Here is a 1,135,187-nt window from a genome sequence, read left to right as displayed (position 1 = left end):
TGCCCCGCAAGACGAATGCCTCGCAAGACGGAAAACCCGCAAGACGAAAGGGTTTTCCGTTTGCAGAGGCGCTTCGCTAGCCGAATTTCCCTATGGGCTTGCTTCGCAAGACGAAAATTGACGAAAAATTTTGAGGGTTTTTTCCGCTCCAAAACCCCTTTTTCTGAAGCGCTAAGCTGCTAAAAGCATTTTAGCAGCAAAACCGCTAATCCCTTAAGCCTGAAAAAGCCGTTTTTAGCGCTTAAACTGTCAATAGTGCTAATAGCGCTAATCCGCCAATGGGCTTGCTTCGCAAGACGAAAAAACCGCAAGACGAAAAGACTCGCGGAACGGATTCTTTTCGTCTTGCGAGGCACCACTGTACCAGACTTTTAGAAGACATCTGAAGGCAGCCCTGTTTAGGGAAGCTTTTAATGTTTAATAGGTTATTGTATTTTAATATTATGTTGGAAGCCGCCCAGAGTGGCTGGAGAAACCCAGCCAGGTGAGTGGGGTATAAATAATAAATTATTATTATTATTATTATTATTATTATTATTATTATTATGACCACCCTGGGCCCTTCCATTGGCCAATAGAAGAGCAGCTTCAGGAAGGTCCTCCTCCCTCCGCCCCTGTGTGTCAGAAAGAGCACTCAGCTGCAGGCATGGAGAAAGGACACTCTGCCTGGACCCATCCACCAACCCCCCCAAAATAGGAGCAACCCACCACAATTCAAGCAAGGGGAAAGCAACCCAGCCTGCCCCGAGTAGAATTGCCTCCTTACAACTCACCACTTTGATCCGGGCTTCAAGAACTGATCTGCCTTTTCCCTTCTCTCCCCCAAACATTGTCCGCATTGTTTTTATCGTTTTTAAGCAGCACCTGCCACACATTTTTAAAATAAAATGTATTGATGTGGGAACATTCCCTAGGAAGATGGATGGATTGTTAAACCACGCTGGGAATTGTAGCTTTCTGAGGGGAACAGTGGAGGGGTGTGTGTCTCCTAACAACTCTCAGCGCCCTTACCAAACTACAGTTCCCAAGATGCTTAAGGGCAAAACTGTGACTATTTAAAGTGGTCTGTTACTGTTTTAAATGTGTGGTGCAAATGGACCGTGATGAGCATGTATAGACCTATTCCCCATGAATTTGTTCTAATCCCCTCTTTCAAACTATAAATCCCATCTTGTGGCAGTGGGTTCCGGAAGTTGCATGCTGGGGAGCTGCTTAAATATTTGCAGAACACTAACCACTACACCAAGGGACGCGGGTGGCGCTGTGGGTTAAACCACAGAGCCTAGGACTTGCCAATCAGAAGGTCAGCGGTTCGAATCCCCCCAATGGAGTGAGCTCCCGTTGTTCGGTCCCAGCTCCTGCCCATCTACCAGTTTGAAAGAATGTCGAGTGCAAGTAGATAAATAGGCACCGCTCCGACGGGAAGGTAAACGGTGTTTCCATGTGCTGCTCTGGTTTGCCAGAAGCGGCTTAGTCATGCTGGCCACATGACCCGGAAGCTGTACGCTGGCTCCCTCGGCCAATAAAGCGAGATGAGCGCCGCAACCCCGGGGTCGGTCACGACTGGACGTAATGGTCAGGGGTCCCTTTACCTTTTTTAACCAGTACACCACCCTGGCTGAGCTGACGGGGTTGGTAAGCAAAGAGGGGGTACGTGTGGGTAAGAGGCTATAGCGGGTAACAGCTCCAGGCTCCCAGCTGCCAACTCTCTTGTCTTAGGTGAACAGATGAATAATTCTCTCTCTCTCCCTCTGAGTCCTTGCGCCTTGAACAAGGGATGCCTGGCCTTGCCAGAGAAAAGATCGCAGTAAAGAGTCATCAGGGACAGCGTGAGGAATTTAACGCCACAGGCCCTAAAGATTTATCACCCTCAGTCCCTTTTTACAGCCAACCTGAATCCTCCAATTATCTCTTTATGTCTGCCCGTTCCCCCTAATGGGGAGGAAGGTTGCCGGCACTTCTGGGTCAGCGGAAAGCAGAAAGAGCCTCATTGCTCAGCTGCGACAGGCCAGATGGAAGACAAGCAGCTGGGGAAAGGTTGCAGCACACATGGTGCGGCTGAAGGCGGAGACCGCCTCTGGATGGCTGCAAAGGTTGCTTATCAGCTTCCTTCACATCTTGCCACCTTTGCCCACCCCCCAAAAATTGAGGCAATGGCTTTACCCACCGTTTTTATGATTATTATTTGGCTCAGTGTACACCATACATTTAAAAGCACATTTCACACCCTCCCAGAAATCCTGGGAACTGTAAATGTGCTGGGAATTCTTTTTATTTTTCCTTTCTCCTCCTGTGATGAGGCTGCATTTTAATATTTTAATGTGTCAATATTTTAATTGTTGTATTTTAATCTTGTTTTTAAGTTGTATTCATTCAACGTATTTTTATTATTGCTTGTTAGCTGCCCTGAGCCTGGCCTTGGCTGGGGAGGGTGGGGTATAAATAAATATTTTTATTTTTATTTTTATATTTTTGAAGATGGCAAGCCTGCAGACAGAGACTGCCTTGTTTTAATTGACTGTATGTAAGCCACTCTTGTGAGCCTTTCTGGGTGAAGATCTGGGTACACTTTCTTGAAATAAATACATAAATATCCTCCCTCCCTTCTTGTTGGAGTGGGATGGCGGAATGCTCCTTCATCAGCAATGGAGAAGGATGTTCTCTCAGGTGTGGGTAGGTGTCCTTGTAGCCTGAGTCCTCTTGGCAGTTGACACCTCCAGAGCTTTCGCTAGAATGGACTTGTTGCTGTTACTCGTCGTGAACGGAGTGCTTGGATCAAACAAGGCTCGTGGCGATGTGCCCAAGTCATACCGAAAGTATTCGTTTGATCCCAGCAACTCGGTGTCTGGTGGGAGAGCCAGCAGCAGTCTCTGTAGCATCAAGCGTGTCCTGACGTGTTGCAGCAACACCAAAACCAGGGGATTCTGGGCCATTAGGGCAAATGGGACGCTTGCCCCATCAACCTTGATTTGCCTTCTTCCTGACATACAGTCCAGAGGGATCACTCCTCCTCCAGCTTCCTCAAGCCCTGCCTGCACTATACAGTTAAAGCAGTATCATACCACTTCATAAACAGTCATGTCTTCCCCCTAAGAATCCTGGGAAGCAGAGCCTTGTTACAGGCGCTGAAGATTATTTAGTTCTGTTCCCCTCACAGAGCCACAATTCCCAGAGAAGAGGCAGTTATCAGCTCAGTTAGTTAAAGCACAGTGATTATAACAGCAAGGTTGTGGGTTCGATTCCTGTATGGGACAGTTGCATATTCCTGCATTGCAAGGGGTTGGACTAGATGATCCTCTGGGTCCCTTCCAATGCTACAATTCTATGATTCTGTGATTAAGCCACTCTGAGAACTGTAGCTGTGTGGGGCACACCAGCCACCATCTTTCTTTAACACTTTCATTATTTGCTGGATTTTTCTCATTGAAAGCCAGTATGGTGTAGCAGTTAAGAACGGTAGACATGTAATCTGGTGAACCAGGTTCATGTCTCTGCTCCTCCACATGCAGCTGCTGGCTAGTCACACTTCTCTGAAGTCTCTCAGTCTCACTCACCTCACAGAGTGTTTGTTGTGGGGGAGGAAGGGAAAGGAGAATGTTAGCTGCTTTGAGACTCCTTCGGGTAGTGATAAAGCAGGATATCAAATCCAAACTCTTCTTCATTGCCCCTCTGTCGGGAAAATTTCATCTTAGTTGGTTTAGTATTATGCTCCCAATCTCCCCCGTTTCATCCATGTTCTCCTTCATTATGCTGCCTAACATGATGTATTCAGGGACAGTGAATTAACTGTTCATCGTTTCCTTAAGCATGCCTAGCTACTGGACTTCACTCTTCTCTTGAGCTATGAAAACCTGCCGCAGGCCTGTATTAAGAGCTGGAACAGGGTGTTGTAAATAACCCAGTTAATATATCTGTTAAATTACCAACCACCGTGTGAAGCCTGAATTCTGTAGTCAACAGGCAGCATGTTTACTGTGTAATCTTACACAACCCTACTCGGAAGTAAGCTTCTTGGTGTTGATTGATGACACAAAGGAGAATGGAGGTACGCTGGCAAGGCCCACCCTCTCTGGGCACATCATATTTTACAGCACACCATGAATTGAGGGGTGCACTTCTAAAGCGGGGGGCCTTTGGGCTCTGAATCGGGGGGGGGGGTGTCCCGGCTTCAGAAGAATATCCTGCAACTTGTTGAGGGCTGTAAAGGTTAAAAGGACCATGCAAGGTTAAAAGCAATGCTGAAATCACATTTCATCCAACTGTGGAGATGTTGGTGATGGAAAATGCAGTTCCCAGGAATTGCTTTTGACACAAAAGGTTCTGCAACATTTCATTGTGACTCTGGAAATCCTGAACTGAAAATGGTGTTGAAATATTTTGAATGAATAAAATAAACAGAATAAAAAGGATAAGCATTTTCTGCCCTTCTTCTCACTTTTAGTTCCTCGCCCAGCCTTGAGAGTTGTATCAGCTGAGGCATCAATTAGCCAACATTGTCCCCAAACGCCTCCTAACAATTGCTTCTTTTCGTGCCGCCCTAGAAATGATGCAGATGGCGTTCCATAAGAAATGCAACCCATCTGTCAGCCATGGCCTGGCATCTACCGTTTCCACACACATTATGTAAATAATGTGGAAATAAAACATACAAATGAGTCGTACCCCTCCAGCTCACACCCTGATTCAGTCAGGGCCCTCTGCAACCAAGCAAGGAAGCTGCAGACTCTACCACTGAGGAGAGTATTTGGGTACATCCCATCATGGCTGCCTCAAGACGTTGTGCTGCCTGAGGCAAAGAAGAAGATGGCGCCCTCTCCACTCCACACACAGAAGCCAACCAGACTCGTAGTTGAATCTTGCTTGAACACGGGATAGTATCTTCCATTACACCTGAGGGCAGAAGACTAGTTTATGAGGCGCAAGGCAAATTAACCAAGGGGAATGTCTGAGGGGACTGCCAATGCTGCCTCCCCAACTAGTAAGCCTTGCATGTGGCGGCCATCTTACTCCTTGTCTATTGGTAGAGCCGTAGAAGCTCCTGTTTCTGTGGTAGAGATTCACACCATCGCTGGCTAAATTCCTGTCATTCTGCTGTGGAGCTTCTCTAAGTAACGTTGCTCCTGTCCTCTTTCGTTGGACTTTTCTTTGCCAACCAAGTTTGCGCAGCGGCTGGGACGATGGAATAAAAACTTGCCCACAATATCTTTGCTTAGCTTTCTTTTAAGTAATAATCAAACAGCTGCAAAACATCCCTTCTCACCACTACACACTCCCCCAGTCATTAACCAAATTCTTTAACACTACACTAGTCAATTAGTAAGTCAAACAGAGTACAAAACAAGAGAGCAAAATAGCAAGATATGATGCAAAGCATTTGGTCAACTTAAATACAGTATTCAAAATAATCAATTATCCTATCACATTGCTGCATTCATTGCAGCAGGTAAACTCCCCCGGCTAGTTTGGCAAATTGCTAACATACCACAGGTGTGCTGAATTGTCGATAGCTCACAGGTGTGCCGCCATGCAGGCTAAGATTGCAAACACACACACCTCTCTGAGTAGCACCATTGACCACATTAATATTAAGAAAACTTAACATTTTTGTCAACCAAGAAGATACTCAGGACTGGGCTAGAAATTCTGCTTCCACTGCTGGTCTTCCAAGCTCAGGTCCTGCTTTGCTTTTGAAAATAATAATAATAATAATAATAATAATAATAATAATAATAATAATAATATATTATTTGTACCCCGCCCATCTGGCTGGGTTTCCCCAGCCACTCTGGGCGGCTTCCAACAAAGATGAAAAATACACTAAAATGTCACATATTAAAAACTTCCCTGAACAGGGCTGTCTTCTGAATGTCAGGTAGTTGTTTTTCTCTTTGAAATCTGATGGGAGGGCATTCCACAGGGCGGGTGCCACTACCGAGAAGGCCCTCTGCCTGGTTCCCTGTAACTTGGCTTCTCGCAGTGAGGGAACCGCCAGAAGGCCCTCAGAGCTGGACCTCAGTGTAGGTGACTGGGCACAAATCCAAGCAGGAAACTGTGAGGAGAGATGGGGCATCCATTTATGCTTACTGCTACCTCTTATCTTTGAAAATGACAAGTTGCAAATGGCCTCACCACAACCCTGCAAGGTCTGTCCCCCTATTCCCATTTCACAGACCAGAAGCAAGTAGAGGCTGAGGCAGGAGTGCCAACTTGGGCCTGCAACTGTGGGTGCCCAGGGCCATGGGTGGCGTGCAGCGTGCACAGCCCTGGCATCGAAATTTGTGGGTGCCCAGACCCTTTGTGGGGAATTTTGTGTGTGCTCAGGCACCCAGGGCCCAAGAGAGTTGGCACCCATGGACTGAGAGATAGTGACTTGTCTAATGGCAAAGAGTTTCAGAAGGCTGCCTGTAAACAACTGGGGTGCAGTGTCCCTGATTGCATGAGGCAGCCATCTTATTTTGAACTACCCATCCTCTGATGCTCTTTTGTTTTAAAATCGGTGTCTTGCTTCTGGCAGTTTGACAGCTAGCCTCAGTTATTTCTTGCCTGTGAAATGGGAATTGAGGGCGGGGACATACCAAACAGGACTGTAGCTTGTGAAGTGCTTTTATAAAGAATTTTTCATTTGCAATGATAAGAAGTAGCATAAGTTGGTTCCTCATTGTCTGAGAAACAGAGAAAACAAGGAGAGTATTCTTTGTGGTGGCTCCCTGCCTTGGTAATGCCTTCGAGGCAGGTGTATGACTGACATTGCTTTTGAAGTCATTTCCATACCAGATTTATTTGCTGGGCATTTAAAACTGTTTAGGGAAGTTTTTAATGTTTGATGTTTTATCCCTTTATTATTAATAATACTAATATTCTGTTGGGAGCTGCCCAGAGTGGCTGGGGAAACCCAGACAAATGGGCAGGGTGTAAATTAATATTATTATTATTATTATTATTATTATTATTATTATTATTATTATTATTATAAACTTGGTTGAACTGCTCTGCTTACATTTCTTATCTGCCTCTAATTTATGTTCTGATGATGATTGTTTTATTGCACTGCATTTTTAGCATTATGAGTTTTATTTGCATTTGTTGTAAACTACCCTGGTATCATGAGATTGAAGGGGAATATTAAAACTATTTCTAACAATAGATAGGTAAACAAACAAGCTTTTCATATGGTAAAAAACAGCAAATTTGCGGATTGTGCAGGCATCCATAAGCTTTTTTGCACACTTAATATGTAACCCTATGTACATCTACTCAGATGTGATTTCCATTTAAGTTCAATTGGATTTACTCCTAGATAAGTGAGCGCAGGATTTGAAGCTTTAAGGAACAATTTGTTCTTTGTATGGATAATGCCTTCCGCAATATAAAATGCCTTCAGGAATCCTTCTGTTCCTAAATCCTGGAGATAAAAACCATTGGTTTAGATATCAACTTCAATTAATCTCCGTATAATCTATGACAAATATTAATATACAGAGAAAGAGCGGCAGGGTTTGTTTACATTTGGAAATAAGTGCCAAAGAGGTTTCCGATGCAGATTATCCGGCTAATCTAAATGTAATCTGTTTGGCAAGCAGAGGAGATGTGAATGACTCTTTACTGAATCATGGCGTCATTTACCTGTGCAAGGTATTGAACGGGCGAGTTCAAAAAGGGAAAGTGTGTGTGTGTGTGTGTGTGTGTGTGTGTGTGTGTGTATTTGACCTGGTGGAACAAAACTGCTAACTTTGGGGGATGGCCACATCCCACTTTTTCAAAAGAACAACTAAAACTCGATTCAGAAAATTCCAATGATAAGCTTACTTCCGCAGCCCAAAGGAATGTTTTCAAATTTCTCCTGAGAGTTAATAATGATGGAGACAGATGCACCTCACTAGGGAGAGCATTCCACAAACAGGGAGCTACCACTGAAAAAGCCCTGTCATGGGTCAGAATGAACTGGGCAGCCCCCAACTGCAGCGCCACCAACAAGGCAAATTGTTGGCTCCGAGATGGGTGATAACGGGGAAAGCACTCTTTCAGGTACTCTGTCCACTCACGGGGGCTCACTTTTCCACCCAAGCGATGCTTCAACTCCCAACAGAGCCCCAAACGAGATTGTTATGGCAACATAGGAAGGTGCCTTATAACCCATCTCGCTCAGAACTGTCTCCAGAAGGGGTGCAGAACCTTTGGCCGTCTTGATATTGCTGAACTACAACTGCAAATTATAGCACAGACACTTTGCAGTGCCCTCTGCTCCCCTCTCCCAATTAACCTCTGTCTCCAAGGCCCACCCCAATGACATCACCTGGGGCTGCCCTTAAGTCTGAGACTTGGGCCCGGAAATGTCAGGGTCTGGGATGCTCCTGACCTGGCCACCCAACTTTCTGGCCACTGGAATTCTCCCCGGGCCATGCACACCACAGGCTCTGCTTGGCACCCACACTATGAGCTGGCCACCATGGGAAAACCTCCTCCCAAACTTGTCTGCCCACACCTGAAGATCTGCTGGTCATCTTCTTCGTGGCCCAAAGGTGATCAAGAAACTGCTGGTTGGTATGCAAGAGAGGTTCTTCGGTGGTTACGTCTAGGTTGTGGGACTCCCTGCCTCATATCTTCCTTTGGTCCCCTCTTCAGCCATGTGGCCAAAGACATTTATGTTCCAACAAATATTTGACCTACCAGGTTGGAGGGTTTTGCCTGGTTGGACTGTGTCCTTGAACTCTGGCCATGTCTCTTGTGTCAGGAGCTGGAGTCAAGCATACATCAGCAATAACAAACACCAGTGAACTCAACTCTTTATTCAAAGCAAACAAATAATAAGAATAAGAATACAAATATTTTATTATTATTTATACCCCACCCATCCATCTGGGTTTCCCCAGCCACTCTGGGCGGCTCCCAGCAGATTAAAAACAAAATAAAACATCAAACTTTAAAAACTTCCTTAAACAGGGTTGCCTTCAGATGTCTTCTAAAAGTTAGAGGATCGCTTATTTCCTTGACATCTGATAGGAGGGTGTTCCACAGGGCGGGTGCCACTACCGAGAAGGCACTCTGCCTGGTTCCCTGTAGCTTCACTTCTCACAGGGAGGGAACCGCCAGAAGGACCTGGGCTGAACAATGGGGGTGGAGATGTTCCTTCCGATATACTGGGCTGAGGCCGTTTAGGGCTTTAAAAGTCAGCACCAACACTTTGAACCAAAACAGTGTAGGCCAGTAATCCCAGCAACTCTTCCCAGCCGGTCATGCCCCAATGAGCCAGTTGCAAGATCTCAAGGTGCCCACCTTCCCACAGCTGCCTAAGTCCCCTCCTCAGCAGGGCTTTTCCTGAGCAGTTGTAGACTGTGTCTGCACACCACCAATCTCTGCTCTGCTCTTTTTATTTCTTTGCATATTCTGGGAGACCAGGAGAGAGGGGAGCTGGTTACAGCAGGAGGGGGAGACTCCCTGGATTCTTCAGCTCTGCTTCTTGGCCTCCCTCCTTTCCTGCCTCTGCTTCTGCCTCTGAGTCTGCACTGCTCTCTGCCACAGCCTCTTCCTGCTCACTAAACACTGTTGCCTCTTCAGCTTCCAACACCTTCTCCTCCCAGGCTGCTCCCTCTTCTCCCTCTGACCACTCATCATCATCCCATCACCACGCCCCATCTCTGAGCCTTCTTGCCTTGGGGGTTCCCATGGGGTTCCCCATCTGGTGCTCCCCACTCCTCTGCATCCTATAGGTCATGGGTAGGCAAACTAAGGCCTGGCGGCCAGATCCGGCCCAATCTCCTTCTAAATCCGGCCCCTCGAACAGTCCGGGAATCAGCGTGTTTTTATATGAGTAGAATGTGTCCTTTTATTTAAAATGCATCTCTGGGTTATTTGTGGGGCCTGCCTGGTGTTTTAACATGAGTAGAAGGTGTTCTTTTATTTAAAATGCATCTCTGGGTTATCTGTGGGGCATAGAAATGTGTTCATTCCCCCCCCCCAAAAGTAAAATCCAGTCCCCCACAAGGTTTGAGGGACAGTGGACCGGCCCCCTGCTGAAAAAGTTTGCTGACCCCTGCAATGGGTCCATGACTTCTGCTTGCCTGGATAGAGAGGTACGCAAGTGTGGGGTTAGAAATTAGCCTACAGCACAGAGGTAAATTTTACATCTGCTGTCCCACCCACTTTTTCCTCGGGTCCTCGCCCACTGATGGTATGTGGCCCTCCAAAGGTTGCTCAGAAGTGAACCCTCACCCATGACATATATAGTTATTTCACACCTTAGAGGCTCGGCAGGTACATCCCTTGTGCTTGGTTCATAACGCAGAATGTTTCTCCCTTCACCCTATTCCCAAACTGACTTTTTCTCGCCAAACACATTGGCTCAGCGCCCTGAGCTACAGCTGCCGCCCTCCCAGTGCTGTCCTTTGAGCCTTGACCAAGAAAGAGAACCCAGTTGAATGTCCTCTTGGCACACCAACCTCTCCCCTCCCCCTGCAACAAAACCAAAGGGAGCATATTCATGGCTCTTTGGACAGGCCAACTTTCATCCCTTGCCAGATTCCGCTACAATTTGCTCCACACACACTCCAGCCCCCTCAGCAAATTGGCCAGTTCTTATGCTCCTTGCAAACAGGTGAAAACATCGGAGGTTTGGGTTTTTAAAAAAATAAATAATAATAAAGCTTGTCATCTCAAGACCATTTGTGGGTCTCAGCAGGTAAAGGTCTGTTCACACCTGAGAACAGGGGTCACACGATTGCTGCTTCCTGCCCATCCATTGGTGTGTCTTGGGTATCTCTGCAGAGCACCAACTTATATAAAACTCTGAGGGCATAAGAAAGAATCTTCCATTGAGTCCAGAATCATCAGCGGCCAAAAAGATTCCTATGGGAAACCCACAAACAATATTTATGCATTTCTCCAGCAACTGGTAGAGTAAAATGCCCTGATGGCTACATGACTGACCTGTCTCAAAGTGATCTCTGTACCCAGAAATAGTCAGATGGAGTTGCACAGAGGCTATTTATTTCTTTTAAAAATTCTTTACGTGATTTCTCTTCTAACATGGAACCCAAGGCAGCTTACACGTGAATCCCAGGCAGTCACCCATCCAAGTACTGACCAAACCCAGGCCTGCTTAGCTTCAGCAGATTTGGTGGGCCTCGTGTGCCTTCAGAATGCAGTCTGGGGCCATTTACACAATTGCATATTGGCCTTTAGGGGAAACAGGACAAGAACCCTAAAGCTGAGGCTAGGGGAGAATTGAATTCTTCTCCGACTTGGATTTAAAGTCCAATCTGGGGAAGAATGGTAACATCATATTGCCTTGAGACAGGTGCCTATCAGAATCATAGATTTGGAAGGGACTCTGAGGGTCATCAAGCCCAACCTCCTGCAATGCAGGAATCGCAGCTAAAGCAATCATGACAGGTGGCCATCCAACCTCTGCTTAAAAACTTCCAGTGAAGGAGAAAACACAACCTCCCTATGGAGGCTGTTCCACTTGTGTGATGATGTAGAAGGCGTTTCTGCTTAGGAAGATCAATCTGATATATGATTGTAATGGTTCTAGGGATTGCTTGTGCGTAAGTAGCCTTTACTCCTGGCTAGGTTGCATGGCTGAACCCTTTCTGACTAGACAGCCCTCTATTCCGTGGCTGCCTCAGTCGCTGGCAGAATCCGTCAGTGGGCGTTTCTTAAACCGCTTCCAACATAAAAGCTGCTTGACACCCAGTCTCCTCCCCCGTTGCCTGCGCGAAAGCTTTCTGCGCAAGGTGGGTGTGGGCAAGGGAGCACTAGTCCCCTCTCCACTTGTCTCCTGCGAAGAGTCCTGGAGCCACCTCTCTGCTTCCTCTATCTCCTCCCCTTCTCCACTGGTGTTACGCTGATTTCCTTCCCCAGCGTATGGGCTATCCCTCCTCCTACTGGGACCCTCTCCACCATCATCCGGGAGCCCTCTCACCTCCTCCTGCTCCGATGGCAGTTCCCTGACAATGATGTTATGTTGTTGTTTTTAGAGTTTGTATGGATGATTTTATTGTTTTAGATTCTGGGGAACAGATTTTCTTTTCATCAGAGCTTGTGTTTCAGTGCTTCGTTCTGATTTTACTGTGTACTCTGCTTTGATGGGTTTAGGCCTGCCTGGAAGCAGTCTACAGTGGTACCTCTGGTTACGAACTTAATTCATTCCGGAGGTCCGTTCTTAACCTGAGGTACCACTTTAGCTAATGGGGCCTTTCGCTGCCACCACACCGCCAGCGCGCGATTTCTGTTCTCATCCTGAGGTAAAATTCTTAACCCAAGGTACTGCTTCCAGGTTAGCGGACTCTGTAACCCGAAGTGTTTGCAACCTGAGGTGTTTGTAACCCGAGGTACCACAGTATAAATTTATTTAAAAATAGTGACAACAACAACAGTACCCCTGTTTGACCACTGCTTCATGCAGGCCAAGTATTGCAGTCTGTTGGATGGGCTGCAGCTGGCTCTGAACCCTGAAAACAAACAATATTTTTGAGCTAGTGCTTAAAAATCGACTCCATGGTGGTGGGGGAGAGCACTGTCTCAAAAGGGCTTCAGTAACAGCCGAGCCTCACATTCCAGGTCCAAGAGTAGAATTAGAAGGCAGACATGCATAATATCGGAAAGACTTAATGAAATAATCCATATTGTTCAGCCCCAGCCAATTCCTGAGCCCCAAGCACAGCTGGGCCATGAAGGCAGACCTCCAAACACCGCATCTTATTTGCTTCTCAGCATAGCTGCATTTCTCCGTGTTGGAACAAAACGCTTTAGCCCACTGGGGACCATGCCGAGGTCGATTTGCCCGAGGCCATGGTTTTGCATGATTTTGAGGTATGTGCTTTCTTGCCTTTGCTCTGCAACTGTGACTTAAAGGAGGGGGGGGGGATGTAAGAGAAAGCAACCCCACTGGAAATGCAGCTAATCAACAGATTATCTTAAACACATGGTAACGTAATGAAGCCATTCTGCGGCCCATGTAAATTCCACACTTACAAAAGAATGTGAAGCAGCTATTGTGAGCAAACCCTTGTCAGATTCCTTTCTCTTCTTTTTTTTTTTAATCACTGTGGGAAATATATATGTCTAGTTGTATGTGCTCTGTTACCAGGATTGTAGGCTTTCAAGTCAACATTGTGGTTTTGTGGGTCTTCTGGGGTTCTGGCCAGAAGATGCTATAGATGAAGGATGTCTCAGGAAGTGTCTCCCTCCTTCTTCTGTGCTCACACAGAGTTCTGAGCAATCATGGGCAGTGGTGGGTGAATGTGATCCCATGGCGGGGACCCCGTAAGGAGTCTCGCCTCGGCATTCTGCACCCTCTCCATAATGAGGCTCTGCACTCTGGAGGTGGGGCAGAGGAGAAAGTTGGGAGCTTCACTTCTCCCTCTCTGACATATAGAGTCACAAGGGGAGGACTCGCTTCCTCCATCCCTGGGTGCCAGCCTTCCATCCCCGCATCTGCTCCTTCTTCTCCCTCCTCTGCCTGGTCTTTCTGGGACTTCCAATCCATGCTAGGTCCTGACAGAGCCAAGGGGTCCGTAGCACTCAGAGACATTTGGGAGCGGGGGAATAGATGGGCAGGTGACCACAGCCTTGCAACAGGTAAAAACAATTCTCTACCATTTAGGTCACATTCAGGAAACTCAATTTTTGTTTCTTTCAAGTTTTGTAGTTTTCCACTCCACAGTTCCACATCAGCTTATGATTTTTAAAAAGAAGTTGTCATGAAAACTCACCAGCATTTTAGTGTAGGTGCCTCCTAATATTCTACATTTTTGCAAAACAATTTCCCTTAATATAATGCATTTTTGTAAGTTTCCTTATATGCCTTCTGCTACACTTTACTTTGGTCAGAAAATTGGGTTGCAAAATTCAGGGAAGAGTGACCTTGAAAGGGTGGCTGTGTTTCAGTTCCGTTATTGTTGCAGAAAACGTGGATTTGGTAAATTTGCCTTTAAATGGGAGCGGAATTGAATTTCACTCCTATTCCTAGTCACTTAACAGAATCTTTGGGCCTCAATTTCATTTCAGCGGACACGCTCCCAGCAAGACAGAAAACTCATCCCTGTGGCTGCGCATTGCAAGGCAAACTGGAATAGTGGTGTGCGAGCTTGTTTTCCAAGAAACTTTGTTTGCCACACCTGATCTTCTCAGGAAAGAATAATGGAATCATAGAGTTGTAGGGTTGGAAGGAACCCCGAGCAGCCCTTGATAAAGTTGGAGGAGTCCCCAGGGTTCTCCAAAACACATTATGAAGCACACTGCTGTAAACCTTGCAGAGGCTTTCATAAATTTCAGCCCAGAGAGCAAGCCAAATGGAAACTGGAATTAATGCGGCAAGAGCGCACTGGTGTCGCCACTCCAGATTATGTTAGCAGCTGCGCCGCCTGCCAAGTCATTCAGCGTTGCTGGCGGACGCACCAAAATGGCATGTTTGGATGCGTTTGAGCCTGGCACGACTGCCTTCCTCTCTGCTAAGCCGACTTTTTGAGCCTTTCCCAGTCTCAATGCAAGCTTTTGAAAAGAGAGAGGAGAGAGCGAAAGAGACAGAGAGCACTGCAGGTTCCCGTTGCATCCTGAGTGTATTGAAGAGCCCAGAATCTGTGGGGATTTTCCACGCACATGCAGTTTGAGAGAGGCCCCTCCCAATTTCATTTCAAAACATAGATATGGGTGTGCAGAGCGTAGCCCACTACTGCCAAGTAGCTTATCTGTTATGTTGTAGGATGTGTCTGCAAAGGACCTTCACATCCCTAGTCTAAATTTGCCTGGGCCTATCATTCAGTCTGGGGTAGCTTAGTTGGCAGAGCACGAGACTCTTAATCTCAGGGGCGTGGGTTCGAGCCCCACATTGGGCAAAAGATTTCTGCATTGCAGGGGGTTGGACTAGATGAGGTCCAGCGCTGAGGGCCTTCTGGCAGTTCCCTCATTGCGAGAAGCAAAGCTACAGGGAACCAGGCAGAGGGCCTTCTCGGTAGTGGCACCCGCCCTGTGGAACACCCTCCCACCAGATGTCAAAGAGATAAACAACTACCTGACATTTAGAAGACATCTGAAGGCAGCCCTGCTCAGGGAAGTTTTTAATGTGTGACATTTTAATGTATTTTTAATCTTTGTTGGAAGCCGCTCAGAGTGGGTGGGGTACAAATAAATTATTATTATTATTATTATTATTATTATTATTATTATCTCTTCCAACTCTGTAATTCTGTGATTCTTCCTGTGGCAGAACTTTGGGGTACTGTTAAAAGGACAGTTGCCTGCTCTTGAAATATACAAAATTCTAGTCTTGGTGAAGGAAAAATGGAGCAGTGCCTAGCAATTTGGGAGCAATCCTGGGGGGCTGGAGCCTAACTGGATCTGATAGGTCAGGGCAGAGCCTAGCTCTTTGTTTTTGGCAGTGGTGGTCATCGTTTAGGGTAGAGCCTAGCAATATTTATTATAGCCTTAGCCTGAAATGGTCATACGTGCACGAATGGATCATAAGCACTCAAAACAGGTATTTTGTTGGGAGACAATCTAGGAATCACTATCTACACTGGGACCCTGTGCCCCTCCCTCCAGATGTTGTTGGACTCCAACTCCCATCAGCCCCAGCCAGCATGGCCAATGGTCAAGGACGATGGAAGCCAGAGTCAAAAAAAAATATTTGGATGGCTTATTTCCTATCCCTGATTTGCACACTGAACTCTATTCAAGACAGGCAGGATCGAAATGTTAATAACAACAAAAACAACAGAAATAGGCCAGTATTTCAAATTAAAAAACACATTGTGGGGGGAGCAGGGGGGTTGCCTTTGCCCATTGCGTTTCTGGCAACAAGCCCAAAAGCCAAAAAATGTTCCAGGTGGATGTGTTTATGGTCTGCTGGCAACCTAAATTAAAGGGCAGCAGATTCTCAATGAGTGATTTTTATTTTTTTTAATTCATATTATTGCTACTGGGGGAACGAGGGGCACCATTTGGAGGAGGCCGTCTCAGGCACTAAAATCTCTCAGGCCATCTGTGCAGAACAGGAGTGTGGGCAGCAGTCCCAGTGGAAGGGCAACAGCGCCCCACGTGTGCGGAGGCTACTCTGACAGGCCTTTATCTATGTTAAACACAACTGTTCTGTGTCAGATTTTGTGAAGAGAAAACCCAGATTCTGCCTCAGATGTATGGGCTTGCTGGTTGCCATAGGTTTCCAGATTTTGCCCAATTCTTGTTGCGCTTCTGCTTGCATAGAAGGCCTGTGTTTCCACAGCAATCTGCGGGTTCTTTATATATATATATATATATATATAATTTATATATATATATATATATATATATATATATATATATCATAAAAATTCATCAGCATTTTAGTGCGGATCTCTTCCAATAGACACATTTTTAATATCAATTTGATGAACATGCACATTTTTGCAAGTGATTTCTCTGTATCTAATCTGTTGTTGTTTTTTTAGATATTTTTCTTACGTTAATGTATGCATCTTAATGTACACTTTCCCTAATAAATGCAGTTTATTGCATTTTGTATACATTGGAGAACTGCATTAGTCTGTGAACCGCCCCGAGTTCTTGTCATGAAGGGCGGTATACTGTATAAATTTAATGAATGAATAAATAAATAAATAAGGCACCCAGAGTGGCTGGTGCAACCTAGCCAGATTGGTAGGGTAGAAATAATAAAATTCTTATCATGATCATAAAATTGCAAAATTCAGAGAAGTGCAACTTTTGAAGGATAACTGTGATTTGATTCCCATATTGGTTCAAAATGCGCAGATAGGTAGTTTCTCATTGAAATGCAAACATAATCGAATGTCTTGCACACACCTAACCTCAAGGACTGCTTCCTTCCATATAAACATGCCTAGGTATTATTTTTTGAATTATGTCCATGTAACCCATATATAATGGGACGTGGGTGGCGCTGTGGGTTAAACCACAGAGCCTAGGACTTGCCGATCAGAAGGTCAGTGGTTTGAATCCCCACGACGGGGTGAGCTCCTGTTGCTCGGTCCCTGCTCCTGCCAACCTAGCAGTTCGAAAGCACGTCAAAGTGCAAGTAGATAAATAGGTACTGCTCCGGCGGGAAGGTAAACGGCGTTTCCGTGCGCTGCTCTGGTTTGCCAGAAGCGGTTTAGTCATGCTGGCCACATGACCCAGAAACTGTACGCCGGCTCCCTCAGCCAATAAAGCGAAATGAGCGCCGAAACCCCAGGGTCAGCCACGACTGAACCTAATGGTCAGGGGTCCCTTTACCTTTCACCCATATATAGCAGAACAAAACTGCAGGAGGCAAATGTAGGTCCCATTGAGATCCTCAGCAGAAGTCCTTCTGCAGGCCATTTCACTATCTACAATGGTCCATTAGGGCCCCACCAACTCACCGCCAGCCCCAGCCAGCCTTCTTTCTTACAAGCACTCCAGTATTTGCCTCCCTGTTCCTGATTTCTATTGCATGGGGGGCTTTGTTGACATTTTCTTTTTAATATCACTGTAAGCTGCTCTGAGACGTGCCTGTCTCTAAAAAGTCCTGCAGAAGTGTTCAAAATGAATGCATCAATTCTGCAAACTTCTCAGGATCCTGCAAATTTCTCAGGACCCTCGCCCAACCAGAAACCTTCCCAACACGCTTTGAAATTTCCTCTTTGGCAAAATCCTTGGCCGCTGCAAGTCTTCCCCTGTGCCTCCCCTCTGCTTCAGAGGTTTTCTTTAAGCCTGGGTGCATGCTTTGTGAAGCTAGCTTGCTGAATCCTGTGCCTAATACCAGCGCCGGACAATTGTGTCGTTCACACACCCTCGGCAGACTGTGATCCTCCGTATTACGGTGAGACCAGCCTGATGGAGCGCCAAACGTCTCCCGCATTCCAGCCAGCGGACAGATGGTAGCAGATGTTGCCTTTGTGGCTGGCCAGCTCTTTTACCCTGCAAAGGATGTTAGCCAAATAAATCTTTAATTCCCCAACTAGGAGCTGTGGGGGATTTTTAAAAAAAACACCAAAAACATTGGGTATGGGACACACCATGCCAATAGTTTTGAATTGATTCATACAGCTGCACTCCCAGGCACAATTGCACACGAGCTTGTCTCACTGGAGCCACATGGCCATCCTACTTCCTACCTCATGGTAGGTAACAATGGCAATCCCCATTGACCCCCAACTATTGATCACGCTGGCCGGGACTCACTGAACTCCTATAACATATAGTGGGCATCATGTTGAGCAAGGCTGCTTCAGATCAACAGAAAAGGCTGGAGATATGAGCAGAGAACAGGCATTAGGGGAAGCAAAGGGCAAGGATTCCACCTTTGAATGGGACATGCCCATTCATCTCTTGGGAAAGGTGAGGAAAGGTAGAAGATGATGGGAAGGCGCCAAGAGCTGTGTGGTGCAGCCGTTTGCAGAAGGCTGGACATCAAGGCTGAGGTCAGTGGGAAGGTACAGTTGTGTAAGGCAGCACAGAAAACCCTCTGGACCCAATTCACAGAAGACTCTAAATACTCCTAGTGCAAATTAGGCTGCAAATTACCTACGCACCCCTGCAAAGGAAGCCCAGTGGCTCATACTGAACCCGTTTCTACTTCTTTGGATTTGTGCAGTGGCAGTGACTCCCCTTCTGGGTGTGTGTGGGGGTAGAATAGAAACCTACACTGATATCTAAACATTGTGTACAGGCAACTGAGTTAACTGTTCTCGATTTAACTCTTCCTGAACCTCTAGTTTCCTTTGTTCATGTGAGTGAGCATACACCTTGCTTGGTGCCGCAGGATACCTCCAATTGACGAATGGGCACATGATGTTGCAACTGAAGCGAGACCCGTCACAACATGCCGTGTTGTGGAGTCCTCCTGTTCCAGCCACCACCGGCCATGCTTTCTTGAAGGACCCCCTGTTCCACTTCTCATTCTCCTCCCCCATTTCTCCCTGCCAGTCAGGCACCATCCCATGGCCACTGAGCATGCTCAGTCTTCATATTCCTGATTTGGGCTCCCTCCTCTAAAGATCTGTTGTAGTTCTGCAGAACTGGTGTTCCCTCTAAGCCTGCCAATAACCTTGTGGGTTGACATCATCGCTTTGGCTATACGGTCATATCTTGGATCCCGAATGCCTTGCAAGTCAAACGTTTTTGGCTCCCGAACGCCGCAAAGTGAGTGTTCCGGTTTGCAAACGTTCTTTGGAACCCAAACGTCCGACGTGACTTCTGTGGCTTCCGATTGGCTGCAGGAGCTTCCTGCAGCTAATTGGAAGCTGTGCTTTGGTTTCTGAACGTTTTGGAAGTCAAACGGACTTCTGGAATGGATTCTGTTTGACCTCCAAGGTACTGTATAAGGATTGGGGTGAGTTCACTTCTGCTGTAGACTATGCAATGATACATTCTATTAGTATAAGCCACGTAGGGTCTTTCCCTACTGAAAGAAGCTCACAAACCACTTCTAAGTTCCAATAATTTTATTCATGACATCATTCCGTCCTGTCATCCCAATCGGTAATCCTGAAAATGCAACTTTGCTCGTTTTGCTTCCACTGAAATGCACTCCAGTGGTCCACGTTTCTGCTTTTCATTGGAACAGTTACAACAATAATTGCAATGTGTTTTGGCCAAATGACAGGTTTCTTGCAAAGATTGGGTGCAATCCAGAAGAGTTAGGGGTGCCCAGGTCCCATTTGAAATTAATAATACTTCATTAACTGCGCACAAAAGATGCTAGCCCCCACTTTACGGATTTAGCAATGGTGAGATCCTTTGTCAATTATCACAGACAGAAAACCCTACTCACATCTCTTAATTCTAGACAGCAGCACTGGTCAAAAGCACTTCAAAACGGGTTGACTATTCTCATCGATTTTAGACCATCTCCCACACAGAAGGAAATGCTTCTGCTGACTCATAAACATGGACGGTAACACTGCTAATAGCTTCTAGCCACCATGTCTATGTTCTCTCACTACTGTTGCAGGCAGTATACCGTACTTTTCCGTGTATAAGACTAATATAAGACTAAGGGTTTTTTTTACTGTAAAATAATGATAGAAAACAGGGGTCGTCTTATACACGGATAGTGCATAGGGGGGATGTGTGATTGGTTGCAGCCCCCAAAATAGGGGACGTCTTATACATGGGGGCATGTTATACATGGAACAATATGGTACTTCTGCATATCATTTTCTGGAAATTACAGGCACAGAGGATACTGTGTGCTCATGTTCTGCTTGAGAGATGCCTGGGTAGACACTGGGAGAACAAGAATGCTGGGCAAGATGGGCCACTGGTCGGATCCAGCAGGGCTCTTCTTAGGTTTATAATTAAATGCCTACTAGGGAAAAAATCCTGCTTCTTGCTTCATAATAGACTGCCTTTACTTACAGGTAAAATCAGTGCATGCATGGATTATGCCTGCATCTCTTGGAGGAGGAATTCCCTCCATACGGGAGAAAAGCATGGGGCTTGCCATCAAGAAGTCCTTGCATTAAAAACCATAGTTTTTTTTAAAGGAAGAATTTTAAAGAATATTCATTTTTGACATATATTGCTTTTTATTAGCTTTTTGTAAATGCGTTTGGATTTCAGTACTCAGCAGGTTAAAATCCTTCAATGCAATTGTTTTTTTATTTTAAAAAAATAATAGTTTTTAGAAAAGGTTAATCAGCAGGAGCTTTTTTTGTCCATTAAAAGTGTGTTTTTAAAACTCATTTTAACTACTTTATCAATTATTCACTGCAGCACTACTTATGCAAACTCTAGCTGGGTTCTAGGTTCTATGCCTCTATTTCAATGGGACCTGTGCATCTATTTTTTGTTGAATTGCACCCAGTCTTTTTCTACCTATAAACCTTTGCACTGTGAGTCTGATACTCTCCGCAATGTGACAGCGATCAAATGTTTCCTGCATTACTACACCAGGCACATTTATTTATTTTTACCAATGCAGTCAATGAAATGCAATAAGCAAAACAGAAAGAACGATCAAACATTCACTCTTTTCTCTTTCTCTTTTTTAGAAAAGTGCTTTTTTTCTTTAAAAAAAAAAAAATCCACACAGGACAGAATACCAAAACATTTCACAAGGAGTCTTAGATAAGTATTACATATATTGTATTTTAAAAATCTTTTTTTAGACGGTGCCATTACATTATCTAACATGGCATCTGATTTTCCACATTTCTCAATGCATGCAAAAACAGTAACCAAGGTTAATAATAATAATAATAATAATAATAATAATAATAATAATAATTTATTTGTACCCCGCCCATCTGGCTGGGTTTCCCCAGCCACTCTGGGCGGCTTCCAACAAAGATGAAAAATACACTAAAATGTCACATATTAAAAACTTCCCTGAACAGGGCTGCCTTCAGATGTCTTCTGAATGTCAGGTAGTAAATAAGAATAATAAACACAGTTTACAAAGATCAAACAAAGTGTGGAGGGGGAGGGAACCCACGAGACTGAAACTCTTCTTGCAGAGACAGGATCCCATCCTAACATTCATGGCACAGGACACAGTCCAGCTGGAATCTGCCTCAAACAAGCCTCACTGGAAGATGAAAGGGCGCCATAGGTCTCATAGGCAGCCCCCATTCATTCCGCACAGCCTTACAGAATCCTGCAGAACTGTGCCTGCAGCCTGTGAATGGAGTGAAATATTGTATGGCAACGTGATTAGAGTGTTAAATCTAGCGAGTTCAAAAGGGTGGACAACCTAACAAACTACAGTCTAAAATCAGTTCACATTTTACGAATATCACTGAAATGAATTATGGTCAGAATGCAGCGGATTCCCTGCTTCTGTAAATGTCCATCTAAACATTTATGCAAACGGTGACTAAACTGACATTCAGGGTGCAAGTAAGCAATTCCCACAGCAAAGAGATTTGCCAAGGTTTGCGTATTTAGGGAGTGCGGGAAATATAAACCGATTGCTTCAAAACTTTGCGTTCTGAAAAGCTATGGATTTGGATTCTTTTTTTCTTTGGTGTTTTCTTCACCTCTCGAGTCCATGCAGATGGACCACCTGCCAAGTAGTAACTTGTCGCCGTGTGTGGATGTCTTAAGAACTACTTTGTAAGCCAGTCGTCTGCTTTGCCTTGCCAAGGGGGTGAGATGAATCTTGCCACTCTTTTGGCACCTGATCAATAGTCCAGGGGAAACAGCAGGGGGAGCGGCAAAATTCTCTTCCACGCTGAGCAGGGCAGGGCAGACACCTTGCATTATTAATTATTACCATTAGCCCCAGCAAGGCTAATAAATGCTTGGGTAGGGCGGAGGGGCCAGCGAGAGCTAAATTGAGAAAACATTGCAAGGGAATACAGCTAAACACCACTGCCACAACCACCCGTGTTTCACTTCTGCAATCAAAACCAAAGCTTTGCAGTTTCTTTGCTTTTAAGGTGGAAAATATGATCAGGGATCACAGGTGCTAATCAGGGGTCACACAAACCCAGTATATTTTTGCCCCCTCAAAATCGCTCCACATTTGACTCTATGGGCTGTGTTGGCCATCTCTGCCTTAAAGACTTTGTCCAAATTCATTCTCCGCCTATTCCACTATCAGTTGCCACGCGCCACGTTCCTTCACGTAAAGAACTTGCCATTGCTTGATGCTTCCTCCACGGTGAAGGAGCAGCAATGACTCAGCACTGGAGTAAAGGTAAAGGTACCCCTGCCCGTACGGGCCAGTCTTGACAGACTCTAGGGTTGTGTGCCCATCTCACTCTATAGGCCGGGAGCCAGCTCTGTCCGCAGACACTTCCGGGTCACGTGGCCAGCGTGACATCGCTGCTCTGGTGAGCCAGAGCCGCACACGGAAATGCCGTTTACCTTCCCGCTAGTAAGCGGTCCCTATTTATCTACTTGCACCCGGGAGTGCTTTCGAACTGCTAGGTTGGCAGGCGCTGGGACCGAACAACGGGAGCGCACCCCGCCGCGGGGATTCGAACTGCCGACCTTTCGATCGGCAAGCCCTAGGCGCTGAGGCTTTTACCCACAGCGCCACCCGCATCTCCAGCACTGGAGAGCATGCATCAAATGCATTAGGCCCTGGGTTCAGTCCCCAGCATCTTCAGTTAAGAGGGTCTCAAGCAGCAGGGTAGAGGGAAAGAGATCTGTTGGAGACCTACTGTACTTTTCGCTCTATAAGATGAACCAGACCATAAGACGCACCTAGTTTTTGGAGGAGGAAAGCAAGAAAAAAAATATTCTGAATCTCAGAAGCCAGAACAGCAAGAGGGATTGCTGCGCAGTGAAAGCAGCGATCCCTCTTCCTGTTCTGGCTTGTGTGATAGCTGCGCAGCCTGCATTCACTCCATAAGACGCGCACACACTTCCCCTTACTTTTTAGGAGGGAAAAAGTGAGTCTTATAGAGCAAAAAACACGGTACCTTTCAGTCAGAGGAGGCTATAAGGTATGTAGCTGGGTAGAACTACAGTAACTCAGTGTAAGGCAACTCCCTCCTCAATAACATGCTGGATTCAGAAGAGGAAACAGCGTAACAGATATAATTGCCCCCCCAAAGGTATTTCAGTTCTGGCAGTGTCAGTGTCCCATTGCCATGCCCAAGTCACCTGCTACGTGACTGTGCCAAAAGCAGCCTCCCTCACCACTGGTGCCAAATTCCTGAGCCGTGTGGAGCTACGGTATCCTTAACGCAGGAAGGAGCTTTGATGTGGAGCAGCAAAGCTGAGGTCCCACCCACTTCTTACACCACGTTGCTATTTTGAGCCACCGATCTCAGGGCAGAGTTTTCCCTTCCAAAAAGGAAGGGAAAACAAACCTTATCGCACTGAGGAGCGCACTCAGGGTAGGATATTCATAAAAGGGAGATCTGTTTTGGTGTTAGTCTCTGTTCTGAATATCCTTCAACTCTCTCTGTAGCTTAAGCCTGGTGATTTCAATGAGCTTATGTGCCTGTTGCTCCTTGTTGGACTATGGCTCCATTCACTAATCAACTCTCACAAATGTTAAAAGGGGATTTTGTAATTTTTTGTGGGGGGGAGGGTCTTAGGAAACATCTAATCCGCCTAAGAAGACTTCTGAAGAGGAATATTCAAGTTAAGTAGTTGCGGGTTTAGGTGTTTTGTTTTACAGTTTGACAAAACATAGATACGACCAGCTGTTCAGCACACTTAGGTAAAATAAATGCTGAAATGTGTGGTTTTCAGTGTTTAAAATTGCATTCCGAGAGGCGTCATGACCAGGGCAACCAGGAATGTAATTCAGGATGTGAAAAAAATAAATTTTAAAAATCCTACAAATAGCTCACGAAAGCCACTTTCATTGAGCTCTCTACTGCCTTTTTTCTAACATAATGACAAAGATGATGATTGGATATCTAGTGCCGCTGACATGATTGTTTAAAAAATATACATAAAATACACACGTCTCTTGTTTTCTTCAAAAAGCTATGGAACGGCATGGGTCGAAATTTAAGTGCACAAGTTTTTAACATAAAAGGCAGCCAGCAGGAATGACTTAAACAGTGAGGGAAATGAAACTGTTGTATCTCTGGATGTTCCTCTTGAGGATTTCTGAGCAAGGGCCAAGGACTCGTTCGAAGCGAGGGCGATCCAGCTTGACACACTTCAGGGGCCCACGAGCCACCACAGTGGCAGCCCGGGGCCTGTTGAGCAAGAGGGCTATCTCTCCTGGAAGAGAGAGAGAGAGGGGAAATACCATCATCACATTTCTGAAGATTTTGCGTGTTACCTATTGCTTTGATCACAGCCTCTGTTCTCTCCTCTGTGGGATTGTCTCACAGTGTGTGTGTGTGTGTGTGTGTGTGTGTGTGTGTGTTTAAGTCTGCAAATGATACCCAGTTAATTATTTTTCAATCATGTTTCCTTTACATTGAAAGGAACGCAAGTTATGTGAAAAGTTAATGTAAGTTATGTATGGCAGACAGCTGGATGAATTAACGTATTTGGCAGAAACTGGTCTGCAGCAGAATGGAAACAGCGCTGCTTGTGGCTAATACAGGTTGGAATGGAAGCCATATCCCTCTTTACCTCCACTGTCGGAGGCAGTATGCCTGTGAAGACTCATCGCTGAGAATGACAAGTGGGGAGAGGGCTGTTGCCCCCTGCTTGTGGGCCTATGAAAAGCCTCTTGTTGGCCGCTGTGAGAAAAGGATGCTGGACTAGATGGGCAACTTCGTATATGTTATGACATTCCAAGCCAATTGGATCATCCTGTGGGCCATCTTGAGTAATTTTCAGGTGGCTACTTTAGCCAACTGGCCACTAGAAACTCTCACACCTTCTCAGAGATGGCCTCATGTGGAAGCACAAAGGGAGATTCACATCCTGCGCAACAGAACACGGCCACTCCCACATAGCCACCCCAAGGACATAATAAACCTACACTTGCTTGTCTTTCTGACTGTTTCCCAAACTGAAATAAAATTGGGAATTTACCAAAATAATCTGATGGTCCAAGCCGTCCGACCTCCACATACTCTTCGTTGTCAGACCTGCGCTGGAGAACGGAAGCTGTGCCCTGAAAAACAGAGGCAGAAAGGTTTGCTTTGCTTGAATGCACAAGTTTGGGAGAGGGACCATAGCCCATCATGATTTGCGTGTAGAAAGTCCCAGGATTAATCACTGGCCCCTCCAGTTGAAAGCAGTTCAAACTCCTTTCACCTCGGTCACCTGACCTAGCAACCTGGTAGAACTCAGTCGATCCAAAGGCTGTTGTGAGTCAAGTACCTCCAAATTCTTCCTGAACAGAGTTTGGAACAGGGGTAGCTTAGGCTGACTTTCTATAGACAGGGTTGCTCAGATAATTACCCCTTCACATTTCACACTTCTCTGAATTTCACAGTTCAGTTCTTGGTTTTTTAAAAAAGCATCAAAGTGCATTTTAAGATGAGCATTTAAGGATAAAAAGCACTTAGAAAGGCGTATGTTTCAGAACACCTTGTTCAGCAACTCAAAGAAGTCTGATCACTTGGGCAAAGTTTGGTTTGCAGTCTTGAAATATGTCTGTGAAGAGAGAGGCAGTCATCTCATTCCCCCGGCATCCCAATCATCCCCTTAGCTCAAGCTATTGCAGCCCTAAGTTATCTGTTTTAGCACTGTGCTTTGTGCTTGCTTTGGGATCAGTCATGCTCTGAGTACCTATGCTGTTCCTTATCACTACAGTCATACCTTGGGTTACAGATGCTTCAGGTTGCATTTTTTTGGGTTATGCACCACCAAAACCCGGAATTACTGGAACGGGTTACTTCCAGGTTTCAGCGGTCGCGCATGCGCAGAAGCACTAAATTGCGCTTTGCACATGCACAGAAGCACCGAGTCGCAACCCGCACGTGTGCAGATGCACCTCTGTGGGTTGCGAACGTGCATCCCACACGGATCACGTTCACAACCTGAGCGTCCACTGTATTGTGGTTATTTACTGCTACTGTTTTCCATTTCATGCTCTTTCCTGCATAATAAAAAATTAGTGGGAGGGGGCAGAGTATTGCATACTTGAGTGTTGTAAAACACACACTTACATGATTGTGTGTCACTAAATGCAGATTTGATACAAACATGGAGACAGAATGAAAGTTTTTCTCTTTTTTCATTTAAAAAAGGTTCGATTGTAAATTTTCACTCTAGCATTTCAACAACCAGTAATTAATACGGTAAATGGAAGAAATATAATAAAAAGGGTGGTGTACCAAGAAAAAAAACCACTTATAAAATAAAATATTAAATCGATGTAAGTTATAAGATGGAATGTCATCATTTATCATTCCAGAACTGAATAGATATTGCCCATCTTTCTGTAAATGTATTGCCTTATTATACACTGACTGCATTCCTCTTGTATGTCAACTTCAGCATTAGCAAAACTTGCCAAGTTTTCCTCAGTGACAGAACGGAACCGACATGTGGAATCGACACAAAACGCATCTATTCCCACACACTAGTCACAAGAAACCTATGGCTGTTTTTTGTTTGCTTAAATTTTCATTTGGTTTAAAAAAAAAAAAAAGATGGAGCAGGGAATGAACCTCTGCAGTCTTGCCTTTGCCAAGAGGAGTCTCGTTGTCTGATGAGTCTCGTGTTTGGAAGATTGTGGCGGCCAAGTGAAAGGGCTAGAGGGCATCATGCAGGTCTGCACATTTTGGAAGACGTGCCGAACTACTGCCCGATTAATACCTGCTGCTCTCAGTGGCCGAGTAGGAATAATCTCCCAGAGATTATGGCCATTGTGCAGGAGAGCCTTAATCACTCAGGTGCTGCCTTGCATTCTGCCAAATCTTTTCCTATGTCTGCATACACACCATACAGGTGAAGCACATTCTCCTCTCCCCACTTCACGAATCCTGGGAATCCTCCTTAATGGAACAACAATTCACAGCACCCTTAAAAAACCCACACACTACAGTTCCCAAGACTCCTTGGGTGGGAGGTGCAGCTACAGTGTCCTCCACTCACTCATTCAGCCACCACAGCCACTGCTTTGAATGAGCAAGGTCTCAGCTGAAAACCCAGAAGGGTTGTTGCCAGTCAGAGTGGACAATACTAGGCGTAGATAGACCAAGTGGCCCAAACTGGCACAAGGTTTCACATGTTGCTATGAAAAAATAAAATTCCCTTATTGTGGCCAAACGCTCATTACTCAGCCAAATAATTTTGTCTGTGCTATCTGGGAAAGGAAAGCTCCTTCATGTCTCAATTTCTAAGATTTATTGCAGAGGAAAGGAGGGAGGCAGGCAGGGAGGGAGGGAGAGATTTGCACTCCTGCATTCTGTAAGGAAAGAGAGAATAAACCACCCTGTCTGGTCTCAAACCTGATGCTTGCATTGTGTCCCCACAGCCCCTCGCTCTCCCTCCACATTTCATAGCCCAATAGCGGAGAGTTTTCTGGAGCAATCTCTTCTGCCACCCAGTTGCTGTCTGCCTTCTGAATCCAAGGAATACTGCGACTCTTAATATGATGCAGGAGGGCAGAGATGGCCAGCCTCCACAATATTAAAAAAAGAAGATGTAGAAGGAGCAAAATATCTCAGTTTGGCAGCAGAGAGCAATGCCTATTCCAGGCACATTCCACCCCCCCCCCATTCTTGTTTTTTCAACAGTCACATTTTCTGCCTCTGCCCAGCAAGAATGGGCCTATTGCAGACCAAAGAAAGCCTCTGATACCCAGACAACAGGAAGCAGATGTGAGATCAGATTATATCATTTCACCTCTTGCTGCAAAGCCCTGCGCTCCACAAATGCTTCCTGGAGCACTGCTAGGGGCGACCCTCCTGGAAATATGGTCTTTTCCAGGGCGCAAAGGACAGGATGCTCATAATTAATCACCAACAGCCATGCCATTTTACACTTGGGATAAACCCTGTAGGATCTTCCATCTCAATGAATCCTCGTTATTCCGTCCGCTAAGGATGTGAAGACCAGTTGTAGAAACACTGATAACATAACCCACTAACAGTAAGCCATTGTCACTCGGTGATACACAAATATTGATGTTTCCAGACCCATGCTGCTTCCCCAAAACTTCTTCTAACTACCCTAAATGGTTCACAACCCTTTGATAAGGACGAATATGGGCATAGAAAGGAAAACAAGGTCCTATGGGTTGTACCAGGGTTGTCAGTCCTTGAATGGTTGTTTCTAAATCAGTGGGGGCCATTTAGCTCATGAAAGATTCACTCAATGCACATCAGTGCACCTTAACGCTGTTCAATCAACTCTAATATATTACATAGATTTCTAATGAAACCATGGAAACAACAGGCTATTCGTTTATAGTGAACAATGGCTCCTGGGGAGATACAAATAAACACTGATTTATTCTTAATGGGCACTACTCAGGCATTTTTCTGCCTAACAAGACCACAATGGTTATTACCTTTCTTCCTTTTCTATTTTTACACACTTGAAATTTAACAACCTCACAGATAAATGTGTGCCCGTAACTTGCAGCCCCACAGACTTTGAATTTGCCTTCACAGACTGGCCAACTACACTTATCCTAACAAATAAAGCTTCCAGACCAAGAATTCAGGCTGAGACTACTGTTGTTGCTTAATCTGCCTTGGCTGCAACAAAACATGTCTCTCCCATTTTGGTCTCTACAGCCGCAGCAGGTGCTATAACTATCTCATGGTTTGATTTCACACACACCCAGGCACACTCCTCTATTTCCTCCCGAGACAGACGGATGTCAACAACACCCATGTTGCTTTCAGTCTACAAACCATACGTACTTGATTTTGCCTCCTCTAGCCCAGCACCTTTGCCTTCTGTTTCCCATTGGGGTGGAATAGCATGACAATGCAATTATGTGATTTACACAATTAATTCATAAATACATATTTTCACCAGAGCGGACACCAAAATGAATAGCTTAGTTATGGGCAGAAGATGAACTGCAGCAGAAACAAAGCTGCGTGTGATGGATACAGGGCAGAACGAAAATTGATGCCTTCTTTGCATATGGATCTCATAGACCTCTGAGCGGTAATTTTACAGTATTGGAACTGAAAACACTGGTCACGTGCACAAGGGCTCGTGGCCTCCCTGCGTTGCTCACTTGAGACTTACTGTGTCAGTCGTAAAGTTTTGCAGCTTTATCTTTAGGTCCTATGAGCTCCCAACACTTCACGTCTCACCTTCAGGTTTGAGAAGGGCGTTTGACCTCGTGAGCAGAGAGGCTGGCCCTCCAGGCTAATAAATGTTTGGGGACTGAAATGATAAATCTTTGGTGATCTCAGGAATTTTGAAAAAGCACTGGAGGGTCTCTCTCTTCCCAGTAACTGATATCATTGAGCCTTTTCTCCTCCCCTCCAAGTAAATATGAGCATCGCATTGCAAAAACAACAGGAGTCACTGACCTAAAAACAGGCTGCCTTTGCCACCCATCCAGTATCCTTGCTTCCCCTCCCTCTCTGCCCCACACACCTGTCCGCCTCCCCCTGCCCCCTGCCAACCACCCCAAACACTCCTTTATGGCAAACCATCTCAGTTTGCAGCAAAGCGTAGTTATTTCCTAATGACTTTCAGATGCCCGGGTGACTTGCTGCGCAAAAATTTACAGCTTATTTATGGCGTCATAATTTAGGACATTAAAAATGAATTAAAATTAACAGCCCATGAACTTGCATCCCTTCTGAAGTTATGAGGGTTCCCCCCCCCCCCTCCTAAGAAACAAAACCCACCAAATCACTGAATGATGCTTCATTTTGAAATGATGGAACATGCACCAAATGCTGGGAAGACCTGGTTGCAAAGCCTGATTCATAGGAGTTAGAAGCTGATACTTTACTGCAGATAGTAAGGTGCCAAGAAACCCATTTCCTTTGCCTTTCCTGGTTGCACATTTTGGCCCAAGTCCTGATAAAAAGGCTTGCCATCTTGTTTCTAGGTGGGCATCCAGCATAACCAGGGAGTTTGCAGTCCAGTTAAGACACTTCTGGTCTGCAGCTCAGGACATAGTTCAGGCTTACAATGTCCCGCACAGTAACGAAGTCCTGCTTGCCACAAAACCACCTGATCATGATGATAGTCTTCTGAGGTGCTCCTCTGCTTTCCAGTATGAGGGGGAATGACCCCAGGACTGTCATTGTTCCTCCCTCTGTTCCAGACGTGGTTGCCTAACCTCAAAAAGGATATTGCAGAGTTGGAAACGTTTCAGCAAAGGGCAACAAAAGTTAGCAAGGGGGCAGAGTGACTTCCTATGAGGAAAGGTTGCAGCAATGGGACTTTTTAGTTTGAGGAAAGAGGCGGCACGATAGAAGTTTGTAAAAGTATGCAAAACTTTTTCTCCCTCTCTCCTAACATTAGGACAGGCATAGGCAAACTCGGCCCTCCAGATGTTTTGGGACTACAATTCCCATCACCCCTGACCACTGGTCCTTGTTAGCTAAGGATGATGGGAGTTGTAGTCCCAAAACATCTGGAGGGCTGAGTTTGCCTATGCCTGCATTAGAATTTATGGACATTCAACAGAGCTGAACGCTGTAAGATTCAGGACAGACAAAAGCCGGTACTTTTCCACACAGTGCATAGTTAAAACCATGGTGCTCAATCTCACAGGAGGCAGTGATGCCCATCAACTTGGATGGCTTTAGAAGAGGATCGGATTTATGGAGGAGAAGGCTGTCCACTATCTCCACTTTCTGAGCACCATACTTCTGAATGCCAGTCACTGTGGAGAGTGCTGTTGAACTGTGATCCTGCTTGTGGGTTCCCCCCACAGGCATCTGGCTGCCCACTGTGAAAACAGGATGCTCTTCTCAGTGACCCATGGGCCTGATCCATTAGGCTCATCTTATGTCCTTCTGTTCAGAGGCGTGTTCTAGGTCCACCAGTGGAACACCTGCTTTCTGGCCTTATTGCCCTTAGAACCCTGCAGGGGGGTCAGAAATGGTGGCGCTTTCTTGATGTTGCATCGGGGAAGTCGCTGTCCTTGGGCCTCTCCCTCTGTCTATCCTCTATCTCCTATCCTACAGAAGGAGGTCCACAGTATCCAACAACCTCCAGCTGCCCTTCCGGGGTGCACCCATAGTTTCCAATTTATTTTCATACCTGTGATATTTCATTTACATATTTGATTTAATACCTGTGTGGTTGGGTTTTTTAAAGTTTTAAAAAGTTTAAGGAGGGGGGAACCCAGTTATTATATAAAGAGAGAGAGAGAAACTGAGACAGCATTTGATAGCCAATGATGTGTCCAATTCTGGGCACCACAATTTAAAAAGGATCTTGGCAAGCTGAAACGTGTGCAGAGGAAGGAGACCAAGATGATCAAGGGTCTGGAGACCAAGCCTGATGAGGAAGGGTTGAAGGAGTAGGGGATGCTTAGCCTGGAAAAGAGGAGACCGAGGGGAGATATGATAGCCATCTTCAAATATCTAAAGGGCTATCACATGGAAGGTGGAGCAACCTTGTTTTCTCCTGCTCTGGAGGGTAGAACCCAAACCAATGGATTCAGGTTACAAGAAATGAGATTCGGACTAAACATTAGGAAGAACTTTCTGACAGCGAGAGCTGTTTGACAGTGGGACAGACTCCCTCAGAAGGTGGTGGAGTCTCTTTCCTTGGAGGTTTTTAAGCAGAGGTTGGATGGCCATCTGCCATGCATGATCTAGTTGAGGTCCCTGCATTGAAGGGTTGGACTAGATGGCACTCAGGGTCCCTTCCAACTCTACAATGCTAGGATTCTATAAGTTTTAAATTACGGTTTCTATAATAAATCAGAAGCATGAATTATATCTATTGATGAGCGTGCGCTGTTTTTCCAATAAATGTTATCTGAATAAATGTTATTTTGAACAGAGCCATTGCATGCTTCTTCTCTTAGGCACATACAACTGTTGCACATTCCTACAACTTATTTTCCCATTGAGGCAAACTGTGGAGTGTTGTTTTTTTTAAGGAACTGCTCTTTTAATGAAATGCTATAAACTACTGCCACTCCTTTGAGTGCTGTTGGGAAGCTCCCTACAGCTGTCGCTAACATGGCCCACCTGCCCAGTCTGAACGAACCAGGTTATAACAGCTACAGCTACTTTCTCCATTACAGCACCGCTGCTGAATTTTGGCTTAGCAAAGAAACTACTGAACATTTTACTAGTGTAAAATGTGGAATAGTATACCAAAAAGAAAAAAGGGAAAACTCACACAAAACAAACTCAGCTACTACTTAGCATGAGCCAAACGAAAACACAATCCAAGTCACGGCAAAGTCAATGGAAACTCTTCTTGGCTCCTGCTGCTGTAGTTGGACAAAACCCCGCGAGTGCAAAATACATTTACGGCACAGAAGTATTTTTTTTTTCATCCTCTTTGGTCATGTGTTTGATAATTTACCAGAAATTGACTGACTGACACTGTGGCTCATGGTCATTATGAGTTTGAATTAAGGTGGTTATTGAAGCCGCAACTGCTGGAATTACAAGTTTGGAAACGCAGACAGACTAATAACTCCAGCAGATGGACTGAGATTCAACCCAACCTCAAGGTGATGTTTTTAAAACCCAAAAAAACAGTTTTAAGACAGAGCAGCTGTTTTTAATTTAAACCCTACACCGGCGTAATTTCAAGCAATTTCGGTTCAATTTCACCAGCCTTTCCTTGCATGCCTACTCCGGCTTCTTGCCTGTTATAATGATTACCCCCTTTTGAATCAGGGTTGCCTGGGCAGGCCTCACATTTGCATTTCAAAAGCAAACACTCTCTTGGAGTGATGTCCACCAACTGACTCGCTCTTTTCTTGGTCCGTGGAGATTAATTCGACATTAATGTGATGAAACAGGCATTTCTCAATCTGTGGAGACACCAGCTTCCAAGCAACAGGAAGGGCTGGTGACTACTTAACAAAATTGTAAATTATTTCGTGCCAAGCAGCCACATGCTGCTTTGTGAATGATGGGCTAGTGAAAGAGGAATGCCAAGGCTCTAGAAAGCCTGTCGGTGCCCCGGGGGAAACTTACAGAAAGGACAGAGAAACTTATCTAACAGGACTGAACCCGGAAGACTGAACCCATGTCATAAGCAGCATTGTGGTGGCAAGTGTTAGAATTTTTAAAACACAATTATTTTATAACACTGGTCCTAAAGGATCTACACTGGCTACATTTCCAAGAACAATTCAAAGCGTTGGTGCTGACATTTAAAGCCCTAAACAGCCTTGGCCCTGTATACTTGAAGGAGCGTCTCCACCTCCATTGCCCAGCCTGGACACTGAGGTCCTGCTCTGAGGGCCTTCGGGAGGTTCCCTCCCTGCGAGAAGTAAGGTTCCAGGGAACCAGGCAGAGAACATTCTCAGTAGTGGTGCTTGTCCTGTGGAACGCCCTCCCTTCAAATGTAAAACAGATAAACAACTACAGTGGTACCTCGGGTTAAGTACTTAATTCGTTCTGGAGGTCCGTACTTAACCTGAAACTGTTCTTAACCTGAAGCACCACTTTAGCTAATGGGGCCTCCTGCTGCTGCCGCACCGCCGGAGCACAATTTCTGTTCTCATCCTGAAGCAAAGTTCTTAACCTGAAGCACTATTTCTGGGTTAGCGGAGTGTGTAACCTGAAGCGTATGTAACCCAAGGTACCACTGTATTTGACTTTTTGAAGACACCTGAAAGCAGCCCTGTTCAGGGAAGTTTTAAATGTTTGATATTTTATTGTGTTTTTAATATTTTGTTGGAAGCTGCCCAGAGTGGCTAGGGAAACCCAACCAAATAGGCGGGGTATAAATAATACATGATTATGATTATGATTATTAGTTTTACTGTGTTTTTAATATTTTGTTGGGAGCTGCCCGGAGTGGTTGGGGCGAACCAGTTGGATGGGTGGCATATATAATAATAATAATAATAATAATAATAATAATAATAATACCTTCTATCTAGGGGTCATTGCTTGGTGTGTCAATGCATATGTATGGATGCAAATGTAGGTCTTTGGACAAATTGAGATGGTTGGGTGCATGGAGTTTCCTTGCCACTCTGCCACAATCTGCAGCAGCCCTGTTGTGTGTGTGGGGGGGGGGGTTAAGGTGCTTAAAATGGGCTCAGTAGTAAAACACCTGCTTTGCATGCAGAAGGTCCCAGATTCCACCACCAGCATTTCCAGGATAAGGGAGGAAGTAGGCAAACACTTCGCCTCCCTTCCTTCTACCTGCAGGAACCTCTTCACATAATGAATGCTAACCACTGAACTCAGCTTTTCTTGGCACAAACATTTGATTGTAATTAAAACACACACAGATGCTGTGTCCACCACCGGTCAAGGTATACACCCTCTTTTGCAATGACTCAGGCATTCTAAAAAAAGCGCTCCCTAAGTCTAATTTGGAAAGAATAGAGAAAAGATCAAGGAAGAGGAATTTCCTGGTGATTAATGGGCAAGCGGGTGGAGCCATGTCTGGGCTTTAACCCTGCCCTTTCATGGGTCCCTCGGAAATGCCTCCTGGGCTTAGTTGTTTTTACTGCACGCTAGTCGTGACGGATTGTCCTTCTGAGAAGGATCCCTCCATCTCCCTCTTTCTACCCTGCCTTGTGGCTATTTCTGTGTGTGCCCGAAAATATCAAGCTGACCTCCTTCTCTTCCTGCTTCTTTCTAGGTGTATATCAGGGCAGGGAGCCCTTTTTCACTTGAGGGCCACACTGCTAATGGGCAATCTTCCAGGGGCCATGTGCCAGTGATGGGAAGGGCCAGGGAAGAAAGTGGGCGTGACCCGAGGCAAAAGTGGGCGGAGCAGCAAATGCAGATTTCACATTTGTACAGTGTGCTGGTTTGTACCACATTCAGTCACACACACGGACTCTCTCTCTCTCTCTCTCTCTCTCTCTCTTCCACCCAGGAAAGCAAGAGCCATTATCTGAGTTCAAGGACACATTCCAGCCAGGCAAAAACACTTGGATAGTGAAGCAGGACAAGTGAGGGCTGTGGTTTTGAGGGCCAGAGAGAAAGAGGCTTGGTGCTTAGACCCAGGGTTCTCCACCACTACTCTAAACCACAGCGGTTATTATCGTCGTCATCATCATCATATTGCTCAGAAACGTACCAGGAGCCAATGTAGATCCTTTGGGACCAGTGTTATATGGTCCCAGCAGCTGCTCCCAGTCACCAATTTGGCAGCCGCTTTCTAGGTTAGTTGTAGTTTCCGGGTCACCTTCAGAGGTAGCCCCACATAGAGAGCATTGCAGTAGTCCAAGCGGGAGATAACCAGGGCATGTACTACCCTGGCGAGACAGTGCACAGGTAGGCAGGGTCTCAGCTGGCATACCAGGTGGAGCTGGTAGACAGCTGCCCTGGACACAGAATTGTCCTGCGCTTCCATGGACAGCTGTGACTCCAAAATGACTCCCAGGCTGTGCACCTGGTCCTTTAGGTGCACAGTTACCCTATTCAGGATTATTATTATTATTTTAAAACCAACACATTATTATCATTGCTCTTGTAAACTACTCACCATCCACATACAGAGCATGTCACCAGTTGCCATAGGGTTGTTAGCAACTAAGTTCTACTCAGAGTAGACCTATTAGAATTAATGGATCTAAGTTAGTTATGCCCATCTATTTCAAGCTATCAGGAAACATCCCAATCCTGAGGGTGAAAAAGTGATCCCAAGGAATTTTGTGCTTAATAAAAAATAACAAACACTTGCTATTCAGAGGAAAAAGCCAACTTTTAATATTTTCTTTCTCATTACCACACACACACACCAGAAAGAAACAAGGGTGTCTTTAATTCTCTCAACCACACTGATTAATCTACAGATCAAATCAATTCACTCTTGCAGCCCTACTTGCAATGCTGCCATGGCGAGAGAATGAGAGAACCCCAAGCGAGAGGGAGATCCACAACTACGAAAAAGGGTACCTGTCACCCTATTTAAGTGCATCAGCTCTGAAAGCAGCATTCAGGTGACAACCCAGAAAGAATCACCTGAAGGACACTTTGCCCGTGGAAAAAAAATAACCACCAGTGTCTGTGGGAAAACAGCAGAATTAACATGCACCCTGACACCAGATCTTTCTGTGCCAAGTAGTGTGGCACAGGGCCAAGCAGGCTCTGTTTTCCTCCTTCAGACATGCCAGCGGACAAAGCCATAAAAGTTGCAAAAGGGGGAGAAGAGACTGGGGCGAGGGGGGGGGGAGAAATGTTGCATTTTAAAGATTCCTCCACTCGACAAAGCTCGCCATTCTCTTTTGCTTTCTCTCCGAAGCCAGGAAATGTCCACTGAGTCAACATATAAAGCAGCTCGATAATGGCTTATTCATCAGCTCTTCATATTTGGAATTGACCTTAGCAGCTACCATGTTCAGAGCAGAGACGTTGCAGAATTGCCGCCTCCTACCAAGTCAGTAGGATTGAATGCAAATAAAGGAAAGAAGGAAGAGGAGATAAGATTTGAGAGAGAGAGACGGGGAGTTGGGTGGGTAGGATTTGAAAAGTGGAGGCAGCGCAGAGCAGCCCTGGCTGGAGTAACCCATTCCCAAATGCCTTTCTGGAGAAAATTGTTTTAAGCCAATAATATTGTATTATGGTCGGGTTACTCCCACCACCACCTGCTACCCTGTGAAAATATTCGGCAGACAGCAATGCATGCAGACTGAGCAGAGGGGGTGGAGCGGGAACCACAGACAGGCATCATAACTAAAGCCTTTCAGAGGATGTTAAGGTTGGTGGCTGGGGCAGCAGCTACAGTAGGCTAAGGAAGTGGTGCCTGAGCAGGAACGAAAAGGAGACATTTCTGAATATCTTGTCCTTCAGGGAAGGGTCATAGCTCAGTGGCACAGCATCTGCCTTGCATGCAGAAGGTCCCAGGTGCCATAACCTGGGACCTCCCAGTAGGAGCGCCTCCTTTCTAAAACTCTGGACACACAATGTTGAGCTGGACACACCAGCAAGGGCAGAGGAGAAAATTGATTCCGATCACATTTCAAGGCAAAGTTGGCCCTTTCCGAAACAATACGCAAGCCAAAAGGCAGCCCACCTTTTAAAATACACACGTCTCTGGATTTTCCCATGCAGTTCTACAGCCAAGGGATGTGTCCAAGAATGCATATACAGTGGTACCCCCGGTTGCACACGGAATCCGTTCCAGAGCTCTGGTCGGATCCCGAGGTGTGTGTATCCGGACGTGCCGCTTCTGTGCATGCCTGCGGCGCGTAGAGCACTTCTGCACATGCAACGAAACCTGGAAAAATACTTCCGGGTTTGCTGCGCACGTATTCCAAAGGATACATAACCAGAGGTGAATGTAAGTAGAGGTACCACTGTAATGGGGTAAAATGCGAACATGCATGTAACAGTGACAATAACATACAAAGATGCATTCTATTAGGATTGTTATGGGGTTTTTTGTATCTTGGGCCAAATCACACACAAAGGAAGTATATCAGGAGAAATTTACACTAAAATGCTGGTGAAGTCATAGAACAGTAGATAGAGTGGGAAGGGACTCTTAGGAACATTTGTTCCAACTCCCTGCAGTACAGGAATATGCAGCCGCCCCACAGGTTTTGAACCTGCAACCTGGGCATTATCAGCACCACCCTCTTACCAACTGAGCTATCCATGCAGGGTTAAACAAGTATGTGCCCATCCCTATGGACCAGTGGTCTGACTCAGTATAAGGTAGCTCCCTGTGTTTCTGGTGGGGGTGGAATTAATCATTTGGACACAATCCTTAGAATTCAGCCATGTCTGGCTGAATGGGTGTTGCACAGCTGTTAGGGTGGAAAAGAGACTCTGCGTCATTTAAAAGTGGACAGAGATTATTCTATCCGGAAACAGCAACTATATAGCTCTCAATACTTGCCTTTGGCTTAACAAGTGGGCATTGGGGCGATGATAATGAACCCAATAAAATAGTTCCACAAAGAGCACAGCTGGACACAATGATATACAGTGGTACCTTGGGTTACATATGCTTCAGGTTACATATGCTTCAGGTTACAGACTCCGCTAACCCAGAAATAGTACCTCAGGTTAAGAACTTTGCTTCAGGATTAGAACAGAAATCGTGTGGCACAGCAGCAGGAGGAGGTCCCATTAGCTAAAGTGGTGCTTCAGGTTAAGAACAGTTTCAGGTTAAGAACGGACCTCCGGAACGAATTAAATACGTAACCAGAGGTACCACTGTATGTACGTCTGCCATCATAAACTGCCTTGCTGGCAAGTTAAAGCCCTCCATGACATTATTTTTATTTACAGAAGCATTGTTATCCCATCTTTCAGTCCAGATACCCTTGATATGGCCTGCACTAACACCCTTCAGTATTAAAACAAAGAAAAACACACCACCAACTTTGCAAACAACAATAGCAGAGCACAACTAAAACCTGAGAATATAAAATTTGCAAGACCATAAAGCAGGAAAGGTACTGGACTTCATTTGCCCCAGCCCAATGGTGAGCAAAGCCACATCTTAGCTGTTCAGTGAAAGGCAAGACGCTGAGCGGGTCTCTCTGGGGAGGGCATTCCATAACCTAGACAGAGTAACTGAGAAAACCCTTTATCTGGTCTCCACCCAGCACCCTTCAGACAGCAGCAGGGGCATACAGCAAAATTTCCCTTGATGAGCCAAGTGCACCGGCAGATTCACAAGGAAAGAATGAATGAGCAACTGACCACAAGATGGGAAGTGCTCTTAAAACTGAGTCAGGTCATTGGTCCATCTGTTGTCTACACTGACTGGCAGTGGCTTCTCCAGGGTTTCAGGCAGGGAAAGCTCCTATCTGGAGATGCCAGAGATTGTGCCCAGGACCCCAAAGCATATGCTCTCAGCTACTAGTTGGTCCTGGGAAAACTGACCTCTGTCCTGTTGCCATTTCTCTGCTCTGCTCCATTCTATTGGCTGCCACTGGCAAGGTCAGGGTTACTGTCCATGGATAAGGATTACTATACGGAGAGTAGGGAGAATTCAACAAAGGTTTGCTATTGCCTGCAGAAACACCATATTAATTAATGTCCAGATCTCCCTGAAGCTCCTTTCTACTGGAAACATGGCTGAAAAGTCCTCCTCAAAGGAAAGCTCGGTTTAATCCATCCCAACAGCCAGGGCATTACTCCACTTAACATCATTTTCAAGAAGCCGTTTCTGTGATATCTTGCATAGGGATGTTGCAGGATTCTGACAAAAACAGAAATGGGAGTGGAAATTGCCAATGTTTGCTTGTCCATCGCATGCCCTGAACAGAAACCAATCTAGTGAATGCAGTTTGCATTTGTAGCTTTCAGTCCACAAACTGACTACATTTCTTCCCCTCCTGCACCCATTTGCATTGTATTTCCTTTGCAGTGAAATAAATGGGGTGGGGAAATGTAATGAAAATGTGATTTACATACTCTATATCAGTGCTTTTTTTCTGGGGGGTACAGATACCCCTAAACAATTTGTGAATCTTTGTATTTTTGTCCATTGACTGTATTTATTTTCTCTTATTTCAACCATAACATTGTGATTTTCTTGAGTCAAAATGAGAGTACTCCTAAACATTTTTTTTAGAAAAAAAAGGCACTGTTCTACATAATTAACTATGTAAATCATGCAAGTTACATTATTTTGCCGCAGCAGACAATGACACAGATAACAGTTTTGGGTGGATGATGAAACTGCAGCGGAATGAAAACAGTGAAGTACGCAGGACGGAATGAAAAACAGCGCCTTCTTACATCCTTAACCTTGAAGCAAGGATTGGAGGGAGGGGCTCTGCTTCTGACCATTGGCTTTGGGCAGTCTCTAAAAGACGGGATGGATCAATACCATTGGAAACGGGAGGTTTCTCTCTCTCTCTCTCTCTCTCTCTCTGTGTGTGTGTGTGTGTGTGTGTCGGTCTGTCTGTCTGTCTGAAGCTTTGACTACATAGGGATATCTCAAATGCATTTTTGAATATTTAATCAACATGTATACTGGCAATATTCAAGAGAGCATCCTAGCCTCCATTAGCATTCTCAAATCTCAAAAGAGTTGTTTACCATAGTAAGGAAGCTGCGCTAAGAAGAAAAATGCATTGATCACACACACCAAATTAAGGGGCTGTGATTGACAGCAATGGTCAGCTTGATTGACAGCAACGGTCAGCTTTTGTGAGCGCTCCTGCCTGAATGCTTGCAACATCTGTAGATGTTCCTGCTTCATGCGTGAACAGGGAACAGAAGCCCACGTATGCCACAGCGACGTTTAATTTGCCTTTCAGTGACACCAGCTAACTGGGTTCAGTCCAGAAAGAGGAGCAAGCAGGATGTCCTAGCTGCACCATCCATAAAAGGGGAAGCGCCAAGAAAACTTGACGTTCTCAAAACCTTCTGAAGTCCAAGTGATCTGTAAGATGTGACACTTGTCGGAAGTGAATGCACACTAGATTTACACACCCGAATACATCACCTTTCCCCTTCTAGATATCAAAGGAGCCTGTGGTGGGAACTGTTAGCTCCCAGCATAGTTAAGAACGTATCGGCATTTCCAGCGTAAACCTCAATTTTAAGGGGTTTATGAATCACATGTTTTAGATTACATCTGGATGAGGCTGAACTGCTTGGAGGAAGCTGTCGTCCCAGATGTGAATTTAAAAGCCAGCCGTACTGATTTGTTGTGCTACATGTTGAGCATGCAAAAGAGAAGCTTTGGGTACTTAAAAAGAAGCTTGAGGTCGACATTCTTCAGGGCGTTTGTGGATTCTTTTTATGTTGCAAGGCTGGGAAAGGTAGCCCAAGTAGGCATCAGTCACCCAGGTTTTGCAGACCACCGAACCACATATGATGTGGAGGAGAATGTTTTCATGCGTTCATGAACTCATCAAATCCCATCCCTTTGGTTCCATCATCTTTTTGCCCCCTTTACCTATTGCTAAAACTTCTTTCCATGTTCCGGTCACCTCTCACCTTGACTTGCACATGGTGGACATGGTTTCTGCCCCCTGCTCCAATTGGGCAGTACAGCCCGTGTGTGCTTCTGAAATCCTTTTAATCTATATTCACTTTAGTTTCTTTTATTCCAAACCAGGGTTTCCCAAACTTGGGTCTCCAGCTGTTTTTGGACTACAACTCCCATCATTCCTAGCTAGCAGGGCCAGTGGTCAGAGATGATGTTTGATGTTTTACTATGTTTTATATATGCTGTAAGCCACCCAGAGCGGTTGGGGAAACCCAGCCAGATGGATGGGCTGTAACAACAACAACCACAATTCCAACCATGAGCTGTTTCCAACAAAGTTATACTCAGAGCAGACCCACTGAAATAAATAAGCCTAATTAATAGGCACAAATTAATAGGCATGCTGAATGCCTGCAGACCTTCCAGACCTTCCCTATTTTGCAGGGATTGTCCCGGATTTACAGAAGCCGTCCCGGTTTCTGATTTGATCCCGGAATGTCCCGCTTTTCCTGTGGATGCCCCTATTTCCGTTGGAGAAATATTGGAGGGTATGCACTTATTCATTTCTATGGGTCCATACGTGAGTAGGATGTGCTGGACACAAGGGCGGAGCTCCTCTAGGGCCTAATGAACTCAAAGAGACCTGCTCCCAGGTGAGTGGAGTTGGCACTGCTGCCTTAGTTTGTTTGTATTGAACAAAAGGATGACTGCACGGATCACTGGGAACTAGGGGAGGGGGGAAAGGAAGCTGAGAGGAGATCGCTGCCACAGCCGACTCAAAACATGGGTGACCGTGGAGGTTTTGCAGCACAGCCTTTGTAGCTCCTTCTGGACAGCCTTCCCAGTCCTTGTTACTAATTAATCAGGCTGTGTTTCTGCAAGAGATTACCAGGCCTGATAGCAAAGTGTGCCTAAGGTGGGCCTTTGGCTCCATTCATCCCGACAGAAGACATTTACCCAGAAGTTCTCACGCCTGGCCTGGCTGTGTTTGTGTGTGTTCGAGCCAAAGGGGTCCCTCTCAGGTTAAGATGGCAAGCAAGTTGAGAGTGCACACCATTCCTTCGTTCCTTCCAGTGTTGGCCACACAAATCAGCAGTAGTGGATCAGCTTGCATTATCATTCTAAGCAGAGGGTATTAACTGAGCGAGCTGTAAGGCAACATGAAGCACCCAGGCCAAGAGGCAAGCAAAACCAACATGCAACAGCAACAAACAAACAAACGCTGAGGCATTCTGGAGCTGAACACCTTCATTTGCCCCCTGCTGCAACAAAACATTTCTCTCCCTTGTCAGTCTCTACAGCAGGCACTGTAACCTTCTAATGGCTTGACTTCATCCCCAAAGGTGAACTTTTCATTGTCTCCCAAGACAAATGGATGCCATGAAGAAGAAGAAGAAGAGTTTGGATTTGATATCCCGCTTTATCACTACCCTAAGGAGTCTCAAAGCGGCTAACATTCTCCTTTTCCCTTCCTCCCCCACAATAAACACTCTGTGAGGTGAGTGAGGCTGAGAGACTTAAGAGAAGTGTGACTAGCCCAAGGTCACCCAGCAGCAGCATGTGGAGGAGCGGGGAAGCGAACCCGATTCACCAGATTACGAGTCCACCGTTCTTAACCACTACACCACACTGGCTCTCACTCACTCACTGGCGCTCACATGAACCTCACTCAAGCCTGGATTTGGTAAATCACTAAAATAATATGCATGTTACTGTGATTTATGAAGCAGAGTGTTATTATTTTTTCTTTATGTGGTAAAATGTTTTGGCTTCTGCCTCCATCAGCTGCTCTGGTAAAAATGATGTTGTTTCCAAGATGGCAGTGAAAGAGTTTTGGGGATGAGATGCTCAGAAGGTCTTCATCTGATGAAGCTAAGAGATGCTGGTCCTATGTGCCAGGTTGAGGCCATGTGGTGTTTGTGTGTCCAGCATGTTGTACACCCAGGAATAATAATAATAATAATAATAATAATAATAATAATAATAATAATAGGAATTTTAGTTACATTTCTTATTTTTCTGTTGGGTACTTTATTTTTATTAGATTTATTTTCTCTTAAGCCACCTTCAGCCATGGGGCAGGAAGAGAAACAAATAAATCCGCACTTAAAAATCTGCACCTGTTCTCATTTAAGGATTAGATATATTAATCACTGCAATCAATTAGAAAGTTAAATGGTGCAATTACTCAGCACTTCAGGGCTCCAGACGTTTTACCCATGGCCTGCAATTTAAGTAGAGGGAACTGGTTGTCAGCATCCACAACTGACCAAAATCAATGTCAGAATTCCTATCTGATGTGAATGTTGTGAAGACAAGCATGGAAAACCTTTGATGGCTTTGCTCAGCCATCTCCAACTTGGTGCCCTCCAATGGTTTTGCACTACAATTCCCATTAGCTGCAGGCAGCAAGGTCAGTGGTCAGGGGCAATGGAAGCTGGGCTCCAAAATATATAGGGGGCACCAGGTTGGGATTAGACTGGATTAACTGAATTGGATTAGTTTAATGTCGCAGAGGGGCATTAGCAGGTAGAAAGTGCTCAGGCTGCCATTGGCTGAGATGGCCTTTGGCTCCTTTAACTCAGTGGAAAACTGGGTCTCTATAAATTACATGAACTAATCTGGCATCGTCCCCTTGCTTCCTTTTTAATTGCACCCTCCTCCATCTCCCTAACGTTGCTTGAATGGTTTCCCATCAACAAGATGGCACTTAGCCCAACTGCTAATCCAGCATGAAGTTCTCAACATGCAACCGATATCAGGGGGTTGGGGAGGGGAGGGAGGGGCAGCTCTCTCAGCATACCGAGAGGAGTTCCATGACATAACTCCAGACCATATATGGTGCTTGCTGACGAGAACTAGAGCCAAAGGATCTGATACGGGGGAAGCGTGGGAGCTGAAGAAGCCAGGATGGGCTGCCACAGCTGTGGACTACGGCATTCTCGGGCAGCTGAATCAGTCCAGCTCCCTCCTTGATGCTGTGCTACTAAAGCTAGCCTTGGAAGAGGCTCAGGTTGGAGTTCCTGAGAACAACTCCCACTCTGAAGAACCGTCTGTGGATAACATCCCACGAGGCCAGCTCGACACCTTAGCCTTAAAAAATACAAGAGAGCACGAAGCTGGGAGCACAAGAACCAACTCCTAGGGGCTCCCACAATAAAATATTTGTGGTGGCTAGGCCCCCCGCAAAATTGATGAGCATTCCCATTCAAATGGTGTGTGTGCACTGCGTCATGTGATCGGTTATGCGGGGCTGGGCTTACCTGGGCCCACACAATATTTTATTCAAGTTGGCACCCCTGGCTGGGAGACCTTGTGATGTGTGGCTACTTGCTCAGAGTTCAGTGGGTTTAATTTCTCCAGCACTCCCTTCCTTGTGCTGTCATCCCCTCCTTCCAGTCAATTCTTGATTGACCTAGAACAGGGATGGGGAAGTTTTCGCCCTCCAGATGTTGTTCCAGTCAGCATATCCAATTGCCAGGGACAAAGGGAGGTGTAGTTCTGCAACATCTGGTGGACCTGGTTCCTGTCTAAGGCCTCACACCATATATTTAGAGCACCGATACCACTTTAAGCAGTCATGGCTTCCCCCAAAGGATTATGGGAGCTGTTGCTTGTGCTGAGAGTTGTTAGGAAAGCCCATGTTCCCTTCACAGAACTACAATTCCCAGAGTTCCCTGGGAAGATGGATTGGCTGCTAAAGCACTCTGGGAAATGTAGCTCTGAGAGGGGAATAGGGGGCCTCAAACCCCCTGTGGTAACAAACCACAGCTCCCAGAATCCTTTTTTTTGGGGGGGGGAGCCATGACAGTTTGAAAGCACTGATACCACTGTAAGGTATGGTGTGAATGTGGCCTTAGAATTTCCCACCTGCAATTCCATCAAATATGCTCAATACAGTGGTACCTCTAGATGCGAACGGGATCCGTTTTGGAGCCCCGTTCGCATCTAGAAGCAAACGTAACCTGTGTCTGCGCGTCTGTGCGTGCGCGGGTCACGTTTTGGCGCTTCTGCGCATGTGTGTGACGTCATTTTAAGCATCTGCGCATGCGCAAGTGGTGAAACCTGGAAGTAACACGCTCCATTACTTCCGGGTTGCCGTGGAGCGCAACTCGAACGCACTCATCTCGAAGCACATTCAACCCGAGGTATGACTGTACACTTGCTGTGTAATAGTAACACACACACTTTCCAAAAGGCTGTGGCTCAGCGGTACAGCACATTTTTTGCAAGTAAAAGGTCTTGTGTTCAGTCCCTGGCATTTCCATCAGGAGGCGAGGAATGAGAGAGAATCTTCTTGTCCTGGAGCTGATGCCAGTCACAGCATACAATATTGGGCAGGACATGTTATAAGCCACCTTCCTATGTCCCTAAGTCATTATAACACGAAGCGGATAATAGATGAAGGGAATGCAGTGGATGTAGTCTACCTTGATTTCAGCAAGGCATTTGACAAGGTGCCCCATTATATTCTTGTAAAGAAGCTGGTATAATGCGGTCTTGACTATGCTTCCAGTGTGGTGTGGTGGTTATGAGAGCCAGTGTGGTGTAGTGGTTAAGAGCGGTAGTCTCGTAATCTGGGGAACCGGGTTCGCGTCTCCGCTCCTCCACATGCAGCTGCTGGGTGACCTTGGGCCAGTCACACTTCTCTGAAGTCTCTCAGCCTCACTCACCTCACAGAGTGTTTGTTGTGGGGGAGGAAGGGAAAGGAGAATGTTAGTCGCTTTGAGACTCCTTAAAGGGAGTGAAAGGCGGGATATCAAATCCAAAACTCTTCTCTCTTCTTCTCTCTTCCTATGTCCCTAAGTCATTATAACAAGAAGCGGATAGTAAATTCAACGAGGCTGCATTCCCACAACGCTTTATCCCATTTCCCCGAAGTTTCCTTACGTGATCATTTTTGTGCTTTATGTGGTCTTTCACATGCCATAAAAGGTACTTCTGGGAATCTAGTGGAAGTTTAAGGAATGAGGAAAAGGGAACGTTCTATTTGGTTATATGGGTTTATTTTGTGGGAAGCTGTGGGACTCAATCTGAATAATGTTTAAATCAATAGCCTGGTTTTATTTCCTTGGGGTGGGTGGGGGGAATCAAATGTAATGATGACCCAAATAAATGGGCCAGCTTTGTAGAGGGAGAGGAGGTCCACTTATGTGGCCAAAGGGTTTGCTCAGGAACATTATTAGGACTGAGGACTGGACCAGTTCCTTGCCCTCAGGGACCATGGCATCTAGAACAACGGTTCTCAACCTGTGGGTCCCCAGATGTTGTTGGACTACAACTCCCATCATCCCTGAGCTCTGGCCTTGCTAGCTAGGGGTGATGGGAGTTGTAGTTCAACAACATCTGGGGACCCACAGGTTGAGAAAGGCTGATCTAGAAGAAAGGTGCTGCTTTGCTTCCTGTTGGCTCAGGTTGCAACCCATTTGCCCCGCAGAGCTTACTGGAAGCCAGGAAGAAGAGGCTCCTACCTGCTTAACTCTGCCACTTCATCGGCATATTAGTCTTCCCTAACCCAAGTGCCTGGCCATTGGCAGCACCGGCTGGGACTGATAATCTGCCAACATCTGTAGAGCACCAGGAGAGCATTTCTGTGATGACGGCATTGGTTCTGATACCTGCAAAAGATTCCATTTTTAACCTGTGGCGTCTGCCAAGGCTGAGGGCAACCCCTTCCCTTTCTCGATGCCATGGGATTCCCCCAGGTGGAGGGAAGAAGACATGAAGATGCTTCACTCTGAGCCAGACTCTTGCGTCCAACCTAATTCACAACTGTCTACTCTGACCCCTTCAGGATCTCAAGCAGAAATATGTCCCAGTTGTGCTTATCAATATCCTTTTCAACAGTTCGTGCTGGGGACTAGAACTGTGACCGTCTGCATGAAAAGCAGGGGACCACTTCTGCTTCCATTTCCTAAGGGCTGGGGAGGAAAATCACCTGTGTGATAGCCGCTACACCAGACCTGCATAACTAAAGCAACATGTGTTGGGTCCATGAACAACAGCTCTTCAGACAGCTGTTTCTCTGCAGGGAGGATGGAGATTGCTTTATGGTAGGGTGGAGACATCGGCTGTTTGAATCTGTCCCACCTCACTGCCCCACCCACTGTTCACTAACATTATATTTGGGGTTGCTTTGTAGCCGAACTGGAAAACTAGCAAGACCCAGCTAAATATATAGCCTGACTCTTGAAAACAAATACCTTAAAAGCACACATACCAATGAAATCAGAAAGGCAAAAATCTCCTGAGTGTTGTGTACACACACACACACACACACACACACACAGTGGTGATAGTTTATGATATGGCTGCAAATTTGTTTTTTTGTTTTTTTCAGGACTGTGCATCTGTTACGAGGTTCACTTGCCAAAATATAATTCTTTATGGCAACAAGCGCTGCACGGCGCTTAAGGTTCTGCACCTCAGTGCCAGGAATCTCAAATGGGATAATTCCATGACCTTGAAAATCCAGCAGATGCATTCCACATCTGCCCAGGCTGGGAAAGCCTGATGTTGTTGTGTGAAAAAGCAGGGTGGGAAACAAGATCTCAAAAATGTCTGAAGGAAGACAAGGGAGGGGGAGGGGAGAACTGACAGGAGGTTTTTAAAATACTCCCCCCCGCCAGCCTTTTTTCACTAGTTTTCACAGATCAAACTGCAAACCTGTTACACACTGGGAACATAGGAAACTTCCGTATACTAAGGTCAGATTATTTGTTTACATAGCCCAATATGCAGCAAGTGTCCAACAGAGGTGCACACAACAACCTGTATATTTTGTTCAGTGCCAGTTTTGAATGCCTTCAATCTGAGATCTGTTCCATCCCATTTAAATCATGCATTTAAATTGGGTGCACATTCCCCTAAAATGCACATTCTGAATGCATTCCCCTAAAAATATGTTTTATTTCTGTGCCTTTTCTTCTAAAATACACATTTTTGTATGCATTTTCACTTTGAAAACACATGTTTCCGCGCATTGAACCAAACTGCACCTGATCCTTTTAACTGGCGATGCTGAGGACAGGTGCTTCAGGACGAGAGCGGAGAGAGAGAAGGGCAGAAAGGCACTTGTAGGGCACACAGGTGACTTTGATCACACACTGTTGAATAAGTGTGTGTGTGTCAGGCCATGGGGGATCCAGAAACCCAGCAGAGCAGGGGGAAATATTTTACCTGTCTTGAATAAGACTCTCAGACCCAATGAATGAGCCAATCCCCTCACCACAAGTCAACCTAAGGCAGAGATGGGGGAAACTCATCCCCTCCCACGTTTTCTGATTTTTTGTCGGTTATTTCAAATCTTTGAAAGGAAATATTTTTCTTTGTTGTATCGTTTTTGTTTATGCTTTATTGACGTGGAATGTTATCAGAAAAGCAAAGAAATAAAATATGCAAAGAAAACAACAACAATCGGGCAGGATACAATCCAGAAAAACCAAATGCAACATTACTAATTTAGCCAAAAGAATATTATCGCATAGATGTGCTCCCTTATTTCGGAATTCTTTCTCAGCCCCCCACTTCACACACACACACCCTACCCACGGATACAGCTCACACCTGTGTTTCAACCCAGCACATCGCTTAGAAACAGCAGGGGGGCGGTATAGAGATAAGTGGGAGGCAGGCAACTCCCTGCTGTTTCGGCACAGAGTGCTAAATTCTCCAGGTCTGTTATGGCTGTAAATCCCCATGAAACGAGGTTTTAAATTGCGGCCCCAAACTGTGATGAGAACCAAAAGTTCAGGACTGCAGAGTTGCTGAATAAATCTATGCTACAGACCTGAAGCAGTTTAACACTCATATACTTTCTCTCTCTCTCTCTCTCTATCTCTGAGAATTGCAGTTCTGGGAAAGAGTGGCAACTGGGCTGCGAAGTATTTCTCAGTGGCTGCATTCACGTGGCGGGTTATTCCACTTTCACAACACTTCCTTAATGCCAAAGAAATGAATATGTAATAAACTAGAAAGGGAAGTTGGGGGAAGTCGTGTGTGTGTGTGTGTGTGTGTGTGTGTGTGTTAATTGAAAATATAAAATGTAATTTGAATTTTTGATCATGCTAAAATTTGTTGTAAAATCTCAATTAAAAATAAACAACACTTCCCTAACTTTTAATTTCCACATTAAAGCTGAGCTTTCACACGATATTAGAAGCTGCTTCTGGAACAATAGTGTGATAATAGCACAAGTATAGCACTGATTCCCATATTATTTGCAAATGGATTTTTTTCTGGAAGCAAAAAGCATGGAAATGAGCACTATATTCCATGATTGTTCCAGAAGTGGCTTTTACATTGTGCAAAAGCTCAAACGTAATGCGGAACTTAACAGTTTTCAAACGTAATCTGTTCTGGAAGACCGTTTGACTTCTGAAACGTTCGACAACTAAGGAGCAATGGGTGGTCAGCAAATTCCATTGAGAAAATGGAGAAACATGCCTCGGAAGCCGTTTGACTTCTGAGGCGCGTTTGAAAACGGAAGCATTCACTTCTGGGTTTTTGCGTTCGGGTTCCACTGTACAGGTTCCACTGTATTCTAGAAAACAGGTCGGCATCTCTATGGGCAGGCTTTTGGAGGAGGGCTAAGGTGAAGAATTCCTGGTTTGGGCTTTTATAGACCTGGCGAATATTTTAATGTTGCATCCCCCCCCCCCCCGCCTTTCTTCCCTGTGTGTTGGAGGTATGGAATTCTTTTCATGTTGATGCATTCCCCTCCCCCCATTGTACTGTTTCATGTTTTTATGGATGTAAATTGCTCTGGGGCCTAGTGGCAAAGGGCAATGTAATGGTTCTAGGGGTTGCTCGTGCGTAAGTTGCCGTTACTCCTGGCTAGGTTGCCTGGTTGAACCCTTTCTGTCTGGACAGCCTCAAGTTCTGTGGCTGCCTCAGTCGCTGGCAGAATCCGTCAGTGGGCGTTTCTTAAACCTCTTCCAGCATAGAAGCTGTTTGACGCCCAGTCTCCTCCCCCTTTGTCTGCGCAGAAGTTTTCTGCGCAAAGTGGGTGTGGGCAGCGGAGTATTCGTGCCCTCTCCACTGGTCTCCTGCGAAGAGTCCTGGAGCCACCTCTCTGATTCCCCCATCTGCCCCCCTTCTCCACTGGTGTTACGCTGATTTCCTTCCCAGCGGATGGGCTACCTTTCCCCCTACTGGGACCCTCTCCACCATCGTCCTGGAGCCTCCTCTCCGCCTCCCGCTCCGATGGCAGTTCCCTGACAGGCAGTATGCAAAACGTTTAGACAAAATGAACTAACTCAAGGCTCCCAAAGGAAGCATACACCCCAAGGAAGTAGAAAGACAGAAAGTCAGGTTTTGCATCCATGGCAGTGACCAGAGGAGGAATGACCACTGAAAGGAGCGCACACCATGGCGCATCTGCATCAGCACAACCAGACGCCTGCATTTGCCCCAGCTGCAACAAAACATGTCTCTCCCGTGTTGGTCTCTACAGCCACAGCAGATGCTGCAGACTCCCAACAGTTTGACTTCACCCCCAAAGGCGGGCTCCTCCACTGTCTCCCAAGATTGACGGTTGCCAACACACACAACACCAGTTGAATCTGCACCCAGAATTATTTGCAGAACAGTTGCTTTTGCTTTTATCCACAGCACATCGATCCATGCACTCAGTTTGCAAAACCGGCTCACATACTCTAATGTTCGCTTGCACAAGGCCTCCTTGCAGTTCTGAGCTTGGAATCTTACCCCCGGTTCCAGTTAACAGAGCCGATGCAACGCAGTCACTCGATAGTTATAAACACTTTCGGGAATTGTGCCGGGTTAGAAAGCCAGGCTTACCTCTGTGATGATGAAAAAGTCGTCCCCTGGCTCTCCCTGAACAACTATCTTTTCTCCGTCTTCAAACTGGACGGGTTCTAGAGCATCTGCCACAGTCAACCGCTCCCATTTGTCGAGAGATTCTGAAACATAGAAGAACACAAGGAGGCATTTTCTCAGTGCGTCTGTTTTATTTGTGTTGGTTTGCCTCTAAAAGTTTAACAGACCTTTTCTGCAAGCACCATTCTAGACACAAAAGTTGTTGAGCTTTTTTTCTTTCTTTTTTTAGTTTTGCCCAAAGTTGAGCTTTTTGACCTTTTAAAGCTATTTTTAAGGGAATTCGCCAAAATCTAGACATCAGACATTGGTTGCCATATGTCCGGATTTTCACTGACATTTCATTGATTTCCACCTGGGCACTGCTTCCAACTGCAGTATTCCAGCTATGTCAGGGAAATTCCGGACTTATGGCAACCCTAAGCACCAATCAAAACCCATTTCACCCTGCCCATGTCCTTCCGTCAAAATGGTGGATAAATTACACAGGGTTGTGCAACTCTACGTTTAAAGAAATTTTGCCCTTTGCATTTGCACTTAAAATAATAAATGGATTTAATTTGCCTCTTACAAGTGCCAGGTGCTGGGACCTTTCCATTGTTCACTCTGATTTGCCATAATTGGCACTCTTAAAATTATCACTGCAATGCAGGTCCTTTCTGGCAGTCTGGAACGGATGATATCCCAGACCTTTCGCTAAGCATCGCAAGGGTAATTGCAAGTTCTCCTTTTTTGTGATGCAATAAGAAGTTCAAGTGCATTTCCCCTCCCCAAGCAAAAATGGTAAAGGGCTATTGTCCAGTAGGCATGTTGCAGGGTGCAAACCAGGATGTTGTTGGCGGTGTAATAGGATTGGGAGGCTGAGGAGTCAGTGAGGATTGGAAATATAAAGGGCACCTAACAGGGGACAGCAGGCAGTAGGCAGGATTCAGGAGAGATACAGATTCAGGGAAGGTTACAGTAGAGAAGAGGGGCGAACTCAGCACAGGTACAAAGATGTTTCCCTAGTCTCTGGGAAACAACAGTGAAAGACAGCTATTTCCCTCTGTTTGGTGGCTTTCCAGAGGCACGTGACTGGCCACTTTGGGAGCAGGATGTTGGACCAGATTGGCCCCTGGTCTGATCCAGCAGGTCCCTTCTTATATCTGTTAAGGTTGAAGGTGAGAAACAACTTTGACCCACCTGCTAGCAGCCTCTTCAAGCCTGCAGCCAGAAATTTTAGCAGTGTGGGGGCCTAAACTTACAGAGGGTGAAATACAGGTAATCTGATATGGCGGGAGTTATTTAATGCCATTACATCTGAATAATATTAGATTCAACGTAATGGCATCCAAAAACGAGGCTCTGGTGACTGAGTGATTCCAGAATCTTAGGAGGTGGGAGCAGGTTTTATACTGTAAATAATTTGGAAGATGCATGCTTTCGTGCTTTTTTGTTGCTTTAAATAAAAGCTGAAAATCCAGAGTTAGATCTGAGCCAGCCAGGGTCCTATTGGCCGCTCCCCATGGTTATGTACCGAATGCTTCCTTTTATAGGCCAATGATGCTGCCTGGGGCAGCTGCTCCACTCTGCCTAATGGTAGGGCAAAAAAAAAAGAAAAAAAAGAAACGAGGCTGAAAAGAGCGTGCAGATTTGCATAAAGTTTGCATAGTTTATTTTTTAATGTGTAGGCGCCATTTAAAAAATCATTACTCCAATTTAAATAGAAATTCAATACATTTAATCAAATTGGGGCTGGCTGTGTCAAGGAGACTTGCATGCCCACTCATCCTGTTCCCTGTTGATGAGCAATGTCAATGAGTTATCTATCTTTAATCCAGACTTGGACCACAGTCCTCCAATTAAGGGCTGAGAGCCCTTCAAATGGTGCGCTCAATACATGAAGGCATATGAACACCTTGAAGCCGCCTTTTACCAAGCCAGAGGGCTGTTGCATGGAAGATGGAGGAAGCTTGTTTTTCTCCTGCTCTGGAGGCATGGTCCTGAACCTATGGCTTCAAGTTACAAGAAAGAGGATTCCGACTAAACATACAAGCAATATTAAGAACTGCTTTCATCTAGTCGGGGGGGGGGGGGACATTTCTCACCTGTCAACTGGGAAACCTAATAGTTTATGGCACAATCATATCTCTCCACACTCCCTGCATTTTCTGACTGCCCAAATGAGAAATGATTGCAAGGATTATCAGGGAGTGTGGGGGGAGAATGACTGCTCAACTATTCCAGGAAGCGTTGTACACATACAAAACCCTGCTGTGGTAGGCATGGGAGAAGAGGAAAATTATGACCGCCCATGCCAGGAGTCCTGTGTCTTTCTTATCTCTGCCAGGAAGATGCTAAGTTGAAGCCTTGGTATTAAATCAGTGTTGTTGTTGCCAACATTTCATTAAAAGTAACAAATGCGTTTGTGACCGCTGGCGGCTGGGTGGCCATCCTCTCCCACTCCAGTACACCTGTGAACCAGCCCGTGGCAAATTATTTTATCTGCATGCAGAGGGTCCTAGGTCCAGTTCCCCAGGATGGGCTAGCAAAGACTCCTGTCTAATATCCTTGGGATAAGAGTTATGCTGCCAGTTCGTCTAGATCAGGGGTGAGGAATTTCAGTCCAGAGACTAAGTGAGGCTTTCCAGACCTTTGGGCCTGGCCCTTGGGGACTCACTGCAAGCCACACCCCTTGCACACCTTTTTGCCTGGAATGTGTCCTGTGCTAATGCCTCTTGCTTGCCTGGATGGAGAATGTGTGTGTGTGTGTGTGTGTGTAAACCTCTTGCTTATAAATGGCTGGAATGTAGCCTACTGTACAAAAGAAAGAGATGCATCTGTTGCTTTAGCTGTTGGTTGCAACTCACCTTGCAACAGAGGGGTCTGAACGCAGCTAATGCAGACAAAAGTGAGAGTTCTCCATGTTCCCAAACTATCCCTCTACCTTTAAATCTATGCCGACTTCTCTCTCTACCTCTTGGTTGTTTACACTGATACATCTTAGGTTGCATCCTTTTTACAGCTTCCTCCTCTTCCTCACTGGGTGATCTTGGGCCAGGCACCGTCACTCAGCCTAACCTACCGCATGGGGTTGTCGTGAAGATAAAAATGGAGCAGAGTAGAATTATGACATGAGCCAACAGTGTGACGCGGCAGCTAAAAAAGCCAATGCAATTCTGGGCTGCATCAATAGGAGTATAGCATCTAGATCAAGGGAAGTAATAGTGCCACTGTATTCTGCTCTGGTCAGACCTCACCTGGAGTACTGTGTCCAGTTCTGGGCACCACAGTTCAAGAAGGACACTGACAAACTCGAACGTGTCCAGAGGAGGGCAACCAAAATGGTCAAAGGCCTGGAAACAATGCCTTATGAGGATCGGCTAAGGGAACTGGGCATGTTTAGCCTGGAGAAGAGGAGGTTAAGGGGTGATATGATAGCCATGTTCAAATATATAAAAGGATGTCACATAGAGGAGGGAGAAAGGTTGTTTTCTGCTGCTCCAGAGAAGCGGACACAGAGCAATGGATCCAAACTACAAGAAAGAAGATTCCACCTAAACATTAGGAAGAACTTCCTGACAGTAAGAGCTGTTCGACAGTGGAATTTGCTGCCAAGGAGTGTGGTGGAGTCTCCTTCTTTGGAGGTCTTTAAGCAGAGGCTTGACAACCATATGTCAGGAGTGCTCTGATGGTGTTTCCTGCTTGGCAGGGGGTTGGACTCGATGGCCCTTGTGGTCTCTTCCAACTCTATGATTCTATGATTCTATGAACAACAGCTTTTGCTCCTCAGAGGAAAGACAGGATATAAACGTAACAACAACAACAACAACAACAATAAATTAAGACAACTAAACGATAGAAAGCAGTGAAAGATGGAAAGGATTTGGTGATTTGATTATTAACTGGAATACAAAAATGGGAGGTGGGAGGAGGTTGAGGAAATAAGTCATTGAAAGATAAAGATATGGAAAATGGATGTGTTTTTAAATGTTTTCGCTTTTTCTTATTGTGTTGATGTATTGTTTTTTCTTTTTTTATGTATTGTTTCTTAATTTTCTTTTTATTGTCTTTTTCCTTTTTTTCTTCTGTAACTATAAAACCTTTAATAAATATTATTTCAAAAAACCAACAACAACAACAATAACAACAGCAGCAGCAGAATTGGGGGGGGGCACCATACAGTAGCTAGAATACAGTGGTACCTGGGTTACATACGCTTCAGGTTACAGACTCCACTAACCCAGATATCGTGCTTCAGGTTAAGAACTTTGCTTCAGGATGAGAACAGAAATCGTGCTCCGGCGGTGTGGCAGCAGCAGGAGGCCCCATTAGCTAAAGTGGTGCTTCAGGTTAAGAACAGTTTCAGGTTAAGTACGGACCTCCAGAACGAATTAAGTACTTAACCCGAGGTACCACTGTAGTGCATTTCAATTGCTATGAACTGGCAGAAATGTCAACAGGTGGTCTGCCAAGATCCTAAGCAATTTCCCAATGATCTGCAGAATATTGAGTTTGGGAACCATTGGGCTACAGCGAACCCGATGCGAGGGCAATGGCAGAAAGGACTGCGCCACTTCAGACTGTGTGGGTGGGAGAAAAAAACATTTTTGGAGGCTCCTCTATATTAAAAACCCTCCCACAAAAACAAGACAGAAAATGTCCGGCTCATCAGGGAGAAATGCTCTAACTAAGCCCACTGCCAGCTGTGGTTGTTTTTGAATTGCTGGGAGTAATTTTACATATGGGAGATTTCCTCTTTTCTTTTTAAAGATGAATCTCCCACCTGCAGTCTGTTCTTACAACCTTAATTTGCTGCGTTGTGTAGACCAGTCTTTTTATACATGTGCACAGAGGCTTTCTGCGTATTTCCTTGATGGTTTTTTTACCGCTCGACCACCGTATATTTTTCATCGGTGCAACAATATCCAAAAGGAAAGGAAAGGCAACACACCCAAAATGGAGACCTTGCTGAGGAATTCTTCGTACATCTTCCGCTTCCTCAGGGTGCTGCCCTGAAAGAGAATGAGAAAAGGGAGTAAGTGGAGCCAATAAGCATTGCCTTGTAGGAATTGGAGAAAAAAGTCTAGCAGTCTGTCTAGCAGTCTGTCTCTCCAGCAGTGGCCAGCCAGAAGTTGTCTCCTGTTGGAAGTAGAGGAAGGGTCATTGCTCAGTGCTGAAGCAGGTGCTATGTAACTGGGCCTTTTTGTAGCATTTGTTGTTGTTTAAGTTGTCTGCTGTTATTGCTGTAGTTTTCGGTATATCGCATATTTGTGCGTGAGCTGTGCCTGAGAAGTATCAAAGTGCCTCTGAACCAATACTTAGTCCACAGGATTCCTGTTACAGCATGTGAACTCCGGGACTTCCAAAACTAAATACAATACTCTATCCGCCACCCCAGAGGTGGGGAAACCTGTGACCCTCTAGAACAGCCTTTCTCAACCTGTGGGTCCCCAGATGTTGTTGAACTACAACTCCCATCACCCCTAGATAGCACGGCCAGAGCTCAGGGATGATGGGAGTTGCAGTCCAACAACATCTGGGGACCCACAGGTTGAGAACTGCTGCTCTAGAACATGGGTAGGCAAACTAAGGCCCACAGGCTGGATCAGGCCCAATTGCCTTCTGGATCTGGCCCGCGGATGGTCTGGGAGCCACCGCGTGGATCGCCAGCGTGCACGTTCTTTCCCTCTCCCTCACATAGCAGTGGTGCCGCTTCCTCCCTCCCTCCCTCCTGGCTTCTCCCTGCCCTGCCTAGAGGAGGGGGGGCTGGGCCTTGGTGGTGCAAGCAGCAGCACTCGAGCGGCTGCCATTTTAAGCAGCCCCTCTCCAGAGCCCTTTCAAGTGCCACTCATCATCCTGCCACCCCCGCCGCTGCCAGCCCCTGCTGCTCACAAGACACAGATAAGCAGCCACCGAGGCTCGTGGTGCTCTTGCATCATTTTTTTCCCCCCTTCACAATATAGTCCGGCCCCCAACAAGGTTTGAGGGACAGTGGACCAGCCCCCTGCTGAAAAAGTTTGCTGACCCCTGCTCTCGAAATTCCAACTCCCATAATCTCTGATCATTGTCCAGAGTGGCGTAATGGTGAGAGTGTTGGGTTAGGACCTGGGAGAGCAGGGTTCGAATCCCCACTCAGCCCTCACTGGGTGACCTTGGGCCACTCACCGCCTCTCAGCCTAACCTACCTCACAGGGTTCTTGTGAAGATGGAATGGGGAGGAGGGGAACCATGTGTACCACCTTGAGCTCCTTAGATGATAAAGGTGGTGTACAAATGCAACAAATAAATAAAACGCTAGCTGGGGTTGATGGGAGTCAGAGTCCAGCAATAACTGGAGGGTCATTGGTTCCCCACCCTTAGGAAGACAGGACCACTGGGTTCACCTGGCTCAATATGGTCTACCAGGGGTCAGCAAACTTTTTCAGCAGGGGGCCGGTCCACTGTCCCTCAGACCTTGTGGGGGGCTGGACTATATTCTTTTTTTGTGGGGGTGAACAAATTCCTATGCCCCACAAATAACCCAGAGATGCATTTAAAATAAAAGTACACATTCTACTCATATAAAAACACGCTGATTCCTGGACCGTCCACGGGCTGGATTTAGAAGGCAATTGGGCTGGATTCAGTCCCTGGGCCTTAGTTTGCCTACCCATGGGCTACACTGACTAGGGAATGTCCAGAGTTTCAGGCAGGGGACATTGCCAGCCCTACCTGGAGGTGCCAAGGATTGAAGCAGGAACCTTCTGCATGCAAGACAAATGTCCTGCTTCTGAGCCACGCCCTTCCCTGTGCTGCGCAACGTGTTTCAGATTGCTTCTGCTGCTGTCTCCCTGCTCCTCCAAAACTTCAGAGCTGCCAAAGCAAACAGCCTAAGGAGAAAGTTCTTTTGCAGCTCTACCTGGGATCAGTTAAGCCCCCAAGAAGAAAAAGCAAAAGGGGGTGTCAAATTAATGCCTGGTGGAGCTCCGCCAGCTTTCTCACCACACAGACCAAATGAAACCAAGCTGGGTGAATCTGGGCCCACCATCACTCTTTTCTTTCTTCTCAACAAGGAAGGCTAAGCAGAAGCATCTATCTGTTAATCGCTCGATTAAACTGCCTCGTTATCCTCTAAAAGTTAAGCAAGCCTGTAATTAAAACAAGAGGAAGCTATTCAAGTGACAGTGCTGGGTCCCCAAAGGCCTGATTGAGAATGGAGCTCGTCGCCTGGTTTCCTATCTTATATATGTCTCTGTTTCCCGGGGGGGGCGGGGGGGGCGGAAGCACAGGATATAAGGGAGTCTATAGTGAAAGGGGGAAATTATGGACACACACACAGGGACACATGCAGAGGGCTTCCCCCTCCACTGGAGTGAATGGAGAAACCTGTTCGTACAGGAGTTCTGCATGTGCCCTGGAGTACATAAAGGGCTGTGAATTAAGATGGATGGTTGAAATCTAGAGAAAGGCAGCAGCTCCTAAGGTTGCAGTCCTACATACCAGTTGCTTTTCATTCTGAATTTTTGTAACCTGCCCTCATAATGTACAACTGGCTATTAAGATCTGATACATAAATAAATATGTGTCGTTCAGCCCGGACACTGAGATTCAGCGGCCAGGGCCTTCTGGTGTTTCTCTCATTGTGAGAAGTGAGGTTACAGGGAACCAGACAGAGGGCCTTCTCGGTAGTGGCGCCCACCCTGTGGAACACCCTCCCTTCAGATGTGAAGGAAATAAGCAGCTATCCTATCTTTAAAAGACATCTGAAGGCAGCCCTGTTTAGGGAAGTTTTTAATATTTAATGCTGTACTGTTTTTAACATTTGATTGGGAGCTGCCCAGAGTGGCTGGGGAAACTCAGCCAGATGGGCGGGGTATAAATAAATAATAATAATAATAATAATTATTATTATTATTATTATCATCATCATCATCATCATCATCATCATCATCATCATCATTACACTTGGGAGTAGGTGGTCTTGTGCCCTGCTTTGCCTAAGATAAGCTCTCTGTTAAAAGGGTAGCCACAGCACTGCCCTCTGTTTGAAAGGCCTCCCAGCTCAAAGATGAAGAATGCTAAGGAGGGAGAGCAACTGTGCCCATGAAATTTCCCACCTGCGGTTGGGCTATTAGCCATGATGGCTATGCTCTGCCTCCACCGCTGGAGGAAGCAATGGTTCTGAATACCAGCTGCTGGAAACCTCAGGAGCTGAGAGTGCTCTTGTGTTCAGCTCCTGTGTGAAGGTTTCCCAGAGGTATCTGACTGGATATTGTAAGAACAGGATGCTGGACCAGATGGGCCACCCGCCTGATCCAGCAGGATCTTCTCATGCTATTATGTTGCTCAAGGGGCCTGAACAGGCACACAGGTCACCTGGACACAGTCATAGAGTTGGAAGGGACCACGAGAGTCATCTAAGTCCAATAATAATAATAATTTATTATTTATACCCCGCCCATCTGCTTCCCCAGCCACTCTGGGTGGCTTCCAACAAAATATTAAAATACAGTAATGCAACAAACATTAAAAGCTTCCCTAAACAGGGCTGCCTTCAGATGTCTTCTAAAAGTCTGGTAGTTGTTCTTCTCTTTGACATCTGGTGGGAGGGCGTTCCACAGGGCGGGCGCCACTACCGAGAAGGCCCTCTGCCTGGTTCCAACCCCTGCAACACAGGAACCTTTTGCCCAAAGTGGGGCTCGAACACACAACCCTGAGAGTAAGAGTCTCCTGCTCTACTGACTCAGCTACCCCAGTCCTCCCCACGATGGTGAATTCCTATCTAAAATTATAGTAACGATTTCTAAATTTGCACCAATACATATAAATTAACATTTGCAAATACACATGCAGGTATTTTGTTTTGGTTTTATTATTCTCTCTTTGGATGCGGGTTTAGTGGAACTCGTTGTGGCTAACTTCCCAGCAAAGATGCACAAGACTGGGCTGCATGGCCCATTTCATCCAGGGGGACTTTGTTTCGGAGGGGGACACTCTCCAGGCAGTGGGGGGTTCCACCCTCCTTTCCTTCCAGCTGCTGGGAAGCAGCCTCAGAGCGATCCACGCCCCACTGTGCACAGCTCCCCTGTTTAACTGCAAGGCTTTTCAGATCTGCAATCAACGCTTTAACCGATTTATCACACCAATTAGCCGGTTCAAGCTTGCAGACTTAATGCCGAGCTGTACCAAATCACTTCCTGTCTTCCTCTTCTGCGGCTCCGCACCTGCCAGCCCCACACTTAGAGGAGGCCACAAAAAAAGACTTAGCAGAGGGGTGACATGTTAATCTATCAAGGACCGGGGAAGCAGAAGCTGGGCTGGGCGGCTAAGCCGTAAACAAACACTGTGATGTTTGCTTATAGCAAAGGGGGAAAGGGCACCTGCCTCGTCTTCCTTGCAAGGAAAGGGTCTGATAAACTAGGAGAGGAGACAAGGAAGTGGACAGCGGCTACGAGGAGCAAGCAGAGGGCATCCTTCTCTATGCCGACAGTAAGCTTGTTCTCCAAGCGATGACCTTTATTCAGCCAGCAGCCTTACCCCTCAGGCAAGGTGAAGCAGTAGCCTCAGAGGCACCCGATTCTGGGTGTCATGAAAGGGCAGCAATTTGTTAGTCATCTAATTTATTATTTGTGCCAGGGAGGTGGGAGAGGCCCCTGGAGGGGTTTCTGCATTCAGGTGCCAAAATAAGTTGGCTGGACTTGGGTACGTACCAAGCACCTTGATTTGTGATGGGGGGGAGGTGTGTATATTGGCTGCTTCGCTTCAGGCAACAAATAATCTGATACCAACCCTGCCAAAAAGGCATCAATTCAGGGATGGAGGTGGGGAAGAAATTCGGTTCAGTTCACAGTGAAATGTGAATGCTGAAACAATTCCTGAACCGAAACATGGCTATACTTTGAAATTCACGTTCCTCTGAATTTTGCAATGTAGTTCTCCAGCCAAGAAATGTGTATAAATATACAGTGGTACCTCGGGTAACAGGCGCTTCAGGTTACAGACGCTTCAGGTTACAGACTCTGCCAACCCAGAAATAGTACCTCGGGTTAAGAACTTTGCTTCAGGATGAGAACAGAACTCGCACGGCGACGGCGGCGGGAGGCCCCATTAGCTAAAGTGGTACCTCAGGTTAAGAACACTTTCAGGTTAAGAACGGACCTCCAGGACGAATTAAGTTCTTAACCTGAGGTACCACTGTACATATATACCAGCACAGCCTTTCTCAATCTTGGTTCCCCAGCTGTTGTTGGACTACAGCTCCATCATCCCCTGACCGCTGGTCTTGATAGTTAGGGATGATGGGAGTTGTAGTCCAACAACATCTAGGGATGGAAGGTCGAGAAAGGCTGTAATGAAACTGTGCATTAAAATGCATATATTAGTGAAAATAACCCACAAAAGTGCATTATATTAGTGAACATCGCTTTGCAAAAATGTGTTTAAGAAGGATGTTGACAAGTTGGAACATGTGCAGAGAAGGGCGACTGAGATGATAAAAGGTCTGGAAACCGAGCTGTTGAGGGAGCTGAGTGTGTTTAGCCTGGATAAGAGAAGACTGAGAAGAGATAAGATAACCACCTTCAAATATCGGAAGGGTTGCCCCATGGAAGATGGAGCAAGCTTGTTTTCTGCTGCTCCAAAGGGTAAGATCCGAACCAATGGATTCAAATTATAAGCCAGGAGATTCGGGCTCAACATTAGGAAGAGCTTTCTGAGGGCAAAAAGCTGTATGACGGTGGAGTGGACCCCCTTGGAAGGTAAAGGACTCTCTTTCCCTAGAGGTTTTTAAGCAGAGGTTGGAGGGCCATCTGTCAGGGATTCTTTAGCTGCGATTTCTGCATTGCAGGGGGCTGGAGTGGACAACCCATGTGTCTATTAGGAGAAACTAACACAAAAATGGGGGTGAATTTAAAAAAAAAAATCAAACTGATGTGGAAATGTGGAGAGCTGGACATACAACCAGGATAGACGATGCTGCCTTTGTAGGATGAGTATCACAGGACTTCAGCAGCAGCTAAGCTGAGGGAGACGGATCGAGGCCCTTTCTACTGGCCTGCCTCATCCAATTGCCACTTGGTCCTTCTGCCTCAGCAATGAGGAGGAGGACCCAACCCTTGCCCTCTTCTGACAGCTGCTCACCTTGGCCTTCCCAGTCTGATCCTCCTTCCCCTTGTGCTTTTCTTTTGTCCTTGATTGTGTCTTTATCGTTTCAGAGCTTAAGCCTGAGGGCAGAGGTGTCTGTTGTTTCTATGTTTTATACAGCACGTAGCAAGCGTGGGTGGCTTTATAAAGAAATAACCACCTGCGCTGAGAAACCATCTCATTTCTTTACCTTTTTTTAAGTGTCATGGCTTCCTGCAAGGAACTCTGGAAAGCTTCTGCAAAAGGGTTCCTTAGCCACACAGATATAGTTCCCAGATGCCGGGAACAATAATTAAACTTGTTTGACACTCAAGGATTGTCCCACTGAACACATATACTGCACCAAGACTGTTGATTATGGATTTACATTTATAGCACAGCTTTTCCTCAAAGCAGTTCACGGTGGTAAGCATATGTCTCTCTATTATTATTATTTTATCCTTGCAACAATCTTGTGCAGCACATTAGGCTGAGAGCTGACCCAAGGCCACATAGGAAAGTTTCATGGCTGAGTGGAAATTTGAACCTGAGTCCAGCACTCTAACCACTACACCATACCACCTTGAGTAGCATTGCTGGAAGGACCTCTACGGAGAGCCTTGGAGAGCTGCTACCACTGATCTAGCTAGACCATCAGTGCCATCACATCCATAAGGCAGGGTGAGGCGGCAACCTCCCAAGGAGAGGCACCCCCATTCCAACACCCAGCTTTCTCATGGGTCTCCCTGGCCTCTAGGTGCAAGCAGACAGATCTCCCTTCCACTGAGAGGTGTGGCTTTCACCATCATCTCCTAAAAGGCAAAGCTGGTGCATAGCTCCACCACTGAGCGGGTGTGTGAGGGAATCTATAAACGATCTGCCCCTCTGCCCAGTGGGGGCAACTCCTCAAGGGCTTCTTGAGGAGAAGACCTTATGGAGTTTGCCCCCCTACATTGTGGGAACAGTAGTGGGGCATTCCACCTCAGGTGACGCAACACCTTGGGCCACCCTTGCAGACCATTATTGCCTTATTTGAGAAGCTCTCCAGCTCTTCCCTGGAGACAGCAGGGATGGAACATGGTTTGGTACTGAAAGCTGGCTTTGGCCTACTGGGTCACTGAAGGCAGCTTGCTTTGTTAGGTCCAGCAGGCCTCTCTGTTTGGGCCCACAAGGATATGTTGCCCTGGCCAAGTCACACCTAGCCATTCTACACCAGAACTGATATCATGCATGGCATCAGGTGTAGGTTACATAAAGATGCAGGAGTTTGCTCCTGACAGTCAGCACCTGTGAAGTCCCGGACACGGTGCTTTGCAAGCCCTGGCAATCAGCTGATGGTTACAACTTGCAAACCAAGGCACCTTTGATTTCAACCCATGTGGGCAAAAACCGGTCACTTGCAAAGTTTGGCCCGTGGGTGGTGTGTAAGGGGAGTTCTGCACCTTTGGTCTAGGGCCAATACAGGCCTAGGCTTGCCGTGGTTTCAAGCCGTGTCAGATTCTGTGGCCCTCTGGCTGTTGCTAAACTACAACTCCCATCATCCCTGACCATCAGGGCTGATAGGAGCTGATATCCAACAACATCTGGACGGCCACCAGTTTCCCATCTCTACTTTAAACAGAAATGCCAGGGATCAGATTCGTGCAAAGCAGATGTTCTTTCGCTGAGTGACAGGCTCAGTAAGATAAGTGCTGAAAAAACACACGGTGTGTGCTCAGGCCTATCTCGAAGAGGTGGTTGCTGCGAACTGCCTTGGCCGGCTCTGACCCTTATCTGACCTCCCCGTCGGATGAACCTGGCTCCTGATCCTGGAGGATGCCTGAGCCCTGGAAATGCTAGACGTTCTAACAACAAGTCCCCGCCAAAGCCTTGACAGCTCAGCGTGGGACAGCAAGTGGAAAACTGGACACTGTGCATCCATCCATGTCCTCCTGCAGCAGCATCCAGGGTGGAAACTTCAACTGGCGCATGCACCCAAGTTGGCGGCTGTGGAAAACCAGGCAGGTGCGTGCCTTGTGGCGATAGGCTTGGAGGGGGAAGGAGGTGGGCGGGCTGGGGGGGGAGCAAAGGCAGATGGTGCATCTACTGCTCTCTGAAAATGACTGTGGGCGCAGAAGAATTTTAAGAAGCAGTAATCAAGGAGCCAGGCAGGGCTGCAGAACCACAGCCTGGAATAGTTTAAAGGAAAAGCAGGCCAGAGATGGGAAAGCAGGAATTCAGCTTGGAAGGAGGGTGAAAGAATAAACCTGTAACAACAACAACAAAACCTACAGCTGCTTCCTGTAGGAAAAGACCTTTTGACACTGAAGGGCACTTCCAGACTGTCACTATTTTCAGAGGGGAGGGTTGAATTCAAGTATGCACCTTCTGCAAATGTGGGTGCAACTCAGTTTGCAGAAGAGGAGTTTGCATGGAGATAAGACAAGAGTGAGGAACCTCCAGGTTCTCAGACTTATCCCTGTAGCTTTATTTCTACGGTGACTTCTCTTTCTATCTTTCTGTTGTTTAGACAGATACTTCTCTGAAAGGCACATCTCTGAAATGTAACTATATGGAGGTTCTTGTCATTTGCAGGGCAAAGTTACAACTTTTGTGTATGGACATTTTTGGTGCAGATGTAGGGGCCTGAATGCCCCAGACAAGTTCTCCAAAAGTGTTCCTGAAATCTGTGTCTTCTGCACCATTCTGTTCTGGTTCACTGATCCTCTTAAATTCTTCTTTAAGAGATTCGTCTTCTTGATGGCTACATTATATAGCCAATCAAGGATCATGAGGCTAGGGTGGTTATGTCATAACTGTTAGAATTCCTGCTCCATGATTGCAGTCATGGGATTTTTGTCTTTCACATGACGGTATATGTTTTGACACAGTGGAATGTGACGGAGACAGGATGTTTGTGTTACTGTGTTCCGTGAAGTGGGACTATTGTCCTTTGTTCTTTTTCTCTTTGCTGTCTGATGCTAGAGAGAGAGGGAGCCATGTTGCAGGCCTCTGAGTGTGTTTATATGTAAATAAAGTAGATTAGCCAAAATGCTGAGTTGCTGAGGTCTGTTACGCATGATGCGCAAACTCTGTGGATCCCTAAGTGTGCCGATGTCTGTTGGCATCAGTCGCTGTGATGTTCGGGCTGAAGAAAGCTTTTGAAGCTACTGAATGATAGTCCAGGAGGGAGAGAACATGCCAGTTAGGCATGTGTCTATGCCTGGGTCCTACTCGAGTGTAGGCTGAACTCCTGACAATAACAACATGTACCAATCATCTTTGGCTATGTGATGACACTTCAAAGTAAGAACAATGCTTTCTGGCCTTTCTCTGAAAGCAGAAACACCATCAGCTTGTTTTTCCAGTCCCCTCCCCCCCCCATGTAAAAATTATGGTCAAAATGGAGGAACCCATTTCACAGGGCGAATTTTTGCACAAAACACTCACCATTTGCCAAGGAGTGTGGTGGAGTCTCCTTCTTTGGAGGTCTTTAAGCAGAGGCTTGACAACCATATGTCAGGAGTGCTCTGATGGTGTTTCCTGCTTGGCAGGGGGTTGGACTCGATGGCCCTTGTGGTCTCTTCCAACTCTATGATTCTATGATTCTATGATTTTGACACTGTCCTTATAATATGCAGTAATATTACAGTACTGGGGCAGTAGTGGATGAGATTAGAGTGCTGTACTAGGACCTGGGAGACTAGGGTTCAAATCCCCTTTCAGCCATGAAGACCATTCTGAGTTACCTTGGGCCAGTCACTACCTCTCAGGGTGGTTGTGGAGGAAAGGGAGAACCATGTGTGCCACCTTGATCACTTTGGAGAAAAAAGTGGGATATAAATGCTAATAATAATAATAATAAATTGTGCAAATGTCTCAGTGAATCAATGCACTGCATAAAAGACAGCTGATGAATGAAGATCATTCTTTAGACTGTGATCCTAAAGCACACTTTCCAGGGAACAAGTACCATTTAACTCAGTGGGACTTACGCTTGAGTATACATGCAGAGCAGTATGCTGTTAAACTGACTAGCCCTGAACACAAGTCATTTATTATTATTATTTTAAAGTAATAACCGGATGTTTTAGCGGATCATAAAAAATAAGACACTTCTAAACCATAGGCTGCAGGGTTATCAATAAGATGCATTTTGGAAAACTGGAACTTTAGTATCCAGGCAATATATATAAAAAAAAGTATATCCAAGAGGCACAAAGTTTCAGTAGAAAAGAAGAATGCCGAAAAGGGATTTACAGGCAGTGAAGTGAGTCCAGGGTTTGCAACACGATATGGAATCAGGAAAATAAAACTGATGCCATTTCGATTAGGGGTTTTGTTTTTTGCAAACACACCATCGCACAACTGGCCAGGGAGATGACAGTCTCAATCTCTGTGGCTCTGATGTTCCTGCACCTGTGGCCCCATGTTCCATCTGGATGTCTCATTGCCAGAAACATCTCGTTCAGAACTATTGCTTTAAAAAATCCAGCAGTGATTTATGGGGGGCAGGATAAGCATTTAAAGCTTTGCAGCTTTTCGTTTTGTTAAACCTCGCACGTCCCGTCCCCCTGCCGCCCTTCTCCAAGGCGGACAGCAATCAAGGAAACTTTGGACAAACAAGAGAAGCCAGTGGAAAGTCTTCAGGTATATTTAGAGGGTGAAAATCCCAAAGAGAGGGGTGAACGATGAACACGTTAAAAAAATTAAATGAAAGCTACACGGCTAGACAGACTGAACTGGAAAAGATTGGGAAATCCACCTGACTCGGTGATCTTTTAGTCGGTGCAAAAAAAAAATGGTTTTCCATGGAAAGTAATGGTCATTTCTTTAAGCACACAGTGGACAGAACTCTGGCAAATGCACTCTGGTGAGGAAAGGATACCAAACCGCCTGCATGTTGTCAAGAGAGGGTGCCAAATAGATTTGACCTCAGAAGATATTGTGAGAGGCAGCAGACCAAGTTCTCCTCTCAGAAATCTGTAAGTGCAGCTCAGCCCATCTTCATATGCTTCCCCCCCCCACCCACCCCTGGGCTTAGGTTGGCCACTAAGGTATTGCCAAAACAAGAGGACAAAAAGGGGCTCATTGGAATTGCATGTGCATGGATGCAAAGGTAGAAACAAATGGTTTAATTCAAATATAGATACATCTCACCATAGTGAGGGAGGCTGTCACCAAGTGAGGTGCCGTGTGCCTTGCTTACTCTTCTATGAACCTAAGAATGTAAGGAGAACTTGCTGGATCAGGCCAATGGCCCATCCAAGCAGGATCTGACCACAAGAGCCCTCTCCCCTCCTGTGGTCCCCAGCAACTGAGATTCAGAAGCATTGCTTCCTCCAACTGAGGAGGCAAAGCATAACCATCATGGCAAGTGGCCATTGCTGGCTGTCCAGGCACCAATGAGCGATGGGCAAATTCAAGCCCTCGCCTACTTGCCTTCCAACCAGATTAGGACCTGACAAGCCTTCAGAAAGAGGACTGTGTTTTTGTGTATGCTTTCGGTGGGACCCTTGAAGCAATTTCTCCTCTAAACTCCTTTCTTTTGTGTAATTTTATTTATTTGCTTGTTGGCTCTTGCATCCATGTCACATTTTTTCCTCCAAGGAGCTCAAGGTGGCCTATGTGGTTCTCCTGCTCCTCATTTAAACCTCACAACAACCCTGTGAGGTAGGTTAGGCTGACAGTGAGTGGCTGGCCCATGGTCACCCTGTGAGATTCATGGCTGAGGGAGGATTTGAACCTAGAAGAAGAAGAAGAGGAGGAGGAGGAGGAGGAGGAGGAGTTTGGACTTGATATCATGCCTTTCACTCCCCTTAAGGCAGCGGTTCTCAACCTGTGGGTCCCCAGATGTTGTTGGACTACACCTCCCATCATCCCTAGTTAGCAAGGCCAGAGCTCAGGGATGATGGGAGTTGTAGTCCAACAACATCTGGGGACCCACAGGTTGAGAACCGCTGCCTTAAGGAGTCTCAAAGCAGCTAACAATCTCCTTTTCCTTCCTCCCCCACAACAAGCACTCTGTGAGGTGAGTGAGGCTGAGAGACTTCAGAGAAGGGTGACTGGCCCAAGGTCACCCAGCAGCTGCATGTGGAGGAGCGGGGAAGCAAACGCGATTACAAGTCCACCGTTCTTAACCACTACACCACGATGGCTCCCTGGTCTCCCAGATCCTAGTCTGACACTCTAACCACTGCATGACCACACTGGTAATCCCTCCCCCCCCAGCTAGAGTATGAGGGGGCACTCCTGCTTAGAAGGTCCTCATGGCCATTTCACCTTTTTCAACTCCAGGGTTCTGTGACTTTTAAGAATGAGACAGCAAATGCAGTTGCTTGGGGCAACACCACCCAGCCTTCCCAGTCTCCCCATTCCTTCTGCTAATGCGGAGCAGGCCCCTGACCCTCTTCACCAAGTTTTTTTTATTTATTTATTTCCAGTAAAAACAAAACAAACCAACAAAACCCCTTGCTTTTACCAAGCATCTAAAGCAGCAACAACTGGAGAAGTTCTGTCCAAAAGACATAAATCCTTACATCGTAAATTCATATTTTTTAAAATATAAAAATTGCATAAAGCAATCCCAAACAGCAAATCAGCCATTTCCAAAATGCTTGGCAGCAGAAAGAATGGTATAAATAATAACACTGAGTTGCTTATGCAGCCCAAAGAGTGTCACCCACACAGAGGCTGGAGCCATCAACAAAGTTTGCAAAAGCAGTGGAGGGGGAATTTGGAAAGGAACCCCTGCTTCCCCACCACCAATATATACATTGCAGGGGGTTGGACTAGATCGCTCTTGTGGCCCTTCCAACTCTACAATTCTACAAATTTTGTAAACAATGCTTGGCTAAAGAACTACATTGCAAAATTCGGATAAGTGCTAATTTCAATGCAGGAGGGCGGGGGTGAGCTATGTTTCCCATATTGTTTCAGAAAGTACGAATTTGAGAGATTTGCCTTTACGTAAGAACTGCATCGAAGCCCTGAACCTGTCCCTGTCTATCACATAAGAACGTACAAAGAGCCTGCAGAATCAGACCAATGACCTATCTAGTCCAGCATCTTGTTCCTACAGTGGCCAGCCATATGCCCATGGGAAGCCCAAAAGGAGGACTTGTATGAATAGTCCTTCCAGCGGATTCACGGGACAGATATTATGGGCTGTCCCATGAATCCGCTGGATGAAATAGCGGAAGAACGTTGCCTCAGGAGAGTGAGGAAAATTCTCAGGGATGATTCACACCCTGGCCAGCACTTTCTGGATCTCCTGCCCTCGGGCAGAAGATATAGAGGCATGATTAGTTGCGCCAACAGGGTAAAGAACAGCTTCTATCCATGGGCTGTTAGGCTGCTGAATGAAAAGATAACAACAGGGCAACTGACTTTCGGGTTTGGTGGGCGTGCGTCAGTAAACGAGGGGAATTAAGACTAAGAGAACTGAGTGGGGGGTGCTCGTGTAATCTCACTATATACAAGTTGTACAAGTGACAATAAAGTATTTCAATTTCAATTCAATTTCGATTCCAAAGCACACAACAAACCACCTAGCCCCATCAACTCCACCTTCTGTGGTATGTCCCTTTCTTCTCCTCCAATCCGCCCCCTGGCTTGGTTCCCTCTCTGCATCTCATTCTCTCACTCCAGGTTTCCTATCCCTTCCTCTTCCCACCAGCCCTGTTCCCTCTCTCCAACCTCAGAACCCCCTACATCTGTGCTAACAGGAGTTGAGGGGCTGCTTCCTAGAAAGCTGCGCCTTGAATTTGGGAGCTCAACCAATCGAAGCCAGGAGAATGGGGAGAGCAGGCCCAGGTTGCAAATAAGAAGGCGGATCCTGGCAAGCGGGGAGCTGGCTTGAGGTCCCAGTGTGAAGCCCTAGTTAATTCTTATGTAAGCCTGATATTGAATTATGCTTAGAATGGAACATTCTTAGCAGAGCACAAAACAGTCTGTGCGCACACAGCCGCTGAAACAAACGCGTTGCTGATCATGAAACCAAAATACTTCAAAAGACCCTGGCACTATCCGTTCCACGGCGCTAAGTAGAGTTGCAGCAATGGGTTTGTTTTACATCTGAGGGTTTGTTATTCACAGAATCGCAGACCTGAGAGTTTCTGGGGGCAGGAGGAATTTTTAAAATGTTCTCAAATCCCGAAACGTTCTTTGAAGAGCGGCTGGCAAAAACAGGGTTTTGGAAAGTGTTGAAGGATTGTTATTTTTTAAGCATATTAATTTTAAAGATTTCTAAACCACTCTTCTCCGCCCTCCTTCAGCTTTGGCAGACTCAGTCGGCTGTATACAATGCACAGAGTAGACCCACTGAAATGAATGGACATGAGTGGTTCATTCATTTCGGTGGGTATGCTCTGCATAGAACTTAGCTGGATATATCCCAATATTATTTATATGTTTGACAGCTTTAAGTTGAGGAAACAGTACTGATAGTTTGTGGAGAGAGACTAGCTGACTAACTTGCATTAGTCATGAAGGATGTCCCAATAAGGAAATGCACTCAATCATCCTCAGGGCTGCCTTGCAGATGTGGAATTGTATGTATGCTGCTGGTTATTACACACACACTCAAAAAAAGAGCCCTGCAAAGATATTCAGGCCATGAATAAATGACTCCTGGATGGATTAGTCAGATGCCCAGTGTGGTAAGTAGCAGGGCCCCCTCAGAGAAGTTATGGCTGACAAGAAAAATGTTGCACAACATGCTGCATTTGATCTCGCTAATCAACAGCAATAAGTATTTCCCACCTACTGGGTGAGAAAGTGAGTAAAAAAGGAACTAGTAGGAAAAAGGATGGGGGGAAGACCTACTGACTGAGCTGTAGTTTGGGGAGGATGATTAATCAATTTAGAAATGATAGTGGGCATACAAATTCTAGGAAGAGGTGACGGAGGAAATTTCTGAAATAATAGGTGCACTGGTGCCTTGAAACCCAAACTGCCTTTTACCCATTTTTGATGGGTTGACTGCGGACTTAATATGTAAGCCACTTACAATTTGTCTGTTAGTAGCTGCTGGCTTAGCCACATCTCAAGGCTGGCTTGGCCAAGTGGCTGATATAGGTCATGGAGCCAGGATGTATACAAGGACCCAGGGAAGAGGGATGGGGGCCAGCAAAGGCTACACCAGGTCCTGCTATCTACCCGCTTGTTGTGCAAAAAGTCACTTATCCACACATAAAGAATTATGCCCAAACATTACACTATAAGTAACGCAGATTCAGATATCCAAACATTGGGAGTTTGCCCACTTCCTTATTTCCTTGCTTGTTTCTGCTTTGCTGGTGGACGGCAGCCATTTTGGGGCAGAAACCATGCAGGAAACGAGCAAGATTGGACAAAACAGAGAACAGAAGAGATCGGACAAATCAGTGTTTTCCTTGGGCTGCAGCCACTTTAGGGAAAAACCATTGGGGGGAAATGGGGAGAATCGGACAAATCCCAAATCATAAATATTTCCATAGGAAACAATGGAAGTCGTAGACCTGTTATGTGAACATTTGCCTAATAAACGATTTCCAGGCAAACGTTCAAGTTTACAATTTCCACAGAACACATTGTATTCTGTAAGTGGAACCCGAGTGTATATAAATCCTAGAGAAAGCAACAGGCAGAGAGGAAGGGGAGAGGTCTTAAAAAAAGAGGGCTGGAAGAACAAAAATGTGGGGCTGAAGAGGGATAACCCTTTGTGGCCCAAAAGCAGCATATAAATAAACCATAATGAAACATAACATTTCACTTGGCTCCATCAGTATACAAAATTAATAAATAAACCCGGCAAATTGGTGAGGCAGCAAAGCCCCCTACGTCAGCCTGGCTGGACCAACCACCATTGGGCTCCTCCTCTCCCAGGAATGCCCCAATTACCGTTTGCAGTACATCCCATGTTCTCTTGCGCAGTTATTATAATGGCAGGCAGGGTGTTCTGTGGGGTGAGGAAGGACTCTCAATGGATGAGGATAAGGCAACATCAGCCCTTCCAATTGGCTGGCAGTATGGAGTCTCTGGATTGGCCAAGTGTAGCCTAAGTACTTTCAGCCTCCACTTGTTCAGTAAAGCTATACTTGCTGATCTTCAGGTTTCAGCTTCCCACTACTTCCATCCTCTTTGCAACTTCCAGGCTTAGATTTGGGTTTGGCCGCCCACGACTTGACCCCAGCCAGGTCCTGACCGTTTTCCTGCTGGCTACTTTTCTGGAGGCAAAAGGGGAAGGCTAGAAGCATCTCACTTGTCATAAAGACAATATGGGATGGCACATTCTGTTTACAGTGCCTTTCTCTCCCACAAATCACAGTAGAAACCCATGTACTGCTGTTGATTTTCCAAGCAGAGCAGACAACTTTCAAAGCCTTTAACCTCTGTTGTAAAACACTAAAGCACCATATGAGTTTACGGCATCCGTAAAGGAACCAGTAAAATAGAAGCAATAACTTAGGCAAATAATTAGGTTTTAAACCCACCATTAGAATGCGCCTGTAGCTGTCCCTGTCGATACCCCAAAGCTTGAGGTCTGTCTTGGCTTTAACCGTTGCAGCTCTTGGCGTTCCGTAGATGAGGGCGAGTTCTCCAAAGCTTCCTCCTTCTCCAATGCTGGTGACCCATTCTCCGTTCACATACACCTGCCAGTGAGAGAAAAAAGCAATGTGAGCATCAGTGATAGCTCAGTTGGTTAGAACACAGTGCTGATAACGCCAAGGTTGCAGGTTTGATTCCCGTATGGGGCAGCTGCATATTCCTGCATTGCAGGGGCTGGACTAGATCAGGGGTCAGCAAGCAGGGGGCCAATCCACTGTCCCTCAGACCTTGTGGGGGGGGCCAGACTATATTTTTTGGGGGGGAATGAACGAATTCCTATGCCCCACAAATAACCCAGAGATGCATTTTAAATAAAAGTGCACATTCTACTCATGTAAAAACACCAGGCAGGCCCCACAAATAACCCAGAGATGCATTTTAAATAAAAGTGCACATTCTACTCATGTAAAAACACACTGATTCCTGAACTGTCCGCGGCCCGGATTTAGAAGGTGATTGGGCCGGATCCAGCCCACAGGGCTTAGGTTGCCTACCCATGGACTAGATGATGATGAAGAAAACAATTTTATTATTTATAACCTGCCCATCTAGCTGGGTTTCCTTCAAACTCTACAGTTCTATTATTCTACGATAAGAATAATTCATCAGTGTTAATTTAAACATATATAGAAGGGGGGACCCCAGGCCTGGCAATCAAATGTGGCCCTCCAGGCCTTTCTATGTGGCATCAGAACTCCCATCAGGCCACACTCTTCACTGGCCCTGCTTTGGTACCCAGAATATTTTGGCCTGCCTGGAAGATGTTCCTGAACTCTGATGACACTCCTTGCTTTCCCAGATGGAGGCTAGAGAAGAGTGTGTGTGCAGAGGTCAATGTATAAAGGAAACATTTACATTCATTTCTCTGCCAACTTTTGACATGCGGCTGTCAGGGATTGGACTGAAGAGGAATGGTGGAGATGGCCTCCCTGTACTCCTGAACCTTCCTGAGAAGAGGAGGACGGTATAGATTTATGACGGGTCACAGCTCAGGGATAGAAGAGGGGCAAAGCTGGGAAATAACGGGAGAAGCAGAGCAGGAACAGCTGGCTGACGCATTATCGCTAGAGAGCATTCCAGACCCCCCCTCTCCCAGAACACGGAGAGCAATGAAAGTAGGAGAGCAGAGAGCCCAGAGGCAATTGTCCCTAAGCAGACACTGTAAGGGAGGTGGGGCTGTTGACGACGGAGAAGGGAAGGGGGGAAGAGATTATTCGAAGCAACGTCATTATCCAAGAGACAGCATTTCTACGGCTCTCTCTGTGAATATTGAATAAAAGACTTGGTAAGAGCTTTTTGTCTTTCCATTACAGTGGTGCCTCGCAAGACGAAAAGAATCCGTTCCGTGAGTCTCTTCGTCTTGCGGTTTTTTTCATCTTGCGAAGCAAGCCCATTAGCGGATTAGCGCTATTAGCGCTATTAGCGGTTTAGCGGCTATTAGCGGCTATTAAAAGCTTAAGGGATTAGCGGATTAGCTGCTAAAAGGCTATTAGCGGCTTAGATCAGCTGTTAAGCGGCTTAGATCAGCTGTTAAGCGGCTTAGCGATCAGCTGTTAAGTGGCTTAGCGAACAGCTGTTAAGCGGCTTAGGGGCTTGGGGAAAAGGGGGGGAGGGGGAAAAACCCCAGGAATCGCAAGACATTTTCGTCTTGCGAAGCAAGCCCATAGCAAATTCGTTTTGCGAAGCACCTCCAAAACGGAAAACCCTTTCGTCAAGCGGGTTTTCCGTCTTGCGAGGCATTCGTCTTGCGGGGCACCACTGTACTGGCAGCCTGCCGTGAGGGAGGGGGGTCGGATTCCCTAAAGCCTGACAGAATGCTGCTCAGAAGAGAATGTGGCCCTTGGCCTAATTCCCCCCCCCCTCCACCCCACCCAATGTATAGTAGCATAGGCTTTCTCATGTGTTGTCTAAAGGAGATTGACAATTGCAAGAAATGGATTCAAATGAGAAAGGGCAATAAGAGATTCAGACCATTGCCTAACCAATGTCAAGCGTTTATCCTTCCAACTTCAATATGCATTTTCTCTTAATCCCCATACCATAGGAATATAATTTGTGAATGTCTGCAAATATCACAGATTTTTCCAAAACAAAACCCCTGGTTGCCCTTAACTCAATTGGTTTTATTGAGTTAAGGGCAACCAGGGGCAAAAGATAGTGGACCCATTTGAGAAAAAAATTGAGGCAAGTCTTTATTGATGACACAAGTGTAAAGGATAATGCCTCCTCCTTCCCCATCTTTGATGTACACTAGACTATGGGACTTCTGAGTTATCTCTTCATCTCACAACCCTGTAAAGAATTTTGTAATGGAAACCCTGTAAAGAAAACCTAAAGGGAGCACAACGTATTGAGATTATGTATAGCTATTGAGCTGTACAAAGCCTGTTATAGTAATAACTTACCCTTTGTATCTGTTTTGTTTTTTTAATTTGAATTTTCAAGCAAGTTTAATACACAGATTTTTATTTTATTTTCTAAAAAACCCAATTTAGGAACTTAGTTGAAGGGGAAATGACTGTTCTTCCAAAATACACATTGCAAAATGCACATTCCAAAAAATAGCCGTCTCTCTCACATGCTATGGGTCTCTGGAAGTCAACAGTCCAGAAACAATAGCTGAGCCATTTCCTTACAGAGTCACTAAAAACAACCGCAGTGATTGGTGGAACAACCTGCTTTGCGGACAGAATTTCAAGTCTTCTTGCTTTTAGTACAAGGGCTGCATTTGCTCTTTGAGTTTCCAGCTCCCTGTGGTGTGTTGGCATCTGAGGGTTTCCCCCAACGCACCCTCTTTGTAGAGTCTGGCGCGCACAGAACCAAGGGGCAGGGCTGTCACTGTCTTCCTTTTTCTGTTTCGGCAATACTGTCGGACTTGAAAGGAGAGGAGAAGGTAGCTGCAAGGAAGTTTGCAGGAAAACACCACCATTGTGAAACTCAAAAGAAATCCAGCACGGAACAGGGGAAAGATCTTACATAAAAGGGATGCCTTCCTCTCCCCCACCGCACGCCTCGGCTTTATAAACTTCATTAGCAAAGTGGAATTCAAGTAATTGCTGGGGCCGCAGGCACACAGGAAGTTGCTTTATACTGAGTCAAACTTTTGGTCCATCTAGCTCCCTACTGTCCACACTGACGGACAGTAGCTCTCTGAGCCTTCTGGAGGCTCCCTCCTTGTAGGAAGGGAGGTTACAGGGAACCAGGCAGAGGGCCTTCTTAGTAGTGGCGCCCGCCCTGTGGAATGCTCTCTTGTCAGATGTCAAGGAGGTAACCTACTCCACAAGCTTCCATTGACAACCGAGGGCAGCGCTGTATCAGGAAGTTTTTAATAATTGATGTTTTGTTATGTTCTTTTATTTTACGTTGGAAGCTGCCCAGAGTGGGCAACAAATTAAAACACAGAATAATAATAATAATAATAATAATAATAATAATTTATTTATACCCCCGCCCATCTGGCTGAGTTTCCCCAGCCACTCTGGGCAGCTCCCAATCAAGTGTTAAAAACAATACAGCATTAAATATTAAAAACTTCCCTAAACAGGGCCGCCTTCAGATGTCTTTTAAAGATAAGATAGCTGCTTGTTTCCTTCACATCTGAAGGGAGGGCGTTCCACAGGGTAGACGCCACTACTGAGAAGGCCCTCTGTCTGGTTCCCTGTAACCTCACTTCTCGCAATGAGGGAACCGCCAGAAGGCCCTTGGCGCTGGACCTCAGCGTCCGGGCAAAACGATGGGGGTGGAGACGCTCCTTCAGATATACAGGACCAAGGCCGTTTAGGGTGTCAAAGGTCAGCACCAACACTTTGAATTGTGCTCGGAAACGTACTGGGAGCCCATGCACAGAACACAGGAAAACATCAAACATTAAAAACTTCCTGATACAAGGCTGCCTTCACATGTCTTTTAAAAGTCAAATAGTTGTTTATTTACAGTGCTACTTTTCTAGAAAAAGCAGTGCCATGAACACCTCTTAGAATGGCAATGGCGACCACCTGAGAGGTGCCAGAACTGAGTTCTGGTGAGTTCCGTCTGAAATAAAAAGAGCCCAGTTTATTTCCTTGACATCTGATGGGAGGGCCTTGCACAGGGCAGGCGCCACTACTGAGAAGGCCCTGTGCCTAGTTTCCTGTAACCTCACTTCTTGCAATGAGGGGACCACCAGAAGGCCCTTGGAGCTGGACTTCAGTGTCTGGACTGACCAATTGGGGTAGCTATGCTTCTTCAGGTATACAGTGCCAAAGCCATGTAGGGCTTTAAAGGTCAGCACCAACATTTTGAATTGTGCTCGGAAACGACCCTTGCTCCCTTCTCTAGTGACCAAGAAGGAGCACATAATGCAGCTGTCTGGACGTGCTGTAATCCTCCAGAGATGTGAACTTAAGAACCTGCATTCACTTCCCCAATAAAAATGTCATTTTCTAATATCAGCCTCATGAAAGGGGGGGAAGTGTGTTTTGGGGGTTGGAGGAACTAACACAAATGACCTGAGTGTTTGAAACAGGAAGACACTGTATTCAAAGTTTAAAACCTCAGTGCTTGGCCAGACATGACACAGTAAATTTTGTTTTCGCGATGATGACAAAGTGTATTGATGATGCATGGCCCTGTCATCCTGTCCTCTGGGCTGAAAGTTCAGCCACGCTAAGTTTACTTGCAAATCTGCCTCTTTTTTTAAAAAAAGGAGGAAGAATGAAACATTGTCCACGTGGAAGAAGTCTATTTAAGGTCCCAGCTTATTTTAGCCTTCTGGTTTCCTGAGAAAGAATGAAGAAAGGTGAAAAATATCAGCCAAAAGGAGCACTCCCCCCCCCCCCACATACACCCAGAGACAGGGTGTGGGGAAAAGTTTTAAGAAATCTGCTTCTTGAGAGATGAAAAGGACACATGCACACCAATTTAAGTAATGTAAGAAACCAAATTTGTTATTTGGAGTAGAGCTGTGTTGGGTTCAGTGCTAAAGCACATGATTTGCACGTATTAAGCCTGAGGTTCAGTCCTTGGCTTCTCTATTTAAATGGGTCTTGGGGGAACCTCTGTCTATGATATGGGAGAGCCATTTATTGCCAGTCAAAATGCTGGACTAGACCAAGGCAGGATAAAAAAATATATATCTGACAATTTTGTTCTTTCAATTTATCTCCCCTATCCCACCGCAATCTGCAGCAATTTATCATTAGTGTCTTCCTTTTAATCCTCATGAAAATCCATCAGCATTTTTGGTGCAAATTTCTCAGAATAGGCACATTTTCGCAAAGCAATGTTACCCAAACATAATGCATTTTTTTAATTACAGTGGTGCCCCGCAAGACGAATGCCTCGCAAGACGGAAAACCCGCTAGACAAAAGGGTTTTCCGTTTTGGAGGTGCTTCGCAGGACGAAAATGTCTTGCGATTCCTGGGGGGTTTTTTTCGCTCCCCACCCCCTTTTTCTAATAGCCTTTTAGCAGCTAATCCGCTAATCCCTTAAGCCTTTAATAGCCGCTAATAGCCGCTAAACCGCTAATAGCGCTAATCCGCTAATGGGCTTGCTTCGCAAGACGAAAAAAACGCTAGACGAAGAGACTCGCAGAACGGATTCTTTTCGTCTTGCGAGGCACCACTGTAATTTATTTTTTTGCAGGTCATTTTCACCAACGTGTGCATTTTTATGCACACTTTACTCTAATGTGTGCATTTGGGCACACGTGACCTGGGGTGGAGAATGGCATTGCAAAACTCGGAAAAGTGCAAATTTCAAAGGGTGGCTTGCTTCGGTTTGCATAGTGTCTGGAAAGCATAAATTAGGTAGGTTCACCTTTAAATGCAAACTGAATCAGATTTCTCCCCCTTCCCACCCCTCTGTGACTCCAGCTACAAAGGCTGTTCCTGCAGCTGCCCAGAGGCTCCCAGGGTGGGGTCTTGTTTAGCTGCTGTAGCTGGGGGCAATGTTTAGTTTTGGTTAAGGCGTATTATTTTTGCTGCTATTTCAGTGGGTTTGTTTTGTTTTTTTACTTCTGTTGTTAGCATTAGTATGAATAATTTGTGCATTGTTCAATCTAAGTGTATATCTATTTAGATGTTTTGATTAGCCTATTAATACTCATGCCCGTGGCTATTTAAACTTTGCTATGCCTTGCAACTTAAATGTTGAGGAATGTTTATATTTTGTTATGTAAACTTTGGTGATGTAGTGAGCTGCTCTCATAGATTCAGAGAACTGTAAATTTGTAAGGGACCTGAAGGGTCATTTAGTCCAGCCCAGCCATCCAACCTCTGCTTTAAAAACTCAGATGAAGGAGAGCCCACAGCCTCCTGAGGAAGCCCGTTCCAATGTTGAACAGTAACTCCTTTCTTGTCTCCTCTTTTCCCGGCTAAAATACCCAGCTGCTTCGACCGTTCTTCATATGGTGTGGTTTGTACTGTAGTTATGCAAGCAAACAGTTGATGGTGATGATGAAAAAGAAGAGAGTGAGAGGCGATATGATATAGATTCAAAAATCTAAAGGTCTGCCACATGGAAGATGCAGCAAGCTTGTTTTCTCCTGTGCCAGGGGGTTGGATCTGAACCAATGGTTTCAACTTATAAGAAAAGAAATTTCAGCTCAAAATCAGGAAGAACTTTCTGACCGTAAGAGCTGTTCTACAGTGAAACAGCTAAGCGTTATTTTCTTTTTATGCAGGGAAGAAAAGGGGGAAAGATCAAGGCTTGAAAAATGAAAGTAACCAACAGGAAGGAGGTTTATATTTGGAAATATAGATCTGGAACTCCTCCCCTCGCCCATCAAAAACACACACTTTGGAGCAGGTACTTTCAGAGGGTTTTTTTTTTTACTGGAAGCCCATCATTTATGTTTCACCAGATACGTTTAGGCAGGTCGCCAGGCTTCATGAGGAAGCAATGCGACTGTCTGACCACCAAGACGGAAAGAGACTTAAGCTGCTCCTCTATCTAGATTTTCTGGATCCAGAGACTTTTGAATGTGAATAAACAAGGTGACTGGAAGATCAACTGTAATAGCAAAGTAGCAGGCTTCCTAGGGATGGAAATGGGGATGCAACAGGATCTGACCGCCCCCCCCCTACACACACACACACACACACACACACACACACAGTGCAGTCTTTCTCTCCTCTTTCCAGGGCAACCCAGGACTCAAAAGAACATGGTCAATGGATCATTCTGAGTAAAAGCCAAGGGCAGCTCATTTAAACATATGCAAATCAGGCTTAGCGGAAAAAGTTAACCTATGTATGTACGCAGGAGGAATACTGTCAAGAATAACAACACCATTTTTATTCAAAGTATTCTGTGAGTAATAGCATCCAATTGTGAGAGGGGCCATTGTCAGCAGTTCAAGTGAAGCCAAGCTGTTATGCAGTGTGGTGTAGAGGTTAGAGTGTTAGACTAGGACCTGGGAGACCAGGGGAAGAATTCAACATCACACTAAGGCAAATGTGTTTCATCAGAAGGCTAGATGGAATGATTCCCCCCTCTCCTCTCCAAGCATGGTTATGGGAGCCCCTCCCCACCACTGATTAGAGGTACATGGGGGGGGGCAGAGAGGGAGGCAAGCACCATTCTGCAAACATATGAGACTCCTGCAGATGGAGTTCGTTAGGGTTCAAATCCCCACTAGGTCATGAAGTTTGCTGGGTACCTAAGACCAGATTGAATTATGGTGCTGGAGGAGACTCTTGAGAATCCCATGGACTGCAAGAAGATCAAACCTCTCCATTCTTAAGGAAATCAGCCCTGACTGCTCACTGGAAGGACAGATCCTGAAGCTGAGGCTCCAATACTTTGGCCACCTCATGAGAAGAGAAGACTCCCTGAAAAAGACCCTGACGTTGGGAAAGATTGAGGGCACAAGGAGAAGGGGACGACAGAGGACAAGATGGTTGGATAGTGTTCGTGAAGCTACCAGCATGAGTTTGACAAAACTACGGGTGGCAGTGGAAGACAGGAGTGCCTGGCGTGCTCTGGCCATGGGGTCACAAAGAGTCGGACATGACTAAACGACTAAACAACAACAAAACCAGATGCTCTCTTTCAGCCTAACCTACCTCTCAGGGTTGTTATGAGGTTAAAATGAAGAGAAGGAGGAGCATATACACCACCTTGAGCTCCTTGGAGGAAAGGTGAGAGAGAAATGGATGGATGGATGGATGGATGGATGTATCCTAGATCAGGCTATTTGTCCATCTAGTCCAGGAGAACGAACACATGGTGCTTGTCTTATACTGTGTCAGACCACTGGTCCATGTAGCTCAGTACTGTCTACACGGACTGGCAGTGGCTCCCTAGGGTCTCAGGCAGCGGCTATTCCTAGCCCTACCCGGAGATGCTGTTGTTTGAACCTGAGACCTTCTGTAGGCAAAACATGTGGTCTATCACCAAGATATGGCCCACTCTGCACAATGCTGACAGATGACAGCCACACAGAGTGGCAACAGCTCAGCAGCATAGTATATGCTCAGGATCCATCCCTGCAATGTGTAGTTTGACCAGTGGTCACATCCGCACTGTCCGTTTAAAGCTCAGGGCTTTCCCCCAAAGAATCTTGGGAACTGTAGTTCATTAAGGGTGCTGGGCATTGTAGTTCTGTGAGGAGAAAACCAGAGCTTTCAGGGTAGTTTTATATTTATTAGGGTAGTTTTAGTTTTATTATGGGGTGTGCTTAAATATGGATGGGGTGTGCACAGTGCCAGATTTACATATAAACTAAACAGGGTATAGCTTAGGGTCCCACTCTCTTGGGGGCCCCCAAAAAAATTAAAGGGAAAAAACCTGGATGTACATTTCCAAAATATAAGATAAAAAAACAAATAAAATAAAACCTACATACAGCAACAGTGATTTGTGTTGTGTAGGCTCCTATTTTGTTATGTGCAGATGGGTTTAGATACCTATTAGGTCCATAAATTACCATATAGCATATATCCAACACAAAAAACAGCGACAATTTGTTGTTGACAAAGGACAGCTGGACATATAAGGGCCCCATTACCTTCAGTAGCTTAGGGCCTCATCAAACCTAAATCCGGCCCTGGGTGTGCACAGCCTTAGGTTCAGCAAGAGATGGAGTCTGTGGGGATGAGCTGAAGGCTTTTTTTGAGGAGAGTTTTGGAGGTGGCTAGTGGCAGCAGACCTCGAGAGAAGGAGCAAATGTGCACCGTTTCTTAGCATGCACAATTTGACCTGCCTTGGCACAGGATCTGGGGGTACCTAGGTGCCAGATTTTGATGCCTGTCCCCTTATTGCAGGGCAGAATACCCGGCCATGCTCATGCCTCCGCAAGCCTGTTGGCTGCTAAGGTGCCACTAAGTTTTAAAAATAAAGCCAACGTTACCACACGTCTATAAACACTGCAGTTGTGATAATTGTCAAGTTTTGCCTCTCCTCCTTGACCTGCCGATGTGGCATTGCTACCTTCCTTGATAGGAACAATGAGTCACACGGATTTCCTGAGGAGTGACTTTCGGAGTGTGAGGTTTTCAGTTCTGAACAATGCCAATTAGACGGTCCCCTGACACAAACAAGCACTTTTTTTAAAAAAGAAGAAGATGCCTCTCACTAAAATAACTGCAAGGAGCTGCTGGGCAGCTTAAAATACACCGCTTGCTTCTTGAAATAGAATAGGGATGGGAAGAGACTTTCCGCATCAGATAACCTGATCCCTGCGTCCCTGAGATTAGCCAGTACTGAAATAAGCCACACACACACAAACACAAAAAATCACATTTCCAAGGCTTTCTTTTAAAAACTGCAAAGAGGATTTCAGAACAACAACCTCAAGCATCTGATCTTCTAGATGATTGTTAACAACAGCAACAAACACCCACCAAACGCTCCCTGGTTGGCATTCCATCTACTCCATTGTGTTCCCTTCCCTTCATTTTTTAAAAACAGCCCATCATCTCATGGCCTCTGGGCATGTTCTGTACATCATGGGATTTTGGGGTTCTTGCCCCCCCCCCACAAAAAAGGACCACTCTCCTGAATCTATTGATGCTTGCTCCAGACTGGAGGGGGTTAAGGGGATCTCTGCTTGTATCTCAACGTCATCCCTTAACAGATGCACAATCCAGCCTGTGTGTGTGTGTGTGTGTGTGTGTGTGTGTGTGTGTGTGTTTCTAAAGTTCCTAAGCTGGTTTCCCTATCTGCAATGCTATCTCCCTGAATGGCATGGGACAGAACTTTCGGGTGCCCAGGCATCTATAAAGCCAGGACGAATCTCGCATCTGCTTGATGAAAGGGCTCCCTTTGCAAGCACTTCCAATTCAAGGTTTAGCCCTTCGGGAGCAAGTTCTGAAGAGCACAGTGAGATTCCTGAAGATGAAACCATCAGCCCGAGGCTGCCGCTCTCGTCCTCTATGGGAAGAGGCAAGCTACACGTAAACTAAACTGGGTGATTACCGAAAATAGTCTGCTCTCCTTTCTCGCGGCCCCTCGGGTGCATTCCATCTTGATAGCCTTCCATCTCGATCATCCAGTGGCAAAATGTCTTGCCTACAGGTGTGGTTAATATGGCTTCTAAAGTAATTTGTTTGCATATGATACCCCATTAACCTACTTCACGCGGACAAATAAGCTTGGCTCACGAACTGTGCCGCGTGGGAAAATTGCTTCTTGCAAGCCAAGTCAGCCCCGAAGAGCTGCTCCCTTTCGGACTAGAACCTATTGTGGAAGCAAGGTTTTTAAAACTGAGCTGGGTGGACATATGGGAAGAGGAGAAGTATTTTTTAGGGCACGATGACTTGGTTCGAACATAATACGAATGGCTCATCCACACTGAAGTTAAATGTGCCTTTGAAACTGCATCTCTCTCTCTCTCTCTCTCTCTCCCTCTCTTACAGGAGCTACACAATGTCCAGCACATGCAAGTGGCAACACTTTGTCCCTGCAGACATGCCAAGGATGACTGGAGCCACTGCCAGTCAGTGTAGGCAATACTAAGTGGACCAGGAGGTCTGAGTATAAGGCAGTTTTTTTTCTGTTCCCGGGGTAGCATGAATAAGATCTGAAGGGAAACCACAAAATTCTGCCAGGTAAGAGGTGAATTCGCACTTACATCCACTTCTCCTTGGTCGATCACGTAGAAGTTGTCTCCTTCGTCTCCTGCAAGGAAACAAAAACAAGTTTTGATGGTTTTCACAAACCGTTTCCAAAATGGAGACAGCATACTCTTGCGCAGACTCATGGAGCCAGGCAAGAGCTCCCATTTCCAACTTGTGTATTTGGTTATTTCAAAATACCACCTTGTATATTCATGATCAACAGGATATCGCTGGAAATTAAAGTATTCCTGCATTTTACTGCATTGCCATCTGGCAAGTAAGCGCATGGCATGATGAACTGCCAAGTATATTAACTCTCATTAACACATCTTCAATTTCAGCTTTCCTTATTAATTCTGTTTCTAGCAAAGATACTCAGGCAGCTTTTCTCAAGTGAATTAAGGCCAGCACTACAGAAAGCTCGTGTTTAGAGTGCCAGACCTAGGACCTGGGAGGCCAGGGTTGAAATTCTCACAGAGCCCTGAAGCTCACTGGGTATTCTTGGGCCAGTCCTTGCCTCTCAGCCCAATCTGCCAGGGTTGTTGTGGAGAATAAACGTGAAGGCGGAGAATCGTGAACACTACCCTCAGCTCCTTGGAGAAGGAGGTGGGATGTAAATGCAATAAATAAATAAAATAAATAAATAAATACATGCTACACTTCTGGCTGGTGCCTTCAAAGCCCATGGGTCACTTCTCCTGGAAAGGCGATTCTTCCACCAAATAAATGGCAGACAGGTGGAAAGGCAACTAAACCTCCTTCTCAGTCATCACTTTCTCCATCCAACTGCTCTCCCTACACTTTCCCAACAGTCTAAGTCAGTGGTTCTCAAACTTCCTTCTCTGAACCACACTTTCAGAATCAAAATTTGTTCGCATCATGCCAATTTTTTTATTGACAAGAAATACATTGGGGGAAAATAAATAAACAACTCCTAGCAGTGCTTGATTGTGTTACAGAACACAACTGCTTTAGAATACGGTCATGGGACATCCAGAAAATATAAAACAATGCAGCTACATAAGAACACGAACCATTCCCAAAATATAATTATAAACTAGCCTCTTAGATATGTACCTTAAGCATGTGTACAAACTCAATGAGAGGTGCGAGCTTGCTTTTGCCGAGTAATCTTGTTTATATTAGGTCTAATTTGAGATCCCTAAAAATGCTCATCTCCTCAACACAAAGACGGCTTTCTCCTTTCTCATTTTTCATATTTGTCAGAGTTGAAAATACCTGCTCACAACAACAGGTTGTGCAGAACTATAGAACAGCCAGAAGAGTGGATACTGTCCCTGGTTGTATATCCCAACAAAATTATTTTGATACTATACTACATTACGTTGAAATGTTCAAATGCCTATTAGATTGTCCTTGAGCCTTCCCACCATCTTCTCCTGCCAAACCCTTTGAGAACCATTGGCCTAGGTTCTGGACCAAGGCTGGAAGACCTGTAGCATGTTTTTTCTTTCTTTATTTATTTTTACCAACAATCAAAACCCAACAATGAAACCCCCCAGGCAGCTGATACATTGAGCATACATAATCAATAATAACATATTCAAATCAACCATATGCACAATTCTGTATGCATTAACACTCCTCGCTCCACAAGGTTTATTTAACTTTTAACAATTTAATTTCCCCAAATTGTTCAAATCTACCCAAATAATTCAGTATCTTCTCAAACCAATCCTCCTCTTTCTCACTGACCTTAAACCCTTTCATTCTGTGTATCTTCACAGTTAGATATTCTAAAATTATAATATTATTCAATTTTTTCCTCCATTGGTTCACCCCTAGCTCTTCTGCATTTTTCCAATTACTCGCTATAACCTGTCTGGCTGCAGTTACCATCAATTTTACCCATTTACATTCCTCTTTTGTTTTTAACTCGGTGCTACTCAGGCTAATAAGAACCATTAATTTTGATATTTCCACCTTCCTACCCACAATTTCCAATATTTCTATACCAATCTGTTTCCAAAATTCATTAACTAATGGACAATCCCACCACCTGTAGCTTGTTGTTGAGCTTCAGCTCGAATCAACTTCATTCCCTGTGGCCAATGGTCAAGGATTATGGGAGTTGAACTACAGCAACTCTTGGAAGACCCATTTCCCATCCCTGCTCTAGACCCAGAAAACCCTGATGGGTGGCAAGTGGCTGGGGGAGGAGTTGGAACAAGAGCAGAAGGCATGGGAAGGTCTACGTTCCTGTTACCCACAAGAGAAGTCACTCTTTCAGCCCCCCTTTTTGTAGAAGAGAGGCAGGGGCTGAGCTCCAAGGTCACAGCATTTCCCCCCAAACATGGATGTTCATAGAGCAATGCATTTCACGCTTCCACCCATATGCAGGGTGGGACGCTTACCCTGTTGTATGACAGTCTCTCCAGCAATGTGTGTGACAGGGAACATGGCATCAAATATGTCACTGCAAAAGAGAAAGAGACCTATTTAGACATCTTTGTCCTGCTTGAAAGCCCTCAGTTCCCCATGATGTGTGGATTCTTCACATTCAGCATGTAAAGAAGCTGGCATGTTGTTTAAGGTCGCTTATTTGCGGTAACTTAATGCAGAGCAGTTCACACACACACACAGAAAACTGTCAAAATGAAAAATAGTGATTTAGGACAGCTCCTAAACATTATAAACAGCAACAGCAAAACAATGAACTAGGCAATTAACATTGGTCCTAGTAACATAAATAATCATTGAAGTTTAACAATAATAATTTAATAATAGTAAGAAGTAATTGGAGTTAATTGGAGGTAGGCATCGATGAACCCTTTTGTTTATGTATTTAAGTCTACAATTTGTGGAGATTCATATTCATATCTTCTCATACAACTGAGAACGGATGGTAGCTAATCCTTCTCTTTCTGCTTTTCCGGACTTCTTTGAACATCGCCTGTTCTTGTTCCAATTTATTTTCTTTTCCCCTTGTTTAACCCAAGTGATTTTCCTCAGGAGTTGTCAGTTCCCATAATTTAATAAGCTATCCCCTTAGACAGGGACATTCTCTCTCTTCGCCCCGCCTCCCCCGGTATTTTGCATATAAAATCCTTGCCGCTAAAAGCATATGAAATAATAATTTCTCTCTGTGTCTTTGGGAACCATGACAGTGAATGCCTCTTTACAGCCTTTAATGACATTCTCATACAAGGAGAAATGTGAACATTTTCAAAACTTGAAATCCTGATGAATGCTGGGATTTCCATGAGTCAGCCCACGCAGTTCATAAGAAGGCTGGGCCTACTCAGTGCCAGTGGCAGCTGCCCATTGGGAATGATTGGGCAGAAGGCTGGGAGGCCAACAGTAGGGGGTGCCAGAGCAATTATTATTATTATTATTATTATTATTATTATTTATTTATTTATTTATACCCCACCCATCTCTTCCAGCAAAATACCCTAAACAGGGCTGCCTTCAGATGTCTTCTAAAAGTCTGGTAGTAGTTGTTCTCTTTGACATCTGGTGGGAGGGCATTCCACGGGGGGGTGCCACTATCAAAAAGGCCCTCTGCCTGGTTCCCTGTAACTTGGCTGCTCACAGTGCGGGAACTGCCAGAAGGCCCTCGATGCTGGACCTCAGTGTCCCTGCAGAACGATGGGGGTGGAGACACTCCTTCAGATATACTGAACTGAGGCCGTTTAGGGCTTTAAAGGTCAGCACCAACACTTTGAATTGTGCCCGGAAACGTACTGGGAGCCAATGTAGGTCTTTCAAGACTGGTGTTATGTGGTCTCGGCGGCCACTCCCAGTCACCAGTCTAGCTGCTGCATTCTGGATTAGTTGTAGTTTCTGGGTCACAATGACAAGTGGAACGAGTTAATTCTTGTCCCCCATCGTCTTCCCTGCTGAATTCTAATCCCATACTGTTTTATACCACAGAGGTTCTGGTTTATTTTTCTCTCGCTTTTGTTGCGCTATAGCCCTTCCAGACAGCGATAATTTAGTAGCATTGGGGAAAGATCACAGAACAACGAATAAAGCAGAATAAATCCACCACTAAGGCAGTATTATTGTGTCAATGAAATATTGCAGAACACATGCACAATAAAACACCGGTGGCTAAAGACATACTTAATACTATGCGCTTCAAGAAGAACTGTCCAATTGCTTCCTACTGAAGCAGCACACAGAACAAGAAGGTGTTGCAAATTCATTTATTGCCACAGGGCGCAGAGAGAAGGTACATTGTGGGATGCAGAGGGAGGCTGTGTGCACACCATACATTTAAAGCACATGGTTTCCCCAAATAATACTGGGAACTGTAGTTTGCCTCACAGAGCTACAGTTCCCAGTACCCTTAACAAACCACAGTTTCCATTATTCTTTGGGGAAGTCGTGTGCTTTAACTGTATGTTTTAAGTTGAATAATGTATAAAAGATGCATAAAAAAGCATTATTATATGAAGTGAGAGAGGGAAGGGGGGTTCAGAGAGATCTGTGATGGATCAGAGAAATGAGACTGCCTGCTCCAGGGTGCTGTGGCAAACAAGAAGTTAACAAAGCATGGGATAATGAGTTTAAAATGATAATAAAAATGCTTTCTGGTGATTAATGCAGTGGTGCAGCCCCCTTGAGTTAATATTGTTTTAATGGCCTTTGGAGTGATTTGAGTTGCCCACCCCTGGTGTACAGCACATTCCTCAGCATGCCACATGAGCAAGAAGAACAAAGGGAATTCTTTAATAATAATAATAAATAAAAAAGATTCACCCAAATAGCCGGGAGGTCAGCAACTAACCTGTGGCAAATTTTCACTCCCATATATGGGAAACTGAGCATTGCAAAATCCCATTATTAGCTTATTTCCTGTCCAGCAGTTCCAAAATTCACTCGCTCAGGCTTGGATCTAGGAAACACCCGGTCATAAAGTTGAACCAAAGCACTATCGTTTGCTCCTGAAGAGTTATATTTTTGCCGGAGAGCCTCTGTTTGATTCAGAGGCAGACAGGGACTCGGCCAGGGGAGTGGCTGGCAGGCTCAAGGCTGCCCCCTGCTGGGGAAGCCACTGTGGGGATTGGGATGCTTCTGTAGAGGTGGCCAAGGGGCCTCCGGGAATTGATGGCCTCACTGCATCCAGCTCCCATTCCAGATGTGGCCAATGAAGATGTGAGGGGATGAGATGGAACGTGCTCATAAGGCTTTCTTTGCCGACTGGAGAGTACGCCCCAATTTCATGGCTATCATTGGCAAATAGTCATGATGGCTATATATTACCTCAGGCGGCACAGGACTCTGAACGCTGGAGAACATGATGGGATAAGGCTTACTGCATTCCTGCCCTGCCTGTGAGCAACCCACAGGCATCTGGTTGGCCACTGTGGCTTTATTTTCTTCCTATGTGGGGCTGCTGAAAGGAGAAACGTGTTCAAAGTCACCACAATCCTTATTTTGAAGTGCCCCTCGGAGCCAATGTTTTGCCCCCTGTCTCTGGTTGGTAGGCCTCAGGGCTCTTGTTCGAAACAAAACGAAGCGGATCCAGTGACTCTGAAGGAAGGCTGGCCCTACCATTTGGCAGTTGTGCAGCTGCGACCTCAGGCAGCGAATGTTGGGTGTCTTGGAAAGGCTCCCCTTGGGCCTGTTCCGGAGTCTCCAGCTGCTACAAGATGCTATGGTAAGACTGTCAATGGAGGAAGATTGGCGCCAGCACGCAACTCTGGTGATCAAAAGTCTGCACTGGCTGCCCGTACACTGTTGAACCAGGTTAAAAATATCTGAACAGTGGTACCTCGGGTTACATACGCTTCAGGTTACAGGCTCTGCTAACTCAGAAATAGTACCTCGGGTTAAGAACTTTGCTTCAGGATGAGAACAGAAATTGTGCTCCGGCGGCGTGGCAGCAGCGGAAGGCCCCATTAGCTAAAGTGGTGCTTCAGGTTAAGAACAGTGTCAGGTTAAGAACGGACCTCCGGAATGAATTAAGTACTTAACCCGAGGTACCACTGTATTCATTTACAAGGACCCTGAATACCCTCCAGCATCTTGAGTCCCAACCACACGAGATCCCACAGCCCAAAAGACATACATATTCGGGTTGTGCTCCCATGGCACGCAAAAACACACATTTTGGGGTGCCATGCGAGATCGTGGCCCCGAAAAAAGCACTTCCGCCCCGCCCCCCCGGAGAAGCGCTTTCTTCTGGGCGAGACCTCAGCACAAAATCCTGCAATATCGCAGCACCCAAAATGGCCGCCGTGCTGTCCTGTGAGAAAACAGGATGTCCCGTTTTTCCCAGGACACTTGACAACTTGGGTCTAGAATACATCAAGGATTGCCTGATCTCTTATAGCCCTGCCTAATCACTGAGATCTTGTGAGGGGTGACTGTTAGTGGATCCCCCATGACACAGATGCACAGCTTGGATCCAACAGTAGCTGCACGCTCAATACTGTGGGCCCAATTTATGGCCAGGTGTTCCCCTCCCCTTTGAACCTCCAGCACTTCTGGATAATCTTTCATCTTATTTCCAGCAGGTTTTTTAAACTGAATTCTGATTTTAGAGTTTTAACTCATTTTAAGTCGTATTGTACCAGCTGGATCCTTTGATGAAGTGACATAAAAATTGTCGAAATAAACAGTACCAGAAGGCATAAATAAAAGGCACATGATTGTTGGTCACAGAGAGCATTGTTGTATTTTTACCAGCAGGGAAGGAGAAAACTGCCTCTGAAGTTTTCTGCTGAGGGTTAGCAGCTAAGGATACTATGGGAGTGCGCAGGACGAAGCACTATTTGTTTTACCTCAGGCGAGAAGATGCCTTGGGCTGGCCTTGGCCTGAACTCTGCCCAAACTTGCTCCAGAATCTTCTGCAGTGCGGAAACGCAGGGCTTCCTCAGCTGAGACAACCCTTTGTAAACAAAATTCTCTGAAAGTCTGAAAACCGCTAGGCAAACATTGGCGTAGGAGCTTATGGCTCCACGGCTGAGTTCTCTGTGAAGGAATGGTATATCATTTCTATTTGTCTGTGAGAGCAATGCCCTTCTTCAGTGTTTCTTTCTTTTCATACATATATTTTTTTGAAAGCTGACGTCTTTAGCTCATGGGGGGGGGGAGGTAGGGAAGTGCCTGTCACAAATTCATAATTTAAAAACCATTATAATCCGTAGATTAAGGCTTGACAGACCCGACAGGTGTTCTGCATTTTCCTTGCTCTGCTGAACTTTTATTACCCAAGACAAAGGACGTGCCTCCAGGCACCCAACACCCTCAACTCAGCCCACAAGGAGAGCACCTCACAGGAGGTGGGGTGGAGCAGGAGCAGGCAAAGCCGCATGTTTATTTGTTCTTTTGTTTATTTATTACCTCTGTTTATTATTATCCCGCCTTCTGAGCCAAAGGGTTTTCGGAACAGCATGTGAAGATGATGTTGAGAAGGGCAAACAATGTCAAAGACATTTTAAAGGCAGCGGTTCCACCAATCCCGGGATAAAAACCAAAAGAGCCCAGATTCGGAGGAGACAGAGGGCCCTATTTCAACCTTTGACTCATTTGTGCAAGGGAAATTGGGGGGGCTACTGGTGAACCCCACACCCAAGCATCTTTACAGCCCTCCGAAAGCTGACGGGAAACTGCTAAATCAGGCGGCCTCCTGGACCTGTGAAGGCTCCTAGTGCAATTTACAACCCTGCATATGTATTATTATTTAGAAGAATTATATACCGCTTAATGAAAAAGGTGGGGTACAGATTCAATAAAAATGAAATAAATAAAATTGAGTGGGAAAGTGTTGATGCCTCCTGGTTAGCCAATCTCAGAATAAAATAGGTAAAGGTAAAGGGACCCCTGACCATTAGGTCCAGTCGTGGCTGACTCTGGGGTTGCGGCGCTCATCTCGCTTTATTGGCCGAGGCAGCCAGCATACATGTTGCCAGCAGGACTAAGCCGCTTCTGGCAAACCAGAGTAGCGCACAGAAACGCCTTTTACCTTCCCACCAGAGTGGTACCTACTTATCTACTTGCACTTTAACGTGCTTTTGAACTGCTAGGTTGGCAGGAGCAGGGACCGAGCAACAGGAGCTCACCCTGTTGTGGGGCTTCGAACCGCCAACCTTCTGATCGGCAAGCCCTAGGCTCTGTGGTTTAACCTATAAGCCTTTCATCAGATCCTGCAAGGCTCGCTGTACATTCTTATGTTCTCTCCCCTCTGTGGACCTCAGGACCAAACAGCCTAGATAGCTCAGTTGGTTAGAGTGTGGTGCTGATAACGCCAAAGTTGCAGGTTCAATCACGTAAGGGATATGTCACGGGCCAGGGATCGGTTTCACCTGTTGAGCAGCAGCCTGAAGAAACAGGAGGCAGAGTGACTCCACCTGCTGATGATCAGCCTTCTTGCTCCTGATAAGAACCAGCTGGATCCAGCTTTCTTATGCTGGGTTCCCAGCCTCAGTCAGTTGCTGGAAACAACATTGGTCATTCCTGGCCAGACCTTGCTGCTTCTTGCGACCTTGGACTCTCAGCTTTCTTGACCCCTGGACTGTCTGATTACGTGAACTGAGATACTCCTGACCTTAGGACTGGACTGAACCTGGCATATGCAGTGGCGTAGCATGGGTTGTCAGCACCCGGGGCAAGGCAAGTAATTTGCACCCCCTAACCCGTGGATTTGCGCCCCCTAACCCTAACCCCCAGATGTTGCGCCCGGTGTGGCTGGCTCCCCCTGCACCCCCCACGCTATGCCACTGGGCATATGGACTCTGCCCCCAGGCAAGTACCCCCCTGAGACTTGGCTGGTTGGCTGGCCTCGCCTGCCACTGAGCTCTGCTGTGTCTGAGCAGTGTGGGACCACAACAGGATAGCTGCATATTCCTGCAGTGCAGGGAGCTGGATGAAATGTTCTTCATGTTCCCTTCCAACTCTGTAACTCTATGATCTAGGAAACTACCATCCTGGTGTGCAGAGCTCTGCTGGTCCATTCTGCCTGGCTTCACATTGTAATCAGAAAACCTTCCCAAAGTCCCTGCGAGGAGGGAGAGAGGTTAAGCGCAGGAACTGCTGAGCGCTTTTTTGATGCCGTGCTCTACCACGATACATCAAATTCTAAGCAAAAAAAGAAAAAGGTACAAGCATGTAATGTTAGGGTTCGTGTTAGCTAGATGAGCAAAAAGAAGATGGGAGAATTTGTTCAGACACGAAAGTTTTATCTACTGGATAATGACCAAAAATACCCCAGCTGCCTTCTCTAAGAAAATCAAATTTTGGAAGATTTTTCTTTTTTTTTTAATGGCTGTGGCTATCAAAGACTTGCTGCAGGTTTTAACATGCAGAGAGCCCTGAAAGCTACTGAAGGTTCTTCTAGAGTTATAAATACCATCTCTGTCTTGTAACGCATATAGTCATTCATACTTATGCAAAGAGGACTGGAAGACTCTGTGTACAGCAAGTGTGTAAATGATGGCACATTAGCTCACCTGGAGGGGTATTTTGGCATCCATTCCAGAAGGCTCACGACACATTTCTCCTGAGTAAGACTTTTAAATCCCAGTATCACTTCTTACTAAGAAATCCCAGCAGTTCCAGGCCTCCCATGTGTTTGCCTACACTCGGTTAAGTAAATATTGCTGATGCTCCTTTTCAAAAGCTTCCTCCGGGTCTTTCATGCTGAACACTACAAAGTAGGAAACGGTCCTCATCGTCTTTGTCTGGAATAAGCTGGCTGCCGATGTCTTAAAATGATAACAACCAGCTCTGAGCAAACATCACAGGCACCCTTCACAGCAAGGAGGACAATGGACGTTGCCACCCCACAAACCACTTAATCCTGAACTTTTGTACTCAACGCTGCCTTACTCCTTCGGGCTCAAACCTGAGGGCCGGTTCACACAGGTAGATACGTCACTTTGTTCCCGGATTGTTATACAGACATACCTCTTGTTACGTCCACTTCATGTTACGTTCTTTCAGGATATGTCCCGTGGCAACCCGGAAGTAACGGAAAGGGTTACTTCCAGGTTTTGCCACTCATGCATGCGCAGAAGCACTAAATTGTGCTTCGCGCATGTGCACAAGCACCAAATCGCGCCGCGCACCTGCGCAGATACGGCTCTTCAGGTTGCGCTTTTTTCATGTTGCGAATGGGCCTCCGGAACGGATCCCGTTCGCAACCAGAGGTACCACTGTATTCACTTCATGGGTGACATCTGAACGCACGAATTTTATACACTGAAAAGTGTTGTGTTTGAGGGGATGGGATGGCCCATTTCATGATGGCCCATTCACATAGGCTGGGAATTAAGTTCAGCCCTGAATGACTTGGGACCAGGTTACCTGAAAGACTGCCTCTTCCACATGCCCCAATGCTTAAGAACCTCTTTGGACGCCATGCGCTGGGTGCTCCCTCTGAATGAAGTGAGGTGGGTAAACACCACAGAGTGGACCTTTCTACTCTTAGCACCTGCTTATGGATCAGCCTTCCAGAACAGGCTGGCCTGATGCCATCTCTGTACTCTTTTGGGTACCAGGCTAATATCTTTTTGTTTATCCGTGCCTTTTAGAAAAACTGATGTAATCTGAGCCTCTTGGTTGTCTTTAAAATTGTTGTTTTAACTGTGGACCAATCAGCACTACACATTTAAAACAGTATTATACCACTTTAAGCAGTACCCTTAACAAACTACAGCTCCCATAATTCGGGGGGGGACATGTGTGTTTAAATTAGTATCATAGAGCTTTTTAATATATATTTTTATTGGGGGGAAATACAAAGTTACAAGTGCACAGAGTGAAATAAGGCACAAAAAGAAACAAGAAATAGTACCCATGCAGGAAACAAAATGGAACAAAAAGGATATTGTGTACATTTCAAAAAAGGGGGCGAGTGGGAATTGTTACTGTAGTGAACCAGACCATAATCTAATGCGGTATTTATAAAAATGAAATGGAATTCATCATAGTGTTTTAAATGCATAGTGTGAATGGGGCCCTGGTCAACAGAATAGCACCTTCTGACTGATGTGCTTCTCCTTTCAGCTCCTCCCTCTCCCAGTTTCACCACCACCCTCTCCTTGTTTCAGTCCAGGGTCCACATTCATTTGAGTGCCCTTCCAAGGACCACATGCCCATGGCGGACTGGGCCAGAGGCAAAAGAAGGAAGAGTTTTACCTCAGTACAGGCAGTTTCTATGCGCACATGCACACGCCTCTCATCCGAACCCCTGGGCCATCTGAAGACAATCGTGTATAGGGATTTTTTGTTTGTTTGTTTTATTCTGTTTATATAGATATATTGGAAGCTGCCCAGAGGGGCTGGGGCAACCCAGTAAGATGTGTGGGGTAGAAATATTAAAAATTATCGTTATGGAATGGGAGGTCCTTATTTTCATCGGAGAAATGTTGGAGGGTATGCCCTCTATCCAGGCAACCAAGAGGCACCATGGGAGTCCAATAATACATTCCTGTCAAGGGGAAAACCTCAAGGAAGGAGTGAATTGGGGCCAGTAGGTGGTGTGACTAGAGAAGGCAAGTGGCCTGAGGAGAGCCCAGAGGTCTGGGAGGCAGCAATTGGCCCTGGGCCTGGGGTTCCCCAGCACTGTTCCCCGGCCCCAGATTTAGGTGTGGCTCCCCACAGCCCCCACTAGGCCCCCGCACTGCTGTATATGCTGAATACCAGCTACGTAATTCACACTTTGTACTAGGATCAATGAAGGACTTCCAAAGCAGTTTCAAAAATTACTTGTGATGGGAGTCTTGCTTCCTTATGAAATGACGGGCGTTGATGAGCCCAATTCATTCATTAGTCTCAATCGGCTTCAGGGTGTGTGTATCTCCTGCTTATCTGTCCCCAAGAGCTTAGAAGCAGCGGATTTTGGGCTCTCAAATGTCATGGCGCCCTGGGCAATGCTAAAATTCAGCACCCCCTGCCTCTCTCGCTCCGTTCTGCAGTGATGTTTCGGCGCCCCCAGCAGTGTGGCGTCAGGTGCGGCCGCAGCAGTAGCGCCACCCTAAAAACGCCTCTGCACTTAGTTCCACATCTGCATGCGTGAAGGAGCTGAGGAATGTATGCAGGCCCTGTTGGGCACATGTTTACCTCGTGGCGACTTGCAGCACTGTTGCAGCAGCACGCTGACCAAAAAGTGAGAGCCGGTTTTCCTCTAACAACATTGTTCTGAAAACCTATTTTCCCCTTCCCTCCCCGCCCCAGATGGCAAATCCATTGAATGTTTTGTTGTTTTAATTGGTAGCAGTTGTACAGCACCCAAATTGAACGGAGCACCTTCTTTTTTCAGAGGTTTAGCACTTCACACACAGGAGTCGGCTCAGACAGATGAAGGCCTCTGTGCCTGACTGCCAGATTTCGCTGTCTGCCTTCCTTTTTGTTGTTTTTAAATGATAAAGCAGCTGAGCGACTCAGCCAGGACACTTCCCCACCTGCCAGTATTTTACTGGCTGGACCAGAATTTCATCCTCATGCATAGCTGCCAGAACAGAAGGATGGAAAGCCAGAAAAAGTCTATGCTCAGTGCTTTCATTATAAACTTCTAGAAGCTGTGCTTTAAATATATATTTTTTAAAAAGCACTCTTGGGTACACTCCGCACATGTTTGGAGACAGCCCTAACAGATTAGTCAGCTGATTAAAGAAATTTAAAGCTGCAGTCTTTGATATGAGCTCTATTGAACGCATTCGGACTGAGGCCCAAACTACATTCTGCATAGCTTTATGGCTAGGGGCCTGATCCAGATCAGGAGCCAAGCATAAGCAAATAAGAAGAGCCTTGCTGGATTAGGCTGATCCAGGGTTCTGTTCTCACGGTGGCCAACCAAATGGCTGTGGGTAAACCAGCAAGCAGAACCTAATACAAAGAGACTTTAAGCCTTTACCACCACTGACACCCCCATCCACTGTAGTCCCAGTCCACACAGGGGACGTCTCTGCATCCCCTTCACATCAGCAGCTTTACAGCAACTTCTTTTCCTAAGCCTTATTGTGATTACAGATGAATGCAGAATTTCTATTCATATATATAGGCGGATCTACTTAATTCACACCATCTGAAATAATGCCCAAGCTGAAACATAGCCATGTTTTGAAATTTGCACTCCTCTGAATTTTGCAAGGTACAAAGATGCATTTTCTAGTGCAAAGTGTGCATAAAAATGCATCATGTATTGGTGAAAACGGCATACGAGAATGCATTGTACACAGGGAAATTTCACTGCAAAAATGTGTCTGTTGGGCAGAACTGCAGACAAAGATGTGTACGTTATTAGAAAAGCGCACGGAAACGCTGCTGAATTTTCATGAGGACTTGTTTCCTAAGATATCACAAAATCATGTTGAAATATGCCGAACTGAACTTAAGCATGGGGAAATGGGGTGTTAAAAAGGCACTGATTTCTGCCCTGCCCATCAGTCACATGCTGCGCTGTGTCTGCTTCACTGCAGTTCAGCTTATCTCAAAAACTACATTATTTGCCTCGCAGTCCACTGTAGTGGAATTTTATGTAGTCAGTTACATAATTAATGACATCAACTGTATATTGCTTGTGAACTGAAAACAACCGCAAGTCCTGGTTGCACTCTGTTGAAATCCCCACTCAGTCATGGCTGATCATGGGCCGATCACTATCCCTCAGCCTGACCTAGCTCACAGGGTTATTGTGGAGATTAAATGGGAAGGGAGAGAACCATGTACACCACCTTGAGCTCCTTGGAGAAAAAGCTGGGGTACAAAGGCATAGAATCATCAAACAGTTTAGTTGGAAGAGACCCCAAGGGTCATCTAGTCCAACCCCCTGCAATGCAGGAATCTTAACTAAAGCATCTATGACAGACGGGCATCCAATCTCTGCTTAAAAGCCTCTAGTGAAGATTAGTCCACCACCTTCCAAGGGAGTCCGTTCCACTATCTCTTACCATCTGCTCTTACCATCAGAAAGTTCTTCCTGGTATTTAGCTGGAATCTCCTTTAATATCCAACTAACCTTCCAATTCAAAACTAAAGGCATGGGTAAATTAGCATGTTGTTGCTTGTTGCCTAAAGACAGACAATGGCACCAGCCTGGCTTCCCTGAGAAGAGAATTCCACAAATGGGGAGCCACCATTGAAAAAGCTCTGAGTATTGACCAGATGAGAGAAAACCTTTGTATCTGTTAGCTTCCCTGGCATCCCTTCTGATTAATGGTGAGATAAAAACTGCTTGAATAAATTATCACAATATAATATAGTTGCATTATATCTCCTTCATGTCAAGACCAATTTCCAGAGCTAGAGATCCGTGCTTGACAGAAAAGGTATAATTCTTTTACTTGCCTTATATTTTTCATTTTCTTGATCTAATGAAGTAATCCACATGAACACCCGAAATATCCAATTAATTCTGTTTTTACCTCAGCTGTTAACTGATTCCATTTATTTAATTCTTCTTGATAATTAACTCTCTTCTTCAACATTGCTGACAACTTAATGAAGCTCAGTTGTTTCCAGATTTTTCTGATTACCCTGCTTTGTTGGTTGACATGTTCTCTTCTGTGCTTTGGCAAACAACAGCTTTGAAATGGTCAAAACACGTAGGATCTGGATCTCACAGGAATATAGGGGCTGGATTCTTTTTTTAAAACAAAATCTAATAAGTAACTCAGCTTGCGAGCTTTCTCTTAAGGTTTCAACCACACAGTTCCCAAACCTCTTTGCTTTAATGCACCCCCACTACAAATGGAAGAAATCTCCCTTTGTTGGATTTGCAAAATCAACACGTTTCATCTCTAACTTTCTTTATGATCTTTGACTTTTCCTTTTTTTGTTGTTTTTGCTGCCACTGCCTGCTTTATACAGTTCTGTTAATCAAACGCTGACAACAATAACCTCCTTTGCAAATATGACTTCAAGCAGGTATGTGGCCCAGACAAGTGCGATCAGGCCTTCTTCTATAAAACAGCTCAGGAAAAAAATGGCCTCTGGCGTTCTAATCTCTCTAAATGTTAACTGCAAAGGAAGGGGGGAAATGCTTTACAATCCTTGCCCCCCCCCACCACCGCCGCCCACCCCCTTGAGGGCTTGACATAAGGCTGAGCCAAAATTACCCCAGCCAAAATAAGAAAGAAAGAGGGAAAAAATGTATGGCCTTGACATTTTATTTCTGAATGAAACGTTAGGAAAGTCATTGTGCAAATTCCTTTCGGTTAAACCCTGAAGTCCAAGAAGATCAGGGCTAGGAAGCCCCATTAAAAAGGTTATCTGGTCCATTTCTCTGCACTGAAGCAGCACCAAATCCGTCAGAAGCAAGTAGACATGATGATCAATGCATCACATGGAAAAGAGGGAAGCATCCTTTTAAAATTGAGAGTAGGCACAAGTAATACCTGTTTTCACCGGGGCTGGAATTCCTGTGGTGTAGAGGATTAATTATCCCCACCCCCCGTCATGATGCCAATGAAAATGTCCCCCCCCCCCAAAAAAAATGAAAATGCACTGTTACATATCTTCCAACATCCCACTGATTAAAACTGGGACGCTTGTCTTTTGGTCCTGAGCTGTTCCAGGAGACAGGTGACTCGCTCAAGGTTACCAAAAAAACCTAGCGTCTTTTGGTCCAGTGCTCTGGCACCAGCCATCTATTCACGCAAGAACGTGAGACCCAAGAAACAGGGCATCCAATCAGAAGCTGAGATTGCTTCTGTAATTCCAGGATGTCCCGCTTAAATCGGGACGGTTTAGGGGTATCCTGTTAAACCTAACACAGCCACTGTGTACTTCTGCGTTACGAATTTTGTGCTGCATCTATTCCGAGCCTCAAGAAGCAAATCCCTCACTTCCTTTTAACAAAATAAGCAACCTCATAAATTCTCCTATGAGGAAGGGGCATAGCTCCATAGGAGAGAACATGCTTGGCATGCTAAATAAATAAATAGCCCAGGTTTGATCCCTAGTCTTTCCAGGTGAGGCTGGAAAACAATCCTGCCAATCAAAATACTGAACTAGACGGAGCAACAGTCTGACATGGTTCTTTAAAACGCCAAGCTCTGTCTAGAAAGCGAGCCCTAAACTCAGAACAGACCCAATGGGCCTAAGTGAGCCCATTCATTTTAACGGGTCTAGTCTGAATAAAAGGTAAAGGGACCCCTGACCATTAGGTCCAGTCGTGGCCGACTCTGGGGTTGCGATGCTCATCTCACTTTATTGGCCAAGGGAGCCGGCGTACAGTTTCCAGGTCATGTGGCCAACATTACTAAGCCGCTTCTGGCGAACCAGAGCAGCACACGGAAATGCCGTTTACCTTCCTGCCAGAGTGGTACCTACTTTGCACTTTGACGTGCTTTCGAACTGCTAGGTTGGCAGGAGCAGGGACCGAGCAACGGGAGTTCACCCCGTCACGGGGATTCAAACCGCCGACCTTCTGATCGGCAGGTCCTAGGCTCTGTGGTTTAACCCACAGTGCCACCCGCGTCCTGGTCTGAATAGAGCTAACATTATATCCAACCCAATTGATCCAGACACCTATCTACCAGGAATTGAGTTGCACACTAAAGTTTGCTACTATGATTGGCAAAGGGCTGTAGTTTGGTGGCAGAGCAGCTGCTTTGAATGCAGAAGAACCTGGGTTCAAACCCCCGTCTTTCCAGGTAATGCTGAGAAAGAGATGCCAGAGTGAAACCCTGGAGAGCTGCTTCCTGCCAGTGTTGGAAATACTGAGCTAGATGGGTTCTGACTCGGTATAAGATTTCCTTCTAGTGAAATCTGCACTCAACTTGGTTCCGCCTCCAATTGTTTCTGCTGGCTGCTTCCAGCAAAGGAAGAATGCAAGGATGTGGCGATGGGGGCAGGGGTGGAGGAAAGTGATTAAGATGGCAATAAACTAAGGCCTATTGCAAAAAGGAAGGAACTTCTAGGTGAGACTTCAAGAAAGGAAATGATTCAGTGGTCGGGGTGGGAGATATCTACAAGCAGATGGAGTTTCATATACTTAATTAAATCCGACTCCATTGTGAGGAAGGAGGTGCCGGGATCCAAGTTGAAATAACAATATCAAATTGAGGAGGCTGTTTATGTGGGGGGCTTGGATAGAGAGGGATGGATCTGTCACTCTCATTTTGTTTTCTTGTCTCTGGTTCATATTACCCCATTTCCACTTCTGCAATTTTTTTAAAAGTCTGCATGAAAATATATATGCTGGTTTTTGTTTTTTGTTTTAAAAAACTGCTGTTGTTTTTTAAACGGGTTGTAATCTATGCTAGTCCTACTTAGAATAGAACCATTAAAATTAAAGTACAGGACACAGAGAAGTTTATTAATACAACCCAATGTTTTTATACATGCAGTTATTTTAACTCTGTGTGTGGGAGTATAATGTTTTATATATGCAATTGTATAAGTTTTTATATGTGTGTACCTGTTTTATAAATGCTTTTATTATGTTGTGAATAGCCTTGGAATGCCTCATGGGAAGTGATTCATAAACGAAATAACAATAATAACGTTTTGTGCACATTTTTCTTAACATGAGGCATTCTCGGATGCTGTTTTCATTTCTGTGCATGCTTCCCCCAATATATGCATTTATTTTGGTTGGAGAAGTGCTTCAGAAAATTCAGAGAAGTGCATTACCTAGTAGCTGCTACTCAGAGGTTGCCACCTCTGGCAGTAGAGGTACCACATAGCTTTATCCTTCATGAATTAGTCTCACCCCCTTTTCAAGCCATCCAAGCTAACAACCATAACCACATCCTGTGGCAGTGAGTTCCACAGTTTAGCAAGGTGTTGTGCAAAGAAGGATTTGCGGCTGTCTGCTCTGAATCTTCCAATAAACAGTTTCATTGGCTTGTCCCAGGTTCTACTATTGTAAGCAAGGAAGAAAGTGTCTCTCTTTCGTCTTGCTGCGCACAGTATCAAGGTGTTGTCATCCCCAGGAACTCTCCAGATTCCTCCCTCCTTCTCCAGCTACCCGATTCTCTTATCTGGAGATGTCAGGGGTTGAACATGGGACATTCTGTAACCCAAGCATATGTTCTATACCACTGAGATATGATCCCTCCCCAAAGGCTATTCCTTTCTTCACTTAATTTCATTAACAGTATTTACCGTATTTTTCGCTCCATAGGGCGCACCAGACCATAGGGCACACCTAGTTTTTTTTGGGGGGGGAATAAAGAAAAAAAATTATTTCCCCCAGCCCCAAAGAGCAAAGAAGCCAAGACAGCAAGCGGGATCCATCCCGCTCGCTGTCTTGGCTTCCTTTTTAGCCGCGGGTCTGGGAGCGGGTTCACTCCCGGAGCTTGCTGCTATCCGCAAGCCTTCTGAGCCCGGCAGGAACTCCGAAGGCTTGCGGATACCTGCCTGATGCCCGGGGTGCGCAGTGGGAGTTGGGCTCCCCGGGCTTCAGGCTGCTATCCGCAAGGCTTCGGAGCCCGGCGGGAACTCCCACCGCGCTCCGAAGGCTTGCGGATAGCTACCTGAAGCCTGGAGAGCGAGAGGGGTCGGTACGCACCGACCCCTCTCACTCTCCAGGCTTCAGTGAAAGCCTGCATTCGCTCCATAGGACGCACACACATTTCCCCTTCATTTTTGGAGGGGGAAAAGTGCGTCCTATAGAGCGAGAAATACGGTATATACCACCCAACAGCTTGAGAATCCATCTCAAGAATAGGAAGAACTTTCTGACGGTAAGAGCTGCTTGATCGCAGAACGGACTACCGTGAAAAATGGTGGATTCTCCTTCATTGGAGATTTCAAACACAGTTTGTAGGGCCATGTTTCAAGGATTATTTAGCTGTGATTCCTACATTGCAAGGGGTTGCACTGGATGACCTTGAAGTCCCTTCCAGCTCTACAGATCTGTGATTTTAAGCCTGCCTCTTGCTTTGACATAACATGCTTTCCCTCTGCCCCACTGGGTAGAAGGCAGAGCAGCTTCCAAAACAAAGCCTCACAATTTCTGCCAGTACAAACTTCCTCCTCCTCCTCCATCCCTCCAATGGTATGACGTCTTTCCATTTAAGCCCTCAAGTCTGTTTTAGTGATGTTCTCAGCCTCTCAGCAAAGCAGCCTGGGTCAAACACAGAGATAGAGAGATATCCCATCTCTGGGGAGGCGTGATAATCCAATCGCCTGGTGCGTGCATAAGAAGGGAGGGGTATCTCATATATACCTTGGAATAAAGAGGCACACTTGGAATTGCAATCATGGGAAAGGCCATACGGTGAATGTTAAAACAGGGCAACCTGGAAGAACATAGGAGAAGCAGCTGCAGGAATGCAGAGCAAAAGCACATTTCTCCAGATGTGGCTTCAAGCTGTCTTTCTCATCACCACCTGTTGGACTTTAGCCTCCCACTTTACAACAACATGGAAGTGGAAGCATCCATCCCTGCGGTTGTGGGGCTGGCACTTCCTGGCCAGAGGTCTAGACTGGCACTGTGGGCAAGGCAAGTAGCCTATGGCTGCATTAATGCCAAGTTGTGTAGCTTCAATGCTGTTCATACCATACAAAAGGCCCTCTCTGCAGCTAGGTACATACCAAACACTTAAAGCACATGACTTCCCCCAAATAATCCTGAGAATTCTGGTTGGTTAAGGGCGCTGGGAATCATAGCTCTGTGGGGGAAAACTACAGTTCCCAGGTGTGCATGCAGTCCAATAGTTATGGGACTGCCAGATGTGCCCATACAAACAGCTATCCATACATCCTGTGCAAATCAAGGAGGGCAGGTCCACCTCCTTCCCTGCTGGAAGTGGCAGGTTGTCCTCTTACTCCAGAGATCAGGTATAGGCAAACTCAGCTCTCCAGATGTTTTGGGACTACAATTCCCATCATCCCTGACCACTGGTCCTGTTAGCTAGGGATGATGGGAGTTGTAGTCCCAAAACATCTGGAGGGCCAAGTTTGCCTATGCCCGCTAGAGATGCTCTGTTACAACCAAACAGAAGTGTAATGTGAATTAAACGACAATGTAATGTTTCTGTTTCTGACAATTACAGATTTTGTCTTTTTTGCCTACCTGATCAGTGTCACACTATGCGGGGCTTTTTTCCCCCAGGGGGAACTCACAGGAATTCAGTTCCGGCATGTCTCTGGTGGGTGCCACTGCCACACTAAGAGAATGAGGGAGGTGTTCATGGTGAGTTCCAGCACCTCTTTTTATAGAAAAAGAGCACTGTGTAAATGTATATTCAAATTTCTTGAACACAGTGACACCAGGTGGCAAAGACCAAAATGGCTACCCTCTTATGACCAGACATGAACCACTTGATCTTTCAGCTGAAAAGGCAGGAACAAAATAATTCCCCCGATGAAATCATGGGACTCAAAAGGCAGTATGTGCACCGTGGTGGCTGGCTGTGATTTGAGAACACGGCAAAAAACGGAATCTGAAAAACAGGAGCAGCAGTATGTCTGAGCAGATATTGTGGAGCCTTAATGTGCTATGATTAATGGCATGCTGAGAAATGTACAAGGATTAGTTATGTGAAATGCAACATAATTGGGTGGGCTGGATGCGAAGTCAGGGAACACCCAGATATGGGGTTCCAGATCCCATGCCAAGAATCATCTAGTCTAACCTTCTGCAATGCAGGAATTATAGCTCAACACTGCTAAAGAGTCCCTGACAGATGGCCAACCAACCTCTTTGTGGAAACCTCCAATCAAAGAGTCCATCACCTTCCAAGGGAGTCCATCTCTCTGTTGAACAGGTCTTGATGTCGGAAGTGCTCTACCACTGAGCTATGGCACACTGTTCCCTGGAGGGAAAACTGTCCTGGGGGAGGGGGCTTACTGGTTTGGTTACTGTGCAACTGAGGGGTTTTGGTGCCCAACCAAAGCTTTTTCGGCAACCAAGTGGCCAAACAATCGCTGGGCTTCCCATTAGCCTTGGATCTGAGGAAAGGGCATGGATCTCAGCGCTATTGCCAGGACAATCCCCACCCACTCAAATATGGAAGCCTACATGTAAACGTTCTCCAGAGGAGGAGAAGATGATGATTTTGGATTTGATATCCTGCTTTATCACTACCCGAAGGAGTCTCAAAGCGGCTAACATTCTCCTTTCCCTTCCTCCCCCACAACAAACACTCTGTGAGGTGAGTGGGGCTGAGAGTGTGACTGCCCCAAGGTCACCCAGCAGCTGCATGTGGAGGAGCAGGGAAGCGAACCTGGTTCACCAGATTACGAGTCCACCGCTCTTAACCACTACACCGCACTGGCTCTCAGAGGAGCAAAGCAAAAGCTGTAGGGGGGCTTATTTCCATCAGGAACCTGAGGTAGATGGAAAGAGTAAAACAACAACTTCTACTTTCCTCTTTCAGTGTTGCAGTCCGAATTGAAATCACACACACACACACTCCTGCACGTTACACAAAAATATAAATGCTTTCCATCTAGTTTGGTGCCAATTTCTTAGAGTAATGCTCCTTCTGTGATGTCACAGAATTGTACCATACAGATTGGTCGTGGGTTAACTATGCATCGTTAAAAAGAGGGGAAAGCACATTGCTAAATAAAAAACAGGGGAAGATTTGTGCAGATTGGCATAAAACGTATGTATGAAAATTTGTATGTATAGGTGCAAATTTTAAAATACTCCCTAAAATATAAATAGGCTTCCCCCCCCCCTAAAACTGAGAATTGCTTTCAGATGGAGGTCTCTCCTCTGTAAAGTAGGACACATCACCATCCTCATAGAATTGTAGAGTTGGAAGGGACACGACCCTAAGCACCTGAGGGCTGCCTGTGACACGGAATGCACAGACATGCAAATTCTTCCCAGGAAGCATTCACATTGTGGCTGCCATCCATCCTTACCACCAGCCACTAAAATACTGCATTGCCCCACTTTAAAAAAAGAAAAGAAAGAACAAATGACAAAATCATCTGGAGTTACCAAATGCTTGAAGTATTCTGTTACGGGCAGTCTAAATATCCGCGCGCAGCAGCTGACAGAACAGGGCATACCAGGCTCTTACAGCTGTTGTAGCTGATTCAAAGACCACCTTTGTTTCTGGAAACAAAGGACAAGGATAAGCCCAGCTGCCACCTCACAAGATGCAGCGCCGCTCAGGTCAAGAAACCTCGGCTGTAATCCAGAACTTATTTAGTCCGGAAGCATTCCATTAAAGTTGACTGGGCTGCTCTGCAGTGAACGGGTTGTGGACTGCACCCTCTCCAAAGCTGAGCTGTACCACGTTACTTACAGATGTATATAAACTGAACGTTAAAACAGGAGACGCACTGAATCTTTCTTCTATGGGTGAGCCTGTTTTCCTCCTGCATCCACAACGTAAATGACATAGTAGTGGTTTGAACCCACAACTGGGCTACAGCCATCCTTCCCCTTATGCAGGCTCTCATCTTTATTATTATTATTATTATTATTATTATTATTATTATTATTATTAAGCACTGAGTATACCTTTATTCATTTAAACATCCGCATGTCACCTTATTTTTTTCAAAAAGCACAATCAGTTTTAAAAGAGTTGCAAAGGTTCTCTAGGGGATAATGATGCTACAGGCCACAGCCAATCAGTGCTGTGCATGCCGGGTTTCTGTGGCAAACTCACTAAACAGGATGACGTTGAATAGTGGCAGACTTTGGCGCCTCAAATTTCAGTGGCGCCCTGTGAAATGCCAAAATCTGGCATCACCTTCTGGCATCACCTTCTGATGGTTGTCATAGTTGCGGTTCCTGCTGCAGTGCCCCAGAAGCCCCATGCCTGGTGCAACTGCACCGGGCGCTCTCTCTTAGATCCACCTTTGCACTGAGCTCAACTCAGAAGACAATTTGAATCAAATGCAGTGCCTGCAGTTCTGGAGAGGTCTCAATGGTCAAGTAAGGTTATTGTGACCATCTTACCCTTAAATGTCTACCGCTTGGTGGAAAGAAGAGCACAAATTTAACAAATGAATAAGTGAAATAAACCGCTGCTCAACTGCTCAGCTAAAACCTAAAACCCAGCTTGATTATCCATTCTTGTTGCCAATCCTAGATGGGCACTCAGCTAGCAATGGATAGCCAAAATGTGAATAAGGTGAAATCAGAGGATCATATCCTACCTTCTCTCATTATCATCCAGGTGAGCAAAGAGCACGTTCTTGGAGATGGCCTTTGCCAGAGCAGTCATGGTTTTATAGTCCTTGGGAATAACCTAGGCAAGGAGGAAGAGAGAGACACAACAATCTAGGTTCAGTCAAACGCCCCACCACGGACAATCTCACAATGAGGGATGCTCCTGAGTTTTAAATTCCTAATAATCTTTTTCTAAACAAAAATTAAGAAACATTTAAAAATAACACATCTAAGCAGTACAGTACAGTGGTACCTCAGGTTACAGACACTTCAGGTTACAGACTTCACTAACCCGGAAGTAGTACCTTGGGTTAAGAACTTTGCTTCAGGATGAGAACAGAAATTGTATGGTGGCAGCAGGAGGCCCCATTAGCTAAAGTGGTACCTCAGGTTAAGAACAGTTTCAGGTTAAGAATGGACCTCCAGAACAAATTAAGTTCTTAACCTGAGGTACCACTGTATAGCCATATATAACAGTGCATGAGAACATCAAAGCCCAGATAAAGTCCTCATATTTCTGATGCACTTCACATCTCAAATGAGGATCAGATGCAATGATGAAAGCCCCTGTTGTGCAGTGGTTAGAGGAGGGGGGTCTATAGCCCAAGGGTACCTGACCTGTGGCCCTCCAGATGCTGCTGAACTACAACTCCCATCATCCATGCTCTAACTAGAGCTGGTGGAAGTTGGATGGGGACCATATGTTGAGATTCTTGCATTACAGGGTGTTGGACTACATGATCCTCAGGGCCCCTTCCAACTCTACAATTCTATGGTTCTGTGATCTTACAAAGGAACCGGATTGACCCCTTCAAACTCTCATCTTACAGATGTAAATTCACAGGCTTTTGGGGATCCAAAAGGCATAATCCAAACCACCCCCTTCCCTTTCCAGTAACAATGTACTGAGCACTGAAGTGTGCATGTATTTTGTAAAATGAAGTTTGAGCCACATTTTAATGGAGAAGCTGGGAGCCCCTGGGCTAGCCTGTGGCTTTCCTTATGACCTGGACTGTGCCAGCAAAGGAAAAAAGGGCAGGAGAGGGAGAGGCATTATTACCCTGCAAGGAACATCAAATGGGGATATTAAGAACAGCTGACTAGGAAATAATTAAGCAGCTGGCAGTATCTTATAAAATATTACTTTTTGTAAATGCATCTTATGCAGTGAGATACATTAATCATTTAACTCGCTGTCTCAAATACTGGGTGGCTGCCAGCACGGCTTTATTTAAACCTGGGAGAGAAGCCCAGGGAACTGTTTTGACATGAAGAGAAACAAGGATGAAGAGATTCAGGGCCCATTCACACAATCGCTTCTGCATAGGATGGCTGCCACTTGGGACATGAGAGGTGGCTGTGTTGGTGATCTGGAGGAACTGGTATATTTTCTGCGCTCTGCCCTGATGAAATTGTTGAGCTGATCAGCAGCATGCCTGGCTGAAACTACGTGCGTGCCAATATGTGCATGTGAAACCTCAGCATGGGCTCACTTAGCAATGTGAACAGCCTAATCATCTTGGATCGCAGAGGAAAGGGGTAGAAGGCTCCTTTCGTGCTCTCGCTATTCATGCCATGCTGCTGTTCAATGGTGTTCTCTGGGCTTTTAGTTTCCATGCAGAGACAGGGAACCTGCCACCACCAAGTGTTGCTGAAAGCCCACCATACGTTTAAAGCAATCCTCCCAAACAATCCCAGGGAGCTCTGGGAACAGTAGCTCTGCGGGTAAGGGTAAAGGTAAAGGACCCCTGGACGGTTAAGTCCAGTTAAAGGCGTTTATGGGGTTGCGGCGCTCATCTCGCTTTCAGGCCAAGGGAGCCAGCGTTTGTCCATAGAAAACTGTCCGGGTCATGTGGCCAGAATGACTAAACCACCTCTGGCGCAATGGCATACAGTGACGGAAACCAGAGCGCACAGAAGCATTGTTTACCTTCCCGCCACAGCGGTACCTATTTATCTACTTGCACTGGCGTGCTTTCGAACTGATAGGTTGGCAGAAGCTGGGACAGAGCTATGGCAGCTCTCCCCGTTGGGGGGATTTGAACCACTGACCTTCTGATCGGCAAGCCCAAGAGGCTCAGTGGTTTAGAGCACAGTGCCACCTGCATCCCTTCAGCTATGTGGAGGGGAATAGGGGTCTCCTAACAACTCTCTTAACAAACCACAATTCCCAGTATTCTTTATGTGGAAGCCATGACTGTTAAAGTGCTATAGGAGTGATTTGAATGGGTGCTGTGAATGGGACCCACGTTCCCCACAGAGAACTCGGTCATGTGTAGCTATTCCAGTAGAGATTAATGTATTGCCCCCCAGCTGACTGCAGCCCTTTTGCACTATGGCTAGCCATAGTGTGAGGAATTTACATATTCATTGCAGGGGGTTGGACTAGATAACTCTTGGGACCCCTTCTAACTCTACGGTTCTATGGGCAGAGCAGAAAACATGGCTCTGGAGATCCAGCTAATGGGGGAAGTTCTAGTCTGTTCCCAACTCAGCATCACTTTTGATTCCTGGATAGGTACGGTAGCTTATTGACGCAGCTTGGGGGTGGGGGAATGTTGCTGTGTGTGCGTCAATAAGCCATTTATAGCACTGATCTCAAGAACAGGATCCCGCAGATCTTTACCTTCCTGACATAAGAAACCGCATCTTCTTCCGTGTACACCTCTGCACTGACTCCACCCCTTCTGTGCCGCGCCTTGACCACCGGGTTTGGGGGCGGAGGAGAAATTTCGTCATCGTGGGAATCCGATTGTGAGTTGGATTTCTGCCAAGCCAGGATCTGTTTGCATTCTTCCTGCAAGGGAGAAAGAAGAGTGAGAACCTGTTCTCCTCCACAACTGCCAGCCCAAACCATTTAATACCAGTTAACCCCACCGGTCGTCATCCCACATCGAAAACGGAGGCTACGTCCTGTAAATATTTGCTCTTGTCAGACTCTTGGTACAAAAATGAGATTTGCAGTTTCAGAACCGCTTTCGCTATTAGGACTTAATCCCCCAAGCACGGCTGTAAAACAAGCTCTGAATTTTTACAGAGCTGAGTTTCCATATAGGAGAGGGACACTGAATGGTCGCGTTGGGGGGCTATTGCTTTGAACTGCAAAACTGAAAATCATCGTACACATAACTGTTAAATTTTACCGACAAACATTGTTTGGGGAAAGAGTTGGAGCTGAAAAGAGGATTGTATGTGTGTGTGAGAGAGAGAATTATTCCTACAAACGCCGAAGAACTTCAGAATAGCAGACAGAGGCAATGTTCAATCATCCCAACCTATCCATCTCCCTTCCACAATCACTAGGAAATTTAGAAACCTGGAAAGAAGGGTAGGGGTGTATATAAAGGGTAGGTGATAGAGCTCAGTCTTGCTTGGGATATATACGCTTTGATAGGAAAGTCATCACCCCTAATCCCAGATGATTGTGGGCTGCCTATGGCTCCTCAGCACTAAAAGAAAGACAGTCTGCACATGCTTAAATGAATCCCTTGATTATTATGCTTTACATTGGGATAACCAATGTTGTGTCCTCCAGATGGTGTTGGGCTACAATTCCCATCATTCCTCAGGCAATCACGGCCAAGGATGACAAAGTTGTATGCAGCCCAACAATTTCTGAAGAGCACCACATTGGCTTCCCTGATGAAAAGCACAATAATCGCATTCACTACCTCCCAATTTACATTTTCTAGGATTTCACACACGCACATATCCCAGTCAAAGTCAATTAACAGTGAGATCAAAATCCTCCGCTGGAAGCTGTGGCGTACAGAAAGGGAGGTAAAGATTTTACAAAATCATGGGCGGCCTGCCTATTATCAGGTGGAATGTTTCATAGAGTGCAAATCACCACCCAGTAAAGCAGACCCTCCAAGTGTCCCTATTTTCCAGGGACAGGCCTGGATTTACAGAAGCCATCCCGATTTCTGATTTGATCCCAGAACGTCTTGCTTTTCTTTAGGACGTCCTTATTTTCACTGGAGAAATGTTGGTGGGTATGGAGTTATGCAACCCCTGAGCCAAGGAGATAATAAACTATACCTTTAGAAGCCATCTGAAGGCAGCCCTGTATAGGGAAGTTTTTAAAAGTTTTATATATGTTGGAAGCTGCCCAGAGTGGCTGGGGCAACACAATCAGATGAGTGGGGTACAGTCATACCTCATGTTATGTCCGCTTCATGTTATGTTCTTTCACGTTACGTCCCGCGGCGACCCAGAAGTACCGGAAAGGGTTACTTCCGGGTTTAGTCGCTCGCGCATGTGCACAAAATGACGTCACACACATGCACAGAAGCAGCGAATTGCAACCCACGCGTGCGCAGACACGCCACTGTGGGTTGTGCTCTTTTCATGTTGCGAACAGGCCTCCAGAACGGATCCTGTTCGTAACCAGAGGTACCACTGTATAAATAATAAAATGATGATGTTGATAGTGGAACAGGACGTCCCTATTTTCATTGGAAAAATATTGGAGGGTATGGGATGGCACAGATGACAAAGCTACCCCCTAATAGCTACTTAGCTTAGGACCACAGTGGCAGATTTATGGTCTGCAGGGCCCTGTGTACAGTCCTTTTGGAGGGCCCTATTCATCCCCCTAAACAAAAGTGATGGGGGAGGTGAATTTACACCGACTGGCAGGGGTTCTCCAGAGTTTCAGGCAGGAGTATCTGCCAGCCCTGGCTGGAGATGCCAGGGACTGAAAGTGGGAACTTCTGCATGCAATGCATATGCTCTACCAATGAGTTACACTTGAGTCCAAGCCCCACAGTCCAACAACATCTGGAGGGCTATGGGCTCTCCATTCCTGACTCAAAGCGACTTGACTGATACCGTATTTTTCGCCCTATAGGACGCACCGTCCCATAAGGCGCACCTAGTTTTTTTGGGGGGAAATAAAGGAAAAAAATTATTTCCCCCCCAGGCGCGGGGTTGGGGAAGCCCGAGCTTCCCCCGACCCCAGCCCCCAAACAGGCAGCTCTCTGCAAGCCGTGGGAGCCCAGTGCTGGCTCCCGCTGCTAGCGGAGAGGTCCGCGAAGCCTGGACGTGCTGAGCTCAGCGCGCGCAGGCTTCAGCATGCAGGCACCTCTCCGCCAGCAGCGGGAGCGCTCCCGCTGCTAGCGGAGAGGTCCGCGAAGCCTGGACGCGCTGAGCTCAGCGTGCGCAGGCTTCAGCATGCAGGCACCTCTCCCCCAGCAGCGGGAGCGCTCCCGCTGCTAGCGGAGAGGTCCGCGAAGCCTGGACACGCTGAGCTCAGCGCGCGCAGGTTTCAGCATGCAGGCACCTCTCCGCCAGCAGCGGGAGCGCTCCCGCTGCTAGCGGAGAGGTCCGCGAAGCCTGGACGCGCTGAGCTCAGCGTGCGCAGGCTTCAGCATGCAGGCACCTCTCCCCCAGCAGCGGGAGCGCTCCCGCTGCTAGCGGAGAGGTCCGCGAAGCCTGGACGCGCTGAGCTCAGCGCGCGCAGGTTTCAGCATGCAGGCACCTCTCCGCCAGCAGCGGGAGCGCTCCCGCTGCTAGCGGAGAGGTCCGCGAAGCCTGCATTCGCCCCATAGGACGCACCCAGATTTCCCCTTCATTTTTGGAGGGGAAAAAGTGTGTCTTATAGGGCGAAAAATACGGTAGCTTTCCAGCGAAAAACCTCTCCAGACCCAAGCAGATTGCTCATCGCCGTGTTCTGTCGTGCCGTACACTGGGCCAGAGTCCCTGCCAAGTCTGCTCACCTCTAGTATTGCACTGACAAGACAGTTTAGGAAGTGTGTCTACCAAATAGCAGGGTGCGGAGGAGGGAACAGCTCGGATCTCGGTGTCAGACATGTGGCTAATTACCATCTTAATCAGCTGGTTGTATTGACACAGGAAATGAGTTATGGTTAGCTCATCAGCTGTAGCATGAGAAAAAAGAAAGGAGTGCGGTGCTCAAAACTGTCTCCTGATTTAATGGCTTCTTCCCAAAAGGCGTAAGAGCGGCGAGAAAAACAGGTGATTCATGGACCAGTCAGCAGGAATACGTGCAACCATCTCAAAAAGATTATCTTTGAGCTAGGAACAATGCACAAAAAAAGGGCAAGGAGAGGCCAGGTCAACAGTAAAAGCAGTGGCCTCCATACGTTGTTGAAAAACAGTCAGTGCTGCCAGAGTCCAGGGTTGTGAGGTGTTGATCACCCACAACCATTTCTGCAGCAGGGTCCCTGTGAGCGTCTTAGAGCTACCCAATCAGCATGGAAAAGGAGCCTTTTTATGCCTGCTCCAAAGCCAAGCGTTTAGGGAAGCTGAAAGCACAAAGCGCTTCCGTTTCAAGAGAATGGTGTGCATGCACTGTTAGCTGCAATGGTGCTTCACAGAAAATACAACAAGTCATTCCAAAAGGCGATATTGGGGCACTCCACATCACTTGCACATGCACAGAAAACAGTAGATCTAACTCCAAGGCAATACATGGAGGTCTGCAATGATCTCTGCAATGCATTCCTAATGGTTGTATAAACTCAGAAAGTTGCATCATCTTAGAAGGGAGATGGCTGTGACTGTCATGAATGGACCCTGCACTTTTGAACTTGCCCCTCTACTACTGAGTACGACTCCCACCATCCCAGAGCATTGGCCTTCCTGGCTGGGGCTGATTGGAGTTGGGGTTCAACAATATCTTTGGGGCACTATATTGACTCACAGGTGGGCTAGGTCCTTTGGAGATTTCCATTTTAGGAGGTGGGGAAGAGAACTAAATTGCAGAGATTTTTAGGAGTACGCATAGCATGGAGAATGAGGACAAAGAGGAGTTCTCTTCCTCTCATTCTATTAGAACGCAAGATCACCCAGTGTAATAATAATAATAAGTAGTAGTAGTAGTAGTAGTAGTAGTAGTAGTAGTATACTACCCTATACTCCCACATCTCAGGGCGGTTACAACATAAAATCACTATAGGAAAACACAAAATACATAATCAAAACGAAAACAACCCAATAACCTTCCCCCTTCCAACACATTTTAAAAGGGCTTTGGATATCAATCAGCCCAAGGCTTGCTTAAAAAGGATCATTTTTGCCTGGCGCCTAAAGGTATATAATGAAGGCGCCAGGCGAACCTCCTCAGAGAGAGCATTCCACAAACAGGGAGCCACTGCAGAGAAAGCCCGTTCTTGTCTTGTCACTCTCCACATCTCCCTTGGAAGAGACTCAGGACAGACCACAGTTGTCCACAAAATGAACTTATGGAATTTGATGCCACCAGTTACAGAGTATTAAGAACCCTGGAGCAAACATATAAAATTGATGCAACTGATGACCTTGGCTGATGAATGAGTGATACTTGTAATGCAAATTGTCACTAATTGGTTTTAAAATGTTTTTAACGTTGCAGTTTTAAATAGTATTGTGATAGGTGTGTTGGAAATTCAATAATAAAAGAACAAAAGGTTTGTGTTCCGTTCAGCAGAAGAACAAATTTGCTCCAAACCACAGAAACTTTTCCAGCCTGTTTCTGAGCTCAACTTTGTCAAAAGAGAGCTTTTAAACAGGCAAGTCTTCTTCATTCTCTGCAAACTCGGTGCCCTCCATAAACATTCCAACAGATTCCTACTATCCTGTCACCAGATGCATCCACACCACTAACTTAACCAGGAATGGTACCTGTTTAACTGGCATGGCTTCCCATAAATCCTAGGCATTGTAATTTGGTGAAGGTACCGAGAACAATACTCTGTTTGCATATGGTAAGCTTCTCTGACAAAAATAATTTCCCAGATTAGAATGACTATTAATCCAGTTTGAGCCTGTGGCATAGATACATACCTGAAACCACGATACACAAATCTGCCAGTATGGTTTATTGGTTATAGCACTGGGTGCAATCTGGGTGAACTCAGATACAAATATCTGCTTGGTTACAAAGTTCACTGAGTAACTTGGACCAGTCACTATCTCTCACCTCAATAAACCCTCAGAGGGTTGTTGTGAAGATAAAGGGGGGGGGGGAGGAAGCCAGGTACACTGTATTTAGTTCCTTCCAGGCAGGCAGCATATAGATACAATAAACAAACAAACAACACAAAATGGTGCATAGCAGCACCAACCTTTTTAAAAGAAAATTGTAGAAGAAAAACTGTACCTCTGTAGCAGCAGTAAATGATCGCCGACTAGCAAGATCGACCATGTTTCAGAAACAGCAGACGGCAGCATATTAGAGTTAGTGGAAGGAAACTTTGGAGTCACCTGTTTCTGCTTCAGGCGGGGCCCGTATGCATACCTGAGGCATTCCTCCCAAATGCCTAGATGCCACCTCATCCTCAAATGCCCCAAAAATAAAGATTCCACAAGAGCTCACTTTCATAGAGGCTTCCCAATATTTTGCACTCTGCTGGCTCGTCCATCAGCTCCTCAACAGCAGCACTGAGGATTCTGTGCTACCACAAGGCAAAGTCTGTTCTGCATTTCAGAATTTGCACTCGGAAAAACACTGAGATAGCTGCTAGCATTAAGAGAAGAGGGCTAGCTTTATATCGCTTTGGATTCACCATGCCACAAATATTGCTAACACAAATCATCTCCGTTCCCCATATCTGATTCCCCCCCCCCCCAAAAAAAAATGTTTTGGGGACTGATTTACAAAGCAACTTCCACTGCAAAACAGGCTTTTTGCAGTCCCAGGTCACTGTCTTGCCCCCTCTTTTCCCAGCACCAAATCGCCCTGACCACAACTTTGCTTTCCTCCCCCCACAACTTCTTTGGTGCATGGTAAACTTAACGGAGGGCCCCTTATTGGACCGCCTGCTGCAATGAACAATGTAAGAATGGTGGAACCAGAAGGTTATTAAATCAAACAGACAGAGAGACAGAAAACCCCACTTTATAAGCCTGAGGGCAGCACCTTGAAATGATAAAGTACAAAATCCAAAGGATGCATCAAGATTAACATTTATATACTTCTTCTAAAGGAGCCCTCCCACTTAGCTTGGTTTTTTTTGTTTTTTGTTAGAGAGTAAATATAAAAATGCAAGTTACCATACGGTTCATTTGTTTAAAAAGAGATCTCTTCGCTACCAACTCCCTTTCTACGCAGCGAAGCAGCTAGCTTTTCCCATATGCTTCTCTTTGCTGCCCAGGTTCGAAAATCCATTACAGAACTCAAGCAAGGAAACTCAGGAAGACACGACAGCCAGGGCTAAGCTTTTAAAAAGTCATCGTCCACATATCCTGGGGTAAAACCACACACTTGCGCACTCTGTCTCTCTCTCTCTCTCTCACACACACACACACACACACACGCATACAGTTGTAGCAAATCTTTTAAAGGAACAATCAACAAACCTTTCAAGAGGGGCCCTTTAAGTGTATCCATCTTCCGACGTAGCCTGCCATGAAGCCATCAACAGAAGTCACAAGTAAACACCTCACCCGTCCTTTTATTTATTTATTAAAACTGTCATCATGGCAACAAGCTCTCATGATGTACCAGAATGGCACGCATAATTCACAAGCGCAGAGATATTATGAGTTTGGACACTCTCTCCTTGACTTCATGCTTGGTTTAAACACAGAGAAAGAGACAAACACAAAGCCCCAGGGCTACAGAAAATAGAATGGGCCTTGTTGTACTCTTATTTCAGTGAAGGACTTAAGGAGAAAGAAGGGTTGGTCCAAGGCATATTGATGATTGAGGCAGAGCAGCAAATGGTGTCTTGCGCTTCTCACCCACCCCCAGCCAAGACGCTTAGAACCAGTGGTGGGTGGTGGCCATAGGGCGGAAGCCAGGGAGGTCAACAGTAGGTGGCGCCAGAGCCAGTGGACAGGCAGAGCCAACAACTTCTGGTTTTGTCGCCATCCTCTTCCTCCCTGTTGGGTTCTACAAGGGCAACACTGAAAAGGAGGAGGAGGCAGCTGATAGCCAACACTTGGGCTGGGTGTAGGTAAGAAGGCAGGCAGGTGGGGGCTGCTGATGCCACTGAGGTGGTTGGGGGCTGTGCCCCATTTGCCCTAAAGGAGCAGCCTCCACTCCATAGTACCCAAGGTCAGTACTCAAGGTCAGTCAAGTGGCTTTGTTGTGTCTCCACTATCAGAGGCAGTAGGCTTTTGAGTACTAATTGCTAGAAACCACAGGCTGGGAGAGCGCTGCTGTGTACAGATCTTGCTTGCGAGCTTCCCAGGGGGCATCTGGTTGGCCACTGTGAGAACGGGACAGTGGACATTGGTCAGTTTGGACTGATGCGGCACTGTCCCACCAATCTCAGTCTGCCCTCAGCTAGCCACCATCTTCCTACCTTCTTAATTCCCGCCATTCCAGAGAGTTGCACTGCCTTTTGGCTTCCTCCTCCTTAATCTCAGTGTTGCTCTTGTAGAACTCAGCAGGGAGAAGGTCAGGAACAAAACTAGATTTAGCTCTGCCTATCATTGGCTCTGGCGCCACCTACTGTTGGACCTCCAGGCCTTCTGCCCCACCAGTCCCAATGGGCACCCAGATGTTGGACTGATTGGGACACTGATTCTTCTTAATTAGGCCAATGGCTGCATAAAATTGGGCCAAAGGCTGTAAGATTGCTTATAGCCTACTCCAGATTTTTTTTTTCTTTCCAATTCTACAAAGCAAATCTCCTGACAGGTCCACGGGACTTGCTTATTTCAGTGATTCTTTATTTCCAAGAAAATAGCATTTTCTTCCTTGTCATTACATCTGTTGACCTCCTCCATCACCATCTAAGAGGTTTCAGCTTGTAAGCGCTAGACTCAAATTGACTATATGGATTTTTCCGGGAAGGGCTTCAAAAGAAAAAGCTAGCTATTAAATACCACCTAAGTGCTCTCCATTTGTTCTCTTCCACCTTGCGCAGCATTCTGAAAAATAACAGCATGGAGCATGTTCCAAATAAATTATTCCATCCCTTTCTTTTCATCAGGATTGATCCTAAGAAACATCACCCAAGTTGCCCTGAAAACCATTTCATCTACAAAACGAAACAAAACTCTTTTCTGGTTGTCCTTGAAATTATCCACAGTGAATCTGCATCGCTATTGTTGCTAACTAATTACAGAGGCTGCAATCCCAGCTTCATGTTTTTATCATTTTAAAAAGAGTATAAACAAGTACAAAAATACAAATTACAGAAAAACAGAGGGCAAATCCAACTCTCTTAAACACTTGTGAGAAATTGGAAACCCTAAAAATTGCCCACCTCTCCCCTAAAGGCAACCCATATATATTATACCAACACAATTAAGCAGCAGATATGGGGACATCACCTTGCCTACAAAGGTCCGTATAGTAAAAGCTATGGTTTTCCCAGTAGTGATGTATGGAAGTGAGAGCTGGACCATAAAGAAGGCTGATCGCCGAAGAATTGATGCTTTTGAATTATGGTGCTGGAGGAGACTCTTGAGAGTCCCATGGACTGCAAGAAGATCAAACGCATCCATTCTTAAGGAAATCAGCCCTGAGTGCTCACTGGAAGGACAGATCGTGAAGCTGAGGCTCCAATACTTTGGCCACCTCATGAGAAGAGAAGACTCCCTGGAAAAGACTCTGATGTTGGGAAAGATGGAGGGCACAAGGAGAAGGGGACGACAGAGGACGAGATGGTTAGATAGTGTTCTCGAAGCTACCAGCATGAGTTTGACCAAACTACGGGAGGCAGTGGAAAACAGGAGTGCCTGGCTGCTCCGGTCCATGGGGTCATGAAGAGTCGGACACAACTAAACAAAAACAACAACAATATGGGCAAAGCCCCAATGAATTCAATAGGAACGTAAGAAACTACGTTTGACTATAAAGCGTACATAAGTTTGTGAATCTGCTTCCCTGCATGCCACTCTTTCATTTCCACCCACATCCAGTCCAGCTCCAATAATGGAAATGAGTCCATTGTAGCAGGGTCTTCAAGCAGCCCAGCAACTCTCCCCCCAATTTACAGCAAAACTGGCAATCATCTGCTCAACCAAAACAATACTTGGTTAAGTTTCCAAATGGGGTTAAAATGGGCCAATCATAAATCCCTCTTTTTTATTGCCCTGGTTTCTCCGTAACACCCACTTTTTGTTTCACAAAAAACATGTTCTCCACTTTCTTTACCATGTGTTCATTGGATTTTCCATGGACCTACACAGAACCCATCCGTCCCATCCCTGTACAATCACTTGATGCTCCTTGGACCTGCATAGAACCCATTGCTTCAATTCCTGGTCTCCCTCTAGATGCTCCTCTGACCTGTCTAGAACCCTCCACTGTCTTCCCTCCATGCTTGCTTGGTGCTCCTTCTGCCCACGTGAAACCCTCTTTTGATATCCTTCTTTTTCATACTTGTTCTTGGCTTGCCGAGACTTGACATTTCCAATGCAGAAATAACATTTCAAAAAGAAGATAGAGAAGACTCAAACAAAGATTTTTCAAATGTATTAATTTTTGCTGCAGCATAGAACCCTTGTTGGCAACTAACTAATTAAACAAGGAACAAATCTTGAACTCAACAATGCACAGAGGCCAACCGTCACTGGATCTGACACCAAATGCATTCCCAGGCAAGTTGAGACACTGAAATCCCATCTCTCAACAACAGGGGCTATGGCACACCCTGCCCTTGAGCAGACACCTTACAGGCTAGTCCAGGGATAGGAAATGGGTGGCCTTCCAGATGTTGATGTCGTGAACCCTGTCTGGACAAAGAGTTGGAGGCTGCAGGGCCATCACATGAGGGTCTGGGTCTGGGTAAGGGCTCAGAGCTGACTGCGGAAGACAGGAAGACTATTGCGCCTGAGGCAGTTGGACAAGAACTTAGATAGGAATTTCCTAGACCACAAAAGCCAGAGCTTGGACTCTCACAGGCAACCTCCCCTGAGCCTGAAGAACCAATGTCTCCCACCACACATCACTAGTCAGGGACAGCTGTGAGTGCAGAAAGGTTATGGAACAAAGGAGGGGTCTTCAGGTCAGAGGGCTGGCCCTTAAGTTACTCAAGGTGTGGGGAGGAAGTCTGGAGTGAGAGGCATAAGAGGCCTCAATCTGCTCCCCACCTTTGTTGGAGAAAGTTGCTTGCTTGGAGCTTTCTGCGGAGAGAGAGGCATAAAAGGAATCTGGAGAAAGAGGTGGGTATAGAAGGCTTTAGTCTGCTCCCAACCATTGATGGAGAAAGATGCTCACTCAGAGCTGTCCATGGTCCAAAAACCTTCAACCAGCTTTGCTTCTTTCTCTGTAGGCTTTGGAACTGGACCAGAACACAACTCCTGTTTTCACTGGCCTCAGCTAGCACGGCCAATATTAAGGGACAATGTGATATTTATTCGAGAGACATCTGGAGGACCACTGTCCCCAGCCCAGGTATAATTCCATGCCCATTTCTCCAGAGGTAGTTTGTTTTATTTATTTCTAGTTATTTGCACCATGCCTAGGCTGGCCACTTACCCAACACCCAAAAGTGGATCACCAAAAAAGCAGACAAAGGAGAATGCCAATTTGCACAGGATTTGTATACGATTACTTGAATGCACCGATGCAAATTTAGATATATTATTGTAAGTTATAAGAAATACAATACATTTTGCCATAGTGGTAAAGACTGACCAGCTGGCCTGTGCTGACTGTAAACAGGGGAGGAAGTGCTCTCCCATCCTAAGAGTTCTTTATCTTAAAATGAGCCTTGGACTGGACATCCCATCAAATGGAGGACCAGTCCTGCCATGCATACTGTCTTGAACTGGCAGGACAATGGAGAGGAAGAAGAGCATCCCAGTGAGGGGTGCAGCCATGACTGGGACCCACTGGAGCAAGCCAGGGATGGGAAAGGAGAGGTTGGGGTTTCAGAAAGTACACACGGGGTGACAGATGCCGGCAAGGGGATGGGGGTCAGTGTGCAGGGACCAGAAGAGCAGGACCCCTACTCAGGGCCAGAGAGGCCCCCATCTCCATGAACAAGGTGGGCTCTGAGGAAGGGGGAGCAGTGGGAAGTATGCTTGGGGAGGCTGAGGCAGGCAAGGGCCCACAGCCCAGGTGGAGTAGGCTCAGAACAGGTGAGAATCACATGCCTTGTCAAGCCCAGATGCTGCAATCAAGATGCAAGGTATAAACGGGAAGCAGAGCTGAGGTGCTTGTTCTGCTTAAATGTTGATGGACCTCAGCTTAGATGCTCTGGCACCTCTATGGGACTGTGCTTTGGTTTTGGCTTTGGACTGTTTTTTCTGACTGATGGACTTTGGGTTTGGCTTACTTGGATTGACCCTAGACTATGTTCCCTGACTTTGGATTTGACATACAGTATGCACCAGCAGAAGGGACGCGGATGGCTCTGTGGTTTAAACAACAGAGCCTAGGACTTGCCGATCAGAAGATCGGCGGATCGAATCCCCGCGACGGGGTGAGCTCCCGTTTTTCAGTCCCAGCTCCTGCCAACCTAGCAGTTCGAAAGCACGTCAGAGTGCGAGTAGATAAATAGGTACCACTCCAGCGGGAAGGTAACCGGCGTTTCTGTATGCAGCTCTGGTTCGCCAGAAGCGGCTTAGTCATGCTGGCCACATGACCCGGAAGCTGTACGCTGGCTCCCTTAGCCAATAAAGTGAGATGAGCGCTGCAACCCCAGAGTTGGTCACAACTGGACCTAATGGTCAGGGGTCCCTTTACCTTTACCTTTATACACCAGCAGGACTTGCCGCTAGGTAGACCAGGGGGTTCAGGACACACTCAGGACTTCTTGTTGTTGTTTTCATTTTGTATTTTTTGATGTAAACCACCCCAGATCTTTGGATGAAGGGTGTATATAAATGATGATGATGATGATGTAACATCAGCATCCTTCACAGCAGGGATGGGTAGTCTATGGTCCTTCAGATGTTGTTCAACTCCCACCAGCCTAGCCAACTGTCGGGGATGGAGGGAGCTGTAGTCCAGCAAGGTCTGGAGGAGCACAGGTCTCCTGTTTCTGCTTCACGTGATAATAACAACCTCATATCTCTCTTATGTTCCTCCAGCTCTACTTCTCCTCCCACAATATTCCTTCCCTTATAAGAACATGAGCTATTATCAAATCCTGTAAACTTTTCAAGAGAATTACCATTGCCCTTGGCAATCCAACCCTAAATTAACAAAAAGACTCAAAGGCTTGGGAAAGAGCTATATGTGAATTATGTTCTCTTTCAGGCAGGTGTTCTTGCCTTGTGAGGTCATGGAACTCCTCACAAAGCTAAGGCACCCTTCTGCGCATGCTCCTGGTTGGCCACATTGGCCAGGAACAGGAATGGTTGTCTTCATAGATTAACTTCCAGCTCATCATCAACAAACTGTCTTTGTAACAAGCCTGTTGCTTCCAGAAAGATTACTCTGCTGTGGTTTGTGCAAGATATTTGGGATTTATAACCAGGGCTGGCTTTGGTTTTTTAATTTCCCTTGACTATAGCTACATTCCTCTGGTTCAAATGTCTTGTGCTGTATACTTCCAAATATCACAATGCCTGTGCAAATATCTAATAATAATAATAATAATAATAATAATAATAATAATAATAATAATTTATTTCTACCCCGCCTATCTGGCTGGGTTTCCCCAGCCACTCTGGGCAGCTCCCGACAGAGGACTAAAAACAGAACAAAACTTCAAACATTAAAAACTTCCCTAAGTTTAATTGTAAAAAAAAAAGTGTATTGGCAATAAGTAATATGAATTTGAAGTATGGAATAGATGGGAGGTTGGGTCTTTAGTGTTAAGACCAATAGATGTTTTATTGTTTGCTAAGAATATTATGTGTCTATGGTTATTTTTGTAATTTGTGTATAATTTCGTATTTGTGTTTTTTGTTTGGTTGGTTTTCTTGTTGTATAAATAAAAACTTTAAAAAAAAAAATTCCCTAAACAGGGCTGCCTTCAGATGTCTTCTAAAAGTCAGATAGTTGTTTATTTCCTTGACATCTGGTGGGAGGGCGTTCCACAGGGCGGGCGCCACTACCAAGAAGGCCCTCTGCCTGGTTCCCTGTAACCTCACTTCTCTCAGTGAGGGAACCGTGAGCTCCCACTCTCCCCAGACTGCTGTTTTATTGTGGGTGTATTCTGCAAGATGCTATTGGCACAATAATAGCACATTCTTGATGGATTTCCTCTGCTTTAGTTTGCTCTGTGATGCTTCCCCAGTGCTGCCACATTGGCCCCATCTGCACAATACTGTGGTGGGTTGTTGTTTTTTTAGCCTCTGCTTAAAACATTTGTGTTTGGACAATACCAGGCTTAGGCAAACTCGGTCCTCCAGATGTTTTTGAGACTACAGTTCCCATCATCCCTGACCACTGGTCCTGTTAGCTAGGGATGGCGGGAGTTGTAGTCCCAAAATATCTGGAGGGCCAAGTTTGCCTATGCCTGGGCAATACTATCCAGACACGTAGAGGTTTACATGTTTAAAACTCTCTTTAGTTGGTAGCTGGCTTTAATATTGCTTTTAGACAGAGATATATAATGCTTTTAACAACTTGTTTTTAGCTGCTTTTGCTGGTAGTTTTAATATTTCTTGTAAATTACTTACAGGTTTTGTTACAATCAAGCAGTATATATAAATTTTGTTGAACAAATTAGTAAAACCAGGCCTTGCTTGCCTCTGAAACAATACATTCACACATCTTATCAAGGATTCTAGTAAAATCTACTTAGCGAATATTCTTGCTCCATTCCTGCTTCCATCCTCACTTTCCATCACAAGCAGTGACCTTCTCAAAGCCTCCATCCCCGTTTTCTCTTGACTGCTTCACTGTCAAGCACAAAGGAGGCACATTCCCCATCCTTCAAAGCTCATTTAGCCGAACAGAGCTGCCGTCATCCTGAAACGCAAGCTTTTCATGCAAAATTCATACCCACATCTCTGCAGACATGGCTTTTATGATGCATTAAGCTGTAACGTCAAGCTAAGCTGCAAACACGGCTACGCTTGCTCTGCAAAACGTCAAGACACTAATAAGGGAAGGTGGCAACTATTAGGGTGGGGGGTGGGGGGGTCAAATCTACTCTGGCTGTGCTGAAGATTAAAGCAGGATTGTACAACAACACATCACCCGTCCCCTCTTCAGTTTAGAGGTTGATGGGTCTGAGTTCAGCTGATGCCAATAACTCCAACACGGAAAAAGCTAGCAAGGAAATGTCTTGGCAGCTGGTGCCTATTAGAAATGGTAAGGCAGAAGGCAATTGACCAACAGGAGGTGGAGCCAGAACCAATGATATGCGGAGCTGACCAATTGCAAGTAAGAAAACTTTCAGGTAGGTGCTGGCTAGCTGAGGGCAAATGGAAGCCGGTGGAGTAGTGCCCCTTTGCCCTAATGGAGCAGCCGCCCGTGACTACATGGGGGACACCATGAGCTTCAGAGTCAGAATCCCACGCTGGTTCACTGTGCCACCAGCATCTTCTGGATGGGAAAGGGAACTGCTGGGATATCAAACTAGGCAGTGGCGTAGCATGGGGGTGCAGGGGGGGCCAGCCGCACCGGGTGCAACATCTGGGGGGGGCACTCGCACTCGCAGCTCTCTGCCCCTACTAAAATCCACGGGTTAGGGGGCACAAATTACTTGCCTTGCCCCGGGTGCTGACAACCCACGCTACGCCACTGAAACTTGGAGACTTGGCACCAAAGTCCGGAATCCTCCTGGCTCACCCAGGGGCCAATCTGGCTGCATGTCCTGACGACTAAGGGGGCCACTTAGACATTTCCAAAAACAGAGAGAACAAAACAGGACACCAATTTGCCTATCAATCGCATGTACTAGTTTACATGTAAAGATGAAGATAATTGTTAATAATTACTATAATTTAAATAGGCATTCAATACACCCCATCCTAGTAGGGAACCACGCAGAGGGTCTTCTCAGTAGTGGCGCCCACCCTGTGGAACACCGTCCCATCAGATGTCAAGGAAATAAACAACTATCTGACTTTTAGAAGACATCTGGAGGCAACCCTGTTTAGGGAAGTTTTTAATGTTTGATGTTTTATCGTGTTTTTAATATTCTGTTGGGAGCCGACCAGAGTGGTTGGGGAAACCCAGCCAGATGAGTGGGGTATAAATAGTAAAATAATAATAATAATAATAATAATAATAATAATAATAATAATAATATCACTGTGACCAGGTAACCCATGTGCCTGTTCAGTCTGCTATCCAGGTGCTGCTAACTTCAAGGTGCTACACCTGTTCTCCCTTCTTAGGGGTGTTTGACTTTAAGCTGACCTCAGAGTAGACACCCTTCAAATAGAAGGCAGTTCTCCAACATTTTTCAAACGGAAGATAGGACACCCTAGTCATAGCTCAAGAGTCTGGCAATTTCCAGGGCTAAAGCAGTCCCATCATCCCTGACCATTGGGTAAGCTGGTTGGGGATGATGGGAGTTGTAGTCCATCAATGCCTGGGTATCCAAGGTGGAAGAAAACAGGACTAGAAGTTGAGGGTCAGTGCTCCACCACTGAAGCAGAGCTCCTCAGGCCCAAGATGCCACAGATCTCTGGGCCAGAGACTCCAATTCCAGGTCCAGCAAGCGCTGGCGAGTGGGTGTTGTGTTGAAAATGGGCCAAGCAGCCCCAATAGAGCACCAGATGTCCTAGTGAGTTACCTCAGGAGCACAGAACCTTTTTCAGCCTGAGTGTCACATGGCAGTTATGAATGGGGACAGAGGCAACTAACGTAAATTTCATCTCTGTATGGTAGATTGTTTTCTACATACATTCAAGAGGAATGATCAAAGTTCAAAGATATTTGCCAGTCAGGGAATAACACCCAAGGAGGACATGAAACAGTGACACATGCAACCAATGCTTTTTGGGGAGGTACAAAATGAGGTGCCATGGGCAGAAAAAATAGAGAGAGAGAGGTGTCAGTACTTCATTAAAAAAGCAGATAAAAGCAAGAACATAATGAGAGAGTGACTGTTAGGCATGGAAGTCTATACCAATGGTGGCCAGCTGAACTGGGTCTCAGAAGCCCTTCCCTTCCTTCCCTGAGCACTTATAGAACTGAGCAGGCAGGAAAATGGGGACCTAGCTAGAATTAGTTGGCTTTTCTGTCATTGGCTATAGCTCCCCCTACTGTTGGCCTCCTGCCCAGTATCAATGGGCACCAGCCACTCCTGACTTGAAGTTGTTATGGGGAAGTCCACCTGTTTCTTCCTCTGCTCGGTCAGATTTCTGGCTTTGGGCTGGCCTGTCTCTGTGCATGTTTTAACTCAGCTGGCAGCCCACAGTTATCTGAGAAGCCTGCCTGCCTACCCTCAACTTCAGAGTCTGACAAGGCAAGCTCAAGGCCTAGTTCCCCCATCACATTGTGGCCACATCCATACCATAATCCTGAAGCACTCGTGCCATTTTAAGGGCCATGGCTTCCCCCAAAGAATTCTGGGAACTGTAGTTTGTTAAAGGTGCTGAGAATTGCTATCAGCAATTCCCATAATTCTTTAGGAGGGACGCCATGGCTCTTAAGTTGTAGAAGAGTGTTTTCAATGCATGGTCTGAATTTGTGTAAAACCTGCTCATTGGGCCCACAATGGGCCTCTTTTTATAAGTTGAATTTTGGAAGAGAACTGCGGCGGGCTCTCTTCTGACCTCCACCATACCGCCACACTTTTAGAAGATACTAATAACTGAGGAGAGAAGGAAAGAACATCTTTTAAATGTAAAAAGTAAAGGTAAAGGTACCCCTGCCCGTACGGGCCAGTCGTGTCCGACTCTAGGGTTGTGCGCTCATCTCACTCTAGAGGCCGGGAGCCAGCGCTGTCCGCAAACACTTCTGGGTCATGTGGCCAGTGTGACGAAGCTGCTCTGGCGAGCCAGCACCAGTGCCGCACATGGAAACGCCGTTTACCTTCCCGCTAGTAAGCGGTCCCTATTTATCTACTTGCACCCGGGGGTGCTTTTGAACTGCTAGGTGGGCAGGCGCTGGGACCGAGCAACGGGAGCGCACCCCGCCGCGGGGATTCAAACTGCCGACCATGCGATCGGCAAGTCCTAGGCGCTGAGGTTTTACCCACAGCACCACCTGCGCCCCTCTTTTAAATGTACGTATCCATAATTTAGCCAAGCTTGCGTTGTTCCTTGTTGACAAGAAGCCAAGCCTTAAGACACAAAGCTTCTTTCTCATGTACTGAAGGTGAAACTTTGCCTTTGGCACATTTCAAAATGTGTTTTGGAAACACGATGGAACAGTAGATTATTATTATGATGCGTTATATACAAAACACTTGCCCACTGGCATCGTGTATGAGAGGGGAAGGTGAGCTACACAACCAAGAGGCAGACCAAATGACGAGGTTTCAGAAACTGCATTCAAAACCCTGCACACTTTTATAGAGTCTTTGCTCAACTATCTTGTGTGTCTCTGCACAACCACACTTCCTAGTCGAAGATAAAGTGCCTTAGCATCTTTACCCATCCGCCAGGGCCTTCTGCTCTCCCCACACCCCAGCAAAGAGCCTAGACTGAATCATCAACGGCCAGGAGCCAGAGGAGAATGCCACACAGAGGGATGGGGGAAGAACAGTGGCCCAGTGCACATTTAAAGGCAAAACGACTTAATTTGCACTTTCTGAAACAAAACAAGTAGTGAAACACAGCCATCCTTCAAAATTCAGCTTCTCCAAATGTTGTGGTACAGTGTTCCAAACAAGCAAATTTTTTTTTATTTTAAAAAATACATATATTGGGGGAAATGTGCATAAAATTGTTATAGAGCATGTACCTCTCCCACAAGACACGGGATCACAGAATTGTAATGTTGGAAGGGACCCTGAGGGTCATCTGGCCCAACCCCCCGCAATGCAGGATTCTTTTGCCCAATTTGGGCTCAAACCCACGACTGTGAGATTAAGAATCTCATACTCTACTGACTGAGCTCTCTCTCACACAATGAATCTATTGTTGAAAAATAACATACAAAAATGCACTACGTTATGGCAAGTTGCCTGCCAGAATATGTACATTAGTTGAAGCCGCATACAAAAATATGTTTATTAAAGAATAATTTTGCACTCAAATGTTAACATATTTTAATTAGGATTTTTTTAAAGAAAAAAGAAAAATGCAAATTGCTGCAGAAATGTGGAGAAATAAATTTCAGACTTGAAACTAAGAACTGAAACTGATCATTTCTACATACACACATACCAATTTTAATTGTAATTCCTCTTGGAAATCAACCTCAGGGTTTTTTTTAATTGTATTTTTATTAAAGATTTTCTTGGTTTAGAAATCAACCTCAGTTGAAAAGCACAGCATAAAATGAATAAAACAGCAAACAATGATCTTGTCTAGGTCAGTAATATAAGCCAAACTGCACATCTCGGGATCTGTCCTGTGTTCTTTTGCATATATGACAATGCAACAGGTGCAGGAGGTCAGCGTTACAGCACCATCAATAGCCTTGCCCTCTGTGAATTTGTCTAATCCTCTTCCAAAGGCCTTGCAATTAAAGCGTCACAGAGGTATCCAAGGAAGATTCAGATTCAGGTGTCAAAAGGGCCTGCACAAAATCTCACCTCTCCTTCTGCATCTTTCCTTATTTGAAAGACTTCATCATTGAAAGACAGGATAGACCAGGCATCCCCAACCTTTGGCCCTCCAGTTGTTTTGGCCTACAACTCCCACAATCCCTAGCTAACAGGACCAGTGGTCAGGGATGATGGGAAATTGTAGTCCAAAACATCTGGAGGGCCAAAGGTTGGGGATGCCTGGGATAGACACATCTCAAGCAACCGCTCCCCCCCCCAAAAAAAACATGATAGTTAATTCTTTAGTTAACTCTGCTCAACAGGAACACAATAGATGGTCCTTCTGATTTTCTCTTCTTTCATTCCCTAAGTAAAGCAATGATCACCTCCGAGCCAAGCAAGCATCTCAGAAGGTTTCCTGTGCCCTTGGTCTGCCTCAGCCTACCCCACAGTCCTCTCTCTATGAGTCGGGCTTCTCTTACCCACCCCTCTGTCACCCAAGCGTACGTGAAGTGATTTTAACTCGTTTTCGTCTTCACCAGAACAACTTAGGCCCCAAATATCTGAAAGACCACCTTCATCCCCACAGGCCCTCTTGGGTGTTAAGATCAGCAAAGGAGACTCATTTGGTATGATTCTAGTTATTATAAATAATAACAATATCCCACCTTTTCCTCCAAGGAGATCAAGGTGGCATAAATGGTTCCCCCCCCCCTCCTTAATCACTACAACAACCCTGTGAGGTAGGTTAGGCTGAGAGACAGTGACTGGCCTGAGGTCACTTGGTGAGCTTCATGGCTGAGTGGAGAATTGCACCCTCTTGTCCCATGTCCTAGTCCTACACTCTATCCACTAAACCACCACAGTGGCTCTCTGAAATTGTTGATGTTGTTGTTGTTCCCTATCCATCCTTCACCATAAGGTCCCAAGGCAGGTTACAGCAATTTAAAATCCAATAATTAAAAACCAGTTAAAACAAATTCCAGTCACAGAAATGGGGTAGGTGCTGAAAAGACGTATCTCAAGGGTCAAAGGGCAGGGCAAAACTATGTATCTTCAGCATGTGGTGGGAAACTATACAAGAAGAAGAAGAAGAAGAAGAAGAAGAAGAAGAAGAAGAAGAAGAAGAGTTTGGATTTGATATCCCGCTTTATCACTACCCAAAGGAGTCTCAAAGCGGCTAACATTCTCCTTTCCCTTCCTCCCCCACAACAAACACTCTGTGAGGTGAGTGGGGCTGAGAGACTTCAGAGAAGTGTGACTAGGCCAAGGTCACCCAGCAGCTGCATGTGGAGGAGCAGAGACGCGAACCCGGTTCCCCAGATTACGAGGATACCGCTCTTAACCACTACACCACACTGGCTCTCCAGAAAGGTGCCAGACACACCTCTCTGGGGAGAGAGCTCTGCTAGCTAAAAGCTGCCACAAAGAAAGCCCTCTCCTGAGCCACCACAACCCGCCTGAACTTCTGAGGGTGGTGGAACTCCCAAGATGGCCTCCTCTGCTGGTCTTCAGGCATGAAGAAGGTCTGCAGGATACTTCCACCAGCCTCAGAAGCATGGGCATAGCCAGGGTGTGCAGCTGCCCTCCCTATCAAATAAATAAAAATGCTTAACTAGCTGACCAATTGCATCACAGATAACTTGGTTCTGCCCCCAAAAAACCACAAAGCTTGCCCCCACTCAAATAAATCCTGGCTATGCCCATGCTCAGAAGTGTGGGGAAAGCTGGTCTGGGAGTGGGTATTACCTGTGGCAGACCCTAAATTGTGGCACTCCCTCCTCACAAAGGCTCATTAACCACCTGCATCTCCCTTTTGCTGTCTACCACAAAGATACCTCTTTACCTTGGTCTCTGGTGAGTATTTTGCTTTGTGGGACCCTCCTCATTTGATGGAGGTATACTGTACAGTTTTTGAATGCTTTTTCTTGGCTTTTTAAAAATACCTGTAACCGTTTTGTCTGTGTTTATAACTGTATATTATACTGTAGCAACCCACCCTGGGACTTTAACGGTGAAGGGCAGGCAGAAAATCTTACAAATAAACAATGAATAAAAATCTTGACCATTCCTGCTTATGCCAGCCTTGCAAGTTGACCGCCGTTGTTTGCTGAAAGTGTTAGGCTAGCTAGATGCTAAGTTTGCGTTTTATTTTATCTTGTACTCTGCTTATCTCTGTCCCCCCTTCTTTAATCACTGTTCTTTACCGAAATAAACTCTCTATCATTTCGAATGCCGGAGGTTGGCTGGTTGCTTTTAGATTGCTACAGTTTTATCTCCCCCACACCAGGCTCCTCAGCAGCATGTCCCAAGGTCTGGACAAACAGAGAATCCAGAGAGGACAGTCCCATTCTTGCATCTAGCAGAGAGTCTGCTGACATTTCCCAGTTTCCAGGACAAGAGCCCGAAAGCTGTGGGTATCCCTGATCCCCACTAACTTAGAGGCTTATACAGTGGTACCTCAGATTACATACACTTCAGGTTACATACGCTTCAGGTTACAGACGCCGCTAACCCAGAAATAGTACATCAGGTTAAGAACTTTGCTTCAGGATGAGAACAGAAATCGTGCAGCGGCAGAGGTTAAGAACAGTTTCAGGTTAAGAATGGACCTCCGGAACAAATTAAGTACTTAACCCAAGGTACCAGTGTGGTACCTCAGGATACGAACGGGTTCTGTTCCGGAGCCCCGTTTGCATCCCGAAGTGAACGTAACCCGTGTCCGCGTGTCTGCGCGTGCGCGGGTCGTGTTTTGGCGCTTCCGCGCATGCACGTGATGTCATTTTGAGCATCTGCGCATGTGCACGCGGCAAAACCCGGAAGTAACGCACGTCATTACTTCCGGGTTGCCGCGGAGCGCAACCAGAAAATATTCATCCCGAAGTGTATTTATTCCGAGGTATGACTGTATCATAATGTCATGACTGTGCTACCTAAAGCTTAGAACCATCTATGAATGGTGCTTTACACCGTTGCACAGTAGATGTACGCAGAAGGCTCAGTGCTTGCCCCACTTGTGGGAGCCCTTGGCATCGGGCACAGCAAAGGACATAACTCGGCATGAAATTTGCATATTCTGATTTATATGTAAAGATTCCTTTGCGAAATTTGCGTGGTGGGTGGCTGAGGTTTCCGCACTACACTCTATAAAGCGGCCAGGCGTCCTGTAAGCAAAGATTTCACTTTGTTTTTCGTTTATAAAAAGTAGAAAGGGGCAGGAATTGGGGATAGGCGAATCTGTCCATTTCAGTTTCTCATTTCCCCGTGCTTCCGTTCTTCAGATCTCCACATCGGTTTGTGAATTCCTTTTTCTCTCTCGTGGAAATTCATCAGCGCTGTTGTGAAATTTCTCCTAATACACACCTTTTGGTGCGCAACCAAATATGTTTTTGCAAGCAATTTCAACAAATGCAATGCATTCTGCATGTTACTTTCACGAATATATGCCTTTCTATGCACACTTTACCCCCCATCATATGAATTCTTGTGCACATTACTTGGCCAGAAAACTGCACTGAAAAATCTGGAGATACGCAAATTTCAAAGGATGGCTTTGTTCTGGTTCATATCTTGATTCAGAAAGTGTAGAATAGGTAGATTCACCTTAAAATGAAGGAAATTTCTCCCCCAACCCCAAATAGGATGTATAGAGGTTGCCAGGAGAGACCTGTGGTTCTGGCCCACAACACCACTACGTCACACCTTCCCGTGATGTAAACATCACAGAGCTAGACAGACCAAGGGTCTCAGTCAGTAACAAGCAGTTTCCTAAATACTGGAAGTATCTTCGATTTTGCCCTGCTGTTACATTTGTGCCCTTTGCCCCTGTGCATATTTGACAATCACTGACCTTCTCCAGTTTCTCAAAATGTTCTCGCAAGAACTTCATCGGCCGGTCAGGTTTTGCTATGCAGAGGTTGACAATGCACTCTTTCAGAATCTGCTGGATGTTATGCTTCTGAACGTAGCGTTCACATCCCTTCAGGCTCTCGTCGTCTTCCACATTGCAAGAGGACGAAGCAGCCATCTTTGTGACTGTAAACAGACAACAAACCTGGGTGAGAAAACGGCATGGTGTTTCAAGAAGCATAAGCCATTCTCCAAAGTCTTCAGGTGTACAAAACTGGACAGAAATCAAGTTTTCAAATACTGGGCAAAAAGTAACTTTCAGTATCTCAGTCCTATCAAGTCACCTGCCAGCAACATAGAATATACACTGCATGTTCTTACCCAAAAGGCTTGAATAGAAAACCCACGATGTAGCAGTCCTTAAATGTTCAGTGTGTTGTAAGTCATAGGCTCTTCATTAAAAGTCCCCCCCCCAAAAAAGTGAAAATGATCTTTCTGCATAATCTTCTGCCCCTTCTGCATCATGGAGCAAAAAATATCCTAGCTCTGCCTGCACTAGACTGGTTTGCTGTTAAATATTTTTTTCATAATAATTGTTGGACACTGGTTTTGGTGAAACTGATCTTTATCAAATGGACCTGGTGAGGTGGTGGCTTAGCCTTTTGGCATACAGAACACCCCAAGGCTATTTGCTTTCCTCTCTCTGCAAATTCCAAAGAAACCATTGCATACTATTCTTTGTCAAATTCTGAACTGTTCAGTTCATTCTCCAGCAAATGTGGTACAGAGAATAGCACCTCCACACCTTTTTGTGTGTGTCTTTATGGTTCTAGATATTAGTGCAGAAAAATATCTCAAGGAAACAATATTTGTTCGCGAAAGACAATAAACCAGCACTCCTCTTTCATCAAAGCAAACAAGAGGGCAAATGACCCATTCCTCCCGTCAATGCATTTCAGACGCCAAGCTCATCCAAAATAAAAGGACACGTGTTCGAACTGCAACTGAGATTGATCGGGATGTGCAAACAAGAGAGCGGGCTGTGCGGTGTCAATCACTGATTGCATTTCCCTCTCTTTAGGTAAGCATAGGTCCAAGATTTGGATGTGTTTTGCATGCACGGATCCCCCATTGGCAGAGGACCTGACATCACATATTTTTGGAAGGTGATCCCCGCAAGACTTCTAAGAGAGGAGGGACGGCAGGTCCAATCTCTTGTCAAACTGAATCTCAAATTACTGGAAGAAGATTAAAATTGGGGAGAAAACTGCGAAACGGAGCAACAAATAAATAAAATTGCACAGCCTTAAGAGCTGCGCAGCGAGGCAAAACCTCCTCCCCTTCATTGTGCATCCTTCCCAAAAGAGCAACATCTCTTAACACTGTGAGTGATTCAGACTGAGGGTTGCAGTCCGCCAACATCCTCAACCCTTGCTGGGGTTTGATTTATACATGGGGAAAGGCTGTCTCCCCAAGCATCCCCAATGCCTCCTTATATCCCCCAACAAAGCACCATCGCAGTCTCTCTCTCTCTCCCTCTTTCTCGCTCTCGATGGAGAAGGAGGGGTATCCTTCATCCTCTTCCCCCCCTCCCTCTTCCACCGTCTCCATCAGCAACAGCCCTTTGTGCTGAATTAATTCTCTCAGCCATTGTTGCTGGGGGAACAGCTGCCAAAAGCAAGCAAGGGAGGAAGGAGGGATGAAGAGAGAGGAGGGTGAGTGGGGGGGAAGAGATCAGAGATCCCCTCTCCATAGCGCTAGGGGGACAAGAGCAGGCTGCGCGTGCAATGCCAGAGGGGACCATAGCTAAATACCTGAGTTGCTGGATCAGCGACAAGCAGCAGCGGCAGCTACAAACCTCTTCCTCTTTTAGCTCCCGTTATTCCGCAGTGCAGCCTCCTCCTCTTCCTCCTCCAGCGGCTGGCTGGCTGCTCGTGAATCCCCCTTTCCCCTCCTCCGTGGGCTTTCAGAAAAGCCCCGGCAAAAGAGATCCCCGCTACGTATCCACCCCCAGATTTGTCTGCCTGCCTGTGTTTTGATTCCCCCCCTTTTCTTATTCCCCTTGCACACAAAGCGTTAAGGCTCTGTTGCGCTAGCAGCAGCAAACCCACACACACAGGAAGTCCCAGCTGGCTGTCAGTCATAGGCAAGTTCAGCCTCCCTCCTGCATGGAGAGAAAAACACACACACAGACACACACACACAGGCTGGGAAGGAACATGCTCCAGGCCCTGTGCGATGCTTGCGGTTATGGTAGTCCAGTCACTTGCTTGGGGGGTGATGATGATGTTGCTGCTGTTATTTTAAACTCACCCAAAATGGAACAGGTAGGGGAGAACTGGGGCACCGATGGAGAGGCAAGGATCTGGGGTGATGGCTTAAGGAAGCAAGGATTTGGTGCCTGTTGGTACTGGTAGGGCAGAAGGCAATGAGCCCAGCAGTGGCTAGAGACAGAGCTGATGGCTGATGTAGCTAGAGCCAATGGCAGCCAAAACACACTAGGTCTAGTTTTGCTCCCCACCCTCTTCCTACCTCCCTGGTTCTGCAAGGGGAAACCCTGAGCCTAAAGAAGAGGAAGCCGATAGACAGCGTAACCCCCTGGACTTTGACTTTTGTTGGCCTTGTCTTTTCAGACCTGGTATCCACCTGTAGCTGAAGCATACATCTGGGGACTATTTTTTTATTTGACTGTACATTTGTATGGTGGCAGTGCTGCTGTTGTGACTCATCCTAGGTCAAGCTGTGACCTATAATGTGTCCTGAAGACTAATGTATTGTACATATGCTCATCTGGGTCGCTTGTGAACAGATTGTGCACTATAATACACTTCCCATACATGAAGGACCATAGCTCAGTGGTAGAACATAGGCTTTTCATGCAGAAGGTCCCAGGTTCAGTTCTTGGCGTCATGAGTTAAAAGGGTTCAGGCAACAGCTTACACCAGGGTATAGCTGTCAACTTTTCCCTTTTCTTGCGAGGAATCCTATTTGGAATAAGGGAATTTGCCTTAAAAACAGGGAAACGTTGACAGCTATGCACCAGGGACGTGATTTGTAGCAGATGACCAGGGATTTCTAACTCCCTGTTGTTTAATGGTAGCGACAGTTCTCCTTCTCCCAAAACCAAGCTGCCAAAATGAAGAAAAGAGGGGTGACGGATGCATTTTTATGACTTAAATTTGCCATTGATCCAGCAAAAACGGATGTTTAATGTATACTGGCCTGCACAATATTTTTACTGGAAGGCACTGTGTAATACAGAAAGATACTAGGGGTATAATGCTAGAAATATTTCACTGAAGCATATAATGAGAGCATGCCCAGTGATATTTTCTTTTTAGTCTGAAGTTATCCAGGTTGGTTTTTTTATTGGCAAAATCCTTGAAATTTGCAAATGTTTTAAATTACATTCCTGTAGTATGGGGATTAATGGCAAAACAACCAAGTAGATTTTGTGAGCCTTTATGGTTGCTGAGACTTCTACTTTGAGCTGGAAGGATAAACATCCACCACCTGTTTTGCAATGGTCTGAGGATCTCACTGCCCTTGCCACATTTGAACACATTTCTTATGTCTGAAATCTGTTTCATTTTTTTTTAAAAAATATTTTATTAGATTTTACATAGAGAATGAAACAACAGAAAATAAACAACAACACAAAAGAGATAAGAAATACAATAAAACACAAACACAAAACAGCAGAAAGTATCAAAAAAGAAAAACAGAAATAAATACAATTTTATCCTCATTATATTCCTTGCATTAACTTATTTCTCCGACCTCCCCAGACCTCCCTTCTCTGTATTCCAAATCATATATTCGGACAACAAATCCCTTCCCTCTGTCTTAATTAATTTTTGTCTTAGTTTTAGTGTCTTAATGTAACTTAATTTTCTTGTATCTTAAAATATTGGGTCTTTTTTAGTTTTTAATTTTTTTACTAATAACCTTTTACATTCAATCAGATGTCATCAAACATTCATTATCTTATAATGTTTCTGTAGGTAATCTTTAAACTTCCTCCAATCTTCTTTCACCGTATCTTCTCCCTGGTCTCTGATTCTGCCAGTCATTTCCGCCAATTCCATGTAGTCCATTACTTTCATCTGCCATTCTTCCAGGGTGGGTAATTCTTGTGTCTTCCAATACTGTGAAATCTGTTTCATTATGTTTTTTATATTTCATTGTTATTTGACTTTTTTATTGTACACTGCTTGGGTATTTTGATGTTTAGCGGTCTACATGTTCTGCAAAATACATAGACATATATAAACAAATTGTAACACTCTGTCTCAGCTGGCAATCTTGCACCTGTGTTCTGAATGAAATGAAATTTCTGGGCCCTCTTCAGAAGTAGACCCATCCATATTCAATGTATTGCAACATGTATTGCAACAATGTATTGCTCCCAAACAGGAGGCTATCACGGCATGGATAACAGAAGCCAAGCTAGGGTTAAAAGGTGGTTCTTACCACAATGATAACCTTCTTCTTCACTGACAAAGATGGTCAAAGCATACATCAAAACAACATATCTGATATTTTAAGTCAGAGAGGGGGAGCCTGTGACGCTCCCATCTGTTGCTGCACTACAGCTCCCATCATCACTAGCTATGCTGGCAGAGGCAAATAGCAGCTGGTTCTGAACATCATGAGTAACCCATCTTTTTTGGCCCTTTCTGTGTCCTGATATGTCCACCCCTAATGTTGTGGCAATCGGGACACGGGTGGCGCTGTGGGTTAAAGCCTCAGCGCCTAGGGTTTGCCGATCGAAAGGTCGGCGGTTCGAATCCCCGCGGCGGGGTGCGCTCCTGTTGTTCGGTCCCAGCGCCTGCCAACCTAGCAGTTCGAAAGCACTCTCAGGTGCAAGTAGATAAATAGGGACCGCTTACTAGCGGGAAGGTAAACGGCGTTTCCGTGTGCGGCTCTGGCTCGCCAGAGCAGCGATGTCACGCTGGCCACGTGACCCGGAAGTGTCTCCGGACAGCGCTGGCCCCCGGCCTCTTTGAGTGAGATGGGCGCACAACCCTAGAGTCTGTCAAGACTGGCCCGTACGGGCAGGGGTACCTTTACCTTTACCTTTAATGTTGTGGCAATTACCGCAACAGCATGGGAGTGGTGTTTCCAGCTATCTCACTCCTTGCCTTTATGAGGCCTTGCAAATTGCTGCAGGGGAGAGTCTGTTTTTAGGACCAAGGGGTATTTTTAGGACCAAGGGGAAACCGTCCAGCTCCCTTGTTATTTTTGCTATTTACAGGTGGAGTAATGTTGTTAATGTAATCTTGTTATATTTATAGAACTTAAATCGCGTGTGTATGTTTTGGTATGTTGTTACATTTGCTTTTGTTTCATTGTGAACTTGCTTTTGCACTGCTTTTCCCTGCTTTCTCTGTCATAAGCAGCTTTGAGTATAATTTTTTCAGCGTGTGTGGGAAAACGGCAAATAAAATCATGAATGAATGAGTGAAAAAGTAAAGGGAAAGTGCTTTCTTATGTCATTTGAATATAAAGCTATTCTCCTTTTATTTGCTAGTAGGATCTCTGCTTTGCTAGTAAGAATTCTGAGGGTCCACTTGCTGCTCACGTTAACCACACTCCCACTTGGGCACACAAAACGCTGTGCGAAGGCAACTTGCCTTGCTGTCCCAAGACCTTGCATGGAGCCTTGTATGCCTCCTTGCAGCAACTCCTACAGCCAAATGTATTGCTCTGCTTTCCTTTGGACCACATCAGTGAGACTGAGGGTCTTGTGGTCTGGCAGCCCAGGACCTCCAGACACACTACCAAGGCTTGCATCCCAAGGAGGTCACTTTGCTGCCGTTAACACAGAGGTTTGGCTTCACCCCAGCGGCACACTCCATTGTCTCTCAAGACAAGAAGAATTCAGTAACCATTGACATTGGGTGAACTCCCCTGGGCTCTTCTTGGATGGAACCAGAAATGAATTAGTGCTTGGCAGAAGTGCTTGGGGTGGGTTTGCCTTCACCCTCAAGAGGTGCACTGTCGCTTGAGACAGACAAATGCCAACAACGACAACATTATGAATTGCAGTGCATTTTATTTTTTGACTCGTCGCTTTTGTGTTGCTTTAGGGTTCTCTCGTAAGCTGCTTCGCGGCAACTTAGTAGCAGAAAAGCGTAAGAGTTCAGGCAGCGATCCTTGCTTATTGAGTTTAGTTAGCGCCGCTTTAGCAAGCCCGCGCACCCACCCTCCTCCTCTTGACGCCAAGCCACGTCCTCGCTTTCCGGCCCCTGCCGTAAAGCACGTCGCCGGGCGCCGTAAACAAACCCCGCCGGCGGCCGCGAAGCCGCGTCGGGGCCCTTAGCAACGGGCCTAGCCGCCGCCTTCCCTTAGCAACGGGCACGCGGCAGCATGGCCGATGAGCCTGGGGCCATCGGAGACCACCACCCTCGGGTGGCCGAGGTCAGCCAAGCGGTGTCCCGGCACCTCGACCGCCTGCAGGACGGGTCCCGGCAGTCCCGCTTGCAGGCGCTGGCCGGCCTCCGCGCGGCGGTCCTGGAGCGGCCGCTGCCGCCGCCGGTGCTCCAGGAGGTGTTCTCCAAGGAGATGCTCCGGCCGCTGGCGCGCTGCCTGGTGGCCGACCCGGCCGAGCGCTGCCGGGAGCTGGCGCTGGAGCTGACCCGCCACGGCGTGAGCCAGGGCAGCCGGCCGGAGCAGGCGCTGCCCTTCCTGGTGCCGGCGCTGGCGCAGCGCCTGGGCCTCCCGCCGGGCGAAGGCGAGCCGTGCGAGGAGCTGCGCCTGGGCCTCCTGCAGCTGCTCAGCCTCCTGCTGCAGGCGTGCCGGGGAGACGCCCTGGCGCCTTACCTGCCCGAGCTGGTGCGCGCCCTGCGCAGCGCCCTCCTCGACCCGTATCCGCAGGCCAAGCGAGAGGGCTGCGCGGGAGCCGCCGCCTGCGCCAAGGCCATGCCAGGTGCGCGCAGGGGGACCGCGATGCGTGTGGGGTTGGGGAAGGGGCTGCCTGGTGGACTGGAGAGTGGGGAGGGTGCAGAGAAGAAGCCTGGCTTGGGACGTGGGGAGAAGGAAAGGGGGTCAGGGCACTTTGAAGAGCAGTGGAGAAAATGTATTTTCCCCCCAGCTGGAGTTGGGTTGCTATAGGGTAAAGAAAAAAGGTAAAGGACCCCTGGACCATTAAGTCCAGTCAAAGGCGACTATGGGGTTGCGGTGCTCATCTCGCTTTTAGGCCAAGGGAGCTGGTGTTTGTCCACAGACAACTTTCCGGGTCATGTGCCCAGCATGACTAAACCGCTTCTGGTGCAGCGGGACACCATGATGGAAACCAAAGCGCACGGAAACGCTGTTTACCTTCCCGCCACAGCAGTACCTATTTACCTACTTGCACTGGCATGCTTTCTAACTGCTGGGTTGGCAGGAGCTGGGGCAGAGCAACGGGAGCGCAACTCGTCACATGGATTTGAACCACCGACCTTCTGATCGGCAAGCCCAAGGGGCTCCGTGGTTTAGGCCACAGCTCAAAATCATTCACAGAATCACAGATTTGTAGAGTTGGGAGGGGCCACGGCGGGGGGTTGTACATCCAACCCCTACCATGCAGAAATCTTTCACCCAACGTGGGACTCCAAACTCAAGACCCTGATATGAAATGTCTCGTGGTCTACTGACTGAGCTATCCTGTTTCATTTAAAATAAATCTCAAAGCGGTTCACCAAAAGGTAAAACCGTAAAATCAAGAAATAAAAAACTTCAGCCCTTCCTTAAAACATTCAAAAGTTAACCGGCTAAAATAGATTGGAATTACCTCAACTTTCTAGCTATCCAGGTACACTTAGCTGCAACAGGAATGTTTATAGCAGGTGCCGAAAAAGGGTGTAGTGAGGGCAAGTCGTGCTTGATCTCCATAGGCAAGATGTTCCCAAGTGCAGGCGCTGCCACACAAAGTGATTGAATTTGTGGTGCAGGTATTCTATGGCACCTGTGAAAGTGCCAGTCGTGCCGATCGAAGCAGTCAAGTGGGCGCATGCGGGGTAAGGCGATTTTGTAGGTAAACTGGTTGGAAGTCGATAGGGGCTCATATACTGATAGTAACGCCCAGCAGCAATTTGGCAACCAGTGCAGATTTCTTAGCGTAGGTGTTATATGCTGACAAGGCGTTACTCCTTACTCCTGCTGCAGCATTCTAGACTAATTGCAGCTTCCAGATCAAGCGTGAGGGAAGCCCTACACATCATTGTTCCTTCTCTTAGGACAAATGAAGTTGCATAAGAAGATGACTCTCCTGGATTAGGCCCAGGGGCCCATTTGATCAAGCATCCTCTTCTCACAGTGGCAATAGTACTCTGCTCACCAGTGTTCCCAGCGAATGGTGTTTATAATGCCACTGACAGTGGAGATGGAACAGGAGCTCTGTTTTTGGCCACATCCATGCCATATGTTTCAAGCACATGGCTTCTCACCCGAAAAGAATCCTGGGAACTCTGGTTTGTTCAGGGTGCTGGCAATTGTAGTTCTATTTCAGGGAAGCCATGTGCTTTAAATTAATATGGTGTGGATGTGATCCCCCTACCCACATTAGCACTTGGGGAAAGGGCCGCAGCTCCTTGGTAGAGCATCTGCTTTGCATGTAGAAGGTCCCAGGTTCAGCCCCTGGTATCTCCTGGTAGGGCTGGAAAAGAACCCAGTCTAGAACCCTGGAGCATTGCTGCCAGTGAGTGTAGGCCAGGGGTTCCCAACTATGGGGGACACATTAGGAAGCGAGAAACTCCTGTGGGCACCACAGTACACACCGACAACTAAAATCTGCTATCAAACCTAATTTTGTATATGTGCCCCGGGGTGGGGAGGACCCTGTGAGTGCTAGAGAAGGCCTCTGTGGGCATATGTTAGTGACCCCGGGTGTGGCAAATAATACTGAGCTAGAGGACTGCTTCTGTATATAAGGCGACTACATCTTACTAAAAGGCCACAGGAGAAGTGAAAACTTAACAGTCTGGGTTGCTTTTGTCTTTAAGAGCAGCAGACTGAAGAAACCAAGTCATAGGTGGTGTCAGAAGAGGATGGGCAGTCACCCCCAAGAGACATAATCTGCCCCCCCCCCCATGTCAAGACCAGTATGCTGGACCCTATCTGAAGGCAATTTGCACATATAAACTGGAAATTAAAATAATGCACTCATCTATGCTCACTTGAAGGTTAAAACATGATTTAAATCAATAACATTTATTCATAAGAAACATGTTTAAGACAAGAATGTTGATGTGAAATAGTTCTCTATCAAAAATGTATGATAAAGCTCACCTTGGCCCCACTTTGACCTTTCTGTGACTTCCCATTTCCACCGCCCCCTGCAGAAAATACAGAAAAAGGCAGCTGAAACGAAATCTTTCAGTAAGATTAAGATTGCTGTTCTACCATTCCACAGCACCATTACAGATTCATTGGAGGCTGTATATTGGTAGTGTCTAAGTCTTTGCTCAGCATTCTGTGTGCTATTATAAAACAGTGCACACATCTAACTACACTACTTCACCAGGAGTAACATAATTTTTCTTTATTTTCTTCTGCCAGATACCTTTCACATGCAGTCAGAAAGTTTGATCAATCCCTTAATGCAAGCAATTTCCCATCAACACTATAGAGTCCGTGTTGCTGTCATTCAGGCTACAGGAGCAGTGATTCAGTTTGGTAATGTGAAGTCTCTGGACGATGTGCTTTCACACCTAGCCCAGCGGTGTTTTGATGAGATCCCACAGGTAACTTGGTTCTGGCTAAATTGTAATCCAGGCAGTTCTTTCTTGAAGATACATGTGAGAGACCATATTTCATATTTAATTTTAGCACTGCAATCTTGAACAGTTTTTCTCTTTAGGTTAATTTATTGTCGGATTTCCAAGACTGTTTTTAGATTTTCCTGATTGAAATGAGGCTTTAAAAACTAAATTTATGGAACACCAGTTTGCGTGTTATGATGAAGGATAAAGTAAAAGCCTGCCTGGGTTATATTTCTTTTTATTTTATTTTTTTATTTATTAAATTTATATACCACCCTTCATCCAAAGATCACAGGGTGGTTTACAGTATAAAAGCACAAAAACACATAACATAATAACAAACAAACCCATCCCCCTCTATCTCAAAGAACTTGCAGGGATGTATGAAGAAAGCTGAACCTTTATTTTTAAAAGAAGTTTAACCAAAACCTCAGGCTGCATGAGTTAAGTTTTTTTTAAAAATATATCTATATTGTAATACAATGGTCAGTTTTTATATTTGATGGATGTGAATGTGTCATACGTTGCTTTTAAACATTTCTAGGTTAGAGAGGCTGTTACCAGTGTCACTGGAGAGTGGCTGCTGCACCTGCGGGATAGATATTCTTATTTTCACAAGTTAATTCCTCTGTTACTCAGTGGCCTTACTGACGAAATACATGAAAACAAGTAAGTAGAGCTCAGAATCCAGTTTATATAATTTATGCTCTATTTGGATGTTGCAGCTCATGTATTAAAGTAGAGAGTGGGACCATGCTGTCTAGCTCTACAACTGAAATGGTGTGTTCGTCCATCGCTAATGTATGTGCATTGAAATGAATGAAGGTGGAAGCTGTATGCACAAAGGCCTCCAGTCAGAAAGTAACATGTACTGCTGTACGCAAAAGAGATCCGCTGACTGAAGGCTCAGAATACTTGCTTTCCTTCTGTTTCTCAAGTATCAGCCAAATGAGGATCTCTCATTACTTAATGACTCTCAGCTGAATGCTTTTTTTTTTTTACCTCTGCACTGAAAAGTATGTCCTTTGAGTTGAAATGGGCAATATGAAAGGTCAGTCTATTCTGATGAATCTGTGATGGCTCATTCGCACATGCAGATTGTCCTTTGGGGCTACATTCAGTGACTGGCACATGTACCACATTCCAGGGACCTTAGATATGCAGCTGTGGAGATTGTCTCAGAGTGTGATTTTTTTAAAAAAAACAGCAACACTTTCAGATTTGCTGAAAAGGGATGTTGTTAAGTGACATTTGTTAAACTTCTTTGTGTATGTTATATATAATGTGTGTTTTTGATGCCTTCGTTTTACACTTAGGGAACTGGCTCTAACTTATTGGAAGAAAGTAGGCTCGCAATGGGAAAAAGAAAATGAGAACGATATTAAAGATAAACTTGACTTCTATGTTGTGCCACCTTATTATCCTCCAGGATGTGAGTATAATGAAAAAATGTTCAGGGTGCAAATTTCTTGTCCCGTTATTATCTCTACAAGCCTGTAATGAGCAGCTATTTGATATGGCAGGTACAAAGCATCTCTTAATGAGAAAGTAAAATGCAAACGTTTTGAAATATTTGGAAATTTAATGTGTTCTTTTAAAATTTGAAATATTATAAAAAACAAAATGTTTGTCTATTAGATAATCTCTTTGTAGTTAGGGGTCATGTGATGATACTTAGAGTACTTAATAGCTTTGGTAAGACTTCTGTAATAATTTGAGGCATAACAGCCAAGCGGGTGCTAGAGGATAAATTGTTATGCAGCAGAGATAGCTGGTGAGTAATAACAAGCATTAAGGGATCTGTGTGAGACAATGTTCTTTGCAAAACAAGTGTAGATCACAAGGTTGGGCAACCCCCCAACTGCCTAGCTGAGCTGAGATTTTTCATGCATCGTGCCTTCTAACATCTTGTAATTGCATCTCCTGTGGAAAGATTTATGGACCTTTTTAGACAACTGACCTGATAATTTTTCACTGTATCTTTTAAGATGTTCAAAATAGGTTTGTGGAATGGTTCTTGTCTTCCCTCCCTTTACTAAAGAATTGTACAAGACAAGCTCTTACCTGGCTGTGCACAACTTTAACAGTGGCCAGTCTTTTTGGCAAGCCTTTTGTGATGTAAGATGAGGCCAAAGTATGAGAGATTGCTGCTTTCATGCACAATGCAATACATGAGAGGTTTCTGTGCTCTGGTGCAATTTTAGTTTATTGAGCTGGGGACTAGCAAACCTGGGACACCAAGGCAGGAGTATAGGAATAGCCAGGGCTACAAGTCCTTCTACCTTTGCCCCAAATGACAGCAGCTTGTGCAACGTGTGGTGCCTGTGCTACAGGCTGACTGCTGATGATTTAACATGTTTAACAGACGTCTTCAATGGTAGTAGCAAATGCTTCCTCGTTTTACATTTGGGGCATTTTCAGAACTCCTGGATCTGGTGAAATTCACTAAAGTTTATTTTGGTGCTTTCTGTAAACAACCTGTTGGGGAAATATTTGGCACAGTTTATGGCACCTTTTCCCTTTTTTATTCAAGTCGTAAAGCACAATTGATTCAAAAATTCAAAAAAAAAAAAAAAATACATACAAGAACAAATCCCTTTACCAAGTTACATAAAGTACAGGCAACTCCCCATTTATGCAGGGGCTACAAGATAGGGGTTTATGTACATATCACAGTGTTAGTTAGATCAAGGCAAGACGTACAGTCTAATCATGCCAGCGCCAACACATTACTAACATTATAAACACATTACGTTCCAAGGCACAAAGTTTAATCTCCAGCTTCCATGTAACAGGTACATTTCAGTATCTGCTTCTCTCCCTAGCTAAATGGTTTCTGAAGAACTTCACCTCCAAAATGCAGACCACCCATTTCCTTCCTCCCCCTGCCCCTGAATTTTTCTCTCTAACCCCAGTTTTTCTAGCTGCAAGCTAATGAACCTGACACCTCTGCCTCAGTGTGCTTTGATCTCCCGTTGACAGAGATTGCAGGTCAGGGTGAAAAGCAAAGAAGGAACTGAAAGCCATCCTGACAATAGGGCGACTTTCCACTGAGAAGAAGAAGAAAGCATTGCCTTAGGATAGGGGTGCAGACAGGTTAGGAAAAGGTAGGGGGCAGCGGAGAAGCCTTTGACAGGAGTGAGATATGCGGATGAAATAGCTGCATTTGTGTATCAGAAATGAAGGGAACTGTTGAAAAGGACCAGTCAGAAATCGTTGGGGAGTGGGGTGGGGGGGAGATGCCTCTGGTCAAATGGGATGCCACTCTCTATCTTTGTCTTCTCAGGCAGGATTTCTGAATTTGACCTCTTTGTTTTTCTGCTGTCAATTTCCATAATCCAAATGCTCTCTTCCATGACAAAAAGAAGCCTTAGTTCAGAGTGCCTTTGAAGATCCTTCCCTTTAAGTAGGTGCTTCACAAACACTTCTGTGTTCTGCATCCTGTTTAAGTTTTACATCAGGTTTTTTTTTTATTATTTGTACAGCCACACAAGTAGAGGGCCTCATGCAAAACTGCAGTATGCTTGAGGGCTTTCTTTTGTGAGAGTCTGCTCCTTCAGTCAATTCCATTTTACCAACAACCCCCCTCCTATTAGCATTGTCTTCATTTATCTTTATTTCAGAACTGCATGCCCTGCCTCTATGTTTTCTTTTTTTAAAAAAATAAAATGTTCAAAGTGGTGCACAATACATCCTAATAAAAAACGAGAAGACGTTTTGAAATACAGTTTATTTTAAAACTCAAAGCTGCAAAACTGAAAAAAATAGAAGCAAGCATCAAGCGATAAAAATAAAAAATTAGGAAATACCCTGAAATAAATAAAATGGCCTATGTAAGAGTTCTCTGCAGATTAGATAACAAAGTGTTGTTTCTTAAAACCTTGGGCAGATTAAAAAGGACATGGTATCTAAAAATTTAAAAGGGAAGTGCTGGACGGATCATTCAGACAGGAGGGGAAACTGCATAAGCATTGGTGCCACCACCAAATAAGGCCCTGTCTCTGGTTGCCATCCACCTCTCCTCTGAAGGTGGGATACTCAACCTCTTAATGTTTGAACGGAGCGCTAGTTTACGTTATAAGAAATAAAGTATCCCATTGCCCTTTTCTTAGGGCCATGCTTGTGTCTTTTACACCTGGATTGTAAATGACACCTCATTAGTCTTGAATTGCCTATAGCTGCTGTTCACAGTTCATGCCAGACTGCCAAAAGAATGTTATGTCCACCCATCAAGAGTGTCCAGCCAAATCGCAGGCTGTTTCGACAGAGCTGACTTGTTAGCTCTGTCAGCAAAGGTAATTAAAACTATACATCCTACAAAACAGACGAATATCAGGAAAAGGTTTTAAAAATCATACTGGCAATGTTGGAAAAGAGCAACAACAGTAACATCCTGAGAAAGAATAAAGCCATATTCTGAGGTTTCTGAATCAAACACCAGAGCAGTTTTGGAGGATGGGGGAGGGGATAGGACATTGGAGAGATCCTTTTCAGGGTTTTGCAGTGGAAAAAGTCAGAAAAGTGAGCAATAAGGTGCATCTGGAGCATTTAAAAAAATCACATTAGGGATATTTGTAGACCTATTTACATATATAAGGGTGCTGGCTAAGGTTCATATTTTTCCACATGTATGCAGAAGGCTGCATGTAAGCTGGAGGTTCATGTGTACTTTTTTAGGTGCCCTTTCTGTGATACCTTTTATAATGACTGGTCCAAATAGGGCTGCTGTGGTCACGGCAGTCTCTGGTCATCTCATTTCTATGTACCACCACTTTCCAATACTACTCTGTCCAGACAAATAGTTGGGTGTGCAGGTAGAAGGTTTGGTAACAGCACCACCTATGTGAGCTGACCCTTTCTTTTAGTGAGATTACAGTATTTCATTTCCTTTTGATGCATTCGCAAACAAAATGTGCTTAGTGCTTTGGGTATAGCTTGCGTACTCTAGTTTCATTGTAGGCATACCTGTTGTGACTCAAGAACTTAAAAAGATACAGCTGTTTCACAGGCCTTTCCCTAACCCTGAATTTTCTCTCTCTCTTTTTTCTTTATTTTTTTCTTTCACTCTAGTGACTCGTCCAGATCTGGGATGTCGGGAGCTGGTGATCAGAAACATCTTCAAAATACTTCCTGGTCTCTGCCATGATATAACTGACTGGGTTGAGGGCACCAGAATAAAGGCATCGCAGCTTCTGGTTATATTACTGCAACATGTAGAGGACCACATCACACAGCACATGGAACTTCTCCTTAGAACTCTATACCGGGTGTGCTCAGATGAGGAAAGTAATGTGACTAGGAATGTAAGTCTGCAAATTTCAAATTCACCCCCTTTGTGAAACACAGCTTCCAGAAAGATTTCTGCTCCTCTGGACTGACAGAGACCTCGTTTAGCATGTTAACGGACTTGTCTTTGGTAAAACTAAAAAGTTGGCTTAACGTTACACGCTTCATAAATATTCTAAAAGTTTTCCTAATAGCTAAATAGCTGTGTGTGGTTTAAATGTTAGGTTCAAACAAATTCAAAGCTTTACTTGGAACATTTATTGGAACATTTGTTTCTTGGAACATTTGTAAATATTTTAAGAGATAACTCAGTAGCACAGATTTCCCTTGCATTGTTTAGATTATAAGAGGGGAGGACAGGACTGTTTATACTAATTTTAGCATTCCTGAAATGCTGCAGTGCATAAATATATTTGTTTCCTAGGAAAAGATGTTAATTATAATTTTTATTTTAGATTTGACTAATACTATATCCATTCAAATTTGATTTGATTGTGTCCATTCATTTAGTTATTGATTTGTTTTTATGATATGAATCATAAAAGTGAAAAAAATTCCGTGGAGAAATCCAGCTGGAAATTTTCTGGAAACAGTTTCTTTTTGTTTTTCCATTTTAGTAAATTCTCTGCAGAGACCTTTTCACCACACATAACTGTGCTCCATGGTTGTTAACCATAATAAACCTAGCACAACCAAGTCCTAGATGTTTTTCTTCCTGCATGCTATGCAATTTTTTTGAATGTGTGGGAGACAGTCCAGGAAGGCAATCCACTTGTGGATCATCCTTGCTAGATCAGGGCAGATAGGAAAACTTATACAGGCACTCTTAAACTAAATGTATATCTCTTCGATTATACAGATCAATGGTGAGATTGTTCAAAGTATCACCTGTGGTGCTGGCCAAGTGAAGCATTAACAGCCTCTTAAAAATCATAAGCAGGAGATTAAAGTGTAAATGCTTGGGGGGATAAATTCCATTTTAAAACTATGTGCAGTTCATGCCCTTTCTAGTTAATTTCACGTTATCTTTTTCTCCCTCTTTCTGCTGCATAATCCTCCCACTATATTAAAGTATGTGTGTTCCATGTGATACCTTTAATCGGTGTTCAGACATGGCAGGTTTAGGCTTCCTTCCTGCTGTTTTCCTTTGTCTTTGTGGAAGCAATAATTAATCCACTTTATTATTTGCAAAAGGTGCCATTTAAAACCCAACCTTAAGAAAGCTGGCATGCTTATTTAGCAGCACAGCATGTGAACAGTAAAAAAGACACTCCTATGGGTAAAAAGAATGCTTAAGGATCTTCTTTCCCATTTCATAATGTTAGTAAAACTTGTAAGCAAAACTATAAATGAAGAGAATATTGCATTTTTGTTCATTTCTGAAAAATTAATAAGCGAATTGGATTTGAATGGCTACTCATTTGTAGTGTTGCAAAGCTCGCGAGTGCAGGAACGGCATGGAGAAAAAGTCTATCAATAGCTGCTAGTCATGATGGCTATATTGAACCTCTGGGATTCAGAGGCAATATGTCTGTCAGTATCAGTTGCTGGGAGAAGCAACAGGAGAAGGCAACTCTTTTTGTGTCTTGCCCAAGGGCTTCCCCAAGGCATCACTTTGGCCTCTGTGGGGAGACAAGATTCCAGCTGGTTTGGATTCTGGTCTGATCTAGTAGGCTTCTTCTTTCGTTCTTAGGACTTGCTATTCTTCCTCGTTAAAAAGTAAAAAGTTGGGCTCAATTTGAGGCAACACTCCAAACCATGGTTAAGGAAGCTTACTATGGTTTGGCATGGTATCTGAATTGACAGATCATGGTTTGTTACTAGCCAGTAAACCAAAATGTGAAAGCATGGCTTAAAGTAGGTTTGTAAGCCATCAATATGCTATTTGGCATGATGCCTGTTTGAGAGGTTGGTGCTGAAAGAAGGCATCTGAGCACTCGTTCTGAGCTTCTTTGATACATGTCAAGAAAACTTTGTCATCCATAAAATTATGAGTGAAGGAGTGGAAAGGCCTACAAAGCAATTTCTGAAGCTTTTTTTTTTTTTTAAATGAGCAAAGGCAAGCAAGCTGGTGCCCTCGGTTTTTGCTTTTAAAATGGCCGTGTTGAATTTGTTTGGTCCTTTGCCTCTCATAATCTGGGCAACGTGTTTGTGTTCCCTTTCATAGTGTGTGAATGCAGCAGAGCTGATTGGCGCCTTTGTCAGCCCAGCGGTATCTCTGAAGTTAATCATGTCTGACCTCAAAAAAGTGCCTATGCCATCCTACCTCATGGTTCTAGCGGCAGTTATAAGGGGTTCGCCAAAGAAAGTCTTGCAGCCTCATTTGGTGTACCTTGTCAGCACACTGGACTGCCCTGAAATAAGACAGCGGTCTGAAGAGGTAAGGAGAATGCAAAATAAGCTGCAATTATAGATAGTATCCAGATCCTGTAAGTCTTTGTAAGTCTTGTCTCAGGTGTTCCTTAGGCTTGATGCATTACATTACATTACATACCGCCCAGCCATTTTTAGGGCAGCTTTGGTAACAGTAATCAGAATCATCAAGTTGGAAGGGACCCCTTGGGTCATCTAGTCCAACCCCAGTCCAATCTCAGCTAAAGCATCCATGACAGATGGCCATCCAACCTCTGCTTAAAAACCTCCAAGGAAGGAGAGTCCACAACATCCCGAGGGAGTTTGTTGCACTGTCAAAGAGCTCTTACTGTCTGAAAGTTATTCCTGATGTTTAGGTGGAACTTGTAACTTGAATCCATTGGTTCCCTGTTTCACGTGACAGCCCTTTAGATATCTGAAGACGGCTATCATATCTCCTCTCAGCCGCCTCTTTCCCAGGCTAAACATACCCAGCTCCTTCAACCGTTCTTCATAAGGCTTGAGACCCTTGATCATCTTGGTTGCCCTCCCTTGCACACGTTCAGCTTGTCAATATCTTTCTTAAATTTTGGCATCCAGAACTGCAGACAGTACTCCAGGTGTGGTCTCACCAAGGCAGAACAGAGCACGACTATTACTTCCCATAATTGGGAAACTATACTTCTGTTGATGCAGCTTAGAATAGCATTACCTTTTTTGCTGCTGCATCACACTCATGATTCATGTTAAGCTTGGGGTCCACTAAGACCCTTAGGTCCTTTTCACATAATGATTGTTTCCTGTTGTGTGTACATGGCCATTGGCCACAGTGATTAGCATAGTTGTAACTATGGGAGAAAACAGGCTTTCGTGACCACCATGAAACAGCATGGATATGGCCATGTGACTTACAGCGCAGCAACGCGAGAACGTCAACAACTGCCTTGTGGAAGCATTTCCTTTCTGTTTGTATTTGGTAGGTCTTTTACATGGAGCAGCTGCTTTGCTGTGTGGAAGCGCTCATTGATGTATGCCAAGACGACTGTAAAGAAGTAAGCCTTCAGCTGACGAAGGTTTTGGTAACGATAACGGCAATCCCAACTTCTGGACCCTTGCATGTGAAGGTAACCTTGACAGAACCACTGCTGTATGGTCCTGTGTTTTGATTTTGTTGGTTCCTTAAGTCAAATGCCATTGAACTTACTGGTTCTTTCCAGGTGTGGCATCTTCAGACTCTCGCAATTGAGCAGCAAAGACTGAAAATAAAGCAGTCTGGAAAATAGAAAAATAAAAAATACTGCCTGAAAATGTACTAAGCACGGGGTCAGCATGGTTAAGCCTGTTCACCATATTTGGCCTGCCAAAGCTGGCCCTTTATCCTCAGGACGTTGAACCGGTTGTCATCCAGGTGTTGTTGGATTCTACCTACCATCAGCACCTACCAGCATAGTGAATGGTCATGAATGACAAGAGTTACACACCAGCACCATTTTGAAGGGTCTACAGGCTTCCCTGCTTTAGCCATGAAGCTTTGTAGTGTCCCCAAGTGATGATACAACAGAAAAAGCAGTGCTACCTTACACCAAATTCTATCGGTGGTACAATTTGGTTTTGTCCAACTGATGGCAGCTCTCCAAGATCCTCAGCAGGGCCTTTCCCAAACTGGCTACCTAAAATCCTTGTATTGGAGGTTTCAGGGATTGAATTGGGGAATGTTCTGCATGCGAATCGTGTGCTCTATCACCAAGCTGTGTCCGTTCCTATAAGCCGCCGGACAAAAAGCTGAAAACCAAGACCTTTTTAATTACCCTCACTAATTACGCAGTGTACCATGTTTCACGGCAGGATTTCAGAGTACTATCTGAGCTTCATTATAAAACCTTTATTTGGAACTTCCCCGAAGGGAAAAGATTATCCATAAAGAAGTGGTCTCAAAGGGTGGATTTGTTTTAATCTCTTGGAGCTAGCATTGTGGAAAAAAGACCCAAGCGTGTGGTTTTTTTTTGCAAATGCTGCAGAAGGGGTGATCTTAGCTAAAAAATAAGAAGGGGGGGGGAGCAACCACAAACCTGCAAGTCAGAGCAAACGCAAAATATACTTTGTACAGGGAATACATTGGGTATTCTTCAGCCTCAGGTTATGCATTCTCTCAAAACCGTAAAGAAATCAGCTGCTAATGATACTAGTCTTTTTTGTGCCAATTGCGATAACTCAGAATATGTTTTTTAAAAAAGTTTTCTTTCTGTACTTAGTCAAAGGATACAGCAATGTCTTTACGGTAGCTGCCCTTTTCACCTCCACACCCATCCTAAGTTTAAAAATGTTTCAGTCATTATTTAAAATCGGAGGCAACAGCCAAAGATGCCTTTGATAAAGGCTGGCCTTTTTTTCCTCCTGATGGCTATCTCCGAACCATAAATCACTTTCTTCCCAAGTCGGATGCCAAATAAATCAGGCGGCCATCTTTTCATAGTAGCTCTTTGGTGGCCCAAGCAAGCTTTGTTGCCAGACTTGCTTCTTCATTTACCTCTTCACTTACTTCTTCATAATGACTGTTTTACTTCCTGTACTGTTGCTCTAGGCATGATAATCTCAGCTGGTATTTATGGCCCTTGTCACTGACAAGCAACTTCCAAAAAAGTCATAATTTTGAAAGTTAGTTTCAAAACTGTAAATGTAATGCACCTTAATTCTGCATTAATTTATACACAAAAGCTAGAAAGAATACTTAGAGGTATGGAGTCACGATGCTTGTACAAAGTCACAGGAATCTCGTTTTTCAGTGTGGAGGGCCTGTTTGGTTTATTTTCAAAGAATGAATTCCTGAACAACATGATTTTGAAGAAAAATGGGTTGTCTAGACAAGTTTGAAGAAAATGTTCAGTGCTGATAGCATCCAAATAGATGTCTTTTGAGAAAATTGAGCCTTTTCCTGGTGAACAGTACATTCATTGAACCTTAAGAACCTCACCTTTCTGCTTCACATCTTTTTTCTTTTTTTTTGAGAAAATCCTGAAAATGGATGATGCATACTTTATTATCCAAGCAGTGCTCCCCAGATATAGTTGCTTTTACAGCCTGAAGCCAAGGCTCCCCGAGACAGGCAGATGTGCTCCGTTTGCTTAATGTTCCCAGTGCAGGACTAGTGCAGGGAAGAGAGGTCCTGGTTGTTGCAGGGGAATCGACTATCTAAAGAAGCTGGAAGAAAGAAGTCAAAGTGGCAGTAGAATGGAGGACAGGAATCTTAAGAAGTGATCAAAGCTGGAGCAGCAATCTAAGAAGAATTGATCGAGTGATTAAGCAGGCAGTTGCATTTGGGATTTTCTTTTGTTGTTACTGTTATATTTCTTACCTGCCCTTCGTCAGCTGGTCCCAAGGCAGGTTACAGCAATTTAGGCACACCAGAGTCAAGATGAGATATCAGAGCATATAAATGGGCTGCAGAAGGTTAGATTAAAAAAAACAAAACAGTTGTGTCTTGAAGGCAGACAAACTGATCACTAGTAAAGGTGGCTGTTTAAAGGACCATTTCATGTGTGGCATGATCTGAAAAACAGCTAAATACTATTTTTAGTCAGCTAGTTAAAAATAAATAAATCATGTTTTCAAGGCGTTATTGTTTTTAACAGCTCACACAGTGAGTTGGTTAAAATCAACACTTTCTGAACTGTTTTTGTCTCTCTCTCTCTCTCCACCCCCCGCCTCCCCAGTTAGAAGAGGCAATGGATGCATTGGCTCAGGTGCAGCACTTGGAGGGTGCTGTTGGCCTTTATCAACAACATATATCTGAGCTTATGGAATGGGTATCCTTAACTCACGATCGTTGGACCTGCTTCTCTCCAGAATTACTACAGTTTGATGTGATTGCCACTTATTCAGGTAATGTGGACTTAGCAGAGTTGGTATGAATGTGAACGATCATGGGAGAACACAATAATTCCAAAAGGAATGAAGCCTCTAAAGTGATAGGAATAACATAGGCTTAAGGCATATACAGATTCCCCCACCTTTTAATCATGATTAAGCGATCACTAGCAGCTGTGAGCTTCCTTCTCCCTTCGATTGTGCACATTTCCCTCTCTCTTTTCTTTTGAAATTTTCCCATGGGGCAGTATTGCATCAGGACCAATATTCATGCTAACCTTGGTTTGCTTCAAACTGGTGTTTGCAACCTCAGCTTGAAGTAGGTTCAAATATTCTGGCACATTGGAGTTTATGTATGTTTCCCAGGCCTTTTCTTTCCAAAATCCAAAAGAAAATGTGTTTTGCTCTTTTTGGCTTTCTTCCATTTCAAGAGGGAAGAGTTTAATTTATTTTACAGCTTTTGTTTGTATTCAGTGCTAAGCCTTTTGATGCAAGGTATACTATACTACTAATTCCTGCTAGTACAAAACACAGTGTTTCCACATTTATTTTTTAGGCCCCGTGATTGGCAAAGCTCTTCAGGATTTTATTCTCATTCTTAAAACATGTCTTCAGACATCTAGAGATCCTAGGATGCGTCTGAAACTATTCAGTACTTTATCCCAGTTGCTTCAGAAACCAAATGAGACCGTCAATTCTCAAGGGTAAGCACCATTCAGTTGCACATAATGGCATAAAGCATTATGTTCACAGTAAGCTATTAGCTGATTTCGCTCACTTTGTTTATCTCTTAGCATGGGCAACAAACCATGATCCTTGGCTTAGCATTATGCCCAAAGTGGAATTGTGGCTTGCTTAACTCAAACAACGATTGATAGGCCAAAAACAAAGTTAGCTTCAATTCATGATTTGTTCGGAGAGAGACAAACCAAAAGTCCAAAGTTTGTTGCTCTGGTTTGCATTGGGGGCGGGGGGCGGAGTCAAATGCGTACCATTTGTGCATTCACAACAAACGTTTAACTGTGGTTGACCATGACATGAGAACTCTAGCATTGCCTGTTGTGCTTTCCAGTTGCTGTTTAAAGAGAAGATGTGGTTTGGTGTTCTGCATGATGTGGTTAGTGTGTGATGTTGATAATGCCAAATTTGCAGGTTCGATCTCCATATGGGACAGCTGCACGCTCCTGCATTGCAGGGGGGTTGACTAGATGATCCTTAGGGTCTCTTCCAACTCTGCAATTTGTTGGTTCCTTCACAATACTTCTTCTCAGATGTTTCTATTCTCAATCTGTCTCATATATAGTCCCAGTCAAAGGAAGTTGTTATAGCGCACTGGCACAAATTGTATAAAAACAATTAAAGATGTTCCAGTAGGCCAAGTCCAGAAATGGAAAAACCCAGAGACACAATTCAAAGCTTACTGTAAACACCTCTTCAATTATGCCCATAGTAACTCCAGCTTTCATTCTGATTTTAGAACTGTACTCATGATCGTGCATGCCTAGAAGCTTGTTGTGTAGAAAAGAGACTTCCTAAGTTTACAGGTCTTTGGATGGGAATTTTCCAGTAAGAGACCTTCCTTGTGTCTCTAGACACTTGCTTAAATCGTAGAAAACATATGTACTGTAGAGTGGATTTGACTGAAGAATGCTGTCCCTACCCTGATCTATGAATTCCCACAATGTATGGCAATAACATGTTGAAATATTATTGCATAGTGAGATTTGATTTATTTCTGGCAGCAAATGTAGACGTGTGCTGAATGTATGATGGGGAAATGAGGGGGAACCCCTGAGGTAGATAAGGATTAAAGGGGTGGGGTTGGTTTTGGGGGAAAGGCAGGAGGCATTTTCAGAAGCTGCTTCTGCTACTCCCAACCTTATGCCACACATTGGACATCCTCTGAATCTTCAAGTGCTTGGACTGGAGCCAGCCTGCAAGTCCCAACACCTGCCTAATCTCCTGGCAAGCAGCCATTTTTTGCATTGTAACCCTTGACATTCTGCAGCCTCAGGTGGAGTTTTTTTTTGGGGGGGTGGGGCGGGAGAAGGGAAGGATGAATTCTGAGACACTCCAGAATAAAATGATGTCAGCGATGGTACATCAATCTTAGTAACCAAGCTGGCCCAAAGACAAAAATAGTTTAAATTGAACTTCTTCAGGCACACATAGAAAAATCCCTAGGGCTGTTGTTAATCTGGTAAAGTGGAGGCTAGGAAATCTTTAAACAGAAACTGTATTAACTGGATTACAAATGGTCAGGGTCTCCCCACCCCTCTCTGAAGTAGAACCTGTACTTTCGGAACATTTAGAAACAAAAACAAAACTGCTTACTTTAAGAACATTCCATAAGCCAAATATAGCAGCATTTCTATGTAGGATTGACAGTGGTTCTGTGCTTTCAACAGCTGTGGGACAGGGAAAAATAATTAGGCATAGCTACACTCACTACTATCTCCATACTGGAAAAAGCTGCACCTGTTGATTTTTCGTGTTGAAGTTATTGTAACTGCAGTGCCTCTATGCAAAAAAGCTATCTTTGCAACCTTGTTTTCATGAAACATTTTCTTAAAGTCATTCAGAGGATCTGCAGAGGATCTATCGATTTTATAAGGGCTTAATTTAAAAATGAAGTATTATTTGAAGGCTGCATTTCAGCTTCTTTCTCGGGGGGCAGGGGTGGAGTTAAAGAGGCTTCATGTCTCTTATTCTAGTATCCTGCTTAAATCCCCCAAGATTTGCTGTTTTCAAGGATTATCTTGAGGCCTGTCTTTCCCTTTGCTCTTCTGGGTGTTCTCTTCATCCATTAACAAAGACAAATTGAAATCATGTGTTTTTGCATTATGGGTAAGCCATTCTCGGGGGAAGGGACATGATTTCTTCATGTTTTCACTGTTACAATCACAGTAATGGTGCTTTATTGATAATTCAGGTCCCCAATAGGAAGAGAAGGGTGCAATTTAAGTCTCATTTTGAGTAAAAGCCAGACACATTCCCATGTTGGAAGAGCTACCACATCTTTATAAGCAAGTGTGCACTTTCTTTTAACCATGCAATAGACTTTATTTTCTGGCAACTGTGTGTGTGAATGGTTCAAATTGACAGGTTGCAATGTACCTTGTTAAAGCTCTTGAGCAGATATCTCGTTTTTCCGAACAATTTGGCAGTGCTATTCCTCTTTTGCCTCAAAGATATTAAATATAACACATTTCTAAAAGCATTCGTCTTCGCAGAGAGCATTCCTTTGCCAGTGAGTAAGTGGCTCTGCTAAAACCCATCTTTTGTGTTTTTGACACATTTTATTTAAGGGATTAAAAGAAGCCATTACCAAAAACGTGAAGGTTCTCAGGGGTCATTTAGCATAGACCACCTCGGAGCCAAACACTGGTTTGAAATGACTTGATGGAGGAAACGGCTATATAGCTTTTAATAATACAATATAATACAATCAGTAATACATTTTTTAAAATAGAGGTGCATTCAGGCATGGTCACACAACCACCATGTTTGTTGGAGTTTATAGAAATTGTAGGACGATGTGGCTCTGTGCCAATGGCAAGCTGGCTAGATGTTACACAGCTGTGTCATATGTATGTTGGTTTTTTTTTAAAAAAATGTGGCCCATAGAAAAATATAATTAAGGTCTTTTTATGTGGCCCTTTGTCACAACAGTCACAGGGCCATTGTACCTCAAAATAAAACACAACTAACACAATACAATCAATGCATTGTGGAGTCTTGGTAACATGCAAAAAACAATCCTGAATGTTGCCATGAGGCACACAGATGGCCATTTCCCTCCAGGCAGCTGATGTGCACATTAACTTCAAGCAATTTCTGCACACCCATTTGGACCTTTAGTTGATTTTGATTTGAAGATGTAAATGCCCCCATCCTGCTTGGGAGACCTGTGCAGATATCATTTTCTGGTGGAAATGCAGTATGCGTTAGATTGTGTAGCCACATGTCAATTGCAATTCATCTGCATTGCATTGTTTTCAGTAGCATGCACATTTGAATGTGAATCCTCATTCTGGCTCAACTAGGCACATCTAAATGCCATTTAAAAGGAGCTAATGTTAGAATGGGATGAAAGCATGTTGAGCTGTTGGTTTTTATTTGAGCTTAGAGCTGTTTGCTGTCTTCACTGCTAATTCTTAAATGCCACCTGCTGGAGGAAAAACAATACATAAGATTGGGAAGTCTGTCTTGTGAGGGCCAACTAATAACTGTTGGTAGCCAGTAGCTGCTTGAAAATGCTACACATGTAGGCTCCCAACCCTTGGGTAATGCAGCCGGTACCATGTGCATAATCAGTCATTTTACACATCACTGCAAAAATGCTTTTCCAGTATTTGCCAAGGAACACACAACATTTGATCATGCATAGGGCATCACTTGAGCGTGACCACTGGGTGATAGGCAAGAACTCAACACGTAGGCGTATGGTTGCATAAATGAGCATTTACTATTAAAAGCTTTTGCCGTTTTTATACTTTCAAAGTTCCCCAAGTGCTACACCAAAGATATTGACCAGTATAGGTTGGCCCTTATCTGCTGCCATAGAAACATTTCTGAATATCTGAAAAGTTGGCCCTGATTCTGGCCTGTATCACAAAGGAATGTTGATGCTTGAGATTAAGTTCTGAGACAGGTAAATGCTCCATGGTTAGTTCATTGTTTGAGATCGACAAGATGAATTTGTAACAATTGTAACTTCTTGTATACTGGGGCTGTGGTCTTGCTTGCTGTACTCGCTAACCCCCCTGCCATTACCTGTCAGAGTTCCTCCATCCTTGCTTTCCTTAAACTTCTGTCATTTTTGTAAAAAAACCAACTACTTTTCCCTCTCAGTGCCGCTCCCAAGCCATAGCCACTGCTGTAGTGCAAGCAATCTTCACTTTTGCTCCCCTTCCCTGCCCTGACTTCATGGAAATCCAGGATTGTGATGCAACACTGCAAATCCTCCAACGTAGGCTACACAACAACATTCTTACATTTTTATTATATAAAGGTAAAGGTACCCCTGCCCGTACGGGCCAGTCTTGACAGACTCTAGGGTTGTGCGCCCATCTCACTCAAGAGGCCGGGGGCCAGCGCTGTCCGAAGACACTTCCGGGTCACGTGGCCAGCGTGACAACGCTGCTCTGGCGAGCCAGAGCTGCACACGGAAACGCCGTTTACTTTCCCGCTAGTAAGCGGTCCCTATTTATCTACTTGCACCCAGGGGTGCTTTCGAACTGCTAGGTTGGCAGGCGCTGGGACCGAGCAACGGGAGCGCACCCCGCCGCGGGGATTCGAACCGCCGACCTTTCGATCGTCAAGCCCTAGGCACTGAGGCTTTAACCCACAGCGCCACCCGCGTCCCTTATTTTTTTTTTATAGAGAAACATTAAAGCCTCTTCAAGTCAACTTGGAGTGGTTTGTTTCTGAGACACTAGAGTAAGGGGCCTGTTGGGATGACAAGGAACATACCTTGCAGAGCCTGAAGCTGAGAAAGATTTCTGCCTCTCCTCCTCTTGAAATGTTTATACAAAGTCCACTTACTTTCCCTCAAAAGAAATCTGAGTAATGAAGTATTGTTAACATACACTGTCATCATACTAGATTCATTCTTTTTCTTTTTCATGCTTCGTTCTTCCTGTTCTGGCTATCTTGTTTTCAAGACTGAAAATGTGCTTTTTCACCCTCCCAGTCATTCCATCACGTTCACACAAAGCTTCTTATTTTGCTGCTCTTTGTTCTTGGCTTCAGGCAGTTTTGTAACTACCTTGAGATCCTGATAAAAGACATCCTGGCTCCTAATCTGCAGTGGCAAGCTGGAAGAACAGCAGCTGCCATCCGCACGACTGCTGTATCATGCCTCTGGGCTCTTATTTACAGTGAACTGCTTTCACCAGAAGAGGTAAACGTCCCCCTCCTCCCCTGACAGCCATTCTGAATATTGTCATCCAGAAATGCAAATCATCTCTGTCTTTCTATAAATCAAAGCTCTTGCCAAAATACAGCATAGGAAGACAAGTTTAGAATATGGGTTTAGCCTGAAAATTGAGACTTTGGTAGCAAGCATTTTCTCATTGGGTCACTCCTAACATACATATTTTTGATGGCGGGGGAGGGATCTGCAATAAAAAAGACAGAAATTCTGAAACTCTTCACTTGCAAACAGGGCAGCAGCTATTTGCAGGGGTGGGGAAGTATTATTAGAGAGCTGACCCCTTCTTTGAATGCTGAAGGCTTTATTTTAAAATAGGTGAATTTCTAGCCTCTTTCCATATGCCTGGAAGTCACATGCAGGCAATATTCTGTCCAATTGCTCAGTAAGAAGTAAATCTGCTTGCACCTTCCAGCATCCTGTCAAATGAGAGAGCAAAGGCACTGGGCTAAGTGGTAAGTGATTGGCCCTTATATTTAATTTTATTCAAATCCTTTAGCGAGTGACTTTAAATGCATTGCTACCTGTATTTAGATCCTTGCTGTGTCCCACTGACTTCCAAAGTCCCCCTCCAGGGTCTTTCCTTTCCCCCTCTCCCACCCTCACAGGTCTGTCTGCTTCACAAATAGTATTGATGAAATAATTTTAAAAGGTGGCCTTAGGTTTTATAATATTGGAGCTTTGCATTTGTATATTAAGCAACGCTATCTAAATCATAAAAATAAAGGGTTGGAGCTGGAATAAGTTAGTCACCCCTAGGTCCCATTGAAATGAATGTGAAAAGTGAGTAATAATTAACAAATGACACTGATTTTAATGGGAACTTGGTGCCACTAACATAGTCTAGATCTAGCCCATAGTTTTTAAAGGAAAAAAAATGCCTGATGCTTGGATCAGTTCCTTTTAAAGTGGGCTTTAACAAAGGATTAGACAAATTCAAGGGGTAAATTCAGCAGCTATTGCCCAAATAGCTCAATAAAACTACTTTTGAGAAGCTATGCTGCTGAATATCAGTTGCTATTAGATAACATCAGAAGTCTATTGCCTTATGGCCCTTCTTGTGGGCTCCCAGGCGACTTCTGCTTGACCACCCAAGAAAGCAGTATGTTAGACTAGATAGAGAATTTTTATCAGCTTTCATTATATTCTTTTGCCATTTGCGTGATCTGGCACTGACTTGATCCTTGTCCTAAATGGGTTCTGCAAGCTGGTACATATCTTAACTGCGCTGCAGCAGAATAAAATTGAAACATGATATAGGAGCCTGAAAGGGTGTGGAGGAGACCCCTGAACTAAACAAAGTGCAAGGAGAGTTATTGATTGGGAACCACACATGGTAACAGAGGTTTGTGTGGAAGGTCTGGAGAATGAGAAGCTGCTACGCAACAAAAAAGGAGGCAGATGAAATAGTAGGCAATGGCTGTTCAAAGGTTTCGTACAACTTGGGAAAGGAGTAGCACTAAGTATTCTCTGCCCCTATCTCTGATGTAGAGTTTGTGCACAAACCCTAACACTCCATATTTTTCTTTCTTTTGAGATTTGGGTGGTCTGTTACAAATGTAATTTGACTTTTACTGTTTGTCTATATTTGGATATTGTGGCTGCTTATGGTCAAGACAATAAAACTCAGTTGACTGAGAGACTAAACAGTTTGGAAGATAGCTCAGAAGATCCCTCTAGGGTGAATGCAAGACATGACCATCCTTGCATTTGTTAGAATACAAATGTTCTTCTGCATACTTTACCCAAAAGCAGGCTGTGTAGTGTAGAGCATGGTTTGCACCCTAGTAGAATATGTGTCACACCAGTACTATAGCCATGGTCCTCTTTCTGCTTTTGTCTTAAGATTTTTTAGAAATTGAAAAGCTTAAGGGTAGAGGGTATATTGGTTGCAAGATGGGGTTAAGGTGCGTCTTGGGTTGAAGACTCTTGGTTTAAGAGCTTAAATTTGAACATGAGCACCATCTTCTGGAATACTAAAGAAATGCTAACTTTAAATCATTCATCTCTCACTCCAAAAGTGTGCTGGTGGTGGCAGCCATGTCGTATGATCGTTGGAATTGCTTCCCTAGCCTTCAAAACATGTGCCTAATCCCCTGAAATATTTGCATTGTGGTTTTAGAGAACTCTACTGTACCCCACGGAGCTGAAACGGCAGATACACAGAAAATGAAAAGGTCATGAGGACATGGCTGGGATCCAGAGAGTTAGGCCCAGCAAACGGGCGTGCATGTGCCCAGGGGGATTTCCCCCACTACCTTTCTCTGATGCCAATGCCATATCACAAACTGCTTTTGATAGTTTCAAAAGCAGTTTCCCACATCATAGTTTGAGGAGTTCTCTGTGTGTGTCTTGTTTCTGTATAGGAAACCCAAACTCATAATAACCTGATCTTAGGGCCAGGCGGTTCATATTTTCACCTGGCCATTTTTATTATATCTGCCATTAATTTAATTGAACAAGCCAAAAGGGCAAAGCGATTGAGAACAAGCTATGTGAATGCATGTTCTCTCTCAGAAGCAAATCCCCACACGTCAAGCTGTTCGCTGTGGTTAAAGGAAAAATCTGCTCAGTGAATGAGTCAAGAAGACAATGCTTTTCTTAAGAGATTTACTTTATTAGCATCTGTCCCTGTCCTTGGCATTTGCCTGCGTCCTGCAGACGTCAATGAATATAATAACAGACAATAACAGAAATCGAACTGGTTGTAACTGCATTCCCCTTTTCTTAAGCTGGCGGTTCCTTTCCTTGGTTTCAGATGCTGAAAGCTGAAGATGTGCTGATGCCCAAAATAGTTGCCACACTGGAAGAAGATTCCAAAATGACACGCTTAATGTCTTGTCGAATAATCAGCATTTTTCTAGACGGCTGCGTAAAACAATTTGAACTCAGCAAAATTTATCCAGGTATGATAGCCGATGGTGGTGGTGGCCAATCTTTCTGACTTCTCTTGTTTGAGAATATGCCCCTCAAGTTCGCAGGTACAGGTGCATCCTCCTGCACCTTCTTATGTTTTACCTTCTAGCCTGCTAAACTGTGGAGCAGGAGAGTGCAAGACAGTCTGAGTGGAGAGTGGACCTGACTGGTTACCATAAAAAGACCCATAAGCATGTACAGGTGTGAAGAGGCCCTCTTAGCCTCTGCTACTTGTGCCACCCATGTCACAGTTTGCCCATCTAGTTTACATGGTGTGTTTCTTTTAAATGAAGTAAATACCCACAGTGTTAAAACTAATTTCAAATTTACATAATGACAGCTGACACAAGAACACTGATTTCTTACGGCTCATCTTACTTTTGGGGAAGCTGAAAGTAGCACAGGTGGGGTTCCTGTATAGTTTTTCTCCCATAGGCACTGACCAGGCCTGGGCTGATTAGCTCCAGCAAGGTTTTTGCATTGTGTGGCTATGCCCTGAGCCACTTGCAGTTTGATGAGAGTCGGAGCAAGTGCTGCTGCATCTGCAAAAGCAGCTGCTGACCCCTGCAGATTGAAATGGTGTAAAACGTGATCTCTGCGCAAACTTGTATGGAGAACAGAAACAAGTGGTTCACACATGTGAAGGCGCCCCTTTAAAGCAATGACTCTGTTGGACTATATTTTTGAACATAACTGAGCCAAGAAAGGGGGGGGGGGCAATGTAATTTGCTAACCACAGGCCACAATGGTGGTTTTGCTGGGAAGGACAGATCAGTATGAAGAGGAGCAACTGGGAAACCTGTGCCCCCTCAAATATTGTTAAGCTCTGTTTCTCATCAGCCACAGGCAGCATGGCCAGCAGTTGAGGATGTGAGTCTAACGGAACCTGGAGGTGGACAACAGGTTCCCATACCTGGCACAGAATCTCCTTACCTTTTCGTTTTTATTCAGGAAGTCAATTGAAGAAAATAAAGACATTTTCATGTTGCTTTATTGTGTTAATTTTATTGTAATTATTAATTTTTGTATAGAATGTTTTTAATTGGGGTGTGTGTGAGAGAGAGAGAGACACTACTAGATCCTAGTCAGCCAGAGTGTAAATTTTAGGAACAAAATAAGTTCCCAATCTCTTTGCAACATAATTTCCATTTGTTACTGAATATGGCATAGTGTGCATATAGTAAACTTTTGGTGGTATTGTATCATTTTTCAGAACTCCTAAAGCGTTTGGATGATTCATCGCATGAGGTCCGACTAGCAGCTGCCAATGCCTTGCTCAGCTGGTTCAAATGTATAAATAATGACGAAAAGAAAGCCCTATTAAAAACCAACATTGAGTTCCTGTATCAAGAACTGTTGGTTCACCTGGATGACCCTGACCAGAATATCCAGTCTGCTGTCTTAGGTAAGCCTTAGAATGAGTTGCCGCTTTGATGTATTTTAAAGTTGGATTAAGCACCTATTTTCTGTGGCAGTAGTAGCTGTGACACCAAATGAGGGTCAGAAAAGAGAGAGGGTTGCTTCATCTTTCTGGGTGGAGGAGAGTGCCCTGGCAATGTGAAGGATCTTAAATACTTGTGGGAAATCATGTTCTGTGTGAAAGGTGGTAAGCTTTGAGAAGGTAAGGTGTTTGCAAGGACAGCAAGTATCAAAGGAAAGGACTTGGAAGGAACTGGAGAGGAAGGGATGAAGGAGGTTGTCTTTCCAAAGCTACAGATATACGAGTCCTGCTTATACTAAATCCCATGAGAAGTAATTTCTGAATAAATGTACACATGGATGCCTTAGTCTGGCTAATGAGGTAGGTGGGAAGAACTCTATAAAATATGAGTTTACACTTTCCTTGTAGATATGGACTAAACTAATGTCCCTTTTTATTTGTTTGACTTGTCTGTATTAGGAGTAGCTTCACCAATTGTTGTGGAAGGTTTTATTACTGTTGTTGAGAAAATAATTTTTCCAAGCTTGCAATCTTTGTCTTTCATAATCTACTCACCAAATGATCAGTTTATATTATTAAGACCTGTGCAAAATGTCATTTTAACTTGCTTGACACTGACTACAGGTTTTACCAAGCACTGTGTCTGTGACTGAAGCATGCAACTTTAGGCTCAAATTGCACTGAGCTCTTCTTGCAGGTGCGCCAATGCATTAATACGGCAAGGCTTTCCTCCATTTCAGTGGAGGAAGCAGCTCCTTTGCACAAAATATTCAAATTTGCATTGGTGTGTATATGGGGCTCGTAATGGTGTCGGCTGCATAAAAATAAAAATGAATCCATGGAGGCATCATTTTTTTCCTGAAAAAACTCCAGGAGGATTTTGAGTTATTTTTGCAACACAGGGAGAAACAATGAAAATACTTAAAAGTTCATGTGCTTTTAAAAGTTTTCTATTTATATTTGGTATGATCAGCTTCATATTGTTTCTGAAAAAAAATCCATGCTTTCTAAACTAAGAAGGCTCCTGTGTTTTGGGCAAACAGTAGGAAGTGAAGGACAAGCTTTTTTTGGTAACTGTATATAAACTTGTGTTTTGCAGATATTTTGAAAGAAGGAGGTGTTCTCTATCCAGATAGCTTGGCAAAAGAAATTGAAGCAGTTGTGCGCAAACATCGCTCTCCAGCCTACTGTGATCAGTTGCTGCTGCACATTGAATCAACGGGCTGGAGATACTCAGAATCATAAATGCTTTTGTGGGCTGTGACTTCTCATTTGTACCATACAATGTTGACACTTCAATAAATGGAGAAGTTTCAGCTGCCACGTACTGACATTCATGCACAGATATAAATAAAAACTCCTACAGGCAAAATATTTTTAACTTTTTTAACAGAAAAAAAAACTTGAAAAGACAAATGTGTGAATAAGAGTTACATTGTTTTTCATATTGTTGCAAATCCCACATCTAACATCTCTGCAGTAAACTTTAAACCACTGAATGATGTTACAATGTGTTACTCAGCTGTGTATTATACAAGTTACTGCGCATACTGTAAGATCTGTATGACACAAAATCTCTATGACACAAAATAAAGATCTGGAGACATTTAAAGGTTTACCAAGCAGCAGAATTCACATCTGTTTTTGACCTTGGTAGTTCTTTAAAAGTATTGGTATTGGACCTCTCAAGTGTGAAGCATTTAGACCCCGACCTAGACACTCATCACTGCAAGGAGGAGTGGCTGTCTTCATTTGAATTAAGACTGGATGTGTCTGGCCATGACAACATGCATACATTGTGGGAAGAGCAGGAAAGTCCAATCTCCTTTCACTTAAATTTATGTTACCACATTTCCGGTAATATAAATACCCAATATCCTGGGCATGTATCATTATATTGCTTTGGATTACTATGTGATGAGTGTGTTATTTGGGGAGTCTTAACTATAGATGGGGTTTGGTAAGGAATGAATGAATTATAGATAATAATTAAATTATTTGCATTTCTCTCTGGATATTCATTATAGTTTGGTTTGTTGCAATTTTTCTTTTGTTCCATGTCGAAGTGCTTTATTAAATGAACCACTGTTTTTTCTTTATTGGTTGGGCTGCAAGTAACTGAACTCCCATTGCAAATAACTGATCTCTCATGTTAGCTTACAGTGCCCAGTTTTGATGACATGGTTAATGTGTGTCATTTGGTTTTTTGATACTTTATCATAAAATACACCACATGTGTCCATATTTTGTGTGTGTGTGTACGTATAAGTCAAGTGACTGGCAAAACAGAAAAGAGGCTTAACATTCTACAGTTAAATATATTAGCTTCTGCCTTTGTCAATGACACAGCTAGATTTCAAACCAGACACAGGAGCCAAAGTCTAAAAATAGTGGAGAAAAGAAGGTGGCACCTACTATATAAGTACAAAATAAGTTTTAAACAATTCAAGGCATTGATTAATGATTGTGCATTATCCTCTAAGATAAGACAATGGGGTGTTGGGGTGTTGAGTCTGTGTATCCAGGAGCTCTCTCTTTTGGTGTCCAAGGATAGGGTAGGTTTTTTGTTATTTCTCTCTCTGTAAGTAATTGACTACAGTCTTAAAAAATGTTCAGCAAAATCCTTCACTGAAGGCTCCTGAGCAAACAGCATTCATGAGGCAAGGGCATGTGGCCTGTTGTGGATATGAAGCTGGTTAAAGAGAGGGAAGACATAATGTTCACAGTTGATGGAAATAAGTAACCCAGAAGCTGTATTTACCTTCTAAATTATCTGAAGCAAGGGATGAGTGATGAGGTAACTAAATACCATCTTCACTATCAGGAGGCATGGGCAGGGGAGATGCATTTGCATGGCACCAAAGAGATGTCCACAATGGGGCTAGGCAGACCTCACCATATCATTGTGTGCGGGTATGTATTTATTGTTGAGCCCCACTAGCAAACATATTTTCAAAGGGCGCAATAGCCATTTAATAAAATGGGTTTAATTTATAAACTCCTTTGTGCCTCACCTTTCGCTCCTAGTTATTTTGTTTCTATTTTAGGCTGCCTTTTAGGGCATTGTCCTCACAAGCTACATACAGAAACAAACACAGAAGAAAAGAACAAAAACAAGATTCAAAACAATTATAAAGGAGCGGCTTAAATAAAGATGCCAGAAGCATTCCATAACAATTGGAGGGTGCTCCCTGCTTGGGCATATTAGCCAAGTTTACAGTGAATAGTATATACTCTGCCTAAAGGATGTTAAGGAGTCCTGTACCCTAGGGAGATATGGCACTTGGCTCAACTGAAACACCAGAAACTTCTCGCTCTTCCCAGCCTTCAACTACAGTAGTCCATTTTAGCAGGTTGTTGCAGGAACTGTTGCCAACTCAGATCCAGTGCATCCAAGTTTGCCTTCTCCCCCTCCTCTCTCCCAGTTCCTCTTTCATTTTGTGTCTTCATCTTTTTAGAATTGTAAACTGAAGGTCAAGGACTATCTTTGTAAACTGCAAATCTCTCTTATTTTTTCCCAGCTGAAGAACAGGCTGAAAAACAAAACAAAAACCAACCCTTGGAACAAATGCAATCTAAAGGCTCCCAGATGTTGTTGGACTCCAGCTCCCATCATCCCTGAGCTCTGGCCTTGCTAGTTAGGGGTGATGGGAGTTGTAGTTCAACAACATCTGGGGACCCACAGGTTGAGAAAGGCTGAGTCTTAAGGGATTAATTAGGTCACTGTAGTGCAAGGATACCCAGAGGTACTCCACCCTCGTGGGCTTCGCTTTATCCTCAACAGGTATTTTTCAGATTAATTTTTTTGCTGTTTTCACTTTCCATATTTTATTTGTTACTTAGTGCCCCCCCTTGTGTACTGTGTGGGGCAGGGGGGGGCAGGTCACCCCAGGTTCCATCACGGAGGGGGTGATAAATTATCAAGAAACAATTACTGCCCTACTAGGGTTGTTCATAAAAACCTTTTTTTTAAAGAAAATGCCTGCTCCAAAGGTCTTAGTTTACTACACTAGGGATTATACAGCTATATATGAAATTTCATGCATATCAGTTAATATTTTGATCCTCCTCCACGAAAATAGCTGTTTATTTGGCCCTTTTCCTATGTTGTGAAGGCTGAAATTTCAATTCATTGGAGCACTCCCAACCCCAACCTTGCGGAAAGCCATCTAATTAGACTTTAATTTGATTCTGACATGTTTTTAGGAGGTAATTTAATTGTTTGATTTTATACCAATGTTATGTATCTGATGTTAGCTGCCCTGATATAAATAAAAGTTTATTATTATTATTATTATTATTATTATTATTATTATTCCTTTTTAAGAAAATATGAAATAACATAAAACCATTTTTTCTGGCAAAAAAAATAAATGTGTGGGGGGTGGCAAGAAATTTTCCGCACCTGGTACCACCTGACATTCCTACGCCTCTGACGCGGGGCAATCCCTGCTTCGGAGCTGGAGGCGCTGTTTAGGCACACCCAGAAAGGAAGGAAACGGGAAAAGCACCGACTGAGGAGAAATATCCGTTTTCCCACCGAGCATGTGCAGAGAGCGCTTCTCCCACCCTGACCAACCGCCTCCATGTGGAAGAGGGGAGGTGGGCGTGGCTTCCCGCAGCCCAGCCCATTCCTGCGGTTGCCGCCATTTTCGAAAATGAACCGTTGCCCGCGGCCGAAGGGGGCGGGGCGGGGCATGAGGAGCCGAGAGAGAGAGAGAAATTCTGGAGGCCTCTCAGGGAAGCGGCGAGTCCGCCGACGCCTCCCGCCCAGCTCCCCTCAGTCAAGCGAGGCTGAGGGGGGAAGGGCGGGCGAGAAACGGATGCGTAGCGGCGCTGCTCCCGTAAAGTAGCGCGAGATCCTCGTCACCTTCCTCAGGTGCGCCGACCCTGCACCCAGAAGCGGCGTCCTCCCAGGGCGCGTGCGCGTGCCTCTCGTCAGGTAACTAACGGTCGCGCTGAGAGACAGAGCGCGCGCTGCGGCCGAGGCGCCTGGTGGACTCCGTTTCTGTTGCTTCTTGCTTCTCTTCTCTTTTCCTTTTCCTTCACTTTCTCTCTAGCCCGGGAATACACGAAAGGGAAAAGAGCAGGCGGCGGTATTATGTTAACCCGGCCCTCTCGGTTTCTCAGCGAGATTTATTGCTTGCCGCAGCCGCCGCCGCCTTCCTTCGCTTTGGAGTTTCTCGGTTTCTTCACCACAACCGCCACCGCACCCTCCGTTTTTATGTTGTGGAGGTTGAGGAGGGGAAATCCCCCCCCCCCAGTTTAGCGCGAGGATTGTTCGGAGGCCCCCACCCAACACCCTCGCTTCTCCCCCCCCTCAATAATATGGGGTGGGGGCTCTTTAAACCCCCCCCCCAAGGTTACACAAGCAAATCGAGAGAAAGGCGGGGAGGGAGAAATATCTGGTGGCTTCATTCTCCCTCCCCTCCTTCCTTTCCGCTCCCCTTTTATATGAACAAATAGTTGCATGCTGCTATTCTGAAACAAAACCCAAAACGAATTATTGCATTGCAGAGGGTTGGACTAGATGACCCTTGGAACCCCTTCTACTCAATGATTCATTTTTTTGGGGGGGGGGAATCAGATTTACAACAATTTACACACCATACAATTTACTGGTTGCTTTTTTAAAAACCAAAGTAGCTTACAACAAACACGTCCATTGAAACAGGCATAAAATAAAGGGAACGAACAAGGATAAATCCGTTTTCAAAAGGCAGATTTAAATCATTCCACCCACTGGAGGCTGCAGATAATTAAGAGCCAAAGGCCTTGTGAAACATACATGCACATACAATAAAAGATGAGTTTAAAATTTGAAAGGAACAATTCCAAAAAGGTATTTTCTTAACTGCTTGCCCAAGCCATTGTGGTGGTGTACTTAAGAGTGGCCGGCAGACCAGAGTTCAAATCTCCACTCAGCCATGAAGCTCATTGGGTGACCTTGGGCAAATCGCCATCTCTTAGCCTGGCTTACCTCACAGGGCTGTTTGTGAGAATAAAATGGAGGGCGGAAACTATGTATGCCACCTTGAGCTCCTTTGGATGAAAGATGGAACATTAAATCAAATACATAAAAATGCATTAGCTTCCAGCTAGGGCAGGGGTGGGTAGCCTGTGATCCTCCACATCTTGCTAAAATACCTCTATCCCTAAGGTAATTTAGCAAGTTAGGGTTTATTAGGGCTGATGGGAGTTGGTATCCAACACCAGTCTGAAGGACCACAGGTTCCCCCTCTAGGATTAAAATAAAAAGAGAAAGTAGCCCCTGCTGCTCCATAAGAAGGCTCCAAAAGCTGCAGCCAGGTAATACTTTTAATGGGGCAAACCAAGATGTCGACAAAATGTCACAATACCTACCTTGATAGTTTTGTTGTTGTTATCTTCTTACTACATGTATAGTATGCTACATTCAAGGTAGCATACTAAGACCTGGTGTTCAAGTCCCCATCCAGCTATTAACTTAAATGTGTGTCCTTGAGCCAGTTCCTCCCTCTCAGCCTAACCTACCTTAAAGGGTGGCTGTTCAGATAAAATGGGAGGAGAGGACCATGTCAGCAGCCTTCACTGCTTGGAGGACAGAGTATGAATGTAACCATTTTTTGAAGTGAATTTCCCCCCTCCTTCCTTTCCCCTCCACTCCGCCTACTTTTACTTTCTCATCTAGTCTGAAGAAAACTTATGGAGCATTTGGAAGTTTGTTCCTTGTCTTGGGAGGTTCTGATAAAGGTATGGCCTGCCTGAATTTAGGATTAAAACTTCTTAAATGTTTGTTTTCAGTCTGTCTAGTGGTCACCAATACTTTCAGACTTTGGCATTATATTATCTTTTAAAATTATACATAGCTGAATTCTATTTCCTGTGCTGTATTCTATTTCTTCCTGTTTTTAGATGGGTGTTGGAAATATCTTTATTCTGTCAGACATTTTATGGTTGGTTTCTACATTTTCATGCTACCTCTTTTTTATTGTGATTTTTTTCCCTTTTATGTTGCTTCCGATATCTGATTGGAACCCTCTGGGCTGGGACTTGTACTCATGTGTCATGTGACTATCAATCAGTGAATAAGTAATAGTTTTCCTACTCACACTTACATACTGTGAGCTGCTGGGTATGGTGGAATATGAGCTCACATAAGCTAGTACTCAGTTTAAGGTGCCCTGCATGTCTAATAGAAAGGCTGCACAGCTCAGTGGTAGAGCACATGTTTTGCATGCAAAAGGTTACAGGAAGGACTGTAGTTCAGTGGAATAATACCAGCTTCGCATGCAGAAGGTCCCAAGTTCAATCCCAGGCATCTCCATGTAGGACTGGAAAAAGACTCCTACCTAAAATCCTGGGGAATGGGTACTAACTAGTCTGAATGCTTAGCTAGATGAACCAATGATCCAACATGGTGTAGGGCAGCTTCCTATGACTGCCACTATAACTTTGAAGACCACCAGGAAATGCTCTCAAGTGCACTATATAGACACCAAATCAAAATCTGTAAGGATACACATTAAGGGTTTTCTTGGCTACCCTTCAATGTCTAAGGACCCAACTTACTTAAAGAATGCCTCCTCCCATTCAAACCTGCATGGGTTTTAAGACCCATAGGGAAAGCTCTGCTGGTGGCTCCCAGGCCTAATGAGATTTATGGAGTAGGGGGTAGGGACCCATGAGTGGGCTTTCTTTTCAGTGGCCTCTTGCCTTTGAAATGACTTCCCTTCTGAGGTATGTCTCACTACAACACCGATGTCATTTCATCAGCAGCTGATGACACCTCTTTGTCTAGCCTTTTGGGATTCAGGTGTATTAGCCATTTGAGTTTCTGTTGCTGCTGGTGGTTTTATTTGTAACTGAATTCTGTGCTTTGTTTTACATTGTTTTTGTTTTATTTTAATTTTTGTTTTTAACAGCATATATTTCTGACATGGGATGTTTGGTAAATGTTGGGTTATAAATATTTTTATACAGTAATATAAATAAATAACATTCAGTGAGTTTCTATGGAAAATAATGCTTTAGTGTATTTATTCTGAAAAGTGTATTTATTCTGAAAAACCGTATGAGGATTTAATTTGGTTTTTAGTAGCCAGTGATGGATTCAAGCATATTATTACCTGCCTCAAGACTTTGGAATAGGAAGAACTGTGTCCAATAAATACATATGAAAGTTGCTTAAAATGGTGGGCGTTTGACCCAGTTCTGTTAAGTAGCACCCTGATTTTAGTAACTTGTGGTAAAATTGTTTCCTTGTGATTGTTGCTGAGGACAATGTAAGTAAGAAGAAATTAAAGCGAGTGATATAAAAATTCAGAGTGAGAGAGGTGGTTTTGAACAGGCATGAAGTTTTGGTAGTTATATTTTGTAGTAAAAATAGTTGGATAGCACTTTGCAGGCAGGTAGTTATGTTTTCTTTCTCCAGGAAATTATTAAGTGTATTATATTCAGATACACCTCCTCATATGGGAATGTGGCACAGTTAGTCCTATAAGGATAATCCAGGCTCACAAGGCTTTAATAGAGTTCTGATTAGAACAGTAGCAGCTGTGCCTTCTGTCTCTTTGGCAGATAAATGACCTGTCCACAAAAGAGCAACAAACGGCTCTCTGTGCTTTCACTATTTGTGGTACTTTGCTCCAGAGTGGTCTGGGGGTTTGTAACAGACAGCTGGGAAACAAAAAACAGCATGCTTTATTCAAATGAAAAGATATCCTTCTGCTAGCATTGCAGAAGGGTTGGCATCTTGCTGGGCGTTGGTGGTATATTTTTGTCAATAAAGAATTTGATGACAGGTTGCATAAATGCCAGGAAACATATGGTGATGTCTCCAGTACTATTAGTTATTATTGCCATTGCTGCTGTTAACAGTAGTGGATTAATTCTGCAAGGAAGACTTGAATACAACGTATTTTGGGGCTTTGCCCCATTGAATGAATGAATGAAACTTTATTTGCGTCAGCCGTCGGCCATAGCAACAAAAAAACATGGTGATATACACAGAACAAAATAAAAAGTCAATTATAGTAGACCATTGGTATTGGTCTACTATGATTTTTTGTAATGCCCATCTTTTGCATTGTCTCTCTGGTTTTAGCATGCTTATGTGGCTCTGAAGTAGAGTTATAGATTTAGCGATATTGTGATCCAGGCTAAAATGGTAAAGCTCTTGGCAGTACAGCATGGAACAGGATGGTGCCAACATGGCATTAAGAAATGGAAAATGAAGTGTGCGCATCAGGTTTTGAATGTTGAAACAAGGAAAATTTACCTAGGCAGGCAGGTTTTGAGTGTGCAATTATGGTGCTAAAGACTAAATATTCCATTACTAAGTGAGGCTAGACTGATTTATTTACTGCAAACTTTCTCATATTTATATGTGTTTCTTAGTTATTTCTGAAGAAGATGAACATCAGCTCTCTCTAGTGTGCATATAGAAAAATGTGTGTTTATTTAAAAGTGTGACTGTTTATATTGTGGTAACATGCTAATTCCCATCAGAACAAATGTATGTGTTTCACTCTTGAGAAACTGTGATTGGTCATGGATTCTAGGATTTGTACGCAGCATGTTCAACCAGCAAAATGTATTTGTGTGCAATTATATGGTATGTAGATTGTATATTAAGGCATTTGGAAACAAGTGCTTTGCACTTAAGAATTACATACTGTTGGAAGTATCCTTGCTATAAAAATGGAATCCTAGCACGTTCCACCTATGAATAATTCTGCAGGGGGTTTTTTTGGGAGGGGGCAATACATGTGAGAGAGCTGCTAATTCTTATTACAGTGTAAGCTAATTTGAAAATTGAAGGCGCAAGATGTATTTTTCAACTCCAATTTCAATAGTCCATATACAGTGGTACCTCGGGTTACTGACGCTTCACTTTACAGACTCCGCTAACCCAGAAATAATACCTCGGGTTAAGAACTTTGCTTCAGGATGAGAACAGAAATTTCACGGCAGCGGGAGGCCCCACTAGCTAAAGTGGTACCTTGGGTTAAGAACAGTTTCAGGTTAGGCATGATTGTGTACTCTAACCAGTGCTCAACTGCCTTTGTAACAAAGACCTGGGTTCTAGTTGTTGTCTAGCCTGTTTTTATCATCCATAATTACTTGAAGTACCAAGTTGCTGAACAGACTACATAGCACTGGAGAGAAAACTAGATTGCTAAACTTTCAATTGCCCATCTTATCTTGCCATTCTATAGCAAGACTAGGACCTTTCACATGAATGCCTGCCCCATCCACTGGGAAATTCCCAAGAACATTAAGCAGTTCATCATATTCCATTGGTCTCTGGGCTGGGATCAGGGAGCAGACCATCTAAATGGGTCCTCCACCCCTGTAGGGGGATGTAGGCACTAGAATTCCAAACTATACCTGGAAATGTTCTAACTATGGCAATGATGTTATAGAATCGTAGAATTGTAGAGTTGAAAGGGACCCTGAGGGTCATCTAATCTAACCCACTGCTATGCACGAATCTCAACTGAAGCATCTATGACCAAAATTGAAGGTGGAAAGGGGAGAGAAAGAAAATGGTGACTTTTACACTGTATGGCATGATTTTATTAAATTTACAAATGAAACATCACATGGATGAGAGATGCAACATATATTGCTATATGATATAGATATGCAGGCACTACTCATAAACTCACTCTTATTATTCTGTTTTCCAAGTTGATTTATTGAAGAATTCATTGAACTGGTTTACTATATCACCTCATTATCATGTACTACAAAATAATAGATTTAGTAGCTTACGTGAAAGATATTTTGCTTGGTGCTGCCAATCTTTCCCAGAAATCTGCAGCTGTAGGGGAGTATTAGATGTCTACTTCTAATACACATGTGTTAATGGTGATTTGGTGAGGTGAGCCCAACAAACTTGGGTGGCACCCTCTCTGAAATGACTGTGTGGCTAGAGCACACCACAAAGTACTTGGGTCTTTTGGTGGGCTAGTTGATGCTAAACAGATTCCTTGAAGCTAGAAAGCTTTAAAACAACTGCTCCTGGCATTTTTGATATGTGTAAGTCTGAGGAGGCATGTGCTATAATCAGGGGAGGGCCAAGCCTCTCTTTGGCCCCTCCTCGGGTGTGTATTGGCTTCACCATCCTGCCAGTTTAATGCACCAAACCTTGTGCCCTATTTGAGTATTGATTAGTCCTTGGGGTTCACTAGAGTGCATCCTGCATATTCAAATAATGTCATGGTCTCATGCAGCCCCAGACAACTGCTTCTGTATGTCAGGGTTAAGAATGAGCATGAATGAGCCATTGGATGAGCTGCCAATTTTGTTTTATCTGTTGGAGGTTTTCAGAGAGGCTTCCTTTGACAAGGTTATGGGAACCTTGAGGGAGGGAAGGAAGAGCAAGGGATCACTGTAGCAATAGTGGGGGGGGGGAGTACTGCCACCCTTTTGATTAGGTATGGCATGCATGTGGGTGAGCAACAGGTGGCAGCAATGAGAGGCAGAGAGGGGAGTGCGGAGCTGCATACCTAAGCACTGTGAAAGCTGACGATCTCTAAGATGGAGATGAAGGCTCTGGACAGTGCTAGGTGGGATGAATAAACTCGTGTTGCCAGATTTCAAAAGCTCTAGCCTTGCATGATGTGGGACATTTTAATATTTCCTCTAAGGCCAGCTCTTATTGAGGTAGGAAAAGGTTTTTAAGTTAAGTTCCAAAGAATAAGGAAAATGCTCCTGACATTCAAATTTTGCTTTGCATATGATGAAAGTGCTAGAGCTGTGCAGATAATTTACATAGGCAAAGGTCGTCCCCCCCACAAAAGAACGTTGTTTAGCATTTGAATAACTGTGCTTGCCTCCTTGCAATTATTTTTTATTAAAGTATCAATTTTGCTAGCACAGGTTTAATGGAGTTCTTGCTCATAGGTCTCCAGAGCGTATTTTTTAAAAGCAGGGAAGAGCCTGATCCCGCCCCCTCCCTGCCTTCCTTTTGCTAAATGGAAGCATGTTGTGGAAACAGAACATTGCAGGTTGCCTAGGAAAACAACAAAAGCATGTTGGGGGGATCTTCTGTGCAGTATTGTAGCTTCTCCTTGCTAAAGAGCTAATTAAAGGTGAGAATGAAAGTGCCATGGAAACCTGTAACTATAAATAAAACACTGGGAAAAGGTTTTCAGTATGTACATCCTTGAAGGAAATTAAGTGGTTAAATATTGTGGGCTGGCTGAAGTAGCTTTGTCCAATAAATTCAAAGTCTGCCTCTGAGTGACAATGGAAGCTTTAAGAGGCTGGATTAGATTCGTCTGATCCTTCAGGCTTTGTTGACGCTGGGAAGCCATTTTGGGATTCTGCAGTGTGGAACAGAAAGAATGCGCTGTCAACTCACAAACTTCTTTTGAGTTATTGGGCAGGAGATCGCCCCGTCCTGGAACACAATGCTGAATTAAAGTATTCTTCCTTCCTTCTCTGTGGGATGAATGATGCTGCATTTTGAAAAGATCCAGGTTTGAAGGTGTACCTCTGCTGCTGTTTTCTGATCAGTTGTGTAGGTCTGATAGATCTAGAGCGTAACTTGGCAACTTGAGTTTGTTTTTAGCTGTGCCAAAGCATCGAGTTGCTTGCTTGTTCTGCTTTAGTGAGCCTTGTTTTGCAATTTGTTTCTTAGTACTGTAATTTGAGATCTGACTGAGTTATTGTACAGAACAAGTTGAGTTGGATTTTTCAATCATTCCTGGTTTTCAGGGTTACTAGCTTGTAAAGTGAAAACACTCAACTCATGTTGTCTGAAGCATGTAGAAAATGCTCAGTATTTTTATAAATTCCGTGTCCTGTTAACTGCAATTTAGCTATGTATGTTCCTCTGTAATTCTTTTTAAAAATATTTACAGTGTTGTAATATGTGCTCTCCTTTGACAGCCACAGTCTAAGTAATAATACAGTCAAAGCTTGCACCAAGTGCAATATATTATAGATGATCAGATTTGTATGTCAGAATACCTGGGGTTTTTTAAACATGTGATTGATACATATTTCTGAAACACTGTCTTTTGTCCTAAATCTGTATTTAGTTTTGCTTGAAGCTCTTTGCTTTTCAGCCTGTTCTTTTTAAATTTTAATGTGGGGAGGTACATGAAAGAGGCTGCAAAATGTTAGATATTCCCTGTAAGATAATTCAGATTTTTGGGAATGAGTTTTCAGTGACTAAAATGAAATACTATAGTTAGATTAGCTTGTAAACTGCTGAAGCAGCAGCAGCAAAGTTCTTAAAATCTGAAGGTGAAAGCTATTTGTTATTGGCTGCATTAACCATAATTTAATGTACTGCACTGAAAAGAGAGTTCATAGCTCAGTTTGTTTTGAGGAGGCATTTGGAATATACATAGTTAGCATATTATAGCTCATAAGTAACCATGTTGTTTTTAAAATGCTTACGAATAGCAGGTCTTGATTTTTAGACCAGCACTATGGATGTTTTGTTTATTGTTTGATCAGTAATACTATTCTTTTAATTCTAAAATGAAGGCCCATTTTATAGACAGTTATTGCCTGATGTATTATTGCTGCTAGTGTATTCTTATAAGAGATATGTTCCAGTAGTTCTAAAAGATGCCTGTTTTCTGTGAACATCTAATATCCTACTCCTTCAATCCCTTTTCCTTATCAAAAGTGAAACTAGAGTGGAATGTATTCATATTCTTTATCACAACCTGTGAATTGAGCAGCAAAAGGAAACTGATGTCCATGGTTCTGAATTTGTTAAAAAGAATAATAGCAGCTTTGAAATGTAGCACGTGAGTTGCATCAACAACTTACTTAAACAGAACATCAGGTACCACTTTTTGTACTTCTGATTACTACCATCCCACCATCCAGACCTGTTAAGAAAAATACGTGGAGATCCCCACCCCCCCAAAAAAGGCTTATTTTTGAACCTTATTCAAAAACAAAAGTGAAAGTTTGAAGCCTTTTGCAATTTGCATAGTTTTCTCCTGAGCCATGGACTTCTGTCAATAAGATTGCTGAGTACAGAGAGACACATTGGAATCATTGTGAGGAGCAGAAAATCCCCCTCCCTTTTAAAATGTGGCTATTTTTACTTGAGTGATGAAGCTATTGCACTATAGCCATGTTCTCATCCATTTCATCACAACAACCCTGTGAGGTAGGTTAAGCTAAGAGATAGTGACTGGCCCAAGGTCACCACCCAGTGAACTTCATGGCTGAGTGGGAATTCGAACCATGGTCTCCCAGGTCAGAGGCCAACACTCTAACCATTATGCCACACTATCTTTCGTTGTTTTGTCTCCTCTCTATGCATTGAGTAAATATGGTACTGGAGGTACGAACAGGACTACTGTCTCCTATGCAATAATTTAGGAGTTGGCCACAATTTTTTGAGATGTTTCTTGGATCATTTGAATTTATAATATTCTCTGTGCACTCTGTGGCCAGATAATTATTGGTCACTGGACAGCAGAGCAGGTTGGGCTGGCTTAAGCCCTTCTCTGGTCCAAGGCAGGGACAGCAACTTCGATATCCCTTCTGTGTAGGAGGTTCCTGTGCTTATTCAGTTTTTCTACAGAGATGCGGGTTTGGAGGCCACCTTGCGCATTTCTTCAGACATTTCAGCCTATCTTCCCTCTGACAGAAAGAGAGGGAAGAGTGCACCACCTCACACATCACTCTTAAGGCTTCTATAACTTCATAGCCTCGTACCCCACACCTGTTTGACCACAGGCTCAGGAAAGGGAGGACAAGATGCTGCGGCTTCCAAACCTATCACAAAACGTTTTATCCTCTTCCATAGAAGTGATGGATAGCTGCACTGTCCTCTCAGTGGATGGCCTCATGGCTGCATTAATACCCATGCCAGCGATTCCCCAGAAAAAGGAGAATTCAAGATGAATCCTTGATAGGAAGAATGGTGCTGGCCTATGGTAGATTTGATCCGGATACTTCTTTCATAGAATCATAGAATTGTAGAGTTGGAAGGGATCCCTAGGGTCATCTAGTCCAATCCCTGCAATACAATAATCTCAACTAAAGCAACCAGGACAGATGACCATCCAACCTTTGCTTTAAAACTTCCAAGGAAGGAGAGTCCACAACCTCCTGAGGGAGACCTTTCCACTGCCATCAAAGCCACCACTGCCAATTATTTTGGTGTGAGATCCCATTCTTTTACCCAGACTCTACACTTAGAAGTTATTTTGAGTGGATCAGCTATTTTGGGCTGGGCAGCTGAAATTTATGGTGGACTCATCTATGAATTTCTTTTGGTTTCAGCAAGGATTGTATCATCTAGAACTCATTAAATAACTTTTAATCTGGGCTTAATTGTCAATATATTCTTCATGTCCAAAGGAACCCCAAAATGGCACATTTCTTCTCCAAATTCCAATAATAGGGATATTAAGTGATAGATTCACTTTTCCTACCATGGCTACTTGGCCTATATACCTTTCTGCCTCTCTACTTTTAGGGAAAGTCCTATGCAAGACACAGTCCTTCTACATGGAAATCTGAAATATTCTGCATGGCTGACCAAGATTCCCAGACTTAATGGAATATGAGATTCTGGGCCCTTGACCCTTCCTCATCTCACTGAGTCTTCTCTCTCAGAGCCCAATCTACCATCCCTTTGAGATCAGTCCTGCTTTTATGCTTCAAAACTGAAAAGCAATGCTGTCAAGACTGGGATTGTGAGGAAAACAATTAACACCATTCTGACCTCCTGCAGATTCTCTGCTTCTCAGACTTATAAAATAACATGGAAAGCCTTCCACAGATCCCAAGAGAGAAACACTCCATTCCATTTCTGCCTCTGGTCAGGACATCTTAGCCTTCTCCAACAGGCTGACCAAGAGCTCAGCAATCATTACTCTTAAGAGACAGATGGCAATGCTTGATAACATTCTTGGGTAGCTTCTTAACAATATGTATATACTATTGAAATTTAAAATTTAAATAATAAAAACAGTTTAAAAATAATTGCAATTAACAGTGTAAGAGATTAAAACAGTCAACATCTACATTTCATTCTTATCACATCATCTCACTTAAAAAAATAAAATTAAGGAGTAAGTTCATTATCTACTCTTGTTCTGTTCACAGGTGCCACATTTGCAACCATTCCTTAGTCCTGAAAGCTCTTACTGGCCCTCCTTCTGAACCTATTTGAGTGCTTACCTGGAAGACTGGGTTTTGAGTTATGTTTATTTCCCCCATGAATTGGGGGCAAGAGCACAAGAGCATTGTTGGTCATAGAGAATGAGTGTATTTATTTTAAGAAGACAGGGTTGTGCTCCACACCAACTCATCCTTCATAGCTAACATTTATTTGACTTTCCATATGAATTTGTTGGGCTTTCCGTGTAAAAAAAACCCCCGAACAGTTGTCCCACTAAATTTTGCCCCAATCTACTTCTCCCAAAGAGATACTTTGGCAATAGCCAAGTTCTTTGTGTTTACGTATTTGTAGATCTTCAAATGTCCTTTCCCTTGTTTATGAGGCTGAGGGTCATTCTGCTCCTCCAAGGAACAGTGCCTATTTTTTCTAGAAACCTGACCTTTCCGCAGAAGTATTAATGCTACTCTAGATTGCATTTTCAGGGTATGCACTTGCATTTTTTGCAACAGAAGGCTGAAGACAATACTAGCTATAAGTGGGAGTTTCCAATAACCTTGCCGTTAGTTCTCGCTGTGATTGTAGCTATACAGAATAGTCTGAAGAAGGAGCAAAATATATTTAGTTTTAGTTCTTGGAAAGTTGCCAGATGCCTTGTGTGGGAAAGGAATCTTAATGATTAAACAGCTCATCTCCAACTTGAGTAAAGGAGGATGTATGCAAATAATAGCTATGTGTCCAGTTCCTGTAGAACACAAGTCACAGCTCACTACGTAGCTTGTGTTTGTGCCTGTTAAAGATCTTTCCCTGGCAATCTAAGGTTTCATATGTGGGGTTTCAGGAGGGTGACGACAGCTGTTCAGCAGCCAGGTCAAAATTAGATTTGTTGATGCAATGCTGCTTGGTAAGTAACAGTGTCTCTTAGTCTGTGTTTGGGCCCAGAGGGAACTGTAGACAGCCAGGTTTCTCAATTGTTTCCAGTATCTCTAGCTGTTGGGTACACTGCTTTGCAGTTTTATACGAGTAATTACACTGGTCCAGTTCAGACAGTGCATTGCCCAGTTGCCAAGCCAGTCAGGCAATTGGGAGCATCCCATTCTCTTACACACCCCTCCCTTATTATTCCCTCTTTTTCCTGAAACTGTTGTTTCACATTGCATCTGAACCAGCATTGCAATAGGTACCTCTAACCTTAGACTCCCCTCAAACCTATGGCTGAAACCAGAATTATAACCTGATTTCAACTTCTGGTTATCTTGCAAATTAAACTTGATAGTAACTGTGCCAATTTGGTGATTATTAGACATTGTTTATTTATTTATGAATAGTTTCCTATGAGCCATCTCAAAACGATTTCACATTACAGAAAAAACATTTATAAAACAATTGGATGTATATATAGAGCACACATAGTTTTAGAAATTGCATGTATAAATGCAGTACACTTATGGACTCGGATAAAACTCTTTTCTGAGACTGTGTACACATTCTCATTTACTCCGGCTCCAGTGCCCTCCTGCTGCTGATATTTGAAACTGTACAAACGATGTTAGCTGCAGTCCGTATGCATCTTGTAGTTTCCTGGGAGATACTGCTGTTTGATGCATTATCTCTCAAACCAGCTTCCATCTGATTTGTAAATGTAAGCTGCAGTTAAGCAGAGATGTGTAGATCTGAGACCTCTGTTGTGCATGTGCAGATGACAACTTCATTGAATAGGAGTTTTGTGGGGTTGTGGGTGCCAGTAAATAAACCAGCTAATGCACATAGGGTGAAGACATCACTGTGCCAAATTGCACAAATGTTAAAATTAGCTGCAAGGTCATTAACTTTCTGTACTTTGTCATAGACCTTTTATAAACGAGTTCCCCAACCTACGTACTCTGTGTTCTCTGTTGGTCAGGTGTTTGGGGTGTTTCTGAGCATCAACATCCTCTTCTGGGTTTTGAAGCCAATTACAGCTAATTAATTTTTGTCGTCAAGGCATTGCAATCCGGACACATTCACGTGCGCTGCCTGTGTTCTGTGTGTGCTTGTCTGGTAGAACCGCCTTACCATTCCAGCTCCACACTACTGAGCTGTGGTTGTGTGAATGCTAATTCTGGACTGAGGCCTTTTACCTTACTGTACGTGTTTGGCCATAGCCTGTTCTGTCACCATCAGAACAGTAAGCACAGAGCACTTCATTTCATCTATGAGGTGCTCATTTCACAAATGGAGTGAACATTTTCTAATAAACCTCTTTGTCTTCAAGGCCAAATTATAGCTATTATTATTATTATTATTACCCCACACATAAGAGCACAGATGAACAGTGTTTGTGCGCCTGATGTGATCTTAAAACAGGGTGAATTAGTTTATATCAGCCTTGAAGGCACCCTTTTGCCCAGTAAGTCTAAAAATACCAGCCTTTACAGCTAATATTGCTCAATGTTTTGTGTTGTGTTCTTATGAAAGAACATTTCTTCATGCTTCTGTTACTTGAACTGCCTCCGTAAATCTAAGCATTTTGGAACCTTAAATTGTGGTTTTGTTTAAAATTTTAGTGTTTCCTAGTAGCCCTTCAGCTAATATCCATTCAGTTTTTATACTTATTGTAAAAGACTGAAAACTCAAAAACCCTGCTTTCAGGCTGCAGCAGAATTAGAGAAGGGAAGCAGGGCTGTTCCATCAGCTTAGCTGAGAGACCGGTTGCTTTTAGCTCTTCATCATCATCACCTGTTACTTAGCAAGGGTTGTTATAATAATTTTAATAATAATTTATTATTTATAGCCTCCCCATCTGTCTGGGTTTCCCCATTTCATCATTCCTCAGTCCATTATTCCATCAGGCCACCTGAACTGTTTCCACCCCAGCTGGTCTCTATAAGAATTGTAACTTTAAGAAATTGTCCCTGAGTTAGCTTTCCCCCTCCTCCCTACCCATTTCTTTTTCCTTTAGTCTTTTACACTATAAGCCTGAAGGCAAGGCTAGAGTTTTTCTTTCTTTTTTTAGTTGATCTGGAAACTACTCTGAAACATTTTCTGCTGAAGCGTGGGATAAGAATGCTTTGAATAAGACTGGAATCCAAAGAGCTACTGCAGGCCCATCCAAGACCTTCAGTGTGCTGTGTGGGGTTTTTTTTTTTCTGCGCTCCAAACCATACAAAAATACTTTACAAATGCTTAGTTTTAAAAGTAGCTTGCATTCAGGACTGCTTCTTGAAAAACACATACCCAAAGGCCCTTTGGATGAGCAAAACTAGCTGTGTGGCTCTTTAGATCACAGTCTAAACATTTCAAAGTGACTCCCTTAAAATGCCTGAGCTAAAACAAGTTCCAGGAATACAGATCTGGCACTAGATTTGTGATTGCATTTTGGATCAGCCTTTAGGGTGTGTACATAAGCGCCTTTGCTCTCTTCGAGGTGATTAGTTGAATCAATCCCAGCTAAACAGGGCTGTCTCTTTCAAAGCACAAGCCGAGCCAGACTCCCTCTTTCCATTCCAGTGGCACAAATGAAATGTTAAAAGAAAAATGTGTTGTTACATGAAACACATCACTTTTTGTTTACTTAACTGTTTTGATTGGTGCAGTTCTCAATACCTAGAAAACATTTAGTTTAGTATCAATGGAAAAAAATACTATTGTGGGTGTTGTAAACTCTTGGCTTTTTTCAACAAAGTACAGTTTAATAGTTATCTGTCAAGTGTACTATAAGCAGCACTGTAGGTATGGACAGGGTTTAGCTTTTTATTACACCATTTAAGAGAACCTTGTAAACAGAACAGAGCATGCCTAAGACTTTTGAAAAAGCTGTCCAGAAGAGGAAGTGCTTAGGGTTCATGTGACTTTTGATAAGGGATATCTAACATTAGCAGCCACATTAAAAATGCACGCTACTTCTGATACCAGTGGCTTTTCCGCTCCTCTTCCAAAGCATTATTTGCAGTATTCTAAAGTACTGGCTGAACCAAGCAAGAGCTCTTTTTTCTGTCTTTTAAACTGTTATATAGCACTGTGTTTTCAACTTTTTGCAGTATGATTTGAAACAGTGACCATGGATTTTTCACGTCTTCACACGTATACCCCTCCCCAATGCGTGCCAGAGAACACTGGCTATACTTATGCACTCAGGTGAGAATCTTTTTCCTTATGGAGAAGCTGCCTTCTATAGGACCTAGTTTCTTTGTATGTTGTGGTTTTGTGGCAAGATTTCAATCAAGGAAAGAAACCTGGCATTTGATTATAAATCTAACTGATTTTCCTGTTTATAGATACCGTACATGTAGCAGTTTGGTTTTAAGTTTTTACAGTAGATTCTAATCCAGCACCACTGGTGACTAAGACAGTGACTCAGGATTTGGCAGTAGCTGTAAATAAAGTATTTGGGAACCACACCCAAATACCATTGTTTTAGCTTGCAAATGCAGGGTGGGGGGTATTACATGGCAGGGTGTGTGTGTAGATAACTTAATATAGTTCCATACTGCAATGAGGAATCCTTGTCAGTTTTGCAGAGTAAGTACAAAGGTATAAATTTACTATTACTCATAATTGTGCTTTTATTGCTAAGTTTTGCAATAAACTTTTAATGTTACATGATCCTGCAGTATTAATATGGGCAGGGGTAACTGTTAGGAAGATAGTATTGTCAGAGATTTGTCAGGTTGCCTTGACCTAGATGAAAAAGGGAAATAGTAGATCAACCATTATTACTGAATAATGATTATGCCCCGAGTAAGTCACCATGAAAAATATGTGGAGCTTATAAACTGGTGTATTCTGTAGCTCTTTTTCTCATACTAGCCTTGTAAATAGCTACTTGTTTGGTTGCTGGTGGTCAGGTACCTCCAGGCTACCAGGTAAGAAGTTTGCTTTACCTGGAAAGGGGTTGTATCCTTCCCCTTTTCCAGCCTCCACTGTGCCACCAACATCGCATGTGTGAGAAGTAGATGGGGCTGGCTACTTTTGTGGATTTATTTCCATCTCTGAAATTTACAACTGACAATTGTTTTTCTTGCACTGTTAATGTCTGAGCAATTTTCTTGTTTGTAGGACACCATTTATGCTGTTACTAGCTAGAGTGATAAGACCTGAAAAACAATCTGCATTTGTGAGCAGCCCTCACAAATATGCTATTAAACAAATAGGTGTGTTTGCCAAGTGAAAACAAATTGGGGCTAGTGGCAGCTGTCTGTAGCGCCTGGTACTTCATTTGAATAGTGTGCCTGTAGTCCATCACTTGCAGAAGTAGAATAAAAACAGCCGTATAATAACAAGTGTCAATAGTAGCTTGTGAGGAGCGTTTAAATAGACTATTGCCATCACTCCCTTAAAAGGCAAAATTGTGAGCTGCCAGGTACTAAATGAAGTTACAGCAGGAACAAGCAATCTTTCTCAGCCCAAGAGCCACATTCCATTTTGGGCAACCTTCTGAGGGCCATATGCCTGCGATGGGTGAGGCCAGAGGCAAAAATGGGAGGAAGAATGAATATAAATGTTATTGGTTCAAGAAAAATAGATATAAAAGGAAGAGAATTCCGGAATGCCAAGATTCAAATTTGGGGCAAGTACTCTTTGGTGAGAGAAAACCAGCGGATATAAATTCATAAAATATGAGGCAAATAAAGTGTAAAACTGTAGGATGTAAAACCTTTAAAATATGTTATTCTGGGTGCGTTCCAAAACTGTCCCATTTAAAAGTTCCTTCTGAAGTTTCCCAGCATAGAACACACATTCGGTAACTTAAATTGGTATACTTACAAACTCACCAAAGGTCTCAGGAACCTGCCCTGAGATTTATGGGTAATAATAAATAATGTGTTCTTCCATACGTCAGTTAGAAAAGTTGCAGAGGCAGTAAAAAGTAGCTTAGTTAAAAAAACGGTAAAACATTACTAAACTATTTGTATAGGAACACGAGAGGTTGGTGGAGGAACCAGCTCAGACCTCCTCACATGCTGAGTTCTCAAGTAGACTGGGAAGCAGGGAACAAAGGGTTGTTTACCTATTTCTGCCCAGGGTAAGGGGAAGTGACATAAGCTTGGCAGGACAGCTTACTCTATGGTATTAAACCCTTCATGCATTAATTAGACTAAAGCATGCTGGTTATATGAAGCTGGTTATCCTGTAAATTTTACATGCATCCATCTCTGTCCTTTATTCAGACAAGCAAGAGGTATGATCAGAGTTCAAGGACCCATTCAAAGAACACTCAGGCTTGGAAGCAGGGCCTGTGAAGGGTGCAACCAGGGGAGAGTTTCAAAGGCCAGCTAGAGACCTGGAGGCCTGCTTTCGGCCCCTGGGCTTGAACTTCCCCATCTGTCAGTTATCGTAGAACATGCTTTTAATGCATCTTAAGCAACCCTGGTCTAGCTTATCTGAGGCCCAATACGATTTGGGCTGCTGTGCATGGCCTAGTTCTCTCTCAGACAGCAACCCTGTTTCTGGGCTGTCCCACTTCAGACAGTGGGTGGGGGTAGGGACTCGACACACATGATTGAATGTGGCACTCCACACTCAATCCCTGCAGACCCCTGATTATTTGTAGACAAGCTGGAGATAATTCTCCTTTGTGGTGGTTAATCTTAAAATGATTAGCAAATAATTTAGACTCTCCTCTGCCCATGTGCTGGAATGTTCCCTTCCGTGCCAGTGGAAGGGAAGACTATATGCAGTTTTTTCCTATGTGTGAAACTGCAGAATTAATGGAGAAATATGTTTATATATGCAATTAAAAGTCTAGAGTATAAATCTTGAATCCTGGGAAGCTGCTTTAAACCAAGCTAGGTGAACCAAATTGTCTGACTCAATAATACACATTGATTGGCAGCAGCTCTCTAGGGTTTCAGACAAGGGTCTTTCTCAGCCCTACCTGGACATACTTATTAGGATTGAAACATTTTGTTTGCAAAGCACATGTTCTGCTGCTGAGCTACCCCATTCTTCTCCATAAATGATTGAACCCAATCTTCTGTTATGATTGCAGTGTCCTGGCATTCCTGCTTTTAAAACTGAAGCTGTGCACGTTTTTGTCTCTGAGTTTTATTGGTGTAACTCAGAAGATAAGCAATTTTTGGCTTGCAACAGTTTAAGTTTAATAACTTTTAGCAGTGAGATTCTCAAGCCAGAATTCTGTTTTTTCCCTCCCTCTAACACTACCCACACAACGCTCAAGGCTGCTTTCTCTTCAGCGTTAGTTCCACTTCACTGACATTTGGTTTAATGTGGCATTACATTTTTTTCTCCATGAAAAGGGAGTCTCTTCAGACCATTGTTTTGCTTTTAAAAATGTAATCCTAAATTAGTTTCCCCTAAAATAACTTATATTTTCATGGGTGCATTTAACAACTTTGTTTTTGCTACAACAGACTAACATGGCTCCCTGGATATAAGGACAGACCACTTGTTACTGCAGGCATTGTGCTGGCCCTTGAAAAATATATCACCATTTAAAAATTATTATTATTATTAGTTCACCACATTGCTTGATTGTAATAATAAAACCTCTAAGTTGTTTACAAAAAAATCATTAGAATTAACAAATGAAAACAGGTACTTAAAAACGAATCATAATATAATTAAAAAAAAAGCGGGTGCTGACTACTGCAAAGATGCCTGTCTGATATCAATAGGTGGTGCTGCCCCACTAAAAGATCACATTCTTACAAGTGTGGAACAAGTGTTGTATGGCACCTGTAACAGTGACAGTTCTATAGATTGGAGTGAATGGATACTTATGGGGTAAGGCAATCCACAATTAAACTGGTCCCAAGCTCTTGTGGACTTGATATACTAACAGTAACTCGGTCATTTGACAAATTGGGTTCCCATGCAGATATCTGAGCGGATGCATTATATGCTGACGAGGTCTCACTCCTGTCAGCAACTGTGCTGCAGTATTCTCCACTAATTGCAATTTCCAGAGCAAGTACAATAGAGTGCATTTCAGTCATGGGGAGAGTCACCATGTCAGTCACCCCCACTCTTTCATAATGATGACTTCAATGTATCCTGCCACTTGATAGCAGTAGTAGTGGTGGTGCTGGGCAGGGAAACACATGGGATGATGTTTTACATGCAAAGGTGAAGCTGTGTGCTGCAGGAAGAAAGTTGCATAGGGAGGACCAATAGGTGATCCTTTGTGGAGAGCACCTGCCTCGTCTATTCCAAAGTTTGTGTCACAGTTCTGCTTGTAAACTTAGTTTCTGGCCATGTTTGCCAAGCTACTACACCTTTTAGGCTTCAAGATTTTGAAAGCAAGTGAAACTACCCAAACTGAGTCCTCAGACAAATTCAAACTGATGATAAAAGCACAAAACCTTTTTGGAACCAGAGGGCCACATTTTCTTCTCGGCAGCATTCCAGGGAGTGCATACCAGTGGTGGGCAGCGCCAGAAACAAAAGTGGCAGAACAGGAGATGTGACCCTTTCCTTTGTGTAAGAGGTTACAGTCCACCCATGCAAAAACTAGAGGTTTATATAAACATACATACCTCTGTTCTCCCAGGCAAGCAAGAAGCAGCATCACAGTTTCAAGGACACATTCCAGCAAAGCAAAAGCACTCAATGAAGTTATGGTCTGGGGGAGAAGTTACAACCCTGGGGAGAGTGACGAGAGCCAAATAGAGAGGCCCGAGATTCCCTACCTTTACTCTAGGCTTCAAAACTAACTTTCCTGAAGCACTGGAATATTTATTCATTCATTTAAAATATTTAAAACCTTTTGAGGCTACTCTGAGAAATTAGTTAAAGTGATAAAAAGATACACGCCCACTCCATAGCAATAAGTAAATAATTGGACATTATTTTGTTTAATGTCCAATCCTGTAGAACAGCAGATGATTAAAATGGATTATTTTATTGCAACAGTTCACATCCTGAATGTCTTCATAAGCCAGTGGGCCTCACATTTCCCCCTTGAGATTAAGAAAGAGGTAGATTTCAAAGCCTTGAAAAGGATGGTGTTCCTTTCCGATGTTCTGATCTTTCTGCATGATGGGAAGTAGCGTTGAACCCGATGATCTTCAATAAAATGGTGGATTTGCACAAGGAGAAACGGGGACTCTCTCAGATGAGCAAGGCCCAAAGAGATTCAAAGATTTAAGTGCCTTGATTTTTACTTGGAAGCATTAACAGCAATCAGTATGGATTGCTCAACAGCAGTTAATTATACTCCTGTCGTCTCATCTCTGTTGAGAAGCTGCCTGCTGCCTTCAACATATATACCAAAATCTTTTTCTGTCTTTCCTTTATAGTTCAAGCTACTCATCAACTGCTCTAGATTTTGAGACTGAACACAAACTGGACCCTGTGTTTGACTCCCCAAGAATGTCAAGGCGCAGCTTACGTTTGTCTGCTGTAACATATAACACACCTGAGGATACACACAATGAAGGCATCTTTGGTGGTGGCAGCGGCTCCTATGGTGGGAAAAAGGCATTTGCAGACCAGTCAACTAAGTAAGCATTTCTTTTAATAGGTACTTCATGTAAGTTACCTTCTTACTGCTTTCATCCTATTAAATTTTAAGGGGTTCAACTGCATGCTGTGATTTTTGTTTTGTATTTATATATTGCATTGGGAATTATGATAGTTACTAGTTTTTCTTTAAAAGGTTTGGGTTTTCAGTGGGCAAAAAGAGGAGGACTGCTCCTCCCAAAGTTAAGCATCTTCTCCTGGAGAACTGAAGGTGATGCTTCAGTTTTGCAAATACCTCTGTTGTACTGTAGAATTTCTATAAAAGAATATTTGTTAAAAAATGGTACTAGTTACTATTGTAGCCTCCGGTTGAGTTAGGTTTTCTTCCCTAAACTTTTAGCACATGCTTTTGTGACTCCTGAGTCCAAGAAAAGTAGCAGCAGCAATTAGAGAGTGTGGTTTGTACGAGAAACTCAAAGTACTGGTTAGTTGAGGATGGAGCTTCTATGCTTTTAATAGTTGCATAATCTTAAGAGTGGGGCAGCTTTTCTCACAGCTTTAACAAGCTGCTCTTGCCAAACTTCCCCCCTCTGTGCAAGATCCTCCTTTGTACCTGGTCATTCTGTGAAGCATTAATGTAAGCTCAGTGTTTTGTGTCCCCAGCTAAAATAAAAGAGGCAAGTAGATCTTCAAGACAGCTATATGTGTGGTCCACATGGCTGCATTATTTTCAGACCTGTCAACCACAGGAGATGCTTCTCTGGTGACCAGTGACTGGTTACATTTCTGGACTGTTCAAATGGATTGATTAACTCTGTAACTGGAAATTTTAGTAATCATTTTGTCTTGTTTTGCATTGTGCACTCAGTGTGGTTAACATTGCATTTTTTGGTGGTGGGGGGAGTTTCTCATTGGAGGTTCTTATCAGAGAAAGCTATGCAGTATCATTCAGGTTATTCTAATCTTGTTCCTTTTTCAGTCATTAGCTGGCATATTTTTTGTGTACCCCTCCCTTACCATGATTTAAATTGTTTATTCTATCTTTGATCCTGGCTGATCACAAATATGATCATACTAGATACTAGATGGAAGGAGGTAATATTCACAAGAAAAACATTTTAGGATTATGGATTATCTTGGCTTCTTATGAGAACTCAAACGCGCCAATTGGCATGTAATACAGTTCCTTCTGACCTCAATGGGACTTAAGTAAGAACCATTTCACATGTACACATTGCCTGCACAGCCATCCTATCCCCTGTAGAAAATGTGTGAACTGTTCATTTGGTTAATCCCAAAGAAATGGTTTGTGAGTGGCACTCTTTAAACTCTGTTACTGCATCTTTATTTTAAAATAGTCCCTTCTGAGTTGCTTCCAAGTAGAACAACATAAGTCACATGTTACTCAGTGGGGCTTCCTACAAGAAACCCCACTATTAATCTGCATTCCAAAGGATGCTTATTTAATCACCAAAGTTCATGGACCTTGTTTCTTGGAAATAACATTACAGTAACAGGATTCAGAACGTATATGCGCATATTGTTTTGTTTACGATGTGACCATTTCTAGTGCTAAAAATAAAATAAAATTGGCATAGTCAGTCAAAAAATTAAAAGTACAATTGTTTTAAAATGGGAGAAATGCAGACTTTTACTTACTTCATGCATTAAAAGTGGGACTTTAAAGGGTTAGCTTTGCCTAGATTATACTCCTTTATTTAGAAGCTACAGCTATTTAATTTTAATTGGACTTGTTTCCAAGTTTAGGATCAGTGGTTTAAAAAAGGACTTCTGCATATTTTTTGGCATAGTATATAGAACAGGGCTGGCTTTAAAAGAGATCCACAAATTTGGAACAGCTTTGGTATGCAACCATTATGTATAGTTGTGACCCTTCTTTCCTCCCATGAGTCGTTTGGGGAAAAAGAATGTGATGTTATACCAGGTACCAGAGTTGTGCAGAAGCAGAAGCAGTGTTTGTCACTGCTTGTGATTATTGTGCAAAGTCAGAGACTGCCCTCCTCCTCTCATGAGTCATATAGAACTCTGGGAGGGGCTGGCTTGATATTTTCACAATGCATATGCTTTCAAAGATGCTTAGAAGCAGAATGAAAGCGTTTTTCTGTGTATGCCACAAAATTTGTGACAAGAGGGATCTTCTTTCCTCATTGGCACCTATAGGTTAGCAGTTCTCAGGAAGAGATTTATTGTTATCATAAACTACCCTGGAAGTTCAGTTTTCACACAGTTCAGACACCTTGTGAAGCCATGATTGTGGTGTCCTAATTTCTTTGTCATTTCGACTAAGCTGGGAATTCTTAACAGAAAGAAAACAAAAAAAACCAGCAAGCAACTCTGAAATAAACTGTACTTTGCCTCATTGTGTAGATTACAATCTGTGTTTCTACATTGTATAGACCCTGTGGTTAGCATAGACTGTAGACTGGTGTATTTGAATTGAGCCACTATCTGCTGTGTGATGGTTTTAATGTTGGAGTAATGTTTCCCAACAACAAAATTATTATTTATACCCCACCCATCTGGCTGGGTTGCCCCAGCCATTCTGGGTAGCTTCCAACGCATATAAAAACACATTAAAATGTCAAACATTAAAAACTTCCTGATACAGAGCTGCCTTCACATGTCTTCCTAGTTTAAGAGGAAAGGAAAACTGCTTCCTTTTTTGTTGCTATAGCCAGAGTAACACTGACACTGCTTCAGAAGACCTGCTGGATTATTATGCCCCTTTTCTTTTGCCTTGTGTTACAGATTCTTAATATGCCTGAAATGTTGGTGAATGTTTCACATTTATGCTTTGACATTTCTTTTTCTTTAAGGTTTGTAAAGCAGCGTAAAAGTGTGGTGAAACAGTCTGGCTCTGTAAGACATACCCCAAGAAAAAGTGTGCCCAGCTCTTCCAGTTTTAGCCACAGTAGTTTCAGTAGCCATGCAAGTGATGGCTCTTTAATGTCAACCATATTGGATGAGTCTTCAATACAGGAGCAGACAGCTGTTGACCATTTTTGGGGTAGGTAATAATGTACTACAATACACATACCGTATATTTAGCATGTATACTGTTATCTGTGATGTCACTTCTAGTTCAAAGGGCAAGCTGCATTATACTCAATAAGGCAGAGTAAGAAAGAAATGGTTACACATCTAGGCCACTACTACATTCTCTTAGGTGGCACAACTAGGTTCCTTGATTCCCAAGGAGGATTTTGTCTTCTAAATAGCAGCAACTGTACTACATTTCAAAACTATATATATATATATATATATATGAAGAAGCAGTTTTGTGATTAAAACAGAGGGAGAGGCCATAGCTCAACAACACACATGCTTTGTTGTTTGCAAAAAGTCGAGGTTCAGTCCCTAACACCTCCAGGCAAGGCTGCAAAAGATTGGTCAAAAATCCTAGAGACCTACTATAAATCAGTGTAGAGAAAATACTGAGCTAGATGGACCACTAATTCAACTTAATATGGCAGCTTCCTATGTGGATCTATGGTTCTAAATTCTGCTGACCAAATACAAGTGAATTTGTACTTAAAGGATCTCTCTGGGTCCAACTTAGTATTTTGAGAATGAGCTTTCACAGAGTGTGGAGCATGAAGGCTTACTATCACCTTCAGAGTTGTGAATATGTCTACAACAAAACCCACACTTTGATTCTTTCAGCAGAAATACACTATGGCTGAAGATTCTGAGAGTTATTAAACAAGGAATTGTGGATTCTGTATTGAAAAGTAAATTTGGTCCTGTAAAGTGTGCGTGTTTCAAATATAAACCCTGTCATTGACTTCCCCTGTGAAAAGTTGCACTCAGGTGGCACTCCTTTTGATGGGAGGGTGGAGGAGGCAATGCCTGCATGGTAAAGGTAAAGGCACCCCTGACCATTAGGTCCAGTCGTGACTGACTCTGGGGTTGCGGCGCTCATCTTGCTTTATTGGCCGAGGGAGCCGGCGTACAGCTTCCGGGTCATGTGGCCAGCATGACTAAGCCGCTTCTGGCGAACCAGAGCAGTGCACGTAAACGCCGTTTACCTTCCCGCCGGAGCGGTACCTATTTATCTACTTGCACTTTGATGTGCTTTCAAACTGATAGGTTGGCAGGAGCAGGGACCGAGCAACGGGAGCTCACCCCGTTGCGGGGATTCGAACCGCCGACCTTCTGATCGGCAAGCCCTAGGCTCTGTGGTTTAACCCACAGCACTACCCACGTCCCTATAGTGCCAGTGCCTCATGTTACGATTTGAATTTTGGACATATATGAAACCAGTTTAGTTACTGATATGATTTCATTCAAGATGACTTGTCATTCTTACAGTGTTGGATTTGCTTCCATCTGTAAATTGTTCAGGGATTTTGTAAATTAAAAAAACCCTTTGAGATAGAAATATTTTTATAGCAGTACATTTTAAAATACATAGAATATGCATTGCAGTCCAGCTGCTTTCTACTTGAAATAGCAAGGTAAACAGAGGGTCTGAATGTAAAACACTAGGAGAATTGTGGAAGATTCACTAATGTCTTTTTTAATGGCCAGGAGTCTGAGACACTAGAGAAAGGGGAAACAGAGGGACAGACGACTTTTAAAGCAGCTTATATCCTGTTTCCTCTCAAGGAGGCATGCTGTGTGGGGATTGCTAGAATTGTAGAGCAGCAAGCGCATTAATTTCCAAGTGGAGCAAGGTACTGCTTTGTCACTGTAAATTGACTTCAAGGACAGATTTGAGACAAAGCCTTAGTCCACCTTGAGAAATTATCTTTTATTTGGAAAATATGTATATAAGAGCATGTGTGGGGCTACTGTACCTGGGGAGACAGATGAGGAACATAATGTGTATAAAGCTTTCCGCCCTCCTTCCTAATAATCCTTTCTGACTTGAGGTCTGACCTTGTTCAGGCCAATTTCCCACTTACTCTGGTGTAAAGAGTACAGGACTGGGCGCCAAATGAGCAGCGCTACTGTCAGAGAAGATCTTGATCCTGTGTGAGCAGAGAAAGGTGCTGTCGTAGTTGTAGGCCATATGCTACTTAACTAGCCTAGTTGTAGGCCTCCGCTTACGTCAGGTTGAAGAAACCTGTGTTAACTACTAGTAGTGCATTTTTGAGTGTTAATTTTGGCATTAACCACCTTGTTTTACTACTATGTAGTGAGCTACAGCTAGAGCAAGTGGTAACCAAGCAACAGAAACATTGTGTGCTTCCAATTATCTAGCTTCCCCAGTAGCAACACGGGTAATAAAAGACAGTTTTTTGTTGCTTTACATTTCCGCCTGGAAATGTAACCCTGTTTGGTAGATAACATAAATGGTTGTTCTTAATAAAAAAAGATATTCCCTTGTACATAGTAAAGTTTCCACTATGCTTCTTGTTTATTGTTCTAGAATTAGCAGGAAAATTTCTTTTGGCATAGCAGTTAACGTTGACTTAGAAATAGTGCACCTCCTTGAATTTAAACAAAGCATCCCTTTACTTTTCAGGTCTCGATGATGATGGTGATCTCAAAGGTAACCAGGCAGTCTTTTTCATTATAATTTCTTCTCTCCCAAATTCACTGGATTTGGATTGTTAGATCATTTATTGCCATTCAACAGGTGGAGACACTACAGTGATTCAGGGCAATGGTGACTTAGCAACAGCTGAGAACCAAACAACACTGAGCAATGGGTATACCTGCAGTGACTGCAGCATGCTTTCTGAGCGGAAGGAGGTCCTCACAGCATACTCGGCTGCTCGCATGCCATCCTCAAGAATTTACTCCAGGGATCGAAGCCAAAAACACAAGTCTAGTAAGTAATGTTGGTGTTCGTTCTGTTGGTTTACCACTGTTGAGAAATGGTGCATGAATGAAATCTTACTGTGTGAAGAATGTGTTGAGTTACATTGGTTTAGGATTCTAGTCCTAAAGGTTGGGGAATTTTTGATTTAATAGAACGTTCCCATGGCGATCTGTCTGCGACTGCTTCTGGTACAAAGGAAGTTCTTGTGTGCTGCTGATCCTTTTTTGAAGATCATGACATTCTCTCTAATCGAAAACAGAGAAACCCAAGCCGTTTCTAGCATAGAAACACCAGCATGGTAGGAATTGGTTGCTTCATCTGAACTTGGTAGGCTCTTTTGATGAACAGGTTTATCCAACCCTTATGCGTATGGTAATCTCACATTGCATATCTTCATTGCGAGGAAGGCATCTGATCACATTTTTGTTCAGAAAAACTCCATAGAACTGATGTTCTTTCCATAAGCTGTGCCAATAGGCATCTGAAGTAGGAGGCAGAGTTCCTAGAGCGTGGTTGCATTCTTAAATGAGGAAGAATTAAAAGGAGGAAACTTTGTGCACTTGAAAGTGAGAAACCAATCTCCAGAACTACTTTCCCAGACCAACTGTATCTAACACATCATTCTTTACTTCTGTCTTATTTTCCAGAATGATCCATCATCTCATTGGGGTTTCTTTACTTAGTGGCAGCCTCTATGAAACTATAGGATTACATCTCTCAGTAGTATTGATTGTCTTTGCCTTCTAAGAGTTCTGCATTTTGCTTGTCTGAATGTATCCCATGGAAATTAGTGTTGAGAGCGGCTCATTCTTTCCATTATTTGAATGCTGAAGAAAAATGCATTTTGCGCTAACCAGTTTTGCTCATCTGCCAACTTTTGGCTAGTAAATTTGCAAAGCAAGGAATGCAGGAAACATTGTGCTACATATTTTTCTGAAGTTGTTAGTTACATGGACTGGTACTTAACAGTGTTTTCCGGTAACTTGGTTGTTGTCTTTTAACCCCACTTATTCTCCATGTGCTTCAATGAATGAAGGATAAAATGACTGTTGCCATGGGGTGACTTCTCATATTTTGGAAAGTAAGAAATAACCATACTGCACCTACGTGGGTTAGCTTTGTATTTTCACTGTGTTGGCCAGTAGAGAAATGGAAGCAACTAACATGCTACTGATGCTCTTTTAATAGGGGGCCTCCCTTTCTACACAAATCAGATTCTGCGAGCAGCCAAGTATACCACAACATCTTTTTCATCACTCATAGTGCAGTTATTTCAAATGATCTTGCTGAAGCTGGGCTATGACTGTAAAGGTATTTTGTTTTTTAGCTTATCTTTTTCTTTGTCCATCCGTGCCACACAAATTCTGCACCCCTCTGATGCCTTGGTGTGTGTATGCTTCTTCATGTCTTTCACTCTGCAGCTTTATTATGTCCTCTTTGGTGACCTGGCTTCTTGCTTTCAATTGCCTGCCTTATATATATATATTCTCTTAGAAGCATCAGTATGCAGGCAAAAGGCACTGGTGCAGGTTCTCCTTTTTTCTTCTTTTCTTGAAAAGGCACGAATAGTGGGCTTTGAATGAAAGTTTAACCTTGATTATGAAAATAGATTATTTAAATTGCATTACATTATAGATAAAAATCACACTGTCCCAGTCTTTAAGTCCTGGGGTTTTTCTTCTTTCTTTAGTGTTTATATACAGTGTATTTAACAACAAACATGCTTGCTTTGGTCAGGTGTATTACATATTCCGCCATAGAAGTGTAACTCCTGGCTGTCATTGGCCAACTACTGCTTCTCATTTGCGTTTTTAAGATAGTCCCATTAAACATTTTTACATGAATGCCCAGAAATCTAATGTGTGGATGTGACAAGTGTGTTTTCATCTACATATATCATACCAGTCTGTGCCCAAGGGAGCTGGGATGGTCCGCAGCTTCTGTAGCAAACCCACACTTCCATTGCATAATACTGCGCTTGCAATATTGGCCCTGGATACAAAGAACCATGCATCTAATGCCCAAGAGCGCTTTGGAATTATGTTTCTCAAGCACCATGGCAAACCTGTTTTTCGTACTGTGCGACATGACATTCTGCTTTGCAAATTCCACCATATGGGGCTGAGCCCTTGGTGACCTCTTTGGATCCTGGTGTTGCCTTGTAATGGCCTTTCTCATCAAGATGTACTTGGTTTCTCTTTCACGATTTGTTTCCTGCAGGAAATCAAAGCATATTAAAGTATTTTAAAATATTTTTCTGGCGTCCTTTGGTCTCCAGAAGTGAAAAGAGAGTGTGTTTAAAATGTCAGAAAAGCAGGCCTGGTCTTCTTTAGAAGGCTTCTAAGCAGAACACATATTAGCAAGCAACAGTCACCCAGGAATATAAATAGCCTTAGAAATGCAGACCAGCAGAATTCATGAGCAATCCTCCCCCCCCCCCCCCCCGCAAAAAAACTAAGATGGAGCATAGCTCATCCTAGCTAGTTCAACTTAAACATCATTTTCTGGGTTGAGTTTCTTAGGACCTCAACTAGCTTTTAACAAAAGAAAATCATTTATTTGCTGTCAGCTATGTGCAAACTGGTGTACTGTATATATGGGTACAATCCAAAGAACAGCTGGCCTTAAAATAGGCACACCCTGGGGGTCTTTATGTTTGTATTTCTTCTCCACACTACTCCAAAGATACCTGTGCTGTCCCCTTTTTCTCCTTTCTGGGTGTGGGGTGGTGAGCTGCTTTTGTAAATAAGGTGACTTTCCATGTCACGTTGCAGTTTATCTGTGAAAGATGCTGTGCAAAGAAATCAAAAGATTGCAGTGGACACATCGTGCCTGCTGTTGGACTTTTCTGGGTTGTATTTTCTGTTTTTGTAGCCAGTGAAAATCTTTGTTCTTCTTAATTATTTGTTTTTCTTGTGCTGCAGCTCACTCTAGCTACTGTGGAAGCATGAATGTAAAAGAATTTCTCAGGGAAGATGGCCACCTGGGTATGAATGGAGAATCAATGTGTAAGTTTGACAGATTTTGAAAAAATGTTATTTTATTTATTGTTGCATTTAAATCCCACCTTTCCTCTAAGTGGCATACATGGTGGCATTCCCATTTTGTCATAACAACCCTGTTAATAATTCTGACTTTTGCAGGGATATTCCGTAATTTTGTGGAAGCTGGAAAAGCAATGTATCTTGGCCATGATTCATCCTGCACTTGCAGGAAGTTCCAGTTGTTTGCTCCATTACCTCTCTAAATGCTTTATTATCAATTGCATTTTAACAGTTGTCTTTATAGATGCAACTGTCTAGGGGATTTAATTTTCTCACTGAAGGCAAATCTGCAGCATGAATGTGTCAAGTGATGCAGACCACAGAAGTTTGTGGCATGCCTGCCTCTTCCCCACTGCATTGCTGCCTGCTCCCATTTCTATAGACAAGAGGCAGAAACACACCAAGATTCTGGGGGAGGAATCTGTGGGGAAATAAATTTCTGTGACATATCTGGCACACCACTGTCTTCTTGAATGTGTTATATTAATTGATTGTTACCACAACCAACAGGTGATGACTGTAAGGGGAAGAAACACCTTGAAACACACACAACAGCCCACATGCAATCCTCAAGGTCTAAAAGAGTAGCAAGGACCATTTGGCACATCTTTTCTTACACAGGTTGACTTGCACCATTTTGTTTTCGTATTTTGATTTCTTTTGCTCTCATCATCACAATCTCTTCATTGTTAATTGCTCTCTCTGTTGTTGTTTTTAGAGCTTTCTTGCAAAGTAGATTAGAGTGACTTGCTTGTGTCAGCCAACACCTCTTATCAGCTCTTGCTATGAGTTTAGGTTGACCCCTGTCATGAAGGAAGGTTGGAGCAGATAATCCTCATTCTACATATGTTGCAGAACTGTTAGGAAGGCAGAATACAATAGCTTGTGCTATTGTACTAAAATGGAATGTTACAGATGAGGAACAATAATCTTAGAGAAGAGAGTTTCTGGTCATCGTCGTCGTCCCCCCAATCTTCTAGCTAAAATAGATCTACACCTAATAAATAGTCTTTTTATTTTATTAACAAATGCTTAGCAGTATGACTCTTTCAGTGAAGTACGTAGTATTCTCTCTCAAAATCATTCTTGTTTATTAAAAATAACATGGTAGTAATCCCATGGAAAACAGAGCCTGTTGAATTATCAAATCCAACGTTTCTTTATAATGTTAGTTCCAGTTTTTCTCTGCTGTAATGCTAATAAAATATTTTGTATGTGGATGAAAAACAAAACAATCCCAGAGTGTTTTAAAATGGTAGTGTTTTTAATTGAAGATGCTCCCCATTTTCTGTGTTCATATTCATCTGTGTTATATTAGGTTACTTCTTGCTACATATGTTACAAAGAATGGGAACAGCAGGATGGTTTGTGTCCAGGAAGATTATGTCACTCCTTTGGCTAGCTGTTGTGTCTCCAGGTTACTATTGATTTTGTGTGTGTATGTTTATGCTTTTGCATGAGTATTCTGCCTTTTAAAGCATACTGGCATCTTATAGTAGATGTGATCAGCTGATTTAACCTGGATTTGTGATCTTTAGGGCAGCTTCAAATGCTACACAGAAACATTTCCTACACAAAAAGCCCTTCCTGTAAGTGCCATGGGGCGTGTTTGCGCCATCAGTATACCTGATGAGGCATGGGCTCTGGAAAGAAGGCTTTCAAATCAATAGGCTGAAGTCTCTGTATAGAACTACCTACCTAAACAGTCCGGAGATCAGGAGGAACCAATCACTTTCTCTTTCCTGCAGGCACTAGCCCTACTATGAACAAAAGGTCACAAGTGTTTTCCATCATCCTATACAGCTCCGCCTTCTTAGTTCCTGAATGTCCAGCATTTCTATTTGGAAAAGAAGATGAAACTTGTGTGTAGACTCAGTGGCATAGCTAGCTGCTTGGGTGCCGGGGGTGGCCCACACATCCCGCAGCTGGGGGCAGGGTGAGCCGCCTATGGGAGCTGGGCGTGCTGCATGGAGCCTCTCTGCTGCCTTCCCCTCAGCTGTAGGGCGGCTGACGGAGAGGCAGTGGGCGGGTGCAAGCCCCACACTGTCGTTTCAGGCAGCGCGGAACCTGCAGGCACCCAAGCCAGCACTTCACTCCCAGGAGAGACGTGTGGCTGGCGCACGCTGCAGGCCCCTCAGTAACTGCCGGCCCCCACAGTGTGGTACCTAGTGCCACTTGCATTTCATTATGTTTGTTGACCGAACTAAAAAGTTTTGTGAGCCCAGGGTTTGTTTGTTTTTTAAAAACCCACCCTCATATTTTTGTCATTTTGTCACACCCCTCAGTGATGACACCCGGGCGGCCCACACACCCCTTCCTCCGCCACTGTGTAGACTGGCTAGTTTTCACATTGTTGCCTACGTTGAAGCGCTTTTCATGTAGGAAATGAACTTGTTTCAAGCATCCTTTTGGTTTTTCCATCATTGTTTGCTTAATGCTAACATTTGCAGCGTGGTTGTGTACACAGCTTATTAATAACCCGGCATATACCTTATACGGTGTGCCTGCTTCCAGTATTGCGAGGCATAATTAGCTAGTTGTGAAAACAGAGCTGCTCTCAGAAATAGAGAAACTGACTCCTTGCAATTCCATGTAACCTTGGGCATCTTACTTCATCTCATTCCCCAAGGGGTTTCATTGACACACTAAGTACATATTAAGAATGCAGCTTCAGCATGCATTTTACTTTTGTAAATTGCCAGACTTACGTTGCTACTGCATTACTCTCTGCTGCATGACTTTGTGCATGCGTGTGTGACATTTCAGGTTATGAATATAGATTGTAATATGATGTGTTATGGACTGATTTTAATGTTGCATGTGTGTGGTCATTTGCCAATACTCATTTACACCCAAAATCTGCATGTCCTATAATATTCTTCTACAGCACTCACCTGTTGCTTCCGCTTGGTCTCCTCCTAAGCCAGTGGTTTTCAAACTGTGTTCCAGGGAAGCTTAGATCTCCTCAATGAAAAGATGTGTAATGGTGGACAAACTTTCCCAAGAGGCTACTCGCCCAACATTACAGAACATCCCCTGCAGTGTGAAGCTACAGGGCCATGCTGGCTGTCTCCTTGGGTGCATCTTGGTTCATGGATGATAGTGGCCAAGCTCTGCAGGCCTAGCCAGTGTCTGTGTGAACGGAGGGTGTGGCTTAGAATATGTCCCAGGATCCTCATCCACTTACAGGGATTCCCAGCAGACATGTTCATTTGGAAAAGTTTCCCTGAAGACCCAAACGTTTGAAAACTATTGTCTTTGGTGATTATCTTACATTCCCAATTCAGCCAGCAATTGTCTGTTCTCATCTAGGGAAGGCAGCTGCAGGAGTGTTCTGGTGGCTTGGGACTGGATGGTATCAACTTGTTACTCTGATTTCCTTGCTGAATGTGTTCCTTCTTACAAGGTTTGTAAGCATTTCTTAACAGAATTTGATCACCATGTGTTAAAAGAGCCATGATTGTAGATCAGTTTTCTTTATCACAGTTTTATCACTGGAAACAATTGGATTAAAGATGATACAGTCTCATTTTTCAGCTGGTTCATACATTATGACAAACCACTGGATTATTACAAAGCGCAGGGAGTCTTGGACACAAATGTTCTCCCCCAACTCCATGATGTGGTTGCAAGCAGATTGGAAACTTTCATTTTCATTTTAAAACAACCACTGTTTGTCAAGGACAAACGGTGATTAATTTTAATATTTAATCCTATTGCTATTGGTTGAAATAAGCCAGCTTCAAACCATTGATTATAAAAATGACATGTTTCAACAAGCCATAGTTAAAGTTAACCACCGATTAGGTTACACATGTATTGCTATACTGATGTTCGCTGGAAATGTCCAGTCTTCACAGCTATGCTGTGGGTGCCAGGGTGCACACAGGCTGAAGCTTGCTGCTACTTGTTCTTGTTATGATGAACCATGTGCATTGGAAAGCACTCAGTTTACTGAGCTTGTTTGGTGGTTATTAAATTCTGCAAGCTAGGCTAAGAAGTTGCCTCCTGGTTTCAATACTGGGGTTCTTAAGACAAAGTGGTAGATTTTCTCTGAAAGAATAACGCTACCCTGAGCAGATTGGGATCCAATTTAGGATAGAGAGAGAGAGAGATTTATTATTTTATTTTAGTAACCAAAACTAAAAAAAGTATGCCATGTTAATTTTCCTTGCTGTGTAAATATCTCAGAGGTCCCCCCCCCCAAAGTATTTGAATTAAAATATCTTCCTTTTAAATGAATAAAATAAAATAAAGCATAGTTAATGTACATAAAAACAAATTCAAATCAAACAAATACTTTGTTTGGAAACTTCAGTTTGTTGGAATACTTGTAAGTACAGTGGTACCTCGGGTTACATACGCTTCAGGTTACAGACTCTGCTAACCCAGAAATAGTACCTTGGGTTAAGAACTTTGCTCCAGGATGAGAACAGAAATCGTGCTCCGGTGGCTTGGTGGCAGCGGGAGGCCCCATTAGCTAAAGTGGTGCTTCAGGTTAAGAACAGTTTCAGGTTAAGAACGGACCTCCGGAACGAATTAAGTACTTAACCCGACGTACCACTGTATTTTAAGCATGGCAAATCTTTTTAAAGAAAGAAAATGTTAGCACTGAAACTGGATAAATTAACTTGGCCATGCTCTAAGAACTTCCTGTCCCCATTCCAGTTGCTCAGTTTGACTTGTATTAATTCATTATGTTATTTTTAAAAAATGTATGTAGTAATGTATTCCACAAATGGAAACTTTTCAATGGATGAACATAGCAGTGGAAAAAATTCCATCCCACATCACTCCTCTAAATTTATTTTTAAAATTGACTTTATAACACAGAGGAGAGATAATGGCCACAATCCTAAAATCCATGCAATTTATTTTCTGCGACCATCAGGACTGGAACACAAGCTTCTGTTGAGAACATCAATGCGTTTGAGGCAGTTTGCAGTTCATCAGACCAAGTCACTGTTCAAGAGAGAAAAGTCCTCCTAGGCACCTTTTAAGCCTATGGGCAAGTCTAAACTGTTCTAGATTGTGGTCTGTAGTCTAATATGTGCTGCTATTTTCTCTCTGAATTGGTTACAAAACTATCTTCATAATGTTGTTGGCATTGTTACAGATCACGGTCATAAAGAGCTTAAGTAATGGAATTGAAATTTTCAGTTATATGTTACATGTTCAGGCAACCAATGGCAGTGAGCTAATTGCAGTGAAATTCCTTTATCTATTTTCCAGATGCCTTCCAAAGATATTCAGACTGCTGTTGTTTCTCCTCCCGCTATTGCTGTTGCTAGGTAGGCGGAAATGTGTCAGTAGAATGAGCCTGAAATCTTACTAATCTAGGTTACCTATTTATAGGGTTGTGTGTATTCAGCCTACATGTGTGGCCCACTCAGACTGAATGCAGCCAACCAGCCACATAACAGTGGTTCATCTAGAACAGGGATGTCCAACTTCCAAGAGATGTGATCTACTCCCACTATAAAAACACTGGCAGTGATCTACCCATTGGATTGACCAAAGTTGTTGAGGGTTTTGGGGGGGTGTCACTCAATCAGAATCACGCGATTGACCAGGAACACCCCATGATCAACCGGTCAATTGCGATCGACTGGTTGGACATCCCAGTTCTAGAATAATTTCCCAAACTTGGATCTCAAGCGGTTTTTGGACTACAACCCCCATCATCCCTAGCTAGTAGGACCAGTGGTCAGAGATGATGGGAAGTGAAGTCCAAAAACAACTGGAGGCCCAAGTTTGGGAAACACTTATCTAGAAGCTTGAGCAGCCTTTTTTCCTGCTTGCCTAGGTATGGAAGTGTGTGTGTGTGTGTGTACACATGCCTAGTACCTGGTGAGCCACAATTATGATGAATAATTCATTGCAGAGCCCAACAACCATTCCATGTAGGTGTGGTCTGCTCCCACCACAGCTGGAAGGTTAAGAGTGTGCCCAGCTACACAGATGGTGAATCTTTGTAGCAACAGAAGTGTCTAAGTACAATAATTATGTAGAATAGCACTTCATATAGAGGGATGTGTAATGGTTCTAGGGGTTGCTCGTGCGTAAGCCGGTGCAAACACCTGGCTGGATTGCCTGAGTGAACCTTTTCTGTCCGGACAGCCACTCACCCGTGGCTGTCTCAGTCGCTGGCAGAATCCGTCAGTGGGCGTTTCTTAAACTTCTTCCAGCAAAGAAGCTCTTTGACGCCTAGTCTTCTCCTACTCTCTCTGCGTGAAAGCCTTCTGCGCAAGGAGGGCGTAGGCAGCGGAGGACCTCTACTCTCCCCGCTGGTCCCCGGCAAGGAGTCATGGGACCGCCTCACCGCTTCGCCAATCTGCCCCCCTTCTCCACGGGTGCTACGCTGATTCTCTTCCCCAGAAGATGGGCTGCCTCTCCCAATCCCAGGACGCTCTCCAGAATCCCTCTGGATTTTGCTCTCTCCCTCCGGCACTGATGGCAGGTCCCTGACAGGATGACTGAAAAGTTTTAAGTAGCGGAATTGGTAGAAATCATTAATTTATTGGAGGGGATGGGCCCTGGGATTTATTGGGAACATTGGAAGCTCCTTTATTCTAAGTCAGGCAATTGGTCCACATCACTCTCTATGTCTACACTGACTAGCAGTGATTCTCCGTGATCTCAGACAGGGGGCTTTTCCAGCCCTATCAGGAGATGCTGGAGATTGTACCTGAGGCCTTCCGCATGCCACACATATGCTTTCCAACTGAGTCAGGGCACTTCCCTGTTGCTCTTGAGTTCCCATAGTTTTCATATTTGCATTGAGAAAGGATGTAGGCAAACTAAGGCCCAGGGGCCAGATCGGCCCAATCGCCTTTTAAATCCAGCCTGAGGACAGTCCGGGAATCAGCGTGTTTTTACATGAGTAGAATGTGTCCTTTTATTTAAAATACATCTCTGGGTTATTTGTGGGGCATAGGAATTCGTTCATTTCCCCCCCCCCCCAAAAAAAAAAAATAGTCTGGCCCCCCACAAGGTTTGAGGGACAGTGGACTGGCCCCCTGCTGAAAATGTTTGCTGACTCCTGATATAGACTGTGGTCAAAGTTATTAATTTAAGGATCAATGCCGAATTAATGTTGGTTTATTTTGTCAACCTTACTTTAAAAAAAAATCTGAGGATTTCCTGTTATCAAGATCTTTATCTTTACCCCTTTTTGCCTTCTTTCTTTTAGGATTATGGCACTGGGGTACTGAAGGTTTCCTTTCGTTATTGCCAGCTTTGAATTGGACGGGCATACACAGAATACACAGCTGGGAAGATTCTGCAAATATCATTGAGCCTCAGCCCGATGACTCTTATGCTCTTCCATACCCTGATGTAAGTGCTCTTTAAAAATATATATCTTAAGGCTTTTTGTTTCGCATGTGAAGGCTAAGGGGCTCTGCGTGTTACTCACTTTCCTATTTGATGATAGCCTTTGGTCTATCCATCTGCAAATGAATACCTGCCAATATTGTGAAGTGTTGGGAGTGATACAACCAAGAGCTGGCCAAATTATTTTGTTCCTGTTGTGCAGGCCTTAGTCCGCTATGCCAAACATGACATATGCCACCCATGTACAGCAGCCTACCAGCAACTATTGTTGCTGCCTGTCTTGACTTTCCAAGCGTCTGACAGGCTCTCTCTTTTTGAAACCCCAGAGCATGAGGCTGGCTTGATGCTTCACAAGTTGTGTTGGCTTGATAGATAGCTCATCAATATGCATAGTGCATAGCTTTGTTTTTTTAAAAAACCCCTTCCCCAATGGATGACCTTTGGACTCCTCCCCATTTCCTTTCCATGTGCAGTGTATCCTTTAAATCCGTCTCTTAAATTTTATTTTATCATTCGTTGCTTTGGGGATAATGAGAATTAATCCCAAAATCTGGACTAAAACTCCCAAGAGAGGTATACCATTCTTATTACTGCATGCTTTTAGGCAAAACAATGGAGACAATTTTATTTCATTGGAGCTTTTCTGAATGTTGTTATTATTCAGGATTAACTGCAGCTGCTACTTTAGTCTGCTTCTCTAACTTGTTTTAAGGGTTTTTGTTTTGTTTTACAACTGTAATTTGTTGCAGTTGCGAGCTATTTTGTAATTGTAAACCACTATGAATGTTTTAGAACAGAGCTGGAGTATAAATGAATAAATACCCTTTAAAATTATAGGAAACTATGAAGGTATTTGATGCAGATCGTGTGATAGAGCTGGAAAAGAAAATGGCCTTTATGTCTAAGAGATGGCATCATCGGGATGAAGAATATAGTAAAATGCTACTTCTCCTGCAAAGCCTTCAAGATCAAGTTACCCAGATGAATGACAAAAGTGAAATGCTGACACTCATTAAAAACGTGGTGGGCCAGCATATTAAAGAAATGAAACCTGATGAAACGCTACACCCAGCGGTAATTTGTTTGGAACTGTTTCTTAAAACTTGGGAGTTTTAATGTGATCATTACAGACTTGTCATTCAAATACTCAATAATACTTCTGTTGTAAGAGGCTGTTTAGAACTGACATGGGAAATGAGAGCTTGTGTGGGTGGGATACAAGTGTTTTCAGCTTGCACATGATAATAGTTTAGCAAACTGCATTACAGTCATTCTCACTGGAAGCATTTCATTGTAATTCCATTCAGCCAAATGCATATGCTTAAGCTGAACATGGTAACATTAAAAATGCATTATTCGATATAAAGCCCAACACGCAGTACATTTAACACACGTTCCTATGATTAGCTTAAGAGTTGAATAACTGTCTCTTAAAGGAAGAAAATATGCTTTTCATGAATGGATTTTAAAATGATACCATTTTACTCCTTTACCTTTTCAAACTGCATTAAATAGCTCTCATACGGTCATTGTACTTAAATATGGCTTCAGGATAAACAGATATTATTTTGGGTTGTGTGGTTAAAATCCATACAATACTTAAATATGGGAGGGATCTTGTGAGCAATAAGCTTCAAAACTTACTATTCTCTTTTATCTTTAAAGCGTGACTTTCTGACCTTGCATCAAGAACATGAATGGCGCATTGTAGCTTTAGAAGATCTCCTTGCAAAGCTCTCACAAAAATCAGAGGTAATGAAAAGAATGATAGACTTGCTTTAAGAGTTTCTTTCAGTAGCAAAGGCTGTAATTTTAAGAATACTTGATTGGAAGTAAGTCCCAGAGAAATCCACAGGTTGCTTTCAAGCAACTATGCTTAGGGAAGGGGAAGAAGACAAAGAGAAATCTGTCACCTCATGAGTGTGGAACCTCAGGTCAGGGAGCCAAATGTGAGTGTCCAGGCATCTCTATTTTTGGAGATTATCTCCCAGAACTAATGCTGTTGCAAACCCTCCTCCAATTCGTCGTCTGGCCAGAATGTATCCTTGAATTTTGGTAATGCCTCTTGCTTGCCTAGATGGGAAGAGATGTTTTTGGGCACAAAGTGGTAGTTTAATGGTTATTATGCTGGGCTTGGATGTGGGAAGTCTAGGTTCCAATTGTCTAAAAATCTCACTGGAGGTACCCCTTGGCACTTTATAATCTGTCAATCAAACTAGCTTCTCAGGATGGTTGTGAGGATAAATACCACAAGTTGCTCATAAGGCCAAAAGTGTGTCAAATGTATAATTTGTTGTGAGAACCAGAATATTCAAATTTGGAAGGCAGATCTATTTTTCCAGCATTAAGAAACATTTTTTTAAAAAAATTGCAGTTAGCACTCTAACCATTTCTCAAAAGCATTAAAAAATAAGATATGTGCTGGGATAATGGAAGACAGTTGGTTTGACCAAACAAGATTTATTCTGGATGAACATCAGACAGAAAGAGGAAAGGATTTTTCACTTGCAAAGAGGCCCTAGTGAAAATAGGATTAGTAACCTCAAGTGCAGTCTTGGGATCCAGAGTGTTATGTGGATCTCCATATGTCAGGTAATGTTTCTGCTTCTTCTCTGGAAGAAGGATTGTGCCTTCCTTTCTTGTGATGCACTCCCTTCCCCCATAGCCATATGTTGAGTTAATGGATAAGAGCTGGATTACAATAACTACCACCACCAAGTAGTTTAAGAGCAATTTTCTTCCCCAAGTCACATGCAGTCCCAATTGGAGTCCAGTGCCTCTGCCACTTTCTTTCACTCGCCCCCATCCCACCATGGCATGAATATGTCAAAATTGCTATCAGAAATTTTGAATGAAGTTTAGAAAGTATGCAAATTGGTTCGTCATCCTCTACTTTTCCCAAGTTTCTGTTGTCTGGGAATCTTTTCTTCACAGCATCTCTTCTGTAGTTCAGAATAAGGCGGTTCCATGTGAATTTAATCATTTTGTTATTTTTCAGGGCCTTCAAAAGGAACTTGAGCTAACCAAAGCACAAAGAATGAGGTATGGCTGCAGCTAGCTCCTTGCCACTAAGCAGTTAAAACTAGCCTGTAAACTGATGATAACTGTTCTTCTTTTAACACCTCTGAATTAAAAATGGGTGGGTGGGTTCTATAAGGGGGGTGGTTTTAGCTACTGAATGTTTGGCCTTTGTTGTCACTATACTGCATCTTGAAATTACATTCTAAAACTTGCTATAAGTCTGGAATATCATTCTGTCATTCCACCAACTCAGAATTTATTTTCTTTCTGGTGACTTATTTTAATTCTATACTTGTTTTACACTGGCTTAAACCATATGCCCATAAAATTGATTTTAAAGTTTCAAAATTCAGTTTGTTTGCTGATTAGCTTACTGCTGCTTTGTGCTGAAACTATAAGGGAATTCAGCATTTTCACCCCACCATGCTACTTTAAAACAACAATTGGAATTTGATGTCTTTTTCATGTCTACATATAGTAGCAAATTCAACAAAATGCTGTGAATTGTGTAGAAATTTCCAAAGAATCGTATGAACTTTGGGTGGCTTTGAACATTTCCCCAAATGAATAATAAGCAAAGTGTGAATGGTTCATACCTTCATCTCTATTGCTGCTTTTTTATCTTGTTCATAGTGGAGTAGAAGGATCACGTTTATCACATCAAATATGTTCTTGCATGCATGGAGAACACATCTCTGCCAAAAACTTGCTCATTTTGTTTTACTTCAGCGTAATGTTTTGTTGACTGTTACTAGATCTGTTCCTAATAGTTCTGATATTTGAACTTTGTCTTTTATTATCTTTCTGTGCTGTCAGTGACACTGATGAACAAAACAAGCATCTGTTATCCAAGATTAAACACCTAGAACTTGAGTTAGGTCACATGAAATCAGAACTGCTAAGTACACAGGGTTTGAAAACTTGCTGTGACAGAATGGATACCCTTCATGAAAAGGTAAGTTCAAAAGGAGACTTCCCTGAATGAAGTTTAATATGTTGTATTTGTGCACCCAATCTGACAAAGCATTTTGTGTCCAAGGCAAGATTGCTGGCGGGATTGATTTGCTGAGAAGCATATGGTTGTGTCTGTTTAGCTTACTCAAAATACAATACCATAAGATGCAATTGGTTTCAGGACTTTACAGGACTGTCTACAAGCAGGAGGCTGGCCTACTCAATTTCTGTGGGCAGTCACTAGCGTATAGTTATTTAGAATTTTCTTTTGGCTATCCCTGTCATTCCATTTGAAGATCATGGTAAATGGATTAAAGGCTGTGGAGCTGGGATCCAAAGAGCAGATTAGGCCCACAGAAGGGGTTTACAGAAACAAGTGGAATTTCTGACATGAATGACTGTGACAGAGGGAATATGGTTTGTTGCCTAACTTAGTGTATTAAAACATAATGTTGAAGCACCTCAACTTTTATGTTACAGCAGTCTGATTGTTGGGAATAGCAGGAAACTAAAATAAGTATGTGTGTTAAGAGAACCACTATTCTATTTGGAAAGTGATCCAAAGCCAGTGATATAACTTGCCATATGATATGTTTCTAGGTAGATGCCCAAGTTAAAGAATCAGTCAAGATCATGCTTTTTGGCAACCAACAAGGAGACCTGCCAGAATCACTGCTTCAGTGGCTAACATCCAAATTTGTGAGCAAGAGTGACTTGCAAAATTTGTTACAAGATCTGGAGTTGCAGATCCTCAAGAACATAACTCTCCACATGTCTGTCGCAAATACAAAGTCAACTTCAGAGGTAGTAACGAGCGTTGTAAATGAGGCTGGGATTTCAGGCATCACAGAAGCGGTAAGTAAGACGAAAAATATTGTACATTTCCACTAAAACTCTAGATTGCACTTTTGTGAAACAGCTTCATTAAACTTATGCTTAAGTTTCTATGCATTTCGTTTTTAAGACAGTAAGTGCAATTCATCTTCAACTACAAATGTTTTGCAGGAGAAAGATGTGCGCAAATATTGTAGATAAATGATAAATGGAGATGGAGACAGTCCATGTTTATGTCTATTAACATAAATTTAATTTAGTGTGGTATGATTTTGTAATGGTATCTTTTTTACTTTGGCCTCTAAGGACTCTTATTTTGAATGTCAGCTTTTTAAATAATACAGCGTCCCATACCTTTGCATACGAATAATCCAGATTAACTCCTGCGAAGTCTGTTCACAATTGCAAAATTCTGAATCATGCTGCAATAAGAAAGTGTCCAGCTAATTGCTCGCTGTACACTGTAGTGTCTTTAAGGAGTGCCTGGTGTGGAGAAGGTGTATCCTGGCATTTTATGGTAGTTCCAGTTTAATAGAGTACTGCATCCCCAAAGCATTTAACCTTTGGGCAATCCCACCATAAATGAAAGCACATCTCAAGGGTTTGGCATGCCCTCCAACATTCTGGCGAGTAAAATAGTTATGTGGTGTTAAGTACAGTTTGTGAATTGACTTTAATGTGAGTTCTTTGTTCCTCACTGAGTCAGAACAAAATGTTAGTCTTGCTCCAATATTTGAAATTATAATTTCATCAGTGTCATTAGATGATGATACCTTGGATCTGCGAAGGTGATGTCTTGAGGGCTTGCTGGGTTATAAAGCTGGAAATAATAATAGGCATATAAAATAAATCTTGATGAAACATTTATTTGAAATTTACATACCACATTTTCTGCCAATAAGAGTGGCACTCAAGATAGATATGCAACAAAATTAAATAATGTAATCAGGGTAATGTAACAAACACAAACATAATTTAAAAATCAAATTGTCATATTGGACTGCTTAAAAATTAAAAATGCAGCCAGAGAAACATCAATAAAATTCCAGCCATAAAAAGGAAAATCAGCCCCATTCATTCTGAATAGCATTTCATAAAGAGGACAGCACATCCATATTGACTGTATTGGTTACTGCTCAGGAGTACAATTTGTACTATTGAACACTAACTCAATTCATAGTTCTGGCATTTACCTTTAAAACTGGTAATCGCCTGAGGCTTTGTCACATGAAAGACCTGATTTGCCCATATGTTGCTTCAAAGACTAGTTTGCCCAAGCCTGAAAGTTAAGATTGGCCTTGAAGGCCCTCTTTGTCCCACCTCCACTGGGAACACAGTTGGTAGGCATTAGGAACAGGTAGTGTCACTGCTTTAGAATACCAACAGGCATCCTCTGTTTACATTCTTATACTGGTTTCATGAACTTTTTCTTAATTCAGAGAGACATTTTTGGGGATAATGCTGTATAAAACAATTCTATGGCAAAAGCGCAACTTGACATCAGTGTGTCAGAATGCTGAAATACAGTGCTTACTCTCAATTTCTCATATTCCTCTTACGTATATTTGCAGCAAGCACGCATTATTGTCAACAATGCGCTGAAGCTCTTTTCACAAGACAAGACTGGCATGGTTGACTTTGCCTTGGAATCTGGAGGTAAGTTCTGAGGGGATATTGCCTGTCTTATACCAGAGGTGTTGAGCAACCATTTAAATAGTTTAAACATTTTGAGCTGATCTTCATTACAGATAGTAAGTTCTGCAAAAGTTTTGCTGGCTCTAGGAGCCTTTCCTGTTGTGGCCCCCAAACCCTTTAACTTTTTCCCTGGGTGTATTTGACTACCACCTAAAATAGCAGGGAGGAACCTTAGGCCTGGGTGGCCAAATGCAGTATTCCAGGCTTCTCTTTCTGGCCCTTGGGGCTCTCACCAGGGCACAACCCCTCCTTACCCTCTACCATCTCTCCCCCAGGCCACACTTCTCACTCAGCTTCATACCCTCCTTGAGAGCTACAGCATTATACTAATTATAACTTGCTACTTCTTTTGTTTCATTTTGTAGTTTTCAGCGCCAGTTTTGCTTGATTTTAAATGGATTTGTTTTGTAAGCTGCCTACAGGGCACTTGTCAAAAGGCTGGGGTATAAATCCCCAAAATAAATAAATATAGAATACTTCATCCCATAACAGGCTTTAGCTCAGAGACTAATAGAGCTTGTGTGTAAGAGGCTCAGACATAAGAGAAGTGGGTGGAGACAGCTTGGGAAATATGGCCTGGGCACCCCGGGAGATTAACAGCTAGTTGCATTGAGAAAAGAACAATTTATTCTTGACTCTGCAGTTATGGAAATCTAGAAATGTGCTTTAAATCAATCACTAGGAAAGCTAAAATTCTCCAACCTGAAAACCTCTTTCTACCTGGTTTGGAAAGGAACTCTAGTCAGCAGGAGTCATGGTTGAGATTAGCACTGCTCTTGTTAAAGTTGAACTTATTTCCCATAAAAATCCATCTTGTGTAGATACCTGTTTGGACATCTGGGTGGCTTATATCAATATATATGGTTAATTTAGGAAGGATATACAGATGATTATTGTATCCTAAATATGAGCCAACAGTGGGTTTTGTTTTTCCTTCACTTTTTTCCTTCGTTTTCCTTTTTATTTGTTAAGTTTGCTTTTAAGAATTATTTTTTAAAAATAAGATTGGCATCGATATTTTTGCCATGTGTTCAGGTGGTGGGAATGTAAATAATTCACTGCCAAGAGGGGGAGCACATATTTGAAAAGCTAGCTCCTAATTGCTCAACCACAGCTAAGAGCAGAAGAGCCAGCTCCATCTGCACCACCAGCCCTTGGACTCTAGATTATTAGAGCAAGGAAGGTGAGGCTGTTCTTTATAAAGGAGAAAACAGACTGCTGTCCAGCAGCTAGAGTTTGTGCTGGCTGCCTTGTCTGTAGTCCCCCAAAGCATAGTTGGCTGCCAAGGGTTGAAAACGGCTGCATTAAGTAGCACAAGGTTTTAGTATTTAAAAAGAATGAAGAGGCACACGCAGAGTAAGTCTACACTGTCATATTAACAAACCTGAATAGTTTCCTTGTTTCTTCAAGGTGGCAGTATTTTGAGTACTCGCTGTTCAGAGACGTACGAAACCAAAACAGCTCTAATTAGTCTCTTTGGAATTCCTTTGTGGTACTTCTCTCAATCTCCTCGCGTAGTGATCCAGGTAATTAAAAGGCTAGTGATTTTTAAAACACTTGGGAAACATATTTTCCCTCTTAAAGGCACAAGTTGCTCAGGGCTTTTGTCCAGAAGTGTTTCTGTATCAACAGGTAAGGTCATTTCTGCTTAGTACAGCAGTATCTTGGCTTCCTCACATCTTGTTGGCATCCTGGCATCAGCTTCTTTCTGTGCTCATGGAATAAGAATGAATTTTGTGCCAATATTGGATGAGCTAACCTTGGTGTCACATAGTTTCCATCTCTTGTTAGCTTTTCTGCCAGAATTTTTGGCAAGAATTCCATGAAGGTGCATTTATATGTTGACTGTTGCTCAGTTCCTTACTACTGAGATGCTTTGCAGCTAAATTTGTGCACTCTTCAGAACCCAAATGTTGACCGGCTTTCTGAAACGATGTTACAGTCATGAATTCTGATGTCTAGTATATCCCGTGTGTGCACATTCTTGAAGTATAGGGCTGTCCCTTGGGGTGTATGCCCTTGTACAGCTGGGACAGTTGTCATTGACCCAACACTGAGCTGCTTTTATTAGCTATTTCATAAATTTTTATGCACTAGATTGTAAAAAAAACACGAGTTTTCAAATTTGCACACAGGAAGCCCGTGGCTTCTCAGAGTGTTCAGTGAGAAGATCGGTAATAAACTTCCCTGAAAAACTGCTTGCCCACTAATAAGCACCTTCTGCAGTGTTCATGTACAGGGGTATTGAGCATGCAACAGGTCTGGATAAAAGGCAGAACATGGCTTGTTGGCTCCTGAGGGGTCTCCCCCCCCCCCAAGAATGCTGGACTAGAAAGCCTGATCCAGTCCTTAAAAAAGAGAGCACATTTAGGGTGACAATGCAGATCAGTCATACCTCTTGCTTTGTAACTATAAAATATACAAGTAGACTGTGGGGATTCTAGCTTAAAAACAAAACAAAGAGACAGATCACACCAAACTAAGGTCAACTCATAATTATTTTAGGAGGCACAGTAAGTTTAGAGAAGGTGATGGTGAAACCAAACAGACCTCAAACATGTCACTCAATTCCCCTACAATAGGTAGATTTCCCAAAACAGATAAAACAGTGCAGAAAGTTTTAAAACCACTGAATTATGCAACAAAAGTTGCTTAAAGGTTTCTTAAAGGAAGCTATTTCAGATTATAATTGCTTCACATTTTTTTTGATGATGCCATACGCCGTTATTATGTTGCTGTACTTTAGTTATTATAAATTTAAGCTGCTGAGCTGCATGACTTAAATGATACGCACCATCTAAGGAAATTATGCAATTTCTCAGTATATGCTTTGTCCACATTATAATGTCAGATCTCTTGTTATTTTTAAACTTATTAATGGAACTGTAACTTTTTTTTATGTCTTCCCTTAAGCCTGACATGTATCCTGGAAACTGCTGGGCTTTCAAAGGATCACAGGGATATCTGGTTGTCAGGCTTTCCATGATGATCTACCCTACAGCCTTCACCCTGGAACACATACCAAAAACACTTTCACCAACAGGCAATATTACCAGTGCTCCAAAGGATTTTTCAGTATATGTAAGCTTTATCTTTGACAAAATAGATTAGGGTGATTTTCCTCAAATTTATTTATTTTGCAGTTGTTATAAAAGGGGGATCAAAGGAAAAGGACTTCTAATACCTTGTGTATTGATTTATCACCTAACCTGCCCCGGATGTGCCTGCTTCAAAACTCTTCCCTTGGTAACTGTATTTGACATCTGTACAAGCAGCTGTAAGAACAGACTGTTCTAATTAGCTTTTCAGTGTACCCAGATAGATAACATAAACAAATTTTCAGTAAAACAAAGAAATGAAAAGAACAGGAGATCACACATTCAACTTAATATATTTTGTGTTAAAATTGAAGTAGAAAGTCAAGATGTGACAGTTTATAAAAGTTACTCATGCATACAGACCACATTTCAGCCATTTCTAGTATTTTACATTGCAATTATCCTGAGACTTTGTGGTGGTCTTTGTAGAAATCCAAGTAGTAAATTCATATTTTTCATATCCTAAAAATATTCAGGGTGTGTGTGGGATATGTTGTGTGTCCTACCTGCTTTTATTGCAATCTTGTATTTTAATAGGGACTGAGAGAGGTTGAAATTAAAACTGAATCTTATACTTACCTTCTCTGGTGAGAATTCAGAATAATATTAAACCTTTGTGTTGTCAGGGTCTTGAAAGTGAGTATGACCAAGAGGGCGAACTTCTTGGGCAATATATTTATGATCAAGATGGAGAGCCATTACAGATGTTTCAAGTAACGGTATGTCAACATTAGTACAAAACCTATCTGCCTTTAGGTTTCTTTCTTTTACACTCTTGGAGGCATTGACATGAATGCAAATAGTATTAGGTTTAGATTTGCTCCTGTAAATCAAAGAAGTTAGATCATGCATGTGACAAATAAAATTTGAAAGTCTGGTTTGCTCCAGTCTTGCATATAAGCCCACCAGAGTTTTACTAGCATACTTACTGCTCATTCACAGAAATCTTAAAGTAGCACAAGGCTTTCCAAACTGGAGGAAATTTGCATTTCAAATTCCCCTAACTGCAAATTCTCCCCTCCTCTGATATCACATAAATTGATCTGTGAACAGTTGGCCCTGCCTTTTTGCATGGGCTTGATGGATTTTTTACGTATTTTGACTGCAATAGTGCATGTAAAGTTGAATGCAAAGGAAGCTGTAACAACAGTTATAGATACAACATTGTAATCCCGCTTTCTTTTAAGGACAAAATACCGAAAAGCTAATGGTTGTGTCCAATACTGGTCCTGCTCAAAGTAAACCCATTGAAGTTAATGAACATGACTAAGGGTTGCTAGGTCCTGCTGAGAAGAGACCCACTGAAATTAATAAACCTACGTTATTCACATCCACTCACTTCAGTAGGTCTACTCTGTGTAGGACTAGCACTGGGTACCACCCTAACTTCTGTCCATTAATTTCAGTGAGTCTGCTGGGAGTAGGTTTTGGGTACAACCATAAGCACCCTTTTAGTCCAATTTATTGCAATAAGAAATAACTGGTGTGACTTACGTGGTTAACAAGGGTTGGACTGAATTCATAGCATTTATAACAATATAATTTATTCTACAGACAAATTACTTTTAAAATAAGTTATCTGCTAAGCTCTAACTTCTTCCTCATCCTTTATTTTTTTTAGGAGACAACTGAAAAACCATTCCAGATAGTGGAGCTAAGAATTTTTTCTAACTGGGGCCATACAGAGTACACTTGCCTCTATCGGTTTAGAGTGCATGGGAGACCTGCTGAATGAATCCTATGTACCCTTTCCTACTTCTTGATGTATATTTTTTATGTTTATATGTATATAAAGGGAAAGCCTGGAACACTGGAATTCTTAAAAGATACGTGATGGGCTGCAGGTTCCAAGTTCTTGGCTAAGTATAGAAGACTGCCAACAGAATTGTATATCAAACCAAATGGTTATTTGCTCGGATGCTCAGCTTGTACCTTCCAGACAGCTTTATATTTTTAACGTGTTCATTCTAAGAAAAATATTGCATGCCAACCGCTCTCATTTGCAAAACTCAGTTAACAAGCTAGTAAATATCTATTTTATTACTTTGCAATATAAGCTTTTTAAAACTTCTTTTTTTGGCAGCTAGGAATCTGTTTTCATTGTGGGAGCTCACCTTCCCCACGTATATGATTTTTTAAAAAACGACCGTGGATGCAGTCTACCAGGTTCTGCAGTTAAATAGTTTCCAGTCACTTTGACGGGGTTTGCATGTGGTTCCAGCACAAGCCCTCTTTAAGGGATGGAGACTGTGTGGCACCAGTAGTTGCTGCATTGCCTTTTGGCCACAACCTCCCAGACCTGGTGCCACTTCACATACTTTAAATTCTCAGCAGGATTTGACACCAGTGTTGTGTTTTGGAGGGAAAGGTTCTGATTTCATCTGGAATTGTCTAAGAACATCTCGCTAAAAGACACATTTGGTAAGAATACGTTTTAATGTTACAGATAGGAAAGGAATAGAGCCAGAAGTCTATTCAGACTGGAAACCAAACTGGAAAAACAAAAGAAAAAAGCATCATTAACAGGTGTTTTAAACATAAATGGGTTTAAATTTTGATTTTTTTAACCACTTTCCTTTTAAGCAAGTTGATGGTTACAGTAGCTAATAGCAGTTGAATGAATTAGAAGGTTTCCATGAGTGTTAAGCACAAATTTGGCCAAGCGTTTCAGCGTAATATCAACAGAAGTATATGCTGAATAAAGGAGGAAGAGGTCTCATCAATAAGAAATGGCCTGAACAGGATTGAATTAGAATGGCTTACAAGAGTAGATGCTGAAAGATGGGAAATAATAAGGAAGTGGAAGTGGAACCAGAATTAAAAGGATGATGCCAGAAATGCTAAATCTCAGTTGAGGCAACCTGCAACCACGTTTCATCCCTGGGGCTTATTCACACATTCTCTTTTGTGCAGTTAAATATCCCAAGCCTCACAGGGTATTCTGGGGTTGCTGCTAATCTCTGGAAAGCCAGAGGAAACTTCACAAGATTGAATGTTGTTGAAACCTCAGGGGCAAAGTTTTGACAACACTTCTCCCAAAACAACTGTTTGTTTAAAAAAAAAACAACCCACACAATAACATGGTTATGAACTTCAGGACAAAAAATTGAAGTTTTCCTAGAGCTCTTGTTACACATGGAACTTGTTGCATGCCCCAACAACTTGACATCTTTTAAATTGGAATTATTATTAGAAACCTTCCTTAGGAAAAAGATTCCTGAAAGTGGTGGTGTGTGAAAATCTTACCTTACGTTTTGCTTTTTTGGAGATTTTATAATAATTGTTCTTTTGGGAACGACAAAATGGAGAGTTAATGTATGTTGCACAAAGAGTCCTCAAATATTTATAGAGAGTTTTATTTCCAGAAGACCATTTGCTCGCCTAAGTTCAGCTAGAAATAGAACCAATGGCCTATTGAGAAGAGCTTGTTAAAACCTGTACAGCTGTTACATAAACTGTAGGTTAAATATATAAATCAGAATTATCCTGTATAAATCCAAATGGGGGAAGTTGATGGGGTGGGGAATATTTTGCATAACACTAACTTATTTTTTAAAGACGTGAGATAGGACTTTGTGCAATGTATTTTTGTAAATGCTTTTTTCAAAATATTTGTCTCTGGTATCCTTTGCTGCCTCCAAACTGACAAGAAGCTATTGAAAATGTTTTAAGAGTTTAACTTTTGGAAAGTGCATGTAATATTTGGAACTAAGTAATAAAAGTTTTCTTTTTTCCCCTTTTGGTATTTATGCTGAATGCTTGTAATAACTTGGCAATTTTTAACGCCGCTGAAAGGCGGCTGGCAGTCATCTTATTTAAGTGCAAAGTGACTTGTTTCAGGACAATCTGGTTTATGACTGCTGCCCAGCACACAGCACAGTTATGTATGTTAATAGAAAAGCAATGTGCCACACCACTTAAGCTACTACATAAATAGTCTTGGAAAGGATTCAGCAAACTTGGAGAGGATGGATCTTTCAATGGTTATTAGCCCTGATAGTTAAAGGTAACCCCCATCTGCAAAGGCCTGTCCCTCTGATGACCAGACTTTCAGATACAAATAGGACAGCAGTCACTCATTCCCCACCTCTGACCTTTCCAGAGCAATCTGGTTGACCACAGCTACCAGACTCAGAACGCTAAACTAGAGGGACTTGGGTCCAATTCAGTATGGCATTTTCTTCTTCTAGTTCTCTTTGCCTATCTCTGCACCAAATGCTCTGCCTTCCTCCCCCAAATTATGCAGAAAGTATATTATGGAGGTACTTTTGTTCACGTTTTATAGATCCAAGGGCATGTAGAATTTGCTGTGTGTGTCTTGTGTGAAGGAAACACACAACCATGCAAGAATTAAATTTTATATAAAAGTTCAAGAAATGCTTTTACTTCTTAAATTACTACTGGTTTGCTACTAAATACCTGCAATATATCCTGGCTTTGCTCCAAGGAGCTCAAGCACAGCTATCCCCCCTCCTCCATTTTATCCTCATGACAACCCTGCAGTGTTTTTGCACAGTGCTTAAGTCTGTACCCAGTATCATATTACATACTTTGTGAGGATTCATTGGAGTCACACAAGGCGAGATCAGTGATTGGGTATCTGTATGCTTTCCCTAGCCTAGCAGCTTTGGGGAAGGAGCTATCTAGACTGAAGAAATATTGCAGTGGAAAGATTAAAAGAGAACTGGTGATTTGCTCTACAAGCTGGGACCCTGCCCAGCTGCATTATAAGAACTGGAGAGAAGGGAACACCAGGAAATCCAGTCATGGATCTCCTGCAGCTCTTCTAGCTTTGTCCTCTTGTCTCCTCTTTCTGGAAATGAGTAGCATTAATGCAAAATGAAACATCTGTTTTAATTAATCTGTTCAAGCCAGGTCCTGAACATATGTAAATAAAAATTGAATTCAGGGGAACATTTTCAGAATGCTTTAGTATGGAAGTTTTTTGTCACAGTTTAAAGCTGTTGTGTGCTAATGAAGCATATCTATCAACTTGACATTGTTGCTTTCCAGTGAGGGAGTAAATATGCAATTTGGTTGCTAACTGCAGGAGAACAAAAAACTGTTTGAAAGAGATTTGCAATTTCTTGCCTTTATAAAAACCTGACTCTGTTGGAAACAAATAGTATGCTTGAAACATGTTCAGAATATAACAAACAGGACAGGTGTGGTTTCTTCTGCCACATTTTTTTAAGAGTAATTTAGCCACATGTCTGTTTACAGAGATACACCCAGTACCAATGTTGTTCGTTTCAATTGTGTTGGTAGTTTAACAGGTTCAGTTTCCATGGCCTGTCATTACTGATGAAGGTAGATGTTTCCTGGGTACTTCCCAAATAAGAAACAATGTCTTATAAGCCGGAAGCAGTTCTGGATGAATTGCGTGCAGCTCCATCTATTTTTTTTATATAAAAAACACCAAAAAAACTGTCTCTTGATTGACATTGTCAATATAGAATGAATGCTGTGAGGTTTCCCACACATCCAACATGCACTCCAGCCACATTTTAGCTTTTACAAGATTCTCCTACATGCCTTTTCAGTGTCTAAAACATTTTAAATAATAAAGCCAATGGGTCAGAAACTGGAAGAGCATTGCTGCAGATGAGGAATAGGAAGGAGTTACCTTGCTGCTCTTTCCTACTTAAAATAAGTTCTGGATTAATATTTTGTAGAGTGATGTGTGTTAGATAGCTGGAGCACAAGGGAGCTTCAGACAAAATATTATGTGCGAGGAGGGGTAGGGTGTTGTGCTGGCTACCTCTGTTGTCCAGAATATATTTTTGTTTATTATGTTTAAACATAGCCCAAGTATCAAAATAAAATTTCATAAGACAAATGCATAAAAATGAAACCAAACCAAGGCTGGCATGGGATGTTGCATTCACAAGAAAAAATGATACAACTGGTTATCTTTATATTTGCAATAAGATACAGAGAAATGAAGACTACCGTCATAGCGAACGAGAGAATGAGGTACAGTATACGGAAACCTAAGCCTAAACCTATAACAAGAAACCATCAGAGACACAAGGAGTACCAAGAAAAAAGGCTACTATGTCAAGAAAAATGTTCAGCCAGTTAAGATGTTACCTATCCTAGGGCTGTGGAAGGGAAAAGTGTTAATTTTCTTTTTTATGTACTCAATGAAATCCCAACAAACAGACAAAAGAGGTGGTTCCTTTCCAAAAAGGAGGATTAGGAAAATTTTTCATGTAATGCAATATTCCAAATATTATTTCACCATAACGTGGTGCTAAATTAAAAATGTTTTCCATCTTTGGGTAATCGGTCGGCGTGCAGGGAAAAAAGAGAATTTTTTTAATTTTTGTATCTTGATATTCTTTCCTTCCAAAAAACAACAAAGCAAAACCCATTTGGGCAAAAGTAAAATGCTTTCTTTTAGGATCTTATTTATGTCACCAGAAGCCTTCCGCCAAAATCGCTGCACCCCAGATCAGTCCCACCAAAGGTGGTAGTGGGTCCACCTTGACTCCTCCAGGAATCCGAAGAGGCGCTCGAGGGACATGCGAGAGAACCGAATCATAGAACTGGAAGGAACCACGAGTCATCTCGTCCGACCCCCTTGCAGGCAACGTCGTCATGGAGACGCCGCTGGAAACGCCCCCTGCGTCCTACACCCACTCCCTTCTCATCTGAGGCGCGCGCCGAGCCACGTCGGACGTCACACTCTCGGAGACGCCGGGGGCGGGGCTCGTTTGCGCGCGCATGTCCCTCGGCGGCCGCCACCCTCCCCATTGTTGACTAGGCGGAGCCGACGGAAGCCGGCAAGGCCGCCGCGCATGCGCCACGCTGCGTGAGGCAACTCCGGCCGTCTTGTGTGGCGTTTCTCCCCGCCCCGCAGTCATGGCGGCGGAGCAAGAGGCCTTGAAGGGCGGCAGCGCCGTCAGCGGCCGGAACCGGGGCGGCGTCCAACGCGTCGAGGGCAAACTCCGCGCCAGCGTGGAGAAAGGGGACTATTACGAGGCACACCAGATGTACCGGACGCTGTTCTTCAGGTACGCCGGGGCGCCGCTCGCGCTTCGTTTCACACATAGCCCCCCTCCCCCCTCTCGCGCCGCCGTGAATATACTCTTCGCTTCGCCCCGCCTCTTTCCAGACGCTTCTAATTGCGCACCAGTAGTCCTCCGCGCGCACGCCCCCGCCCTTTCCCCAATACGATTGGCTGAGCCTCTTGCCTTTCTCGATTCGCCGAAGCTCTATTGGTCGAGAAAAGGGGCGGGGTTCGCGGGAGGGAGGAGGGGGCTCTCGGTGTGTCTCCCCATCTATGCGAAACTCCGGATCAGAAGAGAGATGGAGGGAGAGTAAGGGGGGCAGAGTTAATGAGTGAGGCATTTAGAGTCGTCTGTATGTGTATACGTGCCGGTAGGTAGGTAAATGGATGGATGCTCCTATATATATACACACACAAAAAAAACCCCGCATATATACATACAGTACTTACAAAACAGATGTTAAAGCTTGCTATATACAGAAACACACACACCATAGAAACAGAGAATTGTAGAGTTGGAAGGGGTCCCCAGAGTCCATCTAGTCCAGCCCCCTGCAATGCAGGAATCACAGCTAAAGCATCCATGACAGATGGCCATCCAACCTCTGCTTAAAAGCCTCCAAGGAAGGAGAGTCCACGATCTCTCTAGGGAGAACGTTCCACTATTGAACTGCTCTCACTGTCTCGTGCACGCAAGCAGAGATCCACAAAACAAATACACATACTTATGAAACAGAGATGTTAAAGGCTTAAAGCAAACAGCTTTGCTGTCCACCCTCTGCTGCCCTGATGCAATGTGGTTCACGTCAGAGCAGCTGAAAAGGGCGGAAGCCAGCTCACCTTGCTTTATGAGTTTTAATATATGTGTTAAATTACTGCAATGGAAATATGGCTGTAGTGCTTTAATTGCAGCCTTCCAAGATCCGGTGCAAACTGGTCAGAAGTGCTGTTCAATGCATTAAAAATTGTCCTGTGTAATATATTCAGTGAGAGAGTGATTAATAGGTTTATTGTGCCAATGCTTTCATGTGTAAGTTGGTGCCCACTTTGTCAGATGCATGGTTATCCTTAGTTGGCAGATATATTTTGGCATGCTTTCGGGGGTGAGGCGGCAAGGACAGTAAACAATGGGTTGAAAAGACCATGGAATGCAAGAGTTATACATTGCGTGACATTTCTGTTCAAAGCTGAAATGTAGACCTGGTAAGTGCAGTAAGCATTTGCAGTACCAGTAACTGGAAATAGCAGTCTTTCTAGCATTTTCTTCTGTTGTAGCAAAGTGATGTAGCTACTTCTCTTTAATCTTGCTTAGTACAACACTCACTGTCAGCCAGTGATTTTAATTAGCGGTAGGTTATTAAGGAACTATTGCTGCTTCATTCATCACTTAATGAGTAGAATCTATTCCACAGAATTTTGGGACAGCCACCAACTTGGGTAGCTCTGACAAGGCTTAAACAAATTCATAGGAAGTAGTTGCTCTCAGTCACTAATCTTGACTGCTAAATAGAGCTTCCATTTTTCAGAAGCAGTCGACCACTGAGAACTATGTGGGGAGAGCACAAAGTGTGCTGCTCACACATTGCTGAACTAGATAGACTTCTTTGATCTAGCAAGGCATTGGTTATTTTGCAACCACCTTTTATATCCAGCAAGTTAGTGATATTTGAGAAGGGAAAGCTATGTTTATTTTAAGATTCAGAAATGCCTTGTTTCATAAGCTATTGTAGGCTGGATCTTGCTTCATCAGATGTATCTGACCAAGCAGGCTTCAGCTTGTCAAAATCTATGACACAATGTAACTGTTACTCTGGGAGCCTTCAAAGTTTACTTACTTTGTATACCTACTTCATCATCATCTTCATCATTTAATTGTATGCCTCCTTTCCATAGTTAAAACCATAGTCAAGGCAGCTTACCAACATGAAAAGATTTTAAAAATTACAAACATAACAAAAGGATACATAAACCACAACAGATAAATAAAATACATTGAAAAATACACAACCGTAATTGAAGACTTTCCACATAAATCATTATAAGATCTAAGAAGAAAGATACAAAAATTATTATCAATAACAGCAATAAAACCCCCTAAACAATACCACAACCCAGGAATCTGTTCAGCAACCTCAGCTTTGGTAGCTGGAGTCAGTCAGGACCGCAACCTCCCAGACCAGGTGGAAAAGACTAGCAATGCAGGGTGAAGAGGAGTAAGTCACTTGGTATTGGTTGGAAATAAATGGTATTGGTTTTTCACGACACTTGGTTCTCATTATAAGCATAATTATAGGTTTTTTCCTTTTCAATTGAACTCATAGCTGTCAACGTTTCCCATTTTTAAAGGGAAATTCCCTTATTCTGAATAGGATTCCTCGCAAGAAAAGGGAAAAGTTGACAGCTATGGTTGAACTACTTAACCTCTTCACCTTTAGAACTTGCAGCAGATGGCAACATATTTAAACAAAGCCAGCAAGTAAAGATGCACAGTTAAAATAAGGCATTCTGTACAGGAGAAATCCTTTTACCTGTACAGAAAGTCTTGGAACAAATTCATTGTAGTGTGTATGACAGGAGAGCTAAAGTGTTAATGAGTAAGTATAATCTTTTGATTAGTTATCTTTAACGTGCAGCCAGTATCCCAGTCAACCTGAAGTACTGGGATAATGGAGAGGATATTTGGGATTATAAGCAAATGCATTTGAGGTCAGGGTGTAAAACAGGTTAAGATGGAAGCATTTACATCCAAGTTCCATTACTTCAGACAAGCGGTATAGAGTAGAAGAAACCTTGTTCTTTATCAGGAGTGGGAGAAGGGATTCAATTTGTGGCCGTAGTGGAAATTGTTATTGCTGCCTTGAGTCTTGCAGCTAGAAGAGGGAAAATATTTTAATGTGTGAGCTGAGTCAAGCACTGTCATACATCAAATATTTCCCCAGAGGTCTGGTTGTAATTGCAGTAGTTTGAGGCAATGGTAAATGCATTGATGGGTAGAAAAATGGCAAAGCTCTCATTGACTCTGGCTAACTGAGTTGGTATTTTGTGCTTTCAGGTTGGAGTTGATAATTGCACCTCAGTTTCCCTCTTTACCTTCCTCTTGTCTCATTTCCTTACCCATTTGATACAAATCCTTATACAGTATAGATCAGAGAAATTGAAGTATTTGAATATAAGGCATAACTTGCATTAGGAAAAGATTTCTATGGCACTTGGAAATATATTCAAGGCATATTGGGAACATGGGCATTTATGCTTCCAATACAATCACAAATCACCAGCTATTGCAGAAATTATCTTACTTGTCTGCAAAAAGCCAGTTGTGAGCATTATCCGTGGGAGTTGTATAGTCCAGAACGTCTGGAGCACCCCACATTGTCTATCCCTGAGTTAAATCCCCACAAACAACCCATGAGAGGTTTGATTGAGAGAGTAGAAGAAGAAGAGTTTGGATTTGATATCCCGCCATTCACTCCCCATCAGGAGTCTCAAAGCGGCTAACAATCTCCTTTCCCTTCCTCCCCCACAACAAACACTCTGTGAGGTGAGTGGGGCTGAGAGACTTCAAAGAAGTGTGACTGGCCCAAGGTCACCCAGCAGCTGCATGTGGAGGAGCGGAGACACGAACCCGGTTCCCCAGATTACGTGACTACCGCTCTTAACCACCACACCACACTGGCTCTCAGAGTAGCTGGCCCAAGGCTGCCTAGTGAACATCATGGTTGAACAGGGGTTTGTACTATCTGCTAGTTCCTTTCTCTGAGGTTACAGCTTCTGGAGAGGTTGGTTGTGCTACTCCGTTGTAGCAAAAACATTGGACTGGTGTAGAACCTTAAATATTAACTACAGTATTTTAATATTTAAGTGGGTGGCGCTGTGGTCTAAACCACTGAGCCTAGGGCTTGCCAATTGGAAGGTAGGTGGTTCAAATCTCTGTGACAGGGTGAGCTCCTATTGCTCAGTCCCAGCTCCTGCCAGCCTAGCAGTTTGAAAGCATGTCAAAGTGCAAGTAGATAAATAAGTACCGCTCTGGCAGGAAGGTAAACGGCATTTCTGTGTGCTGCTCTGGTTTTACCCAAGAAAGCGGCTTAGTCATGCTGGCCACATGACCCGGAAAAACTGTCTGTGGACAAATGTCGGCTCCCTCGGCCAGTAAAGCGAGATGAGCGCCGCAACCCCAGAGTCGTCTGCGACTGGACTTAACTGTCAGGGGTCCTTTACCTTTTTTATTTTATTATGGTGTAAGGGACGTGGGTGGCGCTGCGAGTAAAAGCCTCAGCGCCTAGGGCTTGCCGATCGAAAGGTTGGCGGTTCGAATCCCCGCGGCGGGGTGCGCTCCCGTTGCTCGGTCCCAGCGCCTGCCAACCTAGCAGTTCGAAAGCACCTCCGGGGGCAAGTAGATAAATAGGGACCGCTTACTAGCGGGAAGGTAAACGGCGTTCCGTGTGCGGCTCTGGCTCGCCAGAGCAGCGATGTCACGCTGGCCACGTGACCCGGAAGTGTCTCCGGACAGCGCTGGCCCCCGGCCTCTTGAGTGAGATGGGCGCACAACCCTAGAGTCTGTCAAGACTGGCCCGTACGGGCAGGGGTACCTTTACCTTTACCTTTAAGTTTTTACTTCTCTCAGGTTAGGGTTGATAATTGCATGTCTCGGCTTTTGTCTTTTTCTTCCTCAGGCCCATTTCTCTTACCCTGCAAATACAAAGCTTTTTGCAGGTTTGAGAAATTGGGACACTTGATCAAGTCATTTCTGAAGCGTAGGTCCATGCTGCAGTACATTCAAGTCAACTGAACCGCTCATTTGAAATGGAAAATAAAATGAGGTTGGATTCCTTTAAAGGTTGATACATCATTTGTCACTGAGAGCAGCTTGTGGAAATATGGGGATATATAACATGATTTTTATAAAAAATGAATGCTGAAGCCTGGGTGTAAAGAGAATTTCAGCAAACAAGTTGCAATAACATTTAAAGTTGTTTGTTAGCTGCTTTGTACAAAAAAAAGTATAAAGTGATTTAATGAGATAAAATAAGAGAGTTAAATACAGTCAATTAAAAGCCAAGAATATTGAAACCAATGTACAATACAACATTCCTAAAATGTTCACCCCACATTAGAATGACGACAAGTCCTGCTCCTCCCCACATGCACAAGATGACACCACACTAGAGGCTAACTTAACAACTAAAGGCCTGAGTAAAGGTCTTCTCTGATGAAGGCTATAGGGGTCAGCGTTGGTTCATGTGGGGAAAGGTGGTCTTTCTGGTATTGGGGTCCTCAGTAGTTTGAATTGAGCATGGAAATTAATTGGTAGCTACTGCATTTGGGCCAGTTTCTGTGTAATATTCTCAGACCTTTGGGTCTCAGACAGCAATCTGACTGCTGAATTCTGCATTACCTGTAGTTTCCAAACTGTATTCAAAGGTAGCCTAAATGTCTTCTAACCAGAGCATAGACAAGTGTTGCTAGGCATAGCCTTCCATCTTCTGATCAAGATTGAGAGACACACGCCAAAATTTATTTGGCACACAAGTCTTTTTATTTGGATCAAGGCAGTTGAATGAGCTTGTTAAAAGTACTTAGTTCACTTTTAAATTCTATTTATAGACAAGCAAATACAAGAAACCTTTGAAATGTCCTTTGTGAACTGGCCTGAAGTGGCAGGTTTTAGGATGCTTTAGATGGCATTGAGTGCACAGTTTGAATTCTGTTGAAAGCCAGCAGTGTGGGGCAAGGCTCAAGAGTGCTTGAAAGATCACAAAAGAAGCTCATGTCCCAGATGTTGTATAAGGGTATCTTTTTAAATTGTTCAAACGCTAGTGAAAACTACTGTAGAGGAAATGGCAATTGTACATATTGTAAGGACGTCATAGAATCATCTGTGAACTGTCAAAAGTTTGAAATTGTTTTTTGTTTTGTTTTCTGTACCTCCTCACCCCTATCACTGCATATTTACCTAAGCTGTTGGATTTGTTAGATTATAAACATCTGAACGTTAGGTCTCAAGGATGTCCTTGAGTTTGTGCCTTTGATAAATTGATAAAAAGTAGATCTCATTGTGACAAGTTTGGAAATATGTTGATGTGGTACTTGTGATGATTTGGGCAGCACCTGCCCTCTTTGTACCACTGTGGTCTGGGGTGCTTTCAGGTGCTGCATAGCAAACTTGTGGATGGTATCTTCTCCAAACTGCATGGTTGCAAAGTTAATTACAGTTCTGCTATATTATTTATAATTCCAGAAAACCTGAGAGGTGCAGGCTTTTCCTTCTATAGTTCATCCATTTGTTTTACCTTGTGTCATTTCTGTAAACATAACTGATGAAACAAAAAGTCTGGGAGCTATTAATTGGAGCATAACATCAGCTTGATGTTCTTAGTTATGCCGATACTCCAGAGCAGTGGAAAATAATGGTCTGGACTCTTAGTAAAACAGTCAAGGTTATGATTAAACCATGATCAGAGCTGTGATACTGGGCACTGCACAAATTCGGTGCCAAGAAAAATGGGATTTGGTGACCTCTGCAAGGTAAGCATATTAAACAAATCTGTTTCCATTTTTGCATAATACTGTCGGATAATTATGGAAGGAATCAAGGAGCCTTTTTCTGGTTTTGTGATTTCATTAAGTATTGCCCGTTTCCTGGCTTATTTTCACATATAGCTGTACCATTTAGAAACCTATGTTTTTGCAAAAGAAAAAAAGAAAGAGAAAATTTGATGCACTCAGGAGAACTGTATCTGATTCGGACTGAACCAAAACTAGAGTAGAACTGCAAATCAATTTACCCCTTGTGAATTGTATCCCTAATCTTGGCAATAAATGAGGGGCTGCAAAACAGAGTAAATATCACCCTCTCTGATTTGTCTTTGTGATCTCAGGATTGGCTATATGGTGCCCTGATGTTATAATTCTGATTGCATGTTCCTTAATTGGCTAGTTCAGAGATCAGCAGGAAGAATGTGGTTTTAAAATGGCTTTAAAAAACAACAGTGTGGCTGAGCAATTGCAGAGAATGGCAGTAAGAAAAAGTGCAAAACACAAACACAACCCCAGGATATTTTGGAGAATGTTTGGGGTTGCCAAAACTCCCTTTTTTACACCGAAAATACCCATAACTTTTTGTCTGCCCTCTAGCAAACTATGTGCTTCATCTGGGAAACTGCCCTTTTCTATGGAAGCTTCATTATGTTCTTGGGCTTGGAAGCAGTTGTTTCATATAGAGCTATGCTTGTTTGGTTTCTCACAGATACTTTGAAATAGTGACCATGAATCCTAAAGTTCCCATGAGCAAAAAACCCTTTTCTGTACCTCTGCCTTATCCTAGTATGTAGAAAGGGGCAAAATCACTTTGAATGGGGGCAGTTGAGAAGCGCTTTGAAATGGGGAATCTCATATAATCAGCAAAGCAGAATTGTTTGCTGGAAGAAGATGGTGGCTTTTGGAAGGAAACTGTCTTTCTTTAGGCATTAGGTAACGATTTTGCAGGCTATAAGGAGTTGGGGTGAATCTCTACACTGAATGAAAAGGTTCTGAAATAAGGTACTTCCTAGAATGTATGGAATAGCTTGAGCTAATATGGTATATGATTTTGATCTTTGAGGGCGGGAGCATTGGTACTGAAGCTTTCCTAGGGTGCAGCAATTTCGAAGATAGACAGATGTGTGCACTGTAAACACCTGCAGTCTGCATGCTTCAGCTGCTCTGTGTGGTGCTAATCATTTGCTATTTCCATCCCGCCCATGATGCGGGTGTTAGTGAGCATAGGATCTGTTTGGTCATGCAGCCCATATGACAAGGGCTACTACACAGTGAACATGTGCCCCCCCCCCCCAAAAAAAGTGTCTGCATTTTGAGGTTGCCTGCTATGCCATCTTCCTGAGATTCTGGTTTGGCATGCAAGTATCAAACCCACGTTGCCATCTGGTCACACTTTTACTGCCCGTCCAAATTTACCGAGGCTGTCTGTTTCAGCTGCTGTTAACTGCTGCTTTGCCATATGCCACACCCTGCTTGGGGATTTTAGATGGGAAAGCAGCAGCCTGAAGGACCCCTTCATTGTAAATGCAGTGCACATAACACTGGTGTCTAGAAATCAGCAGGGCCTTGGCAAATTCAGGAAAGCTGGAATCAATGGCAGGGAGTGGTGGGTTTTGAAAGTGCAAGGAAAAGGCTACAGGGGATTGTGGGTGCCACTCGGTCAGGATTAGAGATAGCCGCCTCCATCCTCCTGCAGACATTGACCTGCAGAAGAAGAGAGCAGGTTCTATTTCCTCGGAGGCTAATACTGACAAGCCATGGCTGGAGGGGGCTTTCTGCACTGTGGAGAGAAAATAAATGAGATATTTCTTTTTAAGGCTTGGTGCTGCTGCCAAAGACAGCTGGGTGTCAGCTCAGTGGGAAAATAGTTCTTAAATAATGCTGTCTTATTCATGTGGTGAATCTTCATTTACATACTAGGTGTTGTTTGGCTTTTTGTTTCGATTTTCGCAGTCTTCTCTCTGTCGGTTTTCTTGTCTTCTCGGCTGGTGGGCAGGAGGAGCATCTCTCCTCGCCAGGAATATATGGATTCGCAGTGGGATGCCAAGAACACTGTGCAGCAGTCTGGTTTTTTGGAGGGTTGAGTGGGGTGGGAGTTTGCTTTCTTCTTTGAGACCAAGGAATGCTCATATGCATACATTCTCTCATTAGGTGGGCACCTGTGTAAATTGGCCCCCTAAGATTGAGGGGCAATTCAAAATACATTTCTCGTGAACACCTTCCATGAGTTTTTGTTTGTTCCTGCAGTCTGCGGCATCTCATGATTTAAAAGATAAAACTCCTTTCGGTACAAAGCATTTTCAAACATATGCTAGCTTGCCTCTTTCTGCTGTATTCTGAATACCTTTCTCTCTTTTTTCCCCCATGTGCAGGTACATGTCACAAGGCAAACATGTGGAAGCTAGAGAACTCATGTACTCGGGGGCCCTCTTGTTCTTCAGTCACAATCAAGTAAGACCCATTCAAAATGGTGTAAATGTAATAAATATTGAACACTGAAAGATAGCGGTGGGAATGCCCTGATAAATGCTGGGTTGTGGCCAACTTCAGCAGTTTTAAAGCAGCCTAACAATCTGCTACTTATGCGCTTACCTGGTGCATGAGCAGTTACTATGGGAAAGCACTGAGGTGGCAAATGCATCTGCTGTGCTTATGTCTCTCTCTTAGCGGCCCTTTGAAGTTAGGAAAGAGAGAGGATCATTATTGCCCAAACAATAAGTATTTTAATATATAGCACAGGGCAACTCTGGAACAACTGCTCAGATTGCCCCTCTTTCCTTTCTCCCCCCCCCCCCCAATCTTTGAAGGCTGGAAGAGAGTATCTGATGCAGCAGTGTGCACAGCCTCAGCTCTTCCACTTCTCCTACTGCCTTAGAGAGAAACCTTTTAAGTTTAGAAAAATGGGGAGCTGCCTGGCTTCATGGTTGCATTGTTGAATGAGTGGTAGCAGCAGCCTATGTAAGACATAAGCACACCCTAAATAATTGTTTCTTAGACTATTGCAAAAGCTCTCTACAAATAGAATATAAAGATAGCAGCTTTCACCAGCATATTTGTGCTGGTTTGAATAAAACTGTTCAGAAGTCTCGGGGAAATTAGTCCAAGCAACATTAATGACACAATCCAAGTGGGGTTTTTTTTATATATAATTTGTGACATATACACCCCCCCCCCGCCCTCTTAATGTTGATGGTTTACTTCAATCTATTCAGTATTGTTTCTTCTGTATCTTCTAGCAAAACAGCGCTGCTGATTTGTCCATGCTAGTTCTAGAGACACTAGAGAAATCGGATGCAAAAGTTACAGATGAGCTATTAGGTAAGAGCTTCTTTGGTTTTTGTTTCATAGTTGGGCACCTAGAGTTCTGAGGTGTAAGCAGTAGCGTCAAGTGCTTTGATTCCTTTTTTTTGTTTTGGTCCTCTGTCACCCTGAGTTGGGAGAACTTAAGAATTGTCTTCCTGGACCAGAACAGTTCTGATCTAGTCCATCACTATTTCCATCAGTAGCCAGCCAGGTGGCTCTGACAACTTACACACTGTGTGTGAAGGTGATAGCTATCCTTTGCTTTTTGTTGTTTTGCCTTACTTACCTGAGAGATGCTGCTTCTGAACACCAAACATGAGCTACCATGGCTAGAAGCCTCTGCTAGACCTATCGTCGACTGATGCCAAGTTACTGAAAAATAAACTATTATAATGAACTGACCATGGTTCTGAGTAAACTAGAGTTGTTTGTAGGTGGAGCGTGATCTTTGGCACTATCCTCTCCCCAACACAGGCACAACCTGTAATGTCTGCACAATAATTGACCTCTCTGCCGTTTTGATGGACAGCCACTTCTCCAGTCTGCTTGGCGATGCGCTCACTGCTTGCGGGTCGACCTTTTTGCCCTTTACTTATCAGACTGCCTGATTCGGTAAGCATGCAGTTGATATAGCTCTTCACACAAGCTGCCCGTCTGGAAATCCTTTGGAGAGTCTTTTCCACGTTGACCACTGATCCAGGGGTTTGTGGACAGAATGAAGGCCGGGAGAGAAAGAGTTTTGTAGCTTGCCAACCTGGCAACTTACCTGGTGTCCTGCAACCCAACTCCATCTTCAGGCTTTGGTCCTTGACAGCATCCTCTGATGGAAGATAGACTTCTCTTCACCTGCCTGAAATTATGGTAGATTCAGAACGTCTGTGTTAAGCTATTCAACAAGGGAACTTGCCCCCTGACATGCCATCACGTATTAGGAAAGGGTGTGGCTCCTTGCACTGCAGCGGAGAGGTCAATTAGGTGTTCCTTGCTGATTTCTATCTAAAGAAACTCACGCTTTAAAGACGTTTTAACTGAGTCTATTCTGGTAATTTTACACGACCTTTGTGTTTAAACAAAAAGGATGCAGTTGCCGTTAAAAGAATGTTCAGCTAAGTGTTGCTTGTTGTGGTTGCTTCTAGAGAACCTGGCCAAAGTCTTCAGCCTGATGGATCCAAATTCACCTGAAAGAGTGGCCTTCGTTTCCAGGGCGCTGAAATGGTCTAGTGGCGGATCAGGAAAACTTGGGCATCCCAAATTACACCAGTTGCTAGCCATCACGCTGTGGAAAGGTAGGAACAGTTAATGTAAGTGGCCATTAAGTTGGTTGGCTGCTTGCTCTTCAAAAGATCCAGATACTGGCTTTGTTTGCATGTAATGTTCTACCATGAATATGCTGAACCCAGTCAATTTATTCCTCCCTGCTCATGCCAGGAAGAAACAAACCATGATCCATGGCTTAGCGTTACATACAAGCTCAGGGCAATCATTTGTTTTGCTCCCAATGCACCACAATCTGTAGTGGGCGAAACAGACCACAGTACCTGGTTTGGACATAATGTGAGACCAGGGATTGTGGTTTGCTTCTGCTGTGCTCTAATGAGACAAACAGGAAAGGCAAGTTCATGAACTGTGATTTACTGTAACTAGTGTACCAGGCCACTGTGGCCTAGATCTAAAAAGAGTTCTATGCCCTAAAGGGGATTTTGAAGAGCAGCTCCCATACTGCACTTCCAATCACTTCTGAAACTGAGAGGGATCTCCAAAGTGATCTGGGCTATCGAATTGAGGGTGGGTCTATATGTCCCAACTGGCACATGCAGACTGGTTGGAATACTTAAAATAGCTCTCTCAAGAGCATAGCTTGCATCTTTTAAATGTCTTGTTTTAATGCTCAGCCTTGAAACCTATCAAACTGGAGTGAAAGATCTTGGCTTGTAAAATACTAAACCTGGTCTGGCCCGATTGCTTGAGATTATGGCAACTTGGATTAGTGTGTGTTCAGTGTCTGCTTTATTTTTAAATCTGGGATGAACACAACAGAGATAAATTAGGAACTTGGCAGCATGTCTCTAGATTTTTTTAGGCCTCCGATCCCTCATATCCATACAGTATTGACACCTGCTCAATAGACTTCTTTTAACATGAATGTATTTCAGTGTCTTACTACATTGTAGTACATATGTTATAAAATACAGCATATATTCTTTTTAAAAGAATATTCAGCTTTAGGAACGTAGGAGGCTGCCTTATATACTGAGTCAGGCCATTGATCCAGCTAGCTCAGTATTGTCTACACTGACTAGCAGCAGTTGTCCTGGATTTCAGGCAGGGGACATTCCCAGCCCTCCCTTAAACTGCCAGGGATGGATCCTGGGACCTTCTGCATACAAAGCAGATGTCCTTTCGTTGAGCTGCAGCCCTTCACCAAAGTTTGTTCATATTCTATGCTGCTGTCTCCACCCTCCGCACAAATTCAAGCTGCATTTCAAGGAAATTCATAATTCTTTTTTACTCGGTTCATAGTTTGTCGCTAACAAAATTTTATCAGCCACTGTTTGACCTGTTAGACCTCTGATAACCCTCCGAAATGACTCTCAGGCTTTCTGTGCATTCATATGGACTAGAAACTTTAAAAACAAAGTAGAACATTATGCCAATTAAATGAAAATAGGGTAGCACCTTACTGTGTTTTGTGAAAGATTACAGAGCTGTGTGGCACCACTTAACCTCATGGTTTACTTTAGATAAAGCTACCAGGCTGGCGGCACAAAGATTTTCCACACCTGTTAAACACCTTTCTACATGTACTAGAGAAGATCTGGCTCAAATCCAATCTAATCCGTGCTTTAGCGCTCTATTTAAAATTTCCTATACTTATAAAAATAGATCAAGACCTGGCTCATCACCTTACACTGCAGTTTATTGTAATGAGAAACTGACAGATAAACAAGTATTAGGGAATTTAAAAATATTAGAGGACTATGGTCTACTTTGAGATTGCAAATATGTTGAAAAATGTATTAACACAGAGTTGCTGATACTGGCAACTCTCGCCTCCCATTATTTTTAGTCTCTACAAATAAGTTAGGTAGTGACCTCCATAAGTGCTAAGCATAACTCATTGAGTGACTGCACTAACTAACTAACTAACAATCAAAGACACTATAGGTCAGCTATGTAAAATCTCAGCAAATGTAGATACTATTAGTCATCCCTTCCTAGGTAGATGGGAAGGTGAGGTTAATGACAATATTCCACATACAGCATGGAAATGGAAATAAAACCCACCTTTCACACTCCGTTTGAATCTTTTTTTTTTTTCCTTTATAAATTATTCTTCAGGAGATATTTAACTTCATGAAAACTAAGCAGAATATATAAAAACACAACAGATAAATGTTGGAGATGTAACTGGTATCATGCCCATTTTTAAACTATATTTTGGGCTTGCCCTCAAATTAGAAATTTGGATAATAAGCGAAATGGAAAATAACACCAGTTAAGAGACATCTGTTGATCTCTTAATCATTCATCTAGGCTACCTGAAAGACATAATAGTTAATACATTTACTGACAGTGGCCAAATTGTCACCTCGAGAAAGGTCAACCCAACATCCTTTGAAAAACGCCTTTTAAGAATCTGGGATGTAGCCTATATGGTTAAATTTATTGATTTCATAAGAAAAAGAAAGGGAAGACATGAGAATGACAAGAGAGTGGCATTTGTTAATTCATTAACAAAGACCATTAGGCATGCTCGATTAAAAACATACTTAGCTAGGAACAATCTAATTAATCACTTTCCTTTTTTAAGGTTTTTTAATTTCCTTCTTGATGATACCTGAAAAATTCAGAAGAATTATTTTAAAATGATTTATTCATCTATTAATTTTAGGAAATCTAAAATAGCGAACTAATTATTAACTTATAATTGAGAGATAGGTATTTTATTTTCACCAGTCACTGGCCTTTGCAGTCAGAGTATAAAATGCAAAAAACTAAGCAGGGAAAATTATCAGACCAAATAAAAGCACCAGGCATTGCAATTTGTATACAAAATATGAACACAAGAATGATGCTAAGCAGATAAAACCACCAAGATCAATTAGAATTTTAAAATCATACAATTCTAAAAACTAGGGCATTCTTGTGGTCCTTATTTTGATGGTGGTTGCTAATAATTTTAAAGTGTCTGCTTTCACCAGCCTGTTATGATCTGCAAGGAATAAACTTTCTTAAATAAATAAAATTTTACTAGTTTTCAACAATGTATAGGCAGAACAAGATGTTCTCCCCATTTTTACCCTCCTCCCCTGGGACAGAAGATTAATGTATAAGATTTTGCCATAAATCCACATGCGTGGTCAGAGTATTTTATGAAGGATTGCCAAACTTCAATAAAATCATCCACATCATACATATTGTTCAAGGCATATACCTTCTTCTTAAGTTTTTATCCGAATAAAATGTATGCCCTATCTCCATTGTGTGATACGCAGATATTCAAGTCCTTTCTAATTCTGCACTATTAGTAATTGTGCCGCCACCAGAAGAAAAGTAGCAAGTTTGTTATATAATGAAGCAAGTTGCCCTTCCTTAAGCATTGTTAATTGACCCAAACCTTCATTACCCAATACTTTCTGATTGTTACTTATTTCAGCAAATACTGATTCCAAGAATGGTTGTACTAGTTCATATGTCCTCCACATGGAATGTGGAATGTTCTACCAGTTGCCCAGCATGTAGGTGAAGATGTTCTATGTATGTCTTAAGAGAGTCATATTCCACTTGTCAATGAACTTAAAGGAGTTTTCTTTTACACATGTTGATACCGATTTTAAAGGGCGTTTTGCCCATTGGTTGTTCTAGTCAGCTTCTTCAATTTCAGTGCCTAAGTCTGTTTCCCAAAGTTGTTTGGTGGCTGAATGTTGCCCAACAGCAAGATCATTGAGTATATAATGTTTTTTAGAATGCTCAACCACATTTAAAACTAATTTTTCCAAAAGTCTCAATGGTGCTTGGGAATTAACTTCTGGATTTGAAATAAATTTGTTGACCTCACCCAAACTTTCCATAATTTATTCTGCTCCAAGAATGTTATCATTTTCGTAGAGATTACCTGGTCTGTATAAGCCCTTTCCTTTCCATTTTACATCAAATAGGTTTCCTTCAGGTGAGTAAAAGTGCAATGTGGATGGGATTAGTGGTGATATAGGTGGGGCTAATTTGGAGAACCAAGACTGCCAGATTTTCTGCTTTTGCAAATGGGTTTTGCAATTATTCATTTCTAGAATAATTTTATTATGGATTTTAAAATGTATGCTTGGGATTCTGTGTTGCATAGCTTTATCAAATTCCATTTGCACCCATGCCTTTCCTTTTATTTTGTATGTGGCATTTTGTATGTGGGCAGCATCGTGGTATCTTTGCAGATTTGGTAGGCCCCTGCCCCTTCCCTCTGAGATTGTTAATACAACACTGTTAAGTGCAGTCTGGGTCTTTTGCTGTCGTATGCAAAGTTTACAGTCATTTTTTGCCATTTCTTAAGAGTATCAGTACATATAGGCAAAGTTTGGAACAAAAATAAAATCGGTTGGCAGTATCATAATCTTGGCTGATGCTACCCTCTCCATCCACTACACGGATGTCTTGGACCACGTTTTAAGGTCTCTCTCTCTCCCCCCCCCCCTTTTTTTTTAATACTCTTCACCATTGACAGAAAGTTGGCTCTGTACTATAGGATTTTGTGATATTAATTTCCAGGTAGTTAATATGATGTGGGCAAAGTTTAAAGCCTGTTTTGAATTGTAACCTTATTTGCAATTCTGAGGGGAAGTTCAAACATAGCAGCTCTGAATTAGTTTTATTGATGGTCAATCTGGCTATTTTAACAAATACTTCAATTTCCCTGATGACCTCCAACAGGTTTGTCTCTGGGTCAAAGACCATCAGGGCAATGTCATCAACAGCAAAAACAGCTGAAATCTGCATCTATTTCTTAAGATACCTTTTATTTTATTATTGTTCTGAATGTGCAAGGAAGTAACTTACCACTGCATTATTGTCTTATCAATTTCTTGCAACATTTTTAAAATATGGAATATTTTTTGACAGAATATTGAATTAAAATAATAATAAACCTCACTCATATCTTGGGATTCCAACCTTCATGTTGCATGCTATAATGTACTTTCTTTATTGGCTTGTTCAAATCTTGCAATATTCTCAAAAAGTAAAATGGCTTCCACCTTGCCAATATAAACTGAGACTGTTATATACATATTTCACACACACACACACAGGAAGAGAGAGAGATATACAGCAAACTGATTTTCTTTTTCAACTTCTTTTCCAGAGCAAAACTATTGTGAATCTCGGTATCACTTCTTGCACTCCACAGACGGTGAAGGATGTGCAAACATGTTGGTAGAATATTCCTCATCCAGGGGTTATCGCAGCGAAGTGGACATGTTTGTCGCTCAGGCAGTGTTACAGTATGTGTTTTGATCTTCATTTGTTTACACGCTTGTGTGGTTGCTCAGATAACTTTTTTTAGCCATAAGGGAAGGGTGGGTTATTGGTTTGTTGTTGGTTTTCTTTTGTTTTGTATATGGTGTTCTTATTATTATTATTATTATTATTATTATTATTATTATTATTATTATGTTGTGAACCGCCCTGTGATCTTTAGATGAAGGGCAGGATACAAATGTGAGCCATTAAATAAATAAAGGAGCAGAAAGGTATACAAGCTCTGCGCCACAGACTAATCTTGGCCCACCAAACTGTAGTTACTACGAGGATCTACGCCTGACCTTTATTGCCCCAGTTCTACAAAAGCTTAAAAATGAATCAGAACTCCAACGTATGAGAGCCTTGGTAGAAGATAAGGTTCCTGAAATTACGATCAATGTTGCCAAATTCTGCGTAGCCGCTATTAGGCGCAGGAAACAAGAGCTTTCCAATGTCAAAATGCAGGCAAATACTTAATTCTACTCAAGCTGCCTAATTTTAAATTGCTGTTATGGCCTAATCTGTATTGAAATTGTCCTTTGTTTTCTCTGGTGCTATGTTTCGCTGACTAGCTGTACGAATTAATCTGGTCTGTGACCGTTTAATAAAATTTGATTTGACTTGGCCCACCAAGGGTTCCAAATTGGCCCACAAAGCCATTTCCCCAGAAACACACCCACTTGTCCCAGAAACACACCCACTTGTCAGCTGACATCACTGGGTGACACCCACAGGTGTGCAAGGTTCAATCCTGCTTGCTGCTGCTTCACCAACACATTCCCCAGCAGGGACAGAGAGCAGGACTGTGAACCCTGTGCTCATGGGCAAACCCATGAGGTAGGTCAGTTTTATTACCCTCTGTATCTCTTGAGATGAGAGAATAGTGAGAATGTAGCTGAGGTGGACTTTAAACCACAAGCACCCAGTCTTGTCCTCCAAGCGACAGCATTCTACCACCAATGCGAGACTCCACTCTCGACCTTAATTTCCCTTCTCTAATACAGTAATAGCGGTGACGCCAGAGGTTACTCTGAAGGTGACCTGCTTAATATGCAAATTTTCAGGTATGCTCTGAGCACGAAACAATAAAGAGTGTTAAGCTCATTGAGCTCTTCTTGTCCTAGCACTGATATTGTACATAGCTCCTCTCTAAACCTTTTGATGTTATTCGTAACTTCAAAAATTCTGTTTCCTTTTTTTCAGATTCCTGTGCTTGAAGAACAAAAGCAGTGCATTAGTGGTTTTTACGACCTATACACAGAAGCATCCTTCCATAGAACGAGGACCTCCCTTTGTACAGCCATTGCTCAATTTCATTTGGTTTCTGCTGCTGGCGGTTGATGGGTATGGTTTTGTTTTAGCCGCAAAGCACAATGCTGTCGTTTTTTTGCCCTTGTGCCTGGTTTTACATTCTCTGTTGCTTCTCTTTTAGAGGAAAACTAACAGTATTTACAGTATTGTGTGAACAGTATCAACCTTCATTGAAGAGGGATCCTATGTATAATGAAGTAAGTTAACTTTTAAATTGGTGGAATTTAATTCCTTTACGGTCACCTTTATAAACTTTCATTTTGCTTCTGTGCTTTTCAGTCCCATATGTGCCCCCCCCCCCCGAGCACTTCACAACACAAAAAAGCAGCAACAGTGCAATTAAATTGGATTCAGAAACAACTTGCCTTAGTTTATTAAAAAAACCAGCCGCATCATAAACTCTGGGAATCAGACAGCATAAAAGCACTTCGAAATAAAACCATGTCATCAATATCATGAACCACCCTGAGATTTACAGAATTTTATAAATCATCATCTTTTTGACGGCTTCAAGGCAAGGTGCTAAACAGTTCTCCCAAGGGAAACGGATTCAGGGCCGAGGCCCCACCACTGAACATGCCCTATTCTCCATATTTGCTGAGCTCAGTGCTCAACGCATCCTTGCCCAGCCTTGGATTCCCAGATGCTGCTGCTTAGCATGTACACTGCCTTAAGATGGATTGTTATAGGCAGTATATAAGTACTTGTTCTAAATACAGTGGTACCTTGGGTTAAGAGCTTAATTCGTTCTGGAGGTCTGTTCTTAACCTGAAACTGTTCTTAACCCGAGGTACCACTTTAGTTAATGGGGCCTCCCACTGCCACTGTGCTGCCGCCACACAATTTCTGTTCTCATCCTGAAGTAAAGTTCTTAACCTGAGGTACTATTTCTGGGTTAGCGGAATATGTAACCTGAAGCGTCTGTAACCTGAAGCATCTGTAACCCGAGGTACCACTGTAAACCCATTAGTCCCAGCCACCATGGCCAGTAGGTAATATCTGTAGGGCCACAGGTGGTTTTTATGATGGTGATGGTGATTGCTATTAACCTTAAAGGATAGCATGCAGATCAACCTTGCTTTCAATGTCCTATAAATCAGGGTTACAAAGCAGTGTGTGTAGAGACTAATTCAAGAGGGAGTGATACTTACACGGAACTTTCAAGTGTTCAAAGCACCTCACATATCAGTAATACTGTAAAGTAGGCTGATATCAGTGGCAGACTTGGGACTTTCAACTTTCAGTGGCACCCTGTGCGATGCCAAAGCTCAGTGTCTTCCACCTCTTGCCTTCTGTTCTAAGTCATTGTTGTGGCGCCCATTGCGGGCGAATCAGTTGTGCTCCCCTAAATCTGCCTCTGCTGATATTACTATCCCCCAGATTGCAGATAGAGGTGCTGAAGCTGAGAGAATAGCAGTGTGCCTTGAAGTCATCAGGCAAGTTCATGGCTGCGCTGCATGCATTTGCGATTGGCAGTTAAGCCTCGCACCTGCAATGCTGCACCCAAAAAGTAGTAATGCAATCCGTGAGAGTGAGACTGGAGGGAATGGGGTGGGGAGAGGCAAACCAGGTGTAATTCTGTTGCTAGAAATTAATTGGTTTTCCCTGTGCAGGAATTATTGTGGTTCAGTCGGACATCAGACCATGGTTAAGGATCTTTAATAATAGTTTGGCAGGGTGTCAAAACTGATACACCATAGTTATGGCCATTAATTCTCCTTTAGCAAATTGTCATAGACTAAGGAATGGACTTAATGGAGCTGAGTGGTGGGGAAATGAGAATAGCTTTCCACAGTAATACATTGTAGTACATTTGGAGGATCGAGCTGTGGTTTGGATTCTAATCTACAGCTAATGCAAACCATGGCTTTGTGTGGTGTCTGAATTGAGACAGCAATAACGACAATAATAACTACAACTAATCCAGAATGCGGCAGCTAGACTGATGACTGGAAGTGGCTGCTGAGACTGTATAACACCGGTCCTGAAAGACCTACATTGACTCCCAGTACATTTCCGAGCACAATTCAAAGTGTTGGTGCTGACCTTTAAAGCCCTAAACGACCTCAGCCCAATATACCTGAAGGAGCGTCTCCACCCCTGTCGTTCAGACACTGAGGTCCAGCTCCAAGGATCTTCTAGTGGTTTCCTCTCTGCAAAAAGTGAGGTTACAGGGAACCAGGCAGAGGGCCTTCTCGGTAGTGGCACCCGCCCTGTGGAACGCCCTCCCATCAGATGTCAAGGAAATAAACAACTATCTGACTTTTAGAAGACATCTGAAGGCAGCCCTGTTTAGGGAAGTTTTTAATGTTTGATGTTTTATCGCGTTTTTAATATTCTGTTGGGAGCTTCCCAGAGTGGCTGGGGAAACCCAGCCAGATGGGCGGGGTATAAATAATAAATTATTATTAATATAACATTCCCTCTTTCTTGTGCTTTTTTAGTATCTAGACAGAATAGGACAGCTCTTCTTTGGTGTCCCACCCAAACAAACATCATCCTATGGAGGACTATTAGGTGAGTTTAACACCATAGATAAACAAGATAATCTAAATGAAAAGAGACTGCTGGGTGCTTGTCACTCATTGTCATCTGAAGTTCAGTAGCTTACAGGGCTTAGGGCATGTGTGTACTGATGGCAGTTTTCCTACTTACAGTCTGCATTTTGTCAGAAAAATAGCACCATGTCCCTCAATCTAGAAAGCTACTTGTCAGCTAATCCAATGTTTCCTGCTGCATGTTTGACACAACACTAGTGTCTCGTCACCAGGTTACTCAACCCTGGCAGACAAGCAGGAGACAGCTGTCATTTCATCATATCTCTCAAACAGAATGTGGGAACTTGCCCTTCCACTGGGCATTCGAAAATGGCCGCTTCTTGATACTTTCCCCTTGTCCTGTACTTCCATCCTAGGCAATCTTTTAAACAGCCTGATGGTAGCTGGGGAGGAGGATGACACGGAAGATGGACAGGAAGACAGCAGCCCCATTGAACTGGATTGAGACCTTCCAGAGCAGCTTGGAATCTGACCATGTGCTCACTGGGGGATAAAAGAAAGAAAAGACACTTTGAGAACGAGTCCTGCAGTCGTTTCTCAACAGGTCAAAGGGCTCCTCTGTTCTGTTTAAAAGAAGGTTGCTGAGATGTTCATAATGTTTTGGTCTATATTATTTATGTAAAAATGCAATGGGGTAGCCAAGAGAGCTGATTTGGTGTGATCATTAGTGGACCTCTGATAACGCTGGCTGGTGATGGACTGAGATGTAGCCTTCTCTGTGATTCCATGAGCAGTATTCCCTCTTTTCACAGTCACACTAAATAAAGCTGAAACACACATTTGTTGCTTTACATTTTTTAAAAAACTACACTTTTGTTTCAGTAAACTAATAAATTAAGCGCTTAACTGTCACCAAGGGACCCCGTAAAATGCAGAGTTGTAATTGCTGTAGCGGATGATCGGTAGACCCGGTGCCAAAAGCGTTTCAAGATGAGCCAAAGAAATCAAAACCCCAAGCAGAAATACCAAATTAATTACCACTGTAGAAAATGATATGATTTGGAAACCCAGGGTGATTTTGAATATAGCGTGTGGGCTGTGAACTGACCAAATCATCTTTAAGGTCTTGCTCCACTCTTACTATATGTGATTTAATGCGAGTGGATCACTTGAATACCGAAGGCTTAATCAAAGTAGACCCTCTCTGAGTCCAGTTAACACTGTATGTATATGTACTGTGGCTGAAATACTTTTCATTCCCCGAGAGACAGCATTCCCCACCCCCACCCCCCCCGCACCCATTCAGTGATCTTGCTACAACCCAGCCAAAACACTGCATTTTGGCAGACGAAACAGAGCATGCAAATATTTGAAACAGGGTGATCCTTGGAGAAGGGGAAGCTGCAGACCTCTTGGTTCTTTCTTGTTCAATATTTATTTTTATGGGATGATTTATTGATTCATTTTAACACTTTATGTAAAAAAAGAAAAGAACAAAATTACAAGTAACTGCAAACCACATGTTAGGCTTAATATAATTCTACATCTTGTCTCCATTAATGCACAACACCAGATGTTAGCGGTATGATTAAAAGATGAAATGGGGGAAACACTTTATTTTTTCACATTTAAAATTTTAAAAAGGCTTAGATTAATACAGTGATCATGCATGAGGGGGAATAATACGTTTTTATTTACTGTAAAAATAAAAATAAAAGGATGAATTTGTGTTAATTGTTGAGTATTAAATAAATACTTTATACTGGGATCTCTACTGCTCTTGGCTTTTGAACATGGTTGTGGATCAGCTGTTTTATAGGTCTCTGATGAGAGCTTTGAGCAATGATTTTGCAGGGTTTGCAGTTTCTGCAGTAGGCAAACTCGTTCTTCTGGCTTGAGAAATGCAGCTGCTCCAATCCTGGGTAGTCAGATACTTTCAGGTCCTTTCATTCAGTCCATCTAGAGGGTGTTTGCTTTTCATGCCTTTCTGCATCTGCATCTTCCATCTTTCTTGCAAGTTTAATATCTTTTGTAATCCTTTGTGGCATGCCATACACCCTTTGTTTCATGGCAATATAAAACAAAATCATTTTCATACTTTACATCCCTTCTTTCCACAAAAATTGGCTCTTGTTCATTGCAAAGTGCTTTTCCAGTTCCTGGAGGCGAATTTCCAGAATACTATATTTGTTGCTGCTGTTGTGAGCCTGCTCTAGGTAAGAACTAGTGAGATGTGGAAAGTTGGCAGCATCTATTACCCATCCACAAATAGTTTTCATTTGAAACAAGGTGTATTGAGGAAGATTGCCTGCTCAGGCAGCACATAATATGAATTCTCAGGCAGGCAGCTTTGATATTGTTCCATGTAGAAAAGCAGAATCATGCCTAAAATTAAGAGTTGTCTAAATGAACCCTTGACCCTATTGGGACGCGGGTGGCGCTGTGGGTAAAAGCCTCAGCGCCTAGGGCTTGCCGATCGAAAGGTCGGCGGTTCGAATCCCCGTGGCGGGGTGCGCTCCCATTGTTCGGTCCCAGCGCCTGCCAACCTAGCAGTTCAGAAGCAGTCCCGGGTGCAAGTAGATAAATAGGGACCGCTTACTAGCGGGAAGGTAAACGGCGTTTCTGTGTGCGGCTCTGGCTCGCCAGAGCAGCGATGTCACGCTGGCCACGTGACCCGGAAGTGTCTCCAGACAGCGCTGGCCCCCGGCCTCTTGAGTGAGATGGGCGCACAACCCTAGAGTCTGTCAAGACTGGCCCGTATGGGCAGGGGTACCTTTACCTTTACTTAAATGAACCCTTGAACCAGACCTCCCCAGCCTGGTGCCTTCCAGCTGATGTGGGACAACAACTCCCATTGGCCATGCTGGCTTCTGCTGATGGGAAGAATTCTGGTCCAACCTTGGGAGAGGCTGCCTTTTGTAGTTGGCACACAATGCCGTATGTTGCTACTTCTATATAGCAAAACCATGCTGCAGGTTATATGTGACAAGCTGCCTCCTCTGGCTTTGAATCTCTTCCTTTGACAGCATTAATTGTAAAAGTGGGGTGAGGTGGGGTGAGTATTCTGCAGTTGGGGAAAGTGGCGTCATGAAGATTGCAGCTTTCGTGCTTTCTAGAGAACCCTTTTTCTTGCTTCTTCTGTGGAGCCCTCACAAAGTCTGCCGTTTGGAGACACATAAAATGTGACATTTTATGGCACACCCTCTGTTCATATGGAGCACTGGCCAGGCCACTTGAAGACCACTGTTGGCCCTATTCAAGCCTGAACACAAACCAAGTTCTTTACCTATGGTTGACCTTCAGAGAGGTAAGGCAGCAGGCCCTACTCCCATTGATTTGGCTAGAGGCAGCTGCCTCCTTAGACTATGTCCTTAGGCTTAGTGGCTATTTTAAGTGTCATTAAGGTAATGGGAAAGTTTTTGGTTCTTTCATTGGCTTGTTTTCCTCTTCCCTTCTCATGCCTTTTTCCCTTATGTGTCATGTCTCTTAGATTGTAATTTGAAGGGTGGGGCCTTTATAAATTCTTTTTAATCTAGGTGTAGTAGTAATACAGTTGCACATTGTAAGGGAAGATTATTAGGGAGGGCAAAATGTTTCATCTGCCACCACTAATTTCAGTGAGAAGCTTCAAGCTTTCCCAAAGCACAGTTTTGGCCAGAGTGTTTAAGGATTCAAGAATTTGCACAAAGGTAACTTGGAATATGCACCTGTACCGTACAACCCACTGCTGAGAATGAGCAGCTTCATGCTGTGAAACAAAGCATTTTGATGAATGGCGCTCACGATTTTTGTGCATGCTTTGCCTAAATTGCAATCGGTAGCCTATTTCAAGGTTCTTACACTGATTAAAATTCATTTTTCTCCTCTTGCTGACATTTAGCAGCTTGTGTGGGTTGTTGCTGGTTTTTTTCCTTAAAAGAAAAACCCACATGGAGAGAGACGCCAACAGCCAAGCTAAATCCAAATCCCTAATTTGAAAACCTGTCATGTGGGGGACGCTTTTGTATTTTATTTTGAATCACTAGGTGGCACCAGAGCCTTCATTCTTGGCTTGGCTTGGTTTTCAGAAACAAAAGGGGCTCTTAATCTCTGAGTCCAACACCCCTCCCCAATGTTGAATTGCTTTTAACAGCAGCAAATGCATGGTGTGGAGTGTTAGGAAACAATTCTCCCTCTTCATCCCTGCGCCCACCATATTGTTTGGTCAAACTACATGCCAGGTTCTCTCCAAATCAGCTGGGACAGGTATGATTGCATGCATCCATGTGCAGACCAAAAGCATGTACCAAGTGGTTCCTGTGATAATAGTAAGCATGACTGACATGATTTAATCCACGGCAACTGTGCAGTTTCCAAGAATTCAGAATTGCTTGCCCAAGGAAGTGAGGGAGATGAGAGAAGCCCTGTGCAAGACCCCAGCTGGTTTCAGGTGATGGTCAGTGTTTGAAATTTGCCAGGCGCCAGGCCCATTTTGCACCTGGCTGGCAGCCACTTGTGACCAAGTGAAGATGCCTGGGTGCCAGGATGGCGCCTGACACCTCCACCATCTGAAGGCGCATGTCTGGGTATCCTTGGATCTGGATTGTTTTGACATACTAGCAACACATCTTGTAGAACTCTATCTGTTACAGTTTATCTGCGCAATCAGAACAAATTCCAGGAACCAAAAAGTCATATTGAAAAATGTGTTTTTGAGCCATCTGGCCCAAAAATGGCAACTAGGCCAGACTATAACCCTGGTTTACAAAGCCATTTGGCACCTAGCTTATCTATCTGAATTTCTAACACTGGGTGGGGTAGGGAATCACAACGCCATAGCAGAGCCACTGCCCTGCATGCAGGAAGTGGCAGGCACAGTCCTTGGCATCTGCAGTTCAAAAAGAATCAAGTAGCTGGTGAGAAGAAAGACCCTAGAGAGTTGCTGCCGGCCAGTAGCAGGCAGCACTAGTCTAAGTAAAAACGGACAAAATGACTTGGCAAGATAAGTCACCTTCCTTGGTTCTTCTTCTCGTTGGCATCTGTCTGTCTTGGGAGACAATGGAGTGCACCTCTGGAGCTGAAGACAAACTGCATATTGGCCTCCCCAGGATGCAAGCTTTGGCAATGTGTATGGAGGTCCTGGGCTGCCCAGACGACAAGACCTCCCTCAGCTGTGTTGATGTGGTCCAAATGAAAGCAGAGTAAGATGTTTGGTACCAGCTTGGCTTCAGGAGTTGCCAGAAGGAGGAGTACAAGATGCCATCCAACAATCTTACAGACTCCACTGCAGATTTGTGTAGGTTTACCCTTTGGCTTAGCCTTTTCTTCTCGCAAAGATGTCCTGCAAAGCAGGGTTTACTCCCAAAGCCTTACTCATGAATGAGTGTAGCTGCAAGGCAGCCGAGGTTAGGATCAGTGTCTTCCTTTCCCTAGTTGGGTTACCTTCCCAAGTTGACAAACCCCACCTGCCCCTCATTTCCTTCTTCTTTCTCACTTCTTGCAAACTCCATAATTCATAGTAAGCCTAAAATCTCCCATGCATTCCCAAGAGTTTTGTTATCTGCAAGGGTTTCGCGTTTGTTTTGTGTGGTCATCCTAGCAAAATGGTGTGTTGAAGTGTTCATGGACTTCTGCATAAGAAAGCAAGTATGCCAGATCTCTCTGGCTAATCAGACAGGCTCCTCTAACCCATCACATCCTCCCAACTAACCTTTTAAGGCAGACCTTATCCCTATATTACAGATATTAAAAGAACAGCTTGCCTACCAATTATAGGTTCATAGTGTAATCTCCAGTTGCTGCCCTTGTCTATAATCACAGTGCTTGTTTTAAGCTTTAATTGTCATGTTGTAGACTATGTTTTGCATCTCATTGCTTTTTGACCCTCACAGTTTGCAATTTACTCTGTCTGCACCAGTGTGTAGATGGATGGGTATGTGGTTGGCAAGCAGAACAAGCAGGGTTGGTAGCCCCTGTTATAATGCAGCAACATTATTATTATTATTATTATTATTAATTGTTATTATTTTATATTGTGTGACTATGACAGCTGAGAGCTCTTCATAGATATGATGTAGAAAGCTTATGCCATTATTCAGTCTTCAAGATTCTTTGTTTCAGGTGAGCTCATAATAGAAGATTGAACCCAGGGCTTTTCTGTTCCACACCTTGGGTTTTTGTGCTCCTGCGCTTCACTAGCTTGCTTTAGTCTCACAGAATAAAACTGGGCTCTGTGCAGTATCTCTCCTAGCCCACCTCCCCATCCCTCAGGCAGGGCACCAAGAGCATCCTTGTCAGGTGCTCAATCAAGCATCTTTTGCTTGACAGCTCCAGATTTTCACAGCCTCCTCTGGTTAGGCTCCTTGCAGTCAGCATGTACTTCCTGCTATTTAGCCAAAATACACATCCCAGTATGTTAAACCAGGCCTTTTTCCTCCCAGCTTTGGCAAGTAGGATAAACGGTTGTCCCCTCTCTCTTGAGATACTGCTAAATACTTCAAAACTGTCAACATCTCTTGTCTGTAATCCTCTTTTTCCCTACTTCCTTCAGCCGTTCTCATAGGGTTTGCATTCAGGACCTTTCATCAGCACAGCTTTTCTCTGAACCCTCCTCCACTTTAACATCCAACTTCTTGTGCGATGCCCAGAACTGACCTCCTATTTGCAGGCTCCAAATAATGGATTGAGCACCCAAACCTGGTGTTTTGAGCAGTCCTGGAAGAGTCCCACTGCTGTGCCACGTTCTTGCCAATCTTTCCTCTGTTAAGCTCGAAAGGCCTTTTTTCTCTGAAATTCGGTTGTGAAATAGGTGTCGGCCTTTAAAGGCATTTGCAGAAATAACACGCCCCGTGCAAGTTGGGAAATGCTTCCTGGGTAGCGAGGCCCCTTGTGAAGCAAGCTGAATGTTATGAAACGGCAAAGAGCATGAGAACAGCTGACCTTGATGCAAAGTACTGCAGGAGTACATTGAGAAGGGGTTGCTCCTGGGCACTAGGGAAAGCTCCTTTAGCTATATAGATTGTGGTGAAACCGATATGAGCCATACACTCATGACTAGCAGTAGACGTTGCTCTTCACTGCCCTTTTCTGTCTACTTTGCATACATGTCAGCTCTTGGATCATGAAGGGGAACTGCAAATGTAACACCCATTAGGAACCTAAGAGCCCTGCTGGATCAAGCCAGTGGCCCATCTAGTCCAGCATCCTCTTCTCACAGTGGCCAACCAGATGCCTGTGGGAAGCCCGTAAGCAGGACCTGAGCACCACAGCACTCTCTCCCCCTGTGGCTTCCAGGAACTGATATTCAGAAGCCTCCCCCTACACAGGAAGATCATAGCCATTGTGCCTAGTTAGTCCTCTCCATGAATTTGTGTCATCTTCTTTTAAAGCAGGCATGGCCAAACTTGGCCCTCCAGTTGTTTTGGGACTACAGCTCCCATCATCCCTAGCTAACAGGACCAGTGGTCTGGGATGATGGGAATTGTAGTCCCAAAACAGGCCAAGTTTGGCCATGCCTGTTTTAAAGGCATCCAATTTGGTGGCCACTGCTGCATTTTATGGGAGCGAATTCCGTAGTCTTAACTATGTGCTGTATAAATAAGTACTTCTTCTCATCTGTCCAGTGTATTCCAGCACACGAAGCTCCAGATTCGGCTGCAGATGCTTATTTATTTATCTCGGTAATTGTATCCTGCCTTCCAAAGCTCAACCCTTCGCATATACCCTTCACAATACAGTACTGCTAGGCAATTCACATGTAATATTAAAAGGAGAAGAAAACAAGCACAGAACCAGCCTTAAAGGCAACTAAAGGAACCCCCAGAGGCAGAACAAACATGGAATATTTAAGACCAGTCCTATTCACACTTAGAGTGAGTCCCTCTGAAAGTGAATAGTTGGCTGAATATACACCAAGAAGGATAGCACTGTTAAACGGCACCAGAATCTCAATGATTTGCTGGAAAAACTCTTCAGCCACTGATAGCACATAAGTAAAAAAGGTAAAGGTCCAGTCGTGACCGACTCTGGGGTTGCGGTGCTCATCTTGTTTTATTGGCCGAGGGAGCCGGCGTACAGCTTCCGGGTCATGTGGCCAGCATGACTAAGTTGCTTCTGGCGAACCAGAGCAGCGCACGGAAACGCCGTTTACCTTCCCGCCGGAGCGGTACCTATTTATCTACTTGCACTTGACGTGCTTTCGAACTGCTAGGTTGGCAGGAGCAGGGACCGAGCAACAGGAGCTCACCCTGTTGCGGGGATTTGAACCGCGACCTTCTGATCAGCAAGTCCTAGGCTCTGTGGTTTAACCCACAGCGCCACCCGCGCCCCTAGCACATAAGTAAGCTAATTTAAGATCTTGGGGCAGTGAGTTCCATGTATGAGGTGCTGCCCTGGAAGAAAGCTCCTTCTTGTATTACTACCAACTGTACCTTATAAGATGCAGGGGAGCCTGCTTCCACAGGTGTAGAGCCCCTCCTGGCTGGTTTGGAGCCAGCTGTTATTACAGGAGCACCTCTGAAAGGTATGAAAGCGTCACCTGGCAAAGGTGGAAAACCCGGTGCAACTTGTTTTGTATAGCTAACGGCATGCCTGCATTGTCTCTTCAGAGAGCCCTTCGCCTCGACATACTGATCTTCTGTACTGGGAATTTCCAACCTCGGGAGGCCTAGTGTTCTATGAAGAATAGTTAAGCACCAAACAGCTGAACTATAGAGCCTGCCTGATGTACGTACATCTCTGTGGCTATGGCTTCACTGCCTTTTAATCAACCTCCATGAGGGAGGAGATGGGCCAATGTCACTCTGCTGCATCTCTCCCCCTCACATCACTGGATCATCCTATTTCAGGGAGGCTGCCTACTTTTGAGGAGGCTGCCTGGTGTACCTCTGCATGATATACTGCTCTGGATTTGCAGTATATCAACCTCTGCTGCAAGGCAGGCGATTCTGCTGCCACATGTCTCTGTATCAGGCATCATCCAGTCTCTCCGGGTGCAGAATAACCTGGTCAGATGAGGTTTGCCGTCACGTCTCTGCATGAGTTGGGCTCCTTTGTGGGCAAGCATTTATTGCTCTTGTGTGCTATAAGTAAAACTTACTGAGATGCACTAATGCCGTCTTCACTTTTAAAACTGCTTTTGATACCGGATATTTTGAAAACTCTTTATCATGTTGGCTGCGCCACCAATTTATTTGCTCCACAAATTTAACCAGACATTTGTCTCCATTGATCAGACAGAATAATAATTTATTGGCATGGATGACATTTAGTACCAAATTTTTTTTATAACCAGCGACTTAACACATGTATGCAATGGATAAGAGGGCATTTATCTTACAAACACTGACTTAAGAAAGAAATGCATTCTGTTCTGAGACTTGAAACATACCAGCTTCACCCCTTCTCCCTTTTACTGAGGTTGAGCAATCATTTCAGGGGGAAACCAAGGCTGTATTGTGTGTGGCACTGATACTGCTGTGTGCTGTGGGTGTGCTCTCTCTTGCATAATTTGAGAAATTGGAGATTATTGTTGAGCCTGTGGGGGAGCGAGAATTAATATAATTCAGCGGGGGGGGGGGGGGGGACGAAGCGCCAACCAAGTGATAGAGCAAGCAGATGTTGGCAAAGCATGAAGGCTGGCTAAATCTGTCAGTATTACTATAACAGAAAGGTAAACACGGCTAGAACCATAAGAGGGGGCGTGTGTCTTATAATAGCGTAAGGCAGAAATATTTACCATATTGTAACTTGTTTGCTAACTTCAAGAGTCCCAGCGAAGGTTTGTTAGTTGGGGGTGATTATCTGGCAGCAGCAAAATCTATGAACTTCTGCAACAGCCACTTAAAGGTGAAGGTAAAGGGAGCCCTGGCAATTAAGTCCAGTCGTGAACGACTCTGGGGTTGCGGCGCTCATCTTGCTTTACTGGCCAAGGGAGCCGGCGTTTGTCCGCAGACAGCTTCTGGGTCATGTGGCTAGCATGACCAAGCCGCTTCTGGCGAACCAGAGGAGGGGTAAAAAAGATCTACGATCTCATGCCCTCGGTCAGGAATAGCCAGCACAGTGCCTCCAGATATTGTTGGACTCTTCGTCCCATCAGTCCTAGCCACCCTGGCGAATGATAAGGCATGATGGGAGCCGTAGTCCAACAACCTCTGCAGGACAACCGTTGCAGCTAATGGGTCTTTCACCAAATCTATATGGACTTTGCTTCCTGACTTGTTTCCGATGCATTCCACCTGTACAGTGCATAGTGGTTTGTTGGGGGTTTAATTGGAACAATAAATATTACCACTGTTGTGTAAACTGGGGTTGTTTTGTTGAGAAGCGGGGAGGCTTATAGGGCCCGCTTTGGGTTGCAGGGGGTTGGGCTTAGCAGAAAGCCCTCCAGAGTGCCCCCTTTCTGTGTCAGAGGGCTCTTGCGAGTGTGCACCTGATAGGGGCACCTGCAGAAGACGCCAAGGTCCCGATGTCGCTGTTGCAATTTCCCACAATGCCCCTGATGTAGCATCACTGCAGAACATTGTGCAAAATGAACACAGCAGTTCCCAACCCCAGCTGCTTTTTTTTGTTCCCCGAAGGCAGTGGGTGGTAGCCAGAACAGGCACCAGCAATGCTTTTGGTTGGGACAGTGGGACCACCAGCAGCTACCCAAAGAAGCTGCGTGCTGAGCCTGGGAAATGGCCCTTTCAGTCTTCTAGAGGAATCTCTTGGGTACAGAACCATTTCACTTCCACACCTCCCACTCAGCCGCCAGCAAGCTGCTATTAAGTCAACCCTGGGTGGAAACCAACAGGGATGTTCTGTCCATTGCTCTTGCCCACGTGCTGCTCGTTTCAATGGACACCCTGTGGGATTTTTCTGGCTTTCCCTGAATGAGGCAGTGGCATTGCAGAGTCTGGGCCCAAAACAAGTAATGCCCTGAGGACCAGCTCCATTCTGCTCATCAGCGTGAAAAGGATACAAACCCAGGACAAGACTGGGACAATCTTCAGTGCAGGGATGGGTAGATCAGTGCTGGACCAAGACGTTTTGCTGCCCGAGACAAAGGATGCAGTGGTGTGTTCCCGCCCCGCTATTCACGTACAGAAACTGAACTGATTGGCAAGTGAATGTTAATTCAACACTGGCAGCAAAGAGAGCTTCCTCCACCATACCTGAAGGCAGCAGGCTAGTTTGTGGGGTGCTTGAGACCCACCCAGCTGTGTCCTCCCAGCTTTTGCTGCCCACTTTGTCAAATAGTAGGGCTGGCCCGGGACAAGATTGCAGAGATGCACTCTTGAGCAAGTCGCACACTTTCACCCTGATCCAGCAAGGCAAGTCTGTCTCTGGAAGCTCATGTGTTGTTCATTCTGAATTCATTCATCCATATTGCAATGATCAGCTGGGCCTATTGAACTTGTGTTGGGGAGGGTTGGGTGGAGGATTTGGGCTATAAGACAGACATCCCTACCAGAGGACTCTGGTTATGTGACAAGCGGCACATAATTAGAGCCAGATCAATTTACAGGGGGAGGAGTAGTTGCAGGGGGAGGAGTCAGTTGCAGCAAAATCAGCAAAGATATTTGCTTTGTGCCACATCTTATTGTGGCATGAGTTTCAGGGACTTGAGTCCACCTCCTGATAATGCCAAGGTTGCAGGATTATGGTGTGCCATGAAACTTTCTGCAAGGGCTTTTGCTTAGCCTGGAATGGTCTCAGATTGGCCATATGAAGACCCTTTGTTTCGTCAAAGTGTCCATCTGTTATTAACATCACAGGCAGATTCCCCATCCTTCAGGACGTTTCGGGGCTCGATTCCCCCACCGTTTTCTCAGAGCAGTGTGCTTTTTTTTGGTTAAGGTCACTTCTCATGTTACAATTTAGCAGCACAGAAGGAACGTTGAAAGTCACCCTTGTCCAGAGAGCCCTGTGCGCACACTCGTGCACTCAAGGTTTCCCCATTCTCTTCCATGAAGAGGACAAGTGCAATACCCACCTGGCCATACCAATGCATAGGTACGGCCCAGCCAGTTTCAAGACCTATGGAATCCAGTGGGAGAGATTTAAGCATGTGCTTAACCCTCGTTGAAACCATGGGTGATGCAGGCCAATCCCTGAAAATTCCACTGCACTGATAGGAAGCTGGCTTATACCAAGTCAGACCAAAGGTACCTCACTCAGTATTGGCTTCACTGACCAGCAATGGCTCTCCAGAGTTTCAGGTAAGAGTTTTTCCAGCCCTAATTGGAGATGTGGGGATTGAACCTGAGACCTTCTGCATGCACAACAGGTGTTCTGCCCACTGAGATACTCCCATTCCCAAGCAGCGCACAGGATTGCAGCCTTACTTGCCGATTTGTGCCCAGTTTCCCACATACAAATTTTTATCTCAAAACCACACCAGTCACACAAAGCCATTCAACCATTTTCGGGAATAAAGTGTGTATGTGGGCACACTTCCAAAGGACTGAATATATTTCAGTTCGGTAGCAAGAGGGCAGCTGAGAATCCCATGATGTTAACAATGAGCTTATGTGGAAGAAGTTTTTCCTGTTAATTTTTACAAGAAATGGCTCCCTTTGTTAATGAAAATCAGAAGAAAGTCACAACACACTCTGGGCTCAGAAAGGAAAGATAGGTCTGATTAGCACACTTCAGGCTGGGCCTGCTCAATCTGTGGCTTCCCAAGTAAAAATTAAATATAGGTAGCCACATTTTTTGGCCTACATCAATAACCTCAGAGAGGTATCAAAACAGATTCTAAAGAGCCTCTCTGGTGGACCTGTTTTGTTGGAGCTGAGGAGGAGTGTGTGAAAAGTTTCATATATGAAAGGCTTTCTCTACCTTTTCCACGGCTTTCACCACTTTTCTGGTGATGGTGCCAGCATTATCAGTTGCACTCCCGGGAGTCCATCAAGAGTGAGGTCAGGAGCCATCGCCCTCACTCCAAAATGGCTTCATCACAAGATCATGTCAACAAATGGAATCGTCATCAGAACAGGGACTAGATTTTCGGTCATCGCGCTGAAGCCCAGTAGGTCAAAAAGAGCAAAGAAAAAGACACTTGGCGCTGCAAGCATAATTGCCACGACAGGTAAACACTGCCCCCTCTTTGCATATTGGGTGGGGGGTGAAATTAGGGAAGGGACTTTTTAACTCAGCCACAAAGTTGCCTACCTCAGCCCAGAACCACACCGGGCTGCATGGCTTGGAATAACCATCTTCCATTCGAATGCTCTCTGAACAGGTCCCAATGCCTAAACACCAGTGGTTGCTCAGAGAGTGAGGAGGGACAGAGGCAGTGGCATCTGAGTGGTGGTGTGCTCACTATTAAAAGAGCTTCAGATTGGTGGTGACCTCACTGCCAGCGCTTCACCCTCTCATGACAAGCACACTGGTGGGGGAGCACCACTTCCTCTGCCTTCCCCGTCTCGAGCCGCCGCTGCCACACGCCATGACCAAAGCCATCTCGTCCAGCAGAGGTGGACCTGCTGCTTAGACCTATAGCATCACAAGGCGATAGGTGAACCACAGACCAATGCGCATAAACGTTTCGTCAAACAGTTGTATGAAGTGACGCTTCGCAGGATGCGGTGACCAGCCGACGGTTGTCTTTTGCTGAAATGTCAGCATCATGCACAGTGCTTCTGGGCTTCGTGATGATTCTTCCTAGTGGGTTTAAGCATAACGAATGAAACCCTTTCCTGGGTGTTTTCTCAGTTTATGTCAAGCAAACGGCTCTCATCCTTTGAAAAAGACATCCTTGGTCGATGGAGATGTTTAGACCCTTTAAGAAAGTGTTTGGGCAACATTGCTGCTTAAGGAGGGAGTGGACTGTGTGGGTATTTCCCCAAATCTCCTGCGGTGAGCCTCTTGCCAAATGTTACATGTTCAAGGACAATGTCCCCAAGGGAAGTGCTTCAGACAGCCTGAGATGTTAAGAAACGCATCATCACCTCCAGCTTAGGAAATGCAACTTTTCATATGTATTAAAAAAAAGTGTCTGCTTTGGCCCCACAACACTGTTGTCGCCGGCCCAGAGGCCCCTGTTATAGCACCTCCCACCTTGCTAGTCCGACGTGATTCGCTGAATATGTTGTCGTTGCTCACATTGCAAGGAACAAACAATGTTATTGGGTTGTAAACAGATTCTCCTTCCTTGGTTCTGTCCAGCATGATACTACTATGGTTTATGCTTGAAATGGGCTTCCACTGTGAGGAGGGGGGAAACAACAGCATTAAAACACTGACATGTAAAGGACAGCTGCAATCTTAAGTGGTTAGTGGCTAAACCATGCCTGACCATTAAGTGCAAATACAACCATCAGGTTGCATCCAATGTAAGTTCTCCTCACAGTAGACCTATTGGACTTAATGAAAGCAAGTTAGCTGTGTCTTTTAATTCCAGTAGGTCTGCTCTGTGTACAAAACAGGATGCAACCCAGTGTCTTAAAGTTCAGCCAGTTAGTTGATTGATTTAAATGCTTTTGATTCATTACAAAACTACTAATACAAACCACAGATGGCAGGTACATAATAGTTTTGGAGGGAACATCATATAGATAGATTAGATAGATAGATAGATAGATAGATAGATAGATGATAGATAGATAAATAAATAGATAGATATAGATATATTCCATAGAAACTTAACAAAGAGGGTTAACTTAAAAAATAAAAAAACCAGACCAGCAGGCAGAGTAAAAACCACACAGGAATTACTCTCCAAAAAGTACAGTACAAAGTACATCTTTTAAAATATGATGTATATGCTAAGAACAAAGGAAGTACTGTATACTTTTTTTTTTATTATTCCCTTTGCAGAGTGAATCAATTCATTAATAGCTTGATTGATGAAAAGTCAGTCAACTGATTTAATTCCTGGGCATACATTCGAAAATCCCATCTCTGCTGCACATTTAAGGCAGGACCATGCCACTTGAAACAGTCATGAGTTCCCCCCAAAGATCCCGGTAATTGTAGTTTGCTAAGGGTGCTAAGAGTTGTTTCAGAGACCAGTCTTCTGCTCCCAGAGCTTCAATTCCCAGAGTGGTTTAACAGTCAGTCCCTTTTCCTAGGGAATTCTGGGAATTGTGGCCCTGGGAGTGTCATAGGGGCCTCCTAACAACTCTCAGCACCCTTAACAAACTACAGCTCCCATAAATCTTTAGGGTGAGCCATGCCTGTGGTATGATAGTGCTTTAAACGGTGTGAATGTGGTCTAAGAGAGCTTCCTCCATCTCTCCACCTTCTTGCCTTCTAAATGGCGAATGAGGAAACCCATTTTTTCCTCCCTTGCAGGGCTTAGGTCTTCCTTTCTGCAGCAGGTGCTGGGAACCGAATCTTCAAAACACAAGCTGTGCCACCGAGCCATGATGACCCGCCACCATTGCCAGTCACGTCCCACCCCTCACCTCACCTGCATATTCCTGCGGCAGCATTGGCCTACTGATCACTTTCTGGAAAGCTGCGATCCACTCCAGCTGGTCGCTTTCCGTCTCGCAGGCAAAAAGGAACTTCCTGTCTGGAGTCACGATGGTGATTCCATGTTGCCAGTGGTTTCCCTGTATGGACGGCGGGAGCCCTTCCAAGACCTTGTAGCTGTTTTCTTTGCTTCCAATAAAGACTTCCCCCCTGGCGAAGGCATCCTGTGCGGGCAACATAGCATAGGATCTCAGAAGATCAAGGATCTTCCAAAAATTCATCCATGTCCCCTAGATTCCAAAGGCCTGACACTGTTGTCCCTGTTCAAAATGGCTTCGGGGCTTATGACAAAGCACTGTTGCTATATATCTCCTATGATGAAGGCATTGCATGAGATAACAAACAGAATTATCGCAGATCAGCTGACGTAATGTCCCTGCCTTCTTGGCTTCAAAGATTTCTGCAGCAAGTTGGTTTTAGGTGGGGGTAGGGGTTAAGGTTTATTTCAGGCAACTGGAAACTACAATTCTACCATCCTTTCTCAACAGAGGCTTCCAAGCTGTGTACAAAAAACAAAAACAAAAACCCAACCTTTCAAGGAAGTCATTTCAAAATGAACAGGAAGTCTCTCCCATTTTTTCCAGCATCCCAACTGATCCCAGCATCCTTGACAGAAACAACTCCACACAAAAACTGCAGGGAGATGTTGCAGCTTCAGACAGTAATTTATTCCACTGCCCATCTGTTCTCAGTTTCTTTATCTCCCCCATTCATCTCAATCAGTCTGCGCATCTCCAACTTGAGGCTAATAAAATTGTGTCCTAACTGTGAAAGGGCAAGAACATAAGAGGACCCCTGCTGGATCAGTCCAGTGGCCCGTCTTGTCCATCATCTTAGAATCATGGAACTGTGGAGTTAGAAGGGATCCCAAGGGTCATCTAGTCCAACCTCATGCAATGCAGGAATCGCAGCTAAAGAAAATCTGACAGGTGGTCATCCAAACTCTGCTTAAAAACCTCCAAGGAAGGAGAGTCCACAACCTGAGACTATCAAAGAGCTCTTCCCATCACCTCGCATGGATAGCTCAGTTGGTTAGAGTATGGTGCTGATAACACCAAGGTCACAGGTTTGATCCCCCTATGGGACAGCTGCATTGCAGGGGGCTGGACTAGATGATCCTCAGGGTCCCTTCCAATTCTATGATTCTATCAGGAAGTTCTTTTGAATGTTGAGTTGGAATAATCTTTCTTGTCATTTGAATCCATTGATTCAGGTCCTACCATGTGGAGCAGCAGAAAGCAAGCTTTCTCCATCTTCCACGTGACAGCCCTTGAGATATTTGAAGATGGCTATCCTATCTCCTCTCAGTCTCCTCTTTACTGGGCTTATCACACCCAACTCCCTCAACCATTCCTCAAAAGGCTTGGTTTCCAGGCCCTTGATCATCTTGGCCTTTGGCCCAGGTCCTTCAGTCCCCCCTCCTCTGCACACGTTTCAGCTTGTCAATATCCTTCTTAAATTGTGGTGCTCAGAACTGGACACAGGACTCCAGGTGTGGTTTCACCAAGGCAGAATAGATTTGTTCTGTTCTCACAGTGGACAACCAGATGCCCATAGGAAGCCCATAAGCGGGACATGAGCAAACCACAATTTCCGCCCACTTGCAGTTCCTCAAAACTGGATAGATGAATTTAGTTTCATTCCATTCCATAACAGTTTTGCACATGTTCATTCATAAGTCTGTCCAATCCTATTTCTGGGACCAGTGGGACAAAAATGAATGAATGAATGAACGAACAAACAAACAAACAAACAAACTGGATCACAAAATTCAGAGAACAGTGAAATTCAAAGGATACTCGTGTTCTGATCTGTGTATTAACTAAGGAGGTGCAAATCGGGTTGACTGACTTAAAAATATGAACTGAACAGAAAATGTGAACTGAACAGAATCCACCCTTATCTCTAGTTTTTGCTGGCCCTAATTAATCCCCCCCCCCCCGCTCATTTGGAACATTTATAAGCCACTTGATAAAAAAAAAATACAAATATATATAAAACGGCCACCATTGAAAGCAAATCTGTTTGGAAACAAATATGCATAGAATTGTTATCATTAAAAGCAAAGATAAAAATCCTTTGGGAAAGTGGAATGTTTTGAAATCCTGCCATGAAGTTCTGCGGTTGCCCGTCCCTGGACCAGCCTGAGATCATTAGCAAACATGGGCCTTACCAGGGGATCTTTGAAGTACATTAGTCTTCTGTCATCCATGGTGAACCACCGCTTCTTGAAGCCTTCAGTTTGCTAAAGAGCAGGAAAGAGGAAATAAACAGTGGGGGAAAACATTTGTATTACATGGAGTTCGGTGGGACTTATTTCCAATCAGTTTGCTTAGGAGGGCAGCTACGGGCCATTAATTTATTTCTTCGGGTGTGAATAGAGCATGTTGAAATGCAATGCCAAAATGTAGATATGACAATTGTTTCCAACAACGCTACCGATGCTTGAACAACTTTCTTCCCCCCTACAAAGGGACAGTGTCAATTAAAGTATGGTGAAAAGCCTAGATTTATTTAATTTGCAGCTAATGAATTGGTTAGCCACAGAGACAGCTTGATTAAAACGCTATTGGCTCACGGCAACAAGAAAATAATTAATCTCTCTGCACGTCTTCTTAATTAGGATAGAGATGGTGAAGTGTGAATAGTGAGCAAGGCTGGTATGCTTGCCTTCGAGGCTAGATTTAGGAACAGATGACCCAAGATACTGCCTAGGATGTGGCGTCTGGAGATAATCGCCAGGTTCAAGGTATACACATGATAAGTGCACCTTTCTGAAGCTCAGACTCTTCATCCCAGCTTGGGATCCAAACTTGGAGAGCTTAGTACCCACCAGTTTGGAAGAGGAAAATGGCGCCTCTCAAAAATAAGATAGTGATTTCTTACTTACTCAGGGCACTCCCTAGCTATGCAGAATATACAAGTTTGAAAATTAACAAAAATTAACCCAAATACAGCCTTTGAGCTTCTGGGCCTTTCATAATGTTGATATGTCAGTTGAGAGGGGCTGTGTGAGGCCTCTTGGCTCCAGTGACAGAACGTCATGGTCCAATGTGAGTTGAAGGAGTTGGACAGCAAGGCATGGAGACTAAGGAAGTCTGCTTTGCCACTCACCTTAGTGACTGAACAAATCCCAAGCTTTCAAATAAACTATAAACACAGATATGCAGGGCTGTCTTGTGTGTTGCATAGAATGTCACATGTGTCTGCCAGTAAGGCAGACGTCATGGGTGTGTGGCTGGCACAATGAGCTCCTACGCTCCAGGGAATGAGTTTGTTCCCTTGAGCCCAAGATGGCTGACCTGGAGAACATGAAAGAGGCTGAGACGTTGGTGGACAAAGCCTTTAGGGACACGATATCTGCGTCCCACTCCATGGTGACAGCTCCCTGCTGTCACAGAGAAGGAGGGTCTCCAGAAAAGATGGCGTCACTCTGAGGGAAATTATCCCTTTAAATTATTCCCTGGGGAACGAGGAGTTGTTCTGTCATGCCAAGGATACTCTCGCAGGGGATGGAGATACTGCCGATAGCGGGCCATTTGATCATTAGGGGCCTAGACTGCTAGGTTTATGATGTGAGTGCAAGCGGCATAGTGACTTGCCTTCCCGGCACAAAGTCTGTTATACAGCACCCATAATTCTTTGCAGGAAGCAAAGCCACTTGGAGTGCCTTGGAGGACAAAAGATGGTATATAAATGTAATAAATAATACAAAAATAAAAGATTGTATGCAAAACAGCTCCATTTGACCAATGGTGGCTGTGTTCCATAATTCAGCTTTTCTTTAAGCAGAATTTGGAGTGTAAAGCTTTTTTGGGTTCGGTGTTTCAGGCCCCCAAACACACCCCAAATCTAGGCCAGTTTAAGGCACTGTTTATGACTGACCCCATCCAGAGCTACTTGAGTCAGTCAGCCCCAAACAGCTGCTGCTTTGGCCTGCTATTATGGGGCGAACTATTATGAGGTTTCAGCTGTCTAGCTAGTGTAAAAATATCATAGCCATTTTGGGGTTTCACATCATGGCCTCCGGAATTTGCTTGTACTACGAAGTATACTGGTATATGTCAGCTTTCTAGCTCATGGAGAAATACCCCAAAGATTTATTTATCTTTGGATGTGACGGCCGCTTCATTTTAGATCTGATGTGATGCTGTGGCTTCCAGCCATAAAATGCAAACACGATGCGGATTTTTAAGCTGTCTATTTCCAGTTTACAACATAGCGCGTAGTAGACGGTGCACTGTGGAAAACATGGCTATATATAGGGTTTGAGCACAGAGCAATGATGCACAAGATACACAGTGTGGTCTTGCGAGTGTCCGACTAGGACCTGGGAGACCACGTCTCAACTCCTCAGCCAGAAAGCTCTCTGGGTGATCCTGAAACAGCCACTGTCCCTCACAGGGTTGTTGTGAGGATAAAATGGAGAGGAGGAAAGATATGCAGGCTTCCTTGAGCTTCTCAAGAGGACAAGTGGGATGTAATTGCAATAATAAATAAATATAAAATAGAAGCATCATGGTTGGTAGGTAATGTGAGGCAGAACATTGACAAAACACTTAAACCCAACCCCAAAGTTTCTAAACAGCACAAATAAGAATATTCTTCCTTTTAGCATAGACAGAAAACAAAACATTTCCCCTACCTTTGGCCCAGTCTTTTCCATGTATCCTTCCTTCAAGTAGTTCCTAGAAAGCTTTGGCACCAGCTAGAGTTGGTGAGAAATAAGGGACAGTGATACTGCAGGTAGTAGATAGTGGGTAAAAAAAATAATAATGCATGAGGAAAAACGTGGGTGTTAATGGACTCAGTATAGATTTGTTTGACCATTTTAGCCAGAGCTTCTGGGGGAAAACAGAAGTCAGATGAGGATTCGCAGACACGACACAGTTCGACAGCTGGCACACAATTTCCCACATGGTCTTCCCATCCGTTGTGCTGCGCTAGTCGAGGGTTTGATCCCCCCCAAGATATAGGCTGCAACCCTGCAGGTGAGAATCCTCAGAGCCCAGGGATCCAATGTGGCCCTGCAGTCCTTTCTCTCTGGCCCTCGGCTCCACACTCTCCCAGGCCACACCCCTTCCAAGCCCAGCTCCGCCCCCTCCTCCAGCCCTTTTGGAATGCCTCCTTGAACTATGGCAATGCCTCTTGCTTGCCTGGGCGGATAGAGGGCTGTGTCAAAACCTCTGGCTTTTTGCAGCCTAATATTAGGCTGCAAAAAGCCAGAGGTTTTGACACAACCCTCTCTCCACCTAATATGCAAAGCTGAAGGGACGCAGGTGGTGCTGTGGGTTAAACCACAGAGCCTAGGACTTGCCAATCAGAAGGTCAGCGGTTCGAAGCCCTGCGACAGGGTGAGCTCCCGTTGCTGGGTCCCTGCTCCTGCCAACCTAGCAGTTCCAAAGCACATCAAAGTGCAAGTAGATAAATAGGTACCGCTCTGCCGGGAAGGTAAACGGCGTTTCTGTGTGCTGCTCTGGTTCGCTTAGTCATGCTGGCCACATGACCCGGAAGTGGCTTAGTCATGCTGGCCACATGACCCGGAAGCTGCACGCCGGCTCCCTCAGCCATTAAAGCGAGATGAGCGCTACAACCCCAGAGTCGGCCACAACTGTACCTAATGGTCAGGGGTCCCTTTACCTTTATGCAAAGCTGAGAGGTGCTTCCATTGCTCTGCCTCGTGCCCCAACACTGCTGGAATGTGCCCATAGAGGAATGTCAGCCGCAAGCTGAAAAAGTTCCCCACACCTATGCTGTATGCATGTAGCTGGGAATCATTTCTGCTGAACTCAGTAGGACTTACTTCTGAGTAGAACTGGAAAAATCAGGGGGCTTCAGCCATTACCACAGTTCCCCCCAGCACCTGACAGTGCTTGAACATTTATAGTGCATTCCCAAAAGCACAAAAGAGAGAACAAATTGCCCCTAGACATAGTTAAACAGAGTGCATTCTCAGGCAAAACTCTTGCAAGCAAATGAGATGCCGAAACACTGGTGAAGATCTGGAAGCTCTGGGGTTCTTGAAATGCAAAAGGGAGCACACCAATCGCTTAAATCAAGAAGGAGAGCACAAATCACTGAAACAAAGAGCATTTTCAATATGGGAAATGGATGTTATTGTTTTTATAAAGTATTAATGGGGAACAACTTGTCTGCAGCTCTTCACTGAAGCCTCACCTTTTGGCCCATGGGGGCCTTTCTAGCTAACTTCACCCACCTGCCTGGATTTTATGTACTGAGCTGAATAGGATCCAAATTGCAGCAGTCTGATTGGTCCTAGAACAATAAGATTCAGAATGCAGCAGTCTGATTGGTCCTAGAACAATAAGATTCAGAATGCAGCAGTCTGATTGGTCCTAGAACAATAGGATTCAGAATGAAGCAGTCTGATTGGTCCTAGAACAATAGGATCCAGAATGCAGCAGCCTGATTGGTCCACAGGAGCCACCCAATCCAACTCCAGGTGGAAGTGAATCCGCAACCTGATTGGCCTACAGGAGAATCCCGGAACTAGCCAATCATGTGGGGCCTATTGTGTAAATAATGTGTATAAAGCAGACATTTCGGGGGAACTTCCATTCCTCACCACTATGAGCTGAATAAAGAGCATGAAATCCACTCTCAACTCCGAGTATATTTCACTGGATGTCAGATTTAAAGGAAGAACAGGTCATGCACTGAAATGCATGGTTCCTTTGAATAAGGGACTTGAGCATTGAAAACTGAACTTTGTAAATTTCAAGGCAATGCTCTAATAGTTGGTTAGGTCAAAGCAATCCAGGAAAAAGGAGATACAGCTTTCAGCAGCAATTGCATCAATCTGCAGTTGGTTTAATCAACAAAACACTTATCGCTAACAAACAAATGATCAGAAACACCATTATTCACCACCCATAAGATTCAGCTATGTACCAATCCATTGCAATTCACTCAAAATTAACAAATCCATCATTCAAACTGAAGAATCAGGAGAGACATGATCGATCAATCCTTTCTGCTGCCAGAATCTCTTTCAGCTGATACATGAACTCAAGATCCCTCTTTAGGTGAATGCACATAAAAAATAGCCGCTTTAAAAGAAACCCTCACATTTAGATTGAGACCCTTCTATAGTGAACTTGTGAGGGCTGAAAGTATGTTGCAAGAAGTTTCAAAAGCTCATTTTTATAAATGTCACATAATCAGGGGTCTGGCAATTCCAGTTCTCTCTGTCTCTCGTTTTTCCAATCTTAAATTCACTTCTCCATATTGCAGCAACAATTTGTGAGTTATTTAGCTGAGATTACTGCATTGCAAGGGGTTGGACTAGATGTCACTGGGGGTCCCTTCCAACTTTACAGTTCTGGTGTGGGTGTGTCTCTGTCTGTCTGTCTGTCTGTCTACAGGAACCCTTTAACATCTGTTTTGTAAGTATGTGTATTTGTGTTTATTTCTATGATTCTAATTATTCTAATTAACTATTGGCCTCAAGGAACCCGGGTGGCACTGTGGGTAAAAGCCTCAGCGCCTAGGACTTGCCGATCGAAAGGTCGACGGTTTGAATCCCCGCGGCGGGGCTCGCTCCCGTCGCTCGGTCCCAGCGCCTGCCAACCTAGCAGTTCGAAAGCACCTCCGGGTGCAAGTAGATAAATAGGGTCCGCTTACCAGCGGGAAGGTAAACGGCGTTCCGTGTGCTGCGCTGGCTCGCCAGATGCAGCTTGTCACGCTGGCCACGTGACCCGGAAGTGTCTGCGGACAGCGCTGGCTCCCAGCCTATAGAGTGAGATGAGCGCACAACCCTAGAGTCTGGCAAGACTGGCCCATACGGGCAGGGGTACCTTTACCTTTAATTATTCTAATTAACTATTGGCCTCAGTTCAAGGTGCTGGTTTTGGTGTATAAAACCCTGTACAGCTTGAGATCAGGCTTCCTGAAAATCATCTCACCCCTTATTTACCCAAACACTCACTGTGCACCGAGGGCTTCTTGCAGATACCATCTTAAAGGGAGGACCTGTCCCTTGGAGTCCCTGCCTCGTGACAGACATCTTCTCTGCTGCCTTTTCAATTCCTACTGAAACCCTTTTTCTTTCAGCAAGCCTTTTAAGTAGAGCTCTTTTCCCCATCCTGCATTTAGACTGAATTGGTTTCAAATTGTTCTAATTGTTTGTGTGTTTGCCACCACGAGCAGGAAACAGTGGTACCTCAGGTTACATACGCTTCAGGTTACAGACTCCGCTAACCCAGAAATAGTGCTTCAGGTTAAGAACTTTGCTTCAGGATGAGAACAGAAATTGTGCTCCGGCGGGCACAGCAGCAGCAGGAGGCCCCATTAGCTAAAGTGGTGCTTCAGGTTAAGAACAGTTTCAGGTTAAGTATGGACCTCCGGAATGAATTAAGTACTTAACCCAAGGTACCACTGTATAGGTTGTTGTTGCAGTCTAGCTAGCATCTGGAAATCTACAAGTTCCCCGTCCCTGTGCACAAAGGCAGCAGCTCTCTGCCTCCCATTAAAAAGCAACAACACCCTGTGAAATATACTTGGAGTCGAGTGTGGATTTCATGCTCCTTATTCAGCTCATAGTGATGAGGAGGAATGGAAGTTCCCCCAGAATGTCTGCTTTATATACATTATTTACACAATGGGCCCCACGTGATTGGCTAGTTCCGGGATTCTCCTGTAGGCCAATCAGGTTGCGTATTCACTTCCACCTGGAGCTGGATTGGATGGCTCCTGTGGACCAATCAGACTGCTGCATTCTGAATCCTATTGTTCTAGGACCAATCGGACTGCTGCATTTTGGATCCTATTCAACTCAGTACATAACACCCTGGCATCAAGAGACACTATTCTTCTGAACCACAAGCTCCTATTTAGCTATTCTCTAGCCATTCAAGGTTTCTTCATGAGTTTCTCTACTCCCTCTTCAAAGGGGTCGACACCGTACCTTGTGGCAGGTAGTTCCATAGGCCATATTTTTTGAGAAAGCTGTTAGCTGCCCTGGGCTCTGGTGGGAGGAAGGGCAGAGTATTGGGAAGCAATCAACATAAATGAATAAAGTTAATTCTGCAATGTGCGAAAAGTGTTTTTTCCTTTCGCCTGCCCTGAATCTTCTGAATCATAACCCTGCCAAAGAAACATCCCCACTTGTCCAAATGTCACAAACAAAGTGTAGCTCAGGGACAGAACACCTGCTCTGAAGGTCAGGTCCACAGCATCTCCCTGTTTGCAGGGCTGAAAAGGGCTGGAGAACCTCTGGGTTTGGTGCACCTGTAGTTTGACTCAGGAAGCCCCATAAAATCACAGAACTGTAGAGTCGGAAGGGACCCTGAGGATCATCTAGTCCAACCCCCTGCAATGCAGGAATATGCGGCTGCCCCATACAGGGATCAAACCTGCAACCTGGGCATTCTCAGCACCATGCTCTAACCAGCTGATCACAGACATGTGCAAACAGCAAGCCATCCAGGCTGCAGCCATCTGGGCCATTGGGGTGAATAAGCTAGGACTGTGTCGTGCTGAAATACTTATGGGGATCCACGAAAGGGCCTGATTTCTGCTACAAGCAGAGCCTCAGAGTGGGAGGAAGAACAAGTCACTCCAAAGGACCCCCATCAGCACAAAATGTACTGCAATGATCCAAAGGAGTACATTCAGCCAAGCCGAAATGCTGATCAGCCATTTCTTTTGGCCAAGGGCAAGAGAGAAGACAATGCCATTTTTTCTCCCACTACTTAAGCAGTGCAGTTGCATGATTAAAAGCCATCTCTGGCTGCCGTCTCCAAAGACTGGGAGATTCAGTCCTGATAATAATAATAATAATAATAATAATAATAATAATAATAATTTATTTGTACCCAATCTATCTGGATGGGTTGCCCGAGACATTCTGGGCTGCTTCCAGCATATATAAAAACATGGCAAAACCTTAAACCTTAAAAAGCTTCCCTATACAGGGCTGCCTTCAGCAGTTTCCTAAATGTTATATAATTACTCATCTCCTTGACATCTGATGGGAGGGCGTTCCGCAGGATGGTCGCCACTATTGAGAAGGCCCTCTGCCTGGTTCCCTGTAACCTAATTTCTTGCAGTGAGGGAACCGTCAGAGGGCCCTCGGTGCTGGACCTCAGTGTCTGAGCTGAACGATGAGGGTGGAGATGTTCCTTCAGGTATACTGGGCCGAGGCCATTTAGGGCTTTAAAGGTCAGCACCAACACTTTGAATTATGCTCGGAAATGTAATGGTCCCTTCCTGACCACTCAACTAGAAACACCTAGGAACAGGGGGAGTCAGAGCATCTAGTTCAGTATTGTCTACACTGATTGGCAGGGGCTGTTTGGTTTTTCAGGCAGGATACCAGGCAGCCTATAGGGAAATATTATTCTTTTTTTAAAAAAAATATTATTAATTTTCTTTTCTCAAAACAAGTATCCAATACCATTGCTAAACATACATTTTCCAATCCCCCCCCCCCCCATTGACTTCCCTCAACTACCATTTCTGGTTTATTACATCAGATGATACATTCCCCCCCCCATTTATTTATTATTTTGATGGCACCCCTTATATGGGATTTTGTATATAAATTTTCCCTCGGCTCTTTTTGCTGGCCCATGTAGGACCAGCATGGATAGTTGGCCCCGGTGAATATTTCACATTTTCTCCCCTTATGGCTTTGATCTATAGGCTACCACTAAAACGAGGCTGCATTTTAAGTTGCATTTTAAACTGTATTCTAACTTATATTTTAATCAACTGTTTGTTTTGTTTTGTTTTGTTTTTAATGTTTTTACTGTATTTCTTTTTGGTATTTCTCTTCTGTATTTCTGTTCAGTGTTAGCTGCCCCGAGCCCAGACTTGGCCGGGGTATAAATAAAAAATTATTATTATTACAATATTATGTTATCACATTGTTGTACTTCTTGTTCTCTGTAAATAAAATTGCAAATGTTTATTTAAATCCTGCCAGCGAGACCATTTCCTTCTGTTGTTTCTGCAATATAGGGAAATATTCAACAAAATAGATCTCTCAGCCACAAGGACTTCCGGTTATGCAAATCAGCTCTACAGGGATGGGGAGAAAAACCCCAGAAGAGATTTAGGGGACTCTCCCAGAACCCCAGAAGAGATTTAGGGGGCTCTCCCCAGGCATTGACAGCAACACATCAAGCATGAAGAAAGAAAGAGAAAAGGCGAGAGAGAAAGAGGAACTCACATCAAGGTCGCTCGCTCCAGGAAATGCCACTTGTAAGTAATGGAATCGAGCGGCGCGAATGGCGTTGAACCAGTCCACCATTTCCTGGGAGGAGGAAGAAAACAACATTTGAGGGGAAAGAGGCAGAAGTGATAGCAACGGGCACGTCCATAGATGCTGCACCAGCCTCAGGTCAACTCTGATTTGATCTGAATTCAAATGCAATTTAAATTTGCCAGTGGTTACTTCTGCAGGCTTTTGTAGCATTCTGGTCTTCGCCACGATTCTTATGCGCGCTTCCTTCAAAGTCCTACTGTGTTTGCTGGGGCTCAGTCCTTAATAAGCTTAGGAATTACCTATTCCGTGGCGACTCATTGCTTGCATTGAGAAGGACCCCCTTGTTGTTATATGCGAATGACTAGGCCATCATCTCACATTCTAGACCGGGTTTGAAATATCTGCTGAGGAAGTTTTCTGATTACTGTTCTGGAAATGGTTTATCCATTAATTATGAAAAATCTAAAATTTTAGTATTCGAAAGAAGCTTCTCCCAGTCTAAATGGGTGCTGGATGGCCATAACCTTGAACAGATTAAATACTTCAGTTATCTAGGGCTCACATTCCATCATACAGGATCTTGGAAGCACCACTGGCAAACCTACCTTCAAAAGGTGGAGATCACAAAGCTAGCCATACTCAGATTCTTTTTCACAAAGGGCAGCAAATATGTTCCAGCAGCCTTAAGGGTTTTCAACGCAAAATTGGTTTCCGAACTCCTGTATGCTGCAAATGTCTGGCATAATGGGGACCTGCCTAAGCTAGGTGGCTTTCAGGCAAAATTTCTTGCATTAGACATCTTGCGGGGGGGGGGGGGGGGAGAGGTTAATCGTTTTGCATTTCACTGATATTTTTGTAAGCTGCCTCGTGTATTTTATCTATTACTAATACATATTAGTATGTATTAGTAATACATATTAATTCGGGAACCAAGGTTTGACTGTATTAGCAAACCTACAGCCTTTTGATCACTACCTTTGAGGATTTCATTTCGAAGGCAAGCCCACAGGCGTAATGGTAGCAACAACCTTTCACAGTATATTATCAATGCAGCACCATTTAAAGAAATCTCCTGCTGGCCAGAGCTTGCTGCTGAGATTTGCTGCAAGGCTGGGAGACAGCCTGCAGAGGGTGCTTCGGCTACAAAGTGGTGCCCTGATGACAGAGAAAGGGCAGGCAGAGGCAGAGGCAGAGGCAGGTCAGCAGGGCTGTGTCCCCAAGGTCTAGTAAATTAAGTTCACCCTTGTATGCTTTTGCAGGGATCAGAGCCGATCGAGGCTTGCCAGCCCTGTCAAAAATGGGGTGCAAAAATGGGGAAACCTAACACTGCCTTGCTTGATTCTTCTACCTTACTGGACCACAGGTTTATCTCTAATCATCATCATCATCATCATCATCATCATTATCATCATCATATTATCAGATCATAGAAGGTGCACTTTGCAAGTCACTGGGAGGTGTCAAATCCAGAAAACCAAAATGCTTTACACAGGGTAGCCCTCTGTTTCAAGGCATCCTTGAAGTGCTGCCTGGTTCAAGTTCAGTGTAAATAAAAGCAGGGCTGTCTTAAGCATATGCGGCGCCAGGGTGCAAAGATCCGCCTGGTGCCCCCCCCCCCGTTGCCCAGTCCCAGGCGCGCAGGAGGGCAGAGCTGGCTGGCCACCTCAGTGTCTCGCTGGCTCAGTTGCCCCCGAACTCGAGGCACAGAGCTGCCCGCAGCAGAAGAGCCTGCTGTGGCACTCCAAGCAATGGGCAGGCTCTTCCCCAGACTCAACTCTCAGGCTCTGGACCCTCAGCCTGGAGCACCTGAAAGCCCAGTGCCTGGGTGTCCTGCACCCCTAGTTCCTATGGGTAAAATGCCCTGAATAAAAGGATAGCTCAGTTGGTTAGAGCACAGTGCTGCCAACGTCAAGGTTGCAGGTTCAATCCCTGTATGGGACAGCTGCATATTCCTGCATTGTGGGGGTTGGGTTGGATAATCCTCAAGGTCCCTTTCCAACTCTACAGGTCCAGGAGTCTAGGATTCAAAACGAATTATGTGATTCACTGAATCTATGACCTTAAGAAGGAAGACATTGCCCATCAATAGTTAGCAGCTGTGCAGCAGATGGACCAGTCACAGCTTTTTTTACCTCTCTTCAAATTATAGTGGAAAAAATCTGCATCCACCCTGATAAAAGCAGCATATGCACATTTTCTGCAAGTCAGTGAGAGGGCAACTGTCTCAAAACAAACAGCATCTGTCCACACAAGGGGATGGTGGTGCTGGAACATTGCTTTGGGCACTGCTATGGAGCTCTTTGCAAAGAGATCTGCATAAGGAGTTAATCACCTTTATTAATATTACCTCACCCAGGGAACTCAGCTGATGATGACAACGCGACTTTTCTCCTTGCAGATCAAGATAAGCGGGTGACAGCATGGACTAACTATTCCTAGCAAACATATTCCTAGTGACAGGCACTAAAGTAGGGGCCGCAGTGATGCTCTCTGAGCTTTAAGCCGTATCACTAATTTAGTATGGGAATCTGATCTGCTTAGTTGCATATATGCACATTGCAATGGCTGGTGCAAATATCTACCGACCTATCTGCATCTGAAAACCGCAAGAAGAAAATGAAAGGAACTGAGGACTGGCGAGGTGGATCTCAAACCTTTTCTGATCAGGTGACATCTCCTGACTCCAGGTAACCCAGAACAGAATCCTTCTCCTCCTCCAGAGCCATTATACTGAAGTACTAAATGATACTGTACGGCAGCGGTGGGGGATTTGTGGCCCTTTCCAGATGTTGTTGAACTCCAACTCCCATCAGCCCCACAAAGGGACATAGGAGGTTGCCTTATACCAACTCAGACCACTGGTCCATCTAGTTCAGTACTGTTCTACACTGGCTGGCAGCAGCTCTCCAGGGTTATTAGTGGGGCAGGAGAGCTAAAAATAATGCCAATATATTTAACAGCTGGCAACCAATGCACCCCTTGGGTTTCAGATAGTACATGGGTAGCAGAAAGCCCTGGAAACAAATCTTCACGGCCCTCTACCGGCTATGGTGGCTCATTTGCCAGAAGTAATGTATTTAGCATTAGCTCTGGAAGTGTTTACTCGATTCTGACCAAACTAAGCCTCCTATGTATATTTTGGTCTCACAATGCATCTGGTATTTTGCACTTGCAACAGGAACAGGTGCAACACAAAAACACATTGAGCGATATTTGATGCACCCAACATGGTGGCAAGGAAGGTCCAGGACTCAACAGAAGAGCATCTGCTGTATTGGAAATGGGCAAACAGTCTGAGCTGGTATTAAAGCAGCTTCTTTGTTCCTCCAAACATCATGCCATGCATGCGACTCCTGTCAAGGCAACATCTAACTTGCCTAGGAGCTCTCCAAGGTCCTGAAGATTTCAAACCTTTTTCTGCCCTCTACATCCACTTTGTTGAAACCTACAGTCTGTTGCCTAATCTCCACTGTCAGGTGCTGGACAGCTCCAGCAGATCTCCATTCAATATCTAAGTCTTAAGATCTACAGAATGGATGGCCCTCTTGGTAGGTCCCACACCCTCAGAAATTAAGGGAATGGCAGCCAGAGGGAGGGCCTCCTCTGCAACAGCCCCTAAAATGCAGGACTCTTGTCCGAAAGAGGTACATCTGGGACTAGATTGTCATCATGTGCTGAAGATGCACCTCTTTACCCTGGTCATTGAAAAGCAGGTAAGAAATCATCATCGCCATCACAATATAATTATTTCTTCTCTGCCCAGATGGTACAAAGCTGGGAGAGATGCCACAGTTTCTTTGTTGGCACAAAAAACATGGGGAATGTGCAAGCCCCACCCATGGGTGCTCTCTACTGCCCTTTCCTTATGACACATGCAAGGCGGCTCTTACAGCAGCCTCCTTTCTTACTTCAGAGCTCCCACCTTGCCATCTTCATGGTAAACAAAGATGTTCCTTGTGCTGTTGTCTTTCAAGTACGTGATTTGCAGCCCATGCGGGTTCCCGATTTTGGCAGGCTGGAAAGTGGCGTTCAGGTGCTCAATCTTCATGATTGCTTTGGGTTCTTTTGCCTGGGGGGGGGGGGGAGGAAACCGAGAGCAGTAAGAAGCCAAGGCAAAGGCAGAAGGATGCTCTGCAAAACACAGGCGTTCAAAACAAAAGAGCACTTTTACTGAGAGTGCAGCCTTGATCCAGTAGCTCCAGGAAGGGCAAAGGGGGCCTGACCACACACATACACCCCAGAGAAATGTGCAAAAAAGTGCTCTGTCCCCCCCGAAAAAGAATTAGCTTGATAATGTACAGTGGTAAAGAATTGTAGAGTTAGAGGGGACTCTGAGGGTCATCTAGTCCAACCCCCTGCAATGCATTCTATTATTCTATTGAAAAACACTCAATATAACCTGAAACTCTGTTCTGCTTCACTAGCAATGCCACGAGTTGAATCTTCTACATGCAAAACGCATACAATACTTATCAGTGATCTATGGTCCTGTTCCCTGGGAGATTCCCAGATATTTGGTCTGTGGTTGCGTACACGGCATACATTTATAATACAGTGGTGCCCCCCAAGACGAAAAGAATCCGTTCCGCGAGTCTCTTCGTCTAGCGGTTTTTTCATCTTGCGAAGCAACCGCATTAGCGGATTAGCGCTATTAGCGGTTTAGCGGCTATTAGCGGCTATTAAAGGCTTAAGGGATTAGCGGATTAGCTGCTAAAAGGCTATTAGCAGCTTAGTGCCTTAGAAAAAGGGGGTGGGGAGCGGAAAAAAATCGCAGGAACTCGCAAGACATTTTCGTCTTGCGAAGCAAGCCCATAGGAAATTCGTTTTGCGAAGCACCTCCAAAATGGAAAACCCTTTCTTCTAGCGGGTTTTCCGTCTTGCGAGGCATTCGTCTTGCGGGGCACCACTGTACATGACTTCCTCCTAAAGAATCCTGGGAACTGTAGTTTACCCCTCAGAATAACAGTTCCCAGCACCTTTAACTAACTACAGTTCCCAGGATTCTTTGGGGGAAGTGACGTATGTGTTAGATGTATGGCACAAGTGCAGCCTGGGGCAGCAGCTCAAATGCCTAAGTCAATTAAAAAATGGAAATAAGTAGGCTAGGCCAACAATCAGTTAAATGACATATGGATTCACCAACATGGAACTTTAAATTGTGCTTTTATATCAAATTTCCTTTTCTGCGTATACTGTAATGTTTTACTGTTGCTGTGGCCATTGGCTAATGCGAATAAAGTTTTATTTATCTATCTACACGGAACAGTTCCCTTTATTATGGTGGATGAGATCAACACCATGACCAGTCTTTTGAAATAGCTGGGAAGAGGGGGAATCCACCCATCTTCCACACCCAGTTAGATAGCAGTGGTTCGTGATGGAATGCTGTGGACTTTCACTTCCCCAAGGGTCAAGACGGCTCCAGCCATATGAAAGAAAGAGCAGCAACGTCTTAGCCCACTCACTGGGAAATCCCCTTTGACAGAGTAATCCAAATCATGTCTACTTGAAAGCAAACAGCACTGATTTCAATGGGGCTTACTCCTAAGTAGGTGGGTGCAATAGTGCAGCTTGGAAATGCCCTGGAGAAAGGGGCGGTAAAGGTGGTCGTATCTAAAACTGGCTTCCTGGGAAAAGAGGACGGCTTGCAACATAACTTCTATGGAACCCTGGTGCAACCACACCTCCATTTTCCAGGGCACGGCCAACATGTGGCTTTCTTAAGGACGGGCTTTTTGAAGAAGTTGCGTTCTGATTCTTGGTAGTGATGATGACTCCAGATTCTGAGCAAACTTGTGGGCGAACCCATGTGGAAGTCAGAAGGGCCAGAAACAAGTCTTGACTCACCCAGCCTGTGCAACTACACCCATGACCAAGCCCAGGTAGGAGACCCTGCTGGATTAGACCAAAGGCATACCTAGTCCAGCATCATGGGAACTGTAGTTTCACCTTCACAGAGATACAATTCTCAGCAAGCTACAGTTTCCAGGATTCCTGGAGGGGAGTGGTGTGTTTCAAATGTGTGCTGGATGTGTTTCACTGCATGCTGTGGGCCTGTCCCTGCTTTTCCAGGAAGTCCACAAGCGTCACAGACTGGTTGGGCATAGAGGAGTGGTGGGAGCAACCAGCTGGGGAACCCCCAGGGAAGAAGACTCAGAGCCCGGGCAGTGGTGGTGGGACAATGATGATTGCTCAGAGGGAGCAGGCTGGGGGGGGGGGAGGTGTCAGAAGGCATGACAGGGCTTAGTGAGCTGGGAGAGTCTGTGGCAGAGAGCAGTCCAGAATCAGAGGCAGAAGCAGGAGAGGAGCGGGGCCAAGAGGCAGAGATGAGTCAGGCAGGTGAAGAGCCATGGGTGTCTCCTCTTCCTGCAGTGACAAGTTCCCCTCCCTTGCACACTTTTGCCTCTCGCTCCTCCCATCACCAGCACATGGACCCCAGAAGGTGGACCAGGTGGGGGTCTGGCCCTCGGTCCAAGGAAGGTTCCTCCCCCCTGCCTTTCGCTGCTGCTTCCCCGTGTCAGATTTTAGATTTGAAGTTCCTTGGGGCTGAGACCTTCCTTGGTGTGCTCCACACAATGGCACAGCCCCCGATGGTGCTACGTAAGTGATAAAAATGAGGTAGCAAGGTGTTGGCGAATAAGCATCACTAGTCTTGTCCCTACCAGAGAGGAGTGGCAAACCAAGCTGATGGACTATGCCAAGATGGCAAAGCTGACTGGAAAACTCAGAAACCAAGAGGATAAAAACTTTATAAAAGGATGGGGGCGGGAATTATAAGTTAATTAGGAGACCACTGTAAGCAATTAATATAGAGATACCATATGAAGATATTTGAAAGCAAGCAGGGGGAGTTATTATGGGGGGAGGACCAGAAGAGGAAGTTGAGGGAAGTCGGGGGGGGGGGACGACTGGGGGAATATATCTTGTTGAGTTTGATGATCTGATACGTTGTAATATGATAAAAATGTAAAATCCATTTTTTTTTTATAAAAAATAATAAGAAGAGACCACTGTAAGCAGATGGAAACAAGAGCAGGATTTTGACTCACTTGCAGTGTAAAAATTATTATGGACAATATGGTTTGATATAAAAACTGGAGCACGGATGAATATGCAACTAGATGTTTAAAATGAGACCCCATGGAGGGGAGGAGGGGAAGTCTCGAGATTCGGAGAATCTCCTTTTACAGATACATTTTTACTAGTTTGCATTTATTTATTCTTTGTAATAAATAAAAATGATTTCAAAAAAAGAAGCAGCAACAGGAGCCTCGTGGCCCCATTACGTGATCTGCTAGCTATTCAAAACTGAAAAAAGGACCAGCCCCTTGGAACCAACCCCTGTTCTCTTACGTCATTTTTGTTGTAATACTTCAGGGCACCTTCCCGTTCTGAAAGCACGAATTTCCTGCTCAAGAACTGCCCGTTGTCACGGCCCCTCTTCCAGAGAAATCCTTCCCGGTACCCTATGGAGGGACAGAATAACAACAACGGAGAAATATATACTTCCCATCACAACTTTTTGAAAGGAAAAACAGAGGGAAGGGGAATTGATGTTTTAATTTGTTGGAAGCCGCCCAGAGTGGCTGGGGCAACCCAGTCAGATGGGCGATATATAAACAAATTTTTATTTTTATTATTAGCCTTTTTTGGCACTGAGGTGGTTGCCACAGTCTCCCTCCGGTTAGATGTCAGATCCTCATATGCTGCTCTGATCTCTTGGCTGCTGGGCAAATGTGAAGACCTGAACTTAAGAAAAGGAAAAGGAGAGCCTGAGAGGAGCATCCCTAAGAGGAAGCAGCAGTCTACTTAAGATAGTATGTGTAAGTTAAGTCCAGTCAAAGGTGACTATGGAGTTGCGGCGCTCATCTCACTTTCAGGCTGGGGGAGCCAGTGTTTGTCCACAGACAGATTTCCGGGTCATGTGGCCAGCAGGACTAAGCCACTTCTGGCGCAACAGAACACCATGACAGAAACCAGAGCACATGAAAACGCCGTTTAGCTTCCCGCTGCAGTGGTATTTATTTATCTACTTGCACTGGTATGCTTTCGAACTGCTAGGTTGGCAGGAGCTGGGACAGAGCAATGGGAGCTCACCCCGTCGCGGGGATTCGAACCGCTGACCTTCTAATTGGCAAGCCCAAGAGGCTCAGTGATTTAGACCACAGGACTAGAGTCTTAGGAATCTGTGCAATTTCATTTAGAAGTAGCCAAGGCAACAGCAGACAGATCCAGGATGAAGCTTTCACTCCTTCCACTGGCTTTATCTGGAATGGCCGCAACAAAGCCATTAAGCAAATTGTATTTTGGTCATTTCCATAAGTATGTTAACAGTTTAGCTTGTCACATTCCATTTGTAAATATCAGGGTGGTGGTGGGGGAACTAGCCATAGCTTGCTTTGGGAAAGAGCTGCAGCTCAACAGAAGAGCAACTGTTTTGCTTGCACAAGGTTCTAGATCCAATCCCTGGCTTCTCCAGACCCCTGCCAGTAATCCTGGAGAGCTGCTGCCAGCCAGTGTTGACAATACTTATCTAGGTGGTCCAATGCACTGACTCTGTATAAGGCAGCTTCCAATATGATATGATACGATAATCTTTATTGTTATTGTCCCATACATAACAACAAAATTGAAAAATTTATATAAGACATTCAAAAACCAACAAGCCTGCTATCCCAGCTATCCCAACCTGGTTAGCCCCCTAAAAACTCTGGTACCCCATTTTTAAATACAATATACTCCCATAGAGACTCCTTACACTGCGTTTAAAACCAAAATCGCATTTGGGTAGAAACTGTTTCTCAGGCAGCTAGTCCTAGTCTTTATAACCCTGTACCTCCTTCCAGAAGGCAGAAGCTGAAAGAGATCATTTCCAGGGTATGCACTATCTCTGCAGCTTTCTTATGGCACCTGGAAGCATAGATTTGATCCAAGGTGGGAAGAGTGCACCCAATTATTCTCTCTGCAGTCTTTACAACCTTGGACAGCATTGTTTTTCCCCCGACTGTGCAGCTCCCAAACCACACACACAGACCATAAGTTAATACACTCTCCACAGTACAATGGTAAAATGCCATCAACAGGTCCTTTGAGAGATTGTTTTTCCGGAGGATTCTCAGAAAATATAACCTCTGCTGTGCTCTCTTCATCAGGTCTTTGCTGTTTTCTCCCCAGGTTAGGTCATCTCTCAACTCCATTCCATGTTTTTCTCACAGAAAATGGCAAGGCTCAGCTAAGAAAATTAGCACTTCTCCAGCTTTGGGAAGGAGGTGGGAGGGCTCTAGGACTTTGCCAGAGCCTCACACCTCCTTCCCAAAGACTGGCACCTCACTTAACTGGTTTTGGGAAAGCAGCACCAGCGCTGGTTGTGTGTGTGTGTGTGTCTGTGTGTGTGTGTGTGCGCGCGAAATTTTGGCCTCCCTCCCACACCCATTCAACAAGGCAGTGTGTGACCCGCAGGTTCTGTGTTGCTGTACTCTTGTGGCCCACTTGGTAGGAAAAGTTGGGCCGCCCTGGATTTGGGTGCTGGACTAAGACTGGGAAGACCCAGGTTCAAATCCAGCTCCACCCGTGAAGCACCCTAGGAAATCTTAGGCCAGTGACAAACCTTCTCCTCTCACACACCCACATGCACACACAACTACAGTTCCCAGGATTCTTGGGGGGGGGGACCATGGCTGCTTAAAGTGGAGCAGTACTGCTTTAAATGCATCGTGCAGATGAGGCTCTTAGCAACATTTTGATGGTCCCACTCTTCATTTATATCCCACTTTTCCTCTAATGAGCTCAAGGTGGCACAGATAGTTCTCCCAGCCACCCCAATTTTACCCTCACAACAACCTTGTGGGGTAAGTAAGGCTGAGAAGGCATGAGCACCTGGGATAACAGAGTTGTGGGTTCGAGTCCCACATTGGGCAAAAAGATTCATGCATAGCAACGGGTTGATCCTTGTGGTCCTTTCCAACTCCACAATTCTGTGATTCTGTTGTTCTGTGACTGGCCCAAGGTCACACAGTGAGCTTCATGGGTGGGGATTTGAACCCGAGTCCAACCCTCTACCCACCACACCACGCTGACATTTATCAGAATAGGCTTTTTAAAATATGGCATACGTCTGTAAAAGACTCGTTGAGCAACCCGGCTGAATGCTTCCAGCAGAAAAACTGCTTGCTGTTTTGTTATTCGAGGAAGTGAACTGTTAAAACTGTCAAAGCTCAGGAAGCGTGACTGTCAGCTCTTGAGCAAGCCTGATGGTTTAATCAACCATATCCTCCGGGCATCGCTTGTGTACCTGTCTGTTTTCTGTCAGCCTTCCCGAGGGAGAACTTCATCAGCCTCCTTGTGATCTATCATGTGCGATGCAACATGGAATTGAGCAGTATTCCACACTCGAATCACAGAGGCTTGGCAGGTAAAGTGAGAAGGAGGCCACCGATAACAATTTGGGCCCCTCAAAAGACAATAAAATATGACCTGTTTTGTATCTGACGTGTGTGGAAGGAGGAGTCACTTCCTGTTTTAGCTTCACATATTAGCTGTGATTCCTGCATTGCCAGGGGTTGGGCTGGATGAGCCCTGGGGTTCCCTTCCAAGACTGTCATTCTGCAGAGTGCCTGAGTGGTAGATCTCAAATGCTGGGGAATGTTCATTCAGAAGGAGACATTTCATTAAAAGAAGAAAGAATCATTTTCTTCTCAGATTCCCAAAGAAAGGCATCATAAATATGGATTAGTGGGCAGAGGAGACATTCAATTCAGTTCACATTTTTTTAAACAAACATTCACCCTCCTCCCAATTTTGTGGCGCAGTTCTCTGAGTAATGGGTGCAAAAATACATTTGCTAGATGCTGCTGAGTACTTTGTCGCGGTGTTGTCCCAAATCAAAACCACTCCTTTTGATGGGAAGGGTGACCCTAATAATAATAATAATAATAATAATAATACAGATGTGGTACCTCTGGTTGCGAACCGGAGGTCCGTTCACAACATGAAAGGAACGCAACCCACAGGGGCGCATCTGCACACGCACGGGTTGCAATTCGCCACTTCTGTGCATGTGTGTGATGTCATTTTGCGCATCTGCGCATGCACGAGCGGCAAAACCCTGAAGTAACCCTTTCTGGTACTTCTGGGTCGCCGCGGGACGCAACCTGAAAAAACGTAACATGAAGCAAACATAACATGAGGTATGACTGTAATAATAATAATACTACAGTGGTACCTCGGGTTACATACGCTTCAGATTACATACGCTTCAGGTTACAGACTCTGCTAACCGAGAAATAGTGCTTCAGGTTAAGAACTTTGCTTCAGGATGAGAACAGAAATCATGCTCCGGCGGTGCGGCAGCAGCAGGAGGCCCCATTAGCTAAAGTGGTGCTTCAGGTTAAGAACAGTTTCAGGTTAAGTACGGACCTCCGGAACGAATTAAGTTCTTAACCCGAGGTACCACTGTACTACTACTAATAATAATATTAAAGTTTTTCTTTTGTGTAACAAAAAAAGGAGCAAGTATGGGACCAAAATGGATGGGAAACCACCCTATTAGAAAAGCTAACCAACAAACTCAAACCATCAGAGGGGCAAGCAAAGGAGGAGACCTTCACCCTTTATCACATATACAACACAACTACACAAGGGGTCAAAGAAGGTGGGGAAGGTGTGCGAATCATTTTAAAACCCATGCACCATATTTGGCTTTCAACAACTTTGGCGCTTCGCTTCTCAGAAGGAAGCAACCCGCTACTTCCGCTCCCAAATCTCAGCCAATTGGAGCTGAGGAAAGCATGTTGACAGGTTTGGAAAGCAGACTAGGAAGGCTTTCAAGATGATGTCATAGGTATGGAGCCAGGTGCGAGTCAGGTGCATTTCTGTTTTTGTTCCGAAAAAGCAAATTCCCCACCACACACCGAACACTAGAGGAAGCAAGAAGCTGAATGGACACAAAGCATTTTGGGCTCCTAGCTCACACTCTTTCCCAAGGGTAGTTTCTCCATAGAAGTTGGTAGTTCTTATCTACTGTACAGCGATGATTCATTTATGAATGCCCCACCCCCACCCCTGCTGCAAAAATTAAAAAAGCACCCAGGGAACACTTTTAAGACGATTTTTTCAATCTGTGACAAAACATTACCTGCCTGGAGGTGAAGGTGAAGAGGAGGAGGTTCCGGCCACAAAGAAAACAGTGTTTTAACATGGTTTGAGTAATTTAACTGTAGAAATTGGGCGCATTCTACCTTCATCTAATTTCTGTACCTGCTGTCTCTGGCACTGCCTGCCATTTAAGGGCTTAATAAACGCTGATGCCTTGCACGTCCAATTCCCCTTGCCATCCTCATTCAAGCTGCACATTATCAACTTTCCAACTGCACATTTCGTGTCCAATTGCACAATTAAAAAAAAAAAGACCCTTGGTACAAGTAATAGCTTGTGGAACACCTCTCCTTTTAAGGCTTAAAGGAGAAAATGATGGGGGGGGGGGAAAGAGATCTGTAACAAATTTCCATCCCTTATAGAATTGTTTCCCTTTTCATCACAGCCAAAGGAACATTTTGAAAGGAAGGATTGATAGCTTTTGCTTCCCAGGCGCTAGAAATCAATACGGTGAAATACAGCCAGCAACCAAAGTGTCTTTCTCGCTAAACTATCAGACAAAAGCTTGGTAAAATGCTCACGGCATCTCTTGTCAAAAAGAAGCAGGCATCTCCCCCATTCAAGTGCTGCTGGATTTTATTTATTTTTATTTCTGGAAATATTGGTGTGCCACTGCTCATTAAAAACAAAACCAAAGCGGTCTGTGACAACCATATGCATATGCAATAAAAACAGCATAAACATTTAAAATTGGAAATCCGCTGACCATTACATACACATACCCTCCAACATTTCTCCAATGAAAATAGGTACATCCTATTCCATTATCAGGGACATGGGTGGCGTTGTGGGTTAAACCACAGAGCCTAGGACTTGCTGATCAGAAGGTCGGCGGTTCGAATCCTCGCAACAGGGTGAGCTCCCGTTGCTCAGTCCCTGCTCCTGCCAACCTAGCAGTTCGAAAGCACATCAAAGTGCAAGTAGATAAATAGGTACCGCTCCGGCGGGAAGGTAAACGGCGTTTCCATGCACTGCTCTAGTTTCGCCAGAAGGGGCTTAGGCATGCTGGCCACATGACCCAGAAGCTGTACGCCGGCTCCCTGGGCCAATAAAGCAAGATGAGTGCCACAACCCCAGAGTGGGTCATGACTGGACCTAATGGTCAGGGGTCCTTTTACCTTTTATTCCATTATTATTATTATTATTATTATTATTATTATTATTATTTTACTATTTATGCCCCAGCCATCTGACTGGGTTGTCCCAGCCACTCTTGGTGGCTTCCAACATATATAACAAAATAACGAAACATTAAACATTGAAAAACTTCCCTATACAGGGCTGCCTTCAGATGGCTCGGGGGATCAGATGATACCCTCCAACATTTCTCCAATGAAAATAGGGATGCCTTAAGGGAAAGCACGACATTCTGGGATCAGATCAGAAACCGTGACAGCTTCTGCAAATCTGGGACTGTCCCTGGAAAATAGGGACATGGGGGTTTTGGCAGATAGATGTTATCTTAACAGCCTGCATAAGCTTGGCAGCACAGAGAAGTTTCCAGCCAGCATTTATAGGTTGTAGCAGAAGGTGTCTGCTGATGAGCCTTGCCAGCTCAGGGGATGATCTCAGGTCCCTAAGGTACCTTGGACCTAAGTTGCTCAGATGTCTGTAAACCAAAGCAGGCAGCCCCTGATTTGCACGGGATGCTTTCTGGGTCATTGTGCATGATAGTGGAACATGCATAAGTCCACTCTGCCCCGTGGCTTGTTCATTTATCAACTAGTCATCCACACTTACGATACTCCAGTTTCCCAGTTTCCCTTCACAGTTCTGAAGGCCATGTACCGTATTTTTGCTCTATAAGATGCACTTTTTCCCTCCTAAAAAGTAAGGGCGTCTTGTGGAGCAAATGCAGGCTGTGCAGCTATCCCAGAAGCCAGAACAGCAAGAGGGATTGCTGCACTGCGCTCCCTCTTGCTGTTCTAGCTTCTGGCTTAGCCACACAAAGCCTCTTCAGGGCACAGGGAGCCTTCATCCCACTGCCCTGAGGAGGCTTCGCGTGGCTATCCCAGAAGCCAGAGCAGCGAGAGGGATCGCTGCGCAGCGCTCCCTCTTGCTGTTCTGGCTTCTGGGATAGCCCCTAAGTCCCTTCCCCCACATACTCCGCACAGCTCTTTAAAGGGAGTGCGGCTCTTGGGGGCTTTTCCCTGAGGAGTGAGAAGGGCAGCCCGTCAGTGATGGGCTGTCCTTCTCCCTCCTCAGGGAAAAGCCTGCAAGCACCGCACACACGCTCCCTTTAAAGAATATTTTTTTTGTTGCATTCCCCCTCTAAAAACTAGGTGCGTCTTATGGTCAGGTGCGTCTTATGGAGTGAAAAATACGGTGTATGTTGTTCTCTCCCTTCCCGTTTTGCACTCAGAACAGCCTTGCAAGGTAGGTTAGACTGAGCTATGTTTCGGCAGTAGCCTCTGACTACCGGTTACTGAGGACCACATGCAGGTAGAGCGATGTTGAACTCATCCTCTGCTTGGGGGCTCCCCATGGGCATCCGGTTGGCCACTGTGAGAACAGAATGCTGGACCAAATGGGCCTCAGCATGACCCAGAAAGACTCTTCTGATGTTAAGTGCTGACAGGCTCCCTCATCCAGCATCTTGTTAAATAATGCAAATAGTTTTCCTCTGCAGGCGAAATTGCTGGGATAGATGCTATCTGGTGCACCAAGGATTTCAAGGTGAAAACTGTCTGTGAGCAGCGGGGTAGAGGAGTGGGGAAAGGTGAATACCGTACAGCCCTATATTTTTTTCCCAGGGCTCTCATTAGCATCCCTGGCAGAAGCCTTTCTGCAGCGCCCTGTCTGAAACTCTGCTTTGTCATCTGCAGTGCTGAAACATATACAGCCTTGCCTGCCCTTAGAGGATGACCTAATTCCCTTGACTTTATCTCTTCAGCAGCCTCCAGCTCGAACACCTGGGATGCTTTCCCCCTCTTCCTTAAGTTCCTCTCCCACCTGCAAAAGGAGACCACCTGATAATTTGTGCACCAGAGGCTACAGATGGTCCAGCTGGCTCATGGAAAGGCAGGGCATTCCCACCTGCTGTGTTGAACCAAAGATGATCAGTTCCAAAAGCTTTGCTGATGGCATCTTGATAATCGAGATAACCTCCCGATTAACTGGCAGTTGTTGTAGCAGCAATGAGCTCAGGTGTGCTTATATTCAATTGCTTTGATATAAAGCAATTGGCTTGTTGTGATGTTATCCTTGGACTGTGAGTCCAGAAAGGGGAGCTACCTGTAAGATCTGGCTATTTGCCACCTATGCCCTCAACTGGCCAAGTGAATTGATGGGCAGTTCTGCACAAAGTATGCTGCTTTGTGTATAAATAATGTCTGCATGTTTGCTTGGGCGTGGACAAGCCATCTCCTTGCTACAGTGTTCGTCTGGCATCTACAAAGACAGGCTGCTTTGCTGTAAGTCTGCACCTTTCTTTAATAAAGCATCCTTGTTTGGTGTCCCTGCATCCTCGTAATGCTGGTGATTGACAAAAGAGGTTTAAAGACTCTCTCAAGGCAAATCGAAAAAAATGTAGCATAAAAACCAACAACTGGGAAACACTGGCTTGCGAGCGCCTCACTTGGAGAACAGCCTTTACCAAAAGTGTCATGAGCTTCAAAGAAGCTTGAACTCAGGACAAAAAGGAGAAACATGCTAAGAGGAAGGCACGCTTGGCAAATCCACACCGTGATCAACTCCCACCCGGAAACTTATGTCTCCACTGTGGAAGGACATGTGGCTCCAGAACTGGCCTCCACAGTCACTTACAGACTCACTGTTAAAACCGTGTTTATGGAAGACCATCTTATTCGGCTACGAGAGATCACCAAAGAAGAAGAAGAAGATACCTGAACCAAACCACTCCCATAAGCCGGTGGATCAGGATACCTGGACTTACTTAGGACTCAATGCAGCACATTTAGTCTGAGCTTATGGCACTCTCCTTAAAAGGGAAGTAAGGGTCCAGTCTTCATGATTCTGAATTATATAGGAACCTAGGAAACTGGTTTATACTGAATTAGACTGAATCAGACCAGTGATTCATCTAGCTTAGTACAGTCTACTCTACACTGACTGGCAGCAGGGTTTGGGGCAGGGGTCTCTCCCAACCGTACCTGGAGTTGCTGACGATCACATCCAAGACCTTCTGCATGCAGGAAGCTGCACCCCCACTGAGCTACTGTCTTTCTCATGTTGGTGAAAGTGCTACATAAGGTTTGGTTCAGCCTTTCCCAATCTGATCCCTTCTTGATGTTTTGTATTACAATAGGGATGGGGGAAGAACCTAGATCCAGCTTGCATTTAAAGGTGAATCCACCTAATGGACATTCCCTTCAAAATTAATTCTCCAGCCAGGTAACGTGTATAAAGATGTAAAGTGTGCATAGGAGTGCATATAATAAGTGACATTAACATGCAAAATGCATTCTATTTGAGGAAAGCTCTGTGCAAAAATGTGTATAGTAGGCAAAACAAAACTGCACACAACGATGTGTATATTGGGAAAATTCACATTAAAATGCTGGTGAATTTTCATGCGGGGGTGTGTGGGTGTTAAATTGCAAACTAATGTGGAGAACTGAACTTAGGTTTAGAAAAACATGAGAAACCCAAACTGGCAGATTCACCTGCCTCTAACTCAGACTCCCATCAGCCCCAGCCACAATGCCCAATGGCCAGGGAGGATGCGAGCTGTAATAATAAAAAAGGGGGGAGGAAAAAATAAATAATAATAATAATAATAAAGGGGGGAGGGCACCAGGTTGAAGATGGCAGTGGCTCCTCTGATCCCTTCCACTGCACCATATTTACGTGAGTTGCTAACCTGAGCCGCAGACGGAGGCTGCAGCTATTATCTGAGGAAGTGCGTTCTGCATTGACACGCGCACTGCTCTTTGACGGCAAAATAACAAACGCCTCCAGGCACCAGGCCTCCCCCTGGGAAGCGTGTGCTGGGCATTAGAGCCAGCTCCCTGGTGCCCAGGGACGAGAAACTCAGCAGCCTCTCTGGATGACTCATTCCCCCTGCAAGACAGGATGATGTAATTGATCGAGGAGCCATGAGTCCGCTTTGTGGCAAGCTCCCCTGCTGCCTGGGAAAAAGGCACCCTCCCCTCACCAGCAATGCGATTTTACTTCTGCATTGCCCAGAAGGGTAATTTCGGCCCTGGGTGCCAATCCCGACTGCGCTGATCTTTTCAGCTCCACATCCCCCCATAAAACTTAACATTAAACAAGAAAAATGATATAGAGGAAGGAACTAAAGATATTTAAACCAAACGCTGAAGGATATAGTCCATCCACGACTGCTGCCCGTGTATACATTTTATTTCCATCAGCGATTTCATCTCCTGGTGCGTATATAAGTTTTATTTATTGCCTCCATTTCTACCCAGCTTTTCCCATCCAAATGGGACACATCGCAGAGGCTAAGGTTATGTCATAAAGATATACACCTCCAAATCTTTATTGCGGTCATAGACCAGCATACATATACACCTATAAATTTTAAAAAAAACCACACCACAGTACAGTGCTGGAACAAGAATGCGTTGCAGGCAGCCTGACAAAAATGTCAGCCTGAACAGCACTGTTTCTCCTTGTCCACAAAAGACACACAGTGAGCAGGGATGATGGAGGAATTTGCAATTTCCAATGCAAACTGACTGAGTGCAAAATTTCTGGCCTGTTGTGCACATCGGAATATAGTTATCCTTTGGATTTTGCTCTTTTCTGAATGGTGCAATATAGAAATGTGCCCTTTGAAAGAAAACACACCTTAAATTGTACCCTTTTGTACAATGCGGGAAACAACAGCGACCACTCTAATGTGTGAATGCTGACATTCAGAAACACACGCCAAACAACTGCTGGGTTTACACCAGGGGTCAGCAAACTTTTTCAGCAGGGGGCCGGTCCACTGTCCCTCAGACCTTGTGGGGGGCCGGACTATATTTTGGAAGGAAAAAAAATAGAACAAATTCCTATGCCCCACAAATAACCCAGAGATGCATTTCAAATAAAAGGACACATTCATGCATTGCAGGGGGTTGGTCTAGATGACCCTTGGGGTCCCTTCCAACCATAAAAATGAAAAAAAACACACGACACCACTCATGTCAAAACACACTGATTCCCGGACCGTCCATGGGCCAGATTGAGAAGGCAATTGGGTCGGATCCGGCCCTCGGGCCTTAGTTTACCTACCCATGGTTTACACCGTTCAATGTGCATTTCAAACACATGACTCGCCCCCACACAAAGAATCCCCGGAACTGCAGTTTGTTTAAGGGGGCTGGGAATTGCGGCTCTGTGAGGGTGAAACTACAGTTCCTAGTTTTCTTTGAAGGAGACCCTGTGCTCAAAATGCACATGACGGATCTGCCTAATGTGTGACATTCACCAAAATGCTGCACTCCATCCTTGCACCCTAGCACAGGGCGAGCCAATGCCTGTCAGACATTTTGGACTACAACTCCCATCAGCCCCCACCCAGAATGACCAATGACGGGGGCAATGGGAGTACAGTGAGAGGGCACCACATTGGCAGGAATTTTTCAATTTATTTTCACTTTTAATTTGTATACCGCCATTCTATATTTCTATAGACAGGGCAATTTACGGCAACAAAATAGACAACAAACAACACACACCTTATAATAACCTGATCCAATACAAAAAATCACAATAAAACATAACTTTAAAATGAACGGCTTATATTAAATAAAGCCATATTCAATAGAATATTGAATATTGTTGTTGTTTAGTCGTTTACTCGTGTCCGACTCTTTCATGGGGTCACGAAGAGTAGGACACGACTAAGTGACTAAACAATAACAATATTCAATAATCTATTAGAATATAATAGTACACAATAAAATTAACTCATAAAACACCAGCAAGTAATAATGAAACAGAAATTCCCTATTAACAATTACAATAAATAATTACTAAGCTATGATCAATAAAAATAAGGGCAAATCTCAATACATGAACTACCACAATACATTGAAATACCATGTAAAAGAATCAAAGACAGACAACTTATATACTTATTTTTAAAATATTGGGGTTTTTTTTTAAAAAAAATCCTGAACTCCTCTTCTTCCTTCTCGACTGCTTCTGCTATTCTTAATATTCTCCTCTGGGAGAGGCTAATTGTTCAGCTGGACTTGATTGAAAGTGGGGGAGATGAGACTCCCCCCCTTTCTTTACTCCTGTACATGGCTTCAACCAGCCAGGATTTTATGAACTGCTACAGGATCCAGTGGCGTAGCGTGGGTTGTCAGCACCCGGGGCAAGGCAAGTAATTTGCACCCCCTAACCCATGGATTTGCGCCACCTAACCCGTGGATTTGCGCACCCTAACCCTACCCCCCCAGATGTTGCGCCCGGTGCGGCCGCCCCCCCCTACACCCCCCACGCTACGCCACTGACAGGATCAAGCACAGAGATCCCCTCTCCCCTTCTCCATTTTGCTTTCCCAACTGAAACTCAACATTCAGAGGCTCCTGAAGACATCTGCGCATGCTCTGCCCTTATTAGGCTGGCTGAGTGATGCCCAATTGGACGTTTCTGTTTCCTAAACTTCTGCCTGTCTCAAGATCCATCCGAGAAAGTTGACCCCTTCCTCTCACTTCCCACTGGCCCTGGTACGGTTCCAATCCTGTCGGCACGTTAGCAGCTGAGTTTAGCATTAGCAGGAATGGAGGATTTGGGGCGCAACACGTCGGAGGTTTGCTTTTCTGAAAGCAGACACGACTCAGGGCAAGGGCTCCAGCGGCAATAAAAATGCTCCCTCATCCTACGCTAGCTGCTTAATATTCCCACAAGCTCCCTTCTTGTTTGTTGTTGTTGTCCTTTGGAACAAAGGGCGGACAGAACCGCCGAGGCCTGGCCCAGCTTTGCACAGCCAAGGAATGAAACAAGTGTCTGTGCGCTAGATCATACGGACACAATGGGAAACGGTAAATGCCAAAGTTCTTGTTGGGCCGCACGCCGTGAAAGATGTTGTGTGTTTCCCAACACAACCCCCGAGACCCTGAATGCCACCAGCCGCCATGTACCCAGCTGTGCCATTTCCAGTCCTGCACCCACCATTTTGTTAACAATAGTATTACTGTTCTGTCTGTCAGCGGGATGGAAGACTGAAACTGCTTGCTATTGGAATGGCATGTGAAAGATGAAGAGGTTAAGTCAGCAATGATACATTGGGCTAAAGACTTTGGTTACAATATACAATTAGAAGATTGGGAAAAGCTGTGGAAAGAAGGTATAAACTTTACAGCATGTAATGCTTTGAAAGAAAACATAATAAAAACGATGTACAGATGGTACATAGCACCAGTAAAGTTAGCCAAAATGTATAAAGTAAGCAATAAATGTTGGAAATGTAAAGAAAAAGAAGGTACCTTTTACCATATGTGGTGGGTGGGCTTGTAAGAAAGTAAAATGCTTCTGGGAAATGATATATAATGAGATGAAGAAAATGTTGAAATATACATTTGTGAAAAAAACCAGAAGCATTGTTACTTGGTATTGTAGGTACAGAAATTAATAGACAGGATAAAAACTTGTTTTTATACGCAACTACAGCAGTGAGAGTACTATTAGCCCAACGATGGGAACAGGAAGAATTACCAACGAAGGAGGAGTGGCAAATAAAACTGATGGAGTATGCAGAACTGGCAAAGTTGACTGGGAGAATTCGGAATCAGAAAGACCAGGACTTCCTTAAGGATTGGAAGAAATATATGATTTATTTGAAAGGCAATTGCATTAATGTAACATCGCTTGTAGATTTGCAAGAAGTTTTGTAAGGAGGACTATATAAATTATTGTAAAATTTAGGAAGGAAATAATAAGGAAATGAAGTTTAAAAGCATTAATCATAACAATAAGATGCAAGATCAGATAACAAATTTGAAAATCACTAGACAGGATTGACGGAAGTCTCATAATAACCAAAATGAGGATGATGTGATGTGAAGTTTTGTTTGGAAAATATATGCAAAAACTAATAAAAATGATTAAAAAGGAAGACTGAAACTGCAGCAAAGAAAGCGGGGGTTTTGGGGTTTTTTGCATGTTTTGTGCCCAAAGCAAGGCAATAAGTGTGTTGGGTGCCTGGAATCTTCAGCCCCATCTTGACCTCCTTCTAGCACTTTGGATCAGGGTTGCTCAGATTGGGCCCAACCAGCACGGTCAGGGCCGGATTTAGCTTTGATGAGGCCCTAAGCTACTGAAGGTAATGGGGCCCTTTATGTGTCCAGCTGTCCTTTGTCAACAACAAATTGTCACTGTTTTTTGTGTTGAGTATATGCTATATGGTAATTTATGGACCTAATAGGTATCTGAAGCCATTTGCACATGTTGCCCTGCAACCCATCCATGCAGAATGTAGGCACCCTATATATAGAAATGAGCAAACCAGTGATATTTTAGGGAGCAACCAACAGGTGGGGCCCATTATTTACATCATCAACACTGTTGCTGTATGTAGGTTTTATTTTATTTGTTTTTTATTTTATATTTTGGAAATGTACATCCAGTGTTTTTTCCCCGTTTAATTTTTTGGGGGGCCCCCATGAGAATGGGGCCCTAAGCTATAGCTTGTTTAGCTTATACGTAAATCTGGCACTGCATTTAGAGCTGCATCATATTGCTTTAAATAGCCACAGGCTTCTTCCCCACCCCCCCAAATCCTGGGAATTGAAGCTTGTTACAGTACACACACAAAGCAAATGTTCTACCCCTGAGCTACAGAACTGGAACAGTGTCAAAGAGCCTCGTGGCACCTTAAAGACTAACAAGCTTACGGCACCAGCTTTTTATGGGCTTGTGGCATAATAAATAAAGTTTATGTTCTAATATATCAAAGACACTTTGATGGCTTTTGCTGCTGGAGACTAAAAACGGCTGCCCCTCTGGATTTTTTTAAAGGAGTTGAAAGTAGGACAACAAAAGCATCACTGACTGTGGCACAGATTTATTTTGTCCTCTGGTGAAACAAGCAGCCTTCTTTTGAAGCACCACAGCTCTCTGAAGAACAAACTGTGTGATTTTCCCCAAGTTGCAGTTCCCTGTCATCAGAGGGCCACCTGGGAATATCCACACTATGCGTCTGAAGCACTCTTGCAGCACTTCAACAATCATGGCTTCCCCAAAAGCATCCTGGGAACTGTAGTTTGTGAAGGGGCTGACCTCATGGGCCAGCACTTCCCAGCACCCTTCACAAACTACAGTTCCCATCATGTTTGGGGGGGAAAGCCATTATGACCCATGAAGTCATATATGAGAGCTTCAAATGTAGGGCATGGGTGTGACGCTAGGCAAATGGGTGAAGCTTTTTCACTTCTGGTCTCAAAACACCTAAACAAACAAACAAACAAAAACCCTTTATGTATAGGGAGCATCTATGCCCCTCCATGGCCTCCAGTTTTTTGGTTAAGAATGTTAGTAGAACATTGTTGGATCAGATCAAAGGTCTTCTCAACGTTGCCATTCATATACCTTCGGGAAGCCTGGAAGATGGGCACAACAGCCTTCCTCCATGGTTGCCATCTTTCCACACACACACACACACCCAGGCCTTGCCTCACCCCATACGTTAAACGGCCCAAAATAGGGAAGGTACTCCAAATAAAGGTTTTGATTGTCTTCTTCTGCCCAGTGTTCAAGGTTCTATAGCTCAGACTGGGAGAAGCCTCCCCTACACAAATAGTGCTCTTGCGGTTTTCTTTGCTCGCCGCTTCGTCTGCTTGAGACAAAAATAAAACGGTCTAGAGCGACGACACTGTGGTATGTCAACAGAAATATATGGCCTCGGAGTAAAGGCAAGACTATTTATGGTGCACACACTTTCTGGTTTTTATATACTTATTGGAACCTCAGCGTGAGGAAGAAAGACTGCAGTCCATGACCTTCCTAAGGGAAAAAAAGAGTCTTTGCAGCAGCGACATCAGCGAGATTTGCAGGGCGTCTGAAGGGGATTTATATTTTATGATATGCGGCAGGCACCTTCACTGCACTGTTTTCAACACCTGACCTCAAACCTTTTTGTCCAGAAAAGCTTACCCAGACCTGTACTTTTTTATATATATTATTATTATTATTTACTTGCAACCAGTCAGGGGATGGCTCCTGCCTGACACTTTCTCTGTCCCCACCTCCTATTGGCCTCATAGTAACCTTAGGTCAGGTGACAAAGGTATTGAGTTGCAAATCACCATCTGGAAAGGGTGGTGACTTTAGTCTTTCCCCGAATGCCACAGAGAGAAAAAGGATGTTAATGGCTCTCCAATAGCCGCATAGCCTTAGGAAGGCTAAGGCAGGCTGGAATTGGGGAGAGAGATACCGTTTTGATTTCTGGAGTTATCTTTTATTTCTAAAATGCTGAGACTGTGCTGGACAGTGCAAAACATTGTATGGATGTTTTGGATGTATCATGTTATGTCTTTTGTTGTTGTTGTTGTTGTTAATTTGAAGAGTTCTTCAAGAAAACTTTGAATAATATAATAATGTTTTTATGGTTCTGGACAATGTTTTCTTCCAAAAGGAGTCAGTTCCTATGCTTCCAGTCACTTCAAACTGTGCGATATTAATATCTTCAGTAAGGTTTGCCTTTAAATGTGAATGCAATCTCCCATTCAGAGCCAATTTGGGAAAGAGTTTGCCATTAGTATCATAGATAGACCAATCTCCTACACCAGTCTAATTCCCTTTTCTAAAGCCATCTAAGCTAATGTGCAAACCCACCTCTTATAACAGCAGTTATCAGTGGGCACGAATAAAAGTTGTTTCCGAGAATCAGAGTGCTTTGAGGATTAAAAGTTAAGGTGATGAAAGAAAAGTGTTATTTTATCCTGTTGGGAGAACTTTAATGGTAACGTATCCGATTCTTCTCCTAATGCAGATTGCGCTTCCATCATCTGATAGGGGACTTAATGGGATTTGGAGATTCAGATCTGTTCTTTGCACAAGCAAACGTCAGGTCTTGCTGTATTAAATGCTACATGAATAGAGGTTTGAATGTCAGACTAGGGAAAGGAGGCCTCAGTCCAACTCAACCCTGAAACTCAGGCCCCATCTACACTCTGTGAAACACTATAATAGCACTTTCAACAGTTATGGATTCCTCCAAAGAATCCAGGGATGTGTAGTTTGTAAATAATGCTAAGAGTTGCTAGGAGATCCCCTGCTCCCCTCACAGAGCTACAATTCCCAGAGTTCCCTGGGAAGAGGGCTTGACTATTAAACCACTCTGAGAATTGTAGCAGGGGTCCACGAGGGAAACAACTCTCAACACCCTTAACACACTACAGTTCCCAGGATTAATTGGGGGGGGGGGTTAGCCATGACTATCTAAAGTGGTATTATAGAGCTTAAAATTTATAGTTCAAATGTGGTCTCGCTGGGTGACTTTGGTCCAGTCAATAACCTACCTCACAGGGTTGTTTGTGAGGATAAAAATGAGTGGAGCATGAATGCTATATTGAGTTCCTTGAAGAATAGGAAGGATAACACAGCAATAAATCCAATAAAATATTCATTGCTTAATGGCTGCAAGTCTATAGTTATTTCATCCAGCACTTACAATTGCTCTATTTACCCCCTTCAAGTTCTGTTGGGCTCCAACGTCCATCAACCTGAGCTAGGATAGACAATGGCTAGGAGCATCTGCAAGGAACCAGATTCCCTATCCCAAATGTAAAAGCATTCTAGAGCAAGCATAGATTTAAAGTTGAGGTCACCAAGATATTGTTTTGGAGAGAAGTTCAGCAACACAAAGGTTTAACACCACTGCAGAAATAGGCACTCTCTAGAAAACCAGCAACTGACGGAACAGAAAAATAATACATGTAAAAAAAACCAACCCTTTATGGACAGTGTTCACTCAATCATTTAAAAAGGTTATTGTGCTCAGAATATACAGTGGTACCTCAGGTTACATACGCTTCAGGTTACATACGCTTCAGGTTACATCCGCTAACCCAGAAATAGTGCTTCAGGTTAAGAACTTTGCTTCAGGATGAGAACAGAAATCGTGCTCTGGTGGCACGGCAGCAGCGGGAGGCCCCATAAGCTAAAGTGGTGCTTCAGGTTAAGAACAGTTTCAGGTTAAGAACGGACCTCCGGAACGAATTAAGTACTTAACCCAAGGTACCACTGTATCTGCAGTTCTAAACCCACAGAATGGTGTGTTGTATAGGACTTTCCCAACCCACTCGGGATTTGAACCCAGATCTCTGTGATCCAACACTTCATAACCACAAAGGTTCTCAGGATGGGATCCTATAAACACTTCCTTGGGTAAAATTGCCATTGCCATTGAACTCAATGAGGCTTACTTCTGTGTAGACAAATGCAGAGTTGCACTGTTGGTGAAAGAACGGCGCAGAATAATGTCTGGAGGGCTCAATAACTAGCTTTAAGAGGAGGAAAATTACTTGTTGCCATTGCATCCAACACATCCAATGGCAGTGAACACTCCTAATGCTTTAAAAATGGCTTATACGGTGTAAATAACACTCCGTTTCATAAGGTTTGGACAGCATGAACACATTATTTGGCTTTAATACACCACGTTCAAAACGAAAACAGCTCACTTGGATGAAAAAAGTCATAACTTTGGGATCAATACCAGGGCATTGAAGCATTTAATCACTCTGTTACTTAGCTAGCGGGAACCGGCTCCTCACACCAGAATCAATGAGCCTAATACATCCATTAATTTGGGGGCTTTCGGAAGAATGGAAGCAGCAGGGCTTATTCTATTAAAAGGAAAAACCAAACAAAGCCCCCGGTCACTGAAGCCAACCATTGTCAGAGGAGTATGAGCCAAATGAGTTGCGTGAGGGGGGATTTTGCAGCCCCTACAAAATTCATAAGAAGCCAATGCTCAGGGAACTCAGAATAATCCAAGGTGGATTATTTGCGGCCCGGCGCCGGCACTCCCGATCTTCTTGGAGACATACCGGGTTGCCCTAGCCTTCCTGGCGCCGCATTGGGGGTTCCCTCCCAAACCCGTTTAAATGAGCCAATCCATGGCAGGGCCAGGGGCGGGGCCACAGGAGTGGACTGAGAGTAAGCAGGCTTCACTCAGGTCCGCTGTGGTATCTTAAAAGGGGGGCGGAGCCAGTGCTCAGAATAGACCCAGTAGAAATGATGGACAGGACTAACTTAGGCCCATATACTTCAAGGAGTCTACTCTAAGTATGGGATGGGGGAGGAATTTGATTCAGTTCACGGTTACAGGCAAACCCTACCCCATTTGTGTTTTCCGAAACAATAAGTCAACCGAAACACAGAAATCCATTTTTTAAAAAATGCGCTTCTCTGAATTTTGCAGAGCAGTTGCTTGGTCCAAGTTATATGTACAAAAATGCTAAGCTAAATGGTGCATATGAATGTGTTTGTTACGGAAAACAACACACCAAGGTGCATTATACTGGGGGGAATTGCTTTGCAAAAATATGTGTATTAGACAAAATTGCACATGATGATGTGACTATTCAGAGAAATGCACATTAAAATGCTGATGAATTTTCATGAGAACTTTTAAAAATTACACACACACAGAGAGAGAGAGAATTGCAGACTGATGTGGAAATGGGATGGACCAAGCTTAAGATTGGAAAGATGAGAAAATGAGAAAATGAGAGGAACCAAAATTGAAAGCTTTATTCCAACCCTGTGGGTTAAACCACAGAGCCTAGGACTTGCCGATCAGAAGGTCGGCGGTTCGAATCCCCGCGACGGGGTGAGCTCCCATTGCTCGGTCCCTGCTCCTGCCCACCTAGCAGTTCGAAAGCACCTCAAAGTGCAAGTAGATAACTAGGTACCGCTCCGGCGGGAAGGTAAACGGCGTTTCCGTGCGCTGCTCTGGTTCGCCAGAAGCGGCTTAGTCATGCTGGCCAATAAAACGAGATGAGCGCCGCAACCCCAGAGACTGCCATGACTGGACCTAATGGTCAGGGGTCCCTTTACCTTTTACCTTTACTCAATTTCTAACTTGGCTGGATACAAACCCATAGAATCATAAATGGCGCTGGAGATCATCTAGCCCCCAAAAAGGCAAGATATGGAGCACCCATGACAGCTGCCTGCCTCTGCAACAAACCCTCAGTTGCATATATTTTCATTGCAACTGTTTTATTATCCCCCCCCCCCCCCCGTGAAGACAGGGGAAACAGAAAAAAAGCTCTGAAGGCCAATTCTTAGCAAAAGAAATGTGAAAGGAGCAACCAGCCCAGTGCTTGTTTTCCACTTTAGTTTGTAGCTTCTCCAGCTGGATTTTTAGAATATTATAAAATGTCTGGGTCAAACTACCCTGTGTCATCTGGCCCCAAGTCAACTCTCAACCATTGGGAATGCTGTGACTGTTGCTCTGCGTATCCTCCAGAAACACAAGTCTGGGGTTGCCGTGAGGATCAGCGAAGTGGAAGAGAGGGTTTTTTGACAGCTGTCCAGGGAACTCTGCAAGGCTTCCAAACTTCTCTTTCTGGCGTGGTCCCCAGATCAAGGTTGTTTCTTGCTCACCCCTGGGGTAGCCTTGGTGCTTATTCATATTCTCCCTCTAGGATCTTCCTTCAAGCATCCCAGCACATTTGAGCTTTGGAGCCTCAGAGATGAGCGAAGACCTTTCTCTCCCCAGACTCTACTAAGGTACAACTGTCAGTTGAGCTGCAACGGCATTGCTTTGGCATTTGCAAACACTTGACAGTCTATCCCCAAAAGACTTTTTAGATACACACACATGCATGCACATACAGTCATACCTCGGGTTGAAGTAGCTTCGGGTTGAGCATTTTCGGGTTGCGCTCCATGGCGACCCGGAAGTAACGGAATGCGTTACTTCCGGGTTTCACCATTTACGCATGCGCAGACACTCAAAATGACGTCACGCGCATGCGTGGAAGCGGTGAATCACAATCCGCGGACACACAGACGCGGGTTGCGTTCACTTCAGGATGCGAACGGGGGTCCAGAACGGATCCCGTTCGCTTCCAGAGGTACCACTGTACACACGTTTCACTTGCATGCAAAGATAGGCTCTGGTGGTTTGAGCGAATGAGACCAATAGTGGGTCCAACGGTCAAGAAGGTGGTTCCTGCATGTGCTGTAGAATGAAGTGAAAGGCAGATGGGGCCAATCAACCTGGGATGGTAACCCATCTAGGAGAAGGAAAACTCTGATCCCAAACCTCTGCAATCTTGTATGCCTCCTTCCGGCAACTCCTGCAGCCAATCTGATGCCAAAGGTATTGCTCTGCTTTCCTTTGGAGCACATCAGCCCAGCCAACAGAGGTGTCTTGTCAGGTGGGCAGCCCAGGACCTCCATGCACACTGCCCAGGCTTGTGTCCCAGGGAGGTCGCTTTGGTGCTACTGACACCGGTTTGGCTTCACCCCTGGAGGCACACTCCATTGTCTCTTGAGACAGAAGGGTACCCAAAATGTCAAGCTCCATTGTAAATAAAACTTCTTAAGATGTTTCCAGGCTGTCACTATTTTCAGATGGGATTCAATCACATTTGCCAGCACAAATTCAGGCTGAACGATTACAGTGGACAGGAAGGTCTTGTGCAACAAACCCCTTTCTTCTGACCCCATCCTCCTCCTTGCCGAGTTCTGCAAGGGCAAGGCTGAGGTGGAGGAAGCTGACAGCCAGGCCCAGGCCCAGCCCCTGCACAGGCTGGCAAGTGGGGGCAGGCTGAAGGCAGACTAGGGTCGCTTCAAGGCAAGACAGGAGCTTCTTCAGATCAAGGGCCATATTCCCACCTGAGCAACCTTCAGGAGCGATGGGCGAGGCCAGAGGCAGAGATGGTCGGGGCAATGGATGCAAATGTTGCCTTTATACAGTAGGCCCTCTCTACCCAGCATCTAGGCAAGTGAGGTCAGGATTCAAGGGCACATTCCAGCCAGGCAAGGACACTCACAAGAGGGGTCAAATTGGGGTCAGTGGGGGGCATGGCCTGGAGGGAGTCCCAAGAGACAGAGGTCTGGACAGCCACATCTGGCCTCAAGGCCTTTAAGCTTCTCCACCCCTGGTTTGAGGGGAACATTGTCCCAGGATCCCCTGAAAAGGACTATGTAGTAGTAGTAATAATAATAATAATAATAATAATAATAATAATAATAATAATAATTTTTTTATACCCTGCCCATCTGGCTGAGTTTCCCCAGCCACACTGGGCGGTTTCCAATCAAGTGTTAAAAACAGTACAGTGTTACATATTAAAAACTTCCCTGATGTCTTCTGAATATCAGGTAGTTGTTTATCTCTTTGACATCTGATGGGAGGGTGTTCCACAGGGCGGGCACCACTACTGAGAAGGCCCTCTGCCTGGTTCCCTGTAATCTCACTTCTTGCAGTGCAGAAACCACCAAGCTGCTTTTTGAGATTAAGTTATTTTCTCAAACTTTTTTTTCTCTGGGCCACACTTTCTGAATAAAAATTTGGTTGCACCACACAAAAATTTTAATTGATATGAAATATACTGGGGTGGGGGAAAGCAACTCCTAGCAGTGCCTGATTTATAATATAAAACACAACTGCTTTATAATATGTTCATGGGACGTCTGAAAGTATAAACAAATGCAGCAACATAAGAACACAAACCATTCCCCAAATATAATACAGTGGTGCCCCGCAAGACGAATGCCTCGCAAGACGGAAAACCCGCTAGACGAAAGGGTTTTCCGTTTTGGAGGTGCTTCGCAAAAAGAATTTGTTATGGGCTTGCTTCGCAAGACGAAAATGTCTTGCGATTCCTGGGGGGGGGGTTTCGCTCCCCACCCCCTTTTTCTAAGGCACTAAGCTGCTAATAGCCTTTTAGCAGCTAATCCGCCAATCCCTTAAGCCTTTAATAGCCGCTAATAGCCGCTAAACCGCTAATAGCGCTAATCCGCTAATGTGCTTGCTTCGCAAGACGAAAAAACTGCTAGACGAAGAGACTCATGGAACGGATTCTTTTCGTCTTGCGAGGCACCACTGTATTGTCTTCGAGTCTTCCTGCCATGCTTGCCCTCCTCTCCTGCCACACCAATGTGGTGCGCTACACCCAGGTTCAATCCCTGTATGGGACATCTGCGTATTCCTGCATTGCAGGGGGTTGGACTAGATGATCCTCAGGGTCCCTTCCAATTCTATGACCCTTTGAGAACCACTGTTCCAAGGTAAAACACATTTGCAAGCAGATCTCTTCTTCTTCTACCAAAGCCCACAAGCCTCAAATGCTCCTTCCGACAAGGGAAGCTGACTCGACAAAGGCAACCCCGGACTTCCCAGCACTCACAGAAGGGGAAGCCAAACGTCAGACCCAATACGTTCCCACACTGGCGGCCACAACCAAAAAGAGATCGTCCCCGGCGCACGTAAGACGCTGTCTGGATTTGCAGCCGAATGTTTGCATTCAGAAGCCTCCTCCATGGCAGGCCTCCTTCCAGACTGACGAAGTTGAATGTTGGGGCAGATAAAAAGGAAGTGCTCTTTCAGACGGTACATCATTACGCTATGGGATTTTCTCCCACAAGAGACAGAGATGGCCACCAAGTTGAATGGCTTGGGATGGGATTAGTTCACAGAGGATAAGGCTGACAAGGGATATTAGCAGCTGGTGCTGTGGTCTAAAACCACTGAGCCTTTTGGGCTTGCCGATCAGAAGGTCGGTGGTTTGAATCCCCGCTCCCATTGCCCTGTCCCAGCTTCTGCCAACCTAGCAGTTTGAAAGCACACCAATGCAAGTAGATAAATAGGTACCACTCTGGCGGGAAGGTAAACAATGTTTCCATGCACTCTGGTTTCCGTCACGGTGTTCCGTTGCGCCAGAAGCAATTTACTCTTGCTGTCTGTGGACGAACGCCGGCTCCCTCGGCCTGAAAGCGAGATGAGCGCCGCAACCCCATAGTCACCTTTGACTGACTTAACCACCCAGGGGTCCTTTAGCTTTTTTCTTTTTCACATATGCAGTATGCCTCTGCTGCACACCTGTTGCTGGGAATTGCAAGCGAGGAGAGTGCTGCTGAGCTCACCTCCTGCTTGAAGGCTCCCCCAAGACATCTGGTTGACCAATGAGAGAAGAGGATGCTGGACTAGATGGGCCAATGGCCCGGGATTGTATTCTAGCTTAAAGCCTGCAACATCAAGCCCAACCCTCAACTGTCATCTACAACAGCCATTCCGCCAGGCCATGAGAGTGAGGGGCAGCCTCTCTCCTGGGCTTCAGGCAGAAGGACCCTTCCAGCCCTAATGGGAGATGCCAGGAATTGAACCTGCAACCTTCTGCATGCAAAGCAGATGCTCTACCCCTGAGCTAGGCCCTTGCCTTAAAACACAAGCTGCTGTAAGCTCTGTGTTCCGGTGCTCCTCCTTTTCCTTCCCTCCTCTTTGGTATGCTTGAGGAGATGAGAAGCTTCTTCCTTGTGATATCCAAGCTGTGCAAACTGTGGTTAGTTAAAACCAAGGACAGTCCATGTGGGCCCCTCCAGATGCTGCTGGACTCCAACCCCCATCAACCCTAGACAGCATGGACAATAGTCAGGGATTCTGGAAGTTGTAGTTCTGCAACATTTAGAAGGCACCATATTGGCTACCCCTAACTTAAATAATGGTTGGTGAAAACAAGTCCAGATCAAAATGTGGTTTAAACCAGGGATGGGGGAAGCTTTTTGGCTCCATGGACCAGATACTTATTCAGATCTAGCATTGTGGGTCAAATTTGCCAGGAGTGGAGCTACCCACCTGTCAATCACTTGGTGTCACAATGACAACATCATGTCCGATCCAGCAGTTTACAGTCAAAGCCTGCTTTCTCTTGCCAATGCACGATTGGGAGAGCAATTTAAGGCTCATGGTTGTACATTGGTAGGTGGGCACGATTTGAGGAAAACAGCCTCAAAGTTTAAGCCAGGGTTTCCCAAACTTGGGTCTCCAACTGTTTTTGGACTACAATTCCCACCATCCCTAACCGCTATGGATGATGGGAGTTGTAGCCAAAAAACAGCTGGAGATCCAAGTCTGGGAAACCCTGGTTTAAACAAACCACATTTTCCTTGGGTTTTGAGGAAGTGTGACACCATGGGAAACTATGGCTTCCAGCCTCATTCTTTGGGGACTGAAAAAGGAGGGAGAGAGGAGGGGGGCTCCATAAGCTAGATGCTTGCCAGTACTAATTTTTGTAGTCAGCACCATGGCTTCCCACTGCATCTGAACCGAGCCTTTAAGCAAATTCCACTAAATGATACCTTTGAACAATAAATAGAAACATTGAACTCAGAAAACTTCGCCCAACTACCTGCAGAGTAAGGCTCCTGCTTCTCAATGTAAATGAACTCTTTCCTTTCATATTTGGCTCTGATCCATTGTTCCCGTAGCAGCCTGTGAAAAATGAAATAAAGGAAAAAGTGGGGGGGATCAGATATATGGTTGGGAATCAGCCAGGAACGTATTAATTCTGCGTCGAAAGCAGCACTGTGCAGGAATAAGTTAAAACACAGACTGGAATCCTGGTTCCATTTCTGTTTCTTCTCTTAACATCTTGAGGGGGGGGGAAGAGGGGGGAAATATAACAGATTCCCTCTCTGAATACACAATTGATTTTAAAAAAGAGAAATAAATAGAAGTCGGCTCCCCAACTACAACAATAAAACTTTGCAAGCATCGCACACTGTTTAGATTTTGAAACGCTGGCCCTGGAGGCAATGTCTTTCTCAGGCTGCAGATGTTTCCAGACCGGCGCTCATTTTGGGTAGGACTGAATCGCATGCTGGCAAATTCAGATTGGGTCATTATAGTCCCTTGACAGGCATTGCGCAACAAACCCACTTCCCCAAAAGACCAGACTTTGTGTGATAAGGAAGGTGACGGGAAAATTCTTTGGAAAGTGCAGGTTAAAGACAAGGATGGGCAAACCTGCCAGTTTCGGTTTCTCTGAGTTTCTCATTTTTCCGATCGTTAGTTCACTTCTCTGCATTTCCACATCAGTTTGCTTAAAAACACCCCAACCCAATTCTTCATGTAAAGACATCAGCATTTTAGTGAGAATTTCTCCTAGAACTGTAGAGTTGGAAGGGATCCCAGGGGCCATCTAGTCCAACCCTGGCCTGCAATGCAGCTAAAGAAGAATGAGAGTCCACCATTTTCCAAGTGAGTCCCTTTTACTAAGGCAACATATTTTTTGTTCGCAATATTACCCAACATACACATCTTTGCGAAGCACTTTCTTTTAAAATGATGGATTTTTGTGTGATATTTTCCCTTCTTTTATGCACACGTTACCCTACTACATTGGTTCTGGTGCAAATTACTTGGCCGGACAACCACACTCAAAATTCGGAGGCGCACAAATTTCAAGGAACTGCTGAACGACAGTTCATGTGTTGTTTTGGAAACCAGGGTTGAGTAACTTCGCCTCGCAGAGCTACAATTCCCAGGGTTCCCTAGGAAAAGGGGTTGTTTATTAAACCACTCTGAGAACTGGTAGCTCTGTGAGGGAGCAGAGAAGTCTCTTAACAACTTTCAACACCCCAAAATAAAATAAAACCCTACAGCTCCCAGGATTCTTTGGAGGAAGCCATGACTGCTTAAAGAGGCACAGCACTGCTTTCCTCAGATAGTACAGATGGGGCCTAAGACAACTTCCTATGTTCAACATCATCTTCTGCTCTGAATACGGTATACCTGAAGGCCTCGGTCAGTATACTGAAGGAGCATCTCCACCCCCATTGGTCCAATTGGACATTGAGGTCCAGCGCCGAGGCCCTTCTGGCGGTTCCCTCACTGCAAGAAGCCAAGTTACAGGCAAAGGGCCTTCTCAGTGGTGGCACCTGCCCTGTGGAACGCCCTCCCATCAGGTGTCAAACTACCTGACATTTAGAAGACATCTGACGGCAGCCTTATTTATGGAAGCTTTTAATGTTTAATAGGTTATTGTATTTTAATATTCTGTTGGAAGCTGCCCAGAGTGGCTGGGGAAACCTAGCCAGATGGGCGAGGTATAAATAATAAATTATTGTTGTTGTTGTTGTTTTTGTTGTTGTTATGCAAAGGAAGGGCTCTGCCACTGAGCTCTGCTAGTCAGTCTTGATCACAAAACATGGCTCCTTCCAGCTCCCCGGCTGCTAACACCCCAATTTTTATGCAGTATATCCTCCACCCTGCTCTGCTTCCCTCTTTGGCTCACCACAGGCTTCCTGAAAAAGCCCTTTACGAGGGCTCCTGCAGCACAGCAAAATATTTCAACAAATATAATTTTAACTCGGCCGCTTCCTTTTACGCACGCCCTGAGAATGCAGCAGTCTGCAATTTTTTTACTTCATTTAACCCTGAGCAATCCACTGGAAACTGTGTGTGTGTGTGTGTTCAAATCATCGCCTTGGAGCACAGTGGTGTCTGTCCTCCCCACGCCCCTGTGTTTCACAGCTCCCCCCCGTCTGCTGCTGTTCACATCAACATGGCTTCATTAGTGTCAGATTCGTTTCTGTTTATGTATACACCCGCGGGCATTGATGGGGCAGGGATGTCTCTGCCCTATGCAAAGGCATCCACGCCTTGAGTAGAGACGAATTAGGAGCAGCTTAAAGGCTCTAGTCCGTCTTAAACTGGCTTGAGAACACGTCAAACAGAAGTATTCATTAATGAAGTACAGGATGTGTATGCTTTTGGATAATGCTGTATGAACGCAGATTAAAAAAAACCCTGGGGGTCATCTAGTCCAACCCCCTGCAATGCAGGAATCTCAACTAAAGCATCCATCCAACCTCTGCTTTAAAAACCTCCAATGAAGGAGAGTCCAACACCTCCTGAGAGAGTCCGTTCCACTATCAAACAGCTCTTATTGCCAGAAAGTTCTTCCTGATGTTCAGTTGGATTCTCCTTCCTTGTAGCTTGAAGCCATTGGTTTGAGTCCTACCCTCCAGAGCAACAGCCTTGCTCCATCTTCCATGTGGCAGCCTTTAGGCAAACTAAGGCCCGGGGGCCGGGTCAGGCCCAATCGCCTTCTAAATCTGGCCCGTGGACAGTCCAGGAATCAGCATGTTTTTACATGAGTAGAATGTGTGCTTTTATTTAAAATGCATCTCTGGGTTATTTGTGGGCAGTGGCGTAGCGTGGGTTGTCAGCACCCGGGGCAAGGCAAGTAATTTGCGCCCCCTAACCCGTGGATTTTACTAGGGGCAGAGAGCTGCGAGCGCGAGCGCCCCCCCCCCAGATGTTGAACCCGGTGCGGCCAGCACCCCCCCACGCTACGCCACTGCTTGTGGGGCATAGGAATTTGTTCATTTCCCCCCAAAAAATATAGTATGCCCCCCCAAGGTCTGAGGGACAGTGGACCGGCCCCCTGCTGAAACGGTTTGCTGACCCCTGCTTTAGGCTATTTGAAGATGGCTATCATATCTCCTCTCCATCTATTTTCCAGGCCAAACATACCCAGCTCCTTCAACCATTCCTCATAAGGTTGCCCTCCTCCATGCATGTTCCAGCTTGTCAATATCCTTCTTAAATTGTGGTGCCCAGAACTGGACACAGCATTCCAGATGCGGTCTGACCAAGGCAGAATAGCTCCTCTCTCCCCTTCTCCATCCTTCGGCACCATTATCAGCTTTTAAAAATTTTCTTAAAGCATTTTTTTAAAATAGCGGCAAGTACTGAGGAGGCAAGGCTCGGGGCTGGAAGGGAGGCCCCAGGGGCCAGAGCCTTCCTACCTGTGTCAATCGCTACATCACCAGGATCGACAGCAAGCCCCACATTTATGCTGCTAACCAAATTGGCCCTACAAGCCACTAGACCTCAATGGAGGTACCTGTTGACTCAAAGCTCAAGACGCAAGCAGCTTCAGCTGGGTATCAGTTCATTCCTCTCCCTCTCCTGGGCTGCATCAATAGGAGTATAGCATCTAGATCAAGGGAAGTACTAGTGCCACTGTATTCTGCTCTGGTCAGACCTCACCTGGAGTACTGTGTCCAGTTCTGGGCACCACAGTTCAAGAAGGACACTGACAAACTGGAACGTGTCCAGAGGAGGGCAACCAAAATGGTCAAGGGCCTGGAAACGATGCCTTATGAGGAACGGCTAAGGGAGCTGGGCATGTTTAGCCTGGAGAACAGGAGGTTAAGGGGTGATATGATAGCCATGTTCAAATATATAAAAGGATGTCACATAGAGGAGGGAGAAAGGTTGTTTTCTGCTGCTCCAGAGAAGCAGACACGGAGCAATGGATCCAAACTACAAGAAAGAAGATTCCACCTAAACATTAGGAAGAACTTCCTGACAGTAAGAGCTGTTCGACAGTGGAATTTGCTGCCAAGGAGTGTGGTGGAGTCTCCTTCTTTGGAGGTCTTTAAGCAGAGGCTTGACAACCATATGTCAGGAGTGCTCTGATGGTGTTTCCTGCTTGGCAGGGGGTTGGACTCGATGGCCCTTGTGGTCTCTTCCAACTCTGTGATTCTATGATTCTATGATTCCTTTCTATCCTGGGAGAAGCTAAGTGGGGATGGGGGGGGGGGTTAAGAAAGGAACATAAATAATGTTATGTCCGGAGGCTTCCAAGAAGCTACAAATAGCTCGCTGGGTTCAATCCAAAAGCGGGAAAGGAATTTTTGCTGCGTTTTCCACTCAGAGACTGACAGGGTTGTGCAGAGAGAGGGAAAACAGAGAACCAGAGAGGCTTGAGAAAGTCCCGTTGAAACCGAGAGGTGGCAAACTATGGCCCTGCAGGAATGAATGACCTGGGCAAGCTCAGAAGCAAACCCTTGCTTACTCTCCTGCATGAATTCTTACTCAGGCCAGACAACTAGACAGGTGTATTGCTAAGGAGGTGGTTGCAGGATGGATGGCAGCTAACAGATTGAGGTTGAATCCTGACAAGACAGAAGTACTGTTTTGGGGGGGACAGGGGGCGGGTGGGGGCAGAGGACTCCCTGGTCCTGAATGGGGTAACTGTGCCCCTGAAGGACCAGGTGCACAGCCTGGGAGTCATTTTGGACTCACAGCTGTCCATGGAGGCGCAGGTTAATTCTGTGTCCAGGGCAGCTGTCTACCAGCTCCATCTGGTACGCAGGCTGCGACCCTGCCTGTCCGCAGACTGTCTTGCCAGAGTGGTGCATGCTCTGGTTATCTCCCGCTTGGACTACTGCAATGCGCTCTACATGGGGCTACCTTCGAAGGTGACCTGGAAACTGCAACTAATCCAAAATGCAGCAGCTAGACTGGTGACCGGGAGTGGCTACCGAGACCATATAACACCGGTCCTGAAAGACCTACATTGGTTCCCAGTATGTTTCTGAGCACAATTCAAAGTGCTGGTGCTGACCTTTAAAGTCCTAAACGGTCTCGGCCCAGTATACCTGAAGGAGCGTCTCCACCCCCATTGTTCAGCCCGGACACTCAGGCCTTCTGGCGGTTCCCTCAGTGCAAGAAAAGAAGCTACTGGGAACCAGGCAGAGGGCCTTCTCGGTAGTGGCACCCGCCCTGTGGAACACCCTCCCATCAGATGTCAAAGAAATAAACAACTATCTGACTTTTAGAAGACATCTGAAGGCAGCACTGTTTAGGGAAGTTTTTAATGCTTGATGTGTTATTGTGTTTTTAATATTTTACTGGGAGCCGCCTAGAGTGGCTAGGGAAACCCAGCCAGATGGGCAAGGTATAGATAAATTATTATTAATAATAATAGGAGTAGTCAAAGGCAAAAGAGTCCTCCCCAATATCTAAATCAGCTCCTCTCTGTCCACTGGGTCCCTTCCCAGGATTCAGTTCTGCACTTCCATTCTGTTCCTCCTGCCGTTTTGACCAGCCCTGCCAAGACATCTCCATGGGGCTCATTGCAAAGTGTGGCTTGGTGTTATGTACGAACTGGGTCTTTGAGATTATTTTGTGAAGTGGGATATATCTTTCTAAATAAATACAGTGGTACCTCGGGTGAAGTACTTAATTCGTTCTGGAGAACTGACACTGTTCTTAACCTGAAGCACCACTTTAGCTAATGGGGCCTCCTGCTGCTGCCATGTTGCGATTTCTGTTCTCATCCTGAAGCAAAGTTCTTAACCCGAGGTACTATTTCTGGGTTAGCGGAGTCTGTAACCTGAAGCGTATGTAACCCGAGGTACCACTGTAACTCAAAGTGGTGATTTTTTTTTAAAAAACAACAACCAGTGCTTTGTTTTGTTTTTAAACTTGCTCACAGCTGGAATTTTCATAACCCAAGATAGTCCGAAATAAGGAAAGGAAAACAAAGCCATTGATTTCTCCTGAAACATCCAGGCATAAGAGAAGTTATTTGCTGAAGAGGCACTGCGATGTGCTGAGCTCCCCAAAGCATCTGCAGAGGCCAGAGATTCTCAGGGCCTTTTTATTAAGTCAAGCCCCACCGAGGGATTAAAAATTCATCAGAAACAAGCAAAATACAAATTGCAGATGGTGCAGCTGCACGCACGGCTTTTCCCACCGCTGCAAAATTACATTGGGGGGGGGGTACTTACGGGCAGTCCGAAAATGTTGGCTTGTAATAAAATGGTGGGATTTTCGATTCGTATTTTGCTTTCGACACGCTGTTTCCGCTAGAAGCCATCAGCTGCAAGAGAAAACGGGAAAGTTTGGTTTAAGAGAGAGAGATGAAAATTTGCCATCCGATTTCTTTAATTCTATAGCAGGCATGGGAAGCCTAGGACCATACAGGTGATGATGGAATCTACCTCCCCAGCCCAACATGGAGGGCTGCAGGTTCCCTGCCCTTGTTCCTTATCAGGGCTGGAGCAGCTTTGGCCCTTCAGATGTTACCGGACTACAACTCCCACCATCCCTAACCAGTGGGGCTGAGGATGATGGGAGTTGTAGTCCAACAAAAAACTGGGGGACTAAAATTGCCCCAGTCCTGTTCAACAGAGTGTAGTTTAATCATTCCTCCCTCACTTTTAAGGGCTGCTACAGTTCGAAAGCACGCCAAAGTGCAAGTAGATAAATAGGTACCTCTCTGGCGGGGAGGTAAACGGTGTTTCTGTGTGCTGCTCTGGTTCGCCAGAGGCAGCTTAGTCATGCTGGCCACATGACCCGGAAGCTGTATGCTGGCTCCCTCGGCCAATAAAGCGAGATGAGCTCCACATCCCCAGAGTCAGTCACGACTGGACCAAATGGTCAGGGGTCCCTTTACCCTTTACCTTACATCAGGGATGGGCAGAAGGTCAACTGAGATCTATTTCCAGAGAATCAGCAAAGGTTTTTTTACTGCCAAGTTTGTTCTTTTGAACAAAAAGCCCTCCTCACAACAAGATAGGTTGCTATAATTCTTGATCTGAATTAACACAGATGCAGAGTTTATTTTATAAAGTGGTTTACATACACTTAAGTATGTAGGTAAAAGGGGAGGGGACATTAGGGATATAAAACACCATACAAGATTTCCTGTACAATGACTTTTGCAGCTTTTTACACACAATTACAGTATCTGAGAATTCAGGATTACCCACAGACAAACCATGGAGAAATTCAATTTGCATATAAAGTTGAATCTATATGCTAGAAATTGCCAATACCTTATATGCAAACAATTAGAGGAGGGCTTTAATTTCAGCAATTAAAGAATGGTACAACAAAATAAGAGATTATATAGCAACAGCTAAATTAAGTTATTAAATCAGATTTAGAGAATATAATGACAGTTACAGAGATGTTGTTGTTAAAGTGGAATCTATTCACTGATTGTTGGAGTTTATATGAATTACCTCCACGTGCGATATATGGATTTTCAGTGTTTTGATGAGAAGACTATTGGAATATTGTGTTTGCAATGGCATAACCCTCACTGCTTTTTCAGCTGCTGTTGTCATGTAGTTATATGAAAGCCAAATTTATGGAATCTGCACTTTCGGAAACAGTACAGCTCAAAATTCGCACTCATCTGAATTTTGCGATGCAGATCTCCACCCAAAGCTTCTAAAAATGTACATATTAGATTAAAATTACTATGTTAATGAAATAACAAACACAAATGTATGGTATTGGGGAAAATGGTTTGCACAAATGTGCACATCAGTCAAAACTGCATGCAAAATGTGTACTTATTAGGAAAAATTCACATTAAAATGTTGGTGAATTCTCATGATAAATTAAGAAAAAGAAAATCTTCAAAGTGCTGCAAAGTGTAGAGAACTGAATTTAAGAATGGGAAAATGAGAAACTAGGGCTGCCATAATTCAAGAAGTGATAATTCGGACACCAAAAAATTGAGATATATTTTTTAAAAAAGTTCCCAGAGTTGTTAAGCTTTTTTTTCTTGAAAAACACACACACATAAAAGTAATGTCCGGGAAAATCTGGGTGTATGGCAACCCAAGAGAAAATGAAACTGAGAGTACCTAAAGGGACAGATCCTTCCTTGCCTAGGGTTGTGGGAGATCTATGGTCAGATCTCGTGACATTTTATATTTACTTAAAAGCAGCATGGGATAGGGCCTCGAAAACCTAAACAAAAAAGTGGGTAGATAAGATAGTAATCACTCCCCTGCCCCTAAATAAAGCAGCTTTGATGTGATCGTAAGCATGATTAAACCAAGATTCTTGCGTGTGCTGTTTTAGCAATACAGTGGTACCTCGGGTTAAGTACTTAATTCGTTCCGGAGGTCCATTCTTAACCTGAAACCGTTCTTAACCTGAAGCACCACTTTAGCTAATGGGGCCTCCTGCTGCTGCTGCACCGCCGGAGCACGATTTCTGTTCTTATCCTGAAGCAAAGTTCTTAACCCAAGGTACTATTTCTGGGTTAGCGGAGTCTGTAACCTGAAGCGTCTGTAACCCGAGGTACCACTGTAATGTGCAAACCAATGGAGAATCAGGTAGGAGGGGGAATGAAGCCAAGTTGCTGGATTTCTGAAAAGAAAGCATTTCAGTCCATTTTGTTACAAGTCCTGGTCTGTCCCCCACCCCTTAAAAGACACAACATCCTTTCCTTTGTACATACCTCAACTTGCACATTGTCCCATTCATCTAAACGGACAGATTTCACTTTGCTGACATGTGGGATGTTGCGGTGGATTCCCGAACAATTTAAGCAGATGAACACTCCTAAAGTATGAGATGCCCAGTCTGGATCTGGAAGATATAAAGGAAATAATAAGAATTTTAAAAACAAACAAACCCACACCTCAGCTCATAGGAGCTGATGCCTATGAACTAGTGCAAGATACAGTGACTTGGCTTTTAAATGGAGCGGCTAGTCAGAGCCATATTGCACCTGTTCTTAAATATCTGCATGGGCTGCCAACTCAATGGGACTTACTTCCAAGTAAAGAAAGATATAATTGCACTGTTAGCCACTGTCTTGCACTGGAAAAAGGCCCCAGCTGACAGAAACTGCTAAGGAATTTGGTTGTGTGCCAGCACATAGAGAGTTTAAGTAAAATCTTTCTATACAAAATAAGGTAAAGGTAAAGGGACCCCTGACCATTAGGTCCAGTTGTGACCGACTCTGGGGTTGCGGCACTCATTTTGCTTTATTGGCCAAGGGAGCCGGGGTACAGCTTCCGGGTCATGTGGCCAGCATGACTAAACTGCTTTTGGTGAACCAGAGCAGCACACGGAAACGCCGTTTACCTTCCCGCCGGAGTGGTACTTATTTATCTACTTGCACTTTGACATGCTATCGAACGGCTAGGTTGGCAGGAGCAGGGAGCGAGCAACGGGAGCTCACCCCGTCGCGGGGATTCAAACTGCCCACCTTCTGATCGACAAGTCCTGGGCTCTGTGGTTTAACCCACAACGCCACCTGCATCCCATATACAAAATAGACCTATCAAAAAGGCCATCCTATTGCATTTCCAGGTTGTCAAGAGTGTGCGTGGAAATTGCTGGTCCTTGTCACTTCTACACGTGGTTAATCAGCTTAATGGCACTTATTCCACCTCAAGATCACCATGCCAACATGATCATGTAGCTATGTGCCTAAAACATTTTCAAGTTCAGGACCCCAATTTTCCAGTGACTGTTTATGAAAAGGAGGCACTCAGCTCTTGAGGCTCCCGGTTAATGGGAGCCACCACCTCCCCCGGCAGAATTCAAGCAGTTTCAGAACACAGAAGATAATTAATACGCCGTAAAACATTATTATCCCTAGAAAAACACTAATAAGCCAATGCAAGAGGAATCACCAACAGAGGTAATTAACTCAGAAGAACAGACATCTGAACCAGGTTAGTTCCCACCACCGAACAGAATTCCAACTTCAGAGCTTACAAATACCTGTCTAGACAAGTGCCATTTTTGCTGTATACACAGCATACATTTAAAGCACATAGTTTCCCCCCAAAGAATCTTGGGATCTGGAGTTTACCTCTCAGAGCTACAATTCCCAGCACCCTTAACAAACTACAGTCCTCAGGATTCTTGGGGCGGGGCATGATGTTCTTTAAATGCATCGTGCATACACAAACTTTGATTTCGTGGATCTCGAATCCCTGTTTTGGACTGGAATTTCAGAGTGCTGCAAAAGCGATACAGTGGTACCTTGGTTCTCGAACTTAATCTGTTCCAGGAGTCCATTCGACTCCAGAAACCATTTGAAAACCAAGGCGCGGCTTCCGATTGGCTGCAGGAGCTTCCTGCACTCAACTGGAATCTGTGGAAGCCACATTGGATGTTTGGCTTCCGAAAAACGTTCGCAAACCGGAACACTTACTGGAACATTTGTTCGACAACTAAACCGTTCGGGAACCAAGCCGTTCGGGAACCAAGGTACCACTGTATCCCACTTTAAGACAGTGCATGACCCCCTTGGGTCCTCAATCACCCAGTCACCCATGGAGTGCTATTGCTGCTGCTCACTAGGTAAGCCTCGGGGGACCCATAAACATGAGAGGGCATTTTGCTCAAGCCTGGAGTTTATGATAAAGGACTTAGGATCCAACTTGTTTCCTTTCCGTTCCCACCAAGGGGTTTCTAGTTCTGCTGTTTCTGACTCTTGAAAAGGTTACAAATGTGATGGCTCATTTTTTGTTGGGTCTTTGCTTTTCTCAAGCCACAGAGGTAATAAAGGAATGAAGCCAAAGTGATCTGAAATCATGGGGAGCGCCCATGGATTTCAGAGCATCATCTGCTGCCGAGCCTCTCCAGCAGCCTCCCCCAGCCTGTCCCCTTCCAGATGTTTTGGGTACAATTCCCAAAAAGTTCAAAACAGCTGGAAAGGCACCAGGTTGGGGAGAGGCTGCTGTGTGGACAAAGGCATTAAAAGCCATGCAGAATCTCAGACGCATTAAATTTTCTAGGGATGTATTGATAAGCAAGAGAACAGCAGAAAAAGGGAAAGTGGGGAAAGCCCCACAGTGGTAACTGACAGGGGAATGTCTAATGGACAATTTGTTTTAAAAAGTGTTATTATACCATAGTCATTGTAAGGGGTGGTGCGGGAGAGAGAAATGCATTGTGAGAATGGGAGGCAAAACACAGCAGGAGAGATCTGCTCTAATATCCCATTCTACCCTAATGTCAAGAGACGCGGGTGGCGCTGTGGGTTAAACCACAGAGCCTAGAACTTGCCAATCAGAAGGTCGGTGGTTCAAATCCCCGCGATGGGGTGAGCTTCTGTTGCTCGGCCCCTGCTCCTGCCAACCTAGCAGTTCAAAAGCACGTAAAAAGTGCAAGTAGATAAATAGGTACTGCTCCAGCCGGAAGGTAAACGGCGTTTCCATGCGCTGCTCTGGTTCGCCAGAAGCAGCTTAGTCATGCTGACCACATGACCCGGACGCTTTACACCGGCTCCCTCGGCCAATAAAGCGAGAAGAGCGCCGCAACCCCAGAGTCGGCCACGACTGGACCTGCTGGTATTCCCCCACCCCTCATGTGTGTGTGTGTCCGCGCATGTGTGTGTGCGCACATGTGGTGTCCTTTTGGCTACATAAGCAACTGCATCAGAGAAGGTGTTTACTATTTAGGGCCCCTCTGGACAGGTGGGTTTCGTTCGTTTGCTTTTTGTGGATATATGGCCACACCCACAACACCCACATAAAGCACTATGATATTGCTTTTACAGTCATGGAGAATCCTGGAAACTGTACTTTGTTTAGGGGGCTGGGAACTGCAGCTCTGTGAGGTCAACACCCTCAGCAACCTACAGTTCCCAGGATCAGTGGTGTAGCATGGGTTGCCGGTTCCCGGGCAGCCGGGCGGATGTGGGATGGGAGGGAAACAGAAGGAGTACACATGTGTATTCAACTCCCTAATGGCATCTGCACCACCCAGGAGATCACAGCTGCAGAGATAAGAAAAGAAGAGTTGTTCCATTATCTGGAGTGATCACTTCCTGGTTCACTTGGAGAACCTGTTTTCATTGGAGCCCAGTGACAGAAGCATGTGGCTGTATTGAGGCAGCATCGGGTGCTGAAATTCTGCACCCCTAACAATTTTGCACCTGGGGCAACCACCCCACAGTACGCCACTTTCCAGACCATTCCATCACAGTTAACGTCGTGCAATAGAGCGTTAAATATGGGGTGCAGACATGTGTGTATTCTGCACAATGTTACTGATACAATAATAGTGCATTTGAGGCCATCCACACAATGTTGTGTTTTCTTAGTTGTTCTGTGATGCTTCCCCAAGGTTACTACAGGATGGAAAACAAGCAGGAGCACCCATTCTGCTGAACCTCCACATTCAGAGCAAGCCAATCGCCCACAACAGAGATGCAACAGAAGGAGCCTGTCCCCCAGGAACAGCTATGTAGCTGGAAGGAGGCAGGGCTAGAACAGGTAGTCACAGAGACACAGCAGACAGGCCCCTCTGTTGGCAGGCCTTTGGGGCTCAGGGGAGTCTTCTAAGCCTGGAGCCACATCACATTTTCATGGCACGCTCGCAGTTCTCTCACAGCACGTGGCTTGGGAATTGCACAAGTTCTTGATCAGGAAAGGCAAGGCAAAGCTCAACAAGGTCATCACTGCAGTCAGATTCAAGCCGGGCCCAGCAAGATGTCATTCGTGTCAGGTTAATAAGGTTACATGGAAGCATCAGCTGGCAGAAGCAGAGGGAGGCAGCAGGCTCATAGAGCCGCAATGCAAGAATTCAGGGAAAGCGGCTGGATGTATTTGCCAGGGCTCATCGGAGCTGACCACCAGTGCCATCAAAAACAGAAGCCCAGGATCCCATTCAGTAGAATGGGCAGCAGGGTTGCAAATGCCACAGAATGAGTCTGACCACATCTGGGAGTGCGCCAAGCATTACTGCTACATTCATATCCTGCTTTTCCTCCCAGGAATTCAAAGCGGCTCACACAGTTCTCTCAAACTCCATTTTATGCTCACAACAACCCTGTGAGGTAGGCTAGGCAGAGAAACAGTGTGACTGGCCCAAGGTCACCCACTGAGTTTCAAAACTGAGTCAGGATTAGAACCCTGGTCTCCTGGGACCTTTGCCACTACATCACACAGGTCCTATCATCTAGGGAAATCTAGAGAAGTCTACAATTGCCCAACGGAGAATGCAACATGTCAAGGTCATGGATCCACAGTTGAGAGTGGTCCCAGAGATCTGGTTCACACACGTATGTATTTCTCAATTGCTTTTTCATTTTCATTACACCTGTCCTCTAAGGGGTCCAGGATGAACACAACACTCTCCATCTCCCCAGGTAAATCATTCAGATCAGCTCCCAGCCTCACAAAGCGGTGCAGGGCTGGTAGGGCAGCGTGGGAAGGGTGCAAACCCAGCATCGGCCTCACTTTGCAAGGCTGGCGTCAAAGGGCACATGGCTGCTGCATCTTCTTCACCCTGCCTGCAGGCATCAGGGGTATTTGCCCACCGAGGGCCATGTCATTCAGCCGAGCTTCCCCGGGCACCAGCAAACCACATTACACCACTGCCGGGTTGCCCCAGGTTGCCCCAATTTATTCAAACAAACAAAACATCAAGCTAAAAGTAATTTAAAAAAACAACATCCATAAAAGCAGGAAGAATAAAATCATCATCATCTTTAAAAAGAATGAGTGGCGTAAAATATATCCCACAGCGGAATACAACATTCATATTTGCAGCAAACATGCCAAATGATCACGAACATTGCCAAATAAAGTCATATTTAGTGGGATTGTGCCAAACACGAGATTGTTCAGTCATCTAAATCACAAAACGCCCCCAATCAGAAGCAAAGGTGGAGGAGTCCATATTCCCCCTGGTGGCACGTGTTTTATGAGTTAGGTGTTTGTATATGTGTGTGTGTGTGTGTGTGTGTGTGTGTGTGGCAACAAACATCTCAGTTTAAAACCATGGATCCACAGAGTAACAAAATGCATCCTTCCACCCTTGAGAGATCTCTAGACAAGTGGCAGCCAACAGATACAGGACTATTTGTTGAGATGTAAGGTCAGTGTTGGCACTGTCAAAAAAGGGTAAGAGACACAGCTTAGCACCCAAGGTGACCTGTCTTAATGCCAACCTCCATTACAACCTGCTTCCAGAACTTGTGTACATCGTAACATCTCCACCACATATGCCAGTATGTTCCTCACCCCTTAACAACCCCAGCAGCTTAAGGAGGAACCAGTCCACCTAGTGCTGAGCTAGGTGGAACAATGGTCTGACTCTGTATAAACTTCCTATCTCCCTAACTAAACTCTACATTCAGACTTAATAACGCTCGTTGTGACAGTGTTACTTTTAAACAAGCATTTCCCTGGTCACCTCTGTTAGGGCCCACCTCCAACCTACCAGCAAAGCATTATAGTTGCCCAGAGTGGCCCTCAGGCTCAAAGCATCCCCTACTCCCTGCCCTAAAGAGACAAATTTGTGTTGTTCTACTGTTCATCAGAGTATATAATCCACAATTTTTTATAAATTGTGTTGTTTTAAAATCAGTGAGTTGCAGATTTTTTCTTATTTAAAAAAGGCAACCCAGCAATGCAGTCAGGAGCAGATGGGTTCTTGTTTGCCTTTATTTTTAAAAAACACAGGTACACATTCAAGTTGTGGAGCAAAGTTCAGCGTGCCATGTGCCTCTCGGAGGACACTGCCAACAGTTGCAGAGCAGTGTTGTGTGTTTATTATATTTGCTGGTGAAGGAGTGCCTGGCAGCAAAGTTGGAAGGGCAAGAGGCCTTCTCCTAGGCAAGGCAATGAAAAGACGGGGGCAGCCACACAGTGAATGACCAGTAAAAAAGGGCTCCTAGGTTCAGTTCCCCAGACTTCCAGCTAAAAGGGTGAAGCAGCTGAGCTGGAAAGGGCCCATCTCTGCCTGAAACCCTGCAGATGCCGCTGCCAGTCAGAGCGGGCACTGAAAACTGCCTTCTACTGAGTCAGACCCATCTATTGTCTATGCTGGCTTGCAAGGGCTCTCCTGGGTTTCAGTCAAAGGTATATGGACCCGTATATGGAGATGCCAAGGATTGAACCCAGTGGAGGCTGGTGCCAAGAGGGCAGAAGGCAGGGAGGACAACAAGGAGGACAGGCAGAGCAATCTAACTGCAGTTCGGTCCCCATCCACCTCCTCTCTGCTGAGTTCTGCGCTGGCAACACCGAGACTAAGGAGGAGGAAGCCGAAAACCAGTGTCACCCCCTGGACTGGGTTTAAGTAGGAAGGCAGATAGCTGAGGACTGGCTAAGGCTGTGTTCTCTGCTGCCTCCCATGCTATTTTTGCAGTGTTAGCAGCACTGAAGTGACCTCCTTGGAGCCCAGTCCTGGAGGTCCTGGGCTGCCCAGATGTCAAGACCACCCCTCTCAGCCTTGCAGGTATGGTCCAAAGGAAAGCAGGGCAATATGCTGGGAACCAGTTTAGCTGCAGGAGCTGGTGGAAGGAGGTGTACAAGATGTCTTAGGGACTCCACTCCAAATTTGTGTAGGATTTGCTCTTACATTGGCTCCCAGTATGTTTCTGAGCACAATTCAAAGTGTTGGTGTTGACCTTTAAAGCCGTCAAAGGCCTCGGCCCAGTATACCTGAAGGAGCGTCTCCATCCCCATCATCCAGCCCGGACGCTGAGGTCCAGCTCCGAGGGCCTTCTGGCAGTTCCCTCACTGCGAGAAGCAAAGCTACAGGGAACCAGGCAGAGGGCCTTCTTGGTAGTGGCACCCGCCCTGTGGAACGCCCTCCCATCAGATGTCTAACACATAAACAACTATTTTACTTTTAAAAGACACCTGAAGATGGCCCTGTTTAGGGACGTTTTTAATGTCTGACACTGTATTGTTTTTGATATTTGGTTGGAAGCCACCCAGTCAGATGGGTGGGGTATAAATAATAAATTATTATTTTTATTATTATAAAGAACTACCTGACATTTAGAAGGCAGCCCTGTTCAGGGAAGTTTTTAATGTGTGATATTTTAATGTATTTTTAATCTGGTTGGAAGCTTGTTGGAAGCCAGATGGGTGGGGTACAAATATTATTATTATTAAGCCTTTTCTTCTCCCAAAGGTGTCCTGAAATAATAATAATAATAATAATAATAATAATAATAATAATAATAATTATCCCCAGCCACTCTGGGTGGCTTCCAACAAAGATGAAAAATACACTAAAATGTCACATATTAAAAACTTCCCTGAACAGGGCTGCCTTCAGATGTCTTCTGAATGTCAGGTAGTTGTTTATCGCTTTGACATCTGATGGGAGGGCGTTCCACAGGGCGGGCGCCACTACCGAGAAGGCCCTCTGCCTGGTTCCCTGTAACTTGGCTTCTCGCAGTGAGGGAACCGCCAGAAGGCCCTCGGAGCTGGACCTCAGTGTCCGGGCAGAACGATGGGGGTGGAGATGCTCCTTCAGGTATACTGGACCGAGGCCGTTTAGGGCTTTAAAGGTCAGCACCAACACTTTGAATTGTGAAAGATAGCGGGTACAGATTGTTCCTTGGGGTTTACTCCCCAAGCCTTTCTCATGAATCAGGATAGCTGCAAGGCAGCGGAGCTTTAGGGCCAGTTTTCCTTCTCCTATACGGGCTCCCATCCAAATTGACGAGCCCCATCTGCCCCTGTGTGCACCTCCTGTTGATTGTGCACTCGCTGAGTTTCAAGCACCGGGTTTCAATCCATGCTGGCACACAACAGTTCTCCAAAAGGGCCTACAGATCCTTGCAATAAAAGATTAGCAAAGGAGGTGGACTCTCCTTCGTTGGAGGTATGTGAACAGAGACTGGATGGCCACGATTCCTGCATTGCAGGGGGCTAGACTAAATGGCCTGGGCTCCCTTCCAGCTCCATGATTCTGTGACTACTGTTGGATGTGTCATTTCTCAAACAAGCTTTACAATGATTGGGAAGCCTTGATTTGTTTCCTGCCAAGGCATGAGCACTTCTGTGTAGGGTGAAGTCATCCCTGCCCATCTACGCCCCACTAGTTTGTATACAAATGTACAGTGGTACCTCGGGTTAAGAACTTAATTCGTTATGGAGGTCCGTTCTTAACCTGAAGCACCACTATAGCTAATGGGGCCTCCTGCTGCCGCCGCATCACCAGAGCACGATTTCTGTTCTCATCCCGAAGCAAAGTTCTTAACCCGAGGTACTATTTCTGGGTTAGCGGAGTCTGTAACCTGAGGCGTCTGTAACCTGAAATGTCTGTAACCCAAGGTACCACTGTATTTATTTATTTACTGGCTGCTGTATAAGCCAAGCTATATTTGTGGCCATCTTGCAGGAATTAAATGGAACAAAATTTACAGTAAATCAGTATAATGCAGTTTATACACAGTATAATATGCCTTGTGAAATAAGGTACAGTGGTACCTCAGGTTAAGTACTTAATTCTTTCCATAGGTCCGTTCTTAACCTGAAACTGTTCTTAACCTGAGGTACTACTTTAGCTAATGGGGCCTCCCACTGCCAACGCCCCACCAGAGCTCGATTTCTGTTTTCATCCTGAAGCAAAGTTCTTAACCCGAGGTACTATTTCTGGGTTAGCAGAGTCTGTAACCTGAAGCGTCTGTAACCCGAGGTACCACTGTATATGAATCTGACACTAACAAAGCCATGCTGATGTGAACAACCAAGGGGCAGGGGGAACCAGCAACTTCACTGCACTCTAAGGTGTTAATTCGAACACACCCTAAGGTCAGTCTGAGGTTTCTGGGGCAGTGTCCCTTGCATTCCCATCAACCAGACTCCACAGATTGGAAGATATAAAATAAGCTTATTAAGTTTACATGGGTCCATTTCTGTGCCCCCCCTCCTGTCTTTTGTGCAACTTTCCACCCCTCCAGCCTATCAGCTCCTGCCTTGTCATTGGCAGTTTAAACAGGCATGCTTGCCTCCTGCTTCTTTTAGGAATTGCAGTCTGCACTGCAGTTCGCAGCAGACGTACAGCTTGAGTCCCAAAGTAGCATTTGGTATGACATCAACACTTCCAACTCAAGCCAGGGAGAAAGCGAGAGAGGATGGGGAGGGGTCGCCTGAGTCAAGAGAGACATCTCCCTGCCTCTTCTCATAGTATGTTGGGGGGGGGGGTGCCTGACCTCTTCCACGGGCTGTAAGGTTGCCACCAAAACACACACACACACACACACTCCTGCAGCTTCCATGCAGACTTTGCTGTCAGTCCTCCACAGCCAATAAGGGCAACCTTTCTGTGCTGTGAGATGCCTATCCTGCCGATTTCGGCACATTCAGATCCATGACAGGCGCAGGGTACCCTAGATAAGTTGGCATCCTTAGCTGACACCAAACACCCTCTTTAGGTGGGAAAACAGACTGCACCTCCCACCCCGAGGAAGGTGGCTACCGACTCCCAACAAAACCAGAGAGAAAGAGATTGTTATGTAGGACTCCCGGTATATTTCAGGGGAAATCTCTCCACCCAACGATCCTGTGCTTCGATTCCCTTTGTCATTTAAGTTGGCATTGGATCACACTCACACCAAAGCTATATCTGTCATCTCCAGTGCAAATCCTACTCACTGAAATGAAAAGAGCACAACTAACCTTATTTCTGCAATAGTAAGTCATTTCAAACTGCTTTTCATATTGTGTTTCAATTGATGTTAACTGGCTCAGGGTAATGAATTAAAGCAGCAAATTGGAGCCATTCATCTCAATAGGTCTACTCGGAGTAGGACTAGTCTTGGGCAGAGCACACACTTTCTCCAAGAATGAATAAGGGGATGACTTAAGGTTCCTCTCTGGAAGTTTTTTTTTTTTGGGGGGGGGGGGTTCCATATACTCAGCTTACAGATATCCACCCCCCCCCTTTCTCAGCGCAGCGAGGACGCTCTTCCCTTCCACCGGCTACCGGTTCCTCTTTCCTGAGTCTTGCAACAGCCTAGCAGAGACCGAGAAGTGGAGGAGAAAGAGGATGGAGAAACCGGAGGGTGGCGGCGGCGGGGGGGGGGTTAAGAAAGATAGGAAGGAGCTTCACCCAGTCATCTACCACCCTCCAAGATAAGGCTGAGGAACAGTGTCCGGGAGAGAGACCCATTTAGCGCCCCACCCTTAGCCCCGGCAGCAATTTGATTGAGAGGCTGGGGGGGGCGGTCAAAGGAAAGTTGGGGTGCGGGAGGGGTAGGGGCTGGACTGCTGCGAGGAGCAGGTGCGTGCCCCCCCAAAAAACCCACCTCCCTTCGGGGTGTCCCTCCCTCGTCCCCCACCTCGCAGCTCAGCCCAAGAAAGGACCCCCCCCCCCATCACCACCACGCGCCCCCACCCCACCTTTCCGCCTTACCGGGCGCATCGCAGTCCGCACACACGTCGTTGCCCTCCCTCCGGAGCAATTCCAGCAGAGCCTTCTTATATTTCTCCTTCGCCATGGGGGCGCTCGTTGCGGGTGGGGGGCAGGTGTTGGGGGGGGGGAGAAGCAGCGCCCACTCTGCCCTAAGCGATCTTCATAGAGCTCAGCTGCCAGCGAGGGAGAGGCTTACAAGCCGGGTGGGGGGGTGGCGGGAGGGAGGGGAGGAGGGGGAGGAGAGGGCAGGGTTGTCGATTTCGGGGAGGGGGCTGCTTCATGTAGGACCCCCCCCCCTGCGCTGCTGGCAGCAGCCCTTAGGGGTGGGGGCGAGGGGAGCGCGGCGTCCCTCCCGGTCCCTTCTGCCCTTTCAGCATCTCTTCTGCAAGCAGTAGCAGCCCGTCTGCTTTGCACGGGGGAAGGTTCCGCATTCCTCCAGCCGGAGAGAGCATTCTGCCTTTAATAAGGGAGGGAAAAGAGAAAATTAATCCAACTCTTCCCCCCCCCTACCCCACCCCGCGCTCCACCCCACCTCCCGCAAGGACAGAGCGTTGCCCGACGGCGACCCCTCGCGGCCGCGGCGCCTTCCTACACCCTGACCCTGAGAGAGAGAGATGGGGGTCCCCGATATAGCAAGGAGTTTTAGGCTTAAGGTTGTTCAGACTAGTTTTCTTCGGGTCTTTCTCTTCCGGCAAGGCTGCTGCGTGGTGACTTGAGCTGGGATGCGGGCATCGCAGGGGGTGGGACTAGATGACCCTTGGGTCCCTTCCCAGTCTATTATTCTAGTACAGTGGTACCTTGGGTTAAGAACTTAATTTGTTCTGGAGGTCCGTCCTTAACCTGAAACTGTTCTTAACCTGAGGTACCACTATAGCTAATGGGGCCTCCAACTGCCGCTGCCACTGTGTGATTTCTGTTCTCATCCTGAAGCAAAGTTCTTAACGTGAGGTACTATTTCTGGGTTAGCAGAGTCTGTAACCTGAGGCGTTTGTAACCTGAAGCATCTGTAACCCGAGGTACCACTGTATGCTTTTTTTAATTTAAAAAAAATTGATATAATTAAGCCCTGGTTTAATTGTGGGTTTTTTTAACACACACACACACACACACGAAGAATTATGCAATACAGTGGTACCTCTGGTTAAGAACTTAATTCATTCTGGAGGTCCGTTCTTAACCTGAAACTGTTCTTAACCTGAGGTACCACTTTAGCTAATGGGGCCTCCTGCTGCCGCCACACAATTTCTGTTCTCATCCTGAAGCAAAGTTCTTAACCTGAGGTACTATTTCTGGGTTAGTGGAGTCTGTAACCTGAAGCGTATGCAACCTGAAGCGTCTGTAACCCGAGGTACCACTATAGCTGTCAACATTTCCCTTTTTTAAAGGGAAATTCCCTTATTCCAAATAGGATTCCTCACAAGAAAGGGGGAAAGTTGACAGCTATGGGTACCACGGTAATTCAAACTTCCTTGGGAGAACAAAAGGGGATAACAACCCGGTGTCGGCTGGGTTCCTTTGGTGGGATGGAAGGCAGGGAGGGCAACACTAGGTGGCGCCAGAAGCAGTGACAGGCAGAGCCAACTCCTAGAATCCTAGAGTTGCAGAGTTGGAAGGCACCCTGAGGGTCATCTAGTCCAACCCTCTGCAATGCAAGGATCTCAATTAAAGCATAAACAGATGCCCATCTCCTCTAGGTCTAAGGAGGTGGAAGCTGGCAGCCAGTGCCAGCCTGCTTGACTGGTTGTAAGTAGGGAAGTAAGTGGGGACTGGCTAAGGGCAGAGCTGATGTTGCTGGGGCCACACTCACCCTAATGCTCCAGGTTCAATTGATGGGCAGAGAAAAGCACTGCTGTTAGAATGGCTCCTAAACCTGGTGATATTTCCTGGAATGCCTATACCTGTTTCGTCATAATGCAGCCATAATGCAAGTCAGTTTAAATCAGCATAGCTTCACACGTGTGAATATATGGTAAACCACTCCTGATTAAAAACACACTACATCAAAATGTTCTCGGTGCTGTGAAACGGATGCAGTCTCATAAGAATACACTGTGCCGAGTTCTCGTCAGGGAGGGCAACTAAGAGGAAAGGGCTTTTTAATATTAAATAATAAGCACACAAATCAAATTTTGGCTTGTAGCTTTTCTGTGGAAGTTTATCGATTTTCTTTATTTTATTTTAAATCTGGTTGCTAAGCAATCCCTCTCTCCTCCCTCCGCAATGGGAACAGAGGAAGGATGGGGGGGGGGCAAGGAGAAATTTATATCTTGCAATAAAATCAAATAAGGAGATGGGAACATTTCCTACCTTCGGAAACCTGTCATTGGGGGGGGGGGAGGATGCGAAGATCAGTCAATATTAACAAGCATCATTTCAGCGAAAAGAACAATTCGGTTTATAGACAGCATTGTCCCTACATGGCAGCAATGATTCACTCGGCGGCTGCTATCGCCGGGACCAGAACCAGCAGGGCAGCTCAGATAAAACAAAGTCAGATGCTCAGCTTCCGCCTAACCAAAGTCTAACCTGGCCTTTGCCAACCTGGTGCCCGTCCAGACACGTTGGACTACAACTCCCATCAGCGTGTGGTGGCAGGGGCTGATGGGAGTTGTAGTCCAAAAAATCTGGAGGGCCCTGGGTTGGCAAAGGTGAGGCATAGATGCTAAAGAAGGTAATCAGTTTAGGTAGGAGGCCAGGGTCTCGCTAAAAGGGATGGAATTTGATTCATTTCTCATTTAAAGGCAAGCCTACTTCATTCACACCTTCTGGAACAAATCTTCCCAGAGAGCTGCTGCCAGCCAGTGTAGACAATATTGGCCTAGATGGACCACTGGTCTGGTGACACGGTCCAATGTAATATGTGTACTGCTATGGTCCAATGTAATATGTGTACTGAAAAACAGCCATCCTTCCAAATTTGCACTTTCTGAATATAGATTTGCAATGAGGTTCTCCGGCCAAGTCATGTGCAGAAAACACATTGCTGCTATTGTTGCTGTTACAGCATTTATTAATTTTTTATGCCGCTTGGATGCCCAAATGCAGATACTGTGTTAAAGGGTGCATAAGTGAGAGCTGGACCATAAAGAATGCTGATTGCCGAAGAATTGATGCTTTTGAATTATGGTGCTGAAGGAGACTCTTGAGAGTCCCATGGACTGCAAGAAGATCAAACCTATCCATTCTGAAGGAAATCAGCCCTGAGTGCTCACTGGAAGGACAGATCCTGAAGCTGAGGCTCCAATACTTTGGCCACCTCATGAGAAGAGAAGACTCCTTGGAAAAGACCCTGGGAAAGATGGAGGGCACAAGGAGAAGGGGACGACAGAGGACGAGATGGTTGGACAGTGTTCTCGAAGCTACTAACATGAGTTTGACCAAACTGTGGGAGGCAGTGGAAGACAGGAGTGCCTGGCGTGCTCTGGTCCAGGGGGTCACGAAGAGTCGGACACGACTAAACAACAACAACACCACATTGATTTATTGAAATGATGCACCAAAATGCGTCCTATGGGGGAAACCTGCCTTGCAGAAATGCATTCGGTTAGGCAAAAATCACACACAAAAATGTGCATTAGAAGAAATCCACCCTTAAAATGCTGATGACTTTTCATAAAGACCCTTTTTATTTTTATTTTAAAAAACTGTGAAAAGTTGATGTGGAGATGTGCAGAACTGACAACTCTTCCTCCTAGCAGATTGTAGACACAACTTTAAGAAGATATTATCAAAAGGTGACCAAGGCAGATCCTGATGTCTTTTTCTTCCAGCCACAACACCTTCTGCTTTTTAAATTGCTTGCGTTAGATGATGGGCAAATTATTTTTTAGTCCTTATAGCTAAAGCTGATGGAGGCGGCATTTTCCACCCTGAAAGACTGCTTTCTGGCTCAGAATGGCCATAAAAAAACCTCTCCTTCCGTCTGCAGCCATCGACAGCTCAGTGAAGTTATTTTAAAAACCAGAAATCTATTTGCCTGTTGTCGGAAATAGCAGATGGAGAGAGATCAAAGCAGATTTCACAAAATGAAGGATGTCCAAAAAATATAAAAATGGGGGTGGGGACCCAAAGTATTGCTTCGGTCTGCAGGAAATAGGATTGAAGTCAGCAGAACCTGGTGATAGAATGGAAGGATACTAAAGGAGTGGGACTTGGAGATGTTTTCAGGTGCAATGATGCCTGAGTGTCAGGGTAATTGATGGCTCTAGCAAATGAATGTGGGGATAATGAGTCTTTCAAGTCTGATCAAATTCACGGGAGAGAAGGCAATCAGCAGCAGCTGGCCACAAGAGTGATGTTCCACCTCCACCGTCAGGAAACACAGAGGAGCAGAATGCTGCTATGCTCACATCCAGCTTGGCGGCTTCCCACAGGTATCCAGTGGGCCACTGTGAAAACAGGATGTTGGACTAGGTGGATCATTGGCCTGATCCAACGGGCTCAAATTATGCTCTTATGTTCTCATTGTCATTTGTGCCAGAGAAGCATAGAAGAAATCAGAAGTCAATTTTGATCTGGGGGATGAGAGAATGTGGCATGTCGGACTCCTACAAGAAATTCACACAGACTACGTATTTAGCACCAATATACTCCTTTTTATGCTATTTTGCAAATACACACATTTTTGCAAAGCAAGCTTCCCTAATACAAGTGCTTCCTGTTTGTGATTTTCTCTAATATATGCATTTTTAATGCACATTTACCCTAGGATGTGCATTTCTGTCCATACCACTTGGCCAGAGAAGTGCATTGCAAAATTCAGAGAAGTAGGAGTTTAGAAGGATGGCTGTGTTATGGTCTGTGTATCATTCCTGAAAGTGTGAATTAAGTAGGGTGAAATGAATTGAATCTGTTGCCCATCTTCCCCAGCCCTACTTAGAAGCAATCACTATTGATAACAGCAACGACTGAATTATTCTCCTTGTGATACTTGTGCCGCTGCTGCTAAAGGTGACCCACAGACTAGGCTGCCTCTCCTCCTCTTCCCCCTACTTCTCTCTCTGCCACACACACACTTTCTTGCTTGTGACAGAGCCAGATAAGAGACAAGCTGCACAAAGCACAGCAGCAAATCAGCCCTTTGTCCTGGAAATCACTTTCTCATTTTGCTCCGTTTCCAGTCATTTGAACTTTTCCCGTTCTGAGGTGGATCCTTCCAGGAACCGCTCCCGGAGACATTCAAGCTGATCGATCCCGCTGCGTGGCGTCATGGCTTTGTGTCAGGGAACCAGAGCGAAAGCAAGTGCCAAGGGGTCTGGAATGGCCTGTGCCATCTGCGGCAACAGCTTGCCAACTCACTGAAAAGCAAGGAAATGGAACCATCAACTTGCAAAAGTTGTGAACACCACGGGGTCATTCTGCCCTCCACACCAGGGATGAGCAGCCTTTTCTTCTGCTGAGGAACAGATTCCCTTGGGGGTAGTCTGTCGGGGTCGTATGCTGGTGATTGGCAAAGTCATAATTGTCGGTGGGTGGAGGCTGGGGGCATTGCCAGATGACCTCTTGATGGAGCATTCAGCTTGATTTGTTTTGCAAGTAATCAGATGATGCTGGCTATTTATTAATAATAAGTTATTATTTATACCCTGCCCATCTGGCTGGGCTACCCCAGCCACTCTGGGCGCCTTCCAACAAAATATTAAAATACAGTAATGCATCAAACATTAAAAGCTTCCCTAAACAGGGCTGTCTTCAGATGTCTTCTAAAAGTCTGGTAGTTGTTGTTCTCTTTGACATCTGGTGGGAGGGCGTTCCACAGGGCGGGCGCCACTACCGAGAAGGCCCTCTGCCTGGTTCCCTGTAGCTTGGCTTCTCACAGTGAGGAAACCGCCAGAAGGCCCTCGGTGCTGGACCTCAGTGTCCCTGCAGAATGATGGGGGTGGAGATACTCCTTCAGATATACTGGACCGAGGCTGTTTAGGGCTTTAAAGGTCAGCACCAACATTTTGAATTCATTCTGTTTCACTCACAGGGAGATGAGATGGTATTGTGTTAGAACGAGTGTGGTTCCTGGTCAGAAACTATTGGGAAATGATATATAATGGTTAAGAAACCAGAAGCATTCCTCCTAGGTATTTTAGATCAAGAAATAAGAAAAGACAACTGGAAATTATTTATGTATGCAACAACAGTGGCAAGAATTGTACTAGCACAAGCTTGGAAGACAGAAGAAATCCCAACGAAAGAACAATGGAAACAGAAACTCATGGAATATGCAGAATTAGCAAAATTAACAGATAAATTACATGAAAGGGACAACAAAGACTTCAAAAGAGAACCACTTACAATATATATGAAGAGACAACATAAAGAGTTGGACTCATTGGTAGCGTTTGAGTAAACATTCACAAATGTTTATAATAAAAAAAATAGATGTAAAGGTAAAGGTAAAGGTAAAGGTACCCCTGCCCGTCTTGACAGACTCTAGGGTTGTGTGTGTAAATGTATTAGGAATTAACTGGGGAAATAATACGCAGGATGAATAAATTGAAAGTAAAACAAAGTGGAAGTATGAGGGAAGTCCAGGGGAGGTGGGCAGGAAAAAATGGAAAATTGGTATTTCATAAAGGATGTATTTATTGAAAAAAACAATAAAAAATCATTTTAAAGGGGGGGAAAAGAACGAGTGTTGTTCCACACCTTCCAGAGCATTGTAGGACCACTTTCTTTATTTCAAAACATTCAGTCTTTTGGAGGAAATGCAAGACTTTCCCAATCAATGAAAATGATGCAGCCTGAGTTGGCCAGTAAGTCACAGAGGCTGTGTATCCGCAGCAGCTTAAAGGGGAGTTGGCATGTCCCATGTTTCCAAATTCTTCACATCGCCCATACAACATTGTCCCCCCTCCAAGTGACAACATGCACTTTCAATTAAAAAGAAATCAAAAGGCATGTCAACATTCTGCATTTCTAGAGAGGCTTGCCTATTGTTTATTTTGTTGTTGTTTATTCATTGCATTTATATCACACCATTTTTTTTCTCTGAAGGAGTTCAAGGTGACACACATCTCTCTCCCCCCTCTTCATTTAATCCCCACAACAACCCCATGAGGTAGGTTAGGCTGAAAGGCAGTAAGCTTCGTGGCTTTTCTACTGTGGTGAAGCCTTTTCATTTTAATTTGCTTGATGTAGATGTTGCAGTTACCATGGACCTCTGTGCAGTTCCTAATAATATATATATATTATTAACACAGGTAAATGGAAGCAGCCAGCAGGTAAAAGCTCCATTACGTTCCCTAATTCATTTCCGCAACATCTCCTATTGCGATCGATTAACGATGACCTCAGTCTTCAGTCATGAATTATGGGTGTTTTTCCTCCTGCCTCATTATCCTGCATTATTAATGGCATTATTCATCCTGCTCAATGCAAGCCTCATCCTCAGATTCTCTATGAGGATGTCTGCATTATTTGTGGTCCCTGTTAAGTGAATTCAGTATTGAGAGTATTGAGAACAGAGGCAAGAATTCTTTTAGCCCCAAAATGGAAACAAGTACCAAGGAAAGAAGAGTGGCAGATGAAGACGATCGACTTTGCAGAACTGGCAAAGCTGACAGGAAAAATCTGAAACCAGCATGACCAAGTATTCCAAAAGGACAGGAGTAAATTTATACGATATCTGAAAGGTTATTGTAAGCAATTAACATCGCTAGCAGGGTTGCCTGAAGTCTTGTAAGGAGAAATTTTCTACCTTTCTATGTTTGTTTAAAATTTGAGCTATTTTGTAATGAATGCAACTAGAATTTGAAAACAGTCAAAATGCAATGATACAAAGGTTAGTTTTGAAAGCTATGAGGTGGGAGGGAAGGAAGTTGATAGGCTCTAAAGAGCCAGGGAGGTAAAGTGGATAATAATGATGTGAATGTATATTACTGTGGTACCTCAGGTTAGGTACTTAATTCGTTCCGGAGGTCCGTTCTTAACCTGAAACTGTTCTTAACCTGAAGCACCACTTTAGCAATGGGACCTCCTGCTGTTGCCGCGCCACCGGAGCCCGATTTCTGTTCTTATCCTGGAGCAAAGTTCTTAACCTGAAGCACTATTTCTGGGTTAGCGGAGTCTGTAACCTGAAGCGTAAGTAACCCGAGGTACCACTGTATTAAAAAAGAATATATATATATATATATATATATATATATATATATATATATATATGAGAGAGAGAATATTGAGAACAGCATTCTCTTTCAGGTATATTATATTAGAATTGGCTTGTTTGGATAGATGCTGAAAGCGCCTCTCTGAGGCATATGATGCTGGCATTAGCTTTGTTCTGGAAAGAAAATCCTTCATGTTCATGCACTTTGAAATTACATTCCTATGATGTGGGGACTAACAGATGGGCAAGGAAAGTGGAGCCTACAGGCCCTTATGGTGGCAAAGAGACTTAAACACCTCCATCTATGACTTACTTAGTGGTCTGCTCATCTTATGTCTCACTGCTCATCCTATGTCTGAAGATATAGCTTATACTCAACCATCTCATTTAGAGGCCTGTTATTTTTATTTTATTGCATCTCTATCCCGCCTCTTCTTCAAGGAGCTCAAGGAGGTATACATGGCTCTTCCAATCCACATTTAACCTCCACAACAAACCTGTGAGGTAGGCTGACAAGCAGTGAATGCTCCCCACCCCCCAAGTGAGCTTCATAGCTGAGTGGGGATTTGAACACTGGCCCAACAATCCTCTGACCACTCTACACCACATATGGTCTGCTTTGTTGTTTAGTCGTTTAGTCATGTCCGACTCTTCGTGACCCCATGGACCAGAGCACGCCAGGCACTCCTGTCTTCCACTGCCTTCCGCAGTTTGGTCAAACTCATGCTGGTAGCTTCGAGAACACTATCAAACCATCTCGTCCTCTGTCGTCCCCTTCTCCTTGTGCCCTCCATCTTTCCCAACATCAGGGTCTTTTCCAGGGAGTCTTCTCTTCTCATGAGGTGGCCAAAGTATTGGAGCCTCAGCTTCACGATCTGTCCTTCCAGTGAGCACTCAGGGCTGATTTCCTTAAGAATGGATAGGTTTGTCTTCTTGCAGTCCATGGGACTCTCAAGAGTCTCCTCCAGCACCATAATTCAAAAGCATCAATTCTTCAGCGATCAGCCTTCTGTATGGTCCAGCTCTCACTTCCACACATCACTACTGGAAAAACCATAGCTTTAGCTATACAGACTTTTGTCGGCAAGGTGATGTCTCTGCTTTTTAAGATGCTGTCTAGGTTCGTCGTTGCTTTTCTCCTAAGAAGCAGACGTCTTTTAATTTTGTGGCTGCTGTCACCATCTGCAGTGATCATGGAGCCCAAGAAAGTAAAATCTCTCACTGCCTCCATTTCTTCCCCTTCTATTTGCCAGGAGGTGACGGGTCCAGTGGCCATGATCTTCGTTTTTTTGATGTTGAGCTTCATATTTTGCGCTCTCCTCTTTCACCCTCAATAAAAGGTTCTTTAATTAATGGTCTGCTTCTAGTAACCTATATGTTGAAGTCAGCATTGATGGGACATTGATCAGACATTCTTAAATGTCAACTGATGATGCTTCCATCTTTTCTTCCTGTTAAACCTACATTGTTGTTGTTTTTTTAAAAGAAGATTGGGTTGTACCCAAAGCTAGTCCTCCTCCAGCATGACCAAATGAGGTCCATTAATTTCAATGGGTTTGTTCTAAGTAAAGCTTTGTTGGATGCAGCCCATTTTTTTAGAAAAACAGCAGCAACACACAATAACATAGAAACATGAGAACCTCCTGGAAATGTCGGGTCAGAATCTGGACCCTCATGGGCACTTTTGCTTGAGCTTGAGGAACCAAATGTTTGCCCCAGGAGGTGGAGAGAAAGACAGACAGATCAAAATGTTGGTTATTTGCAGATTAGTTGCGCTGCAAAGAGCTTGCTGAGGAGACCACACATTACAAGGAACGCAAAATAACTTTAGCTAGGTTTCAATAACAAAACCAAAAATTCCTTTTACATTAATTATAACATATGAATAAGCATGACCCATCCACCAGGGTACTGAGAGAGCTAGGTGCTGCTCTTTATATACTATACCCAATTGCTGACACAGCTTAATTAACACAATTTAGCAGCACCTGCTATACTGCTTCACAGCTGTAAAACTAGGTCACGTTATTTGCTCTGGCCCTTAAAGAAATACACATCTTGTGGAACAATAATGAACCTTCAAGTTTAAAGAGACCATTCAACAAGACACACACACACACACACACAGAGAGAGAGAGAGAGAGAGAGAGAGAGAGAGAGAGATGCTCTTGGAGCTATCCATGGTTCTGAAACTCAACCCATGCTTTTCCCTTTCCAGGCTCCAGCATCAGACCAGCACATGACATTACTGTCCATGGTTCAAATTCCTGCTCAGCCATGAAGCTCACAGGATAGTCACAGACAAGTCACTGTTTGCTGAGTCTTGCCAGGGTTTTTTTGAGGGTTTTGTTTTTTTAAAGGGGGTGCCTCTATGCCATCTCAAGGTAACCAGGATGACAGGAAAATTAATAAACCCTGTATTAACTGATTGTCTTTTATTATGGTAATCTTTGTATGAAATGTTCCTTTCATATCTCCAATTTTCTTGAACAGATCTCTGGTTTTTCCCACTCTGTTGTGTTCCTCTATTTCTTTGCATTGCTCGTTTAAGAAGGCCTTCTTGTCTCTCCTTGCTATTTTTTGGAAATCTGCATTCAATTTCCTGTATCTTTCACTATCTCCCTTGCATTTTGCTTGCCTTCTCTCCCCCGCTATTTGTAAGGCCTCGTTGGACAGCCAACGAGGACCTAACAAAAAGGACCTAACAGAAGCAGAAGACATCAAGAAGAGATGGCAAGAATACACAGAGGAACTATACCAGAAAGAAATGGATGTCTCGTATACCCCAGGTAGTGTGGTTCCTGACCTTGAGCCAGACATACTGGAGAGTGAAGTCAAATGGGCCTTAGAAAGCACTGCTAATAACAAGGCCAGTGGAAGGGATGATATTCCAGCTGTACTATTTAAAATTTTAAAAGATGATGCTGTTAAGGTGCTACACTCAATATGCCAGCAAATTTGGAAAACTCAGCAGTGGCCAGAGGATTGGAGAAGATCAGTCTACATCCCAATCCCAAAGAAGGGCAGTGCCAAAGAATGCTCCAACTACCTCACAATTGCACTCATTTCACACGCTAGCAAGGTTATGCTTAAAATTCTACAAGGCAGGCTTAAGCAGTATGTGGACCGAGAACTCCCAGAAGTGCAAGCTGGATTTCGAAGGGGCAGAGGAACCAGAGACCAAATTGCAAACATGCGCTGGATTATGGAGAAAGCTAGAGAGTTCCAGAAAGACATCTACTTCTGCTTCATTGACTATGCAAAAGCCTTTGACTGTGTCGACCACAGCAAACTATGGCAAGTTCTTAAAGAAATGGGAGTGCCTGATCACCTCATCTGTCTCCTGAGAAATCTCTGTGTGGGACAAGAAGCTACAGTTAGAACTGGATATGGAACAACTGATTGGTTCAAAATTGGGAAAGGAGTACGGCAAGGCTGTATATTGTCTCCCTGCTTATTTAACTTATATGCAGAATTCATCATGCGAAAGGCTGGGCTGGATGAATCCCAAGCCAGAATTAAGATCGCCGGAAGAAATATCAACAACCTCAGATATGCATATGACACAACCTTGATGGCAGAAAGTGAGGAGGAATTAAAGAACCTTTTAATGAGGGTGAAAGAGGAGAGCACAAAATATGGTCTGAAGCTCAACATCAAAAAAACGAAGATCATGGCCACTGGGCCCATCACCTCCTGGCAAATAGAAAGGGAAGAAATGGAGGCAGTGAGAGATTTGACTTTCTTGGGCTCCATGATTACTGCAGATGGTGACAGCAGACACGAAATTAAAAGACGCCTGCTCCTTGGGAGAAAGGCGATGGCAAACCTAGACAACATCTTAAAAAGCAGAGACATCACCTTGCCAACAAAGGTCCGTATTGTAAAAGCCATGGTTTTCCCAGTAGTGATGTATGGAAGCGAGAGCTGGACCATAAAGAAGGCTGATCGCCAAAGAATTGATGCTTTTGAATTCTGGTGCTGGAGGAGACTCTTGAGAGTCCCATGGACTGCAAGAAGATCAAACGCATCCATTCTTAAGGAAATCAGCCCTGAGTGCTCACTGGAAGGACAGATCCTGAAGCTAAGGCTCCAATACTTTGGCCACCTCATGAGAAGAGAAGACTCCTTGGAAAACACCCTGAGGTTGGGAAAGATGGAGGGCACAAGAAGAAGGGGACGACAGAGGATGAGATGGTTAGACAGTGTTCTCGAGCCACAAACATGAGTCTGACCAAACTGCGGGAGGCAGTGGAAGACGAAGTGCCTGGCATGCTCTGGTCCATGGGGTCACGAAGAGTCGGACACGAATGAACAACTAAACAAACAAACAAAGTATTAACTGAATCTAGTGGTTAACTTACTTACTTTTTTGTTCTTCAGCTTTGTGATTTACGCATATTGTCAACTGGGCGAGGATTGTGGTGGTTCTAATAATAATAATAATTTTATTCTTTATACCCCACCCATCTGGTGAGGTTTCCCAAGCCACTCTGGGCAGCCCCCAACAGAATATTAATAATAATAAAGTGATGAAGCATCAAACATAAAAAAACTACCCTAAACAAGCACAGAGTGCATTTCGTACTCTAGTCAGGAAAGGCAACAAACACAGACATATCACGTAATGTGGTGGTGGACAAGAATGGGATTTCCCCACCCCAGTTAAATGTCCAACAATTCACAGACAAAAAAGACACACAATTGAGCATGGTCAGGAAAGCAGATGAAAGATTAAATAAATGAAACTTGTGCAAAAGAGGCAATATGGCAGTATTTAAAAACAAGACAGAAACAACAGATAAAATACTCATGTAATCAAAAACAGTGCCAGATGAAATCATATTTGGATGGAACTTGCCATCTGTATGAATGTGTTGTTGAATAAGGTGTACTAAAAAAAAACCAAGCCAGCCTCAGAAACCCCAAGTTGGTGAGTCAATTTCTCTGATGAAGTATTTTCAGATCAGGGAGTCTGACTTCCAAACAGGCCAGAATGACTGCCAAAACACCCTCATCTTACTCCTTAAGCCCTAGCTATGTCGCTTCAATATTTCATATGGAAGGTTCGAATACTGACCCATTCACAGGACACAGAGAGGCTCTCTCTGAATTGCCAGAGACGACAGCACATGGAAAAGCCAAAAGACATTAGCCGTGACCAGCAGCTGATCTGGCTCATTTTGGATTACGTCATCCGTTCCACCGAACCAGTGTGGGAGCTGATGAGCAAATGGAAAGCGATCTGCACATGAGCGCACCGTGTACCCTTGCTCCAGTTCTACTGCCAGTGAGAACATCTTCCCAAAGTGGAAGATTAATCATGCGCTATCTAGTGGGCTCGTGCAGCAGGGAGAGCGCGTGAGAGAGGGCGGAAACAGGCCAGCAAGATCTACGAAAGCCCACGGTAAACGAAACTGCTTCCCCACTATCAAGAAAGGTGAGCAAAACAAAGCATGAGGCCATTCTTAAAAGCGGGGCCTGCAACAAAAAGTTGCAAAGTGCTCCTGGTTCATGGTCCCAGCCAGCCATGCCCTTTCAGAATTCTCCATTCCATCTCCCACCTCCTGTGTTCAATTTTCCTGCAACATTGCCAGTTCTGCACATCAAAGTGTTCAAGTGGGTATATATAGGGTAAGGTGATCTTGCAAGTAATTAATTACTTGATTAATTACGTAGTGATCTTCAATGGATCTCAAGGAAGGGAAACATTTAAAAAAGAACCCTCATTCCCCCCCCCAACTCTTCCATAACTTCCCCACAAGGGGGAGTTTTCCTACTGTTTTGCAGTAAAATTAGAAACCACCAGCTCTGCAGTAAGTAGCAAGGGAGAAATTTGCTTCGATGCATGTTATAGGCAAAACAGTAGCAAACCAAATCACAGCTCTCCTTAGAAATTTTCACTTTCCTGAATGTTTGCAGTTCCCCAGCCAAGTGTACGGAAAATGCATATACAAGAATGAAATGTGTGCAACATACAAATATTTCCTTATAGTATTTTTATTTTATTTATTTATTAAATTTGCATACTGCCCTTCACTTGAAGACTGCAGGGCAGTTCACAACGTAAAAATACAAAATGGAACATTTGCTTACCAAAAAGAGAGAGGGGAAATTGGGCAAAATTGCATTAAGAATGTGTTAGAAGAAACTTGCTGATGGATTTTCATGAGGACTCTCTCTCTTCTCTCTCTGCAAACTGATGCAGAAAATTGCAGAACCAAACTTAAGATTTTTTTGGAGGGGGGGGAGGAAGAGAGAAATAAAAATGGAGAGATTTGCTCATGCCTCTTTTGCAGCACAATCGTAATCCTGTTAGGAGGCTCTCTTTGCTCATTCGAGGCAATAAAGGGTTGTGCGTGAAAGTTTTAAATATAAATAGCGGTCTTGAGGGTGTAGTTAAAAATGATGGAATTTGCCCCCCAAAGGAAGCAGTTATGGCTGCCATCTTGGATGGCATTGAAAGAGGATTGGCCAAATTCCTAGAGGTAAAGGCTTATCAAAGGCTAAGAGCCACCATAGCTACATTCTGTCTCCACTGTCAGAGGCAGCATGGCTCTGAATATGACCCAGAGTCCCAAGTGGGGAGTGGGGTCTTGTGGTGGGGTCCCACTTGTGGGTTTCCTGCAGGCATCTGGGCAGCCACTGTGAGACCAGGCTAGATGGGCCCGATCTCCTCTTCTTGGACCCAGCCAGCAAGGACAACGGTCAGGGATAACGGGAGTTGTAACACAACAACATTTAGAGGGGCTCCAGCTTGGGGGAGCTGGCACTGCACAAATGGTTTGCAGGATGTGAAAAATGGGCCATCGCTGCCCAAGCAGCAAAGCACCACACCAGCCCTTCAAGAAGCCAACAATGATCCTTCCATGAAACATTTTTCTCCACATTTGTCCTTGGGCTTTATCTTACGAATGCTGAAACTAATGTACCTCCTCCCCACCCCAGTGATTTACCTGGGCCCTCAGATTAGCTGCTTCTTTCCATTTAACACACAGGATAAAAATCTAGCAGACACCCATTTAAGAAAGGCCACCATTGTTTGTCAATTGCAGGCACTGCCAGTAAGTGGCTTCCACTCATAGCCTTGAGCAGATTCTCTTCATAATACCCAGACAGCACAGAGGCAAGAAATGCCATTTATCTTCTTGGTAGGTACTGGAGATTGTTTTCATATTTTCACAGCGTTCTTTGGAAAAGGGAGGGAGGTCCCTTCCTCTGTTTTAGCACAAAACCTGTTTTGGCAACGAAACCACACTATCGCTTTCATTATGTTATTAATCTGAAACGATCACACTGCCCTCAAAAATGGTAGAGTTAGAAAAGGTTCAGGGGAAAAAAGAGCAACCAAAATGGCCATAGGGATGGAACGAGGAGACGTCTTAGAGAAAAGGCGAGAAGGAGGTGCATAAATTCATAAAAATCATTCATGGCAAGGAGAAAGTGGAGAACGTATTTTCTCCCTCTCTCGTAGCACTGGGCACCCAATGAAGCTGAACATTGAGAGGTTCAGGATAGATAAAAGTTGAACTATGGAATTGTTGTTGTATAGTCGTTCAGTTGTGTCCGAGTCTTCGTGACCCCATGGACCAGAGCACGCCAGGCACTCCTGTCTTCCACTGCCTCCTGCAGTTTGGTCAGACTCATGATTGTAGCTTCGAGAACACTATCAAACCATCTCGTCCTTTGTCGTCCCCTTCTCCTTGTGCCCTCCATCTTTCCCAACATCAGGGTCTTTCCCAGGGAGTCTTCTCTTCTCATGAGGTGGCCAAAGTATTGGAGCCTCAGCTTCATGATCTGTCCTTCCAGTGAGCACTCACGGTTGATTTCCTTCAGAATGGATAGGTTTGATCTTCTTGCAGTCCAGGGGACTCTCAAGAGTCTCCTCCAGCACCAAACTATGGAATTAGCACCCACAATAGACAGGTATAGCCACCAACTTCAATGGCTTCAAAAGAGGATCAGACAATTTCATGGAGGTATAGACTATCAATGGCTACTAACCATGATGGCTATGCTCAGTCTCCACTGTTGCAAGGCAGTCATACTTCTGAATACCAATTGCTGGAAGCCATAGGAGGGGAGAGTGCTGTGAGTTCAGATCCTGCTTGTGGGCTTTCCCCCGCCCCCAAGGCATTTGGTTGGCCACTGCGAGACCAGGATGCAGGACTAGATGGGCCAATGGCTTGATCCAGCAGCCTCTGCTCATGTTTTCACGCATTCTTTAAATAACTGAAGGGCCATCACATCAACTTCCTGCAAGACTTGTTGTCTGCTGCCCCAGAGGGCAGAACTAGCACAAAGAGGCTCAAGTCACAGAAGGGTTAACTTCCTAACAGCAAAAGCAGTTTGACAAGGAACATGAGGCTGTATCCAATGCTGTGCTTCTTATAGAGTAGACCAATTAGGCCCATCTGCACTACAAAGTTATAGCAGTGTTGCAGCCAAAGAATCCGGGGAAGTATAGTTTGTTAAAGATGTGAGTCATCCCTCTTTCCCCTCACAGAGCTATAATTTCCAGAACAGCTCAGTAATCAACCCCACTTCCCAGAGAACTATGGACACTGTAGCTCTGTGAGGGGAGTGGGGTCTCCTTCAGCGCTCTTTTTCAAAATTAAAATATATTTTTCATTTTCACATTTTACAAGCATTTTTAACGAGAAAAACAAAATCTTTACAAATTTAATTTGCATTTCCCTCAACTCCCCTCCCCTCCTTTCTGCAGTTATTTAGTTTATATCTTTTTATTACTGTATATCCAATTCAAACCTATTTACCAATTTTCCTTTATCTTCCCCTTTAATTATCTCTTGCTGCATGTGTTTATATCAATGCTGCCAACATTTTAATTTATTTACAATGCATCTTCAAATATAATCAATTATTTCCCCCTATTGTGTTTTTAAAGAATCTCTCATCTTGATTTCTAATTCTTCCAGTAAGTTTTGCCAATTCTGCGTACTCCATCAATTAAAACTGCCAGTCCTGTTTTGTTGGGACTGTTTCATCTTTCCATCTTTGTGTGTAAATAATCTGGGAAGCCGTGGTAGCATACATAAAGTTTTTTTCCTGTTCATTGCGTACCTCTCCGCCAATTATACCTAGAAGAAAAACTTCTGGTTTTTTCACAAAAGTGATCTTCAACATCCCCCCCCCCAACTCATTATAAATCATTTCACAGAAAGCTTTTGCTAACTCACATGACAGTTCTCAGCATTCTTAACCAATTATGCTTCCCACGATTCTTTGGGGTGAAGTCAAAGTGATATGATACTGCTTTAAATGTATGGTGCAGAAGGACCTTAGGTCCATTCATTTTAGGAGTTCTTACCACTGAATAAAGCTGAGTTAACTATACAGTGGTACCTCAGGTTAAGAACTTAATTCATTCCGGAGGTCCGTTCTTAATCTGAAACTGTTCTTAACCTGAAGCACCACTTTAGGTAATGGGGCCTCCCACTGCCGCCGCGTGATTTCTGTTCTCATCCTGAAGCAAAGTTCTTAACCTGAGGTACTATTTCTGGGTTAGCGGAGTCTGTAACCTGAAGTGTCTGTAACCTGACGTACCACTGTATTTATTTATTGGCCGCCGTATAAACCAAGCTATATTTGTGGCAATCTTGCAGTGATTAAATGGAACAAAATTGACAGTAAATCAGTATAATGCAGTTTATACACTGTATAATACACCTTGTAAAATAAGGTACAGTGGTACCTCTGGTTACGAACTTAATTTGTTCTGGAGGTCCATTCTTAACCTGAAACTGTTCTTAACCTGAGGTACCACTTTAGCTAATGGGGCCTCCCGTTGCCGCTGCCATGCAATTTCTGTTGTCATCCTGATGTAAAGTTCTTAACCCAAAGTACTATATCTGGGTTAGCAGAGTCTGTAACCTGAAGCGTCTGTAACCCAAGGTACCACAGTAACCTGAAGAAAAATAGGAAGCTGCTTTTTATGGAACCAGGCCATTAGCAGTGTAGTTATCAGCTACACTGATCGCAGTGGCTCTCCAGTGTGGTGGGAGCCAGTGTGGTGTAGTGGTTAAGAGCGGTAGTCTCGTAATCTGGGGAACTGGGTTCGCATCTCCGCTCCTCCACATGCAGCTGCTGGGTGACCTTGGGCCAGTCACACTTCTTTGAAGTCCCTCAGCCCCACTCACCTCACAGAGTGTTTGTTGTGGGGGAGGAAGGGAAAGGAGAATGTTAGCCACTTTGAGACTCCTGAAGGGGAGTGAAAGGCGGGATATAAAATCCAAACTCTTCTTCTTCTTCTTCTTCCAGGGTTTCAGAGAGGGGTCTCTCCCAGCCTTCCTTGGCAGTTGCTGGGGTTTGAAGCTGGGACCCTCTGCATGCAAAGCAGACCCCGCATCACTACAGCCTGTCCCAAGAGCACTTTGACAGTGGTACCAGGTGGCCCCAAAGTGGCAATGGACTCTCCCTGGTTGGAGGCCATCTGTCAAGGATGTTATTCTACCTCTGGTGTTCCTGCATTGAGCAGAGGACTATCTGACACCCCTCTCCAACTCTGTGGTTCTCTGGCAATCTTAGTAAGGGCTGTTGAGATTATCGCGGTTGGTGGGAACAATGCATTGGAATACTGGTTGTTAGAAATTGCAGGAGGGCAGAGGGACCAAGTCCTGCTTCTTGAACAAGCTTGGGTGGCCACTGTGAGGACAGGATGCTGGACTAGATGGGCCATTGGCCTGATCCAGCCTGGTCCTACCTAAGGCGTTCTTAGGGTTAACCCAGACAGCATCAGAGGAGGTGCCAGAGTGGGTGGGACAAGGAAGACATCCTGCCTCTCTTGCGAAGGCAGATTCAAGTTGCAAAGGAAAGGGCCATGTGTGGGTTGTAGGTTTCAGTTAAGGTCCTTCCTGTCTCCCCACCCCACGCAGAATTTGAACGCAGGAGAATCACCTTGAAATCAAAGGATATGGCGTTCCTCAAGCAAACTCTTCAAAACAATCACACACACACACACACACCCCATTCAAAGTCATGCATATCGTGGCCACATTTCAGCACACAATTAGTTACATTTCTGCGCATTACAGCGTTAAGTGTGCCTCACTTTGCCCTGGATTGGGGCCTGTATTTCTCATTGTCTCATTTACCAACGTACTAGAACACACTGCATTTTCTTTCTGTTTTTAAGACAGCAACAACAAAAAATCTCAAAACAGGCACATGCATTTCTGAAAAAGGCAACAGAGTTCCTTTTTACTGAATTAATTCTGTGTTGCCAAAAGATTGAGGTCTAGGACAAAAATGCAGCCAAATATTCTCACTTCTGATGAGAAATATTTTCATAACTGAAACTAAAAGAGATGGAGAGGAGGGCTGGATTCAGGAATGAAATGATCAGAAACAATCTGATTGGAAAACAAATTATTTATTTACATGCCTATCCTAGAGGCCTTTCATTTGGATGCAAGTCCCAGTGAATAATTTCAGCACACCTTCTTTCTAAGCAAATGCACTTACGATCCTAGGAAGCATTTCTCTCAAATAATAATAATTTATAATAATAATTTATTATTTATACCAATTGTAAGAAGAGAAGCTGAACCCAATACACAGGGCAATGAGTTCTGTGCTGGACAGAACCAGGGCTGGTGGGCTGAATCTTTCGCAAAGCAAGTACTGGGAGCTTGTAGTCCAAATCTGAACATCCAATGAATATTTCCTTTCCCACAACAGCAGCACATACATGTCCTCAGAAGGAAACACACTGAGTTCACTGGGACCAACTGGGTGGGGATAGCATCACAACAATCCGATTCCTTTACTTGGGAGTAAGCCCTATTAAACTCAGTGAGATTTACTGCTGAGTAGATAAGTGTACAAGATTGCACTGTAAATCTTCTACTTGGCAACAGCTTCTTCCAAAGAGCACTTCATATCAAGATAGGATCTGAAATGTACAATATGTACCACAGCAGATTTGCTCCTTTCTATAGGAGAAGGTTAGGATTCTCTTTCTCTTCATCACAATGTCTCCTGTTGGGTTTCTGATTTTTCTTCTATTAGGTCTTTAAATCCCAATTTTGCCAGTGGTTCTTTGGCCATAAGTTGCCTAAACAAACAAGCAAACAAAAAACCATTTGAAAAGCATTAAACTTGAAATTGGCATGCTTAGCAATTTCATTTTCTGAATAATTTTGTGCTCCTTAAAATAAAATAAAAAAATAAACCCAGAAGATGCACATGATTCTACAGGACTGCAGAGGAACCCCTGGCAAAGAATGCGTATTCTTAAGGGTGTTGGTTTGCTTTCTTTTAAAGGAAGGTTCCTGGCTTATGGATATAAAAATATGCTTGAAAATGTGTGGGCAGTGGTTACTTAAGAATGCACAGAAGCTCACAAAAGGGGTAGGGGCTAGAGAATTTGAATTGCCAAGGTCGTCAGTTTCCCTTTTAAAAACAGGTTTCTAGTCCATTGGACCACTCAGCCGCCCTAGAAACACAGGGACATAGGAAGCTACTTTATACAAAGTCAAATCAAAAACTACAAAGTGATTTAACAATCAACTGTTCTTCTCAGGAAACTGTAGATCTGGGAGGGAAACGGGGGGTCTCCTAAAAACTCTCAAAACCCTTAACTACAGTTCCCATGATTCCTTGGGGAAAGCAGTGACATGTTAAAGGGGTACAACAGTGCTTTAAATGCATGGGGTGGATGTGGACTCACTGTCAGCAAAAGAAGAAGAAGAAGAAGAAGAAGAAGAAGAAGAAGAAGAAGAAGAAGAAGAGGAGGAGGAGGAGGAGGAGGAGAAAAGAAAAGAGGGCAAAGGAAATTAAGTACTGTAATTTTACAGATTTCAAAAATGAAGCAGTGGTTTGCGGAGCCAAAAATCCACCGTGCACTGACAGCCCAGCATAAGTTGTCTCTGGCAAATTGAGAGCAAACATCCATTAGCTTAAGTGAAGTGTTGCAAATAAGAATGCACTTGCCTCTCCATTCTGCATTCTAAATATTCCTTTGATTCCTGCCTGCACAATGCATTCTCAAAGCTGTTCTCCCTCAGACACTTCATGAATTTTTCTTTGAAAGCTGTACATTCACCTGTTCGACAGAAGGAAAGCACGTTTTTTGAAACAGGAGGCATGAAAAGAAACAGACATGGAATTAAGAGTAAGACAAAACAATAGCGCTATTCAAAGGACAGGCTGGCTGCTGTGGCTCAGCACGAGAACGTAATGCAGTAGGCGGGGGGGCACATTGAAACCACCAAGGTGCCAGCAAACCTTCAAGTCACTAAGGTCCAAGAAAAAATAGTTTCAAAGGGGGGATTCAGTGTGAAGTTGCTGATTTAGAATTCATTAGCAGTTCTCAGGATTCTTTGGGGGAAGCCATGACTATTTAAGTGGTGTGATGCTGCTTTAGATCTATAGTGGCATTGGCTCAATCTAGCAGGCTGTTCTTAAGCTATTGCTTTATATGCACAGTGCAGATGATGCCTTACAGAGGGGGAGAATTACAAATGCCACCTTGAGCTCCTTGCCCCCCCCCCCAAAGGGAGATAGATATATTTTTGTATGTTTTAAAATAGGCTTGTAATTTTTTTCTTGATTCTATTTTTGTAGACCGCTTTGAGGTTTGTCTATTTTACACAGTGGTACCTCAGGTTAAGAACTTAATTCGTTCTGGAGGTCTGTTCTTAACCTGAGGTACCACTTTAGCTAATGGGGCCTCCCGCTGCTGCCGCGCCACCAGAGCACGATTTCTGTTCTCAACCTGAAGCAAAGTTCTTAACCCGAGGTACTATTTCTGGGTTAGCGGAGTCTGTAACCTGAAGCGCATTTGCATAAATTTTACAAAATAAGATAGATAAATAAAATGCAATAGAAATAAATAAATAATGAATGAATGAATGTTCTGCTGCCTCTCTTACTGGTCCCAGTGTCAATTCTTGTGCTGGAGGTGGAGCTTTAAAAAACATTGATTTGCAGCCCTCCTCTTCCATTTTTATGGCGGAAAATGCGCCCCCAGGTGTTGTGGGACTCCAACTCCCATCAGCCCTAGCCAGCACGGCCCCCACCAAGGATTTTGGAAGTTATAGTCCATCAGCAACAGGATAGTCAAAAGTTCCCCTCCCCTAGGGGGCCCATGACAGAAGTTCTGCTAACGGAAAGCTATGGTTTCTATGGGCTCACAGCGGTACCGCTCTATCCCTTGCGCATCTATGGCAAGCGCCCTTCTTGACTGTACTTGGGAGTTCGCTTGTAGGCCGGAAATGCCTGCCGTACTTTCTATTCCCCCCACCCAATGTCCTCTCTATGGTCGGTGGACGAATCGCACATGCGCAATCGAGGGGATGGACGGTTGCGGGGGGGGGGGAACCTTCTCACCGAAATGATCCAGAGGGAAAGCGCCTTTGTCCGGCGGTCTCGGCTTGAAGCTTTTCGTCCCGAAGTTCATAGCCGTAGACATGACGACGACTCTCCGAGGACGCGAAGCAGCCGCTGCGCCTCTGACCGAACCTTCGCCTCACTTCCGGGATCTCCGTGTTGTCAAGTCCCAGGTTGTGGAGTGGAGCGCCGAGCCAGGCCAGAAGAAACGAGAGCAGAGCTGATCGGGCGGGGAGGAGCCGAGCAGTTAGCCCCGCCTCCTTCAGCCCCAGGTGGATGCCTGGCCGGGATGGAGCTGGCATTTTTAAATCTTCTTTTATTTATTGATAAATAAATATGTCCTTTGCAGAAAGCAAAGGAGCCTTGCGATATTTCAGAGACTAACCAGTCTTAATTGCGCCTTCAGATTGAAACTGGAAGATGTGATTTCTTCAATTCCAGGAAATCTATACCGCTTTACTGTGTAATTCTTTAGAAAATAAATAAATCTCCAAGCGGTTTGCAATCTACCTACATCAAAACATCAGATAAGACGATCCACAATAAAACATTACAGAAAAAAGTCAAATATAAAACTTGCATTCAGAGTAACACAATCAACAAGAAACTAAAACATTGCAGTGGTGCCTCAGGTTAAGAACTTAATTCGTTCCGGAGGTCCGTTCTTAACCTGAAACTGTTCTTAACCCGAAGCACCACTTTAGCTAATGGGGGCTGCCGCTGCACAATTTCTGTTCTCATCCTGAAGCAAAGTTCTTAATCTGAGGTAATATTTCTGGGTTAGCAGAGTCTGTAACCTGAAGCGTATTTAACCTGAAGGGTATGTAACCCGAGGTACCACTGTATCTTAAAGGAGGTCAGCTACACAGTGCGCAATTACCGCAGCAAAGTTAACAACAAGAAAACATTATCTTAAACGTTTCAGAAGAAAGCATGCCCTACTTGTGCTTCAGCTGGCTCCAGTCCTTCAGCTGGGATACTTGTTCAAGCAGAAGGTGGCATTTTTCAGAAAATAACAACAACAACAACAACAACAACAACAACAACAACAACAACAACAACAACAACAATTTATTATTTATACCCCGCCCATCTGGCCGAGTTTCCCCAGCCATAGATTTAAGTGTTAGAAGCTTAAAACACAGTTAGTTCTCCCCTGTTGCATTTCAAGTCGCATTTTCACGCTGCTGTACACGCCAGAAAGGGGGCGGAGCAGACCCTCCAAGTGCCCCTATTTTCCAGGGATGTCCCTGATTTAGAGAATCCGCCCCGGTTTCTGCTTTAATCCAGGAATGTCCCACTTTTCCTTAGAATGTTTCTATTTTCATTGGAGAAATGTTGGAGGGTATGGAGGTAACTGACCCCCCCCCCCGAGCCATGTGAAGGCAATCCTCTATAGGGAGGTGTTGGTTTTTTTTAAATGTTTAATGTTTAATTGCTTTTGAATTGACCTTGCTTTTGAATTATGGTGCTGGAGGAGACTCTTGAGAGTCCCATGGACTGCAAGAAGATCAAACATTTCCATTCTTAAGAAAATCAGCCCGGAGTGCTCACCTGAAGGACAGATCCTGAAGCTGAGGCTCCAATACTTTGGCCACCACATGAAAAAAGAAGACTCCCTGGAAAAGACCCTGATGTTGGGAAAGATGGAGGGCACAAGGAGAAGGGGACGACAGAAGACGAGATGGTTGGACAGTGTTCTCGAAGCTACCAGCATGAGTCTGACCAAACTGCGGGAGGCAGTGGAAGACAGGAGTGCCTGGCGTGCTCTGGTCCAGGGGGTCACAAAGAGTCTGACACGACTAAACGACTAAACAACAACAACGTTTTATTATGTGTTGGAAGCTGTCCAGAGTGGCTGGGGTAACACAGTCAGATGTGTGGGGTGTAAATAGTAAAATGATCATTATGGAATGGGACATCCCTATTTTTAATGGAAGAAATGTTGGGGGGTTTGTTGGAGGTGTCTTCACCTAATGAGCATTGCCTGTTTGATTTCCCTGTGGCTTCATTACCCCACACAACTTCTTTTTAGTGAAGCTCTCATCTGTGCATATGCCATCATCTGCGCAAGCACAATGGCTAGCTCAAATGTATGCACCTGAGGTTAATTGCAAAATGAGTGTGGTTTGCGTGTTCAAATCGGATGGGAGCTGGTTTAAGAGACAATGCATCCAACAGCAGTTGTTCTCAAGAAACTGCAGAACAGATATGGATGTGGCTAACATCCTATGTAAAGGTAAAGGTAAAGGTACCCCTGCCCGTACGGGCCAGTCTTGACAGACTCTAGGGTTGTGCGCCCATCTCACTCAAGAGGCCGTGGGCCAGCGCTGTTCGGAGACACTTCCGGGTCACGTGGCCAGCGTGACATCGCTGCTCTGGCGAGCCAGAGCCGCACACGGAAACGCCGTTTACCTTCCCGCTAGTAAGCGGTCCCTATTTATCTACTTGCACCCGGGAGTGCTTTCGAACTGCTAGGTTGGCAGGCGCTGGGACCGAGCAACGGGAGCGCACCCCGCCGCGGGGATTTGAACCGCTGACCTTTTGATCGGCAAGCCCTAGGCGCTGAGGCTTTTATCCACAGTGCCACCCGCGTCCCTCAACATCCTATGTACACTGCTTCAAACACCAGCAGTGGGAGCACGTTGGAGCCAGATGACTTGGTAATGCCTTTCACTGGCTCTACTTTTGACCTCTCTCTGCCTTCTGTCCTTTCTGTCTCAAGGGGCACCGGACACCACTGGTTGTTGTGAGTCACTGGTTGCCTGTAGCTCCTGGGAACCAGGGTTGGATATACATGGGATAAAACAGTTGCAGAAAAGCAGGTGTTTTGGCAGCTTTCCCTGCGAAGGTGTGAAATGCCATAACATCACCTGGGCATGCCTTTACTTTGTTCTGTTCATTGCATAATAAGCCCTGGGGTTGGTATACTCATACGGGAACTGTATTTGGTGATTTATTACCACTGGCTTGGAAAATGTTCTTCCAAGAAAAACTTACCATATTTTTTGCTCTATAAGACTCACTTTTTCCCTCCTAAAAAGTAAGGGGAAATGTGTGTGCGTCTTATGGAGCGAATGCAGACTGCGCAGCTACCACAGAAGCCAGAACAGCAAGAGGGATTGCTGCTTTCACTGCACAGCGATCCCACTTGCTGTTCTGGCTTCTGAGATTCAGAATATTTTTTTTCTTGTTTTCCTCCTCCAAAAACTAGGTGCGTCTTGTGGTCTGGTGCGTCTTATAGAGCGAAAAATACGGTAGTTCTGATTTGACTGGGTTTTTAAAAAAGAAAAGATGGCCCAAGTTACTTAACAGACTGAAGAGTTCAGTGCCATGCAGTCCTGCGCATGTTACTTCTGAGTCAGCCCCCACTGTGTGTAGTGGAGCTTCATTTTCACAAACATGTGCACAGGATCCTTTTCCCCCATCTAAATTCTTAAGATCAACCCTACAAGTACCTAAACACGTCTCCAATGCTACCATACATCTCGAAGCTGGATTCGTAAGAATCGAGGCCAGAGTATGGCTTGCCACACTGAATTATTGGCTGAGACTATCCTTCTTCCCACGTGGTCTTGCTCCCTTAACTATTAAGGATGGTTTCCAAACAACAGGGAAATGTGTTACATACTCAGTTGCTAGTTTTATGTGTTTTAAGTTTTATGTGTTCAGTTTATCTGTATGTTTTATCTTATGGAGTTGGCGGAAATGACTGGCAGAATCCGAGACCAGGGAGAAGAGTCGATGGAAGAAGACTGGAAAAAATGTAAAGTATATTTACAGAAATATTGCAAAATTAATGAATGTTAGAAAAATACTGGAATGAAGTTATATGGTTTTAGCAGAAATGTTATTAAGAATTATGCAAAAACTGATTGTTAATGGGCTAAAGTGGAAAATTTAAAGTTAGACTGTGTTAAGATAAATTATAGAACAAAAAATTGAGAAAGAGGGAAAGGATTTGCTGAATTAGCTAATTTGAACTAGAATACAAAAAAGGGAGGTGTGAGGAAGTCGAGGAAACAAGTAAATGAAAGATAAAGATATGGAAATTGGACGTGTTTTTAAATGTTTTTGTTTTTTCTTGTTGTTTTGAGGTATTGTGTTTTTTTTTCTTCTTTTTCTATTCTCGATGTATTGTTTGTTAACTTTTTATTGCCTTTTTTCTTATACTTTTTTTCTGTAACTATAAAACTTCTAATAAATATTATTTTTTTTTAAAAAAAATATCTGTATGTTTTATCTTATGCTGGCCTGGGACCGAAATAAAGTTTGATACTGATACTACCTCATTTTAACTTGCTGGGATCTGTTGCAGGATGAGCTGCAGCCAGCTGCATACCAACACATTTCAGTTACAAGAAAGCCTGATAATTTATAGGCATATCCATGAGCTTTTTTCTTTTTCTTAATAGAGTCATATCTCGGGTTGAAGTTGCTTCAGGTTGAGCACTTTAGGGTTGCTCTTTCATAGTTTATTAGCAGCCAGTCTTATGTTGTATCAACTTGTTTCTTTGAAGTGTGTAATATTGTTTTGATAGCTGTAATATTTATTTATTTCACCTCATGTTTCCTGAAATTTAATATATATGTTAAGGACCTTGCTCCCATACATTATGCGCAGCAGCAGAAAGTAGATCCAAACTTGGGGTATATGGGTGGGGCAAAGTGGACATGCCTGTTCCGCGGTGATTGTAAACTTAGCAGACATCAGATCCATCAAAAGATGGTCAGTAAGAGATCTCATTGAGCAGGGAAGTACTTAGATGCTCTCTCGCGCATCCAGATCATAAGGTAATCGTTGCAAAAATATCACTGCCGCTCAAGGCGACCTGTTGTTTGTGCTCCTTAATCCTTTCCCACTCTAGAATTTGAAACTGTAAATGGAAAAGTACACCCAGTTTAGTTACATAACCATCGGATTAGGCATCTTGAAATCTGAGGTCTTAATTATGTTGTTCCTGCAAGCCATGAGTAATGAATTTTTTGGGGGTTTCTAAGCAACTGATTGTTTTCTACGGTATATAATGCAATTAGCACTTTGAAATTTGGCTGGTTATTACTTTTGGCAATAACATGAGGAAGGAAACAAGCAAGAGGAAACACTAGGGTTGCCATATTTTGTTTAAAAAAATATTTTTCCTTTCTGGCAAAAGCTGTTAACCTCCCCCCCCCCCCCCCCCCCAGTTTTCGCCAAAGTTCTTGATCTTTTACAGCAAAAACGGCACTGCTGCTAGGGGCTGCCATTCGGCTGGATTTTTCCAAAAAATTTCCTGATTGCCACCCAGACACTGTTGCTGACTGCAGTATTCCGGATACTACATTCAAATAACCACACCTAGAATGCTGGTGGTGACCTCTTGCCCAGTCACACATCCCTGCTTCTCTTTCCATAAGAATATCCCCTTCAACATTCCTCACATGAAAACATTTGTGAGTCGAGGACCCGCCACCCATTTGAGGATAAGAAAGACACAAGGACGCAGTATATTAGGTTAATGGGCTAAAAAAGGCCACAACTTTATTGATTACAGCATGTGAGTGGTACAGTGGTACTTCAGGTTACATAAGCTTCAGGTTACACACTCTGCTAACCCAGAAATAGTGCTTTAGGTTAAGAACTTTGCTTCAAGATAAGAACAGAAATCGTGCTCCGGCAGCGCAGCAGCAGCAGCAGGAGGCCCCATTAGCTAAAGTGGTGCTTCAGGTTAAGAACTGTTTCAGGTTAAGAACGGACCTCCGGAACGAATTAAGTACTTAACCTGAGGTACCACTGTATTGGCTTAGGCATTGGATAAAACAACAGAGCGTGAGTCCACCCCCTCAGGGAGGGGTGAGTCTATCAAGGGTTAACCACCAGTAGGAGGAGCTTGTTGATGCAAATACAACTGGAAGCTCCCCCTGATGTCACCGGGGGTCGTGCCATGGCCCTAGCCACCTAGCAAGGGCGTCAGACAGGATCCATGACCACCGGATTCCTTTAACGGAATAACCAAAAGTGGAGGGGTAGGCGATGGCGACAACCTGCCGTCCAATACACAAACATATTCCAATGCCTAACCGCCACCCGAGCCAAAAAGGCTCACCGCCAACACCCTCACAGCTGCAACCAATCCCTAAGGCTTCTGATGATGTCAGCCAGCCAAATATTATTGCCAAGATCCAAAAGGTGAACACCATCTTCCCAGAACAGAGTCAACTCGCTGAACCGGATGTCAGCATGCACAATCACATAGCCATTCATAAAGCGCAATTTGCATGCCACCACACGATTTACAAGTTTTCTGGAGTTGTCGATGACCGTAGGGCTACGGGAGCCTCGCCAAAACCTCCTCTTCAGAAGGTTGGACCAAAACAAAGTTGTCCTGGCGAATAGAGCAGCCGGATCATCATATGACGAAACCCAGCAGCGCAATGAGAAGGCAATGCTGCCACAGCCGCATTAGAGCGGCTAAACCCCGCCTCCTCAGCTTCCGCCCAATTGGTTGGTTGCCAGGGGGCATGGCACAGCAGCCGGGACAGCAGACGCAGGGGCCGGAACACCCCCTACCACGCGGGAAACGACTCCCGCTCACAACTCCTCCCCTCTGGAAGGAGGAGAGGCTTTTTCAACCCAACCCTTCTTGACCCATTTTTTTTGTCCTCCCTCCTGCTAGAGCACTTCCACCACCACTACCCCAACGAGGCACAGCACACCCTCCCTCCACTGTCCCGGGAAAACCCCTTGATCCCAATTATGTTGTTTTCTTGGGTAATAATAATAATAAGAATTTATCATTTATACCCCGCCCATCTGGCTGGGCTTCCCCAGCCACTCTGGGCGGCTTCCAATAAAATATTAAAATACAGTAGTCCATCAAACATTAAAAGCTTCCCTAAACAGGGCTTCCTTCAGAAGCCTTCTAAATGTCTGGTAGTTGTTGTTGGGTAGATTTACAAAAAGAAAAGAAAAAAACACAATTTTTATTTTTTTTAGAAAGGGGCACGATTAGATGCCCCCTCGCTCACCACTACATTAATTTGTCCACTTCATAGAAATCACAGAATTGTAGACGATCATTCTAGTCCAAATGCCTGCAGTGGAAGTGAGGAAATTGCTGTTTCCCACTCAGGCCTTTCACACAAACCAGATGCTGCAACAGCACTGTAGTTACCCAAGTAAACAACTGCAGTGACTATGTTCTATCTCCAAAGTTTAGAAATATATATATTGTAAGAAAATAGTCACGAAATTAAAAGACGCCTGTTTCTTGGGAGAAAAGCAATGACAAACCTAGACAGCATCTTAAAAAGCAGAGACATCACCTTGCCAACAAAAGTCCGTATAGTTAAAGCTATGGTTTTTCCAGTAGTGATGTATGGAAGTGAGAGCTGGACCATAAAGGAGGCTGATTGCCAAAGAATTGATGCTTTTGAATTGTGGTGCTGGAGGAGACTCTTGAGAGTCCCATGAACTGCAAGAAGATCAAACCTCTCCATTCTTAAGGAAATCAGCCCTGAGTGCTCACTGGAAGGACAGATCCTGAAGCTGAGGCTCCAATACTTTGGCCACCACATGAGAAAAGAAGACTCCCTGGAAAAGACCCAGATGTTGGGAAAGATTGAGGGCACAAGGAGAAGGGGACGAGAGAGGACGAGATGGCTGAACAGTGTTCTTGAAGCTACCAGCATGAGTTTTACCAAACTGCGGGAGGCAGTGGAAGACAGGAGTGCCTGGCGTGCTCTGGTCCATGGAGTCACGAAGAGTCGGACACAAATAAACAACTAAACAACAACAAACACACACACACACACACATTTATATTCAAATATCCATCCATTTTATTTTATTGTTTTACAGTTATATATTTATTTTGTTTAACAGGATTTATATAGCACATACACAGAGTGCACATTGCTGTCAGAGTGGAATGGACTTATAAATGTTGAAAATAACCAGAAGCTTATCTTTTAGGTATAATTGAGGAAGAGGTGCCCAAAGATAAGAAAAAATGCTATTTGTGTATGCTACCACAGCTGCCCAAATGGTATATGCCTAAAGATGGAAAGAAGTTTCAACGAAAGTCCATCATCAGCAATTGAGACAGATGGAATACACAGAGATGGCGAAACTTGCCGGGAAGAACAAGAGATCAAGATGAGAGACTTTTCTTAACGGTATGGGGAAAATTTGTCAAATATACGAAAACAAATTGTAAATGATAAAAACATTAGCAGACATGAGCAGTAAGAAATAAAGGGAGTAAAAAGGTAACATTTGTAAATAGGTTTGAATTGGTTATGTAGTAAGATTGTGATATATAATGGGGGGGGGGTTGAAGAAAAAGCAGGTTGAATTTGTTTAGATTTAATTTTTGTTGTTAAAATATTGTAAAATGCAAAAATAAAACATATATTTTTTAAAATTGATATGTGAACCTGATATGAACCAGAAACAGATTAACCCATCCATCCCTCATCTGATAAAACCTTGTTAGGATGTTTAAGACAAACAAGTAAGACCAAATCATGCTTCTGGACTGCAGAGCTGCATCCACAGACTCATAATCTTTCAATTTACTGTATTTGCTGTTGTGACCATTATGGTAATTTCAACCATCACTAAAAAAGGAAATATACGTCCTATCCATACTATACAGAATGTGCATAGATGCACCATTAAAAGACCATAGACTCACAGAGCACGTGGTTGGTTTGCCGCTAGTTACATGCATTGAGTATCCCTCAATGTTTCTAGACAATGGAGTGACTTGTATCGGAAAAATGCTCTTGTATCGGAAAAAGGGGCCCTAGTTTGTTCTCTGGTATTTTCTGGTTCTTGAGCACAAAGGCAAGCTGAGTATAGATTAACTTAGTTGTTCTTTACCAAGGGATAGTTTGCCAGGCTGCGCATGTAACCAGCTGATTGCTGATCATCCATATCAGCCTGCAAATACAATTCTGTATCAGAAACCCAGGAAGTGGAGGAATGATAAAATTCTCATCACTTGGCCGGATGATACAGGAGATTAGATTATCACATGGTTACATACGCAGTCGTGTAATGCATAACCACTGGGTAAATGATTGCCTGCATTCGCCCAGTGAGATCAAGATTTCCAGAAATATCACATTCAAACTAAACCTACATCTTGCTGAATACCAACAAACACTTGCATTTCAGTTTCAGCCTAAAGCATATTAGTTAGTCTTAGCCTTTTTCCTTCTGCATTTGAAAGTATTGTAGAAATCAAATATGAGATCAGCTGTGATGAGTGCATATATTATGCTTTGCGGTATTTCAGTTTTATTTTGTGGCTTTCAGTTGTTGGACTTCTTAGTTATATAAGTATTATTTCTTTGGCTGCCTGGATTACAGCGGATGAGCATTACAATTTAAAATGTATAAATTGTAACATTGGACATGCTTATCTCATTCATCCAGATGATAAGAAATCTTCTAAACCAGGGGAGGTAACCTCCACCACATGGACTCACCTTGACCCACCAAGGGTTCCAATTAAAACCACACCCACTTGTCAATCAGGTGACATCACATCAATAGGCTAGCGACATCACTTTGATAGAATGTCCTTCCACTGGCAGGTGAAGACATTTTTTTACTCCAGTAGGCTTTTTGGGAGCTGGTTTTTTTTTGTTTTTGTTTTTAAGGACCCCTGACCATTAGGTCCAGTCGTGATCGACTCTGGGGTTGCGGCGCTCATCTTGCTTTATTGGGTGAGGGAGCGGGCATACAGCTTCCGGGTCATGTGGCCAGCATGACTAAGCCGCTTCTGGCGAACCAGAGCAGTGCACGGAAACGCTGTTTACCTTCCCACCAAAGTGGTACCTATTTATCTACTTGCACTTTGACGTGCTTTCAAACTGTTAGGTGGGCAGGAGCAGGACGAATTTCTCTATGGGCTTGCTTCGCAAGACGAAAATGTCTTGCGATTCTTGAGGTTTTTTTCCGCTCCCCAACCCCTTTTTCTAAAGCGCTAAGCTGCTAATAGCCTTTTAGCAGCTAATCCGCTAATCCCTTAAGCCTTTAATAGCCGTTAATAGCCCTTAAACTGCTAATAGCGCTAATAGCGCTAATCCGCTAATGGGCTTGCTTCGCAAGACGAAAAAACCGCAAGACGAAGAGACTCGCGGAACGGATTCTTTTCGTCTTGCGAGGCACCACTGTATTTGTTTTGAGTTTTGTGAGCTGCTTGGATCTGGGGAAAAGACAGGATATAAATAAAACAACAATAATAATGTATTTTGGAATTGTTAAAATTTAGTGTCTGTTTCAAGAGGTACAACTAAGGCCAAGGGCAAAGCAAAGCTCACCTGGTGCCTTTGCCCAGCTTCCTTGAACAGCCTCAGGGATACCCCAGAGCCACCAGAATCCCTTCCTCTTCTAGAGCCAGCTGTAACTTGTGAATAATCACTAGGTAACCACTTTTGTTGCCATAATCCTGAATCACTTTGAGGACATAAAGCTTCCAACCATAGCTGGCAGATGTGGGGGATGGAATGTGGCTAAGAAACTTTACCTGAAGTACTCTTGACTATAAGAATCGGACGGGGGGGGGGCTGTTAGAATTCCTGCTCTATGATTGCAGTCATGGGATTCTTGTCTATCATATGACTGTATATGTTTTGACTCCACAGAGTGGGAAGTGACAGAAACAGGATGTTTGTGTTACTGTGTTCCATGAAGTGAGACTATTGTCTTTTGTTCTTTTTTTCTCTTTGCTGTCTGATGCTAGAGAGAGAGGGAGCCATGTTGCAGTACTCTGTGTGTGTTTATATGTAAATAAAGTAGATTAGCCAAAATGCTGAGTTGCTGAGGTCTGTCACACAAGGTGCGCAAACTCTGCAGATCCCTAAGTGTGCCGGTGTCGGTTGGCATCAGTCGCTGTGATGCTCGGGCTGAAGAAAGCTTATGAAACTCGCGAACGATCGACCAGGAGGGAGGGAACATGCCAGTCGGGCATGTGTCCCTGCCAGGGTCCTACTTGAGTGTAGGCTGAACTCCTGACAGAAACCTCCATACAACTTCATATGGACATATGGCCTCCAGAAAGTTGCCCTGAAGAGATGGTGACCTTCAAGCTGAAAAGCATTCCCCATTCCTTTTATAAAGCAATGCCAATCCATTACATTAATTTGAAAATTTCATGTCTGGGAAGCGGGGACCCAAAAGATAATTGTAATTAGGAGCCAGATTGAGAAGAGCGGGGGTAACCTTACAAGGATAAACTTTAGTTTTTTCCAGAGTTGCTCCAAGCTAATAGTAACCTTTCTGATGACAGGAATCTCCTGCAAGACATCTGATCACAAATACTTTTACCGTAACCAGTGAAAAGAACATACCAGGAAAGCAAAAGGCAGCATCTTGTTGGGCCACGCCTGCAATTTTGCTAAAGGTAAGTGTATTCCATTTAGTCCAGCTGTCATCTGATGGAAAAACAATGTATAATCAGTTTTGTTTAACAATGTTAACCTCTTCTGCCTTAAAGAAACAGCTTACAGCACACATGTAATCCGCCCCAAACTTTTTTCAGCCAGAGTAGGCTTAAACCAAAAGCATAAATCATTGAGTGAGCGAATCTATTGTAAAAGTTGTTCTTACGCTTAGTGCACAAGCCTCGTACTTAGCTTGCCTTAAAAGCATTGCGCTAATGGACAGGTTGATCTGCCTTCAGGCTGGACCCTTGTCCCTGACAGACAGTGGTTAATCCTTCATTTGACAAGCACAATCTTCCTTGCCATGACGGGGAGAACCAGTGTCAGAAAATGAGAAAGACATTCTCTATAAAAATCCTTCAAGTTTTCTTTGACGTTCAGCACTATCCTGTATCTCTTGCATGGCCCACTGATTTCCATATGGCTTACTCTCTTGTAAAGTGTACTCTGCATTTCTTGCCAGTTTGTTTTTGGGCCCAATTCAAGCTGCTCACGTTTGTTTAAAAAAAAACCTGCTTGGTTCCAAGTATTGGAAATACTGCCTCCTTCCCTAAAGACCTCCTCAGGTATTTGCATCAGCTGTTTATTTATTATATATATTAGTCAATTATGTTTTCCCTCACTTTTGCATTTTTCTAGTCTTAAATTCAGTTCTCCATATTTTCACATCACTTCACTGTTTTACTTTTCTAGTCATCATGAAGATTCATTGATGAATTTATCCTAATATATACTCTTTTATCTGCCTAATTTGCCTAAAACACACCTTTCCCCCCGCAAAGCAATTTTCTATATTTTGATGCATTTTTGTATGTGACTGTCACATTTCTATATGTTCTACACACACAATGCCCTTGTAAATGCTTTTTGGAAAACATAACTCGGCTGGAAAACTGTAGTGCATAATTCAGAGAGGTGTGAATTGGAAAGGATGGCCATGTTTCGGTTTGTGTATCGTGGGCATAGGCAAACTCGGCCCTCCAGATGTTTTGGGACTACAACTCCCATCATCCCTGACCACTGGTCCTTTTAGCTAGGGATGGCGGGAGTTGTAGTCCCAAAACATCTGGAGGGCTGAGTTTTCCTGTGCCTGGTGTATCGTTTTGGGAACTGTGAATTAGGCAAGTTCGCCTTTAAATGCAAACTGAACCCAATTTCGCCCATCCTCCATTCCCAGTTCACAAATAATTGCTCCTTGTCCCCTGGCAATGAGTCACACCTTTAAGAAAGAGCCTCCATCGCCTGCATTCTCCGCAGTAGATAAACCCCCTACTCTGTTTCTGCTCAACCTGGGAGGCACGTAGACTAGCTGTGCAATAAACAGACAGAAAACAGAGGCACTTTCTGGCCAGGAATTTCCTTTCAGCGCAGCAGCCTTGCATAACCTTGTCATTTAAACTGCTCCTCTCTACATCTCTTGACCTTTGTACAAGACAATCCCAGCTTGTGAAGGAGAACATTCCCTCTATCAAGGCATGGGCAAGGGGCCAAAGTAGTGGGTAGGGGCACATACCTCTTGGGTGGGGGGTGAGGGGTGTGTCTCAGCAAGCAAAAATCCTCCCCAATGATACATGTCAAGCTGGCTCGGGATTTATTTATTTTTCAACACGTAGCCACCTGGGCCTTGAACAAATATCACCATGCGTAGTATTCTGCTGGTTCTGACTTTGGCATGAACACCCCCCAGTCCCTCATTCTTTCTCCCCTCTCTGTGGGAAAGGGCCATGGTTCAGTGCCAGAGCCTCTGTTTCACACTTGGAGATGGTCTTAGGTTCAGTCTCTGCCATCTCCAAGGAGAGATGGGGAAAACTTGAGTCTGTCACCACGGAGAGCTACTGTCAGTGCAGGCAGGCCTGAGACAGATGAAACTCTGGTTTGGCTCAGCTCCTTAAGGCAGCTCCCTATACACAATTTTTGGTCGGGCACCTGATAAACGATACGGCCCTTGCTGTTCCATCAAATGAAAAGCAAAGACCTTCTGATTCCTGATTTTAGCTCAGTGGTCAGCAACCTTTTCCAGCCATGGGTTGGTCCACCGTCCCTCAGACCGTGTGGTGAACCAGACTATATTTTGGAGGGGGGGGGATGAACGAATTCCTGTGCCCCTCAAATAACTCAGAGATGCATTTTAAATAAAAGCACACCTTCTACTCATGTAAAAACACGCTGATTCCTGGACCATCCGTGGGCCGGATTGAGAAGGCGATTGGGCCGCATCCAGCCCACGGGCCTTAGGTTGCCTACCCCTGTTTTATCTAAATCACACTGTCTTCTCTCCATAGTCTTCAAATACTGGACCCCAGGACCCCTTCTGCAATTTCCAGTTCTTGTTTTCAATCTGAAAACAGAACGTAATTGATTATATTGTTTCCAACCCATTTACGCTGCGTTTCCTTTACATTGAAATGAATGGTGCGGAATGATGTCGTGATAACGTTATCAGTTACGTAAAATTCCACCTCAGCAGACAGTGAGGGGAGTAATGTAGTTTGGGCGAAATGTGAACTGCAGCAAAATGGAAACAGTCCTGCGTGCGATGGATGTGAGTCGGAATGAAAATTGAAGACCTTTGACAGCCCTGCAAAATTTGCAAAGGTTATTTTGTTTTGTTTTGTTTTGTTTTTACAGACTTTATTGAAAATTTCAGAAACAATGACCCAACACAAAGGTGGTCTTCTAAGACAAATACATGCAGTGCCTTTTTTCGGGGGGGGGGGGATGACTTTTGTCCATATGCTGTATTTATTTTCCCCGATTTGAACTATAAAATGGTGGCTTCCTTGAGTCAAAATGAGAGTACACCGAAACATTTTTTTAAGGAAAAAAAAGCACTGAATACATGTACGTGTCCTTTCTGTCTCCATTGCAGAAATTATGAAGAAATTATCTGAACGCTTTAGATTGGATGTGAGCTGAATTTGTACTGCAAAATAATTTCCCAAGTTTTAATGCCATGTGAATGACTACGTATGATGGCTGCTAATTTATATGTCTGTTTATAATTTAATGTGGCTGTTGTCGTTTTAACAAAGGGGAGAGAAATGAGTAGGCTCTCTGAGGCTCGGCTCAAAAGAGCCAGGTCTCCGGTCTCTTGGGTTACTCCCAAACAACGCCCTTGAATTCGGTCAATGCGCCTGCCACTTATTACCACCATCCTTTGCAATGCTGGCTGCCACTGGCTTTTTGAGGAAGATGCCTTTGCAGGGTTTCAGGTCATTGGAGCACAGGGACACAGGAAGGTGTCTTATGCTGAGCAAGAGCATTTGCCCATCTAGCTCAGTAATCAATCAATCAAATATCCTTTACTAGGCATAGCAAACCACACAAACACCATATACAAATTGTGCAAAATACAAGCTCAACATAGCAAGCTTTGTCCCAGTCAGATCTTTAACTCCAGAGAAAATCAATTTGCATAAATAATACAATACAGCCACTAAATCTCTTTATAGTGGCCCAGTCTTTCTACATGGACAGCACTCAAGAATTCAGCCACTATTAAAGTAATTTGATCATTACTGTCCGAAAGCTATCTAGCTCAGTACAGTGACTGGTAGCGACTCTCCAGGAGTTTTAAGCAAGGAGCCTTTCCAAACCCCGGCAGGAGTTGAACCTGCGACCTTCTGCATGCAAAGCAGATGCTCTCCTACTGAGCTAAGGAGAAAAGGCAGACCTGAACCCCAAAGCTCTTTTTTAAAAGAGAGGGAGGGAGGGAAAAGAAATTTGCAGCCATGCAGATTTTTAGACTGCCCCCAGTTGCCTGAGAGTTGTGCAAACCTTTGCACTTTGCTTTGCACCGTTTCCCTGTGGGATTCAATCATGTCGCCAGCAAATTCAGGCTGAACCATTCAGCTTGATTTAGAGCTGTTGTGCAACAAACTCGCTTCCACCTCCAAAACCAGACCTTCTTTTGGGTTGGGTGGGGAATACAGAAAAACGGAGTGGAAAGTGTGGGATAGCATTTGCTTGGTGCAACTTCATCTCCAAAAAAATCAGAATGAATGTCATCCAACTCAGTGGCGTAGCGTGGGGGGTACGGGGGGGCGCACCGGGCGCAACATCTGGGGGTTAGGGTTAGGGGGCGCAAATCCACGGGTTAGGGGGCGCAAATTACTTGCCTTGCCCCGGGTGCTGACAACCCACGCTACGCCACTGATCCAACTTCCTTGCAAATTTGGTGTAAGCAAATCAGACTGAATGCTCAGTTATGAGGTCACATGGAAGCAACCTTTGTAACCTTCCCTTCTCCTTTTGCGTTCCTGTAAAAGTGGGATTTAATCTTCACAGCACTTTTTTGGGGGGGGACACACAGTGTTTTCCATGACCATCACAGCCAGCTCTTTGTGTTCCAGTCTTACAAGGGTCATGAAAATGCCAGGAATTTGGTCTGTCTGCATTCTTTAGGGAGCTGCCTATGCGGGAGATAGAAGGCCATCCATCTGCCTCACTTACAGTAAATGCTTGATGAAACCTTCCAAGTCAAGCATGGCAAAAATTAATAATAATTGCAACATACCTGGCTGAAGTGCCAACTGCAGAGACAAATCAGCAGGGCATGACGTACTTATTAAGAAATCAAATGGAAATGTTAAATCAGAAGAACTGAAACGTGATCATTAGCAATTAAATATGTTTGGCTGTTCTGAAATCGCCCGGGGCATGGAGCTGAGTAACTTCATTCTGCTGCTTCTTGCCCAAGTCCCAAGTTGTGTTCCCCTCGGTTGCTTGACAAGAAGTGAGAGGTTGCACGTGTTCAGGATCCCAGCCAGCCAGCTAAGCCATTTCCCAGAATATTCCATTGCGTTCCTCTCCCCTCTGGTTTTCCAACTCCCCCTCCCGCCCTCCCCAAATAATAAAAAACCACCCCACCCTCAGTAAATCAGCATTCTGTGAACACTAAGCATGCTCAGTCTCCCCACGGAGCTGTTCTTGGTGTTCTCCCGCACTTTAGGGGTCGGCCCTGATCGCAAAGCCTTTGTTGCATTTCTGCAAACCTTGGGGGTTCCGCTGAGCCTGGTGAGATCCTCTACCCGCCCCCCCCCCAGGGTGGTGCCAAGTTTGCTATTTGGATACAAAGAAATTAAGTGACAGGCAATATGTTGCGGCTGCCCTGCGGAGGTTCTCTGGTTCATCACAAAGGTGAAAAGCTGAGGATCAGTGGGAGGCAAGAAGCCATCACCTAAGGAAAGGTTGCTCTCGGGCAGCCATGCCCTCTGGATGTTTTGGACTACAAGTCCCATCAGCTCCAGGCAGCGTGCTGATGGGAGTTGTAGTCCATCCCTACATGCAGTGGTACCTCGGGTTACAGACGCTTCAGGTTACAGACTCCGCTAACCCAGAAATAGTACCTCAGGTTAAGAACTTTGCTTCAGGATGAGAACAGAAATCGTGCTCCGGCGGCAGTGGGAGGCCCCATTAGCTAAAGTGGTACCTCCAGCTAAGAACAGTTTCAGGCTAAGAACGGACCTCCGGAACGCATTAAGTACTTAATTCGAGGTACCACTGTGCATCCACTTACAAATCAGCTTGTGCACACTTCATGCAAACCCATGCATTCTTTGTGATGGTGGCTAAGCAGTCACCCACACCAGATTCAGGGTTCACCTCCTTCCTTGCCCCACTTGCTCTGAAGAAGCTGGTAGCCCCCAATTCCTGCCGCAATTCAGTTTAAATGAGAAATGAGGGCGATCCAGCAATTTGGCCCCAAGTCACACACCCAGAAGGCTAGAAGGGTGTGCGAAGCCCCACGGTGCCTTACAATGTTTGTATCTAATCCTGTACCCACAGGCAGGGCCCGTAACTCAAAACCGGCTTCTTTCTTTCCAATCAGAAACTGCTTAGACCACATTCTCCAGAAGTGTTTAAAAAGGGTGGGGTTACTGCATTTACACAAGCTCTGCTAGATCTTTTTTTTTTTTTTTTGGTGTGTGTGTGGTAATTGCAAAAGCAGAAATATAAAGCTCAGAACCAGTGGACAGATCGGGGCAACTGATTATTTTCTCCCATTCTTTCTGGAGAAGCAACTTTTTAAAAAAATAAAAAAATGCCTCTGTTAAATTTCCTCTTCTCTTCTCCTGCGTGCATCTGTCTGCTGTGCCTGGTCTTCTTCTTGGCATCGCTCTATTTTCCAAGGAGCTTCGGAAAACCGAATTTTACATTCCCGCCTGGTCCGACGCCTCTCCCAATCATTGGGAACCTACATTTGCTGGATATGAAAAGACAAGACAAATCCATATTAAAGGTAGGGAATAAAATTGCTTCACATAAGCTGTGCTTTTGGCCCCTCTGTGCAAATTCAAGAGAGGATTAGGGAAGAGGGAGAAGTCTGATTTGGTTCAGAGGCGAACTTAACCAAATCCACACATTCCAAAAGAATGTGCGAACTGAAATCCACACTTTTCTACTTTTTTATTTTTTGCAATGCAAAATGCTAAGCTACCATTAGGGTAAAATGTACATATGCCTGCATATATTATTGAAAACATACAGGAAAATATTGTATTTGGCTGAATTGCTTGCAAAAATACGTATATCTGTCAAAACTGCATACAAAAAAGTGTTTATTAGGATAATTTTTTACTAAAATGCTGCTGAATTTGTGTAAGGATCTTTGTAAAGTCGCAAATTGCTACAGAAATGCGCAGAACTGAATTTGAAATTGGGAAAGCGAGAGACTGAGAGAAGTGATAATTGACAGATTTGCCCATCCCTAGTAAAGATTTATATTTCTGGCATACATTTGTTTTAAATCAGTTGAGTAAGACAATGCTGTGCTGCAGGAGAACCACAAATGCAATCACATGTTGGTTCGAGTTTAGCACAGTTGTTATCTCTTTATGTGCACATCCTCTACATATTTCATCCATCTTATTTATTTTTTACTTTTGTGGAATTACTCTATTTTTAAAAAAATAATATTTATTAAAGGTTTTACAGTTACAAAAAAAAAGGAAAAAGACAGTAAAAGAAAGAAAAAATTAGGAAACAATACATCAAAAATAGAAGGGGAAAAAACAATACCTCAACACAACAAGAAAAAACGAAAACATTTAAAAACACATCCATTTTCCATGTCTTATCTTTCATTAACTTATTTCCTCGACCTCCTCCCACCTCCCATTTTTGTATTCCAGTTAATAATTAGATTAGCAAATCCTTTCCATCTTTCACTGCTTTCTATCATTTAATTGTCTTGATTTATTTTAGCCTTATCTTACCATCAAAATCTTAAAATTTATCTATACTTAAATGCTTATCATATTTCTACTAAAGTCATATAGTTTCATTCCACCATTTCCCAACATTCCTTAATTATGCTATGTTACTCTAAATAAAATTTTAAAAAATTTCCCAATCTTCTTCCACCGTCTCTTCTCCCTGGTCTCGGATTTTATCAGTCTTTTCTATCAGTTCCATATAGTCCATCAGCCTGGTGCTCTTCTATCCGAGGCTCTTAACTCTTCTCCCTGTCCTGTCTGCAAATTTCTTTTGATGCCAAAGATTAGGTCCCAAAGAGTTTCCATCTTAGCAGTTCCTTGATTCCATTTTTTACTTTTGTGGAATTACTCTAGAGTAAACAAGGACGCGGGTGGCGCTGTGGGTTAAAGCCTCAGCACCTAGGACTTGCCGATCGAAAGGTCGGCGGTTCGAATCCCCGCGGCGGGGTGCGCTCCCGTCGTTCGGTCCCAGCGCCTGCCAACCTAGCAGTTCAAAAGCACCCCCGGGTGCAAGTAGATAAATAGGGACCGCTTACCAGCGGGAAGGTAAACGGCGTTTCCGTGTGCTGCGCTGGCTCGCCAGATGCAGCTTGTCATGCTGGCCACGTGACCCGGAAGTGTCTTTGGACAGCGCTGGCTCCCGGCCTATAGAGTGAGATGAGCGCACAACCCTAGAGTCTGGCAAGACTGGCCCGTACGGGCAGGGGTACCTTTAAACAAGGAGTGGGTTGCAGTTGTGCACTTTGAAATGGGTCTTCCTGCATTACTTCTACCAGCCCCTATTCAATAATTAATTAAATTTGCTGTATCTGTGGGGGCTTTATTTCTTAATTTGACAGCTCCCATCCCCTGCTTTAGAAAACAACAGATGTAAAGAGAACTCACAGTACAATTATGTAACATGCATTTGGCTCTAAAGAGGCAAAGTGTTGGTTTAGATAATCTTTTTTGAATAGGGATGGGGGGAGAGTTTGCATTTAAAGGCAAACTTACATAACTGGCCTTTTCCAAAAGAGTATGAGAGCCAAAACACAGCCACTCTTCAAAATTTGCAGTTCTCCAGATTTTACAGTGGACTTCACCAGCCAAATAATGTGCAGTTGCCAGGGGTCCAGCAGAGCTTCCTGTTTATACCTGCATTAAGCCATGTCTAGGCACTTAAGCATGGGACGCGGGTGGCGCTGTGGGTAAAAGCCTCAGCGCCTAAGGCTTGCCGATCGAAAGGTCGGTGGTTCAAATCCCCGCGGCGGGGTGCGCTCCCGTTGCTCAGTCCCATCACCTGCCAACCTAGCAGTTCAAAAGCACTCCCGGGTGCAAGTAGATAAATAGGGACCGCTTACTAGCGGGAAGGTAAACGGCGTTTCCGTGTGTGGCTCTGGCTCACCAGAGCAGCAATGTCACGCTGGCCACGTGACCCGGAAGTGTCTCCGGACAGCGCTGGCCCCCGGCCTCTTGAGTGAGATGGGCGCACAACCCTAGAGTCTGTCAAGACTGGCCCGTACGGGCAGGGGTACCTTTACCTTTACCTTAGGCACTTAAGCATTCAAGAATGTGCATACCTTGGTTCTCGAACGCCTTGGTACTCGTACGTTTTGGCTCCCAAACGCTGAAAACCTGGAAGTGTATGTTTCAGTTTTCAAATGTTCTTTGGAAGCCAAATGTCCAAAGTGGCTTCCACAGCTTCCGATTGAGCGCAGGAAGCTCCTGCAGCCAACCGGAAGTCATGCCTTGGTTTTCGAACAGTTCTGGAAGTCAAATGGACTCCCGGAACGGATTAAGTTTGACAACCAAGGTAGCACTGTCTTATTTGTACTAAAATGCTGATACGTTTTCATCAGGACTTTTTTAAAAAAATTGCAAAGTAATATGGAAATGTGAAGAACTGAAGATCAGAAAAATGTGAAACTAAGAGAAACTGAAATTGACAAGACTCTCTGGTCCACAATGACAAGGCTGAGCAATTGGTTATTCACTCCATCCTTCCTGGGCACAAAGTCTCCTCCAAATATGTAAATGTCAAAGAACAGTGAAATATACTCGGAGTCCTGTAGTGATTTCATGCTCTTTATTGCAGCTTGTAAAACAGTAATTGAATCGTCCCCCAAACCTCAGGCTTTTATATACATTATTTACACAATGAGTCCAGTCTGACTGGCTGATTCTGCTTCCCTCCTGGAGCCTGATTGGTCTTTTCCTGCAGGCCAATCAGTTGTGGCATTCTAGGATCCTACCAGCCTAATAGGCTGATTAACTTCCTCCTGGAGCCTGATTGGCCTTTTCCTGCAAGCCAATCAGTTGTTGCATTCTAGGATCCTACTTGCCTATTGTTCTAGGACCCAAGCTTAGTACATAACAAATAGCTATTAATCAAAAGCTGAGTTCTCAACTGCCTTCCACTCCAACAGGCTGCCATGCAGGCTGAACATGCAGCCTGTTCTATCCAGATCTCCAAGAACACTTCAGATACCCTGAAAACAAGATCCATCTTCAGGGAAGAAGAAGCTGATGATGTTATTCAAGTCATTCTTGTTTGCCTCCATTAAGGTGTAGGGATTTGAGGGAGATTCGATTCAGTTCACATTTAAAGTCAAACCAAGCAATCGCTTACTTTCTGAAACAACATGTGAACCGAAACACAGTTACCCTTCAGAATTTGAACTTCTCCAAATTTTTCAGTCAAGGAATGGGTACCAAAAATGCATGTATATTGGGTGTGCATAAGAATACATGCATTAACAAGCAGAAATACAAAAAAAATGCATTATATTGGAGGAAAATGCTTTGCCAAAAGTGTAAATTATTGGGCAAAACTGTATATTAGGAGAAATTTACAGCAGCAACAAGACCATTTGAAGGTACTTTGTTATAACCCTTGCTTACCTTTCAGCTTGCTGAGAAATATGGCCCGGTGTTCACCCTCCATTTTGGATTCCAAAAGGTAGTAGTGCTGACTGGCTACGAAGCTGTGAGAGATGCCCTTGTGACCTTTACGGAGGACTTTGTGGACAGGCCGCCAATCCCAATATTTGAAGAGATTCAGCGTGGAAATGGTAACGGACTGTCATGGACTGGCTGGATACAGAGGAATGGGAGGATGCACCAGCTGGGGAACCCCCAAGGAAACCCCCAAAGGTTCAGAGCCAGAGGATTGTTGGTGGGATGACAATGAGGGAAAAGAGGGAGCAGAATGGGAGGTGGAGGTGTCAGAAACGGCAACAGGGTTTAGTGAGCAGGAAGAGGTTGTGGCAGAGAGCAGTCCAGACTCAGAGGCAGGAGAGGAGGGTGGCAGATGAGTCAGGATGCTGAAGAAGCCAGGGAATCTCCCCCTCCTGCTGTGACTGGCTCCCCTCTCCCCCAGTGTCCCAGAACACGCAGAGAAATGAAGAGGGTGGAGTAAAGAGAGACAAGATGAATGAGCCTTAGGCTGCTGGCGAAGGAACCTTAGAGATCGGTGGGAAGGCAGGGACCTTCAGTCCTTGCAACTGTTTCATTGGGGCAAGAGTTGCTGTGGTCACTAGGCCTGTGCTGTTTTGGGTTTTTTTTTTTACTAAAATGTTAACTTCACTGACATTACTGTTTTTTTAATTCCTGACGACTCCTCCAGACATTGACTAAACACAATTGCCTTAATTCCTGCTTTTCTGCAAGTCCCTTATAAAGCTATGGCATGCTTTTGTAAGGCAATCAGCAGCTTGTGAGAAGGAGGGGGGCTTTGATGTCAGGATGCTTGGAACTGCCGGGGGAACTCAGGGTTTGGGAATGTCAGGTGGCAGAGGAACCAACCCCCACGGCAGGTTGACAGGAACAGATAAGACAAGAAAAAGGCCTTACCACCTATTCAACATTCACAGAGAGAGGCTTGGGAATGCAGGCTCTTAGAATAATGGTGTTGTCCCGAGTGACTCTCCACCCCCCCCCTTCTCTCCCACTTCCTCATTCGTCAATAGTAGCACTCCATCTATGGTTGCCACTTGGGGCCATCTGTCTTCAAGCTCTTTGCTCTCCTACTTTTAAGGCTTGCCGGGTTCTGGGAGATGGTGGGTCTGGAATGCTTTCTAGTGACACTGTGTCCTTCAGCTGCCCCCACCCTGGTGCTTCTTCTTCCTCCTCTCCCATTATTTCCCAGCTTTCCCCCTCATCTTCCTCTGAGCTGTGACCCCCCTCAAACCTCTGTTGTAATTCTGAGCTGTCTTCTTCTTCTCTGGAAGGGTCAAGCTGGGAAGGTGGTCTCCACCATTCCTCCTCTGCCCAGTCCCTGACAGGGGAATGGGGAAGATGAGAAAAACAGTGGTTCTGGTGATATATAAAGGTACCCCTGCCCGTACGGGCCAGTCTTGCCAGACTCTAGGGTTGTGCGCTCATCTCACTCTATAGACCAGGGGCCAGCGCTGTCTGCAGACCCTTCCAGGTCACGTGGCCAGCGTGACAAGCTGCATCTGGCAAGCCAGCGCAGCACACAGAACGCAGTTTACCTTCCCACTACTAAGCGGTCCCTATTTATCTACTTGCACCCGGGGGTGCTTTCGAACTGCTAGGTTGGCAGGTGCTGGGACCGAACGACGGGAGCGCACCCCGCCGCGGGGATTTGAACCGCCGACCATGCGTTTGGCAAGTCCTAGGCACTGAGGTTTTACCTACAGCGCCACAGATATATATATCTGGTGATATATATATATTCTAAAGGAAGTCTGATGTATCTTTAAAAAAAAAAAGCATTTCACAGAACTCTTCCCTAATTCAAATGAACAAGACCATGTCTTATGTCTACCCCAATAGGGGTGTTTTTTTCCACCGGAGAGCTGTGGAGGACTACCCGAAGATTCACCATGGCCAGCATGCGCAATCTTGGCGTGGGGAAGAAGCTCATAGAGCAGCAGATTAATGAAGAACTTGGTTTCCTTGTAGAGGACATTAAATCTTTTAAAGGTGAGTTTGGAAAATTTAGGAGGTTAGGGCAGAACCAGCTGCACGGATATAAGATGGGGGACACCTGGCTTGCCAGTAGTACATGTAAAAGGGATCTGGGGGTCTTAGTAGACCACAAGCTTAGCATGAGTCCACAGTGTGATGCAGCAGCAAAAAGAAAAAGCTAGTGGTATTCTGTGCTGCATCAACAGAAGTATAGTGTCTTAATCAGGAAAGTCATAGTCCCACTCTATTCTGTCTTGGTCAGACCTATACTGCAGTCCTGTGTCCATTTCTGATCACCACAATTTAAGAAGGATATTGAAAACCTGGAACATGTGCAAAGGATGGCAATGAAGATAATAAAGGGTCTGGAAACCAAGGCTTATGGGGTAATTGGGTATGTTTGACCTGGTAAAGAGAAGATTAAGAGATGCGATTGTTGTTGTATAGTCGTTTAGTCGTGACCGACTCTTCGTGACCCCATGGACCAGAGCACGCCAGGCCCTGCTGTCTTCCACTGCCTCCCGCAGTTTGGTCAAACTCATGTTGGTAGCTTCGAGAACACTGTTCAACCATCTCGTCCTCTGTCGTCCCCTTCTCTTTGTGCCCTCCATCTTTCCCAACATCAGGGTCTTTTCCAGGGAGTCTTCTCTTCTCATGAGGTGGCCAAAGTATTGGAGTCCCAGCTTCACGATCTGTCCTTCCAGTGAGCACTCAGGGCTGATTTCCTTAAGAATGGATAAGTTTGATCTTCTTGCAGTCCATGGGACTCTCAAGAGTCTCCTCCAGCACCAGAATTCAAAAGCATCAATTCTTTGGCGATCAGCCTTCTTTATGGTCCAGCTCTCACTTCCATACATCACTACTGGGAAAACCATGGCTTTAACTATACGGACCTTTGTTGGCAAGGTGATGTCTCTGCTTTTTTAAGATGTTGTCTATGTTTGGCCTGGTAAAGAGAAGATTAAGAGGAGATGTGCTAGCCATCTTCAAATAAAGGGCTGTCACATGGAAGATGGAATATGCTTGCTTATCCTGCTCCAGTGACTAGGACCCCATTAATGGCTTCAAGCTACAAGAAAGGAGATTCCGACTAAACATTAGGAAGAGCTTTCTGACAGTAAGGGCTGTTTGACAGTGGGACAGACAAGAGGTGGTGGGCACTCCTTCCTTGGGGGGGGGGGGTTTAAGCAGAGGTGGGATGGCCATCTATCATGTATGATCTAGTTGAGATTCCTTCCTTGCAGGGGGTTGGACTCGATGACCCTCAAGGTCCCTCCCAGCTCTACAATTCTATCATTCTAAGTCAGACTGACTGCTCAAGATAGCCAATGTTGTCCAATCTTCCTGCAAACAAATGAGGATAACTGCTTAATGAACAGATTGTCCCAAGTCTCCGAGGTGTGGGTGCCCCTAGCGCACATGTGCATGAGCATTAAGACACCAAGCTGTGCCCAGCTTACCATTTCACACCCTGCAGCTACTTAGAGTTGTTTTGAACCACTGATAATAGCATTGATCCAAGACAGGAGGTGGTGATAATGGGAAAACTGTTGACATGCAGAGGGCCGGGAGACCAGCTGGCTAGCCCCAGCTGGGCTGTCTCCTTCCAGTCTTCCCGCTGCGAAGACCATCGGTCTCTGCTCCAACGTAAATCAGCAACCCGGGCTTTCAAGGCAGGACACACTATCAGCAGAGCGAACTGCACACACAGAATAGGCGTGAGGCTTGTGGAAGCATACTACAACTAAAGGTAAAGGTAAAGGTACCCCTGCCCGTACGGGCCAGTCTTGACAGACTCTAGGGTTGTGCGCCCATCTCACTCAAAGAGGCCAAGGGTCAGCGCTGTCCGAAGACACTTCCGGGTCACGTGGCCAGCGTGACATCGCTGCTCTGGCAAGCCAGAGCCGCACACGGAAACGCCGTTTACCTTCCCGCTAGTAAGCGGTCCCTATTTATCTACTTGCACCCAGGGGTGCTTTCGAACTGCTAGGTTGGCAGGCGCTGGGACCGAACAGCGGGAGCGCACCCCGCCGCGGGGATTCGAACCTCCGACCTTTCAATCAGCAAGCCCTAGGCACTGAGGCTTTAACCCACAGCGCCACCCGCGTCCCTACAACTACAGATTTATTAATCATAAATCAGGACAAAGAAATATGCCTTCTCTCTCTCGTCTTCTCAGAGAGAACCGGAAAAGCAAAAGCTATACACAACGGAAGTTCCCAGCAAGCTGTGCTAGAATGTAAACAGACATGTGACATGCAACAGTTCCACATGTCTGCTCCTTAAGGTGGAATGGAAATCTCAACAAAAACTGGGTCGTTTTGTGACAAGGATCGTTGGACTAGTTGGGTTCTTTATCACTTCCAACTCTATAATTTCCCTGGTAATGGTACAGAAACACTGCTCCACTTATGTGCACAGTGAGCAACTGGTTTTATAGGAAAACCATACTGGAGAAATTATGGACCCCACAGTTATTACTCTCTCCCTCCATGAACTTTTCTTAGGTCTTGACTTCTATGATTCTGTGATTGACGTGGCAAGTGGCCCCTGATCCACTTCCAAATCTCTAGCTACTGATCTTCATTTATTGTTGCGAACAATAAGGTTTCAACTCCTGGCTTCCATCAGGACTTGTCCCTGTTTTATTCTCGGTTTCATCCATTTAGGTGAACCTTTCATTCTCAGAACCTTTAACACTGCCCCAACCAACATTACTTTCGCTCTGCTGTTTGGAGAGAGGTTCGACTACAAAGACCCAATATTCACCACTCTGCTAAGACTCATAGATGAAGTTATGTGCCTTCTTGGATCTCCATTCTTGCACGTAAGAAAAGTTTGTAGCTGCTACTTCATACACTTATGGGGTAATAAACTGAAAGGAATTCCAAACTAGATGTGCTGAGCTGAGGGTCCAGGATTTGTCTTCCCCATTCAATAGAAAGTAAGAATGATGGGTTTATTTATTACATGAAGGAAGAGTGAAATTTCCCCTGGGAGCTGTAGTTTGCTAAGGGAGCTGATCTCACAGTTGCCTGCACCCTAAAAATGGTGTCACAGTGCCTTAAATACATGGTGCGGATGTGACCATAATCTAATAGTTTCCCCTTGTTCTAAGTCCAATTTGCCAGCCACTCTACCACGTTGGTTCTCTTTAGCATGTAAGATTCTCAACCTTGAGTGTAAGACACATTCACACAATTTTAGGTCCCATCTACATCATACATTGAAATCACTCCTATGGCAGCTTTCAGTTTTTGTGTGAGAGAGATTAGATTTCCTCTCAACTGCTTCTTGGGTTACAAAGCTGAAGGTTAATAGAAAGTCCATGCAAAATCAGAATGCAACACACTTTGGCCTATAGATACCTGATCCAAGAGAGGGGCATCCAAGATTATTATAATCCCAGTCTGGGTTAATTCTCATTGTACTCCAGGGGGCTCTGACCTCTTTTCGTCACAAACAGTGCTGTTTCCATTCCGCTGCAGTTCCGTTCCCACCAAATACTATTTTTTTAATCTCGCTGTCTACTATTTAGACACACACACACACACACCCCTTCATTACGGTGACAGACCAGCATATACAACTGACATAAATTTTCTCTATGTGGTGTTAGTTACAAATTTAAGCTAATTGGTGACATTTCCCCCCATACCAATTGTTTCAATGCAAAGGGCATTTATTTTGATGTTGAGGAAACACAATTTAAATCGGGTGGGGTTGCAGAGTGACCGTCATCAATTACATACCCTTTGCAGACTGAAAATAGCAACAACAGCAAATGCCAATTGGTATTCACTGGATTGATCTCCATTTCATGCGTGGGTTGAATAAGCAGGCACCAACAATTTCTGCTTCTGTTCGATTTTCATTGGAATTCTCCGACATCCCAACTCAGGGGCAATCCTTCTTCCTGAAGACTGTGGGGAGGGGTAAGAGAGTCATGGGAATACCTATTTCCTTGGACAATCCTTTCCCCAAACACAACCCTGGTGAATGTGTTGTGTATTGAGTCAAAGGATTTTATATCTGTATTATTATTGTCTATATTTGCATTAGGGTAAAGTAACTGCCTTTTGGTTTCAGGGGGTACAGCTACTATTGGTTCATTTAAACTGCTGTATTTGGATCCTCTGTCTTATTGGTTTCCTCCAAAAGGCAGGACTGTGATTGCCTGATATTGTTCCCTCCAAAATGTATCCTTTCTAGCTAGTCCCCTGTCCCTATAAATGTAGCTTTCCCCTCCTCAGTCTTCAGTCTTGTTTGCTGTAATAAAGAAGTGTTGTTGTGACGTGGGGTTTGTGATTTCAGCTCTCTTGACATAATCTGCTGGAGACAGTTCTCTAGTAACACTTCTTTATTACAGCAAACAAGACGGAGTTGCAGTCATTCCTGGGACTTATTAACTTTTATCATTCGTTCTTACCCCATAAAGCTTCGGTAGCTGAACCATTACATAGACTGTTGCAGAAAAAGAATGTGTGGCGATGGGGGCAGGGGCAGCAGAAGGCTTTTGACTCCTTGCGAAGAATGCTGAGTAGCGGGAGCGTCCTTGCTCATTATGATGAGTCAAAGCCGCTGGTCCTGGCATGTGATGCCTCTCAATACGGCCTGTGGGCGGTCTGCGATGCTCCAGTCTAGGTGTTCCTGTCGCTCCCAACGCCGCCGATCTACAGACCCTGGCGATGTGACCTGTCTTCCCGCACGTCCGGCACATAGCATCCCGGAAACGACAACTCTTCCGCTCATGGTTTCCGCCACAACCTGGACACCTGCCTCGGTGATCTTTGTGCACTGTGCAGGCCTGACGCACTGACTCGACCCCACGGACTGGGCTCTGGCTCGGAGTAGCCTCTAGCTCGTCCATGGCATGCGCAACTTCTATCTGTGGCTTAGGGGCCTTGCGACTGGCATCAAGCTCCTCTCTTTCATAATTCTCCGTGGCGGTGGCCTCCTTCAAGGCTGAAGCAAGGGTAACCTCTTCTTTAGCCACGATGCGTCTTCTGGCTTTCTTGCTGCTCAGACCACCGATAAACCGATCCAGGAGAGTCTCTTCCAGATTTTGGAAGTCGCAGTGCTGAGCGAGCTTCCGCAGTTCAGCTAGAAATGCAGATACAGACTCCCCAGCACGCTGCTGCCTCTCATGAAACTCCATCCGCCGGGCCATCTTGGTCTCAGTAGGCGCCAAATGGCTTGTTAGGCAGGCAAGAATATCTTTGAGAGATGTCTCACTTAGCTTCGCTGGAGCAAGCAATGCCTTGGCCAGCTTGAAGGTCTCAGGCCCACAGTAGCTCAGGAATGTGGCCCTTCTTTTGCTGGCATCGGTGATCCCTTGAGCCACTGCGAAGAACTCGAAGCGTTCGACGTAGTCTTCCCACGTGTGGGGCTCTGATGGCTGGAAGGGCTCCAATACCCTTGGACTCTCCATTGTCCTGTGGCAGGGTCGTCTTCTCAGCTGGCCAGTGAGTCTTGTTCTTAGCTGCAATCCGGACTCTGAGGCAGGGCTGCGTTTAACCGCTCCTCAGCATTCCGGATCCCACCTTCGTCGCCAGTTGTTGTAGATCGGCGGCGTGGGGAGCGACAGGAACACCTAGACTGGAGCATCGCAGACCGCCCACAGCAACCCATTTTCTAAAGGACTGCCACTATGTAACGGAGATCAACGGGAGGGTCGTGCAGTTCCCAGCGCAAGGCAAGGCACACGTCAAGGTGAAGATTGAGGGTCAGCAGTGCGACATGGAGGTGGACTCCGGATCTGGATTCACTATCGTGTCGGACCAGACCGCGAGGACATTCTTCCCCAGGGGTAAGTTGCCCCCTCTGGAGCCCTTCCCGGCAACCTTGCAGTCATACTCAGCGGGCCGCATCCATGTTATGGGAATGTGTGCCGTGAGAGTTCAGTTCCGGGACAAACAGGCTGTACTCAAACTGGTGATTGCGAAGGGCAGTCGCCCCAGTCTCCTGGGCACTGACTGGTTCCCCGCCCTGGGACTGAGTATATCAGGGCTTAATTCAATCCAAACCTGCCCTGAGATGAGCGAGGCATTATGCAAAGAGTTTGCTGGTCTCTTTAATGGAAAACTGGGTTGTTATAAAGGGCCCCCAGTTGACTTCGAGTTGGACCCTGGGGTGGCCCCAATCCGACTCAAACCAAGGCGAGTGCCATTTGCACTGCAACCCAAGATCGAAGCAGAGCTGGATAAATTGGTCAAGCAGGGAGTTCTCTCACCCGTGGACTCTGCTAAGTGGGAGACTCCAATCGTCACGCCCCTTAAAGCAAATGGGGAAGTCAGGATCTGTGCAGATTACAAATGTACTATCAATAAGGCACTCAGGGGAAACTCATACCCCATTCCAGTCGTATCACATCTGTTGGCTAAACTGGCTGGGGGCAAGGTGTTTGCCAAAATTGACCTGGCACAAGCCTACCAACAGCTGCCAGTAACCCCACAATCAGCGGAAGCACAGACTATTGTCACACATAAAGGGGCGTTCAGAGTTAACAGATTACAATTTGGAGTTTGTGTGGCCCCAGGGATTTTTCAAGGGCTCATGGAACGCCTGTTAAGAGGTCTGCCGGGGGTCTTGCCATTTTTTGATGACGTTTTGATTGCTGGAAAAGACCCACAGGAACTGGTTGCGCGTGTCCGTGCAGTGTTGCTCAAGTTCAAGGAGGTGGGGTTGCAACTGAAAAAGGAAAAATGCAGTTTTGGGGTGCCAGCTGTGGATTTCTTGGGGTTTAAAATTGATGCATCAGGCATCCACCCCACAGATGCTAAGATTAAGGCCATCATCGAGGCACCACGACCACAGAACAAGACGGAGTTGCAGTCATTCCTGGGACTTATTAACTTTTATCATTCGTTCTTACCCCATAAAGCTTCGGTAGCTGAACCATTACATAGACTGTTGCAGAAAAAGAATGTGTGGCGATGGGGGCAGGGGCAGCAGAAGGCTTTTGACTCCTTGCGAAGAATGCTGAGTAGCGGGAGCGTCCTTGCTCATTATGATGAGTCAAAGCCGCTGGTCCTGGCATGTGATGCCTCTCAATACGGCCTGGGGGCGGTGCTGAGTCATAGGGAACTGGATGGGTCGGAAAAGCCCATCTCTTTCTATTCCCGTACGTTGTCGCCCACGGAGCGCAACTATGCTCAAATTGACAAAGAGGCGCTTGCAATTGTGGCAGGAATCAAAAAGTTCCATGATTATGTGTACGGTCGCCATTTCTCCATTGAAACGGACCACAAACCACTGTTAGGGTTGTTCAACCCGAACAAACAAACGCCACAAATTCTCTCCCCCAGAATGTTGCGTTGGTCTATATTCCTGAACGGGTTCCAGTACACCTTGACCCATGTGCCGGGGAAACGATTGTGCCACGCTGATGCGCTGAGTCGATTGCCCCTTCCTGGCGGGAGCAATGAGGATCCCGCTCCAGCGGAGCACATAATGATGCTGGAAACACTTCCGGGGGCTCCTGTAACGGCTACTGATATAGCTGAGAAAACGAGGAAAGATGCTGTTCTCTCCCGTGTGCTCACTTGGGTGGGGAGGGGGTGGCCAGGTGGTCCGCATGAAGACAAATTCAGGCCTTATGCGACAAGGCAGCACGAGTTGTCCATGCATAAGGGTTGTCTCCTGTGGGGAGATAGGGTGATCATCCCAGCACCCCTGAGAAACAGGGTGCTTGAGACGCTTCACATGGGACACCCGGGAATGGTCAGGATGAAGTCGCTAGCCCGATGTTATGTGTGGTGGCCTGGAATGGACCAGAACATAGAACAATGGGTACGAACATGTAAGGCATGCCAAGAGGTGCGGCCAGAAGTGGCCAGAGCACCAGTTCACTGGTGGGAGCAGTCCAGATCTCCCTGGAGCCGGCTGCACTTAGATTTTGCTGGGCCATTCCAGGGGAAGGTCTTTTTGGTTGTCGTCGATGCATATTCCAAATGGTTAGAAGTGGCGATGGTCCCTAGCATGGCATCAGCTGCCGTAATCAAGGTGTTGAGGCAGCTGTTTGCAACCCACGGGTTACCTGAGACCATTGTATCAGATAATGGGGCAGCTTTTGTATCCCAAGAATTCAGGGCATTCTTGGCTGATAACTTCATAAGAGGGGTCACATCCGCGCCCTTTCACCCATCCTCCAATGGGCAGGCTGAGCGCATGGTAAGAACAGCCAAAGAATCCATTGCGCGCTTAATGGAGGGTAACTGGTCAGCTCGCATCGCGCGAATGTTATTTTTGCAGCATGCGACGCCGTGTACTGCGACGGGCAAGTCGCCAGCTGAGCTGCTCTTGGGTAGAAGACTGGTAACGGTGCTGGATTATGTCCACCCGGATAAAATGCCAAACCATAATTCAAGAGCAACCCCCCAGGCTGAGACTGACACAACAAGGTATCTCGCCCCTGAAGATCTGGTCTGGGTGAGGAACTATTCACGAGGTTCGCGGTGGGTGGCTGGTGTGGTCACCCGGGCTAGTGGACCTGTGTCCTATTATGTAACCTTGGAAAATGGGCAAGTTTGGAAGAGACATATAGATCAGCTGAGGCGCCGGGCGCTCAGCAGGGAGGAGTCAGATAATTCATCCCTGGCTAACGACGCAGAGCTGCAAGACCAGAGTGAAAATGGCCCAGAGGTGCAGTCACCAGGGGCTTCAGCAAATGAACCAGGGTCTGCTAGTCCTCATGATGACGAGGTACAGGTAGGGAACCCTGAGATGTCTGGGACTCCATCTGTTCCTGAGGAAACCCCTATAGCAGCCCCTCTACCACAGGTAACACCCAATCCAGAACCGGCAACGCCTGTTGTCAGGAGATCAAGTAGAAGTTGTAGGACCCCACAGTACCTGAGAGATTACGTCTGCTGTGCTCACTAGGGGGGGAGGGGTGTTGTGTATTGAGTCAAAGGATTTTATATCTGTATTATTATTGTCTATATTTGCATTAGGGTAAAGTAACTGCCTTTTGGTTTCAGGGGGTACAGCTACTATTGGTTCATTTAAACTGCTGTATTTGGATCCTCTGTCTTATTGGTTTCCTCCAAAAGGCAGGACTGTGATTGCCTGATATTGTTCCCTCCAAAATGTATCCTTTCTAGCTAGTCCCCTGTCCCTATAAATGTAGCTTTCCCCTCCTCAGTCTTCAGTCTTGTTTGCTGTAATAAAGAAGTGTTACTAGAGAACTGTCTCCAGCAGATTATGTCAAGAGAGCTGAAATCACAAACCCCACGTCACAACAGAATGACTTTTCTTTACATTGCTTTTCAAGGTAACTAACATTTATTTCACCTCCCTCCCCAACGTTTCCCCCTTAATTTCCTCCTGACTAGCTGTTTAATTTCTACCCGTTCCTTGGATTTCTTTTCAACGCTCACAAAATTCTACTGAAAAGGATCGAAGACGTCCGTATCATTATAAGGGAATACATCAAGACAAGCAAGCAAGACATCAACGCCAACAGCCTCAAAAGCTACACAGATGCATTGGTCTTCAAGCAACGAGAGGTATTTTGATGATTCAGGTTTCAGGACCTCAGAAGTACCCTACTGCAGGGGTTTGGGAATCTCAAACCCAGGGGCCAAATGCATCCTTCTGTCTGGCCCTTGGCACTCTCACCAGGCTACACCTCCTCCTAGGACCACCTCACACTTTTCACCAGCCCAATTATGCACCATCTTTGAGTGGTTTTGCCTGGTTGGAAGATAGAACAGAATCTGTGTACAAACTAGCCTACTGTACAAAGGCAAGCAATACATTCATGGCTCTGCCAGCTTTTGCCTCTGGCCCCATCCACTACATGCATGAGAGCCAGTGTGGCCTAGTGGTTAGAGCAGACTTCCTTCCTCAGACTCGGCCCGTCAGATGTTTTTGGCCTACAATTTACATGATCCCTAGCTAGCAGGACCTGGGGTCAGGGATGATGGGAATTGTAGTCTCCAAAACATCTGGAGGGCTGAGTTTGAGGAAGCCTGTGTTAGAGTGTTGGGCTTGGAGCTGGGTGACCAGAGTTTGAATCCCCACTCAGCCATGCAGCTCACTGAGTGACCTTGGGCCAGTCACCACTTCTCAGCATTATTGTGGGGATTAAAAGTATATGCCACCCTGAGTTACTTGGAGGAAAGATGGGATAGAAATGTAACAAATAATGCAATAATAAACACATAATGTGGCCCTTGAAAGGTTTCTCCAGAAATGAATGCGGCCTTCAGATTGAAGTCCCAACTTTGGGACTTCAAAGCACCCAACCACCTGTCATCCTTGTCCCCTGTCTCCACACCTGTTGGATTTGGCCTGAGGCTGGATCTAGACACATCAAAAAAGCATTTCAGGAAAACGCATTGTAAACCTCAAAGTGGGAAATCATGTCGGCGAAAGAGAGAACTCCACAGCGCCATCTAGTGTCACGGTGTTATAACAGGTATAAAGCACTTTTCCTTTACTAATTTAGCTGAGTCCTGAGAGGCTATGATCCAATTAAGAATTGGGCTCGTTGAGCCAAAAAGGTCCCTCACCCCTGTCCTGTCTAGTCCAGCACCCTGGCCAACAAGATGAGTCTGTGTGTCAGAAGTCCACAAGCAAGATGTGATGCTTCTGTTCCTCAGCAATTGGGTGCCAGAGGCATATATTTCCACCGATACCTGTGTACAGCGGTACCTCAGGTTACAGACGCTTCAGGTTACAGACTCCGCTAACCTAGAAATAGTACCTCGGGTTAAAAACTTTGCTTCAGGATGAGAACAGAAATCGCACAGCAGCGGGGCAGCGGCAGCGGGAGGCCCGCTTAGCTAAAGTGGTACCTCAGGTTAAGAACAGTTTCAGGTTAAGAACGGACCTCCGGAATGAATTAAGTTCTTAACCCGAGGTACCAGTGTATTAAATAGAGTGAGAGTATTTTTGTTTTCAATTTCAATCATGAGTTCTACCACCTCCTCAGGATACGACTAAGCGAGAGAACCTTTTTAATGATGACAACCTCATTGCTTCCATCCTGGATCTTGTCATGGCTGGAACAGAGACCACGGCAACGACATTGCAATGGGCCGTTCTGCTGATGATGAAGTACCCAAAGATTCAAAGTGAGTGGCCAGTTTATTCACAGTCTCCTCCTGCTGCTACTGCTTCTAGAGGATATGAGCTTCTAGGCAAAAGAAGCCCCATGGCTGAATTAGGCCCCATGCCCATCTAGTCCAACATCTGTTTCTCACAGCAACCAATCCGGTGCCTCTGGGAAGCCCACAGTTGGAACCTAAGGGCAATAGCTCTCTCTGAACTAGGGAGGGAGGAGAAATTCAAGTCAGTATGCATTTAAAGCCAAATCTATCAAATTTGCACTTCCTGACACAATACACACAAGTCCCACTATCCAAACACAACGTGTTAACACAAAATTGTTTGTTAGGCAAGCGTTTGCATAATGAGTCGACGATTTCCACTTATTCCTATGGGGAAATTTCTAATGTGTTTCTGACCAAGGAATTTTGACCCCAAAAGGATAAAAGAAACCCGGGAAAACCTGCGGATCAGAAAAAGGTTTTTATGAAGGCTGCTTATTTGTTTACAGTGCTACACGCAAGTCCAGCTGTTTGGATATCTGAAATTGTGGTGTGTACTATTTCCTTATGTTTGGATAAGTGAATTATCCAAGCCAGGAGTATCTACAGGTGCAAGGAATTTAATTGCACCCTGTTCTTTGGTTTTGTTCCAGAAAAGGTTCAAGAGGAGATTGGGCGGGTTGTGGAACCAGGCCACTGGGCCACATATGATGACCGGAAAGACATGCCCTATACCAATGCAGTGATCCACGAGGTGCAGAGATTCATCACGCTCTTGCCGCATGTCCCACGCAGCACATCAGCTGACACACATTTCAGGGGCTACTTTCTCCCAAAGGTACCTTCTCCAAAGGCGCGTGCCTGATTTTGCATGCTGAGTATACTTCAATGTACTTTAGCATTGTTCTGTTAACTCTAGTCAATTTTAACAGCTGAGCGGCTCTTGAGCATGACTTGTGTTCTGTTCTCCCTTCACACCTGCAGGTTCCTCATTTGATGGCAATGTTATGCCATTCTGACCCTGACATGTATGTGTGAATGAAACACATGCTTTCTTGTGGGTCCATTCACACATACAGCTCATCAGGGGTTGAGGCCAGATAACACCGGTCCTGAAAGACCTACATTGACTCCCAGTACGTTTCCGAGCACAATTCAAAGTGTTGGTGCTGACCTTTAAAGCCCTAAACGGCCTCAGCCCAGTATACTGAAGGAACATCTCCACCCTCATTGTTCAGCTCAGACACTGAGGTCCAGCGCCGAGGGCCCTCTGGCGGTTCCCTCACTGCAAGAAATGAGGTTACAGGGAACCAGGCAGAGGGCCTTCTCGGTAGTGGCACCCACCCTGTGGAACGCCCTCCCATCAGATGTCAAGGAAATAAATAACTATCTGACTTTTAAAAGGCATCTGAAGGCAGCCCTGTTTAGGGAAGTTTTTAATGTTTGATGTTTTATTCTGTTTAATATTCTGTTGGGAGCTGCCCAGAGTGGCTGGGGAAACCCAGCCAGATGGGCGAGGTGTAAATAAATAATTTTTATTTTTATTAAATGAAGGCAACATTCATGTGGGAGTTAGCCCTTGGTCAAGTCACGTTTCACAGGATCAGAGAAGTGTAGCGTTGGGAGGGACGAGGGTTGTCTATGCGATTTCTGCAATGCAGAAATCTTTTGCCCGGTGTAAGGCTCGAACCCACGACATCAATATTAAGAGTCTACCAACTGAGCTATCCCAAGCTGCCATCTGGTGCTGCTCCTAAGAAAGGCAGTATAAGTGACTAGCAGAAGGCCTCTGAAGGGGAAATTGCAGCCTGCCTTCTGTATATCCGTTCTCTGCCAAGTGCGTTTGTGAACGTTTGTGTTTGCCTGCCCGTCTTTACATCCTCAAGTTGGAAAATTCAGGACAGATAAAAGAAAGTACATCTTCATGCAACATATAGTTAAACTATGAAACTTATTCCCCAGGAGGCAGGGATGGCCACCAACAAGTTTGTTAAGGGTGCTGGGAATTGTAGCTCGGGAGGAGGGGGACTATGGTTCCCAGGATTATTTCAGTGGAAGTGAGTGTGCTTTAAATATGGTGTGTGTGCAGCCTTGGTTTGTAAATTGCAAACTGGGTAAAGGTAAAGGGGCCCCTGACCATTAGGTCCAGTCATGACCGACTCTGGGGTTGCGGCGCTCATCTCCCTTTATTGGCCGAGGGAGCCGGCGTTTGTCTGCAGACAGCTTCCGGGTCATGTGGCCAGCATGACTAAGCCGCTTCTGGTGAACCAGAGCAACGCACGGAAACGCCGTTTACCTTCCTGCCAGAGCGGTACCTATTTATCTACTTGCACTTTGACGTGCTTTCAAACTGCTAGGTTGGCAGGAGCAGGGACCGAGCAACAGGAGCTCACCCCGTCGCGGGGATTCGAACCGCCAACCAACCTTCTGAGCAGCAAGTCCTAGGCTCTGTGGTTTAACCCGCAGCGTAGATTTCCTTTAAAAATGCAGCATCAGCAAAATCCTTCAAGGCTAAAGTATTTTCTATTGCCTTATTGCATCAGGGCAGGAGCAGTCCTGGTAAACGAGATAGCAGTTTTCAGACTCTAAACCTGATCTTCTCTCATGCCTGCTTACAATTTCCATCACCTCCACCCCATGCTGTCTGATCCAGGGAACGATGGTGATTCCTTCGCTCACTTCAGTGCTTCTGGATCGAAACCACTGGGAGACCCCTCACAAGTTCAACCCTAACCACTTCCTTGACGCCGACGGGAAGTTTGTCAAGAAAGAAGCCTTCATGCCTTTCTCCTTAGGTACTTATTTTTTCCCCAAATACATTCCAAACACAGAGCCAGTGTGGTGTAGTGGTTAAGAGCGGTAGACTCGTAATCTGGTGAACCGGATTTGATTCCCCACTCCTCCACATGCAGCTGCTGGGTGACCTTGGGCTAGTCACACTTCTCTGAAGTCTCTCAGCCCCACTCACCTCACAGAGTGTTTGTTGTGGGGGAGGAAGGGAAAGGAGATTGTTAGCTGCTTTGAGACTCCTTCGGGTAGTGATAAAGCGAGATATCAAATCCAAAAAAAGAAAGAAAAATTATTAAATTTCCACTTTAAACAAAGAAAAAAACAATAAATTTCGACAGTCATTCACACAACTTCTTTTCCACCGCTCTGCCGAGCAAAGACTTCTCTCCCTCCCACCAACAGGTCTTCCTGTTCCAATCTGCATTTCGCAGTTTCCTCATATTTTTCAAGTCTACATTGTAAGACTTATTTCAATCCTGCTAGTGTCTTCAAACTTCTACAGTTATTATTTATGTAGTCTATGAATTTACTCCAGTCTCTTTGGAATTTTGATTCCTCCTGATCTTGGATCCCGCAGGTCAGTTTTGCCAATTCCGCGTAATCCACCATTTTCGTCTCCCATTCCTCCAATGTTGGTAACTCCTGTAATTTCCACTTTGGGGCTAATCACCTTCTGGCAGCGGTTGTTGCATACATAAATAGTCTTTGGTCCACCTTTGCAATTTCTTCTCCCATCAAGCCCAGCAAAAAAACTTCTGGCTTTTTGGGAAAGGTGTATTTAAACATCTTTTTCAGTTCATTATAAATCCCTTCCCAAAATCGTTTTGTTTTCTCACATGTCCACCACATATGATAAAAGTCTCCATCCTTCTCTTTACATTTCCAGCATACTTTATTACTTCTCCTTAGGTACTTAAAGGGGTTCGTTCGTCTTGGCGGTATAAATCTGTTGAAAAATCATCAGGCCCGTGTGCAGTGTTGTGATGGGGCAGGTATCTTGAGAAATTCTCCCTTCTCTGCAGCTCTTAAGATGGTGCCCCCTCTCGTGGTCTGGAACAAGTAACTCCCTTGTATTGGGAGCAAGGTGTGGGGTTATTGGCAAAGGATTTATATGGCCCTGTAGGCTGCTCCAAGTGTGAACTGTTCATATCTTTTATAATTCTTCCAAAAGCCTTGTAAGGCTGGCCAGCCCTTTAAATCCCATATTGCAGATGAGGCCAAGGTGAGGGGTGACTGGGTCACTCTATTGCTAGCCAATGCCAATTTTGCATGTACATTCACAAAGGGCCTTCCTATCCTGTTTCCACACCATAATGAGATTTTGGAAACTGCATTGTAAATGTATTTTCCGTTTTTAAACTTCTGTTCTGGTTACAATATATTACTATTCCATAGGAATCTATTACATCCTTTGCTGTCCCATATATTATTTCCCAAATTCAACCTAACCCTCCCCTCCTCCCCACTGCTTCCCTTCACCTGTGTGAGATCTGCCCATCATAATATATTTTTTCTAGTTGCTTTGATAAAATAGAGTAGCTTGAAAACTGTTAAATTATAATTACTTCTTTTGTCCTTTTTGTAGGCATTTTCCCCACCCTGTAATATACCCATTTTTGAACACATTTCTGCTTCTTTTTAATTGTGCCTTTGGGTACATTTTCTAAGCTACGGCACGCAATTCAGAGAAGTGCAAAGGGCAGGAGGGGTCTTTTCAAGACGTGCCACCAGTCCAGTGGCGTAGCGTGGGTTGTCAGCACCCGGGGCAAGGCAAGTAATTTGCGCCCCCTAACCCGTGGATTTTAGCACTCAGAGAGCTGCGAGTGCGAGCGCCCCCCCCCCCGATGTTGCGCCCGGTGCGGCCGGCCCCCCCTGCACTCCCCACGCTACGCCACTGCACCAGTCAACTCCCAATTCCTTTTCGGTTTTGCAGGGCGCCGAAATTGCATCGGCGAAAGTTTGGCCAAGATGGAGCTTTTCTTGTTCTTCACGGGACTGCTGCAGAAATTCACTTTCCAGCCGCCCCCAGGGCTTACGGAAACTGACTTGGACTTGACCGTTCCTAAGACGACCTTCACTTTGAGGCCGCAACCTCAGCTGGCTTGCGCCATTCCGCTGGAGTGAAGAGAGGACATTGCGATGAGATAATCCACACACAATGAGGGGGAACTCAAGTAGGGCATTCCTTTTGGCGGAGCAGGAACTGGTGGATCGGTACCTTAGCAAAGCTAGAGTTGCCTTGGGATTGTATGCTTGCAAGGCAAATGCAACTGGTCCCAACAAACTTGACTTTTCCCATGCTTGTCATACTTTTAAATATATGCGTAACAGCTTAAGCATGTGGGAAAGCAAACATCCTATACTTGGACTTTCAGAAAGCTTTTGCTTAAAGGGTGAATTTGATATTAGAGATTATTACGGAAAGGATTGTGAAAATAAAATTATAGGCACCGTCATGCCTTTATACAAACCTATAGTGTGCCCACACTTGGAATACTCTGTGGAATTAGGATTGCACCTCAAAAAGGATATTGTAGAGCTGGGTAAAGGATAGGAAAGCACAACCAGGATGATTAGAGAGTAGAGGAACTCCCCTGTAGAGAAAGAGGCGTGATGTTCGGGGCTTTTTAGTTGTGGAAAAAAAGGAGGGTATTCAAAAGATCTTAGGTTTTGTTTCCCTTAATCGTTGCTGCTTCCCAGAGGCGGGATAATTAATAGCAGTACTCAAGACTAAAACCCTTTCTCAGTTCCCAATTCAGAGACTCTGCTGCCTCCCTGCTGCTAGTCTGGGTCACAGCAAGCACTTTCCCCCAGCCTTTTCTGCTAATAAATTTACACTTGGGATTCTAAAATCCACAATTACTGAGTCCATTTTGTTCTCATATTCTGCTGTCCCGGGACCATACTTCCTGCCGATTTTGGATCTAGAGTCACATTAAAATTTATTAATGGAAAATAGACTAAGAAGAGGTATTCCAGTCCCTTGGTTGCAGGTTCACAGCAGATTCAACAATACTGGAGATGCTTTGAAAAAAACAAGGAACAAAGATTATGACGGTTATAAGAAGCCGCGTGGAGAAGAAAGGTTTATCGTACTCCCAACGTCTTATTTTCAGATCGTGATCTATGGTTTCAGGACGCGGGTGGCGCTGTGGGTTAAAGCCTCAGCGCCTAGGGCTTGCCGATCGAAAGGTCGGCGGTTCGAATCCCCGCAACGGGGTGCGCTCCCGTTGTTCGGTCCCAGCGCCTGCCAACCTAGCAGTTCGAAAGCACTCTCGGGTGCAAGTAGATAAATAGGGACCGCTTACTAGCGGGAAGGTAAACAGCGTTTCCGTGTGCAGCTCTGGCTCGCCAGAGCAGCTTCGTCACGCTGGCCACGTGACCCGGAAGTGTCTCCAGACAGCGCTGGCCCCCGGCCTCTTTGAGTGAGATGGGCGCACAACCCTAGAGTCTGTCAAGACTGGCCCGTACGGGCAGGGGTACCTTTACCTTTACCTTTTTAAACTTCTTTGGGTGGTAACCCGGATATTTGTGTGCCTTGTTTATTCAGAAAGTGTGGGTGATAATCAGATTCCTCATCTGTGGAAACAAAAGAACTGGGACGAAAGCAGACAACATCCTTACCCTAACCGAACCAAGGTGGCAGTACTGGAAATGAGTGAAAAAGGAACCCTTCTGTCAGGCGGCAAAATTCAAAAATGATATTATATAAAATAGAGGCTGGATGGCTATCTGTTAGGTTGTTTTGTTGCTGCATGCCTGTGAAGTGTTTAATGAAGGGAAGAGGCACTTCACAGAGCGGTTTGCCATTAAACAGTTCTCCTGGGATGCCTACTACCTAAGCTGCTCACTCACCCACCTGACATTCTTTTCACACTGGAGTTAGCATGTTGACAACCTTACATTTTTATGTATATAGGCAGATAAATAAATATGCTAGCTAAACAAAAGTTTTACATTGGCATAGTTTGCATCTGTCGTGCCCAGTATCAGGTGAAGCCATGACAATGTCACGGTTCAAACCGCCAGCTTGCTTCAAAATGGCAGCCAGCATCCCAACGTTGACAAAACTTGCCACTCCCACCTCAGGAATCCTTGTGCCAAATTTGACAACGATCTCTTAAGAAGTGTTGAAACGCATAGAGAACAAATAGACAAACTGTTCCCCAAAATATAGAGTAGATAATAATTTATTATTATTACCATTATGCAAATTAATACACACCACCCTTTTAACCACCACCCTTTCCCTAATTGGATGACCAACAGAGACATTCAACAGTCAGAAAAATACAATGGTTTATTGAGTTTGGAGACTCCAGTTTGTTCATGACACTATGGAGACTTTGTTCCTCTCCTTTGCAAAACGCTAATGTGGGTAAAATATATGTTCAACCAGAAACAGGAGATGATATCCAACCAAGTCACACTCAGAAAAGCCCCACACAAATCAGTGGACTTATATAACTGAATTGATTTTAATGGGACTACGCCGGCCAGCATTGGATCCCATCCACAGCTTTACAAGATATTGACAGAATGTGGGCTTCTATTAATGCAGAGCACTTAATCAAAATCACAAAGTAGCTGGGTTCATCCTATCAAGGACTAGAGGTGGTGTTCTTTTAAAAAGATGAATGGCAAAACCTTCCCAATCTTTGGAAGAGAGGAATAAAGGGAGAAAGAAGAGGAGAGAGGGACGCCCCATATGAATAAATTTTTCACATGGCAGTTAGCAACCAGTACAGCTGGTTCCCATCAGCACATGCCACATTGCCTTGGTCCCATTTCTAGTGCCAATTTCACATGACTGAAAGCTCACCTCTGTTTTAAAACCACATGATGCATCTGTGTCAGCAACCATGGGTTCTGTGATTCCAGTTTGCTCCTTGGCTAAGAGCCTAGGAGGGGGACAGCTAGCATCTCCATTTGATATGGCACCCAGGCTACAGTGTTTCGTCCTTCTTTATGAGAGACGGTGCTGGTTTGCAGCAAGCGTTTGAATTGCATTTCCTTGAAAGGCTCCTGAGATCAGCCCCAAGCTTTTGCAATGCACTCAATTCTTTACAGACCTCTGGGCAAGCTGCTGCTGAAACAAGCAATTGAAGAACACGGTGCAACTCTCATTCAGATGCGGTCTGATCATACTCAAGTGTCTAACTGTATTTTCCTAGATCAAATGGGGGGATCAATCAGGCACGTGTCTGCTGGATTTTGGAGCCACGCGCACTGCCCCCCCAGTTTTGGATGGCACAAATGTTTGAGGAAAAGCAAACAAATCAGAATGAAAACCCAGCTGAAAGGTGCACTCGTTTTCATTGAAGGATGTGTGGATTCATGAAGACGCGTTTGCCATCCCAGATATGGAGCTGATAAAGTTCCATTAAGTCCTCCTTGGCTGTCTCTGTGTCCTGTTAAAAAACAGCATCCCTTAATAAAAACTGGTCAGGTGATGGGAGCAAACTTTCTGCCTAAGACCCTGGTGCAAAAAGCAACTAAAATCTGAGTGAGGTTTTGCCTATATTCATGGTTACACACCCAGCTCCTTAAGCCCAGAAGAACTAATTACTCCTATGGGGAAATAGCCCCCTGATACAGGACCTAAGTGAGGAGCAAAGCATCCTTTGAGTTAATTCGGCCTTTGATTTTCTTAGTGTTGGGTGTTTGATAGGGAATTTGTGCAGTTAGAAAACCTGCTTTTTTAAGAAAAACACCAGGCAGCCATCTTACTCTGTCTAATGGTATGGCCCATTGGTGTGGACAGCCCCTTGATACATTTGTTTCAGTGAAAGAAGGAGCGCGAATGACTAGACAAACAAATAAGGACAGGGGAGAGGTAAATAGGCAAAATGCTAACAAGAGTAGTCAAGAAGTCAAAACAGAAGATTTTTCCTGCGAAGTTTTGGATGTGTGACATTTTAATGTATTTTTAATCTTTGTTGGAAGCTGCCCAGAGTGGCTGGGGAAGCCCAGCCAGATGGGCGGGGTACAAATTATTATTATTATTATTATTATTATTATTATTATTATTATTATTATGTCAAGCAGATTTGGAGGGCAGATTTGGAGGGCAGAGGGCAGGGTGGCTCCTCTTCCTCCTTGCTTGCAAGCTGCAAAAGCAGACCCTCACTCTCACAGATGTCTTTCCACAAAAGATGGAAAGTGGAGCTTGGACAGAGACTGAGCAATGAGACAAGAGATAGATGCAGAAAAAGGCTTCTATCTGTGGAGGAGGAGGGAGAAGGAGTCCTTCTTTCTCCCTTACTGCAATTGCTGGAGCCAATCACCCCCCGAGACAGATCCAGTCAGAAGCTGCACCTCAATTCCGGCCTTTTTATTCTGCCTGCATCTCTTTCTCTCTGCATTCCTTGATATCCACTTTCTTGAAACTTTAGGGGGTGCCAGAGCACCCTCAGCACACCCCTTGAGCACACCTGTAGTAAGGTCGCCATTGTTGCTAATCCAAAGCCTGAGTGTACTTAGCAATGTCATTTGGAAAGCACATATACAGTAGACATTTTGTCAGTTGGTAGAGCATGAGACTTTTAATCTCAGGGTCATGCCCCACAGTGGGCAAAAGATTCTTGCATAGCAAGGGGTTGGACTACATGACCTGCTTGGCAGGCGGTTGGACTCGATGGCCCTTGTGGTCTCTTCCAACTCTATGATTCTATGATTCTATGACCTTCGTGGTCCCTTCCAACTCTCCAATTCTATGATTTCAGAGGATTTTTTAAAAAAGTATTATACCTGAAGGCAACTGTTTCATGGGCAGCGGTCCTTCTGGTTTACGTTCTTTTTTTCTAATAGCGATCTAACAAAAGAAATAGGAGACAATTTATTTATTTCAACTAAGTAGATTTATATTTGATATAAGTATCAAAATATGAAAAGCTGAAAAGTATGGTGCACATAAAAAAGCACACTTAAGGATGAATACGTTTTGCAAAATTAGAATAGAAAGAAGTAAACTAAAAACAGGGAGCCCAGGTTCCATAGTTTAATTATGAAAGAAGTACATTAACTATGAAGAAGTATATTCTTTTGTCTGTCCTGGATCTCCCAATATTCAGCTACATTGAATACCCACATGTTCCAGCATTATGAGAAAGGGAGAAAATATTTTATCTACCCACTTTATCCATGCAATGCATGAATTCCTTCATCAGCAGGGAATTAGTGGCCATTGTAACAAAGTCAAGTTTTCAGAAAATTCGCCATTACCGAAAGCCGACGGATAGCTACTCACTTAAAGAACTTGGCCTGTGTTAAATAGCTCCTAGCTTTGGCGATTTCATCAACAAGTTTCTTTAAATCATCTCCTTCAAACAAGGGGAAAGCTGGATCCTGAAGAAAGAAATAAGAATTCATGTCTTTGGATGGATGGAAATTTATCGGTAAAGAAAATAAAACGTTTTTACAAAATGCTGTAGAAATGTAGAGAGAGAACTGAAGAGCAGAAAAAATGAGGAAGTGAGAGAGACCAAATTGGACAGATCTGACTAGCTCTAATCTCATCTCACTTTTCATAGGCACAACTAGGAACCAGAAAATTAGAGAACTGGTACGTCTGTCTATCTGCAGATATGCCCTGTGCTTGCCTTGCCCTCTTAAATTGGTTCATCTATGTGTACAGGCAGCATACAAACAGGAAGTGCCCCAGGTGCAGGCTGCTTAAATGGGCAAGGGATGGATCCAACGGAAGCCTATCCCACCCTGTTGGCTCCGCCCCCTGACACAGCCCAAGTCCCCAGCCTGCATCCCCATTTGCCAAAGCAGGGTTCAGGCTAGGATCCAGTTCCTGATAGGCGGAATAAATAAAAAGGTTAAGTGGAATAGAGATTGAGAAATGACTGTTCCTGAAGAGCTATGGGAATGTTTATGGTATTTATTTATCTTGTTTTTCTATTGCAACCAGGGAAAACTGTTTTAAGGGGGCATATGGCAGCATAGAGAATTCATAAAATATATAATATAGGAGAAGGTAATGCTGAATTTGTCAGGAGGAAAGGGGAGACTTTGCCCATGTATGGTGATGGAAAAATCAGAAAGCAAAATGTTTTTGAAGTCTGGTGATAAAGTTGATTAAGGACACTTTCCCAGTTAAACCTGAAACCCAAACCATTGCAAAATTTACTGGATGCAGTAAAAATAGTTATTAGCCTGGATAAACACAAGGCAGTTTTATATGTAATTACAAATGCAAGAAACGTATTTGCTATATTATGGAAGGGTATTTAAAAAACCACTAGTAAAACAGAGTTGATTAACAAAATATGGGATCAATCTGAAATGGCTAAGCTTACAGCACTTGAACACATCAATAAAATAGGCATTGGCATTAGAGAGATGAGAACCTGTGATTAAAAATATTTTTAAAAGGAGTTGCCTATAAATGACTTGGAGTGACTTGGAGTCATTTACAGAAGTCTATAAAGGTTAGGTTTTTTAAGTGACTCCACTGGAATGGATTGCTTGTGGCAGAGACAAACCACACATACAAGAGTCTCCCCACTTAAGTGTGAGCGAATCGAACACGACTGTGTACATGTGCGGTGCCGGGAAATAAATCATTCAGACACAGAAATGGAGGGGGAAAGCTAGCGAGTCCTTGTCGCTCACAAAGAGACCCTCCCTGGAACCTGAAGAGGATGTCAGTGAGGGCGGAGGAAGCCCCAAAGAAACCAGTCATATTCCCATGTCAATTTGTTTGTGGTTGGCAAAGCCAGAAGGGAAGCCTCTCCTTCCACAAATGACTCGCCAAGTGAAACTGCTCAAAAAAGCAGAATGGGCTATGACCCAAAAGGCACTCTCCAGAGATTTTCTTTTTGGAATAACAGGGAGGGAAAAACCTGTTATTTGTTGATGGATGGGGGTACATATCAAGATTCCCATGCTTGCCTTAGCAGCTCAAAGGACCAGACAGACTTTCATGGTACTACATGGGATCCCATGTGCTGGGATCCAGAGTGCAAAATACAGCAGGAGGTGCTACATCAACTCAACATACATCTTCGTCCTTAAAGCCTTCTGACAGTAGCCGGTGTGCTGCCATCTGTCCGTCCACATCCCCGTGGCACCGATGGTAGCGCCCACCTGTCTGGAAGGCCAGTTTCTTAAGAAAGTCATTAGCTGCTCTGTGGAAGACAAGAGGGACGGGGGGAGGGGAGGAGTTCTTTGTACTATCTTTCAAATAGGTTTGGGTGTTATCATCACATCTCTTCTAAGAATGTCATTTCAATGTGGGTGACATCACTGCTATGTTGCATCAATCCTGCCCAGAGAAATAATTCACATTTGCTTGCAACTTCTGGTTTCAGATCAAACCAAGTCCCTGGGACTGTTAAGAGTGAGGTTCATTCTTGGTTTTTGTTTATTAAGCACAAAAGCTGTTAAACATTAAATGAATGCATTTTATTAAAATAATATTGGACCCCTCTGGTTTTCTATTCACCCATCTCTCACTGTTAGCGAGCATTCTGAGCTTGTTCAAACAGCCTGTGTTTCTCCCCAACCCTGTAAAGGTATGCCTCTCTCTTTTTGCTAGTTCTGTAAACCTTGAATTGTCTCAAAGCCTGCTGATCCTTCCCACTTGTGCATGGACAATGCAATTTGAGGAAACGCTCAGAACCAGTGCAGCTCCAGCCCTAACCTTACGGATCATGCAGTTTTAAGTGGAAGACCTTGTGGAAATGGAGAACACTGTTCAGTTGCCAGTTTCATCCATGTTTTCCCTCATGTCAACCAAAAAAAAAGATTAGAAAGCCAACTTTCCCCCCAGGGAAGCAAAACATACCTGTCTGAGCAATTAAACGAAATAGTGTGGATTATAATTGCTCGCTTCTTCAAAAGCATTTCAATTTCTCTCAAGACCAAACTGCAGCTGGTGTCTGGTTTTCCATCAGTCAGAACGTACAAAGCCTCAACGTCCGGAAGGCTGAAAGCTCTCTGAAAGAGCAGAATGGCATAATCTATATAAAAATCAGGCTACGCAGAAGCACACTATGGTGAAATATAGTTCACCCCACAGGCAATCAGGGGGAATAATTGGCTCTTTCTAACTGTCTATGTTTCGCAGCTTTGTTTGCACAATGCTAAACCTAACTCTTCAAATGGCTTAGTCCCTGCCCTTCCTCTGAGCTCAACAAGTCACAAACAAAATGGTGGACCCTCATTTGGAATTTTCTAGGAGGCAGAAACTTCGAGCAGAACAGAGATGGAGCCACAGTAATAGCTGCATGGCAGCTAGAGGTCTTCGGTAGGGAGGCCCCCCCTCTCTGCCACAGGGACCCTGGTGCACACAGAACACTCTGCCCTGCTTAACAAACCCGTAAAGCCTTGAGAATGGATGTATTCCCATGAGCGTGAAATGTTGACAGCCACTGCACAGCGTCATGGCATGTTTCGTTTGTGGCCTCCACAAGGCACTCCTGCCAGACGTCAACATCTTCGGCAAAGCTGATGAGACTGAACCTGATGAGAAAGAGGTGTGTCTGTCAAAACATTAAGCCAGCTAAGCCTGCCATATCAACTACGGAGCTGAGAAAAGCCCAGCTTTCAACATTCAACTGGCATGCAAAATCTGTGGGGCAAAAGAAGACATTTAGCTCCACCCACAAGCTTTTTGCCGTGAAATGTGCCTCTTTGTATTATCTAAGCTGGTTGCCTAATGCCCAGGCAGGCGTTCCTGAGGCTGTAGTTAATTTTCTGTTAGGAACAAAACCACTGGGTTTGGTCTGGACATAAAGACAGAGGTTACCATTAAACGTGGCTGATGACGCCCAGCTCTCTCTCTCTCCTTTTCATCCAACACAGGAGAAGCACCAGGGGCCTAGTCCACTTCTTCATCCAGTTTGTCGCAGGATCTTCCTCTGCCCTTTGTGTGGTGGCTATTCTGTGGTGCTGGACCTTGCTATGGTTAACTGTTGGTTGCTGTATTCAGGGCCCGGTAGGAATTTGCCCAAGGGACATATTGGCTCTGTCCTTTGCTTTCACCTACCTCATAGCAATTGTTACAACTTTGGTGGTTAAGGCATTGGGTAAGTCTTTGGTGGAGGGGAGGTTGTAGCCTGCAGGTGTATCTCATTAAAGGGATCCAGGAGAAACTGCTTCTGTCCAGAAGCCCAGGTGGGGGCTAGGGCCATAGCACTCCTCGAGATGGCAACACTGCAAGGGGTACCTATTTGATGTGTGCCATTAGGTCCTCTTTGCCTTGGGTTGACCCCAAACAATAAACCTCAGTAGGCTGCCTAGTGCTCAAACGTAAAAACCAAACCTAAGCTACATGTCCCATGTAATTACTGGCGTTGGTCCTGGGGGGGTGGGGGCGCCTGATTTACACAATGATGCTTACCTCACTCAGGCTTGCACAAGAGTGTTAAAAGGATATTGCGCAAGATGCCTGCACTGATTAAAAACCAAAAAGAAAAAAAGGATTATTTATGCCGTGAAATTATAATCTCCTATGGGAATCTCCCACACATTCTGGGTGGAGAATTGGAGATAACAATCCCTCCTAACTGAGTTACTGAAATTGAAACATGCCACCGTGCAGTAGCTGGTGGAAACAGGCATGGTTGTATCATTTGGGCTGCCAGAAACAAAATTTAAAAAATCCTTCCAGTAGCACCTTAGAGACCAACTAAGTTTGTTATTGGTATGAGCTTTCTTCAGATACATCTTAGAAGGACCAAAACACAAGCCAGTCACTACATGTAATTAAATCAACATTTTATCCTTTCTGAGAAGAAACACTTGAGGAAAGCCATATGAGAGTATTTGAATATTCATAAGGGGGCTACTTTGGTGGGAAAGCAAGTTGATACCCCAAAGCAGGGTCCTCTCAATGACTCCTTTTTTCTAAATTCAGTTCTCCACATTTCCGCAGCAATTTGCGGATTCTTAAATTTTTTTTAAAAAAATCCTCATGAAAATTCTTCAGCATTTTAGTGCAAATTTCACCTTATAAACACATTTTTTGTATATAGTCTTGATTAATGCACATATTTTTGGAAGCAATTTCTCCTACTATAATGCATGCTATTTTCACAAATATATTCATTTTTGTGCACGTTTCCCCCTAATATATGTATTTTGGTAAACAATGGGTGGAGAAGTGCATTGCAAAATTTGGAGACGTGTGAATTTATAAGCATGTGTTTCGGTTTTCAAATTGTTTCGGAAAGTGCAAATTCGATAAGTCCGCCATTAAATCTGAACTGACTTGAGTTTCTCCCTCATCATAAGGTCACCTCTGCACCTTCCTTACTTCACATTATTCTTCCTCAGCTGTTCCCAGATAAGGGAGGTGAGCTCTTTTGTGACCTCCTGCAAAGAACGGTCCATGGAACCAGACGTATCAATCAGGATGCAAACGTTCGCTTCCAAAATGACACCAAACAATCGACGACTACCTATTTTTTAACAAAAAGGGGGGGAAAGAAATAAAATGAGCAGGTAGGCTGCACATTCAGAAGGGGGGGGTGTTATTGCATTTGTTTTTGTGGTTATAATGCCACTGCTTCTCTCCCAATTTGTAAGGTTCCTTTCAGTCCGCAACACCCATACTTTTTGTAACACAGACAGGGGAACTGAAGGCCATTATGGGCTGAGTTGAGCTGACCTGCATTTTACAAAACACAAAACTCAACTAAGTGTGTTTGCGCACAGATGATGTGGGGCTGGGTGGAACTGAACGGCCGCAGGACAGTGAATCCCATCCCTAGTCACCACCACATCTAGCTTGTCTCTCAGCTCAGTAATTAAACTCAAGTGGCCTTGCACTGGTTACCATCTTTAGGTCTTCATTTCTCACTATAGTTTTTTTTAAAAATGACAGCGATAATATTAATTAATAATAAACTTCATGTGAGCTATGGGCTATTCAAATGTTGGAAGCCGTCTTACAAATAGTTATCACCTCTCCTTTGTAATTTCTGTCTCAAAACTATTGCAATGGCAGAATGTGAGCTGTTCTCATGCAATGTCTTAAGAAAGGGGCAATGTTGGTCTTGTCTTTTGGTCAAACTCTGCTTCCTATGAACACCCCTGGAATGTTAAGTGTGCTTTCTCCATGAATCCTTTGGCTGGCCACTCCATACTGGAAGAGTCAGCTCTAGAGGTCTGGCTGTAAGAGCAGCTGCTGCTGCTGCCACCACACACAAAACAAAGCCTTCTCTCCGTTAGGTTTAGAGCAGAGATGTGTCCTTTAGGGCTATTGGGTCAAGGAGATCAACAGCTGGAGGAGCCACAGTCAATGACAGGTAGAGGCAACTAATTCTAGTTTTGTTCCCATCCTCCTCCCTGCTGAATTCTACAACAGACAACCTTGAGATTACAGAAAAGAAAACGGAGGGTGGATCTACACTCATCGTTTATTACATTAAAAATGTATTATTAAAATGTGACACCAGAGGGCGCTGCAGAGCAGCGAGCCCCCGGCAAAGGGAAACTACCATTAAGCATTATATTTTATAATGTTTTGAAGAGGTGCTGCCTCCGGGAGTGAATCAAGGTTGGCTGGGGAGGAAATATATACCCATCCAATTTTGTCAAAATATCTATTATCTCCTTTATCCATGAAGAATTACTGGGGGAACTGTAGAAGGCAATTTGTGGGTGAGACGGAGATAAAGTTTAGTACACTGAGTAGAGCTCTGGCTTTGAGAAGCACAACACTGAGTTCAAAATCTTGCTTAATCACAAACACCTTGGATTATGTTAGACAACTTAATTTTCTCTCAGCCTCAATCCATCATCTAGTGAAAGGAAACTTCCCTCCCAAGGCTGCGTGAATTAGCTTTGTATCCTAGGGCAATAAACAGATATTATCAACACTGCAGCGACTTCTCATTCTTAGAGGTAGTACACACCTGACAGAAGCCACTGGACTCTCCGAGCATAGCACCGCAACACTCTCTCCATCTGCTCAATGTACACTTCCAGGTCCTTGGGCTGAATCTGCAGATGTTTGACAATACCCTAAAAACACAGTTTGCATTTTTGTCACTACAGATGTGCAGATGTACAGTGGTACCTCCGTTTACGAACTTAATTCATTCTGGAGATCCGTTCTTAACCTGAAACTGAGCCGGTGTGGTGTAGTGGTTAAGAGCGGTAGTCTCGTAATTTGAGGAACCGGGTTCGTGTCTCCGCTCCTCCACATGCAGCTGCTGGGTGACCTTGGGCCAGTCACACTTCTCTGAAGTCTCTCAGCCCCACTCACCTCACAGAGTGTTTGTTGTGGGGGAGGAAGGGAAAGGAGAATGTTAGCCGCTTTGAGACTCCTTAAAGGAGTGAAAGGTGGGATATCAAATCCAAACTCCTCCTCTTCTTCCTCTTCTTCTTCTTCTTCTTCTTCTTCTCCTGTGGCACGCTTTTGCTAATGGGGCCTCCCACTGCTGCCACGCCGCCAGTGCGTGACTTCCACTCGCATCCCGGGGCAAGGTTTGCTACCCAGAACACCTACTTCCAGGTTAGCGGAGCTCATTACCCGAAGAGTTCGTAAGGAGGACAGTACGTAACCTAAGGTTCCACTGTAATGTTAAATTAAGGCCATGTCAGATATCTATATTTTAGACAGGGTAGAAGTTCCTAGACTTTGGTGATCACGTTAAATAATTACCTGGGTGCATTTGGGGAAAGGGTGCGGGCAAACTTGAGGGAGGTTGGCTGGTGGTGGGAGTTGAGAGTCATAGGCCTGACCATGTTCTTAATTAACAGATTGGGTGAAAAATCTATTTTCAATTGTTCACTGGGCCATCTTGAAAATAATTCATTTGAGAGCCAAGCTATACACAGGAATATTAATTAATAACTCTTCTTTTAAATGCATAGGGATAAAGAACATCTTTGTTTGGTCCCATGGCCAAGAGAAATAGGACCCAAATCTTGCGTACTGGCTCCTTCTACATCCCATACCCTCCAACATTTCACCGATGAAAATAGGGACGTCTTAAGGAAAAGGGGGACATTATGGGATCAAATCAGAAACCGGGACAGCTTCTCTAAATCACGGACGTCCCTGGAAAATAGGGACATTTTGCAGGGTCTGACATCCAAGTTCTTACTCCCATTTCCTTTCAGTAGCTTTGCCAGGGTCACAATGGGGTCTCCTGTTTCTTAAAAAATTCAGCCACATCTTTGGAGCCAGGAAGAAGAGGGCTCAAGTATTTCATGAACATTTTGTTTTTATATACAACAGCAGCTTATTCTATGATTTCAAAAAGGCCAGTGTAAATTTGACTGGAACACGGGAAACCACATTGAAAGATTATTATTATTATTATTATTATTATTATTATTATTTATTTATACCCCGCCCATCTGGCTGGGTTTCCCCAGCCACTCTGGGCGGCTTCCAACTAAATATTAAAAACAATACAGCATCAGACATTAAAAACTTCCCTAAAGAGGGCTGCCTTCAGTTGTCTTTTGAAAGTAAACTAGTTGCTTATTGCCTTGACATCTGCTGGGAGGGCGTACCACAGGGCAGGCGCCACTACCGAGAAGACCCTCTGTCTGGTTCCCTGTAACCTTACTTCTCGCAATGAGGGAACCGCCAGAAGGCCCTCGGCGCTGGATCTCAGTGTCCGGGCTGAACAATGGGGGTGGAGACGCTCCTTCAGGTATACAGGACCGAGGCCGTTTAGGACTTTAAAGGTCAGCACCAACACTTTGAACTGTACTCGGAAACGTACTGGGAGCCAATGCAGATCTCTCAGAACCGGTGTTATGTGGTCCCGGCAGCCACTCCCAGTCACCAGTCTAGCTGCCGCATTCTGGATTAATTGCAGTTTCTGGGTCACCTTCAAAGGTAGCCCCACGTAGAGCGCGTTGCAGTAGTCCAAGTGGGAGATAACTAGAGCATGCACCACTCTGGCAAGACAGTCTGCGGGCAGGTAGGGTCTTAGCCTGCGTACCAGGTGGAGCTGGTAGACAGCTGCCCTGGACACAGAATTAACCTGTGCCTCCATGGACAGCTGTGAGTCCAAAATGACTCCCAGGCTGCGCACCTGGTCCTTCAGGGGCACAGTTACCCCATTCAGGACCAGGGAATCCCCCACACCCGCCTGCCCCCTGTCCCCCCAAAACAGAAAGATGTTGGCGTCAAAGCAGAAGTCTAGGTAACTGGCAGAAATAAGACATTTTTTGTACCACAATAGGAGGAAAAGCCATAAGAAGGACTTACGTGAATCTCTACGCTCGGGAAGATGTCACAGTATTTTGCTGAGACTTGCTTGTGCAAAGATGCCACCATTTCCTTCTGATGCACACACTCAGGTCCAAAAACAAGGCTGGGCAAGTCTAACTTCAATTTCTTTATACTGAATCTGCTCAGCCACTTTTTGAGAGAAAGGAGGACAAAATAATAACTATGCTCAACCATCTTATTTATTCAGAAAGTTATTACCCCCTCCCCTCCTCCACAAGGCAGATGCAGCTTACAGATATAAACTGAAACATACAAACAACCATAATGCCAACCAATAAAACACAAATGTATCAAACTAAAAATGATATGTTTAGGATGTATATCAGGGACGCGGGTGGCGCTGTGGGTTAAAGCCTCAGTGCCTAGGGCTTGCCAATCGAAAGGTCGGTGGTTCGAATCCCCGCGGCGGGGTGTGCTCCCGCTGTTCGGTCCCAGCGCCTGCCAACCTAGCAGTTCGAAAGCACCCCTGGGTGCAAGTAGATAAATAGGGACCGCTTACTAGCGGGAAGGTAAACGGCGTTTCCGTGTGCGGCTCTGGCTCGCCAGAGCAGCGATGTCACGCTGGCCACGTGACCCGGAAGTGTCTTCGGACAGCGCTGGCCCCCGGCCTCTTTGAGTGAGATGGGCGCACAACCCTAGAGTCTGTCAAGACTGGCCCGTACGGGCAGGGGTACCTTTACCTTTTTAGGATGTATATCAGTCAAAGACATACTGCCACCCTAGGCTTCTTTGGGGAGAAGGCCAGGATATAAAACGAGTGAATGAATAAAATGAAGAACACTCAATGCTTCCACAGCAATTTATATCAAAGCGGTAAAATCAATAAAGAATGGAAATTATGAATCATACCGCTTTACTGGAGCATATCTCTTCTTCAAATGGCAAAACAGGAACAGGAATCTGCTTCTTCACATTTTTCGTGTTTGAATATTTTTTATAAACTGCACCTAGGGAGGAGGAGGAGGAGAAGAAGAAGAAGAAGAAGAAGAAGAAGAAGAAGAAGAAGAAGAAGAAGAAGAGGAGTTTGGATTTGATATCCCACCTTTCACTCCCTTTAAGGAGTCTCAAAGCGGCTAACATTCTCCTTTCCCTTCCTCCCCCACAACAAACACTCTGTGAGGTGAGTGGGGCTAAGAGACTTCAGAGAAGTGTGACTGGCCCAAGGTCACCCAGCAGCTGCATGTGGAGGAGCGGAGACGCGAACCCGGTTCCCCAGATTACGAGTCTACCGCTCTTAACCACTACACCACACTGGCTCTCAAAGCTGCAATGTTTCCATTCCCCTTCTGGGCAAAAATATGCTTCATGCCTAAAAAATATGGCATGCCCTATGGTGGAGGCATATATAACTTGCATTACCTACTTCCTACCTAATGTAAGAGCTCTACCATATCACACCAAGGATCCATCCAGGGTCCCACTTCCCCAAATGGCCAGCTGGATGCTTCTTGAAAGAGCTTAAGCATGAAGGCAACAACCTTTCCCCATGTCCCATGTCTGGAACAGAAATCACAATTGGTGTTTGCTGCTGCTTTCAGTCCGCAAACAATATGACATTGACTGCATCCTCTGCACTGAAATGAATGGGGTGGAATAACATAATGACTTGTGTAATTTACAAAATTAATTGCATAAATGGCTTAATCAGACAGCAAGAGAAATAATCTAGGTTTTGGCGGAAGACAAACTGTAGGGGAATGGAAACAGTGCTGCATGTGACAAATACATGATAGAATGGAAGATGATGCCTTCCATCATTCCAGTTTGGCTTTACTAGAGGTAAGTCAAGCATTCTTAGGTGAAAAGCTGCAGACTCAAAACTGGATGTTGAAATCACTGATAGGCTCCACCCCTACTTTCACGGGGTAGAACAAGGAGAGGCCATCTCGATGGGACTGACAACTGCCTCTCCTTCAAGTCATCTGACAATCACCACCACCACCAAAATTCCCTTTTAGTCGTCTTGTAACATTATTTCATATTATATTAAATTAAATATGATATATAAAAATTAAATTAAATAATTTAATATTTCATATTAAATTAAATATGGGACGCAGGTTGCACTGTGGGTTAAACTACAGAGCCTGGGACTTGCCGATCAGAAGGTTGGCGGTTCAAATCCCCGCAATGGGGTGAGCTCCTGTTGCTCGGTCCCTGCTCCTGCCAACCTAGCAATTCGAAAGCACGTCAAAGTGCAAGTAGATAAATAGGTACCGCTCCGGCGGGAAGGTAAATGGCATTTCTGTGTGCTGCTCTGGTTCGCCAGAAGCAGGTTAGTCATGCTGGCCACATGACCCGGAAGCTGACAAACGCCGGCTCCCTCGGCCTATAGAGCGAGATGAGCGCGCAACCCCAGAGTCGGTCACGACTGGACCTAATGGTCAGGGGTCCCTTTACCTTTACCTTTAACATTATTTCATATTACTTTTAGGGGAGACAACAGTCACCAGGAGGAGCTATTTGCCACCTCTCCCCCCTCCCCCAGTTTTGTCCACCTCCCACCCCGAATAATAGCTAAAATTCTCCCCTCTGCTGCCATTCCACCACTTGCAAATAGGGCTCAGCAAAGAATTTCCAGTGATAAATCTCATTTGAATTAAAGTCATAGCACTTTAAGTGGCATCAAAAAGCAACCTACGTGTAGACTGTAAACAGGACCTAGTGTGGTGCTGAAGACATAAGCCAACAAATGCTTCTAAAACACTAACCCAGCGGTTCTCTACCTGTGAGTCCTCAGATGTTGTTGGACTACAACTCCCATCATCCCAAGCTAGCAAGGCCAGAGCTCCAGGATGATGGGAGTTGTAGTCTAACAACATCTGGGGACCCACAGGTTGAGAACCACTGCACTAACCCCTCTTCTCACTCCTCCGACCCCTGAAATGCCTCCCCTCTAACACACTCAATCACTATTGGAACAAGTCAGAGAAAAGGAGAAAATCTGCAGTGAAACTCCTCATTATCAAAGTTTTAAAACTCTGCTGGTTTAGTAAGAAAAGGACCGCACACCCTGGGGACACCCACCTACTTTTTTTCCTTTGTCAGCATAAAATAACAAGAGAGAAACCTCTGGACGCTTCTTTGACTTTAAGCTGTGTTTCTTTTTTCCTCTTGTCAGATAAATTTCCTTTGAAGGTACTGCAACACAAGGGCAAAAATTAATTATTATTATTCTATTGAACCTAAGAATGCAGTGCTTATCAGAATATTTATTTATCATCATCATCATCATCTCTGGTAGGGTTTAAATCATGGGGCTATGGAGAGGGGGTCCGCCAAGCAACAGTGTTAGCAAACTATGGAGAAGGTCATGATTTGGCACTGAAGCCCAGCTCCCAAAGTTCAGACACTGCCCTGATTTGGCTGCTTTAAAGGTAAAGGTACCCCTGCCCGTACGGGCTAGTCTTGACAGACTCTAGGGTTGGGCGCCCATCTCACTCAAAGAGGCCGGGGGCCAGTGCTGTCCGCAGACACTTCCGGGTCATGTGGCCAGTGTGACATCGCTGCTCTGGCGAGCCAGAGCCGCACACGGAACGCCGTTTACCTTCCCGCTAGTAAGTGGTCCCTATTTATCTACTTGCCCCCGGGGGTGCTTTTGAACTGCTAGGTTGGCAGGCGCTGGGACCGAACGACGGGAGCTCACCCCGCCGCGGGGATTCGAACCGCCGACCTTTCGATCGGCAAGCCCTAGGCGCTGAGGCTTTTACCCACAGCGCCACCCACGTCCCGTTTGGCTGCTTTAAGCAGTGCTTTTTTCCTGGGGGGAAGCAGGAGTACGCATACCTCTAAACATTTTGTGAATCTAAGTTTGGCCTCACTGAGGGGCAGTATTTCAATATGAGTAGGAAAATGAGAGTATCCCTAAACATTTTTTTAAAAGAAAAAAAGCACTGACTTTAAATATCAAGATTCCCTTTTAGGAAACAAAGATGAAAAGGGGAAATAGACAAGGCTCAGATGGATCCACAAAGGAATACTGCAGAAAACTTGCACTGCGGAACTTGTGGACAGTGTGAGATAAATACAGTGGTACCTCTGGTTGCGAACAGGATCCGTTCCGGAGCTCTGTTCGCAACCTGAAAGGAACGCAACCCGCATCTGCGCATGCGTGGGTTGCGATTCGCCGCTTCTGCGCATGCGTGTGACGTCATTTTGCACATCTGTGCATGCGCGAGCGGTGAAACCCGGAAGTAACCCTTTCCGGTACTTCCGGGTCGCCACGGGACGCAACCTTAAAAGACATAACCTGAAGCGAACATAACAAGAGGTATGACTGTATGTTATTAATATGAGGAACACTGTTGCCCTGAACTCTTCCCTTAGCCACAGTTATAACCTGCCTTTTCAGCCCTTTGTGAGACCTTTGACTCACAAACATCAGTCAAAGAAATATGCAGTCAAATGTTTTCTTTAACTGTTAACGACAGTAGGACCCCCAGTAATTATGTAAGAGTTTTCCTAAACGCAGCAATCCTTGAAACAATTTTTTAGCTTTCATTCCATCTGGGGCAGCAGGGCCCATGACACTGGCTTCCACCTGCCTTCTTCCCCTACTTGAGCTTGTTAGTAAGGCTTACGCACTGGATCCAGTGGGGAGGGGATCCTGGCTTCAGTTGAGTTGAGTGCAATCAGCCCCAGATCATCACAGGCTCTGTTGGGCCACAGAGTGACATGGTCCTTAAAGCATCCTGGGCCTAAGTTATTCAGGGAATGGTACAGTGGGATAGAGGCCTATGAGAGGTGATGGACTCTCCTTCCTTGGGAGGTTTTTAAGCAGAGCTTGGATGGCCATCTATGGATGATCCAGCTGAGATTCCTGCATTGCAGAGGGTTGGACTAGATGACCCCGGGGTCCCTTCCAACTCTCCAATCCTATGATTCTAAGAATGGCCCAGTTGCAGATGGGAAGCCAGTGCAAGTCTTTTGACACTGGTGGCTTGTGTTCCCAGTCTAGCTGCAGCATTCTGCACTGCCTGAAGCTTCTGGACCAGACCCAAGGATAACCCCACATATGGGGGGCCACTAGGGGCGCATTGGAAGATGGCTGACAATAACATCTCTCCGGCCCACATGAGGTAATTAAGAGGCTGTTATGGGAGTATGCAGCCTCCCTTGTTGCCCCAAGGAAATGGGGAACACTGCCCTTGCCTGCTGTGCCCATAAATCACCCCCGGACTCAAAAGAAGGGGGTGAGGGCACTAGGCAGAATGCCCTTGTGTGGATCCCGGCTCTCCTGGACGCTGTCTCTGATCGCGCACTAGCCGCAGCAAATTGGAAATAAACAATTAGAAAGAAGCAAATGCACATATTTCAAGTGAAGAATGGGGAGTAAAGACTGCTAATTGAAGGGATCTCTGTGAAAGAAGAGCAACGGGTCGGATCAACAGGAATATATCATGAGAAGATACTTCAAAGGCTTCAAAGGCTCAGTATGTCGGCAGTGGGACTGGATGGGGGGGGACTTTTTTTTCTTTCTTCTATGTGATTAACCAATAATCCCCCTTCACAAGTCAGAACCGTCGCTTAAACGACCCAAGCTGGATGATTTAAAACTGTGTGGAAATGAATTCTAACCAAAAGCATGTTTTATGGAGATCGAGAAAAGAACAAGAGCTTTTGGGACGACGCAGCAAAAAATAGAGTCGCCATGTTGGCAAGTTCTGTCGAAAGATTTACGACCGGGAGAAGGAATGGATTTGTTTTCATACTGCTGACGAACCTCCTCAGAGGACTAAGAAAGGCGACAGATTTGTGAAGATTAATGATGGTAAGAGTGCTTTTATCTATGGAAGTGATGATATACAGAATCCATCTGGATATGGCTCTTGGACGAACGGAAAAATCCACACAGGATTACAATTTGTTTTCACCCGCTTATGGAGACTGTCAGAAGAGGTCACAAAGAGAAAGGGAAAATATATGAAAATAACAAGATGAGATGTGGAAAACAGCAAGAAAGGACTGAATAGAATTATGAACATTATTTGGACAGATTTGTGGACATTAAAGCAGCAGTAAGAAGACGATTGGATCCCCTTCGGAACTTGAAATATGGGTACCGCCAACAAAAATTTAAAATTCGGCTTTGTAATTTGGAATTTATGTGATGTGATTTGATTGGTCGGTTAATTATTTTTTTTAAAAAAGGATAACCCCACGTACAGCCTATTGAAGTAATGCAGTCTTGAGGTTCCCAGCGCATCAATGACAGCAGTCAGATTATCCGTATCCAGGAATGGCCATAGCTGATGTATCAGCCAAAACTGATTAAAGGCATTCCCAGGCACAAGAGGTCAAGCAACAGTGAAGGTTCAAGGAGTATCCCCAAAGTGCATACCTGCTCCTTCAGAACGAGTGAAACCCCACCCAAGGCTGACAATTGGCTTATTCCCTGGATCCAAGAGCCCCCGCCCACAAGGCCTCTGTCTTTGCAGTGTATTGTCCCTCATCCAGTCCACCACTGCATAGGCACTTGTCCTGGTCTTTCAAAGCTTATCTTGAATCAAATGTCATGGAGAAACAGAAATGGGTATCATTAGCAAGCTGAGCCATCCATCAGAAGCATTAGCCGCCCAGAAAGGAAGAAGTCTCTTATTTTAAAAAAATGAGACATCATTCAAGACTGCAGGTACGGATCTAGCAACCTGTAGAGTCTGCAGCTGCAGTTCCTTGTGACAGAAGAAGTCTGGGCATGCCTACATCTTGGGTTTACCCAACTCAGTCCTACTCAGAGTAGATCCATTGAAATTAATGAACCTAAGTTAGCCATGCCCATTAACCTGAATGGTACCACTCTTGAGTTGGACTAGCACTAGATGCAAGCCATACATTATCAAGAGCCAATTCTTCTCCAGACGCTTCACCCACTTCATCCAGCCTTACTCAGCAGGCTTTGCTATTTCATCAAGCTGGTAGTAAACAAAGCTTGAAACAACAAATATATCTATTTGTAATCTTGCAAGCAATAGCAATTCAAATCCATGAGCTTAATTCACACACACCTGGAGGAATTTCTGCTTTGGCACTTGGTGGACGCCATAGGAGAGCTTTCATCGTGCCATTTCTGGCCCCATCGGGCTGGTCTCTGAAGTTCTAAAAAGGTACAGTTAACATCTGAGAAAACCTTCTGACACTTTGCCCCTGCCTACCAGCATGCTACGTGGTTCTTATTTTCAAAACCGCTTTTGGAATACCACAATGGCAACAATTATGCAACCAGATTGCTGAGTGGAGCGCCCAGGCAGGTCACACCTGTGGTGAGAGAACTGCTCTGGTTGCCAGCCAGCCAGCTACCAGGTCATGTTCAAGGTCTTGTTGTTTACTTGGCCCTGAGCATCTTGGGACCAGGCTACCTGAAAGACTGCCTGGCCCTGTATAGACCTGTATGATCTGCACTCAATCATATCACAGAGCAGCAACCCCCCCCCCCCACACACACAGGCATTTTCAGCTTTCGCCCCTGTATTGTAGAATCTATCTACTGTTTGGATTTGATATCCCGCTTTATCACTACCCGAAGGAGTCTCAAAGCGGCTAACAATCTCCTTCCCCTTCCTCCCCCACGACAAACACTCTGTGAGGTAAGTGGGGCTGAGAGACTTCAGAGAAGTGTGACTGGCCCAAGGTCACCCAGCAGCTGCAGGTGGAGGAGCGGGGAATCGAACCCGGTTCACCAGATTACGAGTCCACCGCTCTTAACCACTACACCACACTGGCTCACTGAATCATAGAAGCCAACTCCTAGGGACATGGTTAGTGGCACCGATGAAGGCAGTTTTCATCTTAAAATACCAAACAGTGTCATACCATTCTGGCAAGAGTGAGGGCAGTTGGCTTTGGAAATGGCAACCTCTGTGGTCTACTCTTCTTCTGTGTTTCTAGCATTGTTAGGGCTCCTTCAGGCATCAGCTGATTAGCCAAATGACTTCCTGAACGTTGCCTTAAGGATCCCACTAGTAAGGCACACTGAAAAACAGAAGGGATAGGAAAGGTTTGGACTTTCCCTGGAAAGCAAATGCAATGTGGGGGAGGGAAGCCTTATCAGTTTCTATCAGGACTGAACTCAAAAGGAAATGGCTAATGTATGGCCTTCAGATGGGCAAAATGGGGTGTTTGTGTGTTCCCATTCCATAATAATTGGAGAAATACAATTTCACATACACATCCTCTTCTGATGTGCCTTATGCATCAATTAAAAAAATATATTTCTTGTTCTCTCTTCTGATATGGTCTATGTATTATTATTATTTTGATCACAGTCTCTTTGTATTTGTATTGGAATACTGAACATAATTTGTTCTTGTTCCAATCTGGTTGTTAGCTGCCTTGTGGGGCCAAACCTGACAATGGAATGTAAGACAGGAATTTGAAAAATCATCATCATTGTCATCATCAACATTAGATGCTGTTCCCAAGCCATCAATTACAGTGGTACCTCAGGTTAAGTACTTAATTCGTTCCGGAGGTCCGTACTTAACCTGAAACTGTTCTTAACCTGAAGCACCACTTTAGCTAATGGGGCCTCCTGCTGCTGCTGTGCTGCCGGAGCCCAATTTCTGTTCTCATCCTGAAGCAAATTTCTTAACCAGTAGCACTATTTCTGGGTTAGCGGAGTCTGTAACCTGAAGCGTATGTAACCTGAGGTACCACTGTATCATCAACACAGTATGATGTTGTTGTTCCCAAGTCATCCATCATCATTGCCCATGAACCTAAGAGGATGCAGTTCCTATGTCATTGCAAATTTGGAAATTCACCTTTCCATTTCACGTTTTATGGGTTTAACAATGGAACACCAGCCTACTCAGGCTGTCACCAAACCGATGGCCACCAATGTGGATAGATTTACAAGGGGATGAAACATAGGCCACATCCACACCATACATTTAAAGCACTCTTATCACAATTTAATAGTCATGCCTTCCCCCAAAAGGATCTTGGGAAGTGTAGTTTGCTAAGGGTTATGAGCATTGTTAGAAGACCCCCCATTACCACCCACCACCCAAATGTTACAGTTCCCTGGGAAGACTGCTAAACCACTCTGGGAATTGTAGCTCTGTGAGGGGAATAGAGGTCCTCTAACAACTCACAGTATCTTTTGTTGTTGTTGTTGTTTAGTCGTTTAGTCGTGTCCGACTCTTCGTGACCCCATGAACCAGAGCACGCCAGGCACTCCTGTCTTCCACTGCATCCCGCAGCTTGGTCAAACTCATGCTGATAGCTTCGAGAACACTGTCCAACCATCTCATCCTCTGTTGTCCCCTTCTCCTTGTGCCCTCCATCTTTCCCAACATCAGGGTCTTTTCCAGGGAGTCTTCTCTTCTCATGTGGTGGCCAAAGTATTGGAGCCTCAGCTTCAGGATCTGTCCTTCCAGTGAGCGCTCAGGGCTGATTTCCTTCAGAATGGATAGGTTTGATCTTCTTGCAGTTCATGGGACTCTCAAGAGTCTCCTTCAGCACCATAATTCAAAAACATCAATTCTTTGGAGATCAGCTTTCTTTATGGTCCAGCTCTCACTTCCATACATAACTACTGGGAAAACCATAGCTTTAACTTTACGGACCTTTGTTGGCAAGGTGATGTCTCTGCTTTTTAAGATGCTGACTAGGTTTGTCATTGCTTTTCTCCCAAGAAGAAGGTGTCTTTTAATTTCATGACTGCTGTCACCATCTGCAGTGATCATGGAGCCCAAGAAAGTAAAATCTCTCACTGCCTCCATTTCTTCCCCTTCTATTTACCAGGAGATCATGGGCCCAGTGGCCACTGGGCCCACAGTATCTTTAAGAAACCACAATTCCCAGGGTTCTCTGGGAGGGGGGAACCATGACTATTAAAGTGGTATAAGCATCTGGTGAGGATATGGCCAAATAAATGGAAGATATTAATGGCTACTCATCATGACAAGTATGTAGTACCTTCAATATAGGAGGCAGTATGCCCCCCAGTCCCAGTTGAGGGAACCCAAGTGGGAGAGGTCTATTGCATTCATGTTGTGCTTCCCATAGTCATCTGGTTGGTCAATGTGGATAACAGGATGCTGGACCAACTAGGGTCTGATGTGGTCCAGAATAGGTCTTCTTAAGTTCTTAAATGTGAAGCAGATCCTGTACATGACTGAACAGATGCATCCCATTCAACCTAACAAACACAGCACCCATTTAAGAAGAAGAATATCTGAACGTATACCTTGTGAGAATAGTTGACAGCTTTTTCCATTTCAGATAGGATAACGCTGATATCATCACTTTCATAGATGCCTAACAAGAAGAGAGAAAAGTAGAGGGAAAAGGCCAGCAGAAGGACATGTCCTTAAACTCCTTAGCACTTAATTTTTTTTTAATTGATCAGTAAGCAACTGCAACATGGAGAAGCATATTGATCACTGATTGTCCCAGAACCGTTTCTGTTGAAACATTGTAGGGTTGAGTTGTTGTTGTCCGTTTCATTTCTATACCACTTTATATTTTTAAGAAAAAATAACCTTGAAGCGGCTTACAACCTACATTAAAACGTCAAATAAAACAACCCAAAATAAAACTTTACTGAAGAAAGTTAAGTGCACGATCAAGGCAACTAAAATATCATCTTTTTTAAAAAATCTCAAAATAAAACATGGTGAAAGGAAGTCAAATATAAAACAGCATAATTAGCAAAAGAATAAAATATTATCAGAAGCATAGGACATATCTGCCGCTGTTGCTGCCAATCCTGCCTACGGTGGTTCTTGGTGGGCGGTGGCTGTGGAAGCTCCGGCCCAGTGACCTGGGTCTGCACTAAGAGACAGCCAAGAGGGTCTCTTGCCTCTTCAGCAGACTCAGCTTTTGTAGCTGGAGCTGAATAAGGATGGGAGCGTGAGAAAGTATAGGAAAAGTTTTTCTAAAAGTAAAAGGAGGTCCCAATAGGGTTGCAGAAGATTCCCAGTTCAAGTTCAAAACCACGTGTACAGTTTGTGAGCAAGTGGAAAACCGCAACAAGCTGCCCTTCACCCTAAGGTCTCAAGGTGGGTCACAACAATTTAATGTAATCTATTTGATAATATTTCTATATCGCTTACATTAAAAGTAATCTCACAGCAGTTTACAATATACATTGAATCAGTGTTACAGATAACTGGGCAGAAGGTACAGGGCTATCATTTCAGGGAAGCCCAAGTAAACAAGTTTTTACTAAATGCTGGGCTGCAAACACCCAACAGTCACTATCTTCTGAATAAAACTACACCATCTGTACTGATGCAGGTTGCAGCTTTATTAGCAAGGTTTCCCCCTTTCATCTTAGCAAAGGTAGTCAGTCTTTTAGCATCCCAGGCACTGGAGACCCTGAGAAATACACTGTGTGTCCCAGGGCTCCTTGAGCCAGGGTTACATGCCATTTAAAACACAGCATTAAAAACAGTTTAAAACAAATTGCAATCCTAAAAATGCATGTCACAAACAAACAAAACATCTGAACATTATATACCTGTCTCTCCAAACCAATGAAACCGACCGTTGGCAGTCTGGGCAATTTCTTTACAAATCGCAGCCGTTTCATTCAGACTTGCATAACGCGGCGGGATATCATCAAGGGAGAAACCGTCGACGCTGAACAGACAGACATGCAGCTTCAAGTCACAGCCGCCACAGACCTCAGCCAGGTAAGAACAGATGGCATGCTGGAAGGCAAGAATATAAGCCATCGGAACCACTTGGGAGTATTGTTTGATGATACTAATTCAACAATTTTAGCATTTGTATAGCGCTCGCAGTCATCACAGTCTGTAAGGCGAAGGTGGGAATCCTTTTCCAAACTGAGGGCTGCATTTCCTCATGTGCAACTTTCTGGAGGCTGGTTGCCGTGAGAGGCAAGGTGGGCAGAGCAGCCAGAATGACTCTGTACAGTAGTCAACCTTCCAGCCAGGCAATAGCCAGTGGTTGACGCACACATCTCTCTGCCCTGGCAAGTAAGAGTCATTGCACCACTCAAAGACACATTCCCGCCAGGCAAAAAAGTATTCAAGGAATGCACAGAGAAAGGGCAGCGAGGGGCGTGGCCTGAGAAGAATTGCAGAGTCTGCATACAGAAGCCTGGAGGTTGTTACTGGCCCCTGGGGCAAACTTAACATACAGCACACAGCACAAGCCCTGTGAGCCAGAACCACCTTAGAGTCCGGGGGCCATCTCACCCACAGCATTGTGGGTGCCCACAGCCACCTGGAGTTGGCTCCTATGCTTAGAATGCATGTAGGAGAACACATGTTTGAATACATACAGGTGTCAAAGTCTCTCTGCAAGTGCAAAGCTAGCATGCAATAGTTCAGACAATCTAGCAAGCAGCTCTGGGCAGATGGTAAGCTGGTTTGGGGATTTTACCCACCTTTTCTTGGTCAGGGACTCCAGTCGTAAGCAGGTAAATGCTTTGAGACTTATGCTTGTCTTTATCTTTAAAGTCTATCTCCACAGCTCTTCTAAGTGCAGTCATAAGATTTCTAGTGCCTTCACACTGAAGGGTCAGTACCCAGCTAGAAGAGGTGTTGAACAATTTTTTTATTTTATTTTTAAACGCCCAAGTATCATCAAAACACTAACCATGGCTTCCAAACATTTTATGACTGCCATGCTGGCTCATGCTAACAATCCTAGGGCAAACTCAGGTAGGGATAAAAGAAAACATTGATTTCTGCTCCGGCCCACATTTGTCACACCGCTGTTTCCATTCAGCTGCAGTTCGGCTTCTGAGGGAAATGATGCTATATGTCACAGATATTGACATAATTAATTATGTCAATAATTATGTAATTATTATGCAATTCCACACCGTTCATTTCAACGCAAAGGAAACACAATGCAAATGGTGAGGAAAGTCATTGATTACGTATCGTTTGCAGAATACAAACCACAGAAGGAAATACCAATCGTATTTGCTGCATTGGTTTCCCTCCCTGACATGGTAGAAATAAGCGTACATTGGCAATTTCTGCCCCCATTTGCATCAGAACTCTTCAACATACCTAGGCATGGGAAACCTGTGGCCCTCCAGATGTTGTTAAACTGCAGATCCCATCAGTACCAGCCAGAATGATGCATGGTCAGGGATGAAGCTAAACTTGTGGGAGGCCACAATTTGTGGGTGGCCACAAGTCCCCAAATCCTATCCTATAAACAGTGGCGTAGCAGGGGGGGCTGGCCGCACCGGGCGCAACATCTGGGGGGGGGCGCGCTCGCACTCGCAGCTCTCTGCCCCTACCTGGCTCACTCACTCTCTCTCACTGCAGTGCTGGCTGTGCAAATCTGATCCGAGCCGCCGGGTCGCCGCCCACTGTGGAGGGGAGGGTGCCAGGCATGCGGTGCGGTGCGGAGAAAGAGCGAGGGACTATCTGGGGGAGGGACAGTGGGGGGGCCCCGCAAATTACTTGCCTTGCCCCGGGTTAGGGGGCGCAAATTACTTGCCTTGCCCCAGGTGCTGACAACCCACGCTATGCCACTGCCTATAAACAGTTACAGGCATAGCCTAAAAGCAGGGAAATAGGAAGATGGAGTAAACCCCACTTCCTGTTTTTGAGTGGTGGCAAGGGCAGACTTGTATGGGAGAGATGTGCAAACTGATTCCATTTCTGGGATAAGCATATCTCCCCTAAATGAGTCCCTTCTCTAATTTTATACCAGCTGTGTAAAAATAAGGAGCTCAACTCATTCATGACTCCCATTGGTCCACAACTAGGTAATCTTAAATGCATGTGGATTGAACAGAGATCACTAACCTAGGGGTTTCGCCAGTGAGGCTTCCCTTAAAAGGTGTTTTACTTACCTCCAGGCCCTTTGTAGGTTGTCTAGGTGCGAAGGAACCATTTCTGCCTGCCAGGCCTTAATGTAATTTCCAAAGCTGCAAGAAACACAGAGCAAATAACTAAATGCTGCTTCACGGCATATCAGCCTGCAACAGAAGATGCTTGAGCAGTTCAGGTTCCAAAAACAGTAGCAATTCTACACCTATTGACCTGGGAGTAAGTTGCATTGCACTCAGTGAGACTTACTTCTGAGTAGGCATGTGTAGGATTGTGCTCTCGGACACTGAGCTGCAATGGGTACTTTCTGCTATTTTAAGCCTAAACATTCAGAGGAATAAAAATATAAGAAGAGGCCTGCTGGATGAAGTCAATGGCCCAACTAGTCCAGCATCCTGTTCTCACAGTTGCCAACCAGATGCTTTTGAGAATCCTGCAAGCAAGAACCAAGCCCAAGAGCACTTTCCACTCCAGCAACTGTTTTTATTCAGAAGCATTCCTGCCTTGGAGGCAAAGCAATAACTATCATGGCTAAAGGTAAAGGTAAAGGGACCCCTGACCATTAGATCCAGTCGCGGCCGACTCTGGGGTTGCGGCGCTCATCTTGCTTTACTGGCCAAGGGAGCCAGCGTACAGCTTCCGGGTCATGTGGCCAGCATGACTAAACCACTTCTGGCGAACCAGAGCAGCGCACGGAAATGCGGTTTACCTTCCTGCTGGAGTGGTACCTATTTATCTACTTGCACTTTGACATGCTTTCAAACTGCTAGGTTGGCAGGAGCAGGGACCGAGTAATGGGAGCTCACTCCGTCACGGGGATTCAAACCGCCGACCTTCTGACTGGCAAGTCCTAGGCTCTGTGGTTTAACCCACAGCGCCACCTGCGTCCCAGCTATCATGGCTAGTAGCCCATTAATCAAAAGGCTAATTTAGCAAGGATGCCAAATGCTCATGGACAGACCTACCCCCAAGAAATGGTTTCAGCCATTGCATGGCAGTTACTTACGCTATGATATTGAAGAAATCCTTGCTCGACATCTGCTCCTCGAGTAAAAGTCGCAGGGAATGTTGGATATGAATGATGTACATGGCATTTGTTTTGGAGACATCAATAAGAATGACAATCCTGCATGATAGACCACCAGCATCAGAGACACAACTTTTAGATCAACGTTTTCCCATTTTTATTGTCTAGAAATTTTGAAGGGAAACTGTACTTGTGTCAAAGGCTTTGGGGGGTGGGGTCATAGCTCAGCAGTGCAATTTCTTGAAGATGGGAGTGGAATTGTGCTCAAGGAACATTCTACATCTACATGTGTGTGAAGCTCTGCTTGGAGGGGAAAGCGTAGGGAGACCCTTAATGAAGACTAACTTTTCTGATCCCTAACCATTTTAGGCAATTTGTGCCCTGCTTCCAGTTGCCTTTAAAAAAGCTACGGAGACAGAGCTTTTAAAAAAAGCAAATCCTGAACATGCATACTCACCAAATGCATGGAAGCATCCATATTTCAAGACAGGGATTGGGAACCTGTGGCTCTCCAGATGCTGTTGGACTACAATTCCCATAAGCCCTGGTGCCATTCTATTGGCTATACTGGGACATTAGAGTGAAGGACAGGCAGTAAATTTATTAATAATATCTGTTTTTCATTCTTTCTTGTACACTGCCATGTGTAGGGTGGCATGGAAATGTTCAGATTTCATCTCTCTCTCTCTCTCTCTCTCTCTCTCTCTCACACACACACACACACACACACACACACACACACACACATAAACACACACACACGAGGGGCAATTTAGGGCATCATTTTACAAAACTGGATGCGGATAAGCAAAACACTGATACCTCTTCTCACAAACAGTCCCCCAAATTCTTCTACTAGCTGTGGAGAGCCAGTCTACACGTCTCTCATACATCCTCACCAGTCTGCCAAGCCGTTTCTGTAGATACAATTCAAAACATAGTTGATGAGAACGATTACTTGCACATTTCAAACAACTGCTTCAGCAACCGTTCCATTTTTTGAGTACGTTCTTGGCTTCCACTATATTTCTCACCACACTTTGTGGGCAACACACACCTTTCCCCCCTCCATTCTTAACCACCTCAGATAAATTAAAAACTCCCAGAACCAAAATGTAATTAAGATAGCCTTCACGCTAAGCACGATGCCTTGATAATAACTGCTTCCCTGTTCTTTGGGTGCCTCTTCCTATAGCAGTCCTGATGTGTCTTCTGATTCTGTGGTCACTTCCTGACAACCTGCTTACTGAGAGTTCACAGGAACATAGGAAGCTGTCTTATACCAAGCCACGCCATTGGTCAATCTTGCTCAGTATTGCCTCCATTGATTGGCAGCAGCTCTCCATGGTTTCACAAAGGAGACATTCCCAGTCCTGCCTGGAGATGTTAGGGAGTGGATCTTGGACCTTCTGCATGCAAGGCATGTGGTCTGATGTTGAGTCTTACCCTATACTAGTGAGGAGAGTACTGAGCTAGATAGGCCAATGCAATATAAGGTAGCTCCCTACGTTCATCTTCAACCTGTGCACAAAGTTCACAGAGAGATTAGATGACAACAACTGTTTGTCAAGCCTTCATTCTGATTTGTTTGTGGGGAGGTTAGATGACATGCGTATCTTAGTCAAAACTACACACAAAAAGAGCGGTTGGCTTAGATTAAACTGGAATGCCATTAACTCTGGCCGTGGGGATTCATGTCTAGGTCCTTCAGTCACCTGATAGTCATACAGTATGGGTGGATCAACATGAATATTTTTAATCGTCCCATCATGCCATTCAAACTGGGTCATTGCTTTCTGAAACAAGGAGAGAGAGAGAGAGGCAGAGAGAGATAAAATTAATCATATGTTCCGGTAACAAGTCTGACAACCAAATCATCATTCCGGTGACAGTTTGCTTCAGGGTGGGCAAAGGATGGTACCTGATGAATGCCAACAGCCAACAGAGCATGGGTGGCTAACCTGTAACCCTCTACAGCTGTTGTTGGACTACAACGCCCTTCATCTCTGGGCTGTTGGCCATGTGGGGCAGGGGGTGTTGGACCACATGGCCTCCAGATTCTAATCTAAAACTCATCTTTACTTACCTCATGTAATGTGGACGATACCATTTTCCGAAGGACGGGCACAAATTCTTCCACAGGGGAGAAAGCATTGGGTGCCAAAACTTGATAAAGGCTTAATTTCCTGGCTGTAGCAAACAAGGAACCAAAAGGTAAATGAAAGGCCTGTTCAGGTGGATCAAGCAGGCTTCATTTCAAATGGAACCTTTTGGCTAGGGATGGGGAAATCTCTGGTACTGAGGCCAAATGCCTCTCTATTTGCCACTTAGAACTTCCCACAGCCCTCACAGGCCTTACTTCACGGCCTGAGTATTTTTGCCTGGCTGGGATGTGTCACTGAACTCTGTTCATGCCTCTTTCTTGCTTGGATGGAAGGGGCAGGTGAATGTATACGGAAACTAGTCTACTGTACAAAGGTAACATCTTCATCTGTCGTGCCATCTATCTTGATTTCCCCGTGACCGTGCCCCACTAATTAATCCACGTGGAAACAGGCAGTGGCAACTAAAATATCATCCCTGGGCTTCTCTCCAGGTCTTCTACTTAACATGGGATAAGATCAGGCTAAAGCGTTCACTAAATAACGTGTAGTAGACACAGAGTGCCAATTGGACCCACCAGGTACCTTGCCTCCTCTATGGCATATCTAACTAAAATCGAAGTCCCTAAACACCGAAGGGCTTTTACCCTGGCTCAATGTCATGCCCTTCCCTTGGTCGTTATTGAAGGCCAGTACAGGAAGATTGACTACCCGGAGAGACAACGCCCCTGTGCGTGTCCTTCGCCAGTGCCTGTATTACAGAGACATTCACACTAGCCTGATTTTCCCATTACTTCATAAGCACCCAGGGCAAACAGGACAATTTTACATCTCCCTGCTGCTCTCGGATACTGATCCTGCTACAACGTATAGTGTTGCTAGGTTCTGCACAGCAGAACTCGAGATTTGTAGGTGGGCGACCTGTGCCACAAATCAGCATATCAGAGTGCTCTGTAAATGATAGTTAAAGCCTTTATAGATCAGTCTTTTGTGCTCCTCCACACCTGCCCAATGTCCCAGACCCTTCTCTTGGATTCTTTTAGCTTGTTTAAAATTCTTATAGACTTTTACATTCACCTTGTGTTTTAATACCTTTTAGCTTTCTAAAGAGCTTTTTAGATTTTTAAATGCCGGTCTATGACTGTAATAAAGATTTGTTGTTGTTGTTGTGCCATCCATGTTTGCCTTTGGCTCCTCCACCACTGGCAAATGGACCTCAGAACATTGCCCAGAAGGGAATACGATTCTCAAGCTGAAGAAGGTTTCCCACACCCAACCCTTGCCCTTCCAGTCTACTTTACCTTTTAGTCCATTCGTTTTTAACCATTCAGCAGAGGTTTGGGCCGAAAAGCTTGGGATTTGTATTGCAAGAGGACAATCATGTTTGGGCGGCTTTGGCAGGGAGGTCTCAGAGGGAAGCTTCAAACACTCCATGGAGCCCTAAATAAAGATATTTAAAATCTCATCTACAAAATCCTGCATTTGCATTTCTCCTACAAACGCCCAAAAGCTGGGAACATATTAATGGAACATCTAAAAAGGCATTCCAATCTAATTATCTCTTTCCTACATTTTTTCTATTGTCCACTCCCTAAGATCAAGGGTAGACAACACAGGGCCTTCCAGATATTGTAGAAATGTTGTCCCAATAAAGAACCACACTCATTAAAAATATGTAGCATTGATCAAAACATCCACATTCAGGGGCAATATGCCTTTTGGTTATTGCAAGTTGCTGAGCCACAACAGCAGAAAATGACTATTGTCTTTAGGTGTTCTGGGGGTGACAGGCTGGCTTCTGTGAGCCGATGGATTCTGACCTAGACATGTCTTTGGCCTGATCCTGCAGAGTTCTTATGTTCCTAGGCACCAGCATAATTTCCAAAGTTGCACCCCAGCCTCTCTCATTGGAAAGGGAAAAAAAAGATTGTCACAATACATACAGCAAACACATCAAGGCTTTTCTTTTTTATATGAAAAAAAAAGTGCAGACCACTTGGTCTCAACTGTGTGGAATATTTTTAAAAGGCACTAAACAACCTCTCCTCAGCCTCTCAAAATCCCAAGCTGACACCTTCCGCAAAACTTTGAAACAAAAGAACTTTTTTTAAAGGCTTTAAAAATATAGGTAAAAGAAAGGTTTAGATTGTGAGGCTGAGGACAGAGACTGTCTTATCACTGACAATCGTAAGCCGCCATTCATGAGACTTTTTTGGCTGAAGCGAGGGATATGACTGCTGTTTTTAAGATAATAAAATAAAAAGAGTAAAGAGCTCTAATTTGACTCAGGACTCACCAGAACTATTTACATAATGGTATCACTACAATACGTTTCTCTGTGGCTGAACACTAATTAGATGTCCAGCAGCTTTTTTAGATCTACTGGTCTTTTTAAAATAAAACAGCCGATTAAATGAGATCAGGTACTTACTTGTTTCATTACGTTAAAAAGTGTGTCACCCATCCTCCCCTGGTAAATTTCATTTATGATGTTGAGCAGCTCTTTGGCCTTTTGGCGTTCAAGAAGAATCAGTTGAATATCAGTGCTGTCACAATTCTGATCACGCAACAGAATTAAAAAGCCAATCAGATTTATTCTTCATTTCTTGCGGGTATACTGTCTTAGTGACCTTTTATTGTTATTTATTTAAAGCATTTTTCTTTTCTTTTTTTGTTGATACAACCCCCTAGCAGTTAACAGACACAGGAAACTCTGACTAAGAGGTTAATTTTAAAATGGCAACATATAGAGTGACAAATGCTAAAACAGACGCTAAAATTCTGCAAGCAGCAGCAGCTTCAAAATAAAGGTGGAGGAAACAGTGAACCAAAAATGAATTACTGAAAGCCTGGCAGGCTTTAATGCAATGAATCCCCACTTATCTGGAAGAGGACCTCCTTCCTTATAGACAAACCCAGAGATTAAGATCAGTGGAAGAGATCCTCTTAGAGATTGGGTGTGGATGATGGCTCATGAAGTAGCCTCAGACTCCACAAATTGTATTTAGTTATACATTAAAGGTAAAGGTAAAGGGACCCCTGACCATTAGGTCCAGTCGTGGCCAACTCTGGAGTTGCGGCACTCATCTCGCTTTATTGGCCAAGGGAGCCGGTGTACAGCTTCCGGGTCATGTGGCTAGCATGACAAAGCTGCTTCTGGCGAACCAGAGCAGCGCACGGAAAAGCCATTTACCTTCCCGCCAGAGTGGTACCTATTTATCTACTTGCACTTTGACGTGCTTTTGAACTGCTAGGTTGGCAGGAGCAGGGACCGAGCAACGGGAGCTCACCCCGTTGGCAGGGAACTGCCGACCTTCTGATCAGCAAGTCCTAGGCTCAGTGGTTTAACCCACTGCGCCACCCACGTCCTCAGTTACACATTAACACTTATTTATATAGCACCATCAATGTACTTGTCTCAACCGCTTTTCAAGCTGTCCAAGTTGGTTGTCATCACGGCCCCCCGTGGGAGCATCTGCTCACTTGGCACTCTGCACGGGTGACCATTGCTGCACGACATGTCTGTGGTGGGTTCAGGGAATATGCCATGTTCCAGAGCAGTTGGGGAAACTGATGGTCACCTGGCGCTGCCCTCCTCCAGCCATGTTGGGCTCTCAGGTAAGAGCAAGCAGTGCCTGCTTAGCCAATCAGAGGCAGGGGCGTGGTGGCTGCAACCCCTAGCCTATTTAAGGGGATAGCCAGGTACAAGCCACCCTCTTTGCACTCTTATGAGCTCATAAATTAGTTTTCTGTCCACTTCTACAACCTTAAGAGAGGGATAGGCAATCACCAAGTGCTTTGCTAACAACGTTTTAAAATAGTGTAGTTGTCCAAGTGAGGAGTGACCTACCTCTCTCTTTGAGGAGTAACAGTGATAATAGCCTCCCACATCTTCTGCTATGCTTCTTACCACACCCTGCATAGATTGCATCAAAGAAAATGGTTGAGTGCAGAACGCCTGCATAAATCCCCATATTCACTAAACCTAGGGTTGCCATACGTCTGGACATAGCCGGTATTCAGCCCTCTTAAACAGTGTCCGGGCGGAAAGCACTGAAATGTCTGGGAAATGGCAGCCCCCAAAAAGTTCAACTAACAAACAATGAGAAGGGGTGAGTGCTTCTTTGTTGTTGCTCACCTAACTATGGCATCAAAAACAGCCCTGCACCTGTAGGCATAACCACATAACGAACCTAATGTGTAGCTGGGTCCTTAGTGTGCTCCAGTAAGACTCAAGTAGTGAAAGAAGGAACATAGAAAGTTGTCTTATACTAGATGAAATTTGCCGCCTAGCTCAGTCTTGTCTCTAGGCTAGGGATGGGCAAATCTATGCAATTTTGCCCAAGAGACACATTTTTTGCAAAGCAATTTCCCCTTATGCAATGGTTTTTTAACACAATATCCACCTATATGTGCATTTTCCGGCACACTAGTATATGCATTTTTGTACACATTTCTTGGTTGAAGAAATGCATTGAACTCCGCTTTGATTCGCATACTGCTTTGGGAAGTGTGAATTAAGGAGGTTGGCCTATAAAAATGAACTGACTCGAATTTCTCCCTCCTTCTCAGCTGGAGAGCTTCTACCATGTCAGCTGTGCTACCCTGGTCCTTTTAACTAGAGACAGACCGACCAGAGGCTGAACCTGAGACCGTCCTGACTCAAAGCATACGTGTTGCCCTAGAGCTACGCTACCCTCCCCAGACAAACTTACAGGAGGAACTTGATTGCTACAGTCATATGTGACAGTGTGGACCAACAGCTTTCTCCCCACGGTACATTCCTGGATATACTCAGACAATATTTCCGAGGCTTGATCTGGGCTGGTTTGGGAAGGGTGGGGGGAGGAAAAACACACACATGAATATCAAACACAGGGTGGATCCCTACAACAGGGATGAAGAACCTGTGGCCCTCCAGATACAGATACTGTTACAATTCACATCATCACCCCTGAGACCATTGGTCATGTTGGCTGGGGCTCACAGAAGCTGCATACACACTAAACCAGGCATCCCCAAACTCGGCCCTCCAGATGTTTTGGGACTACAGTTCCCATCATCCCTGACCACTGGTCCTGTTAGCTAGGGATGATGGGAGTTGTAGTCCCAAAACATCTGGAGGGCTGAGTTTGGGGGTACCTGCACTAAACATTTAAAGCTCCCCCGCAAAGGATTCTGGGACCTGTAATTTGAGTGCCTCTCTGTGGAGGAAGTAACTCTGTGAGGAATAAATGACAGTTCCCAAGATTCTTGGGGATGTGCAGATATATGATATAAAACAGGGGGTCAGCAAACTTTTTCAGCAGGGGGCTGGTCCACTGTCCCTCAGACCTTGTGGGGTGCCGGACTATATTTTTTTGGGGGGAATGAATGAATTCCTATGTCCCACAAATAACCCAGAGATGCATTTTAAATAAAAGCACACATTTTACTCATGTAAAAAAACCAGGCAGGCCCCACAAATAACCCAGAGATGCATTTTAAATAAAAGGACACATTCTACTCATGTAAAAACACGCTGATTCCTGGTCCGTCCGCAGGCCGGATTTAGAAGGCGATTGGGCCAGATCCAGTCCCCGGGCCTTAGTTTGCCTACCCATGCTATAAAAGGTAGGTAAAGGTAAAGGTACCCCTGCCCGTACGGGCCAGTCTTGCCAGACTCTAAGGTTGTGCGCCCATCTCACTCAAGAGGCCGGGAGCCAGCGCTGTCTGGAGACACTTCCGGGTCACGTGGCCAGCGTGACATCGCTGCTCTGGCTCACCAGAGCCGCACACGGAAACGCCGTTTACCTTCCCGCTAGTAAGCGGTCCCTATTTATCTACTTGCACCCGGGAGTGCTTTCGAACTGCTAGGTTGGCAGGCGCTGGGACCGAACAGCGGGAGCGCACCCCGCCGCGGGGATTCGAACCGCCGACCTTTCGATCGGCAAGCCCTAGGCGCTGAGGCTTTTACCCACAGCGCCACCCGCGTCCCTATAAAAGGTAAAAAGGTACTTTTAAGCTTTAAGTGCATGGCATGTATAAATCGAGTCCATCAACAACTGGAGAACCACATTCTCTATCCCAGTCCTGCAATATTTGGGGCTTTTAAACTTAAGAAGAAGAAGAAGAAGAAGAGAGTGGAAAAAGTGATAAAATTGTGCATGATGTGGGGACAGTGTAAAGAGAGACATGTTCCTCCCTTACTTATAGTAGAACTGAGTATAGGAATTTAAATAATACAGGTGAAAAACCAAAGTGGTGCTAGGGAAATTGCCCCACCAGAGTAAGCATTTCTGCCTGATGGAATGATCTTCCCTCCTCACCCACCCCTGAAATGAATGCAACAAATTCATTCATTTCAATGGGTCTACTCTGAACAGCACTCACATTGGAAACAGCCTAAAAGACAGTGTCTTGCCATGTATTCAGACAGATGACCTACCAGCTTCCTACCACAATCACCAGTGAATTCAGTTCTTTTACTGCAAGGGCTTTCTTCAATGCTTTGAGCAAATTGCAGCCGCCGCTGGGTTTGAGATTTAGCACCCATTGCCTTGCTTCATCTAAACTAAGGGGGAGAAAACAATCATTTGAAAGTGGAATCCATTGTACATCAATTAGATACAGTGGTGCCCCGCAAGACGAATGCCTCGCAAGACGGAAAACCCGCTAGACGAAAGGGTTTTCCGTTTTGGAGGTGCTTTGCAAAACGAATTTCCTATGGACTTGCTTTGCAAGACGAAAATGTCTTGCGAGTTCCTGCGGGGTTTTTTCGCTCCCCACCCCCTTTTTCTAAGGCACTAAGCTGCTAATGGCCTTTTAGCAGCTAATCCGCTAATCCCTTAAGCCTTTAATAGCCGCTAATAGCCGCTAAACCGCTAATAGCACTAATCCGCTAATCCGCTAATAGGGTTGCTTCGCTAGACGAACAGACTCACGGAACGGATTCTTTTCATCTTGCGAGGCACCACTGTACTAGCAAAAGAAGTATGATAGGCAGGCAAGATGAAATAAACGGAAGGTAAGACTGTAGTACTGTCACAAACCAAATATTGGGACCTGCGGGTATAGGGCATTATACAAATTTAATAAATAACAAAAACAACAATAATTGGGAGGCATCGCTGTGGAAAATAAACTGTGCTGGACTGTCAAGAGAAAAGGTTTTCCGTCTTCCTGGTGCCATTCCCCCCCCCCCCGCCCCCCAGATCTTGATGTTAGGTTTCTGTTATGCGACTGCAGTTTTTGGAGTCACAAGACTCTGTTGACATTCCAGACTGTTGGAAGTCTCACGGGAGACGGATGTTGGTGTTACTGGTTTCCTGTTTCTCTATTCTGTTGTTTTCTGTCTCTCACAGAGAGCAGACGCATATTCTTTTCTGTCTTGCATAGTTAGAAATAAAGTAGCAATGTAGCACATATTTCTGGCTCCTTCTGCTGCTGTCTGGGTACTCTGGGCAATGGAGAGCATGCCTGAAGTCTCATTCATAGAATCATAGAATCATAGAGTTGGAAGAGACCACAAGGGCCATCGTGTCCAACCCCCTGCCAAGCAGGAAACACCATCAGAACACTCCTGACATATGGTTGTCAAGCCTCTGCTTAAAGACCTCCAAAGAAGGAGACTCCACCACACTCCTTGGCAGCAAATTCCACTGTCGAACAGCTCTTACTGTCAGGAAGTTCTTCCTAATGTTTAGGTGGAATCTTCTTTCTTGTAGTTTGGATCCATTGCTCCGTGTCCGCTTCTCTGGAGCAGCAGAAAACAACCGTTCTCCCTCCTCTATATGACATCCTTTTATATATTTGAACATGGCTATCATATCACCCCTTAACCTCCTCTTCTCCAGGCTAAACATGCCCAGCTCCCTTAGCCGTTCCTCATAAGGCATCGTTTCCAGGCCTTTGACCATTTTGTTTGCCCTCCTCTGGACACGTTCCAGTTTGTCAGTGTCTTCCTTGAACTGTGGTGCCCAGAACTGGACATTCAAAGGCTTAGGTTGTTAATCACTGTCGGAGGAGAGCCTGGATGGGTTCCGAAGATACGGCCAGAGGAGTAGCCATTACAGCTTAGTCGAGCTGTTCCTGCTCTCCCTGACTTCTTTGTTGAAACTGCCCTTCACCTTTGGGCTCGAGTATGGATGCATTTGCCTTATAGTCTTTCCGTCTTATGTTGAGATGCTGTTGCCTTACATTTTGTAAGTTGCCTTTTTTACTCTAATTCTGTATTTGTGTGTGAACCTTTGTGAACCACTGGCATATGAGGGGCGGTGGGGGGTTGCGTGGCACTGGGTACCATTTGGGGAAAGGGTGCCATCACAGCTGCCCTCCCAGGATGCGCGCCACACGCCGCACAACCTCGGGACACGTGCCATGCCCCCGCGGGCGGCGCGCCACACCCCCAGGGTGCACATCACGCCCCCAGGATGCGCACCAGCCACGCCCATGCCTGTTCGGGGACTGCAGTATGTTGCTCCGCCACTGTTGTGAATGACCACCTCAGAGGCCTTTCTGGCTAAAAGGCAGCATAGAAATAAACTCTAATAATAACAGTGTTGGTCTTTGAAAGGCCTTTCAACTAGGAAGGACAAAACTCTTCCCCCTCCCATCATAAACTTATGAAATTTTCAGCCACAAAGAATGTTGCTGACCAATGGTCTGTACGGCTTGAAAGTGGAATTAGAAAAATTCATGGAAGTGATGTCTTCTCTAAAGCTGTCACCACAGTTAAGTGGAACCTTCATGCCATGTAGCTCAGTGGCACAGGATATCTGCTTTGTGTGCAGAAGATTCCAGGTTCTACTCCTTGCTAAATATAATTGTTTAATTGTACACTGAAATGGAGAATGCCAGTATGCATGTTGCTGAAAGGGTTGGAAATTTTCACTGAAGGATACTTAGGTTGCTGATCCCTGGTTTAACCTTAGAACAGGCGGTTGCGGTATTCAATTGCAAATCTCCATTTTGAAAGGGAGTTGTCTTTACCTTTTCCCAGGCACAGTGAGAGGAAAGATGTGATAATGAAGCCTCTCCAAGAGCTGCATAGCCTTAGGCTGGATGCAGGCTAATGTAAGCTATGGGAGAGACAGAGCTTTGATTTTTGCTCTGATCATAATTATGCTATCTAAGAAGAAGAATCTATGTTTGGACAAGTATATGCTCTATACAACTTTCTCGCTGTATCATTGATGTTTTTGTACCTGTTTTGAAGAAGTTCTGGTTAGTAAAGCTTGGAATCATAATTATGGGTCTGGGCAACTTATATTTCAAAAGGAGTCAGCTTTTATGCATCCAATTGCTTCATGCTGCACCATATTAATATCTGCAATATCCCTGGCAGTTAGTGGAGAAAGCTTCAGAAGAGGATTAGACACAGAGGCTAAAAGGCTATTAATGGCTATGAGCCACAGTGTTCTCCCTCCACTGCTTTTGAATGCCAATTTCTGGGTATCATCAATGGGGAGAGTGTCCTGTTGTACGCAGGCTTCCTATAGGCATCTGGTGCAAGATGCTAGACTAGATGGGCCCTCTTTTTATGTTTCTACTAAAGGAACCCAGAGTGGCATACAGCACAATCATAAACCCATACAGTATAAGAAGAACAACTAGCAACCATTGTCTGAAAAAAGCAATATATAATATAACCAAGACCACACACATAAATACTTTAGAGCTAAGCAACTCACTTACACCTTCTCGTCGATAAATCTTGGCTTCTCCCAAAGTAATGAAATATTGGTACCAAATGAAAGGAAGTATAACTTCTTCACGTAAAGCAGCTGCTCATCTATTACAGACTTAAGAAGAAAACAAAAGGAGGCAATTAGCTGCTTTCCAAGCCAAATAGCAAGCCTAAATCAAGCTCTACACTAAGCTGAGTGTTGGAGTTGTCTTATTTCTTTTCCTACATTCATATCCTGCCATCATAGAACCCAAGAGAGCATCCATGTGGCTCTGAAATGGTTACCCACCCAGACACAGACCAAACAGACTTTCACATCTTCAGGCCATAGTGCCTTCCAGATGTTCCAGGTTACAAGTCCATCAACCCCAGCCAGCACTAGGGCCGATGGAATTTTTAAGCCAAAACATCTGGAGAGCACCAGGTTGGTACCCTGGCACTAGCATATTTTGTTTATGACATCTCCATACACTGAAAATGAGTAAAACCTATGAACAGTGACCAATGCCAATCCCTTTTTCCTCTCCTCCCTCTGCTAGCTTTTTAGCTCTGCTTTAGTTTGCCCTTTTTGTTTTTATGGTTGCATTTGATATAAAAAGAAAAAGTCAAGAAAAATGTTAGTACTTGAAACCCAAAAGATTATCAGGGATGCCCCCTGAAGAAGACTTTGAATTCTTAGCTCCACTTCTTCTTTCCCACAGATCAGCTTGTCATGTTGTCATTTTCTAGTTGGGAAAATAAAAAAATTCAACCCCATCTTGGTGTTAAGCCTGAATGAAATTAATCTCTGTCTACTCCCAAACACAACAGCTACAGTTGCTGAACAGAATTTGGTATTTTAGAAGAAGCTCCCTGCTGCCTGACAACAAGAAATGAACTAATAAATATATCAACTGAAGACTGGAAATACTGAATGAGAAGCGACTGAAAAGTAAACATAATGCAGTCGAGAAGTTCGTTAGCGAAGCCATACAAAACTACAACCAGAAAATAAGAAAGATGCTAAATTTAAATTCATGTTAAATTTGTCTGATCATGATTGTGAAACTTTTTGTTTGCTTGTTTTACTATAGGAGTTATATAGATTGAGTTCACTCTCACCAAGAATTAAGTGTCTCGCCTCTCAAAAAATTCACCACCACCCATTTCAATTCCCAAGGGAAAGAAATTGCCAGAAAGGAAATGTGGCAGAAAGGATAAATAATTATATGCAACTGCAGCATATAAACACCACCTGTCCACCGATAGAGCAAGATAGCTCACATTATCTAAATCCAGTGAGGCATGATATAAAAAGGCCGGTACTCAGGGCTATATCCAATGTTTGTCCTACTTAAGTACAGTGGTGCCCCGCAAGACGAATGCCTCGCAAGACGGAAAACCCGCAAGACGAAAGGGTTTTCCGTTTTCAGAGGTGCTTTGCAGGACGAATTTCTCTATGGGCTTGCTTCGCAAGACGAAAATGTCTTGCGATTCTTGAGGGTTTTTTCCGCTCCCCAACCCCTTTTTCTAAAGCGCTAAGCTGCTAATAGCCTTTGAGCAGCTAATCCGCTAATCCCTTAAGCCTTTAATAGCTGTTAATAGCCCTTAAACTGCTAATAGCGCTAATAGCGCTAATCCGCTAATGGGCTTGCTTCGCAAGACGAAAAAACCGCAAGACGATGAGGAACGGATTCTTTTCATCTTGCGAGGCACCACTGTATAGGCCTTTCAAACTTAATTGTCATGACTAGTTTGGGTTGATTAATTTCAATGGTTATATAAAAATAAGTTCTCCTCATCCATTAGGATTAATGAACATAAGTTAGCAATGTCCATTTATTTCAATGGGTCTACTAAAACTCATTTGAATACAGTACGGCCATATATTTCCCTACTCAGGCCTCAAAGATACAGGCTGATAAAAATGTGAAGGAAATTAGACGAAAAGGTAGTGACTTGCCCAAGGCTTCCTACAGAGTATCATAGCCAATCAAACCTACATTTCGCCAGCCCAAAATGCTACCCACAAGTACATCATCATCTCTGATATTAAGAGTGAGCAAGTGCTTCAATAACATTTACCAGAAGATCTCTTTGGAAATCCTGCAGCCTCGGTCCACAGCTTACATCTGATGTGTCAATCAGAACTCCAACTTTATCCCCACGGATCATACCAAATATCTGGCAGGGGGAGAAAAAACAAAACAAAAGGAAGGGGTGGCTCCCAGTGGTCCAGCGCCAGGAGTGAACCAACAGAGTGCAACCTGCTCCCAAAGGAAGGATGCTCCCGTTGGGATAGTGCATTTTTGGGATCACATGGGTTGAGGGTTCACACACAAGGGGTTCCCAAATACACATGTCTATTAGACCCCATGTTAACAGGGTACTGATTTGAAGGGAACTATAATAAGAATGGAAACCATTAATAGTTTTTAGGAGAGAGGAAATTGCTCAAAAGACTTCCAATGATGTACAAATGCCTCTAGTCTAGCAGGTGCAAAGTTGTCAAGATCCTGGCTGAAATCCCAAATCGTGTTCATCTTTTGCTTTGCATTTCCTGCAGAGACCAAAATGATCTACAGCAGCTGCTGCTGCTGCTCCTCCCTGCCCCTTGCTGGTCAGACTACAAATTTGCTAGTGCCACTTACCACATCTTCATTTTTGTGATACATAAACACAGTGGTGTAGCGTGGGGGGTGCAGGGGGGGCCGTCCGCACCGGGCGCAACATCGGGGGGGGGGGCGCGCTCGCACTCGCAGCTCTCTGCCCCTACCTGGCTCACTCACTCTCGCTCACTGCTGTGCTGGCTGTGTGAATCCGATCCGAGCCACCGGGTCGCCGCCCACTGTGGAGGGGAGGGTGCCACGCATGCGGTGCGGTGCGAAGAGAGAGCGAGGGACTATCTGGGGGAGGGACAGTGCAGCGGGGGGGGGGCGCAAATTACTTGCCTTGCCCCGGGTGCTGACAACCCACGCTACGCCACTGCATAAACAGTGTCCTTTAGGTTAGGGGTATGGAACCTCTTCCCCATCAGATATTGCCGGTTCTTCTCTTCCTTCATCCATGACCATTGCCCGTGTTGTCAGAGACTGATGGGAGTTGGAGTCCAGCAAGGCCCGTGGTCATGGACGATGGGAGATAGAGATAAGCAATATCTGGAGAGCCACAAGACCCTCACCACAGCTTTAAGTGAAGAAATTGTGCACAGTACCTTTCTGCTATCCTGCAGCAGCCACTCAATGCGTCTGTCATAGAGAGTAATAGTTCTGTAGTTGGGTGGGTAGGTGGGGAAACAAAAGAAATGAAGTTAGTGCAATAAAAATTATAAGATATTACAATGGTGTTAAGAGATGAAGTTCCACCTTTCTTATTCTAAATTCAAGTGGGAAAACATAAGATAGGGTTACCAGACGTCCCCGGTTCCCGGGGACAGTCCCCAGATTTGCAAATCTGTCCCCGGGAAATGTGGCAGCGGCAGCCTCAGCAGCCCGGAGCCAGCTTGGTAGCGCAGTTGGCTCTGGCTGGCTGCGGGTGCTGACTGCCGCTGCCGCCGCCACTGCCAATGGAGAACCGGGGACGTCCAGTGGTACAGACCTACTGCCCCCTTCCACCTTTGTTTTGACTGATGGGGGAGGCTCAGGAGTTGCAGGCAGGCAGGCATTGCCCAAGAGGGGCACAAGGCGCATGGTTTCTCTGCCAGGCAAGGTGCAAAGCCCTTCTTTCGCACCCTGTGAAACATAAATGCACAGTTTTTTTAAAAAACTGGGCAGCGGCGCACCGCGCATCCATGACTCCTGAGCCTCCCCCAATCTCCTGCCCCCTTCCCCCTTTGTTTTGACAGATTGGGAAAGGCTCGGGAGCCACAGGCAGGCAGCCATTGCCCAGTTTTTTTTAATAAACTCTGCACATTTGTGTTTCACAGGGTGCGAAAGGAGGTCTTTGCACCTTTATACAATACGCATGTGTGCTTGGGCCCAGGGTCTTTTGCCTCACCATCCCCACTACTGACTCCCTGTTGCTACTCAGCTTCCAAAAAAAAAAAAAAATGTCACAAGATTCATTGAAAAAAATATGGTAACCATAACATAAGAGCTCGTAGCTTCTTCACTGGTGGCGCTAGTGGAATGCCCTCCCTGCTGAAATGCGAGAGGCTGTATCCATATTGGCATTCCACCAGTTTCTGCACACACACAGAGGAAACATGGAAACGTGGGTAAGCTGCCCTGTATCAGGTCAGACCTCTGGATCCATATAGCTCAGTATTGTCTACAATGACTAGCAGCAACTCTCTAGTGTTTCAGACAAGTCATCCCCAGCCCTTCCTGGAGAGGCTAGGGATTGAACCTGCAACCTTTCCCATGCAAGGCAGATGCTCTGTCACTGAGCTACAGCCCTTCCCCAGCTGCAATCCTTCCCCTGAACTTGAACTTCCTGACCTAATTTTTCACATGGTATTTTAACCGTTTTAATAGTGACGCTTTCTAACTGGCTGGCCTTAGCGTATATTTTAGGTACAGGTGTTTTCAAATGCTCTGACTGGTTTGTTTTATTGTGCGATCTTATTCTATTTGGGTTTTATAAATTGATTCTGTACTTGTAAATCAGCCAGGCTGGGTACACACTAAACCTTTAAAGCGTATTCAAAACACTTCATTTCTCTCAAAGGAAACTGTGGTTTCTCCCTCACTGAGTTACAATTCCCAGCAAGTCTTAACAAACTACAGTGCCCAGAATTCTTTCCCAGAAACCTTCTTTTGTATGCACTGTTGAGATTTAATTTCTCTCCCACCTTTCCTGTTATTGGTGCCTTCTGTCTGGTTTCTTTAGTTGTCCATCTAGCCCAATATTGTCAATTGGCAACGGCTCTCACATTGTTTTCATTTGTGACACAAGACCAGAGGCCATATTATTAACTTTCTTTTTAAAAAATCCCACAGCTGGCTGGCAAAAAAGCTGCTTAATTAATTAAGGACACCAGCCCTCCAAAAAAGGGATCAGCAGTGTATGCGCTTGCATTTTAATTAATGGCTATTTGGAAATAAAGCATAATAAAATGAATAGAGAGGCAGAGGGGTCAGCTGCAAAAGCAAGACAGGTCATCTCGCTCAATTTACTCACTGAGGATAAATTTAATTCCACCTTGGCAGGGTCACTGTTTGAAAATAAAGATATATTGACACCAAAAGAAAGATAGAATTTAGTAAAATGTTTTAGAGATCAGGGCCGTTCTGTTTTCATCCTTGCAAATAATAATTTTACAACCATTTCTAGGATGGTTGGAGAAAACTCAGCATTCTTTCATGAGCCCCACAAGGTTGTCAAGACTGGGCTGGAGTTGGTAGGCTCTGATGGAAGAGGAGGAGGAGGAAGAAGAAGAAACAGGGCTGAATTGTGAGAGTCTAAGGTAGGAGGACAGGGTTAATGCCCTTTCCACCTTGACTTCAGTCACTTCAGGGATGCTGGCTCTCCTCACTGACCTTCCTGAGGAGTGGGAAGCCTCAGTGAAGGATCGGGAGGACTCTGATCAGCCAGCGAGGGAGACCAAAGAGGAGGCAGCAGTGAGTGATCAGGACTCTGTGCAGGAGAGTGCAGTCTTGTCACCTAGAACTGCCACTACAGATGAGAGCAGGCCTGCCCTCCCTAACACAGTGCACACTTACAATCCTGATATTCCCATAAGGCATGAGAGACTCACGAGTGAGTGCGCTATGCCTTGTCTGTAAAAGCTTGGCAGGAGGGGGGGAGAGATTTGTTGGGACATCTTCGATGCTTCTGCCCAGTTCTGAACTTCTTGCCCAGGTCCTGAACTCCTGGATCATGACTCTCAAGCACAGTATCTGCTGCTGAGCCTGTACCATTACTTGCCTAAATAAATATCTATTTCTTACTTCCAGTTAAGAGCTTCTGTCTGCATGCGCTGGGCAGGAGCCAGGACTCATTCAACAGAAACTAGTCTGAAACGAGCTTTTTCTTTTATTCAAAGCTAACTGCGGCCCTCAAAGTTTATCATTACGACTTGTTAAAATTTAATTGTTTAGAAAACAGAACACTCTCTCTTCCTGTGGTTTCTAGCCACAGGAATTCAACAGCATACTGCTTCTGATCATGGAGGGAGAGCCTAGGCATTGTGGCTAGTAGCCACTGATCGTCTTTCCCCCCTGTGAATATTTCTAATCCTCTTTTTGAAGCCATCCAAGTTAAGACCATCACTGCCTCTGGTGGAAGCTCAGAGAACAACAACACCTTCCCCTTGCTCAGAGAAAGGTCTGTAAAGGGGAAGGAAACTGTGGATCAGATTCCTTGCCCATTTAATCTTGTGTTCTCTGCTCTGAATGGGCACCAGCTCTCTGGGTTCTCAGTCAGAGAATGCCTTTCCTGCTATCTGATTCTTTTATCTGGAAATGCCTGGGGATTAGAGCTGGGACCTTCTGCCAGGAGCGGATTTAGGGGAGAACTGTTGAGAATTTCCATTCCACCTTAAGGAGCAGACTTGCGTGTCACATGTCTGTTTACATCCCAGCACAGCTTGCTTGGAACTTCCATTGTGTGTATTGCTTTAGTTTTTCCCCAGTCTCTCTGAGAAGACGAAGAGAGAGAGTCAACATGTTTCTTTGTCCTGCTTTATGATTAATAAATCTGTAGTTGTGGTATGCTTTCACAAGCCTCACGCCTATTCTGTGTGCGGAGTTTGATCTGCTGATAGTGTGCCCTGGCTTTGAAACCTGGGTCGCTGATTTACATCGGAGCAGAGGCCAATGGGTCTTTGCAGCGGGGCGGCTGGAAGGAAGGCCCTGTGCATGTCGACAAGAACAACTGGTTTGGTCACATCAGGCACAGAGCCTTGAGGGTGCTGCAACAATGATTCAGAATGGAAGGCGAGAGGGTGAAGGGGGCTGAATTTCAGCATTGCACATTGCATAGGTGAAATTTGAGGCCTCAAGGTCTGCCACTGCTTCTACATTCCAGTCAGAGGAGTTAGCACTATCCCAATATGGATGTTGCATGGGATGGAAGGTTATGTCGATTTCAGCAATCTGTTCCTCATTTTTCAAATCTTAAATTCAGTTCTCCACATTTTCTGCAGCAATTTGCATTAAAAAAAAATACACTACACACAGTTTTGAGTTTTTATGCACATTTCCCCCTAATGTTATTTGATTGGAGAACCACATTGCAAAATCTGGATACATGTGAATCTCACAGAATGGCTGTGTTTAGGTTCTCATATTGTATTGGAAAACATGGAGTTGATTGATTTGGCTTTAGATGCAAACTGAACTGGATTTCTCCCCCCATTCCTAGATTTGACCATAAACAGATGCAAACCAGAGAGGGGACACGTTTCTGGGGATACTTACTTACGCAACTCAGATTCAAAATAGTTAACAGACTCCTTAGTAAATTCAATACTCTCTGTTGGATCATCTGGATTTCTAAAAAGGAAACACCGAAAGATGAATGAAAAGAGCAGACATGACCAGCTTGGAACAACATGACCTCATACTTACACCACAATGCTGCCCTTCTTCATTAGATCGTTAAATGAGAGTTGCAAGGGTTTTAAACCATAGACTTGAATCCAGTCATCTGTGGACTTCAACCCAGCAAACAGCATTGCTGTATCCTTAAGTCTCTGTTGACCAAATGAGAAAAACGGGAGTCAAGAAAAAGCCATTCAGGGACGGAAAGCATGCACTTCAAGTTGTCAGAGCACATGGCTGTAGCAAGAATTTACTTTTACACCACTTGTTTGTTACCCAGGTGAGGGATCACCTTTTAAATAAAAACAAGGAAGCAAGAGAATGACAGTAAGCCCAACAGATCCAGCAGGAACCCGGTTTATTAAAGTCATTGCAACAGGACAATCTTGCTAACCAGTTGTTCAGCAGAACTATTTGTTAGAAAAGACTGCCATGAGACACATAAGAACAAAACTTATATAGCAGTTTCAAACACAGCATGCAAAGTCATAAAGATAGAGGGGAAACTGAAGGGCAAACTACAGAGATTTCAAGTACTAGAAAACAAGACTGAAGCTGGAAAAGTACGGTACATTGAGGGAGGGGGGAAACATCAGCTCTTTAGGACCTCAGAGATTTCTATTGTCTGGTGGCTAAACAACTCACTAATCAATAATAGCTCAGACTTCACCTACTGCCTAAAAACACTGACAGGTGGGAGCAGTCAGTCCAACTCCCATCTCAAAGGAGCCCAAGGCAGGAAACAGTAAGTGATTAAAAAATAAAACAATTCCAATACAGACTGGAAAAGATCTCAATTTAAAAGAGTTGTTGGAGACACCAAAAAGACAACAGAGATGGGACCTTTCTCATATTCCAGAAGAGGGTGTTTCAGTGGGTTGGTGCCACCACATGAAAAGCCCTGTTCCTATGTTGTTTGCTACAGACCTCTACTGTTTCTATGATCCATGAAGAGCAGGCGATGAGTGCACATAATACAGATATTGACTTACCATTAAATCCTGTGTCTGGTTGATATTGGTAACCAATAATCCATCATCAGAGACTGCTGCAGAAACATTCCACAAAGATGGGCTTCCTTTTTGCAAAGTGGCATTTGATACTGAATTTACACTGGAGGGGAAAAGGGTTCTTATGCAGCATTACAAAGCTTGTCTTTTCTTTTCAGACATTATACACATCCGGCAATGTAATTGCTAAAGCATTCCACTTTAAGTCAAAACCACTTTAATGCAGTAAAATGGGAAATCTGGGGAAATTTTCATGGGAGATCTTGCCTAGCCTCTTCGATGTATATTTAGTAAGCCTAAAGAGCTGTGCACAAGTATATGTGTTTCTGAAGTATAGGCACCCCCCAAAAAATTAATTATAACTTTGATTTCAGATTCGACTTGTACTGCATTGATTCAAAATACACAATATGACTTGCCTTCATTCATTATGCTGCTAATAAATTTTATGAAATGATGTGTTTCTAAAAGTGGAAATTTTCCATGGAGAAATATAGCAGTAGCAAGTTTTCCACGATATGCAACTGCTTTAATAGAGATGTAACCAGAGCGAGGACTCTATTTCTCATACATAACAGGCAAGTAGCAGATGGGTATTTTAACATGGTTTCTTCCTAGGAAAACTTGGGAAAGACTGTACTTTAAAAGGTGTGTTTATTTAAATTGTTTAATATATAAGCCACCCACCATTTAAAAAATACCATAGCAGTGTATTTAAACAGATATAACATTTAAAATATGAAGCTAAAAACAGTGAATGCAGTGGTACCTTGGTTTAAGAACAGCTACGTTTATGAACAACTTGGATTAAGAACGCTGAAAACACGGAAGTAGGTGTTTTGGTTTGTGAACTTTGCCTTGGAATAAGAACATGTTTCATTTCCTGCTGAGTGTGTTCCATTTGTAAATTGAGTCCCCCACTGCCTTGGGAAGCACACCTTGGTTTAAGAACACGTTGGTTCTTCTGGAACGGATTAAGTTCATAAACCAAGGTACCACTGTATGCATTAAATTCATATTTAATATCAACAGGAAGAATATCCAACATTGCTACCCTGAAAAGGCCTGGTTGCACCTAGACTATTTCTGGTGGAACAGACAAAAAAAGCACAAATCATGAGCACAAATCATCCCGTGCATGAGATAAGCCAACAGGTGCAAGGTCAGCCAAGCCATTGCTGTGACAACGGCCCATTGCTGTCTATATCAGTGAGTATGGCATGTCAGATCATTAGTCAGTCTGTGAGTCTGAGCTATGGATGGACTCCTTGCCTTCCACCCACTGTGCAAAGCTCTTATACCAAACCCTTGGTGATGAAATGAGATAGCTACAAAAGCAGCGGCTGAACCTAGGTGGAACCTTCCAACTGTAAAGAGTCTGCCCACCATATCCAACTTCTTCAAAAGCTACAAGTCGCTTACCCAACTTTTTCCAAGAACTGTGCATCGTCCAGGAAACTTGCCACCTTCTTCTGCTTCGACATACTGTCGGGTTTTTTATTTTTTTATTTTTTAAAAAGAAGAAAGAAAGAAAAAAGTAGCACACTTTATTTTATTTTATTTTATTTTATTTGTATTGCCCCACAGTCCTTCTAGTACCCAGGGACGGAGGAAGCGGGGTGCAGTAGGAGCAGGCTGCCCCGGTGTCACCACTGGGGTGTGTGTGACAAAATGCTGAGCGGTACTCACCGTGGCGCCTGCAGCGAGCCCGAGCCATGAGTCTCTCCCGGCAGAGATGTGGTGGCTTGCAAGCGTGCAGGCTCCACGCTGCCCAAACGGTCTGCCCACTGCCTCCGCACCCCCCAGCTGTAGGGCAGCTGAGTGGGAGGAGGCAGGCAGACTCCGAAGGCCCCGAGGTACGCCCCACCCCTATGGGCACGCCACCCATAGGGCGCTCAAGTGGCTTCCTCCGCCGCTGCTAGTATCACAAAGCAGCAGCAATTGCATTCTAATATTGTAATATGTAGGAGGCCTCCTAGTGAGTTCTGTGCTATTTAAAAGCTTAAAAGGTAAAGGTAAAGGGACCCCCTTCATTGACTATGCAAAAGCCTTTGACTGTGTCGATCATAGCAAACTATGGCAAGTTCTTAAAGAAATGGGAGTGCCTGATCACCTCATCTGTCTCCTGAGAAATCTCTATGTGGGACAAGAAGCTACAGTTAGAACTGGATATGGAACAACTGATTGGTTCAAAATTGGGAAAGGAGTACGACAAGGCTGTATTTTGTCTCCCTGCTTATTTAACTTATATGCAGAATTCATCATGCGAAAGGCTGGGCTGGATGAATCCCTAGCCGGAATTAAGATAGCTGGAAGAAATATCAACAACCTCAGATATGCAGATGACACAACCTTGATGGCAGAAAGTGAGGAGGAATTAAAAAACCTTTTATTGAGGGTGAAAGAGGAGAGCACAAAATATGGTCTGAAGCTCAACATCAAAAAAACGAAGATCATGGCCACTGGTCCCATCACCTCCTGGCAAATAGAAGGGGAGGAAATGGAAGCAGTGAGAGATTTTACTTTCTTGGGTTCCATGATCACTGCAGATGGTGACAGCAGCCACGAAATTAAGAGACGCCTGCTTCTTGGGAGGAAAGCAATGGCAAACCTAGATAGCATTTTAAAAAGTAGAGACATCACCTTGCCAACAAAGGTCCGTATAGTAAAAGCTATGGTTTTCCCAGTAGTGATGTATGGAAGTGAGAGCTGGACCATAAAGAAGGCTGATCGCCGAAGAATTGACGCTTTTGAATTATGGTGCTGGAGGAGACTCTTGAGAGTCCCATGGACTGCAAGAAGATCAAACGCATCCATTCTTAAGGAAATCAGCCCTGAGTGCTCACTGGAAGGACAGATCGTGAAGCTGAGGCTCCAATACTTTGGCCACCTCATGAGAAGAGAAGACTCACTGGAAAAGACCCTGATGTTGGGAAAGATGGAGGGCACAAGGAGAAGGGGACGACAGAGGACGAGATGGTTAGACAGTGTTCTCGAAGCTACAAACATGAATCTGACCAAACTGCGGGTGGCAGTGGAAGACAGAAGTGCCTGGCGTGCTCTGGTCCATGGGGTCACGAAGAGTCGGACACGACTGAACGACTAAACAACAACAAAGGGACCCCTGACCATTAGGTCCAGTCGTGGCCGACTCTGCAGTTGTGGCGCTCATCTCGCTTTATTGGCCGAGGGAGCCGGCGTACAGTTTCCGGGTCATGTGGCCAGCATGACTAAGCCTCTTCTGGCTAACCAGAGCAGCACACGGAAACACTGTTTACCTTCCCGCTGGAGCGGTACCTATTTATCTACTTGCACTTTGACGTGCTTTTGAACTGCTAGGTTGGCAGGAGCAGGGACTGAGCAACGGGAGCTCACCCCGTCGCAGGGATTCGAACCACTGACCTTCTCATTGGCAAGTCCTAGGCTCTGTGGTTTAACCCACAACGCCACCCATGTCCCATTTGAAAGCTTACATCTCGGGGGGGGGGATATATTTGAGCCGCCATCTTCTTTTCAGCCACTTGGTAGATGCTAAAATTGCCTTTGCCCGTCGCTGAAGAGCTCAAGTTATACCATCCATGAAAGAATGACTGATAAGATTGCCAAAAACAAGCAAGTCAACTCAGTGTTATGTGAGGGAGCAATTGATAGACTGTTTTCATTAACACGTCAGCTGGATACCACTTATAGCGGAGTGGAATGAATGGGTCTGTTTTGTTACTGAACAGAAACTTGATTTTGTAGGGCAGGAATGAGGAGCCTGGGGGCCAAATGAGGCTCACCATGCCCCTCTCTGTTTAGCCTTTGGGAATCACCCTAGTCTAGCCACATTCCCTGCCATAGAATAATAGAATGTTAAGAGTTGGAAGGGGCACGAGGGTCATCTAGTCCAACCCCCTAAAATGCAGGAATATTTTGCCCAATGTGGGGATCAAACCCACAACCCTGAGATTATTGGTAAATGAGTCTCATGGGCTATAAGCCCAGCACCCCCAGGATGCACCACTCCTTGAATGGAAAAGGCCTCCATCTTGCCTGGATGGAGGAGGGAGGAAGAGAGGGAGGTGCTACTGTGCAAAGTTAAAAATTACGCTTGTTGCTCTGCCCACTTTTGCCTTTGGCGCCACCCACAACTGGCATGTGGCCCTCAGAAGGCTGCCCAGAAGGAAATGTGGCCCTCAGACTGTAAAGCAGGCTTCTTCAACCTTGGCACTCCAGATGTTTTTGGCCTACAACTCCCATGATCCCTAGCTAGCAGGATCAGTGGTCAGGGATGGTGGGAATTGTAGTATCAAAACATCTGGAGGGCCGAGGTTGAGAAAGCCTGCTGTAAAGGTTCCCCACCCATGTTGTAATCAAAATCAAGGTAAAAAGCTTAAAAATTGGCTGTACAGAAGATGACCGACTTTAGGAAGGTGTGGTGCAGTGGTTAGACAGTTAGTCTAGGACCTACAGTAGGGTAGAACATGGTGCTGATAATACCAAGGTTGCAGGTTCGATCCCCTTAGGGATAGCTGCATATTCCTTCATTGCAAGGGGTTGGACTAGATGATCCTCAGAGTCCCTTCCAATTCTACAATTCTATTATTCTACAGTAGGGCAACCCACTGTGGAACCAGGTAAAACTTATACAGTGGTACCTCTGGATACGAACGGGATCTGTTCACATCCAGAAGCAAACGTAACTAGTGATGGCACGTCTGCACACGTGCGCGTTGCTTTTTGTCACTTCTGTGCATGCGCGCGACATCATTTTGAGCATCTGCACATGTGCGAGCAGCAAAACCCGGAAGTAAAGCGCTCTGTTACTTCCGGGTTGCCGCGGAGCGCAACTAGAACGTGCTCAACATGAAGCATATTCAACCCGAGGTATGACTGTAACTGCAAACAAACTGCGAGATGAATATCTAAATGACATAAAACGGAATAATATAAAATGGTATATTATGAAACACCAACATGTATCTTCTTCAGTGGTCTCTGGCACCCGTATGTATGGTATGTAGCAAGCACACACACAAATGTAAATTCAGAATACTTCCATACTGATGAAAGAAACAGGTAAAATATTTACATAAACCCAAATAATTTAGGGTTTCTTGATATAGTCCTGATCAGACCATGGAATAATCTGAAATGCAGCATTTGTAGATGTAGGTTGAAATGCATTAGTCGCTTTATAACACTTACAATATTTCACCTTGTTTCATTTGGACACCCAGAGTCCATATTGTCCAGAACTAGCCAGAGATGACACAGAATAATGAAGCTATTCGAGTTCTCCAGAACTCCTAATCAGGCTGGATTTTGACAATGATCTTTTTTTTTTTTTTTAACTGAGAAGTGACATCTAGAAATTCACAGTCCTAAGTATTTGTCACACTTGACAGGAAGAAACTTAAAAAGCAAGTCATTTTAAGGTGTAAGCTAGTCTCCCACCCCAAATAAGGTTTTTAAAATAGAAAACGTACACATACAATAAAATGGAAAATGTGTATACTGCTTTTTTTTTTAAACCTCAGTGGGAAGTTATCAAAGCCATTCACATCATAAAACCTACAACATGCAGTAAATTAAAAAAAAGTTCTATAACACAGCAAAGTTTTCTTATGACAGATTTTCGGTGCTTATATACTGTTTGAAAATCACGCTAGATAAAACAATTCAGTTACAAGTATTCCCTCCACACTGGAGACACGGTGGATATCAGGTGTGAGACAAGAGCCCTGGGCAGTGACTGGAGAAAGGCACTTTGCACATACTCAGGGGCACAGTTTACTACTACCCGACACACGATGCTCTTCCAAACCAGTTTTGGAGCTAAGCACATCTTCCCACCGGTCGGGACACCATTGCGCCTTCACATCCCAACAGCCCTTCCTCTGCTAGGACCACCACAAAGCTGTGCAGCCTTGGGACTCACCAGCGATCGCTCACTCTGCCTTGCATCTTCCCCTGTGCATGTAAAGCCAGGCTTTATCCCAGGAGCAAACACTCCCCTGGCCTGAGCTGTGTTTTCGTTGCCAACGGCAACAGAAGCAACCATTCTCCATAGCGGATGGAGGGAGATGAAAGATCTGCAGGGGAAACACGGCTGCACCTCCAGAGGCGCACGGCAAATTAATCTGCCTGAAAAACAATTAATGTTTCTGTCTGGGGGCTTTTTATATACTTAGCCAAGAGAAAACCATGTGTAGGACCAAAAAAAGAAAGTATTTTGACACCTTTTAGAAGGAATGAGGAAGCTTTGGCCTTCCAGATGTGGCAGAACTACAACTCCCAGCAGCCTCAGCAAGCATGACCAATGGGCGAGGGGTGATGGGAGTTGCAGTTTGGCAACATCTGGAGGACCAAAGGTTCCCCACAGCCGCATTAAAACAAGGGAGGCGAACCCTTGTCACCGTGTGACCTTTCAGGAGCCATATCTCAGTGACGTGTGGGGCCACAAATGCGGGTTTTTGTCTTTGTCTTTTCTTTTTTCCTTTCTCCTCCTGTGATGAGGCTGCATTTTAATGTTTTAATGTTGTATTTTAATCTTGTTTTTAAGTTGTATTCAACCAACTTGTTTTTATTACTGGTTGTTAGCTGCCCTGAGCCCAGCCTTGGCTGGGGAGGGCGGGGTATAAATAAAATTATTATTATTATTATTATTATTATTATTATTATTATTATTTGTACAAAAGCCTAGTTTCTACACATAAGACTCCCCTCTCTATCCTTCATCCAGGCAAGCAAGAAGCCTGCTCAGAGTTCAAGGATGCATTCCCGCTGGGCAAGAAACTTTCAGAGAAAACGTGAAGCAGAATCAGTGCAACACCTGAGATTTCTGAGGGCCAGATTGAGAGGATTGGAGCGCTATATTGGGCCCCTGGGCATGAGGTTCCCAATTCTTGCCTTTGTAACTGACAGGATTTTTTGCATCAGAATTTTGGCAGATGCGCCAAGAACAGTAAATACATCTTCCCAGTGTGGTTCAGTGTGTCAGATTAAGACCCGAGAGACCAGAGTTCAAATCCCCACTCAGACATGACGCTCACTGGTTGACCTCAGGCCAGTCATTCAGTCTCAGCCTAGCCTACCTCACAGGGTTGTTGTGAGGATAAAACGGGGAGAACTGTGTACGCCACCTTAAGCTCCTGGGAGGAAATGCAATAAATACAAATAAAAAATGGGTTTTCTGTTGTCCCATTTGAAGTTAAAGGGGTACCACACCCCTCCCCAAGCAGGCTGCTATACTTCCCTCTCATGTAATGTGGGCTCCTGAGTTTCCTCTCTGAAGGAGGGACAATTTAACAAAAAAGGACATTTCCAAGCAAATCCTTATAGCGCAAACAGTTCATAATGTAGCAGGAACCCCCCCCCCCATCATTCAGTTTGTACAAACTTCACTCACACTCACACACCACATACGCTACGCTTCTGTTATAAATTCATAGAAAATCAACCATACATCAGATTTGCACCGTTCCACTTTCATTTTACTCCATGAAGGAAGGACTACAAAATGGGGAAGGTTTGATACAGGCCAGCCATAATCCCTTGAACATCCCAGCACATCCACTGCCCAGTTGCTATGCCAACCCTGATGGTCCTAGACAGAAGACAATCAAGATCACAAAGAACTTCCATATGGGAGTGGATTCAGCATGGACTGGAACAAAGGACAATGATCAGATCTTCCCTCAGGGGGCAGGAAACTGCGACTACCTTTTGTCTTCAGAAAATGACTCATGGGGAGGAGGAGAAGGGAACCAGCCAGGTGACAGGACACTCAGGTTACCACCACAACTCCTCCCTCAACCCCTCCTTTCTGTAATGTATGCATGATGTTTCTGGGGGTGGGCTTGACCTACAGGATGGGAATTTCAAAAGTTTTTATAAGGTCTTGCACACCATTTTTCTGTGTCTTTCCTCTCTCCTGCAAGTGAGGGGAACACCCTGTTGCAACAGTTCAATAAAGGCCAAGCCTACAGGCTGCTGTTTTGCTCCAAGTCATCCTGGTCGGTGTCTTTGTTTTTGTCCAAGGGAGCCCTCGGATTTTTCCGGTAACAATAAAAAATCAGATTTCTCTCTCTGTTTGGCAAATCATTCCTCGTTGTTGCCTTCACATCCACCCAGTCATGGGTATATATTTCAAACGTATTTTCTGTTTTTAAATCATTCGGGCCGCTTCCAACTCTATCTTTATCTTGAGATGATTCTTTAAAAGGAGATAAATTAATAAAACCCCTGGCTATTCTGCTGCTTCAAGTCCTGGAAGACCTGCTAGCCTGGAAGACCCTTGCTGGCCTTTTCCCACCTGGCCTGACCATCTCCAGTTACAAAAATTGAGGCTGCTGAACAGATTTTTCGGGCTGGGGTATGTTGCCGTTGCTGTTATTGATATTACTTTGTATCTTTATTTTTAGACCTTTTTATGTGGATTTATTCTTCAGTGTGGTTGTGTACTTTTCCAATGAGTTTTCTTTAGTTTATGACTTTTGTTATGCTTCTAATTGTGTATTTTTTTTCCACGTTGTATGTCACCTCAAGGATGGTTTTAACCAGTGCTTTTTCCGGGAGGGGGGTGATACTCATACCCCTAAACATTTTGTGAATCTAAGTTTGGCCTCATTGAGGGGCAGTATTTCAATATGAGTAGGAAAATGAGAGTATCCCTAAACATTTTTTTAGGGAGGGGGGAGGCACTGGTTTTAACTAAGGAAAGGAGGCATGCAAATAAAATGAGGTTTATGACAATGACATGCTGACAGTGTCTTCAGCACCAGGCAAAGTTTTAACCATCCTAGCCTTTCAAATAATTCAAAGTTTCCCAGTTCTGTTTCTAAATCTGTTTCAACTTTTGTGGTGAGTTTTTGTTTTCTTGTCATATTTATGTCCCGTTTGCCTATTTATTTGGTATTTACCGTAAATTGCTTTTACCGTATTTTTCGCCCTATAGGACGCACTTTTCCCCCTCCAAAAATGAAGGGGAAATGTGTGTGCGTCCTATGGGGCGAATGCAGGCTTTCGCTGAAGCCTGGAGAGCGAGAGGCGTCGGTGCGCACCGACCCCTCTCGCTCTCCAGGCTTCAGGAAGCTATCCGCAAGCCTTGCAAGCCCGGCGGGAGTTCCCGCGGGCTCGCAAGGCTTGCGAGCAGCAGCCTGCAGCCCGAAGCATGGGGCGCCCTCCAGAGGACGCCCCGTACTTCGCGCAGGTGTCCGCAAGCCTTGCACGCCCAGCGGGAGTTGCCGCCGGGCTCGCAAGGCTTGCGGATAGCAGCCTCTTCTGGGGGCTGGGGGAAGCTCGGGCTTCCCCCACCCCAGCCCCGCGGCTGGGGGGGGGGGGAATATTTTTTTTTTATTCATTTTCCCCCCAAAAAACAAGAGGTGCATCCTATGGGCCAGTGCGCCCTATAGGGCGAAAAATACAGTACTTTAAGGCTGTCAGAACATTTTATGTTAGGAGGTTGTACACACACACAGAGAGAGAGGGGGGGGGAGAGAGAGAGAGAGAGAGAGAGAAAATAAATTATATGCAAGAAAAGGTTTCAGTTATATACCACCCTAAAAATAAAATCAAAATCAAACCAGATTTCTTTAAGTAGACAATTTATTTTGATAAACTTGCTCAATAACAAAAATACAAGTGAAGAAAATTATGTTCATTTTATACAGTTTGTATTAACAATTTGTTTGGAAATTAAATTGGGGCGGGGGAGAGAAATGTCCTAACCAATTAGAAAATAATCCTTAACAGTTGGAAAAGGATATGGTTGCAGTGGAAAGGGGGAAGACCACCACGAAGACCTTGAGCCCAAACATTTATGATCTCTTGGAGTAGCAGAAACAGAACTAGCAACTCCAAGGCAGGAAAACCTATCTGAAAATGCCATTTCCTTCATCTTTTTGCTTTGGGATCCTTCACACAACTTTATATATTTTTTAACAGTAGGTCAAAACAGCAACTGAAATAATACACTGGAGAAAGGAGAGAGGTGTGAAAGTGAGCTTTAGCAGTGCACCGAAGTCATTAAAACAGAAATGCTTGGAAACAGATCCCTAAACTCTACAATTTTATCACAGGCGTGACTCCAGTGACTGTAAATTTGAAAAATAAGGCCTAAGCTTCAAGATTCCCGTCTCCCCACCCTCAACCCTGAAAAGAAGGCTTTAAAATGGCAACAGGATAGTAAAAAAAAAAATTGATATTGTAACAGACACAAATTCAGGTTTGGTTTTTTCCAAAGAAATCTCACAAAAGACTCCAAAAAAGCAGGGTGGGGAGGAAGAGCTGCTGCTGTGAAGTTTATTGGTCACAATAGAAATAGAGACCGTACAAGTTTACCATAAGCCTGTCAAAATGACTGCAGAAAGAACTTCATTTCACCAGAACCAGGATGTTAAAAGCATTCGGAGTCATGTGAATAATTTGGGGCATTCACGAAATAGCAGCAAAGTAAGTGTGACTGGACTAATACAAATAATTTGCTCTTAAAAGTAAAGCTGGCAGAATTTCAAAAGGCTTTATGTGAATGCTCACCCCACCAATGCAGATTTTGCTGGGCAAAAAAGTTGCACACGATGAACTGAATTAAGGGACAGGCATTTATTAAAAAGCCCGTAACAGGTTTTCCCAAAAAAAGAGGAAAAAAATCCTTGTGCAAATACAAGCGACAAATATTTCTTTGCAGAGTTTAGCATGATGCTCTTAGGTATGGGGAAGGGGGGGACACAATGCTGACCCCCCCCCCCAAAGTAACAGACAGAAGGTTGACAAACAATTGCACCATAAAACTGTGTTTTATATACAGTTTACAAGATACGGTCTTTCTGCTATAAATTAATACTGCATTCCATGTGATCTTATTAAAAGCAACTGCTGATCCTCTCTGTCCCTCTCATTCCTTTTTATAGCTAGAAGGATTATCCACCCCACCCCCCAAAATGACTGAAATTAAAGTTAAACAAACATAACACACCAATTATTTATGCATTCTGCAGCTATATTGGTTTTCACAAATACCTGTAGACAGGCCAGGCTCCCGCTCACAATATACAGACTGGACACATTCCATGATCACAGAAGGTCAACGGCAGATGCTCTTCTTCTGAACTTTCCCAACCTGTTTTTAGTTAAGTCAGGAAAATGTCACCATGTGGTGATCTACAAGAAGGGGACAGTGGGGTGAGGTCGTTCTTGCAAATATGCCCCCCATGTAAGCGGGCGCGGGGGTCTTGACTAGGGCTGGGTGATGTATCGATACACCGTCCAAAATCAGTTTGAAGTCCGTATCGTGGGAACAGTTTCATGATGTTCGACATGGTGATATATCGTGAATCACGATGTCTGGCTATGTAAAAAAAAAATCACAATGTGGGGAAAACCGTGAAGCCGGTCATCACTGTTCTCATGATTCCTGCCACCCCTGTTGCTCTGTACTATAAAAAACAGTTGTAACAATATGTTAATGTTAAGAAAAACCACATCAGTTTTAGACCCCTAGATGCCTGGACATTATGCCATTTGCCTCTACAGTGGTACCTTGCAAGACGAATGCCTCGCAAGTCGGAAAACTCGCAAGACGAAATAGTTTTTTGTTTTTTGAGTTGCTTCGCAAGACGAATTTTCCTATGGGCTTGCTTTGCAAGACAAAAACGTCTTGCGCCTTTTTCTTAAAACCGTCAATGCATTCCTATGGGAAACCGTCAATGCATTTCCTATGGGAAACCATGCTTCACAAGACAAAAAATTCACAAGACGAAAAAACTCACAGAACGAACTAATTTCGTCTTGCGAGGCACCACTGTACATAGTTCCATCCTTATTTCAGACATATATGTCATATATATCTGTATATCATGATGTTTAGCTTGTGATATATCGTGATGCTGAAAAGCAGACGTCGCTCTGCCCTAGTCTTGACGCTGCCCCTACTAAGGCTCCCATGATGCATTTTGGATACATGTGACCCATCTCCCAATACCCTTTGACCTCCTGTTTAGCAGAGAACACAAATCCATCAGCTTAAGTTGCTAATCTATGTTCTCAGGACAGTTTCAAACTCAAGTCAAGGCCAGCTTATATTAAACCCTTCCATTTAATAGCTTAAGGATGGGAGGTTGGGAGCACTCCTGGTTCTTCCAAACTAATAATAATAAATGGACATTTAGTGAGCTTCCATGGTCTTCCTATTTCTCAACCAAGAGCTCTAAAGTAATGCCATTTGCACATGTTTCCAAATAGGGGAGATGGGGTTTAATTCAGCTTCCTAATGTAGAAAGGCAGGCTGAGTTTTGGATAGGGGTGCAAGATCCCACGTCTGAAAGATGGTGCCAATGAAGACGGGTGATGGCGGTATGAATTTGGGGTGGGGAGATACACACTAAGAAAGAATAGAGGAAGGGCAGGGAGGGCTGCAAGAGATTTGGCCCAGCCATAACTCACTCTGCCTTCTTAGGCAGAGATTGTGCGAGGTTAAATGCTCCAATTCCTGATCTCAAAATAGCACCTGCAGCAAACAAAGTATGAAAAGAGGACCATACAGTTATTCAGATAATTGTAGGGTACTTATGTCGTTAACTATGGCAAGACATAGAATGTAGTAAAAGGGCAAGAGTTTGCAGTTTTTGTTTTTAAAAAAGCTCTGCTCCTGTGGCTTACAACAGCAGTCTGATATGTAGAAATTAAACTGGTGAAGGTTTCTAATATAATTTCATTTCCATGGCAGGAAGAGAGATCATTAGCTGTATTTCTGGATGTCATGCTGCACAAGAGAAGAGGCAGTAACAATACTGGCAGCCCTAGAAAGAACCCAGGCAGGTAACAAACCAGGGATAAAACTTCTAGGAAAATGCACCACCCTCCATATTATTCCATGGAACTATTTACAATAATCCTTTGGAGAAGGTGTCATTTTTACCCTTAATAGAACAGGTTATAGCTGCCAGGCCTTTTATCAGCTTGCTCATCCCTTTTAAGTACCAATTCATAAATGCGAACAAATTAACCCCATTAAACTATGAAGATCTCCTCAGAGCTCTGCATGGGATTTCCTGTTGCAATCCAGTTTTCTCCAACATTGCGCATTCTAAAAAGAACTTTCACATCCAAAACCAGCAAGCCCACATAGGGTGTCGTTTTAGGAAAGCTGACAGAATTCAACAGCGCTCGCAATTTCTTTTGTGAAGAACCCCTCAGCCAGCTGAGTGAACAGGTTAATTTTTTAAAAAAACAAATACTCCAGGCAAAATATATATATATCACAATCATCCATAAACTCTACAGAGAAAGGAATCTGATACATCCATGTCAGCCTCTGGCAACAATACTGTGATGGGAAAGTTTGCATGATTGGAAGGTTGTTCTGAAAACCACACATGATTTTTCTACCAGAGAATCCTCGTTTTTACAGCAAATTTTGCATACACAAATGAAAACTGGTCAGGATCTTTCTCTTGAAGCCGGAAGCAATTCCCCTCAGTGCCTGATTGTAGCATGAGATGCTGCCGGCCTGGTAACCTTACATTCTCCCACTGCTACGACGATTCCTCGTGGTCCCTTCCAACGCTACAATTCTATGACATCTTTGCAGTGATCAGTTGTACCCGTGAATAGAGAGCAACACCATGTGTTATGCTGAAAGTACAACAGCAGTGGCTCCCTAAACAACTTGCATTAAAGGACCAGCAGCTAGCATTCAACACTATTTCATAGGTTATCAACTTCTTCCAAAATAGTGTGGGGTTTCGTTGTTGCTGCTGTTCCAGCTCCACTCAGTCGCCGTCACTTAAGTGAGCAGGGCTGGCGCCTAGGGTCAAAACCATCAGGCACCTGCCAAAGCCCACATCCTGGCAAAGGGCCTGCTGATGAATGGAGCTACAAAAACCAGACCGCTGCTGCTGGGCCTGATGACGTGAATTAAGGAGCTTTAATGGGGGCTGCTCATGCCCAGAATGGCAGGCAGGTGCTGCTGCTCAGAAACACTCTGGCAAAAGACTGTTGCTCAGATCTTCCGTTTTGGCTATTGCAGGTCGTTCTTCACTTCTGGTGGGCCCATAAGTGCTCTCTTGGCCGGAGAGCAGAGAAAACAGGAGCTGCCTCCATTACTGAAGGCGGTTGGCAATGGCAGACTCTCTTAAGCGACCAGGATGAGAGGGGAGACGATGCTATGAACTGCAAAGGCCCCTTGGATGCGGGCAAGCCCTACGTTAAGTGTCAGAACAAGGCAAAGCATGGGGACGTCATGTGACCATATGGCTCTCTTTTTTGTACCAGTGGATTTAACTTAATACTCGCACATGAAAGAAGAGCATGTCCCTCTTTGTAGCTTTGACTGCCCAACCACCCGGTTCTTGTTATGTAGCCAACTCGAGATGATCTCTCGCGGTAGATTTTCTGTGGAGAAATTCATATTAATAAGTGAAGCCAGAAAGAGCTGGAAAGGTGGAAAGAGGGTTGGGGGTGGGGGGGAGAGAAACAGAGAGAGATGGAGAGAAACCAACTCACTTCAGTTGCCCATAATTTAAGTAGTGTAACTTCCCAATACTGGGATCGGACCTTTGCAAAGTATGACACAAACTTGCCTTCTATCCCCAATATACAAATAAATTACCATATAAAGAACAAAACCCTCTTAGCTTAACTTAGAATTGCACCTAGAAAGGTATGGAGTTGCTTGTACCTATAACAAAACATCTGTTAAAACCAAGGGCTGCTACAAAGAATGAGGTAAACTGAAGACTTTCCCAGCTATGCAGCCTTCAGAGAAATGGCTTTGTGTTGTTGTTTTTTTCTATTTCACTTTCCCCCCTCTACTATCGAGTTCTAGTTTTACACACCACAGTGTTTTGCTAGCAAAGCGCTCAAGAGCTCTCTTCCAGAAACATGTGTCTGCGTGTATATATATGTGTGTGTACACACACACACACACACACACATATATACACACAAACATATATATACATATTCTGTATACTGCATCAGCAATATATATATATATATATATTTATATAAATATAATGAAGAATTCCTAGCCACCCTGACGTTCCACGGTGTTTCTAGAGCTCACTGGGGTTGGCGAGAGAGATGGCAGGCAGACGTTTTTTGTTGTAACAGATTTCCGAGAACATCTTTTGATCAATTGGCTTCAGGATGCAGTTAGTGTAATGTTGAGCTGTTGGTTGGTTGGTTGTTTTTGGCGGCAAATGCTTCTTGCCTATCACAGAAGGAAGATGCTTATCTCCTAAAGAGAGTGAGGCCAGCCCCACTTCCAGCTCCCTTGGCAAACCTCTGGTCGACCAAAGTTCATAAATACTTTTGAGATTTTTTCAAAATTGTCAAGTTATCTAAAATGGGTCCAGTACAGTGATGTGGGGGGTGGGGGTGGGGTGGGGGGCAATAACGCTGCTCAGTGTAGAAAAGAATTATTCCACTACACTAGTTTCTAATCACAGTGCACACCTGACCGCATCCAGACGCTCAGGAGATGAGTCAAGGCTGTCTGTCTGTATTTGGTTGTGGGAAAGGCTCTCCGTTCAAAAACAAAAATAAATCCAAAGTGCATAGTGAGAACGCATCAGAGACCTCCTCGTTCCGGTAAGACTGCAGCAGCCCAACGCAGGCATCCTTCCGAGATAGCGACAGGCGTCCTACTCTCCTTCATGACCGAGTGAAGCAGTATCTAGACCTTTGTCAGCCAGGTAAACAGACTTTGCCAGCAAATAGAAGTCCCACTATTGTAAAGAAAATGGATAAAACAAACAGTACATACGACGACCCAACCACTGTGTTGTTCGGCAGTTTATAAGGTTGGCCGCCCACTTCGTTGATATAAAATCCTATGGGGAATATTAGGGCCGCCATGCAGAATAGGATCACTGGAAGAAAATAAAAACAAAACAGGGATTAGTCCTTGGGGGGTGTGAGAGAGGGAGACTCATGTTGATAGCTCATAGCATTAAACAACAACCACCACGGATCGCAGACCTTGGAAGTTTCATCCCACTACATCTCAAAAGGACAAGAAAGAGGATTGGGATTTAGAGGGATGTGGCATTCAAACCAACAGATCCTTACACAGATGTTGCTCTTTGTTCTCTGGGTACCTCCCAAGTTGCAAGGCACTCCGACCCGGACTACTTGTCTGCATATATACATTTCCGTAACTTAAGAACCTCAGATTTCCTGCATCAGTAAAGGATTAAACTAGAGAACCTCACAGGTATCTTCCAACCCTATAATTCTCTGGCAGAGGGACTTCCTTGGGTGCCTCACCAGCTGCCATGTGGCAAATGGCTACCAAGTAGAGAGCCTTCTGGCACCTCAATTACAGAATGCCTCATGGAAAGCCTCTGTTGGTACCTCCATGCCCATCAGCGCTATGTTGGCAACCTCTGCACTACCCAATCATTCCCACCACCATCATTAGAGATCAGGCAAGGAATGGCTCAAGTGAAGGCCATTGTAACAGAATGCTCCAGCAATAAATACCCTCCTTAAGACCACTTACCCAATACCGTCCTGCGTTTTAGATGCCAGCTGAAGATTTTCTTGTTAAACCAGGCTCAAGAAACAAACAGTGAATCATGATACCTTCAGTTGCTCTCCATTTTAGATGGCTGGACTCTTAGTGCGATGTTCTGTCCCACAGTTTTATCAATAGGGGCTTTTTATTTTAGCATTTTCATGAATTCCTGATTTAACTGTAAGCCATCTTGGAAATGTTCAATGAAAGATGGGGCGTTGATGTGTAAAAATGTGTAAGTAAGTTGAAGACAGCACGGTACACATTCCATGCAAAACACACATATGCCGTACCTCAAGGGGGGCAGTATGCTAACTGGAACGGATATTTTGTGGTCACACCCTAAGCACAAGCTAGGAGACCGATGGCTTCTCATTTCAAAGAAAGAACGCTATAGTAGCCATGGGACACCTACCTGAAACAGACAGTCTACCAATCCAGTCTTAATTCAGTTTATCAGGACTCTAGCTGAAAAACCACTAGAGGGAGCTTAAAGCTTTCTGTTAATTCGGCACCCAAATGAACACAGCTAAGAGAACAGGATAGCGGTGTGCGCTGACCAGGAGGTTTGGAAAAAAGCCCACTTGGCTTCTGCTTGATTTGGCTCGGGTCAAAGGCACAGCACACTCTGGAATAAACAAGCCTTCAGCCTATTCTACTACCCTATCCCACTGCCTGTGTGGGTCCCAGATGTGAGGCAAGGAAGGGACACCTGCCCTTGGGAATTTCATGTTCCCAAGGGATCACACAGGATAAAATTCTAGGCTTGCTGACCCAGTGTAGATAACCTTCAACCTTGGCCAGGCTCTTCCTCCCAATACAGCTGCATCACTCCCCTCCCGCTGTAGAGCACAAAAGGAGCATTATGCCCATCGTACAGCTTATCAGAAGTGGACATGCACCTGGTCAGACCACCTACCCATCTAGCTTGGTACAACTGTCCATTCCAAATGGCAATAGCTCATCAGGGTCTCAGGTAGAGTTTTTTCCTCATCACTTGATATCTGAACCTTTTAACTGGGGGATACCAGAGACTGAGTACGGGACCTTCTGCGTGCAAAGTAGAGAATCAGTGTTGGCTGGCTCTACCATTGAACCAGAGTGCCTCCCAGAAGTCAAGACGTTTCTGGCAAGCCAACCATGGGGCAATAGGGCAAAAGGAGCCCCTCTCTCAGCAAACAGAATTCAGAGAAAGGCTGACTCTGCACCGGAGCTCTGCACCACCATCCAGTACCCACTGACAGTACTGCCCTCTCCTCCAACATTTCTACTCCATTTCTGATGTTCCTTTAGAAGGAGGTCTCAGCAAACTCAGGCTTGCAGAAGTATATTATTTAAGAAAAAAGGGTGAGTATGAACCTCCAAAACTCCACAATGCCTCATTCCCCCTTTTATCCATTTTTCTATTTATGCTAGATCTCAGTGATACTGTATGCAGCTGCCCAGGGCATCCTGAGTCTGTCTTTTAGATAATATAGTGTTTTTACTTGGGGATATTCAAAATCCTGCAGTAGATTAGGCTCAGACACTTGCAGAAAATTGGTTTCTGGTATAGGTGAAACTGTTGTTGACTAGAACAAAAAGCAGGGAATAAAGCAATCCTATTAAAACATGCATGTGCACCTACTCCATTTTTCGAAACGGATCCTATCTGTTATAATTAGTCTGAGTAAAGACATAAGCTTCCAATTACCCACCCCCAATTATGCACAATAGTTTGGAGAAGGGTGCTTCATGGAAAGCAGGATTTCTGATCTTCCTGGGTGGGCAAATATTTGTGAAAGGAGATCACTCCAGCTCAAATTTCCCAACCTGCACTGCTAGCCCACAGTGACTGATGGCTTGTGAATATGGGGTAAGTTCTAACTTGTGGAGTGAGACAACTTGCATATGATCAGAGTAGGCTGGTCCATAAGGACAAATGCCCAACTACCTTCAGTGTGCCCCCCAAAAGCCAATAATAATAATAATAATAATAATAATAATAATAATAATAATAATAATAATATAATAATAATAATGATACCCCGCCTTTTTCCTTGATGGGACTTAAGTGGCTTACAGATAAAACAAGAACTGCTAAGCAACCAGTTCAAGAGGTGGCACAGGCTGTAAACTTCCTCCTCTTCAGTTTCAGCATTGCTCCTTTTAGAACTCAGCAGGGAGAAGGACATGGGCAAAACCAGAAGTAATTGGCTCTGCTTATCACTGGCACTGACTCCACCTACAACTGGCCTCCCTGCCTTATGCCCCACCAGCTCCAACAGTCACCAGCCACCAGTGTAAGTACTGTGCAACTCAGCAGCCATTGCTATTAATCTGCATTCATACTTAACAGGTACCAGTTTAAAAAGTTGCCAGATGAGCCTGACTTGTAGACAGTTAAAACTAAGTGAATATTGCAAACAAGGACTGCGAGTCTTTTTGGATCCTGTGTGAACAGTGAGTTTCATGTTCAGCAGCATTCCGTGAAGTAGCCAATATTTGGTTTACGGGGCTTGAAGAAGGAGCTGCACCAGAGCAGGGGAAATCTGTTTCTGCTTTGGATACGAAGGAGTTTGATGAGGGAAACAGCGCCATCCCTGCCTCGAGACCTTTTGGTCTGGACAGCAGGTGCTTGCAGACTTGCCTTGTATACCTTCATGGGCTGCACAAAGCTGTACTTAAAGGCTGGCTGTGTGGGAGGAGTAATTAATGTATTACATTCATTGCCACAAGATGATGTGGTTGATCATGGGCTCAGGTGACTCTGAAAAGGGAGTGGACAAATTCTGAACTATTGCCCGGTGGAATGCTCCTTTTCCCTTTGTTCCACTCAGCCAGCTATGCCCTCCACTGTTAGCATGCTGACCTTTGACAGGGGAACCCAAATTACTGTATTTTTCGCACCATTGGACGCACCGGACAATAGGACGCACCTTGTTTTAGAGGAGGGAGAACAAGAAAAAAAAATTCTCTCCCTCTCTGTCCAGCGCCCCTTCAGCGAAGCAGCAGGAGGCGCTGCGCAGAGAGGGGGAGAATTTCCCCCCTCTTGTTTCCCCCCTCTAAAACAAGGTGCCGTTTAAGGTGCGTTCAGACGCCTTCAGGCGGCTACCTTGGAAGCCTGGAGATCGAGAGGGGTCGGTGCGCACCGACCCCTCTCACTCCCCAGGCTTCAGGTTCCTTTCAACCTGATCTTTGGGGCTGGCGGGGGGAAGCCCACCACCACCCCCAAAGAGCAGGTCGGGGAGCAGCGCAAAGGCGCGCGGCTGTAGAGGCTCCTGCCATAGCCGCATGTCACCTCTCCAGCTGGGAGAGGGTCGCGGGGGTCTTCTTTAGCCCCCCGCGCGCTCTCCCGGCTGGAGAGGTGGTGCGCGGCTATAGAGGCTGCTGCAATAGTTGCGTGTCACCTCTCCAGCCGGTAGAGGGTCGCGGGGGTCTTCTTTAGCCCCGCGCACGCTCTCCCTGCTGTAGAGGTGGCGCCATAGCCACGCGTCACCTCTCCAGCTGGCAGAGAGTCGCGGGGCTATGCTGTCTTCGCTCCATAGGACGCACACACATTCCCCCTTCATTTTTGATGGGGGAAAAGTGCGTCCTATGGTGCGAAAAATACCGTAGGCTTAGCAGTAGGGACGAAACTAGGATACTGCAACCTAGTTGTGTGAGAGAGAAAAGAGCCTTACCCCTCACCCCCCAAACTCAGAATGTATCCTTCCTAGACCTCCCTGGGGGGAATATAACATCTAATAAACCCTTCCTTCTTTCAGGTCACAGAAACCAATGGCAGATGCTATAGGTTTGCCATTGGCCTTTTCTGTGCTGGAGAAGGAGTCAGTACATGCAGTTTCTTGCAAACAGAGAAGAGTTTTCAGCTTCCTGCCAGGGAAGGGAGGGTCCACATGGGGATTCAGGTTACGAGGAAGGTGTTCGGAAGCATCTCAGATGCAGGTGCTCCCCTCTGCTGACTTCCCAAAAGCCAAGGTGACTCCCAGAGGTTTGGCCTGCTGCCAGATCTACTCCGGAGCCCAAAAGGCAGACTTACTTCCAGTGAATGCTATCCAGCGTGCGTATTTAGTTGCTTCTCTTCGCCAGTGGGAAGCCACTAGCAAGCCACATGTGACAGTCAGTGAAATGATTCCCATGATGATGAAAAACAAGGTGGTGACCCACTCAGGAGGCAACCGTGGAGGAATACAGGTCCTGTCACGTCCATGAATGGTTTGACACTGTCGCACAAGGCCAACTGTGAGAGCACCTGAAACGACACACACGACAAGACAAGAACCCATTAACCGGTGTGCCTTTTTTCTCTCTCTGCCCGTCCTCACCCACTTCCTCAAAACAAGAAGTTAGGAGCAGCCCTGGCTTTGTCACACCAAAAGTCAATTCTGCCTCCCCCTACAATGGCCACCCAGATATTTCTGGGGGAAATTAAGCTAACAGCCCTTCTGGCCATTGTTGAGACCTGGCAGCTGACAGTCTGTGGCACATGGCCTCTGAACCAAGAGACTAGTAGCCATTTTGTAGAAAGTTTAGATCAGTGGCTCCCAACATTTCCCCTCCATGGACCACCTGAAAATTCCTGAGCACCTCAGTGGGCCACTTGATGATTTTTCTGTCCATTGTAGCAATTGTACTGTGCTGTGCTAGATGCTGTATGACTTCCAATCTCGCTTTATTGCTTCATTTGCATTTTACTGTATTGCAATTTGAATTCCACAGAATGCAGCAAATACAGTGTGATAAATAAAAATAATAAAAAATACAGTTAAAAATCACTATGAACATTTAATGTGATGGTTGTGCCATTTCCCATCCTCAACCAAGAATCCAGAGGCATGCTGCGGACCACATGAATAAAGCTTGCAGATAGCAAGAGTGACCAAAGACAGAGAAAAAAAAGAATCAGTGCGTCTAGACAGCATGGTTAGCCCAGGAAACTGATGCATTGCAAAGCAGAGGACGTTTTCTTCTCAGCTCCAACTTGCTGCCCACTCACCTTCGGGCATGAAGTTAAAAGGTTTAACACTGAAGGCGAGAGAAAAAAGGCCTTGTGATCTGTGTGGTTTAATGGCTCCTCCCTTAAGACTAACTATAACACAATTGGATTAAAAGCACCCGCAGGCAGAGTCATTGTCTGTTTGCGGGAAATGCACACAAGCAAACACAATAGTCACTGTTCAGATGTCACAGTTACAGTGTTAAGGAATTCTCTTGAGAATGGGCTCAGGCAAGTCTGTAACAGAGGCCACCAAATCGCAAATGCATCAACACGGACAATCCTCACGCTCATCCGCTTGTTCACCACAGGGCAGATGTTTCCTCCCTGCAACCAAAGCTAGCAGTTTGGAATTGTTGTCAGATTCCACATATCCCTGCCCTTTTTTGCCACCAGGATCTCCAACAACAACTTGTCCACAGTAGGAATTTGGGTATGGCCAGCTATAAACTGCATTGCAAGGTCTATAGGCTGGCAGCCTGGGGTCTCCTGTTCTAGACACCACCTGCAGGTATAAAATTAGTGGAATTTTCCAAGCTGCGCATTTTCCATTCAAACCAGAAGCTTTCCAAAAAGAGCTGCACAGATTGTGGGCAAATGAAAAGGTCAGTTGACACAGCTCTAAATGCCTCACATAACAGCAAAGGCTACTCTTGATTGTTACAAATGTCCTAATGATTTGCCACAGCGCACAGCCTTCATTTTCCGGAAAATTAGGCCAAAGATAATAGAATAAGGCTGTGCAATTAATACGCCTCGCTTGGCACTGGGAGATCTATTTCAATTTAGCCGCCTTCACGAAAGGAGCAGGCCAGCATGACACGACTGCATGTGTTTACAGCACAGAATTCAGGTGCTTCTTGTTAGCTAAGAGCAAAGCATTCTCGTTTGAACAAATCTCACTTAGTGTACTCCAGATGCAAATAGTTTAACAAGTTGAAACCAATTACCTTGCAAATCCTACTTAGCTCCTGTGCACCCACAAATATGAGCATTCTCACTATTTCTGGCCCTACTTTCTGCGGTGTGAGAAGTTGCAGTATCCAATAAAATGGTTTGGGGTTATCGTCCTAGATGAGGAATGAGCGTGTTCTGTTGGAGCTACCAATGGCTGCTAGCCATGACAACTATGTCGGTTGTTGGGTATCACCAGTTGCTGGAAACTATGTCAGGGGCTGCATGGAGGGAAGTGTTCTTGTGCTTGAAACCTGCCTACTGGTTTCGCACTGGCATTTGGTTGGCCACTGTGAGAACAGGGTACTGAACCAAAAAGGCTACTGGTCTGATCCACCGGGGCTTTTCTTATGTTTTTGGCCAGGGGAATGGCAATATTGCCAACCAGGGACCTGGGCAAGAAATTGCTAGAGGGAGGGAAAAGGGGGTAATGACCTTTGGTGGGTCTGGGAGGGGGAATCATAGAGTTGGAAGAGACCACAGTGGAATTTTCTGCCAAGGAGTGTGGTGGAGTCTCCTTCTTTGGAGGTCTTTAAGCAGAGGCTTGACAACCATATGTCAGGAGTGCTCTGATGGTGTTTCCTGCTTGGCAGGGGGTTGGACTCGATGGCCCTTGTGGTCTCTTCCAACTCTATGATTCTAAGGGCCATCGAGTCCAACCCCCTGCCAAGCAGGAAACACCACCAGAGCACTCCTGACATATGGTTGTCAAGCCATGAGGTTGTGGCCAGGGTTTGAGCAGGTTTAGGTTCAGTGGAAACACCCTTGGGTAAAAAAAATAAGTTAGACATCCTCTTGTTCTCTCCAGTGTTAGAAACTCAGATATATAAAGTGGGTGCCAAATGACACCTTACACCTAGGTTGCGGTCACCACAGTGCAATGTCTATTCGCCAGGTGGACTTGGAGTCATTCTGAAGTGGAATGATGGTTTATTTATTTTGGGGAGGAAATACAAATTGCTCCATCAAACGACTCTTTATGTTGAGCGTAATTCTCTATGGTATTCTTTAGAGGAAACCGTTCCACTCCTCAAGGCCATGTTCCTGACCAGCTGGTGTTTCATTGTAGGGTGGGGCTAGGGCCAGGCAGAGGTGTTAGCATCTCCTGAAAGCGTATTTCCCAAGATCAATGAATCCGGGGCTTTCTGGCTAATACCCACAGGTGGGACTAGCAAGATCAGGGTGGAAGCTTCAGGCGGCTGCTATCTGAATGATGTTAGCAACTTCTGTTTAGCTGCAGAACCAAAACAAGAAGAAAGCCGAATTAGAGAAACCTCAGAGCAGCCCTGCTAGGTCAGACTGATGGCTCGTCTGGTCCAAGGGCGAACAAGATGTTTCTGGGAAGTCCATCAATGGGCCACTCAGCCATCAGCTTTCCTCCACTATTGCCCACCACCTGACTTAAATTACTCATATTGCCCCCCCCCCCTTCTAGAGAGCCACCTAGTTAGTGTCTCTTGCTCCGTGGAAAGGATAGTGATAAATACGCACGCGGCACAAATACACCAGCTTACAAATAACATCAAAATACATTTTAAAAGCCATAATAAACAATATAAACACATCATTTACTGTGGCTTTTAAAATGTATTTTGATATTATTTGTATGCTGCCTTAGAAGGATTTGTATCCTGAAAGGTGGGGTATTGATAATGGCAACCAATTAATAACTGGTGTTCAGAACCTCTTTGCCATTAAGCCGCCCAGCTGCAATCTGGTAAGTCACTGGTTGAAATCTAACTATGAAGCAAAAAGCCACGTTCTCTACAGCTCAGAACCCCACTTGCAATCTGGGCTGAAAACAATTCACAGGTCTGCTGCAGGGATTCCTAAGAGATTATATGAGAAGCACACTGATCACTTGAAGTGCTACACAAATGCCAGGTGCCACAGGTATCATCAACTGGAGGTTCCATTAAATATTCTGGTCAACGGCCATTAATAGATCCTTCCCCCATAATTTTTCCCCAGTCCCCTTTTAAAAAGAGGCTCACACCACATTTTGCAGCAGCAGATTTCAAATTATGCCTTGTGGGAAGCAATACTCTGTCGGTCGTAAACTGCTCAACCAGTTTTGCCAAGTTCTAATTTTGTAGGAAAGGGACAGATCCTCTCTACCCACTTTCTCAGTATCACACATATTTTACAAGTCCCACTTGCAGGGAAAGAGTGTCCGTCTCCCTCTGGACACTGCTGGATTCCAACTTGACTGCCTGACTACTGGGGTTGATGGGAAATGGGGCTCCCCCATCCCTCCCTTATTGTGTGTCTTCATCCCCACCCACCGCCATGACTTGAAATGAACTAAGAAATGTTGAACACTTTAAACTTTTCTCAGAGGGAAGATGCTGCAATTGCCTGATCCTTTGAATCACTTTTCCAGATCCACAAGATCCTTTCTGAATTCTGAACCCACCTACGTACGCTATATAATCTCCGCTGAGCACAGGCATTACGTTACGTGTATCTGAGCACGTCTCGTTCCAATATAGTTTTATCAAACTGAATAAAAACCATCAACAGCTACACTCCCCCTCCTCAGAAGAGATCAAAAGAAGCCAGTAAACCTGCTTTTGTAAGACACGAATTTGGACTTCTTTGGAAATCCAAGACAGGAGATCTGGAGGGGTCTGGAACTGCTGGGTCACAGCTGCTGTGCAGGATTACTCAGGGGGGTGTCCTGCTTTACAGGGAAACCTGCAAATGCCATAAACACCCCAAGCTACAGCCTATGCAAGGAAACTAAAAACAACATGCCTGTAATTGCTATAAAATTAATGCAAATGTTACCAACTAGCTTTATAATAATAATAAAAACTTTTCAGGGTTTATGGGAAGAATCAACAAAAAAGAACCCCCTCAAAGGGAATAATGCCTGCAAACCACTTGTAACAAATTATTTCCCTGTCATTTGAAGAGAAAGAGGCCCATTCATTGCCCTGCCATAGATCTCTGTATGGGAAACTGAATCCCAACCATTCTTGTAAAAGGTAGGGTAGTGACAACTCAACCTCTGTTTCAAGACAACGATTCTCAAAAGACAACATTGTCCGGGCTACGGTATAACTGAGCAACTGCGTGAGAGGGCAGCCTTTCCTTCCTAGAAAGAGCTGGATGAATTCACAGCAGGGGAAAAAAACAAGAGTGTTCTCTGTTTTCCATTTAACTCTGCAAAGAACGGAGGTTGGTGGAATCCCTTCCATAGGGAGCATCAAAAGGACGGCTTGTTTACTTCCACTCAGTTAAACATGTGGAGACCTAAGCAGCCAGCAGAGTCTCCCTGGACCCTATGCTGGCCAGCAGGAATGTTATTGCAGGTGAGAATTTGCAGGGAGGAATGAACCTAGCTTAACTTTAAAGGCTCGGGCTGTAGAAACAGACAAGCCACCCATCGCTACCTAAAATTGGTAGTATCTAATGTCCACCACCCAGGTGCCAGGAGGAAGACGTGGAAGTAAATGGCAAAACAAGTCGTGCCAACTGAACATCCTCAAATGGGCAGCAGCTGAGCCAAAGTAAACTCTCTCTTTTGGGTTAAAGCCAAGACTTCTCTTATTGCCCCTCAATTCATAATATAACTATTAATTAAGTTCTCCCTAAATTATTTGCACGTACCTTCCTTGCAAACATCAACACACATTTCCAGGAACATGATTTGAGGGGGTATCTGGGATAACAACCCATTAACCTGTTTCAACTCCCATTTTTTTACACAGTTGGAGGACTGACTCAGCAATTAAATCAAAGGGGTGTGGTAAGGTCAACAATCTCTGCTAAGACCAGGTTCTCTTTGAAATATCCCTTACACACAGTGGTAACACTGTGTTATTTTGGTGGATTTCAGAATTCCATAAAAACAAAAAACAGCACCTGTGTGTGATGTTGGGGCTCACTAGAAGGCTAAGAGAATCGAAGGGAAAGTCAGCTAGACAACAGAAGATATCTTAACAAACACAGTGGGGCATAAGACAGAATGGCTGTATTAACCATGCGAACAACACCGAGTTAAGAGGTGTGCATAATGCCAGGACTCCTCAAACAGTTCTGTCATTGGTACCACGTCATTTTAAAAGACTGAAAGAGATTAAGACAATCTTTCAGGAGCCCAATGGAAAAGATTGACCAAGAATATTCTAAATCAGGCATTCCCAAACTCGGCCCTCCAGATGTTTTGGGACTACAATTGCCATCATCCCTGACCATTGGTCCTGTTAGCTAGGGATGATGGGAGTTGTAGTCCCAAAACATCTGGAGGGCCGAGGTTGGGGATGCCTGTTCTAGATGATCCCAAGACTCCAAGAGATGTAGACAAGAGGACAGTGAAAGTCATTCCCATCCCTTCTTGATGGAGGCAGTCGGAGATGAACTCTGATTGTAAGAATGAGCCGAGGGAGTCAGCGAATATGACTTCCTACAGCCCAGCATTTCTAAATTTCTTGTTCATGTGAAGAGGGATTATCATGTCTGCATATCACCTTTAGAGGGCCATCAATGCTTTTCTTCATGTCTTAGAACTCCGATTATGACACATTGCTGGACCCGTTAACATCGGACACCATTTCAAAGAGATAATTATATACATGCATTTGGACTGCAGATTTAGGCCAAAACTTAGAAAGGAGAAGTGGAGCTAGAGGGAAGGTGTCCATAACTTAGCAAAGGCGATAAAAGCCTGGGCTATTCAATTGATCAGCAGAGATAATTTCACAGAGGTGGAATATACCTTTGACAGCTGAAACTACTTTGGATTCCACCAGATCATCAACATGCCAGCCGACGCTGGTTTCCTAGGTAACAAAAAAAAAAAAAAAGGAAGTGCCTACAATAAAAAGGAAGGAAAAACACAGACAGTGGCACCTGCCTCTTCTCCCACTTCTTAACACCTTTGAATTATTCAGACGGGCTCAGGGCTGAGAGCAAAGCATTAACAGTGCCACCCCTCCTACCTCCCCCAAAGGCAGAACAAAAATCGTGATGAATAATTTGTAATGCAGCAGCATCTGAAGACAGCCTTATCCTTTGTTCTGAAGAGTATACAAATAGGAAAGAGGGAAGGGAACTTCAGGGGGTCCAAGAATGCTAGGAGGCAAAGGTGAATGCATAAAACTGCTCCCCCTGGAGGGGGGGAGGAATATAGTTCAGTGGTGAAGCACCTGCAAAAGGGCTAAGGTTCAACTCACAACATCTCCAGGTAGGGCTGGGTAGAAGAGTCGTCTGGAACCCTGGAGCGCTGCTGCCAATCAGTGTGGCCAATACTGATGTAGATGGGCCCTAAACAAGAGTCATTCATCAAGTAAGAGTCATTCTTACAGTTGGTGGTAACGTGGGTGGCGCTGTGGTCTAAACCACTGAGCCTCTTGGGCTTGCTGATCGGAAGGTCGGCGGTTCAAATCCCCGCAACGGGGTGAGCTCCTGTTGCTCTGTCCCAGCTCCTGCCAACCTAGCAGTTAGAAAGCATGCCAGTGCAAGTAGATAAATAGGTACCGCTGCAGTGGGAAGGTAAATGGCGTTTCCGTGCGCTGTGGCACTCATCACGCTCCTCCGTGCACCAGTAGCAGTTTAGTCATGCTGGCCACATGACCCGGAAAAGTTCTTAACCCAAGGTACCACAGTACATAAATAAAATAAATGAATAAATAAATATGTCCTATGGAGCCATACCAAGAGTCACAGGAAGATGCCTTATACTTAGGGGAACATCTGCAGTATTTAAATCACCATGATACCAATATAACAGCCAGGGCTTCCCCCAAGGAATCCTGGGAAGTGTTAAGGGCGCTGAGAGTTGTTAGGAAACCCCTATTTCCTCTCCCAGAGAAATAGTTCCCTGAGTGATTTAATCAATCCATCCCTCTTCCCAGGGAACTCTGGGATGCTTTGCTCTTAGTACCCAGTAGACCAACCTAGAGTAGACCTATTAAAATTAATGGATCTGAGTAAAAGTTAGCTGGCTACAACCCAATATCTTGGATGCATGGTTTGCCCAATCTCCAAAAAGCAGGTGCCTTAGAGCCTGAAGAGGTTTATGGCAAAGGCACCAGAAAATGATGAACAGGTTGCAGGATCTCCCCTGCAGGGAAAGGTGGCAGTGTCTGGGGATTTTCAGTTGAGGTAGGGAAAGAGGAACTAAAGGCTAGACTTTATAAAATACTACATAATCCTGGAAATTGCAAGCATCCAATGAGAATCAATGAAAGGCAGCAGGTTCAAGAGAGACAAAGCCAAAGACAGTTTATGTGCATTAACCAAAAGGTCACTGCAAGTTCTTCCAGTAACACACAATTACATACAGCAGTTAAAGTTCAGTAGAATGGCAACAGCATTACATCAGTTAGTCTCCAGCAGCCACTTTCACCAACTTATCTGAAAGATTCTCAGCAGTTTTGGGGATTACTGCTGTCCTGCAAGTTACAAACCTATCTACAGCCTCAAAAAAGAGGCAGTATGGTGCAATGGTTAGGATGCTGGTCGAGAGCCACTGATCCACTGGGTGATATTGGACCAATTCCTAGCTCTCAGCCTAACCTGCCTCACAGAGCTGTCAAATACGGATGCTAAAGATCCAGTTTTAAATCCTCCTCCACTAATTTGGAAAAGAGGATTTCTAGGGGGTGGCTTTTGAACACAACATTGGAGGAAAAACCATTTCAGATCTTCTACACCAGTTGTGAAGAAGCTTTGGCTCTCCACTTGTCACTGGACTACAACTCCCATCAGCCCCAGCAGGCATGGCCGAAGGCCAGGGATGATGGGAGTTTCAGTTCAGCAACTTCTAGAGCACCAAATGTTCCCCCACACCTGCACTGCATCCACAGGATGCTAGTAATCTCTTCCTTATTCTAGTCACTAGGAAAGACTGAGCAGCTTTGTCCCTCGGCTTGATTTAAGAGGTGAACCGCTGCCTAAAGATGGTTCAGAAGATGTTTGTGAGAGAATAAATCCTTTGATTTAAAAACAAATAGGCAATAAGGTACAACTACTCCCGGCCTGCTGATTGGAGCTCTCATGATGGAATGCTGTAAAGAAAAACCAATTATTATTCATAGATACTTAGAATGTCAGGGAGGCTATGAAAGAAACATTCTCCTTGACATATGAGTTTTCCATGTACAGTCGTAACTTGGAAGTCGAACGGAACGTGTTCCAGAAGTCTGTTCAACTTCCAAAACGTTTGGAAACCAAAGTGTGGCTTCTGAATGGCTGCAGGAAGATCCTGCAGCCAATCGGAAGCCACGCCAGACGTTCGGCTTCCGAAAATTGTTCGTAAACCGGAAAACAAACTTCCAGGTTTTGATTGTTGGGGAACCAATTTGTTCAAGAGCCAAGGTGTCCGAGATTCAAGGTACGACTGTATAGGGAATGTATGAGATTCCTGCATTGCAGGGGGTTGGACTAGATGATCCTCAGAGTCCCTTCCAACTCTACAATTCTATGATTCTATGTTTTCTCTAGGTACAGAGAGTAAGTGCTGTGCAGCCATTCATAAGAGACCCCCCATGCCCCGCCCCATCCATCTGAAGTGGCACAGGCCAGATACAAGCTGATGTCCTCACCTGTTTGAGATAACTAAGCCTCATACACATTTATCTTAGTTAACGTTCTCAATACTGCTTCATCTTACTCAATATTGCTTTATCTTACAACATAACCCCCCTCCTTTTTTAAAGTATCATGAACGGGCATGTGGGAAACAGTTGGCAATAAAAATGATGTGTGACAAGGGAAATATGGACTCCATTCAAAACACACACACACACAGTCTGAAAATGTAATAATATTGTCTGAGTAACCATTAGGTTGCATTTAGATCGGATGCTTTAAAAAGACCTCCACATTAATAATACTAGGGAGGAAATGTATATCCATATCCGGAGTCAGAGAGGTATTCCCTATACCTGTACCTTACTAGTATTGCTCTGAATACAGCCAATTTCTGTTGAGACTTCTTAAGATGTAATTTGAGAACGTATATTCAGAACACAGCATGATAGATGGAGGCTTTATTTCAAATGGGCTTCGGGCAGGTTGTTCTGTTTACAGATTAAGAGGCAAGCAGATTCAGACTTTTGTGTCCTGAACTCATAAATCTTACCTCCACAACCTTCAGCTCTTGCCAGACATGGTGTAAAGCACATTATCACTTGCTTAAGAGGAAAATCAAGGAACAGGATGCACCAGTCAGAGACTGACTTATTATTCCATCAATGAGGAGAACATTTCTAATGTATCTGAATACTCTTTGGCCTTTCCCCCTCTTTAACTAGCAGCTATTTACTGAGGATGCATCAAGGAACATCACATTTGGAAGTTACTAGTATCTCAGAATGGGAAATCATCACACTCCTTTAGCACTTGCACCGTAAAAGCTTGTCAGCCTCTAGAGATGTTCTGACATGAAAATATCACAGCCATTACAGACTGTGCCTTTCCAGAGATCCACAAATGCAGGCAAAAAAGCATAGGAGGCCATAGACAAGGAGCACTGCTGGGAAGAGTGTCTCAATGTGGCCACACACGCATGCCAGCTCCAGCCCAATTGCCCTGTTCCTATTGGCATTGAGGTGTGAAGGAATGATCTTCACGCATTTGGCCGAATGGTCTTAAAGGACAGGCCTATTATTCAGCTGAAAGCATGAAGACTCCTCCACCAGATCTTCCTTCTCAACACACAAAGCTCACCGCTGGCAGAGACCCTGGAAACAGGACAGTTCAGCAAACACCTGAACAGAGCTATTATTTGCGCAATAACCACTGTGTGCATTACTAAATTAGTGTGGCCCTGCAACTATGCTCACAAAAAGAGTTGGCTGCTGTTGTCATGTGTGAGCTCCTGGAGAGAAGAGAACTGGCCCAGTTAGCTTATATGAAACTTTGTAAGGTGCCATGGGGAACGCCAAAACTTCCTACAGGAACACAGTCCACAATGCAAGCTGCCCTACAACTGCTATTAGTTGCACCAGCTGCCAATTAGACAACAGGCTAGGTATATGGTGTACAAACCCTACACAGCTTGGGACCAGGATACCTCCAAGAGCAGCTCACTGCCTGCATGCCCAAGCGATCATTGCATTCTACAGGAGAGGGCATCCTGCAGGTTACATCATATCAAGAGGTCCATTCTTCATGCTCTTGGAAACACCGGCCCTTTGGAGTATCCTCCCATTGCATATCAGACAGATGCCTTCTCTATTGCTTTTTGGCACCTGCTACAGACGTTCCAGTTTCAACAAACCTTCTAAAATCTTTATCCTGGTTGGTATCTGTCTTCAAACTGAATTGATTTTACATATGCAATTGTTTTATGTACAGTGGTGCCCCGCAAGACGAATGCCTCGCAAGACGGAAAACCCGCTAGACGAAAGGGTTTTCCGTTTTTCAATGCGCTTCGCAGGACAAATTTCTCTATGGGCTTGCTTCGCAAGACGAAAATGTCTTGCGATTCTTGAGATTTTTTTTCGCTCCCCACCCCCTTTTTCTAAGACGGTAAGCTGCTAATAGCCTTTTAGCAGCTAATCCGCTAATCCCTTAAGCCTTTAATAGCCGCTAATAGCTGCTAAACCACTAATAGCGCTAATCCGCTAATAGGGTTGCTTCGCAAGACGAAAAAACCGCTAGACGAAGAGACTCACGGAACGAATTAATTTCGTCTTGCGAGGCACCACTGTACTGTACTTTCCCATCTATAAGACGCCCCCATGTATAAGAACCCTTCCCCAATTTTGGGGGGTTCAGTTTTAAGAAAATAAGGGGAGATGGCCCAAAGTTGTTGAGCTTCTCCCTCCATGCAGCTGTGGGCAGGAAACACTCGCTATATCGTTTCCCGCGTGCAGTGGCATAGGGGGAAGTTGCGCTCCCGCCAGGCAGCCGGTTGGCTGGAGCACAACTTCCCCCAATGCCGCTGTGTGCGGGAAATGATCTAGGGAGTGTTTCCCCCGCGCAGCGGCACTAGGGAAGCCAGCCAGCCAGTTGACTGGAGTGCAATCTCCCCCAATGCCGCTGCGCATGGGAAATGACCTAGGGAGTGTTTCCCGCACGCAGCAGCATCAGGGGAATCCAGCCAGCTGGCTAGCAGTGCGCAGCTTCTCCCCGCACACAGCTGCGTGCAGGAAACACTCCCTAGATCGTTTCCCACTCCGGCAGCATTGGGGGAAGTTGCACTCCCGCCAACCGGCTGGCTGACGGGCACACCGCTTCTACCCCCCCCATGCCACTACCCATGTATTGGACAACCCCTCTTCTAATACACGGAAAAATATGGTATGTTATACTGTAAATCGCTTTGGGGTGCCTTGTGAGAAGTGATTCAGAAATGAAATAAATAAATCAAACTTTAAAATAAGATAAAATAAAGGCAATCCGGCACATTGATCTTTCAAGTTACAAGAGGAGGGAAAAAATGGCCACCTGGGCTTTAACACAATGACATTTAAAGCTATTCCAGCCCCTCTACCACTTAGTGGCATCTAGCACATTTCCCCAAACGTTTGCCTCCAGACAAGATAGAACTGGCAGGCACTGAAAAAAAGTCACTCTCGGGCAGCACTCTGGAAAGCATAAAGACGACTTTGTTGAGCTCTTGCATACCGAAGCGTAGCATTTGGACTCATGCCGAAGGGTATTCTTGCCTAGCACAAAGTTTAATTAAGTGCCTGTCCCATAGCTAATATACTGAACTGAGCTAGAAATGATTTACACACACACACACACACACACACCAGCACTGTGGCAAATCACAACTGCCACTGAAATCCGGAACGTTGGGTTTTCGTAATGGCAAGAGGCTGCAAGGGGGAGAACACACACCGAGAAAAGGAGAGAAAGAGAGAGATGTCAAGTAACTTTAAAGACACCGTTGACGTAGGCCAGTAACCAGCCTGTTGCATGAACCAACAGTGTGTTCTCCAAGCTCTACCTTTCCAGTTAAACGAGTTCTGGCCCTCGCTCTGGGGCATCGGAGCCAGAAGCTACAATGACCACACAGCTGTTCTGCTCCTGCTTAAGGCAGCTATATTTAGCTTCACGCAGATATGTAAAGTGATCCCCGTCATGCACAAGCTCCCAAATTACAGAAAACCCACATCTCACAAAGTGGGAGGTACCTGCCCTGGGGGCTGGGGGCACGGATAGGTGAAGAGCAAGCTTGCCCCTAAACCCCATGCAAACGGATTCTCGCTTTGTCACTAACATTGGCAGGAGAGCATTTTTCAGCTGCTTAGCCATCAGTTGCTACGGACACTACTAAAAATGATTAGTCCATTTCCCTCTTTTCCTCTCGCCCTGGTTTTGTCCTGACATACTTCTCACTGGTCTTCGCTGGTTTCTCTGTTCTCGTCTTCATTTTAAGTTTGTGTGTTTTCAGACGTTTCCACTGACTTGATGCTCTGAAATTGTTTTTTCTTCTTTCTAGGCTCTTCCCTGAACATTTTTACTCTACAGCTACCAATGTCCAAAGGACACCTAACTAATTGCCTTGCCCCCCTCCAGCTGCCCCTCATGTGAATGCCCTTTCATCCGATACTCTAGTCTTCCCCTGTGTTTATATTTACAGTGCAATTCTACCACCCGCGTTGTGTTCAAAGAGGCTTACTCATAGGTAAGGAGTATAATATTACAGCTTTAAGCAGTCACCTTGACATATCTCCAACTCAACCCCTTTCCTCCAAAATCTGGCTGGCCTATACCTTTCCTCTTGAGTTGCTTCATGTTTGAAAAACATCTAACAATTTCACATGGTGGTAGTAGCAGTAGCATTTATTCAAGTTTTATACTGCTGTTCATCCAATGATCATAAGGCAGTTTACAATATAAAAGCTCAAAAATAAATATCATAATAGCAAAAACAATGAACCTTCTTCCAACAATTAGCTTCACAAAATAGCCCAGAGTTTTGGGATACCTCAAAGTGTATTGTACCAAAGCAGGGTACAAATTGGTATCTCCCAGTGAATACTGTTCTGCAGGGAATGAGACTATCTAACCCAGGGATCTGCTATAGACACACATCAGAACACTGAGTTGGTTGTTTTTCAAACCAGGCACCCAACACACTCTTCCTGCTCACACTTTATGGTGTTTATTACAGTCACGGGCAGTATACATGCATGCAAGTACTCGTAAATCTGAAAGTCACCTTCAGTTAGGCTACCAAGGGGAACCCCAGACACGAATACTAGGCAGTGCTCTGTGCAACTCAGAAAGATGCCATGTTAGTTGTCCCAGCAAGGGGAGTCCATCGACATGATTCCATTTTTAATACACACATACGCAAATATACGAGCAGGGTCTCAAGATTCATAGTCGCTCAGAGCTCTTTCATCAGAACAGGAGCTCTGTGGAACAAGGACACAGGCTTCCTGACCAACAGAAGTGGGTCAAAAGTCGTTTGAACCAAGCTTGCAAGGCTTCTCTGAAGGCTTGCCCTCTTCAAAATGAATGTGCCAGGTGGCTAGTAACAGCAAGCAATAGCACAGAAAAGACATAGGACCCTCTCTGCCCTTATAAGCACAAGAACTAGTCCATCCCCTGGCTATGCACTTGGAAAATGGGTGGGGAACCTCAGGCTGAGGGGCCAAACAAGACTCCTAAGGTGTTTCTATCTGCCCCTTGTGGGTCTCCCCAGGGACCACAAGTCAAAAGCGGGTGTCAGGAGCAGGTCAGCAATAATGCATCCCTTGGGGCTGAGAAAGGTACCCCAACGCTGCCTCAGAACAAAAACCCTGCTCTTTGTATTCTGCCCATCTTACATTTGGCAAAGCAAGCACAAGAGATAGAGCCTTTTCGGACCCTGAAATGCCCTTTTGGAGGAAGACTGACTGCCAGGCTTCCCATCTGCTTGGCTTCTGGCAAGCTGTGAAAACCTGGCTGTTTCAGCCGTCAACATCATTTATACTCAACTGACTGACATACTTATCAGGTTCTGGGTGGTTCCATATTTTGTGGCTTTCTTTATCATCCTGTTCCTTTCAAACTGTTTTATGACAGGATCCAAAAGGCAGGCTAGAAATTTCATCTGAGTCTCCCACAGGTAGTAATGAGAGAATTAGAAACGAAGTCACATCTACGCATGTAAAGCAGATTTAAAGCACATGGCTTCCCCTCAAAGAATCTCAGGAACTGTAATTTAAGAGTGCTAGAAATTGTAGCTCTGTGGGGGATGAAACTACAGTTCCCACCGTTCTTTGGGGAAGCCATGTGCTTTAGATCTATGGTGTGGATGTGACCCAAGACACTCTCAAAATAAGAGAGCCAAGAAAGAAAAATATTAAAAACATAAAAGCAAGCCAATATTGAGTGAGAACATCTAGACTCTACACTTTTGTAGGAATTGGCTCCTGCATCCCATTTTAAAAATAAGTGGGTCAGAAAGTAGTCAATTTACAAAACCCAAAGAAAACCTTCTCCCCCTTTTTCTGAATGGGTCTCCCTGCACACATAACCCCTCAACAAGATCCAATTTCGGTCAAGGAAAGTTCCTATAAATCCTTTCTGTGCAAAATGCGGACAGATTTTGAGCCAACGTTAATAAAACTGCTTAAAGAGAACCAATTAACCTGAATGGGAGAAAGGAAACCCTGGAAATTTAAAGAGATGTGTGTGAAGAACTTCGAACAAAATGCAAGATTCAGTGTTTTCACACTTTGTAACTGGGACTCCATTTCTATTCCAGAAACTTGCTAAGTTGGACTATTCTTGAGAAAGCCAAAAATAAAAATAAAAAATAACCCACCCATAAGTACTTAACTACAGATCACAGATTTATTTTGGAGTGAAAGCAAGGCTATAGACTGAAAAGAATTGGCATACCAAAATGTAAGGGATACATTGCCCCAATTTTTAAAGAAACTGTTAATGGCATTGTGAGCAGTAGTGGAATTTTACTGAACACAATCCTTGGCCCCAGTATAGCCCTTCTGTAGCTCTGTTCCACTTGATCTGCTCGTAAACTTAGACTTTCATAATGTTATAAAAACATCTGTTGCCAATCTTGCTGCTGAGTGCTGGATTTTTTTTCTTGTTTGATCTGCATTTTAATTTTAACAGTCCAACAAACTACTGTAAACAACTCTTTGTCACCAAGAATCACTAAAACGCCTGATAAGCCATGCAAAAAAATTGCCAGCAAAGACCATCCAGGGAGAGGTAAATAAACTGGGGCATTAGTAGCGTTACAATAGCTAGCCTGCATTTGGTGCTAACACGTTATATTTGGACACAACAAAGAATGGATGGAGAACCTGTCTGCTTCCAGATGTTGCTTGACTCCCATTCCAAATGAGCACCAGTCACCATGGTCAGGGATGATGGGAACTGTAGTTCAACATCTGGAGGACCACAGGTCTTCCACCCCTGCAGTGAAGATATAGCAACGCACAGGGAAAGGGAAAGCTGTTCACATGGGAGACAATCTCAAGATGGTCCTCTGTCGGATTCTGACACACCCAGATCTGAACAGTATTGATGCCAAACCAACACAATTTTTGAGAACAACAACTGAAAGGTATTTCAAAGGGAGAGACTGTTGGAGGATGACAGAGAGGCAAACTAAATGCACACCTTGAGAGAGAATCCAATGCATGTAGGCACATTAAGACACTTGGGAAGGCAAACAAGGTATGCAAGAACTGAAATATAACTGGGAGATTTTGCAGTGCAATCGACAGCCAGCGTGGCACAGCCATTAAGAGTATGGAATATATACATTTTAAATAAAGGTTTCGGAAATTGGAGGGGGGGGCGCATTTCAATGTCTGTTTCTCACAACATCTTTAATTTAGGTAAATACAGTCAGGAAGCTTGCTAGCCAGGCCAAGCGAGTGGCCAGTTTACCAGGTCAGTGGTCCACGGCTACCTACCTTGTACATCTTCTCAGAGAAGAAAGAACCTGTAACCTTCCAGATGTTAGACTACAATTCTCATCATTCCTGACTGTGCTGGCTGGGGCTGGTGAGAGCTGAAACCCAACAACATCTGGAAGACTTCAGGCTCCTCATCTCTGACATATCTGGGCAGGGATTGGTAGCCAGCTGTCTTGGAAAATGAAGCAACATACTATGGCTGTTAAAAGTGCTAAACTGTTCAAGTTCCCTTTCTTCGACGATGTCCACTGCATTTCCTTGGCCACAGGAAAGGGCAAAAGGCTCTGCCAGATGCATCCTTTTTTACATCTGGAGCTAGAAAGGGTTCACAAAGGAAAACAGCAGTACCAGCAAGCCTGGGTACACGGTGCGGGGAGAACAGGACTAAAAGCGATGCCCCACTCTCAACACTTCTGCTTCTGTTTTTTTTGTGGAATGAAGAACTGCCAAGAAACTGACATGGTAGCATGCTGCAAAACGTACTTTCAGCGATAAAATGTACTGAAGTCTGGTCCTGAAAATGCCTTTTGAAATGGATACGAAAGGCAAACTTCTAGCTCTTGTTGCAATAGGCAAGAATAGGCAAGAAAAAGCCCATTAGCGCTACCCACATTTCCAGAAGGATGAGGTCCTGTATGCTTCTGCTGTATCAAAGGGCTTCACTGTCGTCTTGCTACTTCTGGCACCACACATGCCAATGACACAAGCTCCACTCCATCTGCACATAATTTTCACAGGCATTGCTCTGCAGAACACCCCAAGAGTATTCTGCTCATTCCACCCACTGCCGCCGATAGCAAGCACTCTATGGGAATCTGTGAATGATATTTCAGCAGCCTTCTTCATATGGGAGTTGGAAAGGGCTTTGCCAAACTGCTGTAAAAGCCTAGATTCTTCTTGCTGTCATACGCAGGGCAAAGCTGGGGGAAACAAGAGCCAGGCAAGGATTGCATAATGTTTCCTTGCTTGCGAAGGGGACGGAAGCAATGCACTGGCCTGCTTCAGATGTAAAAAGCCCCTCCAACAAACCATGATATGTTAAAGCATCAACAAGCATTAACAGCGACAGGTTTTGTGTACACTCAACTTTCTCACTCCACCTCCTGTACACCTGGCCGTAGAGACCTTCTGGTTTCTTAAACAGCACTTTCCTCCAATGTCTGAACCAGGAAATCATGGTTTAAGAACTCCCTACAAATCAAGATTGTAAAACCAGGACCTGATCCTGATTTGAAGATTACATTTTAACCACAGTTTCCTGGGCTTCAAGGAAAATGTGGTTTAGAAACTAGTAAGTTTCCTCTGCAGGGAAGGACTTCAGAAGCAAAAGAAGGGAGCAAGCACTATAGCTCACGGGTCTTTTATGCTCCAACAAACCACGGAGTAACTCTGTGATGTCTGAACCAGGCAACCAGCTCCACCACATGCTTTAGCCCATCATTAATCTGGGCATATTCTCATGGATCTACTCCTTTCAACACAACACGAGATTGTGGAGAAGTCCAGCCTTTTGGCTTTTCACACACTTTGGCTGTCTTCTGCTCTCCCAGGCGCAGTTCCTCTTGAACCTTCCAGTTTTGCTTGCCACAGCCTCTCTCCTTGGCAATGAGCTGCGCTGGGCCCATGGATGTCATCAGCAGCTTGACAACATGTTTTAATCATGTCTGAACTCTCATCTTCAGGACTGTTCTGCATTCCACTCTGTTGAGAACTACCTGAAAATAGAAAGCAGCATTATTAAAAATGTTTTCCTAATTATCACCAAAATACACTGTCCATCCCAAACCAACATGGTGGGAGGCCATGATGAATCTGGTAGCCATACAGCAAGGGGAGAAACCTGAACTAGAAACCTGAACTATGGCAGTCCAGCCTTGAGTTTGGACTGGAGGACCCAGGCTCAAATACCCAACTCAGCCATGAAGCTATTTGGGTAATCTGGGCCAGTCACTACCTCACAGAGTTCTTGCGAGGTTAAAATCTGGAAGTGGAAATAGAACCATGACTGTTCAAAGTGGCAAGATATTGATCTGAATGCATTGTGCAGATGGGGCCCAGGCACACCAGTGACCTTGCCTCATAGCCTCTTGTAAAGGTGCTGAACATGAGGACAGACATTAAGGAACACAGTCGTACCTTGGAAGTTGAATGGAATCTGTTCAGGAAGTCTGTTCGACTTCCAAAACGTTCGGAAACCAAAGCGTGGCTTCTGATTGGCTGAAGGAAGCTCCTGCAGCCAATCGGAAGCCGCAGAACCCACGCTGGACGTTCGGGTTCCAAAGAATGTTCGCAAACAGGAACACTCCCTTCTGGGTTTGTGGCATTCGGAATCAAAAATGTCAGAATACCATGGCATTTGGGATCCAGAGTGCAACTGTATACATAATGGAGCCCACAGGTGGAACTCTCCAAAGATAGCAACTATCCATCCTCAGGGGCCATAGCTCAGTAGTAGAGCAATGCTTTGAATACAAAATGTCCCAGATTTCACCCCTAGCATCTCCCACCAGCTAGCAGATGATGGGAAAGGCAATCAGTAGTGAATTTGATGAATCAATGGCCGGCTAGCATGAGGAAATCTGAAAGTGGTTCTGCATGAACCTCACTGTACAGAACCAGTATAAACCCAGCATCCTGTGAGCGTTAAGTCTCAAGTCAACTGAAATATCTAAGGTGGAAAAGATGGGCAAATAGTAAATGGCAGACTATGCCAACCTGCTGGTTTCTCAGAAGTTGTTGGACTACAAGTCCCATCATTTCCAACCATTAGCCATGCTGACAAGGCCTGATGGGGGTTGCAGTCCAAAACACAGGGAAGGCACCTCGTTCAGAAAGGTTGTAAGGAAGAATGAACTGAACTTACCAGTGGCTGACATCTCCAATGCAGGCATGCGTTGTGGTTGACGTGTGACTTCCCAGAGAAGGGGATGCAGGAGTTAGGAAGCTCTCCAGAAAAGGGTGAAAGATGGAGCTCCTGCTGCATCTTCATATTTATGGTACAGCAGCTCTCATTCTGCACTGTGAAGTCTGCCCAATTTCAGGGACATTATCCAGAAAAGAATAGAACGCTAGTAACTCTGACCCAGCTATACAGCCAAGAATCAGAAGTAAATGCCCCTCTAATTTCTGAACTCAGAATAAAATCATGCAGATTGAATAAAGTATGCCAATAAAGCAATTCCATTCCACCTTTCAATTTAAAATTGCTAAAATAATACAAATATTTAAAAAAACCAGTCTCACAACTTCTCTGTGTGCATTCTGCAACACAACTAGGAAATGCAACCAAAGACTGGGCTAAATTATGAAGAGGAGCATCTATCATCAACCTCTGTGGCTCAGTTGTCAGATTGAATTTTATGGGATAAATACAAGCTGCTACTGGCAGATTTAGCCTTTTTGCCCTGTTGATAGACTATGAGTACACCTTCACCTTATCTGACATAAATGAAAGATAGCCATGCACCTGTATGGGGAAAACCCCCATACTTCTGTAGAAAACCCAAACTGCTACCTTGCACTTTATGGTAAGGCTAAAACATCTACTGAGTGGAGCCAGCTGGAGGAAGAATTCATTGCATTGCTGAGCACAGAAACCCACTAGCTTCCTTATCATGTGTCCTTGCAATATTTGAAATTGCTACTAGCATATCTACCCAGACCTTCCTCCAGGAAGCTCAGAGCAGGTTCTCCTGTCCCTCTTTGTGTACACAACCACTCTGCTAGGCAGGTGCCTTCTCTTTTTTACAATGAAATTGTTTATTATCATTATCATCATCATCACCACCATCATCTCTATACCACTTTATATATTAAATAACAAATCTCAAAGCAGTTTACAACACATTAAAACGTCAAATAAAACAATCCAGGGGGGAAAAAACTAGTTCAAGCTTCAAAGAAAATATTTCAGATCCTTCTCCTTGTGGTATTTTGCTTTCCCCAATTACCAACCTGGCAGCCAGAGATCTCCACATGGTCGCAACTGGACCCATGTCAGTCGCAAAATGTGCCTGGAGCCTGGTTAATTTCTAACACGAGGTATGGACTGGGATGGTAGAGGGGGAAATGAACTGAAGGATGATAGAGAAGCTGTAGAGAGGGACTGATGTTCTGCCCCTTCAACACTGAACTAAATATGAAAAAAATGCTAAAAAGAGGTGGGGGTGGAGCAGACAGAGATTCTCAGGCAGCCAAAGCTATTCCATAAATTCTTCAAAATATAACCATCACAGCTGACTGTTAGTCATTGGCAATATGTAACTTCTACAGAATATCTTGCATACCGACAGCGATCCCTTTGAACAGACCACACACCCTTGTACGTGCACAGATAACACTTGACAGCTACTCATCTTTAGAACTATCAAAATTCAAGTTGCACTTTGACCTTGAGTCAAGAATTTTGTTCAGATGGAGGATTTCTTCCAATGAACCTTGGGCAACATTCAACAGTGGCATGCATAGCTCAAACAGTTCATGGAAATTTTGACATGTATGTGGCAAGAGTTCCTGAGTTAAAATATGAATGGGATTCTCTTCCCTTGTTATTTCATTCATTTGTATTCAAGCTTTTGATCACTATGGCCATTTTTCTCTGACTTAGATTATCATAGCCCAACTCTTCAAATACAACACTTACACAACAGGGATTAAGCCCCAGTCATTGCAATAGAAGTCAGAATTGTGTGCTACTTTTGCCTCAAAGCACTGAAGCTCAGTTGGCCAGCTAGTGCAAACCACAGCAGAAGAAAAGAACTACATCTAGCTACTTTTGTTACAAGACCGTCAAAGGGAAAGAAATTAAAAAGGGAGGAAAACTTGAACAGTTCCTCCGCTACCTATTTTAAAGAAGAAAAGTAGGCCAAGTTGAAAAGTGTGACCCACAGTTCTTCCTAACTCTGGCAGAAATGCAAGTCAATGTTTTATATAATCCTATTCATGTGCAAGTACTGACTGCAAGTGAAACTGCTTTTAATAAGCCAGGAGTCATTAACAGATCACATTTTTCCAATGAGGTTTACTTGGCAATTGGATGAAGTGTGGCTTCTTTTAAGCTAATTATGTAGTAACAACAAACAACTTGTGTAGGTTTACGCCACCTTTTTTATATTCTGGGGAAGAAATGCATAGACTGGGAAACACAGCGAGAAAGAGAAAGAAACGGGTCTATGTCTTGACCACTAAAATTCCCCTCCAAGTCCTTTTCGTTCCCAAACATCTAAGCCAAGATTCTTTGGTTCACTCATCAGGTTGATGCTCATCAATTCTGCATCCGTCTACATATGATTTGCAGAAAAATCTGAAAGTCGCTGTCCAGTGGTAAGCAGTCTACTGCGGCTTGGTGGCTTAGACGGGAATAATAATTTTAAAAGTCATCTTTCTTGGAAACGATATTTCCAATCGCTTCAATCTGGTGCAATTATTGGGTTTACATTATGCTCGGCTGTGTTGACCCCTCAACAAGGAATGGACAATGGTACTTTCTGGACACCTTCCAGTAAGAAGAAGAGTGACCACTAGGGTTGGTTGGCAGAGGGGAAGAACCATACAGTGAGTCACATACAATGCCCATGCCTAGAGCCAAACTAGGCATTAATTGTATGGATGAAATTAATACACAAGCTTTAATTTTATTAAAATTGCAGTCCCTGGAATAACTGAGCATGCTTGGGGGGCCAGTGTGTGTGTGTGTGTGTGTGAAAAATGGAAGCTGACCTATCCCTCTCCTTCCTGTCACAGACCTGACAAAAATCATCTCTCTGAAGCTGCTACATATATATTTCAAGGGAAACCTCCGAGGACATAAAGTGGAAGCTTCTCTTGAAATGCAAACAGTCGCTCCAAGGAGATTTTGGGTTTTTTGTCCAGATCCCTACAGTCACGAGGCTACTCAGACTTCCTCTTGGCTGCTATTTACATTTCAAAATACAGCAATAGGTTCATGAGTCTGGTCCTTAGTAGAAATGCAAAATCAATTCCCTATCAACAAGGAGGTGGAGTATAACTAAACTACGCCTTAGTTGTGGCCAGGCTTAACATACCTATCACTGGCAGTACAGTATAGGGTAGGTGGGTGGGTGGGTTTGTGCACCTTCAGATTCCTAGGTGCTAGTCTCAAATTTTTTATCCACTGGACAACCAGGCACCTCTGCAGACCTGGCAATATGGAGGAGAAGGCTGTTAAAACCCACAATTAGATCTTGTTTCCAGGCTTAGAAACACCGACGTTCCATTTGATTTATCAAATATTATGAGTGAGCATATGGGATTAGGAGATGGCCACCCTATTTAAAAAGGGGGGGGGACCATTCATACCCAATGGGAAGGACTGAATCCATACTAAAGCAATAAAATCTCTCAACAGTATTGCAATAAAATCAGTCTGCAATTTTCTGCATTTATGAGAATCAGCCAACGCCAAAGGCTACATATGATTTGCTTTCCTTTATTCCAATACTTTTGATGTATGTAATGATGACAGAAAAAGGAGAGAAACAGGACTTAAATTGCTACTTTTCAGGCACTTTATTTATTATATGAAAATTGCCTAAATGTTTCAACTATGCATCCTCCTCGGAGACACCGAAACAATCTTTTCTTTTATTTTAGTGGGCATTAAAATGCAAGCACCATACTAGAACATTTTATTACTAAATCTGGGTGCCTCCCCCACCCCACCAGCTGAATCAAAGCTCTCAATCAAAAGTTAAAATATATTATTATATAAACAGCTTTTTAAAACGGGAGAATATACAAATTAAACCTTCTATCTCAAAACGAAAAAGAGGAACTCGGTCACCTCCTGTAGAAGTTTGGCAAAATCTATTACCTCAGAAGACATGTGCTGCAGCTGGTATGCCAAGAAATTAAGTGCAAGTTTTATTTTGTACTTTCAACACAAATCAAAGGACAATCCCGTTATCTTCCTTACATCTCCAGGTCTTCTATGTATATGCCCTCATCAAAGAGAACTCAGGAAAAATGCAAACCATTTCACCTATGACAATGTAATACCCAGAAAATTTTACATTTCTTCAGCTCAAATAAGGGCTACAAAGCAAACACCACTGAAGAAGGCTTTGTGCACTATATAAAGCACATCAGGGTGAGCTGTGTTATAGACTTTGCAGATCATGCCAGCAAATAAGACTTCTGAGAGCCTTCACTGTAAGGCCACTCACCAGTATATGTTACCAGCGCATTACAGAACATTTTGAAGTGTGTAACGACAAATGCTTAATTTCAAAGGCATATTAGTTTAGAAGAACCAAGCAAAATTAAGTTTTTATGCCAAATATTAACCCTAACCTGATTATCAGGCAACAGCTATATTAAATGTTTTATTCAGCTGCTCTTGTTTCAGATGGAAGAACCAATATCATCAACTTAATGTCTTCCCTTTATTACTCCTATTTATTTGGCAATACCACGTAAATGTGGAAGACAGATTTCATTAGAGCCACGTTTCCTCAAGGGTGAGGCAGAAACCATCTAGCTGACTGTAAAGGGTTTAATAATCTGCTGTCAATAAATCTGGATGTCAACCATGCACGCGGCCGGGGAAGAGATCACACAACTGGACTTCAACTGCTGCCTCCTCGCTAGCTATAAGAAGCATTTGTCCCAATCTCTGATCTGCATGAGCTTGAAAAAGGAGTGACTGAACCTTTCTGGATCTGCTGACAACTTTGAAGAGGAAAGGATGAAACTGGTCTCCAGCTGGTGCCCCAATATTGTAGTTCAATTTTGTAAAGATTGCCCAATGCTTATAGACCAAGGTCTTCCCCAGGGCAAAGACTCTCCAGGGAAAAGGTGGGATAAAAATATAATAAATGATTGATTTTAATAAACATGATTCCTGGTTTGGGCAAAACGGGAAGCTATTATCTCACTGGCAACATAGGAGGAGTGAATCTGAAGCAAATGCAGCTCATTCATAATAAACCACGACTTACTGTTATTTATTTATTTAATAAAATTTGCATGCTGTTTGATTGCAAGGAAACCTGCATTAAAGATGTTTACAAAAAGAAGAAGAGGAGTTTGGATTTGATAGCTCGCTTTATCACTACCCGAAGGAGTCTCAAAGCGGCTAACATCCTCCTTTCCCTTCCTCCCCCACAACAAACACTCCGTGAGGTGAGTGGGGCTGAGAGACTTCAGAGAAGTGTGACTGGCCCAAGGTCACCCAGCAGCTGCATGTGGAAGAGCGGAGACACGAACCCGGTTCACCAGATTACGAGTCCACCGCTCTTAACCACTACACCACACTGGTAAAAAAAAAAATATGCAAAAACAGTTAGGAACAACTATTTCACAAGAGTAGACCACAAGGGTCATCCAGTCTAATCCCCTGCAATGCAGGAATGTCTTGCCCAAGGTGGGGCGCGAACCCACGACCCTGAGATTAAGAGTCTCATGCTCTACCAACTGAGCTATCCACAGTTAAAACATTCAAAAATTAAAACCAGCAATAACCTAAAAACAGATTAAAGCACACGTCTACATTCCAGATTTCTGGGTAGGCTTATCTAAACAAAAATATTTTTAGCAGGTGCTAAAAAGTTGCTAAGGGCTTTATATGCTAATAGCGACACACTGAACATGGACCAGTAGACAACTGACAAGCCAGAGCACAAGGGCTATATGCTGACAAGGTCTCACTCCTATCAGCAATCATGCTGCAGGATTCTGCACTAACTGCAGCTTCCAGATCAAGCTCAAGGGGAGCCCCATATAAAGTTCATTGCAGTAATAGACTCTTGAAATAACTAATGCATGATGTGCTGTGGCCGGGCTTTCCCATTTAATGCAGCCAATGCTGAAGTGAATACCACAAATGTAGATTTTTCATTCTGTTCCTTACTACATTCCATTTATAGACTTAAGGAGTTTAAGAATATCCCCAGTTGTAACGCTGTAAGTAAGGAAACACAACTGCTGTTTTGCACCTACTTGTAAAGGGCAAATGTGCAAAATGCAAGGTGTGATGCTAAGGAAAGGCCATAGCTCAGCTGCAGAGCATCTTCTTTGCATGCAAAAGGTCTCAAGTTCAATCCCCATCATCTCTGGGAAATGCTCCCTGTCTGAAGCCCTAGAGCAGGGGTCAGCAAACTTTTTCAGCAGGGGGCTGGTCCACTGTCCCTCAGACCTTGTGGGGGGCCGGACTATATTCTGGAAAGGAAAAAAAAATGAACGAATTCCTATGCCCCACAAACAACCCAGAGATGAATTTTAAATAAAAGGACACATTCTACTCATGTAAAAACACGCTGATTCCCGGACCGTCCACGGGCCAGATTTAGAAGGCAATTGCAGAACTATGCAGAACTGGCAAAAATGACAGAAAGAGAAAAAGACAACAGAGACTTTGAAAAAGATTGGGAACCATTCATATTATATTTGCAGAAACAAAGAAAGGCAATCAACTCGATGGCAGGATTTAAATAAACATTCACATTATTCGCATCAGAAAATGTTTGGAAGATAGAGAAATAAGATGATGTATTTAACTTTATTTCTATGTTTTCAAGGTTTGATGTTATGTTATTAATAACTTTTTCTGTTGAGAGATAGCAAAGCGGGTGAAAATAGAAACAAACCAGAAACACAAGTTGGGGGAAGTCTTAGAGGGGAGGGAGGAATATATAGCAAATGTTAAGAATTTGAGATGTATGTAATGAACGAAAATGAAAAATGAATACATTTAAAAAAAAAAAAAAGGCAATTGGGCCACATCCAGCCCCCAGGCCTTAGTTTGCCTACCCATGCCCTAGAGATCTGCTGCCAGTCCGTGTGGCCAATACTGAGCGAAATGGTGCAATGGTCTAACTCAGAGGAAGGCAACTTTTTAATGTAACAGACCTGTTTTAAGTATGCAGCACAGCAACCTATCCCCAGACCGTATTCTTTGATTAACGGCTTGATAAACTACCAACCGTCCATATGGAAAATGCTCTAGGAAAGCTGGAAGATGCCAGTGTGAGTAAACTAGTTTGGCAGTTAAAATACATCATTAAAATTCATAACTTATTACTGTCACAGTATCTCAGCTTACAGGGCTGTTTAAATGAGAAGAGGAGCAAGGTCACTTGCAAAAAAAATAATATTACATTTCACAGTTGCACAGCCAACTGAAGTTTACTATTTAACAGTAGCTGCACACAAGTCAACACGACGGCATGCCTGAAATATCAATTGCAGCCAATATGGCCATATGTGAAAATATGTATCAGCCTAAGTGGTTGTGAGCGTTCCTCGTTTTGCTGAGTTACCCGCAGGGATTTAGCATCTAAATTTCACGACAGGTATAACGCAGTTACGTTCTGTATTGCGCGCTGACACTGAACAGATGCTCCCAAGGCAGCTGCTTGACTACTGCTTGAAATATAATTGAAGGCACAGGCATTCATTATGAGATTTCATAAACACACAAGCCTCCCTTCTGATACACTGAAAAGCGGTTTGCTTTGGGGCGGGGACAGGCAATTAGAACTCACAAGTGTTTCCAGTTTCCAGCAATCAAGTTACAGCTTTAAGATGTCAAACATCTCTTCTGCACAACTTCCCTCTCCCCTAAATAAAGGCACCTACAGATGGGGAAGCCGTGGCCCTCCAGATGTTGGAATACAACTTCCCAGTGTTGGAAACTGGGAAAGAAAAGCTAGGAGCTAAACGGCTTAGAATCATAGAATCATAGAGTTGGAAGAGACCACAAGGGTCATCGAGTCCAACCCCCTGCCAAGCAGGAAACACCATCAGAGCACTCCTGACATATGGTTGTCAAGCCTCTGCTTAAAGACCTCCAAAGAATGAGACTCCACCACACTCCTTGGCAGCAAATTCCACTGTCGAACAGCTCTTACTGTCAGGAAGTTCTTCCTAATGTTTAGGTGGAATCTTCTTTCTTGTAGTTTGGATCCATTGCTCCGTGTCAGCTTCTCTGGAGCAGCAGAAAACAACCTTTCTCCCTCCTCTATGTGACATCCTTTTATATATTTGAACATGGCTATCATATCACCCCTTAACCTCCTCTTCTCCAGGCTAAACATGCCCAGCTCCCTTAGCCGTTCTGGGACCTGGGTGGGGGGCACCAAAACAGAATGTCTAGTCGCCACGGGGGGGGGGGGGCAGGGAGAGGTTGGCAACACTTTTTATTTATTATTTTGATAAGCAGAACTAATACACAATTCACATAAGTGACACATTGTTAAAAATCACATTTTTAGCAGAAACTGTTAATACATGTTTCATTTGGTGTTTACAATAAAAATACTGGTACCATACTTCAGTTTTCAAAACATGCTACTCTTTATTGTTAAACTCCTTAACATATTGTCTATCCTTAACATACACTTTGAAGGACAGATCGTGAAGCTGAGGCTCCAATACTTTGGCCACCTCATGAGAAGAGAAGACTCCCTGGAAAAGACCCTGATGTTGGGAAAGATGGAGGGCACAAGGAGAAGGGGACGACAGAGGACGAGATGGTTGGACAGTGCTCTCAAAGCTACCAGCATGAGTTTGACCAAACTGCGGGAGGCAGTGGAAGACAGGAGTGCCTGGCATGCCCTGGTCCAGGGGGTCACGAAGAGTCTGACACGACTAAACAACAACAACAACATACATACACTTTGAGGCTTCAAAGCACATACATTTCAGTAATCCTTGAGTGGCAGCCAGGCACAAAAAATGACACCCAGACTTTTTGAGGTGCTTGCAAATAAAGAATCTTTAGGCAGATAATGTGCCTGGAGCCCTGCTAATTTTCAACCCTGCAACTCCCATTAACTGCCCACTGGCTAGTGTCAATAGAAATTGCAGTCCAACATCTGGGGGGGGCCAAAGGATCCCAGTTCTATTATTTATATCATGGTGGTCCAACACAACTTAAGTGAAGCTCACAGGTAGAGCACATTCTTCGATTTAATTCCTGGTAAGGTTCAAAAGATCTCCAGGAAAAAGTGCTGAGAAAGGGACTCCCTTTGCATTCAGTGGAGCTTAGTTCAAAGATAAATGCACATCAGATTGCAGCCTAAATACTTTCATATAGTTCAGAAATAACAAAGAAACTAGATCTAGCGTTCCATGAGCTATCTTTTCCATAGCGGCAGTTTGCATTATTTAAGCTACTTGTCTCATTCCCTGCAGTTTTGCTGAGCTTCAGAAGCAACATACTTCTTTAAAGCATGTTGAAAGCCTAGTCAAAAGCAAGCCCTTGCCCATTTTGTCAGTCTGCACTGAGGCAAACTCCCCTCAGATGAAAAGGAAAGGTAATCTGATGACGCAGGGAGCATGTCTGAGGATCCCTGTTCAGGCTCCAATCTGTGGCCCTTCAGGTGCTTTTGGACTCCTGCCCCCATCAGCCCCTGCCTGCATTGCCAATTGTCTGGGATTGTCTGAGATTCAGGGAGCATCTGGTAGACCACAGGCTCCCCAGCCTTTGTTTACAGGATCCAAAAAAGCTAAAAGTTTCAATCCACTGTTTTTAACTGCTGTTCTTACGGCGTTTTTTTAATTCAGAGTTTGTGTTGCTTATCTACCCAACTGGGAACCAACTGGTAGAAGAGCCGCCTGCAAATACAAATACAATGTGTTAACAGAGTATTAAAACCACACATTTTACGCCCAGAAGCAACAGTATTTACCACTGGAACAAAGTCACACTTTAAAACCTTTACTGTGCCACTTGAGCAGAAACATACCAGATGTCCACTCGGTATCAAAGCAAGGTATGAAGTGTTCTTTTCATACGCCGCGGTGTCTTCTGCTGTTAAGACTATTAATTTTCTCTCTCTTTAGGACTGAAAGAGGGAAACGGCAAACTAAACCAAAGTTCACCAAAATGCCAACTAAACGGTACAGAGCTTGAGAAAAATCAGTGGAAGCTTAAGATTTGCTAAGGTTACAAAGGATATTTAGCACCTTTGCAACACGTTTTAAAAACACAACAGAGCAAGGTTCGTGAAGTGCAGCAAAAGCATCAAATCAATTGATTTTTAATGACTAGCAAAGAAGTACAGTACAAATAAGGGAGAACGTTTAACCTGAAAAACTTGCTTTCTTTTACAATGTCTATTTAGCAGACCCTCCTCTGGTTGATGGGGGGGGGATAACCCGTGGTGCTCCAAATGCTATTGGACCAGAACTTCCATAAACTGTAATCATTGGTCATGCCAGCAGATGATGGGAGTTGGGATTCCAAGAACATTTGGAGGACCACAGGTTCCTCATCCCTGATCTGACCAGCAGCAGCCGGAAGGAGTAGAGAGAGGACTCAGGTGAACATCAGGCCTCCCAGGACCATGAACAGATTCCGTTACTCCCAAGAAAAATCAGTTAAAGTACAGGCTAATCTCTCTCGTCTTGGGAATTCTCTCTGGGCAGCAGAACAACAATATTCACCAACAACTTGGACATGCTTCTTGGATACACTTCATGGGAACAGTCATTGTGAGGGCCTCACAAACACATTTGTTTGTAGTTACAGGTAGGTAGCCGTGTTGGTCTGCCGTGGTCAAAACAAAATAAAAAAAATCCTTCCAGTAGCACCTTAGAGACCAACTAAGTTTGTTATTGGTACGAGCCTTCGTGTGCATGCACACTTCTTCAGATACACTGAAACAGAAGTCACCAGACCCTTATATATAGTGAGAGGGTGGGGAGGGGTATTATTCAGAAGGTGGTGGGAATGGGTGATGGCTTACCACACCTGTCAGCCAATCACCCATTCCCACCACCCTTCTGAGTAATACCCCTCCCCACCCTCTCACTATATATAAGGGTCTGGTGACTTCTGTTTCAGTGTACAGTGGAACCTCGGGTTGAGGACGTAATCCGTGATGGAGGCACATCCGCAACCCGCAGCGGTCTCATCCTGAAGTGCCGTGTCTGTGTGGGCACCCACATGATTTGCTGCTTCTGCGCATGCGCAAGCGCGAAACCAGGAAATAACCCGTTCCGGTACTTCCGGGTTTCCAACAGTCCGCAACCTGAAAACACGTAACCTGAAACGTCCATAGCAAGAGGTATGACTGTATCTGAAGAAGTGTGCATGCACACGAAGGCTCATACCAATAACAATCTTAGTTGGTCTCTAAGGTGCTACTGGAAGGATTTTTTTTATTTTGTTTCGACATTTGGTTGTGTTATTGTGAACCACTTTGAAGTGCCATTAATGGCAGCTGAAAAGGGGTGACATTCGTTTCATCTAAATAAAGAACAGGGATCTCAAGGAATTCCCCAGATAGGGCCACTTTTCGCGTGCCCTCAATTTCACTGGAAATAGCCCAATTTTAGAATGCTGCATTCTATCCAATGGCTGAACAGTGCCCAGTGGAAATGTATACATCAAAAGCAGCAACCATTGTTACACAGAAAGAGAACAAGATACCTGACTTTTGCAGGCTCCACAAAAATTTACCCAACCAGTGATTTATCTATTTATTTGCCAAAAAGAATATGGCTGGTTATTTAGGACAGTCATGTCAAATAATGATACAAACGCTACCAAGTTTTATCTACCGCATCCTTGCGAGCAAGAAAAGGAGTAGAAAGCAACTGCTGTAGCCACAGGGAGGCCTCAAAGAAAGCGGAAAAACTATATACTATTGAAATGTAACTAAATGAAAATATTTAAATAAACAATCACGTCTACAGCGAAGTCTACTGCCATTAAACTTCAGGAAAAACATGAAGGCCAATAACATTACATTAGCACACAATGTAAGAGACATCCTTGATGCATTTTAAAAAATGCAATCCAGCTCCTGCAGAGAGTGAATTATTATGCCTGCGGCCATACATGCTCCAGTCCCCAATGACTGCCTCACTGCTAACCATCTTGCTTTGCAATGCCCATCCTCAAAAGGTAAGGAGACCCAAATCCTTGAATTTACTCTCATAAAGATGGAATGGTCTCTGTGCTTTCACAGCACTATTGAGGACCGGAAGGTCACTGTATGTTGTCGTCGGTTTATTTAGGCCCTGATGGAACTGACAAATCGAATGATGAAAATATGAAAATGGTAACAGAGATTTGGAGGACAGGGGACGATGTAACTGGAACAACAAACACACAATAAGATCGCAACCATCTAGAGACTCATTGCCTTCTAAAGAATGTGTGAAGCATAACCCTACACTGAAATTTTGCAGTTCCAAAGCAGAGATCAGAAGAAAACGTAAACAAAGAGAGGAAAATTAACAGCTATATTGTCCAGATTTACTAAATGGTTGCAGTAGTTCCCGGCTTCTGTCATCTCTATTTCCCAGTGCCTTTTCCCAGGGATCAAATATAAGATTCTAAGCTGATCAGAGTAAATTTGTTAATCATCCTATACACATTGATCACACGGGCACATACATACAACAATGAGTTGTCGTCCGTCTTTGTCAGAAGGCTACTTCCAGCTTCCAAAGAACACACAGTCATTGGAAGGCCTTCCACTTTCCCACAAGCCCCACCCTTAAAAGGAACTGACTAATGGGGGGGGGTGCTTAACACTTTCATTAGCTGATTGTTGGAATTAAAAAAACCTTTTCTCAGCACTTCCCAAGATTCACAAACATCAGCACGCCAAGGAAATAGTGCTACTTGCTATCATAAAACTAAGACTGTACTGTCAGAAATAAGACAAAAGGAGGATAAAATGTCCCTGAGGACTACAGTAAGCCTCTGGTATCAGGTAGACTTAACTGCATGTCAACGCGGTGAACTCCATGGCATTAATTAAATCTATTCTGGTTGTTGTACCCTCTAGCACTGCAATTTACGTCCTTATTTCAGGAAGTTCACCCACACACAAAAAGGTTAGCATTTACAGTTGCATCAGAAAAACTAAACACCAGCACCAATGAAACCTATGCTGACAACCCAGTAGAGCCTCAAGTGGCTGCTACTCATTATCACATTTAGAAAGCAAATAGTGATCCAATTCAGATTCATCAAGCTGAAAGGGGGGTGGGGATCAATTCCTTCAGCAATATCTCTCACCACAACAATGTATCTGCTTTAGTACAATTAAGAGATGGCAGACTAGCCCTTATTTCTTCAGGGTCAAATATGCAAGTACATGTCTAAAGATGACCTAGATGTTCCCAGATGTTGTCTGAACACAGTTGAGAGAGTTTTTGGTATCTAACACACACACACACACCTTTATTTCAGGTTCAACTTCTCTTTCTCTAGTAATGCATTTCCCTTGTCTATTCCCCTCTGACTTTCACTCCCTATCAGGGTAATATAATGCAAAAAAAAAAAAAAAAGGTTTCAAGAACTCTAAGCTCTCCAAACCCAGGTTACTCAAGCCAGAGTACTTCTTTTTAGGTAGAAGTAGTCAATGCAATGCCCTCAATACATTGTTGGGACTACAATTCCAATCATCTCTGGCCATTGGCCACTCTTACTGTGGCAGATGGGAGTTATAGTCCAACAATATTGCCTATCTCTGTGCTTGTGCAGTCTCTGTCCAATTTTCTTCCCACACACCATACTCCAAAAATTTCAGGGCAGCCCAGCTGAACCTCAGGAAAGAACATTTTTCGGGGGATGCATAGTGAAGGAAACTTCTGTTGCCCAAGCAGTTTCCATTCTCACAAACTCTGGATCCAAACCACTACTTTCAGCCCTGTTCGCACTTGCCACATCTCAAGGAACAGCTTGGACTGACTGCCCTTTATGGATAAAGCAAGAATTGTTCCCCCACCCAGAGTGATGCTAGTTTGCAAATTTCATTCCCCTGATCCTTTAAAAATGATATTATCTGTGCAAGCCTAGCGCACCATCATACGCAAGGAGCATACACCATTTTTTGAAGGACTAAATAGCAAGCCTAAACACAATTTATACTCACATAATTTGCCAGAGTTTAGTACAGTGTCATCTGCCTTTCATCGCTTATCTGATGCGCAGTCCTTCCAAGCTGTTAGGATAATTGTTTTCCTACTTTTCTGTAAATTATCACAGATGCCATGCCAGGATTGCACATTCATTTCTCGAACACATTATGGGGCAGAACCTCCCATTAACAACAAACAGTGGAACATTTTATTTATTTTCAGCAAACTCACATTCTACACAATAACTGATTTTCAGCTGCAGCTGAATGCAGTCTAGATGTTGAGTAACTGAAGAGGGCTAGTGTCATGATGGACCTATCTTCAGACAGAGGATTAGACTTGATAACCTCTGGGCCCTGCTAAGTGACTTGCAGCCAAAGTCCTCAAAGCCACAAGGATGCAGTAGAAACTTTAACAATGAAATTGCTCCATCCTTCACCCATACATTCTCATTTTATGATCAAACCCCTCCCTCATATATTTGCCCACTCCATCAGTGGTTTCCCCCAAGTGGGTTTACTGCATCTCCTACCATTCCAAGGAAATGGTTTGATGACTCTGTGTAGTAAGGGGTGAGGAGTTATTTCTCTGTTCCCAAATACAAGAAGAGCTATGCTGGATCTGGCTAAAGATTCAGCAAGTCCAATATAATTTGCTGCCAGATGCCTCTGGAAACCCAATAAGCAAGGCATGAAGGTAACAGGCCGCTTCTAAAGTTGCCCCAGCACTCTATATTCTCTGGCATACTGCCTCTGGACCTAGAACTTCTATTTAACCACTGCAGCACCACTGATTCCCTCAACCTCCCAGCTAAAAGCCTCCAATCTCAGATTTTATTTGGTAGTGTTTCATCCCTCCTTTCCACAGGGATGATGAAAGTACTTAACAAAATCACCAACAGGCAAGGCAGCAAACAGCAATTTTCTACGAAGAATCACCCTAGGCAAAGGTTATGTTTCTGAGAGCAAGATTTGGCCAGATGGACACCTTCTCGCCCTCCGCCTGCCCCAGTATTTCGCCTCCTGCTTTTTCTCTGCTTCCAAAACACAAACAAGCCAAATGCCCATCGAGTCCAGCACGTTGATTCCCACCGTGGCCAACTGCTTGGGGAGCTGGAATCCCCCGCCACGACACTTGCCCCCAACCCCGAACTCCTCCTGTCCCCAAACACAGGAACAGTGTCGGGTCACGGTGAAGGTCTAGATGCCCCGATTTCCACAGCAACCGACCTCGTGGGGAGAGCTGGATCCAGCCCCCCCCCCCTCCGCTTCTTCCCAATGCACTTCGCCCCCCCCCCTTCTTCCAAAACACAAACAGACCACGCAGCGCGCAGCACATCGCTCCCTGCAGCAGCCAGCCGCTTAGGAGCCTTGGGTCCGACCCCACTTAGCCCTCCGGCTCCCTGCAGAGCAACCCATCCCTCGCCACAGCGGCTGCAGCGTTTGTGCCTCCAGGCTACCACCCCGCTGCCCCGAACAGACCCGACCCGACCCGACCCGACCCCCTTCTGCCCTCCCACCGCCTCCCGCCAGCCGTCCTGCCTGGTCCTTCCGTGCTTTGACCCACCCGCGGACTCGCCGGTGTTGATCCAGTCCGGGTTCGCCAGGCTGGCGATAGCGAAGATGTCGGCGGCCAGAAAGAGGCATCCTGAGATGATGGTCAGTTTGTCCATGTCCTCCGGCTCCGGCCTCGGCCCGGCTTCCCAAGAGCGGGGCCCGGGCCGGGGGCTCCTCACAGCCGCGGCTCCATGGCTCGGCTCGCCTTCCGGCTCCGCGCTCCGCAGCAGACGCGCTCGCCGTCACCCCGCCGCCGCCGCCGCCCTCAAGGAGCCGCTGCCACAGGAGCGGGCTCGGGCCCCCCCCGCGTCCCGACTCGGGACGGCGCCGGAAGCAAAACCCGAGCAGCCGCCGCGCAACCCGGAAGCGAAAGCTCACGCCCTCGTCCTCATCTCTCCCCGCGCCTTTCACACTTTGTCCCAGACGGGGCGGGGCCTGCTAGGGAGACGGCGGCGGCGGCGGCGGCGGCGGCGGCGGCAGCAAGAGCATTGGGCGGGGCTTAGTGCGGAGAGGGCAGGCTTCAAGGGCGGGGCTTCCTACAGGGTGAAGGGGCGGGGTTGTAGAGATGTAATGCTGCGCGAGCACGTGAGGGGCGGCGCTAAAGGGCGGGGCGGGGCTGAGGCTCGCTTAGGGGCGGGGCTCGGCGACGAGCGAAGGCTTGAGGAAGGGGGCGGGGCTAGTTCATTTAAATAAATAAATACCGTATATTTATTTTTACTGAGGGGAATTTAATTGAGAAAAGGGAACAGGAAAGTTGCGCTATTATTGTACTACTACTTACGTACTAAGGATTTTTATGGGTGCTGGAGCAAGACTTTAGGAGAGCCACGTTCAAATCCCCATTCGCTACCTCTTTTCCTGTCCTACCTCACAGAGCTGTTGTGAGGATAGAACGGAGGGAGGGGTATGAGACCCTTGCCAGCTGCCAGCTGAGCTTCCTGGACTCTCCTGGGCAAGGCAGGCCACCTAATACAGCCTGAAATGGTGCAGCCATATAGTTTCCACCTCAGAGAGAACAATACATAAGATCAAGAGCGTGTGTAATGAATTTGCTAACTACATTTTACTGCTCTTTTACAAGTAGCCAGAAATCTAAATCTGACCCACTTGCTACCAAGGGTGTAGGATGCTTGGCCAATGATTGGTATTCTAGACTGCCAAGTCTAGCAACTCCAAAGCCACAGAGTTGTATGGATTCTAAAAATATATTTAGCCATAGCAACACCCCTTCCTTTCAATGGCCATCTAGAAATACACACCCATAACACTGGTGCACGGAAACCCAATTGCCATGTGACATTTAAGCTGCAGACTGTCTATCCAGTTTATTTTTAGACCCTTCTGCACAAATTGCAAGGTATAAAATTGCCATATTCAAGCTGCAGTCCTGCACAGAATTACCTGGAAGTAAGTGCAGTGGAACATAGGACAGAACAACACATTATCTGAGCAAACAGGAAGGAAAGGCGCTCACACAGGGTGCTCAACCCGTCCTGCACCCACTAATTTTTCCTCAGACATGCTCCTCTCTCCAAAGTTATTCTTGTCCACCCCATTCCAGCTCAAGTCACTTTCAGAGCCACGCTTTGGAAAGTACCATGGGGGAAAACCCTTGCTCAGTAGCAGAAGACAGGTGTTAGTAGCTGAATATCCACAGTTCAGTTTTTGGCATCTTCATTTTTTAATCTAGTAGCAAATGATATGTAAATCCTCTGCTAAAGGCCCTAAGTATTGTTGCTACTTAGGCTGTGTACACATAACATTTTATTCTAGAATCTATGGAGACTGGTCCAGCATACACACCTTTGAAGCACATTTCCCTGCACAAAGAATTCTAGGCACTATAATTATTTGAGGGTGTGCTTCAAAGGTGCTTTAAAGGTGCAATGTATATGCAGCCTGAGTACTTGATTTTTCTACGTAGTCCACACACAATCGATGATTATAATTTTTTGTTTTTCTATTGCATTGTTTTTGCTCCTGAAAAGCACATATTGACTAACTGGCTTCATTCCAAAATAAAAGCTCATTTTGGATTGCTTCTGCATTACCCTGCAACGTGTCTAGAACTTGTGGACATCCAATAAAGCTGAATGTTGGAAGATTCAGGACAGAGGAAAGAAAGTTCTTCATTCAGTACATAGTAAAACTATGGACCTTGCTCTCTCAGGAGGCAGTGATGGCCGCCAACTTAGATGACTTTAAAAGAGGATTGGACAAATTCATGGAGGAGAGGGCTATTGATGGCTACTAGTCATGATGCCTATGCTCCACCTCCACAGGTGTTTCCGAATGCCAGTTGCTGGGAACCACAGGAGAGGAGAGTTCTTGTACGCTCAGATCCTGCTTGTGGGTTTCCTGCAAGCATTTAGTTGGCTACTATGAGAACAGGATGCTAGACTAGATGGGTCTTTCGCCTGACCCCGCTTGCTCTTCTTATGTTCTTATGTTCATTGGAGATTCCAAGAATCTTGGAATTCCACAGTACTAGTATTCTAAACTGTTACTAGGCATCAATGTCAACTTGCCTACCGTAGTGTTCTCCCTTCACATGACACTGTAGGCTGGTGGTCTCTTCCCAAAAGGCTTTCCAGAGGCATTTCTCTGATCGTCTTTGGCTACACAGAGAATCCACGGAGGCTTTGTCAACATGGACCACCAGAGGTTTTCTGGTAGAAGAGGTTCATCTTATGAAAGAAGGCCATCTATGCGACAAACGTCATATGAAAGAGAGAGGTCATCTGACAGAAGAAGTTCAACTGCCAGAAGGAGATCATCTGCCAGAAGACGGTTGTCCGACATGAGAGCTTCATTTGACAGAAGAAGGTCATCCGCCAGAAGAGCATCTGTCAGACGACCATCCTTCAGACGACCATCCATCAGACGACCATCCTTCAGAAGACCATCTCTCAGACGGTCTGTCAGAAGACCATCTGTCAAATGGTCATCCATCGGAAGACCATCTGTCAAATGGTCATCCATCAGAAGACCATCTGTCAAAAAAAAATTGTCTTTCAAAAGTGCGACATATTTCCCACCAGGTAATCAGAACACCGGAATTTGTTTAAGGTTCCTCTAAACATCTGTATACACAAAGCACATTTAAAACACATGACCTCCCACAAAGAAATGTGGGAACTGCAGTTTGTTAACTATGCTGGACAATTTAGTTCTGTAAAAAGTAAACCATAGTTCCCAATATTCTTTGGGGGGAGCCATGTGCCACATTGTCCTACACAGTACTCTTGGCTCCATGAATTATGGGTTTGCATCTCAACATAGGCCCTACCTGGGATCCTGTGTCCAGTTCTGGACACTATGGTTTAAGAAGGCTATTGACAAGCTGCAACATGTGCAGAGGAGGGCAACCAAGATGATTAAGGGTCGGGAATGGGTGAGGGAGTTGGGTATGTTTAGCCTGGAGAAAAGAAGTAATAGGAAAGCCATCTTCAAATATCTGTAGGGCTATCACATGGAAGGTGAAGTAAGCTTGTTTGCTGCTGCTCCAGAGGATAGGAGCTGAACCAATGTATTCAAATCTAAAGATAGGAGATTCCAACTAAACATTAGGAATAACATTGTGGCAGTAAGAGCTGTGGGTCAATGGAATGGATAACCTTGGAGGTGGTGGACTCTCCTTCATTGGAGGTTTTTAAGCAGTGGTTGGGTGGCCATCTGCCAGGGATTCTTTAGCTGTGACTCCTGCATTGCAGGTGGTTGAACAGGACAATCAATCCTTGGGATCCCTTCCAGCTCAGTAGTTCCATGAACACTCCTTGTTTTCTTTTCAGGATTCCTAAATGAACCTCTCAGATGTTGATAGTCTGGTATCGTGGCCAGGATCCAAAGAACAGTGCAACTAATTCTAGTATGCCCAATGGGGCTTTGGGGGCTCACATTTCTCCAACAGCAGTCTCCAATGCTTCCTGGGGAAAGTCTTTTGAAAGCTAGTATGTCTCACACAGTTCTTTGGGTCCTAACCCTTGGAAATAATACATCTGGAATGAAATTGGTTTGCTCTATAACTCTGAGCTTAAGTTTTGGGAACTGGGTCTTGAAGCCCATTAAGCTAAGGAGAATTGTGTGCTTGAAGCAGGTGCTCAGAGCAACCTTTGGTCCTTCAGGTGTTGCAGAGTAGAACTCTCATCCTCCCTGTCCCTGCTGGTACTGGTGCAAGCTGTGGTTCAGCAACATCTGGAGGGCCAAATGTTCTCCCCCACCTGGCCGAGAGGGTTAGGCCACATGAGCTTTGCAACATGTCCAAATTCTCTTCCTTAGCAGATGAAGAAGAAACCTCATCAACAGACTCTGATGATTATTACAGCTGGGACACAGGTGAGTGTGGCAAATTCAATACAGGCAAAAGAAAGGATTTCTTCACACAGTGCAAGATTAATTGCTGGAATTCACTGTCACCAGATGTTGGGGTGCTCAATAGTTTCGATAGTTTAAAATGGAAATTAGACAAATTAATGGAGGATAGAGTTAGGCAGGATGCTCAAAAGTAGTTGACCATAGGAACATTGGAAGCTGCCCTATACTGAATCAGGCCAATGGTCCATCTATCACAGTTTTGTTAGCACAGATGGTTCTCATGGTTTCAGGGAGGGAATCTATCCTAGCCCTACCTGAAGATGCCAGGGACTGAAACAAAGATCTTCTGCGTGAAATACAGATGCTCCACCCCTGAGCACCCTATGTCATGGACTGGTTGGACGCAGAGGAATGGTGGGAGGAACCAACTGGGGAACCACCAAAGAAAGAAGTCTCAGAGGCTGGGGAGTGGTGATGGAACAACAATGAGTGGTCAGAGGGAGAAAAGGGAGAAGACTGCGAGGAGGTGATATTGAAAGCTGAACAGGCAACAGGGTTTAGTGAGCTGGAAGAGTCTGTGGCAGAGAGAAGTTTAGAGACAGTAGCTGAAGCAGAAGGGTGGGAGGAGGGAGACCAAGATGCAGAGATTAGTCAGGTTGGTGAAGTCATGGGTATCTCCCCCTCCTGTTGCAACCAGCTCCCCTCCCCCACCCCCATTTCCCATAATCAGAAGATGTTGAAACAGGTGGAGCAGTGATAGGCTGCATGCAAACATAGTCTCTGATTGCTTGGGGAAAAGCCCTGGGGAGGAGGGGATTTAGATGACTGTGGGGAGGCGGGGACTTTCAGTATCAGCCACTGATTAATGGGGTAAGACCTACTGGAGATGAGCTGCTGAGTTTATTTGGCCTGGCACTCAGCCGAGAGTTAACTCCAAATTTGAACAGTGTGATTTACTGCAGGCTCACTTTTTGACAGCCTACCACTGGATACCAGTTTCTAGTGGGGGGGGGAGGCTGTTGCTAGCATGCCCCCTCCCTGTAAGCTTCCCAAATGTAGGGTTGCCATCTTTCAAAAAGTGAAAATCTGGACACAAAAGTTGTTGAGCTTTATTAATGAAATTTGCCAAAATCCACACTTCTGACACGGGTTGCCATACAGTCAGATTTTCCCGGACATTTGAGCAATTTCCGCCCAGATGCTGTTTACAAGGGCTGAATACCGGCTATGTCTGGGAAATTCCAAAAAGTATGACAGCTCCAGCAAAGGCATCCATTTGAGCATTGTGGAAAACTGGAGACTGGACTCAGTGGATCTTCCAACAGGGATTTTGTTCTTCGGTGTCACCAGATTCAAAGAGCTACTGCAGTGAATAGAGGCTCTGCCAGGCAACCAGTTTATTCAGCGTTCATTCTAATTTGCTTGCATGAAACTTATATAGTGATTAGACCAGGCTTCCTCAACCCCGGCCCTCCAGATGTTTTGAGGCTACAATTCCCATCATCCCTGACCACTGGTCCTGATAGTTAGGGATCATGGGAGTTGTAGGGCAAAAACATATGGTGGGCTGAGGTTGAGGAAGCCTGGGTTAGACTATGGACCCCTCCAGAATGATTGGGGGGGGGTTGGGGGGAGGAGAGTTGGGAGCGCATTGCACAACATGTCATTGATTAAATCACTAGTATTTACCGTATTTTTCGCTCTATAAGACGCACCAGACCACAAGACGCACCTAGTTTTTGGAGGAGAAAAACAAGAAAAAAAATATATTCTGAATCTCAGAAGCCAGAACAGCAAGAGGGATCGCTGTGCAGTGAAAGCAGCAATCCCTCTTGCTGTTCTGGCTTCTGTGATAGCTGTGCAGCCTGCATTCGCCCCATAAGACGCACACGCATTTCCCCTTACTTTTTAGGAGGGAAAAAGTGAGTCTTATAGAGCAAAAAATACGGTAATCATTGACATGTTGCATTGCTCAGGGTTTTACACTGGACCATCTATCCACCAGGACGCATGGATAGCAAGTTTGAAAGCACGTCAAAGTGCAAGTAGATAAATAGGTATCGCTCTGGCAGGAAGGTAAACGGCATTTCTGTGCGCTGCTCTGGTTCGCCAGAAGCGGCTTAGTCATGCTGGCCACATGACCCGGAAGCTGTATGCCGGCTCCCTCGGCCAGTAAAGCGAGATGAGCGCCGCAACCCCAGAGTCGTCCGCGACTGGACCCAATGGTCAAGGGTCCCTTTACCTTTACCTATCCACCATTCTGTTTTATTAGTTGTCCTTTAATGTTTCCCCAGGGTTACCACTTGGAGGGGCACATATGAACCAAAGTGCAACTAAAGCCGGGGGGGGGGGGACACTCCAGAACATTTTTGGTATGAAAAGTCACAGGACTTCAGCAAGAAGCTAAGGGGCATGCACTAACAAAGCAGTATGTCCGCCCAGAAGCTTTTGCAGGCGCAAACAATAGTGGATTGCTTTCTTTCTCATTTAGATGAAGATAGCAGTTCAGATATGAGTGGATCTGAACATACTTTAAGTGCCACTGTGAAGACAAATATCCAAATGGGAGAGCAGGGATTAGGCTTAATCCTCATTCAGAATGGGCCCTACATCCAGATCTCAAGCCTGGTCGAGAAAAGTGCGGCAGTAAGAGATGGGAAACTCCAACCAGGTAAGCAGGTGGAAACAACCTCAAACCTGGTATGTAGTAGGAACAGAGAGCTTTTACAGCAGCAAAGGAAAATCTCTCCCTCTCTTCCACTGCTTGTTGCATTAGACCCAAATTAGTCGTAACCATTAATTTCAACAAGTCTATACTGAGTGGGATCAGCACCACACATCAGTGAGATGTAGGCAGTGTTTTATTTTATTAAAAAGAAAAAAATGGTGACGGTACTCACCATGATGTTGTTACACTTAATATGGTCGGGGGTGGGGAGATGCTGGTACTGAGTACCATTGAGTACCTCCATGGACACTGGATGTAGGAACTACCAGGTTAAGCAAGCCAAGAGTGCATTCTGCAAACAACTTCCCCCAAACTAATAGCTTTCCTTTCCTTCCAGGTGACATCCTGATTAAAATTGGGCATGCTAATGTCTTAGGGTGGACACTACGAGAGCTCAGGCAGCTTCTACACACCACTCTCATTGGGACCGTTCTGCAGATCCAAGTTTACAGGGAATTTATGAAATTACCAGTCCGATGGGAAACTGCCATCGACAGCATACCTGAAAGAAAGGGAGCCAAGCTAGGAGAGTAAGAAACAATACGTTTCTAGTTCACTATTTGGGTAAAGGTCATGAGAGTGCTGGGAGGCGGGAGAGGGTTGGAAATCTAATGGTAACATTATTCGACCATGTCAACTTCCCGAAATGTGTTGTATCTCAGTGGAAGTGCACACACTTTGCATGCAGAAAACTCCAGGTTCAATCCCTGGGCTTTCTCTTCCAAGGGGTATAAAGACCCCATCAGAAACTCTGAAGATCCATTGCCTGTCAATGTTGAGCAGGGAGGGATGGGGAACCTCAGGCCTTGGGGAGAAATGTGGCCCTTCAGGCTTCCCTATCTGGCCCTTGGGACTCTTCCCAGACCACCCGAGCACTGGTTGTGCTTCACATCCTAAATCTTTTTGCATGGCTGGTAGGTGCTCTTGGACTCTGCTAATACCTCTTGCTTGCCTGGACAGAGGATTGAGAAGGGTATGTGCACGGAGAACCTAGACAACTATGTGAAGGTGGAATCTGCCTGTATTGCTCCACTCATTTATGGAATGCTCTTCCCAGGGAGACTCACCTGGTGCCTTCATTATATACCGTATTTTTTGCTCTATAAGACTCACTTTTCCCCTCCTAAAAAGTAAGGGGAAATGTGTGTGCATCTTATGGAGCGAATGCAGGCTGCGCAGCTATCCCAGAAGCCAGAACAGCAAGAAGGATTGCTGCTTTCGCTGCACAGCGATCCCTCTTGCTGTTCTGGCTTCTGGGATTCAGAATATTTTTTTTCTTGTTTTCCTCCTCCAAAAACTAGGTGCGTCTTATGGTCTGGTGCGTCTTATAGAGCGAAAAATACGGTAATATCCTACAGCCTGTTAAATGTGTATGTGGGAAGGGGGGTATTGTTTTACTGTTTTGATTTACTTATTTACTTGTAAATCCTGTTGTTATCCTGTATTTTATACCCTGAGATCTTATGATGAAGGGCGGTATTAATAATAAATAATAAATAAATAAATAAATAATAGCAGCAGCAGCAGCAGCACCTTGGGCCCTGCTCCATCAGTAGCATGCAGCCCCCAGGTGTTTGGTTGCCCAGATGGGAAGGTGGTCATCTGGCTGAAAAAAGGTCCCAACCCCCACTTTGGAACAGCTAAAATTAGCCAGTAGTTAGATGGTGTAAGGGAAGCAGCAGCATTGCTCCCTTGCTCAGTTGTGAAAGTTTCATCTGGTAATTAGCAAAAGAAATTGGAAAACACATACTACACAATGGAGGCGATGTTTTGTAAAAATTAATATTCAGGAACACATGGAGTAACAGTTATTCTATAAGCTGGGATAACTCCATTCAGTGAAATGAACAGAGTCCCTAGTATCATTTAGCAGAAGCTTCTTGTTCTTGCTCTTCCTCCTCCTAATTCCAGGACTTGAGGAAATAAGGGATAGAAGAAAGGGGTGTTCTAACCCAAGCTGGAGAAGGAGCCAGAAATCATGGGAGCTACTGGAAGGATGAACTGTAGTGTTTCATCTGATGGCTGTCACCAATGCAAGTCTTCTTTGCAACCACCCACACCCTATAAAATTAACCAGTAAAGAGGTCTCCACCACAACAGTTTGACATCAAAATCCACCCAAGCACTGTTTGCAGACCTTGAAGTAGCAGAGCACTAGCTTTTCCCAAGCACATAATTTATATTTAATAGGCTGCTCTAGCCTAGTGACTTAATGCATACAATTATTATACACAATTTCCCCCATCTCCAAGGAGCTTGTAATGTTATGTTACAAAAGAGGTGGAGGAAACACAGCACGGAAGCCAGAAGTGCAGGGAGTAGAGGGTCAGCTGCTTTATTTTAAAAATACAGGAGGGTGTTGATAGTAGGATATGTTGATTGGTAATATGATAGCAATAATCTAGGCCAAACAGGAAACATATAGCAACAGGGGAAGCTGGCATATACTGAGGCATGCCTCTGGTCTATCTATACAAAAGGTGGGGAACCTTTTCTGGCCAGTGGGATAAATCCTTATCTCCCAACCCCCCAGCAGGCCATCCAATCAACTGACATCACAATGACATCAGGTAATGCTGCACTTTGAAGCCCCAATTGTTGGGACTTCAAAGTGCATCACAGGGGTTATCTGAAAGCTCTTTTGCAAGCAGACCCCCAGAAGAGGGAAGAGGTTTCCAATGAAACTACTGTTTAATTGAACCTGGGACTGTTCTGCTTGCAAAGCTATGTTCTGTCACTGAATTGCAACCCCTTCCCGAGTTACTAAATGCCACAAGTGGCCAAAGCACTTCTTTAAGATCTGCCCTCTATGAATCAAATAGAAGCAATCCTTACAACATTACTGCTTTCCAAGACTCTCTGTGTTGTGTTCATTTCAGGACGTCAACTTACACCAGTGAAGAAGCTTGGTCGAGCAGCGAAGACTCTGAAGATTATGATTGCGGCTGTCATGTTAGTGACGACGAGGAGCTTATTGGTGGGGGCCATGTCGTCAGCTTCGGTAGTGATGAGATCTATACTACAACCGAAGTCACTGAGGTTCCTGTTAACAGAACTGTAGATGCCGATGCTTTTCCTAATGTCAAAGCTGTACCATCACTTTCTTTTGAAACTTCTAAGCAAACCAAGTGGATCTCTAAAGACTGGCACATCTTTGAAAGGAAAACCTACACATTTACCGTGGGCTCAGACATTGGTAACGACATTATAATTCATAAAGACCTTCAAGATGAAAGTGATGCTGACACTTCAAGTTTGTATTTCACGTCCTCATCGCCATATTGGACTATGCTAAAAGGTGTTGCGCCGCCATCATTGTCATCTTCCTCCTCTACTGTGTCGGATGCATTTTGGCTTGAAAACTTTTCTCAAGAAGTTGAATGAGGCAACTGGTTCCAGTTTTGCATCGCCAGGAACTGGGTTTCCGAAACTGGATCCAGTTATAAGCTGGATTTTCACTCATACAACCTCTCCGCCAACTGATGGGTTTCATCTGTTTGGCGAGCAGAAAACTTGGATGTTTGAAAGAAGCGATGCTCCCTTTTCGAGGGAAGGAGAGAATAATCTCAACAGTGGAGAAATAACTACAGTCAGTTTTCATATAGACATGTCTCTGGAAGTCTAGCAGCCAAGCTATATAGCACAACTGCAAGAGCAGAACTTTGCCAACTTCTGCTTGTGAAGGTAAGGAACAGTATTACTTCAAAATGAATTATGCCAGACTCGAAATTAATCTAACCCTTGCCACTTTTTAGCTGAACCATTAGCAAAGATTAGGGAATTCTGTTCTTAGCATTTTACTGCTGCACACACGCCCACAGACATTTGGAAACTCATTATCTGTATGCAGGAATGGGTTCCCTGCACCCCACAATTCTGGTCCGTGTAGCCTGATGGTATGACATGCACCAAACAATGTACAATCCTCAAGCTTGTCAATGGCCCCTTGGATTATCGTAACAACCAAAGTTTCCCCAGTGGTGCCAAACTGATCCACGCCTACTTTATATCTGACCCCTCCTTTAATTACTTATATCCTACCTTTTAAAGGGGGAAAGAAAACCATCCCAGTCCCACTTTTTAACGCTTTATACAGTTCAATAAATTTGGTGTCAACACTAAGGAAGAATTTAGAATGTTGTGAATTCCCTCCATCACCACAAAGGGAGGGATTATATTTTGTACGTATTCACCCCATTTCAACTAGCTCTTTGTGTTCCTAAAGCAGGTTAAGTGTGCATGATTAATTAAGCACACTTACATACCCCATTGTTTTAAAATGCTTTAAGCATTTGAACTTTAGAAGAATTAAAGGCATTCAACAATTCTCTTGAGATTTTGACTCTCACAAGGCCATCCAATGAACCCATTGGCTGTGGTGAGGTTTTAACCTGGGCTTCCTCAATCAGTTCACCAGCCACAAGGCCAAACTGGCTCAGAACAAAAAAAGCAGATACTCAGGGTTGTGCTCAACTTACACAATTCCATATTAAGCACCAGATGCTGCTATAAGAGCAACAGAAAATGCTTTAAGTGCATAACAATACAGAAGACACAAAGATACTGAGAATCCTGTTAAGAGGATGAGCTCTGCACTTTATTTGGTGTAAGTGTACTGAAAGTAACCTACAGCGCCAAAGCATTAGGAACTCATAAATAATACAGGATGCTAATGACAGTCAACACAACTGTCTTAGAACAGAGTCCATTTTGAGGCTGTGCCTCGTGTTCAACTTCTTACAACTCATCCACAAAAGGGGTGTTTGCCAAATCCCCACTAGCTGCCATTGACTTCTTCCCACTAACAAACTTCTTTGCGGCCTGAAAAATAAAGCAGAAAGATAGCAGAGGACAAAATGTTAGGTGATTGAGGCATCATCCGCTTTGGAATCAGCAAACAGAATCACTGTATTTGAAGAGTGGCTATTTTTGAGCTTTAAAGGAACTGCTGAATTAGAATTTGGCTTGCAGTGGGTGTAGGAAGAGCCATTTGTGGGGGCAGAAAGCCAGTGTTGGCATTCATTTAATATATTTGTATTCTGCATTATACCAAATCTAGGTCTCTGTGGCAGCTGGCAAAGGACAAAAATGAGAAGCAAACCCAGACGCAGAGGACTGCAAACACCCCAAACGCAAAGGGTAACACCAGCCAAGTGCCATTGGGTCAACACTTCACAGATACAGCTCTGATGGGCATTCCAGAGACTGGGAGTCACCGGAGCAAAGTCCTGTCCCTCAGAATTAGGGTTATGAGGACTGCTGGCCAACTCAAGAAGCAGGTCATCTATTTTGTCAGCGCTACAGAAAACAGGAAGAGGGGAAACCATTCTAAATACAAAGCTGCTGATTATGTTGTAACCTACAGGCACCTTACTTACATTCACAATGTCAGCAGTGGCCACAGAATCAATCTTTTCGGCCGCAGCACTTGGTGATGTGTATGCCCCAGATGCCAGGGCCTGAGAGCCAATTTCATCAAGCAAGCCTTCTGAAGACTCCACAGACATCAAGTAAGCCGCCTTCAGCTGGTTTCTGTCAAGAATATTGAGGAAAATGAGCACAGCAGCCTGCTTAGGAATCTGTAAATATGATGGCAGACAATCAGCAGGAAAAGGATAACGTGGAGTGCATTTATAGACCTTCTTACTTGCATCTGCAATGCACTTTGTAATTCTGACATAGTTACAGGATGCCTATTACTTTAAAACAGTCATCCATGAGACTGTGGAAATCGCAAGGCATTCTTGAAGGCAGGCATGAGAGAAAATCCATGGGAGGAAAAACAACCCTCAGTTAAATAGGCCAAAAAAGTGTTGTAATCATGTATTTTATGAAATCATGTAAAACCTAACAATTTATTAGATTTCCATAGTTTAAGAGTAAAGTAGTTTTTCTATACATTTTAGTGTTCCGTTGCTGCTCCTTTTTTAAAAAAAGTAGTCCAATAATGTATATTTTACATAAGAAACAGCCATTTGCCAATTCAGAGTATTTGTTCACCTTATCCATATTGCTTACTCTGACTAGCAGCTGGCAGTTCTCTAGAATCTTAGGCTGCCCAAACCTTTTAACTGGGTGGCAAGCAGGGTTTGAACCTGGGATCTTCTGCATGCAAAGCATGTGTTCAACAACTGAGCTACGCCACCTTCCCTGAATGCCTCAACCCTATCTCATTTGTCCTAGATGAGAGGCACGTTTCTTATTTAGACATAAAAACGAGAGCTCTTACTTTACTTAAAAAGACAACTGATTAAAATGTACATCAACAATTCCCGAATATCAGGAATGTGTGCTGGGGCAGAAAGAGGGATGTGTATAATATACGATTTTGGGCTGTGAACAGGTCACAAGAATAGCTCTGGTAAGCTAACTTACTTGGCTCTTGCGACTTCCGCATCGGTGACTCCACCCTGGGCAATTGCCTTCACTTGGTTCAAAGCAGCTTTGATTACCTTGATTCAAAAACATAAAAATATGTTGCTGCCGGCTACAAAAGTCAGAATTCAACCCCTGCCCCCACTTTATTTACATATACCTAGAACTTTTATTAGACATATGCAGCCAGAGTTGTCCCTTGGGGTGTGTAGGGCTGAGGGAGGATCACTCTGTGTGGTCCCCACATTATTTGTATACAGGGATAATCTGAGCTAGATCAGGCCTTCTGCATCTGCAATGTGCACTGGGGGGGGGGGGGAATATCCAATTGGAGTGAATGCAAGTCCCATCCCCTGAGCAAGCTGCAGGGGCATGGATGGGTGGATTGAAAGTGGGTGGGTGAGAAAGAATAGCAGGCCGCTGGGGCTTCTTTCCACCTGCTACTAGATCCCTTTCTTTTAACTGGAGAGGCCAAGGACTGAATCTGGGTTCTTCCACTATGGTCTTTTCCAGAGCCAGATTACTTTGTTTGCCCACTTACAATCATATGAACTAAGGAGATTTTTTTAAAAGAAGCTAATCCACAAGATGTTTCATAAAGATATCTATCATAAAGTACATCTATCCCTCTGACCATAGCAACTTAAGGACACATTTTCTACTTTCAGCACATCCTTCCTGAAAGCAAAACACCCCTTGCAGTGTCAGGAATACACACATTTGTCATAAAACCCTACCAATTGTTAAATAAATCCTTATCAGAACTTGCAGACTGAACGTGCTTCCAATTAACTTGGTCTGAGAAAACCAACTGGCGACTTACCTCCCCAGCAGCTGAAGCCTGGGATACAGTGTAAACGCCAAAGAGTCCGGAATCAGAGTAATTCACATTAAATGCTGCTGCCTGTGAAAAAAATTTGATTTCAGTTAGAATATTCCAACAAGCTCTTTTCTTCACGAGGAAATATTTTTGGCATTTTAAAGTAGTCCATGTTTAGACAGGCTAAAATTCAAAATAGGAAACAGAGTTAGGAAATAGGCCTAGGAAATAGGGTTATCATTAGTTTATTATTGATTGTTCATATTTTAGTTAATGTATGTAATTGTGCATAAATTTAAAACAAATCAGAAGCCATAATCTCAAATGAAAAATTCTCCTTGTATGAGAGAAGTGGGAAATGCCACTTCTTAGAGTGCCATATGTAGCTTTTGTAATTATTTGTACAGTAGTATCTTGGTTCTCAAACTTAATCCATTCCAGGAGTCTGTTTGACTCCACAAACTGTTCGAAAACCAAGGCGTGGCTTCCAACTGGCTGCAGGAGCTTCCTGCACTCAAGCAGAAGCCACGTCGGACGTTCGGCTTCCAAAAAACGTTTGCAAACTGGAACACTTACTTCCGGGTTTGCAGTGTTTGGGAGCTGATTTGTTCGGGAGCCAAGCCGTTCGAGTACCAAGGTACCACTGTACTGCAAATTTACTTTTATTACTTAAGAAAATAAATCCATAGGTTCATTTAATCAAAGATACTTTATAAAATTGCACTGAACACTGCAGCTCTGGTAGAAATATTTGGCAAAAACCATTAGGAGCTTCTATCACATGACCCCTTATAGAAATTCCATTCATTCCAAAGGGACGTCTGCCGCACGTCTGTTGTCATCGTTGCTGATAATAACTTAAATAATTTATATACCACTTATATGCTAAAATTACTTCTAACTGGGTTTAACAACTATACAATCAAGTATGAAATCCTTGTTTAAAAAAACACACAATTACAATTCCATTGGGACATTAAATCAACCCTTAATTAAAATTAAAAAGAAACAAGCAAGTTAAAAAGTATAATTAATCCAGTAAGAGAAGAAGTCCAAGACCAAGGAAATGCTTGGCTAAACAGGTGTGTCTTCAGCAGTTGGCAGAATGCCAATACTGATGCAGCCTCTCGTATTTCAGTAGGAGTGGCATTCCACACCACCAATGAAAAAGCCAACCCACCCCCATGTTACCACAAGCCAATAATTATCAGGCTGTGGCAAAACTAACCAGGTTCTATTAGTGGATTGTAGCATCCTTACAAGGCACTGGAGATAAAAAGAATGGTTTTCAGGTAACTGGGTCCAGAGTTATTTAGGACACTGTATCTAAGCAGCAGAGCCTTAAAACTGGCTTGGTGGCTACTAACCAGCCAGTGCATGCTTTTCCCAAATAATCATTTCCCAAAATATAAACGGGTACAGGTTTTATCCAGTGCTAGTCCTGCACAGAGTAGATCCATCCACTGAAATTACTGAACATAACTAACTTAGGTTCATTGATGTCAACAGTTCTACTCTGAGTAGGACTTACAATGGATACAACCCTACACTTCTCTGCTCTTTTTTTGCTCACATTGAAATCACAGGTGCAAGCCTACATACTTACATCAAAAGGCAGGGCAGTTGCCTTCGCAACACCTTGGATGAGCTTACTGGTAACACTACTTCCTCGCTTAATGAGAGGCCCTGCCCCAAGAACATGCTGAAGGACACTAAAGGCGTTTGCTTCTGCACTTCCTACAGCAGCTCCTTCAGCAACTACGGCAGCATGGACAAGGCTATGGCCGTTCAGCTCTCGGATTTCACCTTAGTGAGAGGCAAAAAGAGGCATTATATGCTCATCAAAGCATAGCACATCAACAATCCCTGTAATGATAGCATTTTCTCTGTCAAATCGTCTGCAGAGAAGCCTTCCCAAACCCACCATGAAACTGGTAGCGTTATCAAGCCACCTCCTAAGAAACGACAATGTTCCCTAGAATGCAGTTTGAAAACTAACACAATCAAAACACAAATTCAGAGAGAAGCCAAAGTGACTTTCAGATAGGATGTTAATGCTGCTGCCACGAAGTATGCTAGAGGGAGAGCTTAGAATTTCAATAGATCTACAAGGCCCAAGTCACCAACAGACACATTATGGCTACTGAATTATGAAACTGAATTTTCAAGGCGATCAAGTAGACAAGAAAATTCATTTTCTTCTGTACCCTGAAAAACTACAGCAGCCTTAGAATCTGGCACTTGCCCAGCTGGCAGCAGGTCAAAGTGCACAGGCCAAAATGGTGTGATGGCTAATGTTGGTCTTAAGACAAGGGCAGCCTGGGTCCACATCTTGCTCAGCCAATGGAATCCACTGAAAGGTAAGTCACATGCTCTCACCCTGCAGGACTGTTGTGAGGAGAACTAGGAACAGCACTGTGGGATAACATCTGTTTTGCAGGGGGAAGGTCCCAGATTCATTTCCTGACATCTCCAGTTACACCAGCAAGCGTCTGGAAAGGCATCTCCTTACTCAAGGCTCTGGATGATCACTGCCAGCAAGAGCAGATGACAAAGGCCTAGACCAGCTTTCCCCAACTGTTTTGGACCACAATCCCCATCAGCCACAGCCAGTGCGGTTAATGACCAGGGATGATGGGAGTTTGGAGAGCACCAGATTGATTGGGGAAGGATGCCCTTGATGGCAAAATAGCCCCAGCCTGGCAGTTAGGAACACGGGGTCCTAGGAAGCTGCCTTATACCGAAACAGACCACTGGTCCATCCAGCTTAGTATTGTCTACGCTGATGGAAGCAGATCTCCAGGGGTTCATTAAAGGTTCTCTCCAGATGTTCTACCATTCATCCCCCAAAGAAAAGATGCTGCTTTGTGCTGAATAAGACTATTGAGCCATCTAGCTCAGTACTGTCTGCACTGACTGGCAGTGGCTCTCCAGTGTTTCATACAGGAAATTCCCAGCTGTACTTGGAGATACCGGGAATTGAACCTGTGACCTTCTGCATGCAAAGCAGATGTTCTAGCATTGAGCATTGGCCCCTATGTTCCTGTGAAGCATGTATGCCCCACCCTGAACATCTTGGAGGAAGGGTGTGATAAAAACGTAGCGAACTGTAATATGCCTATTGGGAACAGTTATCTACAAGCCATATAACATGTGCTAGAATTATCTGGCCTTTGTGAAAGGTTGTCCCTGGATGTGGAGTAAGGCAACAATGCAGTGGCTGGGGCAGGGGTACAGCAGGTTTGAAGGCTAGATGATGGCCCCACAGCAAGATGTCAGAAGGTAGGATGGACTCACCCCATCAATCTAATTCAGCAGCACTGCTACAGAATTATCAAGAAATACGCAGGTACCAAAAAAAAGAGAGAGCACATTTACCTCCACGATACTTGGCCTTCTCACCAGCTGAGCCAGACCCGCTGCGGATGTTTAGGAAATGCTCTCCAATCTGCTTCAGGTCAGAATGGCTGACACCTGAAAGGCAGTGTTAGCATCAGACAAACAACCCAGAGGTTTGCGGCAAAGGGTGTTTTTGTCTTTTAAAAGACCACAGTACAGCCACAAGACACAGATCTTGCCTTACATACCGAGCCCCACCAGAGCCATTCTGCCACTTGTGAAGTTGTTCTGTACGAACTGGTGCAGCTGTGATGAAAAGGAGGATGTGCGTGTTAGTATTTCTGCCACATAACTAAAATAAGAACTTAAGAGTCCTTCTGAATCACACCAAAAGGTCTATCGAGTCAAGCAGCCTGCTTTTACAGTGGCCAACCAGATGCTTCCGAGAAGCTCATAAGCAAGACATGGGAATCATAGAATTGTAGAGCTGGAACTGACCCCGAGGATCATCTAATCCAACCCCCAGCAGTGCAGGAATCTGCATCTGTCCCATAGGGGGATCGAACCTGCAACCTTTGCATTATCAGCACCAAGCTCTAATCAACTGAGCTACCCAGGGCCATAAAAAAAAAAAAAATCTTATATAAGTTGTTTGCCTGGACTATGACTGTGCTTCACTTCCAAAAAAGCACGTGGAGGAGCCTTAGCGTTTGAGGCATTTCAGAACAGAACTGGTTTAATTGACACCAGTTTTAAACATCTTCACAAATATTTTGATTAAGTGCAACAGCTCGTGGAAACAAGTGTTAAAATGCAACATGATGCTTTATAACTGCAATCCCATACACTTACTCTAGGGGAAGTCCCCAGTTAATTCACTTGGGCTTCTCAGTTGGCATACATAGGATTACACTGTTGAAAAATCAACCAAAACAAGGTAAGGGAAAATGTCCAGGTAGGATCAATACACTCAGATAGGGGAGGAAATTCTCCTCCAAACCACTACAGTGGAACTTTGTGTATCGTCCTCCTTGCGAACACTGCAGGTTACCAGCTCCGCTAACCTGGAAGTAGATGGTCCCGGTTGCAAACTTTGCCCCAGGATGCGAGCGGAAGTCACGCGCCAGCAGCAGGTGGCCCCATTAGCGAAACAGTGCCTCGGGTTATGAACAGTTTCGACTTAAGAATGTACCTTTGGAACGAATTAAGTTCGTAACCAGAGGTACCACTGTACTCAAAAAAGATGGCACCTTCTTTACAAATAAAAACTTTCAAGGTAAATTTAAGTTGTTCTTTTACTACTGCTTCTGTGAAGAGAGACATCTCCAGAACCTAAAGTTGCATTCAAGCAGGCAAAGGATGGCTTCCATAAACCAGGATCAAACCCTGGCTTTCACTTATGGTTTGCTGTGCAAGTATAAATCATAGGACAGGGAACCTCTGGCCTTTCAGATGTTGCCAGACTACAACTCCCATCATCCCTAACCATACCGGGGCTGATGAGAATTGGAAGCAAAACAGCAACAAGTGGGCAGAGAAGAGATGAACGCTGCAATTAAGTTGATGTCTTTAGTGCCAGGTTTATCTTCAGCTACAATATTTAAGTATAATAAGTGCTGTTTAAACTCTTACTTGTTCCGAAGTAATCTTCCCAATAACGTAATCTGGACAGTACAAGGAGTTGGCAAGGGCATTCCGATAAGCCGCTGCATGCAAGTTTTCAAGAACACCTATGCATAAGACATGGAAGGTTTGTTTACTTATTGTAGGGAAACATTTGTACCCAAGCTGTGCTCTGCAGAAATGTGTTTTTCATCGATTGTGTGGAGCTTCCCCTTCAATACTAAGGTGAAGCCCCTGTTCATGCAGAATATGCAAATCAAATCCACTCTGGGAAACCAACTGTCACTTAGCGCTGTCTAAACAATCTGGAAAATAGTTTGCTGGACCATGGATGTTGGGTAAGGATCGAAAAGATATTTTTAGGCATATCCAAGGTCCTAGTGTGGGTCCACTGAGATTTAAATCACACATACCTGTGTTCCACTAAAAAGCAGCCCTACATTTGTTTATTTTTTTTAAAAAAAATGCTGCTCCTTAAATTTTGCTTGGCACAGAATGTTTACCAAGAAAGAACTCCACAGCCCCCTTTATCACTGCAAATGTCAGCAATAAAAGATTAAGGAATCATTAATTTAAAGCTGTATCAGTTGTTCAGGGCACACAAATTTAAGCTGGAGAAGTGACGTTTACAGACCTCTCTCGAGCACAATCCTGGAAAGACAACTGTGATATCCACCTATAGGCAGGGGGAAACTATTCCACTCAAAAGGATTGTTTCATACTTGTACATTCTTAAAAGAAATACTCCTCGTAGCCCCCAGCAGACTAGGAACACTCACCAACTTGAGGGTTCTGAAAGGCAATTGCCTTGTCAATTCTTAAACGGGGGTTGGCCTCAGCCACTTCCCAGCGCCTGAATTCTGGGGCCGTTGTGACATTTAATAAATACTCCAAAACGGTATCACTGGATAAAGGAAGAACAACATATATCAAGAAAGGATCAAACAACTGAGGCTCCAAAATATTAGAGAGCAGATCAAGGGCAAGCTGATGTTAAAATATAAAAATTTAAAGGTAAGTGGGTTAACACAAATTTCAATGGCATTCCTTCTGAGAATATAAGACCGGACTCAAAAGTTGCCTAGTCTCTACATGGCACCTTAAGGAAAACACACACGGCTCCTGGACCAAAAAGCTTACAATCAATCAAAATACTGGCGGGGGAGAGAGAGACAGGGAGTTAGGTAACGAACAAGGGCAGAATTAATAGATGTGTTTTCTTCCTGACAATCCTTTTAGGAACAGACCCACAGAAAAACATGTGCCATGTTATTTATAGCTCAGAATAAAGTCAAACTGTGTATTTCAAGGGCAGGAACAAAAATTATTTATGCAATGATGTTCTGTTGCATTATCAATGGGAATGCTTACAGAATGCGTTGAAAACTGATTTGCTACACATCTAGAGGCTTACATATAGTCACGCAGGCATTCAACGGAATAAACCATGTTCTCTCTGGTAGATGTCACACTAAAAAAAAAGAAAAAGTACATTTTTCAAAAGTTGATATGAGGTTACTAGTTCCTTCTGTTTACAATCCTATTGTGGGCTTGCTTACTATTAAATGTTTTGTTATTAATGTTTTCTATCTTAAACCATAATACCCACATGCAGATTTAGTACACATGTATACTGCCTATTGTAAGAGTCCCCTTGAATAGTTATCTTTCAACCATATAATAAACTACTAATTATGCAATGCTAACTCTTCTGACTGAGAAACATAAAACAAGACATAAGAGTTGTATCTGATCAAGTTCTACTCAGAGTAGACTCAATGAAATTAATGAACGCAAGTTACCCATGTTGATTAATTTCAATTGGTTTACTCCAAGTAGGGTCAGCACCGGATACAAGCCATGTGATTCTGATTCACAAGAGTTTGCAATAACACTATATTAAATAAGGAGATAAAAGCCGCTGCTACTGCTGCCCCCTCCAGTTGCCGCCATGAGGACTCGCAGGCCACCACTGATTGTGCCGCCACCGCCAGGCCTTGCAGGTTGTCACCACTACTGCTGACACATACCACCATCATGGCAGCTGCTTCTGCCTCCTAGCAGGTCTGCTGGCAGTCCCACATTATTTGTATTCACTGACTCATCGCCATACTTTGGATTGTCCTGAATATCACCATTTGGTAGGCAAGCCCAGAACCAAAAGTCCTACTGGGATTCGTTTTGGCTTGCCTGCTGATGAAACTGAGTGTGTGATGATTGAGAAGATTGTCATTTATCTGTTTTAGGCCTCTAAGAAGTAGCAGTTGCCTTGACATTGTCCTGTTCACCTCTGTATAGTTCCTTCCTTATTTTAGACATTGTGGTAGATGGCAACGTTTAGCTGGTGATAACATTGCAACATTTAGCGGGTGATAACATTGCAACATTTAGCTGGTGACAATGTTTAGCTGGTGAGTTATCATGATGTTGAAAACCAGATATCGCCTAGCTCAGTGATGGCCAAACTTGGCCCTCCAGGTGTTTTGGGACTACAGTTCCCATCATCCCTGACCACTGGTCCTGTTACCTAGGGATGATGGGAGTTGTAGTCCCAAAACAGCTGGAGGGCCAAGTTTGGCCATCACTGGCCTAGCCCTTACACACATTGTGATTCACAAGATACTGCCAGCTCAAATATTATGAAACAATTATCACGATGTGAACGTCAAAGCAGTTTTAGACAATATATCAATATATTGCCCAGCTCTACCTGCAACCCAGCTTCAGGTGCAGTAAAGGAGGTGGAACACTGGAAGTTACCTTATACCATTGGTCTATTTAGCTCAGTATTGTTTACAAAGTCTGGCAAAATCTCCAAGATTTTTTACTAGACTTTTTCCAAGTCCTTCCTCGAGATGCCGGGAACTAAGCCAAAAACATTCTGCATGCAAAGCCTGCGCTGTACCGCTGAGACACAGCCACTCCTGACTTCTCACTCTAAGCGAGAATCATGCCCCAAGCAAAGTCATATGTTTCTAGAGATATGACCCCTTTCCCCTGGTTTATATGAGAATATATGAAAAATACAGGACTCTCTTTCACTGCCATTACACTTCCTTTCTGCGCTGATATCACCACTGTTGAACCATGTGCTATGGTTCTACATACCAACATGCTTGAGGAAGCACATATAAAACAAAATAATTAAACTCCAGGATAAAACTGGGAGTCATTTTTGAAAGAACTATTGCAGGGGGAAGTGCAATTAAAATTGGATAGTGGAGAGATGTTTAAGCGAAGCCTGCCTTGAGATTAAAACATGAAAAATCACTTTTTAAAAACCCACTCACCCTTATTTTCAGTACTTTTGCCCTGGGCTATTCAAAGTCATCCAACTATGAACTGCCATAATCAGAGGAATCCCATTTCCACGTAATTATTCAAAACACAGTTGAGCATTAAACAATTACAAACCTTAGGCTACCACCAACAGCTTCAATACCACGGGTGATTTTGAAGCCAGAAGCTCCTTTTGTAGTCTGTAGAAAAACCAACATTACACTTTCAACTGCAGGCATCAAAACAAAACTTCAGTCATAGCTAGTCCATATCTTTTAACTTGGCCACTGGGTATTGTAACCAAATACACACAGCTAATGCTTGCATCACTAAACTGTTCAGGTATAATGAGTAAGCCAGAGCATCTTAAGTCAGTGTTATGCTGCAAGATAAACACCCTATGGAAATTCAGAAGGCTTATTATGTACTTAATCCTTATGCTGGAACCAGACAAAACTGAAAGTAGCAAGACTGCACCTCCTTTTCTCCCACCCGGATAACAGTGATAGAATGTGGTGATTTTAAAACAGGATCAGACAAAATCATGGAGGATAAGGGTATCAACAGCTACTAGCCATGATGACTATGTTCAACCTTCATGGTTGCTGGGAATCCCAAGTGAGGAGAGTGTTCTTGCTTGGAGGCTTTGAAGAGGCATCTGGCTGGCCACCATGACAAGATGCTAGAATAGATGGCCAATGGCTTGATCCAGCAGGGATCTCTGCAATTCATAACAGTTAGGGGTGCAGGACTAGGGCAAAGGAGCAGGTAAGCCAGCCTAGACCTTTGTGCTGCTGCGCATATCACATGTGAAGTGGGAGGTGGTGGCTGCTGCTAATCAGCTGGCCAGCCTCCACTTTGCTCAGGGGACCCAGGAGCAGCTGTGCTAGAGCATGTTAATAGCCTGCTAGTGCTCCGGTAAAGAGCCTCCCCATTAATAAAGGGAGGTCTTCCTCAAAGCCAGCTAAGCCTTTGGAATAATTGGAGACAAGAAGAGCGTCTGACACATTTTTTGTGCTTGAAGGTCCTTCTAAGTTTCAGGTCCTTAGATATATCTGCCAGCAGGGCCTCCTTAAGGGAAGAAATCATTTCTTTAGAAAATGAAGATGTTTACTTGGATACATTTGCAGGGTCTGCTGAGATTCAGAAAGGCTAATTTGCTGTTCCTGAACACAAGAAAGCAGTCTTGTTCTCCAAGGGCCTCTGGTGGTCATGGAAAGTGGTGCAACTCAAAACTTTCAAATAAACTGATGCTGCTCCAGCTGAGGAGGGAGTAACAGCAAAGGGACACAAGCAGCTGGTCCAAGCTCTTGGCACCTTGCACTTTCAGGTGCAGAAGAGGAGGCAGAACTGCTGGTTCCCCAAGCCTTGTGCCAGTCGCTGGCATGGATCACTATGGCCACCTCCTTGACTTCTTGTGACACCATGTTGAGTGCCCAAGAGGGGCCCTGCGATAGAAGCGTTCAGGGCTGGAGGCAATGGACATTCAGTGATGGTAGAAGTATGCTTGAAGACAGCTCTGTCTTTGCCTGAAGATGTCATGGCAGCAGAGAAGAGGAAAGTAATATCAGAAAATGAGGAATGGTAAGGAGATTTTTTTTAGGGTGAGTGAGGAAAGGGCACAAAAGGCTAGAGACGGAGCAAAATAAAAAGAAAATAAGAGTAGACCAAAAGTCCTTCTAGTTCAGCATCCAGTTTCCTACAATGGCCAACCAGAGTCTCATGAGAAACAAAAAATCAAGGCATGAGTGCAGCATCCCTCTTTTTGTTGTTCAGAGACATTCTGATTCTAGGAGGCAGTGCACAGGGATGAAGATCAACAGCCATTGATAGCCTTATCCTCAATGAATTTGTCCACTTGCCTTTTAAAGCCAACTAACTGAAAAGCCTGGCTGGATTAGTAAGGCCCACTTAGTCCAGCAGCTTGTTCTTACAGTGGCCAACCTCTGTGACACCTACAAGTATGATCAGTGCAGAAGGGACAACAAATGGCCCATAAAGCAGAAGTGATAGGAGAGGATATACATTTGATTGGGTGGAAGCAGGGGAAAAAAAAGAGGAATATCTGAGAGAGCGCAATATAATGATACTCAAAAGCACATGGTCACTGCCTGGGCAAATGGCAACCCATCATGTAGATGCTACACACAGGCCAGCCTGAGAATGGTTTTACTTGAATTTGTATTGACACCATTTTTTTCTCCTATGAAAATAACAAAAAGTATTCTCCTCTGTGGTTTTTAACACAGTAGCACAAACGTTTGTTTTTCCAGAATTTCAAAAGTACTCCACTCACCTCCCCACCCTTTCCAGCCTCCCAATTTCACTTTTAGGATACCAACACTAAATAAGCTGAATATAACACTTTGCTTCCTTAATCTAAAGTCAAAGAAGTTGAAGAAGAAACCCACCAGGTTAGATGCAAGGCGGAGCAGGTGTGCAGTTCCCAAATTGGTGGTGGTCTCATACCTGCTGCCTGCTTTGATGAAGACACCAATCCTTGAAACTGGAGAATAATTTTCCAGAGAAGCAATCATCAAGCCATTTGGTAGTTTTGCAATCTGCATTTATAAGAGGACACATCAGTCTACGTGAAATCACACTGCTCCACTATGTGCTGCTCTAATTAGAAGATATCAAAATGCAAAATAACTTCCTCTTCAGACTAACCTCAAGATCCTGGGGGTGTAGCAGTACTTTTGACCGCTCTGCTCCTCCAGGGGCTTCAACTTTAGGTGCAGTCTTGAGAGAATAAAATCTCCTCTAATAAGAGAGAACAATGGTAAGCTAGATCCATACACATTTCAACCAATTAAATTTGAAAGATAAGCAATGTGGTGTAGTGGTTAGTGTGTTGGACTATGACCTATAAGACCAGGGTTCAAACTCATCCATGCTGTTCACTGGGTGACCTTGGGCCTAACACTGCCTCTCACCCTAAACTACCTCACAGGATTGTTGTGAGGATAAAACTGGGTAAGAGGAGAAATATGAGTTCCCTGGAGAATATATATAGTATGTTATAAATAACTGGCACAAAGTAAACATGCCAGGAAACAAGCATGTCCATGTTCCAAGACTGTGGATATCAAGCAGGCATTCACTAAAAACATTGTTTAGACCACCGAGCCTCTTGGGCTTGCTGGTCAGAAGGTCAGCAGTTCAAATCTGCACAATGGGGTGAGCTCCTAATGCTCTGACCCAGAAACCTGTCTGTGGACAAACGGAGGCTCCGTAGACCCGAAAAGTGAGATGAGCACTGCAACCCATAGTCGCCTTTGACTGGACGGTTGTCTGGGGGTCCTTTACCTTTTTACTTAAGACAACCCTACCCTGATGCTTAGTTAGAAACGCTTTGAATTTTAATCTGCTTTTAGCTTCTTGTTCTTGCAATTTCTCCTGAATTTTCTGGTTTACTCTTTTTGTAAAGCAGTTGGATGTGTTGCCATTGTTTGCAATAAACGATGCATAATTTTTTTACGAAATAAATAAATAGCTTAGCCGTTCTCCCTAGAGACTAATTTGTGGCCGGGGGTGTTTCCGTGCGGGGATTTCTTTCCTTCGTTTTCAACGGTCATTTCTCCCCCTGCCGGAGTGAACAGCATTCTGTCCTGCGTACGTCTAAAGGGGAAACGCCGACTGACCGCTTCAGATGGTGCTGGGGCTCCAGGGGCAGGCCGACCTCGGGGCTCCTGCAGCGACCTTCAGCCTCCCGGCAGAAGAGAGGTCTGCCACCACCCAAAGCGGTTGCTGAGGAGGAGGAGCGGCGCCCGGAGATGGATGAGGCGCCGGCCTTCCCTTTCCCCTCCTTCCCCGGTCGAAGGCCCGAGTCAAGGTCGCTCCCGGGAAGCGATAGCTGCGCTTCCTCCATCGGGCCTTCCCCGGCCCAGGCGCCTGTCCTGCTCCGGGCTCCCGCCCCTTCACCGCCGCCGCCTCCAGGGCGCTCCTACTCACCGAGAGGCACCGCGCCGCCGCCGGAATGGGCTTCATGGTCTCTGACCGCCACAGAGCCCTCCGGAGCCTCCCCGGGGAAGAAATCCAAGATGGCCGCCCAGGAAGCGGAAGGCTCTTCCGGTCCACGCCGCACTGCCACTCTTTCCGCGCCGCCCGAACCATAGAGAAAGCGGAGCCTTTCTATAATCTCGCGTCTATGCGCCCAGCGCCTAGGGAAACGCCCCCGCCCCGTAGAGGTAGGGGAACGCTGTTCCAGCGTGGAAACTAGGAGAGGAAAGCGCCTAGAGCGTCCCAGGCCAGTCCATCAAGGGGATAATCGTTCACCGCTGAGAATCATCATACACGTCCGGTTCTCATTTGCAGTTGGTAGAATCCTGGATGGCAAAGGACGAAAACAGAACCTGAGGACTAGGAACTCTGCTGTGCGCAGTTAGCTCGCGGGCTGACCCTCCAGCCACCTAAGATGTAACTCGCGATCGTTTCGCAAATTTGATTTTCTCTCCCCCCCCTTGCATTTGAAGAAGAAAGGACATCTATCCTTAATTCTGATAAATCTTTACATTGCTTTAATTCTCGAGGATCGGGAGCGAAAGCTGCGTGTTCTAAAGCACGCTCTATTCATTTCTCTTGTTCTCTCTGTAAAGGTGATTTGCGGTACTACCATCCAGAAACTGCCACACACTTGTCAATGAACAACCAGGAGCACACATTTAAGCGCCTTTGCAGCCAGGTCTTGTACGTGCCCCACTGCAGTTTGGGGGAAGCAAGTTAAATTATGACCCTTGCAGGAGGAGTGGGGGTTCACCCCATGCATTTAAAGCACATGACTTCCCCCAAAGAATCCTGGGATCTGTGTTTTCCGCTAAAGGTAAAGGGACCCCTGACCATTAGGTCCAGTCGTGGCCGACTCTGGGGTTGCGGTGCTCATCTCGCTTTATTGGCCAAGGGAGCTGGCGTACAGCTTCCGGGTCATGTGGCCAGCATGACTAAGCTGCTTCTGGCGAACCAGAGCAGTGCATGGAAATGCCGTTTACCTTCCCGCTGGAGCAGTACCTATTTATCTACTTGCACATGACGTGCTTTCGAACTGATAGGTTACCAGGAGCAGGGACCGAGCAACGGGAGCTCACCCCATCGCAGGGATTCGAACCGCCGACCTTCTGATCGGCAAGCCCTAGGCTCTGTGGTTTAACCCACAGCGCCACCCGTGTCTACAATTCTCGGAATCCTTAACAAAGTACGTAAAGTTCCCAGGATTCTTGGGGGGGGGGAAGCTTGGTGAGAGCACTTGTCCTGGGAGGGCTGAAAGCATCATAAGACAGTGACTTTAAACCCAGGATGATCTACAAGTCACCCATCAACAGAAGATTCTCTCTTTCTTTTGCACACAGTTTATTTATATTTCAAAATTCATTCCCTGCTTTTCTTTTCTTAAATAGTTTTCATTAAATTTTCCATTTTTATCTTCATCACAATACATTCCCTGCTTTCCTTAAGTTCATGAAGTACAGTAAAGCAAAATGACGGAAAAACACACAAACCCAGTTGGAATGACCGAAGTCTGATTTGCACAACAGGACCCAAAGCATGGACTAAACGGCTGAGCATAAAAACAGGGAGGCTGGACATTAATCCACAACTTAAGTCTGGCAGAGTCAAAAGGTTTTAGGATCTGACTTTAGCTTAAGAGTGCAAGAGTCAAGGGAACCCATCCGGGAAGAGAGTTTCACAGCCTGGAATGCCTAATAGAAAAAGCCTTTGGGTTGTATGCACTGTTGGACCTACTCAGAGTTGACTCTTTGAAATTAAGACATGATTAAAGGTAAAGGTAAAGGTACCCCTGCCCGTACGGGCCAGTCTTGACAGACTCTAGGGTTGTGCGCCCATCTCACTCAAGAGGCCGGGGGCCAGCACTGTCCGGAGACACTTCCGGGTCACGTGGCCAGCGTGACAAGCTGCATCTGGCGAGCCAGAGCCGCACACGGAAACGCTGTTTACCTTCCCGCCGGTAAGCGGTCCCTATTTATCTACTTGCACCCGGGGTGCTTTCAAACTGCTAGGTTGGCAGGCGCTGGGACCGAACAACGGGAGCGCACCCCGCCGCGGGGATTCGAACCGCCGACCTTTTGATCAGCAAGCCCTAGGCGCTGAGGCTTTTACCCACAGCGCTAACTTAGCTCTATTAATATCAACAGGTCAGCTATAAGTAAAAGTTAGCTATGGGCAACCCATCGAAATCAATAGGCATGACTAACCTTCACAACTAACAACAAGGTCTTGGTCACCACTGTTGCCTTATTCAGATCACCACACCTTTACAACACCTGTGCTGCTGACTCTCAAACTTTGGGACTTTTGAAATATATACAATAAAAATAATAATCAATTTGAGTCGTGCTACTCCAGTTGGGTCTAGTAGACCCAAAAAGCTTAAGCAATGTGGACTAAAGTCGCTTCTGGGGCCCCTCAAGGATTAGGGGCCCTGAAGCTTAAGTTTCATTTGTTTCACAGTAGATCCATCCATAGCAGGGTTTGCACCTGCCCTGTATAATACAGGATTGTCCCGTACTGCAGTGTAAAATGCTATGTCCTCTAATGATACAGTTTTGTCCTTTATTTCAGGTCTTCTCTGTCTGTCTGTCTGTCTATCTGCCAAGTTAGGGGTCCTCTCCAAACGAATGTGTTGGAAAGGGTGCGTGAAATAATAATAATAATAATAATAATAATAATAATAATTTATTTGTACCACGCCCATCTGGCTGGGCTTCCCCAGCCACTCTGGGCGACTTCCAACAATGGAAGTCATGCATAAGCTCTGGGCATGGGTCTAGCCAGGATTTTTGTTGGGGGGGGACACACCTCAGTTTGCTATGTATTTTTATTGAATTTTATTGATTTAATGGCTTGCAGCTGCCCCTCCCTGCCCCCCTTGGCTACGCTCGGGGCTCTAGGTAGCCAAGTGCAGAAAGATTTACAAATTCAGGTATTTGTGTGTGTGAGAGAGAGAGAAATTCCAGAGGGCCACCCCGTTAGGTTGCAACAGATTGCAGTTTATTTGCTTTGAAGTCACTTCTGCACCGGGTGCGGGGAGAAAACCGCTTCCCCCAACCGGTCCTGTATTTTGCCAGATCGAAGCTGGCAAGCCTCCGAGGACCTTCGCGGGGATTCCCTGCTCAGAGGTCCCGGACCAGCAGACGTCTCGTCCGCCAGGGGGTGCTGGGCGCCGCCGCCTCTCGGGCGGCGAGACGGGGCGGGTGGGGGCGCCTGGCAGCGGGCGGCTCTCAGTCGAGGGGCACTGGGCGCCGCCGCCTTTGCTCTCCGCAGTCCCCACCATGAGCCACGCCGTGCCGCCTCCCGTTTTCCTGGCGGCCGGAGAAGTGGAGAAGCATTTCCCCGCCGCCAGCCGGCTCGTCCCCGCCCTGGCCACGGCCCTGGCCAACTTCTCCAGGGGCGCCGAGGGAGGCGTCGTGCAGCCGGTGCGCACCGTGGTGCCGATCCAGAAGTACAGCGGGTGAGGATCCGGGATCGGGATGGGGATTTCCTGCTAGGTATATCCCCAGGTGATGTGGGAGGTTTGGGGGGGGGGTCGGTTTGTAGGGATGTCCCCCCGCCCGCCATGACTTATGCAATAAAGATAATGGATGGGGTTCAAGCATAGGTGCTAACTCTTTGGGTCTCTGAGTGTCCCAGCACCCACAAAATTCCCCACAAGGGGCCGGGCACCCACATATTTCGATACAGCGTGCCTGGCACCCACGACCCAGGGTATCCCCGGTCGCGGGAGCTGGCACTCCTGGATTCAAGTTACTGCTACTCAGAGTAGACCCATTGGATCTAATGGACCCCACTTATTCACGCTTATTAACTGGTCCGCTCTGAGTACAAGTTAGCTGAATGCAATCCAACTAAGTCTTACATAAGAGGAGACCCGGCGGAATTCGTTCCAAGAATTTCAGCCGCGGGTCAGCTCCCAGCACGACTAAAGTTGGTTGACGTTTGCTACGGACGTTCGTTAAGCGGACGAAATTAACCTGGAGAAACTGGGATCTTTTTGTGCCCGCAGCACTCCGTGGGCTTCCCTGGGAGTAAATCCATGGAATCTGGTTATAGGTTAGATCTAGACATACTCTGCTATGCTAAACCCACTTTACCTGGGAATGCATTCAATAAAGCTTCCTTTTGAGTTGTTGTTGTTTAGTTGTGTCTGACTCTTTGTGACCCCATGGACCTTGAGTAGACATGGTTAAAAATTGTGGTGTTAGTCATGCTTTGAGTAGATGTGATGACATCGATGGGGCAACTTAGCAATTAAAAAAGACAAACAACGAAGAAATAACTATTCTTACACACACAATTTACAAGTTTTAAACCATATATATTTAAAATTGGCACAGGTTAATGTTCAGTAAAGTAAATACAACAAAATAAGGAATCCAGACTGGCATGTACAAACCAGTTTCAGGTATAGTCATATAATTGTTGGGTTTTATTTTGCTGAATTTCATAACGTGTTCATAATAAAAGCAATTGCTGTTTTCACTGCACAGGGAAGAAAGGGAGTGAGCAGTGCTGAGTTGTGCTCTCAGCAGTTACTAACTTTAAGTTCAAGTGATTTCATGGGGTCCGCTCTAAGCACAACTAACACCTGCATCCAGTTTTGTGAATGAAAATGCATAGAATTGTGCTGTCTGTCTTGCACCCATTGCAAAGGGTCACTTTTGCTTTTTAGAAATTTTTTACCTAAAGTCATCAAAGGCTGTACTTTCCCAATTTTGTTCCCTTTTGGACCCTAGAGTCCATGAACGCACATTTGAGTGCATGCCTGCACATGCGATTCCAGCATTGGGGACTAGATGACCCATTGGGTATGTTCCAACTCTACAATTCTATGCCTCTGTGTGCTCTCTGAAGTAAGCCCTGTTGAATTCAGTGGGGCTTACTCCTAGGAAAGTGGGCATAGGATTGTAGATGGGCAGAGAATTCTTGGAAGGGGACCTGGGAAGCTTCATTAACTGCAAGCCCCAAAACAACAAAACCCTACAACACAGCTATAAAACTTTGGCACCAGTTTGGAGTGAATTGGACAAGGCTGGATTTCTTTGAACCGCAGCTTGATGTATCAATTACTCAGTTGGGGGCGTGGCACGCTACAAAACGCAGGGTTTGTGCTACAAAGCAGCTGCAAAACTTTGGCATCCGTATGGAGGGGACCCAAAATTCAAGGTTCATAATTAATGAAGCCAGCTTAGGAAGCATCCACAGCCTGCTGGCCAAGTTGGAAGATGTAGGAACATTTTTTGGGTAATCTTTCAAGGTGGTGTAATCGAGCCCTTCTCTGGGAAACTGATTTGCTTAGGATCCTGCAGATCTGTGGCTGACCCAGCTCTGCTGCACCCCCATAATGCCCATTTTTGGCAGCTTCTTGACTGCCTGTGCTTTTGACATGAATCAGGGTGTTATGGTTGCACTCTGAGTCTTTAGGGTGTCCCCAAAATCCTTGTTGTGCCCAGATGCTGCTGTCATGAATGCTCATTGTGCTGATGACACACAGGTTTCTGGTTTGATTGTACAGTTCCAAACAGTTGTTCTTTCCAAGTAGAACTCAGTCACCCAAGCACTTTGCACATAAAAATGATCTAACCAAATTGTGAGCTGTTGATAATGACAGTCAGGAGCCTTGTGGTCTGCTAGAAGAAGAGAACAGATTTATTGTGGCAACTTTTTGCATGTGTGTGGACTGGCTCCCAGGGAGTGCTGCTCTCCAAATTCACACACCCACAGCAGACCTGCCAACCTGCTTTGCTGAACCTTAAACAAATTGTTGCAAAAGCTTAGCCTGCGATTTTAGAAGACTTCTTTTGTGGGGGGAAAGAGAAAACAAGTTCCTGAATGCTTGCATCTGTGGCGATTTGCTTGAGGTTTGCCACCCTGGGTTTCTTTGGGAGGAATTCACAGAATGCTGTGTGAGATAGTAAGTCTGCAGGCTTGAGTTTGCTAGCTGATGCAACTGGCTGATGCAATCAGCCTACAATACTTTCTATGGAAGTGCTGTCAGTTGATTGGCTGTCATCGGTTTAAAAGGGAAACCTGTCCAACAGTAAGTGGGTGGTGTAGAAGAGTGTGGTCAGAGAGAGAGAGAGATAGAATGGTCTTCCTATTTGCCTTAAGGTGCAGCCAGGTAATCTGTTTGACTGTATGAACTGCTTGTGTATTACAGCCTGTAGATTATTGTATATATTTGTATATATATAGTTCACAATAAATATACTGCACTGCGCTGAAAAACCTGGAACTCTGAGCATTTCTGCTAAAGCAACACAGAGAATTCACGACAAGGCAGGGTAAAAATTCAATAAAGAAATGAACATAGAAATAATCTCCAAGGTCTTTCGCTGATACCTGCCTTGGGCTGCCTATAAAGCAGGGGTAGGAAATCTCTGGTCCTCCTTGTGCCAGGCATTGGCTTGGCAGTGTGTGTCAATGAAGGCACTGGCAGGGGAAAACTGTTACCTCCTGGAGCTGCTGGCACCATGAAAATAAGCTTCCCAGGACTCCTCCCGGAGGGGCGCCACTAAAAGCAGATGGCCACACTGGCCAGCACTTATGAAAGAGCCCTCGAACCTTGTGCCCACCCTGGTGGCTTAAGTTATTCATTATGCTTTCTTAAAAGTTTTAGATTAACTTGCTAGCTGAGTTGCTGAGGGAAGAGACCACACCTGAATGATCATTGCGCCACCTCCGTCTTCTGCTTGTAAGCTTTTTAGGGATCATGCCTGCCTACAGCGAGAAAGATGACGCTTTGACAACCAAGCTGGTGACCTTTTATGAGCACGTGACGGATCCTGCGGTTCCTTCCCATCAAGCAACAGTGCTCCTGTTTGAGCCAAGCAACGGCACTCTCAAAGCTGTAAGTCTCCCAAGGCAACAGTGAGCACAATTTGAACCACTTTAGCCCCACCAGCCTTAGGCTACCCTCAGCCAGCTGACCGCCTGCCTGCCTTTTTCCTTGCACTCATTCCAGGAGGCAGCCTCGACTGTCAGCTTTCTCCTCCTCCTCCTCCTCCCTAATCTCAGAGTTGTGCTTGCAGAACCCATCAGGTAGGAGATGGGGACAAAACTAGGGGATAGACAGGCTCTGCCTGTCTTTATCTCTGGCGCCACCTACTGTTGGACTCCTTGCCTCCCTCCCAATCAGTCCCAAAGGGCCCTAGTCACCACTGCCTGTCACATGTAGGATGGGGATGAGCATGGCCCCCACCTCTATCAATGTGTGAGGGGTATTCCCTTGGAGGAGGGATTGTTTGTCAATCCAATCTGGGAATTGTAGCTCTCTGCAGGGAACAGGGATCTCCTAATGCCTCTCAGCTTAACAAGCCACACTTCCCAGGATCCTTTGGGAGGAAGCCATGATTGTTTAAAGTGGCATGATACAACTTTAAGGTGTTGGGTGGATGGGCCTTGTCTGCCTGAGGAAAAGCATTTTGTATTTAACTTCCATCTTGCCGTTTTTCTTTTCGTTCTGTTTGATGTTCTCCTTTGGAAAGGTCATGGATGGTAGCGTCATAACAGCCAAACGGACAGCGGCTGTTTCTGCAATAGCCACCAAGGTGGGTGCTTTTTATTAAGTGGGACGAAGAAAGGGACTGTGGTTTGGGGAATACGGCAGCACTGTCTTTAGCAAAAATCCACACAGCGCCCCCAAATTTAGTTTAGCCCCCAAATTAACTTTTATTTTGCTTATGTCAGACACCACGCTTACTCCTTATTTCTTGTTTACGAAAGAAGGGAGGAGAAAAAAACAAACTTTTTGATTTGCTCATTTATATACAAGTATTTATATACAAGTATTGTTTAGGCACCTAACATAATATTTTTATGTAAGAGTTGATTTCAAGAGTTAATGTCAAGAGCCATTGTTGAGTCTGACAAGCGCTGCCGTTGTGAATGACAAGCGCTGCCGCTGACACGGCGCATCTTTGATAAATGAGCGCACAAAGTCGAAAGTCCTTTAGTGAAACAGTAGGTATGCATTTCGGTAATACCTAGGTATATATGTATTTTGTTTTTCCAGCTTGATCAAAATTATTTATTATTTCATAACAGGTAGATAGTTAAGAGCTTAGGTGGGTTCAGCAGTGGACAACTGGCACCTCCCAGAATTCAGCACCCGGGTGTCTCACACCCCTTGCACCCCCGGGTAAAGACGGCCCTGGAAAATGGCATGATGGGCCAAATTGGAAACACCCCCCCCCCCAGCAGGCCAGGATTGACCAGCAGACTGGGTGTTCCCTACCCGATAGAAGGCCATGGACTTTAGGGTTGGCAAAAGTTGTTTATATGAAAGGTGCCATATGAACAAGTTTTTTACCTTCCCCTGTTGGATATATTTTCAGTACTTAATGCCGGTGGATTCTGAAGTGCTGTGTATCCTAGGAGCTGGTGTTCAAGCCTACAGCCACTATGAGATTTTCACAGAGATGTTCTCGTTTAAGGAGGTAGGAAGTTCAATTAAACCAACTGATTTTTATTTATTTCTAAACAAATTTACCACTCAACAATAGCCTCTGCCTTAGGCATTTCTAGCACATACAGAGTACCTGTTGGTTTGTCAGGCACCTTTTGGTCCCTCCCCCCTTAATCGCTTAATCAGGGGTGGGCATACTTCAAGATTGTGGGATCTGCTTTGTTTCTTAAAGGTAAAGGGACCCCTGACCATTAGGTCCAGTTGTGGCCGACTCTGGGGTTGCGGCGCTAATCTTGATTTATTGGCCGAGGGAGCCAGCATACAGCTTCCGGGTCATGTGGCCAGTATGACTAAGCCGTTTCTGGCGAACCAGAGCAGCGCACGGAAACGCCGTTTACCTTCCCGCTGGAGCAGTACCTATTTATCTACTTGCACTTTGATGTGCTTTTGAACTGCTAGGTTGGCAGGAGCAGGGACCGAGCAACGGGCGCTCACCCTGTGGTGGGGATTCGAACCGCCGACCTTCTGATCGGCAAGTCCTAGGCTCTGTGGTTTAACCCACAGCGCTACCCACATCCCACTTTGTTTCTTAGGACCCTGAAATTCACCAGCTGGAGGCAAGTGTAAATCATGGCATAGAGTTAAGGAAGAAGATATCTCTGAGGGCATCTCAGCCTCTCAGGGATTTGTTCCTCCCGCCCCCAGTTTTGCAAAGAAAGAATAAGACATTTTAGCAGAGGTTGCAGCATTGATAAAATCAAACCAATTATCAAGGGTTCTTAGGTATACTACAATATTGTATAAGTTTCTCTTTCAACAGTCTAGCTTACAGAGTTAATTACTATTTTCTTCTTTCATTTCTCCTCATCCTGCGGAGAAAATCAGATAGAGAACAAAGTCAGCATCAGCATTACAGGGATCAAAAAAGAAACCGTTGCCAGCAAATTGACTTCCATGATTTCCATGTTTTTCAAAGCTGCTGAAGATGTAGCCTGGGGATTTGTTTTCCGTTCCAGAAATGAACTCTCTGTTGTTTTTGATGGGATCAGGGATCCTGTGCCAGATTAGTGCCTGGTGGGGGTGGCAAGGCCTGGCCTGGTGCTACAAGGGAGGAGAGAGTAAGGAAAGGTTGGGATTACTTTGTAGATATTCTGGCCTGGCTTCCTTAGAGTGCGTGCACAGATTGTTGACTCCTGCTTATCTCCTTGACTGGCCAGGCCCACTTGAGATTACAGCAATTACAAGAATACCATTCAACTGCAGAGGCAATAATAAAATTCAGCTGTGGAGGCAAGAGACCACCCACCTTTCTTTTCACTTCTTAGAACAAAAAAATAGACCTCTAAGAAGCCTTGGGTTGGCTGGTTTGAAGTCTGAGTGGACATATGAGGCCATCTTCAAACATCTCAAGGGCTGGCACATGGAAGATGGAGCAAGCTTGTTTTCTGCTGCTCCAGAGGTTAGGATCTGAACATATGGAGTCAAGTGACAAGAAAGGAGAGTCTAACTAAATATTAGGAAAAACTCATTGACAGTAAGAGCTGTTTGATAGTGGAAAGGACTACAGTCGTACCTTGGAAGCTGAACGGAATCCGTTCCGGAAGTCCATTCAACTTCCAAAACGTTTGGAAACCAAGGTGCAGCTTCTGATTAGCTGCAGGAAGTTCCTGCAGCCAATCAGAAGCTGTGGAAGCCACAGCGGATGTTCGGGTTCCGAAAGAACGTTTGCAAACCAGAACACTCACTTCCAGGTTTGTGACGTTCGGGAGCCAAAACGTTTGACCAGTGGCTTAGCGTGGGGGGTGCAGGGGGGGCCGGCCGCACCAGGTGCAACATCTGGGGGGGGGGCGCTCGCACTCGCAGCTCTCTGCCCCTACCTGGCTCACTCACTCTCTCACACTGCAGTGCTGGCTGTGCAAATCCGATCCGAGCCGCCGGGTCGCCGCCCACTGTGGAGGGGGGGTGCCAGGCATGCGCTGCGGAGAGAGAGCGAGGGACTGGGGGAGGGACAGTGCAGCGGGGGGCGCAAATTACTTGCCTTGCCCCGGGTGCTGACAACCCACGCAACGCCACTGCGTTTGACTCCCAAGGCATTCGTCAACCGAGGTAAGACTGTACCTGGGCAGGTGGTGGACTCTCCTTCATTGGAGGTTTTCAAACAGGGGTTGGATGGCCATCTGCATGATTCCTCCACTGCAAGGGATTGGACTAGATGACCCTTGGGGTACCTTCCAGTTTCCTTCCAGATCTATGATTCTATGATCCTAGGGATATAAAATACCCTGTTATAACACCTGAAGCCACTGTCCATCTTCTGATTGTATGTTGCTGCTGCTTTTGCCTGGTCCTGGACCTCGCTGCCATTGCATGGGGCCAAGCATGGCCGAGGAATGCATTAGGGACTGGCAAATTAATTTTATGCATTTTCTCGTGTTTGCACTCTCCTGGAAAAGTGTCCACAGGTCCCCTGTCCACATTGTAGGACTTCCTTGAGGCCAAGATTTTATGTAGTTCCCGAGAGGGTCAAAGACCAGCCGCTCCATTTCCCTTGTAGGTGAAGATCTGGAATCGGACCAAGGAGAAGGCAGAGAAGTTTGCGCGCTCGGTTCATGGGCCAGTCCAAGTCTGCTCTTCTGCTCAGGAGGCTGTCACCGGGGCGGATGTGATCGTAACAGTCACGATGGCAACAAAGCCAATTTTGCACGGAGAATGGGTGAAGCCCGGGGCCCATATCAACGGTAATGTATGCTATGTGTATGGATTTCTCCCTCTCTGGATACTTAAAGGGGTGGTTGACTTTGTTGGAACCAGGGAGCGTGATGTGGTCCAAATACTAGGGGGGATGGGACCTGTTTTCTGGTGTTCCAAAACAGCTCCTTAAAGTGACAAGGGAGGGTTTTTTGGCTAAACGTTAGGAAGATCTTCCAAATAATTTGGGCTGTTCAACACAGAAGCAGGTTCCTTTGGAAGTGATGGACTCTTCTTTACTGAAGGATTTAAAGCAAGGGGTCAGGATCCTTGATTCCCCCTACCTGACCAACATCTCAGCTGGGCAAAGCCACTCACTTGTCCATCTCCTGATGTCACCATGATGGAGGAGGGGGAAATTGATGGCTGTTGGCCATGATGGCTGTACTCTGCCTCCATGGTCAGAAGTAGCAATGCTTTTGCATACCATTTGCTGGCAACCACAGGAAGGGGAGAGCGCTGTGGCTTCAGGTCCTGCTTGGGGACTTTCCCTCAGGCATCTGATTGGCCACCGTGAGACCAGGAGGCTGGACTAGATGGGCCATCAACCTGATCCACCAGACTCTTAGGTACATATGCTCTTATCAGCTGGTCGGCGGTGACAACAAGCCTTTCTTCCCAAGAAACAGTCGGAAGCAGTAGCATAAGTGGAGTAGTGAGACTGTTGTCCTAACCTTGAGCAGAAGGATCTAGGTGTGGTGCAAGATTGGCCGTCAACATTCAACAAAAGTGTTAGCACTGCTCCCAGAAATAGGCTTAGTTGGAAAAGGAAAAAAGAAAAGCACCTTGCTTTAATAAACTTTAGCTAAAGCATCTTGCAAAGGATTAGCTAATCCAGATTAACTGGTTTTAAAGAGGTGCTAATCTGTTTACAATATTGATGCGAGGCACACTAACATTGTACTGCAGTCTGTTAATATTGGTAGGATTCGCTTCTACACAATGTAGAAAACATAAAAACATTCCTGAGGCTCACCTGTATTCCATATTCACTAATTACTCAGTACAGAATTTCATGATAGACACACCAATTTGAATATAATATTGGGGGGCCCTAGGTAGGAACCACCCCGCCCTGCCCTGTCAATCACAAGACACAGCGTGCACATCCCATTTGAACAGCAATGCCTATTAACTTTTGAGGGGCAGCCCCCTCAAATATATGTATTTTTTGGGGGGAAGGAACCTCGGCCTCTAAGAGTTGCCGCCTCCTTCCATTGTGAGCTCTCTGAGTGGGGACCGATCACATCTCTTTTCAGAGTTTGGCTCTGTTCACTGATGAATACCTTCACAACAGATGAAGAACCTGCCGGTTCTTTCTTGGAAAATTTCTTTGAACTCTGGTTTATTCTCATTTTACTTCCTGAAGTGGCCTCCCAGGGTTAAAAGGTCCCTGCAGATAATAATAATAATAATAATAATAATAATAATAATAATAATAATAATATTTTATTTATATCCCGCCCTCCCCAGCCAAGGTCGGGCTCAGAGCGGCTTACAAGCAATAATAAAAACAAGATGAATGATTACAACTTAAAAACAAAAGTAAAATACAACATTAAAATAATGGAACATTAAAATATTAAAATGTAGCCTCATCGCAGGAGGAGAAGGAAAAGAAAAAAGAAAGAGAGGGAGGGAGGGAGGGAATCAAATTGGCTCCAAGCCAAAGGCCAGGCGGAACAACTCAGGCCCTGCGGAAAGAAATCAGATCCTGCAGGGCCCTGGTCTCATGAGGCAGAGCGTTCCACCAGGAAGATGTCTCCCTTCTTTACATTAGACCCATTGAGATTAATGTACCTCAGTTAATTGTGTGCGTTAATTTCTTCTCTGAGTAGAATCTAGTTGCATCTTATTTCCCACTCCACTTCTGCCCTGCGTTGTCTGCAAAGGACATAGAAAGGGATTCATGGAAGCGAATGGGAGGTGCAATTCGAGATGTCATCCCTGTCTGACCGATTTCCACTCAGCCCTTCATAATCAATGCTTTGTGTGATGGATTCTTCATATTGTGTAGAGGCACACCACAAAGGGTCAGGGGACAATTGGTGTCCTCATTCACCACCGCAACACATAAACAAAGCGCTGCTTCTCCTTTCGTCACCACACTTCTCGGGGAACTCATTCCTAATGGTTGAGCAGGTTTTCAGAAAAATATGTGAGTCTTTCTCTGTTTGTCTAGCCACTTTCTGTCACATTTTTTATATCCTCTTAAAAGAAGGCTGATGGTGGCTCATTCTCCTTAATTATAGGTTTTGGATGAAAACAAAAAACAACAGCCCTACAGCAAAATCTCTCCTAAAATTTCAAGTGATGCAATCAAATATTGTCACATGTGTCAGGGCTTTCAACTAGATGATGGGTTGAAAGTGCACCACATTGTTACATTAAAACAAAACAAAAAACTTTGCCAAATAGCTAAGCCTGCCCTGATCCAGTAGTGTATGATTCTATCGCCTCTTGTGAGGATTCTGACTAACATCATGCCAGTTGTCTGAAGGAAGAACTGTATGACAGGATCTTATCTGAGGGGAAAGAGTGCTTCTGGGGAAGGACTGCTCCTTATTTATTTTATTTTTTATTTTTGCTGCGAGCTGATGGGAGCTCTTTTTATTGGAATTAAAAAGGTAAAGGTAAAGGTACCCCTGCCCGTTCGGGCCAGTCTTGCCAGACTCTAGGGTTGTGCGCTCATCTCACTCTATAGGCCGGGAGCCAGTGCTGTCCGCAGACACTTCCGGGTCAGCGCAGCACACAGAATGCCATTTACCTTCCCGCTAGTAAGCGGTCCCTATTTATCTACTTGCACCCGGGGGTGCTTTCGAACTGCTAGGTTGGCAGGCGCTGGGACCGAACGACGGGAGCGCACCCCGCCGGGGGGATTCGAACTGCCGACCATACGATCGGCAAGTCCTAGGCGCTGAGGTTTTACCCACAGTGCCACCCGCGTCCCATTATTGGAATTAATTTTGGTCAATTTCATTTACGACTCATTAGCAACAAGACACCCTGAAGCAGTTCGCAAATATATGTAAAATATATGTAAAACAGTTACATGCTCTTTATTGAGGGCAAGACAGCCAGAACCACCAGTGGCATCAGCTGTAAGTTGAAGAACTGTTAAGCAGAAGAATGTGCGAATTTGCTCCCCCCCCCCCCATTTCCCCATTTCCCTTTAGAGCTATGTCTTCATAAGGCACCCTGGAAGCCTCATTAGCTGAATGGGTGGGATCTAAATGCTAGGGGTATTCTTACTGCAGAAGTGTGCCCCTCCACACGGCATACGGCTCAAAATCTGTGGGTCTGGGATTGCACATGAGAAGTCTGGCTTCCTCGTTGTGAGGAGAAGACTTGGGGCTGGGAGATCTTGTGCTACCAAGTAGACCCTGCCTCCATTTTGGTATGCTTGCCACTTCCGCTCTTGGGCGAACTTGAAGTGGCTGGAGCTGGGGAGCATAGAATTATAGAGTTGAAAGAGACCAGGTGAACATGAAATTTATTACCCCCCGAGACCAGCTTGAGAAACACAAATGGAACTACAATCCCATTAGGAAAACAAACATTTAAAACAATATACAACAATAGATTTTAAGTTTAAAAGTATCATAGGCATATAAACACATAAAAACTTTAAAATAAATGACCCAAAGTCGCCCGTGGGTCTGAGTTTGGGACTTTTCTTAACAAACTAGATTGAATCGGGGGATGGTCTGTGCCTACAGATCTGTGTGCGGAATCTGGCGAAAATCTGGGTCGTCTTGTGGTATTTGCCTAACAGGAGAAGATCAAATTTTTGCTTTACCGGGAGGTCAGTAAGCCTCACCAACAGGGGGTCAATGGTTTCTCTACGTGCCTCGTCGTAAAAGGGACATCTAAAAAATATGTGTTCAGGGCTTCCTATATCCCCCAAAGGACAGGTGCAAATTCTCTGGTCATATGGGACTTTTTTAAAGGATCCTTCCAAGGGCAGAGCTGAGCTTCTGGCAAGTGTAAAAGCCCTTCTTGCATTTTTGGATACAAGAAAAAAGAGATATGCTGCTGGTGCAGCTACATATCTCTTGATTTCTACAATTTTGTAGTCGGGCACCTTAAGCAGTCCTGTTGTCTCTTGGTTGGAAGAGACCATAAGGCTCATCGAGTCCAACCCTCTGCAATGCAGGAAAGTTTTGACCATGACTCTGAGATTAAGAGTCTCAGGCTTTACCAACTGAGCTATCCCAGCTTAGGATGGATGAAGCCAGTCTGAGTGAACTGGTTCCATCTTCGCGGGCAGGATTTTATGTGGGAAGTGGTCTCGGTGGTGGAGACAGTCTGGGTTCATAGATTTCACTGAGAATTGTAGGTGAACCTGGGACAAATTTTTTTTGTTCTTTTTTTCATATAAATTTTTTATTCAATTTTCAAATAAAAAAATTAATACAAATCATACATCTTTTTTACATCCAATCTCTTTTTTTTTTACTTCCCTCAACTTGACTGATACTCCTTCCCTTCTTAATTTCTTACACATTTCTAAAACCTCACCCATTATTTGTAAATTAAATCTTGTTTCACTCATATTCTAGCATTTCTTTTTACAGAGCTTCATTAAAGCTTACAAGCGTTATTTGTTTTTCACTTAAGTTATGCATATACTCTGTAAACTTTTCCCAATCTTCTGTGAATCTCTGATCTCGTCGATTTCGAATCCTTCCTGTCAGTCTATCAAGTTCTGCAAAGTCCTTCATCTTCATTCTCCATTCTTTCAATGTTGGTAACTCCTCATTCTTCCATTTCTGAGCCATTAAGAACCTGGGACAAAATTAAGGGTTTCTGGCATATGTATATGAAGAGTTAAATAAAATATTTAAACAAACCTTTGTAAAAAAAAGAAGGAAGAAGCTTTTTTATTGGGTATACTAGATTCAGATATCGTTAGGAAAAGCAAGAAAATAATTCCTTTATGCAACAGTGGCAGCGAGAACCCTAATTGTAAAAAATTGGAAAAATGAGACAGCACCAACAAAAAAAGAATGGCAAGAAAAGTTATTTGACTACATTGAGTTGGTTAGAATGACAGATGCAATCAGGGGTCAGTCTAAACAAAAATTTCAAAAAGAATGGGGAAAATACAGAGATTATCTTAAAAAGCAGTGCCTTCAAATTAATACCTGGACTTGTTTTGATTAAGTTTTGCAAAATAAATTATGGTATAAAAGCTTAAAATAGAAAGAAAAAGGGGGGGGGACGAAGTGCGAAGGAAACAGTTTACTAAATATAAAAGCAGACCCGCATTGAGGATGAAGGAAGTCAACTAGAAGAAAAGAAGAACTGAAATATGGTTACATATTCATTATTTTTTTTTGTATTGGTTTTGTATTTTTAAGTTTTCTTTTTTTAGTGTTATGTGTGTTTGTGTTGCAAAATAAAATAAATGTGAAATGGAAAAAAAGAGAATCGTAGGTGTGTGAGGAGAATAGGGATCTCCTACTGACCCTTAATAAACTACAAGACCCAGGGTTCTTTGGGGGAAGCCATCTCTGTTTAAAGTGGTATGATACTGCTTTCAGCATATGGCGTAGATGTGGCTACTGTAAATGATACAAGAGCATGAATGAAGCCCATGGTTCAGCCTGGAGTCATTCAGCACCCTTTGCGTGTTAAGCATTAATATTGCTCCTACTCTGCAAGAGTCATTCAAAGGCAATTGTCAATTGGGAACAAATTGTACCCATAAGGTTGGGGTGATTGTCTTAACCCTTTTCATCTTGGGAGATAAGTCTCCAATTTGTTTGATTCTGACTTTTAGCCGTTGGAGCAAGCAGGCCTGACTGGCGGGAGCTGGACGACGATGCGATGAGGAACTCTGTGTTGTACGTCGATTCGAGAGAGGCTGCTATCCGTGAATCGGGAGATGTCATTTTATCGGGGGTAAGCAAGCAGGGGCGGGGGGTGGAGAATTGTGTGTCTCCTTCTTTTACCAATGCACTTTGAGTGACACCTTTGCCCAAGGTAGCCACAAGTACTTTTGGAGATTTCTGGGGGGATGACCCCAAGTTTGAGGGGAAATTTTGGCAAAGGACCCTCTGAAGGACTCCTATATTTTGTGGGGCGCTGGCAACAGGTTTACCTCACCGTTCCATCAAATTAAATTTCCCACAATCCCCCTGTGTAGCATTGTTACTTCCACTGGAGCTGCCATTTTAATTTCCCACAACCCCCAGGAGTGACTCTACACCAGGGGGATTGTGGGGAAGTTAAAATGGTGGTTTACACAGACTGAGCTATTCAGGGCAGATGTCTGGACCCTCAGTCTCTGCTAGCTACCTGAGGGTGCCAAGTGCTGGTGCCAGGCCTGGTTTTCTGTGGGGACTGAAATCTTAAGAACCCTTAGGAACTTGTAACTGTGTTTAAAGGCAGGGCCAGAGCTCAGCGTGGGGAGAACCCGAAACTCTTCCCCCACCCCACCCCACAGGATTTCCTGCAAAATCTCAGCTCCCCCGAAGTCTTTCGATACCTTCCACTTGTGGTGCTGTTTTGGCTTTGAAAGCCATGCTTAGCCTGAACCTCAGAAAAAGGTGGCACCAGAGGTTGACAAAAGCTCTGTGTTTGTTTTGCAGGCAGAGATTTTTGCAGAGCTGGGTGAGGTGGTGCTGGGAACAAAACCACCTTTGCGTGAGAAAACCACAGTGTTCAAGTCCCTGGGTAAGAATGGCCCCTTGCTGTGCATGAATAAGAGTGCAAGACAACGCTTTATTATTTACCCCCCCCCCCCCTTGCGTGAGAATGCTGGCGATTATCTTCAAACTGACAACGGATTCCCCCCATTTAACAAAGGCAGACGTGCCTCTTTCCCTCCTCGAAGACACAAGACACAAGCGATTAGAATCAACAGGGAAGTGAAGATGAATGAATGTATTGTTAGGCTCAGAGAGGTTAGGCTGGCCTCAACTAGAGCCAGGGCTTTCTCGGCTGTGGCTCCAATCTGGTGGAACGCTCTGTCACAAGAGACTAGGGCCCTGCGGGACCTGACATCTTTCCACAGGGCCTGTAAGACAGAGCTGTTCCACCAGGCCTTTGGTCAGGGCGCAGCCTGACCCCCTCCTCTGGCAATCTGCACAGAATCTTGCTTAATGGTTGCCATCAAATTGATTTTAATTAATTTTTATAATGAAAGGTTTTTAGAATGTTGGATTATTTTGATTGTTGTTAGCCTCCCTGAGCCCAGCTTTGGCTGGGGAGGGCAGGGTATAAATAATTTTTTTTATATTATTATTATTATTATTTGTACACTACTTGAGCTCTATTTCCCGCCCCCCAAGACTTAAGAACTTAACAAGAGTCCTGCTGTATCAGGCCAATAGACCATCAAGTCCAGCATCCTGTTCCCACAGAGGCCAAGCAGATTCCTCTGGGAAGCCCTAGAGCAGGGCATGATCGCCGCAGCGCTCTCCCCATTTGCAATTCCCAGCAACAGAAGCATACAGTCTCCAACAGTGAAGGCAGAACATGGCCATCATGGCTAGTAGCCGGTAGCCCTGTCTTCCGGGCAAGCTGTCACATTAAGCATTTATCCATTCCTTTGCCTCATTTAAAAAATAAATAAAAGTGCAAAACCTTTCCAGCAACTGGGTGGGAGGTTTCTTGTGACATCAAGCTGAGCATCAGCCAATCGGCACCAGGCACAACTTGAATAATAACAATTGGAAGGGACCATGAGGATCATCTAGTCCAGGGTTTCCCAAAGTTGGGTGTTCAGCTGTTTTGGGACTACAACTCCCATCATCCATAGCTAGCAGGACCAGTGGTCATGGATGATGGGAGTTGTAGTCCACAAACAGCTGGAGACCCAAGTTAGGGAAACCCTGATCTATTCCAACCCCCTGCAATGCAGGAATGTTTTTTCCAATGTCGGGCTCGAACCCACTACCCTGAGATTAAGAGACTCGTGCTCTACCTACTGAGCTGTCCACTTTCTGTTGTCTTTTGGAACTCTGCAGGGCCAGCTTTAGAGCTGTGACCCAAAGAGGAAGTAGTTACCTTTGAAGTGAGTTCTTTAAATGAATGAAAGTACCGTATTTTTCGCTCTATTGGACGCAGTTTTTCCCCTCCAAAAATTGAGGGGAAATGTGTGTGCGTCCTATGGAGCGAATGGAGGCTTGTGCCATAGCCACGCGCAACCCCTCTGGCAGGGAGAGGCTGCACGCGGCTATGGCTTCTTTAGCCCTGCGCAGCCTCTCCCAGCAGGGAGGGATTGCGCGGGGCTAAAGAGGAAGCCAAAACAGCGAGCGGGATCCTTCCCGCTGGCTGCCTTGGCTTGTGCCATAGCCCCGCACAATCCCTCCGGAAGAGAGAGGTTGTGCAGCCTGTACGGTGCTCTTTGGGGCTGGGGGGGGGGGAAATAAGATTTTTTTTCTTGATTCCTCCCACCCTAAAAACTAGGTGCGCCCTATGGTCCGGTGTGCCCCATGGAGCGAAAAATACAGTACTTCTGGAACAGCCTCGGTGCTAAATAATAGTTGTGTGTGTGCCTTTCCTCCCTGAGAACAGCTGGCAGTCTAGATGGACTTTGTGCCTGTAGGGTGTGTAGCTGGCAATCCTTTGATCAGTGAGCAGGGCCATGCTGCCTTTATTCTTGCTCCATGGAGGGCAACTTCCTGAAAATGGGACATGGGTTGGTTGCAATTGTTGGTCAGCAGGCCAATTACTTAGGTGAGGGTCTTGTCATCTTTTTTGCCACCCTGGAGTAATTGAGGCTGCTTACACACTGTACACTTAAAGCAGCATTTCCCAAACTTGGTTCTCCAGCTGTTGTTGGACTACAACTCCCATCATCCCTAGTGTTATGTAGTGAGTTGAATAGGATCCAAAAGGCAGCAGTCTGATTGGTCCTAGAACAATAGGATTCAGAATGCAGCAGTCTAATAATAATAATAATAATAATAATAAGTATTTATATCCTGCCCTCCCCAGCCGAAGCTGGGCTCAGGGCAGCTAACAACACCAAAATAGTGCAACATGATAAAAACATTATAAAAATTAATTAAAATCAAAATTGATGGCAACCATAAACTAAAGTTTTGTAAAGATTGCCAAAGGAGGGAGTCAGGCTGCGTCCTGGTGGAACAACTCTGTCTTGCAGGCCCTGCGGAAAGATGTCAACTCCTGCAGGGCCCTTGTCTCTTGTGACAGAGCGTTCCACTAGGTTGGAGCCGCAGCCGAAAAAGCCCTGGCTCTAGTTGAGGCCAGCCTAACCTCTTTGTGGCCTGGGACCTTCAAGATGTTTTTATTTGAAGACCGTAAGTTCCTCTGTGGGGCATACCAGGAGAGGAGGTCCCATAGGTACGAGGGTCCTAGGCCGTATAGGGCTTTGAAGGTTAAAACCAGCACCTTAAACCTGATCCTGTACTCCACCGGGAGCCAGTGCAGCTGGTATAGCACCGGTTGATTGTGATCTCGCAGCGAAGACCCCGTAAGGAGTCTCGCTGCGGCATTCTGCACCCGCTGGAGTTTCTGGGTCAGTCTCAAGGGCAGCCCCACGTAGAGCGAGTTACAATAATCCAGTCTGGAGGTGACTGTCGCGTGGGTCACAGTGGCTAGGACAGGGCGAGAGAGGTAAGGAGCCAACTGCTTAGCTTGGCGGAGATGAAAAAATGCCGCCTTTATTATAGCTGCAATCTGCGCCTCCATGGAGAGGGAGGTATCGAAGATTACACCCAAACTCTTAACGGACGGTGCTGGCACTAATTGCACCCCCACAAGAGATGGGAGTTGCCCCCTCAACCCCATATCGTCCCGTCCCAGCCAGAGGACCTCTGTCTTCGAAGGATTTAACTTCAACCGGCTCCCACGTAACCATCCAGCCACAGCTTCCAAGCATCTGATCAGTGTGTCTGGGGCCGAGTCAGGATGGCCATCCATCAACAGATAGAGTTGGGTGTCATCAGCATACTGATGGCAGCCCAGCCCAAAACTCCGGACAAGCTGGGCGAGGGGGCGCATAAAGATGTTAAAAAGCATCGGGGAGAGTATCGCACCCTGGGGCACTCCACACACCAAGGAGTGGCGGGATGACAATTCCCCCACAAGCGCAACCCTCTGTCCCCGACCAGAGAGAAACGAGCGCAGCCATTGAAGGACTGTGCCCTGGATCCCCACGTCGGCAAGGCGGTTGTCCAGGAGTTCATGATCGACCATGTCGAAGGCTGCTGACAGGTCTAGAAGAATCAGCAGCCCCAACCCGCTTCGATCCAGCTGCCTGCGGAGATCATCTGTTAGGGCGACCAGAGCCATCTCGGTCCCATGACCAGGGCGGAAGCCGGACTGGAATGGATCCAGAGCCGATGTTTCATCCAGAAACCTACCAAGCTGTTCAGCAACCGCTCTCTCAATCACCTTACCCAGGAATGGAAGATTCAAAACCGGGCGGTAATTGGAATTAAAAGCGGGCGCACCACTGCCTCCTTCAGTTCCCCTGGGAATGTCCCGATTGGTCCTAGAACAATAGGGTCCAGAATGCAGCCGTCTGATTGGTCCTAGAACAATGCAGCAGTATGACTGGTCCGCAGGAGCCACCCAATCCAGCTCCAGGTGGAAGTGAATCCGCAACCTGATTGGCCTACAGGAGAATCCCAGAATTAGCCAATCACATGCGGCCTATTGTGTAAATAATGTATATAAAGCAGATATTTTGGGGGAACTTTCATTCCTCACTACAATGAGCTGAATAAAGAGCATGAAATCCACACTCAACTCTGAGTATATTTCACCTAGCTAACAGGACCAGTGGTCAGTCCCCTCCCTCCCCAAAAACAGCTGGAGACCCAAGTTTGGGAAACCCTGATTTAAAGCACACTGCTTCCTCCAAAGAACCCTGGGAGCTACAGTTCCTAGCCCTCTTAACAAACTACAGTTCCCAGGATTCCTTGGGAGAAGTTATGTGCTTCAAATGCGCGGTGGCACTGGTGGAAGTTAGAGTCCAACATCTAAAGGGTGGCATACTGGGGAAGGCTGGTGTAGATAGTATTAGAGCCTTGAGTCTTCCAGCCGTTGCTAAACTACAACTTGCATCAGCCCCAGCAAGCATGGTCAATGGTCAGGATGGTGGGAGTTCAACATCTGGAGGATTAATGGTTCCCCACACCTGTATCAGATGGACCAATTTATGTGCAAATTTGCTTAATATGCAGACTCTTTGGGGTATTTTAGAATGCAGTAGAAGTGCAGTAGAAATGATGCCTTATGAGGAACGGCTAAGGGAGCTGGGCATGTTTAGCCTGGAGAAGAGCAGGTTAAGGGGTGATATGATAGCCATGTTCAAATATATAAAAGGATGTCACATAGAGGAGGGAGAAAGGTTGTTTTCTGCTGCTCCAGAGAAGCGGACACGGAGCAATGGATCCAAACTACAAGAAAGAAGATTCCACCTAAACATTAGGAAGAACTTCCTGACAGTAAGAGCTGTTCGACAGTGGAATTTGCTGCCAAGGAGTGTGGTGGAGTCTCCTTCTTTGGAGGTCTTTAAGCAGAGGCTTGACAACCATATGTCAGGAGTGCTCTGATGGTGTTTCCTGCTTGGCAGGGGGTTGGACTCGATGGCCCTTGTGGTCTCTTCCAACTCTATGATTCTATGACAGATTTTAAAATTCTTTTATATATCTGATCATTCTTTTCCTCCAGAAAATACTGTGGGTTTCCCCTCATCCTTGTTAACTGTGATGTCAATTGTTGTTTATTTTAGGAATGGCGATTGAAGACACAGTCCCGGCAAAAATGATATTTGATTCCTGGTCGGCTGGCAGCTAAAATGAAGATCTTCCAATAATCTAAGCACCAAAATTATATTGAGAATGAAGTAGCATTTAGGGTTGTATTCCCAGTTTTAGCAGGAGCTGTTTTTTAAAAAATAAAAACGATAACATTACAATCTTATGCCCACTTACAATGGGAGAAAATCTCATTGAATTTGGGGGTGCTTTCTTTTGAGTCAATATGCATAGGATTGCAGTATAACTTTTTATTTTTTTATAGTGTTTCTGTTGAGGACAAAGTAGTTAAAATAGAAGAATAGAATAAACCAAACTTTTGTGACATGCATAACCAATATGTTTTTCTGTCCACTTTGGTTTTGATTTACACTATTCAATTCTGTCTTGTGCTCACTGTGAGGTAAACAGGAACAGGGTTCACCCCCCCAAAAAAAATCTTTAGAAGGTTACATAATTTCTTGCTGCAACGCATTAGGTTGAAAATTACTATCAATAATAATAATAGGCTCCAACCACATTTTCGAGTCCCATTTGGCAGCTTAATTTCATACCTTTTCAAGGATGAGAAATACAGTAGTTCAAGAGGCTCATCTATGATTAAGCTTGCTGCAGTTGTAAAATTATAATTGGAATTTGTAATTCTCTCCTACCTTCCCTGCCTTTTGTTGACACTGAGTGGACCAAGGAGGATTGCAAGAAATCATAACCGTGATGTGGGTCAAATCCTTTTGAGCGCCATTTGCTTAAAAAACAGAGTAACAGAACACTACATTTTGTATTGCTTTAATACGTACTGACTTTCCCCTCTTTCCCCACTTTATGTTCTTTTTTAATTGAAGTGAGTCTGTGTTGGTTGAAAATCTCTGGTGATGGGTATCTACTGAATTTTGCTACAAGATAAAATGGTTATTTGCATTTTGATCAGAAGATAATTCATGGTGTTTAAGAAGTGGCTAGAGAGAGGTTGCTCTCACCTCAGAATACTAGAACCCAGGGTCATCCAATTAAACTAATAGGCAGGATATTCAGGACAAACAAAAAGCCCTTCTTTGCAGAACAGTTAATTTATATGTGGCATTCACTGCCACAGGTTGCAAGGATGACCTCTGGCACATATGGCTTTGAGAGGAGAGCGGACCATTTTCATGGAAGTGTTATCAGTATGCCTTAGGGTCTCACACTGCAGGGTGCTTGTTTTGTTCTAAAATTTCAGACCCAGCTTGACTTTTATTTCCCATGTGTGCATGGAGTGTCTTTTAGCCAACCTGATCTTTACAGCCTTACTAACAGCCTGAAGAAGCCAACTGATCTCAAACAACAATGTTATGTTGATGCAGATATGCTCTAGTGGCTGTTGGGAAGTGGTAGCTGCTGAAGGATGCCAGTTGCCTACTAGGGGCTCAAGCATATGGCTGGGTGGCAAGAGAGTGGTTACCTCTGACAGTGATGGGAGATCTGGTGCCTGTCAGATGTTGCTGGACTCCAATGCCAATCAGTCCAGCCAGCATGGGTAATGGTCAGGGGTGAAGCGAATTGTTGTTTGGCAACAACTGGAGGACAGTGGGCTTCCAGTCATGGAGTTCACTTCATCAAACATGGAGGGCATAATCTCTGACCAATCAATGGATACAAGCAAGTAAATGAAGTCAAGGTCTAAATCAGTGATGGCCAAACTTGGCCCTCCAGCTGTTTCGGGACTACAACTGCCATCATCCCTAGCTAACAGGACCAGCGGTCAGGGATGATGGGAATTGTAGTCCCAAAACAGCTGGAGGGCCAAGTTTGGCCATCACTGGAAATGAACACAATATATTTCTATCATGTAGGTCTATAGGAATTCGAAAACTTTGAAAAAAAAGAAAAGGTCTATGCCTGGTAGCCGATAGAATGTACACCAACACCCCCCCAAAAAAACCCCTTTATTTACTTCACAACATCACAATGCAAACACAGTATGTAATATCACTAAATTGTAGCATACTGGCTATGCAGACTAAATTTGTCTCTCAAATACTAGTTACCCCGCAGCAATGAACAAAGGCAGGTTATTTAAAATACATTTCTGGTTACTGTCTTTCATCATCTGGACTTCAAGTTTGTCCCTTTGCGTTTGGATTGCATTCCAGAGACCTTGACTTTATTCATTCGTTTGTACACTTCATCACACCTACGGCTAATCACCTTGCCTTCCTCCTCCTGGGGTTTCTGGGCTACAGCCAACTTGCAGAAGACCTGCAGATCAGGTGTAGAGCATATGCTCAGCATGTAGAAGGCTCCATATTAAGTTCTTGGCTCACCTGGCTACTATATCTGAGGCAGCAGAGCTGGGAGAAGCTTCTGCCCGAGTCCAGGGGTCCAATTACCAGAGTCCTGGCCCAGATACCTTTTGTGACAGCTGTCTTAGCTATTGTTTCAAAAGGCTATAGGGGCCTGACAACTCATCCCCACGGCTCCCTGCCTCTATGTCCCTCTGTACGGTAATTTTATACTTGCTGAAGAAGGCAGTCTGGCCTCCATCTTTGCAATGCTTTGTTTTCTGAGGTTGTCTGTTGTGATCCTAGGGTCTGACTCTCCATCTTTGGGGAGACCCTGTTAAGTGAAGAGACTTCTCTCATCAGAGGCGGTGCCAGCCATCCAGCCTGAGGCACGGCTCTACTTAACACTCAGTTTGAGGCTGCTTGTTGCTGAAGCAACATTTGAGCCTTGCTGCTGTGAGTCTCCAGCTTGAATTCCTCATGGAGCTGTCCAAGGTGCTATCTGCAACCAGAACTTCCGTGCTCTCTTGGGCTACATACACACTATACATTTAAAGTATCTGTCTTCCTCCCAAAGAATCATGAGAACTGTTGCTTGCTAAGAGTCCTGGGAATTGTAACTGAGGAGCAAACTACAACTCCCAGGATTCTTTAAGGGGAAGCCAGGCACTTTAAATGCATTACATGTATGGCAGGGATGTGTCATTGTTTTCCGTTGTCTTACCTTTTTTTGCATCACCAGAAGCAAGTATCTGTTTGTTTGCTTCTGCTTTGCATTGCTGGAAGCAGGACTCTGCCCTGCTTTGCCTTTTCTGCTTACCCATACCTGGAACATTTACAGTGGATGCTCAGGTTGCGAACGTGATCTGTGTGGGGTGTACATTCGCAACCCATGTCTGCGCACGCGCGGGTTGCGATTCGGCGCTTCTGAGCATGCGCAAAGCACGATTTAGCGCTTCTGCGCATGCACAACTGCCGAAACCCAGAAGTAACCCGTTCTGGTACTTCCGGGTTTCGGCAGTCCGCAACCCGAAAAAACTCAACTTGAAGCGGCTGTAACCCGAGGTATGACTGTACTGTGATCTCACACCTGTTAGAATACTTCTGCTGCTGAAGACATCACTTGGACCAGAACATCAATCCTTTGCCACTCACCTTCAGTGCTTGAATTAAACGGGGGCAGTGGGGGGCCTATGTTCAGCAGTGAAGCAAGCCGATCAGGCGCCATGGGTGGTGGGCATGCCCTGTGCCCAGGGGCGGGGCCTCCAAGGAGTCTGCCTGCCTCCTCCCGCTCAGCTGCCCTACAGCTGAGGGGGAGGTGGCGGGCGAACCGTTTGGGGCAGTGCAGAGCCTACGGGTGCTCAAACCACCACGTCACTCCCAGGAGAGAAGCGTGGCTCGGGTGTGCTGCAGGCCCTGTGGTGAGTGCCGCCCGCCATTTTGTCACCCCCTCAGTGCTGACCCCCAGGGTGGCCTGCCCCCCTTCCTCCGCCCCTGCCTGTGTTTTTGACTAAAATTAAGAAGTGTCATGGAGGGGGCTCTGTGGATTTCATTAAGCCTCCCTCCCTCCCCAATAATCAGAGCAACACCTAAGACCTCTGAATGTTGATAGCATCGGAGTAAACAGACCAACTAGAAGACCAAATGACAGTATAAGGCAGCTTTGTAACTTCCAATTTTATTTGCCTGATATAAATCAGCGGTGGTTTCACCATCTTAAATATACTGCATGAGAACAAAGGCTGGTTATTACAGTGGCTGTCACATGGAATGACATCTCATTTTCATGTACTGGGAAGATATATGCTTGCTTTGTTTTAAAATGGGCTTCCCTAGGGAAGCTGTGCGCACTTGCTCAAAGAAGCAAATAACCTGAAACCTGCCAGCACACATCAATCAACCTACCTTTACCCTCTCTGTGTTGACTGAAATTATTTTAGCGGCTGCATGGATGGTGTCATTTTAGAGTTTCATCACTAGGATTTGGAGAATACATAGATGTGCATGTTAACAAACACATTCACATTAGAATAGTCTGCATGGGAATGTGAGGACCCACCTGCACTAGACATTTAAAACAGTATCAACCCACTTGAAACCGTCATGGCTTCCCCCAAAGAATTATGGGGAGTCTAATCTGTTAAGAGCTGTTAGGAGACCTCCCTATTCCTCTCACAGAGCTACAATTCCCTGATTTCCCTTGGAAAAAAGATTGATTGTTAAACTACTCTGGAACTTGTACCACAAGCATTCCTCTTCTCCCAGGCCTTTGGCTAATTAAACAATCTACAACCTTTTATTTTTGTTTGTTACTATGCTATGTAGCTTTGTGTTTTTGTGTTGTAAACCACCCTCTGATCCTCGGATGAAGGGCAGCATAGAAATTTAATAAATAATAATATTAGCAATAATAATATGGGGTTCATTCGCATATATGACCTCCTTCTGCTCCTGTCTCTTCATGTGACACTTTTCCATATAAAGATCACTTGTAGAAACCTTAATTGCTATTATGATCATGGAAGTGATGGTACTCTGTCCCCTTGTAGGAACCAGTCCTATGCATGTATCTGAGCCACTAAAACAATCACCATGCAGACTGCAGTTGAACCTGTTAAGTTGCACCAAGGCTTCAAAAAGCTCAAATCCCCTGCTGTCTAGAATCTAAACACATTGAATGAGGAAGCTGTGTCCCTTCAAACTGTTGCTGGACTGCAACTCCCTGGCCATGCTGAAGGGAGTTTGAGTCCAACAGATGAATGGTTACTGGTTCCTCACCCCTGATCTAACACCCTGCAGGGCGCAGTACCATTGCAACAGCTGCACCCTGCAGTGGTTTGGGTGGAGCTATTGCAACACAGGAGCTTCATGGTTTATAGCTGCGTATCCCCAGCCTTGCCCGGGTTTGCTAGAGCCTGCATTCGTCTGTCAACTGCATGAAGGATTTTCTTCCTTGGGCCTAGCTGCATCTGAATGCTCCGCAGGTCTTCATCCGAGCAAAGCACGAGGGCCTCTAAATCAATGTTTTCCCTCATCAAGATGGGAAGGAATTCGTTCAGGTTCTGGGACGCCAAAAACACCTCTAGGGGGGTGGTCTCCACTTTCTCATCATCCCACCTGATTTCCTCTTCGATCCAAGATTCTTCCGGATTGTTCTCCGTGTCTGCGTCACCACCATCATCTTCAGGCTCTTTGAACTGAAGCAACTCATCGGGCATTTTGAAGCTGATGCCTTCTTTCTCAAGCATCATTGCGTCAAAGTTTTTGCCCATGGTGGGCAAGTTGTTTTTAAATACAATGTTGCCAAGACCTGGCCGGTGGAAGATGGACCTTTGGCCTAGCTCGTCGTCATCTTCAGAAATGCCGTTTTTTCTTTGGAAGTCCTTGGTCAGGTCTTCCTCGTCTTCTTCACTGAACACATCCATCACGGCGGTTCGTCCGGCTGGGGTACCTCCCTCTTGGGGATTTGCTTCTTGACCATCGAGATTCTCCTCTTTCTTTTTCATCCTTCGCGTGAAGGTGTCTTTCATCTTTTGGGGCAGTGTGCCCAGTGAAGTGGATGCAAAGAAACTGGAGACTTTCGTCCTCGTGGCTGTCTTTGAATGCATGGATCCTTTGCTGAAATTCCTGGCCATTTCATGTTGATGTTTCTCCTGACGCAGTTCGCATTCCTGGATTTGCCTTTCTGCATTGCGCCGAGCCTGGGTCTTGAGCTGAGAGACTCTCTTGGGATTCTTGAGGTTCTGCTCAGTAGCGGCAGCATCCAGGATCCGGACGCATTCGTATTGGTTCCTGCTGGCAGCCACGTCCAGAGGAGAACGCATGTCATTATCCAGGGCGAAGATGTTGGCGCCAAAATTGATTAAGAATGTTATGCAATGGACGTGGCCATTGGCGGCAGCGTGGTGGAGGGGAGTGTTCCCCCAAATGTCACACTTATCTGGGTTACCTCTGGAAAGAAACAAAACATGAAGGACTTAGACAATTGAACTCAACTCTGGAGTTTTCCAAAGGCAACATAATAAGGTAGAATGGATGGTACTACTTCAAACTATAGCTGGGAGCACCATTTTTGAATTCTTCCCTGCAAGGCGAAAACTAGTTCACTAAGGAGACCGCTTCTAGGCCAGCACATTCCTAGCTGAGCTACTTTTCTAAGTGTGGGGAATTTTTGCCACTTTATTCCCATTTTATTTTGTTGCAGAGCTGAAATTCCCAGAGTTTCCTGGGAAGAGGGCTGGTTAAACCATTCCGGTCATTGCTTGGGAACAGCCTGGAAATAAAACTTTAAATATCTAGTTCAACTCTACAATCAGCGGGTTCAACTCTACAATCACTGAGGGTTGTGTGGTTGTCATTGACTTGTGACAAGGCCTTTTTGGTGGTTGTTCCCTGTTTGTGAAATGCCCACCCTGGTGAGATGAATCTGTCTCCCTCGCTACTGACTTTCAGGAGGAAGTGAAAAGCATTCCTGTTTGCCCAGCCATTTGATGGCTGAAGATGATTGAGCCTGGGAACCCTGAGATCACAAGGTGACCGAATGTTTTTAACACTTTTTAGAATGTTTTAACTGTAACTCTTTCAGCTGTTTTTAGAATGCTTGTTTTTAAAGTAGTTTTGCTGTGGATGTGTTTGCTCCTTGAAGAGGAAGGGCAAGCTATACATTCAATTAATGATGATGATGATGTTGATGATGTTACATGAAGGGGAGGAGGGATTTGCTTTTTACAGTGATACGGAAGGGGGGGCATGTCTTCTTCACCTCCTTCTTCGCTACAATATATCCATTTATTTCCAATTGTCAATGTCAAAAGGGACTAAAATCTATAAAATTCATAGAAAATCAACGTGCCAATTTGCTCAATTTCTCTAGGACTCCATGACACCTCCCCTGTCCTCCATAATCCCTCAAGCAAGGTGTCAAGACCCTAATCCTGTCAAATCACTCTGCCAAGCCTTTCCTCTGGGCAATGCCAGGTGGCAGACTATGCATACATGGACCATTGTCTTCTCATCACCGGTACTCAGGATGTGCTTATCTGCGCATATCATGTCACCCCTTTCTCGCTGTTCAATCTCGCCTTGAACCTGTTGCGCAATAAACATGGATCTTCTGCAGTTTGCTCCTGTCTCCGGCTGAACTCATTTTCCTCCGCAGGGACCCGCGGACTTAGTCCGACGAGCTGGGTGGCAGAGCAGCCTCGCACCCAGATTTTACCGTAACAACAGCCTTTTGCATACAGCTACAGTTACATTTGCAGCTGAGCACCCCACTCATTACAATCTCTGTCTCCCCGACTTTGGCAGTATGGGCAGGTTTCCCTCTCTGAATATAAATTGTTGAGACTTACATTCAGTGGCTCCCGACAAGCTGTCTGTATCCATGGCAGCCTCTTGTAAATTCAGTAAGAGGAAGCACATCCTGGCTCTATGTACTTAACTTTAATGCTTTGCTATTGAATTCTGATAGAACTCATCTATTTCCCCCAAGGCCTTTGCTCTCCCAACTGTATTTGCTCTTGAGAAGTTTTTCAAACATTTGCACAGAAGGCATTACTTGTCTTCAACTGGAGCTGAATATACACCACATATTCAGAGCGTATCCCAGACTCCTCAACTGTCCCGATAAAATCAGAACGTCCCGTTTTGCGGTGCCACAGCAAAAGTAGTTTCTTTCCCAAATAGGTTTTATCTTAATAGCAAACACAATAAATAAAGAGTTCACTTGTAATACATCAGTGGTTCAGTGCTAATTTCTTCTCTTTCCAAAATAGATTTTATCTTGAACAATTGGAAACACAGTAATAGACAATCCACTTGTGATATACCAGTGGTTCCGTGTTCAGACGTCATTCCGGTAATCCGATGTTTTGTTGCTAAAAAGCTTATTCATCAAACCTTGTAGTAAATAATATACCATATGTAAACGACTTAAAGCAGGGGTATATCTATCCCCATCGGCATGTTTCCATCGGGAGGAGCATAAAAAGAGGATTATGTCCTTCAGTTTGTTAAAGGAGGTTTAACAAACTAAAGGACATCATCCTCTTTCTGTTTTGGGAAAGAAACTATTTTTGCCATTTTTATGGATGTTTATTGTTTGTTTACAGATAGTTGCCTTGGTGATACTATCTTGTGTCAATTGCCGTAGTCATTGTATCACCATCCTGTTCATTGTTTTATTGTAAATACTCAGGCAGGCAGGCAGGCAGAAGCATCAGTAAATACTGTTTGTCCCAAAGCTTCAACTCTCTGCCTATCCTCAGCCTCAGCCTGGCTCAAAATGATCCCCTGTGCTTTACACACACACACACACACACACACACACCAGTCTGAAACATCCTCTGCTTGGATGCAGGGGAAGATCTCCCCCTTGTCAGGAATTTTCCAGTCATTCAAAAGGCAGCTATTGATAGCAATCTGACAATCTTCTGGACAAAGGAGACACGTGCAACTATTTGGGTAAACTCCTGTCCGACTGCTTTAGCAGACTCTTGCACAGACCCCAATCTTGCAATCATACAATTACAGAGTCACCAAACTGGAAAGAACACTCAATGCCATCACATCTACCTTCCCTAGCTCGCCACAGGGGTTGCATCCTGCCAAATTCTGCTCAGTGCAAGCCACTTATATTAATGGGCCTCGGTTGGTCATTCTCATTCATTTTAATGGGTTTCTCTGAGTAGAATTTAGTGGGATGCCACCTATAATTGGGGGTCAGGCAACATAGGTATACTAGTTTAACTGTCCTTCCTTCTTATGGGGTGGTGTTATTGGTTTGTTTTGCTTTCGTTCTTGATTTTAGAATGCATTTTGTGTTTATGTTCTGGAACCATAGTGCGCAAGTTAAGTGCTAATTTCAGTGTTATTTGCTTCCAAAAAAACCCACCCCACCTGCAAATAATATGGAAATTGTTGCGAAACTTGTGCAGGTATTCCACTATAGTTTCGGAAGTGCCTTTTATGTTGCGTTTGTGCTCAAATATAATGAGCACAAGTTTTTTGTGCTTAAATGTAAATGTAATGTGGAATTAACAGGGAAAGGTTGTGAAAGTGCCATGTGGATGCAGCCTAAGCAACTCAGGGCAAAGTACATCGCTATTGCAATACAATAAAATACAATTCAAGAAACAGAAGCAATAAAAATGCAATTGCAAATCACCTAGCACAGAGAACTGCAGTTGCTACAACAGGCAGAAAAATGATTAAGTGCTCTACCAAAACTCTCAACAATGTTCAAGTGCTCTGTAGAGGAAAGCAGTTTGGGAATTGCTGAACTAAATCGTTTTAAGAGGACTGATCTTGTGTAAGGCATCAGAGACACAGTCACACTTAACTGGGAAGAAAGTTTCGTAGAACTCAGTGGGATTAACTTCTGAGTAGATTTATACTGGATCATGTTGTAAGCTACAAATATCACAACCCATGGTTTGGATCTTGCTTCTGCTGTGCACTCACTAGGCAAGCCACTCTCTGAGCAATATGGGTGACAATAATACTACCTGGCAGGGTTGTTGTAAGGATTGCAGCTAGATAATGCACGTGAAGCATGTGAACAATTGGCTTTGATTGCTTTGTATGCAGACCTAGGGCTACTATATACCGGTAGCTTCTCATGAGTTTACCCATAACTGGGTCCAGCTAAACTGTTAAAATCTCATTTTATGCCTATTGACGTCAGTGAAATTATGGGCCTGTCTGTGCAAATAGGTTTCCCTGCAGATTGCGTCACAGTGATTCAATGTTCTCCAACATAAGCCTTAGGGCATCTGTTGTCTTATACCAAAGGTTTTTATATAAAATCCAGACCAGGCACAAACTTTTATTGAGTTTGTCTCTTAGATAATTTAATGTGATCAGTCACAAGTCAGGAAGATGACCCATTTTCGCTCGTTGAGATTTAGGATTTGCCTTTGTGATGGAGAACAAAGAACTTAGGCTTTGGGGGTGCCAGGTTCCCCATAATTCCTGGATTTAGTAAGTGTTAAAATTTAATCAAGCCCCCAGAATCCCCAGCTCCAGCTGGGATTCAATTGCTGGAACAGCCAGGTCAGCGTGAAAATGGCCACTAAGTATGAGTCACTAATTTAACAAAAGCAAGGTGATAAGACATTAAGAAAGCAGGGACTGTGCTCTAGGGAGAGTAATGGCTGGTTTCTGCTGGCATCCAAGACTGTGGCCATGGAAGAAGCAAAACCTTCTTGGTGTGTTAATGCTGTGAGCCCCTCCATCATAGGCTCAGGTTGTATGTGTGTGTGTGTGTGTGTGTGTGTGTGTATATATATATATATATATATGCAAATAAACCATACATCCTAAAGACAACACAGTCTCTGCTGTGCCTCATTTCCGAGCTGTGGGTGAGCGCCTGGAGCCCCTGGAATCTTGCGCTGCTCAGAGATTGGGGTGGCATGCAACATTATTTTGATAATCTATCTCACTGCTGTCTACACTAAGGGCTCATCCAGACTTCCTTTTGTGCCACTTTTCTTAGGCTTTAAAGCTCCATGTCTGAGCAGTGGCTTTTTTTGTTTTTGTCCTGGGGTTTCCCCCGGGGAAACCCACCTTTTACCATTGAATCGGAGCAAATGCAATTGGGCTTTTGCTCTGATTCAGGGACAAAAGATGTGTTTTCCTGGGGAAAGCACTGAGTCCAAAACAAAAAACAAAACCACTCCAACACGCAGCTTTGTGCCTGGAACGTGCTGTGCAAAAGGAAGTCTGGATGAGCGCTGAGTTACAGTGGCTCTTCAGGTTTTGAGGGAGTCTTTCCCAACCCTACCTGGAGATACTGGGGACTGAACCTGGGACCTTCTGCATGCAAAGCATTCTCTGCCACTTGGCGATGGCCTTTCCTCAAAATGTCATTTTGCACTGAAGAGTGGATTCCAATTCCTGCTGCTCTCCAATGGACCACTTGACATTTACTGACCACGTCATGATCTTTCTGCCTGTTGCAGTCATTGTAATGCACTGTGCTAGACGCTACATGGTTTTTAACTGCATTTTAACAAGTTCACCATGGACCACCTGAGTGACGTTTGCAGACCACTGGTGGTCCATAGAGCACAGTTTGGGAATCCCTGGCATAGGGGAACATTTCATCATGTGACATCCCACCCAGCCCAGGTCAGTTCAAAGTGGTATAGCCCAAGCAGGCTATATAGATTGACCACCTCGGTAATGACAAGCCTTGGTTCCTTTTTTCATTAGTGAAGTCTGTGGAGTGATAATTCATTTTACTAGGCTGTAAATTTAGGACAAGCAATTGTACTGTTTAAAGGTTGTTTTTATTGGCAATAAAACATAGCATATGAAAGAGCAAGCCACACCCAAAAGCCAGGAACTAAGAAATGCTTTATCTTCCTATACTTGAAGTTTGCCTTCTGTTCTAACACTCTAAGCCAGCAGTGAGGAATTGAGGGCCACATTCTGTTCTGAACAACTTTCTGGGGCCAACATGCCACTGAGCTTTTACTGATAATAATAATAATAATAAATAATAAATTTTATTTATACCCCGCCCTCCCCAGCCAAAGCTGGGCTCAGGGTGGCTAACAACAATCAAAATAATCCAACATTCTAAAAACCTTTCATTATAAAAATTAATTAAAATCAAATTGATGGCAACCATTAAGCAAGATTCTGTGCAGATTGCCAGAGGAGGGGTCAGGCTGCGCCCTGACCAAAGGCCTGGTGGAACAGCTCTGTCTTACAGGCCCTGCGGAAAGATGATAAGCATAACAGGAGTTGGACTTCCTGGGATTTGTATTCTGCTCCTAATGTCATCTGCCTAGGAACTCTGCTGGGAAGGAGACAAGTTCCCTCCCCGTATAAAAAAGAGAGGAATTCAACCTAAGGTAAAGGTACCCCTGCCCGTATGGGCCAGTCTTGACAGACTCTAGGGTTGTGCACCCATCTCACTCAAAGAGGCCGGGGGCCAGCGCTGTCCGAAGAAACTTCCGGGTCACGTGGCCAGCGTGACATCGCTGCTCTGGCGAGCCAGAGCCGCACACGGAAACGCCGTTTACCTTCCCGCCAGTAAGTGGTCCCTATTTATCTACTTGCACCCGAAGGTGCTTTCGAACTGCTAGGTTGGCAGGCGCTGGGACCGAACAGCGGGAGCGCACCCCGCCGCGGGGATTTGAACCCCAGACCTTTCGATCGGCAAGCCCTAGGCACTGAGGCTTTAGCCCACAGCGCCACCCGCGTCCCTACAACCTATTAGAACTCAACCTATTAGAAGCCTATTTTTTATCTGAACCTGATGCTGTGTAGAGTATTGTTTTCCTGTAAGTATACCTGCTTTCCATCGGAGAATTTGGAGTTCTCTTTTTCTGAGACTCTCCAGTGATCACTGATTGTATGTGCACAAATAAAGTTTACAAGCAGCTGAAGAAATATTTTCCTGCATGAGTTTTAAAATGCACAACAGCAGTGACAGGTGAATTCAGAGGCAAAAAGCAGGTGGATCTACACATGTGAGGGCATACCATACATTTAAAGCACATTTAACACACAAGACTCTTCCCCCCAAAAATATTGGGAACTGAATTTTGCCAGAGGGGCTGGGAACTGGAGCTCTGTGAGAGCAAAACTACAGTTCTTGTGATTCTTCCCCCCCCCCCCCCCGGAGGAGGGATCATGTGCTTTAAATGTGCATCTGATGTCCTTTAAATGGATCTGCCGTTGCTTTTGCATTGCGGATGAGCAAGAGTCATGTTTCTAACCAGGCAAGCAAGAGGCACTGTTACAATTCAAGGGCACATTCCAGCCCGACAAAATTATGTCAGGAGGACGCAGAGCAGGACAAGTGAGGCTTGTGGTTGGGTGGGGAAGTTGTGGCCTGAGGACAGTCCCAAGTGCTGGGCGGAGGGGTACATTTGTCCCCAGTGGGCTGTCAAACTTCAGTGACACCATGCGCAATTTTGTGTCTCCCACCTCTCATGCTCTGTTCTACACTGCACTGTTGTGGCGCCCCCTCAGCACAACACCCCCTGCAGCTGAACCAGTCACACCACCCTAAAACTGCCTCTGTTGAGCTTGAGCCTCCCTCGCTTTATGCATTATTTCAGCATAGCTCAAAGCAGTCTTTTATTCTACACAAACACACACACACCAGTACTACGGCCCTCATTCAATATCCTTATTGGATTTGAAATTGTTTTATACATGTAACTTTGTAATCTGTTTTCGTATGTGTAACAGTTTTTACCTGTTTCATATATGCAATTGTTTCATACACGTTTTTATAAGGTTGTGAAATTGCGTTGAGATGCCTCATAGGAGGCAATTCATAAATGAAATAAAAAACAATAATGTATTTTATGAGTATTTTAAAAACTGGGGCTAACACATAAAAAGGAAGCTGGTGGGTTCCTTTCTTGGTGATGCAGCAATAAAACTACTAGCACATTTGCAAAGCTAAGCAGGGTCTGGTATGGTTTCAAATTGGATGGGAGACCATGTGTTGAGATTCCTGCATTGGGTTGGACTACATGACTCTTGGGGTCCACTCCAACTCATACAATCATTTCCTCCTTCTTGATACTTATCCTCCTCATTGGGCCCTTTGAACAATTCAACTTGTGTCCAAAAATCCACATTCATCTCCCCTGTTCAGACAGCCCTTCATTGTGGAAGTTCAAGAGAGCAGTTCAATGCACAGACGCAGATTCCAACCCAAGCAGATTGAAAGAGATGAATACAGGCTGCAAAGCAGTGTTTGAGGTACCTTTGTGTGAATCTAATTAGAAGAAGATTGCTTCTTAACTGGATTTCGATCACCTACTGCTCCCACAAACGCATGACAGTGCTAAAGGAATTATTGCAGGTAATTATATATATATATATATAAAATCCTGGTTCAATTCTGTTCAATCAATTTCGAAGTCTACAAGCAATTTTGAGTCTACATAAATTGTTGTCTTCCTTGTTCTGAATTCTTTGGGCTGGAAACCTCTGAGTTAAACAGGTTTCCTTGTTGGGAGCATTCCTTCCAGTGTTCAGGCAGAAGGCTCACCACATACACCTCACTTTCTCCTAGCCATGGTTCTGGTGTGGTCCAGGTTAGCTCAGTTGGTTAGAGCTTGGTGCTGATAATGGCAAGGTCACAGGTTTGATCCCCGGATGGTTGCAGATTCCTGCATTGCAGGGGATTGGACTAGATGAGCCATAGGGTCCTTTCCAACTCTATGATTCTAGGAACCTGACCTTTAAAGCCATAAACAGCCTTGGTCCAGTATATCTGAAGGAGCATCTCCACCCCCATCGTTCTACCCGGACACTGGGGTCCAGCACCAAGGGCCTTCTGGCGGTTTCCTCACTGCGAGAAGCCAAGTTACAGGGAACCAGGCAGAGGGCCTTCTCGGTAGTGGCACCCGCCCTGTGGAACGCCCTCCCATCAGATGTCAAAGAGAACAACAACTACCAGACTTTTAGAAGACATCTGAAGGCAGCCCTGTTTAGGGAAGCTTTTAATGTTTGATGCATTACTGTATTTTAATATTTTGTTGAAAACCGCCCAGAGTGGCTGGGGAAGCCCAGCCAGATGGGCGGGGTATAAATAAATTATTATTATTATTATTATTATTATTATTATTATTATTATTATTATTTCTGAGTCAGATCTTGGAACCATCTAGCAGAGTTTTGTCTACATAGACTGTACTCAGGGTTCTCCAGGGTTCCAATTAGGGTTCAACTGGTGTCAGAGACATGGCTGGCAGAGAGGAGTCTGCAGAGTGGGAGGAAGAGGCAGAAGAAAACAGGAACTTGATTCTTTCGCACAACGAAAGTGAGATAAACCCTTCTCACTCTGGAATGCTGCCTGTAAGTTTTCGCAGCAAACTTAAATGAGATGCAGAAGTAGGAGGCAGGTAGTAGGAGGGGGTTGGATTCAGCTCCAGAGGAGGAGGAATTGGCTGCACCTGAGTCTCCAAAGAAGTAGGAGGCAGAGCAAGCGATTAGAACAAGGGAAGACCAGCGGGAACAAGCAGGAAGCGGAGGAGGACCGTGGTGTATATCTGGCCTTGGGAGGAGCCAGACGCCAGTCGAGTCAACTGACTCCGACAGTGAGGAATGAGCTGTGGGAGCTCGGACTGCTGAAAGCCTGTTATTGCTAAATATTCCTCAATTAGTAAAACTGCCAGCATTCCATGTCTTATGTGACAGAAGTGTTAAACCTGACAACTGGAGAACTGCACCAGAGACCTTCTGGATGCAAAGCAGATGCGTTACCACTTAGCTATGGCCCTTCCTTCTAATCTTCTTCAGTATTTCTGCACGCACCCTGGCTCTACAAAATGATGCCCTCTTTCCTCAAGGGTCAGAATGGTTAGGCATGTGTTGAGTGCCCACACCCCAGCAGGGAGTCCACCGAGAACCTGGGACCTGCTCTGGTTATTGTGGAGTTGGAAAAGGTTCAGGAAAAAAGGGCAACCAAAATGATCAAGAGGGTGGAGCGAATCCATCTACAAGCAGAGCTTACAGCGTTTGGGGCTTTTAAGCTTAGAGAAAAGGGGAATAAGAGGTGACCTGAAGGAAGCTTATAAAATTATGCATGAAATGGGAGAAAGTGGATGGAGAAAAGTTTTTCTCCCTATCTCCTAACCCCAGACTTCATGGACATCTCATGAAGCCGAACATTGGAAGATCCAGGACAGATGAGCAGAAGTCCTTATTCACACAGTGACAAGTTAAACACAGAATTCAAACCCACAGGAGGCCCATGATGGCCACCAACTTGGATTGCTTTATAAGAGAATTAGAGAAATTAATGGAGCACACAAATATCAGTGGCCACTAGTCATGGTGGCTATGGTCTGCTTCCACCATCAGAAATAGTAATGCCTTTGAATACCAGCAAAGTGTGTTCTCCATAATAGAGAGCACGTGTTGCGGTGGGGGCCAAAAAGGCCACACCACTGTTGTTGGGCATATTGGCCACATGCTGTGATTGGGCAAGGAGTGTTGATGGGGAGAATGTTATGTTGCTAAAGTGTGGAAGGGGTCAGAGGTCTTTAATACAGAGCTCGCAGCCTGGGGCCTTCTCTTGGGCTGCGTGCACCAGATCACCCGCCCACCCTCTCTGAAAAGGGGGGGTGTTGTCCTCTGACCTTGCTATGCCTGTCATGGGGTCGTCTGCCTTGGGGCAGGGGCCTGGTAGGAATTTTGTCCATTTGGCTGATTGGCTGGTGCCATTTGGTTTTTGCCTGCTGTGTAGCAAATTGTCACAACTTGTAAGGTTGGTGGTTAGGCATTGGTTAAAATTGGTTGGTGGAGGGGTAAGTGCCCACCCCTCCAATAGTGGTGCTGAAAGGGAATTCTGTTAAAGGAATCCAGGGGCTTGCCATCCCTTTCGTCCTAGTCCCTGGCATCGGGCTTGGGCCGTGCAAGCCCCAGGGGGCATGAGGATGAGAGATGAGGGACTGATGCCCAGCTTCATTTCTCCCCAATATGGTTCTCCCTGACTGGCTTTCGCTGGAATCCGGAAATCAGTTCTGTCCCTGGGGGAGGGACAGATAGTCATAACCAATGCCTAAGCAACCACTCACGTGTGTGTATTTAAATAAAATTGTGGCCAAATCCACGCCTAAAACCTTAAACAAAAATTGATGCGTGAAGTGTGATTTATTGGGGTGGCCTGGGGGACCTCGACGCGCAAATGGAAACCACTGAAGAAGGGAGTGTTACTGACATCTGGTTGGCCACTGTGAGAACAGGATGCTGGACTCAATGGGTCATTGGCCTTACCCAGCAGGCTTTACTTAGGTTGCTGCTGTTATTATTTAATAAATTTACATCCCACCCTTCCTTCCAAAGGAGCCCACAGTGGCAAACATGTAAATGATGAAAGAATACAATTAAACACTCCTAAAGACAGTTTACCTTCTAAAAGGATCACCAGCTCTCAGAACTGATAATTCCAAGGTTGCCAAGAATCTTTCATCCATCAAATGCCTGGGTAAATAGGATTTTTGTTAAAAAAAAGAAATTCCCCCTAGAAGTGCTTAATGAGGGAAACAGGCACACCTCAGTAGAGAGGGCATTCCACAAATGAGGAACCACCACTAAAAAGGCTCTGCCATGGCTTCCACCACCAAGCAGGTAGCCCAAACTGACAGCACCACCAACAGGCTCCTTTATGTCTTAAACACAAGGCAAAAAGTTGTATCTAACTAGGTTCGACTCACCCTAGAATCACTGAAATCAAGGCCCATTAATTTCAATAGGTCTGCTCTGTGTAGGACTAGCATGGGATACAACTTCTGGGTGGGGTTTCTTATATAGATTTTCCCTCCTCATCTCCTGAAATCTGATCAGTTCTAAAACAAAGAACCTATTGCATGTTGTCATTTCTCTATCCCAGCCACCTCCCTGCAGGTTTTAGGATTTAAAACAAACAAACAAACAAACAAACAAACAAACAAACAAACAAACCACACACATTGTGGCATCTATCAAAGCCTGCTGAATTTACCCTCTTCGGCAGATTATTTCCATAGCCTCCAGGTTGCCATGGTAAGCCACCAGCAAGGTCGGTGTCATCCCATCCACGTCTGAGGTGTTCAGGTCTTTTCTGGTGGCTTCTCTGAGTAGGTCCAGATTGCCATCGGCAGCTGCCTGGTGGTACCGGGTGGACATCTTCCCCGCTGGTAGGATCCGTCTGAGGCAGAATCCCCCTCACACAGTGTAGCCGTTGGATTCAATGGCTGAATGCTTCCGGAAACACAGCTAGTTAATTAATAGCCACAGGCAGCAGGGCGGTGAGATAAAAAAATGAGGAAGCAAAGGTCACTCCTGTTTGCATCGTTCTTGAAAATGTCATCTCCTCAGTCATAACCTTGAGGGACGTTCACTGTAGTTCTCACAATGCCCAAAAGCCTGTGCAGAGTAAGGGCACCCCATCCAACTCCATTTTATTCAGCATTTGACAAGGGGAAATAGGCCTATTTGTGTTATAAATGAAGGCCTCTCCTAACAAAGGAAGCTGCCTTATACTGAGGCTACATACATCCACACTGCACATTTAAAGCGGTATTATACCACTTTAAACGCTCACGGCTTCCCCCAAAGTTGTGAGGAGACCCCTGCTCCCCTCTCAGAGTTAATGGGGCATCCCATTTTCAAACACAAGATCGTGTCGGCCATTTTGGGTGCTGTGATCTCCCCCAAAGTTAAGGGGAATTTCCATTCAAATGGTTGTGTGTGCCACATCATGTGATTAATTATACAGGGTGGGGCTTACCTGCTAACACCCCCCCCAATATTTTATTCAAGTTGGCACCCTTGGCTAGGAGGCCTGTGTTGCAACATCCTGTGTTACAACTGAATATATTGAGCGACCAGCAGCGGGGGGGGGGGGGGTATCATTTTTTGGCCCTTTATAAGGAAACCAGCCAGAAGAAGAAGAGGAGGAGGAGGAGGTGGAGACTTAATGCCTAAAGAGTCACACTGTCGGTTCTGTCAAGCAGTTTGGAAAAGATCCAATGAGACTCACTGCAAATTTGCAAATTCCCTCTTGGGAATTTATTAGCCCTCCCATTCTAGACCCTTGCAAAGCTCTTAAAGAATGAGCTTCATTTGAGTGGGAGTCTTTCTTCTTCCTCTTTTTGTAAATGTTGAATCAACATTGAATGGTGTTTTGAGCTAGCAGAACGATTCTTTCCCCTTTCATCCTCGGAAAAGATATTCCAAGGCCCAAATGATTTCGCTCTGAAATGGGGAAATGAAGCCTCTGTGTGTGGGACTGATTAGGAGGAACTTGACAGTTGTTTGAAAGGATTATTTTAAACGTCTTATAGTTGTTTGATACCTTATCCTTGTAGTGCAAGCAAGTTTCCTGAAAGGAAGTACATTTCAGTGTGTTGTGGGTCTCACTCCCTTGTAAGCACTAAGCACTGCAGCCTTGGGGTTGGGTGGGGAGTTGGGGGAGAGGACTGGGATTGTTTTATATAAAAAGGTTTGCATCAAAACAATTTAGAGCTGCTGAGAGCACCATCCTACAAAAACAGACACAAATATGTTTTTTTCTGCATTGTGTTGAGCCAAGCATTCCAGATTTCTCTGTTTACCTGGGAGAGTTTGTTTTCTTATCCCTGCTCTACATAAATTATTGCCCCTATTTATAGCTTTTGGAAATGGATTGTTAAAATTTTGTTAATTCGGCCTACTGGGTGTAGTTAGGTCTACAAGGCAGAGCTTTTCCATCACTGCTGTATTTTATTCAATACTTGTATCTATTTATAGACATAGTTATATACCACCATCTCATCAAGAAATTGTGTGGTACAGCATTTAACAATATATGTAACATAAAACATTAAACAGCAGTAATAATACAGGACAAAATAATCATTAACATAACTGGCTGAACAATAATAGTTTAAACCAGTGTGCAGGGCACCCTCATAGCTCTCAACCGTCCCTTATTTGGCGGGAAAGTCCCTTATCCCAGCGCTGTGTCCTGCTGCTGTCCCTTATTGATGATGTCCCTTAAATTTCCCAGGTTTCAAAGGAAGCAGCTCCTCTCCCTCGCTGCCGGCCAGGGAGGAGGGAAGCTCCAACTGTGTTGCTTGGCTGCGTTGCTCACCCAATAAGGAGTCTAAGAACAACCAGGGGGGGGTGGAGCTTGCATGCGTTGTGCCGATCAAATCGGCCGCATTGCCTGGGGACTCACCTTTGCTCAGTGCTTCCCAGCAGAGAGGTGACGGTGGTTTTCCTTGCTGCATCCCTTTTGCCGGGTTGCTGCGCTGTGGGAACCACCGCTTGAGGCTTCGTTTGGCTGCTGGCTAGGCTTTATGCCTTTGGCTTGGAGGGGCTCAGAAGTTGAACATACCTGTGCTGGGAAATTCCCTTATTTTGGCTGCTAATCCCATATTTTCGAGGCTGCTGGTCCCTTATTTTCAAATCTGTAAGTTGACAGCTATGGGCACCCTAAGGTACCTTGAATGCTGGTCAGGGGTGCCTTGGGCAACATTGGCCTCTGTCCCTCTTTCCTTCCTTCCCTCTTCTGGTGCCCTCTTGCATTTTCTGCCTCTCAAAGGCTTGAAGGGCTGTTTGTTGCAGCAGCCCCAACTACAAGCTCCGCAGGCAAATGGTGCCTCTGGGATTGGCCAGGGGGCACTGGTAGAGGAAGAGGAGTGAGGGGGGAGCGCACCACCCCTGGCAGTGCGATCCCGGTGGGGTGCCATCGCAGTTGCCCCCTTCGCACTGGGCACCACACCCCCACAGGTGGCGTACCATGCCCCCAGAATGCAAGCCACGCCCCTGGGACGCACACCAGCCCCGCCCCGCCTGCTCTCCATCTCCCGGTGCCAGAGCATGAAGCTCCGCCACTGCCAGAGGTTGATGGTTGCCAGGAGCTTAGGTGGCCTCGGAGTAAACAAGCAAGCAGGCAAGGGAGCCCAGCCAGCCAGTCCGCCAGCCCTTGCTGTAGTCCCATGCCCCTGAGGCAGGGGGCAGCTCAAAGACCAGGGGCAGCAGCAGCGGCTGCCCGGAGGACTCCCAAGGAGAGGGCAGAGGAGGCTGAAGGAACAAGGGAGGGTGTTAAAAAAAGGGTGAGGGGCTGCCAGCTCTGCATGCAAAGGGGTGACATAACTGGGCTCCTGAGCCCCACAAGAGTGCCGCAGAAAGAATGCAGTTGTTCAAGGGAGCTGTGGACTCAAAAAGATTGAAAACCTCTGGTTTAAACAAGTACATAGGCCCGTCAACATGAAAAGGTATTTGAGAAACGCCTGAAAGTCAAAAGCGAGGATGCCTGTGGCATCTCTGCTGGAAGAATGCTCCATAACATGGGACTGGCAGCTCCAAATGCCCAACTTTTAGTTGAGGCTAGACCCTTCAAGTGTCCCTATTCTCCAGGGACATTCCTGGATTTACAGAAGCCGTCCCGGTTTCTGATTTGATCCTGGAATGTCCCACTTTTCCTTAGGACGTTCGTATTTTCATCAGAGAAATGTTGGAGGGTATGGAGTTATGCAACTCCTGAGCCAAGGAAATCTGAAGGCAGTCCTGTACAGGGAAATTTTTGAATGTTTAATGTTTGATTATGTTTTCATATATGTTGGAAGCCGCCCACAGTGGCTGGGGCAACCCAGTCAGCTGAGCAGTGAATAATAATCATAATAATAATAATAATGGACATCCCTAGTTTCATCGGAGAAATGTTGGCGGGTAAGAACTCTTGGTTGAATTGATAGCATTTTTTGTACTCGTTAATTGCTACTAGGCTCTTAACAAGCCAGACGCTTCTGACGCTTTTGAAGTGACAAAACAGGCTCTGCTCCCTGAGAGTTTATGGCACTCTCAGGCGGCCAACTTCGCTGCCCTTTCATCCCGAAACAAAAATGCAGATTGTGTAATTGGAAACAGTTCCCTGGGAGAACCAGAGCCACTTGCTGCGATTTGCTTGTTAGAGCTGCTGGCGGCATCGAGATCAAAGCTCTGGTGCGGACAAAGCAGCAGACAGCTCAAAAAGCAGAAAGCAACTTGAGGCTCCATGAGAAGAGATGGTTGGCAGAGAAATCTTGGTAACTGCCTGCAGCCCTCATCAGGCCGTGCTTTTTCCTGCTACTACACCTTTTTATGTAACGTAGAAAAAAAGCGCTTTCTCTTAGCTTTTGGCTCATGTCTGTTCTGCAATGTTCTATGAACACAGATAACAGCCCTGCTTTGCCCTCTCCCTGGAGTGTTTTTGCCTGGCTTGAAAGTGCCCTGGAATTCCTGAAAACGCCTCTTGCTTGCCTGGAAGGGAGAGATAAGAGAGATGTGTTTGTGGACAGAACTAGAGAAAGTGGAAATTTGCATTCTCTGCTCCTCCCACTTTAGCCTCTGGCCCCACCCACCACCACTGACAGGTGGGCCTTGGGACATTGCCCAGGCATTAATGCGGCTCTCAGGCTGTGAAAGGTCTCCCATCCTGGTCTAATGCTATGTATCGGGTGATGTGGTGTTACCGTTTGCCCTAAAATGTTGATGAGTTCTCATGAGGACTTTTTGGGTGTGTGTGTTGTTGTTTTTTTAAAAATTGCAGACTGATGTGGAAATGTGGAGAACCGAACTCAAGGGTGGAAAAACGAGAAACTGAAAGAAACAGAAAACGACAGATTCTCGTATGAGAACCAGTGTGGTGTAATAAAGGCCATGTTCACACCATTCATTTAAAGCGCTATGATGCCACTTTAAACAATCATGGCTTCCCTCCAATAATTCTGGGAGAACGAGTTTGTGATGGTTGCTGAGAGTGGTTAGGAGACCCCTGTTCCCCTCACAGAGCCACAGTTTCCAGAGTGGTTTGACAAGCAGTCCCTCTTCACAGGGAACTTGGGGAATTATAGCTCTGGGAGGGAAATAGGGAGTCTTTAGGGAAGATATTAGCTTTTCTGTGTAGGGGTATGTGGATGGATGGTTGTATATAAAAGCATGCAGCCACATTCAGAACTCTGAAGTGGGTAGCAAATAAAGTGTTTGTTATACTATAAGCCACTCAGAAAGACCGGCTTATATCTCCCTTGTTGAATTGCACATTGTTGACTATGCCATTGGGTGGAAGTATTCAGTTGGCTGATGAGTAACTCTGCTCAATTCTCCAGAAAATAAATGTGTGGAAACTTAAAGGTAAAGGGACCCCTGACCATTAGGTCCAGTCATGACCGACACCGGGGTTGCGGTGCTCATCTCGCTTTATTGACCAAGGGAGCCGGCGTACAGCTTCCAGGTCATGTGGCCAGCATGACTAAGCCGCTTCTGGTGAACCAGAGCAGTGCACGGAAACGCCGTTTACCTTCCCGCCGGAGTGGTACCTATTTATCTACTTGCACTTTGATGTGCTTTCGAACTGCTAGGTGGGCAAGAGCAGGGACCGAGCAATGGGAGCTCACCCCATCACGGGGATTCGAATCGCCAGCCTTCTGATTGGCAAGTCCTAGGCTCTGTGGTTTAACCCACAACGCCACCCGCATCCCTGTGTGGAAACTTACTGCACATTTATTTATTTAGCCCCTGAAAATGACTTCTTGACAAACTGCTTGCATTCCAAAAATAAAAAGGGCATTGCAGTTTGAGTCTGCATTACCCTGCAGAGTAAATCCAATTGAAAACAGAATGTGTGTGTATACTAGGGTGGCCATATTCCACAAAGTGAGCTGGTGGATACTCCATGTTATTTTGCTTTGGGGAGTCTGTGTAGGAAGAAGGCTGGCCTACATATGAGGCAAGGTAAGGTGACCGCCTCAGGCAGCAGGATTCACAGGTGCAGCAGATCCTGATGCAGATCTTTATTCCCCCTTGCTCCCAATGTAGATCCTCGCTCACCCCTTCTTCCCTGGCAGGGCATTTTGTGGATCACCTCAGATGCCAAAATGTATTGGGCCAGCCTTGTAGGAATCAACAAGACCGTACAGGGTTGCTGTTTTTAACAGTCATGGTGGGGGGGGGGGGGAGTTGATGGCCTACTATCAGATTCAGGTTACACAGTTGAAGCTGAGTTGTAGCTCTTGTCCAACAAAGCTATTTCCCCCAAAGATTGGACCTGTTAAAAAAGTGAAGGGGAAATGCACTGGGAACTGTGGCACAACCCTTTGGATGCAATCTCATTTAACCTCCCTGCAAACTGTTCAGAATGAATGCTCGTTAAATAGTTGACACGCGTTTTGGGATTAATATGTTGGGATACTGCCAGGGAGACATAGTCCATCTTGACTCCACGTCGTCTCTGGACGCCCATCGATCTCCCACAGACACGCAGTATCAGCAATTAGCGACATGAGCTCCAGAAATAGCTTTGGCACATTCCGGAACTGATGCACGCTCTTATCAGTAGAGTTCACACAGCGAAAGATGCACACAGGAGATCATTATTTCCAAGTTTATTCAGCATTGATCAGAACAAAGAAAAACATGACTGCCTGCTTGAGAGTTTCTGGCAGAGAGAGAAACGAAAGCAAAGACACAACAGAAATATCCTGTGAGACAGGAAATGCGCAGGCTGTAACACAAACATCCTGCTCCCTTTTAAGGTGGAACGGAAATATCCTAACAGAATATGCCTTAAACAGGCCAGCTTGAAGTGCCCTGGAAATAATTGCATGCCCTCCAACATTTCTCCAATGAAAATAGGGATGCTCTATTCCATAATAATAATTTCACTATTTATTCCCTCCCTCCCCCCCACATCTGACTGGGTTGCCCCAGCCACTCTGGGTGGCTTGCAATATATATAAACACATAATAAAACATAAAACATTTTAAAACTTCCCTATACAAGTACCGCAGTGGTACTTAATTCATTCCGGAGGTCCATACTTAACCTGAAACTGTTCTTAACCTGAAGCACCACTTTAGCTAATGGGGCCTCCTGCTGCTGCTGCGCCGCCACAGCACGATTTCTTTTCTCATCCTGAAGCAAAGTTCTTAACCTGAAGCACTATTTCTGGTTTGGCAGAATCTGTAACCTGAAGCGTGTGTAACCTGAAGCGTATGTAACCCGAGTACCACTGTACAGAGAAACCTTTAGCTAGCTTGGGGGTCAGATAAACCCTTCCCCAACATTGATGAAATTAGGGACATCCTACTATACCCTCCAACATTTATCCGATGAAAAAAGGGACGTCATAAGGAAAAGTGGAACATTCCAGGATCAAATCAGAAACTGTGACAGCTTCTATAAATCTGGGCCTGTCCCTGGAAAATAGGGACACTTGGATGTTCTGTAATTGCATTAAACAGAGCAGGACTTGCAGCTTTTCAAGGAATAGGGATGAGGGGCCCATATAACTCAGTGAAATGTGGGCTGAGGTTCTATACTCGCTTACATGGGTGCAAGGCCCATGTCAGGGAACTGCCATCGGAGCAGGAGGAGGTGAGAGGGCTCCCGGATGATGTGGGAGAGGGTCCCAGTAGGAGGAGGGATAGCCCACACGCAGGGGATGGTAATCAGCATAACACCAGTGGAGAAGGGGAGGAATCATAGAATCATAGAACTGTAGAGTTGGAAGGGACCCTGAGGATCATCTAGTCCAACCCCCTGCAATGCAGGAATATGCAGTTGTCCCATACGGGGATCAAACCTGCAACCTTGCCATTATCAGCCCCAAGCTCTAACCAACTGAGCTATCCAGCTGATAGAGGAAGCGGAGAGTTGGCTCCAGGACTCTTCGCAGGAGACAAGCGGAGAGGGGACAAGTGCTCCTTTGCCCACACCCACCGTGCGCAAAAAGCTTTCGCGCAGGCAACGGGGGAGGAGACTGGGCGTCAAGCAGCTTTTATGTTGGAAGCGGTTTAAGAAACGCCCACTGACGGATTCTGCCAGCGACTGAGGCAGCCACGAGATAGAGGCTGCTCTGTCAGAAAGGGTTCAACCATGCAAGATAGCCACGAGTAAAGGCAATTTACGCACAAGCAATCCCTAGAACCATAACAGCCCATTAGTTGCATGGGGTGTACTTCTGAGCAAAGGATTGTGCCATTCCTTACAGGTGTCACCTTTAGTTGATAGAGCCATTTCCATCCTCGGTTCACACTTAAGATGTAAAAACAAAAACAAATAACAATGACAATAAAATTATTAATTTATAAGAGATCATGTTTCATATTCCTCTGTGTTTTGATGTTTTCCTATTACATTAAGGCCCCACCCCTTCGTCCTTGAGGAGCCCAGGAGTGCCTTCACTTACATTTTGTATTTCAGCATAGCAGATTTTGCCAAAGATCACTCGAATGAACCAAATTAGTTCATTTTGTAAAGGGACAAACATGAACTGAAATTAGTTCCTTTTTGGACATCTTAAACTTGTTCCTTTTTTAAATTAACTTCCCGTGCTCTGACATGCACACAAGCGCAATCACAATCTAGAACTGGTCTAGGCAACCTTTGACCAGACCTGTTTGAGACTCTACCAATTTAGGAAGTTTAAAAACAACAACAGGGAGTATTGCAACCTTCGTTATGTTCGCCCCAGGCATCTGCTTAATGAAGGGTACAACTGAAAGTTATATTCTGCAAAACTGAAGGGGGGGGGTTGTTAATGGATAAGCAAATATTGAAAGCCTCCATTCTGAGCAACCGCAGTTTGGAGTCCTCTCTCTCTCTCTCATCATACAGTCTCCTAATCCTCCCTTCTGTCTCTTACAATGAAAAGCTACAGGCAAGCCACAAATTGGAAGACTAATTAAGAACTTGAAGGAAGAATCACTGTGTGTGCCTGATCTCGGAACTGGAGAAAAGTATAAGCAATTTAAAAAACTATCTGGACTGATTAAAGTGCTCAGCACTGTATTCCATAGTTGTTCTGCTTCCTGGCATTCAAGCAGGACTGGAAATAGATGCAAAGGAGCAGCTTTTGACTGGAAGAATTGAGCTAGAAGACTGTGCTCACAAATCCGGTCTGGCAAGTGAGAAATGGAAGGTATTTTTGCTGAGGGCTGCTGTGCCAGAGTCACAATGCAAAGGAAGTGTCAGGAAACTGCCATCAGTGCCGGAGGGAGAGAGCAAGCTCCAGAGGGATTCCAGAGAGCGTCCCGGGATTGGGAGAGGCAGCCCATCTTCTGGGGAAGAGAATCAGCGTAGCACCCGTGGAGAAGGGGGGCAGATGGGGGAAGCGGCGAGGCGGTCCCATGACTCCTTGCCGGGGACCAGCGGGGAGAGTAAGGGTCCTCCGCTGCCTACGCCCTCCTTGCGCAGAAGGCTTCCGCGTAGGGAGAGTAGGAGAAGACTAGGCGTCAAAGAGCTTCTTTGCTGGAAGAAGTTTAAGAAACGCCCACTGACGGATTCTGCCAGGGATTGAGACAGCCACGGGCGAGTGGCTGTCCGGACAGAAAAGGTTCACTCAGGCAACAGAGCCAGGTGTCGGCACCGGCTTACACACGAGCAACCCCTAGAACCATTACAGGAAGCAAATCTGATGTTAATGAAGCGGTTATTTCAGTAGAGAGACCCTCAAGTTTTCTTTGTGAATGGTGTGCTACTTTTCGAGTTTTTGTGGATTATTGTCCCAGTCCAGGGAAGCTTTAGGGTTTGACACACAGTGACCTGACCAATGTCACCAAGGGAACTTCAGGGATGAGATGTGATCCCTGCTCTCACAGGTCCTAGGTAGGCAAACTAAGGCCCGGGGGCCGGACCTGGCTCAATTGCCTTCTAAATCCAGCCTGCGGACGATCCGGGAATCAGCATGTTTTTACATGAGTAGAATGTGTCCTTTTATTTAAAATACATCTCTGGGTTATTTGTGGGGCATAGGAATTCGTTCATTCCCCCCCCCCCAAAAAAAAATATAGTCCAGCCCCCCACAAGGTCTGAGGTACAGTGGACCGGCCCCCTGCTGAAAATGTTTGCTGACCCCCCTCCAACACACTAACCAATACACTATGTAGGGGAGACAGTGTGAACCACCTGGCTCAATTGCATGAATGCAAAAATCCAGTTTTGAAAAATGTAAGTAGTGGCCACGGTGGGGGTGGGTGTAGATGGGGAGTCAGAATTTAACCCTTTCCAACTGTGTTATGGTCCTGAAGAAAATGGCCCACCAGTTGCTGCTATTGTCTATGCTGACTGGCAGCACCTACCTGGAGATGCCACGGACTGAACCTAGGACCTTCTGCATGCAAAGAAATGCTGTTATCACTGAGCTGCAACCCTTCCCCAAACAACAGAATATATATATAAAATGCAAGGTACCAAGCAACCCATGGTAGAGACTCATACATCCAGCTAGGACAGCCCATCAGAAAACAGTAGTTTCTGGAAAGTATAGATAATGAGCACCTGTCATAACTCGACAGGTGTGCTGTTCCACAGAACAGGGGCAGCCACATTGAAATGGATACATTGATAGAGTGTATATTTTCTTCTGTTCCCAGGATGAGTCAAACAACCCATCTCAGTGTCTCCAAATTCTCTTGCTGTCTAATTTAGTAGTCTGTAGCAGGAATGGGGTGACTGTGGTTTTTCTAGATATTGCTTGGCCGGGACTGATGAGAGCTGGAGTCCCAAAAGATTTGGAGGAAGGAACAGAGCTTCCCCCATCCTGGTCTTTTTTTTTTAGACTGAAAACACAAGATTCTCGAATGACTGACATATATGATTATTTATTACAGTACCACAAATGAAGGCTATGTGCTGTTTTTATTTCACCAACAGATATCTTTGGGCATCAGCTGATAAGTCTCACTAAGATCAAATAGTGGTTTTTTATAGCACCCCATGGAAATCAATATGTCTTGCTTCTGGTTTCTTGACTTTTGTCCTGTTATTCACCCTCTCGGATACCTTTCCTCCAGCTAACCCTTGACTCAAGGCATGCTAAAATCAATGAATGTGCTTGATGACACCCAAGGAAGATCACACAAAACAAGGCTGCCCTTGTGGTTTTCTACTAGTTATATTTTATTGTTATATTTGTTCACTATTCCAGCAGAAGAGGATTTCAGAAAACCTGTTTTGGTTTATGTCATTTTACTACCGATGTCCCATGCATGTGGAAAGGAGATTACTTGCATAAAGCGAAGCTAATGTAGAAAGATTTATTATTTATTATTATTATTCGAATATTTACCGGGAGGGAATTGAAAATATGGTCCAGGGCATTGTAACCCCATGGATGCTTTTTTAAAACTCATTTTTATTTGATTTTACAAATAAAAGTTTATAATAATCCAAATACATATCTATATATAGATAGAGATTACCCCCTCCATGGGTCCTATTGTCAACATTTACAACTGCATATTATTCCATATTCTATATTTTGCATCCAACCACATTACCCATGGGGATGCAGGTGGCGCTGTGGGTAAAAGCCTCAGCGCCTAGGGCTTGCCGATCGAAAGGTCGGCGGTTCTAATCCCCGCAGCGGGGTGCGCTCCCATTGTTCGGTCCCAGCGCCTGCCAACCTAGCAGTTCGAAAGCACTCCCGGGTGCAAGTAGATAAATAGGGACCGCTTACTAGCGGGAAGGTAAACGGCGTTTCCGTGTGCGGCTCTGGCTCGCCAGAGCAGCGATGTCACGCTGGCCACGTGACCCAGAAGTGTCTGCGGACAGCGCTGGCCCCTGGCCTCTTGAGTGAGATGGGCGCACAACCCTAGAGTCTGTCAAGACTGGCCCGTACGGGCAGGGGTACCTTTACCTTTACTTTACATTACCCATAGTATTTGTTACATTACAAGTGAGATTAAAATCCTGCTAATGTTTTCATCTGCTTGCAGAGGTCTCTTAAATAGATTATGAATTTTCTCCATTCTTTTTAAAAAGTTTTTGTCCTCTTGGTTCCTGAGCTTTCCGGTCAGCTTTGCCATTTTGGCATAGCCCATCAGCTTAGCTTGCCATTCCTCTCTGGTAGGGACAGGGATGGAGGAAAGGGGTGGGGTGGGGGTGGTACGCCCCGGGTGTCACCACTGAGGGGGGTGACAAAATGCCAGACGGCACTCACCGGGCGGCCTGCAGCGTCCATGAGCCACACATCTTTCCTGGGAGAGCCACGGTGGCTTATGTGTGCAGGCTCTGCGCTGCCCCAAACAGTCCGCCCTCTGCCTCCCCCTCAGCTGTAGGGCGGCTGAATGGGAGGAGGCAGGCAGACTCCTTGGAGGCCCCACAGAGCGTCCTGCCCTGGCTGGCCCCGCCCCATGAGTGGCTGGCCCCGCCCCTGGGCGCAAGGCATGCGTGCCACCCCAGGCGCCCAATTGGCTTGCTCTGCCTCTGGGTAGGGACTCTTTCTTCTTTCCATAACCCCATGAAGGCTAACAGAATCTCAAGGTTCATACAGTGGTACTGTGGGTTACAGACGCTTCAGGTTACAGACTCTACTAACCCAGAAATAGTACCTCGGGTTAAGAACTTTGCTTCAGGGTGAGAACAGAAATGGCGCAGCAGCAGCGTGGCGGCAGCAGGAGGCCCCATTAGCTAAAGTGGTACCTCAGGTTAAGAACAGTTTCAGGTTAAGAATGGACCTCTGGAACGAATTAAGTTCTTAATCCAAGGTACCACTGTACTTTGATGAGGGCATGAAATAGCAATTTACTTGGTATTTCATAAGCAGTTTCAAAAGAAGTCAACTTTCTTCACATCCCTAGCCAGGGGTAAGCGCTATTGAGTTCAATAGTGCTTATTACTAGGAAACCACACACAGGTTGATTGCAGTTATGCTGGTCCTAATAAATTGTGTTTTTTGCAATGGCCTGTTGCGCTTTGCTCACTCGCTCTCTGCCCGTCTGCATGAGTGTGATATACGAAGCACGATTGTGATGAGAGCTCCTGCGGTTCAAAATCTATCACTGGATCTAGCCAGCCTTGTGTTGCAATCAGTCTGCTGCCTGGAAGGCAAAATCACTTTCAAATGCTTGCTGAGCCACAGCACGCCAGTCTCAGTTCTGTAGACCAAAATGTATTGATTTATGCAGAGGAAACCATTTTTCCTTGGCAGGACATATATGGGCTTCCCCTCCATCACTTTATCTAGTTTGGCTTCAAGTTCCTGATTGTGTGAATCATCGGAAGGTGCTTTGGAGCAGGGCAGACTGTTTATCCATCAAGCTCAGCATGGTCTGCTCTGTTAGCGGTTCTTTAGACCTACCTGCAAGCAGTGGTGACTGGTGTCCATTGGGATGGGTAATAATGAATTTTTATTTATACCCCGCCCTTCCCGGTTCAGAAAACCAGGCTCACAACAAATTTAAAACACTTAATTGATGCAACAAAAAACCAGCATAAAATACAGTATAAAACACGAATAGCAATAAATTCAGAATTCAAAAAGCAATTTATGGGGAAAATCCATCCAATGAACATTAGATGATCACCAGGGCTAGCTGGCTAAATTAGTCCTGTTTGGGCCAGCAAGGAGGCCAGGGGAAAATTAGCTGTGGGATCCCAGAGCAGGTAATCTTCATAAAAAGGGGAAGGGGAGGGAAGGAAGGGGAATAAAAGATCAGGCTAAGTTCAAATTGAAAACCAGGAAGAATAGCTCTGTCTTACAGGCCCTGCGGAAGGAAGTTAAATCCTGCAGGGCCCTGGTCTCATGGGACAGAGCATTCCACCAGGTCGGAGCCATCACTGAGAAGGCCCTGGCCTTAGTGGAGGATAATCTGACTTACTTAGAACCCGGGACCTCTAAACTATTATTATACATGGACCTTAAGTTCCTCTGTGGGGCATACCAAGAGAGCCGGTCCCGTAAATTCGAGGGCCTTAAGCAGAAGACAAGGAGACTAACAGCATGTAAAGCCACAGCCAATGATGGGCAATGGTTGTCTGTAACAGCTGGGATAGCTCAGTTGGCAGAGCATGAGACTCTCAATCTCAGGGTTGTGAGTTTGAGACCCTCATTGGGCAAAAAGATTCCTCCATTGCAGGGGGTTGAACTAGGTGACCCTTGACTTAAAATTTACAGCATGCTGTGAGCTGAAGGAGAACTATATGAAAATGATGTATCGGTGGTATTTAACACCTATAAAATTAGCCAAGTGCTTCAAATATATGTTGGAAATGTAAGGAGAAGGAAGGCACGTTATACCAGATGTGCTGGACATGCAAGATAATAAAAGCATTATGGGAGATGATATATAATGAGTTGAAAAAAATGTTTTAAATAACATTTGTGAAGAAACCGGAGGCTTTTTTATTAGGAAGTTTAGGTGCAGAGATACCAAAGGAGCAGAACGACTATTTATGTATGTGATGACAGCAGCACGGATACTACTGGCCCAGAGATGGAAAGAAGATAAAGTCCTGACCAGAGATGAATGGCTGATGAAGGCGATGGACTATGGTGAAATGGCAAAAATGACTGGGAAAATCAGAAACCAGGAAGAGAGGAACTTTACGAAGAAATGGGAAAAATTCACAATGTACTTAAAGAACGCTGTAAACAACTAAAAACTTTGGCAGGATTTGAGTAACGCTTGTAATGTACTAGAAACCAAGGTAAAAATGGATTATTTAGGAAAAATAGAGAAAATATGTGAAGCAGTGGAAAAAGATTGAAAATGGTAACCACGGAAGGGTGGAGGGGAGTCTAAGGATTCAGGGAATTCTAAATGAGGATGAGGATGTTTAACATTTGAATTTAAATGTGCAATGTAAAACATAAAAATGGGCATGAATTTTCAGATGTTTTTTAAATTGCAAACAGAGGTGGAAATGGTGCAAACTGTTCAGTGCAAACTGAATTAAAAGGACTCAGCTATACAGCTTGTAAATATAACATTTTAAGTGCATTATACAAATGGGACACTAGATGGTGCTGAAGAGCTAATGGCAAATTCCATATATATTTTAAAACGGGTATTTTTTTAAAAAAGCATTTTCACAGCATTTTAAATATCTGTGTAGATTCAGCCCAAAATTCATAGAGTTATCCTAAAGATTCAATGAGGCTGAAAAAAATGGCTGCATCCAGTGCTCACCCTATGCGAAGTAGACACCTTGAAACCAATGGACGTATTCACTTAGATTCATCAATTCCAGCATGTCTACACTGAGTAGAATGTAATCAGAGTGGCACCGCGGGGCTTGTCAGCACCTTGGCGTAATTCTGTGCTGCAAAATTCCCCATTCCTGCCTTACCTGACTCTCACTAATCACCCAGCTCCTTTCTCCTGTATATAGAAGTCCCTTTGAACCAGACAAGCATTTCATCTTGAGAAGGGGTGTGGGTGGAATGCGTTATGCCCTGCTACCTTCCTTGCACTTGTGATTAGGCACTTGAGTTCTCTGTCTTCTGTCGCGGGACTTTTATTCCCAGGTCTGTGGTTTGATGATGAAGTTTTTTCTCTTTGCATAATTCAGAGGATCAGTCACTTTTGGTTTGGCTTTTGATGTTCCCCTGCAGGCTGAGCAGGGCTTCCTTTCCAAAGATAACACCGTTTCTAATAACCCTTTTAATGCGCATGTACACACATGCGCTCCCATGGGTCATGTCGCTATGATGCAGCCTCAAAAATCCAAGAAAAGGCAATGGTTTGGTGTAGGCAATAATAAAGTATGCTTCCTCCAAGGAATTCAGGGTGGTGTATCCTTGTCTCCCTTTTTTGCCTTCACGACTATCCTGAGAGATGTTAGTTTAGTGTTTCCAAACTGTCTTTGGACTACAATTCCCATCATCCATGACCACTGGACCTGCTAGCTAGGGATGATGGGAGTTGTAGTCCAAAAACTGCTGGGGACCCAAGTTCGGGAAACACTGGTTTAGCGAAAAGGTGAGTGAGGAACAAACTGATATGTGTTTATAAAATTATGGCAGGCTCTCCAGGTGTCCCTATTTTCCAGGGACATCCCTGATTTAGAAAAGCCATTCCGGTTTCTGATTTGATCCCAGAATGTCCCACTTTTCTTTAAAATGTCCCTACTTTCATTGGAGAAATGTCGGAGGGCATGGAGTTATCCAACCCCCAAGCCGTCTGAAGGCATAGGGAGGTTTTAAAAAAAATGTTTAATGTTTTATTATGTTTTTTATATATGTTGGAAGCTGCCCAGAGTGGCTGGGGCAAGCTAGTAAAATGTGTGGGGCATAAATAGTAAAATTGCCATTATGTAATGGAACGTCCCTATTTTCATGGGAGAAATGTCGGAGGGGATGTTATGGATGGCATGGAGAAAGGTTTTGTCCCTTTCTCATAACTCTATAATTTTGGGGCAGCAAAAGAAGCTGAATATGGAAATATTTGTGAAAGCTTGGAGGAAGGGGGCAGACTCATTTTGCCTGTTAGAGTCAGCGCTGTCAAATCAGCCCTAATGCTGTAGCTATAGGCTTGCCCCAGTAATCCCATTCCCTCTATGCAACAAATAAAGATGTGATCCACCAGGATCCGCTAAAGGAGCAGTGGTTGAAATCTGAGCAAATAAAAGTGATTCACAGCAAACAGAAACCAAACGCCCTCAGCTTAGCTGAGACCTCTAAGATTCTTAGCTCAGTGGCAGCCACCAGCTCAATTTGAAACCAAAATGCTGCTGCTAAACTGTGTTTTGGTTCTTGCAGAGGAGACATTCTGGCTTTGCAGAAGATGATTTGACCTTCCTTGTGGTGTAACTGAATTTCTCAGCGATTCTGTCTTTCTGGTGTATCAGAGCGGTGAATCTCAGGGGAGCAGAAGCGTCGGTCTGTGGCAACCAAACCAACAAAGAATATTGGGGCACCTTAAAGAACCACGTTATCAGAACCACCATGGTTAACTGCACAGGGTTACTCTCACCTGGTGAATTGAACATACAGAGAAGTGCTGGATGCAAATACTGGGGCCATTTATTTGAACTTTGACCTTTAATTTGTTTATCACAAATATTTGTATACCACAATTTCATAACATCAAAGCAGACTACAGCCGTGATAAGACCGAAAAAAGTGGCTTGCCAAATTATTGGAGTATTACAATATATCCAAAACAATGGAAGAAATTGGAAGGATTTCAAAAGAAAAGATAGATAGGGACTGGAAGGTGTTTAAAAGATACTTGCAAAATCATATCAAAAAATCAGAACTCCTATTAGAATAAACAAGTTCCTTTTCAAATACTGAAATATCAAATAAGATGGATAACAATGTGTCATAGAAAAAGAAGTATGAAATTAGGCTAAAGGTGTGTGAAAGAAAGTAATAGAAGTGGAAAGAAATTGCAATTGAGTAGATTGGAAGTCAAACACAAAGGTGGGGTGAGGGGTGGTGGATGGTGATGGGGAAAGGAATTACTGTATTTTTTGGTCTATAAGACTCACTTTTTCCCTCCTAAAAAGTAAGGGGAAATGTGTGTGCGTCTTATGGAGTGAATGCAGGCTGCGCAGCTATCCCAGAAGCAAGAACAGCAAGATCCTTCTTGCTGTTCTGGTTTCTGAGATTCAGAATATTTTTTTCTTGTTTTCCTCCTCCAAAAACTAGGTGCGTCTTGTGGTCTGGTGCGTCTTATAGAGCGAGAAATACGGTATTTGTGGGATTGAGTGTAAGTATGTTTGAACACTTTTAAGGATTGTATGAAATGTATGTTTGTATGCTTGTATATGTGTATTAATGATGAACTATTTTAACAATAAAAACTTATTAAAAAAACAAAACAATTTCATGACATCAAAGCAGACTACAGCCGTGGTAAGATGAAAATAGATCACCAGCTGATTATAGAAATGTCACAGACTCACTGCCACCCCTTAATTTCATGGCCTTATGGCCTAACATTTCACAACTTTTAATCTGTCCCTCTACTTTTTGCAGGGTGTCAATCTTGCAGTTCCATTGACAGGTGCAAAAGACCCCTCTGCCTGTACATGCCTGTTCAACCACTGTCATATTTTCTCCCATTTCTGCAAACCCAGTGACAAGAAGTCTATAATGAAACGGCTGTTCCGTTTGCTTGTTAGGGCAGAGGATTAGGGTTGTTATAATGGGCTAATGGTCTTAGCACTGGCATTATCTGCCCTTTCCTCTATAAGCCATTTAAACTGGCGTACCTGGATTTAAGCCAATTTATTTTTCACGGGCAAGTCAACAGCACCACACTGGACTGCAAGCAAGTACTTAGGCTTAATCGGTTTTTGGAACAAGCTGTATGGAAAGATAGGAGAAGAAAGCTCCCTAGATTCTGTCAGGAATCAATCAATAGCTTTTAACGGCTCGTTGTCATTTTCTAAGTGGAAGTTGTTAAGTTTTTTGTTGTTGGAAAATCTGTTGGGGGAAATTGGAGTTTGATTCAGAGTTTTTATAGGCAAGCTAAGGAACAGAGCTTTTATACTATTGGTGCGCCATTGGCACACATAAGAGGTTGGGAAAACATTCTCTGTTGATCAAAACTTTGGCTCTCTTGCGTCACAAGAACCAATAGCCCATGTAGTCCAGCATCCATTACTCACAATGACCAATCAGATACCCCTGGGAAGCCTGCAAGGAAGCCCTGAATGCAACAACACTCCACCTGCCTCAGATTGCCAGCAACTGGCATTCAGAGACATATTGCCTTTCATAGCAGAAGTAGGACATAGCCATTGTGGCTCGTGGCCATTGATACGCAGTATTATCTGATGGATAACCAAGAAAGACGATGTAAAAGGGGTTCCGACTGGAGAAAATTCTGGTGCATATCCTATGCTGGAACAGTGTGCAGGAAACATGGTATAAAAGACTGTCTTCCTAAAAGCTGTTCAACAGTGGAACCGTCTCCCTCAGGAGGTTGTAGACTCCTTCCTTGGAGGTTTTTAACCCTTTGAAGAGTTTGTAAGTAAAGCATTTTAAACTTACTAAAGGTGTGGTCTCTTTCTCTGCTAAGGGAAGTAGGTAGCTTTGGAAGAAACTTAGAAAGGGTATTTTAAAGGTCTAACAGCCTATATTTCCATGCTTTGCTTTGCTGCATGTTTTGTTGTTCTAAATCTCTGCTGGGGCTCTCTCACTGACATGTAAAGTAAAGGGACCCCTGACGAGTAGGTCCAGTCATGGCCGACTCTGGGGTTGCGGCGCTCATCTCACTTTATTGGCCAAGGGAGCCGGCGTACAGCTTCCTTGTGGCCAGCATGACTGGCGAACCAGAGCAGCGCATGGAAACGCCGTTTACCTTCCCGCTGGAGCAGTACCTATTTATCTACTTGCACGTTGACATGCTTTCGAACTGCTAGGTTGGCAGGAGCATGGACTGAGCATCGGGAGCTCACCCCGTCGCAGGGATTCAAACCGCCGACCTTCTGATCGGCAAGTTCTAGGCTCTGTGTTTTAACCCACAGCGCCACCCACGTCCCCACTGACATGTACCCCCCCCCCAAAAAAAAAACAGGGGTGCCAGCTCCTGGGGGCAGAGGTACTCCCCCCCCCCAAGTTTTTAAGCATTGCTCCCTCAACATCACAGCAAGACAAGATGTGAGACCACACCTTGGTTGGCACATACATAACATTCCTGGATATGCCAACGTTTACTGCCCAGATCTCAGGTGTCCTTCTGTATCCCTCAAAGCTGTTTCATCGCTTGGCTGATGCATTCTGTCAAATATTTTGCAATTGAGTTTAGCACTGCAGGTGCTGTATGCTTGATCTCTGTGCGTTTCATGAAGGTTAGCATTCCGTTGACTGTGAAAGAAATTGTCCGTCGCAGCTTGCAAAGGCAGAGGTACGCCAGACATGATGGAAATAGCACAGAGATCTCAGAGCTCATTTTCAGGAGCAAGAGCTGGATGAACCCTGACTGGTATTATTTGTGATCTGTTGGCAGGCCATGATAAAACCTAGCTGCTTGCGTTTGCAATAGCGGCTCCAAAAAATTCCTGTGATTTTCTAAAGACTTCCATCGTGGACTGCAAAGAAGACCATCCACAATACAGTATATTGATGTTGTGGTTAATTTCAGTTTCTCTTGACAGTTATCACTGCCATATATTACTAGTGTGATTATTAGTGATATATTTTGTCCCAACTTCCCTCGTGTTTTTCTTAGCAGGAATTTAGATTTCCTACCCATTTGTGATTGTAGGTGCTTGTTCTATGCGCATGCGTTGTTAGGGCCATTATGTCACAGATAAGTATAATCGTTCAATTCACCACAGTGGCATTTGAAGAAAAGCATTGGCTTTGGGAGTTTTCAATGAAAGTGTCTCTAAAATTAATCGCAGGCTGCAAGAATGAAAATGTTCAAAGTGCCCTTTTGCGCTTTTGTTTTGTTTTTTAGCAGCTGCGTCGTGTATATATGGAAGTGAAAGGAATTTTTTTTAATGATTGTTATTCCAGTCAGGTCTGCAAAGAGATTTTCACAATTCTGCAGGCAATGGAAGATCTGGGTTTGCCTGTTTTAACAGGGTTCAGACAGGATGAGCTCATCTAGGTCTTTCCTCAAAGATCTTTAGACTTAACAGCCATCATGACTGGACATCGGATGCTTAAGTGGTTCCAATCTGGTGTGTAGGAAGAGAAGCTGATCAGTATAACTGCCTAAGACTGGGATGAGGGATCCTGTGGCAGTAAATTGGCTGAGGGACTGACAAAGATTTATTTATTGATCACATTTATGTCTCACCTTCCTTCTATTTGCTCAAGGTGGAACTCAGTTTTCTCCATCTCATCATTTATTTCATTTCCTCTTCATTTCGTTTCACTTCAAATTTAGTTTGTATACCGTCTTTTTAATATCACTATACCCTAGGCTTTTACAAGCTGAAGAAACAACAAAGATCACACACACCTTACAACAATCGGATGCAATACAAAAAGGTCATAATAAAAAACACACATAACTTTAAAATAAACAGCTTATGTCAAATAAAGTACTGCTCGATAATCCACGAGAATATAATAGCACACTGAAAAAATAAATACCAGCAAATAACAAACAGAAATTCACTATTAACAATTACAATAAATAATTTCTAAACTATGATCGATAAAAAATAGCAGCAAGTCACAGTGCATAAAACAACACAGTGCAAATTGAGAAGCAAAGATGCACAACTTATAAAATTATTTTTTAAAAAAATATCCCTGAACTCTTCTTCTCTCTTCCCAGCTGCTTCTGACTGCTCTTCTGCCTGTCATGGTCTGGGAAAGGCTACTGGAGGTGGAAGAAGCCATTGCCTGGTGAACAGCACAATGCCTCTCTTCCCATCGCCTTCCCCTCACCTTCATTGCTCTGTCCACTTTTTCCACCTCGGGCATATGACCTTTGGAAATTTGACCAAAAACGAATGTGGTCATCATTCTGAAAAAGGTTTGCCATTTCTACTACAACTTATAAACTTATCTCCCGCTTGGACTACTGCAACGCACTCTACGTGGGGCTACCTTTGAAGGTGACCCGGAAACTACAACTAATCCAGAATGCGGCAGCTAGACTGGGAGTGGGAGTGGCCTCCAGGACCATATAACACCGGCCCTGAAAGACCTACGGTACATTGGCTCCCAGTATTGTTTCCGAGCACAATTCAAAGTGTTGGTGCTGACCTTTAAAGCCCTAAACGGCCTCGGCCCAGTATACCTGAAGGAGCGTCTCCACCCCCATCGTTTAGCCCAGACACTGAGGTCCAGTGCTGAGGCGAGAAGTGAGATTACAGGGAACCGGGCAGAGGGCCTTTTCGGTAGTGGCATCTGCCCTGTGGAACGCCCTCCTATCAGATGTCAAGGAAATAAACAACCATCTGACATTTAGAAGACATCTGAAGGCAGCCCTGCTTAGGGAAGTTTTTAATGACTGATGTTTTAATGTATTTTTAATCTTTTGTTGGACACCGCCCAGAGTGGCTGGGGAGACCCAGTCAGATCGGCAAGGGTATAAATAAATTATTATTATTATTTATTTTTATTATTTTATTTTTATTTTATTATCTTGTGGTGCTTACACACGGAGAGAGAAAGAGAGAGAGAATATGCATTGCAATTTGTTTACTTTTCTATTCCTTCTAGGGAGGGAGAGATGAGAAATGCTTTTGGCTTCACTGATCTTCTCACAATAACCCTGATATCAAAAAGGCTGCTGCATTTCATCCCAGAAACATTTCTGCGGCAGCCTGCCATCCGCTGAACCAAGGATGTTTTGTGTTTCTTCCCCCGCTCCCTTCAATCTTTTAATAAAGAACCAAAGTTTAAAACACTTGAAAAAATAAAAAAAGAACCTTCACAGAGAGTGCTGTGGGAATTAAATGAATGCTTTTATGTAGGCAGTGGATTAAAATAAACCCAATCTGTCTAGAAAAGGTTTAAATTAATATGTATGCATTGGCTCAGAACCAAAGACATGGCAAGTTCCTATATTCTTGGAAATTTAAGCTGCTCACACAATCCACACTGAATACTCTTTATTCAAGACTTTTCAAGGACACGGTTCAAATGAGCTGAAATACCTCCAGCACATCACGCCAAGTCTGAAGCGAAACCAAACAAAATTAAATTGTTGCGTAGCAGGTTCAAGTTGCATCATTCAATTGGTCAAAACACCAGTACAGGTAAACTCATATACTTAGCGTTAAAGAATATATAACAGGGTTCTCTAAATACATTGTTAATGAATGGCACACATCACAACCCACTGGAAAAAAAAGGAGAGATTTTCAGATTTAGCCAAATTGAGAGAGAGAGAGAGAGAGTTTACAAGTTGGAGTGTCACAAACTTTCAACAGCCTTGTGTGAGCCGTGATAGAATCTATTCACAGGGAAGAAGGGCTTAGCATTTCCAGGTTGGGTTGGGAGAGAACCCTGGCTTGTGGCCAATCCTAGTAAAGGTAAAGGGTAAAGGGACCCTTAACCGTAAGGTCCAGTCATGGACGACTCTCACTTTACAGGCTGAGGGAGCCGACGTTTGTCCGCAGACAGTTTTTCCGGGTCATGTGGCCAGCATGACTAAACCGCTTTTGGCGAAACCAGAGCAGCGCATGGAAATGTCGTCTTCCTTCCCGCTGGAGTGGTACCTATTTATCTACTTGTACTCTGGCGTGCTTTCGAACTGCTAGGTTGGCAGGAGCAGGGACTGAGCAACAGGAGCTCACCCTGTTGCAGGGATTCGAACCGCCGACCTTCTGATCAGCAAGCCCTAGGCTCTGTGGTTTAGACCACAGCGCCACCCACGTCCAGCCAATCCTAGTAGACCTGTTCAAATTAATGGGCATGCCAAGCCTAACTTAGGTTCATCCCAGTGGTTTCACTCTAATTTCAGCCCCTACTTGAAACCCTGGAGAGCTGCTGAGCATAGGCACCAACTCTAAGAGACCCAGACCACTTTGCCCACCAAATTGACAGTTCCAAGCTGCCCCAGCCTCCTCCTCCACTGTGTGAAAGAACAGGTAAGATGCCCAATAGCCCAACCACCTCCCCTTCTCCTGGGGCGCCTCCCCTCCCCTCCGATGGCCTTGGCCCTGCTCAGCACCTTTAACAAACTACAGTTCCCAGAATTCTTTGGGGGAAAGCCATGACTGTTTAAAGTGGTATATGCTGCTTTAGATCTATAGCACAGATGGAATCTACATCAGATGCCACCTCCACATCAGAGGGCAGAAAGCTAGGTTAGGGGTTCGTGCGGCTGGAGCACACTATAAGACACACAGAGATTGTTCCTCCCACACTCCTCTCCCTTCACTCCTCAGAATCTGCTGTCTGAGGCAGCTACCTCACTTTACCTTATGGTAGCGCTGGCTCTGATCCCAATTCCACACAGATCAAAAGTATAGATTTGGTGTGTATGTTGTATGGTGGTGTTATTGTAACCCACCCTGGCACCTTATGGTGGCTAAGAAATCCTACAATAAATAAATAAATAAAACAGAAGCAAATCTATGTTGTCCAATAGCTTTCTAATCCCTTTCTCGCCTTGCAGAACCGTAGATGATAGGCATCTATCATTAAAGTGTCTGCTTCCCATCCAGGTTTCTTTGGTTGTTCATTTTGTTTTGTCTTCCTGCTCATCAGACTTTGTTCAAACTCTGGCCATGTAATTCCAGATGACCATATGGAACTAAGGTCAACCTACAAAGGATGTAGCTCATGGCACTCAAGCCAAAAGCTTTGGGAGGGCACAGGAGAACACCATCTCTTTGAGGATGTGGGTTTGAATTCCACCACTGTAGGAAGCCACTGTTCAGGGGAAGAACTGCATCTTACCAGATTCAATCTTTGGTATCGCCAGAAAGGGCTGGGAACGTCTGAAATGCCGAAGAGCTACTTCTAGTCTGTGATGACCAGGCCTAGGAAATGTAGTACCTTCCAGATGTTGGCAAACATGGGAGACCAGGGTTCAAATCCCCACTCAGCCATAAAGCTAACTGGGTGACGGTGAGCCAGTCAGTGCCTCTCGGTCTAACCAACCTCACAGGGTTGTTGTGAGGATTAAATTCAGAGTGGGGAGAACCATGTACACCACCTCAAGGATGATGATGATAATAATAATAATAATAATAATAATAATAATAATAATAAATGCCACCCATCTGATTGGGCTGCCCCAACCACTCTGGTCAGCTTCCAACAAATTATAAAACCACAGCAAAACATCAAGCAGATGTCTTCTAAAAGTCAGGTAGCTGTTTATTTCCTTGACATCTGATGGGAGGGTGTTCCACTACTGAGAAGGCCTTCTGCCTGGTTCCCTGGAACCTCACTTCTCGCAATGAGAGAACCACTAGAAGGCTCTTGGAGCTGCACCTCAGTGTCCGGGCTGAACGATGGAGGTGGACACGCTCCTTCAGGTATACAAATGCAATGAAACCAACCAACCAAATGAGTGAATGAAAACCCTGATCCTTGTCAGCTCCTTGCTGTGGCTGATGAGAGTTGCAGTCCAACAACATTTGGAGAGCGCCATGTTGCCTACTCCTGCTGCAGACTGTACTGAGCTAGATGCATAAGGTGAATGTTCCTCTCTTCTTTCTATCAGCGGACTATCACCAGTCCCTGCAGCTAACTGGTCTAAGAATGGGAACAAGGCCGTAATATTCTCATCCCTACCTGGCTGAAACAGAGACCAAATGCAGCAGAGGCTGCCCAGACTCGCTGGGCTGTCCCCGTGCGCTTTTGACCTGGTTCTGGGTCACCTCCTCCCCGGCATCGGCAGGCCGGACGGAGATGACAAGGCGCCTGCGGAAGTTCTGCCCGAGCAAGATGTAGATGAAAGGGTTCAGGCAGCTGTTGGCGTAGCCCAGGCTGATGGCCACATTGTAGGCATAGTAGAAAGCGAGGGTGGGCTGGGGCACGGCCAGCTGGACCAACTGCAGGACGTGGAAAGGGGCCCAGCAGACAAAGAAGGCCAGGCAGATGGCGATGGCTACCCGAGTCACCTTCTTGGTACGGAGCCTGGTGCACCTCTGCCCGGTCAGGGCTTGCGAGGAGCTTGCCATCCTCAGCAGGATCCTTCTGTAGGCCACGGTGATGAGGGCGAAAGGGATGGCAAAAGCCAGGAAGAACTGGTACAGGGTGTACCAGTAGACGTCCCGCTGAGGGTCCGGCAGGCAGATCCCACAGCCCAGCAAGCCTCCGCCCAAGGGAATGAGCCTTGCGTACATCCACACGGGAGTGATGCTGAGGAAGGAAAGAGCCCAAAGGATACAGATGGCCGAGATGGCTATGGGGGGCTTCCGGAAGCGTGTGGAAGTGAAGGGGTAGACCGTGGCCAGGTAGCGGTCGATGGACATGGCGGTGAGGATGTAGGTGCTGGTGAACTGGCTGTTGGCGTCCAAGGCGGTGATGATGGTGCACATGGTTTCTCCAAAGTGCCAAGCGCCGTTGCCCAGCAGCTGGTGGATGAGGAACGGCATGCCCAGAAGGAAGAGCAAGTCCACCATGGACAGGTTGATGATGAAGATGTCCGGGACGCTGCTGGTGGGGCTGGGTTTCTTGAAGACGGCGCAGATCACCATGCTGTTGCCGATGATGCCCAACAGGCAGATGATGCCAAACAGGGTGGGCATGATGAAGGTAGAGTAGCTTGCAGGGCTGAGGTCGCCTTCCAACGGGGGAGCGGGGAAGGAGAGGAAAGACAGAATAACTTCATATGGTGCTCACATGGCTGTCCACAAAGGATAAGGCTATCAATGGAGGCTAGGGTGGCTGTGCTCTACCCTTCACTGTCAGAGGCTGACTACCAGTTGCTGGGGAAGCACAAGCGAGGAGAGGGCTGGTGCACTCAGGTCCTGTTTGCCCATTGCCCACAAGTCCTTGGTTAGCCACTGGGACAACAGGCTGCTGTTCAAGATGGGCCATTGGCTTGATCCAGCAGTCTCTACTTACATTGTAGCATTATTTAATAATTTTATATCCCACCCTTCTTCCCAAAGGAGCCCAGAATGGCAAGCGTGTCAATAATAAAACAATACAGCTGCATGCTTCTAGAGACAGTGAAAACCTTTTTAAAATAATGATAACCAACCTATTCCTCTCTCTTTTTTTTAGGCAGAACATTCATTTTTATTACGGAAATTTTGTCCAGCAATGACAATTTTAACTTGTCCCATCTTGACATATCTTTTTAAATTTCAGCCCATGTTTTGACATAATTATTTTGGACCAATGTACTGTTCATATTTGTCATAGTAATACCCAAGTACTTAACTTTAACAGTATTTAATAGATAGTGTTTCAAGCAACGGGTGTCAGCTTACATCACAATCTTATTTTAGGTTTATTTTGAGCTTATCTGGTGCACAGAGGACATTTCAGTTGTTGAAGAGGATTATAAGACCATGTCCACCCTGGGCACCTTCGGGAATTCCTACAAATTCTTCATGAAGTTCACCATGTCCTCTCTGTGGATTATTATTGATAATCAACCTTTTCCTTCAAAACAATGTCAAGGTTGTCCAGAACAGCATCTTTCAGACCATAGAATGTCTGAGTGAACAGGGATGTTTCAAAATTACAACTGAAAGCTGTTAATGAGAGAGACAGGTGCACCTCACCTGGGAGGGCATTCCACAAATGGAATGTCAGGGGTCAGCAACACCTGGGCACACATACCCCGCCCACAGTGGCAGCCCCACCAATAGGGCCTCCCCTGCTGATCTCAGGGCTCAAGGTGGTTGATACAAAGGGAGATGCTCTTGTGGTATCAAACAGCTTATGACATACATTTTCTTGTGGACTGGGGTCCACTTGGTCAGATGCACAAAGTGTTATCCTCTAGCTTCATTCTGCCTTGTCCCCTCTATGAATTAAGGACTATTGCAGGGATGGAGGGGTGGATGTCCTGGACTCCAACTTCTGTCCTCAGCCATACTATCAGCCATACTGTTTGGGGCTGATGGGAACTGGAGTCCAATGACATGTGAAGGACTACAGGTTCTCCATCCCTGGTTTACAACACGCTCCCAGCAAAACAATGTTTTCAAAAGTTGATAAGCACCTTATTGCAGGGAATTTCTTATTTTTGGTCAATAGAATGAAAAAGTATCCAATGTCCCATTAGCTCTCCAGATGTTTTTCTGACTCTGATGTCCATCAGCCCCAGCCAGCACAGACAGGGAGGATGGGGGTGATATCCTGGCCACATCTGGAGGGCTACAGGTTCCCCACCCTTGCTAATATCACCTGCCTCCTCTATTGAGCTTTTCTTTGGATATGTCTGGTTTGCACCGAGCCCACTGCACTCATTTGCAGTTACACTAATCTTGGAAAATGTGACTGGAGAGAAGCACCAGAAGGACTCAGAAGGGTCTATATGTGCTTTTTCCATGGAAAAGGCTTCGGAATAGACACATAGCACATCCTCCTTGCCTCATATTTACCAAAGCATTTGAAAGAAAACAGCACCATTTATGTTTGTTACAGCGGGAGAAAGAGCATTTCTCGTGGGCATATCAGACCATAACAGTGGTAGAAATGCATGCAGAAGCCTCCAAATTAAAAGAGCTTTGCACACCTAACTCTACATGTTCCTATGCCACACAGTTCCAGAGCTGCGGCTGCCTATATAAATGCATACACTAGTTCCTGCACATAGACACACATAATGTTTAATGTGCAGCTATCACCTGCCCCAATTCCTTTTGCAATAAATCTAATGCACACAGATGTTGGTGGGTCTGACATGGAAAGAGATTCAGATGAGAATCCATATAAAGTTCCCATCGAAAAGAATCCCTTCCTTTTGTCTCAAAATGCTACGGCTCCCTCCCCTGACTTACCGTTGTGGGAAAAGTTTTGTCCTATCTTGGAGATATTTGGAGTGCTGTCATTCATGCTCACGGTGTGATTCACGTGGAAATCCATCCTTCAGGGAAGGGAAACGGGATCCCATCAGCGGTCGGAAGATGCCATGCTTTCATTGCTGTTTCATACGGAAGAATGACAGGAGGGAGGCCGGATCCCCAGGAGAGCCTGTAAAACCAACATTCTCCAAGCGATTCTTTTTGTGCAGCTGGAAGCAGCAGTTTCCCTTGCGGAGTGGATGCTCTAAAGCGACTGCAAAGGCAGGGAGCGGTGGCGAAACCAGACTTTACTTGCTCTCTGCTCCACCCTCAGGACAAAACTGACACCGGAGTAGAAAGAAACAGAGTCTAGAATATCGTCACTGCAACAGCTTTGCAGCATGCAGACGAAAAGGGGGATCCTGGAAATAGGAGAGATTTTCAGGTTCATTCCCTCTCCTATGGCATTTAAAGCTATATTTACATAGTGACGTTGGCATCAGGGAAGTGGGGAGATGTCTTCGACCAACCTGTATGGCTTTTTCTTGGTTTCCTACCCTTGCAACTAGGTTTGGAAACCAAGCCTTATGAGGAATGGTTGAGAGAGATGAGCATGTTTTCGCCTGGAGAAGACTGAGAGGTGATAAAATAGGCATCTTTAGATATCTGAAGGGCTGTCTCATGGAAGCTGGAGCAAGCTTGTTTTCTGCTGCTCCAGAGGGGAGGACCTGAACCAATGACTTCAAATAACAATGAAGGAGATTCCGATGAAATGTTAGGAAGAACCTTCTGACCGCGAGAGCTGTTTGACAGTGGAGCAGACTGCCTTGGAGCGTGGTGGTTTTTAAAGAGAGGCTGGATGGTCATCTGCCAGGGATTCCTTAGCTGCGATTTCTGCATTGCAGGGGGTTGGACTAGATTACCCTTGGAGATCCCTTCCGGCCCTACAATTCTATTATTCTAGCCTCCGGAACACCTATTCATGAAGCTCTCATCTGTGCATGCATGATTATCTGCACATGTGCAATGCCATTGGAAATCTCCATTTAAGCATGAAGCAAACATGGCTTAAATTTTCTAGTTGGCTGGTTTGAGAGAGAAAAATCACTCTTCCTGGTGAGGTAATGGGCCATTAAGCTAACAAAGGACGAGGCTCGGTGGCAGAAGACACAGGGGTGACCCCTCCCTCAACTCACTGGTAGCTAGAAAGACAAAGGTTAGAGATGTGTGTGCGCAAGCTAGAAGCTAGGGGAAGAAGCAGGCTGAAGCCTGTGATGGACAGACATGCCTGATTTCTGCTCACATCCAAGGCTGTGGCTATGGGAGAAGCAAGACCCTTCGTAGGCTCAGGTTGTACATATGTTTAAATAAACCATATATCACGAAGACACCACAGTCTCCGCTACCCCTCATTCCAAAGGAAACACAAACCTTCAACTCCTGGAATCTTGCACCATTCGGAGGTTTGGGTGGCGTGCAACCATATTACTTATTCTTTGGCGATCACTCATAGCCGAGTAAGATCGTCTTCCATGAACATGGTTTTAACAGTGAATCCGTAAGTGGCTGTGGAGGCCAATTCTGGATCCACACACTCTTCCACAGTAGGGACATAGGTTTCCGAGTGGGAGTTGATCATGGTGAGGGTTTGCAAAGCATGCCTTCCTCTTAGCATGTTTCGTCCTGAGTTCAAGTGTCTTCAAAGCCAACGACACCTTTGGTAAAGGCTGCTCTCCAACTGGAGCGCTCGCAGGCCAGTGTTTCCCCAATTGTTGGTGTTCATACTACATTTTTAAAGATTTGCCTTGAGAGAGTCTTTGAACCTCTTTTGTTGAGCACCAGCACTACGCTTTCCATTTTTAAGTTGGGAATAGAGTAGTTGCTTTGGAAGACGATCATCAGGTATCCACACAACATGACCAGTCCAACGAAGTTGATGTTGAAGAATCATGGCTTTGATACTATATTAAATATGGAGTCTTCCCTGCCATTCTTCAAACACAACTAGGCTGCAGCCCCATAGACCAGGGGTCACCAACAGGATGCCTGCCGGTGGTGCATGGACCCAGAGAGGCCTTCCCTTGTACCCCACAGCAGGGTCCCCTGCGCTGCTTGAAAGAAGGCTCAGGAGTGTGGCTGGTTGCTGTATGTTGTGTGTTGGAGAAGGGGCTGCAGCTAAGTGGCAGAGCATCTGTTTTGCAAGCTGAAGGTCCCAGGTTCAATCCCCACCATCTCCAGGTAGAGCTGGGAGAGAAGCTCCTTTCCTGAAATCCTGGAGAACTTGCTGCCAGTCAATGCTGAGCTAGACCAACCCATGACTTGACTCAGTGTAAAGAAGTTTCCTTTGTTGCTATGTGATGCTGCTGGTTTCCAAATGTGCCCATGGGCTCAGGAAAATGTATTGATCCCTGCTAAGGACATTAATTATTGGGACACGGGTGGCGCTGTGGGTTAAACCACAGAGTCTAGTGCTTGCCGATCAGAAGGTCGGCGGTTCGAATCCCCGCAACGGGGTGAGCTCCCGTTGCTCAGTCGCTGCTCCTGTCAACCTAGCAGTTCGAAAGCATGTCAAAGTGCAAGTAGATAAATAGTAGACCATTCCAGCAGGAAGGTAAACGGCCTTTCCGTGCGCTGCTCTGGTTCGCCAGAAGTGGCTTAGTCATGCTGGCCACATGAACCGGAAGCTGTATGCCAGCTCCCTCAGCCAATAAAGCAAGATGAGTGCCGCAACCCCAGAGTCGGTCACAACTGGACCTAATGGACAGGGGTCCCTTTACCTTTAAGGACATTAATTGGGGGAGAGTTCTGTTGAACTCCATGGGGCTTCCTTGTATAGGATAGGGTGGGAGTTGGCAGTTTTTATTTATTCAAGTGCAAGCTCTGTCACCCCAAAGACAAGCACTATCTTCAGTCGTCTCTAAGTGCCCATCTATATTGAGCTTTGCTCAGGCCAAAATGTACTTGAATTTCATCAAGTAGCTAATGGAACAATTGATAGATGGCTGATTAGCGCTAGTCACCAACTAATCTCTTAGCTCTTGTGATGACTGCAGTATCAAACTTTTGAGATGCCGACTGCTGGTTTCTTAATTAGAAATGTTTCCCATTTCTTGCCAACGAGGAAGCCTGTTTGTAATTTATTTTAAAGACTTTTAGGGCAAAAAATAAATAAATGTATGAAACCCTCCCAAGGCAGCTTATCTATATACAAAAAGTAAGACATAAAAACAAAATATCCCATTCTGTTATTTAAAACAGCAGTCTAAATGGCGGTTCACAAGGTAGCAAGCAACACACACACAAATTCATTCGACACAATCTAGACGAAAGGAAATTTTTTAAAATATGTACAGCAGCAATAGCAACTGTTGAAGTTCAACATCTCAGCATTTCAATTCCCCTTCCCTAATACTCTGTTGCATCGTGTATTTGCAAAGGCTTTCTTGTTAAATGCATTCACTCCTGAGTCCAGAAAGCAACAAATACTGCTTTCCATATTAAACAAAATGCTTGATAATTATCTTGATACCAGTTGAAGGAAAAACAAAACAGTCAGATAATGCAGGGAGGGGGGAGAAAGCAAGCACTGGCCCCCAATGACTCCTTTCATCTTAAGACATTTCCTTGTCTGCAAGCCTCCCGAGGTGCTTTTTAAAATAAGAAGAGGCTGTTTCAAAAGCACAGACCCTTCTTTGCCCTTCAAATCTTTAAGAGTTGGTTTATTTTGTTCTTCAGAGAATACCCCTCTCCACAGGAATTTCTACCATTAGAATTAACATATGGATGGAAAAGGGAAGAGGGAAAACAGATTCTCCCTCTCTATTCGCTTGCAAAATTACAAAGCAACTCAAGTCCTGGTTAATTTAGTTTCTTGACAAAGGAGGAAAGCAATTAGGCTTTATCAATATTTCCATTACATGTTCCCGAGTCTGTTTCCCCAGGCAGACTTTTATTTCTTTCCTTCTCTCTCTCCCTTTAGTGCAGGGATGGGGAACATTTGGTCCTCCAGATGTGGCTGAGCTGCCACTCCCAACAGCTCAGCAACCAGGACCAAGGATGCAATTCAGCTGCATGTGGAAGGCCAAAGGTTCTCCACTCCTAATTCAGGGCTTCAAAGTACAGCCACTGAAAACCAGCCAGCTGCTCTAAAGCGGGATGTTGGAAGTCTTATCTCTGGCCTCATTTGTACAGTGTAGTTGAGAGGGAACCTGAGGGTCATCTAGTCCAACCCCCCTGCAACGCAGGAAATCTGCCCACAGCATGTCACACTACTGTAACTGCGTTTTATAAGTTGCTGCTTTTTTAGGTTACAGCTGCCCCAGGAGGGTTTTTTTTTTACCTTGAAAAGTGGTCTCAACATATTTTTAATGAAGCAATTTATCTGCTCTGTTTGTTGCTGCTATGAAATTGGATTTTTTAATGCATGCTGTGTGTGTGAGCACGCATGGCTCTGGCTTTGTAATTTAAGTTACTTGCATGATTGTTTACAAATTGATTTTAGCCTGCCACCCCAGTGGAGGCTGGTCCATAAGGGAAATGGGGCAGTGCCCTACCAACCTCAATCTGCCCTCAGGCAGCCCCCACCTGCCTGTCTACTGACAGCTGGTCTAGTGGGCGACCTTTGCTGTCAGCGCCCCCCTCCTTAGTCTTAGTGTTGCCCTTGTAGAACCAAGCAGGGATGAGGATGGGGGCATAACTAGAATGAGTTGGCCCTGCCTGTCATTGGCTTCTGTGGTGCCTAGTGTTGGCTTCCTTGCCACCAGCCCTAACAGTCCCAAAGGGTACAAGCCACCATGGTGCTGACCACTTTGGTTTTGCCTTTGGGAAATGAAAAGGATGCAGATTATTAAACAAATAGAAGGCAAAAGACAAGATAAAACCTGGAAGAGACACTGCCCAGGTATAATCCACCCACCCGTAGAAGGCTGGGTTGGTTTATTATATGGAACTCACTGTGGTCTAAACCACAGAGCCTAGGGCTTGCTGATCAGAAGGTCGGCAGTTCGAATCCCTGTGACGGGGTGAGCTCCCGTTGCTCAGTCCCAGCTCCTGCCAACCTAGCAGTTCAAAAGCACATCAAAGTGCAAGTAGATAAATAGGTACCGCTCCGGCGGGAAGGTAAACGGCATTTCTGTGTGCTGCTCTGGTTTCACCCAAGAAAGCAGCTTAGTCATGCTGGCCACATTAACTGGAAAAACTGTCTGTGGACAAACGTCAGCTCCCTCGGCCAGTAAAGCGAGATGAGCACCACAACCCCAGAGTCGTTCACGACTGGACTTAACTGTCAGGGGTCCTTTATCTTTATAGCAACCAAGATGGAGAATACATCCCAAGCAAGGGAGCACAATTCTGCTTTCTACATTTGAAGAAATGTAAGGAAGGGGGGGTTGTTCTCCAATGCCATTAATTTCCAGTCCAGGGGTAATTTGAAGAACATATAAAAACACAAAAACTGTCCTATGCTAGATCAGGCTACTGGGACATTGGTACTGTTTGGATTGGCAGCTTTGCTACGTCCCAGTTAAGAGGCTTTTTGCAGTCCACCTGGACTTTTTAAATTGGATTGGTGAGCATCTGCACGCAAAAGCTAAAGGCTATGCTCTTGTCACTAAGCCGTGGCACCTCCCAAGGCCTCTTTTGGGGACAGAAGCAGTTCCAGTGGGATCAGCATTCCTCCTAGGATTCCTAACGAGGCAGCTAGGAGCAAGCATCCTGTGCTTTATGTAACACTGCTGCTTTTTAACGGAGGACTCTAGCTCACCTTTTCAACCAGGGAAGGCAGACAGAGCAGCCAATTAGTGGCAAACTCTTTCACTATCCTTCAGCAAATGTGTTTAGATCAATGCAAAGGAAATAGAGGGGCCTTAAATATTATGTATCAATTTAGTATGCTCCAGAGTTTGAAACTCCAGGGAGCCATCCATCAAAGGTGTTATAAAGACTCCATTTCAATAGGATTTCAGAAGCAACAGTGTGTAAAGTCTATAAAAGAGATAGAATCACAAGAGTTGGAAGGGACCACGAGGGTCATCTAGTCCAATCCTCTGCAATGCAGGAATCTTTTGCCCAAGATGGGGCTTGAACCCATGACCCTGAGATTAAGAATGGGTGACACCTGGCTTGAGAGCAGTACATGTGAAAAGGATCTAGGAGTCTTGGTTGACCACAAACTTGACATGAGCCAACAGTGTGACGCGGCAGCTAAAAAAGCCAATGCAATTCTGGGCTGCATCAATAGGAGTATCGCATCTAGATCAAGGGAAGTAATAGTGCCACTGTATTCTGCTCTGGTCAGACCTCACCTGGAGTACTGTGTCCAGTTCTGGGCACCACAGTTCAAGAAGGACACTGACAAACTGGAACGTGTCCAGAGGAGGGCAACCAAAATGGTCAAAGGCCTGGAAACAATGCCTTATGAGGAACGGCTAAGGGAGCTGGGCATGTTTAGCCTGGAGAAGAGGAGGTTAAGGGGTGATATGATAGCCATGTTCAAAAATATAAAAGGATGTCACATAGAGGAGGGAGAATGGTTGTTTTCTGCTGCTCCAGAGAAGCGGACACGGAGCAATGGATCCAAACTACAAGAAAGAAGATTCCACCTAAACATTAGGAAGAACTTCCTGACAGTAAGAGCTGTTCGACAGTGGAATTTGCTGCCAAGGAGTGTGGTGGAGTCTCCTTCTTTGGAGGTCTTTAAGCAGAGGCTTGACAACCATATGTCAGGAGTGCTCTGATGGTGGTTCCTGCTTGGCAGGGGGTTGGACTCGATGGCCCTTGTGGTCTCTTCCAACTCTATGATTCTATGATTCTAAGAAATCTCATGCTCTACAAACTCGAGCTATCCCAGTTGCAGTGGCAGAGCTTTGTGAGCTGGTACCCACAGATCTCATTATTTAGTGTAGGGCTGACCCACCCAACTGCTCTGAATGTCACTGGACACTTCTGCCCTAAGGGAGAACTGCACTGGCACACAAGTCACCTGACACCTTCTCAAAAATGTCAGGAGTCCTTTAGCGGTGATCCCTGCATTGCAAAGGGTTGGACCATTTGACCCTCAGGGTCCCTTCCAACTCTACAATTAATTACTTCTAAATATGACCCCTTCCATATATTCAGTATAAATGATGCATGGATGCTCTCTTCTGCACTGCCCTTCCCATCTGAAACATGATCAGTAGCTAAACGAGACAGTGCATTCTCAGTAGCAGCACCAAGGCAATGGATTCTCTTTTGATGAAGGTTCATTATTAGTTCAAGCCATGTCTGGCTGCCTACTGGGAGGTTTCAAACTCTCATTGTCCCCACCTGTGTTTCAAAAGACATCCAGAGTCTGTGCAACTCCCACTGTCTAGAAACATGATGCCGCTACTTCTGTTGCTCTATAGACTGGGTGGTTTTTGTCACGACCATAATTGCAAATAAGCTGTGGCAGTGGCAAGTGCCATTGGGTCTTTGGTAGAAGAGGTCTGGGTTTGGACCAAACACACAGATCAAATATGGGTTTTAGCTGGTTATTAAGGGTCTCTTTCTCATATATGTGCACACTCACATTCACTGGTGGTGCAAATGGATCCAAAAATACAAAGGCAAACAGAGACAAGTTGGATAAACAAGTAGCTGTTTAGTGGCAAAGTATGTCTTACAATGGCATTACCAGTTAGGCAAGACAGCAAAAGTGTTAAAATGTTTGAGCAGGCATGAAAACACTTGGTCTGAAATACATTAATTTTGAAACACTCACATAAAATAAGGCACAATGCGTAACTGTCAGGTATTCTGCTAAACCCCAAACCTCTGGAAAACATGAGAAAGACCAAACTAGAAGCATATCACTTCTGAATAATTTAAAACACAACAAAAGTGCTCAAGCTATTAAAAAACAAAACCCACATTCATAGAGAGATACGCCCTTTAACTACTTGTTTTCCACCTGTACCTTTGACAAGGTACTAGCTCAATTATCACAATGAGTGTTGTAAGATTTTTTTAAAGGCTTGAATGTCTTTTTCCACATTCAAAAAAGTACTATTACCAGCACTGTTGAATTTTACTTCCTGTTAGTTAGAAGGGTTTCATGCTCCAAGCTGAACAAGCTGTAAGACCAGCAGTACTCCCTCTCACACAAAATATCCACTGACCTACATGGGAGATAAACATGGGGGAAGAGAATGGGACTCTGTTCTATAGTGAATGAGTTGTCCAGCATATGACAACACATTTAATGATGGTTCAGTCATTATAATGACAACCGGAAGGAAAACTGATCTCCAGGTTCCAGAAACAATAAACTATTCTAACAGGTAAACATTTCAAGAATGTAACAGTTCTTTCAAAACTCTGTATTTTTTAAGTGCTACTGAAGGATGCTATTCCAAGCACCAATCCAATTTATTCACTGTTCTAATCACTACTATCCCAGAAACCAAGACTTGAGCATTCTGACAGGCAAGTAGTCATGAAAATGTAACAATTCCTTCAAAAATCTGCATTTTTAAAAAAGTGCTGCTCTTGGAAGTGTTTGGAAGCACCAGTCAAATTTATTCAGTCTTCTTATTAGCATCATCTTGGTCTAAGGCAGGAGGGTTGCTGGGCAGAAACCTGCTTCCGTTAGCTATTTCTTTCTTTGACAGACTGCTGGGGGAGAGAGAAGAGGGGGAAAAACAACACTTCAGATTCCTGATTTCATGGCTCACACAAATCCAAGTACCATAGGTTAGTATGCCTATTACTCAGAATTTCCAGAACAATTTTCATCATTGTCTCTCCTTAGATGTACCCAACAATCTTCAAAACGCTTTTCAATAGAGGACAATGGCACCTATTTTGGCTTCGAGAGAGGTATGACAATGCCGTTTTAGCAGTATCATTTTGAAAAGTAGTTCCAACTTTAGGTATGATTCCCTATTTGTGTGGAATGATTGCCTAAGGCTTCATAAGCAGCAGCATCCTTGTCAAGAGAGATGGCTCTGCAGCAATGACCATGACAGCAGCATGTATGTCCTTATTAGGCTAAAGGCAAAGCACAAAGTAGAAACAGATTAATAAGGAGCACTGGGGTACATCTGGCATGTAATTCAGTTCAGGAATTCTGGTGCTTAATGTTGGTCAAACCAAAGGTTCAGATCTTGACATGACAGCTGCACTGAGTATTGCAACTGGTGACATACATATGTAGTTTTTTACTGCGCAATTAAAGCAGTGTACGGCCTCGGCCCAGTATACCTGAAGTAGCATCTCCACCCCCACTGTTCACCCCAGACACTGAGGTCCAACTCTGAGGGCCTTCTGGCGGTTCACTCAATGCGAGAAATGAGGTTACAGGGAACCAGGCAGAGGGCCTTCTCGGTAGTGGCGCCTGCCCTGTGGAACACCCTTCCATCAGATGTCAAGGAAATAAACAACTATCTGACTTCTAGAAGATATCTGAAGGCAGCCCTGTTTAGAGAAGTTTTTAATGTCTGATGTTTCATCATGTTTTTAATATTCTGTTGGGAGCTGTCCAGAGTGGCTGGGATGGGCAGAGTATAATTTATTTATTAATTTTTACTATTACTATTGCTATTACTACTATTCTGTTCTCCTCCCTGCTGCAAGAGCAAATGTGATCCTAAACAGCTTAGCAGTAACAAAAGCAGGCTGATGGTGGCACTATAATGTAACCCTTTACAAAAGTGCTTCTTCATTAGCTGTGTACTGAGTGCAAGATTGCAATCCCATTTTTAAAAAGATACAGCATGCAACCTTGTCTAAAGGCTCTCTTACCAAGCCTTCAGAACCTCTGACTAGGCCCTTACAGAAGTTACTATCTCCTTACAATCATTCTGACTCACTTTTGACTACATACTTAGTTATGTGAAAGAACAGAAGGCTAAATACTGTTCTGTGGACTTAACTGAAGCAAGGTAGGAGACCCATCACTCTCTCCTGCTCTTGTTCCCCAGCAGAAGGCACTGAGGGACATACTGCCTCTGAACACTACAGTGCATCCTGATAGCCCTATCCTCCATGAATATGTCTAAACCTCTTTTCCATTCCATCCAAGTTTCCAGCTGAGCTTTAGTAGCATGGAACAGCCTGCAGTGTGCTTTATGTTCATGCTCATGCTGTTACGTGCGTGCGCATTAGTTACACACACTTAAGAGACTGCACTTCTAGAGACCTAGGATGGAGGGGCTGAAGCCTGCAGACTAATGTCTTTGAAAAGGCACCCCAAGAGGGAAAATACAGATAATGATTTATCAGGGGTCTGTACCTGGGGCATTTCTGAAAAACAGGGGCAGCTGGAGTGTATGTATGATTAGAGCAAGATGGGAATGACTATATGGAGAAAGATTATGTCACACCATTGCTTCATTGAGTGCAGTACTGTCTATTCAAACCAGTAGTGACTACTCAAGGTTATTTAGAGGTGCGTCAAAGCACTGTTGCCCGAGATTGCTTAAGAGCAGGTACTTTTTCTGAGCATCATTGTTCAACTGGAACTCTGTACATGCCTGGGAATTAAGTGTTTGGTTTGGCTCTGCTCTGAGCATGATGCTGTTACAAGGAATCAGAGGAAGCAGTGGTAGCTGAAGTAACTTGTAGCAGGGGAAGCTCCAGAGGTCCCCACCAAATAGCATGACTATAGCAACTGGTCTACAGGGAGATTCCTCTCAACAGTGGATGTGAGGAATGATGATATGCACAAGCTAACCATTCCCCAGTATCTCTACCATATTGAATGCAATCAGATGCATTTAATTAGCATTAATAAGCAATAATTAATTGTGCTTGCTCAAACCTCGCTCCTTAGATTTGAGTCCCCCCCCCCCCCCGGTGCATTTAGGTATCCACTGCTTTCTGTCTAGCTCCCTAATGCTCACTTACATGCCACGCGGAGGTTTTTTCCAGCTATCTCCAATATCATTAATAGGAACTATTTCAACTTATGGTCCAGGCAATGTTAGTTTGGGTAGCCTGTGTAATTTATAACAATGAACCAGCTTGCTATTCTATCTTTCTGAACCAGGGCTTCAAGCTGCAAAGCCTTTTTGATTGCTGTCCGCCATGTTATGAAAATGAACATTATATTCACAAAGATTGGCATTTGTTGTTCCTTGCCAATTTCCCCAAATAAACAAGGCAGCAGTGGCATTCCTATGGTAATTGTGTCTACTGCAATGGCATCTACGGAGCACAGTTTTCTCCAGGAAAGATCCCCCAAGGGTTGCTTTAGTGAACATGCATGCCGGGTACAGATTCACACACAAGCAGATCTGGTAATAGCATTACTTAGGTATATATGGGCAAGGTGCGCAACGTGCAAATGACACACACAAAAAGTAAGATGAGGGCCATGGGAAAGCTCATTTACACTTCCTCCACACATAATGAGTTTAACTTAAGTACCCCCAGGATAGGGCTGGCCCAGTCATGAGGCAAGGGTGAGGCAACCGCCCACAGCAAAGTCGGTCTGAATGACTTCTAAAATAAATGCCTCCCGCCCTAACAAAATTATAATTGCTATTACAGTATATCAGAAGCACAATTCCTCATGATAGGGTCTGTGGACACTTACTCTGGAGTGGGCCAGTAGCTGAGCAGAGTAGTAAGAGACATGTAACAAACACTGAGCACTCCAGACACCGCCAGTGATAGCATGCCCAATCCGCCAAGCACACACAGCAGGGTGAGTCCTCCCAATGAGATTACAAAACCTGAAAAGGACAAAAAGCAGTTTGTTCTCTCTCTCTCTTTTTTCTTTTTAAAGTTGAATAACAAACATGACTAATCAAAAATTTAAGACTATTACAAAATCAAGACCGCAACTAACTGAACAAAATCACAAAAAATCCAGTAGGCTTCTATGTGCATACAATTTCCCCATAATGCAGAGTTACAGTATTTAAATTCAGAAAAAGAGAAAACAAAAATCAGAAGAAGAGAAAACAAATACAGAGTGATTTTCCTTTTATTGTAAAATATATTTATAAGTGATAAAGCTTCGCCAGTCCTTCACAAACAAGTTTCTATGTTTATTTCCTTTAGCTGATTCTCAGTTTACATGTATGTTTCTCTGTTAGGGCTATCTGCCAAATCCTTTTGCACCAAGCTGTTAAATTAACTCTTTTAAGATCCTTCTAAAAAGTGGCAGTAGTCGTATGTGCAGTTACCAGTTAAGTATCCTATCGGGGGTTATCTCTCAAGTCCACATTATCATCTGAAACTAAATTTTGTAGAGCAAGCTCTGGGGTCTTTATTAAGAAGATTGTTGAGTAATTTTATCCATTTCATTGAAAGTTTGATCCCAGAACACTGATACCTCCACACTTGTCCATCAAATATATTTACCGTATTTTTCGCTCGATAACACGCACCTGACCATAACACACACATAGTTTTTAGAGGAGGAAAACAAGAAAAAAAATTCTGAATGAAACAGTGGATGTATCATTTTTGTGCTTCATGCTGTGGCCACAGACATGTGATTTGACGGTGAGTTTGGGGTAGCCCAATGCAAAAATCCTGAGAATCCATGTGGATCTGTGCTTTGTAACCACGTTTTTGCACCACTGCAGTCCCAGGCAACAGTGGGTGCATGATTTTTTTGGTGCAGGCTGTAGCCATGGATATGCTATGTGATCTGATGTTGAATTTGGGGTGACCCTATGCAAAGATCCTGAGGATCCATGCGGATCCATGCTTTGTAACCACGTTTTTGTACCATTGCAGCCCCAGGCAACAGTGGGTGCGTGATTTTTTTGGTGCAGGCTGTAGCCATGGACATGCTATGTGATCTGATGGTGAATTTGGGGTGACCCAATGCAAAGATCCTGAGGATCCATGTGGATCCATGCTTTGTAACCATGTTTTTGCACTATTGCATCAGATCATTGCTATGTGATCTGATGGTGAATTTGGGGTCACCCAATGAAAAGATCCTGAGGATCCATGTGGATCCGTGCTTTGTAACCACATTTTAAGTGGGGAGGGAAGGAAAAACATAGAGGTGACAAGGTGCACCGAGAGGGGTGTGCGGAGAAGCAGCTAGCTAAGAATGCAGGAGAGGGGTTTTACCGGAGGGAGGAAAGGAAGGCAAAGCGCACCCACCCAAGCCAGCTCTCTCTCCCCCCCCCCCCCCCGCATGTTGCCTGCGAGTCCCTAGACGCAGCAGCAGCGCTCTGCTTTCCCCTCTGCTTGCCTGTAGGGGAGGGGTTTTCTCTGCTCTTTGTTCCGTTTGAGCAAACACAGTAACGAAACAGAAGAGGGTGGGCAGTAAGACCCTGAGGCAGAATGCAGGAAAGCAATAGCTTTCTCTCTCGGGAGGCTGGAACACACGTGTGGCTGCCTGCAATCAGTTTACCACATGAGAATGAAGATAAACTGGTAAAATAAGGGGGCTGGGTTAAAGCTAAAGAGAAAACCTCAAAGACCCCTCAAGAACAAGGCAGGGGTTCAGGGCTCCCAAAGCCGAGCTGCAGCCTTAGAAGGGAAAGAGGTGGTTTTTACTACCCCGCTGCTTCCAATTTTTTAAAAGGCAAATTGCAGGAGAAGATGCAGCAGTCAGTCACTCTCTCACTCCCTCCAAGCACCCACGCTAGCAAACAAACACACAGGTAACCACACACTCACAAAGCACACGCACTAGCAAACACACAGTCGCGCTGCAGAGTGGCCAAACCTCCTAGCAAGCACTTCCCTGGCTTCTGCTGACTGCAACGAAGACGACCCTCGAAGAAAATGTGTGATGCACTCGGGCCAGTCGGCTCCAGGGACCACACATTCGCTCAATAACACGCACAGACATTTCCCCTTACTTTTTAGGAGAAAAATATCTGCGTGTTATAGAGGGAAAAATACGGTATATCTATGTTTATGGCTTTATAGGGTGGACAAATTAAGTTAGTTCTACATGTTCTACAAGAGTAGTCCATAACATAATGCCCAACTGCTCATCTAGTAAACTGGGATGACTTCTCTTTTCTTGACTGCTGGAGAGGGGCCTCTTGCCAGGTCCAAAGCAGCATCAGAGGTCCTATTTCTTGACTACCAGGTGCACCTTTCATTTGGAAAGGAGGTGAAGGAGGTAATTTATTATCTCTGAATGGGGGGGGGGGGGGGGTTAAACAAAGCCAGCACATGTTGCTCCAATTCTTATGTAGCACAGGTATGTTGCTGTCCTCACATATCCTTATGGGAGGGAGGTTTGCCAATACCATGTGTACCCAGCTACAGAAGAACCTGTTTTTGGTGGTACCTTGTTCACCTAACCTGGCTCAGAAAATGCTACAAGCCACAATGGCTATGTTCTACCCCCACTGCTGGAGACAGTATGCCTCTGAATACCAGATTCTGTGAATAGCAGGTGGAAGCTTGCAGGCTTCCCATGGGTGCCCAGTTGGTCACGGTGAGAACAGAGTGGTGGCCCTGATGGCTACAAGGCTTGATCCAGCCAGATGGTTCTTATGTTTCCATGCGTTCTGTGAACCGTGAGCTGGCTGACCCTATCTTTAAAACTACAGAGGAGGAAAGTCATACACAGTGGTACCTCAAGTTACATACGCTCCAGGTTACAGACGCTTCAGGTTAGACTCTGCTAACCCAGAAATAGTACCTCGGGTTAAGAACTTTGCTTCACAATGAGCACAGAAATCATGCTCCGGCGGCGCAGCAGCAGCAGGAGGCCCCATTAGCTAAAGTGGTGCTTCAGGTTAAGAACAGTTTCAGGTTAAGAACGGACCTCCGGAACGAATTAAGTACTTAACCCGAGGTACCACTATAGAAACACTTACCTCTGAGGATAAGAATAAGCCAAGGTTCCTGAAGCATCTTGGCAATATAATTATCTTCCCAGAGATAAGATTCTGTGCTTCAGTAAGAAGATTTTAAACATGGCACAGTGTTCAAGTCAGCACTTCCAAGATAATATACATTTCATGTGGGAAGGGATTTCCCAAAACACAAATCATCAGTGATATGCAGGCATGTTGAATTATGTTTGACAGTGGAACAGAATCCCCCAGAAGATGGTGGACTCTCCTTGATGGGAGGTTTTTAAACAAGAAGTTAGATAGCTATCTGCCAGGGATTCTTTAGCTGTGTGATTCCTGTGTTACAGAGGGTTGGACTAGATGACTTGGGGTCCCTTCCGACTCTACAATTATATGTTTAGGGAAGTTTTTAATGTTTAATGCTGTATTGTGTTTTTAATATTCAGTTGGGAGCCGCCCAGAGTGGCTGGGGAAACCCAGCCAGATGGGCAGGGTATAAATAATAATAAATAATAATGATAATAATAATAATAAGCTGCTCTGTGACCGTATTAATAAATTCATTCATTCATTCATAATAATAATCTGTCATTGCCTTCTCTAGCTGGCAGTAGCCACCCAGAGTTTCAGACGGGGACATTTTCAGCCCTACGTGAAGTTTGAAACACACTTTCTGCATGCAAAGCATGTGGTCTAACACTGAGCCATAACTAGTCCCTGGGTGGAATTCCACCAGCGTACAGCATAAAAACAACAACTAAACAGAATACCTTCCATGACAATCACTCCAATGCAGGCAATTACAGTTGTGGCAACAACAAAAACCAGAAAGAATGCAACTGGAATTGCAGACGCTGCAATGAAGACCAACATTGACAGGGCAACGAAAGGATGGTCATCTAAGTATTGGCCAACTCGAGAGTTCATAAAAGCAACAACCTGCAACATAAAGCGAAAAAGAATAAAGATTTAAATATCCTAAGCAAATTAACAAACAAACAATTCTGGGAAGTGAAGTTCATAGCTGTCAACTTTTCCCTTTCCTTCCGAGGAATCCTATTCGGAATAAGGGAATTTCCCTTTAAAAAAGGGAAACGTTGACAGCTATGGTGAAGTTACTTCAAGAAGAAATCACTTACTTAGCAATATTATTAGACAAATCTTCTCATGCTATGAATATTACCATATTTTTCTGTGTATAAGACTAGGTGTTTTTTTTAATCAAAAAACTAGGTTTAAAATTGGGGCTCATCTTATACATGGGTAGTGCTGAGGGGTGTTTTCTTAATTTGGAGTCCCCCAAAATAGGGGGTGTCTTATATATGGGGGCATCTTATACATGGAAAAATACGGTAGTCTGTATAGAACAGCCTTCCCCAATCTGGTGCCCTCCCCAAATTCCCAGCTAACTCAGTAATGCTAGATGGGGCTGATGGGAATTGTAGTCCAAAACATGTGGAAGCCAACAAATTAAGGTAGGCTGGTGTAAAATGCTTTTCCTACATGCCTTATTTAACAACTGAAAGCTTGACAAGTTCTATCCTGCATGCAACTGAAGACATTCTCCTTTGATGTGTGTCAGTGCAGAAAGGTGGCTATTGTTCTGTGTTTTGCTTTTTGTAAAAAGCTGGTGAGGGTTGTGCAAACACAGGAGCTAAAACTAGAACTGGAAATTTAATTTGCAGGTTTCTTCTGAAGGTGAAAACAGGAAAGAGGAGTAGTTCAGAGGTCAGCGTTCTCACTCTACAGGAGCAGCAGGTTTTAATAATGCATTAGGCCTATCCTATTAAGTATGACACTGGTCACCCCCAGAACCTGCATCTTGCATCAATCACAAAGAGGTGGGGAACCCATTAAAAAGAAGGTATTATGTGGCAAATCCATTTACAACAAGGCTCTTGACCGATTTTGTGAAGGTGAAACCTTGTTTATATAGGAGAATTGAAGTCACAATGTCTCTTAGAGCAAAGGCTAGTGGAGGCTTCTGAGCTAACACAGGCAAAAATAATCTTATCTGACTAAAAGCTGGTGGAGAGCCCTTTCTGTTGTCTTCTGTACCATGTATACCAGGATGCCCTCCACAACAATATTCCATTCCACTTTGGCTCCACTTAGTTTTTGGCTTCCTTTTCTTCAACAAATTATTAGCATCCCACGCATACCAAGCATGCTTAGTTCTCACGGTGCTGCTGCCCAACCCAACCTCATTATGATATCTGTACTACTGGAATCCTTGGGCGGGTCGGCGTGGCATTCCCAAAATAGTTTCATGGGCCAAATGGCAAGACTTGGTGAGCCAAGTTTGGCCCACAGGCCAGAGGTTCCCAATCCGTGTACTTATCCAACACTCTAGCCACTATATCAACTGGCTCAAAATCACTTTAAAAAAATCTGCAGTGCAATTGTAATTGAGACAACCCCCAAAGACAAGAAAAAATATCATAATAGAATGACAAAATTCACAACTCACGTGTGGGTTGCTATGAACAGTTTCCATGACTGAGTGCCACCCTTTCTGGAGTTCTTTCATCTCTTTAGACATGATGCCGCTTTTAGGTCAAATATTGAATCGTGCTAATAAGAAATCAGTGCATTTTTAAGCACCAAATCTTAAGAAAGAAAGAGAGGAAATGAATTATTTTTCTAATTATACTATTTTCATACCGAGTGCCTAATATTTGCTAGCACTCAGAAACATTTTCTGATAGGCAGGTCAATGGAAACATTACAAAGGTTGTGGAACATCTTGGGTTAAACTTATGTGTGCACATATTTTGAGCTTAAAGTGAAGTACACTGGGTATTGTTGACTATTTGTTATTGCTGCATTGTTTGGTATTTCAAATACATAAAGGTAAAGGTAAAGGTAAAGGGACCCCTGACTGTTAAGTCCAGTCATGGACGATTCTGGGGTTGCGGTGCTCATCTCGCTTTACTGGCCGAGGGAGCGGGCGTTTTGTCCGCAGACAGCTTCTGGGTCATGTGGCCAGCATGACTAAGCTGCTTCTGGCGAACCAGAACAGGACACAGAAATGCCATTTGCCTTCCTGCAGGAGCGGTACCTATTTATCTACTTGCTTTCAAACTGCTAGGTTGGCAGGAGCAGGGACCGAACAACAGGAGCTCACCCTGTCGCACGGATTCAAACTGTCGATCGGCAAGCCCAAGGCTCTGTGGTTTAGACAGCGCCACCCGCATCCTTTCAAATAACTATTTATTCAAATAAATAGTTATACACTAAAAAACTCCTAACTATAAAGGTAGGTTTTAATCTGCAAATACTGTATTTAAACTAAATCTTGGAATAAGAGGAGGTGCATAAGGCTTAAAATATAGCTGGTCCTCTTAATTCATAATGATTCTACATTTATTTGGTAATAAATACACCTATAGACGTATACCATCCATGGAACAATAATTTGTGATCAACAAACAATCTTGTTTTATTTGTATGAAGGGCTGTCATGCAGGAGTTTTCAGTGTGTCATCTTCTAGACTGACCAAACAAAGCAAAAGGGAGGAGGAGAGAATGGAGAGGCACGGGAAATCCACCTTTAGCATAAGAGTAGTAATAATGTACAATATGTTTAATCAGAAGTAAGTCTCATTTTGGCACCAATCATACTTCTGGCTCCAGCACTGAAAAGGTCATTTTCTTTGTAACTCTATGATGTACCTCCCACTAGGGAAGCCACCTGAAGAAGAGCCTCAACGAAAGATCTTATTTATTACATATACAGTGGTACCTCGGTTTAAGAACAGTCCTGTTTATTAACTATTCGGTATTTGAACTCTGCAAAACCAGAAGTAGTGTTCCGGTTAGCGAACTTTTCCTCGGTCTAAGAAGGGAAGCCGAACGGTGGAAGGGCACCAGCGGCGGGAGGCCTCATTAGGGAAAGCATGCCTCAGTTTAAGAATGGACTTCTGGAACGGATTAAGTTCGTAAACCAAGATACCACTGTATTTAAATGCAACTTAACACTAAGGCAGTCTCTAAGCAGTTCACAAAACACAATGTGTATATATAACAAACAAATGGAACAAGGCAATTTTAAAAAATAACATCCCCCAAAGTGAAACTATAGTAGCATAGTTTTCAAAACAACTTAAACTATCTCTCTTCAGCCTCTTTCTTGCCAAAGCACATCCTGACTCAGCCTGAATACACATTATATATGTAAAACACATTTAAAGCATATGACTTTCCCCAGGAACTGCAGTTTACCCATCACAGAACTACAATTCTCAGCACCCTTAACAAACTACACCTTCCAGGATTATTGGGGGAGACAACATATGCTTTAAATTTATGGCATGTACACAGCCTCACACAATACAACACTGACTCAAATAACACATCACACTCAAATTCTGTCCTGCATGTACACAAATCAAACAATACCTATTACTATTTATTAAATTTCTATACTGTCCTTTACCTGAGGATCACAGGACAATTACAACATAAAAACACAAAAAATATATAGTAACAAACAAAAACAGTACCACCACCCCCATGCTTGCTATGGCGTGTGTCAGAATTAGCTGGAGCCGACAATACACACAATTCATTTTCAGCGTTGTAATCCTGCTTTTTAAAAAGCGCCTAAACATTCTGTTAGTGAACCTGTAACCTAGGTTTACGGGGCCATACGGTAAATAGTTTTTATATCTGTTTCTAACACTGGGCCTGGCTCATCCATTCTACTTGCACCCCTCTTTTCTGCTTGCAATCATTTGAGTATCTCCCTCTCTGTCCCCAAACTACTATCACCAGTTGCTCCTTCCACTCTTTCAAAAATGCACCACAACGACATCAGGAGACGCTTAACAACACCTTAAGTTTGAGGAAAGGAATCCGGAAAGAGGTACTCCTTCAGGTATTTGCATGCCAAGCCCTGTTGAGGGCTTTAAAGGTTAAGTCCTCGCATGGCAAACTTCTCATATCAAAAGTTACTGGCTGAGTTGCCCCAGCAAATTACACTGTCCATCTGTTGTGTCCATTCACTCTGCAGTAAGCCTCTCGCTTCGCTGATCCACACGCCAAGGCTGTATTTGTTTTGCTGGATAGTAATAAAGTATAGCAAACTTAAAAAAAATTAAAATAAACAAATGCAGCCATACTTTTCTGATAATAAACCATCACAGGTAAAAATATCCTGTGCAGTGGGGGGGGGGGGCAGGCTGCACACTACACAAAGCTCTGGTGACACATTCACCTAAATCCCTAGTCTTCAACAGGTGGGTCGGGACCCACGAGTGGATCACGGTCTGATCCAAGGGGGGCGCAAGCAGGAGCACTTCCACCATGCTAACATATGGCAAAAGATTACCAAATGGGTCCCCGTGGCCAAATGCACGTTCGGGTTAAAGTGGATGGGGTGGGGTGGAGGGTGTCCTGGATCCGAAAAGGTTGAAGACCAGGAACCTAAAAATGTGGTGACAAAGGCGCAGAGAGATTTAAGCTGAGGAAGGTTAAGAGCCGACATCTGAAAAGTTAAACGACCTAAAATGTTTAAAAGGGCAACAAAATCGGGGCTCAACAGGGGCGGGCGAGATAGGACAAGCTGCAGCATATGATGAGCATCCCGTTCCCATCCGATGTTCAGAGTGAAATATTTGGGGGGGGGGTTGAAAGAGAGAGAGAGAGAAACCACGCTGCCCTGTTGAATCTCCGCCTGCTCGCTTTCCCACAAACGCAGAGCACGGAGTTGGGTGGGTGCGATATTCGGGAGAGCTGCCCCTGTTGAATCTGTGCTCCAAGGCCACGAAGTCCCGAGAGCCCCTTTCTTGTCTGCCACCCCACACTAGAACTAACCCGATGGGGTGGGAGTTAGGAGAAGGCCTCGCTTTCTTTCCTCCACCGAGGTTGAGGCCTCCGGAGCCTACGACTTCCCTTCCCGGCCCTCCTACCTCAGCCCGGCTCGAGCGCCGCAGCGGCCCTCCCGCCTCATTCTCTCTCCCGCCGGCGTCGCTCCTCGCGCGGATGAGCCGCCGCGCCCTGAGGAGGCCGGGCCCGCCTCTCCGGCCTACAAAGAAGCAGCAGCAGCGCCCGGCGAAGGGAGCGGGCGGTCCTCGTGCCCGCCTCGCCGCCTCAGCCTGGCTCCTTTCCCTGCCGGGCCGAGCAAGCGCCAAGCTCCCCTTCTTTCGCCCTCGTCCACGGGCGCTTCCTTCCCGCCGCCTCGAGGCAACCGATAAAATATACTCACACACCCCCAGTCGATATTCTAGCAAGGTGCTTTTCTGTGAGGGGAAAAAATGTATACATAGAGGGAGGGATATGCGTAACCTTTTTTTAATATAAACGTGCGCGCGTGCGCGTAGAAATGATAAATTTATTTTTAACGGCAGTTTCTGAGGCCGCAGAGCAGGGCACGGTTAATATACGGTACTTTTTGAAAGCCAACGGAAGCTGGTGAAACGCCTCACGCGTTTTAAGGAAATTACTGTATTTAGCAAAGGAGGATTCCATCGTTAAGTTCCCGTCTAAAACAGGAATCACTGGCAAGCAACCCGATTCGTAAGAGACCAGTGTGCACGTGCACGTGTGCATATAGATATATCTTCCACAAGTATATCTGTGTATTTGAACATTTGGCATGTCCCTACAATCGGCTGTAAGCGGTTTGCAAAGGTACAAAGAACAAAAATCAAAAGGGAAAATCTGACTTCAGTTAAAGTGGGGGGATAAAAAGAAAAAGGATTCAGTAAGCTTTGGAAGTGCGTGTGTGTATATATATATGTGTGTGTATGCACAAATGTATATATGCATCATTATTTCATCATTTTTTATTTGTATGCCGCCTTTCCACAGTTAAAAAAGGCGACTTACAGCATAACAAGATTTACATAGTTACAAAAGTCATAAACAATAAATAAACCACATCAAAAAATACACAACCAGATGGGAAACAATTTCCACATAAATCAAAATCTAAAACTAAGAATACAGCATTAATATCACAGTTTAAAATGACATAGGTAAAAAATAACAGCAATTCAAACAAAAAAGAAAAACAAAACGGAGCCCTCTCTGCCCAGTAACAGCAGCAGCAGTCCTTTATAGAGCCCATCAGTCCCCACCCTAGGTTAGGTGTTGAGTGGCAGGACTGGGGCCCTCAGGCGCTGAGCAGTACCCTTTATATACACATAAATTGTGATAGAATATGCATATTTGGCGGCCTACATGTCGCGCCCAAAGAGGAAGTGCATCAACAAAAATGGTATAGATCTGCAAAAAAATGCATATTCTAATTTATATGTATTTAATAATAATGAAAAATTAAATAGAAATACAACACATCTCATTCTAATGGAGAAGGCTGTGCCCAGGTGAGTCTGCCCAGGTGTGGCTGCTCAGTCTCTTGTCGGGATGCTAGCTTTTCACCATGGGCAACATCAAGGGACCCCAGCCTCTACTTAGATAGGGCTTTTGAATATTTAAACCAGATTTGGACTCAGTTTTGACCTTCAAAGAGAGGGTACCTTCAAATAAGACTGTCCTTCAAATAGAGGACAAATCAGCTAAAAGCTGATCACATACCCCCCCCCCCCCCCCCAGTTATGACTTCCATGGTTGTCATGGGCAGTATCTCTCAGCCATCAAATGTCTGGGCGAACAGGAATGTTTTTTAAAATTCTTCCTGAAAACCAGCAATGAGGAAAACAGGCATACTTCACCAAGGAGGGAATCACAGCCAAGAAAGCCCTGTCATCCATCAAAGCCAACTGGGCAGCAGACAGAAGTGGTGGCACTAACAACCTCCCCTGCCAATTATGGTAATTGTAGGACCCAAGATGACTGATAACTGGTGGAGTCACTTCTTTCAGGTACTTGGGTCAAAAGCCATTTAGGCTAGTTTTATAAGCTAGGACTACTGATACCTTGAATTGGGCTTGGTAGCACAGTGCTAGCCAATGCAGAACTATCAGGACTGGTGACACATGGTTGCATCAGGCTGTCCTACTTATCAGCCAAGTAGCAATCTTCTGCATTAGCAGAATTTGCACAACTGAATATTTCCCCATCCTGAAGTGTTAAGATTCCCTGCCATCCCGTTGACTCAACTCTCCTCTCAGCTCTACATTGAGTTGATAATTCGTCTTACCACGTCAATGGGACTTTCAGTTGTAACTGTCCTTCACAAACAGCAACTGAAAGAGATCAGGACTAGAAAAAGCTGCTGTTCCAGCCAACTGGGTAGATTGGGGGGGGGGGGTGAGCTGGAAGAGAAGGGAAGGGAGAGAGGAGTCATTCTACGTTGCCTAGTGACAATAATGCTGTCACCTTGGCTACCCAGACTGAGAAGTGAGAGTGTTATAGAAGTTCTTTTTGACGTTCAAGCAGCCACCAGGCACAGAGGCAGGTAACTAGGGCAGCAACAGGTAGAAGTATACCCACTCCCCATTCCCTAATCCCTTAATGTGCACTCAGTAAGGGTGTTGGGAAGGGCAGAACAGGCCAGGGTCCACTTTGCTTTCTCATAATCACTCTGGGATTGCATGAATGTCCAGCTCCCTTCTCTAAAAGTGTGTGAACTTGCCCTGTTTCCAACTATTCCACAAAAGGTGCGGGGGGGGGGGGAGAGTTGGGATCAGATTTGATAGGAGAATTAAAACACTCAGCAGGAAGGAGAAGTGGCAAGGAGTTGGAAGAGGAAAAGGAGCTTGGAGAGAAAGCGAGCAAGTTTTTATTATTATTTTAAAAAATTACAAGCCAAGAGCAGAGATGACAAAATGGCATAGAGTGAGAAGTACAGATCAGGTGGACATTAAGAGTTCTGGTGGTGTTAAAAGTGACAAGTGGTAAAAATTTTGAGCAGGGGAGGACTGAAGGACTCTCTGGAACTTCTGCCAAGAAAAATCAGCACCAGGATAAATCATTACTAGGATAGAAGGCATAGTTTTGGCAAGCTTAGATAAAACAAAGATGGAATACTCATTTATTTCCAGCTGATGGCTTGAAAGGATGTTGGGAAAATATACTTAGAATAACAGCCCCATAGGTTTTTGAATTGAATATGAATCCTGAACCGATTCCCTAATCTCTGTGTTTCTAGGTGCTTAGAGAAAAGCGTTAGCTGATAATTTATTGTAGGAAAGATACACATCTCACAAGTACTTTTGAAGCAATCCAAAAGCAGCTGGAGCCAAATACACATTCATAATGAATCCAGGAGAAGCTGCCAAGATTACAAGGGTAAGTGTATGTGATTTGACTGTGTTGGACCTTGGGATGAAGACAGTAAGCTGAAAGAGATTTGAAAATCTTGTGTGAAGGCCCTCCTTTTCTTGTTAGGAGTACTTAATTATTCTTGCTACTGAATTCGGAATTCAGATGCTTTGTGGGATTAAATATTGATGAGAGTTCCCTCCTTTTGCGAAGTATGCTGCTGTCAGGTGTAATAAGCTGGAAAGTGTTAGTTTAGGGAATAGGCTTAACCAGTGTACATGTCTGGAAGAAACAGCTTCAAAAGGATTAGTTTTTAGTAGCATCTGTCTCTGCATATTGATTAGCTCCTGCTTAAACACTTTGGCTTGTCTAGCTTTTAAATGAAAGCATGGGACTGAAGCAAGAGGAACTTAGAGTTGGGTACCAGAGGTTGGTAAAAGACCTTTCTCTTCCTGAGACCCTGGAATGCTGCTGCCAATCCTAGAATCACAGAGGTGGAAGGAACCCCAGTGGCCATCTAGCCCAACCATTGCTAATGGAGGTAGCCATCCAGACTCTACCTAATGAGGGAGAGTCCACCCCTTGCTAGGCAGTGTACTCCACTTCTGGGCAGATTGTATACTGTCAAGAAGTTCTTCCTAAGGGTAGACAGTACTGGGCAAAATATAAGACAGTTTTCCATGTGCATATGGACTGCACTGTTTTAGATTTCCAGTGGGATCTCAGATGATCACATGCACATCCTTAATAAAAGTAGTAATAATAGTCCTCCCCACTGGAAACTAGCACATCAGGGCATGGACCCAGGGAGTGGTCTGAATGAACGTGATGCTGCTGCCTTCTTGGATTTCAGACCATCCATTCATATGGTTTCTCTTTAAGCTGGTTTTATATTTTTGGGTTGCTTTTTAGTGTTTTTATCATTGTGATGTTGGTGTTGTAAACTGAACTGGTAGCACAGCTGGTGTAGAGTGGTTTAGAAACTGAATGAATAAATTTCTTAAATGTAACCTTCCTTGAGTTCCATGATGGATGAAAGATGGAATATATAAATCACATTGGTTTCTTGTTGTAGCCTTTCCCAACCTCCAGATGCTTGAAACTATGATCAGCTGCAGCCAGCATGGCCATTGGACTGATGGGAACTGTAGTCCCCAAATAATAATAATAATAATAATAATAATAATAATAATAATAATACTTTATTGTTTATACCCCACCCATCTGGCTGGTTTCCTCAGCCACACTGGGCAGCTTCCAACAAAATATTAAAATCCTTCAGATATTAAAAGCTTCCCTAAACAGGGCTCCTGTCATATTGAACTTGTGGTGACTTGGTAAATTTGATGAGCAGTAGAATCAACACAGGAAAGAAGAAAATACTTCTTCACAGAGCACATAATTAATTTGTGGATAATTAACAGCCCCAGGATGTGTGGATGGCTGCTGATTAGATGGATTTAAAATGGGATTAGACAAGTTTATGGAGAACTGTCAGTGGCTGTAATAATTAAACAGAACCTCTATATTCTAAGGAAGCTTCATCAGAGGCAGTGTATCTTGAAATGTCAGTTGCTACAGAAAAGCAGCTAAGGAAGGCAGTTGCATTCATGCCCAGCTTGAGAGCTTCCGGGAAGATGGGCCTTTGGTCTGATCCCTCAGGAGTCATCCCCCCCCCCATGCAAAGAGCTTCCTTTTTACAAATGTGTGAATAAACATTCAATTATAAGAGCCCACTTCTGCAGTCTGAAGTGATAGAGCCGGGATGGTTGTTTATAACCTTGGTAAGAATTTTACCTGAGTATGAGTGAAGAAGAAGACAATTGTACACAGAGCTTTGTTAGAATACCAATTAGTACTGTTCAAATTGAAAAATATGAGCACCACAAGCAGCTTGTCTTTTGTGTTTATTTTTTTTAAATAATAATTTTTATTAAGTTTACCATTTTAACAATCCAATCAAATCACATTAAATATTCCAAATTATACAAATACATATCATAAAGTCCAAAGATTTTGCCAAATTATAATTTTTTTGTTGGGGGTTCCCATGCTTCAAGTTCAGTGGGGTCCAATCACCTCATATTTCTACTGCTTTAAGTGTCCACTAGTCCCTTCTTCAAATCTTCTTGTTATTATCCTTCTTCTTTCATAGCCTCTGAGTTGTTTCCACAGGTGAGCTGAAATGAGCAATATTATGCTTCTGTGTGAACTTTGTATGACTCCCCCCCCCCTTTTTTTTGCAGCTGGTAAATCTTTTATTTGCAGTGTATCTTCACACGCTGGTATTTATGCTGAATCCATCCAAAAGTCCTTCTCGGGTGGCAGGCGCCATCTTTTCTCAGTTCCGATGAAATAGAATCTAGGCGTTTGCTCATTAATTTTCTCAGACACGTTGCTCCAAACATTAGTCTTTCCAGAGGAGGTTTGCCAAATCGAAATTGAGATATAGATATAATAACAAAGTAAGGGCTCACCTCCCCCTATGACTATTAATCTCTGCAACACAGTCTGTCTCATAATGGCGGATCCCGATTAAATAGTGCGTCACAAGAGAGTCTTTTATCTTCTTTCAAATATTTCGAAAAACAAAGGCTTTAATTAATATTATTATTTCCACACAGTTTATATTTTCTGATCTCACTTGCTATAAGTAGTATAGACGGATCTTCGGGGGGGGGGGGAGTTGTTAGGTAGTATCGTAGCAGGAAAAGAAAAAGTTTTATCCCCCCTTCTTTCTGTCCCGTTTCAACATACCAGCTTAGATGTTATTCTTTGATGTTATCTTTCTTCCAATCCGTCACTCTTGGCATCTCAATGGCTGGCTTAATTAGCAGATAAAATACCCTTTCTTCGCTCGAAGCATGTCCATAAATCTTATATCCAATCTTTTATCTTAAGAAATGGAACTTGGAGCGCTCATATAGACAGCGTTCAGGAGACCCGAGCTCGCTCAAGGGCTTTCCATCCAGTGCCCCCACCCCCTCCTTCTTTTCGAACTCGGGGGTGGTTTGTGGACAGCCGCGGATGAGACTGCATCTTCCCTTCCACCGGGAAGAACCCTGGGAGGCTGATTACTCCCATCTCGGCCTCTTAATTACCTCGTGTGAGCTGGAGAGATGGTATTGTCGGCCTTCCATTGCGCTCCTAGCGGAGCCCCGCTTGTCTTTTGTGTTTAATTATGTCCACCGTTCAATTATGATATATACATAATTCAGGATTTCACAGGTGTTTTGATACTGATGTGTCATACACAACTCCTAGGCAGCAGTGCAAAAAAGGCTTATGCCTGCATCTGGACAGTGGAGACTGGTCCATTAGGGCAAATGGGGCATTGCCCTGCCAACCTCCATCTGCCCTCAGCTAGCTTCCACCTGCCTGCCTTTTTTCTTAAAATCACTCCAGAAGGTGGCTCTGACTGTCAGCCTCTTTGCCCTTCGTCTCAGTGTTCCTCTTGTAGAATTCAGAAGGGAGGAGAATAGAGACAAAACCAGAATTAGTTGGCTCTATCTATCATTGGCTGTAGCTCAACCAGCCTCCTACATTTGACCTATATGACTTCTGCTCTACCAACTTCAGTGGCCACCAACCTCCACTTATTTCGGTCGAGGAAATTGCCGGCTAGCACAACTACTATTTACCTTCTCCACCCCACTCCATTTCCAAAAGAGTAGTCCTGACTGTTGGCTCCCCCCTCTTTAGTCTCAGCATTGCCCCCTGTAGAACTCGGGAAGGAGGAGGATGGAGGGCAAAACTAGAATTTGTTGGCACTGTCATTGGGTCTTGCTGAGCCTATCATTAGCCCTGGTTTCACCTACTTACTGTTGGCTTCCCTGCCTTCTGCTTATCAATCCCAGTGGTCCCCATCTACCACTGTATCTAGATGGGCTTTGTATATCTGTCTAGTCCTATAGGCTTTCTTAACACATTACTTTTTTTTCCTTTTTAATGATTCCTAGGAACAGAATGATTCCATCTATAATATGAGCCATGCCAAACAAATACCAGAGTTGCCACCTTTGCCAGGTTTGGCTGCAGAAGACCCCTCTGAACTGTATCAGGTATGTATACTTCTTATACTGCCCACTGGGTTACATCTATTAAAGCACCATCAGGCACTGCTTATGGGAGATGAGTGGTACTCTGGGAAGGCAGGTTTTTTGTGTTGCGAGTCAGGGTTCCAGATCCTACAGAAGAAATATTCTTAATAAAGCATGGTTTCGTTGTTCTTCATAAAGCACGGCTACAAGTAATTGGTTCCAAATGAAATGTGCTTTATGAGGATGTGCATCAAACAGTTACATTTCACAAGAAATAACAGAATAGTTCTGCATTGTGAATAACGTCGTATGTACATGGATTCAAACAGTTGTGGTGGGAGTGCACTGGAGCCAGAGTAACATCAACCCAGATAGCAGATGAACTACTGGGACTAGGAATGCTTCTTCTAATAAGCATGGTCGAGTCATAGTAAAGAGAGGAAGGGAAGAAGTTTCTCTTGGATGCCTCTTTGCAATGATTTTGTGTGTGCCTGCCTGACTTGTGGGCTAAAGTCTGGGCAAGCATAGACAAGCCATTCCACAGTGGGGCATTGTGATTTTGCTGGCTTCCCTCTGACCTGTCTTACAAACTTTGGCCATAATATATAATAACTGATGTGTATTTGTAGAATCCACTGGCCTAATAATGTGTGAGCTGTACCCAATCTGTGCACTGGGTTTGTCACATGCAGTACTGGGTGCAGAGGAGCTTGGGCAAAATGCATACAGTGGGCACCCTCCTTCCCACTCTCAACATTGCCCTTTCACTGGTCTGTGATACTGGAAGTGTCCAATGGAAGCTAGTCCTGTAGGGCAGATGAGGCACTGCCCCACCAAGCACAATATGTTCTCAGCCAATCCCCACCTGCCACACTAGATTTAAGGCGGCACAGGCGGTTCCCTCCACAGGGTGCTGAACCAAGGGGGCGCAAAATAACAAAAGCAATAATAAACATATATTTATATGGTTACGTACTGAGAAGATCTGAAAAGGAACTGTACCAAAAGGAATTATTGTGAAAATAAGAAATATTTAGGGGGTGTTAAGTATAATTGTTTAACTGTGCATTGAAATGGAAAATAACTCTGTATATGTCTGTATGTGTACTGCTAAAAACATAGCATGGTTTGGAAAGTTCCATTGAGCTAAAACAAAAGCTCTCAGAGAGCTTGACAGGTGCTGATTACCGTAACTGAGAATGTATCTCTGCTAGCTCCCACAAGGTGTTTAAGTTGGATCACATGAGATATTCATGTGTCCATTTTGGGTGTGTGAGTTAGGTGTTTGTTCTGAGGCACTAGAGAAGAAAGGATGTGCAAATGGTTCTCTCTAGGAACACAGCCTCAAGTTAATGGAGACTGTGTTGGAGAGACAAAGCTTTGATTTCAGCTCTGAATGAAGTTATTTCATATTTCTAAGATGTTCTACCTGTGCAGGAATCAGCACATGATATTATGTGATTATCTGGATGTAACATTATTTGTTTCATGTTTGTTTTGAAGCAATTTCTGTTAGTAAAGCTTTTGAACCATATTTTTGGACTGGACAATTTTTATTTCAGTTTTTATTCATTCTATTGCTCCTGAATGTGCAATATTAATAACCACAATAGGGGGCACCAAATTTTGTCCTTGCTCAGGTTGCCATATGACCTAAGTCCGTCCCTATACCTGCCTACCTTTTTATTTACAACTAGTCCAGCGAGTAGCACTGATTGTCAGTCTCATTGTCTCAGTGGTGCTCTTGTACAATTCAGCAGGGAAGATAATAGGGGAAAAACCAGAAATAGTTGGCTTCATCTACCGTTGACTCTAGCTCAAGCAGCCATTTGATATGGCACCCCCTTCCCGACTCTGCCCTACCCTGTCCCAATGGGCACCAGCCTCCACTGTCATTACCTTATATCATTTAAAGAAATTGCTGGCTAGCGCAACAGAATATAAACTGTTATTTTTTCTCCCCATCCCACTCCATTTCAGATGATCCAAAATAGCAGCTTTTACCCTTCTCTGATGCAAAGAGCATCCTGGACTTTGGCAGCTCCCTTTAAAGAGCAGCGTCATTTCCGGAGCCCCAGCAACTCTATTGCCAATAATTACACCCTCACTGCACAGAACTTGAAGATGAAAGATCTGCGTAAGATAGTTTCACCTTTAAAGGCAAGAAAGCCAACTGGGACCACAAGACATTCTCCACGTATCCTATGTGTTTGAAAACAGGCTTGTGTCTCTTGTCAAATGCTTGTTTATCTTCCTGTCTTTTTGTCTGGCAAGCTCTGCATGTGTTGGCCCAGCCTTTGTTCTTCCCTCAAGCTTACAATTATTATTATTATGTATTAAATTTGTATATCACCCTTCATCTGAAGATCTCAGGGTGGTTCACAACAGAAAAATATAAAATGAAAATCCAAAATACATACAAAAACTGATAACCTCCCTCCCACAAACACATTTAAAAACCCATAGAATGTTAATCAGCTGAACACCTGGTTGAAGAGAAACATTTTTGCCTGGTGCCTAATATGTAATGAGGGTGCCAGGCAAGCTTCTCTGCGAAGAGCATTCCACAAACACTGCCGAAGGATGCCTATGCACCATATACTGTATTTAAACCATACCCCCCTCTCAAAGAATTCTGGGAACTGTAGTTTACCCCTCACAGAGCTACAGCTCCCAGCACTCTTAAGCTACTGTTCCCAGGATGATTTGGGGTGGATAATGTGCTTTAAATACACTTTAAATGTATGGTGTGTATGTAGCAAAACTCTACCACAGTAGATGGCATCACTACTCCTGCTTTGAAAAAAAAAAAGTGTGGCCACTGGGCACTGCACTCTGCTGTGTTGCTGTTCCACTACAGCACTGGTGCTAGCAGTGCTTTGCACACCCAGCTATTGGGGTGCCATGAGGGAGAAATCTGTGTCTAAGCATTCCCTTAGCAAAGTGCTCCAATGTGTTTGGGGAACACTGGTGCACTCAGATCCTTCTTACAGGCTTCCCATAAACATCTGGTTGGCCACTATGAGAACAAGATGCTGGACTTGATGGGCCATTGGCCTGATCCAGTGCGGCTCTTCTTATGTTTTCCATGCCCCTTCCCACCTTGCTGAGCCTTCGGCTGTGCGATTTTCTTGGCTTCAGTAGCCAAGCACCTATGACTAAGCAATTTAAGTTTCCCAGAGTGCCCCAATCATTCTGGGAAATTTAAAACTGCAGCTCAGACTTTTCAGTCAGGGAGCCCAGGCTGGTTTATGCCCTGTTATGATCCAGGCAGGTGTCCAAGGGTGCTGGGTACTGATGGGCCTGGGTGGTGTGGTGGGTAACAGAAATAAAAGGGACATCTTCCTTCCCTTACCAATGACTGCTGATATTCTGTGACTCTCTTCTAGCAATTGCAAGGTCTGCAAACATTCTTTGACATGAAAGTAATTTGGAGATTGCTGTCAGCCAAACAGCTTGTTATGCTGGGAGTCGCATGCTTATTTCCCCCATTATTTTAAAAATAAAAACACTAAATGCATCTGCGCTATCTGTCCAGTGAGAGGAAGAAGTGAATGACAGCAAGGGCTACTTGCATTTGATCTGGAAAGTTCCAGTGATTGAGGCTTTTTACCCCTTTCCTCTGTGCCATTTTCTTCACCTAAATTGCGCCACCCCCAGCTGCTATTTCCTAGTGGTGTGGGGAATTGCAGGTATAATAGAAGCTCCTGTGTTTCCCTGCTGAGCAAGTAGTACCTTTCTGTGTGCCGTGAAACCCGCTGACCATCTTTAGCTGCTTTTAGCACACAAACACCTGTCTCATTTTAGTGGATGCTTGTCCATTAGGGTGAATGGGGCACTTCTCCACCAGCCTCAGTCTACTCTCAGCCTCCCCCCCCCCACCTGCCTGCCTTGTTACTTAAAACTGATCTAGGGAATGGCTCTACCTGATATCAGCTCTGACACCACCTACTGGTGGCCTCCTTGCCTTCCACCCTACCAATCCCAAGGGGTACCAGCCTCTACTAGGCTGGTATCAGAACAAGGTTAGGAAGGGGAGCATATGAGTTTGCTTCACTCCCCTATGTGCCTCTTCTGTTATAAACAAACAGACTCACCAGCCTGCTTTAAAAGCAAATGGATAGTCCTGTATTTAATAAACAGACAAGTGCATATTTTGGCTCTGTTTTGTATATTTCCAGTTTGGTTCCCTTTTCCTTATGTACATATGTCTGTTCTGTTCCCCACTAAGCAATTCTTAAAAAGCCACATTAAAATTAGCAGATTAAAATTTTATGTCTTTTGAACTGTTCTAGCATTTGCTGCAATGTAAGTACAAAAGGAAGTACGAAAGCTGGTAACTTCAGTTCAAATCAACACATAAGTTTGGGAGGTGCAGATCAGGTAGAATTTGCAAAGCTCAAGAGTCCCCAAATCTGGCCTAGTCTTTTCCTGTTTTGACTAGTGTTTTTTCCCCCTTGACCAAGTCATACAGCTCCAAAAGAATTTGCTCCCTCTGAGAAGAAGAAAAAACTTTCATCAGGAAATGTTGCTGATGACTATGACAGGTATTGTATAGTTTATAAGCTGTGCATTTATCTGACGGATACTTAGGGACTTGGGTGATAGTTGTTGTTCCATAAGCTTTCAAGCGACTCCTTGCCTTAAGCTACCCTGATGCTTTGCAGGTACAGGGAAAGAGATGATCTTATCACTAGTACTGAATGAAGATTCAGCTGCCAGTGAGCATAGCTGTCAACCATCCCTTTTTTTGTGGGACATTCCTTTATTCCAGCACCGTTTCCCGCTGCTTCCCGCTGTTATCCCAGATTGTTAGATATCCCGTAGACTGTCCCCAAGATAGGTGAGGCTGCTGATCCCTTATTTTCAAATCTGAAAGTTGACAGCTATGCCAGTGAGGGAGGAGAGGCGGATTTAGGAGAGCACAACCGGTTCGGTTGCACTGGGTGCAGAGCCTTAGAGGCACCGCAACTATGATGTAGAATGGAAGGTAAAAAACGGGGGACGGAGGCATGTGCCAAACATTAGCACTGCACAGAGCACTGTTGAAATTTGAGACCCCAAATCCACCACTGAGGAGAGACTGGGGGAGGATCCTCTTTGTTTGGCAGCAAAAAGACTTTGCCGGGCTGACTTCCTGGATTGTTTCTGCCATTCACACTGGGGAAGAGGATCATCAGAACAACTGAGCAGTATGTGTGCATGGTGCTTGCTCCCAGTATACCATGATAAGCCAGAAAACTTGGTGTTCTCATGATGGGTTAACTTGGCTCATGTGTGATGTTCACATATTTCTTCCAGTTCCTTCTCTCACCCAGGTAACACATACCAGAAAGTAGCTCTTTATCTCAGGCAGCTAAGAGCACACAGCAATGAAAAACCGAGGAGCAAGGGAAGAAAATAATTCCAGACTGCATAGACACTGCAACTTTAATGCACATTAAAAGCACATTCTTTCCCTCAGAGAATTCTGGGCACTCCTGTTTACCCCTCAGAGCAACAATTTCCAGCAACCCTTAACCAACTACAGTGCCCCGAATTCTTTGACATCGATAATGTGCTTCAAATGTCCTTTATAGATATAATGGTTCCTCCTAAAGTGCTCAGATCTTGACCAGCCCGCTGGCCGGTCTAACATCTCAGAACAAATCTAACAAATGGGGAGCAAAGGGCTCTCCAAGGGACAGAATAATTCCAGCACAGAGCTAAATGTAGAGTAGAGATTGTGATAGAGGCCTCCCGCACAGCAAAAGATCGGGATTTGTAGCTTGCACAGGGTGGTATTCAACTAAGTTTTCTTAAAGTGGACTCATTAAAATTAATGGGCCAAATGTAGCCATGTTCATTAATTTCAGTGGGTCTGCTCTGAGAAAAATGTAGTTAAATATTACCCATAGACCTTACACAGGGTTGGTTCAGGCCCCATAAGACTACATTTGAAAACAGGGAAAATTCTTCTCCCCTCTACGGTTCCTTATGGGTTCTTTTGTTTGCTAGCTTTTAAATTATTTTCAAGCACACAGATTTATGCACAAAGGCAGCAGCAGATAGCTGCACACATCCATGTTTGGGCACTTGCTTACAATATTATCATTCAGTCTATCAAAGTGTTCACTTTTGAAATACATCAAAGGCTATCATTAAGACTTGCAAGTTCCAAGCAGTAATTATGTCTTCATTACTTGCTGGTTGGTTGTTGCTTAGGTCTAATTGAATCTGGGGAAAGTGGCTCACATCCCGCATATAGTGGCAAGATAATGTTTTATATTTGAGCTGTTTGGGGCCATTTTCCAACTGCTGTCATACGAGACTCTAATGTTGGCTTCTCCATGCTTTTCACAGCCACGCAGCAATTCAGTGTTTCCGTCTTATGTGCTGCAGTGTCCTTCCACTGCCCTTTAATCCAATACCTGTATGATAGGGATAGGGAGCCTCAGGCTTGGGAGCCTTCCTGGACTCTATGGCCCTTGGGACTCCCTCCAGGTCATACCTCCTCCCAGCCACACCCTTTCTTCCCAGGCCACACCCCCTCACTAGCCTTGCTTTGCATGAGTGTTCTTTGCCTTCCTGGAATGCATCCTTGAGCTCAATGTCTCTTTCTGGATGGAGGATAGAGAGGGGTGCATGAGTCTGTAAGGATACTTGCCAACTTATATTTCTTGTTCCATCCACTTTTGCCTCTATTCTCACCCACCACTGGCATGGGCCCCCCAGAACATGCACAGAAGGGAATGTGGCCCTTGTGCTGTGAAATTCTCCTTGCCCATGACCATGGCTGATTAATATTCTTCAGTCTTTTAAATGTGTTTGTAGAAGGGGAGGAAGTTATTGTTTGGTTGTTTTTGTTTTAACTATTTATTTGTGTCTTTTGGTCTTTTGATGAAGGGCAGTTTATTATTATTATTATTATTAGTAGTAGTAGTAGTAGTACTGGCTATCTAGAATTTCAAACAGAATTTTCCCCCAGCCATACAGTTAACCTGATATCCTTTGTGGATAGGTGGAAGACATAACTCATTATCTCTTTAACTGTTCCTTAGATAGAGATGCAAGAGGTCACCTCTATGCACTGACCGCAAAAAAAATAAGGGAAAATGAGTTAGATAAAATTGCTGTACATTGTTGTGGTGATTTGGTGGTTTAATCTGAAATCAAGCTGGATTTGAGTTTGTTGGTGTCTCTGGTAACTTCTCTCTCCTACATTATCCAATAAAAAATTGGATTTTTAAAAGAAAAAAAATACTAGAATTGGAGCTGTCAGAGGTGCACAATGGAAATTGTGTTTTAATGCTCAGGAACTTGGCAAAGCCCTTTTTAATTTTATGGATGTTTGTTCTGTATTATATTATTCATACTGCCTTTGGCTAGAACAATAAACTTATAAACTTGAGAACAATGGTATCCTTTGCATTCAGAACATGTACTCTGTCACTATTCTATGACTTTGAATATCCAAATTCCAAACCCCCTTAATCCTTTAACCATTTAATATTTTAGTTTGCCTGGTTGTAAATCTTAATTTCAGTTTTTATAGGAGTTCCTTTTTTCCATTAAATAAAATAATGTGAGCAGTAAGGAAAGCTTAAATACATCTCCCCACCCCTCTCATTTTCCTGATGTATTATGTTACTTTTTTATTACATTTTGCACAAAAGTTGTGCAACATAAGAGTTTCTGTTGAGTTAATTTTGCTGATAGAGTCTATGTAGAAAAGCTCTGTATATGCCAACTTGAGATTAAATAAATAACATACAAGTATTTCTATCTATTTATAATTTGTTCTAGCTGAATTTGTTTCCCTAATGATATGCTTTTGGTCATCAGCCTGTGGTGTCCTCCAGATGTTTTGGACTACAACTTCTATCATCCCTGAGTATTGGCCAAACTAGCTGGGGCTGATGAGAGTAGTAGTTCAAAGCACCTGGAGGGCACAAGGCTGGGGGAGGCCAGGCTAAGGGGACTAGAAGAAAGCTTGAGACATATTGAACATTTGGGGATGCTAAATGTATAGTAGGGATTGGTGTTGCCCAAAATGTCATTTCTGGTTACTTAGCCAACTCAGCTTGCGGCTTTTAATTCCAGGGTGATGGCAATAGAGGAAGCACACAGTTTTGATTTGCTACTGACACCGGATAGGCAGAAATCTGAAACAGGAGTTATCTGTTATTCTGACAACCAGCCTCTAACTCCAGAAGAGCAGCTTGTTGTGATGCTCAGGCATGAGGAGGAAATAAGTAAAGGAAAAACTCTACCCACAGAGAGTGATCTGCAGGTAAGTGAGCTGTTTCCTGAAACACAGGGAAACACAGGTCCCCTCCAGATGACTAGTTTATCCAGAATTCATCCTGCTTTTATCTGCAGCTTTTTATTTACAGTGGTACCTTGGGTTACATATGCTTCAGGTTACATACACTTCAGGTTACAGACTCCACTAACCCAGAAATAGTACCTCGGATTAAGAACTTTGCTTCAGGATAAGAACAGAAATCGTGCTCCAGTGGCACGGCGGCAGCGGGAGGCCCCATTAGCTAAAGTGATGCTTCAGGTTAAGAACAGTTTCAGGTTAAGAACGGACCTCCGGAACGAATTAAGTACTTAACCCGAGGTACCACTGTACTTCCTTCTTTGAAGCAAAATGAACCAATGTGAACCTGAACAGGAACTAAACCTGAATTAAAACTCTGCAGGTTTCTGGTTATAACAGAAGATTGGGGGCAATATGGTAAGCAAACAGTAGGCAGGAGATTCTCAGGGCTGAGATGTTGGGCAGTCATCAGATTGGGACAGGAGCCAAGCCAGGAGTTAGAGTGAAGCAGAAGAAAGACACCAGGAATATCTACCGTTGCCCAGGGAAAGTTTCATGCCAAACAAAAAGCCTTTTCAGCCTCTCTGGTCAGAGAGAGCCAGAAGCCAGCCTAAGTGATGTGCAGGTGTGCAGAACCTTTGGCCCTCCAGATGTTGCTGATCCTATTTTCCCTGTTATACTCAATGCAATAAATCTGTACATATATATGTATTTACTTTCTAGCGATACTGTTACTACATCCATAAAGGCATCCGGAAAGATATGCTGGCACCTCAGAACAAAGAAGTGATGGATAGCATTTTAAAGCATATCCCAAGTCATTTTCTCGCCAACCCAATGCTGGAGACGTTACTGAAAGAATTAACCGAAGAGATTCAGAATGATTATCATATTTGGCTCATGAAAGACATTGGTAAGAGAAAAGTGTGGTTTGGCATGGGCAGTGATTCTTGAATTTTTATTGTCACAAGGTCTGCAAGCTGAAAACCGGAATTCTGCAACCTGGTTTCTAGGACTGGTCCTGTCTTTAGGTAGATTGTGGAAGCTGCCTAGGTGGCACTTTTTGGGTGTGAGTATAAAATAACAAACTGTAATCACATTTGATTTATTAGACACAGAGTCTCTAGCATAATCAGAACTACAGTTCTCAGCACCTTTAAAAACTACAGTTCCTAGGATTCTTTGTACGGCCTAGTGTGCCTTCTGCACGTGCTGCATACACTTAACCATTGCTTCCAAACTGCATCCAAACGGAGTTTCCTTCTTCTTCCCATGCTTTGTGTGGTTTTACCCTAGTTGATTACATCTTGATGGATCCAGAGGAGAGGAAAAGACTCTTTATATACAACATTCCATTGCCTTTTCCTCGAAGAGTGATTCGTGCACCAGTTCCATGGCACACAATCTACCAAGAAGTGAGAAGCTGGAATGAAGGTCACCTCTTCACAGTGAATCCTATGATGCTTACTTTGCAAAACCTCTGGTTCTCAGAGTAAGTCACCTGGCTTATCAAGATCCCCTAACTTCTTTTTGAGTAATAGGTTTCTATTTGCTTTCTATGCAAACTCTTAACTGGCCATAGATTGATGAGATTGTGTGGAGTACAGTATCTTCTTGCTCACAATCACCTTATATTACTGAACAATATTGGCTACGGAGCCAACTGCCCTTCCCTCAGCTGTGAGTATAGATCAGTCCAGAAATATTTCTGGTGGCTTACAGGAGCAATCCCAGAGGACCCCTTGTGCTGTATACAGTAGGAAATTGCATTCAGTGCTATGCTGGTTCCAGTACAAGGGCTGTTGCTCAATGGCAGAGCATCTGTTTTGCATGAAGTAGGTATCCCAGGTTCAATTCCAACATTTCCAGGTATGGCTGGGAGACACACCTGCCTGAAACCCTGGAGAGCTGCTTGCAGCCATAGTAGATAATACTGATTTTGATGGACCAGTGGTCTGAGTTAGCATCAGGCAGCTTTCAGTGTCCCTAAAGGAGGGACTGTAGATCATTAGCAGAGCAACTGTCTTGCTTGAAGAAGGTCCCAGGTAGGGCTGGAGAGCTGCCCCCAGTCAATGTAGACAGTACTGAGCTAAACAGACCAGTGAACTGACTTGTTATAAGGTAGCTTCCTATGTTCCGTAGACCGGGCAGGTATGATTGCATTTAATCCTTATTCTACATCATTATGTCAAGTTCATCACAGCCATGCATTTTTTTCCCTTCCCTCCCTTAGGTTTTGTAACCTGAGGTTTGTTCGTACCCAGGAAATCCTCGAGGGTGATTTGCCACTACTGCCCAGCGAGTTTGAAGACTTGGTCCGAAAACATTGTCAAGAAGCTCATGATATTCTTGAGAACAGGTCAGAGTGCTTTTGGAAAACCTATGACTTTCTAGCTGGTGTTGCACTACAGCTCCCAAAATCCCTGATGGTTGACCATGCTGGCTAGGGGCTGATAGGAGTTGGAGTCCAGCAACAGCTGGAGAGCCAGAAGTTCCCCACTTCTGCTTTATATGAATGATGATTATGCCATTGCTTTATTCATAGAAATGACCCAAAGCAACCTACCGTTAGAAAGATAAAAGTAACTTCTGTTGTTCCGCCCACATTTTCTTAAGTTCACAGAGATGTGTGTGAACAGAATAACTGTGTGATGTTCTAAAACCTCGCTTTTAAAGCCATTCATTTCTGTCTTTGGTCATAGTAAATCCTGCAGGAGTCCACCACATTTCAGAGGCTTTAGAGAAAATGCCCTGAGCAGCATGAATTAATGCTACTGGCAATCAAGCAAGGGTGGGGAACTTTTTTTGGCTTGACAGACCCAATCGTTCTTCCCACCCCACACAGTGTTTGCAAAGTGCATCGTGCATCACTTCTCAAGTGCCCAACAACCAGCTGCTCATTGGGCACTTGGCCAGTGCTCTGCAAGGGGATTTTCCAAGCCCCTTTGGGCCAAGCTCTGTCTTTACCTGACCATCTGACATCAGGGTTAGGGCATGTGGGCGTGACTTGCCCGAGTCGTGGGCCAAATGGAGGAGCTTGGTGGGGAAAGAAGCATCCACCAAGCTTGTGCCCTCCAAATATTTTGGACTATGTCTCCCATCAGCTGCAGTCCAAAACATATGGAGGGCACCAGGTTGGTGAAGGCTGTTTTACAACTCATCGTTTTAAAACAATCTTGACATATGCTGATAGGATAACTTACACATTACAGGTGGATTCCAACATGTGCAGAACTGTTCATTGAACAGAAGCAAAACTGGCTGCATTTTGCTCCCCAGAATGACTTTGACTCTTCTCAACTGATAGAAGAATATTTTGCTTCGGTAGCCGTCCTCATGTCTTTACAGCTACGGGAGATGGTCATTAATTCATTAGCGGATCTCCTTTCCTTCTTTAGGATACATAAGGTATGCAGGGTTGACTGTGTCACCTGGACTTTCAGTGCTTTGTAGACATTCATACAGCTTGATCTCATATTATGCATTTATTGTAGTTGTACAGTCATACCTTGGAAGTCGAACAGAATCCGTTCTGGAAGTCTGTTTGACTTCCAAAACATTCGGAAACCAAAGCACGGCTTCTGATTGGCTGTAGGAAGCTCCTGCAGCCAATTGGAAGCTGTGGAAACTGTGCCAGAATTTCAGCTTCCGGAAATCATTCAAAAAGCGGAACATTCACTGCCGGGGTTCAATTGTTTGGGAGCTGATTTGTTCGCGAGTCAAGGCGTTTGAGATCCAAGGTACGACTGTATTGCATTATAAGATTTTAAAATAAACTGACAACTCATAAACATCAAATTGCTGTACAATAAAATAGCTGGAATATCATACAACTAAAAAACCATAAAATGGAGAAGAAGTGACCAACACTGAATCAAATTAATTCTCTAAAAATACTTGGTGAAAACAAAAGCATTTTCAGCAGGTGATGAAATAACAGAATGATTAAAAAAGAGCAAATGCTGTTATTCCATCAGATGGTAGTCAAGGTGTCATAACGAAGTATCAACTGGAAACATAGATGAGAGATAAAAAGTATAGAAGACCTCAAGTAAAAGTCCATCCCCAGAAATCCCTCACCTCCAGTCAAATGAAACCCTGATTAAAAACAACAAATTAAATTTAAACCCTAATTAAATGTATGTTTGGGAGAGGGGATAGGGAAGAAGATAATACACCTCCTTCTCCCCCAGCCAGCCACACAGCAGAGAGCAGTACTGAACCCTCCACACACCAGCTGGTGAGCTGAGAGTTTAGTTCTGCTCAATTGGGCTGTGTGCATGTTCCCCTGTTTGGAACAGGTTGGTTAAACCAAATTTCAGTACAGGGCTGTTTGAAAGCCCTCTTGCAAAGAGCCTCAGGTTGCTCTCAGTAGAGGCTTCCTGCCTTTCCTTCTAACCTTGCCTCCCCACCCCCCATCACCTATATTGACAGCCCTGGATTGGCTGGTCTGGTTCTGTTTGGATTGACCCAATTTGCTTCAAGTTTTAGGCTTCGCCAGACTCCATTGGACAGCCCTAGTATTTTCGTTCTATTGCTGTTGGATGAATAATAATATACAATCCTGCCAAATTTGGTTAACTTTCGTCTAGTTTGGAAAGGTTCAGTCCTCCATCTTGATTCATAATGGCATCTGATGGTATCCAAATATACCCTTCTCTGGAAGGATGGGTTTTCATATTGGGTGATAATATCTTCAGAGGTGTCTGCATGCATAGGGAACAGATGGACAGGCAGGCAGGCAGACAGACAGACAGACAGAAAGACAGACAAGTTTCCAAATATATAGCAGAAGAAGATTCCCTAGATGTAACATGCTTTCATTCTCTGTCTTGAGGATGGAAATGACTTTGGAGAAACTTATCATGAAATGCAATTCTTCATACCACAAATGTTGGTCATCAAACTGGAAGTGCAGGAGCCTGATATTATATTTGAGCCAGATGTGGAAGCTTGTTGGGATTTACTGTATCACTGCTTCATGGAGGTTCTGAAAAATTCTGAGGGTCTTCCAAAGGTATGTAAAAGTAAAATTAAGATCAAAATCATGTCCATGTTTGCTCAGAAGTAAGCTATATTATGTTCAGTAGGACTTTCTCCCAGGTAAAGGTATGGTACATAGGATTACAGACTTCAGCTGCAATTTTATGCAAATCCTTATTGAAAACAGTGGCGTAGGTGCATGTAATGCTAAGCCATGCTTTAATTTGACCATTTGAAATTTGGCCCAGCACCTTAGCCATGGTTTTTTTATTCATGAACAAACCACGCTCATAAGCCATGGTTGGTTAATGTTTACTATAGCTCAGTACAATAGTTTACTACAGCTAAGCATTATGTGTGAAACACAGGCTTTGGGGAACTGACTGCTATTAATGAAAGGCCGGGTGCTGTGCTGCTTTTATTGTAATTATTTGTATGTTTTAAACAGTTTTTATATATGTATACTGTTTTAATTCTACCAGTTTGTTTTTAAATGATGGTTTTTTTCTATGTTTTTAGCAATTCTTGTTTTTATCTGTAAGTCACCTTGAGTCCCATCAGAGAAAACGGCTGGGTATAACTAAATATATAACAACAACAACTGTATCTTAGTTTCTAGAATGTTTTCATATGATTGTGCTATTGTTTAATCATTTACAATAGCGTATCAAATGAATTCTAGGATATTATAGAAGCCAAAAAATCTATACTGTAATTCCCCAAATTTTAGGCAGGGTAAAATAGCTCACTTTTAAAAACCAACAGCAAATAGCAACCTGTAAGTCAAGAAACAAACATTTTCTCTATGATGCATTCATACAATGTTTATCCCTTTCTGCTCACTATGGTTCCTGCTTCCTCTTTCTAGGTACAAGTTAAACTATTCCCAGAATTAAAAGGGGATGACCTAATTCTTCGTACTGTCCAAGCAGATGAATCATTGGTTTCAGAATATGTGAACAAAACTGCTGAGATATTTAATCACAATCTTGTTGGTCCGCGAAAGTAAGCATATGCTGGTAGTTTTCTCGATCAAATAATTGAAAACCTGCTCCTTGACTTTGGGAACCCAAATCTAGCCTAAATATCTTAAGAAGCATCCAAATGCATATTGAGCAGGGAAAAACCTGAAAAACTTTCCAAAATGTATAGTAGCTTTCTCAGACATTATCTTCTTTCTTTTTTTGTCTCAACAATGGAAATGACCTGGGAGAAAATTATCATGAAATATAGTTATTCATACTGCAAATACTGGTCTGAAGGCACAGGAGGTCACCATTTTGCTGAAGCAAATCAGATCTGGGTCTGGTCAGTGCCTGAATGTGTGACTGCCTGGGAACGACATTTATGCCACTTTGAATTCCATGATGGCATAAAAGTACATTAAAAAACATATATTCATTACCATTGATCCTGTTCTGGAGAATTTATGTTTCTTTTATCTTTCCCCCCCTTGTGTTTAAGATACTTAAGCGTGTACGAGAAGTACAGCGATCTCTTGAATAACAATGCAGAAAATGACGTGACTGAGTTTTTAAGCAAAAGACATGATCTGGATGATTTTGTGGAGGTAATGACTTATAGCATAACTAAAAGCTAAATTACAAATGTAAGCCAGTGCAATCTCTTTATCCTGGAGAGCTTTTCATTTGAAGGGCATGACTCTGCAAGGGGGTCAACCTGCACTTCTGGATCAGCACTTTCAAGCAAGATCAGGAGTGCAGAAAGCCAGGCCTGTGGGGAAAGGCACAACCTTGCTTATGGCTTTTGAGCACAAGCAACACCATTGTGTTTCTTTGCAATGGACTGAATGAGTGTATTAAAGGACCTGAGAAAGGTATCTATGAGATGCATAGATAGTGCAATAGACACTTGATGCCCTTGTGTTGGAGAGGATGTCCCATTTTAGAGACAAATCAACACATGCAGTGGGAGTATCCTGCACAAACACTATGCAATAAAATGAAATATCAAATTTCCCCTCATTTCTCTCCCCCCTCTCTCTCCTCTCTCCTTTTCCCCAACCACATAATGCATATGATAACAGTGTCTCACACTGAATGTAAATGAATTGTGAAAAAAACACTATAAATTGAAAGTGAAGACACCGTATGTACTTTGTTTGTTTGTTACACAAGAAAGTCATTAATAAAAACTAATTGAAAGAATGAAAGAAAGAAAGAAAAAGAAAGAAAGAAAGAAAGAAACACCTTTGTAGACTGCTCTTTTCTCTTTTTCAACATGTCCGAAATAGCCTAAGATAATGTGATTGTTGTTACTGTTGTTGTCGCCACCATATAACCATGGCAATATCATCCATGTGTAGAAGATTGATGGTTTGACGAAACTGAAAAAAGAAATTGCGTCTCTGCACGTCACAGTCCCTCTGGCCTTGTTCTGCCTTGACGCATTAAAGCTGAATGAGGATCTTTGCTGTCGGACTCAGAAGCTGAAAGACAGGCTGATTGAGTTCCAAGTGGAAGAAAACAGGGAGGTAAACCAGAGGTATGTGCAAATAAATGGGACATGACCATGATGGGAGGGGGGGATCTATTCATTTTAGTTTCTCTCTCCCCCCCCCCCCGCCACTTTTAAGTTCAGTTCTTCACATTGCCACAACAGATTGTGGATCCTTTTTATATTATTAAAGAAGTCCTTATGATAATGAACCAGCATTTTAGAACAGATTTCTCTCAATATACAGATTTTAATGCAACTCTTTCTCTCTCCCTCTTCTGCAAGAAATTCTGGCTGATGTAACACAGTTTTGTATGTCACTTTGCCTAACACATTTGTTTGTTTATGCAAATATTTATATACCACTATATCGTAAAAAATCATTCATTGTGATAGATGTTTAACAACATGTCCCTCTTCTGTTTCCATCTGTAGCATTTGCAACCAGTACAGCATAATTGCAGACAAAGTCAGTGATGTGCCTATGACCACTGAGGAGCTGGTTGATACCACGGCCTATTTGAAAAAATCCAGTGACGTCACTGTCTTTAAGTTGCGTCGTGAAATCAGGGAAGCTATTTACAGACTGGAATTCCTGATGGACTACGCTGATCTTCCTTGTACGTTTTTGAAAAGGAAAATACAACAAAGAAAGAATCCAAGCTAAGGGCTGGTCTTAGGACTGTCACCCAGCTAAACAAATCTTAGTTGATTAATTGCATGAGCTTTAATTGATCCTTTATTTGTTTTTAAGTGATACATACACCTATGAACACGAGAAAGGAGGATGCCTATTCTAATAGGGTGCTTTCAATCTGCCATTTTAATGAGAGCCAGTGTGGTGTAATGTAGTGTTGGTCTAGGACCTGGAAGACCAGAGTTCAATTTTCCACTTCAGCCAGGAAGTTTACTGGGTGACCTTGGGCCAGTACCTCACAATGCTCTTGTTGGCATTAATTGAGGAGGGGGATAATCATGTACGCCACCTCGAGCTCCTTAAAGAGGAAGGTGGGATAGAAATGCAATAAATAAGAAACAAATACTTGCATTAAAAACCAGAGCTCAGTCAAAGATTTTGTCAGCTTTCAACTTAAGTTTATTTGAGTTAGCTTTTTGGTGCAGCAGCATCACAAAATAACATACGATGGAGTGCAAGAATGGCCACAACAGAACAGATGTGCAGATTAATTTAAGGTATAACATTTTCCTAGGTGATGATATAAAGCTGAACAGTACTGTTCTGCACTGGCCGGATGAGATTGAGGTCATCTTTGAAACCGCAAGGAATCAGCTGATGAACAGACGGGATCACGTGGAGCTCTGTCTCATCAAAAGGTAAGTTACTAACTTAGAAGGAGGTGGCCTCAGAAACTGCTGCCTCCCATTTGAACCTTCCCAAGCCATTAAGATGGGCCTTGGTAGCCCTACCATTGGGAAAAGTGAGCCAAGTAGATTACTGCAATGCGTTATACATAGGGCTGCCTTTGAAGACGGTTCGGAAGCTTCAGCTGATGCAGAATTCGGCAGCCAGGTTGCTCACCCTCTGCTTTGCAGAGTTAAGTTAAAGGTCCATTATTTATTCAATCTAGGCATTTTATATCCCACTTTTCTTTAACAGACTAACAAACCTCCAAGTGACTTAATTCTTCACTTCACTTACTGATTTTTGGGGGCTTTGTTTGTTTGTTTTAATTGAGGAGCAAGCTATAAGATGAGTGAATGCTTTGCTGTCTTTGCTTACAACCAGGTGCTCTGAATTCGAGGCTATCCTAGAAAATTATAACAAAGAAGTTGAAAGCTTCCGAAAGAAGGATGTCATGACCATGGAAGAAATGAAAAACAACGTTGAAAAGTTTAATGAGTTGTCTAAGAATTTGGACGCTGCTCTTTCTGAATATGAAGTTAGTCTCTCCGTAGCTTTAAATTTGCAAATGCTTACTTAGCGTAATCCTAACCATACCTGCTCCATAGTAGGTCCTACTGAATTCAATGGGGCTTACTGCCAGATAAGTGAGGTTAGGATTGCAGCCTTAATTTATTTTACAGTGCCAGCCTGTGCATGTCTATGCAGAAATGAGCTCCTCTGGTTTGCATCCAATATTCACAGTAGACCCATTAAAATAACTTGACCTAAACTAGTCATGTCTATTGATTTAAATGGTTCTACTATTCTGAATATGTCTGATAGTGAGTGCAATTATGCAGCCTAAGGTATTGAGAACGGTTGATCAGTGGTCTTTTCTGGAACACAATTGTGTTCACAGCAACCAGCTTTGAATGGTTTTATTATTTACAGTAGTAATATTTATCATTGCAAAAAAAAAAAAAAAAAAAAAAAGGTTTGTGGCACTTCACAAAGTGCAAGAGGGCAGGTCTCTGTCCTGAGGAGCTCACAGTTCAACCCAAGTGAAGCAACAGAGGGAGGGGAACTTAAGAAGAACCTGCTAGATTAGGCCAATGGTCCATCTAGCATCTTAGTCACACAGCAGCCACCCAGATGCCCGTGGGAAAAGTCCCCCTTGCAATACCTGAGTGCAAGAGCACTCCCCCCACTTTTGATCCCCAGCGGCTAGTATTCAGAAGCATTACTGCCTCTGGCTGAGGAGGCAAAGCATAACTATTGTGGCTAGTAGCCACTGATAGCCTTCTCCTTCACAAATTTGTCCAATCCTTTAAAATCACCCAAGCTGGTAGCCATCACTGCCTCCTGTTGGTGTGAGTCTCATAGTTTATGCACTGCATGAAGATGTGCTTTCTTTTATCTCTCTTGAATCTTCCAACATTCAGCTGCATTGGATATCCCTGAGTTCTAGTGTTCTTCTGCATGCACAGACCATGTTGTAGCAAATTTTGATAAGGAAATGATGTGGGGAGACATAGATCTGAATTTCCCCCTTCTCTAAAGAAATTCTTTTAGCTCTTTTTGTAATGCTGGAATGAAAACACACATACACCAAGAGCTCTGCACCAAATCATTAAAATAATGTGTGTGTATGTGTGTGTTACAGGCTATTAATAAGGAAGAGGAGCTACTGGAACGAGAGAAAAGCCAGTTTCCACTGCTGCAGACTATCATCACAAACAAAATACCTTTTGAACAGCTTTGGGTGACTGCTTACAACTTCCATACAAAGTCTGAGGAATGGATGAATGGTGAGGTTTTTCATGCACGAAGATAAGTTGCTTGCAACTGAGTTGTGTGTCTTAAAAAAATTATGTTTACTGATCTTTACGGGAGAAAATAAAATGTGTGCTCCCTTCCCAGAAAGCAGAAGATTTAATAATAATAATAATAATAATAATAATAATAATAATATCATCTGAAGGCACTTCTAAAATGAAATTCCCCTCACCCAGATATTCATTTGGTAGAAAGTAATCTCCCATTTTCTTTTCTCTGCAGCTAAGTGTACAGCACCTGTCTTGAGGCAGAATATCTCTGAGCCTGAGATATTCTTGCATGGGCATGTATTATTTAAGGCAGTGCTTTTGGTATTTAACTAGGAGTTATTGATTTTGGCTTTGGTTTTGTTACAGTGCCTTCAATACCTGCCAGTAAATCTTTGCAGAGAAAACTTAGGTTTTGAGATTTACAAAATGCTTGTTTGCTTTTTCACATGCAGGACCTCTCCTGCAGCTGAACGCTGAGGAAATCAGTGAAGATGTTGCCACCATGTGGCGGACAATGTACAAACTGACAAAGACCTTAGTAGATCAACCTGGACCAAAGCGTTTAGCGGAGAATGTGAAATTTAAGATCGACAAGTTCAAGCAACATCTTCCTGTCCTCTCTATTGCCTGCAATCGAGGGATGAAGGATAGGCATTGGGAACAGGTAGCGATGGGGAAGTCTGTCGATTATGGTTTCTCTCTGTTTCTCATATTCCCAGTCCTGGGTTCAGTACTGCACATTTGCACATCAGTTTACATATGAAGTCCTTGTGAAAATTAATCAGCATTTTAGTGTGAATTTCTTATGTCACTATCATAAGAGGTTATTCTTTTTTTTTTTTTTAAAAAAAAAAAGCCCCCTTCAAGTGCCCGAAATGGCATGGACATGATTGAGCAGAGGGAATGTGTCATTGTTATCATTGATGTCACGCGCATTAGCCAACTGTAGTGTAGACCTTAACAGGGGTCATGATGCATTCTACAGGACAGGGCCAATGACACAAAAGGTTCCATTTTATGTTGATATCAAATAAGCCTCATCAAGTCAGGGGTCTATTGCTTTGGGATTTTTTATGGGAAACAATTAGCTAAGCAAATGAAATCTGTAAACCCTAGAAAAGGACATTGTAATATACAACACACACGTCGTTGTCCTTTTCACTGCAATTATGATTTAGGTTTAGTTACAGATATGGAGCGTAATGTTTCATGTAAGCATTTCAGTAATTCTTACAACAGGCCCATAAGATGGACCAGTATTGCCATGCCTGTACAAACCCCTTTTCTGTGTTTTGTCCATTTTCCCCCCAGATAAGTGAAATAGTTGGATATGAGATAAGACCTGATGAAACTACATCACTCATGAACATGTTGGAATATGGTCTATCAAAATACATTGATAAGTAAGAAAATAACGCCCAGATCTTTTAATCTGGTTAATATTCGTTACATGCATTAACAACATTAGAGTTTGATTTCTAGTTGATATTTTCTGAAACTGTTAAAAGGCTTGCAATTTTGCTCACTGCCCCAGTTATTTTTTTGTGGAATATTAGGAAACTCTTTAGAATCGAATCAGAAGTTTTCAGTAAAAAATGTATGTGGGGAGACATCTTGTCTTGCTCCAGAACAATGAGGAGCTAAGTTCATGGAATTCTTGTGCCCATTGTGCTCCCACATGTGTGCATCTGTGCTAAAAAAATGCACTCAAAGCCTAACAGCATGGTTCTGTTGTATGTTTACTTAGAAATGAGCCCCACTGTGTCATTAGTAAGTGTGTTTGGGATTGTAGTTTAAGGGTACAATCCTATGCACTCTTGCTTGGGAGTAAGTCCTGTTGAACTGGGCCTCATGTGTAGGGTTACTTACTATTTGCATCTTTAAAAAACCCCATACACTTGAAATGCAGAAATGCATATAATGTCATGCATAGTTTGCCTATTAACCCCCTATTTCAAGCAGGAGCCAAGTGTGGGAAGGTGTACGTCAGGCAAAGAAAGAGAAAACTTTTCCTAGCACCAGAAGCTTTCATTCTTTTTTCTTGGGAGTGAGCAGTGAGGTAGTCAAGTTTGCTGATGATACTGGTTTTCAACCAGTGTGCCATGGCACCCTGGGGTGCCTTGAATGATGGTCAGGGGTGCAGCAGGCAACACTGGCCTCTGTCCCTCTTTCCTTCCCTCCCGCCTCCGATGGTCTCTTGGGTCTTTGCCTCCCAAAGGCTTGCATGGCTGTTTGTTGTAGGAGCCCTGGCTGCAAGCTCCCCAGGCGAATGGTGCCTCTGGGGCTGGCCAGGGGGTGTTTCCCAGGCCCCTGTGGGGCAGTGTGAGGAGGCACTCTCTTTGGAGCAAGGGAGAGTGGAGCTCAGAGACCAGGGGCAACAGCTGCGGCTACCCAGAGGACTCCAAAGGAGAGGGGAGAAGAGGAAGGCTGAGGAAACACTCCACAAGGGAGGGTGTTTGAAAAGGGGTGAGGGCCTGCCAGCTCTGCAGGCAAGTGGTGACATAACTGGGCCCCTGAGCCCCACAGGGGTGCCACAGAAAGAATGTAGCTGGTCAAGAGAGCCGTGGACCCAAAAAGATTGAAAACCTCCAATTTAAAGTACTATTTCCCTAAAAATTTTTCTTGAGCTGAGGGTCAGGACCATGGAGAGCTCTCTGTGGTGAAAGCTTCTCCAGATAACAGCCTTCTCTGGACACACCTCCATTTGCTGTGGACTCACTGTAATTCCAGTGCTGGGTTTTTAATCCATCTTCATACAACATGATCCAAAATACATTTGCATCCTTTGCTTTGTTATAAAACTCTGCTGTTCTGTTGGTTTCTCAAACCAGTTTCACACTCTGACAATTAAAATCCCTCCAGACTCCAACTCCCAATCAGCCTACTTGGCCACTGGTCACTGATGGGGGGGGGGGGCGTGTAGTTCAGTGACATCTAGAAGAGCAAAGGTTCCCCCCCCCCAGGCTTTAGATAATTGCAGCTTTGACTGAGTAAACCAATATTAAACTCACATTTTTGCTTTATTTCCCATTTTCATTTAGACTAGAGCCTATTGGAGCAGCAGCTAGCAAGGAGTACTCCCTAGAGAAAAACATGGAGAAAATGAAATTGGAATGGGCAAATATCTGTTTCACGTTTGTAAAATACAGGGACACAGTGAGTACATTTTCTGCGATCAAGCAACTGTGCCTGGGGCAATAGTTATTTTCTCAGTTATGTTACTTTACTGAGGATCAGTGGGTTTGTTTCTGGTTGAACGTCAGCTGTCCAGAGCTGCTGGAATCTGTGTGTTGCTGCTCCAGTGGTGAACCAGTGAACTGGAGGTGGCAGCTTCCTTAGACTACACCCACCCAAGCTGGCCACCAGGTCTTCATGGGCAAGAGGGAATCTAAAAGGGCTTCCTTTTCCAGCTGAGCCTTGACTGAACCACAAGGTCTTCCTGATCGCTGGCATGTACCTGTATTCTTTGGCCCTGGCACCTGGCTTGTTCTTCAGTCCTGCTTCTTGGTTTGTCCTCCAGTCCTGGCTTGCTCTTTAGTCCCTGGCTTGTCCTTCAGTCCTGCATTACTAATTAGTTCTGACCATTGGCCTGGCGCACAGCTGGCTCCTCAATCACCTGAGGCTGCTGCCCATTGACAGTCTGACCGTAGTGCCTGTGGGAGCAGGATATGCCCCAAGATGGTGTTTTGGTTGGTTGGTTGGTTTGTGATAACCACTTCCATGTATACAGGAGGCTGCTATTTGTATGCCTATTACTGTTTGTATTGACTGGAGATTCTCTATGCCAGCACCATGCATTCCTGTAATATATGGTACATGGGGAAAGGGCAGGTTACCCACATGTGATGACACAAAAATTGTAAACCTGGCAGCAAGAGTCATATGGGGAAGAATAGAATTGCATGTATAATCATTCCATCTATTTCTGATGTTCGGGCTGTAGGTGTGATTGCTTATATAGTCATAAGAACATTGGAAAAACCTGCTGGGTCAGGCCAATGGTCTACCAAGGCAGTATCCTGTTCTCAAAGGGGCCAACCAGATGCCCCAATGGGAAGCCCGAAACCAGGACCTCAACAGCGTTCACTGGTGATTCCCAGCAACTGGTATTCAAGCTAGGAGTAGAAAAGAAGGAGCGGAGTGCTTCAAGGTGTGTCCAGGAACAACATATTGCTACAGGCCCTACTTGTGTATAACACAGTGATAATGGGGTTTTAAATAAGTTACCTCAATTAAGTGTGGCTTCTTTGCAGGACACCAGCATTCTGTCTGCAATCGACGACATCCAGCTCCTGCTGGATGATCACATTGTCAAGACCCAGACAATGTGTGGTTCTCCGTTCATCAAACCGATAGAGGGTGAATGCCGGGTAAGGAGAAACAGGGTTGTCTGTGTTTCTGTGTGCCTCCATGCAGTGCATTAGCGTAAGAACATCCCCATGACGTATTAGGATGGGGTGAGCAGCTTGCTTATTGGGAAGATGGGACACAGGAATCTGCTTTCTACAGTATATCTAGAGCCAGGGTGGAGAACCCGTGGCCCTCCAAATATTGCTGAAGTACAACTCCCATCAGCCCCAGCCAACATGGCTAGTGGTCAGGGATGATGGGAGTTCTGGCTCAGCGACATCGGATATAATAGATCACACTGGTGAACTGTATAACACACCCCTGTTCCTGCTGCAATATACCTGTATACCACTCTGTGCTTTTTAAAAACAACATCCCAAACAAGGCTAGCCATCAGATCTCTTAGCAGAAAGCACAAATCTGTAACATTCTCTGTTATGCAGTCAGCACATTTAGAAAGTCTGTTAGTTGGTATGTCAGGCTGTAAGCCTAACCCCATTTATCTTGGAGTAAACACCATTGAATTCAGTAGGACTTACTTCTGAATAGACAGGGTTAGGATTGCAGCTTGAAGTATTCAGAGAAGACCCACTGAAAATAATGAGTATAATTTTTAACAGGTCTATTTTGAGTAAAACTTAGCTGACTACCACTCTGCAACTGTACTCTGGTACCTGCATTACAGAACCTGTCTGTAGCCGCTTTACATTTATGAAATCCATACAATTTTGAGTATTGTTTTTGGTGATTTCCCCTGCTGTTTAGTGTGATTTATGTGCTTATGTTTAAACTGACCACTTTAGCAAGGACACATTCTCAAATGTCATTGCTGAGGGTCGATTTTATAAACCCTTTTTTAGGGAGGATGGTTGATCTTTTATATATAAAAAAAGCTATTTCCAAATATTTGAAAAACAAGTTTGAGAAGCACTGTTAATCAGTTTGGGGAGGGGAGGATTGTTACAACACCATGCAATTTTGTAGGTACACTGATACAACAGGAGAGATGAAAGGAGGGAGGGGGAATGAAGCTTGTTATTTAATGTTGCCTCAAGTCTGCTGAGTGAGAATTAAAAATAGTGCCTTGAAGACCTTTACATTGATCTCTTTACAGAGGTGGGAGGAGAAGCTTGTTGTGATGCAGGAAATTTTAGACAATTGGTTAAAATGCCAGGCAACGTGGCTTTATCTGGAACCCATATTCAGCTCTGAGGACATTATTGCTCAAATGCCAGAGGAGGGGAGGAAGTTTGGAATAGTGGACATGTACTGGAAGGACATCATGGTGCAAGCAGTAAGTAGACAGTTGCACTTGGGATTTTGCACACACAAAAACTGTTTAGGCGGAAGGGACCCACAGTGTCATCTAGTCCAACCCCCTACAGTACGAACATATCACATGGGGGGGGGACGTTCATGAATAGAGCATTTCAATTTCCATGTAAAAGAAAGATTGCAATAGTTTTGAGCCAGGTTGTTGCTCACCAACAGTGGTTGGTCTTTAGCAGACAAAATGGTTGGGGGTTCTTACACAGCATACCATACCTGTTTTGTACAGTGGCAGCTGTGTGATGTAGCAGAGTTCTAGTGTTGCATAGAGACTGCATTCACATCCCCTGCTCAGCTGCAAAGTTTACTCTCGAGTCACTCCTGCTCAGTCTAATTTGCCTCACAGTGTAGTTTAAGTGAGCCTTGGCAAGGCTATCAACATGGCAGGCAGTCTTCTCCCTCCCAAGGTGAGTGTCCTGTTTTGAACTGACAGAGCCCACAAACATCCTGAGAGATATGTGGTCCAGCCAGTGGTAGCAGGAACCAGGTTCAAAGAGAACCGTCCCGTAAGATACCTGCAGGCAAACACAGGAAGTCAGTATGGGCCCAAAATGCAAGAGAATTGAGATGGTCAACTACAAATCTTGTAGAACCATGGGCAAATCGCTAGGTGTGCTAAACTTGTTCTGATGGAGTCCTAGCTGCAAATGATGCTTTGTATCAAGGATGAGGAGCCTGTGGGGGCTCAGCTTCTTTACTATTGTAAGCTTTTTTAACAAAAATAGGTGAAAGACACCAGAGTCCTGATCGCCACTGAGCAACCAAAGATGTTGGACAGACTTCAAGAAGCAAATATGCTTTTGGAAGACATCCAGAAGGGTCTGAATACTTACTTGGAAAAGAAAAGGTTATTTTTCCCAAGGTGGGCTCGTTAACAAGTTTCAATTTAAAGCAAATCGATTCTCATTAAGAAATTAGATTTGTGGATACACATGGCACATTGACTACACAGGAAGCATTGAGTTCAGAGGCCTGGGACTCTTAGAAATAAGAAGCTGGACTGAGGCTATGGCTATTAAATGAAGAGGCTTAATTCAGGGAGCTTTCCTTGCTCACTGTTGCAAACAGACTGGTGTTCTCCTTCCAGAATTATTTCTTGAGTCCTGAAGTAGACTAGTCTATGCTTAGGCCAGAGTATTCTGGAATGGTGGTCTGGATGAAGGAATGATCTGTCATAGACATTACACTGAGCAGTCAAATTGAGCAGACTTAAACAACCAGAGCCCTACTGAATCCGTCCAAAGGCCTATCTAGCCCAGCATCCTAATTTCCACAGCGGCCAACCTGATGCCTCTTGGGAAGCCTACAAGGAAGCCATAGGGATAATAGCTGCTTTCAGCTGTTGTTCCACAGCAACTGGTTTTCAGAGGCATGGTCCCTCTGATCATGGACATAACATACACCCACCATGGCCTGTAGCAACTGATTGCCTTATTATCCTCCATGAATTTGAATAATTCCCCCTTTAAAACTAAGTTGTGGCCATTGCCACATCTTGTTGCAGCAAACTCCATAGTTTAGCGGTGTGCTGCATGATGGGGTACTTCCATTCCTCTGTCACATATCTCTGACCAGTGAGCTACACTGAATGATCCTGGGTTCTAGTATTAGGGAGGGAAGGAAACTCCTCTCTACACACTTTCTATATGACATACATAATTTTTAAAGCCTTGGTCATTCCTGCCTTACTTTCCTTTCCCTCCCAATGGTACAAAACCCTCTCAAACATGGTTGCATTTCCTTCTGAGTAGTGGTGCTGTGATAAATTTGGACAGATAAGGACCTTAGGGGGCAAACAGCGGTCATAAAAATCAAGAGGAGATGCAGAAATCGTCTCTGGCTTTTGAGTTGTAGTAAGATGCTACCTACACGTTTGCTAAGCTTATCGTCACACAAGAGATAAGCTTCTCTGTTCTTAAGACTTACCCCAGGCCACACACCCTCTTCCCAGCTCCAGCTCTAATTAGCCTTCTTCCCACTCTCCTTGAGTGTTTTTGTCTGGCTGCAAAGTATTATTGAACTCTGAGAATGCCTCTTGCTTGCCTAGATGGAAGACAGAGATGGGTCTATGAAAGTGTGTAGAAACTATCCTTTTGTACTACGGTAACATTTGCATGAGTTGTTTTGCCTCACCGACCGTTGGCACATCCCCATCCCCCAAGGTTGCCTAGAAGAGAATGCAGCCCTTTGGTTGAAAAAAAGCTCCACACCTCTGACCTACCTGCTGAGATACTTTTAACTGAAGGAGCAGACATGGGAGCTGGGACTTCCTGTATTTGGCATAAATGCTGAGCGGTGGCCCCTCCCCATTCAGGTCAGGGGTCAATGAAGTGATGACCACCAAACTGTGTGACTTCTGTGTCATGAAAATTAATGTGTGGATGTTAAAAACAACAACCCTATTTTGAACAGATTCTTCTTCCTTTCTAATGACGAGTTGCTGGAGATTTTGTCCGAAACCAAAGATCCTCTCCGAGTGCAGCCACACTTGAAAAAGTGCTTTGAGGGAATCGCAAAACTAGACTTTACGGAGAACATGGAGATTATAGGCATGATCAGCTCAGAGAAGGAAATTGTACCTTTTATCAAGACAATCTACCCAGCACAAGCCAAAGTAACCTTTGCATAGAATTTTCTTGTTTTTTCTGTTTGATAGCTTGGCCATAGCAATGTGCTTATTGGGGAATAAGCTCAATGGAAGATGCCAGTTTTTAGATGAAAAAGTGAAGAGCATTGAAAAGTAGTCCTTTTGTCCACCATCAATTATCTTTATCTTGGAGCAGGGCAAACCAGGACTAGGAATGGGAAAGAAACTCTATTCAGTTTGCATTTTAAAGTGAACCTACATAATTAATACTTTCTGAAAGAATAAGCAAACTGAATCATAGCCACCCTTCTAAATTTGCATTTATCTGAATTTTGCTGTGCAGTTCTTCAACCAAGTAATCTGTACAATGTGCAAAGAAATGCATATATTAGTGGGTGGAAACACATTTTATTAGGGTGACTTGTTTGTGGAAATGTGTGTGTTGGGCAAAATTCCATTGAAGGATGTTTTTGTTAGGAGAAATTCTCATTAAAATGCTTAACAGATTTTAATGACAACTTAAACAAAAATGAATTTGCCAACTGACGTGAAATGGGGAGAACTGAAGACAAGGAAAATGGGAAACTGAGAGAAACCAAAATCAATTCACCCATTCCTAGGCAGAGTTGAAGCTGCCCATGTGAGTGCAGTAGGAAGCTGTATTCCAGGAGAGGCTCAGGGGAGACTCCTCACCCTTCCTGGTCATCTGCTGTGTCCCAGTGCACACCTGGTCCTTCTCTGGCTATTCCCTCCTCCCAAGTATCCCTAGTGGCAAACCAGGCAAGGACTGTTCCGGTGGTGCTGGAATTCTTTCTGGGACTAATGCCATCTCTGCTGCAGGGGGGTGAAAACTGGAGGTGAAAGGGGAGAGCCTGGGACCAAGGTGTCCAAGCTTGGTGTGTGGGACCTTGGGGGAGACGAGTAAGATGTATTTGGTGCTCAGTATCTCAGGTTAAGGGACGCGGGTGGCGCTGTGGGTTAAAGCCTCAGTGCCTAGGGCTTGCCGATCGAAAGGTCGGCGGTTCGAATCCCCGCGGCGGGGTGCACTCCCGCTGTTCGGGCCCAGCGCCTGCCAACCTAGCAGTTCGAAAGCACCCCTGGGTGCAAGTAGATAAATAGGGACCGCTTACTAGCGGGAAGGTAAACGGCGTTTCCGTGTGCGGCTCTGGCTCGCCAGAGCAGCGATGTCACGCTGGCCACGTGACCCGGAAGTGTCTCCGGACAGCGCTGGCCCTTGGCCTCTTTGAGTGAGATGGGCGCACAACCCTAGAGTCTGTCAAGACTGGCCCGTACGGGCAGGGGTACCTTTACCTTTACCTCTATCTCAGGTTGATAGATTGTGATAGCAGGCTCTGGAGGTCTCTGCATAGTCCCACTCCTCTTCCTCAGATGATGTCCCTCCAGGCTGGGCTCTGACCTGTACAACATATAATATGTCACATATATATTGCCTAGTAGCATAGATTCCTTTTCATTGAGGGCATTTCCAATTAAAATCTTATTAACAATGAATGTGTGAGTTACTGCACAGAACCTGTTCTGTGCCAGCCCTTTGAAACGAACCACATATATGATTCCTCTACAGGGTTTGGACTTTCTCATTGTGAAAGTTCTCATTCAATCATGGTATGGTTTTGGGTTCATGGAGCCTTCATTTTCACATTTATCTTTTTTCCTAAGGGCATGGTTGAGAAGTGGCTGTCACAAGTAGAACACATGATGCTGTCCAGTATCAGAAAAGTCATAGAAAGGGGCATCGGAGGATATGATCAGGTAATAAGCAATGATTTGCAGTGACACAGTTGTACTTAAGGTATCTTAAGTCCCATGAACTTGATTGAACTGAAATTCAGGTTTACAGTGGTACCTTGGGTTAAGAACCACGCGATTTCTGTTCTCATTCTGAAGCAAAGTTCTTAACCCGAGGTACTATTTCTGGGTTAGCCGAGTCTGTAACCTGAAGCGTCTGTAACCTGGAGCGTCTGTAACCCAAGGTGTCACTGTAGTAGTTTAAGTGGTCCATTGATAAGAAGCAGTGGTGCCAACTTGAATAAAATATTGGGGTGGGGGGCAGGTAAGCCTCACCCCATATCAGAGTTGAACTCATGGCCTTTTCCCATTAAATTGTATTCCTGGAAGCTTTCGTCATTTCAGCAGCTTACTTTGGGAGTGTGTGTGTCTGTTCATTCAATCTTCAGAGTTTGAGAGCCAGAAACTCCCTGATCTACTGCAAATCACCTAAAGATCTACAAGGAAACTAGCTTCTTTCCATCCTAATTTAAAGTATAGTTAGTGGAGGCAAAAAGAGAGTGCATCATAAGAAGTGATTTGCATAAAATCTGCCCGTGCTGATTTATATGTATAAATAATTACTATAAGTTGCATAGAAATATGTCTCAGCACAGTGTGGTGTATTCAACCTGCTGTCTGGGTACTAATTGTGCATGGGCAGCTTCAAGGTTCTCCCTTCTTATAGCTCTTTATCCTTAATCTAGACATCGGACTGTTTTCCATAAAGTAGAGCTACATGGCTACCCCCTATGGCAGTGGTTCCCAATTAGGGGTCCGGGGATCCCTGGGGGTCTGTGGAACACACCCAGGGGGTCCAAGGCACCATCTTCTGCCAGGAACTCACTTATCTTTTTAATTGTACAGTGAAAGCCACAATGATGATCCATTGATTACCCAGCCTCTGCTTGCTTGCTGGCAGGGGGAAACTTGTGAAAGAGTTGCTGGATGGCAAGTGAGCTGGGATTGGGCAAAAAAAATCTCTGACACAGTTTCTTTGGGCTCTTGTGATTAGAGGGAGCAGAGAGAGCGAGAGCACAAATGGCTTACTCCCTGGGGCAGGTTCTCATGCTTATCATTAAAAAATGTAAGGGATCCCTTCCCCAATACTTTATCAAGCTCTGACCAAGCCTTCACCTATGTCTTGAAGATGCAAGATCCCCTAATTATGCTGCAAGTTTTGTTTAGATGTACCATCACAGATTACAAGTAAGGAATCACATGTTTGAATATTCTGTCAAATAAAAAAACCCCTTCTGCATATAGAACACTTGCAAGTTAGGGACACAATTGCTTTCAGTTGCAGTGGAGCAATGGAGACAAGTTTTTCCTACCGTCTGGGGATAGGCAATTTGTGGTAATATCACAAATTTTATGGTCTGTTTTTTTTAGTATACCAAAATCCTTTGCTTATGAGGGTCCTCCCACATTTTCTTCAAAAAAATGCTTTGCACAGGTAACTACTATGGAGTTATAAAAAATTTCAAAAGTAGGTGGTCCTCAGTAATTAGCTAATTGGGAAACACTGCTCTATGGAGTCAGGACTTTCCCTTTATTCATATTATAATGTTAATTGTTTATGTTGGTGTCTTTTTACATGTGCATGTTTAAATTTGTTGAATGTCACCTAGAGACTGCTGGTATTATTCAAGCAGCAAATAAAACGAAACAAATATCACATTGTAGATCAGGGAAGTTTTGGAAAACATTTCATCCTCCCATTTAGAACCATAGTTTCCCCTTTATATTAAAATCTCAGAGCCCTCGTTGGCCATGGCAGTCTAATGTTATTCGCTTTGTTTTTAAAGGTTCCCCGGAATAAGTGGGTGCTGCAGTGGCCAGGACAAGTAGTTATCTGTGTATCATCCATCTTCTGGACAAAAGAAGTATCAGAAGCCATACAAGGAAAAACTCTACCTGTAAGATTTGGGGGAGGGGCTTGCTGTAACACTAATTCATTAATTTCAGTGGGTCTGCTCGGAGGAGGACATAGTTGGAGACAACCCTTTATATATTGTTCAAATAATTTATTGGGCAGAGAGAGATTGACTTGTATTGCATTGATCTGGAAGCAGCTCTGGAAGCCTTTATCTACTGAATAGGTTAAAATTATTTAAATGATAAATAATCAGGGACAATCCCCTTAACGGTTCTGGGCAAACACTGCAACATGGTGCTTCAAGTCCTACCTGTTGGTAATAATGACCTCATTTTTCCCCCTGCAGGCATTTTTGGAGAAAAGCAACAAACAGATTGGAGAAATTGTTGAACTGGTCAGAGGGAAGCTGTCAGGCGGGGCCCGGCTCACCCTGGGAGCCCTCACGGTCATTGATGTGCATGGTAAATGGCAAGGCCGGGAAGTAGGAGAACAGCAGGATACATAAGAAATTGAAATGCCCCTTCCAGTGAAAGTCACGAGATGGAAAGGGAGCTAGGGTTAGAAATGGAATGAGTATTTGAAAAATGGAAGGGGGGTCTCAAAAATGCAAGCACACACACTCCGCCCCCACTTCTCAGATGAAGTTGCCTTCAACTGAATAACCAGCCCATTGATACCCCTAGCTTAGCACTATCTATAATGACTATCAGTGGCTTTTTCAGGTTTTCAGACAGGAGTTGAAGCTCAATGTTTGGCTTAAGTGCACTGGTCCATTTGACAAAATATCTTTGTTCCTGCAGCACGGGATGTTGTCGCAAAACTGTCTGAAGACAAAATTTCAGATCTGAACGATTTCCAGTGGATTTCTCAGCTGAGATATTACTGGGAAGAGGGAGAAGTGATGGTCCGAATGATTACAACTGAAGCCAGATATGGCTATGAGTACCTGGGCAACTCCCTTCGTTTGGTGATAACGCCGTTGACCGACCGATGCTATAGGTAACACTCCTCCCCACTTTTTTAATGTTTGTGTTTTTTGTTCACAAGTCATGCTCAGAACTGGAATGTCAGCAGGATATAGGTTAGGAGTAGTGAACCTGTGCCCCTCCAGATGTTATGGGACTCCAGTTCCCCTTATTGCCATCCAGCATGGCTAGTGGTCAGGTATGAAGGGATGTGGAGTCCAGCAACATCTGGAAGACAAAGCATTGGCTACCTTGGCTTACACATATGAAGTCCCAGGTGATTGATTAAATGATAGATAGATAGATAGATAGATAGATAGATAGATAGACAGACAGACCACACTTTCCTAAAAATACAGCAAGATGGAACACAGCATATAAAATTACCGTATCATCAGTAAAAACATCAGTAAACAGTAGCTTGTGTTTTTAAAAAAGAGTCACATTGCAAAGGCCTGTGTGAATAACACTATTTTTAGAAAGCGTCTAAAAGGCAGGAATAATTATGGTCAAACCTCTACTGGCAGGGAGTTTCACAGGGCAGGACCTTCCACTCTAAAAGTTTGATCCCAAATAAATGCCACTTGAACCTCAGGACCGTAGTATCCCGTGCTAGAGGTTTTTAAAAAGGAAGGCTACCTACGTAAGAAACTAGAGAGCTGTGCCCAGTTCTTGGCTGAATGTTCCATTAATCCATCTAGCCATTGTCATATCCTAAAACATGCGTGGTATTTGGGTTGGGGCAGGGCAAATGTCATGGGGAGATTCTTGCCCCTCTCAGCAACTGCATGCAAGCTCATAGATTTGCATACTTCCCTTTTCTGAAAACACTGGGTGTTCCAAAAAGTATAGTATTTCATTGAGAAATGAACAATGTTTGAACTTGTTCTGTTTAACTTTGGCCATTTGACTATACTGAGAGGGTGAGAATTAAAATTCTTATGACTTGCTCAAGGAATAAAGCAAAAATAAATAAACCCACCCACACGTTGAAGGGCCAGTGTCTTAGCATTGTGTGATTCGGCAGACAATCACCAAAGTCTATGGAGAATGAGGATGTCCTAATTTGTACCTAGTGCATGTGTGTGCATAGATCCAGATTCTAACTCCCGGCAGCTCAAACTTCCAGCAGGGGTAATCATCAGGGAGGATGGGAGTTCTACTCTAGCAGTATTAGGACGACCACAGATTTCACCACCCTGGTATCCTATTTTTTTAAAGATATATACTGTGCTAATTCCCCTCTTTTCTTTTTCTTAGAACATTAATGGGAGCTTTGAAACTAAACCTGGGAGGTGCTCCAGAAGGACCTGCGGGAACTGGCAAAACTGAAACCACCAAAGATTTAGCAAAAGCACTGGCTAAGCAGGTAACAAAATAATCTTTTTGCTGATATCTATGTTTCCCCCCCCCCTCCATCCCTCCCTCTCTTTCTCTCTAAAAGTAAGTTTGAGGAATCATCTTTGTTTGCTGAAGCTGTGAATCAAAAGTTCATGAACACCTGAAGAAGAAATAGGACAGGTCTTGTATTTGTTCCTATTAAATCATATGCACACCCCACAAGTCTCTGTGGTGAATATGTAACACCCCGCACATACGTGTCCTGGAAAGAATGGGCCATCCTATTTTTTCACATGAGATTGTGGCAGCCATTTTGTGTGTCGTGCTCTTGCCTCATGCTCTCGCCACAGAAAAAATGCTTTCTCAGGGCTGCGATCTTGCCCGGCACCCAAAAATGTGCCACAGGTTCCTCACCCCTAATGTAGAGAACCCGCAGTTTGCTATTGCATAATCATGTTTTGTTTGTAGTGTGCTTTCCATTTTTCTTTGTAAATTGCTAGAGTTGTAGCTCAGCTTGCCAACTTCTGTAGCGGGGCTCCTGAGCCTTTAACAGCCACATGATACACTGAAATTAATCATGCAAAATTTCGTGCGGTGCTGGCAAAACCTTCACCTGCTGAATTCCTGCGCATTGCACAATTGTTACAGATGCAGGAGCCAATCCTGGAAGAAAATTAAGTGGTTGGCAATGTTATTATTGTTAAGTAAAAATTTGCAGCAACTTTGAACAATATATTATGTCATTTGTTTCAGTGTGTTGTCTTCAATTGCTCTGACGGTCTCGATTACAAAGCCATGGGGAAATTCTTTAAAGGACTGGCACAGGCTGGAGCTTGGGCCTGCTTTGATGAGTTCAACAGAATTGAGGTAATGACTTCCTCTATTTCCGGTGCTTAGACTATGAGTGATGTCACTTCTGTAACCAAAGCAGTGCCACCCTTATATGGGGGAGATATAAACAGGCTTGGAGAATCCCAAGGTTTACTGAAATACTTTAAAAAGAGAGAGAGAGACAAAGCCTAAGGGGGAGGGGAAATATCTGAAATAGCCCAGGCCTGTTCAGTAGCCACAGAATGCTGCCTGACTATTATGGGAGATGGAATGGAAAGAAGTATTGAAGAGGACATGGATGGCTGATTGAAACAATGAAAGCCTGGAGATCTATTGCTAGTCAACGCTGAGCCACCAATCGTCAGTATGAGGCATTTCTCTGTAAAATTTCTGTCTATAGCCGGTTCTCATTGATTTATCACACTATTTCAGCCCAGCCCTAACACAGTGTTTCTCAAACTTGAGTCTCCAGCTGTAGTTGGACTATAACTGCCATCATCCCTGACCACTGGTCCTGCTAGCTAGGGATGATGGGAGTTGGGGACGCAAGTTTGATAAACACTGCCCCAACACATTGTTCAGGTCACATTTAGCGGTCCCTTTACATTGGTTTGAAATGCATGTTTTAAATCTGAAGTATTATTTTCTTTATTTTGTTGTTAGGTTGAAGTTCTCTCTGTAGTGGCACAGCAGATCCTCAGTATTCAGCAGGCTATTATTCGAAAGCTGAGAACATTTATCTTTGAAGGCACGGAGATTTCACTTAATCCAACCTGTGCAGTATTCATCACTATGAATCCTGGATATGCTGGTCGGGCAGAACTTCCTGATAACTTGAAGGTGAATTGTTATACACTGGGAAAGCGAAACACACGTGGGTTGCTGGGCAAGACCAGAAGACTATAACCTGGAACAGGCAGTGAACAAAAAATAGTCTGGATGAGGAAACAGTATGAGGGAGACGGTAACTGACATAAAAGCACAATTCAAAGGAAAGTTTAAGAATTAGGTTTCAGAACCTGGGATAGCTCCCAGGGATCATAGGTGTTGCTCTGACAAAAGCATGTGAAGGGTATAGAAAGGGGCTGCACCTTTTGACACATGACTCTACCGGGCCCCACCCCAAATGTCCATGTGCAGAGGCTTTCCTAAGTTCTGGAACTTTATGCAGTCGAAGTTCCAGAAGGGAAGCCTCCACATATAGAGATCTGCATGCCTGCCTCTGTTCAGAACTGTCACATTCTGTGCATAAATCCATTTAAACCATATTCCTCTTCTACTGCTAGACAGTTCCTGGCAATCCTAGTTCTTATTCCTTAGCTAATTGCTTCTGAAGTCATAGGCTCACAAGTAACTATCACTGAAGCACAACATCCTTGGACAACAACCTTACCTATTGCTTTTTGTTTGACAATACATTGCATATTGATTATTTATTTCTCCCCGCTTTCTGTTCTTCAGGCTTTATTCCGTACTGTAGCCATGATGGTTCCAGATTATGCTTTGATTGGTGAAATTTCACTTTATTCAATGGGATTCCTTGACTCCCGAAGGTACGTTAGTCGGTTTTCAGGTATTATACAGGAAACTTTCACTTGGGTGTGTGTGGAAGGTATATGAGCAACAGAAGTCCTCTTGGAGTCTTGCCATATATATCTTTTCTCATAAACACTTTCCTATATTTTATTTCTCAGATGATGATGATGATGATGATGATGGTGATTGTTAATATTTGTATACTGCCCTATACTTGTAAATCTCAGGGCAGTTCACAACATAAAATTACAGTATAAAAAGAGGTGGCTCCACCACCCTCAACATACCCCACTGCTGCCAGGCTGGGAGTTTAGATTGTCCTACCCACCCAGTGCTCTGTTTTTTTCCCAGGGGGTACTCAAGGGTACGCAGCTCTCAAGGGTACCAGCACCTCTTTTTTCTTGTTAAAAAGTGTGGCATGTACTGTAACAACTTCATGATGAGTACCGGCACCTATTTTTCTAGAAAAAAAACACTACCCACCAATAGCATCCCCTAAGTAAGAGGAAAAACCTGTCATTTGATTTGTCACTTAATCTTTTATAAACTTACTTGGTGATATCTGTTTTAATTATTCATCTATTTATACATCATGTAGACATTTTATCCTCTTTTCTCCATTGTGTTTGCTGTCCATAAATTGTAACATGTCGTATAATCTTTCACAGTCTTGCCCAGAAGATTGTTGCTACCTATCGTCTTTGCTCTGAACAGTTATCATCGCAGCATCATTACGACTATGGGATGCGTGCTGTAAAATCAGTCCTGACAGCAGCAGGAAACTTAAAACTGAAGTACCCAGATGAAAATGAAAGTGTCTTGCTGCTCAGGGCTCTATTGGACGTTAACTTAGCTAAATTCTTGGCACAAGATGTCCCTCTGTTTCAGGTAGGATAATCAATGAACTGTTAACTGATAACATGAACTGTTGCTGCATGAACTGATAACATGAACTGTTGCTGCATGATGTTGATTACAGTGTTATGATTAACTAAGAAGAAAGATTATTCTCATTTGCTTAGAACAGCTTAAATCATGTTTGTGTACAACCAGAAGTTCCTGCTCTTAAATTGCATATTATTTTTTCTTCTTCTTTCATTTCACAGGGAATCATATCTGATTTATTTCCTGGAGTGATTCTACCTCGACCAGATTATGATCTCTTCATCCAGGCACTGAATAACAATATCGCAAAAATTAATCTTCAACCAGTTCCATGGTTTATTGGGAAAATTATTCAGGTTTCTTTAGTTTGAATATTTGCACACTGGAAATGTATATGTAGGCCAGATCCTTAACCCCTCCCTCAGTTGCAGGCCAACTTTGACGGGTGGAGCCACTAATCTGTCTTTGTTACTGAGCCAACTTAGGCTTTATTGATTTCCCTTTTTAAGTTTCTTGACTTAAGGCTACACCTTTCATATTTGCACAGTTCCTATGAAACAATGCTGAGTGTGTCTCAAAGTGCTTTGAGGATTTATTTATTATTGAATATATTCATGTCTTCACACTTCTGTGGATTTCTGATGCCCTTCTAAGGCAGAAAACGTCATCTACACAATGTATTTTTGACAACCCTTATTTCATTGGCACAGATTTATGAAATGATGATGGTTCGTCATGGCTATATGATTGTCGGGGAGCCGATGGGAGGAAAAACCTACGCCTACAAAGTGCTTGCTATGGCCCTTGGGGATCTGAGCCAAGGTACATATCAAATTTAATTCTGCCCAATGCCTTCTTAATTTAAAAAAGAACTTTAACTTCATCTTCTCTTTCCCCAGTCTAGTGCCCTCCAGATGTTTTAGACTGCAGCTAGTTATTACCTGCCAATTAGCTATCAGGCTAAATTCATGGTGCTGGTACAAAGCCCCCTTACAGCTTGGGACCAAACTACTTAAAAGATTACATCACCCATTATGTATCCAACCAATCACTGTGCTCTATAGAAGATGGCCTCCAGCAGACACCATCTCATTAGGAGGTCCATTCTATAAGATATAGAATCTGGGTCTTCAGTGTTGTAGTGGCCAACGTTTGGAACTCTCCCACCATGTACAGATGTCACCTATCTATTATCTTTTGACACCTTCCCATTTCAAGAAGCCTTTTTAAATTGAGATACTCATCCCAGTCTGTATCTGTGCTGGATTAGAAGTTATTTTTCTGTGCACAAAACTATTTTTTTAAATATGAAATCTTTTCATATAGGTTTTTATTTCTGATGTTTTAATTGTTAAATTGCTTTGAGACATTTCACAGGGAGCAATTCACAAATGAAAGGAAATAAATAAGCACCTATCTGCTGCATCCTGTATAGCAAGGCTGATCTTGAAAGAGAAAGCTTACATCTTGAGCACTTTCTTTCTCAATTGCCTGTTGCTGGAGAACAGAGGAAGGTTATGGGTACAAGAATGGAAAATTGCTAATGCTGTTGTTTCCACTCTACACAACAGAGAATTTCAATTGTCTGGAAGACAGATTGAAGGTTGCACTGGCAGAAACATGTCTTACTTTGATCCAAACCTTGAGTTGAATAAGCAGTAAAACCACTTACACATTTTATTAAGCCAAAGCGATCTTTTGTTCCCAGTGTTCTGAAAATGTTGGACTAGTTCCCCTTGAAACTCTCAAAAATTGTTTTCTCAGCCTGCCATCTGAACTTAACCCATCTACTTTCTTTTACTCTTTCTTCCTTGTCTTTGTAACTTCGTCTGTGGCATAGTGTATGCTTAGACTGGGTGTTGTTTTTTCTCCTCTCTGTACTTCAAGGAGGCATTGAAATTGATGTTCACCTATTAAGTGGTACAAACCTGGTTGTGCCTGCCCAGAGTAGCTCCACTGAAGTTAATGAACATAACTAAGTGAGATCCATTAATTTCAGTGAGTATACTCTGAGTAGGAGTAGGGCTAGCTCTGCCATCAGTCGAAGTGAAGGATTATTAACTTGTTATTACTGTATTTTTTAAGCCAGGGAGGAGGAGAGGTGTTTGGGGGATTTTCTGGTCCTGGTTCAAAATAACTTGGTTGGCCTTGGTTGATGGAGCTGCTGCTCTGCCTCAGCCTGCAAAATGTCTTGGATCTCAGGGTCAATTAAAGTTGGGTAACTGAAGAGCGACACCAAGTCTTTGAATTAAAAACAACAACAACAACACTGGAGAAAATAATATACACCAAGAGTGTAACATCTACTTTTGGCCTGAGAAATAGCTTTGGGATAGCAAGGGTTTTTAGGCACCAGTTTCTGCCAGTGAGTTTGCCTTCTAACTAGCCAGAGATCAGAACTGACAAATCTGTCCATTTTAGATTCTCCCAATTTCTCACTTTTCTAATCTTTTGTTTAGTTCTCCACATTTCACCTCAGTTTGCAAATATTTATTGTTAAAAGTCCACATGAAAATCCATCACCATTTAGTGTGAATGTCTCTTAATAGACACATTTTGCTGATACACATTTTTGCAGAGCATTTCCCCCTGATCCAGCATATGCATTTTTGTACGCACTACTTGGCTGCAGAGCTGCATTGTAAAGTTCAGAGAATTTCACATGTTTTTCAGAAAGCACAAATTAGGCAGATTCACCTTTAAATGAGAATTGAATTCCTCCCATGTTGCTAACCTAAGATACTTTTTTTTGTCTCAGATCCTTCAACAGAAGAATCTGCAGTTGAATATAGAATTATTAATCCAAAAGCTATTACCATGGGACAGTTGTATGGGTGTTTTGACCCTGTGAGCCATGAATGGACAGATGGCGTTCTTGCAACCACCTTCAGAGAACAAGCCAGCTCTACAACAGAGGACAGGAAGTGGATTGTCTTTGATGGTCCTGTTGATGCTGTTTGGATAGAGAACATGAACACTGTGTTAGATGATAACAAGAAGGTAAGTGCCATGGCTGTAATGATGTTGTTGTTGTCGTTTAGTCGTGTCCGACTCTTCGTGAACCCATGGACCAGAGAACGCCAGGCACTCCTGTCTTCCACTGCCTCCCGCAGTTTGGTCAAACTCATGCTGGTAGCTTCGAGAACACCGTCCAACCATCTCGTCCTCTGTCGTCCCCTTCTCCTTGTGCCCTCCATCTTTCCCAACATCAGGGTCCTTTCCAGGGAGTCTTCTCTTCTCATGAGGTGGCCAAAGTAGTGGAGTCTCAGCTTCACAATCTGTCCTTCCAGTGATCACTCAGGGCTGATTTCCTTCAGAATGGATAGGTTTGATCTTCTTGCAGTCCATGGAACTCTCAAGAGTCTCCTCCAGCACCATAATTCAAAAGCATCAATTCTTCGGCGATCAGCCTTCTTTATGGTCCAGCTCTCACTTCCATACATCACTACTGGGAAAACCATAGCTTTAACTATATGGACCTTTGTTGGCAAGGTGATGTCTCTGCTTTTTAAGATGCTGTCTAGGTTTGTCATTGCCTTTCTCCCAAGAAGCGGGCGTCTTTTAATTCGTGGCTGCTGTCACCATCTGCAGTGATCATGGAGCCCAAGAAAGTAAAATCTCTCACTGCCTCCATTTCTTCCCCTTCTATTTGCCAGGAGGTGATGGGACCAGTGGCCATGATCTTCGTTTTTTGATGTTGAGCTTCAAACCATATTTTGTGCTCTCCTCTTTCACCCTCATTAAAAGGTTCTTTAATCCCTCCTCACTTTCTGCCATCAAGGTTGTGTCATCTGCATATCTGAGGTTGTTGATATTTCTTCCAGCAATCTTAATTCCGGCTAGGGATTCATCCTGCCCAGCCTTTCGCATGATGAATTCTGCATATAAGTTAAATAAGCAGGGAGACAATATACAGCCTTGTTGTACTCCTTTCCCAATTTTGAACCAATCAGTTGCTTCTCTGAGTTATTCAAGCCGCTTCGCCATGGCAAGGCAGTGATCCATGAAGGGGGGCTGTAATGATAGAGTTTGTAATTTAGAGATTTATTTCCTTAGTATTAAGAAGGTAATTTGAGGACTTGCTCTAAGGTTGCATGATTCAAGCAGTTCCAAAGGCCTAGAGCAGTTGTGGCCAAACCTGGCCCTCCAGCTGCTTTTGGACTACAACTTCCATCATCCCTAGCTAACAGGACGAGTGGTCAGGGATGACGGGAATTGGAGTCCCAAAACAGCTGGAGGGCCAAGTTTGGCCACCACTGGCCTAGAGGCTGCTCCCCATGCTTGAAGAATAAAGTTGTTGCAAGCTATTCTTCCTTCCTCTAGTTTGTGGATTCAAAATCATTACACTGTAAGAAGTGTAGAATGAGGACTGCACTGAATCAACTGGAAGCAATTTTCTAGCTGTACCACTAGACACATATGGTAGTAAGAAGCTGTGGGAACCACACCCAGTGGTTGATTGCAACTGGTTCATTTATTATTGTAGTTATTTTTAAATAACCTGCATTATTTGCTTTAAGATAACCACTAACTCCATCTATCTGGAATTAAGCCCCATTGAACTGAGTAGACATTAAGATTGTGCTGTTATCAAAAGCAAAGCATATCTGTAGAAGTGGGGAAGCAAAGTCTCTGTAACTCTTTCTGCCTATATACATAAATATGTAAGCGTGTCATCATACTGTAATTTGCAAGACCACAAATATGCAGCTGTGGGAACTGCAGCACAATGTGTGAGCATTCCAGACAAGCCATGCTGTTGCCCACCTCACTCTGACGCTCAGTGGATTTGGCAAGGTTAAGAGATAGGAAAGGGGTTTGGTGAGGGGTAAAGGGAGTGGGGTTGGCCTGGTGTAAAGGAAGCAGGGAGGAGATTGGCAAGCATGTGGGGGTCTGGTAGGTGTAGGCAGCTTTGGCAACTGAAGCAATCAGAGGCAACAATCCCTAGTATAGAATAACACTGTTCTAATGCAAGATGGCAATGATTTAAATTCATTCATTGCTTTTTACAAGAGTCTCAAAGCAAATTTAAACGGAAGGTGTTTACATCACAGCGCCTGTCTTAATTATTTTAGATTACAGTCAGGGAAATATTTATCTAATACTAGATAGTTTGCTATAGGCTTCTAATACACAAATAGCTCTTTGAATCATGGCCTTCTGGGTTTCCAATTAAATATCTAAGTTGTGTGCATTAATTTCTACAGGTCTACTCTTAGTAGGACTAGCATTGGCTACTACCCACTGTCTTTTTAATATCTCTGTGTGTTTGTGTGCATGCGAGCACACACACATGCACATGCTTCCAGACATTAAACAATCATAGTATAATATAAACAATCATAATATAAAATGGAAAAAGAAGTTTCCAGTGCAGCCATGCTGGAAGAGGAGAGAGGGAATTGCCTTTCTTATCCTAAATCATGGTTAAACATTACACGCAAACCTTTCATTATATTTTGCTCTCACGCATGGAAGTATGAGAAGAAACAAACGAATGATGTTCATCCTCTTACAGAATGTCACTGTTGTTCATGTGCGTGTCTGTAAAATGACTGAAACTCTGTGTGACACATGCTGCAATAGTGCAAGTTGTCCTGTCACAATCCCTACCATACACATGACTGAACCATGGTTACATGATGTTTTCATTCTAGCTGTGCCTAATGAGTGGTGAAATAATTCAGATGAGTGCAAAGATGAGCTTAATGTTTGAGCCAGAAGATCTGGAACAAGCATCTCCAGCTACTGTCAGCAGGTAACTTTTGCAAGCAGAGCCAATAGCAGCTTTGTGTGCCTCTCTATATTGTTACAGGATTGGTGCATACATATGTACGTACATACATACATACATACATACCGTATTTTTTGATCCATAACACTCACTTTTTTCCTCCTAGAAAGTAAGGGGAAATGTCTGTGCGTGTTATGGAGCGAATGCCTACAGATGGTGGGGGGTCCTGCTGCAGTCGTGAGCAGAGGATCCATGGTTCCCCTTCCTTCCCTCCTCCATGGCTTTGAAACAGCAAAGTGGGAGAAGAGCCGCTGAGTGGGGAGGAGAGAGGGACAGAGAGCCTGTTTGCTTTAATACCAAATACCATGATACTGGAGAAAGAGATCCATGTTCAGGGAGAGAGAGACCTGACCTTACAGGCTTCCTTCATGATGTTGCAAAAAGGTCCAGAGTTGGTCCCCTTCCAGTGTCAAAGAGGGGAAAAATAGGTGTCTATTTCTGCCTAGGGATGGTGGTGGGGAGAGGGAATTGATCCAGCTACAGTAAATCTGTTAGGTTTGTAAGGTGCCAGAAGAATCCTAGCAATTGTCCAGTGTCATCTGAAGGCTGAGTCAACTTTCATAAGTCTTACCCCCTCATTGCAAGCAAATTTCTGCAACAAAACTGTTAATTCTTCCAGGTGTGGTATGATCTACATGGAACCTCACCAGTTAGGCTGGAAGCCTCTGAAGGATTCTTATATGAACACATTGCCTCCAAACTTGAACAGCGAACACAGAGAACTGGTTTGTGGACCTATAATTTAATAATAATAATAATAATAATAATAATAATAATAATAATAATAATAATAATGGGGGGCTTTCATCAGAAGTTTGGGGCCTGGGTCACTTAGAATCTTAAACACTAATGTGAACACCTTGAATTGGGCCTAGAAATGAACTAGCAACTAGTGTAGCTGGAATTATATGAAATCTAAACAGGATCTAAACATTGATTTGGCCGCTGGATTTTGGACTGTTTGAAGATTCTGAGTCATCTTCAAGGGCAGCCCCATGTAGAGCACATTGCAATAATCTAATCTGGAAGTTAGAAACTGACAAGTCTCTCATACAAGAGAACAACTGTAGTAGGCAGGACGGCAATAAGGAGGGGAAAATGAACTGTCGCTGTGGCTGCATAGCTAGAAAACTGCTCTGTGCTGTTTGTAGTGTAGGTGGAGTGGTAAGTGCTCTCATTTTGCCTCTTACGTGACAACTGAGCAGAGTTTGTTTTTTACCTTGGGAGAAACATGTTGATGGTAGAGCCGTTTAATAATGTAACCATTTTGGAACCAATGGTCCTGCCATCTTGGCACTACCACCAAGAAGGGCTTATCTCTTGTAAGCTTGCCCTAAGACACGTATGGTCATGTTAGAGCTCTCATTTATGTCTCATAGCCGAGGAGGGTCTCCCTAGTAATTGTCTATCACTCTATTAGCCTGGCATCTAGTAAACTTCACCAAAAGATGGGGAAATGCATCCTCCCCGCCCCAAAAAAAGGCATAGATTTTCATAAAATTTCCATATACTAATTTATATGCATAGATGCAAATTTAGACATAAGTACTATAATTTTTAAAAGAATGCAATACGCCCCACTATGGTGAGGGAAACTGTGTCCAAGTGCCCTTTGTGTGTGCTCATTCTGCTGTTCAGGTGCTATCTGTCGATGGACAAACCTGTTCTCCTTTTAAGGGTTATTTCAACTGAAATCAAACTTGTACTGGACAGCGCTTCAGATAGGGGACTGTCCTTTGTATAATAGGATGCATGACCAACCTGCACTCTATCCAATGTTTATGCAAATGTATACCATCAATAACCAACCCAGTGGAGTGGAGCTGTAACACTAGTTCCCAGGACTGGGCAGGGGCACAAGGCAGCGTGGAGATCTGGGTGGTGCAGGTGCAGCAGCGCAGTCCCTCCAGCACTCCTAACGTTCCTCTTGCACTGCACCAGTCTCCCCACCATCTCCCTCTCTCCCTCCTGGTGAATGGCAGAGATACCACTGCAGAGGAGCTAGTGTTACAGCTGTGCCCCTCCAGGAGAACCACTTCTAGACCCTTCGGAACAGCAGTAATTGAGGGTCTCACGGTCACCCTAGCTTTGTGATGGTAGTCTTACCACCTGTACTGGAAGAGCTGGCCATGTACTAGGCAGCATGAGGGAGCTGCCTCAGGCAGAAAGTCCTGGAGAGTGAGGAGCAGCAGCAGCAAAGCTTGTGCTGGATCCTGTGAGCTTCATTTTCCCGCTTGCCCACCCCTACCTTGCTGTGCCATATTGCCTGTCATGCACCTCCTAAGTGAGCCTGCTACCCTCAGATGCTGTAGGAAATGCTGCCCCATTGTAAGACTCAGCTGCCAGTTCACTTGGCTGCTGTGCATGTAATGGGACTGAAGAGGCGCTGTTTGTTTTTGCTTTTTTTCTTGAGGCAGCAAAATGTATTGGTCCGGCTCTGCAGATTGACTGTTAGCAAACTGTTCCTATTTTTAATTATGTAACTTCTGCTGCATTTGAAAGCCATTTACCCTTTTCCAACTTCCAGGTTGACGACTTGTTCATGTGGCTAGTTCAGCCTTGTTTGGAATTTATTCGCCATCATTGCAGGGTCATGGTTCAGACATCACCCATCCATCTCACTCATTCCATGATGACACTGTATACTGCTTTGCTCGGTAAGGATCCTGTGAGCTTCATCTTCCTGCTTGCCCACCCCCACCTTGCTGCACCATAAGATTGTGGGAACAACTGTGTTAGTTCTCCCAACTAATTTGTGCCCCAGAAAGATCTGGAAATGTCACCGAGGAAGCTCATGTTGAGCTGGGTCCAGTTTAAACTGCAGAACACACTGGTATGTGTGTGCAAAGCAATGGACTGAAGAAACTTAAAACTGTAGTAAAGCACGTGTGCTGCCCTTCTGGAATTTTTTGTTTTGAAATTATTCTAGGTCAGGAAGAGTGGGATGTAGGATTGCTCTGGCACAAACCAGAATAACAGCTGTACATAGCTTTGGCACTTTCTTAATGGGAAGCAATGCACAAATCTAACAAACCTATACAATGAAAAGCTGTAATAGGTGAAGTCATCTCACCTCTCTAGGCTAAGCATTTTTCTTGACCTGTCACCTCTTTTCATATGAAACGCGGCTTGCATTGAAATCCATAAGGGTATCTTTGTATACAGTATAGCCTACAGTGGTGCCCCGCAAGACGAATGCCTCGCAAGATGGAAAACCCGCTAGACGAAAGGGTTTTCCGTTTTGGAGGTGCTTCGCAGGACGAATTTGCTATGGGCTTGCTTCGCAAGACGAAAATGCCTTGCGATTCCTGGGGGTTTTTTTCCCCTCCCAGCCTTTTCCCCAAGCCCCTAAGCCGCTTAACAGCTGTTTGCTAAGCCGCTTATCAGCTGTTCGCTAAGCCGCTTATCAGCTGATCTAAGCTGCTAATAGCCTTTTAGCAGCTAATCCGCTAATCCCTTAAACCTTTAATAGCCACTAATAGCCTTTTAACAGCTAATCCGCTAATCCCTTAAGCCTTTAATAGCGCTAATAGCGCTAATCCGCTAATGGGCTTGCTTTGCAAGACGGAAAAAACCTCAAGACGAAGGGACTCACGGAACGGATTCTTTTCGTCTTGTGAGGCACCACTGTACGTTTATTTCTATTCCAGATTCTCAATATAGTGGATCTAACAAAATGATTTTTAAAGTCCACATTCACTTTGACCTTGTCATACCACAGATATCCATGTCATCCAAATCTTAAATCATGACCTTCTGGTTCCAAAATCCTCCTATTTCTTAGGATCACCCACTCCTTCATCCACACTAAGCAAAAGGCTGCAAAGTACAATTTCAAATCAGGCAGTTCCAATCTCTTGCAGTACTTTCATTTTAACTTGTGGTTTTTTACATTGCCATAAAACTTCAATAAATCTTTTTTGCCATTCTTTAAACAGTAAATCAGTTGCAATAGGTATTGTTTGAAATAAAAACATCATTCTAGGTAAAACATTAATTTTTATTACTGAAATTTTGGCCAGCAATGACAATTTGCCTGCAAACAGATTGGCCTTGTTTGCAGGTTTTGCCTTCCCCATAGCAATAGTCACAACTTTGGCAGAGAAGGCATTGCATGGAATCCTTTAAGTCTAACATCAGGCTGGGGGGGGGGGTGCAGTAGTGCATCAACCCCACCACAGAACAGTGCAAGAAGAGGATACCCCTTAGAGGGGTCTAGTTGGAAGTCTCTGTCCAAAATCCAAGGTGTATGGCAGATGGGCCACAGAGCTTTCTTCAGTGGCTTGGGAGGGTCATCCGTGTAGACCTGTGTCTTGGGGAGGACACATTAACCCTAGGATCAACTCTATCATGTGCCAGCCGTCCATCAGCCCTCCAATGCCTTAGCCAAATCCAACCTACACCTGGAATCAATAAAGTTGTGGCCTAATTTTAAATCCCAGAACATTGTCCTGTCCTGTTTGTTCACCTAACAACTTCTCCTTTCTCCCTGTTGACTCACATCAGCTGAAATGCCCTCTGTGCACCAGATATGCTCAATATAAATTTAATTTAGGATTGTGATGTGAGATGACACCCCTTGCTTGGATCAGTATCTGAGCAAACAAACAAACAGCAGAAGAGTGGGAGCTGAAAGTGTGTGCAGCAGGGGTGCCAACTTGAATAAAATATTGGGGGGGGGGGGGCAGGTAAGGCCTGCCCTGCATAATAGAGCACATGACGTGGTACACACACACCATTTGACGTTGTTGACTATGCCTTCTAAGAACAATCTTCATCTGCTCTTTTTTAAAAATAGATGAAATAAGGAGTTCCGGCGAGGACGATTCCGAGACCATGTCCAGCCAGCAGATCACCCTGTGGCTGCAGGGACTTTTCCTGTTCGCCTTGGTGTGGACCATCGGGGGCACCATCAACGCTGAGGGAAGGAAAAAATTTGACCATTATTACCGGGAGGTTTTGATGGGAATGGACGACAACCACCCACGTCCCAAAAGTGTAAAGCTGACGAAGAACAACATTTTTCCAGATAGAGGTCTGTTTAAAATACACTTGGCAAATTTAAATAATTGGCTTTGTTTATACATCATGAAGCATCATATCTCCAGTATGGGCATTGGATTGTTTTGTAATAGGTCCCAGAGATTAAGAAAGGTGCTGATCATCCTGAACATCATGGATGGGGAATCCCCAGCTCTCATAAGCTCCAAGTAGAATGACCTGGGATTATTTATGCTGTTATTTAATTTATACCGCACCCTTCAACTTGAAGAATCCCAGAGTTGTATGCAACAATTCATAAAATTGTGCATGTTGATACAAAGGTCATAAATCCAACACTAGAAATATAATAATAATAATAATAATAATAATAATAATAATAATAATAATAATAATAATAATAATAGAAGTATGATGAGAGTTCGTATTCAACAATATCTGGAAGGTCATAGGAACTCTCTGATAGCCTTAGAGTAACTGAAAGAGAACTGAAATTGTCAGCCTTCCGTCTCTGCCTCTGAGTGCAATTTTTCCACCTAGGAATTTGTTTTCAGTATCAGAACCCAGTTCACAGAAAATCCATTCCTGGTCTTCTTTACTTTTTCTTTACTTTTGCAGTGTAATTTGAAAGTGGTGTGTTGAATGGGGAGTTGCTGCTATTGTTACACAACTGGAGGACAGAAATTATTGGTGGGCTACTGCCGTAGCTGCCCTTCTGTACCAAAAGCATGATTTGGCAGCATTTGGGTTGTTTCTGTTTGGTTAGAAGGCATATGTAGAAACATATCCAAATTTTGCAGTCTGAAATAATACCCAAAGTCAGCCTTGCTGCCTTGAACTGAGCTTTCCCAATGGCCCTTTTCCCCTCAACCAGGGACCGTTTACGACTTTTACTTCCACAAGATAGCCAGTGGACAGTGGAATAATTGGACAGAGTATATTACAAAAGAAGAGCAAACCATCCCTGCTGGAGTAAAGGTAAACCATTTGCATTTAGTGCCTCATAATTGCTCAGGCTGACCTTATCTGATTGGCTAAACTAACAAGTCCTGACCATTACTTTCAAGGGGTCTACTCTGAGTAAAACTAAGTTGGATAGAACCATTTATTATTATGGGTTGTATTCAGAAAATCCCATGTTCAATCCTCAGCTGAGGTTGCTTTTTAATCATCATCATCATCAATCTTTATTACGGTCCAGAGACCCAACAAAACATTACAAATCAATACACAGTTCATACTTTTAATCACTTATCTCCTTTGTATCTCATTTCTAACATCATTGCACACTGCTTAGAAACTACAGTGTTAAGAGGTGTGTGAATAGTTGAAATAATGAAACCTCCATTCTTTAATTAAAAAAGAAGAGGGAGAGGTGATTCTTGATGGCTTTGTCAATAATTGCCTGTGGCTTCGTTTATTATTTTTAATAAAGTTGAATGGGACAGTTTCGATTTTGGATTTTTGTGTCCCGCTTTAGAAACACTGGTTAAAGAACAAGATTTTCCCCAGTCCCAAATCAATGAATGTAAGAGCTTGTTCTCAACATTCCATCACACTTTCTGGAATGACCAAGAAAAACAGTGAAGTTTTAGCAGGTGTAGGGCTGGGACTATGATGATGGGGAAGGCCTTAATGGGCTAATTAATTTTGTGCATCACAAGGTCTGCAAGGGCAGAATGGGATGACCTCACATCATTGTGACATCAGGTGAAAGCCTTGAAGGGCTAATTGTTATTGTGATCATTATATTTATTTATATCCTGCCTTTTTCGCTGACACGGACTCAAGGCAACTTACAGATAAAATAGGAACAGTGAATATATAGGAAGAATATCATTGAAAAGCAATTAAACATGTACAGAACTAGGACTATATATAAATATAAATTATGTTTGAAATACTGCATATATTAATATCATGCAATTTGAAGCAGCTGGATGCATATTAACTGACTCCTTTTGGAAAAAATCATTGAATAAAATATTATGTAAACTTTTACTTGTAGAATTCTTTAAAAACAGAACATAAGCCTCAAAGGCACACCCCAACTATCCGTACAACGTATTGTGATGTGCAGCACAGAATCAGCATCTTAGATAATATGAAATTATCCAAACAAAGGCCTTTCTCCTCCCACAGCATCCATTTTCGCTGGAGCTGTTTCCTCTGTAACTCAAAGGGTCATTTACACATCCTTACTTCCACACAGTTTGAGACAAAAGACTAAAGGCAACTTCAGAATGGAGATTTGCAACCAAATACCTTTTTCACCTGATCTAAGGTTACAACACTGACATGTTAACTAGCAGAAAACAACAACTAGCTAATTATCAACTCAGCAAGAGCTCAGAGTCTTTTAGAAAACTACTGTGAAAAAAACCCAATTCTAGCATCACATATTTAGCTATTTTCCATTTAAAACCTTCATTAATACACATACATTTTCCATTTCTGTGTGAATTAAACCAGTTATATTTAACATTAAAAACATACGGATAATTATAATAGCCCTTTCATTAAAAGCAGTCAGTTCCCAAAATCCTAATAATGGAGAGGGTGTAGGTTTGGTCCACCCCCTCCCTCAGCAGCATCTCCACTTTGATTTGATTAAATTTTTGTCTGCTATGTTCCCAACCCTCAAGTTGAGCTCAAAGCAATTCACAACAATAGCAAATATAAACAACACTCAGTAATACATTGTTATACCTGTTGTCTTCCCAGTAAATGAATAGTCACCGCTCACTCCTATGGAGCAAAGCACAAGCTCTGCCCTAAGAAGACAGGTTTGCAAAACTTGCAGCCGACCCCAACGGTGGGTGGAAACTCTGCATTGATAGAGATCCTACAGTCTGTACCTGCATATGCAGGTACACATGAATGCATAACAGAAAGGCTAAATAGTAGGTGGAGCCAGAGCCAATGAAAGGCAGAGCCAACTAATTCTAGTTTTGTCCCCATCCTTTTCCCTGCTGAGTTATACAGGGACAACACTTAGACTAAGGAACGAGCACGAAGCTGACAGTGTTGTAAGTTAGAAGGCAGGCAAGTGGCGGCTAGTTGAGGACAGAGTAAGGTTGGTGGGGCAGTGCCCCATTTACCCTAATGGACCAGCTTCCATTGCATGCCTGGTGTGCAATGTACAGGATCCTTGCAATGTACAGGTCATAAATACATTATCTTTCTTTCTCATGCACACACTCCCTTCTTGCAGGGATGCAGATCTTTCTACTTTCAAATGTGCAAGATGTGTTTTTTACACCTAACCATCTCTTCACGACAGGTCTCCGAGCTTATAATTCCAACCATGGAAACAGCCCGGCAGAGTTTTTTCCTGAAAACCTATGTGGAGCATGAAATCCCATTGCTCTTCGTGGGAACCACTGGTACAGGGAAATCAGCGATCACCAACAGCTTTCTGATTAATCTCCCAAAGACAAAGTACACTCCCAACTTCATCAATTTCTCTGCCAGAACTACAGCCAACCAGACCCAGGACATTATTATGTCAAAACTGGACAGGAGAAGAAAGGGACTTTTTGGTCCTCCAGCTGGGAAAAAGGCTATTGTATTTGTAGGTAAGATCACATCTTAAACATTTTTGTTGCTACACATTACAGTTTTGAAGCATGCTGTTACAACAGCAGGTGTACTTCCTTTCGCAGAAATAAGCTGTCAGGGACCCCGAACCAGATAGGGAGCAAGGGAGAAAGACCAGGGGGTGGGGGAAGAGCTGGGTGTTATCAACTTTTCAACATTGTGATGTATCACCACCCTAACAAAACAATGTTGAAAAGCAGAGGGAAGAACAAGGTGCATTAAGCCTGGCCCCGAAAAGTGCTGGGGTGAAACAGCCTCAGCTCCCTCGTTTGGAGAGGCAACGGTTTCACCCTGGCACCTCATAGGGCTGGGGCTGATGCAGCTTGTTTTTCCCTTGGGGTGCTGGGCGCTGGTGACAAAGGGAGTCCCTCCACCGCCAATGCCCAGCGCATCAAGTGAAAAACAAGCTCCATTGGCTCTGGTGCCTCACAACTCATTTCTCCCTTGGTTTGAGGGCCAGAGTGCAATGGCACCTTCACCCGGTGGTATATCACAGGTGTAACCACTGCCGCTCCTGAGCGCAATATACTGCCGGGTGAAGGTGCCATCGTGCTCTTTCTCTTTTCAACTGTGTTGTTTATCTTTATTACCTTTCTATTACAGAATATATAACTTATCTATCTGTTCTTAACTTTGTGAAGTTTATTTGAAATGTATCAAGAGTTTAATTTGAGAACAGTGTTTTTCCAAATAGTCTTTTACACATTCCCACTCCTTTTAAAATTTTTGGTTTGGCTGATGCCTAATTGCCACTGTCGTTTTTACCAATTCGAAATACTCACACAATTTATTTTGCCATTCTCCCTTTGTCGGTATCGTATCCCCTTTCCAATTCTTAGCAATTAACATTCTTACTGCAGTTGTGGCATACAAATAAAAGTTTAATCTAGAAAAGGCTCTGTTCCTTTCTCTAGAGAACATAAGAAGAGCCCTCCTGGAATCAGGCCAACAGCCCTTCTTGTCCAGCATCCCGGCTCCCTTGCAAGTAGAATCTGAGCACAAGAGCACTCCTCTGCTCCTGGTGTTGGTGTTCAGAAGCATTGTTGCCCCGACCATTGAGGCTAATAGCCTCATCCTTATCCTCGCCCTTTCTTTGCTTTCTTGTGTTGATGGGTAGAGGGAGAGGGGTAGAGGGAGTTCTTTTTTGTCTTCGGAAAATAATATTCAATCAATATTCTTCCTAGATGACTTAAATATGCCTGCCAAGGAAGTGTATGGAGCCCAGCCTCCTATAGAACTCCTTAGGCAATGGATTGATCACGGCCACTGGTACGACAAGAAGGATACCTCAAGGCTCGATATTGTTGATGTTCTGTTCCTTTCAGCAATGGGGCCTCCTGGAGGTGGAAGGAATGATATTACAGGTATGATGTCAGATTAAATGCAATAGGACAACCTTTTATTCTTTTCTGCAGTCACACAGTCAATCAATCAGTAGCTGAACTGGGTTCCACACAGTCACAAAAACAAATTAACCAAAAAAACAACAGCCTGAAAAACAAAAACGCAAAATAAATAGCAAAAACAAAAGCACCAGACTTAATCCGTTCTGGAAGTCAGTTTGACTTCTGAAATGTTCAAAAACTAAGGCGCAGCTTCTGATTGGTGCAGGCGCCCCGGAAACAATAGCCGACAACCACATTGGACGTTCAGCTTCCGAAAAACGTGTGAAAACCGGAACACTTACTTCTGGGTTTTCGGCATTTGGGAACCAAGGCGTTTGAGTACCAAGGTGTTTGAGAACCAAGGTACCACTGTATCTGCTTGGGGTCATCAGAAGGAATGGCAAAGCCGCATTGAGACTTACTGTGTCTTCCCTTGTGTCTTACAGGACGTTTCACAAGGCACTTGAACATTATTTCCATCAGTGCCTTCGATGATGAAATTTTAACAAAGATCTTTGCTTCCATCGTTGACTGGCACTTCAGCAAAGGGTTTGAGGCCACTTTTCTAAGGTAAATGGACCGTAAGGAATGTGCTTCTCTTCAAGAGAGCACATTTTGTGGTATTTATACACGCAGAAGCTGCCCCAGGTCATTGTACCCTTTAAAAAAAGTATAGTTCTCTTTTTCTCTTGTAGAAAAGACTGCACAAGACTCTCTGTTTAGAGTTTAAACATAACACATTACTTTACTTGGTATACTAAAACATAGTGATTTTTTTTCTTAAAAATTGTTTAGGGGTACTCTCATTTTTTGACGGGACGCGGGTGGCTCTGTGGGTAAAAGCCTCAGTACCTAGGACTTGCCGATCAAAAGGTCGGCGGTTCGAATCCCCGCGGCGGGGTGCGCTCCCGTTGCTCGGTCCCAGCCCCTGCCAACCTAGCAGTTCAAAAGCACCCCCCAGGGGCAAGTAGATAAATAGGGACTGCTTAGTAGCGGGAAAGTAAATGGTGTTCCATGTGCGGCTCTGGCTCGCCAGAGCAGCGATGTCACGCTGGCCATGTGACCCGGAAGTGTCCCCGGACAGCGCTGGCCCCTGGCCTCTTGAGTGAGATGGGCACACAACCCTAGAGTCTGTCAAGACTGGCCCGTACGGGCAGGGGTACCTTTACCTTTACTCTCATTTTGACTCAAGAAAATCATTTTATGGTTCAGATTGGGAAAAATAAATACAGCAAATACAACAAAACTGACCAATCACCATGCTAGATTCCAACTCCTACTCCACACATTAAACACTCGCTTCCATCCGAGACTCAGGAAACACACCATGACAGGAAATGAGGCCGCCATCGGGGATAGCAGTGGAACTGACAATTCACCATGCTAGAGAAGAAACTAATTTTTTAAATAAAATTTAGTTTCTTCTCCTGTTAGGTTCAAAAAATATTTAGGGCTACACATACCCCTGCGTTCCCCCAGAAAAAAGCACTGAAAACACACACACACACATATATATATATGAGAGAGAAACTGGCAGATTTATGAGATTTTAAAGGCTTATTCTGAGGCACATAGCAGTATAAAACAAATTCCTGCTGCTCTCACTGTAAAACTCACTCTCTCACTCTCTGCACTTGATAACACACCTAACTGAAAGAAACTGCCTGCTGTGGTGACATCCTAGGATTCCATAGCACATTAACTCTTTCCATAACATTTTGGATGCACCACTCCCACTCATTTCTCCTAACAACATCTAGCTACTATCTACTACTGCCACTGCTCTTGCTATATAATCCTGTACTGTTGCTTGTTTGTTATCTGAAGTGACACTTGATTTAGGATCAGGAGGTTGATAACGAACCTCCATGGTTAGCAAAATAGGAAGCTGCCATTGGTCCATCTAACTTAGTTCTGTCTGCACTGACAGGCAGCAGTTCTCCAGGGTTTCAGGTTCTGGAGATGCCAGGGACTAATGTGTAAAGCCACGTGCTCTGCCACTGAATTATGATTGGGGTGGGGGAGAAATAATGAGCAGTATCCAATTAAACCATTGTCTCAGTACAAGGATTTCTGCTTGTGCAATGGAACTCCCCCTAAATATGTTCCGTCAACCCTTTGGAGCAGATTTGGGGAGGGTTTGGGATAGATGCGTGGGGGGAGGACTTTTGTTGTGTAAAAGGAAATCCTTTGCACTTTCCCAGTCTTAACGGTGCAGTTCTCCGGCCAGGTTATGTATGCAAAATGCATATACCAAGGTAATCCATGCACAAAAATGCATATATTTGTGACAGTAACATGAAATGAATTAAATGGGGGGAAATTGCTTGCAAAAATGGATATCTCAGGCAAATACATCCAAAAGTGTGTATGTTAGGAAAATTAGCACTAAATTGCTAATGTTTTTTTTGGGGGGGGGATTGCAAATCGGTGTGGAAATTTGCAGAACTGAACATAAAATTGGGAAAATGAGAATCTGAAATTAATGGATTTGCTCATCCCTAGTGATGTCTGCAACTCTTCACCATGGCAAAGTGGGAGAAGAGAACCTAGGGGCAGGGGGCATGGTGGAAAGAAAGCTCAGGGTTACATTTAACTTTTTTGCTCCTTTTCAAAGGCTTGGCAAAATGATGGTTCATGCTACCATGAACATTTACAAGATGGCTGTGGAAAACTTCCTTCCGACTCCTTCAAAATCTCACTATGTCTTCAACCTGCGCGATTTCTCCCGGGTCATCAGAGGAGTGTTGCTCTGCCCACATACCCATTTGCAGGTGTGAAAGCTACACTTGCTTTTATTTCATCAACGGGGGCACTATCATCACCATAAAACTTAGCATTTATAATTGCACTTTAGGTTTCCAAGTACTTTGTATCCATTGCCACATTGCAATGATTACAACAACACAACTCAGTAGATTAGGTGAATATTGTATATTGAAGATGGAGGAGTGCAGAGCTGAGGCTGAGCAATTGTGGCCTACTGGAAGCCACCAAGAGGGTTTGTGGCAGAGGCAACTTTTGACCTAGAGATTTCCTAATCTATATCTTAACCAGTGTGGGCTGCATCTAGTACTAGTCCTACTCAGAGTAGACTCATTGAAATGAATGAGCATGACTAACTTAGGCCCATGAATTTCATTGGGTCTACTTTGAGTAAAACTTAGTTGGATGCAACCCTGTGCACACAGTTGCACCTCACAATGGACCATACTGCTGCTGAATCTCCAGAAATAACTTCTCTCTCTAATTCCCATCTCAAAAAGTGATTTATCTGCATGGAGAAGGATCAGAGCTTTTCTCCTGCAAAGGCTTGAGCTGGTTCAGTCTAAAGTTCTTTATACTGTTACCAGCTGTAACACGGGATTCCAGGGGTCTTGGCCCTCAACCAGTGCCTGTGCTCTCTGGAGAATTGAAGACGTGGTAGAGGCTGTTGTAGCTTTAAGAAATTCACATATTTACACCTGAATTTAGGTGGAGGGAGTACAAATCTTACAGCTTGATCATCTCAAGAGGGGCTTATTCTCCACAGCAGTGCATTACTGGAGCCCAAGGCATTTCTCCCAGCCTCCCTTCAGCCAGCCTGCCAAAAGATAAATCTCTGTCTTTGTTCTTTCCCTTCTTTCCAGTACAGCTTGCTAAAGTTACTCTCTCACACACATACACATCCCATCACTTTGGGAACCTCTGTCTGCACAGGCCCAAGATTCCTTTTGGATGGCCATCAACACGTTTTGTCATGTTAACACCTCTATCCGAGGTCAGGCACTGGCTTGGAAAGGAAGCTTAGCCTGTGCTTTTCCACTGGCCTGCAATCTTCCCTTCGGTACTCCAAATAATAATAAAAAAATCCTACTGTTTATTAATTTCTAGGGTTTAGGGGGATCCCACCCTCAAGCCCATAACAACATTTACTGATTAAATTCCTGTTGGTTGGCTTCCACCTCCCAGTATCAAGATCCATGTGTGCGTGACTATGTTCATATCTGCTTCAAAACCAGGCATGGATTGACGTTCCTCCTTTCTTTTGATAGGATGGGGAGAAACTGATCAGGCTTTGGATTCATGAAGTTTATCGGGTCTTCTATGACCGCTTAATAGATGACGAAGACAGGAAGGTGTTTTTTAACATGGTGAAAGAAACAACCTCTGATTGCTTCAAGCAGAGTGTTGATAAGGTATGTTCATCTTCAAGCAGTGAGAGCTGTTTGAATAAAGAGAGAAAAATAGGATATATTTACGGCAACTGTTATTTTGGTTGCATTGGGCTGAAGAGCTCCCCACCCCTACCCCATTTTCGCATGGTGCAAAAGTGGCAGAGGGATTTCAGCAATTTTCTGGAATCGGGAATTTTCAAGGATGGAACTCAAGTTACATTCACATCTTATTCTCTGGCTTCTATTTGAGTGGTCAGTTGTAGCAGCTGCCATTTATCTTTGCCCAGAATTTTTCTTGGGTTGTTGCTACATCACAATTAATTGATTGATTGATTGATCAATCAATCAATCTATTGATGAATACATAAACAAACAAACAAACAAACACTACAACTGATAAATTATGGGTGGTATGCTATGTTAGTCCTTCTCAGAGTAGAACCATAGAAGTTAAGCAACATGACTACGTAGAACTCGGTTGGATACCACCCTATAGATTTCAGTTTAGAGGGGGGGGAAGGCAAGCAAGGGGAACGTGATGGAAGCATGTAAATTATGCTCGTTGTGAAGAAAGTTAATAAAGAAACATTTCTTCCCCTCTTGTAATATCAGAACTTGGGACCATCCAAGCTGGAAAGTGGGAGTCATGACAGATAAAGTGCATAGTTAAACTATGGTGTTGGCTATGACAAGATGAAATGATGGCTGCCTACTAAGATGGCTTTAAAAGGGAATTAGACAAATTCACAGAGGATAAAGTTATTAGTGAATACTAGTCATGGTAGCTATATCACATGTAGTTCCAGAGACAATATGGTTCTACATGCCAGTTGCTGGAGATCATGAGTGGGAGACTGCTGTTACGCTCATACCCTCTTTGAGAGCTTTCCAAGACGTATCTGTATGGCCACATTGGGAGTGGGTTACTGGACTAGATGGGCTTTTGATTCAACCCAGCAGGGTACTACTTATACTCTTAGTGTGTCTTCCCACATCTGTTATGACAGAGTGGTGGTGGGCAGATGGAGTCCAAACTGCTTATGTATTCCTCACTGTCTTCCATAGGTATTAAGCCACTTGTCTCCAACCGGAAAGATCCATGACGATAACATCCGGAGCCTCTTCTTTGGAGACTACTTTAAGCCACAAAGTGATGCAAAGATCTATGATGAAATAACAGACTTAAACAAGCTGACGTCTGTTATGGAATACTACTTGGAGGAATTCAACCAGATCAGCAAGGCGCCCATGTCTCTGGTTATGTTTAAATTTGCCATTGAGCATATCTCAAGGATATGCAGAGTACTGAAGCAGGATAACGGCCACTTGCTGCTGGTGGGCATCGGTGGAAGTGGCCGACAGAGCGCCACCAAGCTGGGCACCTTTATGAATTCGTATGAACTCTTCATGATTGAAATCACGAAGTTCTACACCACAAATGACTGGAGAGAGGATATCAAGAAGGTCATGTTGCAGTCAGGGGTTGCCAACAAAAACACTGTGTTCTTATTCTGTGATAACCAAATAAAGGACGAGTCCTTTGTGGAGGACATTAACATGCTGTTGAACACGGGAGACGTGCCTAACATCTTTGCAGCAGATGAGAAGGCTGACATCGTTGAAAAAATGCAGGGTGCGGCAAGGACCGAAGGCAAGAGAATCGAAGCCACCCCTCTGGCCATGTACAACTTTTTTACTGAACGCTTGAAGAAAAACTTGCACATAGTTTTAGGTACAGATAAAAAAATAAGCTACTTTTTCATTCTGATTTCTTCTAACATTTGACTGGGCTTGTCTGAGAAATAATGATTATGTCTATTGCAGCAATGAGTCCAATTGGAGATGCTTTCCGGAACCGCTTGCGAATGTTCCCTTCGCTGATCAACTGCTGCACTATCGATTGGTTCCAAAGATGGCCCACGGATGCTTTGGAAATGGTGGCCAACAAATTCTTAGAGGATGTGAAGCTGGAAGATGAAATCAGAAAATCGTATGTCATGGGATGCTTTGCAAAGCTTCCCCCATCCTGTGCCCTCTCTAATATAACAAATCTAAATTGTCACCATTTCTAGAAGGTATAGGCACGTAACTCCATTGCAGCCAAAATCAACAAAGGGTCTTGAGGCACCTTAAAGGTAAAGGTAAAGGTACCCCTGCCCGTACGGGCCAGTCTTGACAGACTCTAGGGTTGTGCGCCCATCTCACTCAAGAGGCCGAGGGCCAGCGCTGTCCGAAGACACTTCCGGGTCACGTGGCCAGCGTGACATCGCTGCTCTGGCGAGCCAGAGCCGCACACGGAAACACTGTTTACCTTCCCGCTAGTAAGCGGTCCCTATTTATCTACTTGCACCCGAGAGTGCTTTCGAACTGCTAGGTTGGCAGGCGCTGGGACCGAACAACGGGAGCACACACCGCCACGGGGATTCGAACCTCCGACCTTTCGATCGGCGAGCCCTAGGCACTGAGGCTTTAACCCACAGCGCCACCCGCGTCCCTGTTGAGGCACCTTAGATGCTAACAAATTTATCCCAGCCCAGTCTTTCGTGGACTTGATTAGGAATGAGGGAGAAATTTGATTCAGATCACATTTAAAGGCAAATCTACCAAAAGTCATACTTTCTGAAATAATACATGAATGGAAAGAACATCTTTCACATTTCTCTGAAACTGCTACCTTGTGGGCCAAGTAATGTGTACAAAGATGCATTTCCTAGGGGAAAATATGCCTACAAATGCATATATTCATTAAAATGAAATGCAAAGATGCAATCAATTGGGTGAGATTGCTTTCTAAAAATGGAAGTATTAGGAAAAATTGCATACAAAAATCTGTATATTAGAAATTAACACTGAAATGGTGATGAATTTCCAGGGGGATTTTTTATAAAATGGAAACTGAAGTGGAAATGTGAAAAACTGAACTTAAGATTAGGAAAAAATGAGAAACTTGAGAGAAACTGAAATTGATACATTAAATCATCCCTAGTCTTAAGTCTACTTCAGAGATGTTTCTCCAGATATTGTTGAAGTACTACCCTCATCATCCCTGTTTACTGACTTTGCTGGCTGGGACAAGCTTTGGTACTTGCATTGCCACTTTTGATGCCTTCATAATGACCTAACTGAACTTAGTTTGGCCTGACATGATCTATAGTTAATACTGATCAGGGCTGATTTCTAAGGAAGGTATTAAATAGCATTGTAGGCCATAGATATGTAAAACAGTTTTTGAAATTATTGCAGAATGATGTTGACTATTGTCCATCACCACAAAGCTTTCTAATATGGTTAATTAGCATGTCACAAAATCAGCTCTTGGCATGTCCTCAAATAACCTTTACATCTTGAGCCAAAGTTTTACCAGAAAAATTATGTGGCTCTTATACAATGTTCGTGGACCAAACAAATTTTAACTCATTGTCTGTATTAGCTGCCTATTAACATGTGTTTTCCCTGTAGGGTTGTGTCCATGTGTAAGTATTTCCAAGAAAATGTGAGAGAACTCTCCGTCAGCTATTACAGCACTCTTCGAAGACACAATTACGTTACACCAACATCCTATCTGGAATTGATTCTGACCTTTAAGGCGTTATTAAATAGTAAAAGGCACGAAGTGGATATGATGAGAAATCGCTATCTTGTGGGCCTTCAGAAGCTTGATTTTGCAGCTTCACAAGTAAGTGTGGACTGGAACAGGTAGATTATATGGAAACTTGTAACTGTTTTCTGCAGTATCCATTGCAAGCTCAGTATTATTAACAGGGCTGTTCAAAGACAATGGCTGTATACACACCATATATTTAAAGCATGACTTCCTCCAAAGAATCCTGAGAACTGTATCTTACAGAGCTACAATTCCCAGCACCCTTAGCAAACTACAGTTCCTGATTAGTTAGAAAGCAAAATCACTGGCAGATTCTGGGACCTCATTGCACACTAAAATGCTGGTGCATTTTTGTCATGATTTTTTTTTCTGTATCTGAAATTGATTATGAAATGTGGTGAACTGAAGATTGGAATAGCAAGGAATTAATATCTTGATTATGCCCTCTCCCTTGGTCGTCCTCTTTAGGTTGCAGTGATGCAAAAGGAGCTGACTGCTCTTCAACCGGAATTGATTCAGACCTCCACCGAAACGGAGAAAATGATGATCCACATAGAAAAAGAAACCGTTGAGGTGGATGCCAAGAAGGAGCTTGTGGCTGCAGATGAAAAGGAAGCCAATGAAGCTGCAGCTATTGCCCAGGGTATTAAGGTAATTGTGCTGTGCAGCATGGTGCTCTCTCCCCATCAGAGCTCATCTTTCCAACAGTGCAGTGGAATAATTGAGAAATCCAAACTAAGAAAGGTGTAAAGAGCTAGCAGCGACGTGTTGTTTCTGCCCTATTTATTGCTTCCCTGGAGGAATGTATGCAATGCTAGTCCTTCTCAGGGTAGGCTCATTGAAATTAATGAACCCAAGTTAGTTCTGTCCTTTAATTTCAGTGAATCTGCTCTGTGTAGGACTAGCATTGAGTCCACTCCTAAGGCTTCAATCCTGGACCTCAAGTGTGGGAATGTTTATCAGCCCAAGGGCCAGATTCCCTTCCGGGCAACCTTCTGAGGGCTACATGCCTGTGGTGGGCAGAGCCAGAGGCAGAAGTGGATGGGGTGACAAATGCAAATTTTACCTTTTGTACAGTTGACTACTGTCTTCATAGCCACACACCATCCAGACAAGCAAGTGGCATTGACAGAGTTCATGGACACAGACCAGTCAAACAAAAACAGTTGGGGGACAAAGTGAGGGGGGTGTTGCCAGAGGAGAGCTCTGAGGGCTAGACAGAGAGGAATAGAGGGTTCTCCATCCTCAGGGAACTGCCATCAGCTCAGAGGCGAGAGGTAGAAGGGCAGTTGGGTTACAGGGAGCCTCCAAAGTTCGTGAGAAGCAGCACGTCCTCCGCGGAGGAGGGAAGCCACGGCTCTAGTGGGGAAGAGATGCAGGGCACAGAGGATGCAAGGGAGAGCCAGAGTACCGTGCATGAGCAAAACGGGGGGGGGGGGAGGCAGGTCCCCCTTTGCCCACGCCCTCTCTGCGCAGTCGGTTTACGCGCAGAGAGGGGAGGTGTAGGATGGGGGTCAAGAGACTACTCTGCTGGGGAAAGTTTAAGGACCGCCCACTCTCAGATTCTGCTAGTGACTGAGCAAGACATGGAATTGAGACGTTCTGCACTGTAAATGTTTTTGCACTGATAATAAAGCCTTTGAAAAGACCAGTGAGGGTCTTGCCTGTTCGCTCTCGAGCAACCACGCCAGCAGACGTAACACTCTGCTATGCCAACTTACCTAGAGTAAGCCCCATTGAACTCAATAAGACTTCCTGATGAAAAAATATACACAGGGCTGCACTGTCAGCACATGATATGCCCTTCCATGGTTGGTTTTTAACTAAAGAGCAGCCACTTAAGAGGGGATGGCCACACTGGGAACATGATGCCGCTGAGAGGGGATTCAATCCCTTGCCCCCAGCACAGTTCTGATCTGCCTCCCCAGGGCTGCTACCTACCCCAGAGCAGGGAGAAACGATTTCTCCCAAATACATATATGGTAAAAGTAATGTTGGACTAAAAATGCCCCCCTTTTGTGGGGTCACAAGAGAGTGAGTGTGATGCTGTTAGAGTGCTAGGCCAGGGGAGGGCAGGGTTCAAATCCCCACGGAGTTATAAAACTCACTGGGTGACCATGTGCCCATTGCACCAGGGAGTGCAATCAATCAATCAATTTCCTTTATTCGACCGATAGTCAGAAATAAAAACATTACACAATAATTATAAACTATAACATCATAGGGGTACATAAATAAGGTAGGGCCACAGTACTAGAACTCTCACAGGTAACCCACATCAAAGCATTCAATTATACGCTTCCGACGCTTGAGTGCCAGGAATAGGAGTTTAGCCACTGACAAAGTTGTTTTCCCAGAAGACTTGTTTAGCAGATACGCTGTCTGCTTTCCTCTTTGTCGGGAACTGAGCTGGGGTAAATATGGAGTTATAAGATACTGTCTTAAATCGTTGTAGATGGGACAGCTCAGTAAAATGTGCTCTGTGGATTCTACCTCACCCAGTGCACTGTGGCATAATCTCTGGTCATATGGGACTCCTCCATATCTTCCCTTCAGGACCGCCGAGTCAAGAACATTCAGCCTAGCCGCAGTAAATAGTCTGCTGTATTCCACGTAGGGGATATCCGCCAGGTAGCGAGCTGGGGCAGCCCGATACAACTGCTCCCCCAGAAACAACCCAGGTTTCACACGGGCTATGTCCTCCTTCTGGCAATATCCCTTAATCTTTGAGCGATCACCGCCTTTGCATGGCTATACGTCATGGACTCTATATAAAGGGAGGACAACCCGCACTTCTGCACTTCCTTCACTATCTCCCCTTCCCATGGAGATTTAAAGTTGTCCCTCAGAATCAAGGGGGCCAAGCCCACCGGTCTGAAACAGAGCTTGAGCCATAGCCATAACTTCGCTTTCAGGGCCACATACTTAAAGGCTTGACAACCGGTTTCCAGTCTCATGATCGCGCCTGCCACGGAGTTGGGGATCCTGAGTATGGCCCTAAGGAATTGGGTTTGGATAGATTCCAATTTTTCAAAGTCCCTACGTGAACCCAAGGCAATGCCCACCACCAGAAGGGGGAGGACTTTCATTTTAACAGGGAGTGCAATTGACAGGTGGGGCACTGCCAGCGAGAGGGCCCTTGATCAGTTTCAATCAAGGCACATCCAGTGGCAGCACCTGCAATAAGAAAGAAAAGGGCTGTTCTTGCAAAGTTGTTGTTTCCCTGGACTGTGCAGTGGCATCCTGTGACAATGTGGTGGTGGGAATATATTTGATGTGATGACATAATTTTTTTTTTTTTTAAGTCCAGTAGCACCATAGAGACCAACTAGGTTTGATGTGATTACAGGAAGAGTGCGAGGGGGACCTGGCGGAGGCAATGCCAGCCCTGGAAGCTGCCCTTTCAGCTCTTGATACCCTGAACCCTGCAGATATCTCCCTTGTCAAGTCCATGCAGAATCCACCAGGACCTGTCAAGCTGGTCATGGAGAGCATTTGTGTTATGAAAGGAATAAAGCCAGAAAGAAAGCCTGATCCAAGTGGAAGCGGTAAAACACACACACACACACACACAACACAAACATTTATTGGGAGGGCTTGTCATGTGCTTCTTTGCTGAAATTGAACATTGCCATCGTATCACTTTATATTATATATTAAGACCCAGTAGAGTTTAGTCCATTAGGGCAAGTGCTGCCCTGCTCTACAAAGCTAAGCCTGTCCTTAGCCAGTCCTACCTTTGAAAGTGACCCAGAAACTACAACTAATCCAGAATGCAGCAGCTAGACTGGTGACTGGGAGCGGCCGTCGAGACCACTTAACACCAGTCTTGAAAGACCTACATTGACTCCCAGTACGTTTCCGAGCACAATTCAAAGCGTTAGTGCTGACCTTTAAAACCCTAAATGGTCTCAGTCCAGTATATCTGAAGGAGCGTCTCCACCCCCATCGTTCAGCCCAGACACTGAGGTCCAGCTCCGAGGGCCTTCTGACAGTTCCCTCACTGCGAGAGGCCAAGTTACAGGGAACCAGGCAGAGGGCCTTCTCGGTAGTGGGCGAGCATCCTGTAGAACGCCTTCCCATCAGATGTCAAGGAAATAAACAAGTACCTGACATTTAGAAGCATCTGAAGGCAGCCCTGTACAGGGAAGTTTTTAATGTCTGTTTCATTGTATTTTAAATATTTTGTTGGAAGCTGCCCAGATTGGCTGGGGAAACCCAGCCAGATGGGCAGGGTATAAATAACAAATTATTATTATTATTATTATTATTATTACTCCTGCTCCTCCTTAGTCCCAGTGTTGCTGTTGTAGAACTCAGCAGGAAGGAGGGTGAAGACAAAGCCAGAATTAGTTGACTCTGCCTATCATTGGCTCTAATTCCTGCATTCTGCCTTAAAAGTCTAATAGGCCTTAGCCTCCACTGTATTTAATGCAATAAAATGGACCATAGATACAAGTGTTATGGGAAGTGAGTCATTATACCACCTTATCCATTTGCTTTGGCTTAAGAATTACCTGGATGCTCAAAAAACTATTTCAGGAGAAAGAACAGGGAGGTTGAAAATCTTTCAGATTTGTTAAATGAGATATTCGTATTTTGAAAACATTTTAATATATATATATATTTATGTGAAATTTCAGGTAAAATGATAGAAGACTACTGGGGAAGTTCCAAAAAGGTTCTAGGGGATCTGAAATTCCTTGAAGGCTTGAAGACTTATGACAAAGACAATATCCCATCAGCTGTAATGAAGAGAATTAGAGAGAAGTTCATCAACCATCCGGACTTTCAGCCAGCTGTCATAAAAAATGTATCATCCGCCTGCGAAGGCTTGTGTAAATGGGTGAGAGCCATGGAAGTGTACGACCGTGTTGCAAAGGTGGTAGCCCCGAAACGTGAACGACTCAGGGAGGCTGAAGGTTTGCTCGCTGTACAGATGCAGAAGCTCAATACGAAGCGAGCAGAACTCAAGAAGGTGATTGACCGCCTCCAGGACCTGAATGATGAATTTGAAGAAATGAACAACCGGAAGAAAGAACTCGAGAACAACATTGAAATATGCTCTCAGAAGCTGGACAGGGCTGAAAAGCTGATCAGTGGCTTGGGAGGCGAGAAGGATAGGTGGACGGAAGCAGCACGCCTGCTAGGAATTCGATACACTGACCTCACTGGGGATGTCTTGTTATCTTCAGGGACGGTGGCTTATCTGGGAGCCTTTACTGTTGATTACCGTACAGAATGTCAGAAGAAATGGCTGGCTTTGTGCAAGGAGGAGAAAGTCCCATGCTCTACGGATTTCAGCCTGAGTAACACTTTAGGGGACCCAGTCAAGATCCGTGCCTGGCAGATTGCCGGATTGCCAATTGATTCCTTTTCAATTGACAACGGCATCATTGTTTCCAACTCAAGACGGTGGGCTTTAATGATTGATCCTCAAGGGCAAGCCAACAAGTGGGTCAAAAATATGGAAAAGGGCAATAAGCTTTCCGTTATCAAGTTGTCTGACACCAACTATGTAAGGACTTTGGAGAACGCCATCCAGTTTGGAACCCCAGTCTTGCTTGAAAATATTGGCGAGGAATTGGATGCGTTCTTGGAGCCGGTGTTGCTAAAGGCAACTTTCAAACAGCAAGGTGTGGAGTACATGAGACTGGGAGAGAACATTATTGAGTACTCAAGGGATTTCAAGTTTTACATAACGACACGCTTAAGGAATCCTCATTATCTTCCTGAAGTTGCTGTGAAAGTTTGTCTGCTCAATTTTATGATCACCCCTCTAGGGCTTCAGGACCAGCTTCTTGGGATTGTGGCTGCGAAGGAAAAGCCCGAGCTGGAAGAGAAGAAGAACAAGCTGATTGTGGAAAGTGCAGCAAACAAGAAACAGCTGAAGGAGATTGAAGACAAAATCCTGGAAGTTCTTTCCAAGTCGGAAGGAAATATCTTAGAAGATGAAACAGCCATTAAAATCCTCTCTTCTTCCAAAGAGTTGTCTGAAGAAATATCTGAAAAGCAGGAAATTGCCACTATTACCGAAATGGAAATAGATGCCACCCGAATGGGGTACAAGCCAGTGGCCGTTCATTCAGCAACAGTCTTCTTTTGCATTTCTGATCTGGCTAACATTGAACCAATGTATCAATATTCCCTGATATGGTTTATTAACCTCTATGTCCAGTCTCTTGCCAATAGCAGGAAAAGCGATGTTTTGGAAGAACGGATTGAATTCATAATTGACCATTTCACAATCAGCATCTACAACAACGTCTGCCGATCCCTGTTTGAGAAGGACAAGCTTCTTTTCTCCCTACTTCTGACTATAGGGATCATGAAAGGGAGAGATGAGATTGATGATGAGGTCTGGCGTTTCCTTCTGACGGGTGGGGTTGCGCTCGAGAACCCGTATGCGAATCCTGCCCCAGAGTGGTTGTCTGACAAATCGTGGGCCGAAATTGTGCGTGCCTCAGGGCTGAAAAACTTGCGTGGGCTGTTGGATCATGTGGAGTCCAATGTCATGGAATGGAAACTGATTTATGATTCTGCCAAACCTCATGAAGAAGAGTTTCCCGGTGAATGGAATCTGGTCACGGGTCTTGACCGCATGGTCATCCTCCGATGCCTGAGACCAGATAAAATCATCCCAGCCACCCAACTGTTCATCTCAGACAACATGGGAAAGATATATATCGAACCCCCAACATTTGATCTTGTTGGAAGTTACCATGATTCCAACTGCTGTGCACCTCTGATTTTTGTCCTGTCGCCAGGTGCTGATCCCATGGCAGGTGAGGTTTCTTAAATAATCCAACATGAAATCCTCCTTTCATGATACTGCCTTTTGGTTGAACAAGGCTATAAATTGCACCTTTCACTACCCACACCCTGAGCAGCGGCTCAAACTCTGACCCAGAGGAAGAGTGCACAGCCAGATTATTATTTTTTAAATGGCAGTGCAAGCAGATGAGGTGCTGGACCCAGACCTGGGTCCCCAGTTCTGAACTTGAGCCAGAGATTCCATGGTCAGAGGCAGTAACGCTTCTCAATGCCAGTTGCCAGAAACCACAGGAGGCAAGAGTGCTGTTGTGTTCAAGTCCTACTTGCGAGTTGCCCACAGGCATCTGCTTGACCATTATGAGAACAGGATGCTGGACCAGATGGGCCATTGGCTGATCCAGCAGCCTCTTATTATGCTCTTATGATACCCTCAAACTAGGATCCCCAGAGGCAGCATCTCCTGGGCAAGACTCATCTATAGGTCCAACCTTCCCCTCTGCCCCAGGGCCTGTTTTCCAGCACACAAAATGCACCCAGAGGGAACTCAGTGGGGAAAGACCACAGCTCATGGTACCCTTTTCATGGAGAGGGTCCCAGGTTCAGTTGCTGGCATCTCCAGGTAAGGCTAGGAGAGGACTGCTGCCAGTCTGTGTGGGCACTACTGGGCTAGATGAACCCATGTTCTGACTCTGTATAAAGTAGCTTCCTACTGACATTCCTTATTTTTTCTGTATGTTGGGTGCAGAGGTCTTTGTAACAGCAGCTTGCCAGAAAGTCCTCCAAAAAGCACTTGTAATTCCCCATCACCACCTTTAATTATTATTATTATTATTATTATTATTATTATTATTTGTATCCCTCCCATCTGACTGGGTGGCACTATGGGCAGCGTCCAACATATATAAAAAACATAATAGCATATACAGGGCTGCCGTCAAATGTCTTCTAAAGGTTACAGTTACTTTAACTGAGAAGATTCCATTTGGGTTTCTTGAATAAAACCCTGCACATTTATTAAAACGATTTGTGTTTAAATATTTGACACTAGGCTTGTTGAAGTTTGCTGATGATCTTGGCATGGAAAGCATCCAGACTATTTCACTTGGCCAGGGCCAAGGCCCAATCGCAGCTAAGATGATTAATCAGGCTATAGTGGACGGGACTTGGGTTGTGCTGCAGAACTGCCATCTCGCAACCAGCTGGATGCCTGCTTTGGAAAAAATCTGTGAAGAGGTTATAGTACCTGAGAATACTCATACCAAGTTCAGGCAAGAATTCAATATCTATTATTCAGTCTACATGGATGCTGTAGAAATCTCATTTCCTGGGCTCCAGACATCCTCTTTTGCTGGTCAGGAAAGTGGTGCAATGAAAGTTCTGATCCCCTGGGGTTCCAGGGTCACAGAGGACATGGCAGCAGGCTTTTTAAAAGAAGGTAATATTAGGTAAATATCTCTTCCCACTGAGGCCATGTCACAGTGAGCAGGGTCATGCAGGTAAGATCAGGCTCAGTAGCATGTGCCTCGATTTAGCAGTATCAAGTTCAGGGCCAAGGTCACATCTATATGTTAGTACAGTGGTACCTCAGTTTACAAACACCTCAGGTTACAAACACTTTGGGTTACAGACTCCGCTAACCCAGAAGTAGTACCTCGGGTTAAGTACTTTACTTCAGCATAAGAACAGAAATTGTGTGGCGACAGTGGGAGGCCCCATTAGCTAAAGTGGTCCCTCAAGTTAAGAACGGTTTCAGGTTAAGAACGGACCTCTAGAACGAATTAAGTTCGTAACCAGAGGTACCACTGTATATAAAGCCCTTAACAGCTTGTCACTAGTTTACTTGTGAGATCGCCTTATCCCATATATGCCTACGCAACTGCTTTGATCTGTGGAACTGGCACTGTTACGGAATAATACTTGTTCCGCATTTGTAAGAAATTGATATTTTCAGTTGGAACTCCCAAGCAGGTACCTTCACTGTACTCTTTTTGGTGCCTGCTAAAAACACATCCATAAATGTAGAATCTTGACTAATATTTTAATCTGCTTTCCCTCCCTGCCCCCATTGTTGATTTTATTTATTTTTGAATATTTTCAATACAGTGGTACCTTCAGGTTACAGACTCCCCTAACCCAGCAATAGTACCTCGGGTTAAGAGCTTTGCTTCAGGATGAGAACAGAAATCGAGCTCCGGCAGCGGAGCAGCAGCAGGAGGCCCCATTAGCTAAAGTGGTGCTTCAGGTTAAGAACAGTTTCAGGTTAAGAACGGACCTCTGGAACGAATTAAGTACTTAACCTGAGGTACCACTGTAGTTGTTTCTTTTTTCCTTTTTTAGATGATTTTCTTTTTATAATTTTGTGATTTTACTCTTTTTGTAAACTGCTCTGAGGTTTTCTTGCGATCGAGTGGTATATAGATCTTGTGAAATAAATAAAAATAAATATACGCCCAGATTTAGGCAAGCCCTATCAGGACCACAGAAAGGTCCTGTGACCTCCAGTGGCTGCAGTCTTTCCTTTGTTGTGCTTAATGGGTAGATGTTGTCTCAGCAAAGAGTTTAAGGTTGGCAAACCCTGCCTTTGCAGAGGAGCTGGCTGTGCTCTTTAAAGGGCTATTGTCCAGTTCCATAACTGCTGACTTCTACAAGACTGAAGAAATGAAATGCTACTGAGGACTCATCCTAAGGGATTGAGGGTGGTGGGAGAGCTACATCTTCTGGCTGGAAAGGCATGGAAGGAGGTGCTAGAAGGTCCCCTCCTTGCACAGGGCTGCCTGCTTCTCCTCTTCATCAGAGTCTTCCTCAGGGCAGGGTGGGGGCCCAGATTTGGGGATCATTACATTTTTTAGAACTTTTTCTATTGGAAGCAGTGCTTTGTGCAGGGTCAACACAAAGGTTTTCCTGTAACTGCCCCTCTGCAGTTTTCACTTTTTCACTGACACTACTACATGTCTTGGTGATGACCATTGTATTCCTGGCTGCAAAGAGGGGGTTGAGGTGGGGTTTGTGTTGGTGCTTTGTGACAGTCCTAGTCTCCCTTTCTCTTGCACATAGGAGCTTTCTATGTAGCAGGATCCCCCTTCTAAAAAAACTAAAAAAACACAAAGGTGTATTCATCTGAGCTCCTGTCTTGAGTCTGATGTGGTACGGTCCAGACACAGGTTGACCATCTCAATGAGAGCTAGGCCTCTAACAAATCTGTTACAAAGGCACACACAAGATACTTAACCATAATTCAAATGTGTGAAAATAAGCTTATGTATCTTCACCGGGAGTAGCCAAGGAGGTACCATCCAGATGTTGTAGACCACAATTCCCACCAGCCCCAACCAGCATAATAATAGCTTTATTATTTATACCCCTGCCATCTGGCTGAGTTTTCCCAGCCACTCTGGGTGGCTTTCAGCACATATAAAAACATAATAAAATGTAAAAGTAGTCAGGGTTGCTAGTTGTCTAAAAACATCTGGAGGGTGACCACACACTGGCAACCCCTGACGTACACATAGACAGCATCCACACCATGTAACCAAATTTATTTCTGCTCCCAACTTCATTAGATTGTGGCTGACTAGTTATCCATCTGAAAAGTTTCCTGTCAGCATTCTCCAGAATGGAATAAAAATGACCAACGAGCCACCTAAAGGGGTGAGAGCAAATCTCCTTCGATCCTACCTCAACGACCCAGTTTCTGACCCCATGTTCTTTAACAGTTGCGAAAAGAAAGAAATTTGGCAGAAGCTGCTGTTTGGCCTCTGCTTCTTCCATGCTCTTGTGCAAGAAAGAAGAAACTTTGGTCCATTAGGTAAGGTGTTGTGTGCTTTATTGTTTTCAAAAACAATTTTGTGGGTTTTTTTTTGTGGTAGATGGCTCTGGGGAGGTGGGAACAGAAAGTCAAGCCAGAGGAGGTTTGCATATGGTCTTCACCTTCATCCATCTTTCTCCTTGCCACCCAAGACAAGGTAGATGGTAGGTGGTTCTGTGGCCAGCAGAGGCTGGAGCAGGCTCTGAGATGGTGTCTGTCCAATTCTTCATCCAGGATGAAAGCAGTATAAATGGTTCCTATCTGCCCCCCTCCCCACTTTATTCTCACAACAACATTGTGAGTAGATAAATCTGAAAGAGTGTGACCCAGCCATTCACTGAGTGTTGTTCCTCAGTAGGGATGCGGGAGAAATCCAACTCAGTTCACCTTTAAAGGCAAATCTACCTTATTCAAAGCCATCCTTCAGAATTCACGTTTCTCCAAATTTTGCGGTTTTCCCAGCCAAGTTGTATTTACAAAAGTTCACATACTGAGATAAACGGTGTGCAGAATTGCATATATACATGAAAATTACATATGAATCTGCATTACGTTCAGGGAAGTGGCTTTGGGGAAAAGGTACGTATGTATTAGGCAAAATTGCACACAAAAATGTGTTTATTAGAAATCTGCACTAAAATCCCAGCGAGTTTTTGTGAGAACTTAACAACAACAACCTGAAACTTGTATATAAATGTGAAGAACTGCATTTAAGATTGGAAATATTAGAAACCTAAAGTGACAGATTCACTCATCCCTATTCCCGAGTGAGGAATTTAAAGTGGATCTCCCTGATCTACTGCTCTGTCCACAACACCACACTGATGCTATCATCTTATATGTGCTGCAACTCTAAACGAAGGAACAGCACAGCATGGATTAAACAGGCACTGGCAATCGCTTTTGACCCCATGCCACTAATGGTACAACCATTGCACCAATCATTGTGTCAGTCTGTGATCCAGATCCCACAGTTCAGTTTTGCATCAATACATAGCTCTTTCTACGATTAAGCTGGGGCTTAGTTTTATTGAAGATTTCCTCATGTATGTCACTCACTGCCCACTGGGCCATTTTTGCTGCCAAAGGCACCCCAAATAACAAAGGTAAACATTTTTATGTGGTTACAAATTTGGATCTATTGCTCTGATTTCCTATGTGGCCATATAGGGAGCTTCTGTTCAAATCAGCCAGGGGCACTTGTGCCTTTTCTGTGTCTATCAGAATGCAGCTGTTCAGTTTTGAGCTCAGCAGTTTTCAAATGACAGCTGAGGGGCACATAAATAATATTTAACATTAGCAGCTCAAATTAATGTAAGACCTGGAACACATCGTTGCACTATAAGGGAAGTTAATTAAAGATAAATATCTCCCTCTTGGATACAATATTGAGACAAATGCCTGGGCTTCACTATAGTATTGTTTCAGCTTAGCCTATTAGCATTGAATGGCATTTTATTGTTTGCCATCAGCAGAACAAAGCTTGTTGTATTGCAGACTCACTTTCCCCCCACTCTGACCTGGACAGGTTGGAACATTCCTTATGAATTCAATGAATCTGATCTGAGAATCAGTATGCGGCAGATTCAGATGTTTCTGAATGAATATGAAGAAACCCCATTTGAAGCTCTCACATATCTTACAGGTATGGACATTATGGCTACATTCAGACTTAATGCTGGTTTAGCATCATGAAAATGAGCTTAGCGTGATTTAGCTATTACGAACATGAGCGTATTACAAAAGTGAGCTAAAAGCATGGCTTCTCATTTATGAAAATGAGCCCCCAAGGCTTGCATACATCCCTTCCCCATTCCTCAGTGTGGCCATAGCAAAACAGCTGGAAAAGAGGAGAGGAGAGAGAGGAGCATGCAAGTCATACTCCAGCTCATGTGACTTTATACAAAGTCAGTTCATTGGTCCATCTAGCTCAGTATTGTCTGCTCTGACTGACCGATACCTTCCCTTGTCACAGGCAAGGATTTCTCCCAGCATTACCAGGATATGGCGGCGATTGAATCTGGAATCCTCCCCAAAACCATTGTTTCCTGTTACATCTGGGCCACAGTCTAATAGCCGCCACCCTCCACCATACCACCCAAAGTATATGGGGATCCATGATGGGAGTCCAATTCTGACAAAACTTCATCGTCCCTAGTAATGCAAGGCTAGCTAACATATGGCTGTTTATTAAAGATGTCCCACCTGTAGGTTCCAATTTCCCCCTGAGCCCGCTGTATGTGGGCTCCAGTCACCTTGTGAGCAGAGTCTTATCGGTCTCCTTTTTTTAAACAGAAGGTATCTCTGCACGCTGCATAAACATCTTACCATTTTCATTCTAATGTGTTGTTTCTATTCCTAGGCGAATGTAACTATGGTGGGAGGGTAACGGACGACAAGGACAGGCGTCTCCTGCTCTCTCTTCTTTCAATTGTGTATTGCAAAGACGTGGAAGTCCTGGAAAACTATCAGCTTTCCCCAGGGGGGGAATATTTTGTACCATCCTTCGGGACATACCAGGTAAGAGAGTGTAGATGAAGTACTTTTTCACACAGAGCATAGTAAAACAGTGGAGTTCTCTCCCCCCCCCCCCCCCGAAATATTGATGGCCATCAACCTGGATGGCTTTAAAAGTGGATTAGGCAGATTTGTGGAAAATAAGGCTATCAATGGCTACTAGCCACATTGGCCATTTTCTCCCTCCGCTATCAGGGACAGTAAATGCCTCTGAATACCAGTTGCTGGGAATCACAAGTTGTGCTCAGGTCCTGTTTGCGGGCTTCCCAGAGGCATCCGTTTGGCTGCTGCAAGAACCCGATGCTGGTCTAGATGGGTCTTTAGCCTGGTTGTGCAGGGATTTTCTTATGCTTTTCTAAAATGTGGGCATCACAGTTGGGGGCAGTGTGAACAATACCACCTCCTTATCTAGCAAACCTGCTTGCCGGTGATGATTCTTAAAATACACATATCGTTATATATTTCTTTACAGTCCTACATAGACTACTTGAGAAGTCTGCCAATTATAACCCATCCCGGAGTATTTGGGCTACACGAGAATGCAGATATCACAAAGGATAACCAAGAGACCAACCTGCTTTTCAATAGTGTCTTGCTGACTTTGCCCCGACAAGCAGGTGGGGGCGGCAAATCTCCACAGGTAACAAAATGACACAGTGGCTTCATCTAGTGCTTCAAGCCCTAAGTGACTTAGGCCCCAAATATCTAAACAACCACCTCCATTCTGACAGTCCCTTTTGGATGTTAAGGTTGGCAGAAGAGGCCCATCTGGTTATTTGGCTACCCTCAGGGGTGTTGATAGCCTAGGAGAGGGCATTCTTTGTGGCATCCCCTAAGCTGTGAAATTCCATCCCTTTAGAGATGTGTCCCGCAGCTTCATTATGTAATTTCTATAATATGCTGAAGATGCACCTATTTACCCTGACCGTTGACACCTGACATCCATCCATCCATCGCTCTTACTACGGTGTTTGTATTTAGTGCCCTGCTAAGCAGGGTGGCGCTGTGGGTTAAACCACAGAGCCTAGGACTTGCTGATCAGAAGGTCGGCGGTTCGAATCCCCACGATGGGGTGAGCTTCCGTTGCTCGGTCCCTGCTCCTGCCAACCTAGCAGTTCGAAAGTACATCAAAATGCAAGTAGATAGATAGGTACCGCTCCGGCGGGAAGGTAAACAGCGTTTCCGTGCGCTGCTCTGGTTCGGCAGAAGCGGCTTAGTCATGCTGGCCACGTGACCCGGAAGCTGTATGCTGGCTCCCTCAGCCAATAAAGTGAGATGAGCCCCAGAGTCGGCCACAACTGGACCTAATGGTCAGGGGTCCCTTTACCTGTACCTTTTAAGCACAACTAAAAGCATAATAAGCTCAAAAGGGCGAATGAGTTTGAAAAATTACATATTTGAAGAATAACATACAAAAATATGGCAGGTTATTAAAGAGCTACAAAAAATGCTGTTTTCAAGCATATTCCATTTCAAAAATGTCCAATTTCCTGATTTTAGGAAACAGTAGAGGAACTGGCACAGGACGTCCTGTCCAAGTTACCACAAGACTTCGACCTAGAATATGTGATGGAAATGTACCCAGTACTTTACAGGGAGTCCATGAACACAGTTCTTAGGCAAGAACTTATTAGGTTCAACAGGTAGGATTCTGGGTTTCTCCTTCTTCACCTTCTCCTTCTTCTTCTTCTCCTCCGCCTCCTCCTCCTCCTCCCTGCAATATGAATAGAAATAGTGATGGAGCAGCCACAGGCCTGAAAGCTCCGCGTATATTTTATGTTAGCATAATGGACATCAAGCGAAATCACAGATATTTGCCCACCTGCTATTCCATATACAGAAGGTGATGGGACTTGCAGTTGACTGTGGCAGGACAATGTCCCCTACTGCACCTGAGGGCATGCAGGCCTCTACTGCACAAAAGAGTTCCACCCTCCAAAACGTTGCTCTCACCCCATCACCTGCCAATCCACTCTGCCTAATAATAGTTCTGGCCCTCTTTCCTCATTTAACAGCATGCTTAAGGTCATGTGGAAGCCTCCAGTTAACCCTAGGTTTCCATTTCATCTGACCTGGGAGCCTATGGTTAACAGATTCAGGACAGATTCAGAACCATTTCTTCTCCCTCTAGGCTTACAGAGGTTGTACGCAGCAGCCTTGTCAACCTACTTAAAGCCATCAAAGGCCAGGTGCTGATGTCTTCAGAACTCGAGGATGTCTTCAACAGCATGCTTGTAGGCAAAGTGCCTCCTATGTGGGCAGCCAAATCCTACCCATCCTTGAAGCCTATGGGGAGTTACGTGTCTGACCTTCTCATGAGGCTGGTCTTCTTTCAGGTATGCTTCAGCGCTCATGGTTCAGTGTTGTTGTCAAGATCATTTACACATGAGTAGAGATGAAGGAACAATTTAATTTGGTTTGCATTTAAACACAGACTTCCCTAATTTGTGCTTTCCAAAGCAATATGTGAACCAAAACACAGCTAGCCTTCAAATTTTGCACTTTTCTGAAGGTTGCAATGAGGATCTCCCATCATGGGTACAAAAATGCATGCATTATGGTAAAGAGTGCATAGAAGTGCATATATTAGTGAATATAACAAACCAAAATGCATTCATTCTATTAGGGAAAATTGCTTGCAAGTATGCGTCTATTAGGAGAAATTGGCGCTATAATGCTAATGAATTTTCATGAGCACTTTAAAAAAAAGCTCTGCAAAGTGATGTGGAAATGTGGGGGGTTGGATTTAAGACTAGAAAAATGAGATACTGAGAGTAACCGTCTATCTGTTGAGGTTGCTTTTCTGACACGGTTTCCTTTTGGACAAATAAATGTCAAGCCAGAACTGCTTTTTTATGTATAAGTGATTTTACATTGTTTATTTTGTTCTGAGCTTTTAAATTATGGAATTTGGTGTTTTTGTCTTGATACTGGTCATTGACCGTAATAAAATGACTTGATTTGACTTGAGAAAGCAAGAGAGATCAAAATGGGCAGAGTCATAACAATCCTGTGCAGGGCCTCCTCGGTGGTTGCTCCCAGACTTTGGGACTCCCTCCCTAGAGAAGTTAGATTGGCTCCCTTCTTGCTGTCCTTCCACAGGCAGGTGAACAGCTTTTTGTTCCAATGTGCTTTTGGTAAATGACTGTTGTTGTTGTTGTTGTTGTTATTATTATTATCATTGTTATTATTATTATTATTATTATTATTATTATTATTATTATTATTATTATTTATTTGTACCCTGCCCATCTGGCTGGGTTTCCCCAGCCTCTCTGGGCGGCTTCCAACAAAGATTAAAAATACATTAAAAATGAGAGGGCCAGTGCCATGCTGTTTTTACTGTAATCATTTGTATGGGTTTAAAAGATTTTTGTGTGTGTTCATGTGTGTTTTACTGTTTGCTTGTATTTAATGATTGTTTTTCTGTTTTTTTAGTGGTTTGTTGACATTTCTTGGGATGGCTTAAGTGTATGGAACTGGTTTGGGGAACTCAGTATTCCCTCAGGATGCAATTTTTTACTTCAAAAGTTTATATATGGCTTAACTCGGTAGTATCTCAGCAGTGTAAATGGAGGCAGGAAGTAGAAAGCTAGCTAGGTGGTTAAGAAAGAGCCACAGATTAGAAGAACTGTTGCAGGAATAGAGGTTAAAAATAGAGGTTAAAAATATCTCTTGCTGTTAAGAGATATTGGGTTGCATCAAATGCTAGTCCTCCTCCAGAGTAGACCTATTGAATGTGAAGTTAAAGTCCATTAACTTCAATGGGTCTGCTCTGGAGTAGGACTAGTTGGTGACAACCCTTAATTATTAGATAAGCTTCAAAGAGAGACAGCAGTTGCCAACAATAAATTAATTAATAAAAGCTCCAGAAATAGATGCGTACACCAAAAAAGTGTGTTCAATTTATATATTTTAAACTATATTTATATATGCTTAAGGATCATGCTGGTGTTTTCAGCTAAGTGCGGTATCACTTTCTTATCCTAATATTTATAAATTCGCACGTAAACCTTTATAGATTTGCATTTGTTTAATGGTGGAGACTGATGGTTTGAGATTCCATTACCCCAAGCTCTTGGCCTTCAAGACTTTACAGCTGACCATATGCCGTTGTTGTTTCTTTTAATCCCACATAATAACTATTTGCTTTGCCGATTCATGTTTAACCCAGGAGTGGATCAATCACGGACCTCCAATTGTGTTTTGGATTTCCGGTTTCTACTTTACTCAGTCCTTCTTGACAGGAGTTTCACAGAACTATGCCAGGAAATACACCATCCCAATAGATCACATTGGATTTGAATTTGAGGTAAGTAAAACAATTTCATTCCGTGTTTAAGAGTTCCTGTATACTATTCAAAATGAAACTTGGTAACTTAGGATTGTATCCAACGAAATCCTACTGAGAGTAAACCCATTAATGGACCTACGTTAGTCATGCCCATTAAATTCAGAGGGTGTACACTGAGAAAATTTGTCTTCCTTCCATCGCCCTCAGCCAATCCATCTGTAGAGATCAGAGTTAGGCTACTGAAGATTGGGACATTTGCATGAACTGGGATCTAGGAAAGCAATAAAGCACATCTGCCAGTGGTATAGTTAGGTAATTTTAGAGTTCATGGACTTGCTCCCACCCATCTCTCCTTAAATACCAGTGCATATTATATCATTTACTTCAAAAAGGCCATCCTACTGCATGGGGGGGGGGGGTTGCTCATTCTGTTACATGAAGCCCTGGGCACACACCCTTGCTCTGATGGTACCACTGATCTCCATTGTAAAACACTGAGGCTAGTAAAAAAAGCGTTCCTTCCTTCCTTCCACAAAACATGGATTTCTGAAGCTGCATCCTCCAGAGTCCATTCAGAGCATTCAAAGGCCAGAAACAACAGAGGCCGTTTTCCTACTTAATTGATCCCTTAGTGTTAGAAGAGAATAGTAAAATATTAAATAATTGATGGCATGTTGTTAGAGAAAGGGGGGAAAAGGAGCTATGGGATTTACCCTTACCCTGTCTCAGAAAATGTCTTTGGGGAGCTGTGCAGAGAGTTCAGATTCAAAAGCAATAAGTCTGGAGAGCATTATGAACTAAAGTGTAATGAGCATTTAGAAATATGAGGACCAGTGTTGGGATCTAGCTTTTGCAAGCATTTGTAGATATTTCTCTTCCATTCTTTATGTTTAAGAAGCCCGTAGTGAGCTAGTCAGATGGGGAAGAAAGCGTGATGGGCAGTCCTTGTAGATACTTGGGGAGCTTCTGGGTAGATTGAGTCACAGAGGATTGGGTGTGATGTTTCAGCACGTCCTGCTTCAGTGCTTCAGATCTACAGGAGACATTCCTTGCCACGGCTAGCAACTAGTACTGGATAGAACCTTCCTTCTGTAAGACCTAGGCCATGTTCTAATACACCATCTCTTCCTTCCTTCCCCCACCCAATTTAGGTGATGACACAGGAGCACAGTATGGCTCAATTGCCTGAAGATGGAGCCTACGTGAAAGGGCTTTATCTGGAAGGGGCCCGCTGGGACAGGGAGACTATGCGGATTGGAGAGTCTTTTCCCAAAATCCTCTACGACTCCCTGCCCATCATTTGGCTGAAACCTGGGGAGAGCTCCAAATTTTTGCACGAAGGGATTTACCTGTGCCCCGTCTACAAAACCAGTGCCAGGAGAGGCACCCTGTCCACCACTGGCCACTCCACCAATTACGTGCTCTCCATTGAGCTCCCTTCCGATTTGCCCCAGAAGCACTGGATCAATAGGGGCGTCGCTGCGCTTTGCCAGCTCGACGACTAAATGGTTGGTGTCATATGCCTGTGCTTTCTGATGAAAAAGCACAGCTGCGACTATTGCCCCATTGAAAATAAAGAAAACTTAAGGTTTGAGCAACTTGTTTTATTGCACATTCATCCTGATTTGTTTCCAGGGAGGTTAGACAGCAGCTGCATCTACACCATACATTTATGTTTGCATGCATGTATTTCATAAAGTTTATATGCTGCTTGATTCTAAAAACAACAACAACCCTCAAAGGGGTTTAAAAAAAGAATACAAGAATAAAATTATTAGTAAAAACAATTTAAAACATTCAGACAATTGAAACCAGCAGTGAACTAAAAACACATCAGTATTTCAGATAGAGAAGTAGGCTTGTCTAAACAAGAATGCTTTAAGTAGGTACCAAAAAGAGTGCACTGAAGCTGCCAGCAGGATATCAATGGCAGGGAGTTCCAAAGTGTATGGGCCACCACATTAAAAGATCAGTTTCGTACAGATGCAGAACATCTGTAACAGTGCCAGTTCCACAGATCAAAGCAGTCAGAGAGGGCTTGTATGTGGTAAGAATCTCACAGACAAATATGTAGTTTGTTAAGGGTCCTGGGAATTGTAGTGCTGTGAGAGGTAAACTACAGTTCTCTAGGTCCTTTGGAGGAGGCCATGTGCTTTAAATGTATGCTGTGCATGTGAGTGATGTTGCTTCAAGCCAGCATTATCCCACACTTTCCAGTGCACTTTCTCATCTCTTACTGTAAAAAAGACCATTCTTGGGGGGGGGGGAGTGGGTTTGTTGTGCCAGGCCTCCCAATCGCCTTCGACTGCACAACCAGGATTTGCTGGGATGTGGCTGAATCTCACCCAAAACTAGCGATGGTCTGGAGGTCCTCTTTGCTTTGTTCTCAGTTTGTTTTCTCTCTCGGGTCGAGCCATTTTGTATTGAGGATTGAGAAGTGGGCCCTTCCTTTCCCCTGTTCTAACAGCCACACTCACAGCAACCCGTTTGCTCTCAGGGTGACTCAGGAGGGTGTTCCCAGAAAGAGGAAGCGAAAGGCACCACTGCCAGATCTCTCACTGAACTCTTTGCCTTGGCATTTCATTCAACTTCGCTTCTGGCTTTCCCCATTTCTTACCATGGCTTTCATTTTCAGGTCAGGGTCATGGGTTTGAGCCCCTGCATTGCAGGATGTTGAACTAGATGACCCTTTATTCCCTTCTAGCTCTTTGTTTCTGTGACTTCATAATCCATCCATTCCTATGTAATGTCTTCCTTGCCCTCTGCCTTCCCCTCTCTGCCCCAGATGTTAATCTTGTGGTTTTAGGCTCCATCTGCACCATACATTTAAAGCAGTATCATACCTATTTACACAGTCATAACTTCCCCCTCTAAAATCCTGGGCACTGGAGTTATTAAGGGTGCTAGGAGTGGTTAGTTCCTCTTCATGGAGAACTCTGGAGCTTGCAGCTCTGTGAGGGGAACACAGATCTTGGGCATCACAAAGTTTATTTAAGTCTGCCACCTTTGATTTTTATTTATTTATTTATTGCTCCCCTCCCCTTTTATGTTGCTGTTTGATTAGTCAGCACACACCCCTTTTCGTTTATTTAGTATGGGATAGACACCCACAGCAGCATAGAAAGCAGTAGGATAGATAAGGAACAACTTCAAAGGGGAAAAGCTATTATTGTAGTCAGTTGGACAGGAAGAAATGACTGGATTGGGATGCAGAAGAAAGAAGAGGATGAGTCAAATCTGACACATAGGCTGCATGTCTGAATAATTGTATCTCGAGCAGCAAGGAAGACATGCAGAAGGATGGAAAGACACATGGCAGAGCATCTGCTTCCAGGGAAATTGTCTTGTGCCAAGGTTGAAAAACTTGGAACGGCACCTGCTTGGTTTGCCAGTTCTATAGGAAGGCTGCCTTTGACCAGGTTAGAGTATATCTCTGCCTAACGCAGTTACCTATTCTGAAGAAGTGTGCATGCACACGAAAGCTCATACCAATAATAAACTTAGTTGGTCTCTAAGGTGCTACTGGAAGGAATTTTTTAAATTTTGTTTCTACTACTCTGAAAGGCAGCAGCTCCTCAAATGGGGGCTCTGTCTTATCACCTGCTGCTGGAGATTGGCCCTGGGAACCTTCTGCATGCAAAGCTATGATGAGCGATGGTGTTCCCCAAATATCGGAGGACATATGGACTTGCCTAAAAACAAAGGCTGACGGATGTGATGGATAAGGCAATCAATGGCTGCTAGCCATGATGGCTGTGTTCTGCTCCACACTGCCAGAGGCAGTCTGCCACTCAGTGCCAGCTGCTGGGAATCACAAGTGGGGAGGGCGCTGTTGTGCCAATAGCCTATTGTGCACAGATGAACTAAGGAAGACACTGCATTGTCAACCATTCGGTTTCATTGGCTGATTCCTTGGCTCTGGTATTGGGGGAAGAAAGGTTTGTTCATGTCCATTTTCTCCTCATGATGCACAATTGTATTCACTTCTATTATGTCCTTGCTTTTTTGATGAGCTAAAATGCCCCAAATGCTGTAACCCTTACTCATGGGGGGAAACATCAACAAGGGAGACAGTCCACTTGAAGTGTGGGGGGTGCGAGGCACAAAACAGACAGTGTGGGGAAACCAGCCTTGTCCCTCCAAGGGGGGGGGGGGGAAGCCTGCAGCAGCAGCTCCTCTTTTTAGGTATGCACTTTCTGCTGGGCTGTACCTTCCAGCCTTCTCCTGTGGAAGCTTTAATTAACTCCGTGAAACTGTTTTCTGCTTATGCAGAGTCTTTTCTCAAAGAAGCGCAAAATGCTTTGAAAGGGGATCGTAGGTGTAATAACTTCAGGTTTTCAAAGGGCAGCAATTTCAAGACGCCCTGATCAAATTTCAAAAGCTGAAAAGGTGTATGTTGTTGGGGCTCGGTTTTGTTGTTGCTCTTTTTTAAAACCAAGTTGCATTTTCCCAGGAGTCAGCTGGTTTGGATGCTGTTTAATTCATGAATGATGAAGAGAGACCCTTTTCTGATTGCCTGGGGCCATCTAGTGAGCTGCTTGCAGAACTGGGTGTTCTACCCCTGAGCTTTTGCCATAACCAGATAGTAATATTGACTCAGCTAATTAGGCCACGCAATACCTCATTGCACCAGCTCACTTGCCTTATTTATATACTTTGGATATTCAAGCTTTTAGTTCCTTTAAGCCCAGAATTCAAAAGATAGATATTCAAAGGGGAACAAACCCTCTGCACAGCTGTCTGTGGTTAATGGACACCATATATCTCAAGCAGTGAATGGGCTGGACACATTTTAGAGGATGTGTGCAATGACTGAAGCTACACATTCTGGGGAAGAGTAACTCAGGCCTCTTACAATGACGTTTCCACAAATACCACACAAGAAACAATTCAACCTTAACAGAGATAAAAGAAGAGGACTTTGCATTTCTACCTTGTAGAATTCGCTGATGGGATAAAGGAGAACCTAAGTTGTGGTTTCAAGTCATCTGCAAGAAAAAGGTTTCTTACTTGAGTCATACCCTGTTGACACAAGTTGCTACCAAGAACACAAAACACTTGAAGAAGTGTTCATAAGCTGCTGTTCACTGCATCACCCCATTCAAATGAAACAGCTCAGGCTGACCTGTGTTATTCCTATGGCAGCAAGAGACACCACTATCCTGCTAACCTTAGGTGGATCATTCCATGCTTTGTCTGGAGTTCTGTTTATGTTAACAATTGGCTGGTACCATCTCCTGACATGGAACAGTATGTACTTAATAGCAGGGCAGATTTTGACCCACACGCAAATCTAGATTAGACCTTCGGCTATAAAACAGGGGAATCTGTGGTCTTCCAGATGTTGTTAGATTACAACTCCCATAATCTCTGACCATCAGCTATGCTGGCTAGGCCTGATGGGAGTCAGCTATGCTGGCTAGGCCTGATGGAGTCCAACAACATTTGGAGGGCCACAGGGTCTGTATCCCTCCTTTAAAATTATAATCCATTGAAAGGGAGGCCTAAACCGGGGATGGGGAACATGTGGTCCTCAAGATGTTGTTGGACTCCCAACTCCCATCAGCTCCAGCCAGCAAGGTCAATGATCAGGAGTGATGGGAGTTGTGGTCCCCTCAAATGTTGTAGGATCAGAGGTTTCCCACCCTGGTCTAAATTGGAGGGCTATTTCAGGCATCTTGCCAGAGGGTTATTTTCTGTCTTTGCTGATGTTTTTCAACCCTGTCCCTTTTCAAACATAGGGCACAGTAGCCAACCGAGTGCTTCATCAAAGGCACAAGAGCCTTAAAATGAGTTGAGTGGGTAACATGCTGAATGAGTGCTTGTGGGCTGACATCTACTTCCCAATAAGCGCACATGAAACATGCCAGGATCTCCACTGGCTAGACCTCCATGAGTTGGATTTTTTGCACAAGTTATGGCTCTGCACGAGGATGTAGAGAGAGACTAGGGCCCCCAGTGGGTAGGAATGGAAGGCACAATCTCACTCCTCAGCCATGTGCAAAAACGCCGGGGAAAATATTGCCCAAACTAGACCATTCTGTTGTCTACAAGAGGTGTTTTCTACTTGCCACACCATGCTGGTGTAGTCTTTGAAAAACAATGTTTTAGGTTTCAGAAGATTATTGACCCTTTCTGCATGGTGCTATATCCTTCTACAATGCAAGACACATCAGACTTTGCCTTTCCTATCATAAATCATCTGACTTTTATTGGTGAGTCATCTGCTGACTCTTAATAAATACAAGACCGTTTGATTGTATCCTTACTCATCGCCTTCTCAGGATCAAGTGGGCCCCTGGCCTTGAGGGAGATGTCAGCAAGTGCAAACCACACCAGTTTCATTTATGCATGAAAGGAATCTGCCAAGCAGTCCAGGATGACACAGGCAACAGTCTTGATTATGAAATTTCATCGTGGGATTTCAAGTAGATTGGCTTGGAAAGCTTCCTCAGCTTCTCTTGATGTCGAAAAGTACGGCCGTGCTGCTGGGCGAGACCCATGGGAGGCAGATGAGTCTATGAGAAGCAAGGAGAAAATAATTTTTAAAAACCCAAACGTTTGGAAACTGCAAAAAATCAGAAAACAGACACACATGCAACCGGTTCCACCCCCCCCCGCCACAGCCCAATGAAGGGGGTGTTGCGTGTGAGCCTGGAAGAAGTAGAGTCACATCCCAGTTTCTGTCCCCACAAAAGTATGCCATGGTCCATCTTTTCATACCTTCGGTTGGACCATAGCTAATGTTTACCACGGACATGCATTTCTGGGCCATTCGTCTCCTCCTTCCTAGTGTGTGGAGGAAACAGTTCGGTTTCCAAGCCAGAGATCATGAGTGGTTTTGCTCTAAGAAATCATGATCAGTAAGTAAGCTAACTTTTGCTTTGGGAGCAAACAAACCAGTATATCTCCTTCAGATTTAATGCTAAGCCAGGGTTCCTTTCCCACCCCTTGCTCCAGAAAGGGTGAGAAGGAACCAACTGACCAAGATTAGTATTTTCACCATTTACTGTTACACTGAAATAAGACCAGAGGTTCAATTCAGATAGTGTGCTGAACCATGGTTTCCACTGACCACCGCTCATGAAGTGAGCTTTCAAAGGTACAGGCAAACCATAATTTAGAGCTGTGGGTCTGCTTTTGTTTTCTGTTCGCTCCGTGCTCATGTCTCTGAGCCAATGGCCTCTGGAAGCACAGCAATGGGCGTAACCATGGTTTTTCAATTCAAACATTCTGCCAAATGAGGGTTTGCAATCCAATTGCTGGCTGTGGTCTCTGATTTCCCAGCCGATCTCAAAAATGTGGTTTATCAATTCAGCCTAGGTTCTGAGATCTGGGGAGTAAAATCATGATAACCACTGTATGGGCAGAGGGGAAACAAATGGATTACTGCCATATTGGACCCCCACTTGCATAAAGAATTGAATGCTGACAGAAGGAACTGTCTTTGTGACTGACTGTGGGCTGATAATTAATATCATTTGAAGTCTAAAAATTTGAGAATCGGTGCTACATGGTAATTAAATATCAAGCCAACATCCTGATTCTCAAAGCAACTTGTGTTACTAAAAGACATCATTTTAATGACTCTTGCAGATGTGGGAGACATCTTTGAAGATATACTCCTGATTCAGCCTGACTCATGTGCTTAGCAGTAATTGTAGGATCGTTCCTGGAGAAGCAAATGGGGTGATTCAGTAGCTTCTGTCTAGAACATGTGGAATTCTATGGAGTAATGGGGCGAAGAGATTCACATCAGGTGGATTTCTACTTACAGGCCTTGGATATGGGATGTGATAGTGAAGTCCTATCTCTATCCTCGCCGTGCATTCGTCTATACATTGTTTAATCAGCTTCGGATCTGTTAACTTCTCAAACAACATAAGACAAAACAGAAATCAAAACAGAAAGCTGTGAATCCATGTAGAAATTAGCCATCTCAAAAAAAAAAACCAACACCTTGCAGCCCCCCCCCCACTAGCCCAGGTGAGGACATTCTATTGATTTTATTTATTAAAAAAAGGTCCGTATAGTTAAAGCCATGGTTTTCCCAGTAGTGATGTATGGAAGTGAGAGCTGGACCATAAAGAAGGCTCATCACCGAAGAATTGATGCTTTTGAATTATGGTGCTGGAGGAGACTCTTGAGAGTCCCATGGACTGCAAGAAGATCAAACATATCCATTCTGAAGGAAATCAGCCCTGAGTGCTCACTGGAAGGACAGATCCTGAAGCTGAGGCTCCAATACTTTGGCCACCTCATGAGAAGAGAAGACTCCCTGGAAAAGATCCTGATGTTGGGAAAGATGGAAGGCACAAGGAGAAGGGGACGACAGAGGATGAGATGGTTGGACAGTGTTCTCAAAGCTACCAGCATGAGTTTGACCAAACTGCAGGAGGCAGTGGAAGGCAGGAGTGCCTGGCGTGCTCTGGTCCATGGGGTCACAAAGAGTCGGGCATGACTAAACGACTAAACAACAACAACATTTATTTAAAAAATAGAAGCTGAGGTTGATGGGGCAATGCCCCATTCACCTTAACAAACCAGCCTCCACTGGGCCAAGTATCAAGGCAGAGGCGGCTTTAGACTAGCAGGACCGCTGCGGTAGCACTGGGCGTCGGCCTGCAGGGGGTGCCGAAACAATGCTGCAGAATGGATCACGAGAGGTCGGGGTGCCAAATTTTAGCATCATACAAAGTCCACTGCTGATCAAGGCCACACAGCACACTCAGAAGGAAATTTGTGTGCCTAAGTGCCATTTAAATCGATGAGATCAAAGAGCGTTGTTAAATGTGAGGTACCCATATCTCTTCTCTGGATTGGGTTCTGAGCAGCCCTTTGATTGATTCCAAATTTAACTCAGAGCAGCTCTTTGTTCTCCCACGGAGTGTCTAATTTGAGCTCTTTTCGCGCCTACCCGTTTGGACTGCACTGTCTTTTAATTAAATTGTAGGTCTACTTTTGATAAAAATATATATCGCTCACAGTTCAGGAAAGCAAAGCCATGGGGGTTTTGGTCTACCAAACATTCCAAAGGAGGAATTCTTAAAACAGAACTGCGCTGTCCGCAGACACTTCCGGGTCACGTGGCCAGCGTGACATCGCTGCTCTGGCGAGCCAGAGCCACACACGGAACGCTGTTTACCTTCCTGCTAGTAAGCGGTCCCTATTTATCTACTTGCCCCAGGGGGTGCTTTTGAACTGCTAGGTTGGCAGGCGCTGGGACCGAACAACGGGAGCGCACCCCGCCGCGGGGATTCGAACCGCCGACCTTTCGATCGGCAAGCCCTAGGCGCTGAGGCTTTTACCCACAGCGCCACCCGCGTCCCTACTGAGCTCTTAGGGGGCTAAAACCCACAGGCTTTTCTGGGCTAACTTGGTGCAGCAATAAAACTGCTAGCAGGTTTGCAAAGAAAAGCAGGTTCTGGTCTGGTTTCACACTGGATGGGATTTCAAATTGACAGGGTTTCAAATTGGATGGAGGACAGTGTTGAGATTTCCTGCACTGTGGGGGGTTGGACTAGATGTCCCTCAGGGTCCCTTACAACTCTACGATTCGACACAGTTGCATCAGATTGCAGCCCATTACGGTGGTATTTTACCACACTGATCTTCAGCTGGTCCTTCAGGACCTACAACTGGGTTGTGCCCTGTGCTAAGGCCATTTAACCAGGAACTGCTCTGTGGGAAGGATCCTGATCGCTTTTCAAATACAGTGGTGCCTCGCAAGACGAAATTAATTCGTTCCGTGAGTCTCTTCGTCTAGCGGTTTTTTCGTCTTGCGAAGCAACCCTGTTAGCGGATTAGCGCTATTAGCGGTTTAGCGGCTATTAAAGGCTTAAGGGATTAGCGGATTAGCTGCTAAAAGGCTATTAGCGGTTTAGCGGCTTAGAAAAAGGGGGTGGGGAGCGAAAAAAAATCTCAAGACTCGGAAGACATTTTCGTCTTGCAAAGCAAGCCCATAGGGAAATTCGTCCTGCGAAGCGCATCGAAAAACGGAAAACCCTTTCGTCTAGCGGGTTTTCCGTCTTGCGAGGCATTCGTCTTGCGGGGTACCACTGTACTGGTATTGTTGCGGGTGGGTATGTGGGTTTTTTTTGTTGTTGTTTAAAAAACAAAACAGGTCAGAGTTTTTTTGTACGCCACCTCAGTAGGTTTTACATCTGGATGGAAGGAAGAGAGGGATGTCTGAGCCGGTGCAGAAACAGGCTTATTCTACAAAGGTGAGATTCACATTTGTTACTCTGCCATAGCTGTCAATGTTTCCCTTTTTTTAGGGGAAATTCCCTTATTCCAAATAGGATTCCTCGCAAGAAAAGGGAAAAGTTGACAGCTATGTACTCTGCCCCCTTCTGCATATGGCCCCACCCACCAGCAGCATGTGGCCCCTGGGAGGCTGCCAAGAAGGAAATGTCGCCCTTGGGCTGAAAAACTTACCCTACCCCGACCTATGATTTGCTCATTGGCAGATGTACATTTGGGGGCCCCTGAAGCCTGAACTGTCATGGGAGCCCCTTCGCAACCGATAACAAGGTCTGGGTAACCACTGCTATGTTAACAAGATCACAGATCACCACACCTTTACATCATCTGTGCTGCTGACTTTGGGATTGCTTTGGGATTGCAACTCAAATTGGGTCTAATAGACCCAAAATTTTTACTACAGTTGCTTCTGCGTCCCCTCCAAGATTAGGGGCCCTGAAGCTTAAGCTTCATTAGTTTCATAATAGATCCTGGGTTTGTTTCTTCCATGGGGAAACCCGATGATGATCACAGTCTGGTCTAAAAAGAATCAACCGTCTGCATACAAAGAACATTTGCCCTGTCAGCTGGGACAGAGCGGGAAGAAGCCAGTCCTCCTGCCGTCTTCGATGCCAACTCAAAACCCATAAATATTCAGCAAGACAAACACTCACATTTTTATTCTTTAGGAATAACGTTTTTGCTTCATTTATAATGTACTGTTTTTCTTTGATGGTCTCTTCCATCTGGCCGGATGCCGATTGCCATTTTCTGGCGATGCGAAATATCTTGCGATAAAGGCCAAGAACTTCTTGACGGGTGACGGGCGTCATCTAGAGAAACAGGGAACAGTCCCACCAACATTTATGGTTGTGGGGGTGGGAGGAGGCCTCCAAACAGATGGGACATTTTCACATACTCCTTAATTAGTTTTCAAATATTTTAATGGCTCTTAGCTGAACACAAAGAACCAGAAAAGACAGAAAACTACCATCATCTGCCAATGACAGAGAACATTTACTTTCCGTGTACCAACTTGGGGGAAGGAGGTGGGAATCCCAGACCCTCCAAGTGTCCCTATTTTCCAGGAACAGTCCCGGATTTACAGACACCGCCACGGTTTCTGATTTGACACTGAAATGTCCTGTTTTTCCTTAGGACGTCTCTATTTTCAGTAAAGAAATGTTGGGAAGCTATGGAATTATCAGATCCCTGAGCCATTTGAAGGCAGCCCTGGATAGGGAAGTTTTTTAATGTTTAATGTTTTATTATGTTTTTCTATATGTTGGAAGCTGCCCAGAGTGGCTGGGACAACCCAGTCAGATGGGTGGGGTATAAATAGCAAAATTAGGACATCCATATTTTTGTCGGAGAAATGTTTGAGGGTATGTCAAAGGGCATGCTGGATCCAAGCCAGTGATCCATTTAAAACACGAACACATTTGACTCAAGAACGATGAATGCAGATTCAACCTACGTCTCAGAACAGAAGCTTGTCTGTTGTTCAGGGTTTCTGGTCTTTTAATGCCGGAGGTTTCTGTGAACTCAAGACTAAGTTTTCGTTGTCTGTGAATCCAGACAGCAATTCTCAACAAGATGGGCACAATACTCCCTTTCTTAACTGTTCTCCGCAAAGGCGACCCATTGTCATTTCTCAAGGAACAGATGGCAAATGTTTAACTAGGCTTTGGGAGGCTGAAGGAAAATGGTGGTCTTTCAGAACTGCTCAGAAACCGGCCAAGCCAGATTGCCTGTCTCACAACAGGGGATTAGGGGACTGGATTTGGCTGGTGCAGGTATTGGGCAAACCAGATTTAAACCTCTCCTCCAATGAAGGGACCACAGCATCACCGTGAAGGCAACGTTTTCTGTTTTGGAGATGGACTGGGCACTTGGCCACTGTTCAGCACTCTGGAACAAGGATGGGGAACCTTTGGCTCTCCAAATATTGCTGTACTGCAACTCCCATCAGCCCCAGTAAGCATGGCCAATGGCCAGGGATGATGCAAGTTGTAGCAACATCTGGGGAACCTGTGGCGCTCCACATGATGTTGAGTTACCACTCCTGTCCTCCCTGCCCATTGGCCAAAATCGTTGGGGCTGATGGCAGTTGGGAGTCCAACAACATTTGAATCATATCAACATAGAATTGTAGAGTTGGAAGAGACCCCAAGCGCCATCTGGTCCAACCTCCTGCGATGCAGGAATCTCAGCTAAAGCATCCATGCCATATGGCCAGCCAACCTCCAAGGAAGGAGAGTCCACAACCTTCCAAGGGAGACCATTCCACTGCTGAGCAGCTCTTACGGTCAGAAAGTTCTTCCTTATGTTTAGTCGGAATCTCCTTTCTTGTAACTTGAATCCACTGGTTTGAGTCCTACCCTCCAGAGCAGGAGGAAACAAGCTTGCTCCATCTTCCATGGGAGAGCCCTTGAGATATCTGAAGCTGGCTATCAGATCTCCTCTCCATCTCCTCTCCATCTCCATGCTCTGGTCAGACCTCACCTGGAGTACTGTGTCCAGTTCTGGGCACCGCAGTTCAAGAAGGACACTGACAAACTGGAACGTGTCCAGAGGAGGGCAACCAAAATGGTCAAAGGCCTGGAAACGATGCCTTATGAGGAATGGCTAAGGGAACTGGGCATGTTTAGCCTGGAGAAGAGGAGGTTAGGGGGTGATATGATAGCCATGTTCAATTATATAAAAGGATGTCACATAGAGGAGGGAGAAAGGTTGTTTTCTGCTGCTCCAGAGAAGCGGACACAGAGCAATGGATCCAAACTACAAGAAAGAAGATTCCACCTAAACATTAGGAAGAACTTCCTGACAGTAAGAGCTGTTCGACAGTGGAATTTGCTGCCAAGGAGTGTGGTGGAGTCTCCTTCTTTGGAGGTCTTTAAGCAGAGGTTTGACAACCATATGTCAGGAGTGCTCTGATGGTGTTTCCTGCTTGGCAGGGGGTTGGACTCGATGGCCCTTGTGGTCTCTTCCAACTCTATGATTCTATGATTCCTCATTCCAGGCTCAACACAGCCAGCTCCTTCATTGGGAGAGCCACAGGGCCCCCATCCCTGCTGCACAAAAATGCTCAGCAATTGGCTCAGGTGTGCAGACCTTTGGCCCTCAAGATCTTGCTGAACTATAACTCCCATGATCCCTGGCTTTGAGCCATGCTTGCTGGCTGATGGGATTTGGAGTTCAGGAACATCTGGAAGGCTGACAGTTCCCCACAACTGTACACTAAAGGCACAGCAGCTTCCTAATTTGAGCTCAGAAAGCTTCAGAAAGGAAACCCACTTCTAAGATCCTTCTGGGGGTAGGAGGTCTCCCGCTGTCTGCCTCTCCATACCACTCATCCATCTGTGCACAGGAACACAGGAGGCTGGCTTATAGTGAATCAGACCCATTGGCTCATCTATCTTAGCACTGTCCTCCCCAAGTGCAGGTCAGATCGGGAGAACCTTTGGTTTTTCGTCCACCCCCATATGGAGATGTTGGGGGTTGAACTTGGACCTTCTCGATACAAAGCAACTGTTCTACCTTCCTGCGGAGGAATCACATCAGCAGGGGACGTTCTGGCCTTTGTTCTCGGCGCCTGCTTAACGCCACTCTCGGGCGCCTTTCCAAGAACGGCCGGTGTCGGGAGTCCCCATTTCGCTGTCTTAAGAGCTAAATTATAACACTTAGCTGAAGTGATGGCCCACAATTGCTCTGCAGCTGGGAGCGGTGACAGATCATCATTCACGGCTCCGCACATTTAAGCTGCAGCAACAACGGAAAAGTCAGTGGGTCAAATTCAACCCTGGGGTAAAACACGAGCGAAGAAAGCCAACAGGCCTGCCGCTGGGGTGGACATTCAGCAGATTTCCTAGTAGGAAGAATGAACAGCTGGCATGCTTTGCCCCCTGTGACATTGAAGAGAAGGGGAACGAAGGAGGATTCTTTGCTTGGCTGAGAAGATCACCTTCTTTCCAGTGCACAGTTACACATTAAACTATCAAGTCGTTTGGCATGAACAGGATTCATTTCCCCCCCTGCGACAACAGCTCATCTGGTTTAACGATGCCAGGAGCAGGTGGGCATTTCAAACGCCCCCCCTCTTTGTGCAAGATACTTGGGCAAGCTTCTGTTTCGACTAGTGCGCTGGGATTTGAGCAAAAGGGGAACGGGATTAGGGCTGCAGCTGCTGAAGAGGTTGCAAGCCGGTTAGCAGGGCACTGCTCTGATCTTTTGTGTGAAGTCGGGTATTTTAGGAAGCTGTCTTAAACTGAGCCTTGGTTCCACCTAACTCAGCAGTGTTGGCGCAGACTGGCAGGGGCATTCCAGGGTTACAGAGAGGGTTCTCTCCCAGCCCTACTGGGTGATGCTGAGAACTGAACCTGGGATCTTCGATATGCAGAGAAGATGCTCTACCACTGGGTTGCAGCCCTTCTTGTCATGTGGGGTTGATGCCTGGAGGACCACATTTGCCTCACAGGCCTGAGGCTCCCCATCTGTGGTTTATGGCTTACTAGTAGACGCGAATGCAGCCAATATCTAAAGGTCCCTGATTCATTCCTGTGCATTGGCAGCTGTGATTCTGAAACTCAGTGTATGTATTAGGCTATGGCTGGAGAACCTGGGTTCAAGTCTTCACTTGGGGAGTCTTTTCTCTTTTTTTTTTGCTGAACAGTAGAGAGAAGATGGTTTTCAATAAACAAATAGCCAATCTTTTAGAAACAGTCTGGTTGGCCATAGTCAGAAGCTGGATACTGAACTAGACGGACCCATCGTTTAAAAATAAATATAAAAAGCAGCAATTCTTAGCACTGGGCGGTTCAGAGGAGCAAGAGGTGGACCTGATCAGGAGCCGCCAATGATCTTGCAAGGACTTCTACCTGCCCTTCACTGCATTTCCTAGTTGCAGAAGCAAAACACTGACTCAAGCTCTTTTCTAGAGAAATCCTTTCATTGCTTTGAATACATCCAAGATCTGCTCTGTCAGGGAAAAATGTACACGGATGACCCGAAACCAAAGGCAATTTGGATAGTAATGTTACCAACCATGAGCTGGAATTGAGAGAGGGAAGGATCATAGGCACATTTCCTGTTTTTTTAAAACGTTATTCTCTCTCCTATTTGGTGACATAATTTAAAAAGAAAGTTTAGAACTCCTCAGCCTCTTATACTTTGCACTTGTGGGATCGCCTTACCCACTCGGTATGCCCACTCGGCCGCTTCGATCTGCGGAATTGGCACTGCTAGAGGTGCCACATAATATTTGTTCCACACTCATAAGAAATGAAACTTTTACTGTGGCAGCTCCGATACTTGGGAATTCCTTGCCTGTTGACATCAAGCAAATGCCTTTGCTGGACTCTTCTCAGTGCCTTCTTAAAACATCTTTGTTTAGGCAAGCTTATCCAGACACACAGAAATCGATTTTTTTACTCTCTCTTTAGCCTGCAGCTGCTTTCGAATGTTTTTAATACTCACTTTTAATTGTATTTAATGATAATTTTAGTATTTTGTTCTGTATGTAAACTGCTTTGAGGTTTTACTGCAATCAATTACGGTATATAAATTTTGTTATATAAAATAAAAATAATGTTCTGATGAAGACTAATGGGACAAGGTTTGCCTTATTCCATTTTTAAAAATGCAATCAGACAACTGTTTCCCATCCCCTAGGAAATTCTCCCAAAATATCAATACATGCAGAATTTGGTCAACGCTGTAGCCCAGCAATTTAATTTCACCTTATAAGTCTCAGCAGCATAAAATAAAGTCTTTTCCTGGAACTCTTCTTTTATTTATTTTTTCTTTAGCACGACAAATGACATTCTCAGCTATCTCTGCACTCATTATAAGAATGAGGCATCCAAAAATATACAACCCAAATCCGGAGCAAAATAATAGATTTGCACTTCTTATTCATTTTTGGCCTTTTGGCAAAGGTGACTAAGCACTCAGAAAATAATAGAAATTATCAAGTACTTGGCCAAGGCCAAAATAAAACAATGGATCTAAATATTAATGAAACTAATTATTCCCCACAAATTACGCTTGCCCATGATATGGCCAGTTCCTTCCTACCTCCCATTGCTTTGACTCAGATCAACTGAGCCCATTCAAAAGATGCTCCAATAATACTGATGGTTTCTGGGTTGCAGTTGGAAAGCCACATACGCACATCAAGCGCTGCTTTTGCTCCTCTCCTTATTTGTTTCGCTTATTGCTTTCAAGGGTAGGCTCACATTTTAAAACAAAGGCTTCCCTTACGTTCCTGGGTTCCTTTTGCGGGCTTCAGCTTTGCTCACTTGTCACTGATGTTTTAACTGCTGCCTTGAATATAATTTAATTTAACTTTCCCATCAACTAACACCACCGGTGGGGCAACTGTGGCTCTACAGATGTTGGAATCCGACTCAAAAGAGTCCCAGCCAGCATGCCCAATGGTTGGGGGTGAAAGCTGTTGGCTCCCAGCAACAGCTGGAGACCCCAAAGTTTCCCCATTCATGGCTAATGCCCTATCTACCTATGACTTATGGGTGGTGGCGTTGAATACATGAGATAGTGTCATGGGGCAACAGAAACTGTGGTCACCCCTAACCTGGCATCCAATCAAAATGGCTACTCCCAAAGCATTCTGGGAAGTGTAGTTTGCAAAGGGTGCTGAGCTCACAGATGTGCAATCCCCATCACCTTTAACAAACTACATTTCCCATGACTGGGGAAAAGCTGTAACTGTTGAAGGTGGTGTAACTGTGCTTTACATTTATAGTGTAGACTTGACCTGCATGTTACATGGAAAGTCTGAGTTTCAGGGTACAGTGGCAGGGTGGGGGGGTGCCCTTACCTTTTCTGATGGGAACTCGAACGGCATATAAATCATATTAAATAATAAATAAAAATTTGAATACAGAAATGCAATAATAGCTGTCAACTTTCAGATTTGAAAATAAGGGATCACCAGCCTCGAAAATAAGGGATCAGTACCCTCACCTGTCCCGGGGACAGACTACGGGATATCTAACAATCCGGGATAGCAGTGGGAAGCATTGGCACTGGAATAAGGGAATTTCCCACAAAAAAGGTAAGGTTGACAGCTATGAATGCAATGCAAAACTGCATCTTTTCGGGAATGGTGGTGGGCAATGTGTTAGGAGTTCACCCTAGGAGACGATACTCCCAATGGACTGATAGGGACTCAAGCAGCATCCTATAAACTACCAATCACAACTAAGCTCCATCAGGCTCCGCCCCATGGTTTTCAAGGCCCCGCCTTTGAGCTCCTTCAAGCCCCACCCCCTGAAAGTGAGGTTGTCATGGCAGCTTCAGCAGGAGAGCAAGGGCACAGCCCTGGGAGGAGATGGCAGGGGGTGTGACTGACTGCCAAGAGACCCAACCAAGGCGTCAAGGTGTTATAAACGGGTGCATTTAGGGGGTTAGGTTCTTCCTCTCTTAGTTGACATTGGCGACGCCATTTTGTCGCCAGGCCAAGGTGCTTTGGCGCCCTCTAGAGGAGAGGGCAGGAACAACTCAAACGCTCCAGGGAGCCGGAGCAGCCATCTGGGCTGTACCAATATACGAAGGGGGCGGGGGTGGCGAGTGCGGAAGGCCACACCCACAACCAACACCTCCTCGTTTCAAAACGCTTGCCTTGGCCTCCACCGTGACACGCCCGCCCCCCTTGAGCACTCCAACCTTCCCTTACCTGAGGCAGGCATCGCCCTTCCCTTCCCCACCCTCCCGCCTTGCATAGTTTCACCCGGCGCGGCTTTCCTCCCTCACTTACCTCAGAACCAGGAGGAGGACGACGACGGGGGGGAGGGGCGGGGGAGTCCAGCGCCCCCTCTTGCCCTCACGGCGTGCGGCGTCAGGCACGTCGGCGCGGGCGCCGCCCTGCGTCAGCGCGTCGCCAGCTGACTCCCCAAACGGACACCGCCCCCCGGAAGTGATGCAGGGGAGGCTGAGCCCGAGTGGGAGCCCTGGCCGCTGTAAGGAGCTGGTGCGGAGGGGTGAGTGAATTGGGCTGTCTCTCTTCCCGTCCGTTTCGGGATGGGGCTGGGAGCCTCCCGTCGGTTTCCCCCACCCCCCACACCCACTCCCTTCCCTCACACACGGGCTCCCTGCCCCCTCCCCCCTTGAGCAACTGCCAAGGTCCTCAGCTCCCCCCCCATCGCCCCCCTCACTCTGTCTCTCTTCCCCCTTTGGACTGCCCCGAGTTAGAAGGGGCTTCGGGGTGGGGAGAGGGGGGGGGAGGAAGATTTGGAGGCCTGCTGGGGGGGGGGATACGTGTTCCCTTGGAGGGGTTGGGGTGGGTCATGAGGGGGCCCTGAAAGTCCCCATGAGGGAAGCAGGGGTAGTGGAGGAAGGGGGTGAGAGAGTCTTCCATCCCCCCCCCCTTCCAACTTTGGGGCATGTAAATCTTCCCTGACTTCCCACCTCTCCAACGCCCCCACCCCAAATATAAGTGTCTCCTCCCTCATCTAAGAAGGTGAGTTGGTTGCAGTCTCTAGTCAGATTTTGTGTCTGTGGAAGCTTCCCCTCCTTTTAGCTAGGTCTTAGGATCCGCTTGATCTGGGTGCGTTTTTACTTGGTAAATTCAGAGGCTTGCTTCCCACCCCAGGATGTGTGACTAGGAGGATGGGGGGGGCGTCACTGCCACTTTGTGTCCCAGGGTGAGTTTAGATTGGAGTGGTATTAAACCCGCCCTTATTCACAAAATTGTGTGGTTGTTTTGTTTTTTGGTGGGAACTCCCCCTCCCCCTTTTTAGGCTACAAAGTAAGGATCCACCCATGGTCCAATCCTGGGCATTTTTTCTCAGGGCAGGTTGCCCAAATTCAAAGGGGCTTACTCCCAAGTAAGTGTGTGGGACTGCACCTTTTTAATATGTGGCTTGAAGTGGTGGCAGGGTGGAAGCTGCTATTTTAACCATCCTGGTGTGCTCAGAGTGCGATGGTTAAACTGTGGTTAAACACATATGCGCACACCACTTTCTCATAAATGTTTGGAATGTGTGGTCATTGGTTTGGGGTTTTTCTTTTTGAAGGAGGCACTTCCCCCTTTCAGAAATTAAAGATCATTTAATATGCAGAGGCAGTTGACACTGATGTTTTTCGGTCATTCTTCCTTAAATCCATCCCAAACACGCTTTCGCTACCTCCCTATACTGTTAAATATTGTAATCTGTGTTAGTCGTGAGCATGGAACGTGGATGTGGTTTTTCTTGTTCCAAATGAATGTCCCCAAGTGAGAGAAGGAAAATGGGAAAGTGTCAGTCCCTTCCCCTCCACGCCCCCAAAGTCTGGCACACTGACACCTTCTCCACCACCAGTAGTGCAAGATCACCAATCTCCTGTCTCCTCTTTCAGGAAGTCAATTTATTGGACTGTGGTCATAATACATCATTTTTGAGGTGCTTCCACAATTGAGGGTCAGATAAAGATGACCTCTTGTTGATACCTCAGTGCTGAAGAGGCTGTTCCTTTATTTATTTCTTTAGTGTCATCTACATACATGGTGCTTTACAAAAAAACAGGTATGACAGGTCCCTGCCCTGAGGAGCTTACATCCTGAAATAGACATGAGACAAACAGCAGAGGAAGTGAGGAAAAAATGAGTAGGAGATCCATTGTGTTCAGAAGACTTGCACACCTCCTCAGGGATGACCAAAGGCTTCCTGGGAAAGGGCTCAATGCCCTGGTTGTGGGCTTCCCAAAAAATTCCAGGTGACCACCACCAGGAATGAAATGCCGGACTAGATGGGCCTTTGGTCTGAACTAGCAGATCTTTTCTTCTGTTCTAAGATGCTGAGGATTACTTAATTTACGGGGTGGAGCACTCAGTGTTCTTGACTTCGCTGGTGCCCTAGTAGTAGTATAGACTTCTCGTTGCCACCTTCATACAGGGTGAGGTTTTGGGGTGACAGCTCTGTCTCTGTTGCCTTTTCCCTTTCAACAAGTCTCTTATTAAGTAAGAGACCTTTCCTAGTCTGCATCTGTACCGGATATGTTTTTAGATGTTTTATCGCCTGTGTTTGATGGCTACTAGCCATGGTGGCTTTGCTCTGCTTCCTTGCAGTAATGCTTTTGAAACCACAGGAGGGAGAGCGCTGTTGTGTTTGGGTCCTCCTTGGGGGCTCCTCAATCTTTTTGTGGTGCTTACTCTTTTTTGTGTGGCTCAGGCACAGGATCCAGGTCTCAGGGAGGAGCTTGCAGTGGTTGTCAAAGAGATAGTTGGGTGTCTTTTTCTCTGAAGAATTAAGGGATAACAACGAAAGTGCTTTGTAGCTAGTGAAACGAGAAGTGGGATTTCCCTAACTGTAGAAAATGTGTTCCCTTTTTTTTAACTGGCTGTGTAGGAAACGTGCAAACAAAACGCCACATTCCAGTGTGGTTTGCTTTTCCAGTCATTATTCATATTCTCTTCCTATCTGAAGGGTGTGGAGGTAGATTTTTTTTAAAAAAGCATAACACCCTGCCCCCAAGGGGGTTTAGTGTTTACGCGAGCAGTGAGTTCAGAGGTGTGTTTTTAAATAAAGTGACAATATTCATTTTTTAAAAAAGTTAATACTAATAACCTAAAATACTTCGGTTTGCACAATTTGTATTTCTTTGTTTCTGAAATACTGGCCTTTGAGCTAAAAAGTTGTGGCCAAGTAGGTTCATAAAATACATATCTCTTATAATTTAGATTTAAATGCAGCCCCTAGATTTTTGTCTTTCTTTCTTTCTTAAAAAGCAAATCCTCTTAAGGTGTGCATTTCTGAGGGTGTCTTTTTTAATGAAAGAGAACTGCCAGTATAATGAAGTGCTGCTCTTAAAAAATATTTTAGACAATCCATTTAAATCAGGGATGGCTAGTGGATATTTTGGATTATCCATTTAAATCAGAGATGTTCTTCCAGCCATGGTTGGGCAGTCCCACCCATCAGCTCCTGCCAGCATGACCAACGGTCAAGGATGATGGGAGTTGTAGTCCAACAACAGCTGGAGGGCCACAGGTTTACCCCTCCACACACACATTTAAATATGCACGCAGTGGTAACAGGATGCCAAGGCCATAGTGTTAAGTTAACCAATTTGTGGCAGTGTAATAGAAACGTGTTTGTTAATGACAAATGACTAACAATTGTTGCAAGCAGTGGTTAAGCAAACATTAACTGGAAGTTGTTTCCTTTTACGGCTACCATTGAGAAGAATGTTTGCACTCTTCAGGCAATCTGGCCAAAACAATTGATGCTCTGTCTCTTCCAGAATGGCTTTGGACTCCAGTGGGATGCCTATCCCTTAAATTCTTTGAATAGACTTTCGAACCACAAATTTCCTCTAAAGCTCCTGGAAGCTCTGCTTTTTTCAATTGCCTTGCTGTGCTACTCAAAGCAGAGGTGGGGAGACTGTGGCCTTACCAAATGCTATTTTTATTAGTATTATTGCGTTTATATCCCACCTTTCCTCAAACAGCTGAAGGTGGTCACATGGTTCTCTCCTTCCCTGTTTTTTCCTCACAGCAACCCTGTTAGGTATTAGATATTTGTTGTCCAGCCGACAGCCAACTAGGTAGCTTCATGGCACTGAACTCCTAAAGAAGAACTTCATCTTCCTTAAGACTCACATATCACTTTTGCACAGCACAGTCTCTCAGTTGGCCTTTCTAATAGAGGTGTATTCTATCCAGTTTCATTAATATTGGAATTTGGATTTTTTTTTTTTAGTGGGTCAGCATGGCTACCTTTGCTCTTCCAGTAGGCATCTAATTCCAGTCCTTCTTCCCATCCCCAACTGAGCAACTTCAGTGATGGAGGGCTTAGCAATTTGTTTCAAACATTCAAGAAAGGGTGGTAGCTTTGGAAGCCCAAGGGCTAGAGCAAGTTGCATATATTAGCTGTATGTAATTACCATAATTTGTAGGTCATTTCCACAAATGTGCTGGGTGCCAACTAGCAAGAGACAGATACGTTTCACTCCTGCGATGATTCTGGGTTTGAATGGTTAACATCAAATATGCAAAACCCTAGCCCCTCGTGCCACCCGGCCAGTGAATCTGAATAAGCTCTGGAGACCTTGAGATTTCCAATGCTCCAAGCTAACGCTTCTCCCTGCCCCATTCTAAGCTTTAGCATGAAGACCAAAGCATGGCCCAACAAACATCACTTTTTAGAACTGTTATGTGTGATGCAGTGGATTTAGACGTTCTCTGTAGCATCAGATGTACAGGCTGCCTTTATTTTATCTTTACAAATGTTGATATTTTGAGCCTTCAATAGTAGTAAGAATTTTGATTGTAATATAGTTGTCACATAGGCATCAGAATGGCACCTGACATCTCCACCATCTGGAGCTGCATGCCTGGGGATTCTTGGATCTTGACAGTTTTCACACACCAGCAACACATCTTGTAGAATTGTACCTGATCTATTTTATCTGCACAATCAGAATGAATTTCAGGAGCCAGAATATGGCTTCAATATGACCTACAAACCATCAAGCCCCAAAATGGCAACTAGGCATTCCGTTTTGGATGCTTCACTGCTGATACGCATTAAAAACTGGCAAGAGTTTTAACAGTCTGGATGTAAGGGTAATAATCAACAAGGAAGGTGGGTGGGTAGGTGCGTACCATCAATGTTGGGTGGATAAGATTAGGATCTTAACCATTGGACAGGACATCTTTCCCAGATTTTTACCTGTAACTGGAAACCTATACTATCTCTCCTTTTTAAAAAATAAAAAATTAAAAGTAACTATTTTGAAATCGTAGGTTCTGGACTTCATGGATGCTCAGCCGTGCTTTGAAGACTTGTGACCACCGCTGTTGGGCTCATGGTCTATACACTCACTGCGAGAGAAGAGGCACCCTTGGAATACCCTGCCAGAAAGAACCGGGTATGTATCTGCTTCTGTGAAGATCTGCGCTGCTCATCCTTAGGAGGTGGTGGGGAGGAGAGGGGGAAATGCTCCCTTAGCTGTGCTGTGATTGCAAGTCAGGAAGCTTCGGAGAAGGAATGAAAAGTTGTCCTTCCTATCAAGCAGTGTTAATGCTGGATGCTGGTAGATTAACAGCCTGGTTGTGTTAGCTTCGTTCCACTGAAAACTCTTAAACCTCTCTGTTATACTATCAGTTGCACTGGATTTCCCCCCCCCCCCCCAAACACCTTTGTTTATTTGTAGAAAAGTTTTAAGATTTTCACAGTAGAAGAATTCCCTCTCCCTATTTGCACACTTGGTGATAACAGGACATATAGCAAGCGCCTCAATTTCCCACATCTCTCACCTCCTCATCGCCACCAATCTCCACCTCAAATGTCATGGTAGTTTCCTAAATGTGTACAGTACTGCGTCTTTAAAGTCACATATTAAGCAATTTGTGGTTGTAGTAGACACACATACGGACTTTCCCATTCTGCAAGCATATGCAGGAACTGAAAAAAGGTTCAAAAGAAGTAAAGGCGGGATGGCAGAGAGAAGAATAAAGGAAATCCAATTTGTTGTAGTTGAGAATATCCACATTAAATAATGCTGCAAATCACTGGTGTTTGATTTATCCCAGGGATGATGCAATACCACACAATGAAGACAACTTGCATTTTATTTATAGCCTTTTTACCCTGCTCTTTAGCCAAGAAGGCTCTTATTACAAGGGACAGTAATAAGACGGTCTCTGCCCTCCGACTTGTTATCTGAAAGACATGGCACATAAGGAAAAAGGGATAGGGAGGGCAGAGGAAAAGGGCAAGCTCAAGCATCAGGTCTTAAAGGTGCAGCTCTTGCCATTACCAGCTGAAATGGAAACAGTTCAGGATTCCTCATGGATTGGCTGCAGCTAAGTGACAATCAAGGTGTGGTCAAAGGCATCTGGGATTTCGGCAGTAGCACAATGGGGGCTGTTAAAAGCTGTGCTGGACTTGCTTGCTGCTTTTTCCATGTTGACTGCTATGAAGTAGCTTTTTAGGCAGAACTAGCTAGAGTTCTGTGAAGTGGGTCTCTCTTAGGGGCTGCTGAACCCGTGGCGGTGGAATGTGAGATGCTGTCGTCTTGAGGGCCTTGAGTTCAAGGCACAAGGTGTTTTGTTTTTCAACAGTGAGCATGTGGGTGGCCAAGAACAATGCTTGGCAGTTATGCGGCACTTTGTGCGTTCAGAGTTATGTGCATTCGCTTCTGCAGGAAGCTAAAGCAGGCGTGCAGAGTTAATCCTGATAAAACAAATGGGACTGGGGAGAAGCTGAGGCTTGCTTAAGGCAGCTGAGTGGGGCCCTGCTCAACCATACGCCTCCCCAGGTGGCCTTGGGCCAGTCCCCATCTCTCAGCCTAGCCTATCTCCCAGGGTTGTTGTGAGGATAAAATGGGCGAGTAGAGAACCATATGCATTACCTTGGGCTCTTTGAAGGAAAGGTGAGATAGAAACATAATAAATGCCGTATTGGCCTGAATATAAGCTGCACCTTTAAAATTGAAGGGGGGAAAAGAAAAAAAGACAATACCCGAATATAAGCCACTCCCTTAAAATTCCGCAGACATTCACACTCATTCCATCTTACCATATGTCTGTTTCAGGAGAGATATCGGAAAAGCCTATTTTTGTAAGTTCGCGAATTTAAGCCGCACTCTCACTTTTCACGGTCGGAATTTGGGGGGAAAGTGAGGCTTATAGTCAGGCCAATACGGTAGTTTTTAAAGCGGGGGAACTCTCTGTCTCATACGTAGGCGACTAGATCTCAAGGATTGTATCCAACTATGCTATTGGCAGAGTAAACTCAGTGAAATTAATGGACCTAGGTTGGTATTGCCCATTATTTTCAATGGGTCTACTCTGAGTAAGGCTTGCATTGGATACAGCCCCATGTCTGGACCATTACAAAATGCATGTGAGGGCCAAACTATACGTTTCATTAAGGATGTGTTTACAGTTGTGCCCTTAGAAGTGTGGCAAGTGCTTTCTTAGAATCGTAGAGTTAGAAGGGACCCTAAGGATCATCTAGTCCAACCCCCTGCAATGCGGAAACAGGCAGCCATCCCATATGGGGATCAAACCTGCAACCTTGGCGCTATCAGCACCATGCTCTAACCTCAGGAAACAAACAAGTGGTGGTGAAATCCAGATGAGATCTACAAGGTAGGGGATTAGCTCTTGATCACCAGAAAATGTTATCTGTTGAAGCTGCTAGTTGCACACATTGGTGCTGTCTGCTGAAACTAGCACTTAGCTGGGGGGGGGGGGGGCGGAATGGGGGAATAACATTGGGAAAGTGGTATGTGGGGAATGGATTAAGCCACTCCCTCTTCATTGCACTTCCTAGTTGCTGCTTAAAAAACCAAACAAACCGAAAGAAAGCACTGGCCATACCTCTAAGCATGCATTTATAAACACACTATTACTAGGATGTATAGCTTGGCTCAGAGTTTTAGGGAAATGCAGATTTGCATCTGGGTTGCTGGTTCCCCCTCGCACACCCACCCCTTTTCAAGAACACACACATTTCCCAGATAGCGATGTGGGTTTTCTGGAAAACTTTGCCTTGGCAAATTTCCCAGAAAACTCTGGAAAATGTCCCAATGCCCTGTATCTTTAAAAGAAAAAGTTATTCCAATAGTCAAAGAGTTGAAACGAAATATTTGATTGAGGGCAAGGCATTGGTGGTGGTGTTGGAAATCGACAAAGTGTACGCTTTTCAAGCCGTTCCTGGTTTTATTGAAAGCATTTCTATTTGAATATCTGCAAATGGTGTAAGACGGGACTCTTCCCTTAAAATGTTAAGAGAGAGGGGAAAAGAAGGGATTGAAAACTTTTCCCTGGCTGCTTTTAGCACCCCCTGAGAGCTGTGTGGGAAGGGCCATAGCTCAGTAACAGAGCATCTGCGTGGCATGTAGAAGGTCCCTCTACATGCATCTCGGCATCTCCGGGTAGGACGGGGAAAGACTTGTATGAAACCCTGGAGAGCCACTATCAGAAAGTGTAGACAATACTGAGCGAGATGGATCACTTTTCCTGACTCAGAACAACACAGCCGAATCATTTGGGGGAATAACCATAGCTCAGTAGGCAGAGCAGCTGCTTCGAAGGTTCAGTCCCTGGCATCTCCAGGTGGAGCTGGGGAAAGACAACTGCCTAACGTTCTGGAGAACTGCTGCCAGTCAGTGTAGGAGGCCGTGCTGAGCTAACGAATGGTCTGGCTCATGATAAGGAAACTTCCTGTGTTCCTGTTGCTTGCCATGCCAATTCCACCTGTTGAAATTCCCTAGTCTGCACCCTTAGAATCACAGAACCGTAGCGTTGGAAGGGACCATGAGGGTCATCTAGTCCAACCCCCTGCAGTGTAGGAATCTGTTGCCCGGTGTGGGCATCAAACCTTGAGATTAAGAGTCTCATGCGCTACTGACTGAGCTATATCCAGTCAATGGTTAAAGGTGCAGTGGCCCTGGCCTCATTTTTACCCCCACTGGCCAGCCTAGTACTTGGTCTCATTCCAAAAGCCTCTGGCAAGAGAGATTTGTCCGTTTGCAAGCTGCCTCCTGGAGGGTGAGAAGAGGGTATCCAAAAGAGGGAATGAACAAACTTTTGGTACTGGCTCCTGAAGGAATGCGGTCCTTGGCAGAAGAAAGGTTGTTCACTCCAACACTTTTAATAATTCGCGTTATTTTCCCCCCTCAAAGATGGGCAGTATCAGCCTCAATTTTTAAAGCAAAAGTACATAAGTTGGAGCCAGATATGATAAAACTTTTCCAGATTTCAGTATCTAATATAATCGGCAGCTGGTTCCTCAGAAGTGCCAAGCGCAGGCAATCTTAGCCAGATTTTTCTACATCTTCAGAGTCATAAAGGGACCTCACAGGTCACCTTGCCCACCCCCTGCTGCTCAAGAAATCTGCTGATGCCGTGTCCCTCTTATAGTCGGCCAGCCAGCATCTGCTTGGAAACCTCTTAGTGAAGGAGAGTCCACGGTCTCCCAAGACGGTCTGTTCCAGTGTTGAACAGCTTGTACTTTCACTATGTCCTTCCTTATGCTGGGTGCAGAGGTATTGGTACAATCACTCTTGAGGAGGGCCTGGGAGTTTCCTTACTTACAACACCCGGGAGGGGAGGCCTTGGAGATAACCAGGTCTCACGTCTGCACCTCCAGTTATCCAGATGAGGAACTTGAAGAAGCCGCCTTATACGGAATCAGATAAGTATGGCCAATGCACCCACCATACATTTAAAGCACACCAAACACACATTTAAAACACTTGACTTACCCCCAAGAATCCTGGGAAGTGTCGTTTCCGGCTCACAGAGCTACAGTTCACAGTACCCTTAACAAAGCAGAGTTCCCAGGATCCTTTGGGGGAAATCACATGCTTTAAATGTGCCTTGGATGTCCTATAAGTGTCTGGTAATGGATCTGCCCTTAGTTCATCTAGCTCAGCAGTGTCTGCTACTAAACCAGCTGGCAGCGGCTCTCAAGGATTTCAAACAGCAATCTCTTCCTGGAGACAAAAGGGACGAACCTGGGACCTTCTGAATGTAAAGCACATGCTGTAAACACTGAGCTATGCTCCTTCCTTTGCTCCGCACTCCAAAAAAAAAACCCTATACCCCTCCCCAAACAACTAGGAGAGCTGCTAATATATTCTCATTCCCCCCTCCCTTTGGATTGTTTTAATTTTATTCCGTTTATATCTCGCTTTTCCTGCAAGGAGCTCAAGGTGGCATTCATGGTTCTCCCCCTCCCCGTTTTCTCTTCACGACAACCCTGTGAGGCGGTTTAGGCTGAGAGATGGTGATTACTCTCCATGATCACCCAGTGAGTTTCCTTGCAGAGTGGGGATTTGAACTCTGGTCTCCCAGGTCCTCTTTAACCTCTGTGCCACGCTGAAAACAGCACAGCTTTGCTCTTGAATCTCTCCCCTGCTGCTTATGAGTGTTTCTGCTGCAATGCAGCGCTGTTGTGTCCATTCGTTATGTTATTAATTAATTTTATGAAACAGTTCGTTTTTAGAAATGGTGTAACTGTCCGTAGAAAATTGTTTTGGAAGGTTTTTTATATATTTTTTCCATTGCAATAAACTTTCTGCAGAAAACATTCCATTCTGCACTGGTGTTGATAGTAAACGGTGGCCAAGAGCAGGAATTGCTCATCCTTGATACAGCAGACCTCTCCAAGTCAGTAAACAAAAGTGTTTTGAACCTTTTCCCTGCTGTAACCATGGGCAAGTGTCTCTGTGGATTTGGTGTGTTGAGCGTGCCTGTGAAGACTCCCCTTCCGATGTGCTGATCTAATGCATCCAATCCCGACAGCGTCTTTGCTCAGTGGATTCTTGGTAGCGCATGTCATGGTGTGCTCAGGGGTGAACTTTGGGGGCCTGTTGATTTTCTTGTTCTTCCTTGCTGCTTCAGGGAGCTGCAACCCTCCCTGAACTCGAAGCCTTCTGGAGCCTGCTCTGCTAAGAGGCCGCTTTGGATATCAAGATGGAGATTTGGCATCCCAGCATATTCAGCTGTTGATGTTTTGCAATATTTATTAAAGGTGGTTCTGAAGAAATAAGAAATAACACTTGTCAACACGCACATTTCCTAGGGAGCACTACAGTTTTTGCCAAAACGCGGCTTTTCTCTCCATTTAAACTTTTGCTTTATTGTATAGTTAATCAATATTTTGATTACACAGCAGCAGGGCCCAGTGGCAATCAATATGCCCATCATTTGTTAAAAGTCAGCATCTGGTAGCAATCTCCCTGCGAACATGTGTTTTTAATAAGTAGAAGAAGAGCTTTTAAATGTTTCATTTTGCAAACTGTTGCCCTTTCTCAGCTGCAAACAGCAACATCAAATCAATCTACCATGTTTCTTACCGTTTTGCTCAGCAAAGCTGCTGAGGTTGAATGTATTAGATCTGAAGGATGCATTAAATCGGCACATATTGAAGGGAAGTGGCACTCAGCTGTCAGTCCCTTCTTCCCATGTGCCGTCCCAACCGCTACTGCTATTCTGTGCTATCCATAGGTTGAAAGCCTGCTTAAGCTATCAAAGCAAACTTAATCCTGGATACATCAAGTCTTGTTGGACTGCATTTCCCATCAGCCCCATCTGGCATGACTAAGGATGCTGAGAACTGTAGTCCAACAACATCTAGAGGGCACCATGTGGGCTACCACTACACTTGGGGCACTGTAAGGAGCATGTGAGAAGCAGAATCTCAACCTTGCGTTATGTTGTTTCCTATCAATAACAGTCCCTGGGAGGACCCCCCTGTAGCAGCAGTAGCCTAAGCTTAAAGCATTCACGTTCAGAAAGGCTGTCCTTGATCTGTTGATTTGGGGGAGAAAGCAGGTCTGGGATACAGATTTGCAGTTGCACATACAAGGTCTGGCAGTCTGTGACTTGTGGGATGCAGGAAGGAAAAGGCTCTAACCAAGCTCCACTCTACATCTGGCTCCACCCCATAGCCACTGTTTTGCCCTTGTCTCTGCTTGGTGAACGTTGGTGTTCTAGTAAAAAACAAACACACACACACTGCAAACCCAGATCCTACAAGCTTGGAGTCTGCCTACTTTGCCTTATGGCCCTGAAAATGGGTAGTGGATGCAGGAGCGCAGACCCCTGGTGTTTTGTCCCGGGCCACTTTAAGGGCTTTGGTTAAGAAAGCTGGGTTTAGATCTAAGAAAATGATGGCAATGTTGGCTTCCAAAGCCTTGGTCTGGAGCAGGTGTGGGGAAACTTTTGGCCCTCCAGGTGTTGCTGAACCACAGCTGCTGCCATTTCTGGCCCCTTGGCCATGCTTGCTAGGACAAATGGGAGTTGTAGATCAGCTCCATCTGGATGTCCGAAAGTGTACCACACCTGCTCTAGAGATACTATCTACATCTTTCTATGGAAGCTAGTGTTGGTGTGCAGTGGTGACAAAGAAGATCAATATCAATTGCAACTACAGCTGCCTCCCTTGCTAGTTGTGGAATCTCTTTTAAAGAGCTATTTCTGGCTTGCACGAAGCATTTAAGAGTGCAACATGGTCCTTACTGGGACTTTGAGGCCCAACTGAACACTTGGAACAGCTGCTCATGCAGGTTTGTCAAATGATTTAGACCGGTTGATGACTACTGCCAGTGCCCAGTTCCTTCCTCCTGAGTTGTTCTCCTTTCCTTCCTCTGTACAGAAATTGTCCTCACCTACCCAGTGTCCTCAAAATAAAAGTGAGCTTTAACAGCGACGGTTTCATCAGACTTGCATATTTATATGTAAACAGTGGCATGCAAATTAGCTTTGTTAGCAACCTTTCCTGAACAGGCTGGAATGTGTTGCTCTTCTAACTCTCCGGCCAGGAACTGCTGTTTCCTTTATAGAAGCCGCTTGGCCTGAAGACGAAAAAGAATGTTTGGCTTTGTAGAGGCGGCGGCGTCTGCGCCCTCCTTGTTGCTGCAAACACAACATGCTTCTCCAGGGACACCATGGTGTGTTTAGCACAGTCACAACCTATTTAAATTTGTCTCCTTACTACCCCCCCCAGCTGATTTTGGACCAGGGCTATTGTCAGTAGTGGGTCACTTAACATCCAAGTGTTAAAGATGCCAGCGGATGGGGGGGGGGTTGCTGGTTCTTTGAAGTACATCCATGGCGACTTTTATCACAGTTGTGGAACTGCTGGCAGCTCTTCAGTTTTCAAGATAGATTTTGCCATTGAGAGTGTATATAGTGCAAAGGTATGGTAGGGGTTTTTTGGGGGGAGGAGGGTAAAACCACTAGACAGCATTTGGCTCTTAGATCATTAGATCAGTGTTTCCCAAACTTGGGTTTCCAGCTGTTTTGGGGCTACAATTCCCACCATCCTTGACCACTGGTCTTGCTACCTAGGGATGATGGGAGTTGTATTCCAAAAACTGCTGGAGACCCAGCTGGGAAACACTTCATAGCTGGGGAACTACAGCCTTAGGGTAAATTCACCCTTCCAAGTTTCTCTGTCTGGCCCTTGGGACGATCCCCAGCACACCCCTTCTTCAAGACATGTCATATTCACTGTGTTTTTGCCTTGCTGGAAATATGTCATTGAATATTGATAATGTCTGTTGCTTGCCTTCATGGAGGGCAGATAGGGATGTGTGTATAAAGGCAAAATTTACATTCCTTGCTCTGCCCAGCTTTGTCTCTGGCCTTGCCCGTCACTGGCATATGGCCCCCAGAAAAGGTTGCTCAGAGTAGAATGTTGCCATTAAGCTGGAGAAGGTTCCCCACCCCCTAACATATACCCTCCATATTGGATTGCAAGGCTCATCCCTCACTCAAGCACATGTCAGCTCTGCTTTTTAATGAATTAAAAGCCCCTGACTTAGCATTTAGTTGCCGTAATGTGCAGTCAGGGGGTTAGGTCAGTGGCAAACCTGCCACCACTGGTACACAGCCCCCGGAAGGTTGCCCAGGAGGACATGCGGTCCTTGGACTAAAACAAGATTCTCCACCTAGGAGAGCGGCATTGGAAGTCCCACCTCTGCCACGGCCCAGCCAAATTTTGGTCAGAGTTGGTTCTTCACTTGTGAAATAATAACACACAGGGTGGATGAATGAAGCAGACAGACCACAAAGGGCTCTGCAGATTGCAAGTGGCATGTGGGAATTATTTAGCAGTAACAAAAGCATTTGGATTCTCATTGCATTAAGGTACAGTAGAATTGAATGCATGTTTTGGCAGGTGCTGTTGAGGAAAACCTCTATGTCTCGCCTGCATCCAAGCTAGAAAACCCCTCTCATCATCCGAGTTCCTTAAGCTCTATTGGCAGGCGCTTAGAAACAGAGGTGGTTTTGCAGCCGTCTCCTCTGTTGCTTTACACCAGGGATGGGAAACCTTTATTTTGTTGAGGGTTGCATTCTTGGGGTGGTGGTATTTTGTCTACGTGTTGGCAGTGAGGCCGGAATCTAAAGTGAGTGGGGCCACCCATTCAGTGGCGTAGCGTGGGGGGTGCAGGGGGGGCCGGCCGCACCGGCCGCAACATCGGGGGGGCGCTCGCACTCGCAGCTCTCTGCCCCTACCTGGCTCACTCACTCTCTCTCTCACTGCAGTGCTGGCTGTGCGAATCCGATCCGAGCCGCCGGGTCGCCACCCATGGAGGGGAGGGTGCCAGGCGTGCGGTGCGGTGCAAAGAGAGAGCGAGGGACTATCTGGGGGAGGGACAGTGCAGCGGGGGGGGGGGCGCAAATTACTTGCCTTGCCCCGGGTTAGGGGGCGCAAATTACTTGCCTTGCCCCGGGTGCTGGCAACCCACGCTATGCCACTGCACCCATTCCTTCCTCTCTGCCTGTGCTGCTGCCCTGTGGACAGCATTGGAAGGGACACATCACTCTTTCCACAGAAGTGAACTGATAATTTGCATGCAGCTTTCACTCTGCCTCCTTCTATTACTCCATCTGTTTCAGGTTCCCTCTCCCATTTCCCATTTCCCACCCTCCAAACTCCTTTCCTCCCTCGGACTCCTTCCACCCACCTGAAATTAGGCCAAAGGCTGCACCCGTCACACATTCTGCTTTACCCCAAAGGTTTCTGGATCGAAAAGAGCTCTATCAGTTAGGGCTGGGCAATATCTGGTTTTCAACATTGCAATGTATCACCTACTAAACATCACAATATATTGATATATCACGATGCTTGAAATAAGGATGGAACTATCTAGAAGCAAACAGTAGGGCTGGGTGTTATCTGGTTTTCAACATTGTGATATATCACCAGCTAGACATTGCGATATCCAGTGGTACCTCGGTTTTCGAACATAATCTCCTCTGGAAGACCATTCGACTTCCAAAGCATTTGAAAACCAAGGCGCAAAGGGCGGTCTGCAAATTCAGTAGAGAAAATGGGGAGGGGTGACTCAGCAGAAGCCGTTCAACTTCCAAGGTGCATTTGAAAACAGAAGCATTTACTTCTGGGATTTCAGCGTTTGAGAACTGAAACGTTTGACTTCCAAGACATTCGAGAACCGAGGTACCACTGTACCGATATATCACAGTGTTTCAAATAAGAATGGAGCAATGTAGAGGCATTGGCTGGCTTCACAATTCCTCCCATGTTGTGATTTTTGCATAACACAAATCATGTTTCACGATATATTGCCAGGTCAAAAATTATGAAGCTGATATCACGATACGGACTTCAAAACCTCTGAGGGAAAGACATAACTCTTAAAAGCATTTAAAACTGGTTTATGTATATGGTGGATCTGAAATGACACTATTTTTTTCTGGAAAGGCTTGTCCAGTGAGGTGAAGGTGATGGCCCTACTAAGAATCTTGTGCATTCTTAATGGTGCAGATTGAGAATATGTCTTACTGAGATCTAGAGATTAGATTTCTAGAAATTAGAAGCTCTTCCCCTTGTTTCTTCTGGTGTTTCTATCTCCTGGTCCAGCTGATGTCTCTCCTCCCCCTCCTATCCTGCTTTGCTGAAGTCTTCGGTGAGAACCTGAACGCTAAAATTGGCTCACCGCTCTGTCAATCCACTTAAGCAAAACCTATGGGATGTGCATCGTTTATTCTGATCCTGGGATTTAGATTTCCACATTGCAGGTTGTGGGCCAGCCTTGACACAATGGAAGCCCAGGGGAAACCCAGTACTTCATAGATGGGAGAAATCAGTGCAGACACACTCAATCTGAGAGGGACCTTCATAGTGCTGCACATGAAAGGGAATTATTGAGAGCTTGAAATATTGTGATATAAAGAAAGATATATCCTGTAGCTGGTGCATGAGAGAAATAGAATAATTACTGTTCCACGCTCCAGATCTACATTTGAAAGAAATGTTTGAATTGCTGATACAAAAACATGTGTTTGGGGTGTGTGTGTGGGTCTCACATAGTTCATCTTCTCCTCTTCACTCCCACAACCAGTCTCAGGTTCTGGCGTTATTACCTTATTTACAAGGCTGGCTTACCTTGTTTTGGTGCTTTGTTTCTGATGCCTGGTGTTCATAGGACTGACAGATAAACTAAGATAATATTAGACTAGAGCAAGGTTTCCCAAATTGGGGCCTCCAGCTGTTTTTGGACTACAATTCCCATCATCCGTGACCACTGGTCCTGCTAGCTAGGGATGACATTTGCCTGGAGAGGAACCTGACTTTCAGTTGAGCTGTTGGGTGATCCTCTTTTCATGGCAGTTCCTTAAGATGTTTGATTCCGGTGGAGTCCTTGAAAAGATGTTAGAAGAATGAACTCCCATCAAGCTCTTGCAATCATATGAATGATGTTGCAATTTGGGGATGTGCCAGCATGGGACGCACATGACACATTGCTGGCTGGTAGCAAAAGCAGGACTGGAGTAGGACCGAATTGGTTTTGGGAGCCTAGCTGCTGCTGCTACTTTGCTTCCCAGTAGTGGCTGGCTGCTGTGTTTTGAACATGAAGATTCATCTCACACTGCAGAAGGTTTATGAAAGATTCCTACAGTGGTTGCATCTAGATTTGCAGAGCAGCTCTTAAAATAATAATTTAAAAACACCACTTGATTAGGAACAAAAGGGGAACTGGTGGTTTCCCTCCAAAATCGCAGTTACAATTTGGGTAAAGTGGGTGAGGCTTTCGTCTAGTTACACTTCCTCATTTTCTAAGGCGGTTGGACGGACCTCTTTTCTCTCTTAAAGGAACTGAGCTTCCTTGTGGAATTTCTCCTCCAGCTCATGGAAGCCTCAAATCACTGCATTTTGATATGTCACCTTGGTGCACAGAATCATAGAGTTGGAAGGGACCACAAGGGTTCTCTAGTCCAACCCCTGCAATGCAGAAAACTTTTTGCCTTCAGATTGAGAGTCTCGTGCTCTGCCGACTGAGCTGGTGTAAAGGTGAGGAGCTGATTCAGCCCAGGGGCTGCTCTCCTTTCTGGGCAACCTTACAGGAGCAGAAAGAGCAGTAAATGTGAATATCACCTTTATACAGCAGGCTACGTTTCTTCACGGGACGCGGGTGGCGCTGTGGGTTAAACCACAGAACCTAGGACTTGCTGATCAGAAGGTTGGTGGTTCGAATCCCCGTGACAGGGTGAGCTCCCGTTGCTGGGTCCCTGCTCCTGCTAACCTAGCAGTTCGAAAGCACGTAAAAGTGCAAGTAGATAAATAGGTACCACTCTGGCAGGAAGGTAAACGGCGTTTCCGTGCACTGCTCTGGTTCGCCAGAAGCGGCTTAGTCATGCTGGCCACATGACCCGGAAGCTGTACGCTGGCTCCCTCGGCCAGTAAAGTGAGATGAGCACCGCAACCCCAGAGTTGGTCACAACTGGACCTAATGGTCAGGGGTCCCTCTACCTTTACCTTTTAAGTTTCTTCACACAGGGTCCTTTTTATCCTCCATCCTCACAAGCAAGGAGTTCATCAGAGTTCAGGGACACATTCTAGCCAGGCAAACACATGTGAGGAGCGTGCAAAGCAGGGCTGCTGAGGGATGTGGCTTGGGAGGTTGCATGGTTTGCAGAGGTTGCAGGAGGTTGCTTTGAGTGACGTATCTGGCTCCCAGGCCTGAGAGTCCCCATCCCTGTTTTAGATGGAAGAGGTTCAGCAGAATTGCTCCACTTTCTCCCCTCTATTCCACACAGCCTTCCAATTTATTTATTTATCATTGTTATTGATTTTTATTGATTAGGATACATAACTTTTATCTATGTACATATATAAGTAGATGATTATGAACCTAAAATGTTATTCATATAACATGGTGATGTCACCTAGATGTACGAATCTCTCTTTAGAAAGTCAATTCATTAAAAAGTCCACACAATGCTGAAAGGTTCACTATTTGGTTAAGATTTAAACAACTTTTTCTCCCACTTCCAACAAGAAAAATACAGTAATGTTAGAAAATGGCAACCTGTTGTAGCCAATGGTTTTACAGGATTTATCCATAGCTGCAGCTGTCAGAAGTGAGTTAGGCTTCCCCAAGGAAGTGTAGACAGCTATCATGGGAAGTTTAGGGGCTTTTAACTATGGAAAGGCAGCATAAAAATAAAATGATATAGAAGTTCAAACTTCTCTCTGAGCTCTGTTTTGATTTGGAAGTCTGAATGCGAGTTCTCAGAGGTCATTCAGAGGGAAGTAATAGTACCACTCTATTCTGCCCTGGTCAGACCACACTTGGAATACTGTGTCCAATTCTGGGCAACACAATTTAAGGAGGATGTTGACAAGCTGGAATGTGTGCAGAGGAGGGCAACCAAGTTGATCCAGGGTCTGGAAACTAAGCCTTATGAGGAGCACTTGAAGGAGCTGGGTATGTTTAGCCTAGAAAAGAGGAGACTGAGAGGAGATATGATAGACATCTTCAAATATCTCAAGGGCTGTCACATGGAGGAGGGAGCATGCTTGTTTTCTCCTGCTCTGGACGGTAGGACTCGAACCGATGGCTTCAAGTTGTAAGAAAGGAGATTCTGACTAAACATTTGGAAAAACTTTCTGACAGTGGGAGCTGTTCAGCAGTGGAACAGAATCCCATGAGAGGTGATGGACTCTCCTTCGTTGGAGGTTTCTAAGCAGAGGGTGGATGGCCATCTGCCATGGATGCTTTAGCTGAGATTCCTGCATTGCAGGGGGTTGGACTAGAATCAGTGGTGTCCAAACCTTTTTCAAAGAGGGCCAGATTTGATGAAATGAAGGGCCATGGGGGCCGACCAAAGTGGTTGAGGGTTTTTTTTTAGGATTTTACTCCAGGAAATACTGCCACGTGGGCCAGATTAAACCGACCGGCGGGCCGGATTAGGCCCCCAAGACAGACTTTGGACATGCCTGGACTAGATGAGCCCTTAGGGTCCCTTCCAACTCTACAGTTCTATGATTGTCACTTCATCCTTCACTTTCTAGCATGGGATTCTACTTTACTTTTCTCCTCTCCAATGTAGCCCAGACCCTACAGCAGAAGAGAAATGAATATAGAAGGGAAACAACTCCCGTGAGCTCCATCCAGTGTGGAAGTTGGAAGTCCACAATATCTGGAGGTCACCAAGTTGGACGAAGGCTGCTTTAGAATATAAAACACAATCCCTTCCCCAAGTATTTCACAATCTAAAATTTGGCACAGACAGCGAAGGAATGGAGACATAGGAAGCTGCCTTATACCAAATCAGACCGTTGGTGAGTCCAATTCACTATTGTCTACACTGACTGGCCGTGGCTCTCCAGGGTTTCAGGCAGGAACCACTACCTGGAGATGTTGGGGATTGAACCTGGGAGCTTATATGTGCAAGGCAAATGCTCTACCGTTGAGCTAGAGCTCTTAGAGAAATGGCAGCAGATTGGGGAAGAGCATGTATGGCTTTCATTTATGTATGCTTTCACTTGGCTCCTGCAGTGTCCAGAGGACTCTGTAGTTGTGCCAAAGGTGTGTCAGGAAATGTGGGCATTGAGTAAGGATTTGAAGGAAATGAGAGGTGTGACAAGAGAGAGGCAAGAGATTAAAAGCAGAGTTTGGCAACAAGGTTGGCTGGTCCTGGTGATAAGGAAGCTCTCAGGGACAGGCTGAAGCTCAGTGAATATTATGCATGCAAATACCCCTGGTTCAGCCTGCAGCATCTTTAAATAGGCCTGGGAACCCTTGTCTGAAACCCTGGAGAGCTGCCAGTCAATGTAGACAGGCTCTGAGCTCAGTGGAACAATGGCCTGACTCTGTACCAAACAACTTCCTGTGTAATGCTGCTCATTGCTGATGTTAGGCTTGTAACTAGCTAGTCACCTTTAATAAAGTGTGTGGTGCAGGGTTTTTTTTGTCTTGGTCTGTTTAAAAGTGTGTCTTTTTTTCCTTTAAGCACCCAGCCCAGAAAAAGCACCTCTCTCTCCAAAAATATCGCCCTCTAAAAATATTTTTGGAAATGTCGACTTCTTTCCCCGCCACCCCTCCAGTCGGCAGCTATTAATGGACAAATGTTGTCAGGGCTACCATGCAACCTGATTACAGAACAATTTGCAACACAACTGAACCCAAAATAGTAAGAGAGAGTTCACTGTTGTCTGTTGCAACAGATGTTCCACTTGCTTGGCACCTGGGTTTGCTGCAGCGTGTTTGCAGGCCAGCCTAGGTGGGGAAGAGAACATCACTTTGTCCTTCCTTGGCATACAAAAGAGGTCTGCTCAAATCTGTGAGGAAGCTGGGTTTGTCTGTGGAGCCTTCTGCTTTCCAGAACTGAAGTGGCAATGGGCTGCAGTCTCTGGCCAAGCAGACATGGAGGCTTTCCTGCATAACTTGATGGGAGTGAAAAGTGAGTTGCCAAATGTTTTTTTGCCATGTTGGCCTTGTAAAGCAGAGCTATCTCTCACCATGTTGGGCAGTCAGTACTGTAAGGAAGAGCTCACGCTAAGCTTGCTGATGAAAAGCAGACATTCACCATGCAAGTGTGATTGCTGGATTGCCAAACGGAGGTGACTTGAATGCACTAAAAAAGTATTATAAAAAAAGGTAAAGGACCCCGGCAGTTAAGTCCAGTCGCAGACGACTCTGGGGTTGCAGTGCACATCTCGCTTTACTGGCCGAGGGAGCCGACGTTTGTCTGCAGACAGTTTTTCCGGGTCATGTGGGCAGCATGACTGAGCCGCTTCGGGCAAAACCAGAGCAGCGCACGGAAACGCCGTTTACCTTCCCGCTGGAGTGGTACCTATTTATCTACTTGCATTTTTGGCGTGCTTTCGAACTGCTAGGTTGGCAGAAGCTCGGACCGAGCAACGGGAGCTCACCCCGTTGCGGGGATTCGAACTGCCGACCTTCTGATCGGCAAGCCCTAGGCTCAGTGGTTTGGACCCGCCACCCGCGTCCTCCCCTCCCCCCAAAAAGTATTATAGGCAGTGCTATTTTTTGAGAAAGAGAGGTGCTGGAGCTCACCATGAATGCCTCCCTTGTTCTCTTATAATGGCAATGGCACACACAGGTGCCAGAACTGAATTCCGACTGGGAAAAAACCCTGAATAAAGGAATTGCATCTTATATATTGTTATACCATTCTTCATCACTAGATTCTGTGGCAGTTTACAATATGAAGAAACAATATAATAGATGCCCTTAGATCCAGGTTTCCTAAATAGTGCTCCACGATGTGTCCGTGAGGAACACACATACTAGTGCCCCAAACTGTGGGAACTTTCAGGGAAAGTTGCAATTCTAAGGCTTGATGGCTCATAATGTCAGTCTTTTTTAAAATAATACCATGGCTTAAAAGAAAACTGGAGAGTGAATGCCACTGATTGGGTGCCACATTGAAAAAAGGCTCCCTTCTCTTACTGTAACTTACCTTACCTCTGGTATTGGGGCACCCAGAGGAAAGTATTGGCTAAGGTACCCTGCAGCCAACCTAAAAACCCTTTAGAGATTCCTACGCATACAGCTGAGACCTTCTCCCGCCTCTGTGAACTTGAAATGTTCACAGGTAGAAGTGAAAGTGTCTGCATCAATAACAGACTTCTCAGGACCCTGTCCAATCCCTTAAACAAGACATAAAACTGATTAAATACATTGCAGTGTACTTCTGCCCTGAGTTAACCTTCATTCTTGTTCATGGATTTGAGACTGTTGGAGACACACCTTCTGAATGGAGACTGGTTCCCCATTGCTTATGTAAATCCTTGTTTATATACACTGAATAAGGGGAGGGAAACCACAGCTCTATAGATATTGCTGGACTGCAGCTCCATCAGTCCCAGGCAGCATAGCCAGTGGTCAGCAATGATGACAGTGGCAGTCCAGAACATCTGCCGAGCTACAGATGCCCTCCCCCCTTCCCTAAATGCATTAAATGTTAATTGGTATTCTAATTGCTAATCCTCTGTGCATGACATCTTGGCCAAAATGCTTTATGCAACTTGGTGTCTGTGTACTTGGAAGCAGCTAGCCTTCATGTATGCCCTGGTATGAATTAACCCATCAGCAATGAGCAATGGCCACATAGATGAAGCTGCCACCTTTGAATTTTGCTTTGTGGTGGTGACTTGAGCTTCGTATGTGCCGCAGCCATTGAAATTTCCTTCTTTCAAGATTTCTAAACCATGTCCCTGTTTTTCACAGTGTTCCATGGAGAGACCCTGATGCGTGGGTGGAGAGTCGGACTCATTGCTGCAATGCCTTCCTGTTCGTCTGAGGATAGCATGTAAGTCTTCCATTATGGTTGCTCTCTCGTAGACCAGACAAGTGTGCTTCTCAGACAGTCTGGACCACTCTGCCATTAGCAAAAGACAGCCCCTCTTTTGGCGAGCCAATATTATAGCTGATGTCTTTGGAGGGCTGTTTGTGTCTGGAGGGTGGTGTGAGCCGGCAGTGAGGTGCAGGGTCCTTTAAACCTCTCTCTTGAGGGGTGCACAGCCACATACCCCTCAATGGACAGGTGGGGTGGAGCTCGCACCTCACTGCTGGCTAGCAGGAGCTGACGGCAAGATGCTTATTTACTCGAGTCTAATGCACCATCTAATGTGCACCCAATTTTTTGCAGCATAATTTGGCAAAAAAGAGAGGTGCTCATTAGACTTGAGTAAATGTGGTGTATTGGAAGCTGCCTTTCAACTTTCCGATTCTATGATCTGTGGTTGTATAATTCTATCCCGGCTGGCTTATTTACCTCCATAAACAACACAGGCCAAATGCCTGCTGCATGGAAAATGAGTATCATTCTCCTGATTTATAAGAAAGGGAACAGGAATGATCCACAAAACTATCGGACAATCTAGCTCAGAATTATCTGTTCTGCCTGGCAGTAGCTCTCCAGGGTCCTGGCCAATGCTCTTTCCCAGCACCTGCTGCTGTGATCCTTTAACTGGGGTAACCAGGATCAAGCCTTTTTGCAAAAGCATGTATTCTACCACTAAGCTGTGGTCCCTACTGCTCTTCATAGACATAATCTTTTGTCTCTTACAATCGTATTTTCAGTTGTGAATTTTAAGAAAGTGTTTGGATGCAAAGGGGGGGACAGCACAGCAGCCAAACTCTCCTTGGTTCTCTGTCTAGCTTCCTGCAACTAGGAGTGCAACTAGGAGTGCACAGACCGGGGGGGGGGGGAGAGAGATGTGGCTCCAACTTGTGCAGAGCCAAATGTAAGCTTACTATTGTCTGATTCCTTCAACCAGGGGAGCTGGAGTCTTGATTAAAACTGATGATGGTGGTGGTGGTAGTGGTGGTGGTGATTTTAAGAGGATTGATTGACCTCTTAAGGAGGTGGAGCTATAATCAGACTATTAGACTTAAGCTGAAAGCCAAGTGTGTTTCAGAAAATGGAAGCACCTTTTGAAACCTGGACAGTGATGGAATCGTGCCCCTTGCATTCTCCTGGTATTTGGGTTCACTGCAGGGTCACTTCAGAATTGCAGCTAAAGGCAAGCTTAAAGCCATACAAGCTGGCCATCTTTGTCTCTTGTGAGAGCTTATTCCATAGTTTAGCTTTGCGCCCTGTGAAGAAGTACTTCCTCTTGCCTTTCCTGAATTCAGCTTTATTGGATGTCCTCGAGTTCCAGTGTTATGGGAGAGGAAGGGGGGGAGCCTATGTAATTAATCTTACTGTTGTTGTGCAGTTGCCTGTGGCCACAGGCAATAAACACTTACTTTGAAATGAGCTTTATGCAAATCTGCACAGAGCTTCTGGTTAGTTTGTGGGTTTAATGACACACAATGCTAAAGGATTAAAATAAGTTTCACCCTCCTCAAGCCCTCATCTCTCTTCCCCATCCCCCAAACATGTGTGACTTTGTGCATTTTCCCTTCACCAACATTTTATAGGTCTGTACGCAGCTTTTGAATGAGTGTGATGGGTGCCATCCCCTCTGGTCACACACCCCTTCTGCTAATCAACATCACCCTACAAATATAGAGAGAAAGCCCCCACACTTAGCTTTCTCAAGAGATCTGGGTAAAAATGTGATCCCATAAAATTAATCTGAGCCTTGACTCCCTTGGGAGGTTGTGGACTCTCTCCTTCATTGGAGCTTTTAAAGCAGAGGTTGGATGGCCATCTGTCATGGATGCTTTAGCTAAGATTCCTGCCTTGCAGGGGGTTGGACTAGATGACCCTTGGGTCCCTTCCAACGCTATGATTCTATGTCAAAGATGGTTTTTTGAATGTGTTGTTTGGTAGTTTTCCTCTGCGTAAATGAGTTCTGTTCTAACCGAGTAAAACAGTACGTTAGACTTAAAGCTGAGAACCAAGGGTTTATGCCTTGCCCAAAGTGTAGACAGTCTTAATGAAATTCAATGGGCAATTCCTGTTTCCAGTTGAACTTTGGTAATCTGGCTGGCAGGCACCCTTGGGCTGGCCCTATAGAGAGCTGGAAGGTGAAGAATATCCTGTAACCTGTTTTGCAGGAGCCTTTGCTGTTCAAACAGCAAACTTCATGTGGGTGTCAGAAGCAAATACGCTCTCTCTCTGAACTCATTTTATGGCCTTGGGCAAGTCTCCCTTAGCCTCTTGTTCTACTGAAAATCTATTCCAACAAATTGTGGTTCTCTGCTCTGCCTATAAAAATTAAAAGTGCAATATGCTTGTCCTACTTAGAATAGGCAGGTTGAAATAAATGGGCATGACTAATGAAGGTCCATTAATTTCACTGGGTCTACTCTAACAGAATTTGATATAGCCCTAGGTTCTTTTTAGTTCTGTCCATAAGGGACAGCAAAGCTTCTGTGAGCATAAGTGTAGAAATGTTTTTTTTCTGTGTGAGTAACATTTAATTGTAATCAGTGTCTGCTTCCTTCTTGCATTTGGTCAGGTTTGTAGGGTCAGTGGTCTTCAACCTTTTCAGACCCAGTACCCACTTTTAATCCAAACATGCATATAGGAACCCATGTCCTAACCTTTCATCATATATTTGCATGTTGGTAGTACTCCTGTTGCAACCCACCTTGGATTAGGCTGTGACCCACTAGTGAGCTCTGACCCACCAGTGGAAGACCAATGGGCTAGGCAATTGCCCTTTTCCCTCCTGCCCCATATGTCCTGCCATGAGAGAAGTTGTCTGAATTTGCATTTGCAAGTAAGACACAAGTTTTGGCTTCATTCACATGAAGTCATTTGTGTGCTGTCCTGCAGATTACCTTCTAGGAAGCCAATTCTGGAGCAGACTTTGAAAGTCTATCCTCCTTCAGCCAAGAAATATTTCCCAGCTTGCCTCTGGTGTGAGTTTGTTGCATTTGATGCTGTTGGATTCAGGGCTCGATGGAGACAAGGAATGGCTGGCTTGGGACAGCAACTTAAGAGATGATAATAATAAGAAGTAATTGTCCCTCTTGAAGCATACTGATGCATACTGCTCATCTTCCTTTGCCAATTCACCGCCAGCTGGGAGTGGGTCACCTCCACTCGGATTTCATCTTTCCAACTCTCTTGACTGGCTCTTGTTTGCATTCATGCTCTGCATAGTAATGGGACACACCTAATTCTTGCATTGCTGGGGCCTTCTGGCATCGTTTCTCTCTCCTTCTTGTTTTGGTGTGTGTCTGTGCATATACACACACAATTCTGCCAGCTAAGGATAACGTGTCATGCATCTAAAATAGGCTCTTCATAACCATCCCACCTCCCACTGGCCTCCTCATCCCATCCTATTGTGGGAAGAGCCACTGCTTTGTTCTAATGGTGCTTCCCTCTGTGTATGGCTTTTTAAAAAGCCAGAACAGAGGTGTCTTGTTCTACTCCCTTTCTGCTGCCGCTGTGGGATTTGTGTGTGTTGTCTTGATTCTGCCTTTCTATCAGAAAAGAGATTCCAGGCAGTGAGCAGAAGAAGTTTGAAGCAGATGCACTACTGACATTTTCAAACCACAAAACAACAACCCATAGCAACCATTATCGATTCATCAGCAGTCCCAGTTTCCTGATCTTTCAAAGCCCTCTTATGGAGGCAGGTCTTCAGCGTGTGGTGTGGAAGGCTTACGCCATGATGGGGCCAGGTGGACCTTCCTAGGAATGGCATTCTGCAAGAAGGATGCCACAGCCAAGAAGGCCCCATCTCTCATACCACCTGTTGAATTTCAGAAGATGGAGGGACATGGAGCAGGGCCTCGGATGCTGATCTGATCATGCATCACAGAGGTGCGTAAGGGAGGCAGTGGCTCTGGTATCTTCATCCTAGGCCTTCTCAGATTACAGCCACTGTCTGCTGATTTTTGCACATGTGCTGCAACAGCAGGCAACTATATGCCAGGATGTTTCATCCTCTGGGACTGAACCTTGGGCCAGGTGGGTGAGTTTCAGGGCCTCTTCTCAACTGGTGGTCAGGGCTGGGTTGGAAAGGAGGCAGCATAAATTTAGAAGAGACTTGAGATAAAAAAAAAAAAAACAGCCACTACCATCCAGAGACTGAGATACACTACTGCTGAATAACAGTGCTGGTCCCGTCACCAGTCATTATATGTTACTTTCATAGAACAGCTAACTAAGGCTGAGCTATGGATCAAAAGATCCCTGGTTCAAATCTTGCCCTGAGGCAAGTTGCACTTTGTCCTTCCCACACCCCATGCGTCTTGGCTCTGCACACCATTGGCACGCAGCCTCAGGAAGGTGGCCTCTAAGGATACAGACCATGGGCTGGAAAAAATGTTATAAGGATGAAAACTAGATTGCTCTGAATACCTGAAAGTTCTAATACAGACCTTTCCAAACTTTACATGTTTGTGACACGTGTTTTGGACATGCATCATAGTAATTCAGTTTTACTAGCAAACCAGAGGCTAAACTAACCCCTTTCCAGCTCCGGGAAGAGTGTGGGGAGCGTTCACATGACACACCTACACATTGCAGCCAACACACTACCGTGTCACGACACACAGTTTGGAAAGCTCTGTTCTAATACAAAGTGTTGAGTGTGTGTCTGTGTGTATTTATTTATATCTAGAAAGGGGAATCTTGAAAGCATCAAGCAGCATCAAACTTCAGACAAGTTTTCTCCAGATCTCAGAAGAATGCAGTTAATCAGTAAAATGATGTTTATTACGGTGACTAACAATGTTAAATGTTTTAAAGCAAGATGAAAGTGGAAACATCTTCAACTTCTCCTGAAATACCTTTTTGAAGGGTGTGATATCATTAGCACCAACTTTGGACTGTGTGATTACCGACCGGGTACCACAAACACACATCCGCTGTGCATAGGGAATCCTTTTATACTTTCCCCTCCAAATAGGCTGAAGGCATTGTTTGGAAATGAAGGACCGTGAAAGCTTTTCTAAGAGCAGCAAAAGTTCGATCTTGAAAGTACTGTTGAAAGTATTGATTTCCCTTTAATGAACTGAACCAAGCGGGGAAATGCTTGGAATTGGCTGGCAAGTACATTTCCCTGAGAAACCTACCTCAAAAATTCTTTTTCGAATGAAAAATATATCCGTACAGATTTGGGAGGTCTCAAAGTCAGATTATAACAATGTTAACCAGCATTGGGCTGAATGTTGTTCAGTGAAACATCGCTTCCAAATTACTTTCCTCAAAATCTACCCATCTCTCCCCATAAAGTAGGGATGATTTATACGTGGTTGCCTTTAAAAACCGTACTCATCAGAGGTCTGCCTTAAACCTGAAAGTATTTGCTGCCCCTTTTATGACAAAAACTTGCATTGTTAGCATATCTGCCTCTGGAAAGGCAGATACCTTTTGCATTCTCTTGTTACATAAATTTGGCGTATTCATGGAGTGTCCCTGGCAGAGCTGAAAGTTTTGTAAAGATGGTGTAGAGGAGCTGGCAGCCTCCAAGATAAAACCAGGTTTGAGCACTCACTCCAGTTGGAAGAGAGCAGCGATGTGCATTATCTGGCCCACTGGCACAACGTCCCTATGAGGCGGGCTGCTGTGCTTCCAAGAGCCCTTAAAAACAGCTCTGCACTGAACACAGTTTAGTCTAGCCATGATTAGAACCATCTGCCATCTCAGCCAGCCTCAATACTCCATGTCCTTTTTAATGATAACTTAGCAGTTTTTATGGGACTGGATCAGGGTGGGCAACATGCAATCCCTCTGATTTATCCCACAGAAGGCAAGTCGTTCTGTCGCCATCATAGCCTTTTTATATTGCCTTTTTATATCACTTCTTATACTCTCCCCCCCCCCCTTCCCCAGGCACATTGCTCCAGCACGGGGTTTTTTGGTGGGGAGGATGCAGGCCTTTAGATTTCCACTGTAAAATCCAAACTTTGGAGACTGGTAGAAGAGAAAGTGCAGCAAATGGAGCCAGGAATCCAAACTTGGCAGTAGCTCGATGCAAACTGTGGGTATCGTAAAGCTCCTTGGATGCTTAGCTATTAAAATGCATTTATGGTTTTTAAATAGCTTCCTGAAAAAGATTCTGGGTCAGAGTCATCTGTCTCGGCAAATTCAGCGCATGAATCGACCTCTTTGTAACCCTGTGTTACAGTAAGAATTTTAGGAATTTCCTTTGATTACCTCTTGCCAGTCGGCCACTGGGAGAAGCCACAGCTGCTTTCTAGGTGCAGAGGTGAGGAAATGTGGCGTCACACAGTTTAAAGGGTGCTTCCAAATGGAGAGACCTGGGGCGGTGGGGGGTCATTTAGGTACGCCCACAATAAATGTGGAGACTGTGCTGAATCCACGTGTGTGGGTTTTTTCCTGGCAGATTTGAAGCATATTGAGCTAGCACAAGGGGTGTTTGTGTAAGCAATTTTTATTGCACAATAATGTGATGATGTCTCTCATGCTACCTGTCCTGCCTCCTCGAGAGGCAAGCAGAATCACATAGAATTTGTGAACCAACAACCTTGGTCACAGCATTGCAGAAGCATGCTGTTTAAAAGGGCTTTGATAAAGCAACAATGCCAGTCTTAATGGGGGCACACCAGGGTCCTAGATGAGCCCTCTCAGGGCTGCAGGGGGAACGTTCGGCTTCACCTTGGGGAAAAGACCATAGGTCAGGGGTCCCATGTTCAATCCCTGGCATCTATCATTAAAAGCAGCAGTTGGCAGGAAGTTGTTCATTTAATTCTTTAAGCCATTTCTACACCTCTTAATCATTAGCATTTCTTAGCACTGTACGTAGCCATAAACCATGCAGGTTCAGCAAGGAGGACGTGCCTACCTGATCTCAGCTAGGAGGGAGTTCTACTGGCTTGGGATCACATGCACTGAATGCATGGCTTCTGGTAAATCACAAGATGCACCTCTGAACCATGGCTGATCACCAATGGAGACTCCCTTCAAATATTTTGGTGATCAGGTGGCAATATAAGGGATCAGGCAGTCCTTGTGATATCCTGGACCTAAGCTGATTAGTAAGGGCCTTGTGCAATGATATTATTTCCCTGAGATCTTGAACCAAAGTTGGCCAGGATTTGCCAGCCTGGCGCCCTCCAAATGAAGTGTCATCAGCCAGTTGCCCAAAACACCTGGAGAATATCTTTCTTTTCATTGATTCAGTCAACGGCTGAAATTGGCTACTTATGACAACTCTGATTTCTAGACTTCTTTGCATATACGATCTGATTGCAACCCTATAATGGCCTTATAAAAATAGGTTGGGGAAAATGGACTTAGACTAAAAATTACCAGATGAGTTCATGGCAGAGGAAAGATCTGAGCTAACTACTTCCCCATCCATAGCTCATTGACCTAGCCACTAGGCTACACTAGGTTGTCTTCCATTTGCAGGCTGCACCAGAAGCCTTGCCTTGAGAGCTTCAGCAGGGCTCACATGCAAAGTACTGCCCCAGAAACAGCCACTTCCTGTGCTGTCGGGGCAAGCCCGGCCAAACACATTTTGCACTTCTGCAAGGCTGCATTGCACAACTGGGAGGGTGCACAAGAATCCTTCAGAGACTGCAATCTTGAGACTGTGGATGACATAAGAGTTTAGCCAGAGTATCCAAAGTGGGAACAAAGGATGAGGTCATATATTGGATGGGACTGTTTAGCCCAGTTCTGTCCTCTCCAGTGCTCCCCAAAACCCTTCTCCAGGTATTTTGGGCAACTGACTATATAGTCAACTGACTATAAGTGCATCTTTCATTAATTGGGCAACACACCTTTTTTAAAGTTAGTTGCTTTCAATTTAAGTATTTCTATGAACTACAGATGGCAGCGGTATCTTAGGTAATTTCCTCCATTCTCTTGCTTGGAAGGTGGCACCAATTGTGATGCATACATGCAAAGGTAAAGGACCCCTGGACAGTTAAGCCCAGTCAAAGGCGACTGTGGGGTTGCGGCGCTTATCTCACTTTCAGTCCGAGGGAGCCAGCATTTATCCACAGAAAGCTCTCCGGGTCATGTGGCCAGCATGACTAAACCGCTTCTGGTGCAACAGGACACTGTGATGGAAACCAGAGCACATTGAAATGCTGTTTACCTTCCTGCCACTGCAGTATCTATTTATCTACTTGCACTGGCATGCTTTCGAACTGCTAGGTTGGCAGGAGCTGAGACAGAGCAACGGGAGCTCACCTTCGTCGGTCGGATTCGAACCGCCGACCTTCCGAATGGCAAACCTAAAAGGCTCAGTGGTTTAGATCTTGTGTCGATTGCAGTAGTCATTGTATCCCCACCCTGTTCATTGTTTTATTGTCATTTCTAAACCATAGGAGCCAACTCCTAGAGACTGTGGGATCTTTGGCCCCCCAATAAAATATCTGAGGAGGCTGCCTCCCCCCAAGTTGATGGGCATTGCCATTCAAATGGTGTGTGTGTACTGCGTCATGTGATCAATTATGCAGGGCGGGGCTTACACAAACACCCCAATATCTTATTCATGTTGGCACCCCTGTTCTAAACAATTTCCCCACCCTCTTCCCCCTAGGTTGCTCCACCGTCAATGATGGCATGCTGAGACCCACCAAGCAGCGGCGGCGTGGGCGTGCGATAGCAAGGGGGCCGCTCTAACCGCTGGGCGTGGGACACCATGGGCCAGTGCGTCACCAAGTGCAAGAATCCTTCTTCCACTCTTGGCAGCAAAAATGGCGACCGAGAATCGAGCGGCAAGGCTCACGGCAAGCGGAGCACGATTCACAAGGAGGAACACTGCACCGTCGGTGGGAAATCCTCCGGGGACATCCTGGTTAATGGGACAAAGAAGATGGAAGCGTCTGTAGAGTCTAGTCATCCTCCTTCTTCTTCCGGGGATGCGAAGAAGGAGCCAGTTTCTGGCACGGAGGAATCGTCCCTCCACAGGACTGAGGAATTATTTAGGAGATACAAGGACGAGCGAGAAGATGCCATATTGGAGGAAGGCATGGAGCATTTTTGCAACGACCTCTGTGTCGACCCAACTGAATTCAAAGTCCTCGTCCTGGCATGGAAGTTCCAGGCAGCTACCATGTGCAAATTCACAAGGTGAGTTTCTGCAGCTGTGACCTGCTCAAAGACTGTTTCCTGACTTACATAAATATTGGTGGATTGCCAACTTGCTGATTGATTGTGAATCTACATAAGCTGTATATAAGAGAAAACGATTCTAACAGAAACCATACTCCCCATGTCTTTCAGGTGATGCACACTGCGTCGTTTTTAAAAGAGGCACCCCCTTTTTCATACATTAGAGGATGCCTCTTCAGGGGATGGTTTCAGGTTTTATAAATAGTTGGATTACAAAAAAATGTTTCTGAAAATTTAAACCCGCTGTTGTAAAAATCATGATTCTCAGATTCTTCTCTTTTTGGAAAAAAAGTATGTGCAAATGAGTTGGTTTTTCTCACCTTTTTGAAGACTTGCAACTGGTCCCTCCAAGTGGAGTCCCACTCTCACCTGTTAGCTTGTTGTTGTTGTTGTTGTTGTTGTTGTTGTTATGGCAGCTTCCAACAGAATATAAAACAACACAACAAAGCATCAGACATTAAAAGCTTCCCTGTACAGGGCTGCCTTCAGATGCCTATGGAAAGTTGTCTGTTTATCTCTGACATCTGGTGGGAGGGTGCCAATACAAGAAGGCCCTCTGCCAGGTTCCCTATAACTTCTTGCAATGAGGGAACCACCAGAAGGCCCTTGGAGCTGGACCTTGGTGCCCAGGCTGCACAATGGGGGCAGAGATGCTCACTTCAGGTATACAGGGCTGAAGTATTGTGGAGGGGGGTGCAGCTCACCCATTGACCTACCCCACGAGGACTGTCATGGTAACCCAGGTAAGTCTGTGAACTGAGCTACAGATCTTTGGTGCTTCAAGCACCTTTTAGTGCATGAGCATAAGTCCAAGATTAGTTAACAGCAGGAGAAGGTTGTTTGCCTTCTATCTCTGCGTGTGGGCTTCCTAGAGTCATCCGGCTGCCCGCTTTGGGAAGCAGGATGCTTGACTGAGTGGACCTTTGGGAACAGCCTTATGTATGTGTTTTTAATTGTGTGTGTGTGTGTGTGTGTGTGTGTGTGTGTGTGTGGAATTTGCTCTCTCTCTCTGTGTGTTTTAGTATGGAATTGTTTTCACTGCTGATGTTTTAACTGTAAATCACTTAATATATTATAAAGGCAGTGATTCATAAAAAGGTAAAGGGACCCCTGACCATTAGGTCCAGTCGTGGCCGACTCTGGGGTTGCGGTGCTCATCTTGCTTTATTGGCCAAAGGAGCCAGCGTACAGCTTCCAGGTCATGTGGCCAGCATGACTAAGCCGCTTCTGGCGAACCAGAGCAGCGCACGGAAACACCGTTTACCTTCCCCCTGGAGCGGTACCTATTTATCTACTTGCACTTTGACGTGCTTTCGAACTGCTAGGTTGGCAGGAGCAGGGACCGAGCAATGGGAGCTCACCCCGTTGCGGGGATTTGAACCGCTGACCTTCTGATCGGCAAGTCCTAGGCTCTGTGGTTTAACCCACAGCGCCACCCGCGTCCCTTGATTCATAAAAGGAATCAAATAAAAATTATTTGGTTCATAAAAGCAATCAAATAAATAAATAAGCTGAACTGATCCACTGGGCTTCAGATTGTGTTGGGGAGGGAATCATGTCTTTGCATGTTCGCATACGGAGTAAAACTCTGTGTCAATGGAAAAACTCTGTGCAACAGGCAGGACTGAGGGGGTTTAAATTCCTTCAGGGGTAGCATGATGCTCAGTGATGCATATGTTTTCACAGAATGTTTGAGCTGGCATTTCTTTCCGGTACCATTTTCTGATTCCCCCTTTCCCGACACAAATTAACTGGGATCAAAGGGAGCAAGGCAAAACTCTTCCGATCGTTTTGTCAGCGGAAGCAGTTCTACTTGCCCCTTGATCCCTCCCCCCAACTCCTCCCTCTCAGTGCTGGTTTGGGGGTTCTCACCCCTGATCAAGGAAGTTGCATGTAGCCACTGTGACTACTAGCCCTGAAGTTTTTGCATGTGATGCTGAAGAAAAGGAGATGATCTAACTGGCTTCTTTTCCCCTTGACTAGGACGGAGTTCTTTGAGGGCTGCAAAGCAATAAACGCAGACAGCATTGATGGGATATGTGCCCGGTTCCCCAGCCTCTTAAACGAAGCCAAACAAGAAGATAAGTTCAAGGATCTCTACCGTTTTACCTTTCAGTTTGGCCTGGACTCTGAGGAGGGGCAGAGGTCGCTGCATCGGGAAATAGCCATTGCCCTTTGGAAACTAGTCTTCACTCAAAACAAGCCCCCCATATTGGACCAGTGGTTACACTTCTTGAATGAGAACCCCTCAGGAATTAAGGGAATCTCCCGGGACACGTGGAACATGTTCCTAAATTTTACTCAGGTCATTGGGCCGGACCTCAGCAATTACAGTGAAGATGAGGCCTGGCCCAGTCTCTTTGATACCTTTGTGGAATGGGAAATGGAGAGGCGGAAGAAGGAGGATAACACCAAATGCGTTGCAGTTTCACAGACAGCAAGCCTGTGTATAGACCACCATACTTAGTGCCATTTAACACAGCGAAAACAGCCGTAACCTGTTAACCTTTCATTACCCATAAGCTCCGGACTCCTCTGGAATTTACAGACGCTCCAGATTTTTCTACTTTACACCTTTCTCTGCCTTGTATTTTTGAAAGGGCTCTAAAATGCTGTATCCATATTTTAGGCACTTTCTTTTGAATTTTGGGTTCTTCTCGTTTCTTCTTCCCCCCCTGCCCCCTGAAATGTTTGAGACCCCCTGGCTGCAAGTTAAATGGTTTCTTTTTCTCTTTTTCAAAAAACGTTGCAGATTGATGTTGGTTGCACAACTTAAAACAAAAACAAAAACTTTTTGTGAGGTTAAATTAACATCGCTAAATTATACAGTGCCAGATTGAAGTTCTGCAAATATACATACATATATATATGTGTGTGTGTATATATATGTGTGTATATATTTCAGAGCAGGTCTATACTGTGTGTAGTGCTGTTTACATTGTTGAATTTTTTTTTTAAAAAAAGGTTGTGATAATTTTAAGATTCATACCATGATGAATTAACAGTGTTAACTGTTAACTACAAATGCATTTAATTCCCAGGTAAATAAGATTCTGAAAGCCAATGAAAGCAGCATCGTTTCCTCTTTTTTTGTAGCATGGCTAGCTTCCTTTAATTTGGCTCCTGGTTTTTATGGGCGAGAAAAAAAGCTTACTTTTGTCTGAAAGAGTATTCTGTACCTGCCAGCCGGCTGAGAATTCAGTAATAACCCTTTTTGAACCCTTGTTTCCGAGGCAAGAGGGAGCACTACATGGTTTGGTAGAGAGGGCTGCTGTTGTTGTTTTTTTAATTGTTGCCTTCCACTCTCCGCCCTCACCCCCCGAAATAGAAAAGTATGCCATAATTTGGGGCAGCTTTGCACATAAACTCTGTTCACGTTGACAGGATGCCAAGCATGTACTATAAGGGGGTGAAAACTAAGCTAGGAGTGGGGAATCTTTGGCCCTCTAGATAGTGTTTAATTACAATTCTAGCACAATCAGGGATGATGGGAGCTGTATTTTAGCGATATCTGGAGCACTAAAGGTTCCCCACGCCCAAACTAGGCAGCCTTGCAGGGATGGTGCTAATGCAAGCCCTTTTCCAATAGCATTAAGTGACGGGATTCTCCTCTCATGTGGGCTACTTGTGTGAACGATAGGTCTTGCCACTTTCCGGCTGCAAACTGGCCATCCCTCGCTGTGCGTAAAGGGCGTAAGAGCTTTGCTAGCTCGGTTATAAGGTTGTAGTCACTCCTCTGCCCACCCGCTCCCCAAATCCCCAAGGGATTGTATTTTCACAGCCGTGCAAAAGCGCGTTTGCTTGACTGAAAAGCCAAAGGTGGTTCTTCTTCTTTCAGCAGCATGAACCTAGAGAGAAGTGGCAACTGTTTACCCTCCAAGGAAATAATAATAAAAAAGACACACACACACAAACACAACTTGAATAAAAACTCTGCTTTAATTTTACATATTTGACTCTTGGATAAAAGTGTCAACCCTGTTTGGCTGGTAACTATCTGTATAAGAGGGTGTGTTTTAAAACAACAGCAACTACAAACAAGCCTTTGGTTTTGAAATCAGAGTAGTGGCCATTTCTTCTCTGCTCGATGAAATGAGCTCCAGCTGAATACGATTTCTCCTGGGGCCTTCCTGTGTCTTTATTAGCAGCAGCCTGGCCAGGTAGTTCGGCAGATGTTCCTTCGGCTCACATAGAAATTCAGAGGTAGCAAAAGCTTGGATTTCTGCTTCATCTGCTGCTGTCGAAAAGGCCCAGAATTAACCAGAGCGGAGGGAACCCTGTTTTGGAATAATATTTAGCAGTGACACGGTAGGCCTCTTATTTTGGGGTGGATTTCTTTTAAATTTCACCTGTATTAGGGATGATTTGCTCGCTTTCAACTGTTGTAACCAAAAAAAGAGAGTTTCCTTATGTTGTTAACTGGATTGTTAACATTTTTAAAACCTGGGGAAAGGAATAGTTGCTGAGGCTTTCACCTGAAGTGAGCCTCGCCTCCATATGGCTGTCTTTTTTAAAAAAATAAATATATAAAATATCCAGTCACTCAGTGAAGGCTCACAAAAGTAGGTTTTACTCCCCCCCCCCCACTTTTAAACATACTTAATGCACCCTTCACCCAACTTGGTATTCTCCAGATCTTGTAGGACTACAAATCCCATGTGGGAGTTATGGTCCAGCATGCAGAGGACACCAGGTTGACGAAGGCTGGCTTAACGAGTAGCAGACTCACTCAAACTTTGTTTTTAAAAGTAATCCATCTACCGATACATCCCATTGTGTGTAGCTTGTGACGAATGGGGAAGCCGATTGTGTGGTAGGTTGGGCAGGGGCATTGAAGACCCCCCCCCCCTTTGCAGTTGCCCTGTAACCATGCAATGTGCAGAAGCAGGCTAGCTCAGTTCCTCCACCGCTACAGCTCTTCATGCAAGAGAATCACTTCAAAGTCACACACACTTTTCTTTCTCTAGTATCCCCCCCTTTCCCCTTTCCTAATGAAGTTTGCATGGGTGCACTTGGATTATCCCAATTGGTAGTTCCATCAAGACAAATTCTTCTAGATCTGAAATTGCCAACAATCCCGAGCTGGATAAGAAAAATAACATAAAAATAAGTTCACACCCTCTCTCGCCTGTCAGGAGCAGGAATTGACATCCATTTGTTTGTTGATGAATATTGACTGCATTAAAACACCTTTTTAAAATTGTGCAAACGCTACCAGGAGTGCTGTTTTCACGGGAAAGCTGGTTTTAGTGGCTGCCAACTCCTCAGACCCCTGCTCTTGAGTCCAGACAAGGAAGTTCATCCTTCAGGGTTAAGGCTGCATGTGTGTTCCGTTCAATATCCTCTTTATTATTATTATTATTGTTATTATTATTTATTTATTTATTTATTACAAAGGAAATTGTGTGTCTAAACTTTTTTTGGGGGGGGGGTGCCTTTTGTCTTGGCGTGTTAATTCATTCCCGAGGGCCCTGCACCCTCTCGCTTGACCTTGCAAAGTATTTAGCCACCTGCTTGAAGGTTTGGCCCACAGAGGCTTTTGGAAGAAGCCTTGGTTATTAAACACATAATGAATGGCAGTAACTCTGTGCATTTGAGAGTCTCTTGTCTGCAGAGGTTCTGGGAAGACCTATTTTAGTCAGCAGCCTGTTCTAAAGAGGTTTGGGAGTGGGGGAGGCTTGGAACATCCCTCCCTCTGGTCAGGCAACAAGTCCTGCTTCCACATAATGTGCCACAAGTGTTAAGAGGTGAGAGAATCTGTGCTACCCCCCACTGTTTCTTCCTAGAGGCTCCATTGCATGATCTAATTTACCTTCCACCAACACTTGAAGCCATGAGTAGGCAAACTAAGGCCTGGGGGCCAGATTCGGCCCAATCGCCTTCTAAATCCGGCCCGCGAATCAGCGTGTTTTTACATGAGTAGAATGTGTCCTTTTATTTAAAATGCATCTCTGGGTTATTTGTGGGGTCTGTCTGGTGTTTTTACATAAGTAGAACGTGTGCTTTTATTTAAAATGCACCTCTGGGTTATTTGTGGGGCATAGGAATTCGTTCATTTTTTATTTTTTCCCCCAAAATATAGTCCAGCCCCCCACAAGGTCTGAGGGACAGTGGACCGGCCCCCTGCTGAAAAAGTTGCTGACCCCTGCTTTAAGCTCTTTAAGCTTCCTGAGATAACATGCCAGGGAGAGAGAGAACACCATGTAGCCAGCACTAATAAGGATAGGCTCCCAGAAATGAAAAATATTTGCCCAGATTGCTTCAAAACTTCTCCATAACTAAGAGTTGCTTGCTTGTGTGAGTTGGGAGCAGGGATTGGATGGGCCAATGGTCTGAGAGGATGGAAGATAAGCTAGCCCACAGCATCTGCAGGTCCACAGGTTGCCCATCCTTGGCTTTATCTAGTGAGCGCTCGCAAATTAAGCTGTCCTTCCTATCAAGTGCATCTACCACACTACGATTCCCAGAAGAAATAGTAACTCCATGCAATATGGCGTGTTCTCATTGCCCTTCTTTCTGCCAGTATGTGAGCAAGGCCACAGGGGCTGGGTGATAATCTGGTTTTCAGCATTGTGATATATTGCCTGCTAAACATAGCGATATACTGATATATAATGATGTCTGAAATGAGGGAGCCTTGTAAAGGCATTGACTGGCTTCACGGTTTTTTCCACATTGTGGTTTTTGCATAGCACGCACATAACACACCATGATTCTTGATATATTGCAAGGTCAAAATTATGAAATGGATATAACGATACGGACTTCAAACCCATTTTGGATCATACATCGCCCAGCCCTAACATACATTGCCAGGTCAAAAAATATTTGAACCGATATCACGATATGGACTGGTTTTCGGCGATATATTGATATAACACCCAACCCTAAAAGCCACCCTCCACAGAGTGGGACTAATGATGTGCTGGGATTCTTTGGTGCAACTTCATTGTGAGCTGACACAGAATCTATGAAGAAACATCATTGCCGTAGAACAAATTGTTCCTGAACTCTGGCAATACTGAGAAAAGTGGAGGGTGGCAATATTAACACATACAGTGGTGCCTCACAAGACAAAAAGAATTTGTTCCGTGAGTGTCTTCGTCTAGCGGAGACGAAGCAACCCTATTAGCGGATTTTTTTCGTCTTGCGAAGCAACCCTATTAGCGGTTTAGCGGCTATTAGCGGCTATTAAAGGCTTAAGGGATTAGCGGATTAGCTGCTAAAAGGCTATTAGCAGCTTAGTGCCTTAGAAAAAGGGGGTGGGGAGCGAAAAAAAATTGCAAGAATTGCAAGACATTTTCGTCTTGCGAAGCAAGCCCATAGCAAATTCGTCCTGCGAAGCACCTCCAAAACGGAAAACCCTTTCGTCTAGCGGGTTTTCCGTCTTGCGAGGCATTCGTCTTGCGGGGCACCACTGTATTCTGCAGTTGCCCAGAGGATTTCCCTCTGTTCTATGAACACCAACCTGTGCATGTGTCTTGTGTGCCTCCCAAGTTTAAGTGTCTTAATTTCTCTTCCTGCTCCCCAGCCTGCAAACGTGTCAAATGTAGCTTATGGAGGGGCACTTTAATCCACCAAGAAGCAGCTCCTTTACACTTTTGCCAGTGGGACAGGGGCGGAGAACTGCATGGATGGACTCCAACTCCCATCAGCCCCAGGGAGCACAGCTGGTTGTCAGGGATGGTGGCATCTGTAGACATCTGGAGAGCCACAGGTTCCCTGCTGCTGCTCTGAAGGGGTGGAGCTGAGAGGCAAGCTGGATTGGTTGCTGAAACGTGAATCTCTCATGGAACAACAGGCCAAGTATAAAAGGCATGTTTCTCATTTTTACACAATCTTTTAAACATGTAAACTTTGGGTGATGAATGGACATGATGTTGACAAGTACAGTGGTACCTCGGGTTACAGACGCTTCAGGTTACAGACTCCACTAACCCAGAAATAGTACCTCGGGTTAAGAACTTTGCTTCAGGATGAGAACAGAAATCGCACAGTGGCAGCGGGAGGCCCCATCAGCTAAAGTGGTACCTCAGGTTAAGAACAGTTTCAGGTTAAGAACGGACCTCCAGAACGAATTAAGTTCTTAACCCGAGGTACCACTGCACTTAAAAATGTGGCTGATGTAAAAATAGGTATTGATTTGGTTCCTGCAGTGAAATCTTCCACAACTTGGAGTGAAATGGCTGCAGAAACTCATTTAGCACAGTCGTGGTAATTATTGGCTGGAAAATGAGTTGATGGCTGTAGTTTCTGTGGCATCCTGCTGCCTTTTTCCAGAAATGTGATTTTTTATCTCTCCCTCCCCGCTTCCTGGTAATAAAATATTTACGCTTCCTGCAGATGGCACGGCAGTGTGGCTTACAAAGGCCTCCCAAGATAAGAGGAGCGGAACCTGGGCAGCAGTGAGGCATCCTTGGAAACCCAAAAGTTACACCCATGCTGCACCAACAAAGCCTGGACAGAGGTACCATTTTGAATGCTGGCTCCAAGGTAGGCCAAGCTGTTTGCAAGCATCCTTGCAGCATGGCTTTTGCATGCCTGACACATGATTCATCTCAAGCAGGTTCCCAGGCAAGACACAGTCATTCAAAGGGATAGGTTGTGCAGGCGCTGCTACCTGCATGGCCAAATTCCTGCTGTTATCATAAGGGGTGTGTAGATCCATGTTCCAGTCACACCTGCATTGTAGTAGATTGTCACAGATAATACTGTACAGAGTTTCGGTGGCAGAACATGTGCTTTGCAGGCTCCAATCTCAGCTTCCATCTCTGGCATCTCCAGGTAGGGCTTGGAAAAACGCCCGTCTAAGGCTGCTGGAGAGCTGCTGCCAGTCAGTGCAGTCAATACTGAGTTAGATGGAACAATGGGACGAGGCAGCTGCATATGTTTCTACAAATACTGTACTCGTACATGATCGTTCCCAATAGGAGCCCAATCTGTGTGGAGGTGGCTTAGGATCAGTTATTTATGGGTTAAACCACCGAGCCTAGGACTTGCTGATCAGAAGGTTGGTGGTTCGAATCCCCGCGACGGAGTGAGCTCCCGTTGCTCGGTCCCTGCTCCTGCCAACCTAGCAGTTTGAAAGCACGTTAAGGTGCAAGTAGATAAATAGGTACCGCTCCGGCGGAAAGGTAAACAGCGTTTCCGTGCGCTGCTCTAGTTCGCCAGAAGCGGCTTAGTCATGCTGGCCACATGACCTGGAAACTGTACGCTGGTTCCCTCGGCCAATAAAGCGAGATGAGCGCTGCAACCCCAGAGTCTGTCACGACTGGACCTAATGGTCAGGGGTCCCTTTACCTAATAGGTAAGCAATTAGACTGAGTGTTGTCCATGGTCCATACGTGATGGGTCATTTCTAAATGGGCTTCTCTTTGTTGGGATGTGTGGCCTGAGCAGATACTGCCATAGTCAGAGGTTTGGACTAGATACAAGCACGGACTAGATACAAGCAACAGGGAGTAGGTCTTTTGTTTTTGCAGAATGGCAATCCCTTGGTTTATATAGGCTCCTATCCAAATCCCCATTTGAGAGATGAGTGGATTTACCCAGTTGCTTCCTGTATTTGTCCTGTGGGTTCATTTTGCCCTGTTTTCTGCTCCTCCTGAATTTCAGTTCAATGTACCTTTCAATTTCTTGAATTGAAGCATGCGCATCACTCTGCTACCAATACTCTTCATTTTCACCTTTTTTTGGGGGGGGGGTGTCTTCTGCCGCTGTGCATATCTTGTCTGCCATTGGCAAGCCACTGGGCTGCAAGAGGATTGATTTATGAAGGTATTTGTATACTGCTGTTCAGGTAGACCTTAAAAAGCTGACTGCACACAATCAGATCAGGGTTGCTTCTGCGAATGTGCTCTCAACGGCCCTGCGTGCCTTGGAAACGTCAGAGGCAGTGAGAGGGCTGCATCCAAAATTTGGAAGTTAGAAACACTTCATGCTTCAGTAAGAGTCACACAATGGGGCTGATTAGCAGGAGATTCTGGTGAGACAAATGGAAGCATATACTGTAATTGCAAAATGCACAGTTTAAGGTTTGGATTTAGAGGTATGGAAAGAACTGGCGCATGATGTAGAGGTGGCCAGCAGCTTTGAGGGTTAGACGTGCTCATGAAGAAGTTTTTCGGTGGTTTACTACAACCACCTGGTTGACCATTGTGAGAACAGGATGCTGGCCTAGGTGGGCCTGATCCAGCAGGCTCATCTTAATGTTTCTTGTATTCTTACTAGTATTGACGGCTATAAATCTCAATCTTAGGCAATATGATACATTTGCTGGGAAGCAGGGTTTGTGTGTTTGTTTGTTTGTTTGTGTATGTACATACATATACAGTCATACCTCGGGTTACAGACTCTTCAGGTTGTGTTTTTTCGGGTTACAGACCCGCCGAAACCCGGAAGTACCAGAACGGGTTACTTCCGGGTTTCGGCGGTCGTGCATGCGCAGAAGCACCGAATCGCAACCCGTGCATGTGCGGCGCTGTGTGTTGCAAACATTGCGGGTTGCGAACGTGCCTCCTGCACGATCACGTTCGCAACCCGAATGTCCACTGTACACACAATTTCAGATGTAACAGAGAGAAGCAGTATCAGCTCACATGGACAATAACAATAACCCACCCATCTTAATTTAAACACATAAGTAGTCCCTATGTCAAAACAGATAACCAAACAAAGGGGTGGCTCAGATAGGCCTCTGGTCTATACTAGCAGGGCTTTTCTTACATCTTTAGCTCTGCTGTGAAAAAGGCATAGGCTTTTTACAAACACCTCCCCCCCCCCCTTGATTATTATGTCTATAGCAACTAGGTGGTCTTCCCTGAAAAGTGAAAAGGCTTTTCATAAGAATCTGTCAGCCCTGTCTGCTCTCGGAAAACAACGCTGATTCATTTCCCCAGTTCTGCAACATGCAAAAAAAAACCTCGTTTAAAAAACAAAACAAAGGAAAAGATGGGAAATAAGCAATCTCCCTGCATTCGTTCCAAATTAGGCTGTCGTCTCCATTTGTCAACTCAAGTCTGCTTCCCTCTGCTCCATTTCTTTACAGGATTAATGTTGGACATTCGAAACAATTTTTCTGGGGGTGGAGGGAGAGAGAAATTTGACTATGCTTGTGAGAAGCGGTAGAGTGCCAGCTCTTGGCATATGTGCTGTCTCTCCCTTGCTCTTTTGGCTGCCGGTCTTGTAGGCCTTGCACGCCATCCGTCTGCCTTCTGAACCAAGTGGCCTGCCGAGATGTTAATTGGCCATGAGTGTGGTTGTGTAACCCGCTTTCCAAATTCAGAGCAGTTGCTGCCTTTGTTCCTTCTCCTTCCCCCCGTTTGTTGTGCAATTCCTTTCGACCTGTTGCCTCCCAATCTTTTAAAACTTAAGGCTTTAAAATACATAAATGGGGAGGTTTGGGGGGGGGGGCGAGGAGGAATGTGTTTAGCAATAAGAGGCACAAATAGATGCGTCCAGCAAGCCAGCCCCATTGCTAAGGTGAAACAAACCATGCTCACTCGTAATTGGCTTTTGTTTTGGCTGCTTGCACACCGTAGATTGAAAGCACACACCACTCTGAGAATACTGGGAATTGTAGTTTGCTGAGGGCGCTGGGAATTGTAGCTCTGTGAGGTGTGAACTATAGTTCCCAGGATTCTTTGGCATGGTGAATGTGCTTCAAATCTATGGCGAGTACACAGCCTTTCTCTTCAACGCACTAAAGAGGGTGGTTCAAGCGTGAGACAGTTTTGCAGGAAAAGTCGTTCCAGAATTCTAGGTTAACGGCTGCTTGTACCTGTGGGAATCTAGCATCAGAGTTATCAGCTTTGACAGCGCAGTGCTTAATATTTCAAGACTACAACACTGAAAATATCTGTAAATGGGGCTTTCTTAAGTGTCTGTTTGCAAGAGGTTCCCAGTCACGCAACCCTCCAGCAAGGCTTGGGAGAAGTGGAAGGACAAAACGCAACTGAGCTTTTTCTTGTGTCTCTCATCTTGCTTCCACACGACCTGCTTATTGAGCATTCGGTCTGATTTGTTTGCACAAACTTCGCTCGAGAGGCTGCATGACGCCCCCTCTCTTTATGGAGCATCGATTCCGATTTGTTTGCAGGGGAGGAACCACAATGTCAAGCAATTGCTGTCCTGCTTTTCCAGTGGTTTCCCCCCATCACTTACTGCAAAAAGCCCACCCCCATTTTTCTTGGCTTAAGCAGTTTTGTCGTGCAATGGTGCCAAATCCCTTCAATTCCCCAACTTGAATTTGACGACAGGCGATTGGATCCCAGCTGCAAAAGAGCAATAGCCTAGAAACAGCGTGAGAAGCCTTAAAATGCCTCGTAGTTTCTCATAGAGGGAGGCCATTGGCCTTCACAGTGATTTATCTCTTCCAAAAGCCTGATGCCTTATTGATTTGTTTCTTAGATTTGTATCTCACTGATACAAAGCAGCCACCAAACTTTGCCATTGCCAAGAATGGTTTAGATGTTTTGGTACAAAATCATGGGAAGTGTAAAGCCTTGTGATTTTTGAGGGGAAGCCTGGAGGGCTGTATTGGGCCCCTCCCTTTGTTACTGTAAAATGGAGGGTGGAGTTTCTTAGTTTAGTCTTGGAGCAGAAACAGAAGAGCTGGAAAATGAAGAGCTATAATAGGTTTAGAGCCACAGAAGGGTGAGGAATGGGGGCCAGAGCAGTTCCTTTATGGAAACCCCAGGTTTTCCCCCATAATTTTCATCTTGCATTAAACGCTCTACTCCCTTTCAGAGATAATAATGAACAAGATGCAGGCTAGGGCTGGGAACATTCCCTGCCTGAAATCCTAGGGAATGGCTGCTGGTCAATGTAAGCAACACTTTGCTAGATAAGACCTCCCTACAAGGCAGCCTCCATGTTTACTTTCCACTGTCCTGATCAATGGCGACAGGGATCATAACTCTGGGATGGCATGCAGTTCTGAGGCCCCCCTTTTTAAAAATACAACTAATTAATACCATTAATTAGCTGGTGTTTCCGTCCTGCCTGTTTTGCGCTGGTTTTCCTCCACCATCGCCCCAACGGTTATGTCTTGTAGCCAACAAAGTTTTTCCTCAGCATGCCCCAAAAGTCTACTCTGCACAGTCTACTAGCACTGTATTCAGCCCTACAAGCCTGGCGTGCATTTGGGGATAGGGGTGTCACCCCCCCTGCTGCTTGCACAAAGCTCTGCGCCTCCAAAATGCGCCACCTTCATAGCTCAGTGCAACCAAGGTCAATGACTCTGTGGAAGCAAGAGATGTGGGGGAATTAGAGCAGGCAAACCGTGCTGAGCGCAGGTGCGAAAAGCCCATCCGCTGACATTTTCTCACCTACACAACTGCAGAATGTACCTGTCTTTCGTTACATGTTGTCACCATTTAGCTGCTTGAATACATTTCTGGCGAGAACCCGGTGAAATGGTGACTCAGCCAAGCTCCTCGCTTCACCGTGGCCTATTTCCCCCTCAGGCGGCTGCCATTTTTGTTTGCCCAGAACGTTCCGGAATTAGGTCAGGAGGGGATGGAGATGGGCCTTGGTTGCTGGGCCAGGTCTGCACCTCCACGGAAAGTGTGTTATATGACCTCCCTCACAGGAAAAAGAGTACATGGACAAGACCACAGATGTGTAGCCAGACAGATGGTGAAGTCCCATTGGCTCATGACCCCAGGCCCCCTTCCCAAAGCGGGAGTTGGGGGGTCTCATCTGAAGTGTGGCTTGGGGGATCTAAGCTCAAGCATTGTTAAGTCAGCCCAGCTTTTGAATCATGCCTTGCAGTCATGAACTCATGAATTTATGACCTATTTACATTTCCATACCCTCCAACATTTCTCTGATGAAAATAGAGATGTCCTTAATAATAATAATAAATTGCCCTGCCCATCTGTCTGAGTGGCTTCCAACATATATAAAAAACTGTTAAACATTAAACCATTAAACATTTTAAAACTTCCCTACACAGAGCTGCCTTAAGATGTCTTCTAAAGGTTGTATAGTTGCTTATCTCCTTGGCTCAGGGATCACATAGCTCCATACCCTCCAACATTTCTCCAATGAAAACAGGGACATCCTAAGGAAAAGCGGGACATTCCAGGATCAGATCAGAAACCAGGGTGGTTTCTGTAAATCTGGGACTGTCCCTGGAAAATAGGAACACTTTGAGGGTCTGCATTCCCGGGAGCTTGAAGCATGATTTCCCCCTACCCTGCTTTTATTCTCACAACCCTGCGAGGTAGCGCTTGACCCATTGATCTTCATGGCTGCGTAGGTTTTGAAGCCAGGTGTTCAAAGCCAGACTGATGCTAAGCCCTACACAAGACTGACTCTTCCCACTTGCTGCTTTCTGCACATCGAACCTCTCTACTTCTCTGGCCGCTCCAGTTTCGATGCAGGCGCAGTTCAGAGGCTCCCATTGAAAGGATAGGCAGCCTCTGGGTCTGCAGATGAGGTGGGATCCTGGTCAGCCCCAGCCAGCATGCCCAGTGGTCAAGGATAATGCAGTCTTAACAGAAGCTGGAGGACTGCTGTTTTCACCCAACTCCCATGCTGCTGTTCTAGCTATCTATTCATTAAAGTGTATTTCTGTACCTCCCTCTTGCAAAACATCAGTATGTGTACAGGAACATAAAAAGGAGAGCTTTAAAGACGACAAGACACCCAGTTGTACCAGCATCAAAATCTATCTGGGCAGATCGCAATTGGCATCCATGGCTGGTTTTGTGCTGCATTTGCTGAGCATGCCTGGGGGCCTGTTGCTAACCTACGAAATGTACTGGCCCTGCTGTTGTTCCTGCTCTTTGTCACTGTCCGTTCAGTTGCCTATTCCAAGTGTGGAAGCAGTGAGGAGATGGAACAGCTTCTCCAACCTGCCTTGGCCTCTCCCTCTGGGCAGTTGTGAGGATTGAGCCCAGAGGGAGGGCAAGCATTTAGGCAAGGGGGAAGTAGTGGCTGCTTCCTCTGGAGGAAGTCTATTTCTGGCCCTGCACCCAACCCCAGGAACACAGGAAGCGATCCTTGCTGCATCTAGTTCAATATTGCCTACACGGACTGGCAGCAGCTCTCAAGAGGTTTCAGGCAGGGGATGCTCTTAGCCCTGCCTGGAAACGTCGACAGCCCACAGTTGTTCCCAGCTTGGAGCTGGCATTGGGTGTATTATCATCAATGATTTCTTATTCCTGAAAACAAATCTAATCCAAAGAGTTCTTTACTCCCCAAAACATGTATTCAGAGATTAGTTGGTTTCCCTAAGAGGCCTTTGCTCTTAAATCCTGTTATTTTTTCCTCTTTTGGGGGGCACAGGGCAATCTATGCATGCTCAGAGGGGCTGCTGCCTTTGCTCAAGATGCTTTTAGAACCAAATGGGCTGCAAGCCTACCAGAGCTATGGTCATGTGGGCTTCCAAAATATATTTGGAATAAATGAATAATAATTCAGTCTATACACATTCCTGCCTCGGCAAGAGTTTCTCTTTCTCTCTCTTCCCCCGCCCCCCGGTGTTCCTCCACCCCACTCAAGCTGAAACCTTTCCTTTTATGAAGATGGAAAAAGACCAAAATGTGTGAATCACAGATTCCATTTTCCCATGGGCAAAGTTAAGTGTTTTGCTCTAAAATGTGCTACTTCCTGCAGGCTGGATGGTATGTGTGTGTGTGTTGAAAATGCTACAAACGTTTATGAAAAGCTTAATTATGGGACCTAAGAGGCAGAGATTGGTGGGTAGCCCTTGTCTAGGCACCTTTTGGCCCCGGGGGTGGGTGGGTGGCATTTTGTTACATACATGATGGTGTGCCTGTTTAAAACTTCCAACAGTTAACATATTTCTTGTTAAATTTCTCTCTCACACACACAAAGGCCAATATTTATTAGAGAAGAATGACCTGAGAATTTTCTCATTTGAGGAAACCCTTAACTTGTTGGGCGAATTTTACACACAAGGAGAATATATTTGGCAAACTCTTTCTTCCCACTCAAAATTTGCCTCCTGCAAATCCGGGTGCTGAATTTTGGCAACAACTGTTAGAATCCAACCATTAGATAACATTGGCTCTTTAAAAAGGTAAAGGTAAAGGACCTCTGACAGTTAAGTCCAGTCGCGAACGACTCTGGGGTTGCGGTGCTCATCTCGCTTTACTGGTCGAGGGAGCTTAAGTTTGTCTGCAGACAGTTTTTCCGGGTCATGTGGCCACCATGACTAAGCCACTTCTGGCGAAACAAGAGCAGCGCATGGAAACGCCATTTGCCTTCCCACCAGAGCCGTACCTATTTATCTACTTGCACTTTGACGTGCTTTTGAACTGCTGGGTTGGCAGGAGCTGGGACTGAGCAATGGGAGCTCACCCTATTGCAGCCCTTCCGATCGGCAAGCCCTAGGCCACCCATGTGTTGGCTCTTAACATAGCTTTATTCAGTATTAACCGAGTGGATATTTCTCAGAATGGAAGTTTTCTTTGAAAGTCTCATTTCTGACCCTCTTCCCAAAGTACTGGAGAATTCTCTTGCCCTGGAGAATATTATGTGAAACTCCAACCCACACCACCCGAAAACAAGATGAGAGAATTTTGGGGATCCATTTTCACTCAGCTCCACCAAACCCAGACCCAATTAGCTTCTTCCATGCTCTTTCCCCCCACCTAAACTGTTGTGTATTGAGTCAAAGGATTTTATATCTGTATTATTATTGTCTATATTTGCATTAGGGTAAAGTAACTGCCTTTTGGTTTCAGGGGGTACAGCTACTATTGGTTCATTTAAACTGCTGTATTTGGATCCTCTGTCTTATTGGTTTCCTCCAAAAGGCAGGACTGTGATTGCCTGATATTGTTCCCTCCAAAATGTATCCTTTCTAGCTAGTCCCCTGTCCCTATAAATGTAGCTTTCCCCTCCTCAGTCTTCAGTCTTGTTTGCTGTAATAAAGAAGTGTTACTAGAGAACTGTCTCCAGCAGGTTATGTCAAGAGAGCTGAAATCACAAACCCCACGTCACAACAACTGGCGACGAGGATGGGATCCGGAATGCTGAGGAGCGGTTAAACGCAGCCCTGCCTCAGAGTCCGGATTGCAGCTAAGAACAAGACTCACTGGCCAGCTGAGAAGACGACCCTGCCACAGGACAATGGAGAGTCCAAGGGTATTGGAGCCCTTCCAGCCATCAGAGCCCCACACGTGGGAAGACTACGTCGAACGCTTCGAGTTCTTCGCAGTGGCTCAAGGGATCACCGATGCCAGCAAAAGAAGGGCCACATTCCTGAGCTACTGTGGGCCTGAGACCTTCAAGCTGGCCAAGGCATTGCTTGCTCCAGCGAAGCTAAGTGAGACATCTCTCAAAGATATTCTTGCCTGCCTAACAAGCCATTTGGCGCCTACTGAGACCAAGATGGCCCGGCGGATGGAGTTTCATGAGAGGCAGCAGCGTGCTGGGGAGTCTGTATCTGCATTTCTAGCTGAACTGCGGAAGCTCGCTCAGCACTGCGACTTCCAAAATCTGGAAGAGACTCTCCTGGATCGGTTTATCGGTGGTCTGAGCAGCAAGAAAGCCAGAAGACGCATCGTGGCTAAAGAAGAGGTTACCCTTGCTTCAGCCTTGAAGGAGGCCACCGCCACGGAGAATTATGAAAGAGAGGAGCTTGATGCCAGTCGCAAGGCCCCTAAGCCACGGATAGAAGTTGCGCATGCCATGGACGAGCTAGAGGCTACTCCGAGCCAGAGCCCAGTCCGTGGGGTCGAGTCAGTGCGTCAGGCCTGCACAGTGCACAAAGATCACCGAGGCAGGTGTCCAGGTTGTGGCGGAAACCATGAGCGGAAGAGTTGTCGTTTCCGGGATGCTATGTGCCGGACGTGCGGGAAGACAGGTCACATCGCCAGGGTCTGTAGATCGGCGGCGTTGGGAGCGACAGGAACACCTAGACTGGAGCATCGCAGACCGCCCACAGCAACCCATTTTCTAAAGGACTGCCACTATGTAACGGAGATCAACGGGAGGGTCGTGCAGTTCCCAGCGCAAGGCAAGGCACACGTCAAGGTGAAGATTGAGGGTCAGCAGTGCGACATGGAGGTGGACTCCGGATCTGGATTCACTATCGTGTCGGACCAGACCGCGAGGACATTCTTCCCCAGGGGTAAGTTGCCCCCTCTGGAGCCCTTCCCGGCAACCTTGCAGTCATACTCAGCGGGCCGCATCCATGTTATGGGAATGTGTGCCGTGAGAGTTCAGTTCCGGGACAAACAGGCTGTACTCAAACTGGTGATTGCGAAGGGCAGTCGCCCCAGTCTCCTGGGCACTGACTGGTTCCCCGCCCTGGGACTGAGTATATCAGGGCTTAATTCAATCCAAACCTGCCCTGAGATGAGCGAGGCATTATGCAAAGAGTTTGCTGGTCTCTTTAATGGAAAACTGGGTTGTTATAAAGGGCCCCCAGTTGACTTCGAGTTGGACCCTGGGGTGGCCCCAATCCGACTCAAACCAAGGCGAGTGCCATTTGCACTGCAACCCAAGATCGAAGCAGAGCTGGATAAATTGGTCAAGCAGGGAGTTCTCTCACCCGTGGACTCTGCTAAGTGGGAGACTCCAATCGTCACGCCCCTTAAAGCAAATGGGGAAGTCAGGATCTGTGCAGATTACAAATGTACTATCAATAAGGCACTCAGGGGAAACTCATACCCCATTCCAGTCGTATCACATCTGTTGGCTAAACTGGCTGGGGGCAAGGTGTTTGCCAAAATTGACCTGGCACAAGCCTACCAACAGCTGCCAGTAACCCCACAATCAGCGGAAGCACAGACTATTGTCACACATAAAGGGGCGTTCAGAGTTAACAGATTACAATTTGGAGTTTGTGTGGCCCCAGGGATTTTTCAAGGGCTCATGGAACGCCTGTTAAGAGGTCTGCCGGGGGTCTTGCCATTTTTTGATGACGTTTTGATTGCTGGAAAAGACCCACAGGAACTGGTTGCGCGTGTCCGTGCAGTGTTGCTCAAGTTCAAGGAGGTGGGGTTGCAACTGAAAAAGGAAAAATGCAGTTTTGGGGTGCCAGCTGTGGATTTCTTGGGGTTTAAAATTGATGCATCAGGCATCCACCCCACAGATGCTAAGATTAAGGCCATCATCGAGGCACCACGACCACAGAACAAGACGGAGTTGCAGTCATTCCTGGGACTTATTAACTTTTATCATTCGTTCTTACCCCATAAAGCTTCGGTAGCTGAACCATTACATAGACTGTTGCAGAAAAAGAATGTGTGGCGATGGGGGCAGGGGCAGCAGAAGGCTTTTGACTCCTTGCGAAGAATGCTGAGTAGCGGGAGCGTCCTTGCTCATTATGATGAGTCAAAGCCGCTGGTCCTGGCATGTGATGCCTCTCAATACGGCCTGGGGGCGGTGCTGAGTCATAGGGAACTGGATGGGTCGGAAAAGCCCATCTCTTTCTATTCCCGTACGTTGTCGCCCACGGAGCGCAACTATGCTCAAATTGACAAAGAGGCGCTTGCAATTGTGGCAGGAATCAAAAAGTTCCATGATTATGTGTACGGTCGCCATTTCTCCATTGAAACGGACCACAAACCACTGTTAGGGTTGTTCAACCCGAACAAACAAACGCCACAAATTCTCTCCCCCAGAATGTTGCGTTGGTCTATATTCCTGAACGGGTTCCAGTACACCTTGACCCATGTGCCGGGGAAACGGTTGTGCCACGCTGATGCGCTGAGTCGATTGCCCCTTCCTGGCGGGAGCAATGAGGATCCCGCTCCAGCGGAGCACATAATGATGCTGGAAACACTTCCGGGGGCTCCTGTAACGGCTACTGATATAGCTGAGAAAACGAGGAAAGATGCTGTTCTCTCCCGTGTGCTCACTTGGGTGGGGAGGGGGTGGCCAGGTGGTCCGCATGAAGACAAATTCAGGCCTTATGCGACAAGGCAGCACGAGTTGTCCATGCATAAGGGTTGTCTCCTGTGGGGAGATAGGGTGATCATCCCAGCACCACTGAGAAACAGGGTGCTTGAGACGCTTCACATGGGACACCCGGGAATGGTCAGGATGAAGTCGCTAGCCCGATGTTATGTGTGGTGGCCTGGAATGGACCAGAACATAGAACAATGGGTACGAACATGTAAGGCATGCCAAGAGGTGCGGCCAGAAGTGGCCAGAGCACCAGTTCACTGGTGGGAGCAGTCCAGATCTCCCTGGAGCCGGCTGCACTTAGATTTTGCTGGGCCATTCCAGGGGAAGGTCTTTTTGGTTGTCGTCGATGCATATTCCAAATGGTTAGAAGTGGCGATGGTCCCTAGCATGGCATCAGCTGCCGTAATCAAGGTGTTGAGGCAGCTGTTTGCAACCCACGGGTTACCTGAGACCATTGTATCAGATAATGGGGCAGCTTTTGTATCCCAAGAATTCAGGGCATTCTTGGCTGATAACTTCATAAGAGGGGTCACATCCGCGCCCTTTCACCCATCCTCCAATGGGCAGGCTGAGCGCATGGTAAGAACAGCCAAAGAATCCATTGCGCGCTTAATGGAGGGTAACTGGTCAGCTCGCATCGCGCGAATGTTATTTTTGCAGCATGCGACGCCGTGTACTGCGACGGGCAAGTCGCCAGCTGAGCTGCTCTTGGGTAGAAGACTGGTAACGGTGCTGGATTATGTCCACCCGGATAAAATGCCAAACCATAATTCAAGAGCAACCCCCCAGGCTGAGACTGACACAACAAGGTATCTCGCCCCTGAAGATCTGGTCTGGGTGAGGAACTATTCACGAGGTTCGCGGTGGGTGGCTGGTGTGGTCACCCGGGCTAGTGGACCTGTGTCCTATTATGTAACCTTGGAAAATGGGCAAGTTTGGAAGAGACATATAGATCAGCTGAGGCGCCGGGCGCTCAGTAGGGAGGAGTCAGATAATTCATCCCTGGCTAACGACGCAGAGCTGCAAGACCAGAGTGAAAATGGCCCAGAGGTGCAGTCACCAGGGGCTTCAGCAAATGAACCAGGGTCTGCTAGTCCTCATGATGACGAGGTACAGGTAGGGAACCCTGAGATGTCTGGGACTCCATCTGTTCCTGAGGAAACCCCTATAGCAGCCCCTCTACCACAGGTAACACCCAATCCAGAACCGGCAACGCCTGTTGTCAGGAGATCAAGTAGAAGTTGTAGGACCCCACAGTACCTGAGAGATTACGTCTGCTGTGCTCACTAGGGGGGGAGGGGTGTTGTGTATTGAGTCAAAGGATTTTATATCTGTATTATTATTGTCTATATTTGCATTAGGGTAAAGTAACTGCCTTTTGGTTTCAGGGGGTACAGCTACTATTGGTTCATTTAAACTGCTGTATTTGGATCCTCTGTCTTATTGGTTTCCTCCAAAAGGCAGGACTGTGATTGCCTGATATTGTTCCCTCCAAAATGTATCCTTTCTAGCTAGTCCCCTGTCCCTATAAATGTAGCTTTCCCCTCCTCAGTCTTCAGTCTTGTTTGCTGTAATAAAGAAGTGTTACTAGAGAACTGTCTCCAGCAGGTTATGTCAAGAGAGCTGAAATCACAAACCCCACGTCACAACATAAACATTTGGTTAGCAGTTAGCAGAGGTTAAGTGAAGCTGGAGTGGAGGGGAAACCCAGCTTACTGAATTAATAACTGGATCAGCTTCTTTCACATTTGACTTGACTGATTTTAATATTTAAAACATTGAAGGAATGGGGGGGGGGGAGACTTGCTGGTGTTCGGGATGCAGGGCCTAAATGAAATCACTGGAGCTTTTAGCAAAACCAGGGCGTTAAAAGCTGTGAAGGCGAACGGGAACCTCAGGAGGCGGGCTTTTCTCCTTTGATTCCCAGCAGGCCGAAGCCCTGGAACGATTCGGAGCCTCTGCAAAGCAAGTGACAGGAACCAGCGTTACTTTCCTTCCAGGGACACAGTGCTGAACGGCAGAGGGCTGTGTAAACTCTGCTTTTTGCAGGCAAACGGAAAGCTGAACAAGATGCCTCTTGTGGGCAGAAGGTCTTTATTTAGTCATTTATTTATTATTATAATTATATCCTGCCTTCCCTCCCAGGAGCTCAAGCTGGCGCACATGATCCCTCATTTTATCCTGACATAAACCTTGCGAGGTAAGATTTGGCTGAGAGAAAAGTGATTGGGCCTTGGTTGCTTAGTCGGTGGAACACGAGACTCTTAATCTCAGGGTCGTGGGTTTGAGCCCCGTGTTGGGCAAAAGATTCCTGCATTGCAGGGGGTTTGGACTAGATGACCATTGTGGTCCCTTCCAACTCTACAATTCTATGGCCACCCAGTTGGCTTCGTGGCTGAGCGGGGATTTGAACCCTGGTCTTAAAAGGTAAAGGGATCCCTGACCATTAGGTCCAGTCGTGGCCGACTCTGGGGTTGTGGCGCTCATCTCGCTTTATTGGCCGAGGGAGCTGGTGTACAGCTTCCGGGTCATATGGCCAGCATGACTAAGCCGCTTCTGGCGAACCAGAGCAGTGCATGGAAATGCCGTTTACCTTCCCGCCGGAGCGGTACCTATTTATCTACTTGCACTTTGGCGTGCTTTCAAACTGCTAGGTTGGCAGGAGCAGGGACCGAGCTCACCCCGTCGCGGGGATTCGAACCGCTGACCTTCTGATCGGCAAGCCCAAGAGGCTCAGTGGTTTAACCCACAGCGCCACCCGCGTCCCTCTCCCAAGTCTTAATCCGACACTATAACCACTACGCCATCCTGACCCTCAGGGCAGATTCTCTGGAGCCCTGGTTAAGCAAGCCCCGTCTCCAACATCCTCAGAAGCAGGTAGGCTGCTTTTCACACCTTTATGTCAAATTGTTGGAGCTTGGTGAGAAATCCAGGAGGGACGTTTTGTGTGGAAGGACTACTGCACTTGGTTCAGCTTGGGCATTAAAACCAATTTCTGGGCGCAGCATTCTTATGTTCCTCTGTTTTATTTTTACTATAATCCCAAGATCCACCAAACAATGTAGACCTTCTGATCGACAAGCCCTAGGCTCTGTGGTTTAACCCACAGCGCCACCAGTGTCCACTTGCGCTATGTACTCTGGTGCAAAAAAGAAAAAGGAATACGGTACACTGGCAAGCTTTCAATAGTTAACAAAGAGCAGGAAAATACAGGCATGAATCAATTCCTGTGTGTGACCCCAGGCTTATCAGGAGCAAAAAAATGACTTACTTGGGAAGCATCTAACACTTCCCTGCCACCCCCCCCCCCCGGCTTCAAATAATCAGCAGCGAGGGTTTAGGATCAAAGGATGGAGGCAGAGTGAATTTTAAAAGGCCTGCAAGGGCTCATCCCTGCATTCAGACCTCCCCTGGGGCTGATTAAGCTAATGTGGTGTTGCATGCGGAGCTCAGGAAAGAGAGCTGGGGGAGGTGGGGGCTGGAGGAAAGATCTATAGCTACTGATATAGCACATTAGAAGAATTATTGCAAACAAGCGAAAAAACTGTAGCAGCAGCAAGAGACCCCCCTCCTCCCTACACCCCAGTGAACTGAAGAACAGCCAAGCCGGTCCAGCCTCTAGGGTGCTCGGCTGCCTTTCTTTTAAGCCCCTGAAAAATAATAACCGGAGCCCAAAGCCATGTAACACTTGCATGGAGGAGATAACTGAAAAGCCATAAAGCAGCAACTGATATTTTGAGAGCGGGACTGGAAGACTCCAACCAGCTTGAGACAGTAGGACTGCGGTCAGTTTTAAGGGCTTCTTGTTCCCATCAAGCTAACTGAGGCATTTCCCAGTTTTCCTTCCCACATTCATTCAGGCCACCCCTAAGGCCCTGTGGACTGGAACCTTGGTGCTCTGTGCAAATTTTTGACTGTCCTCTATGGCTACTGGCTCATTCATGAAATCTGAAGAAGTGTGCATGCACACAAAAGCTCAAACCAGTAACAAACTTAGTTGGTCTCTAAGGTGCTACTGGAAGGAATTTTTTTATCATGAAAGCAGGTCACCCCTCCAGGCTGGGGAGAGGAAATGGAGATAAGAAATTTGTGTGGGGAGAGATTTGGTTTGAATATGATGAGGGTTTGCTTTTCCAATCCAATGATTTAGTACATTTTATCTAAATGGCACAGACTAAAAATTCCTGTTTTTCTTAATAATTTTTTTTCCAAATAAATAAATTTCTGCTTTTATTCACCATAGCCTGTCCCATTCGCACCCCTTTTCATGTCCTGGTTTATTCTTCAGGGGGATTCAACCCCCCCCCCCACCTTGTCAAGGCCTACAGAATGGTAGGGTTTGAAGGAATATCAAAGGTCATCTAGTCCAACCCCCTGCAATGGTCTTTCGAGGACCACTTAATGATTTTCATGCCTATTGTAGCAATTGCAACGTGCTAGATGCTGTATGATTTTTTATTGCCTTTTTTTTGCTTCTTTTATTTTCTTACGTTGTATTTCATTGTGCTGCAATTTGCATTCCATCGAAGAAAAACATAAAAAGGCAATTGAAAATTGCTACAAATACTTACTGCAGACAATCCTGTGGACCGCCTGAATGAAGCATGAAGATCACTGGTGGTCCGTGGAGTACAGCTTGGGAACACCTGTTCTATACCCGTGTTCTTCAACTTTAGGTCCCCAGATGTTGTTAAGACTACAAAACCCATTATCCTCAGGCACTTAGCCAATGGTTGGGGATGATGGGACTTGAAGTTCGAGAACATCCGCGGGACCCAAGGTTGAAGGACAGTGCACTAGATGATGAGCTTGCTTTTCAACATTAGAATTCTGTGAAAGCAGAAAAAAACCCACAACGCAATTGCAAAGTTTTTTACCTGTTTGTGCCTGGTAACAAAACAACACAGAGCGTGTGGTTCGGCAAGCACCGATGCAGCTGTTTGATTCTACGGTCTAATGTCTTCATGGCTTTCTTTAAATCTTCTTCCTGTGTAGAAATAACACAAAGGCTGTCCTTAAAGCAAAAACCCAATAACCACAATGACACTGGAAAGGGCAACAGAAAGTTATTGCACGGTGGGCAAAAGAGCATTGGTAGTAGGGTCCCCAGTACTTTAAATTTGCAATTAAAAAAGAACCCATGACAAACTGATTATTTAAGTGCTTTGTGGGCATTTAAGTTAGGGATGGCTTTTTTGTTTCTCTTTTTTGGCCCAAGGACCACAAATGATGTTGGTCATCTCTCTGAGGACTGCAAACAAAAGTGGGTGTTGCCAAAATTGGCACAGTCCCCCTGTGCCCCAACTCTTGCACCTTCACCCACACATATGGGCAGAACATTAAGAAGCTCCCCGCAGGATTGGGCCACCTAGCGCAGCACTCTGATCTCCCAGGGTCGAACCAGAAGCCCAAAGGAAGCTTGCAAGCGCAACTTGAGAACAACACCCTTCTCCCCACTTGCAATTCACAGTCACTGGTATTCAACTGTACATTGCCTCCAACAGTGGACATTCATGCATACAAAAGTCATACACACACACATACACAACTTTGATCTCATCTGATTCAAGTTCACTCCCGATTCTTCCTTTGCAGTCATGTCTTGAATTCAAGTCCTGGCTAAAAAGGAAGACATTCTCCTTTAGATTCCTCTCCCAACTCTGCCTTTCCAAATATAATTCTGCACTGAATGAGGTGCTGAAATGAACAAGCAGCCCTGCAGGGCTGTCTGTTGGACAGCTGACCATCCTACGATGTCAGGTGATGGAAAGGAGGGTGTGGTTGGTAGGCTTGAGGCCTGATAGGCTTGTGGGCCACAAGTTTGTCACCGCTGCTTCCCATCAAGCCCTGCTCTGTCCTCTCCTCCCACCCCAGTGCAGGAAGATGTCAGTGGATGGGGTTGGCCTACCAACCGTGAGTTTGCCACCTCTAGTACACATTGTTCCAAGGTTATGAGTAAGGCATGAACGCAAAATAACAGGAAGCTGGCGCAGATGGTTCGGATTATATCCTCCAACACCAAATGAAGTTTCTAGACCAGTCATCAAGAACACTCCACTGGCAGAGTCCGTTATCAATGCTGCAAGCTCAGGAAGGTACCAAAGAGGTAACCTTTGACCCAAGCTCTGCGACACGTTGAGAGCAAGGCAAAAAGCTCACCAAAGCAAAGGGCCGCTCCTTTTCCAGGAAGTGAGATTCAAGGGGTGGCTGTGGAGCAAGGAGCTTCCCGCCATTTTGATTCACGTGGCGAAACCATTTGTGGAGACGTGCGGGCGTGAGAGCCCTCCTGCTCTGCATTTTGCTGCCTCTGGCTGTCCGTTTCCTTATGGCTTTGAGAGCATGGGAGGCGCTTTCTGGTGTGTGGAATTCTAAAAGACACACAAAAAAATCAATTGAGTGCTATTTCCTCAGCCAGGACAAATAACAAAGATTAACTGGGGGAGATTCCCAGGATGGTGTTTGTTTGCTCAAAAGCCTGCCTCCCCCATCCAAGAAACTGCAGGAATAGACGGCATATAAATAAGAAAATTATTATTATTATTATGGTGCCTAGAATCTAGTTCCTCAGGTGCCGTACTTACTGAGAAAGCAGTAATCCCTCTGTTTTCCGGTTCTGGGATCCCTTGGCAGGAAAACTGCATTTAGGTCTTTCAAATAGCCCAGCTTCTCCCGCAAGCCTGCCTCGCTCTGGGCTTTCCCCAATCCTGCCAGATAAAGGATGCCTTCATTGTCTGCATCTCTTTCCAGCTCCTTCACCAGCACCTCACAATCGAGCGTTTCCTCAGTGACGGGTCTCTGAAGCTGAAAGGCACCAGAGGAGAAACAGACCATCACCTGGCACCCTGCAGTCCAGAGGCCTAATGAGGGCATTACTTAAGGGGCTGGTGGGCTTCCAATGGGCATGAAATGCTTTAGAGGAATTTGGAAGATGCAGGTCAGAGCAGAGGGTGGATTTCCCCCCCGACACACACCTTCTTTCGCAGCCTGATCACCTGGAGGCAATTTGTACGCGCCGCAGGAGAGTAGCTCCATGCAGGTCTACTGTGGAAATATTTTGCTTAACATGGTTTTTTATCATTGAAATACACTGCAGACGTCTGATCTCCCTGGAGGCCTAGAGATGTGACAATAGACTGCTCTGCCTCCTTTCTTTTAGCAAATGTTTTGTGCCACTGGGGAAGTGGTAATTCTGTATTGATTTGTTTTGGGTGTTTGTATGTGATGCCAAGAAAAGGTTTGATGATGATGATGATGATGATGATGATGATGATGGTGGTGGGAGCCAATTTATATCCGAAGCAAAGTACTGGAGAGTTCGGAGACTTAAGATGGGGGAAGACAAGATGTTGCTGTGTCTCCCCACCGCTGCTCTCTGCCCAACACTGTCATGAATGCAGGGGCAAGATACGAGCTTACCTTGATTGAGGATCCTGCTACTTCTGCGCCATTGAGACTCTCCAGGGCAAGCTGGGCAGCCTCAAGCACTTCATACTGGATACAGACATGGGGCTTTAGAAAAAGAGAATATTGCAACAGATCAGCCCAGGTTATAGGTCAATAAACCATGGTTTTACCAACCTCAGAAGAAGCCATGTGGCTGCCTACCCCCTCATGTGCCTGGCTCATTAAACCATAGTTTCCTGTGAGTCCCAACTGTGGTTTCAGCCACATTTGCAAACCATGATATGAAGCCAGCAGCAACGGACTGTGTTTAGAAAACCTGTATCCCATTTTTCCACTACAAGAGCCCCCAACACAGGTGCTTCTTTTTAAAAAAAATATTTTATAAAACAGAAAATGCAAATGAGAAAAGGGCAAACATTGAGAATAAAGAATAATATTTTCTTTATTTAATGAAGAGGTTATATTTTCTGAGAATCCTCCGGAAAAACAATCTCTCAAAGGACCTGTTGATGGCATTCTACCATTGCACTGTGGAGAGCATACTAACTTATGGTCTGTGCGTGTGGTTTGGGAGCTGCATGGCCAGGGAAAAAACAATGCTATCCAGGGTTGTAAAGACTGCAGAGAGAATTATTGGGTGCACTCTTCCCACCTTAGATCAAATCTATGCTGCCAGGTGCCATAAGAAAGCAGCAGAGATAGCACATGATAGTACGCACCCCGGAAATGATCTCTTTCAGCTTCTGCCTTCTGGAAGAAGGTATAGGGTTATAAAGGCCAGGACTCACCGCCTGAAAAACAGTTTCTACGCTAATGCAATTCTGGTTCTAAATGCAGCATAAGGGTTCTCTGTAGTATAGTGTATTTTAAAATGGGGTTTTAGAGTTTTTTAGGGGTTTTTGAATGTTTTATGTAGTTTTTATGTAGTTTTTATGTAGTTTTATGTAGTTTTGTGGTAGTTTTATGTAGTTTTTATGTAGTTTTATGTAGTTTTTCAATTTCATTGTTCCGCAAGGGACAATGACAATAAAGATATCGTATCATATCGTAATATGAATTCAGTACAAGGTTTTTGAAAATAAAATCATAAAAGTAAAAAAAACAACAAGAGGTGTAACTAGAAGGAATACATGTGCTGCCTCCCTCATCCTAGCAGAATTCCTTTAGTTTATTTACCTCAAATGTTTCTGTGATGGCCCTTATTGACAGAACATGGCCGTATTTCTTGAAGGTTCTCTTCAGAGACTTCAGGCAGAAGTCTTTGGCAAAGGGGCCTGCATAGAGTGTCAGCATGTTGGCTAGCCTGGTCCTCATCTGCGATAAGGGGAGGGTTTAAAAACAAAATTAGTTTTTCACTTCTGTTCCAGAACAAGGCTGGTTGCATTTTGGACCCTCAGGATCTTCTTCTTTTAAGTAACTTGCTCCCCACCTCAAACCATAAGGCTTTCGGAGAAGATTCTGGGCAGATGAAAGGAAGCATTTCTTCACACAGTTAAACTATGGAACTCGCTGCCACAGGAGGCAGTGGTGGCCCCAAACATGGATAGTTTGAAAGAGGATTAGACAAAATCATGGAGGACAAGGCAATATGTTCTGTTGGTGTAATGTGAATAATGGGCTAAATTACACAGTGCTTGGGCTCGTGTTTTGAGGAGCACATTTTCCATGTCTGGATGCTCTTGAGATAAGGCTGCCAGGTGCACTGGGTTACCATAGCAACACAGCCAGGTTGAGTGCATGACTTGCTGAGTCATTCACCCTCCCACTGGTTCGGGACTGCTCACTCAAGGCAGGATTTCACAGAACGGCCACCCACAAATCCACTCCTGGTTTTATGCACCCCACAAAAAAAGTTATTCTTCTCAGCAGCCTAATTTAGGAAGAGGAGAATATTTTGTTGTTGCTACTGTTAAAAACACACAATCAAATCAAAATTGGGACTCAGAAAGCATCACCAACCAATAGCAAATCATCCGGAGAGCTTCCTGTCAATCAGATTTTGGGGGACCTTTGGCCCTTTGGTGTCACTGAACTACAACTCCCATCACCTCTGGCCTTGCTTGTTGGCATGGATGGGAGCTGTAGTTCAGCAACATCTGGAAGTAATAATAATAATAAGAATTTATTATTTATACCCCGCCCATCTGGCTGGGCTTCCCCAGCCACTCTGGGCGGCTTCCAGCAAAAAATTAAAATTCCGTAATACACCAAACATTAAAAGCTTCCCTAAACAGGGCTGCCTTCAGATGTCTTCTAAAAGTCTGGTAGTTGTTGAATAATAATAATAATAAAGGTTCCCCACACCTGCTTTGGGTCTTGCTTTGGCCACCCCTGTGGAAGGACATAGGGAAGTGCTGTTTACCTTGCAAACTGTTTCTGAAACCTGGTTGGGTGTGGCATGCTGAGAATCCAAAGCAAACTGAATTACAGTGAAGGAGGACCTGGGAATCTCTTCCAGGGCTCTCTGGAGTACCTAAACAGAGAGAAAGTTGCGTAGGAGACATTTGGAGTCATGGGCTGCAGGGTCAATAAAAGTGAAAACCTGACTGCATGGAAAACGAATATCTGGGGCAGGGAAACCTTTTCAGCATCAGGACTGCTGTGTTCCTTTTTGGGAAACCAGATGAGGGTCACATAACAGTGGGGGGGGGGCAGATGCAAACATGGGCGGAGCAATGGATGCAAATACCTTTGTACAGTATAAGCTACGTAGCTGCTACACAGGCTCACACACCCTTCCTCTGGATAAGGAAGAGGCATTATCAGAGTTCCAAGGACACATTCCCAGCCAAGCAAAAACTCTCAAGAAGGGTGTGAAGCACAGCCATTGAGGGGTGTGGCCCGCAGAAAGGGGGTGTGGCCTGTGGAGAGTCCTGAAGGCCAGAGAGAGAAGCCTGGCTGGAACTGGCAGGAGCCCAAAACACCAGGAGGACAGCAGGTTGGCAAAGGCTGTGTCAGCAAAATACACTTACAGTTAAAAAGAAAAAGGTAAAGGACCCCTGACAGTTAAGTCCAGTTGTGAACGACTCTGGGGTTGCAGCACTCATCTCACTTTACTGGCCGAGGGAGCCGATGTTTGTCCGCAGACAGTTTTTCCGGGTCATGACTAAGCCGCTTCTGGCAAAACCAAAGCAGCACACGGAAACGTCGTTTACCTTCCTGCTTCTGTTGGGAAGGACCAAGGTGTGGGGGGTTTCTCAGCTTTGGAAAATGAATATTAAGCTGGGAGAAAATGTCAAGGCCCGGAGGGATATTTATAACTCACTTGCTTATTAGGAGAGCCAGTCTGATTTTGACAATTGTAGGAAGCTCCCTCATTCTGTTGTCCCAGAAGCAATGTTTTTTGACCAACAGAGTGCAAGATGTCTAGAAGACTATAAGACACACACACAAAAACCAACAATGAAAGCAAAATCTATTTAAAACAAACAAACAAACAAACAAACAAACAAACAGACAAACAAACCCACTGTCATGTTTAAAACTGACTACTCATTTTGGTTAGATAATAATAATGTTCAATATTTATATAGCTCTGTAGGACACTCAAAAGTCCTTAATGGGCAACCCCTTGTAAGTTGGACAATATTATTATGCTTCATAATGCAAGGAGGAAATATTTAATTAAAGGCAAGTAGGAACTACAAGGAAACTTCTAACGAAAGGCACAGTCACCCTGGAAAACATCAATAGTGCTTTTTGAGTCCACACTGGACAGGGGGTGGCGGTGATGTAATAGCACTGCATCACAAAACAGTGAAAACAAATAAGGTCTGAAAAAACATGGGGCCATCACAGAAAAATCCAAATGCAGCAGGCTGATACCATCTGGATTTCCTGTACAGAGTGAACGAAGGTTGGCAATTCCAGATTAAATTGCATCAAGAGTGCTAAAATGTTGAGTTTCCAGGTCCAGCTCCTTTTGCAAAATCAACAACTGGCGATTGCGACAAGACCACAGATCGTTAGATGAAGGCAAGAGGATTATCATGCGGACAATGTGTCCTGAAAGGTGCGGGTAGCTGAATGGCACAGTATTCTTTCCAGAGACTCTGCCGGCACAATAATAACTTGTCTAAGTGGAGTGATGGTGCTACAGAAGGCTGAGATACGCACATCGCTCAGGCAAAGGGCTGCCCCAAAAGGAGAATGAAAAACAGCACAAAGGTTATTTACCATTGGTTGGGTTTCCTCACCCCGTTCTTTTGCTGCGGCAAGGCACCGTTCCATGCCTCTCCTGTCTCCCTTTGCTTTAGCTGTCTTGCTTCGAGGTTCAGCTCTGCTACCTGGTGTGAAGCCAATATAATTTCACCAGACATTCCCCCTTTCCAGAGTCTGCGTTCAGTCACAGTTGCAGGTTTCTGATCTGGGTGTTTCGCTAGGGGTGTGTGGAAGCGTTTGCGCAGATTTCCCTTGCAAATTATGTGCCCGTACAATATTAAGAATCAGGGCGAGGTCTTGGCACCCATGAAGAAAAGGGGGCTTACAACTAGATCACGTTTCCCCCATTCTGGAACCCTCTGAACATTTTGAACTCCCACCAGCCCCAGTCAATGGGGCAAACGGTCAGAGATGATGGGGGGTGTGTGTGGAAAATCAACAGAATGTGCAGGGCACCGTGTGGGAGGAGGTGGCGATAGAAACCAGAGTTTAAGCCACTGCTGGCGGGCAAAGTGGGAACCTTCTGGCAGAGCCGAAATTAAATCCCTCACCTCCTACTGAAACGAAGCCTCTGGACTCAATTACCAGCTGAAATTTAGGAGGCATCATGGAGGGTCATTATCTTTAGGTGCCTACAGAAGATGCGATGGTTTTAAGAAGGCTTTTCCTGAGGTGTGACTGGGTCATCTATGAAATATTAATTGTACATCTGTAGGATGCTTTTAGGTTTTGTTGGAATGGTTTAAATTATGTTTTAGAGTTTGCCAAAAGGGTTTGATCTTATTTTTATCTCGATGCACACCGCTTCAGTGGCCTCAGGTTGTGAAGTGGTTTATAAATTTGCAAAACACAACAAAAACATGTAATACAGTGGTACCTTGGGTTAAGAACTTAATTTGTTCTGGAGGTCCGTTCTTAACCTGAAACTGTTCTTAACCTGAGGTACCACTTTAGCTAATGGGGCCTCCCGCTGCTGCCGCGCCACCGTAGCACAATTTCTGTTCTCATCCTGAAGCAAAGTTCTTAAGCCGAGGTACTATTTCTGGGTTAGCGGAGTCTGTAACCTGAAGCGTCTGTAACCCGAGGTACCACTGTATTAGTAATAAGCCTAAGAACTCCGAACTGAACTGAGCACTTATCCTTCCCCCGAATACTTCACCCTCCCTCCCCCTCTGTTGTCTCCTCGGGGGGGGGGGTCACATTTGAGATTGTAAGCTCTTTGGGGCAGGGGTCTGTTGCCTTCTTACTTTGCAGAGCGACCTTTACACCAATGGCTCTGCGAGGGAACGATTACCTATCTCCAGAATTTAGTGACACTTTGCACTCTCTAGATTAAACTCAAATTAACCACATCCATTCTGGGGGCCTGTAAATCTTATCAGCAGAGCTCCCCATCTATAGCCCCTCTTGGGTCTTCAGAGAGGCTAAGGGGGCCCTCTTGGTAGTTCGGTGTGGGGTGGATATCCCAAGAGAGGCCATTTTCCGTGGCAGCCCTAAGATGTGGCATTCCCTCCCCACAGAGGTCTGCCAGACACCTTGCAGAGCTTTTGTTCTCTGCTGAAGACATACCTCTTTAACCTGGTCAAAGGCAGAAGCAGGCAGATTTAGGAGCCAGCCTGATTTTTTTCTCACCGCAGATCGTTTTAACTGATTTTAATATTTTCACAGTGCTGTAACTTGCTCTGGGACCTCGTGGTGACAAGCCTGAGCTATCTGCATACTTGCAACATCTGTTTTTATTCCGAATGATCAGTCACACAAGGCAGCAGGTTCACAGCTATTATAAAATATGCTTCGTGGAAGTCGTGGCTCGGCTGCTTTGGCTCCAGGGAATGTAATTTGAGTGAAGTGTCCTATTTGCAGCATTTGCCGTGTGTATTATTCTTATATTATTTGCAGATATTTTTTTTGGGGGGGGGGAATATATAACATTTGGTTATGGTTCAGAGTGAAGAATTCATCATCAAGAAAGCAGCTGCTCTAGCTAAACCTTTTCTGTGGTCAGTGATGCATTTGGAGGAATTGGTTACATTCCACAAAGGAGTTTGTCGCCAAAACTGTTCTCAAGGACCGTAGATTATTTGGGCTTGAAAAGGACTAATTCGTCAAAATGGGCTTGCAGTTACCCTAGAGTGTCAGACTCAAACCCCACCTGATCAGAACCACAGAACTGTAGGGACCTCAAGGGTCATCTAGCCCAACCCCAGCAATGCAAATTAACGAATTAAATCCCACTTATTTCAAAGGCAAAGCAGGCAAGCCCTTACTTTCCTCTCCCACTTTGACGTATTGCACCCCAAACATTTAGGGTTTGTTCTTTCGTTGCTCCCTGGCATTTTCTCCCTCCCCACACACCTTTTCAACCTGTCAGCAGGCTTACAATCCTTTTGCCGATAAATATTTTTCAAAAGAAAGGAAGGAAGGAAGGAAGGAAGGAAAAGAAGCGCGAAAGATGCAAACCCACATACCTTCCTGGGTCCTTGGCAGATGAAATACTGGGCCAGTTCAAGGGCACACTTGGCATCTTCGGTTGGATCATGGCCACTTCCGTCTGGGCGCTGGATTTGCTTCCTGCAAAGGAGAAAAGCAAGATGTGTGGAAAGTTTAAGTGCTGCAATGCAGTGAGGGCCGTGGTAACAGCACACTCTGCCTTGCAAAATGGCTCTTTCATGAAAAGAATCCCCCTCTGTGGCCGAGAGCAAAGGCAATCTCCTCGTGATTTCCGGGATCTGCTCTGTTTTCCAAACCTTGGGGTGGAAGTTGGCACAATCTGACCCTCACAGGTTGGGAAAGGGCTGTAGCTCAGTGATAAGAGCATGTGCTCTGTATGCAGAATGTCTCGGGTTCAATCCCTGGCGTATCTCTGGAGCAGGGCTGGTGCTGCCCAGGGAGCTGCTGTCAGTCAGAGTAGACTGGTGACTGGGAGTGGCCACCAAGACCATATAACACCGGTCCTAAAAGACGTACATTGGCTCCAAGTACGTTTCCGAGCGCAATTCAAAGTGTTGGTGCTGACCTTTAAAGCCCTAAACCAGGCTTCCTCCACCTCGGCCCTCCAGATGTTTCTGGCCTACCTACAACTCCCATGATCCCTAGGAAGCAGGACCGGTGGTCAGGGATGCTGGGAATTACAGTCTGAAAACATCTGGAGGGCTGAGGTTTACTTCTTTGACATCTGATGGGAGGGCGTTTCACAGGGTGGGTGCCACCACTGAGAAGGCCCTCTGCCTGGTTCCCTGTAACTTCGCTTCTCACAGTGAGGGAATTGCCAGAAGGCCCTCGGAGCTGGACCTCAATGTCCGGGCTGAGTGATGGGGGTGAAGATGCTCCTTCAGATATATAAATTCAATTCAATTCAATTCAATTCAATAAAAGAATAAAATAAAATAAATACATACACACAGTGTGATCGTGTATAACTGCATACTCGTAGCAAGCCCCATTGAGCCCAGATAAGCACTGATAGGATTCTAGCCTTACTCAGTTGCAAAATCCTCTGCTTAGAAGGATTGCCTTTCATGATTCAGCAGCTCAGCATTTCATTTATTCTACACTGACTTAAACTGTTGGTAGAGCATGAGACTCTTAAGGTCATGGGTTCGAGCCTCATGTTGGGCCAAAGGATTCCTGCCCTGCAGGGGGCTGGACTTAGATGAGCCTCACGGTCCCTTTCCAACTTTATGATTCTATAGCTTGGGGGAGATGAGTGACAGGGGAAATACTTTACCTTAAAACTGCTTCTGCTAAGAATTTGAGCTTGAATCGTTTGCCACCCTTCCTGGCAAAAAGAAGAGAAGTATCTATAATGTTCGGATGCACCATCTGGAAGAAGCGAAGAGGGGTGTTAGAATACATGACTCAAAAAAGGGTGGCATTTTTAAGTCGCAAATCAGAATCATAGAATAAAAGAGTTGGAAGAGACCACAAGGGCCATCGAGTCCAACCCCCTGCCAAGCAGGAAACACCATCAGAGCACTCCTGACATATGGTTGTCAAGCCTCTGCTTAAAGACCTCCAAAGAACGAGACTCCACCACACTCCTTGGCAGCAAATTCCACTGTCGAACAGCTCTTACTGTCAGGAAGTTCTTCCTAATGTTTAGGTGGAATCTTCTTTCTTGTAGTTTGGATCCATTGCTCCGTGTCCGCTTCTCTGGAGCAGCAGAAAACAACCTTTCTCCCTCCTCTATATGACATCCTTTTATATATTTGAACATCACCCCTTAACCTCCTCTTTTCCAGGCTAAACATGCCCAGCTCCCTTAGCCGTTCCTCATAAGGCATCGTTTCCAGGCCTTTGACCATTTTGGTTGCCCTCCTCTGGACACGTTCCAGTTTGTCAGTGTCCTTCCTGAACTGTGGTGCCCAGAACTGGACACAGTACTCCAGGTGAGGTCTAGGAAATGAGGCTAGGAAACTTGATCCTTTGCTACTGGCCCGGATTAGCAGCCTGCAAACTGGAAAATACTAATAGTGAATGAGAAGGTCCTGTTGTATCAGGCCAGCAGCCCATCCTGTCCACCGTCCTGTTCTCACAGCAGCCAACCAGATGCCTGTGGGAATCTGCCTGCAAGCAGGACACAAGGCCAACGACTCAAGATCGCCTTCCTCCACGGCTGGATCTAGATACATCCAAGAAGTGATTCAGTTAAACACGTTGTAAACTTCATACAGGGAAGTCCCGTTGGCGAAAAACAGGACTCCACAGCGCCATCTGGTGTCAAAGTGTTATAACACATATAAAGCGCTTTATCTTTACAAATGTAGCTGAGTCCCACTCAAAGTGGCAGCACTTTGGAACTCCCTGCCTGTTGAGATCAAGCAGGTGCCTTTCCGGTGCTTTTTCTGACACCTGTTAAGCACATTCTTGTTCAGAAAATCCTACTTAAGATGCTTAGAAAGTTAAGGCAATTCTAATTGGTTTTAGTATTTTAACTTTTGTACTCTATGAAGTGTGGTTGTGACTTTTTCCCTTGATTTTACTGCTTTACCTTTCTGCAAGCTGTTCTGAGGTTTTCTACAACCAATGGCTTCCAAGTTACAAGATTCTGAACAGTTAAGATCTGTTCGACAGCGGAACAGACTCCCTCGGAAGGTTATGGATTCTTCTCCTTTGAGAGATTTTTAAGCGGAGGTTGGATGGCCATTTGTCTTGGATGTTTTAGTTGAGATTCCTGCATTGCAGGGGGTTGGATTAGATGACCCTCGGGGTCCCTTCCACCTCTACGATTCTGATAAGTGGTGTATAAATTTTGTGCAATAAACAAACAGCACCCTGCCTGCCTGCAACTCCTAGCACCTGGTATGCAGAGGCAAACTGGCTCCAACAATGGAGGTAGAACATAGCTGTTATGTTATGTACAACTAGACCTGGGTAATATATCACTGCAATGATAATTACCCTTAATCATCCTTGTTTTTCCTTCTCCAACTGTCTCCCACTGTCATGGGAGCTGCCTCCATTAAGGCAGACCAGAACCGGAAGCCAGGGGCAATATATCTCTTTCAAAACCAGTTTCAAGTCCACATCATGATATTGGTTTCAGAATTTTGACCTGGAAATACATTGTGAATCATGATTTGTGTTTGTGTGTACTATGCAAAAATCAAAATGTGGGGTAAAATGCGTGAAGGCAGCCAATGCTCCATCCTTATTTCAGATGTCGTGACATATTGGTATATATCAAGATCACAGATATCGCCTAACATTAATAACAATCCTTGATAATAGCCCCTAGACGGCTAGATGGACAGAGAGCCTAACTCAGTATAGCTCCCTGTGTTTCTAAGGTTAAACATGCAGATTCAATTTCCTTGCCCTTTACGCAAGAGCTCCGAGCCCTGAGAGGAGTGAGAGTTGTCGAAGGAAAGGAGACTCACAGACTCACTTCTAGAGCTTGAAGATCAAAATTCAAAGAGTGGCCCACTAAAACCGCGTCGGAGGGCAGCAGCTTCTTCAACCGGACCTGGATGTCGGCGAGGGTTGTCGTGACGGGAAGGAGCAGCTCTTCTGTGACGCCAGAGTAACTTCAAAACACAAGAGGAAGGGTAGTCAGAGCCCTTGAAGGAATGCTGCATTTTCAAGCCAAGGCAAAGCTCTGGTGAGAATCCTCGGCACAGAATCTCGCCCGGCCTCTTCATTTAAAATCTGATTTGAAACATCCCGAAATTTCCTTCTCCTGGCCAGATCCCACCTTCCCTGTGGAATAGCTCAGACCTGGCCTTTGCAGGGAGAAGGGATGTCACAGAACAGCCTGTGTCACTTCAGACAGCCAAGGAGGGAAATGTAGGTTTGTCCAGAAAGGGTACGTCATTTCTGATGATCAGTCCGTGAGTGCCAATACTTATACAGTGGTACCTCGGGTTACATACACTTCAGGTTACATACGCTTCAGGTTACAGACTCCGCTAACCCAGAAATAGTGCTTCAGGTTAAGAACTTTGCTTCAGGATGAGAACAGAAATTGTGCTCCGGCGGCGCAGTAGCAGCAGCAGGCCCCATTAGCTAAAGTGGTGCTTCAGGTTAAGAACAGTTTGAGGTTAAGTACGGACCTCCGGAACGAATTAAGTACTTAACCCAAGGTACCACTGTATGGCCAAGCATTACCAAGGCAGAAGAGGGAGGTCTCAGCTGGTCCCTGAATGAGCGCAGGGTGGGTGGGTAGGTTTGCAGAAATATAACAATTCTTGAAAGAAAACCCTAAGGGCAGGGGGAGGATCGTCCAAACAGTCCCATCAAGTCTGAAAAACGCTCAGTGACCACAGAAGGGGGAGCAGGGTAACAGAAAAGGGATTTTTTTGGGGGGGAATGGCTTAGATTTTCCCAGCCTTGGGTCCCCAGGTGTTGTTGGAGTACAATTCCCCTCATCTCTGACCAGCTGGTGGGAGCTGTCGTCAGGCAACATCTGGGAAAAAAGTAGCTGAGAGTATCCTGAACAGACGCAATTCTAAGTCCCACGTGCTAACTCTCAATTTATGGGATACACACACACTCCCCTGCAGTGCCTAGGCTTGGTGGTTTTCTGCCCCTTCTCCCCCACAGAATAAATGGGTGACAAGGGTACCTCGTGAGGTAATTTCTTATTGGTAACTTGGGCTTGACCAGCTCATTCATAATGCACCGACCACGGGCATCCACCACCGAGATTCGTGTGAGTTCGGATCCCTTATCGGTGAGGCACTGGGGAAAACATTGAGAAGCAAAGAACATCAAGAAAGGTCTTGACTGGCTCAGGCTGAGACCTTGCCTTCCTCCCCACAACATCCAAACCCCTGTCACGTAAGTACAAGCCCACAAGCAAAGGGGTCTCCTGACCAGAGCTGGTTTGAGTACTCAGAGTTGCTGAGGAGGTTTTTAGGAAAGGCTTGGCAACGCTTCATGCTGAAGGTCTCCCACAGTTTAAGCCTCGGCTAAAGCAAGGAAACATAACAAAAGCACAACACTCATTTCTTTTGTTTGTCAGGGAGTGTCACGCCAACGTACCATTTCACAGTCCAGCCCAAAGAGGGGGCTGCTGTCTGTCGCTGGGCCATCACAACAGGTGCGGACAAAATGGCTGCAGTTGCTGAGGCCTAGAGAAGGAAGCGGAGGTATTTCAGCTCCAAAAGACATGGCAACAACCAGTCTGGTTGGCGCTTCCATGTCAAGAGAACGGTGCGCAAGTTCTGTGACGTACGACGGAACACCAAGGAAAATGAAACTTAGCTCAGTCTGAAAGAATATATCTGAGTACTCTGAAAATCATTTGCCCACACGTATGCCCAGAAAAGGTAGATCTGGCTGAAAGGGAGCACAAGGATATCTGAAATGATGGTTGCAATGAATCCCTAATTATGATTACTGAATAATTATAATATGATCGTAGAAGGGACGTGGCTTTGAGAAGGCGTGGCTGTGATTGTCATGAAGGGACTCTGTGCTTCTGAATTTGCCACCACATGACTGACTAGAACGGAAAGCGATGAGGTGGCAGACGACAAAAGCAGACTTTTTAACAAGTGTATGGGTTCTAAATAGCAGCTAGCATATAAACAATGGTTTGTCATGGGATCTGACCTGAACCACCACCTCAAGCTGCCCTGCCTAATTTTATTCCATTGGTGATACTGAATAGTTAAGAGAATTAACTATTCTCTTAACTATTCAGTATCACCAATGGAAGACAGTTCCCTGTCTGGTTACAGGGAACCAGGCAGAGGGCCTTCTCGGTGGTGGCGCCCGCCCTGTGGAACGCCCTCCCATCAGATGTCAAAGCGATAAACAACTACCTGACATTCAGAAGACATCTGAAGGCAGCCCTGTTCAGGGAAGTTTTTAATATGTGACATTTTAGTGTGTTTTTCATCTTTGTTGGAAGCCGCCCAGAGTGGCTGGGGAAACCCAGCCAGATGGGTGGGGTACAAATAATAAATTATTATTATTATTATTATTATTATTATTATTATTATTATTTGTAGAAATCGGTGCATGTGCTCCACCACCGAACCACGGCACTCCCCCACTTTTCAAATAATCTGCAAATTAACTGTAATCACAAATGTGCGTTTCCATTTTCCCCAATAACAGGAGCTTACCTTCCAAGGGGTAATCATTGAGACGCATCTCCTCCGTAGTAAGGACATACCTGGAGAGCCCATGGGCCTCTTCTCCATATTTCTGAATTATGGGATCTTTCCGCGTCACTGAAATACAGAAAAAAGGGAGGGGTCAGCAGGGTTGTGGGAGCCAGACAGTTTGCAGAATATAAACCTCCGGGGGGGTGGGGGGAATTGCAAGACAACCAATTAGGACCAGGTGTGTTCATTGGACACAGAATGCTGACTGGCAGGCATTTGTGTGTGTAAAACTGGGGGAATGGAATGGAGTACCCTGAAAAGAGCATGGCTGGCTGAAATTCCGAACAGGAGCACTCCATGCTGCCAGGTTTTGTTTCGGGTTCCACAGTACTTGCATTTCCATACATTGCATTAATACTCCCTGTCCTCAACACTGCACAAATGTCAAGTCATGCACATTTCATCCAAGCGGGTCTGCTGAGAATTGTGGCCTTAATTAAAATTCTAATTTAAAGTTGTTGGTTTTTTTTAAAAAAATCCAAAATAAATTAAAGGCAGCTTTTGTGTGGACTGCTAAAAAAAAGGCAACTTATCTTTTTCTTAACAGAGGACAAAAACAGGAAAGTCTTCAAGATCTAGTAGAAGCGGGTCTCATGCAGGTGGAGAGGCAGTGACAGAAGACATCACCTGTTGAATTCCTGCCTTTTAGGCACCTTGCATGAACCCTGACGGTGTAGAGGAGAGGAGCTGGCAACCACAGATGGAAACCCTTGGTTTCTGGCTCCTCTGTTTGGTGGGTTGCTACTTCTCAAGAGCCAGTGTGGTGTAGTGGTTAAGAGCGGTAGTCTCGTAATCTGGGGAACTGGGTTCGCGTCTCCGCTCCTCCACATGCAGCTGCTGGATGACCTTGGGCCAGTCACACTTCTCTGAAGTCTCTCAGCCCCACTCACCTTACAGAGTGTTTGTTGTGGGGGAGGAAGGGAAAGGAGAATGTTAGCCGCTTTGAGACTCCTGAAGGGGAGTGAAAGGCGGGATATCAAATCCAAACTCTTCTTCTTCTCCTTCCTGTGGCCTTACAACTGCACATTCTGAAACAGCTCTGGGGTATCTCCATCGTTAAGAGCACGAATCTCTTAATCTCAGGGTCAAGGGTTCAGTCCCCGCGTTGGAGAAAATATTCCTGAATTGCAGAGGGTTGGGCTAGATGACAGCCATGGTCCCTTCCAACTCTACGATTCGATTGCAGGGAATCCTGAGCTGTATGGTGAGAATCTGTGGCAGGCTCACAGGCATCAGTTGGTGCTAGTTTCTGTCAGGCAGGAAACCCGTGTCGCTCTTTGGGGCCCTAAGCCATTTAAGGCTTTTTATATACAAGTGCCAACAGCTTGAATTTGGCCCAGAGGCTTGCTGACAGCCAGTGCTGTGCTTCAGGACTGAACTATTTGGGCAGAGCTGTACCATGTGTTTGACGGACACCAGGTCAGACTCACAGGAGAGCCCCACATGCCAATCTGGAATAGCAAGGGATTTTAACCAACCGGGGTTCAAGTACAGTGGTACCTCAGGTTAAGTACTTAATTCGTTCCGGAGGTCCGTTCTTAACCTGAAACAGTTCTTAACCTGAAGCACCACTTTAGCTAATGGGGCCTCCTGCTGCCGCTGCGTGACTGCCACACGATTTCTGTTCTCATCCTGAAGCAAAGTTCTTAACCTGAGGTACTATTTCTGGGTTAGCGGAGTCTGTAACCTGAAGCGTCTGTAACCTGAGGTACCACTGTATTTATTTATTGGCCGCTGTATAAGCCAAGCTATATTTGTGGCCATCTTGCAGGGATTAAATGGAACAAAATTTGCAGTAAATCAGTATAATGCAGTTTATACACAGTATAATACGCCTTGTAAAATAAGGTACAGTGGTACCTCGGGTTAAGTACTTAATTTGTTCCGGAGGTCCGTCCTTAACCGGAAACAGTTCTTAACCTGAAGCACCACTTTAGCTAATGGGGCCTCCTGCTGCTGCGCCGCCGGAGCACGATTTCTGTTCTCATCCTGAAGCAAAGTTCTTAACCTGAGGTGCTATTTCTGGGTTAGCAGAGTCTGTAACCTGAAGCGTATGTAAGCTGAGGTACCACTGTACACACAAATACTAAATACCTTGCCTGCTGATCTGTGGAGCGTCATTTATTCCCGAGCCGCAAAGTTCTTTCATAAAGTCATCAGAGGCAGGGGGCAGAGAGAAGCGCTGTTGAAAGACACAGAGGACATGGCAAACCAAAGAACTGAAAATGCAGAGAAACATGTGCGTCACAGTGAGATTTGTCTTGTATCCAGGAATGGAGAACCTGTAACTCCCCACAACTCCAATTACCACCATTTGCTTGTTTATTTAACGCCTGCCGAAACACACCCCAAGGAAATGCACAAAGTGCAACAAATACAGCTTTATTTATTTATTACATTTAGAGGTCGCCTTCTGCTTCACGAAGCTCAAGGTGGTGGCATTATTCTCCTCACTCCCTATTTTATCCTCACAACAACCCTGTGAGGTAGGAGAGGCTGAGAAAAGCAGGGACTGCCTCCCCACCCCCACCCCAGTCACCCAGTGAGCTCCATGGCTGAGTGGGGATTCGAATCCTGGCCTCCCAGCCTGCAGTCCAGTACTCAAACCATTATACCACACTTTAAAAAGAGTTTTAAAAGATGTGGAAAATAACAGCAGATAACTTTAAAAACAAACGAAGCAGACACATATGGCAGCTGGAAAAGCCGGGAAGCTTAAACAAAACCAAAAAGAAAAACTTGGGTGGGGTTTTGTTTTGTTCTTTTGGTACCCCAGTAATTAAAAATACATTTCACTGACGCCTAGTGTTGGATCGGGTCCAGAAACCCTGCATACAGATAAATTTAACATGAATGAATAGCAGCTACGTAAGTTCTCGAATCTTCGGACAGAGAAGGTGCCAAAATACACAACTGAACAAAAGGTCAGGCCAAGTAATTAAGGGGCTGCTATGGAAGCCATGTGCCAATCCCACAAAAACAAACATTTTTCTTTTCTGCTTGATGTCTTAGGGAAGGGGTCAGCAAACATTTTCAGCATCTCTTAGGGGGTCCCACAGACTAAGGAAAGCGGTGGTAGATTTACCCTCCACTCAGATTTCAAGACAGTGGCCCAAGTGCAAAGTCCGCACTAGCTGAAGCGCCCAAACACTTTCCAAACACACGTGCAACAGACGCACTGCATAAACAGACCCCTATTAATAGGCAGAAAACAAGCGGGGTCTGCAATAAAATGTTGCAGTGCCGAGGGCTGCTTTCTTCAGCGCTCCAGACGACCAGCCGTGCCCAATTCTAGGATACTCCATTCTACTTCCCCCTTCGGGGTTTGCCTCCCCTCCCTTTTTTATTCCTCACAGAAACCATGTGAGGTAGGTTAGGCTGACCCTGTGAGCTCTCTGGCCAAGTCAGGATTTGAAACCTGGTCTCGTAAGAAGAGCTCTGGCCAAATGTCCAGCTAGCTTAGCATCCTGCCCTCACAGTTGCCAACTAGATGCCCATGGGAATCCTGAAAGCAGGACCCAAGAGCAACAGCCCTTGCTTGTGACTGATTACCACTCAGTGGTATTCAGAAATACACTCTCTCCAACAGTGGTGGTAGAACCATCATCTTTCTGAATACTCATCTCCCAGGTCATAGTCTAGTCTAGTCCAAACACACTAGCATACAGCCATTTTTAAACTGCCTCACTCTTGAGCCTGCAATTGTTGCTTTAATGGTGGGGAGGACTGCACAGGGGGACAAATAACGTTTTCAGGGAAATGGGAGTGACTAAAACGGGCCTCTTTTGTGTCGTTATCGTATTAATGACCTCGACTTCCAGGCAGGAGCCAGAGAAAGCTCAGTCTTCGTCTCGCTGGCAAGGACTGGCGGCTGCATATTCCTGGAAAGTCTTGAATTTGCTCTCAATTAAAGACATGTGTTTCCTTGCCACTGGAAAGCCCCCCCCCATCCACCCACCGCTTAAAAAAAACAACAAAAAAACTTGGGCAAAGTTTACTCATTCAAAGCATCCTGTTCAGAGGAGACTTGTAAGGAAAACCAAAAAGAAAAAGAAAAGAAAAGAAATTGAGCACATTAAAGCAGACTCTATTCTGCGTGGAAAACAGTTGTCTCTTTCAAAAGACAGAACGTACCGTTTGTGTTAAGAAAAGCACGTCACGCAAACGCATATTCGCAGCTAGGTTTTGGAGCCCTGTGTGCCAAGACTTGGGAGACGAAGTTCTTGGGAAGAGTGCATAGGGAAGACTTTTAATGTTTAATTATGTTTTTATATACGTTGGAAGCCACCAAGAGTGGCTGGGGTAACCCAGTCAGATGGGCGGGGCACAAGTAATAATAATAATACAGTGGTGCCCCGCAAGACGAAAAACCCGCTAGACGAAAGGGTTTTCCGTTTTGGAGGTGCTTCGCAAAACGAATTTCCTATGGGCTTGCTTCGCAAGACGAAAATGTCTTGCGAGTTCCTGCGATTTTTTTTCGCTCCCCACCCCCTTTTTCTAAGGCACTAAGCTGCTAATAGCCTTTTAGCAGCTAATCCGCTAATCCCTTAAGCCTTTAATAGCCGCTAATAGCCGCTAAACCGCTAATAGCGCTAATCCGCTAATGGGGTTGCTTCGCAAGACAAAAAAACCGCTAGACGAAGAGACTCACGGAACGGATTCTTTTCGTCTTGCGAGGCACCACTGTAATAATAATAATAATAATAATAATAATAATAATAATAATAATATCTGGTGCCTTCTTGAGCGGCCACAGATTGTGGCTGGAGAGTGGGGAGAGCAAGGCAGAATAGCACGTCCATTTTGTCGCTTTATTTCATTCCTGCAAATCAGGCAATGAAACCTGCCAGCCTGAAAAAGGGTTCGCAGCAGAGGTGGGGAAGTTTCTCTGGCCTGAAGGTAACTCTCGCTTCTCAACCGACTTCTGGGGGGTTGAGGGGGCAGAGCCAGAGGGAAAAGTGGGTGGTGCAATGGATGCGAATTTCACACAAACTGAAACATATGCACCTCCCCCTCTCTATCCTCTATCTGTGTGTGCAATATGGACAGATGGAGATACAGTGGTACCTTGGGTTAAGTACTTAATTCGTTCTGGAGGTCCGTACTTAACCTGAAACTGTTCTTAACCTGAAGCACCACTTTAGCTAATGGGGCCTCCTGCTGCTTCAGCACCGTCGAAGCACGATTTCTGTTCTCATCCTGAAGCAAAGTTCTTAACCTGAAGCACTATTTCTGGTTAGCAGAGTCTGTGACCTGAAGCGTATGTAACCTGAAGTGTATGTAACCTGAGGTACCACTGTAAAAGGATTCATTCCAGACAGGCAAAAACAATCCAAAGAGGGTACAAAGCAAAGCTGATAAGGGGCAGGTCCAGGAGCCAAACAGAAAGGTCAAGGTGTGGGGGGGGGGGACATTTGGCCCACAGAACTGAGGTTTGCCATCCCTAGTTTGCTGCCCTCTGGAGCTGATTATAGGAGCTCTGTCCCGATTACAGGAGCTTCCCCAGATGCCTCAAGGATTACGGCTGGCGAACTTACATGTCTGAATATCCTTCGGAGATGCTTGAACTGCAGGTAGAAGCGGTCGAAGTGGAGTTGACCGACGTCCCGCAGGACCACCACCACTACGCCAGCCAGACGCCTCCGGTGATGAACACGGCACCAGCTGCACCATAAAGCAGGGGGAGAGGGAAAGCCATTACCACTCCGGTGAGCCTCCTGCCTTTCTCTAGGTGGGGGACGACAAAGCACGGTAATGGGGGGGGGGAAGGTCTGTAGCTCAGTGGCAGAGCATCTGCTCTGCATGCAGAAGGTCCCGGGTTCAAATCCCCAGGCATCTCTAGGTCCTGTCTAAAACCCTGGAGAGTCAGTGTAGACAATACAGTGGTGCCCCGCAAGACGAATGCCCCGCAAGACGGAAAACCCGCTAGACAAAAGGGTTTTCCGTTTTGGAGGTGCTTCGCAGGACGAATTTGCTATGGGCTTGCTTCGCAAGACGAAAATGTCTTGCGATTCCTGGGTTTTTCCCCCCGCTCCCCACCCCCTTTTTCTAAGGCACTAAACTGCTAATAGCCTTTTAGCAGCTAATCCGCTAATCCCTTAAGCCTTTAATAGCCGCTAAACCGCTAATAGCGCTAATCCGCTAATGGGCTTGCTTCGCAAGACGAAAAAACCGCTAGACGAAGAGACTCGCAGAACGGATTCTTTTTGTCTTGCAAGGCACCACTGTACTGAGCTTGCTAGACCAGTCGTCCTGTGATCGTGGTCTGCTAGTGGGCTTCCCATAGGCATCTGATTGGCCAATGTGACAACAGGAGACTGGACTAGATGGGCCATTGGCCTGACCCCGTTGGCTCTTCTTGCATTCTGTTTCAGTATAAGGCAGGTTCCTTGGTCCTGGGTATTTTAGGGACAAGGACCTGGTTTCCAGTCCTGGTCAATGTTGTTGATGCAGCGCTGGGACACAGAAAGATAACAACAACAACAACAACAATTTATTATTTATACCCCGCCCATCTGGCTGGGTTTCCCCAGCCACTCTGGGCGGCTTCCAACAAAACACTAAAACACAATAACCTATTAAACATTAAAAGCTTCGCTAAACAGGGCTGCCTTCAGATGTCTTCTAAAAGTTTGGTAGTTATTTTTCTCTTTGACATCTGATGGGAGGGCGTTCCACAGGGTGGGTGCCACTACCGAGAAGGCCCTCTGCCTGGTTCCCTGTAACTTGGCTTCTCGCAGCGAGGGAGCCAGCAGAAGGCCCTCGGCGCTGGACCTCAGTGTCCAGGCACCGGACTGTAAATGCTCTTTATGCCTCTTTAGTCCAACTCCCTTTACTTTGATTGCCACAAGTTCTCCAGTTCTCAGTCAAAGAGATCTTCCTATCACCTGCTGTGTGAGTCTCCCCCCCCCCCCACTTTTTTTAAGGCAATGCCAAGAACTGAACCAGGAACTTTCTGCATGCTTTGCCCCTCTTGAGCATGGTTAAGGAGGAAGGAGAATATTCATTCAGAGCAGTGAAGGCCTGCAGCACTGCTGAGGAATCTCAAGTTCTGAATGCGGCCCCCAGGTATCTCTACCAGGCCCCCTGGACTCTCTCCTGACCACATCTGTCACAATATAGTTGCTTTTGAAAGGCAAGGAATATATAGCTGCTTTTGAAAGGCAAGGAATTTGGAAAAGCAGTCCGGGACATGGTGTTTGTCTGCTGCTTCCTAGTTTATAAATGCTGTACTGATTTGTTGATCGCATTACACGACTTTTGCTTTAATTGTGGCGTCCAGCTTATTTGTAGTTGCTGCTTTGTTAACAGTGTTTTATAGACTGCAATTGTTTCACTGATGATTTGTTACTTCTTCTAGATGATTCACGCTGCATTTGTGATGTTCTCCATCAATCTCCCTTACTGGCATGAACAGGATGCAGAAGTATTTAAGTCAAAGCGTAAAACTGGCATCTGTTCATAGGAGATGCTTTAAGATAAAACTAAGGTTAAAAAGTGCCTCTTGAGTCTTACAGTGATGTGGCCTCTCCCAGAAATTTTGCTACTTTCTCTACAATGCCATTAATTATCCCATATGATTTATGCTGCATTTATTATGTTCAACCATGTTCTTATTATTTATTGTTTGTGATCCTCTTTGGGATTCTTGAATGAAACTGTAATAAATCAAGCAAATCAATCCATCTGTTCAACAAAACAAAGAAAATCAATATTCCTACTGGACTAGATTTCTGTTCTTATCCTGAAGCAAAGTTCTTAACCTGAAGCACTATTTCTGGGTTAGCGGAGTCTGTAACCTGAAGCATATGTAACCTGAAGCGTATGTAACCTGAGGTACCACTGTATTTTCCTCAAAGATCCCTGGGAACTGTGTATGCTGGCAATTGCAGTTCTGCGAGGAGCAAAGTACAGTTCCCAGAATTCTTTGGAGGAAGCCATGTGTTTTAAATGCATGGTGCTGGTGTGATCTATGTTGGTGCCAGAAACTTGACACAGGGCAATGGAGGTGCCAAAGGTGCATGGCTCACAGCTCATCAGAGCACATGAGAATGACATTAGGTGATGGGCATTTACCAGGGCCCGCTTTAACGCTCTCCCTTCAGCTCTTCTAGAGGGAAGATACAACAAAATACCGATCGAACAAAGATTATGTCCCTGTAATAGCAACAAAATTGAAACCATTGGGCACGTCATCTTGTATTGCCCATTATATAGAGACTCAAGAAAAGAGCTGATCGAGCCGATTCTGAGGAAAATACCTCGTAGTACAGACGACACCTATATCAGACACCTCTTAGCTGACAAAGACCCCGAAATCAACAGGCCTGTGGCGAAGTACTGTTACATTGCAACAAGAATAAGACGAGCAATGATGACAGCAACGGAGTTCAAATTGCAAACATCGAAGGAACGATAATAAACATTAGTGACATTTGAATTGAATCCTTAAAACCTTAAAAGTCGAAACCTGGTCATAAACATAAGTACCAATTTTGTGATTTGGCCATATCTCCACTGTTATCTGCAGTACAATAGTACTTATATTGCCATATTTTATTTTATAAATTGCTTGCTGGTCATTGACCGTATTAAAGATATTTTTGATTTGATTTGACATTAGGTGATGGTTTGTAGTGAGATCTATTTTTGTTGGAGCATGTAGGATGGACTCCTAGACTGAACATATAGCAAGGATGGGCAGCTTTCAGTCCTCCAGGATGTTGCTGGACTCCAGCTCTCATCCTCAATGAGAGCATGGGAGCTGGGAGCCCATCAACACCTGGAAGGGGACAAGTGACTACCTGGGATGAGCTGCATCGTGGCGCTTCCCCAAAGCAGAATACTTGAGGAATCTGTACAGTTGGTCGTAGCTGATTTCAGAGTCTTCTCCAAACACCTTGGCAGACAAGCGGGGCTGCTTCTCCTGAAAAGAACGACAGAACCGGCTCAGGGTTGTTTACAAAGACAGAAAGCGTTGAAGTGTCTGAGCTGCCACTGAATGGATTCCAGAAGGGGACGACTCGTCTCTAACAAAAAGGGCACAGAGAAAATAAATGAGCGAGCAGGGAAGACAGAGTGAGCATACAGTATTTTGATTATGCATAACTTGACATCACTTGGAAGCTATTTACATAAACACAGCAAATGCCAAGCGACTGCAGTTGGACGTGCCGTTTGCAAAAATCCTCCGCTGGGAAGTTAACAACCCTGACTGTGAAAAAACACATGAGTCATCCTCTCAAAAACGACCTTGCAGGGTTAGAAATGGTGGGGGAACTTGGCTGCCTGCTTTCCTACCTTTTGGTTTATAAGACTTGACCTACAAAGTGCTTTCAGTCTTGTCTTGATTTCATGAGGGCCAGAAGCTTGAGTTTAATTTTGCAGAATTCAGGGAGGAGCACACTGGCTTCACACAAACATGGCCTGGAGGTGATGTGTCTTAATATGATGGCCACTTTTGATCAAGTATGGCCTTTTACAAGAGCTCTCCTGGATTTTGGCCCAGTGAGCATTCAGGCTGCTGCATTTTGTACTAGCTGCAGTTTCTGGGACAACTTCAGGGGAAGCCCTGCAAAGAGTGCATTGTACTAATCCAATAAGGAGGTGACCAGCACCCTGAAAACTGTGGTCAGGCTACTCTGGTCCAGAAATGGCTGTAGCCAGGGCAACAGTCAAAGCTGTTAAAAAAGCACTGGGTTGTATCCAGCGCTAGTCCTATTCAGAGTTAACCCACTGAAGTTAATAGGTGTGACTAACGTAGGGTCATTACAGTGGTGCCTCGCAAGACGAAAAGAATCCGTTCCGTGAGTCTCTTCGTCTAGCGGTTTTTTCGTCTTGCGAAGCAAGCCCATTAGCGGATTAGCGCTATTAGCGGCTATAAGCGGCTATTAAAGGCTTAAGGGATTAGCGGATTAGCTGCTAAAAGGCTATTAGCAGCTTAGTGCCTTAGAAAAAGGGGGCGGGGAGCGAAAAAAAACCCCCAGGAATCGCAAGACATTTTCGTCTTGCGAAGCAAGCCCATAGAGAAATTCGTCCTGCGAAGCACCTGCAAAACGGAAAACCCTTTCGTCTAGCGGGTTTTCCGTCTTGCGGGGCACCACTGTATTTCCAGTGGGTCTACTCTAGTACACAACTTGTTACTTTTTGCTGAGATTGGAGACTGAGGGGCTCATCCACAGAACTGAGAGCAGATCTCCCGCAATAGCAGGAACACTTACATCACTTTTAGCTTTCTGCTGGTTTTGGCAAACATCGCTTTCATCGACCTTCCTTCTCTTTTTAACCTTCTCTGTCTTTTCATTATCTTCACAGGGCCGTTTCTTTTTCATAACATGGGTTGCTGTATCCATTTTGTCCATCAGTATGGGGTTTGGGGTTTTTTTCTTCGGGTGTGTGTGTGTTGTATCTGCCAAAAAGACGAATCAGGAAATAAAATAGCTGGAAACAGATTTAAGTTGAACAAAATATAACGAACCCACAACACGATTTGGCATCCCTTGGCAGGCACAGACAGAAGAGGAGGAAATGGCATGGTGGGGTGGATTGTGGGAACCTGGGTTGGAGGCAGGCAAATCTCCTCTTTTCACTCAACTACAGTTGCTTTGGAAGAGGAAGCCGGGATGGGAGCTCTCCCCTCCGACCCACATGTGGAGCAGAAAGCCTCAGTGGAGGTTGCATAGCAGTGGTGGCCAAACTTGGCCCTCCAGATGTTTTGGGACTACAATTCCCATCATCCCTGACCACTGGTTCTGTTAGCTAGGGATGATGGGAGTTGTAGTCCCAAAACATCTGGAGGGCTGAGTTTGGCAACCACCGGATAGGGTTTTGATCTGTGAAGGGGGTTGTGGCTGACAGGAAGTGGCAACTGATCAGGAAGGTGCTTGTCATCTACTCAGGAGCTGCCTTCAGATGGAAGCAGACCCATCTACCCCACCAGAGAGCACACTCTCAATCTCAACATCCCCACAAGGCAAGAGTCTCCTGAGTGAGCACACCACGTCTCAGCTTTAAAAGCTTGGTAGGATGGGTGGTGAAACTTGTTGTGACATTTTCGTTGCTTCTGTCTGGTTCTGAACTTCTTGCCCTGCTCTTGAACTCCTGAGTCCTGTGTTAGCTGCTGAGCCTGTACTGCTAGCCGTCTGAATAAAGACATATTTCTTATTTACAAGTTTTTGTGTTTTGGAAGGAAACCAGGGCAATGTTCTACCACATTTGAAATGGGTTTCAGCATGTTGCAACTGTGTTGTGGGAGAGAGTAGGGGCTACTGTTTTGTTTTCGTTCTCTTGTTTTATGTGTGTGTTTTCTTATCTTGTATTTTTGTGTTGTGAGCTGCCTTGAGATCTATGCATGGAGGGCCGTATTCAAATTTAATAAATAATAATAACTGGGAGCATTTACACAATGGTTCTAACCAGCTAAGCTATTTATAGTCACAAAACAGAATACGTTTGTTCTATGTTTTACGTTTGTGCACTCAGAAGTCCTGCTGAACTTAATGGGGCTTACTCTCTAGGAGGTGTGCCAATGATTGCAACCTATACCACACTGAAAGCAGTGGAGAGTTCGGTGTATCCTACTTCTCCATTGCCTTCAATAAGGGGCAATGAAATGGGGTGTCCTAGAAATGTAAGCACCCTACACTGCTGTAGCAAGCCTTCCCCTTTGAGAACACTCAAATTAACAATGGTACTTAAAAGTACATCATAATTAATCTGTATTAATGATTTCAACAGGACAAAAGCTCCGTTTACCTAGGCTGCAACTATACTCCCACTTACCTGGGAGAAAACCCCATTGACTTCAATAAGGCACACTTCTGAGTAGACATGGTTAGGAATGTCATGTTATTCTAGATCCAATCCACAACTGAAGGGGAAGCCATTATGGAACAAACATACTTCTGGTGAAGCCAAGCACATAGCAACATGCCAGACCCTCTAAGTGTCTCTATTTTCCAGGGACATCCCTGGTTTAGAGAAGCCATCCTGGTTTCTGATTTGATCCTGGAATGTCCTGCTTTTCCTTAGGATGTCCCTATTTTCATTGGAGAATTGTTGTAGGGTATAGTTATCCAACCCCTGAACCATCTGAAGGAAATCCTGTACAGTGGTACCTCTGGATGCGAATGGGATCCGTTCTGGAGCCCCGTTCGCATCCTGAAGCGAACGCAACCCAGGTCCACGCGTCTGCGGGTTGCGATTCGCCACTTCCGCGCATGACGTCATTTTGAGCATCTGCGCATGCGTGAGCAGCGAAGTCCAGAAGAAACACACTCCGTTGCTCTGCGGCAACCCGAAAATGCTTAACCTGAAGCTACTTCAACCCGAGATATGACTGTATAGGGGAGTTGTTTTTTAAAAAGGTTTCTATATGTGTTGAAGGCTGCCCATAGTGGCTGGGGCAACCCAGTTAAGCTGTGTGGGGTATAAATAGTAAAATTATCATTATGGAACGGGAGGTCCCTACTTTCATCGGAGATATGTTGCGAGGGTATGACATGCATAATAACAATAATAAAGGGAGGAAATAAATGTTGTGTCGTGAAAAAGCTGTAATACACACCATACAATTAAAACAAATCCCCCCTCCCCAAATCCTGGGAACCGTAGTGTGCAATTCCAAGCACACATAACAAACTACAGCTCCCAGGATTAAGCATATGGTGTGCATGGCAGCCTAAATAGCATGAAGCAGGTGCAGGGACACCCACAGCGTGTGCAATAATGGAGAGGAGACTCAAGACTGCAGGTTATAGAGCCAATGTTAGCACTACTCAGAGTAGACCGCTGGGAGACCTGCAGCCATGTGCGTTTATCCGTGGAGGGGGGGCGGATTCCTCCTCCTGCTGCTGCCCTCTGAAGGCAAACCCCGCATAGCCGCTTCTCCCGTCCCCCCGTCCCCCCCGGGGACACAGAAACGCCATTCAAAGAACGACGGTCGTTTAAGCAGGAGAGACGCTCACCTTCTTCCTCCGTTTGCCTTCGCGGGGTGGAGAGCAGAGCTCCGAATCGAGGAAAAGCTTCAGATCGGCAATCGTTTCCTTCGGCCTAGGCTACTCGCCCACCCACCCGCTCTCTCGGAGCGCCGCATAGGCTGTTGGAGAAGTCGCGAGCGGGGACTCCGGCGAAGAACAGAGAGCTCCCCGGAAGTCAGAAGGACCAGACTCTAGTAGCCGATTTGTCGACGGCATCGATAAGAGGCGGGATCCGCGGGCTGTTCAAAACGGAGGCCGGAAACGGAGAGGAGTGAGGAGCGTGGAGCGTTGGGGGATGGGGGGTGGGAGGCCGTAGCCATGGCGACGAAGAAGTTGGCCAGGTGAGGCCTACAACAGGCGCTGCATCCTTCTTTTCCTCCATTTCCCTAGTGGGCTCTCGGATTATTATTATTTATTTATTTATTTCATTTATACACTGCCTTTTTATCCATGGAGCTCTAGGTAACGCACGTGCCCCCCCTTATTCATTTAATCCACCCAACAACCCTGTGAGGTTGATTAGGTTCAGAGGCAGTAACTGGGCCAAGGTCACCCAGGGAGCTCCTTGGCTGAGTGAGGATTCGAACCCTTCTCTCCCAGGCCCTAGTCTGGTGCTCTAACCACTGCACCACCCTGGTTAACAAGCCTTGTGGGTTTCTTTTCCCTTGGGAAGGTTTGGATGTTTAAAATAAGGGGGTGGAGGGAGCTGGTGAGAAGAAAAGATGCTGCCAGATGTCTGGAACAAGCCCCCATTTTGCCCCTGTTCTCTCCCATTTTATCCCGTTTATTGAGCTTCGTGTAAATAGGTTACAGGTTGGGCCGCTTGCATTTTATTACCAGTTGTCCCAACTGTTCTCCACTTTTTCTCAAGGGATTTGGGAGCCTCAGGCCTGAATCTCGATCACTTGGTTACCCCCATAAATTTTATTCTGCTATTGAGAGATAAATTCTTTCAGTAAGTGTTTGTATTTTTTTTTTTTTTTTTTTTTTTTTTTGTAGCCAGCTTGGCATTATTAGAAGAATTTCTAAAACATCACCCAGTGGCCAGAATCATGGGAAACCCAAACTGAGTGAGTACTATACTGTATCTGAATTGCAAAGCAAAAATTACTGTCTTTGCTCTCGCAAATAACGCAATCCTCGCTTGATTTTGTAGGGCAGTTGTTTGACTACTTAATAATTATTGATTTTGAGTCTACGTGCTGGAAAGAAGGCAGAAAATGTTACACTCAAGAAATCAGTAAGTGGAGATTTAGTAATGTTGTTTGAGAACTGCTTCTGTGTGATCGGTAGATTAATAATGGAGCTATCAAAACATTGCTCATGCAGTTTATTTGTATATAATTCCCAACCTACCTATCCCAAACTCTACATGTAAAGTATTCATATTTTGATACTTAATTTACATGAATGACATGGAGGTGGGTGCTGGAACATAACAGCAGCTGGTATTTGGGGCACACCTCTTACCATGCCCTTAGATCAGAGGTTTTCAACTTTTTTGAGTATGACTCCCTTGACCAACTACATTCTTTCTGCAGCACCCCTATTGAAACATGCTGAAATGTTTAGCTTGTTTAAACCTGGGGCACAGTTGCAATTAATTGCATTTTTATCTCTTCCTCTCTCAAAGGATCTTAGAAAGATTTATATAATCCCCTCTCCCTTTTATACTCACAACAATCCTGTGAGGTAGGTTAGGGTAAGGAAATATAACTGACCCAATGTACCGTATTTTTCGCTCTATAAGACGCACCAGACCTTAAGACGCACCTAGTTTTTGGAGGAGGAAAGCAAGAAAAAAAATATTCTGAATCCCAGAAGTCAGAACAACAAGAGGGATCGCTGTGCAGCGAAAGCAGCAATCCCTCTTGCTGCTCTGGCTTCTGGGATAGCTGCGTAGCCTGCATTCGCTCCATAAGACGCACACACATTTCCCCTTACTTTTTAGGAGGGAAAAAGTGAGTCTTATAGAGCAAAAAATACGGTATTTTATGACCGGGGTGGCTTAAACCTTTGACCCAGCACTCTTTAACTCCATCTGTAAAACTGCATTTTTAAGAATGCTATTTCTTTAAAATAAACCTGATTTGGAATGAAAATGTACTTTCTTTAGTTGAATTTCCAGCAGTTCTATTAAACACCTTGAATGGAGAGATTGAATCTGAATTCCACATGTACGTGCAGCCTCAGGAACATCCCATTCTCTCTGAATTTTGCACTGAGCTAACTGGCATAAAGCAGGTACAATTTTGTTGTTTCATGTTGCAGACAATTTGCAAGCTAAGCTCATAGTTTCCAGTTGGTTTTGAAACCATTGAGGTGTTATTGACCCTGTTTCACTATGCCTGACAATGAATTGTGTTAAGGCTGAGTGTAAAGCAACACTTGGATACTGTCAAAAATACTAAAAGTATCTTGTTCTCTTCTATTAAGAACCAAGTTGATGAAGGCGTCCCTCTTCATATATGCCTGTCTCAGTTTTCTAAATGGATTCAAAAAATGCAGAAGGAAAAAACCATTGTTTTCAGTTCAGGTCATTCTTCGGAAGGGAAATTATGTGCTTTTGTTACATGGTCAGGTAATTCATAGTACCTTTTTAAAAATCTGATTTCTTACACTGAAAGTGGTTTGAAGTGATTTGACCCTCTTGACTTTGCTTTTCCACTTCCTTTTAAAAAATCTTTCAAGGCTGTATTTGCAACATGTGCTAGAAAGTGGTTTAAGAAAGCAAAAGAAAAACGAGGTTTTTCTTGGGTAGAACACACACAAAACTCTGAGTTGGGAGGTGCGATGCACAGTTGTGGATTGCCTACTCCTCAGCAGTTATGTGTGCATTTCACGATCACACCATAGAGCGGACTTAGTCCCTAGGTATCTTTTCCTACTTTAATTCCTCATGTTTCTAGCCTGGCGAGGAATGGCTGTCTGATGAGACACAGTTACTATTCCACACGGAAGAAAGCTAGAAACAATAACAAAGCATAAAACATGAAAGGTTTATGACAGCTTGTTTGTTCTACAGACTGGGACCTGGGTGTGTGTTTGCAATATGAGTGTAAAAGAAAGCAGCTGAGAAAACCAGATGTTTTAAACTCCTGGATTGATCTCCGGGCAACTTACAAGGTGAGATCAGACTGCGTATGTGTAATATTCATGAAAGGAATGCGGAAATGGCCAATTTTGCTAGCTGAGAGCTGCTTATTGTTTGGATTGCAGTGGTTATGGTGTAACTGGCAGCCTGTCTGCATCTCTGCAAGCTAGATCATTGGCCAGATGAAATGTAACTTTTGCTGCATTTCTACATTGCTTATAATACTGTCATGTTAGTTCAATGCTCCCTTCTGTTTTACTCCTTTCCATCTCTCTCATTTTCTTTTATTCATTAAGTGTTTTCCTTCACTGGTGACATAAAGATCACATGTTTACATAGCCCTCCTAGGTATATGACCCATCTCTGGTCCTGTCTGTATTATTTATTTATTTATTTATTATATTATCCATATCCCACCTTTAAGGAAGCAAAGTAAAGAAATACATGGGGGGGGGGATAAGATAATTTAATAAGGTTGCAATAAGATCACAGGAGGAGCTCTGCTGGATCAGAACAGTGGCCCATGTTGTCCAGCATTCCATTCCCAGCAGCCAACCAGATGCCTGAAAAGCATAAGAAGTCTCCAGGCTGCCTTCCATAGTGCAGTCACTGTGTGCAGGCAGGGGGGAACAGTCTGAGGTCACCTGAGATCATCATTGCCTATCTCCTTTGGTCTCCTATTCCTTGTCATAGGGCCTCTGTGAGTAAGATGGGACAATGATTTATTTATTTTTTTGGAGGAAGGATATGATCTATGTAGTATAATAGATAGATAGATAGATAGATAGATAGATATAGATGATAGATAGATATAGATGATAGATAGATAGATAGATAGATAATTTATTACGGTCGGAGACCAGCTTATAAAACACACTTGAGGGTACAATCCCAGAAGGAAAACAAACATTTTAAGCAATGTACAACAATGAGCCATCCCCTGACCCAAACTCGGCTCCATGGGTGACTCTGGGTCATCTCTCTGAGGTAGCTTATCTTAAAGTTTTTAAGTGTCTATACGCTTATTGCATTTATAAATGTAGTATATTCATTATTTTAAAAATGATAGATATCACTTAATACAGATTCATTTTATGATTGCTCCTGAATATTTAGTAATCAGAGCACTGATGGGAGTGTTTTCAGTTCTTTGACTTGCTAAAGCAGGTGTGGGGAACCTTTGGCCCTCTAAATGTTGTGGAACTCCTAATTTCCATCATCCCCAACAAGCATGGCCAATAGTCAGGGATTATGGGAGGTGTATTCAGCAATGTTTAGAGGGCCACAGGCTTCCCACACCAGTGGTAAAGAAAGGTGTATATGAAGAACTAAATTTTGTGCTGTGCTTATGAGCACCCGCCATGATTCGAGTTGAACAGAGCACAGCAGCTAATGTCTTTAACCTTTATTTCCTCTTAGCTCTTTTACTGTCGGAAGCCACGTGGGCTAAACGGTGCTTTGCAGGATGTGGGGATCATATTTGCAGGACGGGAGCATTCTGGTGAGTGAGTTTTTAAGTGTGTATGTGTGTATGTATGGAAATATTTCTAGTTATCAGTAGCGAGTTCTACTACACACACACTACTACTAAAATACACACACACAAAAAGTTCAGGACAGTACCTACTGTTCCCTACCTCCTTCTGTTTTTATCCTTGCATCAACCCGGTGGGGTGGGCTGGACCGGACTGGGAGGCAGAGTGACTCAAAGTCACTTAGTGCACTTCAGAACCAAGCAGGGAGTGGAACTCAATTCTCCCTGGACTTACTACCTGCCATCACCAAATATTATACTTATACTAGGGTCTTCTTATACAAGGATGCTTTGTGCATAGCTGTACCCCTACAGGTTCTTTTGTTAAGCAGTGAGAAAGGGTTGTGTGAGTACAGAATAGTTAACTTGCCTGACTTGGTCAACAACAGCAGCATCTCTCTTTTTCCCAAGGGCTGGATGATTCCCGGAATACTGCTCGCCTTGCATGGAAGATGATCTGCGATGGGTGTGTGATGAAAATCACTAAATCTTTGGATAAGGTCAGTGGCTTTTCTACTTGACATATGTGCCAAGAAGACAGTAAGTTTGCTGAAACGACTTTGAACTTGATCTTCTTCCTGGAGGATTCCGAGGCACATTTTCTCACTTGGCTGTTGACACCTCTTTCCTGCGGTTCCCACAATATCTTATTTGTTTATGGATTCTTTAGGCACCTCCTGCGAAGAATTCCATTGCCAGGTTTTTGTCTCCGAAACCTACTGAAGGAAGTCCTTTGGGAAGCAATGATGGTGCAGGAATGTCATGTCTGGATGAGAGCAAAAATGCTGGAGTTACCACAAGAATTAAAAACAATAAGGAAAACCAACAGCAAGAGTTCAGTCCTGTTCATCTGCATAGAAACGCCCATGTTCTGTCAAGAAATGCCCCAAAGACTGATGGATATAGTAGTGTCCAAAGCTGCTTGGTTGAAAGGCTCAATTCCCCTCTTGGCTCTTTTCAGCCTTCGCATAACTCTTTGGGCATCCAGAGTGGGCTAAATAACAGGCACCCAATTTCTAATTCTTCAATGCATAATCCAGGACTGGTTTTAGTCTCAACCACTCTTTCCTCCGTCAGTATTTCAGATATAGACATAAGTACCACTCCAGATTGTTTATCAGCGCTGGCCAACTGGGAGGATGTAGCTTTAATACCAGCATCGCAAGATGATGAAAGTTTGCAGCAGGAGGATGACCCGAACCATAAGAGTTCATTAACCGTTGAAGAGAAGATGGATCTGAATGAGTCGCACACGATGAACTTGGGATCTAAAAGTGTTGCGGATGCTACTCTGAATCTGGAACTCCCTAAGTCTGTTGTGTACAAAAGCCCCAGCACTACGATTTATAACATTAACATAGCCCAAAATAAGTTCTCAGATACTTCTGCGTTTAAGCTTCCCACTGCAAAAGCAAGTGCTGCTTCCATTGATGTGTCTAATGGAACCCCTTTCAGATTGTCACCCAAAGCTCATAAAAGGAAGCCTTCCAGTCCAAAATCAGTTCCTCCAGCAAAGAAACCACCCTTTATAGTTTATGAAGACAAAGGCGCAACGCCTAGTACCTCCCAGCTAGTCAGGAGGCTCGGTTCCTACCGCGTCCCTTCCGGCATCTTAAACTCCTCAGTCAACTTAAACCAGCCTTTAAAGGCTGCAGAGACTGGGAGAGTGACCCCTCCTTTGTGCAGATGCGGTCGAAGGGCCAGAAGGCTAAATGTTTCGAATGGTGGTCCGAATCATGGCAAAGCATTCTATAGCTGCCCAGTTGGAAAGCAGGCGGGGAATAGAAAGGGCTGCGGTTATTTCATATGGGAGCATACTCTTCAAAAGGAGAAGCTCACACTCCCTACCTCCAGTGCTCTGGGGCTGCCGTGTCCTGGGCGCAGTTTCAGTTCATCAGGAAATTCTGAAAAGAAGACCCTCGTTCTCCGACCCTCTATGCGAACCTAGCCAAGGACTACCTCCTTGACCTCTTTCTTCATGGAGAAAAATGTATCACACCATCACAAATGAAAGAGGCTGTTAGCTTTGTTTCCCCATCTCAGAATATTCTTCCAAATCACGCTGCAAATGGGCTGTCTATAAGCTTCTAAAGTGAGAAGTAAAAGGATGGGCATCCCTCAAAGGATTTTGACAGTATTGCTGAGGATAAACCAAATGAGGCTCAGTAGTTGGTCTTGCCTTTTAAAGTTATCCTGCTTTTTCTATATTTTAGGCTTATCACAGATTATGTCTCCATTACTAGATAACTGCAAACACATGCATGCTCCATGAGAATCGGTAGCACAGGCTTTTGGAACACTTGCTTTTTAAAAGAAATGGTGCATAAAGAAGTTATCATGGTTTTAAGTTTTATATCCATATTGATTTTTTATTAGTGAAGTACAATAGAAGTGTGGCCTGGAATTCTGGAGGTTGACTTCCTTCCAGTATAGCAGCTTAAATTCCACAGTAAAAGTGAAGCACTTTTCTTATCTTGATGCTCTATTTCTATCAAAACATGTTTTGTTTACTTTGGGGCATTACCACCATACTTGAGGCTGGTATGCAGCCTGTGGGAAAAGTCAGAAGTTTAAATCAAAGACAGGAGCTAACATAAACCCACATCAATCAGAAAGTAAAGAGGTAGAAGTTCTATAACAAATTAAACAAACTCAGCACATTAAATGGAATGAGGTTGTTGCATAGCATGGCAGGAGAGTTTTGTGACTTACTTCTTGAATGCATGAGAAACCTGGCATTGACTTGAAAATGGTTGCCAATATTGTGAAATACTGTGCCTATAGTGCTTTCAGTGTCCCAGGAGATAACCCATATTGGTCCGGGCTGGAATTTTTTAGCTAACCATTTTTTATGATCTGAATTAAGTAAAATAAAATATGAAATAAAAATGATTTTCTGTTTTAACAGTTTGGATTTTGCCTGTTGATAGCTTTTTGATTTTGATAGCTCTTTAAGCACTGTAGGGAAGTTACATATGCAGAAATATTAATACTTAAAAGTCTGCTCTGTTGTTCTTAACTATAATCCTAGGAGCTTGCTTACACATGGATGGGGGAGAGAATATTTAAGCACAGATGTGGGCCTCCGGTTGTTGCAGAAACAAAAAATATTCCTGGTATGATCAGTCACTATCACACGCTTCAGGCCTCACTGACGTAAGAATTTAATATTGGCTGGATTAAAAGCCTTTTCTCCTGCTTCAATGATGCCGGCATCATTCAGCATAGTACATCGTTGGTGGAAGCTTTGGTGGGGATGCTACTCTTGCATGGTGACCACCGGATCCCTTGATGCACAATAGAGACTGGACTTATTTAGGTTGTGGCCAGCTTGTGTCTCTAGAAGGGCTTTCTAGCAGGGGTGCCCAAAGAAGCTTGCTGCCAGTAACTAGGTGGAACGTTGAAATGAGCACATGTCTCAACAGTGGTGTGAAGGTCCTTATTTATAAACCCAGATAGTTCACTTGCTTTGGGACAACTATGTCCCCATTGCAACAACTTGTACTCCCCAGATTTTTTTCGGTGGGCTGGGTGCGGATACTTCCATCATCCTGTGTTTGGGAAGCTGTTGGGTCAACAGGAGATCTAAACAGATCGAGACCCTTCCATTCTGCCTCTATAGGGGAGCAGGGAAAGGAGCTGGCTAACGTGCTTGATTACATGTCTAGCTTACTCTTGTAGCTCCCTGCAGATTCGTGGTGATTTTTTAAGCTTCTGAGCTTTGGAATCAACTTTGTGTTGGCATTTTCTCCAGAGTACACTGTGTTCTTTTCTGCATACGACTCAGCATCTGGAATGAGAGTTACGCTTTGCTTTGCTCAACCTTGCAAGATGCTTTGAGGATTTTATATGAATGGGTGGAGGAAGATGCTCAACCACTGATATTCCCCAAATGTCTGATCCTGCACTGCTTGTAATATACCTCAAACTCTCCAAGGGAGTGGGTATGTGAGGGTTGGGGGGGTTTTTTGCAGTGTGTGTGTGTGACAGCTGCAGCATTGGGATTTAAATACAGAGGCTGGCATGGCAAGATCTTGCAACATAAGGAATCAATATAAAACTCAGAACAGGCACTGTGGAAGTAAACAGCTGAATCTAAGCTTTCTCCCACTCTGCCTTGCGCAATTCGTTTCTTCTGATTTTCCCACTGATTGTCTTTGGCAGATGTGGCACAAACTCCACCTGTTGGACAAGAGAAGGAATTACAGTGAGCCAAAGAGGGGGCAAAACATACGAAGCCGTTTTTTTATATGGAGTCTATTTGTGGAAGGCAAACAGTAGGGCTCTACTTACCCCTATTTCAGGGATGGAGGATCTTCCAGCCTGTGAGCTACACTGCCTGTTGTTGACTGGCTGGATGCTGAGGAATGGTGAGAGGCACCAGCTGGGCAACCCTCAAGAGAGGACAGCTCAGAGCCCAGGGGATTGGTGGTAGGTCGAGGATGAGGGGTCAGAGGGAACAGACTGGGAGGAGGAGCCGTCGGCAGCTGAAGAGGCAACAGGGTTTAGTGAGCAGGAAGAGGCTGTGGCAGATAGCAGTGCAGACTCAGAAGCAGAGGCAGGAAAGGAGAGGGACCAAGAGGCAGCAATGAGGCAGGCCACTGAAGAAGCCAGGGAGTCTCCCCTTTCTGCTGTGACCAGCTCCCCTCCCCTTGGTCTCCCAGAACACGAAGAGGCATGAAGCGGGCACAGCAAAGGGTGGTAAGGTGAAGGAGCCTCAGGTTGAGCAGTGGGAAGGTGGAGACCTTCAGTTCTTTCAGCTGCTTCATTGGGGCAAGACCTGCTGGGAAGGGTTGCCATGATCACGAGGCCTGTGCTGTTTGCTTCTTTGAATGAAGAGTTAACTTTGTGAGTTATTGCTGACCTGCCCCGACTCCTGCCTTGACACCGCCCTACACCTGATGCCAGATGTGGGGCAGGTAAGGTAGGGGCTTAGCCACTGGGCAGTGGCTACAAAGCTCCTTTGCACAGTTTCTGAAGCACCCAACAACCATCTGGTTTTCTGAAGCATTGTGCCAACCAGCATCAGGCTCCTTTACGTTCATTTATATAAAAAAAATGTGTACCACAGTTTCCTTGAAAAATGCCGTAGTGTCTTACAGCAATTATGATACAATTAAAACAGGACATTATAACACAATTAAAAACCGCACAAACATTAAAGCAGTTCACCAGCTGATATGAGGGCAATGCTGTTGAGTTCAGGTGTGCAGGATAGCTCCCTGCAAGGTATCTTCTCATTCCTCTCTCAGGCTGCACACAAACCAAATATTTAAAGCAAACTACCACTGCACCTGGATGCGGGTGGCGCTGTGGGTAAAACCTCAGCGCCTAGGACTTGCCGATCGTATGGTCGGCGGTTCGAATCCCCGCGGCGGGGTGAGCTCCCGTCGTTCGGTCCCAGCTCCTGCCCACCTAGCAGTTCGAAAGCACTCTTAAGTGCAAGTAGATAAATAGGTACCGCTTTATAGCGGGAAGGTAAACGGCTTTTCCGTGTGCTGCGCTGGTGCTGGCTCGCCAGAGCAGCTTTGTCACACTGGCCACGTGACCTGGAAGTGTCTCTGGACAGCGCTGGCCCCCAGCCTCTTAAGTGAGATGGGCGCACAACCCTAGAGTCGGACACGACTGGCCCATACGGGCAGGGGTACCTTTAGCTTTACCTTTACCACTGTACCTGAGTCCAGCGAACTGTAGTTTGTTAAGGGTGCTGGTAGCTTTGTAAGGGGTGAACTGTGGTACCTAGGATTCATTGAAGGAAGCTGCATGCTTTAAATGTATGCTGTGTACACAGCTTCAGAGATTGACTATGGCATTTTTCCAAAGGTTTGACAGAGCCTTGCCCCAAGGGACTCACAGTCTGCTAAGGCACAAGGGAAATACTAGAGGAGAGGGAAGGCAATGAAGACCGGAGTAAATAAGAGATGGATGTGTTTTTCAGTTTCAGGCACTTCAGTTTGGATATAGATATTTGATGAAGGGTTTGTTCCATTCTGTGGACAAGATGAGTTTTGAGGATTGATTTGAAGGGGAGGTGGACTTGCAGAAGCATTCTGGGTAGAAGTTGCAGGCATAAGGAGAAACCAAGGGTGGGGTTATTTTAGAGAAAAGGACACATCCACGAAGCTCAGGGTGGTAGAGCTGAATGAGCCCAAAGGAAGGATATAAAAGCTGGCAGGTGCAGGGAGATAGCCATGGAGAGTATTGAAGGCAAGGACATGTGCAGGAACTGGGCAGAGTTCGGAAGCCAGTGCAGGGATCTAAAGGAAGCTAGATCATGGCTTACCTTTCTAGGATACTTGTAAGGGGCAGTGACTTTTTTGACGTGATCCTGTAGCTCCTTAATCAGTGCTTCTGGGTCGCGGGAAACATAGTCGGGTGCCAAAACCACAAAGGCTTTCACAACCTTAACACATAAATATGTTTGATAAAAGATCATGAAGACTTAGCAAAATATTCTTTGGGCAGATTATAACAATGGATCATTTCCAACGGTCCACGACCAACCCAAAGAATGGTACACTCGTGTGTGTGTGTGTGTGTGTGTGTGTTTTGTGTCCTGCGGCTGCACCACCTTTTATCAACAGGCAGCTGAAGAAACGGACTGTACAGCCACAAATCTCTTAAGCCATTTTACTGTGCCAGCTTAAAGCTAAGCGTGCCAATTTAAGTGGCTCTGGGGATTGCTGCTTGTACATCCCAGCATAAGGTGTTCAGATCAGCATGGACCGTTGTGTTCTGGAACATGAATTCCTTGTGGAGTTCACAGGCTTTCAAATTCAAAAAAGAACACGTAAACACCAGCAGGATTTTGTCTTTTCAGAGACGTCTTTTTGCTTACAACAAATGCGAACCATAAAAAATCACATTTCAATTATATGACAGTTTAAAAACCAGAAATTACAAACCTAAAGGACCTATACTGGCTCCTGGTATGTTTCTGAGCACCATTCAAAGTGTTGGTGCTGACTTTTAAAGCCCTAAACTTTAAAGCCCTGTATACCCAAAGGAGCATCTCCACTACCATCATTCAGCCTGGACACTGAGATCTAGTTCTGAGGGCCTGGCAGTTCCCTCACTGCGAGATGTGAGGTTCCAGGGAACCAGGCAGAGGGGTTTCTTGGCAGTGGCGTCCGCCCTTTGGAATGCCCTTGCATAAGATGTCAAGGAAATAAACAACTATCTGACTTTTAGAAGACATCAGAAGGCAGTTTTTAGTGTTTGATGTTTTATAATGTTTTTATATGTGTTGTAAGCTGCCCAGAGTGGCTGGGGCAACCCAGCTAAATGGAATAAATAATGAAATTATTATTATTAATATAGTACAATAATATAATATAATATAATATAATATAATATAATATAATATAATATAGAATAATAGTAATAAAGTTGTTGTTTTGTTGTTGTTGTTGAAGGTGCTTCATGCATTCTGACTTTCACTCATTCAAAACAGCCAACAAACTTTTTCCTCTGTTTTAAAAACATTCCATACTGTAATACAACTCGACTCTTTTTACCTCCCCTCTGATGGAATCTGGGCTGCTAACAACAGCGGATTCTACGACCGCCGGGTGTTCTATCAATGCACTTTCCACTTCGAATGGTCCAATGCGGTATCTTGGAAACAAAAGAGAAGGCTTTGAAGGGACCTTCTCATACGTGGTCTGCAGAAAACACTTAGCACCACGTAGGAGGTGTGTTACCCAGCAGAATTGATGACATCGTCAGCTCTTCCTACGAACCAGAAGTAGCCATCTTCATCTTGCACTCCTCTGTCCCCGGTGATGTAGAAGTCCCCGCGTACAGTTGAATTCGTTCTTTCTGGATCATCCTGGGAGAGGTGAATAGGTACTTATAAAAAGCACAAGCATGCTCCTGCTTGCAAATTTAGGCATAGCTGAGTGTGTGTATATATAAGTGTATATGTGTGTGTGTTTATGTATACTACCGTATTGGGCCACATCCGGCCCCCAGGCCTTAGTTTGCCTACCCATGCTCCATACCAAAGTTCTTAGACTTTTATCTCCCTTGTTGGCCACCTTCCAGTTGACGCAGCCAAAGTGTTTCTCTCTAGATACACACACAAGTAGAAGAACATTTAACATACCGTATTTTTGCTCTATAAGACTCACTTTTTCCCTCCTAAAAAGTAAGGGGAAATGTGTGTGCGTCTTATGGAGCGAATGCAGGCTGCACAGCTATCCCAGAAGCCAGAACAGCAAGAGGGATTGCTGCTTTCACTGCACAGCGATCCCTCTTGCTGTTCTGGCTTCTGAGATTCAGAATATTTTTTTTCTTGTTTTCCTCCTCCAAAAACTAGGTGCATCTTGTGGTCTGGTGCGTCTTATAGAGTGAAAAATACAGTGTATCTCCATCAGGAGGTTGTGGACTCTCCTTCCTTGGGGGTTCTTAAGCAAAGGTTGAGTGGCCATCTGCCATGGATGCTTTAGCTGAGATTCCTACATTGCAGGGGGTTGGACTCGATGGTTCCTCGGGGTCCTTCCAACTCTATTATTCTATTATATCTATATCCCCATTACAGCCGTACCTTGGTTTTTGAGCAGCTTAGTTCTCACATTTTGGCTCCTGAATGCCAAAAACCTGGAAGTGAGTGTTCCAGTTTGCAAACTATTTTTGGAAGTTGAACATCTGATGGGGCTTCCACAGCTTCCAATTGGCTGCAGGCGCTTCCTGCAGCCAATCAGAAGCCACGCTTTGGTTTCCAAACATTTTGGAAGTCGAACTGGCTTCCAGAACGGATTCTGTTCGACTTCCAAGGTATGGCTGTATTATTTTTATTCATTTCCTCCTGCTGTATCAATGCTATTTGCCACACCCTTTTACCCTATCATGCCATAAGACTTGAGTTAATAATACTGAGTGCCATATATAAAGCTACTGAATTAAACCATTTTTGGGAGAGGTAAGTATTCAGCCCTTGGGTTAACGGTGAACATTTTAACACCAGAAGAAAAGGCATGCTGTGCTTGCACATTGCACTAAATCCAGAGTTAAACACAGGAGTAACCAACCTTTTCAGACCAGCAGGGTAGATGTTGAAGAAAGTACTATGGCTGCCATGGGGCAAGGCGTAACACAAAATTAAGAGTGGTAATTACTGCTCCATTCCACCCCAAGCTGTTTCAGTGGAAAGGTCCAATGCTAGTCCTACTCAGAGTAAGCACGTTGAAAGTAATAGAATTGACTAACTTAGGATCATTCATTTCAGTTGGTCAGCCCTTAGTGCAACATACAGCCCTAGAATTCTGGCTGGTCAGTGTCTGTACATGGAATTTGTGGGATGGGAGAGCACCATTTAACCTTTGCCTCACCCAGTAAAGTTTTCCTGGGCATGCCTTCGCTCAAACTTTCAGTGCTGTGTTTCTTTCTGCTAGGTCAACGGTCCTACAAGACAAGACGCCTGGTCTTCCTTGCTCTCCGACTCTCATTCTGAGCCCCTCAAATGGCTACCAAGCTACTTCAGCCCCCGCAATAGCTTCCAAGTTTCTGCCACTTGATCATCTTGTCCAGCTTTACGTCTGTAGCTGGAAGGGCAAGATGCCACTCTAATTCCTGGCGATCCAAAAACTAGATCCAATTCTGAGTAAATAACGGCTTCTAGTTCTTACTTAGCCATGCAGTTTGCATCCCTACCGTGTATCGAGTGAAAAGACAAAATGGCCGTGTCGGTTTTATTCGGATAGCAATATCTCCTTCTTTCCCAGGAGGCAACATATTGCAGTTTTCATCTATTATCTAAAAGCAAAGAGAAAATAGTCAAAAGTCATAGGATCCATTACAAAGTTGGACTCAGGGGTGCAGTGGGAATCAGGTGGAACAGTGAAGGGCAATATCTCACTGGTACAGCACCTGCTTCACATCCAGAAGGTCTCAAGTTCAATCCCTGGCATCTTGGAGTTGGGGTTGGTGAAAGATGATGTCTGAAACCCTGGAGAGCTGCTGCCAATGTAGACGATGCTAAACCAGATGGACCAATGGTAACTTGAAGCAAGGTACCCCAGTATGGTCCACCTTAGGCTGCCTTGTGCCTTGTGCGTGAATCCCAACCCCACCAGTTAAAGGAGCACCTGCTTAAGCTAGGGGTAGCCAAATTTGTGACCTCCAGCCCTTAGGTTCTCTCTTCCCTCCCCCTCCCCCCAAAAAATAAAAACTCCTAAAAGCAGCACTGCATACTGTACCTGAGTGTCATAGGCCGGGGAAGGCTTCCCCATAGAGCCCGGTTTAATTTTCATCCCCTTGAAAGTTCCACAAACCAGCACCTGTTTCAAGTAGTGAAAAGCAAAGCGTGGCTGATGAGATTTCGGTGGGTGGGGCAGCAGAGGCACAGAGAAGGGTACCAACTTGAATAAAATATTGGGGAGGCCTAGGTAGGCCCTGCCCTGTATAACTGATCACTAGAAGCGGCACACGCATGCCATTTGAATGGCAATGTCCATCAACTTTGTGGGGGGTGGCCCCCTCAAATATTTTATTGGGGGGCTGAAGGGGCCTTGGCCCCTAGGAGGTGGCTCCTATGGGCACAGAAATGCTAGGTGTCATGTCAGCGAGAAGGTAGAAAAAGTGGCATTCTAAAAGCACTGGAGAAGTCGCATGGCGTCACAGTACGGTGTCTACTTTGCAAGTAGTTCCCAGGTTCAGTTTCTGACATCCTCAGTTAGGGCTGGGAGAGACCCTTGCCTGATATCCTGGAGGGCTGCTGACAGTCAGTGCAGACAGTTCTGAGCTAGATCAGCCTCAGTGCTCTGACAGGCAGCATCTTAGGTTCATGTAACTAATCCGGTTGCATGCTGTCAAGACAATTAATTGGTTGGTCTCACTAATTAAATCAATGTTTAACTGTTGCAGCCCTGTTAACAGGAACATTAAGCCTTTGTATTTTATACTGTTGTGAGTTTATGGGTTCTAGACACCCTAAATTCCTGGGTCCGGTAGGTGTTAGAATTTAATCAAGGCAAGAGTTCAGATATAAGCCAGATTACTTTCCTGACCAGGAAATCGCCTGGGGCGATGGGCTATTAGGAAGGCAATGAGCCAGACAGCAAGTGGATGGGGCCCCTCCTTCTGCTCAGAGTTAATTAGAAGAACAAAAACCAGGGTTTGGAGTTGGCTAGAATGTGACCTGGAACATAGATGTTTCAGCCTGGTAAAGTTAGGAGAGCGGGAGAGAGCATCAGAGTCATGGCTGATGTCTGTCTGGATCCAGAACTGCAGCTATGGGAGAAGCAAGGCCCTCTTGGAGTATTAATGCTGTGAACCCCTTCATCGTAGGCTCAGGTTGTGTGTGTGTGTGTGTGTGTATATATATATATATATATATATGCAGGTTTTGGTGTCCTCGGGTGTCTTCCCGTGTAAAAGTTGGGGTGTCTAGGCGACGTTTCGACGAGGTCTCACTCGTCATCTTCAGGCTGGTGCTTTCGGCTTCTTGTTACTGGAACAGAGCAGGATCTCAGTGTTTGAGTTCCTATAAATACTGTTGAGGAGGTGTGGTGTATAGCCTCCAATGTTCTGGGCAGAGAGGAGGTTCCCAGGCTAGTGTGCCTTTTCTTCTTTTGTTCCTTAATTACTTGAGGGATATCTTGAGTGATTTCTTGAGTGATTTCCTGAATCCCACTTAGGTGGGTCATTAGGTGTGGATTAGTTGCTAAAGCCTTCGTGTCTTGAACTCTTGAACTTTGTGAAGAGTTTTTCTGAGAAGATGGCTGTACTGCACTTGGTTGTGCTCTGGCTTGGCTTCGTGTATAGGGGCGAGCTGTGGTTTTGTGGCCTGTGCCAGCCAGATCTGTGTAGGGATTGCAGGGGGGTGCAGCATCCGGAGGTGCCACCCTGGTTTGGCTACTGGATGGTGTCTGTAATTTATCTGTGGAGAGGGTCTGGGTTTGGGTCTGGTGTGGTTGATTGGTGATGGCGTTCTGTGTGCCTCTGGATCTGGTGTCAGATTTTGTGGGGAGGGCTAATTTCCAGATGTCTGGCAAGCGGGATGTGTCGTCACGCTTGTTCATGTTGTGAGGGTGTTTCTCTATCTCGATGGCTTCCATGATTATTCTCTTGTGGTGATGTTCCATGTTAAAGAGCAATTTGGAATCTGCAAAATTAATTTCGTGTCCTGTTTCTTTCATGTGTTGGAAAAGAGAGGAAGTTTTTTCTTCTTTTTTGACGGCATTCTTGTGTTCTGCGATCCGTGCATTTATTCGTCTGTTTGTTTGTCCAATGTACGTGGCTGGGCAGACTTTGCAGGGTATTTCATAGACCCCTTGGTTTTCCAACTGAATTTTATCCTTGGGGTTTCTGAGGATATTGGCTATTTTTTGGTTGGTGCAAAAGGCTGTTTTGATATTGTGTTTATGGAGGATTTTGCTAATTTTATCTGTAGTGCCCTTGATATAAGGAAGGAGGGCTATGCCATTGTTTTCTTCTGTGTCTTGGTTTTTGGGGGGTGTTTCTTTTTGGCTGCACCCCCCTGCAATCCCTACACAGATCTGGCTGGCACAGGCCACAAAACCACAGCTCGCCCCTATACACGAAGCCAAGCCAGAGCACAACCAAGTGCAGTACAGCCATCTTCTCAGAAAAACTCTTCACAAAGTTCAAGAGTTCAAGACACGAAGGCTTTAGCAACTAATCCACACCTAATGACCCACCTAAGTGGGATTCAGGAAATCACTCAAGAAATCACTCAAGATATCCCTCAAGTAATTAAGGAACAAAAGAAGAAAAGGCACACTAGCCTGGGAACCTCCTCTCTGCCCAGAACATTGGAGGCTATACACCACACCTCCTCAACAGTATTTATAGGAACTCAAACACTGAGATCCTGCTCTGTTCCAGTAACAAGAAGCCGAAAGCACCAGCCTGAAGATGACGAGTGAGACCTCGTCGAAACGTCGCCTAGACACCCCAACTTTTACACGGGAAGACACCCGAGGACACCAAAACCTGCATTCCTGTACCCGTGAAAATCTACGAAAGCAAATATATATATATATATATATGTAAATAAACCATTTATGATAAAGACACTGCAGTCTCCATTGTGCCTCATTCTGTGAACTGTCCTGAGATCTTATGATGAAGGGTGATATATAAATTTAATATATAAACAAAGAAATAGATTCCCAAAAGGAAATACAAACCCAGGGTGCCTGAAACCCCCTGAAATTTCGCACCACTCGGGGGTGGCATGCAAGTTACTTCTTTTTGCTTTTTATGTAGCAGAATATGGACGTCCATTCATTAACCTTCTGAAAGCAGAAAGAACACCCTTTTGCTGCACTTTAAAAACTGCCCAGTGTTACCGTCTCTGTCTGCCCGTAGCCTTCGTAGATATCCAGTCCTGTTTTTGTTTTCCATTGCTCCATGATTTCTGGGTTCATGGGCTCCCCTGCACTCACGCAATGCTTCAGGCTGTGGAATTTATAACTTTGGATAAATGGGGAAAGGGGAGAGAGAGAAACGTTTAGATTTCAAAAGGGTTAATAATCAAGAGATTATACAATTAACCATGGTTTGGAGAACATTGATAGACAGAAGCGTTTCTTCTAATAAAGCTGAATGGTTGGAGATTCAGGAAACATTTATTTACACAGCTAAGCTATGAAAATATAAATGGTTTATAGGGGGAAGCTTTCTAGGTTGTGTGATGAGTTCACCTCTGCCCACCTGCCAGATTTGGTCCATGGAGATTTAGAAGCAATAAGGTTTCCTCTTCCAATTTTCCACCCCATAGTATAAGATCTCCTACTTTATCTTTGCTCCTACTTCCAGAGCTAGAACTGGAAGTCTGCATATCTGTGTAGAGCTGCTTGTTAACAGCAGCCTGGGCAGCTATAGATTCCTGCCAGTCATTCATCCTAGACTTGCCATTGATCGATTGCTTTTATATCCCACCGTCTTCCCTAAGGAGCTCAAAAGGGGCATACATTGTTCCCCTCCTCATTTAACCCCTCCCAAAACAACCCTGTCAGGTAGGCTAGCCTGAGAAGCAGTGACTGGCCCGGTGAGCTGCATGACTGAGTGAAGATTTGGTCTCTCCGGTCCTACTCCGATACACTAATCCAGCCTTTCTCAGCCTTGGGTTCCCAGATGTTGTTGGATTACAACTCCCATCGTCCCTAGCTAGCAGGAACAGTGGTCAGGGATGATGGGAGTTGTAGTCCAAGAACATCTAGGGATGCCAGGTTGAGGAAGGCCGCTCTAACCACTACACCACACTGTCTCTCACTGGCTTCTCCTCACCAGGGAGGGCAATAAATGTTTTCCTGCTTAGGCTGGGATTTTGTCTGAGCAAATGCAATGTTAAGTGGTGCCAATATTAAAGCACATTAACATTACAAGTACAGTGGCACTTCGGGTTAAGTACTTAATTCGTTCCGGAGGTCTGTTCTTAACCTGAAACTGTTCTTAACCCAAGGTATTATTTCTGGGTTAGCAGAGTCTGTAACCTGAAGTGTATGTAACCTGAAGCGTATGTAATCCAAGGTACCACTGTAGTAAATAACAACAGCACCTATAAAAACATAATAAAACATCAAACATTAAAAGCTTCCCAATACAGGGCTGCCTTCAGATGTCTTCTAAAAGTTGTATAGTACTTCTTTACCTGCTTAAATTGTGATGGATTAGCATCCGATAAGCAGTTGGAGCAGAACAGAATGTTGTTATGGGAAACCTGGACAAAGCCTAGATGATTATAAAAAACAATGGATCAAAATCTAGTTTAATGCTGTGTACAGATCGTAATATATAGCTTTTTGCAGCTATCAGTAGGCAGTTTTTAAAAAAAGATGTGGCATACAGACATATTTGCTAATCCGTTCTCCAGCTGATTGATTGAAGTACTTATTGGATATGTATCCTGCTTTTCAACTAGTCCTCAAAGCAGCTTAACATTTATAAACACAACAGATGCATCAAGAACCACATGTTCAAAAACAGGAACAGGAGATGTTCTTTCCCCTGAAGGCAGTTGCTATAAATTAGCTCTCTGGAGGTTGGAGAGGGGAAGCCCTCCTCTCTTCATCCTTGTAATTTAGCCTCCAAAAACAGTTATTAGATTGTAAAAGCTTTATTTGCCCGCCTTTTTACTCATAAGATGGCCAGGTTGAGGATGAATGGGGGACCCCTTTCTACTTTTACCAGTCTCTCATGAGTAAAAAGCCAGCGTGTTAATAAAATAAAATAAAATAAAATAAAATAAGAAAATGGCCAGGAACCTCATCTAAATGTTGGCGAGGCTGCAGCTCCATAGGCTCGTACCTCCACATGTGGTGGGAATGCCCCAGAGTTCAATCCTTTTGGATAACAGTGCTGCAGGGAATCTCCAAAATAACCAAACAGGTAATAGAAGCAACTCCAGAACTAGCTCCATTAAATATATTCCGGGACAATAACACACATGCAAGGGACAAGAAATTCGTCACTTAATCATAGCTTACTAGGGAAATGCTGAAGTTGCCTTTTGGGGCACCTCAGGGTCAATTTTTTTATTATAGCCCAAATCTCAGTTGAACGGGTGTATGTATATATCTCAATTTTAACTCAAGAGCTATTGCTGCAATCTGCTCCAATTGTATACTTTATCTTCATGAATGCTGTTTTTATTGTGTTATGTGAGCTGGTCTTTGACTGTAATACATACATACATACATAAATACATACATACATACATACATACATACATACATAAATAAATAAATAAATAAATAAATAAATGTCACTTAATCGCAGCAGCTAGAAGTATATTAATGCTTTTCAAGGTAAGTTTTTAGGTAACAAGTGACTTATAAAGTCTAAGTTGCAAGAACCAATGATCTCTATATTCTGAACGAAATGCTTGTTTAACCTGGAGGTAGGCTGTATGAATTGTGTATTGCTTTGTAACGATTTGTTGGGTCTCTGGACTGTAATAAAGGTTGATTTATAAAGTCTAAGAAAATAATAAAGGGATCGTTTGTGCACACTGTGGTCTGGCATGAGGTCCGAATTTAGGTAGCTGTAGGTCAACACTGTTGAAAGCAGATTAAGAAGATGAACTTGCAGAAGTGAGCTGGGCTGAGAGAGAGGTGAATGCTGCAGCCATCACAGGGCGGCTTCACTGTGAGATAGATTCTGTGCATCTATTCAGCCAACATCCCACACAACCAGTTCAGTTGTATGAATCCAAACAATGTTGAAAGGAAAGTCCAGTCCTTGAGTAACTAGTATAATAAGGTAAGGGTAAAGGGACCCCTGACCATTAGGTCCAGTTGTGACCGACTCTGGGGTTGCGGCGCTCATCTCGCTTTATTGGCTGAGGGAGCCGACGTACAGCTTCCTGGTCATGTGGCCAGCATGACTAAGCCGCTTCTGGCGAACCAGAGCAGTGCATGGAAATGCCGTTTACCTTCCTGCTGGAACGGTACCTATTTATCTGCTTGCTCTTTGATGTGCTTTCGAACTGCTGGGTTGGCAGGAGCAGGGACCGAGCAACGGGAGCTCACCCCATCGCAGGGATTTGAACTGCTGACCTTCTGATCAGCAAGTCCTAGGCTCTGTGGTTTAACCCACAGTGCCACCTGTGGCCCTAAACTAGCATAATACTTGTCCCTTACTTCTAGTACAGGGGTTGGCTCGAAGCGTGGCATGCTGTGAACGAACACACATGCCCCTTGGATCCAGGGTGCGAAAACACTGCTCCAAGCCGATTTCGCCCAGCCTGTGTCAGACGTATTCCAAATGATGTCCGAGGGGGTCAAATCCAGCCAATACCTATGTAACAGGAAGAAGAAGTGCAAAAATGTTAGGAATTCAACATCACACTGCTAGAAATGTTCCATCAGCGTAAGTATTTCTGGTTGTTTGCCTTCTCCTCCCTCTTCCCCCTGTGCTGTTGTGGGGTTCTCCTCCCCCCCACAAAAAAATCCTGTGCACAAGGGCAGGGGAGAAGAGAGAAGCCCCATTGTGCTAGCTGAAATCATTATGTGGGCTTCCACTAGTGGGATCAGTTAGTTGACCCCAGCAAAGGAGGTGGATTGCTGTCATACCTTCACAGCCTGCAACTGCAAGTCTTCACAGCATTGTGAAGATCTGTTCTTGAACTATCTTAAGACAACTTGTTCATTTGGCATTCATCCTGCTTTACTTTCAAAAAGTGGTTAGACTAGATGTGGTCTTCATGGAGCATTTGTTCTGATTTGATTACGGGGTGGTTACATAACTGTGAGCATTCATCCTGATTTGCTTGTATCTTCCCGTTAATCATTCATTTATCTCACACTTTCAGTGCGTTTCCTGTCACTTTCCAAAGTCCATGTTTAAAGTGGTTTTGTTGTGGTAGGCCATCAGAACCCTTGAGTCCATTTTGAAGGCACAAACCTGAAGGCCAGTATGTATGTATGTATGTATGTATGTATGTATGTATGTATGTCATAACACAGGCATAGGCAAACTTGGCCCTCCAGATGTTTCGGGACTACAACTCCCATCATTCCTAGCTAACAGGACCAGTGGTCAGGGATGATGGGAACTGTAGTCCCAAAAATATATGGAGAGCCGAGTTTGCCTATGCCTATCATAACATATACATACTCCTTTATATTATTTTTTACAAACACCTCAAAGCGGTTTACAAAAGGTATGTGCTTGTATCCTCCTGCAAAAATGACCAGAATAATTCCTTATCTGGGTGCTCTCATGAAACCGAGTGTGGATCAGTTGGCAAGAAACTGCAGAAAGTTTTGTTGTTGTTTAGTCGTTTAGTCATGTTCGACTCTTTGTGACCCCCTGGACCAGAGCACGCCAGGCACTCCTGTCTTCCACTGCCTCCCCCAGTTTGGTCAAGCTCATGCTGGTAGCTTCGAGAACACTGTCCAACCATCTCGTCCTCTGTCGTCCCCTTCTCCTTGTGCCCTCCATCTTTCCCAACATCAGAGTCTTTTCCAGGGAGTCTTCTCTTCTCATGAGATGGCCAAAGTACTGGAGCCTCAGCTTCAGGATCTGTCCTTCCAGTGAGCTCTCAGGGCTGATTTCCTTCAGAATGGATAGGTTTGATCTTCTTGTAGTCCATGGGACTCTCAAGAGTCTCCTCCAGCACCATAATTCAAAAGCATCAATTCTTCGGCAATCAGCAAATGACCAGAATAATTCCTTATCTGGGTGCTCTCATGAAACCAAGTGTTGGCAAGAAACTGCAAAAAGTACGCACACGCAAACCCTTTCATACCTTCCATTTACACCAAGGCCAATGCCATGACTTGCATGAGAATGTTCAGTCATTTTGGGAGTCCCCGTTGTCCCGCTGGTGAAATAGATAGCCATTGGGTCACAACTCTTGGTGACTGCACAGTCATGCTTGGCAGGTGCAAGTCTATAAGAAATAGAATAAATTGAAGCCCATGTGATCAAAAGAACCACAGCCTTCAAGCACACGACTCTTGCCAAATTTGTCCCGCAGAGAGATTATGTATAGAGACAAGTCTGTATACTTACTTCAATAAGTCGCTGAAGTTTAGCCAGTCCTCCCTGTGGTTCCTTGACACAATGAGCTTGAATTCTAGAGATGGGCATTTGGAAGCTATGGTATCTACTGCTGGGGCCAGAACCTCATCAGTAATGATACATCTGGCCTTTGAAGTCTGGACTCGGTGGAGAATGTCTTTTGCCGTCAGCTGTGTTGTCCCAGGAATAAGAACGGTTCCTAATGAGGGACCAGATGACAAAGATTAAAAATGACGTCACATGTTTCCAACTTAAGAGCGATGAAGAAGTGGTTAGAGCAGGGGTAGGCAACCTAAGGTCTGTGGGCCGGATGCGGCCCAATCGTCTTTTCAATCCGGCCTGTGGATAGTCCGGGAATCAGCGTGTTTTTACATGAGTAGAATGTGTCCTTTTATTTAAAATGCAACTCTGTGTTATTTGTGGGGCATAAGAATTCGTTCATTTTTTATTTTTCAAAATATAGTCTGGCCCACCACATGGTCTGAGGGACAGTGGACTGGCCCACGGCTGAAAAAGGTTGCTGACCCCTGGGTTAGAACATCTGCTGTGCATGTAAACCGTCTCTGGTTCAATTCCTGGAATCTCACACACAAAAGGCTAGAAAAGTCCCTTGTTTGAAACCCAACAGTTCAAATCAGCTTCCTTCATTGCAACGGGAGCACTGAAGGCTTCAGATTTCAAACTGCATGGGGGGGGGGGGGTGAGTCGTACCACAGGGGAGGGGGAGTTAAGGATCCAACTCACTGACTGGATCCAATCCCTGACCCCTGAGCTATGGTTAATATTTAGCATCCAGCTGCAAAACACAGCTGTGCGAGGTGCAAACTGAAATTTTATTAAGGGTGTGTGCAGACGTATATGGGAACAGGACAGAAACTAGGACCCCATCTGCATTATCCATTTAAAGCAGTATCATCCCACAGTCATGGCTTCCCCCCCAAAGAATCCTGTGAATTCTCAGGCTGCTGGGAATTGTTCCCTTCAGAGTTTCAATTCTCAAAGTGTTTTAACAGGCAATCCCTCTTCCTAGGGAACTCTGGGAATTGCAGCTCTGTGAGGGGAGCTTGTCCTACACTCGAGTAGGACCCTGGTAGAGACACATGCCTGACTGGCATGTTCCCTCCCTCCTGGTCAATCGTTCGGGAGCTTCAAAAGCTTCTGCCCGAACATCACAGCAACTGATGCCAACAAACATTGGCACACTTAGGGATCCGCAGAGTCTTCGCAGCTTGCGTAACAGACCTCAGCAACTCAGCATTTTGGCTAATCTACTTTATTTACATATAAACACACACGGAGCACTGCAACATGGCTCCCTCTCTCTAGCATCAGACAGCAAAGAGAATGAACAAAGGACAATAGTCCCAGTTCACAGAACATAGTAACACAAACATCCTGTCTCCTGTGGAGTCAAAACATACCACGTCATGTGATAGACAAAAATCCCATGACTGCAATCATGGAGCAGGAATTCTAACAGTAGGGGCTCCTAACAATCTCAGCACCCTTGACAAACGACAGTTCCCAGAATTCTTTGGGGGAAGCCCTGACCGATTAAAGTGGTCTGATACTGCTTTAAATGTATAGTGCAGGCGGGGGCTAGAAGAGAAGCAGAGGGTGGGGAAAACATCTGTATAAATAAAGTACATTATCCATGAAAGGATGGCTCAAGTGTTTAGGCGGAGGTCAGCCCCTGAACCAGAAAAATGGGAAGGGATTGATCCTGATCCCACATGGGGAGGGCCCATCCTGCTTCCTCCACCAACCAGCACTTCTCCGCATGCTGCTAACCTGTTCGCATGCAAGCCACATTCAAGAGCCACCATTCAGGAATCCGTGGCAGAATCACAATGACTCTGTCTCCCCTCTGCAGGCCACACTGCTCAGAGAGCACTCTAGCCGCTTTTTTGGAAACGTGGGACAGCTCCACAAAGCTCCACTTCACTTGGTCTCCTTGGTCATTAACCCACCAGAGAGCTGGGCTTGTCGGTCGATTTCCTTCCTGTTGGAATGACAGAGTCAGCTGGCTGTAAACAACCACACTCAGTTGGCAGAACGCTTCTTATGGCCAAGTATGAAGTACTGGTTATAGCTATAGGCCTGTCAATTTTGGTTTCTCATGTTTCAGTTTTAGATTTAGTTATCTACACATCAGTTTGCAATTTAGTTTTTACTTTAAAAAAAATCAGTTATTGTGAAAATTCCTCAGCAAAATTTGTCTCACTATCCACATTTTGGATGCAATTTTGCCCAATATGCACAATTTTATAAAGCAATCTTCCCTTATACAATACATTTTTGTTTGTTGTGCCCACTAATATAAGCATTCATATTTTCACTTTACCCTAGTATTTCGATTTTTCTAAACATTACGTGGGATAGAGAATGGCACTGAAAAACTCACAAAAGTTTGAATTTCAAAGTGTTTCGTCCCATATGTTGTTTTGAAAAGTGCAGTTTAGGATGTATTTGAATGTGAATTGAGCTGAATTTCTGCCCTGTCCCTAGTTAAAGTCATTAATTGGTTAATTTGACATTTCCTGCTTTGCTTTCTCTTTGTCGATGTCTCTACTAGTGGGACCAGCACCAGAATATTGTAATGCTCCTGTTAACAGGTGCCAGGCAGCTATACCCTTTTCCAGTATACTCCATTCCATTGCCCTCCCCACTAGTTTTCTAGGTCTGCTCAACCTGCATTCTGAACCCACAGAGCATGCTCAGTCCTTATTGGTCTGTTATGTCCCCCTCTTAGGAGTCGTCCCCCCCAAAATATTTTGTACTTCTACAAACTTTGTATCCCTCAGGCCTGCTGATACCTCTTTGAGGGCGTATGGTGCGGTTTTGGGTACTAAAATGTAAGAGGCTAGCTTGTGGCCCTTCAGATGATGTTGGACTAAAATTCCCATCATCCCTGAACATTGGGCATGCTGGCAGTTGAAGTCAAACAACACTGGAGCAAAGGATCTATTGAAATACAGTGGTACCTCGGATTAAGTACTTAATTCATTCCGGAGGTCCGTTCTTAACCTGAAACTGTTCTTAACCTGAAGCACCACTTTAGCTAATGGGGCCTCCTGCTGCCGCAGCACCGCCAGAGCCCGATTTCTGTTCTTATTCTGAAGCAAAGTTCTTAACCTGAAGCACTATTTCTGGGTTAGCGGAGTCTGTAACCTGAAGCGTATGTAACCTGAAGCGTATGTAACCCGAAGTACCACTGTATAGGATCATAGCTGTCAACGTTTCCCTTTTTTAAAGGGAAATTCCCTTATTCTGAATAGGATTCCTCGCAAGAAAAGGGAAAAGTTGACAGCTATGTATAGGATGGAATTTAAAACACCCACCACACACTGGCTAGGTTTCTGTGTAACACGAAGCCACAGTAAACAAGGTTTATGAACCAACAACAAACCATGGCTAACAAAGAATGGTTAATTTGTGTTTAACAAACCATGGCCAAACTGCTAAGGTATATAAACCATGGCTTAGAGTTATGTGCGAACCAGACTGCTGTGTTGATGTGCCACATTTGAAAGACTTGACATGAAAAGTGACAGAAAATGTTACCTTTTCCGCCTCAGCCCAGCTATCCACCACGTCTTTTGCAAAATTGAAGTATTCTGGCACCTCTGGCTTATATTGTGCTTGTATGGATTCGTAGCCTGAAAAGTTCTGAGCAGCCAGGGCCAGCTGCCCTTTGCTGAAGCTTCTGGAAGAAGACAGGCGAAGAAGCCAGAGAGCTCGAAAGGCCGAGGCCTTCGATAATATCATCGAGGTGACACAAGCCATAGTGAGGTCTTCCACAGTGTATTACATTCAGTGCATTTTTCATGAGCTGCCTACCTGAAATACATAGGGAAACCATTGTACAACAGAGAAGATACTGATTTCTTCAGCTTGCTGAGAATTTCAACGTTCTTTTTCTTTATTATTTTATGCAAAATCATTTCTAAACCGCCTATCTCTAAGTATATACAAATAAATGAAACCTAAACACAATAAAACCGTACAATAAAAACAGGAATTAGGTAATAACAGGGTGCAGTCTTATAGGCCAAGAAAATTCTGAAGAGAAAGCATGTCTTTACGAGATGTCAGAAGCAATCAATGGATGATATTTCACATTTTGTTTGCTTGTTTGTTTGTATACTGCTCTTTATTTGGGGCAGGGGAATCTCTTAAAACATGACAAGATTATCAAAACAGAACATTACAAATGGAAATCAGATACGAAAATATGATAAAAGATCTGCATTTGAAGCCACACAATTAGCAAAAAATAAATAAACCATCCCCTAAAAACATCAACAACAAAAAACCCGGTTAGAAAGCAAATCTGGAAAACACAATAAACATTCCACATGTTAAAACATCTGTGGCATGTAAACACTGAGGTAGAATCTTCACCTGACTATTGACCATGCTGGCTGAGGCTGATGGGAGCTGAAGTCCAAAACATGTGCAAGGCTGCTCCATTGCATTATACCTCTGAAGTGTCAGTGGGCTCTAGTGCAGTATTCTTCAACCTTGGGTCCCCAGATGTGGGTGGACTACAACTCCTATCATCCTTGACCTCTGGGCTAAGCTGGCTGTGGATGATGGGGGGACACTGGTCATGGGGCAAGTGAACCTTTCTTGTTCCTTTCTCTACTGTTCCAATGATTTGTTCTGCCCTCCATCCCACGTCTGAGTTTTGGTTTAAACTGGAAGAATGACTACAACGAATTCCAGAACCGGAGGCTACAAAAGCCACATTTATAAAACACTACAGGAAAAGCTACAATGATGTGTTTGTTCATACAATTGCCCTGATGTAAACCTTCAGATTATCTCTGAACCTAATTTACCACACGGGACCATTTTGTGCCGGGAGGGTGGGGATCATGCTTGCTATCCTGAGCTACTTCAAGGAAGAATGGGCTAAAACAAAGGAACGGAAACCAAGTTTTTGTTTCTCAAACCCTACCAAGTTTCCCCTCCTATTTAAATTCTGGGTTATTTATGGCGTTTTCTTCTGGGGTATTTGAAAACACGCCTTGAGAAAATAACCTCACAATATGTGAAAGAGAAGAGTGAAAAATAGATAAAGATTGACTTGTCTTCTAGATGCTCACATGTGTTCCTGCCCATTGGTCACATAATTACCCAAATGAATCTTGATATAATCATAGTTACAAATATGGTCTTTGAGGGGGTGTGCCTTTTTCAATGCACATCTGTTCAACATTGGCAAAGGGGAAGAAACAGAAAGGAGTAGTAGGGTAGTTATCTTCTTCCACATTCACTCATACATTTTAAGTGATATGTTACCACTTTAAACAAGTCATGGCTTCCCCCCAAAACCCTGGAAGCTGTGGTTTGTTAAAGGCAATGCTTTTTTAAAAAATGTTTAGGGGTACTGTCATTTTGACTCAAGAAAATCACAATTTTATACAGTGGTACCTCTGGTTGCGAACGATATTCATTCCGGAGCCCCATTTGCAACATGAGGAGAACGCAACCTGTGTCTGCGCGGGTCACGATTCACCACTTCTGCGCATGCGCGTGACGTCATTTTGAGTGTCTGCGCATGCGCGAGCGGCGAAACCCGGAAGTAACCTGTCACCGTAGGACGTATCCTGAAAGAATGCAACCTGAACCGAACATAACAAAAGGTATGACTGTACAGTGGTACCTCGGGTTAAGCACTTAATTCGTTCCGGAGGTCCGTTCTTAACCTGAAACTGTTCTTAACCTGAAGCACCACTTTAGCTAATGGGGCCTCCTGCTGCTGCTGCGCTGCCGGAGCACAATTTCTGTTCTCATCCTGAAGCAAAGTTCTTAACCCGAGGTAATATTTCTGGGTTAGCGGAGTCTGTAACCTGAACCGAACGTAACAAGAGGTATGGCTGTACTTCAAACTGTCAAAAATAAATACAGTAAATGGACAAAAGTACAAAGACTCACAAAATGTTGAGGGGTATGCGTATCCCTGTGTCCCTCCAGAAAAAAGCACTGGTTAAAGGTGTTGAGTGTTGTTAGAAGACCCCTATTCCCCTCACAGAGCTATAATTCTGAGTTCCTCACGAAGAGGGATTGATAGTTAAATTACTCTAAACAGTCACTTATAAACAACCCACTCAAAGTTCTTCTTCTCCTTGCCTTGTCCTCACATGGCCAGGGTTAATCCAGGTCAAATGCAACAGTGCTTACGGAAGGAACACAACAGTTAGCAGGCTGCTCAAAAACTTGTAAAATTAGTTACACTTTTCCACAAGGGTAAAAACTGAACAGGGTAGTAGTGCATTTTGTCCACTATCTCTCTCTCATATCGAACAGCAGGCCGAAACACCCCCAGCCAGCTGGTCTACTCATGAGTAAAACCCTCCAGAAACAACTACTTGCTTTAGAGATCTCCCTCCTTGTACTTGCATCTATAGCAGCTATTCCATCAGGCTGAGAGAGAGGGAGAGGGATGAAATGGCAAGGTCTCTCCATGGCATCTGCTGAAAAATTAGCAACGTTTCGGCTTCTCTCTATTCCTGCTGTTACCTGCAAGAGTTTGTTACTAAGAATTCATGCCTGAGCTTGTTCTTTCTCCCTTCTCCCTCCCAGTCCCTTTTTCCTTTTGTGTTGTGAGCCTGAGGGAAGGGACTGTCTTTTTTCACTGATCTTTTAAGCCGCTGTGGGAGCCTTGGTTTGGCAGAAGAGTGGGACAACCACCACCACAACCACCACCACCGCAACAACAACAACAACAGAGCTGGGCCAGCCCGCTATTTAGACCCCAATGTTCCTTGGGATGTCTTATCTCGAAACTATGCTTTTTAAAGATTACAAAATCCAGAAGTGGGCTTTAAGCAAGGAGGATGCCAACTGCAAAGAAATGAATATTGTTCCAGGTTAATGCTAGGATTAATTCTGGGGAAACCAGTTTGTTCAGCCTTAAGGGACTTTACAAAAGAGATTAGGTTCAAACAAATACCATTCTGTCCCATTTAGAAACACCTGTATAACTGCAATGGTTTTATTTGGGTTTGGGTTTTTTAACATGGAATATTCATCACCTCAGCACCTAGGGCTTGCCGATCGAAAGGTCGGCGGTTCGAATCCCCGCGGCGGGGTGCGCTCCCGTTGTTCGGTCCCAGTGTCTGTCTGCCAACCTAGCAGTTCGAAAGCACTCTCGGGTGCAAGTAGATAAATAGGGACCGCTTACTAGCGGGAAGGTAAACGGCGTTTCCGTGTGCGGCTCTGGCTCGCCAGAGCAGCGATGTCACGCTGGCCACGTGACCTGGAAGTGTCTTCGGACAGCACTGGCCCCCGGCCTCTTGAGTGAGATGGGCGCACAACCCTAGAGTCTGTCAAGACTGGCCCGTACGGGCAGGGGTACCTTTACCTTTATTCACAGAATCACAGAACTGTAGAGTTGGAAGGGACTATGAGGATCATCTCTAGCCCAATTATTAACTGATTATTAATAATTATTATTTAATTTTTAAATAATACTAATAATGGTTGTTGTTGTTGTTACCTGCCCTGGGACCTCATAGTGAAGGTCGGTTAAGAAACCCCTTAAAAAGAATCTATTCTACATCACTACAGTGGTTTTCCCAGTAGTGATGTATGGAAGTGAGAGCTGGACCATAAAGAAGGCTGATCGCAGAAGAATTGATGCTTTTGAATGATGGTGCTGGAGGAGACTCTTGAGAGTCCCATGGACTGCAAGAAGATCAAACCTATCCATTCTGAAGGAAATCAGCCCTGAGTGCTCACTGGAAGGACAGATCCTGAAGCTGAGGCTCCAATACTTTGGCCACCTCATGAGAAGAGAAGACTCCCTGGAAAAGACCCTGATGTTGGGAAAGATGGAGGGCACAAGGAGAAGGGGACGACAGAGGACGAGATGGTTGGACAGTGTTCTCAAAGCTCCCAGCATGAGCTTGACCAAACTGCGGGAGGCAGTGGAAGACAGGAGTGCCTGGCATGCTTTGGTCCATGGAGTCACGAAGAGTCGGACACGACCAAACAACTAAACAACAACAACAACATTCTACATCAACTGTGTTTGCCTTTCTTTCAACGAGCAATCTGCCCGAAGTGTGGCAGCAGCGAGCAAGCGAAAGGCTGCGCGCTCTGGGGCCGCCGCCGAAGCGCTAGGAGGAGAGAAAGTTGGGACAAAGAAAGCGAAAGCGAGCAAGCAGCCCCGCCACGTCGGAAGCAGTTCGGTCACCCCGATCTCGGCCTCCGCGAAGTTCAGCGAGCAGCAGCAGCACCGCCCAGGGCGAGAGGAGGAGGAGGAGGAGCAGGGAGGGGAGACACTTACGTCGTTGCCTGCAGTTTGTTGGACGGACTTGGCGGAGGCAACTTGGCTGAGCTCGATCCCTCGACGGCGCCACTCGCCCCGCGCCAAGAGGAAGGGGCCGTCCCTGCCTGCCTTGGGGGAAGAGGCTAGCCCGCCCAGGCACTTGTTGCAGAGGAGGACGGACTGGTCCGGCGGAGTTTCCTTGGCCGCCTCCCTGGCACTGCGCGGAGTCCCCCGAGGAAAAAGCCAAGGTCAGTGAACTCTGGACTGCTTCGCGGTGCGGTTCAGTCGCAGGCCTGCCAATACAGCTTGCGCAATCATAGGGCATAATAAGATGCAGGATCAGGCCAGCGGCCCATCCAGCATCCTGTTCCCGCAGGCGTCTGCACCTGGAAAAAGGAGGAAAGCTTGTCTCTGTCCACACAGAGCACGCAGATCCACAGAGGACCGTAGAACATTGAAGCTGTTTTATAGCAAAGGAGACCAGTGGTCCATCTAGCCCAGTGTTGTCTACACCAACTGGCAGCAGCTCTCCAGGGTTTCTGTCAGGCAGGAGCAGGCATAGGCAAACTGGGCCCTCCAGATGTTTTGGGACTACAACTCCCATCATCCCTGACCACTGGTCCTGTTAGCTAGGTATGATGGGAGTTGTAGTCCCAAAACATCTGGAGGGCTGACTTTGCCTATGCCTGGGCAGGAGGCTCTTCCAAAGTTTTGCAGGAAGGGAAGTGATGGGGAAGTGCTCTTGGAAAGTGCGAGAGAACACTTACAATCATGGAACTGTAGAGTTGGAAGGGACCCTGAGGGCCATCTAGTCCAACCCCCTGCAATGCACTTGTTTTGACACAGTGTCCCCTAGGTGCAATGAACCGGTTGCCTGGAAATCCCTGCTCTGTGTCATGATGGAAGCTGAGCTGCAAAGGGTTGCTTCCAGCTAAGTTTTATCGAAAGCGGTCCCATTGAACTAGCCATGCCCATTGATTTCAATGGGTCTACTAGGATTAGGATGACCAGTGGACACGATTGCAAGCATCTTTAAAAGGTGGGCTCTTGATCATTGGAGGTGTTTAAGCAGAGATTGGATGACCATCTGTTGGGGATTTGTTAGCTGGGCTTTCTTCATTGCAGGGGACTGAACAAGATGACCATTGGCATTCCCTTCCATTTCTACAATTCTGTGATTCTTTGGGCAGGGGGGCCTTGGTGGAGAGGGTGGGGTCTGCTCTGCTCCAATGTGATTGCACCACGATTGTTCGAGAGATTTCATTCAGGTAATTTGGACAGCTTGGCTTCACTCCATCCCCTCCCCCTGCTCAGTGTCGTGTATCATACTTTGCTTACATAAAAGTGCTTCCCACGTGATGCACGGCGATATTGTGAAACTCTCTTTGACTCTCTCTCTTCCTTCTGTTTATTTAGCCTTGTATACTTTGTTAGCCACTGGACGCGGGTGGCGCTGTGGGTTAAACCACAGAGCCTAGGACTTGCTGATCAGAAGGTCAGCGGTTCAAATCCCCGCGACGGGGTGAGCTCCCGTTGCTTGGTCCCTGCTCCTGCCAACCTATCAGTTTGAAAGCACGTCAAAGTGCAAGTAGATAAATAGGTACCGCTCTGGCGGGAAGGTAAAAGGTGTTTCCATGCGCTGCTCTAGTTCACCAGAAGCGGCTTAGTCATGCTGGCCACATGACCCGGATGCTGTCTGCGGACAAACGCCGGCTCCCTCGGCCTATAGAGCGAGATAAGCGCGCAACCCCAGAGTCAGTCACGACTGGACCTAATGGTCAGGGGTCCCTTTACCTTTACTTTGTTAGCCAAGGACCCTCAGAAAATCGGGAGTCAGCCCCTCCTCTCTTCTTTGTACATATATGAGACATCTGCAGCATGTGAAAACAGACCGTCCTGCACAACATCACTCATCCATTTTGCAGGGTGGAGTTTGGGAGATGAGCTAATAGGTTTGGGAAGGACGGCAGCTCAGGAGTAGAGCATCTGCTTCACGTGCTGAACGCCCCTCGTTCAATCCTTGACATCTCCACATAGAGCTGAGAACATCCCTTGAGAGCTGCTGCCAGTCAGTGTAGACAACACTGAACTAGATGAACTCAATATAAGTTGGTTTCCTGTGTTTGGGATCCATAAGGTTGTGGCTCTGCTGCTATGTTGACTACTTTGAGGCTTACAGAGTCTTCAGGGTTTTTCTGCTTTCAAAACATGTCGCTGCAGAGAGACCAAGCTGGTTGATGCCCTCAAGCTGCCATGAAGACCTGGCTTCGATGCTTCTGGAGCCTGCGGCCGCCTCCTTGCACTCTCTTTCGCCAAGCCAAGAGACACCTGGCCTCTCCGATCATCTCGCATTACCAAGCTATAAACCACGGTGAACTGGATGTGCCTGAGTACTTTAATTTTGCCAGGGATGTTCTGGACAGGTGGACCCAAGAGGAAAAGGTAGGGGTTTGGCTGTTTGTGGGGGGGGGGGACAGGTAGGAAAACCAGATATTAATAGTACTGTGGTGCTGCACTTGGTCTCCCTGGAGCACAGAGGAACCTGAAACTTATTTTTTAAAATAAAAATAAAAATTAAACAATAGTAACATTTATATACTTCACAAAGTTTATACACCTCTTGATTGTAACAGCTACCAGCACCAGCACCACAACAACCCCCAAAGAGGTGTATAAAACAGATCAAACAAATTATCAATAAGAATGAACAACAATAACTTGAGTTTTTTGAAATTTTTAAATAGCAATAGACTACTAAAAACAGATTAGAGCTTGCATCAAGAAGAAATACTTCAATAATGCACAAGAATAAAGAAAAACAATGCAACTGAATAATTTTTTAAAAAGAATATATGTGTGTGTGTGTGAATATATATATATATATATATATATATATATATATATATATATATATAAATTTGGGTTGTTTCATTCATATTCCCTGGAGGGAAAATATGATTAGCATTGCTGGTGCTTGAGGGTAGTAATATTTTTAGAGGGTTTCTTTTATTCATAAAGATCAGGATGCCTTCAAAGTCTTACGATATTCTCATTTAAAGAGGAAAAGTTACTAAGTATTCCACATAGCAGCATATTTCACAGGGGGCATTTGAAACATCAATAATATACAAAATAGTTTTTTGCAACATAGTTGAAAACGAATTATAGAGGCCGGTGGCTCCGTTCAGCGATGTGTTCCCCAAACTGAAAGTTGCAGGAAAGTCTTGGATTCAACCCTCCCAGACTGCCTGATTCTTGTGTCAGGAGCATCCTCCTCCACGATGCCGCCTTCTTCTTCTTCTTCTTCTTCTTCTTCTTCTTCTTCTTCTTCGGCAATCACTCGTAGCCGAGTAAGATTGTCTTCCATAAACACTGTTTTAACAATGAGTCCATAAGTGACTGTGGAGGACAATTCTGGATCCACACGTCCTTCCACAGTGGGGACATTGGTTTCCGGGCTGGAGTTTATCACAGTGTAAATTTGCCAAGCGTGGCTTCCTCTTAGCACGTTTCTCCCTTGCATCCTGTGTTTGAGTGTCTTCAAAGCTCATGACTCGTTTGGTAAAGGCTGTTCTCCAACTGGAGCGCTCGCAGGCCAGTGTTTCCCAATTGTCAGTGTTTATACTACATTTTTTTAGATTTGCCTTGAGACAGACTTTAAACCTCTTTTGTTGAGGTGCTAAGAGGAAGGCATTATGCTTTCCATTTTTAAGTTGGGAATAGAGTAGTTGCTTTGGAAGACGATCATCAGGCATCCGCACAACATGACCAGTCCAACGAAGCTGATGTTGAAGAATCATTGCTTCAACACTGGTTGAAGCCCCTTGCCTTTAATCGCCGTTTGTTCCCTCTGCTGACTTCAGCTGTAGCTCAGTGATTAAGCAGGTGCATTGCATGCAGAAGGCCTCAGGTTCAGAGAGTCCTCCATCTGAATCCCTGGAGAGCTTCTGACAGTCGCTGTGGCACAGTATTGAGACAGATGGACCAATGGTCTGACTCGGCCTGAGGCAGCTTCCTGTGTTCCTTCTCTCACACGTAGGAGGGGGAAGGCCACTTAAGGGAAGGGCTCTAGCTCAGTGATAGTACATCTGCACACAAAAAGTCCTGTGTTTGATTTCTAGCATGGGAGGGCTGGGAGGGTCCCGTGCCTGAAAACCCGGACAGCTCCTTCAGGTCAGTGTAGAGAAAACCAGAATAGATGTACGGTACCAACAGACTGGCTCTTTCTAAGGCATCTTGCATTCCTATGATGTAGGCCTGCGGCATAAAAATATATGGAGTTTGGCTGCAGCTGAGGAAATAACCCACAAAATAATGGCGCTGACAGGAATAGAGAACAATGGTTGTGTTTTTCAGCTACCTGACATGAAGGACACGAAGTTGTTTTAAATGTTGCTTTTAATGCTATAACGCATCCTAGGACCTTAGGATCAAGGGAAAGTAATAAATGATTTACTCATTTAATAATAATTTAATAATAATAATAATAATAAAATTAATACTTACCTGACTGCTGGCAAGATTGCCAGGGATGTTGATGCCTGCTGATGTTCATAGCTTGTCTTTAGCTGTCTAGTTATATTTTGTTGTACATCCTTGAAAATTAGTAAAAAATACTTTGGAAACAGCAGCACAGAAGCAAGATCCTGGCACATGCATACAGACACCCCCCCCCACTGCTTTCCTTTTTCTTTGCCTATTTTTAAAAAATATTTTAAATGAAGAATTCCCCATAATACAGTAAGATTACAACTACAAAAAATACAAATCAAATAAGTAAAATATGGAGTCCTCTCTTAAAAGTAGTTCTCGGCCCTTACCACACACAGAGAACAGTAGCTCCTGTTGCTCCCGGCTCTGACCTGGGATATTTCCTTTCTCCTCCAAGTCCGAGAGACCCAACATTTCCCTATCACTCACCCAAGGTCCTCCATCGGCCACAACTGACCACACACCGCTATATGATTCATCCATATAAAATGGCTCTGTGGATTAGGTTGTTAATAATGTCTTCTCTGCTAGGATGGAAAGAGGCCTCCGAACCCAGCCTTCTGGTGGGTGGACGACCAGAGCAAAGAGGTGAAGTGGAGCTTTGAGGAGCTGGGAATCTTATCCCGGAAAGCTGCCAACATGCTGGCCGATCCCTGCGGCTTGCAGACGGGCGACAGGGTCATGGTGGTTCTTCCAAAGCTTCCCGAATGGTGGCTGATGAATGTGGCTTGTATCCGGACAGGTCAGTCAAGATTTGGAGAAAGAAAAGAGGGGGCCCCCCTCCCCAGAAAAAGTGCTGTTTTCCCCAGTGAGAAGATTTAGCAGTAGACAAATATTCTCCACTGACAGCTTGACAAAATAAGCAGCAACACAATTTGTGGAAAAATTGGGAGGAAAGGGAATGCATTGCAGGGATTTGGTCAGACAACCAGCTACAGATCCACCTAACAATTTACATTTGTTCAACCCCACATTTTTCCAGCTTCCTTCAAAAAATACCATGGGGAACATTGTCAAAAGCAGGCACCCCCCAAACTCAGCCCTCCAGCTGTCTTGGAACTACAACTCCCATCATCCCTAGCTAACAGGACCAGTGGTCAGGGATGATGGGAATTGTAGTCCCAAAACAGCTGGAGGGCCGAGTTTGGGGATGCCTGGTCAAAAGCATTACCGAAATCAAGATTTCAGTTTTAAAATAAATGACTGTGTGGGAGGGAGAAGAAGCTGCAGAAGCGATGAAACCCATGTTCCTGGCTAGCTTCAGATGTCTGCATTTTTTAGAATGGATAAGTATTTTATTTATTTATTCACTGCAGGGCTGGGGAACCTCAGGCTTGGGAGGCAAACATGGCCCTCTAAACCTCTCTATCTGGCCCTAGGAATTCTCCCTGGCCACATCCCCGGATGTGTCCTTGAACTCCCATGATGCCTCTTGCTTTTCTGGAAAGAGGATCTAGAGGGATGTGTGGAGTTTGCAGGTTTTGCTCTTCCCACTTAAGCCCTTGGCCACACCCACCAATGTCAGGTGTCTCTCAGAAGGCTGTCCAGACAGGAATGTGACTCTTTGGCTGAAAATGGTCCCCTATGCCTGCTTTGCAGGGTCTAAGTTGCCCCTCTTCCTCCTAGGAATGCTGGGACTCAAAAAATTGTTCCCCCACCATTTTCTCCACACGTGAGGAAGGTTAGGCTCAGAGATCGTGACTGGCCCAATGAGTCACCCAGCAAGTTTGACAGCTTACTGGGAATTTTTACCTCAGTCTCCCCAGAGGTAGTCCAAAAGTCTAACCAAGGAATGGGGAACCTTTGGGCCCTCAGGTGTCGCTGAACTACAACTCCCATCAGCCCCTAACAGCTAAAATAAGAGAACCCAATGATGATTGTTTTCTGGAAGATTGGAAGCCTCTTTTGGATTATTGAAAAAAATATTATAGTATGATAAATTCATGATCGGGATTTGAACTATGTGGAACAGAAGGAATTAAAGATTATTGTATTGTTGTTATGATATAAGAGAGAGGAGATAAGGTGCAGCATAGGGGAGAAATAATTAAAAAAAACAGCATGGAAAACAGGGTGGGAAGCCAATAAAACAAAAGAAAAATTCATTATGTATTGGAGTGTATATTAAATTTTTGAAATTTAATAAAATATAAATGAATAAAACAGCAACTCCCACCAGTCCTGGACATTGGCCATACTGCCTGGGGCTGACAAAACATCTGAAGGACCCAAAGTTCTCCATAGCTGCTCTAACCACTACACCACCTTAGAATGAGACACCACTGTGTATGCAGCCTTCCCAAGCATGGAGACTTTCTGGGTTTCCTGCTCACGACATTCTCTGCTTCTTTTCTAGGCGTTGTTTTCATCCCAGGGACGCCCCAGTTAACTGCCAAAGACATCTCCTACAGGCTCCAGGCTTCCAAAGCCAAATGCATCGTGGTCAGCGACGCCTTGGCCCCCGCAGTGGACTCGGTCCTGTCTGAATGCAAGTCTCTGAAAACCAAGCTTCTTGTATCCGACAGCAGCAGAGATGGCTGGCTGAACTTCAGGGATCTCGTCCAGTAAGCATTGCAATAGGCATGAATCGATAGCAGTAGAGATATTATTTAGATCAGTGGTCTTCACCTGGTCCAGATTAATACCCAGGTCTGACTTCCCAAGCTGCAACATGGGATCCCTTTTCACTTTTGATTTAATAGCAGAGCTGGACCACCCATCAGACTGGGTGAGGCAGCTGCGTCAGGCAGCATCCCCCAAGGGGCGGCGAGCCTTTTCTGCCACCAGTCTCCCTGACCCCTAGAGGCAGAGAGGAGCTGGCAGCAGAGCTCTCCTCTTGCCGAGTTGGTGAGAAGGGAGGCATTCAGCCACTGGGAGAGCAGGGTTTGAATCCCCATTCAGCCATGAAGCTCAGAGGTTGACCTTGGGCAAGCTACCTGTTATGTACTGAAGTTCTCACCCTGGGCCAGCAGAGGGATACTGTAGATAGTTATGCAAATAAGGGATCGAAAGTGACTTTCAGTGATTGGATAGTTTTAGGAAATTGTTACAGTTACGTTGTACTGGAGCTCTATATAAGCAGGCTGACTGAACCCTTCAGTTCAGTTCTGTCCTGGCCTGTGAATAAAGAAGAGCTGTTTGAAGAATCGCTGTGTCGTCTGATATGTTCACCCACAACTTAACACTACCATCTCTTAGCATAACCTACCTCACAGGTTGTTGTGAGGATGAAATGGAGAGGAGGAGAACCATGTACACCACCTTGAGATCCTTGGAAGATAAAGGTGGTACATAAATTTTATATTAATAATAATAATAATAATTTGAAAGTAGTACCATAGTGCTTTCAGCCTATGGTGTGGAGATGTGGCCCACTGGATTTCTGCCAAGGGTTACCGAATGGGTGCAGGATTCCAGCTGCTAGGTTCTGCTCATGATGTGTGTGTGTGGCTGCTGAGGAAGGGGAAAGTGTTGCCTGTCAATGCCATGCAATGTGATTGCTTTTTAAGATCAGCGCCTTCCAACCACGACTGCGCAAAGACCAAGAGCGAGGACACAATGTCCATTTACTTTACAAGCGGAACCACAGGAGCTCCCAAAATGGTGGAACATTCCCACTCCTGCCACGGCATTGGATTGATAACTGCCGCCAGGTAAAACTTAAAAAGTGCTATGGTAGTAAAAGCAGGGAATGGATGAGTCATAATAATAATAATAATTTATTATTTATACCCTGCCCATCTGGCTGAGTTTCCCCAGCCACTCTGGGCGGCTCACAGTCAAATGTTAAAGACAGTGCAGCATTAAATATTAAAAACTTCCCTAAACAAGGCTGCCTTCAGATGTCTTTTAAAGATAGGATAGCTGCTTATTTCCTTCACATCTGAAGGGAGGGTGTTGCACAGGGTGGGTGCCACTACCGAGAAGGCCCTCTGTCTGGTTCCCTGTAACCTCACTTCTCGCAATGAGGGAACTGCCAGAAGGCCCTCGGAGCTGGATCTCAGTGTCCGGGCTGAACGATGAGGGTGGAGATGCTCCTTCAGGTATACATGGCATTCTGGATTGGGCCTTTCTTTGGGGATCCTCTAATGACAGGGATGGGGAATAGGATGCGGCTGCTGAGCTATATTCTGAGCCCTTCCCCTGATCAGTAGGGATGGAGGAAGAATACGAGTTGGCTTACTTTTAAAGGATCTACATTGGTATCTTCTCAATATTATTAAATAGAGTGTTTTGTAATGCTTAGTGGCAGTTTTCCATTGTCGGCGGCTAGCTGCTCTACGGTTCGCCACCTATATGGACTTTGCACTCTTTAGCCGACTCACCTTCTGCCTCCTTCAGCCTGATTTGCAGCACTTTTGCTGAGTCATCCTGTAACCTGCTTCCCAGAATCCTGACGCCCCGAGTCAGCAACTGGTTCTCCGTCTTCTGCTCCTTTTCCACTTACATAGGCGCTGCATGGATTTGTCTCCTTCGGCTATATTCTGGAATACGTCGGACCCAGGATGGATTAAGACGACCTGGAGTGGTATTTTCGGTCCGTGGCTCAATGGGTCGTGTGTCTTTGTACATCGCCTGCCGCAATTCGAACCCGCCATCGTACTGAACGTAAGCGTGCAGGGCATTGCAGTGCCCTTGACGATGGTTCAGAAACTTCAGTTGACCCTAAATGCAGCAACCGGGTTACCGAATTTTTGCTTAATCCTCAAGAAAGAAGAGCATTTTCGCTGGCCAGGTTTTAATTCAAATCCTTCAAACCTCATATGGGGAAGGTTCTTGGGAATGGCGGAAGGAGAAAGAATTTGCCCATGGGAAGACCATCAGGTGGAAACTCTTACTCACATGGTTCTTAAATGTAAACTATATGTTGATCTCCGCCAGCAGTTCCTAGAATAGATCAACTCTGCATCCCCAAATGGAAACCAGAGTTAGAGGTCCTACATTTTCTATTACTGGGGAATAATCAGGAGCTCACCAAGTTAGCAGCTAAATATCTTTATCTGGTTTTTTGTCATCGAAACACATTGCAGATGTCTGATCTCCCTGGAGATCTAGAGATGTAATGTTAGACTGCTTTGCCTCTTTCATTTGACAAATGTTTTGTGTCACTGGGTAGGCGGTAATTCCGTATTGATTTGCTATGGGTGTTTGTACGCGATGCCAATAAAAGGTTTGATGATCTTGATTGTCTCTATCTAGACTCTTGCCCGATACCCAATCACCACTTTCTGCACACCTCCTACAGGATTCCGTATGTTGGTGCAGCAGGATCTTGCCAGGTACTTTTCACTGGACTAACTGGAAAAGCAAATGCAAGAGGAAATGCTCTGTGTGAGCTGATGGGTGCCCTCCAGATTGTGGCCCTCGGGAGGGTTTGTGGCCCTCGGGCTGATGGGATTCCCCGTCCCCAATCTAGGAAATGCATGTGAAAATGCATGCGTGTCTAAGAGAGCAGCATCCGTCCAGTATATGGAGAAGGGTCAGAGCTCAGAAGTGGAGCATCTGCTTTGCGTGCAGAAGGCCCCAATCCCCAACATCTCCAAGTAGCGCTGGGAGACACCCCTGTCTGAAACCCCGGAGAACTGCTGCCAGTCAGTGAAAACACTACTGAGTGAGATGGACCAGTGGGCTGGCTCTGTATAAGGCAGCTCTCTATGTTCATTAACTTCCTGTAGTATATATAGTGTTTTTTTTTTCAGATAGTGCTGTGTTTCCATTTTCAGTCATGGAGGTTTTGGGGAGAGTATGGCTGAGTGAGCAGGAACACTTCACGCTGCAACATTTTGTTGCAGTCATGGGTGGGGCGGGCAGTTGCTGCCCCTGGATGAATCATAACCCCTAGGTTCCTACCTTTCATTTTTTTAAAAAAAGAGTAAATGCATAGAACCTGAGACAAAACATACAGGCAGCATTCTCTCTCTCTCTCTCTCTCTCTCTCTCTCTCTCTCTAATTAGCCTGTTCCTCACTTTCAGTTTCACTTTGTCTGCCCCCTACCCCTGCCCTGAAAAATTATTGTAGGCACCCATGGGTGCAAGCCTCACTTGTGGGTTTACTAATTGTCACCATTTCTTATCTAGCTACAAATTCCCAAGCCTGGAGCATTGTGTGACAGGAGGGGAACCGCTCAACGCAGAGGTGTTGCAGCGATGGAAAACCCACACAGGGGTGGATATCCATGAAGGCTATGGACAAACAGAAACAGTATGTTTATCTTCATTCTGGCATGGCTGCGCATCTGGCAAACTCAGCACAATGCAGTTGATAGATCTTTTAAATCAAGGGTGGTGTGGGGAAAGCCTTTTCAGCCCAGCCTTTTCTGAGAAAACTTCCGGGGGCTGCATGCCAGTGGGCTGCGTATGAAACACAGCCTCTGTATAGGAGGCTGGTTTCCATATACACTTCTGTAGCCCTTTTGCTCCCAGACAAAAAACTCTGTCTATCTATATTTCCTATCTGTTTTTGTTTTGAAGCAGCCGGGGGAGGAAAGGCTTGCATTTGGGAATTCAGGACTCTGCATGACAAAGTGAGAAGCCGTGATGGCTTAAGGGTTTTCGTGACGGTCCTGACATTTGGGGGGCGATTGGAGACTAGGCAATATTTTCTGCTCAAGCAGCAATGGAGAGGGCTTATTACCCTCCCAAACTAGTGAAAACTCCCAAATGTTATTTGGCTTTGTTTTTTCTCTCTCTGCTCTTACAGGTAGCCATCTGTACAAATGTTAAAGGGATGAAAATCAAACCAGGCTCCATGGGAGTGGCGTCTCCACCGTATGATGTCCAGGTACAAGGATGAATATAAACTTACCAGTCTGGTGTCCGTCTGAAGACTGGGCAACCTGTTTGTTGAGCACTCACCTTGATTTGTTTGTACAGAGTTTGCAGGGAGGTTTAATGATGTCCGCTGTTTACTGAGTATTTGTTCTACTTTGTTGTGAGGTGGTTGGGCAACACTGCATCAAGGAAGTCCCACATTTTCAAGTGTATCTTCCTGTCACTTTCCTTACTTCCAAAACTGATTTGGTGGGGCGGGAATGGGTTTCTAAATTGTATTCCATAGAACATAATGGAAATCACTAGGAACGTATTCCCACCATCACTAATCTAAGTATTCTAATTCATTTCCCATTTCTTGATATACTGGCCTATAATGGAACCCTGGGAGCAAGCAGAGATATCTATCTCAATGAAAGCCATTGAGAACCGAGCCAAACCATGAAGTGTACCATTGTTCATGGAGATATGTGTGTGACTTTTAAATCAACACTGGTTGGCTGAAACAATATAAGCAATTTTTAAAAATATTTTGCTTCTACAGATTGTGGATGATGAAGGCAAAATTCAGCCTGCGGGGGTAGAAGGGGACATTGCTATCAGAATCAAGCCAAAGCGACCATTTTGCCTTTTCTCACGGTACTTAGTAAGTATTATTTTTAGCACGTCAACAACGTTGTGATAGATAGAACAGCTTCACTTTGCAACCAAGCTGAGGACATCAGATGCATTTAGCTCCAGGTCTAGATTTTTGCTATGTTACAGGGTCCAGTGGTAGTACAACATGCAGTGTATTAAGGCTGGACATGGATCTATTTGCATGCTAATCTAAGGTTCAATCCCCAGTGTCTCTAGATAAGGCTAGAAGAGATCTCTGTCTGAAACCTTGGAGAGCTTCTGCCAATCAGTGGAAACAATACTAGGCTGGGTGGATCAATAACCTGATCCTATTATAAGGGAGTTTCCTTTGTTCCTGATGCTCACAGATATGTAGTTCCGCAAACTTGGCTGTTGTCAGGGGTGGGTGTTATCAGGCAGCTGACAAGGCCCACATCCCAGCATGGGACCCAAATCTATTCGTCCTCCTGGCTCTGCTCCTCCTCTGCCTTGCTGTTGCTGCTTCTTCACCTGCCCTCTCCTGTCTTGACGAGAGCAAGGAGTTTGAGCAGCATCCTTTGCTCATCTTGCCCTCTTCCCTTTGGGTGGTGGTTTGGTTTTGACTCTGGTGGACAGTACAAGCAAATAGGCTGCAGAGGTAGCAAAGAGAAGGAGGGAGGACCCACTCAGGGAAGGGAGGAAGGGAGAGCCTCTCGTTCAAGGGCTCCCTGAGATCTGGAGTCAGCATTTTTTGTGGCAGTAATCAAACCAAGAGCAAATCACCTTGCTCTTTTGTCTTGGGGAACCATTGCCAAAAGGGACAGACCGGCAGGCATCGGTGAAAACGTATTGAACGATGTTTGGTTGTTGTCAGGATAACCCTGAGAAAACCGCAACCACCGAGCGTGGTGATTTTTATGTCACTGGAGACAGAGGGATTAAAGATGAAGAAGGCTATTTCTGGTTTGTCGGAAGATCAGACGATCTGATTAATTCTGCCGGGTAGGTTCAGTTTGGTTGGCTTTCCCCCTTTGACCTGTGCTATTAAGCGACAAAAGGCGCAGGAGTGACCTCCCCTTCCTTCTGTCTCTTAGGTATCGTATCGGCCCATTTGAAGTGGAGAGCGCCTTGATAGAGCACCCAGCTGTGGTGGAATCGGCTGTGGTCAGCAGCCCAGATCCCGTGAGAGGAGAGGTAACAGAGATTCAGGCAGCCAACACATTCTGCAACACATGATACTCAGCAGCAGAAAGCCACATGCAGTGCGCTTGCTTGGGGAACATGTCATAAATCTTGACACATTGCAGCGGTACAGATGGTGCTGTATTTCAGACACATGCCTGAGCAGGGGAGGTATAAAAATGTTCTTGGTGGGCAAACTCACCTCGGTTCATTTGGCTGCAAAAAGAAAAGTGAAAAAAACAGTTGCATCCCCAAAGCCCAGTTTTTGATGTTACCAGGATCACAGTGGGATCTAAATATCCCCTCGAGATCCTGCCAATTTCCATGAGTTCCTAAATCCTCTTCTCTCCCTGCTCGCTCATTCCTATGGCTAACCCAACATTTAAGGATTAATCTATGTGTGCTTCGAGTTCTATAAGTGAGGATCTGCCTGCTGCTAAAACAGCAACATTCATACTCAAGGGGCTCAGCAGGCTCAGAGAAACCCCCACGTTTTGCAGGCATAAAAACATTTAGGGGGGGAATCCAAAGTGGGGGGAAACCTGTTGAGGACTAAGCATGCTTAGTGGGAGCAGTGGCGTAGCGTGGGTTGTCAGCACCCGGGGCAAGGCAAGTAATTTGCGCCCCCTAACCCGTAGATTTTAGTAGGGGCAGAGAGCTGTGAGTGCGACCGCCCCCCCCCCGATGTTGCGGCCGGTGCGGACGGCCCCCCCTGCACCCCCCACGCTACGCCACTGAGTGGGAGGTAGAATGGAATGCAGTACTTTGAAAATGGCACCAGTTGGAACTCGGAACAGGAGCACAGAGCACCCCAAACAGCAGTATTTTATTTTGGTTAATGAGCAATATCCTGTCCCAATCACCCAGTCACACTGATGCTTTTTTCCCTTCTGAGTCGTTAATGCATATATGATTGGCATCCCATAGGTGGTGAAAGCCTTTGTCATCCTGTCTTCTGCCTTTATATCGCATGATCCAGAAAAATTAATCAAGGAGCTCCAGGATCACGTGAAAAAGGTGACCGCTCCTTACAAGTATCCCAGAAAGGCAAGTATCTTCCCAGGTCCTAACAGGGAAATTAAAATGGGTTGTAGATTCATTGAAATTGGAGAACATGACTAATTTAGACTCCTTAATTTCAGTGTGTCCGTTGTGAAGAGGAATTGACTGGTTTTTAAATTGTTTTGCAAACTCTGAGCTGCTGTGGTAATGAATTAGTCCAAGACTGCAAAAAAAACTGAGATGCACTCTCATTTTTTGCCTACCCAGGTTGAGTTTGTTCGGGAGTTGCCCAAGACGGCAGCAGGGAAAATCCGAAGGAACGTATTAAGGAACCAAGAATGGGGAAGAGTGTAGCTTTGGCTGAACATCTGCAAACAAAGAACCTTCCTGGAGTACTGCTGTTGGTCGGCAAAGAGGTTCACTCAAAAAATGTACTCTCCCTTAAGGTTGCTTCTAAAAGTCTCATCTGATTCTCCCCTCACCTGAAATGTTGGACTTGCAGTTTCCCTTCTTTCCAAAGTGGAACCATGATGCGTCAGGAACCCTCAACCATTCTGTCTCCTTTTTTTTTTTTTTTATGAGATTGGGGAAGCTGTAGCTCTTCAGGTGATGATCAACTTCCATTGGTTCCAGCCAACAACAACAACAATTTTATTATTTGTACTCCACCCATCTGATTGGGTTGCCCCAGCCACTCAGGGCAGCTTCCAACATCTGTAAAAACATAGTAAGACATCACACATTAAAAGGCTTCCCAATACAGGGCTACCTTCAGCGGTCTTCTAAAGGTTATATCTCCTCATTTTCTTGACATCTGATGGGAGGACATTCCACAGGGTGGGTGCTACTAATGAGAAGGCCATCTGCCTGGTTCCCTGTAGCTTCACTTCTTGCAGTGAGGGAACCACCAGAAGGCCCTTGGAGCTGGATCTCAGTTTCTGGGCCAAACGATGGGAGTGGAGACGCTCTTTCAGGTCAGGGGTGATGGGAGTTGGAGTCCAGCAACATCTGTGGGCCACGATCCCCAAGCCTTGTTGTATTAGAGACATACATCCAGTTTTCATTTGATTTCCTTTCTCTACATAACTGATTTGCACAGTTGCATTGATGAAACATTGCCAAAAACACTGTTGATGTTACCTTGTGTACAATGACATCAAGAGTTTTGATAGGGAGGGCCACAGTTCTGTGGTAGGGGATATGCTTTGCATGCAGGTCACATCCTGTTCCCTTTCTCTCCACTGATGGGTTAGGAACAGGCCCATGCTGCCAGCCAGTCTAGACCAGTGATAGAGAACCTGTGGTCTTCCAGATGGAGTTTTAGGGCTGATGGGAGCTACCATCCACACTGGCATGGCCCTGTGGTTAGGGGGATGACAGGAGTTGGAGTCCAAAAAATATCTGCAGATTCTCGTTCCCTTATATGGACTTTAAGGCAGAAAGTGGGTGAGTTGAGGCCAGACTCCTATTTTGTACCAAGTTCCTTATCTACACCAAAGGCCTGACAGATGTTATGGTTTTTATTTGTTGTTGTTACTATACAATATTAGCTAATATAAAATATTTTTTTGTTGTCAATATAAAATATGCTACAAATGTTGATCACCTCAAGGATCAAACTCAAATAGGAGTTTGAGGGTGCTAGTAGATGGAATTAATCCCTAAGAAATGTTGTGTGAAGACACCCTCCCATGTTTTAGGACACAAACCCTGCAGTGTTGACCATCTGTACTAGGCCCCTGTTTTAGGTTGGACTGAAAATGAGAGAGAACAACAACCCTGAAATGTTGTTCACGGCTTTTCTCCCCACATTGCATGTTTGGCAGAAAAAGTATTCTGCAATAACCCTGTTGTGTAGCTCACCCTTACACACCTTATGCAGGTTGGATTTATGTGTGTGGTACGGAAGCTGTACTACCCAGGACAGGATGGGGTTGCGCAGGGTTGTTAAGGCAGCAGAGAGCATTGTTGGCTGCCCACTCTCCACCCTAGAGCAGATTTATGCCACAAGGTGCCATAGGAAGGCACTGGACATAGTAAAAGATCCATCGCATCCTGGTCACTGTCTCTTCGAGCTCTTGCCGTCGGGACGGAGATACAGGACGATGAAGACAAGAACGAGCCGTCTTAAGAACAGCTTCTTCTCCAGAGCGATCTCGGCCCTGAATGGGAAGCCCGGACTTTGAAAGTCATCTAATCTCCCTTGCTGTATTTTACTATATTGTTTAATTAGTGTTTTTATGGAGCAGCCAAGTAATTTCGTTGTCCCCGAAGGGGGCAATGACAATAAAGATATTATTATTATTATTATTATTATTATTATTATTATTATTATTATTTCTGTGCTGCAAGAGAACAAGTTACAGCGGGCTTGCAACATAGTCCAAAGTTAATGTTTCAGAAGGAAAGGAGAGGCTGAGGCTGGTATGGATTCCCAGGTTTTTTTTTAAATGCAAACCCTCATACATCTCATGTTGCAGGCAGGCAGATCTATTTTAAGTTGGCATCTCAGAAACTCTTCCCAGGTTAATGTAAGCACTCAGTTGCATGTCAGCCTCCTTTGGCTTGCATGTGGATTGGTTGCAAATATTAATGTTCCCAAAATAAAATAATGCTGAAGATGCAAGGCCCAAGTTAGGGCTACTATGAATGACCATTTTTGCAGCCACCAACAAGTAAATATTTTCAGGTGAAACAGGAGATTATATTACCAAAAACAATGTCACTAAACTTTTATTTTTGTGCTATCAACTGTGCCCATGTATTTGTAACCTTGGGTTTCGAGGAAAAAAATCCCAAAGGAAAGTTTCTCGTTGTACCAAATCAATATTTTGAGTGCTGGAAATAATTTTCTAACCTTTATGAATTTTACATTTTTTCCAATACTTCTGATTATGATTGCGGAAAGATTTAGACACACTTCAAAAACTAAGAGGCTCAGGCCGCAAAGACTCCTGGTTCACATGTTCCTAAATTTCAAGCCCCTAAAAGGTCAGGGTGTATAGTTAAGTTCAGAGAAAACGGCTCTAACTCCCACAAATGAAAATAATAGTTGATCAAGGGATTGAAAGAACCCCCTTGCAAATTATAACAATTGAGGCTTTTTGGTTTATAGAAAAGGCGAGTTAATGGGGGACACGATAGAGGCGTATAAAAATTATGCACTGGTGTGGGGAAAAACAGAGTAGTTTTTCTTCCTCATACGATAATGCAGGGCCATGCAATGAAGACAAAAACTCACCTTAGTGTGGTGCTTAATTCTTCATAATTGGTAGTAACCAATGTTAGTTAGAGCAGACCCACTGGCATTAAATGAAGATGAATAACTTATGTCAATTAATTTCAGTGGGCCTTCTCAGAGTAACAGTATGCTACACTGCAATAGTTTTACACACACCCTGCATTAGATAGTAGTTTGTATTACAGTACTTCACTTACTTCAAAATGTCACCAGTATTTTATGCGTTGGGGGCTCTCCTCCTCATTCTGCTGAGGCCCAGGACTTCTGCCTCAAAGTCTGACCCTGATTGTGGTGCCATTGCTCTCTGGCCTGTGCTTGCACAACAAACAGCTGTGAGGCAGCTCAAAGTGCACACACTGGGACATAATCAATGAAGTATGACCTTCAGCACTTTCTCTCCTTCCCTTTTCACCCACATTTTGTGGAGAGAAGTAAATAATGGCAGCAACAAATTGAGCATTAAGATCTGCCACACACAGGCGGCTTGCTGTTTTCCCTCCCTTGTCCCCAAAGCTACCAACTCTGTCCTCATATCTTTATTATTGGTGCAGAGAACCTTTGTATGAATTAGTACTTTCTGTGCTGCATCTATGTACTTTTGTCCTTACAGGCTGTGATGCTTTAAGGCTTTTTTAAACGTTTTGCTCTTTTTGGGGGGTTATGATTCATTTTAAAAAAACAAATAAATAAAATAATTGTATGATAGAAAAGGTGCGGAATAAACGATTGGTAAAGACAAATAACCTCCATGCAACAAACTAGAATGTAATCAGAATGAATCCTCTTTATTGTATAATCAGAACAAATTGCCTTCCACCAAACATCCCCCCACAATCCTAAGGTTGCCATTTTTCAAAATGTAAAAGGCAGGACACCCCTAGGGCTGTTGAGCTTTTTAACGAAAATGCTCAAAAAACCACAGTTTTTTTGTTTACTTGCCAGAGATCCTGGACAGACCAACACCTTCTGGAAATTCTCACTAGATGTCACTTCCGCCTTTGAAATCCTGGCAATGTCTGGGAAAATCCAGACATAATGGCAGCCCTACCCAATCCATGTTCTCACTCACCACAATTTTCTTGGTGGCCAGATTTTTGGCACAACCCAGTCTGCAGGCCCCTCTGGCATGCTTTTTAACTCTTCTTTTTCTTTCTGAATGTTTTCAAGCTGCTTTGTCAAGATATCCTGCTGCCCAGATCCCCCCCCCCTTCCTTCCTTCTTTCTTTCTTTCTTTCTTTCTTTCTTTCTTTCTTTCTTTCTCTCTCATGGTCTTTTCAGGAGCAACAGACACAGGTGCATAGCTGTCAACTTACAGATTTGAAAATAAGGGGCCAGCAGCCTCGAAAATAAGGGATCGGCAGCCAAAATAAGGGATTTTAGTCAACCACCTGAAATACGAAGTTAAAAGGGACCAGATAATTTTGGAGAGCAGCACAGGTTTTTAGCCCTTTGTTTCCAGAGGTTGCTGCTCAAGCTGATGAAACACTGCAATTAAATAACTACAAGCAGCAACCACTTTTCACACAAAACGAAGTCCAAGCTACAAAGATGCTACCCCAGGCAGAGACACTCAGCTCGGTGGCTACGAGCAGGATGGCGGCGGAAGGGCCCGAGGCTCCCGCCAGTCCCGGCAGGGAAGGGCTCCCAGGGGCCGAGGCTGGTGAGAGGAGGCTAGAGGGGGGCGGGCCGGGCAACCAAGCAACACAGTTGGCGCCTCCCTCCTCCCTGGCCGGCAGGGAGGGAGGGAGAGGAGCTGCTTCCTTTGAAACCCGGGAAATTTAAGGGACATCATCAATAAGGGACAGCAGCGGGACATGGTGCTGGGATAAGGGAGTTTCCCGCCAAATAAGGGACAGTTGATAGCTATGCACAGGTGGAAACTGGACTACTGGACTGCAGCCACTGTCTGCAGGCCCCTCAGGTGCCCAGAACTAAAAAAAAAAAAACAAACCCCATCTCATCCCGGTCCACTTGCTGAAATAGCAAATGCCAGGCTATCAATTCAAGGGACAAGGACCTCACTGCATCTGAGGCTGCAGAACATAAAGCAAACACTACGGTTGGGTGGGGGACCTGAGCAATTCAGTGCCTCCTCTTCTGTTTTCTCAAATACTAACTTCAGGTGATGGGAATGCCTAGCTTTCTACTGGAAATGCGCCGAGAGAAGGAGAGGCGGACTGCCCACAGTCTAGTTCATTTCTTAGTATTTTCCATGATCAGTACAGCATTCTTCTTGATTTCCCGGCTTCTCTTATCAAACTTCTGTTACAGGCTCCGTTAACCCTCTGCTTCCCCAGTGTGCATGCACCCGCCTCGGGCACCATCAGCCTGTGCTACGCCACTGGTGGTTGGTGATTTCTAAGGCAGCAGCTTAAAAAGGAGGGCAGGTCCCCATTACCCTGACAGCTCACCCACCACCTTGGGCCAATTATTTAGACCATGTGCAGCAACACTAGGGTACATTGATTTTTAAAAAAGAAGTTTCCTGATATCAAAAGCCTACAATCTGTAGCTTTCGGGGTCCCACTGATATTGCTGCTGCTGGGGGCTGCTTGGTTGGCACTGACCTAGAACAGGGCCTTCTCGGTGGTGGTTTTCCATTTGAGGAAAGCTCTCCCTGGTGAGGTGTGTCCCTCTTCCTCATCATTAATGTTCAGGAGGGATTTAAAAACATACCCCATTTGCCCAAGCATTTGATGGCTGAAAGACATCATTCCATGCAACCATGAAACTACAGAATTAGCTGTAGTTAGGATTGTGACTCTTTCTGTTTTAAAATACTTTTTATTTAAAATGTTTTCTTTTTTTCCCTTTTGCTACTTTGCAGTTTGCTACCCTGGCCTCTTTTAGAAAGCCGGGCCAGAAATCCAATAAAGGAAATAAATACAGTGGTGCCTCGCAAGACGAAAGGAATCCGTTCCGCGGGTCTTTTCGTCTTGCGGTTTTTTCGTCTTGCGAAGCAAGCCCATTGACGGAGTAGCGCTATTAGCGCTATTGGTGATTTAAGGGCTAAAAACGGCTTTTTAAGGGGTGGGGGATTAGCGGTTTTGCTGCTAAAATGCTTTTAGCAGCTTAGCGATTCAAAATAAGGGGTTTTGGAGCAAAAAAAATAAATCATTTTTTCCCGTAATTTTTCGTCTTGCGAAGCAAGCCCATAGGGAAATTCGTCCTGCGAAGCGCCTCTGCAAACGGAAAACCCTTTCGTCTTGCGGGTTTTCCGTCTTGCGAGGCATTCGTCTTGCGAGGCAATGGGCTTGCTTCGCAAGACGAAAAAACCGCAAGACAAAAAGACCCGCGGAACGGATTCTTTTCGTCTTGCGAGGCACCACTGTATCTGAAATCCCCCTTTTTATTAGAATGCCTGGGTCTCTGCAAAGTTGTCATTGCATGGTTTTGGTTCCTGAGGAAGGTTTATGTGGCATATGCTGGTAGCTTAAATGGGAAATTTATTAGGCAGCTTTTTGGAAGCTGACACGGGTAACTGAGAAATATAGCGGGAGCGGGGGCGTGTAGACTTTAGTTCCGCAACAGCTTTTCCAAAGTTGCTGCATCAGTCGGGTTTTAGGACCCGGCGGGAAACTACGTTGGGGCACAGCGCGGATCTGCGTGGCGGATAAGAGTTTGCCTGTTGCCATGGAGACGGGGAAAGCCTAAGGCCTGTACTTCCGGTAGGAAATGCACCGCTAAATGGAAAGCCACCGATTCTCGCATTTCGCTCCATTAGCACCTCTATCCTTTAACAAAAAGAGAGAGTAAAAGGGAGAACCTCGATGCTCTATGACTGCAGAACAGCGCCTCTCTATCCCTTGGCGCATCTATGATAGGCGTAGGCCCGATCGGATTACCACCCCCATCATCCCTGGTGGCCAAGCCGATGGGGGAGTCGTAGTCCGGCAGCACTAGCAGAACCGCAGGTCCACACACCCCGCTCCGTGGCAGGAAAATAAATAAATGAAAATTAAACATGCTAATATTCATTTCCTATCTCTATGGTGCTTCCCCCGGGCGCGTCCCGATGACGCTATCAAAAGGGCGCCGACACGCGCGCCGTTGCGGGACCCGCCCTTGACGCCGCCTCCGCGGTTCTCCTTTCCCGACGCCTGCGATGGCTGCCGTGGAGACGCCGCCCGCTGCTGCGCCGGCTGCCTCTCGCAAGCGGCGGCCCAAAGCGCAGTACCTGCAGGCGGCCAAGCGGGCCCGGCCCGGCGGCTCCCGCCAGCTGGAGCCTGGCATGTGCGGCATCCTCATCACCTGCAACATGAACGAGCGCAAGTGTGTGGCCGAAGCCTACAGCCTGCTGGGCGAGTATGGCGAGCAGCTCTACGGGCCCGAGCAGGTAGGAAGAGGACTTTTGGGTTTCGACTAGAGGAAAGGGGAGCAAGACGCGGCACGATAGGAGCCTATAAAATTAGATATCGCTTGGGAAAGCGGGGGAAAAGAAGAACCGTCGGAATCGTAATACCCTTACGCAAATCTGTGGTGCAGCTGCTTTTGGAATAGAACGAATTAAGTACTTAACCCGAGGTACCGCTGTACTGTGTCTTCTCCCCTCGAAACGGATATTGCTGGGGAAGCTTTAGAAAAGGGCGACCAAAAAGGATCAAGGGAATGAAGCAACGCCCCCGTGAGGAGAGGTTGCAGCGTTTGGGATTTTTTTAGTTTAAGAGAAACGGCACATAAGATGATAGAAATTCATACAGCTCCGCGTGGTAAGGACAAAATGGCTAGCGGAAACTTTCCCTTGCTTAACACCATTAGAAATTGTGGGGACCCGAGTTTAATTGTTTAACACAGCCGTCTTAATTGTTCTTTTTAACACAGCTGTGTTGATATTTTTTTTTTTAAAAAAAAGGAGAGACCTATCGAATTTGTATAAGAATTTAACCTTGTACCCAGCTCTAAAGAGGCTTTCCTCACTTTTTGAGTTGACTTGACTAACACAATATGTGGGCATGTGTCTGTAAAGTTCACAGATCAAGATGAGAGCAGACTGTCAGGAAATGAGGAGGACGACGACGATGCTGAAGCTGCATTGAAAAAAGAAGTCGATCAGATTCGCACCTCAACGGAGCAGAAGCTGCGACGGTTCCAGTCGGTTGAGAGCGGTGCCAACAATGTAGTTTTCATTAGGACGCTGGGTGTAGGTAAGCGTGCATGGAATGGGAAGAGGTAGCATAATGGGCAAGAGCTTAAGTTCTGAGCCCTGAATACATTAAGTGGAAATGATGGGCATAAGATGGAGAAACAGAGAGGTGGTAGAAGGAGAGAGAAAATAGGTGGCTCTGCCCAATTTTGGGACTGGCATCTCCCTATGTGTGTAGACTTCCATGCCTTTAGAGATGCCCTTTCTTCACCCAGAGGAATGAGTGAAACGTCTCTCTCACTGCCTTCTTCTTGCAGAGCCTGAGAAGCTGGTGCACCACATCCTGCAGGACATGAAAGCCACCAAGAAGAAGAAGACCAGAGTCATCTTGCGTATGTTGCCTGTTTCGGGCACCTGCAAAGCTTTCCTGGAGGACATGAAACAATATTCAGAGACCTTCTTTGAACCTTGGTTTAAAAGTCCCCGTAAAGGCACTTTTCAGATTGTTTACAAGGCTCGAAATAACAGTCACCTGAGCCGGGAAGAAGTCATCAAAGAACTGGCAGGTAAGTGATTTATTTTCTAGTAGCAGGAATAGGCAGAAGGTAAGTCAGGATCTGTTGAGGATCTCTGGGTGATTTGTAGTAGGGTTTCTGACTCCCAGTTGCTTAATAACAGCAACAAAAAATAGGGTGATTTTTTCTTTGCTTTTAGGTTGCTGAAACAAAGCAAGCTTAGGGCAGGGGGAACAAGTAGGATTTGTGTGTGAAAAGTCCTGGGGGCTCTATTCTGAGACTGAAAACAGGTCCAGGGCACCATTTTCCTTGCCTCTGTCATATCTCTCAGCCACTATTTTTCACATGACTTTGGTTGCCAATTTTTTTCGATCAGGGATGGGGAACTGGTGGCCCTCCTGAACACTGGCTGAAGTAGCAGGGGCTGATAGGAGTTGGAGTCCAGCAACATCTGGAGTCCTTCAGCTTCCCTATCTCTCTTTTAGATCTTCATTTCTAACTTTAGTGCTTTCAGGGTGGGGTGGAACAGTGGGTTGGACCCAGAGTAACTAAATGCAGCCCTCTTAACATACCTGCTTGGAAGTAAGTTCCATCAAGTTCAGTGGACTTATTCCTAGGTAAATGGGCGCAGGGTTGCAGCCTAAGCTAATTGAGTTCCCATTGATTTCAGCGGACCTGTGAGCAACCAACTTAACAGTGTATTTTTAAAAATATGTATCCTTAAATGTGAGCCCCACTGAGTTCAGATGGCCTTGTTCCCAGGTAGAGGATTGCAGCCTTAATCTGGAGACATTCCCTTTGTATGGAAGAGGAAGGTATTAAATACTTAAGCTGAAATAAAACGTGTGTCTCTCATCATGCCAAGTATGGCCATCATCATCAGGCTGTTCTTAAGTGGCCGAAGATGAAAAGATGATGGGTTGCTAAAGACATGCAGCACACAGTTAAACTGCAGTTTACTACCACAGGAGGTAGTTATGGCTACCAACTTGGGTCACATCCATGCCATACATTTATGGCACATGGTGCCCTCCAAAAAATCCTGGGAACTGGAGTTTGTTGAGGGTGCTGGGCATCATAGCTCAGTGAAGGGTAAACCGCAGCTCCCAATATTCTTTGGGGGAAGCCATGTGCTTTAAATGTATGTTGCGGATGTGACCTTGGATGGTTTCAAAAGAGGATTAGAAAAATTTGGAGAATAAGATTATGTTCTACCACCACTGTCAGAGGGTGTATGCCTTTGAATACCAGCTTCTGGGACTCGCAAGTGGGGCGAGTGCTGTTGTGCTGAGGTCCTGCTGGTGGGCTTCCCATAGAGGCATTTCTGTGAGAACAGAATGTGGGGTTAGATGGGCCTTTGACCAGATCCAGCAGAGCTCTTCTTCTGTCCATAGTCTCTTAGCCCTTATGGGACACCATCTCTTCATCTGTGGCTGATCAAAAGTATTACTCTCCAAGCTTATCGGATGGCTTTCTGCCTCCCCAACCCTTCTTTGTTGCCTTGGCAGGAGTCGTTGGCCATCTCAACCCAGAAAACAAAGTTGATCTGAGCAACCCCGAGTTCACCATCGTGGTGGGGATCATAAAGAACATCTGCTGCTTGAGTGTGGTGAAGGACTACGTTCTCTTCAGGAAGTACAACCTCCAGGAAGTGGTGAAGAGCAAGGAAGGGGAAGGGCAGCAGAATGCTTCCAAAGTGTCCCAAGAGGGGGGCCTGGATGGGGGGAAACCAACTGAGGAGAAAGTGGAGGAGAAGACTGAGGTGGCAGAGGCCAGCGACAATCACAAGGACTAGGACCATTAATGAAACTTACTGGGGGAGAGACTCTGAAGGATGGCTGTCAATGAATTGGGTGTGGGTGTGCTTTATTTGCCTTTTATAGCTCTATGGCAGTTAGGCTGTTTAGCCAAGCCACCAATCTGCACAAATCGAGGAGGAACATCAAACTAAATGTTGCCACAGACTAGGAAGCAAGGGAACACCCTGGAGCTTGCAAACAGGAGAACAGAGCTCTCTGATCAGAAGCCACAGCCAAACTGAGAGCTCCCTTCTCCTGTTTGCAAGCTCCAGGGTGTTCCCTTTCTTCCTAGTCTGTGGTAACAGTAGTTGGGTGTTCCTCCTCGATTTGTGCAGATTGGTGGTTACAGCCAACCAGAGTTTGACCCCAAACCTGGATTTGAACACATGGCTTGAAATGGGTTTCCAGTTCTGGAGAGGGAGTCGGAGCATACAAAGGAAGAGTTGAGAGCTGGTGAGCCCCAAGGCAGGACCCTAACAGTCACACTGTGCTTTAGATACGAAATCTGAACCAAGCCTCTAGCTCCAGTCCAGCAAATGTGAGTCTCTGTAAAAATTTCAACGAGACAGGTGAAACTCAAAGCATACCAAGGCTTGAGTTCCTTTTGACAATGAGATTTTGGCCTAATTTTGCTGAATCACCCCCCCCCCCCCATATTAACATTAACTGCTACTTAAAAGGCGCTATTTCTCATTTGCTGTTGGTGTTAAATCCAGACACAGGCAGCGTCTCTTGTATGGTTGTTTACAGACAAATAACACTATCTGTGTGGGTTCTTGCTGCCTTGTTTGGTAACAACTGTTGATCAATATAGGGCAAGCATGCTATCTTCAAGCCAGTGAACTGATGCAAGCCGTAATCAGATTTTCACACTGGCCTGGCCATGGCCACATGCTTCAGATTTCTAAACTATTGTGAATCCAGAGTTGAGACAGGATCTGGGACAAACACTTTCTAAAACCATAGCAGTGTGCGGTGGAGAGGGAGTAGAGGTTTTTTTTAACGCCTAAAAAAAATACAAGTTTTATAAAACCTTGTGGGTAGTATATGCCTTTTGTGGTAGTAGGGATTTATTAGCAGCTAGATGGGGAACCTGTGGCCCTCCAACTTTTGCTGGACTACAGCTCCCATCATCTCTGACTATGATGTGCCACATGGGCTTGGGCTGATGGGAGCTGGAGTCCAGGAAATACTTGGAGGGCCACAGCCCCCCCCCCCAGCCCTGAAGTAGACAAAAGATCCGCGAGTAAGTTGAGAGAGAAATGAAACTGTATTGAAATGTGTTTGCAGAGATTGGGAAGAATCCTTTTGGAGTTGTTTCCACAGGCAAGGTGGGCAACCTTTAGCTTATGGGTTTGTATTAGCTGTGGCTGGCAGCTAACAGACCAACACAGTTCTCCGCCATCTCTGCCGGTGGGTGCATTGTGTCCTCCTGCTAGACCTGGCAGGTTCTAGCCACCTTGTGCCAAGCAGCGTGTTGGTGAATGTTGCTTAATGAACCCACATACAGGGTAAGGTAAGGTGGGTTTGCTCCAGGAGGATGTTGTAGCCAGATAATCCAGCACGGGTGACTGCCTTTCCTAAGCAAAATCCTTTTCTGAAGATTGAGAAAGGAGGGACAGGAGAAGCATAGATACCAGTGGTCTCACAAGCAGGGCCACACAACTCTGGCCTTTGACTGATGAAGAGCACGTCTGTATGAAAGGCTCTTCTGTTCCACTGCAGGCCTGGTTTTCTGGTGGAGCCCCATAACACCCGGGTTCCCAGTTCCCAACTCCCATCAATGCCAGCATGGAAACTGTAGTCCCAGCAACACCTGGAGGGTCAAAGGTTTCCCACCCAGGCTTCAGATACATAGTATGCCCCCTCCCCAAAGCACCCACATAGGGGGAATGCTGCAGCGATACCTCATCTTCTAACCCTTGAAAACTAGGAGAGCCGGCCAGGGTAGTCTTGCATTCGCAGCACCAGTGTCTTGCATTTATGAGCAAAGAGCTGCCCTGCTCTTTCCCATTAACACTGGGTCACACTGTTAAACTAGAGGTGGGAAGTTTAAAGGGGAATGCTTGCCCTCCATTTAGCAGACAACTGTGACCCTAGAGATACAGCCTTGTGGCCCATTTGTGGGAAGGATCTGCCACTGCTTTTCTGTCTTGGGCCATGAAATTTGCCTCAGTCATTTCCCAGGCTTCCGTTTCTGGCCCCATCAGAAAATTGGTAGAGTCAGCTCTCTGTCACATATGCTTCCAGGCAGTTTCACGGCACTTGCTTCCAGAGCAACAAAATCCTTGACAGAGCAGCTGAAGGGCGAGGGCTGTGAGCAGACAGAAACTCGCACCTCTTTTGGTTGTTAGGGGAAGAAATTATTATAGGCCTAGGAAAGTGACAAAATAGGCCTGGAGTGAGACACCAGAGCATTAGTTCTGCTGGGGAGCTACAAAAAGCATTTTTTTTGCAGGGAGAGGGTGGGTATTTCCTCTAAGATCGAAGGTGTTGTATGGGGCTTGGGAAGCGTTCTTTTTTTAAATTGGGTCTTGCAGTGTCATTTTAAACTTCGTTTTTTAAAACAAGTTGCCTGCATGAGTTTGGCTTTAGTTTCGATTTGGAATTTCCTTCTCAGAAAAGAATCCTTGTAATAGAAGAACATCTGAGACAGGCTAAAAAAACAATGATTCTGTTTTGTATATTGTCTTGTTTTTGTACATTGTTTTTTTATTAAACTGATTTTGTTTCAGTTTGAAGCCATTCCTCTGTGATTTTTTTGTTTGGTCGAGGACTAAGTATACTTTGTAAAACTGCGACTTTAAAAAAAGGAACAAGCAATTTCAACGTAATGTTGCTGTCTTATATAGAAGGAATACATGAAGTAGGATAAGGCCAGGAGTCCATCTAGCTCAGTATTGCCTCACAGAATCATAGAATTGTAGAGTTGAGAGGGATCCAAAGGGTCATCTAGCCCAACCCCTGCAGTTCAGTGGTACAGCTTATAGCATGTGTTGCATGCAGAAGGTCCCAAGTTCAAGCCCTTACATCAGGGAAGGGCTGCAAAAGGCCCCTGTCCAACATCCTAAAAAACTTCTGCTAGTCTGCGTCTAATTCTAAGTGAGAAGGTCTTACTCGGTGTAAGGCAGCTTCCTATGTCAGTTCAAAGGCAGGGCAGGGAACCTGTTGCCTTCCAGATGTTAAACAACAATACCCATTGTCAGCTGATCACTGGCCATTCTGACTGGGGTTGATGGCAGCCAGAATCCAAACAGCATCCAGAAGACCACAGGCTCCCTATCTGTGCTATAAGGCATCTTTTAAATGACAGGCTCAGGTCTAGGCTTGTATGCACCACCCATATTCTTTCATGACAAATTAGCCCAGAGAAGCCTTCTAACAAACCACTCCCTCTAAATAGTAAACACAGGTGGCAAGTGCCAACAGGAAAGTAGCCAAAACGGGGACCACTGGGAAACAAAAGGGTGTGTGTGACTGTCACAAATAGTGGAACTTCAAAGGTTGCAGAAAAAGTACAAAAGAAAAATCTGTTTTCTTTTTTAACAAAGCAACACTGGGGGAATTGCTTACGCTCACCCCACTCTTACAGCTGATCATATCCTGGAACCCTAAACTGGGGTATTCCTGATAAGAGCTGAGCATCCATTGGCTACAACATTTTGTTGCAGCCCCTGCTTGTCCTTTTTAATCTGAACCTTGCATGGGGTAGGTACCATTAAATAGTTTGGAATCAGGTGATCACTTTTAACATCTGCCCACATCGTGACCTAAATACTCTTAAAACTAACACAGTTTAGCACACACTTGGTTCTACACATTTTAAATGCCAGCCTAATGCTTGCCTTAACCTCAGCACAGAACTAAATGGGTCCCCACTCCTTTTTCCTCAATACATTTCTTCGAATTTTGCCTGTGATGGTTTTTGGCAGCTCTTGGACAAATTCCATCTGATGGAAGAAGGAGAAAAAAAAAGAAGCACCAGAATTAAATTGCAAATGCCTATAAACGTTAAAGTCTGGCAAATTCAGAGTATGCTATTTGGCCACTGAGGGGGTGAAGATGAAATGGGAACAGCAGCCCTGCTATAGATCAGACCAAAGGTCAATTCAGCCCAGCACCCTCCTTTTCCTGGTGGCCAATCAGATGCCTTCAGGAAGTCCTTGGTAAGGCAAAAACACAGTCGCTCCCTCCTAAGGAACTAGTATTCACAGACATCCTGCTCCTGACCACACAGGCTTCACGACTGATAAGCCTGTCCATACATGGATATTATTTGGGATCAGTTTTTAACACAACTCACCTTTCTAGGATATTTGTACGGAGCAGTCACCTTTTTGACATGTTCTTGCAGCTCAAGGGTTAACTTCTCAGGGTTGTGTGATGCAAAGGAAGGAGATAAGACCACAAAAGCTTTCACCACCTAAGGAGGATAAAAAACAATCAGTACATGTTGCAACGTTTAGTTGATCGAACGCAATAAAGAAAGAAAGGGGAGTGGTTTTTTTTTAATGTTCAGGAGGACTTTAGGACCACATGGAGAGGAATTTAATTCAGGAACAAATTTTGCTGTTTCTATACCAGAGCATGGGTTGTTCCTTCGCCATGCCCCCTGCAAAATCATAGAATAGAATCATAGAGTTGGAAGAGACCACAAGGGCCATCGAGTCCAACCCCCTGCCAAACAGGAAACACCATCAGAGCACTCCTGACATATGGTTGTCAAGCCTCTGCTTAAAGACCTCCAAAGAAGGAGACTCCACCACACTCCTTGGCAGCAAATTCCACTGTCGAACAGCTCTTACTGTCAGGAAGTTCTTCGTAATGTTTAGGTGGAATCTTCTTTCTTGTAGTTTGGATCCACTGCTCCGTGTCCGCTTCTCTGGAGCAGCAGAAAACAACCTTTCTCCCTCCTCTATGTGACATCCTTTTATATATTTGAACATGGCTATCATATCACCCCTTAACCTCCTCTTCTCCAGGCTAAACATGCCCAGCTCCCTTAGCCGTTCCTCATAAGGCATCGTTTCCAGGCCTTTGACCATTTTGGTTGCCCTCCTCTGGACACGTTCCAGTTTGTCAGTGTCCTTCTTGAACTGTGGTGCCCAGAACAGGACACAGTACTCCAGGTGAGGTCTGACCAGAGCAGAATACAGTGGCACTATTACTTCCATTGATGTAGATGCTATACTCCTATTGATGCAGCCCAGAATTGCATTGGCTTTTTTAGTTGCCGCGTCACACTGTTGGCTCATGTCAAGTTTGTGGTCAACCAACAACAACAACAACTTGAAAATAGCTAAGGGTCTTGGTGGGAACTGAATGCTTTCCATGTTTAGATGTTTTTCCATTGCTGCCTTAGAGCATAGTTAAGCTGTCCCCATCCTGGTGCATTTCACAGCTCCCCCTGCCATCAGCTGTTTACATCATCAGGGCTTCATTAATGTAATTCATTTCTATTTGTGTACACACAGGTGGGTTGGGCATCTTTACCCTATGAAAATGCGTCTAAATCTCAGCTAGAGACAAATTAGGAGCAACTCAAGAACCCCAACTAGGGAGAAGCTGGTTTGAGAAACAACACATCAAACAGGATACATAAGCCTTTTGGATAATGTCATATTGTCAGGGCTGGCTCCTGGTCCCAGCTCACAGAGGACCAACGCTGGCTGGTATTTATGTACAAAAGTCTTTATTGAAGTACAGTTTCCATTTCCACGCCGCAGCGCTCCATCCCTACGTCTAAACTTTAGACCGGCGAAGCTCCCTCTGAGTCCCCGCCCCCTGTACACCAGTTTAAGACTCTAGCTTTACTCCACCTCTTCTTTCTCCTCTGGGTCCTGTTGCCCTCCGGGGCCCCTGTCTCCCTGGATTCCTCTGAGGCTGACGATGACGACCCCCCTGACTCCTCCCGCTCTCTTCTGCGGGCTTTAGGACCTGGCTCTCTTCCCGGGCTGCCCACTGTGCCTCCCTCCTGTACATTTGAACTTGGCGCGCGCGCGCGTTTAACTTTCCTGATGACCGTTTCCTCACTCCCCGACGGAGGTGTGGTCAATCCTGCCTCATGTTCTCCCGCTGGCAGCGCTCCACCTGATCCCGATGCCTGGGACTCCTCCCCCCTACTGCCCTCTGGGGGGGACGCGGGCCCTGATTTCCAACTGCTACTCTCTGAGTCTCCTCTGGCCCCTTCTTCCCGAGGTGTCCCCCTGGGCACTCCCCTTGCCCTGACCATGGGGGCCCCTTTCTGTGAATCCTCCGAGTCACTGGAGAGACTCAGAGACCTCGGACTACTGTCGTCGCTGACATTTCCTTCAGACTCCTCCCCCTCGCTCTCCGTTTCCTCCCTCTCCTGTGACTCTGCTCCTGAACCCCTGACATCCATCCCCCCCTCGAAGCCCCCCCTTCCCCCCTCCCCTTCCTCCGGCGGGGGTGCTGGGCGCTCCGTCGTTGTGGGGGTGAATGGTGGATACAGTTCGTCCCCCGTGGCGTGCATCCAGTTAGATAAATCCGGCTCGTCCTCCGTGTCTTCGCCGACCTCGTTCTCCTCTGCTTCCATCTCCGTGCCGCCATGCTCGAACCCAACGTCCTCCCCCATCACGTCCATGTCCCTCTCACCCTCGTTCCCCTCTGGGTCCGTTGCCTGCCAAGGGCCCCTCAGCCACCTCTCCGCTCCTCGATTGTCCCACCAAAATGAGCGGTCTGAGGCAAACCCCGAGGGCGAGCCCTCTGGTGAACGTGTTTCTAATGCTGGTTCTTCGTCCGAGGTGAATCCCTGGAACGTGCTGGTAGAAAGCGTGGGTGTGAAAAGCCAGTCGTCGAAATACTCGGCTGGCATGGGCCTGTGTGGGAACAAGGCATGAAACTCCTCTTTGAGGAGAGGCTCGTCCAGGGCATAGTCCGGCACCCAACTGTTGGCGCTGGCCGGGGTACCTTCCCTTGCGAGAAAATATTCTACTCCCTCTTCCCCCCATCTCGAGTCCAAAATCTCTGTGACCTGGTTGATGGGTTCCCTTCTTGACGACTCCCTCCTTGGGGGGATCTCCCTATACTGGTCTGGTGCTGTGCTCTGCGCCTGAAATCGGTGAGGTGCTTTGTAGGGCGTGAGCACCGACCTATGGAATACTGGGTGCATTCTGGATCCCTCCGGAAGTGTCAACCGGAAGGCCACCGGATTGATCTGTGCCTCAACTAGGTAAGGTCCTAGCTGTTTATGTCCGAGTTTCTTCTTAGCTAAGGACCTGGTCGGCACTGCGTGGGCCGCTAACCACACCCAGTCTCCCACCTGTATGTCTTCCCCAACCCTCCTGTGCTTGTCAGCTTGCAGTTTGTATGCGTGCTTTGCAAGCTCTAACTGCCTCCTAAGCTGCTCGTGAACTTCCTGCAATTCCGCCGCCAAGACTTCCGCTGCCTGTGGCTCCCCCTCCCCCAGTCTCTCTAATCCCGGGAAGGTTCTGGGATGCCTCCCGTTGTTGGCGAAGAACGGCGTCACCCCTGTGGACACGTGCTTCGTGTTGTTGTAAGCGAACTCAGCGAGCGGCAGGTAGTCCACCCATGTCGTCGGCTGTTGATTTGCATAGCATCTCAGGTACTGCTGCATGATGGCGTTGACGCGCTCCGCTTGCCCGTTGGTCTGCGGGTGTCTCGCCGACGCTAGGTTGATCTTGACGTTCAGGAAACCCATCAGCTTCTGCCAGAAGCTCGAAATGAACTGGCGCCCCCTGTCGGACAAGATAGACCGTGGCAGTCCGTGCACCCTGAAGACGTGGTCTATGAACAGTTTGGCGGTCTGTTCTGCCGTGGCCACCTTCGCGCACGGAATGAAGTGGGCCATTTTAGTGAACATGTCCACCACCACTAGCACCGCCGTTTTGCCCCTTGAGCTGGGTAAATCCGTGACAAAGTCCAGGGCCACCCTCTCCCACGGTTCGCTCGGGGTCTGTAGTGGTTCGAGCAGTCCTGCCGGAGGTTTGTGCACTGACTTGGCCCTTTTGCAGGTGTCGCACCTCGAGACGTACTCCGCGACTTCCCCCCTCATCTTGGGCCACCAGAAATCTCTGGCAACGAGTTCTGCCGTCTTCTCCTTGCCGAAGTGCCCGGCGGTTGGCGCGTCGTGCAACTGCTGCAGTACTTTCGCACGGAGTTCGTCTCCCGGTACATAGAGTGCTCCTCTGCGGATTAGCAATCCGTCCCGTATTTGGAACTCGTCGTCTTTCGCCGTGCCCTTGCGCACGTCCTCCATCTTGGCTAGTGCGAAGGAGTCCTCCTGCAGTGCTCGACGGACCGCCTCCAGGTCCACGGTTGCGGAAGCGCACGCCCACGCTTTCTGGGCGAAAATGTGCTTGGCCGCTGCTGGCGCCGCTTCTTCGAGGTATTGCGGCTTTCTGGACAGTGCATCTGCCATGATGTTGTTGTCGCCTGGGATGTATTCTATCCTGAAGTCGAAATCCGCAAAGAACTCCGCCCATCTGATGTGCCGCTGGTTCAGGAACCTTGCCGTGCGCCAGTACTCCAGGTTCTTATGATCTGTGCGAACCTGCACTGTGTGTTTGGCCCCGATGAGGAAGTGCCGCCACGCCTTGAATGCTGCATGAATGGCCAGCAACTCCCTGTCCCAGATGGTGTAGTTCTGCTCTGACTTGCTGAGCTTCCTAGAGTAGAAGGCACACGGTCTCCAGTCCCCATGCGGGTCCTCCTGCAACAGTACGGCGCCCACGGCTCTGTCTGAGGCGTCCGTCTCAACTCTCAGCGGTTTGCTGGGATTCACATGCAGTAGTTGCTGCTCGGACGAGAAGAGACGCTTAAGGTTCTGGAAGGACTGCTCCGCTTGCTCCGTCCAGATGAACTTCTTCTTCTTGGAGCTGAGCGTGTCGGTAATGGCCGCTGTCTGCATCGCGAACCCCTTGATGAACTTGCGGTAAAAGTTGGCAAACCCCACAAACCGCTGGACCTCCTTCCGATTGCGCGGGCTCTTCCAATCCAACACTGCGCGAACCTTGGCGCTGTCCATGGCGAGCCCCTTGTCCGACAGCTTGTAGCCCAGGAAATCCACCTCCTTCCTGTCGAACTGGCACTTCTCCAGCTTGGCGTATAGCCGATGCTCCTGCAGTCGCTGCAGAACCTCCTTGACGTCCCCCTCGTGGGTCTCCTCAGATTCTGAGAATATCAGGATGTCGTCCAAGAAGCAGACGCATTTCTTGTAGAGGAGACCCGTCAGGACGTGATGCATGAAGGCTTGAAAACAGTGGGCGCCATTTTGTAAACCGAAAGGCATAACTCTGTATTCATATGTGCCCAGGGGCGTGAACATGGCAGTCTTCCACTCGTCCCCCTCCCGTATGCGAATCAGGTTGTACGCCCCTCGCAGATCCAACTTTGTAAAAACGCGTCCTTTCCTCACCGTAGCAAGCAGGTCATCTATTTTGGGCATTGGAAAGGCTGTGGGCTTGGTCTTCGAATTTAAGAGCCTGAAATCAACTACAAGCCTCTTTTGGGGCGTGTCCTTTTTCTTCACAAAGAATACAGGACTGCCCCCCGCTGCTTTCGACTCCCGGATGAAACCGCGCTTTAAGTTGAGGTCTATGAACTCCTTGAGCTCCTGTAGCTCGTCTTCAGACATGGAATACAGTTTCCCGGCTGGCAGCGTCGCCCCTGGCAGGAGGTCAATCTGGCAGTCATAGGGCCTGTGGGGAGGCAGCTTGTCTGCTTCCTTCTCGCAGAAAACCTCCAAAAACGCTGCGTACTTGTGTGGCACTGCTTGCAGCGTGCTTAATTGTAGCTGCGTGTCTTCCCCTCCTTCTTCCGGGCTAGGAAGAATGCAATGTTCCGCGCAATAGGAGGAACCGAAGGTCAGTTGGCGTTGGTACCACGCCAATGCTGGACTGTGCCTGTGCAGCCAACTCATGCCCAAGACCACCGGCGTGTCCGACAGTTTGGTGACGTTGAAACTGATGACCTCTTGGTGATTTCCAATCCGCATCACCATTGGCTGCGTTTGTTGCACCACCTGCCCCCCTAACAAGTCTCTGCCATCCACCGTGACAACCTTCAGGGGCAGCGTGGCTGGTAGCAGTGGTATATTGTGCTGCTGAATAAAATCCAGTCCTATAAAGTCGGCGTTGCTGCCGGAGTCAATGGTGATCGGCACTTCCAGAGTGCTTCCGCTGGGCAGTTGGAGAGACGCTGTAAGCTGCACCACTGGTTTGGGTGGGAGGGGGTCTGTGGGCTGCAAAAGTGCTGGGGATTGCTTCATGGACTTGTCTGACTGGACCCCAGTGCCTCTTCCTCCAGCCAGACTCTGTCGTTTAACTGTTGCTGTGTTCCCAGTCGAGTTGCTTCTTTGACTGTTGCCGAGGCTGCAGTGTGCTTGTGGAGCCTCTGGGGACACTCTTTCGCCATGTGTTGAGCACTGTCGCAGATGTAGCACTTCCTGTTCCCTCTAGGAGGCTTCGTTTTGACTGCTCCCGGCGTTAGGGCTCTGGTAGCTGACTGAGCCCTGGCACCTCCGAGCTCCATCGGTTCTTCCCCCCCTCCTTGGGGGGGTGTGGATTGCGCACGCGCTGCATCTCTGGGAAAAAGGGGAGGTGCTTTCGCTGGTGTGCGTCCCCAACGCCCTTCATCTCTGTTCCATGGACGTTCTTCCAAACGCACGCCGATTTCCAGCGCCCTCTGAACCACTTGCTGAGTGGTCTTAGGTCTCTCTCCTCTTGCAATCTCATCTTTCACATTTGCATTCAATCCTTCCCAGAAAAGGTCTCTGACTGGAGCAGAATTCTTCTCCCACCCCAGCGCGTGGACTAATGCAAAAAAGCGGGCATGATACTGCCTTACACTGGCTTTGCCTTGTTTGAGACCATGTATGTCTCTTCTGGCAATATCGACGTCTATCTTTGATAAAAAACATGCATCCATCGCTTTAATGAACGCATCCGCGTCTTGGAGCGCCGGATCATTATCTCTCCATAAATTTCTCAGCCACGCTTTGGCTTCCCCATGCAAATGGGATAGGATAAACCCCACTTTTTCTCTTTCATCTCTAAAGTCCTTTTCCAGCAGATTCAGCGCAAAGAGCAAGTCTGCTCGGAAATTAGGGTACTGTGGTAAACTCCCGTCGAAATGCGATACCAGGCTGCCCCCCCTTTTCCCCAGCCCTATGCCCTCTGGTCTGGCTCCCGTTTGCCCTTGTCTAGTAAGCATGTCCAACCTGGCTTGGAGATCCTTGCAGACTGTATCCATTTCTTCTTCCCTTTTTCTGGAGGCACGCACCTCTGCGTTGAGTTGAACCACAGCATTTCGCAGGTCTGTCCATTCCTGTTCTGTAGTCATCTTGTCTGATTCTTGTGAGCTCGCAAAGCACCACTTCTCTCCCCTCGCTACGTCGACTCACGTTGCGAGGTTCTTGGTGGAAAATCTTCTCAGGGGAGGGAGCTTACTGTCAGGGCTGGCTCCTGGTCCCAGCTCACAGAGGACCAACGCTGGCTGGTATTTATGTACAAAAGTCTTTATTGAAGTACAGTTTCCATTTCCACGCCGCAGCGCTCCATCCCTACGTCTAAACTTTAGACCGGCGAAGCTCCCTCTGAGTCCCCGCCCCCTGTACACCAGTTTAAGACTCTAGCTTTACTCCACCTCTTCTTTCTCCTCTGGGTCCTGTTGCCCTCCGGGGCCCCTGTCTCCCTGGATTCCTCTGAGGCTGACGATGACGACCCCCCTGACTCCTCCCGCTCTCTTCTGCGGGCTTTAGGACCTGGCTCTCTTCCCGGGCTGCCCACTGTGCCTCCCTCCTGTACATTTGAACTTGGCGCGCGCGCGCGTTTAACTTTCCTGATGACCGTTTCCTCACTCCCCGACGGAGGTGTGGTCAATCCTGCCTCATGTTCTCCCGCTGGCAGCGCTCCACCTGATCCCGATGCCTGGGACTCCTCCCCCCTACTGCCCTCTGGGGGGGACGCGGGCCCTGATTTCCAACTGCTACTCTCTGAGTCTCCTCTGGCCCCTTCTTCCCGAGGTGTCCCCCTGGGCACTCCCCTTGCCCTGACCATGGGGGCCCCTTTCTGTGAATCCTCCGAGTCACTGGAGAGACTCAGAGACCTCGGACTACTGTCGTCGCTGACATTTCCTTCAGACTCCTCCCCCTCGCTCTCCGTTTCCTCCCTCTCCTGTGACTCTGCTCCTGAACCCCTGACACATATGAACACATAAAGAACCCAGCACTGTAAATGCAGTGAGTGCAAATTAAAAAGGAGCGTGAACACAGCCCAAGTCACTCTCCTGCAGGCACTTCGACTTAGCATCTTCCCCTCTTTCTCAGGGCTTCCTTTGTTCCTGTGTAGAATCATAGAACTGCGTAGGGTTGGAAGAGACACCAATGGTCAACTTGACCAACTCCCTGCAATGCAGGAATCACAGCTAAGGAATCTCTGGCACTGTTAGGATATTTCCGTTCCACCTTAAAAGGGAGCAGGATGTTTGTGTCACAGCCTGCGTATTTCCTGTTTCACAGGATGTTTCTGTTGTGTCTTTGCTTTCGTCTCTCTCTGTGCCGGAGACACCGAAGCAGGCAGTCATGTTTTCTCTTTGTTCTGACCAACGCTGAATAAAGTTGTAAATATGCTCTCCTGAGTGCATCTTTCGCTGTGCATTATCTGCTGATAGAGCGTGCATCGGCTCTGGAATGTGGCAAGCTATTTCTGGAGCTCGTGTCGCTAATTGCTGATACTGCGTGTCTACGGGAGATCGATGGACGTTCGGAGACGACGTGGAGTCATGATGGACTTTGTCTCCCTGGCAGTATCCCAACAGGCACATGGCTATCCAATCTCTGTTTAAAAATGAAGGCGAGTCCACCACCTTCCGAGGGAGTCTATTCCACTGTTGAACAGCTCTTACCATCAGAACCTTCTTCCTAATGTTAGTTGGAATCTCCTTCCTTGTAATTTGAATCCAGTGGTTCAGGCCCTACCCTCTGAAGCAGCTGCTGTTTCCCCAACGCCCCGATTCCTATACTTTCCCAAAATGCCCAATATTCCCACTGATCCAAAAAAGTTGGTAACCCTGTAAAGATGACACCATGCAAAGATGGGAACATTTGTAGTCTGCAAATCCTCTGTCAGCCTCTGCCTTGTAGACAACCATAATTCCCAGGCCGTACATTAAATAGGATTTGAGTTTCTTATTTAGCATTTCATTACCTCGCCTCTGACAGGATCTGGACTGCTCACCACAGCTGATTCGACCACTGCTGGGTGCTCAATCAGAGCACTTTCCACCTCAAAAGGCCCAATACGATACCTGGAAGCAACAACAACGAAAAGGCCAGTTGATTCTGAAGGTGACTTGGAAACTACGGCTAATCCAGAATGTGGTTGCCATACTGGTGACAGGGAATAGCCACCATTTTTTTCATGTATAAGCATGGCAGCCATTTTGGGCGCAGCAATCTTGTGTGATCACATGCCGCAATCTCGCCTCCCAAAAGCGCTTTATTTGGTGCCGCAATCTTGTGCAGATCAAGTAACTCACCCAGAAGATGTGCACCCCAGTTTTGGGCCTGGACATGTTGGAGGGTATGGTGTACTAGCAAAATTTTTATTTCATCAGGCCTTGGGCCTTGAGTCATCTATCTGCTTCCTGGTTAGTGTTCTGTTTCTTTATACAGTCATACCTCATGTTACGTCCGCTTCATGTTATATTCTTTCAGGTTACGTCCTGCGGTGACCCGGAAGTACCAGAAAGGGTTGCTTCCGGGTTTCGCTGCTCACGAATGCGCAGAAGCGCAAAATGATGTCATGCACATGCGCAGAAGCAGTGAATCGCAACCTGGATATGTGCAGGTGCACAGCTGCGGGTTGCGCTCTTTTCATGCTGTTTGCAACCAGAGGTACCACTGTAATTAGTCATTTCCCCTTGTACAGTGGTACCTTGGGTTACATACGCTTCAGGTTACAGACTCCGCTAACCCAGAAATAGTACCTCGGGTTAAGAACTTTGCTTCAGGATGAGAACAGAAATTGCGCGGCAGCAGCAGGAGGCCCCATTAGCTAAAGTGGTACCTTAGGATAAGAACAGTTTCAGGTTAAGAACGGACCACCAGAAAGAATTAAGTTCTTAACCTGAGATACCACTGTACGTACTTGCTTTCTCATTTTCCTGTGTATTTTGTGCATTTGTACCTATTGTAATTTTGCTTTAAAAATCTGTTAGCTGTTTTGAAGGCTAACCAGTGGGAAAGTGGCCTAGAAATATTAACAAATACTTGCTCCCCTCTGTAATAACACATTCTGCAATGTACAAACCCAGAAGAGATGATAACATCATCGGATCGCCCAACAAACCACAAATATCCATCTTCATCCATTAGCCCTCTGTCTCCAGTAATGTAGAAATCCCCACGGAAGACTGTAGCAGTTTTCTCTGGATTATCCTTACAATAAACACAATGATATGTCTATGTGAATCAGGAGTCTCTGGCTGCTGCTCTTACCTAGGAAATAATTCCTACTCTTGCAGCAAAAAAAGGTAAAGGACCCCTGGACGGTTAAGTCCAGTCAAGGGCGACTAAGGGGTTGCGGCACTCATCTCGCTTTTAGGCCGAGGGAGCCAGCGTTTGTCCACAGACAGCTGCAATCATAAGAACGTAAGGAGAGCCTGCACAATCCAGACACTGCCACATCTAATCCAGTATCCTAATATAAGAACATTGACACCACAATGACATCAGGTGACCCATTTTGCTCTCTGTACTGTGCTATTCAAGCTCTGCCAACCAGCTGATTATAAGCACTTGCACAGCTTATAAGTCCCTTTGGCCCAGCTGCAAAGCAGCCTTGTAGACCAAATGGGTAGGCTTGGCAGGCCTATTTAAGCTCACGGGCAAGAGTTCCCCCACCCCTGATTACGGAGGTAAAAATGTTGCCATCGCATTGCAATTACATTGACAAAGAGAGAATTAGGGACGCGGGTGGCGCTGTGGGTAAAAGCCTCAGCGCCTAGGGCTTGCTGATCGAATCCCCGCGGCGGGGTGCGCTCCCGTCATTCGGTCCCAGCGCCTGCCAACCTAGCAGTTCGAAAGCACTCTTGGGTGCAAGTAGATAAATAGGGACCGCTTACTAGCGGGAAGGTAAACGGCGTTTCCGTGTGCGGCTCTGGCTCGCCAGAGCAGCGATGTCACGCTGGCCACGTGACCCGGAAGTGTCTTCGGACAGCGCTGGCCCTTGGCCTCTTTGAGTGAGATGGGCGCACAACCCTAGAGTCTGTCAAGACTGGCCCGTACGGGCAGAGGTACCTTTACCTTTACCTTTACCATATAACAAGAGAGAGAAAACCAAATGGCCGATTTGATTTGGTGTACAGAACTAGAGAGGGGAAAGAACTTGCATCTAAATTTACCGTGAAGCAAGAGAAAATACAAAATGGTCACTTAGATTTGACATACCGAAAATTAAAAGGGGAAACGTTGTGTTGTATATAAATCACTTAACATGTAGCGAGAAAAACAAAACGGCCGCTTTGATTTGATTTCCGGAAACTATACAGAGGGAACTGTCTTGCATAGAAATGAACTGCTTACCACATAGTGGGAAAAGAAACAAAATGGTCTCTTGGATTTTATTCTAATGGCAATGTCTCCTTCTTCTCCATGAGGCAAAATATTGCCGTTTTCATCTATAATCTAGAAAAAAAAGGCAAGTACAGTTCTGGTTTAGAAGGGGGGGGGAGAGGAAACACCTCTAAACACACAGATATCATTACTACTTTCTGGAAACTCTTCTTCTTGTTTCCATATTTTCACTAGACCCACCTGATGAATTAGCTGCCCTCTTACCTGAACATCATAAGGTGGAGCTGGTGTACCCATGGACCCAGGTTTAATTTTCTTCCCTTTCTCATTTTGCGATATAATACCCTGCAGCAAACAAAAGTTTTCAAACCCTTGATCATCTTTGTAAGTTGCATTTTTATTCCACTTTAAAATTTCAAGCAGATAACTCGGTTTGTACAGACCTGTGACAGAACCTTCTCAGCGGTGGCTCCCCATTTGTGGAATGCCCTCATTATTAACATTCCTGTTTGCTCAGGGATTTGATGGCTGTCAATTTGATACTGTCTTGACAACTCTGAAATTATTGTTTTAATGATTGCTTTTAAATGGGCTGTCTCTAACGAAGTTCCCCTCAGGGTAAACCAGTTGAAATTATTGGGCATGGCTAATTGAGGCCCATTTATTTCAATGGGCGTACTCTATGCAAAAACTAGGCCCCGTTTGCACTGTGCATTTAAAGCAGAATTATACCACTTTAAATGGTCATGGCTTCCTTTGTAGAATCCTGGCAGCAATTGTCCGCTACTTTGAGTTCCTAGGAAGGAAGATGCAACAAATTAACTAAACACTTTATGAAGGGTGATGGTTATTATGACATTGGCTAAGTACATTAACTTGGTTAGGGTTCCACTGCATTAAGCATCTTCAATTTTGCTCCAACAACAAAGGATGTTACATTGTGCCCTGGTTTCTTTCGCGTGGAATGCTGACCCGCTAAATTGGGCTTACCACTTCAGTCTGTCCATAGCCTTCGTAGATATCCAGACCCGTCTGCCTTTTCCATTGCACCATCACTTCCGGGTTGAGCGGCTCCCCTCCTGTCAAACAGTGCCTCAGGCTCTTGAACTTGTAGCTTAACAGAAATAAGAGGAGGAGGTTTGAGTGCGTTCCTTAATTATTATTATTTTTTAAAATGTCCCTGGGCTCCATTGAAAATGGATTCTCCACATGAACCAGGAAGTGTGCCCTCTAGACAATGGAAAAGCTCTTCTTTTCTTATCTCTGTGGCTGTGATCACCGGGTGACGCGAACGCCATCAGGCGGTTGAATGCACATGCATATTCCATCCATTTCTCTCCCACCCGCCCCCTCCGTGCAGCCCCGGGCACTGGCAACCCATGCTACACCACTGGTGATGCCGTGTTTTTCCCCACCAGCACATTGGTGCATAGTGCGCTAGATGAAGGATTGCAGCACTTTGAGGCACAGGTTGGGAGGATCATTGTGGTGGGCAGATACAGGTGGGGTGTTTTCCATTCCAAGGCTGGATGCCAATCACAAAAGAACAGCTACATTTCCGATGCAAAACAATAACACAGGGTACCTGGTAAGATCATGCTGCACCAACATGCGATAGGCTGTCGGGGCGCTGCACACTGTCGTTATTGGATACTGGGAGAGAGTCTAGAGAAAGTAGGAAGGGAAGAGTGGGAAGAAAAGCACAAATTCACAATGTAAAATATATTTCGCTTCGTGGGCAACAAGAGCACATTTTGAGCCTTCCCTTTATCCAAAGAGCCCTAGGAAGAGTTCATTATTTCTCTGCTCCACAAACCCATTTTATCATCGCAACAATTCTGCAACATGGGTTAGGGTAGGAGTTAGTGACTGGACCATGAACCAGTGAGGTTCATGAATGCATGGGGATTTGAACCTACGGTATGTCTCCCAGGCCATAGTCTGAAACTCTATCCACTACACCAGGGTTTCCCCAACTTGGGTATCCAGCTGTATCTGGACTACAGTTCCCATCATTCCTTACCACTGGTCCTGCTACCTAGGGATGATGGGAGTTGTAGTCCAAAAACTGCTGGAGATCTACGTTTGGGAAACACTGCTCTATAGCATACTGTTTTATAGATATTAATAGATATCATGTGGTGTATATGCTGCCAGCGGCCTTGATATATATATATTTTTATAAAAAGTGTAGTTTATAATTTTTCAAATAAATAAGTGCATCTCAAATGGTAACATAGTAGGTAGTGGGGCAATTTCTCAGTTGTGCTGGAGCAAGGCTGGGTAATAGCTCAGAGTTTCAGAACCTAAGACAGGGATAGTGACTCCTTTTCAGCCTGAGGGCCACATTTGCTTCTAGTAAACCTCCTGAGGGCCATAGGCCAGTGTTGGGTGAGGCTAGGGGCAAAAATGATCAAAGCAACAAATGTATTTTTTCCCTTAACCACTGCACTGCAGGCTGGTATCCACATGCTGGCATACTCCACTGTTTATCCTCCATCCAGTGAAACAAGATGCACTATCAAAGTGCTAGCATCCATTCCCAACCAGGAAAAACACTATGAAGCAGGGTCAAGAAGTGGTAGGTCAGGGGAGAGTGCGAAGGGCCAGACAGAGAGGTCTGAAGGGCCACACTGGCCCTTTGGCTGTGACCTGCAGATCACTTCACGTGGTCAAGGCTTCCATAGGCTGGGTTGTTTTCTTTACCCAGTTGGCAGAGAGTGTGAAACATAACTTACACCCCCCAAGATAGGACTTTTATTCTTACATTCAGGAATTCTCTCGGCTCAAACTGGGGCATGCTGTGTACAAAGACGGTGACGCCTCGAAGCCATGGGGCAAAAACACTCCCCAGGCTTGCCTTCACCCAGCCTGTATCGGACATGTTCCAGATGATGTCTGAAGGCCTTATGTCCAGCCAAGACCTGCAAGAGACAGAGGTTGAGAGATGGGAGTCTGCACTAATATGTACAAGAAAAACTGTGTCTTTCACTCTGCCCAGAGACTTTCAGAGAGGATATGGGATACGGAAACGATCAGTTGATGGGTGGCAAACCTCACTTCCTTTGCCCACCAGGTTCAATTTCTCCACCCTTGAACTTGGGGATGGGGAAGAAAATTGATTCACTTTGCATTTAAAAGTTGAATTTACCAAATTCACACTTTGGGAAACAAGAGGCGAACCAAAACGCCACTATCCTGTAAAATCCTCACTTTTCTGAATTTTGCAAGGCAGCTCTCCAACCCAGAAGTGTGTACCAAAAAAAATGCATAACATTTGGGTAAAGTGCGTACACACACACACATACACACACATATATATATATGCACATATTCACGAAAACAGTATTCAAAATGTACTTGTCAAAATGTGTATGTTTGTCAAAATAGCATACAAAATTGTGTTTATTAGGAGAAATTGTCACTGAAATTGTCACAAGGATTTTTTTTTAAAAAAATTCAGATTGCTGCAGAAATATGGAGAACCGAATTTAAGACTGGAAAAATGAGAAAGTGAGAAAACTGAAAAATGGTTTGTCTGTCCCTGCTCCAGAGAGAGAGAGAAAGAGAGAGAGAGAGAGAGAGAGAGAGGGAGGGAGAGAGTGTGCTTAATGCTTTAATGCCTCCTGGAGATTTATAAAAAGCAAATTATAGAACTATACCTTCCGGATAATGCCAATCCAAGAGCTAAACTGCTTTGGGAATGCTCTGCCATTTTTGGAGACCCAGTAGTTCCACTTGTGAAGTAGATCGTCATTGGTTCATCACTCTTGGTTTTCACGCAGCTGTGATCAGAAGGGGCCATGCTTCAAGAAAGTCAAGAAAGGGTGACAGGTCACGGAAGTGAATGTCCAAATCTTCTGTATTTAAATGTACAGCAGAGGGTACAAACAGATGCTATAACAGGGGCCAGCCTCATAAGTGCCAACTGTGTGAGCCTATTAATGTGGCTTTGTGTCGGTCATGCAATTGTCACATGAACCTCCTGTGCCGATGCTCATTCTCAGACACTCATGAGCAACTGTATGCTTCTGAATACCACTGCTTGGGAATTGCAAGTGAAGAGAGGGCAGCTGGAATCAAATTTGTTTGTGGACTTCCCATGAGGCATCTGGTTGGCTACTGTGAGAACAAGGTGTTGGATGAGATGGGCCTTTGCTAGAGCTGGCTGCAGGTTTGATGGTTGCCTGGACTTTACTACCCACCACCACCAATATTCTTGGAAGTAGTGGCCAGATCAGGGAAACTGCCTGCCATTTTAACTTCCTATAATGCCCAAGAGAGATGCTACATCAGGAGCTCTGAGGAGTTGTGGGGAACTTATAGGGCCGGTGGTTTTCCAAACCCAGTTGTGGTCACCAGTCATACATTTCAAGTACTATTATGCTCAGTCAGTAGAGCATCGGGCTCTTAATCTCAGCAGTGGCGAACTTCGACATTTCAAATTTCAACAGTGCCCTGTGTGATGCCAAAATTCAGTGCCCGCCCCCACCTCTCGCCTTCCGTTCGAAGTCATTTTTGCGGTGCCCTCTCAGCTCAGTGCCTAAGGTGGCCAAACTGTGTGCACTCCCCTAAATCTGCCTCTGATCTCAGGGTCGTGGGTCTGAGCCTCTCATTGGGCAAAAGATTCCTGGATTGCAGGGGGCTGGACTAGATGACCCTCATAGTCCATTCCAACACTATAATTCTCTGATTCTATAATATTATAAACAGCTGTTCCTTCCCCCCCAAAATCTGTAAAGTGTTAAGGGTGCTGAGAATTGTTAGAAGACCCCTATTCCCCTCAGAGAACTACAGTTCCCAGCATCCCCTGGAAAGAGGAATTGACTGCTAAACCAGTCTGGGAATAGTAGCATTCTGAGGGGAAGAGAGGTCTCTTAACAACTCAGCAGCCTTAACTACATTTCCCAGGATTCTTTGGGGGAAGCCTTGACTGTTTAAAGTGGTATCACAAAGGGGCCACATTCAGTAACCTGAGGAACGTGCATGTTGAGATGTGGGTTCATTGCCGGTTCTGAACCCTACCAGGACATTTCTCCTGCCGTATAAGTAAAGCCGCTGTTACTCACTCAAGCAGCTCCTTGAAGTTCAGCCAGCCCCCCCTCCTGCCATCAGAGAGCAGCAACTTTGTTTTCAGAAAGGGGCAAGAAGATGAAATGGAGTCCACTGCAGGGGTCAAGGTGTCATGGGTAATGATGCATTTGGCTTTTGAAACCTGGAGTCTGTACTGGATATCTTTGGCCGTCAGCTGAGGTGTCCCTGGCATGAATACAATCCCTAGAAGACCAACGCATTTAAAATGGTGTTTAGGTTTTATGGATTCACTTGTGTTTTTACCTTATTATTCCACTTTTCTTCCATTATTAGAAAAAAAAAATATTTTCAAAGTTTCAACAAGGAAAAAGTTTTACACACACACACACGCTCTCACACACACTCACACACACACACAAACACACTTTCATAAAACCATGGTCATATCAGTACCTTTATGGGGTTCCCTGAACCCCCAGACTTCCCTCCACCCCTCCCTTGGCTTCCCAAATTCACCTTTTAAAACTGCATATGATTACATTTATCCAAATTGTTATACTTCATTTTTATCCGTTGTTATTTTAAAAAACAAGTGTTATGTAAATCCTGCAAATGTTTTTAAACTTTTTCAATGTTCTTTAATATTATATTCTATAAAGTTATGCCATTCTCTATTAAATTTGTTATCTTCTTGGTGCCCGATCTTCCTGGTCAGCCTTGCCATCTCCACATAGCCCATCATCTTCATTATCCATTCTTCTTTCGATGGGACTTTTTCTTCTTTCCATCCCTGGGCGTATAGAAGAAAAGTGTATGTGGGGACGGATGGACTATACACCCAGTTTTCTTCTAAGACAGAACGCAGGCCCGGACCAGCTTAGCAGTGGTGGAGAACCTCTTTGGCATGGTCCATTTTGTGTCTTTGTCTCCTTTTTAGATGCAGCATCCAATTTATATCATACAATATGCAACCCCACAGCAGCCATTTTGTGACTGGCACCCACAGCAGTTTCTCGAGTTTCCAGAGCACCCAAGATGTGCTTACCTGATCGAATGCATGCCACATTCAGCAGCCACCATTCTGGGACTCGTGGCAGAATGAGAACCACTCGGTCTCCTCTTTGCAGACCGCATGGGCCAGAGAGCACATTGGCCGCTTTCTGTGACAGGACTCCCAGCTCCTCAAAGCTCCATCTCACTTCCTTTCCTTTGCCATCTATCCACCAGAGGGCTGGATTGGATGCCCTGCTTCCATCCTGCAAAACAGCATCAGTTTCACGGTGTTCTCCAGTTTATGGTAGAGACTTTATGGATAAGGTTGTATCATACAACAGTAGCCCCCCTTTGCAAAAAGTTAAATTAAGTCTCCAGCCCTTTTATCAATACGTAAATGCAGGCTGTTAAAACAAATTGGAACGAATGCTCAGTAAAGTCTGGGCACAATTTAATCACCACGTAAGCTTTGTGTAAGCAGCCTTCAGAACAGAGGAATAGCAGCAGCAGCAGTAATAACAACAACAACAACAATAAAAACAATAACAATAACAATAACAATAACAAGAATAAGTTGTTATTGATCACTCTTTTTTTAACCAAAGTAACTAAGTGATTTACAGTAAAAACAAGCAAGCAAACAGATACGTTAAAACTGGAGAAAAATAAAACAAAGAAAAATCAAAAAGCTGTTTTTTACAAGCTAGAACAGGGGTCAGCAAACTTTTTCAGCAGGGGGTCGGTCCACTGTTCCTCAGACCTTGGGGGGGGGGGCGGACTATATTTTTTTGGGGGAAATAAATGAATGAAATCCTATGCTCCACAAATAACCCAGAGATGCATTATAAATAAAAGGACACATTCTACTCATGTAAAAACACGCTGATTCCCGGACCGTCCGTGGGCCGGATTTAGAAGGCAATTGGGCCACATCTGCCCCCCAAGCCTTAGTTTGCCTACCCATGAGCTACATTAAAACATCGCATTCACTCAAAGAGAACATGGGTAAGTAAAAGCCAAAGACCTGGTGAAAGATGACTGTTTTTGCCTAGCTAAGTGGCTAAGTGGGTTGAGGGCTCCCGGTCGCCTTATCTTTTGAGACACTTAGCTACTCTTTTCTGAAGGTTACAGGGGATGCAATTTGGCTAAAAACTGACAGAGGCCAGGAATGAGGCACCTCTCTTTATTGGACCCCCCCTTCCTCCCAAATTCAAGCACTGTCTTGGCATATCACCCCAGTAAAGCAGGAAATGGCTGCCCTGAGTGGGGAAGAAGATTACCTTTTCAGCTTTGGACCATTGATCCAGCACATCGCTTGCAAAATTAAAGTACTCTGGGACCTCCTTGTCACCCCGGTTAATAGCTTCGTAGTGTGAAAGGTCAAGTGAAGCGAACCTCTTGTTGTCATTCTGGAATGCCCTGCAAAGTGATGGGCAGCTCCAGGCAGGCCTGAGTGTTTTGAGCTTGAGTAAGATTTGCATGTTGCAATGTGAGTGGGCCTGGGATCATGGGTGGTTTGGTCCTTCAAGAAAAGAGAAAACGAATCATTATTTGTTACAGAACCATAGAACTGTTGACTTAGATGTCATCTAGTCCAGCTCCTGTAGCCACTACTTATAATTTCTCGAAATAACTAAGGACATTTTTGTTCCAGCCAGCTTTTCCAGCCAAATGTATTTTTTTTATATATCTGTCTTAGATGTTTATTTATATTTGTATTGTATAGGATATGCAATGCAGGATGATGAGGAGGATTAACAATTTATTAATTGCCTTCTACCCAATTGGAATGAACAATAAAAATGGGGAAAAAACAGTTAAATGCACAAAAACCAGTATACACATTTAAAAAGAATACGAAATAGACACACAGGGCATGCAAATACAACATCCCTGACTAGCGGATGGAAGGATCTGTCAATTTTGCCCCTCTAAGGGTCTCATTTTCCCAATCTTAAATTCCTTTCTCAGCATTTCTGCAGTAGAATCATAGAATCGTAGAGTTGGAAGAGACCACAAGGGCCATCGAGTCCAACCCCCTGCCAAGCAGGAAACACCATCAGAGCACTCCTGACATATGGTTGTCAAGCCTCTGCTTAAAGACCTCCAAAGAAGGAGACTCCACCACACTCCTTGGCAGCAAATTCCACTGTCGAACAGCTCTTACTGTCAGGAAGTTCTTCCTAATGTTTAGGTGGAATCTTCTTTCTTGTAGTTTGGATCCATTGCTCTGTGTCTGCTTCTCTGGAGCAGCAGAAAACAACCTTTTGTTTTTTTTTAACATAGCTTTTGGTTTTTTTTAAGTCCTGGGTAACACAATGAAGTTTTGTATGTTATTTTCACTAATATAGGCAAGTCTCTGCGCGCCTTCTGCTAGCATATTCATTTTTGTCATCATTATTTGGTTTGAGAAATGCATTGCAAAATTTGGAGAAGTGCAAATTTCAACGGATGGCTGCGTTTCAATTCACATATTGTTTTGAGAACGGTGAATTAGTTAGATTCACCTTTTGTATGGGAACTGAACCCAATATCTCCAACATTTGTAATCAGTATTACGGACAGGGCAAAGAGTTACATTATGATTATTTATGATTACTGTTATTAATTACCTGCCCTTCAACCTGAAGGGCAGTTTACATCAGCAAAACACAACCTTACAACACAATACTAAAAGCAGTCTAAAACAACTTCCGTAAAGCTCCTATGACTTCTCTTGGTCCAGATCAGCCCCCTGCCAGTTATGACCGTTTTTTAAAAAAGTGTGACATCACATCTAGTTTGGCAGTAGGAGTAGCAATGAGAAAGTTCATGCTAGACAACCTTCCTACCTCACAGGACTGTTGCAAGGATAGATAAGAAATCAGGGTGTGCATGGAAGAACCAATAGCTCAAAAGCAAGCAAGCCATTGTTACCTGGAGGCAGTTGGCTTGGACAAGATGTCATCCTGCACCACCAGAGATGGAAAGAGCCTCTGGCCAACTCCTGCTCCTCAATCCGGCTTCTCCAAAGCGTATGAGTCTTGTTCGTACTATAAGGGCCTTTCGCAGGAAAGGATTATTCCCCTGTGAGAATGAAGTTGTTTGTTTCACCAATGATCCTTTTTTTTTTTTTTAAAGCCACGAACAGCAGAAAAGAAAACGTATACTAGCCATGCCTTTCCTTGGCCTCTCACTGCAGATCAATAACTAATCCGCTGCAGGTGAAGCTATAATTTCACCCTATGGTGCCAGCAGAGATTTGGGGGGCGGAGACAGCTAATAGAGGAGTTCAGGAAGTTTTGTGGTGCAGGTAGAACTATACAGGATGGCATTCGTACAATTAGCAATTCCATATTTATTGTTGTTGGGGTTTTTTTTAAAGTAAGTAACTGGCATGCATGGGGGGTGGGTAGCAGCTGGTGGAGGGTAATGTGGGGCCTTTAACCCTGTATTCCCCACTCCAGACCTTATCCAGATGGTCCGGGGTTGATACTACTAGCAGTAATTTTTGATTGTTGAACAGTTTTCGTCTTCTTAATTTTATTCGTATCAGTTTGTGCTGCAATGTTTCTGTCATTTTAAAATTTGTTTGCATGCCGCCCTGGAATCCTGTTTTGAATAAAGGGTGATTTATAATTCACCACCTCCAAATAAATAAATAAATATATTTGGATTGGAGGAAAACACTCCCATTCAGACTGCCAATGCCAATATTCATTTGTTGGTTCGTTGGTTCATTCATTCATTCATTCATTCATTCATTCATTCAATAAAGCACACATCTTCAAAGAGCTCAAGGTAGTGTACATGGCTCTTTCTAACCCTCTCCATATTATCTGTTAAGTTGTGGGTGAACATATCAGACGACACAGCGATTCTTCAAACAGCTCTTGTTTATTCACAGGCCAGGACAGAACTGAACTGAAGGGTTCAGTCAGCCTGCTTATATAGAGCTCCAGTACAACGTTACTGTAACAACTTTCTAAAACTATCCAATCACTGAACGTCATTTTCAATCCCTTATTTGCATAACTATCTACAGTATCCCCCTGCTGGCCCAGGGTGAGAACTTCGGTACATAACATTATCCATGCAACAACTCTGCAAGGTAGGTTAGGACTAAGGAACCAAGGTCACCCAGTTGAGCTTCATGGGGATTTGAGGCCTGGTCTTCCAGATTTTAGTCTGACACTCTCTAGTGGCCTCCGCCTCCTCCTCCACTTGTGGACACACTCAACTGGCGGTCATGTCAGGGAGCTGCACTACTTCAAGCAGTTCAAGATGGGCAGGGGGCACCATTTTAATCTCCTACAAGGCCCCAGAATGATGTTTGGTTCTGGACAACGTGGGAAGTTAAAATGGCAGCTAGACCCTGCTGCCTAGCATTTCTCAGAGCTGTGAACCAGGTTGTTGGCACTCTGGCAACTGCCCACGGACACAATTTGCTGACACCAGCCCTGGTACAATACCTGCTCACTTAGAGTGAAGAACAGAACAAGCGTATTTTGATACTGAGCCACCATTGTCCCCAATCTCCTCTTGTTTTCTCCTGTGGTGGTTCTTCATTTTCTTGCTCCAGTTGTGCCGTAGCGCTGTACTGTTTCCACTCATCATAGCAATTTGGGCAAAATGCCTAAAGTTAATGATGGCTTAGCATAAGTTTGTTGAGCTGCATAAAGGCCCTTGGGCATAGCTATTTAAAATATTAAAACATCTATTAAGGGATGGAGTTGTGATTCAATTAAAGCCATCGGTTAGGGCAACCACCATTCTTTGTTATGAATACATTAGGCACATTAAATCAATCTGCATAATTCTGCCTCCAAGTACCATGTTTTCAATGAATTTTGACTCCCTTGGCAAAACTGAGGGAGGATGATGGGAAATCTCAGGAGATAACAGCATAGGGGTATAAAGGGGAAAGAAATACTTCTGTTTTGAGGAATAAACAGGCAGTTACTTGGTGTACCATTTGAAAGCCTCAGAAATAATAATGCATCCCTTGAACACAGCAGAACTTACTTCTGAGTAGAGAGTGTAAGGTTCCATTTACAATGCAGTCATACCTTGGTTGCTGAACGCCTCGCAACTTGAATGTTTTGGCTCCCGAATGCCTCAAACCCGGAAGTGAGTGTTCTAGTCTGCGAATGTTTTTCGGAAGCTGAACATCCGACGTGGCTTCCACTTGAGTGCAGGAAGCTCCTGCAGCCAATCAGAAGCCGCGCCTTGGTTTTCAAATGTTTTCAGAAGTTGAATGGACTTCCAGAACTGATTCCGTTCAAGAACTAAGGTACGGCTGTAAAGAAATAGATACGCCTTGCATTTCCAGAGAAACTGCTGGCTGCAGAAGCATTGGAATTAAAGAATTGAAAGCGGATTAGTGAGTCTTTCCTTCAAGATTATATGCCAGCATCAACCCTTCCTTTATTTGGTTCAGGGATTTATTCTCCATATAAACAGGATTCCCGTTTTTGCAACCACAGATGTACACCATTTTCAATTGTTCTCCAAGACATGGAGGGAAACAAAAAGGACAACCGGGACATTCTGGGATCAAATCAGAAACTGGGATGGCTTCTGTAATTCTGGTACTGTTCTTGGAAAATGGGGACACTTGGAGGGTATGTAGGAGTAGTATTCAAGCCCATCATGTAGACTAGGTGTTATGTTCACCTTGTTTGTCCAGACTTGCCCTCTGCTGTGTTTGATTTTGCCTTGCTGGAACATGAGCTGAGTCTGACCGCATTCAGATGACACCTGAGTCCATCTTTGTGCTGTTTGCTTGTTCATTTTTACACTTTGGGTGGTCGTCCCCATAATGTGAAAGCCACTTCTGGAAATCTAGTGGAGATTTAGCATTTGTTTCTGGTGTTGATTGTTTTGGGGGGAGGAATCCATTTGTAACCCATTAACTGGGGAAATTGCTTGAGTTTTGCATTGACAAAATAAGGTCTTTCCCTGCCCTTTTAAACTTTAGCACAATGTGGTGGAATGTTGATTTTTTTTTTTAAAAAAGCCTCAGTTCCATAACACAACATGGTGCTGCAGTGTAAAAGGAATATTAGAAACTGGGGAAGAAGTGCTAGCATTATGACCAGTAAAATTAGCACAATAATCCTTACATTTCTGGGTTTGGAACTGGTGCTATCGGTATGTGATCTGGTATCTTAGGACTTGCCACAAGCCCACCCCCCATGACACCTGCCTCACTTGATGCCAACCCCATCTTGGACTGTTGTCTGGGACAGAATACTGCCCAAAGCCAGGAACTGGAAACTGGAGGTGCAGCTTGCACAAGAAGGGGTGAGTGCTCTCATGTTCAAATCCTGCTTTCTTGTTGTCCACTGGACAACAGTGGATGCTGGACTAGATGGGCCATTGGCCTGATCCTGCAGGCTTTTCTTAGGTCCTTAATGCTCTTCTTATGTTCTTGAAGCCTGAGCTGATCACCACCATGAGATGTGTTATGTACTGAAGTTCTCACCCTGGGCCAGCAGGGGATGCTGTAGATAGTTATGCAAATGAAGGATCGAAAGTGACGTTCAGTGATTGGATAGTTTTAGAAAGTTGCTACAGTAACGTTGTACTGGAGCTCTATATAAGCAGGCTGACTGAGCCCTTCAGCTTGGTTCTGTTCTGGCCTCTGAATAAACAAGAGCTGTTTGAAGAATTGCTGTGTCGTCTGATATGTTCACCCACAACTTAACAAGATAAATATGGGCAGTGAGCCATTTACTAGATAATAGGAACTGTCCTTACGAAATACATACCTAAAACACCTACTGGGTCAGGCTAAAAGTCTAATTTAGGAATGGGAAATGTTTGACCCTCCAGATGTTCTTGAGCTGCAACTCCCATCAGAGGATGATGAAGATGATAGTTCAACAGCATCTGGAGGATCAATGGTCCCCCACATCCAGGCTCTATCTAGTCCAGCATCTTGCTTCCTATGGTGGATAACCAGGTCTCTATGGGGAAGTCCATAAGCAGGGCAATATGTTTCTGTTGTTTGTGTTGCTAAGGTGGTATCTGTGCCAAACAAGTAGAGCCTCGTCCCCTGGAGAACTCATTACCAGTGACAAATGCTTTCCTTGGGAGTCAGCTCCTATCTTGTCTTCTGCTCACTGTTCTCATTTTGTTTAGCAAGCATGAAGCGTGAAAGGGCATGGGGATGCCCTCTGCACCCAACAGGAGTGTCCTTCCTACCAGCTATTAATGTGAGCTGCCCTTATGAGATGGAAGAAAGTTGACCCCATCTCCCTCGCCAGCATCAATTAAAAGCTTAGTCATTGTAGAAACACAGCATTATCCCCCAAAGTGCTGGGGTATTATAGATCCACCTGTGGGGCGGCACTTGGCACCGTTCCTTCTGGGAACTGCTGTTTGTTTGCCAGGTAATCACTCCATTGAGGTCTTTGCTAAAAGGTAATTGGCAGCTTGGCCATCAGACCGGTTTGCCGTTCTCCCAGACTGTGTCTGAGCAGATGTGTTTGTGAGCTCGGCTTTGTGGCAATGAAAGAGAACCAGGGTCTTCTTGAAGGTATGGGTAGCAAAGTATTTAGAGAGGGGACAACTCCTTTGCCGTGTGTTTCACTAAATGCTTATGATATAAACAACCAAATGAGCACACTAAGGTTGCACACGTCCTTTTGCTTCAGGTGATGTATGGTTCAAAACAACATTAAGCACAGCTTGGCAATGAACAGAGCTCTTTTTTATTTTGTTTTTGCAATTGTAACCTGGAACAGATTAAGAAATAGATGATTTGGTTCCACTGCCCATTATTAAAGTATATTCAGTAAGGAATCACAGCGCAGAAGTTGGGCACACGAAGAGGCAGATTTAGGGGGGCATGACTGGTTCGCCCGCATTGGGTGCTGAGTCGAGAGGGTGCTGAAACATTGATGCACAATGGAAGGCATGGGGAGTGCCAAATTTTGGCATTGCACAGAGCGCAGCTGAAATTTTAAAGCCCCAAGTTTGCCACTGGCACATGTTGTGCATGCAGGAGGTGCAAACAAATGGAATTTCTACTTAAAGGAGGAGATAGGAAAGATTAGGTGTAGGGGGAATTTGCGTGGTCATGTATGGGGTAAGGTGATTTCACAAACGAACTGGTTCCAATCTGTTATGGGCCTAATATACACCTTTGAATTTGTCGCAATAACCAATGGGCAGCCGGAGCAGATTTCTGAGCAGAGGTGTCATATGCAGATGGAGTTTTACTCCTGTCAGCAGCCATGCTGCAGAATTCTTGGCTAGCTGCAGTTTCTGGGTCAGGTGCCAGGGAAGCCCCACACAGAGTGCATTACAGTAATCCAACCTTGAAGTGATTTGGAATCGCTGACGTCAGGCTTCGTGCGTAGTCAGAAACCCTTTAATGTTACCATATGCTGATAGGTGATTGGTGATATCTAATTTTCCCTGATGGCAAACAGTTTACACCTTCTATCTATCATCTATCTATCTATCTATCTATCTATCTATCTATCTATCATCTATCTATCTATCTATCATCTATCTATCTATCATCTATCTATCTATATCTATCTATCTATCTATCTATCTATCTATCTATCTATCTATCTATCTATCATCTATCTATCTATCTATCATCTATCTATCATCTATCTCTGAGACTATTAAGACAAATAAAAACCAGTCCTTTCATGCTGATTTCAGAGTCCTGTTAGGCTTTCTCCCACTCCTTCTTCCTCAGCTGTTTCCTTTGGATTTTTCCAGAAATTGTCTTGGGCAGGTCTTGAACAAACTCTATCTGTTTTGAAAGATCAAGGAGAGAGAGGGGAAAAAAATGAGCACATTTTATTGGTCATTGTAGTCATTCCTTTCCCAGGGGAAAGGATGATAGAAGTGTTTAAATGACTTAGACTCAGGGTGATCCATTGAAGCTGAATGTTCGAAGATTCAGGACAGATAATAAGAGGTACTTCTTCATACAGTACACACATAAGCTGTGGAATTTGCTCCCAGAAGATTACTATTACTATTATTTCTAACCATAGCAAGGTCAATAGACAGGGTGCACCTGGAAGCAAAAGCAAGGTTAAGACACATGCTAAGCAGCATTTTACCAGGAGCTGAGTGCCCACGCAAGGCAGGGCCTGACCTAATTGTGAGCATTAAGTTGCCTGTACCTCAGTGTACTTGGATCGACCTGAATGAGGAGGATGAGACAGAGATTTTACCCGGACGTCTCGTTGTCAGAGTCCTCCTCGTACACAGTTTCTTATCTGCAAGATTTAACGCAGAAACCTGCACTCTGGCCTTCAGTACATTACAGTTGAACTCTTGAACCTGGTGGTTATTGAATAGTAATTTGCAAGATTGTATATATCTCTTCAAGACTGATTTGAGACTGTATATTTATATATATTCTTTGAGCTTGCATTATTTGGAGTTATAGTATGTGCTGTGTTGAGCTATTTAGCGTGCAATACACTCTCATTCTGTATACAGAGTTGTACTTGAAGACATGTTAAACAACAGCAGTATGAGGGAATGGAGGGACGCTGTTCTTTGAATGACTGCACTGAGTGTCCAAGGCTTTTATTCCTAGACAGCAGTGAAGACTTCCTGACTCTGGTCTGTTGTTCAGGCTGCTCCTCCCCACCTGATCATGACTGGGCCGTTCAAATGTTGGAGTTGGCAGGCTATACCGCCGCCCAAGGCTACTAGCTGGGGTTGCCTGTTGTTAAATCCAGCCTCAAGACTGATGCCTAGGAACAGCGAACCCTCTTCTTACCTTTCTGGGGTACTTGTAGGGAGCTGTTGTCTTCTTGACGTGGTCCTGCAGCTCACAAATTAATTGGTCTTTCTCTCGTGACTCGTAGGCAGGCGACAGGATGATAAAGGCTTTTACAACCTACCACCCCAAAAAAATAAAAGAAAGGCCACAATCAACGCTTTCACAACCCACAAGATTTTGCATAAAAATGGAAATTAATAATAATAATAATAATAATAATAATAATAATAATTAAACCTTTATTGTCACTACACTACACCACCTGCATGCAGTGAATGGATATATGTGAATGGATATGTATTCATGCAAATTTGGGAATAACAGGCATAGTTTGAGTAGAAAGACAGTGCATCTCCTCATAAGGAGGGGAATGGGAAATTGTCACCAAATGACATGTCTGCCTGCTCAGTCTGCTGTCCAGGTGCTGACGATGGATGGTGGTCCATTTCATGTTACCTCTCCCCTGATGGGATCTGGACTGCTGACAACAGCCGATTCTGCCACTGCTGGGTGTTCCATTAAGGCATGTTCCACTTCATAGGGCCCGATACGATACCTAACAAGGAGGGGCCATAGCTCAACATGAGGACACATGCTTTGCACACTGAGAGTCGCAAGTTAAATTCTTTTCTGGATGCTTCACCCCCCCAAAAAGATACTGCAGAATTGGAGAAAGGCAACAAAAACAATGAAGATGATGGAGCAACTCCTCTAGTAGGAAAGGTTATAACATTTGGGATACAGTATCTTGGTTTGGAGAAAAGTCCTTTTCGGGAGGCTGCTAAAGATGCTCCTCTTTCCACAAGCATTCTTCTTTTTTAAAAAAAAATCAATGCAAAATTACAACAAAAATTACAAACACTGAATCCAAAATAAAACAGTACAAACAAGGGGAAAAAACAAAACACAAGAGAAAAAAGAACACACACAACAACAAAAACACACATCTACAAATAAAACCATATCATCATTCTAATCTAATCATTACATACATATACACATATTGACTTCCTTCCTTTGTTCTAAAACCTCGAAATTTTTACTCTTTCTAAGTTGTTGTGTCTAATGTAGATTACCTCTAGATTACTTTTTACACCTTTTTCTCTTTCTTTAACCCTGCAAAGCTTCACTCATTACATACCAATGTGCTTACTCCTTTCCACATGCCTTCTAAAGTCTGTCTCTGCTCTGAATTTGAATTGATTTGAAGTATGTTGTTTGGAATTGGTTTTTGTCAAGTGGCTGCCAGCAACTCCCATAGCTGGTTGCCCAGAAATGCACAAAGACAAAGAGAAGTTTCTTACCATCCGTTGTTTATTCAATATTTACAGAGAGAGGCTTTGGAACACAGCCTCTTGGATAATGGCTTTGTCCCAGTGAATCTCCACCCCCCTTCTCTCCCACCTCCTCTATGGGTGCCTGTCTTTGAGCTCTTTGCTCTCCTACTTTTAAGGCTCGCCGGGTTCTGGGAGATCAAGGGTCTGGAATGCTTTCTAGTGACAACATGTCAGCCAGCTGCTCCTGCTCTGCCTGCTCCTCCTCTCCCATTATTTCCCAACTTCTCCCCTCATCTACCTCTGAGCTGTGACCTCCCTCAAACCCCTGTTGTAATTCTGAACTGTCTTCTTCTCTGGAAGGGTCAGGCTGGGGAAGGGTCAGGCTCTCCACCATTCCACCTCAGCCCAGTCCCTGACAGTTTTTATATTTATAACCTTTCAAAACATTGTTTTTCTGGGGCAGTTGACAGGTATGCCACTATTCACATGTGGTGTGAAACCAGTTTGATCTCTGCCAACAATTTTTTAACATGGTATTTTACTGTTTCATGTTTGAGGGTCGCCCAGAGACTGGTGTGCATGGGGTGACCTGTATGCATGATGTAAATTGGGAGTGGGGAGCCTCAGGCCCAGGAGCCAGACACAGCCCTGCAGGCCTCTCCATTTGGCCCCCAGGACTCTCCCCAGGCCACACTCCTTGCCAGCCCTGGTTTGCATCCTCCTTGAGTGCTTTTGCCTTGCTAGAACGTGACTTTGAACACCAATAATGCCTCTTGCAGGGACGCGGATGGCGCTGTGGGTTAAACCACAGAGCCTAGGGCTTGCCGATCAGAAGGTCGGCAGTTGGAATCCCCGCGACGGGGTGAGCTCCCGTTGCTCAGTCCCAGCTCCTGCCCACCTAGGAGTTCGAAAGCACATCAAAGTGCAAGTAGATAAATAGGTACCGCTCCAGCGGGAAGGTAAACAGCGTTTCTGTGCGCTGCTCTGGTTCGCCAGAAGCGGCTTAGTCATGCTGGCCACATGACCCGGAAGCTGTTTGCGGACAAACGCCGGCTCCCTCAGCCAATAAAGCCAGATGAGCGCCGCAATCCCAGAGTTGTCCGCGACTGGACCTAATGGTCAGGGGTACCTTTACCTTTAATGCCTCTTGCTTTCCTGGATGGAAGCTAAAAAAGGGTGTTTGAAAATATGTGCCGAAACTAACCTGCTTTAGGTAAAATGTACATTTGTTGCTCCACCTCCTTTTGCCTCTGGACCTACCCACCTCTGGCAGGTGGCCTCTGGAAGGTCATCAGGAAGAAATGTGGCCCTCAGATTGAAAAATTTTCCCCACCTCTGCTGTAAATAAATAGTCCTTCCAAGTGCCCATAAAATAGGCTTACCCAGCAGATAAGATGACATCATCAGCTCTTGCCACAAACCGGATGTAGCCATCTTCATCCATGATCCCTCGGTCCCCAGTGATGTAGAAGTCTCCACGTTCTGTCGAGGCTGTTTTCTCAGGGTCATCCTAAGAACAATGCAGCAGAGATCACTAAAGCCAAAGAGGGAAACAGTCATCTCTCGATTCTGGCAACTTCAAGGGGTGTCCTGCCCTTGTGAAGGGCCTGTCGCAGATCTAGAAACACAGACAGAATGTTCTCCTACCACAACAAATTCAGTGTGTGTGTGTGTGTGTGTGTGTGTGTGTGTGTGTGTACATACATCCAGTAGTGATGTATGGAAGTGAGAGGTGGACCATAAAGAAGGCTGATCGCCGAAGAATTGACGCTTTTGAATTATGGTGCTGGAGGAAACTCTTGAGAGTCCCATGGACTGCAAGAAGATCAAATGCATCCATTCTTAAGGAAATCAGCCCTGAGTGCTCACTGGAAGGACAGATCCTGAAGCTGAGGCTCCAGTACTTTGGCCACCTCATGAGAAGAGAAGACTCACTGGAAAAGACCCTGATGTTGGGAAAGATGGAGGGCACAAGGAGAAGGGGACGACAGAGGACGAGATGGTTAGACAGTGTTCTCGAAGCTACAAACATGAATCTGACCAAACTGCGGGTGGCAGTGGAAGACAGGAGTGCCTGGTGTGCTCTGGTCCATGGGGTCACGAAGAGTCGGACACGACTGAACGACTAAACAACAACAACAACAAGTGTGTGTGTTTTGGTGGGTGAGGAGTTGGCTCTCACATTTGGTTTTCCAGAGATTTCAAAGATGTACGCAAAAAAGCAGGAGCCTTAAGCTGGGGCTTAATGATGTCTCAGTCTCTCCCGTCTCCACAACATTCATACATTTGTCAATATCATTCTCAAAGAGTCCTGCTGGATCAGATCAAAGCTCTTTCCAATTCAGTACACACTCCCATTGCTGCTCCCATCAACTGATGGTCATATTGTGGCTTTGCAAGTCAATTTGAGTCATTTTATTGTGGAAAGCAACAAATAATAATTACATCCTCCATGACTTTGGTGAATACCCCTTTCAAACTTTTACTTACTTTTAAGAATCCATAAATTACACTTTCATCCAAAAACATCTTTCCAGGAAGGTAGCATCCATAAGCATTGAAAGACCTTCCTCTTTCAACAGTCCTTTAAATGGATATATTTCTTACCTCAATTGACATCTGTACTGGAACTATTTTTTTTAAATGGTTCTAGAGGTGAAATTGATTGCTTTTACATTTTTGAATGGTTTTGATATAGGGAATTGTTTTTAAGTTGTTTGCTTTTTGGTCACAAGTGTTTTATAATTGTGTTTTGTTTTGTTTTGTTTTTGCCACCTGCTCTGGGACCTTAAATGAATGAACAAAAATGGACCAAAATATTAAAAAAAAAACTCAGTGCATTAAGCAAGAATGCAGAAAAATGAAGCCAGTAGGTCTTGGTGAAGTTTTTGTGCTCCTAGTGTCTGCTGAGGAAACACCTGTGATCATATATTCCTTGAATAATGCCCAACCATTTGAAAGGGTCCTGCCGTACCAGCACTGCCAGCTTGGCCCTGCGACCGTGGGTGCCTGGGGCCATGGGTGCCATGCAGCATGCATGGCCTTGGCACTGAAATTTGTGGGTGCCCAGGGCCTCAGGGAGTTGGCACCTATGCTCCTTACCAAGTAGCCAGAGAAGAGGCCCAAGGGCCTTTGGGGTTTGATTTTAACAGCAATGTCTCCTTCTTCCCCAGGAGGCAGGCGATTGCAATGTTCATCTATTATCTAGAAAGAAAGATAAATAAGGGTGGGTTATGCAAGCTTTTCCATTTTGTCATTTTAGCTGAGTGTTAAGTTTTACTAGAATATGGTATCGTGATATTAAATCATACAACATGGGCTGTTACAACCAGGATGACCATTACGGCTCCCCTGTGTTATAAACATGCCTACCTGGACATCAAAGGGATGAGATGATGGTCCAATAAACCCCGGCTTGACTTTCATATCCTTCGGGGTTGAACAAAGTATGGTCTGAGGAAAAAATGGTAGATGTGCAATCAGCTCTCTCTCTCTCTCTCTCTCTCTCTCTCTCTCTCTCTCTCTCTCTCTGTGTGTGTGTGTGTGTGTAACTATGGATTTTAGTGAATCAGATAAATTTTAGTTGACTTTAACCATCTGCCTCTTTACCAATTTGGGGAAGGATCATACAAGCTGGACCTGCAAAAAAAATTGCACCGTGAAGTCTTCTTGCAAAGGATTCCAAAAAACAACAGCCACATTCTTTTACAGGGTATTCCATTCCATTCCCTCACCCCACCCAATCAGATATTCTTGGCATCACATTGAGCCTGGGCTTCTGGGTGTCAATTTCCCCCCGTTTCTACCTGTGCAGACAAATCATGAATGTGCTGCATAAGAATTATGTATGATCAATATGGACTGAGGGACATATCAAAGTTGGGGAGTTTGGGGGGGGGGGAAAGCATGCATACAGATTTGATAGGCTTCTGTTGCTCATTGGCATCTATGTTTGTGTCTGAATGCAAACATACAGTCTCTGTCTGCCCATAGCCTTCACGGATTACTATTCCTGTATGAGTTTTCCACTGCTCAATCACTTCAACGTTGGTTGGCTCCCCACCACTCAGGCATCGTCTCAGACTCTTGAACTGGTATCTGAACAAGGATATGAAGAAGCATTTAGTCTTCCTAAAAAGAGACAACCATTTTAATTCTACCAGATCCGACTTTTATCCAGAACACACGGAAAAGCAAAGAATGAGTGGCGCCAATTTGGCCTCAGCTGAATCCACACTCTGAGAATTTTATAGATATAGAGGTAAAATTGAAAAGGGGAAGGACAATGAAAGAGTCAGCCAGCAGAGGCTGGTCTATTTAGGCAAATTGTGCAGTGCCCCATCAAAGTCTACCCTCAGTCATCTCCCACAGAGTTCTTACTTAGAACCAGTAGGGGAGTTTTTTCTCTTTGGCGCCACCTACTGTTGGCCTCCCTGTCTTTTGCCCAACCAGTTCCGACAGGCACCAGCCATCACTGGACTCAAGCCAGGCAGAGTGACTTTGAAGTGAGGTAAACAAACAGGAATCAAGTGGAGTTCTAGAAACCACAGCCAGGTAGTTGTACCTGCTAACGTCGTGCTGCAGAAGCATACGGAAAATAGTTGGGGTGCCACAGAATATCGTCACTGGATACTTGGAGAGAGTCTAGGGGGGGAAAGCACACACACTCCAAATGCATCATGTGATTCAGGAGGTCTCTCACATCTTATATTTTACATGCTTCCTGCCTTTCGAATAGGGCAATATTAGCCTTACATTGAGAACGGTTGTTGGCTCGAACTGGAGCATGCCATGCTGAAAGACACATGCCCCTAGCATCCATGTAGGGTACACATTGCTGAAGGCAAATTTGATCCAGCCTGTGTCGGAGAACCCCCACATCAAATCTGAAGCTTTCAGGTCCATCCAGTCCCTGTTAATAAGGAGGCAAACAAGTGTAATATAAGATGGGGAACACTTGGTTTGTCAGCTGTACATGTGAAGAAAAGAAGAAGACCTAATGCTATTCTAGGCTGCATCAACAGAAGTATAGTGTTCAGATCAAGGGAAGGAATAGTGCTGTTCTATTCTGCCTTGGTCAGACTACACCTGGAATACTGTGTCCAATTCTGGGCACCACAATTTAAGGATGTTGACAAGCTGGAACATGTACAGAGGAGGACAACCAAGATGATCATGGGTCTGGAAACCAAGCCCTATGAGGAACGGTTGTGGGAGTTGGGTATGTTTAACCTGAAAAAGAGGAGACTGAGAGGCGATGTGCTAGCCATCTTCAAATATCTAAAGGGTTGTCACATGGAAGAAGGAGCAAGCTTGTTTTCTCCTTCTCTAGAGGGTAAGACCCAAACCAATGGCTACAAGTCACAGGAAATGAGATTCTGACTAAACATCAGAAAGAACTTTGTGGCGGTAAGAGCTGTTCAAGAGACTCCCTCAGGAAGTTGTGGACTCTCCATCACTGGAGGTTTTTAAGCAGAGGTTGGATGGCCATCTGCCATGGATGCTTAATTGACATTCCTGCATTGCAGGAAATTGGACTAGATGACTCTTGGGGTGCTTGCCAACTCTACAATTCTATGATTCTATGATTGGTGCCCTAGAATTACATTTAATTAAACAGCCAATATCTGAGGGCCACACGAGATGTAACACAAAGTCATATGTGGTCAGATCTTTTTGTTTTAAGACCTAAAGAACAGCAACTGCTGGGATGTGGGGTTTGGGGGGGGGATGACTTTAAGCTGATCAAGGTTGGGCAATATCTCAGATTTAAACAACCTCCCTGAAACTGTGATTAGCTGTGTTGGCATTGTTTGGTGAGATGTTCGCTAACCTCAATTGCTTTAAAAAAGGATTAGACATCTTCACAGAGGATAAGGCTTGTCTAAAGACTGCTGTGTCCTATCTCTATGTTGTAGGTAGCACACCTCTGAATACCAGTTGCTAGGAAGTACAAGTAGGGAAAGCACTATTGCACTCAGATCCTGCTTGGAGGCTTCTTATGGGCTTCGGACTGGACACACGGGCCTGTTCTAGCAGGTTCCTTTTAATGTTCTGAACATGTTCCAGTTCCACAATATCCTTTTTGAGGTGAGGTGGCCAGAAATGTACATAGCACCCCAAGTGTGGTCACACCATAGATTTGCATAATAACACCAGCAAGCCAGCCCAGCTGTGTCCAGCTGCCCTCCTTTGGGTGTCTGTGGATTGACACTTTATTGTGGTTTAAGCTTTTTGGGGAGGCCATAGTTACTGCCCATGATGACTTCTGCCACAATGAAATTGTCACTCTTCAACCCTCATATAGGACTCTCTGTTGTGTTTCCCGCACCTGAAGATTTAGAAAGGGATAGGAGATACCTTCCGGTACTTGCTAGTCCAATCCCCAAACTGCTGCAGGAATGTTCCACCATTTTGGGATAACCCGTGGTTCCACTGGTGAAGTAGATGATCATTGGATCTTCACTCCTTGTTTTAACAGGCTGGTGATCATCACCTGCAGCTCTTTAAAGTAGAGAAGCAGGTATGTAAAAGTGGACTAGGTGTGGTCAAAATGGTTTATGATCTTGCAAGCTCAAATTGTGAAATTCTTTTAGGATTTGGATGTGTCTGTTACCAAATGGTTCAGTTACAGAAGCATTCCACTTTGTGCATGGATAGAGCTGTTTTGGCTACGTGAAGATCAACACTCATCTCTGAACAGTAGAAATAGAGGGAACATCTCCCACAACATCTGGTAGCATCCAATAAGTAGTTCTGTTATGTAATGCTTTCCTTTGTCCTGAACTTGTTGTTGGTCAATTTTATTTTTATTCATTTATGAGAGGCATTTTTATACCAATTGAGTAGCATGGGGATTTGGCTTCTGGTGTGCATAGACTACAAATGAGAAAATGAATATGTGGGACCTGCAGCAAAATGTTGCAGTACAGAGCCCTCGTCCACAAGACTCCATTATGATCTACATCAGCTTCTCATTCTTCCAGTCTTAAGTTCTGCATCAGTTTGCCATTTATTTTTTTTAAGCCCTCATGAAAATTCTCCCAAGGTTTTAGTGGACATTTTCTGTCAAAATACATATTTTTTTGCACACACCTTTGCCTGTTTGGCCCATTTTTGCAAGTGATGTTTCTTCACACAATGGTTTGTGGCTGTAATTTTCACCAATGTGTGCATATTTATGCACACGCTGTATGCATTTCTGTACACAGTATTTGGTGGGACAATTGCACCACAATTTTCAGAGAAGTTGAAAACGGCTGCCTTTGAGTTCACATATTGTTTCAGAAATTGTGAATTAGGTCGTTTCACACTAAAATCTGAAGCAAACCAGATTCCTCCCCCATCCCTTTGCATGATCTTGTTCTTCTCCAGCAGAAAAAAATGTATCAGGCCAGCCCTGCTGAATGGGTGACAAGGTTTTGCAAGCACTGGTTATTTTCTTCATTGTTTTCCAGGCCAAATCCCTCATACCCTCCATTTATTGCAGGGCAACAATATCTATCACCCCTGAACATTGACCATGGTGCCTGGGGCACAACATCTGGAAGCAATATCACCATGGCCACCTCCCTGGTATAATAATAATAATAATAATAATAATAATAATAATAATAATAATGTATACCCCTCCCATCTGACTGGGTTGCCCCAGTCACCCTGGGTGGCTTCATACCTTGGTTTCCAAACAGCTTAGTTTCCGAACGTTTTGGCTCCTGAATGCCGCAAACCCGGAAGTGACTGTTTCGGTTTGTGAACTATTTTTGGAAGCCAAACGTCTGATGGGGCTTCTGTGGCTTCCGATTGGCTGCAGGAGCTTCCTGCAGCCAATCAGAAGCCGCACTTTGGTTTCCAAACATTTTAGAAGTTGAACGGACTTCTGGAATGGATTCTGTTTGACTTCCAAGGTACGACTGTATATTAAAACACAATAGAACATTAAACATGTAAAAAAGCCACTCTTCCATACAGGGCTGCCTTCAGATGTCTTCTAAAAGCTGTAGAGTTACTTATCTCCTTTATCTCCTGTCTAGAGGATGAAGATTGCGGGTTTTTCTGTATCTCACTCTTTGACTTATCCCTGACTTGCTTAACAAGGCAGCAGAGATTCTCACTTCAGCAGGTCATGGAAGTTCAGCCATCCTTCTCTGCTGGTGCCTTTGGAGACCAACATCCGAGTTTTCAGGAACTTGCAATCAGATGCAACAGAGTCGATCAATGGAGCCAAGGCGTCGTTTGTAACTATACATTTGGCCCGAGACTTTTGGAGCCGGTACAAGATGTCTTTAGCAGTCAAGAGTGTCGTGGCTGGGATGAAGGTGACACCTAGGGGCAAAACAAAGTGTGATTAAAAGAGAGGAGAGGAAGACACAGCAAAAATGGATCTTTCTGTCGGTTCCTAGCACAGAGAGGACCTGACTCACCTGCTCTGATGCAGCCCACACTGATCAGCCACCACTCAGGCACCCTGGGGAGGATGATGACGATTCGGTCTCCCTTCTGCAGATTGCAGGCTTTGGAGAGGACGTTAGCTGATTTCTTGGATAAGAATGCCAGCTCCTCAAAGCTCCACCGCACCTCCTCGCCTTTTCCACTTACCCACCAAAGAGCGGGATTGGAAGGTCTCTTTCCATCCTATCAGGTACAAAAGATGGAAATGTATATGGGGGATAGTTATTCGTTTTACAACACAGGAAGCTGCCTGATACCAATTCAGACCATAGATCTATATAGTTCAGTATCTTCTACATTGACTGGTAGCAGCCCTCCAGGGTTTCCAATGGACGTCTTTCCCAGCTTTATGTGGAGATGCTGCCAGGGGCCATGCTGAGAAGGGCTGCACTGAGAAGGAATGGTGGGAGTTTTCACCTCCTCCTGCTCCTGAATCTTCTCAGAAGCTCTGGAGCCAAGTGGGGATTCCCAGGTAAGATCCTCCCTCTATTGTGTGGGCAGGTAATCCCTCCCCTACCTGGCCTGGTCTCCTTGGCAACGCTTCCCCCAGGTGGGATTGGACAAATGACTGGGGTAGGTGGAGACCTCCAGGTATCCCACCTGAGGGAAGGCAAAACCAAGCCTATGGTGATGGAGCCGCTCCAGATCCAGGGGCTGCCCGCGTCCATGCAAAGGGCGCCCCCCGTTTTATGCAGGGAGCGGTCATTCCCCTCCTCCTGCTCCTGAATCTTCTCAGGAGCAGGAGGACAGTATAGATTTGGAACAGTGGTTTGCAGAGGGGCATAGTTCAGTAGGCAGAAGCTGGGAAATACTGGATGGGGAACAGCTAGGAGAAGAAACACTGGAAGAGAGAGGGTTAACAGATTCTCAGTCTCTGGACAGCATTCCTCAGCTCAGTCCAAGGTCAAGAAGGGCTCAGAAAGTGTCAGAACAGAAAGCACAGAGGGTACTGTGAGCTTTAAAAGCCCGTTTGCAGATAGTAAACTCAGTCCTTTACAGCAGAATGCAGCAGAAGCAACTGTGGTTGGAATAGTAACATGAAAGGTTTTATTTATAAAGCAAATAACAAAACAAGACGACTCTCACATCCATCTTCTTCAGCAGAGGAGCAGAGAGAGAGGAGACATTTAAATAGTTCCCATTCTCATAAATCAATTAAGTAATTAAAGGCAACCTGCAACATTCTGCCATGTGAGAATGAGACGTTGCAATACTAGCAGGTACAAGCTCAGATTACAAGATGTAGGAATGACGAAGATTAATAGGGGTGGAAAGGGGTGTGATCCTTAATTGGGAGCACCGCCGTTTCTAGGGGCTGATTTCTTTGTTCTCTCACTGTTTTTATTAAAGTTTCTAACTGGTAAGAAGACTCCTTTTCCTTTGTCCTGCTTATCTATTACCATGGGGGGGGGGGAGCCAATTCCCTGAATCTGGGGAATGAACCTGGGACCTTCTGCATGCAGAGTAGAAACCCTTACCCAAAAATCTATCTACTGTTTGTCCAACAAGAAGCCTCTAAGCTGTTTACAGAAAAGAAAACAAGCCATTCACAAGTAAATACTGATCAAACAGACAAAATATGTCAGCATAACATTTACCAAACTATAGATAACATAAAACAATGAACATGAAATGGACTTTTATTCTGATGTCGCAATCTGATGTTGCATTCCAATTCATTCCAACTTATTTTGGAGAAAGTCTTGTTGAGTACAGTGGCAGGGATCTAATTCTGAACCACGTGGATAGGCTTGGCAAGATTCCATATTTCCCCATCAGTTTGCAGTTTTTTATTTTTAAACCCTCATGAAAATTCATCAGTATTTTAGCGCAAATGTATCCTGATATAAACATTTTCGAAAGCAATTTCCCCTCATATAATGCATATTTGCATTCCATTTTCACCAAAATATAATCTAATAGCTCTAAACTAGTATATGCATGTCTGTACAAATTATTTGGCTGGAGGGCCACATTCCAAAATTTGGAAAACTGCAGATTTTGAAGGATGGCTGCATTTGGTTTGAATCTTCTTTCAGGAAATGCAAATTACGTAAGTCTACCTTTAAATTCAAACTGAATCAACTTCCTGCTCCCACCCCTATTTTCAGCTTCCTTGATAGTGGTATGAATGCCGTATTAAATCAATGTATCGCCCAGGTGTATTCTTTATGCTAGAATTAAGTTAATAGCACTATCAACTGTGTCCTAAGAAATACTGCAGTTCAAAGAAGGGTAACCCTAATTAAGAAACTAACATGATGGAGAGATTTGATCAGTTGCTCAAGTCCATTCTAAGGTTAATAATACTAATAATACTAATAATTTATTTATACCCCGCCCATCTGGCTGAGTTTCCCCAGCAACTCTGGGCGGCTCCCAGTCGAGTGTTAAAAACAATACAGCATTAAATATTAAAAACCTCCCTAAACAGGGCTGCCTTCAGATGTCTTTTTAAGATAAGATAGCTGCTTATTTCCTTGACATCTGATGGGAGGGTGTTCCACAGGGCGGGCGCCACTACCGAGAAGACCATCTGTCTGATTCCCTGTAACCTCACTTCTCGTAATGAGGGAACTGCCAGAAGGCCCTCGGCACTGGATCTCAGTGTCATAGCTGTCAAACTTCCCTTTTTTTGCGGGAAATTCCCTTATTCCAGCACCGTTTCCCGCTGCTTCCCGCTGCTATCCTGGATTGTTAGATATCCCGTAGACTGCCCCTGGGACAGGTGAGGCTGCTGATCCCTTATTTTCGAGGCTGCTGATCCCTTATTTTCAAATCTGAAAGTTGACAGCTATGCTCAGTGTCCAGGCTGAACAAAGGGAGTGGAGACGCTCCTTCAGGTATACTGGACCGAGGCCGTTTAGGGCTTTAAAGGTCAGCACCAACACTTTGAATTGTGCTCGGAAACGTACTGAGAGCCAATGCAGATCTCTCAGGACCGGTGTTATGTGGTCCCTGCGGCCACTCCCAGTCACCAGTCTAGTTACCGCATTCTGGATTAATTGCAGTTTCTGGGTCACCTTCAAAGGTAGCCCCACGTAGAGTGCATTGCAGTAGTAATGCATTTCTGTCTATGGGATGACATAATATTATTAGATTGTTTCATTTGTTACCTATAGAGTAATGTTATATGTGCCAGCAGTAAGAAAGCTACTGGTATTTTTTTTTATTAAAAAAACAGTGTTGACTGCCAAAGGGACATTTTAATTTAAAAGATTCAGGGAATTTTACAAATGTAAGTTTAGATGATTTGAGGATCAGAAAATTGATCCTCACTTCCACCTGGATTAATTGTTTTTGTTGCAATGACTGTTGACTGTAAACAGCAAAGAAAGGCTGGCTGATAATATTAGTCAAGCATTTTGTTTAGAATAATAGGGCTCATTTGTTCTTGCAACCACCGATAAAAACTTTGCCACTGCTAACATTCTAGCATTTGTCCGGTCTTCCAGTAGGAACCTGACATAGTGAGCCTCTGATTTTCCCGGGAAAGGTACCAGCAAGGGTAATATCAGTTCAGCCCTGGCCTGCTCATATTTTGCACAATGCAACAAAATTGTGTATTGATTTGTAATGATTTGTTGGGTCTCTGGACCGTAATAAAGATTGATTGATTGATTGATAATATTAGGAAGAAATCATGACAGACAGAGTTTCATACCTTCTCCTTTTGGCTCCATTTATCCAGCACATCGCTTGCGAAATTGAAATGTTCGGGCACATTCTTGTAGAGAGCTTCATAATTGGAGAACTCCAAATCTGGAGATCCACTGCAAGGTTGACTTTTAATTCTATAGGGCAATTTGGAGGCACTCAGAGATTTTAAAAGTCTGGAAAGATGCTTCATTGCAGTTGCCGTGAATGATCTTGCCTTGATGGAAAACCAAAAGGATAAAAAAGAACATTCCAAATTCTGATCAAGAACAGAAAACAAAATGGACACTGTTGTCGTAGTATATGGAAAAGAAAGACAGATGCAACGATGCAACTGGGACGATGCAATGGAAATGCAACTTCACTCCAGATCCAGGATCTTTCTTCAGGGCGGAAATTAAGAGCTCAGAGTATTAGTTCCTTCAGTCTCATGCTGAAAATAGGAGGCTAACTGTGTGTAATGTAAAACCTGCAATGGACCCCATTGATAAAGTGTGCAAGTTGTAGACCGGAATGTACCAAAGTTAGCTGTTCACGAGCATCAACTACACTTTACGTTTGTGGGTGGCAGAGGGTAGATAATGTCAACTGCTTACTGAATATAGGTGATTTGTTCTATAATGTTGCATCAAGCAATTGTTACACCACACTTCCCAGTGCATTTTCCTGCTCTGTTTCCTTATAGCAAAAAGTCCAGTGGGCAGGGTCTGGTCTCCTGAGCAAGATAACCAAAACAGGTTTAAATGCACAACCTGAGTTTGCTCTGATCCATTAAAAAAATGGTTGTGTTTCATAGAATCATAGAATCATAGAGTTGGAAGAGACCACAAAAGCCATTGAGTCCAACCCTCTGCCAAGCAGGAAACACCATCAGAGCACTCCTGACATATGGTTGTCAAGCCTCTGCTTAAAGACCTCCAAAGAAGGAGACTCCACCACACTCCTTGGCCGCAAATTCCACTGTCGAACAGCTCTTACTGTCAGGAAGTTCTTCCTAATGTTTAGGTGAAATCTTCTTTCTTGTAGTTTGGATCCATTGCTCCGTGTCTGCTTCTCTGGAGCAGCAGAGAACAACCTTTCTCCCTCCTCTATATGACATCCTTTTATATATTTGAACATGGCTATCATATCACCCCTTAACCTCCAATTCTCCATATCACCCCTTAACCTCCTCTTCTCCTCTTCTCCAGGCTAAACATGCCCAGCTCCCTTAGCCGTTCCTCATAAGGCATCGTTTCCAGACCTTTGACCATTTTGGTTGCCCTCCTCTGCACACATTCCAGTTTGTCAGTGTCCTTCTTGAACTGTGGTGCCCAGAACTGGACACAGTACTCCAGGTGAGGTCTGACCAGAGCAGAATACAGTGGCACTATTACTTCCCTTGATCTAGATGCTATACTCCTATTGATGCAGCCCATCAATAGGATGCAGCCCATCAATAGTGTTTAAAGTTGTTCTTTAAAAAAAAATACCTGGAAGAAAATATTACTCATAGCTCATTTCAGTTGGACTGCTTTTATGACTACCTTTAGTTGGGCACTGGGACCTATATATTTATGTCAGATTAGATTGTTTCATTGTTAGATGCATACCTATAGGTCTGAAATTCAGAAACCCCATTTACTGCCATCTGAGTTTGCTAAAGAAAACTTCTTAAGTTTTTTTCAGACTGGAACAAGAAATAGTATAAAATATATATACCTGTACATACTTACCACATCCTACACTCTGGGAAGAAGTGCAAAAGGAAAATCACCAGAGTTTAAGAGAGTCAGATTTAGCTGAAAACGTTTAAGCTTTAAGAACATAAACATTAACTTTTACTCCATTCAGTGACATTGGGCAACCTTTTTCTACAATTGTTCTGCAATCTGGTGTTAATGTTCTACTAGATTGTCACTTATATCCCAAAGCGCTCCCTTAGTCCATTAGTTTATGTGAAAACATTTGTGTTAAAATAAATTAATGGATGAGAGAGACTGGTCAGCAAGAGGATAGGTTAGGCTTTATTTTGCTTTAACAAAATATCTGTCTAAGATGAATGCTGACCTCACACCCAGTTGCTGGAGGGGGTGCAATGGAATGGTTACCTTTGTCTACCTTTGGACCTGTGTTGGGCGTCTTGGGTGAAGTTTTCCAACAAATCTCCACTATTGTTCGTCAGATCCTTCCTCTTGACCTTGGTTTGGTTTGCGCTCTATCTTCCTGAATAACATGAATGATTTAACCACCAAAGACTTGATTTTATTTCTTCCTTTGACTACTAAGATGGAAATAGCTCACCACTGGAAACATAATTTTATGTTCTCTCTGGAGGGAGAGTGAAGTCTAGAATTTGGTATTACAATAAAAGCTTGACCCAGTGAAAGAGGCTTCTCAGAGGACTGACGGAATTGAAAAATCTGAAAATATGTGGTTCTTGACTTACCTCATACAACCTGGATGTACTAAATATCCTCTGAGATACCGCTTGCCTTTCTTGTCTAACCATTCACCTCAGTCCTAAACATTTTGTACCTCTTCTTGTTGTGTAGGCCCATTATTTTATTTAGTTTCAGTCACTTAAATTATTCTGTATACCACATGCATATACATGCCTGTATTGTGTATACATGTGTGTATAACCCACTCTGAGTGTGATGATTTTTATTTTATTTTACAGTGGTACCTTGGTTTAAGAACAGTCCTGTTTACGAGCGATTCGGTTTACGAACTCCACAAAACTGGAAATTGTGTCCCGGTTTGAGAACTTTACCTTGGTCTAAGAATGGAATTTGAACAGTGGAAGGGCACTGGCGGCGGGAGGCCACATTAGGGAAAGCGCGCCACAGTTTAAGAACGGTTTTGGTTTAAGCACGGACTTCTGGAACGGATTAAGTTTGTAAACTGAGGTACCACTGTATTATTTATTGTTGATTTATTTGTTCCTTTTTTATTGTTCCTTCTTACACTGAAGGAAATAATTTTAAAAACCCAATGTTTTCAAAAAGAGAGAGAGAGGAAGTAGTGGAGAGTCCATCTGGCCTGCATTCAGATCTCCATCGCAGGATGCTGTAATTGTACTTTCACCAGTGGAAACATCAAAATGGGCTTTCCACTACCTAATACCAATCTATCCATGGTGAATTGGTGAGAATGGTGGACTGAACACAATTCAAGGGAAAACATCAGGAGTGTTCTGCAGAAGTGTTGCAACCACTCCAGACCCTAGAATATCCATTATTGTTAAAATACAACCTTCCAGATTAAGACCAGGCTTAAGGCTATCTTATCTTGGCTCAAGCTTGCCAGCTGAATAAGCTTGCATTTGCTCACAAAACCCACCTCTCTCACCCACTCTTTAAAGCAGTTTTGTCTGTTTCTGTTTGTCTAAAATGCATGTTAAAAATAAACAAATAGAAGAGAGGTAGCTGAGTTAGTCTGTGGTGTCAGGGTCAGGGGAACAAAAGGGTCTGTGGCACATTAAAGACTGTGTTTATTGAAAAAAGAAAATAAGACATCAGCCTTCATAAACCAGCATCTATTTCCTCAGATATGTGGGTGAAGTATCCAACTGGGTTGACTCAACTACCTGGTCATCCAGTTGCAGAACTTAAAGTCTTTGAGCTTTGAGCTTAACTTCAAAACAATCTTATGATGACACATGATTCCAGTTAGACCAAAAAGTGTTGTGGCAAGGGGTGGGGGGAAATGGTATAAAAAGATAATTCTTGGATGCCAAGATCTAGGCTTTGGGCAAGTACTCTTTGGTTAGAGAACTCCAGCAGACATTTAAAATCACATAATATGCAGCAAAGTGTGGAAATATAGACTGTTAGACCTTTAAAATACATCCTTCTACATTTCATCCAAAGTTCCCCTCTTCCCCTAGCATAGAAAAACATCACACATTTAGCAAGTTAAAATTAGTTTACTTACAAACTCTTTAAAGGTCAGGTTCATGTGCTTTTCCATACGCCAGTCAGAAAGCACAGGCAGTAAAATTTGGCTTAGTTACAGTGGTGAAAATTCCTGAATTATTGGTAAAGGAACTCAAGCATGGGGCTGATGAGATTGGAGTCCAGTACATAGCTGTCAACTTTTCCCTTTTCTTGTGAGGAATCCTATTCGGAATAAGGGAATTTCCCTTTAAAAAAGAGAAACGTTGACAGCTATGGTCCAGTAGCATCTGAAAGGCCCAAGGTTCATCACCTGTAATTTATGCTTATGGTCCTTGCAATGCAGGTTTGAATGTATTGTGTAAGTTGTAACAATTCATGAGATTGCTCTTTTATTTTTCTGCAACGGCAGTGTAAGCTACTAAGCCATTTTATTCATTAGACACTATTTTATGTAAACCAACTTTCCATATTTATTCAGATTGGCATTATATAGTTCTTGCTACTTCCCTAAGATATGTCAAGACAATACTGATATATACTGACAGGAGAGGAGAAATTCTTCAGCTCATAATGATAAAATAATAACGATATAATATAATCATGACGTTATTTCTATACTGCATTTTCTGCAAACTTGTATCCAAAGCAGTTTACAAAAGAGTAACACCCCTAAAGCAGCAATACAATAACCACAATACATAATTAAAATTATAATACCATTTACAGCACTAACATTTCAATAATTAACCATTAATTTATAATACAGCAAAGAAATTTAAGTGACGATGAAGGACACCAACAGGTCAATTAATATCCCATAGGCTATAAATTCCTATTTTATAGCCATGAGAGACACTAGGATTTTGTACAATGATGGCAACCCAAGAGCCACCAAGGCAAATGGAGCATCATCATCTATCCATCTGTGATATTGTTGTGACAACCAGTCCTTTTTTGATAGCTTCAGAGTCTCCTTAGGCTTTCCCCCACTCTTTCAGCCTCAACTCCTTCCTCTGGATTTTCCCAGAAATTGTCTTGGGTAGGTCTTGAACAAACTCTATCTGTTTTGAAGGATTAAAAAGAGAGGGATAAACTGAAGACATCAACTTTTTTTGGAGTTACATTTAGTCATTGTGAAAAACCAACTTTTGTGGAACGGGAATCTTAATCCAAGTCTTAACAAAACACAGGATGAGATGACCAGCTGTCCCCACCTCTCCTGGAAAGACTCCTGGGCCTTGAATCTGGGGTATGGCAGCCAGAGGCTTAGCCATGGGAGTTTTTGACCCTCCTTTCAGCTCCACGCAGCAAAAATGCTAGAAGCAGCTGAATTTCTGCATCTGAATGGTTGAGGAATTCAGGCATTGCAAATTCCTTTGTGAAATGATCCATTGCATGTCTTGGACAAATGTACTGACTTCACCCTTCTCCTAATGCTGCAGTGGTCTCTGGCAGTTGAAATGTATCAAACTTGGAGTTTAAAACTAGGTTTAAAGTTTTTAATTTTGGATTTTAAATGGTTATAACCCAGCTTGAGACCTACTGGTGAAGGGTGCATTATAACAGTAATATATATTCAGAGAGATAATACACATTTAAATAGGAGCCACTGGAGAGGGATTGTAGCTTAGTGGCAGAACACGTCTTTTTTTTCTCCATGCAAAAGGACTCAGGTTCAATCCCCAGCAACCAGAGGACAGGTGAATATGTCAATTTTGATTTATCTCTGTTTTTCATTTTCCCAATCTTAAATTCAGCTCTTCACATTTCAACATCAGTTTGCGAATTAACATTTCTAAACGTGCACATGAAAATTCACAACCATTTGTGTGCAAATTTCTTCAAATATAAACTTTTTTTTTTTTTTTGCAGATCAGCTCCCCTTAATATAATGCATTTTTGCGCTTCTATGCAAATTTACTCCAGTATATGCATTTTGAATGCACAACTCCATTGGACAACTGCATCGTAAAATTCAGAGCAGCACAAATTTCAAAGGACAGCACAAACGAGGTAAGTTTGCTTTGAACTGTGACTCTTGTCTGAAACCAGAGTCTGGAAGCATTGCTAGGCTAGGATCATTCCTAATTCGTTCTTAAGAACATTGTCTCTCCCTCCACCCAATATCCAGAGATTGACGCCGAGTAATTCTGAACACTGTACTTGCCTTTCGGGGGTACTTGTAAGGAGCTGTCACTTTCTTGGCATGTGTTTGCAGTTCAAGAATTAATTGTTCTTTGTCATGTGACTGATAAACTGGTGACAGGACGACGAAAGCTTTCACAACCTACAATGAAGGCGAATGGGGGCAAGGTTAATTGATAGCCATGCTTGTGTGTGTGAAAGGGGAGGAAATGAGGGGAAGGGCTGCAGCTCAGTGGTTAGAGCTTTGCCTGCAGAAGGTCCCAGCTTCTTCAGGTCGGGCTGTGATACAACCCAGCCTGCAAACTTGGAGAGCCACTGCCAGTCTGTGAGGACAATACTAGGCTAGATGAACCAATGGCCTGGCTCAGAATAAGGAAACTTCCTACGATACTATCAACTGTACTTGCCTCCCTCTCTGACAAAAACCTAGCTCTTGCACAGATGGGGAATGTAGATCTGGGCTATCCCACCTGAGGCTAATGAAGAAGAAGAAGAAGAGTTTGGATTTGATATCCCGCCTTTCACTCCCTTTAAGGAGTCTCAAAGCGGCTAACATTCTCCTTTCCCTTCCTCCCCCACAACAAACACTCTGTGAGGTGAGTGGGGCTGAGAGACTGTGACTGGCCCAAGGTCACCCAGCAGCTGCATGTGGAGGAGCGGAGACGCGAACCCGGTTACCCAGATTACGTGACTACCGCTCTTAACCACTACACCACACTGGCTCTCAATGGTGGGGGCTTAGACATCACTGAATGCTCTCTTAAACACACAGCTGCCCCCTGCTGTACATAGGAAACAAAACAGGGAGGAAGCAAGATGAGACTCATTCCTCCTGGGATGTCCTGGGATAGCCCTCTATTGTGAAGGTGCCTTCTTTTTCAGGCGTGGGGTACCATTGGCCCTGCAGGTATTTGAAGGGCTGACCAGTCCAAAGATGAACAACCCTCAGAAGGAAGCGCAGAGGCCTAGAAGCTGCCCATCCACACTTAGCTCCTGGACCACAGACTGAGCAGGAACATAGAAGCCTTAACTTCCGATTTCCAGGCTTATACTACAGATGGAGTTGCATGTTGCCTAGAACCCCACATTGCCTACAACAAAAATGTCTCATACTGATTGTAACTGACCTATATGAAGGACTCAACGATTTGAAAATAGAGACACTGGGTGTATTTTTGTTATTTAGTGAAAATCTTTCAAGACAAACATATAGAAGAAGAAGAAGAAGAAGAAGAAGAAGAAGAAGAAGAAGAAGAAGAGAGAGCGCCGTACCTCTCCTCGGATAGGATCTGGGCTGCTGACGACAGCTGCTTCTGCCACTGCCGGGTGCTCCATCAAGGCATTTTCTACTTCCGATGGCCCAATGCGATACCTCAGATTTGAAGGAGAAGTTAGATCTTGGCAAGCTATCAGCCTGAAGCAGAGCTTTGTGTGTGCTAACATGGTTAACTTAGGTCTGTTAATTTCAATGGGTCTACTCTGAATAGGGCTAAGATTGGATCTCACCCTGATTCAGGCGTGGGGAGGACTTTGACCCTCAATATATTGTTCAACTATAACTCCCATCACCCCAGGGGCAAGGATTCATCTGCACAGTCCCATGAGTGTAAGCCAGCACAAAGGTTTCTGCTAGTGGAATAGGGCTCCTCCCCCTCCACTCCCTAGACCCCCAAGTGACCTGTCTTTGTGAGACAAACAGAAACACTTGTGGTTATAGAAGCATCTCCTTAGCGTTACAGTGGTACCTCTGGATGTGAACAGGATCCGTTCCGGAGCCCCGTTCGCATCCTGAAGTGAACGCAACCCGTGTCTGCGCATGTGTGGGTCGCGATTCGCTGCTTCCATGCATGTGCGTGATGACATTTTGAGCGTCTGCGCATGCGCGAGCAGCGAAACCCGGAAGTAACGTGCTCCGTTACTTCTGGGTCACCCCGGAACGCAAACTAAAAATATTCATCCTGAAGCATATTTAACCCGAGGTATGACTGTACTTTGAATTTAAAGCTCATAGGGTATCATTCAGCTAAATTTTACTTAGAGCACACATACGGTATGGACATGAATGGGCCTAACTTAGTCATGCTTGTTAATTTGGGTGAGCTTACTCTGAGTAAAACTTAGTTGAATACCACCCACAGCTTTCCCCAAAGAACCCTGGCAACTGCAGTTTAATTTTCACAGAGCTACAGTTCCCAGCACCCTTAACAAGCTGCAGTTCCCAGGGTTCCCTGGGGAAATGAATGAGCTTTAAATGTATGGAATGGATGTTACTTTACCAGGGACGGTGCTGGCTTGATTTCTAGTCTTTTAATGGTGTTGCAATTTTTGCATTGCAGATACTTGTGGCACGGTAAAAACAACAACAGCCGTGCCAAGTGTTTTACAAAATAAGCATACCCAGAGGACAAGATAACATCATCGGCTCTTGCCACAAACTGGACATATCCCTCTTCATCCATGAACCCTCTGTCCCCAGTGATGTAAAAGTCCCCACGCTCTGTTGCCGCTGTTTTCTCAGGGTCATCCTAAGAACAATGCAGTGGAGATCAACAAAGCTACAAAGGCACATTCATCTCTTGATTCTTGCAACATCAGATGGTATCCTGCATTTGTGAAGGGCCCATCACAGATCTAGCAACACAGGCGAAATGTTCTAAGATCTCAAACTGAGTGCTTTCCTCGGTAAAAGTTGGCTTTTGCATTTGGTTAACACAGAGACGCTTGGGTTTTCCACACTTGGTTAACTGCAAAGAACTAGCATGGAATACAACTCATGGCACTTCTGGTCCTGGAGATTGCATATAGCCATGATGGCTAATATCTTTCTCTATCAAACTACATGGATTCTGCTGTCATTAGAAGGGGCCCTTCCCTGAGTGCCTTCTCCAAGGAAGGTGCAGACAATGGCAATACAAGAATGGGCTTTCTCAGTGGTGGCCCGTTGTTTCTGGAATGCTCTCCCCAGGGAAACATGCCCGGCACCATCATTGTCAGCTTTTAGACACCAGGCTAAAACATTTCTGCTTACCCAGGCATTCTGTTGTTAAATGGCATGATCCACTGCTATGATTCCTGACCTGTTTTTTTCAGTAAGGTGGGGTAACCACCCCCCCACACACAATTTTTGATGTATGAACTCTCCTAGCAATTTTTGCTCCATCATATTTCCTCTTACTTATTTGGTTTAAACCAGATGTAGGGAACCTTTGGCCCTGAACTACAACCCCCATCATCCCCAGCTTGCTCGCTGTGCTTTCTGGGGTAGATGGGAGTTGTAGTTCTGCAACATCTGGTGGGCCAAAGGTTCTCCTCAAATGATTTAAACTGATTGCCAGCTTGCTTTGCATTTTACAGGTTTGTAAGTCCCCCACCCAGCCTTATTAACATCTGCTGAAAAAGCACCCAATCTCTTTTGTGTCTAGGGGTGGTCCTCTAATTGTTGCTCTACTACAACACCCAACAGTCCTTGCAATCATGGTCAATGGAGAGGGATGATGGGAGGTCCAGTCAGGAACATCTGGAAGGCCAAAGGTTCCCCACTTCTGTTATATCCCTTGGAGGCTGCCCCATCATTTGAGAGGGTTCGTTTCTTACCACATAGCAGGTGAAGAGACCTAGGGGCCTTTTGGGCTTGATTTTAACAGCAATGTCTCCTTCTTCCCCTGGAGGTAGGCGATTGCAATGTTCATCTATTATCTAGAAAGATGGAACCCCAAGCGTCAGTTATGTGAGCTTTTCTGTTTTGTCAGTGTGGTGTAGTGGTTGAGAGCGGTAGTCTTGTAATCTGGGGAACAGCGTTCGCGTCTCCGCTCCTCCACATGCAGCTGCTGGGTGACCTTGGGCCAGTCACACTTCCTTGAAGTCTCTCAGCCCCACTCACCTCACAGAGTGTTTGTTGTGGGGGAGGAAGGGAAAGGAGAATGTTAGCAGCTTTGAGACTCCTTAAAGGGAGTGAAAGGCAGGATATCAAATCCAAACTCTTCTCTTCTTCTTCTTCTTGTCTCTTTAGTTGAGCAATAGGGGCACATCACAGTGTTTACTCAAGCAACATGGGTTATTATGGCTGACTCTTATGGTTTCCCTGCATTATAAATATTCCTACCTGGACATCAAAGGGAGGAGCTGGCGTTCCGGCAAAGCCAGGCTTGACTTTCATATCTCTCCTAGTCGAACACAACATAGTCTGTGTATAGAAATGGTAAATGTTCAATTAGGTTTCTCTCTCTCACTCTTTGAAACTATGGTTTTTAACAGATTAGAGAATTTTCAGCTGACTTTATCTATTTACAGATTTGGGGAAGGGCCATAGCTGAGTGAGGGACTGTACAAGCTGGAGTCTGCAGGAGAAGTTGCGGCATGGAACAACAAAAACAACAACAATTTTATTATTTATACCCCGCCCATCTGGCTGGGTTTCCCCAGCCACTCTGGGCAGCTCCCAGTACATATTAAAACATAATAAAATGCCAAACATTAAAAAAAACTTCCTGATACAGTGGTACCTTGGGTTACATATGCTTCAGGTTACATACGCTTCAGGTTACACACTCCGCTAACCCAGAAATAGTGCTTCAGGTTAAGAACTTTGCTTCAGGATGAGAACAGAAATCGTGCTCCGGCAGCGCAGCGGCAGCAGGAGGCCCCATTAGCTAAAGTGGTGCTTCAGGTTAAGAACAGGTTCAGATTAAGAACAGACCTCCGGAACAAATTAAGTACTTAACCCGAGGTATCACTGTACAGGGCTGCCTTCAGACGTCTTCTAAAAGTTGTGTTTTAGATGTTTCCTTGACATCTGATGTCTCCTTGACATCTGATGGGGAGGCATTACACAGGCTCGGTGCCACTACCAAGAAGCCCCTCTGCTTGGTTCCCTGTAACTTTACCACTTACAGTGAGAGGACTGTCAGAAGGCCCTCGGAGGTGGATCTCAGTGACGGGGCTGAACAATGGGGGTGGAGACATTCCTTCAGGTAAACTTTTCCTATACAGGGTTCCAACCAGCCAGCCATGCCCTTTTCTAGGGCACTCCATTCCATTCTCTCCAATATGGATGGAGGTGCATTCTCCCAGGTGGGGTGTTTTGGGGAAAGCATGCATTTGGATTTGATAAGCTTCGGCTGGCAAAATGGGCCAGCTGCGCTTGGCTGTTACCCAGAAGGTTGGTGGTTCGAGTCCACACGGGGACGGCAGTAGGCAAATTTCCTGCATTGCAGCGGGGGGACTAGATGACCATTGGGCTCCCTTCCAACTCTACAATTCTGTGATTCTATAGATACCTGATAAATAAGGTATACTATTCATTGTATCAAGTTGTAGGTTTCAACGGAAGTCTCATAAAGTTCAACGAAAAAGGCAGAAGACCCAGCGGATCAGTTCATTCTCTAGTCATTCTCTAGTCAGTTCATGCATAAGGTCCATACATGTAAAAGTATCTATTCCACCTGTCTGTTCAAAAAGTCCAATAATCCACATGAAGGGTTGTTACAGTTCCACAGAATCCTTTCAGAGTCTAAGACAAGGATTTCTGGAATATTAGCCTTGTTTCGCCATCCTAGGCCTCATCAGTAGAATAGGCTCATATGTAATATTACAGGATAGTGGATCTTATAGTATAGTACTGGTTGCGAAACAAGGCTACTATTCCGGAAATCCTTGCATGAACTGACTAGAGAATGAACTGATACCCTGGGTCTTCTGCTTTCTTCATTGAACTTTATGAGACTTCCGCTGAAATCTACAATTTGATACAACGAATAGTATACCTTATTTATTCAAAAGTACAGCCGGTTACGGGACGCGGGTGGCGCTGTGGGTAAAAGCCTCAGTGCCTAGGGCTTGCCGATCGAAAGGTCGGCAGTTCGAATCCCCACGGCGGGGTGCGCTCCCGTTGTTCGGTCCCAGCGCCTGCCAACCTAGCAGTTTGAAAGCATGTCAAAGTGCAAGTAGATAAATAGGGACCGCTTACTAGCGGGAAGGTAAACGGCGTTTCCGTGTGCGGCTCTGGCTCGCCAGAGCAGCGATGTCACGCTGGCCACGTGACCCGGAAGTGTCTCCAGACAGCGCTGGCCCCCGGCCTCTTGGGTGAGATGGGCGCACAACCCTAGAGTCTGTCAAGACTGGCCTGTACGGGCAGGGGTACCTTTTACAGCCGGTTACGTCTTGTGTGTTTATTGAGTATGTTTCACGTAACCATAGGTTCTTGTTGTTGTCTATAGATACATGGCTAAATGCCAACATACCGTCTCCGTCTGCCCATAGCCTTCACGGATTCCAACTCCTGTCTGCGCTTTCCACTGCTCCATCACTTCAGGGCTGTTGCCTTCCCCACCGCTCAGACACCGTCTCAGGCTCTTGAACTTGTATCTGCATGAGGGTATGAAGAAGCTTGGAGTCAACAGTGATTATTGCCTCCATAGCAAGGCGTACAATAGCATCCCAGTTAGCACACCTAGTGCTGGTGTAATGTTGGACTCAAATGCCCATCAGTCCCGGACAGCTTGGCCAATGCTCAGGTTAGGGTGGGATTGAGTTCATTTTTTTTTAAAATGTTATTAAGTGCAAGCAAGAAGTAGAAAATAGAAATATTGTAAATGCAAGAAATAAAGAAAAGGAAAAGGAAACCGCAGAGGGTTGGACTAGGTGTGCCTTGGGGCATCCCTCGACTACAATTCGAAGATTCTATGAAATATTTCCAAAGGAAGGAAGAAATATAAATAATGAGATGGATTTAATAGGAAACAAGCTAAAACAAAAGCAAGAAAAAACAGGCAGGGGGTTGGACTAGATGGGACCCTCTGTGTCCTTTCCAACTCTGCAGTTCTTTGAATTTATGATTCTGTAAACCCAGGCAGAGGGACTCGGAAGTGCAGGAAGTTAGTGTTGAGTTTTAAAATGCACAGATGCTACCATGCAGAGTTTGCCATACCTTCCAACGTTGTGCTGCAGAAGCATACGATAAACAGTTGGGGGGCCACAGAAAGTTGTCACTGGATACTTGGTGAGGGTCTAGAGGGGAAAACACAAACGCATTCCTATTGCACCCTGCGATTCCAGAAGTCTCACAAGGGTTGATTTCTGATTTTTAACTTTTTGTCTGAATTGTTGTTTTTACTTCTACCAAGAAATGGAGGAAACAGATTTCCTGCCTCCTTCAAAAAGAATGAATTGTGGTCTGGAGAGGGATCACTGCTCAGTGGGAAGAGCTTTGAAAGCAGAAAATTCCCAGTTAAATTATTAGCCTCTCTGGGGAACCTCAGACTGGGGCAGAATGTGGCCCTTCAGACCTTTTTATCCGGCCCTTGGAATGCTCCCCAGCTACATCTCCAACTCTTTCCAGGCCACAGCCCTCCCTGGCCCTGCTATGCACCCTTCTTGGATGTTTTGCCTGGCTGGGATGTTCCCTTAATCTAAAAGAAGAGGAGGAGGAGGAGGAGGAGGAGGAGTTTGGATTTGATATCCCGCTTTATCACTAACCGAAGGAGTCTCAAAGTGGCTAACATTCTCCTTTCCCTTCCTCCCCCACAACAAACACTCTGTGAGGTGAGTGAGGCTGAGAGACTTCAGAGAAGTGTGACTGGCCCAAGGTCACCCAGCAGCTGCAGGTGGAGGAGTGGAGACGCGAACCCTGTTCACCAGATTACGAGTCTACCGCTCTTAACCACTACACCACACTGGCTCTCGAACTTCCAGAGTGGAGGAAGAGAAGCAAATGAGTGAGTAGAAAATACCTCATTGTACATTCAATTTACATTTATTACTCTGCCAACTTTCCCCTTTGGCCCCACCCACCGCTGGCAAGTGGCCCTTGGGATATTGCCCAGAAGGTTACGTGGGCCTTGATGCTGACAAATGTTCTCCACCCCTAGGATGAGATAGGAGGTATTGGAGAAAGACCTCTGTTGGAGACCCCAGAAAGCTCTTGCAAGGCAGGCAAGGCTATTATGGAGTACGTATAGGAAACTGCCTTATACTGCATCAGATTGGTCCATCTAGTTTAGCTTTGTCTACGCTGATTGAAAGCAACTCCTCAGGGTTCCAGACAGGGAATCTTTCACAGCCCTACCTAGAGATGTCATTGAACCTAGAACCTTCTGGATGCAAAGCAAATCCCCAACCACTCTTCTGGGTTTGGAGCTCAAGGAGTGAACTCAGGATCTCTGTTGGCAGAGCAACTCCCCCAAACACCTTGGTCTTCTGCCCCACTGCTTCCTGCCTTTTGAATAAGGCAACGTTAGCCTTACATTGAGAACAGTCGTTGGCTCGAACTGGAGCATGCCATGCTGAAAGATGCATGCCCCTTGGATCCACGAAGGGTACAAATTGCTGAAGACGAATTTGATCCAGCCTGTGTCGGAGAAACCCCAGATCACATCGGAAGGATTCAGGTCCATCCAGTACCTGTAATAAGGAGGCAAACACAACGACTGCTCAGTTACATTTATTAGACTTACTTAGGTTTGGATTTGGATTTGATATCCCTCCTTTCACTCCCTTTAAGGAGTCTCAAAACGGCTAACATTCTCCTTTCCCTTCCTCTCCCACAACAAACACTCTGTGAGGTGAGTGGGGCTGAGAGACTTCAATGAAGTGTGACTGGCCCAAGGTCACCCAGCAGGAGCGGAGACGCGAACCCGGTTACCCAGATTACGCGACTACTGCTCTTAACCACTACACCACACTGGCTCTCGAGGAACAAACTAGACAGGGTGACAAGATATGGGATCAGATCTTTTGATTTTAAGACTTAAATGACAGCAGGTGCTAGAATGGGGGAGGTGGAGAGATGAAAATGGTTCGAAGCTGTGGTAATGTGCTGGGGGCTCTCCTTTGGATGACTAAGAGCTGGAGTTTTATTGTGCCTTAAGCTTAAAACAAAGATTACAGCCACTTCATCATGCCTGTCAAAGTTCTTGCCACAATTAAATAAAGGTAAAGGTAAAGGGACCCCTGACCATTAGGTCCAGTCGTGACCGACTCTAGGGTTGCGGTGCTCATCTTGCTTTATTGGCCGAGGGAGCCGGCGAACAGCTTCCGGGTCACGTGGCCAGCATGACTAAGCTGCTCCTGGCGAACCAGAGCAGTGCACGGAAACGCCGTTTACCTTCTTGCCGGAGCGGTACCTATTTATCTACTTGCACTTCGACGTGCTTCCGAACTGCTAGGTTGGCAGGAGCAGGGACCGAGCAATGGGAGCTCACTCCGCCACGGGGATTCGAACTGCCGACCTTCTGATTGGCAAGTCCTAGGCTCTGTGGTTTAACCCACAGCGCCACCCGCATCCCTACCACAATTAAATAGTCATTCTTTAAACTGCCACAGGACTTTCTGTTGTGTTTGTTGCCCCTGAAGATTTAGAAAGAGATAGATACCTTCCAACAACTGTCAGCCCAATTCCCAAACTGCTGCAGGAGTGTTCCACCATTTTGGGATAACCTGTTGTTCCACTGGTAAAGTAGATGGTCATTGGATCTTGACTCCTTGTTTTGACAGGCTGATGATCACCGTCTGCAGCACTTTAAAAAACAGAAAAGTAGGCAAGTAGTAAGAATGGGGTAGGTGCAATCAAAATGAATGGTCTGTGATCTTGTAAGCTTAAGGTGTTCTGGGAAATTAGGATTCCAATAGAAAACGAATAAGTGGGAACTGCAATAAAATGTTGCAGTGGGAAGACCTCACCCAAGATACTCCATTCAAATTAACTCAAGTTCCTCGCATTTTTGAATCAGCTTGTGATTCATATACAGTCATACCTCAAGTTGAATGCGCTTTGGGTTGAGCACGTTCGAGTTGCGCTCCGCAGCAACCCGGAAGTAACGGAGCGCGTTACTTCCGGGTTTTGCCGCTCGCGCATGCGCAGATGCTCAAAAGACGTCAGGCGCATGCATGGAAGCGGCAAAACGCGACCCGCGCATGTGCAGACGTGCCGTCGCATCTTGCGTTCCATTCGGGATGCGAACGGGGCTCCGGAACAGATCCCGTTCGCATACCGAGGTAACCTCCGGTTACAAACTTAATTCGTGCCGGAGGTCCATTCTTAACATGAAACCGTTCTTAACATGAGGCGCACTTTTGCTAATGGGGCCTCCCGCTGCTGCCACGTGACCTCCGCTCACATCCTGGGGCAAAGTTCGCAACTGGGAGCATCTACTTCCGGGTTAGCGGAGCTCGTTACCCGAAGCGTTCATAAGGAAGAGGGTATGTAACCCGAGGTTCCACTGTACTTAAAAAAAAAACACAATCCCGTGAAAATTCTGCAACATTTTAGTTGACATTCCTCCCAAAATACATATTTTTGTATACACTTTTGTCTGCTATACAAATGTTCGCAATTGGCTATCTTCCTGATGTAGGTGATGAATACTGCAGACACCAGGTTTTTCTGTATCTCACTCTTTGACTTATCCCTGACTTGCTTAACAAGGCAGCAGAGATTCTCACTTCAGCAGGTCATGGAAGTTCAGCCATCCTTCTCTGCTGGTGCCTTTGGAGACCAACATCCGAGTTTTCAGGAACTGGCAATCAGATGCAACAGAGTCAATCAATGGAGCCAAGGCGTCGTTTGTAACTATACATTTGGCCCGAGACTTTTGGAGCCGGTACAAGATGTCTTGAGCAGTCAACAGTGTCGTGGCTGGGATGAAGGTGACACCTAGGAGCAAAACAAAGTGTGATTAAAAGAGAGGAGAGGAAGACACAGCAAAAAATGGATCTTTCTGTCGGTTCCTGGCACAGAGAGGACCTGACTGACCTGCTCTGATGCAGCCCACACTGATCAGCCACCACTCAGGCACCCTGGGGAGGAGGATGACGATTCGGTCTCCCTTCTGCAGATTGCAGGCTTTGGAGAGGACGTTGGCTGATTTCCTGGTTAAGAATGCCAGCTCCTCAAAGCTCCACCGCACCTCCTCGCCTTTCCCACTTACCCACCAAAGAGCGGGATTGGAAGGTCTCTTTCTATCCTATCAGGCACAAAGGATGAAAAAAAAAATGGAAGCCATTTTACTTAGCTATCTCTCTAACAAGATTTATGTACCAAATAATCAGCAAAAGGTTTCTCAGCGGTTTACAGAAAACCCTATAAAATATTCCAAAGAAGACACCAATAAAATCAAGCTATCCGTTACATCCTGTTTCATATTTTATCTATGGTTTGATTAATTTTATGCCTACTTGTTTTTGAGCAAGTAGGCATAAAATTAATCAAACTATAGATGTAGCATCACCATAAACAGCTGAAGCTAGACTATCTACAGACAAAATTTGCAACGTATCTGATACTCTGTAAATTCAAGTCCTCAGGACAACAGAAATGAATTAAGCTGATCTCAAGTAACAATCTTAATGCCATTTATACAAAGGAAAAGGAAACATACAAAAACATTCAGAATTCTGAACATCACTTGGCATGTTAAAAAAGGGAAAATGAAAAAACCAGAGGATGTAAGGGTTAGACAAGAACTTTCACACTAAAATATGGATGAATTCTATGCAGACATTTTATGGCAGGAGGCAGAATGGATTTCTAAGCTGAGGGGAAAATGTTGAGAACTGAATTTAAGACAGGAAAAATGAGAAACTGAGAAAAGCCAAACAGGACAACTTTTCTCAACTCTAGCTAGCAGTGAAGAAGTGTTCATGCTACTCTTTTTTATTGACTCAAAACAGTTTTGACTACCAAAGGGGCTTCACTTCTTAATGTAAATGAAATGGGGAACTTTGCAACTTTAGGTTTTGATGATTTGCTGAAAAGTAATGCTAATTTATGTTTTGTTGACATATAGTTTGTTTTGAGATATATATTCAATGACCGTTTGCTATAAACAATAAAGATAAGCATAACTGACTGATAATACTAGGAAATCATGACAGATACAGTACAGTCCCTTACCTTTTCCTTTTGGCTCCATTGATCCAGGACATCATGTGCAAAATTAAAATGCTCTGGCACATTTTTGTAGAGGGCTTCAGTGTCTGAGAAATCCAGAAACGGAGATCCACTGCAAGGTTGACTCATGATTCTACAAGGCAATTTGAAAGCACTAAAAGACTTTAAAACTGGAATTCTGGAGAGAAGCTTCCTTGCCCCTGCCATGAAAACAATTCTTGCCCTTATGGAAAACCAAAAGAACAAGAAAAAAGAATTAAACATGATAATTCAAGATTCTGCTCGAGAACAAAAACAAAACACCAATGACAGAAATATATGTATGCATCGAATAAATCCCAGTGACAAAACTGCAAAGTGGAACTCCAATGGAAATGCAACTTCACTCCGTAGCCAGAATGTGTCTTAGGGGTGGGAATTCAGAGTTACTCTATATCAGGCTTCGTCAACCTCGGCCCTCCAGATGTTTTGAGACTACAATTCCCAGCATCCCTGACCACTGGTCCTGCTAGCTAGGGATCATGGGAGTTGTAGGCCAAAAACATCTGGTGGGCTGAGGTTGACGAAGCCTGCTCTGTATAGCTCTTTCAGTGTTGAAAATGGGAGCTGAACTGTGCATCATGTTCCAATTGCCAATTTGCTGCTGGGCCGGGTTCCAGCTTCAAATAATCCTGTAATCCAAGAATTGTAGAGTTGCAAGTGACCCTAATCTAGTCAGACCCACCGCAGTGAAGGAATCACAGCTAAAGGACCTCTGACAGATGGCCATCCAATCTCTATTTTTTAAAAAATAAATAAATGAAGCAGATCCCACCACCTTTCGAAGCAGCTCACTCCAGGGTTGAACAGCTCTTACCATCGTAAAGTTCTTCCTGATGTTTAGTTTGAACCTCCTTTCTTGTAATTTGGGTCTGTTGGTTGAGGGCCTACCCTCCGGAGCAGCAGGAAACCAGCTTGTTCCATTTTCCTTGTGACAGCCCCTTTGAAGATGGCCATCCTTTCACCTCTTTCAGTTTGAATTTAGCCTGATCTTTTATTCCCCTTCCTTCCCTTTTTATGAAGATTACCCACTCTGGTGTTAAGTTGTGGGTGAGCATATCAGACAACACAGTGATTCTTCAGACAGCTCTTGTTTATTCACAGGCCAGAACGGAACTGAGCTGAAGGGTTCAGCCAACCTGCCTATATAGAGCTCCACTACAAGGCAACAGTAACCACTTTCTGTAACTATCCAATCACTGAACGTCACTTTCAATTCCTTATTTGCATATGTGGACCTGAGTGAAAACTATCTACAGTATCCCCCTGCTGGCCCAGGGTGAGAACTTCAGTACATAACATCTGGGATCCCTCAGCTAATTTTCCCCTGGTCTCCTCACTGGCCCAAATAGGACTAATTTAGTCAGCTAGCCTTGGTGATCATCTAATGTTTATTGGATGGATTTTCCCCCTAAATTGATTTTTTAAATTCTGAATTTATTGTTATTAAAGTTTTATACTGTATTTTATGCTGTTTTTTGTTTCATCAATTAAGTGTTTTAAATTTGTTGTTAGCCACCCTGAGCCCGGTTTTCTGAAGCGGGAAGGGCGGGGTATAAATAAATAAATTTATTTATATAAATAAATGAGCAACGGGAGCTCACCCCGTCACGGGGATTCGAATTGCCGACCTTCTGATCGGCAAGTCCTAGGCTCTGTGGTTTAACCCACAGCACCACCCGCGTCCGTTAAATAGGACTTACTCCCAGGTAAGTGAATATAGGATTGCAGATCCAGCTATACCTACAAATGATATTATTGTTCACATAAAATGTGAAAAGGGCAAGCAGTGAAATTCAAAAGCTGGTAGTATTTCAACTGATGTGTGAGTGTGTGCGTGAAGGCACTTCACCCAGTGGGTTGTGAAACCTTGCTGTGGACACATTTAATGGAGTGGGGTAGGTGCTTCAAGCCCCCCCCCCTTAAACAGCTTGCTGGGCTGCACCGCTCTTCCTCATGCTGCAGTTGGTGGGGCCTCCTATTGGCAGACATGCAAACTGCAGAACCTGGACTCAGCTTTTTGGATGTGTTATAAACATGCAACACCAGGTGGCGCCAGAGAGCAAATAAAATTATAAGCGATTTTCCATAGCGGTTTTTGTTGTTGTTGTTATAACGATTTAATTTCTCACTTATTTATAACATTCCCCCCTCCCATGGTGTGTAGACCCACCCCCTGGCAACATTTTACATTCTTATGTATAGCCCACTCCTTAAGAGCACCATTGCCTGGACCATCTTGACATTGTACAAACACGCAGCTCCTGGCTGCTTCCTAAGCACCATTCTTCAAAAACAACATGGGAATATAACATGTAACAAGAGTCTCTAAATAAATATAATCTAGCTGAAATATAGGGTGGTTCTACATTGTCTATTAAGCATCCATAGTGATTGGATTGCAGACACTTATTGGGGTGGACAATGCCGGTTGTTTACTGAGCCCTCGTCCTGACTTCCTAATATTTTCTGATGTTATGCCAAGCAACTGTTATTCAGCACCCCACAGTGCATTTTCCCATCACACTCCTTTATTGCATTTTTTTTAATCCAGTTTTGCGGTGTCTTTGGAAACTGGGTTTGGTGTGCAAGAGCACAAAATCAATGTCAATGGCACATTCTGAATTTGCAGCTATGTGACTGAATCCTACCCAAAAAGAGCAACAGTCTGAAAGCACTCCTAGTTAGTTGAGCTGTGGCTAATGCTTTCTTGAAACAACTGGAAAATATCTATGTATATTAGTTACAGCTCATTTAAAACTGACTGCCTTTGTGACTATACTTAGTTGGGCGTTGGTACTTACATGCTTTATGTAAGATCTGATTGTTTTAACAACATAGTTTCATTGTTAGACACATACCCAGACGACCTTATACAATTCAGAAACTAGAATCTCTCTATAAATATGCAGACAACTTACCACAACCCACACTTTGGAATAGCAGAGAGCACTCCAAAAGGAAATTCACCAGGGTTTTTGAGAACTGAATTAAACAGCAAGCAGTACATCAACATTAACTTTTATCAGATACCCATCGGTTGACATTTGAGAACCTTTCACTTGAATAGTCTGATGTAAGTCAAAAGTTAATGTTTGACTAGGTGGCCACGTATTTGCAAAAAGGCCCCTGTTCTTTCCTCTAAATTAATTTATGCTGAAATGTAGGATATGCCTTTTTTTCTTTTTCAAAAGTCATTGGGGAATGCAGGTTGGATAAGGGAAAATGCAGTAGAGAGGCTTAGCAAATCCAGAAATGGCTGTACTCTTTCCTTGACTCTGAAAGGTAGAAATGGTGGCCTCTCCTGTTTCATTCAAGATCTTGCTGGGCTTGCCCTAATTCTTCAAGTGGTGATCAGTTCTGGGGTTCTGGTTTGGTTTCCTTTTGAAGGAGGTCACAGAGCTTTTCAACATTTTGTACTATTTTCATTAGTAATGAAGAAGAGGTTCAGCTCAGTTTGTATTTGAAAGTTAAATTGCCTGTTCAGACCCAGAGACCTCATCCCTAAATAAATTCACACGACTCAAATTTTAGTTTGGTTTTTGGCAGAATTTAGGCCACAACTTTATTGATTACAGAAACTGAGGGGTTGCATAGGCTCTGGTTTGACTAGCTCCCTGCACTTGCAGGTAGCGCTGACCCAGGGTTTCAGCATAGGTCAGCCAAGGGTGAACACCTGGATGGGTGAAAAGTCGGGAACAGACTATGTCCGCCACCCAGATGTCTTCCTGGACACAGGCACGGGCACAACCCCCTCTCAGTGTGGTTGTGCCACTCAGAGCCAGTGTGGTGCAGTGGTTAAGAGTGGTTGTCTCATAATCTGGGGAACCGGGTTCGCGTCTCCGCTCCTCCAAATGCAGCTGCTGGGTGACCTTGGGCCAGTCACACTTCTTTGAAGTTTCTCAGCCTCACTCACCTCACAGAGTGTTTGTTGTGGGGGAGGAAGGGAAAGGAGAATGTTAGCCTCTTTGAGACTCCTGAAGGGGAGTGAAAGGCGGGATATCAAATCCAAACTCTTCCCTTCTTCTTCTTCTTCTTCTTCTTCTTCTTCTTCTTCTTCTTCTTCTTCTTCTTCTTCTTCTCAGAGGTTAACCAAACCATTTGATTTTTTTTTTAATAAATATTTTATTCGATTTTGCATAAAAGACGACAAAGCAAAACAAAAGCAACGAACAATACACCAAAAACATACAGAATTACACAAACATAACATACTACAAACAACAGAAATAAAAACAATCTTATCTTCATATTGATCTTGCATTAACTTGTTTCTCTGACTTCCCCAAGTCTCCCTTCCCTGTATTCCAATTCATACAATTAAACAACAAATCCCTTCCCTCTGTCATAATTAACCTCCTTTCTGATTTGAATGTCTTAATATAGCTTATTCAGTGCTTAGAACTTAAGATGTTGGGTCTTCTGATCCTTAAAATTTTACTCCAATAACCTTATACATTCAATCTGATGTTATTTTAACATTCATTAATCTTGTAGTGTTTCTGTAAATAGTCTTTAAATTTCTTCCAATCTTCCTCCACCGTCTCTTCTCCCTGGTCTCTGATTCTGCCAGTCATTTCTGCGGATTCCATATAGTCCATGACTTTCATCTGCCATTCCTCCAGCGTGGGTAATTCTTGTGTCTTCCAATACTTTGCAATAAGTATTCTTGCTGCTGTTGTGGCGTACATAAAAAATATCCTGTCTTTCATACGTACCTCTTGATTGACCATGCCCAGGAGAAAGGCCTCCGGTTTCTTCGGGAATGTGTATTTAAATACTTTCTTCAGTTCATTATAGATCATCTCCCAAAAGGTCTTAATCCTTGGGCATGTCCACCAGAGGTGAAAAAAGGTACCTTCAGTTTCTTTACATTTCCAACATTTGTTATCGGGCATATGGTAAATTTTTGCTAGTTTGACTGGTGTTATGTACCATCTGTATATCATTTTCATAATATTTTCTCTTAGGGCATTACATGCCGTAAACTTTAGCCCAGTGGTCCATAACCGTTCCCAGTTGGCTAGCATTATGTTGTGACCCACATCTTGTGCCCATTTAATCATTACTGATTTCACTTCCTCATCCTGTGTATTCCATTTCAGCAGCAGATTATACATTCTTGACAATATCTTAGTTTTGGGTTCTAGCAATTCTGTTTCCAATTTTGATTTTTCCACCTGGAAGCCAATTTTTCTATCCAATTTATATGCCTCCATTATCTGATGATAATGGAGCCAATCACGGACTTTACTTTTTAATTTGTCAAAACTCTGCAGTTTCAATTTATCTCCATCTTGTTCTAGTATCTCCCAATATTTTGGCCAATTGGCCTCCATATTGAGTTTTTTGACTGCTTTTGCTTCCATCGGAGATAACCACCTTGGAGTCTTGTTTTCAAACCATTTGAGTCCCTGGATTCCTTTAACGGAATACCCTTCACATAGGGATGGCTAGAGCATTCCCCCATCCCTATCACCTGAACCAGAGCCTATCCGCAACCTTACAAGTTGTGGCGATTTGCTACGCAGCAAGCCAAACCCAAATGGCAACAGCCAATTCCTGCCATGCCTCTGTCCCAACGACACACAATGGCATAGCAAGGTCAAGCACAAGCCCTAAACGTAGGGAGAGGTGGGCAGGTGTTCTGAATGCACGCCCCCAAAGAGGAAGCTCTGGGTCACATGCATGGGCATAAATAGGTCCCTCAATCCGTTTGGACTGCACCCCATTGGCCAGATTGAACCCAACATCGAGGGACCTACCAATCAGGTCTTGTGGCTAATCAATCTTACCCACCCACAACCCAGGGGATTGGTCTCCAGGTCTCACCACAATATGTGCCCTCTTTTAGGGAGGACATGATTTACCAAATTCACACTTCCCAAAACAAAAAAATGTGAACTGAAATGCAGGCTATTGTGACATTATTTACATGCTCTGGTAGCTTCCAGATTGGGTTGTTGCAATATACTATGCATAAAGCAGCCATTGAAAACAACTCAAAAACTTAAATTGGTCCAAAATGCAACAGCCAGATTACTGGCTTGGGGTTCTGTTTAGATCTCATATAATAATAGTCTGGCTCTATTCTCCCTTGGTCAGTCCACACCTGGAGTCCTATGTCCCAGTTCTGGGCACCACAATTTAAAAAAGATATTGACAAGCTGGATGTGTGCAGAGTGTTGGGATGCTGCCAGGGAGACGGAGCCATCATGCAGCCGCCGCCCCCCCCCCAGTCATCTCCGGATGATCACTGGTCTCCCGTGGAACAGCACCAGTCAATTAGCGACACGAGCCTCAGAGACATTCCAAGACTCATGCACACCCTTTTCAGCAGTCTCCACAACAGAAGATTCAGACAGGAGAGCATATTTACAGCTTTATTCAACGTAGATCAGAACAAAGGAAAAACATGAGTGCTTGCCACCGTGTCCAGGAAAAAAGCCGGAACAAAAGTTGCATACAATACGGAAGTGCCCGGAGACAACAGTGCTGGGAGTAAACAGGCATGTGACACACAACAATCATGCCTGACCATTTAAGGTGGAATGGAAATATCCTAACACAGAGGAGGGCAACCAAGTTGATCAAGGGTCTGGAAAGCAAGAGTTGTGAGGAACAGTTGAGGGAGTTGGTGATTAGCCTGGAAAAGAGGAGGCTGAGAGGAGATATGATAGCCATCTTCCACTATCTAAAAGGTTGTCACATGGAAGATGGATTAAGTTTTCTCCTGTTCTGGAGGGCAGGACTCAAAGCATGAACTGAATGGAACTAGTGGTGGACATAAATGTAGCCAGGAAGTTGGACAGGATCATCCAGTGGCATGGGATTGCTCAACGCGCCTCGCTTTTGATCTGCTAGTTTTACTTGGTCATCCATTTGTAATACCAAACTTGCAGAGGTCTGCAGAACAGAGTCTCGTCCAAGTTAATCAATCCTCCTTCGAACTCGGCTTCCACCTCGCTCTGATTTGAACTTGTCAGTTTCATGTTGACCTCAGTGTTAAGGTTCGGAACAGCCTTGTGTCTAAAGTTCAGGTTCGTTTGTAGATAAGTTGAAGGCTGCATGCAAATGGACTCTTGAAGTTGCTCATCTTATTTGTTGGCAGAGAAATTGTGATGGGGAGACTCCATAGAATTTGTCCTGGGGGATGAGAAGTTCTCCACCATTTTCTCTCTTTTTTTTTAAATATAATTTTTATTCAGTTTACAAATAAGACAAATTAATACAATTCAAACAATTTATAAAACCATTCTCTCATTTTTTGACTTCCCTCAACTTGGCTGGTACTCCTTCCCTTCTCAATTTTCCACACATTTCTTAGTTCTTATCTACTTCTTAAATTAAATCTGCTTTCAGTCCATAATTTTAACCTTCATTTTTACAAAGCTTCGCTAAACGTTACAAGCGTTATTTGTTTTTCACTTAAATTATTCATATATTCTGAGAATTTTTCCCATTCTTCAATAAATCTCTGATCTCGTCGATTCCTAATTCTTCCTGTCATTCTATCCAGTTCTGCAAAGTCCATCATTTTCATTCTCCATTCTTCCAGTGTTGGTAGTTCTTCTTGTTTCCATTTCTGGGCTAACAATATTCTCGCTGCTGTTACTGCGTACAAAAATAATTTCCTATCTTTCTTGTTTATCTCATTTCTCACAATACCTAGCAGGAATGCTTCTGGCTTCTTAACAAATGTATATTTAAACATTTTCTTCAATTCATTATATATCATTTCCCAATAATTTTTAGTTTTCTTACATTCCCACCACATATGATAAAATGTACCTTCTTTTCTCCACCATTTTCTCAGGGTTGTGCTCACCATTAGAAGTGGCACCAGTACAGTTATCAGCTTTTCCCTTTGTTGGCAGACGGTCCACCATCTGGACTTAGGCTTGATTCACATCAGACATTCGAAGCACTATAGACTACTTTAAACAGTCATGGTTTCCTCCCAATAATTTGAGGAGTGAGACTTCTTAAGAGGCCCTGATTCCCCTCCCAGAACTACAGTTCCCTGAGTGGTTTAATGATCAATCCCTCTTCATGGGGAACTATGGGAATTGTAGCTCTTAGATCGGAATAGGGGCCTACTAACTACTCTCCCCTTAAAAAGCTAAAGCTCCCAGAATTCTGTGGGGGAAAGCCATGGGTTATTAAAATGCTACCATAGCACTTTAAATGTATGGTATGAATGCAAACTTGGTGGTCTTATGGGCCCCACCCCTCTTTAGACAGTTCTGTGTATTACTTCAAATGCTATACAGGAACCTATCCCCACCCCATTGAGAAGATTCCATCTATTACCATTTTTGTTACCTCAAAATCCGGTAAAGACAGCTCTTCTGCATTTGGCAACCCTTCTGCACAGATGGCACCACTCAGAGGGCTGTTAACTTCAAGTCTTGTTGGTGAGCTTCATAGGGACAGCAGAAGCTACCTTTAACTGAGCCAGACCATTGCTCCATCCAGCTCAGTACTGCCTACACTGATAGGCAGTGTTGTTGTTGTTGTTTAGTCATTTAGTCATGTCCAACTCTTCGTGACCCCATGGACCAGAGCACGCCAGGTACTTCTGTCTTCCACTGCCTCCCGCAGTTTGGTCAAACTCATGCTGGTAGCTTTGAGAACACTATCCAACTATCTCCTCCTCTGTCGTCCCCTTCTCCTTGTGCCCTCCATCTTTCCCAACATCAGGGTCTTTTCCAGGGAGTCTTCTCTTCTCAGGAGGTGGCCAAAGTCTTGGAGCCTCAGCTTCACGATTTGTCCTTCCAGTGAGCACCCAGGGCTGATTTCCTTCAGAATGGAGAGGTTTGATCTTCTTGCAGTCCAAGGGACTCTCAAGAGTCTCCTCCAGCACCATAATTCAAAAGCATCAATTCTTTGGCGATCAGCCTTCTTCATGGTCCAGCTCTCACTTCCATGCATCACTACAGGGAAAACAATAGCTTTAACTATACGGACCTTTGTTGGCAAGGTGATGTCTCTGATTTTTAGGATGGCAGTAGCTCTCCAGAAATCCAAGCAGAGAGTCTCTCCCAGCCCTACCTGGAGATGCTAGGGATTGGACCTAGGAGCTTCTGCAATTGCTGCTGTTATTTGTTAGCAGCTGGAGACTGGAGCATGCCAGCAATAAAAACCCTGGTGCCAGTGAAGTTAACTCTTTCTTCAAAGAATCCAAAACAGCACAGGCCTAGTGGTCACAGCAACTCTTCCTAGTAGGTCTTGTCCTAATGAGGCCCCAGTTGTGAGGACTGAAGGTCCCTGCCTTCCTGCTGCTCTCTAACTTCTTCCCCAGCAGCCTAAAGCTCCTTCATCTTATCTCTCTTTGCTCTGCCCTCTTCATTCCTCTTTGTGTTCTGGGAGTCTGCGGGGGAGGAGAGGTGGTCGCAGCAGGAAGGGGAGACTCCCTGGCTTCTTCAGCAGCCTGACTCATCTCTGCCTCTTGGCCCCTCCTTCTCACCAGCCTCCCCTTCTGTCACTGATTCTGGACTGCTCTCTGCCACAGCCTCTTCCTGCTCACTAAACCCTTTTACCTCTCCAGCTTCTGAAGCCTCCTCCTCCTAGTTGGCTCCCTCTTCTCATTCTGCCCACTCATCACCATCCTATCACCAGTCTCCTGGTACTGAGCTTTCTTCCCCCGGGGGTTTTCTTGGAGTTCCTCAGCTGGTGCCTCCCACCCCTCCTCTGCATCCAGCCACTCCATGACATGACGTTAATCACCTTTCACTCTCGACTGAAGGCCACCTTCTCTTCATAAAGCAAACCTTATGAAGGCCATGCCAATAGTAGGCAGGGCCATAGGCAAAAGTGACTGGAACAATGAATACAGATTTTACCTTTGTACAGTAGGCTAGTTTTTGTACACAGCCGCAGACGGCTCTCCACCCAAACAACAAAGAGCCATTTTCAGAGTTCAAGGTCACCTTTATTTGCATAAAGTTTGTTAGGCAATGTTGGCTATTTATTGAGCTTTCCTTCTGATTTGTGTGTGGCAAGCAATCATTGATTGATTGATTGATTATTCAATTTATATACCACCCTTTAACCAAAGATCCCAGTACAACATTAAAACATAATTTACATAACATAAAAAACAATAAAACAATCACGGGGGGTGTCATAATATCCACCTGTCCACTTTTAAAAGGCCATAGATTGTTTAATAGCAGAAGTCCTGGATAAAATGGGAATGTTTTCACCTGGCACCTAAATACATGTGATGACGTCATCCTTGGCACACCACCAGCGAAGGGGACACCCAGAGAAGGGCCTTGCATGACAACCACATGGCCCGGGTCTCTTTGTATGAGGAGAGGAGGTCCTTAAGGGAATGAGGTCCTGAGATGTGCAAGGCTTTATAGGTCAGCACCAGCGCTTTGAATGGGGCCCAGAAACGAATTGGCAGCCAGTGCAGTTGGGCCAGTCATCTTGCACCCATGAGCAACCTGGCCATTAAATTTTGCACCAGCTAAAGTTTCCAAACCATCTTCAGAGGCAGCTCCACATATAACACATTGCAGTAGTCTAACCTAGAGGTTACCAGAGCATAGGCCACATCAGCTGGTAATCCCTGCAGAGATAAGGGCGTAGCTGGGCCACCAGAAGGTACTCCCCACTGCTGACAGAAGGTACTCCCCACCACTGAGGCCACTTGGGCCCAAAACTACAGCAATAGATCCAGGAACACTCCCAAGTTATGTACCTGCTCCTTTAGAGGGTGTGTAAACCCCCAGAAGCAAGCAGTCTCCATCTGGTCTAAGGAACCACCTACTAACAGTGCCTCTGCCTTATCTGGATTGAGCTTCGGTTTATTGGCTCTCATCCAGTCCATTACAAAGGCCAGACCCCAGTCCAGCACATCCACGGCCTCACCTGCAGATGTGAAGGAGAAATAGAGCTTTGTGTCATTATCATCACTTGTCGTAAGAAGTCTGGTTGTGGGAGCGAAGTGAGTTTGTTACACAAGAGTGCCGAATCAACTTTAACCGCTGCTGATTTGTGATTGTAGACATATGTACTATTCCTATGTTTTGTAATGCCCATTGCACACACAAATAAAACCGTTCTTACTTTAATTGCACAGTCTGAATTTGCTGGAATGTGGCTGAATCCCAACCAAAAATAGTGGCAGGCCGGAAGAGCCTAGAGTCAAAGAGAACAGGAAAGAGATATGCCCCCCCCCCCCAAATATAAAGTTGGAGCTGACTTAAATGGAAGCATTCTTGGGATGCAGCTGCTATTCAGGATTCTGGTGCAGGATTAGGAGTTGTGCTGCTTGCAGTAGATGTCCATTTGCTTCCACTGTGCTCTTCTTGAAAATTTGTAAATGAAGTGAATATTTCAAAATCTCCTGAGGTCTCTTTCATCCCCTTAAATCTCATGTTGCTGTCTCAGACTTGTCACTGCGTGGAAGAGTGGGTGTCACATAACAAGGGATATTTAAAGTCCATGGATATCTCTGCATAGTAATGGTACAGTCCACTTTCCCTTCTTTCATTGTTTATCATCCCCACAGCCTCTAATCTGGATGCTCAAAGTCCAGCCAAGAGTTAGGTCATCCCAATATCAACAAGCCTTGAATAACGTCCACGGTGTTCAAGAAAAGTTGGTAGTTGTGCAACTTCCCCCGTTGTGTTAAACTCGCCCCCATTCTTTGTTCCTTAACTCGTTCCGTCTGATTTTCCCCGTGACTGTCTTCGGCAGCTCCTTGACAAACTCCATCTAGCAAAACAAGAACAACAAGAAGAAAGGAAGCATGGGAAATCAACCCATAGAGTGACTTCCTATACAACAGCTATGGCTATTTAGCATAGTGCAGGTAGGGTGTCTGCTCCGAATAATGACAGTCTATGCGGGCTGGCCTTTACAGGCAGTAGGATGAAGGGAGTTGTAGTTCAGCAACAACTGGAGGTCCAAAGCTTCCCTGCACCTGGTCTAAGTAAAATGTGCCGCTTTGGATTGCAGGTGGGGGCTGTTATTTCTGAGCAATCTGTCTGCAGAGGCATGGGGTCTGAGATCAGTGCCATCTATCAGTCGATGAGTGTTGCAAACAGGCCTGAATTCAGTTAGCCTCCGACATTTATGGACTTGTTCATGAATGGTGAATATGGGTCACTTCTCAGAGTTTTTCAAGGAGGGTGTGGAATTCAGCATCCAGATTAGGCGAATGGGTATCTGTTATTAGTGACAGTGGGTGTCCCAACTAGAGATGTTCTTATTACGATGTATTTAATAACACAGCATTCTTTATCAAGTCATGTACATTTAAGGCACATTTATACCACTTTAACATTAAGGGCTCCCCTCCCTAAAGATTATTGGGAGCTTTAGTTTGTTAAGGGTTCTGGGAGTTGTTAGGAAAACCCCTATTTCTCTCACAGAGATAAATTCCCAGAGTTTCGGGGAAAAGGGATTGACTGTTAAACCACTCTGGGCATTGCAGCTCAAAACCCTTAACAAACTATACTTCCCAATATTTTTGGGGGGGAAGCCAAGATTGTTAGTGGCATAAAAGTGTTTTAAGTGTTTGGTGAGGTTATGACCTCAGACACAGACATTTTGCTGTTGGGAATATAAGTTGGAAAGTATGAAAGGAGGAGCCTTTCAAATCCCAGTAATTAAGAACTGGTTAACAAGATTGGGGAACATAGTAATCATGAGGAAAATTAGAAGTCAAATCAAAGACTAATGATAATTACTAGTTGATTAGATTCCAAAGTAACTGGTGTGCCTTCATTTCTTGAAAGATCAGAGGCATTATTATGGTATAGAAAATATGACTAGTGACCTTTCATATCTCTATTTTTTTATTTTTTTTGAGGGAGAGTATGTTATTCCTGAGCTTACAACACCGCTCTCTCCAGCACCACTGTCTCTAAACATCTCTATATTCCCTGGTAATACTTACCTTCCTTGGATATTTGTATGGAGCAGTAACTTTCTTGACGTGCTCCTGCAACTGGAGTGTTAATTTTGCCTTGTCTTGGAGTGTGTAGGCTGGGGACAGGACCACAAATGCTTTCACCACCTAAAAGGCAGAGTTGGCATATAAGCAAAGGCAAACTCTCTCTCTCTCTCTCTCTCTCTCTCTCTCTCTCTCTCTCTCTCACACACACACACACACACACACACACAGCTGTGCCCTTGCTCACTCCAGTCACCAACACCTCTGCCACACCCTGCACAAATCCCCTAAACCTCCCATCCTCACATATTCTGTATGTCCTGTATGTGAGTATCCCACAGATGGCACTGGGATAACAGGATGTGGGATTAGGTGGACTATTGGCCTGCTCCAGACAGGGCTCTTACTCTTAATAATAATAATACAGTAACAACAACAACAATATGTCACCCATCTGACTGGGTTGCCCCAGCCACTCTGGGCAGCTTCCAACAAAATATTAAAAAAACACAATAAAACATCAACCACTAAAAACTTCTCTTTGCAGGGCTGCCTTCAGATGTCTTCTAAAAGTCATATAGTTACTTATCTCCTTAGCATCGGGTAGGAGGGCATTCCACAGGGCGGGTGCCACTACCGAGAAGACCCTGTGCCTGGTTCCCTGTAGCTTCACTACCTGCAGTGAGGGAAGCACCAGAAGGCCCTCGGAGCTGGACCTCAGTGTCCTGGCTGGATGATGGGGGTGGAGATGCTCCTTCAAGTCTACAGGGTCAAGGCAGATCGGGGCTTTAAAGGTCAGCACCAGTGCTTTGAATTGTGCTTGGAAAGATACTTGTTTTAGAAATAAACATTTATTGATCAACCCTGTGAGGGACGTTAGACTGAGCAGCAGTGACAGGCCCAAGGGCACCCGATGAGCTTCATGGCTGTGTGGCAGGTTTGAACCCTGGTCTCCCAGGATTTAGTCTGAGCACTACACAACTCTAACCACTGCAGCATACTAGCTCTCTTGGCCCCAGGCAGCAGGACCAATAGCCTGGGATTATGGGAGTTGCAGTCCAGTGAAACCTGGAGAGCCACAGGTTCCCCAGCCCTGCTGGACAGATGCTCTTTCTGCAATGGTTACCTCTCCTCTGAGCGGGTCTGGGCTGCTGACAGCTGCGGCTTCTGCTACCGCTGGATGTTCCAAAAGAGCGCTTTCTATTTCAAATGGTCCAATGCGATACCTAAGAAATTGACATGATAATAATAATAATAACAAAGCAACAATGAAATTGTAGGAGGAAAGATGCCCCGCACGGAAATGTCTCTTAACCTAAATAATGTCTATTTTGCAGATGAGAAGGATGAGTAGATTAGTTGCATTTGTTGGAACTTGGGGTGAAAACACAGACATCTTACGTATAAAGAAGCTTACAGCTAACAGCTGAAAACTAGTATAAGTTGCAGAAAACAATAAATCACAGACAGGGAACCTCTGCTCTGGGAGCTGAATCACAACTGCTACTACTCTAGATAATCATAACATCTCCTTTAACTCTCCTCTGAGGGGCTCAAAGTATCATTCACCCCTCCGCATGTTAGCTTCACAACAACCCTGTGAAGTAGATCAGCCTGCAAGCCTGTGATTGGTTGAAGGTCTCCCAGATCTTCGTCCAACATCCAGCGGCTACAGAGCACTGGCTGATTAGAATCATGTTTGTGCCAATGCAAGCATCCGGGTTCAAAGAGCTACAGAAGCACACAATAATTAGGAAAGGAAGAGAACAAACCAACCCTGAAGAATTGATGACATCATCAGCTCTCCCAATAAACCAAAAGTATCCATCTTTATCCATCAGTCCTCTGTCCCCAGTAAGGTAAAACTCCCCTCGTTCTGTTGCAGCTGTTTTCTCTGGGTTATCCTAATGAAAACAGTTCAGAAAGGGGGAATTAGCTACAGGGACATTTTGCCCCAGGACTGCAGAGTTATAGGAGCATCAGAAGCAGCCTTACCCGGAGTCAGAACATTGGTCCATTTGGTTCAGTATTGTCTCTACATTGACTGAGAACTCTGGTTTGTTAAGGGTGCTGACAGAAGGTTAGGTAAAGGGTAAAGGGATCCCTGACCATTAGGTCCAGTCGTGGCCGACTCTGGGGTTGTGGTGCTCATCTCGCTTTATTGGCCGAGGGAGCCGGCATACAGCTTCCAGGTCATGTGGCCAGCATGACTAAGCCGCTTCTGGCGAACCAGAGCAGCACATGGAAACATCATTTACCTTCCTGCCAGAGCGGTACCTATTTATCTACTTGCACTTTGATGTGCTTTCGAACTGCTAGGTTGGCAGGAGCAGGAACCGAGCAACGGGAGCTCACCCTGTTGCGGGGATTCGAACCGCCGACCTTCTGAACGGCAAATCCTAGGAGGTCCCTATTCCCTATCCCCCTCACAGAACTACAGTTCCCAGAGTTCAATGAGAAGATGAATGGTGGTTAAGCCAAACACAACGCCTTTTTATGTGTTTCATCAATATGTTTGTTTTCATGCACAGTGTCCCCTAATATATGCATTTATGTAATATTGGTTGGTTGGCAAACTGCATAGCATATCTCCAGCCAGGTTTGTGGCCGACAAACATTTGGGGCTATTTTTCCAGCTGGAACTCAGTTCCGGCACCTCTCAGGTGGGCATGATTGCCATTCAAAGAGAACAAGGATCATGGTGAGTTCTGGTACCTCTTTATCTAGAAAAATAGCCTTACTAATATCCTATATCCTTTTTAATGTGCTTGTAGGAGGGGCTTGGAGGGAGAGGTGTTATTGTTTTGCTTTGTTCTTGTTTTTATTATGTATTTTGTGCTTTCATCTTGCATTTTTATGCTGTGAGCCACTCAGATCTACAGAGGAAGGGTGGTATGCAAATTTAAAAATAACTAAATAAAATGCAAATGAAAAATAAATAAAAATAAATAAAAAATGCAAACGAAATTCAGAGAGGTGCAAATTTTGAAGGACAGATCTGTTCACACACACACACACAGACGTATACCGGTATATATTGGAAAGGGCAGATTTGACAAATTCAGCTTCAAATGAAAACTGAATCTAATTTCTCTCCTACTGCTAATTGCTGTTGAGGATCTTTTGATGCCAACAGGCCTATGCATTTGTTAGAATTTCCTCAAGGTGAGCCAGTCACTTTAATGTTTCGTTGGTATTGCCTTTATTCTGTATTAGACGGACATATACAAAGCATGCTGTCCACTGTTTTGATATTTTATTTGGATGGATGGTATATGAATATTATTTTATATGTAAATAAAGTCACAAATCTGCAACTCCTTCCAAGTTTTGCTTGGGAACTCCCCCCCCCCCCCCCGATTCTGGGGCGGTAGTGATGAAAATGCAGAATAAACCTGAGTTGAACCAAAGGGAACAAAGCTCTGTGGATTCACCCAGACTTTCTAATTATGGTGTCCCTTCATATGCCATGCAAAAATCAATGGAGTTCTCCAGAAGGCTTCTTACTACATAGCGAGAGAAGAAACCAAGGGGTCTTTGGGGCTTCACTCTGATGCCTATTTCTCCTTCTTTCCCAGGTGGCAGAACATTTGCTTCTTCATCTATGATCTAGAAGAAAAGTAAAGGTAAACGTAAAGGATCCCCAGACAGTTAAGATCAATCAAAGGCAAGTATGGGGTTGCGGCACATCTCACTTTCAAGCCGAAGGATCTGCTGTTTGTCCACTGACAGGTTTCCGGGTCATGTGGCCAGCAGGACTAAACTGCTTCTGGTGCACCGTGGCAGAAGCCAGGGTGCATGGAAATGCCATTTATCTTCCCGCCGCAATGGTACCTATTTATCTACTTGCACTGGCTTGCTTTTGAACTGTTAGGTTGGCAGAAGCTGGGACACAGCAACAGGAGCTCACTCCGTCACGGGGATTCGAACTGCCGACCTTCTGATCAGCAAGCCCAAGAGGCTCAGTGGTTTAGACCACAGCATCTTATCCTCCATTCTGGTGTGTCACAACAGCTGTACTCTGTGGTTTCAGCTGGTGCCCATTGGGATTGTTGTTGCTGTTTAGTCGTTTAGTCGTGTCCTACTCTTCGTGACCCCATGGACCAGAGCACGCCAGGCACTCCTGTCTTCCACTGCCTCCCGCAGCCTGGCCAAACCCATGTTAGTAGCCTCGAGAACACTATTCAACCATCTCGTCCTCTGTCATCCCCTTCTCCTTGTGCCCTCCATCTTTCCCAACATCAGGGTCTTTTCCAGGGAGTCTTCTCTTCTCATGAGGTGACCAAAGTATTGGAGTCTCAGCTTCAGGATCTGCCCATTGGGATTAGTGTGGCAGAAAGCAAGGAGGCCAGCAGTAGGTAGAACCAAATGACTGGCAAAGTGAACTAATTTTAGTTTTGTCTCCACATTCTTCCTTGTTGAGTTTTACAAGGGCAACACTGAGACTAAGGAGGAAGGGGGAAGCTGGCAGCTGGGGTCACTCTGAGACTGGTTGTAAGTAGGCAGATAGGCAGCTGCGGGGGGAGGGTGTTGGCTGAAGGCGGACTGACATTGGTAGTGCAGTGCCCCATTTTCCCTAATGGAACAACCTTGGCTGGCTGTCATTTAAAAATGGATAGGAGCTAGAAAAATAGGAACCACTCACCTCGACTTGATATGGTGCAGATGCCTTTCCCATTGAACCGGGTTTAATTTTCATCCCTTTTTTAACCGCACAAATCGCACCCTGTTTAAAAGAATATTGTTATATTGTTTCAAAAGGGACTATATGGCATTTCCCCAACAGCTTTTGATATCTTTGCATCTTGATCTTCTGCACGTTTACACTGAAGTGACTCGCAAGGATTTCAAATGGCACATTCCCAAGTTTCTGTAGCTTTACAACGTTTGACTAGGGCCAGGTCTACACTAAACTATTAGATATATGGTTCTAAAACGTCACAGGGCATACTGCTAAAATAAAAATGTTCCTTACCTTGTTTCCTTCATAACAAAGCAGTTTCCCTATTGCCCGGTTCCTGGTTGCTCTGCAACGCCCGATGGTGTCTCATTTTAATAACGCATTATTAAAAGCAAAACGTAGTATGTCCAAATATGTTATGATAACCGTTCCTTAAACTTTCCTTAACGTTATAAATCATGAGTGTAGATCTGCCCTAAAGGTAAAGGGACACCTGACCATTAGGTCCAGTCGTGACCGACTCTGAGGTTGTGGCGCTCATCTCGCTTTATTGGCTGAGGGAGCTTCCGCGTCATGTGGCCAGCATGACTAAGCCGCTTCTGGCGAACCAGAGCAGCGCATGGAAACACCGTTTACCTTCCCGCCAGAGCGGTACCTATTTATCTACTTGCACTTTGACGTGCTTTCAAACTGCTAGGTTGGCAGGAGCAGGGACCAAGCAACGGGAGCTCATTCTGTCACGGGGATTCGAACCGCTGACCTTCTGATCAGCAAGTCCTAGGCTCTGTGGTTTAACCCACAGTGCCACCCGCATCCCATAGATCTGCCCTAGGTTTCTATAAATAGCAGGGGATGTCACTGCTTGGTGCAGAAGTTGGGCCTGAACCCAAAATACCTCACTACTCTTTTTAGCCCATCTGTTGTTGTTTTTTTCTCCAACAGAAACCCATTTCTCGGGAGGCAAATTGGTGATGCTTAAAGACAATCAGCTTGGCCCAGAACATGAGCTGAAGGTGCAGAGGTGGGGAAAGCTGACAGATACTCAAAATACCCAGAATCCTCCTTTTAGGCAAGGAAGAAGCATTTTATGTGAATTCAATGACAACTATTTATTTACCCAGTGAAAACACAAAATCTGGGTGCAAAGCAGGGGATCAGTGAAGGTCATGACCTGGGGAGACGGGGTGTGGCTGGGGAGGGATATGGCATGAGAAGAATCCTGAGGGCTAGATAGTGAGGCTTGGCGTCCACCTTGGCCCATGTGTTTGAGGTCCCCTATCTCCATCTTAAAAGATCATTGAAAGCGTAAGAATACACAGGAGCACCTACTGTTTCCGTCTGTCCATAGAGATCATAGATCTGCAGTCCTGTCATGCTCTTCCACTGCTCCATTACTTCAGGATTCAGAGGTTCCCCTCCACTTATGCAGTACTGCAGACTCATGAACTTATAACTGAATGTGGGTGAACAAAATAAGAGAACCCCCAAGGACATTTTATGCAGCATCTTAGAAACACACAGTTCAGGGGGGGGGGGTCATCAACAAGGCCTGGCAGGTTGTTGGGAGTTACACTCCATGGGGAAAGAACATGAACTCTATTCAGTCATTTGGTGGCTGTGGGTACGGAATAGGTGAAGGGGGGTATCTCTAGAGCACACCTGGCTCACCCCACCCCCATATATCCCAACATATGTGTTGTCCGGGAGTGTGGCTGGTGCAAGCACTGGCATCTAGCGGGCAGGCCTAGATAGGCACCTTCTAGAGAGCCCCTTCTGAGTACCCTGAACATGTTGCGCAGAAGTTATTGGGCACCCTAGGAAAAGCACATTTCCCACGCTTCCCGATGTCCCAGATACTGCTTTGATGGTATTTAAGACTATGGTGAAATGTGGTCTCAACACACCTTCAGGCCACTGGAAAAAAAGGATCACTGCATCAGTATCTAAATATAGTTGTGTGTCTCCATCCTGAGCCATGAGTATGTGTACAGATGTACTCTTCATTTGGAATCCAGCTTGGCCTGTTTTGCTCCTGATGACATCATTAGGAACACAACTGGGTCCTTATCCAATTTGTGTAAGCCTTCCAAACCGCATCAATAAACCTTTGCACTTCCCGCTTGTCATTCACCTGACTTAGCAAAGGCAGTTGTGACCATGGTAGTGCCAGGCCGTGAGATTTTCCTCCCTCTTCCTCCCTCTCTCTGGCACCCTGAATGCTGTTATGGCAGGGGCACAAGTGTCTGGGAGGTCTAAACTGAAGCTATTGGGTGCCTTGGGAAAAACACATTTCCCAGGCTCCCTAGTGCCCAAGGCACCACCAAGGGGAAAGAGGAAGAACCACACCCCTTCCTGCTGCTACCACTCCAGATACCAGAATTGGAAGTAGAAGTTCTTCTCTTCCTCTCAAATTGCAATTGTAATTCTTGGAATGTAACGTTTGTCTGGTATTGGAAACAAGTAGGGCAAGATGCTAAGGTTTGTATTTCAAACTAGAGCTTCAATAACATCACTGAGTCTGGACGCATGCAGCAAATCCATTCTGAAACAATCGTATTCAACGTACCTGGTGAGATCGCTCTGTGCCAACATGCGGAACAAGGTTGGAGGACCCAGGATGGTGGTGATGGGAAACCGGGACAGAGTCTAGCACATAAAAAAGGCAAAGGTTGTGCAAGAACAACACAATCTGATCCAACCCAATGTCTTGATCAACTGAGTTTTATATTAACTGTCTTGGTTCATCTCACAAATTGGCTGATGCACAGTAGTGCTAAACTAGGGGGGTGGGGAACTTTTTTCAGGCTGAGGGTCACTCTCTCTTCTTGGTGACCTTTTGAGGGCCACATGCCCATGGTGGGTGGGGCCTGAGGGGAAAGTGGGCGGAGCAACCAATGTTAGTTTTACCCTTGAACAGAGGGCTTAGTTCTACACACTCTCTAGTCTCCAAATGAAAAGCATTATCAGAGTTCAAGGGCCATAGCTGTCAACTTACAGATTTGAAAATAAGGGACCAGCAGCCTCAAAAATAAGGGATCAGCAGCCAAAATAAGGGCTTTTCCAGGCACAGGTATGTTCAGCTTCTGAGCCCCTCTGAGCCAAAGGCAGAAAGCCCAGCCAGCAGCCAAACAAAGCCTCAAGCGGTGGTTCCCATAGCACAGCAACCCGGCAAAGGAGATGCAGCAAGGAAAACCACCATCACCTCTCCGCTGGGAAGCACTGAGCAAAAGCGAGTCCCCAGGCAATGCAGCCGATGTGATCGGTGCAAGGCATGCAAGCTCCACCCCCCAGTCATTCTTAGACTCCTTATTGGGTGAGCAACACAGCCAAGCAACACGGTTGGAGCCTCCTTCCTCCCTGGCCGGCAGGCAGAGAGGCAGAGGAGCTGCTTCCTTTGAAACCCGGGAAATTTAAGGGACATCACCAATAAGGGACAGCAGCGGGACACAGCGCTGGGATAAGGGACTTTCCCGCCAAATAAGGGACGGTTGACAGCTATGTCAAGGGCACAGTCTATCCGGACCAAAACACCCAAGGAGAGTACAATGCAAGGCTAGTAAGGTTGTAGTTCGGGGAGAACCCCAAAGGCCAGACTGAGAGAGCTGCATGTGGCAGAAAACAGGCTTGCTCCATCTTCCATGTGACAGTCCTTCAAATATTTGAAGAAGGCTCTCATGTTTTGGCTCTCATATTGTTTCAGAAAGTGTGAATTAGGTAGGTTTATCTTGAAATGCAAACTGAATTTATCCCTAATCCCCCAGGACAAACATTCTCCTCCATCCCTAAGTAAAACAAGAGCAATTGTGGTCTGATTAACCTTAAGTGGGCATAAATCCCAACCTATTCCACAGGCTCAGAGACAATAGCAATTAGTCAAAAATAATGTTAAAAAACAATCATTACCGTTCCTCCACTTCTAATGTAATCCCAGCCACGGACAAGCTGCCAGTATAGAGAAAAATCAGGTAGAATGTTTGAAGAGACAGGAGCAAGAATCTTACATTCAGGATAATTGTTGATTCTATTTGCTGCAGGCTGTGTATGAAGACGCAGGAACCCAAAGCCCATGGTTCGAAAACAGATCCCAGAGAAGCCACCACCCATCCTGTATCTGCAGTGGACCACATAATGTCAGCAGGGGTCAAATCCAGCCAGTATCTGATATAACAGAGGAAAGAAAATGGCAACAGGCAATTCAAGCATGCAACAAGGGCCTTGAAGATTATGCTCAGCGGCTGGCATTGTGCTGTTTGGTATTATTATTATTATTATTATTATTATTATTATTATTATTATTATTATAAATTTATTTATTAAATACATTTGTACCCTTCAAAGTTTGCAACCCTGATCTACTAGGGTCTCTGCCCCCATTTTGGAAAGCCTAAGGAGCCCCCCCCCTAGATTAATGCTGATCAGGTACCGCCCAGTAATTGTGCCTGGTGTTTTGCTGCATTCACATTTAGGTGTGCAGTCCGAGACATGAATTGCATGAATGCGTCTCTGCCTTCAGTGCTCCACAAGGCTCTTCTGCATTCCCAAATGGCTATCTTACTTTGCTGCACTTTAACTTACCAAGTTGCCTTGCTTCACCATAAGCTGGACTTCACTTTGCCTTGCTTGACCCTCCTCTGTCTTCCTGAAAACTGGACTTTGCCCTCCCTTGCCTTGCCTGTCTCTGCGATGCTGGACCCTGAACTTGTGCCAAGAGAAATTGAGGGAAGATTGGCTGGGGGTGAGTGAGAGTGAAGTTCTTCATGAGTTTCATGAGAGCCTGTGTGGTGTAGTGGTTAAGAGCGGTAGTCTCGTAATCTGGGGAACTGGGTTCGCGTCTCCGCTCCTCCACATGCAGCTGCTGGGTGACCTTGGGCTAGTCACACTTCCTTGAAGTCTCTCAGCCCCACTCACCTCACAGAGTGTTTGTTGTGGGGGAGGAAGGGAAAGGAGAATGTTAGCCACTTTGAGACTCCTTAAAGGGAGTGAAAGGCGGGATATCAAATCCAAACTCCTCCTCCTCCTCTTCTTCTTCTTCTTCTTCTTCTTCTTCTTCTTCTTCTTCTTCTTCTTCTTCTTTCTCAGGGGTGGGTCTCAGTATTAATGTTGGAAGCAGCAACAACTGTGTTGGCAGCCTGGCTGCCATTTTGTACCCCTCATAATGCATTTCTGGGGAGTTGTGGAGTGGGGGCTGATGGGAAATGGAAATTGCCTCACAAAATGGTGGAGAATATATGGAGAAAATGTTGCAAAGTAACCTGCTTTGGTGAGGAGATACAGAAAACCTCAAGACCTTTTCTCAGTACATGTTTGCTTCGGCTCTATTTGATACCTTTTGTGGGCGATGGGCCGAAAGCCAAGACTCCCTTGGGAATGCTCGGCCATCTTTGGAGCCCCCGTCGTTCCGCTGGTGAAGTAAATAACCATTGGATCATGGATCTTTGTTCTCACGCAAGCATGGCTGTCAGGAGCCTCTCTGTGTAGCACAGAAAGCCACAATAGTTAAAGTAACTCCAATCACAAATGCAAGAGGCCACTTTCTTCCCACAATCACATACCCAAATTTAGCCTCTATCTATGCAAGAAGCCTTTACATTGCTCAGGGATGCATTCCAGCCAGGCACAAGCACCCAAGGAGGCTGCAAAGCAGGGCCTGGGAGGGGATGGTCTGAGGAGAGAAAGCCATGTTGTTGTTTTCAGGGGGTACTCAAGGGTATTGGGACGCAGGGGGCGCTGTGGGTTAAACCACAGAGCCTAGGACTTGCTGATCAGAAGGTCGGCGGTTCGAATCCCCATGACGGGGTGAGCTCCCGTTGCTCAGTCCCTGCTCCTGCCAACCTAGCAGTTCGAAAGCACGTCAAAGTGCAAGTAGATAAATAGGTACCGCTCCAGCGGCAAAGTAAACGGCGTTTCCGTGCACTGCTCTGGTTCGCCAGAAGTGGCTTAGTAATGCTGGCCACAGGACCCGGAAGCTGTACGCCAGCTCCGTCAGCCAGTAAAGTGAGATGAGCGTCGCAACCCCAGAGTCGGTCACAACTGGACCTAATGGTCAGGGGTCCCTTTACCTTTACTCAAGGGTATGCAGTACTCTTTTGGCACCTCTTTTTTGTTGTTAAAAAGTGTGGCACTTACTGTAACAACTTCATGTGAATACCAGCACCTTTTTTTTTCTAGGGGAAAAAAGCACTGAGAGAATGTATGCCTGGAAAAGGGCTATGGCCTGAGGAAAGTCTCAAGGGCTAACCAGGGAGGCTTGGAGGGCTGCATTTGGTCCCCTGGCCCAGAAGGTTCTCCACCCCTGTGTTGTTGGGTGAAGCACAATGAGGGATACTCACTTGCAGAGTTCTTTGAAATTCAGCCACCCATCCCTCGGGCCTTCAGATACCACCAGCTTGGTTTGCAGGAAGTTGCAGCTGCCTGCAATGGAGTCCACTGCAGGGGCCAAAGCGTCTGTGGTGATGATACACTTGGCCTTCGATGCCTGAAGTCTGTGCTGAATGTCTTTTGCTGTTAACTGGGATATTCCAGGCATAAGGATGATTCCTACAAGAAGAGCAATGTTCTTTTTAAGGACAGGTGGATCTGTGTTGTAGGAGTTTTGGAGACTCAAATGATTCTGGGCCAAATGGAGAGTCCTGGTGGCAGGGGCATAGGAAGGAGGGCCACCCCATGTGCCATCATGGAGGGGGTGACAAATGATCAAGGAACAACTACTGCCCTACTAGGGTGGTTCATAAAAAACTTTTTTTAAAAAAATGCCTTCTCCGAAAGTCCTACCTCACTACACTAGGGATTATATAGCTACATATGAAATTTCATGCATATCAGTTAATATCTTGACCCTCTTCCACGAAAATAGCTGCCTACTTGCCCGTTTCCCTATGTCGTGAAGGCTGAAATTTCAACAAAGCACGTGCCTTTGCTAGACTCTTTTCGGGCCCCTGCTGAAAGCATTCTTCTTCAGGCAAGCATACCTAGATCTTAGGAAGTTGAAGAATTTTAATCTTAATATTTCAGCTTTTGTATGTTTTAAAGTAGGATTGTTGCTTTTTCTTGATTTTACTGCTGTGGTGTTTGTTTTGTTTTGTTTTTTGGTAAACCACTTTGCAGGTTTTTAAAAATAAATTTTATTAAATGAATAAACAATAAATATAAATAAAATAACGCAAGCCAAAACACAATCCATCCTGTAGATTTAAGTATCTGTCCATAGTCGCCTGCTTGTTATCAGAGGCTCAGAAACCACATTCCTTTGTAAGAAAATATGAAATAACATAAAACCATTTTTGCAAGCAAAAAATAATAAAATCAACGTGGGGTGTGTGTGACAAGAAATGTTCCGCACCAGGTACCACCTGACCTTCCTCTGCCTCTGCCTGGTGGGTCTAATCTGGCCCATGGCATGGAGTCTCCTGACCACCATTTTATGGCAGGTGTGGGGGAACCATTGGCCCACCAGATATTACTAAACTACAACTCCAATCGTGCCTCACCATTGACCCTTCTTGCTAGGGTGGATGGAAGTTGTAGTTTAGTAACATCTGGAGGGCCAGAAATTGCCCACATTTGCTTTATTGTTCCAACTTGTGGGTCGCCACCAAGAGCTGTCCCCCCCCCCAACATGATGCCTTCCCGATGTCTTGCACTACAACTCCCATCATCCTTGACCATTGGATGTTTTGGCTGGGGGTGATGGAAGTTGTAGTTCAAGACAGTTCCAAGAAAGGCTGTATTTCAAGGATCGTGAACTTGTGGCCTTCTGGTTCTGTGGTTGCAAGACTCCAGGTCCCATCATCCCTGAACACTGGCCATACTGGCTGAGGCTGATGGGATTTGGAGTCTAACAACACCGGAAGAGTCACAGGTTCACCATCCCTGCGGTATTACGTTTGGCTATTTTTATTGACCTGTCCTTATGCAAGCCACGGTCACCAACCACCATTCCGGGATTCGGGGCAGGATAACCAAAACTCTGTCTCCTTTGCATAGCCCACATTGGTTGGAGAGTATATTGGCCACTTTCCTGGACAGGACTCCCAACTCCTCAAAGCTCCACCTTACTTCACCCCCTCTTCCATTTATCCACCATAGTGCTGGGTTAGAAGGTCTTTTTCCTTCCTGCAAAATAAATGCAGATGTGTTAAAAGAAAATGAAAAGTTTGTTTTGTTTATAGACCTGATTTAGCAGGGGCGGGGGTCCTTTTTTCAGCCTGAGGGCTGACCGTGTTTATTTGAAATGTGTGTTTCTGGGCACTGTGATCTATCGTGTTTTTAGGTACCATGCTTTGTGTGTTTAAGGGGGCCGTGTCCTCATGCGCAAGCAAAGCCCCCCAAAATAGGATGTCCTGATTTAAGCGGGACAGTTGAGGGGTATGTGATGACCACGTCAATTACAGATCAGGCTTGGAGGGTGTGTGGATGAAACTTATTACTGGGCTCCTCCAGGCAGCCTGTTATAATAATATAACAATAATAATTTATTATTTATACCCCGCCCATCTGACTGGGTCTCCCCAGCCACTCTGGCCAGCTTCCAACCAAATATCAAAAACAATACAGCGTCAGACATTAAAAACTTCCCTTCCCTTGACATCTGCTGGGAGGGCGTTCCATAGGGCAGACGCCACTACCAAGAAGGCCCACTGCCTGGTTCCCTGTAACCTCACTTCTTGCAGCGAGGGAACCGCCAGAAGGCCCTTGGAGCTGGACCTCAGTGTCCGGGCTGGATGGTGGGGGTGGAGACGCTCCTTCAGGTATACAAGACCGAGGCCGTTTAGGGCTTGAAAGGTCAGCACCAACACTTTGAATTGTGCTCAGAAACGTACTGGGAGCCAATGAAGATCTTTCAGGACTGGTGTTATATGGTCTCGGTGGCCACTCCCAGTCAGCACTCTAGCTGCCGCCTTCATCCTTATTTGCTTACATAAAGCTTATGTGGAGGCTAGATTGTATCTGGTCTTTAAGGTAAAGGTACCCCTGCCCGTTTGGGCCAGTCTTGCCAGACTCTAGGGTTGTGCGCTCATCTCACTCTAGAGGCCGGGAGCCAGCGCTGTCCGCAGACACTTCCGGATCATGTGGCCAGCGTGACAAGCTGCATCTGGCGAGCCAGCGCAGCACACGGAAATGCTGTTTACCTTCCCCCTGGTAAGCGGTCCCTATTTATCTACTTGCACCTGAAGGTGCTTTCGAACTGCTAGGTTGGCAGGCGCTGGGACCGAGCGACAGGAGTGCACCCCGCCGCGGGGATTCGAACCGCCGACCTTTCGATCGGCAAGTCCTAGGCACTGAGGCTTTAACCCACAGCGCCACCCGTGTCTTTACTCAATGTCTATTGCAATCTGGTGGGGGTGGGTTTGTACACTAAAGAGCATTATACCTGATTTGTCTGTGGGGTGTTTATACATCTGCCCATTAATCATTTGCTCACTCCTCACTTTTTAATGCATTCCTCCATAATTTTCTTAAACGTAAAAAACAATTATTTTTAAAAGTGGATTTGTTGTGCTGGGATGATAGAGCGTTTTAATCCACTTTAGTTGTGCAAACCCAAATTTTGTTGTATGTACTTGAAACAAATTTCTGGAGGTGCTCACTATTTAGAAGTTGGCATGAAAGCATCATATGTGTTGTCAGGGGTTCAGGAGCAGAGTCACAGGAGAGGGAGGAAACGGAGAGCGGGGGGGAGGAGTCTGAAGGAAATGTCAGCGACGACAGTAGTCCGAGGTCTCTGAGCCTCTCCAGTGACTCGGAGGATTCACAGAAAGGGGCCCCCATGGTCAGGGCAAGGGGAGTGCCCAGGGGGACACCTCGGGAAGAAGGGGCCAGAGGAGACTCAGAGAGTAGCAGTTGGAAATCAGGGCCCGCGTCCCCCCCAGAGGGCAGTAGGGGGGAGGAGTCCCAGGCATCGGGATCAGGTGGAGCGCTGCCAGCGGGAGAACATGAGGCAGGATTGACCACACCTCCGTCGGGGAGTGAGGAAACGGTCATCAGGAAAGTTAAACGCGCGCGCGCGCCAAGTTCAAATGTACAGGAGGGAGGCACAGTGGGCAGCCCGGGAAGAGAGCCAGGTCCTAAAGCCCGCAGAAGAGAGCGGGAGGAGTCAGGGGGGTCGTCATCGTCAGCCTCAGAGGAATCCAGGGAGACAGGGGCCCCGGAGGGCAACAGGACCCAGAGGAGAAAGAAGAGGTGGAGTAAAGCTAGAGTCTTAAACTGGTGTACAGGGGGCGGGGACTCAGAGGGAGCTTCGCCGGTCTAAAGTTTAGACGTAGGGATGGAGCGCTGCGGCGTGGAAATGGAAACTGTACTTCAATAAAGACTTTTGTACATAAATACCAGCCAGCGTTGGTCCTCTGTGAGCTGGGACCAGGAGCCAGCCCTGACAGGTGTGTATATATATATTTCTAGAAATACACACACACACACACACACACACACGTTAACTGCTTTTCAAAAAAGGACACAACCAGATATTAATTTAGAAGAAGCCACTTCATCTGTAGAAGGAAAGTAAATTCTACCTTCTCGATCTGTGACCATTTATCCAATACGTCACTTGCAAAGTTAAAATACTCAGGTAGCTGCTGCTCTCCTTGGCTTTGAGCTTCATACTGAGCAAAAATGGGAGAGCCGAGGAACCTGTTGTGCCTGTGGAACCATCGGTGATGCAGTCGAAGTATCCAGAACGATCTGAGAATCTGTGATTTCAGTAAAGTTTTCATGGCGCAAGAATTAAACCTTGCAATGACGTTAGCGCTAAAAAAATTAAAATACTCCTTTGGGTCACCAATCTACAAGAAAAAAAAAGCATGGCGCGGAAGAATAAATACAATTCCAAATAATGGCAGCCATTGTCATCTTTACAACAGCCTTTTAAGGAAGATTAGCACAATTGTTCTCCTGTTGCAGACCATGCATTGATGGAAGGAAAGATACAGTACTTGCCTAAGGCAGGGGTGTGAGTTAGGGAGATCTGGATTTACTGAGCTGCTCCAGATGACCTGTTTATCAAGTAGTCATCCTGATCTGTTTGGACAAAGCTTACAGAGAGGTGATACTATGCCCAGCCATTAGCATTTGTTCTGATGTGTTGGAGAGGTTATATGACAATGAGCACACATCCTGATTTGTTTAGACATCTTCCCATTAAACAATTTGTTCATCCCACAATTGTTGTTGTCATTTCCTCCCACTCTTTTTTATTGAATTGACAATGTAAGTGAGTTGATAACAGAACTATTCACACACACACATATATTTACAGAAGTTTGTGTGTGTGTTCGTATATTAAAGGGTAAAGGTAAAGGGACCCCTGACCATTAGGTCCAGTCACGGACAACTCTGGGGTTGCGGCGCTCATCTGGCTTTATTGTCCGAGGGAGCCAGCGTACAGCTTCCGGGTCATGTGGCCAGCATGGCTAAGCCCCTTCTGGTGAACCAGAGTAGTGCACAGAAACACTGTTTATTTTCCCGCTGGAACGGTACCTATTTATCTACTTGCACTTTGTCGTGCTTTCGAACTGCTAGGTTGGCAGGAGCAGGAGCAGCAATGGGAGCTCACATCGTCATGGGGATTCGAACCACGACCTTCTGATCGGCAAGCCCTAGGCTCAGTGGTTTAGACCACAGCGCCACCTGCGTCCCGTGTATATCATATTACAACAATGCAAATACTATACACACACACACACACACACACACACGCTTATGTTTTTATGACATTGAATAAGCTTCATGGCTGAGTAGGGATTTAACCCTGGCCTCCCAAATCCTAGTCTGGCACTTGAACCACTACACCACACTGCCAGTTCGCTGCCAGTTCACACTGTTGTTCAGCCCGATGTTGCTGAACAACAACTCCTATTATCCTTGACCATTGCCCAAGTTAGCTAGGGTTATAGGGGGTTGTAGTCTAAGAACGTTTGAAGGACTTTACCACCCATGCCATAAATGAAGAGGAAGAAAGAGAAATGCTCATTCAACATCTGCTGGATAAAATGTAGTTTTTCAGTGCCATTTTTGCTGTTCAAATGGAGTTGGGGTTTTAGGCCCATCTGGGGAGAGCACTAACCTGAGAATTCTGGTAGGTCAGGAACTGGAGCGAAAGGTTTTTAGGAGAAAGGGCTTCTTCACGGGGCTCTGTCGCTTTTCAGGGCACCTCTGTCTTCAAAGCAGTTGTGGCAGCTATTGCTTGGAGAACATCATGCGCATTGAGGGTCCTGAATTGCCTTGGCATGCACTTCCACAGCAAAAAGGTGTGTGGCCAAGTATTGGATGCCAGTGTCCTCTAATAATTGACATAATCCGTAAAATATGATGGTACTTTGACCCTTCTCAGGCAACAGCTTGAGGAGGGAATGAAAGCAACAGGGTAAACATTTGCATCTGCATACAGATTTCTTAACATTTTCTCCCCCACCCCCTTCATTCCTAGAGTGACCCAAAAGATCATCCTATCTCTCTGTGTTTAAAGAAATCTCTGAGTTCTGTGTTCAGAGCAACAGCATAGTGAGTCAGACCATTGGTCCATCAGCTTGGATAGCTCAGTTGGTTAGAGTGTGGTGCTGACAATGCCAAGCTTGCAGGTTCGATCCCTGTATGGAACAGCTGCATATTCTTGCATTGCAGGGGGTGGGATCAGATGATCTTCAGGGTCCCTTCTAATGCTACAATTCTAATTGGGTATCATCTGCACTAACTGGCTGTGAAGTACATTGAGCACTCAGCTGCAAACTATTATTATACGGTGGTACCTTGGTTTGCATACGTCTTGGTTTGCATATGTTTTGGATTACAAACATGTCAAACCCAGAAGTGCGTGTCCCAGTTTGCAACCTTTTTTTGGATTACAACCCCCTTTTGGGGGCCTTGGGTTACAACCTGTTTTGGTTTACAAACGGACCTCCGGAACGGATTACAGTGGTACCTTGGGTTATAGACGCTTTAGGTTACAGGCGCTTCAGGTTACAGACTCCACTAACCCAGAAACAGTACCTTAGATTAAGAACTTTGCTTCAGGATGAGAACAGAAATCCTGCTCCGGCGGCGGCAGCGGGAGGCCCCATTAGCTAAAGTGGTACCTCGGGTTAAGAACAGTTTCAGGTTAAGAACGGACCTCCAGAACGAATTAAGTTCTTAACCCGAGGTACCACTGTATAGTTGTAAACCAAGGTACCACTGTACTACGTACAAACTATCATTTTCATTTCTGGATGGCTAGATGTTTTCACTGCAAACCTAAATGCCTCCTCTGAATTTTCAGCCGTTTGAAATTTAGGAACATCCAAAGCATGAGTATTTGTGGGCTGATCAGCTTAACATTTGAAGTGAGTCTGAAAATCCTCCTGAAACCACAGCAGAAAATGATTAGTTATTCTGCCTTCCATATAACAAGGATACAATGAGTACAGAGATATTGGGAAAAGGTAAAATGGATGATTTGCCTGCTCTTTGTTACCAGAAAATAGGGAAATTAAGGGGGAGTGGAGGGCTTTTACATTAAGGGATTCAGAGTCCCCCAAGGTTGTTATCGGTCAGAGAAGAATGAGCTAAGGTAGGATGCAGTGAACGCAAGGCGGATCTTTATTGCTCTATTGCAACAGAATGCACACCCGCCCAGAAGGTGAGGACCCAGAGCGAAAGTGTGCAAAACCTTTTAAAGACTTTAGAAACTGCCCAGCTCCTTAGCCAAGGACCACCGCAAAAGCATCATACACGTGTCACAGAAAGGTGGTCTACAACATAAATTTGAGAGTGTAGTTTGTCTCACATCTGTGAAGATATCTGATAATGTGTGCTGATTGCCCTATCTTGACCAGTCTGGGTCATCCTTTTTTTGGCGTTTGGGCTTTGTCTTTAAAAGCACAACAAATTTCGGAGTGTCCTACTTTTTACCTTTTGAAATATGGTAACCCTAGGTAAATACCTTACTTCCTGATTCCCGTTCACAAAATTGTACCTCCTGATACACAGAAGTTGCTCTATTGACAGTCTGCTCTGTTTTTTTAAATTGGTATTTTATTAGAATAATTTTGTTTATAAAAAGAGTGATGAAAAAGAATAAGAAAAAAGAAAAACATGAATGAAAATAGAAATAAAAGAAAGACACTCCATTACATTTCCGTATGTTGCATACAGATGTGTATAGTCTTATTAGCCTAGTACAAATATATTTATCAATAACTTAATATATTCTGTGTAAAGTCATTCCATATATCATTATATCCAGCCAAAGAAAGTCTGTGTCTATATGCAGTCTGTTCATATGTTGCAAATGCTGTCATATTGTCAAGCCATTGATTAAGGGGAATCATATCTCTATTCCTCCAGTGCATCAATATCAATTTCTTAGCCACCATTATGGCACGTAGAATCCATTTTCACTGTTCCGTTTTCACTTTCCATACAGTAGGTATATAGTTCAAAAGAATGTTCACATTTGAAAATCTTAAATTCCTCCGTAACGTGTTATTTATACAATGCAACACTTTCTCCCAAAACTTAGCGTGGGACATTGTTAAAAATATGTGTTTCAAAGAAGCATTGTCCATATTACATCTCCATTTTACATCTCCTGCTTAACAGATACTTGCCAAACCGGATTTGCAGAGGTTCCATTCCAAGCAGTTTATTTATTTACAGGATTTACAAGTGAAAAATAACTATTTGGAAAGTTATTCTTCCCCAGATATGTCCTTCTACAGCAGAGAAATATTTGGGGTCATTTAAGAGAGTCAAAATGGCTTTGGGATTGCTCAGAAAATGGTTTATGCACCTGTGCATGTGTGCCCACTCTAGGTATTTATTACATTATTATTTTTTGACACCTTAGAATTTTCATAATGCCTTCAAAAGAAGGTTCCAGGCAGATTACTGCATATAAAAACACAAGCGAAACAGTAGAAACTAGCTACTGTTAACCATAATCCCCTCCCCCAAAAATACAACTCCAAAATCAATAACCCTGACACTGGGAGGACACTGAAATAATCTCTTCAGTTTTTGAAGGCCAGGTTAAAGAGCTCTGTCTTCAGCAACCATTGAGACCTGTAAAGAGCTGGTGCCACATGTATCTTTGTGAGAAGGTAGTTTCATATTTGTGGTGCCATCACTGAGAAGGCCCTCTAACTAATGAACCACTTTGAACCTCTGAGAGTGATGATGATCTTAATGCCTGGACTGGTCAATAGGGGAGGAAGCGTTCTTTCAGATATTTCTGTGTAAGGAATGAGAAAACCCCTTTCTTTGTAGGGGATGAAATTTAAGATATAGTGTTGAGGGAGGATTTTATAGTTTCTTTTTCTGTTCCTTCCTTCCTTCATTCTTTTGTTTCTTTATTAGTTTGTTTCTTTTATTGTATTGTGTAAACTTTAATAAATATTTCTCCCCCCCCCAAAAAAAAGAGTGAAAACACCTTTATTTCCAGCGATTATTTATTTGCCACAATCAGAAAACTCTTTCCTTTGAGGAAATGCAAAGGTCAGCTCTGAAATTTGTTGCACAGTGGGCAGCACAACATAAAAGTTTCGTGTACATTAATGTCTCATAAAATTATGGTTGGGTAGAATGCAATGGAAATATACACAGGCTATGTGGCGCTTCTGACCCAAGTGTTTCTGCAAAACAGTGCAAAGAACTAATGTTCTTCAATATATGTATATACGATGAGGCGGATCACAGCCTATGGCATTTTGCAAGAGTATTTTGCAACAGCGACAGATTTGCTCTGATGTCAACATGGACTTAGGCATACAGGGGTGTCTTGTCTCCTCTGGCTGCACTTGGTTAAATTATTGAGATGTCACAAAGGGATGGGGCCAGTTGTATGTTGATTAGATGAGTGTTAAGGGATCAGGTGGCGCTGTGGTCTAAACCACTGAGCCTCTTGGGCTTGCTGATCAGAAGGTCGGCGGTTTGAATCCCCATGACGGGGTGAGCTCCTGTTGCTCTGTCCCAGCTCCTGCCAACCTAGCAGTTCGAATGTATGCCAGTGCGAGTAGATAAATAAGTACTGCTGTGAATGGAAGGTAAACGGCATTTCCGTGCGCTCTGGTTTCCATCACGGTGTCCCGTTGCACCAGAAGCGGTTTAGTCATGCTGGCCACATGACCCAGAAAGCTGTCTGTGGACAAACGCCGGCTCCCTTAGCCTGAAATGGGTGGACTTAACCATTCAGGGGTCCTTTACCAAAGGACCACTGACAGTTAAGTCCAGTCACAGACGACTCTGGGGTTGCGGAGCTCATCTTGCTTTACAACCATGTGCAACCATGCTCATCAGCAACACAAAGGAAGGGAAATATATGAAAGACTTGGGGATGGGATAGAGATTTGTTCAGTTCATATTTTAATACAAACTTACCAGATTTGCGCTTCCCAAACCAATACTTGGGGGGGGGGGAATGCAGCTTTCCTTTAAAACCCACATTTTACTGAATTTTGCAATGAAGTTTTCCAACCAAAGAATTTGTACATAGATGCACCTAGAAACATGCGCACATGAAAATAATACTGAAAATTTTGTTATGTTATGGGAAATTGTTTGCAAAAATCTATAAATTAGGTAGCGTTGCATACAAAAATGCATCTATTAGGAGAAATGCCGGCAGGAATTTTTGCGCAGACTAAGACAAGCTAATCTAGAAACCGATTTAAGATTAGAAAAACTAGAAACCAGAATCAACAAATTTGCCCTTCCCTAGAATGAGCTGAAGAACTTCAAGCTGTAGCAAACTACACATCCATTGCATTCTACGTAGCTGGGTCTCTCCAGATGTTGCTGGACTACAACTCCCATCATTTCTAACCATTAGCCATGCTGTCTTGTGATGGATAGGAGATGGAATCCATCAACTTCATCTGAAGGGCCACAGGAAATAATAATAATAAAGCCACTTCCGGACCTGGCCAAGGAGGTGGGGTTGCGGGCTTCACGCCCACCCCACGTGCGCGGGGGCTGGGTCGCAGCCCCCGCGAGAGCAGGGGAATCCCGTCCGCATCGTCCGCCCAGCCAGCCAATCGTGTGGCTGGGGGGGGGGCGTGGCCTGCCCTATTTAGGGCCGGCGCGGCCAGTGCTCACCCTCTTTTGCCAGCCGGCCAGCAAGTTGACGTGCCTCAGCAGGACTCCCCCTTTATGGTGTTAACCCTTCCCGGTCTTCAGCAAACGGGCTGGAGCCGGATAGTTGATAGGACCAATGCCTAAGCCAATGCCTCTCATTCCTGAAATCAGTAAAGTTGTGGCCTAATTCGCCCATTTAACCTTAATTCTGGTGTCCTGTGTCTTTATTTCCCTGGTGGGGGGTGGGAACTCGCCACGCAAACATGTAACGGTGAAGAATTCCCGATGTATTGCAGTTTCACTTTGGCGACAAAGGCTGCATTCTCACTGCAATTAATTCCATTCTCCTGACGTTCCCCTAGCTGTTATTTTGCCCATGATATTTGAGTGTTCACATGATGTAGAAAGGCAGTTCTGGAGAACTAAAGGAATGGAATGTAGTGTAAATTTCAGGCTGATTTCCGTGTTATTTGGGTCTAGAAAAAAAATCAATTTGCAGCCCATCAACCTGGAAAATCACAGGAGTTTCACATGGCAATTTGCCCATCTTTTTCATGGGTCCATGCTGTGAAGAGTTGTGAAGTGACACTCTCTGCTCATTTTAAGGCTCATGCCTTTTCAAAACAGTTGGCCTGCTGAGAAAGCATGCTGGTATTTTGGCATAGAAAGTCATGACGAAAAGGTAAAGCCAAGAAGAATGGTGGAATGTTGAGATATTCATATGAAGAGAAGCAAACTTAGGAGAAAGTATAGTTATTGTTGCTGGACAGCTTGAATCCCTTTGCTTGAGATATCAGAACTTAGCAATAGATTAGGGTATGAAGGCAAGATGGGGGAACTCTCCATCGTCAGAGCAAACAGCTGATTGCAGGACGATTCTGCATATGCAAATGTCCTTCCAAAGCTAGACAGTCCCCCACTCTCTTTTCCGCAAAACGTTCCTTCGCATTTTCCCTGCAGCTGTCTTTGGCAGTTCTTGGACAAACTCGACCTAGCAAAGTAAAAGACATTGGCGTCATTTATTGCAGTCACGTTACCATGGCTCACAAGAGTTTAGTGTTTTTCATGTGAGTGGAAGTGTCAAGTTAATGGCTTCTTCCAGCCAACAACAACAACACCCCGAAAACATCTCCAGTCTACGATCATTGTTATTATTCATTAGACTTGTTCGTTACTTGAAGGCCTCCAAGCAAATTAACAGGCATACAAAAATTAATATAAATATATGGTACATTACAAAGCTAGCAAAACAACTCTCGTAACAGCTGGAGGAAGCTTTGGTAGCACACTGGGAAGAAAAGGACAGCATCACAGTCTATCCCAAGGCCTGGCTGGAAAAAGGAAAGGCTTGACCTGGCCCTGAAAATATGTCAGTGAAGGCACCAGATGGACATTGCTGGAGACAGCATTCCACAGATGATGATGAAGAAGAAGAGTTTGGATTTGATATCTCGCTTTATCACTACCCGAAGGAGTCTCAAAGCGGCTAACCTTCTCCTTTCCCTTCCTCCCCCACAACAAACACTCTGTGAGGTGAGTGAGGCTGAGAGACTTCAGAGAGAAGTGTGACTGGCCCAAGGTCACCCAGCAGCTGCATGTGGAGGAGCGGAGACGTGAACCCGGTTCTCCAGATTACGAGTCTGCCACTCTTATCCACTACACCACACTGGCTCCTTTGCTGAATAGCCAGTTGAATAGCCACAACAGACAAGGCCCTTTCGCTTGTCACTACCCTCCAAGCCTTCCTCAGATGAGGGACCTGGAGAAGGGCCTCTGAAGATCTAAGGGCCCTAGTGGATCAGACTGAAAGCCAATGCAGTCCAGACTCTTCTTTCTCACGGTGGCAGCCAGGTGCTGCTGGAAAGCCTAAAAGCAGAACAGGAGCGTAATCACTCTGTTCCCTTGCAGCTAGTAATTCAGATGCTTGCTGCTACTGAAGTACAAGGAAGGAGGATCCTTCCACCATGACTAGTACCCGTGGACAGGGCTGGGCAGTATCTGGTTTTCAACATCGCGATATATCATCAGCTAAACATCGTGATATGCTGATATATCACAATGTCTGAAATAAGGAGGGTGCTACGTAGAGGCATTGGCTGGTTTCCCGGTTTCCCCTGCATTGTGATTTTTGCCGGAGCCTGCTCTTGTGGTTTGCAGGAGGCAGGGGAGATCTGAGCAAGCAGAGTTAATAGAGGCTGCAGGAATCGGGAGAAGATAGATAGACTGTTGGTCTGACTTGGGACTCTTGCTGCACAATATCACTTACAGAGAACCAGTGAAATCATTGCTGTCTTCCTGTACCTAGAGTCATGAGCAGGGAAAAGTCTCCCAAGTCAGCACCAAGCCACTAGGGCACATATCACATCAGTCCAAGAGGAAAGTGAGACACAACTTCTTGATTTCCCAAAGTTTGACTTCTCAACACACACTGTCATTTCCTGGTTAGGTCCTGGGAAGATACTTGCCTTTCTAGGATACTTGTAAGGAGCAGTCACCTTTTTCACATGATCCTGGAGCTCCTTGATTAATTCTTCTGGGTCATGTGATAAAAAGGCAGGTGACAAGACGACAAAGGCTTTCACCACCTGTAGGATGCCAATTGTATGTGCTTTAATGACTCAGAGAGAAAAAGTAGGTTTCAGTGTGATTAAGTGCTTGGTGTAGCAAAAGACACTCCATTCTAATCCGCCTTCCCCTCGTCCCCCTGCAGTCAGCCAGCATTTCACATCCACTAAGCATGCTCTATTCTCATGTAGTTTCACCCCACTTAGGAAATTCCCCTCTAAATATTGAAAATTTGGGGGGTTCCCCTGAGCCTGCTGCTGCCCCTACTCTTGAGCATGGATTGCGCCATTTTATCTACAGAAGGATTTTCACTTGGAGAACTACAGGCCAAGATTGATTAATTTTGTGTTGGCCATAGCCAGAGCATAGCAAATATAACTGTTTGGAGGGAAGGGAAGACCAGGATTTAGGGATTCATGGAGGTTGGCAGCATCTCTAGGGAAAGGGAGATATTTAAACGCCATTGTGGTCCTGGTAAGATCATGCATTGGGCTGCCCCCCCGACTTTTCATTTGTACCCAGCTGAGCTAAGGTGAGTTTGCTCACTGAGAACATTTTCATAGTTCCTCGACTCAGAAGCATCCCTGAAATGCAGTACTGCCAGTGCCGCTGTCATGTTTCAAGATTTATTACGCTTTCCCCAAGCAAGCAAACTGCATGTGGCTTTTGCCCCCTGAGTATGGTGCATTGCAGAATGTGTTGGGTGCTTGAATCTCTGTTACCTCTCCTCTCACGGGATCTGGGCTGCTGACCACAGCTGATTCCACCACCGCTGGGTGCTCTATCAAGGCACTCTCCACTTCAAATGGGCCAATACGATACCTAAGAGACAGAAGGAGGTCAGTCCCGTGCCTTTTGTGGCAGAGCAAATGGAAAAGCCAACTGAACCAAACCTACCCAGCCGAATTTATCAAATCGTCTGATCTTCCGACAAAAAAGAAATAGCCTTCTTCATCTTTAATCGCTCTGTCTCCAGTGATATAGAAATCGCCACGTTCACTAGCTGCTGTTTTCTCAGGGTTATCCTGGCAACAACAACCAGACAACATTTCAACCAATGACTGCTGATCTGTCCCTTTTGGTAATGGTGCCTCGAGATAAAATAGCAAGGCGACTGGCTCTTGGGTTGATTACAGGGCCAGCTCCAGATCTTGGAGGGTCCTTGGACCAGATGCTGTCACTTCCTCTGCCCTATCTGAGTGTGTCCTATCTCCGCCTCTCTGTTGTTTCTATTTTCTCATACTCTCCACCAGACCCTAAACCAAACCACCATGCAAAGGGAGAGTGGATGGTTTGAAAAGAGGATTAGACAAATTGATGGATGATGAAGTTATGAACGGATTTTAGCCATGATGGCTATTTTCCATCTCCACCATCAGAGGAGTGAATACCATCAGACTGTGAATACCAGTTGTTGGGATTCACAAATGGGGAAAGGGCTGTTGCACCAAGGTCCTGCAAAGCCATTTCCCTTAATATAGAAGAGCTAGGTAAGTTATTTCCACCAACGTATGTGTTTTATGCAGTTTACCCTGGCATATGCCCTTTTTGGGGGGTACACATTCCACGACATTGCAAAATTCAGAAAAGTGCAAGTTCCAAAGGATGGCTGTGTTTCAGTTTGGGTATTGTTTTGGGAAGTGCAAATGAAGAAGGTTCATCTTTAAATGTGAATGGGATCAAATCCGTTCCCCCATCCATTACCACAACCAATCCCTGTTACAAATGCAAACCCAGATCAAGTGAAGCTGTTGGTGAACATTTTCACCAGACCTGCTGAGGAACACCAAATTGAGTTATTATTATTTATTAGAAAACACTACACAAAAATGAACATAAAAACCCAAAATACATTCCTCCCACAAGAACAGGGAAGTACAACTCATTCATTAAAGCAGGGGCAGGCAACTTGATACCTTTTAGATGTTGCTGAGTTATAGCTCACATCTGGCCAGGCTGATGGGAGTCGAAGACCTACAATATCTGGAGGGCACAGCTTTTCCTTCCCCCGGCTTAAAAAGTTACACAGGAAAGTGTAGCAAGAGTCTTATGTGTTGATTTTCTTCTCCTTCCTTAGTTTGCCCACTTCGTCACCTCAGATAATACTTACTAAGTACCCTGAGAATAGACAAAATGGTCGCTTGGGTTTGATCCTGATCGCAATGTACCCTTCTTGTCCTGGAGGTTGAACATTGCCTTCATCATCTACAGTCTGTAGAAACAAACAAACAAACAAACAAACAAACAAACAACAGAAGGAAGCTTCCCAAAATCATTTCAATTGACAGGCCTTGATTTAAAATTTATATGCATATCCTTGGTTCTCTGTGGCACCCATTAGGTTCTATGGAATAAATAAAAATAGATAAAGCTTGTTCTCAGGGTTATGTTACACTCCAAGAAATGGGAAATAGTAGGAACATGTAGATGGAAAACTGAACTATGCAAGTGAGGATTGACTTAGTAATCAATGGCCCCCATTAAGTTCTACGGTGTGTGTGTGTGTGTGTGTGTGTGTGTGTGTATGTATGTATATATATATATATATATATATATAGCATTCATATTGTGTGTGTGTGTGTTCACAGAGTTCTAGTACATGATATTCTATTGAGAAATGGAAAACATTTGAGAATCTTTAGATAAAGAGGGGGCTAATCAGTTTTCATTGAATCCCATTCAATTCTTTGGAACAAGGAAAATGGACTGCTCAGCTGGAACACAGCTGAGAAAAGAGCAAATTACTTTGCATATACAGGACTTCCCCGCCATTCATAATAATGGGGATTTACTTGGTGACAGATAAATTATAGGGAATTAAAGTACAAGGATAAATAATATTTATTCTCTGTTTTCTTCAAGCCTTTCGATGGACACCATTCTGGTAAATTTAAGTTTGTACCTGGACATCATATGGTGGAGAAGCCATTCCTAGTGAGCCCGGTTTGATTTTCATTCCCTTTATATTGGAACATATTGTTACCTGTAAGAAGGAGAGAAAGAGAGATCGAGAGAGCACAATACAACTAAATGAAATTTAGGGTGATTTTGGAGAGGGAGGAGATTGTTTTCACTGTGGCATGAGAAGACAGCATACCAATCTAAGACAAGCAAGGTTTGGTCTAGGAGCAAAGGGGATTGAGAGGTGCATGTAGAAACTAGTGCCCAGGAAAAAAGAAAGATTTACATTCCTTGCTCCGCCCACTTTTGTCCCTAGCCATGCCCACCACTAGAATTTACCCCCCAGAAGATTGGACAGAATGGAATGCTGTCAAAAGACCCACCACCATACACTAACAAAGACAGACATACTGTTTCTGTTTGTCCATAGCCTTCATAGATATCCAGCCCCGTATGAGCCTTCCACCGCTCCATCACTTCTGGGATGAGTGGTTCCCCTCCTGTCACACAGTGCTTCAGGCTCATGAATTTGCAGCTTGAGAAGAAATGGCAACCATCAGTAGCAATCCTATAGATCAGGGGTGAGGGAGCTTTGGTCCTCCTGATGTTGCTGAACTACAACTCCCATCACCCCGATCATCGGCTCTGCTTGCTGGGTCCCATGCCCTCACCAGATGACTCCTCTACCAAGGAGGATCCGGAGCCCCAGAAACTCAGGAATAGCCCAGAACAATATCCACGGAAGAGTTGGGACCCTTGGGGGAGGCTGGCAGGGCCCCCTCCCTGCAGAAAGGGAGCTCAGTCTGGGATGCAGAGGCAGAACAAGACCTAGGGGTGATGGTACCTCAAGAGGCAGGCTGAGACCCCCACAGCCATGAGAAATGCTCGGTTGCAGGAGACTCCTCGTGAGTAAAGGGCTATTTATTCATGGACCCTCCTCCTGAGTAGATCTCTCTGCAGAATCTCAAAGAGGCTGAAGGTGGAGTTATGGCATCTCTGGCTTAATGCCTCAATGTCTTGCTACCACCACTTTGTGTTGTACACAGAGCTAGCTGTTTTCGTCATATATTTATGGTTTTCATTTATATACGTTTCAATAGTAGTTTAACAGTAAATCAAACATTTCAAAACTCAACTTCCTTCCTGCGCTTCGTTAATTTTTTTTATCATCATTCCCTGCATATTCTAAATTATATTTAATCATTTTTTTATTCATCTATTTTCATATATCTATATTTTTAAAACTGCAGGTTATTACAATACTCCTGCCAATTTTTTTTAGAGCTAGCTGTTTTCTTACCTGGACTTTGACCCACCCTTTGACCTGTTCTTTATCTGAGCTGCTGGTGAGCTGGACCTTGGGCTACCCTCTTGTCTGAGTTCTTGTTTGAATCTCTGCTGCCCTAGACTGGAGCTCAGATGGAGCCTTGCCTGAGCCCCTCTAGGAACCACTGCTTGTCTGGAATTGGACCTTGGGCTGCCCTTGGATGTTCCTGCTGCCCATACCCACAACAGTCTTGGTTATCTGGAAAGTTTCCTGCAACCTGGGACTCACCTAGAGCAGGACACTGGGGCTGATGCCAGTTGTGTTCCCGAAACATCTAGAGGGCTGTCGGTTCCCCACACCTGCTACAGAAGCACCAGCTATAGCCAGCTGGATTTGTGCTGGTGTTTTCATCTAATCCCTTGAATTCGATTAGACTGTGTTTCATAAACCACTTGGCAGTGGTATTATGCTTAACTTGATTAAGCAAATGGATTCTGCAGGGAACAGTATGCAATTTCTCTAGTCATGCAATTATTCAAATGATAGACTAGGTTAAGCATCTGTTTTCGTAACATTTGCCATGGTGTATGGGCCAGGCTCCATTCCTAAGAACACCCCAAGCCTCAAACTACAGGCAATGACTCAAGAGTGTCTCTTTCTCCCATAATGCAATAGTGTAGAAATGAATTACAATCTTTCCTTACCTGCCCACACAGGTATTCTACAGTGTGTATAAGGTACAAACACATACCCTTCAAGTGTTTTCCTGGGACATCGTGGAATTACAGAAGCCATCCCAGCTTCCGATTAGATCCCAGAATGGGCCCTCCCTTCAGCACAGCCGCTGCTGAGCTCGGCAGTGGTGCTGTGCTCTCGCATGAGTCATTTGGCTCTAGCAAGAGCACGGCACCAAAATATGCTCATGGGCTAGCAAAATTTTAACAACCCACCTCTATAAAACAAGGACAGTGATCTACTAGGAACTACAGCCGTCCGTGGTAAAGATGAGCAGCTGTAGCAAATGACAAGAACCTCTTGCCACCCATCCAATTCTCATCACACTTCTCTTGTGTTCATCTTTCCAGTTATGCATTAGAAAGTACCTGGTGAGATCGTGCTGAACCAACATCCGGTATGCAGTAGGAGCTGTGCAGAAAGTCGTGATTGGGTATCGGTTGAGAGTCTGAACGGAGGCAATGGAAGTACAACCATTATTGCAACCTCAAATTCTGGTTTTGGAGCATAGGGTGAGATCCAACGTTAGGAGGGTAGCTTTCGGTGGGACGTCAGAAGGAACTTTCAAAAGAAGCTCTCTTTAGAAACATCAGAAAAATGGGTATGCAGTGTAACAATGTACACAGACTGATTGCCCATTTCCTTAGCTTCTCTTTGCTGCCAGGTGGACCCCTCTTTTGACAGCCCCAGATCACTCTGGGTGGACTTGAGCTGATCTGGGGTGATCCCATGCTGCCTCAACCTGATCCAGCTGAATGTTGGGTCTACCAGAATCAGAAAGATCCAGTTTAGGACCCAGTGCACAGCTCTAGATTCTACACACTCTCACATCCCTCTCTGTCCTCCGCCCAGGGAATCAAAAGGCATTATCAGAGTTGAAGGACACATTCGAGCTGGGCAAAAGTGGTCAAGGAGGCTACAAAGCCGGACCAGTGAGGGTTGTGGCTTGGAAAGGGGTGTGACCTAGGGGGAGTCCGGTAGGCCTTCTTTAGAAGCATAGAGGGCTTTATTTGGGTCCAGACCTTGAGGTTCCTCATTTCTGGTCCACAGACCCTACATAGCCTGGCAGAGGCTCTTGAGATCCTCAGACTGAAGTCTTTTCCATATTTGCCAAAGCTTGAATCTGAAACTTTTTGCATGAAATGCTCATCCCTTACAACTGAACCCTTTCCTTAAAAGTGAACCTATGACCTGCATGCAGGATGTTATGTATGCAGGCATTGTAGACTGAAGCCAGGCTGCATGAATGCAATGCAGGCCTAGGCCTTCAGGCCTCCTGGAGCTCAGGAGCTTCATCTGCATAACAAAAGACAGAGAGGATTCTAAAACCCTCCAATGACATTCTTAATAGCTGGCAGGCTGCCAGTCGCTCCTGAGATAGGGCCAGTGTTGCAATTCGCTAATTGCAGCATTAAGGCAGCCTATCACAGGTGGTGGATGTGCTTTGCCTGGGCTGGCTTAAGGCATATATACTAGGCCAAGTGTTCCTGTTTGTCATTCTTGTTCTTCTTGTTCCCAATGTTCCAATAAATCCTTTTTGAGCTGAATTTCAGTCTTTGGTCATGCCCCAACCCACCTACACTCCACAGGCCTTTATTCTTACGTTTATTATGACGGTGGGTTCGAATTTCAACAGGTGATGTACAAAGACACACGACCCATTGATCCACGGAGCAAACACGCTGCTCCAAGCTGACTTCACCCATCCTGTGTCAGATGTATTCCAGAATATATCTGAAGGAGTCAGATTCATCCAGTGCCTGTTCAGTGAGAAAGAACACATTGGCTGTTGATAGTCAGGATCCTAGGAAGCAGTTTACGGGATGTCTCGGCAGAGATGTTGCACATCTGATTTAGAGGGTACAGGGAGAGCTGGCAGAGAAGTGTAAAGTCCATATGGGCAGTGGAGTGGAAAACTCCAGAGAGAAAACTCCTCACCTCCAGCAATACCTTTGTCTCTGCTGACAGGTAAGACTTTGGGGAGGAAGTCTAGGGCCCCACTTAGCAGAATAGAAGACCCACAGGGAACACATCATAATCTAAGTCAAGTCTAAAACTCACTAATTGCACCATTGGTTGAGCCTGCTGCTCTGTTCTCCCCCACCAGCACCTTGCAAGTTATGTCAAAGTTACATACATTATGTAAGTTTCATAACTTGCATTAAGTAGCAGGCAGTGAGACAAATAACACAGTATTGGAGGGAAACCAAACTGCAGTGCAAGAGAAACAGTGCTGACAGTGCTGAATACAGTCCAGAACAGAAATCTCACAACCTTAGTAATGGGCAATGCTGCTTTACCTGGCCCAGGGGTGCCATCTAGGGGGGAGCTGGGGGGTGCCAAGTCACACCCCCCATTTTCAACCAGGGGACTGGGCCCTGTCAATATTCCATGCCCCGTCAGGCCTAGCCAGAGCCGCGTTGGGCCCCATCAAGCCTTCCCGTGGATGTGACAGTCCCCATCAGGCCTCCTTCTGTCACATGACATCATACTTCTGCTGCCCCCCAAAAGTTGGACAGAACCCAGCACCTGTGCCCCCGCTTGAGCCTCCCATCCTTCTGATCCACCTGTCTTCCTCTTAACCTGAAGCTTTCCAATCCTGTCAGGGCCCTCTGCACCCTAATCCAAAATGGCGTTGCATTGTTTTGCCACCGCAAGAGTTTGAAAGAAGTCAACGGGCGTTACCTGCCGCTTGATGTAAATCCAATCCCGTAACTGCAGTGGGAATGTTCCACCATTTTGGGAGACCCTGTGCTCCCACTTGTAAAGTAGATGATCATGGGCTCGTCGCTTGTTGTCTTAACACAGTCATGGCTGGCAGGTGCTGCTCTTAAAAACAGTGACATTGTACGGGATCAATGTGAAACATGCATTTCGTGAATGAAACCCCCTGGCAAGCTGCCCAAACTATACCAGCTTGGCATAAATCCAATGGATTGCTGTACAGCATCCAAGTTTCTCGGCCACCAAGAAGTTTTCTGGGCATGCTCCAAAGACCCCCCAAATTTGTCCATTTAAATAAATTTAAAATGGATTATATATTTTTAGTGTGTGCTCTTGTGGGTATCCCACTGTGGTGCCAAAAGGATTTCTGTGCCTGTCAAGGTCTTCCAAATTTGTCTATTAAAAAAAAAAATCTTTAAAAAATGTTTTAACTAACCACTCCTGAAGATTCCTTGCTGTGGTGTCAAAAGATTTTTGTGATCTTACTGATCCCCCCAAATGAGTTCTTTTTTTAAAAAAAAGAAATAAAATTGGCTATCCCCACTTTTTCACTTCAGCTCCAGCCCCCTTAACACATGACCCCTGAAGGGTTTGCTGTGGGTCAATCTGGCCCTAGGCCTGAAGATAGTTATCCACCCTTGGTTCTATCTATGCTTCCACCTACACCCAGCTGGTAAATAAATACCAATGTTACAAAACATCACTGAGTCCTCAGTGACTTTCTTCCAAAGGAAACTATAACTGAGTAAGTGTTGTATACCTGGAACATCTTAGCAGAGTGAGCATAGCGACTGGTTGCTCTCGTTTCATGCTCTGTCCATTGCAGTACTTACTGGAAGAGATCCTTGAAGTTCATCCAGCCATCTCTGCTGCTGTCGGACACAAGAAGCTTGGTTTTCAGAAAATTGCATTCGGATAGGACTGAGTCCACTGCGGGGGCCAAGGCGTCGCTGACCACAATGCATTTGGCTTTGGAAGCCTGTAGCCTGTAGGAGATGTCTTTGGCTGTTAACTGGGGCGTCCCTGGGATGAAAACAATACCTAGAAAGGAACCAGGCAATGAAGTGAGCAGAGAACTCAGAAAGTCTCCTTGCTTGGAAAAACTGCACGCACAGTGGTATCTCATTCGAGGATAATGCGGTGGTTAAAGCAGGTGTGCTGAACCTCAGATAAATGAATCAGTAGCATAAGAACATAAAGAAGAGCTCTACTGGGTCAGAACAAAGGTCCATCTAGATCAGCATACTGTTTTCACAGTGGCTGACCAGATGTCTCTAGGATGCCCATTGTGACTGGGAGCCAGAGGAGTCTCAGTCCACACCGGATCCTTTGCCTCAGGTGGCATCTGAACCTAGTCTGGGGCCTGATTCTGAAGAGCCCCAGTCTGCACAAGTTCCCCTGCAACAAGCACCAGCTGGGCCGAGTCAGGGGCCTGATCCTGCCATGGCTCCAGATGTGGGGATTACCTCATTGCCTTCAGCTGGGCAATCACTTACAGCTGCTCCACTACCAGTTGGGTCAGGAGAGGCTGAGGCGGCCTCTGGGTGTAGTAACCCACCAACATCTCCCGAGCTGCAGAGACTCAGGTCTGAGAGAAGGAGAGACCTGAGTACTCGCAGGAGGAGTGCTCGCCTTCGGGTGAGACAGGGAGGTGAGTCACTGGGGGATCAGGACCGGCCGTTACCCCGACAGAGATAAAAGGCTGTTGGACCCCGCCCTGGGTTGCGGGAACAACATTGCTGTTTGCCAGAACCTGCCTGTGACCCCGTGCCTGACCTTGCCTGGTTTCCTGCCTCGTGTCCTGCCTTGGTCTTGTCGGACTGACTCCTCGCGGATTCCTTGGATTCAGGACTGGACCTGGACCGCGTTACTTGGGTTACCCCTGGGCCCAGCACACCCATAAACAGAGTGTAATAATTCTCTTCCACACATGATCCCTAGCCACAGTTATTCAGAGGCATACTGCCTCTGATACCTGAAGGTAGTACAAAACCGTCAGGGCTAATAGCCATTGATAGCCTTATCCTCCATGTGTTTGACTAAGTCCCTTTTAAAGCCTTCCAAGCCTTCTTCTAAAAGGTTTATCTAGAACTGCTTCTGCTCTGCCTCTGCAGTCAAAGACAGGGATTCTTCTGAATACCACTTGCTGGAAACCGCAGGAGGGAAGAGTGCTCTTGTGCTCAGGTCATGCTTAAGGATTTCCCACAAGGATCTGGGTGGCCTCTGTGAGAACAGAACACTGATCTGGATGAGCCATTGGCCTGATCTAGCAGACTCATCTTATGTTCTTATTCTGGGAAATAATGTCGCAGCCGAAATAAAATTTCATATGTTGCTAGATAAGCAAAGGGTTAAGACACATGGAGTTTCTCCTGTAAATTCCTAGAGATGGGGCTCTGTGAGGTCACATCCTTTGCTTGCCCTGGCAGGAAAAGTAAACATAGGAAAATAATCGTTACTACTTCCTTAAATGTATTTTTAACCTTCTGTTGGAAGCTGCCCAGAGTGGCCGGGGAAACCCAGCCAGATGGGCGGGGTAGAAATAATAAATTATTATTATTATTCCTTCGTGCTCAGAGCTCAGTTTTATTTTTTCACCATGTAGCCAACAGAGAAAGGATGCTACTAGACTCCATTTTTTATTTCAACCATGAATTTAGTAATCTAGAAGTATATTCTGCCTTGTTTGTTTTTCACTGCTGCTTACTGCTGAACCAAGTCTGAAGCTTTATGTAAGTGAACAGTAATTTTATTCTTACATTACATTACATTTAAACCAATTGAAAGGGATAAAATGGGAGGATCTAGTCTGCTAAAGCATCCTGGATAATTACTAATAAGGTTAAGCAACCTTTGTCCCAGACGTTTCTATGTTTGATGCTGCAAAGGGATGCTAAATTTTAAGCTCTGCTAGCTAAACATTGGACTCACACAAGTAAGAGGAAGGATAAATAATGAAATAATACCTTATCCTGCCCTCCAAATCCACCCAACACTAATGACTATTTTCTTGCCCATAATATTGACTAACCTGTCCGCATACAAGCCACGCTTAGTAGCCACCATTCTGGAATCCGGGGTAGAACTGTCATGATCCGGTCACCTCTTTGCAAGCCGCATGGACCAAGGAGCATGTTGGCAGCTTTCCGGGATAAGACTCCCAGTTCCTCAAAGCTCCACTTCACCTCTTTGCTTTGGTCATTCACCCACCAGAAGGCTGGGTTTGGAGATCTCTTTCCCTCCTAACAGATAACCCAAAAAGCTATAATAAGATGAAAGACAGCTAAAAATGATGCCTAATCCACAGGGCCAAGCACATGTGTGAATCAGATAGGATTTTATGACCAACAGGCAAGGGAAAGAAAGAGCAGGCAGGAGTCTCCTAGGAATAGACTTGCCTTGGAAGCAGTCATCATAGGGAGCTGCCATATACTGAGTCAACTCATAGGCCCATCTAGTTGGTATTGTCTACAACGAATTGGTGTGGCTCATCCCTGAGGGGGCACTTCCGGGTGAGCACCATTTGTTTTTAGCTCTGCAGTTTGCTCAAGTTTTTATCGTTTTAAATATCTTTTGAAGTCCTAATTGTTCCAAAACCGTTTCTTTCTTTTATTTGGTTGTATTACTGTAAGCAACTGCGTGTTGTTGTTTTTTAGGTAAAGGTAAAGGGACCCCTGACTCTTAGGTCCAGTTGTGACCGACTCTGGGGTTGCAGCACTCATCTCACTTTATCGGCCGAGGGAGCTGGTGTACAGCTTCCGGGTCATGTGGCCAGCATGACTAATCCGCTTCTGGCAAACCAGAGCAGAGCACGGAAACGCCATTTACCTTCCCGCTGGAGCGGTACCTATTTATCTACTTGCACTTTGACGTGCTTTCGAACGCCTAGGTTGGCAGGAGCAGGGACCGAGCAACGGGAGCTCACTCCATCATGGGGATTCGAACCGCCAACCTTCTGATTGGCAAGTCCTAGGCTCTGTGGTTTAACCCACAGCGCCACCCACGTCCCGTAGTTGTTTTTTATCAAGAACTTTTTTAATCTTATCATCTGTTTTGGCTGCAGTGAGCCTGCATGTGTGTTGGGAGTCGCCCTTCACTTCAGTTAGTTGCTGAACTGCCTAGAGTTTCTGCTTCTGTCTCTGCTTCTTCTGGTTGAGAGGAAAAGATAACCTCTTGCCCAGCTGTTTGGGACTACAACTCCCATCATCCCTAGCTAACAGGACCAGTAGTCAGGGGTGATGGGAATTGTAGTCCCAAACATCTGGAGGGCCAGAGTTTGCCTATGCCTGGTCTTGCCAGTGACAGCGTTTGCAACAAGAGAGGAAAGGTTCCTGTTTTTGTTTACCCCCATTTACCGCTAGCAGCTTTCCTTTTGTCGGTGAAGTTGCTACAAGGAGTTGCTAAAACTATTCCTGACGTCGAAGGGGAAGTTATAAATTACAGGGGGCTGCATATTCAATATAATATGAAACAAATCTCTGCAATGAATGGCAACAGTTCTCCTGGGTTTCAGACAGCGATCATTCCCAGGTCAGAGGTCATTCCCAACCTGGGATCTCAGGCATGCAAATTATGTGGTCTGCCACAATGAATGGGAGGGGAAATTCACTTCTATTTGCATTTTAACAAGAAAATACCTAATTTGGACTTTTTGAACCAAAATGTGAACTGAAACATGGTTATCCTTTGAAATTTGCATCTCTCCGAAGTTTGTGATGCAGTTCTCCAACCAAATGGTAAATACAAAAACACATATGTTAAGGGAAATTATGCACAAAGAATTGCATTTGTTCATGAATATGACATACCAACATGTATTACATTAGGTAAAAGAGCTTTCCAATATGGTTAAAAAAACCCCCACAAAAAACACTGCTAGGAGAAATTCGCAGGCAAATGCTGATGAATTTTCGTGAGGATTAAAAAAAATAATCATGAATTGTTGCAAGAATGTGGAGATTTAAAATTGGAAAATTAAGGAAGCCAGAGACGTCAAAACTGGTTGATTCATCGATACCTGTCTACAACTGAATTAGATCCATAGTCAGCCCAGGTAACTCAAGGCAAATAAAGGGAGCTTACAGAAATCATGGATCAGAATCCTACCAATGACTAGAGTTAGATAAGCCGTGTGACCAAATTCAAGACTTCCTTCAGTCTCTTAGTTTGGGGAACATGTAACTGAACAAAACCACAGGTCCCCTGTACTCCAAGGAGAACATAAAAGTATACCTATAGTACCATCAATATCCTGTTTTCCTGACAGCCACCATAGTCTTCCTAAAGCAGACAAATTCATACCTTTTCCACTTGGGTCCACCTGTCCAGAACATCACTAGCAAAATTGAAGTACTTGGGCACTTCCTGTTCACACCGGTTTATAGCTTCGTAGTGTGAGGTGATTGGAGAGGCAAGGTGTCTTTTGACTTGATGGAGCAATGTGTGAGGTGGCCGCAGATTCCAGAAGCATTTAAACAAGGTCTTCATGGCACCAGAGCAAAAGGCAGCTTGAGAACATCAACTTAGTTGGATTTTTCTGCAATGACGTGTTGTAAAAGCAGAAAAGTTTTTCTAAAAAAAAAAACTTTTGCAGTTAACAGAAACATCTGATACATTAGGAACATTGTAAAATATGTTCTACCAAGTCAGCATTGTGTTAGATGTGCCAATAGAATGACTTGCAGAATATTTCTGACTACACACTAGAGGTTGACTGATTCCACAGAACCACTCAAAAGCATACAGGAGAAATGTTTGATGTTGGCTTCTCCAGTTTTTGCTTGTTTTTGTTTGAGGTAAAGATCTTGAATCCAGGAGATCAGGGAGGTTGTGAGCAGCTTGGGTGAGAACACTTGGGGCTACCTTTGAAGGTGACCAAGAAACTACAATTAATCCAGAATGCGGCAGATAGACTGGTGATTGGGAGTGGCTGCCAAGACCGCATAACACCGGTCCTGAAAGACCTACATTGGCTCCGAGTACGTTCCGAGCACAATTCAAAGTGTTGGTGCTGACCTTTAAAGCCCTAAACAGCCTCAGCCCAGTATACCTGAAGGAACCCCCATCGTTCAGCCCAGACACTGAGGTCCAGCTCCAAGGGCCTTCTGGCAGTTCCCTCCCTGTGAGAACTCAAGTTACAGGGAACCAGGCAGAGGGCTTTCTTGATATTGGAGCCAGCCCTGTGGAATACCCTCCCAGCAGATGTCAAGGAGATAAACAACTATCTGACTTATAGAAGACATCTGAAGGCAACCCTGTTTAGGGAAGTTTTAAATGTTTGATGTTTTATCTTGTTTTTAATATTCAGCCAGATGGGTGGGTATAAATAATAAATTATTGTTATTATTATTATTATTATTATTATTATTATTATTATTACTAGCTATACAGTGTTGGAAAATGAAGTGGTCGGTTATGGAAGGTCAGAGAGACCACTTCCTTCCAGAATCTCTTTCCTTCCAGTTACTACACTGGGGGTATTCTCACATTCTACTGTCCCTGCAGAGAAGTCAGCTCCACCTGGGAGACCAGGGTTCAAATCCCCACTTGGCCCTGAAATTCACTGGGTGACTCTGGGCCACTCGCTGCCTCTTGCCTAGCCTACCTCACAGGGTTGTTGTGGGATTAAATAAGAAGGGGGGAAGTTGTGTATGCTACCTTGAGTTCCTTGGAGACATAACACCAGTTTTGAAAGACCTACATTGGCTCCCAGTATGTTTCCGAGCACAATTCAAAGTGTTGGTGTTGATCTTTAAAGCCCCAAACAGCCTCAGCCCTGTATACCTGAAGGAGCGTCTCCACCCCCATCGTTCTGCCCGGACACTGAGGTCCAGCGCCAAGGGCCTTCTGGCGGTTCCCTTATTGCAAGAAGCAAAGCTACAGGGAACCAGGCAGAGGGCCTTCTCGGTAGTGGTGCCCGCCCTGTGGAACGGCCTCCCATCAGATGTCAAAGAGATAGACAACTACCTGACATTTAGAAGACATCTGAAGGCAGCCTTGTTCAGGGAAGTTTTTAATGTGTGACATTTTAATGTATTTTTATTCTTTGTTGGAAGCCGCCCAGAGTGGCTGGGGAAATCCAGCCAGATGGGCAGGGTACAAATAATAAATTATTATTATTATTATTGGAGACAAACGTGGGACATGAATCCAATAAAGAAATACTAAAGGAATATGCTCACTTGTGACGGGTACAAGTTTTTTTTTTGTTTTTTGTTTTTCAAAAGCTTCTTCTAGGCCTATAACAATCTTTTTAAATAGAATTGGGGGGCAGGGCTTGTCAAACCAGCTCATTTCATCCCCCCCCCTTGCAGTGGGGTATTGCTGTTCTCATTAAGCTCCCGGTTTTTGTTCTGCAAGACTGTTTGTGCATGAACCTATCTTTCCCTGACGCTGCTGCACACAGGCTCATTATATTAAGTATTCTGTGTGCTTAATGATAACGGGGGGGGGGAGGTGCATTGTGGGTCATTTCCAAAGACGGCTTGTCATTGAGAGCACAAAAGCGGCACTTTAGGTGGGGAATGTTTTCCAGCTTGCAGGGTGGATCAAGAACTGGGTCACAAACCATTTTTGACAAATGGATGGAACCACCCACCTGTAAATCATCTGATGTCATCATTGTGTCAGGTGACAACTTCAAAGCCCAGGTAGGGCTGGGAATGCCCCTTGCCTGAAACCCTGGAAAACTGCTACCTGTCTGTGTAGACAGTACTGAGCTGGATAGGCTAGTGGTCTGACTCAGTATGCGGCAGCTTCCTATGTTAACTATGATAACTATTGTAATGAAATTTGTGATGTCCTATATAAATAACCCCTGAATAGAGGTTGAATCAGAATGATCACCATCTCGTGTCAATTTCTTTGACACAGCAATGAACATAACTTCCTTGAACCAGTTACCTAGGGCCAGTGCCTTTTTTCCTGCGGGGACGCAGGGGTACGCATACTCCTAAACATTTTGTGAATTTTGTACTTTTGTCCATTTACTTTTCCCGAGTTGAACTATAAAATGGTGATTTTCTTGAGTCAAAATGAGAGTAACCCTAAACATGTTTTTTTTTTAGGGGTAAAAGCACTGCCTAGGGCATCAATTGAAGTGTCTCTCCAGTCTTGAGTTGATACTAACTGAACAGCTACCAAAAGGTAAACGAAGAAGATCTGCTTTATTTTTGTCAAAAACAGGCAAAATATGTCATCTTGGACCCAGGATTTCATTTTTACCTGTGAGCATGCCGATTTCTGTAATCACATGAGGCAGCCATTTATGGAAGATCAGTTTTCAATTTGACAAAATGCTTAAACCTGTTTCAGTTGGTTTTGTTGTTTTAGAGTTTGTCAATTTGATCTATTGTTCTCAGAGGGTTTCTGAGCTTTATTTTTCTTTCACCCTGTGCACCACATGGTTGGTTTTATGCTATTGAAGCAGACTGTAAACTTGTTGAGCTAATAAATAAGATGGACCAGTGCTATGACTTGGTATAAGGGGAGCACCCCAGGCAGAGCCGGAGCAAGCCAATCAGGCGCCTGTGGCGGCGTGCATGCCCTGCGCTGAAGGGCGGGGCCAGTCACCAGTGGGGCGGGGCCAGCCAGGGCAGGATGCTCCGCAGGACCCCTGAGGAGTCTGCCTGCCTCCTCCCACTCATCTACCTGACAGCTGGGGGGCGGCGTCTAGTGGACCATTTGGGGCAGCGAGGAGTCTGCCTGGCACCCAAGCAGCCATGTCACTCCCAGGAAAGACACGTGGCTCGGGCGTGCTGCAAGCCCTGTGGTGAGTGCCACCCGGCATTTTGTCACCCCCCTCAGTGGTGACACCAGGGGCGTACCACCCCCACTGCACCCCCTTCCTCCACCCCTCACCCTAGGTTCCTAAAGTGTTAGCAGCTTTAACACTTCAAAGAGGGAACCGACTCGATTCTCTTTGCAGCGAGCCCTGTCCCCTATCTCTAATTGTGTGGGAATTAAGCCACGTGGCCTGCTGATAAGGCCATGGACATTTTTAACCAGAGCAGACCCAGGCTAGGTCCCCTTTCTCCTCTTCCGTGGTGTCTGCAACGTCCTGGAAGGCCAGAATGAGAGCTCTGTGGCTGCTTGTCCTGACTGGTTTAACGTGCCTTCCTCTTTCTACCGCAGAAGGTGGCATTGGCCCGTCGGAGAAGAAACTAAAGAAAGCCAAACTGTCCCAAATCAAGGAGGAGGACAATGTTCTGGTCCTGAAAAAGAGCAACTTTGACAGGGCTCTGAATGGAACACAGTACCTGCTGGTGGAGTTCTGTAAGTACTTCTTCTTCCAAAAGAGATATTACTATCTATCTATCTATCTATCATCTATCTATCTATCTATCTATCTATCTATCTATCTATCTATCACTACATTTCTATTTCCTCTTTCCTCCAAGGAGCTCAAGGTGCCATATGTGGTTCTGTTCCTCTCCATTTTGGCCTCACAACAACCCTGTGAGGTAGGTTAGGCTGAGAGACTATGACTGGCCCAAGGTCAGTCAGTGTGTTTCATGGATGAGCAGGGATTTGAACCTCAGTCTAACCACTAGGCCATACTGGCTGATGAGCTAATCTTCACAAAATGGGCACTTTAAACCTGAATGTCTAACAGTGCTGGGGATGTAGGGTAAATTTTATTTAGCTCTCATTTAAAGGTGAATCTGCCTAATTTGTACTTTTTTGGGGGGGGGGAGTACAAGAACCGAAACACAGCCATCATGCGAAATTTGCACTTCTCAGAATTTTGTGGCACAGTTTGTCAGGCAACTCATATATACAAAAGCGTATATTAGCATAAAGTGTACCTGAAGATGCTTACATTCATGCTAACAACATGCAAAAATGTGTGATATTAGGGGAAGTCACTCTACAAAAATGTAGATATTAGGCAAAATTGTGTGTAAGGAGAAATTAGCACTAAAATGCTGGTGAATTTTCATGAATATCACACACACACAGTGATGTGGAAATGTGAAGCAAACTTAAGAATGGAAAAATGAGAAAACGAGGGAAACAGAAATCAACGTATTTGCCTCATGCCACCTTAAACTAACTGTGCAATCCTTACAATGCCTGCTCAGAAGCAAAATAAGTCCAATTGAATCAACAGGAATTACTTCCTATGTTGTCCAGAAAAGAATGCTTCACTTGGGGTGAAAAGGTCTCCCCATCTCTTATTTATTCCACCCTTTCCATGGGCTCATTGAGCTGGGGTATCTAAAGGCCAACTAGTCTACTCGCCAAGCCAAATTTAGGACTGCTAAATCTCCCCCACTCTTAACCAATATAGAAACTGCAGCCAATGATCTGCTTTAAGCAAAGAAGAAGCATATTATAAGATAATCTAGATGCTGTGAAATCAAGTCAAGGTGCCGTGCCCTTATTTTCTCGCTGCATAATGTATACCAGCTCATGGTGTGTTCCTGCTGTTGACTTTTCAGTTTAATCCATTGGTATAAAAATATGCCAAGGTTGATTTTGGCTTTGATCTAGCAATAGTTGTAGTCACTTATTAACTTTTTAGCAAACTGAAAAATCAATGCAAATAATGAACACCCATTATTAGTGCAGAACGATTTTGTGGATATATGTTTTGCTAAAACATATACAGAAGAATTATGTATATGTATATGTATATGTATATGTATATGTATATGTATTCTTCTGTATATGTATTCTGTATATGTATTCTTCTGTATATACAGAAGAATTCTGTTTGAAGTTTTGAAAATGGGACTTTGGGGCAGCAAGTGAACTTGTCGATTCTGTTTTCTGTTTTTTTCTGTTTCCCTTTTTTCCAGTTCTCCATTTTTCTAGGTTTGTGATTATTATTATTTTAAGTCTCCATGGATGCCCATAAGCATTTCAGAACATTTTCTCCCTAATATACAGAGTTCTGAATGCAGTTTTTCCTGAAGTAAAAAAAATGCAAGTAATTTCCACTGATATAATGCATTTTAATATGTTGTTTTCATGAATATATGCATTTCTATGCACATTGCTTGGCTCGGAAAACAGCATCGAAAAACATGAAGTACGAATTTTAAAGGATAATTGTGTTTTGGTTTGCATATTGCTTTGGAAAGTGATAGGTTCATGTTACAATTTGGACAGAACTGAATTTCTCCCCTCTCCCTGGAGACTAGTCATACATGCCTTTCTTACAGAAAATAAACAAAGATAAAGGACGTGAATACGGTATTGTGTGTTTTCTATGCGGTGGAGGGAGAGACACACACATTTTGAATGTAAAATGTGTTATTGTGTGTGAGTCACTGAATTTCTTGGAAGAGGCTTATTCATGCAGCTTACTCTTTGACCTTCTTATGTAACAGTGGGGGGGAAATGCATATTCTTTCTTCCGACAAAGAAAAGTATGTTCATTAGAATTATGAAACTCTGGAGGATCAAAAATTTGTTATCTAGAATGGGGTGGGGAAGGACTCTCCCCATTCCCTCCACTTCCATGGGTGCATCTAGGGACTTTCTGCAAGCTCTCTACCTACCCCTCTGTGCTGTGACCCTTTCCCTATAACGGAAGCACTGATGGCCACTGACCAAACCCCCAAAATAGCATATTGCACAGTGCCCACAGCTGTCTGCATTTTTATTTTTATTTTTTTGTAATTTGAGAGCGAGGGCTGGTTGTCCACACACACACACACACACACAAAACTTTGGCTTGTATCTACCAAAGTTCTACTCAGAGTAAACCCATTAGAATCAATGTCCCTAAGTTCCAGTGCTTTTTTTCCTGGGTACACAGTACTGGCAACTTCCCCTCCCACCAAATGTTAAAAGTGTGGGACTTACATCACAACTTCATGGTGAATGCCAGCACCTTTTCTTCGAAAGAAAAAGCACTGATCATGTCCATTAATTTCTACTTTGAATAGGACTAGAGTTGGATACGGACATTTGTTCACAGGGCAGGCAAAAACAGAGTACCCCAACTCCTCCTCTAAAATATTTAAGCCTTTTTAGTACTCACCAGTCCTCAGGAGTTGCGGAGTGGGTGGACGTCTTGACTAAGCCTCTTGCTATGACTGCTGGGTCCCTGGTTCCCCTCTGCAGATCCTTTTCTGTACCCCGTGCCTGGGTTGTTGTTTTCAGGCAAAAGTGAAAGCTTGCTCGCAGCTGTAGCCTGAATTGCCTGGCCCGACTGTCATACAATCTGTGCAGCAGGGGTGGGACAAAGTCCAGCCTTGGCTTGGAGCGGTGCCCTCAATGCTCACATCTGCTGTGTGTAGTGAGGGGTACCCCATTACTTCCTTTCTTTACAAATCGTTAGTGGTAGCTGCTGCCTATCGAGACTGGTAAGGCAGATGACTGGGAGACTAGCAGTGAGTGGAAGCAGAGGCAATGCCAAGTAAGAAGAATGGAATGTGGGGGTTGGCCAAAGGCAGTCTGAGATTGATGGGGTCATGCAAAATTTGCTTGAATAGGTCAGCCTCCACTGCTTAGAAACTGCTTTCCCTCTGCAGTGGAGACCCCCAAAGCAGCAGCAGCAACAGCTGCTGTTATTATTATTAGTTTATTATTATCATTAGTTTATTTATTCCTCAAGGAGCTCAGGGTGCAGCAAGATAAGCTTTCATCATGTAACAGGGCAGGGAACCTCGGGTCGAGGGTCTGAATGCAGCCCTCTCTCTATCAGGCCCTTAAGACTCTGCCCAGGCCATGCCCCAGAGGCCACACCCTTCACTGGCTTGGCTATGTGCCCTTTCACTAGGCTGGTATGTGTCCTCAAATGGTGATAAAACCTCTTGCTTGCCTGGATAGAGGTTGGAAAGCTGTGCATGTCTGACTACACCGATTTTCCCCATGGCCACCACAAGTATGTGGCCCCCGGAAAGAGGGAATTTGGCCCTCAGGCTGAAAAAGTTCCCCATCCATATTGTTTTCTAATGATGCACCACTGTACCCCGCTGAATTATAGGTTTAGGAATATTATTAACGCCTTATCTCGGTGGGGAGGGGTGTTATGTACTGAAGTTCTCACCCTGGGCCAGCAGGGGGATACTGTAGATAGTTATGCAAATGAAGGATCGAAAGTGACGTTCAGTGATTGGATAGTTTGTATGCAAATGAAGGATCGAAAGTGACGTTCAGTGATTGGATAGTTTGTATGCAAATGAAGGATCGAAAGTGACGTTCAGTGATTGGATAGTTTTAGAAAGTTGTTACAGTAACAAGGTACTGGAGCTCTATATAAGCAGGCTGACTGAGGCCTTTAGTTCAGTTCTGTTCCAGCTTACAAATAAAGAGCTGCTTTGGAGAAATCGCTGTGTCGTCTGCTATGTCAACCCACAACTTAACAATTATATTTTGATCCAACCCTACCTGCGGGGCTCTCAGAGCAGCATACATGGTTCTTCCCCTGGTGTTATCCTCACAACGACCCTGTGAGGTAGGTTAGGTTGAGAAATTAGTGACTGGCGCAAGGCCACCCAGTGAGTCTCATGGCTGAGTGGGTGATCTGAACCTGTGTCTCTCTGACCATAGGTTCAACACACTAAACTTAAAGCTTACAGCTGCATTCCTTTATGCAATCGGAGATGTTGAAAGATTTCCAACGCTCAGCCGTGTTGAGGCTGGGATCAGTGTCCATAGCGTTGCAGACCTGTGAGAACATAAGACTCGTGTACCTGGCCTTGAAGCAGCGAACTACGCCTTGGTGGAGAGGCTGGATGACAGAGGTGGCGCTATGGGGCAGAAAGACAAATATGAGCAAACCGGGCTCCCTCGGGGTGGCCGGGAGCATCATCGACAATCAGCAACACCTTAAAGTCAATTCCTTTCTCTTCGAGGTACTGATTGACCTCTGGAATGAAGCACCGGTGGAACCAATCCAGGAATATTGCTGCCGTCACCCAAGCCTTTTTGCTCGATTACCAGAACGCAGGCAGGAGATGTTTGCCCTTGCCTTTTAGGGCATGAGGATTTGCAGACCCACAGAGCAAGCCGGGCTTTGTTAAATGCCCGGCCACATTGCAACAAAAGAACAAAATCACATGGTCTTGGGCCACCTGTCTTTCTGCTTTCGAAATGTATGTGTGGCTGGGCATTTTCTTCCAGAAGAGCCCCATCTTGCCAGCGCTGAAAACTTGTTCTTTTCTTCTATCAGTTTCTTTAACTGTTTGGAGTAGGGTTTCGCCCATTGTTTATTGGCTGGCACAGCCTCACCAGTGCTGTGCCCGTTTTTCAGGTTGAAGCTGTTGAGCCAACCTTGGCTGGCTTTGAACTCCTTCTCATCACAAAGCCTCCCCTCTTTGATAAGAGGTTTGAACAGCACGTACAGGTCAAAAGCTTTTTCTCACATCATGTTGCCATCGATGGGAACGCCTTGGCCATTCATTTCTTCCAGCCACAAGTACAACCCCTTTTCCGCCTTCACCAAAGTCTGATCATGAACTTGGCTCGTCACCTTAGCCATTATGGGAGCACCCGAGGATTTCCCAAACTTGGGTCTCCAGCTGTTTTTGGACTACAGCTTCCATCATCCCTGACCCCTGGTCCTGCTAGCTAGGAATGATGGGAGTTGTAGTCCCAAAACAACTGGAGACCCCAATTTGGGAAACTCTGCTCTAAATGCCACATCACACTGACTCTGTGTCAAAGTGGGAGCCAACTGCTATTCATGCCAGCTTCTGCATGTTGCCATTCGCCCTAAGAAGCAAAATAGATTGGGCAAAATAGATTGGGCTGCCCTGGTTGGGGCTCCACTCACAAATTGCCCTAAGATCCATGATTCTTGAATATCCCCATCCCCAAATGTGGTTACATAAAATCCTAACAGGCAAGGATCAAAAGTCTTCTGTTTGAGTTCTCTTCTCTATCGAATGCCATAGAAGACATTAGATGAAATAATTAACGTGCCAAGGAGGCTGCTGGGTATTATTTCAAGGCAGCTGATGACTGTGGCAGGCTAGAGGATGATTAATGGAGGTCTCCTGGTAATTATGATGAAAATAAATGTTTCGGGGATTTGCAACTGATCGGCAAGTTAAGATGAACAGATTAAAACCTTCTAGCCATTTATCAAAAGTCTAATGAAAGTGACCGTCCCATGCTGGTTTCGGATGGGACAGTTACATAATACGGTGTCTTGAGGAATAAATACAGGAAAGTTATTTATTTCTGCATTCAGATGGCTGTAATGAGCCATAACTTTCTATGCTACCTCAGCCTTCTCTCCCGCTGTTGCAGAGGATGCTGTGACCATTGGTCATGCTGGCTGGGCTAATGGGAGCTGGAGGCCAGCAAAATCTAGAGGGGCTTGGTTGGAAGGGATCTTTTATTTTAATGGCTGTCTGCTCTCAAGGTCGGTTTAAAGAGAAAGGAGAGGAAGGGCTCTCTGGTAAACATAACTCTTCTGCATCTGAGTCCAGCATTCGCTCTCTCCTGCTCAGAGAACTGGAATACAGAGTTGATGCCTGGGTGTCCCCACCTGGGACCCAGGTGGGTGTTGTGGGTTACCTTGGGTTACAGCCGCTTCAGGTTGTGTTTTTTTGGGTTACAGACTGCCGAAACCTGGAAGTACCGGAACGTGTTACTTCTGGGTTTTGGCGGTCACGCATGCACAGAAGCGCTAAATCACGCTTTGCGCATGCGCAGAAGCACCAAATTGCAACCCGTGCATGCGCAGAAGTGCAGACACGGGTTATGAATGCTGTGGGTTGCAAACGTGCATCTCGCACGGATCACATTCACAACCCAAGTGCCCACTGTATGTCAGAATCCGCAGTGCGCAAACCCCTATGCAATTACATCCTCTGTCATAGAACATGTTTCTGATACACAACTGACCACGGCCTGCTATGTGCATGAACACATTCTCACCGTCACAACCACAACATATCTTTGCCACTGGAAATGTGTTGGAAATAAAGCCAACTCTCTCCTGCCTGCTTATTTTGCAAGGAATTCAGTGCTGCCTTGGCCTTGAAGCTCTGACAGCTTGCTACTTAGTTTTAACAAAAAGCAGATACCTAGCTAAACAGAGATTTTTAATGCATTTGTTTTACACACTTGATGTAATGTTTGTTAAATCCCAAAGCCAGAGATGTCCAGTATCAGATCATCTCTGTCAAGTGAGTCAATTAAGGATTGAGGCCCCTTTATGTTTTCACATTGTTGAGTCAGAATCACGGAGTTGGAAGTTTAAGCATTTTCTCCTTGTAACCCACCCCCCCAACCTGCAAATAAAAGATGCATTTTTGTGTTTTCGCTAACAGTCAGGGCCTCTCTTATCAGCTCTGCATAGCAGAATGAAACTGGCCTTCAACTTCAAAGCCAGGACAACAATAAATTTTCCTGATCCAGACAAGTCTTCATGTAAGAGATAGCAGAAAAGCAACATTTTGTATGGGACAGAAGAACAGTGAATTTATAAGCTTTGATTAGTAAAACTTTGGCAGTAAGAGCTGTTTGACAGAGGAACAGTCTCCCTTGGGAGGCTGTGGACTCTCCTTCTGTGAAGGTTTTTAAGCAGTTGGCCGTCTGTTGTGGATGCTTCAGCTGAGATTTCTCCATTGCACGGGGTTGGACTAGATGCCCCTTGGGTCTTTTCCAACTCTAAGACAATTAAAGATACCTATTGCCATACGGGACGCGGGTGGCGCTGTGGGTTAAAGCCTCAGTGCCTAGGGCTTGCCGATCGAAAGGTCGGCGGTTCGAATCCCCACGGGGGGGTGCGCTCCCACTGTTTGGTCCCAGCGCCTGCCAACCTAGCAGTTCGAAAGCACTCTCGGGTGCAAGTAGATAAATAGGGACCGCTTACTAGCGGGAAGGTAAACGGCGTTTCCGTGTGCGGCTCTGGCTCGCCAGAGCAGAGCAGCGATGTCATGCTGGCCACGTGACCTGGAAGTGTCTTCGGACAGCGCTGGCCCCCGGCCTCTTGAGTGAGATGGGCGCACAACCCTAGAGTCTGTCAAGACTGGCCCGTACGGGCAAGGGTACTTTACCTTTACCTTTATTGCCATAGTAATTAGGAGAAAGCTGTTCTGACCAATGAAATTAGTTTTAAGGGTCTGTTATCCAATCATATTGCTGAAAGGGATCGCTCATGGGCTAATCATGTAAGGAGAATGTTATAAAAGTGCCTTGAATTTTGTATCCGGAGTCCAGAATTTGGAGAATTCCTCTGGATCATTTATTCTTACTGCAGTCTGCAATAAATCTGAACTCTTTCCATGACGCTGCTGTCTTTTCGGTGTCATTTCCAGACCCCCTTTGTAGGGTAACAGAATCACTCTGGCTCTTGAACTGGAGGTAATCTTGTCATTGTGACTACTACTAGTCAAACCTTTCCTCGCCAAAAGGACATGCTGTGATCTGCCAGGGGAAATTTGGCATTTTAAAGCTCATTTTACGTTGTACTTTATTTGGGCCTGAGCTAAACCTCTGTCGATGTTGCTTTGTGTTACTTTCATTCATTTTGTAACGGTCTGATAACCTGATATTGTTGTTTAGTCGTTTAGTCATGTCCGACTCTTCGTGACCCCATGGAACAGAGCACGCCAGGCACTCCTGTCTTCCACTGCCTCCCGCAGTTTGGTCAAACTCATGCTGGTAGCTTTGAGAACACTGTCCAACCATCTCGTCCTCTGTCGTCCCCTTCTCCTTGTGCCCTCCATCTTTCCCAACATCAGGGTCTTTTCAAGGGAGTCTTCTCTTCTCAGGAGGTGGCCAAAGTCTTGGAGCCTCAGCTTCACAGTCTGTCCTTCCAGTGAGCACTCAGGGCTGATTTCCTTCAGAATGGAGAGGTTTGATCTTCTTGCAGTCCATGGGACTCTCAAGAGTCTCCTCCAGCACCATAATTCAAAAGCATCAATTATTTGGCGACCAGCAATTCTGGATCTTATAGTTTGTTGCCCAGGAATTTGCCTAATCCTCTTCAAAGCCATCCAGATTAGTGGCCATCCCTACTCCTTGCGGGAGGGATTTCCATAGGTTAACTTCCTATGAAAAAGCATTTCCTTTTGTCTGTCCTGAATTTCCCAACAATCAATTTCATTGGAACATCCCTGCTACAGTACACAGTAATTGAAGTCTTGTTGCATCACAGAAGTTTCCCATCCTTAGCTATGTTGGGATACTGCCAGGGAGACAAAGTCCATCTTGACCTCCATGTCGTCTCCGGACGTCCATTGATCTCCCGTAGACATGCAGTATCAGCAATTAGCGACACGAGCTCCAGAAATAGCTTGAAAAGGATCCAGAGCTCTTGCACACTCTATCAGCAGATATGCACAGCAAAAGATGCACCCAGGAGAGCATGTTTTACAAGTTTATTCAGCGTTGATCAGAACAAAGAAAAACCATGACTGCCTGCTAGAGAGTTTCCGGCAGTGAGAGATGAAACGAAAGCAAAAGACATAACATAAACATCCTGTGAGACAGGAAATGCGCAGGCTGTGACACAAACATCCTGCTCCCTTTTAAGGTGGAACGGAAATATCCTAACAAGCTACTGGCACTATTACACATGCCATGTAATGTTTGTGTTGTATTTGTGGGAGATCAGTCTTTTAGCTTTGCAGCTCCTTTCCTCTGGAACTCCCTGCCTGTTGATATTAGGCAGAGCCTTCATTGCACTGTTTTCGATAGCCACTACAAACTTTTTAAAGGCAAACCTACCCAGAAACCTGATTTTATTTTGTACATTTTTAAAAAATGTTGATATTATCTATGATACATTTAATACATCTACTGCTTTTAAAGCCTGCTTTATTACTATCTTCAACGAATATTTTGCATTGTTTTATTAATGTATTTATTAATGCATCTATTATCGTTGAAATTTGTACACAGCCCTACATCTGTGGAGCTCAAGGCAGTTCACAATATAATATATAAACTGCTTAGAGATTATTATTATTTGATTAAGCGGTATATAAATCTTGCTAAGTAAATGAAATAAAGAAATAGCAAACACACACTTCACCTGGTCACAGTCCTTCCCACTATGAAGATGTACTGTAATTCTATTTATATTAGCATAGTTCTTTCTAAATTGCATCTATAAATATACATTAGCATATGCAACTTGTACACAAACCCATTCCAAATCTCATTCTCTTCTGTGGTGATCAAAGCTGGATTTACGTATAATTGAAACAAGCTATAGCTTAGGGTCCCACTCTCTTGGGGCCCCCAAAAAAATTAAAGGGAAAAAAACCCCTGGGTGTACATTTCCAAAATATAAGATAAAAAACAACCTAAATAAAACCTAAATACAGCAACAGTGTTTTGTGTTGTGTAGGCTCCTATGAAGTAAGTAATGAGCCCCGCCTACTAGCCTGCTCCCTAAAATATCACTGGTTTGCTCATTTTTAATATACTTCTTCTTAATTGTATTTCAGTTCAACAATTACTTTGATAAAATACATATTTTGTTACGTGCAAATGGCTTTAGATACCTATTAGGTCCATAAATTACCAAATAGCATATATTCAACACAAAAAAACAGTGACAAGTTGTTGTTGACAAAGAACAGCTGGACATATAAAGGGCCCCATTACCTTCAGTAGCTTAGGGCCTCATCAAACCTAAATATGGCTCTGGTGGTGATGCTGATTATGGGCTTCCTACGGGCAAGTGGTTGACTGTTGTGAGAACAGGCCGTTGTTCTTCTGTTCTTCTGTGTAAGGGGCATTCTAGCCAATGTGGATAAGCAACTGCTTTTCTTTGTCTTGGTTTTCCCCAGACATCCCGTTATCTGGACCTTCTCAGAGCTTGGCTGCAGAGTTTGCCAAAGCTGCAGAACAGTTGAAGAAGGAATCTGTGGATATCCGATTTGGCAAAGTGGATGTGACCGATCAGAAAGACTTAAAAAAGGAATTCGGCATCCTGGAATATCCGACCCTGAAGTTTTTTGTAGACGGTGACAGGAAAAACCCCGTTGATTGCAAAGGTAAACCCATATGCAGCTGCAAATATGCCTGTTTGCTCACAAGGGGGAGCTTGTGCCCAGCTCTCAAGCATACAATGGAATCATTTCAAAACTTAATAAATTTGAGCACATGCAAGAGTGTTGAATAAGGACAGGGGCGTTTAGGGCTGGGTGGAAAGGGGTGGGAGGGAGACAGTTTCACAAAACACTTCATCCCCCACAAAATATGCCCGCTGCATTGGAAACAGTTAGGTCGTGTGTGTCTATGAAATGGGATGAAAATGCTCACTTTTCATAGCGGAGACATAAATCTTTGCTCACAAAAAGCACACTCTGAACATGTCGTCTGCCAGCATCACCAGATGCCAGCGTACTCCAGAGATGGGGAATTCCTGGTCCTTTGGCGGTTGTTAGTGTTGGAATGAGGAGAGGGGGAGGGAATAAAACACAGTGGCTGCAATCTTCATACCGCAACATTTTGTTGCAGGGTCTCATTTGGTCAAATCTTTAAAAACCGCTGTGGCGATCACACAGGACCCCGGACGTTTGACGGTCTATTGACCCTATGCCACCACTGCGATTGCTTTTTCCGCTGCCACCACCCCGTTCCTCACAGGGATACATGGAGTCCAGACAGTTGTTAACATAAACAAATAATCAAGTTTATTTTTAAGTGCAGGAACAAGCTTGTGGTTTCAGTTAGTTTTTCTTGACAGTTTCTTAATCTTAGTTCCTAACAACTTCAAACTGATTATCCCCAACTATCTATCTGACTCCACCTAACAATTCCTCTCACTCTCTCACAATACAACTCTACCAACCCACACCTAATCTACCCCTCTTCCCTCTTCAACTCCCAAACCTCAACTAACTTTCAAAACCTCCCACTCTAACTTTTACTCCCCCCTTGCATTCCCACTGGCCAATCACATTCTCACTCATTTAACCCTTTCCTAATGACCCACCTAGGAGGCAAACGCCACAACCGCTTTCAACTTAAGCAGATGGATTTTCAGGAGTTAAAACTTTGGATCCCTTGCCACTGGGGAAAGCTCAGCTTCAGCACTGAACAGCTCATGCACTGCTTCTCAGCACCTTTTTATTTCCCCTTTTGTTTAGCGGAAAAACATGGGTTTTGCTTCTGACACCTAATTCAATTAGGCAGCCTGCTCAATAAGCTGTGGAATGATCCCGAAATCATTCTGGATTAAATTGCTAGTCGATATTTTGTGCAGCGTTGGGCTAAACGGTGTTTTCCAGATTTGCCATGTAAATCACATCAGGACGTGCTCTTTTCAAGGTTTTCTTTAAGTAATAATAATAAAAAGGAGAGTAGCTTGACCTGAACAAACCTGAACAGACGCGAAAGCTAGTGATTAGGCAACTAATTGGCAGCACATCCAATTACACAGGAAAGGTACAATCGTGCATTAGTTAAGCCAGGAATGGGGAACCTATTTCACCCCAAGGATCACGTTTCCTTCTGGGCAATCTTCTGTGGGACACATGCCATGCCAGTGGTGGGAGGAGTCAGAGTTAGAAGTGGGCGGAGCAGTGAATGTGAATATTTACATTTAGACTCATTTCTACACACCTTTCTCCCTGTCTTCCATCCAGGCAACCAACAGGCACTGTTGGAGTTCAGTGACATATTCCAGCCAGGCAAAAACATTCAGGGGTGCAAAACAGGACCTGTGAGAGGTTCTTGCAATTGCCATATCGCTTAAAATGAGCGCTAAACTCTCGCTAGTTCAGACTTTTCCTCCTTTTACCTTTACAGGTCTGATTTCAAGCGGAAAATTCTCCCTATTAATCACCAATGTTTATCTTCCTCCAGGTGGTCTTATATCAGACCTCCATTATAGATGGGATTCTCTGGAAGATCATTTATTGGCATGTTATGCCATGTACCCTAATATTCCATCGATAATGGGTGGTGACCTGTGAGAGGTGGGACAGTCCTGAGGGCCAGATAGCGAGATCTGGAGGGCCACATTCAGACTGCTGGTCTGAGGTTTCCCACTTCTCAGTTAAACTCTCTTAAGGTGTTCTGTTTGGATGTGTGAAAGGGCAAGTCGGGACATGTGGAGCATTGGGCCCCATCTGTACCACACATTTAAAGCACTCACGTGCCACTTTAAACAGCCATGGCTGCCCCAAAGAATCCTGGGAATTGTAGTTTGTGAAGGGTGCTGAGGAGATCCACTATTCGCCTCACAGAACTACATTTATTAGTGTCCTGTGGGAAAGAGGGATTGGTTGTTTAATGATTCTGGTGATTGTATCATTCCTGCTGATAAACCTGTTGATTCTTCTTCTTTTCTTTTTTTTACAGGAGTTAGAGAGGCTTCTGCCTTTATTACATGGGTCAGGAGGCAAATAGGACTCAGTACTGTACTTCTTAATAGCACAGACCAGGCCAAAACCTTCATAGACTCCGATGATTTGGTGGTGATTGGCTTTTTTAAGGTAAATTAATATGATGCAACAGCAAAAAAAGCTAATGCAATTCTAGGCTGCATTTACAGAGGTGTAGTGTTCAGACCAAGGGAAGTAACAGTACCTTGGTCAGACGCCACCTGGAGTACCATGAAATTTAGCAAAAAAACAAAATAACATCTGAGGTCCTAAACTGCAGCTGATTTAGCCTGTGTGCAAATTCATCCCTGAGTTGCCTGTTGTGTCCTGTTGTTGATGTGCAACTCTTAGGTGACTTTAAAGGAGGCTTAGACAAATTCATGAAAGATAGGGCTATCAGTGGCTATGAACTGTGATGGCGATATGCTGCCTCCACGGTCAGAGGCAGAAATGCTTCTGAATAACAGGTGCTGGAAGCTGTAGGAGGACAGAGGGCTCTTGTGGGCTTCCTACACACATCTGGTTGGCCAATGTGACAACAGGTTGCTGTACTAGATAGGCCACTGGACTGACCCACCAGGGCTCCTCTTGTTTTTCTCCTCCCCCGCCCCCCCTAATACAGAGCCTTCAAGGAGGAGCTGTGGAGGTTTTCTATGATTCTGCAAGAGATGTCCCTGAACTTCCGTTTGGAGTAACAGCCAGCGAAGAGGTTTTTGCTGACTTTGGCATCAGAGAAGACATGGTGGTTGTGTTCCAAAAGGTATTATTAACACGTGTATCTTATATACTAATGTTAAACTCATTCTCCAGTGCGATCCCTATGTAGTGGAAACAGTGCAGAAATACACTATATGTATAAAAAAGCTGTAAGGGAACAGGGACAGGCCAGCAGCTTTTGGCTCTCCTCTCCTTGAACAATGTGGTGGAGTGATTAAGAGCAGTGGACTAGTAATCTGGTGAACCGGGTTCGATTCCCCGCTCCTCCACATGCAGCTGCTGGGTGACCTTGGGCCAGTCACACTTCTCTGAAGTCTCTCAGCCTCACTCACCTCACAAAGTGTTTATTGTGGGGGAGGAAGGGAAAGGAGAATGTTAGGCGCTTTGAGACTCCTTAAAGGGAGTGAAAGGCGGGATATCAAATCCAAATTCTTCTTCTTATTATTATTATTCCTTCCAGCTGCTTGTTACAAGAACTCCATTATGGTCTTGGTGTCTGGACTTGTTGTTTTCCTTCAAACTCCCAATTTCCTTTCCTTTTGTGCTATGTCTTTTATATTTGAAGCCTGAGGTGATATTTTGTGATCACTTCACAGAGCCTTTTCCTTTGCTGGAGTGAAATGCTTCAACTAAATAGCTGGGTAAAATGAGAGAAGTGCAATGTTTTCACATTAGTGGAAACAGCCTCTGCTATCTGTCAAGTGATTAAACACAGCCATTATGCTTTGACCGATGGAAAAATGTCGTGGCTCTTTAAAAAAATGAGATGACTGTGTTTGATGGAAGTTGTAGTCCAGGACACCCGAGGGCTTCAGACATGGGATATTCCAAGCCGCAGCTGGAGAGGCCGAGGATTAAAACTGGGACCTTCTGCACACAAAGCAGATGGTTAGAGAAAGCTGCTTTATCAAAGAATTGTAGAATTGGAAGGGATCCGGAGGGTCATCTAGTCCAACCCCCTGCAATACAGGAATCCTAGCCCCAGCCATCCCTGGGTGGGCTCGAACCACCAACCTTCTGGTTAACAGACAGACACACTGACTCATTGCGCCACAGGAGGGCAGCCATTTTTCAAACATCATTTCTCGAAAGGCACAAGGCAGCAACTGAATCCAACAATTCGCCCACCCCATGTGAATGTTAACAGGGAATGTAGCCCGCTTTATTGTTAAATCGAATATTTCTTCTGCTCCAGGGAAAGCCCGTTCATAATGAAGCGTCCAAAGAAGGCAAACTGAACAAAGTGGACCTTACTGGATTAATAAAAACATTCACCATGGATTTAGTCATAGAGTATAATCTTGAGGTGAGTTTGGTGCTGCCTGAGTGGTTGGAGTCTCAGATTTGGACTGGGGAGACCTGAGTTTGGGTCTCTACTCGATCATTAGGCTCCCTGGATGATCCGGGGCCATTCTCTATGACCGAGGGTACACTGAGATGAGTGGGTCCACGCCCCATTTGCCCTAATAGCCCAGACTTCTCTGCTCAGCTCAATACAGTGGTACCTCGGGTTAAGAACTTAATTTGTTCCGGAGGTCTGTTCTTAACCTGAAACTGTTCTTAACCTGAAACACCACTTTAGCTAATAGTGCCTCCTGCTGCTGCTGCGCTGCTGGAACACGATTTCTGTTCTTATCCTGAAGCAAAGTTCTTAACCTGAGGTACTATTTCTGGGTTAGTGGAGTCTGTAACCTAAAGTGTATGTAACCTGAAGCGTATGTAACCTGAGGTACCACTGTATTCTCTACAGCAGGGATGTGAGCTGCTTCTATCTCCCTCTCCTAGTAAATGCTCCAGCTCCCAACTACAGTGGTACCTCAGGTTAAGTACTTAATTTGTTCTGGAGGTCCGTTCTTAACCTGAAACTCTTCTTAACCTGAGGTACCACTTTAGCTAATGGGGCCTCCTGCTGCTGCTGCACCACCGGAGCACGATTTCTGTTCTCATCCTGAAGCAAAGTTCTTAACCTGAGGTACTATTTCTGGGTTAGCGGAGTCTGTAACCTGAAGCGTATGTAACCTGAGGTACCACTGTACTAGAATATCTCAAACTTTGAAATGGTCCCACAGTCTTGCTGTCTCTGAACGGGGCAGTAAAGAATTCAGGTTCATTCATTTCAACAGGTCTACTCTAAGTAGGGCTTAGCTGACTACAACCCTCAGTCTCTTTCTGGATTGTGACCTTCGTTGCCAGGCTTCTGTGAGAGAGCTCTGATGTTTTGTTTTCCAGACATCTGTGAAGATTTTTGACGTGCCCGTTGAAAATCACATCGTTCTCTTCATGGCCAAGAGCGCTGACATGTTTGGCTCAGCTTATGACAACTATACATCTGCTGCCTCGGAATTCAGAGGGAAGGTTGGTATCATGTCGCTTTCTGGAGTTCTCCTGGATTGCAAATATTGGATGTCAGAGTGCTGAGGACATTGTAGATGTTTGCTTTCCTGGGATCGTCTCGCAAGCCTAGGTTCAAATGCAGTTCCAAAGGCAGTCAGTAAGTGACAGACTGGGGGTGAGCAGCCGTGCAATATGAGAAATAGCCCCAGTCATATAGTTGTTTATAGGTTTGACATCTGACTGGAGGGTGTTTCACAGGGCAGGTGCCACTACTGAGAAGGCCCTCTGCTTGGTTCCCTGTGGTAGATATTTTATTCATTTATTTACACATTTATAACTTGCACTTTCATACAAATATATCAATGAAATATACAACAAAAGGCATCCATAAAGATATCATTTTAAACATGCGTGTTGAAGCTTTTTCTACAATCAAATAGTATATTTTTTTAACGAAATAAATAAATAAATTGTTGTTATTGTTATTTGAATTTCTATACTGCCTCTCACTTGAGGATCACAGAGCAGTTCACAATAAAGCAAAGCAAAGCAAAATAAAATAAAAATCAGTCTTCAGGCACCGTTTAGGACAGCCATTTTGAGGCCCCAAATGCTGTTGGATTACAAGCCCCACTGTCCCCAGACAGCATAGCCAATGGTCAGGGATGATGGGAGTTATAATCAGAACAATGTCTGGGGGCCCAAGGTGGGAAACTGTTCTGGGATGTAAGGGGGTAGGAATATTTCTTGCTTCTTTCATTCTTCAGATCATGTTCATCTTCGTGGATACTGATGAAACCAGAAATGGCCGTGTGATTGAGTACTTCCGGGTAACAGAGGTAGAAGTCCCTTCCGTTCAAATCCTGAACTTGACAAGTAACGTCAAGTACAAGATGCCTGCAGATGAAGTGACCCCAGAGAATCTACGACGCTTCTGCCGGAACTACTTAGAAGGAAAAGCAAAGGTGAGCTTTTGGGATGGAAGCAAACAGGGTCACGCTTTTCATTTGGTATACCATGGCAAACAATTTGTTGGTTTCATTGCTCTGGCTCCTATTGAGCCTCACAAGTGAATCAATTGCTTTTTTTGCAGTGTTTTATTAATGTGCATGTATAGTTAAAGTTAAACCACTCTAGAAATTGTAATGTTGATGGCAGCTGATGATCGGTGGGTTCTTTGGCTGGCAGCCAAAGGGAGCCTGTAAAATGCAGGCTTTTTTCTCTTTCACCCACCTTGGAAGAAAATGCTTCGCCAACCCTATGCTCAATGCTCCCCACAGCACTGGGAGTAGGGCTAGCAATGCCCTTTGTGCTGTGGTTCGCAGGCATTCACTCACCAGCAATAATAGTGCCATGTCAAATTTGGCCCACGAGGCTGATCCTGATAAGGATTTGATTTGTGGAGCCAAAACAGTTCCCCACCATTGCACTAAACCCTGCTGTCTTTTAGCTATAGTCTCATAATTTTTCTTTTCTGTTTCCTTCAGAGTTGCCTTACTTCTTTTTTAAAAATGCTGTTGTTGCTTGATTGGTTGGTTGGTTTCAAAGCCACTTCTGCCTTAGGGAGGAGGTGGGGTTGCGGGCACTCATGATCCCTTCACATGCGCAGGGGTGTGGTCAGCCTTGCACGATTGGGGAGATTCCCATTTGTGTCACTGCCCAGATGACCAATCTGATTTGTCTGGGGGTGTGGCCTGCTTGATTTAAGCAGGATGCAGTAGGAAGCTCTCCCCTTTTCGCGCTTCCAGCTGCTCCAGTTTTTCCACCCTCCTGCCCTTTAGGATTTTTCATCTCTTTTGACCTTGCTGTGGACTCTGGTTGGTTGCTGTTGAAAGGCCTGGTAGGACTTTTTCCACTTGGCAAATTGGCACCAGCCGCTTGATTTTCGCCTACCTCATAGTAAATCATCACAACTTTGTAAGGTTTGGTGGTTAGGCATTGGAATATTGCTGGAGAAGAGGGGAGGGGAGGTAGCGCCATCACCTCCCCCACACATTGAAGGGTATTCCGTTAAAGGATTCCAGGGGGGGGGGGTCGCCCTGTCCGAAGCCTGGAGAGGCTAGGGCCTAAGGCACAACCCCTATTGGTGACCCTGGGGGAGCTCCTAGTTGATGTGCATCAGCAGGACTCCCCCTGCTGGTGGTTAACCCTTCCCAGACTCTCTGCAGATGGGCAGGAGTCAGATATGGTTAGGTCCAATGCCTAAGCCAATACCGCTCACAATATGTAACCAATAAAGTTGTGGCCTTTCTTAGCCCATTAACCTAAAATACTGCCGTCAAGTGTCTTTATTCAACCTCGGGGGGGGGGGGGGAGTCGGGACTTTGCCACACAACAAGCCTTTCCCAGACATGTTCTTTTAATATGTACATTTGTCTTTAATATCTGCTGAGTTTATCTCTGTCTTGATCATTTTATTATGTCTGCTGTTTTTAAAGTCTGTCTTGCTTTTGCTCTTTTTAATCAATATTGCATGCAACGTTATGTGAACTGCCTATATATTTTGATGAAGTGGTATATAATTCTTGATAAGGAACTTTATAAATCCTCAGCCGGAGTTCGAGATGAGTGGAATGCCAGGTGGAGACATGGTTCAATAATATTTGGGATATTGCTGGTTCAGAACGACTAACTGGGCTCAGAAGAATTGCAGATGGGGTTATAAAAGAAAACACCTTTGATGAAACCTGGTTTCCCTTTTTTTCATATGTAAGGGGAAAAGAAAGTAAAGTTCTTCCACCAGCTTCACAAACCTTTGTATGGAGAACCTGTATGGCCTGCCAATGTTTTGTTGTTGTTGTTGTTGTTGTTTAGTCACTTAGTCATGTCCGACTGTTCGTGACCCCATGGACCAGAGCACGCCAGGCACTTCTGTCTTCCACTGCCTCCCACAGTTTGGTCAAACTCATGCTGGTAGCTTCGAGAACACTGTCCAACCATCTTGTCCTCTGTCGTCCCCTTCTCCTTATGCCCTCCATCTTTCCCAACATCAGGGTCTTCTCCAGGGAGTCTTCTCTTCTCATGAGGTGGCCAAAGTATTGGAGCCTCAGCTTCAGGATCTGTCCTTCCAGTGAGCACTCAGGGCTGATTTCCTTCAGAATGGATAGGTTTGATCTTCTTGCAGTCCATGGGACTCTCAAGAGTCTCCTCCAGCACCATAATTCAAAAGCATCAATTCTTCGGCGATCAGCCTTCTTTATGGTCCAGCTCTCACTTCCATACATCACTACTGGGAAAATCATAGCTTTTACTATATGGACCTTTGTTGGCAAGGTGATGTCTCTTCTTTGTTTTAAAACCAATGTTTTAAAACCATGTAAATTGACGCCATGGTTTTGATGCTTTGTTCTTTGCTGTGACTGCATTGTGTAGTGCATTTTGGTTTAAGATGAGTGGAATGCCAGACATATTGAATCAGAAGATGCTGAGGGAACAGAGTAGAAGGAAATCCACTCCCTATTCCGTACATGGTTGGGGAAGGTGCCTTACAACAGGGAAGTGTTAAGTTGTGGGTGAACACAGCGATTCTCCTAACAGCTCTTGTTTATTCACAGGCCAGAACAAAACTGAACTGAAGGGTTCAGCCAGCCTGCTTATATAGAGCTCCACTACAACGCAACAGTAACCATTTTCTGTAACTATCCAATCACTGAAGGTCACTTTCGATCCCTTATTTGCATATGTGGAGTTGAACTATCTACAGTATCCCCCTGCTGGCCCAGGGTGAGAACTTGAGTACATAACAGGAAGGGACATAGCTCAGTAGCTGAGCATTAGTCTTGTATGCAGAGGTTCAATCCCCAGATTCAATCCCTACCATCTCTAGGTAGAGCTTGGAGAGAACTCTGCCTGAAACCCTGGTGATCTGCTGCTAGTCAGGGTAGACAATACTGAACTAGATGGAGCGAAAGTCGAGTCAGAATTTCACCAAGGGCCCTGGAGTGATAGAGCATCTATTCTGTATACAGATGGTCTCAGGGCGAGTCCACGGTATCTCCCAGTAAGTCTGGGAATGTCCTCTGCCTGAAATACTATAGATCAGCCTTTCTCAACCTGTGGGTCCCCAGATGTTGTTGAACTACAACTCCCATCACCCCTCCCATCACAAGGCCAGAGCTCAGGGATGATGGAAGTTGTAGTCCAACAACATCTGGGGACCCACAGGTTGAGAACCGCTGCTATAGATGGACCCATGGCTTGACTCAGTATAAAGTATCATCCTATGTCCCTGGGATTTTGACAAATTGCTCTACTGTAGTGAGTAGTTCTGCTCTCCTGCTATGGGACAAAGCAGACAGCTGGTAATTAAAGCGAAAGGGAACATGTGGCCAGCCAGATAAGCCTCACCAAGGACTTTTAGAAAAGAGAGCCACTTAACCACCCAGCACAGCTTCAAAGATGAGCCCCTGTTGACATCTTTCCTTATCTCTTTCCCCCTTATTAGCCACATAAATCCAGTGAGGAAATCCAAGAAGGCTGGGATAAGAAGCCGGTGAAAGTGCTGGTTGGGAGCAACTTTGACCGGGTTGTCTTTAATAAGAAGAACCACGTGTTTGTCCTGTTCTGTGAGTATCACTTGCGCTTCTGAAGAGGAGACTCTGGTGGATGAGCTCTCACAGGGAAAGAATTACTTGATTTGATTGAAGACAGCAGCAGTGGCACACTGAGCTGATATGGAGTCAGCTTGTGTATGTTCAAGAAATGCTGCTAGTTTAAACTTGCCTGCAGCGGAAACAGTTTTCACTCTCATGGCGCACATTTCATGCACACTTGGACCACTTTAACACTTTATGGAGGATCCTAGGAACTGTAGTTAGTTTGCGGGTGGCACTGTGAGTTAAACCCCAGAGCCTAGGACTTGCCGATCAGAAGGTCGGCGGTTCGAATCCCCACGACGGGGTGAGCTCCCATTGTTCGGTCCCTGCTTCTGCCAACCTAGCAGTTTGAAAGCACATCAAAGTGCAAGTAGATAAATAGGTACCACTCTGGCAGGAAGGTAAACGGCGTTTCCGTGAGCTGCTCTGGTTTCACCAGAATCAGCTTAGTCATGCTGGCCACATGAGCCGAAAGCTGTACACCAGCTCCCTCGGCCAATAAAGTGAGATGAGCGCCGCAACACCAGAGTCGGCCACGACTTTATCTTTAGTCTAACTTTGGCTACAGTTCTGTAAGCACTCACTAGCTGACTGCACCATTAGGTGTTATAAGTTCCAGGACCACAACTATTTATTTATTTATTTATTTATTTATTTATTTATTTATTTTAAAATGGCATATTCTTGGTTTTCGATCCCAGATGCACCCTGGTCTCGCGACTGCCAAAAACTGCTACCTGTATGGGACGAATTTGGCAAGTTGTATGAAAGCCGGAAAAATGTTGTCATTGCCAAAATAGACTTCACGGCAAATGACATTCTGTTAATCAACCTGGAACGGTACCCCTTCTTCAGGTACTTTCCTGCAGGATCTGAAACGGAGGTGAGATGTTTTCCACCCTCATTGGGTACTTATGGGTAATGGATGTCTTGTGATGAAATAAGGGGGGTGCAATTCTAGCAGCAAGCAAGGGTGTTCTGTGGACTCAAAAGCAAAGGAAAACTACATTTCTTGCTGTTACCATGCGTGAATCATGGAGAAACCGACACACACATCTGCAGAAAGGTAGGTGAGTAGCAGCACTTTCCAATTATATTTGTGGGTGTGTCAGAGCTAGGGTTGCCATACGTCTGGAATTTCCTGGAAATATCTGGAATACTGTTGTCCAGGAAAATCCATGTCAACCCATGTCAAAGCTCAACAACTCCTCTGTCTGGATTTTCACTGTTTGGTAGCCCTAGTCAGAGCACACCCACTGGCGTGAATGAAATTTAGCTGGCAGATGGGTCAAAAAGCTACGGTTCCATAATGCAGCAGTTATTGCAATGTGAAAAACGTTAGAAAACAGGACAGAAGCACTAGCATTATATTCAGGAAATGAATTCAGCATTCCCCCACATCTGAATGGGCACTTAATATCTCAAGCAATGCTTGAAACGTTTCTGGGTGCAACAGAAACTTCTGGCACCTTCTTCCTGACCCACCATTCTCTTGTGCTTTTCAAAAAAAACAACAACAACCATGGAATTAGTCTTACAACAAAGGAGGTCACAAATAATAAAAAATACATCAAACAAATGGGTTTGCTCCACCATTTGGATGGATAATCTAACTGAAGTGAGAACATCACCTCTGGAGCCAAGTAATTCAATTCAATGGCACTCTTTTATAATTAAGACATTACTCAGGTTTTCATTTTTCCCCCTGCTCTCTCCCCCTATTCCCCACACATAAATTACATTCAAAGACATTTGTCCTCATTTAATCTCTTAGGAAGGTAATTCTGTGTGTGCATGCCCAGGTTCTAATGAACCAAAGAGGGAGCCCTGAGCATTTAGGTGGCGTAAAAATGTGTCTGTTTACAGAAGCCTGGGGCATTTGGTTCTTTTTGGAATATAAATGCATTTCCTTTTCTTGTTTTGCATTGCTCCTGGCCTGATGTGTTTTCACCCTCTAGGAATACTAATTGAGAAGGTTGGCAGCTGGGATGTGTTGCCATTAGTTCTCTCAATTGGCCATGCACTGGAATAAAATAATCAAATCACAGATTTGGAGGGGCGGGGCAGGATTTGTATGCCACTGGGTCCAATTTCCTGCTCGATGCTGGCAGTCCAGAGTAGAGATGTAAAATTTCCGGAAATTTTGAAGCCATGAGGAAAAAAACGTTTCCCACTGGGGAAAAAATGAAATTTTGGAAAATTTGAAAAAAAAAAAAAAGTGTGGAGTAGCTTTACAAATTGTGTGAAACACAGTGTAGATAAAAATATTATGCTTGCAATAAAACAGGTAACCACTCCCTTTCCCTCAAAAGCAAGAAACCATCAACATAAAAAATAATCAGATTTGCCCCTTAGCACCAACAGCAAATAAAGTTAAGGTCCACCTCAATATTTAAGCTCCATGAAAGGTCTACAGGTTTTTTCAGGTTTTTTCCCAAAGCCATTTTTTTCAGGAAAAATTGGGAGAAAAATAGTGTGTGGAATATTCAAACTATATCAAACTATTTTTTAAAATATTTTTTTCCCGGAAAAAGGGGCTTTGGGGGGGAAATGGGGGGGGACCTGGTCCTCCCCCATTTTCCCAGGTTTTTCCCAGGCCTTCCCATCTCTAGTCCAGAGTGAGAGCATCCCTATCAAATGGATGTCCAGTCTGTTTGAATATTTACTAGTGTAGATGAGCCCCTCCCCAATCAATAATTGGTTTCATTATTGAACTGCTCCTGCCATCAAAAAAATAATCATAATGTTTAACCAAAATTTAGCCTGTAACTTAAATCTGAATAACAACCACCACCACCATGATCTACCATATATTTTGGAAAGTTGTTTGTCTCTTTGTCCTGTAGGCATCTGGATACCTCTAAAGATATTGTAAGCAGTTTTCTTCATGGTAGTTCTTCAGATCAAAGAGCAGGTTTTTGTCTAAGTTCAGATTCACTTGGATGACATTTTGAATCAAGATATGAAATAAAAAACAATCCCATTAATTAAAACAGAAGATTCAGGTTGAGAGTTCAAGGGAAATGTCTTCAAAAGCCAGCAGAATGCCAATATGGATTGGGACCTTCATAAGCAATGGAACAATGGGATGTATCCAGCTAAGTCCTACTTTGAGCAAAATTCATAAACCAAGTTAGTAATGTGCATTAACTTCAATGAGTCCACTAAAAGTACACAACCCAATATGTGTCTTAAAGGATGTCTGTAGGGCAAGCATGTACCAAGCATGTTGCCCTAAGAGTTCACAAAATAACAGACAATTCACTGTTCCATTCACCTCTCCCCCCTGTTTTTTCCTCCTCAAAGGTTGTCCCATACAAAGGCGAGCACAATCTCGATGCTTTTGCTAAATTCTTAGAAGAACAAATTAAGGCAAGAAAGAAGGTAAGGTATACATTTATGTTTAAAGGTGGTTTTAGGATTGTCTTGTACACAATGGATTCATGTACCCATGCCTGAGGAATCCTGTCTTTGTGGATTCACAATGCAAAATTACCTGATCCACACTTCTTGGGTTAATGTGTGGCTCAGAACCTATAGCACAGTCCGAAGCATGTTGGCGCTGTGGGTTAAACCACAGAACCTAGGACTTGCCGATCAGAAGGTCAGTGGTCCGAATCCCCGCGACGGGGTGAGTTCCCATTGCTCGGTCCCTGCTCCTGCCAACCTAGCAGTTTGAAAGCACGTCAAAGTGCAAGTAGATAAATAGGTACCGTTAAGCATGTCTACTCAGAAGTAAGACTTCTTGAATCCAGTGGGGCCCATGTCCTTCACAGAAGGCCACTGGCCCACCCCCAAGTTGTAAGTCCAGCTTGGCCAGTTTGCTTCTTCTTCTAACGCTAACTTGTTATGAAGAGGCTTTGTTTTTCTGGGGTTTTTTTGTATTTTTGTATTTTTGTACTTTTGTATTTCTTTGCTATTTTGTCTTTTTATGTAAAAAAACTTAATAAAAAATATTATTAAAAAAATATGAAGAGGCTTTGTTTCATAACTTACTTTTTTATATGATTGTTTATCAGGACTCATCCAAAGCCAAGAAAGAAGACCCTGAGAAGGAGAAGGAAAGAACTGTGCAAAAGGAAGAGCTGTAGGTTTTCCTTAAAGCACAGATAACATTGATTTTTGAAGGATGGTAGAGTTGTTTACAAGAATCTTGACCTGATCATGGGGATTTGGGAAGGTATTCAAACAAATAAAGACAAGAGAAAGAAATGCACTGGTTTGATTGTGTGTGTTTTGGCTCAGTGATGATCATTCTCAGCAGGAGTGGAGATGGGCCATGATGGAGAAATGGAGAACTGGCTTATCAACCTCAGTCTTTTCTGAGCCAGCCCCCACCTGCCTCTCTTCTTAATGCCAACCAATCAGGACATGACTCTGCCTGTCACTGCAATTAATTCAGAATGTGGCAGCTAGACTGGTGACTGGGAGCTGCCGCCAAGACCTACATTGCTCCCAGTACAGCTCCAAACACAATTCAAAGTGTTGGTGCTGACCTTTAAAGCCCTAAACTGCTTCAGCCCAGTATACCTGAAGGAGCGTCTCCACCCCCATCGTTCAGCCTGGACACTGAGGTCCAGCGCCAAGGGCCTTCTGGCGGTTCCCTCACTGTGAGAAGTGAGGTTACAGGGAACCAGGCAGAGGGCCTTCTTGGTAGTAGCGCCTGCCCTGTGGAACGCCCTCCCATCAGATGTCAAGGAAATAAGCAACTATCTTACTTTTAAAAGACATCTGAAGGTGGCCCTGTTTAGGGAAGTTTTTAATGTTTAATGCTGTGTTGTGTTTTTAATATTCGGTTGGGAGCCGCCCAGAGTGGCTGGGGAAACCCAGCCAGATGGGTGGGGTATAAATAATAAATTATTAATATTATTATTATTGGCTCTGGTTCCACACACTGCTGATCTCCCCGCCTTCTGCCCCACTGGTCCCAATGAACCTCAGCTGCCTCTGGAATAGCTTTTGAGTCTTTCTAACTCAGCTTCCTTGTTGCTAACCAAAGCAGACACAGGAAAGTGTCCCGTCCCATAGAAAGAGGTCTGCAGGCTGCTCTGATGAAGCTTTTCTGTTGGCACAGCTCAAATGCCCAGTTTGCACTTCATATTAACTCAAGCATTTGCAATTTTAATTCTTGCATTTTGGGAATTGCACCTGTGTGAGGGGAATAGGGGTTTCCTAACAGCTCTCAGCACCCTTAACAAACTATAAGCTTTCCAAGATTCTTTGGGGGAAGCTGGGAGTGTTTAAAGCTGCATCACAGTGGTGTGGATGTGACTTTTGCCATTTGTACCTGGCTCCAGCTGACCCTGGAATTTTGGGGAAAGGTTAGATCCCATAAGCCCAAAGCCTGCCCTCTCCTACTCAAAGGTGCACTGAATTTTAGCCATCTCATTTATTCAGCTTCTGCATAGATAACCAGCAAGTCGGGCTGCCAGTGAGTTGAATAGATTGAACTGAAGATGAAATGGCAAGATGCAGAAGCTGAATTAAAGATGCAGGTTTTTCTAGGAACTTTGAATATGTAAGATTCCTTACATCCTCCCTTGTGTAACCACAGATGGCAAGAAATTTGATCCAGTTTTAATTTAAAGGCAAACCTACCAAATCCACATATTTTTAAAAAGGGACAAACCAAAACACCACCCTCTTCTCAAATTTGCTTTTTTCTTCATTTTAAAACGCAGCTCTCCAGCCAAGTAGTGTGCACAAAGAATGCATATACCAGAGTGAAGTGCGCACAAAAGCACATATAATAGTAAAAATAGCATACCAAGATGCACTTTATTAGAGGAAGTTGCTTTGCAAAAATTGGGGAAACAGGCACATGCAAATTTTGTGTGTTGGGAGAAATGGCCACTGAAAATATTTTCCTTTTCCTTCCCCACAATGTGAGGGGGGTGCAGGAATGCTCAAACTAGCTGTGTACCTTGCCACCCCATGCTTGGCAGCTATGACATCTTCTATCCACATATCAATGCTTGGTCCAGGATGTCCCTTTGCATGGAGCCCCATCTCAAGGACACCGAATGCATACTCAGCCTGGATGTGACTGCCAAGAGCATTGGTAGTGACAACTGGAACAGCCAGACAATGTAGCATAGTGGTTAGACTGCAGGGGTCAGCAAACTTCTTCAGTAGGGGGCAGTCCACTGTCCCTCAGACCTTGGGGGGGGGGGCTGGACTATATTTTGAAAAAATAAAAAAATGAACGAATTCCTATGCCCCACAAATAACCCAGAGATGCATTTTAAATAAAAGCACACATTCTACTTATGTAAAAACACGCTGATTCCCAGACCGTCTGCAGGCTGGATTTAGAAGATGATTGGGCTGGATCCGGCCCCCGGTCCTTAGTTTGCCTACCCATGGGTTAGTCCGGCAGTGGTTCTCAACATTGGGGCCCCAGGTGTTTTTGGCCTACAACTCCCATGATTCCTAGCTCACAGGACCAGTGGTCAGGGTTGATGGGAGTTGTAGGCCAAAAACATCTGGGGACCCAAGGTTGAGAAAGGCTGGTAGAGGGTAGGACTAGGAAGAAGAAGAAGAGTTTTGATTTGATATCCCGCTTTATCACTACCCTAAGGAGTCTCAAAGCGGCTAACATTCTCCTTTCCTTTCCCTTCCTCCCCCACAACAAACACTCTGTGAGGTGAGTGGGGCTGAGAGACTTCAGAGAAGTGTGACTGGCCCAAGGTCACCCAGCAGCTGCATATGGAGGAGCGGAGACGTGAACCCGGTTCCCCAGATTACAAGACTACCACTCTTAACCACTACACCACACTACACCACACTGACCTGTGAGATCAGGGTTCAAATCCCCAACTGGCCATGAAGGCTCATTGGATGACCTTGGTTCAGTCGCTGCCTCTCAGCCCAACCTACCTAACAGGGTTATTGTTGAGATTAAATGAGGGGGGTGAACCATGTATACCACTTTGATCTCCTTGGAGAAAAAGGTGGGAAATCAAGGCAATAAATAAATAAAAACTCCTTTCCCTTCCTTAACACACAGGGACTATTTTTGTGAAAATTCCTATACATAGTAGCAAATGGGTGTTTGTTTCAATATGACTTAATAATGATCAGGATGATAATGTTCTTAAACAGCCTTCTGAAACAGGGTGAACCAGCAATAAGAAAAGCTAATGCTATTCTAGGCTGCATCAACAGAAGTCTAGCGTCCACATCAAGGGAACTCATAGTTCCACTGTATTTTGCCTTGGTCAGAGCCCACCTGGAGTCCTGTGTCCCGTTCTGGGCACCACCATTTTAAGAAGGATATTGACAAGGTGGGACATGTGCAGAGGAGGGTGAGCAAGATGATCAAGGGTCTGGAAACTAAGCCTTATGAGGGAGTTGGGCATGTTTAGTCTGGTAAAGAGGAGACTTAGAAGAAATACGACGGCCATCTTCAAATAGCTAAAGGGTTGTCACATGGAAGATTGAGCAAGTTTGTTGTCTCCTGCTCTGGAGGGTAGGACCCAAACCAATGAAGATTCCTGCTAAACATCATGAATAGCTTTCTGGTAGCAAGAGCTGTTTGATAGTGGAACAGACTTCTTTGGAAAGTGGTGGATTCTCCTTCCTTGGAGGTTTTTAAGCAGAGGTTAGATGGCCATCTGTGATGGATGCTTTAGTTGAGATCCCTGCATTAGCTGAAATGACCCTCAGGCTCCCTTCTATGCTGTTATGAAAGTTGAGCAGGTTGGGTGGGTGGGGTTTGGGGCAATGTATGTGCATGAGTTTTAATGGGGGGGGGTCAGGGATCAGGAGCAGTGGTGGCTGGTACACATTGGGACTGGTGGGGTGGAAAGCAGGGAGACCAAGAGTGGATGGAGCCAGAGCCAAGGACAGAGAGAGCCACCTCCTGATTGGTTGTAAGAAAGAAGACAGGCAAGCAAGGGCTGGTTGAGGGCAACAGAGGTTGGCAGTGCTTCACTCACCTTAATGGAGCCGCATTTGCTGATGAGAAGTAGTCCTTGAAAAAAGCAAACAGTCTCCAGGTGAAGTGATGTAAGATCTTGAGTGGCTAAACTCCAGTTACTTGACACTTCTTAATGTACAGTCAAGCCTTTCTTTGTTTAATTGCGGCTACTGAATCAATCAATTCTTTGAAAGCTCTTCAGTATCCCAAGGCAGCTTTGAGATTGCTTTGTTCCAAAGACCAATATTTACTTCAATGAGTTAGCCAAGGTCCAGGCATGGTCCATGCAAAAGAGAAGCAAGCTAACTATTCAACTCCCTATTCTTTTTTAAAATATTGCATCATTGTTTGCAAACTGGCATTGCTGAATCCCACTGGCTTCTGTTCTGAAGGTAACCACAAGGTTGTTTGGGCAAAAGATTGAGTTGCGCTCTTGGGTGGCAGAGAAAGGGAGATCATATGATATGTGAAATGCCAAACATATATTTTATATTTATTTTATTTTATTTTTTGAAAAATGAGCTTGGTGCTTCTTTTTGCTCTCCTCTTCAAACGGTTTCTGTGACCCTTATTATTTATTGTAAAATAATCATAGGGAAATGTCAAATAACGGGAAAACTGTAAGGCGGATCACTCGTTCCAATTGGGATCAGAAAATGTGAAAAGCCTGTGTCCTGCCAAGGTTAAAGACGGGCAAATCAAGCTAATTCCAGTCTTTGCTTCTTTTTATTTCTATTTCTATTTCTATATATACAGGCAACTCCCCACTTACACGGAGGTTATGCCTCATATGCATAAGTGAAAATTGCATAAGTGAGGAATACCTTCTAAACACCCTCTAAATGTCCTCCCAGCCACTCTCTCTCCAAAAGACTACTCTCCAAAAATAAAATAAAAATACTGTACCCCAAATATCCAGACCTGGAATTGTAGCTCTGGGGCTGGCAGGAGGCCGGAGAATAGGCAGGAACATGGCTGTTGCTGCTGCTTCAGTTGTTAGGCGGTGTCAGGGGACTGCCATCGGAACAGGGGAGGGAGGCAGGGGGGCCGTTGGGATACAGAGAGCCTGCGAAGCTCCTGAGGAGCAGTTCCTCTTCCACCGGTGGGAAAAGCCACACTTCCAGTGGAGAAGAAAGGGAAGGGACCAGCCAAGTGAGGGAAGGGCTTGAGGATGCTGCTGAGAGCCCCAGCGCATCACCTAGCCAGGTGGGAAGCACACCACTTCCGTCGCCCAGCTTGCGCAGAGGGGTGAAACGCAAGGAGGGGAGGAGGAGGCTTGGGGTGCCAAAGTTCTTATGTTGGGGGAGAAGCCAGAAGGGGCAACTCCCAGATTCTGCAAGTGACTGAGACGGACATGAACTTTGGTAGATCTGCACTGTAAATAGTTTGCACAATAAAACCTGTAAAAGACAGGTCGGAGTCATGCCTGTTTACTCACGAGCAACCACCACCAGCATCTAACAGGCGGGGAAGCTGAGCAGCCTAAACAAAGCCCTGTTGTGCCTCTGGTCTTTTCGGGGCTTCCTCTTCGGTCTCAGACACCATACACACACATGTCCCAATGCTACACAGGCCAGTGCAGCCTTCTGTGATGTCATGCCAGGCCCTCTCAACATTGAGGAGACTGGGCTGCCTTCAAACAAATATTGAGGGGGCCGAAGACACCTCTGTCCCCTAGAGTTGGCGCATCTGCCACAAAGTGGTGTCCAGCCATTGCGGCTTCCGGCAAGATTTTGTGTTCTTTGTGATATCTCATGAGATGACAATGAGATCGTGTGAGATTTTGCGAGATCTCACTGGAAGCTGGCACTGCTGGTGGCGGTGGCGGGGTGAGAGGCGTGCCTGTGGGGCACTGTCCCTTGAGCACCTGCCACCTGAGGTAACTGCCTCACACCACTTTGTGGGCAGGCCTGGCCCTGTGGAAGGGTGACTGACCAGGAGGTGACTGGAATGGAGCTTCCTAAAAAAGAGCAGAATTGGCTGGCTGGCTGGCTGGCTGCAACCCTGAATGGGAATATTCTGCACAGCCACATTTTGCTGTAAAAAAAAAAACCCTCTCCTCTTTTCACAAACCACTTGATATTTATGGTTTTGGCAACACAGAGAAATTTGAGAACCAGGAAAAAGGAAATGTGTCCACATACCCCAAAGGCTAGTTTTTGTTATATAGTTATACAAATAAAGCTGATTAAACAGCCTTAGAAACATTTCCTTTTCCAAAGGCTATATAAGGGGGAAATAAAATCTAGCCCCCCAGGTTTTCTTTTCTTTGGCATCAGTTGGTAAGTATAAGTTGATTCGATATTGCCTATTCCTAGGTAGTAACACAAAGAATTTGACAACGGTGGAGTTTCTACAGGGCAGCAGCTGGACTTAATTTATGTGATTGGCAGATATTATTGGTAGTCACATTTTAGGGGAGAAGCAGACACATAACCAACTTTTTTTTTAATAGGGATGGATTAAGGAGAGCCAGAACGAAAGAACACCTAGCCGAATGTGCTTAAGGTGACTACCTGAGTGATCTTGTGGAGGTCTGGGGGAAGGGATAGCCAGTGGCAGAGGAACGTCCGCTTCTTAAGCCTTCATTGGCCAGGGCAGAAGGGTTGTAGTTCAGTGGTAGAACATCCACAGGTTCAATCCCTGGAGCTTCAGGTAGGCCCGGGAAATGCCCCTGTTTGGAAACTTGGAAACCAGACACAGTATTGTTTACAGTACTGAGGTAACTGGATCAATGGTCTCATGGGGTGGAGATCCTGGCAGGGCAGCTTTTCCCCCCCTTTCCCCCATCCTGTTATTGGAACTTTGTCTTTCCCCATTCCTTTTATTTCAATAGAAGAATAAAATACTTCCAGGGATGGAGCAATTTTTTCTCCCTTGTCAGGCTTTGTGTGTAAGTGATTTTCCAGGGACATCAGAGGACTATGATCTTGAAGGTCCAACTCCTTCTGTGATCTGTGCTGATGTACCCTGGCAAATCCCAGACCCTCCAAGTGTCCCTATTTTCGAGGGACATCCCTCATGTAGAGAAGCCATCCTGGTTTCTGATATGATCCCGGAATTTCCCACTTTTCCTTAGGATGTCCCTATTTTCATTGGAGAAATGTTGGAGGGTATGGAGTTATCTGACCCCTGAGCCATCTGAAGGCAATCCTGTATAGGGAAGGTTTTTTTTAATGTTTAATGTTTTATTGTGTTTCTATGTATGTTGGAAGCTGCCCAGAGTGGCTGGGGCAACCCAGTAAGATGTGTGGGGTATACCGGTAATTAGTAAAATTATCATTATGGAATGGGACATCTCTCTTTTCATCAGAGAAATGTTGGAGGGTATGACATCCACTTTTGGGCCCTGCCACCATTAGGGCATCGATGGCAAAGTGAGGGCAGCAGAGCTGTGAAAATGAGGAGGCTTCTGATGGCAGAACTTTTCTGCTCACAAATCTCCAATGGCAGAAACAGAACACTGCAATACCTAATGATCCTTCGGTCACCCTCTCTGCTAGGACTATCTCTGTAATTGTACGCTTGGGATTCCCACTTTTGGAATTTCCAACCTCTGGTTTTCAGAGGCAGACTAGAGCGAGAACATAGCTATCATGACTATCATCACCCGCCCTTCACCATCAGTTCCCTGTGCCGGATGCGGAAATTTAAAATCCAGAAATTAAAAACAATGAAAACAAATTACAATCCTAGGTATAGGGTGGGTCCTGAAAACACACACGTCAAGTGTCAAAGGCCAGGCTAGAATAGATATGTCTGTGGCATTCGAAAGCTGGTTAGAGCATGGTGCTAATGTCAAGGTTGCAAGTTTGGTCCCCATATGGGACAGCTGCAGAGTCCTGCATGACAGAGGGTTGAGCTAGATGATCCTCAGGGTCCCTTCCAATTCTATGAATTTGTGAAGGTGTGCCTCTGTGGAGAAGGAGTTCCGCAACTTAGCAGTGCCACAGATAATGCTCTCTCTTGGGTCACCATTCCCAAACTTCCAAGAGAGAAAGATCCACCTCTGGTTATCTTAATACCTGATGGGGTCTGTAAGGAGGGAGGTGGTCTATCAGATATCTGGGGCCTAAGTCATTGAGGGCTTTAAAGGCTAACATGGGCATCTTGAGTTGGGTCTGGAAACAAACTGGAAGCCTTATCCTCTTTTTTTAAAAAAAGTAATCCAAGATGGTAGCCATCACAAAAAAAAATGGGGGGGGGGGATTCCATAGTTTAACGGTGCACTGTGAAGAAGTGCTTTCTTTTGCTTGTTCTAAATGAAGAAGAAGAAGAGTTTGGATTAGTTATCCCGCTTTATGACTACCCTAAGGAGTCTCAAAGCAGCTAACAATCTCCTTTTCCCTTCCTCCCCCAAAACAAACACTCTGTGAGGTGAGTGGGGCTGAGACACTTCAGAGGAGTGTGACTGGCCCAAGGTCACCCAGCAGCTGCATGTGGAGGAGCGGGGAATCGAACTCTGTTCACCAGATTATGAGTCCACCACTCGTAACCACTACACCACACTGGCTCTGGGATAATTCTGCCAACATTCAGCATCATTGGATGTTCCCAAGTTCTATTGCTATGAGAGAGGGAGAAACAAAAAGCCCACTGTAGAAGCTATGGGAGCACAAGGATTATGTCATCCTGTTCAGGGTTTAAAAGCTACTGCAAGGGAGAGCCAGTGCAATACAGGGCTAGCGTATTACGAGCTAGGATCACGACAGCATGCAGTGATCCTTCCATGGTTCTTCTTGTTCCCACAAGAGCATGACATTTAATTAAAAAGAATTGCCTTTCAAAAAAAGCTTAATGTCCTTTTGTGCAAATGTTGATATCAAATATTTGTTGGCTATTCTGAGTTTGCAGCTGAAGCATGTTTGGTGGAAATTACTCTAGGGTTCGAGCAATAAAATGCTGCACACTGACACTGGAAAGTATTTGATAGCTTGACATACAACGGCATTAAGATCTGACAGTGTTTGATAATGGCCTTGCGACGATATTGTGCATTTCATATTATTTGATAGCTGACATGCAATGGTAACTAGTTTGACAATATTTGACAATTGACTTGCAATGATACTGAACATTTATTGGAACTGATAGCTGGCATGCAATAGTAGTTGAATTAAGACATGATTTGATACTTGGCAAGGGGTTGTATTTTAAACTTGACCAATCAAAGAACTTCCTAACATGCCTAATGAATTACTGGCATGCTTTATCACTTATTTTGAATGCTGCAAAAAGCTTTTATTCTATCTAGAAAATGAAAATGTACCTCGGAAATGTGATCCTAGCATGCTTTATTATTTTATACAAATGTTGAAAGAAATGAACAATTATAATTACAAAAGAAGCTTCTACTGATATTAACGGTGTAGTCTTATACTGTGCTGTCTTCATAGAAATAAGTCCCATTGAGTCTGAAGGGGCTGGCTCCCTGGTAAGCAGGTATAAGGCTGTCCAGCAGGACAACCAAGTTTCACCAAATTTCAAAGTTTGAGTTCAAAGCCAAGGTCAAAATCTTAATTTCATTATGTGGAATTTCAATACAAAATTGACAAAAGATAACAAAAGGAAACTCAACATGTTCCAAAATTTATTTCAGTACTAACAAATGTGCAGAGACACAACACTGTCCGGACATCATAGGCACATCAGCAAAGATGGTTACTGTATTGACCATGTGCTGCAATGCTGCAAACTGCTTATAAGAGTTTGGGGAGTGGTTGGTTAAAATTTTGTTCTTTAAAACTAAAGCTTTAGTTTTCAATTGGAGTTCAACTGAAATACAGTGACTCCTGAGTGCTTTAAAGCTGAGTCCATGAGTTTTTTATTTATATATTTTCCCCCTTATTAAAGTAAGTTGTTCATAGGCCTAGAGGTTCAGAGGGTCTCTTTTGTATTGATTTTGGGGGATTACATGAACCAGCAGGGAGCAGGCCTTGATATTTGACTCTGGCCCAGATGAGCCCTTATTACCGTAGTAATGCCAGATTTTCTTTTATTAATAGGTTCTGAAAATGAGAAAGCGCAATTTATAGGGAATAATATATATCTTTTTGTCTTCCTTTCAGCCTGGCTATCTGTCGCCCTGTGTTCTTGGGTATCGTCGCTTTTCCTTTTACGGCTAAGTATGAAGCATCCATTTAATCTGCTTTTGTTCTTAGTCAGTCTCAGATGTTCCACCTTTGCACAGACGACGAGGCTGGTGAACGGTAAGGAGACAAATGTCCTGTTTTAACGAGATACTTTTTGCTGTTGTGATTGAACCTGGCAATTGAACCTTGGACCTTCTGCACAGAAAGCATGTGCTCTACTGCTAAGCTAAAGCCATTTCCCCGTTTTTATTCTATTTCACTAGCTACAGTACGGTGTTCAGACTGCCACCCAAATGCCACTTGTGAGGAGTATGGAGATCTCCACCAATGCATCTGTCAAGATGGGTTCACTGGAGACGGGGCCACTTGCTCCGACGTGGACGAGTGTTCCAGCCGCGCTCTAAATCATTGCCATTCCTTAGCAACCTGTATTAACACCCACGGCAACTATTCCTGCTCCTGTCCCGAGGGTTACAGTGGAGATGGCTTCCATTGCAAACCTGCTGGCTTTGCTGAAGAATGTGTGGGACTCAACGGATCCCGTTCCTGCTCCGATCCGTGTTCGAGTCACACGGTTCTAGATCAGCCCTGGCGAAGCACCTCCTACGGGGATGGAAATAACTGTGACAGTGATAAAAAAGGGTGGTATCGATTTGTAGGCAGTGGAGGAGAGCGCATGCCAGAATCTTGCGTGCCAATCAATAGATGTAACACTGATGCACCCATGTGGCTAAATGGATTGCACCCGACCCGTAATGATGAAATAGTAACCCGTACCGCCTGTGCCGACTGGAGTGGTAACTGTTGTCACTGGTCTATCCCTGTACAGATTAAAGCTTGCGTAGGTGGTTATTATGTCTACCAGTTTCAAGGGACACCAGCTTGTTCCTTGACTTATTGCACAGGTATGTTGTTTGGAATTGTTTTGGAGAAAAGTTTTGCATTCGGAAAAGAGCGATCTATTTTTTAATTTATTGCATTTGCATTACCTGTGAATCACGATCCACTTTGTGTTTCATCAATGCAATCTTCCAGATCCTGCGTACGTAGGGAGCCCATGCCACGGATGCAATGCAGAAGAAGAGTGCAAGCTGATCAATGGGAAATGGGGCTGCGCCTGCAGTTCTGGTAGGTGCATTGAGGGTGTCATGGCTGAGAAGGACCAAGACGGAAGAGCATTGGAGCGAGAAAGGAGGAATGATTGATACTACCCTAGGACAGTCGTGACATCGCCCACTGGCATGCAAGGGCTCATTTACAGTGAGGGGGGGAAGTATTTGATCCCCTGCTAAATTTGCCCATCTGGCAAAGAAATGACCAGTCCATAATTTTAATGGTAGGTATATTGTAGCTGTGAGAGACAGAATAACAACAGGAAAACCCCCAGAAACCCAGAAGACCTAAGTCACAGATTGATGTGCATTATAATGAGTGAAATAAGTATTTGATCCCTTTCCAAAAGATGACTTAGTACTTGGTGGCAAAACCCTTGTTGGCAATTACAGAGGTCAGACGTTTCTTGTAGGTGGCCACCAGGTTTGCACACATCTCAGGAGGTATTTTGTCCCACTCCTCTTTGCAGATCCTCTCCAAGTCAGTAAGATTTTGAGGCTGATGTGCAGCTACTCGAACCTTCAGCTCCCTCCACAGATTTTCGATGGGATTAAGGTCTGGAGACTGGCTAGGCCACTCCAGGACCTTAATGTGCTTCTTCTTGAGCCACTCCTTTGCTGTTTTGGGTCACTAATTGCTTCTCTTGACAGGTGTCTTTTGTACAGGTACTGTAACGAGCTGGGATTACAGGTAAGACCTCTCCCTTACAGCAGGTGCTTCTCATCTCAGCTCGTTACATACAGTGAAGATACCAGGTAGCCTGACATCTGGCTGGTTGATAGGGGATCAAATACTTATTTCACTCATTATAAATTATGCACTGGTCATTTCTTCGTCAGAGGGCAAACGGGCAAATTTAGCAGGGGATCAAATACTTTCCCCCCCCTCACTATATACATATCAGGGGTACCAAACGTTATCTATTATTCTTAGAATTTATTAAATTTGTATACCGCTCTTCACCCAAAGTTCACAGGGTGGTTCATAACATAAAGATACAAAATGAGAACACAAAATGCATAATAAAAGAAAAACAAATCAATAACTCCCCCCCCCCACACACATTTAAAAGACCATTGCATGTTCAATCAGTCAAAGGCCTGGTTATAAAGAAATGTTTTTGCCTGGCGACTAAAGGTATGCAACGGTATCCAGGCAAGCATCTCAGATGCCATCTAGATGTTGTGGACTACAATGTCCACCATCCCTAGCCAGCATGGCCAATAGCTAGGGACGATAGGGGAGGTAATCCAAACATCTGAAGGACATCACAGTGGCTGCCCCAAATCCAAATTTTCCATCTTTTAAACCAGGGGTGGGAAACGTATTACTATCCAAATGTTGTTAGACTACAGTTCCTATCTTCCCTGACTATTGGCCATGCTGCCTAGAGATGATGGGATTTGAAGTCCAATCTAACAGCATCTGGGAGGCTGCAGGTTTCCCATCCCTGTTTAATTGAACATTCCAATGGCACGTGCAAACGAGCCATTGCGGATTAATTGTCAGAGGCAGAAATTTCATAATATTGTTGGGAGTAAAGCAATTTGCAATTGTAAAGCAACAAAGCTACCTGAACAAGTAGGGTGTGACAGGCAACCTTTTCTCCCCTCACAGAGTCCTTCTTAAATAACTACCTGTAGATTGTTTATTTTCTTAGGCTTTTCTTCCTTCCTCCTCAATCTCCAGTTAAGTATCAGACCTCCCTTCATTTTGTTAACCTCATGACCCCCAGGATGGCTTGTGCTCAGAACGGCTTTGTTTGCCAGGAGTAATAAACTGTCTGTTGCTTGAGTCTTTTGACAGTCAGTCTTATCAGACTATTTCTTTATGCAACTCTGCTTCAGCAAACTCCCACAATTACTTGATGTCAATCAAAGCACCACTGTTTTCACAGGAGACACTGCAAGAGGTTTATCAGCTAGCTAGAATGAACTCTGAGCCCCACAGAATTACAACACTTACAGTTTACTGTAAAAACAAAACAAAAAACCTCTGCATTTGCAATGCTACTTGTTCCACACACAAACACTTCTGCAGCTAGGAATGTAAAATAATAATTACAACAGATTGTTGGTTCAATATATGAACTGCTTTGAGCTTTTGAAACGGGGGAAATAATCTAGCAGTAGAAGAATGTAAATATTAACAGCTGATGCCACTACAATTACTATTTATTCTTGTTCTTAAGATGCTTCTAACTTGGAGCCACAACTGGAGTGTGGTGCAAATGAAATCAAGGTCTCCATGGCAAAGTGCACCCTCAATAGCTTCCAGAATTTAACCATGCATTTGAGAGACAACCGATGTGCTGCTTTTGTAGAGCAGGGGAATAGAACAGTTGTTTCTGTGGTGACACCCACCCAAGCTGGCCGGTGTGGAACACTATTGACGGTAGGTTCTCTATTCAGTGGGAAAGCCTCACCAGGAAGGATTTTCTGGGTCCTTTCCTGGAGATGGTTCCCATATCTGCAAATAAGATGATTGGCTACATTGTCTCACCATGAAGTCTATTTAGAGTGAAGGCAAGCTGGAGCATTGACCTCACTCTGCAATGGCTTTTTCACATAATCATGTAGTGAATTCACATTGTAACAATAGCATGGCATCACCATTCCAGTTACAGGACCCCTGATTGGCTATAGGTTGTGAGCCCCACAGCACTGCTGGGATCAGCTGTAGATTGGCAGGCTCTGTTGCAGAAGGAAGAAGAAATGGACCAGACTGAATGGTGGGAAAGTGGGGACAGAGGAAGTGGGCTCTCCCCTTTACACCTTGACTTCAGCCACTTCCTAAGCAGGAGCAGGGACACTGGTCTCCCCCTTCCCCTTGACCTGCTTGTGGAGCCTCAGTGGAAGTTGAGGAGGGCTTTGAGCACAAGGGGAGGTAGAAGAGGAGTCAGCAGTAACTGAACAGGAGCTCAAGCAGGAGGGTGCAGTCTTGTCTCCTAGAACCAAGCACCTTAGCAGATGGGAACAGAAAAACCTACCCATATTCAACCCCAACATTCCCACAAGGCAAGCAAGTCTGGTGAGGGAGCAGGGCGTGTCTTGTCTTTAGAAGCTTGGCGTGCATAGCAACTTGTTGGGACATCTTGGTTGCTTCCATCCAGTTCTGAACTCCTTGCCCTGCTCTTCTGAACCCCTGTACTTTCCTGAGTCTTGTGTCTGCTGCTGAGCCTGTACTTGCTTAAATAAAGAACTCCTTCTTACTTAAAATGAAGTAAGTGTGTTTTGGGGAGGGAGCCAAGACACAAGACTCTTGTGGTCAGGAGGGAGTTACTTCTAAAAGCAATGGTGCCAAAGCAGCCACAGGAGACAAAGAGGGAGCATCTATGAAACTGGGGAGTAAGGGGGCTAGGAGAGCAGTTTCCATTTCCTCGAAAGCAGCTTCCCTCTCTCTTCCACATTAGAAATGTGCACTTGGGAATAATTAGTTAGGGACACATGTAACTGTGCTGAAGTTAGGAGATGAGCTGCTTTAATTCTTTTTATTTCCCCTTTCAGAAAAATGAAACCCATGCTACATATAGCAACACACTCTATCTGGCTGATGGGACTGTCATTAGAGAGAACGAAATCAAAATTAATTTCCAGTGCTCCTACCCGTTGGATATGGAAACCAGCCTTAGAACGGCCATCCAGCCCATTGTCAGGTACGGCATTACTTATTAAGAGGAAAGCTGTTCATCTTGCCTAATGATACTTTCATTTCTATTTAGGGTTCCAACCACTGGGGAATAATGTGAGGGAGCAGATCCTGTAAAGCAGAGGGTGTGAAACCTTCCACAGCTCAAGGTCCACATTCACTTCTGGGCAACCTTCCAGGGGCCACATGCCAGTGGCAGGCAAGGGCCAGTGGCAAACTTTGACAGAGCAATTTTACCTTTGAAATGTAAGCTAGTTCAGTGGTGGCTGATTCCCGTCAAGACTGGCAGAGCAGAACGCAGAGAGCCCAGAGAGCAGGCAGAGCCTGAGGCAATCACAGACAGAGTGAACTAATTGTAGTTTTGTTTCCATCCTCTTCCCTGCTATGTTCTGCAAGGGCATCACTGTCAAGGCGGGAGTTGGGTAAAAAAAGGTAAAAGGTAAAGGCCCCCTGGGTGGTTAAGTCTAGTCAAAGGTGACTATGGGGTTGCGGTGCTCATCTCGCTTTCAGGCTGAGGGAGCTGGTGTTTGTCCACAGTTTTCTGGGTCATGTGGCCAACATGACTAAACCGCTTCTCGTGCAACGGAACACCATAATGGAAACCAGAGCGCATGGAAAGTCTGTTTACCTTCCCACCGCAGCGGTACCTATTTATCTACTTGCAGTGGCGTGCTTTCGAACTGCTAGGTTGGCAGGAGCTGGGTCAGATCAATGGGAGCTCACCCTGTTGTGTGGATTTGAACCGCCAACCTTCTGAACGGCAAGCCCAAGAGGCTCAGTGGTTTAGACCATTGAATACTCACAAGGCGTCTATGAAGCTAACTCTTATTGAAAGAAACAGAGCAGTTCAGACCTAGTGAGCACAGCATCACTTCCCAGTAGGTCTTGCCCCAATGAGGCAGTTGCGAGGACTGAAGGTTGCTGCTTTCCCACAGCTCTTTAAGTCTCCTCCTCCCCTGAGTCCTTCCCCAGCAACCCGATACTTATTTGCCTTGTCTGTCTCTGCTCCATCCTCTTCATACCTCTTCTGGTTCTCCACAGTGGGAGGTAGCAATGCTTCTGAATACTAGCTACTGGAAGCATAGTGCTGCAACCCTGTGTGGGTTTCCCTCAGACATCTGGCTGGCCACTGTGAGAACAGGATGTTGGACTAGATGGGCCAACAGCATCTTCTTATGCTCATAATCCCCACATCTGAATACACTCTTACTTCCTTTTTTTCACCTTCCAGTTCAACCAACATCAGCATTGAAGGAGCAGGTCAGTTTATAATTAAGATGGCTCTCTACAGAGACCAAAACTACACCTCGCCCTATGAGGGAGCAATGGCCGTGTTGCCAACTCAGACCTGGCTCTATGTTGGTGTCATGGTCACCAGTGGGGATGTGAGCCACTTCGTCTTGCTGATGGACAATTGCTTTGCAACGCCCACGGACGATGCCGCTGACCATCTGAAATATTTCATCATTCAAAACAGGTACAGTAAGGGGTGTGTTTGGATTTGATCAAGGGATTCATGGTTTCAGGATCGGGTTCTGGGGTGTGTGAAATCAAGTCTAGAGTGGAAGAAGCATCCGGATTGGGATCAGGGATACAAGGGCAGGCTGCAACCTAGCTGAAAATATGTGGCTGGTTAGTGCCTGTCTAGGAAGCTCCAGAATGCTCTTGCAAATTCAATGGAAGAAAAGTGATACACGGAAATTAATTTTAAGAAGCAAGACTAGGAAGATACTGGCGAAAGAGGCAACGGGATATGCCCACTGTGTCTAATTTTCCCCTCTGCATCTAACAGAATTTCTGCTGTCTCTGTGTTATGGGGTTATTGGAAACATCTGGTGAGCCATTTTGGAAACAGATGCTGGACACATTCCCTTCTGGGCAGCCTTCTGGGGCCCCCTGGGTGGGACAAAAGTGGGTGGAGCAACAGATGCAAATTTTACCTTTGTGCATTGAGCTAGTGTTTACACACATGCACCTCATCCCTCTCTATCCTCCACCTGGGCATTATCAAGAGTCATGATTGGAGTTCAGGGACACAGTCCAGCCAGGAAAAACACTCAAGGAGGATGTGAAGCAGGGCCGGTAAGGAGGTGTGGCAAGTGAAGGAGGGGGTGTGGCTAGGAAGAGTTCTGAGGGGCAGAAGGAGAGGCCTGATAGGCTACATGCTGCCTCCCGGCCTGAGGTTCCCCACCCCTGTTCTAGATGTGCTGGTGGGGCTCGTCTGATGTAAAGTTCTTGCTGGTTTTACAGCTGCCCAAACAGACGGGATGCCAGTATAACAGTCCCAGAAAATGGAGTCTCGGCTCAAGGACGGTTTTCCCTCCAAGTGTTCAAGTTCGTTGGGAATCATAACCTCGTTTATCTCCACTGTGAAGTTCGCCTCTGCGACCCTAGTGCTGGACCATGCAGACCGGTGAGCCTGATGCTCATCAGTTTAAATTGTAGCTTAGTGGGTTCAGATGTACTCTGATACTAATGGATGATCCATTTCATCCCTTCCTGAGAAACCAAATCACATTTCTCTCCTGTAGCGCTGCGCAGGAATTGAAAGTCGCCAGGCTGCTGCTGCTGTCGCAAAGGGCTATTTGTTGGATGTGGGTCCCATTGCCCGCCAAGGTAAAGACACGTGTGTGTGTGTGTTTCAAATACAATAACAAGGGCAAAAGTGCTGAACCTGTATCTAGGCTGGAGATTTCAGCTTGTAGGTGAATCACTGGATGTTTCTCCTTACAAGGAAAGTCCCTGCCCAGGGAGAATGCTAGGTTCATGCATAGGAATGCTAGGTTCATTTCATTAGGGGGTGCACCCAAGGATTTTTTTAAATGCATTTGTTTGTTTCAATGAAGGAAGAAGGGGGCGGGATGACAAAAAGCTAACCAAAACAACCAAACAGAAGATTTTTCCTGCAGAGAAATAGACCCATGCCAAGCTGACCAGAGGCAGGGCAGATCTGGAGGACCAAGGGCAGGATAGTTCCTCCTCCTTCTCCTTGCTTTTGATGCCACAGAAGCAGCCTCTCACCTTCACAGATCTTGCTGCACAAAAGGTGGTGAGCAGAACTCAGATGGAGGCAGAGCCAGAGCAGGTGCAGGCAGAAGAAAAAGTCTGGAGTGGATCGGCAGCTTCTGCCTGAGCTATACTTCTGCCAATCCATTCCAGCCTTTTTCTTCTGCCTGCATTTCTTTCTGTCTGCTTCCATTGATCCCCAGTTTTTTAAACACTGGGTTTGCTTGAGTATACCGGGCACTCTCATTACACATGCCTATGGGCTGGTGTCTGTTGTTGTTGTTTAGTCGTGTCCGACTCTTTGTGACCCCATGGACCAGAGCATGCCAGGCACTCCTGTCTTCCACTGCCTCCTGCAGTTTGGTCAAACTCATGCTGGTAGCTTTGAGAACACTGTCCAACCATCTCGTCCTCTGTTGTCCCCTTCTCCTTGGGCCCTCAATTTTTCCCAGCATCAGGGTCTTTTCCAGGGAGTCTTCTCTTCTCATAAGGTGGCCAAAGTATTGGAGCCTCAGCTTCAGGATCTGTCCTTCCAGTGAGCACTCGGGGCTGATTTCCTTCAGAATGGATAGGTTTGATCTTCTTGCAGTCCATGGGACTCTCAAGAGTCTCCTCCAGCACCATAACTCAAAAGCATCAATTCTTCGGCGATCAGCCTTCTTTATGGTCCAGCTCTCACTTCCATACATCACTACTGGGAAAACCATAGCTTTAACTAGTCTACCCCTCCCTAAAAGAGAAGGAAAGCAATCTTAAATGGAGGGAGTAACCCACAAACAGCCCAGTGGGACTAAGGATGCTCAATGGATGTGGAATGCTGAGTGAATGATGAAAGAAATGAGAGTGAGGGAATATAATAGATAAGCTGGAATGCTGAATAGCAGCACTTCACTGGTCCTGTTATAGTTGTCATTTTTCATGACGCCTGTCCTCCAATAAGTTCAGGGCAGCATTCAAGATTCTCTCTCTTTATTCTCACAACAACCCTGTGAGGTTGGTTAGGTTAAGAGAACGAAAGAGAGACAACGGCCAGTATCACACTGGAAATTTTGCAGCTGCTCCAGTCCAGCTCCCACTGAAACCTACCTACATTACTCAACTTGCCATCTGCTGTGACTGCAACAAACATAATTATGTCATTAACACTGACACATTTCAGTGGAACAATGCAGAAAACAATGTAATCATTTTCCCCATAAATGTATTAAAATTTTGTAAAATATACAAACAAAATATAAAACAAACATAGTACGCTAACCAAAACAGAACTTAAACTGGGTGTCTGTCCATAAACTCCAGCATTATAATGGGAACAACATTGACGATAATTTTACACATTCACAATAAAACTTAACAGCGCTTTGTAAGCCTCATGCATGGGAATAATATCCAACCATATAGATTTTTTAGAGGGGAGGCGGAAGAATCTGACCTTGTTGTTGAATCACACAATTTAGGAGAAGGTACTATGTACCATCAAATGAACTTTTCGAAATGTTGGTGTCTCTCCTCCATTAACTTTTCTGCTACAGCTAACCCCCAAATTCTGGTCCGCCAGCCTTTGAAAGAAAATTCTGTATGCTTTATCAAATGATGTGCAATTTCTAAAGGCAATTACTTATGTAATGTTCACAGCCAAACAAAAGAAAGAAAGGCACCGATACCACTCATTTTTGCTGGCATGATTTCTGTCCCTGACCTCGGCAAACACGTGAATTGTGGCAATTTCCATTCCATTTTCCATTTTTCAAGGAATTCTCCAACATCCCCATTCACAGCTAAGCAGAAAAAGAATCTCTATCTGCCAGTTTACAGTCCAGCACTCCACCCAATGCACCACACTGATGAGCCCAGGAGCCTCGCTTACCCTGCTGTCAAATAGGTCCCTCCTGCGGCTTCAGAAAACAGAATTTTTAGTATGCAGCATGCATTGCTGCACTGCTTTCTTTCTATTACTTTTAGTGGTAAAAACCAGAAAGGTCTAGTTAATAACCCAGAGTGGCAGGAACAATGGAAAAGATGATAACAGACAGGAATAATTTCACCAGGCAAACAAAAGGAAGTGAACAGCATTCGGGTCTGTCTTATGGACAGAAACAAATGGCTCCATAAAATGGGTGTTTGTACAAAATGTACAGTGATCCTTACTAACTGTTTTGTTTTATTTATTTACTTGTTTTTATCCTGTGAACTGCCCTTACAACTTACGATGAAGGGCGGTATATAAATCTAATAAAAAATAAAATAAAATACCCTTTTCTGCCACCTGGTACAGGTTTTGAACATCTTGCTGGGGCTGCTGCACCTCAAGGTAAGCTCTTTTTTTTGGTTACCTGAAGGGCGGGTGGGTTCCCACTAAATAAATAAAAAAAGCAAACTTGAAATTATTATCTGGATGCATTGTTCTGGCTTTAAAAAATCCCAGGTAAGGGTAGGCATGCATAATGATAACTTGGACACATTTTGTAGCATTTCTCAAATGCAATAGATATGTTTTGCCTTCTGTGTCTTACGAATGAAACATGAGCAAATTTGGTACCAGACCCAAATTGTGTTTTATATAAGACTCATTGGTCCATCAGGTCATGTATCTTATGAGGGAAAGGGGAATTTAAACTAGATGGCCTTTTGGATCCCTTCCAACTCTACAGTTCTAGGATTCTATGAAACAAATATCTGAAATAATTTTCACCTGCAAACTTTGAATATGAGAATATTCTTCCTCTTCAGGTTTACAAGGAGTGTGGGTGACTGTGCTGATGTCTGCTGTTCTGGTCGTCTCCATCCATACATTTGCTTAACAGCCAACGAGAGAAAACCTTGCTGAAGCAGCCGTAAGCAGATGAAGAATTCAGTCGAACAGAGAGAGGAAAACGTAATGGACTACCCGCGTGCTGATTTTCTTTTACTGTGGTGGAGGGGATGGAAATCTAGATCAATTTAATGTGCTCTTCTTAGATGAATTTATTACAAGAGTGGTCCAGTCTTCCTGCTGCACTCCTTCCTAGTCAGTCCAAGGCCACAGATGATGCTCTCCATGAACGTGCTTCTGATACCCAACCCCATTATTTCAACTTTGGAACATCTTATTTGTACTTACTGCTGCATGTAGCTCACTCCACTAATTGAATGCACCATTGGTGTCCAAGATGTGCCTACTGTACAAAACTAGCCCACTGTACAAAACTAGCCCAATGTCACATCAGCCATGACCATCGCTGGCAAGTGGCTCCCAGAAGTTTGCAGGGTGGCCCTGGAGCAACGCTGTCATTGTGGGAATTAAAACAGTGCCTTATTAGATCCCAGACTTAACTGCCTAATACAGGAGACTCAGTATAAGTGTTTGTGTAACTTTGGGCCCCACCAAGGCACTGGGACCCCAGCACCTGCCTGTGGATGCCTCACTCTGGTGCCAGACCTCCTTCCTTCTCACATTGTCTGTTCATGGGGGAAGACAACTTTCTTTCTTTTTTTAAATATATTTTTTATTAATTTCAACAAAACAAAATTGTAAAAAAAGACACCCACTTTTTCACCAATACAAACTTTTTGGACTTCCCTCAGCTCCTCTGAGAATCCTCCGTTTTGATCACTTCTTATGCATTCCCTATTTAATATTGCATTACATTAATAACATATCCCATCTCTTTTTCATTTATACAATAATTCTACTTTTAAATCTTCACAGAGCTTCCTGTAACCCTACAAACGTTGTCTGATCATCACATATACTTTTCATATATTCCGTAAATTTTCTCCAGTCCTCAGTGAACTTCTGGTCCCGCCGGTTCCGGATCCTTCCTGTTAATTTATCAAGTTCTGCGTATTCCATTAATTTCATTCTCCATTCTTCCATTGTAGGTAGTTCCTCTCGTTTCCATTTTTGAGCCAATAGTATTCTTGCTGCTGTTACTGCATATAAAAACAACTTACATTCTTTCTTATTAATTTCATTTCCTATTATTCCTAAAAGAAATGCCTCTGGCTTCTTTGTAAATGTATATTTCAACATTTTTTTCATCTCATTATATATCATCTCGGGGGAAGACAACTTTCAGTGTATATCTCCAGTGCTCAAACACTTGCACTAGCTTCCCTTACACTAACAGGCTGGGGTCAAGGCAGTAGCGTAGCGTGGGGGGGCACAGGGGTAGTTGCGCTGGGTGCAAAATTGTTAGGGGTGCAAAATTCCAACACCCAGTGCTGCTTCAATATAGCCGTGCATTTCCATCACTGAGCTGCATTGAAAACAGCTTCTACATGCAAAACAGGAAGAGACCTCTGCAGACAACAGAACGACTCTTTTCATATCTCTGTGGCTGCGATCTCCTGGGTGATGCAGATGCCATTAGGCAGTTGAATGTGCATGCATACTCCCTCACACCCATCCCCTCGCATAGCCCCGGGCACTGACAACCCACGCTATGTCACTGGTTCCAAAGTCCAGGATGCCTGAAGACTGAGGTCTTTGTGGGGAGTCACTGTTAGTGATTCCCCACGGCTCTGATGAATGGCTTGTACCTATCAGATCTGTGCATTCAGTATTGAGGGCCCTGTTTTATAGAACTCCCTTCCAGCAGAGGGCACGACAAGTCCCTCCTACCTGTTGAACTTCCACCACCTACTGAATACTTTAAAAAATCTTTTGCATGTATTTAAACTGAATTCTGATGTTATCGTTTTAACCCATTTTAATTTTCATTGTGTTCTTCATACATCAGTTAGAGACAACTACAGTTAAATGGTATACAGACTGTCTAAATAAATATTTACAGAAATAAAAATTACTTTCCCCACAACATGCACATCAAGTCCAATTTTGGTGGTTACAGGGGGCTGAATCCACTGCGGAGAGGCAGAAATACTGCCAGGAATTATATGTAAATAGCGTTAGGTGACTCAGGTCCATAGTTAAAGATATTAACTGCTGATTAAGCATCATCAAGACTGCTGGTTCATCTTTCTCAGGCAAAGAACTCTCCAGGCATCTCAGCTGAGCTCCCCTTGGTTAACTGTTATACTGGCATTCTGTAAGCATTAGATGAATATTAATGAAGCTTTTTTTAAAAAAAAAAATAGAAGAAGACTTCATTGAGATGCAGGTGGGCCTTGAATATCTTCTGGAATAAATGTTGTTTGCTTGTCAAGACTAACACAGGTAGAATCCCAATTAGTCAGGAAAGGCAATGGAATGTTGTGTGTTCAAACACTCCTGACAAAGCAATATGCCTTTATTAAGTGGCGGCTGTGAAATCTGCCAGAAGCTGAGCCTAGCATTTGATTTCTATTTCATTTCATTGCCCTTTCCATATTCTAAACAGGTGCCAGCACTAATTTCATGAAGTGCAGTAAACAATTGCGCTTGCAAACTTGGCTCACAGATGCTCCTTGCTCATAAATGAAGCCTACAAAGAACTACAGAAGCTCTCCCTGCTCTCACTGGGGCCTAGTGATGGGGGAGAAACTCAGTTTGATTAGGATTTTGATGCAAATCTACCTAATTTTCAGTTTCTGAAACAATATGCGAATGGAAACACAGCTCTCTTTTGAAATTTGCACTTTTGAAATTTTGTGGTGCAGTTCTTCAACCAAACAAGATGTATACAAATGTGGCCATCCAGAGAAAGTGTGCATAAGATACATATATTAATGGAAATGATATATGAAATGCATTATATTGGGGTAAAATGTGCATACTAGAGGAAATTAGCACTAAGGTGCTATGAATTTTCACGAGGGCTTTAAAAACAACACCTGATGCAGAAAGTAGGGAAATGAACTTAAGGGGGGGCAGGGTGGAATGAGAAACTGAGAAGAACTAAAATGGACAGAATTTTCTATCCTGGCTAGAACCATACCAAATGATCTACAGTCTTGTTTAACGAGGTCTTTTACCTGAATCTTAAAGAGAGAGACCTTTCCCCAGCAAAAAAGTGCCCAAATGTTCCTGTAGGATAAGACAATGAATAACAACAAGTCACAGGCCACGGTCACAGCATGCATTCAAAGCACTATGCTGCCATTCTAAACAGTTGTGATTTCCCCCCAAGGAATTCTGGGAGCTGTAGTTCGTTAAGAGTGGTGAGAGTTGCCAGGAGATATCTTTTCCCTCTCACAGAGCTACAATCCCCAGAGGTCTTGGGAAGAGGATTCGGCTGGTAAACCACTCTGAGAATTGGAGCACTGTGCTGGGAATAGAGGTCTCCTAACAAATCTTCACTTCAGCTCTCCACATTTTCACATCAGTTCATGCTTGTATTATTATTATTATTTTAAATCCTCCTGAAAATTCATCAGCATTTTAGTGTGATTTTCTCCTTACTCACATAATTTTGATGAATAGACGCATTTCTGCAAAGCTATTCCACCCAATACAATGTATTTTTCTATGTTATTTTCACCAGCTTATGTTGTCTATATGAACACGTTACCCAGCGCTGGCCCACCCATGAGGCAAGATGAGGTCACTGCCTCAGGCGGCAGGATTCACAGGGAAAGCAGATCCAGCTTCCATGGAATGCCTCACCCTCTGCTGTTGCCATGATGGCTGTGGCAAGCTCCTTGGAGCCTCATCCTAAGTAGCCCACGCTGCAATACTGCCTCCACAGTAAGGTAAAGGTAAAGGGACCCCTGACCATTAGGTCCAGTCGTGGCCGACTCTGGGGTTGTGGTGCTCATCTCGCTTTATTGGCCGAGGGAGCTGGCGTACAGCTTCCGGGTCACGTGGCCAGCATGGTTCTGGTGAACCAGAGCAGCACACAGAAACGCCATTTAGCTTCCCACCGGAGCGGTACCTATTTATCTACTTGCACTTTGACGTGCTTTCGAACTGCTAGGTTGGCAGGAGCAGGGACCGAGCAACGGGAGCTCACACCATCGCGGGGATTTGAACCGCCAACCTTCTGATCGGCAAGTCCTAGGCTCTGTGGTTTAACCCACAGCTCCACCCGCGTCCCTTTCTCCTTCTACCCCTAGGGAGGAAATGTTGGGTCTCCTGGGGTCTGCATATGCCAGGCATATGTACCCATTATTTGGCTGGAGCACTGCAGATTTCAGAGTGCGAATTTTGAAGGATGGCGGTTTTCTGGTTCAGGTATTGTTTTAGAAACTGCAAATTAAGTAAAGCAGTCTTTAAATGTGAGTCTGGATGAAGTTTCTTCCCTTGTTGCTACCAGCAGATTTGGAACATGCCAAACATCTACTGTACTCTGGTCTGTCGGAAGGACATCCTAAAAATTGTCTTGATGGAGGAGATGTCAACAGCTCTGTTACTGAGCTGTGGCCCTTCCCCAAATCCTTCGAAGAAATCCTTTGCAGATTTTCTGGAGTTAAGAATTCATGTTTTCGATTGTGAATTGGTTCTTTTGTAAACAAACACTGCTAATTATCTTTCTTGTCTTTCTGACAATCCCAGCATCAATTAGCTATATTTAGCTAACTGCATGCAATTCTGCAAGACACACATGAAAGATGACTTAGTCATCATATTTTCTTTTTCAAGAGAACCTACCCAGCACTCCCCAAATCACATTTAAGCAGCTTAACTGGGAATGTTTTGCTATCCCCTGTAGATGACAATTCCCTGAAACACTAGTATCTGTTTGTTTACTGTGGGGACCAATGCGATCTCCATCATATGGATGGGATCTTTCAAATCCTCTGTTTTAGAAGATACTGTGAGCCTGGATCATAATCTACATCAAGAATGGATGGATGGATCAATCTATAGGTGGATCTACACACAGGAAAAGAACGCTATGAATAAGTAAGAAATTAAATCGTTCTAACGAAAGAAAAAAACGCTATGTGAAAATCATAGAATAGAATTTTTTTTGCTCTCCGGTGCCATCTCGTGTTGCATGTTTATAAATCATTCAAAGCGTTGTTTTTTGACTAATGTACCTGAGTCCTATTTGGGAAGGCACACCAAATACCAACAAAAGGATTTGGTTAGAGCAGAACATTATCAGAAAATTGTTGGAATGCAAGTATTATATGGTTTCTAGCAAGCAAAGGGGAAGGGGGGAGAATGTTGGGGCATAGTCAGATGGGTGGTGTCAGGGAACTGCCATCAGTGTCCGAGGGAGAGAGCAAGCTCCAAAGGGATCCCAGAGAGCGTCCCAGGAGTGGGAGGGGCAACCCATCTTCTGGGGGAGAGAATCAGCGTAGCTCCAGTGGAGAAGGGGGGAGATGGGGGAATCGGCGAGGCGATCCCATGACTCCTTGCCGGGGACCAGCGGGAAGAGAAGGGGTCCTCCGCTGCCCACACCCTCCTTGCGCAGAAGGCTTCAGCGCAGGGAGAAGTAGGCGGAGACTGGGCGTCAAAGAACTTCTTTGCTGGAAGAAGTTTAAGAAACACCCACTGACGGATTCTGCCAGCGATTGAGACGGCCACGGGCGAGTGGCTGCCCGGACAGGAAAGGTTCACTCAGGCAACCCAGCCAGACGTTGGGACAAGCTTACGCATATAAAATTATTGTTGTTATTGTTATTGATATTGTTATTAATTTCTTAAAATTGACACATGTTGGCAGCCATAAGGAGGGAAGGAGGGAAGAGTAGGTTTATATACAGTGCTGTTTTCTTTTAAAGGAACTCACCATGAAGTTGTTACAGTAAGAGCCACGCTTTTAACATCTGGTAAAAAAAAGATGTCCGTATCCTTGAGTACCCCCAGAAAAAAAGGCTGCTGGCCACTCTGCAGATAGGAAGTTGTGTTGTTGCCAGTCCTCTTTCTGTAATTTATCTTCATGGGCCCCAAACCATGACAAGCTTCTAGTGAAATGACAGCCTCATTGCTGTGACTGAATCACTTCAGGCCGTGGCAAGAATTAATATGATTCAGAGACATCTGTTCTGGGTTGGTATCCAAGAGTGGGAGTCGATTCCTCATCCCATGTTCTCTAAGGCGCCCAGTGAACAAATTCAGGTAAATCATCAACTGGGAAACTTGGGGAGACAGTTGGCTGCAATCTCCCCTCTATGCTTTTAACCCTAGCATCTTCACAGTTTGAGATATTTTTAGGTTCATGTGGCACATCTTCATCTTTTCGCCATTGCACTATTGCACAATTTTATCATTTCATCATTTCACAAACAAAACTTAAAAATAGAGGAGGGGGGATAGAAAAAATGTTTCTAGATTTTTTTTAGCAGTTTACTTCCTCATTGGAAAAAGTCTGAAAATGCTACTCTGGAATCCAGCCTGATTCCACGCTGCCCATTTTAACATGGTATGATTCTGGCACATTTTGGCACTCATCTTTTATTGGAGTGGGGCAGGATTTGTCCCTCTGACTGCTGTTGATGGGTGGACACATTTTAATTATTCCCATGCTTTATTTCGTGTTTTCCATTTTATATGCTTGATAAGTTGATCTGTACTTTAACATTTTGTAAGTGCCATGGAGACATTTTGTGGAAGAAGAAAAGAAGCTATGAAGAGCTCTATTAATATTAAATAAATAATTCAAAGCTTCCCCTTTTCATCTTCGAGGGCTGGAGGAGAAATTAAACTCAGTCCCTATTGAAAGGCTAACCTACCTAACACGGACTTTCTGCAACAATATGAGAACCCAAACACATTCAGCCTTTGAAATTTGCACTTGTTCGAATTTTGCAGTGCAGCTCTCCAGCCTAGTAAACTGTGCAAACACACATGGACCAAAGGAAATTGTACATATAAATGCGTATGTTCATGAAAATAACATACAGTGGTACCTCGGGTTAAGTACTTAATTCATTCCAGAGGTCTGTACTGAGCCTGAAACTGTTCTTAACCTGAAGCACCACTTTAGCTAATGGGGCCTCCCACTGCTGCCGCGCCACCGGAGCACAATTTCTGTGCTCATCCTAAAGCAAAGTTCTTAACCTGAAGCACTATTTCTGGGTTAGTGGAGTCTGTAACCTGAAGCATATGTAACCTGAAGTGTATGTAACCCGAGGTACCACTGTATAGTGATGCATTATATTTGAGGAGCATTATATCTGAGGGACAATTTTCACAAAAATGGTGGAGTGATGTGGAAATGTGATGAACTGAATTTAAGGTTAGAAAAACAAGAAAAGGAGAGAAACCAAAATTGACAGTTTCACCCATTCCCTCTAATGCCCTCTGTTACAATCGACATGAGTCTTACAAGGCTTTGAGTCAGTCAGTTGATCTATTGGGGAAACATGACCGCTCTGGCACTTTCCAGGAGAATGCTGCTCTCTCCTACTACCTCAGGCGAATAAAAATGTGGTTTGACAACCCTGTTTTGTTGCCATCATCTGATAAGGAAGTCCGCTCTGCCAACCTGAGGGGACGGCAGCAAAATTACCTCGGGAAAACAGATAGCATCGCTAATAGCTTTGTTCTCATCTCATTTGTAACCCAGATAACTCTTTCCCTCTGAGGCTAGAGCTTCCCACAGCACCGATTAAATGGGTAACAAGCCATCTCTCTCTCCCCCCCCTCCCTCAACACATTTCTCCCCCCCAAAAAACAATACATTTCCTAGACATCACTAAGGGCATCACCTCCAGGGCTAAACAAGTCTACAACACAGTGCATAATTACTCTCCAGGTAACAAAAATGTTGTTTTATTGCAGGGGGAGGGAGGCTTAGGCCTGGGGGCTAGATATGGCCCTTTGAGCCTCACTATATGGTCACTGGTCCCATCACCTCCTGGCAAATAGAAGGGGAAGAAATGGAGGCAGTGAGAGATTTTACTTTCTTGGGTTCCATGATCACTGCAGATGGTGACAGCAGTCACGAAATTAAAAGACGTCTGCTTCTTGGGAAAAAAGCAATGACAAACCTAGACAGCATCTTAAAAAGCAGAGACATCACCTTGCCGACAAAGGTCCGTATAGTTAAAACTATGGTTTTCCCAGTAGTGATGTATGGAAGTGAGAGCTGGACCATAAAGAAGGCTGATCGGCAAAGAATAGATGCTTTTGAATTATGGTGCTGGAGGAGACTCTTGAGAGTCCCATGGACTGCAAGAAGATCAAACCTATCCATTCTGAAGGAAATAAGCTCTGGGTGCTTACTGGAAGGACAGATTGTGAAGCTGAGGCTCCAATACTTTGGCCACCTCATGAGAAGAGAAGACTCCCTGGAAAAGACCCTGATGCTGGGAAAAATTGAGGGCACAAGGAGAAGGGGACAACAGAGGACGAGATGGTTGGACAGTGTTCTCAAAGCTACCAACATGAGTTTGACCAAACCGCGGGAGGCAGCGGAAGACAGGAGTGCCTGGCGTGCTCTGGTCCATGGGGTCTCGAAGAGTCAGACATGACTATACGACTAAACAACACATAGCCCTTGAGTCTCTCCCAAGGCCATACTCCTCATCAACCCTGCTCTGTGGTCTCCTCCAGAGCATTTGCTTAACTGGAATATAGCCTTGAACTGTGGCCATGCCTCTACCTTGCCTGCTTGGAGGATAAAGAAGTGTGTGTCATATCCCTCCCTCAATATTTTTCAGATGAAAATAGGGATATCCTATTCCATAATCATCATCATCATCATCAACCTTCCCTCTGCAGGGTTTCCTTCAGATGTCTTCTAAACGTTTGTATAGTTACTTACTTCCTTGGCTTGGGGGTCACCCTCCAACATTTCTCTCCTGAAAATAGGGACGTCCTAAGGAAAAATGGGACATTCCAGGATCAAATCGGAAACCAGGATGGCTGGTAAATAGGGACACTTGAAGGGTCTGGGGTGTGGGTCTCTCTCTCTCTCTCTCTCTCTCTCTCTCTGTGTGTGTGTGTGTGTGTGTGTGAAGCAACTTCTGAACCTCATTCCCCTCACAGAACTACAATTCTCAGAGTGGTTTAAGAATCAATCCCTCCACTGCGAACTCTGAGAATTGTAGCTCGGGAGCCGGGAGAAATTGCAGGCTCGTGATCCAAAGAGTTTTCCCTCCCCTGTCACAAACGAATCAGAACGAATGCTCTATAAAAAACAGTCATAGTCTAACTTCCACATAAACTTTGTGCGAGCGAATCAGGATGAATGCTGAATAACTAGATCATCTGGAAGGGCCCTAGAAGATAGAAGAGAAGGTGCCAAGCAGATCCATCTTTGGAGAGCATTACACAAACTTCCCTCCCCCTGCCTTGTGGTGGAAGGGTGACCTGTTGCAGACTGCTTACAGAGCCCTGCCTCATCATCATCATCATTATTATTATTATTATTATTATTATTATTTATACCCCGCCTATCTGGCTGGGCTTCCCCAGCCACTCTGGGTGGCTTCCAAAAAAAATATTAAAATACTGTACTACATCAAACATTAAAAGCTTCCCTAAACAGGGCCGCCTTCAGATGTCTTCTAAAAGTCTGGTAGTTGTTGTTCTCTTTGACATCTGGTGGGAGGGCGGACCACAGGGAGGGTGCCACTACCGAGAAGGCCCTCTGCCTGGTTCCCTGTAACCTGGCTTCTCACAGTGAGGGAACCACCAGAAGGCCCTTGAAGCTGGACCTCAGTGTCCGGGTAGAACGATGGGGGTGGAGACGCTCCTTCAGATATACTGGACCGAGGCAAAGAACTTGCCATCTGTAGCCAGATGGCCTATCAGGAAAATTACTATTATCACACCAGGCAGCATCTGCAGAGAGAGGATTTCAATCCTGTGCCCAAGGTAGGGAGGAAGGTACAACAGCAGGGGTGGGTCATAGCGCTCATCTGAGCACATGTCAACAGGCACAGCACTGATTCAACAGCAACAAGGTCACGGAAGGAACGACAGTGCTTCTCAGGCTTCCAGAGTGCCACTGGCAAAAATCCAGATGCTGCTCATGTTTCTGTTTATCTCTGAGCCAGTCAGCACTCAGCCATGGGGCTCAAACACATGTGCGCACACAACCCTTTGCTTTATCTGTGGGAGACAGTCAGTGATGGCTTGGAGCCCCTGCCCTCCCTGGTTAGAAGCACAAATTTCATGCTCCGCTTCAAGTCTGCCAGTCTATACATATATAGAAATTGGATTATTTAGCCTAAATTGTTGACTTGGAATCAGTAGGGCTCCAGGTTGTTACTTTTTCATGCCACCCCAGCCCCCAAGCAGTGCAAGATTCCAGGGTTTCTAGGTACTTATCCAGGGTTTGTGTTTCTTTTAGAATGAGGGACAGTGGAAACTGTGGCCTCTCTGTGATATATGGCTTATGTATACAAACTAAGCCTACAATGGAGGGGTTCCCAGCATCAGCACCCCAAGAGGGCTTGCTCCCCCATAGTCCCACACCCTGCTATGCAATTTTGCCTATTATGCACCTTTTCCACAAATAAATTCTCCCTTTCAGAATGCATTCCTGCACGTTGTTTTCACTAATGTGTGCATTTTATGCACAGTTTAACTGAGCGGTCTTCAACTGGTCCAGATCCGAGACCCACCTCTGACTCCCAAGCTCCAAAGGTGTGGTACCACGGCACTGAAAGACTTAGTCCACTTAGAAACTAAATGAACACCTGGTAACTTAGGGGAAGTTGGGAGCACTGCTCCAGATGATCACAGCAATGTGGATTGTGAATAAGGGACAATAGTCCCTCTGCTACCTCTGGTTTTCTCCTGGGGTGTTTTGGCATTGATTTCTCCAAGCACTTCCAAATTGCCATCTTGTCTTCCATTTTCAACTTTAATAAGTGTGTAAGAAGCTTCCTGCTTGATCGTACCTGAGGTCCATCTTTTCCAGGCACCCAGTGTCCACCAGGAGTCAGTGTTTGTGGTGCTGCATACAGCGAATGTCTTTACCTAAATTCTTCTACTTCCCTGCAACCAGCAGGGGCAAAGGCCAGCCGTGAGTAAGCCTCCTATAGGGATTGTCTTAACAGTTGATGGAAAATGTCGATGAGTCATAGATTTAGGGCACGATTGACTGAGCACCGCATCCGAGCAAACATCACTCAAAGGAATGAGTATATCATCAGATATGTGCTTTGTATAGAGAATCCTCAGAGAGTTTTGTCTGTTTCGTACCCCCTCGGCTGGCACTCTTCCCTCTACATCCAATTATGTTGAGAGGCGAGAAATGTAATTGACACAATCCTACAGATCCATGCTGTGCAGAGATGCTCATGCAGTCGCCTCGCTAAACGTTTCCTCTCCGGTTGCCAACATGTCAGAGCCCAGCAAAGGACTCCATGTGGAGATGATGTCTACATTTTGGACCGCAGTCATCCATCATGACGAACACACAGTCAAAAGGCAGCTTCACGTCAGCCAACCCTTAGGCAAGCCGAGCGTCACAACCCCAACAGACGTGGATGGAGGCCTGAGCAAACAGGTGTTCTATTCTCTGATGACATCAAGTTTTGGATATGGAGCCAGGCTGCTGCTGGTGGAACAGTTACAAGGACAGTTTGATCTTGGGAAAAGCACCTAAAACAGTGATCTTCAACCAGTCTGGGAACATCTCATTGGACTTATATTTATTCCCTTTATACATCACTTCCCACTAAAAGAGATCAACCATAATATATCGTATCACTAGCACTGCCCATATGTCTGTGAAAATATAAAGCCATCTTTTCCTGCATTGAAATAATGACAAGGTTGGTGCTTGGCAGGCCTTCATGGGGAGAGCATTCCATAAACCAGACCAAATTCAAGGTGCTGGAATTCCTGCTTGTTAAATATTAGACTAGTGACATCTTGGTTGTCTCTTCAGAAAGAGACTGAAGACTTTCTCTTTTCAACAAGTCTTTGAAGTGGAGATATTTATCCTAATTTGTTTCTTTTTCTGTATCTGAGCTGGTTTTGGATGTTCTGTTCCTTGTGTGTTGGATGCCCAGGCTACTTTTGGAGGAAGGGTGGGATACAAAATTAATAAATGCACAATAAACAGGGGCTACTACAGAAAAGGCCAGCTCCCTCACTGCCATCCCCTGGATTTCTTTGGAGGTGGTGCACAGAGAAGGGCCTCAGCTGGCAATCTCAGGGTCCAGGCAGGTTCATACAGGGAAAGGTGGTCCAAGATGCATAAGACTTTAAGGCCAAACCCAGCATTTTGAATTGGGCCTGGAAACAAATCTACAGTTAAGCCAGAATCATTGTTTCATGTTCATGCCTTCATGTTCAGCAAGCAATGTAGCCAGTGTATTCTGTACTAGCTTTAGTCTCTGAACAGTCTTCAAAAGCAGTCCCATGTATGACACATTGCAGTAGTCTAACCTGTCATTTACACAGCCAGGCTTCACCACCGATCCTGTTTTTAACTGAATTACAGTTCTGTCACAAAGACAAGTATACAAAGTATAAATGCTCAGAAGCCATGAGACTGTACAGGGCAGGCTTCCTCAAACTTGGCCCTCCAGATGTTTTGAGACTACAGTTCCCATCATCCCTGACCACTGGTCCTGCTAGCTAGGGATCATGGGAGTTGAAGGCCAAAACCATCTGGAGAGCTGAGTTTGAGGAAGCCTGGTATAGGGGTTTAGGATCTGGCAGAACAGGGACATAGAATCATAGAATCATAGAATCATAGAGTTGGAAGAGACCACAAGGGCCATCGAGTCCAACCCCCTGCCAAGCAGGAAACACCATCAGAGCACTCCTGACATATGGTTGTCAAGGCTCTGCTTAAAGACCTCCAAAGAAGGAGACTCCACCACACTCCTTGGCAGCAAATTCCACTGTCGAATAGCTCTTACATCCGGTCTCAAACAGGTGGCTAGATTAGTTAATGGTGGAAGAGAGTGGGGCAGTTCCTGTAACTCTAACTAAAACCACTGGAAAGCAGGATGCTAATGAAAGGGCAAGTCGCCCATTCTTTAATAAGGCAGGATCAAAGAGTAAAGCTACAGACTTAGCAGAGCTCAGAACAAAGTTCAGCTGAGGCAGGAAGCCTTCTTATATGACTTCCTGTGCAGAAGCGGCCCATGGCCAGCCTGGATGGGCACAGTCAGTCCAGGCACTGAAGGTAATTCTCTACAAAGCTCTTCATGAGGAAGTTGCAGTGACACAGCTCACCGCCAGGGACAATGGTCAGTAGGTCCTGTCTGGACTGGTGTTCAGTGACGTCTGGAGGACCAAAGGTTCTCTGCCTCTGTCCTATATAAAGGGAGGGGTTGTATTCCCAAATGTAAAGAATGTGTTAACAATCCCAGAAGATGAAGGACTGCAATCAGGAGAGATAGAACTATCTCAAACCGTTTGCCTTTGAATGTGGCTTGTGATAAAAAAATAAAAAGTCACCGCAATCAGGCATGATGCACGGAAGTGTCATTTGTCATTTTTGTCCTTGCCCGCATTTTTCTCTCTTCCCTCTCAAGTGCCAAATGGGCTGCAGAATCTCTCGCAAGTGATTTTTATTGCTAACATCAATGACCAGCCTTCCTCCTGAAAAGGAAAGGAAAAAAGTGAATTGGTTTTGAGCTGGTGGGGAGTACTACATTACAGGCCAAGTAGAAAAGGGAGCCATAGAGGCACAAATAATTAAGCCGAGAGAGAGAGAGAGAGAGAGAGAGAGAGAGAGAGAGAGATTGTTCAGGTTCATTCACCCATTATTTATCTTGGCTCTATTATTAATGGCATTTTAACTCATTGAAAGGTCATGAGCACCACCATTAGCGATGCCCTCTGTTTTATTTAAATGTACCCAACTGAATTGTTGTGTTCTTGAACTCAACCAAAAGTCCATGACGGCGTTCCTCTCTTGACAAACTAAGGCTGTGATCCAATGAACAATTACCAGGGAGAAAGCCCCATTGAAAATAATAGGGCTTACTTCTGAGTAGACATTTATAGGATTGTGCTGAGATGACTTTTTTTAAAAAAAAAAATGCTTCTCAAATGAAGTCTTCAACTGCCCCTTCTCTCCTTGGGTGTGGAATAGCTGCATGAAATTATGATGTAAAATATACCTAACGCAAATTCAAATTCATACGACATGAAGAAGGGGATCCTCCAGTTGACCATTTTATTGAGCGTTCATCCTCATCTGCTTGCACAAAGTTTGCTCAGAGTGGGAAAGTGGGCTTTCAGACCTGCTGGGCCATTGCAGCAGAGTTGGAGGGTGAGGATGAGGGAACTGGAGATGGAGGCATCACAGGCAGCACAACACCTAAGACTGTAGCAACTGAATCATCTCATGGCAGGGGGTTGGACTCGATGGCCCTTGTGGTCTCTTCCAACTCTATGATTCTATGGGCATTGTGGTTGGGCCGGTTGCAAATCCCTTGCCATTAGGTGTCCTTGGCTGAAGTTTGAGGCACCGTATTTTTCGCTCTATAAAACGCACCAGACCACAAGACGCACCTAGTTTTTGGAGGAGGAAAACAAGAAAAAAAATATTCTGAATCTCAGAAGCCAGAACAGCAAGAGGGATCACTGCGCAGTGAAAGCAGCAATCCCTCTTGCTGTTCTGGCTTCTGGGATAGCTGCGCAGCCTGCATTCGCTCCATAAGACAAACACACATTTCCCCTTACTTTTTAAGAGGGAAAAAGTGAGTCTTATAGAGCAAAAAATATGGTAAATCACAAGCAAGGAGACAAAGCAAAACTGAGGACCAAAGAACTAGCCAGAAACACCCAACACCATTGCTGCTCAAACAAGGCTCAGTTGGAACAGGAAACCCTTCCGGTCCATGAGGATCTAATAGCAAGTCTGGGTGGGTGGAATCTGCCTAGGCCTAGAAGGTTATTTGCCCAAAAGCTCAGAACCTACCCAGAACCTTATTTTCTAGAAGCTGTTTCAACTTCTGATTTGATCCCAGAATGTCCTGCTTTTCCTCAGGACGTCCCTATTTTCATCAGAGAAAGGTATGCAAAAGTATTTTCATTTGAGAAATATTGGAGGGTATGGAGTTATGTGACCCTTAAACCAAGGAGATAAGTAACTATACAACCTTTAGAAGACACCTGAAGGCAGCCCTGTAGAGGGAAGTTTTTTTATTGTTTTATTATGTTTTTATATATGCTTGAAGCTGCTCAGAGTGACTGGGGCAACCAAGTCAAATGGGTGGAGTACAAATAATAAAAGTGTTGTTGTTGTTAAATAGGATGTCCCTATTTTCATCAGAGAAAAGTTGGAGGGTATGGAAGCTTCTGCCTACAGCTCTGTGGTTTAGGTAAAAGGTAAAGGTAAAGGACCCCTGGATATTTAAGTCCAGTCAAAGGCAACTATGGGATTGCGGAGCTCATCTCACTTTCAGGCCAAGGGAGCCGGCGTTTGTCCACAGACAGTTTTCCGGGTCATGTGGCCAGCATGACTAAACCACTAATGGCGCACAGAGGACCGTGACAAGTGCCAGAGCGCATGGAAATGCCGTTTACCTTCCCACTACTGTGGTACCTATTTATCTACTTGTACTGGCATGCTTTCAAACTTATTAGGTTGGCAGGAGCTGGGACAGAGCAATGGGAGCTCACCCCCTCAGAGGGATTCGAACCGTTGACCTTCCGATCAGCAAGCCCAAGAGGCTCAGTGGTTTAGACCACAGCGACACACATGGGGATGCTATATATGGGTCCAGCAGCCCCTGACAAATGTCCCTGAGGAAGAATGACATGAATGGCTTTCTAAGTGGTTTACAAGATGATAAAGAGCTTGGAGGAAAAAGGGCATTTGTACACAGTCTGGGACAACAGGATCATGCTCAAACCATGGCAATCCCTAATGCACTGAAGCAATAAGGAGCAAAGTCACACTTGGAGGCAAATCCAGAGTTCTCGGGGAAGAGGAGAGAGACGACATCAGGAAGTTGCTTTACTTACACGTGAGGTCATATTTAGTAAAGGGAAGCTGGTTAAATTATGCTGATATTTACTGACATTTTGCTGGTTTTATTTTGCTAATTTCCCGGCAGTTGGGGGTGGGGTGGCGGAATGCACGTTCTGTGATTTCGGAGGCAGGCAGCAACTCACTTTCCCTAATGAATGTTTTGCAGAGACGTGACATTTGCTAGGAGATGATTCTTCCATGTCTTGTTGACTGCTGGGCAGGGGCACACAGGGAGTGGGAATTTGGGAAGACGGAAAGATGGCAAAGGAGAATATACATACATGCATACATATATATAACAACCGCATCTGAATAATGTAATCTTCAAGAGCACCAGTCAGTAAAAGGCATAACTCTGTGTTTCTGGAAATCTACATAAAAGAGATTGGGGCTCCACTCTTTGCTGTTACATTCATGGTTTTTGGAGACCCTTCACTTTGCACTCCAGTGACCCAGATTTCGAACAGAGAATCTGATATTTATCTAAATTCCTTTTTAAACAATTTCTGGGCATGATCCCTTCCACAAGGGGCAGAGCATTAGACTCTTAATCTCAGGGTTTTGAATTCAAGCCCCACCTTGGGCAAAAGTTCCTACATTGCCTGGGGTTGGACTAGATGACCCTTGTGTTCCCTCCCACAATTATTCGATTCTAATGTAGGGATTGGGAGTATTTAAAATGCCCATCTATATGTAGAATTACAGCCTATATTATTAAAATCATAATTCCTAAAACAACACCGTCATAAACAGCAGCGAACGTTCTCCTTGGAACTCTGAAGAGGAGGGGCCAGATAGATTTGTCAGGAGAGCAAGCTGCATAGACGGGGAGCCATCACCAAGAAGACCCTGTTCCTAGTTCCTGCCAGGCTTCCATGAGCCAGGACCAAGGCCTCTGAGGCTGATCTTAAGAGCCCAGATGCATTCATAAGCCAATCTTTCAGCTCAGGTGAAAAATGAATGCAAGTCACAGGAGTGAAGGAAGCTGCCTTATACAGAGCCAGAAGATCTGTCCATCTAGCTCAGCGCTCTCTGCTCAGACCGGCAGCAGCTCTCCAGGCTTCCAAACAGGAGGTTTCGCCAACCCTACTAAGAGACGTCAGAGTTTGAACCCAGGACCTTCTGTGTGCAAATCCCATGCTCTGCCATCAAGCTACAGCCCTTCTCATATTATTAAGCCACCTTCATCCAGTGCAATATGTGGAGGGGCAGCTCAGCCAATGATTTCTTTGTTTCGTTTTTTTATGAATGTTCAAGAGTGTCCTTACTTCTTTCCATGAGATGCTGCAGCTGAGTACAAAGTGATTATCCCTCTTGACACACTTCTTCTCCCCATTCTCCAGCAACTGCTCTAACCTCTTCAAACCTCTTTCAGATGGTATGGTCCCCCCCCCCTTTACCCCTCCCTGCATAAGTCTTCACCTTCAGACTTATAATTAGCCTTCACCGACCCAAATCTTTGATTAAACGCCTTTCAAGCTTTTATCTAGCAAGCCTGTTAGCTGGTCCTGGGTTATTGCATTGTACAGCACGTTGATGGATTGAACCAAATCTCTCTCTTTCTTTCTTTTTTCCCCCAGCCCCTTTCCCTCCCCTTTCACTCTGCAGCCATTTCCTCAAGTATTTTGATCCTCCTGGCAAATAGGATGACATTATTGATTTGCTCGGCACTGCAAGTCTGGAGACTCATCTGCAAAAGCATTACTCTTTATTGCTTCAATAATTTCACTTTAGGAGTACAGAGGACTCTTTCTTTATTTATTTTTCCTTTCTCTCTCTCTCTCTCCCCCCCCCCTTTAGTATTTAGCGATGCTTTAAATTTTTTATGTGCTCTCAAGTGAAATATCAGCTGTTTGCAGAAATGCAATAGGATTTATCAGAAATCCAAGTCCCCCTTTAGGTTTTCCGACTGCTTCCAGTCCAAATTATCTGCTCCCTGAAAAGTTCCAGAAATTGAGAGAGGGACAAAGCTAGTCCAGACAGGAAATTGGGGATGAGTGAATACAGTGGTTTCTAATCTCAGATTAATGGAACTCTGCTCACCCCTTTTGGTGTCCTCACTTCTTAAGCCCACTCCACCTATCAGGAACTGGATCCTAGCCTGCACCCAGCTTTGGCTAATGGGGATGCAGGCTGGGGACTAGGAGGTGGAGCTGACAGAGCAGGTAGGCTTCCCTTGGATCCACCCCTTGCCCATATGAGCAGCCCGCACCTGGGGCACTACCTGTTTGTTCCTTTGCCAGGTTTTTCCGCTGCCCACCCACCCTCAGTTGAAGCTAATATCAGTGACTTTGCTGTGCCTACGGTGGTCTGAAGGAATGATTGCTGGGTGTGGAGCACACTTCCACCCTCAGACAAAGCCACAGCTGTCTGAACATCATGCCCTCTATCTAACCTTTGCTCTCTTAATGGTCTGCCGTGCCCTGTCTGTGACCTTTGTCTCCTTCGTCATACATTGTTCAAGGGGAAAATGACGCGGTGGAAACAGGTGCCAAAATAACTTTGTACCACCCCATGATCTCGGGATTGGAAGATGTGAAAAGGTCACAGTCCAAAATGTATCTGACTGGTTTTGTATATTGTGCTAATAAAAGGAGCCTCTACAGAGCTAGCCGGCAGCTTGTCTTGGAGCATGCTTGCCAGCGTGCTTCTGCATAGCTCATCTGCATCCAACCTCCTGTCATCCTCCATTATTCCTACAGTGGTCACTGTTCTTTAGGGGGCTGGGTAGGAATTTGCCCACCGGGCTAATTGGCACTGACCCGGTAGTTTTGCCTACCTCATAGCAATTGTCAGAACTGGTTAGGCATTGGGGAAATGCTTTGTTGCAGTCTCCTCCTTCCCCTCCAAACTCCAGGGTATCCCGTTAAAGGGATCCGGGGGAAGTGGACACGTCCGCATGCCCTCCCCCAAACGGCGATCCCTGTGGGGGTCACCCTATTGCAGGCATCCCCAAACTCAGCCATCCAGATGTTTTGGGGCTACAACTCCCATTATCCCAAGCTAACAGAACCAGTGGTCAGGGATGGTGGGAATTGTAGTCCCAAAACATCTGGAGGGCCAGGTTTGGGGATGCCTGCCCTATTGGGTGCAAATCTTAGGAACCCCCATCTGGATTGACCACATGTCACTTCCGGCCGGCGGGCCGGAAGTATTTTGATTTCCCCATGTCTAAGCCAAACCTCTTTCATCTGTATTCAATAAGGCTGTGGCCTGTTTGACCCCCCCCCCAAAAAAAGCTTCATTGGTCTCTTATTTGCATGGGAACCCTATGCCTTGTCCTGCAAGTAACAGTGATTGAACACTGGTGTTCCATTTTGGAAATTTTTGTTTGTTTGTTTGTTTATTGCATGTATACCCCATCTTTTCCTCCAAGGAGCTCATGGTGGTGTCCCTGTTTCTCCCTCTCCTTATTGCTTCAAAAAGTTCAGAGTAGGTAAGTTGACCTTTAAATGTGAACACAGATGTCTCCCCAGTCTCCGTCTTTAGCATATGTGCCGCCGGGGTGCAAACATCCTCCCAAATTAACTTTTATTGGGCTTTTTTGTGAGAGGGAAAACCAAAGTTGCTGACCCTTTTTTTGGTAGGGGAGGAATCGCTCGCCTGTAACAATGACGCAGCAGAAAGAACTGCTTTTGTTTCCTGACTTGTTGGGAATATTTAACACTACAGAGTAACAGAGCGATGGAGGAGGGGGGCGGGGACTTTCACTCCATTGCTATTCACTTCCGCTGATCGAGAGGGACCAGTATTCAGTAGGTATACATTTGGCGCCCCCCAGAATTTGGCGCCCAGGTGCCTCGCACCCCTTGCACCCTGGGTAAAGACAGCCCTGTGTCTCCCCCATGCCAAATGCATGAACTGACAGTGAAATCCAGTGCACATTTACTCAGAAGTACTCCTGGGGAATGATGTATAGCAGGGAATGAGAACCCATCCTCTATAAAGGACCATTGACCCATGGGGGGAAATCGATCATGAATTTTAGCCAATGGAGGGTGGATCCAGAGCAAAGAGGAATGGAGGCAGCAGTCTCTATCTCTGTGTGTGTGTTTCTGTATATTGCATGGAATTAGGACCACATTAAAGTTCGCCAAAGACCACGTGTACCAGATGGGGAGCAAGCTCCTCAGCCTAGTTACAGCCTGATATCAAATGTGTCCTTCTGCTCATGAAGGCAGAGGAGCCCTCAGGCCTCTCCACTTGGACACTGGCACTCTCACAAGGTCACACACACCCTCCCCAGTCACATCCCCTCTCTCTGGGCCACAATTTTCATTGGCCCTACCTTTCACCTTCCTTGGGTGTTTTTTCCTTACTGAAGACGGATATTGGCAAGCTGGGACGTGTACAGAGGAGGGCAACCAAGATGATCATGGGTCCAGAAACCAAGCCTTATGAGGAACGGTTGAAGGAGCTGGGTATGCTTAGCCTGGAAAAGAGGAAACTGAGAGGAGATATGAAAGCCACCTTCAAAAATCTCAAGGGCTGTCGTATGCAGGATGGAGCAAGCTTGTTTTCTCCTGCTCCGGAGGGTAGGACTAGAACCGATAGCTTCAAGTTACAAGAAAGGAGATTCCAACTCAAAATCATGAAGAACTTTCTGACAATAAGAGCTGTTTGACAGTGGAATGGACTCCCTCAGGAGGTTGTGGACTCTCTTTCATCGGATGTTTTCAAACAGATGGCCATTTGTCATGGATGCGTTAGTTGAGATTCCTGTATTGCAGGGGGTTAGACTAGATGACTGGGACGCGGGTGGCGCTGTGGGCAAAACCTCAGTGCCTAGGACTTGCCGATCGTATGGTCGGCGGTTCGTATCCCCGCGGCGGGGTGAGCTCCCGTCATTCGGTCCTAGCTCCTGCCCACCTAGCAGTTTGAAAGCACGTCAAAGTGCAAGTACATAAATAGGTACCGCTTTATAGCGGGAAGGTAAACGGCGTTTCAGTGCGCTGCGCTGGTGCTGGCTCACTAGGGCAACTTCGTCATGCTGGCCACGTGACCCGAAAGTGTCTCCGGACAGCGCTGGCTCCTGGCCTCTTAAGTGAGATGAGCGCACAACCCTAGAGTCGGTCACAACTGGCCCGTATGGGCAGGGGTACCTTTACCTTTAGACTAGATGACCCTTGGTGTCCCTTCCAATTCTACAATTCTATGATTTCAAATGTGTCATTTTACTCTGATAAAGCCACTCCCGATCTAAGGAGCGGGGGGTGCGGGATCACGCCCCATCCCACTGTCTCGCGGGACTGGCGCCAGCCTCGCGAGACCTTGAGTTCTCACTTCCATAATTAATTCCTGATGGCACCAGCCTATAGGCTGGCGCTGGGGGCGGGCCCAATTGAGGGCACTTAAGGTCAGGTCAGCCCGGGCTCGCCTCCTTTCCTCTCTCTCCAGCAGCCGCGTTTTCCCACCCTCCCGCCCTTTAGGTGTGCACTCGGACTTTGCTATGGGCTTCGGCTGGTCGCCGTAAGGGGCCTGGTAGGAGTTTTTCCATTTGGCTAATTGGCTGAATTTTTGAAGCCACTTGGTTTTTTCGCCTACCTCGTAGCAAAACGTCACAACTCCCGGGTTTTGGCGGTTAGGCATTGGCCGGGGTATTGTTATGCAAATGAGGTCGGGGGGGAGGATCGCCATCACCTCCCCCAATGCTTGATGGGTAGTTCGTTAAAGGACTCTGGGGGGCGCCGCCTCGTCCGAAACCTACGGAGGCTAGGGCCTAAAGCGCGCCCCCGAGCGGTAACCCCTCGGGGAGCGCCCAGGGATGTGCATCTCGGGGGCTCCCCCTGTAGGTGCTTAACCCATCCCGGTTAGACCAGTTAGTCGGTTAGGGCCAATGCCTAAAGCCAATACCACTCTTACCTGTAATCAATAAAGTTGTGGCCATTTTCGCCCATTAACCTAAGCTCTTGGTGTCCGGTGTCTTTATTTATTCCATCTGTGGGAAGGGGCGGGTATAGCCACGCAATGCCTCTTGCTAATCAGGATGGATGACAGAGGTGTGTGTGTTTGTGTAGAAACTAGCCGACGGTACAAAGGTAAAAATTATATACCTTCCTCCTTCCACTTTTGACTCTGGCAATGCCTACCAATGGTATGTGGCCCCTGAAAGGTGCCCAGAAGGAAATGTGGCCCTAGGGAGAGTTCTGTTAAAGGCAGGACTGATTACACTACAGAACGGGGGGTGGGGGGGAATCGAAATCTGAGGATGTTCTGATGCTTGTGCAACATATGTCCTTGAGTCTCCCTGAAAGCCAAATCAATGATTTTGTTAAGCCACATGCATGCTGGTAGCTTAAGTAAAGGTTTATCTGCATTCTTCATACTTTATACATTTGCTCGTTCCCAGTCCATGCTCAGAAACAGCTTCCCTGGCTTGGGTTCAAGGCACTTTTGAGTCAGCTGGTACAACAGCACTGCATTGGTTTGGGGCGTTTGGCCGAAAGAGCACGGGAGAGAGAGATCAAACTGCAGCAGAAACTGAAAGCAATTAGGTAAGACGATGGAGGACATTGTGAAATACCTTTGCCCACCAAAAAGTGTGTGCGTGTAATTATTAAACATGGGAAAATCTTGTAGCCCAGGATCTAGTTCAGAAGAGGGAAATGCTTTGCTTTCGACTAGCAAATGTCTCCGATACATATTTTGAAGTTCTTAAGCCGAGCAAGCTTCTGTGAAAAGCAATCATCCAACCTTCATGGAGAAAATCACAGAGCATGGAAGAAACGTAATTAAGTTCCTCAGAAACTGCTATTTTTGAGCCCTTCCTAGCGCGTTCTAAGAAATCGGCTGGTGTTGCTAGAAGATACAGTATCTGGACAAGACACCACATCGGGCGCATAAAGTGGCACAAAACTTTGCAGGGGTTCAGGGTAACAGCTTGGGTCACCAAAACCCTCCTCCCTCAACCCAACTGAATCCCACTTCCTGAACCCACTCGCAATTGTTTGGTAAGCATCTCTCACAGAACTACAGGTCTCTCTATATGCCCTTCAGAACTTTCCCTAAGCCACACCTACTATCAAACCACACCTCCTTTTCCCAAACCACACCCCTTTCTGGCCCTAGCTTTGCATCCTGGGTGATTTTGCCTGAGTGGAATGTCTTCTTGAATTCTCATAATGCCTCTCAGTTGTCTTGATGGAGGATAGAGAGGGGTGTGTGCAGAAACTAATCTAGAATTTGATAAGAGACTGACTCTGGTGGGGTTTTTTAAAGAGTATATCAGCCAGTGCAGAGGTTTTAGCAAAAGTGTCATCAGCAGTCTAGCCACTGCTTTCTGTGCTAGCTGGAGTTTCAAGCTACCTGCCTTTCAATACAGAGAAAATGATAACATTTGTCACTTTCATTGGGCTTCTCTGAACTCACTGATGAGCTAGAGAGCAGCCTTGCCAGTCTGACCACTATTTTTGGTGATATGCTCCAATGCCAGCTGGATATGTGGTGAACTCGAAAAGGCTTCCTTCCACGAACCTGAAGGATTAAACTACTATTCTTCTCCGTAACTTCTGGTTTTATATGGCTACATTCACACCCTACATTTAGAGCACTATGGCACCACTTTAAAGAGTTATAGCTTCCCCCAAAGAATTCTGGGAACTGTAGTTTGTTAAGGGTGCTGAGGGCTGCTAGAATACCCATATTTCCTTCCTAGAGCTACAGTTTGCAGAGTGGATTAACAATCAACCCCTCTCCAGGTAACTCTGAGAGGAGGAATAGGGGTATCCGGACAACTCTCAGCATCCTTAAACTACAAATCCCATGATACTTTGGGGGAAGCCATGACTGTTTAAAGTGGTGTCACAGTTCTTTAAATGTATGGTGTGTGTTTGTGATTTAGATGCAATGATTACACTCTTACTTTCTTTGCATGGAAAAGCAACACACATCTGAGCCCTTGATAGCAGTTTGCAATGGTAGACACAAGTTTATGTCCCCCTCTAAGAGACAGTTCTCAGACAAGGCCCTGACTCCAAGAATGCCCTCCATTTCTTTTTGACCCGGTAGGTCTATTAAAAAAAAAAAGAGCCCAGGGTCCCATCACTCAACAGGTGCATATGTGATACCTAAAATTAGATTGAGTCAATCAAGGACCAAGAAGGTTATTCTGCCTATAAATTAGATCCTTGGGGTAACTTACCAGGAACTTGGATGAGAGCTCATTAACAATCTGCCCATCGCATGCTGCATGCACAACATCAAAAAGTCCTCTGCTAAACACAACTTGATTAAATCTCCTGCATTCTCTCCAACCTTCATTGACTTTGGAACTCAGATTCTGGTCCCAAACTACATGGGCAGAGTATAGCAAGTTATCCTGGAGAAGGCTAGATGGATACAGATCTGTACTGAGGGTCTGTTGCACCCTTGGTAATGAGTAGTACTGGCACATACAGCCTGCAATAGCCACATGTGTGCATCCCAGGTAAATGTGGGTCTTGCTTCCCCATGAGACTGCCAGAGGGGGCAGGGAAATGAGGGGTGCATGCACAGGTACTCTGAGGGCTGCCAGGTAACAAATGGCCCACCTCTCCATGAGAGCCAGTGTGGTGTAGTGGTTAAGAGCTGTGGACTTATAATCTGGGGAACCAGGTTCGCGTCCCTGCTCCTCCACATGCGGCTGCTGGGTGACCTTGGGCCAGTCACACTTCTCTGAAGTCTCTCAGCCTCACTCACCTCACAGAGTGTTTGTTGTGGGGGAGGAAGGGAAAGGAGAATGTTAGCCGCTTGGAGACTCCTTCAGGTAGTGATAAAGTGGGATATCAAATCCAAACTCTTCTTCTTCTTCTTCCCCTTCTTGGCCAGCTATTGATGTTTGCAGCCAAGCTGGCGGAGGGGAGAAGCTCACTGCTTCTCACAGAAGCAAGAGCAGCCTTCTGAGCTGCTAGCTCTTCTCTGAGAAAAGCTTCTCCCTTCGGGCTGTGCACCTTCTCTCTGAGTCAACCACCTCCTCTTCACCTGGCCAGGTGAGGAAGCCCTAGTGAGCAAAGTGCTTCTTCCAGGCACGGTTCTTCACTGGCCTGGCTCCTTCAGAGAAGGGGAAAGCCTGCCAAGGGGCAAGGAAACAGCCCCTCCACAATATACATTATGCGTTATACGTAGGTTGCCTCTGAAGACAGTTCGGAAACTTCAGCTGGTGCAGAATTCAGTGACCAGGTTGCTCACCAGAGCAAGATGGTTTGAGCATATTACACTGATCCTGGTCTGACTGCACATGCTACCAATTAGTTTCCAGGCCCAATTCAAAGTGCTGGTTTTGACCTATAAAGCCTTAAACAGCTCAGGACCACAATACCTCAAGGACCACCTCTTTCCATATGAACCTACCCAGACCCTGAGGTCATCCTCTGAGGCCCTCCTTCGTGTGCTGTCTCCTTGAGAGGTCCGGAGGGTGGCATCATGAGAACGGGCCTTCTCTGCAGTGGCTCCCCGTCTGTGGAATGCTCTCTCCCAGGGAAGTTCGCCTGGCGCCTTCATTATACGCCTTTAGCTGCCAGGCAAAAATGTTCCTTTTTAAACAGGCCTTTGGTTGGTTTGATTGATAGCCTATGCCCTTTTAAAATGTGCTTTTTTGGGGGGGTAGGGTTATTGGGTCGTCGTTTTTATTTTTATTCTGTATTTTGTGGTTTTATATCTTGATTTTATTCTGTGAACCGGCCTGAGACCCCTGAGTATAGGGCAGTAAAAAAAACATCAGGAGGCTCAGGATCGTGTTTACACTTCCAGAGTTAACACTAAATACAGTGGTACCTTGGGTTAAGAACTTAATTTGTTCTGGAGGTCCGTTCTTAACCTGAAACTGTTCTTAACCTGGGGCACCACTTTAGCTAATAGGGCCTCCCACTGCCGCTGCAGCACCGCTGCCATGCAATTTCTGTTCTCATCCTGAAACAAAGTTCTTAACTTGAGGTACTATTTTTGGGTTAGTGGAGTCTGTAACCTGAAGCGTCTGTAACCTGAGGTACCACTGTACATTACCTCTGGTACATGAGCCACCCTAGCCACTAGAGGGCCATGAAAATTTGTATGCTGGGCTTTTTAGACTTGTCTACCCATGTACTATCTGAAACTGAAGGGGTGCATTGGTTGCCAGTCATCCCCCCCCCCCGACTCTCCTAACCCACTAATAGTCTCAGTGCTGCCCTTGTAGATCTCAGCAGGGAGGACAAAGCTAGAATCCATTGTCTCTGCTTACCATTGGCTCTGCCTAAGAGTTGTCTCCCTGCCTATTAGGCTCTGCCTAAGAGTTGTCTCCTGTCCTATTATCACAGTACCATCGAGAGTGTCTTAACCTATAGTGTATTATCGTGGTATGGAAGCAGCTCTGAAACGGATAAAAAAGCTTTACTGAGAATAATAAAAATCGCCCAGAATGTTATAGGGCTCCAGCTACCAACCCTGGATGAGATCTTCACGTCTCGCACTTTGAAGAAGTCACACAATATCCTGAGAGATCCCACCCATCCTGCTCACAACTTCTTTGAACTGTTGCCTTCGGGCAGAAGATATAGGACAATGAAAACACGAACCACACGCCTTCTGAATAGTTTCTATCCAAGAGCTCTGATTGCACTAAATAATGATCTCAGGGCCAGTTGTAAGAAATAGCAAGCAGGGAGGAGGAAGGAATGAGATAGGGTTTAGGTCATGTTATGCTTTTAATAGGTCATGTTATATTCTGGATTATGTATGTTTTATAGATTATGTCTGAATGGGATGAGAGTGTTGGAGGTACGTGCAAATGTGTATGTGAAGCCGGTCTTTGGGTGGGTGTTTGATTTTCGTTGTTGTGTATACTGTGTATATACGAACAATGACAAATAAATTTCTATTCTATTTTATTCTATTCTATTCTATTATGCCCCTACCATCCCCAATAGTCACGAGCCACCACTGCAGGGCTGTGTGTGCCACACAAGCTGTGCATCTATGAAAGGGAGATTCAGGCGCCCGTCTGATCATCTTGTCCTTGACCTCAAAAGCAAAACGTCTTGCGCCAGCCTGCAACCCTGAACGCGTTCTCTTTTCTCAGCCTGCTAATCTAATCCATTAACATCGCCGCATCTTAAAGAAAGCCATTTCACCTGTCAAATTATGCACCCTCCGCGCAGCTCACCAAATAAACTGTTTGACTTTCATTGCTGGAGGGTTCATGAATATAAACAAAAGTATTGGGAGGGCCAAGGGAAAACACCCCACCCCACCCCACTCCACCCCACCACCGCCAAACCGCCCCCACCCCCAATAATTTCTGTGGATGCATTAGTGAGCTGGCGCTTCTGCTAAATCAAAGCACGCCACAGTTTTGATTGGCGTTTAATAGAGATATTGTGGCCTGCAGGAGTAAAAAGAGAAAAGAGAGAGAGAGAAAAGAAACTAATCATGTTTAATAATTCAAGAGAACTTGATGCGTTTCATTATTACTCAAAAGCTAATTACCGCTTTTCCACCACAAGCCTCCTTTGCATTATAAATAAAGTGTGTTCAGCAAACATCACTCAGTGGAAAATGCAGTAAGGAATGTCCAGCCAGGGTCCCTTTAGAAAATAAGGGGTAGGTGTCCTTTTCAAGGACAGTATCTCTGCATTATATAATGATGGGCTGGCTTGCAACTGGGATTGGCAAAATTTAACTCTTTTTCACACACACCAAATCATAAAACAGTTAAGAGATAATTAAGCCCTCTGATCTACATCTAGACATGGGTGAACTGGTCAATTTTAATTGTTGACTTCTCATTCCCCGCTTCGCTTAAGCTTACTTCTTCATATCAGTTTTTGATTGATTGGGTTTTTTAAATGTCCTCATGAAACTTCATCACTGCTTTAATACAAATTTCTCTTAATATATAAGAAGATAAGATGTGTTATGTACTGAAATTCTCACCCTGGGCCAGCAGGGGGATACTGTAGATAGTTCAGGTCCACATATGCAAATTGAAAGTGACGTTCAGTGATTGGATAGTTACAGAAAGTTGTTACAGCTACGTTGTACTGGAGCTCTATATAAGCAGGCTGGCTGAACCCTTCAGTTCAGTTCTGTTCTGGCCTGTGTATAAACAAGAGCTGTTTGAAGAATCACTGTGTCATCTGATACGTTCACTCACAACTTAACAAGATGTCCATCCGTCCCCCCCGCCAGATCAGGCCAATGGCCCATCTAGTCCAGCAACTTGTTCTCACAGTGGCCACCTAGATGCCTTTGGGAAACCCACAAGCAGGACTGAAGCACAAGAGCACACTCCCCTTCTCCGTGAATTCGTCAAATCCTCCTTTAAAGCCACCCAAGCTGGCAGCCCTCACTGCCTCCTGTGGCAGTGAGTTCCATAGTTTAACTATGTGCTGTATGAATATGTTCTTCCTTTCTTCTGTCCCAAATCCTCCTTCGTTCAGCTTCACGTGATTTCGACAAGTTCTATTGTTATAAGAGAGGGAGAAGAAAAAAATCTAGCCACCTTCTCCACTCCTCCCATATTTTATCAGCACAACCACCCTGTGGGGGTCCCTGAGGGATGCACCCAGTGAGCTTTATGGCTGAGTGGGGAGTCAAGCTTTGGTCTCTGATATCTGAGTGTGAACCAATCCTTCTGAAACTCTTGCCACCTCCACACACTGGTTCTCAGTAGGATAGTCCCTTCTGGAGAATGTACAATGGTACCTCGGGTTACAGACACTTCAGGTTACAGACTCCGCTAACCCAGAAATAGTACCTCAGGTTAAGAACTTTGCTTCAGGATGAGAACAGAAATCGTGCTCCGGCGGCGCAGCGGCAGCAGGAGGCCCCATTAGCTAAAGTGGTGCTTCAGGTTAAGAACAGTTTCAGGTTAAGAACGGACCTCCGGAACGAATTAAGTACTTAACCCGAGGTGCCACTGTAACCTCACTCCTCGCAGTGAGGGAATTGCCAGAAGGCCCTTGGTACTGGACCTCAGGGCTGAATGATGGGGGTGGAGATCCAGAGTAGATGCCAATGTACAGTGGTACCTCAGGTTACAGACGCTTCAGGTTACATACGCTTCAGGTTACAGACTCCGCTAACCCAGAAATAGTACCTCAGGTTAAGAACTTTACCTCAGGATGAGAACAGAAATCGCATGGCAGCGGGAGGCCCCATTAGCTAAAGTGGTACCTCAGGTTAAGAACAGTTTCAGGTTAAGAACGGACTTCCGGAACGAATTAAGTTCTTAACCCGAGGTACTACTGTATACTTTTTGCAGACTGGTCTCTAGGGTCATCACAAGAAGGCCTTTTTTTTCTTCAGCTGGAACTCAGTGGAACTGAGTTTTGCCACCTTTTTTTGATGCGTTCCAGCTCAACAACTTAGGGTTGTCTGTCAAAAGTTCCTGCAGCTATTTTTCTAGGGAAAAAAGCACTGATCACTTGTCACATCCACTGTACACACACATATATATCCATCCCTTGGTGCAACCGGGGGTCCAGTTTTTATTTGCATAATAAAAGCAAAAGCTTTTATTTGCATAATAAAAGCAAACGATCAAAGAGCTCTGCTTTCTTGGCAGCGGGAATAAATTGTGCTAAAGTAAACACGTTCCTATGAGCTGGCTTAATTGATTTGAAGTGCAGAAGCAGGGTTGGGGAGGAAGATTTTGCCAGCTAATAAGAAAACAGCGTTTATAAATCGACATTGGGATACAGTTGAGCAGGTAGTTCCTGTAGAGCAGTTCTTGTAGGGGGCCAAATTCAGGGCGACCGGGGGGGGGGGGCAGGGCCAGGGGCAAATTGGGCAGAGCAGCAGAAGGGCATTTTACAGTTGTATTGTAGACTAGTTTCTATACACTCAGAGAGAGAGAGTAGGGTTGCCATACATCTGGAATTTCCTGGGCGTATCTGGAATACTGCTGCCGCAAGCAGTGCCCGGGCGGAAATCGGCTAAATGTCCAGGAAAATCCTAATGTATGGCAGCCCATGTCAGCAGTGCTGTTTTTGCTGACTTTCCTCAGAAATAGCTCAAAAGCGTCCAATTTCATTGTGATTTTGCAAAAAAAGTCTCAACAACTTTTCTGTCCGGATTTTCACTTTTTGAAATGTGGACACCCATCTAGACAAGCAGGAGGAATGGTAGAGTTTAGGGACACATTCCAGCCAGCCACAAAAACACCCAAGAAGCAGGGCCAGTGAAAGGGGTTCCCTCACTGGGGGGTGTTAGTATAATTAATTGTACATTGGAATGGGAAAATAACTCAATCATCATCATCTGTTACTTATACCCCGCCCATCTGGCTGGGTTTACCCAGCCACTCTGGGGGGCTTCCAACAAGAGATTAAAAATATATTAAAACATTAATCATTAAAAATGTCCCTAAACCCTGTATGTGTATTGCTGAAGGTTTAGCATGGAAAATTCCACTGAAGCCAAGAAGAGCTCTCTGGGTACCTGATGGGTTAATGATTAAGTGTTAATGTATCTCTGCTCTGCTCTCTCACATGGTGTTTACCTTTAGATCACTTGTGGGAGGTATTCAACTGCAAATCACCATCTTGGGAGTAGGTGTTTGATACTTCAAAACTGCAAGGTTTTTAGCGGGGGCAATTAGAATAAGCTCTATTATTTGATTATTGATGTAAACCTCCCAAATGTGTCTTGTATAGTTAAGTTTTCACCTCTGTCTTCAGTACATTTTATTTTATTGCTATGGCTAGTGACTGACGCAAATCTTCTTCTTCTTTGATTCTTTCTCTGAAAGCCACCAAAGACAACGGTGTGCTAATGAGGTCTGTTCTGGAGAGAAAACAGCCTCCAGGCTAATGGAATCTGTGGGAAAGACAGAGCTATGTTCGTCAGCTCTGATTAGAAGTTATTCCATATTTGTAGGAAAATGAGACTATGCTTGGACAGGCATGTGATTATATGCAACTATTTGGATGTATCATTAATTGTTTCTGTACCTGTTTGAAGAAAGTTCAGTTAGTAAAGCTTTGGAACAATATTATTGGCCTGAACCATTCCAAGAAGAGTCAGTTTTTATTCATCCTACTGCTTCAAGCTGACCAGTATTAATATCTGCAATAGAGGGTTGCCCATGGAGTGTTCCCTACGCCTACTGTAAAGTTGGACTGGCAACTGGCCCAGGGCTAGACAGGTATTCTGTGCAACAGCAAAGAGAAGTATCAAGGGAGTGGTGGAGACACCATGGGGTCTTGCCTAGTTGGCAGTGACCTGTGGCAGGGCCTTCTTAATGGTGGCTCCTCATTTGTGAAATGCCTGTGAGGTGTGTCTGCCTCCGTCATTGTTGGCTTTCGGCGAACACCTTTCCACTTCCTCAGGCATTTGATGTGTGAAACAAACTGTTCCCAGAAACACTGAAATCACTGGTGAAGAGAATGCATTTTAACTGTTTTAAGCTTATTAATTGTTTTTATAAACCTAATAATAATGCTGTGTTTGTCACAGGGAAGGTTGAGATATAAATTAAATTCTCCTTCAAGAGCATTCAAATAACATAATTAAGCAATACATCTCTGTAAACAATGTACACAAGTAAAATAAATCAGAAACAAATCACATACAAAGCAAATACATCAAGACACAGCATTGGAGCACAACACAATTACAAAATCTCATAAATATTACAAAATAATATGGCAACTATTACTTGGCACATACATTTTACAAGTAAAATTATGCCGGGAAGCTCAGACGCCTTTCAAGTCCCTTGTTCAAACCGTGAAAAAATTGCTTTAGAGATTGCAAGGGTTAGTCACACATAGAACTTGCCCGGCTGCTTGAACATTTCCCAGAAAAGGCATTTGTGTTTCATCTCAGCAAAAGGAGAATACTGCAGCACTGTTATAACCAGAGCTTGTCTTCAATTTCCCTCTGGCTTTCATTAATTTCTCACTGCCTTGTTAAGGTCACTGGCAACCAAGCAATTTCTCCCCCTAATAATGTTTTATTACCCCAAATTCCAGGTGACTGGAAAGGATGGGTTTTTTTATATATTAAAAAAAACCACACATGCAGTGTTACATAATTTAGAATTTGATTTTGTAGGCAAAGGGGGGGGGAGTGCTGATTCCTTCCCCCCTTTATTGTACTTTGTATAAATGCCAAATCTGCACATTTAATTTGTACAACTAATGTTCTGCTGTGAGAATACACTATGGGAACTGGTTGAGACAGAAGCAGAAGATTTACTGGGAACAGGCACTCTTGGGTTTTGCATCTGTTGATGATGGGGGTTCATTTTAGGTGGTTCGTTTAAGGGGGGAAGCAATGTATCATTTGGTTCTAGTGAATGAAGATGCAAAAATCAGCCTTCATTACTTCTGTAAAATGATGGAGCTATAGGGAACCTTGGGGTCATCTAGTCTGACCCCCTGGATCAGTGTAGGAAATCCAGAGATGGAGCATTCCTAACAAATGGTTGCACAGCCTCTGTGCCATGGTTCTCATTGTCAAACCGCTCTTACTGCCGGGAAGCTTTTCCCAATATTTATTGTATTTTATTTCACAGAATGCATATACAGTGGTACTTTTGGATACGAATGGGATCCATTCCGGAGCCCCGTTCGCATCCTGAAGCGAACACAACCCACGTCTGCGCATCTGCGTGTGCAGATCACGATTCGCTGCTTCCACACATGCGTGTGATGTCATTTTGAGCTTCTGCGCATGCAAGAGCGGTGAAACCCGGAAGTAACACATTCCATTACTTCCGGGTCACCACAGAGTGCAACCCAAAAGCGCTCAACCTGAAGTAACTTCAACCCGAGGTATGACTGTACTGCTTGTTTACTTATTATTATTTAAAACAGACCAATGGAAAATATTCAAAAGATTGCACATACCCAGATCCCAGCTGCTGGCAAAGTGTTAAAGGGGATTCTCAGCTGCTGGTTCCAGGAGACCCCAGCTGCAGTTTGGGTCTTCAACTCACAGAATGTCTGGTTCCTCTTCTGAGAACTCAGTGTCTAAGCTTGGCATTAGGGCAGGAAGAAAGAGGGAATACAAATATGGGGTTCTTTTCATTTGCTTTTCCCCATTACATTCCCATGCTCATTAAAAACAGGGCACCTTTAAAACAAAATTGATGCTGCTATGCCCGTTTATCGGGCACCTTCTCATGCAGGTGGTGCTGTGGTCTAAACCACTGAGCCTCTTGGGCTTGCCAATCAGAAGGTTGGCAGTTCGAAACTGCACAACAGGGTGAGCTCCCATTGCTCTGTCCCAGCTCCTGCCAACCTAGCAGTTCGAAAGCCTACCAGCGCAAGTAGTTAAATAGGTACCACTGCGGTGGGAAGATAAACAGAGTTTCCATGCGCTCTGGCTTCCATCACGGTGTTCCGGTGTGCCAGAAGCAGTTTAGTCCTGCTGGCCACATAACCCGGAAAGCTATCTGTGGACAAATGCCGGCTCCCTCAACCTGAAAGCGAGATGAGCACCACAACCCCATAGTCGCCTTTGACTGGACTTGACCGTCCAGAGGTCCTTTACCTTTACTTTCTCATGTAGACGCAACACAGAAATGACACTAAAGTTCTTGTGCCCCTTCTTACACACTTCAGCAGGCCTTCCTCAGAAGACGTGACGCCATGCCTAGCCGCTTCAGGATCCGGAGCTGGAGAGGCTGCAGCAACAAATCTGGCAGCCTTATAAATAAAGCTGCCTTCCTCCTACACTCGCCGCTCCTTCAGACACTGTGCTGAAGACGGCAGGATACAAATTGGGCCGTAGGGAATGCGCTTGTGCCTTGTATTACTCAAGAGGATTAACAGTGCTAGAAAGGGGTCTAGCAGGTGTAGCGATGATAAGAAGAAATGTTGCAATCCAGCATTTTGTTTCAATAAATCCATGCTGTCTCATCTACGATACCTGGACTTAATTAAAAGCTGATGTCATTTTGCTTTGCCTCTAGTTTGTAGCTTAACTTATTTGCCTGAGTCAAATCAAGGAACCAGGAGAGCATGGAAAAGCAACCCCAAACCTTGTAGGCTGTATCCGTCAGTTTCTCTCGGTTTCCCATTTTCCCCCATCTTAAGTTTGGTTCACATCAGCCTGCGGCCCTCCAAGTCTTTGTTTCTGGCCCTCAGGAGTCTCCCCAAGCCACGCCCACTCTCTCCAGATTACATTCCTCAGCATCCCAGCCTTGCACTCACCTGGACTGCCTTACCTGGCTAGAATGCATCCCTCTCACTAGCCTGGAAGGGGGAACAAGAGGGAGTTGGAGTATGTGTAGAAATGGGCCTGGCTGTGTAAAAATAAAGTTGTACCTCCATTTCTCTGCCCGCTTTTGCCTCCAGCCCTGCCCACCCCTGGCATATGGCCCTCAGAGTGGTTGCAGAGGAGGTAATATGGCCTTCTGGTTGAAAAAAGAAACTGTACAGTGGTACCTCGGGTTAAGTACTTAATTCGTTCTGGAGGTCCGTTCTTAACCTGAAACTGTTCTTAACCTGAAGCACCACTTTAGCTAATGGGGCCTCCCGCTGCCACCGTGCTGCCAGAGCACAATTTCTGTTCTCATCCTGAAGCAAAGTTCTTAACCTGACACACTATTACTGGGTTAGCGGAGTCTGTAACCTGAAGCGTATGTAACCTGAAGCATACGTAACCTGAGGTACCACTGTATTCCAAATATAGGGGAAAGGGAGAGAGAAATCCCGTGAAATTCTCATGGGTAGAGGGTTGGGATTTTAGTGGTGTTTGTCTTACTTTCAAAATGGCCCAAAGATGTTTGGGAATGCCTTTTATTTCATTTAACAACAAATTTATCTGGTGTTCTGCATTCAGCAGCTTTCCCAGGTTCCTGTGCTTCCTTTAAAAAAAACCAAACCTATTATGTCCTCAGCTGAGCTTTCCTAGATACATGAGAGGACAGAGAAATTGCCTTTTTAAAAGTGCAGTCTTTCTGCTTTCAAAGATATCAGTGTGAGGTAGAAAAGGAAAAAGTCCCTTAAAAGGAAAAACAAGGAGTGTACCAATTTCAAGACCTCAGAAGGTAAGCTCTCTAGATGTTGCTGGACTAAAACACCCATCATCCGCAGGCAGTTTAGCCTATTGCGGTTATTAATATTGCACAACTTGAAGCAATCGGGTGAATAAAAACAGACTTCTCTTGGAATTAAAATGATCCAGACCAAAATATGCTTTCAAAGCTTTACTAACAGAACTTTCTTCAAAACAGAACATAAAACAACAATGATGCATCCAAATAGTTGCATAAAATCACATGCTTGCCCAAGCACAGGTTCAGTTTCTTAAAAATATAAAGTACAATTTCTAATCAGAGCTGACAAACAAAGCTCTTTCTCTCCCATAGACGCCATTTGCCTGCATTCCAACCCGAGGCTATTGTTTTCTCCTGGAGAGACTCAGAAGCACAATTTTTGTCTTCGGTGGCTTGAGAGCAAAAAGAACAAAAACGAACACCCCAAGATGTCAGTTTGCAAGAGAATACCTCTCACATGATCTAAAGTTAAACAATAGCAGTGAATATCAACTGTTAAACGGCTCAGTCCTGTATACTTGAAGGAGCGTCTCCACCCCCATTGTCCAGCCCGGACACTGAGGTCCAGTACCGAAGGCCTTCTGGCAGTTCCCTCACTGAAGTGAGGTTACAGAGGGCCTTCTCGGTAGTGGCGCCTGCCCTGTGGAATGCCCTACCAGCAGATATCAAAGCAATAAGCAACTATTTTACTTTTAAAAGACAACTGAAGGCGGCCCTGCTTAGGGAAGATTTTAATGTTTGATGCTGTATTGTTTTTAATATTCGGTTGGGAGCCGCCCAGAGTGGCTGGGGAAACCCAGCCAGATGGGTGGGGTATAAATAATAAATTGTTGTTGTTGTTGTTGTTCTACCTGTCAGATACTCAGAGAGTTCATCTTAGCTTCAGTGGAATTTTCCATGCCCCCTTAGCAATGCACATACAGACCATATACAGAAATATTTTCCATTCCAATGTAAAATTAAACATTTATACTTAACATAGCCAAGGGTCAGGTATGATGGGAGTTGTAGTCTTATACAGCTGGAGACCTAAGGAGACCTAAGGTTGAAGAGGCATTGAATTAACTTCTGAACTGATTCCTACTCTGCAGCAACCCAGTTTCTGTGATTTGGCTTGATAGAGCAGCAAGTACAAGCCTCCGGGTTAAGGGCCCCCTAGAGAAAGATAAAAAGCTTGCGGGAGTGCCAGTTGCCAAGGCTGAATGATCCATCTTGCTGCAAAAGAAACTGTCAGGTTTCATTCTGCCCTTGCAAAATGGGCAGTTTTGTTTTTATGTGTGAGCTCCAATTTGGGAAGGACACTGTTGTGATGTTTCTAGACAGAGCGGGAATTCAGGTGCAAGATCTGAAAAGGCAAAATAAATAGATCCCCAGAGCTTGTTTTTACCAAAGTTCCCCCTTTAATACACAGCAGGAATACAACACTTATATAACAAGATGTAGACCAGACCATCTCCAGCCTTTCCAGATCTGAGACCCACCTTTCATCCCAGCTGATGGGCCGCAGAGTGTCCCACTTTTAATTAATTTAAAACTCTTCAGTTTTATTTTTTGAAAATGCAGGTGTATCTGAGGTAGAAACAGGTATCACTAAAAAAAAAAATGTATTACCGATACATTGTACAAAACACACATCTCAGACACAGATTATCAGTCATCTATTTTGAAGGTAGAAGATTACTTGGAGATAATCTCATCCAGGAGTTTGAGAACCTCAGGTCCAGAAGCGAAATGCATTCCTCAGACCTCTTTAGTTGGTTCTGTTGCATCCTTCTTGCATATCTGGAATGTGCTTTGGGAGGCCACAGTATTCAAAGCCTCCCTCTTGAGCATTCCAATTTCTAGAAACAACCTAGGCCTCTGGCTCCTTCCTGAACTTCTTTCTGGATTACATTTTGAACCTCAACTCTGTGCTTAACCTTGGCTTGTTGAGATTACACTACACCTTGAACCCTGCTCTCTTGGGTAAGTGTTTTAGGGAAAAGTTTGTGTCCTCCTTGGATTGAGGGCACCCTCTGGATGCGGGTGGCTCTGTGGTCTAAATCACCGAGCCTCTTGGGCTTGCCGATCAGAAGGTTGGCAGTTCGAATCCCCACGCCGGGGTGACCCCCGTTGCTCTGTCCCAGCTCCTGCTGACCTAGTAGTTCGAAAGCACGCCAGTGCAAGTAGATAAATAGGTATTGCTGTGGCAGAAAGGTAAACGGCATTTCCGTGCGCTCTGGTTTCCATCACAGTGTTCTGTTGCGCCAGAAGCAGTTTAGTTATGCTGGCCACATGACCCGGAAAGATGTCTGTGGATGAACGCCGCTCCCTTGGCCTGAAAGCGAGATGAGCACCACACCCCATGGCCGTTGGTTTGGACTCAATCTGACCCTTACGTTTCCCCTCCCCTTATGGTTTTGATTTATGGGCTACTTTTAAAATGAAGCTGCATTTTAAATGGCATTTTAACCTGTATTTTAAATTAGTCCCCCCCCCCCCATTATGTTTTTACTGTAATTTTTACTGTTGTTTGCCACCCTGAGCCTGGCTCTGGCCAGGGAAGACGGGGTATAAATAAATTTATTATTATTATTATTATTATTATTATACGTAAATCTGGCACTGAATGGACTCCCTCTCCATAATTGTTATTCCTAGCAACTGACACACTCCCTCTGACAGCGGAGGTGGAACATAGAATGGCTGCTCCTTGGGGGGTCTCCACTTTGCCATCTCCCACCAGCGAGCTTACCCCCCGTGTTTTAGATAATGCAGGTTGCTCTTTCGCCAGATGCAATTTTTCACTGTCAGAGTAAGATTTCAGTGGAGGAAGTCCAGGAATTAAAGCACAAGGTCTCTCCGTTTATCAGCCATGCTGATGACAGGTTTGGGCTTTTCTAGACCATTACCTCCTCTCAGGCATCTATCACACACCTGCTCAGTCGAACCAGCCCCCATAAAATCTCACAGTAACTCACTGGCATGCATGGCTGTTGCAACATCCCCACACCCTGTAGGGATGATGGTTGTTATTGTTTAGCTGTTTAGTCGTGTCCGACTCTTCGTGACCCCGTGGACCAGAGTACACCAGGCACTCCTGTCTTCCACTGCCTCCCGCAGTTTGGTCAAACTCATGCTGGTAGCTTTGAGAACACTGTCCAACCACCTCGTCCTCTGTCATCCCCTTCTCCTTGTGCCCTCCATCTTTCCCAACATCAGGGTATTTTCTAGGGAGTCTTCTCTTCTCATGAGGTGGCCAAAGTATTGGAGCCTCAGCTTCGGGATCTGTCCTTCTAGTAAGCATTCAGGGCTTATTTCCTTCAGAATGGATAGGTTTGATCTTCTTGCAGTCCATGATCTTCTTGCAGTCAAGAGTCTCCTCCAGCACCATAGTTCAAAAGCATCAATTCTTCGGCGATCAGCCATCTTTATGGTCCAGCTCTCACTTCCATACATCACTACTGGGAAAACCATAGCTTTAACTATACGGACCTTTGTTGGCAAGGTGATGTCTCTGCTTTTTAAGATGCTGTCTAGGTTTGTCATTGCTTTTCTCCCAAGATGATGATTTGTCATTGCTTTTTTTCTCCCAAGGGATGATGGTAGCTGTGGGCAACTATCATTGAGCTTTTGGGTATACAGTGGTACTTAATTCATTCTGGAGGTCCGTTCTTAACCTGAAACTGTTCTTAACCTGAGGTAAAGCTCCCGCTGCCACCGCGCTGCTGTTGTGCGATTTCTGTTCTCATCCTGAAGCAAAGTTCTTAACCTGAGGTACTATTTCTGGGTTAGCAGAGTCTGTAACCTGAAGCGTCTGTAACCTGAAGTGTCTGTAACCCGAGGCACCAGTGTATATTCAACAGCATTTGCCTACATTGTTTATTTTATTTTTATTCAACGGGATTGCATCTACCACTTACTCATCAAAGCCCCTAAGTGGTTTATAGGGAAAATACAAAGTAGGCTTTAAAATTAACAAGATCCCATGTTAAAAACCAGGGAGGGACTTAAACGTTTTCCAAAATAAAATCATCAGGTTTTTTTAAAAAAATGTACATTATAAATTAAAATTACATATTTAAAATATAAGACAGATATACATTTCTAAACTGAACCATGTAAGATAACCTTGTAAGGTACCATGTATGTTGAGGTTATAGCAAGGTTGTTATATTTTCGATGCAAAAAAGTTGCTGAAAGGGCAATTAAATTGAAAATGAAGAACACGTTTGATTTGATTTATTCATTTAATTTATTCATTGCCATTATATACCACGTATCTGCCAAGGCACCCAAGGCAGATTACAATTTTAAAGAAGTAAAGGAAATGATGTGACATTTAAAGTTTAAATTTGCTGGAGTGGGAGGGGACAGTCCGCTTGGAGGAGGCCCTGTTATTGTCTGTGCCTTCCTCCATACCCTCCAACATGTTGAGCCCCAAAACCAGGACAAGTGTCTTCCCATTCGTGCTACTGCACATGTGACCTTTTAGAGATCATGAAGCTCAGATAAACACTTTTGAGGGCAAAAAGCCAATTCAGCCCGGACACTGAGGTCCAGCGTTGAGGGCCTTCTGGTGGTTCCCTCAATGTGAGAAGTGAGGTTACAGAGAACCAGACAGAGGGCCTTCTCGATAGTGGCACCTGCCCTGTGGAACGCCCTCCCATCAGATGTCAAGGAAATAAACAACTATCTGACATTTAGAAGACATCTGAAGGCAGCTCTGTTTAAGGAAGTTTTTAATTTTCTATTGTGTTTTTCATATTCTGTTGGGAGCCACCCAGAGTGGCTGGGGAAACCCAGCCAGATGTGTGGAGTATAAATTATTATTATTATTATTATTATTATTATTATTATTATTATTATTATTATATCAGCGTCCAAAACGGCCATTGTGCTCTGTCGGGAAAAGCCACTTTTTCATGGGACACTTGAACCTCCCTCTCTGCATCAGTAGATAATTGGTTGGCTAAAAAAAGAAAGAAATGCAAATTATGAAAGCCTGTCTAAACCATACTCTCCAACATGTCAAGGCTGAAAACCGGGACACATGTCTTCCAGGACACACTTCCATGTGAGCCTTGTGTCTCGCAGGAAAGCACAGAGCCCCAAAGCAAATTTTTGGTTGCTGTGCTCTCATATGAGTTCACAATCTCGTGCATTTGTAGGTGCTGTGCTCTCACGTGAGAGAGCACAACCCCCTAAAACACGATGAGGGGTATGCAAAACTGTACCATTGTCAGAAGACCTCTGAAAGAAAGCAGAGGTGGTTGCTTCCAAGCCTCCAGTGGCAGAGAGTTCCACAGGGCCTGCAGCACTAAAAGTTCGACTCCTAGTGAAGGACAAACAAACCTCATGGGTGTGGAGAACAGCCAAAAGTGCCCCATCAAAGGCTCTCATGATAATGCAACCTGTACACTGGGCTTTGCGCCTTTGGAATGACCAGCCAGCTCTGAAGACTAACAGCCAGAAAAGCCCAGCTTATTTTAGTTTGCTACAGGGGCCATCACTGCTCTATCACTGCTCCGTATCTGCATGCAGAACAGTAGTTACCAATGATATTTCTGCAAGCTGAAGAGAACACTTCTGCATTTGCATGGGTCAGTGGCTATAAAGCAAAGTCGCTTTTTGGAGGGGGGGTGTATGATCAAAATGAATTGCTTCTTCAGAGGGAGATTGAGCAAACCCTTTTCGAAAGTGTGGTGCAAAGCAGATTCTCAGCGCTTAAAGATGTAGCCATATAAACATTCCTGCCCAATATGCAAATGGTGGCTGCTGGTTGCGGGAAAGCCAGAGGGGAAAAAATATTTCACCCGTCCATGAAAAATATAGTCAAGTTTCGGACTTGCATCTAAAACTTCACTGGAGAGGAAATTACCTCTTGATCGTCTTCAGTAGGATATATGGATTAAGCCATTTGGGAACAGAGGTTAATTCTGAAATTTCTACCTGTGGCCAACTGTGACATGGAAAGCATTTTCACACACAGGGCGAAATGCAGGTCTTGTTTCCGTCAGGTTTGAATGTAAGAACTTTGTTCAGGGCAGACGTAGAATCATAGAATTGTCGAGTTGGAAGGGACCCCATGGGTCATTTAGTCCATCCTGCCCTGGGTGGGCTCAACCCACCAACCTTCTGGTTAACAACCAGGTGCACCAACCCACTGTGCCACCAGCCCTATTCCACTGTTATCACCTGTTCATTAGTTTATCAATGGAACCATTAAATGGATCATGTTTTCCCATGAGCCTTCAATCAATCCATTGTACAAACACTTCACCAGTCAAGGGTTGTAGCCAACCAAGTTCTACGTACCTCCTGAAATGAGGAGACCAAAGTTAGTCATGTCCATTGTTTTCAATGTGTCTGAATAGACCTAACTTTGTCTACAACTCCTAGTGTAGAAGTCAAGTCCTGCAACAATGTGTTGCAGTGTAGCTTCAGTGCCTGGCAGGCCTAAGAGAGAGAAAGAAGATCTAAACTTGGCCGACTCAATAAATTTACTGTAATAGGTCAGTGCAGAAGGGCCATCGCTCATAGGTACAGCATCTGCTCAGCATGCAGAAAATCCCACCATCAACCCTGGCTTGTAGGGCTGGAAGAGATCCCTGTGAAGTGTAGGTGGGTTCCCACGAGACAAGACACAATGCTAACAGCAAGAACCTTTATTGAACTAACAGAACTGGACGACAGGGGCAAAGCAACTGCTTATATACATTTCTGAGTGGAGCCACTCCCACTCCCAACAGGATTGGCTGTCTAAACTTCCAAGCTGCGAATCATAACTCAGAGTTTAAGAGCCAATGGCAGAGGCCCAAATCCCGAAATGTTCTGTGATTGGATATCATGTATCGAATCAGAACACAGGGGCTCAGAATCCTTAGTCCAGACTCAAGCTCAGGCAAACACAGACCACATAACACCGTCTGGAACCTGTAGAGCTATTGACAGCCTGTGCCCAGTGATTAGACTCAGCATAAGGCAGCTTCCAGTGTGAGCTTAATTTGACCTGGTGGTAGGGACAGCATCAGCCATAAAAAGGCAACCTAGCCTTCTGCAATTTCAGACTAGGAGGCTTACCCTTCACCAATCAAACTATATAGCTTCTAAGACAGGGGTTGCCAATGTGATGCCCACAAGTGCCCATGGGCCTGCAGAGGCCTTCCTTGTGGCCCTGGGGGTTCACCACCCCTCTCAAAATTTGGCTTGCAAGAGGCTTTCCATTATATCCAATAGAACAGCTTGCAGGGGGTGCTTGGTGTCCCCAAGATGGATAACTATTTGCAACTATTTGAGCCCACAAGCCCCAAAAGGCTGGCAACCTCTACCCTAAAACCTTGCTGTTTCAATGATGTTAAATTATGGGTAGCATTAAATAAGGCATATAGATGTCTTCTTCTGAAAGCTCTGCTTGGGTACAAACGTTTCAGGTGCACGATTTGAATGTCCTCAAATGGATAAATCCATATTTTATGTGGTGGGTTGGTCAAAATGTAAAAAATATTGATCTTCAAAAGTGCTTAAGCGTAAGGCAGAAAAGAAGGCAAAGTTTTTTTAAAAAAATCAATAGATCAACAAGAACTCCTTTTTGCTCTATGGAACCAAGAAGGACTATGGACATTAAGAGCTTTTTAAAAGAGAGAATAATCCAGCACAGCAAATGACAAAAATAGTCTGAATTGCCTTTTTATGATAATTTTATATGTGGAGTTAAGGCATCCATTATGCATGGTTCTGAATTTTGAAAGGCACCAGGTATTAGCCCTGAAGAAAGCAAGTGCATTACCAGGCCATTATTATCTTCTGTTACAAAAACAAGACTATAACGTTAGATAAGGCTGCCGGATCAGACCAGCCTCCTGTCCATGCAGGGGCCAACCAGATACTAGCAGGAAGTGTGCAAGAGGGACCTGAGTGCTACACCACTCTGCCCACCTGAGATTCCCAGCAACTGGTGTCACCAGGCAAGCTGCCTCTGACAGTGCAGGTAGTACATAGTCATCATGGTTAATCACTATGGGTAGCCTTGTCCTCTATGAATTTGCCTAATCCTCTTTTCAAGCTGCCCAATTTGGTGGCTCCATGTTCCATGGTTTATCTATGCATTGCCTGTACTGGGTGACTCCTTCTGTGCCCCAACTCTCCCTGTGTCCAGGCTGGTTTACCTGTCTGAAGGACATGCCATTGACTGTTCAAGTCCCTCTAGGGCATTCTGCCCCCAGAGGGCAGGACCTGGTCTAATGGACTTATGTAACAGCAGGTGCAGCTGGTGTGGTGGGTATCCTTCTAGACCATATAGGAGGTCTGGAAATTGAAGGCACTGTCGTGCAATGTGGTTCCACTCCTTTCTCCTGGACCGTGTCCAGAAAATGGTGTTGGGGGTGAGTGTTCGGACACCTGGGCGCACTCACCTGGGGTATCTCAGGGGCCTGTCCTCTTCCCCAGCATCCTTCTTGTGTTCAGGGCATTGTGGGAAATGGCAAAGATGGCTAGCATTGGTGGCTTCTGCCTTTTGTAGGGTGGAAGGCAGGAAGGTGGAGGCAGCACCAACGACAGACAAGAGCCAACAAAGGGGAAAATGTGCACTTGTTGCTCTACACACCACTGGAACATGGCCCCTGAAAGGTTGTGCAGGAGGAAATGCGGCCCTTGGCCTGGAAAAGGTTCTTCATCCCTGTCCTACACAAAACCATCTGTCTCTCTCTCTCTCTCTGCAATCAAATCGAAGACCTGCATTCTGCCCCTTTTTCCAGTTTACATACATTTATTTCTATCTTCACCACCAGTCCCGACAATGTCTTTTCTCTCTTCCTACATCTGTTTCCAGTAAAGGAAATGTTCAGAATGTATAATTCCTACATGAACTGAAACTCATTGACTCCGACAGCTTTATAGCATTTTTAAGATTAGAACTGGCGAGGCTTCCAATTATTTGTGGAACGAATCCAAGCAAATTGATTTCTGACAACAGGAAGTTAACGAAATGAATGTCGTCAGTGGAATATAACTTTATGGCGCATCTCCACGCTTCCTATTGTTCTGGTGGTTTTGATTGCTTTCCACGTGTGTAAATAACAGGGGATAATTTACGGCGCCTTTCCCAGTTTGTTGCTTGCTGTATTCTGACTTGCTTCCTTAAAACTGTCAGCTACCCTGAAACAACCCCAAAAGCGACAAAACGAAAGGGCTGATCAGAATCGCAGAATGGAGTGAAGAACCAAAGGAACAAACCCCAAGCTTGTCCTGCACCAAGGAAGAAGAAAGCAAGAGAAGCAGGCAAAGACAAGGTTGTGGCCTGCCTCAGTCACCTCACCTCCCTCTCACCCCAATGGTGACTGGCGTACTTTGGGACTGGCAGGGTGGCAGGCAGGGAGCCCAACAGCAGGTGGCACCGAAGTCAATGGCAGGCAGAGCCTACTAATCCCAGTTTTGCTTCCATCTTCCTCTCTGCTGAGTTCTCCAGTGACAACCCTGAGACTAGGAGGAGGAAGCAGACTGGCAGGGCCACTCCTTGGGCTGGTTGTAAGTAAGGAGGCAAGGAAGATGGGGGGGTTGGCTGTGGGCAGACTGAGATCGATGCGGCACTGCATCATTTCCCATAATGGACTTGCTTCCATGAACACCAACTGCCTGTGGGAAGCAAGAAGAGTGTGAGGGAGAGAATCCAATCACTAACACTTCACCTGCTAAAAGTACACACACACACACACACACTGGCCACTGTTCCTGCTTCCCCCAAAATAAAATCTAAACACTCTGGAACCAGTCCTGTGAACATCACTTTTTAAAAAGAACAATGAGGTCATGTTAACATGCTTTGAATATCCTTCCTCATCTCAGCCTTGACTTCATCTCCTTACTGTAAATCTGACACAGGATCCTGTATATCATTCTAAGCGATCAGGTAACATTATAGAAAGTTATTCCAGTGCGTGATTTAAAAAAGAAGGCGGCTACGTTATAGCTCTGAGTGGAATTGTTTGCTGTTGTTTGGTTGCTAGCCAAATAGCATCCAGATGTTGGTAAAACCTTTTCATGGTGTTGCTGTTGTTGTTATAAAAATAAAAATAAAAATGCATTTCAATGCTGAGAAAAAATCTGGCAGCAGACTGAACAGGGAGGTGATTGCATGCCACATCTGCAGCATAATATTTCTTTTCTGTCTGAACGTTTCTTCACCTTCCTCCTCCTTTCCATTTTTTAAAAATGTAATCACTAGGATGAGAATTAAGGCCCTCTCCCTGCTTTCCCAACAGTCTTTTCCCCCCACGTAAATTGGGGAAAACTGGAGAAGTTTCTCCAAAATGTTGGGGTGTGTGTGTTGCTGCTTACCTTTCTTCAGGATCCCCCAATTCGCTGTCTCAGGTAGCAAGAAGGAAGGAACCTCCACACCAGGGGAGAGGGAACCTTTGGCCTAGAGGCCAACTGGAGTCCTCTAGGTCTCTCCCTCTGACCCTCAGGACTGTGTCCACACTGCATCCCCTTCACAGCTAGAGGCAAAACAGGCAATGCCTCCGACCTTCTCTGCTGCCATGCATCCGTGGTGGGCAGGCACATAACAGAGGAGGTGGAGGATGCAGTTGACAAGCACTGGAGGTCAATAAGTGTCACACTATTTGGAGGCTAGATCTGCCACCCATCTGTAGAGGCTGCCAGGACACTGGCAAGTGTGCACCAGGGGAAGCGGGGCTAGAGTCAGGTGAGGGAGCCAGTGATTTATGGGAAGCTTCTGGCCAGAAGGGAAGAGTCAGAGGCAGGGGGAGCTTCAGAGGTGGAGCGTGGAGCACAGAATGTGCTGAAATTAGGAGAGGGTAGAGGCAGGGCCGGCAAGTGAAGGGATAGGTACTTTCCCACCCTCTCCTACACCACTGTCTCCCAGAACCAGGAGGGGACTGAAAAGGGATGAGCAGAGGAAGTTGCCAGGCGGGCACAGTCTCTGGCTGCATACGTGCAGCCCATCAGGGAGGAGGTGCATAAACTGGTGGAGAGGGAGTGGTCCCCCATTGCTACAACTGTTCCATGGACTGGGAATAGCTGCCCGGATGATAGATTGGTGTGCATAGAAATCTAGAGCTGTAGAAGTGACTGTGTTATCTTTGCCTTTGGCTGGGGAGTCCCCTTGACACACTCCCACTGCCTGCTGCCCTGAAGCCACTGCTTCACCTTGCCTCGTGGGCTAGCTCTTGCCAATGCCAATGGAGGTGTGACGTTAACATATGAGTGTGCTGGAGGTGAATTAGTTAAACAAGTTACCCAATCAGAACCCAGGGGGTGGAGTCAGAGGGACTATAAAACCAGCTTTGGGAGGGGCGAAGGGAGAAGTTCGTTGGGAGTTGGGTGGTTGGTTCGAGTGGGAGTGAATTGGGATAGAGTCTGTGGGCAGGTTGAGTTAGTGTAGTGAAATAAGTTGAGTCAGGAACAGTTAGGAGCTAGGAAGTAAATATCAGGTGGTTTAGTGAGTGAGAGCAGGTAGCGGAAGTTATAGGTCTGGATAGACACCCCATGATTGTTATTGACTGATACAGTTTATGAAACCACACGCTTGTTAAACTGCAAGAAATAAACAGAAGTTTATGTTCCAATTTAACCATGTCTGAGTATTGTACCAGGCAGGGCCTGGGTGGTGGCAGCGAGAAATAAAGTGGTGGCACAGGGATCAATAGACGGTGAAATGTCAGGGGACCCTGTGTGATCGCAACAGGGGGTTCTGGCTTTCTCGCCCTCTTAGGAAGCACTCTGTTCCCCCAAGGGGTGTCATAAAATACTTTGGGGACCCAGGTAAGCCCCACCCCACATAATCAGTCACATGACACAGTGCACACACACCATTTGAATAGGAATGCCCATCAACTTGGAGGGGGCAGCCCCCTCAAATATTTTATTGTGCGGGCCGAAGCCCCCCCCCCCCCCCCAGATCCCTAGGAGTTTGTTCCTATTGTTCCCCCATATCTTATACAGGAGCAGAGCAAGTCACAGGGGTCAATGCCAGGAAGGCAGAGCTGCTTTTCTGCATGCTAAGAAACACAGCACCCTAAAGTTGTGTGAAGGGCCTCATAATTGCCGCCATTAGATTACATATCTCTTCGCCCACTAGAATACTCAAGTACAAAACACCATCAAATAGCCAAACACTGGCTCTGCCAGCAGATCATTAGTTATCTTTGGTTCGGCACTCTATAAATTATTTGTGGCAGGTCTCTGCTTTTAAGAATAATGATAAAATAGCCTGTCAGTAAGAATAAGCCTCAAACAGCATCTGAGGATGAGAAATGTGAAAATGCATTAGTTAGTAAGCTTGGCGGGCCAGATTAAAACGGGGACCATCTGAATACAATGGAAAAGCGCGTGATTCATCAAGGAAACATAGATTTCCAATTCCCCTCCCGTGACAGGGTGTAGCTGTGAACACAGAGAAACATGTCAAAGTCAGAAGATGATTCCTCAGCCTGACGACTCAGGTGGCAAACTAGTTAAAGCTAGGAGGTTTGAATTTGGAGCCACTTCTCACATAGCATTCGCACCATGCATTTCAAACACATTTCAAGCACATGGCTTCCCTCACAGAAGGGACTGCAGTTTCTTAATGGTTCTGGAAATTGCAGTTCCGTGAGGGGTCAGCTAATGTTCCCAGGATCCCCAGGGGTGGAGGGAAGCTATGTGCAAGAAATGTGCTTGAAATGTATGGGGTGGATTATGACCTTGGTTGCCCCCTTGAGACGATGGTTTTTAGCTGGCCTGCCATGAACATAGTGCATCCTTCTCAACCCATTTGGACCAAGCTATAAAGTTGTAATTGAACTTTATGGCCACCAGTTCCCCATCCCAGGTTTATAGTTGGTGCACTAAAATTTTCCATCAGTTGGGTATGGGGGGAAAACACTGCGGCTCCATCAAGGAGTTGACCCTTCTGTTGCCTTTGCCTGCCTTCCTGTAAGCAATTTTGCAAGAGCGGTAAAGCTGCACATCTCCTTTGGCTATCTAAACCGGTTAAGTTCTTCAGTGAGAACAATCGATAGCTTCCTTTCGCCTTGAAGCGCTGTCCCATTCAGTTGGTAGACCCATCCCATAGACAAATGTTTCCCTATCCTGTCCACATTTCAGACTGAACATAAGAAGCTGCCAGTGGCCCACCTAGCTCAGTGTTCTTTACCCTGGCTGGCAGCAGCTCTCCAGGATTTCAGACAGTGAGTCTCTCGCAGCCCTACCTGGGGATGCCAAGGATTGAACCTGGACCTTCTGCATGGAAAGCAAATTCTCTATCCCTCTCTGCAATTCTATGATTCTATGGTCTATGTATTTAAAACAAGGATAGGTGATGGGAGTTGTGTGACTGGGAGTGGGCACCTAAACCATATAACACTGTTCCTGAAAGACCTACATTGCTCCCAGTATGTTTCCGAGCACAATTCAAGGTGTTGGTGCTGACCTTTAATGCCCTAAACAGCCTTGGTCCAGTATACCTGAAGGAGCGTCTCCACCGCCATCGTTCAGCCCAGACACTGAGGTCCAGCTCTGAGGGCCTTCTGGCGGTTCCCTCACTGCGAGAAGTGAGGTTATAGGGAACCAGGCAGAGGGCCTTCTTAGTAGTGGTGCCCGCCCTGTGGAACGCCCTCCCATCAGATGTCAAGGAAATAAACAATCTGACTTTTAGCAGACATCTGAAGGCAGCCCTGTTTAGGGAAGTTTTTAATGTTTGATCTTTTATCATGTTTTTAATGTTCTGTTGGGAGCTACCCAGAGTGGCTGGGAAAACCCAGCCAGATGAGCGGGGTATAAATAAATGATGATGATGATGATGATGATGATGATGATTACATTACCTGGATGGCCACTGGGTCCTCATTCCTGCTCCAAGCAAACATGCTTGAAAACTCTGTTTGCTACTCCCGTCACGTGGCTACCAGATTGGTTTGGGAATTCAAAACAGGTTTATTGAGCTAAGGTCTCTTAAAGATTGGCTGAAATTCAACCTTGGGGATCCATGATACTGTAGTTGTGAAATCTAGTAAATCTACAACCATTGGATCCTCTAGGGTGGGGGAGCCAGTGCAGAGGTGGGTGGTGGACTTAGGTGGTAAAGCTTTTAGTGTTTCTGAATAGGATCTATCTCCTAAGAGCAGTTTGAATGAGAGAAATGATGCGTCTCTGACATGTATACGCAGGCTGAAACGTCTTTATTTCAGCTACCACCTTAGGTCAAAATCACAGCTTGCTGCTTAAACAATGAAACCAATTTGCCGGATATTTATATTCTCTAAGTGGCTGCCCTCCAGCTGCCCACAAACACACAAGTACACAATTTACTGCCGGCTCTTCAGCAAAAACCAAGCAGCAGAGAGGATTAGCCATAACACACGTAATGCGCCCAAAATATGGATCAGATCAGCAGCTTACATAGTAATGTTAGTGACCACTGGAAGCTGCCATATTACTGAGTCAGACCCTTTGGTCCATCTAGCTCAGTGCTGTCTACACGGACTGGCAGCAGCTCCCCAGGGATTCAGAAAAAGGTCTCTCTCGACCCCACCTGGAGATGTTGGGGAGTTGCATCGCTTATGTGGACACTACAGTTCCCACTCAGTTCATTTCGATGCAAAGGAAATGGAATGCAAATGGAGACAAGGGACGTAATTAGTTGCATATCACTTCCAGACTGAAAGCAGCAACAACAGTGAATATTAATCATATTCGCTGGATTGATTTGTGTCCTGGGCATGGGACAAATAACCGAGCACCGGCAATTTCTGCTTCTGCTTCTGTTTTTGTCTGAATTCGCCAACATCCCTCGCCTCAGGTGACATTTAACATGAAGAGGCTGTTGCTTTTTGCTGTGAAGTTTATATCTATGGTTATAGCCAGGAACTACCTTTTTCCATAGGTGGCTGGATATACCTGGCATATTACAGGTCTGTGCAAATCCTCTGTGCGCCTTGCCCTTTCAAAAATGAAGAGGGAAACTAGCCAACAGCCATTTCTCAATTTCTTAATTATGTGGTAACTTGATATTTTGTTTTCTCCTTCGCTGGGTGCAGCTGATCAGACCAAAGTTTTCTGTTCCAGGATATAATTGTGGCGCATGTTGTGTTGCTTATCCATAATGTGTCACTTGTGAGTAATCAAGCAAAAGTGACATTTAGCCACCCACTTGTACCAGCAGCCACTGAATTAACAGGTGCTTTACCTCAAGTGATCCAGACCAGCCAAACAACAACCCACAACAACCAAAAGCCGTATTGGGAGCAGCGGCGGAGCAAGCCAATCAGGCGCCTGGGGTGGCGCGCATGCCCTGCCCCCAGGGGCGGGGCCAGCCACCCACATGGGCGGGGCCAGCCAGGGCACTATGATCTGTTGGGCCTCCAAGGAGTCTGCCTGCCTCCTCCCACTCAGCCGCCCTACAGCTGGGGGGGGGGAGGCAGCGGGTGGACTGCTTGGGGCATCGCGGAGCCTGTGGGTGCCCAAGGCACTGCGTCACTCCCAGGAGAGATGCGTGGCTCGGGCGCGCTGCAGACCCCATGGTGAGTGCTGCCCGCCATTTTGACACCCCCCTCAGTGGTGACACCTGGGGTGGCCAGCCCCCACCACACACCCCTTTCTCTGCCTCTGATTGGGGGGGAGCCTTGAAAGGGTCCTCTCCGATAATGGTATTCTGTAAAAAGAAAATTTAAAAGATTTAAACAGTAGCGGTTTTTAATCAATCATTGTCTCTCTTTCCAGCTCTGAGCGCCAATAATTTTTGTTTTTAAGATTTGTTTGTACCTCTTAGAGACGAGGAAGAAATTGAATTCGATTTTCATTCGAAGCTGCATCTATTAAATGTGCACTTTCCGAAACAATATGTGAATCAAAACGTAGCTAGCCTACGAAATTCACAGTTATCCAAATTTTGCAATTGAGTTCTCCAACCAATGTTTACAAAAATGCATCTATTAACCAGCAGTGTGCATAAAAATGAATATATTAGTGAAAACTACTTAATACATTATGAGAAATTTGCTTGCAAAAACGTGTCAAAATAGCATACAAAATGTGTTTGTTATGAGAAATTTGCACTAAAATGCTGAAGGATTCCCATGAGTTTTCAAATATATGTTCTATTGACATTTTCAATAAACAGAACAATCTATTTGCAACAACAGTGCCATTCTTTATAATACAATGAAAATTTTTTTAAAAGCAAATTGCTGCAGCAATGTGGAAAACTGAATTTAAGACTGGGAAAATGAGAAAGCTACAATGCATCCCTAACCTTTGCAAAACTTGGGGTTTCCCCAGACCTGCTGATAAACTCACTCCTTGCATGCTGCCATTTTGATGACATAAACAATCACACTCGCCTCTGAACTTTTGAAATAGGGGAGAAAATGGAGTGTGTTCCATGAGTATAGAAATTACTAGGGAGTAGGAGTTGGGGATAAGCAGGGATTCCTAAGCAGACTAACCTAATTTGATCCACATCAATCCCGTTTACATGTGGGCAACTATCTCCACCCCAACCCATACAATTTCCCTGAGGTGTCATCAAACCCCTTTGCTCCTCGGGGAACTTGCTCTATGCAATCAAAGCTCCCGGCAGCAAGAATCTTTACTTTCTCTTTTCATACTAATAACGCTAACAGAACAAGGACACTCCCAGTCCGCTGTGCAACGATTTGGAAAAATAATTTATGATCCAAGTGTCTGGGGAATACTAATCAATTAATGTTGATGATGATGCCTCAAGGCCTTTCTCTTTGATGAACGTATTAATGATTACCACATTCTTCCGTAGTAGTAGACCCGAAACAAGAAAATAATATTGTGGGCACTCCAGGCGCTTTGTTTTATACTTTGCAACATGTCATTGACACAATAATAGTGCAGTAAATGTGAGTTTGTACTGGGCGGCCCACTCATAATTCCACTTCAATAGTTGTTCTACGATGTTTCATTATTGCCAGTGCTATTTTTCTCACCATGAACGCCTCCCTCGTTCTCTTAGACTGGCATTGGCGCCCACCTGAGAGGTGCCGGAACTGAGTTCTGATGAGTTCTAGCTGAAACAAAGGCTTGATTATTGCTGTCTGAAGGGGCATTGCTTGTACTAACTTGCAATATTATAAAAACATAAGTTCAGCAAGAAAGTACAGGGCATGCACCAATTGGAAACAAAGCTGTATGCCCACCCCAAATTTACTGCAGGAACTTTTGCCAGATGCAAAGAGTACAGTGGCACCTCCGGTTAAGAACTTAATTTGTTCTCGAGGTCCATTCTTAACATGAAACTGTTCATAACCTGAGGTACCACTTTAGCTAATGGGGCCTCCCACTGCTGTGTGATTTCTGTTCTTATCCTGAGGTAAAGTTCTTAACCCGAGGTACTATTTCTGGGTTAGCGGAGTCTGTAACCTGAAGCGTCTGTAACCTGAGGTACTGTATAGAAATGAGGATCAAGTACAATTGCCCTGACACAATCATAAGCTCACATTATCATGCACAAGCAAAAAGGTGTCTGGAAGGATCTTGTCTTGTCTTTTTCTGTTATGACACTATTGTTGGCTGGGCCCTATCTATTACAGTGGTACCCTGCAAGACAAATGCCTCGGAAGACGAAAAACCCGCTAGATGAAAGGGTTTTTCATTTTCTGAGGTGCTTCGCAAGACGGATTTTCCAAAGGGCTTGCTTCGCTAGACGAAACAGCCCTGCCTCTCCTGTCATGGCGACGGTCACTGCACGCACGCACGCACGCTCGCTTCCCTGCTCCTCCGGCTCCCTCCCACCTTCCTGCTGACGGCTCCTCCGGCTCCCTCCCACCTTCCGGCTGACCTTCCGAGCTTCCGGCTGCCTTGCGCCGCTGCCCACCGCCCTCGTGGGCTCCCCTCGGGAGCCGTTGCTGCCAGCAGCCAGCGCTGCAGCCGGAGTCGCGCTCCTGAGCCCCGCCGCCCTCCAGCAGCCGCGTTTCGCGGTGTCCACAAGGCACGGGTGAGTCCAAGGACCGGCTGCGGCAGCTGCCCTGCTTCTCCCCACCCCTCCCCACCGTGGTGCTTCGCAAGACGAAAAAACTTGCTCTACGAAAAAACTCGCAGAACGAATTAATTTCGTCTTGCAAGGCACCACTGTATTGGGGTCTTTATTAGATTAACGATGATCCTGTTTGTTTTTATTTCTTTTCTTTTAAACAATTTTTTAAAATTCCCAGCAACCAGGAAATCCTTTTCCCTATTGCAGATTACATTATCTTACTCCTTTTTTTGTGTTAGTTTTTTTCTGCCATACAACATTGCCCTCCTCAAAGTACAAAACATTTATGAAATGTCAGAATTAAGCAGATGCTAGCACAGCTGTAAATTCCAGTCTCCGGGACAGGCAGACAGCATTCTGCCACTAAACAAATAGGGATTGTGAGTAAATGTCAACATTAAATACAGATTCAAAGCAGCAACTGCAGGAGGGTGTGTGCTGCCTGAGGAATTTGTCCGGCCCAAATTCCAAAACAAATCCAGCTGATCTGCACCTTTTGGAACTAATGGGGAGTTTGCAATGCACTTCTCTTTGGGATTCTGCACGCAAATGAATTTTATGAGGCATTCTAATAGCAGCCTTTTAATAAATTTCATATTCCTTCTTATTTTTGCAGGTAACTGCTGCTCCAGGTATCTACAGAAGGGGTGGGGAACTTTTGGCCCTCCAGATGTTCCTGAACTACAACTCCCATCAGCCCCAGCAAGCATGTGAAATAGTCAGGGAAGATAGGAATTGTATCTAAGCAATATCTATGGGGGCCATAGGTTCCCCACACCTGATCTAGAGCATTGTTGTTGTTTAGTTGTGTCTGACTCTTCATGACCCCATGGACCAGAGCACGCCAGGCACTCCTGTCTTCCACTGCCTCCTGCATTTTGGCCAAACTCATGCTGGGAGCTTCGAGAACACTGTCCAACCATCTTGTCCTTTGTCGTCCCCTTCTCCTTGTGCCCTCCATTTTTCCCAACATCAGGGTCTTTTCCAGGGAGTCTTCTCTTCTCATGAGGTGGCCAAAGTATTGGAGCCTCAGCTTCAGGATCTGTCCTTCCAGTGAGCACTCAGGGCTGATTTCCTTAAGAATGGATAGGTTTGATCTTCTTGCAGTCCATGGGACTCTCAAGAGTCTCATCCAGCACCACAATTCAAAAGCATCAATTCTTCGGCGATCAGCCTTCTTTATGGTTCAGCTCTTACTTCCATACATCACTACTGGGAAAACCATAGTTTTTACTATACAGACCTTTGTTGGCAAGGTGATGTCTCTACTTTTTAAGATGCTGTCTAAGCAATATCTGTGGGGGGCATAGGTTCCCCACACCTGATTTAGAGCATAGGTGGGAAATTACTGGGCCGCAAGCAGTGCAGAAGTTCTAAATCAGTGGTCCCTAAACCCCCCGCTCCCCCACGGGACACTTGAAAATTGCTGAGACCACTTAATTATCTAGCTGCCTGTTGTAGCAACTGCAGTGTGCTGTGTTAGGTGTTGCATGGTTTTTATTGATATTTTGTACGACCTTTTTTTATTTCATATATTGCATTAATAATACGACTTCCACAGAATTCGGACTGTAACACAATAAAATACAATATAAAAAATGAAAGCAGCAATAAAGCATATGTGAATATTTTATGTTGAATGAAGCTCACAGATCCCTGTTTCGGAATCCCTGTTCTAAATATTTTAAATGCTTTTATAAAATTGTTTTATTCTTCTTATTGTTATTATGCTACCTTGTCATTTGCTGACCTCGTACCCCTTTGGAGGACAGAGTGGACTAGAAACGGCAGAAATAAAACGATGCCTATAAATCAGCACATGCAAATTGTATGCAAATCAGCGTCTCCTTTTGCTCCTCTTTTCCAGCACATCTCACCAGAAGCAGCCATTGCGGCTCTGGCACAGCCATGACAAGGTTGTTCCCTCCCTCCACATGGCATTGGTACAGAAAGAAGCATTTCCAACTCTTCTTGTTGTGCTAACTTCCAGGGATGCACCCGCGTGACCCTTTGGCCAATCACAGCTATGTTCAGGGGTGGGGCTGGAGGTGGACCTGAGGGAAGACTTCGTCCCTCTGGTCCGCTTCCAAGCCATATTAAAGCCAGCTAGGCCGAAGCCTCAGCAGCCAAAGGAAGAGAATGGCCACAGTATCAGCTATCCCTGCAGGAACCATTTCAACACTTGATAGGCCAAAGCCTATGACTAACCATAGCTGTCAACTTACAGATTTGAAAATAAGGGACCAGCAGCCTCGAAAATAAGGGATCAGCAGCCAAAATAAGGGATTTTTTGGACACAGGTTTGTGCAATGTCTGAGCCCCTCTGAGCCAAAGGCAGAAAGCCCAGCCAGCGGCCAAACGAAGCCTCAAGTGGTGGTTCCCACAGCGCAGCAACCTGGCAAAGGGGATGCAGCAAGGAAAACCACCGTCACCTCTCCGCTGGGAAACGCTGAGCAAAGGCGAGTCTCCAGGCAATGCGGCCGATTTGATTGGCACAAGGCATGCAAGCTCCACCCCCCAAGTCGTTATTAGACTCCTTATTGGGTGAGCAACGCAGCCAAGCAACACAGTTGGAGCCTCCCTCCTCCCTGGCCGGCAGGGAGGGAGGGAGAGGAGCTGCTTCCTTTGAAACCCTGGAAATTTACAGGATATCATCAATCCAGGACAGCAGCAGGACACGGCACTGGGATAAGGGAGTTTCCCGCCAAATAAGGGACGGTTGACAGCTATGTGACTAACCCTGAGGCCTATAAAAGAGTTTCCTGGCCAGGCCTCCTGCTTAGGTCTGAGCTGTGAAGAGGTGTCACAGTTTTCTGCCTTGCCTCTTGCCATACCACTCTGCTTAATCCCTTGGTTATTTGGCATTGGCCAGACCTGGGCCAGCTATTTAGGAAATGAAACTGATCCTCTTATGGCACAGTTTTCAAGGGAAGCTCAATTTATGAGGTGCACTAAAGCACCGAAGTTTCTCAGAGAAAAACAGCTTCATTACAGAAAAGGCTGGCTGATGGGGAGAAAGAGAATATTGTCCTTAAATGAACTTGGTTGAGAGAGTGGAGGACCAGTCTTGAAGCCTTCTTCTCCTTCTCCTTCTCCTTCTCCTTCTCCTTCTCCTTCTCCTTCTCCTTCCTTCGTTTATTTATTGATCTGATTCCATTTATGAATCACTTCCCATAAAATAACTCAAAGCAATTCCACAGTTGTTTTTTCAAAATCAGCAATAAAAACAATTAAAAGCAATTCTGTATGTCAAAGCAATTAAAAACAATTCCACACATAAAAATCATTCCACATATACAAGCCAATTAAAAACGGCTCTCTATTTAAATACAATTATAGACGTATAAATTATTTCAGATCCAACCAAGATTGGGATTTCTCTATTTTCAAAGCTTGTTGAAAAGGGAAGTCGGATCATGGAGATGAAATGACTCCCCTATGAGCAAAAGCTGCAACATTTGGGGCTTTTTTTGTTAATAATAATAATAATAATAAATTTTATTTATATCCCGCCCTCCCCAGCCGAAGCCGGGCTCAGGGCGGCTAACAACAATAAAACAGCACAAACAACACTTTAAAATCATTCATTATAAAATTAATTAATTCAAACCACTGGCAACCAAGGGGCCAGAGCTCTGCGAAGATTGCCAGTGGAGGGAGTCAGGCTGTGCCCTGGCCAAAGGCCTGGTGGAACAGTTCTGTCTTGCAGGCCCTGCGGAAGGATGTTAAGTCCCGCAGGGCCCTGGTCTCTTGTGACAGAGTGTTCCACCAGATCGGAGCCACGGCCGAAAAAGCCCTGGCTCTAGTTGAGGCCAGCCTAACTTCTCTGTGGCCTGGGACCTTCAAGATGTTTTTATTTGAAGACCGTAAGTTTCTCTGTGGGGCATACCAGGAGAGGCGGTCCCGTAGGTACGAGGGTCCTAGGCCGTATAGGGCTTTAAAGGTTAAAACCAGCACCTTAAACCTGATCCTGTACTCCACCGGGAGCCAGTGCAGCTGGTATAGCACCGGGTGAATGTGATCTCGCAGCGAAGACCCCGTAAGGAGTCTCGCTGCAGCATTCTGCACCCGCTGGAGTTTCTGGGTCAGTCTCAAGGGCAGCCCCACGTAGAGCGAGTTGCAATAATCCAGTCTGGAGGTGACCGTCGCGTGGATCACAGTGGCTAGGTCAGGGCGAGAGAGGTAAGGAGCCAACTGCTTAGCTTGGCGGAGATGGAAAAATGCCGCCTTTGTTGTAGCTGCAATCTGCGCCTCCATTGAAAGGGAGGTGTCGAAGATTACACCCAAACTCTTAACGGACGGTGCTGGCACTAATTGCACCCCCGCAAGAGATGGGAGTTGCCCCCTCAATCCCATATCGTCCCGTCCCAGCCACAGGACCTCTGTCTTCGAAGGATTTAACTTCAACCGGCTCCCACGTAGCCATCCAGCCACAGCTTCCAGACATCTGGTCAGTGTGTCTGGGGCCGAGTCAGGATGGCCATCCATCAACAGATAGAGTTGGGTGTCATCAGCATACTGATGGCAACCCAGCCCAAAACTCCGGACAAGCTGGGCGAGGGGGCGCATAAAGATGTTGAAAAGCATCGGGGAGAGTATCGCACCCTGAGGTACTCCACACACCAAGGAGTGGCGCGATGACAATTCCCCCCTAAGCGCCACCCTCTGTCCCCGACCAGAGAGAAACGAGCGCAGCCATTGAAGGGCTGTGCCCTGAATCCCCACGTCGGCAAGGCGGTGGTCCAGAAGTTCGTGATCGACCATGTCAAAAGCTGCTGACAGATCTAAAAGAATCAGCAGCCCCGACCCACCTTGATCCAGCTGTCTACGAAGATCATCTGTTAGGGCAACCAGAGCCGTCTCGGTCCCATGACCAGCGCGGAAGCCGGACTGGAATGGGTCAAGAGCCGATGTTTCATCCAGAAACCCACCAAGCTGTTCAGCAACCGCTCTCTCAATCACCTTACCCAGGAACGGAAGATTCGAAACTGGGCGGTAATTGTATAGATCTAAAGGATCTAATGATGTTTTCTTTAAGAGCGGGCGCACCACTGCCTCCTTCAATTCTCCTGGGAATGTCCCCGTGCCAAGGGACAAATTGATGATATCCCCCAGGAGGGCCCGCACCTCGTCTGGACACGCTCTAATCAGCCAAGACGGGCACGGGTCGAGAGGACAGGTGGTGGGCTTTCCAGCTCGGAGGAGTCTGTCCACATCGGCTGGGGATATCCGGTTGAAGTGGTCCAATACTGGACCCGAGGACAGTCGAGGGGCCTCCAGTTCCTTTATTGTATCCAAATTGGCAGGGAGGTCATGGCGGAGCAACAAGACCTTCTCCGCAAAAAAGCTCGCAAATGCCTCACAGCTGTGTGCCAAATTGTTATTTAAATTTGGCTGTCCCTCAAGGGACGTTAAAGACCTGATTATCCTAAATAATTGCGCCGGGCGAGAGCTAGCGGATGCAATGGAGGCCGAGAAGTAAGACTTCTTAGCAGCCTTCACCGCCATCTCGTAGGTTTTCATAAAAGCCCTATAAGATGTTCTTGAGGCTCCGTCACGGGCACCCCGCCATACTCGCTCTAGCCGTCTGAGGTCCCGCTTCATTTTCCGGAGCTCCTCGGTAAACCAGGGAGCCCGGTTTCTGCGGGGTCGCAGAGGGCGCTTAGGTGCGATCTCATCGATGGCTGCCAGGAGCTGGATATTCCAGCCCTCGACAAGCTCAGTCAATGAGTCGCCAGGGGGAGCAAGGTCCCGCAAGGCTTGGCGGAATCTATCAGGGTCCATCAGCCTCTGCGGGCGAGCCCAAATTGGCTCGCCACCTAAGCAGGGTGGGGGTGGAAAGTCAATCCTGGCTTTCAGAGCGTAGTGATCAGACCATGGTACCTTCATCGAAGGAGACATGATCACATCTATACCTACGCCAAAGATCAAATCCAGCGTGTGGCCTGCTTGTTGTGTGGGGCCCGAAACAAACTGGGAGAGCCCTAGGGTCGCCATGGAAGACACCAGGTCCAGAGCCTGTGAGGAGGGAGTGGCATCAGCATGGGTGTTGAAGTCCCCCAATACCAATAGGTTAGGGAACTCCAAGGCCCAGCCGGCCACCGCCTCCAATAGGCCTGACAGGGTGGCTGCTGGTGCGCTAGGTGGCCGGTACACCAGCCAGACAGCCAAGCTCTCCTCGGAGCCCCACACTAGGCCAACACATTCAATGCCGGGGATCGATGGCGATGGTAGAGCCCTGAAAGGACAATCTTCCCGGATTAATAATGCCACCCCTCCCCCCCAGCCCACAGTCCGCGACTGGTGGAGGACAGAGAAACCCGGGGGCGCCATCTCTCGCAAGGTAACTGTTGCCCCTTCGCGCACCCAGGTCTCCGTCACACAAGCCAGGTCGACCCCTTGCGAGATAAAGAAATCTCGCAGGGTGGCGGTTTTGCTGCCTATAGACCTGGCATTGCACAACACCAGTGACGGAGGTGAGTAATCCTTGCTCACCCTACCCTCGTCCCTCGAGATGAGGCGCAGATTGGAAGGGGTACGAGCATATCCATATCTCGATCCCCTTCGCCTATAATATCTGCCCCCACCGCCATACCTCCCTCGCCCCTCCACGGTAGGAATCCCAAGCCTCATAGTGGCCTCCATTGATGGAGAGAAAAGATGTGCAATGATAGAAATTTATAAAATTAGGCATGTCACGGAAACAGGAAATAGAGGGGGGTGGGAATTCACTCTAAATTCACACTAGAACTTGCAGACAATGAAGCTGAACGTTGGAAGATTCAGGGCAGGTAAAAGAAAGTACTTCTTTACAGAAACCGAACTATAGAACTCACTCCCACAAGAGGCAATGTTTGGGCAGACTCATTGAGAATAAAGCTATTCAAGAATACTAGCCATGATGGCTGTGCTAGGTCTCCGCAGGCAGAGACTGGAAACCACCAGAGGGGAGAAGGCTCTTGTACATCAACCAGAGGGCCAAAGGTGTCGGGATCTCCGCTCAGCCAAGCTGATAAAGCTCATTTTTCTCCGACATCGCCCTCCCAACGAATAATTAACGACCTGAGCCTTTGATGAGGCCTCAGGCACATTCCATTCAGCAGAGAATCAAAGCAGCAGAAGTGATGAGATTTATGGCTACATCGCTATGCTTTATTTCTAAGCTACGCGACAGCAAAGAAATATAAATCCTCTCTCTATGAGAGCAGAGAGCAACTGAAACAAAGGAACAGGAAACCAGTAAACGTCACATCCATCTCCTGCCTCCGTGAGACTTCCAACAGCCTGGAAGGTCTCTGGAATGTAAACAGAGTCCTGTGACTCCAAGCAGCTGCACAGTGGCAAAACAGAAACTAACATCAGGTTCCCCACCCTGGCTGGCGAGCCGCTGCTATTCAAAGCAGACAACACTGGGTGGGTGGAGAAATAATCTGACTTGGTAGAAAGTTTACTTCCTAGACTTGTAAAGGGGTAAAAGAGTATTGAGAGATGATCCATAATGAATTGGAAAAAATGTTTAAAAGTACTTTCCCCCCAAAAAAACCAGTCCTTTCTGTTGGGGATAATTCAGACTGAAATTCCCAGGTGTCAAAAAAGGTTATTTATGTATGCTACTACTGCGGCCCATGTTTTGGGAACCCAAAAATGAAAAATGAGGGAGGTCCCAACCAGAAAGGAATGATAACTTAAGTTGATGGAATATGCACAACTTGCAGACTTAACATATAGATGAAGAGAACAGTACAAATTCTACAGACACCCTCCATATCTCCTCAAAATCATTTATCCCACATATTCCCTGTCTTACCTTAATGGCACATGTTAATTTATCATTGATAGCTATATCCTACACCTCTTTATACCATGATCCCATTTTATATTCTGCTTGCCCCTTCCACTTCCTAGCTTCCTAGCTATAATAATTTGTGCAGCTGTCAATAAATTTGTGAGCAAGTCCTTCCACCCCATCGTAAATTGATAATAATGCTACCTCTAGACTTTTGGTCAGCTTTCACCTAGTGATTTCTGTTATCTCCTTAAACACCCTTTGCCAAAAAACTATAATTCCCAGGATTCTTGGAGGGAGCGATCATGTGCTTTAAATATGCAGCAAATGTATAGTGTGAGGTAAGGAATAGACCTATTGTCCCTGGCCACGCTGGTTGGGGTCCCCACCCTGATCTAAAATCTGAAAGAGTGGAGAAGAAGAAGAAGAAGAAGAAGAGGAGGAGGAGGAGGAGGAGGAGGAGGAGTTTGGATTTGATATCCCGCCTTTCACTCCCTTTAAGGAGTCTCAAAGCGGCTAACATTCTCCTTTCCCTTCCTCCCCCACAACAAACACTCTGTGAGGTGAGTGGGGCTGAGAGACTTCAAGGAAGTGTGACTGGCCCAAGGTCACCCAGCAGCTGCATGTGGAGGAGCGGAGACGCGAACCCAGTTCCCCAGATTACAAGACTACCGCTCTCAACCACTAGACCACACTGGCTCTCTGTACCACATGGGGATGGGGTGTTATAATGCTTTTTTCTGATTAATTTTTTTAATTGGAAAAGCTCACACTGAACATTTGGGAGGGTTGCATTATATTTTGTTCCTTCTCTTTCAATTTTAATAATGCGGAGTATTGTGTGACTTGCAGCCAAAAGCTAATTGAATGCACCCGATAAGGGGGATTATATTGTAAAGGAAGAATTCTTCTACCAGGGAGAAGGCCAGAAAACAACAAAAGAGAACATCCCAAGATACACACACACCCCCTTTGTTAAATATATCACCATAAACCTCAGGCTGCTTTTATGCCTGTCCAAATACTTGCAACTTCACAAGACTCTTCCAGCTTGAAAGAAGTCCTAGCAATTTAAACAAACATCACGGATGAGAGAGAGAGGTGGGAAGAGGGCAGGGGAACAACTACCCCCATGTGTGCTTAGACGAGCCGGATTTTTAAAGGGATCACCAACATGAACCGCAGGTGGATTTCTGCAGCCGTGCCACTGCTTAGCAACCACGCATTAAAACCAGGGAAGGGAGGGCAAAACAGCCAGAAGAATCCCAGCCCAAGATGTTACTTGGCCTTCTGAGTTATACTGAAGGAAACACAATTCCACAGAGGCAGAGAATTGTATCCAACTAAGTTAGGGTCAGTAGTGTAGTGGCAAATTCAGATGTGCAGGGTGATTTTGTGGCGGTCACATCCATGCCTCTTCTAAGCTTCTTAGATTATCTTTGGAGCATACAGAAGAGGAACTCCTGGATGTTCTCCCCATGTGCCTTCTCCAGATTGGCCCTCAGAGCCAATCCTCAGCGGCTGATTCCCCTCCTTTCACTCTGATTGGCTCCGATCAGCACAAAGACTGAGAAGGTTTCTTCTCAGCAGCTAAAATGCTCCCATTTCATGCTGATTGGGCAGCTCTGGGACACTGGAGACAGGGATCCTCTTGGGACTCTATTGCAGAAATAGTAATGGGGCTTCAGACTCCTATGACACCCCCCCCAACACCTCTGGTTAGGATAGTTCCACTGAAATCAAAGTTAGGCATCTCCACTAATTCCAATAGGTCTACTCTGATTATTAGACTTATGCCAGGGTTCAGATCTCTGCTCAGTCAGGAAGTCAACAGAGTGGCCTTGGACCACTCACAGCCTCTCAGTCTAACCTACTTCACAGGGTTGTCGTGAGGATAAAATGGGGAGGAAGAGAACCACGCCTCCTTGAGTTCATTGCAGGAAAAGTCTGGTATAAATGTAATAGATCCATAAAATTATTATTATTACTGGCTGTAGCCAACAAAGTCCTACTCAAAAGTAGACCAATTGGCTTCCACAGCTGCTCACACACTATGCCCAGAGATGAAAAGAAGAAACAGTTCCAACTAAGGAAGACGGGCAACAAAAACTGGTGCAGAAATGGTGAAGATTAAGAAATCAAGAAGAGAGGTGTTTTAATACAGAATGGGGAAAATTTATTGATTATCTGAAGAATTATTGTAAACCACTTAAATCCCTAGCAGGACTGATATAAAAATGTGCTGTGAGAATAACTTAAACAGAACATAAAGGACGACTAGATATGAACGGTCTATGCAGTGGTTGGAAATAAGTAACCACAGAAAGGGGGGAAGGAGGGGTCGCCGATTGGATGTTTCAATTGGATCTGTAAATCCAGATTTGCAATTCTATTGTCAAGTGTGAAAATGAAAAATAAAATATTAAATATTAAATTAAATAAAATATTAAATAAAAAAAAGTTATCGTCACACCATATAACAAAATTATAGGGAGGAAACGGCAATTTAGATGGACAAAAAGTTGACATAACTCTCTCTATTGCTTGCATTGAAGTCCCCACCCTACTCTCAGCCTGGACATCTTGCTTAATTCCCTTGCCCTAGAATTGTTTGGCTGCTCTAATTACAAATTCCCATTAAGAGGCACATTTGAAAGCCAACAGGACGTTATTAGAATCAGGATTCCTAAGATGTTCTTCCAGCTGAACATCTGCCACGGCTAATTAAAAACAAGTTGACGAGAGAACCTCTTTAAAATGAAACATCGATATCTGTCAAAATGGCTGCTCGATGGTGCAACTAGCCTCAATAGGAGGAGATTCAGGTATCCCATCTGAAATAAGGGTAAGAGATGGTTTTAGGTTGATTTCAGTGTGCATGTGCCCCCCAAGTGTTGGGCTTATCTCAGGGGCTTGGGGGCTTGGGCGGGAAGACTTCACTGGGACCCAAATCTTTTGCAATGGTCCCATTCACTCATGACTTACCCCAAAGAAACCTGGGTGCTGTGATTCATTGTGAAGGTTAGGAGGGACAAACTACAGCCCTTGGGATTATTTTGGATGAAGTCATGTGCTTTAAATCTGCATTGGCTGTGCTTTAAATTGTGGGAATGTTCAGGGTGGCAGGAGAGGATATATTGTTTATTAATATCCTTACTCACTTGCGCTAGCAAGTTCTTTTACTTAGCAGAGTTTACATTCCCGTTTCTACATTCACAGCAGGTAGCTGGTTGCAGGCTTGTGTAAGCCTCTCACTATTATGCAATTCAGTCTGTGCCGGATTGAATTGTACATTCCTGGTAAGTTCCCTTGAATCCCTCTTAAAAGAATAAAGATGCCACAATCTTATTCAAAGTCAATAAAAGAAGTTTACTTACATCAGTTCACAGCTGGATCCCTGAAGGCAGACTTAGTTACAAATATGTACTTGTGGATCTACCCCATATGGGGGAATGATTCCAGTGCTTCTGCTAGCTGAGAGGCTAGCTGAGCAGTCCTAGCTAGAAGGTGGTAAAACAAAGAAGGAAGTTAAAAAGAGAGACTTGTCCTTTTGTTACCTGGACAGGTTAGGTCATGCCCACCTTCTATCACATGCAAAGGAAGGATGCTCCAGCCAGGAGGAACAGGAAGTTTCAACTGGCTGGACCAAACATCCCCTTGCATGTCCGCTCTCGGAAAACAAGTAATGTTGTATTTGACTGCTCCCAGTGAATTACATCCCACATAAATGTGTGGTGCGGATCTGCCGACATGTGCAGGTGTCAGAGTCGTGCCCATTGCCCTTCACCACTTTCTCCTCCTCTGGTCCGAAAACCCCTGGCAAGTAGCCCTTGGGAGGCTGTGAGTGTGGTGATCACACAGGGTCCCCGGACGTTTGACGGTCTATTGATCCCTGTGAAACCACTGATTGCTTTTCCGCTGCCACCAACCCGTTTCTCTTGGGTACACATGGAGTCCAGACAGTTGTTAATATTAACAAATAATCAAGTTTATTTTATAGGCATGAACAAGCTTATGGTTTTAGTTAATTTTTCGTTTCTTGGTTTCTTTGCTGACCTATACGTTCCTAACAAGTTCAAACTGATTATCCCAACTATCTATCTGACTCCACCTAACAGTTCCTCTCACTCTCTCACAACACAACTCAACCAACCTACAGACTTATCCTCCCTCTTCCTTCTCCAACTTCCAACTCTCAACTGACTTTCCAACAACTCCAACTCTAACTCCTCCCCTTGGGTTCCCACTGGCCAATAACATCACACTCATTTAACCCTTTCCTTATGACCCACCTAGGAGGCAAACGCCACAGTGAGGAACCTCTATGGCCCTCAAGTTGGAACCATTTCCCCAGCCTTTCCTGGCAGCTCATTTGTTGGCTTTATGCTCATCATTGCCATTCCCACCTCATCATAGCACAAATGTACCCAATTGCCCTCCCATAGAGTTGATGGAAATCACAGACGAAAGGTCACTGTTTATGTTTGCTTCTGGCGTCTGAAGTCCTAGGCACATCTTCGCTCAGTCTGCAGTTGGCTCTTGCATCCTTTCACTTAATTCAGTTTGATCCTTTATTGACAGGACACCCTGTAGAAGTGATACCAAAAATATAATTAAAGGGTGAGTTCTCTTAAGGCTGCTGTGAACTGCCTCCACCTCCGGAAGGGAAAGCTTCACACTGCGGGAGCACATAGCCTTGCTGTGAGCAGATTACATCATTGCCGCCCTCACCACCAGCATCACCTTGTGTATCAATCGGCAAAGAAGGGAGAGGGTCCCCCCCCCCATATGAAACCTTAAAGCAAACAAACTGATATAAAACATTCCAAAGATCATATCAAAAAATAAAATGCATAAGTGAACCATTCGTCCTCATCACACACTTTGGGAAAAATATGTGTATAAATGCCAGTCACACAGGATCAATGGCAACAGCAGACTTGTGATATGAACACAAATCATCTCTAAACTTTGGAGAGAGTCAGTGGCATGATATCTAAATAAAGATAATCCCGGGCTATCGAGATAAAGTTCAGGATAAAATTCCTCTCCCAAAAAATAAACTGAACAGAAGATGGTCTATGTTCTTCTGGCGGTATACAAATTTAATAAATAAGAATAATTAATGAAAGAGCAGTAATCATAGAATTTATATCTGGTAATTTCACCTCTGACTGCTCTGCAATGTTGTGTTAGTAGGCAAACTAAGGCCCAGGGGCCGGATCCAGTCCAATCACCTTCTAAATCCGGCCCATGGACGGTCTGGGAATCAGCGTGTTTTTACATGAGTAGAATGTGCCCTTTTATTTAAAATGCATCTCTGGGTTATTTGTGGGGCCTGCCTGGTGTTTTTACATGAGTAGAATGTGCCCTTTTATTTAAAATGTATCTCTGGGTTATTTGTGGGGCCTGCCTGGTGTTTTTACATGAGTAGAATGTGTGCTTTTATGTAAAATGCATCTCTGGATTATTTGTGGGGCATAGGAATTCGTTTATCCCCCCCCCCCAATATAGTCTGCCCCCCCCCACAAGGTCTGAGGGACAGTGGACCAGCCCCCTGCTGAAAAAGTTTGCTGACCCCTGTGTTAGCTTGTCTACAAGCACAACCTTCCAAACCCTATCATACTGTATTGCAGGGGGTTTTTTATGTATGTTTTTATGGTATTGTGAAATTGCTTCGAGGTGCTTCCTAGGAAGCAATTCATAAATTAAATAAATAAGTAGATAATTCATTTTAAGAAAGAAAACAGGCCCAAAGGGGGGGGGGTGCTTTAAAACCACTGTCAGAAAAAAATGTTTCCTTTGGGAGGGAGTGCGGGATATAAACTGAATAAATGGAATGAATTCTAACTAATATGCTGGGGTTTTTTTATTATAAAATAAAATAAAATAAAAATCTGGAACCAACATGCAGTCCTTCCATGTTTTAATACATGTCACAAAGTTGAAAGTTTGGAGCAGGCTTTCCAGCAGCTGTAAATTGAATTAATGTTATTAAAGTCAATGGGCACAGACAAAACCTCCGCAAACAGAGCCTTCCTGTTCCCTTCTACAGAGGGTGTGTGCCAACCAGGAGCAATTACAGTGACAGCCCAAGGAGGGAAATTACAGTGGAGAAAGGAGGGAGATCGTGGAGAAGGGGTTTTCTCTGTTCACAAGCAGAGAATGTAGGAAGCTGCCTTAGACTGAGTCAGACCATTGGTCCACCCAGTTCAGTACTGCCTGCTCTGGCTGGCAGCAGCTATCCAAGTAGCGTTAATTTTTGTGTTTTAACAATCATTCACTCAGTAATGGTGTTAGGACCACAGGAAGGTGTCTTATGCTGAGTCAGATTATTGGTCCACCGACCTCAGTATTGTCTACACTGACTGACAGCAGCTTCCCAGGATTCCAAGACAGGAGTCTCTTCCATTCCAAAGATGCCAAGGACTGGACACAGTCTGGAACATTGTGCCCTCCAGAAGTCATCTCCCATCACCCCTGACTGTTCTTGTCCAGGCTGGCTAAGACTGATGGGAGCTGTATTGCAGCATCATTTCAAGGGCAGCATATTGGCTACCCTGTGACCTGCACTGGCTGGCAGATCTTTCCCATCCTCATTTATGTGGGATGTAAACACAGGAGCAGTCAATGACAACATTGCTAGAGTGTACATGTTAGGACATGGGGAGGGATGTCTGTCTAGCAAGCAGGTAAACTTCCTGGGGACTGACTTCCTCCGCATGTGACCAGAGGTGGGTGTGGCCTCACCTGTGCAGGTAAATGATAAAAGCACAGGGCAGGCAGCCATCTCTCTCTCTCTCTGCCATCTTCCTTTGATGAGGAAACATCAAAGCATGCCCTCTTGGCTCCCAGCCAAGAGAGGAGATAAGGACTATCTTGCTACAAGATAGATTCTGAATGTATGTAACCTTTTTAAAGCTGTCTGCCTTCTGGGATCATATTGTGAACAGAACATGAGTAAACTCTTTTATACTTTTATAAAGACTGTGTCGTGTCTTGTATTTTAAGAGGGAACAAAGGGGAAATTACCAGAGTAATTATTATAGAAGTTCTAGCGAACCTGTGCAAGCGTTACCGTTGCGAACTTAAAGGGGAATGTCTATAAACTCTGCTGATATTTTGGGAACTTGGATTAGGATATAATCTCACAATACATCCTCTCCTGCACCCCAGAACATTGCCACAATTTAGACATACTGAGAACTGGAACCTTTGCATGCAAAGGAAAATCCACTACTGAGCCACTGTTAGAGATGTAGTTACCTGTTGCGGGAAGAGACAAAGAAGGGGTAATTTGAGTTTGGTGCTGAGATTCAGGTTGCCAACTGATTGGGCAAAAACAACCTGCATTGTGCCTTTGCTTTTAAAAGCTGCTTGATCTGCCGCTCTTATATGCTGCTTTTCTATTCAGGATCTCCAAGACAGCTAATAATATTTAAGATCAGGATTTTTAAAAACGCAAGAAGACAATTCAAAGCTACAAATGCCTGGTTCAAAATCCTTGCATCAGCTGCTTGAGTGGGGGTTGATGCCAGAATTTGCTCCCGCAGCTTTCAAAATTGGCTATATTTTTGACACCTGCATATCGGCATAGACTCAGGAAGCAAGGGAGGCTAATCCATTAGGGCAACTGGGACACTGGCCCACCAACCTCAGTCCCTCCACTTGAAAGAGAAGGATGGGGACAAAACTGGAATCAATGAACAGTGGCTGCCATTGGCTCTGCCTCTGCCTCCAGTTGGCCTCTCCATCTTCTGCCCCTCCAGCCCCAGTGGGTAAAGGTAAAGGTAAAGGGACCCCTGACCATTAGGTCCAGTCGTGACCAACTCTGGGGTTGCGGAGCTCATCTCGCTTTATTGGCCAAGGGAGCCAGCGTACAGCTTCCAGGTCATGTGGCCAGCATGACTAAGCCGCTTCTGGCGAACCAGAGCAGCACACGGAAACGCCATTTAACTTCCCGCTAGAGCGGTACCTATTTATCTACTTGCACTTTGTGCTTTTGAACTGCTAGGTTGGCAGGAGCTGGGACTGAACAACGGGAGCTCACCCCATCGCAGGGATTCGAACTGCCGACCTTCTGATCGGCAAGTCCTAGGCTCTGTGGTTTAACCCACAGCGCTACCTGCGTCCCTTCTCCCCAGTGGGTACCACTGCCCATATCTTTGCAGCACTGCAAAGGAAGGATGTACCACCTGGTCTTTTTGAATGTGCAGGTTGTTTCTTAGGCCGCTGTAGCCTCTGGTGAGAGGCTCTCCAGGCCCGAGAAATTAATGTGCAATTCTTTTGTTGATAAAGCTCGTTTGTATTAGAACAGTGAGTCATGCTTTGTTGTATCCTTCTGATCTATTATCCGGACAGGAGCCACCTCTTCTCTTTTCAGTGGCTAAATGAGACATGCCGCTCTCTGTGGGTTCCTTGACTTCACCTCGCAATCTTTGGAGAGCAGGGATGTTTAAATGGCTCACACCAGTGTGACAAAAACGAGACAGCCTTCCGACCAGGTTGCCCTCTGGATTTAGTGATTCACAGGGAGCGTGCAAGAGTCTACCCAAGAGTTGTTGCAAGCCACTTTTAGAAGAAACCAAGGGAATGCTAGATCAGGAAGGGGGAAAGCTTTTTCTCAGTCCAGGGGCCACATTGCCAGTGGTGGGCGTCGAGGCCTCAAATTTCAGCTGCCCCCTGTGCAATGCCAGAATTCAGCACCACTTGCCTCTCACACTCCATTCTAAGTCATATTTATGGCATCCCCTGCCCTCCACACCCAGCACCACCCAATAAATCCACCTCTGACATTACCTTGTGGAAAACATTCTTGGGGGGGGGATGCCAGGGGTGGGTGGAGACAGGGGCAAAAGTGGGCAGAGCCATGGAGGTAACTCTTACCTCTGCGCAGTATAATTTGGCGGTTCCTACACACACACATAACACCAGTCTTGAAAGACCTACATTGGCTCCCAGTACGTTTCCGAGCACAAGTCAAAGTGTTGGTGTTGACCTTTAAAGCCCTAAACGGCCTTGGCCCAGTATACCTGAAGGAGCGTCTCCACCCCATTGTTCAGCCCAGACACTGAGGTCCAACTCCAAGGGCCTTCTGGCAGTTCCCTCACTGCGAGAGGCCAAGTTACAGGGAACCAGGCAGAGGGCCTTCTCAAGAGTGGCGCCCGCCCTGTGGAACACCCTCCCATCAGATGTCAAAGAACTAAACAACTACCTGACATTCAGAAGACATCTGAAGGCAGCCCTGTTCAGGGAAGTTTTAAATGTGTGACATTTTAATGTATTTTTAATCTTTGTTGGAAGCCGCCCAGAGTGGCTGGGGAGACTCAGCCAGATGGGCGGGGTACAAATTATTATTATTATTATTATTATTATTATTATTATTATTATTATTATCTATCCAGGCAAGGAAGAAGCGTTATAACATTTCAAGGACGCATTCTACCCAGGAACAGTGTGAAGAAGGACTGGGAATGGTGTGGCATGAGGAAGGCCTTGTGGTGAAATATTTCATAGGGGAACAGTTGGGTCCAGCTTGTGAGGGTGATTGGGAGGGTGACATTGTGTGCGTGTCAAACGTGGGCATTGCGCCGCCCTAAGCCAAGCAGAAGCTTCCTGGGATTTGGGAAGGAGGTGCCAGGCCTCTGACAGGATGCTGAAGCCCTCCTGCCTCCTTCCCAAAGCTGGGCGGGCTTTGGTAAGGGGGGCTCTTGGACACTGTCGGAGCATCGTGCCTCCCTCCCTAAGCTGGGTAGAAGCTTCCTGGGCTTTGGGAAGGAGGCACCAGGATTTAATACTTTAATACTCTAATTTACTGTGAACATTTAGAGGACTAGCCTAGCCCCCCTGGTCCACTGACCACATGCCACTGGTCCAAGGATGGGTGAGAGAGAAACTCTCCAGAGTCGCATTTGGCCTCCATGCCTGGGATTCCCCACCCTTGAGATTGACAGTGATGGATCACCCAAGCATAGACGTTGCGCAACTCTACTGTATGCACATGGGAAAGTCAGATCTTAGGACATACAACCTTCCTTTACCACACCCCCTCACCACTTCCAGCATCAGGTCTGTTCCAGAACCTTAAGGCCAAACTAGGACATTTCAAGGAGATACAGCACCTGTTTTTTTTAAAGGAGGGTTCCTATGTGAAAGTCAGCAATGTAGCAGGCAGGTCCTGATGTCACCATGTACAAACCTTCCCCTCCCGCTGCTGCTGTTCAAGGAAGTTTTTAATGGTTAATGTTTTACTGTGTTTTCAATATTTTGTTGGGAGGCATCCAGAGTGGCTGAGGCAACCCATTCAGATGGGCAGCATGTTGTTGTTGTTGTTGTTGTTGTTGTTGTTGTTGTTGTATCATCATCATCGCCACCAAAGGGAATAATTCCACCCCCAAAAAAACTAAACAAAAAACTTGTTTAATGAGCCGCTGCTGGCCACAACACTGATGATTCCAAAAGTACACTGTTTAAGGATTTACCACCTTTCAAGGTTATGATTCAAAGCGGGCTGAGGATGAGGCGCTTAATCTGGCAACATCCCAGTGGGTTGCCCCCCCCCCCAAAAAAAAAAAATGAAAAGGGGAACGGGTCCTTAATTCTCCCTGCTCTTCGGCTCCAGCATATTTCACTGCTGAAATATGAGCAACTCCACTCGGCTGAGATGGAACGAGAAATTTCCTCCCAAGAGTTAGGGAAGATGCCCATAACTCACAGGGAGCACAGTAAGTTAAAAGTTTTCCTTTCCTTTTGAAAAATGACCTCTCTGCTTTGATCACGTGTTCAGTTTATTGCCATACATGGACTCTTCTCCTCCCAACGTATTTGATAGGACTAGTTCACAGATCAGGGTAGAATGCCAGGTTGCAGATTCAGCTCCTTGTGTCCCCATTATGTGCCTTAGATCTTGGGCAGCTGCTGCCAGTCTGTGCAGAGGCAACTGGGTTAGGTGAACAAATAATCTGGCTTGGTATAAGCCTAGACCCCCATTCCTTTGTAAAACGATAGCAAAGACCACAAAGGAGACAGTGTGAAACGTGAGAAGCTACCTTACACTTGTCTAGCTCAATACTGCCTACACTGACTGGCAGCTACTCTCCAGGACAGAAGTGCCTCAGCTGGGGATGGAGAGCCACAGCCTTAGCTTCCTGGTGGGTGCCTTCCTGCCACTTACAAGGAAGATGAGAAGGAGGGGAGGAGCGGCCTAGACGCCAGCCTGCTGTGGGTGCATTGCCAGTAGTGCTCGATTGGCACCTTGCCCTCCCTGCTGCCTCACTCCCTTGTGGGGATCCCTTCAACAACAACAAAACATGCAAATTGAAGACCCTTTTTGATTTGCTAGATCTGACTTCTGCTTCCTTCCTTCTAGAAACAGTAGCTGAGGGGGCTATCAAGGAAGGAAAGAAGGAAGGAAGTTAGATCAGGGGGCAGTTGCTCTTAGTAGTGGAAGGCTGTGAAGTCTCCTTCATTGGAGCTTTGGATGGTCATCTGTCAGTTGTGGTTCCCTGCATTGCAGGGGAGTTGAACTAGGTAGCCTTTTGGGGTGGGAAGTCCAATTCCACGATTCCATGGCGGGGATGAGAAGCACCAACACTTCCACCCATCCAAAGAGACTGCCTGGAATGGGTGGTCCTTAGGACCCCGAGGACAGACCGGGAAGACTCTGTGTGTTTGTGTGTGTGTGTGTGTGTGTGTGTGTGTGTTTATCTGTCTGTAATTCGAAGGTGGGCAGCGCCAGCCAGCACTGCGCTGCCTGGGGAAACTAATGATAAGCGCCTTAACCCTTTGCGCGACAGGCAGCTGCAGCAAAAAAGAAGATCCCTCCTCCTTCTCCTCCTCCTCCTCCTCTTCTACCCTCCCCTTACACCGGCTAGGAAGACCATGTGCTGCCGTCGCTACTGCTGCTCCCTCCTCCAGCGACTGGCGGAGAGACTGCCGAGCGTCTTCCCCGCGACAGGTGCTGCTGCCGGCTCTCTCCCGCCGCGGCTGATGCTGGGATGCAGAGCGTTGGGTCTGGGAGGCTGATTCTGCCCTCCATCCTTCCTGAGCGCTGCGAGGGGACCCGGGAGGCGCACGTCCAATGGAGCAAGATTACATCCACATGCACAATGGCTCTCTGCACGGCTGTGGCTTAGGATACATACCTGTCGTCTACTACAGCTTGCTTCTTTGCCTGGGGCTACCAGGTAAGGCATCACTTGATGGGGGAGAAGAGAAGAGGTCGGGGGCGGGGAGCGAGGAGGCTGGTCCAAGCCCCAAGACGCTCCCTGGACCACTCTAGAGAAGGAGCGATTCGATGGCAGCCCATCAAAACTTGGCGCCTGGCTTTAAGTTCCTCCGTGACCAATGGCTTTCCCCTACCCAACTCCACAACTATTGTGACTCTATAAGGATGTGTGGGACAGGGGGCCGGGAGGTGGTCTGCAAAAAAGGGTTTTTTGGGGGGGGTCACAGTCCCTGTGCAGAGGACACAGTGGCTGGTTTCCATGAAGAAGGACCCTGCTGGGGCTCAAGTATAGCCGCCGGGGCTGAGACTTGGGGAGACCCCTCAATAAATCCCCACTGGGGAGCCAACAACAGACAGACAACGTAGGGTGGAGTGGGAGAGAAAGAAGAGAGTCAAGGGCAGGTGAGGTGTGTTAACTCTGCAAAGTTGGGGTTTAGCAAGTCTTATTGGTAAGTATCCTGTCTCCCATCAAAAGCCAATCTGGTCCAGCCTCCTGCTTTGAACAGTGGCCAAGCAGATGCGTCTGGGAATCAGGGCATCAAAGAAGCAGCCCTTTCTTGCTGTTAATCCCCCAGCAACTGGTGTTCAGTGATAGACTTCCCCTGAATCTGGAGGTTTTGTTTAGCCACCGTCGTGACTTTATAGCCATTGATAGGCTCGTTACCTCGGTGAATTTGTCTAGTCCTTCTTTTGTTAAGAAGTCCCCATCCAACGCCTTCCAAACCATGTCCCGACAAGACTAAAGTGGCTTGCAGCACACTTTTATACAGAGTGATTCGCATAAATCAATGGGGGCAGATCTCGCCCACAATTACAGCCTGTGCATGCTTACAGGTTTCCTGGCATGCTGTTTTTGCCTCCCAACAAATGAGCTGTCCGTGGTGCTGACACAGCAATGACTGCTTTGAGAGAACACTTTTCTGGCTCACGGTTCAAATGCATCAACTCCGTCTGCCAGAGAAGTGGCTTGACAGTTGTTGGGGTTTTTTTTAAAAAAAAATAATGCTTGGCAGATGCAAGGGAAATATGGGGTAAGGGGGAGAGAACGATAATATTGCTCATAATACCTGTGAAAATTAGAAATGCAGACCTCCAAGACAAACCTTTGCAGGTGAGCCTCATTACTTGTGAACCATTAAGCTAATTCTTTAGAGGGCAAAGTCTTCTCTGAGCACAACCGCAGGGGCTTTGAAGCCTTAGAATCCCAGGGTTAAGGTCTTGTGTGTGTGAAATTGTAGTGAAATGGCTTATTATACTGCAAACTGCCCTGTGATCCTTGAATTAAGGGCAGTATATAAATTTAATAAATAAAATAAATAATAAACAGCAAGAAGGAATATATATATATATATCCAGGGTGCTTTTAAGTTTTGGCAGAAGAACTTTCTCTCTACTGAATAACCACACCCAGCTTCCTCCCTGGCCAATTGCACTTAGAGGTTTTCATTTCTTAAGTAAACCAAGTGGATTAATGCTCTAGAAAGAATTAGCCATGTTAGAACAGAGGTGTTCAGTGTGAAAAATGAGCCGCTATGGAGAACTGGCAAAACATTTCTCCCACATCACTCAGCAAGCTCCTTTGCTATATTTTTTTATCCTGCTCTTCACCCAGGGAGCACGGGATGGCATTGATAACCTTCCCCCTTTTCATTCTCACAACAACCCTGTGAGGTAGGTTAAAAGTGAATAGTGGCCGGCCCAAGGTCACTCAGTGTGTTTTGTTGCAGAGGGGAGATTAGAGCCCAAGGCTGCAATCCTATCTACACACTTTCCTGGGAGGTAAGTCCTATTCAACTCAATGGGCTTTACTTTTCAGTCAGATATGGATAGAATTCCACTTGCAAGCCTCTGCAAGGCAAGTCCAGCCCTTTAGCCACTACTCTGTGCTGCCTCTCCACTCAGATTGTGGACAAAATAGGATTAGAGCTTCAGAAAAATCACATCATCCATTTGCCACCCCTGTGGATTTTATAACCAGATCATTTTAATAAGATCTGGTGGTCTGCTTAAAAACAAACAATGCTGGTAAAAAGTGCAATTCAACAACCACAGAAGCTAAAATTCAGACAGTTAACCTGCATAAACCAGCTTCAGAGTTATAACTTGACCAGTAAACTTTCAGACATTTCATAGGGGTTGCAAAATGCAGAATGTCTTCCTTTTGAAAGAAAAAAATAGTGATTCCTTAAAATCACTGCATACCTGCCGTGAAAGAGCTTCCTATATGGGAGATCCCCTTTTTTTTTTCTATGGACATCATACTTTCCCTCCCAACCCTGTCCTCCAGTTCAATTAAGTAACAGTAACAGCACAATCCTATGCATGATAGCTCAGTCGGTTGAGCATGGATCTCATAATCTAAGGTTTGTGGGTTCGAGCCCCATACTGGGCAAAGGAGTCCTGCATTTCAGGAAGTTGGACCAGATGATCCGACTATGATTCTATGTGCAGTCCAATTGAGTTCAATGAGGCTTACTCTCAGGTAAGCAGATATAGGATTGCAGCCTAAATGGGTTGTTCTGGATTTTGCTTTTGCTTTTCATTAAGACTTCTTAACCACTCTTCGCCATAAAATCCCAGAGCGGCTTACAACAATGAAGCAATACGCAGTTATAAAAACAGATAAAACCATTATGATGACGGAGGAGGCAAAAGTTTTCCAAATGGAACAGGGTGGTAATGAATTTGACAAGAGAAACGGGATCCCACAAATCAAAACTCATTGACTGTCAGAGGCTAAGCTAAGGAGGTGTGTGTTGGGAAAGCTGTGCAAAGCTGTCTCAACACATCTCCATGAGGAAGGAGTCCCACAGTATAGGAGCTGCCACAGAAAAATGTCCTCTCCCAGACCACCCTTCCGTACAATACTGAGGGTGGCAGAACTACCAAAAGAGACCCCCTCTTAACACCTGAGAAGATCAGAAGGGATGAAAATGGCCTTTCAGATATTTGGGACCCAACCTTTTGAAAGCTTTGTGGGATTGTAACAGGATTATGAGGTTCCTACTTTAGAGTATGCACATCAGACAACAGCTGGATCCTTTTGAGTTGGGTCTGTCAAGTGGGGAATGGGGAAGAAGTTTGTTTGTTTGTTTGTTTGTTTGTTTGTTTGTTACTGGATTGACATACTGCCTTCCGGCCAAAGCACCCAAAGCGGTTTGCAGCTTGAACATGAGAGCAAATACCTGATATAAAACAAAGACTGACAGAATCCTCTCGTGCCAAGGGGGAGATGATGGGATGTATGCTTCCTGGCCCTGTGTTCCTTTCTTCTGCCTTCCCTCAGGGTATGCAGCCCCCCAGGGGAGGTAGGATAGGAAAGAGCTTATTTAAAGGCTAACCTCCCAAACTCACACTTTCTGAAACAGTGAAAGAACCTAAAGGCAGCCATCCTTAGAAACCCGTTCTTCTCTTAATTTTTGCAGCGCAGTTCTCCTGCCAAGTAATGTGTACAAAAATGCATCCACTGAGATAAAGTACCCAACTTTCAACAGCGTCATGAAAATAATATGCAAAAATGTGTGTATTCGACAAAAATCCATATTGAAATGCTGATAAATTTTCATAAGGACTTTCTCCCACCCCCAAGGGGATTCAGAGAATGATGTGGAACTCAGCTAATATTTGTGATGTCTAAACCACAGAGCCTAGGACTTGCCGATCAGAAGGTCAGCAGTTTGAATCCCCGCAAAAGGGTGAGCTCCCGTTGCTCGGTCCCTGCTCCTGCCAACCTAGCAGTTCGAAAGCACATCAAAGTCCCACTCTGGCAGGAAGGTAAACGGCGTTTCCGTGCACTGCTCTGGTTCACCAGAAGCGGCTTAGTCCTGCTGGCCACATGACCCAGAAGCTGTACACTGGCTCCCTCGGCCAATAAAGTGAGATAAGCGCCGCAACCCCAGAGTTGTCCATGACTGAACCTAACAATCTGGGGTCCCTTTACCTTTACCTTTAAGTTGTTTTAAACTATTTTTAATGTTGTGTTTCGATGTTGTAACCCACCCTGGGACCTTAGAGGAGGAGCTGGGGATTGAACCTAAGACCTTCTTCATGCCAAGCAGATGCTCCACCACTGGGCTACACCCTTCCCTGGTGACCACAGAATACTGACTATTTGGGGTGCAGGTGAAAAAAAATGGGCAGGAAAGGGAGTATTGTGGGAGGGAGCATGGCTGCCTGGCTCGGGCAATGGCCAGGAGCACTCCAAGCTGCAACATTTTGTTGCAGGTTCCACTAGTCAGGTTGGGTCAGGACCTGATCCAAGGTGGGTCACAAGAGGAGCATGACCACCACGCAAATATATGGTAAGAGATTAAGAAATTGGTCCCCAAAGGTTAAACTGGTCTAGAGATACCCAGTGGGAGGGAGGTGACCTTGAGGGACCTTTGCAAAGGAACCAACAGGAGGGGCATTGTTAACTGAGGGGGGGGTTGGGGGGGGGTTCCCAGCAATGGACCACATCAGCCAGTAGACAAACACCAGAGCACAGGCACACTAACAGCTGCTTCCGCTGCAACTGAAGCAGACTAGACAGCCAGCCTTAGCAGCTAGACCAAGTCCTGAAGATTTTGAGGAGGCTTAATTAACAACTCCCTCTCAGAAATGATATACACTCTCTAAAGTGCCTCCCCCTCCCTCCACAGACACACTTACAGGACCATTAAATCCAGAGTTTACAATTAGCTAGCTGCGCTGCTAGTGGGTTTTCAAGATCATCAAGGTGACCTCTTGTTCTCTGCCTGTTTTGTGGATCTGGAGAGGATTTCATTATGTCAAGCGCAGCCAAACCTTCCAGAGTAGCTAAATGATGTGTTTTTAAAACACCATTCATTATAGAAAGAAAATCTGCTGCATATTGATCTGGCTGGGCAAGCAAGGCTTGGAAGCACCGTGTCGTTTGCATCATCTTTATTTGTCAATGATTAATAGATAAAGATATATAGGAGATGCTCGCCCTTGCCTAATAGCATATCATTGAAATGCAAGGGTGACGGCTCTGCTTACTGACTTACAAATCCTTCGCTCAATGTGGAAGCGCTGCTGTTGCAAACAATACTTTATTGGCTCTTAAGCTGCAATTGCTCATTTTGGAAGCCGGCATTGCAAATTCTGCATTGCTGAGTAGTTAATCATGCCGTTGTTACTCTGCATATATACACTGAAATATTAAGTATGCCCCTTCTCCATCTCTCTCCCTCCTTCCCTGCCTTCCTCTCTCTCTCTCCACCTCCCTCCTTTCCCATCTGGAATTGTATGCCAAGAATTCAGATGAAATGTTCCTAGAGGGGGAGAGGGAAGCAGAATGGATATGTCCACCTAGCAGATTCGCTCTGGCTATAATCGAGCATCTTTTTTCCTCAGTATCTGAGGATGGGGGCAGGGAAGGGGAACCTCCTACAAAAGGGGAGGGTTAGGTCTGCCTCTTGGGTCTCCTCTCACACAGGAGCCAGGGTAGCTGTTGACAGAATTGATCGAGTCCACCTTAAGAAGCTGAGTGCAGGAAGTTAATAGAAAGCAATCAGACACACCATCTGTATCTTCCTGAAAAGAGCTGGGTGACAAGGAACATAGGAAACTGCCTTATACTGAGGCTGGCCATTGTGTCCATCTAGCATGGCAGTGGTGGCTGGTGCCCACTGGGGCTGGCAGGGCGAAAGGCAGGGAGCGCAAACAGGAGGGGGAGCCAGAGCCAATGATAGATTGGGCCAGCAAATTCTAGTGTTACCCCCATCCTCCTCTCTGCTGAATTCTGCAGCAGCAGAACTAAGGACTAAGGAGGAGGAAGTTGACAGCCACAACCACCCGCTGGAATGGTTGCAGGTGAGAAGGCAGACAAGTAAGAGCTGGCTGGGGTTTGTGGGGCAGTTCCCTGTTTTCCCCAATGGACCAGTCTGCACTGCAGCTCTACACTGATCAGCAGGGTTTCAGGCAAAAGACATTCCCAGCCCTAGCTGGAGATGCCAGGGATTAAACCTCCGACCTTCAGCATGCAAGGCAGACACCCTGGCACTGAGCTACAGGCCTCCCACTCTAGTAAGGCTTGGGGGAAATGGCTGAAGAATTCCCCCTTGGTTTCTTACCACTGCAAATATCGGATAGGTAGTTCTTCCGAAGGAGCAGCAGCTTTATTGTGGCTTAAGCTCTCATGGGCTAGAGTCAGAAGGGGTGTGCAAATATCTCTCTGTGTGATACACATGTACACACAAACACACATGCTCCCTCTCCTTGGACAACATTGGTGGCCTGTATTTCTGCAGAGGCTGAATTCATTCCATTAGGAGCGAAGGCACGGCTAACGAAGTGATCAAAAGAGACCACAATGATCCCACGCACGACAACGCCTTCGCCGCATGCACTTCCGCAGCCTCAATTCGGGAATGTCATCTGAGGACAGGGTTTCCATTGCTAGCCTCCACGGCTGTACATGTACAGTATGCTGAGCATGGAAGAAATGTGAGGATTTCATTTCAGGCTTGCAATAAGACAAGGACGGCTTGAGCCGCTGAGTTATTGGCAGGGAGGGTTTGTGCAGATGTGCTGGGGAACAGGACATTTATCTAAGGCAGGGGTGGGCAGATGGTAGATCTGGTCCGGCTAGTAAATTGCTGGGTGATCTGCATCGGCGAAAGGTTTCTGGCTTCCAGTCACACACAGCAATAACCAAAGCCACTCTCCACCACCCCTAAATTAGGCAGCTGGAAATCTCGGACATAGATTTCAATGTGCATTTGGAGGTTGTCTCACTGTATGAAAGGGGCAGTAGCTCAGTGGTAGAACATCTCACATGCATCCCTAACTCAATCCCTAGCATCTCCAAGTAAGACAAATACAGTGGTACCTCAGGTTAAGTACTTCATTCGTTTGGGAGGTCCGTACTTAACCTGAAACTGTTCTTAACCTGAAGCACCGCTTTAGCTAATGGGGCCTCCTGCTGCCGCTGCGCTACCGGAGAACGATTTCTGTTCTTATCCTGAAGCAAAGTTCTTAACCTGAAGCACTATTTCTGGGTTAGTGGAGTCTGTAACCTGAAGCCTATGTAACCTGAAGCGTATGTAACCCGAGGTACCACTGTATAGAGAGATTAGACAAATATATAGAGGACAATGGCTATGATGACTAGGTTCATCGGAGGCAGTAATGCTTCTGAATGCCAGTTGCTAAAAACCGCAAGAAAGAAGAGAGTTCTAGTGCTCAGGTCTTGCTTGTGGTTGTCTCCTGTGAGAACAGGATGCTGGACTGAATGGCCATTAGCCAGATCCACCAGGGCTCTTCCTATGTTTTAAACAAACTACATCTCCCAGAATTCCTTGGAGGAATCCATGACTGTTTAAAGTGGTGCCATCATCCTTTTAATGTATGGTGTGAATGTGGTGGCATATAGGCACTTGGATAATGAGTTCACCGCCAGTATATAGGAGATGAAAGAGAGAGAATGATCATGTTTCTCTCTGTCTGCTTTCTCTATGTGGCAGCCAGAATGGAGATCAGTGATGGGGAAAGCTTTGCCCGATGAATTTCTGCCTGTCAGTGAAGAGCAGACGCCTTAGGTTGCAGGACTGACAGATATTGAAAAGCAATTTATTATTCCTTCACATCAACCAGGGCTTGTGAAAATTGTGCCAAATGATAATGCTCTGAGGCTCAGAAAGAGGGACAAATGACGGCTTATGTGGTTAAAGTGAGATAGTGTCTATTTTTGTTGCAAGGGTAAAAGATCCATAAAAATGGCTCGGAGGGAGGTTAAAAAAGTAGCAGGTGGCAGGAAGGAGTATGCATTAAAGACACTTAGCCCTGGTCAATACCATGAGTCTGGCAAGAGTGTCTGCGAAGCTGCCACTGTTTTAAAATACAATTTCCAGGGGGTGGAAGAGCTGTGGTGGCAGATGCTGTTTAATTTCAGGCAGCAGGGAAACAGCAGCACGTTGAGCACAACTTGGAAGTAGCCTGTGGTCTCGAGCTTTGAGTTTCTGCAAGGAAGCGCCCGCTGATTGTTTCGCTAAGCCAAGGTCAGAGCAGTGATCGCCAGCTGCTGAAATGAGCGCGGTACATGATGTTGGAAGTACAGCCATTTTGCACAGTAGCAACAACCTCAGAGAAGTCTTATGTCCAACAGGCATGCCTCGATTCCTCGCGCTGCATGGTATCAGCACATGGATGGACAAAATGTGCTCGTGGGAAGTAATCCCCATGAGGATCGTTCAAATGAGATGGGTTTGTTGAACCTGGAGAAGAGAAGGCTTAAGGGGAGACACACCAGGTGCCTTCAAATATCTGAAAGGCTGTCACATGGAGGAAGCAGACTTCTTCTCTGTGCACCTCTGTGTTGCTCAGAGTGCAGGATTAGAGCCAATAGGTGGGGGCTGCAAGGAGAAGATTTTGGCTAAACATTAGTAGGAGGTTCCTAACTGTTCATCAGTGGTATGGATTGCCTAAGGAGGTGGTGGGCTCTTCTTTGCTGGAGGTATTTAAGGAGAGATGGGGCAGCTTCTGGGATGCTGTTGTTCCAACATCCCTGCAGGTAGTTGATCTCGATCCTTTGGCCTGCCAGACATCCTTTGTCTACAGTTTACATAATCTGGCCACGGGCCATGTTGGTTGCTGGAGGGCCACAGGTTTCGCATCCCTGGACTAGGTAAGAACATTAGAAGAGCCTAATGGGTCAGGCCAAAGGTCCAGCATTGTGTTCTCATAGTGTCTATGGAAAGCTCACAAGTAGGATATGAGTGCAGTAGCAAATATGGAGACACAGGGCTTGCTGTCTCTGCGAATTTCAGTGGTCTTCACTGGGTCATTTTAGAATTTTCCTACTTTAAGCATTTCCCTCCTTGGAATAAAATTGCATGTCTGCAAAAACTGAGGTTCCCTCAAATCAGTTCATCCCTGCTTCTTGTGCTTTCGTGACCTTAGCTTCCATGCCTGGGCATTGGAAGCAGAAGGAATGGTTAGCAGCATAGCTGAATTTTTATTTTATTTTTTGCCCTGTTGCAGGCCTATCTGATTAACAGAACCTACAAAGATTGCGCACACACACACACACAATGTTGTAAAAGGCATTGTTTGGTGCAAGGTTTTGCTGCAAACAGTGATGGATTGTGGTCCAACTTGGGAAAGGAAAGATAACCTCGGGACTTGGATCAGGGATGGAGGACAGGTTGGATGAGTCAGTTCTTTGGCAGCCAACTTTTTCCTTCCCTTGCCTCGGGCACTGTTATATACCCGCATGGCAAGCACATCAATTAACAACAAAAGCGCTGGGCAATTCTCTCCCCCCCCCCTTTGTACGAGATGCTCAAGCTGCAACAGAGAACGAAGCCAGGACTCCACTAGATCAGTGCTTCTCAAACTATCTGAGGGCAAAAAAAATATTACCAGTGTGCCAGGGGCTGGTGCCACATTTGGTCCCTGAATTGTCCCACCCAAACTGGGCTGTGGTGGAGTCACTGCAGACTAGCACCCAATGGCCTGTGGACCAGCACTGGTCTGCAGGCCAGCACCTTGAGTATCACAGCTCTAGATGGCCTGCTTATTGAGCACTCATCCTGATTTGCTTGCACAAAGCTTCCAGGGAGGTGAGGGCAGAGGAGAAATTCAGTTCAGTTCACCTTTAAAGGTGAACCTTCCTAACTTGCTCTTGCAATATGGAAACTCGAAACACCCCAGTCCTCCAGAATTCACACTTCTTGGGATTTTGCAATGCAAATCTCTCACTGAGCTGTCAAAAATTGCATGTGCTTGGGTTAAGTATGCATATATATGCTTATATTCGCTTTAAAAATGCAATATATTAGGGAAGATTGCTTTGCAGAAGTATGTATCAATTAGGCAAAATGACATACAAAAATTGTGTATGTGAGGAGAAATATTTGCTTTAAATGCTGATGAACTTTCATGGGGGGCTTGCTTTTTTAAAGAAAAAGTGCAAACTGATGTGGAAGAGCTGGATTTAATATTGGAAAAATGTTGTAGTAGTAATTTTAATTGTTTAGCTATAAGGCATAACAACAATAACAACTGTACAGAATTGAACCACAAATCTGGCTCTTAATTTCCTGACTGCCAACATAAACAGAGAAACACACAAAGTAACATGGTTTTACTTGTCTTACAGCAAACGAAACAAAAACAAAACAAAAAAACCCACATGAACTCACTTTGTGTAACACAATTCTTATTGTGGCTACACTCAGATAGATTTTTTTTTCTTCATGGCGAGCTTTAGAAAAAGAACACCGGGTAATATACTCCTCTATTGCTGTTTTGCAGAACGCAGAGTAATTTCTTATAGCAGCCATCAAGGAAGGCAGAGGGCATAACACTAGGGCTTTGTTCTGTGAAAGCAATTCTACATGAAGCCCTAGCAATTAGCTTCAAATAGTTAGCTGCCCTGATGGTCTGTCTAAATACATGGATTCATTGGGAAAATGAGAAACCAAAACTGACACATTGCTGCATCCAACTACTGTTGAACAGCTATTACCAGTGGGAGCCAGTGTGGTGTAGTGGTTAAGAGCGGTGGACTCGTAATCTTGGGAACCGGGTTTGCGTCTCCGCTCCTCCACATGCAGCTGCTGGGTGACCTTGGGCCAGTCACACTTCTTTGAAGTCTCTCAGCCCCACTCACCTCACAGAGTGTTTGTTGTGGGGGAGGAAGGGAAAGAAGAATGTTAGCCGCTTTGAGACTCCTGAAGGGGAGTGAAAGGCGGGATATCAAATCCAAACTTTTCTTCTTCTTCTTACCACCAGAAAGCTCTTCCTAACATTTAGTTGGAATCTCCTTTCTTGTCCTTTGGAGTGATCGGTTCAGGTCCTACCCTCCAGAGCAACAGAAAACAAACTTGCTCTATCTTCCATCTTCTTTTAGATAGTTGAAGATAGCTATCATATCTCCTCCCAGTTCTCCTCTTTTCCAGGCTAAACATACCCAGCTCCTTCAACCATTCCTCATAAGGCTTGGTTTCCAGACCCTTGATCATCTCGTTCTCCTTCCTCTGCAGACGTTCCAGCTTGTCAACATCCTCCTTAAACTGTGATGCCCTCTGTAGACTATATCCTTTATTGAAAATACATTCTGATTTTTTTGTGGGGCATATATACATCTTTCATCCCACACTTCTCAATGCATTTCCCTATCTGCAAAAAGGTCCATTTGCTTGCTTCTCAAAGGGGATTTGTTGTGCTAGGGTGGCAAGACTGGTTTGACCCACTTTAATTGCACAGAACTAACTTTCCAGTGTGCACTTGAATTCCTCTTGCAAAATACCAACGGTCTCCAAGCGCTCTTCTTCTTCACTCAGACAATAGGAGACAGACAGCTCTTGTGCATCTCAGACTTGCCACTTCCTATCTGCACATGATTGGGGGGAGAAAGGTGCATCATTTCCATTTGCAGAACAAAGGAGTGCTCTCTGTTCCTTTTCATGAGTGGAAGAAACTGGAAGAAACTGCCGGCTATCTGCCAGCGGTCTGCCTGTGTTCATCCTTACAGGGCATGCATCACACACTCAGTTGCAGAGTGAGGAGAACAAGACCAGGCAATAGCTCATACCTGAAATTCATGGTATTTCAAGAGAGTCACACTGACATTTGCCTCTGGCAGGCGGCACCCATTCTGAAAACATGGGTTTCCATTGCTTGGTGAGGATTGATGCCTCAAAAGGGATTGCAAAAGAGCACTGACTTCTTGGGACAACAGGATAAACAGCCATCTTTGCCTAGGGAGCTCACTAAATTCATAGACAGAAATATCCTATCCTACCTCACTGGGCTGCCTTGTTCCAGGTTAGACAATAAGGTTCACACAACTTTCTTTGATGGAACGTAAGAGGCACCTTTGCCCCAGGTTAGACTACTTGCCCACCTATCCCAAAATTGTCTCCTGCAGGTCAGGGTCATGGTCCAAGTTAGTGGAGTTTGCAACAAGTGTCAGGCGAGAGGCAAGGTCAGAGCAGTCCACGGTCAGGTTTGGCAGAGGCAGGAGATCCAGTAGTATGCAGAGCACAGAGTTGGTATATTAACTTTGTGGTTCTATATACTGATTTATTTGCTTGCTTTTTGTTGGCTTCTTCAATAGGCAAAGAAACCCGTGGCAAACTACAAAGCCAGCTATGTCAGAATCACCAATAAGACACATCTAAAAATGAATATATTGTGACTGTATTTTTTTTATTTTAAAAAAATGTTTTCTTTTATAGTGTCTGTGGACCTAGATTGAGCTAAAATGGATCTCCAGACCTAATGCAGAAGAGTTAGTGCAAGAAGCTTATGCCCTGGATTCTAGAGAGCCTTATCTCTCCCCTATCTTAATGACAAGTCTCTGGGCTTATTTGTTTTATCTATTTGTTTTATAGATGTTTATCTAGCTTTTCAGAAGACTTTTCTCACCAAGTGGCAAACGTAACACACTTTAATGAAACAAAAAAGCAGTTTCAAACTTCAACCTTAACAATAACCAACACACACACACAACACCACAATTCACCAAGCACAGTCATGAAAAAAACCACAATTTCGGCAGTGTGGTGTAGTGGTTAGAGTGGCAGGCTGGGACCTGGGAGACCAGGGTTCAAATCCCAACTTGGCCATGATGTTCACTGGGTGACCTTGATCCAGTCACTGCCTCTCAGCCTATCCTACCTCACTGGGATGTTGTGGGAGATTAAATGAGGAGAGGGTGGAAGCATGTGTACCACCTTGGGTTTGCAGAAAAAGGTGAGCTATTAATGCAACAAATAAATTCATTCCACTTAAAATCAGTCTACAAAAATCAGTCCAGGGATGAGGCCTGCCTGAGCCCCCTTGGAAGTTGGGATGGGAAGGAAATTTGGTTCAGTTTGCACCCAAAGGTGCATAGAATCTCATCTCCCCATCTCTGTTAAGAAACAGGCAGCTGCATTTCTGCCCGGTGGTAGCTATTAGACGAAGCAGATCTAATAGCAAAAATGTGTTAGCTTGAGTGTTGAGAGACGGATTATGAGCAGCGATCGAAAGGATTTCCTTTAGCAAAGCAATGGTGCTCAACTACCAAGACATGCAGCTTTTTACTGGCAAATTACAGTGGACACTCGGGTTGCGAACGTGCCTTTCGCACGGATCATGTTCGCAACCCGCAGCATTCTCAACCCACAGCGCCGTGTCTGCGCGCACACGGATCGCGATTCGGCACTTCTGCACATACGCAAAGCATGATTTAGTGCTTCTGCGCATGCGCGAGCGCCAAAACCCGGAAGTAACCTGTTCTGGTACTTCCGGGTTCGGTGCGGTGTGCAACCCAAAAACACGTAATCTGAAGTGTCTGTAACGTGAGGTACCACTGTATCTCGCAATCCATTTAAGCACCAAAAACCCATTTTCAAAGCTGAGTAGGAACTGCTTCTGATGTAACTGAAAATCACAGTGAGCAAGAAGCTTAACGATGGAATTGTAGAATTGTAGAGTTGTAAGGGACACCCAGGGTCATGTAGTCCAACCCCTTAGAGTGAAGGAATCACAGCTAAAGCATCCTGGACAGAGGGTCACCCAACCTCTGTTCATAAACCACCAATGAAGGAAGGTCCGCCACCTTCTGAGGAAGTCTGTTCCACCGTTGAACAGCTCTTGCCATCAGAAAGTTCTTACTAATGTTTAATTGGAATCTCCTTTCTTGTAAATTGACTCCATTGGTTCAGCTCCTACCCTCTGGAGCAGCAGAAAGCAAGCTCCATCTTGGGAATATCTCAAGAGGCATCCCAATGCATAGAGACATACAGACTGATGGAGAAACAACTATCCAGAATATATTATGGAATATTTTTCTGGGAAATGAAGCTTAAAGCGGCATTTAGAAATCTAAGAGGAAGAGCGGTAAATGTCAGGCCATAAGTGGCAAATAATATGCATTCAAGCTTTCACTAGAAGGTGCATATAAGGACATCATTTCTGTTGCTTCCATCATTTCCCTTGCTTCTTATTCAGAGGAATCCTCCTAATTATTCTTGATTGCCTTTTCAAGGCCAATCAGCACGATCTGGAGTTTAACATTAAATGTGGCGCATTTAGCTCCGCAGAAGTACTAATTGCTGTACACATATAAAAATGTCAATACTTGGCAGCATGCGCTGTTGGTAAACCAAACCTCTGCGCTTTTGTTCATGCACTAATTAAATGGGCTTCGGCAAGTGTGGGTGGGTAGAGACTTGCATGAGGCTGAGCCAGCACGTTTTGTGGGGAGGATGGAATTAAATCAGAGCCCAATTAAAGAGCGTGTTCTGAAGGACCGTGTCCTAGATCCATGAAACACATCTCCTCATCTTCCAACACTGAGATCAGGAAATCTGTGGCCCTCCCGTTGTTGTTGGACTACAACTCCCATCAGCCCTGCCAGCATGGGCAGTGATCAAAGATGATGGAGATTGTAGTTCAGCAACAGCTGGAGGGCACCCATTTCCTCACCTCTGATTTTGATTCGTAGACAAGTGCGTCCATGTTTTATTCCAAATCTCTTTACATCAGACCCCATCCCTGAAATTAGAGATGTCAACCTCTGCTTGGAAAAGGACTCACGGGCAGGCAGGTGGGGGCTGAGGGCAGACTGGGGGGGGCAAGCCCCACCAGTTCCATTGGAGCAGCCTCCATTTCTCCTGTAAAGCTAACAAAACTCTCCTCTCTCTCTCCCTCCCTTCAGCTAACATTTTGACCGTCATCATTTTGTCCCAGCTGGTGGCACGCAGGCAGAAGTCCTCCTACAATTACCTTTTGGCTCTGGCAGCCGCTGACTTGCTGGTGCTCTTCTTCATTGTCTTTGTTGACTTTTTATTGGAAGACTTCATCTTGAAAAAGCAAATGCCAGAGGTCCTGGACAAAATCATCGAGGTCTTGGAATTTTCATCCATCCACACGTCCATTTGGATTACTGTGCCACTGACCATTGACCGCTACATTGCTGTCTGCCACCCTCTCAAATATCACACGGTTTCTTACCCAGCCCGCACTCGGAAAGTCATTGTCAGCGTTTATATCATTTGCTTTCTGACCAGCATCCCTTACTACTGGTGGCCCAATATTTGGAAAGAAGACTACACAAGCACACTGGTCCATCACATCCTCATCTGGATCCATTGCTTCACTGTCTACTTGGTGCCCTGTTCCATCTTCTTCATCTTAAATTCCATCATCGTGTGCAAGCTTCGCCAGAAGTGCAATTTCCGCCTGAGGGGCTATTCCACTGGGAAAACCACCGCCATCTTGTTTACCATCACCTCCATTTTCGCCATCCTTTGGGCTCCAAGGATTATCATGATTCTCTATCACCTATACGTCTCGCCAATACACAACAGCTGGTCAGTCCACATTGTCTCAGATGTTGCCAACATGCTGGCGCTCCTGAACACGGCCATCAATTTTTTCCTGTACTGTTTCATCAGCAAGCGCTTCCGCACAATGGCAGCCACAACGCTCAAGGCTTTCTTTAAGTGCCAGAAGCAACCTGTCCAATTCTACACAAACCATAACTTTTCCATAACTAGCAGTCCCTGGATATCTCCAGCCAACTCCCACTGTATCAAAATGCTGGTTTACCAATACGATAAGAATGGAAAGCCTATAAAGATATCACCATGATCGTCACCCAAAAGGTTTCCCAGCGGAGGAAAGTTCTTTTCAAGAGGTTATGTCAATGGGCTGCGACTGCCGGAGGAGCAATGGTCACTGCTAAGAGTGGCTGTTGGATTTAATTTCTCTCCCAGAGTCAGGAGAGTTGGCTAGAACTGTTAACAGGAGCCTTTGATATCGGGGAGACAGAAAGAGGCAGCGAAGCAGGCTACATCTCCTATGGGGCCTTGAAAAAAGAGGCTTTCAGAAGTGGCAGTTAGATGTCCGAGCACTGATGCCATGGAACATTGTTGGTGATAATAAGCCACTGCGAAGTGTACCTGAATGAACTTATGTTCTAACCAAGCATACACCTGTACTGAACGTTTTCTCTCTATATATATACATATATAAATATATATTTGATGGGGTTATTTACATGATCTGCCCTCGCTTGGTTGTTTTTTTGTTTACAAATTGTCATGGAGTCCTACCACATGGATTATTCCAATGTTGAAGACAAGAAGCCATCCATCTGCAAAGTATTGATTTGTATGGTGGCTCAGTGTGTCTTTTTAGGTTCTCTGGAGGAATGACACAGAACTGGAAGAAGCCATCCTGTGGCCCACAAGGCAACAGGAGAGCTGTAACTTACCCTTTTCTCTACGAGTGCTGTGTTTCATGGAATGGTTGAGCACATTGTGCCAAGAGCAGGGAAGGGATTTCTTGAGCAGAGAACAAAAATAACATATTTGAGCATCTTTTTTTTTAAAAGAACCTTTTTTGAAAATTCCATATTGAAGCTCATTAGGTGCTTTGTTCCCTGAGTGATACGGAATTATTTTGTGATCTATATGGAGACAATAAATCTCACAGAAGCCCGAGAAGACAGCAAGACTTTCTTGAGTGGGCTCCTAATGGTTATTTGTACACATTTGAAAAAATAACAACAACACCGTGAATGTATGGAGAATGGGGTGCTTTTTGGTTTTTTATGAGCTCCAGAATTAAATCATTCATCTTTCAAAGTTACCTCTCCCTCCCGCTAAAAGGGGTTCGGAAGTAACATCCAAGAGACCTCATAGCGTAACAGTGACCAAGAAAGAATCACATTCTTTGGGCAGTATGGTTAGAACATTTTTAAATAAGCAAGTCCTTCAGAAGCCCAGCTTCAAAAGCATATGACAAATGACACCAGAGTTTCTGAGACGTTTGGGAAACGACTGAGGGGAAAGTGTACTTCGCAGCTTGCTGCTGAATAACTGCGTTGGTCAGTTAACTCTGGCCGTATAGTACGGGGAATGTAACTCCTGGTGTGCTGAGCACCGTCGTAGGTGCGGGATTTAAGCAGACCTCCGCACACTGGACTGCATTGTTTCCTCACATGTCTCAATCACCTTGTTCATTGCTAGCCCAGTTCTTCCGTCTGTTGCTTTCAGGAACAGGAATATGAATCCCATGACAAAGAGTTGTGGAAGTGCATTGCTGGGGGCTGTGTGATATGCAGAGTCCACACTGCCAATCGGCAGCTATAAAGAAAGGATGTATTTGCAACCTTTTTGCAAAGGTGTATTATTATTATTATTATTATTATTATTATTATTATTATTATTATGAATTAACTGAATTTAGGGAAGCTTTTAATATATGATGAATTATTGTATTTTAATGTTTTGTTGGAAGCCGCCCAGAGTGGCTGGGGAAGCCCAGCTAGATGGGCGGGGTATAAATAATAAATTATCATTATGATTATTATTCCATACCGCCCTTCATCTGAAGATCTTAGGGCGGTTTTCAATCTAAAAACACAACAATGCATTCACATAATAACAAATATAAACAATAACAAACACACACAGACAGTTTAAAAGGTCATCGATTGTTTAATTAGCCAAAGGCCTGGTCAAAGAGGAATGTTTTTGCCTGGCGCCTAAAGATATATAATGAAGGCTCCAAGCAAACCTCTCTGGGGAGAGCATTGCACAAGCGGGGTGTATAGATTTGTGGCATGAAAACAAATGCAGGTAAACTGTAGCTTGTAATTACATGAAGGGTCTATTTCCAGGAGAGAACCATGAAAATTTGCACATGCGGTCAAAGTGTAGAATCGGGGTGGTTGCCTGATATCTTCATATGAGACCAAAGGAGAATCATAGAATCATAGAGTTGGAAGAGACCACAAGGGCCATCGAGTCCAACCCCCTGCCAAGCAGGAAACACCATCAGAGCACTATCAGAGTGACTCACCCGTGTTGTATGTGGATACTGAGATTCTATATCCCTAAGGGCCTTGACCCTATATGGAAGTCACAGCTATGATCAGGTCTAGCCCATGATTTTGGAACCCCCTTGGCAAGGTGGGCCATCCTATTTTAATGCTACTATGGCTTCTTAGCCACAGGGTTGTCACTTGACTCGCCACCATTCCCCATGGCGAGGGGGTGCCCTTCAGATGTTGTTGAACCAGAACTCCCATCAGCTGCAGCCAGCATGGCAATGATAAGGAACGATGGAAGTGGTAGTACAGCAATATTTGGTGGGCGCCACATTGACTGTCCCCATTCTAGGGCACCTGTAAGCCAGGTTTTAGCCTCGGTTCAGTGCTGACAACCAAACTTACCCTCCTTAACTATCAAAGATCTTTTGTGTAGATGTGAGTTTGCGGCACAACTTGCAGGTTGTGGGTAGGAGAAGGAGGAGATTGCTGTCACTGGGGGTTCCCCTTCCCCCGATTTGGATACTGTGCAATTCATATATTAAAACATTGGTTGCAGTAAAACTCAGAAAGTAATGTTAATTGTCAAAATAATGATCAGTGAAAAGAGCGCACAAGAATATCAGCTTGAATTTTATATGAGGTATTGTTTTTCTCCCCCTACTACTTCCTATCCTTAACTTCCCAGTCCTATACATTTTTCACTTTGCAAATGGAAATGAACCAAAGTTTACCTTCGAACAGTTCTTAAGGTGGGGGGGGTGTAACACCCCTTTTTTATCATTCATTTGGACTTTGCTTAATGGAAGGTGGATGAAGGAGTTAATATGATTGTATACATCAAAGTGCAATATATCCTTTTTTTAAAAAATAATGCATCTGATAACTGGGGAGTGGGAGGTTTAAACTATTTAAACTATTTATAGTCTGCATTTAACTCTGCTACGTTAGCAAAAAAAAAAAAGGAACTGAATGTTTAGATTTCTTTTCCTATTATTAAAAAAAAAAACTTTCTAAACCTTCTAGGTGGAAATCAATTGCCATATACTTTTACTATTTTTAAAAGACAAGAATAAAGGTCTGCCCTTGGTGCTTCCATTGCATGCCCTACCAGCCCTCTCAGCTTTTGCAATGTCTCCCCTTTTTAGGAGGCTTGGATTTGTCCAAACAAGGGGTGGAAGAGTAGGGGCTTGTGGAAGCCATTAAGTCTCCTTTAGCATCACCACCCATAACTGAGCACTGAGCTACCACAGTGTTTGTCAGCTTTAATGGCCTGCATCTCTCTCTCTCTTGGAGCCTTTCTGGGGCCTGCTATGACAGTTCAGTGGAAGAGACCCTCCTTTGTACACAGAAGGTCCTAGGTTCAATCTCTGGTGTCTCCAGGAAGAACATAAGAAGATCCCTGACAGATCAGGCCAGTGGCCCATCTAGTCCAGCATCCTGTTCTCACAGTGGCCAGCCAGATAAATGTGGAAAGCCTGCAAGTAGGGAAGAAGCACAACAGCCTACCTGCAGCTCACAGCAGCTGGCAGTGTAGTTAGAACATAGCAACCAACAGCTTTATCCTCCATCCAAGTTGTTGACCATCACTACATCTTCTGGGAGCAAAATTCCACAAGGAACTTCCAGCGTTCCAGCATTCAGCTTCATTGGACAGCCCCAAGTCATAGTCTTAAAATTAAAAAAAAAAAGATCCTTATTTGCTTGTTTAAGGACAAACAACCCTAAGAAGGGGGAGCAGGAGGGATCTTTAAAAAGGAAGTTAATGGCAAGTTTAACAAAGATGGCAGGAGAGAGGGGGGAACGAAAATTAATGGTGAGTTTAACAAAGATGGCGGAAGAGAAAAAGAAAACCAGAAATGGAGGGAAGGAGGAGAACCCACCAAAAAGCCACTGTCACATAATAGATGGTGGGTGTTTATCCTTCCAGGCACAATGTATAAATCTCTTAAAAAACAGAAGGATAGCAAGAGGGGCTTTGAGTTGCCCATCATCAATGGTCAGCACCTGGACCACAGACTGGGCAAGAGCACAGATCGCCTGCTCACAGTCTTCCCCACTATAGTGATGTGCATTTCAGTTTCAAATTTAGCCATAGTTTCTCAATTTGCAAATTAGAACATGAACACTTTGTGGAAATCTGTCTCCTTTTTCTCTGCTTTTGAAGAGGAGTTTTATCAGGCCAGGAAGCAGGCGATGAGGAAAGTTCTCCCCAAGACCATCAAGAGCCACTGACAGTCAGAGGAAATCCATACTGGGCTCGATGTACAGCAGCGGATGACAGGGTTCTCACTCGACCTCTGACTAGCCGCACTGCTGCTGCGTGCCAGAACACAGGGAGAGAGGGGCAAGGTGGCAGCAAGGTCAGTGCAGGGCACATGCACCAGCAGAGGTGCTGAATTGGCTGCACAGATGCATTTGCACTGCGCCACCTCACCCCCTCACTGCAGGGATGCAGGGGACCAGAAGTCAAGTGAGTGGCATCCCCCCAATCCACCATCCGCTACTGTCAATCGATAAATAGTCTGAGCCTGACTTAAGGCAACTTCTTATGTTCCTTCTCACAATCTTCTAGCACAGATGTGAGGAATTCCCAGCCCTCCAGATGTTGCTGAACTACAACTCCCATCACCCCTGGCCATTGGCCATGCTTGCTGACGCTAACAGGAGTTATAGTTCAGCAACAGCCGGAAGGTCAAAGGTTCCCCACACCTGTCATAACAAGAGCTGCTGGGGACCGAATCTTGCATCTTCAGTTTGCAAAAGGGACCCTCTGCCACTGGACTATGCCTGGGTGAAGAAGAAGCTCTGCCTCGTTACTTCTGGTGGTGTTTTTATTGAAGGACACATTGGCACATGTGGCAGGCTCACTGCTTGCTTGTGTATGGGAGAAGGGTCATATTTTGCATCCTGGTCCAACCAAGCTACGCACAAAATCTTGTTGGGAAGGACCAGAGGGCACCTCCAGCCTCCTCAAGCAATTGCTTGAGCCTCTGTCACCTTGGCTTACCTTTGAGGACTTTATTCTATTTCCTTGGTTTATTGATACGGAATGCAATGACTGTTGATAACTCAGAAGTGTCTTGCTGGATTATTTGTAGCCTCCAACATCCACACATTGAGTATTTAACCAAGGCCAAAAGAAACTATAATCGAGACCCTGGTGGAAGACAAAGAGAGGGAAGCTTCCTGTATTTTTAATTGATTTTAGCGCCTCCAGTTGTAACAGGAAGGGAAAAGAAAGATTGCTGGTTATATCAGGCCAGACAACAAGTTACCCTTCTATGTGCTTAATTTTTTAAAATAAAAAAGCCAAAATGTTATGAACAAAGTTTTTATTTAAAAAGAAAAACAACACAGAAATAATAGGTGCAAACTGTTCTTCTAAGGTAACTTACTACTACTGCCTCTTTCAACTGTAATTGTTGATATTTTCATAAGTAGAGGTTATATTGTGTTTGGCAATACCTGTTTGTATTCTAATAAAATCCTCAGCTCCAGGGGGCTGCCTGCCTATTGTGTGCTGTTTATTTATTTCCTTTGAGTGATGTGTCAGTGTTTACATCCCAGAAAATATCCAGAGCAGCTGCAGTGGTGGCTGATGCCCACTGGAACTGATAGGGCAGAAGGCAAGGAGGCCAACACTAGGTGGCGCCAGAGCCAATGACAGGCAGTGCCAATTAATTCTGCTTTTGTTCCATCCTCCTCCCTGCCACTGGGAGTGTGGAGGAGTAGGAAGCTGTCACAAGCAGAGCCGATCCCTGGACTGGATGTGAATAAGGAGGCAGGTGGGGAGACAGCTGAGAGCTGGCTGGGATTGGTGGGGCAGTGCCCCATTTGCAAGACTCTGCTGGGCAGTTATATGACCTTCGAGTGTCCCGATTTCTCCAGGACATCCCTGAATAACAGGAGCCATCCTGACTTCTGACATGATCCCGAAATGTCCCATTTTCCTCCTCCAGAGCTGCCGCCGCAGTGGTGCTGCATTCTCGTGCGAGTCAGCTGGATCCTATTTGAGCATGGCACAAAACGACATGCATCCTGAATCCCTTCTGCCTTTCCCATTGGCCAAGCTGATGGAGTGTTTCTCCACCCACTTTTGTATCTGGCCCTGTCCATCACTGGTATACGGCCCTCAGAATACTGACCGCTCCCCTCCCCTAAGCAAGGCTGCTCCCCTAGGATTTAGTAGAAGACACTATAATGTGAGAAAGTGTTTTAGAAATGGTTGTATGGGGAAGAAGCAGTTCTGGGTGACACTAGCAGGGAAAAGAAGCTAAGTTTCTGTTTTGTATATAGTTTGGCAGAGCACACTGCTAAGTAAAGTTTGTTCCTTCCAATCCATTCTCTGCGGCTCATTTGTAATCTTGCAAATGACAAATAACTACTGGCCCTATCCTATCACTAATGTTGAAATAATGTGCAACTGCCCATGGATTCTGCTTGTGGCACTGCAACATATTGCGCTTTTGCCTCAGGCAGCAAAACATTTTGGACTGGGTTGGCAGGAATGAAGCTCGATCTTCAGATCAATAAATATTTCATGATGGCGCTGCAAGAAAATTGGCTTCCAGGTGTCAAAAATATCCAAGACTGTGGCCCACTGATATGATAAAACTTTGTATCAAGTGTCTCCTGCCTAACTTGAGGTCCCGTGTGGCTATGAGAACTTTATGGCCTCAGGATGAATGAAAAATAGCAATTCCCAGAGGGGCAGGATCTCTAACACAGCATTTCTGCCAATGCTGAACTACAAATCCCATGGTGCCTTTGTTTATTTGTAATCATGTATGCCTGCCCAAGGCAGCTTGCATACAATATGAAAATACTAAACAAATTCAAAACAGCAAAATGCATTAGAAAAGCCATCTGTGACAGACAGACCCCGGGTCAGCCTCCTGGTGACCCAACAACCAATCAGAGCTGGGTAGAATGTTAGCCAATCATCATTGTCCCACCACCAATCCCCAGGCTCTCAGCCTTCTTCCCTTGGGGGCTTCCCAGCTCGTTCCTCCCACCATTCCTCTGCATCCAACCAGACCATGACAACTACTATGCCATTTTAACAGTCACGACTCCCCCCCCCAAAGAATCCTGGGAGTTGTAGTTTGTTCAGGGTGCTAAGAATTGTTAGGAGGCCTCTATTCCCCTCACAGAGCTATACAGTCATACCTCGGATTACAGACACTTTGGGTTGCGCGATTTCGGGTTGCGCACCACACTGAATCCAGAAGTACCAGAATGATTACTTCCGGGTTTCGGCACATGCGCAGAAGCACTAAATTGTGCTTTGCGCATGCGCAGAAGCGCCAAATCATGGCCCACACGTGCGCAGACGCGCAGGTCTCAGGTTGCAAATGCTGTGGGTTGCGAACGTGCCTCCCGCACGGAACACTGTCATTCTAAGAGTGGTTTAACAAAGCTTTCCTCTCTCCAGGGGATGCTGTGGATCTTAGCTGCGCCAGGAGAATAGCACCTCTTGCGCTGTCTTTGAGGGAAGAATACTGCTTTCAATGCCTGGTGTAGATCACGTAAGAGTTTGTGAATCCTCTGGCTGTTCCCTCATCAAAGCATTTAACGTCCTTCACAGCTATGGTGCATTCGGAAGCAGCTTTTTAGTATGGCGAAGATGAAGAGGTAGCCAGGCCCAAAGCATTTATTGCTGAACTCCTGCTGACTTTTCTCTTTAGCTTCTCCCTCCTCCCCTTTTCTTTTTAAAAACACTCCAAAGCACAGCAAGCGCAGCAAATAAGAGGTGGCTTGGCAGGCCTAGACTGTTAAATAATAATCAAGCTATTACTTCTCCCAGGCTGGATTTGATGGCTCAGCCTCGGCAGCAGCCTGCAATTAATCTGAGCGTATGCAAGGCTCTCCAGACACAACAAAGAACCTGAGAGTTTTCAGCCGCCGCTTCCCCCCCCCCTCGCCCCCCCGGCATGCAATGCAAAGACAGTGGACGTGAATTTACAATGAGATCAGCTGAGTCGATCAAGGAGGGAAGTACATATTTATGACCTTAAAATGCTTTGAAAGTACATTTGGGAAGGTGGTACGTTCTGGTTGCCTTTGTTCTGTATGCCGGTGACACTGTGTTGCAGTGTAATGCCTTTTGGACCTCTTGACTCCCTGTAGTTTGCATACTGCAGAGCTCTGGTGGATGTGTTCATTCTTCTGTTCTCATTCTATAGCAATAAAGGACAGTTGTGCTTGAGAGACCTTCTTCCCTCCAGATTGGTTTTCCCTCTATGCCAGCACAACAGTCTTTTTTTAGGGGTGGTAGAGAAACTCAATCCAGTTTTCATTCAAAGGTCATCTTGTCAAACCCCTTGGGCAATGCAGGAACCACAGCTGAACAATCCTTGACCGGCAGCCGTCCAACCTGTCAGGAGTAAGTCAGCAATAAATCACACCGTGCAAGTTGGAGTTAACTCTTTATTAGGTCCATGGAAAAGTTGCCAAGACTGGAAGTCCCCACCTTCCCACAGCAATTGGAGACTGTGTGCACATGAAACCAACCTCTCCCCCGCCCTTTTCATGCCACTTCTGGTTCTGGGAGACAAGGGGGAGGGGAGCTGGTCACAGCAGGAGGAGGAGACACCCAGGACTATTCACCAGCCAGACTCATCTCTGCCTCTTGGCGTCCTCCTCCCACCCTCTTGCTTCAGCTTCAGCCTCCAAATCTGGGCTTCTCTCTGCCACCGAGTCTCCCAGTTCACTAAGCTTCCTTCAGCATCCAACACTTCCTCTTCCCAGTCTTCTCCCTCTGACCACTCATCATTGTCCCACCACCGTCCCTGCGCTCTGAGCCTTCTTCTTCCCTTGGGGGTTCCCCACCTGGTCCCTCCCAACATTCCTCTCCATCAGACCAGTCTATGGCACAAGCTGTGTTTTAAAACCAATGAAAGAAAGTTCACCAACTTGCCAGGTAGCCTGTTCCACGGTCCAACAGCTCTTACCATCAAAAATTACATTTAGTCAGAATCTCCTTCCCTGTAACTTGAATACATTGGTTCAGGTCCTCTCCTCTGGAGCAGCAGAAAACAAGCTTGCCCCATCCTTCATGTGACAGCCCTTCAGATATTTGAAGATGGCTATCTTAGCACCCAGCGGGACGCGGGTGGCGCTGTGGGTTAAAGCCTCAGCACCTAGGGCTTGCCGATCGAAAGGTCGGCGGTTCGAATCCCCACGGCGGGGTGCGCTCCCGTTGTTCGGTCCCAGCGTCTGCCAATGTAGCAGTTCGAAAGCACTCTCTGGTGCAAGTAGATAAATAGGGACCGCTTACTAGCGGGAAGGTAAACGGTGTTTCCGTGTGCGGCTCTGGCTCGCCAGAGCAGTGTTGTCACGCTGGCCACGTGACCCGGAAGTGTCTTCGGACAGCGCTGGCCCCCGGCCTCTTTGAGTGAGATGGGCGCACAACCCTAGAGTCTGTCAAGACTGGCCCGTACGGGCAGGGGTACCTTTACCTTTACGTTTATCTTAGCACCTCTCAGTCTAAACATACCCAGCTCCCTCAACTGTTTGTCATAAGGCTGGAGTTTATGTATGATATAAGGTGTTAGGAATATCTACAACACGTCTAAAATAAGCTATGCAACATGATACCTTAAAATATAGAAGATGTTTTTTATTTTAAAAAACCACATAAAGAACGTAACCAAATTAAAAATTGTAACAGCAACTGGACATGATTTGTGCAGCCAGGAGGAAAAATCTAGCCAGTCCCTGTTATTAATCTGCAGAAATTTAGGCCAGATACCATTCAGAAGTTTTACCTGGAATTTTTGGGAGGAAAATCTGATTTGGCCATCTTTACAGAAATTACATGCAAGAAGCACATGAACCAAACATTATCTAAACCCCAGCTGATGCAGATCTCCCTACCTATCTCTCCTGTGGCATTTTTTCATTGTTATATACTGGGCACACAACCTTTTAAAATGTATATTAAAATGTGAAATAAAATAGATGGAAGAAACGATCTTTCTGTGATCTGCTTCCCCGCTTTAAGGCAGCTTGACTCCACATGCAGTTTCCCCATTACCTTTAAAGGCTCAATAGATGGGGAACAAGACTTGCCATGGTTCCACAAGGGAAATCAATGCGGCTCCTGAGCCTGTATGGCTTGAAATCTCTGCACATGGCTCAATCTGGCTTGTCGCTGCAGGGAATCAACACCCGCCCCCAGCGCCCCTCAGCAGGTCCCCCTCTCCCAGGAAGAAAATAAAATAAAAAGGCAACAGGCTTTGCGAAGCAATCACCTAAGCTACCTCCATGCGGTAGCTATAGCAATGAAGGGCTGAATCGAATAATCAATCAGCACAATTGTAATGAATATAGAAGCACTGGAGTTTAACCAGGCAGGCCTGAGATTAAGTTTGTCATTTGCTGGTCTTTTGGCTGCCTGGTGTGCAGTCGCGCAAACAAAGCACATACACAGCGTGTTGCATTATACTCTGGATTGAAATGAGGAAAGGAACTGGGGGGGGGGGGGGCTCAGAGGCCACCCAAAGGAAGCAAGAGGGATATTCCATTAAAAAAAAAAAGGTCAGATCTCCTGAAACAGGAAGGTGCCTTTGATCAAATATGGTTCTCTCTTTCTGCCACACCTGTCTGTCTGTCTGTCTGTCTGTCTGTCTGTCTGTCTGTCTGTCTCTGTGCTTCCAGGTAGGGCTGAGGTAGAAATTTGATTCAGTTCACAATTTATAAGCAAACCTACCAAATGTTCACTTTTATTTATGAAATATACTCAGAGTCGAGAGTGGATTTCATGCTCTTTATTCAGCTCATAGTGGTGAGGAGGAATGAAAGTTCCCCCACAGTATCTGCTTTATATACATTATTTACACAATGGGCTGCATGTGATTGGCTAATTCTGGAATTCTACTGTAGGCCAATCAGGTTGTGGATTCACTTCCACCTGGAGCTGGATTGGGTGGCTCCTGCGGACAAATCATACTGCTGCATTGTTCTAGGACCAATCAGACTGCTGCATTCTGAATCCTATTGTTCTAGGACCAATCAGACTGCTGCATTCTGAATCCTATTGTTCTAGGACCAATCAGACTGCTGCATTCTGAATCCTATTGTTCTAGGACCAATCAGACTGCTGCATTTTGGATCCTATTGTTCTAGAACCAATCAGACTGCTGTATTTTGGATCCTATTCAATTCAGTACATAACAATTTACTGTAGATTTGTTGTAAACTGCCCAAGACCTACAGGTATAGGACAGTATACAAATCTGTCTCTCTGTCTGTCTGTCCGTCTGTCTAATTTAATTTAATTTAATTTATACCCTGCCTTTCCTCCCAGGTAGCGAACAATGAGTGATAAGACAATAAAGTCATCTTTAAAAACTTTCTGAAACAATCTGCAAACACAGCTTTCCTTTCCTTTGATGACATTCCCTGACCAAGCAAATATGAAAGTCTCCTTATCGCCTCACTCACTTGCCAGAGCAAGGAGAATCCCATCCATTATCCTGGAGCGAAACCCTAGAGCTGCTCTCCTCTGAATGCCACCTTCCACCACACCAATGAATATCATAATAAAATACAACAGACCTGAGAATTAAAAACTGTTGGCAACTGTCTGTTGGCAAGAACGGGCAGCAGTAGATCACAGCAAGTAAGTTGCAATTAACTCTTCGTTAGGAAAACAAAGGAGTGTCAAGCATAGTGAACACAGCAATTCATCTCTGACAGGGCTTGGCCCATGAAGCAGTGGCCAAAACTAAAGGTCCCCACCTCCCCACAGTCACCTATGCCTCCACCTCTTCAGTGGAGCTCTTTCAAAGCAATTTGAGACTGCGCCTGCATGTCCGCCATTGTTCCTCCTGCTTCATGCCTCTCCTGGTTCTGGGAGGCGGGGGGGGAGCTTGTTGCAGCAGAAGGTGGAGACACCCATTCCTCTTCACAAGCCTGACTCTTCTCTGTCTCTTGGCCTCCCTCCTTTTCTGATTCTGGACTGCTCTCTGCCACAGACTCTCCCCGCTCACTAAACCCTGTTATCTCTTCAGCTTCCAACATCTCCTTCCATCTCTGTCCCTCTTCTCCCTCTGACCTCTCGTTGTCATCCCACCCCAAATCCCTTGGCTTTGAGCCTTCTTCCTTTGGGGGTTCCCCAGCCAGTTTTTCCTGCCATTCTTGTGTGCCCAACCAGTCCCTGGTATCCACTTAACTTAAGCCTGCATTTTTCTATTTGTTGCAGGGGCGATTTCATATTTTTTTTAACAGGGTGCATGAATTAAATTGTTTCCCAAAAAGTTAACGATGGCCGATCAGATCACATTGATTTGTCCTTAGCAAGCCTTCCGCTGACGGTAACCAAGGAAGGCAATGAAGTTAAGCCCTAGTTTAAAAAAGGAGGAGGAGGATGGCATTTCCTCGAGGAGAGACCTAACACAGAGTCCCCTTCCCGCTTCACGACCTACGTGACTCTGACTGCATGGCTCTCACTGTGGCAGTTCTGTTGTGCATTCGTCTCAGGCATTAAAACCCCATAAATCTCTCCTAAATGTGCTGTCACTGATTAGGAATTTAATTACTGCTATACACAGGAGCCCTTTTAATTTCTTCCTCCCTTGAAACAAATCAAACAGGGGCTGCACGGTTTATCTTCCCGCACGCCACCGTGATAAAGGGGAGAGCAGATTCAGGAGTGCCAAATCAGCTGCTAACTGGAAAACCCACTGGGGGAGGGGGGAGGAACTTTCAACTGCAGCGCAGAAAGATGAGGTGACCAGAGACTCCCTTCTGTTCAGGCTGAAGTCAGCCCCAGCTTTGCCTTACCGGGTTGTGTGACCTGGCACACATAAATAGGGATGGTGAATAAATTCAGCGGTAGAGCATGTGCTTTGCATGCATCTGTCATGGATACTTTCGTTGATGTTCCTGCATTGCAGCAGGGGGTTGGACTAGATGACCCTAGGGGTCCCTTCCAAGTCTACAATTTTATGATTCTATTACTATGGGCAACATAGGTGCCATCTAGGGGGAGGTGTCATCTATACATAATGGGTTTGTTTGTTCTTGCTGTGTAGTCATTCCCATCTTCTTATTCAATGGGTTTGGGAAGGGGGGGAAATTCCACTCATTAGCTACAGCTCCTGTCCTGGCTGAGAATAATTAGTGTCATTAATGCTGTAATCATGTCTCTAAACCAAACGCTTTACAAAAGATGGGACCGGAGCTCCTAAATAAATAAGAAAGACGTAACTGAGTCATTCATTTGGTTGTAATTAAAGACCACGTGTGTTTTCCCTTTGGTGCTTGTTTACAATGGGCGGGTAGAGAGAGGCAGAGAGCGAGAAAGAGAGATCAAATGGTGTTCAGAGACTTTAATCTTCCAGGTTTCCCCCTGGAAAAGTGGAGAAGAAAGAGAGGGACAGAGCAGTGATGTTGTGTCTGTGTTTAAGAAACAACGTGACATTTTAAGCCGCATTAAGGGCTGAGCCTCACTTTGTTTTTTGAACTTGTAGATGAGCATTAGTGTATAAACGTGAGTATGGATACCTGAGTACCAAATATTTCCATATATTTATGGATACCCGAGCACAAAGTACTCCCATGGGTCTGCACATACCTGAGTATGTGTACACATACCCAAGCACCCAAGTAAAAAAAACCAACTTTCATGTGAATAAGATCTTAGGACTGTAAGAAGCTGTTTTCTCCTGAGCCAAGCCACAGGTCCACCTAGCAAGTCTAGCAGTATCCTGAGTCCTGTGGAGATGTCATGGAGGGAATGGTGAGAACCCAAGAGGGAATGGGAGATGCTCAGGGAGCTGGACAACCCTAGTGAGGGACCTAGCAGGATGGAGGAGGTGAGATTGGGCCTCCAAGAAGGGTCTCAAGCCAGGGACGGAGTCAGTAGTCTAGGGTGTGGAGAGCTGGCTCCAGGGGACAGACCAAGCAGGTTGACGAAGGAGTGTTCTGCCCCATGATATCGTCATTCAAAATGGCACTTGGCATCCAAACATCACTGAAGAACCCCAACCCCATTTTGGGAACCCTCATGCTGAGTTTGGCAACCCTATCTAGAGTGGCAGTCAAGCCTATGACAAAAAAACAGACAGTTATGCCATTTGTCACTTTTCAGTCCACCATCTTGATTCAAAATGGTGCCTGGTGTCCAAACAGCGATGAAGACTGCCACCATGTTGAGAAACGTGGAGCTGAGTTTGGTGATGATATCTCAATAAACAGCTGAACCTATAGAGAACAAACAGACGGACAGACAGACAGACAAACAAACAAACAAGCAAACTGCTTTCCAAAATCTATAGTTGATAGGGTGCTGTCCGACTCATTAGAAGGACTAATCTTCCTATCTTCCTCCATTCCTGTCTTCATACCCCCTTGGTTCAACAAGAGGTTGCCTTCAAATAGAAAACTGCTATCTGTGAAGCAGGATATGTGACCATCCTTTGTGAAGTTTGGAGCACCTTCCCCTTATTCATTCATGAGGAGCCCTCGCCAGCGGCTTTTAGGAGACAAATAATGATGGCTTTATTGTCACTAGTATTTAATGTGATTCAGTGTGAAACGATGTTACTGACAGGACATTTGATCACTTTTGTTTTATTTGTCTGAATTTTTACCACAGGGATTTTTTTTATACATATATATAATGTTACACTATATGTGGAGAGAGAGAGAATCTTTGATTGAGAGGTGACATATAAATGTTTTAATAACTGAAGAAACAAACCCATAAAACATACGGGCTCTCTGTCAGCTGGGAAGGGTACGTGTGGATAGAATGAGTCATGTATTTATTACACCATCTCCAAGCTCCTTTTTTAAAAAAAGCAATCATAAAGATAAACCCAAAAGAAATCAACAGAACTCCTCACCATTTGGAGCAGTAGGCAGCACAGTAACAGCAGCTTGTCTCATATGCCACCGTGGCATATGAAATAAGCTTCTTTTCTACAGTGCCCACTCTGCCCCCCCCCAAGCGAGGAGTTTTGACGATTTTGCCGCTCTATGTTTCAGAGCAGGCAGCCAGAGGGAGAAAAATGTGAGGCAGAAGCAGCTGGAGTTAAAAAACAGTTTGTTAAATCAAAGCAGGCCAGATGATATAAGATCGATAGTATAGATCTCCCTGCACACACAAAAAGGCCTCCACAATCCCTACTTGCAGGTCCCACTTGTCTGGACAAACACTGAATGATTCCTCAGACAGGGCTACCAAAGAAAGAGAGCACTCTCCTTCGGTGGAAATTGAAATCAAATTTGGCTGTGCCACCCCAAGATTATTGCTATTAAATATCTAACAAAGACCCCGGCTCTGCCTCTGCCTCTCTCCCTCCTTTTAATCCCTGCCCTTTCGCTATTGACCCTGCAACACTGATTAGAGATGTTTTCCCTCCTCCCGTCACAAAAATAGCCATCGCAGCCACCGCTGCCGTGACTAATTTAAGGCATACCGTCTAATGCCCTTAAACAAATAAGGGTGCACTCTCCACCTCCATCACCCGCCACCTGGCTGGTGTCAAGAGAAGCTTGCAAGGCACACCAATGCACACACACACCAGGACGTCGTGATCTATTTGCATGAGCCTTTCCTCTCCCATCTGAAGTCATCGATTTATTGTGAGCTGTTATACCCCCAGCATCTCACCGTCTTGAAACCAGGCCATTGCTGCGGGCCATTTCTCTTTGACAGGTTAGCTTTTAGTCACAGATCTGTTGGCAGAAAAAACGTGCACCACGCTGTCATTTCTGCTGGCTTCCCAATTGATTGTTGCCTGTCACCTGTGCCCAGAAAGCCACACATTAGCCTGAAAAGAAGTCTTCATTCTCTGCGTGCAGACGTGACCACTGACCTAGAGACGTGTGTCTCCCTTCAATGCTTAACCCGTGGAAACCCAAGGAGGTGCTCTACCTGGAGCCAGTGGCGTAGCGTGGGGGGTGCAGGGGGGGCCTGCCGCACCAGGCGCAACATCTGGAGGTTAGGGTTAGGGGGCGCAAATCCACGGGTTAGGGGGTACAAATTACTTGCCTTGCCCCGGGTGCTGACAACCCACACTACGCCACTGCCTGGAGCTGGCTGCAGGCACCAGGCCTCTTGGCAGACCAACTCTTGTATTACAAAGATACTTAACATGAAGGCTGGCAACATTAACCCTGCTGTGTGGGAATCCCTTGCAGATGACCGTAGTGCCTAGAGACAGACAGTCAGCTTGTGCATCCGTAGCAGTGACCAGAGGAGGAATGACCACTGGGAGAATAGAAGAAGAGGAGTTTGGATTTGATATCCCACTTTATCACTACACGAAGGAGTCTCAAAGTGGCTAACATTCTCCTTTCTCTTCCTCCCCTACAACAAACACTCTGTGAGGTGAATGGGGCTGAGAGACTTCAGAGAAGTGTGACTAGTCCAAGGTAACCCAGCAGCTGCATATGAAGGAGCAGAGACATGAACCCGGTTCACCAGATTATGAGTCTGCTGCTCTTAACCACTACACCACTGAAGGAATGCCATTGTGCATCAATTGTGACCTTCTCCCCTATGGGTGGTGCTGAGGGCCCTTTGCTTCTGAGCCCTTTGCTCTACTACTTTCAAGGCTCGCCCGGTTCTGGTAGAGGTGGGTCTGGAATGCTTTCTAAAGACATTATGTGCATCAGCTGTTGGTGTCCTGGTGCTTCCCCTTCCTCCTCCTCCTCTCCCATTATTTCCCAGCTTTCCCCCTCATCTGCCTCTGAGCTGTGACCTCCCTCAAACCCCTGTTGTAATTCTGAACAGTCTTCTTCTTCTCTGGAAGGCTCAGGCTGGGGAGGCGCTCTCCACCATTCCTCCTCTGCCCTGTCCCTGACACTATGGATGTGAGATGTGTAATTAAAATTCAAAAGGACACCATAGAAATTCAGCACATTGACAGGCCCACTCCAGTAGTGCTCTTGCTTGACAGGAGTGGGTACTTATGAAATCTAATTCTCTATCCCCAGTCAACTGTCGTTTTCTTCTTTTTCTTTAGTCAACTCATCCACTGAGGCCCTGTGAGTGCCTGTGCATCGATTGTTCAGCACAGATTATCCTAAAGCACACACCGTACTCCTTTAACAGCCTGCCGTGTCACAATATTTACCTCCCACGTTTTCCTAGTCTCAAATCAGCCTTGTCTTTTTGCTCCTCACCTTTCAGACTGTCTCGGTCTACGTTAGTCAGCACAGTCTGGCAACGCTCGGTGCTTGCGAGAGCTGTGCTTCCAGGCGGCTGCTGGATTTTGTACAGGTATTTGTACTGTGCTGCCTGGGTTCTATACCAGTTCTTGCCAATTGCTGAAGCGGATGTAGATTGAGGTTCATACATAGGGATGGGGGAGGAATTCAATTTAGTTAACGCTGACAGACCACCCCAGGGGCACAGCAAAGTCTGCCTGTTGCCTCCCAACCAATGCCTGCAAGGAGGTTAAGTGGCACAATCCTTTTCTTGCCCCGGGCACTGGCAATGCTTGCTACGCCACTGGGGAAAATGGGGAGGGCAGTGTGGGAACTTGGGAGAGCATGAACTCTGCAGATATGTAGCTGAATTCAACAACAGCAGGTGCCATTCTGCAAGTAGGCCATGCTGGAGAACTCTGGGGGCTTCAAAAGGCTCATAGACGGCCAACATGTGAGTTGTAAGGATTAAGGGATGGGGAAGATCTCTGCCAGAGATTCTGAAGAGCTACTGATGGTTCGCACAATGCATGTCCCATGTAGTTTGGCCTGAAGATAAGGGCATGACCAGTGTCAAGTGCTTCTGAATGAGCACTAGTTTCAGCATAGAGCTATTGCTGAGGGGGGTAAAGGATTTGTGCACTAGGCAGTGCATTATTGGCCGAAAAGCGCAAGGCACATATTCAACAAAAGGCCTGCCTTTTAATATAGGAGCATTTGTTATTGCTTTCATATATAGAGCCAAGTGAAGAAATTTATCGAGGGCTTTCAAAAGCCAACAAGTGCCTCCATTCATTGCTCTTTGTGTTGGTAGCAAGAGGCCTGATTAAAGCTTCCCTCTCCAATGGGATTGAGCCTCACAAGGAAAGCAAGAGGCAAGATGTTCTCCTTAGGAGAGGTGGGAGGGGTTCTTCTTAGTGTGAGGGTTCTTCTGTCAGGAAAGCTTACAAACTTTGGGGCCTTTAGGGAAAAGGAAAATAAGGGAAATGGTTGTTGTTGTTGTTGTTTAGTCATATTAGTTGTGTTCCACTCTCCATGACCCCATGAACCACAGCATGGTTTGCCAGTTCCTTCTCCAGGTGGATCACATTTAGTCTAAACTCTTGACAATGACCTGTCATGTCTTGGGTGGCCCTGCACAGCATAGCGCAAAGCTTCTTGGAGTTATTCAAGCCCCTTCGCCACGACAAGGCAGTCATCCATGAATGGGAGGTGGCATGGTAGAGGAGAATAAAATGGTACATGGTATAAATGGTATTTTCCCTCCCTCAAAACATTCAACCATTGGGCCTTCCAATGAAGCTGAAGGATGAAAGATTTCTCCACTCTGGGCATTGTTAAACTTTGGAATTCACTCCCCTGAGAGATAGTGATTACCAGTGGCGGAGTTTCATGCTCTGGCACCGGGGGGGGGGCGGAGAGCAGGAGGGGGCAGGGCTGGTGTGCGTTCCAGAGGCGTGGCGTTCCGCCCACAGGGGTATGGCGCATGTTTGGGGGCGTGGCGCCCAGCGTGAGTGGGGAAGCAGCCGCGATGGCACCCCACCAGGATCATGCTGCCAGGGTTGGTGCGCTCCCTCCGCACTCCTCTTCCTCCGCCAGTGGTGATGACCACCAACTTGGATACTGGTGGTGGTGGTGGTGATGAACTCTGCCCCCATCTGCCTGGGTTTCCTCAGCCACTCTGGGCAGTTTTCAACAAATATAAAAGCATAATAAAACATCAAACATTAAAAACTTCTCTATAGAGATCTTTGTCTTCAGATCTCTTCAGGAAGTTGTGTAGCTATTTATCTCCTTGGCATCTGATGAGAAGGCATTCCACAGGGAGGGTGCCACTGCTGAGAAGACCCTCTGCCCCTTTCCCCCTGTAACTCCACTTCTCGCAGTGAGGGAACTGCCTGAAGGCCCTCAGAACCGAACCTCAGTATCTGGGCTGAATGATGGGGTGAAGATGCTCCTTCAGGTATACTGAGCCAGTGCCATTTAGGGATTTAAAGGTCAGCACCAACCCAAAGTGAATGGCCATAAAAGAGGATTAGACCAATTTTGGGGGGGGGGGTAAGGTTGCCAGTGGCTACTGGTTATCATAGTTCTGTTCTACCTCCACAATTGGAGGCAGTGATGCTTCTGAATACCAGCTGTGGGGAATCTCAAGTGGGGAGAGTGCTGTTGTACTCAGGTAAGTACCTTCCCATCGTAACATCTGCTTGGCCACTGTTTAAACTGGATGCTGGGTGAGATGGGCCCATGGCCTTGTTAGTTGAAACCTCCACAAATAGCATTCAATTTCCCCAGATGTCTGATGACCCTAACTTCTTAGATAACTCCTTGAGTCCATCAATCCAATGTGCATTTTTATTGACTGAAATTTTACTTACTTAATTGCCACTTTTCAGCCCAAAGCAGTGAACACAGCAAAACATACAGGTCAGCCACAGTAAACTGCATCACGCCTAACAATATATGACAGCAAAGATCGCAACAAGGAAGACATGGAGAAAACCTTCCCAAGCTAGACATCTTTAGAGAGGGTTTCTTGTCCCCGTGACATGGCAGCCATTCATATTACTTGCCTTGACCTGGCAAATCTGATCATCCACCATTGGAGAGAACCAATTAGACCTGCCTGGCTGATCTGCCATAATTTAATCAAAGCATCCCTCAAAGAAGACCTGTTAGCATTTCAAAAGGATCAGGGGGTTGAATAATTTATTGTAGTCCCCTATTAAGCTCTTCTTAATCATTACCATTATCAAGGAGGCAGATGCCTTACATAAGACGCCCTTCTGTTTGGGTGCTGAGTCATAATCTGCAAGGTACCATTTCTGAAAGACATCTTGGAGCAGGGGTGGGAAGCCTTGGACCTGGGGGGGGGGGTGAGGGTAGCAACTGCTTCTCTCTGTGGCCCTCAAGGCTCTCTCCAGATCACAGCCCTTTCTGCATCCTCTCCCCACAATACACGCCTCGCCAGCACTGCCTTGCACCCTTTTTGAGTGTTTTTGTTTGATTTGAAGCTCAGTTGGTAGAGGATGAGACTTAGAAATCAAGCCCTAAGTTGGGCAAAAGATTCCTGCATTTCAGGGGGCTGGACTAGATTAGCCTCATTGTCCTTTCCAACTCTATACAGTGGTGCCTCGCAAGATGAAATTAATTCGTTCTGCGAGTCTCTTCGTCTAGGGGTTTTTTCATCTTGCGAAGCAACCCTATTAGCGGCTTAGCGGATTAGCGCTATTAGCAGTTTAGCGGCTATTAGCGGCTATTAAAGGCTTAAGGGATTAGCGGATTAGCTGCTAAAAGACTATTAGCGGTTTAGCGGCTTAGAAAAAGGGGGTGGGGAGCGGGGAAAAATCTCAAGACTCGCAAGACATTTTCGTCTTGCGAAGCAAGCCCATAGGGAAATTCGTCCTGCGAAGCACATCGAAAAACGGAAAACCCTTTCGTCTAGCGGGTTTTCCGTCTTGCGAGGCATTCGTCTTGCCGGGCACCACTGTAATTATAAGATTATTAGTATGTCCTTGGACCAGTAGTAGGCAGGGCTTACTTGACCTCCCATTCAAAGCACCCATCAGGGAACTGGAACTGAGCCAATCCAATACAGTCATACCTCATGTTACGTTTGCTTCATGTTATGTTCTTTCGGGTTACATCCCGTGGCGACCTGGAAGTACCAGAAAGGGTTACTTCCGGGTTTCGCCACTCACACATGCGCAGAAGTACTAAATCGTGCTTCACGCATGTGCAGAAGCACCGAATCGCGCTGCGCATGTGCGCAGATACGGCGCTTCAGGTTGTGCTCTTTTCATGTTGCGAACGGGCCTGTGGAACGGATCCCGTTCGCAACCAGAAGTACCACTGTATACACAGTTTTTGCAAAGCAATTTCTGCTGATGTAATGCCATTGTGTACATTATTCTCACTAACATATGCATTTATAGGCACACCATATAGGCATTTTCTATACATCACTTAGTTGGAGAAAATGGAGAAACGCAAATTTCAAAGGATGCCTGTGTTTTGGTTCACATGTTGCTTCAGAAAGTGTGGCTGGGTAATTTCACCTTTCAAATGTGAACTGAGCTAAATTTCTACCCTATCCCCAGTCAGGGGTTGCCAAGGCAGTGCCCACAGGCATCAAAGTGCCAGAAGACACTACAGTACCACCAAGTATCTCCTATGGCACCCAAGAATGCTATCAGTAAATATCCCCATTTTGTGTTATGCCGCAAATCACGTAGCGGCCATTTTGTGACTGGCGCCCACCACATGTTCCCAAAATTGTGCGAACTGGCCTGAAATGTTTGGTGATCCCTGAGCTAATTATCTTCCCCTTCGTTTGTGATCTACCGGCAACTGAAGTATTTTCTCTTTAGGCAAGCTTTTGATGCTGTTGCTGCCTAATTTAATTTCTAAACCATTCTGTAGTCTTAGTGCTTTTTGTCTTGTAAATGTGGCTTTAATGATAGGGTATTGCTATTTTTTTTATTCAAAAAAAAATGTTAGCAAGGTGCTTTGAGCAACTTCTCTCCTGGAGGGGAAAAGTGGGGCGTACATCGGATATGTAGATGTAAGTCACAAATCAATGAGCCTTTCTAGGCCCTGCAAAACTTGTAGATTACTGCCTCAGGAAGAAGAAGATGCTAGCACATGTGGTTAACGATCAGAACAGATGAGGAAGAGAGGGGAAATGTAGAGGAAAGTCTATCACCCTACAGGGGACTCCTTTTCTTAAAAGCAGCTTCCAAGTCGAGCTGTTCATAATCTGGAAAATTGGCTGAATGGTGTTAAAAGAGAGAGTCTCATGGCCCTCCAGGCTCATCTCATTACACTCAAAGTCAAGGAGAAGAAAGAAATTACATATTAGATCAATGGGCAGTAGCTCAAGGGAAGGTGCATTGATCGGATTTGTCTAGGTTAGGCAATGAGGTAGAACTGAGGGGAGGGCAGGCTTCACCCTTAGCCTTGTAAAATGGTAGAAGGCAAGGATAATCATAGAACTGAAGACTTGGAAGGGACCAGTGGCGTAGCGTGGGGGGTGCAGGGGGGGCCGGCTGCACCGGGCGCAACATCGGGGGGGGCGCTTGCACTCGCAGCTCTCTGCCCCTACCTGGCTCACTCACTCTCTCTCACTGCAGTGCTGGCTGTGCGAATCCGATCCGAGCCGCCGGGTCGCCGCCCACTGTGGAGGGGAGGGTGCCAGGCGTGCGGTGCGGAGAGAGAGCGAGGGACTATCTGGGGGAGGGACAGTGCAGCGGGGGGGGGCGCAGATTACTTGCCTTGCCCCGGGTGCTGACAACCCACGCTACGCCACTGGAAGGGACCACAAGGATCATCTAGTTCAACCCTGGGCAATGCAGGGATCTTTTGCCCAATGTGGGGCCTGTCCAATATTAATTAGTTGCCACTCCCTGTTAACTGCAGCTCCTCGGCGTACCCTGCCCCACTTATCTTAACAACAAAGTAAAAAGAGTTATATAATATAGGGTGGCATCCAATTAACGTTTACTCAGAGTAGGCCCATTTAAATGAATAGACTTGAATCACACCGAATCCAATAACCAAGAATGTACAATGCATCCTTCCTCCTTTCCCCAACTCGTTCAAAAGGTTTAGTTTATTTAGGTCATTATTTGTATGCTTTTATGTTGATACACTCCAAGCAATGTTCATCTGTCTCTAATGTGAACACAACAAATCCATTCAACACAAGAAAAATAGCAGCAATTAAAACTTACAAAGCCTCAGTGCCTCAGTGCCTAGGGCTTGCCGATCGAAAGGTCGGCGATTCGAATTCCCGCGGCGGGGTGCGCTCCCGTTGTTCGGTCCCAGCGCCTGCCAACCTAGCAGTTCGAAAGCACTCTTAAGTGCAAGTAGATAAATAGGGACCGCTTACTAGCGGGAAGGTAAAACGGCGTTTCCGTGTGCGGCTCTGGCTCGCCAGAGCAGCGATGTCACGCTGGCCACGTGACCCAGAAGTGTCTTCGGACAGCGCTGGGCCCCGGCCTCTTGAGTGAGATGGGCGCACAACCCTAGAGTCTGTCAAGACTGGCCCGTATGGGCAGGGGTACCTTTACCTTTACCTAAAACTTACAAAAGACAGCAGCAGCAAATTAAACATTCCACTAGACAAGGGTTGCCAGATTTCAAAAAGTAAAAAACAAGGACACCCCAAAAATTGTTGAGTTTTGTTTAGGAAGACCCCCCCCCAAAAAAAATTGTTCAGTTTTTTGTTTTTTTTAAAGGAAACTTCAGAGTTTTGGTCATTTTTTAAAGAAATGACTCACCTAAGATCCAGGAAAAAGCGCTGCCTAGTAGACTATGCAGAAATGGCAAAGCAGACACCAAATTAAGAGATCAAAATCATGAACTTTTCATGGAAGAATGGAGGCCTTTTACGGACCATTTAAAAAAAATACTAAAGTCGAATGAAATCGCGGGCAAGATTCAAGATAAAAGCAGTGGAAGAAAAACGATAAAATAATTGTAGGAGAGAAACGTTTTGTAATGCAATGCAGTAGAAAAAGTTTGAGTAAAAACACTGCAGAAATGGGAGTGGGAAGTCAATTTATGAAGCAATGTACCTGTTTGATATGGAAATTATTGTGAACATTTTTGATTTTTTAAATTAAAAAAAATTACCAAAAAAATGCTGTTGGACTACAATTCCCATCATCCCAGGCTGGCTGGCCATTGCTGGTGAGAGCTGGCTTTCAACAACTTCTGGAGGGAGATGCTCAAGTAGAAGAGCCCAGCGAATGGGGATTCCACCATCTTGGCACCAATACCAAAGAAGACCCTCATTCCCACACCTGCCCACCTGTTCTCATGTTATGGCTAGAACAGAGAACAGGGCATCTGAGGTCTGAAGGCCTGGCAGGTTCATATGGGAGCAGCTGGTTTCTAAGGAAACCCAGCACTCAGCTGCTTCAGTCTTTTGAGGTTGAGTCTGGAAATAAATGAGTGGCTGATGTCGATGGAATAGGATTTGCAGGGTAAGGCCTCCGGAACCAAAACTGCTGTTTTCTCATCACTACAGCTACACCACCCATCACTTAGAGCACAAAACCCAGATCGGACCCAGAGTGGGGAGCAGAGTTGAGTGGCACTGAGGGGAGAGCTCAGTAGGTACTGAGCACAGCAGAGGTTATATTTTCTGAGAATCCTCCGGAAAAACAATCTCTCAAAGGACCTGTTGATGGCATTTTACCATTGTACTGTGGAGAGTGTATTAACATGGTCTGTTTGTGTGGTTTGCGAGCTGCACGGTCAGGGAAAGAACAATGCTGTCCAGGGTTGTAAAGACTGCAAGAAGGTACAGGGTTATAAAGACTAGGATTAGCCGCCTGAGAAACAGTTTCTATCCAAATGCGATTTTGGTTTTAAACGCAGTGTAAGGAGTCTCTATGGGAGTATATTGTATTTAAAAATGGGGTATTAGAGTTTTTAGGGGGCTAACCAGGTTGGGATAGCTAGGATAGCAGGCTTGTTGGGTTTTGAATGTTTTATGTAGATTTTTCAGTTTCGTTGTTCTTTATGGGACAATGAAAAGAAAGATTAATGCATTGTATCGTATCACAAAGACTCTTAATCTCAGGATTGCGGGTTCATGTCCCACACTGGGCAAAAGATTTCTGCATTGCAGGGGGTTGGACTAGGTGTGCCTCGTTGTCCCTTCCAACACTATGATTCTATGAAACGATGTGTTTTGTGATCTGTCCTGAGTTGATTTCAGGGGGCGACCCCCGTGTTCTGCTATTAGGGAAGAAAAATCGCTATTCCTACGTTGTGCGTTATTTCATAAAACTTCATCTGCATCCCTCCAGCTGGGTTAAAAAAGAAAAAGAATTCAACCCGAAAGGCCCAGACATGCTAGCCTTTCCTCTCTCTGAATCATCTTCCAAGCCATAAGGATGACAAAGCAACTGGGTGCAGGGTTAATTATCCAGCCTCCTTTTGGCTGCCACACTTCTCTGCCTGGCTTCCAGCAGCAGGAGAACTTGATCCCTTTCAGAATATGGGCTCTCGCTGTGCCAACGAGGATCTGCAATTAGCTGCGTTTATTGGTTTCATCTGTCTCCAGTGCCCGGGGGAGGGCGGGGGGTGGGGAGCTGGCTGTCAAAACAGCTCCAGCTGTTTTAATAAAGCTTCAACTCCCCGTCTAAAGGTTAGGCCCCTTCGTAACCTGCACTCGGAAGCTTCAGGTGGCTCGGCTTTGAGAGCTCTTGTCGGCGGCCTCTTTGCGATGCCCTCTCTGTGAAGTTGAATGCGGGAAGGGGGAAGCGAGGCTGTCGGAAGAGCTGACTTCTGTGCGAAGAGGGCTTTCTCGCCAATTTGCGCTCAGAATTTCTGCAGCTCACTTGAAAGGCACAAGCTGTTTCCAGAGGTCAGCCAGAATGCCACATAATCACCACTCTGCCATTTATCTGCCTGCCTGCCTGTCTCAGAATACAGTGGTACCTCGGGTTACATACGCTTCAGGTTACAGACTCCGCTAACCCAGATATCGTGCTTCAGGTTAAGAACTTTGCTTCAGGATGAGAACAGAAATCGTGCTCCGGCAGCGCGGCAGCAGCAGGAGGCCCCATTAGCTAAAGTGGTGCTTCAGGCTAAGAAGAGTTTCAGGTTAAGAACGGACCTCCGGAACGAATTAACTACTTAACCCGAGGTACCACTGTACTAGAATCTAGGTCCATTTATTTACTTATTGCATTTATACTCTGCCTTTTTCTCCAAGGAGCTCAAGGTGGTGTCCATGGTTCTCCCCCTCCTCATTTAATCCTCACAACAAGTCTGTAAGGTAGGTAAGGCTGAGAAGCAGTGGTTGGCCCAGCAAGCTTTGTGCCTGGGTGGGTATTTGAACTCAAGTCTTCTGTTGGAGGATTTAGGGGAAGACAAAAGAAAGTACCGTATTTTTCGCTCTATAAGACGCACCAGACCACAAGACGCACCTAGTTTTTGGAGGAGGAAAACAAGAAAAAAAAAAAATTCTGAATCTCAAAATCCAGAACAGCAAGAGGGATCGCTGCGCAGTGAAAGCAGCAATCCCTCTTGCTGTTCTGGCTTCTGGGATAGCTGCGCAGCCTGCATTCGCTCCATAAGACGCACACACATTTCCCCTTACTTTTTAGGAGGCAAAAAGTGAGTCTTATAGAGCAAAAAATACGGTACTTCTACATGCAGTGCATCGTTAAACTTTGGAATTTGCTCCCAGAGGAATGTTTAGGGGTCCTCTCATTTTGACTCAATAAAATCACTATTTTATAGTTCAAATCAGGAAAAATAAATACAGTAAATGGACAAAAGTACAAAGAACATGCATTGCCTCATATTAAACAGCTGACAGCTCACAGTAACTTCCACACTGGTGTCCGTCACCAGATGTAATCTTCCTACTCATTGAAATACTGCCCCTCAATGAGACCAAACTTTCATCAGTAAAACACCACACATCCACATTCCACACTGCTTCACACATTAAACGCTCGCTTCAATCTGAGATTCAGGAAACACCAGGAAATGAAATGAGGCCGCCATCGGGGGTAGCAACAGAACTGAAGATTCACCATGCTAGAGAAGAAACAATTTAAAGTTTCTTCTCCCATTAGATTCACAAAATGTTTAGGGGTATGCGCACTCCTGCATCCCTCAAGGAAAAAAGCATTGGGACAAATTCATAGAAGTTTGGGTTATTAGTGGCTACTAGCCAGGATGGCTAGGCTCTGCCTTCATTGCCAGAGGGACTATGCCTCTGAATACCAACTTCTGGGCATCACAGGTGGGCAGAGCATTGTTGCATTCAGGTCCTGCTGGTAAGGTTTTCACGTACGGTTCTCAAATTAGTTGGTTTGAAATTAATTTCGTCCGCTAAGTGTGTACCAAAATCATTAAATTAACATTTATTTTTAAACGCTGAGAAGAAATATGGTTAGTAATTCCCCTGACTTCTCTTACATGTGAAGACAGGATCCAGCTGATCGAGCAGACGAGACGAAGTTCTTTCCACCTAAACATTAGGAAGAAGTTCCTAATTCTAAAGTAAGAGCTGTTCGACAGTGGAATTTAATTCTAAAGTAAGAGCTGTTTGACAGTGGAATTTGCTGCCAAGGAGTGTGGTGGAGTCTCCTTCTTTGGAGGTCTTTAAGCAGAGGCTTGACAACCATATGTCAGGAGTGCTCTGATGGTGTTTCCTGCTTGGCAGGGGGTTGGACTCGATGGCCCTTGTGGTCTCTTCCAACTCTATGATTCTATGAATAGTAGGCCCAGTGGACAAGATAGCAGTTTCTTCACGTGCTGCAGAGGGAAGCGAGGAGCAGATGGGGCTCATCCACCTGGGAAGGTTGCCCATCTAGGAGAAGGAAAACTCTCCACTGCCTTGTGGGATATCTTCAGGAGAAGAAAAGGTCAAAACCCTACACAAATCTGGAGCGGAGTCCCTAAGACGGTTGGATGGTGCCTTGTATGACTTCTTCTGCCAACTCCTGTTGCCAAGCTAGTGCCAAATGTATTGCTCTGCTTTCCTTCGGACCACATCAGAGAGGCCAAGAGAGAGGCCCAGGACCTTCATGCACACTGCCCAGGCTTGTGCCCCAGAGAGGTCACTTTGGTGCTTCTAACACAGTGGTTTGATTTCACCCCCAGAGGCACACTCCATTGTCTCTCGAGACAGATGGATACCAACATTATAGTTAATAACCCATAACACATATTTAAAATATTTTTTTTCACATTTTTAAACTATATGAAGAAATATTAGACATCACATTAGCAAATCAGTCATATTAAAGATATATAATTGTTAAGAGAAGGGCTGGGGGGAATGGTACTGAAATATGAATTTACAATGGGCGTGCAAAGCTCACGTGTTGATTCTTCTACGGATTTGTGTGGCTAGGTCTGAGCTGGCGATTCAAACTCAATTCCAATATTTAGAGTTTGTGCCACCTCTTCCCCCTGATGAGCTTCCTCCGTGCCTCCATCTTCATCAGATGATTGTCACAACTTCCCCTGACCTGACTTGTCTTTCATCCTCGGGCATTGGGGAACAAGAGCTATCCAATAGGGAGCTCCAGCATTGCAGCTCAGAGCTGGAAGAACTGAGGGCTGGTGCTTCATAAAAGATTCGTCAGGCCTACCAGAGACTTCAAAAAGGTGCCTTTGAACTCTTTCGCTGGCTGCATCAAACACACAGCCTAAGTGACAGATGAATGGATATTTCTGCTCCCCTAGCCTTGAAGGACCATTACCTCTGCCTTCGTATTGCTGGAAATATTGGAGTCTGCTCACTCCACCGTCCTGATGAGGTTATTTTGCCCTGCAATTAGTGAGTCAGATGCCCTTCTTATAGCCTGATCAATGTGTTGTGCTCTCGGATCCATTCAACGCCAGCCTGTCAGACACTCTTGATATGTTTGCTAACAAAAAGGACATGGCAGTTAATGAAGCTTGTAATGATGCACACAAACAATCTTGCATTTTATTTTATTTTTAACTTGGAGGGCATTTTAACTTGGGAACGTGGACGGGGAACCTGTGGCGCTCCAGATGTCGCCGGACTACAACTCCCATCACCTGCCACAGGTTCCCTATCCATACCCTAGGAGTTATTTCCCCTCCTTTTTAGCATTTATTTATTTATTTATTTATTTATCAATCAATCAAACAAATCTTACATGTGGACAGAGGCAGGCAGCATAAATTAAAAGAATGACTCACTTCCCCAGCATAACTATTAATGTTTCCTTAACAGCAGGGGGTTGGACTTGATGACCCTTTGAGTCTCTTCCAGCGCTACAATTCTATGATTTCTTGTCCTGGTCTCCATGAGATTACAGTGGTACCTCGGGTTAGATATGCTTCAGGTTACATACACTTCAGGTTACAGACTCCGCTAACCCAGAAATAGTGCTTCAGGTTAAGAACTTTGCTTCAGGATAAGAACAGAAATTGGGCTACGGCGGCAGCAGGAGGCCCCATTAGCTATAGTGGTGCTTCAGGTTAAGAACAGTTTCAGGTTAAGAACGAACCTCCAGAACGAATTAAGTACTTAACTCGAGGTACCACTGTACTCAAGGTCTTTCTGACAGCAAAAGCTGTCTGACAGTGGACCAGACTCCCTCACTGGAAGTCTTTAAGCAGAGGCTGGGGTCTGTCCATCTGTCATGGATGCTTTAGCTCAGATTCCTGCATTGCAGGGGGTTGGACTAGATGACTCTTGGGGTCCCTTTGAATGCTACAATTCTTTGATTCTACTCTGGAGGTAATACAGCCTTCAAGAAGAAGAAGAATAGTTTGGATTTGATATCCCGCTTTATCACTACCCGAAGGAGTCTCAAAGTGGCTAACATTCTCCTTTCCCTTCCTCCCCCACAACAAACACTCTGTGAGGTGAGTGGGGCTGAGAGACTTCAGAGAAGTGTGACTGGCCCAAGGTCACCCAGAAGCTGCATGTGGAGGAGCGAAGATGCGAACCCAGTTCACCAGATTACGAGTCTACCGCTCTTAACCATTATACCACACTGGCTCTCAAAAGGGGAAAAAATGCTTGCTGTTGCCTCATCGAATCAGAGGAACCGGGTGGTTATACAGTGGTTATATGACAATAAGCACTCATCCTGATTTACTGGCAGGGTGTTCATAGCTCTCATCATTAATCATTTGTCTATCGCGCTCTTTTCATTTCCCCAACATTTTCCTAACCGCAAAAAGGCAGTGGGTTTTGTGTGTGTGTGTCTAAGTGGCTAGTTGCCCTAGAGCAGGAGAGGGAGACCTCAGGCTCAGGGACCAAATGTGGCCCTCAAGGCCTCTTTGTCTGGCCCTCAGGCCACACACACACCCAGTTCCAACCCCTGTTGGCCTTGCTTCATCCCTTCCTTGCCTGTTTCCACCTGGCTTGGGATGGGTCCTTGAAATGCAACGTGGCCTCTTGCTTGCCTGGGTGTGGGAGAGAGAGTAGGCCGTGCATCTGGGCAGGAATCAGCCTGCTGTTCAAAGGTCAGATTTGTTGCTCCACCCACTTTTGCCCCAGGCCCCGCCCACTGCAGGGATCTGGGCACAGAAAGGAAGGCAACCTTTCATAGAATCATAGAATCATAGAGTTGGAAGAGACCACAAGGGCCATCGAGTCCAACCCCCTGCCAAGCAGGAAACACCATCAGAGCACTCCTGACATATGGTTGTCAAGCCTCTGCTTAAAGACCTCCAAAGAAGGAGACTCCACCACACTCCTTGGCAGCAAATTCCACTGTCGATCAGCTCTTACTGTCAGGAAGTTCTTCCTAATGTTTAGGTAGAATCTTCTTTCTTGTAGTTTGGATCCATTGCTCCGTGTCTGCTTCTCTGGAGCAGCAGAAAACAACCTTTCTCCCTCCTCTATGTGACATCCTTTTATATATTTGAACCTGGCTATCATATCACCCCTTAACCTCCTCTTCTCCAGGCTAAACATGCCCAGCTCCCTCAGCCGTTCCTCATAAGGCATCGTTTACAGACCTTTGACCATTTTGGTTGCCCTCCTCTGGACACGTTCCAGTTTGTCAGTGTCCTTCTTGAACTGAGGTGCCCAGAACTGGACACAGTACTCCAGGTGAGGTCTGACCAGAGCAGAATACAGTGGCACTATTACTGAAATGGCTTCCCCACTCTTGTAACTGGGGTGGCAGAGCCCATGAATCCACTCTTTTTGCAGGAACGTAAATTTCCAGGATGCACTTGACTCCCCGCCCCCCCCGCCCCCGCCCCGAAACAGTGGTGGTCGTGGAGGTGCCCTTTGCATTGTTGGTGGTTGAGCTAGTCCTGTATACCTGAAGGGGCATCTCCACCCCCATCATTCAGCCCAGACACTGAGATCCAGCGCCAAGGGCCTTCTGGCGGTTCCCTCATTGTGAGAAGTGAGGTTACAGGGAACCAGGCAGAGGGCCTTCTCGGTAGTGGCGCCCGCCCTGTGGAACGCCCTCCCTTCAGATGTGAAGGAAATAAGCAGCTATCTTATATTTAAAAGACATCTGAAGGCAGCCCTGTTTAGGGAAGTTTTTGATATTTAACGCTGTATTGGTTTTAACACTCGATTGGGAGCCGCCCAGAGTGGCTGGGGAAACTTAGCCAAATGGGCGGGGTATAAATTATTATTATTATTATTATTATTATTATTATTATTATTATTATTGACCCTTGGGGTCCCTTTCATCTCTACAATTCTATGCAGTCACCCACAAGGCAGGGGATAGGGGTAGCAGTTTTTCGGCATTCAACCTGCGCATTTGCCTCTATCTGTTCGCAACCAGCCAAGCCACCTCCTTTGAGAGTTCCAATCATCTCTCTTTTGCCTCCTGGCACATCCTTTTTTATATTCGCAACCACCTGTAGGAAGGATTCTACAATCGGGAATGATTCAGCCAAGTGCAAAGAGACCCAGGAGCTGAGCACCTGCTGTCATTCATGTCTCCTCCGCCCCTCATTAGCACAACAAACCAGCATGATGATTCCTCGGCAGGTTGCTGTTCAGGACTCTGTCACTCAGCCTGCTTGCATTGTGAGAAGCAGTGATTTCAAGGCAGCCTACTGTCTATCTAACTTTGTTTATCCTCCTTGTTGTGGAGCTAAACCAGCAGAAGCCACGTGTCATTTCATTGTCAACAAGGGCAGAAATCCTCCGTTTGTGTGACACAGCGTTCTTCAGCCAGATGTTGCCGGACTACAGCTTACATCATCCCCAGCCTCCTTAGCTGGGGATGGGAGTTGTAGTCCAACAACATCAGGAGATCTGACAGTGTTGCAGTTGAGGGTGATGATCCCAACAATCCATGCTATTTTCTAGAAAAAAGAGGTACCAGAACTCACCATGAACACCTACTCCCTCGTTCTTCTAGAATGGAAATGTCCCCACCTGAGAGGTGCCGGAACTGAGTTCCGCCTGAAGAAAAGCCCTGATGACAATTCTATTTGATACTTGCTCTTTCCAGAAGATCCTAGAGCAAATTACAGCGATATGAAGGTAAAGGTAAAGGGACCCCTGACCATTAGGTCCAGTCGTTGCTGACTCTGTGGTTGCGGCGCTCATCTCGCTTTATTGGCCGAGGCAGCCGGCGTACAGCTTCCGGGTCATGTGGCCAGCTTCTGGCGAACCAGAGCAGCGCACGGAAACGCCATTTGCCTTCCCGCCGGAGTGGTACCCATTTATCTACTTGCACTTTGGCGTGCTTTTGAACTGCTAGGTTGGCAGGAGCTTGGACCGAACAACAGGAGCTCACCCCGTCGTGGGGATTTGAACCGCTGACCTTCTGATCAGCAAGTCCTAGGCTCTGTGGTATAACCCACAGCGCCACCCGCGTCCCGGTGCCTTAGGTAGGTTCTCCTTTAAATGGGAGCTGGATCAAACTTCTCCCCCATCGCATCCCCACAGCAGATAATTGAACAGATGGAAGCTACCAAACTGGCATGCCGTGCCTACGGATGGCATGGCAGAGAACAGAGGGCACCTGCACAGAACCGACAAAGAGGGTCTCCAACAAGTTTCTCTTCTCAGAAGGATGAGATAGAACTTCTCTCCTACAGGCAGCCAGCTTCACAGCCCATTTTAGGTCCGTAGTGCCATCTAGTGTCTTCTATCCTTCAGCAAGACCCCAGAAAAGCCAGCCATGCTTTCCAGATGTGGTGCCCATCTTGGTCTGCTGCTGCAAAAAGATAGCAAGGAGTCTTGTGGCAGCCTTTAACAGCCAACATCTTTATAGTGAAATAAGTTTTCATCAGACCCACATGAAGGATTCCCAAAGAATATGTGCTGCCACACTTACGGTCCACAAACAATAATACTTTGGAGGTCCCGGGCATCAAGGAGGTTAGACTGGCCTTGACCAGGGCCAGAGCCTTTTCAGCCCTGGCCCCAGTCTGGTGGAACACTCTGTCACGAGAGACCCAGGGCCCTGCGGGATTTGTACATCTTTCCGCAGGGCCTACAAGACGGAGCTGTTCCACCAGGCCTTTGGTCTGGGCCCAGTCTGACCCCCTTCTTTCTGTGGGACTCTGTATGTAAGTAGCCTCTTTGGCTATTTCTATCCACCCATATGGGACCAGCACGAGTGGCCGGGACTGGTGAACTTTTAATTCCTTACCCCTACAGTTATGATTCATGGGTTCCCACTTAATTTTATTTTGATTTTAAATATGATTCAAATTGTATTTTAAACTAATCATTTGATTTTGTGTTTTTAATGTATTATGTATTTGGTGTTAGCCACCCTGAGCCCAGTCTCGGTCAGGGAGGGCAGGGTATAAATAAAATTTATTATTATTTATTATTGTTATTATTGTTATTATTAAAAGATTGATTCCTTGCAAGCATGGAACAAAGATTTTTTAAATATATATATTGTTATTGTTTTATTAATATAACATATGAATAGCACAGCTTTCTTACTAGAATTTTAAGCAGATGTTGAGAACAAGGAGATTTGACTGATACATTTTATATTGTACACAGTGTTACATTCAAAGTACTTCAAAATACAGTGAAGCAAAAAAATTTTGTTCCCAGCATGTTCTTTCTAGCTCTATAGCACTGAATAAATTTTATCCATTTTGTTACAAATGTATCTTGCCCCTGTTCACTACTTTTACGCCCTAAAGAAAAGGTTAGTTCTGCCATTGTTGCAAATTCAGCCTCTTCTGCAACCTCTCCCATTCCCCGAGGGAGGTCTTTGTTATCCTTCCACTGGCAAGCTAACAAGATCTTCCTGTTCAGACAGGCCTTTGGAAATGAAGGCACAGACAATGATGATCACTGGGCTGCTGTCAGGGCAAACTGCATTTTAATTCATAGACTCATAGAACTGTAGAGTTGGAAGGGATCCCGGGGGTCATCTAGTCCAACCCCCTGCAATGCAGGAAAATAATAATAATAATAATAATAATAATAATAATAATAATAATAATAATTTATTATTTATACCCCGCCCATCTAGTTGAGTTTCCCCAGCCACTCTGGGTGGCTCCCCCATCCATTCTGAAACCATACCAGAAGCTGCTTAGTTTTCTTAGTTTTGCAAATGTGTGCTAGCAGGGTTTTCATTATTATTATTGTTATTATTTACTTATTCAGTTTGTATACCACTCTATACCCACAGGTACAGGAGGTTCTCAATTGTTCGTTTTAGATACGTTGCGGTGTGTTTTCATTATGGCTCTCAACTTGTTTGCTTTTAATTGTTCTGCATTTTACCACTGATGTTTTTAAATGTTGTCCTGGGAAGTGTGAGTTTACCTTTCGCAGAGAGACAATTCCCAGCACCCTTTGCAAAGGACAGTTCTCAGGATCCTCAAGTGGAAGCCGTGTGCTTTTAATGTTTGGTGTGGATTTGACCTAAAACACATCCTGATGCTTGAGTGGCTCGTTGACACCAGATGGCGCTAGGCAAACACAAAACAAAAGGTGAATCCGGTTTACTGCAAAACACACACAGAGAGAGAGAGAGAGAGAGAGAGAGAGAGAGAGAGAGAGATCAGCTCTGCTTGGAATCTGGGGCAGGTCAGATCTGAGCAGTGGAGAGAGCACATTTGCACCTCTGCCGCCATGCCTGAACACCACACTTTAAGAAGAACGTAGATAAATTAAAATGGGTTCAGAAGAGGGCAGTGAGGACAGTCAGGGGCGTGGGAAACAAGCCCTATCATGGGGCAAGGAACCTCTTTCCTGGGGTGGGGGCTAACGTGGCCCTCCAGTCCTCTCTCTCTGGCCCTCAGGACTCACCCCAAGCCACACCCATCACTCACCTTGTTTTGCACCCTCCTTTGATATTTTTCCCCCAGCCTGGAGTATGCCCATCAACTCTATTTATTTATTCATCTCTTGCATTTTTATCCCACCTTTTTCTCCAAAGAGCTCAAGGCGGCTCCCCCTCTTATTTAATCCCCCCCAACAACCCTGTGAGGTAGATTGGGTTGAGAGGCAGTGACTGGCCTGAGGTCACCCAGTGAGTGGGACGATTTGAACCCCGGTCTCCCAGGTTGAAGTCTAACTGCTACGCCACGTTGGCTCCCAACTAACTCTTGACAATGCATCTTGCTGGTCCAGGTGGATGGCAAAGAAGGATGTGCTCATGGTGTGTAGAAACTAGCCTGCCACACGAAGGTAAGATTTGCATTGTTGCTCTGTACTCTTTAACCTCTGGCCCCTCCCAGCTCGGTCACGTGGCCCTCAGAAGGTTGCTTGAAAAAGAATGCAGCCTTCAGGCTGAGAAAGCCCCACCCACCCCTGTTCTAGGACAAGGGTGAGAAGCCAATAGCCTTCCAGATGTTGTTGAACCACAATGCCCACCGGCCCTGATCATCGGTGATGCTCACTGGGGCTGATGGGAGTTGTAGTCCAGCAACATTTCAAGGGCTGCAGATTCCCCATCTCTGCAAGGAACATCTTCCCACCCAGGAGAGCAATGTACAACCAGTATCCAAAACACGACATGTTCAGTAGTGATAAAGGTAAAGGGACCTGAAATATACTCAGAGTCGAGTGTGGATTTCATGCTCTTTATTCAGCTCATAGGAGTGAGGAATGGAAGTTCCCCCAAAATGTGTGCTTTATATACATTATTTACACAATAGGCCCCACGTGATTGGCTACTTCTGAGATTCTCCTGTAGGCCAATCAGGTTGCGGATTCACTTCCACCTGGAGTTGGATTGGGTGGCTCCTATGGACCAATCAGACTGCTGCATTCTGGATACTATTGTTCTAGAACCAATCAGACTGCTGCATTTTGGTTCCTATTCAACTCAGTACAAAACAGGACCCCTGACCATTAGGTCCAGTCGCGGATGACTCTGGGGTTGCGGCGCTCATCTCGCTTTACTGGCTGATGGAGCTGGCTTTTGTCCACAGACAGCTTCCGGGTCATGTGGCCAGCATGACTAAGCTGCTTCTGGTGAACCAGAGCAGCGCACGAAAACGCTGTTTACCATCCTGCCGGAGTGGTACCTATTTATCTACTTGCACTTTGATGTGCACAGGGATGGAGCAACGGGAGCTCACCCTGTTGCGGGGATTCAAACCGCTGACCTTCTGATCGGCAAGCCCTAGGCTCAGTGCTTTAGACCACAGTGCCACCCGCGTCCCACTCAGTAGTGATAGCTGAGTTATTTCTGCAGCACTTTGTTTGTAGAACTCCCTTCCCGCTCCCTTTAAGCTGAACTATACTTTGCTTCCTCCCCGCTCCCAAACTTCTTCGTCTGTATCACATTTAAGTTAAGCATTATTATTATTTGATGCAATGGGCCGTGCCAAGGAAGCCCTTACATAACTGCAGTCACCTCGGGCACATGTCTCAGAACACATGGCTGCCTCAGCTCTCTGTCAGTTGCAATATTTCACGCAAGGCTGGTCTCCGTCCCTCTCTAGAAATATTAGAACAAACAAATATGGAGCTCAGATGGGTCACAGAATCACAGAATTGTAGAGTTGGGACACCCAGGGGTCATCTAGCCCAACCCCCTTGCGATGCAGGAGTCACAGTGAAAGAATCCCTGGCCATCCAACCTCCATTTAAAAACCTCTGATGAAAGGGAGCGCACCATCTTCCGAGGGGGTCCGTCTCTCTGTCAAACAGCTCTTACCATCCGAAAGTTCTTCCCAACGTATAGTTGGAATTGCCTGCCTTGTAACTGGAATCCATTGGTTCGGGTTCTGCCCTTTGGAGCAGCAGGGGGGACGGGCTTGCTCCATCTTCCATGGGATAGCCCTGCGGATAGTTGAGCAGAGACATCACCTTGCCAACAAAGCTTTGTATAGTTAAAGCTATGGTTTTCCCAGTAGTGATGTATGGAAGTGAGAGCTGGACCATAAAGAAGGCTGATCGCCAAAGAATTGATGCTTTTGAATTCTGGTGCTGGAGGAGACTCTTGAGAGTCTCATGGACTGCAAGAAGATCAAACCTATCCATTCTTAAGGAACTCAGCCCTGAGTGCTCACTGGAAGGACAGATCCTGAAGCTGAGGCTCCAATACTTTGGCCACATCATGAGAAGAGAAGACTCCCTGGAAAAGACCCTGATGTTGGGAAAGATGGAGGGCACAAGGAGAAGGGGACAACAGAGGATGAGATGGTTGGACAGTGTTCTCGAAGCTACCAGCATGAGTTTGACTAAACTGTGGGAGGCAGTGGAAGACAGGAGGGCCTGGCGTGCTCTGGTCCATGGGGTCATGAAGAGTCGGACACGACTAAACAACAACAAATCAGATCTCCTCTCTTCTCCGGCCTGAATATACCGAGCTCCCTCAACCGTTCCTCATAAGGCTTGGTTTCCAGACCCTTGATCCTCTTGGAAACCATCATCTGCCCATGTTCCAATTTGTCGATATCCTTCTTAATCTCTGGTGCCCAGAATTGGACACAGTATTCCAAGTATGGTGTGGCCAAGACAGAATAGAGTAGTACTATTACTTCCCTTGATTAGGACACTATACAGCCTTGGATCCCGAATGCCTTGTGACTCGAACATTTTGGCTCCTGAACGCCGCAGACCCAGAAGTGAGTGTTCCAGTTTGTGAACATTCTTTGGAAGCCAAATGTCCAGCATGACTTCCACAGCTTCCGATTGAGTGCAGGAAGCTCTCAGGTTACAGACTCCGCTAACCCAGAAATAGTACCTTGGGCTAAGAACTTTGTTTCAGGATGAGAACAGAAATCGTGCTCCGGCGGCGCGGCAGCAGCAGGAGGCCCCATTAGCAAAAGTGGTGCTTCAGGTTAAGAACAGTTTCAGGTTAAGAACGGACCTCCGGAACGAATTAAGTACTTAACCCGAGATACCACTGTATACCTTTAGTTTAGAAAAGCGGTTGTAATTTTCTTATTACATTATGCCATGCACTTGCAGCTGCTAAAACAAGGTAGCTTCCCAGTGAAAACAGTAGAATGTTAAATAATAAATGATAAAGCAATGAATATTAAAACAAAACATCCATTCAAAGTAATAAGAATATATTATGTATTT

The 1,135,187-nt window shown here is 44.9% G+C and overlaps 31 protein-coding genes and 7 long non-coding RNA genes across 120 annotated transcripts; 17 read left to right on the top strand and 21 right to left on the bottom strand.

Annotated features, from left to right (window-relative positions):
* The first annotated feature begins 19,406 nt into the window (after positions 1–19,406).
* Positions 19,407–23,087, top strand: LOC310664554. Its single transcript, XR_014504937.1, has 3 exons — positions 19,407–21,160; positions 21,345–22,618; positions 23,005–23,087. It is a non-coding gene; the product is annotated as an uncharacterized lncRNA (long non-coding RNA).
* On the bottom strand, positions 21,592–134,225 carry PRKAR1B (protein kinase cAMP-dependent type I regulatory subunit beta). 3 transcript variants are annotated; one of them, XM_083413625.1, is made up of 12 exons: positions 133,905–134,225; positions 132,092–132,295; positions 109,455–109,625; positions 106,816–106,907; positions 86,196–86,257; positions 83,835–83,881; positions 72,666–72,824; positions 56,063–56,123; positions 51,094–51,215; positions 25,381–25,462; positions 22,979–24,612; positions 21,592–22,607 (listed from the first exon to the last, which is right to left on the bottom strand). In XM_083413625.1, exons 2-11 carry the CDS (start codon positions 132,266–132,268, stop codon positions 24,440–24,442), a joined length of 1,146 nt encoding a protein of 381 aa, XP_083269751.1. In that variant the 5' UTR covers positions 132,269–132,295; positions 133,905–134,225; the 3' UTR covers positions 21,592–22,607; positions 22,979–24,439. The 3 variants fall into 3 exon arrangements, with proteins under 3 accessions (XP_083269751.1, XP_083269750.1, XP_083269752.1); XM_083413624.1 differs by having other exon boundaries at positions 132,092–132,276; positions 133,905–134,084; XM_083413626.1 differs by lacking the exons at positions 132,092–132,295; positions 133,905–134,225 and adding an exon at positions 115,826–116,124.
* Positions 134,226–138,348: 4,123 nt separating this feature from the next.
* DNAAF5 (dynein axonemal assembly factor 5) lies at positions 138,349–165,872 on the top strand. The gene is made up of 13 exons (XM_083413477.1): positions 138,349–139,021; positions 141,634–141,818; positions 142,381–142,505; positions 143,153–143,268; positions 146,907–147,139; positions 149,290–149,502; positions 150,455–150,598; positions 153,185–153,353; positions 153,895–154,042; positions 159,093–159,243; positions 162,032–162,179; positions 163,403–163,594; positions 164,730–165,872. Exons 1-13 carry the CDS (start codon positions 138,463–138,465, stop codon positions 164,873–164,875), a joined length of 2,529 nt encoding a protein of 842 aa, XP_083269603.1. The 5' UTR covers positions 138,349–138,462; the 3' UTR covers positions 164,876–165,872.
* Positions 165,003–168,133, bottom strand: LOC310664564. Its single transcript, XR_014504953.1, has 2 exons — positions 168,036–168,133; positions 165,003–167,163 (listed from the first exon to the last, which is right to left on the bottom strand). It is a non-coding gene; the product is annotated as an uncharacterized lncRNA (long non-coding RNA).
* A 144-nt stretch (positions 168,134–168,277) lies between these two features.
* SUN1 (Sad1 and UNC84 domain containing 1) lies at positions 168,278–218,630 on the top strand. 47 transcript variants are annotated; one of them, XM_083413458.1, is made up of 23 exons: positions 168,296–168,572; positions 183,743–183,839; positions 188,963–189,166; positions 191,963–192,153; positions 194,617–194,643; positions 194,731–194,925; positions 196,105–196,227; positions 197,841–197,924; positions 198,471–198,581; positions 199,279–199,377; positions 201,273–201,366; positions 203,193–203,251; positions 205,153–205,298; positions 206,133–206,369; positions 206,961–207,047; positions 208,294–208,337; positions 209,133–209,271; positions 209,871–210,125; positions 211,676–211,760; positions 213,210–213,325; positions 214,713–214,880; positions 215,524–215,616; positions 216,519–218,630. In XM_083413458.1, exons 2-23 carry the CDS (start codon positions 183,763–183,765, stop codon positions 216,630–216,632), a joined length of 2,748 nt encoding a protein of 915 aa, XP_083269584.1. In that variant the 5' UTR covers positions 168,296–168,572; positions 183,743–183,762; the 3' UTR covers positions 216,633–218,630. The 47 variants fall into 47 exon arrangements, with proteins under 47 accessions (XP_083269578.1, XP_083269571.1, XP_083269584.1 ...); XM_083413449.1 differs by lacking the exon at positions 168,296–168,572 and adding an exon at positions 175,865–176,044; XM_083413416.1 differs by lacking the exon at positions 168,296–168,572 and adding an exon at positions 175,865–176,108.
* A 3,029-nt stretch (positions 218,631–221,659) lies between these two features.
* GET4 (guided entry of tail-anchored proteins factor 4) lies at positions 221,660–243,839 on the top strand. 2 transcript variants are annotated; one of them, XM_083413737.1, is made up of 9 exons: positions 221,660–221,916; positions 230,822–230,900; positions 231,686–231,767; positions 232,889–233,038; positions 238,105–238,243; positions 239,466–239,606; positions 239,695–239,770; positions 242,018–242,090; positions 242,488–243,839. In XM_083413737.1, exons 1-9 carry the CDS (start codon positions 221,765–221,767, stop codon positions 242,574–242,576), a joined length of 981 nt encoding a protein of 326 aa, XP_083269863.1. In that variant the 5' UTR covers positions 221,660–221,764; the 3' UTR covers positions 242,577–243,839. The 2 variants fall into 2 exon arrangements, with proteins under 2 accessions (XP_083269863.1, XP_083269864.1); XM_083413738.1 differs by lacking the exon at positions 221,660–221,916 and adding an exon at positions 222,253–222,287.
* Positions 243,360–249,490, bottom strand: LOC310664577. The gene is made up of 2 exons (XR_014504967.1): positions 244,875–249,490; positions 243,360–244,491 (listed from the first exon to the last, which is right to left on the bottom strand). It is a non-coding gene; the product is annotated as an uncharacterized lncRNA (long non-coding RNA).
* A 1,775-nt stretch (positions 249,491–251,265) lies between these two features.
* Positions 251,266–321,012, bottom strand: ADAP1 (ArfGAP with dual PH domains 1). Its single transcript, XM_083413681.1, has 11 exons — positions 320,509–321,012; positions 309,842–309,972; positions 307,368–307,459; positions 301,187–301,269; positions 276,096–276,208; positions 272,665–272,811; positions 268,707–268,790; positions 262,158–262,220; positions 259,686–259,757; positions 257,448–257,676; positions 251,266–256,240 (listed from the first exon to the last, which is right to left on the bottom strand). The coding sequence occupies exons 1-11, from the start codon at positions 320,591–320,593 to the stop codon at positions 256,212–256,214; spliced, it is 1,128 nt and encodes a 375-aa protein (XP_083269807.1). The 5' UTR covers positions 320,594–321,012; the 3' UTR covers positions 251,266–256,211.
* On the top strand, positions 319,190–359,214 carry LOC310664596. 2 transcript variants are annotated; one of them, XR_014504988.1, is made up of 3 exons: positions 319,190–319,787; positions 354,241–354,354; positions 358,747–359,214. It is a non-coding gene; the product is annotated as an uncharacterized lncRNA (long non-coding RNA). The 2 variants fall into 2 exon arrangements; XR_014504989.1 differs by lacking the exon at positions 319,190–319,787 and adding an exon at positions 350,930–351,115.
* COX19 (cytochrome c oxidase assembly factor COX19) lies at positions 339,980–343,269 on the bottom strand. Of its 2 annotated transcripts, XM_083413857.1 has the most exons (3): positions 342,959–343,269; positions 341,561–341,672; positions 339,980–340,682 (listed from the first exon to the last, which is right to left on the bottom strand). In XM_083413857.1, exons 1-3 carry the CDS (start codon positions 343,038–343,040, stop codon positions 340,595–340,597), a joined length of 282 nt encoding a protein of 93 aa, XP_083269983.1. In that variant the 5' UTR covers positions 343,041–343,269; the 3' UTR covers positions 339,980–340,594. The 2 variants fall into 2 exon arrangements, 1 of the variants encoding a protein (XP_083269983.1); XR_014504936.1 differs by lacking the exons at positions 339,980–340,682; positions 342,959–343,269 and adding an exon at positions 342,502–342,950 and having other exon boundaries at positions 341,557–341,672.
* An 852-nt stretch (positions 359,215–360,066) lies between the features above and the next one.
* On the top strand, positions 360,067–383,228 carry LOC310664431 (cytochrome P450 2W1-like). Its single transcript, XM_083413609.1, has 9 exons — positions 360,067–360,635; positions 364,499–364,661; positions 366,388–366,537; positions 369,192–369,349; positions 375,858–376,031; positions 377,462–377,603; positions 378,233–378,417; positions 380,233–380,374; positions 382,303–383,228. Exons 1-9 carry the CDS (start codon positions 360,438–360,440, stop codon positions 382,491–382,493), a joined length of 1,503 nt encoding a protein of 500 aa, XP_083269735.1. The 5' UTR covers positions 360,067–360,437; the 3' UTR covers positions 382,494–383,228.
* Positions 383,229–385,668: 2,440 nt separating this feature from the next.
* Positions 385,669–438,015, bottom strand: VWA3A (von Willebrand factor A domain containing 3A). 3 transcript variants are annotated; one of them, XM_083413340.1, is made up of 34 exons: positions 437,403–438,015; positions 433,040–433,102; positions 431,600–431,720; positions 430,635–430,759; positions 430,485–430,559; positions 426,338–426,392; positions 425,209–425,307; positions 423,153–423,259; positions 419,905–420,030; positions 418,193–418,301; positions 417,328–417,393; positions 415,909–416,034; positions 414,779–414,917; positions 413,462–413,565; positions 413,091–413,171; positions 412,198–412,292; positions 411,355–411,474; positions 410,372–410,446; positions 408,941–409,085; positions 408,047–408,239; positions 406,772–406,842; positions 404,392–404,550; positions 403,587–403,677; positions 399,610–399,723; positions 397,432–397,529; positions 396,559–396,711; positions 394,241–394,349; positions 392,638–392,782; positions 390,698–390,842; positions 390,166–390,317; positions 389,380–389,506; positions 387,619–387,716; positions 387,120–387,183; positions 385,669–385,780 (listed from the first exon to the last, which is right to left on the bottom strand). In XM_083413340.1, exons 2-33 carry the CDS (start codon positions 433,099–433,101, stop codon positions 387,135–387,137), a joined length of 3,534 nt encoding a protein of 1,177 aa, XP_083269466.1. In that variant the 5' UTR covers position 433,102; positions 437,403–438,015; the 3' UTR covers positions 385,669–385,780; positions 387,120–387,134. The 3 variants fall into 3 exon arrangements, with proteins under 3 accessions (XP_083269466.1, XP_083269468.1, XP_083269467.1); XM_083413342.1 differs by lacking the exons at positions 404,392–404,550; positions 437,403–438,015 and having other exon boundaries at positions 433,040–433,209; XM_083413341.1 differs by lacking the exons at positions 417,328–417,393; positions 437,403–438,015 and having other exon boundaries at positions 433,040–433,209.
* A 6,206-nt stretch (positions 438,016–444,221) lies between these two features.
* On the bottom strand, positions 444,222–487,660 carry MOSMO (modulator of smoothened). Its single transcript, XM_083413829.1, has 3 exons — positions 487,317–487,660; positions 452,143–452,355; positions 444,222–447,474 (listed from the first exon to the last, which is right to left on the bottom strand). The coding sequence occupies exons 1-3, from the start codon at positions 487,420–487,422 to the stop codon at positions 447,290–447,292; spliced, it is 504 nt and encodes a 167-aa protein (XP_083269955.1). The 5' UTR covers positions 487,423–487,660; the 3' UTR covers positions 444,222–447,289.
* A 2,161-nt stretch (positions 487,661–489,821) lies between these two features.
* PDZD9 (PDZ domain containing 9) lies at positions 489,822–500,248 on the top strand. 2 transcript variants are annotated; one of them, XM_083412647.1, is made up of 6 exons: positions 489,822–490,347; positions 491,588–491,641; positions 494,112–494,291; positions 494,686–494,878; positions 497,228–498,032; positions 499,408–500,248. In XM_083412647.1, the coding sequence occupies exons 1-5, from the start codon at positions 489,957–489,959 to the stop codon at positions 497,730–497,732; spliced, it is 1,323 nt and encodes a 440-aa protein (XP_083268773.1). In that variant the 5' UTR covers positions 489,822–489,956; the 3' UTR covers positions 497,733–498,032; positions 499,408–500,248. The 2 variants fall into 2 exon arrangements, with proteins under 2 accessions (XP_083268773.1, XP_083268772.1); XM_083412646.1 differs by having other exon boundaries at positions 489,853–490,347; positions 491,585–491,641.
* On the bottom strand, positions 498,924–513,915 carry UQCRC2 (ubiquinol-cytochrome c reductase core protein 2). Its single transcript, XM_083412645.1, has 14 exons — positions 513,739–513,915; positions 512,455–512,547; positions 512,196–512,345; positions 509,920–509,984; positions 507,920–507,976; positions 507,285–507,409; positions 506,515–506,612; positions 505,131–505,188; positions 504,922–505,017; positions 503,150–503,349; positions 501,547–501,627; positions 500,724–500,800; positions 499,727–499,880; positions 498,924–499,169 (listed from the first exon to the last, which is right to left on the bottom strand). The coding sequence occupies exons 1-14, from the start codon at positions 513,898–513,900 to the stop codon at positions 499,086–499,088; spliced, it is 1,500 nt and encodes a 499-aa protein (XP_083268771.1). The 5' UTR covers positions 513,901–513,915; the 3' UTR covers positions 498,924–499,085.
* Positions 513,916–516,961: 3,046 nt separating this feature from the next.
* On the top strand, positions 516,962–537,025 carry CRYM (crystallin mu). Its single transcript, XM_083413747.1, has 8 exons — positions 516,962–517,249; positions 520,495–520,645; positions 521,283–521,345; positions 522,132–522,233; positions 524,757–524,940; positions 530,736–530,857; positions 531,547–531,631; positions 536,667–537,025. The coding sequence occupies exons 1-8, from the start codon at positions 517,071–517,073 to the stop codon at positions 536,729–536,731; spliced, it is 951 nt and encodes a 316-aa protein (XP_083269873.1). The 5' UTR covers positions 516,962–517,070; the 3' UTR covers positions 536,732–537,025.
* A 3,586-nt stretch (positions 537,026–540,611) lies between these two features.
* ANKS4B (ankyrin repeat and sterile alpha motif domain containing 4B) lies at positions 540,612–554,924 on the bottom strand. Its single transcript, XM_083413657.1, has 2 exons — positions 554,434–554,924; positions 540,612–542,900 (listed from the first exon to the last, which is right to left on the bottom strand). The coding sequence occupies exons 1-2, from the start codon at positions 554,595–554,597 to the stop codon at positions 541,823–541,825; spliced, it is 1,242 nt and encodes a 413-aa protein (XP_083269783.1). The 5' UTR covers positions 554,598–554,924; the 3' UTR covers positions 540,612–541,822.
* A 23,832-nt stretch (positions 554,925–578,756) lies between these two features.
* Positions 578,757–583,099, bottom strand: MCHR1 (melanin concentrating hormone receptor 1). Of its 2 annotated transcripts, none has more exons than XM_083412605.1 (2): positions 582,502–583,099; positions 578,757–580,325 (listed from the first exon to the last, which is right to left on the bottom strand). In XM_083412605.1, the coding sequence occupies exons 1-2, from the start codon at positions 582,584–582,586 to the stop codon at positions 579,328–579,330; spliced, it is 1,083 nt and encodes a 360-aa protein (XP_083268731.1). In that variant the 5' UTR covers positions 582,587–583,099; the 3' UTR covers positions 578,757–579,327. The 2 variants fall into 2 exon arrangements, with proteins under 2 accessions (XP_083268731.1, XP_083268732.1); XM_083412606.1 differs by having other exon boundaries at positions 578,757–580,315; positions 582,502–582,555.
* Positions 583,100–590,105: 7,006 nt separating this feature from the next.
* On the bottom strand, positions 590,106–605,483 carry LDAF1 (lipid droplet assembly factor 1). Of its 4 annotated transcripts, none has more exons than XM_083413834.1 (5): positions 605,362–605,483; positions 599,725–599,863; positions 598,025–598,193; positions 594,062–594,200; positions 590,106–591,138 (listed from the first exon to the last, which is right to left on the bottom strand). In XM_083413834.1, exons 2-5 carry the CDS (start codon positions 599,794–599,796, stop codon positions 591,042–591,044), a joined length of 477 nt encoding a protein of 158 aa, XP_083269960.1. In that variant the 5' UTR covers positions 599,797–599,863; positions 605,362–605,483; the 3' UTR covers positions 590,106–591,041. The 4 variants fall into 4 exon arrangements, with proteins under 4 accessions (XP_083269960.1, XP_083269961.1, XP_083269958.1 ...); XM_083413835.1 differs by lacking the exon at positions 605,362–605,483 and adding an exon at positions 603,467–603,608; XM_083413832.1 differs by lacking the exon at positions 605,362–605,483 and adding an exon at positions 603,167–603,324.
* Positions 603,629–689,401, top strand: DNAH3 (dynein axonemal heavy chain 3). 9 transcript variants are annotated; one of them, XM_083413258.1, is made up of 62 exons: positions 603,629–603,887; positions 606,313–606,452; positions 610,385–610,486; positions 612,446–612,662; positions 614,940–615,012; positions 618,548–618,737; positions 619,494–619,683; positions 620,067–620,262; positions 621,004–621,129; positions 621,983–622,178; positions 623,608–623,787; positions 624,622–624,758; positions 625,218–625,323; positions 626,080–626,258; positions 626,646–626,830; positions 627,422–627,545; positions 627,958–628,111; positions 629,219–629,363; positions 629,834–630,045; positions 630,693–630,784; positions 632,423–632,537; positions 633,635–633,751; positions 634,846–635,025; positions 635,786–635,922; positions 637,473–637,674; positions 639,328–639,420; positions 641,244–641,354; positions 641,661–641,775; positions 642,115–642,313; positions 643,540–643,648; positions 644,374–644,487; positions 645,115–645,291; positions 645,913–646,004; positions 646,656–646,875; positions 647,094–647,228; positions 647,583–647,694; positions 649,631–649,872; positions 652,530–652,630; positions 653,286–653,391; positions 655,194–655,323; positions 657,465–657,701; positions 658,542–658,645; positions 660,951–661,245; positions 662,452–662,631; positions 663,099–663,222; positions 665,270–665,426; positions 666,687–666,830; positions 667,875–668,541; positions 668,634–668,799; positions 670,269–670,485; positions 670,882–671,064; positions 673,763–673,961; positions 675,057–677,198; positions 678,236–678,455; positions 680,748–680,992; positions 682,521–682,637; positions 683,355–683,512; positions 683,982–684,149; positions 685,010–685,152; positions 685,641–685,845; positions 687,684–687,821; positions 688,955–689,401. In XM_083413258.1, the coding sequence occupies exons 2-62, from the start codon at positions 606,420–606,422 to the stop codon at positions 689,306–689,308; spliced, it is 12,207 nt and encodes a 4,068-aa protein (XP_083269384.1). In that variant the 5' UTR covers positions 603,629–603,887; positions 606,313–606,419; the 3' UTR covers positions 689,309–689,401. The 9 variants fall into 9 exon arrangements, with proteins under 9 accessions (XP_083269384.1, XP_083269391.1, XP_083269386.1 ...); XM_083413265.1 differs by having other exon boundaries at positions 603,710–603,798; positions 606,351–606,452; XM_083413260.1 differs by having other exon boundaries at positions 603,711–603,798.
* LYRM1 (LYR motif containing 1) lies at positions 689,393–705,931 on the bottom strand. Its single transcript, XM_083413847.1, has 4 exons — positions 705,823–705,931; positions 698,720–698,878; positions 695,579–695,671; positions 689,393–694,321 (listed from the first exon to the last, which is right to left on the bottom strand). The coding sequence occupies exons 2-4, from the start codon at positions 698,876–698,878 to the stop codon at positions 694,205–694,207; spliced, it is 369 nt and encodes a 122-aa protein (XP_083269973.1). The 5' UTR covers positions 705,823–705,931; the 3' UTR covers positions 689,393–694,204.
* On the top strand, positions 705,327–742,868 carry DCUN1D3 (defective in cullin neddylation 1 domain containing 3). 2 transcript variants are annotated; one of them, XM_083413758.1, is made up of 5 exons: positions 705,327–705,445; positions 710,791–710,915; positions 728,013–728,094; positions 736,715–737,247; positions 739,273–742,868. In XM_083413758.1, exons 4-5 carry the CDS (start codon positions 736,817–736,819, stop codon positions 739,754–739,756), a joined length of 915 nt encoding a protein of 304 aa, XP_083269884.1. In that variant the 5' UTR covers positions 705,327–705,445; positions 710,791–710,915; positions 728,013–728,094; positions 736,715–736,816; the 3' UTR covers positions 739,757–742,868. The 2 variants fall into 2 exon arrangements, with proteins under 2 accessions (XP_083269884.1, XP_083269883.1); XM_083413757.1 differs by lacking the exon at positions 705,327–705,445 and adding an exon at positions 705,937–706,045.
* Positions 741,210–751,128, bottom strand: LOC310664563. Of its 2 annotated transcripts, none has more exons than XR_014504951.1 (2): positions 750,618–751,128; positions 741,210–741,566 (listed from the first exon to the last, which is right to left on the bottom strand). It is a non-coding gene; the product is annotated as an uncharacterized lncRNA (long non-coding RNA). The 2 variants fall into 2 exon arrangements; XR_014504952.1 differs by having other exon boundaries at positions 750,639–751,128.
* A 7,801-nt stretch (positions 751,129–758,929) lies between these two features.
* On the bottom strand, positions 758,930–790,391 carry REXO5 (RNA exonuclease 5). The gene is made up of 20 exons (XM_083413493.1): positions 790,328–790,391; positions 787,583–787,770; positions 786,167–786,288; positions 782,900–783,026; positions 779,457–779,544; positions 777,321–777,428; positions 776,230–776,318; positions 775,811–775,926; positions 774,635–774,773; positions 772,475–772,569; positions 771,216–771,318; positions 768,763–768,872; positions 767,852–767,960; positions 766,949–767,059; positions 765,763–765,900; positions 764,599–764,691; positions 763,764–763,983; positions 763,342–763,550; positions 762,060–762,169; positions 758,930–759,140 (listed from the first exon to the last, which is right to left on the bottom strand). The coding sequence occupies exons 2-20, from the start codon at positions 787,721–787,723 to the stop codon at positions 759,077–759,079; spliced, it is 2,292 nt and encodes a 763-aa protein (XP_083269619.1). The 5' UTR covers positions 787,724–787,770; positions 790,328–790,391; the 3' UTR covers positions 758,930–759,076.
* LOC310664588 lies at positions 782,080–783,694 on the top strand. The gene is made up of 3 exons (XR_014504980.1): positions 782,080–782,261; positions 782,857–783,247; positions 783,597–783,694. It is a non-coding gene; the product is annotated as an uncharacterized lncRNA (long non-coding RNA).
* A 57-nt stretch (positions 790,392–790,448) lies between the features above and the next one.
* ERI2 (ERI1 exoribonuclease family member 2) lies at positions 790,449–797,872 on the top strand. 2 transcript variants are annotated; one of them, XM_083413531.1, is made up of 9 exons: positions 790,449–790,680; positions 791,339–791,409; positions 791,496–791,579; positions 792,456–792,583; positions 792,776–792,920; positions 793,365–793,465; positions 794,853–794,934; positions 795,379–795,467; positions 795,638–797,872. In XM_083413531.1, the coding sequence occupies exons 1-9, from the start codon at positions 790,658–790,660 to the stop codon at positions 796,913–796,915; spliced, it is 2,001 nt and encodes a 666-aa protein (XP_083269657.1). In that variant the 5' UTR covers positions 790,449–790,657; the 3' UTR covers positions 796,916–797,872. The 2 variants fall into 2 exon arrangements, with proteins under 2 accessions (XP_083269657.1, XP_083269658.1); XM_083413532.1 differs by lacking the exon at positions 790,449–790,680 and having other exon boundaries at positions 791,501–791,579.
* On the bottom strand, positions 797,309–821,959 carry LOC310664393 (acyl-coenzyme A synthetase ACSM3, mitochondrial-like). 6 transcript variants are annotated; one of them, XM_083413542.1, is made up of 14 exons: positions 821,762–821,959; positions 817,027–817,302; positions 815,254–815,464; positions 813,454–813,661; positions 813,188–813,331; positions 811,578–811,734; positions 809,588–809,667; positions 808,284–808,407; positions 805,167–805,247; positions 804,622–804,723; positions 802,671–802,798; positions 802,485–802,584; positions 801,251–801,370; positions 797,309–799,149 (listed from the first exon to the last, which is right to left on the bottom strand). In XM_083413542.1, the coding sequence occupies exons 2-14, from the start codon at positions 817,246–817,248 to the stop codon at positions 799,063–799,065; spliced, it is 1,764 nt and encodes a 587-aa protein (XP_083269668.1). In that variant the 5' UTR covers positions 817,249–817,302; positions 821,762–821,959; the 3' UTR covers positions 797,309–799,062. The 6 variants fall into 6 exon arrangements, with proteins under 6 accessions (XP_083269668.1, XP_083269670.1, XP_083269669.1 ...); XM_083413544.1 differs by having other exon boundaries at positions 817,027–817,298; XM_083413543.1 differs by having other exon boundaries at positions 821,669–821,901.
* Positions 821,851–837,386, top strand: LOC310664402 (acyl-coenzyme A synthetase ACSM5, mitochondrial-like). The gene is made up of 14 exons (XM_083413560.1): positions 821,851–821,991; positions 823,964–824,185; positions 826,766–826,976; positions 828,591–828,798; positions 829,744–829,887; positions 830,686–830,842; positions 831,434–831,513; positions 832,313–832,436; positions 832,935–833,015; positions 833,550–833,651; positions 834,477–834,604; positions 834,697–834,796; positions 835,712–835,831; positions 836,054–837,386. Exons 2-14 carry the CDS (start codon positions 823,997–823,999, stop codon positions 836,138–836,140), a joined length of 1,731 nt encoding a protein of 576 aa, XP_083269686.1. The 5' UTR covers positions 821,851–821,991; positions 823,964–823,996; the 3' UTR covers positions 836,141–837,386.
* A 2,297-nt stretch (positions 837,387–839,683) lies between these two features.
* Positions 839,684–841,757, bottom strand: LOC310664601. Its single transcript, XR_014504994.1, has 2 exons — positions 840,914–841,757; positions 839,684–840,297 (listed from the first exon to the last, which is right to left on the bottom strand). It is a non-coding gene; the product is annotated as an uncharacterized lncRNA (long non-coding RNA).
* Positions 841,758–843,035: 1,278 nt separating this feature from the next.
* On the top strand, positions 843,036–849,165 carry THUMPD1 (THUMP domain 1 NAT10 acetyltransferase adaptor). Its single transcript, XM_083413751.1, has 4 exons — positions 843,036–843,363; positions 843,994–844,171; positions 844,428–844,676; positions 846,134–849,165. Exons 1-4 carry the CDS (start codon positions 843,133–843,135, stop codon positions 846,418–846,420), a joined length of 945 nt encoding a protein of 314 aa, XP_083269877.1. The 5' UTR covers positions 843,036–843,132; the 3' UTR covers positions 846,421–849,165.
* Positions 849,166–849,259: 94 nt separating this feature from the next.
* Positions 849,260–871,034, bottom strand: LOC310664400 (acyl-coenzyme A synthetase ACSM4, mitochondrial-like). Its single transcript, XM_083413558.1, has 14 exons — positions 870,924–871,034; positions 869,288–869,529; positions 868,060–868,270; positions 867,050–867,257; positions 865,643–865,786; positions 864,748–864,904; positions 863,566–863,645; positions 862,971–863,094; positions 862,245–862,325; positions 861,990–862,091; positions 860,716–860,843; positions 859,612–859,711; positions 850,728–850,847; positions 849,260–850,374 (listed from the first exon to the last, which is right to left on the bottom strand). Exons 2-14 carry the CDS (start codon positions 869,486–869,488, stop codon positions 850,288–850,290), a joined length of 1,743 nt encoding a protein of 580 aa, XP_083269684.1. The 5' UTR covers positions 869,489–869,529; positions 870,924–871,034; the 3' UTR covers positions 849,260–850,287.
* Positions 871,035–876,609: 5,575 nt separating this feature from the next.
* LOC310664397 (acyl-coenzyme A synthetase ACSM3, mitochondrial-like) lies at positions 876,610–892,964 on the bottom strand. Of its 3 annotated transcripts, none has more exons than XM_083413552.1 (14): positions 892,856–892,964; positions 891,148–891,357; positions 887,456–887,666; positions 887,147–887,357; positions 885,393–885,536; positions 883,788–883,944; positions 883,597–883,676; positions 882,947–883,130; positions 882,405–882,485; positions 882,135–882,236; positions 880,415–880,542; positions 878,212–878,311; positions 877,753–877,872; positions 876,610–876,765 (listed from the first exon to the last, which is right to left on the bottom strand). In XM_083413552.1, exons 2-14 carry the CDS (start codon positions 891,331–891,333, stop codon positions 876,679–876,681), a joined length of 1,791 nt encoding a protein of 596 aa, XP_083269678.1. In that variant the 5' UTR covers positions 891,334–891,357; positions 892,856–892,964; the 3' UTR covers positions 876,610–876,678. The 3 variants fall into 3 exon arrangements, with proteins under 3 accessions (XP_083269678.1, XP_083269679.1, XP_083269680.1); XM_083413553.1 differs by having other exon boundaries at positions 883,007–883,130; XM_083413554.1 differs by lacking the exons at positions 887,456–887,666; positions 892,856–892,964 and having other exon boundaries at positions 891,148–891,299.
* Positions 892,965–895,030: 2,066 nt separating this feature from the next.
* LOC310664395 (acyl-coenzyme A synthetase ACSM3, mitochondrial-like) lies at positions 895,031–912,158 on the bottom strand. Its single transcript, XM_083413546.1, has 14 exons — positions 912,011–912,158; positions 909,054–909,183; positions 907,914–908,124; positions 907,604–907,814; positions 906,535–906,678; positions 905,407–905,563; positions 904,092–904,171; positions 903,406–903,529; positions 901,269–901,349; positions 900,761–900,862; positions 899,564–899,691; positions 898,439–898,538; positions 897,185–897,308; positions 895,031–896,078 (listed from the first exon to the last, which is right to left on the bottom strand). Exons 2-14 carry the CDS (start codon positions 909,177–909,179, stop codon positions 895,996–895,998), a joined length of 1,671 nt encoding a protein of 556 aa, XP_083269672.1. The 5' UTR covers positions 909,180–909,183; positions 912,011–912,158; the 3' UTR covers positions 895,031–895,995.
* A 7,611-nt stretch (positions 912,159–919,769) lies between these two features.
* LOC310664551 (acyl-coenzyme A synthetase ACSM4, mitochondrial-like) lies at positions 919,770–937,735 on the bottom strand. The gene is made up of 13 exons (XM_083413861.1): positions 937,195–937,735; positions 934,585–934,795; positions 933,013–933,220; positions 932,010–932,153; positions 930,685–930,841; positions 929,250–929,329; positions 928,013–928,136; positions 926,648–926,728; positions 925,510–925,611; positions 923,779–923,906; positions 923,129–923,228; positions 922,006–922,125; positions 919,770–920,819 (listed from the first exon to the last, which is right to left on the bottom strand). The coding sequence occupies exons 1-13, from the start codon at positions 937,393–937,395 to the stop codon at positions 920,733–920,735; spliced, it is 1,743 nt and encodes a 580-aa protein (XP_083269987.1). The 5' UTR covers positions 937,396–937,735; the 3' UTR covers positions 919,770–920,732.
* Positions 937,736–942,087: 4,352 nt separating this feature from the next.
* Positions 942,088–966,299, bottom strand: ACSM5 (acyl-CoA synthetase medium chain family member 5). 6 transcript variants are annotated; one of them, XR_014504917.1, is made up of 15 exons: positions 965,914–966,299; positions 959,223–959,492; positions 956,953–957,163; positions 954,755–954,962; positions 953,883–954,026; positions 952,801–952,957; positions 951,566–951,645; positions 949,607–949,730; positions 949,197–949,277; positions 948,405–948,506; positions 947,192–947,319; positions 947,017–947,116; positions 946,195–946,314; positions 943,993–944,720; positions 942,088–943,565 (listed from the first exon to the last, which is right to left on the bottom strand). XR_014504917.1 is itself a non-coding variant. In XM_083413561.1 (14 exons), exons 2-14 carry the CDS (start codon positions 959,406–959,408, stop codon positions 944,634–944,636), a joined length of 1,728 nt encoding a protein of 575 aa, XP_083269687.1. In that variant the 5' UTR covers positions 959,409–959,492; positions 965,914–966,299; the 3' UTR covers positions 942,088–944,633. The 6 variants fall into 6 exon arrangements, 4 of the variants coding, with proteins under 4 accessions (XP_083269687.1, XP_083269688.1, XP_083269690.1 ...); XR_014504918.1 differs by having other exon boundaries at positions 959,223–959,457; positions 965,914–966,257; XM_083413561.1 differs by having other exon boundaries at positions 942,088–944,720.
* Positions 962,916–988,035, top strand: PDILT (protein disulfide isomerase like, testis expressed). The gene is made up of 11 exons (XM_083413584.1): positions 962,916–963,194; positions 973,634–973,840; positions 976,155–976,288; positions 976,800–976,937; positions 978,090–978,200; positions 979,124–979,249; positions 979,996–980,193; positions 983,673–983,793; positions 984,525–984,706; positions 987,130–987,207; positions 987,843–988,035. Exons 1-11 carry the CDS (start codon positions 962,993–962,995, stop codon positions 987,912–987,914), a joined length of 1,569 nt encoding a protein of 522 aa, XP_083269710.1. The 5' UTR covers positions 962,916–962,992; the 3' UTR covers positions 987,915–988,035.
* Positions 988,036–997,811: 9,776 nt separating this feature from the next.
* Positions 997,812–1,008,485, top strand: UMOD (uromodulin). Its single transcript, XM_083413238.1, has 10 exons — positions 997,812–997,953; positions 998,100–998,741; positions 998,872–998,964; positions 1,001,141–1,001,343; positions 1,002,456–1,002,604; positions 1,003,829–1,004,074; positions 1,004,848–1,005,010; positions 1,005,129–1,005,213; positions 1,007,879–1,007,914; positions 1,008,334–1,008,485. Exons 1-10 carry the CDS (start codon positions 997,872–997,874, stop codon positions 1,008,402–1,008,404), a joined length of 1,770 nt encoding a protein of 589 aa, XP_083269364.1. The 5' UTR covers positions 997,812–997,871; the 3' UTR covers positions 1,008,405–1,008,485.
* Positions 1,008,486–1,080,785: 72,300 nt separating this feature from the next.
* GPR139 (G protein-coupled receptor 139) lies at positions 1,080,786–1,097,600 on the top strand. 2 transcript variants are annotated; one of them, XM_083413711.1, is made up of 2 exons: positions 1,080,786–1,081,231; positions 1,095,929–1,097,600. In XM_083413711.1, exons 1-2 carry the CDS (start codon positions 1,081,126–1,081,128, stop codon positions 1,096,861–1,096,863), a joined length of 1,041 nt encoding a protein of 346 aa, XP_083269837.1. In that variant the 5' UTR covers positions 1,080,786–1,081,125; the 3' UTR covers positions 1,096,864–1,097,600. The 2 variants fall into 2 exon arrangements, with proteins under 2 accessions (XP_083269837.1, XP_083269838.1); XM_083413712.1 differs by lacking the exon at positions 1,080,786–1,081,231 and adding an exon at positions 1,087,044–1,087,089.
* The last annotated feature ends 37,587 nt before the right edge of the window (positions 1,097,601–1,135,187 follow it).

The sequence above is a fragment of the Podarcis tiliguerta genome (assembly GCF_965153285.1).
Source record: "Podarcis tiliguerta genome assembly, chromosome: 14".
NCBI classification, from domain to species: Eukaryota; Metazoa; Chordata; class Lepidosauria; order Squamata; family Lacertidae; genus Podarcis; species Podarcis tiliguerta.
This window is presented reverse-complemented; position numbering and strand designations above follow the sequence as displayed.

What these genes read in the sequence shown, in the direction of transcription:
- PRKAR1B (XM_083413625.1), bottom strand. Translation starts at nt 132,268, where the DNA reads ATGGCTGCTTCGTCCTCTTGCAATGTGGAAGACGACGAGAGCCTGAAG. An exon ending in CAGCAAGGTCTCCATTTTGG is followed by an intron (nt 51,216 to 56,062) that starts GTGTGTTGCCTT and finishes TCTATGTTTCAG; the next exon opens with AATCTCTCGACAAATGGGAG. An exon ending in TGGACCATCAGATTATTTTG is followed by an intron (nt 24,613 to 25,380) that starts GTAAATTCCCAA and finishes TCTCTCTTCCAG; the next exon opens with GAGAGATAGCCCTCTTGCTC.
- DNAAF5 (XM_083413477.1), top strand. Translation starts at nt 138,463, where the DNA reads ATGGCCGATGAGCCTGGGGCCATCGGAGACCACCACCCTCGGGTGGCC. An exon ending in ACCTTATTATCCTCCAGGAT is followed by an intron (nt 143,269 to 146,906) that starts GTGAGTATAATG and finishes CTTTCACTCTAG; the next exon opens with TGACTCGTCCAGATCTGGGA. An exon ending in AAAGTAATGTGACTAGGAAT is followed by an intron (nt 147,140 to 149,289) that starts GTAAGTCTGCAA and finishes TCCCTTTCATAG; the next exon opens with TGTGTGAATGCAGCAGAGCT.
- SUN1 (XM_083413458.1), top strand. Translation starts at nt 183,763, where the DNA reads ATGGATTTTTCACGTCTTCACACGTATACCCCTCCCCAATGCGTGCCA. An exon ending in GCTAGCTGTTGTGTCTCCAG is followed by an intron (nt 199,378 to 201,272) that starts GTTACTATTGAT and finishes GTTCTCATCTAG; the next exon opens with GGAAGGCAGCTGCAGGAGTG. An exon ending in CTTTGCCTTGGAATCTGGAG is followed by an intron (nt 211,761 to 213,209) that starts GTAAGTTCTGAG and finishes TGTTTCTTCAAG; the next exon opens with GTGGCAGTATTTTGAGTACT.
- GET4 (XM_083413737.1), top strand. Translation starts at nt 221,765, where the DNA reads ATGGCGGCGGAGCAAGAGGCCTTGAAGGGCGGCAGCGCCGTCAGCGGC. An exon ending in GTCGCTCAGGCAGTGTTACA is followed by an intron (nt 238,244 to 239,465) that starts GTATGTGTTTTG and finishes CCTTTTTTTCAG; the next exon opens with ATTCCTGTGCTTGAAGAACA. An exon ending in ATCCTATGGAGGACTATTAG is followed by an intron (nt 242,091 to 242,487) that starts GTGAGTTTAACA and finishes CTTCCATCCTAG; the next exon opens with GCAATCTTTTAAACAGCCTG.
- ADAP1 (XM_083413681.1), bottom strand. Translation starts at nt 320,593, where the DNA reads ATGGCGAAGGAGAAATATAAGAAGGCTCTGCTGGAATTGCTCCGGAGG. An exon ending in TGGAAAAGACTGGGCCAAAG is followed by an intron (nt 259,758 to 262,157) that starts GTAGGGGAAATG and finishes CCTGCTCTTTAG; the next exon opens with CAAACTGAAGGCTTCAAGAA. An exon ending in GCTGCCGCAGGAATATGCAG is followed by an intron (nt 256,241 to 257,447) that starts GTGAGGTGAGGG and finishes CCCTCCTCACAG; the next exon opens with TGGAAGCCCATTTCAAGCAT.
- COX19 (XM_083413857.1), bottom strand. Translation starts at nt 343,040, where the DNA reads ATGTCTACGGCTATGAACTTCGGGACGAAAAGCTTCAAGCCGAGACCG. An exon ending in TTTCCCTCTGGATCATTTCG is followed by an intron (nt 341,673 to 342,958) that starts GTGAGAAGGTTC and finishes TCTGTCGAACAG; the next exon opens with GTGAATGTACAGCTTTCAAA. An exon ending in TTAGAATGCAGAATGGAGAG is followed by an intron (nt 340,683 to 341,560) that starts GCAAGTGCATTC and finishes TTGTTTGTTTAG; the next exon opens with GCAACTTATGGCCAAAGAAC.
- LOC310664431 (XM_083413609.1), top strand. Translation starts at nt 360,438, where the DNA reads ATGCCTCTGTTAAATTTCCTCTTCTCTTCTCCTGCGTGCATCTGTCTG. An exon ending in GGACATTAAATCTTTTAAAG is followed by an intron (nt 366,538 to 369,191) that starts GTGAGTTTGGAA and finishes TCATCCATTTAG; the next exon opens with GTGAACCTTTCATTCTCAGA. An exon ending in CTTCATGCCTTTCTCCTTAG is followed by an intron (nt 380,375 to 382,302) that starts GTACTTATTTTT and finishes TCGGTTTTGCAG; the next exon opens with GGCGCCGAAATTGCATCGGC.
- VWA3A (XM_083413340.1), bottom strand. Translation starts at nt 433,101, where the DNA reads ATGTCGAAGCAGAAGAAGGTGGCAAGTTTCCTGGACGATGCACAGTTC. An exon ending in AGTCCAGTGGCTTCTGTCAG is followed by an intron (nt 392,783 to 394,240) that starts GTGTGTACTACC and finishes GTTAAAAAATAG; the next exon opens with GTAGTCGTCGATTGTTTGGT. An exon ending in TCGTTTAATTGCTCAGACAG is followed by an intron (nt 389,507 to 390,165) that starts GTATGTTTTGCT and finishes TGTCTTCCACAG; the next exon opens with AGCAGCTAATGACTTTCTTA.
- MOSMO (XM_083413829.1), bottom strand. Translation starts at nt 487,422, where the DNA reads ATGGACAAACTGACCATCATCTCAGGATGCCTCTTTCTGGCCGCCGAC. An exon ending in CAACACCGGCGAGTCCGCGG is followed by an intron (nt 452,356 to 487,316) that starts GTGGGTCAAAGC and finishes GTGTCGTTTCAG; the next exon opens with GTGCTCTCACAGTTGGCCTT. An exon ending in CTGGATAGCATTCACTGGAA is followed by an intron (nt 447,475 to 452,142) that starts GTAAGTCTGCCT and finishes ATTTTCTTCCAG; the next exon opens with TGATCCTATTCTGCATGGCG.
- PDZD9 (XM_083412646.1), top strand. Translation starts at nt 489,957, where the DNA reads ATGGACCACCAGAGGTTTTCTGGTAGAAGAGGTTCATCTTATGAAAGA. An exon ending in TTATTACAGCTGGGACACAG is followed by an intron (nt 491,642 to 494,111) that starts GTGAGTGTGGCA and finishes TTTCTCATTTAG; the next exon opens with ATGAAGATAGCAGTTCAGAT. An exon ending in AAGGGAGCCAAGCTAGGAGA is followed by an intron (nt 494,879 to 497,227) that starts GTAAGAAACAAT and finishes TGTTCATTTCAG; the next exon opens with GACGTCAACTTACACCAGTG.
- UQCRC2 (XM_083412645.1), bottom strand. Translation starts at nt 513,900, where the DNA reads ATGGTTCGGGCGGCGCGGAAAGAGTGGCAGTGCGGCGTGGACCGGAAG. An exon ending in CGGCGGCGCGGTGCCTCTCG is followed by an intron (nt 512,548 to 513,738) that starts GTGAGTAGGAGC and finishes CTCTCTTATTAG; the next exon opens with AGGAGATTTTATTCTCTCAA. An exon ending in GAAGGCCAAGTATCGTGGAG is followed by an intron (nt 503,350 to 504,921) that starts GTAAATGTGCTC and finishes CCTCTCACTAAG; the next exon opens with GTGAAATCCGAGAGCTGAAC.
- CRYM (XM_083413747.1), top strand. Translation starts at nt 517,071, where the DNA reads ATGAGCCACGCCGTGCCGCCTCCCGTTTTCCTGGCGGCCGGAGAAGTG. An exon ending in CCGATCCAGAAGTACAGCGG is followed by an intron (nt 517,250 to 520,494) that starts GTGAGGATCCGG and finishes TCTGCTTGTAAG; the next exon opens with CTTTTTAGGGATCATGCCTG. An exon ending in AGATGTTCTCGTTTAAGGAG is followed by an intron (nt 522,234 to 524,756) that starts GTAGGAAGTTCA and finishes TTTCCCTTGTAG; the next exon opens with GTGAAGATCTGGAATCGGAC.
- ANKS4B (XM_083413657.1), bottom strand. Translation starts at nt 554,597, where the DNA reads ATGTCCACCCGGTACCACCAGGCAGCTGCCGATGGCAATCTGGACCTA. An exon ending in GAAATAATCTGCCGAAGAGG is followed by an intron (nt 542,901 to 554,433) that starts GTAAATTCAGCA and finishes GTTTCTTTCCAG; the next exon opens with AGGTAACCCAGATAAGTGTG.
- MCHR1 (XM_083412605.1), bottom strand. Translation starts at nt 582,586, where the DNA reads ATGGATTTCCACGTGAATCACACCGTGAGCATGAATGACAGCACTCCA. An exon ending in ACAAAACTTTTCCCACAACG is followed by an intron (nt 580,326 to 582,501) that starts GTAAGTCAGGGG and finishes CCCCGTTGGAAG; the next exon opens with GCGACCTCAGCCCTGCAAGC.
- LDAF1 (XM_083413834.1), bottom strand. Translation starts at nt 599,796, where the DNA reads ATGTCTAAAGAGATGAAAGAACTCCAGAAAGGGTGGCACTCAGTCATG. An exon ending in TGGAGTGATTGTCATGGAAG is followed by an intron (nt 594,201 to 598,024) that starts GTATTCTGTTTA and finishes TGTCCTTTTCAG; the next exon opens with GTTTTGTAATCTCATTGGGA. An exon ending in AGCTACTGGCCCACTCCAGA is followed by an intron (nt 591,139 to 594,061) that starts GTAAGTGTCCAC and finishes TCTCTCCCCCAG; the next exon opens with CAGTCTGTCAAAGAAAGAAA.
- DNAH3 (XM_083413258.1), top strand. Translation starts at nt 606,420, where the DNA reads ATGAATCCAGGAGAAGCTGCCAAGATTACAAGG. An exon ending in ACAGCGAACACAGAGAACTG is followed by an intron (nt 653,392 to 655,193) that starts GTTTGTGGACCT and finishes TCCAACTTCCAG; the next exon opens with GTTGACGACTTGTTCATGTG. An exon ending in CAACATTTTTCCAGATAGAG is followed by an intron (nt 657,702 to 658,541) that starts GTCTGTTTAAAA and finishes CCCCTCAACCAG; the next exon opens with GGACCGTTTACGACTTTTAC.
- LYRM1 (XM_083413847.1), bottom strand. Translation starts at nt 698,878, where the DNA reads ATGACGCCCGTCACCCGTCAAGAAGTTCTTGGCCTTTATCGCAAGATA. An exon ending in TATTCCTAAAGAATAAAAAT is followed by an intron (nt 695,672 to 698,719) that starts GTGAGTGTTTGT and finishes TTGTTTGAGAAG; the next exon opens with TTAACAGATCCGAAGCTGAT. An exon ending in ACATCCCATATCCAAGGCCT is followed by an intron (nt 694,322 to 695,578) that starts GTAAGTAGAAAT and finishes TGCTTCTCATAG; the next exon opens with ACTCATCTGCCTCCCATGGG.
- DCUN1D3 (XM_083413758.1), top strand. Translation starts at nt 736,817, where the DNA reads ATGGGCCAGTGCGTCACCAAGTGCAAGAATCCTTCTTCCACTCTTGGC. An exon ending in ACCATGTGCAAATTCACAAG is followed by an intron (nt 737,248 to 739,272) that starts GTGAGTTTCTGC and finishes CCCCTTGACTAG; the next exon opens with GACGGAGTTCTTTGAGGGCT.
- REXO5 (XM_083413493.1), bottom strand. Translation starts at nt 787,723, where the DNA reads ATGGACAAAATGGATACAGCAACCCATGTTATGAAAAAGAAACGGCCC. An exon ending in TTAGCAGAAGCAGTTTTAAG is followed by an intron (nt 771,319 to 772,474) that starts GTAAAGTATTTC and finishes TCTCCTTTGCAG; the next exon opens with GAAGCAAATCCAGCGCCCAG. An exon ending in TAGCAGGATCCTCAATCAAG is followed by an intron (nt 763,984 to 764,598) that starts GTAAGCTCGTAT and finishes GGTGCCTTTCAG; the next exon opens with CTTCAGAGACCCGTCACTGA.
- ERI2 (XM_083413531.1), top strand. Translation starts at nt 790,658, where the DNA reads ATGGCGACGAAGAAGTTGGCCAG. An exon ending in ATCTCCGGGCAACTTACAAG is followed by an intron (nt 793,466 to 794,852) that starts GTGAGATCAGAC and finishes ATTTCCTCTTAG; the next exon opens with CTCTTTTACTGTCGGAAGCC. An exon ending in TCACTAAATCTTTGGATAAG is followed by an intron (nt 795,468 to 795,637) that starts GTCAGTGGCTTT and finishes TGGATTCTTTAG; the next exon opens with GCACCTCCTGCGAAGAATTC.
- LOC310664393 (XM_083413541.1), bottom strand. Translation starts at nt 817,248, where the DNA reads ATGGCTTGTGTCACCTCGATGATATTATCGAAGGCCTCGGCCTTTCGA. An exon ending in GCTGGGCTGAGGCGGAAAAG is followed by an intron (nt 815,465 to 817,026) that starts GTAACATTTTCT and finishes TCATTCCAACAG; the next exon opens with GAAGGAAATCGACCGACAAG. An exon ending in AGCCAACCCCTGTACTAGAA is followed by an intron (nt 809,668 to 811,577) that starts GTAAGGGACAAG and finishes ATAATCATCTAG; the next exon opens with GCTTTGTCCAGGTTTCCCAT.
- LOC310664402 (XM_083413560.1), top strand. Translation starts at nt 823,997, where the DNA reads ATGAAGACCTGGCTTCGATGCTTCTGGAGCCTGCGGCCGCCTCCTTGC. An exon ending in GGTGGACCCAAGAGGAAAAG is followed by an intron (nt 824,186 to 826,765) that starts GTAGGGGTTTGG and finishes CTTCTCTGCTAG; the next exon opens with GATGGAAAGAGGCCTCCGAA. An exon ending in GGATTGATAACTGCCGCCAG is followed by an intron (nt 829,888 to 830,685) that starts GTAAAACTTAAA and finishes CCACTTACATAG; the next exon opens with GCGCTGCATGGATTTGTCTC.
- THUMPD1 (XM_083413751.1), top strand. Translation starts at nt 843,133, where the DNA reads ATGGCTGCCGTGGAGACGCCGCCCGCTGCTGCGCCGGCTGCCTCTCGC. An exon ending in CATTAGGACGCTGGGTGTAG is followed by an intron (nt 844,172 to 844,427) that starts GTAAGCGTGCAT and finishes TTCTTCTTGCAG; the next exon opens with AGCCTGAGAAGCTGGTGCAC. An exon ending in AGTCATCAAAGAACTGGCAG is followed by an intron (nt 844,677 to 846,133) that starts GTAAGTGATTTA and finishes TTGCCTTGGCAG; the next exon opens with GAGTCGTTGGCCATCTCAAC.
- LOC310664400 (XM_083413558.1), bottom strand. Translation starts at nt 869,488, where the DNA reads ATGCAAATCTTACTCAAGCTCAAAACACTCAGGCCTGCCTGGAGCTGC. An exon ending in GCTATGGACAGACTGAAGTG is followed by an intron (nt 862,326 to 862,970) that starts GTAAGCCCAATT and finishes TGTTTGCTGCAG; the next exon opens with GGTATTATATCGCAAAATGA. An exon ending in CGTACAAATATCCTAGAAAG is followed by an intron (nt 850,375 to 850,727) that starts GTGAGTTGTGTT and finishes TTCTTCCATCAG; the next exon opens with ATGGAATTTGTCCAAGAGCT.
- LOC310664397 (XM_083413552.1), bottom strand. Translation starts at nt 891,333, where the DNA reads ATGAAGCATCTTTCCAGACTTTTAAAATCTCTGAGTGCCTCCAAATTG. An exon ending in AACAGAAGCCTATCAAATCT is followed by an intron (nt 882,486 to 882,946) that starts GTATGCATGCTT and finishes TTTTTTCCTCAG; the next exon opens with ACCATACTTTGTTCAACCCC. An exon ending in CCTACAAGTACCCCAGAAAG is followed by an intron (nt 876,766 to 877,752) that starts GTAAGAAGAGGG and finishes CTTTCAAAACAG; the next exon opens with ATAGAGTTTGTTCAAGACCT.
- LOC310664395 (XM_083413546.1), bottom strand. Translation starts at nt 909,179, where the DNA reads ATGAGTCAACCTTGCAGTGGATCTCCGTTTCTGGATTTCTCAGACACT. An exon ending in AATGGAGCCAAAAGGAAAAG is followed by an intron (nt 908,125 to 909,053) that starts GTAAGGGACTGT and finishes TGTGCCTGATAG; the next exon opens with GATAGAAAGAGACCTTCCAA. An exon ending in AGCCAACGACTGTTCTCAAT is followed by an intron (nt 904,172 to 905,406) that starts GTAAGGCTAACG and finishes TTTCCCCTCTAG; the next exon opens with ACCCTCACCAAGTATCCAGT.
- LOC310664551 (XM_083413861.1), bottom strand. Translation starts at nt 937,395, where the DNA reads ATGAAAACTTTACTGAAATCACAGATTCTCAGATCGTTCTGGATACTT. An exon ending in AATGGTCACAGATCGAGAAG is followed by an intron (nt 934,796 to 937,194) that starts GTAGAATTTACT and finishes TTTATTTTGCAG; the next exon opens with GAAGGAAAAAGACCTTCTAA. An exon ending in CATACAAATATCCAAGGAAG is followed by an intron (nt 920,820 to 922,005) that starts GTAAGTATTACC and finishes TTGTTTTGCTAG; the next exon opens with ATGGAGTTTGTCAAGGAGCT.
- ACSM5 (XM_083413561.1), bottom strand. Translation starts at nt 959,408, where the DNA reads ATGAAGACCTTGTTTAAATGCTTCTGGAATCTGCGGCCACCTCACACA. An exon ending in GGTGGACCCAAGTGGAAAAG is followed by an intron (nt 957,164 to 959,222) that starts GTATGAATTTGT and finishes GTTATCTGTTAG; the next exon opens with GAGGGAAAGAGATCTCCAAA. An exon ending in GTTCAGCACGATCTCACCAG is followed by an intron (nt 949,731 to 951,565) that starts GTACTTTCTAAT and finishes TTTCTTCTCAAG; the next exon opens with CTGCAAATTCATGAGCCTGA.
- PDILT (XM_083413584.1), top strand. Translation starts at nt 962,993, where the DNA reads ATGAGAGCTCTGTGGCTGCTTGTCCTGACTGGTTTAACGTGCCTTCCT. An exon ending in ACTTAGAAGGAAAAGCAAAG is followed by an intron (nt 980,194 to 983,672) that starts GTGAGCTTTTGG and finishes CCCCCTTATTAG; the next exon opens with CCACATAAATCCAGTGAGGA. An exon ending in AAATTAAGGCAAGAAAGAAG is followed by an intron (nt 987,208 to 987,842) that starts GTAAGGTATACA and finishes ATTGTTTATCAG; the next exon opens with GACTCATCCAAAGCCAAGAA.
- UMOD (XM_083413238.1), top strand. Translation starts at nt 997,872, where the DNA reads ATGAAGCATCCATTTAATCTGCTTTTGTTCTTAGTCAGTCTCAGATGT. An exon ending in GGTGTGGAACACTATTGACG is followed by an intron (nt 1,001,344 to 1,002,455) that starts GTAGGTTCTCTA and finishes TTCCCCTTTCAG; the next exon opens with AAAAATGAAACCCATGCTAC. An exon ending in TATTTCATCATTCAAAACAG is followed by an intron (nt 1,004,075 to 1,004,847) that starts GTACAGTAAGGG and finishes CTGGTTTTACAG; the next exon opens with CTGCCCAAACAGACGGGATG.
- GPR139 (XM_083413711.1), top strand. Translation starts at nt 1,081,126, where the DNA reads ATGGAGCAAGATTACATCCACATGCACAATGGCTCTCTGCACGGCTGT. An exon ending in TCTTTGCCTGGGGCTACCAG is followed by an intron (nt 1,081,232 to 1,095,928) that starts GTAAGGCATCAC and finishes CCCTCCCTTCAG; the next exon opens with CTAACATTTTGACCGTCATC.